General features: G+C 38.0%; 3 protein-coding genes, 1 non-coding gene and 2 pseudogenes across 12 annotated transcripts; 4 read left to right on the top strand and 2 right to left on the bottom strand.

The window, feature by feature from the left end:
- Positions 1 to 11629: 11629 nt before the first annotated feature.
- On the top strand, positions 11630 to 394489 carry STK39 (serine/threonine kinase 39). 3 transcript variants are annotated; one of them, XM_037850139.1, is made up of 19 exons: positions 11630 to 12228; positions 102091 to 102203; positions 119964 to 120072; positions 123228 to 123369; positions 124591 to 124646; positions 153278 to 153387; positions 153665 to 153766; positions 155791 to 155924; positions 163701 to 163749; positions 163851 to 163916; positions 211945 to 212067; positions 212162 to 212191; positions 220991 to 221053; positions 222858 to 222925; positions 289772 to 289824; positions 293987 to 294055; positions 339606 to 339670; positions 377658 to 377716; positions 392035 to 394489. In XM_037850139.1, exons 1-19 carry the CDS (start codon positions 11649 to 11651, stop codon positions 392102 to 392104), a joined length of 2061 nt encoding a protein of 686 aa, XP_037706067.1. In that variant the 5' UTR covers positions 11630 to 11648; the 3' UTR covers positions 392105 to 394489. The 3 variants fall into 3 exon arrangements, 2 of the variants coding, with proteins under 2 accessions (XP_037706067.1, XP_037706068.1); XM_037850140.1 differs by lacking the exon at positions 392035 to 394489 and having other exon boundaries at positions 11632 to 12228; positions 377658 to 379342; XR_005218895.1 differs by lacking the exons at positions 289772 to 289824; positions 293987 to 294055; positions 392035 to 394489 and having other exon boundaries at positions 11632 to 12228; positions 377658 to 377702.
- Positions 46012 to 46918, bottom strand: LOC119544660 (deoxyuridine 5'-triphosphate nucleotidohydrolase, mitochondrial). Its single transcript, XM_037850149.1, has one exon. The coding sequence runs from the start codon at positions 46877 to 46879 to the stop codon at positions 46454 to 46456; it is 426 nt and encodes a 141-aa protein (XP_037706077.1). The 5' UTR covers positions 46880 to 46918; the 3' UTR covers positions 46012 to 46453.
- LOC119544659 lies at positions 388299 to 389129 on the top strand (annotated as a pseudogene).
- A 101222-nt stretch (positions 394490 to 495711) lies between the features above and the next one.
- On the bottom strand, positions 495712 to 1099283 carry B3GALT1 (beta-1,3-galactosyltransferase 1). 7 transcript variants are annotated; one of them, XM_037850145.1, is made up of 6 exons: positions 1099002 to 1099283; positions 906330 to 906433; positions 643144 to 643301; positions 555407 to 555502; positions 548526 to 548646; positions 495712 to 500659 (listed from the first exon to the last, which is right to left on the bottom strand). In XM_037850145.1, exon 6 carries the CDS (start codon positions 500430 to 500432, stop codon positions 499452 to 499454), a length of 981 nt encoding a protein of 326 aa, XP_037706073.1. In that variant the 5' UTR covers positions 500433 to 500659; positions 548526 to 548646; positions 555407 to 555502; positions 643144 to 643301; positions 906330 to 906433; positions 1099002 to 1099283; the 3' UTR covers positions 495712 to 499451. The 7 variants fall into 7 exon arrangements, with proteins under 7 accessions (XP_037706073.1, XP_037706069.1, XP_037706070.1 ...); XM_037850141.1 differs by having other exon boundaries at positions 1099007 to 1099283; XM_037850142.1 differs by lacking the exon at positions 548526 to 548646 and having other exon boundaries at positions 1099007 to 1099283.
- Positions 561889 to 561995, top strand: LOC119545066. The gene has a single exon (XR_005219042.1). It is a non-coding gene; the product is annotated as a U6 spliceosomal RNA (small nuclear RNA).
- LOC119543738 lies at positions 986874 to 991921 on the top strand (annotated as a pseudogene).
- Positions 1099284 to 1153433: the final 54150 nt, after the last annotated feature.

Genomic DNA, 1153433 nt, shown 5'->3' with positions numbered 1-1153433 from the left:
ATACCACTCTTTGTATCAGTATATCATGCAAACACTTATTTTTATTTGTAGTGCTAATCTGTGGGATACATGCCTTTAAACAACCACTTTCATCATGTTCTTTGAGGCCATTTTTTGCAAATCTATTACACTATATATATTTCTTCATATATCCATATCTCTATATATAGTCCTTATATCCACATATACACACACACACACACACATATAGCTACACATGCAAACACATACATATATATAAAAGTATGTGTGTACAAATAAATACATATAATAGTTAAAAGTCATAATTTAAACATCTGGAGTATACCTTGTAGATCACCTCTCATCTTTGTTTCATTCAGATGAGATAATCGAGGTACAGGAAAGTAACCTGTTTGATAAATCTAATACTGATAATTTCTGAACTCAAGGAAGAATTTCATAAGCTATCTGTGGTAGATATGGTGGATTGGTGCTTAACATCTATCACGTTTTCCTATATTGTGGAGCCTGGAAATTTAATAACAACACTTCCCAGACTCCCTTGCAGCTAGTGTTCTGGATGTGATTTAGGATCAACCAATCAGATACTGTTGCTTCTGTGAGGCCAAGGCTGTGTTTCTGCTGCATGTTTTTCCCTCCCTTACTGGCAAAAACAGTGACAGAGACATTTGCTTTTTCTATGGGAATATAAATAAGGTCGCACTGTGCAAAGACTATTCAGTGATACCTTGAGACAGCTGTGGCATGATTCTGGAGCCATACCAATGGTGGCAACTTTCTGATCATGACAACTTCCCAGTCATATTTGTTTATTGATTGTAATAGCTTTGTGATCTCGAAGGCTTCTTAACTATGGAAGTAGAGGTGTGGTTCTGGATCTGCAAGGTCCCTGATTATAAAAGATTAAGTGGCTCCCTTGATGTCTCTATTCTGCAATGTGGCTACAGGAACTTTTTTTCTGAAAGTTCAGCCCTGACTTCAGCCCTCCTCCAAATTCTAAAATCCTTTTGATATTCTGTAATAAATGTCTTCCATTTTAAACTAACTAGAATTTATGCATTTTTAGGTATGAAACTAAAAGCTTTGCTTTCAACACAAGAGTTAGAAAAGGAAAATGCTGACAAAATTTAGCCTCCCAACTTGAAACCTTAATCTTTCACAATGAATACTTTTGAATTGTGAGAGTTTCATTTTAATTGCCACTTCTGGTTCTATTAACAAGGCCCTAGTAAGAAATAGATGGAGGACAAGAACCAACATTTACTGAGAAACTAGTATATGCCAGAGACTTTTTTAGTTAATTGAGCAGGTACAATCTGTTATCTGAATTTAACAGACAAGAAAACTGAGGCCCAGAAGGTTGAACTTTAACAGGATTTTGCAGCTAAGTGAGAGTCTAATAAATGAAACAACATTCTTTCTATTGCTCTATTATTCAGTGAAGAATTTTATCAGAGAGGGGGTAGTAGAAGCATTTTAAATATCCTTGATTGACACATTAACATGACATAAATGATGTAATTTTCCAGCAATGGAACCAGTTTTAAAATAAGAACATCTAAATCTAAGAGAGTATTGTTCTCTTCAAATAAGTCACATTGGGAACTGTGTAGTTTTTTTTTTTTTTTTTTTTTTTTTTTCAAATATTGTCCCAAGTATTTTTGAACATTTTCTATTGGAATTGCCCTTATAAGTGGAGTCACACTTTGAAAAATATTCTCAATGGTGTTTTTTCTTTTCTTTTTAGAATTTAAGAATCAGCCAAAAGTTATTTTATCTACTACAGCTATCATTTTAGTGGATAAAATGAGTGATCAAGCAATCATTTGTAATGTACATAATCCTACAAATGTTTTGGAATATCTGCATAATAAACCTGCCTGTTTAACTTTGTGGATGAATTTAGCATGGGCAGCATCATTTATGTTGAAGAAACGAACTACCACTGTCTTCATTTATGATTCATCAGGTTTTGGGAGTTTCCGTTGAAGTTATTGGCATCTTCTTTTTAGGTCATACTGGAAATACCAAGTTTCCTCAGGTTTCTATTATTCCACCACCCCCCCCCAAAAAAAACATTATTTTGTCCAGCTTCTCTTGAAAGGTCAGAATAAAATGTCAAGTCTTCTCTGTTTCTTTTCTCAGTCCAAATGCAAGGCACAATCTCCACAGTACTTTTGCTTTTGCTCAAATTTTCTTACAGAATGAAGCTGTTTTGTGGTTCTTAAATGCAGGAAAAGACACTCAGCATCTCTCTTCATGAGAGAAACAAAATTAAAGCTGCAATCATATTCTTTACACCTACCAGATGGGCAAAGAACAAGAAGCTTAATAACCAGGTTATACTGTAAAAGGAACTTTCATAAATTGTTAGCAGGCGTATAAATTAGTGTAACCCCTGTGGTAGGTAATTTGGGAATATCCCTCAAAATAAAAAATGCACCTACTCTTTCATCCAGAACTCCTACTTCTAGGCATTTTTCCATAGGTATATTTGAACACATGCAATATAATACATGTAATAGTCATTGTAACCTTGTTTTGAAATATGGCAGAGTCCATCAACAGAGGTCTGGTTAAATAAATCATGGCACATCTATGCAATAGAATAATAACTCTTAAAGAGAATAGTTATCAAATATTCCATATCTTGCTTTGGGTGGGGAGTAACACAGGTATATTCACCGGCCAAATTTATCAAACTGAATCTGTACATCTCAGTGAATGTAAATTATACCTCAATAAAAAAAGAAACATGGACAAATAGAGTTGTTGTTTTTTTTTTAAAGGAATAGTTAGGATTCTGTGTGCTCATAGGAAACCTTCTCCAAGACATTTACTATGTCAAAAAATCAAGAACATGAAATGGTATGTATAATATAGGACTACTAGTATAGAAAATAATAAGTAAATGTAGTTGCATATGCCAAGAGTGTCTCTCAAAGGATGCAATAAAAGGATAATAGTATTTGCCTCTAAGGAGAGCCAGGAGGCTGGAAGATAAAAGCAGAAGGGAGACAGAGTTTTCTTTCTATAGTCTTTTTTACCTTTCAATTTTTATGACTTGTACATGTGCTGTATATTCAAAATTAAAAAAAAATAATTTTTAAAAGAATGAGGCTCTTTCTTAATCTAAATTTGTCATCAGCCAGTATTCCCATGGTTAATTTCTTATTTGAAAGAGCAAATCTCTATCTATATATTGATATATCTCATACATATCTATATATACATCTTATTTATGTAACATATATGTGTATCTGAACCTGTGGATGACTGGGCTACTGTTTTCCGCCTCACAATAAATATCCTATCTTTTTAAAAATCTTTTGTGTCAATTAAAAATAAGTCTTTTTATTGACACTATTATGTCTCTAGAAGCTTTCTTTTAGTATGGTATCTCATTTGCTTAATTAAAATCACACAATATCTTAAGGAAAATATAAAAAGGATCACTCATTTTCATGAGAGATGGAAAAGTAACACCCCTCCTTTATTCACAGAGCTGAGTAAGGAGTGGCGTGTTTTAACAGGCCTGCCACAGGAACACAAAATGGTAACTCTGCTATGATTCTAAATATGCAAATAATGCATCTATCAGTGATGTGAAAAAAAACAAAACAAAAAGATTTTTTTTCTTTTTTTTCAAAAATTTCTTTCATGTTCCCATGTAATTAAAAAAAATTAAAGAAATAAAAATGAAAAAAATCTTCTTGGGTTATCTATTGAAATATGTTGCAGAGTTCTACATTATTATCTGGCCTTTTCTATTTTCTTGAATTGCTTATACATACCACTATCATTTGGATTTCATGAATTGATTTGAAAATTTTCCACTATTTTGACTGAATTAACTGCTCCACTTTAGTTAATGGACCATGAAATACAATCATGTGATTTTTACTTGATGGAGAGGGTGGGGGGTGGGGGGGTTACTTTTTACAGTTACTTTAGCATTTTAAAAACACAGATTAACAGTGACCATTATTCACAGAGTATTGGTGGGGGTGAATAACGGTAGTTTTGGAACGAACTTTTCTAGTTCTTGCATAGAAGAATATAGGCACATATAGCATTTCTCTCCAAACCCCAAATTGCCAAAAATCGTTCCTTAAGGATAGATTCTCCATTCTTGGTGATTATTTCCTGTCTCCTGTCTTTAAATGGCACTAGATTGCTTGGCACGTCAGTAGTCATTTTTTATTAAAATTAAATTATAATTTGTTTTAATTAATACCAACTTTTGCTAAGAGCAATTTTAATGTAATACTAGCAAATAGCCCTTTGTCAAGAGATTGAACAGTATAGGGCAGAGTTTAGGTTTAAGGTTTTGGAGTTGGACAGAACAGATTGGAATCCTGGTTCTGCCTCAGATAAACTGAAACAAGGGTTCACTTTAAATTATGTAACCTCTGTGGTGCACGGCTTCTCCATCTATAAAGTGGATATAATGTGATCTATATCATGAGGTTGCAGATGAGGTTCAAGTGTGACAATGTATCTAAAATGCTTAGCACAGGGTCTCCATAAACTATAGATATTGTTACAATCATTGCTGTAAGGAGAAATTCTTTAAATGGTAGAAATCCTGAAAATTCTCCTAAAGCAATAAATTTTCTTCAATGATTGTCTTTGTTACAAGAATTAAAAATTCATTTATTCATACAGTTAGTCATTGATATGTGGTGTTCTGAAAGAGAAAGAGATACTGATATCTACCTAAATTCAAAGACAAGTCTCCTTTATATCAGAGAAAAAAGCTTAATTTTGTGAGTAAAGCTGATGAAGGTAAGAACATTCTCTAGAGATATCGTTTTTAGAACATGTCATATATTAACTCTGTTTGAGGTCTAAATTGTTTTAGGTGGCCCTTGTACCCCATTCTGCTCTTCAATCCCAGCTTCAAGGGTCTCTACCAATGCCCAGGTCACCAAAAATGATTAAAGTATGATCCTGTGGCCCAATAATTTAAATGTTCTAGTTTGGAGACTTTAAGGCAGAACAATCTCAGATACATCACAAATCTCCCTGTCCCTAAGGAACAAATTACTTTTTTACATGTCTGTCTGCCCATTAGACATTACACTCCTTTCAGAGTCATCTTTCTCCTTTTCCACCATCCCTAGCAGAAAGCTTGCACATGGTAGGTACATATTTTTTCATTAAAATAATGCACTAAATTTTATTTTATTCTGTTTAGGTGAAGATATTTTTAAAAGTAGTCCTTATCCATAATCGTTATTTCAAAGAGACTTAGCCCCTTTTCATTGTTATTTTGTTTTAATTGCTATTTTGTAATGGTCTAATTCAGGAAAGCCTGAATGTCCACTGAGCCTTTTAAAGGCTTTTAAAGCCTTTAAGTTGCCTCCTTGCTGGGAGCCCCCTGAACCCTGTGCTTTTCTGATTGCGGTGGCTTTCCTGGCCCACGGTGACATTGTCAGGTGATTTTCAACTCTGGCTGCAAATCAGCATTATCTGGGGAACTTAAAGAAAACATAAAAATGTCTGGCTTCTACCTGCATGCTATGGGTTAATAGAATATAGGGAAGATCAGACATGAGGATGTCTAACAAGCTGCACAGAAGATTCTCTTGCCCACCTAGGCTGAAAACAACCTAGATCACCTGTCCTTACCCTGGAGGCAACCAAAGCACTGTTGTTACTGGTCTACCCGAGTGCGGGCTCTGTGCTTACTGAAGCGTGCTGTGCAAAGGCTGCAAAATGGCACTGATGTTGGCTAAAAATATTTTGTTTGGCCTGTACATTATTATTTTTTTTCAATTGTGATATATTTCAAATGTACAGAACAGCAGGGACCATAAAGTAATGAAATCTCATGTACCTACCTTCGACATCTAACAAATCTTAACATTTTGCTATACTTATTGCAGATTTTTATTAAAGTAATAAAACATTACAGATGCAATAGAAGCCCTTTGCTTGCCTTTCCCTTTCCCCTCGCCTTCCCCTCTCCCTCTCCAGGGGAATCAACTACCCTGAATTCAGAATTCATCATTCCAATCCATGTTTCACTAAATATGTGTTTATCCCAAAACACATATTTAGTGTTGTTTTGTTGTTTTTAAACATCACATATTTGGTATCCGATTCTGTATGGTATTTTATAAAGTTAGGCCAATATTTAAAAGCTGAGAAATTTCAGATAAAATCAGATTTGTTGGCTTCTCTTGAAAAAAACCAGAAGATCTGGCAACACTGGGCTAGCTTTCTGGCACGAGACATGCCATGCTGGGCCAGCGCTCTTTGGAGTGACACAGTCCCCCTGCTCACACTGTGTAGACATATGCACGTGCACCTGCACTGCGTCTCCTGAGCGAGTCTAGCCCCTGATCCTGAACTTCGTTCTAACTCTTTGCTCTCTTTCTCCAAGGCCATTCCTGCTGTCCCCTCCCAACTCCTGAATGCTCAAGTCATCTACCTGTCAGCTTAGTGTCTAATAGCCACCTCTCCTGCTTTCTCCCCTCTTTTGTCTGGTTTTTGTTTTAATTTCCTCGCCATTCCTTGCCATTTCTCTTGGGATTCTTTACAGTGGCACCGGAGAGTCATGGATCTTTTAGACTGAAGTTATTTATTTTGGCCAGCAAATTGACAAATCATGTTGCATCTTCTGTGACCGCTGGTTTTGGCTATCCTATTGTAAGCATTGCTCATGTGTTTTGGTAACTTTTAGGCTTACGACTCATGAGGCAGTTAGGGCTACAGAAGTCTGCACATGGATAAAGTGTGGTTTTACTGGATTATATAATTCCTGAGGGCTAAAATGGTTTTGTTCTTTATTTTTTCCACAGCATAAGGAAAAGTGCCATGTACTTTATATTTTTTAAAAACATATTTACTGAATGAAAGCATATTAATAAATCAAATTGTGTATTATTTACACACACACACACACACACATACACAGACACACCCTTACAAACCAGGGCAGTCCCTGGCCCTCCTTTGTTATTTATTCATAATACGTTTGACCCAAGATGTCTTTCATGATAAAGATTTGAGCTTGCTAGGGGAGACTAGAGAGGCAGGAGACAAAATAGTGTTCAGGGTTTGTGGATCGTTTGGTTGGGGAGAAAGAGAGAGGCTGTGGGATATCCTTGGTTGTTTGGAAGAGTCTGAAAGGAAGAGAGATGGACCAAATATTTTTAGGAAGTGTGGTTTTGTATGTAATAATTATATTTTTATGTCATTCTTCTTAGGACAGGACTATCAGGCTTTAGACAGATAACATCATGAAAGAAATATGTATGCCACACTGATTTACTATAATGCCTTCTGGTGTTTTAGCAAAGGGCAGCTCCTGCAGGTACAGAGGTTTTCAACTATAAGTAGAGATAATAGGGCTCCTGGTTGGCCATCTTTCCATCGGAACACTAATCATGGTCAGAAACCTCTGAGATTAGTTAAAAGAGGCATTAATTGTCACCAGAGCAATGTGGTTTTTAACGTAAAATGCAATAGAAAGGCAATTTAAAGAGCTGGTTGGAAAATAAATGAAAACACTTGTAGAAGTTATAATTTGTATAGGTTTACTTCCTTAAATCATGTGATAAATTTAAAAAGCAGTGTCATTACAGTAAATCAGCAATAAAAAGCCTCTTTCCGTTTGTGCTTGGGAAATAGGTACTAATGACACCTTAACACTAAATTGTGTTAAGCCTAATAAAATTGAATCACACCAACTCTGGAATTTGGATAATAGATAGCCTCAGCCATGTCAGTGGAAAGCGCATGACACCTCTATCATTATGCTAAGTTTAAGATGGCTTGGCCTTCTTTTGGAAGGTTTATCTGTTCTCAATTACATTTTTCAGGTGGACATTTGACATCTCTGCAGGTAATTCATTCAGATAGTTACTATGTTTGCAATTTTACCATCAAAAAAATATTATAAAACAAGTAGTGCAGGGCCTATAACAGTGGCTAATTTTTGTTATAGCTCACTGCCAAACCAGTCCAAATAAACATACAGCCTAAAAAGCAAATACAGCTGGCTAAAGGACAAGCCCTCTTGTCCCCTAATCCCACCTTCCCCTGGGACTGCCACCCTAAACCCCTCACAGTCAGAAATTCTTGAGCCAGTACTATACTACTACAATGTGTGCTATGGAACAGAAGTGTTGTGCATAACATCTGATTTAATCTGATCATTGGATGACTGTCCCTATTTTCAGAAAACAAGCACAGAGAGTTTAGGCCACCAGCTGAAAGTACAGAGCAGGGCCTTATATCCAGCTATGTCTGACTTAATCCCATGCTCTTTTCATGATGCCAGGCCATCTCCCTAACTCGAAAGTTGTTCGATCCTTGTCTTTGGAAACAATCTTTTAAATCAAGATCCAGCTCTTTTATAACCTCTTCCTTAAAGAGAGGTACTAGAAAAGCAGGTTTGAGAGGGTTGGAGATGGCAAGTGTGGTGATAGACTTTCTTCCTGTCCAAGAACATCTGGCCATTTCCCACCATGCAAGGCTGGTGACTTTTACAGTAGATTATAGGTTAGCCATGGGAGAAAGAGCATCTGTCAACCAAAAGAACTTCCCGTTCCTTCAACAGGTGCATTTCTAAAAAGTTTTATAAACTGTATTTGTGTATACCTGCTTTTCAATGCATTGAGGCAATTTGACTTTTAAAGGAATCCCAGCTGCCATAAAGTTGCTCTATTTAATTTTTTTTAAAATCTACCCTCTCATCTTTATCTTCAGTGTCATGGCTTTATTCAAACAGACATTTCTCTAACTTCACTATTGCAATGGCTTCCGCCTCCAGTTTCCTCCCATTTAATTCACCCTTGTCATTGCTGACTCATCCCAATGCTTAAAAGCATGTTTTACTAACTGAAAAAGTATTATATTCATTTAACAAATATTTACTTGGTGCTACTCTGGACCAGCTGTTATTCCTGGCACTGGAATATAGTAGTGAACCAAAAACCAGAAGTTCCTGCTGTCAGGGAGCTTATATTCTGTAAAATGCATTATTGGCATTATATCTTTGTCCTATGTATTTTCTTACAAATCTTTGCAAATAATGATGTTGATGACATGATGGCTTCCATGTTACTGAGCCATCTACTATGTGCCAGCCATTATGCTAAGCCTGTTATATACAAATTATAACAACCCAGGGAAGCTATTATTATGAAGATTTTGTAAATTAGGAAATTGACACTGAGTTTTAGTAACAAGTCCAAAGTCAGAAATAGAAAAAAAGGCATTATCTTTCTTTAAGGTCTTGGCCATTAAACTACATACCCTTTCTTAGATGTTATGAATAAGTAACTAAGCCCTATGGAAGCTCTTTGTAAAGCAAATAATCATTGTCATAATCTGTTTGTGAAGTGATAGTTTTGTATACTGAATTTACCTAAAGCAGTGGTTTGCCCCCAGGGACATTTGGCAATGATTGGAGACATTTTTTGATCATCATGACTGGGAAGGAGGGTGCCACTGGTATTCAGTGACTAGAGGCCAGAAATGCTGCTAAACAAATGCAGAAGACAGATCCAACAACAAGGGGAATTATCTTGTCCAGAATATCAGTAGTGCTGAGGTTGAGAAACCCTGGCTTATAACGATGGTGGGTAGTTGCAAACACACCTCAAAATAGATCTTTTTTTTTTTTTTTCCTTTCTATGTTTTTAACTCTTTGATTGAATGTATTCTTTGTATATTGAAATAAACCTTATTTAAATTTTAAAAGTCTCTCTCCCCCATCTTTCAGTTTAAATTTAGTAATGCATTTTCAGGGAAATTTCCCATGAGTTGAATACTTTAAAAATACATATATTTCAAGATTTTCAATACCACTTTACTCAATTTAGGCAATTTACTCGTTTATGGAAACATTAGCTCACAAATCAAATCCAACACTGTTATATAATTTAAAAATATACTTCATGTTCTGTTTTTCATATATAAAAATGATGCAAAAGACGACTGAGAGTGGACAATCTCCTTTAAACTGATTTGCTGGTAGTAGTGGTGGATCTGCATTGAACCACCCATTCTTGCAGTTCATCATCCTGGTAGCCATTTGGAACGTGGTTGACTGGGGACAGAGATCTGGTCTGTGACTATGGAACAGTTGTTCTTTGTGGGAAACTAAATGATCTGTGTTTGACTCAAATCTGTATTATTGGTCTTGACAGTATCATATTTTCCTATTAAGTCCCTAGAACTTTCTCGTCCTTCACATTCCAACTTCATGATTTGAGAGTCAAAATACAAATTCATATTACAAAATGGAAGTCATATTCATGTAAACTTTCTTCTTTTCCCTTAAAAATCATGCTCAGTTCTTTGGGGTGGGGGTGGGAAGCAGTACTTAAGGAGGTGAGCAGGTGTGGCCTGAGAGCTCCCCTGTGCCCTATTCCTCTCCACTTAAAACATCAGTGGCCTAGAATTTATTTGTTCATAAAGTAGTCTGTTTTCTTGATGGACAATAAAATCAATACACAGTTTTTGAACACCCATGCATAAAAGAATGTCCACTTTCTGACCAGAGCACAGTAACTGCCTCACTCCAATTGTTTCATAAGGCTGTAATAAATTAAACACACACATCTTCTGTTTTCATTAATGTTTTGATTAGATAATTAATTTTTCTCCATAATGAATTTCTGGTTTTCTTCTGAATTAGCTTTCAAGAAAATTGAAGGAGATCTTTGTACATGAACTCCTGAGACAAATCTCACAATTTTTCTTGGCATCTTTATTTTATTTATATATATGTATTATATTTAAAATAAGTGTAATGTTATAAAAATATAATTTTAAAATTATATATTTCTCATTACTCTTACCCATTCCTTCTGTAGTCATAACCATGAGAACCACACGAGATAATCTTGGCCAAATGACCAACATGACCACTGGTTCACTGCAACGGTTTCAGGTTAAGACAAGAATGGTGTAATCTTCGTCATCCTTACCATATATAGCACAATAGGGAACATTCAAGAAATGTTAAATATGACACCTATAATTAGGAAGACCTATAGTTATGCCACAGCAATTTTAAGGATGAGGTAGTTTTGTGGGTGTCGAAAAGCAGCAATTAATCAAAACTTTTCAACACAGTTTATTTATACCGCAGTAAATTCTTTTCCAACAACCATGCAGTGTAAAAGAAAAGCCTGATATCTACGATCAGTGCCTTAACGGGTTAATGTGGTATGTTATTAGTATAGATTTCGAAATAAACTGTCCAAATCACTCCTACATTTCTTATTCTAACTTCAATGCTCCTTACATCACCTCCCTGGGATCTAAGCGGCTTGGAACAAATGGAAAAAAAAAAAAAAAAAAAAAGTCTGTGAACAGGCAGGGACCTAAGGAATCATGTTTCACTAACTATGAAAAAGTAGGAGGACTGCGATTAGATTAGGCAAGGTGGGAAATGGGTATTGGCAGGTAAAGCGCCGGAAAGTTACAACTTGGGTTATTTTTTAACTGGTGACCTGTAAACAAAGCCAGTGCGGATGTCTCCATTCGCTAACTTGTAAATGAACTGCAGGTTCTCTTTAGTTGGCGGAGATTTCTACATGTGAGAATCTGGCGGCGGTTCAACGACCCCGCCTTCGGGGTCCCCAGGGGGCGTCTTCTGGGGAGCCTGACTGTTGGGGGAGAAGGCGCAGGGAAAGCAGGAAATGTGGAGGGCGAGGGACACGGCCGGGAAGACGAACACAAACAGTCCTTGCTCCCCTTTGGTGGAAACTTCCCTGGCCGCGACAGAGCGGGAGGGGGCGGCGGAGCGACGGTTCCCCTCGCGGCGGCAGAGAGTAGCGCGCGCGAGGCTCCGGGCGCGCGGCGAGCGCGGCGGCCACCGCCTCCTCCCCTCCCCGCCTCCGCCGGCGCTGCCTCCTCCCTCCGCCCGGCTTGGCCTCCCTCGCTCCCTCCCCTCGTGGCAGGCGGCGGCGGCGGGCGAGGAGGGCGTGCGCCGGACGAGAGGTGTCGGCGGTGAGAGAAGGGAAGTTTCAAGTGGAAGGTCGTCCGCCGGCCGGCGCGTCCTCCCTCTCCCCTCTGGCAGCATCATGGCGGAGCCGAGTGGCTCTCCCGTGCACGTCCAGCAGCCCCAGCAGGCGGCCCCGGTGACAGCGGCGGCGGTGGCAGCCCCGGCAGCAGCGACAGCAGCGCCGGCTCCGGCGGCGCCCGCAGCCGCGGCCCCAGCGGTGCAGGCCGTCGGCTGGCCCATCTGCAGGGACGCGTACGAGCTGCAGGAGGTTATCGGTCAGTGCGGCGGGTACGGCGGGCGCGGCGGGCGCGGCGGAACCGGCCCAGGCCGGGCGGGAGGGGGCGCGGGATGCTGGGCTCGCCTAAATGCACGCCCGGAGGCAGAACGGCCGGCTTCGGGGCCTACCGGCTTCAACAAATTTTTTTTTTTTTTTTTTTTTTTTAATTTATTTGTTCGTTCTCCGAGCGCCTGTGCTGGAGGAGGCGGCGCGGCGGATGTGACTTGCACTGCAGACGAGCCGCATGCTGCAAACTTTTATCTCCCGGATCGCCGAGGCGGCCGAGCTGGGGATTCAGCAATGCTACCGCATCTCCCTCCACCCCGGCGTGCTGGGGCCGCAGCCCGCGCCGGGGGCCATGCGGGCAGGCAGCCACTCACGGGTGGGTGGGGGTTGGCGTTGCGGGAGCCCTGGTCTGGGCTTCCAGCGCCGGTGCCGCGCCCCGGTTGCCGCCTCCTGGGGGACTATGTGGTCGCAACTGCGCCTCTGCTTCCAAGCTCCGCGCCTCTGCTTCTCGCCATTACCCACTCGCCGTGGGTAACGGAGCCACTAGAAGCAGCGGAGGCATGAGTTCTTTCCTTAGGCCAGGGGAGGATGCTGGCTTCGGTCCCTGAGAGCCGCCGCTCCACTCCCGCGTTGCAGCCCGGCTCTCCGCGCTGCCCGGCGCGCCCGGGTACCCGCCTCCCTCGGTGTCTGGGCGCGCCGCCTGCCGCCCAGTCCGACCGCCAGGGAACGCGGGCGCCCTGGCCTCCTGCCCTGCACCGGGCCGATGCTTCTCTCTGGTCCAGGGCCAAGCTGCAAACGTGAAACCCAAGGCTGTCGACGATCTGCTCCCTGCCTTTCGGTGCCTCCTAGCTGGCCCGCAAATATCACTTTATCTTGCGTTTTTTAAAACCTGGCAAAGTCGAACGGCAAGAAACAGGCATTACTTTTACTTGGGCCGAGCACGTGAAAGGTCGGGAGATTTGTGTTGACCCTTCACTTAGATGTTTCTCTATTGGATCATCCTGAGTGTCTCATTAAACCCGCTTACGGAAGCCTCTGGGTAAACTGGACCTTATGTTCTAACCTTATTGGCGTTGGATGGGATGCTGCCTTCTCACAGTCCTGATATTTAAGCATTGTGATGCAAAAGGAAATCAGGATATTTATCTTAAATATTTGTTCTGCCTTTCAGTTTAAAAACTTCTCTACCCTCCCCCTTTTCATTAGGTTTTTAAATTAGTCTATTACCTGCTGTGTGAATGAAACATGTTTTGGGTTTAAGCAATGGACTTTTCCCAAAGCTGCTTACATAATTAAATATATGGTTTTTATGCCACTTGGATGCAGTTTAGAGTAACTGCATAGACTGAAATATATAAATATTTATATATTTATTATATATATATATATTTATATATATTTATATATATATACACACATACATATACCTATATGTGTATAAATATATATATATACACACACACATACATATACCTATATGTGTATAAATGATGTTTATACATACATGTATATGTATAAATGATGGGCAAGGCAGTAACCTAGGATGTAAAAGTTCCCATAACCTATAGTAGGCATCTATAATTAAAATTCTTCTAAAATCCATCCTTTCATAACTTTTGGCCAAAGGCTCTCAAGCAATGACATTGCCTGGTTAAATAGCTTGGAGGGTTACTCAAAGTCTAAAGTGTTCAGGGAAAACCCCCTTAACCTGGCATATAAGCATATAAGCTCCTTTCTGCTTGCAAGAACAGCATTGCTAATTATGGTTGGTCAACTTAAGCCCTCAACTTGCCTGCCCTGTCACATATTCTGCTTATACCCAGAATACTGTGCTGTTCTCCAGCACATCTGCTCTTCTGTTTCTTGCTGCCTTTGCACAGGCTGTTCTCTCAGTGCCCATCTTTGTCCAGTGAATTTCCCTTGGCTTCCAAGGCCAAGGTGGATGTCTCTTGAGAAAACTTCTGCTTTTCCTTAGGTAAAGTAAGGTGGACTTTTTTACTCCTCTTTTTACCTACCTCGTAGCATATAACCTTGTAGTTTTTATTAGCTCAACAAAATCTGAGCTAGGGGTAGGCTGTGTAGACCTTAATAGAAATGGTCCCTGCCATCAAGGACGTTTTGAAAGACATATGTAAGCAGTTCTATAGGATGTGATGCATGATCACTGAAGAGCACAAAGGAGGGAGAGACTGTGAGGATAAAGAAGGAAGCAGTGTATCATGCAGAGGAGGCCATAACTTGAGCTGGAATTTGAAGTTTGAGCAAGAGTTTGTGAGGTGCTTCATCGATTTCCATTGCTGCTTTCCCTAACCATCCATGAACTCCTCTTCCAGGGTCTTATTCATTCGTCTGTCCCCATCATAAGGATGATACATAAAAGTTGAGTATTGATATTTCCCATATAGTTTTTCATACAGTCTGGGCCAGAACATACATAGAATCAATTTATATGCTTATATTGTTAATTATTAGGGTTAAATTGTGAGCTTTGTCTTTTGAGTTGACTGGTTTTGTGAGCTAATGAATACAATCTTAACCATTTCTGTTTAAATAATTTAAGTGATGGGATTAATTGCAGGGCTTCTTTTTGCTTGCAAGAACAGCATTGCTAATTATGGTTGGTCAACTTAATAAAAACAATAAAAGGAAGAAATCTTCTTGAGATTGAGAATAGAAATACTGCTTGTTACTTCTACCCAGATTTCTGCACATTCACCTTGTGGGAAAGGCCCTTCTACGTCTTAAATTTATCTCACGTTTTTCCAACTAAAGGAGGTGGCCTGTGTGGAGACCATGTTATTGAAAAATCAAATGGCTGGAATAGGGTTTTGCAAAGGCTTAATGTTTATAGGGAATTATAAATCCATTTCCATTTAGTGTTTAATACCAGCAGAGTAATTAAGAGTGAACTTGTGGTTAAGCAGTTTTGCTTAAATAGTACTCGCAGAAGTTGGCAGTTCAAACACTGAACCGGTTTCAACATGAATGTCAGTGGACCGCCTTGGCTTCTACCCGCCATGTGGCAGGTGTCACATGATAGACTCCAGCAGTGTGAACCCTGGTCAGCAGGAGGCTAGAATGTATCCCAAAGTAGAGGATGAGGGACGCATGGTGCTTAACTTTCCAACGTGGCACAGGGTGCTTCTTGACATTTCCTTCTGGGCAGAGATTTGGGCCTCAGGATTAGGGGAGAATAGGTTTACTAAAATCCAAACAAATCATGTTCAGTTGTTTGACTTCTTCTGTTTTAGAAAAATAAATACAGGATTTTGCAAGTCTAAAAATAAAGTTTTCTCTTTGTTGTATTGTTCTTGTGTTGCAAAAGATCAATAGAAAAATTTGTAATGCTCATAGGAAAGATCTGGTTCAGGAGTTTGTGCATGACCTGAAAATGACATAAATCTCTTAAGGGGGAGCTCTCTACTTAGGGAGGGGTTAAAAAAGTTGTGAAATTATTAAACAGTTTCTTGAGTTGTCAGTGTTCTTGTCTTAGATTTCAAAAATGTCTGCCTCTCTCCTAGACAAGTAACTGCTCTTTGAGAGCTTTCTCATCTGTTTATTCTCCTTTTTTTCAATCTTATTAATCTTTAATCTTCACTCCCATCCCACACTCAGATTTCTTCTTTAGAAGTATAAGGGGCACTCAAAGCTATGCCAATTAAAATATTAGTTTATTTGTTGGTGATATTCATAGTATCACCTTGATTTGCTAAACAAAAGGATAAAAAATGAATCTTGTAAATGCTGACTTGGGCATCGGTCATAAAATTGAACAATCTCAATGAACTCTGTCAAAGAGTTGTAGTCTGTGTGGTATCAATTTCTGTATTTGTATCTGATCTTTCCAGCAGTGGCTGTGGTCTTTGCTGATTTTCCTCCAAGAAATGCTAAATAGACCCCTGCCTCAGATTATGTTCATTTTCTTAGATTTTTTTGCAGGATATATAACTGTTGACTCATGAGCTTTTCTTCATGTAGTTTTGCACTTGATTTCTTAGCGTTGCTTCGCTTTTGTCCTGCATGGTCATTTAGAATGACCTAAACATGGCATTTATTTAATTTGCCATTGGATTCAATAAAAATAATTTTTTGAATCCTAGTATCCTAGCCATAATTTGACAGAGGGTTCCTCTGATTGCTTTGTTTATTTCTCTCCTGTGAAGCTTTGTTTAACCATTCAGGTGCATTTCCCCCAGGTCCAGGTAATAGGGCATTTGACCAGATCTTCATGGGGCCACAGCATCTCCTAAAATGAGACCTGCTAGGCCAGGATGTTCCCACTTTGCTTTTTCTCAGAGGCTCTGTGGTGTTCTATGGTTTAGCACCTGGAACTGTTACAGGTGTCCTAGAGGGATCTTGAAAACAGTGGGAGTTACACTGAGTCACAGTGTTTTTTTCTGGGACCCCAGGGGGCTGGAGCACGTAACCTCTCTAGAAACACCTATCCCTTTGATGTGTGTCTTCTCATTTCCCAGACCTTTAGACCTGGCCCTGTCTTGCAGCTGATATTGGTTCTGTGATTGGTTTAAATCTTTCTTCCCCTCCCCCCTTCCTTCCTTCCTTCTCTCTCTCTCTCTCGCTGTCTCGCTTCCTTCCTTCCTTCCTTCCAATACTGAAAGAAAGAGGCCCTAAGCTCTTGACTGAAGCAGAGGGCTTTGGTTTTCATTTGTTTCACTTTTTTTGTTTTTTTTTTAAATAAAGAGAAACATACATACAGAAATGATTTTTTAAATGTGCTGTTCAAAACTGCTGCATGGAGAAAATCTCGGGGAAAAATCTCTGGTAGAGTTATTGCAATACTTACTTTATCTATGCATTTGATTTGTGGCTGATAATGTTATGCACTTCATGCACTTCTCCCTTACTCTGTGATCTGCTGTATACTGTATTTTTGATCATGTTTGACAATAAAGTATAACCAGTGCAGGCTCGGGAGTGAGACAGCCTGGTGTACATCAAATCCTGGCAATGACAGTCACTGGGTTGTGACCTTGAGTGAATTACTTACAACTTCTCTGTGCTCAGTTTTCTCATTTGTAACATGGAGATGATAAAAATAGGGTTGTCATGAGGATTCAAGGAATGTAAAGCACTTGGAATAGTGCCTGGCACATGGCACACTCTCAGTTAGTCTTAGCCATAAGTACTATAAACTTTACTTGCTAATCAGATTCAGATTATCAGAAATGAACACAGTCCTGTCTTTGGCAAGAGTTTGGAGTAACTCGAAGAGTTTCTCTGGTTAGTTTCTATCAGAGGGGAAAGGTGGCCTCCTAGTCTGCTTCCGGGGGTGGCTGGAAAGTGGTTTGCAAAAGGGAGCCAGGGGCCTGCGTGGGACTGGCTTCTGCTTGCACCTCTGCTACGTGGAGGAAGCTGGAGAGACCTGTGGTGCTCCTGGCGATTTGGATGGCTCAGGGGTTTAGGTGCCAAATGGCCCTCTGACAAGTGTTGAGAGCATCCTGCAGGAAGGTTACTGGAGAGGAACAGCCTATTATGAAAGGGCCCTGAGAACAACCTGCTAAGACTGCGCTTTTCTTCCACCTCTGAGTCTGCCCTGCAGAGGCTGCCATGTTGGCAGGAAATGCTGACTAAAGTATTCTGTGTGTATCCCAGTGAGTGAGAGGACAGGAGCATTTGTTTTCAGATAAAGTCATCACTTAGCTCCTTCCTTCCCCTCTGCTTTTTCCTCAGTGTATAAATATTCTCAAGTCTTTCTCTTATCTTAAAAAAAAAAAGCCAAAAAAAAAAACAAAAACAAAAACAAAAGAGAACAAAACAAATCACTCTCATTACTCCTTCCTCCTCTAGCTACTTAAGACTTGATCTCCTTTCACAGCTAAACTGTCTGCAAGACCCTCCCATTCACTTCTCAGCCTACTGCAATCTGCCTTTGCCCTCTCACTGAGAAATAACACTGCTTCAAAATGAGGATATGACTCTTCTGTGACCAGGACCAGTAGACACTGCAGTCCTTCTCTCACTTCTTTCTGCAGCATTTGGCACTGGGTGTTATTTCTCCTTCTGGAAAGGCTCTAGCTTAGATTTCCATGCCACCCCTCTCCCCTGGATTTACTTCTACTTCCCTGCCTGTCCCTTCTCCAGGATCCACTGCTTTTTATGTCTGAGGCTTCAGCCCCCACCTAAATGCTGAGGGTCTCCCTGATCTTTGGACTGGTATTTGGACTATCTTTTATGTATCTTTGTTTGCATGTTTCACAGTTAAACTCATCTCTTCACTCTTGATCCGGTCCTAATACTTCTCCTACATTCTCCATCTTCTTGAAGACTCTCAAGTGCAAAACATGCTGGTCATCCTACACTTTCCCATCTTCTTCAATCTCTACTACTAACTGGTCCCGAAATACTAAATACTCTCCATCCTTGATTCCTCTTTGATCTATCTTTGACTCCACAACCTGACTGCCACTGGCTTAGTTTAGTCCCTTATCACTTCTTATTTGGATTATTGTAGTACTTTCTACCCAGGTCCTTGTTTCCATTCTTGCTTCCTGGTCTAGTGTGCATTGCTGCCAAAGTGATTCTGCTATACCAAAATTTTTATCATGTTACTCCTAGGCTTAAACACCTTCAGTAGCTCTTCCATCATTCTCAGGATTAACTCAAGCACAATGTTCAAGACCTTTGGGAATTGTCTCTTGCCTCCCTTCCCAGCCATATCTTGTCATTTCCTTCTCAGGGTGGACTCCCCAACCAGTGGGAGCCTTTGCAGTTATGGAAATGCTTCATGCTTCCCTAGCCTCTGCTAGGGAAGTTTCCCCTCTGCTTGGAACACCATTCCACCACTCTTCCCTTCCATTTTTGTCTATATAACAGAGCTCTGTTCTGGCTCTTCTTCTTATGTCTCTATCATATCTCACTTTGTACATTTATTGAAGTATAATATATATATGGAAAAGTACACATATCATAGATAGGCGTATAAGTTTACATATCATAAATAAACAGCTTGAAGCATGGTCACAAACTGAACACACCTGCATAACCAGCACCCTGATCCAGGCTCACTTTTTAGACCCTGAGTACGTGAATTTTTCTTCACAGAAATCTGTCCCTTGAACCCCCTTCCCCTTTCCCTCTGGCTTTGTTGGGTATTTCACTCTCTGGAAGACCTCACACTGAATTCAGATTGCTTGCCCCTTGCCCATCCTGGCACTAGACCTTTAAGCCCCCCTTGAGAGCAGGGCCTGTCTTTCATCTCGTTTCCCAACATATTAAGTATTTGATTAGTGCTTTTTGGATGAAGGACTGAGTTCTAGGGGGCAAATACTCCCACCCTCCTTGTGGAAGAGGAACATTGGCCTGACTTCTGAAAGTTTATCTCCCTGGACCCTGAGGACATGATCTTGCTAGTGGTTACTGACAGTGCTTATTTAGTTGTGTTTTGGCCAGTGACATTAAAGGGCTCTGTAGAAGTTAGCTCATGAATCCTCATAGATGAGAGTAAGCACGTTGAGTGCAGCCCCCTGCCTGTGTTCTGTAGGTTGGCCGGCAGAGGCCTGGTCTTCTGAGCTCACAGAACTGAGAGGTGGTTTCTCCAGATCAGAGGACCCAGAGCTTCCTGCCACAGTGCTGGAACCCGTTTACCTGGACATTGGAGGGTGGGATGGGGAAGTCCTGGCTCTGCTTTCCCCTTCCTCTCCAGAGCTTTCCTTTCTTGGGTGTACAGATGATCTCTCTCCTGCTGTTTGTTTACATATGACCTTAATCCTGAAGCCCTGCGGGGCCTCTTGTGTAGCACCCAGTACCACTGGAGATGCTTGGGGGTACCCAGGAAACACAGGAGCAGAACTGCAGCTCGGGTGGTTTTCAAAGGTTGTTTTGATGGCAGGAGTTGTGTTTTTATGAATTGTAAAGGACTGAAGGTAATAGGATGAGACTACCAAACTGCATTTTTCTTCTTTAGTCAACCCAATCTAATAGATGTTAGAATTCCTTTTCAGTCTTTTTTTAGGGAAAGACTTTTTTTTTCCTATTTAATTCTCCATGTAATCATATGAAGTTTTACATTTCCCCCAAGACAGTTTTATTTAAATTATACCAGAACAACCCTATGATGGTTCACATGACTCAAGTGTTTTATGTACTGCTTTTTCCAAATCTGGCATTCATTGGTCAAGTCTTTATTTGAGAGAGGAATTCAATATGTTAATTAAAAAGTTATTCTAGACTTGGCTTAACTGGGACTCAGAAGAGAAATAAAAGCCCTTTATAGAATGGATTGGCAGTACTTTAATTCTAGAATTGATTTATATAAACACTTTGGAATCCTATGTGAGTTAATGCTGATACATTTCAAGTTTCTTCTTGCTTGCCAAACAGTGATTTCAGCATGAACTCAACCTTGAGCTTGGACATGGAGGGTTGGATGAATTGAGCTTTTAAACTGATTGTGTATTGATATATGTGAAAATGTTGTTTTAAGGTAGAACTGGTAGAGCCCTCAGCATTCATTTTATCTCTGATTTTATTTTCACACTTCTTCCAGGTAAATGGGATTTAGTGTAACTTTCAGAGGGCTGGTTCTGGAAGCACCCACTCAGTTCTTCCCCTTCTTGAAAATATGCATTGTGGTGGCATTTATGTGGTTTAGACCTTTAGTCACTGCTAGAGCTATTACCAGAAAAAAACAAAAACAAAACAAAACAAAAAACCAGTATGGCCAGTAGAAATTGATGACTTTCTGCCCTGTGAATGATGGGTCTTCATTTGGGGAGTGTTTCGGAAGCCAGCCACCTGTGACAATTCTGAGACTCCTCACAAGCACTCTGCTATGGTTGTGGTCTTAGAGGAATTCATGATCTTGTTTTGAACTGGTAGCATCAATTTGTAGCAGTGTTTGTAATGAGGGGCATTCCAATTTCTTTCTTTCCTGCTCTGTTTTGTTTGGGGATTGCAAAAGGATTATATTTTCTGGATTGATGCCTGTTGACCCATTTCCTGCTGCTTACATTTTAATTTTAATCATCTGGTTATATCCTTTTTCTCTTGTTCCTTTTAATCTGGCTATGCCACCCTTCTCCTTTGCTTAATTATGGATGACTCAAGAAAGCAGAGAAGAAGGGCGGGTCAGGGTGGTAGGAGAATCAGATAGGTCAGTGCTGGCTTTCATAAATCAGCTCCCACCTGAGGAATGACAGTAGAATAAAGGGAGAATAAGGACATTTAATTTTGGGAGGAACTTGAGAGAAAAATTTGTTTTAGCTCTTTTTGTTTTACAAATGAAGACTGTAAGGGCCAACTTTGAAGTAACTTGCCTGTGGCCCAAAAGCCCCTAGAATTCTGGTCCTACGATTTGTGCCTAGTTCTGTATTTTACTAACAACACATTGTTTATTTATTGGTGGGAAGGAAGAAGTGAGATATTAGAAATATTATTGACTCAATGAATTGTATAACTATCATTTTAATAGAGTAAATATGTCTATCTGAGAAAATATTTACCAGGTAGGTACTATATTAAAGATCTTATTTCTTTAGAGGTGTTAAAATGATTCCTTTTTAAAATATGTTTTTTCTTCATCAGAGTATGTTTAGCATTTAAACCAGGTTACATACAAACATGTAATATCTTCGTTTCAGTCATCTTTTCCCTGGTCTGTTGCAACAGAATATATTTTTTATCTTTGGTTATAAACTGTCAATGACGTGGAGTTAGATGTATGGAGTAGAAACTTCAGTTGAGGAGCAGCAAGTTGATGGGTGAAGGAAAATATGTTTACTTCACAGCTGATGATTAGTGAAAGCAAGGTTTCTGCACTAGATTCAGGTCCCTTCAACCAGGCTAATGTTTTATGACAGATAGCAGAATATCTAGCACTGCACTGTCCTATATGTAGCCACAAGACACCCATGGCTATTTAAATTTAAATTAATTAAAATTAAATAATAATACGCTATTATTAGCGCTTAGTTGCGCTAGCTACATTTTAAGTGTTCAATAGCCAGTTGTTGCTAGTGACTACCTTATCCGATAGTGCAAATATAAACTATTTCCACCATCCCAGAAAGTCCTCTTGGACAGCACTAGATAGTAAATTCTCAGAAATGTTCAAGAACTGATGGAGTATTATTATGATGGCTGTAAATAGTATGAAGTCACCTCCTGATAATATGCCATTGGCTTGGAAGTACAAAAAGGAGACAGCCAACACTTACCTGATTAAAAAACAAAAAACAAAAAACAAAAAAGTTTTGTTTTTACTCTGTTTCCCATTAGAAACCTAATAAATTCATGTTTTCAAGAAGAACAGTTTCTCTTTTTATGTGATGAAACAGATACCCTTGTTGACTTAGGGAGGTAGTTTTGAAGTATGAGTTTTTATCTTACCCAGTTAATTCATTCTGGGAATGTTCTTGTGATTACTGTAAACACAGAGAGATTCCTCCAAAATGAAATCCAGTGTTTTCAGAAGTATCGAAATGTTACATTTCCTTTAAAAAAATCACTTTAGAGTCTTGGGGTTTTATGTGGCAGATAGAATCACTGCAGTTTATTTTCTTTTATGTTATAAAAAAAAACTGACTACATAGATTTCTCTTGTTTTGAAATTGCAAAGAAGTTCTTAAATTGATCCTACGTAGGAAAAATAATACCTATATTAATTTAAGTTACTTAAAAGGTGAATTTGAATTATGTCGCTTCTTTTCCCTTGAGTAAAAAAAGTTTTTGATATTTGACTAATTAAAGGATTAATAACTTGGCCTAGTTTATATATCACAAAGCAAATGAAATATACCAGTATTTAAGTTAGTACGTCAGTAGAAATTCAGACTATATAATTACTGCATGGTTAGGAAAACTGCTTTGCTAGGAGAGAGAATTAATAACTCAGGGGTGAAAATCTGTGTAGGGAGATTAACTGGATTCAATTTTGGGAAATTCAGGAACAGTCTGTACTCTCTCCCATCTAGTTACCTTGGGTGAACAGAGCCATAACAGAATGTTTTACTATGTAATCCTTTTTTATTTTTCCTTGTAGATGCCCTTTCAAGCTCTTGGAGTCCTAAACCCAGTGCCTGACTTTAAACAAAGGTTACTGTAGAAACATTTTTAATACTGCACCTTTCCTGGGCAGTTGGGTGGCCGAAATAGGGCTAGGGCAAGTGTTTCTGTGTAATTTCAAATTGTGATCTTTAGGACAAACTTAAGGCAAGATCAGGACCAGCCATGCATTAGTCCAGTGCTATATGGACTCTAACTTCCTCATCTCTCTGAATTTATCCTGTTTTCCTTCTCTTCTTGGGAGTTGTTGAGTTTTGTCTATATCTGAGAGAATGCTGAAATGGCATGGCTTCCCTAGCCCTGGTTTTAAATAATCATCCTGTCTCCAGCATAAAACAACTTGAGCCTTGAACCCTTGTTCTAAATTTCTGTGAATATAGTTCCATACTAAATCATACTGGTGTGTGTGTGTATGTGTGTGTGTGGCATAGGGGGTGGGGAAGGTGGAGATTTTATTACAGTTTCAGTGGTCGGTATGGAAACAGACTCTTTTAGGGTTACTAAGAAAAATATTGGGGCTAGATTATTCATCTTTACTAAAATAAATACTCATCAGTTTAGAAAGTAACAATCTCTAGGGTTAAGGGTTGATGAGCCTCTCAGCATATAGCCATATTCTTGATTGTTTTCATAAGAGCAGCAAGACTTTCTCAAACATACCATTTCATGTCCCGCTCTTTAAAGTCCATTAGAAATAGATAATATAGGCAGCTTTGTAGCATATTTGCTTAAATAGTCTTCAAAGAAAAAGAGAAATAACCGGCTTTCATTCACTGAGATAGGTAAAAGTTACAGTGAGGCACTTGTTTTGCTAGTACTTATAGGATGTAGTCCATTTAGTCTGTCACATGGAAAAGTGAAATTATTTTTAGCTGTACGTAGTTTCTAAAAATCAAATATTCCCGGTCTCTTGGAGTAACTGGAAGAAAGGGACAGACGATACGTGAAAAATGATATCTGTGAAGAATGACTGACTTTAAAATTGATCATATCAGAATTTATATAGATAGGAAGTATTGTATCCTTCAAGGGGACGTGGTGGGAGGGCATCTACTTATACTTTATAGCTACATTTTATTTTAAATAAAATTTCTGCCCATTTCCTTCAGCCTTATGAGGAATTTAGACTGATTCCTTTAGTGTGACACTGATTTGCCCTTAAAACACTTCTAAAAATGTTTTAAGCAGTGGTAACTTTATTGGAATCACTATTTAACCCTCCACAATGACTCTCTAGACTGGTAATGCTAAGTTAGTCATTTAAATTCAGTTTTGTTGACTTAATATTTTTCGTAGATTCTGGATAATTGCTTCACAGAAGCAATGAGGTGATCTGAGACTGTGTTTTGAGATTACAGTGAGCTATGGTTTGAGAATACTGGGAGCTGTTAGTATAGAGATAGGGATAGCAAAACAAGCTGGTGGTGGACTGAGAGATTGAGCTGTAAGGTTGGGGGTGGGATTCCAGAATCAAGTCTGGAGAGCCAGAGATAAGTTGGCAACTGTCCAGAGGCAGGTATCCACATAAGACAGCAAAAGCCTTCAGATCTGAGCAGCCGTGGGTAAGAACTGAAGGGCATATCTAAGTTTAAAATTTGTAGGGGTTCGAGAAAGGCTTATGGCAAAGAAACTAGTAGGGCAATGTAATTTTTCCAAGAAAGCTTCCACAGCAGCACCTCGTGGCAGGTGCCTCATTTGAAGCTCCACCTTCACGGGTGCCTCTAAGAGATCATCTCAAAACTTAGTGACTTAAAATGACAGCCATTGTATTTGCTTGTGATTCTGTAGGTTGGCAACTGGAGCTGGGCTTGGTGGGGCAGTTCTGCTGTTCTCGCCTCGGTCGTGGGGCCGGCTGGGCCTCTGCTGGCTGTTTTAACTGTTTTAACATGGCCTCACTCACATGGGTGGTGGTCAGTGCTGGCTGTAGGGTGGCCTCACATGGGTGGTGGTCGGTGCTGGCTGTAGGGTGGCCCTGCCTCTTCACTGTCTCCTCGTTCTCAAGGAGGCTGCACTGGACATGCCTGACGGAGGCAGCATGCCAGGAGAGCAAGAGTCGAAGCTCAAGGACTCTTGACTTGAAAGTGACGTGGCGTTGCTCCACTGCATTCCGTTGGTCAAAGCTTGTCACAAGGCCAGCCCAGAGTCAAGGGGAGGGGAAGTTCCCTCCCTCCACTTGTTGGGAGGAGTGGTGAGTGGTAACATCACATGGCAAAGGGGTATGTGTGCAGGGTGGACCAACTGTCTACCGCAACAGCTTTATTTAGCACAAGGGTGATGGATAGACAATGTTTGTCATTCACTTAACTTGTGGTAGGGAGAACTAGTTGCCCAACTACATTATTATAATGTGGTTGATTATAGGTTTCATAAACTAATTTACTGTGGTGAACTAACCATCCGAGTGAGTTTTGCTATAAAAGTGGCTTTAGAAACATATAACTTGCTGAAAAACCTAAAGATGTCAATTCTAATGTGACACTTGGGGGGTGGAGGCATGTGTGTGTGAGAGTATGTGTGTAATGCTGATCCTTTTTAGCCCTGAGGTGTTTTATTCCAGACTGACCTTCTTAAAACTCAACACCACATTAAAAATATAGACTGTTTTCATGCATATGTAATTATTTCTCTTGCCACCTAGAAGTCAGTGAACTAGATCTAACACAGCCCTAAAAATAACATGTTGTCTATGCATCACTCAGTTTAAAGGTAGATTGTTGCTTTGAAGATTAAATTTCTTTACTTTGAAGTTAATCCAACAATATTTTGCTGCCTGTTTTATAGTCATTTTTATTTTTTTAAAGAATTGTCAGCCTATTAGGACAAGATTAGATACCTAGTAATAGTTATTGACAGAATTCACCCATTTCCTTTAGTTTATTATGTACCAATGGCAGAAATAATAGAAGGAAGGGAGATGTGTAATTATACATTTTATTAAATTGCGAAGTCTTTCCAGTAAAAAGCCTTTGTCATGAAATGTTATATGCTTTTAGATGTGGGAAGAGGACTGAGTGTTTTCTTTATAAATTTACAGATTTAAATGCTGAGTGACCTGCTGCTTATTGCAGATCTAGACCTGGGGTTAGACTTGTGGAGTGTTCTCTTGTAGTTGGCCAACACCCCTTATTCACATAAGGAAGAAGGACTGAGAAAAGGATGTTACTTAGACCTCCGAGGTTATAAAGAATTCCAAGCTTATTTATGTTAAACTTCCCCAATACTATACAAATAATAATGGATGTTCATTGTAGAAAATTTAGATAATTCAGATGAGTAAAAAGGAAAACAGTCACCAGTTACCCATCACCCAGGGATAAACATTGTTTGGAGTAGGAGTATAAATTTAAATAGGATAGGATTTAAAAAAAAAAAAAAGTGTGAATTGATATTTTTAGAAATTGCTACTGTTTAGCATTCCCAGTACTTTTAAATCTAATTTGCTTAGAAGCAAGAAAAATAAACCCATTTTAGATGCTCATTGCTTGTCAAAAGTTATTTGTTTCATGAGGATGTAATACACACTGATAGTTAAGCATACTTTATGATTACTGACAGAGTGGGTTTGTGTATTTTTTTTTTTCTCCTCATACTTAAATGTTTTCAGAGCCATAGAATATACTTACAATTTAATCTTTTTAAAATTAAATTAAATTTTTTTGTAGATTTTATCTATCTTTATTTCTTTTAATGCGTTTTTTTATTGTTAACTTTAACTTGTATACAGTGATAACTTTCAACTTATGATTTAACAAGTAGGTAGAGAGCAAATTTCAGAGAATGTCATGAGTCATAGTTCTACAACTTCAGCTGTTTCCATTATTGTAAAATATAACTACAGAAAGTTGTTAACTTTCAATGTACAGCTCAACAAGCAGTTATATATATAGGTAATTTAAAAAATTGTTATTGGTTACAGTTACACAGTTTCAGTACTTTACTTATGCAATATAGGGTATATACAGAAAGCTAAAGACTTTCAAAGTGCAATTTAATGAATAGCTATAGGGAAAATTTCAAAGGATGTTATAGGTTATAGTTCTACCATGTCGTTTACCTCCTTCCAGCTATTCCAACACCTCAGCATTAAAAAAATATATATGTATATATTTATATAAAGTTTCAGTATTCATAGACCTTTGTTAAATCTTATCTTGTTTGTTGCTACCTCTTCCTCTCAGTCTCTTTTCCATCTTCAGGGGTGTCTAGACAGTGACCACCCTAACTTATTCATATTGAAAGGGGGTGTATCTGATTGTTGTTCTTAAAGAGGTTGTTGCCTCAGGGTTTTAGGGCTTGTCTGGCATAGGAACATCCTGGTGGATTTAAGTTTCTGAGAGATAAAACTTAGCAAGTGAATCTTTTATAGAATCTCAGGTAGGGACCTAGGTATTTGGGGACTACTTTTGTTAAGGGCATGGCATACTGTGGCCATCCGGGATGTCTAGCTTGAGCTTGCATAAGAAATCTCCAGGATAGCCTCTTGACTCTATTTAGGATCTCTGAGCTGCTGTGACCTCAGCCTGTTACCTTTCTTTTTTCCTTCCTTTTGGTCAAGTAGGCATTTTCAATCCCTTGCTGCCAGGGCCCAGCTTATTCCTGGGCATCATGTCCCACGTTGCCAAGGAGATTCAGTCCCCTGGGAGTCGTGTCCCTTCCGGGGGCGGGGGAGGTGTGGATGTTAATGAATTTATTTGCCGAGTTGTGCTTAGAGAAAGGCCACATCTGAGCAACAAAAGAGGTTCGCTGGAGGTGCCTCTTAGGCATGATTATTTAGGAAACTTGTTAAGTTTCACAAGAGCAAGCCTTAAGTAGAAGGTTTGATTTATTAAGTAGTGCTTTCCTAATTTCACTTAATATATATTCTATCCCAAGCTAAATGGTCAGTTTCTTATGTTATCTTTGCTTAGTTGTACAATCCTCATCACTGTCAACTTTAAACAATTATCACAACATAATACATCCCAGAGCTCTTAGCAGCAGCTGATTATTCATCCCTTGTATTAGTGTAGTGTTGGTAAGATAATTCTATTAAACATAGTCTTTAATATGTAATGAGTAGTTTTTCCATATACCACTCTCTTAACCCTCTGCTCTAGTGTAATACCTTTTGAATATATCATGCTAACACTTATTTAGGTTTGTGATGCTACTCTGTGGGGTACATGCCTTTAAACAACCATTTACGAACATATTCGCCTTCCATGAGTCACTGATACTTATAGTTGCATTAATGAATCATAGTCACATCTGACTGTCCCCATACAGTTAAGTTCATCCTCATTATCATATCTGTACATATTAGATTATCATTCCTGCTTCACTAGCTTCTGTCTATTTTTTATGTCTTTATGTTCTACATTATAATACATTTATTTTACATTTTTCACAGAGTTGACATTAGTGGTAACATACACTATCTCTCCTTTTGTGTCTGACATTTCACTCAGCATTATGTCTTCAGGGTTCATCCATGTTGTCATATGTTTCATGACCTTGTTCCTTCTTACTGCTGCGTAGTATTCCTTGGTATGTATGTACCTCATTTTGTTTAGCTACTCTTCTGTTGAAGGACATTTGGATTGTTTCCGTCTCTTGGCAATTGTGAATAATGCCGCTATGGATATCGATGTGCAAGTATCTGTTTGTGCCACTGCTTTCAGATCTTCTGGGTATATATCAAGAAGTAAAATTGCTGAATCATAGGGTAACTCAATATCTAGTTTTCTGAGGAACTGCCAAACTGTCTTCCAGAGTGGCTGTACCATTATACAGTCCCACCAGCAGTGAATAAGAGTTCTTATTTCTCCACATCCTCTCCAGCATTTGTAGTTTCCTGTTTGTTTAATGGCAGCCATTCTTATTGGTGTGAGATGATGTCTCATTGTGGTCTTGATTTGCATCTCTCTAATAGCTAGTGAAGATGAACGTTTTTTCATGTGTATTCCAGCCATTTGTATTTCCTCTTTGGAGAAATGTCTTTTCATATCTTTTGCCCATTTTATAATTGGGCTGTTTGTATTATTGTTGTTGAGTTGTAGGATTTCTTTATATATGTAAGATGTCAGTCTCTTATCAGATATGTGGTTTCCAAATATTTTCTCCCATTGCATTGGCTACCTCTTCACCTTTTTGACAAATTCCTTTGAGGTACAGAAGCTTCTGATTTTGAGGAGTTCCCATTGGTCTGTTTTTTCTTTCACTGCTTGTGCTTTAGGTGTAAGGTCTAAGAAGCAACCTCCTAATACTAGGTCTTGGAGATGTTTCCCTACATTTGTCTTCTAGGAGTTTTATGGTACTGTCTCTTATATTGAGGTCTTTGATCCACTTTGAGTTAATTTTTGCATAGGGTATGAGGTAGGGGTCCTCTTTCATTTTTTTGGATATGGATATCCAATTCTCCCAGCCCCATTTGTTGAGGAGACTGTTATGTCCCAGTTCAGTGGATTTGGGGGCCTTATCAAAGATCAGTTGACTTTAGATCTGGGGGTCTATTTCTGAATTCTCAATAAGATTCCATTGATCAATATGTCAGTCGTTGTGCCAATACTATGCTGTTTTGACTACCGTGGCTTTATAGTAGGCTTCAAGTCAGAAAGTGTAAGTCTTCCCACTTTGTTATTCTCTTTTAGAATGTTTTTAGCAATTCAAGGCCCCTTTCCCTTCCAAATAAATTTGATAACTAGCTTTTCCAAGTCTGCAAAGTATGTTGTTGGAATTCTGATTGGAATTGCATTGAATCTGTAGATCAGTTTGGGTAGGATTGACGTCTTAACAACATTTAGCGTTCCTATCCATGAACATGGAATATCTTTTCATCTCTTTAGGTTCCCTTTTTTTCTTTTAGTAAAGTTATGTAATTTTCTGTGTAGAGGTCTTTTATGTCCTTGGTTAAGTTTAGTCGTAGTACTTGAGTTTTTAGTTGGTATTGTGAATGGAATATTTTTCTTGAGTGTCTCTTCCATTAGGTCATTTCTAGTGTATAAGAACCTTACTGACTTATATGCATTAATCTTGTATCTTGCCACTTTGCTGAATTTGTTTATTAGCTCAAGTAGCTGTGTCATCGATTTCTCAGGTTTTTCCAAATATAAGATCAAATCATCTGCAAATAATGACAGCTTTACTTCTTCCTTTCCAGTTTGGATGCTTTTTATTTCTTTGTCTTGCCAGATTGCTCTGGCTAGCACTTACAGCACAGTGTTGAATAATAGTAGTGACAGCGGGTATCCCTGCCCTGTTCCTGATCTTAGAGGGAAGGCTTGTCTCGTTTCTGATCTTAGAGGGAAGTAACATCATGGTTACACAGAATATAGGTGAATGTTCTTCTGAAAGTGAGTTTTTAGCTCACAGAATCACCATTGAAGTGAATGGATCTGGTATTTCATTGAGTACTATGCTGGCTGTGGGTTTTTCATATGACTTTTATGATATTGAGGAAATTTCCTTGAATTCCTACCTTTTGAAATGTTTTTATTAAAAAAGGATGCTGAATTTTGTCAAATGCTTTTCCAGCATCTATTGAGACGATCATTTGATTTTGCCCTTTTGATTTGTTAATGTGTTGTATTACATTGATTGATTTTCTTATGTTGAACCATCCTTGCATGCCTGGGATGAAGACCACTTGGTCATGGTGTGTAATTTTTTTAATGTGTCTTTGGATTCAATTTGCAAGTATTTTTTGAGAATTTTTGCATCTATATCCATTAGGGAGATTGGCCTGTAGTTTTCCTTTCTTGTAGCATCTTTATCTGGTTTTGGTATTAGAATGATGTTGGCTTCATAAAATGAGTCAGGTAGTGTTCCATTTTCTTCAATTTTTTGAAAGAGTTTGAGTAGGAATGGTGTCAGTTCTTTTTGGAAAGTTTGATAGAATTCCGCTATGAAGCCATCTAGCCCTGGGCTTGTATTTGTAGGAAGCTTTTTGATGACTGATTGACTCTCTTTACTTGTGATTGGTTTGTTGAGGTCTTCTATTTCTTCTCTGCTCAGTCTAGGTTGTTCATGTGTTTCCATGTTGTTCGTGTGTCTGGTTTGTTGGCATACAGTTGTTTATAGTATCGTCTTATGGCTTTCTTAATTTCTTCAGGATCCACAGTAATGTCCCCCCTCTCATTTATTATTTTGTTTGAGTCTTCTCTCTTTTTGACTTTGTCAGTCTAGCTAAGGGTTTGTCAATATTGTTGAATCTTCTCAAAGAACCAACTTTTGGTTTTATTTATTTTCTCTCTCTTTTTTTTTTTTTTTTGTTCTCCATCTCTTTATTTCTGCTTTAATCCTTGTAATTTCTTTGCTTCCATGTGCTTTAGGATTAGTTTGCTGAATATTTTCTAGCTTCTTCCGTTGTTCCATTAGTTCGATTTTAGCTTTCGTTTTAATGTATGCATTTAGAGCTATAAATTTCCCTCTCAGTGCCACTGTCACTGCATCCCATAAGTTTTGATATGCTGTGTTATTGTTTTCATTCATCTCTAGATAATTAGCAGTTTCTCTTGCAATTTCTTCTTTGTCCCACTGATTATTTAGGAGTGTGTTGTTTATCCTCCAGATATTTGTGAATGTTCTACATCTTTGATGGCTATTGACTTCTAGTTGCATTCCATTGTGATCAGAGAATGTGCTTTGAATAATTTCAACCTTTTTAAATTTATTGAGGCTTTTTTATGCCCCAGCATATGATCTGTCCTGGAGAAAGTTCCATGAGCACTAAAGAACGTAAATCCTGGTAATTTTGGATGTAATGCTGCTGTATATATGTCTGTTAAGTCTAATTCATTTATCACATTGTTTCGGTTCTCAGTTTCCTTATTGGTCCTCTGTCTGGTTGATCTATCTATAGGAGACAGTGATGTATTGAGGTCTCCACAATTATTCTGGAAACATCTGTTGCTTCCTTCGGTTTTGCCAGTGTTTGTTTCATGTACTTTGGAGCACCTTGATTGGGTGCATAAACATTCATGATTGTTATTTCTTTTCTGGTGAAGTGGATCTTTTAGTAGTATATAGTGCCCTTCTTTGTGTCTTATGACATCCTTGCATTTAATGTCTATTTTATCTGACATTAGTATTGCTACCTCTGCTTTCTTTAGGCTGTAGGTTGTATGGAATATTTTTTTCCATTCTTTCACTTTCAATCCTTTGTGTTGCTGGGTCTAAGATGAGTTTCTTATAAATAGCATATTGATGGTTCATATTTTTTAATCCATTCTGCCAATATATATCTTTTAATTGGGGAGTTTAATCCATTCACATTCAAAGTTATTACTGTGAAGGCAGTTCTTGAATCAGTCATCTCTGGTTTTTATTTGTTAGATCTATTTTTTCCCCCCTCTCTCTTTATTTCCTTTAAGTTATCCTTACTAATAATACTCTTCAGTTCTGTGCCCTTCTATGACCTCTTTCTCCTTTCTTTTTTCATCAGCCAATAGAGCTTCCTTTAGTATTTCTTATAGGGCAGGTCTCTTGTTAACAAATTTCTCAGCATTTGTTTCTGAAAATTTTAAGCTCTCCCTCAATTTTGAAGGAAAGCTTTGCTAGATAAAGAATTCTTGGCCTGCAATTTTTCTGTTTCAGAACTTTAAATACATCATCCCACTGCTTTCTTGCCTCCATGGTGCCTGTTGGGTAGTCAATACTTCATCTTATGTTGTTCCCTTGTATGTAGTGAATTGCATCTCCCTTGCTCCTTTCAGAAGTTTCTCCTTCTCTTCAGCATTTGACAGTCTGATCAGAATATGTCTTGGAGTGGGTTTATTTGGATTTATTCTATTTGAAATTCATTGGGTATCTTTGATTTGCATAATTATATCATTTAGATGGGTTGTGAAATTTTCCCCAATAATGTCTTCGAATACTCCTCTTAACACTTTCTTCTTCTCCTCACCTTCTGGAACACCAGTGATTCTTAGAGTTGTGCACTTCATGTTGCCCATCAGTTCCCTGAGATTCATTATGAATTTTTTGATTTTTTTCACCATTTGTTCTTTTGTGCTTTCCCATTCTATCATTCTGTCTTCGATTTTGCTAATTTGTTTGTCTCCCTCTTCAAATCTGCTGTTATGTCTCAAGAATGTTTTTAATTTGATCAGCAGTATCTTTTATTTCTATAAGATATGCCATTTTTAATTTACTTTTGCAAATTCTTCTTTATGCTCTTCTAGGGTCTTCTTCATGTCCTTTATGTCCTGAGCCATGACATTGATGTTTGTGTGTATTTCTTTGATTAATTGCTCCAAGTGCTGTGTCTCCTCTGGCTTTTTTACTTGGACATTTGGATTATCCATATCTTTTGGTTTCTTCATATGCTTTACACTTTTCTGTTGTTTTTGGCCTCTTGACATTTGCTTATCTTGATAGCTTTCTTTTAGGATATGCAGAATTATTTGAACATTTATCTATAATTTGGCAGAGCTACAGCTTGGTGGAGTGTACTTTCCCTGACCTACCAGCACATGGCACTCTTGAGCCACCTCTTACCTTCAAAGCCAGTTCTCCTCCAGCTTCACCCATGCACCGAGTGGGGGTCCAAACCATGTGGAAGTTCAACCAGTGCACCAGTTTTCCTTGTGCACTGGAGACTGCCAGCCCTGTGGGGGGTGGGCATGCCCTGCACAGTTTGGCAGGGAGTTCAGTCCAGGACACAGTGGTCCTGGCCATTCCTGGGGCTGCAGGTGGAGTGCTCTGAGGCTGCAGAGCTGTGTGTCTCACCTTCCAGCTGAAATGCCCCACAGTCCCTGGCTGCCATATGCCCAGTCATCCCTGGGATTAAGGGAGGCCTCCTGGAACTTCCGTGTGGTGTCCCTGCCTCTAAGCTGTGCACACCATGGGCTTCCATGGAGGAAGCCTGCTGAATCCCGAATTCCTTCAAGGAAGATCTTGGCCACAGGGCCGTGAGTGGTCATCTCCTAAGCCATCACAAGCCCGCCGAATTCCGAATTCCTTCAAGGAAGATCTCAGCCACAGGGCTGTGAATGGTCATCTCCCAAGCCAACGCAAACATGGCTGCATGGGGCATGGAAAGCTGCCCCCTTCTACGCTCTTCTGACTGCTCTAACTGCCAGTCCCTGGCACAGGGGCTCTTGGCCATGGGTCTACAAAGGGTTATCTCCCAAGCCAAGTGCTGAGGAGGGTGCCCAACTGTGCATTCCCCAGTGGTGTCCAGGCCAGACACTCACTGGTTTTAAATTCAGTCTCTTGGTTTCTGAAAGTACACACTCACTGTGGGTGTAGAAGTCCCTTCCCAGCCAGTGGAACCCCAGAACAGCTGTTCCGGATCACTTTCTGTCCTTTATCTAGTGTTTTTCAAGGAGGAGAATTTTGTTCTGTTTCACCTAATCTGCCATCATCCTGGAAACCACAATTTAATTTTAATATCTGAGTTATAATGTAGTATTTCTTGCAAGTATCTATTATTCTTTGCCTATTGTCTTCTGTATGTTGTTGGATCACTTTATTCTGATATTTGGTACTTTTTGATTGGCTCTAAAACCATTTTACAGAAAGTTTTGGAATAGAGGGAAGGTAAGAGTAAGTGAATTTCTTATGGGTTGTGAGTGCATTCAAAATAGTAATGACTTTTAGATTTCACATTGACCTTTCATATCATACCTGGAGCTGGCAGTGAACAAGATTCGATTCTAGGTCATTTTTCATAAATCTCCCTCATTTAAAAATATTGCTAGTCCATTTCTATTCTGGGTCCATTCCTTTATTGATAAACTTATTGGTGTTTTCCAATTTTTCAGTTTCTTTTGGTTAGAAATCCAAAATTGGGGTTGCTGTGGCGAAAGGTATTACACTTATGCTTTTGATAGCTACTGTAACATTTTCTTCCAGTTGTTATTCTAGTTAAATGTCTGCCTAATTGCTCTCTTACTTGGCCTAAAGGTAGAAGGGAGTTAGAATGAGAAGTCTTCTTGCTTTATTTCCTACTCTTCTCAACCTAAAATATCTAAGAGGAGGAGGAGAGAATGGTGGACAGAGTTAGGTGGTCAAGTGGCAGTGGATTGGCAAAGAAAAAAATTAGTATCTGAGTTTAGGGAATGACAGCTGCATCATTTTATGGACTTAAAAGTGAAATGTCATGAGGCTTTACTACTATGGACAAATTTATGGAAAGATTTTTCTGGATTGGTGGGAAGTCTGGATTATAAAATATAAAAAAAATTGATTCATATACCCTTTTGGTTACAAGGAACATGGACTCACTGAAATTACCTGTGGCAATGGGGCTTTCTTTATAAAGTTGTGGGAATAGGAGACAGGACTCTCATCCATAATCCCAGGTTTTGTACCACCCCAGGAAAAGCTGAGCATCTAGGTCTTTGGGAATTGCAGTAAAATGAGTTCTCATGGATCATGGAAGTGGACAAGACTTCAGGAGCAGGAATTTCTGGATCCTCACTTCTGGATCCTCCACTTTCTGGATCTTCTTATTTGAGTGTGATTTAACCAATCCATGCATTGCTTTTTGTTCATATCTACTTGCTTCTCTTTCTATTATTATCTGTCTTCCTTATGCACTAACCTTCTATCTCTTCTTTATTCTGTAGCTTCTGCTTACTCAGAATTTTGGTTCATTTATAGTCCCTTATAGCCCCTGTTGCTCCTCTCTTCTCCTTTTAGCCACAGTACCGCTGATAACTGCCAAATTCTCTCATTTCCCATTTTAATCCCAAAGATTGAGAATCCCATTTTTACCGGTGTCCCTCCATCGGCTACTGCCATCCTATGACCTGACTGCCCTAAGGCTGGGTACCCTCCTTGGCCCAGCCAGCTGAGGCCAAGGGCAGATAGTACCTACAGTCTGAACTGCTGCCCTGGAAGGGGCCATGGGTGTGGTAAGCATCCCGAGTTCTCCTGTTTATAGAACATTATCTTAGATAATAACCAACCACCTATATAAGAGGGCACTGGCCTTAAAGAGAGAGAATCATACCCCTAAGCAGCAATCATACCCCTTTTGTACCTTTTGTTAGAAATTATGTTTATGTTTTTAAGTCAGCAAATCCTTCCCTAGGAAGCAGCCTCCCTTTTTGTATACAGAATATAAATTGGACAAATTTGTGCCCATTCTCAATTGTAAATTGTCTTAAATTCTGAAATACCAACGCCTGAATCATGAGATAAAATATACAGCCATGCCTTTTCTGCAGAACTTTTTCTTTTAAAGTACTGTGAAGTAGCTCATCCTGCTTGCGTAATGATGGTCCCCAGGCATGTCCACTTATGTGATCCGAAAAATATACCCGGAACCTGATCCTGGTGGAAGAACTTATTTTCCTATGTCAATAAGCAGTATCTTCTCCGTGGATATTGGGAAGAATATCTGATCCTCCCAAATTTTATTCAGCATTTGGCAGTCTGGTATTTTAGAGATGAAGGATTCTAACTATCCCACTGGAAAAATTTTGTAAACTGCTTTTTCTCCTCTTGAGGTTCCCTATCAAGCATCTCTTCTTTTCCTGTTTTTGTTTCCAGTCCACTTCTCTTTCAAAGCAGTGGCTAACAAGTTGACTATTTCAGTAACTCTTCAATTGCTGAGTCCTTAACTTTGGTCCCTGTGTCCCTCAGAATCTCAAAGGGCAGCTTTTCCTTTTATTTTTAAAATGAGAACCATGCTCATAAAATGCTTATTTTGGTTTCAGATCATTTGAAAGGTAATCTGATTTGAGAGGCTCCTGCTTATCAGAAGGTTGCTTTGACTGTCATTTTGTAGGAATTTTTGTTGGATGAAAGAAAGATGAAAAACAACATATTTGCCTCTGGAAAAAACAACCAAATGGTCTTACTTCATTTTGGAAAGTTTCTTCTGGCGGTTTTGAATTTTCTGTTTTAATCAGCTCAGAAATGCCTTTTAGCACATAAGCAAAATTAAACATTACTGTTTTATAAAAGACTGTGCAATGCTCTTTATAATTTAGGAGAAAAATCTTTTAAATCCTTTTTGGTAAGGACGTGTAATTTAAAGCTTTCATTTTGACAGCCTGGCTTCAGCTGACAGGCATGTTAATCTCTATTTGATTGCTTTGGTGGGGGTTGAAAATCACCTAGTGCCTGGCTGAGAGCAGGTTTGTAAATGCCCTTTCTTTTGGCTGTTTTTGTGTGAAACAATAGAGTAATTTTTTCCTACATCTTGTTTTATAGATTTGGCTGTTTATCTGATTACCAAATTTAACAAAAAAGTTGAACCATTTTCCCTTTTTTATCTTTTTTTTACACCGATGGGTCATACCGATACGTGATGTTTGTAGAGAGGCTGTTTCATCAGTTACTTGGCAGTACGACAGTGTTCTAGGGAAGTGAATTTTGTGTTGCTCCTTGAGAATTTCCTCTTCATTTGCAGTTTGTTTTAGTTTTCATTACACCCCTTTCTTTCTCCCCCTGTAAGTGCCAAAATGTTTGTGAATATGATTTTATATATGTATTATATGACTATACATCATCTTTTTTCCTTATGTGTGTAGAGGCAGAAGATGTATTTGTGTGTTATGTGTGTGTAAAATGGTATGAAAAAAGAAAATTTTGTGTGATTAAAGTTATTTGATTCTAGGGGAAGAATTTTATTATATCTTGAGATAATATTCTGGGAAGAGTTTTTCTCTCTATGCAAATAGGACTCGTGAAAGGGACTCAAGGTGAGAAGGTGATGCTGGCACAAGGGCTTATGGATCCCTGCTGGGTGCTAAGGACTGGACCAAGTATTTTACATATTCTATGTCTAATCCTTACATCATTTCCCGTGGGGGTTGGTGTGAGTATCCCAGTTTTGCACTTTATGAAACAGGGACTTGGGGGAAATCACATAATCATTGAAGGTCATACACCTGGATCTGACCCAGTCCTGTCTAGTTGCACAGCCCTTACCCTTCCCAGGGTATTCCTTGCTCTGCTTTTGCTATCTGATCTGCCTCTAGGCAGAGCTAAACTTTCAGGAGAAGAAGTGAAATTCTAGAAGAAAGATCTCTGTTTTTAAAGGAGCATCGCAGGGTAGTTAGAATTGAAACTCGAGCCTCACGGCCAGGTTCAGATCCCATTTGCATCATTTACTAGCTTTGTGACTATACGTCAGTAACCGGGCCTCATTGTGCTTTATAGCATTTCATCATCAAAATCAAGACCATCATATTAGCCTTCAATGTTTTAAATAAGAATAACCATCACAGTAATGGTTATAATAATAGCATTTAGCCTGAGGAGCTATTACGTGTCAGCTCTGGGTTACAGGCTTTTCATAGGTTAATTTAATTTAATTTTAATTTATTAATTGTTTGATTTTCACAAGCACCCAATGAGGCATTTACTGTTTTTCCCATTTTACATAGAAGGTTCTCAGTATTTGAAGGCTATTATTATTTATATTTTTCACACCAGTGCACCCTTTTATTGGTATGGATACTTGAGAATTCACTCCTTATTCAATAAATATTAATGAAGCACCAACTATCTGGTAATTTAAGGTAAGATTTCTCCCTCCAAACCTTGTATTTCTCCCTCCAAACCTAATATTTTACTGAGTTTTAAATATGTTTAATAAGTTTTAAATGTTTGAAGCAATAACTTCAACATGTTTTTTTGATTAGACATAATTCATGCACTTATATAAACATTTCATAAATAGAAAAACCATGGACAGAGTGTTTATCCCCTAAACCAATTATTTAAATGTATTATTTGCATGTCTTCAAAACAGTTAATGCTACTAAATAGGTAGATAGGGCTCTGGAGATTATGAGAGAATGAGGGAACATTTTAAAATGCTCTTTACTATCCCTCCTCTTGTCTTCTGTCAAACAAAGTTCCTAAAAATGCAGTCGATAAATGAGTTGCATAAAGCAGCAATCCTCGTGGCCTGTCATCTGCCTGAATCATTGATGGGGACATTGGAAGGTTTAAAAAAGTTATTAACATTAATGCTAAAGTGTTGACAGCTGTAAAGCAAATTCTGGCAGTGGATTCAAATAAATTTCATCATACCAAGTGGGAAACTCTTGAGGTTTTGCTCATGTACTTCCCAACATTGAAACGAGACTAAGAAATTCAGCCATAACAGCAGCCTGTTAAACATGAAGAGGAAAAGATGCACATGTACTACTCTCTTCATATGCCTAGAATAGCCTGGTAGGTAGCGCAAGGCCCTGTGAGGGTTAGGAAAGTTCTTCCCTAGTATATTAGGGGGAGTAGAATCATGCTGCTTAAAAAGTGAAGAAGTAATGGTAGGACTCTTGTAAAGGTAGACTTGCCTGTGCGTTGGGGATGAGGGAATGCAGAGATGTGAGCAAGGGTGGGGAGAACTCAGTCTATTCTACAGAAAGACCTCAACAACCTTGAAATGGCTGAAGGTCAGCATTCACACCTCCCCACTTTTACTTGAGTGGAGAATAGCTAGATTAAATTATCCTCCATCTATTTATTTGGCCTTTGTTGAGCTCCACTGTGTGCCAGGTGCTGCCATATCTTGGTTATATAAAGAGGAAGCTGTCTTTGGGGTCTGACCTTGAAAGTGTGCTAGAGAGAAACAGACTTGGAAATAACACCTGGGGAAGGTAATTGTCTAGTGAAGATGTGTAACATTTATTGCTAATCACCCTGTCTCCACAGTCCTTCTGTCTTTTGTTAAAAGCATGTCATATTGTTCCTATCAGATCCTAACAGATGGGATTTCAAATCCAGTTTGTGGAATTCCAGGCACCAATAACCCACTATGGTTTGCAAGAGTTGTCCCAAGACAGAACTGTAGTGAGAGACCAACTGGACTAATGTTTTGATTCAGAGGCGGCCATTCTGTTAGTAATGCTGCCTATACAAACGGGTTATATATTAACACAAGTTGAATATATATGCATGTGTTTATTTATGTCTAGTTCTTGATATGCATGGATTAATATTGTGCTTTTATTCTGCATTTAAACTGTGTGACCAGGACAATCAGTGTTTAAACTTTCAACAAGGAAGACAAATAATGAAAAGAAACAATGGTTTTTTTGTTGCTCCCAGAAACTAAATTTACCATTGTTCTAAGAACTCAACAGATGACCCCACGATGTGAATTTAATCAAGTGGTGCCTTTGAGCAAAGGTATCCTAGTTGTAGTGGAATTTTTTTTACGTCTCCCCCTCCTGCTTACATATTCTCTTGCCCTTCCTGTGCTGAAATCAACAGCATTTCAGTATGATTAACCAGGTAAACAACGAATAATTCCAGTACAAAAGAAGCAGACCCAGGAAGCAAAAGGAATTATTTCTGACTCTTCTACGTCAACACACAAAGCCAAATATTTCTACCTCTTAACAGGAAAGTATTATTCTACATGAGGTGGCCTGCTTTAAAATATGACCCATGCCTGGCAGACTAGTTTTAGTTGGAGGCGCTATTGGCATAGGCCGTGAGACAGGGTGTGTAATCCTAATCTCCTGGATTGGACACACGTACAATTATGTTATCTCTGACAATTTAAATAAAAAGTTGTCACATCCAGAGGAAACCAAGTAAGCATTTAAATGGAGAGCTGGTTGGAACCAGAACATCCCTAAAACAATACCTTTCATTTTACAGACTATTTTTCTTGGTCCAGTTGAAATGAATTACCTTTGATTTTAATGTCTCTTTTGGCATTGACTGTGTATGTCATCTCTGTGAGAGAAAAGTGCAATATCCACATTTTTAGTTCCTCCTTTCCACTGCATCAGCGCTGTATTAATACCTACTCTGCCAAGTGCTTTACATGTGCTATCCTCGTTTAATGCTTCTGTCAAGCTGAGGAGGAAACTGAAGCCTGAAGATTGAAAAAACTTGTGAGGGTCAGATTTAGTTTTTCTCCAAGGTCCACACATAACCATTATTGCTATACAGCATAGAGTGGTTTTCTCTTTGTCCCAAGAAGACTCTCACTAGGTAAAATAACAGTGTTTGCTGCACCAGTGTCACTTCTAAGCAGAGAGGCTTTGTTTGGCACTTACTGTGGTTGCTAATTGAGCATTTTAGTTTCATTTGTTACTTTTTTTCATATTAAATTTTATACAAAAAACATTGATTTTCATCATTATTCAGTTATGCAAGGGCACTAAAGCTGTTCATGACTTTTCTGTGTGAATGCCCCATAGCGTGCTGTTATGTGTTGGAGTGCCTTCTGCAGTAAGAGTAAATAATACTTAATGTATAGCAAACTTGTGAAAATTAGCAATAGAAAATAAAAACAAAACAAAACAAAACAAAATGAAAGCAAGAAAAACAGGTTAAAGAAACTTGCCTTGGCCTCAGTCCTAACTTCAAGGTAAGTGAGGGCCAGAGAGGCGCCAGTGGAGTTGTAAGCACAGCTGTTTTTCCCTCTCATCTTTTTAAGGTTGGCTTCAATAAATGACTTCTTTAGTACCCACACCTGAATCATTAGGCAGCACAGATTTCTGGGAAGGCAGTTGAGAGACCACAGTATTTTTGCATCAAGAGAGAAGTGCAAGCTTATTCCACACCATTTCAAGAGATCAGGAATGGAGTAAATGTAAGTTCTTTCATTTAGCTAAGTTCTCTCCTTTATCTAAGGGCTCCTGTCTGTCTGGGACTAGGGTTGGACAGTAGAAGGACAGTGTAAATCTGCAAACCACCCTCAGGGATTTGGTAGGAGGGAAATGATGGAAGCCACAGGAAAAGGCTTCCTCTACCTGAGAAAGGGGGCAGGGCCTTGAGAGCTCCTCAGAATGGAATGGGGGAATTTCTTCACGGTCATGATGTTTTTGTACTCTGCAAGGCTGTTTACTAATAAACCAAGAGTTAAGTGCATTTGGAAAATGTTGGAACACCCAAAATAGCTGAAAAAAAATTCTGTTCTTCACTTACTGGACATAAAAACAACATGTTGGGGCCAGTAAGGTGCTGAAGGTACCGCGTAGGGTTGGTGAGAGAACTGAGATTTTACTTGGATGTGTTTTCACTCACAGCCCCAACAAGCTAACAGTATCTCACAAGGACTGGTGGTGTTTCCTGGGTACCTGGGATCATTTCTCATCTGTTTGACTAACTGGGTACCTCTTCTTTCGTAAACGAGGAGTGCTTGATAGAAAAGGAGCAGAGAAAAGCTCTAATCATCCCAAATTTTATGCTGCTCTCTTTGATTCCATTTTGAAGATAGGACATATTGTAAAAAGTGGTCCATTTTGTTGCTTTGATATATCTCTCCCCCTCCCACTTCCAAACCCTGCTGCTGGTCGAGTTTTTTTTTTTTTTCCTTATATATTTCTTAAGGCCCTCCATGAAACTGCCCTAGCTGGCTTTTTCAAACTCATCTTCATGTACTCCCTGACAGTACTTCCTGTTGCCTGATGTTGTCCTACCTTCTTGCCTTTAGTGCTCTCCTGCCCACTTTCTAGAGTGCTATCTTCAGTTTTTTCCCAATATACAAATTACATGAATCTTTCAAGATTCAACTCAAATGCTCACCCCAAATTCTTGGTTCATACAGTTCATAGGGAAAAATCATATATAACTGTAATGCACCTATTTGGGCAGAAGGCTTACTTCTTTTAGTAGCTTTTATGTTTCTTGAGAATAGGACATGTGCCTGACGGTTTTACATCCTGAGTAATGTTTAACATGGTTCTTGCCACCTGGTGGGAGCTGATGATGATTTGTTGATTGGCTGCATTAACTTCATCCTTTTGCCTGTCCTAAAAGTCTTCCCTGTGCCTGATTCAGTCTTTTCCTGTCTCTCTTTTAGAGGTTATACCTTTTGTAGTTTGCTTTTATTTATTACTTTTTATTTTTCTTTTTTTTTTTTTCTTTTTGAAAAGTCTTTTTTCTGTTCTTGCCTTTGCTCTCTTTGCCTGGAATTACCTTTGAGAAATGCGATGTCTTTTTGACTTTGTACTCATTTCCACTCTGACATGCAGGGATTTCTCTCCAGGTGGTCATGTTCTTTAGGTGACTTGGCCCTGGCGTACAAACCCACCTTGGTTGAACTTTGGTCTTGGAGTCCTGGTAGAGTAAAGGATGCACGTACTTCTGTCCTTACCCTGGTATATCTGGCACTTCTGTGCTTCACAGTCACTATTTTTGATGGTAGGACTTTGTCCAGTAGGCTTCCTGGAAAAGACAACACATGTAGATGCTGTGAACTTAACCTTCCCAAGACATTTTTTGGCTGGGAATTTTCTCAGCTTCTGTGGTTCTGTATACGTCACTTGTCTGCTTTGGAAATCCGGGGCAGGCTGCTGGTCCCTATGGAAAAATGAAACAAAAAACCTCTGCTGTCTCTATGGGCCTGCGGTGAGTGATAACAGTGATGATGATTCAGAAGACAGAGACTTTATTGACCAGAGCTGAGGACTAGTTAGTGTTGTTACCACCACCCCCTACCCCCTTTCCATTTTTTTTTTTTTTTTTTTTTTTTTTTTTTTTTTTTTTTTTTTTTGTGTCTCATCCACTTTATTTAATATGTCTTCAGGGTCATCCATGTTGTCACATATATCAGAACTTCATTCCTTTTTACAGCTGTATAATATTCCATCATGTATGTATACATTTTAACTCATTTACCTGTTGATGGATGCTTGGGTTGCCTTCACTTGTCGCAAATGTTAATAAAGCTGCTATAAATGTTGGTGTACAAGTATTTGTTCAAGTCTCTGCTTTCTCTTCTCTGGTGTGTATGTTCAAAGTATGATTTCAGGGTTATATAATTCTAAGTTCAACTTTCTGACGAACAACCAAACTGATTTTCAGTGGCTGAAATTTTACCTTCCCACAATTTCTGCACATGCTTGCCAACACTTTTTTTTTTTTTAATCTAATAGCCATCCCAGTGGATGTGAAGTGGTATCTTATTGTGGTTTTGATTTGCATTTCCTTCATGACCAATGATGTTGAGCAGGTTTTCATGTGCTTACTGGCCATTTATAAATCTTCTTTGGAAAAATGACTATCCAAGTCTTTTGTAGACTTTTTAAATTAGGTTATCTTTTTGTTGTTGAGTTGTGGCAATTCTTTATATATTCTGAATATTAAACACTTGTGAGATATATGGTTAGCAATTATTTTCTCCCATTCTGTTTGTTCTTTCCACTTTCTTGATATGTGTTCATTGATACAAGTTTTTAATGTTGATGCAGTCCATTTTATTTATTTTTGTTGTTGTTCCTGCTTTTGGTGTCATATCTTAAGAAATCACTGTCAAATCGAAGGTCATGAAGGTTTTGCCATTTTTCTAAGAGTTTTATGATTTTAGCCCTTATGTTTAAGTCCTTGATACATTTAGTCAATTTTTGTATACGGTGTGAACGCAGCGGTCCAACTTGATTCTGTTGCGAGTGGATATCCAGTTTTCTCAGGATCATTTATTGTAGACATCATTCTTTCTCCAATTAACATTTTTGGCAGCCTTGTCAAAAATCAGTTAGCCATAAATGTATAGGTTCAGTTTTGAACTCTCACTTCTATTTCATTGATTATGTCTATCTTTATGTCATAAACACACTGTTTTAATTACTATAGCTTTATAGTAAATTTTGAAATCAGGTAGTATAAGACTTCTAACTGTGTTCTTCTTTTGCAATATAGATTTGGCTATTTGGGGCCTGAGCCAAATTTTGTCACATGTAAAATGGATGTTTTATCTATTCTCTCACAGATAAGCTCTGAGAAAGAAATGAGCTGTTCGTCGAGTGTTCAATATAGTAGACCTTCAGTAAAAGGTAACATTAACAGTGTGAGCGAACACCGTATCTTTTGGTAGCCACATACTATCTGTTCTTACTCAACTGTTACTATGCATTGGTCAGGGATCAGTTGCAGAGAACAGAATCCACTCTGGCTAGTTGAGCAGAAAAGGATGTATTACAGCAGTATTTAAATTTTATTGACTGCAGAAATAATTATACCATATGTATACCCAGTACACACATGCATGCATACATATGTAATTCAAACAATTTTCACATTATCTACCTTTCTAACACGTATTATCCTGTTTTTCTATTCAATTTTTTAAATGCTGATTATAGCCCACTGAATTGATTTCATGATTCACTAACAGACTGTGACCCACAAATGGAAATTACTATATTGAAGGACATTAAATGGCCTAAAGCATCCCTGGAAGGATAGAAGAAACAAATTCTAGCCTGTTCTTCAAGAAACTGGACAGCCAAGAGAGCTACCAGCTCCAGAAGCACTCCATCTGTATAATACACACCCACAAAAAGAAAGCCTCTTGAGTCTAATACTAATGCATCTGATCAACAAAAAACAAGTTATACCCTACACCCTTATGTAAAGGAGTCTGGGAAATACAGTAAAGGAAAGCGCACTAGCAGGAGGTTGCAACAGATGTTGATAATCCACCAAATCTGCCTCAAATTTGCAATAAAGTGCTGCTTAAACATATTTACTCTAACTATGTACTTGGGATAGAAAAACTTAATGGGATAGGTATACATCAATAGAACTTATTTTATTTCTATAAAATTGCATTGTTTTTTATTTTGGTTATAGCCTACTATTGTTACCTCAGTGAAGGAAACAGATATAACCATAACTAGTATAATTTGCTGATAGAATGAATTTCAGAGGAACAAATCAACTAGATATTTCCAAGTTACATTTCCTTTCACAAACACACCTCTACCCAGTCAGCCCAAGGACTAGCAAATGAAGATTAAAAACAGTAACAACAATAATAGCCTAAGGATTCTCTTCTCACTATGAAAGAATCTTCAGATTTTCAAAATTTTGTTTCGACCAATAAAGAGAAGGGAAGAACACAGAATAACTTTAACCTCTCCTTTTTATTATCTTTTAGTTCAGTTTATGCAATAATTTACCTTTTTGAAAGAATTCGAGTTTACTGAATAAGACATTGTTTATGGTTCATAAAGCAATTAAAGCAAAATAAGTTGCTGAAGGGGTAGCATTTAGTGAATTAAATAATACACACTTTCCAAAAGATACACATTTATACATAAAATGAACTGAAAAAGAAATTGCTTGTTTTAGGGTACTAAAGCAGATTTACATACAACAATCGCTGAGCAGAAAAACACAAGAAGTTTCTATGCGATCCCACCAGAGGTTTCCTTGATCTTAAGAAAACTAGATTTTTTTTAGAGGTTAATAAGGCTATTAAGTTTACAGGAGCAGGAACACCAAAACATTTTAAGTAAAAGTGATTTTAAGGGATAAAAGTATGTTTTCCATTCTTGGCATAAATTTTAATTTTTTCCAGTGGAACCAAAACCTCCTGAACCCCTTTCAGTGACATCCAAAACTTGAACTTCCTCTATTTCTGGATAAAAAATGCGTTCACAAATCAGCTGTGCAATTCGATCACCCTTTTTCACTTCAAACTTTTCTGTGCCAAAATTAAATAACACAACACCAACATTTCCTCTATAGTCTTCATCTATGACACCAGCTCCTACATCTATGAAGTGTTTTGCAGCCAAGCCAGAACGTGGAGCTACTCTTCCATAACATCCAGAAGGAAGGGCTATCTGAATGTCTGTTTTCACAAGGGCTTTCCCCATGGGTGGTACTGTATAATCATAGGCACTGTACAGGTCATAGCCTGCCGCCCGCGCCGACCCCTTGGTCGGGGCCGTGGCGTGCTCCGAGAGCCGGGCAAAGCGGATACGCATGCCCCCCTCCTCCGTAGACCTGGCGCGCTTGCTGGGGGAGATGGCCCCCCTTTCCATTTTTGTGATCAGGTGCTGTTAAATCCTTCCTCTAGCAGGATTCCCATCAGCCTAAGTCTCATCAGTAATTTCATTTTATTGCCTTAATGATGATATGGTATTATAAGATGTTTATATGATCCCTGTATATCTTGGTATTTTCCAAGTAGGGAGGTTTTAAGTGATTCACTGATATCCCCCTCCCCCCATATCCCATTATTATTGACATTTAGCCTTGGTATAGTGCCTTTGTTACAATTAATGAAAGAAATTACAGTGTTACTGTTCACTATAGACCTTAGGTTGCACTAACTGTATTTTTTCCCATATACCACCCCATTTTTAACACCTTGTAATAATGACAGACATTTGTTCTCATTCATGTAAAAACTTTATTGTATTTGTACAATTAAACACCATCATCTTCTACTCTGGATTTTGCTGAGTTACACAGTTCTAGTTTTTATCCTCTAGCTTTCCTTCTGTTGACATTCATGACCCTAATCTTCCTCTTTCAACCATACTCACACTCAGCTTTGTTAATTACACTTAAAATATTGTGGAACCATCACACAATATTGTGCTATCCATTTCTGAACCTCTACAATAAACTTTATTAAACACTCTCTACTCCTTAAGTATCAGTTTCAGGGCTGACTCTTGATTATCAAATACAATCAAGTGTGTGGAGAGTGGGAGAGGGAATAGGATAATCTGTGCTCATTACATAATAAGATGTTTCTGAAATGTGAGTTTATGTGATTCTTTGATTTTTCCAGATCTACATTCTGGCTTTTTAGGAAGGTACCAGAGACTACTATGAATAAAAAGTTGGAACATTTATTAAGTCCCCTTCCTACGTTCCGAGACTGCCCTTTCTCTCTGTGGGGGTTTCAAACTGATGCTGAAACTCCTTCTCCAGTAATGAAGGTCAATAGGAAATTGGACAAGGTAGTTCTGTAATGTAATGCATTCCCTGTGTGACTTACAGAATTCAGAATCATTACTTTAAGGCACCCTCTGTGGAATGTTCTTAGATGACTTGGGAGGGTGTGGGACACCTTTGAAGATATTGATAGAGCTGTTCTGAAACACATAATCATTTATCTTGGTTTAGTGAGTTTATTCAGATTAATAAGGTCACGCCTTGTGGAAACACAGACCTAGCAGGCCTAAGAGAAGCCTCCTTTGCCTGACACAGCACACCTGCTGCTAAGAACCTAGGGCTGGAGTTGGCCTTACTCCACCCTGGGCACCTGGGCCAACTTTTTAAAAAAGCTTCATTCTCAGGAGATTTATTAGTTAAAATGTCCTTGTGCTTGGAAAGGGCAGGTAGTACAAGGAGTCACTAAGATGGTGTTTTAGTTGCTTAGGGTGCTTAAAGTAAATACCATGAAATAGTTCAGCTTGAACAGTGGGAATTTATTAGCTCATAGTTTTGAGGCCAAGAAAATGTTCAAATCAGGGCATCATCAAGGCCGTGCTTTCTTCCCAACCGGCTTTCAGGTGATCTTGGCTCCTCTGCCACATGACAAGGCACCTGCTCTCCCTTCTCTTCTGGGGTGGATGATCTCAGCTTCTTGCTTCTATGGCTTTCTCTTCATCTGAATTTCACTCTCTTAAAAAGGACTCCTGTGAAAGGATTAAGACCCATTCTGACTGAGGTGGGCCACACCTTAACTGAAGTAGCCTCATCAAAGGGCCCTACTTACAATGGCCCCACACCCACAGGAATGGATTAAATTTAAGAACATATTTTTCTGGGGTACAAACACCAGATGGTGAGCGGCTGCCTCAGAGCAAGACTTCCTTGGGACATCAACGTTTTCTCCTGTTCATGAGATGATCTGTAGGTAAGAGGTGTAGTGGTGGAAATAGCCTTGCTTTTAGAAGGCTGAAAGTACACAAATAATATCTTCTTTTAAAGGCGGCTTATAATGTTTCTCTGCCTGAGGACTGGTTTTTCTGTAAGGTTTGCTCAAGTTAAGGGTGATGATTTGCCACTTCATTCAGTGATTCACCTCAGTGAAAAAATACATTTAGCCCCTTCTGGATTGCCCAAACCTAGGAATTTCTTGCAGGAATCCTAATGAGATCTTTAAACAGCCAAACACAACTTTTGCCTTGGTATAGAGGCATACTGTCGATTTCTGTCAAAATAAATCAGGCTGCTAAGTCATAAATTAGGAAAATATTTTGAGACTTGTGCTTATTATTTAACGAATAGAATAAATAGCTGGCTTCAGGGAAAAAAGAAGACCAAGAACCCAAACCAATTCTAAATCAGTCGTCAGAAGATCATTTTGCTGTTTGCCAAGAGTGAGAATGTTCTTTCCCTGGAAGAGAATAAACCTTTCCCCTGTCCCCATCTGATTTTACTCTTCACCTTCCATCTTTCTTTGATCCCCTTGCCCTTGGTTGTCTTGGGTGGGGAGATGAAAGCCTAGGAGGAAAGCAGAGTGGAGCTCTTTCCATATCTGAACTGTTTATTTCCTGTCCCTCATCGTTACAAAGTTTCCCCTTACTTGGCTTTTATCAAGTCTATGAATGACTCCCTTTGTAAAGCTTATTGGAATGCCCCGTGGGAGGGATGCAATGCAAAAAATAATTGTATTGCATAACCACCCGAGCCCTTAGATGCCAGATAGCCCTTGGCACTGGAGCTGACCCTCATCTCCAGCCAGCCCAGCGAGAACAGGGTGAAGGGCTTTGAGGGGCGCCTCTGTCCTCCCCCATCACACCACGGTGGTGTCCTCTGTCCCAGCTCTGGGAAAGGGCTTATTTTAGATTTCTCAAATGCAAGTTTTTCCTCAGCCCAGAAGGGAATGTTCCCCTGTTGTTTTCCCTTGTATGATTCTTTCCAGCTGCCGTTTTTTCACAAATGTCAAGTTTGTCTCTCCTGTGTCACCTCGAGGCAACTGACATCCATGACTGATTATTAGAAAGGGCAGCCTTTTAGTTTATTTTGATGAAAACAAAAACCCCAGGAGAACTCTGTTACATACGCTGTATCTGAGCAGATGACACGTTGGTGTTTGGTGTTTGGAAAGATGAATCTAGAAAAGGGAGAGATTTTAGGATGGTAGTTGAAGGAGCCAAAAGTTCCAAGTCGAACTCCGTGGACTTATTACTGATGCTGTGTGTATCCTCTGAACCAATTCCAGACTTTTAAACTTAATACCAAAAGAGCCAGGCCAGGTGGTCACAGGGGTTTAGGGAAGGGCCCTCTTAGGGCAAAGAATCAGACAATGAACTCGTGTTCACCTAACTTTTTCTTTCTTTCTTTTTTTTTTTTCTGTGAAATCAAATTAAATCAATCTCACTTTGGAGAGTGTGGAAATGGTAGTGGGGTCACTGCAGTCTTTTGACTGTTTTGCAGTAGCAGTGGTGGTTTGTGAGAGGGGACTAGCTATGAAAGATGCATATGAAATAGCTCTAAAAATTAAATTTTAATTTCAGAATAGAGTTTTGTTTTGGTATAGGAAGTTGCTTACCACACTGGTTCTAAACTTTCTTTAATGGGTGTATTATGAATAGCAAAGTGCAAAAAAAAAAAAAAAAGTGTAAAGCAAGTTGAAAAGATATGGATCTTGGTATATCCCTAGAGTTGAAAAACAGAATAATATATGACTGTATGTACTAACGTGAAGAGATCTCCAAGGTGTACATCAATAGAGAAAAAGAGCAAATGTTACAATGAAGAAGAGAGTTGAATACTACTTAAAAAAAAAAAAAAAAAAGGCAACACACTTTTTTGGCCCTCCGATGAAGAGGGTTTAAGCAGTCCTTCAGTTCACAGCCCTCTCGTTATTGGGCTGGGAAGCTCATCTCACTGTTAACGCTGTTACATAATTTTTCTCTTTTCTTTTATCTTTCCTCCCCTTTACTCATTATTTTCCATCACGGTCAAGCTTTTAAATGTTTATGTCCATCTTTTAATTTGTATATGCTTTTGCATGCCTGTATTTTTTTTTTTTTTGTATTGAGGGGAAAATTCACATAGCATAAAAGTAACCATTTTCAAGTAAACAGATCAGTGGCATTTAGTACATTCACAGTGTGGTGCAGCCACCCTGTCTACCTAGTTCCAAGCATTTTCATTACCCCAAAATAAAAACCAGTCTCCATTAAGCAGTCACTTCCCATTCCTCCCTCCCCCAACCCCTGGCAACCACCAAGCTGCGTTCTGTCTCTATGGGTTTACCTATACTGGTTATTGCATATAAATGCAGTCATACCATATGTGGCCCTTTGTATGCATGCATGTATTTTTAAATCAACTTTATTGAAGTAAAATTTACAGAAATGAAATGCACCCGTTTTTAAGTGGACCTTTATGGTTTTTTTTTTTTTTTTTTTTCATCTTTGACATTTATTCACAACAATCCCATGAGGCAGGCACTACCCTCACCCTGTCTGACACGTGAAGACTGAGGCCCTGGGAGGCGGAGTGATTTGCCTGAGGTCGCACACTTTTGAATGACACGGCAGGCTGTGAAGGCAGGTGCAGGTGCTGCTGACCACGGCAGTCCTCGGCCTCTCAGATCTCTTGCAAGTGCAATTTCAGAGCCTGCTTTTTCCCCAACAACGTTATGCTATGTTCCCATATTGTAAAAGTGGCTATAAAGTTTTTTGTTACTTCTGTGTACCGTAATTGAACTATTTACCCTTTCATGGAATTACAGGATTTTTTTTTTTTTTTTTTTGCCAACAAGAATTACATTGAAAGGAACATTAAGGACATAAGAAAATTCGAAAGTAATCTATGTTCATTGTAGAAATATAAGCAAGCAAAACAAAGAAACTACAACGCATAGATAATTCCCCTCACAGGTAACCACTGTAAACGTTTTTTTGATATAGCTTTCCAGTCTCTTATACTTTTTTTTCTTTTTTAAATAAGGGGGAAAACAACCTTAGGATAATACTGCAAATGAAGTTTTGTAATAGAGAATTTATATAATTTATGCTGTGAACATCTTTTTTATCTATTTAATAATAATGACTTACTTGCTAAATGCTTAAAATGCAACAGGGACTACTTGAGGTATTTTATGCCTCTTAACTCCCATCCCCACCTGCGGTAAGCAGGGGTCATCCTTGTACATGCCCCTCGGGAACCTGCGGGAGGAGTCCCTGGGATATATATCCAGCTACAGGATACATGGGTCGGGAGGAATTTGTGTACTTAATTTGACTAAGTATTGGCAGATTCTCCAGAATGGCTGTGCTGGAGTCTGCAGTGCTACACTATAAGCTTTCTGCAGTTTCAGAGATACATATGTAAATACCTAGAAAAAGGCCCAGATGGATATACACCTAACTGGTATACATTGGGAACATCTATAAGGGGACCAGGAGGGAGACAACAGAGGTTACCTGAACCTTATCAGTCATGATTTTGATGTATTATAAGGAGTATGTCTTCCTATGTCACTTGTTATCATAATTTCTTGTTCAAAATGCATCTAAAAACATCTTTCACCTAAAAGTTTACTATTTTATGCTGTGAACATGTTTGAAATTATGAAGGCATGGGTTAAAATTAGTCATAGCACATGGGATGAGTTCTTTTTCAGCTTGGTTGTTTTTTGAGGCATGCTGTAAACAGTTATCCAAGTAATACTGGTAAGTCCACCTTAGAAATTTAATCTGGGCCCCTTACACATCAGATGGCTCAAGGATGTTAAGTGATTTGTCCAGGGGTAGAGGGAAGAGTGTTGGCCATGTTCGATATGGAGAGGTGATGTTGGAGAGAGTAGAAGACTTCTTTGGGAGGGATTATTGGTTAGAACTTTAAGATTGGGGAGGAGGTAGCTGCTGTTTTCCTGTGGGTGAGATGGGGAGGAAACATTCTCAAGGACAGTAAGTTTCAGTAACTTCCTTATGCAAACACTTAACTGAATGAATGTATTATTAGTTTGACCTGTTTACTAAGCACAAGGTATTAAGATAATCTTTTCCTTACAAGCTGCTTCTCTTTCTGTAAACGGAAGGAATGTGGTCTTCAAGTCATGACTCAAGCTTTCACCTTTTCTAAGGTGAGAGAAATGAAGATTCTGGATGGCTGAAGAGCACCTTTTTAAAGGTGCCATTCCACATCCCTTGTGGATATTAGCTTGAACTGAGATGCGTCATCCTTTCTATCAAGCCACAATGAATGATGATTGGGAAGTCACTTTTTAAGTAACCACGATAGAGTCAGACAGTTATTTACAACATCCTCTCACATCACTTTCACGCACTCCTGGATTGTGGGGCACAACTTGGTTTATAATAGGACCAGTGAATGTTTGCATGTGAATTTTACTTTCACAACCAGAAATAGGAATATTTACATGAATGCACCATGCAGAAAGATTTTTGTACACAGCTTCACTGATTGGTCATTTTCCACTCGTGCAGTGACTAATAACAGGTCTCCTCTGATGAGCTATTCAGAAACACAGGACTGGGCATTGATGTTTTATGAAGTACAAGTGTGTTTGTTTACGTACAACTAAGTAAAATAAAAAATAGAAATAAATTGCAAGGCAGATGCAGATATAAAGTCATGTCTAATATTTGGTGGTGTAATTCCAACCACCAAATATTACTCAGAACTCACTGGTTTAGATTAAAGTCACAAAGTGTGATTGAGAAGACAGAATCTCTGGCTTATTATATTGTTCCCAGGGTTGGTGAACTTTGCATAAACTCTAGGAACATAAATGAACCTTATAAACAGGTGTACAAGTGTGGTAGGTACCTGATGGATGTGTGCCGGCCGATAAATAATACTACTTCCTCTTGACTCACATGGTTTAAATGAAGGGTAGTCACTCAAATTGCAATGTGTACTTGTGTTGGGCAGGAAAGTTGAGCAATCCTTCCATGTTTAGTAACACTCTTGAGAAGAAATAGGTGGAGTGGGAGAGATAACAGCCACGCTTGGCCTTTTGGGTGAATCTAAGTTAAAACATCTGCATGACCATTTTTTTGCCCTAGGATATTGAAGCTCGAGGTTTTAGAGTTGGGTTGAGAGGAAACTGCTGTTTGTTGAGTGTGATTAAGGTTACCATTGAAAAAATGGATAGTTAATTACTTCCTTTTTTTTTTTTTTTTTTAAAACTCTATAATGCCTGCTCGACTTTGAGCACATTTTAGCTTTATTTCAGAGAAAGACAACTGCAATAATAATTAAATTGTATATCATTCTGCATAGATTATCTGACAAGAAACTTCTGGTATTCCCACAGAAAACAAAAAGGAGATTAAAGATTTTTTCCAAGTGCAGATTTTGGAGCCACAACAGTTTGCTATGTAGCAGATAAAGAAATGGGAGTGTGAGCCTTGATGTGTCTGTGCCTCGTATGATCCAGGAACTGGTAATGAGATTTGCAACACATCTGAGTAAGAAATTTTTATGAAACCACAACTCATATTTTCTTACATAGCTGTTTTCTGAGCCAGGATGTGCGGGCCCCTCTCAAGAGGTAGTGAGAAAAAAACAGTGATAAATAACCTTTGAGGTAAAGTTTTGATATTTGCATTACAATTATGTGGGCTAAAGTTTTTAATTTTTAAAATTGCTGGCGCTATTTGTAGAAAAGTATATTTCCCCTATGTTCTGAGTAGTGATATGATCCTTAAAAAAATGGAAGCACATTTCTATGCCTTTTTTTAATCTCCGATGTCTTCCAAGTTGGTATGCCCTTGCAGCAAAGGTGGGAATTGATTTTTCCAATTACATTGGTTTCTTCCTGTAAGAGACAGATTTAAAAGTTATATATCAAAGAGTCTCAGCTTCCTGTTGTTTGAGCCTTCTTTCTTTCTTTTTTTTTTTTCTCAAAATAAATGTCTTTCTGGTGGTCTCCAGAAACTTTCCATTATTTTTTCAAGTCTCACTAAAATTCATTTGACTTTTGTTAAGACCTTCATCACCGTCAACAAAAAATGATCAAACAGTGTCTGTAAATTTTCTGTAAATGGGCCAGGGAATGCAAAGGAGAGGGGCAGAATCTAAGAATTCGTGAGTTAACCAAAATAGCAAATAGGTAGGCTTCTCTGGATGTAGGTGGAAGAAAATGAAGAATTTGATTTTAGATGTCATTTATCTGTGGTATCCTTGGGATGCCCTCTAAGCTTATTCTATCAGTCACAGTATGCTGGGCTGTGATGTGGTTAACAGACAACCCCCAAATCTCAGGAGCTTCAGAACAAAAATATTTCTTGCTCTCAAAGTCCCCTGTGAGTCTGGGCGATGTAACTTTACTAGCTGCAGTGACTGGGTGATCCAGCTGCTCGAATCCTGTGGCTCAGCCCTCTGTCTCATAGCTGCAACAGGGGAAGGCAGGGGCGTGCTGTGCAGTGACGTTTCCCTGTCACATGGCCCTGTCTGTTGCAAGGCAGGGCTGTTTTTTTTTGTGCTCAGTAAGAAGGTATTGGTGGTCCCTTGTAATAAACGTCCCCAAGTTAGGATTGGGAGCTCAGAGAAGAGATTGGAAGTAGAGATGAGGATTTGAAAGAAGTCATTTATAGAAAAGGAAATAGTGGAGTGAATTTATAAGGGAAAACATGCACTTAAAGAAGGTTCAGTTTTCCATGATGGTGCCTCTGCATGTAGCTTTCTCCACAATCCAGCCAGTATGCTGGCCTGAAAAAATATGACGGTTGTAGCTGTTCTCAGAGAAGTCAGAAAAGTCCTGTTGGTCCAATTGTTGATTGGGGTGCTATGTTGACATTGTCTGCCTTCAGAGATATACTCGGACTTGATCAATTTATCATTTTAGGGTGATACGATCTTGAAGCTTAGCAGATCCTTAAACTGTGATGGCAACAAATTGTCTTGGCCAGAGTTTAGGTGGTGAGCTGGTAAGAATGCTTATTATTATTATTATTATTATTTTTATCTCAATGAGATTAGGAGGGAGTTTTTATATACTCTTGTGCGTGTTAAATATTTATAAGGACACTGGCTTTCTATTATCTTTTTTCCCCGAGAATGTTCATTATTTGACCTTGACATTGGGATGTATGACCTTCTCCTGGGTGCTACTATTCCCCGAATATCCAAAGAGAAAGCACCTACCAAGTGAGAGGTTGAGCCAGTTTCCACTGGATGTTCGCTGCCCAGGTTCCCCTGGTCTTCCCTTTTCTACCTGTATTCTTCCTCCTTAGCAACTCTTCCTGTTTACTCTTCCCTCCTTCTGTGGACTTTGGAAGCAGGCAGACCTGGATTTGGAGCTGATTCCTGTGACCAGCGTTTGACATTGGGCAAATCGCTCTCCAAGCCTCCTTTTCTTTGTCGGTAACATCGGGCTAAATAGTTGCCTCATTGGATTCTTAGAATTAAGTATAGTAATGAATGTAAAAACACCAAACACAATACCTGGAACATTTTAATTGCCCAATAAATGTTAGCTATGATCAGAGTCTTGTCATTTCCTGTATTTCAAGGTCTTCCTCAATTACTGCTTTTCATAACGAATTTCTTCATTAATTTACCAAGCTGTGGATATAATTTACTCCACTGAGCTGCCAAAACACTTTAGATTGCCTCTGACATTTCGTATCCTTCTTTTTGCGAGTGTGTTCTTGTGTACCGAGGTTTAAAATCCCACAGGACAATGGCTGTCTTTTACTAATTGCTGTATCTTCTCCACTGCCTTCATTGTGTGGTACAAGTAACAGGTGCTCAATTAAAGGTTGACTTGAGCCAAAGTGTGATATAAGGAGAGGGGACCCTAATATATTTGTAAAACAGCCCTCCTGGCATGTGAATTCTCCTAAGTTGGAAATAGAACTACCCTTGAAATAATATGCAGTTATTTCCCTAGTTAAAGTGTACACATAACTTTTACTGTTTGTGTAATCGGAACTTTAATGCAACAGAAAAAGGAAAGTAAAGAAATAACAGAAGCAATACAAATAGTTATAAAAGATTATCTCTACCATAAATTATCAGTTCATGAGTACTCAGAGGAGAACTTAGAGCAAACTTGGCCATTTATAATTCATACAGCTGTGCAGGTGGCTCTCATTTCTTGGTGCTCAGCTGTTTACAACATTCGAATAGTCCTGTATATGGGAAGCTATGCCTGGTAAGCCAAAAAAGAGGCATTAAATGAATCTTTCCTGAGGCTGGAGTCTCGTAGTATGAGTGAATTTACCTGGGCATATGTATGCTCATATTGTGGATCCAATTTTGTTACTGGAATTGGTTTTCTTTCCAATTTGGCCTTTCTTTGGCCTTTCTGCCTCTGTCCCCGGGCATCACAAGAAGCTTGGACATGAGAGCAATCTCTTTCTACCTTCCTTACCTACCTTGGGTTGATTACCATTTTTGAACACTGGATCCTCAAAGATATCCTTGAAAAAAACCTCTTGTGTTTCTCATCCTTTTTTACTCCAAGTGAATGAAATGTTGGGTGTCTGTCTCCCAGATCCAGAGCCCTATAAAACGTTAAAGAATCTAAAGAAGCCTTATTTTTCTTAGAGCAGCACTTTCATGTTATTTGCTTTAAGTCACCAGGGAATCAAGAGTCTATAACTTCTCATTTCTGTGGCAACAGTTGATTCATCAGGTGTTATCTTTGGGACTTGTGCCAGGAAGTAGGTATTGTGCTGTATGCACTGGACTGAGAGTCATGTTCAAGCATACTGGCTACGGACCTTTCTGGAGGCAAAAGAAGGCCCCCAAGAGGACATTGCTGTCAGGGATTGTGGTGGCCGACGGCGAGTTTGCTATGCCATGGTGGTAAACCAGATGGATGTTATGGGACTGATAGAAGTTATGAATTGGCTGCTTTGATTTGAAAATCTGCTTAAAAGAACTGATTGCTAAAACACGTTTCTTTTCTTGTCTTAATTGCCAAGGGATGACCTTAGTAGTTGATTCAAGGCTTCTAAGATTTTCTTCTACTGAGTTGCTTTTTAAAAGTTCCTTCATAAGGGACTTGAACCTGGATAGTACCTACAGTTCTCATAGTAAGTAATTTAAGTTTGGTTTCAGAGTTTTTTTTTAATTTAGTATTTTAAAGTAACTTTTTGATTGCTAAAGCAATGCATGCACACTGAAGAAAAATTGGATGATATGGAAAGACACAAAGTAGATAGCAGAAGTCGTCTGTAATTCCATCTCCAAAAGACAAACATAATTAATATTTTATTTATTGTATTTTTCAATATTGTACATAATATTTTAAAATCTATTTTTATTTAATATATGATTAATTTTTGCCTTGTGATTATATATTATTCTAAGATACGGTGTTATTTTTTAGAAATTGCTGTCAACATTTTATTTGAAACAATTTTCAAACATATAGCAAAACTGAAAGAAATTTACAGTGAATACCAAATGTCCATTTTAAATAAACACACACACGTATTTGCGTGTGTGTGTGTGTATTTTTTTTGCAGCTTATAAGCAATATATTAAGCTAGTGGAGAATGCTATACAAAGGGTCTGTGTTTGCTCTTTAAAAATTTTTTTTATTGTGGTAATACATACAACTTAGAATTTTTTATTTAAACCACTTTCAAGTGCACAATTCAGCCATCACCTATATTTCCCATTAATTTTTTTTTCTTTGATTGTTTTATTTATTTATTTATTTTTATTTATTTTTATCTTCATTTTACTGAGATATATTCACATACCACGCAGTCATACAAAACAAATCATACATTCGATTGTTCACAGTACCATTACATAGTTGTACATTCATCACCTAAATCAATCCCTGATACCTTCATTAGCAAACACCCAAAAATAACAAGAATAATAATTAAAGTGAAAAAGAGCAATTGAAGTAAAAAAGAACACTGGGTACCTTTGTCTGTTTGTTTCCTTCCCCTATTTTTCTACTCATCCATCCATAAACTAGACAAAGTGGAGTGTGGTCCTTATGGCTTTCCCAATCCCACTGTCACCCCTCATAAGCTACATTTTTATAAAACTGTCTTCGAGATTCATGGGTTCTGGGTTGTAGTTTGATAGTTTCAGGTATCCACCACCAGCTACCCCAATTCTTTAGAACCTAAAAAGGGTTGTCTAAAGTGTGCGTAAGAGTGCCCACCAGAGTGACCTCTCAGCTCCTTTTGGAATCTCTCTGCCACTGAAGCTTATTTCATTTCCTTTCACATCCCCCTTTTGGTCAAGAAGATGTTCTCCGTCCCACGATGCCAGGTCTACATTCCTCCCTGGGAGTCATATTCCACGTTGCCAGGGAGATTCACTCCCCTGGGTGTCTGATCCCATGTAGGGGGGAGGGCAGTGATTTAACCTTTCAAGTTGGCTTAGCTAGAGAGAGAGGGCCACATCTGAGCAACAAAGAGGCATTCGGGAGGGGGCTCTTAGGCACAATTATAGGGAGGCCTAGCCTCTCCTTTGCAGCAACCGTCTTCCCAAGGGTAAAACCTATGGTAGAGGGCTCAACCCATCAAACCACCAGTCCCCTATGTCTGTGGTCATGTTAGCAACCATCGAGGTGGGGTAGGCCAATACCCCTGCATTCTCCACAGGCTCCTCAAGGGGGACACTACATATTTTTTTCCTTGTTTTTCTTTTCTTTTCTTTTTTTTTTTTTTTAACTTTCCCTTCTTTGTTAAATCAACTGTATGAAAACAAAAACAAAAACAAAAACGTACAATAAAAGAACATTTCAAAGAGACCATAACAAGGGAGTAAGAAAAAGACAACCAACCTAAGATAACTGCTTAACTTCCAACCTTTAGGTCCTCTCTTTCTCAATCTCTCTTTGGTCACGCAGTCAGGGGGAAGCCAGCTGCCATGTCATGAGAAGCTCTAGGAAATGTGCCATGTGGTGAGAAACTGAGGCCTGCTGTCAACAGCCACACAGGTGGGCTTGGAAGCAGGTCCTCCAGCCCTGGTCGAGTCTTGGGATGACGACAACCTGGCTGACAGCTTGGTAGCAACCTCATGAGAGACCCTGAGCCAGGACCACCCAGCTCAGCTGATCCCAGATTCTGGACCCTCACGAACTATGGGAGATCATAAATGCTTTTTTTTTTTTTTTTTTAATTTAATACATCATAATTTATTTACGCAACCCACCCATTTGGGGGCATTTATATTTTTTGGATTGCTGGTTATTTCAATTCCTCCATCTTAATTTTTATGCTATGTTCACATGTGAAAAACTGGTAGCTAGTTGTCTTATTCTGCCTTTCTTTGAACTTTTCTTCCTCATGATTTTGGCCACTTGCATTTCTTTTTTTTTTTTTTTTTTACGGAACAAATCGTACTTTCGATTGTTTACAGTACCATTACATAGTTGTACATTCATCACCTAAATCAATCCCTGACACCTTCATTAGCACACACACAAAAATAACAAGAATAATAATTAGAGTGAAAAAGAGCAATTGAAGTAAAAAAGAACACTAGGTACCTTTGTCTGTTTGTTTCCTTCCCCTATTTTTCTACTCATCCATCCATAAACTAGACAAAGTGGAGTGTGGTCCTTATGGCTTTCCCAATCCCATTGTCACCCCTCATAAGCTACATTTTTATACAATTGTCTTCGAGATTCATGGGTTCTGGGTTGTAGTTTGATAGTTTCAGGTATCCACCACCAGCTACCCCAATTCTTTAGAACCTAAAAAGGGTTGTCTAAAGTGTGTGTAAGAGTGCCCACCAGAGTGACCTCTCAGCTCCTTTTGGAATATCTCTGCCACTGAAGCTTATTTCATTTCCTTTCACATCCCCCTTTTGGTCAAGAAGATGTTCTCCGTCTCACGATGCCGGGTCTACATTCCTCCCCGGGAGTCATATTCTACGTTGCCAGGGAGATTCACTCCCCTGGGTGTCTGATCCCACGTAGGGGGGAGGGCAGTGATTTCACCTTTCAAGTTGGCTTAGTCAGAGAGAGAGGGCCACATCTGAGCAACAAAGAGGCATTCAGGAGGAGGCTCTTAGGCACAATTATAGGGAGGCCTAGCCTCTCCTTTGCAGCAACCGTCTTCCCAAGGGTAAAACTTATGGTACAGGGCTCAACCCGTCAAACCACCAGTCCCCTATGTCTGTGGTCATGTTAGCAACCATGGAGGTGGGTTAGGCGAATACCCCTGCACTCTCCACAGGCTCCGCAAGGGGGCACTACATCTTTTTTTTTTCCTTGTTTTTTTTTTTCTTTTTTTTTTTAACTTTCCCTTCTTTTTTAAATCAACTGTATGAAAAAAAAAGTTAAAAAGAAAACAAACATACAATAAAAGAACATTTCAAAGAGACCATAACAAGGGAGTAAGAAAAAGACAACTAACCTAAGATAACTGCTTAACTTCCAACATGTTCCTACTTTACCCCAAGAAAGTTACATAATATAGCAACATTTCTGTGAACTTGTTCCTACTATATCCATCAGAATTTAACAGACCATAGTCATTTCTGGGCATCCCCAGAACGTTAAATAGCTTATCTGTTCTTCTTGGATTATTGTTCCCCCTTCCTTAATTGCTCTCTACTGCTAGTTCCCCTACATTCTACATTATAAACCATTTGTTTTACATTTTTCAAAGTTCACATTAGTGGTAGCATATAATATTTCTCTTTTTGTGCCTGGCTTATTTCACTCAGCATTATGTCTTCAAGGTTCATCCATGTTGTCATATGTTTCACGAGATCGTTCCTTCTTACTGCCGCGTAGTATTCCATCGTGTGTATATACCACATTTTATTTATCCACTCATCTGTTGAAGGACATTTGGGTTGTTTCCATCTCTTGGCAATTGTGAATAATGCTGCTATGAACATTGGCGTGCAGATATCTGTTCGTGTCACTGCTTTCCGATCTTCCGGGTATATACCGAGAAGTGCAATCGCTGGATCGAATGGTAGCTCTATATCTAGTTTTCTAAGGAACTGCTAGACTGACTTCCAGAGTGGCTGAACCATTATACAGACCCACCAACAATGAATAAGAGTTCCAATTTCTCCACATCCCCTCCAGCATTTGTAGTTTCCTGTTTGTTTAATGGCAGCCATTCTAACCGGTGTTACATGGTATCTCATTGTGGTTTTAATTTGCATCTCTCTAATAGCTAGTGAAGCTGAACATTTTTTCATGTGTTTCTTGGCCATTTGTATTTCCTCTTCAGAGAATTGTCTTTTCATATCTTTTGCCCATTTTATAATTGGGCTGTCTGTACTATTGTGATTGAGTTGTAGGATTTCTTTGTATATGCAAGATATCAGTCTTTTGTCAGATACATGGTTTCCAAAAATTTTTTCCCATTGAGTTGGCTGCCTCTTTACCTTTTTGAGAAATTCCTTTGAGGTGCAGAAACTTCTAAGCTTGAGGAGTTCCCATTTATCTATTTTCTCTTTTGTTGCTTGTGCTTTGGGTGTAAAGTCTAGGAAGTGGCCGCCTAATACAAGGTCTTGAAGATGTTTTCCTACATTATCTTCTAGGAGTTTTATGGTACTTTCTTTTATATTGAGATCTTTGGTCCATTTTGAGTTAATTTTTGTGTAGGGGGTGAGGTAGGGGTCCTCTTTCATTCTTTTGGATATGGATATCCAACTCTCCCAGCCCCATTTGTTGAAAAGACCATTATGGCTCAGTTCAGTGACTTTGGGGGCATTATCAAAGATCAGTCGGCCATAGATCTGAGGGTCTATCTCTGAATTCTCAATTTGATTCCATTGATCTATATGTCTATCTTTGTGCCAGTACCATGCTGTTTTGGCAACTGTGGCTTTATAATAAGCTTCAAAGTCAGGGAGTGTAAGTCCTCCCACTTGGTTTTTCTTTTTTAGAGTGTCTTTAGCAATTCGAGGCATCTTCCCTTTCCAAATAAATTTGATAACTAGCTTTTCCAAGTCTGCAAAGTAGGTTGTTGGAATTTTGATTGGGATTGCATTGAATCTGTAGATGAGTTTGGGTAGAATTGACATCTTAATGACATTTAGCCTTCCTATCCATGAACATGGAATATTTTTCCATCTTTTAAGGTCCCCTTCTATTTCTTTTAGTAGAGTTATGTAGTTTTCTTTGTATAGGTCTTTTACATCTTTGGTTAAGTTGATTCCTAGGTACTTGATTTTTTTAGTTGCTATTGAAAATGGTATCTTTTTCTTGAGTGTCTCTTCAGTTTGTTCATTTCTAGCATATAGAAACATTACTGACTTATGTGCATTAATCTTGTATCCCGCTACTTTGCTAAATTTGTTTATTAGCTCTAGTAGGTGTATCGTCAATTTCTCAGGGTTTTCTAGATATAAGATCATATCATCTGCAAACAGTGACAGTTTTACTTCTTCTTTTTCAATTTGGATGCCTTTTATTTCTTTGTCTTCCCGGATTGCCCTGGCTAGCACTTCCAGCACAATGTTGAATAACAGTGGTGACAGCGGGAATCCTTGTCTTGTTCCTGATCTTAAAGGGAAGGCTTTCCGTCTCTCACCATTGAGTACTGTGCTGGCTGTGGGTTTTTCATATATGCTCTTTATCATGTTGAGGAAGTTTCCTTCAATTCCTACCTTTTGAAGTGTTTTTATCAAAAATGGATGTTGGATTTTGTCAAATGCTTTTTCAGCATCTATTGAGATGATCAATTGATTTTTCCCTTTCGAGTTTTTAATGTGTTGTAATACATTGATTGTTTTTCTTATGTTGAACCATCCTTGCATGCCTGGAATGAACCCCACTTGGTCATGGTGTATGATTTTTTTAATGTGTCTTTGGATTCGATTTGCAAGTATTTTGTTGAGGATTTTTGCATCTATATTCATTAGGGAGATTGGCCTGTAGTTTTCCTTTTTTGTAGCATCCTTGCCTGGTTTTGGTATTAGATTGATGTTAGCTTCATAAAATGAGTTAGGTAGTGTTCCATTTTCTTCAATGTTTTGAAAGAGTTTGAGTAAGATTGGTGTCAGTTCTTTCTGGAAAGTTTGGTAGAATTCCCCTGTGAAGCCATCCGGCCCTGGGCATTTATTTGTGGGAAGATTTTTGATGACTGATTGGATCTCTTTGCTTGTGATGGGTTGGTTGAGGTCTTCTATTTCTTCTCTGGTCAGTCTAGGTTGTTCATATGTTTCCAGGAAATTGTCCATTTCTTCTACATTATCCAGTTTGTTGCCATACAGTTGTTCATAATATCCTCTTATAATTTTTTTAATTTCTTCAGGATCTGCAGTTATGTCACCTTTTTCATTCATTATTTTGTTTATATGGGTCTTCTCTTTTTTTGATTTTGTCAGTCTAGGGGCTTGTCAATCTTGTTGATCTTCTCAAAGAACCAACTTTTGGTGATATTTATCCTCTCTATTGTTTTTTTGTTCTCTCTGTCATTTATTTCTGCTTTAATCTTTGTTATTTCTTTTCTTGTACTTGGTTTAGGATTGGTTTGCTGTTCATTTTCTAGCTTCTTCAGTTGATCCATTAGTTCTTTGATTTTGGCTCTTTCTTCCTTTTTAATATATGCGTTTAGTGCTATAAATTTCCCCCTTAGCACTGCTTTTGCTGCATCCCATAGATTTTGGTATGTTGTGTTCTCATTTTCATTCGTCTCTATATATTTAGCAATTTCTCTTGCTATTTCTTCTTTAACCCACTGATTGTTTAGGAGTGTGTTGTTTAACCTCCAGGTATTTGTGAATTTTCTAAGTCTCTGATGGTTATTGACTTCTAATTGTATTCCATTGTGGTCAGAGAATGTGCTTTGAATAATTTCAATCTTTTTAAATTTATTGAGGCTTGTTTTATGTCCCAGCATATGATCTATTCCGGAGAAAGTTCCGTGAGCACTAGAAAAGTATGTGTATCCTGGTGATTTGGGATGTAATGTCCTGTATATGTCTGTTAAATCTAATTCATTTATCAGATTGTTTAGGTTTTCAGTTTCCTTATTGGTCTTCTGTCTGGTTGATCTATCTATAGGAGAGAGTGATGTGTTGAAGTCTCCCACAATTATTGTGGAAACATCAATTGCTTCCTTTAGTTTTGCCAGTGTTTCTCTCATGTATTTTGTGGCACCTTGATTGGGTGCATAGACATTTACGATTGTTATTTCTTCTTGCTGAATTGCCCCTTTTATTAGTAGGTAGTGGCCTTCTTTGTCTCTCAAAACATCCCTGCATTTGAAATCTATTTTATCTGAGATTAATATTGCTACACCTGCTTTCTTTTGGCTGTAGCTTGCATGAAATATTTTTTTCCATCCTTTCACTTTCAGTTTCTTTGTGTCCCTGTGTCTAAGATGAGTCTCTTGTATGCAACATATTGATGGTTCATTTTTTTTTGATCCATTCTGCGAATCTATATCTTTTAATTGGGGAGTTTAATCCATTTACATTCAGCGTTATAACCGTGAAGGCATTTCTTTAATCGGCCATCTTATCCTTTGGTTTATGTTTGCCATATTTTTCCCTCTCTCTATTAATATCCTTTATTGTACCCATACCGAATCTCTTTAGTACTGAACCTTTCTCCAAGTCTCTCTGTCGTGTCTTTGTTTCTCTGTCTGTAGGGCTCCCTTTAGTATCTCCAGTAGGGCAGGTCTCTTGTTAGCAAATTCTCTCAGCATTTGTTTGTCTGTGAAAAATTTAAGCTCTCCCTCAAATTTGAAGGAGAGCTTTGCTGGATAAAGTATTCTTGGTTGGAAATTTTTCTCACTCTGAATTTTAAATATATCGTGCCACTGCCTTCTTGCCTCCATGGTGGCTGCTGAGTAGTCACTACTTAGTCTTATGCTGTTTCCTTTGTATGTGGTGAATTGCTTTTCTCTTGTTGCTTTCAGAACTTGCTCCTTCTCTTCTGTGTTTGACAGTGTGATCAGTATATGTCTCGGAGTGGGTTTATTTGGATTTATTCTATTTGGAGTTCGCTGAGCATTTATGATTTGTGTATTTATGTTGTTTAGAAGATTTGGGAAGTTTTCCCCAACAATTTCTTTGAATACTCTTCCTAGACCTTTACCGTTTTCTTCCCCTTCTGGGACACCAATGAGTCTTATATTTGGACGTTTCATGTTATCTATCATATCCCTGAGGTCCATTTCGATTTTTTCAATTTTTTTCCCCATTCTTTCTTTTATGCTTTCATTTTCCATTCTGTCATCTTCCAGGTCACTGATTCGTTGTTCAACTTCCTCTAGTCTTGTACTATGAGTGTCCAGAGTCTTTTTAATTTGGTCAACAGTTTCTTTAATTTCCATAAGATCATCCATTTTTTTATTTAGTCTTGCAATGTCTTCTTTATGCTCTTCTAGAGTCTTCTTGATTTCCTTTATATCCCGTGCTATGGTCTCATTGTTCATCTTTAGTTCTTTGAGTAGCTGCTCTAGGTGCTGTGTCTCTTCTGGTCTTTTGATTTGGGTGCTTGGGCTTGGGTTATCCATATCGTCTGGTTTTTTCATATGCTTTATAATTTTCTGTTGTTTTTGGCCTCGTGGCATTTGTTGAACTTGATAGGGTTCTTTTAGGGTTTGTAGACCTATTGAAGTCCTTATCTCTAATTTATCAGATCTACAGCTTCGTGGAGTACACTTCTCTAACTAACCAGCAGGTGGTGTCCACGAGCCACCTGTTCTCCACAAGCCAGTTCTCCCCTGCTTAGCCTTTTTGGTGAGTGGGGGAGTGAGTCTTGTGGGGCCCAATTGGTGTACCAAGCTTGCTTGTGTAGTTGGTGTTGCCTGCCCTGTATGTGGGTCGTGTTTCTGGGCAGTCGGGGAGGGGGGGTGGCCCTAACAATCAAATCTCCCTGATGATCCTAGAGTTTTAAAGCTGCTGCAATAGTCTAATCCCTCAGTTCAGTCCTGCCACAGTTTGTCTCTGCCACTGACCCACAAGTCCTTGGTATTGGCGTATGGCTCCTGAGACTTGCAAGTGGGCCCCTCTTCCAGGCCGTGCACCCCGGGTCCTCTGTTGAGGAATGACTGTGCTATGTCACAGGTGAGTGCCGTCCCCCCAGGGCGGTTCTGGGCTGCTGGGCTGTGTAGGGAGGCTCCCAGTCTGCTGAAATGATGGCTGAGTGGGGCTTTGTTAATTCACACTGCTCCACCTTCCCAACTCTGGGACAATCAGCTGAGGTTGCAGGGAAGGGTAATGTCCACGCCCAGTTTTGTGGTGTGTGCCTGTTGTTTGAAGCCCTTCTGTCACACTGGGTTGTCTGGGGCAGCTCTGGGCTATGGGGCTGGCGATGGGCAGGAGTGTTTCCTGTCCACCAGGATGGTGGCTGTGAGCGGACACCCCCCTTTTCTTGGGAAGTTGTGGTGTTTAGTGGATTTTCTCAGCCACTGGATTATTGCCTTTTGTCTCAGAGCTCTCTTAGTTCTGCTCTTGACTTGATGTGCCGAAATTGAATGTCTTTGAAGCTTTCTGTATTGGGCTTCTTAGAGTAATTGTTTTAGAAAAAGAAAAAAGGATTAAAAAAAAAAAAGGGCCCTCCTCAGAGATCTAATCGGTTATTGAAATGCTAAGAGACAAAGCAACCAGGGCCATTAAGGAAAGGTCCACAGGGCAGAGAGATCAGCTTTTTTTCGGGATTTGCATATGCGCCTCAGGGCCTGAGCTTGGGCCTGAGCTCTGCCCTTCCCCTTTCTATGTTCACCAGAACTCCAAAAATCCTCCGCTTTTATTTTGGAGTTTTTTGTGTTGTTTTTTTTCTATGCCTGTCTCCTCTCTGCTGGGCTGGCTGCTCTCCGATTCTCTGGTGTCTGGTCTCAGTCTATCTATGGTTGGTGTTTGGATCAGTAGAATGAGTTTCCGATAAGAGCTGCCACTGCAGTTCTCCGTTCTCCTTCCCGTAGCTGACAGCCCCTCCTCCCACGGGACTGAGCCTGGCAGGGAGGGGCGCGGGTCCCCTGGCCGCAAAAACTTACAGATTTCGCTGATCTCAGCAGTTTGACATTTTCATGAGTGTTGTATGAAGTATGCCCAAAGACAGATTGCTGTGTGGTGTCCAGTCCACGCAGTTCCTGGCTTTCTACCTACTTTCCTGGAGGAGTAATTAAAACATACAGCTCACCAGTCTGCCATCTTGCCCCGCCTCTCCCATTAATTTTTATTATACTTTATCACTTATTTATCCATTTATCCATCAGTCCGTCATATTTTTTCCATGCATTTCAAAGTAAATTTCAAACATTGGTGCACTAATTTTAACCCAGCTGTTTTACCTTCTTAATTCTATTTTATTTTCTCCAATATGCAGAGGAGTTTGTATTCTCAGAGCATAAACCAAGGAAAGCCCAAGGAACTTGCCAAGAATCTTGTTGAGCTGTGTGAGGAAGGATGTCCAGGGACTTAAAATTTGCCATGGAGCAGAGTTAATTGTATGCAGCATCAGCATCTGAGGAAGCAAGTAGAGGAGCAGGAGTGATCTCCTTCTCATCTGCTCTAATGCCTAATTGAGATTTTCGCATGGGGAACAAGGAAAATCTTGAGAGGATAATACTACCTTTCTCACTTTTAGTTCTGAACACTGTTAGAGATGTCGATGCTTGGTAAATAATGAATGTGGATGACTTGTTGGAAGGGAAAGCACTTTAGAGTGGTTTCCATGGGCCTGCACGTGGGGTGCTGGAATCAGGATGTCATATGTGCTGAGTCCTGCTTCCTTGCTTTCTTTGCCCTCAGATTCCCTGGGCAGGGGATTGAGGCACTGTTGCTTTGCCTCTATAACTTCATTCTTGGTGGTGGTGGGAATAGATTTCCTGCTGGTTTATGAGGTCTCCCTGTTGATCGGGATGTTCTTTTCTTTGTCTTGGCAATGATGGTGGAGGGTGGGGGGCAGCGTGGGACAACCTTGATGGGCACAGAAAACACACACTGCTTTTATCTCTCCCAAGCCTGCTTCTAAAGTTGCTTTAAGCTGTAAGTCCCAAGGGTCCAGAGCCAGGTACAGTGACCTTGCTTTGTGTATGATTCTCAGCACACCACCTTGTGTATTTAGGCACTTAATAAATGCTGGTTGACAAGTAGATGGTGCCTCTTACATCCTCGAGAACCCCTGTAGTTGTCTGACTCTGCAAGCATGTGATGCATTTCACAGGCATTTGAAGAACACACATCTTTTCTGTAAACCTCATAACATTTTATTGTGTTTTTAAGTTGATGGAGACCCATAAGATAGAGCAGACTCTTTCTCTCCCCTTCTCCCTTTCTCCTGTTTCATATTCCAGGGTGTTCAATCTTGGTGTCATGTCAGCTTCATTTAAATTAATAAGCCTCAGCTCTGACATTGGTGATAGCTCTGACATGTTCTTTCTCATAAACTCAACCTCCGGTAAGACACCTTTGTAGGAGCCAAGTCTGTGGTGCCCCAACTTGACATAACTAGCAGGGGTCCTCAATTGAGTGTGATTCCTCTACTCCATGAAGACATTTGGCAGTGTCTGGAGACATTGTTGGTTGTCGCAGCTTGAGGGAAGGATCTCAGCTCTCTGAAAGCCTCCTCTCTGCTTCGTTTTCCATTTCTTTGGGCCAATGACAGAGAATAATCTTTCATAACTGCTTCAGGAAGGACAAAACTGTTCTTTGTTCTTGCTTTTAATGACAACTAGAGATAACTTTTTATTGGCTGGTTTCCTTTAACATTATTTTGATGCAGTGTCCTAAGAAGTCTTTGGGGAACCAGCTCAGGAACCCAGGCTGGAAAAATCTCCAGGTTCACTGGCTGATTAAGTTGCAGTTTGGAGTGGGGAAGGAGCAGGTTAGAGGGAGGTGGTGTTTGTTCTCAGTGGGAGACTTGGAAGGCTTTGGGGAAAAGAAATAAAACATGGACAGGAATTTTCCCACCTCCAAACTGCATTCCTATAGAAATGGGGTGAAAATGACCATATCCCGCCCACCTTTAAATGATCTGCATCTAGTTTATCTGGTCTTTCTTTGAATTATGCCTGGAAGTCTAGGATATTGACTGAGTTGGCAGTTTAAAGGGTTTCTGTTTGCAGTTGTGGTTGGAGGCCTGGGAGGTGGAGGCTGGTTCACTGAGTAGACCTGTGATGACCAGAGCTTGCTAACTCCTGAAATGGATGTTTGTAATTTCCTGACATGAGGACAAAATAAACGTCCCCAGCTTGCCCATAAGTATATATCATTGCTTCCCCTGTGCTGGAATTCTGGGTTTGTATGTGTTCTCAGAGAGAGATCTCTTTCTGCTGGGTTTGCTTTACCCACACCTTTCTGGCAGGAGATGTGTCTCACTGCCAACTAAGTTTGGCCTCTGCAGTGTGGGCTGCGAATCGAAAATATTTAAAAAGAAAATCTTGGAAGGGATTTCCATAGTTTATTTAGTAAATGAAAGTGTGAGGTAGAAATTCAAAGTCAACTGGGGAGTGCAGTTGGAAAATGTAAGCCATGTGAGACAAGCGGTGCCTTTACAGCTTTAACTCCTTGTTGGCAACCCCCCCCCCACCCCCGCAAGAACTCCTTTCAAAGTCCTGTCAGTTGAATTTAATGAGTTCTCAGCTATGATTGTGAATCTTACATGAAAGGTATAAACCAAAGAGCCAGGTTGTTCTGGATTGGTAGTTTTCAGCCCCCACATTTAAGATGGTTGTTTACTAGTAAAGTCTTGGTTTACCTGAGTTAATAGAACATTGTTCTTTCTGATAAGTTTGGGTCCCTGAGCCAATGGCAGATAAACATTTCTGTGGATTTCATGATAATAAACCAAATAAAGGCAATTATGAACTGGTACAAAAATAAAAGGTAGAGTTTAATTGTTAAATGGTAGTGAAAAACGTAGAAGAGAGAATTTGCCTGCATAGATCTTTTTTATTTCAATTTTAACATATCCTTTAAGCATGTTTGTTTTAGAGTTGAGAATGATGGTAGTTTCTGTTGTAAATTTAAAGCATGCTGGATCTGTGTAATGTGTCAGTGTGATGTTAATATTTCCATGAATGTTTTTTGTCTAATCAAGCATAGCCTTTCCTGCTTCTTAAATATTTTGATATATGGATTTCGATAGATTTTTTTAAAAACCCAGGAAAATGTTACTTTAAAGATCAAGAGAGAAGAGAAGGTGAATAGACAATAGAACATTATTTTCTTGGCCCTATTTGGTCATTTTAGTTCTCGCTGGAGAATGTGAGGAATTATAATGCAGATCAGATACTATCGTGAAATATAATATGACATCCAAATACTCTGATAGGCCAAACATTTCCAGGGCCCTGCCAACAGCTTTATTGTTTCAGGGAATATTTGATATGGCTGAATGCCAGTTGTCCAAAGAATTTGGACAGCCCTTTTGGATTCTCTGTCCAGTGTAAACCCTACCAGAAGGTGTGACAATCTGCATTCTACATTGACGTAAATGTTAAAATATGGGGCTTTGTTTATTTATTTATTTTTAACAAAAGAAATCCTTAAATTCTATTTACAAATAGAATTCCTCAAAGTGACCCTCTCCATCAGTGGCTTTGAAATATACAATTTGAAGAACTGAAAAATGTCCCCAGTTTTCCAGGATGAAGTCCAGGTTCTCCCATGATGGGATCTGATCTGTAGATAACCATCTCTTTCTCCTTCGAACATTGTCCTGAGATGGTTGGACTCACAGGTTAAGGTTAGTGAATAAAAGCCTGGGAGATGTGACCTGAGAGTCTCTGAGGCTGGTGAGGGTTTTCACAGAGAGACTGCTGCTTGCTTCCTTTTACAGTTAGAACAAACTTCAGTTATGTCAGCCTCATGTCTGCTGAACTATGTATAGCCCCTCAAGTATCTGGGTGTCAGTGGGCAAAGGGTATTTCTATCAAACATTTCCTGAAGCTCCCCTGTGCCCTTCTGCTACTTTTAGCATTGCCTAAAATATGATGCCATAGTGAAGAATCTGGAAGACAGCTGGGAAGCTGGCGATTGCATGAACTTGTGACACTTTTAGATGCACATTGAGACTTTAGGAAGCCTAAGGGAAAGATACCTTTAGAATACAGTATAGTATTCCCTCTCTATATAGCATTTATCTAAATTTACCCCCATATGTTAAAAGATAGTCAAGTATTTTAATGTGACACTGATACTTAAAATTGAAGAGTTGTCTTTTGCAGCATTTCTTCTGTGGCCTCTTGATGATAACACTTAGCCACCTATGACTTTGGCAAAGTTACAGTACCATGGAATGCCAGATCCCCTCTAAGCCTGAGAGTCACCTCTTAAGGAAACAGTGCACGTTCTCTGGTACAAGTTCAGCCGATTTCCTGCTCTGTTTTGTGAGTTATTTCAGTATCCTAGGTAAATAATCCCTATATGAATGAAATGATGTATTTCTTTTTACTCACTCCGTTTGGCAAATCATTGACAGATGAATGATTTTGTAAACGATTTAATCAGTTACAAAATATGGTGACTTTAAGAGAGCGTTCATGCGTTTGGCATTGTTTTAGCTTTTATTTGCCCCAAAAGTGAGTTATATTCCTTTGAAAATTATTTTCCAATACTGAGATCAAGGAGGACTCAATGCCCCATGTTAAATCAATAGCTTATGGTTTAATCCCAGCATGTTAGGCTGTTGGGTCACAGTTAATATAATTATAAACATCTTTTAGAAATATAAGAAAAAGTTTACAATCTAATAGTCTAACGAAAATACCAGAATACAAAATAATCATTGAGAATATATGTGTGAGTTTACATAAGAATGTGTATGTTTGTTTCTGTGTGTGTGAACAAAGATGGGAATGTGATACACAGCCATGAACATAGTTGTGTTTGGGTATTGAGAATTTTTTTTATTTAAAACACCTTTTTCTTTTGTTATTTAATATGGTTAAATTTTAAAGGAGGGGAAAAAGCTTTCGATAGATTGTTTCTTTTAAACTTCTGAATGAAAAACAGTGAGATGGGAAAAATGCTACAAATACCAAATATTTGTATTTCTTTTTAGGTTATATAAAACGCTTTTTCATAGGAGGGAAGTGCACACAAATATCCACTTTTAAGAGATGACTGAACAATTATTTTTCCTAGGAAATATCTCTTGAATACGTAGGGACACAGACCCCCCCCCCCCACTTGCTTTTTGTCCCTGAGTAAATCCAAGACGATGGCAGTGGGCAAAATGACAGCAATGGGGTTTCAACATTTTCTTCCCCTGCATCCTTACTACCTTTCTTGTTCTTGATGTTGGAGGTTGATTGAAAGGTTTGGGCTACCAAGCATTGTTCAAATTGTCATCTGGAACAAGCAGAACATATTCTGGTGGATAGGCCAGCACTGGCAGAATTTGGGGAGGGGTGAAAGGAGAATCAAGGCTATTCATTATAAAATGTAGTGACAGGTATAATAGAGGTGATTCCCTATTCTGCTTTAATGTATTTTTCCCCAGTTAACTTCCAATCCACCAGCAAGTCCTGTGGCTCCACCTCCAAATAAATCCCTATTCCAACCACATTTCTCCTTCTTCACTTGGGCTCCCCTAGCTCAGGCCATCATTGATTTGTACCTGTACATCTACAGTAATTCCCAAACCAGTCGTAGTGCATCCATACAACCGCCAGAGTGAGCTTTTTGAGATGCAGGCCATGGAGTTCAGGGTAGAATTAGTTAACCAAACTTGACAGCAGGGACAGAAAACTAAATCCTTCTTCTCATTTAGGTTGAGTAAGTGAACTAGGGAAGAAATAATGAAATTTATCTATTAAAAGATCAATTTAACAAGTACTTATTCTAAGGAGAGCTATGGAAAAAAAATCAGGAGTAAAGGAGCGACTACAATTCATACTGAAACTCAAGACATCCTAAAGCAGATTTCAGTGCAATGCACATCTGCTTCTAGTTAGAGATATGTCACAGATCTGGGGACTTAGGCTTACGCTCTAAGCAAGTAATTTCTGTTAAAAAAAAACAAAACAAAACTAGTATCTGTCATGATATTTTTTTCTTAGACTATCATACTGAGGTAATCTATCTATCTGTCTATCAGGTAATCTTTATATACTGAATTTAGACATATTATTGCTGTTATGAAGTTTAATTGTTCACGTGAGTGAGACTGGAGGCCAATGTTTGTTGAATAAAAGCATACACAATGATATGGTTGTTCAACTTTGTTTACTGTGTTTCCTTATTTACCCATAATTGTCCGGCGCTTCTCCGCCCCGCCTCGAGTCCTCGGTCGGCCGGCGATGGGGACCAGAGAGATAAGGGGAGAGAGGGTGCGGACAACGTCTTACCCGGAGCACTTGTGATCACTCAGGACTCGCGGTGGTAAAGCAGATAAACTTTTAATGGGACTAGGCAATCATCATCTTTACAGGTTCCACCCGGGGCGAGACACCTCGGGGGAGAACAACCTCGATGCGGCCGTCAGGTACGGCTCCTTGTGGGCTGTCTCTCCGAGCTTTGCCCGGGAACTTTCTTATAAACCTTGCGTGTATCCAATGGGCTAACGCCACGCACACAAGCATGATTGGTGAATACAGCGGGTGGTTACATACATCAGAAGCCGGAAGCAGGATGTGGGCGCCATCTTGGCACCACTCGATGGGCGGGGGGAACTCAAGGGCAGGCTGCAGCTTGTCTACTAGGCCAAATCCGGAAGGTGGCTGCTCACATCTCCCCCTTTTTTGTTTTTTATGCCCCAGTGTCTCCAGTGATGAATGTGCTCCCGTGGACCAAGATGGCCCACAACGTATTTTTTGGTGCTTTGGGGAGTCTGGACTAGGTCCCGGCCATACCAAGGTGGGACCTCTGGCACCGACCAGAATGCTCACTTCATATAGAGACCGGAGAACCCGTGAGCCGGAAACCACGTGGCCCTCCTTGCAGTACTCAGTCTCGCAACTGGGGGACAGGAGGATTAGGAGAAGGTAGCCAGTGCCGAGGGCGTCACTAGGAGCCTCTGTGCAAACGCCAAGGGTCCCGTCTGGCCACAACTAGGACTCTGCGTAAGAGGTCCACCTGAGACAAAAATTAGGGCCACTGGTACCGAATGTTTATATACGAGATTTTTTCATATACTTAGCTGCGAACCTTACCCCCGAATGCCCAGCTTCGAGTGGTTGGGATGGGTGCTGGGCAGAGGGACTATAGTTATCAGGAGGGTTACAGGCAGAGGACATGGCCATCATGGCGGTAACACGTAATTGCTGTTGTCTTTGAAACAAACGCTCCAGCAAACTCTTAACAATGATCAAACCTACTAATAACCCCACAGCAAGAAGAACCCAGTTGGTCAGATTAGGCCAAGAGAACCAGGAGGGAAAAAAGGTCAATATTCCTGGCCCTCTTCCCGGTCTGCTGGGGAGTGGTCGACACCGTCGACATCATTTGGCCGCTCATCACGCGAGTTGAGGACTGGATCCAACAGGTCACGTTGGGGGTTTAACGACCCGTCAGGCTGCAGTTCTTTGGTGTTCTCAGGCGACTGCACGGTTCTCACCAATCTCTCCGGTACCCACACTGGTTGGCGTCCTGGTTCCTGGGGAAAGACACAAACAGAGCCTCTGGCCCAGCTGAGCACTGGGTCAGGACCTTTCCATTGCCCCGACAGAACATCCCTCCAACGGACCAGGCCTCTATGCGGAGGACCTGGGGTGGTATGTTGTAGGGCAGGCGTCATGGTTGATGCGTTTTCATTTAAATAATTGTATGTAAATAGGGCGGCAGACAATTGGGCCCTGGGGGACAGACCATGACCTATTCCCTCCTTTTGCTTTTGCAATAGTTCTTTAATGGTCCTATGCGCTCTCTCGATGACACCCTGCCCCTGAGGGTTGTATGGGATGCCGTGTTTTAGGTTAACTTCCATAACATCACAAAACTTTTGAAAAGCTTTGCTAACGTAAGCCGGGCCGTTGTCTGTCTTAAAGCAAATTTTGAGGCATCCTCAGGGTGAAGTGGGATAGAAAAGAAGCAATCTCTAATGTCTATGACAACAACAGGCCACCGCTCCGGCAGAGTTGAGAGAAGGGGCAACCCCATCTGGACAGGTCCTAGAGGCTCCATGCAACTATTTATGGCCCTCAAATCATGTAAAAGCCTCCACGCACCTGATTTCTTTTTGATGACGAAGATAGGGGTGTTCCAGGGTGACGTGGAAGGGACGATGTGCCCCCTCTCCAACTGATCTGACACCAAAGCATGCAATGCTGAAAGTTTTTCCTGAGGTAAGGGCCACTGAGGTACCCAGACTGGAGCCTTAACTTTCCATGTTAACTTTATAGGTGTAGGCGGGTATGCACCCTCAGTGGCCCCTAGGAAAAACCCAGGCCTTGTCTACCGGGGTTAGAGTCAGCCTGAATGGGCTTCACGCGCCCTTGCAAGGAGGCTCCCAGCCCCCTGCCCGGGACATATCCCATTCTATTCAGCAACTGTTTAGAAGTTGGAGAGTAACCAGTGGTTAAAGTCACGTCCATTTGAGCTAGAATATCTCTTCCCCATAACGAAACAGGCAGGGCCAGCACATAAGGCTGAAAACTGCCTTGATGCCCTTCCTCATCCTCCCAATGGAGAGTAATGGCGCTCACCATGGGCGCTGAGATTTGGCCGATCCCTCTGATGGTGTCTTCCGCTTGGTTCGTTGGCCAAGCGGGGGGCCAATCTTGCTGTCTTATAATCGACCTATCGGCTCCAGTATCTAACAGACCTAGGAAGGCTCGGCCTTGTACTTTAAGAGTCAGCATGGGTCGAGACTCTAGGGACATCTGAAGACCCTCAAAAACTTCTCCGGAGGACCCAAATCTTTTATTCCCCCTCTGTCCTGGCTTGCTTGGAAAGACTGAATGCAGGCTGGGCAAGAGCAGAAGCTGTGCCAACCTATCGCCCTCTGCAATGACCAGAGTGCCCTGCAGAGACTGCACCATAACCTGGATATTACCCGTGAAATCTGAGTCTACAACACCTGGCACAATTGTTAATCCTCTTAACGCTATGGATGCTCTCCCTAATATAAGCCCCACGGTTCCTACTGGAAGGGGCCCCCTGAAAGAGGTCCCCACCAATTGGACTCCCATAGCTGGGGTTAGCACGAGCCCGGAGGTGGCACGGAGGTCCAATCCTGCTGATCCGGGAGATGCGCGGGTCTGGATGGGGGCCGCATCGTCCGTTGGTGTGTTTGGGGGCCCACCGCAAGGGTGGACCCCCCCTGCCTGTTTTTTGAATCTTGCTCAGGACGACCAGAAAGGCGTACTCCTTGCGCATTGAAGACTGACTTACAGTCCTCGGCGCGGTGAGGCCCCTTGTGGCAGCGGCCACACAGCCTAGTGACTGCACGTGGCCCGTGGAGATGCTGAACGGCAGGCGGTTGATCTTTATTGGGGCAGTCTCTCTTAAAATGCCCAGACTGGCCACAGCCATAGCATCTTTTTGGCTTTACCTCTAAAGCTCTGGGGTCCTTTGTGTTTACTTGTAAGGAGCTGGCTAACATAGCAGCCAGCCCCGCATTAGTTAACGGGCTGCCAGCGTCCCTGCAAAGCCGAACCCACTCTGTCAAGCTCTTTCCCTTATTCTGTGCCAGGATAACCTTGCACTCCTTATTGCATTGCTCAAAAATCATCTGCTTAACCACAGTTTCTGCAACCATTGGATCTGAGAAATCCTCTCAGCCGCAGTCTGCATTTTCGCTACAAAATCTACAAAAGGTTCTGTGGGACCCTGGTGTATGCCGCTAAGCGAAGCCTGCGCCTCTCCTTCCCCTGTCAATTTTTTCCAAGCCCCTATGAAACAGCGAAAAATTTGGGCATAAACCTCCTGGGGGTATCCTGTCTGATTCTGGGCGTGAGCACCTTTCCCTAAAAGCATATCCGCATTCCACCCGCCGTGCCTTGCCACAGCGTTTCTTGCGGCTTGTTCCTCAGCTAACTCCTCAAACCACGCCTTCCAATCGATAAACCTGCCAGGAGGCAAGCAAGAGCGAGCCAGCTGAAGGATATCTGCAGGTGTATGATTTAGGGCGGAGAGGTTTTCAACCATATTCAGGGTGTAAGGGGCGTTAGGGCCGTACTGATGGACGGCTTGCCTCAGCTCCTTCAAGAGCTTGTAATCATAGGGTTCATGATTACGAGCTTGCTGATTGATAATGACTGGGAACATCTCGGAGGCTGGTTCGGGTTCATTGAGCAGCGGTCGGTAGCCGCCAAGAACGCCAAAAGGTCTGAATGTGGTAAAAGGGCTCCACCTCCAAAAATGCCTCCTATTGGGTGAAGGGTGCGGAGGGTCCGCGTAGTCGAGTGGGGATTCTGGGCATTGCGCGGGAAGGTTAGGGTATGTACTCGGCATGTCCGCCAGAGGGAGCCCTCTATAAGGGCCCTTTACGGAACCGCTGAAACCATCCACCGGATGCAGGTGCATCCTCTGAGGCGCAGCAGCCGTTGCTGGTGGGGCGGAGGGCCGCGTGGGTGAGACAGGAGGCCCCTCTAGGTCAATCAGCGGAGGCGCTTCCGGCCCTTCATCTGCCTCACTTTCAGATTCTGAGTCAGAATTATCAGAACTAGCACTCGACTCCGGCGGCTTGCCCTTATGGGAGCCCTCCGCAGATGAAACAGACTGAGCCTCTTGGAGTGCATGTCGCGCCTGCAACAAGGCGGTAGGCGTAGTTAGGCCTGTGGCTGATTCTAACTCAAGTACTGCACGAACAGTCTCCCATATAAGGACTAGAATCGGGTCCAAACAGACACCCGTTTGGCGCGCTCGGTCTATATCACGACCAAGTTTCATCCAAGAGGGCAGATTAAGGCTGCCAGAACAAGGAAACCAGGGGGCAAAAGTGGCCACATCATCAAAAAATCGCTGGAGAGAGCTTCTCTTAACTGAGATACCCCACTGTTTCAAAAGGGTCTTTAAGGGGGTTAGTAGGGGTGAACTCCCGGACTGCCCCATGCTTGCAGCCGGCACTGTCTTGTAATCACTCGGAGAGCTCTTCCGAGTCCCCGGGGCTACCTGAACGCCCACGGGCCCTAGTCCTCGTATGGAAAGGGGGTGCTTACCTTCTCGCGGTGATCAGTCGCGGAGGTCAAACCACGGATCCCGGGAGCACGTCTCCGTCGGGGCGAGGGGAACGCAAATGAGGTTGCGGGTTCGAAGTTCCCCGTACGGGCCACCACTTGTCCGGCGCTTCTCCGCCCCGCCTCGAGTCCTCGGTCGGCCGGCGATGGGGACCAGAGAGATAAGGGGAGAGAGGGTGCGGACAACGTCTTACCCGGAGCACTTGTGATCACTCAGGACTCGCGGTGGTAAAGCAGATAAACTTTTAAGGGGACTAGGCAATCATCATCTTTACAGGTTCCACCCGGGGCGAGACACCTCGGGGGAGAACAACCTCGATGCGGCCGTCAGGTACGGCTCCTTGTGGGCTGTCTCTCCGAGCTTTGCCCGGGAACTTTCTTATAAACCTTGCGTGTATCCAATGGGCTAACGCCACGCACACAAGCATGATTGGTGAATACAGCGGGTGGTTACATACATCAGAAGCCGGAAGCAGGATGTGGGCGCCATCTTGGCACCACTCGATGGGCGGGGGGAACTCAAGGGCAGGCTGCAGCTTGTCTACTAGGCCAAATCCGGAAGGTGGCTGCTCACACATAATGTTTAAGGACGCATGCTTTCTGGGTAAATAAAACAAATTTCCAGATAACTGAAGCCTGGCTTAATTTCTACCGTGGTTGTTGGAACTAATTTTGAAGTTTGCTTATCCTTTGTGTACTATGGCAGGAAAGTAGAGTTGTCCTCATCTTTCATTTGTAATGCTTTTCTGAAAACATGCAGAAAATTAAACTTTTACATGAAAAATTAAACTTCCATGATGGTGGGGGTGGAGATGTTGAATCCCCATTCTTGAAAAGCTAAAGACAATGAAATCCCTCATTATGGTTCCTCGGAGGAGCGTTGTTCCTCTGGGCTCTTGAAGGCAGTGAGACCTGTCTCTAGGCCAGTGGCTCTTGCCCTGGATCACCAGGCATCTGCTTTCCCACAGCTCACACCTCCCTTCCAGCTAGCCTTAGGGAACGAGGAGATTGCTCAGGAAGCTTCTGAACATTCTGCTCCCTTGTTAGGACGTAGGTGCCTGGAATACTGGGAAAGATTTGGGGAAGCTGTGTCCCCTATGCTCTTGTGACTCAAGCTGTGGTCCGTGAACCAGTGGTATGGGAGCCTGTGGAAACACAGTCTCAGGCCCCACCCCAGAACTACTAAATCAGCATCTGTATCTTCGCAGGGTACCCAGGTAACTAGGCTATCTCTATGTCTTTCAGTTCCTACACAGTCCTAACACTCTGACCCCAGCCCTAATACTGCAGGAGGCAGAGATCTGATGTCCTCCACACTCCTGCTCTTGGCACGGTGGGATCTGCAGGTGGCTTCCATTCGGAGGAACCATCTGTGAGGCCAGGACTGCTGGCCCGCTGCTGCTGCTGCTGTCAGAGCTGAGCAGCTTGTCCCGGCCATTCAACAGGGCGCTTCTGTTCCTTCCTGTGCACGCAGCGCTGTGCTCAGGACCTGTTGGGGTTGTCAAGACACTGCTTTCCACTACACTGGACATTTGCGTTCCTGTAGTGACAGTCTTCTTCCCTTGTGGCTCTTATTTTTTGCTGTGTCTCCGTGCTTCTGGGTAAGTGTGTATTAAGAGAGAGGGGGAGAGAAGACTTGTATTATGTAAGGGTTATAAAAGACCTAACTCTGTTAACTAGAGGGAGAACCTCAGGTTGCCAGGGGAAACTGGAGAAGCAGGACTTAAATTATGAATAAAATTGACAGATGGAGAGATGGAGGTGGGTGGGTGACTTTAAAGTGAACAGGCTTATATATATATTTATTATATATATTTTTTTATTAGAGCAGTTGTAGATTTACAGGAAAAATCATACAGAAGTAGAGTTCCCATATGCCCTTCCTCACACAGTTTTCCTTATACAACACATCGAATTATAACATTAACTATAGTCTATAGTTTACGTTAGAAATCACTGTGTTGTGCTATAAAAAGTTTTCTTAAACCTTTTTATCCTGGTAACATATATGCAACTTAAAATTTCCCCTTTAAGCCACATTCAAATATACAATTCATTGGTGTTAATTATGGCCACAATGTTTTGCTGCCATTTCCACCATCCATTACCAAAACTCTTCCATCGCCCAGAACAGAAACTCGGTACCAATTAAACCCTACCCACACCCTGGCTCCTGGTAACCTGTATTCTAGTTTCTTACTCTCTGAGTTTGCTTATTCTAATTATTTTGTAACATATCATTCAATATTTGTCCCTCTGTGTCTGGCTTATTCACGCAACATGATGTCTTCAGGGTTTGTCCATGTTGTTGCATGTATCAGAGCCTCATTCTTTTTTAAGGGCTGAATAATAATCCATTGTTTGTATATACCACATTTTGTTTACCCATTCGTCTGTAGGTGGACACTTGGGCTGCTTCCATCTTTTAGCAATTGTGAATAATACTGTGAACATAGGTGTGCAAATATCTGTTCAAGACCCTGCTTTAACTTTTGGGTATATACCTAGAAGTGGGAATGTCGGTTCATATGGTAATTTTGTACTTAACTTTCTGAGGAACTGTGAATGGGCTTCTTCCCCTCTGGGTTTGAGCTAGAATTTGTTTAGTTACTTGCTTCATGGATGTGGTAGCCAAAGATGTTTAATTATCAGGGAAGTGGAGAAAATTGTATCTTGAATGATGACTCATTTCCCTGCATAATTTTCGGCACACCCAGTCATTGTGGTATAAGAATTAGCTGCCAGTGCTGAGTACCAGCACAAGGATTTGAAGAGTGGGAGTTGATAGGCGCTAGCAGGAATTGAGGCTCAGAGGGAGCAGAGGTGATTCCAGGAGGGGGCAATGAAAAGGTGTTTTCTCAAAAAGACTGTAGTAGATGTAGTTCCAATTTCAATCCAGGTATCTGGGATAATCATATTGTTGATTAGATTCATAGTCAATGTTATTGAACATTTATGTGCCGGACATTTACATTTATTTGCATGCATTATTTCCACCTGTGAGGTGGAAACTCTTGTCATTCCTTTTTTTTTTTTTCTTTTCCCATTCTTTTTTTTTTTTTAATCATCATTTTATTGAGATATATTCACATACCACGCAGTCATACAAAACAAATCGTACTTTCGATTGTTTACAGTACCATTACATAGTTGTACATTCATCACCTAAATCAATCCCTGACACCTTCATTAGCACACACACAAAAATAACAAGAATAATAATTAGAGTGAAAAAGAGCAATTGAAGTAAAAAAGAACACTGGGTACCTTTGTCTGTTTGTTTCCTTCCCCTACTTTTCTACACATCCATCCATAAACTAGACAAAGTGGAGTTTGGTCCTTATGGCTTTCCCAATCCCATTGTCACCCCTCATAAGCTACATTTTTATACAACTGTCTTCGAGATTCATGGGTTCTGGGTTGTAGTTTGATAGTTGCAGGTATCCACCACCAGCTACCCCAATTCTTTAGAACCTAAAAAGGGTTGTCTAAAGTGTGCGTAAGAGTGCCCACCAGAGTGATCTCTTGGCTCGTTTTGGAATCTCTCTGCCACTGAAGCTTATTTCATTTCCTTTCACATCCCCCATTTGGTCAAGAAGATGTTCTCCGTCCCACGATGCCGGGTCTACATTCCTCCCCGGGAGTCATATTCCACGTTGCCAGGGAGATTCACTCCCCTGGGTGTCTGATCCCACGTAGGGGGGAGGGCAGTGATTTCACCTTTCAAGTTGGCTTAGCCAGAGAGAGAGGGCCACATCTGAGCAACAAAGAGGCATTCAGGAGGAGACTCTTAGGCACAAATATAGGGAGGCCTAGCCTCTCCTTTGCAGCAACCGTCTTCCCAAGGGTAAAACTTATGGTAGAGGGCTCAACCCATCAAACCACCAGTCCCCTATGTCTGTGGTGATGTTAGCAACCATGGAGGTGGGGTAGGCGAATACCCCTGCATTCTCCACAGGCTCCTCAAGGGGGCACTATATCTTTTTTTTTTTTTTTCCTTGTTTTTCTTTTTTCTTTCCTTTTTTTTTTAACTTTCCCTTCTTTTTTAAATCAACTGTATGAAAAAAAAAGTTAAAAAGAAAACAAACATACAATAAAAGAACATTTCAAAGAGACCATAACAAGGGGGTAAGAAAAAGACAACTAACCTAAGATAACTGCTTAACTTCCAACATGTTCCTACTTTACCCCAAGAAAGTTACATAATATAGCAACATTTCTGTGAACTTGTTCCTACTACATCCATCAGAAATTAACAGACCATAGTCATTTCTGGGCATCCCCAGAACGTTAAATAGCTTATCTGTTCTTCTTGGATTATTGTTCCCCCTTCCTTAATTGCTCTCTACTGCTAGTTCCCCTACATTCTACATTATAAACCATTTGTTTTACATTTTTCAAAGTTCACATTAGTGGTAGCATATAATATTTCTCTTTTTGTGCCTGGCTTATTTCGCTCAGCATTATGTCTTCAAGGTTCATCCATGTTGTCATATGTTTCACCAGATCGTTCCTTCTTACTGCCGCGTAGTATTCCATCGTGTGTATATACCACATTTTATTTATCCACTCATCTGTTGAAGGACATTTGGGTTGTTTCCATCTCTTGGCAATTGTGAATAATGCTTCTATGAACATTGGCGTGCAGATATATGTTCGTGTCACTGCTTTCCGATCTTCCGGGTATATACCGAGAAGTGCAATCACTGGATCGAATGGTAGCTCTATATCTAGTTTTCTAAGGAACTGCCAGACTGACTTCCAGAGTGGCTGAACCATTATACAGTCCCACCAACAATGACTAAGAGTTCCAATTTCTCCACATCCCCTCCAGCATTTGTAGTTTCCTGTTTGTTTAATGGCAGCCATTCTAACCGGTGTTAGATGGTATCTCATTGTGGTCTTAATTTGCATCTCTCTAATAGCTAGTGAAGCTGAACATTTTTTCATGTGTTTCTTGGCCATTTGTATTTCCTCTTCAGAGAACTGTCTTTTCATATCTTTTGCCCATTTTATAATTGGGCTGTCTGTACTATTGTCATTGAGTTGTAGGATTTCTTTGTATATGCAAGATATCAGTCTTTTGTCAGATACATGGTTTCCAAAAATTTTTTCCCATTGAGTTGGCTGCCTCTTTACCTTTTTGAGAAATTCCTTTGAGGTGCAGAAACTTCTAAGCTTGAGGAGTTCCCATTTATCTATTTTCTCTTTTGTTGCTTGTGCTTTGGGTGTAAAGTCTAGGAAGTGGCCTCCTAATACAAGGTCTTGAAGATGTTTTCCTACATTATCTTCTAGGAGTTTTATGGTACTTTCTTTTATATTGAGATCTTTGGTCCATTTTGAGTTAATTTTTGTGTAGGGGGTGAGGTAGGGGTCCTCTTTCATTCTTTTGGATATGGGTATCCAACTCTCCCAGCCTCATTTGTTGAAAAGACCATTATGGCTCAGTTCGGTGACTTTGGGGGCCTTATCAAAGATCAGTCGGCCATAGATCTGAGGGTCTATCTCTGAATTCTCAATTCGATTCCATTGATCTATATGTCTATATTTGTGCCAGTACCATGCTGTTTTGGCAACTGTGGCTTTATAATAAGCTTCAAAGTCAGGGAGTGTAAGTCCTCCCACTTGGTTTTTCTTTTTTAGAGTGTCTTTAGCAATTCGAGGCATCTTCCCTTTCCAAATAAATTTGATAACTAGCTTTTCCAAGTCTGCAAAGTAGGTTGTTGGAATTTTGATTGGGATTGCATTGAATCTGTAGATGAGTTTGGGTAGAATTGACATCTTAATGACATTTAGCCTTCCTATCCATGAACATGGAATATTTTTCCATCTTTTAAGGTCCCCTTCTATTTCTTTTAGTAGAGTTATGTAGTTTTCTTTGTATAGGTCTTTTACATCTTTGGGTAAGTTGATTCCTAGGTACTTGATTTTTTTAGTTGCTATTGAAAATGGTATCTTTTTCTTGAGTGTCTCTTCAGTTTGTTCATTTCTAGCATATAGAAACATTACTGACTTATGTGCATTAATCTTGTATCCCGCTACTTTGCTAAATTTGTTTATTAGCTCTAGTAGGTGTATCGTCAATTTCTCAGGGTTTTCTAGATATAAGATCATATCATCTGCAAACAATGACAGTTTTACTTCTTCTTTTCCAATTTGGATGCCTTTTATTTCTTTGTCTTGCCGGATTGCCCTGGCTAGCACTTCCAGCACAATGTTGAATAACAGTGGTGACAGCGGGCATCCTTGTCTTGTTCCTGATCTTAGAGGGAAGGCTTTCAGTCTCTCACCATTGAGTACTATGCTGGCTGTGGGTTTTTCATATATGCTCTTTATCATGTTGAGGAAGTTTCCTTCAATTCCTACCTTTTGAAGTGTTTTTATCAAAAAGGGATGTTGGATTTTGTCAAATGCTTTTTCAGCATCTATTGAGATGATCAATTGATTTTTCCCTTTCGAGTTTTTAATGTGTTGTAATACATTGATTGTTTTTCTTATGTTGAACCATCCTTGCATGCCTGGAATGAACCCCACTTGGTCATGGTGTATGATTTTTTTAATGTGTCTTTGGATTCGATTTGCAAGTATTTTGTTGAGGATTTTTGCATCTATATTCATTAGGGAGATTGGCCTGTAGTTTTCCTTTTTTGTAGCATCTTTGCCTGGTTTTGGTATTAGATTGATGTTAGCTTCATAAAATGAGTTAGGTAGTGTTCCATTTTCTTCAATGTTTTGAAAGAGTTTGAGTAAGATTGGTGTCAGTTCTTTCTGGAAAGTTTGGTAGAATTCCCCTGTGAAGCCATCTGGCCCTGGGCATTTATTTGTGGGAAGATTTTTGATGACTGATTGGATCTCTTTGCTTGTGATCGGTTGGTTGAGGTCTTCTGTTTCTTCTCTGGTCAGTCTAGGTTGTTCATATGTTTCCAGGAAATTGTCCATTTCCTCTACATTCTCCAGTTTGTTGCCATACAGTTGTTCATAATATCCTCTTATAATTTTTTTAATTTCTTCAGGATCTGCAGTTATGTCACCTTTTTCATTCATTATTTTGTTTATATGGGTCTTCTCTCTTTTTGATTTTGTCAGTCTAGCTAGGGGCTTGTCAATCTTGTTGATCTTCTCAAAGAACCAACTTTTGGTGATATTTATCCTCTCTATTGTTTTTTTGTTCTCTCTGTCATTTATTTCTGCTTTAATCCTTGTTATTTCTTTTCTTCTACTTGGTTTAGGATTGGTTTGCTGTTCATTTTCTAGCTTCTTCAGTTGATCCATTAGTTCTTTGATTTTGGCTCTTTCTTCCTTTTTAATATATGCGTTTAGTGCTATAAATTTCCCCCTTAGCACTGCTTTTGCTGCATCCCATAGGTTTTGGTATGTTGTGTTCTCATTTTCATTCGTCTCTATATATTTAGCAATTTCTCTTGCTATTTCTTCTTTAACCCAATGATTGTTTAGGAGTGTGTTGTTTAACTTCCAGGTATTTGTGAATTTTCTAAGTCTCTGATGGTTATTGACTTCTAATTGTATTCCATTGTGGTCAGAGAATGCGCTTTGAATAATTTCAATCTTTTTAAATTTATTGAGGCTTGTTTTATGTCCCAGCATATGATCTATTCTAGAGAAAGTTCCATGAGCACTAGAAAAGTATGTGTATCCTGGTGATTTGGGATGTAATGTCCTGTATATGTCTGTTAAATCTAATTCATTTATCAGATTGTTTAGGTTTTCAGTTTCCTTATTGGTCTTCTGTCTGGTTGATCTATCTATAGGAGAGAGTGATGTGTTGAAGTCTCCCACAATTATTGTTGAAACATCCATTGCTTCCTTTAGTTTTGCCAGTGTTTCTCTCATGTATTTTGTGGCACCTTGATTGGGTGCATAGACATTTACGATTGTTATTTCTTCTTGCTGAATTGCCCCTTTTATTAGTATGTAGTGGCCTTCTTTGTCTCTCAAAACATCCCTGCATTTGAAGTCTATTTTATCTGAGATTAATATTGCTACACCTGCTTTCTTTTGGCTATAGCTTGCATGAAATATTTTTTTCCATCCTTTCACTTTCAGTTTCTTTGTGTCCCTGTGTCTAAGATGAGTCTCTTGTATGCAACATATTGATGGTTCATTTTTTTTGATCCATTCTGCGAATCTATATCTTTTAATTGGGGAGTTTAATCCATTTACATTCAATGTTAAAACCGTGAAGGCATTTCTTGAATCGGCCATCTTATCCTTTGGTTTATGTTTGCCATATTTTTCCCCTCTCTCCATTAATATCCTTTATTGTACCCATACTGAATCTCTTTAGTACTGAACCTTTCTCCAAGTCTCTCTGTCCTGTCTTTGTTTCTCTGTCTGTAGGGCTCCCTTTAGTATCTCCAGTTGGGCAGGTCTCTTGTTAGCAAATTCTCTCAGCATTTGTTTGTCTGTGAAAAATTTAAGCTCTCCCTCAAATTTGAAGGAGAGCTTTGCTGGATAAAGTATTCTTGGTTGGAAATTTTTCTCACTCAGAATTTTAAATATATCGTGCCACTGCCTTCTCGCCTCCATGGTGGCTGCTGAGTAGTCACTACTTAGTCTTATGCTGTTTCCTTTGTATGTGGTGAATTGCTTTTCTCTTGCTGCTTTCAGAACTTGCTCCTTCTCTTCTGTGTTTGACAGTGTAATCAGTATATGTCTCGGAGTGGGTTTATTTGGATTTATTCTATTTGGGGTTCGCTGAGCATTTATGATTTGTGTATTTATGTTGTTTAGAAGATTTGGGAAGTTTTCCCCAACAATTTCTTTGAATACTCTTCCTAGACCTTTACCGTTTTCTTCCCCTTCTGGGACACCAATGAGTCTTATATTTGGACGTTTCATGTTATCTATCATATCCCTGAGGTCCATTTCGATTTTTTCAATTTTTTTTCCCCATTCTTTCTTTTATGCTTTCATTTTCCATTCTGTCATCTTCCAGGTCACTGATTCGTTGTTCAACTTCCTCTAGTCTTGTACTATGAGTGTCCAGAATCTTTTTAATTTGGTCAACAGTTTCTTTAATTTCCATAAGATCATCCATTTTTTTATTTAGTCTTGCAATGTCTTCTTTATGCTCTTCTAGAGTCTTCTTGATTTCCTTCATATCCCGTACTATGGTCTCATTGTTCATCTTTAGTTCTTTGAGTAGCTGCTCTAGGTGCTGTGTCTCTTCTGGTCTTTTGATTTGGGTGCTTGGGCTTGGGTTATCCATATCGTCTGGTTTTTTCATATGCTTTATAATTTTCTGTTGTTTTTGGCCTCGTGGCATTTGCTGAACTTGATAGAGTTCTTTTAGGGTTTGTAGACCTATTTAAGTCCTCATCTGTAATTTATCAGATCTACAGCTTCGTGGAGTACACTTTCTCTAACTAACCAGCAGGTGGCGTCCACGAGCCACCTGTTCTCCACAAGCCAGTTCTCCCCTGCTTAGCCTTTTTGGTGAGTGGTGGAGTGAGTCTTGTGGGGCTCAATTGGTGTACCAAGCTTGTGTGTGTAGTTGGTGTTGCCTGCCCTGTATGTGGGGCGTGTTTCTGGGCAGTCGGGGAGGGGGGGTGGCCCTAACAATCAAATCTCCCTGCTGATCCTTGAGTTTTAAAGCTGCTGCAATAGTCTGATCCTTCAGTTCAGTCCTTCCACAGTTTGTCTCTGCCACTGACCCACAAGTCCTTGGTATTGGCGTATGGCTCCTGAGACTTGCAAGTGGGCCCCTCTTCCAGGCTGTGCACCCTGGGTCCTCTGTTGAGGGATGACTGTGCTGTCACAGGTGAGTGCTGTCCCCCCAGGGCAGTTCTGGGCTGCTGGGCTGTGTAGGGAGGCTCCCAGTCTGCTCAAATGATGGCTGAATGGGGCTTTGTTAATTCACACTGCTCCACCTTCCCAGCTCTGGGACAATCAGCTGAGGTTGCAGGGAAAGCTAATGTCCACGCCCAGTTTTGTGGTGTGTGCCTGTTATTTGAAGCCCTTCCGTCACACTGGGTTGTCTGGGGCAGCTCTGGGCTATGGGGCTGGCGATGGGCAGGAGTGTTTCCTGTCCACCAGGATGGGGCTGTGAGCAGACACCCCCCTTTTCTTGGGAAGTTGTGGTGTTTAGTGAATTTTCTCAGCCACTGGATTATTGCCTTTTGTCTCAGAGCTCTCTTAGTTCTGCTCTTGACTTGACGTGCCCAAATTGCAATTCTTTGAAGCTTTCTGTATTGGGCTTCTTAGAGTAATTGTTTTAGAAAAAGAAAAAAGGATTAAAAAAAAAACAACAAAAAAAAAACGGGCCCTCCTCAGAGATCTAATGGATTATTGAAATGCTAATAGACAAAGCAACCAGGGCCATTAAGGAAAGGTCCACAAGGCAGAGAGATCAGCTTTTCTTTGGGATTTGCATATGCGCCTCAAGGCCTGAGCTCCGCCCTTCCCCTTTCTGTGTTCACCAGAACTCCAAAAATCCTCTGCTTTTATTTTGGAGTTTTTCGCGTTATTTTTTTTTTTCTATGCCTGTCTCCTCTCTGCTGGGCTGGCAGCTCTCAGATTCTCTGGTGTCTGGTCTCAGTCTATCTATGGTTGGAGTATGAATCAGTAGAATGAGTTTCCGAGAAGGGCTACCACTGCAGTTCAGTTCTCCCTTCTCCTTCCCGGAGCTGGCAGCCCCTCCTCCCACGGGACCGAGCCTGGCAGGGAGGGGCGCGGGTCCCCTGGCTGCAAAAACTTACAGATTTCGCTGATCTCAGCAGTTCGACATTTTCATGAGTGTTGTATGAAGTATGCCCAAAGTCAGATTGCTCTGTGGTGTCCAGTCCACGCAGTTCCTGGCTTTTTACCTACTTTCCTGGAGGATTAACTAAAACTTACAGCTCACCAGTCTGCCATCTTGCCCCGCCTCTTGTCATTCCTTTTTATCATTGAGGGAACTGAGGCACAGATGCATGAACAACTTGCCCTAGGTCACACAGCTACTAAGATTGAAGCCCAGGTGGTCCGACTCCTGACCCCTCTCATAACTACAGTTACTAGGAGGAAGTAGCATGGCACTGGGTGGGGTGCGGAAGTACAGAGTGGACGTTTTTGGAGGATTAGATATTAAAAAGGATAGTTCTAGAAATTGTGTTTGAAAATAAAGTGAAATGAGAATTAAAAAGAAGAAAAGCAAAGCCTGGCCATCGTTTGGTGGAGCTGGGAATTGGCTCCAACCTCTGTTTGGAGCTAATGGGCATCATACTCCCTTGGCTCTTAACTAAGTGATTGTCTCTGAACTCCAGGACCACCTGTGTAGATTCTGCTTTGCGATGCCTTGTTTTACCTTTGCTTGCTGTTTCCCCTTTAGACTCTGCTAATGGGGCACTAAGGATTCTGGAAGGTTGGAGGAGGGAGAAGGGACATGTTTCATCCTGTTTTCTTTCTGCTCTTGTCAGCTATGCTCCAAAAAGTGTCCTTCGTTCTGCTAGGAGCAATTGGTTCTGGTCTCCAGCTTCTTTCTGTACTCCTGGAACCAGCCTCTTGGGATCCCTCAGAGCTCCCATCCCCCTGCTGGGCAGCACCCCTCCTTGGAAGTTTGAGCCCCAAACTTGGAGCTCTTGAGGTCCGTGCTCTGTGGATCCCCTTCTGTATACTTTTGGGTTCTGATACTTCCTACCTGCTCCCTTTGATCTGCCAACCCTAGGGATGGTAGCTGCTTCCTACAGGCTGTGTTAACAGTTCTCTAACACCTATGGAAACAATATTTTAATATTAAATAATATCTGTTGCAATCCTAGTGTTGTTTCTGTTTTCCTTGGGGACTGTTAAATGTTCCCAAACCCTGATGTCTTGGTGGATTAGGGAGGGAGAGAAGCCGATATCCAGGAGCTGTGGAGGGATCATTGGAAAAGCTTATTAAAAATCACATTCCAGACCTCTGGTTGCAAGAACTGATTCGGTAGGTTGCACTGGGGCCCAAGAATCTTCTTTTTGTACAGACTTCTTAGGTGTTTCTGATGTTAGGTGCCCCATCTCCGAGGCTTTGGGAAAATTAGATCCAGAGTCTTCCCATGGGGTTATTTCTTGGGTCTGGGGTTGTCCTGGGTTTTAGAAACACACTTTTAATTTTTTTTATAGGTTGGGGGCTATGGCAATGCTAACCGTTGACTTGATTGAAGGCCACCAAAATTGTATATTACCCCTTGAGGCTGAAAATTCAACCCTTGTTCAACCTGACAAGCTCTGATGCTTTGCCCCCACCAATGCTCAGAAAGGCACAGCGCATTTCTCAGGGCCTGCACCCCAGGAGTGTGTCCATGACAGAGGGACACCTTTTTCTTATTCATTCAAAGGCACCACATGTGTAGCTGAGATGGGATGGGATGGAACTGACCTTCCAGCAGATACTGGCTCTTCTTTTTGCATTTAGAGCCCTTCCCATTTCCAGGTGGCTTAAGGTAGGAGCAGCCAAGAATCAGAGTATAGGTTTAAGGCCGCCACCACACATATTAGCCCAGGACACTTTTGTCTTTTGGCTTTTGCCAATGGTTGTATTTGTTTGTGTGAATAATGATGGACATTCCTTTATGGAATGCTGGCTTCCACTTGGCTGATTTAATCAGTAAAATGAGTGGGTTTTGCTGGGAGGAGTTGAACTACCCCCTCAGAGCAGAACAGGAAGTTTTTCAGTCCTGCCAGATCATGGGGCTTTGAGCTTGCAGGGGGCAAGGACTTCAAAGTGACCTTTAACTGAATATAAAAATCAGATTTTCCCTGTAGGATTGCATCCTTCCTGCAGTCCAGGCCCTGACACAGTGTTTCCTGAGATGGATTTGGAGGGCTGTCATTGGCCCCTGACTGTCACCTTCTCCTGTCAGGTATTTTACATCACCACCTCTTTGTAATTCAGTAGAATTACCTAAGGCCCTACCTTATCCTAGCCTGCTGCTTTTATGTGGCTCCTGCATGCTGAGCTGTGGCCAGGGGATCTGATTTTAAATTGAGTTTCCCAACCCATTCTGCTGAAACATTCCCCTCCTATATGAACTACCCTGTGGGTACTTGACTCCAGAATTGAAATGAATATTCTGCAAATCAGAAATGTCTAAAGGCAGATATCCTCCCTGGGCTTGTTCCTTGAAATTATTTTCCACGTGCTCCAAATATCACTTATGTGAAACATACATGCAATGGGACTATCTAGAAATAACAAGGGTGGAAGTTTTCTCCTTCCTTCTTTGCAGGTTATGTAGCCTATCAGTGCCTTCTCTCTTCTCTGTAGACCCAGCTTTGAACACAGCTTCACCTCCCTTGTCTGCCAGTGTCCTCTGCAGTGACGGGTTGAGGTGATGGCTAGTTGGATTCACTTAGCACACATTTATTGGACTTCTGTTTTCCAGGCAGTAGCCTAGGTTGAAGGGTTAATTCTAGGGAAAATAAGGTTGAGGGAGACTGATCCATAAGCATGTAGGTGCCAGGATGAGGCCTGTACAGGGTCCTTGAGAGCACAGAGAGAAAGTGACTGACTGGGGTTGTTAAAGAAGGTAACGTCTCAAGATTCATAGCTAATTCCCAGGGCTTGGTCCTTCCCACTTCCCTACTACCCCACACATATCAGGATGGGGTAGTCTTTTTCTTAAAAAAAAAAAAAAGTTTTAATTTCTGAAATTTTAATTTCAGAGCTAAATTATGTGTTTTACTCCAGGTTTCTGATGGGTCAGTATAAAAATTAGGAGTAGAATCCAAATTTTCAGCTATGAGGGCTCTAACCTCTAAGAGAATACTCTTGAGACTAATTGCTAAATGTCCTTTTAACTGTCAAAATATTCACAAAGTGATTCTATTTTCTACTCTATCATTAAGGAACAAAAATGTCTAGGAGTAAATCTCAGTGTTAATCAGATTGAATTAGATGGAAATTAGAGGCTATTTTTTAGCAGCTCCTTATATACACATCAATTCCTCTTTAACCTGGTGCCTAGATCTGTAACCCTTAATATTAATTTTCATGATTGATTTTCTTTATGTTAGATGACCCCACTCCATATACTTTCTCAGTGTTGAGTAAATGTAGTATGAGGTTTTTTAATTGTTGCTTTAGCTGTAGCTTAAAGTCCGAGCTAATACTATTTACGTTCATTCCAATTTGATTGCATACACCAGTTTCCCTCTATCTCTCTTAAAATCAGAACCTCGGGCTACTTCTTGTTTTTCTGTGGTATTATCAGATGGTTCTTGATGAGTTACATGCAAGTGCTGCTTTTCCTTGGCGAGGTCAGCGACCTTTAAATGTTTTAACAAGCCAGGCTTTCCCAGGTAAGGTAGCTTATCCAGGTCACTGGTGAAATATAAGTACATTTTGCTGAGCTGCCGTTTCTCTGCCTCACCCTGGTCTTTATTTGAAGGAAGCTTTAAATCTGCTCTAGCAACCCCAGAAGAAGCCTTGATCAATTCGTGCTTTTGATGGAGGCAGAAAGATGTAACTCTGCCAGCTTGGCTGTAGCACAACCCATTCACTCAAGAGAGTCCCCTGCTTGTAGCTCCTTGAGAAGTTTGCTTTGTTTTGCCTGGCTCTGTGTAGCCACACAGTTCGTGGACAGTTTATCAAAGCAGGCCAGTGGTGGGGTCTTTGGTAAAGGAAGGTATATAGCAAACTACATATAACACCTGTCTATCATTAATGATTTTTTTATTTGATTTGAAAGTTTACTGTGCAGACATTCCTTTTACATAGAGCAGTGCTGAATGACAGGAGAATAGCTCTGATAGGTTTTCTGTTTGTATGGAATAGTAAGATGAGATGAATGGTGATGTGTAGTAAATCAGTTTGGATCCACGCTGTAAGTACATGCGCCTATTATGTCAAGCATGTGAAAAATGCGACCATTTTTTACTTGGAAAAGTGGTAATTTTGTATGTATAATCTAATAAATAATTAAAAATTTGGACCATCCAATAAAGAAGGGGGTACCCCTTTGAGGCCAGATAGCAGCAACACAGAGCAGAAAGCAGCATTTGTAATGGAACAGTTGAGGGGCAAAATGTGACTGGTGATGAGCTTTTTTTGGACTTAGAATGCTTTTTTAGTTTTAAAAATTGTTAACCATGTCATATTAGGAGCTCTCACTCCAAGTTATGGATTTTTAACTTCTCCACAAAAGCTAAATAATCTCCCATGCTAGGTCAGCGATCTCACAGTTGTCTGAGGCCAAGTGGCATGCCCCCCCCCCCCCCCGTGGAGCTCACATGTGTCCCCATTCATCAGCAGCCTCCCAGGCCAGCTTCGGGTTCTCATGTGACCTGGCTGGCCCCATTGTCATTGAGGTTGGGCACATGATATGAATAGAAAGCATAGAGTAAGCTGGGTAAAGAGACTATTGGAAGAAATCATCAGTTGAATCAAAGCATGTGATGTTGTGTTGTAAACAAAATACCAGTCAGCACCTGTAAAAAGAAAGCCTGATACAACTCTGGACTATTTCACTGGGGAATAATAGGTAAAGCTTAATTAAGGAATCTTTTCATGTGCTAAGAGATGGTCAAACTCTCATTTACGTTTTGGCTTGGTGCTCCTCGTTTAAGTAGGATGTGATGACAGAACTTCTTCCAGTGGCTGTCGTTAATGTTAGAGGCTAATTTAATGTTGTTTTTTTGTTTTTTGTTTTCCCAGTCCTGCTATTTATGGGAAGGGGTCTGTTCTAGTTTGCTAATACTGCTGGAATGCAAAACATCAGAGATGGATTGGCTTTTATCAAAGGGGTTTATTTGGTTACACAGTTACAGTCTTGAGGCCATAAAGTGTCCAAGGTAACACATCAGCAATTGAATACCTTCACTGGAGGATGGCCAATGGTGTCCGGAAAACCTCTATTAGCTGGGAAGGCACGTGGCTGGTGTTTGCTCCAAAGTTCTGGTTTCAAAATGGCTTTCTCCCAGGACGTTCCTCTCTAGGCTGTAGTTCCTCAAAAATGTCACTCTTAGTTGCACTTAGGATATTTGTCCTCTTTCAGCTTCTCTGGAGCAAGAGTCTGCTTTCAAGGGCTATCTTCAAACTCTCATCTGCAGCTCCTGTGCTTTCTTCAAAGTGTCTCTTGGCTGTAGCAAGCTCACTCCTGTCTGATCTTATATAGTGCACCACTAATTTAATTCAGACCCACCCAATGGGTGGGCCAACACCTCCATGGAAATTATCCATTCAGAGTCATCACCCACAGTTGGGTGGGGCGCATCTCCATGGAAACACTCAAAAGAATTCAATCTAATTAACACTGATAGGTCTGCCCACACAAGATTACATCAAGGATAATGGCGTTTGGGGGACATAATACATTCAAACTGGCACAGGGTCACCACTCATCTGATCTTACTATTTCACACAAACATGACCTAACTTTAAAAGAAAGAAAAATTTTTGTGGACTAAGATTTTTTTTAAATCTCATATTAAATGCTACATTGTATTGGGGGAATACTGGAAATAAAGAGAATACTCATCAGTAGAAGAAGGGCTGAGTGAATTATGGCACATTAATACCATGAAGTACTATGTAGAATTAAAACAGTGAATTGATAAGACCCTGGTAGATCTGGAGGGATTTCCCTGGGGTGTAATACTAGCTAAGATTTAATTAGTGTTTAGTATTTGCTAAGCACAGTTCCAGTGATTTTCCATATAGTAACTCATTTGATCCTCAGTGAACCACTCTATAACCTAGGTACTCTTATCGCCATCTTACAAATAGGGAAACTGAGGCATGGGGAAATTAAATAACTTGTCCAAGGACAAACAAGTTGGTAGGCTATGAACCCAGGCAATCTGCATGGACAAAGATATTTTAAAATTAATTTTATTAGAGTAGATATAATAGTACATGATAAATAAGTTTGGCTGTGGAATATGAATGGCTAGCTGGTCCTGAAGTCTCTGGGTTATTCTCAAATTTTAGACTCTTAGACTCGTGCTGCATCAGACCTTCAAGATCATTTAGTCTTCTGGTTTTTAAATTTATCCCTCCTCTCCCCCTTTTTAAGCCAACTGAAATCTTCCAGTTAGTATTAGCCTGGAGTTGTCTTCTCTGCTCTCCGTCTTCTCCCTTGGGTGCTCTAAAAACTACAGAGACAATCTACTTTCTTCCTGTGCTGATGGAGAAATGAGTCCCAGAGAGTGAGCGAGCCTGATATTTATTGATTAGATGTTTTCCAGGAATTATAATAGGGATGTGAAACACATTATGTTATTAAGCTCACATAGGAACCTTATAGGTAGATTTTATTATGCCATTAAGGAAACTGAGGCTTAGATAGAAATTAGGCCCAAAGTCACAGACGGAGTCGCTTGCAGGATAGGGATAAAATCTCAGTATAATTTTCATTCCAAGGGTCTTACTAACCTAAGACTTGGCAATGACGATGGCCCTGCCAGGGACCCTTGAAATCAATCTTTCCCTCTTACTGCTGCCGACTTAAATATGAAGTTTCCGAGAACTTCTAATTAGCCTGACATTATTTACCATACATAACAGTGGTGGTGCAACTTAGGACAGACAATGATAGGATTTCCAATCATTCCTCTTAACTTCTACTTGGGAAATGATCCTGTGGAAGGATTTATTCCACTTGAAACAAGAAAGGTCACCTTTGGGCTTCCATCACCTAGCAAATTGCCTGCCACATGGTGGGGGTTCAGTTACTGTTCAGTTGATGAATTGATAAGCAAAGATCTCTTTGCTGCTTTCTTCATGCCTGAAGTTTTCTTGTGGCTGTCAAGCTGTTCTTTTACATTCGGTGGTCAGGCAGTGAAGTTTCAAAAATAGGGTTTTACTGTGCAGGCTCTAAGAACATTGCTTCATGAAATGGCAGGACCACTAAATTAAGTATAAAGCAATAGGGGCCATATAATGGAGGGAGTGGCAGCACAAGTCACAGAAAACCTCGGCCAAGGATAGTTGCTGTCATTAAACATAAAATTTACGTTTCCGACTGTCAGGACCAAAAAGAAAAATATACTACACGTTTCTCATTATCTATTAAGTTATTTGGGAGGAAGACACTTTAACCCTAGCACTAAGTGCAAAGAGGAGTTTATTGTGTGGGTCAAAAGAGTCGGGACACTGAATATATGGTTTCATTCTGTAACGACAGTCTTGTCAATAGTGGTTTTTACAAAGGCAGCGAAAATCGGAGTTACAATATTAAATTGTATTTCCATGAAGTATTTCTTTGGGAAACTGAAAGTTAAAGTATGCAATTTTCTGGTGACTTACCTTCTGAAAGTAGCAGCAGTACAAAGGGGAAAACAAGAAGAGTTGTGTCAAAGAAAAGTCTGCATCTTGGTAATGAACTGAAGGCATCTCTTGCCTCTGATTGCTGTTGGCTTAATTACTACCTAAAACTTATAACTAAATGTTCCTAGTCTGGAATTATTTACCAAAAGTGAATAGAGGTAGAATGACTTAAAACAGTGAACTGAAGGGATTTAAAGCTGTTTTCCTGAGCTTGTGCATATAGGCCATTATCCTATGGAATGATTTATTTCACTTGAAATATGAGTTAGGAATAAAATGAGAAATTCTTGAAGTCTTAAGAGCCTCTTACTCCCAAAGCAGTGTATGATACTGCATTGAAAATATATTACCAAATGTTAATGAATTATGTGCAAATATCATATACTATTCAGAACAAATACAGGGTGCTGGTATAACAAATTAATTGCTACTGTTTTATTTCATGTTGTTAACACTCCTGGGATTCCTGGATTTGCAAACCCCACGTTTTAGCTTCCCCTTAAACTAATCAACAAAATGAATAAAAATCCTTAAAGCAGCACTGTCTTTGTAGTATATCTAGATGTGCTTTAGAATTATGCAGTTAGGTCATCTCCTCCTTTTTTTCAAAGCCTGGATTTATTCTAATCCTGGGAACCATGATCTAGTACAGCAGCTTTCAAACTTTTGATCGTGACTCACAGTAAAACATATGTTTTATTTCACCTTGGGTATAACTGAAACAAAAGTTTTGAAAAAGCAGTTCTTACTACCCTTAGTATATAACATGTATTCTGACCCTTGCCTTCCCTGTCTTTTTCTTTCCATTCTATTTCTTTCTATTCTTTTTATTTCCATCCTATTCACTTAAATATGTGCTGGCTCCCATCCACTAATAGACTTAATTGATTTTACAATCAATGGATAATGACTGGCAATTTGAAAAAAAAAAAAAACAAAAAACCAGAAACCCACCAATCTAGTGAGAAGAATGGTAGACTAGAAATAAGGCTGCCTGGGGTTTTAATTCCATGTTTTTCAATTACTAGTTGATCATGAAAAAAATTGCTTACCCTTTGTAAGACCCTGTTTCCTCATCCACAGAGTGAGGGGTTGGACTTGTGGTCTTTAAGGTACCCTCTATCTCTAACATTGGTCTTGTTCTCTCTTGTGGTTGAAGCCGATCTTTGGATTTGAAGCAGAATCTCCCAGATGCCCAATAAATGATTAAAACCATTCATACCATGACAGTAATCTCAGGTCATAAAGTTTCATGTTTATTCTGCCCAGAGATGAGAAGCTCCCAGTTGTCTTTAGTCAGCTGTAGTTGTAGAGTAATAATAATTTTCTAGTTGTAAATCTCTAATAAAAGATTTTTCTCCTTTCTCCATTTGTCCATATTCTTTTTTTAAATTAAATTCAGTTTTATTGAAATATATTCACATACCATAAAATCATCTATGGTATGCAATCAACTGTTCACAGTACCAACATATAGTTATGCATTCATCACCCCAATCTATTTCTGAACATTTTCCTTACATCAGAAAGAATCAGAACAATAAAAAATAAAAAAGAACACCCAAATCACCACCCCCATCCCACCCTATTTTTTCATTCAGTTTTTGTCCCCATTTTTCTACTCATCCATCCATACACTAGATAAAGGGAGTATGATACACAAGGTTTTCACACACTGTCACCCCTTGTAATCTACATTGTTATACAACGGTCTTCAAGAGTCCAGACTACTGGGTTGGAGTATGATAGTTTCAGGTATTTACTTCTAGCTATTCCAGTACATTAAAACCTAAGAGGTGTTATCTATATAGTGCATAAGAATGTCCACCAAAGTGACCTCTCGACTCCATTTGAAATCTCTCAGCCACTAAAACTTTATTTTGTTTCATTTTGCATCCCCCTTTTGGTCAAGAAGATCTTCTCAATGCCACGATGCTGGGTCCAGATTCCTCCCCGGGAGTCATATCCTGCGTTGCCAGGGAGATTTACACCCCTGGGAGTCGGGTCCCATGTAGGGGGGAGGGCAATGAGATCAGCTGCCAAGGTGGCTTAGTTAGAGAGAGAGAGGACCACATCTGAGCAACAAAGAGGCACTCAGGGGGAGACTCTTAGGCACAATTATATGCAAGTTTAGCCTCTCCTTTGCAGTAATGAGCTTCATAAGGGCAAGTCCCATGATAGAGGGCTCAGCACATCAAACCACCAGTCCTAATGTTTGTGACAACATCAGCATCAGTTCAGGTGAGGTAGTCCAACACTTCCAGTTTCCCCCAGCTCCTCAGGGGGGCCCTGTATTATATTTTTATTCTCTGCCCAAATTACTTTGGGATGTGTCACTGTTGCACTCTAACCTATACTAACTTACCATATCTCACTTCTTATTCAAAGTTCCATGTAATTGTGGTGTTTGAACAAACTGACTGTAGAGTTATACTGTTTAGAAAATATAGATCCTGCTCCAAATAAGACATCTCTTCCCTTGGTCTCACATGGAAGTTGAAGTTTTAAAACACAGTCAGTTTCGACCTTTACTCTTTGGCCCAGTTTGCCCTAGTCTTAACCAGATCTGCTTCATTCAAATCACTAATTGAAGTCTGGCCATTGTTTTAGCTTTTTTTTTTTTTAAAAAAAAAAAAAAAAAAAACAGTTGCTGTGTGCGCTAATAGTGACATTTGCATCTGCCAAGGTCTAGCTCTGAGTTTCAGGCGTCACAGAGATACCCATTGTTCCAGAGACCCATCAGGTTATACACTAAGGGATCAGCATCTCAAAGTTTGGAGATAGCCATTACAATTCAGGAATAGATTTGCATTTGTCCATATTCTTGCATATATCCATGGAGTCGGGATATTTTTGTAGTCAAAGGCTATTGCAAACACTTGTTTTATTCTTTCTTGGAATTTCTTTTCTTTTTTTCTGTTTTTCAGTTCCCCTGAGTTCAGGGGCTCTGGATTAAGAATGGGGAGTACCATTTTGAGAAAAGATTTACAGCAGGTGGAGCCTTCTGTCAGCAGCTGGTTAAAGAAGTTGGTTGATTTCTCTGCTGGGTACCAGGCCCTGCTAACCGGCTACTTGTCTGTGGCTCCCTTCAGTGATGGCCTCTTGCTCGGAAGACCTCGACTGGAAAATACACTTTGCTATCAGCAGGGCTGTTTGTGGTGGTTGGCTCTGGTATTGGGAACACACTGGAATGAGCTCAACATGCTGCGACCTTCGGGGCTGTTGGCTGCCAACCTGGTGGGATTTGTGGGAGTAGTTGATGGAGTGAGCAGAGAGATTTGGGAAAAGTAAGACACCTTTATACAGCCTCTGACAATAGCATTCTCTCCCTACACTGAGCTCAAGAGAGAATGAGTCTCACTGGAACCTTCCCTTTAGGTTGTTTCTCTTGTTTTTGAACAAGATAGGACAGAAGAAAATGTTTTCCCAGCAGGGCCAAAACAGTGAGGAAGGGACAGTTGTGCCCTGTTAATGGGAAGTGGAAAAAGGCGTGGACCTTGGGGTCTGGCATACCTGACTCAGATCCCGGCTCAGGTACTTACTAGCTGTGTGACCTTGGGCAAGTTTTCTGAGCCTCAGTTTTCTCACATATGAAACGAGGATAAAAATAAAAATGTATAGGGTTGTAATGAGAATTGTATGAGTGAAAGGCAGATTTTCTTCCTCAATGAGCACAGGTTGGGCCTCCCAGGAGTGGGAGGGAGTCTTGAAGTTGGGGAAATGGGTTTGGAGGGTCACTAGGTCAGGGGATTCAGAGCTCATGTCAAGGTCACAGAGCAGAAGAAAAGGCAAAGCTCCAGCATTAAAGACACCATTTAGCTACTTCCTTGGGGTGGGAAAGCCTTGATTTCTACTGGAAGGGTTGTGCCTTTCTCTCACATATATAAGGAAGGCTATTACTGATCTCCCTTACTATCTGAACTGCCCCCACCATGTCACACACACCCCTTTTTTAATTTTTTTTTTTTTTTTTTTTAAATGATGGCTCATTTGGGAAGTATTTCCTGAAGAAAAGCTTTAAGGAGAGAGTTGGATTGTCACATCTGGCTCCCTTTTGCACAGTCCTGAGCACAGGCTATTCCTTTCATTGACTGTCTTGTGGACATAGAGGGTTTGTGTGATTAGAATGACATTTTGGTATTTTTCGGTGAATTGAGAGGCCTTAACCTGGGGACCTTTTTGCTTCTATGGAATGCAAATCCGATTAGGAGCTCTTTGTGCTCTGCCACAAATCATTCCATGTCTACATTTTGCTCTTATAAAATATAGATAATGACATGACTCTGTCTCCTAGGAGTTTGATTGAGTGCATTAGCTAACGGTCTTGAAACCTTAGAAATAGGAAATTTATATGAATGCCAAGAGCTTTTGTAATCACAAATTTACATCGTTTTGCTTGGCATCCTTGAAAGTCTTGCTTTCAACATGAGAATACTGGGGTTGATTCCTGTTTTTCTAATTGTCAAGCAAGCTATGAAGAAATAAGCTCAGAGTGCGCGCAACATCTTATGGAAGCTCTACAGTAGCTCAGGCTGGAGTGGTTTGGTTTATTCTGGCAGTGAGGAAAAAAAGCCTGAGGATAGTTTAATGATGATGTTAGAAAATATGGGGACCTGAAGATGGTAATAGCTTCCATGTGAGGTTGTGCTAACATGCTTCCATCCCTCTTCCCTCTGTCCCCAGACCTGTCACTTTCCCAGCCTTTGTTTGGTGGTGGTGATGATGCGGGGTTGGGGGGGGGCACTAAACATGCTGTATGATGTGCATTTCCCTGGAACTTAAGCCTTTTGAAGGCAGATACTGTCTTTGTATCTTCTAGAAAAATCCAGTTTTTCCTTTCCTTCTCCAGGTAATTATTTTAGGACTTAAGAAACTTTTTTAAAAGATAGTAATGTCAAATAGGAATGTCTTGAATACCTTGTAAACTATTTAAAGTAGAAGACTTAAAAAAAATAGATATTTATTTCTGAAAGGGGTCACAAATAGTAAGCAGACAGTGTGCTACGTGATAACTGATGTTTTTGTTTTGTTTCAGGCAGTGGAGCTACTGCTGTGGTTCAGGCTGCACTGTGCAAACCCAGGCAAGAACGTGTAGCAATAAAGCGGATCAACCTGGAAAAATGCCAGACCAGCATGGATGAACTATTGGTAAGTACAAATGAAGAGGGGTCCTGTGGGTTGCTTTTCTTCACTTTCGGGTATGTGGAGGTGGGTGGGAGACACAGGAGATAAGAGACAAAAGACATCTCAGTGTTACTTCTTGTTTTGATACTTGTATTTATTGGCAAGAAGCCCATATTGCTTCCCTCACCCAAGTTAATTACTCTATACATTAATATTGTGTTGTGTAATGTACAGTTTCCTTTGGCCAACAGTATTTTGCTAACCCCACACCCTCGTAATCCCCACGTAGGGAGGGTCTCAGTTTTAATATTTCATTGTATAAAAGGAGGGAAAAGACTCATTTAAGTGACCTGTGCAGAGTTAGATGGCAAGCTTCTGGCTCTCAGTCTGGAATGGTGACAAAAACAGGAATTACTGCCGAACTGTTTCTTGGCCATTTAGGCTTTCATAAATGATGAAATTGCTACAAGTTTCAGTAATTCAGAATACTGCAGGGTACCTTCCCTTTGGCTAGTAAGGGGAGAGTTTGTTTTTCTTACATGGCAACTTGTACTTCTCCCCTGTTAAATAATTGGAGCTTGTCAGCGTGGATATGACTATAGTAGCGTTGGTTGGTTGAGGGAACGTTTGCTTTTGGCTTAACTGACTCATTGTTAAATGAATAGTTTGGCAAATGGTTATTAGTTGCCCAGCAAACTGTGAAGGGTTTGGGAGTTTAATCTCATAAATATAGTTGTCATTCCTGTCTTGCCAATTTTCTTTTTTTCCTTTTGGCCATTTCTATGAGGATAATAGAATACTGCAGTGGAGGAGTTAACTGATTGGTTAACCCAACACTAATCCCAGTACAAATATTAGCCCAATAGCTCCATACAAGCTACAAAGTATAATGACAGTTGGCTCCAAATGAAGAAGCCTTTTGTTATGTTCTACATTGGGAATGGAATGTCATTAACAAGAGCTTTTTGTCTTTACTCAGAATATAGCTTTTATTTCAGGCTTAATTACAGTACACTATAGTATAAATTAAGTACAAGGATAAAGCTGTACTTTTCCAGATCTGTTTGGCCTTACATTTTAAATTAGGCTGCACAATGCATAGATTTCAGTGGGATAGAAGCAAGGGATTGCCTAATAAAACTCAGAGTAAAGCAGGGGCTTCCACAATTTGTTGTAAACTTCTTGAATTTGCATAGTATTAAGGCTTTTACTCTCCTTAACATTGCATCTGTGCTTTGTTCTTAACGAAGTTATTACCGAATACTGCTTGTCTGCTGCTTGCTGATCAAGGTGACCAATAAAATTGAGTCTTTGTCATTCAGTCAGTTTTCAAGGTCACTTTCCCTGAGTGGAAAAAGGACTAAGGACAGTGAGGAGAGAGTCACGTTCTGCTTCTGCTACTAACTTAAATATCTTTCATAAAGTCAAAAAAAAAACCAACAGCTCTGTATTATTTAACAGGAGTTGAATTGGGAGATCTCTAAGAGCCATTTAGGAGTTCTCAAATTCTGTCTGTATTAAGTATACAGTAATTGTAATTTTTTTTTGTTTAATTTGGAGTATACATTTAAGCTATGTACTGTTTGGAAATATCACTCAAGAATGAACTCAATCCTCATGTTTGATGGTGGTGCTCTGATGACAGTCTCACAGCCGTCTCTTTGCCATCAGTAAAATATGCTTGTTGCACTTGCACCTGACAGTTCTGGAACCAACCTACCAGCCCATGTTTCCCCTTTGCTGGGTTTTTATCAGCAGTAGGTTGTTAGTGATGGCAGCTGGGGAAGGGTCTGACTGTCGTTCTGGTTCCTTTCTTCTGTTTTCCTAGGACCAGTAAGCAGAGCAATATCATTTGGAGGCTCTGATAACTTGGGCAGAACCACTGATAAGCACTGGTGCTTTTATAACTTTGTGCTTAAAAGATCTCAGGATTTATGAGTTTGCTTATTTAGCAGTGAATTTATTTTTCTCATTCTAATTGTTTTTCCTTTGTGACATGTGGTAATAATAGAATATAGTATGCATATGCATAATTATTTTTCATCTAAAAAGTGATTTTAATTTATTACTTTGGCTTTTCCCTTAATCTTGAAACTTTGACCTTTTGAGGTCTTATTTTATCTGGAGAGGGGCGATGGCTATAATGCTTTACGATGTACTTCTCTCAGGTCCTTTCCAAACAAAAAGAAGTGGAACTTACAGTGTAGGCTGTCTAATGTTGCCAGCCTCTTGTGGCCTTGCTATTGGCACAGGAAACTGTGTGAAGCAAACTTGCTGTAATCTCTTCCACTTGTAATGCTGCTATTGCGCACACTGCTTTTATTTCTGTGGGTTCACATTTTGGTGATGTTTGGACATCCGGTATCGTAATAATCCTTTAATTCCTTATTGTGTATATTATATGCAGGTCAGTGCACTGCATCATTTCACAAACTGTGCCATGTGTGAACTGGAATCTGTTGTTCTTATAAGAAACAACGGCCACTGACATCTTTATCTTCTGGGAGTATTTTGTCGTATAAGTCACAATTATCAGCTATTTGCTGGTCATCAGAACATCTGCCTTCCCTGATGAAACTATATCTCTTCCCCACCTTCCCCACCTCCCCACCCTCCCCCACCTTTCCCGGCTCCCATGCACGGTGGGATTTACACTCTGCATGGAACATTTTTGGACAATTAGCCCTGGACTCTGCTTTTTTTTTTTTTTTTTTTGTGGTGGATGCCGTCAGGTTTTCCCATAGATATAGGTTTTGCTGAAGATTTCTGAAGCAGAGCGATATGTATCTAAATTTTAAAAGAAAAAATTAATGCATTTTTTTGCTTTTGAAATGTAGAGGTGGTGTCAACTTCTCTGGGAATGAATGTGGTGAAAAGAAATGTTAGAGGAGAACACTGTTGCTAAATAATGGGCAATTTAAATGAAATTTGACCTGTTGAACTGAGTACTGTAATATTCCTCCAAGATAAGTTATTTATGGTTGTATTCATTTATTCAATCATTTGGTAAATACTGAGTTTTTATTTCGTGCTTAGGCACATAAAAAGGGTGAGCTTTGTGTGGATACGTGGGAGGACAGGCCATATGCTTATTAAAAATTGATTTTAGTTGAACAGCAATTAGATCAGAACACCCTGGAATAAATGTTTTCCTTGGCATCACATGAATAGCATTTAATTTATCTTAAGGCTTTTTCTGTGCATTCTTATAAATTTTCATACATGTTTTGGAGTTTGTCCTCAAACTTTATCGTAATCTGCCTGGGTATGATGATCTTGGTGGTTACTTTTCCAGGAACCAGGGAGATATTGCTGATCTTTATTTTTGACCATCCTTGCCTAAATTCTTTGATACTTTTTGAGATTTGTTAACCCCACATTTGTTAACCCCACAGTGGTGTAAATGACTAATTATAATTAGCTTAACATCCTTTGGAAGATATTTATGTTTTTAGAGCAGAGTTTATCTCCAAAATTATTCTATTAGATGCTAGGCACTGAGCTAAGTGATGGGAAAACAAGAGGGCCTTAGTTCCTTGGAGAACCCATGGGCTAGTAAATGAGTCTCTTTATTTTTGGCATGGGGTAGGTGAGGTTTTTGAGCTGGGAATATCTTTTTGCACCTTTTCCTTTGTATTCCCTGGACATGGTTTAGAAGATTGATAGTCTAATTCTCTCTACTACTCTCTAATGTGTATTCCATTAAGGGAAGTTCTTGCTTTCCAGTAGGAATGGAAGATGTGCTAAGTGGGTCTGACCCATTGTCACACAGACTAGTATTTTCTGTGTGAAGATGGTCTTGAGGTTTCTTGAAAGAGCTTGGTTCTCTGGTTTGTGGTCAACCTCAAAGGATAGGAATGCTACTCTAGGGCACACTTGGCTTCCCCTAAAATCTATTACATCAAGGAAGAATTCATCTGTCTTTTCTGAAGTCATCTGTTTTTTCAGCCTTGATCACCTCTATCATCAGGTAACAATTCCATAAATGTGACATCGTTTTTCCGTTGATTTATCCTAAAACCCACTTTTTCCAAACGTCAGTACACGCTCCTTTATTTTGCCTAGGGATCGATGAACAATGACAGTCACCTTCCTTGTCATTTTGATATTTCACTTTCCGTGACTTGATGATTTTTATGACTATAACTATATCCCTCTCATTTTTTTCCTCTATAAACTTGAATTCTCATCTTTTTAGTCTGTCTTTGGTATCTAGTCAGGAAACTCAGCCACATTTTCTCTTTTCTACACAGACTAAACATCAAAACTGAAATTGATTCTTAGGGACAGGTAAGCTATATGTGTAGGAGAAATCATGGCTCTGGAGCCAGGTACAGTACTTATTTCCTAAAAAAAAAAAAAAAGTGTAGTTAAATGATTACATTAGGAAAAAAACATATAATTTATGTTTTTATTAAATATTCACATTAAAACATTTTAGCTTGTGATAGATGACAAACGTGAGCAAAGCCAGTTCAGAAAAACAGTGACAACCCAGAAGTGATGAGTGTTGGGGCTTGGAATGGAGGGGAAAGGGCGCCCTGAATCCAGGGACCTGCGTTCTTCATTTGGATCGCTTGCAGATTTGTCCGTGGATGTGGGATGAATTAATTTCACCTCTGATCCTGTGTTTCCTTATTTGCTCAATGAGGAATTATACTAGATGACAAACTTACTTCTTTATCACCAAAGTTCAGTGATTCTGTGTATTTAAAAATCAATTCTTCTTAACTGAATCCCCTTTTAAAACCAGTTGTACAAGAATACTAATCACTGGCAAATTGTGCTTTATAATTTAGGATAGAGTCAAGTCACTTCAGTGTTGTGGTGTGACAGTAGAAATCCACTGTAAATTTACAGATTTGGGTACATGGTGTATTATCTGTTGATCCCATGTACATAAGGAAAGAGTTTCTTAGTCATTAAATAAGCTCGAACTGGAAAAATTCTGGCATTTGCCTTTTTCTTCCTGTGTCTTTTGTTCTGTCTCATGACAGTATTGGAAGATAAAGCAAGAATTTTCTTCTCTCAGAACAGTGACTTGCCTCCTTTCACTTTCTGCTATAGTGTTATTTTACTGATTATTTCTCCTTTCTCTTGATCTGTTGTTCCCGTCCTTCCTTCCTTCCTTCTTCCCATCCTTCTACTCTTCTATCCTTCCTACTTTCTGTCCTTCTGTCTAGCCATCTTTTTTTTTTCCCTCCCATTAGAGGAATGAGTTTACTATGCTTTGTAAGTTACTTTGTAAAATAACGCTCTAGCTATATTCTTGACCTAATGATCATTTGAGAGAAGAGTTTAATTATTCTCTAGCCATTTTCTGACACAGGTTTCTCCTATTCTTTTTAAGTTAAATTATAATATTTGGGGGCCTCTGAGAAGTTACTCCAGTCAGAAATTTTGTGTTTTTCTTTCTTTTTGTTTAAGAAAAAAATAAGAACAAAAACTTCGTATTGTTTTATCTAATGTCTGGAATTATGTTGATAGTTTTGCAAATCTTGTTTATTTTAGAAAAAAAAATTATACCAGTTTAAGAATGTCAGCTTAAAAAGTTGGAAGTCATAATATGTATGTTTTCTTTATTGTCTCTATGAAAGTATTTTTCTGTTCTTTTTAAACTTAACTTTCTAATTAGTGAATTCATACTCCCGCTCATTCTGCATCATCCCTTTAGCATAGGAGGCAAAAAATTGTATTTGACTGTTTCTTGTAGAATCCTTGGTGCCAAGGGTATAGTGTTAAAATATAAGCCTTCTTCACTGAATATAGTACAATTTTGAAATTTGAGGTTCATGCGTTAAATTTTATGTTGTCATTTTCACCTTGCTGCTTAGCTTTGAAATTTTTTCCATATGATTTGGTATCTATGTTTATCCAAGTATAGTCCAATTAAGGGTAGGATTAGAAATGAGAAATTTTCAAATATTTTGAAGACATGGAGACAATTTTAGGAAATTAGAAAATATTATATATGGTAAATTAATTTATTTTTAGAATTTTACACCTCTAAAGTGACATTACCTTAGGAATGAATGTGTATGATTTGATTAGAGAAAACAATGTTCATTTTTTGAACATTCAATAAAAAAGTTAGAATCATAGATTATCCCAATAGAAATAAATATACTAATTGACTTTACTTTTAAAGATTTTAATCCATTTGTTAGAAACAGCTAGATAAGATGCCTAGCATCTCATGGTGTTTGCAAAAGGTAAGCAAAAACCAACATTGCAAGGACATGTATGCTTTTTTTTCAATTCATATTTATTGAGATATATTCATATACCATGCAGTCATACAAAACAAAGCGTACATTCAGTTGTTTACAGTACCATTATATAGTTGTGCATTCATCACTGAAGTTAATGTTTTACATTTTCATTACCACACACACAAAAATAATAAGAATAAAAATTAAAGTGTAAAAGAACAATTAAAGTAAAAAAGAACACTGGGTTCCTTTTTTTTTCTTCCCCATTTTTCTACTCATCCATCCATAAATGAGACAAAGGGGAGTGTGTTCCATATGGCTTTCCCAGTCACATTGTCACCCCTCATAAGCTACATTTTTATACAATCGTCTTCAAGATTCATGGGTTCTGGGTTGTAGTTTGATAGTTTCAGGTATTTACTGCTAGCTATTCCAATTCATTAGAACCTAAAAAGAGTTGTCTATATTGTGCGTAAGAGTGCCCACCAGAGTGACCTCTCGGCTCCTTTTGGAATCTCTCTGCCACTGAAGCTTATTTCATTTCCTTTCACATTCCCTATTTGGTCAAGAAGATGTTCTCCATCCCACGATGCCAGGTCTAGATTCCTCCCCAGGAGTCATATTCCATGTTACCAGGGAGATTCACTCCCCTGGATGTGAGATCCCATGTAGGGGGGAGGGCAGTGATTTCACCTGCCAAGTTGGCTTAGCTAGAGAGAGAGAGGGCCACATCTGAGCAACAAAGAGGCATTTGGGGGGAGGCTCTTAGGCACAGTTATGGGCAGGCCTAGCCTCTCCTTTGCAGCAACAGTCTTCCCAAGGGCAAGTCCTGTGGTAGAGGGCTCAGCCCATCAAACCACCAGTCCCCAGTGTCTATGAGTACATCAGCAACCATCAAGGTGGGGAAGCCCAACACCCCTGCATTCTCCACCAGCTCCTCAAGGGGGCTCTGCATATTTTTTTCATTTTTTTTTTAATTAACTTTTTTTAGATCAACTATATCAAAAAAAAAAATAAAAAAACATACAATAAAAAAAAAAAAAAACCATTTCAAACAAACCATAACAAGGGAGTCCAACATGTTTCTACTCTACCCTAAGAAAATAACCTAATATAGCAACATTTCTGTGAACTTGTTCCTACCATACCCATCAGAAGTTAACAAACCACAGTCATTCCTGGGCATTCCCAGAATGTTAAATTTACCCACGATAGCTTATCTGTTCTTACTGGGTTATTGTTCCCCCTACACCAGTTGCTCTCTATCGCTAGTTCCCCTACATTCTACATTATAAACCATTTATTTTAGGAGTGTGTTGCTTAACCTCCAGGTGTTTGTGAATTTTCTAAGTCTCTGATGGTTATTGACTTCTAATTGTATTCCATTGTGGTCAGGGAATGTGTTTTGAATAATTTCAGTTTTCTTAAATTTATTGAGGCTTGTTTTACATCCCAGCATATGGTCTGTTTTGGAGAAAGTTCCGTGATCACTAGAGAAGAATGTGTATCCTGGTGATTTGGAATGTAATATTCTATATATGTCTGTTAAATCCAATTCATTTATCAGATTGTTTAGGTTCTCAGTTTCCTTATTGGTCTTCTGTCTGGTTGATCTGTCTATAGGAGAGAGTGATGTGTTGAAGTCACCTACAATTATTGTGGAAACATCCATTGCTTCCTTAGTTTTGCCAGTGTTTGTCTCACGTATTTTGTGGCACCATGGTTGGGTGCATAAACATTTATGATTGTTATTATTTCTTGTTGAATTGCCCCTTTTATTAGTATGTAGTGGCCTTCTTTGTCTCTCATAACATCCTTTTATTTAAAGTCTATTTTCTCTGAGATTAATATTGGTACTCCTGCTTTCTTTTGGCTGTAGTTTGCATGAAATATTTTTTCCATCCTTTCACTTTCAATTTCTTTGTGTCCTTGTTTCTAAGATGAGTCTCTTGCATGCAACATATTGGTGGTTCATAGTTTTCGATCCATTCTGCCAATCTATATCTTTTAATTGGGGAGTTTAATCCATTTACATTCAGAGTTATTACTGTGAAGGCATTTCTTGAATCAGCCATCCTATCCTTTGGTTTATGTTTGTCAGATATATTTTTTTCCTCTCTCTCTATTGTCCTTTAATGAACCAATATTGAATCTCTTTAGTACTGAACCTTTCTCTATACCTCTCTCTCTCCTTTCTTTGTTTCTCTGTCGGTAGGGCTCCCTTTAGTAGCTGAAGTAGGGCAGGTCTTTTATTAATAAAATCTCTCAGCATTTGTCTGTGAAAAATTTAAGTTCTCCCTCAAATTTGAAGGAGAGCTTTGCTGGATAAAGTATTCTTGGTTGGAAATTTTTTTCTCTCAGAATTTTAAATATGTCATGCCACTGCCTTCTCACCTCTATGGTGGCCGCTGAGTGGTCACTACTTAGTCTTATGCTGTTTCCTTTGTATGTGGTGAATTGCTTTTCTCTTGCTGGTGTCAGAACTTGCTCCTTCTCTTCAGTATTTGACAGTCTGATCAGAATATGTCTTGGAGTGGGTTTATTTGGATTTATTCTATTGGAGTTCTCTAGGCATTTATACTTTGTGTATTTATATTGTGTAGAAGGTTTGGGAAGTTTTCCCCAACAATTTCTTTGAATACTCTTTCTAGACCTTTACCCTTTTCTTCCCCTTCTGGAACACCAATGATTCTTAAATTTGGACATTTTATTTTATCTATCATATCCCTGAGATCCATTTCTATTTTTTCGATTTTGATCTCCATTCTTTCTTTTGCTCTTTCATTTTCCATTCTGTGGCCCTCAGGGTCACTGATTTGTTGTTCAGTTTCCTCTAGTCTTGTACTATGAGTATCCAGAATCTTTTTAATTTGGTCAACAGTTTCTTTTATTTCCATAAGATCTTCCATTTTTTAATTTACTCTTGCAATTTTTTCTTTATGCTCTTCTAGGGTCTTCTTCATGTCCTTTATATCCTTTGCCATGCTCTCGTTGTTTGTCTTTAGTTCTTTGACTAATTGCTCCAAGTACTGTGTCTCCTCTGATCTTTTGATTTGGGTGTTTGGGTTTGGGTTATCCATATCATCTGGTTTTTTCATATACTTAAAAATTTTCTGTTGTTTTTTTGCCTCTTGGCATTTACTTTACTTGATAGGGTTCTTTTAGGATATGTAGGATTATTCAAAGGCTAATCTCTAATTTGTCAGGTCTACAGCTTGGTGGCGTACACTTTCTCTAACTAACCAGCAGGTAGTGTCTGCGAGTCATCTATTCCCCTCAAGTCAGTTCTCCCCAACTTCGTCTTTGTGGTGTGTGGGGGTCTGATTCTTGTGGGGTCCAGTTGGTGTACCAAGTTTGGGTGTGTTGTTGGTGCTGTCCTCCCTGAATGTTGTGTGTATGTCTGGGAGGTTAGGGAGGAAGGGCGGCTTTAATAATCAAACCTCCCAGGTGTTCCTGGAGATTTAAGGCTGTTGTAAGAGTCTAAACCTTCATTTCAGTCTCGCCACAGATTGTCTCTGCCACTGACCCACAAGTCCTTGGTATTGGCATATGGTCCCTGGGATTTCCTAGTGGGTCCCTCTTCCAAGCCATCCCCTCCTAAGGCCTCTGCTGAGGGAAGGTTGTGCTACATCACAAGTGTGCACTGTCCCTCAAAGGAAGTTCTGGGCCACCGGGCTCTGTAGGTGCGTTCCCAGCCTGCTGTAAGGATGGCTGTATGGGGCATGTTAATTTCCCCCTTTTCGCACATCTCCACCTTCCCATCTCTGGGACAGTTAGCTATGGGTGCACGAAAGGCTATTGTCCACGTCCGATATTGTGGCATGTGCACCTGTTGCTGGAAACACTTCCTGTCACACTGGGTGTTTTGGCACGGCTCTGGGCTGTGGCTCCGGTGCCAGGCAGGAGTGTTCCCAGCCCGCCAGGAAGATGGCTGCAAGGGGTGTGGTTATTTTCCCCTTTTGGCTCCCCTCTGCCTTCCTCGCTCCTCCCAAAAGGCTATCTTCTACTCCAGATATTGATGCTTTCTCACAGCCCGTTCCTGCCATGCTTCATCATGCGGTTCTTGCTGCCGTATCTGCAGCTGCTTTTTTTTTTTTAAAAAAAGAACTAGTCTGCCTCCAAACGCCAACCAATGGTTTCCCCACACTGCAGTGTGGCTGCCAGATGTTCAGCAGGCTTACTCACTGGTTTTAGAATGCAGACTCCTGGTTTCTCCAGGTGCACGGTCCCTGTGGATTTAGCAGACCTTATCCAGCTGGTGCATCACTGGAACTGGTGTTCTGGGTGACTTTCTGGCTTTTATCTAATATTTTTCACAGAGGTGTTTTTTTGCCCTGTCTCTCCCAGCCGCCATCTTAGGTTCTCCTGGACATGTATGCTTTTGGGTTAAATGTTCTTGGTAACAAAGAGACCCAGCACATATTCATTTCAAAGTAGCAAAAAATGAGAAACATGTTCACAGATTGAATGCAAATTTGGTTATTTTTTAAATCATTTTTGTCATCCTCATAGACTTCTGGAAAATGTTGTTTGTTAGATTGGGACAAATGATTGTGTTTGATTGTTTCCAAATTCATCAAGCTGCTGCTGAAAAAGGAGGCTTCTGTTTGTACAGTGTTAGGGGGAGCGTCGGTCACTTTTTCAGGGGGTTGTTCCCCAGCAGAACCCAGACTGCACACTGTCCCCAGGCCTGGGATACGGGGCACCACAGAAAAGAAAAAGACACATTTTGCCTCATGTTCTCATCATTTGGCGATGAAGCCAAGTACCGTAGCTGTGCTGCAAGTTGTCATCAAGGCTTTCAGCAGCACAGTTTGGCTGATCAGAAGTATTGTTCCTGTTTCTGTTTTGTAGTGAAGTTTTTTGACATCACTTTCTTCATTACTCCCTAATCATAGACAATAAAATGATTAAAAAGCAGTTGTTCATGGCTGAGTTCTGATTAAGATTCTGTGACGGCTGACTTGGCTCTCTGAAACCATCAGACATCCATTATTACTGTTTGTTGAAGTGCTTTTTCACCAACTCTGAAAGAAAATAGCTCTTCCCTAGTGAGTTTTCCTGTAGTTTTTCAATAATACTAATTTATTTGCTTCCCACCCTTTGATAAAAATGGCTAAGCCAGTGGCTTCTAGCAAAATTCTTTAGCTCTTTGAGACAATTTTTGCAGAGTGCCCAATGTCATGACATCATTACCCAGCCCTGGGATGTGCAATCCCTTCTGCTAAAAGTAGGTATTTACCCATCATGATGTTCCTGATGCTTTAGAGGGATTTTATAGACCTCCAAAACCCATGACACTTTAACTTTTACAACCACTTCTCTACTTTTAATACTCCTCTATAAACATTGATTAAGGCTGTCTCAGAATTTATGCTCCTTTTTCCTAGTTTCTTAAAAATGTTTCTACATTTTAAAAATACCTAGAAATTTCCCATTTCTAGAGTCCTGCCCTCAACTGGACAATACTTGGATAAACACAGATACCAAATCATACAAAAATAATTACAAAGCTAAGTGGCAAGGGATATTTGTTGATCCATTTGTAAGTGGTACAAGTCAGAATAGTTGACTTTCTCTTCCTTGAATGGGTTTTTGCCTGTTGGTACTCTGACTCTCAAGAGGCAAGACTTTGCTACAGAGATGTTATATTATTTTTTCTGTTAGAGAAATTGTGGTTTTACTGAAAAAATTATGCATAAAATATAGGGTTCCTGCATACCACCTTATCATTAACACCTTGCGTTGGTGTGGTACATTTGTTACAGTTGATGAAAGCATATTTTTATAATTGTACTATTAACTATAGCCCATAGTTTATCTTAGGGTTCACTGCTTGTGTGGTGCAGTTCCATGGATTTTTTAAAAAATTGTTATTCTAATAACATATATACAACTTAAAGTTTCCTTGTAAACCACATTCAAACATGTAATTCAGTGCTGTTGTGCTGTTAGTTAACATTCACAATGCTGTGCTGCCATCACCACCATCCATTATCAAAACGTTTTCATTATCCCACATAGGAACTCTGTACATTTAAAGCCTTCACTCCCATTCCCTACTCCTACTCTGTCCCCTGGTAACTTATAGTCTTGATTCTGACCCTATGAGTTTGCTTATTCTAATTATTTCATACCAGTAAGATCATACAATATTTTTCCTCTTGGGTCTGGCTTATTTCACTCAACATGTCTTCAGGTTTCATCTACGTTGTTGCCTGTATCAGAACTTCACTCTTTTTTATGGCTGAATAATATTCCATTGTGTGTATGTACCACATTTTATGTATCCATTCTTTGGTTGATGGACATGGGTTGCTTCTTTCTCTTGGCAGTTGTGAATACTGCCACTGTGAATGTCAGTGTGGGCAAATCACTTTATAACTGAAAACAAAACAAAACAAAAACTTACAATGTCATTTTAAATGGCTGAAAATGGATGTCCAGAAAAACGCATTGTTCTTACAGGATCTCTATTAGTCATTTCTTTTGTTTCTTTTCTTTCATTTGAAATCACTCAGATTTATGTTTGTTTGTTTTTTTTAAACCCTACAACTTAACAGTGTTTGGTTATTTATTAATATTGATTAGGTTACTCTTTGTAATGAGTCAAGTGTAATCTGGAGAAGGACTCTTGGAAAAAGTTCTTATTTAACATGGTTACCCTTATATGGTTTAAGAAATTCTTTCAATGCTTGGAGGATATTGCATATATTATAAAGATGTTATTCAGTCAGCTCTTGCATTTGGAAATATTTGTTTCATTTGGTAGTATTTGTAAGTTATAATTTATTTACATCAGATTCCTTGGGAGTGGGACCCAGGCATCAGTAATTTTTAAAGTGTCCCAGGGAGATTTCAATGCGTAGGCAAAGTTGAGAGCCACTGCTTTGGAATAAAGTTAGAAATAGTATTTCCTCAGGTTTAACTGAAAGTAATGTTGGAGCTTGAGCAGTTTGATTTCTTGACTAAGGCTGAATTGGGATATTTTGCCACCAGTATCAGATAAAGAAAAATCTATTTAGGATTTACATAAGTTGTGACGATATGTTAATTTGGCTGAGTATAGTTTGATATTTTGAATTCAGAATCCCTTTAAAATCTTCCCATTCAGTAATGAAATTTCTGTTAGCTGCTTTGTGAATCTCATGATCCCTGAGACAAAAAGAACTAGGTTTTAACTTTCTCCTAATACTTACATCTTCCAACTTGTATTGTTTTCTCTTTGTTTTGAACCCTTTGCAAAAGTATATATTTAGACTCCTTATTTTATAAAGGGCTTGAGGCAGCTGATCAGTTTCCACAAAGGGTGACAAGGTGGCATAAATTAAATATAGGGTGAAATACGGAGGAACAACACAATGGGGGCAATGTAGAGGCAGGAATGAAGCTAAAAATTCAAGACCAGATGACCTGTATGGTGTCACAGGAAACTCGAGAGAGCAGGACACACTGAGTGTGTTAAATTGACATTTCTGTAGGAAAGGTGAGCACTGCTGCCAAGATGTGTTTCTCGGTACCTTTTGGGCTTAGTGAGGAACTTGGGATGCTTGAGATCAGTAATCAATATGAGGATGCTCACGTGCAAAGAAGGAATTGAGACACTGAGAGGAGACTAAATTAATGTTTAACATTTATGTTGTGCGCTAAGTACTTTGCAAGTTTCATTGTCTCATTTTGCTGTTCACAACGATCCTGTGTAGATGGTACTATTAACCTCATTTTATAGAAAGGGAGACTAAGGTTTAAAGACACTGGATAACCTGGCCTGGTAATTAAGCTGTCAAATGGCACAGCTAAGCTTCAAAGCCAGGTGCATCTTACTTTGTAGCCCTTCTTACTTCCAGGATAGGATTGTTTATGTCTTTTGTATTCCCCCACCAAACCTCGTGTGTCCTGCATAGAGAGAGATGTCATGCTCTGGTTTGGCAAATTCGGCTGGTCTGACATAGCAGCGGTGTGGATATCCTTCTACGATCTGTCTTCTATCCGCATTGTTCCAGAAGGAGGAGGGACCGTGGCTACCACTTCACTTTTAGCAGGTGAATAGGCCGTTTCACTTACCACCCAGTTTTTGATCAGTTTTCCCTTTCTTGTGAAATTTCACTTGTGATATGTTTCAGATGAAACTGTTTGAACAGATCTAGGTCTTTAAGCCTCAGAGAAGATTCAGTACTGTCGCTTGGTTTGGTATGTGATGGCACATCTATCTGAATCTTATTTCACTAGACTTCTAAGGGAGCTGTTGTTATATTCCTTGACTAAGTTGTTGGCAAATGTGTTGTCTGGATTTCAGAATTCTGTGAGTTCTTTCCATTTTTACCCCTATTTTTCTGTCCTTTTGATTTTTTTAACCCTTTCCTGTGCTTGTGAAATTGAAACCTTTTTAATAATACAGTCTCCCTTATTTCCAGCGTGGCTCCCTGCCCCTGTCTTTGGGTCAGACCCAGCTAGCGTTGCTGTTGGATCTGTCCTCCTACTCTCCCTTCTCTGTCACCCTCATTGCAGCTGTTGTGTGTGTTTCTCTCATATTCCTTGTCCTGGGTGCTTCCCTGCCATCCCTCAAACTTCACCGTTCAGAGTCTGGTTCGTGGACCAGCTGTATCGGCATCATCCGGAAGCCTGATAGGAATACAGAATCTCAGGCTCTTCTCCAGATCTATTCCGTCAGAATCTGCATTTTACCAGTATTTCCAAGTGATTCGTGTGTATATTAAACATGAGAAGCACTGCTTTAAATAGCACGTCTTCCATGGAGTATGCCTTAATTAAGGGATAGAGTAGTGGAACCCTGTCATTCTATGAGAGAAACTTGATAAAACATTTTTAAAATCATATCTACTTGTTAATATTTGGGCAATAATTTTGGCATTTTTGGGGATAGGAACAAATGAATATGTTTGGGAATAAATGTCTTTGCTTAACCAAGTGCATGAGTGAAGTTATGGCGTTGGGAAAAGCTTGAATAATCTAGTTCATAGATTGATAAGAAGGAATGATTCAAAGAGCAACCATCATCACTGTAGAAAGAATATTTGATTCAAGAAATATTTATATTCTTCAAAAATGTACTTTCTTATATCTCTTTAGAAGGCCACTAAACAAACGGGTTATATATAAATTAAAATAAGGGTTAGATAGATATTTCTTCCTTTTAAATGTATATTTCTAGCACATTGTAGGAATGTTATTCATGAGAGTTCAGTATCACAGGTTCATATCATGTTCCACTAGACAGAATACAGGAGTTTTTCCCTAAGGCAGCTCTCACTGTGGCCTGGAGTTTTGGAGGTGCCTCTGCTTGGGGAGGCTGTGGGGCAGGGGCTGTGGACCCCCCAGCCAAGCAGTGAGGAGGGACCGTGGAGCTGCTGGAAGAAGAGTGTGAGGTTAGGAGTGGTCAGACGGATGCACGTCCACTCTCAGGTCCCCCAGCCCTCCTTTGCTCTGCCCTCGCTCTGTTCCTTTGAGTGTATTGTGGGGTGGTATCTATACCCCCCTTCTTTTTTTTCCTTCCTTTTAAAATTCTCAGAACCTTTAAATGTTCAACTGGTACTTTTAAGACCACAAATTTTTAAGGAATAGAATTCGTTAAGTGTACTCATAGGTTACCTATTAGAGTTTGACACACACACACATACACACACATGTGCGCGTGCGCGCGCTCTCGCAGGTTGCTCGCTGCAGTGTCAGAGAACCTGATACCCTGGGTGGGAAGTGATACTGGCCATCTGAATGCAAAGGGCTAGGAAGTGTGTTTTTCCAGACTCTGACCCAACCTCGCTTCAACACAGTAGAATTTTCTTGTAGAGAATTGGTTGTTTACAGTGCATTTTGATTAACGATTTAAGAGTGTGAAATTATGAAACTGCAAAACCATTCACTCACATTTCATGTAAAATGGTGAGAATTTAGAGCACACCTACATTTAAGAGACCCTGTTTTCCTTTTTTTTTGGACAATGGGGCATCCGTTTAAACTGGACTCTGCCTAACGCTACAGGCTTTCAAAATTGTGCTGTCCCCACCGTCAGCAGATGCTGGTGACTTGAAATAGGCTGGCCTGGGGGCTGGGCAGTATTCCATTTCTCCTTCAGAAGTGTCTGATGGTATCACAACCCAACACCAGAAACAGATGGAAACTGGAACTCCGGTTTCAGATCTTGTTTAAAGGACAAGAGTTGCAGAATGAAAAGTGTTGTATTAAAAAACAAACAAACAAACACCTGTAATCAGTTAAATGGATGTAGAGAATGATGAAGGGAATATGTGTATGTAATGAAAAGAAAAAGTAGTGAATTTCTCAGGAGTTTATCCTTTGTAAAAAGCACTTCATATATATATATATGTTACCTATTTTACATGTCGTGGTGTTTTCTTGGCCCAAGTTAACTGAAATACAGGATCTTCTTGGTAATTTGCAGATTAGGTCATACTGAGTATGCAAAAAACAGCAGCCCAAAGTGAAGTATTCCAGTCAGATGACTTTTACTTAACTCAAAGTGAACTAGAAGCTCATTGTTACTAAAATGTTTATAAGATGCATAAATACCCTTTTCTTTCATCATAAATGAACAATAGCATTAAGTGAGGTTTCTTTGTTAAGTTCCTCTTGTGGTTTATGGACAGCACCTTGAAACTGATACCTTTGAGGGTTTGCATTAGACAAAATTTTTATATTGGAGTCATCTGGGAATAACTTTAAACAACAAACAAAAACCAATGTGACTTGCGTATTGTGGGAAAATGTGCTTTATTGAAGATGCCCGTTTGTTTTATTTCAAAGCTTTGTTCATTGTGTTTCTGTAAAATGTCTTTCTCTATGGCAGTGTTTTTCACATCTGTGACCCACAGTATAGTCCTGTCCTGTGATGATAACGTGGGTTAAACTATAAGATACATCCACTGCAGGACTTCTCAAAGCCTTTGATAGTACTGATATTCCTGTGACTCTTCTAGAGTGAAATATGGTATCTCAGGTTTCCCAGACTTATTTTACTCTTGTTTCATGTCCCTGTCCCCTGTTTTTTCTTAATGGAATGTCTACTATGGAAGATAGTTTGGGAAATGATACTCTAGTATTTTCACATGTATTTTCTCATTTACCATCACAGCAGTCCTGAGAAACAGAAAGTTTTGTTGTCCCCTTTTGGATGAGGGAGGAGCTAAGACCCACCTGAGTTCAGGCTGGCACCAGGACCCAGCTCTCCTAATAACTCACCCAGTCTTTTATCTCTCTGTCGAGGCCTTCGGTTCAGGTAGGAGGCACCTAGTCATATACGGCAGGGTTTTCTGTTGGAAGAGTGGGCGGTTAGCGGGGGATATGCTGCTCCTCTGTCCTGTGGCTGGTCTACAGGGCACTGTGGTCTCCTGTGAGGACTTTCCAATTCTAGCGAGTTGATAATGAGGGTGAGAGAATTAGTCCGTATAGAACATCTTTGAAGTCATGGTTTCGGCCGTCACCCAGATATGCCTTTAAGTAGAAACGTTACGCAGGTTCTCAACTGTGTTTCAATTGTGTTTTGTTTCCCACTTTTCAACCCATGGTACTATGTCATGTTTTGCTGTCTTTATAGAAAGAAATTCAAGCCATGAGTCAGTGCAGCCACCCCAACGTAGTGACCTATTACACCTCTTTTGTGGTAAAAGATGAACTTTGGCTGGTTATGAAATTACTGAGTGGAGGTAAGTGGGTTTTGTTGTTGTTTATAAGATTTTTTTTTTTCCCCTTTTGTGGGAGCCAGTATGTTGAAGAAGAATTTAGGTTCAATCCCCTCACTCCTATGCTTAATAGATTTGTTTGGTTTATCATTGCCTATAGAATACAACCCATATTACTTAGCATTGAGATTCAAGGCCTTTCATGATTAGGCTTGACTTCCTGGATTATCTGTGCCTTCTTGTCATGTGTTAAATACCCCAGGCTTCTTGGGCCAGGTGAGGCTCCCTAAACACCTGTGTTCCCAATGTCTCTGCACCCTTACCTGTGCTGTCCCTCACCTTAGATGCCCCTCTCCCTTCTCCATGTGCTCAAGTCCCAAAATGTCACATCTTCTCTGCAGCTATTCCTTACTTGCTTCAAAAAAGTTAACCAATGCTTCCTCTTTAAACCCTTTGTTTTAAACGTTATTCAAGTCCTTAACATATTACAATATAATAGATGCTTTCAGTGCTGTTTAGTAGAACTTTCTATCATGATGGAAATGTTCTGTAGCTGTGCTGTTGAGTAGCTACTAGTCACATGTGGTGGCTATTGAGCACTTGAGATGTGGCTAGTGTGATGAATGGCTGAATTTTTATTAACTTATATTTAAATAACCTCATATGGCCAGTGGCTCCAGTATTAGGCAGGGCAAATTTAGATTGTGGACTGTGTGAGGAAAGACCATCTAATGCAATTCTAATTCACTGTACCTGGCATCCAGTGGGAGCTCAATAAATGTTGTTAACAGCTGAAATGGAGAGAAATGCATGCAAAATTATTTGTGCATGATGTTGATTAGAAACAGCACTATTTTCAACTTGTTTTTGCTTTTGGAAAGGGAAAAACACTTCCCTCTCTAGTACAAGATCACCGAAGTTATAAAAGCCATCAACAGTTTAATTTACAAGGTACATTCACAAACCTGTAATTTATTTCTTTTAATCTTTCAACTTCACTGTAAGATAGGAAATGGTAGGGTAACCATTAACTTTATCCAACACTTACTCTCTGGCTATATCCTGTTTGGAGCAATTTACTTACCATATCTCATTAAATCCTGACAACAACCTTGAAATAGTAGGTGTCACCATCCCATTTCTCAGAAACTGCACCAAAACCCAAGGGAGTTAGCAAATTGCCCAGGGTCACACAAACAGTAGCTGTTAATGCTGGAATTTGTGATTTTAGGACCTGCTGACTTAAAAACTGTGCCTACGCTACAAGTATTATCACCTTCATTTTATAGAACCAAAAACTGAAGCGCAGAAAGCCCAAGTGATTTCCTTAGTAACAGCCAGCATATCCCCATCTCTGGTGTGTTCCTTCTCTAGGGTGTCACTTCCTGTCTGTCTTTCTGAGACACGCAGTATGGCTTAGGGGCAGAGGATCTTTCCAGGCAAGGAGAACATTTTGTCGTGCGTGGATAGAGCCAAAACTGGAGTAGCAGAATTTATATGCTATAGAGCCCGTTTTTATCTGCAAACCCAATTCCAGGCTGAATAAGAGAGTCATCTTTAACTTTTTCTTTTCTTTTTTTTTTTGTTTTGTTTTAAGAGTCTATCTGAGATCAAGCAAAGGCCCAGTGATGAGATGAGGAACGCACTGTAATTGGCTTGGGTCTGTTTGTGCAGGTCTCAGTGGGGTGCCTGGGAGAGCTTTGTTCTGTTCTGTTCCCAGTCTTCATCAATCCTGTTAGTCATTGTTTCCTTGAGTGCCTATTTGGGTTTTTAATTAAAAAGGGAAAGTTGAAAAGGAAAGGAAAAGAGAGAAAGGCAGCCTGCCAGCATGTCCTGCAGCATCGAGTGTGGGCACTGCTGGTCTCTATGGAGGTCTGCTCTCAGCCAACAAGAGGATCTTCTTGTGAGCTTTCACTGGCTCCAAGGAAACGAGACATTCTGGCCATCCAGACCCTGAAGGAGCCCTAAATACTCCATTCAAATTGAGGATTTTACCTCTTCTCTCTGTTTTTATCCCAATTAACCTTTTACTTTTGTAAACTTCAGAATATCCCCATTCCCTTTTCTGAGGACCTGATAGAAAATTTCATTGTCTTTTGAATTCAAGAGTCCAGTTTAATCTCCCTCGGCTTTAGGTAAAAGGAACAGCTTTTAAACAGGTTGCCACAGGCACGAGGAACGTGGGCAGATGGGGACTCTTGCTCGATCTTCTTTCAGCAGGCCAGAAATGTAGGCGTGCCTGGTATGGTATATCCTTATAAAATTAAAAAAAAATGTTTTTGGAATTATTGTGTTTTACGTGATCCACAATCCAAGAGTCAGTGAATAAACAGATGTTTTGTTTCTCTCTTAAGGAGGAAAATATGTGTTAATTTTCTTCATAATATTTTATCACATCAGATCTCTTAATGAGGGGTGGGCGGTTCATCTGGGACAGTTATATATCTGATGGTGAAACACTATCCTCTTAATCATAGAGCACCATTTGTTAACTCTTCACAAATGTTGAACTCCTATGTAATTATAGTTTTTAAAATGACCTGGAGGTTTGGAATATTAATATGTGTTGAAACATGAATTCACAAAGCCAAGGATACTGATCTGTTTATAGTAACAAAGTATTGGATATGTATTTCTTTATTATAAAAGTCACTATTACAATCATCAGGTGAATGAGAATAAAGATTGCCTCAAGTCACAGAAAGGGATCTTCTGGTTATAAGCAGAGATCTAGAGGCAACATACTTGCCCCTCTGCCCCCTGCCTCTGTGGTTTAGGTGTTAAGGAAGAGCTGTGTTTCTCTCTCAGCCGTTCACTGCTGTTTCTTCTGGCTCTTCTCCTGGATTCTTAACTCCTGTTTTTTTTTTTTTTTTCCCCCCAGTTCAGACATATTAGACTCTCTCTTGATTCTGTAGCCAATCATATGTCTAAGGAAAAGGGACTAACCCTGAGGTGGCCCAAACTTTTCTGGGTCCCTGACCCTCATGCAGACGTGGACTTAGTGTTTCAGGTCACGTGGCTGCCATACTATGCCTTGGGAATATTTGAGTTAAATAAGCAAACAAAAAACATACTTTTGTGTTCCCGTTTAATTTTCCAAATAGTGAAGCCCTATTCTGAAAAGGTAAATGAAGGTGCTTATAAAATTTCTTTTTCAATTCTTCCGTCTGTCCACTTAGGTTCAATGTTGGATATCATAAAATACATTGTCAACCGAGGAGAACACAAGAACGGAGTTCTGGAAGAGGCAATAATAGCAACAATTCTTAAAGAGGTTTTGGAAGGCTTAGACTACCTACACAGAAACGGTCAGATCCACAGGTATGACCTCTGAGGAGGTATTTAAATTCAGCTGTTTGTGTGCTTTGTCTTAGTGTGTAAAGAATATCAAGGAAACACTAGCTGCAAATAGGCATGGCCATTATTTCTAGCTTAGGTAGGTTAAATAGACGGGGAAAAAGTTCTCAACAAAAGAAGTAGGAGACTAAATTATGTTTAATTGTATTGGTATCTTTGGGATTGCTTTATCTGCTTTTACTGAAATAATAGCAGAATATAAAAAAAGGGAGTGAATGCATTAAAAATATCAGTTAACGTACTACTCTTGAAATGTACTCAGTTGTACTCGATAGCATGTCTGACTTTCTATTACAGGCATGAATGTTCCAAACATTACATTATTTGACATGATAGTGAGAGGGATGGAGGAAGCACTAATCCTCTTTTGTAACATAAAATCCTAGTTTTTTAAATTACCAAACAGCATAAAATATGAGTGCCTGATATTTGAGTGGCTTAATGTAACTTGGACTCTTAGGAACAGTTTTGTGTGATAACCATTTGCCAGTGATAATACTAATGTAATTTCCCCACACAGAACTGTGAGCGAGCTGTACATTTAAATGGTCTCTGTTATTTTTTTCAATAATTAGAAGAAATTGTTACTTAAATAGACATCAAACTTGTAAGTTGTCATTTTTCTTTATTAACTGTTAACACTACTTAGCACGGCGTCTATAGAGTAAAGAATATAATACACTGAAACATATGATATTATAATTAGTATTCAGTCAGTATCTCCCCAGAACTCTGGGGAGTACTGGAGGAGAGACTGATCAAATGCATTGTTTGAGATGGTGATGGGATTACGTTGGAATTTCACCCAGAGACAAATGTGAGTGGAAGTAGAACATCCTTATATAGACTGGGCTTTAATTCTTGATAAAATGACAGTATTGTGAGTTTATGGACAATCTCTAACTCTGTAATATAAAATAATCTACTCTCTAGTGGTTTAATTAAATCTAGGTAATGATTTAGCATAAAGTATTTGTTACTGAAATCCCAGTCATCCCCATAATTAAACTATAAAATCACCGTGTACCCTTGTAACTTTTAAAACCTGTGATATGATTTTATTATTTATAAAATATTATGTCAAAGTTTCATTATATGATATATTTTTTAATCTTTCTGAGTGATTTGATGCAACATAATGTCTATACTCGACAATTAATTTTTCTTTTTTCCTTTTTTTAATAGAGATTTGAAAGCCGGTAATATTCTTCTGGGTGAGGATGGGTCGGTACAAATAGCAGGTAAAACTGTTAAAGATTCTTATTTGGTTATAGAAGTATTACGGTCTCAAAAAATGTGGAATTGTTCCTAAGAAATGAATAAATGCCTGTAATCTGTTTTAAGAATGCATCTGGGCTGCCTGGTTTTACACAGCACATATTTACAGAATGTTGGGGTCTGAGGCACAACCTATTTCCTACTGTTTTGATGAATCCTTGTTAGATCATCCTATAAATACTGCTATTTTAGTACCTAGCATTTTGATAAAGAACAATTTTACTTTCAATTTTATTGTGTTTTATACATTTCAGATTGAATAACGGTGATAGTTATATAACTGCAAGAGAATCACTTTTTTTAAAATTCAGTTTTATTGAGATATAGTCTCATACCCTACAGTCATCCACAGTGCACAGTTTTTCACAGTACCATCATATAGTCATGCATTCATCACCACGATCAATTTTTGAACATTTTCATTACACACACACACAAAAAATTAAAAATAAAAAAAAATACAAGTTAAAAAGAACACCCAAAACATCCCAGCCCTCCCTATTATTCATTTAATTTTTGTCCCCATTTTTCTACTCATCTTTCCATACCCTGGATAAAGGGAGTGTGAGCCACAAGGTTTTCACAATCACACAGTCACACTGTGTAAGCTACATAGTTATGCAGTCGTCCAGGCTACTGGGTTGCATTTCAGCGGTTTCAGGTATTTCCTTTTAGCTATTCCAATAAAAGCCTTTTAATTCTGAAAAGATGGCTGAAAGAATTGGGAACTCTTAAAATCTAGGGCTCATTTTCCTCTTAAATCTGACCCAGCATAGCCTTTTTTTTTTCTTCCCCCCGCTAGTCAATAGGCTTGTGGATGCACTTTTTGAATGAATACATCAGCCAGCGCTTTCCCTGCTGGAAACCTCTCATTTTGTTATTGGTCTTAGAGTAACCTCAAAGGCCTGGGGTGAAATGTAGCCACATCCATATTAACTCTTGTTTTACTCCATATCCACAAAGGTCTGTCGCCGTGATCCTTTTAGCCATCACTGTTTCTTGGTGGAGATGCTTTTGCCTTTTTTGGCAGGACAGTCCTTCCTTGTACTGAATCGTCCCTCACATCGCAAGATGTTTCCCTTCTCACTTTCAGCCTTTAAATACTAGCAACACTTCCTAGCAACATCAGTCAGAATCACTGATTTCACTTCTGTTGTTGAATAATGCTGAAGTTTGCCCCAAATGTTTAATCATCCTAATCTGTTTATTTTTGAGTTGGGGTGGGAGAATCCTATCTTCTAGCACAGGTTTAGGGTCGTCACATATTTATTCACATAAATAAATTATGAGGCCAAAGCTGATTGTAGTCCTTGGTCCCAGTCTTGTCTACAGATGAGTCTGAGGAGCTCTTGTTTTTATTAGAAATGCAGGAGTTCAGCGGACCACAAACCACCACCATGAAAGACAAGTTTTGAGTCATCTCGCTATCTGAATGTTTGCCTCCTCTCTGGGTGTCAAAGAGCTTGTTAAATGATGCTCTGGCCTGTATGACAATCAAGACAGTGACCAAACCCTCTGTATGTCATTAGTGCACATACAGGGACGTCTATTTATTTATTTTTTAAAGGAAAGAAGAGATGTCTTGAAAGTACAAAAGAGAAATTGGGAATTTGATTCAAGTCAAATGTTTCTTCTCTGGAGAACTAATGATGAAAGTGGTATCTTTTATTAGTCCTTGTCTTTGAAATTATAGAGTTACTCAAATATTATAGTTGGTTTGAGATCACTCAAATAGAGGAGGCACCCTGTGTGTCAGTAAAACACAAAGGCTTTGGAACCAGACAGGCCAGAGTCATGTTTGCACTGTGCAGCTCTGGCAAGTACTGCCTCTTTAAGCCTCAGTTTCCCCTGCGGTGAGATGGCAGTGATAATGCCTCCCTTTCAGGCAGAGACAGAGTTCCTTTGCAGCTGTTGAAGCTTAAGCATCAGGCCCCTGTGAGGGCAATGTGTTTCTGGTTGTTGCAGAATGTTCTAGGGGGAGAGGGGAAGCCAGTTTATTTTTCTTTGTAAGCATTTTTGTGAAACCGTTTAAAAAGATCCTAGAAGAAAGCCTGCATCTCTAAGGCTCCAGTGAATTTATATGATTTTTTAAAATTCTAAATAAATGCTCATGCTTATAACTAACTTTATATTCCTTGTTTTCAAGAGGGCCCCCAAAATTGTATAAGCTGCATGCCCCATGAAACCTGAATCTACCCTGCTTTTATAGGGCTGTTGTGATAAATAAATAAATGTGTAAAATGCCTAGTCCAACCAACAAAATGGGAGATGGAGAGGAATAGAGAGTTAACTGAGAAGGAAATAAAAGTAGTCCTTTAAACTTATGAAAAGGTGCTCAACTTCACTTGGAAACAGAAAAATGCAGATTAAACTATATTGAGATAGCATTCTCAGAAATCTAAAGTTTGTCAACATTCTGTTGATGAGGCCTTGGGGAAAAAGGCCTTTTCACACATTATTGGTAGTAGTGCGAAATATTATATCCCCAATGGGGAAGAATCTGGTAAAGTCCATCAGAACTACAGATGCATTTACCCTTTGATCCAGCAACTGAGTGGGGTGTTGGAGCCAACCTGCAGAAACCAATTGGGTGCATCTCTTTTCCATTCTGCCTTTAATGACATCATTTGCTTGAAATTAGCCATGTTGGGAGTATTTACACCATGGCAATCAGCAGATACTACAACCAGGGCCCTTTTTTTTTTTTTTCTTTTTTGAGTGACAGCTGATTGTTAAACATTAGCTAGGAATTTATCCTCCAGATATCCTTGTGTGTGTCTGGAGTGACATATGTATAAGGTTATTTATTGAGCTATGTTTGTGATAGCAGGTATCCACGTTGTAGAATACCCACCAACTAAAGGAGAGTGAGAAATTCTGTGTACACTGATGTGAGAAAATGGCCAGGCTACATGGTTAACTGAATAAATATAAGGTGGAAAACAGTGTGTATAACATGTCACCTTTTGTGAAAGAAAAGGGGAGAAATAAGAATATCTTTATATATTTGTGCAAACACTGGAAGTGAGACTAATTAGTGTATCTGTTTTACAGCATTTTGAGTTTTGAACCATGTAAATGAATGACCTAATACGAAAAAAAGAAAACTCAATTAATATAATAAACCCCCAATAAGTCAAAGCCATTTTAAAATCTTTTATTATGATAATTTCAAACATAGCCCAACATAGAGAGAAGAGTAGGATTAACCTCGTGTATATATACCACCCTGTCTTCAGTAATTCAAAACTTATCACTTTTTGCCATTCTGGTCTCATCTGTCTCCTCCGTCTGCTTTGGTGGGCCTTATTAGCAGAGTCACCATTGTTGCTAGTGTTCCTGAGCTGTTTAAGTAAGTGCCTTATGTATGCATGTCTTGGCCTCATTCTAGGCAGTGGCCCTTATCCCACAGGCGAGGGCAGTTTCAGAAAAGCACTTCAACTCAAGAGGTGACAGCTGAAAAAAATTGTGGGCAAAAATCTCAAACCACCCAGTCCCAGAGCTGTTTAGTTGTTTACGAGCACAGGCTCTGGGATCCACTGGCTTGGTTCAAATTCCCAGGCTACCTCTTACCAGCTCTGGGACCATGGACAAGTTATGGAACCTCTTTAAAATATGTTCCTTACCTTATAAAAGGGGGATAGAAAAGATAACCTGTGTCATCTTTGTGTGGTGCGTATGCGTGTGTGTGAAATCAAGTGAGGCTACTCATGTCCTGTGATTGTAACAGTGGCACACGGTAGGCAGGGAGTAAATATGATCAACACTGGCTGCTGCGAATGTTTCCACTCTCTGAGTGTTACTAGATCAGCAGGATCACAGCGACTCTCCCCTGCACTACCTCAGATTGGTCTTTCAGGAGGTTCTGCTCTGAGCGGATTTATAAGTTACAAAAAGGTAATAGTAATTATGGAACTTGGAACTTAACTTGTCATTAATCTTGCTCTAAGCTGATAAGAAAGCAGAGCTAATTTTCTCTGTTTTATAAGGAAATGACCATTTCTCACTAAGAGAGTCAAAAAAACAGTGAAGTGTCCTTGAAACGAGAAAGCATGTCCACCTCAGCCTTATTCTGCCGCCTGGAGCCCTGCCAGTCACCCCGTCCCTTGTTGTTGGAGGAATGATCTGAGCTCCTTTGCTGGGCCTTGTAGAACACACTATCCTTTTCTTTGTTGAAGCTTGGATCCCCCAGGTGAGGTTTCCTGACTTTTTCTTTCCCTCTCAGGTCTTTGGGTATTTTGCTCTCCCTAGGTGGTTGTGTTTTGTGTGACTCAGTAGGTGGTTGATGTTACACCTTGGGGGTCACGTTTGGAAAGCCACCAAGGGACTGTGGAATGTGTGAAGTGGGCAGAGAAGGCCTTGCATGTGGTGCAGATTTTGTGTTACAGCCATTCCGGGGTCTTCTTGGCATCCTTTCTTTGTGACTTCATGCTTTTGTAATAACACAAACTGGGTTGGCCAGTTCCCAGATGTTTAATGGTAGATTAACAGACATTCAAATTTACAGTTTCTACATCTCTGGAACTATAGCTTTTTAGAATTCATATCTAATTTTCTGCATATTCTCTGATCTGAGCACACAATTGAGTTCATGTAGTATTTACAATGTAAAATATTTTAGTTTCAATAGTAAAAATAGGTTATTGCCTTAAAAACTTTTCAGTATTTCTTTGAAACAAGTAGTTGGTACTTCTGTCCGTATTTTATAGGAGTTTGATTTGCTTGATTAGGCCCTCGGTCACTGACAGGACAAAAACTGGGACCAGGAGCCTTTGGGTCCTTTGCTGGAGTTTTTGTTGGATGAAGTAGGAGAGAGGGGTAGACGAGTAGAGGGCAGAGATTCACAGCAACCACAGGAGCTGGACTGTCTCTTTTTGTTGCCACGTACTGTATGTTGCCACATCATAAATGATATCTTACTTTCAACTAGACTGCTTTTGCCCTTTTTCCTTTACTTCTTTATACCCCCTATGCCCTGTTTTGGAAATAAAAGTTAAGTAGAGAAGTTTATGTTTGTTTGCATGTTACACACACACACACACACACACACACACGTATAAATCTTGAAAGTGTTATTATGAGCACTATTTTAAAATTAAAAGGATATTTTTGCTATTTTAATAGCATCATGATTTTTAATTAAAATATCACTCCCTCTTCTATCGATTTATGTTGGAGATTGAATCATGTCCTCACAAAAGTCATGTTCAGGTCTTAACCCCTGTTCCTTTGGGCGTGAACCCATTTGTAGATTAGATTTTGCGATGTTAGTAGGTAAGGTGAGCCCACACTGAATGATGGTCGATCTTTACCCAATATGGCTGAATTCCTTATGAGCAAAGGAAATTGGGTAGAGAAAGAGAAGCCTAGTGGGAGCAGCCAGAAGCTGAAAGTCAGCGGAACCCAGGAGAGAAAGAAGACACTGCCATGTGCATTGCCATGTGACGGAAAACCCAAGGAACCCTAAGATTGCGGGCCAGTCAGAATATACCAACCCCGGAGGAAGGAGGCCTTCTGGCCTCTGAAACCGTGAGCCAGTACGTTCCTGTTAAGCCACCCCAATGTTTGGTATTTGTTTTAGCAGCTAGGAAACGAAAACAGTTTTTGGTTCTGGAAACTGGGTTGGTACTATTATAGGTATCTAAAAATGTGGAAATGGCATTGGGATTGGGTAATGGGTAGAGGCTGGAGGAATGGTGATGGCTCAAAAATGAGTGAGAGCTGTGGAGAAGGTTTGTATCATTTAGAGAGTACCTCCTCGATGTCATAAACAGAATGTTGGTAGAAATATAGTGCTAAAGGTAACTCTGGTGAGGCCTTAGAAGGTGATTCGTGTTATAAAGTGGTAGAGAACTTGGTGAAATTTTGTCCTGACGTTGGAAGGAAGGCAGAACTTGAAAGTGATGAACTTGGATATTTAGCTGAGGAGGTTTCCAACCTAACTGTCAAAGGTGCCATCTGTTTTCTCCTTGCAGATTATGGTGAAATGTGAGAGGAAGGGGATAAGCTCAGAATCAGACTCTTAAAAACAACGGAACCAGAAATTGATGGTTTGGAAAATTCTGAGACTACCCAGACAGTGTGCTCTGAGACTAGGGCCAGAAGTGGATGCTTGATCAGGGACCTCCCTGAGCTTCCGGGAAGTGAGTCTCCAGAGAACTCGGCTCTGTGCAAGTGTTGAGCTGAATGGCCCTTTGTTAAGGAGAATAAGCGTATGACTTGTGGATACAGTGAGCCATTTCACTGGAAGCAAGAGTGGAAATGCAGTTATCCAGAGAGGATCTGTGGAGAGTTCTGTTATAGTTGGGCCCCTGGAACGGCACACAAAGCCAACAAGGATTTTGTGAAATTTGTGTGAACAGAAGCAACGGCTGAAATGGACAAAGGGAATGAACTGAAGGAAGAAGGACTTCATTTTCAGGGGCAGAGCCATGGAAGCTGAGGTCTGCATCAAAGAGATCTGAGGCCAAGAGAGCAGGCTCACCCGGGCCATCTGCCTTGGTGCTTGGAGGGGGCTGGCCTTGTTCTCCATTGTTCAGGGGGTGTGCTGCCACCCCAGTGATCAGATGGTGGGGCCTGTGCCCAGCATTTGCAGGGAGCCTGGCCACCATCTTGTTGCTCAGAGAGGGTGGGGCCTACAATCCCCTGTCTGGGGAGAACATGGTCACTGCACAAGCCGTGGAAGGAGTGGGGCTGCTGCTCCATCAGGCCCAGAGGACAAAATATCAATCCATTAATGGCTCTCAGACCTTGAAATATAATGGGGTTTGCCCTGTTGAGTTTTGGGCTTGATTGGGACCTGTGACCCTTATTTTCCTTCCAGTTTCTCCCTTCTGGGATGCGAATGTCTATCCTATGCTTTTCCCACCATTATATATTTGAAGTAGATAATTCGTTTTCTAGGTTTCACAGGTCCATTGAATGTGATGGATTGAATGTATTTTGCCTGTGGGAAGAACATGTCTTTTTTGTGGTCCAGCAGGCTGACAATGGGAGATTGAATCCTGTCCCCCACAAAAGGCATTAACAGGTCCCAATCCCCAGTCCTGTGGGTGTGAACCCATTTGTATATAGGACATTTGAAGATGTTAGTAGTTAAGGTGTGCCCGAACTTAATGAGGGTGGCGCTAATTCCAGTATGGCTGAAGTCTTTATGAGCTAAGGAATTTGGACACAGAGAGAGAAGCTACGGGGGGCAGCCAGAAGCTGGAAGTCCACAGAAGCCAGGAGAGAAAGTGGAAGATGCCGCCATGTGCATTGCCATGTGACAAAACAGCCAAAGACCAAGGATCACAGGAAGCCAGCCCCAGAACGCCACAGTCGTCAGGGTGAAAGCATCACCTTGCTAACACCTCGATTTTGGACTTCTAGCCTCAAAACTGTAAGCCAATAAATTCTCACTGTTTAAGCCAACCCGCTTTATGGCATTTGTTTCAGCAGCTGAGAAGCTGAAACAATTGTAAAATCCCTTTCTCAGAATGTTTTATCAGAAAAGGGAAGATTAAAGGGCTGGTCAAGACCACAAGAAACCCTAGCCATATTGTGCAGTTAACAAGTGGGTTGAAAAAGGCTAATATGCTTGGTTTTATTTAGAACAGTACAAATTCTATGGAAATTACATAAATTTTCTGTTGGCTCTGGGCCAGTCAGTAATTAACATCTATCAAGAACTTCTTACATGCCAGGCCAAGTTTCAGGTGCTGAACACGTTTTTACTCATTCAGTCCTCACCACAAGCCCATGGAGAAGATAATATTATGGAGCCCATTTTATAGATGACAAATTAAGGTACAGAGTGGGTAACTAAATTTCCCAGGTCACAGGTACAAGAAGTGTTAATTCAGATATTGGCAGTCTGGCTCCAGAGCCTGTGAATTGACATCTGTGGGGATTCCAGGGGGAGGACCCAAAATCTGAATTTAGATGATCTCAGTTTTGGTTAGAACACTAGTAGCAATCATTTTGCAAACAAAAATAATCTTTTCCGTAATCTGTTCTATAATGGCCCATTCCATTTTGAACCAGGGAACATATTCAGCATCTTCCTCCTTCTTGCTACTCCAAGTTGAAACACTGAGCAACACAGTGAGATTTTAGGGGATAAGGAGAAGCCAACATCATAGGTGTTATTTGGTGTAGAGTTACATTGCTTGGTAGTGTTTCTGCACTCCTACCAGTCTGGAAAGCTTCAGGTTTTGTATAGTGAATTAAGCCCTGAAGATTGCTGTGCCAGTTTGGATATATTATACCTCCCAAAAGCCATGTTCTTGAATGCAATCTTGTGAAGGCAGACATTAATCTTTTGATTGGTTCCATGAAGATGTGACTCAATCAACTGTGGGCAAGACCTTTGATTAAATAATTTCCATGGAGATGTGGGCCCCATCCATTTTGGGTGGGTCTTAATTAAATCACTTGAATCCTATAAGAGAGCTCACAGACAGAAGGAGCTCAGAGCAGCTGAGAGGGACATTTTGGAGAGAAGCTAGGAGCTGACTCTAACGTTGACACTTGGAGATGTTTGGAGATGCTAGCCCAAAGTTTGCTCCGGAGAAACTAAGAGAGGACCAGCCTAGAGACATTTTGGAGAAAGCCATTTTGAAACCAGAACCCTGGAGCAAAAGATGCAAACCATGTGCCTTCCCAGCTAACAGAGATTTTCCGGATGCCATCCGCTGTTCTTCAGTGAAGGTATCCTCTTGTTGATGCCTTGATTTGGACACTTTTATGGCCTTAGAACTTTTAATTTGTACCTGAATAAATCTTTATAAAAGCCAATCCATTTCTGGTATTTTGCATAATGGCAGCTCTAGCAGACCAGAACAATTGCCTACGCTGATTTTAAAAGAAAATGCTTTATTACATATTACATCTTCTTTGCATTAGAGAAACTATGTGTATGACTTCCTGATAATGAACTTTGAAAGTTGAATAAAACGTCATGGTAAATGTAATAGCTTTTGCTACAATATGTGTTAGAAGGAAGAGTGGCCGTTTGAAATTCATGCTCTTCCATCAGCATAGTTTTATTTTCTAATTTGATGCTCTGTCATATTGTCAGGAAGAGCTTGGAACTTTGCCTGGTGAGTGACTAAGCCTGTTTGTCTGGAATTGAGAGTCACTATTCTAAGCAAAAAAAACAAAAAACAACAAAAAAAAAACACACACCATATAATACATATAAAACAGATCACTTTGGGATGGTCACTTCAAATATATTTATTTTGGAATTCTTTAAGTAGTGACCATTCTTAATGTACTATGAAGCATTGACTTCAAAACATTTGATTCCTGTAGGGCCTTCTAGAAATACACTATTGTATTATATAAGGTAGATCTCACGATCATTTCCACTTACTTTTGGTGTTTTAGGATTGTGCGTATGAGAGCAAATATGAATTTCTATCTTAAATTTCTATCTAAAGTGACAGAAAAATTAAATTGGATAGCGAACTAAGGCAATCTACAACTCCAGAAAGTTATCGTTACACCTTTCGATGTATCTGAGCCCATCCAAATCAGGCTTATGCTCTAGGGATTTTACTCTCTAAGGCACAATGGAAAGACCTTGGGTAGCATCTCCTTTTTCTGGGAGGGAGCCTTAAGTATGCTTTCAGCTTCTGTCTGCATCTTGAACACTGAAACTTCTGTGGCTGAAGCTTCTGCCAGGAAAACCTGCAACCAGTCTTGCTTTCAGTGCTCAGATACCATGCTCAAGCAGCCAGTGGAAAGTGTGCAAGGTCGTTGCATCTTTAAACCTGTAGCTGTTCGGTTCTCCCATACTCTTTGCCCTGATAAAGTGCAGTTTGATGGCAAAAAAAAAAAAAAAAAGTTGTAGAGAAGAGAGATTGTTGCCTTGAGCAAGGTCGTAGAGGTTCTTGGCGTGCATCTGAGGCAGTCTCTTACTTGTATCCGGGAGCTCTGAAAGGCCCTGAGACATCTGCATCAGAAAATGATGATGTCATCATAGTTATGAGCACCTTGGCCTAAAGTTTGGGTTCTCACACCAGATTGCCATGGTTCAGTGGTGCTGTCCCTTCCAGCCCCAGGATAAAGTTGTTTAACCTCTCTGGGCCTCATTCCACATGTGTATAATGGGAAAAAACTAGAGGGTTAGAGGATTTAAAACACATTCTACTTTACAATTAACTAGCTCATATTATTTCTGTATTGAAATGTGGGGGTGAGGGGAGGTGGCGGCATTTACTTATTTAGAGTGTTGAGATGTCCCATGGAGGTACCTAGTGAGGAGAGGCTCTAGGTACTTCATCTGACCTCCTGTCTTATCATTTAGGTCTTCCCCCTTCTTTACCCCATGAGTTTCCCCAACATTACTAGAGTGAAAAATGTGCAATGCATATCTGACCCTATCATTCCTTTGGATAAAGTTTAAACTAAGTGTTGCTGATGGAGTAAATCCCTGACTCCCTAAGATGGCATATGAAGGTCCTGCCTCATTTCCCATTCTCTTTCTGCTTTATTTGAAATGCTTACAGTTCTGTTTCACTCCTCCTCAGTGATATCCCTTCTTTCCCTGGCTAACTTCTCTTTGAGGATTCAAGTCAGTCATTCGTTCCTCAAGAACCATTTCTGGTTCTTTCCTCCCCTACTGCCACCCTTGTTGGGTTAAGCACTTTATTCGGTTGATTTGAAAGCACCCTGTACACACCCCGACTGGGTAGCTTGTTACCCTATACTCTACTGAAATGGTTCTCTCCTTTCCCCTCTTCCCTCAGACTGTACACACAGAAAAGCAGATACTCTGTGTTGTTCATCTGAATATCCCCAGAGTGCCTGGCCCATGGCAGGTGCTTGTGAACGTTCGGTCAGTGAGATCTGAAACGAGGCGTGTTCACCATCCTGTCTCTGGACTGTGCAAGTGCATGTGCTTTCAGTGGCAGAAGGTGCATGTTAGGCATAGCTGGAGGGTCCAGTAAGTAACAGTGTATTGGCTTAACACAGAGAGGGATGGAGATGTTTTAAATATTGAGGTATGTATCCTACTGCATATTTTTAAGGCTGAAAATAGTTTTCTAATGAACATTTTTCAGCTCTGATTTTGGGCAAGCTCTGCCTTAGCCACCTAGCAATGAAAGGATTAATAAAATTAAGGCAGACTGAGTTAGAGAACAAAAATTAAGAGACATTGGGCACCCCAGGAAAATAGAGTACAAATGCACATTAAAATCTTGTGGGGGTATAAAGTCCTTTCAAATGAGCCAAAATATTTCTTTTGAGTCTCAGGAGAAATTTATAGTAGTGCAAATTATAGTTTAACCAATTATGCCAAAATTATATATTAATTCTTTTGTGGTTTAACTAAATAAATGAAATTAGTGTGGCTCTCTGAATTTTAGGATCTTGACAAATGGTAACATTTGGTGAAACCTTTAGCACGAACCAGAAATGCAATCAATTCTGGAAACTTTAGTTTTCCATTCCATCTGTACACTGTTGGTGAGAAATATCGGGGGAGCTTTTAAGCTGCTTTGCATCCTCTAACAGCTGCTAGCAGTTATTTGAGAGGCAACTTAAGGAATTCTTACTGGGTAAAGCCAGTGGGGGAGAATCACTTTGCTCTGCTCCCCCAGCTGGAATTTTTCCTTGTCTGTGCACGTTTAGCTGCATGGCTGACAGGGTTGAACTTCAGGGAAGAGTGTCTAGGAGGACACGGGGCAGATGGGAATGAGCCTGCCTACTTCCCTTACTTTTTCCCTCCCTCTTTTAAGGACCTGCACTGTCATTGTTAAAATAAAATTTATGTATTACCCAAAGCAGCTGAGGCCTGGGAAAAACAAGAGATTCTAGACTGGAAGCAGAGCATTTCAACCTATTTTTTTTTTTTTTTCTTGATCCTTTTCCCTTTATTTTTCTGTTTCCCAAAACCTTCCTCCGTTATAACCTGCTCCTTCCCTGGTGAAAAGATAAACATTAGGTGTTGGGTTCAGTGTGTCTAAAGTGGTTAGTTGACAGATATTTAATGACAGATATCTGGAATGATGCTGTTAAACTAAGTCAGCTTACATCATGCCTCTGCTCTAAACCCTCTAATGGCTTCTCATCTCAGAGGGAAGGTCAGAATCCTTATAGTGGCCCACCAGGCCCTATGTGATCTGGTTCCTCTGTTGGCTTATCAGCCTTATCTCTATTTCTTCTTCTCCCTCACTCCTCTCGGGTCACACTGGCCTCCTTGCTGCTCCTGGAGCCTGCCATGCAAGTTCCCACCTCAGGACCTTTGATTCAGCTGTTCTGTCTATCTGGAGTACTCATTTGCTTACCTCCTTCAGATCTTGGCTCAAACGTCATGTTAGTGAGGCTTCCATGGCCATCCCCTGGCAAGTTGTGAATCCCCTGTCCTACTCTCCCTTATTCCACCTTCTTGCTCTATTTTTCTTTTTTATATGTATCTTCCTGATGTACTCTATATCAGTAGGTCTCAAGAGTGTCCTGGACCAGCGGCATCAGCATCACCTTGGAAACTTGATAGAAATGCAAATTCTTCTGTCCCCACCTGCTGATTCAGAAATCTGGGGAGGGGCTCAGCAACCTGTATTTTAACAAATCCTCCAGTGATTTGGATACAAACTAATATTTGAGAATCACTGCTATATATTGAACTTCGTAATTTTGTTTATTATCTGCATCTACCTTCCTCCTTTCCACCTCCCTCCCCACTTCCAATTTGAAAATTGGTCAGTTCCATGAGGGCAGGGATTTCTGTTCTATAATCCTGGTACTTAGAACCAGAAATGGCCCATAAAAGTGCTCATTAAACACTTATTGAAAGAGTTAATGAACATATGACCATCTAGTAAATTTAGATTAAAAGATTACTGGGCAAACAGTTCAATGCATGTTCTACATATTTTAGTGACTCTTCAATGTGAAGAATTTTAAAAGTGAGGTTTTTTTTCCCACAGATTAAAAAGTCTGCAGGAGGTTTTTGAAGATTTTGTTAGCCCCTACTAATCCTTCTTAAAACTTGGTGGAAATGATGTAAATCATTGCTTTAAATACTTAGGGCACGAGGATTGTGGGAAGATGGCAGAGCAGGGAACTCCAGGACCATCCTTCCACTAGAACAACTAGTAAACAGGCAGGAACTGCCTGAAACAACTATTTTGAAACTCCAGAGGCCAGAAGAACACTGAACAACACCCAGGGAAGAGCAGGAGGAAGAGCTGATACATTATGTTAAAGAACTGTCAATTGCTCTCTCTCAGCAGTGGCTACCGGTGCCCATCCCCCTTTCTCTGCAGGCTGCCATGAGGTCCAGTCCTTGGCTAGTTTGCCAATGACAGAAAGAGACATAAAACTCCCCTTCCCCAAGACCAGGGGTGGGCATGGCCAAACACTGATCACAACTTTAGATTAGTGAATTCAGATGACTTGGGGTCCCGGCTCTGAGGGCAGCCACTGTTTCAAACTGACCTAGACAGTAATCAAACGTGTGTACATGGTACTGGTACAAGACAAACATATAGACAATGGAGTGGAATTGAGAGCTCAGAAATCAACCCTCACATTTATGGCCAATGGATTTTTTTTTTCAATTCATTTTATTGAGATATATTCACATACCATGCAGTCATACAAAACAAATCGTACATTCAGTTGTTCGCAGTACCATTACATTAGTTGTGCATTTATCCCCAGAATCAATCCCTGACACCTTGATTACCACACACACAAAAATAACAAGAATAATAATTAAAGTGAAAAAGGGCAATTAAAGTAAAAAAGAATACTGGGTGCCTTTGTTTTTTTTTCCTTCCCCCATTTTTCTACTCATTCATCCATAAACTAGACAAAGGGGAGTGTTGTCCATATGGCTTTCCGAATCACATTGTCACCCCTCATAAGCTACATTTTTGTACAATCGTCTTCAAGATTCATGGGTTCTGAGTTATAGTTTGATAGTTTCAGGTATTTACTGCTAGCTATTCCAATTCATTAGAACCTAAAAAGAGTTGTCTATATCGTGCGTAAGAGTGCCCACCAGAGTGACCTCTCTGCTCCTTTTGGAATCTCTCTGCCACTGAAGCTTATTTCATTTCTTTTCACATCTCCCTTTTGGTCAAGTAGATATTCTCCATCCCACGATGCCGGGTCTACATTCCTCCCCAGGAGTCATATTCCACGTTGCCAGGGAGAGTCACTCCTCCAGGTGTCTGATCCCACGTAGTGGGGAGGGCAGTGATTTCACTTCCCAAGTTGGCTTAGCTAGAGAGAGAGTATGGCCAATGGATTTTTGACAAGGGGGCTGTGATGGTTAGGTTCATGTGTCAACTTGGTCAGGTGATGGTACCCAGCTATCTGGTCAAGCAAGCACTGGCCTAACCATTGCTGTGAGGACATTTGTGACTGGTTAATAAACCAACAGGCTAGTTTATTAAATCATCAATTGGCTGCAGCTGTGACTGATGACTCAAGGAAGGGTGTGTCTTCCAGGATGAGAGAATGCAGTTGGCTGGATTTAATCCAATCAATCAGTTGAAGACTTTTAAGCGACACAGATAGAGGACCACCTTCTTTTTTCGGCTGCCCAGTGAAGTGTTGCCTGAGGAGTTCGTCGAAATTGCCAGTTTGTTTCCTGAGGAGTTCATCGAACACGTTCGTTGAAGATCCCAGTTCATTTCCTGAGGAGTTCTTCGAAGTTGCCGGTTCGTTTCCTGAGTTCATTGAACATCTTCATTGGAGTTGCCAGTTTGCAACAATACATTCATCATTTCTGCTCAAGGCCTCATCAAAAGTATCTTTAGAGTCCATGTTTCCGTAAACAATCTCTTCAAAGCAGTTTAGGCCTTTTCCGTCAAGCTCTCCACAATTCTTCCACAATCTTCCCCTTATCCATTTAAAAAGCCACTCCAACATGTTTGGTATTTGCAAACACAGCAGCACCAGCACCCCACTTCTCTGGTACCAAAATCTGTTCTAGTTTGCTAATGCTGTCGGAATGCAAACCACCAGAGATGGACTGGCTTTTATAAAAGGGGGTTTATCTGGTTACACAGTTACAGTTCTTAAGGCCATAAAGTGTCCAAGGTAACACGTCAGCAATCAAGTACCTTCACTGGAGGATGGCCAATGGTGTCCGGAAAACCTCTGTTAGCCAGGAAGGCACGTGGCTGGCATCTGCTCCAAAGTTCTGGTTTCAAAATGGCTTTCTCCCAGGATGTTCCTCTCTAGGCTGCAGCTCTTCTTCAAAATGTCACCCTCAGTTGCTCTTGGGGTGTTTGGCCTCTCTTAGCTTCTCTGGAGCAAGAGTCTGCTTTCAATGTCCGTCTTCAAACTGTCTCTCATCTGCAGCTCCTGTGCTTTCTACAAAGTGTCCCTCTTGGCTGTAGCTCCTCTTCAAAATGTCACTCACAGCTGCACTGAGTTCCTTCTGTTTGTCAGCTCATTTATATGGCTCCAGTGATTTAATTTAGACCAACCCTGAATGGGTGGGGCAACACCTCCATGGAAATTATGCAACCAAAGTCATCACCCACAGATGGATGGGACACATCTCCATGGAGCATTACAACCTAATCAACACTGATATGTCTGTCCACACAAGAGTACATCAAAGAATATGGCTTTTTCTGGGGGCCATAATGCATTCAAGCCAGCACAGGGGCAAAGACCATTCAATTAGTCTTTGTTAAAGAATAGTCTCTTTAACAAATAGTGCTGGGAGAACTAGATCTCTATTTGCAAAACAAAACAAAACAAAACAAAAAAAAAACTTCTACCTCAAAACTTATACAGAAATCAATTCAAATTGGATCAAAGACCTAAATATAAGAGCCAGAACTATCAAATTGTTAGAAGAAAATTTCGGGAAGCCTTTTCAGGACTTGGTGTTAGGTGATGGTTTCTTAGACTTTACCCTCTAAGTGCAACCAACAAAAGAAAAAATAGATAAATGGGGCCCCATCAAAATTAAAAATTTTGTTTCTCAGAGTACTTTATTGTGAAAGTAAAATGACAGCCTTCACAATGGGAGAAAATATTTGGAAACCACGTATCTGCTAAAGGCTTAATATCCAGAATATATAAAGAAAGCCTTCAACTTAACAAAAAGACATACAACTCAACTTAAATATGGCAAAAGTCTTCAACAGAGATCTCTCCAGAGAAGATACACAAATGGCCAAAAAGCTGATGAAAAGCTGCTCAACATCATTAGCTGCCAGGGAAATGCAAATCAAAACCACAGTGAGATACTACTTCACACCCATTAGAATGACTGTTATTTGAAAAGATGGAAAGTAACAAGTGTTGGACAGAATGTGGAGAAATAGGAACACTCCTTCATTGCTGGTGGCAGTGTAAGATGTTGCAGCCACTGTGGAAGGCAATTTGGTGATTCCTCAGAAAGCTAAGTATAGAACTACCACGTGACTCAGCAATCCCACTACTAGGTATATACACCAAAGAATTGAAATCAGGGATGCGAATAGATATTTGGACAGCAGTGCTCATAGCAGCATTATTCACAATTGCTAAAAGATATAGGCAACCCAAATGTCCATCAGCGGATGAATGGATAAATAAAATGTCTTTACAGACAATGGAATATTATTCAGCTGTGAAAAGGGATGAAGTCCTGATTGATACATGTGAGAGCATGGATGAGCCTTGAAGCCTTCTTGTTGAGTGAAATAAGCCAGACACAAAAGGACAAATATTGTATATTCTCACTGATATGAAATTATTAGAATAAGCAAGCTCATAGAGTTGGAATCTAGAATAAAGGTTACTGGGGGACGGGGCAGGGGTAGAGAATGGAGTGTTAAGGCTAAAATGTACTGGATTCCTATTCAGAATGATGGAAGTGTTTTAGTAATGGATGGTGGTGATGGTGGCACACATTGTGAATGTAATTAACGGCACTGAAATATATATCTGAATGTGATTAAAAGGGGAGATGTTAGATTGTATATCTGGTAACAGAATAAAATTTTTTTAAAAATCCACGGAAGTACACTACACAAATAGTGAATCCTAAATTAAACCATGGATTATAGTTAATACTACAATTATAAAAATGTGCTATCTTCAATTGTAACAAATGTTTCAGACCAGTGCAAGATGTTAATAGCATGGTATATGAGAATCCTGTATCTTACATACATGATTGTCTGTAAACCCACAATGTCTCTATAAAGAAAAAAATTTCTTTAAATAGTTTAAATAGTTATGGCAACTTGAATTATGCTATTTTAATTATCTCCCATAGGGATCATCTCTTTAAAGTCTACAGATGTGTCATTTTGGCTTCATGGAAGCTCTAATGTAGAGCATTTGAGTGAGCATTTGTTTGAAAAAGACCACCTGCAGGTATATGAATATTGCATTGGAAATTTAGATTTATTGATATTTGATCTAAGATGATTATGCCTGTCCTTGTGGATATGGCCAGCTAGGAATCTCCATTGACTTCAGAAGCATGTCTTTGGCTTGGGAAGTAACAATACTCATATAATATATTTATGTAGTGTTCTCCTTGCAACAAGTCTGTGCATTCAGCTTCTGAGGGGACTGAGGGCCACTGAGAAGTTGCTGATTTAAGGTCTTACTGAGGGTTGTAAAAAGACAATTCTCAGATCTCCTCAGACTTCACTTTCAGCCCTTGGCTCACTTCCTTTCCATTAGGCAACCCCCCCTCCCCAGTGCCTACCCCCACCTTCCACATATGCCTCTTAACTCTGTTGGTGGGGAGAGAGGCTGGTGTTCAGCTATCCTGGGGCTCAGTTCCTTCAGGTGTAAAATAAGGAAGGTTGACAGGACATTCTCTAAGGACTTACCTTGTATCAGAATGTTTGAGTGGCCTTCCATTAGCCACAGTCACTCAAGTCATTCTCAGTTCTACTTTAAAGCCTTCAAATCAGAGGATGATCTTGAGCATGGAGGGGAGATTAAGTTCAAGTATTTGTCCTGTGGTTACTTTTATCTGAGCAGGTTAAAAGATAAATACCCAGCATAACATTACATGTGCCCAATAATTACAATCAAGTTTTAAAAACTGGTACCAAAGAATATAATAGAAATGAAATGCTCAGAAATGCTAAAAAAATGATTATGCTATGACTTATTATTGGTGGAACCCCCAAACCTCCATCTTTTTTACAATATGCTGTAGTTGTGTTGCTTATAACGCCATTCATCTTTAAAATCTTTCAAGTGCTTTCAGAAGCAAAACTTAAAAAAAATCAGTGAAAAAGAAAACCTCCACTCCAACCAGGGAGCTAGGGAGGAATGGATTTGTGATTTCAGGATTAACTGTGGTTTTCATGTCTTCATTGTAATTACATGTTCCATAGAAAGTTGACCACTAGTGAAGTCTTGGTCATGTGTATCGTTGGACTTGAGCAAGCTGACTCTTGTCTCGTCCCTTCAGGCCAGCTGACTGGGAGCACTGCTGCAGCCTCCTAGCTGTCCTCCTTTCTGCTGCTGCTCTGCCAGGTGTGGCCTCTGGCTCCATGACTCACTGTAAATTCACCTGCTTTGGGGAAGGGTTCTGTGGCTTTGGCAGAGACAGGCAGATTATCTGCAGTTTGCTATTTTCTTCAACTGATGTTCTCCTTCACTAGGATAGCTAATTGGCTGTATCAGTCAACTGTACTGTGAACCACATATGAATTGACATTGATTACCACTTTACCACTTATTCTTCTGTCTTTTGTCCCATTAACCATTGTGAGAATGGTTAAAGAATTGGAGGGAAGGGGGGTGGCAGCTTCTGTAGCTGTTATTAAAGAATCCTCTTGTGGAGTTTTTCTTATAACTTACATGTTATTGTGAATTGATGTTATTTCTATATATAAAGTGCAAACAAGAGCTAAGAACATCTTCCTTATAAGTAAAAATATAGCATTTAAAGGAAGCCTGTGGATGGCAGTTTCCAAGGTCTACCCTCATGAGACCCCAGTCACCAGAATGCTTGCTTCTTTGTGTGTGTGTGTGTGTTTAATCTTTAAAAGTGCAACTCTACATTTAGGGAATAAAAAGATGGTGCCTTCTGATTTCTTTTTTCATTTTGCTGTCAGAAAAGGCTGTGAAATTGTCATCCTCTGATGTTTCAAAGAGGAGGTCAGGACTGCCTCTGTCTCATTAACAGATGGGAAGCCTGGATTTGTCCAGAGCAGATGACAAGTGAAACCACAGGGCCCAGCCTCAGTAAATATTTCAGGACTGGGATTTCTGACAGTGAATGCCTTGGACTCCATGCAGTGGGTGGGGACCTCAACCTAGAGAACCAGACAAGGCCATTGGATGCCATTTGCTTGCAAGAAGGAATAAGTAAAATTGAACACCAGGAGCTTGGTGGGAGAACAGGAGGTCGGGTATAGAGGGAAGATCTGGAGGACTCTTTCTGGTTTTGCCTGGCTCCTCAGTCCCCAGCAGACATATTGTGTGTCCTAGTCCAGAGTGAGGTGTTAGGAGTAATTGTTACTAATAGTAGATAAGGTACCGAGAGATTAATTACTGACTTGCTTAAAAAATGATCATATTCAAGGTTATCGCTCTAATAATATAATCACATCACCTTTAGACAGTTGCATTGAGAGGCTTGCATGAGTGAGAAAGGAGTAGTGTTACAAACATCTGTGCTTACCTCTGGCCTGTCTCATTTGGATCTTGGCATCTCTAGTGAGCAAGAATTATTGGTGGACTGTTAATATTTGTTGTGATTATAAATTATTTTCATGTATTAAAAAATATTTTGTAGATATCTGAGTCAATTCCTGTAGAGATGTGTCCTGTGTGCGCATTTTTTTGTCCTGTCTTGCATTGCAGACTCAATTGAGAATTGCCAGGTTAGACTGTTCTGTATTGCCCTTGTCCGTGTCATAAAATTTGTGAGTGTTCATACACAAATACCCGTCTGCTTCTCTCTTTCCACTCTGTGGTCCTCTTCATCTTCAAGGTGGAAGTGGGAAGCTGAGGAGTTGGCTGTATGTACACTGAGGTCTTGGAATCATACTGAATCATGCCGTAGCACTTTCTAGGAAAACAGTCCTCTGGAGTTGTGCTTCTCCAACTTTAATGGGTGTTGAATCAGCTGGGGGCCTTCTTACAATGCAGGTTCTGAATCAGTGGTTCTTGGTTGGGGCCCGAGAGTCTGCATTTCTTACAGTCTCCCGGGTGATCTTGGTGATACTGCTCTGTGGACTCCACTTTGAGTAGTAAGGGTCTGGACTAGAATGCTGAAGATACTTTTCTTTCTTACTTTCCTAGAAGTGTTTTGTTCTGTTTGTGGGTGGTTTATGTACGTATAGCTCCAAACAGGAACTGTTGGTAAGAAAGTGGATTAGACTCTTCTTGCAGTATGATTTTTCCCCCGTTGAGACTTCTGTGTATTTGTGTGTTTTGATTTGTGCCCCTGGCATTAAATGCGTGATTAATACTGGGGCTGTTTAAAAATCCCAAATTGCCTGTGTGCTAAATTGTTTTCTTGCTGTTTTTTGCTCAGTGCTTTTGGAGATTGCAGTGACTGGCCTCTGATGCAATGGTTAACCCTTAACAGTTAGGAAGTACAAATAAACATGGCTGGACTGGGAAAAAGACAGGGGCACTGTGAGAGTTAAGGCTTTGGGGACACATAGCAGAGTACTTGACTGACAGGAGATTAAACAATAAAGACTTCTAATTATTTCATCTTACAAGAAGTCTGGAACATTCTGTTGCACAGTTGGTACAGAGGCCGAGGACATCACGAAGTTCACAGACTCTCCTACCTTTTGTTCGCATCTTCACTGTGTTGGATGGCACCTGTCCTCACGGGCTGCTCTCATTCCCAGCCTCATGTCCTCATGTGACAGTGCCCCAAAGAGGAAGGGGGTGGGATGGGAGCAAAGGAGACTTTTTGTGTGGTTCTTTTATTCAGGAGGAAAATTTCTCCCAAAGAGTGGGCTCAGTATCCCCTAGGTTTCATAGGCCGGGACTAGGGCAGACCCTCAGACCATCTACTGGTGAACAGGGACAAACCACCATGATCGACTTAGACCAATAGTATTATTCCTCTGAGGCCTGGCAGACAAAATTGGGATTCTGCTGGAGAAGAAGAAGGGGATTGATGTTGGTAGGCAACTAACAGTGTGTGTTACCAAGACTAATGTTATCGATAACCTACTGTGTTGTAAGTTTCCTATTTTATAGCTGGGAAACTGTTACTCAAAGGAGTCGAGTAAATTAGAAGGGAGTGTAATAGGGACCTGCACTTAGGCCCATTGAATTCCGAAGTCCCTCTTCAGAGTGGAAATGCAACTTCTTTGTACTCACTGTGTCCTCCCCTTGCTGCTTCTACTCCTCTCTTAGTATCAGGGATCATTGGTAGCAGAATCACTAGAAATGATCAGGACCCCATGATATGCCTGTGAACTGGGACCACATGATCACATCAAGTGCATCACTATTTGACCTCTTGATAGTTATATTCACATTCATGGTGCGATGTGATGTCACTATTGTAATAGAAAACCACTCATAGGAGTAAAAGTGGCATTATTTCAAGAAGGAAACCGGTCCAGTGAGTGTTGGCATCCTCTGTCCTTGGTCTTACCACATCCTGACTTGGCCCCCGAGCTCTGGGCTCTGCTCCTTTCCCACGGTTGGGCTGAGTTCTGCGCATGGCACAGGTGCCCAAAGGTGTGGCGTCCACCTGGAGGACTGGAGGCGTCCCCTCTGCCTCCCCTGAGTGGGTGCTGCACCAAGCTCTCTCCTGCCACATTTGCAGGGGCTCCCAGCGGGCGGGAGAGGACAGCCTCCCCCTTTCCCCTCAGGCTTGGCTCTTGGTGCCCAGAGGTCTGAAGATATCCTGACTAGGCAAGTCTCCTAGAAAGTAAAAAGTTTCTCCTATTTAATTTAAAAACAAAACAAACAGAAAATCTGGCAGATGAAGGTTGGGTTTAATTATACATTAAAAAAAATTTGAGAAACATCGATTTGGTTAACAAAGCTACAGTACTTTGCGGATGTATGTGGTAAGCGGATAAGCATTATAAGCAGCAGGAAAGAATACTGGAAGCCTATTGGCTTCCACATACAGGGCGAGTGTTAGCCTGGAATGGGCTTCATTGCTATTCATCATGTATCTTGGGGAAAGAGAGATTTTGATTAGAGAGTGATATGATCAGAATTGCATGTTAGGAAGATTAATCTGGATGGGATAAGGAGGATGAATTGCTGTTAGAAGCGGCTTGCCTTTGTTTCTGTAGCCAATAAAACCATTACTTTTCCTGTCTCTATTTTCTTTTTCACCATGAAAATCAAGAGGAAGGGGCATCTGGGAGTGAGCAGCAGAGGATGAAGCCTTTAGTTCTGCATGTTGTACATTAGGCACACTTGCATATCCCTATCTTATTATTTAGGTATTGTAATAGTCACTTTATTTAAATTAATATATTTCCCCTGCTATCTCTCACTAGAAGGTGAGGATTGTGTGTGTCTTAATCAAAACTCTGCAAGCCCCATGGTGTCTCAACCCACACTGTGCTCACACTGTCCTGTTATACCCTGTGCTTAACTGAAAACAAGCAGGTATGCTACCACTGAAATGCATTCTGGTTTAAAAACAATATAAAGAGATCTAACTACATTATTTAAAAATTTTCTTTCATATTTACTGCTATTTTATACACAGTATTATCTAGTTTGCATAACTTAAATAGTAATCCTATATAATGTAAAATATGCCTCTTTACTCATCCAATATTGGTGATGCAACATTTTAAGGAAACTCACAGGACTCAGGAAGGCTGAGTGCTGCCAGCTCTAAAACTGATCCTGGGTGTGTATGTCGAAGTACATTTCCATTTTGTCAGCAAGTCTTGAGAGTCTCTTATGAGGAAAAAAAAAAAAAACTTGGCATCAAACCAAATTATGGAGAGATTGTTTTTGATTATGTAAATATGTCATTTAGGATTATTCAGAGAACCTCAAACTAGTTTGTCTATGTTGAGTAGTCACAACTTGATCTTTACTCAGGTAAGAGCTTAGGACTTGTGGGATAGAAACCTCATATTCCAGTTTGCATTTCCTTTTCAATAAAGAAAAGTACTTTGAGTATTCCTGAGGAGACTAGATGCTAAGTAGCTAACTCCTCTGTGAAGGATTGTAGATTTTATTCAGACCCTCAATAACTTGCTATGTGTTCTTTGACAAGTCATTTAATCTTTTTTATTCCTTCCTTCTTTTTAGTTTCAATATCCATTAAACCATCATATTTCCTTAAGAATTTGTCTAATCCTTTCCATTTCCAGAGTTTTTATTCAAGTGCAGGCTCTGTTGATTTTACACCCTGGGTTATGGGTGTAGTCTGCCCTGCTTCCAGTCTTTTTCCTTTCCTGAACACCTCGTGTGATTATTTTTCCAAAGTTTCTTTTGCTCCAGAGAAGGAGTGGTAGTAGTCCTGGTTGCCAATTGAACTGGCTATAAATTCCCTTACCTGATATACTCTTCTGTGGTTGGGCTTCTCAGTGCTTCCCAGCCTTTTTACATCATGGTCTGGGGAAAAGAGGCTGCTTGTGGCGAGAAACTACCAAGGGCCCCTGAAGCTGTGGGGGCTCTTGCTGCCAACCCTTTGGAGGTCTGAAGAGACTTGTATCTCTTGTAATCCATTTTGTTTGCAATTTAGGAAGCTCTGAACTATTAGACTTTGGTTCCATTACTATCTAACCAAATGTTGAATTGACCTGAGACATTTTTTTCTTGCATAATCCATGTTCTTTTTCATAGATAATAGTAGATGCTGAAGAAGTTTGAGGCTGGTCAAGCATAACCTCATTTCCAGATTATAAGGAAACCAAATTTCAGACCAAATTTTGTCACTCATTAGCAAGCAAGCTCCCAAACAGTTCTTACAATTTGTTCTATAGGCTCAAGGAGATCCCTGTTCTCTGTTCTTGTAGGTGATTGAAAAATTAACTCAAGGAAGACATGCCAGGATTCCATATGCAATTTTCTTTTGCTTCTCTACTTGGCTTCAAGAATCCATCTAGACATAAAACTGGTTAGGGATTTAACCTATACTAAGGGCTTGGCTGGATCCTTTCATTCTATTCATGCAAGAATGGAGAGTAGATCAAATATTTTAGTGAGTATCTTTGTGCTTAATACCTTTATTTTTCACCACTGAAAGCCCTTTTCTAACATGTGTCACGCATGTTAACAGGTCACATTTTCCCTAATAATAACCCTGTAACTTGGGTACGGATAATAGAAATACTTCTGGCAGTTGCCTCTGTCTTCCTTGGTCAAATGCTACCAGAACCCCCCATCATTGGGCATTCTTGGTTAGAGTGTCACCTGACCCAACTGGGTTGTGGTATCACAAACACAATATCACATTGTATGTGCTGAAATATTTTAGTTAAATTTTAGACTTCATAACAGAGTTGGCAGGCTAGTGGCTTGCAGACTGTCAGGCTGGCAGGATTGCTTTATTTTGTCTTTCCAGTTTTTGTTTTTGTGTTTTTTTTTTTTTTAATGAAATTTGTTGCCAAAAGTGTGTGTGGGGTGTGATTTTATATAAATATTGAGCTCTATTGCTCTATGACAGCTCTCTTTTCGAGCTGAGTAGCAAAAGCCTCTTTTAGACCAGGGTGGGAGGGCATGGAACATGGGCTCTGGTCTCAAACAGCCCAGCACTCCCTAATGCACTGCTCCTTATCATTGAGGTTGTGCTGTTGATTTTCAGGACGCTCTTTCCTCCTTTATATTCCTGACTGGACCCTGTAAGCATTTGAATTTTGACCCTTGCTGCTGTCAGACAGTTTTTCTTCTTGGTTCAACACTTGTGCTTCTTTGCTCTTGCTGTTTCTTTGTCTAGCATATCCTTTCTTGTTAGGCTTGTTATTTGAAATCTTAACCTCATCTTCAAGGCCAGGTCCAAGGCCCACTTTGGATAGAAAGTCTTTCATGACTATTAATTATGTCCTAGCCCCTCTGCTTTCATGACTATTAATTATGTCATAGCCCCTCTGCTTCTGCACAGATGGCATAGCGTTTGATTTTACATGTTGTTCTATTGTTTATTATTTTGTGCTTTCTTTCTCTTTGAGGTCAGGAAAAGACCTTTCTCACATTTTGGTCTACTAAAATGTGAGTGCTTATCCCCTCAGCCCAGTTGTCTAATTGTAAAGAACATTTATACATGGTGTAAAGAAGTGGGATATTATTATAAATATGAAAGTAATATACAAATAGGTCTAACCAAGAATCCTGCTGAGAAAACCAAGGCCTGGAGAGGTTGAATACCTAGCTGAAGTCACACAGTTGGGGAATAGCTTAGTCTTCCACTTAACCAATGTAGTACCTGGCCCTTGCCAGTTAAGGTGTGATAGATTCTGGTGGATCCACTCACTCTATAAATCAGATGATAATTCCTTAGAGCCCTGCAGATCCTCCTCAAGGTTTGGCATGCACGTATTAAAAGAAGACAATTACCAAAGATACTTAAATCATACATAACAAATTGGCAAAGGTGATTGATGCACAGTGGAACTAACCACACCTTCCACAGAGAGGCTGTGGGAAAGCCCCAAGGCACCAAGAATCAGAATGCGTGAGATGTGTCCATGCTTACTAAGGATGTGCAGTGTCCTTTCCCAGTGGCCCTATCCTTATGGGAGGGTATGCTGGAGCTGGATGAGAAAGCATCATGTGCAAGGCAAGAATGGTGAGGGCAAGACTCATGATGTTTTCAGGGAATTCAAAGTAGTTTGGTAGGGCTGGAGCTCAGGGCCTGAATTTGGGAGAAGCGGTGGGTGAGGCGGGAGAGGATTTGTGTCAGATTTGTGTGTTATGCTGAGGGATTTTGATTTTCTCCTGAGGGAGTAGGGATCCTTGGAAGACTTGTAAAGAGGGGTCAGGTCTGTGACACAGAAAGGTCTAGTTGCTGGTGCGTGAATCTGGGGAAAGCAGGGAGGTGGTGAGTTTGGAAGCTGCCCCAGGAAGTTTGGCAAGAAGTCATGGTGGCTGCAGCTGAAGTAGTGGTGTGGGGAAGGAGGGCAGGGGATGGATTTAAAATGTGTTAGAGCCTTTTATTTACAAGGATGACAGCATTCTTTCTGGTTTTAGGTGCAATTATTCCTGGAGGCAGGAAGACGGACTGGGTTAACTTTATGTGTTGCCTTTGATTCCGTGTTGCCAGTGAAATGTTCCTGGTTTCTGGTCCAAGTGTACCTGGCTCTGTTCCCTTTAGTTCTATAGATGTACCCCTTAGGAAACAAGGACAGCTTTTCACGGTTCACATTCCGCCACCTTGCTCTCACTGTCACTTGTAAGCTGTCTCAACAAATATACCAGTTTTCCTACTTAGACAAGCACACTATGTACTTTGGTCAAAATACTGTGTTTCTCAGTGCATTTAAATCTTTCTGTATATGCATTAGCTACACAGAGGAGCAAATCATACATTCTGTAGTCATAAGGGTGAATAGATGTTAGGATTGGTGTTTTCTGCTTCTGGAATTTTCGTTCTGAGCTTTAAAGACATTTAACCATCTGGTTATGATTTTCAAGTGAGTGTTCTAAGTGGAGGCTATGAATAAATGTGTGAATTCTGAAGGATATATAGAGGGTGTTGCCAAAAACAAATTGCTACTATACACCCTTCTTAGCTGATTTTGCAGCTTTTAAAAATATCTAATGTAAGCAGGTAGTATGTATAAGGAATTGAAAAAGTATCTAATGTTAACTATGGATTATATCTTTCAGGAAGAGATTTAAGGGTGTAGGGTTGTTTCAACTGCATTTCAAAGAGTCTGTTCTTTCTAAAAGGAGCTTTTACCTATATCCTGAATTTTTTTAAAATTGATATACATGTATTTAATATTATTTAAAAATTATTTTAATAAAATATGGGATGTTGGATTCATTGTTGAATATTTTTTTCAGAAATCCATATTATGTTGAAATTAGAATTTTTAAAAGTTTTGTCAGATTGCCTTTCCCTTTAGCCAAATATGGTAAATGTTTACGAATGATTCAATTTTCTAACTTTTCTGAAAGAGAATGAATTTTATCTTACCCCACCCACAGAAGCCTAATTCATTGGTTCCAGAGATTTCTCTTCACAAGGCTTCAGTTTCTGACCACAATATAAGAGTTCAAAGAGTTTTAGAGTTGTACACATATATGCATATTAAATTATATAGCAGTTTTCAAAACATACTTTTGTTCAGCCGTTTTGACTTGAGAGTAGCAGTTGGAACAAAGGCTCCATTTGTCAATTTTTATTACTTTTACCTGTGGTTGAAACCCTGTTGGGAGTTGAGTAAATTTAAATGTAAATAAAATGAAACAGCCAACATATTCAACTCAGGGGACCAGTTACAAATTTAATAGGCCTAAAGCAAATGCTAATACATTTTGACCTTGGTTTGTATTTGAAGTTGTTCTTTAGTAATTGCTGTCATCCAGACAATCAACAAAGGCGACCAGCAAAGAATTATATGAGAGCAGTTTGTAGGGGCACACACTGTGTAGTATGCTACGTGTTTTGAGGTGTTGACAACTCGTTTTTGTTACTATCTACTTGCTTACCTCAGAGCTGTTAGGTCTATACCAGTCCCGAGTGGTTGGAGCTCTTATTAATTTTATCCTTTATGTAAAAATGTAAGCAGAAGTGCATTCACTAATAATCACTGGACATTGCTTTCTCTACTGTAACATACAAAGATACATTTTTGCTTCACATATTTACAGTGTACAGTATGCCTAATTATCTCATCTTCTCACAAAAAGAGCTTCTATTGTGTAATAGGTGTTAAGAAGAGTATCATTTAATTCTACAAACTATCCCATCTGTACTTATGAAAATTATCCAGAAAGCAAACATTGAAAAAAAATAGCCTTTGCTGACTGAACTTCTCCTTTGTGTTGATTGCTACACGTGGACAGAGCTGGACACGTTGGTTTTATGAACCTGGGTTTGTGGATTTGCCCTTATGATTTTTGGCTAAAGTATTAGAGATATTTAGGGAACAACATGTGAAATGTGGAAGATGGATGTTACTCATCCTTTATTAAAACAAACAACAAGCATACACCTCCCAAACCTTGACCACTTGGAATTAAAGAGGCTGGAAAAGAAACATTTAAAAACAAAACAAACATAAAAAGAAACTACACCACAAAGTGTTGCTGCCTTTACTGCCTCCGATGGTATTCTTGTAAATGATTTTCTAAAATGAATCTTAGCTAAGAGCTCAGTTCTTTTATATTTAGGGCTTTGGTAGCATAACAAGTTTTTGCTGCTCTGTCAAATACATTTAAATATAAAGGGCAGGTATTGAAACCCTTTAAGATTGGTTATGATTTTCAGTACTTTTTTAGTTGAAAATCCCTATTGTTTTGTCTGCTGAGCTTTTGGTCTGGTGGGCTTGCTGACCCTTACCCGTGATGGTGTTCTCGAAAGTGTAAGGGATGGCAGATTCAGGGCCACCAGGGGTGTACCTGAGGGAGCTTCACGAACATGTTTGGAACAACTGTCACCACTGGAAGGCTCACCAGGAAGAGAGATGTTCAAAAAGTCAGAATTTGTAAGTGATGATGTCTTACATTAAAAAGTATGAATTGTTTTGTTTTGTTTTCCTTTTAGATTTTGGGGTAAGTGCATTCTTAGCAACAGGGGGTGATGTCACCCGGAATAAAGTAAGAAAAACTTTTGTTGGCACCCCGTGTTGGATGGCCCCTGAAGTCATGGAACAGGTAAAAAACAAAACAAAACAAAACAAAAAAACAAACAACCATGTTTTGGTTGATATAGTATAGTAGTTCATATCATTAATATACTAACATTTCATTCAAATCAAATCATTCTTATAAAATTCATCATGTAACTAAAATTTAATTCCTGATTGCTAGAATTTGGCAACCTAGTGTGAAAGTTGTGAATAAAATAGTATAGACTTCTGACTCAGTATGGTCTTGGTGATCAGTAACATGCTTGCTGTATAATTGTGTTTTTTTCTGGTTCCGGTCTTAGGTGAGAGGCTATGACTTCAAGGCTGACATGTGGAGTTTTGGAATAACTGCCATTGAATTAGCAACAGGAGCAGCGCCTTATCACAAATATCCTCCCATGAAAGTAATTATTATTGGAAATAATATATCGGATTTGAAATATGACTTAAAGGAATCTGTTCCATAATTCTCTTAAATATAGTCTTTTTTTTTTTTTCTTAGACATGAGGAGAATTAATGGAGAAATACAGACAAGTTAAATGTCTGATTTTCTCTGTGGACAGAGTAGAACAAAAGCAGTACATTTCCCAGCTTTGACACTTTTTTTACATTCTTAACGCAGACCTAATGCAGAATGTGATCAGATTGGTTGATGGAGGTTGATAGCTGTGACAAAAGCTGGTCATTACTCTTTTTGATAGCAGAACACAGCCACTTCTCCCAAGAAAATCTAAAAATAGATTATAGTAATAACATCTTTGCAGGTGGATTTCCCAAATTTTCAGTTTTTTTTTTTAACTGTTTTATGGTCTATGACATTTTTATCCCTGCTCTTAAAGAGTGTTATGTTGATGACTCATTTGATGTAATTGAGCCACAGTGTTTTCAGGAAATGTTTTAGATACTATTTTTCATTCTTTTAACTGACCTACATCATTGTTTCTTTTAGTGCTGAGATAGTGATACCAGGGCTGATTTATCCAACTGCATTTTGTTTTGAGGCTGAAATAGTTGAGTGGAAATTATGAAGATATTTTAGAAAGATAAGGTCCAGGGTTTTCATTGTTTCCTAGGCAAATATTTGTAAAAATGCAGGAGTATTAAAAAACATCTGCAGCTAAAGTTAAATAGTTTTACTAATTAGAAAAAGTAATACTTTCTTATTGTAGAAAATTTAGAAGTACAGATAAGCATAAAGAAGAAAATCATCATCCATAATCCCATCAACCATGAAAATCCCCATTAGGATTTTAGTGTAATTCACTTCATTGTTTCTCTGTATACATGTATATATATTTTTTAACATACACACACACACACACACACACACACACACACACACACCTACACCTATTTTTGGTAGCTGAAAAGGTCAATTTGAAATGTGAGCAATTGAAGCGATTTTTCAGAGAAAAAGCATTGAAGCAACTCTGATGACTTTTTCTTCCATCCGTTTTTTTTCCTGGATTGTTGTTATTCCTTGTTTCCTTTCTTTCCCCTGTCCTTAGTGTTTTGCACCTGAATTCAAAGTCATAATTGCCAATCCCAGCCTGAAGTTCTTCAGAGTTCATAGTTTTCCAATTTTTTTCTGTTTGCTATTATCCCTTACTGACAATAAACTGTCACTTTAATCCTTCATCCATTCACACATCGTAAAATGTTTGAAAAGAGTTTTGGCATGTATAGTATTTGCATAAATTAGGGAGGATTTATGCTTTCCAGGAGATTTATTCACTTCATAGGTCAATAGTTTGTTACAAATTCTACCTTTTTTTTAAAGCACATAATTTTGATGTTAGTGTGAAAGAGTAAATTTTTTACCTTTTTGATTTGAAGCTGGTATCTTGATTTTGTCCCCCTCTAAAGCAGCATGGCCGTTCATTATGGTCATTAGCAACTCAGTTTTGTGCTGGCAGTCTCAATTTAGTGTGTTTCCTCATTAAAAAAAAAAAGAAAGAAAGAAAGAAGGAAGGAAATCATGTTACTCCCTGGGAGGTTGTGGGTTTATTTTTAGGGTGGGTAATGTGTTACAGGAGCCCCTAGTACAGGAGGTTCCTGACTTAGGAATGATCTGTTCACGTGAGTGTTTGCTGTTGCTCTCCCCGTCTGCCCCCCCCCCGCCCCCAGAGTCCCAGCCTTTTCTGTGCCAGGAAGCGCTGTCCTGGGCCTTTTGGGAGATTTCATTCTTAACACATAGAGCAGATTTTGTAAAATCGTGTCAGTGGAATAACAAAAAGGTTCAAGTGTACGTGAACAGATTGGCAAAGGGAAATGAATACTTTTAGGATGCAATTTCTAGAAAGTTAAAATTATGGGAAAGTTTGTACCTAATCAGGGATGCTCTTTGGTAATTTGGTGAAAAATTAAAAACTCAATTGTAGCAACCGCTATACTGAAACTCTGTCTTCATATTTGTTTCTGCTGCAGGTGTTAATGTTGACTTTGCAAAATGATCCGCCCACTTTAGAAACAGGAGTAGAGGATAAGGAAATGATGAAAAAGTATGGCAAGTCCTTTAGAAAATTACTTTCACTGTGTCTTCAGAAAGATCCTTCCAAAAGGTATGTCAAACTTAGTGGATGTGCTAATGACCTGGTTCGAGTCACAACAGAGCTTTGTTTGTGGATAGGCAAAGGCTGTGTGAGAACGGCTAAGGGGTATTTCTAGTCTCCTGGGAAACCTTGCTTTGGCTCCCAGATTTCCGACCTGTTAGTGGTCAAAGGGGGAAAAATGTGAGTGGAGGATGAGGGGGAGGAAGAGGAAAATGTTTGGTGTTAATAGGATTCTCTGTGCTTGTTAGATGTGGACTCTGTCATCACGGGAAGTGAAGTAAAACAGAAATCAGAAGAAATTGGCAGTGCCACATTCAGAAGCTGAGCTAATATTCTGCACTGTGTAGGTTGAGCTGACCTCTCAGGATTTGAATATCCTGTTAGCTCCAGTCTGAACCAGGCTGAGCTATTGAATTTTGCATGAGCTTCCTTTTAGTTGCTGAACAAGTTGTTTGTGCTGTTTAAAAGATTATCAGTAAAGACCATTAAAGAGATTTTTACATTAGAAAGATTAATCATATAAACAGAAGCAACTGCCTTTAAATTAACTTTAATGTTTCCTGTTTATTCTTGTGTTATTGGCCTACACACTGTAGTATGTCTGTTTTCAGAGTTTGTTTCTCCCCTCTTAATGGCTGTGACCTTGGGTAGTGGTAGTGAAACCCAGTATCGTTATCACCCACTTCAAAGGGAATGTGAATGGTGTGAACCACACTCAGGCCTTGCCTAGGTGAATTCCCTTTCTTGGCTTGGTTGTGTGTGGCCCTGTCCTAACATACTATGAACATAGACCCGGAGAACTGAGAAATTGTCTGTCCTAATCCATCTCCAGGGATCCAGTGTGATACTTACATATTAAAACTTAATGCCTGACTTTTCTTCTTAACCTTTGTTTTTTCAAAGAAGTACCCTGCTTTTAGAAGTCATAACTTTATTCTCATCCTTAAGTCTTTATGAAAGTTAAGCCCTTTACAAAGATAAAACAACAATAACAAAACAGTAGCCTACTATTTATGTAGACTACTCTCTAGATTAAACACTTCCCATTATTTTACCATTCTTTGTAGCTGCTCACTTAATTCCTTTAAATTTTCCTGAATTTGCCTTTATTCTTTCCCATGCCAGATACCTTTAGAGCCAAGTCTGAAGACTGGTTGCTGTTAAGCAGCAGTCTTAAAAATAAATACTCTTGGAATTATTTATTTTAAGATGGATGATTATTTTGTCACACCTGTAGACTATTTCTGCTTAACCATCTCAGTTGTCATTTACATTTTATTTGTAAGGCTTATTTTCCCTCCAAAGTTATATTGATCTTTCATTGTGGTTATTTTTACCTGTTGGGCAAAAATGCTCTTAGAGTCTAATTTGTTCTCCACACCTGCTTGCCTTCCCCTTATGTTTGGTGTCTTCAAATGTAAAGTTTTTGACATCACCCAAAATTTTGAGCCTCCACACCTGAGAGAAGTACCTGTCTTCCCAGATTATTACTGGTCTTTGTGACTCTTGAACTAGTTGAGATCCCACCTAGTGGTTGTGATGTGTAAAGTCACACAATTCCAGCTTGTTAAGATGGTTCTGTAAGGCAGAAATGTTAGTGTGCTTAATGAAATAATAATATATATTTCTTCAGGATGTTTAAAATTTGGTCAAAAGAAATGAGATTGAAATACATTATATTTAAAGACCATATTGATTTCTTTATTATCTTGAGTAAGAATTCCTAGGTTTTATTTATAATATGAGCTTAAATATCAGATGCCTTCCACCCACCCAAAAAAAAAGTCCTTTAGAAAAGAAGCATATAACATATGTTCAAATCCTTGCAAAGTCTTTCCCTCAGAAAGCTCTCTTAGTTACATTATTTTGAGCTGTAAAAATACTAATAGTTTCAGGACTTCTTTTAGAAATTTTCTCTATAACCTAATCGTTTTCCCACTGTTGCACGAATGTCCTCTATAACGGACATTTATAGACTGTTAGTGATGCATAATCTTCCCAGGCAGCTCTTTCTTTTAAAGAAGACTTGAATGTTGAAGATGTATATAAAGAGACTGATAAAAAAAAAAAAAAGGCTCATGAAATGTGGGAATAGAAAACAGTCCTATTATTGAATTCTTCATTTAGAATGTGATTTTAAAATGTTTTCATAATTGGATTAATAAATAGGTAATTACTGCAATTCTTAAAAAAAAAAAAAACAGTACAGATTTTCAGTTCTCTCTCTTTGCTTATGGTATGCCCGGGTTGTTCATCTCCCTCTGTCCCTCCTCTACCTTTCTATACTTAGTTCAGATACTACATCTTCTTAGAGTTAGATACATTGGGTATGAGTCCTAGCTCTGCTTTATCATCATCTGCATGACTCTGTTTTCTTGTCTGTAAAATGGGACTAATAACACCTACTTCATAGGATTGTTATGAGGATGGCAGTAAAGTCGATAGCACAGTGCCTGATAGTTCCTGAGTACTCAGGAAATTGGGATTGCCGTTTATTATTTGCCTCTTTGCCTGTCCAAGTATGGTAATTGCAACTTTTAATTTTCCTACAGTTTTTTTGAAGATCTGTCTGTTGTAGCACTTGTCACACACTGTTACATTTAGTGGTTTACATACCCAACTTCCTTGTGAGTTGGTAAGTTTAATAGAAGGAGAACCTGTGCTGCCTATCTTTGCATCCACAGTGTCTTGTTGGTAGTATACACCCGTAGCCCTTTCTTGAACTTCTGAAGAGAGGATTTGGAGCTTGGCAGTTTGGAGGAGATTTGGGCCCACCAAGAAAACCATATTGGAAGGGGTTGAGGAGTGAATGGAAGATTTTTGATAATTTATGTTTATTTCCATTGTCTGCATGTATATCATCTCCTAGTAATCTGAAAGCAACTGACTGGTAACTGTGCCCTGCTGTTGCTGAGTACCTTTTTAGTGATGAATGAACAATATCATGAGGAAACGGTGACCTGGACAGATTCTCTCCTATGTGGGAGCCCCCAGGCTAGCTGAGAAAAGACAGGACTCTGCTTTCCACCCACCTTGAGACCTCTTGGAGCTTTCCTAATAAAAAAGAAGTGTGATGTTAGAACTGTTTGCCTCATCGAAGACCATGTTCTTTCTTTGGCATAGACAAAGAGTTGCGTATATTTGCAGAGCAGAACATCTTGCTGTTTCTTAAAAAAAAAAAAAAAAAAAAGAGCCTTAATCTTGTGGATTACATGCTTCATATGGATGGCAACTATAAAAAGAACCAGCATTTTCTTTGAGAAACAAGGAGGTGTATGTCACATAGATAGATTCATGAGAAATGAATAAGACTTGACTATCTTGGGTGGAGGGTGGAAGTGAGAAAAAAGAGCTCTGCCTGAGGTCAGTGAGCTGTTAGAATTTATTAATGTGCATTGTTAGAACTATTTAAACTGTATCGTATTCGTCCTGAGTCTTCTGAGAATTATTTTAAGTCTTGGTGGACTTTGGTTCATCCATATGTATTAACTGAATCCTTTAAGAGATTTCCTCCTGAGAATGTTGGTACTTGCAGACTACTGCACCATTTTTAAGAGTTTTAAATTGAGTCATCATTCAAAGCCTGGGCCTTTCTTTTGGTTGCTGGTAGGATTTTTGCATTTCTTGTAAAACAGTGTTTGCATTTATATTATATTGAATTGCTCTGTAATTGTTATCAGCCATGTAAGACATGACTATGCTTGCAGAGTTCTTTCTTCTGTTGTACTCAGTGAAAACGCAGTGGCATTGATGGAGCACATTGATCAGACCCGGGTTGTTGCTAGAGTATAAAACTCAAATTACCACCCACCCCAAACAAAGATCAGCCAGACAGCAGGCACCTCAGTTTCTCTCATATCTTCTATAACTTTCTTCCCTCCCTCATTTGCCTCATTCCTTCCAGTTCCCTTTTTCCATAAATCCTTACGTAGATAGTTTGACTTATGTAGGCTGCTACTCCAAGGCTATAGACACTTAAGCTAATTTGAGGAGGAAAAAGAACCAGTGACCTGCTGTTTAGTTATTCTATACAAGATAGGAATTAGTATTTAAGCCTATAAAAAAAGAATGTGGCTACTTTAAGCCACTTCTGATTTTTTATGTTATAGCTTTTTTGTATTTATTGATGAAGGCTGATAGGGGAGTGCAGAGAAAGGAGTTCTCTCTGCTGCATGCTTTTCCCTCTTTACGTTTATGGTTACCATAGAAATGACCTTGCTGGGAAAGGGAAAGTATTCTCCCAGCCCTGCACCGTAGGTTTGTCTGGCGTTTTCCCAGTTTTCTGTCTACATCAGCCCAATGCCGGGACGAGAAGACACTTTACCCTCAGTGGGCAGAATGAGGAGAGGGGTGCAGAAGAGAGAGGGAAGCATTTTGGCTCTCCACCTTAGCACCTCAGCTGTGCACAGAACTTCTTCCCCCTTCCTTTTTTTGCTATCATGAGTCTCATTTTCATTATGTCATTCTTCTCTCCCACTGTCTTGAACAGATGCTTAGGATTTGGTGCTAAATCTCATAGTCTCACTCCAGGAGTTGTGGTGCTGTGTCCATGTGGATAGCAGCATTGTTTTTACCCCCTATTTGATTATGGTATGAAATTGAGCTATAGTGGCATTTTGTTCTGTATTAGGCATCAGAAATATAAAAATGGAAACTATGTAGTCCCTGCTTTGGGAGGTCTTATAACCTAGCAGGGGGTCGGGTTGGGGGTGGGGGTAGGATTTAGGAATAGGTAATTACAGAATGGGAACATGGGTAGAGTGTAGTGTGAGCATGGAGTAGGGGGTCATGAATTCTCCTTGTGGGAGCTGGGGGAGGTATCTCTGAGGATGGGTGACATTTAAATTGGTTCTTGACTGATGAACAAGGGTATGCCAGTTGGTTACAGTGATTTTCGAAGTGAGAAAAGCATTGTGTGCTTTGTCGTGAAAGGGTGAAGAGATGGGCAAGAACATGGTTGTAGCTGGAGGAGAACATCCACGTGGGCTGTGATGGGGAATGGGGCTGGGGGAATCGGGATCTAGAACTTGTAGGGCATGCTGCAGGGCTTCGGCCTTCACCTCAGTCCACTGAAGACCGTCGCATTAGTAAGAAAGGGTTAGATTGGTACTTTTTCAGAAGCTAGCTTGGGAAGCAGTGTGAACGATGGATTGGAATGAGGAAGAGAGAAGTGGAAGAGGGACCAGTGGGAGGCTGTTTGTAATAATTGTATTGGCAAGAGGTGATGAGGTTTTAAACGAAACAGTAGCCTGAATTTCTGAAGCTTCTCTTTGCTTTTTAAAAGTTAAATCTAAATTTTGGATGCTTCTTGGGATTTTTAATTTTGTTTCATGTTGTAAGGCAACCAAACATGACAAATCTTGCTTCAGTCCATTTTACAGTGATTCTACCATGTGTTCTTTCGATAACTCTTCTCCTTCCACCCAAACACAGTTCAGTGGTGTTTGAATGATCTGTCTCTCCTCTTAGTCTAACAGCATACTCTTAGTCCTATCTGCTAGACTGTAAGTTGCTGAAGGAAGTCATTAAGTCTATGTTTACTGTAGTAGGCCTAACACTGAGCATAATGCCTGATAAATAGTAGGTGCTCAATAAATATTTATTGAAAGAATGAAAGGATAAATTTGGAGTAGCTCGAGGCCAAAAATACTACTGATGTTCAGTGGTAGCAGTAAACACTAAAATAACCACAATTAAGTTGTGCAAGATAGTAGCATCATTTGTGAGTTCTAGTGCCTGTTTAACAAGTTGCAAATACATGAATTTGAATGAGCTTACCAAGAGATATGGCACACAAAATGTAAAATGTGGCCCACCTGTTGTTTTGACCTTTATTTACTCAAAGTAACTGGCCGCTGTTTATTGCAGTGGATGTGGGGATTTGAGTTCTCTGTCAAGTAGCTGTGACCAGTGTTCACTTGAAAGCTGAGGAAAAGAGCAATAACAATTTAAATAGAAAATTTCTTTGCATAGGAATACAGCTTACGGCCTCTGCAGATTTATGCAGTTTGTACACTGATGCATTTAATGATGTTTCCTAATTCTTTTATATGCTTGAGTTTGCTTCCTGGAAACATTTTATTGGAGCTTCCTGGTTCCAGAGCAGTGGTTTCCAGTCTTTTTGTTTGTGAGGACTTCTTTTAAGGTTACACGTCCCTTCAACATAAATGGCATTTGTGCCTTTGGTAATCATTGCCAGAGAGAATACCTAATGATACTCAGTAATGCTTCCCTCCCCTGCTGTCAGTTCATAAATAATTATGAATTATGTAAAACATAGAGAAAAAGTGAAAGGATAGTACAGTGTTCACATGTATACCAACACTTAGATTCAACAATTAACATTTTGCCATGTTTGCTATATCTGTTTGTCTACATTTTAATTTGCTGAACTGTTTGTTAGTATTTCAGTTTGCAGCTCTGACAAATGAGGGTATTTTTGCTACCCACCCACAATACTTTACCACACTTCAGAAAATTGACAATAATTTCCTGAAGTTACCTAATATCTAGCATATAAGCATATCCCCGGTTATTTCCTAATGTCTTTTGTAGCTTCCTCCTCCGCATATATCCTTGACAGTATTCAGTTAAGGGTCATGTGCTATACTTGGTTTTATGTTTCTTGTCTCTCTTTTAATCTAGAACAGTCCCCTTACTTCCTCTCTTCTCCATGACACTGACTTTTTGAAGCGGTCAGGCCAGTTGTCTTACTGTCCTACATGCTAGTGTTATCCTATTTTTTCTGTGTGGCTGCTTTTCTAGAAGAAACTGTTCTTTATAGAAGAATGCCAGTTAATAAATGTAACAGGAATGATTGAAGTAGAAAATCAGTATTCTGTAACCCCCTAGTCAATGATTGTTTTAGGCAAAGACGCTGAAACCACGAGGAGAAAGGTTTATGGGAACTGGATAGTAACACGATGCCGAAGAATTGCCTAACAGAATACTTGCTAATTGAGATGATGGGACATATACTTTTACAACGAAGAGATTTAGGACCTGGGGACGAAGTGATTAAACTTTGCATCACTAGAAGTAGAGTAACCATAGGTGCTTCCTGTGTGCTGCAGTAAGAATTGCACAACATCATCTATGAAGTATTCTTGTAAAAAATGCCTGATTAAACCTGATCAAGCCTTTAGACCTAGCTTTCAGTTTACAGGAAATATAGGAGATGGAGAAACAATCTAAATGATACCATTGAGGGAACAATCAGGCAAATACAGTAATGATTTTAATTGAATTTGTATTTTATTAATCACCATCGCATTTACCTTCACTTGAAAAACAGTAGTGCATATACATTTGAGACAGGTTTATTCATTGGGCAGACAGCGCTCGTACACATGGGTTTGAGAACCTCCTGCACTAACAGCTGCTCCTAGGGATTCAAAGTGCACAGGAGAGTGTAGTTGCTTTGATAGGGTCATTTTGAAGTTTGTACTCTTTCTTAATAAATAGAGGAATTTAGCTCACAGGACTTTTCCTCCTGTCACCTTTTAGTGAATTCACTTAGTGAAGTGTAAGGATGAAGGATGGAAAATTGATCATGCCCCAAGCATTTCACATACAGGAGTTGTGTGTTTTGCAATAGAGATGTTTGGAAAGAACTGGAAAATTGGCACTATTTTATTTGCTGCCAGTTAATGATTAATTTAGTCTGTGGTTTTGTTATTCCTAAATTGGTCTTCCAGAAATACTCAAGGATTAAGTTGTTTCATCAAGGTGGTATATTTATTGAGTGGTCATTGTTTCAACTCTAATTTATTATTGATCTTTCAGGCCCACAGCAGCAGAACTTTTAAAATGCAAATTCTTCCAGAAAGCCAAGGTAACATGCTTAAAAACCCAAGTAAATCTGCTATTTTGAAATCACTGTGAATTTCTATGTATCATATTTGATTTTAAGCTCTTGGGATATTTGTTTTGCAGAACAGAGAATACCTGATTGAGAAGCTGCTTACAAGAACACCAGACATAGCCCAAAGAGCCAAAAAGGTAAGTGCCATTAGCTCACCCAACCCTGTAGGAGCCACTTCCTACAGGGAGCTGAAACCCATAGAAAAAGACGGAAAATATTTCCATTTGTATGTTATTTAGAGATGATCTGATTAGTGAATTACTCAGATATGTGCATTCTGCCTTTTATCTCAGCTGGTTATTAAGTCTTTGGGTACGGAAACAATGTGAAACTCAACTGATTTAATTTTTCCATTTATCAGGTTTGCTTAAGGGTCAGAGAAAAGGGGATGTGATGAGGTTTGAATATTGGAGAGTTAAAATATACTTGAATATTTTTCCTTTGGGTTTTGCAGAAGAGGAACCATCAGTTTTTAAACACAGTTTGAAATGACAAAAAATGAAAACAGTATTTTTTGTTTTTAAATGGTTATTTTGTTTAAATTGTTATTTTGTTTAAATTGTTTTAAATGGTTATTTTGAATATCCGTGGGTTATATGCCCTTTCCTCATAAAAGACATGTGCTGTGGTCACTTTTGTGTTCTACCTTCTGTTTATTAAATTACATTAATGATTACCTAAAAAAAACTTTCCACTCCAGGTTTTATATTTGTAAAATGTGTTTGTGAATGTTTTTATTTATTTACATCTTTATCTACGGATTTCGTTAGCGTGTGACATAACAAAAATTAACTCATATTTCGTTCTGGTTTAAATTCATTTTAAAATTATATTAGATATTTATAATTTCAGAATATTTATATGATCAATAGATTTAGAAAGGGAGGGTGAGGGGGAGTCATCCTTCCTATTCACAGTTAATATTTCAAATCTGAGCTTTTATTCTATGAATAAAAATGGCAAAAGAATGTGCATGAGGGCTTACATCTCATCATATCTAGGTGTAAGTAACTTTGAATGTCAACTTCCAGAGATTGCTTTTTAAAACCTTCCCTGTGAAATGCATTTAGCTTATGCGTTAGCGTCGTTTTAAACACATTTTAGAGTAGACTTCAAGGAATGAACCATTCTGTGCAGGTGTCTGAGCACCTGCCCAGGACCAGCAGGATTCTGTGGGCTGGACCGGGTGGTGTTCCTGAGCTGTGGGCCTGGGCGAGGCACAAGGGACTGGTTTGTTGACTGCAGGGACCTGAGCCAAGGTTGGTCTGATGGACGTCTCAGAGGAAGAGTGGCAAGTTGGGCAGACAGGCCGTCAAAGTGGCGCAGAGTGACAGCACAGAGAAGCCAAAGCTTAAGTTTGAAGCAACAGATTGGAAACTGGAAGTAGCTGATTTTCAGGGCTTCTAACAGAAGACTGAAGGAGGGGCCTTTTGATCTGATATATCAGTCAGGTTTGGAGAAGGCTGTTAGCCATTGTCTTGTATGGTACATGGCCCTGAAGAACATTTTTTTTTGTGTGGAGCCTATGCTTTTTCTGCTAGAAGTTTCGTCTGAGCCTATCCTGCAGCTATTCCTGAGAAGTGAATTTTTCAAGAGTGCTTTCTTTCTAGAGCTTGAGATTCACACCTTCAGCTCCTGGTTAAGTGGCCTACCAGATCTCAAATGCGGTGTTTCCAAAATGGTTTACTTGTCTTCCCAAACCTAATTTTCTTCCTGTACTATTTCTTTATGGGTTACTTAGCCTCAGATAGCCTCAGAACCCTGGAGTTGCATATAAGATCTTTCCTCCTCGTTTTCCCAGTCTAATCACTCAAGTCCTTTCCATGTTTCCCTCTGTAACATGGCACATGTCATTTCCGTCCTCTGTTATTAATTGAACAATGGCATATTTCTAATTTTCTTCATCCTTGCCTCTTTTCTATTCCTTCTTAGAAACTACTACAAGATTGACATTCTGATCATATCACTCACCTGCCTAAAAGTGGCTTCTAAAATTAAATCAAAATAACCACATTTTGAGAGATGTGATTTTTTCGCCATGTTTTCTGCCATTTTAGACTTAAACCTCAGGGTGTGTTTCGTCATCCATCCCTTCAGTTGGAAAATGGCCATGTCTCTCAGTCACACGGAGTAAAGGGAAAATATAAATTAATTCTTTAGACATCTTAAAGAAAAGGGAGTGGCCCATTGCAATGTTATCCTGGCTGCTCTAGCTTCATAAAGTTGACATTTTCCTTCCGTATTCCTCATTAAAAGTACAGGTTGATTATCAGCCCCATAACCCCCACCCCCCACCCCCCTTGCCCGTAAGATCTGTGATAGATACAGTGATTGGAAAAATGTTGATCATACTTCATTTTTTGTTTATAAATAAGTGCCCAAAGTGTTTGCTGACTGAATGAACCCATATGCTTAAGTGCACCAAGGAAAGGCCATTTGAAACTTTGACTCATTTGAAAGCCCCAGATGCTTGGCATAGACTTTCTCCTGGGATTCCTGTTAATAGCAAGCAACCTCTCTCCCTGCCTCTGGCTCATGATGTTGGTGATCAGTCATGCTGTTCCTTACTTAGAACTTCTCTTGGAGACTTAACTACCAGGAATTAAATGTTATTTTAATCACCATGTACAATGAAAACCTTTATTATAGGATGTACTCACTTGTCTTAATAGTCCCTAAGGGGGAATCTTTCGTGTTACTCAGTCTAGGACTTTTCTTTATTGGGGTCTCCTAGTTCAGTCTCTCTCTGGTTTCCATGATGCAGATTTGTTTCTCATGGGCTACTTGTTGATGTTGGTCCTTTGATTTTTGTCTTTTCAGTTTGTTGTTTTTTTAAATAGAAACAGTTCTTTGATATACTAGTGCTTAAATGACAACTGGGCCTCTTGGCAAAGCTCTCGGACATTTAGGCAACCACGTTGATTTGAAATGGGTTGTCATAAACTTTAAACCTATTCTCCTCCCTTATGATAACCAAAATTAAAGAGCTATTTTTCAATATATATTTTTTCCTTCATATGAATAATTTGCATATGTGAAAGAGGGAGGGGCTGGTAGTGCAGCTGCTCCTTAGAAAGCCCCGGGGAACCCACCCATGTTGTCCTTGGGCAGGAGGGAGGCAGACGCCTTCCGTAGTCCTCTTGGCCAGAATGTGACGTGTCAGTTGGGAGCCACGTAATTCCATGTGGGTAGGTGATCTCGTCTTCATCCAGATGAACTCCTCCAAATCAGGTGGCAAAAATGGAAACAGACCAGTATGGCTTGCCCTGGTGATTTAGTGATGTACAATAATATTATTGTCGTCGTTGTATGGTAATTGCAGAAATTGGAATTATTTGTTTTCTTCCTGGAGACAGTATTTTGTCTATTCTGGGTTCTTTTACTTATAGACAGTTTTGTTTAGGGATTATCTTGATTTTCTTTTGCTCTAATTTTTCTGTCTGTGAAGTGCAAATTCCACCTGACCCCAGGAATGTGGTGAAATTTAATGAGAGATTTGATGTTCCTGGATCATAAGACATTCTGTAAATTCTAAACAAGAATATGCTAATAATGACCCATAAAAATAGGGTTAAGAGACATTATAGATCTTCTTTTAAATGTTTCACTTATCCCTGTGCATGGGAGGAAAAGGTTTCTGAGCCATTCTTGCTTCACATGTGACTCTCTAGGGACCTGTCTCCAGCCATCTTTTGGGGTTTAAATCTTGACCATGTGGTGTTCTATCATTTACTCTCCTAGACTCACTGGTGGGGAACGGCTTAAATAGTTCTGTTAAAATTTAAAGCAGATATTTAGGGCTGTGTGCATTTTCTGTAGAAGCATCCAAGCATCAGAGTTGGCTGATGTCTAAACTTTGTTAGTGATATGAACCTTGAATCACTACATGTACACTCACATTCATATGCATTCAATGGCTTTCTAAAACCCAGCTATAGCAGAATGGGGGACAGAGGCAGGGGGTTAGTAGCTACACAAATATCTGCATGTTAGCTGCTCAGCCAAAAAGCATATTGTTCAGGGAAGGGATGAGTTAGGGAAATATTCATTTTGTTGTGGTTGCCTTTGTTTTCGTGGGAAGTAGAATTGCTGGAGGATTCTTGCTTGAATTCTCTTAATGATGAAATTGAGATGTTTGAAATGGTTGGTCATAACAGAAGAAAGAAAAGGGCTTTGTATCGCTGCTACATTTGGGGAAAATGGATGTGAATAGAAAAGACTGGGACTTTATTTGTGGGCTCCAAATTCCCTATATCAGGCTATAACATTGATTTAGTACTTAAAACCCTAAGTCATTGGCTGCATTTGAGCCTCACATGTGCTTAGGAATCAGTGGATAGGAATATTACAATTCAAATTTTTTTAATACTAAATATGTGTTGGTAGCATGTACTATCTTTTTAAACTTTTTCTTTTGAAATAATTTCAGACTTACAAACTATTACAAAAATAGTATGAAGAATTCCTGTGTACAGTCTCTCCTTTGAAATATTACAGGATAAGGTATAGATATGATATCTGTTACCTCCAAATACTTCAGTATATATTTCCTAAAAACAAGGACATTCTCTTGTAGAACCACAATACATTTATCAAAATCAGAATAATAAAATCGATACCATACTATTATGTAATTTGCATACCTTATTCAAATTTGCCAGTTTTCCCTCTGTTGATCTATGGCTGGTCTGGGATCCAATCCAAAATTATTTCTCTTTTACTCTCCCTTAATTTAAAAGTCTTTCTTTATCTTTCACAACCTTGACACTTTTTTAAAGAGTATGGGCCACTTATTTGAAGAATGTTCTTCACTTTGGATGTGTCTGACATTTCTTCACGATTAGGTTCAGTTTATGCATTTTTTTTCCTTTACTAGAATACCTCAGAAGTGATGCTCTTCTCAGTGTATCTTATTAGGAGTCATGTGATGCTGATTTGTTACCTTTACTGGTGATGTTAACTTTGATCACTTGGTTAAGATGGTACCTGCCAGCTTCATTATTTCAGGTCTTTTCTCTTAATAGGAGGAATTCATTCACATTACATACATTCATTATAGGAAACATTAAAAGGTAAAATGCATGTGCTTATGATACCCAGACATTAGTCTTTTTTGGAGGAAACATTTATGCTTTATGTTGTGATGGCTCTACATTAATAGGATATTAATGGTATGATTTCCCTGTGAGTTATAAGCAATTTTGCGTACATGGAACCCCTTGCTTGTGTGTAATGTTCAGGTTTAGGGAAGAAATGGGGCTAGTGCTGCGCCAAACCCTGCGATCGTGGATCTGAGTCCTTCATTGGGGGAACTCCTAATGTCTCTAAAGCTAATCTGTAAAATGGAGCCAACAGCACTTGCCTTGTGTGGCCATGAGGATCAGGGATGAGGTGTGCAGGATGCCTGGCTCTGTGTCTGACATGTGGTGGGTGCTCAATGAACAGCAGCTGTCATGATTAGCGTGTAAATAAGGAGAATGTGTATTGTCGCTGTGGAAGACTGGACACTTGAGAAGTATTTAGTGGAATAGGGAGTGAACGAAGAGTTCTGGTATTGGGGCAGGGTGGAAGGGGGGTTGTTGAAAAGATTGTTTGTTGCTGTCATTTTGGTTGGAATGGAGAAAGGCCCTTGGAGGCCTACAAAAAGAGGAAATGAATTATAATAGTTATTTCTTTGCCACAGCCCCTTTAGCAGTCTCCATGTTGACCTGATGATCCCATTTTGGTGTGGCAGAGGGCACAGCAAGGGCTTTTTCTCACTGTCACAAGTCTGCCACGTGATGGGTGTGTGTGTTTGTGAAAAGCCTAAGAATAGTGAGAATTAAATACATGCACAGTCAGTATTCTTCTACAGCTTTTGGGTCACTTTCACATATGCTTCATTTTTTTATTCCATACAATAATGCTTAACGATAAGGAAGGGCAGGTATTAATTATCATACTTTACAGATGTGGAACCTGAGGCCTGGAGAGGTGAAATGACTTGACCAAAGTCACAGGGCTAATAAGAGGCAAGAGTGAACCCCAATTCTTATTTCATATTCTGTGCTTTCTCCACTCAGTCATTCCTCAGAAGGAAGAGAAAGAGAAGTAAGAGGATAAGAAAGGAAGTATAGATGGAGAAGGTAGGCGGAGTTAAACGGTGAAAGTAGGAAAAAGGGGTCCGTGTGTCATTCTCAGAACAAGTGGTCCACCGTGTGACACCGTGAGGGCGCGTCCACACCACTCGTGGTCATGGGAGATGTTGTAAGCACCGTTGTCGGAGCCCTGGAAGTTTACCAGGGTTCTAGCAGATGTAGAAGGAATAAGGCAATGGAAGGTTGTGGAGTTTCTGAAGGGAAAGGAAATGAAAGCATCATGAGCCATGCAAACCTCAGAGAATAGCAGGGAACAAATGCATAGGCATAAACTACATGCTGCAGGCACGGAGAAGGTCATGGCATTAGTAGGTGAGGGAACCCATGGAGTGGAGTGGAGAGGAGAGAGAGAAAAAAATTAGTATTTATTGGATGCCTTCATGCCCCATGCTAGGTACTTGGTTTACATTTATCTCAATTACCGCAGCCTTATAACAATCAATGAAGTCACGAGTAATAGGGCAGAGGATAAGATATGTCAGAAAATTCAGACTGGTAAAAAAAAAAAAAAAAAAGCTGTAAGTACATTGAAATATGAACGGAAAAGAACAGCCAGGAGGAGTCTTATTGGGAAACTAGAGAAATGAAATGATTTCAGATGCTTGATGGATTGATTTTAGTTTTGTTCCACATCTGCCCAGTAGAGGGCAACAGTGGATTTTAGCGTCGTGAAAAACAAACTGAGCATGAGTTCTCAGACTTGGAGTAGAAAGATCAAAGGTATGTTAAGTCCTTAAATACTAGGTGACTTAGTCCTTTAGGATACTTTTTTTTTTGCTGGACAAGGGGCTGAGGGGTGATGTTCCAAGTACTTTTCATTATTACCACTTGTATTTTAAACTACATTTTTTCTTAACAAAGTTGAGTAATTTAACGTTTGTATTTTGCGTGATTCCTAGCAAAAAACAAAAATCTCAATTTTGAGGAAGGGATTGGAGTGCTTCCGGTATTTTGTGTAGAAATTAATACAGTTCTGGGTGGTGGCAGGCTCTTTCTGGAAAGTTCTTTAGTTCCTGCTGTTATCCTCATAGCCAGGGAAACAGAGGAAGGAGGGTGTGAGCGTGTACATTAGCTATGCAGGAGAAGTGAATCTACCCCTATAACTATTACTGCTTGTATTATGGATTTACTGTAAATCCTGATGGTTCAGGTAGGCCTCGGAGTACATTTCTGCTACTGCTTTGTGTTGCTCTTCCCTGTTCTTTTGTTTGAAACCAATACTATATTGGTAATATATCTTACTGAGGAACTCACTCAAATGAATCATTCAGTGCTCAAAGGAAGGACAGCGATGCTTGAGGATGTTATTTTCTTATTTCAGAGCTGAGAGAACAGTAGGCCAATTGGAATTGTAACTGGGACAGATGTTCCCAGACTGTAAGCGCATTGATGTTTCCATTAATTTTTTGTTTTAAATATATTGTCTTTTAGTCAGTTTGGAAGGTAGAGTTGATTTGTTCAGAGCAGTTATTTTGGTCACTAGGGGGTGCCATCAGAATAGTTAATTTACTCTTAGAACCTGTGGACAGGAAATGCTGACTAATCTATGAAAGCCCCTGCAGTGGGAGATGGCTTCCTTTTACACTGTGCCTGCTGTGGGTTGCTTTGCTGGTGTTTGTGCTGGGGGTGAAGGAGGTGAGGGTGAAGGTGGAGGAAAGCACAGGGAGAGAAAGCATTGTGAACAATTACTTTCAAATAAGCTGGTGAATTGAGTAAACAAAATGCATGTATTCTGGGAAAGTGGCCCCTTTCTGCTGGCATTTGTCTCAGAGCTGGAAGGATCCACTCTGGAAATTGTGATTTGCTAATTCTGGTGGCCCCCCCATTGGGGGGGAATGCTTTATTTTCAGGTTGAGGTCTTTTAAAGGCACTGAAAGTTTAAGAGAGCTTTGTAAACTTTCACAGATCTTGGAGGTCCAATTTTAGGGATTTAAAAATAATGGCATATATTCTGAAAATATTTTGAATAGATGCTCATTTTATTACTTTGATTTGATGAGAACTGATTTTTTTTTTTTTTTTTTTTTCCTGTTGCTGGGAAAGAATAGGCAGAATCAGTGGCATCATTTCATATGGCAGTCCAGCTAGTTAGACTTTTGGGGTTTACATGTTCTAATTCATTATGTGCTTCATTGTTACCATTGGAAAGTTCGCCAACTTTTCCCAAAGCTTGTATCCATCAGCTAGCTTTTCTGAAACTTAAGTGGCATACATGTGCCAAGAGAAGTCCTCCATTTGCCTGTCCATCTTTTCACCTTCCATTCAGTGTTCACTGAGCATCGCTTGTAATGTACTTTGCCTTCTTCCAGCCTTCTGGCTCACTAAGGAACACACAAGGCTCCCCCGTGAGCTATGTTTGGCCAGTGCTCCAGCCTCTCTTTTGGACACTCACCATCTCGTCCTTTGGACATACTCTTACAGAAATTCTCCTGCTTTTTCTACTGTTAGATCTCTGAAATCCCCATGTGTTTTCCATGAAGGTGCATGTACTAGTCCTTCCATTTAGGATGCTTTTCCCTGACCTTGTCTCTTTCCCAGCCTAGCAACCTCTTCTGTGAAGCTCTCATATCCCATCTGCCCTTGTAAACCCCAGACAGTTCGTCAGACTTTCATCTGCACTGCTCCTATACCGTGGATGCAATTCTATTGTAGTACTTGTAGCCCTTTGTAGTTTATTTTTTTTACAGTTTTCCTTTCTGTATCAGAGTTGACTTCTTTGGGAGTGGGAATGATGTCACAGTATTCTCTGTGTCCTCAATTTCCAGCACAGTATCTCTGTCACTCAGTAACTATTTTTTGAATTGAAGATAAGCAAAGTCATGATGATAGTCTTATGGTGGGCTGATGGGAGGGCATGAGGGGAGGGTAAAATAAATCTTTTATTTTAAAGCAAAATATGAAGATGACTTGAGGTTGGTGCTGTATTGCATTTAAATCTAGGACTAAGGGTTTAGCTGATGCTTGGTTTAAACTCCTTGTGTTAACAACTTGCTGTGAGTCTTGGGCAAGCCAGTTAATTTTATATACCTTTGCCACCTTTTCCATAAAGTAAAATTGGTTAGGTTTTATTATCTAAGAATTTTGAGTTATCCACTTGAGATATTATGTAACAGCAAAACTTTAATCAGCATGTTCTATTCTGCCATTTTCTTCTCCCAGCCAGGTTGCACAATGAGTTCTTCCTACTACCCTGAAGTCACATTGAATTAGGAAGGTATTCCCAACTAGATCTAAATTTGTTTTTAATTCTGTCTAGCTTTGGATTACCTTGTAACTTATCCCCTCATTTAGGGGAAGATAATCTTAACTTTTACATTATGATCCTGTAAATATTGAAATGAGTATGGCATTTTGGAGAGAGAAGATGGAGGAGATGGGAAGTTATGGAATTTTTGTGCCTCATAGGAAAGGAAGAAGTCCATGCCAGCGGAGGGAAATCCAAACCGTTTTGCCTTTCTTCCTCCCTCCCCTGTAAGTTGTGGTCGTTTCGTTGCTGGGACGTTGGTGAGGGCCAGCAGGGGGCAGAGTGCACATGCTTTAAAAAGCACTGTGTTGGCCTCTCGCTTGTCCTTTGCTGAGCAAACTTGATTGACATAAATACAGATGCATGACTGGTTTGTGATGTTTGGGAGGAAAAAAAAAAAAAATGGCCAGAATGTTGTTTTCTTGCAATGGTATTTTTTCCTACTTTGAAGTTTAGTAGTTTGAAAATAAATTAAAATTCAAGAGACCCAGTCAGTGTTGCACTTTGATATAGAATTTTCTAAGCTTCCATTAATTATTCCTGGTAAGTTCAAATACTGGTTTTTAGAAGAATGTATCATGAATTTCAATTTTTTTTTTTTTTCACATATCGCATACGGAGAGGAAAGAGCCCTTGTGTAATTACAGAGTGATAATAGAGCCAAGAAAATTCAACAACAGCCTTTATTTTAACCCAATTTAAAAGACCAGTTGAAGTTGCTTTAGCTGTTTGGCAACTACGTTGTTAGCGCCCTGTGATTAGGTTTGATTTTTGCACCAGGATAGAGTAGTGGTGAGGGACTGGGGGGGGGCCCCATTTTTCAAGACAGAGGAGGGTTCCTTATGGGGGGGATACAAGTGGCGGAGGGGAGTGGGCTTTCTCTGTGGGCTTTATGGAAGTAGTAGGAGGTAGAAGAGAGAGGAAGGGAGATGTGAGAAACCAAGCCTTCTGGAAGGATGTGGGGAAAGGCCCAGCAGGGGGCTCTTGGTCAGGAAGCTGGGACCAACAAAGGTGTGCTTGAAGGGGAAGGCCCAGTTTGGGCTCTTAAGTCCAGCTCCAGCCAGTCCCTGGCTCTGACCCTGGCCCTGACACTCGCTGGAAGGTAACCATGAGCGTCAGCTGAACCCCCCTGCACCTGATCTGTGAAATGGACGCCAGTCAGTGGCTTCTTCTAGGGTGGAAACAAGAATCTTGAATTGGGCCTCCAGTGCTCAGCATGGCCTAGTCCCTTCCTCACTCTTAGTCTTCTCTGGATTCTCCACTCCCAGTTCTCCGTGAGCCCATCTGCCCCAAGACCCTTGTACATGCTGCTGTTCCCGCTGCTTGGAATTGCAGCCCTCTCAACCCCTATCAGACTTCAGTTTCAGCTCAAAGGGTCACTTCTTCAGAAAACGAAGTTGAAATCATGCTATGTTTATTTCTCTGTAACCTGTTTTCATTTCATATATATGGACATTTTTGTTTCATTTACAGACAGATTTGCATAATTATTTTTAATGGCTACATGGTATTGTACTGCAAGAATGACTATAATTTATTTAATTTAATAATTTATTTAATCATTTCTTTTTTGATGGATATTTAAATTGTTTCATATATATTCATATTCCTATAAATATGAATTTTTAAACTATGTATCTTTAGTTAAATACACCTTGATGAACATTATTGTTCATGCATTAGTGCACACAATGTTATTTTATTTTTTTAGGATTATATTCTTAGGAATAGAATTGGTTGGTCAAAGAGTATGTACCTTTTAATTATTATTATTGCCTGTTACCTTACTGATGTTTAGAACAGGAGGCATCATATTTCAAATTCCAGCTCGCGTCTCAGGTCCCTTATCTGTAGAATAATATGTTGCACACACACACACACACACCCACACCCACACACACACGCATGCACACGCTTCCTTAGCCCTGTGCCTAGCATATGGTATTTAATATTAATAATTAATAATTGAAATGTCATCTATGTGCATTTATTTTATTTCCTTTTTTCCTAGATCTATAATTAGCTATTTTAAAGAGATAATTGCAGATCTTCTGGCAGTCTTGCAAACTTGAGATTTTCAGTAACTTTAAGGAGAGATTAGAATTCACCATGTACTAAAAGCTGATCATATAGAGCCTATTACAGGGGTCCCTGCTTGGGGTCCTGAACTCTTGGGGACATTATAAATAGTTAGAAGACAGTCAATGGTAGTGAAAAATATGGGGAGCGCTTTGTTCTGCAGCCCACTCTTGGATATGGAATTATTTTCAGTGTGGGGGTTGGGTACATGTTAGGAGATGTTTTTGCCCATTATTCTGTCACTGTAATGTCTTCTGTTCAGAGAAAAAAAAAAAAACAAATGATAAGCTAACTGCCAGCCTGAGAGTAACAATCGAACCATTTTCATCATTCTCTGGTTTATGGTTTTAGAGTGCTCATTACGGAGGTACAGTGTCAGCTGTTTGTGCTTTACCAGGTGTTGTTCATGACCAGCATCTACAGGAAAAGGACAGCAATACACAGTTTGGATGCTGGGCTTTTCTGTCTCTTATTTGCTTCTCCTGATTCAGATCCCTATGATCTTAACCTTCCATAGCTTGTTTCTCTTCTTCTGAATCACTGCATAGGATATTTTTTAAAAGTATGACCTGAAGATTACATCCTCACTTGCCAGTTGGCTGGCTTTGAACTTCTGTGAGCCTCGGTGTTTCTTCACCTTCCCAAGCTCCCAGGATTTTTTTGGAGTTTAGATGTGACAGTTTGTATCAAATGCCTATGCAGTATCTGGAACATAACAGGGATTCCATAATGCTCTTTCTCCTTCTCCTTTCTGTTACCATGTATCAGGGAAGGTTTTGTAAGGAAGGAGTTGTGTATTATACAGGTGAGCATAAGAAAGTATTTAAATGTCATGTGAAGATTGTCTTTTATTTTCTTATGGAAATTAATGTCTCTAAGGTTTGTGGTTTCCATCCTGCTCTTTCCTTCTTTCTTCCTGTCTCTGTAGGATGCAGTAATCTAGGAGCTACAACTTGTTCTTCAGATAAAACGGTTTGTTCCTGCTTTTGTGCCAACACACACAGCCTTAGTTGTTTCCTTAAGGACTTTGAATTACTGAACTTTGTTTAAAACTCTATTTCTGTTTTAATTGTAAGATTTCTAATTTCTTTGTTTATTCATGAGAGGCCTGAGATGGCTGGAGTTTGGGGGCCAGTTGATATAAATTGCTTTATTAGTTTATCCTTTGCTGCTGTATAAATATTATCCTTTTCTGTATGTGCCTTGAGGTGGACAAGGTGGGAGAGAATGATTCAGACCACTGGTTTTAAAGTTATGTGAACTACTAAAAAAAAAAAAAAAAACACAAAAAAACCTTAGCTGGAAGCCCAAATTTTTGAAAATAGGAGTCTTTTTTAGGAACCCTAGGAGTTCACAGAGCCCAGTTTGAAGACTGCTGGTCTGAGCTTGTCCTTCTGATATATAGAGATTACTGAGCTCTCTAGAGATTGAATGTGTCTTTAACTGGGGACTCTGCTGGTTTGAGATTGTTGTGTACCCCAAGAAAGACTACGTTCTTTTGACCCACTCTGGTGGGTGCAGACTTATTGTGGGATCTTTGGATTAGGTTGTTTCCATGGAGATGTGACCCACCCAACTGTGGATGAGACCTTTTGATTAGATTATTTCCATGGAATGTGACCCCGCCCATTCTAGGTGGGTCTTGATTAGTTTACTGAAGTCCTTAAGGGAGCTCAAGAGCCATCAGCCTTTCTTCAGTGAAGATATCCTCTTGTTGATGCCTTAGTTTGGACACTTTTATGGCCTGAGAACTGTAAATTTGTAACCGAATAAATTCCCTTTATAAAAGCCAATCCAATTCTGGTATTTTGCATAGCGGCACCTTTAACAAACTGGAATAGTGACCAAGACCTGGATCATGGCTTTGGACTTCTGGTTCAGTGCATATTTTCTTTACATTGCTTAAGTGAAGCTAGATGATAAACACAAGAGGGATTACTGGATTGTAAATTAATTAAAGAAGGCACCAGTCATTTGTGGTTCTCTATCTTCTGTGCCTCACGGGATATATGAAAAATAGGTACTTAGTACATGCTTGACGAATGAATGTGATGGGATTCACTGAGTTCCTTATTTTTATGAGTGTTCGGAGGGAAAGATTACAGTTTTTTGTTTTTGTTTTTTTCTATTGCAATTGAGGCTAGGGACAGCTTTCACACTGCACGTCACATCTAAACGTTGTAAGATCTGTAGGAAGCACAGAAGAATGTGAAAGTAGACAAGTAGGTATTGAAAAGTTCTCTGTTTTATAAGGAGAAAATTACTCATTCTTTTAAATGAATTTTGCTTGTTTTAGGATATTTTTGCATCTGTGCACATGTAAGAAATGCTGAATTATTTTATCAGTGACACTGTGTCTCCTCCTTTCGTATTGTGCATATGACTACAGGCTCAGGAACTCCTGCCTCTCGCATTTTGGCAGACTCAGTAATCCGGGGGGGCCCTGTTGTTTCCAGACAGCCAGGTCCTGTTTTAAACATCAATTATAATGCATTGCTGGATTCACAGAGTGGGGACAATGTAATACCTAAGGAACCAGAAAAAAAAAAAAAAGAAAAAGAAAAAAAAGCTGGCAACTGAAACTTGAGTGTGACAAGCAAGGGTTGGGAATGTTACTCACCTGCTGTTTAACCCATTTTTCCAGTATCCTAATGCTGCCATTATGCAAAATACCAGAAATAGATTGGCTTTTATAAAGGGGATTTATTTGGTTACAGATTTACAACTGAAGGCCATGAAAATGTCCAAATTAAGGCATCAACACAAGTATACCATCACCGAGGGAAGGCCAATGGTGTCTGGAAAACCTCTGTTAGCTGGGAAGGCACATGGCTGGTGTTTGCTGATCTTGGGTTGTGTTCCAGCTCCTTTCAGCTCCTGTGCTTTCTTCAAAATGTTGCTCTTGGTGTGTTTTGTCCTCTGTTAGCTTCTTCAGAGAAAACACTGGGCTAGCATCTCCAAAGTGTCAGTAAAAGTCTGCTTTTGTGGCCATCTCCAAAATGTCCCTCTCAGCTCTCTCCAAAATGTCACTTTCAGCTGCTCTGAGCTCCTTCTATCTGTGAGCTCTTTTATAGGACTCCAGTGATTAAATCATGACCCACCCTGAATGGGTGGGGTCCATATCTCCATGGAAATAATTCAATCAAATGTTTCACTCACAGATGATTAGGTCATATCTCCATGGAAACACTCAGTCAAAGGATTCCAACCTAATCAACACTAATACATCTGCCCCCACAAGATTATTTAAAGAACATGACTTTTGGGGGGACATAATGCATCCAAACTGGCACATCCATCCATTGGTTATTTATTTATTTATTTATTTTGACCATTAGAAGTTGAGCCTGAGACTCCTGAGTTAGCCAGTAAGCCTACGACTTGGAAGATGGCTAAAATGTCCTAAGTGTTTGGTGTCTCTTGGATTTTGACAGAAGCAAACACAGTCTTCTTGAGGGGAGTGCTTTCCTCCAAAGACTAAAACATTAGAAATAAATAACTGACTTAGGTTCTCCAGGAATTTAAGATATTGGAATTACCTGTATTTTGTGTTCTATACAAACAATCATATATGAAATGTTTAAAGAAGTAAAAGATAAAATCACAAAAATGAGTCAGGCAGATTTGAAAAAGAAAGCTTGTAGAAATGAAAATTTTAACTGTCAAAGTAATAAAAATTTAAAAATCTCAATGAAAAGGCTTAGACATACATGAACGAAAGTTCGATGATCATACAGATTAGACACAGATGAAAAGAGAATTGATGAACTGAAGAAATTGCCAGGAATACAGCAGAGAGGGGCAGGAAGATGGAAATTATGAGAGAGAGGTTGAGAGATATGGAGGATAGAATGAGAAATTGTGACATTAATCTAATCATAGTCTCAGAGGGACATAATAGAGAAAATGCAGGAGAGATAATATCTGTAAGGGAATAATTACTAGACTGACAGCAGACATCTCAGTAGCAACAATTGAAGCCTGAAGACAGTGAATTAACTTGGCATCTTCAGTGTATTGAGAGAAAATTAAAACTTTCAAGAATAAGGGTGAAATAAAGAGATTTTCCAGATGAACAAAAACTGAGAAGTTATGCTCCTGGACATACATTACAGGAACTTTTGGGAAAGAGGTAAGGGAGTGAATGAGAATTAACAAGCTAAGCATCTAGCTTGAACTAGAAAAAGAATAATTTTAATCTGAAGAAAATGGAAGGAAGATGATAAGGGGAAGAGTGAAAATTAGTGAAATTTGATACCAAAAAAGAGCACAAATAAATTAAATTACTGTTTCAGCAGAGATTAAAAAGAAATTACAAAAATGCTATGACTACTGTATGCCAGATTTCTAGACATAATGGGTAAATTCTAAGAAAAATATAAATTATGAATACTGATTCAAAAAGAAAAATAGAAATCCTGAGTAGTACAATAGGTAACAAGTAACAGAACAGGTTTAGGTTAACAGTTGGAATAGGATAACATTTATTATTTATATTGCCTGGTTAAATCAATCTAACAAAAGATGTAAAAGAATTTTAGGGAGGGAAGGTATAAAGCATATTGTAAGACATTGAAGAAAATCTAATAAATTGACTGTTACCCGTGCTCATGGATAAGGAAGACTCAGTATAGTAAGGATGTTGATTATCCCCAGATTGATTGATAGAGGCAATACTGTCCCCAGTCAAATTTTCTACAGAGTTTATTGAGAAACTCGACAAACTGCATCTAAAATTTCTTTGAAGAGCCAAAGAAAAATAAGAAAAATAAGTAGGACTAAGTAGGAAGGGCTTGCTACATTGTGATGTTGGCATTAGACAAAATGATCATTGGAATAAAATAAATTGCTGAAAACAGACCCTTTTATGTAAGGAAACTTGATATATGAGAGTGATATATTGCAGATGTGTGTGGAAAGGAGGGACTATTCTATTACTTAAGTAGTCTGGGGCCAGGTATATGTTCATATGGAAAAAAGTAAATTCTTATGCCATACTGTACATAAAACCTCCTTCCCAACTAAACATGAAGGGCAAACCATATAAAACTTTTAGGAGGAACCATGTTATCTTAAAGCAGGGAAGATATTTTTTTTAATTTAGTTTTATTGAGATATATTCACATACCATACAGTCATCCACAGCATATAATCAGTTGTTCACAGTACCATCATATGGTTGTGCATTTATCACCACAATCAACTTTTGAACATTTTCCTTACTCCGAAGAAAAAGAATAAAAATAAAAGTAAAAAAGAACACCTAAAACATTCCATCCCCCCATCCTACCCTATTTGTCATTTAATTTTTGTACCCTTTTGTCTACGTATCTGTCCATACACTGCATAAAGGGAGTGTGAACCATGAGGTTTTCACAATCGTACAGACACACCATATAAGCTACATAGTTATACAGTTGTCTCCAAGAATCAAGGCTACTGGGTTGCATTTCCACAGTTTCAGGTATTTCCTTCTAGCTATTCCAATACACTAAAAACTAAAAATGGATATCTATATAATGCGTAAGAATAACCCCCAGAATGACCTCTCAATTCCATTTGAAATCTCTCAGCCTCTAAAACTTGATTTTGTTTCATGTCTCTTCTCCCTTTTGGTCAAGAAGGCTTTCACAATTCCATGACGCTGGGTCCAGGCTCAAGGGAAGGTTTTCTTAAACAAGAGTCAAAAGGTCTATCTATAAAAGAAAAGACTGCTGAAGTCAGCCACGTTAGAGTTAAGGACAACTGGTCATCAGAGGGCACCATTAATGCAGTAGTAAGATAAGCCTCAAGCTGAGCAAAGGTATTTTTGAGACATATAATGGACAAATGATTGGTATCTAAAATCTATAAGGGATTTCTATAAATCAGTAGAAAAATGAGCATAAGCACAAACAGATATTTTGCAGATGAAGGAATATAACTGGTCCGGAATCATATGAAAGGATGTTCAACATTGTTAGTATTCAAACAAATGCAAAATTAGATAAACAATGAGATACTATTGTACCCGTTAGATAAGCAAAAATTAAGAAGCCCCGTAATACTGCATTTTGGTGAGGATGTAGGCTTACCACATTTATAAACAGCTGGTAGGAGTAAAAAGTGGTACAACCAATTTGGAAGAGAATGTGGCACCTTCTTGTAGAGGGTATTTCTGTATCTTATAGCCCAATAATTCTGCTCCTGAGGAATTCCATACCCATAAAAAATTCAGCACACCGAACACTGTGTATTATCAGAATACAAGGGACAGCCTTTACTGTGTTACCCCAACCCCAAGCCTTTTAAATCCTGAAGCATTAGAGAAAGGCAATTTTCCTTTCCCAAAGTGGGTGGCAGGTTCCTTCAGCCGTTTGTTGTCTTGATGTGGAGGTAATCACATTTAACTCTGGCAGTTGGGAGTGCTGCTCAGTAATGTCAGAAGACGTTTTAGGATGTGTGCTATTCGAATGGATAAGTGAAAGTGGCATGTGTACTCTGTAATAAGTGGGGTTTTTCAGGAATGCAGAGACAGTTGTGTTGGAATTAGGAAGAGAGCATTTAAAATTCAGTTGGTTTGAAGTGTTTTGGCTGTACACACTGAGAAATACTAAACTGGTTTCTCCAACAATAACATTATTGATGCAAAAGCAGGATTCCCTATAAAGTGAATGCTTCTTGGGCTCTTTACCTGAGTTTTAGGAAAGTATAAACATTTTGTTTATTTTTGGTCACAGGCCATATGGTCAATGTTACAGTAACTATTACCCACTTGATGGATTAATAAGGAATGTGAAGTTGTGTAAAATTCCCAATAATTACCCCACCCCGAGCTTGGATTATATTCACATGTATTTTCATTTTACTTTTCAGTGTATCTATAAGGTAAAGAAATGGCCGGAAATTTCATGGGGAAGTTAAATGTAGGTACAGAGATGTGAAGTGAATTTTTAAGGTCAGGAAACAAGTCAGTGAATCCAGATATCCTTTATTTGATGGCAACTTCCTGATAAGAAAATTTCAAGTTAATTCCATGGTTAAGTACTTTGCAGGGGCTGACAAATAGAGATGGTGCTTGCGTGTAATCAGTATAGTTATCCTAATGTCTTTTAGGACAGGTGTTTTCTTCTTTCAAGCAGACATATGAAAAGGTATTTTTCTGGAAAGGTCTCGATTCCCAAAACCGTTCAAAAGTTTTCCCCACAGAAATCGGTTAGAGATGTTCCCCCAAGTTCAAGACTTCAGGGTTTTTAAAAGATAAATTCTCCAGATTGTGAGATTATTCATATGGAAATTAGAATCAGAAAAAAAGACAAAGTTTAAAATACTTGAGAATAAGACCCGGGGATAAGATCTCATTCATCCACTGATTTTCAGTTTAATAGCTTATGAAGTTAACTAATGATTATTTAAAAAAGCAAAGAGTATTCTATAAGCATTAACATTAATACTAAATAGATGTTTATGGTAAAATAACCAACTGAGATGATTTTTTAAATTTAAAGCCATGTCATGTGAGGCAGCTACCATTCTCCAGGTGACTAATCTATTATAAGAGTAGCAGATAAGCAAAACCATCCCTTAAGTTTTGTTTGAGTGAGTTTTGTATTATCATGTATTCCATGCCATTCTGGTTTCCATTCTAAGGTTTAACCCAAGTGCAACTTAATCTGGTTTATAATCTTTTCTTTTAAATTTTAGTTTTAATTAATGTTACAGTCAGTAGGAGAGGAAGCACTAATAACCACAATAACAGTAATGATAATGACACTAATAGCTGATCTTTATTGAGCTTAAGCTATGCCAAATACTCTGCTAAGTGCTTTGCTGACATTTTGTCATATCATCACGAAGTCCCTATGAGGCAGGTACTGTTCCATCTGCATGTTCCAGATGCGGACACGAAAGTGCATAGAATGTAAGGGATTTATCTAAAGTCTCACAGCTCGAAAGTTGTTAGAGTGGGGATTTGTACGTAGTCAGTCTTACACCAAATCTGAGGGTTTTAAATATTATGCTATTCTTCGTCTAAACCAAGTGTCATTACTTTAAAAGTATGTTGGCATCTTCATTTATTACTGTCCTTGGGGTTTATGCCTAGAACTGCAAGGTAATACTGTCTTAAATGAAACCCTCATTGTTCAAAAAGGAAGACAGAATTCTTATCTTGAAATTCAGTGCTAAAGTGAAGTTCTGGAATAAATATAGCCCTTCAGTAGAACACAACCGATTTCATTTCTCCCAGAATTGGAGTCGTTTCTCACACAGGGGCTTACCCTTTTGGTTGTTAATCCTGCTAACCCTGGCTTTAAAATCTCAATTAAGTGTGTGCAGCTCTGTGCAATCCTTCTAAAATACTTGGCTGGTATTTTCCTGCTGATTTAAGCTCCTCTAAGAAATGGTGTTTGCCTATTTGAAATTTTTCCTTTTGATTTTCCAGGGTCTATGGCTGCACCTTGTCAGGCACAGCCTTACTTATGATCTTGACCTACAAGCCCAGACTCCTGTCTCCAAGGCCTCTTATTTCTATGCCGCTTGGATGACCTCACATTGTGGGTTTTTCTGAAGTGTGGCCACTGAAACAGGGGAGTCCTGATCTGCTGACCCTGTTGTTTTTGAAATGACTTCAAGGTACCTGCATGGGCCAAAGGTGGTTCTTAGCTTGCTGAATCATTGAGTTATTTTGTCCCTAAGAGAACACACACAAACCTATTTTGTTCCCAGTGCATATTGAGTTGGAGGAGAGACTAGAGGTGCAGTGAATTTCATCAGAATGAGTAGGGGGGGCTGAGTTATCTTTTGTTCTCATCCTAACGAATTTTCTGGTGGAAATTAGTGGTTATAATAAAGAAGCATTTTGAAAATGCAACCTGCCTTCTTCTTCTGTCAGCATTGCCTTTTTGAAGTTGTTTTTCTTATGTTGTTTTTCTGCTCAAATATGAATATATAGTCTTGGTTTTTACTTATTTTAACCCAAAAGGTAACATACAGTTATTTGCTTTGCTCTTTTTTGCTGAGTATATTTGCTTATCTCTACATAACTTCTATTTTTATTGCTATATAGTATCCTGTTGTTGGACATACAATTTATTTAATAAGTCCCTATTGGTGGACATCTGGGCTGTTTCCAAACTTATGCAATCACTGACATTGCTTCGTTAAATATCCTACTGTGTGTGTAAGTTTATCTGTAGGATAAATACCCAAAAGTAGAAATGGTGGGTCAAAGGGTATAAGCATTTGTAATGTGTGTAGATATCACCAAATTGTTTTACCAAACCTCATCACTCATTCCTCTTCAGTTAGAATTCTAAACTTCAGCTAAACTGGGGCCTTAGAGGCCCTGGAAAATACAGCACAGATTTTCATCATTGCGCCTGTTTTCTGGAAACATTACTTCTTTCTATTCCCTTCTACACCTTCACTAGTCCTACACATCCTTAAACACACACACACAAACACACGTGCATGCATATGTGTGTACGGTACACACGTGTTAGGAGCTCCTCTTACAGCTTCTCATTCATGTTGCTTTTCCAGCTTTTATGGCATTTTCACATTGTACTTCACTCACTTGGAAACTCAGTCTTATAGTACTTGCAACTTAATTGTTTCTTTAGTAGTATCCATCCTTCCCAGCAGGATTATCAGCTGCTGGAAAGGTCTGTGCTTTCATTTTTCTCATTTTGTGTTCTTAGTGCCTAAGACTGTGGGATTTTTTTTTTTTTTCAATCTTCTGAGGAAAAACTTGTTGTTTTGGTTAAAGATAATATATGCTTATTGTGGGACAATACAAATTGGTACAGAAAAGTGCACAAATATGTAAAAATGCCATGAAATTCCACCATCCAGAGATAACTACTGTTAACATTTTGTAAAACATCCTTCCAGTCATGTCTTTGGGTATATATACTCATATAAGTACACAGATGAATGTGTACAATTGTACACATGAGCTCACACTGTTCCATCTGTTGGGTATCTTGCTTTTTTCAGTAGAAGATTTAAGACGTCTTCAGTGTCCACCAATGTGGTTCTGTATAATTTTTAATGACTGTGTAGTAGTGTTTGTTTCTATGCATATACTGTAGATGATTTAACCAATGCCAAATGGATCAATGTTTATGTTTACCAGTTTTCTATCTGGGTGAATAAATCTCTTGGTACTAGCGCAATTATCTTTTTTAAGTAAGGTAAAATCTTAGAAATGAGAGAGCTTTGTTATAGCATGGTTATACATCATGGCATCTTAATAAGTACTTGTGGAAGAGAAGAAAGTTTACAGAAATGTTGAGTCCTTTTTCCTAGGTAGCTGTCATATTTCAATAGTTAGCTTCAGTCTTTAGTAGCACCACTCAGCCATCAAAATATACTGCAAAAATTTGTATATAAATAAAAGGAAAAACATCTCAAAGAGATATTCTAAAAGAAAGAACCTTTGCATGTATTCCTGAGTGTACAAATGAATCATTTTCTTCCTTTATCCTGCTGGGCAGTAACTACCTATCTTTCTCTTTTCCCCAAACTATTTTGGAAAACTTGTCTAAGTTAGAATATTATAAAAGCATTTTCCCTCCTGACAAGGTATACAGAAGAGCAATGCTTTCTGTTTCTTAGAGAATAGTTTCCTTAGGAAGGTACGCAATCTAATGAAAGGCCCTGCAGCTGTGGGCTATTTTGAAGTCTACTTGAAAACATTTTGTGTGTTTATTTCTTAACTACTTCACTTTATTTCAGAAAGTATTTGAGATGGCTTAAAAAGATGCAAACAGTGTAGCTGAATAAAATTTATTTGATAGATGAGAAAAAAGAGGTAAAGTGAAAATAAGGGTAGGAAATTAAACCGAAAGCCAGAAGTGAGTCAACTTCTCAAAATGCATGTGAAACGTGAAATTGCCATCGTTGGAGGTCAAAATGGTTGAATGTGGGTAATTTGGTAAGGTTCAGCCACAATTATAAGCCCTATATACTTGCTCATGGTGGACCTCAGATTTGGCCCCAAGTCAGCATGGGGGATGTAACCTCATCATTGTGATTAGAACATAGAACAAGTGAGAAGTAACATTCCTGCTACTGAATTCAGAGAAACTGTCCCTGGACAGTTAAATATAGAATGAATTCACGACCACAGAATGTTACAGCAGGAAGGGACTTGAGGGGCTGGACTGTTTTCCACCTTCTCAGACGTACATGAGGTTCTGTAGTTATGTGGTACGTGGTAAGTGGGCTCTGGAGGCTGCAGAGTCTGCTTATGTCTATGAACTTGAGCCGGTTGCTTAACTTCTCCAATCCATAGCCTCCATATGGGCCAAATAGGAAGAAGAGTTGGTTCTTACCTCATAAGCTGTCATGAGGATTAAACAAGATGATGTAAGGGAGCCATGAGCATGATCTTGTCCATCAGAAAAAGACAGAGAATGGTAATTGTCCACAAGGATGTGGAGAATTTAGAACCCTCATGTACTCCTGGTGGGAATGTAAAATGGGAAAGCCACTTTAGAAAGCAGTCTGCCAGTTCCTCATAGAGGCAACAAATGACCCAGCAATTCCGTTCACTTGTACATAGTTCATATAGCTAAAAAAATGGAACAATCCAAATGTTCATTAACCAATGAATTAATAAATAAAAGGTAGTGTATATGTATAGTGGAATATTATGAGGCACTAAAAAGGATGAAGTTCTGATACATGCTGCAGTGTGGATGAGCCTTGAAAACATTATGCTCAGAAGCCAGACGTAAAAGAACACATATTATTCCATTTATATGAAATGTCCAGAAAAGACAGATCTATAGAGACAGAAAGTAGATTAGTGGTTGCCTAGAGCTGGGGAGCAAGGGGGAAAATGGGAAGAGACTGCTAATGGATACAATGTTTCTTTTGGGGGTGATGAAAATATTCTACAGTTGATTCTGGTTGATGGTTGTACAACTCTGTGAATGTACAAAAAGCTACTAAATTGTACAGTTTCAGTAGGTGAATTGTATGGTGTGTAATTATATCTCAGTAAAGCTATCATAAAAAATAACATAGGGGAAAGTTCTTGGTATACCACAGTAAGCAGTATACCAAGTAAGCACTCAATAAATATGGGTTTATTTTTTAAAAAACAAAGGAAGAAACCGAGGCTAGAGAAATGACGTATCCTGATTGTCTGGCTGCCTTTGCCTAAATTGGCACCAAGTTCTCCGAAATCAGCATGGTCTTCCTCTTACAGGAGAGTGGCTACAAAAGCTGACCTGGAGACTTGCCTCACTTTCCCTTCTAATGTGACTCTTGATTGTTTTGATCTCAGTTGACCTTAGTCTGGTCTTGAGCCTTCCCAATGTACTGATTTCCGGCTTTTCCAATTGTGGATGTAATATAAGCCTTGGAATAGTCAGCAAAATTTTCAGTTAGCTATGATAAACTGAAAAAATTGATTCACGACTCTGTCTGCTATTGACTTTCCAGAGACTGATTAGCCCATCTAAGAATTACCCACGTGCTTTGTTTTTTTTTCCTTTTTCTCCTTACAGCCTATCCTTGGTCCTTTAATTTTTTAAATTTCTCTGCTTGAAACAGACTGGGGCAATCAAAAGCAATGGAAATCCATGTCTCTTGAGTTTTTTCAGTAGCAAATCTGGTATAACTTCTGAGGTGGAGTGTTGGTGTGCAGTGAAATTTGGGTTTCCTGTTAGAATTTTTTGAATATTTATGTTATGGTGTTCAAAAAATGCTTGTTTAGGCTACTTTATCTGGGAATTGCCAAGTCATTGTGACAGGGAGAAAGGATGAAGATCAGTTTCAACTTTATATTCTCAGCACAGTGAAATTGACAGAGCTTTACATAATTTTAATTATTTTGCTAGCAGTTGGTATTAAGAAAGACATGAATTATCAACACCCTGTAAAACATCCATGTTTAACGTTATATAAAACTTAGTGCCTTACAGGGTATAGCTGATAGTTTGACAAATATTGTAAAGTGTAAGCTTTCTAAAAAATTAGATTTTTGGAATATTCTGGATTCCATCATGGCCCTCTCCTTAGACATAGCTGGTAGGGGGAAGAAAAGCACTAGAACCCCTCTTTGCAGCATAAAAGTCACCTCCATATCATGAGTATGAATAAAAAGCTGAAGAAGAGAGATTAATTCTTCAAGTTAACAACCCCGTTTGTGCTTGGGTTGGTGATTTCACCCTGTAGGTGTTAAGATGTACCTTGTGTGTTAGGTCACTGCTCTGGTTGTCTATTGCTGTGTAATGAATCACCCCAAAACTTAATGACTTAACTCAGCCATGGCCATTTTATTGTTCTCTCTCATGGTTCTGGGGCATGACTGGGCTTAGGTGGTTCTGGCTGGGGCTCTCTCACGCAGTTGGTGGCTGGAGGCTTCTTGAGGCTGCTCACCCACGTGGCTGGAGGCCATTGAGGATGACTGTTGGCTGGGACCTTAGCTGGGACAGTCAGCCAGACGCCTGCTTGTGGTTCTTCCATGTGGTCTCTGGGTTTCCTCACAGCATGGTGACTGGGTTCCATGAGTTAGCATCCCAAGAGGACCAGGTGTAAGCTTTACTGCCCTTTTTGACCTGGGCTTGGCAGCCGCGTAGCCTCCTTTCTGCTGTAGTTTTGGGCTTGTGCATATTCAAGGGGAGGGAACACAGACTCCTCCATCCATGGGTTGAGGGTCAGTGACGCATTGTAAGAAGAACAGATGGGAAAGAAGATCTCATTGTTCTCGTGTTGGAAAACAATCTACTGTAGTCACTTTTTGTGTAAAAGGCAATAATAGAAAGAGGAGACAAGAAAGGAAATAAGGAGAAAGAGAGCCCCTGGAGTTAGTAGTGGAGTTGCAATAGTTCTGGTGAGCTGCAGACAACAAAAATGAAAGCAAGAGATAAAAGGTTCAAATGGAGGTGGGATGGGGAGGCAACAGGACAAACAGCCCCTAGTGAATAGTGAATGTCCCCGATGCTTATTAGGCCCACAGCTATGGGAACTGTACCTGAGGGTCTGCCCATGAAAGTAGAGGTTATCAAAAGTACAAAGTGTATTAACCAGTCACATTCAGCATCTGGGAGGTAGCAGGGCCGTTCTTAGATGCTGTAATAAGCTGGCCAGGATAGCATAGGTAAAGCACAGCCGGTGTAGTAGCAGAGTCACCTAGTGTTATGGATTCTGATCTTCCTATAAGGGGAAGCAAAGGACACTACCATAAAATGAATGTGCTGGCCTTGAGTGAGAAAATGGACCCTTGCAGTTGTTGTTTTTTACTGCCTCCTTCCCTTCTAACAAATATATATTTGTTTACATACACTTGGTTAAAAAAAAAAAAAATTTTCATTGGATGCACTATCCTAGGCCTGGGTATTCAACTCGAGAAGGGTTAAGAAGAATAAACCTCATGATTACTTAGTATTGTTTTACACAATTGTTTTATTTTCTGTATATAAATTCTGAGAAAGGGCTAGTGCTAGCTTGCTATGAGTCCTCCAATAAATGATTTAACTCCATTTTACAGGTTATGTCTGTATACCCATTTACACAGCTCCAGTAGGCATTAGAGGCATGTGTATAAAATGAAAAGTACGCAGGAAGTACTTAGTGAATGCCAAATATTATCTTTACCTTCAGTTTCTTTATAGATTTGATTGAATCAAATGTTTTAAAGTAGAATTGTATGTTTTAATGTTTTTTTTGCATTCCTTCATTCCACTAATATTGACTGAACCTCTGGTTTGTGCCAGTTAGTATACCAGGTGCTGGGGATTCAGCGATGTACCAGTTGGACAAAGTCTCTACCCTGTGAAACTTACATGAACGTTCATCCATGAGAAAGAGCTGGAAATGCACAAAACTTAGTGAAAAGGTGAAATGGCTATATGAACAAATATAGTCTCCTGAACTGTGCACGTATTCAGAAGAAAAACCTTAAATATTTCAGAGAGATGGTTTGGAAAGGGTTGGAGTGGCTAAAAAGCAGTCAGCCAGTGATACAGTAGAACTTGGAGCGTTTTCAAAGAAATCAGATTTGAGTGCAGTGTATCTCCTGAAAAGTTTCACAGTGCTGGTAAAAACCATTTATCTGGAGGTTCTTATCAGGGTCAACCCTGGCTGGTGATAGTAAACCATGTTTAGTAGGACAAGGACAAGTGGTAGTGTGTGTTAAGGATCTTAGAATAAGAAGTTAATAGCTGGTTTTCCTCTCTCTCCCCTATAGCACCTAGCATAGGATTTGGGGCATAATTATTCCTATTGCAGGATTTTTTTTCTATGCCCACTGATTCAACCTTTATAACAGTATAATTCAGAATATGAATATGGAAAAGGTCTCATTAGAAAGTTTATCTGTAACTCTGACTTCATATCATTAATAGTTTAAATCTCATTATTAACATTATAACCTATCTTCCTTCTTGTATGGAGAGCTTGGAGAAAAATTGTGACCTGATGTCATCTTCATTCATTTATTATCAGTGTTCCTAATGATGATCTCAGATCTCCAAAAATAGTTACAGTAGGCCTCATATTTCTAAGAAAATAGATAGGTCTACAGCAGGTTTTTAGAGTTCTGGTTGAACTCAACCTATCTGTAATGCCATCTACAGTGGTCCATTCCCTGGGAGTTCTCAAATTAAAGGACGAGAAAGATACATGAGTGGGCAGCAGATTCCATGACGGTTTTTGATGAGAGTGGGGATTTGAGCTCCCCTCCACCTCATCTTTTTCTACCCTCTCTGCTATAACTTGATTTGGGGAGCAACTACTAGTACTTTGCAAGACATATCAATTGGAAGTTTCTTTAGTCCCTTCCTCCTTGACCCCTGACAGCTCTCTCCCTTATGGCTGCAAACTTGCCCCAAAGATCCCTGGAAAGTTTTGCTTCAGTGGGTCTTGGGTAGGACTGGAAATCATCTTTTTTAACATATGAGTCATGTGATTTTTATGATCAGGCATATTTAGGAACTCCTTGGCTAGGGTTGTAAAGCCTCCATGAAGAAGTGGTAGAAACTGAGGTTGTAAAGCTGGATTGGGTCCAGAATGTGAGGAGGCTTGAATTGTAAGGCATAACTTGGAAATTGGTGCTGAAGTTTTGGGGAACTGCCTACAGATGCCCTAAATCAGGCAAGCACCTGCAGAAGGTGGTTTGAAAGGGGTATGAGGAGCAGGTGATGATCTGAAGTAGGAGATATGCATAGAAGCTATTACAGATATATAGGCATGAAATAAAGAGGGTCTGAACTAGGGTTTAGCAGAGGTTTGAGGAGGAACCCGAGCAAGTAATATTGAAGTGGTAGAATTGGAAGAAACTGGTTGATTATTGGATGCAGAGAAGCTCAGGAGAGTGAAAGAAAATAGAAAGCGTTTGATGCTGGACAGAAAAGAGGATGATAGTACCTTTTATCTAAGGAACTGAATTTGGGAGTTGGGTTGGGAGTATGCATTTAGGAAGGAAGATCAAGAGTTTATTGGCATCTACTTGACTTTGATCTTCTTTTGGGACTTCTGTTTGAAGGTGTCCAGTAGGCAGATGGAAATGTGTAGCTCAAGAGAGACTACTACTGAAGAGCTTTCTCCACAGAGGTGATTGCTAAAACCATGTTATTAGATGAAATTGCTAAGGAGGACATTACAGAGAGAACAGAGAAGTCCTGGAGGAGCTATTCTGGGACTAAGGGGAGGGAGAGATGGGAGAAATGGGGGGTAGGGTGGAGAGAGCTATTGAAGGAGAAAAACCAGGAAGCTGGATGTGGTCAGCAGTTTTGTATGCAACATATTGATGGTTCATTTTTTTTGATCCATTCTGCGAATCTGTATCTTTTAATTGGGGAGTTTAATCCATTTACATTCAACATTATAACTGTGAAGGCATTTCTTGAATCGGCCATCTTCCTTTGGTTTATGTTTGTCATATATATTTTTCCTCTCTCTCTATTAATATCCTTTATTGTACCCATACCGAATCTCTTTAGTACTGAGCCTTTCTCCAAGTCTCTCTGTCCTTTCTTTGTTTCTCTGTCTGTAGGGCTCCCTTTAGTATCCCCAGTAGGGCAGGTCTCTTGTTAGCAAATTCTCTCAGCATTTGTTTGTGAAAAATTTAAGCTCTCCCTCAAATTTGAAGGAGAGCTTTGCTGGATAAAGTATCCTTGGTTGGAAATTTTTCTCACTCAGAATTTTAAATATATCGTGCCACTGCCTTCTTGCCTCCATGGTGGCTGCTGAGTAGTCACTACTTAGTCTTATGCTGTTTCCTTTGTATGTGGTGAATTGCTTTTCTCTTGCTGCTTTCAGAACTTGCTCCTTCTCTTCCATGTTTGACAGTGTGATCAGAATATGTCTCGGAGTGGGTTTATTTGGATTTATTCTATTTGGAGTTCTCTGAGCATTTATGATTTGTGTATTTATGTTGTTTAGAAGATTTGGGAAGTTTTCCCCAACAATTTCTTTGAATACTCTTCCTAGACCTTTACCCTTTTCTTCCCCTTCTGGAACACCAATGAGTCTTATATTAGGACATTTTATATTATCTATCATATCCCTGAGGTCCGTTTCGATTTTTTCAATTTTTTTCCCCATTCTTTCTTTTATGCTTTCATTTTCCATTCTGTCATCTTCCAGGTCACTGATTCGTTGTTCAGCTTCCTCTAGTCTTGTACTACTATGAGTGTCCAGAATCTTTTTAATTTGGTCAACAGTTTCTTTAATTTCCATAAGATCATCTATTTTTTTATTTAGTGTTGCAATGTCTTCTTTATGCTCTTCTAGGATCTTCTTGATATCCTTTGTATCCTGTACTATGGTCTCATTGTTCATCTTTAGTTCTTTGAGTAGCTGCTCTAGGTGCTGTGTCTCTTCTGATCTTTTGATTTGGGTGCTTGGGCTTGGGTTATCCATATCGTCTGGATTTTTTCATATGCTTTATAATTTTCTGTTGTGTCTGGCCTCTTGGCATTTGCTTAACTTGTTAGGGTTCTTTTAGGATTTGTAGACCAATTGAAGTCCTTATCTCTAATTTATCAGATCTACAGCTTCGTGGAGTACACTTTCTCTAACTAACCAGCAGGTGGCGTCCACGAGCCACCTGTTCTCCACAAGCCAGTTCTCCCCTGCTTTACCTTTGTGGTAAGTGGGGGGGTGAGTCTTGTGGGGTCCAATTTGTGTACCAAGCTTGCGTGTGTAGTTGGTGTTGCCCGCCCTGTATATGGGGCGTGTTTCTGGGCAGTCAGGGAGGGGGGGTGGCTCTAACAATCAAATCTCCCTAGTGATCCTGGAGTTTTAAAGCTGCTGCAATAGTCTAATCCTTCAGTTCAGTCCTGCCACAGTTTGTCTCTGCCACTGACCCACAAGTCCTTGGTATTGGCGTATGGCCCCTGAGACTTGCAAGTGGGCCCCTCTTCCAGGCCGTGCACCCCGGGTCCTCTGTTGAGGGATGACTGTGCTATGTCACAGGTGAGTGCCGTACCCCCAGGGCAGTTCTGGGCTGCTGGGCTGTGTAGGGAGGCTCCCAGTCTGCTGAAATGATGGCTGAATGGGGCTTTGTTAATTCACACTGCTCCACCTTCCCAACTCTGGGACACTCAGCTGAGGTTGCAGGGAAGGCTAATGTCCATGCCCAGTTTTGTGGTGTGTGCCTGTTATTTGAAGCACTTCCGTCACACTGGGTTGTCTGGGGCAGCTCTGGGCTATGGGGCTGGCGACTGGCAGGAGTGTTTCCTGTCCACCAGGATGATGGTTGTGAGCGGACACCCCCCTTTTCTTGGGAAGTTGTGGTGTTTAGTGAATTTTCTCAGCCACTGGATTATTGTCTTTCGTCTCAGAGCTCTCTTAGTTCTGCTCTTGTCTTGACCTGACCAAATTGCAATTCTTTGAAGCTTTCTGTATTGGGCTTCTTAGAGTAATTGTTTTAGAAAAAGAAAAAAGGATTAAAAAAAAAAAGAAAAAGGCCCTCCTCACAGATCTAATGGGTTATTGAAATGCTAAGAGACAAAGCAATTAGGGCCATTAAGGAAAGGTCCACAGGGCAGAGAGATCAGCTTTTCTTTGGGATTTGCATATGAGCCTCAGGGCCTGAGCTCTGCCCTTCCCCTTTCTATGTTCACCAGAACTCCAAAAATCCTCCGCTTTTATTTTGGAATTTTTCGTGCTGTTTTTTTCTATGCCTGTCTCCTCTCTGTTGGGCTGACTGCTCTCAGATTCTCTGGTGTCTGGTCTCAGTCTATCTGTGGTTGGAGTTTGGATCAGTAGAGTGAGTTTCCGATAAGGGCTGCCACTGCAGTTCTCCCTTCTCCTTCCTGGAGCTGACAGCCCCTCCTCCCACGGGACTGTGCCTGGCAGGGAGGGGTGCGGGTCCCCTGGCCACAAAAACTTACAGATTTCGCTGATCTCAGCAGTTTCACGTTTTCATGAGTGTTGTATGAAGTATGCCCAAAGTCAGATTGCTCTGCGGTGTCCAATCCACGCAGTTCCTGGCTTTCTATCTACTTTCCTGGAGGAGTAACTAAAAGGTACAGCTTACCAGTCTGCCATCTTGCCCCGCCTCCTGGTCAGCAGTTTTGAATCTGCCAGAGAGGTTAAGGAAAATGAGGACTAACAAAAGGACATTGGATTTTGCTCAGTTTTAGAAGTAAGGGGAGAAACTGGACAGTCAGAGTTAATAAGTGAGTACATGATAAGGAAGTACGAGTGGGTAATAGGTGATTTTTCAATGTTTGTTGGTGAAAGGAGGAAGACATCAGTAGCTTCTGTGAACTATGGGATCTGAAGAGATTTTTTAGGTCATTGGAAACTTATGTCTATTCCAAAGCTCACATGGAAGAGGGGAAAGATATTGAAGATGAGTGAGATAGGGAATGAGTGGTAGAAGATTCTAGAGACACTGGTGTACAAAAACAATTATTCATTGGTGCATGTTTATTTTTCACTTATCAAGTGATGATACCATGCTAGGGCTGCAGAGATAAGACAGTCTTGTCCTATGAGTACATGGGAGAAGAGTGAAAGTTCGCTGAGCAGCTTTGAGCCTTGATGGCTGGTAGGATGGTGGCCTCACAGACTAGAGCAGGACTTCAGTCCTGAAAGAACAGTCGGTGCATCAGGGTAAATGTTGTGCTGGCATAGTGCACAAACAGCTGGAGAGCGTAGAGGGCTCAGGGCATGGGTAGATAAAGACTTCATTGAGGAGATAGTGCCCTAGTTATCCGGGGCAGGATATGAGTTAGTCTGGCAGAGAAGGTGAGGAAGCTCTTCTTGTGTGGAAGGACAAGTATGAACAAATAACATGGGAATTGGAGAGTATGTTGCTTTGTATGATTAGACTAGATGGACGATCTGCAAAGGTAAGGCTGGTGGCTGCACAGGGGCCAGAGCAAAGTGTTTTAAGTGTGTTGATGAGCTTAGGTTTCTATCCTGAAAACTCTGGGAAACTGTGATCAGAATTTAAGCAGAGACATAAAATGGTCTAGTTTGCGTTTAGAAGGACCACTCTGGCGGCAGTGTGGAGGATGAGTTAGACAGGCAAGACTGGAAGCAGGGGCCAGGTTGGTACACTGGTGTGCAACCAAGGTGAGGATTGATGGGAACTTTAGGCAGAGTGGGCAGGGAAGAGGAAGAAGAAATATGAAGGAATCAAAATTGACATGACTTAGTTCTTTGAAAGGTTTTGTGGGGATGGGAAGTTCAGAGGATGGTGAAGAATAAGGGGATCTAGGGAAATGTTGAAGTTGACTTCCCACTTTTTGACTCAGTAACTGTTTGGAAGGTGGTTTGGAAGGTGGTATGAAACATTTACTGGGGAAGATGCTGAAGGTTTTGAATGTGTTATGCTTGAGGTGCTTATAGCATGTTCTGGTTTGCTAATGCTGCCATTATGTAAAATACCAGCAATGGATTGGCTTTTATAAAGGGGATTTATTAAGTTACAAATTACAGTTCTACAGTCATGAAAGTGTCCAAACTAAGCCATCAACAAGAAGATTCACTGAAGAACTGCCGATGGCATCCAGAACACCTCTGTCAGCTGGGAAGGCACGTGGCTGGATCTGCTCTTCCTTTGCTCCTGGGTTGTGTTTCAAAAATGGTGTTCTCCAAAATGTCTCTGAGTTTCTCGTAGCTTAGCATCTCCAAACGTCCTTCTGTCTGCATCTCTAAGCATTAGCAAGCATCTCGGTCTCTCCAAAAGTCTCTCTCTGCTGCTCTTGTGGTGTTTTGTCCTCTCTTAGCTTCTCTGGAGTAAACTTGGGACTAGCATCTCAAATGTCAGCAAGCGTCTGGGCCTGTGTCAGCTGTGTTTAAAGGACTCCAGTAGACTAATCAAGACCTACCCTGACTGGGTGGGGTCAGATCTCTGTGGAAACATTCAATCAAGAAGTCACACCCTAATCAAAAAGATTAATCAGTCTACCACCACAAGATTGCATTAAAGAAGACAGCTTTTTCTGGGGGAGATAATATATACAAACCAGCACATGGCATGTCCAAATGGAGATTTTTAGTAGACAAATATACATGTCTGTTAGTAGACAAATATACATGTCATGGAAGGATGTGACCTGAAAAGAGATATAGGGTTGTCACCAGCCCAGGATATGATAGCTGAGACCGTGTGCATAATAGTATCCTGGGAGTTTTTAGGCTATACACACAGTCTCTTTGACTCAAGAACTGATGATCCATTTGTGAAGTTTCTTTTATACTTTCTGGACTTTATTTTCTTAGCTATCTACAAATTAACATTGGACTCTTATTGTGATCAGGCAGGAAAAAAAAAGAGATGGTGCCCAAATATACTTAGTTTTACTACCAATTAGCACATCTGATGAGAGGATTAGCTCCATAGAAGGCTGAAGCTAATGACTACAGTGAGACTTGGATTGCTTGTAAAACTCACTTTTGTGTGACACTATTTTCCCCCAAACCTTACCATGGAATGGACTTGGAAGTTCTGATTTTTTTGTTTTTTTTTATTTTTGTTTTTTTTAATTAAGCCCAAGAGAAAATCCAACTCTGTTGTTCCTTGGCTTCTTTTAAAATCAGTGGTTGGTCAGATACTGTCTTTGTTAGGAAAACACATGGCTTAGAATAAATAGTTTTTTTAGAACCCTATACAGGGATATCTGTGTTATTTATTTTGCTGCTTTGGCAATCTCTTTTTAGTACTAAGTGAATTAACAAATGTATGGCCCTTTTCAGTATTGAATTAAAGCACAGTTGAAACATTGCCCCAGAAATAAAACTCCTGTCTGGAGCATTTTTACATTGGAGCCTTCCATCATAACTTTCAGTTGTTACTGAGAATTAATTTTCCTGGTGATGTTAAAGGACATGAGTCTTATTTTTGGTGGAGGTGTGTTTTTTGTCGGCAATAGGAAATCCATAAAGCTCTTTCTCTGCGCTTTTGGTTAAAACAGCATCTGAATCAGAGCTTGCTAAAGCAGGTTTGATGGCTGGGTTCTTAGGAGTGACCCTAGTAGGAATTGTTAGAGATTTAAGGGTGTGGACCACCTGTGCACCTTGTTTAAATCCGGTTTTGAAAAAATGATGGTAAAAGACACTTTTTAGGCAATTGGAGAAAACCAAACATAGACTGATATCAAATTCTGTTAAGGAATTATTGGCAGTTTTGCTGTTTGTGAAAATGATATTGTGAGTGTGTTTTAAAATGCCCTTCTCTACTAGAGTTGCATACTGAAATATTTACAGGTAAAAAGATGTGATGTCTGAGATTTGCTTTAAAAATCCTGAAGCAGAAAGAGTTGTGGTTTATAGATAAATGTGGATAATTGTTGAAGGTGGGTAAGTGAGGTTCATTATAGTTTTCTTTCCTTCATGCATTTATGAAAATTTTCATAATAAAAGGGTTTAAAAAAAAAAGTGAATCTAGTAGAATATAGTAGCAGCCAAGAATAGGAGGGAGTTGCAGTCCTGTTTTTCTCGTTTCTGACCCTTCTATGGTACGTGTTGCTCGTTCTGAGCGCAGGGTGAAAATCTCTGTCTTTCTGGTCCATGAATCTAGGGAAACACATCACAGCTAAATTGTGCTTCTGTGACGAGAACGTTCACCACCCATGCCTTAGGCACATTTCTGGGCCTTTGCTAACTTGTCCTCCTGTGAGGCTTAGTCCCCAGTGGAAGTGAGCATGCAGGGGGTTTCCTTGTATTGTTTTGTTTTTGTAACTCTTGGATGAGTAAGACATGGGAGGGCGCATATGGAATGAACTATAAAGAGAAATGGAATTGGAGAGTAGACAGTTTAACTTTGGGATGCATTTCCATATATAGACCTTGTGATGCAATCATCGACTCCTCTTTCTTATCACTTCAAATTTGTCTTGTAATCAGACCTTCACCCTTTCAAACTAAAGTATAAGTCAGTGCTGTGTGTGGGTGTTTCTGACTGAACTCACCTCAGCCCTTTGCAAATTGTAGATAGTGAAGTGAGTTGGTTGCAAAGGGAAAATGATTTCAGTGAACCAACAAGGACTTGTTTGCTCTTTAGGATTATTCCCACCACACTAGGATGCTTGAACGTCATCTTGGAGGCAGATGGATTCCGTCCATTTTGATCTTCAACTGTATTGTCATCTGGCCTTGAGAACTGTGCCATTTCCTCTCAGGAGCTTTAAATGCTTAGAGGAAGGCCCCGAGTTTTCTTGACACCACCTGCTGCTTTGCTTAAGCAAATAGAATAAATTAAGCTCTTCAGCCTCCCCATACTCATCTCTATTAACTGTCACCCAAAACAAAAGGGTCCATGATGGTAAAGGGTGATAGTTTTCTGAGGACATGATATAATGCTGTTGAGTCTCAGACTGAGGTATCTTGGCCCAGAACTAGCCTAGGGTTACTTCAATTAATATTTCAGTTAACATTTCTTAAATACCTACTATTGCACCAGTCTCGGTATTGGGTGCTGGTTCTTAGAGATAACCAGTAGTTCACAGAGCAAATTTCAGTTACATTCTGGATCTGGGGTTTTAGGAACCAGTGGGGTTTTAACTTGTCTTTTTCTTCATGTCCTCTCAGCAGTTCTGAAGCCGTGTCACCAGCCTCTGATAGGAAGGGAGAAACTTACAATGCATGGCCCTACTTTTTCAGAGAACCTATCATTGCCATTTGACCAGGGTTTATAAACTGAGTAATCCCTAAAATGTATCTTTATAGCAGCTAGAAGAAACTCCTGATATCTAAAAGTTATTCTAAAATGCTTGTATACATTTTTAAAATCGAGTGTCTTGGTGAAATTATAAATATTATGAGTATTCCTTGTATCATTATTCTGTGTAAGGGCTGCTGAGTCTATGCTCTGTTCATATTATGGATGCAGTTTCCATTCCGTAAAATTAAAGGTATTTGAGTATCTTTTCAGGTTTTTTCTGTGGGTCATTGTTCACTAAACTGATTTAGTTCTTAACAGAAGGTTTTCCAAGATAGAGGTGTTGATTATACGACTCAGACTGCACATAAATGATTCTTAACCAGTAACTGACCCCTAATCTTTGCATTAAGTTTCTCTACATGGTAAGAATCTGATCTTTAAGTTATTGTAGCTCATATCATCTTAGTTATTTGCCATTTTATTGCCCTTTCTGTTCAACTTCCTCTTTATATTTCACTTGGAGACATTAACGTATTCCATTATCAGAGACCAGTGGATGCTTTTATTGGTATTGCTCTGCTGCTAGCTAATTTGCATTTTGCTTTTCAAGACTGACAATGAGTTTGCTGGATTTAGTGTGTGTATCAGTCAGGTTTGACCGGAGAAATAGAACCGGTAGGAGATCTATATTCAGTGTTTGATTGCAAGCAATTGGCTTATGCACTTGTGGGGGCTGGCTAAGCAAGTCTGAAATCTGTAGGGCAGGTTGAAACTCTAGGGCACTGCTGAAGCTGCTATCCACAGGAAGAATTTCTCCTTTTTGAAGGAAGCAAAGCCTCAGCTCTGCTCTTACGGCCTTTCAGTGGATTGACTCAGTCCTACCTAGATTATCTAGGATAATCTCCCTTACTTAAAGTCAACTGATTATGGACTTTAATCACATCTACAAAATACCTTCATAGCAATGCCTAGATCAGTGTTTGATCAAATAACTGGGGACTATATCCAAGCCAAGTTGACACATAGAACTGACCATCACAGTATGTTTCTCTGTTGTTTATTAGAATTCTTCTGGTTTTAGCCATTATTTATTCTGTCTTTTGCTTCCTGTCTGGGGCTGCATTCCGTTGGCTGTATATTCTTCTTTTTCATTCTCCCTCTTCTTCTGCAGTAAGTTGATTCGTAACTTATTACTGTCCACAAAGCAGCTTCTACTCTGCTCTAGTCCCAAATACTTATTTTCTCCTTCTTCCCTTGGTTTTACGTGAAGTATGTGTTCTCATCTGTGTATTTGTCTTACCAGGACAGAAAGTTCCCATTGTCTTCTTTATTAGCTCAAGTTACAGATCAGCTTGGCACCCATTCCAGAAGGAGCTTTAGTTCTCAAAGACTTTGGCTGCAAAACTGGATGCTGCTTTCTTGGCTCCTAGTTGTTATCATTGTTCTTTGTTGCCCAAACTTGGGGAAATGCCATATTGGAGGTTTGATAGGACTGAAACAGAATAAGAAATCTAATTGCTTCTTTGTGTTTTGTGTTACTTCTTCAGGATAGTTCCCTCCAACTTCCAGAGCATTTTCTTTCAATGTATTGCCCTTTCACATTGGATTTCCAAAGTTAAAAAATTTCATTATCATTATCTGAAAAGCACTATTTATCAAATTTGATTCTTTTCACATTAGAAAAAGTTAAAGCATTATGAGGAAGTTATTACAAGTGTGTCCTTCACTGGACTAGCCTGTGTTTTGAATAGCTAGTTATTATTGAATTATAAAAGTCTTTGTTTCTCTAGAATTTCTTCTAATTGCCTACAGAACATTGTCATATTCTCATTCCTTTATTTTATCTTTTTACATTTTAGAAAAAGGGAACGCCAAATTTTGGCAGAACTAGATAAGCATTGAAAAGGTCAAAAAATTGCAAATGGGAATCACTGACAAAAAGTATATTTAGCTGTGTATCTACTTATCTATGATGAACAGAAGTGGACTTTTTATTTCTTGGTGTTTTAATGTGTAATAACATGGTCAGAGGGTAATAATTTGTAAGTATAAATTAAAATCTGAGTATTCAGAGGCGCAGAATATCCACAGTCAGAAAAAACTGACAAAGAAACATAGTATGGAAGACTGTGTTATCTGGCATGTAGATGTAGTATGACCTCCTAATTTTCAAAGAATTGCTAAGTATACGCAAATAATAAAGTCAATAAATTACCTTATTACCATCCTTATTGTTCTGATTATCTATTGTTGTGTGTTTTAGTTTCCTAACTGCTAAAACAAATACCATACAGTGGTTTGGCAATAAACTGGCTTGCTTCCTTCCAGTGTAGGTATCTTCTGGCTGGCTGACAATCTTTGGGGTTCCTTGGCTTTTCCATCACAGGGAAATGCACGTGGCAGTGTCTTCTCCTTTCTCTTTGGGCTACTGTTGACTTACAGCTCTGGCTTCTCTGCATAGCTTCTCTTTCTGGGTTCAATTTCCTTTGCTTGTAAGGACTTCAGCTATATTAGGTTAAGGCTCATCCTCATTCAGTTAGGGCACATCTTAACTAATATCATCTTCCGAGGTCCTATTCACAAATGGGTTCACACCCACAGGAGCAGGGACTGGGACCTGAACATGCCTTTTGTGGGGGACGTGGTTCAGACTCCAACACTGTATAACAAATTCTCCTAAACTTAGTGACTTAAAACACAATAATCACTTTATTATGTCCCACTGTTTCTGTGAGTCAGGATTTGGGAAAGCCATGGTTGGTTGGTTTCTGGTCTCATGCAGTTGCAATCAGATGGAGACTGGAGCTGGAAAAGCCAGGGCTAAAGCAACTTGAGACTGGTCAGGTGTTTCTCTTTCTTTGTGTAGTCTCCCAGCGTCTCTTTGTGGTCCAGTTTGGGCTTCATGTTGGCAAGGAGGCCTTAGGGCAGTTAAACTATTTACCTGGTGGCTGGAGGCTTCAATGGCAAGTGTTCCAGTGAGCAAGGGGGAGGTTGTATCATCTCTTCTGACTAGCTTAGGCCAAGTTGCATCCCTTCTTCACTTGGTTGGTTACAGACAAGTCACAAACTAACGCAGATTCAAGGGGTGGGCACTGGACTTCATCTCTTATGTGTGACAGACTATTTTGTGGTCATCTTTGGAAAAACAATCTGCCACAGACTACCCTCTGGCTAAAAACATTCACATCTCTCCAACACATAAAGTATACTCCCAAGACCCTCCAAAGGTTTTATCCTTTAGGTATGATTTGGTACGTTTCAGTGTCAAAGTCAAGGATGTTGCCATCTAAGTCAGGCCAGTACACATGAGGCTCTTCAGGAGCAGTTCCTTGGTTATAGTTTCTTGAGAACCATTCTTCTCAATCTGAAGACCTGTGAACCAAAGAGGCAAGTCATCTGCTCCTCCCCCAACCTCCCCAGAACCAAACTAAACAGGAGGACAGGCATCTTAAGGCTTCCCTCAGAAGGGGAAAGAAAATGGGAGGTACCCAGGTCCATGGCAATTCTGAAATCGAGCCAGGTTCATGTTGCGAGTTCCTTGATTAGAGCTCAGTCCTATTTCCCTGTTCTCTGGGCTCTTTATTCCCTTTAAGTCATCCTTTTTCCATAAGAAAGAGCTTCTGTTTTCTGCTGAGTGGCCTTCTAAGACTGCTTCTTACCCATAAAATGTTGGGGATCCAAAGTCCTCTTTTCATTTTGTTCTTTCTCTGTATCTAACCTGGTAGATATTTCATAGTGCATATCTCTTAAAAACTTTGTGGGTTTTTTATGAATCTGATTGGGTGCACTTCATTAGCAAAATCCATGGCTACTGGACTCTGTGTTTACCTTGAGCTCCCTCTGAGACTTCTATGGGACAATGCCCTTAGTATTCTTAGAAACCCTATTTTTTAGTGGAGAGAGTCTGCGAGGCACGCACTTAAAAAATCCTTGGAAGGCCCCCAATCTGTCTGAAGGAGTCTATGAGGCACTGCCATAGATCTTTCTTAAGTCTTAACAAAGGATCTTACTGTCACACCCTGGATTTGATCCTTCCTATGAGGCCATTTCTTGGTTTGAGAATCATTTAATATCAGGAGAGAGGCTGGGAATGAGAAAGAGTTTTATATTTAATAGTTCTTTAGCTCATCTCTCTCCACTCATATTTTAGCATAGATAGCGTGAAGAACCCAGGTGTTATTTTAAGTATCCTGCCTGGAAATTTCTTCAGCCAACTCACTGAGTTCATTAGGTACATTTCTGTATTCCACATTACTCTAGATGACATGTTGCCAAACTATCACCACATAAAAGGGTACTCCTTTCCTCTAGCTTCTAATATTTTCCTCATTTTCCTTTAAGCCCTCATTGACAACCTTTGTAAAACAACAACAATCATTTCATTATCTTGCACTGTTTTTATAAGTCAGGAATTTGGGAATGGCTTGTCCTATTTGGGGTCTCGCAGGCATTCGCAGTCAGACTGGAGCTGAACCACTTGCCCTGGGCCTGAGCCTCCATGGAAGCAAGTCTGACTGCCATGTGGCTTCTGTGATTGTTGAGGCTTTAGGCTGTTCAGTGTTGGTGTGATTTCTTATGTGGCAGTAGTAATTGGAACAATTAACAACACTGTTTTCTTTCTGGTCTTTGTCACCCTTAAGCCCCAGTACATCATCTGCTCTGCTTCCAGAAATCCAAATTTGATCACCCTTTTCACCCCTAGCCCTCAATGCCCACTTGAAAATCTGTATTTTCTCATGGTCTGATTTTGAAACCTGTTGACCTGGCTTCTAACAGAGGATGCAAATACACAGTCCAGATTTGTCTCACAGACAACATTTTTGGAAAAATCCGATCAGGCAGTACTGGGACTGCATTCCTGGGGCAGCTGTCCACTTATGCTGGGCACTCCCTTGAGGTGGCACGTGTCCTTTCCTGATCACCAAAGTCCTTGCTTGGCCTGCTGCTCAGCTTTTGTAGGCTTTTGGATTTGCCACTGTTATTGTGCAAGGTTCTTCATGTAGTTTTGCCAGCCTTATTCGTAGCCATTTCCTTGAACCCAGCTCCCAAGCCCCAGTACCTCGTGATCCAGCTATGATACGTGAGTTAGTGGTACTTGACAAGCTCTTATCTTTTCTCCATGTGGGGTACCCACTCCCTTTCTCTGCCTGATGGGCTCTTCCTACTCCCGCAACAGTCACCCTTTCATGCTGACCCTCAACAGAGAGTCCTACTCTCTTCTCACCAGCATTTGTGAGTATTTTTGTTATAACAGTCACAATGTTTTGAAATTATTAGTTTAGATATCTGTCCACCTTTCTGGATTATGAACTACTCCGAAGTATAGGCTTTTATTCTATTTATCTTTTTTCTAGAGTGTGCCACAAAAAAAGTATTCACTAAAACTTTGTTTGATTGAATAAATAATTAAGTGATTTCTTTAAAAGGGTGAGGTAAGCTCTCTGCCCTGAAGGAGTATGCAGTTTGGTTTGTCATCTGTTAAATGTGTTACACAGGAGAACGATAAAAAGGTTATAAGCAAAATTCAGATCTAGAAGCTCGGCAAAAGCTTCTTGGATGAGAAGAAAATAGATGAGTAGAGAATATGGAAGGGTAGATCAGACCCAGGGGATGGCATACACCAAAAGGTAGAGCCATGAAAGTATGTAATACATACACAACTGCAGGGTGTCTGTCTGGAGGGACGTGGTGGGAAATAAGTCTGAAAAGGTAATTTGGGGCAAGTCATGGAGGAACTTGAATACTAAGGAATCTGGATGCATTCTGTAGATGAGTGTAAACTCTTGTAGGTTTTTTGAGAAAGTGTCCATGTGCTGCCAGCGCCATACTGAAGGGTTAAACAGGCAGGAGAATAGAGGCCAGGTCATCGTTTAGGAGTCTGTTTCAAAAGGAAGGACAAAAGATGTTGGAGGACTTTAACCAGCACAGTGGCAGCTGGGAAGGTAAACTTTGCAGAATGTGTTGTTTGATAAATGTGGGTTGTGGTAGACAAGATTGTTAGTTAATAATTGCACTTGTCAGGTTTTTATGTGCCAAGCCTCCTATTAGGAGCATACATGGCTGTGCATTTTGACTAACAAGATGGGGTGGGAGGTGGGGGTTGCTTTTGGTAGTGTTAACTAAAACAGGCAACACCAGAAATGCGTCAGAATGAGGCTGGGGAGGAGGATTAGGTGAATGGGCTGGAGATGAGAAACTCAATTTTGAGAAATTGGTAGGGCATTCATACGCAACAGGCACTGCCGAGAAAAGAAAACTAAGAGATGATGTTTCCAAGGTCATCAGTTTACAGAAAGTGTGTGTTCACTCATGAGGCTGGTGTCCAGAGCCAAGAGCAGCGAAAGAACCGTAGGAGAACGAGAAGGGCAAGAGAGAGTAGAAGGAAAAGTGTTGTGAACCCAGGATTGGAGAGAGCTTGAAGTAAAAGAGGGTGGTTGAGTTAGGTCGGAAAGACAGTTATTGTACCAGAGAAGAGCATGGAATTACATAATTAGGAGGTGATTAAATCTTAGAGACAGAGAGAGAACTTGTGCAACTACAATTTTGGTGGCCTAATGAAGACAGGTTGAAGAGTGAGGATGGGATATGTAAGTAAAGGCAGCAATTTTGGACTATTTTTAGAAGATGTTGATAAAGAATGATGGTGTGATGGCTTAAGAAAGAAACAAAATCAGAGCACTCCCCTCCCCCATTTGTTTTTTTTTAAAAGCCCAGAAGAGACCTTAGCATGTTTCTAGATGTATATGGAGGAGCCAGCGTGTGGCTGTAAATATCTTTGAAGGAACAGATACATGAAGAGATAAATGAAGAGCACACTAAGAGGTATTGGCGGTGTAAAGGAAAAGGAATCTATTTTCCTTGTGCACAGGAGGGAGAGAGGCTGAGAGATGGGGGGTGAGAATGTGAGGAAGTTAATTAGGAAGTGAGGGGCTGGGAGTATAAGTCAGATGGACTCGGTGGTCTCAGGGTAGAGGTGAGGTTATTTTAAGTGATTGGGGCTGGGTGCGGTCAGGGCACTTCTGTGCGCATCAGTGGGTTGAGGCTGGGGCTGGGGACTCAGGGGTCAGCCTCCCCACCTCACATCCCAGCACTCTCCCCTCCCAGCTGTGTGAACTTGGGAGGTTGTTTAACTTCCCTGAGCCTCCATTTTCCCTCTGAAAATGGAGGTATGGACACATTCTCACCTCATAAGGCTATTGCGAAAATTACATGGTGTTAATCTTTTTAAAGTGCTTAATGTGCAGTACCTAGCGTTATACAAATACCGACTGGTATTATGGGCTGGAAGAGAGAATAGTCTAAGAATGAGAGAGTGTGTGGTCCACCACAGGGCTGCTCAAACCTGAACGAGTAAACGAACACCTAGGGATCTCATTAAAATGAAGATTCGGACTTAGTGGGTCTGGGGTGGGACCTAAGATTCCACTTTTCTAACAAGCTCCCAGGTGAGGCTGCTGCTCCTGCTGAGGGTCTGTAGCCCACACTCTGAGTGGCAGTGTTGTAATAGCGCCGTTGATCCAACCGGAGAGGCTAGTGAATCTCTGAGGGCTTCAGGCAGCTTGCCCTTCAGGAGTGGAGAAGAGATGTTTGGGCTGACCCATGGCTTTCCTCTGGGGTGTGGATTGGATAAGAGGGCAAATCAAGCCTGAGGATTTGGGGAGGAGTGGTAGTTTAGTAAGTGCAGTGTGGAGAGAGCTGGCTGTGGGCTTAAGGCGGGGTGTGATGGGAAGTGAAGCAGGAAGGGGCTGACGGAAGGGGCAGGAGAGACTCTGAAGGCTGGAGTGTGCTGTGAGGCAGTAGGGGTGGGACTGAGGTGCTGGGGGACGTGGGGGTCAGAGGCGGCGATGTCAGAGTACCAAGAGTCAGGAGATAGTCAAATGTTTATTGCTAACACCTTTGCAAGTCTATTTTCATTTGTTAATTTTTGATGCTCTAGAAGATTTTTTGTGCATGTGGCACTGCCTCAAGAACATTATAAATAATAGTGAATTAGAAACGTTTTTTATACTTCTATTCAATAGAATGCCTGGTAACAGAAATTTTATTGTTTGTTGCTTTCTGCTGTGTCTCGTATGTTCTTGATGGGCAGACTGAAACAGTGGGCTCTCTGGGTCCCTCAGGCTTAGGCTGCAGTCAGCCAGACAGTGTGTTCAGCACATGTCAGAGAGTTTGAACACAGGGATTCTCAGTGAAATGGGAAAAATCATTGCAAGGTGTTTCTGAAAGCCCAAGTCCAGGGAGAAGGTGATGGGGCTGTGGAAGAAGCTGGTGGCTGTCTTAGGCTGGAGTGAGGCTGTGCAGGTGTTCCGGTTTGCTAAAGCTGCCGTTATGCAAAATACCAGAAATGGACTGGCTTTTATAAAGGGGATTTATTAGGTCACAAATTTACAGTTCTGAGGGCCATACAAGTGTCCAAAGTAAGGCATCAACAAGAGAATAAGTTCCCTGAAGAGTGGCTGATGGCGTCCGGTACACCTCTGACAGCTGGAAAGGCACGTGGCTGGCATCTGCTGGTCCTTTGCTTCCAGGTTTTGGTTTCAAAACGGCTTTCTCCAAAATGTCTCTGGGCTTCTGTCTCTCTTAGCTTCTCGCTGTCAGCCTCTGTGCATCCTTGCTTGTTCTCCCAGGGCACTTTTCTCTTAGCATCTGGGGGTCTTCTCTTAGCTTCTTCAGGGAAATCTCTTGGCTTCATCTCTTAGCTTAGAATCTCCAAACATCTTTCTGTTGGCATCTCCAAGGGTCTCCAAGAATCTGGGTCTGTGTGGGCTCTCAGCTTCTTAAGGATTCCAGTGATCTAATTAAGACCCACCCTGAATGGGCAGCATCACATCTCCATGGAAATAATCTAACCAAAGGCCCCACCCACAATTGGGTGGGTCACATCTCCATGGAAACCACCTAATCAAAAGCTCCTACCCATAATAAGTCTGCCCCCACAAGACTCCATTAAAGAGAGTAGTTTTTCTTGGGGTACATAGCAGTTTCAGGCCAGTTCTACTAAATTTTAGTCAGTGTTTCTTAGTGTCACATTCAGCTTTTGTTCTGGCGTGTGTTGGAGACACAGTTCAAGTTCTGACATATTTAACATCCTGTATATAGAGAGAGTTCCTGTCTTGGTTGTCTTATACTCGCCTTGTTATCCTTCTTTCCTGTTGTGGTGTCAGGGGCCAGGTGGCACCTTCAAGGCATTATACGGAAATGGTGAGCCCTAATAGATACAGAAAGCTCCTGTTCAGAAGGCGCGGTTGGAAAGAATTAGCTGCCCTGGTGACCGCTCCCACGCCCCTGTCGTGTCTTCTCCCTGGCTGCTGCCTCCTGGCCTTCTCTGACTTCTTACCCGTGACCACCAGCAGGGGCCAGTGAGCCACACTCCTCCTTACCCGGTTTTGTCCAACTTCTTTTCCTGTGGGCATAAGAACTTTGTTTAAATTTTTAAAATGAATTTTCATAAAGTTGCCGTTTAGAGAAAGAAAGTACAACTTTCCTTTTCAGAGGTGTGGTATAAATACAACTGCTCAATTGTATTTTATTCCCAGTCTTGGGAGTAAATGTTACTGCATGTAAAAGTTTTTCAAACCTAATCGTTACCTACTGTGACCTGAGGAATTTATGGGGTTATGAATATCTCTAGGTGCAATAAATAAATTGCACTTATTTATCTGAGAAGCAATGTATTTTATTTATAATCCTCGACAGAAAATAGAGAATAAAAAACATTGCACCATCTCTTGGCTTTACCAAGTGAACAAATAATTTAATAGAACAAGAACAGTGTAATGCAATCAGAGTTCTGAGGGTGAGTAATTTCTGTTCTCTTCATTGCAGGGAACCATGTGGTTAAGGATAGAAGTTTTGATGTAGATAAAGAGATAGAAAGATTTTATTTTGCAAAGCATTCTTCAGTTCTCGAATAAGACCATTTTTTAAACTATGTGAAATTTAGTTTCCTTGGTTTTGAAAAATAAAAAGTTGTTTCTACTCATCCCTAAAACTCTCATGGATGTAGCTTTTTAAAATTGATTCTGTCTCTTCTGTAGAGCTCAATGTCCTACAAATACACCATGAAACCTGGGTTTCAAATTACACTGCATGTGTTCTGCTAGGAGTAAACTGAGGGAACTTTCTCAAAATGAACTTGTATTCTTATTCTTGCTACTATTATACCAATATTTTAGCCCACAATAGATTTTTGAACATTCAGTGTCTTAATCTGGTCAACACTTACTTGTCCAACCAATATTTATTGCTTAAAGGCGCATCCTGTCATTTCTTTCAATGTCTGGGGCTGTGATCCTAGACAGTTTGCTTTATTTTTTTTCTATTCCAGCAAATAAAATTAAGAGGGAGACAGCCAACATTCTAAAATAAAACAGAAATGAAAGAAGATGGCCATTTTATTGTATGTAGTTAGAGCCTGCTTGTAAAAATGAAATTGACAGATTTTGTGAACATAGAGTGAGAAGGGGAAGTGAGAGATAAAATAAATTTGGGGGTATGAAGTGGGACTATCTCTGCCTATTTTCTAAGAGAGAGAGATTTCCTTTATCTAATCTCTTGGGTGCATACTTGAAGAATACTAATTTACCAGTCATATTTCATTTCTACAGTATAGGCAAATGTAGAGTTTTATTCTGTTTTTGAGACACAATTTTACTTGTTTTCTCACTTCTTAGTTAAGTGTATGTTTTTCAATATCTGTGGCTTTAAATTCTTTCCTTTAAATATATATATATCATTAACATATTCTCCGTTTTGTTGCTTTTGCCATAATCGGCATTGCTCAGAAAATAATTAATCTTATTATACATGTCTACAGAAAGTTATTTTTTCTTTCTTTAGCCATTTCTTTATCACTTTCAAAATGAGCAGTCTGTTCTGATCCTAAAGTGCATTTCAGCATTCTTTCTACAGTACTTTGCCAGCATCAATAAGCACCATTAAAATCACTATCATTCAAATTAGGTCTTTAAAGTAACTCAAACGCAAATGGAAAAATAATCTTATGCCAAGTACAGAAGAGATTTCACTAAGTACTAAGTGTTTTTAAAGTAAATTAGTTATCTAAGGGCTGTGCAGCAGTGGAAACAAGATGCCAGACCTGTTTGTGATTTTAAAGATGCAATAAACTTCATCTGTTAAAATAAATAAATAAAGTTAGTTAAAAATTTTTTTTGGAGTAAAAAGCATCTAAAAATGAAGATACTTATTTGTAATTATGAATGAGAAGTTTTACTTGCCTTTTTACTTTCCACGTTGGAGTAGCTTTGGAGCTCAAATCCTCTAGACCTAAAAGTCAGACTTACTTTTACAGGTTCCACCTGGTAGCATCCTCAAATCCATCAAATCCTACCCTCAGCCTAAGGTTTTTTTTTTTTTTTTTTTTTTTTTTTTTTTAAGGCTTCACATTGATGTGGCATGTATAAATGCCTACTTTAAATTTAAATTCTTTGGTATTTCCCTTAGGAATAAGTAAGCTCCTATGCTGTAAGTAATTATTTTCTGTTGAATAGTCGCTTCACATACCATGGTCTTTCAGAATCTCCACAGGACATTTTTAGACTTCTTTTTTGTGGTTATCATAGAGAGTCATTTAAACAGGAGTTGGAGGGCTTTGCTTCTTGCCTTGATTTCACCCTCATAGCTGTGTGGCCTTGGGTCACTTTTGGGCCTTCATCTTCTCAAGGTTGGACTAGGTTGTCTTTAAGGTCCCTTTCTGCTAGAAGTTTCTCTGTATCAGTGAGTCACTGGCTGTTTATGCTCACATCACATTCATCTGCTACACTGCTTTGCTTAATAATGTCCCTGTACATTTTTTTTTTTGAAGCAAATTACTTTGGTCAGAGGCTCATGGTCAGTCATCCTGTCCTTTTAAAAGTTTTGCTTTTTCAGGCACAAAGGCATTTGTAAAGCATGCTCTATGGATTGCATCTCCACCGTAGTTCAAAAATTTGAAATAATTGAGGAAGACTGATTACAATCTAAACGCTGGCATGGCTGCTGATTGTCATGCTGTGCTCCTAGGGATAGCACCCGTTGCACAAACACTACAAAGTGTGTTAAGAATAGTCTGATGCTGTTTTGTTTTGCTCAAGTAGGTTGAGCAGACTCCTGGGAAAACAAGCATGATGGCAGGTTCTGAAAGAGAGCAAAGTGGCAACAGAAGGGTATTTGCTTTTTTGACTTAGATTTTAGATCGCTGACAGCCCTAGTTGTAGTCTGCTTCATTAGGCTGCTGGATTTCTCTGCCTTGGCTCATTCAGCAGTCTGTTGCTAGCATGCATTTCCTTAGGCAATTTTGAAGTATGCTATGTGGCCTTATATGTATAGTAATTAATAAAGTGTTAACCAAAGTGAGAGTGAAAGATGAGCTTGATCCTTTTTGGCTTGTGTGGTGTTCTTCCAAAATATTTTGTTCTACATGTGTGTAGCAATACATTTCAAGAACATGATATTTTTGGAAAGAGGGTGAGTGGTTGAGTCTGGAGGCTGTGGAGTCTTTTTGGTTATTACCTGCTGGTTATCCCTGAATTCATAACCACTTAGGTTATTTTCAGGGTCATGTGTATGCTGTATAACCCAGTAGCGGTAGAAGGGGACACTGTTCACATTTGGCTAATGAAGAATTGTGCGGGTTTCTTTCATTTCAGGTAAGAAGAGTTCCTGGGTCAAGTGGTCACCTTCATAAAACCGAAGACGGTGACTGGGAGTGGAGTGATGACGAGATGGATGAAAAAAGTGAAGAAGGGAAAGCAGCTTTCTCTCAAGAAAAGGTAAAGACATTGATGGTGATGATGAACTAACCTGTGTAATTTTAACTTTTGTGGCATTTTTTGGTGAATTAATGGCTTCATCATTGTTTTGCAGTCACGAAGAGTAAAAGAAGAAAATCCAGAGGTAAGTTACATCCCCTCCACCCTTTGTTCCCATCTTGTATCAGGTTCTGATCCATTTGGGGAAGAGACTTCAAAATTGTGTTCTCATGGAATAGAAAAGAAAAGGGCACATGGACTTTGCAGGTTCTGATTCTGGCTGAGCTCCCCATGGGCTGTATAAATTGGGGATAATTATTTTACTCTAAGCCTCAGTTTTTTACTCCATCAGATGGGAGTGATCTCAGGACTTATCTCATAAGGTGCAGTGAGCATTGATAAAATCAGGTACACAAAGTACTCAGCGGAGTCCTTGGCAAGTAATTTTAACTCTTAGTATTACTGTCACTTAGAAAACATAATAGACATACATGCAAAATTTCTTCTGGATTTTAATTTGCAATAATGCAGATGTTAAAATGCTTAGAAACTCTAGGATGAATCTGTTGGATCTGATTTTTACATCCCCTGGGTAACTTAGGCAGGCAGGGAATGCTTCTTTAATCAGCTTTTCTTTGAGTACTGAGCATCTTTTGATTAACTTATCTTCCTTCATCTGATTAATTGTCCTTAATCCAAGTGACTAAGATGACTGTGTTTCAAGGACTTGCTAATTGTCCTAGAGGAAATTTGAGCATATTTAAATAGTTCCAAATATTTTATAGACCTAGAAATTAATGGGTACTTCTATAAATTCTCCATTAAGAAAACAGAAACTTGTTAGAAATGACATCCAACCCAACTTTCTTTAATTAGCAGACGTTTACCTTTGATTAAATGGAGTAAATTTTATTTTTCAGCTTTAAGTGGCACTAGCCAACTGGACCTTTCTCAGTGCTACAAGCTATTCCTTCCCGCTATTCTTTCCTCCCTCCTGTCTGTCTGCATCTTTCATGTCACGTTGAGAGACCTAGCCTGCCTCCCAACTGTAAAATTCCTTTTGATTCTCTTTTCTCTTATGTTTATCATATGAATTAATTTTTCTACTTCATACATAAAAAAAAAATACGCTTTGATCAAGAATGTTGTTCACCTGTGTTAGAAGCATAGCATTGAGCCCCACAGTGGAGCACAATAGCTACATAGATGTCATATTGGGTTTTTACAAGGATCTTAACCAGGTGTTGTAGGCTCTGCCCTGTCCTGGCATCTAGAGTCAAGATTTCTTTTTTTTTTAAATGTATGTCTAAAAGTATCTCTAAATAAAAGGGTCATTTCTCCTTAGAAGTAGCATCATTGACTCAAAAAAGCACCCTTCATTGGTTCACTATAGGAAATCTTTGGATGATAGTCACTGAATCCTACCATTCTAGTAGAGACTGATGGTTGTAGATCTTCCTTCATGAAAATTTTGTTAGTTTATTATGACATTTCATCCATTCATTCATCTAGTAGGCAGTAATGAATATCTTACTATATTATTGCTGAAATTGCTCTGATAACTGATTTCTTATTTGGACAATGGTAGATATTTTTGGCAAGAATATTTTCTGTATAGATGGGAAATGGAGTAACGTGTAGCATACTGCCAGTTGATCATAATTCATCACTCTCAGTCTTCTTGAGTGTGATTTGAAAGTCTTTGGCACTTGAATCTATCTAGACTCTTTTGGTTTCCTGGTGCCATATATCTGTCCCCACACTGGTTTATAATTAAGGAAGCATGTAGTTAGTTTTCTTATTTATGTGAATGGAAATTTTGTTTGAATGTAAACACTCTCACTGAATTTTAGGAATAACCAGCCCTACTGCTACTGCACAGCTTCTCAGTCCAGTTTTTGAACACCCTTTCCTTTTGGCAGGGCTGGCATTGCAGTATCCTCAGCTGTGTTAGAGACACTGTAGTGAGAAGTGATAGCCTTGTTCCCTTTCTTTCAGCTTTCAATCTCAAGTAGTCCCCTGATTTTTCAACCTCTTTTTTGTAAGAGAAGTATGAAGTGTTTTATTTATCTATTATAAAGGGAATTATAAAGAATTGAATATATGAACATTCAACAAAGATACATTGCATTTTGGTGTTGGGGATATATCAGTAAGTAAAACAGAAAAATCCCAGTCCTTGTGAAACTTACACTCTAGTGGGAGTAGACAAACAATATACAATAGCCTTAATAAGTGAGTAAAATATGTAGCTTGTTACGATGGATAGGAGAAATGGAAAAAAATAAAATGGGGTAGTGGGTTCAAGGAAGTGTAGAGGGTTGCAGTTTTAAATGGGTTGATCAGAGTAGGTCTTATTGTGAAAGGGCATATAGTACAGATTTGAAAAAAGGTACTGAAGAATTAAATAGAATAAAGAAATGAGAGACCACTTTTACACTGTCCCTCGCAGCCCCTGACTGTCACTTCTTTCCTTAGAGGTTATCAGTTAATAGAATTTTTCCTGCACATTTACTTACAAATATGTACCTAAAAAAATCTAGCATATCATTTTAAAAACATGAGTGGGATTATAAAAACTATAAATTTTTTTCTGCAACTTCCCTTTAAGCCCTGGAAATCTTTCCACATTAGTTCTTGTAGATCTGCCTCTCTATTTTTAACTGCTGCTTAGTTATTAGACTGAATGGATGGAAATGATTTATTTAACCATTTCCCTTTTGGTGAGCATTAAGTTGCTATTACAGATGGCATTACATTAATTTTCGTGTATGCATTCTGGGGACACATATGCAAGTGAAGTATAGGTGCTTAGAATTGCAGTTGCTTTGTTGAAGAGTATGCTGATTTTGAAATTTTTTTATAGGTGATATCAAAAGCTATACCAATGTATGCAGACTCAGCCAGTGTACCTTATACCTTTAAACATCTTCGAAGGGGGAAATGCTTATGTTTGCCAAATGGCACATTTTAATGCCAGAGTGTTTACATTTTAATAAGTTTCTCAATAGTGCTTGTCATTTAAAGTATGGTTTAGTTATTTACTTGACTATAAGCCACGGAAAGACTGGGATGGTATTTTGTTCTTTTTTTCTTTCCATTTTCATCTAGTGGGCACTCTGTACTTGTTTGGTGATGCAGACTCCCTTCATTGAAGTACAGACATGAAACAAGTGCATGAATAGGCATAGAGTACTTACAGTGAAAAGAACGGATAAAGATCAGAAAACCTCGTATAGTTGAATGAAATTCAGGAAAAGTAGCCTTAGTAGTACGATGTTTAGACACAGTAAGATGCAGCAGTACAGGAGAGGTATTTTAAGAATGCGTAATATGTGAGGGGCTATTTGGCTGCCTGGGAAGTATAAGGCTGAATGTCCAGGCATTATAGCATTAGTTGGAGAAGATTCCAAGGGCCTGAGTGGATTATTTGTCAGAGGGACTATTTTAATTTTCTAGGTTGCTCAAGCAAATACCATAAAATGGGTCCACCTAAACATTGGGAATTTATTAGCTGTATCTAGTCACACAGCTGTATCCATTTGCACAGTTTTGAGGCTAAAAAAAAGTTCAAATCAAGGCATCATCCAGGTGGTGCTTTCTCCCCGAAGACTGTGCACCCTGAAGGCTGTGGCATTCTGGGCAGAATGTCGGTGGTCGTGGGGTCCTTAGCAAGTCACATGGCGAGCCACCTGCATCATCTCCTGCTCTCTCCCTTCTCTCCTGGGTTCAACTTCTTGCCTCCTGTGCTTTCTCACTCTCTCCCTCTCTGAATTTCATTCTCTTATAAAGAACTCCGGTAATAGGTTTAAGACCCATCCTGATTGAGTTTGAATAAACCTTAACCAAAGTAATCTCATCAAAAGGTCCTACTTACAATGGGTTTACCCCCATAGGAATGGATTAAATTTAAGAACACGTTTTTCTGGGGTACATTGCAGCTTCAGACCACCACAGGGACATTGAGTAGATGTGCCTGATACTGGGCCATATTTGGAGATTCTCCTAAATCCAAGAGAATTTCCAGTGCACCTGTAAGTTTAGATTTACACTATTTTTATCTTGAGAGTCTTAGCCAAACACATTGAGAAAGTTAAACCTCTGTTGCTAACTTGATATTTTAGAAGTAGCCTTGCAAAGAATTAGTTACCTGCTAGTAATTAACAAGTAGATAATTCATGCTTATTTCTTTTTTTCATATTTTTTTATTGTAGAATAACATATTTACATAGAGGTGATAACTCTCCAAGTGCAATTTAACAAGCAGTTAGAGAGCAAATTTCAAAGAATATCATAGGTCACAGTTCCACAGTTTCAGTCATTTCCACATTGTGAAGTATAACATATGTACAAAAAGGTAATATCTTTCAAAGTATGATGTAACGAGTAGTCATATAGGAGATTTCTGAAGTTGTTATGAGTTACATTACCATAGTTTCAGTTATTTCCTTACTGTGAAATATAACATACTCACAAAAAGGGGATAACTTTCAAATTACAATTTAACAAGTAACTAGAGAACAAATTTCAAAAGATGCTATGGGTCACAATTCCACCATTTCAGTTCTTTCCTTCTAGCAATTCTAATATCCTAGCAACTAAGAAAAAGGAAAATTATATAGATTTAGTATTCACAATCCATTGTTAAATTCCATCTTGTCTGTTGCTACCCCTTCCTCTAGTTTAATCACTTTCCCGATCTTCAGGGATGTCCAGGAAATGACCACCCTAACTCTTTCATGTTGAAAAGGGGTGTTGACATTATGGGAAAAGGGGACACATTTGGTTGATGTTCTTGAAGAGGTTATTGCCTCTGGGTTTTGGGACTTAGTTGGCATAGGAGTTCTCTGAAGGATTTAAGATTCTGAAGGATAAACCTAATGAGTGAAAATTTTATAGAGTCTCATATAGGATCTGGGTATTCTTTAAGATTTTTGGGACTTACCATACTTATCATAGTATGGTCATTTGGCATATCTAGCTGAAGCTTGCATAGGAGTAACCTCCAAGACAGCCTCTCAACTCTATTTGAATTCTCTTAGCCACTGAAGCCTTATTTTGTTGCCTTTCTTTTCCCCCTTTTGGCCACAAAGGCATTCTCAATCCCTCGGTGCCGTTCCCGGAACCGATGTCCCATATCTCCAGGAAGGCTCATTCATCTGGGGGAGTCCTGTCCCACATTGGGCTGGGGGGAGGGTGATTAATTTATTTGCTGAGTTGGGCTTAGAGAGAGAAAGTCCACATTTGAGCAACAAAAGAGGTTCTCGGGAGGTGAACCTCATTTCTTTTATTTGTCATCTTTTTCTACCTGTGTGGTAGAAGCCAGTGGAGAATAAAGGATAATGATAATAATAAAGTATTATTAGTATTAATAAGAAAGTTTATTAATTGAACAAATATTTAATCTGTGCCTGATTTATTTGTGGAATTGTGTTTGGTATTGTGGGAACTACACAAAAGAAGAGAGCCGACTCTGTTGAAGCTTTTCTCCCCTGTTGGGAGGAGGGTGGTGCTTGTAAGGAACAGCTTCCTTAGGTCAAGTTTCCTAACTTCTGTAGCTTCCTAGCTTATATAAAACTTCTCAGCTATTATCCCATTATTGATCTTCTTTTGACTAGTATTTTAGAATCTCTTTTTTGTCAAACTTTGAAATAAGAAGTATATACATTTTATGACTTTTTATTAATTTTGCATATACCCTAATTTACTATATGAAAGTGACATTGTCTTTGTCTCAAGTTCACAGGTTTTTGTTTTTTGATTCACTTACATGAGGAGGACATTTGCCAAGACTGTATTAAAGCAGCATTCTTTTTTACAGGAGCACCTCCATTAGGTGGCATGGAAACCAATGGTTCTCCATCCAGGCTACACCATTAGAAACACTGAAAGCTTTAAAAATGCAGATGCCTAGACCCAGCCCTCAGAGATCCTGATTTGGTAGTGTGGGGGTGATGTCCAGTAACTCTGATCTTTAAAAAGCTTCTCACTTCATTCTGCTCAGTGACCAAGATTAGAACCACTGACTAGGAGAACCATGAATCTGAAAGTACAGCTTGGAATTTGGGAAGATTGTGTGTTCATAATTCCTGCAGATTTGTTTTAAATAGCTGTCTTTCAGACATCTCAAGAAAGAAAGAAAGAAAGAAACAGAGATGTTTTAGAAATTCATTGGAAAAGCTGTCGTTATTTAATCAAGTATAATGAAGCAGATGGGAAAGTTTATTGGCTGAAGCCTGCTATGGCCCACAATAGGTATATTGAAAAGTTTTGCTACAGGGAGTTTAGACTAGGGTAAGTAAGATCATTTTTCTGTTTCCCAGCTCTGAGACTTTGTTCTGAGGAGAAAAAAAACATTTGATGTGGATTTACACTGAGTTAATTTTACTAGAGATTAGATACAGTATGAAAACTAAATTGATTGCTTGTATTATTCATTTTTATTGCCTGATGATTTTTTAAACCACCTTTGGCTTTTTAAAATAATTACTGATGAAAGCTTGTTTTCTAAATACCTGTCAGTTCTCATATGCGTTTATGTCCATATGAAGATGGGGAGAAAGATTTTATTTCTCCCTTTAAATTTATTATGCTCAGCCTTCGCCATTACAGACAGCTTTCTTTAACTTGATGTTTTTAATGATGCCACCTTCTAAGAGGTGTTATTGCAGATGACTGTCCTTCTGACTAGTTGTGATGAAAGTTAGATTTGTGATGAGAAATCTGTATTTTTTTAAAAAGAAACTTAATTTTGGAATAATTTTAGATTTACATAGAAGTTGCAAAGATAGTGCAGAGTTGCCAATGCCCCTCACCCAGTTTTCCCCACTGGTAACTTATTGTGTGACTCTGATACATCTGTCACAGCTAAGAAACCAACACTGGTACCTTGATGTCAACTAAATCTCAGCGTTTATTCACATTTCGCTAGTTTTTACACTAACATCCTTCTTCTGTTCTAGGATCCAGTCCACAATACCACATTACACTTAGCTATGCATTTTTAAAAACATAAAAGAAATCAGAGGATTAAGCAGAACCCTGAAAAATTGGAGAGTGGAAGTTGTCCTTTTCTTTTCTCCACTCTGAGAATGTTTCCTTTCATTTACCCTGCCCCAATGCCTCATCGAGGTCTGTTTCTAGATTGTCTAATATTATCGTTTTTCTCTCCCCCTCCTCTCAAAACACTTATTCTCTCAAATATCCTTCTGATAGTTGTTCAGAAGTAAAACTGTTTATAGAGGAAAAAAAATCCAATGAATTTATGTTGTACTGTTAATGAATGGCAGCGACTTAATGTGTTAGCTTTCTTGTAGACTTTTACATTTAAAAGAGTAAATCCCAAAGGCCATGCCCTGGTCTGAGAGGATGGCACCATCATGGTGAAATTTTGAGCACTGAGGTTGGTTGTCAAGGAAGATGTTTTGTACAGGGAACCTCCCTCTCCACTCCTGTGCGTCTCTGTGCGTTTTTGGAGGAATCACCCATCTTGTGCACCAGGGAGAGCTGGAGGCTGGTCCCTTCATTAGTTGCAGGATTCCATCTTCCCACTGAGGTTGCAGGGTGGATGTGGGATTCCAGCCACCAGTCCGGTTAACTGATGATTGCCCAGGAGTGAAGGAGCAGGGCGGGAGATGGGACCCCTCCAGGGATGGGAGAAGTTGTTGCCTCTAAGAAAATGCTACAACCTTTTCCAGATTGCGATAGTTCTTTGACTAAAGGTAGGAGATGCAGTACCTGCTGGTGTGGACTTTGGTTGTATCTCATACAACATGGTATTAGACCTAAATTAAGCCTGTGGAAACATCTTGAAAGATTATTTACAAGAGATCATTTGGTGTAGGCCCAGGATCTCAAGCCAGTTAGTGAATACAGGTTGTTGGTTCTTCTAAACATAGTAATTTTTTCCCCAGTATTATATTATGACAAATTTCAAACATAGTGCAACATTGAAAGAATTTTAGAGTGAACATCCATATACTGTCACCTAGATTCTGCCATTACTAAACTTGCTCTGTCACGTGCCTATCCATCTATTCATCCACCAGTCCATCTTAATTTTTTGATGCATTTCAAAGTAAGTTGCAGACATTAGTACACTTCTCTTGGTTACTTCAATACTGACATAGTTACTTTTGAGGAAACGGAAGTAAGAATTTTACACTGTTAAACTTTTAGAAAACTCTTGTCACAAAGAACATCTGATGACTTCTGATTATTTTTAAATTGTTAGTAAGTTTAGAAATAGAAGCTTCTTTTCATTCTTTTTCATGGCTGTTTCTCTTTGAGGACAGTCTTTCACATTTTGCTCCAGGGCAGAGTTCACAAAAGTAGGCTTGAGGTGAAAATATTTTGGGTATCACTTTAGGGCCTTGTTTCCAACTTTGAGAAAAAAATATAACCTATCACTCTGCCATTTCTGTTGGGGAAAATGTTTTTTAAAAATCCAACTATCATTATGTATTTTTGAAATACAGGGAATATTTGTTCAAAGCAATGATTAAAAGGGATAGGTTTTACTAATCCTAACCTCCTTTTATTTGGGGGTCCCTTAGCTTTAAGTCAAGTTATACAACAAGAAATAATTGTCCTAAGGCACCTTTCTCTTACTGAGTTTAAAATAGCAAATAGTACATGCTTTTTCACTTTTGTTCAGTGGATCTCTAAATGCACAAGTGTTATCAGGACAGCTTGTTAAAGATATAGATTCCCTCCCAACTCCATGAAATTCCAAGTCATGGTTTGGGTGGGGACCAGGAATCCTCAGTTTAGTACATCTTAGGTGATTCCAACGCAGGTAGTCAAAGGCTGCCACTTTGTGAAAGATGCTTTAAGGTCTTTTGAAAATTTTTATCTCTTGTAATGGGGACTTATGTAACCACTCTGACCTTGATGTTTCACTTTGGTGTCTTTAAGTGCTGTAACACCGTGACTTTCTTAACAGATTGCAGTGAATGCCAGCAGTATGCCTGAACAAATACAGTCCCTTTCTGTGCAGGACTCTCAGGTATGTTTCTCTGCCAGTCATTTTCAAGAGGCTTTTTTGTCAGATCTTCAGAGAAAACAACATTTTAGAAAGATAGACAGTTTCAAGGTGGTGTTTCTAAATCAGGGGCTTGTAAAGCTCTCTGTTTAAAGAAGTATGGAGAAAAAGAAGTATTGATTGTGATTTTCAGGACTTCAGACCTTCAAATTATAGGTTCAAAAGTGAGAATTGCTTACCAGATTTCTTCTGAAATTGCTGGTGCTGTGTAAAATAAGAAAAGGAAAGAAAATCATTCAGCCTTTTATTATATTCTAGCCATAAAAACATGTGGTTAATTGATACTTTTTTTTCTCTCTCTCCCTTTCTCCCTCTCCCCTCTCCCCTCTGCCCTCTTTCTTCCCCCCCTTGGTTGGCTTATTAAAACCTGTTTTTGTAATTCTTTTATCATGAATTTTATGGGCCAATTTATCTTTACAACTTAACTTATAAAAATAATAATCCCTGTCTGTTAATACAGAATAAAAAGTCCAGTGCCTGTGAAATGCCATTGTAGTAATAGTTGCATGGTAGAAGACGTGCTGGGTGGTGGTGAGCAATCCACAGGAAGGGGTGTGGACGTAGATAGAGCCAGAGAGCAAGTTTCCGATTCTGATTTGCTGCATAGACAAGCCCTTTTTGTTTCAAAGTGCTTATACTATAAAGCATCACCATCCGTAGAAGCACAATTATTTTTTTCAACACCTGCGTATTCCATTTAAATTCCTTTCATTTCACCTGATTTGTGTTTTGTGAATTTACTGTATACTGTGGAGATGGTTAGAATGATGGAATTTCATGGTTGCAGGCAGCCTGTTTGAGGTCGAATATCTAGTCCTTGACTATAAGATAACTTGTAGGTGAGGAAGCAGAGACTTACAGAGGCCAAGTGGCTTGCCCAAGGTTTCACAACTGGTTAGAGGTAGAGCCAGGATTCAGCTTAAATCTTTTCACTATATCGGACAACTCCCTAAAATACCTTGAGATAAACTGTAGGGATTGGTTGAATGACAGTGGATCAGAAGGCAAAGAGAGTGAAGAAAACAGGAAAATTGGTTAGGATAACTAGTATTGTTTAACATTTTATGGTTTATGATGCATTTTATGGTTTATTTTTGTTCTCCCAGCAACCTTTTGAGGCAGATATTATCCCTATTTAATAAATGGGAAAATAGATTCAGAGAAAGTCTTGTTTATGGTTGCATATCCAAGAACAGAGTCTTGATCTGAAATCTCTTGTTTTTCCTATTCCAACAAGAAGAAGGTCAGTTTATCTCTAGGGTTTGGTGGGGACAAGGAGGGACTATGTAGTAGAGGCATTCATGGTTGATGCCTTAATTCAAGGAAATTGGCTCTCTGTGAAGAACATAGGATAAACAGTGACCTAGTCGATTAGGTTCCATCTTTCTATCTTAAGGTTTAAGGTATCCAACCCTTGTGCCTCATCAAGGACCAGCAGGTAACAGTCTGTGGCTCATGGAGCAAGGTGCTACTTGAAGCCAACTGATCCTTCTTCTTTGGACTTACTGCAGTTTATACCACCTGTTCATAGTTCTCATCCTATGACTGAAATTTTCTCTATGAGACATTCATACCCACAATTGTGTTGGGAACTAAGCATCAATCCAGCCATCACACAGAGCTGTTGTGAGGTCAAATAAATCCTGTACATGTAAAGATCTAGTTTTGAGATTTCCAGAAAGGGCTATCTGAATCCAGAGGTATTGTGTTTCTAATCATTCATTTCCGGGGAAGGTTTATAACACTGTTTGCTCTTTTGTTTTTAAAGGGCCATCCCAATGCTAGTGAAGACCATAGAGAAGCTTCTTGTGCTGTGAACCTCGTTTTAAGATTAAGGTAAATAATATTGTTGTTTACTTTGTATAGTTTGTCCCATAGGACAGTATTCTGATCCCCTTCATCAACTTTTCATACTATTACCATAAACTAAAATTAACTCATTTGATTCCTCCAACAACCAGTGTCTGCTGTGTTCCCAGTACTAACTGCTGTCTTTTAATTGCTTACTAAAGAAGAATAAGAAAAGCACCATTTGAGTGTGTCTGCAGGCTCAGTGTGCCCTTCATTAAGTTTTTTCCCTTGCCTTTTTTTTTTTAACAATGTGTAAGATCACAGTAAGAGATTTTTAATGAGTTTCTTTCACACTTCAGCAGTCAGCCTCTGACAGAAATAAACCATGCTTGTACTACAAGTTGCCTGTTCAGAACATTTTTCAGTGGAGTAATGAGAGATATATTTTGAAAGAACCCTCAGTTTTCTAGGAAATGGATATAAATATGGTGCCTGACAGTATAGTCTTTGTGTCTCGTGAATGAAAGCTCTTTCTATTTCAAGGATGTTTAAATTTAAAGGTCTATCTTTCTGCATCTTTATTAAGAATTTCATATCTCAAGAGAAAAGAAAGTAGCTTAAATTAATTGTAAACAACTTAATATACCAGGTCAGTCAGGATACAATCACATTTTTGAAGGTGTTTTAAAATAAGTTATACATACGTTTTCTATTAAGAAACTAAAGTATGTGGCTAATGGAGATTTTCAGAGCTGTGGTTATAAAAAGTGTGGCTCAACCTCAAGGTTCATTTCCAGCCCTGTGAGTCATCATAGACTGTCAGGACAGATTATTGTTGCCATAATCACCACTTCTGATGGTCGTTTGCAGCATGAATAGGACATACTATCATGCGAATGTCACATGGTGTGATTCAATTCAGAGTGGATTTTCTCAGACAAGAAATGAAACTATTATAACCCTATTTTCCTTACATTTGAAAGTGGTCTTGATTTTCATTCATTATTAGTGTACTTGTCAGTTTCCAAAAAATGAAATAGCCTATTCCCTTTTTGTTTGACTTTGAAGCCAGGTACTTATTTCATTTATTTTTTGACTTGTTCATTTATTCATTCATTCAGTCAGTGTTTCTGGGGAACCTGCTCTATGCCAGACCCCTATGTTTGTCATTGAGATTCAGGGCTGAGCAAGAGGTGATGGTCCAGCCTGCCAGGAGTGCAGTGTTAGAAGTGACCTTTGGAGTCCGGTAATACCTCCTCTACACATGCTGGAATCTTTTCTTTAGTGTTAGTGTTGGATGTTTGCCCAGCCTTTGTGTACCAACTGCAGCTCACTTGTTTTCCATGACCACTCTACATACTACTTTGGGAGATGGTTCATCCTCTTTCTGAAGATTCAGTTGTCTTTCCTATTCTGTATGGGCTCCAATTCTGCCCCTTAGAGCAAATATCAGTTTCTCTGGATAAAAGTCTCCTGGAAAGCTTGTTAAAATTTATATCCCTGAGCTTTATCTCCAGGTAATCTTTTGCTTTACGTACTAGAATAATATAGACCAAATACATTCTGTCATTTTTCTGACAGCCATGTGTAAGTTTGCACATCTTGTTCTCTTTTCCTAGAAAAAATATTTCAATTGTCTTTGGTCTTTCTTTCCATAATATAGTTTCCATATCAGCCCTCCCAATCCAGGTTTCTCTCCTAGTTTAACATTTAGTCTGCATCTGCTTTTGTTACCTTTTTCCTCAGTGGTCTAGGTCATGGTTTTCCAAAGTTTGTGGCCTAGATCACAAGATGTTCCATGAAGGAAGAGTTCCATGTTCAGATAAGTTAAGAAACAATGCATACTATCAACCTGTCTGTCTGTCTGTACATGCACACACACACACACCCCCTTTGCAAATCACAATTAATATTAGCATATTAAAAGTTCTAAGAAGTTCTCTAAGAAAGGTATTTTGTTGTTGTTTTTTAATTTGTCTTATTTAAAACCTGTTTGACCCCAAACTCTTTTCATGGAATCATTTTCCAGTTTAACATTATCCCTTTTAAAAATAGGATCCCAGATGTGGTCTGAACAGAAGTATAGTAGTAGATTTTGATTTTTCCATTTGAAGGCCTGCTGAGCCAGGTTTCTCTAATTCTGAACTGCAACATTTATCACTATAATAATTAACCTGTTGGTTTTGAAACAATGCTACCAACCATACATTGCAATCATTATTGTCAATGTGTCATATTAGTTACAATATTTGAATTTATGTCACTGGCCAGTCTGCTGAACCTGTCCTTTATATCTTTATCCAAAACCTTGATTAACATATCGAACAGTTTAAGGGAGGACAGGGCCTTCTGGCGTCTATTAGAAACCACTTTCTGAGTGGCTTTCGATAACAAACTAGCATTCTTTGGTGTAGTTGCTCAACCAGAAACAAATCAAATTGTCTATATTGCACTTCAGTGGACATTTAACTAACTATTCAGAAGGATATCCTTAAGGGGCCCATTAAATCTGTTCCTAAAATTAAGACATACTATATCACTGGCATACTCCTGAATCTGGCCACCTAGAAACACTTTAAAAAAATGGAAATGAATTTTAGAATGACTTATTTTCAGTGAGCGCATATTGATAACTAATTGTCATTATACGTTTTTTCTAAATGTTTACAAGGTGTTTGTTTAAACTAGTTTTTTTTTTTTTTTTTTTTTTTTTTTTTTCCAAATTTGTGCACTCATGAGTCTCAGAATATATTGTTGGACTCCGCTGGGGGGATCCTTGTACTTCAGTTTGAGAAATGGCCTCTGAAAGCTAAACACTAGTACCTTTTTGTGATCACTGTGCTAACATAAATGTAAACAACAAATACATTCCTATATTCTGTACATATTTGTTGGGCACCAACTATATGCATGGCACTGTCTAGGAGGGTGTGATGCAGCAGTGGAAGAAAGAAAGGATTAATTTCTTGCTTTCAAGGAGAGTACATTCTAGAGGTGGAAAGATGAACCGTTTGAATATTCAAATTACATATCTTATTTATCACATTCTCTGAAGGAAAAGCTATGTCAGGAGGACAGAGTATGAGGGGTGTCACTCTATATTAAAGAAGGCATATTCCTTTTCTATTATTGTGTAACAAGTTATCACACACTTAGTGGCTAGAACAATATCCATTTATTATCTGGCAGTTTCTGTAGATCTTCTGTAGTCTTCTGTCTGGGCACAGCTTAGCTAGGGTCTCTGCTCAAGAGTCTCACAAGGTTGCAGTTAAATTATTGGCTGAGCCTCATTTTCATTTGGAGCACTGAGTCCTCTTCTAAGCTCATTTGGGTTGTTGGCAGAATTCAGTTCCTTGACATTGTAGGGCTGAGGCCCTTAGCTCCTCGAGACCAGGCCTCACGTGATGGCAGTGTGCTTCTTCAAGGGCAGCAGGAGAATGTCTGTTTCTCTCTGGAAAGGGCCCTGTCCTTTTAAGGTCTTTCACCTGATTAAGTAAGGCCCACCTAGGATAATCTCCCTTTGAATTAACACAATTCAGCTGATTTGGGACCTTAATTACCTCTGCAAAATCTCTTTACTTTTTTTTTTTCTTTTTTTTTCTTAGAAAAGTTGTAGGTTTACAGAAAAATAGGCAGAAGTTTAGAGTTATGCTCCACTCCCCCAGAGTTTTCCCTGTTATTAACACTTTGCATTGGTGTAGTACTTTTGTTAAAATTGATGAAACATTATTATAATGAGTTTACTATTAACTGTGGCCCATAGTACATTAGGGTTCACTGTTGTGTTGTTCAGTTTTGTTTTGTTTTTCTTCTGGTAACTTATATACAACCTAAAAATTTCCGAGTTTTACTGCTTTCAAATATACTATTCGGTGGTATTAATCACATTCACAGTGTTGTGCTACCATCACCACCATCCATTATCAAAACTTTTCCATCAGCTCGGAAACCCTGTACCCATTGAGCATTAACTTTGCCATATAATATAACTACTCATGGGAGTGACATCCCATCATATTCGCACGTCCTGCCTGCACTTAGGGGACTGGAATCTTGGGGGCCGGAATTCTGTCTACCACAGGAGGCCTTTCTAAATTAGCTGATATTTGAGCAGGTTCCTGAAGTAAACAAGGAATTGAGCTATGGGGCTGTCTGGAGGAAAATGATTCCAGACAGACCAGTAATGGCAAAGATTCTGAGCAGGAAGTGTTATAAGCAAGTCATAAAAACAGCCAGGTTGCCAGTGAGGCCATTGTGGTGGGAGATGAGGCTGAGTAGGCAAAACCAGTGAAACGGGAGAGCAGGCAGAGGAGGCAGGTAGAGGTGCAAGGAGATGGGTAGTTCTGGGGGCGGGCGTGTGCAAGTTCTCTTCTATTGTGTTTATTTTCTCAGTAAAGTAAAAGTATCCTCACTGAGTGTGAGGAAGGAAGGGAAGGTATTAGAAGTTTGAAAAGAGGAGAAATAATTGTCTAGGAGAGAGTGAGAGTAAATTTACTTGGGAAATGTGGTGGGAGTAACATGTTATACTAGGGGTCACTTGAGATTAGTGAAGGTGAATTTCAAATGGGGCCAGTCAGCATGGTCCCTGAAATGGACATTATTCTGATGTCCCACTACAAGTGTGTGTGTTGGTGGGTGTGTGTGTATGATCGTAATTGGAATGGACAAGCACCATTTAAAAACACTCAAAGAGGATTTTGTGAGCCCACTCATGGGCCCCAGTTTTGGAAACAGTTTTAGTTTCTTAGGCTGCTCAAGGAGATACCATGCAGTAGGTTGGCTTACACAGTGGGAATTTTTTAGCTCATGGCTTTGAAGCTGGGAAAAAGTCCAAATCAAGGCATCACCAAGGTGATGCTTTCTTGCTGACGACTGGCATTCAGGGGCTGGCTGCCAGTGATCCTTGGTCCTGGGCTTCTCTGTCACATGGCAGTGCACATGGTGGCCTCTCCCTTTTCTTTAAGGTTCCATTGATCTTCAGCTTCTTGCTTTCTGTGGCTTTGTCTCCAGCGTCGGAATTTCATTCCATTTATAAAGGATTCCAGTAATGGGATAAAGACCCATCCTGACTGAATTGGGCCACACCTCAACCAAACTTAAAACCAGCTGCTAGCAAGCCCATTTCCTGCCCTGTCCCTTACTTGCTTGAGGTCCACCTACTCACTTTTATTAATAAGTGACTTGCTTTTCTGAAAGCCTAATTTCTCCTGTAGAAATTAGTCAAGACCAGTTCCAACTAGATCTGGAGACTGGAGCATGTGCAAAAGAATAAAACTTTGACCCAAAGTTACTAAAAAATGTGCACCTTGTCGTGTCAGGGCCACCATTTTTAACATGCAATGTATGAACAAGTGTGATTTGTAATTGCACATGTTTCACTGAACCTCTGCCTCCTGACCTGCCTCGTCTCACCCTATCTTGTGTCACTCCCCTAGACCATCCCTTTCCAAATCCCATAAATGGCATAAACCTCCTCAGCTCAGGAAGACAGAGTCAAGCCTTATCTCCTGTCTTCTTGCCTGGCCTCACAATAAATAAACTCTTTCTTTCCTAGAAATCCTGATGTCATAATATTGGCTTCCATGCACATCAGGCAACAAGCCCACTTACTCGGTAACCAAGTAGCTTCATCAAAAGGTCCTACTTACAGTGGGTTCACATCCACAGGAATGCAGTAAGTTTAAGAACATGTTTTTCTGGGGTATATAGCTTTAAACCACCACACTGTTTAAGTCATAAATGAATGTGGTCATAGAATCACCATCAAAATGCTCTCTCGTATATAGGTGGCAATCCCCTGCCCTGTTCTCTCACCACTAACATCCTCGCATAGGCCCAGTGTCCTTCTCCTAGAACCTTCAAAGCAGCAAGCTCTTTGAGTATTAAAAACCTGCCCCCAGTGGTGGTGCTTGTCATGAAATTTCTGCATACCTCTTTCCACATTTGAAATTTACTCTGGATTGTGCCATTTCTATGCCCAAACAAGCGATTAGACTATCATCTAAACCAGCAAGTATGATGGGAAGTGGGAAGGTTGCTTCTTGGCCACTGTTTATCAGGTTTTTAAAATTCATGCCCTCCTTTGTGCCCTTTCTTCTGTTTCCATCTCCATGTCAAGATTCTGGTGTGTGTGTGTGCGTGCACATACCCTCACTCTGTCTTTACGAATCACTGATGTAGGCAATGTGTGGCATCAGGTATTGGGAAACATATGCTGGCCTTTTTCTTGTCCATCCCTTGATGCCGCCTGGGCATGGCATTTATGTGTGTTGTGCTCCACAAGCTAGTGGGTAGGAGACATCGGTTCAACTCGGCCTTTCATCGGTCCCCAAGTAATGCCGTTTGGGTGGCTACTCATTCCACCTCCTGGAAGAGTCACTCTGATTTTCTTCTTGACATAATATTTTGTATACTTACCTGTTAGGATAATGTTTTTTTTCCCCCCACTTCCAGATGCTAGGTAAACCTCACCTTCAACTCTTTATGTAAGAAACAGGGAAATATTTTACTTTTTAAAATGTCGCATTCTACAAGAAATGACAACTATATTGTGGCTATAAGTCTCCAGTATTCACTGCCACTGATGATAGGCAAAAAGACTGAGGAGCAAAATGCTAAATCCTTCTTTAAAAACTATATTAGTATGTTTACTTGCTTTGAAAACTAACCTGTTTTATGCAGGTTTGGAGGAAAAAAAAAAGATTAGGCCTTAAGTCACAATGTTAAATGCTGGAGATAGTTCAAATGTAGATTTTTCTTTTCTTCTTTTATATGCTTTTCTGCACAATGTTCTCTTGTTCATTGTGCATGTGGTAATATCATCCATGCTATCATAAAAGAACGAATATCATAAAGTTAGATACAAGATAAGGGAATCCTCCTAAGATGTCTTAGGAGAACATCTTAGTGGGCCCCTCATAATTTATAAACTGTCAAGACAGGGTAATACAATTTCAGGTTTGAGTCAGGATTTATACAAATATTTTGCCATTAATATATTTTTCATGAAATAATGTAGTTATGTGTATGATACAAAACATTGTGTTTCTTAGAATCAGGTTCAATGATTTAGTAAAATGATAAACTTAACAGTTGAAGCATTGACTCCTTTGTGGTGGATGTTGTCCATCCTTTGACAGTGCATCCCTATGGGTTGCATTTGCAGTTTTGATGAAGGCAACTGTGAGAGTTGTCATACGTAGTTGCTCTGGTATACTAATATATACCATCCACTAGCTCTTCATTAATTTATTTGGTTGTTATCTTGCTGTATCATTAGACCTGGATGGGCTGGGCAAAATGATCTCTAGAATAGGATGTTTATTTTAGCAAGAATCCTTCAGCATAAAACCTATTGCCTAATTTGACGTATTATTTTAGTTACTCATTTTAAAGGTAAACTTAGCTATCAGTAAAGAATAGTTTAGTAAATTATGATTTTATAATAAAAACTAAATAAGTGACTCTCCTCTCCCTGGTAGGAACAGTGTGGGTCACTGTTTTAGAATTAGTGTGCCTGAATTCTAATTCCATCTTGTCATTAGCCAGGAAGAATTGGAATTCTTAAATTATTTCCCAGCCTGTAAAATAGGGTTAATTGCATAAGTCTCACTAGCCAAGTGACTGGGAGACTTGATTAATTTTCTCCCAAAAGGTTAAATAGCGTCGGCATGATGTTCAGTTGTGGCAGTGCTTTTTTTTGTTCATGTTCTCCCCTCCCACCTTCCCCAACACACTGCTTATTTACTGCTTTCTTTTTGCAAAGCTTTGTTGAAAATCCAAAGATGAATAAGACAGGGTTTCTGTACTGAAACAGCTTACTGTGTAGGTAGAGAGATGAGACCCTGCACAAATGACTCTAATACAAGGTAGAAAGTGACAAATGCAATGAGAAGACAGATAAAAAGAAGAGCTATGGGCAGTTAAAGGAAGGTGAGAGCCCTTTTGTCTGGGTGTTATCTTTGATTTATTTGTTCCCATAGTAACCAGTGTTTATCTTTTCCAGCATCCAAATTTTGAGAAGAGTAATGGTTAGGATGAATCTAGAGGCTCTGTCAGGCAGTGGTCTTTGGTCAGGGGCTTATCAGTCTTAAATTAACGGCTCCGTGTTTGTTTCTCAGTAGAATGGCATGCACTATTTTTGGGGGGGGGGCATACATTTTTCTTTCATTGTATTTTTTTTTTCAATTTAACTTTATCTGAAAATTTAAAAAAAAGCGGATAAAAAAACATTTCAAACAAAAGCCAAAATAAAGAAATAAGAAAAAACTAATAACCTATAATAACTACGTTACTTCCAACATGTTCCTACTCTACCCCCAGAGAATATTTAGACTATAACCCAGCAAAGAAGATAAACAAGTAACCTAAAATAACTACATTTCTGTGAACTTGTTCCTACACATTCCCCTGAGAAATTAATAAACCATAATCATTCCTGAGCTTCCTAGAACATTAAGTTTACCTATGATAACTTATCTGTTCTTATTAGATGCATGCATTATTATTTAGCCACCAAATTGTTAGAAATTCACTTCTTTAATTTGGAATATTTGGCATTTTACTTAATTTTTTTAACATTCTCTTTTGGCTGTTTTCTTTCTTCCCAGAATCACAGTAATTGCCACACATCTTGGCTTTATTTTCAGTGGTGTCTTTTAAACGGATGTGCCAGACACTGTGATAAGTACTTTATATGCTTTGTCTTGTTTAATCATCATAAAACCACCACAGCATCGATACTATTATTGACATTTCATGGTTGAGGAGATGAAGGTTTAAAGCTGTTAAGTAACTTGTCCAGCACTCTGCCACTCATAAGAAGCAGACCCAGGTCTTGAACCCAGGTCTCTTTAACACCCAGGGCTGTGTTCTTATCCACTTGAATCTGTGGCCATTCTCCATTCAGTTTCATTTTGAACACACTAAGAAACTAGTGTTCCTTTAGGGTTGTTCCATTTACCTGTCTTCTCATTAATGTCTCACATAAATATTCTCTTAACAGTGTTTTCTGATAAACTTGCCATTAAATATTGTGACAGAAATACCTGGAACTATTTTTCTTGGAGTGGATGTTGAAGATGATGATGCTAATAGTAACCGGCATTTGCGGAGTGTTTTGCAGTTTTTAAAACTCTGTCACATCACTTGCCAAACTTAATTCTTCCTTTCATCCTGCATTTATTGCTGACAGATGTAAATGAAAGATCAGATACGTTAAGTGGCTTCCTGTACTCACAGAACTATTTTATAAGACCAGGCTAAATCCAGCATTCTTGAGGTATGGTTTAGGGAGGTGGTACAGGGATAGGTGGAATAGGGTGTCAGCCTTTTGTATATATTAAATCTTTCTGCTGGCAAACATGCTAAAGAAAGGGAGAGTTTATTTTATTCAGAAAAATTTGATAATGTGAGGGAAGCAAACGAAAAGAAAGAAATGCTATTTGTTGTGAGATAGTCTTTTTTTCTGACAATGGAACAAGACATTGTGAATCAAATACTTTCATCAGTAAGGAATGCATACAGTTCTTTTTAAATGTTTACTACTTCTTTATTTTCAAGTGATATATAATATCAAGAAATTTAGGAAATCTAAATAAATTAAAAGGAAGGAAAAAAGAATCCACAGTCCCACTACCCAGAGAAAAAAAATCAGTAGCCTCTTGATATATATATTCTTCTAGACTCTTTTTTATGCACATATTAAAGTATACTTTAAATTTTTAAAATTTCACTATATAAACAGTTTATTCACATAACACATATATAATTCTTATATTCTGCCTTGTTAACTTAGTAATGTATCTTGGATATATTTTCATATCAATGTTATAAATCCATGTAATCCTTTCTAATGGTGTTCATATAATTTCATTCAGTCCATACTGATTGAATGTGCTGAAACTTATCTTACTTAAAAATTATTACTTGCAATTTAGGGAGTTCCCAGTTTTTTAGTGTTGCAACGTATGCAGCTTATATATTCATAAATGATGTTTGAAAACTCTGCCCAGTGGAAAAATCCGTTAGCACTGAATTTTGACCTTACTGAGATGCTCTTCTTGGGCTTTGAGGAAGTGTAACTGAGTAAGCCCGGAATGAGAGCACAGCCTTTACCCAGGGGCTGGCTGTGGCTGTTGGGGTCTGAGAGGGCAGCACCACCCGGGTAGCATCTGCTGCTGCCTCCCCGAGGGTTAGGACTGAGTTCTTAGAACTAAGACTGAGTTCCCGGTTCTTAGACACTGCCTTGAGCAGCCACAAAGAAAGAATTATCTCTGAGTGTAATTTGCTCCCCAGTGATAGAACACAAAAATAGCTTCCATTTTGAAGCTGATCTTTTGGGTTCTTCCTTCTAGTGCACAATCTCTAAGGAATCCACACTCGGCCACTTGCCGTGAGCACCATGAGGTTACAGGAAGTAACGTGTCTGAGGCATAGCAGCTTCAGGAGATGAGAAATTGCTTTTATGCTTTTAGAGTCTTACATAGGGCCTGGTGTGTGGTAGACCCTTAATAAATGTAAGTCACACAAGTGCTAACTGAATGATTCTTATTTTAGGGCTAGTTTCACAAACTTTTAATATTGCCATGTCTAACAAGATTTTTTTTTCCAGCTCTTTGTTTTGTTTTGTTTCTTAATTCGGTTTTATTGATATATATTCATATATCTTACAGTCATCCGTGGTGTACAGTCAGGTTCACAGTACCATCATATAGTTGTGCATTCATCACCCCAATCTATTTTTTTAACATTTCCCTTATACCAGAAAAAGTAAAAATAAGAATAAAAAATGAAAGTGAAAAAGAACACCCAAATTATCCCCCACCCTATTTTTAATTTAGTTTTTTCCCCATTTTTCTACTCATCCAGCTCTTTGTTTTTGACTTATAGTAGAAATGTGTATAAAAAATATTTCTTGAGTGGATTTCCTCTACAAAAATCCCCAAATTAATAGCTTGGATGTAGTCTTTCTACTTTGTTCTTTTAAATACTCTTGTCTTTAAAACAAAAATGGACTCCATGCTGTCAGCACTGCAAGGGCATTTTCTGTGGCAGGGATATAAAGAGGTCATACTGAACAAGGCCCTTGCACGAGCGTTCTCCATAAATCCAGCTTGGATTACTTCCCCAGCTAATCCAGCATCTGTCGGCTATACCTACCACAGGATCTAAGGACCACATTTCAGCATTCCAGTTTCAGAGCATCAGCGTGATGTGCTTCTTCCCCCAACCTTTGGGGGAAGATCTTTGGTGGAAGATCTCCGAGTTACAAAGTCTTCCTTAATATCCCTTTTTCCCAATAAAGAGATGCTAAGGCCAGACACCTGTAGGCAGCTGAAAGGTGGAAGGTGGCGTGCCTCTGTGGAGCTTACCCAGGGCTGTAGCTCTGATGCAGAATGTTTTCAGGGGAGCTCATCTTGTGCAGAGAAGTGGGGTGAATCATGCAGTGTCTCATGACCAGTCATTGTCAGTGCAGGGAATCGAACTCCATTATCAACCTTTAGCGTGTAGTCGCGAGTCCTAGCTATCTTCTCGCAATAAGGAGGCAGCAGCCTGTCACAAGCTGGAGGTCTGTCTTGCATGCCAGACGGTGTGGTCGTATTTCTGGCAGCACTTTCAAATCTTCCTGGAATTCCTGCTTCTTTCTCTTGAGCCTTTTAATGCCATTGCACTGCTTGGCATGAAGAGAAAATGTCTTAAAAATAGTGGATACCTCAAAAAGCTTTGGTGGCATTCAAGTTAATGTTAATTATTTGATGCCTTGAGTGGTCATAGCCTGAATATTTAAAAAAAATGCCTTAGTATTTCAAGTTATACTTTCTGTCGCTGTGCAGAGCTTGTCTCATATCCTTTTTTTATGTTCCACCTTTTCTAGCTACTGATGAGGTAACCTGCTGCTGTCAGCATTCTAAAAATTCTTCTCTCCAGTTTTACTGGGTAAGGTTGCCTCTTAGGACTTGTCCTCTTGATCAGAGATGCATAATTCTGGTGACTGCAAAGTTATTTTACTTCCCAGTTACCTTATCCCTGGAGATAATTAGTAGTAAGATTTCTTCCTCGAAATGTCGACTCTTGGAAAAGTAACAAGTGTATTTCAGTTTGAGGACTTTCTTTGCATTAACTTTTCTTTCCCTGTTGAAATTAGACTTTCTGAAATACAGTTAGAACTTTATTTTGCAATCCACAGAGTGCTAGAAAACTTTGTTTGGTATTGTGGTAAATCTCTACTGCCCAGTGAATTTCATTGGTTTGTCTTTGGGTTAGTTTTCTAATAATTCTTCCAATTTCTCCAAATGTAGTGGCTTCAAACAGAACAGTTTTATCATCTCACAGTTCTGTAGATTGGAAGTCCAACATAGGTCTCACTGGGCTAAAATTACAGGTTGGCAGGACTGTAGTCCTTTCTGGAGGCTCATGGGAAGAATCCTTGCCTTTTCCAGTGTAGAGAGGCCTCCTGCATTCTTTGGCTCATGGCCCCCTTCCTCAGTCTGCAAAGCCAGTAACTGAATGTCTGTCTGACCCTTCTTCTACAGTCTTAGTTTTTTCTGACCACAGCCAGGAAAGGTTCTCCACTTTTAAGGACCCATGTAGTTAGGTTGGGCCCATCTGGATAATCCAGGATAATCTTCCATCTCACAGTCCTTACCTTAATCATGTCTGCAAAGTCCCTCGTGCCATGTAATGTAAAGTAGTCACAGGTTCCTGTCAGGTCAGAGTTGTTCAAGAATCCACACAATACAGCGAGTCAAAGTTTTAAGTATAAAGTTTTGCGGTCGCGGTTACTACTTCTAGGGGGAGAGGTGGCCGGTAGCCGAGCCCTCAGCTCTCGGGGCTGCTCAAGGGGTACCGGCGGCGGGGGCTCTTTCCCGGAGGCGAGGGCGAGGCAGAGGACGTGGCCGGGGTCCTCGGCGGGAGGCGTGCAAGGTATGGAGGGCGGCGATAGGGACAAGACACTCTTCATCCAGTAGGAGTATGCGCCAAAGAGATTTATTCAGGGGTGATTACAGGTTATATAGGCTGGTAAGAAGGGCAGGGCTGGAAAGGAGGTGAAGCAGCCTTAAATGGCAATACTGAAGGGATAGGGGCTAGGATTGGTTCTGAGAGCACGCCGGAGCCGTTACAGCGGGGCGGGGGTAGTTCTGGCCACGGGCATGTGCGCTGGCGGTGGCAGGAGTGGCCTTGGTACCAGGGAGTGAGTGGGTAAGATAAGGAAGTGGGGAAAGGGCAGTTGGGAGAAAGGCGGTTTCCTCCGGCAAGCCTCCCCTGCCAGTGGCATTTTGGGTGAGGAAAAGGGAGCTGCCCTGACCTCGCTCCCCAGGCTCGGGGGGGCTGCAGAGGGCACTCACGCCCGTACCTACTACCCTCCCCAGGGGGTGATATCAGGTCCCCTGGCCCAGGCCTGGTAAGTCGAGGTACAAGCTCAGACACCCGCAATTCCCCTTTCTTTTCTAATTAGAGGAAGAGGCTTTACCGGAGAAGCCCACTACGGGTGAGGGAAGGGGGAGGTCAGGGAAGGGAAAAAGGGGTTGACGGTGGTTCAGCGAGGCTGGAGCTCAGTGTTGGTGTGGTGCCCGGGCGCTTGACAATGGCTTCGCTGCAGCGGGCTGGGCGAAGGTGAGGGGTTTAAAGTTCAGGGGTTCAGAGAAGCTGGAACTCGAGGCGAGAGCGATGTTCAGGTGATTGAGAAAGGCCTCGCGGTTGGCGAGTCGACCGGTGGCGTTGAGGTTGCGGAGGGTTGGCTGTTATCTGGGAGTGGGGGGCGTCAGAGGTGGCGAGTCGCTGATACTGGATTTGCACGAACGAGGAAAAAATGGCATCCGTTTGTTTTCTTACAAGCTGGACAATTTTGCGGATGAGGCAGGGTCCTAAGATGAGAGCTAGAATAATTATTAATAAGGGGCCAAGAAAAGGAAGGATGTATGGGAGGATGGGAGTGAAAAAACTGGACCAATAACTGGTGGCTTCACGGTCTCTTTTACGCTTTTCCAGTCCCTCTCGGACTCTTTTCAGGCTGTCCTCGACGAGACCTGTGGAATTGGCATAAACACAGCACTCTTCTCCTAGGGCGGCGCAGAGGCCTCCTTCTTTGAGGAGGAGAAGGTCAAGACCTCGGCGGTTTTGGAGCACTACCTCAGAGAGGGAATTGACAGAATTTTTTAGATGGTAAATAGCGTTTTGTAAGTGATGAATGTCTTCGTCAACAGCCGCCCTGAGGTGAGATAGGGCGGAGCCTTGACTGGCTAGTGCAGTGATTTCGGTGCTAGTGCTGGCAAGACCTAGGAGGGAGGCAATTGTAAGGACGGTGATGGGCTCTCGCTTTTGCAGTGGGGCAGGAGTTGCAGTTTTTTCCAGACGGAGGAAGAAGTTTTCTTCGCTGTGGTATAAGACCCTAGGGATAAGGACAATTAGGAGGCAAGTTTCTTTATATTCATTGATGACATTCGTGTTGAGACGGGGGGTAAGTTCTGTAGAGGAACAGAGCCATTGGGAGGAGTTATGAGGAATGAGAAATTTTGCCGAGCTGCTGGGAGATGAATAGCTGGCACAGGCAGTGAGGTCGGGAGAGTTACTGGAGCGAGGGCGGACGCACTTTCCCGTATAGGAGACTGAATGAAAGGTTAGGGGGACGGCAGAGGTATTCCAATTGCATTCCAAGGGGCTGTTTTCTGTGCTTTCTGAAAAGGAGAGGTTGGAGGCAACGGGCTCGTATAGCGAGGAAGAGGTGGAGAGGCAGAGCCAGCAGGAGGAGGTAAAATTGGGGTTGGAGGAGTTCACTGAGGCAAAGGCGGCTTGGATGAGGCTGAGGAGGGGAGAGGAATAACGAGAAGGGGGCAAAGGAAGCTGGGGTGGTGGGGTTTGAGATGTAGTTGAAGTGCGTTTAGCCGGAGCTAAGGTGCGGCTGGAGGGCTGTGGAAAAAGAGGATTAATGACCTTGTTGGGACTAATGTTAAAGGGCTTTTTTATAATAGTATCTTTCTTTGGTTGGTTTATAGCCTCCTTTCTTATGAATATAAGGGTTCCCCGATCGAACCCCGATAGCCAAATTCGGAAGCCCCAAGTTTTACCCAAGAGCCAAGACGTATCGGCAGGGTTTTGTATGGTGAGCATTAGTCTTTTAGGACAAGGGTACCTGTTGAAATAGCGATAGCCTGGATTTTGGCAAGAATACGGGATTACTGCGAGGTTTAGAAATTTGTCAGGGACAGAAGGTTTCCAGCCAGTGGCTATTGTTTCACACCCCCAGTACGGGCAGTAATAGTTTGTTGGGGATTTGCAGTATGATTTTCCAGGATTTGAAGCTGGACACATATAATAATCCTGAAGATTTAGGCTGCCTGGATAACTAGGAAGGTTTGGATTAGGAGGGACAAACAGATCAATGGCATAAAAGACGAAGGAGGGAGATCCTGCTGTGGTGTTAGAAAAAATTATTGTGGAGTCTTTCCAACGCGCAAGGGTCCACTTCCAAGGCTGGTGGGGATCGCCCTGGGTAGAAGAGGCAAGAACTAACATGATCATTAGAAGGGAGGTTATGCTTGGGTGAGGGTTGAGAGGGTGTATGACATGGTGTTTTGCCTGTTTATAGAGGCGTATAATTTTTCTAATTTCTCGCCGCTGCTGCGCTCTGCTCGGACTGGGGTTCAGGCCCAGGTGTACTGTTGTCATCTGGTGCACCAGGCTGCGGAGACGACGGCGTTCCCGTCTCGTTGAACGCGTGGTTGCTGGTGGCGGGCCGGATTGCCCTTCCTGGGATCCATATTGGTTGTGCTGCATCATCTGGGAAAACACAAGCAAACCCGCGCCCCTGGGCGAGAAGTGGGGAGGGACCTTTCCAGGTATTATTCTCCGGGTCCTTCCAGTAAACCATCGGGGCTTGGGTGGGCCTATACGAGGGCCCCCAATGTCTATGTAGGGGCGAAAGCCCTTCCTTATTAAATGTGAGTAGATTAAGGTGAATAAGGGCTGCTATAACAAGGTCCCCTGGAGTTGCCTGGGGGAGCATTGCCCTTTCTTTTTCAATCTGTATTTTTAAGCGGCGATGAACTGCTTCTACAATGGCTTGCCCCTGTGGATTATAGGGGATGCCGAAATGATGGGTGATGTTATATAACTGAAGAAAAGCCGCAAAAGAGGCACTGCGATAGGCAGGCCCATTGTCCGTTTTTAGGTCCCAAGGGACTCCCATGAAGAGAATTCCTTGTCTCAGGGCTTTAATACAATGTTTGGCCGTTTCCCCGACGAGGGGGACTGCATAACACATAGCTGAAAAGGTGTCAATCATTACATGTACATACTTGAGGCGCCCAAAGGACGGAACATGAGTTACATCCATTTGCCATCTAGAATTGGGTTTTAAGCCTCGTGGGTTGACTCCTTGAGGTTGTAAAGGGCCAAGTGGCGCAAAGGGTGCACAAGTTGCACAATTGCGGACAAGATGTTTACAGGTATTTAAGGGAAGGTTACATAGATGATGTAACGACGTAGCCGAAAAGTGAAACCTGGAATGCAATAACTTGGCCTGGTTAACAGCGTCCCCCGGAGGGGCCGCTGTGTTAGTTAGCATAGTTTGGGTATTCTGAGCTGAGACCGCTTGGTCTACTATACTGTTGCCATTAGCCAAGGGCCCCGGAAGGCCTGAGTGACTACGAATGTGGCTAATGAACCAAGGATCCTGTCGATGCTCCAGGATGCTTCTGAGGTCAGAAAGTGCTTTATCAATGGCCGAGTCTCCCGGGAAAAAGGTGGAAAACGCGAGGACTCGGCAGACCTGATAAGTGTAGAGGCTGTCAGTGAAAATGTTTACTGGGTGGCTGCAGTGGGCGTTTAGTGCGTATGACACTGCCAGAATTTCCCCCACTTGGACCGAATGAAGGTTGACATAACTGAATAGGCGGGGTTCCGGATGGTCCTGCGAATAAGAGAGGAAGGCGAAACGGGTTTTGGAGGCGTCAGTAAAGACGGTATTGGCACCCGGGATGGGTGCAGAGGAGGGGAAAGGATGGAAGGGACTGCGGAAGGGAAGCTTGGCGAGTCCCTGTAACAGCCGATGGCTAGGATAGTGGCAGCTGAATTCCCCCTGGAATCCTTCTAAAAGGATTTGCATGTCCGGGTTGTCACGTATAAGCAGGCGGGTTTGGCCTGTGTCTAGGGGCCAAACAATTTTTTCTGGTGGCTCTCCGAATACATGAACAGCCAAGGTAACTAGATCTGAAGCTAGGCTGATCCAGAGCCGTACTGCGGGGCAAATCTTCCTAAGTCGACTTTTAGCGGGATGCGCCCAAAGTAGAGGGCCTTCCTGCCACAGGCAGCCCATGGGTGTGCCGGGTGTAGGGAGGATGAGTGCTATAAGATTGCCCTCTCTAGTGCTGAACCTGTTGAGACAGCAGGCAGCAAGTGCCTTGTTAATTGCGGCAATGGCTTCTTTTGCCTCCTGGGTGAGCTTAATGCGCCGGGAGATTGCTAGCGGCGGAGCTTCAGGGACACTCAGCAGCATAAAGAGTGGTTGTAGCTGCGCTGTGGTGATCGGCAACGCAGAGCGGAGCCAATTGATTTGACCGCAGAGCTGTTGAAGCTCAGTGATAGTGACCCGGTCCGGTATGTCCAGCTGGGGAGCGGACGGAGCAATGGTTTTATCAATATTAAACCCTAAGAAGGTTAATGGTGGCACGATTTGAACTTTATCGAGTTGAATCGTTAGGCCGAGGTCAGCCAAATTAGTGGTAAGGTCTTTGAGGATTAGAGGAAGCGTCTCGGCGTCTTCAGAGGCCACTAAGATGTCATCCATGTAATGGATGAGCATAGCCTGCTTTCGCAGGGGGGCCACTGCGTGATTAACATACATCTGGCAGATGGCCGGACTGTTACACATCCCTTGAGGGAGGACTTTCCATTGGTACCTATTAGCCGCGCCCGCGTGATTGGGGACGGGAACTGTAAAGGCAAAGCGCGGGCGGTCTCGCTCATGTAGCGGGATGGAAAAGAAACAGTCTTTGATGTCAATGGTGGCTACGTGATAGTGAGCCGGGATGGCTACCGGATGGGGAAGGCCAGGCTGCGGGGAACCCATGGGAAGAATATGCTTATTGATTTCCCGCAAATCATTGAGGAGCCTAAATTTCCCTGTGGTTTTTTTATGAATAACAAATACTGGCGAATTATTGGGGCTAGTAGAAGGTTCTATGTGGCCAGCATTCAATTGTTCTTGTACGAGGGCTTGGAGTACTACCAATTTATGCGTGGGAAGGGGCCACTGCTCCACCCATATAGGTTCCTCAGTATCCCACTGCAGAGGAACGGGCGTTGGAGGTGTTAAACGAGCAGTGGCGCACATTATTGGGGGGGCTGCGTGGTAAGCACTGCCCCAGAGGCGGCGAGGATGTCACGGCCCCATAAAATTTGGTCTATGGTGTGTAGAAATAACGGGCGGAAGGTACCTGAGTGGCCTTCTCCATCTTCCCACTTAATGGGTCTTATGGCTTGAAGAGAAGTAGAGGTACCAGTGGCTCCCACTACCGAGGGACCATCAAGAACCATGCACATGGTGGCATATTGAACGGGCATGCAAGAGATTTCTGCCCCTGAATCGAGCGTGCCTGTGTACCATTGCCCCTCTATTTTTAACTTACGAGTAGGTTTTTCTGGAGTGAGGGGGACTGTCCAGAGAAGCGTTTTATTGTTGGAGCATTGATTAGTTTTATTGGAACCGGCCGGCACGCTGCCTCTTAGGGGCGGGGCTGAGGCTTGCCCCGCTTGGAGTTTAAAGCCTGCTCAGTGCTTTGGTGTTGACTACCGCCAGGGCACCAGGGATAGCAGAATTTTTTTAAATCTTTCTCATTAAGGTCTCTGTAGCTGCTTTTGCAATCGCGCGCCCAGTGATAACCACGTTGGCAGCGCGGGCATGGAGTGGGAGGGGGGCGCCCATTGCGTTGCATGGGAGGCGGGCGTTTGACCTCCGTATTGGGGCATTCCCTGGCAAAATGACCGCCTTGCCCGCATTTAAAACAACCGGTGGTGGCGGCCAAGGCGGCAGTGACGGCGCCAGAGACAGCCTGGGCTAGAGACGTGGCAGCTGGATCAAAGGTGCTGCAGGCGAGAACCCAGTCATCTATCCTTTTTTCCCGCAAGGGAAGAATGGCTTGCTTACAGGGGGGGTTAGCTCCTTCTAGAATGAGTTCGCGGGTGAGCGCTAACTGGGCTTGGGGGTCGGTGACTTTTCTAGCACAGGCCTCTTCAACCCTGGAAACGAAGGTGGCAAAAGGTTCGTTTGGCTCCTGGAGGAGCTTGGTAAATTTGTCAGGTCGACGGGCAGAGCAATTGGCAAACGCGCGTAAGGCGATGCCTCTGAGGACAGTCCAGAAGGTAGCAGGGACATTAATATAAGCAGACGCATTTAGAAATGCTCCCGTGCCCAAATAGGCTTCGGGGGGATGATAGACTCCAAGGGCTGCGTCTTGCTCACTTTGCTGAGCAGCTTCTGCCTGGAAGTGAGCACGCCAGTCAACAAACTGACCGGGGTTAAGAATGGAACGGGCAAGCTAGGCCCAGTCTTGGGGGATGCAATAGTCCATGCCGAGATCTTGCAGTATTTGAGAAGCGTATGGGCTACCTAACCCGTCCTCCCTGACGGCCCTGCGAAGTTGCTTGATAGTATCTGAGTCAATGGGATACCAGTCATACGGTTTCTGTGGGGTGGGGGCAAGGTTAAGAGGAAAGCATCGAAAAGCACGAGAGAAAGGAGGACGCGCTTGCAGAAGGCTTGGCGCGGAAGTGGGGGTAGGGGGAACGTTGCCCCAAGGGTTGCCTTGAGGTGTAGAAGGCAGCCAGGGGTTGTTAGCCGGTGGAGTGGAAGGAGCGGCGGCAGCTGCCGGTAGCGGCTCCGAGGGGGAGCTCGCCGAAGGGGGAGGTGGGAGCGGGAGGCCCCAAGCGTCGCAAGATGGCGGCGCGGTGGGCGTGGCTAAGATACAAGATGGTGGATCAGCCCCGCCCTGTGAAAGGGTGGGGCCCAAGGCATAAGATGGCGGACTAGCTCCGCCCTGTGGAAGGGCGGGGTAAAGCATATGCGGTTTCCGGCCCAGCTTAGGGCTGAAGTCATCGCCGGAGCATTTCCTCCCCTCGATGGAAGAAGAAGGAGGAAGTTCGCCATCTTGGCGTGGCGCAGTGTTATTTTGCTTTTTGGGAGTCACCTCGAGCGCGTTGTTAATCTGCTCGACTAAGGACTCCGTGTCTGAGTCATGATTTGAATTAGTATCGCTATCTGAATCTGTTGGCTGGGTTGATAGGGCCTCCTTGGATTTAACGGGGCCTCGATCAGGGGGGAGGGAGCCTTGAAGGCAGGAGCGGATGGTTATTAAGGTGGGGAGCAAGCCGGGAGGGAAGCGCTTGCTCTCATGTTCCATGGCGTTGGTGACCCGATCAATAAGACGATCATAAGTAACAGGGTCCCAAAGATGGCAAGTGGTGAGCCATGGGTTAAAGGGGAGCAGGAGGTCCCAGTACACCTGCAGCTGCCGGACAGACACTTTACAGCGATGCGTGTCTAGGAGACCCGCTAGAGCACGAACTTGAGGTGCCTGACACGTAGATATACGATTACCCATAGCTGAGGGGGGAGGAGGGGGGGTTGCTCCCGAGCCGGGCCGGCCGGCTGGCAGGGAGGAGGAGGAGGAGTTGTTTACCGAGCAGAGAGAATGAGATAAGCTGTGGCCGCAAGGCCGAAGGAGACGGCGAGAGCGGAAAGCAGTGCCCTTTGGCAACGGGAGCAGTCAGGGGGGGCGGTTGCAAAGAGGCACACAGCGCCAAATGAAGAAATAAAAATACAAAGAACTACAGCAAAGTAATGGAGGGGAAGAGGGAGAGTGTTAGGAGGAACGGGGGTCATAGAAGTGCGCATACAAAAGGACGAAGAGAGCGTGGGGGAAGGGAGGAGTTCCTACTGGATGAAGAGAGCGTGGGGGAAGGGATGAGCGGCTTCGGAGCAGTGAACCTCCCACGGCTCCAGAAGCGGCGAAGGAGAGGCGGCCCTACCTTGCAGGCGAGGAAACGGGAAGCTGGAGAGGCGTCCGGGCGAGCGATCGACCTGCTGAACTGTTGTGTGGAGACGTTCCTCACACGGGGCACCAGTTGCGGTCGCGGTTACTACTTCTAGGGGGAGAGGCGGCCGGTAGCCGAGCCCTCAGCTCTCGGGGCTGCTCAAGGGGTACCGGCGGCGGGGGCTCTTTCCCGGAGGCGAGGGCGAGGCAGAGGACGTGGCCGGGGTCCTCGGCGGGAGGCGTGCAAGGTATGGAGGGCGGCGATAGGGACAAGACACTCTTCATCCAGTAGGAGTATGCGCCAAAGAGATTTATTCAGGGGTGATTACAGGTTATATAGGCTGGTAAGAAGGGCAGGGCTGGAAAGGAGGTGAAGCAGCCTTAAATGGCAATACTGAAGGGATAGGGGCTAGGATTGGTTCTGAGAGCACGCCGGAGCCGTTACAGCGGGGCGGGGGTAGTTCTGGCCACGGGCAGGCGCGCTGGCGGTGGCAGGAGTGGCCTTGGTACCAGGGAGTGAGTGGGTAAGATAAGGAAGTGGGGAAAGGGCAGTTGGGAGAAAGGCGGTTTCCTCCGGCAAGCCTCCCCTGCCAGTGGCATTTTGGGTGAGGAAAAGGGAGCTGCCCTGACCTCGCTCCCCAGGCTCGGGGGGGCTGCAGAGGGCACTCACGCCCGTACCTACTACCCTCCCCAGGGGGTGATATCAGGTCCCCTGGCCCAGGCCTGGTAAGTCGAGGTACAAGCTCAGACACCCGCAAAGTTTAAGATTTATTAGAGGAAGAAAGCAGGTGGGAGCCAGCGAAAGAAAGAAAGTGGCTCTGGCTCTCTTTGTGAGAGCTGCATTTTTAAAGAGAAAACCACATTGGAAGGGAAGGGTGTCTGCTGAGTGGTGTCCTGTGCCTTGATTGGGTGAGGGCTTATTAACTTCTGAGCTGATTGGTTGCTAGGGTTCTAATGCACTACTCTTCTTTGAAGTGCAGCTGCATTATCTATTTGGGGGAGCAGGCCTTTTCCGCATGCTTATGGTCGTTCATCCTGCAGACATTATCTGATCCTGCCCTCTCTGTCCCCTGGGGGCCGAGACACCAGCATGACTGGAGCCTCCAAACAACCTTCAAACCGCACTCTATGGCACATCTGGTTTCCATGAGATAAGCTGCGGGGCCCCGGGTCACAAATTCCTTCTATATGTTAGACTCTTTTTCTGGGATCTGACAGCTCCTAAGACTGGGTGGTGGATGTCTGCAAGGAAGGGGAGGTCATTATTCTATCTGCCACAGTCTTAAATGGCAGTGGTAATAAAGATTTTAACTATTTCTCTTTAGTTCATGTGCATAATTTCTTTTCTCATTTTTATTATGCTTTCTCCTTGGTCCCTCATTTTTTGGTATTGCCTGATGGAGTACCTGCCTCGTTCGTAACATGCAGGCCTCCCAGAAGTTGGGCAGTGAACTTGCATGACCTTGGATTATTATTATGGAACTTTTGTATTGTGCCCAGCATATGCCAGATGCTACAAAGAAGATACACATGTGTATGAATCTTACCTTTTTAACTCCCTAGTATACCAGAGACAATCATATGAAAATATGGAGTTGCCTGTTTCATCTGTTTTAGCTGATAGGAGGGATTGTTGGAAAGTCCAAGATGATTTATGAAGGTAAGCCTTCCCATGTCTCTGCAGTAGGGGTCTGAATTCATGGTTCCCATTTAGGCCCTTTCTTTAGAATCTAACACCCAGCTCTCTACTGGTGTGCATTTAGGGTATTTCCAGCTCTTCACTTACAAATAATGCCACCCCATGTGCTTGTTTGATTATTCCCAAGGAAGCGTGTAAACAAAGACACAGCTCAGGAAAGTACAGAGATTGTCATGGAATTGCAAGTTCTCAATCTGTGGCTGGAGTAATGATTACTACTGTAAATGACATTTATTGTCTGCTTACTGTATGCAAAGCAATGTGTGAAATGCCCACTGCCTTGTTTCCTTTACTTCTCCTAACAACTCTGTGAAGTAGACATTCATATTCTTCTTTTTTTTTTATTTTATTTTGAAATAAATTCAAAGTTACAGGAACAGTTGCAAAAACAATACAAACCCCATACACAGCATACCCTGACCCCCTCCCCCGATACCCCGATCCACCAACTTTAACATCCTGTCACACCACCATTTCTTTCTTTTTTTCCCTCCCTCGCTCCCTATTTATCATCCATCATCTGTTGCTCTGTCTTCTGAACATATGAGAGCAAGCTGCACACACCCTTGAACAAACATTATAATTCACATATACAATTCCCATGAACAAGAACATTCTTTTATGCAATCCCATTAAGTGCAGCTAAGAAGTTCAAGAAATTCAACATTGATACAAAGCTTACATTGTATATTTCCTTTTTTTTTTTCTTAAGTCCCAACTGTGTCCCTTTGAGCCTCCTGTCCTCCATCCTCAGATCCCATCCAGGATCATCCTTGGCATTCAATTGTCATCTATTTAGACTGTGTTTTTTTTTTTTTTTCTTTCAATTGTGGAAACATATATGGCCTAAATCTTCCCATTCCACCCCCTCCCTAGCATTCCATTAGTGGAATTAATCACATTTAGAATGTTGTATTGCTATCACCTTCCCACCAGCCATTACTAGAAATTTCCCTTCACCTCAAACAGCAAGCTTACACTCATTTCTTAACTCCCCATTGCCCCTTCCCCCACTTCTCGGAACCCACACTCTATTTTTCATCTTTATGGTCATATTCTTTGATAATTTCTTTGTGTTTACTGTAGGGCTTAAATTTAACCTCTTAAATCCATAACAATCTTGGTTTTCTTTGATACCAACTTAACTTATAGGACATGTAAACTATGTTCCTATACTCCTTTATATAGTTCTTGTCAAAAATTATGTATTTTGTATTGAGTCCAAAACCACTAATTTGTCATTAGAGTTTATGTATTTTATATCCTGTAGGAAGTAAATAGTGGAGTTACAAATCAAAAATATTGATTTCTATTTGTATTCCATTGTGGTTAGAGAATGTGCTTTGAATATATTCAATTGTTTTTTGTTTTTTGTTTTGTTTTGTTTTTTTAATTTATTGAGGCTTGTTTTATGTCCCAGCATATGGTCTATTCTGGAGAAGGATCCATGATTGCTAGAGAAAAGTGAGTGTCCTGGTGATTTGGGATGTAAGGTTCTATGTATGCCTGTTAAAATTCTCTATATCTCTCTCTCCTTTCTTTGTTTCTCTGTCGGTAGGGCTCCCTTTAGTATCTGAAGTAGAGCAGGTCTTTTATTGGCAAATTCTCTCAGCACTGGTTTGTCTGTGAAAAATTTAAGCTCTCCCTCAAATTTGAAGGAGAGTTTTGCTGGATAAAGTATTCTTGGTTGGAAATTTTTTTCTCTGAGAATTTTAAATATGTCATGCCACTGCCTTCTTGCCTCCATGGTGGCCACTGAGTAGTCACTACTTAGTCTTATGTTGTTTCCTTTGTATGTGGTGAATTGCTTTTCTCTTGCTACTTTCAGAACTTGCTCCTTCTCTTCAGTATTTGACAGTCTAACAGAATATGTCTCGGAGTGGGTTTATTTGGATTTATTCTATTTGGAGTTCTCTGTGCATTTATGCTTTGTGTATTTATGGAAGGCTTGGGAAGTTTTCCCCAACAATTTCTTTGAGTACTCTTTCTAGATCTTTATCCTTCTGGGACACCAATGATTCTTAAATTTGGATGTTTTATTTTATCTATCATATTCCTGAGATCCATTCTGATTTTTTCAATTTTTTTCTCCATTCTTTCTTTTGTTCTTTGATTTTCTGTTCTGTGGTCCTCTAGGACACTGAGTTGTTGTTTAACTTCGTCTAATCTTGTATTAAGAGTATCCAGAGTCTTTTTAATTTGGTCAACAGTTTTTTTTATTTCCATAAGATCTTCTATTTTTTATTTACTCTTGCAATTTCTTCTTTATGCTCTTCTAGGGTCTTCTTTATGTCCTTTATATCCTGTTCCTTGTTCTTCTTCATGTCCTTTATATCCTGTGCCACACTCTCATTCTTTGACTATAGTTCTTTGATTAATTGTGCCAAGTACTGTGTCTCTTCTGATTGTTTGATTTGGGTGTTTGGGATTGGGTTCTCCATATCATCTGGTTTTATCATATACTTTAAGATTTTCTGTTGTTTTTGGCCTCTTGGCATTTGCTTTGCTTGATAGGGTTCTTTCAAGTTATAAAAAATACCAATCTAATTTTTCAGATCTACAACTTGGTGGCGTACACTTTCTCTAACTAACCAGCAGATGGTGTCTGCAAGTCACCTGTTCCTCTCAAGTCAGTTCTCCTCAACTTTGTCTTTGTGTTGTGTGGGGAAATGATTCTTGTGGGGTTCAGTGGTGCACTCAGTTGGATGTGTTGTTGGTGCTGTCCGCCCTGAATGTAGGGCGTGTGTCTGGGTAATTAGGGAGGCAGGGCAGCTTTAATATTCAAACCTCCCAGGTGTTCCCGGAGATGCAAGGCTGTTGCAAGAGTCTAAGCCTTCATTTCAGTCTTGCCACAGATTTTCTCTGCTGCTGACCCAGAAGTCCCCAGCATTGACATAGGGTCCCTGGGATTTCTGAACGGGCCCCCCTTCTCAGCTGTGATCTTCTAGGACCTCTGATGAGGGAAGGCTGTGCTATGTCACAAGTGTGCACCATCCCTCAGGGGAAGCCCTGGGCCGCTGGGCCGTGCAGGGGCGCTCTCAGCCTGATGCAAAAATGGCTGAATGGGGCATCTCAACCCCCCCAGCTTTTCGCACAGCTCTGCCTTCCCAGCTCCGAGACAACTAGCTGTGGGTGCACCCAGTGCCACTGTCCATAGCCGATACTGTGGCGTGTGCACGGTGCCATGGTATACACTCCCCGTCACACTGGGTTTCCTGGCATGGCTCTGGGCTGTGGATCCGGCCCCGGGGAGGAGTGTCTCCAGCCTGCCAGGAAGCCGGCTGCAAGGGGCGCTGTTTCTTTCTCCTTTTGGCTCTCCCCTCTGCCCCCCCTGGCCCTGAAGCAATCAACAGCGGTCTATCCTCCATGCCAGACACCGAGAGGTTTGCACAGCCCGCTCCTGCCGTGCTTCACTGCGTGGTTCTCACCATCATAGCTGCAGCTGCTCCTGGGTTTTTTTTTTTTTTTTTTTAAAAAGAACTAGTCCATCTTCAAACGCCAACCCCCAGTTTCCCCACACCACAGTGTGACCACGGGACTTTCAGCCGGCTTACTCACTAGTTTCAGAATGCAGACTCCTGGTTTCACCAAGTGCATGGTCCCTGTGGTTTTAGCAGACCTTGTCCAGCTGGTGCATCTCTGGAACTGGTGTTCTGGGTCACTTTCTGGTTTTTATCTAGTATTTTTCACGGGGTGTTTTTTTGCCCTGTCTCACCTAGCCGCTGTCTTAGGTTCTCCTCATATTATTCTTGTTTACAGATGGGAAAAAAAAGAAAGCAAGGCTGAGAAATTAAATTCCTTGTCAAGCATCACCCTCCTGTTTAGCATCTAAGCAGGAATTCAAACTTGTGTTATCTGACCCCAGCAGGCACTCATTTTAGCACTGCCCTGTATAGCTTGCAATGAAAGAAAAGAGCAGAAAGATAGATGGGTAGAGAATAGGTTATGAATTTTATGCTTCAGAATTTGAATTTTATTCTGTAGGTAATGGGAAGTAATAAAATATTTAGGGGGAACAGGAAGCAACCTGATAATGAGAATGAGCGGGGCCTTTGCTCACGCAAAAATTGTAGTTTGGTTTACTCGCTGCCTCTATCCATGTCATTACCCAACATTAGCTCTGTTTGTTTGGTTTACTCGCTGCCTCTATCCATGTCATTACCCAACATTAGCTCTGTTTTCTAGATGGTAAGTGTAGCTGGAAGGAATGGTCAACTTGGGAGTCTTCAGCTTCTCCAATTTCCTCTCACAGATCCTGAGGCTTCTTGTGATGGTTCGGATAAAGAGTCTGGGTACAGGCCTAGTGATTTACAAGGCACTCAGTGACCACTGATTATCAGGTCTGCCGCTAGTTGTTCCTTTCTGCATGTGGTGATGAAAACCATCTTCTCAACAGTGTGCTGCATTTCGCTTTTGCTAGAGGTGCTCACATCTAGTCTGTGGATTGCTGTTGATGGTATTGCAAGGGTGAAGGAAGCCTTTGGGGTCAAATCACTTGGACAGTGTTACCCAGGAAATCACTTGTGGAATTGCAGAACTGGGAAAAAGAAATGCTCTCAGTACCAGGATATGGTACCAAATTTGGAGACCAGTAGTTGGTAGTCAAGTGGTGGAAAGGCTAGAGGAATAAGTCAGAGATGCAACTGGAAAATAGCAAGAGTTAGCTATTCTAATGAAGGAGGTGGAGAGAATGAAGCAAGGACCAGCTGGTGGAGGGCCTGCTTGGTTCAGGTGATATTTTCAAGGAGATTTCACTTACCATGGCCTTGTTCTGTGCCTGAGCAAGGAGGATGGCCTTTAGAAGGTGGCTAAACTTGATCCAATGTTTATGAAAGAGGAAGAACATTAATTTACCTGAACTTAAAAGCATAAACTGAGAAAGAGATAGAAAATGTTCAGTATGTTTTAGGCTATTGTGGCAAAATAAAAATCCATCACTTGATAAGGATATTAGTTTAAAAAGAATTTGGCTGCATAAAGTAACTGCAGATTATCTTCTGAGCTCCTAGCCTCTGGGCCATTTAGAAATCAAACTTTCAAATAGTTAAGAGAACGCCTCTTTTTTTAAATTTTTCAGAAAATTAGACTCTACATTTTCCCCTGGTAATGTACTTAACTCAGTGAGTTTCCCCAGTGAGGTAAGTAGTTAAATAATGTGACTCCAAAGGAAAATGTGACTTCTAGTGGAGTTTTTATGCATTTGATATTTGGGGATACTGTAACGCCTACCTGACCTCAAAATATTTATTTAAGACCTTTTAAAACCCTTTGGCTCATTTTTATTCTCAGAGATATATCTCTTTCCAAGAAAGCACTCAAGGCTTTTTGTCCAGGGTAATAACACATCACTTTCTATGACACAGCTTCCTCAGGAAGTGGGGCAGGTCTCCCACACCCACAGGTTTTGGGCCCTGCCTCGTCACTGGTCGCATAATCCAGTGCACACTGCAGTGGGTATTTTAAGATGACTTTTCAATTTGCTATGTGGAGAATTTGCCAACATGCCAGCTGATTGCCTTCGTAGTCTTAATACATTCAATAAAATCAAACTGCACATTTGTTTGGAGTTAGTTCTAGATGTTCTTGTGCTGGTGCAGATACAAGGTCAGCTTAGTCAAAAAAGCTGTCGGGGTTTTTATACTTTGATCCATTCTCTTTTATGGTTTGATAGGTACCTTTCTCCTGCCTCCCCTGAGAAAGAGAGAGAGGGAGGGAAGGAGGGTGCTTTCTCTGAGAATGTTCAGATGAAGTCCTTAAAAAGGCTTCAGGTGACTCTTACCCATGGCATGGTTTACACCATTTTAAACTATTACATTGTAAATTACACCAAGGATCTTAGTCAGGTTGGCCTTCTGACTGCATTAGGCTAACTGTTCTATTACAGAGCAGTATAGTGTTTGTTTTGTGTATTTTTAATAATATCTAAGTAGATAAGAAGAATCATTATTTTAAATTTTCTATTCAGTTTTGTTGAGATATGTTCACATACCACACAGTCATCCACAGCATACAATCAGCTGTTCATGGTACCATCATATAGTTGTGCCTTCATCACCAGTCAATTTTTGAACATTTTCCTTACTTTAAAAAGAATAAAAATAAGAATAAAAAATAAAAGTGAAAAAGAACGCCCAAAGCATTCCACCCCCCCATCCCCTCCATTCCACCCTATTTTATATTTAGTTGTTGTCCCCATCTTTCTACTAATCTATCCATACACTGGGTAAAGGGAGTGTGAGCCACAAGGTTTTCACAACCACACAGTCACACCATGTAAGCCACCTAGTTATGCAATCATCTTTAAGAATCAAGGCTACTGGGTTGCATTTCCACAGTTTCAGGTATTTTCTTCTAGCTATTCCCATACACTAAAAACGAAAAAGGGATATCTATATAACACATAAGAATAACCTCCAGAATGACCTCTCGACTCCATTTGAAATCTCACAGCCACTGAAACTTTATTTTGTTTCATTTTGCTTCCCCCTCTTGGTTAAGAAGATTTTCTCAATCCCATGATGCCAGGTCCAGGCTCATCCCCAGGAGTCAGATCCTGCATTGCCAGGGAGATTTACACCCCTTGGAGTCAGGTCCCATGTAGTGGGTGAGGGCAGTGAGTTCACCTGCCAAGTTGGCTTAGAGAGAGAGGCCACATCTGAGCTACAAAAGAGGTTCTCTGGGGAAGTTCCTAGGCACAATTATAAATAGGTAGCCTCTCCTTTGCAGTAACAAGAGAAGAATCATATTTGATTCTCAAAATAGTCTACCCCCCTCTTCTTTCCCTTCCCCTTCCCCAGAACATCTAAAAAAGAATGGGAGAATGAAAAAATCAAGGCTAGAAGAAATTTAATAATTTCTCATTCCTTAATTTGTCATCAGCTTATTGAACAATTTATACTTTCTGTGGTAACAAAAAAAAAAATCACAGTTTTATTTTTCTTTAGTCACTATTTTCAGATAGCTCTGTTGAATCTTCCTTCCTCATCTTTTCTTTGCATCTTGGGCATTAGACCATCATTTTCCAATCACTTAAGATATTAAAAAGTCTAGTCTAGTTTGAGCATCATTCTCATGTTCATTTTAGCCTTCATTTCCTCCTCTTACTTAGCCTTTTCCCTCTGCCTGAGAACAGGACATGGTCAGCTCTTGCACTCCTCGTTCTGCCCGCCTTTCTGAGTGCCCTTCTCCTCTGTTATTACTGCTTCTTAAGATAGACTGGCTGTCAGTGTCTCTGAGGTAGGTATCCCACCACTGGCTCTTCGGTGGGGACTCTGGTGAGAGCTTCTCAGGGGGTCCCATTGGGCTTCCCTCTGGGAACAATTCCGGCCAGCTCTACTCCTTCCCCTCACCTGGCACACTGTCCTTGGGTGTGGGGTAATGGCAAGGGGACTCCATTTTGGCCACCTTCCAGGTGACTCCTTTTTCCAGGTCAGCCCATGGGTGTACATGCGTGTTCCACGGTGGCCCATTCTCTCCACTCTGCCGTCTCTCTGTTTTCTTTTCCCTGCTTGGTGGTTAGGGGCATGGCTGATTGGTGAGTCTCTTCCCTAAGCAAATATCCAAATAGGGAGTGACATGCCAACCTTCCCTTCTTGCATGCACCCCCGATCCGTGTGACTGAGCCTCTGGGAGACCCTTTCAGTTGACTTGGTAGTGGGAGCCCCAGCACTCTCCCTGGACTGATGATTCAAGACTGACGATTCCTTGTCACTCTGTACTCCCGCTCTCCATCTTTTATTTACATGTATAGGGGAATTAGGGGAGCCAGAGGTCATGGCTGGGGCTAGTATAGCCACTTTGGCCAACTCTTAATAAATTAGGACTTGAAGGACTGGCTGACCTATAATATTTGCAGCACTCTTTAGACCATGAGGTACCTGGTGCCTGCTTATCCTTAGCTTGGGGTCTCGGGAACCAGTTCTTGGACAACAGGAAAAGTTTCACTCAATATCTGCTAATGGAGTTATTCATTGTTATGTGTTTTGAACACCAGCTCTTAGAGAGCAAGTTACCATGGGAAGTAACAGCAAAATTTAAAACATACCCCTTATCTTTTAGGGAGCTTAGATTTTAGTTAACCAAACATATAAACATAAGAAATAGTAAATAATATGAGATAGCACATAATGAATTGTTCAAATCAGTTAGAAATAAGTGGTGCCGTTTTTCAGCTATCAGTGTGAATGGGAGTAGCCGGGCCTGTCTGTCCTGCTGTAGAGGGGCATGGGGGTGGGTGAGGCACTGCTGAGGGTGACTGGGCTCCACAGTGCCTTCCAGCTATGCTACAGAGCTTCTGGCTGTGGAATGCAGATTAAGGGGAGAGAAAAAACCTAGGAGTCGGAGGAATGGGAAAGGAAAGGATCCAAGGCACAGTTTGGAGACTAACTTGATTTTGTATCAGCCTGAATTTTGAAATAACACATTACATTCTTGTTTACAACTTTGCAGATTTGTTGTGGTTCACAAGACATAAATGAGAAATGCGTATTTGAGAATGTGCCTTTACTTTCCAATATTAAATAGAACTTTTGAGGCTGTACTGTTTTGCTGGATGCTTTTCTTCTTTTGTCTGTCATCAGGTGATGTCCCTTCAGTGTTGTTATTCATTTTTTCCCCTATATTTACTTGAAAGGAGAATTTTAAATAGTCAGCCTCTTTGGTAATGGTCCCATTAGAACTGTTGCCCGTTTGGGCTTTTAGACGTGATTGGTTGGTTTGCCCTAGGTTCCTGAGCTCCACTTTGCCCTCAGTTCCTTTCCCCAGCCTTGCTTGTCTCCCATGACCCACGGCCAACATGCCCATTGGGTCTCCTTCCACTCTAGTCAGTCTTCCCTCTCTTCCCCAAAAAGCTTTCACTGGTTCCACTAAGTCTGCCTCCCCCAACAGTGCAAGAGAGAAAGTGCATGAAATTGGGTGTTCGTCGATTCAGCGGCTCATGCCTGTGAATCTTCTGCTTTCCCGTTTTCTAAACTTCTTTTTTTGTTGTTCAGAGAATCAGTAGAGGTTGCTGTTTTCAGTATTTGCATCTTTTTGTGTAAACAGCCTTTGGGTCTTATGTTCCAGTATTGTATCAAGGGTTTCTTTAAGGACAGATAAAGCTGATGCTCAGTCACCACTCTCAGACTAGAATTGGCTTCAATTCTAGTAAATCACCATGTCTAGGGACTCCAGACTTCTCTTAGGGGCCTTGGACTTAAAGTCGTGTATTGAGGGATAAGGAAAAGATATATTTGTTTTAACATCCTATTCACTACTATATTATTGGTGTTGAAATGGCGGAAAGGTTCATTAAGTCTGAGGTTATCTGAAAGAGAGGTTATCTCTGCCATTAAACTGATAATAACATTAACGTGTTCACCAGTGTTGCAGGGACCTTCCCCCTGTCCCTTGAATGTCAGCTGTTCTTATTTGCTTTGAAGGAACCGTGTCAAAATGATACCTTTCATCATGCTGCAGAGATGAGCTGGGGCTTTAAAACAACCTCCCCAAAAAAGGGATTAACAACTATTTTTCATAAAATGCTGTCTTCTCCCCAGTTTGAGAATTTGCTTTCCAATAGCTAAATCCTCAGTAATAATGCCTATGTCTATTACTGTTCTGATACAAGGAATTGTGAGTGTGGGAAATGCTTTTATACAAAGAGATCTTCACTCTAGGGAATTTCTATTCTAGGTAATCTCTAGCCTTCTGAGTTCAAATAAAAAATGGAAATTAAAACCGTCTAGCTTTAGTCCATACAGCATAGGGCTGCTGAAGGTATGAGGCCAGAAATTATGAGAAGATAAAAGTCTTCATAAAGTAATACAGGCTCATGCCAAAGTTCAGGTCAGAAACCAGGGAAGGGTTTGAAAAACGACAGTGGTTGTGTGAGCAGTAGCCTGCATGTTTGGTGATCAGAAGTTGTGCTGGTGATGCTCTTTTGACTTATTTGCTTCCTGCTATTGCAGTCATTCCTGCAGGAGAATTTCCACAGAAAATTCACATTTGAATTGCCTGTTTGTTTTAAAATTTAGAAGCACCTGTAACATAATTTAATCAGGCAGGGAAATATTATTTAGCTGTAGTTTGAGGATTGTTTGCCTTTTTTGGATACATACACATTTAATTGTTCCTACTACTGTGGATTATTTTTAATTTCAATTAAATATTAGGAAACATCAGTCTACAAATGAGACTTGTCTTTAGTTATTGGTGAATGATATTGTTGCTATCAATGACTAATAAACCTCCTCAGCTTAATTAATTCCATTTGTTCAACAAACATTTTTTTCAGTGGCCACCATATGTCAAGTTCTGTGCGGGAGGTATGTAAATGAATAAAACAAGTTAAAAGATGAAGGGAACTGTTTGCTGGGTTTTGAGTAAAAGGTGGTCTTTGACCTGTGTTTTGACTTTGTGGCCAAGTTTCTGGTAGTGGAAAATTCATCGGGTGGAATGGGGCGGTGGGGATGGTGCCTCAAAAAAGCAAAGGTCCTAAACCTCTCGGGGGATGGTTATGGACTTAAAAAACCAGATTACAGCTAGAGCCTTCTCCCACCTCAGGACAGTGCATATTTAACATTTACACAGCATTTTGTATGCAATTTAAGTAGGTTTACTGACCTTCAAAAACCTATCCTTAGCCTCTGGAGCTTTTCTAGATTAGAAGTAAAGGAGTGAGAATGAGACAGCTGTAACCTGTTGGTTTTCCATGAATGCCCAGAACCCTTCATAACCTCAATCTTTGAACTATGCTATCCTGACTCAAAATGTGGACTTGATCACAACGTGTTTGTTGTTTTTAATACACAAAAGAATGATTGCTCACTTCTTTGATACAGCTTAGGCTCTGTGTGAAGATCTTTTCCAAAGGGAGAATGTATTTCTTAGATAAGTGAGGGTGATACACATCCAGTGTCAGAAGGAGAAGATGCCCAGAAAATCATTTCTGTGGGTTTGACCCTTTTGCAGTTTTAATTTCTGCTTATTGCTCATTGAAATAATTAGATATTTGTGAGACATGAAGTGGGGAGGAGGGAAGCAGGGGGGAAATCTTAAGTGGAGATTTAATTTAAAAGACAAAGAAACCTCTAATAAAATCCATGCATTTAAACACAGAATCCATTTACCACTGAAGCTTGGCAAGCTTCAGTGCCCATTTTAGGCATTTGCCCAGAATCCATCCCCATAGGCTTTTTGCCTCCTGTTTGCTTCCATCTCTCTGATTCCTAGAGTCTTAGATCATACCCCTCGCTTCTGTACCTGTTTTGGCTGCTCTGGTTTAGTGACCCTGTTGGGTTTCCTTCTAGGGTTCTTTTTGGCCCCCTACACAGTTCTCACCTCCACTTTATTCTCTTAATCTGTCAGTATCTGTGTCAGATTTTGTCAGAGACCAGAAACACCCTGCATGGGCCAGTCCCTAAGATCTCTAAGAAGACATGCTAGTGGACTTAGACATAAAGTTAGTGTAAAATTATGGCAAGACCAATGTTTATATAATACTTGTTCTGAGAGTATGCTATCTGTTGGAAATGAGGGATAAACATAGTGAGAAAGTGTATTTTTAAAAATTGTGTTGTTTTAAACCAGGTAAGAATTGCTTAACTAGAGGGGCAGAGTAATGCATATGCTGAAACAGAATATTGAATAATGACTTGGACAAAGGGTATTGATGTGACATACACCAGAAATGTTTAGAGGAACTGGAAGTTCAGTACACATTGACCTAACTCTACAATGTAAGTAAATGATTCGCTATTTCTACAGTGCCTTTTTCCAGAGAAGGTCTGAGGTAATTGACAGTATTAAAAACATAAGTAAGAGAAATAAAATAAAGCAAAATAAGATTTTGAAACTCTTTTGATAGTGGAAAGAAAATTGGACCAGGAACTCAAACTAATGCCAGTATAATCATTGAGAAGTAAATTTAGCTCCCAGCTTCTTAAACCAGGTAACTATGGTTAGATAGATTGTTCTTGTCTCCTGGTAAAAGTAAATAAATATATAAGATTAGAAGATTATATAGAGACACAAACTTTTGCTTGAAGCTAAATTCAAGAGAAATTTATCTCATGTTTTTTTTTATACAAAGAAACTTGGGTCATATAGTAGGAACTTGATCTACTGTATTTTTACCAAAAAAAAAAAAAAAGCTCTTTACTTGGTTTTTCCTATATTGCCCTTCCTTAGAAGCCAAGGGCTTGTCTTTATTGAATTACAACATAGTTATATCCTCAGGGGCTAAACCAGGTTCAGGTCTGTTTTCTTTCCAATGATCAACCCTGAGAGAGAGCTAAGCTTAGAGGAGTTGGAAATGCTTTTGGCAGAAAAAGAATAGCAATTAGTCCAAGTCAAGAATTTTGACAACCACCCAAATTGTCCATTTGCTGTGTGTTGACTGAAGGGAATTCTTTTGTTCATATATCAGATGAGCAATTGGCAACACTGCCATCCTCATAGGAAAGTTAAAGAAGCTGATTTATATTTTACCCAGACAGAGGGGTCCGTGATTGGAAACACTGCAGAGAAGGAACTGTGGGGAGCAGACAATTTTATTTTTTAAAGAACCCGAAATATTTTCCCCCAAGTATTCCATCAACACCCCATAATTCTAAAGCATACAATTCAGGAAAAGTAGTTGTGATCAATGGCTTCCTTGTCCATAAGCCTAGGTGTATATCTTTTGGAACTTTTATTATTTTAAATGCTGCATTCTAAATACATCTTCCAGAGTTTGGCTGTAAGAGTGGGAAGGACTGCATATTTTTCATTCTAATTTTAGCAAATTTTTTTGAAAATGATAACGTGCAAATGCCTAGACGTGGAGTAGCTGGTTCAGATGGTAGGTATGCACTTAACTTTTTAAGAAACCGCCCATTGTTTTCCAAGGTGGCTGTTCCATTATACATTCCCCTCATCACTGTATGGTAATTCTGGTTCCTCCACATTCTTGGCAGCACTTGATATGGTCAGTCTTTTAAATTTTAGCCATTTTAAACTGCATATAGTGGTATCTCATTATGGTTTTAATTTTCTTCTCTCTGATAACTAATGACAGTGAGTGTATTTTCATGTCTTTAATAGTCATTTGTATATCTTCTGTTCAATTCTTTTGTCAATATTTTATTGGATTTTTTGCCATCTTATTGTTATAAGAGTTTATTATATATTCTGAATATAAATCCTTGGCCAGATATATGTATTATGAATACTTTCTCTCATTTTATGGCTTGTCTTCTGGTTTGTTAATGTTATCTTTTGTAGAACAAAAATTTTAAATCTTGATACAGTTTAATTTATCAATTTCCTATGGTTTGAACTTTTTATATACTGTTTAAGAAATTTTAGCCTACTCCAAGGTTGCAAACATTTTTTTTTCCTATGATTTCTTCTAGAAGGCTTAGTTTTAGCTTTTACATTTAGGTCAGTGATCCCTTTTAAATTTATTTTTCTGCGTGGTGTGAAGCAAGGTCAATGTTCAATTTTTTCCTTACAGATATGTAATTGCTTCAGTTCCATTTGCTGAATGAGCTGAGCATCTGCAATAAGTTTGCTTGTTATAATAAAAGGCCTGCATGTTTTGTTTTTTGTTTTTTGTTTTTTGGAGTGGGGGGGCTGCCCCCAAAAGTCAAAAGAATAAACTGATAGGTAGTTGCCCGTGCTAAGCAAGGTACCTATGAACATTTCGGTTATTTTCAAGCACTTTCTACATGCTTGGGTGTGTGTTTGTAACTATTCTATAAACCTGGTTTTTGTATCCTAGTCTAGTCTAGGATAACTACCACTTAACATTTCTCTGAATGTTTCAGATTCTCATCTGAACCTCACCTGAAGAGCCTCTATTTCCTTGTTTGTTTATTTTTTTATCTCTGACCAAAGTTACAGTGTTGCTTTTTTTTTAAAGTTTTAGTTCAATCCTCTGCCTATTCTTTTTGTTAATGCAATTTTATTGAGATACATTCACATAACATACAATCCTCCAAAGTGTACAATCAGTTGTTCACAGTATCATCATATAGTTGTGCATTCATCACTACAATCAGTCTTTGAACATTTTCATTACTCCAAAAAATTCTGATAAGGTTTTTTTTAGTTTGCTATAGGTATGTTTTTCCCTATATACCCCTCTTTTATTAACTTCAAGTTATAGTGTCATACATTTGTTTTAGTTCATGAAAGAGATTTCTAATATTTATACAGTTAATCACAGACATTGTCCACCACAAGATTCACTGTTTTATACACTCTCATATTTTAACCTCCAGCTTTCCTTCTGGTGACATATGTGACTCTAAGCTTCCCCTTGCCACCACATTCACACACCATTCAGCACTGTTAGCTATTCTCACAATAATGTGCTACCGTCACCTCTATCCATTTCCAAATACTTAAGTTCAACCTAGTTAAGCATTCTGCTCATAATAAGCAACTGCTCCCCATTCTTTAGCCTCATCCTATATCCTGGTAACTTATATTTCATGTCTGTGAGTTTACATATTCTAATTAGTTTTATATCTGTAAGACCATACAATAATTGTCTTTATGTGTCTGACTTATTTTACTCAATATAGTGCCCTCAAGGCTTCATCAACCCATTTTTTTGTGGGTTTGTCTTTTTAAGGTAGTTTTGTTCACACACCATACGTTTCATCCTAAGTAAACAATCAGTGGTTCCCTGTATAATAATGTATTTATGCATTCACCACCATCACCACTATCTATATAAGGACATCTCCATTTCTTCTGCAAACAGGGAGGAAGACTTAAAGAAGGTAGAGAGGAAAAAGAAAAAGAAAAAACTGACAGTTAAAAAGCAACAAAAGGAAAGACAGAATTAAACTGAAGTAGAATAAAGGAGTCAGACAACATCACTAATGCCAAGAGTCCCATACTCCTCCCTTATGTCCCCTCTTATAGGCATTTAGCTTTGGTGTATTGCGTTTGTTACATTAAAGGAAGCATAATACAATGTTTCTGTTAGCTATAGTCTCTAGTTTGCACTGACTGTATTTTTCCCCAATACCACTCTATTTTTAACACCTTGCAAGGTTGACATTCATTTGTTCTCCCTCATGTAAAAACATATTTGTACATTTTATCACAGTTGTTGAGCACTCTAGGTTTCACTGAGTTACGCAATCCCAGTCTTTATCTTTCCTCTTTCCTTCTGGTGTCCCACATGCTCCTAACCTTCCTCTTTCAACCATAGTCACAGTTATCTTTGTTCAGTGTACTTACATTGCTGAGCTACCATCACCCAAAATTGTGTTCCAGACGTCTCACTCCTGTTCTTTCCTATCTGTCTGTAGTTCTCCCTTTAGTATTTCCTGTAAAGCAGGTATCTTGTTCATAAACTCTCTCATTGTCTGTTTGTTAGAGAATATTTTAAACTCTCCCTCATATTTGAAGGACAGTTTTACTGGATATAGGATTCTTGGTTGGTGGTTTTTCTCTTTCAGGATCTTAAATATATCACACCAATTCCTTGCTTCTATGGTTTCTGCTGAGAAATCCGCACATAATCTTTTCAGGCTTCCTTTGTAATTGATGGATTGCTTTTCTCTTGCTGCTTTCAGGATTCTCTCTTTGTCTTTGATATTTGATAATCTGATATTGAGTATCTTGGCATAGGTCTATTCAAATCTATTCTGTTTGGGGTATGTTGCATTCTTGAATCTGTAATTTTATGTCTTTCATAAGAGATGGGAAATTTTCATTGATTATTTCCTCTATTATTGCTTCTGCCCCTTTTCCCTTCTCTTCTCCTTCTGGGACACCCATGACATGTACATTCATATGCTTCATGTTGTCATTCAATTCCCTGAGCTGTTGCTCATATTTTTCCATTCTTTTCCCTATCTTTTCTTTTGTGTGTAGGATTTCAGGGATCTTGTTCTCCATTTCTTGAATGTTTTCTTCTGCCTCTTGAGATCTGCTGTTGTATGTCTCCATTGTGTTTTTCTTCTCTTGTGTTGTGCCTTTCATTTCCATAGATTCTGCCAGTTATTTTTTCAAACTTTCGATTTCTACCTTACGTTCGCCCAGTATTTTCTTTATATCCTTCATCTCTTTTGCCATATCTTCCCTGAACTCAGTGATTTAGTTTTTGAATTGATTTAGTGTATTTCTTTGAAAATCTTTAATTGATTGTTTCATTAAAGTGAAAAAGTATCTCAACTGTATCTTGATTGAGGTGTAAGTTTGTTCCTTTGACTCGGCCATATCTCCACCTTTCTCAGAGTAGTTTGTAGTACTCTGTTGTCTAGGCATCTGGCTTCCCCAGTTTACCAATTAGATTTTCCCAGACCAGAATGGGTTCAGATCTCAGAATGAGGTTATATTAAGTTGCAAGTCTCCGTGAGGGTGTGTCTTAGAGATTGATAGACTTTCTTGTGAGGTCTCTAGCTGCTGTTCTTTTCCTATCCTGCCTGTCACTCTGGACTGATATAAGGAGGTGAGGCCCCTTTAGTTTCTGTTTCGACTGTTTTCCCCTAGGCTCTGGGATCTGAGTTCTGAAGGGAAGGCTGGCCCTAGAGCTGGGCCCCACCTCCTTCCTCTTACGGAAGATACACCCCCTAGGGAGTTATCTTCTGCATTTGAATTGTTCTTTGTCTCTCTGACTCTGTTATCTCCACTTCTCTCTGGGTCAGAGCACTGTGAAATGAAAACGGCTGAGGCTGTCTCTACTGAGCCACTCAGGTTGAGAGAGAGAAAAAGGGAAAGAAATCCCCCTTTCAGAGCCAGTCCATGGCACCCCAGTTTCATCTGTCAGCCAGAGATAGCACTTGGTCTTCTGGGCTCCCTTTCAGGAGGTTTCTGGCTCTTTAAGGTCAGTCATCACTAAAAGCCTCTGTCTGCTTGTTATTTTTGTAGCTTGTATTCAGCAGTTCATGTTTATTAATTGTAACCTCAGTTGGAGCTGGTCTGAGCTATATTTGCTTGCTCCAGGGCTGCTGGTTTCTCCCACAGCGAGGTTTTGCAACTCAGCTTGCCATGGCGGGAAGGGGGCTCCTGTGAGGTTCCACAGTTTCTACTTACAGATTTTATGCTGCGAACTCAGTCACTCCACCCAATCCAGGCACGATGTGTGGACAGTCACGGTTATCCCCCAACAGTTTTTCCAGATCATTTACTAGTTGTTCCTGGTTGTTTTTAGTTGCTTCAAGGGACCAACTAAACTCTGCTCCTGTCTATGCCGCCATCTTGCCCCTCTCTCTTTGCCTATTCTTTTAAGTCTCTTTTACCCAAATGATGAGTCATTGTAGCACAGCTTCTCTTTCAAATCTTAGTGCATCTTTTTAAAGGAATGTTTTTCCTTGTTACAAAAGTAATACATGTTCATTAAAGGAAAGTTGAAAAATACAGAAAGTTATAAAGAAGAAAATGAAGATTATTCCTCACACCGTCACTCAGGGATAAGCATGATTAACATTTTGGTATATTTGCTTCTATTCTTTTTACTCTGCATGGATTTTTTATTGTTGCAATTATACTACATATGCAGCTTTGTACCTGGCTTTTTACACTGCATATTATATTGTAGCCATTTTATCCTGTCATTAAAATCCTTTGTGAACAAAATTATAATAGCTATATAATATTGCATTTTGTGGTTATTCCATTGCAATTTATTTAACCATCTCTTTCTCTTATTGGGATTTAACTTGGATCCAGTGTTTTGCCACCATCAACAATGTCTATTGGCCATATATAGGAAAGTGTTAAATTTCTAATTTATTTTATATAGATGTAGAATTAGTAGATCAAAGATGATAATACCTTTAAAATTCTGAAAACACATTACCAAACAAATCTTTTAAAAGGTAGTATCAGTTTATACTCACATTAACTGTGAAGGAAGATCTAATGGACTATATCCTTGCCATTATTTCACATTTCCAATTATCTTTTTTGTAATCTTTGCTAATTTAATTTGATAGATTAAAAAATAAAATACTGAATTTTGTAGTCTGCATTTCTGCTGAACTGCATCTTGAAATTCCCCAGGTGAACAAAGTAGGGGAGGGCACAAAAAGACCCTTTGATATTCATAGGGTTTCCAAGTCCAGTAAAGTAACTCCACCCCTTTATAAAAGGAAATTGCTGTTCCTATAATTACTCTAAAACAACTCATGTTGCATCCCAAAATGGGCTTTAGTCTTAACAAAGTAAGCCCAAGGCTTTCCCTTGAAATTAGAATGTTTTTATTATATTAGCAAAGAAAGAAATTAGGTTATTCTGAACTTATTTTTTCTTAGTGATTACCTGCTGAAATCTGGTGAGCATTATTTCCTTTTTTTGAATACTATCAAATTATCCCTTTAATAACAAGAAGCCAAAGAGCAAGCTTTTCATAGCAGTCTCTTTGTCTCTTCCACTTTCCTCACCTCTCCCTAAAAAGGCTTTGTGTGTGTTCTGACCCTGGTCCTTGCTCTATCAATGGGCAGTAGGAATCCTGTTTCTCAGTTTCCTCACCGGCTTGTGGAAAGCAGAAGCAGGGATCTATACAAAGTCCTTGACTTCTGACTATCCAGGGGGCGCTGCTCCTCTGAGAGCTAAACCAGGCAAAGATACACAGAAAAGTCTGGGAAGGTATGTCACATTCTCTCTTTAAAATCTCTACTCCCAAACCTGTTATCTAATTATGTGGGTAAACATTTTTGCCCCCCACCCCAACAGTAAGTCCACTTCTAGGGAGCCTAGAAGAGATGTGTGACCAATATCATTTTCTCATTTCTGTCTCTAGAGCCAGAATCAGGATAAATCAGACTTGCCTGATGCCAGGAAGAAATCAGTAATATGGCACCTGCTTTTCCCCAAAAGTGCATGGTTACATTTTTCTGATTTGGATAGAATTCTAAATCATTACTTTCTAGTAATTAAAAATTACTAGAATGGGCGAGGATGGGAAGCCCACTCTGTGAGCTTTCTTCAAAGGCTTTATCATCTTTGCGTCAGGACAGCAAATCGTTTTCTTCTTATGGCCTCACAGTATTGGAGTTTTAGTACTGGCAGAGGAGCTGCACTTACTCAGGCTCATACCACAGAAAAATACTCTTGAGTTAAGCTTTGTTCCTTAGTAAACCTTCCCTTACCTGTATTAATATAAGAGGTCTGGAAAATGATATTGAAATTCCTCAGTCATTTTTTCCCAGTTGATTGATTTGAATTTTCTATATGCCAAGCATTTATTTGCCAGTTAGTTTTTAGGAAATATTAAGGCTGGTACTGACCTTGGTTGGTTATTGCTTCCTTCATACTATAAGCAGGTCCCCTGGTCCTTAAATATGTGTGTTCAAAGAGGGAATGTAGAGATGAGGGCGGCAGAGTGTGATGGGGTAGCAATTTCTAGGGTAGAGAAAGAAGCATTCATGGTCCCAAACCATGAGAAGAGAACTCTTAAGGACAGCATATTGCATGTCTTTCATGCATCTTGGCCTTCTTACCAGTAGAGTTTCTTTCTTATTCTAAATTTTGATTGGTAGTAAGCTCATTGAGCACAGTCCATTATTCCGTCTCTGTGTGTTCTGTCCTTCCCAGTCTAGCACATTGCTTTGCGCTATTAAGTATGTGTCATATATATATATGTATATATATGTGTGTATGTGTGTGTGTATATATATATATCTGAGATGAATGAATGAGTCTTTCTGCTTAGCTCACTTTTTATTCACCCGTCATTGTAACATCTGTCTTCGTTCCCCAGTAGATTTGATTATGTCTGATCAGTTAAATGGCCTGTTAAACATGTTTAAAGTTTAAAGAATTTCATTTTTACTTGTTATTTTTGTCAGAAGAAATGAAAGGAAAAAATAAGAAAGGATCAAACCTTTTTCGCTGATTTCCTTTCAAGAATGACTCCTTAGGATGTTTTAGAATTTAAATAGTAGTAATATATTTACTTTTAATTATTACTCTAAAACCATTTGAAAGACGCTTATTAGAAATCACGTTGGCAACCGACATCAGGTACTGAAGTGAAATTAATTAAATTGAGGCTTCTGTGTCCCAAGCAAAGCAAGGTCACCATCACAGGCATCCTTATTAACAGCTTTTGAAACTCCTCAAGAGCAGAAATACATTTTTTTTCCCATGTATAACCAATCAAAAGCCCCAACAGCCATTCTGGATCCAGGAGGTTCCCAGGCCAAGCCTGGATCATCAACGGCCAAGTTCTCTGCCAGCTCTAAGTTGAAAAATACACATCTGTTTGGCAGTCAGATCTAGGCTCTGGTTTGTAAAAAGCCTATTCAGGTCATTTAAAAATGTTTTATTAATGGCCACATCAACAAGACGAAGGAGGTCAATATACTGAGATGCAGATAAAAATGCGTATTGTATTTTTTTCCTCCCAGTTGGCTCAGTAGGAGATCCCATTAGTGCCCTAAAAAGTTATGTAATTAGCATGGCACCCACTGCTCATTTGGTGATCCAGACTGGTTTTTAATGTTCAGAATACAGAACATGGAAATATCATCTTCATAACACTCCATGCTGTCATGAAAGCTGAGAGCGTTTCTGAATGACAGATCCAGTAATAACAGCAATGGGGAGAGTCACAATTAAACAGCATTCTGTGTTTGGAGCGTTGCTTCTTCAGGCAATCCTGAGTCCAGAGAGGCTCTGGATGGTGGCGAGTATTTAATAGGAATGTCACGTGTGTGCCGTCTTCTGGTACAAAGGAAGAAGGTTGGCAGAAATGCTGGCCAAACCACCAGCAAAATGGATGCTTTTATTATCTTTTCTCGGGGAATTCCCCTGATTGCACGGATGAATTTATGCACTTGAGGCATGTTTCAGTCTTCTGCTACACCTTTCTTCCTTCTCATGCCCTGTGGTCTTGATATGACCACGCATAGCCAAGTATTTTAATTGTTTAAAAAGGAAAGAAGGATGGGATGTCTTATCAAGAGATTCTCAGATACGCATGGGTTTATTTTACTTTCTGCTGACTGTCAAGGCTTTCACATCAGTGCCAGATATCAGTCTCTTGTTTCCTTCAAACTCTTAACTGGAAAATGCCTTTCTCTACCTCTGAATAATCAAGTCCCATTTACTCAAGCCCTGTTGGGATGTTAAGGAGATATAGATATCTGTACTCCTCTGAAATAGATGTTGGGGTTTATGATTAGAAGCTACTGTAGGACTCAATGTGGGTTTTGAGGGCTATGTCCCTGCCTCAGGATAGGTGAAGGAAAAAGAATGAAAGAATCTCAGGGCTGTGACCAATATCTGACATGTAGAGGTCAAGGGCTTAAGATTATATTTTATTCTTGTTGTTGTTATTGTTGCCATTGTTATTTTAACTAATACTGACTGTTCGCTCTGTGCCAGGCACTATCCATCTTTCTCAGGTCTAATGCGCTTAACTATGCTACGAAGTAGTTATTGTCGCTACCTTACTCTACAGGTAAAGATAGTAAGACTTGGAAAGCTAAGTAAATGGCCTGAAGGTCTGATAACTTGTCAATGTTATGATCAGCATTTAAATTCAGGAGTCTTATCTGCAAAAACCAAGCTATGGGAGGCTGAGTGGACCTTGCAAGTTTTTAGCTCGCCTTTGATTCCCCTTAGAACCAACTCAAAGATTTCAAGGAGAGGTTGGGAGAGGAGGCATAGAAGAAGCCTGTTAAAAGTGGTTCCCTTCATTGTCTTCTGTACTTAAATAAAAATAAGGATATTGTAGATGTTAGCACAGACTGCAGCTCAGCACACAGGTGTTTCAGCAGTGGCATTTTATGACCAGGGATGTAAAACTTTTTCAGCCACCCAGAGATTTGGTGTCAGCCAGGCTAGTCTATAGCTTATATTGAATACAAGTCTTGTCTAGGATAAGCCTGTTGACTCACTACTCATGAGGAATAGCTTCCTATCTAGAAATCTCTTCAATGTAATGAGCCCCGTCTGTCAGTCTCAGATTCATTCCCAATGTGACATCTACTCTGTTATCTCATTTTTTGGTGATTTGTCTATTTGTATAGAGTAGGTCACTTCTATACCTAGGGGTTTTGCCAAGAATGCTCACAAGTAATACAGTGTCATTCAGCAGGCAAGGAGGCATTCTGTACCACTTGGTTCAATTCAATTTCTTGACTATTTACTGAGAACTTAACTTATGTGCCAGACCATGTCCTGGGCACTTTGAAGAGACATACTACATAATGTCATAGCTCCTCTGGTCCATCGTTTGAATTGTGTTATTCCTTTAGCTTTTTTTATGGATACTCAGCAGCTTGCTTATTTTTAAATCAACTAATTCTCTTTAATCTTTGATAAATAATCCATGGTTATTTCCTTTTTCTTCAAACTGATAGAAGAAAGCTCTCCTGTTAATGTTAATCATTTTGGAAAGGGCCCTTCTGGCTTTCCTCCTTACTCCTTCCCACACCTGCCCCAGCCCCAGGGCCTCTGTCTTTCATACGTGCTCCCTGAAAAGCACTTTGTGCCACAGATACACACATGCAAGTTGCTTATTGAACATTCTCAAGCATGTTTTTCAAAAGCATTGAAATGTGAGTTATGGCTTTAAAATATGGATTCCATGACTCACACATGGACATCAATTTTGTTACTTTACAATCACACTGCGTGTGTTTGAGACACAGGCGAACAATTGTTTTGAACATTTGGTATAAAGACTATATGTTACACTAATCGGCTTTTAAATCTTGTCCTCAGAAATGTCCTTCATCATGGAGGACACCACTGAAGAGTAAGTTTCATGATTGAGTTAAGGGTTTTCCCCTTTTGGCAAACAGCTGGGACTTGGAAATTACCAATTAGGATGGCTTGCTTTCTGTGCCAAATGATTGATGTCATTTTATTTATTTGGAGTTGTTGAAGGGATAGTTTCTTCTTGAAACATTGTAATAATGAGTGTCATAAATTAGTGCCCCAGAGGCTGAGAACAAATGTAGTTTTTACTAAAGGGATAACTGTTGACTTTTAAAGATTTGTCAAGATCAGCTGAGAAGGGAAAAGGCTTTATACAGCGGCCACATTTTAAGGACCACTTTACAGTAATAAGAGTTGTGGAGTCAGGTCAATAGCAGGAAAGAAGGAAATAAGGCCGAACTTCAGATTTCTCTTCTCTCAGTTGTTGGTATTTTGAGAGTTGGTGGGGGGAGGGATGGAACACACAAGCAATTTTTTGAAGATTTGCCCCAAAACATTTTCAAGTGTTTGTCTTCACTTTAAATCATAACATACAAATAAATAACACTTTCTCATACCTTTCCCCTTCTCAGACACGTTAACCTAAAGGGTGCTTCCCAAACACCACTCTCAGGAGCCCACCTTGCTCTTCTCCAAAAGAGGCCCGAGGAGTTGTGCCTTTTCAGCTGTTAGTGTTAGTAATGGGGCAAGTGGATGCATTCGTTTGCCTTGAGAGAGTTTTGTTTTTGTTTTTACAATGTTCTAAGTAAAACTCCTGTCCTAACCCAGTCTCATGATAAGTGTGACTCCATGTGCTGTAATATATGTATTTTTCCCCCTAACGTCCATCAACAACCCTTCAAATGCCCAGTAATAATGTTCTTTTGTGTGCAACTGTATATTTTATTAAAAAAAAAAAAATTGCTGAAGTAATTTCAGGAAAGTCCAACTTGAGGATTGATATTGGCTTTGCCAAAGGGTCCTCCATCCTGGACTGTCGATATACTTACTTACAGGCCATTTCTCTGGAATAATCAAAAGGGAAAATCCATGTTCACTCTCATTTATCATTAAATTTAATTGCATAAAAACACTGCCTGTGGAAAAGCCAGGGATGTCTCTGCTTGCATTTCTAACCTAGAGGACTCTGGTGTTGACACTTTAGTAATTAATCCTTCGTAGTTTTCTCCTTTGTTGGGTGAATTTTAAAAAAAACTAGTTAAAATGAAAATCTTCCCTTTAAACTTGCTGATCTTTAATATAGATTTCCCTGGCTCTGATTACACATATAAATTAATGGGGATAGGAAAATTAAAATAGAGCAGGGTTCTCTTTGCTTTTGTGATTATGTACCTAAAATTAAAAAAAAAATTATTGTAATCTGCTTACCTTATTGCACCTATTCTAAAAAAACTACTTCATTAGTAGCACACATTCTTTAAGACTTTCAAGCAAAAAAAAAAAAAAAAGATTCCTCTCTGTTTCAAAGCAACGAAGTGTGAGGTTCAGCTGAGCATGTGTCCAAAGTTCTTGGCCAAACACAGAATTTCCTTTTGAGTGAAGTTCAGACACTAATAACCTACCTCTCTTAGAGGTTAGTTGGCTGCCTCTCCAGAGGAGGACCTAAGTCAGTCTCCTACACTTTTCACAGCAGATTGTTACCTCTGCCTCATGTGGATGTTTTATCTGAAGTGAGGTCTATGTTTAATCAATACATAGACTAACAGACCCCTTCAGAGACTTGTCTGAGTATTCAGTCATGAAATCATCCATTGTAGCCCTTGGCAAAGACGCTTTGGGGACATCAGGAAGCAGTCTGTACAGTCACCCATTCCTCCAGGTTCTTTGAGCTCCTAAATCATCAGGTAACAATGTAGCTCGGCCATATTATTTCAGCTCCGGACAGAAATGCGGTCACTCAGTTAAGATTTAATATTGTGTCTTCAGCACATGTGAGAACAGATTTCCATCTTGTGTGATATAGGTTTGAAGACATTCATATGAAAAACAAGTTTCAGTCTTTCACAACATAGAGTTGAAGACATTACTTGTGTCTCTTATAAAGGGGCTTCCATACAAAATTTCTCCTTGAAATTAATGCCAAGGGAAAAATATCTGCCTTGCATGTTTCTTTTTTTAATGCAGTTTTGTTGAGATATATTCACACACCATACAAATCATAGTGTTTCTTTTTTGATAAAGAATTGTATCATGCAATACCCTCCCCCCTTTTTGTCTTAGCGATAAGCAAAGCTAAATCCAGTGCTCAGTTGCAGTAACTGATACCTCAAGTGTGTGGTGGTATCTCATTCTCTGTTCTTTTACACAAGTTTCTAATTATTTTTAATAATCAAATGTCCAGTTATATATTTGGTTTACTTTTTGAAGCTATTTACCTTTTTTTTTTTTGCTGGAATTAAATTAAATAAATAGTTGGCAGGGAAGATGATAATTAACCACAATAATTAAAGTTTGTAATGGTATTTGTGCCTTAAAGAAGTAAACTTCCTTATCTTGAAAATTTACTCATCCTAGAATGTTATGAATATGTGCAGTACCACCCACCTCCCTGTACTCTGTATCAAGCTGCAGACATACTCCTTAGTGTCACAGTGTCTGGAGCCCAAATGGACACTTATTGAATCCATGCATCAGAGGCATCTTTACGTTTTTGTTTTAAAGACTTAATATGTTCACTTGGGAACTTAATGCCCTGGAGAGAGATATCCACTGTGGAAACACTGAGGAGTCTCAGTTCTCTGCAGTAAAACCTAACACACTCCAAACTTTTAGGTACAAATGACATTCATGAAGGTTGGGTTCATCCTTACATCAATGCATTTTAATAAAAAAGCATATGCAAAAACCCCGAACTACTTAGTGTGCTTAATATTTTTTCCAAGTGAACTTTGACCAAACTATGTTTTTTACTTCTGCCAGCCTACACATGAATCTACTTTTTATGTAGTTGCTTCATTTCCCTTTTGCCCTGTAGGTAAAAAATAAGTTCAATAAATGTATTCACTGGACATTCTTAATGCGAAATAAAGACTGCAATGGATGAAAATATCATTCTGTAATCTTGACAGGAAGCAGAGCCTTACACGATAAACTAGTCACTCGTTATTTACCACAACTGGGATGTAGCACAGTTGATTTTGTGCTGCATAGGTAACACGTTATTAGAATTTTACAAATTAAGTTTTGAAACAAATATTACAAAATGTTACCCTTTTCAGATTCTGGATGCTCAGTACATGAGTATTTGCTGTATTACCCTTTGTACTTTCCTGTTACGTGAAAATGATTCATAATTTTTGAAAGTATTATGCACTGGAGGAAAAAAAAAGATCAAACATGTTAGTTTAGGTTGGAGAGTGGGGAGGAGTTGGGGAAAGGGCAGTAGTGTCTACCAGGCCAACGCTGAAATTTTGAAGAGGTTTCTGTTAAAGAAAAAATCTTAGTTTGGATTATTTCCAAATGAAAACTGTTTTTTTGTAGACAGTAAACAAGGAAATTATATATGATAATATTTTTGTATGCGATCTATTCTTAGGCTTCAGCATTGCACTGACAGACATTTCTGTAATAATGGTATGCATGGCCCTGTGTGTCCATCTCTAATTTGGGAGTCAGCTGTGTGGAATCATAGGCGGCCAGGCTGCTTGCTCTGTGTCCTTAAAGCTACAAATCTGAAAGGCACCCGCAGGCTCCTTGATAGCTAGTGGGAAGGCTCAGGGTCCCAAGCCTGGGGTTTTGTTACAGAAAAACCTGCCAAATGCCTTAAGATAAAGTCACGATACCATATTTCAGTAAATCCTTATATTTGTGTGCATATGTGTATGTATATATGTGTGCATACGAATGTTAGTCATTGTGCATGGTTTTTTTGTTACCATGGTTTGCTGATCTTTTTGGCAGTGTTGATCTTGGGCTATGTGATGCTGCATGGCTAGATATAGACTAGAATTCCAGAAGCTATCTACCTGCATTCTCCAGACCATGGGCATGTGTCTGGGTGCCTGGAGGTACAATGCCAAAAGGAGTTTTCACTTTTTAGAAGACCCACTGACCCAGAAGACTCTTTTGAAGCAAGTCAAATACAAGGCGAAAGGTGAAGAAGGGTGGGTAATTGATACAGTTATAATTTCCACACTCCTGGTATGGGGCATGGTATATGGAGATACTTAGAACTCTTTAAGGCTGGGCTTTGGGGCACAGAGCTGACAAGCACAGCAGTGACTCTCAATCTTTATTTCTGCCTTCACAGCAATCATGTGTGAATCACAGTCCTATGTATAACATCACTCTTGTATTGATTCTTAACTGGGAGTAGGGCTGTGAGATTGCATCTAGGCCCACCCTGCCTGCAGTTTGAGAACCACTGCTCAAGAATAAAGTTGTAGAATAAGAATACTCAAGAATAAAGAGTAGTTGCCTAGAAGTCTCATGCTCAGTTTGGGTGTCATTTCTGCCATTAACAGCTTCTGGCCTGACACCTAGCAGGTGATTGATAAGTATTTGTCAAGTGTTCAGTGAATTGACTGTGTAATCGTAGTCAAGCCATTTAATCTCTTTGGCTTCAGTTTCTTCATCTGAGGAATGAGGCAAATGGATTGGGAGACCTCTAGGGTCCCTTCCGGTTGTAAAATTATATGATTCTGTGATTGGTCCTTTACCTTAGAGGAAGATTAATTTGATGGAAGTGTGAAGGATGAATCAAAGTGAGACATAAGAGAGGGGAAACGCTCCTCTCCCTGAATTAGTCTAATATTTCCTTTTCTACTGCATTTTTTTTTTTTTTTAGCTCTTATTTACACAGGGTTCTTTCCCCACAGTTTCACATATGTCAGCTGTCTTTCTCTGCTGATGTAGCAAACTCTTTAGGACTGGAACCATGACATTTTTTTCCCTGTTTCTGTGTACCTCAAAACATAAAGCATTATAATGCCTTACAGCATTGCCAGGAAGTTCATATAGTGTGTTCACACTATAATCTGTGAGGGAAGCATTATTTCCCCTCTTTATTACAGAAGAACTGAAAGTTGGAAGGTGAAGTGACTTACTGAATGTCATACTGTTAAGTGGCTGAATTGCAAATTGAGCTCAGAGGACAGGTCTCCAAGGGTGCATCTCCAGTGCTTAAGGCTAGTTCATTGACTTAAAGACTTTGTTCATGGGAAGCCCAGAGCGGAAGGTGAACACTGCTTCAGAGCACTTGTCAACTTGGTTATAGGAAGCATCTTGTTTCTCTTCCTGATTCTTTTGCTTTCCACCTTACGTTGTAGGTGTCCCTCAACTGATTGTTATATTGACTTCATTTTTCACGTCTGGTTAGGTTCAGTTTTCCTCCTAGGCTACCCCGCCATCTGCCAAGGAGTATACCCCGAGCAGTAGCTCTCTCCACCTTCCAAGGCCCTTTGGCCTCTTGCTGCACATCTTTAGTTGTGATGTAGCAGTCTGTATCTGTACATGTGTGGGGTGTGTCTAAAATGTCTTTGGTCATTAAATCATTTATTCCCATCTGTGACAGATCAAGAAAACTCAATTGGTAATAGTGAAGTTTTAGAGAAATGGATGATTTAAAAATTCTTAAGTAGGTGTAAGCAATAGGTCTTGGCAATTGGCTGTAGAACTGAGAAAGGAGGAGAAGACGGGGTGTCACCACCGTTTACTGGGATGAGGAACAGAGAAAGTGAAGTGAATTGAGAGGAAAAGTGATGTTCCGTTTTGAATATGATTAGTTTTTAGGTGTCAGTCTGGACGTTGCATGGAGAGATACACATGGGGGTTGGAAATAATCTGTACCTCTCGGGGCCATGTGTGGGTTCAAGTTGTGGACTTGGCTTTATTCTCCACGGGAGAATAAGAAAAGGTGGTGGCAGAAAATGAACCATTAACATTGAAGAGACAGAAATAGAGGAGTGTTTGAAACAGAGAGAATGAGCAGCTAGGGAACTGGGGAAGATGAGATGATGGTGTCACAGAAGCCAAGGGAGAAGCATTTCATAAAGGGCTGGCTGGTTAATTTACTCGTTAATTCATTCAACAGAAAGTATCTGAGCATCCCCTAGGCTCTGTGCTAAATGCTGAGGTTCGGAAGAGGAGTGGACAAGGCAAGATAGGGGTCTTTGCTTTTTTTAAGAACTTACTGTCTAGTGGTGAGACATGCATTGAAGTAATAACATGATTGCATTTGTACAGAATGTAACTCACAAAGTACAAAACTGGGGGATAAGAGAGAGAGCACATAGGCAAGGGGCGTAGCCTCACCCAGGAAGCCAGGATAAGCCTTTCCCCAAAAGACACCGCCTGACCCCAGAGCATGATTGCGGTCAGTGAGGTGGAAGGGGAGGGGGTGGGTCAGGGAATGTTCCAGACAGGAGGGAAAGCTCACTGACTTCCCCAAGCTGCTAAAGCCATCAGGAAGGAGCTTGGCATGTTTGAGGAAGGGAAGGAGGCCAGGGGTGGGCACCATGGTGAACAGGGGGAAGAGTAGGAGAGAGGGAGGTGGAAAGAGAGGCTAAGCCAGGTCTTGCAGATCTTGAATTTTATTTTAATAATAAGGGAAGGAAACGAGAGTTTGAAGCAAGGAAGTGACGTGATCAGATTTCCACATGACAAAATTATTCTGGCTTCTGGGCAGAATCAAGAGTGCACATGGAGAGGCCAATTAGCCTTCTACAGACTCCCAGGGGAGAGTTGATCGTGCCTTGAGGGTTGTGCCCTGGAGAAGATAATGGGTAATAGTTCTTAAGTTCTGAATTTAGTTCAGATCTGCTCAGGTACATGATTTTGGATATATCCCTTACCCTTTTGAAAACCTCAGTTTCCTTGCCTGTAAAATAATTCAACTAATTAGCTATTAATTAATTAAAGATACTAGTAGTCTCTATGTCAAGGGTGGTTTTGTGCATAGAACAAGTTAACACATGTAAAGCCCCAAGCACACAGTAAATGCTATTAGTTATTATTCCCATTTCAGAATTGAGGAAACAGATTACAGAAGGTCACACAGATAGTGAGTGGATTTGAACACAGAACTATCTCTAAATCTCACGTTGTCTCCTCGTCCTGCACTGGGCTGCCTCCTGGTGTGGAGGAGAAGTGCGCGGCAAGCTCACCGGGAACTATAGTCTGCTTCTCCTCCTAGTGCCAACAGTAAGACAAGCTCTAGGCAGAACCAAAAATGGTGTCCTAATTGGTTCTTGGCCAGCTGGTTTAAAGGGTCGCCACCCCGCTCCTGCTATGGGGTGACTTTCCAGGAGTTGAGTATGTGGAGCCACTCCCGAAGCCCTGGACACCAGCAGCTGCACCCGGACCCCAAATCTCAGGTAAAAGTAAGGTGGAAGGAGGCTAGTTTCTAAGAAACCTTCTGCTAGTTAGGAGGAACAGGCCTATTCACTCTCTCTGGGGAAGAGTGTACCTGCCGTCTTTACAGTGACCCTGGCTGGTACTTCCCAGAGTGAGTCCTTAACTGCCGAGCCTGGAAAATGTTTGGTTTTGAACCTCACCGCAGAGCATCCTGTGGTCAGGATGCCAGTTTTAGTTCCTGTTTCTGATGCCCTTTGACAGTCAGTTCTATGGGAACTTGTAGGCTTTTAATCACTTCTGGTTGTTAGGGTACTTGTGCCACATGTATGTGATTCCTGGTGAGCTAAGAGACATTGATGTGAAATTGAAGAATGCAAAGAGTCCTGAGCTGGCATTTGGGCTTTGAGCCCTCCAGGAGCAATAACTCCATCAGATTGTCCTGACACGGTACATTAAGAGACGCAGATAAATGCTGCCATCCTATAAAATATATACTTCAACTGCACAGGCCTTCCACACCTCTACCACCAGAAACAATTACGTGCTCATCCATGTGTTTGTCATCATCACCCTGTAGCCAGCTGTCTCTTTGGAGTATTCACTGTCATTTGCAGCTGAGTTAAAAGAGCAAAAAGAAAAACTTATCCCTGTTAATCTTTTCCTCAGAATTTCATACACTTTGAATGGACATAGCAATATATATATGTTTATTGATACTGAGCAGCAGTTATTAAAATAAAAAAAAACGGAGAGGCGGGGCAAGATGGCGGAGTGGTGAGGAGCAGAGTTTCGTCTCTCCCCTAGAGCAGCTGGCAGTTACCCAAGAACTATATGAAACAGTGTTTTCGGGATCTCCAGTAACCAGTCACACATTGGACACAAGTTTGGAATTGGAGGAAAAGCTGAGATCGCAGCGAACATTGTAAGTTCCCCAGACCAGGGGTCTGGCGCCCCTCCCCACCCAGGCCTCACGGACTGTCTTGCTGCCGGCTCCCTGAAAGGGGGGGGGGACGACCAAAAAACAGCAGTCTGCTGAGGGCAGGAAGGGAGGCTCAACCCAGCCTCAACTGCAGAGTTAATTAACAAATTAATTAACTAATTTTGGGAGCTGGGGTGCTAAAGAAGGGCTGGGCTCCGAGAAGTGGGGGCACGTAAAAGCGGGCACCCATTCCCAGACTCCAAAAAAGCCATTTTTTTTTCCCCTACATTTTGTTCCTTCTGGCTTCTCACTGATCCCTTATCTTTTTGCATTTCAGTAGCCCCTGGCAGGGGTGGAACTGAAGCCGTTGGAGAGTAATTATCAGACAATAGCCCAAAGCATATCTTTAAATGCTCTATTCTGACACTGACAAAACTTCCAGACTGGGGAAAGACTTTTAAAAGAGAATCTTTTTTTTTTTTTTTTTTCCTTTTTTCTTTTTCTTGATTTCTTTTCTACTTTTTTTTTTTTTTTTTAAATCTAAAAGTAATATACGTGGTTATTTTCTATCGGAAAGCCCAGGTTGAGGGACTAGGCTGGGCTTGGAGGAGACAGAGTACCCACAGTGTCTTTGAATTCTGTATTCACTACTGAAGGCCTCCACCCTGGTCTTTAATTGGCAACTCAGGCTGACCAAGGAATCTACCTGGAGAGGCTCCAAAGAGGAGAGAGGAGAAGGGAATAGTGCCCCTGAGAGACAACTGGAGTTCTGAGGATTGGGAGAGTGGAGGGAGGTTCAGCTCAACTGGCAGTCCTCCTTCTGGGAATTCAGACCCCAGGGGCTGGAATTCAGATTCCAGCTTCAGTCAGCCATGCCACTGACAGGATCAGAGTAACCAGGAGAACTAAAGGCTCCATACCTCCTCACACTGGTGGGGGAGCTACGGGCTGGCCAGCGCCACTTCCTGGACAGGAGAAGAAAAGCACCAATTCTAAAGGCTTCATAGGAGGGTCTCATTCTCAGGAAAACTCCATACCCTCCCAGTGAGACCTGGGCCTCACTAGACTGGGAAAATCTGACTAGGGTCGACCATATCTGAGGAGACCCACTCACAAAAAGGTTACGTAGAGGCAGAGCAAGAAACAGAAAAAACAAGAGGAGAAAAATTCTGATCAACTAAATAGAACCTAAGTTAGAGGTCTAGAATAAGTTGAACTGAATAACAGAGGCCAGAGAACAAAGCCAACCAACAAGAAAACCACTAGGTAAAAGACAGAAAACAAGCTCCAAAATAAACTAATCAAGAAAATCAGATGCCTAGACAACTTAAGATAACAAGCCATACCAGGAAACAAGAAAACATGGACCAGCCAAAGGAACAAACTAATAGCTCAGCTGAGACACAGGAGTGGAGGCAACTAATGCTAAATAAATTTGATGAAATGAAGGAAGATATAGCAAAAGAGCTGAAGGATATAAAGAAGACACTGGCGGACCATAAAGAAGAATTCATAAACTTAAAAAAACAAATGGCAGAACTCATGGGAATGAAGGCCACAATGGAGGAGATGAAAAACACAATGGAGGGGACACAACAGTAGATTTGAACAGGCAGAAGAAAGGATCAGTGAACTGGAAGACAGGTCATTCGAATTCATACACACAAAAGAACAGATGGTGAAAAAAATGGAAAAATATGAGCAGGGTCTTAGGGAGCTGAGTGACAACATGAAACGCACAAATATACGTGTTATGGGTAGCCCAGAAGGAGAAGAGAGGGGAAAAGGGGCAAAAAGAGTAATAGAAGACATATTCACTGAAAATTTCCCAGCTCTTATAAAAGACAGAAAATTAGAGATTCAAGAAGTACACCGTATCCCAAATAGAATAGATCCCAATAGACCTACTCCAAGACACTTACTGGTCAGATTGTCCAATGTCAAAGACAAAGAGAGGATTCTGAAAGCAGCAAGAGAAAAGCAATCCATCACATACAAGGGAAGGTCAATAAGACTATGTAGAGATTTCTCTGCAGAAACCATGGAGGCAAGAAGACAGTGGCATGATATATTTAAGATACTGAAAGAGAAAAACTGCCAACCAAGAATTCTGTATCCAGCAAAACTTTCCTTCAAAAATGAGGGAGAGATTAAAACATTTTCCGACAAACAGACACTGAGAGAGTTTGTGAAAAAAGACCGGCACTACAAGAAATACTAAAGGGAGTGCTACAGGCTGATAGGAAAAGACAGGAGAGAGAGAGAGTTGGAGAAGAGTGCAGAAATGAAGATTATCAGGAAAGGTAAAAGGAGAGGAAAAAATAAGATATGACATATAAATTATAAAAAACAAAATGGTAGTAGAAAGTACTGCCCTTACAGTAATAACACTAAATGTAAATGGATTAAACTCCCCAGTAAAAAGACACAGACTGGCAGAATGGATTAAAAAACAGGACCCATCTATATGCTGTCTACAAGAAACTCACTTTAGACACAAGGACAAACATATACTGAAAGTGAAAGGTTGGAAAAAGATATTTCATGCAAACAACAACCAGAAAAAAGTGGGAGTAGCTATATTAATATCAGACAAGTTAGACTTCAAAAGCGAAACAATTAAAAGAGACAAAGAAGGATACTATATATTAATAAAAGGGTCAATTCATCAAGAAAACATAACAGTCATAAATATTTATGCACCAAACCAGAATGCTCACTGAAAGGAGAAATAGATACCTCTACAATAATAGTTGGAGACTTCAATACACCACTCTCATCAATGGATAGAACATCTAGACAGAGGATCGCTAAAGAAACAGAGATGTTGAATTGTATGATAAATGAACTAGACTTGACAGACATTTATAGAACACTACATCCAACAACAGCAGGATACACTTTTTTCTCAAGTGCTCATGGAACATTCTCTAGGATAGACCACATGTTGGGTCACAAAGCAAGTCTCAACAAATTTAAAAATACTGATATTATACAAAACACTTTCTCAGACCACAATGGAATGAAGTTGGAAATAAATAAAAGGCAGAAGGTCATAAAATTCACAAACATATGGAGGCTAAACAACACCCTCTTAGAAAACCAGTGGGTAAAGGAAGAAATTACAAGAGAAATTAGTAAATACCTCGAGGCAAATGACAATGAAAACACAACTTATCAAAACTTATGGGATGCAGCAAAGGCGGTGCTGAGAGGGAAATTTATTGCCCTAAATGCCTATATTAAAAGAGAAGAGAGAGCAAAAATTGAAGAGTTAACTGCTCACTTGGAGGAATTAGAGAAAGAACAGCAAACTAACCCCAAAGCAAGCAGAAGGGAAGAAATAACAAAGATTAGAGCAGAAATAAATGCAATTGAGAACAGGAAAACAATAGAGAGAATCAACAAAACCAGAAGTTGGTTCTTTGAGAAAATCAATAAAATCGATGGACCATTGGCTAGGCTAACAAAAAAAAAAAGAGAGAGCAGATGCAAATAAATGCAATCGGAAATGGGAAAGGAAATATAACTACCAACCCTGCAGAAATTAAGGAGATAATGAGAAGATACTATGAGCAACTATATGCTAATAAACTAGACAACTTAGATGAAATGGACAACTTCCTAGAAAAGCATAAACAACCAACATTAACTCAAGAAGAAATAGATGACCTCAACAAACCAATCACAAGTAAAGAGATTGAGTCAGTCTTCAAAAAGCTCCCAAAAAGGAAAAGCCCAGGACCAGATGGTTTCACATGTGAATTCTACCAAGCATTCAGGAACGAATTAGTACCAATCCTGCTGAATCTCTTCAAAAAAATTGAAGAAGAGGGAAAGCTACCTAACTCTTTCTATGAAGCCATCATCACCCTAATACCAAAACCAGGCAAAGATACTACAAAAAAAGAAAATTATAGACCAATTTCTTTAATGAATATAGACGCAAAAATCCTCAACAAAATACTTGCAAATCGAATCCAGCAGCACATTAAAAGAATTATACACCACGACCAGGTGGGATTTATTCCAGGTATGCAAGGCTGGTTCAACACAAGAAAATCAATTAATGTAATACACCACATCAATAAATCAAAGCAGAAGAACCACATGATCATCTCGATTGATGCAGAAAAGGCATTTGACAAAATTCAACATCCTTTCCTGATGAAAACACTTCAAAAGATAGGAATAGAAGGGAACTTTTTCAATATGATGAAGGCAATATATGAAAACCCCACAGCTAACATCACACTCAATGGGGAAAGACTGAAAGCTTTTCCTCTAAGATCAGGAACAAGACAGGGATGCCCACTATCACCATTGCTATTCAACATTGTGCTGGAAGTTCTAGCTAGAGCAATTAGGCAAGAAAAAGAAATAAAAGGCATCCAAATTGGAGAGGAAGAAGTAAAACTTTCACTATTTGCAGATGACATGATTCTATAGTAGGAAATCCAGAAAAATCTACAGCAAAGCTACTAGAACTAGTCAATGAATACAGCAAAGTAGCAGGCTACAAGATCAACACGCAAAAATCTGTAGTGTTCCTATACACAAGTAATGTGCAACAACAGGAGGAAATCAAGAAAAAAATCCCATTTACAATAGCAACCAAAAGAATCAAGTATTTAGGAATAAACTTAACCAAGGACACAAAAGACCTTTACATAGAAAACTATAAGAAACTGCTAAAAGAAATTGAACAAGACCTGAAAAAATGGAAGAACATACCATGTTCATGGATTGGAAGATTAAATGTAGTTAAGATGGCAATTTTACCTAAACTGATTTACAGATTCAATGCAATACCAGTTCAAATCCCAACAACTTACTTTACAGAAATAGAAAAACCAATAACTAAATTTATTTGGCAGGTGCCCTGGGTAGCCAAAAATGTCTTGAGAAAGAGGAATGAAGTGGGAGGTCTCACACTACCTGACTTTGAAGCATATTACAAAGCAACAGTGCTCAAAACAGCATGGTACTGGCATAAGGACAGATATACTGATCAATGGAATCAAATTGAGTGTTCAGAAGTAGACCCTTACATCTATGGACAACTGATCTTTGGTAAGGCAGTGAAGCTGAAGCAACTGGGAAAGAGCAGCCTGTTCAATAAATAGTGTTTGGAGAACTGGATATCCATTTCCAAAAGAATGAAAGAGGATGTCCATCTCACACCGTATACCAAAATTAACTCAAAGTGGATCAAAGACCTAAACATTAGCACCAAGACCATAAAACTCTTAGAAGAAAATGTAGGGCAATATCTCAAAGATCTTGTGAAAGGAGGTGGTTTCTTAGACCTCACACCCAAGGCATGAGCAACCAAAGAACAAATAGAGAAATGGGATCTCCTCAAAATTAAACACTTTTGTACATCAAAGGACTTTGTCAGAAAAGTAAAAATGGCAACCTACACAATGGGAGATGATATTTGGAAACCACAGAGCAGATAAGGGTTTAATATCCCAAAGATATAAAGGAATCCTGTATCTCAATAACCGAAAGACAAACAATCCAATTAAAAAATGGGCAAAAGACATGAACAGACATTTTTCTGAAGAGGAAATACAAATGGCTCAAAAGCATATGAAAAAATACTCAACTTCACTGGCTACTAAGGAAATGCAAATCAAAACCACAATGAGATATCATCTCACACCTACCAGAATGGCCATTATCCAAAAAACAGAAAATGACAAGTGCTGGAGAGGATGTGGAGAAAGAGGCACACTTATTTATTGTTGGTGGGAATGTAGAATGGTGCAACCACTCTGGAGGACAGTATGGAGGTTCCTCAGGAAGCTAAATATAGATCTGCCATATGACCCAGCTATTCCATTGCTGAGTATATACTCAGAGGGAACTGAAACTTAAGACACAAACAGACATTTGTAAACCAATGTTTATTGCAGCATTATTCACAATTGCCAAGAGATGGAAAGAGCCCAAATGCCCATCAAAGGACGAGTGGATAAACAAACTGTGGTATATACACATGATGGAATATTATGCAGCTGTAAGACAGAACAAAGACATGGTCATGTAATAATGTGGATGAACCTTGAGGACATTATGTTGAGTGGAGTTAGCCAGAAACAAAAGGGCAGATTCTGTATGGTCTCACTAATATGAACAGACATTAATGAACAAACTTTGGGAGTTAAAAGCCAACAACACAGGCGACCAGGAGATAGAAAGAGGGCAGAGATCAGCCATTTGATGCTGAAGGACTACAGAATGTTTAGGATTGATTGCATAGATCCAGAAATAGATAGCATAATACTGTGTGATGGTAGCATGGTATTGTAAGTACACTGAACAGAGATGTCTGTGAGTAAAGCTGAAAGAGGTGGGATAGGAGAATGTATGACACCAGAGGTAAAGATAGATGATAAAGACTGGAACTGTATAACATGAGAAAAACTGGAGTGGCCAATGACTGTTACTAAATATACAAATATAAAAATGTTTTTGCATGTGGGAAAGCAAATGAATGTCAACCATGTAGAAATATGAAAAAGGGATGGTATTCAGGAAAAAACATAATCAAAGCAAACTGGAGTCTATGGTCAACAGTAAGATTGTAATATACCTCCATTAAATATAACAAAGGCAATATGCCAATGCTAAATGTGTATGAGAGGGGGATATAGGGGAGTAATATGGGATTCTTGGTAGTGGTGTAATTTGCTGTCCTTAGTAGTATATTGTATTGTATGACATGTTATTTTTCTTTTTATCATTTTTTCTTATTGCTAAAAAAAAAAAAAAAAAAAAAATTTTTTCTTATAGTAATCAGTATGTTCAAGTGCTGATTGCGGTGATAAATGTACAACTTTATGATGATACCATGAACAACTGATTGTACACTGTGGATAAATGTATGGTATGTGAATATAACTCTATAAAATTGTCAGAAAATATATATATAGGAGTAAAAGTGTTGGAGAAAACATGGTGAGAGGGATGATGCCTCACCAATGTGGACTAACTACAATGTGTAAACTCAGAATTGAATCTCAGAACATAGCCTAACGTGGACACAATAGTTGTAATAGTCCCTAGATTGTAAGCTCTTACAGCAGTTAACTCTGTCCCTGAATTGTAAGGCCTATCTCTGAACTTTGAGATGCTGATCCCCTAGCGTATAACCTGTTTGGTCTCTGGAACAATGCATATCTCTGAGACACTTGAAACTCAGACCTAGAGCTCGGCAGATATGAATGTCAGTATTAGTGCATACAGCCACTGTCAAAAAAAAAAAAAAAAAAAAAAAACTGAAAAAGAGCCCAGACTTCAATTAGTGATATGAATGAGGCAGGTCTGGTTAAGACCAGGGCAAGCCAGGCCAAAGGATAAAGGTTGAAACTGATTGTGTTTTAAAACTTCAACTTTCATATGAGACCAAGTACAGGATCTAAATTTTCTAAACGGTACAACTCTACAGTCGATTTGTTCAAACACCACAATTGCATGGAACTTTGAATAGGAAGTGAGATATGGTAGGTTAGTATAGGCTGGAGTGAAATAGTGACACATCCTAGAGTAATTTCGGCAGATAATAAAAAATATATTTATAGCCTCCCCCTCCCCAGCCCGAAGGATCTGGGGGAAGGTGCGGATATGTTGGACATCCTCACCTGGACTGGTGTTGATGTTGTCACAAACATTGGGACTGGCAGTTTGATGTGCTGAGCCCTCGAGCATGGGACTTGCCCTTATGAAGCTCGTTACCACAAAGGAGAGTCTAAAGTTGTATGTATTGGTGCCTAAGAGTCTCCCCCTGAGTACCTCTTTGTTGCTCAGATGTGGCCCTCTCTCTCTCTAACTGAGCCATCTCGACAGGTGAACTCGCTGCCCTCCCCCCTACGTGGGACCCGACTCCCAGGGATGTAATTCTCCCTGGCAACGCAGAGTATGACTCCCAGGGATGAATGTGGACCTGGCATCGTGGGACTGAGAGTATCTTCTTGACCAAAAGGGGGATGCAAAATGAGACGAAATAGTTTCAGTGGCTGAGAGATTCCAAATGGAGTCGAGAGGTCACTCTGGTGGACATTCTTATACACTATATAGATAACACCTCTTAGGCTTTAATGTATTGGAATAGCTAGAAGTAAATACCTGAAACTACCAAACTCCAACCCAGCAGTCTGGACTCCTGAAGACAATTAGATAATAATGTAGATTACAAGGGGTGACAGTGTGATTGTGAAGACCTTGTGGATCACACCCCCTTTATCTAGTGTATGGATGAGTGGAGGAATGGGGATAAAAACTAAAGGACAAATGGGGTGGGATGGGGGGATGATTTGGGTGTTCTTTTTTCACTTGTATTTTTTATTCTTGTTCTGGTTCTTTCTGATGTAAGGAAAATGTTCAGAGATAGATTGTGGTGATGAACGCGTAACTATGTAATCATACTGTGGACAGTGGATTGTATATCATGGATGATTGTATGGTGTGTGAATGTATTTCAATAAAACTGAATTTAATAATAAAATAAAAATAAAAAAATAAAAAAAAAACTGTTCCAACTTTATAAGTTCATAGATTATATATTTCTCCTGCACATGATTAATTTATTCTGTGTGTTAGGTCTGTGGACCAATGCATTATTTATATGACTCTTTTTTAGTAGATTCCTGAAAGAGACACATCCAAGTCTTACCATTTCAGAAAACTTTGTGTTTCTACTGCCTCAGAAATAGGTTTATGTGTTTTGATATCAGCACAAATTACATATCAGAGTTTACTAACTAGTGGTTAAAGACTGAATCTTGCCCACACATGGTTATCAACAATTTTAAATTAAGTACCAACATTTGAAAATACAGAATCTCTTGTAAAATTTCAGAATGACAGCTTCTCTGCAAAATCTGAAAATTTAGCCACATTGGGCCCAGCTTCCTGTTGGGCCACAACTAGCTGATGCTGAGCAGTGGTTGGTCCCTCTGGTTGAGGAATAAGCTTTCCAGCTGACATAGTCCCCACATGTCTCTCTTTTTTAATACTCTGCCTGCTTTACTTATTTAAAATTCCTGCAGGATGCTTACAAATTGCTGGTGAGGATATAAATTGGTACCATTTAAATGAAGATCAATTCAGTAATGAATGTCAGATTGCAAATGCATCTATCATTTGATTAAACAATAATCAAATAAAATATATACTCATATTTGCAAAGTGATGTAAGAATAGGGTTATTTATTGAAGCATTATTTATAATAACAAAAAATGGAAAAAATTCTGGCCATAGCTGGGGAACTAGTTAATAAAAAGGGTATGACATACAATGGAATGCCATGTAGTGTAAAAAAAAAAAAAAAAAAAAGAATGAGAAAGGTCTTTATGGACCGATATGGAGTGATTCCAAGATATATTATTAAGTTAAAAGAAGCAAGGTGTATTGGTCGGGTTCTCCAGAGAAACAGAAGCAATAGGGTTTATTTTAATGAATTGGCTCATGCAATTGTGATTGTGGGGGCTGCTAAGTTTGAATTTCATAGGACAAGCTGGCAGTCTGGAAATTCCAGTAAAAGCTGATGTTGAACTCTTGCGTTTGAAACCCACAGGAGATGCCAGCAGGCTGGGAAAGTCAGAGAGGAGTAGAGGATGTATTCTTGAGACAGAATTTCTTCTCAAAAACAGAGTTCTTGCTCTTAAAGCCTTCAACTGATTGAATAAGGCCTACTCCCATATTCAAAGTAATTGCCTTTTCTTAAAGGCAGCTGATTGTAGATGCTAATCACATCTACAGAATATCTTCACAACAACATCTAGGCCAGTGTTTGACCAAACAACTGGATGCCATAACCTAGCCAAGTTAACGTAAAAATCAACCATCACAAACAGCGACCGTACAGAACAGTGGGTATAGTGTGCTACCATTTGTATTAAACTGGCTGGAGGGAATGTGTACGCATATTTAGTAGTTTTTATTTTTAAATGATGTGATTGTATCACCTATTTAATTAATAATAAGATAACTGCCTGAACCCTGTAGGCATTTTCATTTGCAGCGCAATGTATGCCTGCAATGGGCAATAAGGGGTTGTGCCTTACACAGTTTAAGGGTTTTTATTTTAAGATTAAAAGGGTTTTTACTAAGAGTTATCAAAGGGAAGTCTGAGTTTTGAAACTGTTACTCTCCAGTGTTTAACATCTCCTCTTAAAGACTTAGTTTCTGACCTTAAATCACACCTATTTTCAGCTTCCCTGAAATCAGGAATATCCTGTGCCATATCAATTAAAGTAATGTACTTTCAATTAAAGGTGTTAAGTATGAGTCAGAAGAGATTAATTCTTTATAAAAGGATGACCTTCAGTAGTTAGATCCAATTAGGCATTTTTTCCAACTATATTTCATCTTGATGGGACAAGTCTGCTCATAATCAATCACTGTGATCTTTTCAAAGGCGAGCATTTTTGGTTCAGAGTCATAAAAGAATTACTTGACCAGGCTGCCTTCATAGCTCAAGCCACAGTTGAAACAGATAGAGATTATGGGTGTTGGAGATTACTTTTGTGGTATTAATATTTAAAGCATGAGGATTGCAAAATAATATTCTGGGTATGATAAACATACCTTGCCTCTCATGCATGGACTTGATAAATGCAGTAGAAAAAACTAATTTAAACAAGATGTCAAAAGAAAGGGGAAAGGAGCAACACAAATTAGCATCAAATCAAATTCCCTTTTTTTTCTTGTATCATTTCATTATTAAATAGACTATAAATGCTTGCTGTTCTGTTGATCATTTTTAATTATTGGATTGCTTTGGTGGTTCTAATTCAACCTTTGCTGATGCACAGCACACAAAAACCAGGATATTAAAGCAGTGAATGCTTGATGATCTTTTTATGGTAACCTGGAGAGTCTTGGAGAACTCCCACAAAAGTGAAAGAAATTTGAGCATTTCCATTTGTATTAGGTATTTCCATTTTAGTGTTGTTGGCTCTGACTCTGCCACTCATTAAATTTGTAAAATTGGAAAAGCCATTGAGCATACTCACCTAGAAAATTGGAAAGCAGGTAACACCTACTTTGCCTATTTCAGAGTTGGAATCTAAAAAATAATATATAACTCAGTGTTTCTCAAAGTGTGGTCCAGTGATCCCTGGGGGTCCTCAAGACCCTTTCAGAGAGCCTACAAGGTTACAGCTGTTTTCATAGTAAAATTAAGAAATTACTTGCACTTTTCACCCTCATTCTTTCACGTGTATACCGTGGAATTTTCCAGTAGCTGGCTGTGTGCCATGTTATTTTGTATCAGATTAAATGCAGAAGTAAATATGAGAATCCAGCTATCTTCTCTTAAACCAGACATTACCAAGAGATTTACAAAAATGTAAAAATGCATTTTTTTGCACTGATTTTTTTTGTTTTGGCAAAGTTATTTTTTCAAAAAATATATTTTTTATATTAATACGTAATGGGTTAATTGTCGTTTTCAAGTACATTAGTAAATGTTATAAAATGTATCAGTTTCCATTTCGAATAGTATAAATATTGGTAGATACATACCCATATAAACAAAAGCTCTCTAGGGGTCCTCAAAGCTTTTTAAGAATGTAAAGTAGAGCTAAGACCAAAAAGTTTGAGAACCACTGTTATGTATGTAAGCAAAAGGTAAATGTGCAGTGACTGTTGTGGTTTGTCAAGGAAATGAGGCTGTTTAAACAATGTGACATGCAAATAGTCCTCTCACTATAGGTGTTGATTATTAATACCACACTTCGCCTCCAGGGCTGGGCTGTTTAATTCGGGGTCCAAGATGATCTTTGAACCTTCTACAGTTGTCTTAACATGTCATGTGTAGGTCACATGTCCATTTTATTTCAGGGTGAGAGTCCCCATTATTTACAATTTTTTCAGATTTTCAGAAGGCCCTAAAAGAAACACAGCTATAGGAATTGCTGTAGATCCCCCAGCTCCATTCCAACCCTGAGGGGAGAAACATTCCGACACTCTGGCTGGCAGCTTTTTGGAGAAGAGCAAAGTGGTTCAGGGCGGTCCTGTATATGGCATGGCCTTGGTGTCCCTTGAGTTCTGTATCTCTTGTGGGAAGGTGGTCGAGTGGGCTGTCTTTCCTAGGGTCTGGGAGGAGAACTTGCTTTCAGATAGTCCCGCACCTTTTTACCTTTCTTGGCCCCTTCGCACCATCTTGTGGTAGGACATAAGGAACCCAAATCAGATTGTGGGCCAAAAGCCCAGAGACAGGAGTCGTGGCTTGAGCACTGTTCATAGAGACCACGAGATATGTCTCAGAGTTTTAGAGCCAAAGCTGGCGTACTCAACAGGATCTGATCAGACTGCCTTCTCAGCAGCAGTGGGAGGGTGTTGGGGTCATCAGGCCATCTCTGTCGCTGTCTTGGAGACCCCTAGCAGCTGAGCTCATAGCTCAGTGAATCTAAATTGCTTACTGCGATTACTATTTCATTTTTCCTCCTGCAGTTTCTTAAGGTGTTTTTATTAACTTTCATTCTAGTGTCTGTTGAAAGTTAGTCATAATATTTTAGTGTTCTGATGAGATTTTTAAAATTCTAATTATAGCTCACTACCCTTATCATTTCTTGAAATTAATGTGAATGGAAATTCAGACCTTAGATATTTAGTTGTTCCATTTCTCCCCAGTGCCATTTTAATTTTTGATTGACTATATCCATGTGTATATATATTTATATATTCCAGTTTTTATGTAAGCAACTTGATATTTGCTTAAAGTTTTATGAATTCTGCAGGTAATTTTACAACATTCAGAGGATCCCTTCTATTTAGATAAATTTTTAAATTACAAAATGCATACCTTATTCTAGACATTTTGTTGCATGATTTAACGTATAGCTCTGCCATGAACTTTATCACTCTGACTACCTTTCCTGTTTATTTCATGTTTAAAAAGTATTTGATAAAATACTGTTTTCCCAGGAGAATATGAAAAACATATCGACTATCATTTATTCTAGACTAAAGGCTTCTGAAATTTTTGAATTATGATATTATGTTTAAGGCTACCAATTTAGTACAGACGTTAAAATGAGCATTTTACTTTTGGAATTTTTGTGATATAAGCATGTTTATATAAGGTAAGTTCAATCAGTAAAACAAATCTCTTCCTTTATTATTGTCATAACTATCTCTTCCGGTTGAGGAAATATTTGGAGGTAACCCAAATCTGTAAAATGCTATCTACATATTAGTAGCAACTTGTAAAAATTGGAATACATGTAGTTTGATTAAACTATGCTTCATTAAATTTTAATGTGCTATATATAATGTATTTCAGAAACTCCAGAAAGGAACTTAATGACATACGATTTGAGTTTACTCCAGGAAGAGGTAATGAAATTATTATTTTACTGCCACAAAGAGCATTTCAGAAATTGATTACGAACGTGTGGTTATAATTTGCTATTCAAAAATGCTTTCTCTAAAAACAAAGTCAGGAAGGAAATAGGGAGGGAGGGAGGGAGAGAAGGAAGGAAGGATTTTCAATAATTGTAGGGATTCTAAACCAAGCCACTACTGACTGCATGAGTCCCAGTGACACCACATGCTGCACAGCGTATATACACATATAAACTACATATGCTAGCTCAACCGTGAAAATAAGTACTGGCATGGTGATTGAGGACCTGAAAGAAATTATGATGAGTGTGATGAGAAGCGTACAAGCATCCCTAATGAGAGTTCAGCTGTAAATGACTGTATCGTACAAAAAGGTAAAATACTTAGCCTCTCTGTTCTCAGTTTGGATTTTATGAAGCTTGGATTATTTGTAGCCTCTGTTTGCTGCAGGCACCACTGGTGAACTTTGTAGGAGCAATGCCAGGCTTGCAGGTGAATACAATTTTAGTATTTAAACAGTTAATAAAACTGCTTAAAAGCTAAAGCTAGACTGTTTGCTTTTTAAACTCCTGGATGCCTGGAGTCACAGAACCATGTATTATGTCTTGATAACTCCAGCACCTGCAGAGAGCCTGGCAAGCAGGAGAATCTCAAGTAATCTTGGTTAATTAATGGATAAATAACATATTAATGGCCTCCAGAGCCCAGAAGACTAGCTGTTAAAAAAAGTTTACTATCTGCTCTATTTAGTTTACAACCAGAACAATGAAGAGAAGTAAAGAGCAGATGTTAATGCCAAGACTCTTTTCCATGACTGCTGGTTTTCAAATTTTTATGTACAGGTAAACAGCCTCGATGTCCACATTGAATTCCTTTATAAAATACCTTAGTCTCCTGCATTTGAATTTATTAATATATGTAAGCTAAACACATTCTGCATGTGTGTATTTTATGTATGGGAGCTCCACGAAATTTTTTAATTTGATTTAAAAACGGTATGTGCTAAAATTTTTGAAAACCCTGAAGTACAAGGAATTTCTAGTTTGATCTCTGGTCAGTCAAAGGCGGTAGGTACCTCTTGGACCTCCCGGTTATTGTCACCTGTAAGAAGATGCAAACTCAAATGTCTGTAGAAGCCAGAACGGATGGTGGGCCCTCAGGAAACCAGAGAATCCCTATGAAATATGTTCCTGGACCTTTTGTGACCATAGATTTATGGATCTCTGGACTCTAGTCCGCTGCAAGAACAAATGTTTAATGATTCCCAGTATATTTGAATTAAAGTGACAAAGGATCTTTTACAAAAGAAATGTAAATAAGGCCCTAATGAATTTGCAAATTGATCTTTCTCTCTGGGGACATCCATCTTTGACAACTTAGAGTAGGTCTCAGAAATTGTACAGGGCTGGTTGGTATTCTCAGGAAGCTATCTGTTTTGTCATAATATAAAACCAGGCAGTGCTGGGATAAAATCCTCGTGAACATAGAATAAATGTTTCAAGTGCAGTAAGTAGGAAGAACGGATTCTTATTTTAAGGTTTTTTCTTTTTGTCTGATTGTTTAAAATTGACTATGGCAATAAAAATCAGTTGTAATTTTAAGAGGCAACAAAGAAATGAATTTCTGAGGTGAGGGTTTTTGTGGATAAGGCGGCCCCATCGGCGTTACTGAGCCGTTTGCACTTGCTTTGGCAGCATCGTTTGCTATTGTGAGATTGTGTCTCTGCGTTTGTTGCCCAGACGGAAACCACAGCATTGGCTTCCTGGTGATAACTGGGCAGTGTGCACTGGCCGGTTAGTAACAGAAGTGCCGTGTGCTTATCACTGTAGCCCTGGGATTACTGAAGCTGTCTGCCTTTCTGGCATTGTCTGCAGTAGACCCTGCACTCACACCACATGTGCACTATAACATGACTGTTTATATATGGCATAAAATATATAATATCAACATACAAAATATTCTGTCCTCATTTGAGAAAAGCCCTTTGCATTGCTATACGCTCTGGAAATCAGACATTAATATATGATTTTTTAAACCTGTTTAGGCAACAGGAATATTTAGCAGCTGAAATAGAAACAAATTACTAAGGAAACAATTATCTTCAGGTGTCTCTTTTAACTATTATTGATATCTGACTAGTGTGTGTACAAAATGACTGCTTAATGACACCCACACAAACACAGAACATTTCCCATTTTGGCGAGCCAGCATGACCCAGTTGCCATTTTAGCACAGGAGCCCAGGAATCTTGAAAATAGTGGGAGATGCCGTCTGCTTCAGTCATTTGGGGATGTTAATCGCTTTGGTCCTGTTTCAGTGCTAGCCCACAATTTGGCTTTGTTTGATTATTCCATTTTCAGCTGCATTCTGTGCTCGTAGCCCCTTGCTCAAGTATAATGTTTATGTTAGAGATGGTGGTGACACATCCAAATGATTTAACAGATGATCAGTTAAATATAAATGTAACAAATGCCTACTAGGTGTCAGATGCCTACTAAGTTGGCACTTGATTCAATATGCTGCTTTTCCTGAAGATTTGGCTAGCATCCAGGAAGATGGAGATTACTAGGTGAAATGTTCCAGCCTACTTTATAAAGCTAAATCACATTCATGATAGATCTTTTTCATTATGATGCTATGGCATCATTTTATCACTCAGAGACTTTTAGAAGGTGTTTCCTGGACTTCTGACAATAAAATCCTTTGGACAAGGCCCAAGATAAGCCCACCTTATATGGAATTGCATAGTTTAATAAGATTCCCATATATTTCTTCTCCATTTATTTCATTATATTCTATTCCATTATGAAATGGGACAAGTAAAATGGTAGACTACAGTGTCTCTGGAAATATAAACAATACACATTGGGTCTCAAATTTTTATTGGATATTTGGGAAGTTGGGCCATGTACAAAAGGGAGAAAGAGTAAGTGCATTTCAGATAAACTTTGGCTGCCACATCATCATCAGAGTTAGCATTTATTGAGTATTTACTATGTGTCAGATACTGGGCTAAGCATTTTATAGCCCAAGAATTGTGAAAGATGATTGTACCTCCAGCTGTGCACACACACATACACACACAGTCACCATACCTTTGTGAGGCACAGTTTAAGAAGGAGTCTCAGACTGTGTTGAGGGCCACCAATGGCAGAGCAGACCATAGTTCAGTTTAGAAGATTGTTTGATTCACCTCTTCATTATCAGATGTCCCTTAATTTTGGAAGACACATGTCAAACCTCAGTCTAGGTTGTCGCTGGCTGCTGAGCCGGTTTCTTCTTATTCAGCTCCAGTTCTCAATGCCTATGAAAATATCAAAAGGCCATAGGAACCAAGTCGTTGCCTTTGTAAAAACATAGGGATTTATAATAGTTCTTTTGTGTACATTGCAATTTCTTAATTCTCCTTACGAAGCCTTCAGAAAGACTTCTCAGTGTTATCATGTTCCTTCATAACCTTTCAATTAAGTAATTTTAACCATACTCACTTGCCACAGTCTGTTCAGTCCCATCTGTATGAGATTGCTAATTCCTGTCACTTATCATTGAGAAACTACATTATTTTATTCAACCACATTTTCTAAGAGAATGAATCTCTTGCTATCAAATGATCAATGTCATGTTGAAGGAGTTTCTTAATAGCATCAATTTTTAAATATCTCATTTTGATAGTCCAACAAGCTCATAGAATGTTTATACCAAATATAAGGTGTATCAAAAACTACTCATTCAACCTTTGCCATAAATTCTGACTCAGTAGCTACTAATGATAGAAAAGGATTGATGATGGCTGGAATTAATGTTGGCAAAAGAGAAAAGCAGTGTCACAGGGAATAGTTGTGAGTTTAGTTCTAGAGTGTAATTGAGGATTAATTCAGATAGTAGCCAGAGGGCAAAAGCTTCTTTGTTCACACACACAAAATAATAAGAATAGTTTCTGTAACTTCTGCTTAATAAATAGCAAAATGCAAATTGCTCATGGCAACACTTATTTCAGGTTGCCTCTGGTTTTTCCTCCTGACAGAATCTGAATTATTGAATTAAAACTCATGTGGGTGATTTTAATAAATGAAAAATATGTATTTTACATTGTACTGGATTGTTGGTTTTTATTTTATGGTTACTAATACATATTCATTTCACATTCGAACAGATACGGCAGATGGCGTTTCTCAGGAGCTCTTCTCTGCTGGCTTGGTTGATGGTCATGATGTAGTTATAGGTAAATCATCTTTTAGTATGCAGTGTCATTTTGTGGATATATCACCTGGAAATGTGTTTAGAAACAAAAGTTTTCATAAAGGAATAATTCACCCTATAGATGCGTGAAAATTTCATCTTAAATTCTTATCTTGTATGTGAAAGTAGTATATTTAAGAATCATGTTTAATTTTCTTTTTTAAAAAAGCTTTTAAATTTTACGTTAATTAACGTCTCTTTTATCTGGACATGATTTATCTGATGAGGGACCTCAGTTATTGGAAGCACAACAAAGAACCTGGAACTCTATAATACAGATGATTTTAACGTGACATGTTTTATTTAAATAATAGCAACTGGGTTTATATTAGGAGAGTAGGATTCTGAAACCAAAAGTCAATGACATCGCAAAAATAAGGTATTAAAAATTCTGTGTACCAAAGTGGTAGAACCTCTGAGGACCTTTCTTTTTGTTTTTCTAATCTTTCTTTGAACACAGTTCTAATATACTTAGATGTTAGCTTTCCCATCCATCGGCAGTATTCATCCTGATGTTGGATGGGACCTGAAATTTCATGCTGACTAGTTCTTTCATTGTGTAGATGTGGAAACAGTCATGGAGAGGTTCAGTGGTTTCCCCAGGGTTGTGCAGCTGGTCGTGCAGCAGAGCTAGGAATGGAACCATAATCACTTCGTTGTAAGACCTGGCTCCTCCTACTTCTTTTAGAATTAGCAGATAGCTTCAAGGGGAGCCTGGTGGATATAGGCTTACTACTAGTAGCAAGAAGTGACTGTTGAACCTCCTGACAAGCCAAAGGAGGTAGAAAAGCTCTAAGAGGAAGACAAGGTCATCTAAGCAAAAGTATACTCTGGAACTACCTAGTGTGGTGAATAGTTCCACACTCCTTTCACAGCTTCTGAGTTTATGAGGATTTTCTAATGCAGTCCATTACTGGATTTTCATAATGGTGACCCTAAATAATCAAGATTATAACATAATGTTAAAAATATCATTAATTATAATATAACACTATCTTAATTTAGAGGAATGTGTATTATGACAGTGTTTTCAAAATATTCAAAATCAATGTTTAAAATGCTCCCCTTAAATTATATATTTTAACTAAAAAAAAAAAAACTCAGTTATTTGGAATAAATCCTTCCCTAATAGTTCTAGAGTTTGGGACTGAGAGGGTGGTTGAGGGAGATACACACACATATCAGCAAAATTTGTTCCTAGAAACTGTGATGCAGATCATTATAAAGTGAATTATTTTATTTAAATAAAAGTAACTGGCTTTATAGTTGACTATTAGGATTCTGAGTAAAGAATCAGTATCCAAACATTGATACACAATGTCATAAATGCAAAGATACAAAGATACCTTTATAATTAAAAAATTAAGCTCTTATTCCCATTAATTTAATAGAAGATAAACATTGAGTTCACAAGGAAGCTATGATTCCTTTGCCAAGTCGGGCATACATAAAGAGTGCCCTCTCTCTTCTCTCTGACTCTGCCTCTCTCCCTATCTTTCTCCCTCCCCCCCATATATATAATCTCCATCCTTTCATTCTCACTTCCTTTTAAAATCTTGTGGGATCTCATGGCTAGCTGAGTTCTCACCTGAGATTTCTGATCAAATATGACAAGGAGGCTGAGAAATAAGGTCAATTCAACCTTGTTGTCTACTTTTAAATTCTATCTCAGAGTTCATGTTAAGCTAACAGTACCTTGATAAAAGCAGGAACTCTCATCCTTATTAGAAAAAAAATAACACACACCCTTGTGTTTTATTTTGCCTGTAGAAACAGAGAAAAATTAATTGCTAGATCAAGATACCCTGCAAGATATACTGTCCTTAAAGAGAACTTGGTCCATATATCTCATAGCTAATATTTAAAATTAATTAATAAAGTGAAAATAATGATAAATCTCTTTAAAAACCTACTAATGTCTCTTATTGGACTAGAAATCAAGGGTCAAAAGCTCTTCTGATTTGAGTTGATCTTGGCAGGTGGTGGTAGGGAACATGGAGAATAAAAGAAATTTATGTATAGACGTTAGATCATGTCTTTTGTCAAGCATGGGCTTGCTTTAGGCCTATAGCCAAACTTAGCATACGTCTTTTTTGTTGTTGAATTTTTGAAGAGAGGAAATTAAGGCATTGTCCATGTACAATTCAATGAGTATGTTTTAAACACAAAACAATCAGAAATCTTCTATTTTTCCATGCCTTAAATAATTATCCTTGTAAAGATTTTCATTTTGCTTTGTTTTCCCTTGGAGCTACAGTATTCATATGTACAGAGTGTTGGACTCAGATCAGGCATGTGCAGCTTGTCCTTATTTAGATGTACTAAAAATGTCTTACATGCACCTCCTCTCAGTTGCGTAACTCACTTGATCATTGCACAAATCCTATAAGGTAGAGATGACAAGGCTTTTGTGTATGTGTCTGTGCTAAAGCATACTAAATATGTGACTCCCCAAATGTACCGTGCTTTTGTTGGTTTTGCATACTTCTCAGAATTTACTCCTTTGCTTTGACCACTTGACAATGGTACTAACCTTAGACCTAAGAAACTAGATCCTGCTCTAAACCTCACACGCTATAGGACCATCACTGACCCTTCTGCAGATGTGTCCCTCTCAAAGAGTCAGGGAGTTTGCAGGGCCAAGGGATATGCCCACTGGGGGCCTGTGTGCCTTCTCTTTTAGACCAATTCTGTTTCCAAAACCCAGAATTTCCTGTCCAGATGGCCCCTTGCCCACTTCTAACCCCTTTCTGGGCCTTCGTCTCTGTTCTTGGGGTGGGGTGAATGAGGAAGACTGGGCCTGTGGATTGGTGTGAAGCAAGGGCTTGCAAGGTACAGGATGTGATGAGTGGTGAGAGGAGTGAGGGAGAGGAAAAGCTCCATTTGTCCCAGCACCTCTCCTGTGAAGGCCAGTGGTGGGCCTGCTGATGCTATGTACCTCATCCTAGAAGCGTTACTGGGAATAGTGTTCTCTCTGGGAAACTTTCATTAACGTGAGCAACTTGATTCAAGCATTCTTTTCTACCCTTCCACTACACCTTGTATAATTAGTTATTGCACTTGTCATGTTGCTATAATTTGTTCTTAATATTTCATTGAGGTACCTTGGATAGTATGGAACACAAAGGGTACATTTAACATTGGTTTTTTGAATGGAAAAAATAATAAGAGTTGAAATATGCCATCATCTAACTTTGCTTTACTGCATAATTACAATTTCATTAGTCCGTCTTCTCTGTAAGTTATAAAATCTTTGAAAAACACATTAAGCAAATGTGACTTTTATGATAAATATAGCCAAAAGAGAATGATCACAAAGAAAAAAAAAAGAGTCAGTAAATAAATGGGGCACAGTCAGAGATGCCAGACATATACAAGTACAAAACAGAGGGGTGGGGGTGGAGGGAGCGAAAAAGAGGAAGGGGAAGGAAAGTGTCAAAATTAATTGAGACAAAAATGAGTTTAGTAATGTTAAAGCATTAAATAGGACAAAGGAGCAAATTTTTATGATGAAAGTAACATAATATTCTGTTCAAACAATATGGTAGCTAAATTTTTTTTTTATTAGGGAATTTATGGGTTTACAGAAAAATCATGCATCAAATACAAGGTTCCCAGATACCACCCTAGTATTAACACCTGGCATTGGTGTGGTACGTTTGTAACAGTTTATGAAAGCACATTTTCATCATTGGAATATTAACTATAGTCCGTGGTTTAATTTAGGGTTTACTGTGTTGTGCAATTCCATGGATTTTTAAAAATTTTTTTTTATTCTATTAACGTATAGATAACACAAAATTTTCCCTTTTAACCACATTTAAATGTATAATTCAGTGCCATTAATTATGTTCACAATGTTGTATAATCCTTACCACCAACCATCCATTACCAAAACAGGTTGATTTTAATCACTATTTTATGGACTAAAAACCAAGGTCCAAAGAAGTGTCTGGGATATTGCATCTTGTGTAGTCTTTGCATCTTGAATGGGGTCTTAAGACTCCAAGCCCAGAGCTCAGCTCTGACTCTGGCACTCTGTGTATCATATATCTGATATCTTCAGCCTTGAAAAATGGATCCATGTAAATTTTAATGATGGTGTGTCTTGTTTCTCCTGGTAAAAAAAAAAAAGCTTATCCTTATTTAGTTTTCCTGTCCAGTAGATATTACTTTATATTTTAACTGTTAACTGTTTGACAAACAGATAAAATGTGTTTGATTCTATCCCCTCAAACCCATTCTAGCAATTCTCTGCTGTCTTCCTCATTGTTTACCTCTTTACTAGATAGGTCATCAGCATGCAAAATGTTTTTATTTTCCCACCTTTAAAAAGCCATCTCTTTACCCCACCTCGCACTGCAGCCATTTGTTTGCATCCGCTTACAGCTAACTTATCAAAAGAATTGCCACTGACTTTAATTCTTTTCCTTCCAGTCTCTTATTTGTTTGTTTATAAACTGTTTTATTCACACACATACAATCCATCCAAAGTGTACAATCAGTGGATCTCAGTATAATCCCAGAGTTGTGCATTCATCTTCACAATCAATTTGAGAACATTCTCATTGCTCCAAAAAGAAAAATCCCATATTCCTTTTACCCCCTTTTATTGACACTTAGCATTGGTATAGTACCTTTGTTACAACTGATGAAAGAATATTACAACATTACTCTTAACTGTAGTCCGTAGTTTGCATTAATTGTATTTTTCCCATATACCACCCTATTATTAACACCTTGTAATAGTGACTTACATGTGTTCTAGTTCTTGTGAGAACATTCTTAGGTTTGTACAATTAACCACCGTCGTCGTCCACAATAAAGTTCACATTATATAGTCGTGTGTTTTATCCTGTAGCATTCCTTCTAGTGATATACATGACCTTAAACTTCCCTTGTACTGTCTCTTGAGCCCACTCCAGTCAGGTTTTTTTTTTAAATAATTTTCCATTTTAACCACTTTCATGTACAATTCAGTGATATTAATTACACTGAAAACATTGTGCTACCATCACCACCATTCATTACTACAACTTTTTCATCACTCGAAAAGAAACTCTGTACCTAGTAAGGCATAACTCAGTAGCCCCCAGTCCCCACTTCCTGGCTCAGTAACCTGTAATCTACTTTCTATCTCCATGAATGTGCTTATTCTAAGTGTTTTATGTGAGTTAAATCATACAATATTTGTCCTTTTGTGTCTGGCTTATTTCACTCAACATGATGTTTTCAACATTAATCCTCTTTGTGGGTTTTTCAAGTTGTGCTAGTTTGCTAATGTTGCTGGAACGCAAAACACTAGAAATGGATTGGCTTTTATAAAAGGGGGGTTATTTGGTTACACAGTTACAGTCTGAAGACCATAAAGTGTCCATCAACAAAGGTACCTTCACTGGACAAAGGCCATTGGCATCCGGAAAGCCTCTGTTAGCTGGGAAGGCACGGGGCTGGTGTCTGCTCGCTCCTAGGTTGTGTTTCAAAATGGTGTTCTCCAAAATGTCTGCATCACCTTCCAGCGGCCGTCTTCAAAATGTCTGTCTCAGCTCCAGCTTGCTATGAGCTCCTTCTGTCTGAGCTTACATAGTGCTCCTGTGAACTAAACAAGGCCCACGCTGAATGGGCAGGGCCATGCCTCCATGGAAATTATCCAGTCAGAGTTATCACCTACCGTTGCGTGGGTCACATCTCCTTGGACACTGAACCAATACGTTCCAACCCAATCCGCCACTAATATGTCTGCCTCTACAAGAATGCATTAAAGAATATGCCTTTTTCTGGGGGATGTAAAAAAAACAAACCGGCACACACGTTAAGGAAGTTCCCTTTTATTCTTAAGTTGCTGAGTGCTTTTTTTTTTTTTGGTCATGAAAGGCTGTTGGATTTTGTCAAATGCTTTTTCTACATTTATTGAGATGATCATGGGTGGTTTTTTTTGTTTGTTTGTTTTTTGCCCTTTATTCAATAATATGCTATATTACATTGTTTGATTTTGGATGTTAAACCAATCTTGCATTCCTGGGACAAATCCCACATGGTCATGGTATATAATCCTTTTGATATGTTGCTGGATTAGTTTGCTAGTGTTTTCTTGGGGATTGTTGTATCTATATTATAGAGGATTTTGTTCTGTAGTTTTCTTTACTTGTGATATCTTTGTCTGGTTTTGGTATCAGGATAATACAGGTTTTGTATATAAGGTCAGAAGTGTTTTCTCCTCTTCTCCTTTTTAGAAGAATTGTGAAGGATTAGTACTAATTATGTGTTAATGATGATAGCACATTATGAATGTAGTTAGGACCACTGAATTGTATGTATACATGAAAGTGACTAAAATAGGAAATTTTATGTTGTTATATATTTTAACAAAAACAATTTTAATCCATAAAACTTTATAACATAGTGAGCCCCAAAGTAAACTATGTACCCTAGTTAATAATATCATTATAATAATAATATTTCATCGTTTATAACAAAGATACCATAATAATCTAGTCAGGCTTTTGCTCTCGCCACTCCACTCAAATGCTTGGCAGCCATATCTGAGAGGCGCTGCATAGCAGATGGAGTGGCGGGTGCAGAGGCCAGCGGCAGGTGGAGGACGTGTGGTCTGAGAATGACTGCCACACACATTCCTAAATCCACTGTCTGATTCCGAGTCCTCGTCTTACCTGACCCATCAGCAGCATTGGGTGAGGTTGACTGTGCCCTCCTCTGGAATGACCTTTCTTCATTTTCTTTTTAGACTCCACACTCGGGGTTCTCCTTCCCTTTCACTGGTGCTTCCTCCCTAATCTTTTTGCTGTCTCCTCCTCATCTCTCTGCCCTGTAAATGTTGCTGTGCCCAAGGACTCTTTCTTTCTTTCTCTTGGAGATCTCATTTAGTCTCACAGTATTAAGTCTCTCTCTCCATCCCGGCCCACTCTGGCATCTTCACTTGGACAGCATCTCAGATAGGCATCTCAGATTTAATTTAATGTCTCCAAAATCCAGCCATGGTGTTTGTTCCCAAACTTGCCCCTCCAGTCATCTTATACTCTCAGTTGATGTTAACTCTGCCTTTCTAGGTGCCCAGGCCAAAAACCTGGGATCATCCTTGACTTGTCTTTCTTTCTTATCCCACATCTGACTTATCAGTGTGTACCCAGGATCCGACCATTTCTCACTACCTGCCTTCCCATCCTACTTCAAGCCCTCTCATCTCTCACCTGAATTACCACATTTGTCTCCTCACTGGTCTCCCTAATTCTGCCCTTGCCTCCTATCAGCTTGTTTTCATCTCAGCATCCAGAGAGATAATAGTAAAAATAAGTCAGACATAAAAGGCCACATATTGTACCATTCCATTTATATGAAATGTTCAGAATAGGCAAATCCATAGAGTCAGAAAGTGATTACCAGGGCCTGGGGAGAGGGAGAGTGGGAAGTGACTGCTAATGGCTATGGGGTAATGAAAGTGTTCTGGAATTAGACATGATAATGATTGCACAACTTGTGAACAGACTAAAAATGACTGAATTGTGCACTTTGAGAGGGTGATTTTTATGGTATGTGAATTATATCTCAATTTTAAATAGGAAGTCAGATCATGTTAATCCTTTCATCAAAACCCCCTAATGGCTTTTCATCACACAAAGCCATCCCAGTGGCCTACAGTCTCACAGAATCTGTCTCCTGTCACTTGTCAGACCTCATTCTTTCCCCGTAACTCACTCCACATTAGCCACGCTGGCTTTTGTACTTGCTGCTCCTTCTGCCAGGATAACAAAGGCTGTTTGCATATAGGATTTTGTATTCTGAGAGTCTTACTTTCAAGATTGCAAAATTCAGGTAGCATTTGCAAATATGAAATAGGCTCACTTGACAAAGGCCATGCAAAAAAAAAAATCCAATTCAACTTAAAACATTGACATACAGAGGCCTGAGTGAAGTTTTCAGTATGCATTTTTTCAGCTTCCATAATATAAAATAGCTTACATTAAATAAATTAAAAAATATTTTATTTTCCCATCAGATTTTTTTTTTCAATTGAAGTAACTGCTCATGGCAGCATGAAAAAGCTAGAAGAAAGCAATAGCATATATTTAGTATAATAAAATCAAATACAGGTTACAAAATATCTTCAGTACCTAGCTTCAGGGTAACCTGCCTTTAGTGTGCAATCCTTTACAAAGCAAACCTTGGCTTGAAGGGCCAGGATAGTGACATAGAGTGATTGCTTTTGTGAAGAAGCAGAGCAGTGCAGAAATTAAATGCAGTGTTTGTAGATTGAAATAATAAACCCACTTTGGTTGCATTTAAATGCAGCACTACCTTAGGCAAGAGACAGGAAACATTTTTAGGCCTTGCATAATTGGAAACTGGTACGATTGCAAGGCTTTCTGGATGGGTGCTGGTTTAAAAAAATAAGTTAACTTTGCAAGATGATAGTCTAGATTCTCATATGCATGTGTAAATTTGCCCATCTCATGGGAATAGGTTGGCTGAAAAATGGAAATATACCAGATCTGAGTCCACATCCAGTTGTTTCAGAGAGTGATTCTGAGGATGACTATATATAATATAGTAAGGCAGCAGAGAAACTTGTTTCCTTTGCCTCCTGGTTATAAAACAGCTGAGAAGTCTTCTCTCCAGTGGAAGCACAGTGGGGGAAAAGACCAAAACCTAATATGTATCTTATGAAAAATAGAAAAAAGTTCTGAATTCTGTTCAGGATTTTTTATACATATTTGTTGTTTTCTCTTTAATGAGTTTTAGAATCTCAGCAATAAGAGGGAACATTGATGCATGTCCTAAGCTAGGCAGTTGTCTGGCCTGCTCAGCCATCTCCTACAAAGCTGCTGAACTCTGCTCAGCAAGGTCAGGTACAGCGGCCAGGGTTTGACTGTGAGTGAACACGGGAAAGGAAGCCAGTGGGCAGGCTGCCTGCCAGAGAAGTGCCTACCGACTGCTCTTTGCTGGGTTATTATACCACCATTTCCTGGCTTTGCAACAGCCTGTTTCTATTTCCTTGAAGTGGAATTTAGAACCAGATGTTGGAATTTGTTTCCTGAGAAAGGAGCTATGCTTCCGCATTCATTTGTACAATTTTCTTTTGATGGATTTTGAGCCTAGCTGAGACTAGTTATCACTGAAATGAAAGCTTGTGTTAGCTATATACATTCTCATAAACTCATTGGACTCTTGGATACTATTTTTGCCCCTGGAATGGTCTTTTCTTGCACCTTTTTCATGTTCACATCCTGTCTGCTGTTCAAGACCCATCACAAATGTCATCTGGTGCTCATCCCCTTTCTTCTAGAACCTGCTAGACAGCTTTTCCTTGCCTTGTATGCCAGAGAACTGTGTTTGTATCACCTTTGTGACATGATGCTTTCATCCTGCCATACTTCCTGGTGCCTGTTTTGTCTTTTTTGTGGAGGTTGAAGGTGCTTTAAGAGCAAGGCCTGTCTTTTATTTTATGGAATCTCAACCATTTTTGCCACAGATAGGCACTTAATAAGTATATATTCAGTAAATTAATATATTTAACTGCATTTGGCAAACTTAATACTGGAATGGTTCATGAATTGATGATTTGGACAGTAAATATATTGTTATACTCTCTAAAAACTAGAGAGTAATTCACCATGATTTTTTTTTAATCCCTCTCTCTCTTCCCCTCGTCTCTTTCAAATATTGACTTCTCACATGACTTTTAAGGCAGATGTGATTGGTCTGGAAGGCCTCCCATCCTTGAGTGCTTGCTGAGGTTACAGTGTTTGCCAAAGTATAGACTGTGGAATGCCTGCATCAGACTCTCATCCGGGTGCTTATTAAAAAATGCAGGTTTCTGGGTCCTACCCTAGAGTCATAGAAACAGGACTCTCAGGCATAAAGTGTGCAAATCTGTATTTTTAACGAGCATCCCAGGTAATTCTTGTGGTCACTTTTGTGGTCACTTCTTTAATTGTAGATACTGTTTTAGCTCATTTTAGCATCTTTTCAAGTCTCATTAAATCTTCTTGGCTGTTATGCCTTACTTGATTTTTTTTTCTCGCAGTAGGGGTCTGTTTTAAAACTCCCAGTTTTAAAACTGTGCCTGTGTGTGTGAATGAATGATATAAATGTTGCATATCTGGTGTTTGAGTTTGCTAAAGCTACTGGAATGCAATATACCAGAAATGGGTTGGCTTTTACAATGGGGATGTATTAGTTTACAAATTTACAGTTCTAAGGCCATAAAAATGTCCCAATTAAGACATCAACAGGACGATGCCTTCTCTGAAGAAAGGCTGCTGGCCTCCGGGGTTCCTCTGTCATTTAAGAAGGCACATGGCAATGTCTGCTGATCCTTCTCTCCTGGGTTTCGTTGTTTTCAGCTCCTGTTTCAGTGACTTTCTCAGCTCCTCTGGAGGCTTTTCTCTAAGCTGCTTCAGTGTTTCTCTCTCTGAGCTCTCTTGGGTTTTTTCTGTCTTTTATCCTCATAAAGGACTCCAGTAAAGATTGGATTGGGTGGGTCACATCTCAGTTGAAACAACCTAATCAGAAGGTCCCACCCACAGAAGGTCCCACCCACAGAAGGTGGATGGATTAAAAGAACATGGCCTTTTCTGGGTTACTAACAGCTCCAAATTAGCACAGGTGGGAAAGTCACATTGGTATATATTTTTGCCGTAATGAGATGTTATAGTTTTTATTAAAACTAGTATTGCTGCTCAGGGTAGAGTAGATCTTATATTTCTGTATATTGGCCGAGTGTCTTTAAGTTCTAAAGTATGCAAGCAACAGAATCTTTTCTCATTCATGAGCATATGGTTGGATGTGTGAAGTGCTGTATTCCCCCAGCTGTAGTCAGGGATATTCAAGTCTGTGCGATGATCTGGGATTTATTCAGCAACAGTGCACTTTTACAGTAGAAGTCTTGGAAAAGGTTGAACATATTTTCTCTTATATTCAGATCAGTGATTAGTGCTGTGATATTTACTCATGTTTTCAGTGAAGAAAAATTTTTATCAATAAAACAGTGAGTGACTCCATTACACAACTGTCCTATGACTTTTAATCAGTGACTGGAAATAAAAACTCCCTAAGCTCCTTCTTGAAGAACATTCTGGGTTTAGACAAGCTTGGGTTTAGTTGAATGATGTCAATAAATATAGTCTGGTGATTTCTGATTGAAAGTTGTCTATATATTAAGTTTAATATTCTAAGGAATTAGGAACTCTTAAGTGGTTTTGGGGAACTATGCTGACGGCTTATTTTCCTCATATGTTTTTACCAGAACTAAATTGTGAACAGCTTACTATGGTACCTTTCAATCATTACAGAACTTCCATTTCCAAAAAGTTGCCACTGACAATTTTATTGTAGCTCATGGCTCATGATATTTCCCAAATATATTTTCTTCTTTTTTAAAAAGCTTTTAAGTATATAAAATCAGGAAAATATGTCATTAATAATTAAAAATTAGTACACAAAAATTATGTTTATGTATTTACCAGTGATAGGGTAGATTATCTAATTTTAAATCCCACATATACTGAACAGTGATTCTAATTCTATTCCGATGAGTAACTACCAATTTTAGATGAATTAAAATATTCAGCCCTTGAGCTCTTTGAGAGGTGAGTAGAATCAGACATACATGTGCACATAATTTCTACACTGATTTGGTTACATACCTAAGGGTTGATCTTTTTCTAAAAAGTTTATTTAATTGCACATGCAGACCGAAGTAAAATGCACACAATTCAATTCTTGCTTTAACGGAATATCATTTTTCTAATCTGGTGATGAATCTTGTACTCCCCTACCCATAGGAATTCAAGGGAATTAAACAGCAGAAAATGTTTTCCTGGCAAACTAAGTCAGTAGCTAAGTTGTGATGCCCACTCATAGGACTGAATCCTCCGCCGGCCCTAGCCACCCCCCGTGCTTAGTTATCTGCAAATTCTGGTGTATAATAGTCAACTTTTCAGATAAAGTTTGGCAGTCTTGTTGCTTGTAAAAAAACTTCTGAGTTGGGGGAGAGATGGAGGGGAGGGTGTGGCGTGAAGAGACTATTCTTCAAAATGTGGGTGTTATTTCCAAAAATTTCCAGCATAAGATAACATCTGTAATTTCCCACAAAGATGTTCTCAGTTTCTGAATTAATAGGATTATGAATCAGTTCAGTGGCAAACCACATTGTAAATCCTGAGTTTCTAATTTGTCACTCTTTATTTAGTTAGGCATTGTGTATTATCTTTGAAATGACTAGTACAGATAGATTCCAGTTAAGAGCTGTACAAAACTTCATTTATGTGAAACAAGAGCTTGCTAATGGATTAGCTTTAGATAACTGCTAAATCAGTAGAATCTTTCTTGCTTTGTTCTGTTACTTTAAATTATCTTGTTTTAGTTCATGTGAATCTAACTTTTACCTGCAGAAATAAGATTTGACTGAAGAGTACAGTCAATCCAGTCATATTTTCTATTAGAATAGAATGAACCCCAAAATACCAGTCCCCACTTAAAACAAAAAAAGCTTCTCTGGTAGAAATAAAATAGATTTCCTCTGGTGTAGAAAACTTAGTACTTCTAATAAAATCCATTTTTCTACCACTACCATATGTAGAGGATTTAAATTGAATGACTCCTTTGTTGTAGTCTACTTCATTAGTAGATTGATCTGTCTTTGGCTGTAGCCGTTACGTGTGCAGGTATGTGTGTGTGTGTGTGCGTGCCTGCATGCATGTGCACGTGGACGTGCACACACACATGCATGCATTTACCCACTTCAGAACTCTCTGGGTCTACACAAATTTTAACTGTTCCATCAGTTTGTACAATATTTTAGATATAAGAAATGCCCAATGTGTTTTTAATGGACTGTCAGACATACTCACCAATCTCAGATCAAATCTCTCTGCTGTGTTTTCACTCTATTGAGAGAAAAGAAGTCACTGGCCTCCTACTAAATTTTTTATAACAAAAAAATAGATCCCCTTGGTTACCTAATTTGAAAAACTTTTAAAGCCAAGAATGAAAACAGAAGTGAACATTTTTAGACCAATGTGATTTTTTTTAGGCTTATTTCCAATACATTTGACTTCATGTCTGACCATAATTTGAAGTTTGATCCTATATCTTGTATTTGGTTAGTTTTTGTTTTGTTTTGTTTTTTAAAAAGAGGGCCTTCTTGCCAACCTTAAGAAAATCTAGTTCTTAATCTTACATTACTTAAGTTTGACATCCAAAAGGTTGTTTAAGAATGCTTTAGTTCAACATCCAAAAGGTTGTCTAAGAATGCTTTTGCCCCAGATTCATTTTAAGTCACGGAGAGACCTTGACTGGCCACGTTCTAATAGACTGAGAAATTTGTCCTTGTTGCCAGGTTTTCACTTTCTCCATTATATCATCAATCTTTGTGCCTGATTTGTGCTTGAGCTAATGTTTTAGACGCATCCACTATATTGTGTAACCCATAAATACATTATGCATTCCATAAATGCAGGTTTTCCTGTAGGATTCCATATATGATTAGACAAAGAACCTTCCAGCAGGAATTTGTAATCAGAAAAGTATTCAAGAAGCCCCCACGAGCCTAAAATCATGGGCCTAGCTAACCACCACTTCTGCCCATGGCATGGCATAGTGGAAAGTGAAGGCGCTGCCCATTAGATTTGGGAGGCTGATTTTTTATTTATTTACTTACTTTTCGCCAAATTTTTTGATAGTAGAATGCCTCAGTCTCTACCCTTAGGAAACTTGGTCAGCCATAAGAAGTTTGCTGCTTGATGAGGACATCAGATTCAAAGCATCTTTTTAGTAATAGACCCCAGGACGGCTAATTTCTAACAGATTCTGAGACTTACTTTCTTGTAATTGTTGGCTGGGTCTTTAGAAACCCAATATGCTCCTTACTGATTTCTTCACTGGATGGATGGATGTGGAGTCAGGTTCCTGCTTCAGATCTCTGTACTCTCTCATCTGTTTGTGATATACAGGGTCAGAAGGGCAGGAAAGAGCTTCGGAACTGCTGAGGAATTGGCCTTGCATTCCTTCCCTCTAGGTTCGCTATTAATTCCTCACATATCCTTCTCACTGTTTTGCTTCTGATTCTTGTTGTCAGTGGAACTGAGTGATGAGGTGAGAATGGCATCCAGTGGAACTTTAAAATCTAATAGAAAGGTCACATTCAGGTTAGAGGACATGATTTGAACAGCATTACTCTTGGGAGGCATGAAAATGTATAGATTGTTCTGACTAATGGGCTTCTCAGCCCCTGACACAGTAGGCTTTCTGGAATTCTCATAATTTCTTTTGGAAACGTTGTTTTTCTTTAGTAATTGTGAAAATTTTTATTAAGTGAAGCATGGGTATGAGAAATTAATTTTTGATATTCTTTCAGAATGGATTTTTATGTCAAAACTATGGAACTGTGCACTTAAAGTAACTGAACAGTGACTTTTTATGTTCAATTAGCAATAATTAAATAACATCTTAATCTGAAATATCCTTGCAATTCACGTGTCTGCAGACTAAATCTTTCTTACCCGGTAATGGGAGATACTCCCCAGGGACATTCCTGGGACTCCCCACAGGCATGTCTCCTCAGGCCCTCAGACCACTTTGTCAGTGGCAGTGACCGTGTGGCGGCCTCTGGGCCCCCACGTGCCCCCTGCCCGAGAGGCAGCTTGAGGAGGCCTCTCCAGCCTCGTCAGCCAGCATGAGGCCCTGGTGCCCACAGCAGGGACGCTGCTTCCACCAGGCCCCGGGGCATGTCCAGTTATTGGGCCAGAGTGGTCTCTGCCCTACTTTATTCATTTAATAAATAGAGCCTCTCATCTACTCTGTGCTGGGTACACCATGGTGAACAAAACAGGGACGTAAAGCTTCCAGTCTAACATGAAAGGCAGACATTGGAGAAGTGAATACACAGATACAAGTGAAATTACAAATTGTGAGAAGTGGTCCAAAGGTAAAACAGTGTGCTATGAGGGGAGGGGGGCTAATTTAGATTTGAGAACAGGAAAGGTCCCCTTGAAGAACAGACAGCTGACTGAAGTCTTCAAGATGGCCTGGCCAGAGAGGAGAAATCAGCATTCTGGGCAGTGGCACGGCTTTCGCTGAGATAATGAAGTTTGTAAAAGAAACCAGAGTGGCCAGAACCCGTGAATGAGGGGAGAGCGATGTGCAGTAAGGCCTGGAAGGAAGCAGAGGGTCGGATCCCTGCAGGGCCTTGTAAATAGCCATTGGCCATATGTACCGTGAATACTAAATCCCAGTAGTTAACTTCATTTGAGTCTCTGTTTAGGAAAAAGATAAGTCTTGGTGCCTTTCTTGCCTTTTTCCCTCTCAAAGAGGGCAAATGTTTTTCTTTAGCCTCATTTCATTCTATAAAGAGTCTAAATATACAGTTGAAGCTAACTTAGGTCTCTTTGCTACACGTACATGTTTCCCTTTTGAGTAGGAGCCACAGAGGGAGAAGAAAATAGCCCTGGAGGGCTTGAGAAGTAAAACTTGAAACGTTTCAACCTTCTAGACTCATTTAAGTTTGAGGGAATTGACAAGTGACTATTGTAATTTAATGTTTGGAAATCAGAAGAATGTTAGAGATACCTTCCAGTAATTCTGAATCCAATTAGTCTATAAAAGGGAAATTAGTATTCCTAGAGAAGGCAAAATTTAGGCATTAATTGCAGACTTTTTTTTAACATTAACTGTTAACCAGAGGGCCTTTATGTATATTCCCAAGAGGATAAAGTATATTTTCCATCTCATAATATTGCCTTATTTTCACACAGATTATGGCATGCGCTAAGGTAACACACATACAGAGAACTATTATCACTATAACAGAGTACAGAATATGTAAAATATTCATGTTCATTGGGTTAAAGCAAACCTTCCATTGCAAATACATTAATTGCACTAGAACTCAGTGAATTTTCTTTCAGGGAATAATAGTCTAATTACCTAAATTAAAGTAGTCATTCAAATGGCCTCATGTTCAGAAAACAGGTACAGTAAAATAAGTTCTTGTTTAGCTAATTTTCATCCTGGTGTGCCAGATATGGGGCTGGGGCACTGTTTTCCCACAGTGTTGATTTCTAGAGTGTTTATAAAGCAGTAAAGTGTCTGATCGTGCTGGTCATTCCTTTTTTACCCACCCTTTATTTGTCTTGTTCTCTATGCAATACTTTATTCCTAGGGAAAGAGCTTTCCAGATTTCAGAGGAGTAGAGGTAATAAAAACATTGAAAGGCGTAGAAATTACTGTAAACAGGACTCTAGGCTCAGTTGACAGCCCCCCTACCCCCAATAATTATTTCAATAACTGATTCCATTTTGGCTAGTTATTGATAAATTTCAGTAGAATCAATACTTACATGTCTCTGTCTTGGTTGCTGTTTTTCTGTGTTGCGTACTGCTTTCTGTGATTACCTGTTGAAACGCCCATGTCTTTCTTAGACTCTCAGAATCTGAAACAACTGTTGAGACTATGTGGGGTGGGAAAGGAGCATAGACTTCGGGGGTCCAGCTTGGGTTCAGATCCCAGCTTCCTCAGTTAGTTGATGGGAATTTAGGAAGTCACTTCATCTCTCTAGTCCTCAATTTCTTCTTTACTCATAGAGTGGCCCACTTAATTCATGGTGTTGTTATGAGGATCAGATTGCTTAAAGAGGTTAGTGTGATAGCTGGCACATAAGCATTCGGTAAGCAGTAGTTTTTTTCCCCCTTCTATTTTGGAGTCAATTCATCTGGCCTCCTACCCAATGTAAGACTTGTTTTGTGATATACCAGTCAGAGAATATAAGGCAACCCTGCAGGTTCCCCAAATTAAATGAGATCCCTGGTAAACAGGGGAGGTAGAAAGTCCGCATGGGGAAGAATGAATGAATCCCTATAGTCTTACTTTTCTCAGATTTACCAGATTTTCCTCTGTGGCCTCCATGCTAGCAAGGGGGGTTACTCTCTTCTATTAGTACTCAGGCCTAAGCAGTGCTGGAAAGTCATGTATGAACAGCAAAATGAAAGTGAACACTTAGGAATAGGCAACTAGATTATTAGTCTTACAAAATAGTTTACTTGTAGTCAACGTGGTGGTGGCCCTAGGGATACCTCCTTGTTTAGTTTTCCTGCCTGCTTCCCTGGGATTGAAATCGCCCTTTCCCAACTGCCTGGGAGCACCGTCAAGCATGTGTGTAATGCCGCCAAGTCTAGAGCTGAGAGGAGAGTCCAGCAGCGAGGTGTGAGTTCCCTTGTCCTCCTCACCTGCGTTCTAGTTCCTTACTCAAAGACCTTCCTCTTTCTTTGATATTTAACAGGAGTGTTCACCAGCTTCAGGGGGACGGCGTACCTACCACTTGATCAAGAGTGCTCGCATTCCTTCCCACGGGAGGATGGCCATGCTCTTAGGCAAGCAGGACAACCCAAACAAAAGACAGTGCAGTAAACTTAGTATTTCCACGGGAGGTATAGCCAGCCTCCATCAACTTGACCCACTGAATTAAGTGATATGTCATTTCCTTGCTTAATATTAACAGTGATGTCCAGGGCATGCTGAATGTACATGGCTAGGAGATGAGACTTCTTACTTTCCTAGTGCTGCTGTCACAAATTACTACGAACTGACTTAAAACAACAAAAACTTAATCTCTCACAGTTCAGGAAGCAAGAGGTCCCAAAATCAAGGTGTCAGCAGAGTCGTGCTCCTTCTGAAACCTCTAGGGAGGAATCCTTCTTTGCCTCTTCCTAGACTCTGGTGGATCCCAGCCATCCTTGACGTTCTGTTCCTTGGTATGTCGCGGCATCACCCCATCCTGCCTCCCTGGCTGCGTGGCCGCCTTCCCTGTGTGTCCCGTGTCTCTGTGTCCAAGTCTCCGTCTCCATAAAAGGACACAGGTCATTGAATTTAGGTTCCACCGGAATCCTAAATGACCTCATTTGTGCTTGATTATATCTGCAAAGACCCTATTTCCAAATAGGGTCACATTCACAAATTCTGGGTGGAGATGAATTTTGGGGACTATTCAACCCAGTACACCCAACTCTGTGTCTGTTCCCACCAGGTAAGTTGTATGTTTAACAGGAGTGTGTTCCCAAACGTGTTTTTGGCAGTTGCACTTCTTTTAGATGATATCGCTAGTTAATTGATAAAATATGAGTTCAAAGAGAGATTCTTAAAAAAAAAAAAAAATGGGATGCTTTGGAAAATCTTGAAAAAGGAAAATTTCTAATATAAAAGCTGTTAAATTCGGTAGGGAAGGATAACTAAAAACAGAATTTTTTTAAATCTAGGATTTTTTCATGGCCTTGGCCCTAAATCACAATGTTGGTAAATAGTATAAGTTAATGTGTTTTAAGTTAAAAATTAAATTTAAGTTTAAATCATATTTTTATGTTACCCTGTGTAAACTTTTTTTACATTGATCAACCAGATAGCATTGTCAATTTCATCTGAGTATTTATTCTGGACCTACAGACAGGACCAGCTATACATAATTTGTGGGGCCCATTGCAAGATGAAAATGCAGGTTCCCTTATTCAGAACTTAACAAGAGTTTCAAGACAGTGACAACAGAGCATTAAATCAAGGGCAGAGCCCTCTGAGCATGGAGGCCCGTGTCCCCACACAGGCCACATGCCCTTGAAGTGGTCCCTGCCTACAGGAAAAAGGCTGGGAAGTAAAGGTAGTTTGAGAGGATTACCTAGCTCTCTGATTATTTTGAGTGCCATAGAACTTCCTGTTGTGAAAGACACCTGCCCATTGATGAATTGCTATTCAGAAGGTCTTTATACTGAGCCTAAATCCACTTTCCTTTAATATCTGCCCTCTGAAACCATGGAGAACATGCCTAGTCCTTTCTTTGAATATTTATTCACATATTTGAAAATTGCTAAAGCGTCCCCTCATCTCTTGTTCTTAATGTCTTTTCTTGGATAATGCAATTTCTAAAGCTCCCGTCCATCGCCTTCGTCTTGATAGTCCCCATTTTGTCCGTACCCACAAAGAGCAGGGCACATTATTATCATATACAGACTCCAAAGTCCTAATGCGATACAGGAGGTGTAGAACTAGGGAACTGCTCATGTAATGTAGGAATACTACATTTCTACAAATGACATCGAATACTATCTTAGAATTTTAGGTAAAATAGATTGCTGGTTTTTAATGTTTTTATTGTGTAATATTTCAAATATATAAGAAAAGCATATAAAATACTCTGGCACTCCTCATTGACGTTTAACTGTTATTGACATATTTGCTTCAAATCTTTCTCTCTCCTCCCACCCCCTTTATATATATATTTTTAAACCGGCTGCTACTTTTGCAGTTTAATCTTATTCTGATTTGCATGGTTAGTATTTGTAACTTGAATGCTTTAACTTTGTCGGATATGATTTTTCTTTGTTTGGGCCAAAATGGAGCCTCTGTCATTGTACTGGAGATTTCTCTCCAGGGAGTTCTAAAACCAACTCTTTTTTCTGGCATAACATTATAAAATTTAAGTTTATTAAAATTCTGTGAAATGAACCTCAAAAACATAATGCTAAATAAAAGAAGCCAGATACAAAAGGTTACATATTTTATGATTCTAGTTATATGAAATATTCTGAATAGGTAAATCCATAGAGACAGAAAGGAGATTGGTGCTTGCCAGGGGCCTAGAGAAGGGAGGAAAAGGGATGACTTCTTAATTTGTATGGAGTTTCCTTATGGGATGATGAAAATGTTTTTGAACTACATAGAAGTGATAGTTGCACAATATTTTGGATGTACTAAATGCCAGTGAATTATTCAATTTAAAAAGATTAATTTCCACTACTGTACTGGTGGGAATGTCAAATGGTGTAGCTGCTGTGGAAAACAGTTTGGTGATTTCTCAAATGGAGGAACATAGAATGGAAAGCAGGGACTCAAACAAATACTTGTACATCAGTGTTTACAGCAGACTTATTTACAATAACCAAAGGCATCCATCAGTGATGAATGTATATCCGTACAATGGAATACTATTTCATCCATAAAAAGGAATGGATTTCTGATATATGCTACAACATAAATGAACCTTGAAAACATTGTTAAGTTAAATAAGGCAGATATGAAAGGACAAAATATTGTATGATTCCACTTATATAAAATATCTAGAATAAGCAAATTATAGTAGAGGTTACCAAGGCCTTGGGGAGAATGAGGACTTAATTGCTTAATGGGTACAGAGTTTTGGTTTGGGGTGATGAGAAAGTTTTGATAATGGATGGCAGTGATAGTATCACAACATTGTAAATGTAATTAATGCCACTGAACTGTACACTTAAAAATTACTGAAACTGCAAATTTTATGTCATAACATGTTCCCAGAATAAAATGGGATTATTTTTTATGTGTATTTCACCACAATAAAACAAATTTTATTAAATTATATTCAAATACTTGGAATTTAGGATCGTATATACATGTTGAAAGTTGATAGTGTTTCTATTTCATTACTAGTAACTGTATTATGAATATTGTTTACTGCAAACCCAGAATGAACTACTTCCTTTTCAAGGTAGAGAGGAAATTAGTTATCGGCAGCATAGTGATCCTTGCAGATAAATAAGTGTATTAAAGACAAATTAAGTTCATATAGTGTTTGAGACTGTGGTTTCATTTTTCCATAATAATAAAAAGTTCTGTAACTGGCTAGTAATGTCTTGGGCACCGATACACACACCTTTGCCATTCACTGAAACTCTTCACTGGTTGGTATAAAGACGGTATTCGAGAATGGCAAATGGACATGGCTATGTCCAACCCAGAAAGTTATCCTTTGGGGAGACTCTAAAGGAATGTTTCCTGGACAGAGTTGTAAAAATTGCTCCATATGTATTTATACCATTAACATTCATGTCCAAATATACAATATGATTCCTGGCAGATGATTCTAAGTATTCTAAGAAACTGGTAAGAAGATAAGACAAAAGGAATCTTTTCTTTTGGGTCTGTATGATTTTACATGAGCAAATCAGTGCATACCAGAAAAACAAACTGGGTAAAAATTGGCCCTTCGCATTTTACAAAATGTGAATGTTTCTCCAGGAAAAAATGCCATTCAGTTAGAATGGTTTAAGCTATAACAGAAAGCTCTATTCGAAAGGGGAAAGGAAGCTAAAGTCCTTATTGTCTAAACCAGAGAAAGGGAAGATTTGGGGCTGGTTTAGCATTCTCAGCGACATCAGTGAGGACCTGGAGCCCAGCGCTCCACAGCTATGATTTCGTCAAAGGTTCATTCCCCTTGTAGTCCTAAGAGGCTGCCAGTGGCAACCAGTACTTACATGTCTCCTAATTCACATTTCAGCAGGTGTGAGACTGGATTTTCATGGTCCCAGTAAGGAGCCCCCAAAAGGCCCCTTCTCCTCTGTCATTGGTCCATATTGGCTTACGTCCATCCCGAAACAGGCCTGGCTGGGGGGTTTGGGGTTGAGACCACCTTGAACAGATTGTGGGCCTCAGCCACTATAGCCACTTCAGGCTCCCTGATATTCCTGTTGAATAGTCTCAGTTCTTTAAAGTTGTCCTACATAAACCATTCATTCTAGGTTTTAGAACATTCTCTTACTCCTCAGAAAATTTACTATGTTATTTACTCTGTTTACTATGTTACTATGCTTTTAGGTCATGTCATGTAGTGTAACACATCTTTCCAATGTATTGAAATGTGCTATTTGCAGCACATTGTCAAAAGTGGGAATATTAAAGAGAAGAAAACAAAATGTGCCTTCACTGGTGCTCATATTTCACCAGGGAGCGTTTCGTATTTGACAGAAGAGCAAATTTTAGTTTGTTTATGTCCTTTCCTTTGGGTTTTGCAGGCTATATGGATTTGTATTTAATAAATAGACGAACCCTCTTTTATATTTGGTGTATATTGGGTTCTTCATTGCTGCTTGTGTTGTTATGTTCCATTTTCTTAACAACATTCATTATGCAAAAATTCAATCTTAATTATATATTGTAAGTTTTCCCCTGACTTTAAACCATGACTCCTTTTGTTTGAATAGGTTATAAAAAGAATCCCAAACTGTGAAAAATGGATTTTTAAAATGATTTCAGCCCACATTTTCTGTCTCAAATCTTAATTTAATCACCGTTCTTGAGGAAATGAACCTGGGCAGTCTTAATTGAGTGCCTGTATGCCTGTGGAATTCTTTTCCTCCGTTGGCATACCAAAGTTGAAATTGGTCGAGTTTTTACCGCAAAGCCTCCGAACCACGTTTTAGTCAATTAATCCACCCACATCCCTGTTCTGCTCTGACTCCAGTTCTCAACAGTGTCCTCACTTTGTTGCTACAGTGCAGAGGTTGCAACCTCATGGCCTAAGGATTGGATCTTGCCTACAAATGTATTTTGTTTGGCCTGGACATTGTTTTTAAATTTTTAAATTAGCTTCTGACATTTAAAAATTGAGAAAGTTCACGTAAGAATCCATTTTTGACTTGTCTTCGAGAAACCAGAAGATATTAAAACCCTGAGCCTAAAATCTCACGTGGCAGAAATTCCCCCCTTTCCCCTGGACTCACATGATCTCCCTGGTCCCTGGAGACGTTTGTGTTTCTGACCCCTGTAGAGTGTTTTAGTGTTAATTGTAGCCATTCCCTTTTCTTTCTACATACTGAGCAAAGTCATCTCTGCAAACTTAATGGTAGTTTTAGACTATTTTTCTAAGCAGTAAACAAGCATGGTTGTTCCTTCTTTGATCAGGCTATAGATGTAAATCTCTGCAGCATGTTTTAAGATTCCCATCTCCCTTTCTTCTCATTGGAAATCACAAGACTCCTTAGACAAGAGCTTGGCACAGAAGTTTCAGTGTGGTCCTCGTTGGTCAGTTCTGGGAAAATTTTAATAATGGAACATCAGAACATTAAATCCTAAATTGCTTTCCAGAAAGGTGGGGGAGTTACACATAACCAGAGGGTTGATCAGAGCCAAAGAGACACACAGTTCTCACGGAGCCAGACTCTTCTTGGCCACTCACAGTTTGGGGGCCTGCAGGGGCTCTCCAAGAACCCTCACTGTGAGGTCGTTCCTGCCAGTGAGCTCTTCTAGACAGATCCCCTGGTCACCCATTAATACTTTATTGATAGTGCTCATGAATGCTAACTCAATCAGAATGCGTTTCCCTCCAAATATTTTAAGTGGCAGCATTATCTTACATGCCATATTCATGTGACTAGATAATAAAAACAGCAGAAGCAACACATTGCATTCGTACTCAAAGATGATTACAGAATCATTCTAACATCCTCTTACTGCTCGAGTATTATCATTTCGACCTAACTCTAAGACTTCTCTCTGCCAGTTATGAGAGTATTTAAAACTCATTTTAAAACTCTTAACACATGTCCTTAACATTTCTCTTCAGGCAGACCACCGTCCCCTATGTCAGTCCCCATCCTCCTTCATATGCCAGAGAGCTGCCCAATACCCAACACTCATAACAACCATAGTGCAGCCACCAAGTTTACAGTGATGTTCCTTTCTCGGCTTGGTTTTCCTAGTCTGATTTAGATGTGTATCTTGGCACATTCCATTACTGGGGAAGTGTGTACGTTGAGGAAATGTATGTGTTGGAAGAGATACTTGTGTTCTCCTAGTGAATTGGTTGGCCATTATAACTAATTTTTATGATTAATAAGATGTCATAGACTAGCAAGTTTTGAAAAGCATTTGTAACAACATCTAAGCGTTCCCATACAGCATGCGTTTGGTACTTCGCCTAACTAGGTAATCGGGACTGTTCTTAAAATTGAAACTAGTTACTCTACCCTGTTTTACCTTGGCATCCATTGTGATACATGTTCTTAAGAAGGGCCCTGCCACTTTGGACTCTTATTTGAGCACTGTGGCTAATAATGCCTGGTAAAATGTAGTTTCCAGAAAATCCTGGTAATTCAATGGCTTTGTTGGGAGAGAGTTCACTTATCACTGGACTAGGCTTCATGCAAGCAGAGATTTTGTCTGTTAACTGATGTAGCTCTAGAACACTGGAACAGTGACTGCTGACACTTAGTAGGCATTCAATAAATATTTGTTGGATGTATGAGTTATATCAAGTTAGCCTAAAACTCGCCAATGTACATATTGTAAAAATGCATGGCGTTCCTTTTGCCATCAAGTTTAGTTGGTCTCAGTCAAATTGCTGGCATGTATTAGCAGCAAAAGTTGGGGCCTGCATTTGAACTGTTCTTTTCAGATTTATGGACTAAGCAGGAGTGGGCATTCCAGAGGTTTCTGTGTTCCAGAATTATGTCTCAGAATCCAGAAACTGGATGTGCAATCGTTTTTTACTACATTGCCCAGGCAAGAATGAATCCATCATTTTTATCTCACCATTTCTCATTAAAAGCCTAATGCCAATATCTCACCCAGAGCTGTGCCAAATTTCAGCTTCTGCTAATCTAATGATTGGATGTAGGTTTGGACAGCCCATTGTGGGCCTATAGCATATTAACTCATTGGAAATGGAAAATATAGATATTTGACTGACCTTCAGCCAGCCAGAAATAAATCCTCTGCGTAATCTTGCCAAAATGCCATTTGGTTGTGAGCGGGGCCCCTCATCTGTCTTTTGATTGCCTGCCTATCAGGTGCCAGGCCACTGTGGTCTTTTTTGCTTCTTTTTTGTCCTCTCAGGCAGCTGCGTCTTTTTGATAAGGGGGATTGGTGAGGAAATATAGTTGTAATCTTTTACTTTGTCATTAACTGCCTTACTGAAATACCTGTTGGGTGAGGATTTTTATTTTATTTTTTATTTTCTAATGACCATTGGTTAGTTTTTTTCCATATTCCTGATTTGTTCTTAATTTTTCAACCTACTGTTCTTTCTATTTAGCCCTTGTATTATAGCTCACATTAAATTCTATTCTAATGGCAACTTGAAATTTTAATCTGCCACCACAAGGTTTGTAAATAAGTTTTCTTATGCCTCTGGTTGGACAACTCTGATCATGATTTTTCTGCTGATTCATACCCTGTTTATTTAGCTGTGGTTCTAATGGGTGATTGATGTGTTTTCTTTTTTTAGTTCAGAATTTCCTGCAATTTGAAAAAATTCCCTATCTATAGTGTGCATGATGTGAATAACACTTAATTGGACTAAGTGACTATATCATTTTTACTTTACTAGAAAAACTGTTTCTGGATGTGCAAATAGGATGAAAATTTACAAACCTAATAGACTTTTTAAATTTCTCAAATAATTATTCTGCACATAGAGTCCAAGTCTTCAATTCCGCACTAGTTCCACAACCCACTGCTCTCTGCCTTCCTCACCAGGGGCCTCTCAGATGTCAAATTCACCCCTTTTTTTCTGGCATCAGTTGAATATTTAACATCTGATTTTGTTTTCCTTGGTCTTGCATAAAAATCAAATGAATTCCCTAAACTACGTGCAGCTGGTTCTTCGGGGACAACGGATGGGAATGTGTTGGGTAGCAGGGAGAATGCCACCAGAGAATAGCTGTTTATTGAAGATAGTTTACATGACAGTTAACTTTGCAGTTCCTCTCCCTGATGTTATTACAAGCATTTAACTTTTGGAAACCCCACATTCATCACAATTTCAGTATTCCTTGTTTTGGGGGGTGCCTAGCTTTATTGCTTAGAAGATGATCCGGATATGGCTTCTTGTGTCGGCCTTGAGTCAGGTTTGAGGCCCTGAAGCAGCTGATGAATGACGGTCCGTTGATCACATCCCTCTTCCCTTCCCGGGCCCAGTCTCTCAGCTGTACCCATTAAAGGATGCTGGTATTGAGGAAGAAAAGCAAGAGCAAGAGGTATTCTGGGAGAGCTGCTCCCCTTGGCCTCTGGGGGCTGAGCATTCCACTCTGAGGAGGGGAGGAGGTTTTTGATGCAGTTTCTGCTCTTGGTTAATGCATAGGTCACTGAGTGCTCAGTATCTGTCTTTGTGAAGCTGCCCTTCTCATAAAGCCTGGCCCATGGGCAAGCAGTTGAACTGCCCATCTTCTCACCCCCTTTTTGCTCTGTATGCCTTCCAGGATATATCCAAATACAGTCGTTTTTTAGGAGGTTTTAAACATGCCCATGATTTCTCAGAATTTTAACTGTTATTTTCTAAAGTGGCAATTTAATGTAGGCTAAATCAACTCCATCACCGTCTTCTATTCCACTACCCCCTTTTTTCCTCTCATATTAACAAGATGAAGCCTCCAGCTAAAGAAAGAAAAAAAGTTGTTTTTTCTCCCTTTTAAAGCAGGAGAAAAGATTTAGAAGCATCAACAACAAAATAATCCTCAAAGCAGCTTTACTTTTCTATTTTTAACTGGGTCCAGCTGTCAAATTTTTGAGTGTTGTGGTGTTTAAAAAATCTTGCCTAAAAAGCACTGACATCTAAAAGATGATGGTATTTTATATTGGGAAGGATCAACCCCAATTCTTTTTAAATGGTCATGCTGGAGGATATAGAGGGCTTTTTGATGTGTTGTCACTCCTCCTTTTGGTACACTGTTCAGGGCCCCCACGGGGACCTTGTGTGAGTACTTTCCTGGGGCACACCCACCCTTAGACCAGCTGGAAGGCCCACTGACACTTGCTCTTTGATGTAAGGGGCACTAAATAGTGTTGATTTTTATTTTCATACCTGCCTTGAAAGAAACAGTAACAATCTCATCTAAGAAGGTAGATATCCGAGAGGCAGGAGGTATGCAGTTACATATTCAAGTGCTGGGGAGCCAGACTGCCTGCATGGAAATCCTACCTCGCATACTTCTAGCTGTGTGACCTTGAGCACATTGTTTCATCTCTCTGTGCCTCAGTTGCCTCTGTAGGATGGGACAAATACTAGTTCCAACCTCCTAGGGTAGCTGAAGGATTAAAAAAATTGATACATATAGTGCATGGTAAGTCTCAATAACTATGTTATCATTAATAAGTTTTGCTTATTCTGCACTAAATACTCCATTATTCCAGTTGGCATTATTCTGTTTGGCAGAATACTTCATAGTCAAAATGAGGAACTATCATCTCAGGGAATTGCTCAACAAGCGGTCATTAACAATCAGTGAAATTAAAATTTCATTGAAAGAGCACAGCAAAACATGACTATTGGGGTAATTATTTGGAGATTTCAGAGGTCTTTGGGTAACTTAATGCAGGACTGGTCTTTTGGCTTAGTGCAAAATGGCCTTTGATTATAAACACTTCAGGATTTCAGCCAGCTGGGCTGAACCTCTGCCTTTCTCAGGATCTGATTAGAATTTCAGGATCATCTCTTAATGATCTGTTTTATTAAATAGCTGGACAGCCATGAAAAGAATACATCAATGAAAAATAGAAATATTCTCTCTTGTCTGAGAATTAGCATAGCTTTATTTTTCTCATAAAAACCCCACAGACTTCCCTAGTTAACTTTTCCAAATAAAGGGGTTTCTATGAAGAGGAGTGATGTTATCACAGAGTAGAAAGGCTACAGAGTATGTCTGTCCGGGCTCTTCTCACAGTTGGCCGATCTAAGTCTGTTAATCCTCTTCTTAACACTCTAAAAAATACAGGATTATGATAAGCCCAAGAAAGGGGAAGGGAAGGCATTAGTTCTGTAAAGAAACTGCAGTGGTACTGGGAACTTCATTGTCTTCCACTTGTGCCCTGTCTTTTGAACCATGAATCGACTTTAGTTGCAACTTGCAGCTTTTCATTTGATTTCTTCCAATGGGAAGGGAAAGCCAGATTTGCCCCGAGTTAATGAGATCTTGCTGCCTTAAATAGCATCAGAATAAGCTAAATAGCATCAGAATAAGCTGTGCTGGCTTGTTCTGTCTGAGGCTGCACAAACAGCCCCCGGTCTTGTTTGCCCTTTGCACTGCTGTCAAACATTCTTCTGATGTTTCTTCCTTCGTGCATTATTGATGATCATCCCCGATCAGCATCTCTTTTCAGGCTCCCCTCGTGTACTGTGATTGCTTGTAACTCCTCTTAATACCCAGCCTCATTGCTGCACACTGCATGAGCCCCTTCCCCACATCCTCCCAGAAATGGTTCCCTTCCCTAAGAGAATCAGCCTCTCTATTTGCATGGATAGCAAACTACCTGTGCCTCATAATGACCTCGCAGTGTTCCTTTCTTGTGTCTTCCCTTGCCAGAAGTGTTTTGCTTGTCTCCTCTGTCTTCTGTTCCCCAAACCAATGGGACATCTATTCCACTGATTCTTTTACCCGTTATCCACAGTGAAAGTGTAAATCCACTTGTTGTGCTCCTGTCTAAGGCTAAAAGGCAGCAAATTGGTATACCCTTTCTTTATCTATTAGGGTGGGAATGGAAATCTGAAATTCAAATAGTTTTATTATGTTTCCATGTATGTGAGGAACTTGTGATATCTGACCCCTTCATAAATACATAATACATTTCTGAAAATTTGGTACACTTCTAATTGAGAAGTTCCAGTATCATTGCAGAGACCAAAGCAAGAATTAGAGTTGTTCCCTGGATTGCTTTGGATCGCTTTTTTTAAGCACAAGAATGATTTAGGCCCCCTCCAGTCCTTCAAGACCAAGTACATCCTCACTGCAGGCTTATTTCCCCTGCTATTCTTTCAAATGATTTCAGATAGCAACAACTAAAAAAAATCTTTTTGATAATTATCTTGACTGTGGTTGGCTTTAAGAACAGTGTTCCTGAATTTAAGATTATCTCTGCTCACCTGCCCCAAGCAAGATTGGAATTTCTAATAAATCAGTTTGGTGTGCAAGTAGGTGGTGCTGGACATGCACAATTAGCAGATAAATTTTAATCAAAGGAGTATTGGTGGGAAAAAGACCTAGAAAAGCTCCAACTATGGGTCCTATGAATTAAGTACTTGGCATATTCAGTATTTCCTTTCTTCCCAAAGTACTGTGTTTATATAATGAGTTAGGTGGAAGTGCAAGCCCATTACGACAGCAAGTGTTAGTCTGTTAAGAATTTTTAAATGTAAGATTATTTTGAAGTTATTGTTACTTATACACTTTTTAGAATATTTATTTCCCCAAAATACCTTCCTATGGCCTGTAGTAGGTGCTGATGAATGTTTTGATTCCCTAAAACATGCAAGTTAATATGATTACTAATAGTAATAGTAATGCATATGTAGAGTCCTTTCTGAGGCTCTAGTGGATATTTGGATACCCTTTTTTCCTCAGTTAATGTCGTGTATCCACTAAGAGTTCAGTAAGGCTAACGGTTTCATTAAGATGCTCTACCAGGTAATAAAGTTGTAAACCATCACACTGTGAGAACCGGTAACAAAGGAACACTGGAACTCCTTTCTGTAGACAATCTCAAATGTAGGATAGACAACTTCCTCTTGGTCCTAAATGGCGTACAGATAGTCCTGCCTGAAGAAGATGACGAGTTGGTAACCCCTAGATGTCCCTTCTAACATTAGGACACATTATAAGCTGCTTTTCCTTTACTAACTTTATTCATACAGTATTAGATGAAACAAACACACAAACAGAAAATCAATTCAGAAGTTCTTCCACTGAAGATCGGTGGTTCCAGTGTTTCTTTTATCTTCTTTGCAGTAGTTCTTCCTTCTGTTACCCTGATGGCTGGCAAGAGAATAAAATCAGGAAGGAAAAATGAATTTCCTGACAGTGGTTTCTTATCTGTTCAATTAGGACAGCTAATATAGCGAGATACAGTGATTGCGCAGTTAATGAATCATCTGGGGGAGAGCTCCTCTCCATAAGGCTGGTTGCATTAAAATCACTGCACATATACATGCACCTCATGCACACAGGCTGCTTAGAATAAATGAGGCAGAGCTGCCTGCATGAGACCAGGTACTTTAATGCCCACTTCTGTTTGTCTTCATCCAGGCAGTATCTTTTATGTATTTATTTATTTTTTTACATTCTATTTAAGAACATCATTTTACATGGGGAGTAAATACAAAGCTGGGCTACAGATGTATGAAGCTTTTTATTTTAAAATGTACAAAAAACCCTAATTTTTTTGTGTATGGGGTGATGACTGTTAATGGGATTATAAGGATCAGAGATCTATTGAAGGCAAATAGGAATGAAAGGGGTTGTTTAAAGGCATGTATAAAAACCCTCATTTGACATATATGATGGTGTGCTCAATCCTTGATCTGCTGTAGATCATTATGTATAATAAGTAACTCACATGACTATTAAAAGTACTATTATTTTTGCAAAACCAGATCACAATATTCAACTTTCCTCCCTAATTTTTATAAACAGTATATACTTTCCACTGTGTAAAGGTAGCATCCTTATTAACTTGGCATTGTATTTAAAAGCCCTTTCTAAATCCAGACTCCTTGATGTCCAGGTCTCTGCTTCCTTCCCCAACTGCATCTTCCAAGATCCCGCCGGCTCCAGTGTTTGCACCAGCCGTTCCGAAGCACCTCACTGCAGCTCTCAGACTGGCTCTGCTCTCATTCTTGACATGCTTTTACTCTGTCTGGAATGCTCCCAATTACTTGGCTAACTCCTACTCTCCTTTTGATACACAGACTAAATATCATCTCTTCCTGGACCCCTACTCAAAACTCCCAGGCATTTTTCCTCTGTGCTGCCCTGGTACTTGCTCCTACCCCTTGAACAACACCCATGGCACTTGTGTTGTAAAAATTTGCATATGAATTTCTCCGTATGCTGTGTATCACGGCAAAGTGTGCATTATTTATTTATGTACCTCCCCCACATCTAGCAGAAGGACTATGAATTTGTTGAATAACTGAGTGATCATAGTACACATATTAGAACACACCCGTTTTAAGGGGAAAAAAAAGCCTGGATTGTAATAGGCAACAACTTGAATTTCCTTGTTCACAATCTCTGCCCGCCACCACCCCATCCCTGCCTCTCCCACTCCCCGGCACACAACCTTTGGCTCACAATACAGAGGGGCCAAGTTCTCTGTGGCCTCCTCATGAATTACTTTCTCATGATAAATGTAAAAATCTGAAGTCTCTTTGAGTAAGTAGTAACGTGCACCCCCTTTGAGATTCTGGAGAGTGGAAACAGCTGAAATTATGATCCTGAAAAGCTCTGAATTTTCAAGTTAGGATGGGGACAGGCACAGAAAAGTAGGAGAACATAGCTTAAATTCCATGTTGTAATTTAGGGAGAGAAGACCTAGGGCATCTTGTCAGGGTAAAGGGAATAATCTTCCAAGAGTGAGTGCTCCATCCCCAGCTTCCAGAACCTGGGAGAGCTGGTGCAGAATGGCAAAATGGAGTTGTCTCAAGGTCAGTCTATCATCAGGAGATACACTAGATTCCCTGAGCTCCTGATAGGTTTACTAGAATTTCGGGGCGAATAGAAGCTCCCTCTCCCCCATTAAAGGAGAATAATTCCATCTCCGCAAGTTTCTTATTGCCTAAAGTCTTTTTTTTTCCTTTTGCCTAAAATTCCTTTACCATGAAATAAACTATTCTATTTATAATAAGAGATCAAGGCTTAAATTTAATTGCAGATGCCTGGAAGAGTTGATTTTATTCTAAGAAAAATATGCTGCTAGTTTATTTTCATTCATTTATTCATTCCAATATAGTCATTCCATACTTACTTATTATGCACCTTCTATGAGCCAGGCCCCGTGTTGAGTATACAGCGATGAGCTATCAGCAACCCTTCTCTCTATCCTCTTGCTACTTTGGCCTGTTCTAGTTCGAAAAGGGGAAGAGTTTGGAATAAGATCAGGAGGTCTGTAGAATGGGGTAGGTAATGTAAAGTAGAAGCTGGAGATGAAAAGGCAAGCTGTTATAACTTTACCCTGATCAGCTCTATTTGCCTTCTTTTGGGGGGATAAATAGCAGCTTCTGAAAAAGTTGATATTCTTTGTGACCAGGGTGCCAGGCTCAGTGTTGGGTTCTGCTTTGAAATCTAGAGGTGACAGATGGTGTGTACTTTTAAGGAGCCCTTGTCTAGCTCCCTGTGAGTAGCATGGCCCTATCAATTTCTCATCCAAACCAGGGCATTTCTAAGAAGTACAGGATGGAAAGACATCCCTCAGAGTGACATATAGACATACCCTCTGCAGCTGCACCTGCTAAGTCATCTTCTCCAGGAACAGTTTTGTTTTTTTAAGTAACTGCCACATCTTTAAGAAGATTCTGATGCTTCTTCAGCAAACTTGTGTCTCTTGTTTTGGGGGAGTCAATGAAACTTCTCGTGAATGGTAAATATTGGCAAAACATTTTGTGTGTTACATGACTTCCTTGAAAAACATAGCTAGTAGTTAATTTTTTTTTATTAAATATTTACCTTTTTAAAAAAAAACTCATTGGTGTCAAAGGGTTTAATGCAAAATTAAAAAAAAAAGATTACTAAAAAGGACAATACATAAATAGTTGTAGACTTATACCATACAACAAATGGCAGGACTACTATAGCAGGAGAGTTTAAACTACTGTCTCTTTGCTCTGGAGCAGGACTAGGGCACCTTTCATTTCTGTGTGTAACTGATATACACTAACCTGTAATTTCCCAGTGACTCTGCCAACTGATGATCTAGCAGCTTTCTGTAGCTTGTGGATTGCCCACTGAGCCTCAGCATAACTAGTTGGTACCTCAAGTTTCTGGCAGGGGCAGCAGCAGTGAATATTTTTCCCACCACCACCCTAACCAGAAGCAGTTAGCCGTCCCTGCCATCAGCATGTCCCTTCATGCCGTCAGCAAGTTCTCTGCATGCTGTCCTTCAAAGAGAGGTGTAAGTTAACTTGAATTGGGAAAGGGGGATGATGTAGCAGTGGGGGGCTTATAGGGGTAGTCTTTCACATTTAACCACATGTTAAAATGCAACCTTTGTGCAGTGCAATTATGTCTCACACTTTACTAGCTAAGATCTAAGATGGAGGTACAAAGTAAGTCTACCAAACCCATCTCAGATAATTTTCATTCAACAGATTAAAATACTTTGTTAAAAAATTGAAAACATAAAACAAAAGGTTACTAGGACACTGGGACAAGTGGCTCCTTTATGAAGTAATCCATGAACACTTTTCTGCATTCCTGTAGTTTCTCTTAATCTCTTATTCTACCTGATTATGAAGTTTCTGCAAGAAGTTCCATTTAAGTAAATTAACTTGTTGTTAGAGATACTATATAACACACTAAACCAGTTTTCTTTCACTTGACCCAAACCAATCCAGTGGGGATGATTGAGGAAGGAGGGGCAGGTTGATATTATTATGGGAACAGTCTAGAGCATTGGCTCTCAAAGTGTGCTCTGCAGACTGCTTATGCCACAATGTCAATGAACTGTATTGTTTAGTACATCCAACTTCCTTTCTTTTTTTTTTCTTTTTGGTAGCAAGGCTTTCTCAGTGAAGGAAGCAGTGGGTCAATTTATTTTCAGGTGCATGCTCCATATCTCACATGGACTGATAAACTGTGGCAACTGTCTGCTTTGAGTTTCACTGTTCTAAGGCATGGGGAAGGTGATTTTCCAAAGTCTCACATTGTGGTTTTTTGTTTTTTTTTTTTTTTTTTGAAATAAATTCAAAGTTACATGAATAGTTGCAAAAACAATACTAGCCCCATACACAGAATTCCATCATACCCTGACCCCCCTCCCCCGATAGCTCAGTCCACCAACTTTAACATGCTGCAACATCACTATTTCTTACCCTCCCTCCCTCCGTCCCTCCCTATCTATCATCCCTCATCTATTTCTGTCTTCTGAACATGAGAGTTAGCTGCACACTTCCTTGAACATACACTATAATTCACATATGTACTTCCCATGAACAAGAAAATTCTTTTATGTTAATTCCATTAAGCGCAGCTAAGAAGTATAAGAGATTCAACAATGATACAATGCTTACATTCTGTATTTCCTTTTCCTTATGTCTCAACTGTGTCCCTTCGAGCCACCTGTCCTCCACCCTCCAATCCCATCCAAGTTCATCCTTAGCATTCAATTGTTGTCTAGTTAGACTGTCTTTTTTTTTTTTTTCTTTTTTCAGTTGTGGAAACATATATACAGCCTAAATCTTCCCATTCCACCCCCTCCCTAGCCTTCCATTAGTGGGATTAATCACATTTAGAATGATGTTATGCTCTTTCCCACCATCCATTACTAGAAATTTCCCTTCACCTCAAACAGCAACCCTACACTCCTTTATTAACTCCCCATTGCCCCTTCCCCCATTTCTCTTAACCCAAACTCTACTTTTCATCTCTGTGGTTATAATCTCTGATAATTTCTTTGTGTTTACTGTGGGGCTTAAAATTAACCTCTTAAATCCCTATCAATCTTGTTTTTCTTTGATACCACCTTCACTTCAATAGGGCACATAAACTATGTCCCTATACTCCTTCATTCCCCCACCTTTATATAGTTGTCTAAAATTACATATTTTACACTGAGTTCAAAACCACTGATTTGTCCTTAGAGTTTGTGTATTTTTTATCATGTAGGAAGTAAATAATGGAGTTACAGTTCTAAAAATTATTGACTTCTATTTGTATTCCACTGTGTTTGGAGAATGTTCTTTGAGTATATTCAATTTTTTTTTTTTTTTTTTTTTTTTAATTTCTTGAGGCTTGTTTTATGTCCCAGCTATGGTCCCTTCTGGAGAAAGATCTGTGATCACTAGAGAAAAATGAGTGCCCTGGTGATTTGGGATGTAAGGTACTATATATGTCTGTTAAAATTCTCTGTATCTCTTTCTCCTTTCTTTGTTTCTCTATTGGTAGGGCTTCCTTTAGAATCTGAAGTAGGGCAGGTCTTTTATTGGCAAAGTCTCTCAGAATTTGTTTGTGAAAAATTTAAGCTCTCCCTCAAATTTGAAGGAGAGTTTTGCTGGATAAAGTATTCTTGGCTGGAAATTTTTCTCCCTCAGAATTTTAAATATGTCATGCCACTGCCTTCTCGCCTCCATGGTGGCTGCTGAGTAGTCACAACTTAGTCTTATGTTGTTTCCTTTGTATGTGGTGAATTGCTTTTCTCTTGCTGCTTTCAGAACTTGCTCCTTCTCTTCAGTATTTGACAGTCTGATCAGAATATGTCTTGGGGTGAGTTTATTTGGATTTATTCTATTTGGGGTTCTTTGGGCATTTATGCTTTTTGTGTTTATATTGTGTAGAAGGTTGGGGAAGTTTTCCCCAACACTTTCTTTGAATACTCCTTCTAGACCTTTACCCTTCTCTTCCCCTTCTGGGACACCAATGAGTCTTAAGTTTGGACGTTTTATTTTATCTATCGTATCCCTGAGATCCATTGCGATTTTTTCAGTTTTTTTCTCCATTCTTTCTTTTGTTTTTTCATTTTCTGTTCTGTGGATTTCTAGGACACTAAGATGTTGTTCAGCTTCCTCTAGTCTTGTATTGTGAATATCCAGAGTCTTTTTAATTTGGCCAACAGTTTCTTTTATTTCCATAAGATCTTCTATTTTTTTATTTACTCTTGCAATGTCTTCTTTATGCTCTTCCAGGGTCTTCTTTATGGCACTTATATCCTGGGCCATGGTCCTCTTGATGTCCTTTAAATCCTTTGCCATGTTTTTGTTCTTCAATTGTAGTTCTTTGATTAATTTTGCAAGGTACAATGTTTCTTCCGAAATCTTGATTTGTGTGTTTGGAGCTGGATTCTCCATATCGTCTGGTTTTATCATATGCATTAAGATTTTCTGTTGTTTTTGGCCTCTTGGCATTTGTTTTGCTTGATAGGGTTCTTTCAAGTTGTATCAAAAAAAAAAAGGATATCGATCTAATTTTTCAGAGACAGAGTTTGGTGACATACACTTTCTCTAACTAGCCAGCAGATGGCATCTGTGAGTCACCTATATCCCTCAAGTCAGTTCTCAGCCTTTTTTCCACGGAGTGTGGGGAAATGATTCTTGTGTGTTCAGTTGGAGAACTCAGTTTGGGTGTGTTGCTAGAGCCGTCTGCCCTGAATGTGGGGCATGTGTACGGGTGGCCAGGGAGGAAGGGCAGTTTTACTGTTCAAATCTCCCAGGTTCCAGGAGATTCAAGGCTGCCACAAGAGACTAAGCCTTCATTTCAGTTCAGCCCCAGACCTTCTCTCTCGCTGTCCCACAAACCACCGGACTTGGTGTAGCGCCCCTGGGTTCTCCGAGCGGATCCCCCCTCCCAGCCACGGTCCTCCCTCAGCCAAGGGAATGCTGTGCTGTGTCATCAGTGTGTGCCGTCACTCAAGGGAAGCCCTGGGCCGCTGGGCTTTGCCGCAGGGCTCTCAGCTCGTTTCAGAATGCAGAATGTCTGAGGCTGTCTTTACTGCAATGCCTTGCGGGCTGAGAACAGCTGAGGTTTTCTCCACAGAGAGAGAGCGAGGGACAGAAAAACTCCCAGGTTCACCCGTCAGCCAGAGATAGCACCCGATCCTCTGGGCTCTCTATCCTGAGACAGATATGTCCCCCAATTCTCCCAAGGTCAGTTGTCACCAAAAGCCTCTGTCTGCTTGTTGAGGATTCACTGTCTGTATTGAGCAGTTAACATTAAAACCCCAGTTGGAGCTGGGCTGAGAGAGTGCTGCTCTCTAGCACCGCGAGGCTTCCGTGAGGGAGGGGCTCTTGGCTGTCAGCGCGGGTCCGCAGTTTTACTTAAAGATTTTATGCTGTGATCTTGGGCATTCCTCCCAATTCATGTCAGTGGAAGTTGAGTGTACAGTCATGTTTGTCTCCCCGCTGTTATTCCAGGTTATTTACTGGTTTTTTGTTCATTTATGAATTGTTCTGGGGGAGACTAAGTCTTCCACATCTTTCTATGCCGCCGTCTTCCCAGAATCCCCTCACATTGTTTTAAAAACAGGATTAGATTTCCAGTCCTTTATTTTTTAGGCTGTGGCCTAACCCAGAGTGAGATCTCAATCAACCCTTGAATTGATTTGATTTCTTATTAAAGAGGTGAATATTTAGCCTTGCTCTGTATCTTGACACTGGCTGCTAAATCCTCACTTTACATGCTTTGGAATATACCACAAATAAAGAAACAAGTAATCCCAGAAATGAAGAGAGAAAAGACATGCTTCTGTGAGCAGTGCTCACTCCCCTTCCCCTTGTGGGCTGGCCACATGGGTGAGAAATAGTTCTGTTTGGAAGGCTGCCACCAGGTGCTGGCTGCAGAGTCCTTCAGTTCTCTCTGGATTTTGTGCCTATGCCACATGGCTCTGCCTCATTTGGCTGTGTTGGTCCATAATTTCAGGAGCATTCCTCATATCAATGTATTTACTATCATTAATTTCAGCCCTTCTGCAGGTTTTCCCAGTTCAGAAGCCACTAGATTAAATCTCAAGCTATGTGTGTCCTATGAATATGTAACTATTGAAAAACCTCTCTATAAACCAGATCAAGATAAAGTGAGAGCCGTGATTAGAAAAAGTTGATGATATGAAGTTGTGTTGCGTTTTATTTCCCTTTGGCATATTTCCTGTGACTGATTAGAACTTTTCTAGAATTCACATGTTTTGACAAGGTTGTAAAGATAACTTAAGTCTGTCCTTGTTTTTTAATCAGGTGATTATATACATTGAAGGAGACACTTAAATTGCATTTCGTCTTTTATACCAACTACACTGGAGAGCAGTTTGCCCTGTTTTCTTAATTCATAGTTCTTGCTGCAGGTGTCTTCCCTCACCACTGGTTTGAGATTGTCATTAGAATCCCAGAGTGTGGTCAGCCTTCATGCCCTGTCTACATCATCTTGTTAATATTTCCAAAATGTGTACCTCTGTGTACACATTGGCAATCTAGACATCTAGCACAATTAAATACGATCTTCTTGGTGCAGGTTGAGAATTCCTGGGAAAACTTTTGTTTGTGTCTCTATAAATCAAAGTTGGATGGATTTCCTGTGACATGTTTCTTTCTGCCTTCCATTATATGATCATTTCCTAATCTTTGTTTACTTCTACTCAAACTCTTGACCTACAGATTTAAAAGCTCCTAGTTGAAGAGAGTCGAGGTTTCTGAACTGTATAGGAAGCGCAAGGAGATTCTCCAAGATGTAGGCCAAAGCTACTTAAGCTCTGCCTGATACTTTCTTCACATTATTATGTGTTTTATTCATTTACTGGATGAGCTAGAAGGTCTAATAAGCACTATCTGAACATCTTACCTCCTCTTGGATAAAGAAACACCTATGGTTCCTAACAAAGCCTAATGGTTCTTTTTAGAAAAAGCCTTTTACTTAACCCAGCAAAACCACACTTGCCATTTATTGTTAGAAAAACTGCCTCAAAAAGACAACACCAAATAAGCATATGAAAAGATTCTTATCATCATTAGCTAATAGAGAAATGTAAATTAAAACTAAAATGAGATACCAAATGCTTACTAACATCTCCTATTACACAATGTTTTCAGAACAGCAGTTTAGAGGTGGGGCCTTTTTTTTTTTTTTTTTAATGAAACTTTTTATTTTGAGATAATTGTAGACTCATCTGCAATTATAAGGAATAATACAGACAGAGCTTGTGCACCCCGTACCCAGTTTACCCTGATGGTAACAGCTTGTAAAACTGTAGTCCAAAATCACAACCAAGATAATGACGTCAATATAGCCAAGATACAGAAAATTTTCATCATCACAAAGATTCCTCACGTCCGCCTTTTATAACTACACACACTTCCCTCCCTCAGCTACCCCTTCCTTACTCCCTGGCACCACTAATCTGTTCTCCCTTTCTATAATTTTGTCATTTAAAGAATGCCAGATAAATGGAATCATGCAGAATATATCCTTTAAATGTTGACTTTTTTCATTCAACATAATTCTCTGGAGACTCATCCAGGTTGTTAAAGGTATCAGTAGTTGTTTTCCTTATTTTCTGTAGGTACACTGGAGCATACATTAGATTTTTGTTTTGCTATTTTCGCTTACTATTTTATTGAAGTTTTTGTGTTTCTCTAGTCTCCATAATTATAATTATGGAGTAGTATTCCATGGGATGGATGTACCACATTTTCTTTAACATTCAACTATTAAATAACATTTATATTGTTTCCAGCTTTTGGCTGTTGTAAATAAAGCTGCTATAAATACTTGTGTACTGAGTTTTGAGTGAACCTAAGTTTTCATTTTTCTGGGATAAATGCCAGAATCGTATGGTAATTTCATGTTAAGTTTTTAAAGAAACTGCTAGACTATTTTACAGAATTTCTGTCCCATTTTACATTCCTACCAGCAATCTATGGGTGATCCAGTTTTTCTGCATCCTCAATCAATGTTTGGTGTTGTCTGTATTTTTTTACTTTAGCCATTTCAATGGGTATGCAGTGATATAGAGGTGGGGCCTTTTGTTTTTGTAACAGCCTTATCGAGGTATAACTGATACATAATAAACTGCACATAATCAAAGTACACACTTGGATAGGTTTTGACGTATGTATATTCCAGTGAAGCATCGCCATGATGAAGATAATAAGCATATCCACCATGCCCAAAAGTTTCCTCTCGACCCTTTTTACTTCCTCCCACCTTCCCCTCCTCCTGCCTCTCTCTCTCTACACTCTCTAAGAAACTACTGCTCTGTTTTCTGACACTATAGATTTGGTTTTCATTTTCTAGAATTTTACACAAATGGATACAGCATATACTCACTTTGAGTATATGCTGTATAATTTTATTGATTATATCATTTCATTGCTTTCAAGATGACCAAAATGCTTATTGGATACTTCCATTACCACGCTGTCCTCCAGTTCATAAAACTCTACCTCAAACACATTAAAGGGAATTCAGGATCCAAATGTCAGTGCTATGGTTACATTTTAAAAGATAAATTCTATACCAGCCAGTTTTGCTATGCCAAACTTTTTCAGGCTTTCTCACCATGCCAAGATAATACTAATAAACTGGAGTTGACTCAGACCTTAAAGAGAATGGGAGGTATATTTGTTTCTTTTATTTTGCATAAATACCTTCTCCCTATATGTAAATAATAATAACATTCAGAGCTGTTTAACATTTTCCTCCCTCTCCTGGCTACCTTACGTAAACACCTCCCCCTTAAACCATACCCTCCTATCCGCACCCCCCACCCCCCACCTCACTCTCTGTCTCTTTACCTGGATTCTTCTTTTCCTACCAGCTGCCACCACCTGACACCTGACATGCCATATATTTCTGAATGTATCCCTTCACCTACTCCCCTTTAAGACTGCTTGCTAATAGGACCTGCAGCATTCCTAAAATCTCTTCTAACAGCTATTGCTTAGTCTTACCATCAGATTTCTAAATCTGGGTGAAATGCAAAGAAAATAGAATATACTATACTCATTTCCCATTTTCCTCCAATTTTTAGAATTTATCATTTGCACTGTCTTCTAAATTTGATAATGGAAAATACCTTCTAAAGTGACAATACCATATCCAGATTCTTGGGCAGAGTCTAAATTAGGATTCCCTAGGAAGAAAGACTGGCGACATAGATATGCATGCAGGTAGTCTTTTGAGAGGAGAGCTCTCAAGATCAATACCTGTGAGGAAATAAGGGGGTAGAGTTTAGAGGGAGGAATCAAGTTGTGATGCAGTCACAGCAAAGGCCTCCACTGAGCCACAGAGAGCTTTGGAAGTAGATGACTCCTACAACCAGTGATTAGATGCAGGCTGCCTTTGGGAAGAGGGCCCGACCTTGTGTGAGAGAGCTTGCTGGCTATGGGGAGTTCCTGAAGAGGAACTAAGCTGAGATCCATCAGCCACTCGTCATTCCAGTAGCCGGGAAAACAGTGCCTCATTCCTGAAGAGAAGATCTGGGCAGTATAGCATCGTCTCCACCACAGCCCATCGTTTACAATGCCTGGGTCCACCTGGGGATGGTTCCTCCAGATTGGTTGGACTTGTTTCTGGGGAGAGAGTTGTAAGAGGGAAAGTTGGTGGTAAGAATTACAGTCTCCTCTGCAGCAGCTTGTCTTGAGACCACACAGAGTCATCGTCCCCCTCCTCTACTACGTGTTGTGGATTCCCTCCATTTGGGCCAACACCTCTGCTAGGCTGGGTGGGTTCCCTGGGGGTGACATAGACACTCATCACTGAAACATTTGAATCAAAAATGGCCAATCTTTAAAATTGTGGTGGCTTTAGGATGGCTAATATTCACTTGAGTTGAGGCAAGAGTTAATTTATTTGCTTTGGAAAAGCAAATGAGATTATTGCATAGGAGGCACATTTGTAGAAAAATGCTTTAGTTCTTTGAAAATATGAATATTTCTTCTAGCAGGGGGTCTTAACCTGGAGTTTTTAAGGTCTGTGAACCTCCTAAATTGTATGCACACTTTTGTGTGCATGTTTCTGGAGAGAGGCTTGATAGGTAGTTTGCCACCCACAGTATACTATACCTTGTGCTGGGTGCTAACGTCACAAAGATTCATTTGTTTCCACACTTGCATTCAGTACAGATAGATACTCGTTATATGTCAGGCACCAGAAATATAGCCGGGAACAAAACAAATAAAGTTCCTGCAGTCATTGGAGCTTATGTTCTGGGTGTGTGGGAATAGGTGAAGGGATACATTCAGAAATATATGGCATGTCAGGTGTCAGGTGGTGGCAGCTGGTAGGAAAAGAAGAATCCAGGTAAAGAGACAGAGAGTGAGGTAGGGGGTGAAGGGTGCGGATAGGAGGGTATGGTTTAAGGGGGACGTGTTTACGTAAGGTAGCCAGGGTCATGTGAGAAGAAATCGGAAGGAAGTGATGGAGGGAGGCACAGAGGAGGGTATTTCCAGCCAAAGGAGCAGCAAGCACAGAGGTTCAGATGGAAGCCTGCTTTGAATGCTCAAGGATCAGCAGGGAGGCTGGAGCAGAGGCAGTAAGGGACAATAGTAAGCAAAGAAGTCCAAGTTGGAGCAAGAGGCCTGAGCTGGTGAGTTTTGAAGACCACTGTAGAGAGTGTGGCTTTTACTCAGAGCTGGGAAGCTGTGGGAGGGATTCTAATAGAAAAGTAACATGATCTGATGACACAATAGAAGACTCCTCTGGTGCTAGATGGAGAGTAGGCCCTACAAGGACAATGGTGGAAGCAGAGAGAAACAGGATATCGCACTAATCTGGACAAGAGATGATGGTGGCCTTACTTGGGAGTAGCAGTGGAGGTGGTGAGAAGTCATCTGTCTCCGGATATGTGGATATATTTCAAAGATAGACCTTTTACAAAGATGAATAAGATTTTGTCCAGGTTATCATAGAGTTTGCAGATCTGTAACATATTATTTCAGCCACAGTGGTAAGAACAGTGGTGGACATTTAGAGATCTCTTCCTGGGAAGGTTCAGGATAGGAAATGGCAAAGAAGGGGCAGGCTGAGTTCAGACCATGGATCATGTTAAGAACTTGATCTTTACCCTGGGGTTGATGGGAAACAGCTAAACGGTACTACCTAAAGAGACGATGTGTTCCAATTTGTAACCTAGATTCTCCAAGTAACTCTGAGGAGTGTGAGAAAGAGGGCTATAGGGGCTAAGAGTGTAGGTAAGGAAACCAGGTAAGGTGTTGGCAGTTGTTCAAAGCAGAGATAATAAGGTAATGGCTAGTGTTTATTAAGCAATTGCTATACATCGAGCACTATTCTAAGCCCTTTAGACATTGTTAATATCCACATTTCACAGGTGAGCAGCCTCAGGCACAAAGAGGCTAGGCAAGTAGAACAAGGAGTTGATAGAGAAAACGGTGTCTGCAGAATGTTTGACTTAGTTTGCCAAAGAAATGTCGGCCCTGCTGCCTTGCCACTGATAGTTTTCTCCCCAGCATGATCTTATTTCTTTCTCTGTTTAGATTCAGGAAGGTATTGAGTACCAGCATCTTTTCCATGTGATTGTTAATGGTATTATAACATTTTCATAAAGCATAATACTTACTGTACCCTATGCCAAATGTTATCCCAAATAGTAAAAAGAGACTTCTAGCCCTGAAATGCATTCATACTTAAAGCATGACAGGGGGAGACATAAATAACAAAACCTAGAATGTTCATGTTGTGAGAGGTTTAGCAAAAAAGAAACCACAAATTTATCCTGTAGCCCCAGTGGTAGGGCAGGAGGGCTCCAGTCCCTGAGATCTTAGCAAGTTTTGTCTGGATCCCTGATTGGCCAAAAGACAGAGAAAGCACTTGTGACTGGAGACAGTGGGCTGGGAAGAAGCTCAAAGAAGGTTACATGGAGTTTGTAACAAAAACGAGGGGAATAAGTTTTATTTGGGCAGACCAGGAGGGATGTGAAATGAGTTGACGGCCACTGAATAAGCAGGGTTCAGAAGCCCCATAGATTTTGGAAACTGAGTATCATAAAATATGAAGTTCAGTGTTATCAGTGCATGCTTCAGAAGCTCTAAAGTAACAACCAGCCCTACCCAGCCCTTCTTTCTCAGCTCACGTTCCAGGTAAGGAGAATTTTAATTTTTGAAATCCAGGTGCACAGTCAGGAGAAGGGAGAAAACAGTGACACCCATCTTTTTAATGAGCAATGCTACTGGAAGAGAAATTAGCATCACCTTGAATTTTATGTGATGTCAATTAAATGAAGGCATTTTATAGCACTTTATGACAAATTAGAATCAACTAAATTGAAAATAAGCCTAGCAGCTGGGATAAGCAATCACGTAAGTGGCCAGTTTTGCTATTTTTTGCTTTGAGCTGAAGACAGAATTGAATTTCTAATGTCCCTGAGGTGTGGGATTCACAATTGGAGCACGTGGCTTCTGGGATGATTGTTTAAGATGCTAGCAGCTCGAGCTTGCCCTGTAGACTACGACACACTTAGCAGTGTTCCTTGGAAATTGGCCCTGGTACATATGAGTGTAAGCCAGAGAGAGGGTTGTGAATTAGTGTGGGGCTGAGCAGTAGAGAGCAGACTGGAAATAGATGACCCAGAACAAGACAGTAAATCTTCCACACTAACTGAGTGACTCTAATGAAAGGCCCGAAATTCATATGAAGACTTTATGGCTACTCGTGAAATGAGCCTAAATCAGAGGAACTTATAGAACACGTTTATGGTTGAAGAAAATGAGTAGAAGTGTTCAGTTGCTGCAATTTGCCTATAGTCAGAATGCCCTGACATAATATATACTGGCTTTGGTGAGTAGAACTTTACAGCATAGCCTTTTACTCCTGGAAGCCAGTGTTTCTTGCATGAATTACTTGCTGATTTTAGTAACCAAAAAGTTTTCAGGAAACTGTTGAGAAGGCCAAAAGAAAGTTAGTGATGACAACTATATTGGGGTTGGTGGCCCAGCATCTTCCTTGTGTGTGTGTGTGTACGCACAAGAAAGAAGAGGAAGAGATTAGGAGGGAGGATGCATTAGTAAAAATGAAACTTTGCAGATTGCTCAGAGTGAAAGAGAGCAACAGATGAAGATAAAATAATGCTTGTAATTATGGTTTAGAAAGAGAAATAGGCCATATTGAATATCTCATTTTCCTTTTTTCTCCTCTGCAGCCGTTGAATTAAGTGAAACAAACTAATCTACAGAAAATCCATGTATCTAGATTGTTTTCAGTCACCCTTAGAAAAAAGTAAAATTTGCTGCACAGATTTCCTCCTATTTCTACTTACAGACTTTCTACTTGAAATATTTTCTCTTAAAATATTAATATGTTTACTATTTTACCCTAAAATGTTGTGGCAGTTTCAGGTAAATTTTCACATACCCGATTACAAAAGTAGTAGATAATTTCCCTCAGGAAAAATAAAATGATGAACAGGGCCTTCTCCCCTAATTTCTCCAGTAGTAATTTCTCCTTCCCTAATGGGTAGCCTGTACTTCACCTTCTACACTTTAGGTTTGGGTATGGGAAGAGCAAAGTTTTAAAAATTCTATCATCATCACCTTTTGACAATTCTAGTCATAAAGAGTACCCCAAGCCGAGAGAGTGAGCAGGAAAAGCTTACTTCTCTACAAGAGTGTCAAATAAATCATGATACTTTGGAGAGCTGGGATGGGTGGCTGATGAACCTGGCTAATACTAAAAACATATCATCACTGCTGAGCTCCAAACTGAAAACCTCTAGGGCTCAACCCTGTTCCACTGACTTGGGTATTGTTCAAGGTGACGCATCACTAGTTTGACAGATTGGTGTATTCTGAAAGCAACAAACCATGCCTGAGTCACAAAGGGTATCCACAGTATTTTGTTCCTTTGATAAAAATGGGTGCAGAGAATTGAGTGAGTTTATAGGACAGGGGTTCAAATGTGCTGACCGATTATTTCCAGAGAAACTGTTCTTTACAATACCTCTTCTCTTTGCTTTGTACTGCCCTCTCCTGGCTAGTAAATTTCCTAGTAATGAGATGTTATCCTAAACATTTCTAAACAAAAAGACCAAGTGGTGGAAACACAATGTTGCTATCATTTCTAATTTCCATTAGAAAGTGATTTCTCTTTTTATTCTATGAAATGTAGTGTTGACATATAGTAATTAATTCAGAGGTGTCTTGGATTTAAGATTGCTGAAGATGAAAGTTGTATGAGGACTTTGTAATGTCTGTGAAAATTATTTTGTTTTATTGTATCATTAGTCAAATTTTCTGAATCACTGATGTGAAAATTCAGTGTTACTGGAAATAATATGGACACCTTTTCTCTGTTTGTATTTTACAGTGGCTGCTAATTTACAGAAGATTGTAGATGATCCCAAAACATTAAAAACATTGACCTTTAAGTTGGTAAGTGAAAAGTTATGGAAAGAAGGTGAATTCTTTCCTTCTTGTATTCCTGTGCCAGCATGGAATAATAATTTAGTCTAGTAAGCTATTCTGTAATTTTGTTGTTGTTGTTTTCTTTTTTGGATCCCTTTTTTTTTTTTTTTTTTTTTTTTGCATTCATCATTTGCCTCTTTAACATTTGGGAACATTTTCTGATCATAACTGGAAAGTTCCATTTCATTGAGCATATCTTGTTCTTTTACAATCACATCTTTAATTAAGAATGGCCATTTGAGAATCTTGAAACCTGTATTATTTTGCTTCCAGTTTGTATGACAACTTGACCATATAGACAAAATTAAACTGAATTCAGTGCAACATTCTTAATAAAGCTTCCCTGAAGCGAAAGCCAAGTGGTTCTAACTTTTAGAAATAGAGGCTGATTGTTGGGAAATGGTTAGGTAATTGGAAGCATTTATAGGACAAGCTCACTGAAGCCTAGTGAACAAAGACATAACATTTAACTCCACATTTCAAATCTTAATAACAGGCTCTTGTAGAAAGGAGACATTTCAACAGTTTTTGTGCCACAGTAGATTTTAAAGTTAAGAACTAGAGTGGCCTCAGTGATGGAGAATACTGGGCATTCTGGGTCATTGTGAACCCAAGAGATGATGGCTTATGGTCAGAAATAGAAGTCCAGAAAGTTGAAAGTATTTTTCTGAAAGTTTTAGTAAACAGTATGCTGAGTGACTAAAAATTTACTCATTTTGAAATTATAAACAAATATTACAAGGGCTAGTCAGAATACCACAAGGAATTTAAAATCTAAATGACCAACACTTTCCTGTGAATGACATATACTGATGATCTTTTTGATTTCTTGAGAAAATTAAATGGAGAATGTATATGCCAAAAATGCTAAATGATTCGTTACAGTAAATGTTAGCCTGGTGCTAATTAACTTTCTGGGTCTTGCTTTTCGTCTAATTTCAGATGGCTTAGGCTGTGTGATAAAAGATGAAAACAAATTTTCACAGAAAGAGTTTATCTGAAGAAATTCTCTTTGTTTTGACATTTAAAGGACATCTTATTCAGACATAGTGATCAATTAACAAATTGAAAAATTCATTTTTTGTGTTGGGACTACACTGTCACCTCTATTATGTTTCTCATTCACCTGCAGTTTTATAAACATGTTTCATTTGTGTGAGAATGTGTTTATGAGAAAATGGCACACGCTGTTGGCATTTCAAGCCAATATAAATGTTCCTTTATTCATTCTTTTATACCATAAGAAAATTAGAAGTCATAACATACCATCTCCAGAATATTTTCCTGATTTTGGATATTTAAATAGAGAGAGAAGAGATGAAAGCTTTTATGCCTGGCTTATTCCCTTTGTTTCCAAACTTGCTTACTTATAAAATAGGAATAGCAACGCTGGTCCTTTCTTACTACTGAAGCTTTTGTAAAAACACTGACTGTACTATCTCTAGATAAACAGTAAGAGTAGTGGTAAAACTCCCTCTCCTCTCTTACTCTAATCAATTTATAAGTTCCCTAGATTTTCTCTCAATTTCTTCCCCACTTCCAGGACCTTGGTAGGTTCGTCTCCTCTTCACCTGGATTGTTGCAGAGCCTCCTAAACTGATCTTCCTGCCTACCATCTCGCCAGCCTCTGACCCTGTTTGCCAGTCCATAGCTGTAGCCAGAGCAATGCCTTCTCCAGTTCAAAATGCCCCCAGTACTTCAGTGACTCCCCATTGCCTCTTCTAAAACCCAAACCCCTGGAAGTGACTAATGAGATCCCCATCTCCCCTTCCCTGCCTTCTCCCCATCTCCTATTTTCATCTGCAGGCCCTCTGCATATGCTTTTCACCCTTAATAGAATATCCTTCTCTCCCACCTTCCCCTGGCCTCACTAACTCCTTTGGCATATTTCAGTTTCCTGCTTATGTTTCACTTTCTCTAACATCCAGAACTGGCTAAGGTGCTCCTCTTATAGTCTCCCTCATCAGGGCTATTGTATTATACTTAAATTGTGTGGTGTCTCCTTTCTATCCCTAATAAGACTAGGGGTTCCCAGAGGGCAGAGATTGTCTTAGATCCCCAGTGCATGGGACTCAGTAATGATTAAAATATATTGGAATAATGCAAACCTCATGTAGGAAAACTTCAGCCATCATTATTTGTTTTTCCTTTGTTTGTTTTAATTCCTGACTTCTGCTTCCCGCCCTGTTTTCACAGCATCTCTTAAAATTCTCTGGCCTTGAGTGCAGAAACAAGAGTCACTACCATTTATTGGGTACCCACCATTTGCCAGGCAGTGCATGAGGCATTTTATGTACTTCATCTCAGTTCATTTAGTCCTCACAATCCCATGAGATGGTGATTTCATTAAGTCCGTTTTATGTCTTGGGAACACCAAGTCTTGTGGGGTTAACTTGCCCAGGACCACACAGAGCTAAAGCTACCTTAACCAGGTTGAGTAATATTGGCTTATCCTCAACTCAAGAGAGTTCTGCAGGCAAACCCATCTGGGTTTTTCCTCCCCCACCATTCCCCTTTAGAATGTAGTAGCATGGTGCTCCCAGAAAATGGAAATTGATGTCTTTTTCCCAAAGGATAGTTAGACGTTCAATAAAACCAAACTCAGGAGTGACCTTCTATTTCTGTCACTTAACTTTCCGCCCAGCTCTAGATCAAACCTGAGAAGGTTTCTTTGTTGTTATTAGCTGCCAGCTGATTTGAGATCCATTTGACAGAGCTAATTTGAACTGATTTTTGGCCTAATCTGCTGTGGGATACCAACATCCTGATAAAACCACGGAAATTCAAATGCATTTGTCTTCATGCAGCAATTTGGTTATTTTATAGAAGAATAAATGATCAAAGTATATCTGCTGCATTTTTCCTCATAAGCTGCTGCGGCTCATGGTTTTTTTATCTCTCAGCTGTTTATCATTATTTTAATCTTGGAGCTTTCACTGCTTTCTAAAGAACATCATGGGCCTGAAAATTGTCTCAAGAACCGAAGTATCTTGGTACTGTGGTTCTTAACCTCAGTTGCACAATGGTTTCACTGAGAGGGTGAAAGGAAAGGGACTCTTAAAAACTACTGATGCCTGTGTCATACCCCCAGCACTCCTGATTTAATTGCTCTAATGCAGCCTTGGCTTTGGGAATTTTGAAAGCACCTTGTGGAAGAAGTTGCTCCAGTAGTGCATCATGGGAACCCAGGCTTATGGACTCAACAGAAACTTCCATCAAATGATCTCTTTATTATTTGCACAGTGTATAGACCCTAGAAAGGTCAAATACATGGCACAAAGAGTCCAAACCAGCAGGGGAAGAAGTCCTATCATGGCCAGTCTCTTGGGGTGGCCAAAAACTGCTTGGCTGGGGTGGGTGGACGGCAGCTCTGTTGGTGGGTAGGTGGGGGGCGGCGGGGTGGAGGATGCCCTGCTACTAGAATTCCTGCTTGTTCCTGGTTTCCAGGTCTGGCTGGGCATCTCCACCAGGTTGTGGAACAGCACACAATAGAAAAGGAGGTGGAGGTAGGTGAGGTCTGGGCAATGGCCCCTTAAAGATGTCTGCAAGTTCCTTACCCAACTAGTGTTCAGCCAAGGCTGAGAAGCATTGCATTTCTCAATCTCGAATCTCTTCTTCCTACCCACCTCTTCCCACTCTTAGAAATATTTGCTCAAGTTGAAAATTACAGATATCTGTCCTTATCTTGTATATCTGATTGTATAAGAAAAGCAGTAGCCTGCGGGGGGTGGAGGGGGCAAGGATATTGGTTAAAGAAGAGCATTTACTTTTTTTCTCTGCCCAATGAGATCTTTAGCTTCATTTGACAGATAAGATAATAAGTATGATTTCCACTGTTAGCATGGCCAGTGGCAGGGAGAGCAGAAACCTTTTCATTCTCCTTAGCAAAGTAGTTCAAGCATAGAGGGCATTTCAGCTCAAGTTCTATGTGCTTGCGGTTTGAAATATCAGTACTGTTTTTTGTTATTTTAAGCCTTGAGACGGGGATTTATAAATGTTTTTTAAAGTCATTTTTAAATTTGCCACTTTTATAAGGTAGGTAAGCCTTACTGCTTTCAAAATGGAATCTTTAAATTGCATTAGTGAAGATATAAAATAAGATATATTTAATTTGCTCTTGAAGGTGGAACACAAATTATAACAAGTGCATGTAATTAACATGCAATTGGTACACATTTACATGTTGCATTATAGCTTTTAGTTACTGAGGTTTAATAATATATGCATTGCAGATAGAAATTTCATAAGCATTTTGGCAATTAATGACTAAAGGGCTTTATTTTTAGAAGCATTCAGCTTAATTGTAGTTGGAGACTACGTGACTGTGGCACCAAGACTGAAACAGGTTAAAAAAACCAACTACAGAAGATGGCAGCATAGAGAGGAGTGGAAGCTAAGTAGTCCCCCTGGAACAACTACAAAAAACCAGAGACAACTAGTAAATAATCCAGAATAACTGCGGGGGGACAAACAAGACCATCCACTCCTCATACACCAACCTGAATTGGGAGGAATGCCCGAGGACACAGCATAAAATCTGTAAGTAAAACCTGCGGAACCAGGTCGGGAGACCCTCTCCCCCATAGCCTGAGCTGCAAAGCCTCGTGGTGCCAGAGAGAAGCTCTCTCCCAGCAAGCAAATATAGCTCAGCTGAGCTCCAACTGGGGTTTTAAGTAGCGAGTGTGAACTGCTCACTACAGGTACGCATCCCCAAAAAACAGACAGAGGCTTTGGGTGACAACTGACCTTGGAGAGCCGGAGGGTCGCCTTGGACTGGGTCTGAAGGGGACTATCTGTTTCTTTTTTGGCTCAGTGGAGAAAGCCCCAGTCATTTTCAGTTTCCAGGGCTGTGACTTGGGGAAGGGTGGAGACAGCACAAGCAGAGAGAGAGAGACCATTGAATTGCTAATGACCTCCACCTGGGGGGTATGTCTTCTCTAGAAGGAAAGGGGTGGGGCCCTTTCCATTCAGAACCAGACCCCAGAGCCTGGGGGAACATGGCCATACCTCCTCACACCAGTCAAAAATTATAGGCTAACAGGCATCACCTGCTGGGCAGAAAAGCACAGTGACCTGAGGCATCAAAGGGTGGAGCAATTTTCTAAGACACACCCTCAGGGAAACCAGATACTGAATATTTCTTCCCTCTGGGACCTGAGCCTGTTCTGGTCTGGGAAAACCTGATTTGGATAACCAAGGAAACCATGCCTAGACAACAGAAAATTACAACCTTTACTAAGAAAAACAAAGTTATGGCCCAGTCAAAGGAACAAACGTACACTTCAACTGAGATACAGGAATTTAAACAACTAATGCTAAATCAATTCAAAAAGTTTAGAGAAGATATTGCAAAAGAGATAGAGGCTGTAAAGGAAGCACTGGGCATGTATACGGCAGAAATCAAAAGTTCAAAAAAACAACTAGTAGAATCTATGGAAATGAAAGGCACAACACAAGAGATGAAAGACACAATGGAAACATACAACAGCAGATCTCAAGAGGCAGAAGAAAACACTCAGGAACTGGAGAACAAAACACCTGAAAGCCTACATGCAAAGAAGATGGAGAAAAGAATGAAAAAATATGAGCAACGTCTCCGGGAACTCAAGGATGAAACAAAGTACAATAATGTATGTATCATTGGTGTCCCAGAAGGAGAAGAGAAGGGAAAGGGGGCAGAAGCAATAATAGAGGAAATAATCAATGAAAATTTCCCTTCTCTTATGAAAGACATAAAATTACAGATCCAAGAAATGCAGCATACTCATTTCACAGAAGAAATCTGAATAGGCCTACGCCAAGACACTTGATAATCAGATTATCAAATATCAAAGACAAAGAGCGAATCCTGAAAGCAAGAGAAAAGTGATCCATTACATACAAAGGAAGCTTAATAAGACTATGTGCGGATCTCTCAGCAGAAACCATGGAGGTAAGAAGGAAGTGGTGTAATATATTTAAGATACTGAAATAGAAAAACCGCCAACCAAGAATCCTATATCCAGCAAAGCTGTCCTTCAAATATGAGGGAGAGCTCAAAATATTTTCTGACAAACAGACAATGAGAGACTTTGTGAACAAGACACCCGCTCTACAGGAAATACTAAAAGGAGCACTACAGGGTGATAGAAGACAGGAGTGTGTGGTTTGGAACACAATTTTGGGAGATGGTAGCACAACAATGTAAGTACACTGAACAAAGGTAACTATGAATATAGTTGAGAAAGGAAGGTGGGGAGCATGTGAGACACCACAAGAAAGGAGGAAAGATAAAGACTGGGACTGTGTAACTTGGTGAAATCTAGAGAATTCAACAATTGTAATAAAATGTACAAATATGTTCTTTTACGAGGGAGAACAAGCAAATGTCAACCTTGCAAGGTGTTAAAAATGGGGAGGCATTGGGGGAGGGATGCAATCAGCATAAACTAGAGACTAACTAATAGAATCATTGTATTATGCTTCCTTTAATGTAACAAAGGTGATATACCAAGGTGAATGCAGATAAGAGGGGGGGAATAGGGGAGGCATGTTAGACACTTGACATTGGTGGTATTGTCTGATTCTTTATTCTACTTTGATTTAAGGTTATTTTTCCTTTTGCTGCTTCCTAGCTGTCATTTTTTTTTCCTCTTTCTTTTGCCTCTCTACCTTCTTTGACTCTCCCTCCTGCCTTGTGGAAGAAATGCAGAGGGCTTTATATAGATAGTGGTGAAGGTGGTGAACACATAAATGTATGACCATGCAGAGAACCATCGATTATTTACTTGGGATGGAATGTATGGTGAGTGAACAAAACCATATTAAAAAAAAAAAAAAATGGGTTGATGACAAAACCTTGAGGGCAATATACTGAGTGAAATAAGCCACACACATAAGGACAATTATTGCAGGGTCTCACTGATAGGAACTAATTATAATATGTAAACTCATAGACATGAAATATAAGGTACCAAGATGTAGGACGAGGCTTAAGAATGGGGAGTGGTTGCTTAGTATGAGCAGAATGTTCAATTAGGACGAACTTAATGTTTGGAAATGAACAGGGGTGTTGGTAGCAAGATGTGAGAATAACTAACAGCGCCGAATGGTGTGTGAATGAGGTGGAAAGGGGAAACTCAGAGTCATATATGTCAGCAGAAGGAAAGTTGGAGGTCAAAAGATGGGTATGTATAAAACTGAATCCTCTGGTGGGCAATGTCCATGATCAACTGTACAAATACTAGAAATCTCTTCCATGAACCAGAACAAATGTATGACAATACAATTAGAAGTTAATAATAGAGGGGCATATAGGGAAGAACTATATACCTATTACAAACTATATATTACAGTTAGTAGTATTTCAACATTTTTTCATAAACAGTAACAAATGTACTATACCAATACTACGAGTCAACAATTGAGGGGGATTGGTTAGGGATAGGGGAGGATTAGAGTTTCCTTTTCTTTTTTTCTTTTTTCATCTTTCACTTTATTTCTTGTCTGGAGTAATGAAAAGTTTCTAAAAATTGAACAAAAATTAAGTGTGATGGATGCACAGCTGTATGAGGGTACCCAGGGGCAAGTGATTGTACACTTTGGATCTTTGGATAATTGTATGGTATCTGAACAATCTCAATAAAAATGAAAAAAAAAAAAAAAAAACTACAGCCCAATATCCATAAGGAATATAAATGCAAAAATTCTCAACAAAATACTTGTAAATCAAATCCAGCAGCACAGTAGAAGAATTATATACCATGACCAAGTGGTGTTTATTCTAGGCATGCCAGATGGTTCAGCACAAGAAAATCAATTAATATAACACAACATATTAACAAATAGAGAATAATCACATGATCATTTAATTGACTCTGAAAAGGCATTCAACAAAACTTATCATCCTTTCTTGATAAAAGCACTTCAAAAGGTATGATTCAAAGGAAACTTCCTCAATATAATAAAGGGCATATATGAAAAACCACAACCAACATCATACTCAATGGTGAGAGACTGAAAGCCTTCCCCTTAAGATTGGGAACAACACAGGATGTTCACTGTCGTCACTATTCTTCAACACTGTACTAGAAATTCTAGCTAGAGCACTTAAGCAAGAAAAAGAAATAAAAGCCATCCAAATCAGAAAGGAAGAAGTTTGCAGATAACATGATCCAATGTTTGGAAAATCCTGAGAAATCTATGATGAAGCTGCTTGAGCTAACAAAAAATTCAGCAAAGTGGTGGGATACAAGATTAATATGCAAAAACCAGTACTGTTTCTGTACACTAGTAATGATCAAAATGAAGAGGCAATTAAGAAAAAATTCCCTTCACAATAGCAACTAAAAGGATCAAGTATCAAGGAATAAACTAAGGATATAAAGGTTTATATCCCGTATATACAAAGAAATCCTGTAACTCAACAATAAAAGGACAAAACAACCCACTTAGAAAGTGGGCAAAAGGTATGAATAGACATTTCTCCAAAGGTGAAATATAAATGGCTAAAAAGCACAGGAAAAGATGTTTATCTTCATTAGCTATTAGGGAAATGCAAATCAAAACCACAATGAGATCGCATATGTATAAGAATGACTGCTATTAAGCAGGAAACTACAAGTGTTGGAGAGGATGTGGAGAAATAGAAACACTTACTCACTGCTGGTGGGAATGTAAAATAGTACAGCCACTGTGGAAGACATTTTGGCAGTTCCTCAGAAAACTAAATATAGAGTAGCCCTATGACCCAGCAATTACACTATTCAGTAATATACCCAGAAGATCTGAAGCAGGGACGAACAGACATTTGAACACCAATGTTCATAGCAGCGTTATTCACAATTACCAAAACATGGAAACAATCCAAGTGTCCATCAACAGATGAGTGGATAAACAAAATGTGGTGTGTATATATATATATACAATGGAATATTATGCAGCAGTAAAAGGAGCGAGGTCCTGAAGCATGCGACAACATGGATGAACCTTGAAGACATAATGCTGAATGAAGTAAGCCAGACACAGTAGGACAGTGTTGTATGATTTCACTAATATGAACTAACTAGAATATGTAAACTCAGAGTCTTAAAATGTAGGATGTAAGCCACCTAGAGATAGACAGAAGCTAGAGAAGGGGGAGCAGTTATCTAATATGTACAAAATTTTTAACAAGATTAAACTAAAATGTTTGGAAATGGATAGAAGTGAGAGTGGCTCGTTATTGGGAGCATAGTAACAGTGCCATAGAGTAGGTGAATTTGGTTGAAAGGGGTTGTTTAGTTTCATTATGTCACCAATTAGCACTACAAGTATAAGTTCTTGCATGAACTAGTTCAAATATAAAAAAAAGAAAAAACTGCAGAAAACATCCTTGTGCACCAAAAACAAACAAACAAAAAAACCTATCTTAAGGGTTTTAACTTTGCCCCCCTATTGAAGGGGGTGGGGTGAAGGTGACACAGGGTCTTAAGGGAAAATGCCAGTTTGAGGTGTCCATGGAGCAGGACTGCACCTCCTGCTCAGTCTAAACAGTGGTTCTGAAAGGTGGTCCCTAGATGAGCAGTGTCATCTTCACCTGGAGACTTGATAAAAATGTAAATTCTCAGACCCCACACCAGGCTTAATGAATTGTAGTCTCTGGTGGCTGGGGCACAGGAATCGGTGTCTCCACAAGCATGCCAGTGATTCTGATGCATGCTCAAGTTTGAGAGCCACAGCTTTAAATGAAACTGGAGCATCCACTTGGAGAAGCATTAGGATGGGGCAGTAGTTCATAAACTCTACTGCAACTTTGTATCACCTGGGGGTCTTATAACATGCCAGTGCCCAGGCTACACCCCAGACCAGTTAAATCACAATCTTTGAGGGTGGACAGAGGCATAGGTATGTTTTTAAACACTCCAGGTGATTCTAAGGTGCATACAAGTCTGGGATGGAAGTAATCCTTATGGCTGACAGTGGACAGTCGTATCTTCAGCTCCTCCACAGGACTCAAGCTACACGTGGGTGAGCAGATGGATGTTTTTCAGGAATCAGAGCACAGACACTTGAGTGAAAGCGTGTGTGGTATTATATTCTGTCCTGCTAAGTTACTGATCATATATCCATTTTCCTTCAATGTAGAGGTTCAAAAAGGGTGGTTCTTGGACCTCTGGGGTTCCCTGAGACCCTTCCAGGGAATCCTGGAGGTCAGAATTATTTTGGTAACAATACAAGATGTTATTTGCTTTTTCTATTATGTTATCATTGGTATAAAGCAATGGTGAGTAAAACTGGTCATGTCTTAGCACAAATCAAAGCAAAAGCGAAAGTGCACTAGTAGTCATATTCTTCAAAGCTATGCACTCACTGTGAGGGAAAAAAAGCCAGGAAACGTAATTGTTTTTATTAAATCTTTATGCTGGTGTACACATCTTTTTGCTGTCTGTGTGATGAAATGAGACATCTACAGAAAGCACTTCTGCAGTATACTGAAGTACAATGGTTGGCTTCATTTAAAGCATGGAGAATGTCTGAGTTGTGAGCCAAACTACCCAGCTTTATTTATGCAATGCCATTTTTACTTGAAAGAACAACTGACAACCTAATGGCTATTCAGACTTGAGCATTTAGTAGACATTTTCTTGAAACTGAACAAAGTCTGAGTCTTTGAGAAAAACAACTTTAAGTTTTTATTGTCTATAAATTCAGACTTTTAAGTAGAAATTAGGATTTTGGAATACTTGTACCTGCCACTATAAGCTTGACAGTCCCATAGTTCTTAAACTATTTTTCTAATTTTTTTTTTAAATTCTTATTAGAGAAGTTGTGTGTTTACAGAACAATCATGTATAAAATACAGGATTCCCATACACATCCTTTCATTAACATGTTGCATTGGTGGGGAATATTTGTTGAAATTCGTGACAGCATTTTTTATAATTGTACCAGTCTATGGTTTAACTTAGGGTTCACTGTATAGTGTGGTTCCATGGATTTTTTTTTTTAATTTTCATTCTATTACCCACATATACAACCTAACATTTCCCCTTTTAACTACATTCAGATATATATTTCAGTGCTGTTAATTCCATTCATAATGTTGTGCTACCAACACCACCATCCATTCCCAAAACTACACAGTCAACCCCAATAGAAATTCTGTATAACTTAAGCATTAACTCCCAATTCCCAACACCCTGTCCAGCCCCTGGGAACCTACATTCTAGATTCTGACTGTGAATTTGCTTATTCTAATTATTTCATATCAGTGAGATAATACAATATTTGTCTTTTTACGTCTGGCTTATTTCATTCAACATGATGTCTTCAAGGTTCATCCATGTTGTCACATTATCAGAAGTTCACCCCTTTCCACAGCTGAATAATATTCCATTGTATGTTTATACCACACTTTGTTTATCTGTTCATCAGTTGATGAATATTTGTGATGTACACTTGGATTGCCTCCATCTGTTGGTGATTGTGAAAAATGCTGCTATGAATATTGGCGTGCAAATATCTGTTCAAATTCATGCTTTTAATATTTTGGGTATATACCTAGTAGTGGGATTGCTAGGTCATATAGTAATTCTATATTTAACTTTCTGAGGAACTACCAAATTGTCTTCTATTGTGGATGCACCATTTTACATTCCCACCAGCAATGAATGAGTTTTTATATTTCTCCACATCCTTTCCAACACTTGTAATTTTCCCTTTTTTAAATACCAGCCACTCTAATGAGTGTGAAATGGTATCTCATTGTGATTTTGATTGGCATTTCCCTGATGGCTAATGATGTTGTGCATCATTTCATGTGCTTTCTGGCCTTTTTGGAGAGATGTCAGTTCATTTAATTGGGTTGTTTGTCTTTTTGTTGTTAAGTTGAATGGTTTCTTTATGTATTCTGAATATTAAACCTTCATCAAATATTTTATCCCATTGGGTAGGCTGTTATTTCACTTTCATAGAAAGTCCTCTGAGGTGCAGAAGTTTTTAATTTTGAGAAAGTAGGTTTTATCTATTTTTTTCTTGTGTTGCTTGTGTTTGGGTGTCTAAGAAACCATTGCATACCACAAGGTCCTGAAAATGATTCCCTACGTTTTCTTCTAGGGCTTTGTTACTTCCGGCTCTTATATTTAGGTCTTTGATCTATTTTGAGTAGATTATTTTAAGGTGTGAGATATGGGACTTCCTGGGCGCTTTTTGCAAATGAGATGCAAATTTCTTAGCATCATTTGCTAAAGTAGCGATTCTTTCCCAATGAATAGTCTTTGCCCCTTATCAAAAATCAATTGGCCATAAATGTGTAGTTTAATTTCTGAGGTCTTAATTCAGATCCATTGGTATATGTCTGTCCTTGTGCCAGTCCATGATATTTTGATTACCGTGGCTTTGTAGTAAGTGCTAAGATCAGGAAGTGTGAATCCTCCAAATTCATTCTCTCTCGTGATAGCTTTGGCTTTTAGGGGCCCCTTACCCACTTCCATATAAATTTGATGATTGGCTTTTTCATTTCTGCAAGGAAGGTTGTTGAATTTTGATTGGGATAGCACTGAGTCTATAAATTGCTTTGAGTAGGATTGACATCTTCATATTTAGTCTTCCAATCCAGATACATGAAGTGTCTTCCATTTTATTAGGTCTTCTTTGATTTCTTTTAGCAATGCTTTGTAATTTTCTGTGTACAAATCCCTTACACCCCTGGTTAGATTTATCTGAATTTATTTGATTCTTTGACTTACTATTGTAAATGGATTTTTTTCCTTGATTTCTTTTTTCAGTTGTCCATTGCTTGTGTATAAAAACTACTGATTTTAGGGTGTTGATCTTGTACCCTGCCAAGTTGCTGAATTTTTTTATTAACTTTAAGAGCTTTGTTGTGGATTACTCAGGATTTTCTGTATAAAAGATGTCATATGCAAATAGGGAAAGTGATTTCATACTTTCTAGTTTGTATGGCTGTTATTTCTTTTTCTTGCCCAATTGCTCTGGCAAGAACTTTCAGTACAATGTTGAATAACAGTAGTGTTCTGATTTGCTAAAGCTGCTGTTATGCAAAATACAGAAATGGATTGGCTTTTGTAAAGGGGAGTTATTAGGTAACAAATTTACAGTTCTAAGGCCATAAAAGTGTCCAAACTAAGGCATCAACAAGAGGATACCTTCACTGAAGAAAGGCCGATGGCATCCGGAACACATCTTTTAGCTTGGGAAGGCATATGGCTGGCATCTGCTGGTCCTTTGCTCCTGGGTTCTGGTTTCAAAAGGGCTTTCTCCAAAATGTCTCGGGGCCTCTGTCTCTCTTAGCGTCTTCAAGTCCTGTGCAGCTAAGCATTTGGAGATCCTCTTTTAGCTTGTCTGAGGCAAACTCGGCTTCATCTCTTAGCATTTCCAAGTGTCTGGGTCTGTGTTGGCTCTTAGCTTCTCCCAGCATATCTTAGCTTCTCTCCAAATTGTGTCTCTCAGCTGCTCTGAGCTCTTCTCCATATGCTCTCTTAAAGGACTCCAGTAAACTAATCAAGACCCACCCTGAAGAGGCAGGTTCACACCTCCATGGAAATAATATAATCAGAGTTCCTACCCACAATTGGGTGGGTCACATCTCCAAGGAAACAACCTAATCAAAAGGTTCCACCCAAAAAGATTGAATTAAATGTTCATGGCTCTTCTGGGGTCCTTAACAGCTTCAAACTGGCACAAGTAGTGTCAGTAGATATCCATGTCTTATTCCTGATCTTAGATGGAAAGCTTTCAGTGTTTCACCATTAAGTAGGCTGGTATCAGAGGGTTTCCTCCCATTCCTAGTATTCCAAGTGTTTTTTATCAAGAAAGCGTGTTGGATTTTGTCAAATGCCTTTTCTGCATCAACCGAGATGGTCATGTGGTTTTTATCCTTCTTTGTGTTAATGCGGTGTGTTACATTAATTGATTTTCTTAAATTAAACCATCCTTGAATACCAGGGATAAATCTCACTTGATCATGGTGTATAATTATTTAAATGTACTATTGGATTTGGTTTGCTAGTATTTTGTTGAAGATTTTTGTATTTATATCGTAAGAGATATTGGTCTGAAATTCTCTTTTCTTGTGGTATCTTTATCTGGCTTTGGTATGAGGGTGATGTTGGCCTCTTCAATTTTTTGGAAGAGCTTGAAGTTAAGAATTCTTGGAATGTTTGGTAAAATTCCCCTGTGAAGCCAACTGGTCCTAAGCTTTTCTTTGTTGGGAGGGTTTTGATGACTGATTCAATCTTTTACCAAAAATTGGTTAGGTGAGATCTTCTGTTTCTTCGTGAGTTGGGGTACATTGCTAGTGGTTTCTGTGTTTCTAAGAAATTGTCCATTTCATCTAGGTTATCTATTTTATTGGCATACAGTTGTCACAATATCCTCTTTGTCTTTTATTTCAGCAGGGTGGGTAGCAATGCCCCCGTTTCATTTCTTATTTTCGTTATTTGCATCTTCTCTCTTTTTTTATTATTCAGTCTAGCCTAAAGGTTTGTCGATTTTATTGATCTTTTCAAAGAATCAACTTTTGATTTTGGTGAGTCTCTGTTATTTTTCTGTTCTCTATTTCACTTTTCTCCATTCTAATCTTTGTTATTTCCTTCCCTCTTCTCACATTGGGCTTAGTTTGCTGTCCTGTTTCTAGTTCTTCCTGTTTTCAGGTTAGGTCTCTGATTTGAAGTCTTTCTTCTTTTTTAAGGTATGCATTTAAAGCAATAACTTTCCCTATCAGCACTGCCTTTGCTGTATCTCATAAGTTTTGGTATGTTGTATTTTTCTTTTCATTCACCTCAAGATATTTCCTAATTCCCCTTTTGTATTTCTCTTTAACCCATTGGTTGTTTAAGAGTGTGTTGTTTATTTCTACATATTTGCGAGTTTTCCATTTCTCCGTTATTGATTTGTAGTTTGATTCTTTTGTGGTCGGAGAAGAAACATTATATGATTGCATTACTTGTAAAATTACTGAGACTTGTTTTGTGACCAAAGATATGATCTATCCTAGAGAATGATCCATGTACACTACAGAAGAATGTGCATTTTGTTGTAGGGTGAAGTGTTCAATATATTTGGTCTAGTTGGTTTAGCGTATCATTCAAGTTTCATATTTCGTTATTGATCTTCTGACCAGATGTTTTATCCATTATTGAGAGTGTTTTATTAAAATTTCCTACTACTAATGTAGAATTGTCCATTTTTCCCTTCAAATCCATCAGTGTTTGCTTCATATATTTTGAGGCTCTGCTGTTAGGTGCATATATATTAATAATTGTTATATCTTCTAGTTGATTTGACTCCTTCATCAGTTTACAATGACTGTCCTTGTCTCTCATAACTGTTTTTTACTTAAAGCCTGTTTTATCTGATATTAGTATAGCCATCCTGCTGTCTTTTGGTTACTACTTGCATGGTGTATTTTTTCCAATCCTTTTACTTTCAACTTATTTGTATTCTTGAATTTAAGTGAGTTTCTTACAGACAGCATATAGTTCGGTCATACTTTTTTACACATTCTGCCAAACTCTGCTTTTTGACTGGAGTTGTTAATCCAGTTATATTTAAAGTTATTACTGATAATACCAGACTTTATTCTACCATTTTGGATTTAGCCATTTTAAGTTGTATACCTTTTTTGTCTCTCAGTTCTTCTGTTAATATCTTTTATATTTATTTTATTTTTTGTTTTGACCATATTGACTGCCTTCTCTTTTCTATCTGGATATATTTTCTGTCTGTTTTCTTTGTGGTTACCATGGAGCTAAACTTTAACATCCTAAATACATAACAATCATATTTGGTTTGATACAAACGTGACTTCAGTAGCACACACATACACTCCCTATACCCTTCATTCCCCCACCTTTTTTAGGTACTTGTTTCTACTTATGTCTTTATGCATTTTATGTCCAAAACCAAAGATTTATCATTTTTTTGCTATTCATTTTATTGATATAGTCACATACCATGCAGTCATATAAAACAAATCGTACATTCGATTGTTCACAGTACTATTATACAGTTGTGCATTCATCATCAAAATCAATCCCTGATACCTTCATTATCACACACACAAAAATAACAAGAATAATAAGTAAAGTAAAAAAGAACACTGGGTGCCGTTGTTTGTCTGTTTGTTCTTTTCCTTCCCCCATTTTTCTACTCATCCATCCATTAAACTAGACAAAGGGGAGTGTGGTCCATATAGCTTTCCCAATTGCATTGTCACCCCTCATAAGCTACATTTTTATACAATCATCTTCAAGATTCATGGGTTCTGGGTTGTAGTTTGATAGTTTCAGGTATCCATCGCCAGCTACCCCAATTCTTTAGAACCTAAAAAGGGTTGTCTAAAGTGTGCGTAAGAGTGCCCACCAGAGTGACCTCTCGGCTCCTTTTGGAATCTCTCTGCCACTGAAGCTTATTTCATTTCCTTTCACATCCCCTTTTTGGTCAAGAAGATGTTCTCCATCTCACAATGCCAGGTCTACATTTCTCCCTGGGATTCGTATTCCACGTTGCCAGGGAGATTCACTCCCCTGGGTGTCTGATCCCACGTAGGGGGGGAGGGCAGTGATTTCACCTTTCAAGTTGGCTTAGCTAGAGAGACAGGGCCACATCTGAGCAACAAAGAGGCATTCGGGAGGAGGCTCTTAGGCACAATTATAGGCAGGCCTAGCCTCTCCTTTGCAGCAGCAGTCTTCTCAAGGGCAAGTCCTGTGGTAGAGGGCTCAGCCCATCAAACCACCAGTCCCCTATGTCTGTCAGCACATTAGCAACCATCGAGGTGGGGCAGGCCAATACCCCTGTATTCTCCAGCAGCTCCTCAAGAGGGCTTTGCATATTTTTTCCCTTTTTTTTTTTTTAATTCTTTTTTTTTTTAAATCAACTGTATAAAAAAATAAAATTTTTTTTAATTATATTCAGTTTTATTGGAATACATTCACACACACCATACAATCATCCATGGTATACAGTCCACTCTCCACAGTATGATTACATAGCTATGCGTTCATCACCACAATCTATCTCTGAACATTTTCCTTACATCAGAAAGAACCAGAACAAGTATAAAAAATAAAAGTGAAAAAAGAACACCCAAATCATCCCCCCATCCCACTCCATTTGTCCTTTAGTTTTTATCCCCATTTTTCTACTCATCCATACACTAGATAAAGGGGGTGTGATCCACAAGGTCTTCACAATCACACTGTCACCCCTTGTAATCTACATTATTATATAATTGTCTTCAGGAGTCCAGACTGCTGGGTTGGAGTTTGGTAGTTTCAGGTATTTACTTCTAGCTATTCCAATACATTAAAGCCTAAGAGGTGTTATCTATATAGTGTATAAGAATGTCCACCAGAGTGACCTCTCGACTCCATTTGGAATCTCTCAGCCACTGAAACTATTTCGCCTCATTTTGCATCCCCCTTTTGGTCAAGAAGATACTCAGTCCCACGATGCCGGGTCCAGATTCATCCCCTCGAGTCATATTCTGCATTGCCAGGGAGATTTACAACCCTGGGAGTCAGTGACTTTGGGGACCTTATCAAAGATCAGTCGGCCATAGATATGGGGGTCTATCTCTGAATTCTCAATTGGATTCCGTTGATCAATATGTCTGTCTTTGTGCCACTACCATGCTGTTTTGACAACTGTGGCTTTATAATAAGCTGCAAAGTCAGGGAGTGTAAGTCCTCCCACTTCCTTCTTCTTTTTTAGAGTGTCTTTAGCAATTCAAGGCATGTTCCCTTTCCAAATAAACTTGATTACTAGCTTTTCCAAGTCTGCAAAGTAGGTTGTTGGAATTTTGATTAGGATTGCATTGAATCTGTAGATGAGTTTGGGTAGAATTGACATCTTAATGACATTTAGCCTTCCTATCCATGAACATGGAATATTTTTCCATTTTCTCCTTCTATTTCTTTTAGTAGAGTTATGTAGTTTTCTTTGTATAGGTCTTTTACATCTTTCGTTAAGTTTATTCCTAGGTACTTGATTTATTTAGTTACTATTGAAAATGGTATCTTTTTCTTGAGTGTCTCTTCAGTTTGTTCATTTCTAACATATAGAAACATTACTGACTTATGTGCATTTATCTCATATCCCACTACTTTGCTAAATTTGTTTATTAGCTCTAGTAGCTGGATCATCGATTTCTCAGGGTGTTCCAGATATAAGATCATATCATCTGCAAACAATGACAGTTTACTTCCTCATTTCCAATTTGGATGCCTTTTATTTCTTTGTCTTGCCAGATTGCCCTGGCTAGCACTTCCAGCACATAACAGTGGTGACAGTGGGCATCCTTGTCTTGTACCTGATCTTAGAGGAAAGGCTTTGAGTCTCTCACCATTGAGTACTATGCTGGTTGTGGGTTTTTTATATATGCTCTTTAGCATACTGAGAAAGTTTCCTTCAATTCCTACCTTTTGAAGTGTTTTTATCAAGAAGGGATGTTGGATTTTGTCAAATGCTTTTTCAGCATCTATTGTGATGATCATTTGATTTTTCTCTTTTGATTTGTTAACGTGTTGTAATACATTGATTGATTTTATGTGGAACCATCCTTGCATGCCTGGAATGAACCTCACTTGGTCATGGTGGATGACTTTTTTAATGTTTCTTTGGATTTGGTTTGCAAGTATTTTGTTGAGAATTTTTGCAACTATATTCATTAGGGAGATTGGCCTGTAGTTTTCCTTTTTTGTAGCATCTTTGCCTGGTTTTGGTATTAGATTGATGTTAGCTTCATAAAATGAGTTAGGTAGTGTTCCATTTTCTGTGATGTTTTGCAAGAGTTTAAGTAAGATTGGTGTCAGTTCTTTTTGGAAAGTTTGGTAGAATTCCCCTGTGAAGCCATCTGGCCCTGGGCATTTATTTGTGGGGTGCTTTTGATGACTGATGGGATCTCTTTGCTTGTGATGGGTTGGTTGAGGTCTTCTATTTCTTCTCTGGTCAGTCTAGGTTGTTCATATGTTTCCAGGAAATTGTCCATTTCCTCTACATTATCCAGTTTGTTGCCATACAGTTGTTCATAGTATCCTCTTATATTTTTTTTTATTTCTTTGGGATCCACAGTAGTGTCACCTTTCTCATTTGTTGTTTTGTTTATATGGGTCTTCTCTCTTTTTGATTTTGTCAGTCTAGCTAGGGGCTTGTCGATCTTGCTGATCTTCTCAAAGAACCAACTTTTGGTGCTGTTTATCCTCTCTATTGTTTTTTTGTTCTCTATGTCATTTATTTCTGCTTTAATCCTTGTTATTTCTTTTCTGATACTTGGTTTAGGATTGGTTTATTGTTCATTTTCTCGCTTCTTCAGTTGATCCATTCGTTCTTTGATTTTAGCTCTTTCTTCCTTTTTAATATATGCATTTAGTGCTATAAACTTCCCCCTCAGTACTGCTTTTGCTGCATCCCATAGGTTTTGATATGTTGTATTCTCATTTTCATTTGTCTCTATATATTTAGCAATTTCTCTTGCTATTTCTTCTTTAACCCACTGATTGTTTAGGAGTGTATTGTTTAACCTCCAGGTATTTGTGAATTTTCTAAGTCTCTGATGGTTATTGAGTACTAATTATATTCCATTGTGGTCAGAGAATGTGCTTTGAATAATTTCAATTTTTTTTAATTTATTGAGGCTTGTTTTATGTCCCAGCATATGATCTATTCTGGAGAAAGTTCCGTGAGCACTAGAGAAGAACATGTGTCCTGGTGATTTGGGATGTAATATTCTATATATGTCTATTAAATCGAATTCATTTATCAGATTCTTTAGGTTTTCAGTTTCCTTATTGGTCTTCTGTCTGGTTGATCTATCTATAGGAGAGAGTGATGTGTTGAAGTCTTTCACAATTATTGTGGAAACATCCATTGCTTCCTTTAGTTTTGCCAGTGTTTCTCTCATGTATTTTGTGGCACCTTGATTGGGTGGATAAACATTTATGATTGTTATTTCTTCTTGTTGAATTGCCCCTTTTATTAGTACCTAGTGGCCTTCTTTGTCTCTCATAACATCTGTGCATTTAAAGTCTATTTTATCTGAGATTAATGTTGTTACTCCTGCTTTCTTTTGCATGAAATATTTTTTTCCATCCTTTCACTTTCAATTTCTTTGTGTCCCTGTGTCTAAGATGAGTCTCTTGGATGGAACATATTGATGGTTCATTTTTTTTGGATCCATTCTGTGAATCTGTATCTTTTAATTGGGGAGTTTAATCCATTTACATTCAGCGTTATAACCATGAAGGCATTCAGCCATCTTATCCTTTGGTTTATGTTTGTCATATATGTTTTTTCCCCCTCTATTAATATCCTTTAACATACCCATACTGAATCTCTTTAGTACTGAACCTTTCTCCATGTCTCTCTCCCCTTTATTTCTCTGTCAGTAGGGCTCCCTTCAGTAGCTCCAGTAAGGCAGGTCCCTTGTTAGCAAATTCTCTCATCATTTGTTTGTCTGTGAAAAATTTAAGCTCTCCCTCAAATTTGAAGGAGAGCTTTGCTGGATACAGTATTCTTGGTTGGAAATTTTTCTCGCTCAGAATTTTAAATGTCATGCCACTGCCTTCTCGCCTCCATGGTGGCTGCTGAGTAGTCACTACTTAGTCTTATGCTGTTTTCTTTGTATTTGGTGAATTGCTTTTCTCTTGCTGCTTTCAGAACTTGCTCCTTCTCTGACAGTCTGATCAGAATATGTCTCGGAGTGGGTTTATTTGGATTTATTCTATTTGGAGTTCGCTGGGCATTTATGAATAGTGTATTTATGATGTTTAGAAGATTTGAGAAGTTTTCCCCAACAATTTCTTTGAATACTCTTTCTAGACCTTTACTCTTCTCTTCCCCTTCTGGAACACCAATGAGTCTTATATTTGGATGTTTTATATTGTCTATCATATCCCTGAGGTCCGTTTCGATTTTTTTTATTTTTTTCCCCATTCTTTCTTTTGTTCTTTCATTTTCCATTCTGTCATCTTCCAGGTCACTGGTTCGTTGTTCAACTTCCTCTAGCTTGTACTATGAGTATCCAGAATCTTTTTAATTTAGTCAACAGTTTCTTTAATTTCCATAAGATCATCTATTTTTTTTTATCTACTCTTGCAAATTCTTCATGTTCTTCTAGGGTCTTCTTTATATCCTGTGCCATGGTCTTATTCCTCTTCAGTTCTTTGATTAATTGCTCCAAGTACCGTGTCTCCTCTGATCTTCTGATTTGGGTGCTTGGACTCTGGTTTTTTCATATGCTTTAAAATTGTTTGTTGTTTTTGGCCTCTTGGCATTTGCTTAACTTGATAGGGTTCTTCTAGGATTTGTAGACCGATTAAAATCCTTATCTCTAATTTCTCAGATCTACAGCTTCATGGAGTACACTTTCTCTAACTAACCAGCTGGTGGCGTCCGTGAGCCACCTGTTCCCTTCAAGCCAGTTCTCCCCCACTTTGTCTTTGTGGTGAGTGGGGGGTGTGTGTGAAAGTCTTGTGGGATCCAATTGGTGTACCAAGCTTGCGTGTGTAGTCGGTGTTGCCCACCCTGTATATGGGGCATGTGTCTGGGTGGTCAGGGGGCGGCTCTAACAATCAAATCTCCCTGGTGTTCCTGGAGATTTAAAGCTGCTGCAATAGTCTAATCCTACAGTTCAGTCCTGCCACAGTTTGTCTCTGCTGCTGACCCACAAGTCCTTGGTATTGGCTTATGGCCCCTGAGACTTGCGAGTGGGTCCTTCTTCCAGGCCTTGTACCCCCAGTCCTCTGTTGAGCGATGACTGTGCTATGTCACAGGTGAGCACTGTCCCCCTAGGGTGGTTCTGGGCTGCAGGGCTGTGTAGGGTGGCTCCCAGTCTGCTGAAAGGATGGCTGAATGGGGCGTGTTAATTCACACTGCTCCGCCTTCCCAACTCTGGGACAACCAGCTGAGGGTGCAGGGAAGGCTAATGTCCACGCCCGATTTTGTGGTATGTGTGTGTGTTATTGGAAGCACTTCCTGTCACGCTGGGTTGTCTTGGGCAGCTCTGGGTTATGGGACTGGCGATGGGCAGGAGCGTTCCCTGTCTACTGGGATGATGGCTGTGAGAGGACGCCCCCCTTTTCTTGGGAAGTTGTGGTGTTTGGTGAATTTTCTCAGCCACTGGCCTTATTTCCTTGTGTCTCAGAGCTCTCTTAGTTCTTCTCTTGCCTTGCCCAAATTGCAAGTCTTTGAGGCTTTCTGTATTGGGCTTCTTAAGAGTAATTGTTTTAGAGAAAGAGAAGATTTAAAAAAAAAAAAAAAAGGAAAGGCCCTCCTTGCAGATTAATGGTTTAGTGAAATGCTAAGAAACAAGGCAATTAGGGCCATTAAGGATCAGTCCAGGGAGGGCAGAGAAACCGGTTTTTCTTCTGAATTTGCATATGAGCCTGACTCTGCCTGAGCTCTGCCCTTCTCCTTTCTATGTTCACCAGAACTCCAAAAAGCCTCCGCTTTTATTTTTGGGTTTTTCTTGCTGTTTTTGCTATCCCTATCACCTCTCTGCCAGGCTGGCTGCTCCTGGATTCTCTGGTGTCTGTCTATGATTGGATCAGTAGAATGAGTTTTCAATAAGCGCCACAACTGCAGTTCTCCCTCCTTGTTCCCAGCGCTGACGGCCCCTCCTCCCACGGGACTGAGCCTGGCAGGGAGGGGCGCGGGTCCCCTGGCCACAAAAACTTACAGATTTCGCTGAACTCAGCAGTTCCACGTGTTCATGAGTGTTGTATGAAGTATGTCTGAAGTCAAATTGTTCTGTGGTGTCCAGTCCATGCAGTTCCTGGCTTTCTACCTATGCCCTGAAGGAGTAACTAAAACGTACATCTCACCACGCTGCTATCTTGCCCCATCATTATTTTTAAACATTTGCATTTTAGCACCTGTAGGAAGTAAGAAGTAGACTTACAGACCAAAAATACTTACATTTATAATTACCCAAATGGTTACCTGTATTGGAGGTCTTTATTTCTTTATACCCTTTGAACTGCTGTTTAGTGTCCTATTCTTTCAGTCTGAAGAACTCCCTTTAGCATTGTTTGTAGGGTTGTCTCATGATGATGAACTCCCTCAGCTTTTGTGTATCTCGATATGTCTTAATCTCCCTCTCATGTTTTAGTTTTTATTTTTTAAACAACTTTATTGGGATATAGATAACATACCACCAACTTCACCCATTAGATGTATATATGTCAACAGTTTTTAGAATATTGACAGAGTTATATGCACTTTTTTTTAAAAAGCAATTTTGGGATATATTCACATTCCATACTATCCATCCAAAGTGTATAATCAATGGCTTTTAGTATAATCACAGTTGTGCATTCATCATCACAATCAGTTTTAGAACATTTTCATTACTCTAAAAAGAAAAACTCCATTTCCCTTAGGAGTCACTTCTCAATTCCTACATCCATCCCCAGCCTTATATAACCACTAATTATGTCTCTATAGATTTATTTATATTTACATTTTATAAATTTGGAATCATACAATATATAGTTGTGTCCGGTTTCTTTCACTAAGCATAATGTTTGTTTTAGTTATTGTTTTTTTTTTTTTTAGACAAGTATAGCTTTACAGAAAAGTCTTGCAATAAATACGTTCCAATATGCTCTCCTATTGTTGACACTTTGCATTAGCGTGATACCTTTGTTACAGTTGGTGAAAGAATATTAAAATATTAGTGTTAAGTACAGTCTATAGTTTATATTAGGTGTATTTTTCCCCTTGTACTTCCCTATTATTAACACTTTGTAATAGTGTCATACATTCCTTAAAGAATGTTCTTCCATCTTCCACAACAGGGTTCACTATGTTATACAGTCTGTTTTATCTTCTAACCTTCTGTCTAGTAGCATCCATGACCCAAAACTTCCCTTTCCAATGGCATTCATGAACATAACTCAGCACTGTTAATTCCACTTACAATAGTGTGCTTCCATCACAACTATCCATTTCCAAATATTTACGGTCAACCTAAATAGAAATTCTGGACAAATTAAGCATCAGTTCCATGTTTTTTACTGCCATCCTATCCCTTGGTAATCTATTCTAGATTCTAACTCTATGAGTTTGCTTAGTATAATTAGTTCATACCAGTGAGATCATATAATATTTGTCCTTTTGTGTCTGGCTTATTTCACCCAACATAGTGGCCTCAAGGTTCATCCATATTGTAGCATGCATCAGGACTTCCTTCTTACTTCTCAGTAATATTCTATTGTATGTATAGACCATGTTTTGCTTATCCATTCATGGGTTGATGGACACTTGGGTTGCTTCCATCTTTTGGCAATTGCGAATACTGCTGTGAACATCAGTGTGCATTTAAATGTGTTCAAGTCCTTACTTTTCAGTTCTTCTGGGTTACTGGATCATACTGCAATTCTATACTTAGCTTCCTGAGGAACTGCCAAACTGTCTTCCACAGTGGCTGCACCATTTTATATTCCCACCAACAATGAATGAGTTTTATTTTTTCACATCTCCAACATTGAATTTTTCTTTTTTTTTAAATAGTGGCCCTTCTACTAGGTGTGAAATGATATTTCACTGTGGTTTTGATTTGCGTTTCCTATTAATAACTAGTAACGTTGAGCATATTTTCATGCGCTTTTTAGCCATGTATATTTCCTTTTTGGAAAAATGTCTATTCAAATCTTTTGTCTATTTTTTAAATTTAGTTGACTTTTTTATTGAGTTGTAGGATTTCTGTATATACTCTTGATATTAAACCCTTATCAGATATGCAGTTTTCATATATTTTCTCCCATTGACTAGGTTGCCTGTTCACTTTTTTGACAGAGTCCTTCGTATCAAAAAAATATTCAAGTTTGAGGACGTCCCATTTATCTATTTTTTTTTCATTGCCTGTGCGTTGGGTCTAAAGTCTAAGAAACCGATGCCTACCATGAGATCTTGAAGATGTTTCCCTACATTTTATTGTAGGAGTTTTATGGTCCTGGTTCTTATATTTAGGTCTTTGATCCATTTTGAGTTAATTTTTTATACGTTGTGAGATAGAGGTCCTCTTTCATTCTTTTGCATATGGATATATCTAGTTCTCCCAGCACCATGTTTTGAAGAAACTAGTCTATCCCAGTTGAGTGGACTTGGTAGCCTTGTCAAATATCAATTGGCCATAGATGTGAGGGTCTATTTCTGAAATGTCATTTAAGATTCCACTAGTCAGTATCTCTCTCTCTATTCCCATGCCATGCTGTTTTTACCATTGTAGCTTTGTAATATACTGTAATGTTAGGAAGTTTGAGTCCTTCAACTTTGTTGAAGTTTCTGGCTATTCAGGGCCCCTTGCCTTTCCAAATAAATTTGGTAATTTTGTTTTCCAATTTTGAAAAGTAGGCTGTTGGAATTTTTATTAGTATTGCACTGAATCTGTAAATCAGTTTGAGTATAGTTGACATCTTAACGATATTTAGTCTTCCAATCCATGAACACAGAGTATCTTTCCATTTCTTTAGGTCTTCTTTGATTTCTTTTAGCAATGTTTTGTCATCTTTTAGCAATGTTTTGTCATCTTTTGTATATAAGTCCTTTACATCCTTGGTTAAATTTATTCCTAGGTATTTGATTCTTTTAGTTGCTATTGTAAATGGGATTTTTTTTTCCTCCACAGATTGCAGATTATTAGTGCAAGGAACACTAGTAATTTTTGTGTGTTGATCTTGTATACTGCCGCTTTGCTGAAATCACATATTATTAGCTCTAGTAGTTTAGTTGTAGATTTTTTAATATTTTCATATATAGGATCACGTCATTTGCAAATAGGGAAAAATTTTTAGTTATTCCTTTCCAATTTGGATCCCTTTTATTTCTTTTTCTTGACTAATTGCTCTGACTAGAACTTCCAGTACAATATTGAAAATAATCGTGGGCACAGAGGGCATCCGTGCAGATCTTAGGAGGAACAGCTTCAGTCTTTCACTGTTCAGTATGATGTTAGCAGTGGGATTTTTATATGCTCTTTATCATGATGAGGAACTTTCCTTCTATTCTTATTTTTCTAAGGGTTTTTATCAAGGAATAATCCTTCGTTTTGGCAAATGCCTTTTCTGTGTCAGTTGAACTGATCATGTGATTTTTTCCCCTTTGATTTGTTAATGTGTATTACATTAACTGATTTTCTTGTGTTGAACCACCCTTGCATACCTGGAATAAAATCCACTGGATCATAGTGTATAATTCTTTTAATGTGCTGTTGAATTCGATTTGCAAGAATTTTGTTGAGGATTTTTGCATCTACATTCCTAAGAGGTATTGGCCTGAAATTCTCTTTTCTTGTGGTATCTTTATCTGGCTTTGGTATGGGGTGATGTTGGCCTCATAGAATGAGTTAGGTAGTATACTCTCCTCTTCAGTTTTTTGAAAGAGTTGGGGAAAGATTGTTAGAATTCACCTTTGAAGCCATCTGATCCTGGGCTTTTTCTTGTTGGTTTTTGATGACTGATTCAGACTCTTTATTTGTGATTGGTCTGCTGAGGTCTTCTATTTCTTCCAGAGTCAGTGTAGATTGTTCATGTGTTTCTGGGAATTTGCCCATTTCATCTAGGAATTTGTTGGCATACAGTTGTTCTGCATTTCTGTGGTATCAATAGTAATATCCCCCACTGATTTTTCTGATTTTATTTTTTGCATCTTCTCTCTTTTTATCTTTGTCAGTCTAGCTAGGGGTTTGTCAATTTTATTGATATTTTCAAAGAACCAACTTTTGGTTTTGTTTATTCTATAGGTTTTTTGTGGGTTTTTTTAACTCACAATTTCATTTATTTCTGCTCTAATCTTTATTTCTTTCCTTCTACTTGCTTTGAGATTTGTTTGCTGTTCTTTCTCTAGTTCCTCCATGTATACATTTAAGTCTTTGAGTTTAGCTCCTTCTTTTTTAATGTAGGCCATTTTGGGCTAAAAAATTTTCTCTCAGCCTTGCCCTTGTTGCATCCTATGAGTTTTTATACATTGTGTTGTTATTTTCATTCATCGAGATATCTGCTGATTTCTCTTGCAGTTTCTTGTTTGACCCACTAATTATTTAACAGTGTGTTGTTTAACTTCCATAAATTTCCGAATTTTCTAGTTCTCTGCCTTTTAGTCGTTTCCAGCTTCATTCCATTATTGTCAGAGAAAATACTTTGTATACTTTCAATCTTTTAAATTTATTGTGACTTGTTTTGGGACTCAACATGTGGTCTATTGTGGAGAATGATCCATGAGCACTTGAGAAGAATGTATATCGTGCTGTTTGGGGGCGCAGTGTTCTGTATATGTCTGTTAGGTATAGTTCATTTATCATTTTATTTTAGTTATTTATTGTCTACCTATTGATAAGAGTGAGCTATTGAAATCTCCAATTATTATTGTAGAGACATCTATTTCTCCCTTTAGTTTTGCCAGTATTACCTTGTGTATTCTGGGGGAACCATTTTTGGGTGCATAGATATTTATGATTGTTATTATTCTTGGTGGATTGCTCTTTTATAGTGTCTTTTTTCTATATTTGTCTGTTGTGTCCAATGCTAGTATAGTTACCTCAGCCCTTTTTTTTTTTTTCACTGTTTGCACGGGAAATCTTTTTTCCAACCTTAACTTCAACATATTTGTGTTTTAGACCCTAAAGTAAGCCTAAGGTAAGTCTCTTTTGGACAGCTTATAGTTGGATCATACTTTTTAACCATTTTGCCAATGTGTCTTTTGATTGGGGAATTTTAACTATTAACCTTCAATGTTATTCATGTAAAGGCAATACTTACTTCAACCGTTTTATCCTTTGGCTTTTATTTGTCATATCTTTTACTCTCTACCCCAAGCAGCTCTTTCCTATCTTTTCCTGTCTGCCTGCAGAACTCCCTTTATTTCTGTTTATCTATGAATATTTTAAACTCTCCCTTGTTTTTGAAGGACAGTGTTGCCAGACAAAGAATTGTTGGCTGGCAGTTTCTCTCATTCAGCACCTTAAGTATATCATACCGCTGACTTCTTGCCTGCATGGTTTCTGATGAGGAATCGGAACTTAGACTTATTGAGGATCCCTTGTATATGAGGAATTGCTTTTCTTTTGCTGCTTGCAGGATTCTCTCTCTGTCTTTGGCAATTGACAATGTGATTAGTATGTGTCTCAGAGTAGGTCTATTAGGATTAATTCTGTTTGGAGTACACTGCACTTCTTGGACATGTATATTTATGTCTTTCATAAGAGTTGGGAGATTTTCAGCCATTATAGTCTCAAATATTCTTCCTGCACCTTTTCCCTTCTCTACTCCTGGGACACCCATGACACATATGTTTGTGCACTTCCTGTCACTCAAATCCCTGGACTCTGTTCAATTTTTTCCATTATTTTCTTTGTTTTGTCTATAACATTTCTATTGTCCTGTCTTCTAATTCACTGATTCTTTCTTCTTTCTGCTCAAATCTGCTGTTGTTTGCCTCTAGTGTATATATTTTTTTCCTTTTTAATTTTTATTGGGATTGTTCAGATACCTTATAATTATCCAAAGATCCAAAGTGTACAATCATTTGCCCTGGTACCCTCATACAGCTGTGCATCCATCACCACACTTAATTTTTGTTCAATTTTTTAGAACCTTTTCCTTACTCCCGACAAGAAATAAAGTGAAAGATGAAAAAAAGAAATGGAAACTCGAATCCTCCCATATCCCTAACCAGCCCCCCTCAGTTGACTCATAGTGTTGGTATAGTACATTTGTTACTGTTTATGAAAAAATGTTGAAATACTACTAACTGTAGTATATAATTTGTAATAGGTATATAGTTCTTCCCTATATGCCCCTCTATTATTAACTTCTAATTGTATTGTCATACATTTGTTCTGGTTCATGGAAGTGATTTCTAGTATTTGTACAGTTGATCATGGACATTGCCCACCATAGGATTCAGTTTTATACATTCCCATCTTTTGACCTCCAACTTTCCTTCTGGTGACATATATGGCTCTGAGCTTCCCCTTTCCACCTCATTCATACACCATTCGGCACTGTTAGTTATTCTCACATCTTGCTACTGACACCCCTGTTCATTTCCAAACATTTAAGTTCATCCTAGTTGAACATTCTGTTCATACTAAGCAACCACTCCCCATTCTTAAGCCTCGTCCTATATCTTGGTACCTTATATTTCATGTCTATGAGTTTACATATTATAATTAGTTCCTGTCAGTGAGGCCCTGCAATATTTGTCCTTGTGTGTCTGGGTCATTACAGTCAGTATATTGCCCTAGAGGTTTTGTCATCAACCCATTTTTTTTTTTTTAAGATGGTTTTGTTCACACACCATACATTCTATCCTAAGTAAACAATCGATGGTTTTCTGTATGGTCACATATTTATGTGTTCACCACCTTAACCACTCTCTATATAAGGCATCTGCATTTCTTCTGCAAGGCAGGAGGGAGAGTCAAAGAAGGTAGAGAGGCAAAAGAAAGAGGGAAAAAAAAATGACAGCTAGGAAGCAGCAAAAGGAAAAATAACCTTAAATCAAAGTAAAGAGTCAGGCAACACCACCAATATCAAGTGTCTAACATGCCTCCCTTATCCCCCGTCTTATCTGCATTTACCTTGGTATATCGCCTTTATTACATTAAAGGAAGCATAATACAATGATTCTGTTAGTTACAGTCTCTAGTTTATGTTGATTGCGTCCCTCCCCTAAAGCCTCCCCATTTTTAACACCTTGCAAGGTTGACATTTGCTTGTTCTCCCTCGTAAAAGAACATATTTGAACATTTTATCACAATTGTTGAACACTCTAGATTTCACCAAGTTACACAGTCCCAGTCTTTATCTTTCCTCCTTTCTTCTGGAGTCTCACATGCTCCCAGCCTTCCTCTCTCAACCATATTCATAGTTATCTTTGTTCAGTGTGCTTACATTGCTGTGCTATTCATCTCCCAAAATTGTGTTCCAAACCTCTCACTCCTGTCTTCTCCTATCATGCTGTAGTGCTCCCTTTAGTATTTCCTGTAGGGCGGGTGTCTTGTTCACAAAGTCTCTCATTGTCTGTTTGTCGGAAAATATTTTGAGCTCTCCCTCATATTTGAAGGACAGCTTTGCTGGATATAGGATTCTTGGTTGGTGGTTTTTCTCTTTCAGTATCTTAAATGTATTGCACCACTTCCTTCTTGCCTCCATGGTTTCTGCTAAGAAATCTGCACATAGTCTTATTAAGCTTCCTTTGTATGTGATGGATCGCTTTTCTCTTGCTGCTTTCAGGATTCTGTCTTTGACATTTGATAATCTGATTATTAAGTGTCTTGGCATAGGCCTATTCAGGTCTATTCTGTTTGGAGTATGCTGTGCTTCTTGGATCTGTAATTTTATGTCTCTCATAAGAGATGGGAAATTTTCATTGATTATTTCCTCTATTATTGCTTCTGCCCCTTTTCCCTTTTCTTCTCCTTCTGGGACACCAATGATACGTACATTCTTGTACTTTGTTTCATCCTTAAGTTCCCAGAGATGTTGCTCATATTTTTTCATTCTTTTCTCCATCTTCTTTGCATGTAGGCTTTCAGGTGTTTTGTTCTCCAGTTCCTGAGTGTTTTCTTCTGCCTCTTGAGATCTGCTGTTGTATGTTTCCATTGTGTCTTTCATCTCTTGTGTTGTGCCTTTCATTTCCATAGATTCTACTAGTTGTTTTTTTGAACTTTCGATTTCTGCCTTATGTATGCCCAGTGTTTTCTTTACAGCCTCTATCTTTCGTGAAATCTTCTGTAAACTTTTTGAATTGATTTAGCATTAGTTGTTTAAATTCCTGTATCTCAGTTGAAGTGTATGTTTGTCCCTTTGACTGGGCCATAACTTCGTTTTTCTTAGTGTAAGTTGTAGGCATCTGACCTCCCAGGCCACCCCAATCAGATTTTCCCAAACGAGAACGGGCTCAGGTCACAGAAGGAGTAAATATTCAGTATCCGGTTTCCCTGATGGTTTTTCTTAGAGGGCTGACACACCTTGTGCTTTTCTGCCTGGCAGGTGCACCTGTCAGCCTGTCACCGGCTGGTGTAAGAGGGTGTGGCCTGTGGCTCTCCACCCCCAGGCTTTGGGGTCTCGTTCCGGTAAGCAGGCAGTAGAGCTGGGCCCCTCCCTTTCCTCTTGGGAAGCTATGCCCCCCCCCCCCCCCCGCCCCGAGAGGTCATCTGCGTATCAATAAGTTCTGTGTTTCTCTGACTTGCTGATCAAAGTGTTTTGATTTTAAAATGGCTGAGGCTGTCTTTACTGCAAAGCACTGCAGGCTCAAAATGGCTGAGGTTTTCTCCAGAGAGAGAGAAAGGGACAGAAAGCTCCCAGATTCACCCGTCAGGCAGAGATAGCACCCGATCCTCTGGGCTCCCCATCCTGAGACAGATATGTCCCCCGACTCTCCTAAGGTCAGCTGTCACCAAAAGCCTCTGTCTGCTTGTTGGGGATTCGTTGTTTGTATTGAGTGGTTAATGTTAAAACCCCAGTTGGAGCTGGGCTGAGGTCCACTCGCTTGTTTGGAAAGTGCTGTTCTCTAGTACTGCGCGGCTTCCGTGAGGGAGGGGCTCTTGGCTCTCAGCGTGGGTCCGCAGTTTTTACTTACAGATTTTATGCTGCGATCTTGGGCATTCCTCCCAATTCAGGTTGGTAGATGATGAGTGGACAGTCACATTTGTCTTCCCGCAGTTATTCCAGGTTATTTACTGAATTGTTCCGGGGCGGGGGGGGGGACAGTCTTCCACTCCTCTCTATGCTGCCGTCTTAGCTCCTGCCTCTAGTATATTTTTAATCTCTTCTCTTGTGCCTTTGATCCCTATAATTTATTTTTTTATGTATAGTTTCAAATTCTTCTTATGCTCACACAGTGTCTTCCTAATATAATTTATCTCTTTAGCCATATTTTCTTTCATCTCCTTGAATTGATTTAGGAGATTTGTTTGAACATGTTTGATTAGTTCCAAATTATGTCTCCTCCAAAGTTTTAATTTGTTCCTTTGAACAACAAGTTGTTCCATATTTTCCTGTTTCTTAGTTTGGCTTGTATTTTTTTGCTGATGTCTGGGCATCTTGGGGAAGTTTATCCTCTTTCTTGCCTAGGGTTTTTTTTTTTGTTGGTAGACTTTGTGTTATGGCTCTTATTTGATACTTGCTACAACTTATTCTAAACCTTTGGAATCTCCTGTGTTTAACTCATCAGAATTTTTCAGTTCTCCATCTCATTCTCTCCCTGAATATGTGGTACAGTTTTTTAGAATGTACTTTTTGTGCAATTGTTTCACCCCCCGAAGAAAGCTTCCTTTCCTCTGTTCCTTCTCTGTGAATCTTGATCTGGTCTGTTTATTTCTGTTTTGCTCTGTCATTTTTCTTTACACCCCTTTTGTTTCCTCTAGCTGCTTTGCCTCAAAATCAAATTCTGGAAGGATGGTGCCCCTGGAGAGGACTTTCCAAAGTCAATATGTCCCAGCCAAACAGGGCCAGGCTTCCAAAGAACTCTGGGAAGAGGGTCAGGAAGATGTCAGAAGCCTTTTTGATGACTCCCTGAAGCTGTACTTTCCGGGCCTGCCCAGCAGATGGCACCCTTCTGCAAACTGTTCCCCACAGGCCTAGGGAGGTACTGTATCTTTAACCCCCACCACCTTTGCCCCTGTGTGGAGCAAAACAGTAGCTTAGAACCAGGACCCAGTGATACAAATTCACTAGTCAAAAGCCATGATGAGTGCTTGGCTGTGCCTCTCCCCCCTCTTTTCTTGGGAAAGAGGATTTTTATGTCCCTTTCTGTCCACAGCAGCTAGCCCTGGACCAGGCCCCAAGGCAGCTTGCCTCGAGAATGTGGGGGATGGGCATCAGCAACTGTTGCAGAGGGAGCTACGCATAAACCTTTACTGCTATTTCTTAGCCTCTTTCTTCTGGCCTCCAGAGCCTTAGAACAGTCGTTTCAGTCAGTCGCTTCCTATTTACTAGCTGTTTGGGAGTAGGAGATAGTTCTGGAGCTCCCTACATCTTCCCCAAAGTTCCTCCTCTCCCTCATTTTGGAAAGAAAGTATCAATAGATTTAAAATTCTGGGCTGCAATTGTCTTCTTTCAGCACTTCATTTCAACCCAGTGCCTTCTTGCACCCATGGTTTCTGATGAGAAATCAGCACTCAATCTAATTGGGACTCCCTTGTACATAATGCTTTGCTTCTCTCTTGCAGGTTTCCAGAACTCCTTGTCCTTTGCATTTAATAGCATAATCAATATATGGCAGGGTATATTTTCTTCATGTTTGTCTTGTTTGGTGTTCTTTGGGCTTCTCGCATGTATATACATATTCACGTATTTTGCTAAGTTTGGGAAGTTCTCTGTCATTAGTTCTTTGACTATTCCTTCTGCCCTTTTCTCTGTTTCCTATGTGTATATTGGTACATTTAATGGTGGCCCAGAGGTGTCTTAGGCTGTTTTTGCTTTTAATAGTTCTTTTTTCTTTCTGCACCTCAGCCTGATTCATTTCAGTTGTCTTGTCTTTGAGTTCACTGATTCATTTTCCTGCCAGCTCCAATATACTGGTTGAGACTCTCCTAGGCATTTTTCATTTTGGTTATTGTGATCTTTAACTCTGACAGTTCCTTTTAAAAATTCCTATCTTTTTATTGAAATTCTCATATTCATTGTTTTTCTGTTCCTTTATTTCTCTGTATTTTCCTTCATCTCCTTGAGCATTTCTAAAATCATTTTTAATTACTTTGCTATGGCCACAGTCAGGACATCTTGGTTGTTTTTTTTTCTGGATTATCTTCTTCCTTTGGATGGGCCATCATTTCCTGTTTCTTTATTTGTCTTGTACTCTTTTGTTGCACACTGTACATATTTTAGAATGTTAACTTTGGGATGTATTCCCTGAAATGTCTATTGCTTGATTTCATAACCAGCTGAGGATAGGACAGTGATTTTCTTGAGCTTTAGCTCTCCTATCAGGAAGGTTTGCTCAGGGCAAGTGCAGTGTGCAGGGTCCTCACTACGTTTTCCAGGCCTGTGTCTTGCCCTGGGCTTGTATTTGTTAGTTGTTTTGGAGTTCCCTTGTTAACAAGAGTTTGACTGCCCCTTTGTTTCTCAGGAGACGGATTTCCCTCTTCCACATGTTAAAAGCCCCAGCTGTCCCCTTCTTTAGTTTCTTTTGTAGTCTCAAGCTGCTTTCACCTGAAGGGCAATTTCTGGGAGAGGGGGTCACACCAGAGAGGAATTTCCCAATCAGTTTTTCCCTGCTAAAATAGGGCCAGAGACCCATGAAGGAGGTGCAGACAGGCTCCAAAGTCCCCTTGGGAGGACATCAGCAAGGGGGCCTAGAGCCTCCTCCGTGACTCCCCAAATCCAAGTCCTCCTGGACTTCCGCCCTGCAGCAATTGCCTGACCCCTTTGTCCAGGATGGGCTGGAACAATGACTGCCCTCAGATCCAGGCCCCCAGTGAGATAAAGTTACTAATCAAACACTGTGATCAGCCATTGGCCATGCCCTCCTCTGATCTTGGGGAAGAGGAATTTTATGTTCCTTTCTGTCACCAGTGAGCTATCCAGGGGCCCATGGTGGCTTGCCATGAGAGAAGTGGGTGGGCACTGGTAACTGCCACACAGAGAGGGTTATTTACTGGTCTTTACCATAATTTACCAGCATGTTTCTCCTGCTCTTCCTGGATCCTATTTTGTGTTCTCCTGGTCTCTGTAGTTTCAAAACAGTTGTTTTAGACAGCTCCTTCATGTTTAGTAGTTGTTCTGGTGGAAGGATGCTTTCCACAACTACCTACTCCACCATCTTCCCACAATCCTGCCCCTAAAGACTTGTCTGATGAGCTTGGTGGTGATGTTAATGAATATGATTCATTAACACTAAGGAAATGTTGATATTGTACAGTGATATATGTTAACATTTGGAAGATCTGTATAACTCAGTGATGTTTAAAAATCATGCACGGATAAAAGATCCATTCAAAGTGCAAGGACAGACCAATGGATTTTAATGTAATAGAGTACAAAATGTTATATCAAAAATATATACAGTTTTCTGGAAAGGCTATTGAAATATTCTTCCCTTTTTCAAGCCCATATTTGTGTGATGCCAGACTTTCTTTATATACATCAAGGGAAACAATATATAGCAACAGACTCTGACGCAAAAGCACATTCGAGAATTGAGAAGACATTTGCAAAAATGTAAAGCAGTGCCATTTTTCTCAATTTTTCCTGTTTTAGAAAAATATATTTTCATGAAGATTTTCTTTGTTAGCCTACCTAGCTTTATTTGTTTAATGAATTAGTAAATGAATATTTTAAAAGTTCCTTAGTTTTAAATTCTGACTCAGTACAACCCAAATAAACATGTTTTTACTTAGTATTTTAATATTTAAAATAATGTATTTTAAATATTTTCAGTTTTATTTTCTAAAACAGTACCATAAATATAACCCACATAAACAGAAGTTTTTTAGGAGGGTCCTCAATGATTTTTATGGCAGTAAAGGGGTCCTGACCAAAAAGTTTGAGAACTGCTTTGAAGGGTCTCTGGTTCCTTCTTTCCAAATTTCAGAACTTTTGTTTTGCAGGCTATGGCAAGAAAAACACAGACACGGTAGTGGTTGAGAAAGAGAGAGTATTGGGGGAGGGAGTGCCAAGTGCCTTCAAGCAGAGTCCAACAGCCTGGCCTGTGCCTCTTTGCCAGGAGAGATCATTCCTTTGGAGCTGTGGGAGACCCTGGAGGCATAGCTCCGAAAACTCCTTGCCTGATACACCCATGATAACTGCTGGTTTGATCACCCGCTCTCATTGTAAACTGTCACTTCCATTAATCTTCACAAGGAAAGGATCTAATATTTTTCCTTTACTTCTAGCCATTTTAACCTCCAGTTATATTGCCTCATTTCTGGCTTAGCTTTGAAATGCACTGGTGGCCTCCACACTTGCCAGTCTGACCTCTCTTAGGTCACTAGCAGTGTCCTCAGATGTTTCTCAGTTGCTTTTAATCACCCAAATTGTCTCTGCCACCATTCGGTGGGTTGAATAATTGATGACATTAGAGCTATACAGGAGTGAAGAAGGGAAGGTTTAGGGAGGTAGGTGAAGAAACAATGATAATGGAATGAGAAAATTACAGTACCACTATGCCAAAGACCCACCAGAAAATATCTCAGTTGAAATGTCTTATCTGCTGATACTACTCTGTTAAAAAGTGATAAAGGAGCTGTTCTAGTTTGCTAATGCTGCAGAATGCAAAACACCAGAGATGGATTGGCTTTTGTAAAAAGGGGGTTTATTTGGCTACACAGTTACAGTCTTAAGGCCATAAAGTGTCCAAGGTAACACATCAGTAATTGGGTACCTTCACTGGAGGATGGCCAATGGCGTCCGGAAAACCTCTTTTAGCTGGGAAGGCATGTGGCTGGCGTCTGCTCCAAAGTTCTGGTTTCAAAATGGCTTTCTCCCAGGACGTTCCTCTCTAGCAAGCTTGCTCCTCTTCAAAACGTCACTCACAGCTGCACTCCGTTCAGTCTCTTTGAGTCAGCAAGTTTATATGGCTCCACTGATCAAGGCCCACCCTGAATGGGTGGGGCCAGGCCTCCATGGAAATATCCCATCAGTTATCATCTACAGTTGGGTGGGGCGCATCTCCATGCAAACAACCTAATTCAAATGTTCCAACTTAATCCCCACTATTATGTCTGCCCCACAAGACTGCATCAAAGAATATGGCTTTTTCTGGGGGACATAATACATTCAAACTGGCATAGGAGTTTTTCTGATTTTAACACCCCTGGCAATGCAAACAATGAAAATTATACTTCACTGAAGATCGTTATCTGTTAAGTGAAACTAAATCCATCATTGGACGGGCACAAAGTAAATTCCTTTCTCAAATACTATCTAATATGTCTAACCTTTAGGCCACTGTTTTGCTTATATAAGCATAACTACTCAGATTGAATTTTATTTTAAGGATAATTGTTTTGAAATTCTCAAAACATGTTCTAGTTAGCTGCTTATTTTAAAGGAAAATGCAAGAGCTGACAAAGGGCTGGTTTTATGTACTGCCTCTTAGAACTTTCTGAACATACCCAAATAGTGCTAAGCAGGTTAATTGTGATGATTAGAAAGGGCTCTTTTCTGTGGGAAACTAATTGTTATGACAATAATTTAGCAGGAATTAGACCAAGAAAAGGTTTGTATGGCTCTTTTGTAATTAATTACCCATTCCCAGTCATTCATCAAACTTTTTTCTCCTCACTTATATAATGTCAAATCCTGATGTATTTACAATAGCGTGAAGAGGAGGATTAGGAAGAATATAAAAATGATTTATAAATTAGAACCAGTTAAGAGGCTTGAGGGGCCGTGGCTTATCTCCAGTTCCTTCAGATTTTGAAGAAAAAGTATTTGACACACTGTAATTCTGGCCAATATATTACAAACAAAATTCTGTCATAGGAAAAAAAATTATGGCACATTTCCCTGTAAAAACTTCTCACTGGTATTTAAATAGCAGTTGCCTATAATGAACCATTTCTGTCACCAGTGACAACTCTTTTTCTGGCTACTTTTATAAGGGAGATGATTTTGGTAAAACCACATTAATCTTGAATATCGTGTTAGCTCTCTTCTGCTAATTTTCATAGTTGTTTTTTTTTTAATTATTAAGAGGACCTAATTAGAAAGTATATTTAAAATAACTGAATTTACTTGTGGTGAAATTTGCATTTGGTTTAGTGGCAGTGAGCCTGGGCGAGGTCACAAATCCTTTCCCACCTCTTTTCTGTACTTGATAGCATAATGACCAGGTTTCCTACAGAAGTCAGGACCCAGCAAGCAGTCTTTCAAGAGTGATTCTGAGAATCTCTCCTGGAAGAGATGGGACCTGTGGCCCCAGACAGGCAGTGCCTTTGCCTGGTTTGCCCACCACATGAGCAGGTCTTTAAAAACCTGAGACTACAAACCAACCAGAACTGAAGGTTTGTTTCTTTTTCCCTTTCCAGGCTTCTGGCTGTGATGGGTCGGAGATTCCCGACGAAGTGAAGCTGATCGGCTTTGCTCAGTTGAGTGTCAGCTGATGTATGTCCCGCTCCTCACCCCATCTGCACCCTCCCCACTCCCTCTCACCCCTCACTCCCAGTTCCCAGCAAAATCAGAAGATTGTGAAGAGGCCAGCTTAGATGAAAATGGGATAAGAAATAATTTTTTAAAATTTCCAACACTCCGAGTTCTGCTTTATTCTCTAGCAATCCATAGTATGAGAACAAGCAAATGCCACAGCTGCACTACTGTTGCTAATTTTTCCAAAAGCTATTTAATATTCTTAGCAATCAATTTGGAGATTCCTTAAGTGAAAATAATCTGAAATACACTCAGGTGGTCCTATTTATTGGCAACAAAAGGAATTTTCTATCAGAAGCCTATTTCTTCTTTTATTGTTCTTTCTGTTATAATACTTTAATTGTACATCTGACGGTACTGCCTCTTTTATGTTGTATTTAGAAATTAATGTACTTATAAAATTAAGATTAGCCAAACTTGAATTCTAGTTTTAAAACTGTGAATTTTATTTTTCATATATTTATGCTTACACACCTTAGCTATAAGGAAAAAGGTTTTGATTATATGCTTCTTGCAGTTAATCTCTTGTTACTTAAACAAAAAAGTTTCAGGTATATCTTTGAAGTTTTTTTAACTTCTAATTTTTGAAATGACCGAATTAGGAACTAGGATGCTTATTCTTCTGGTTTGTTTGCCTAAAAACCAATCCACAATCTGTCTCTTGGGAGTGGGAGGTGCCTTGCAGACTTTCATATTAAAAATGTGCCTGAGGCTGCTTTACCCTGAATAGTCTCAGATCTGAACTTTCCTCTACATAAGGGGGCATATGTAAGTTTTGCTTTGTTGGAACATCTAAAATGCTATACAAAAATGTTGCCATTCCTGTTAGATTGCTAACTATATACCCCTCTCTAATTTGGCTTCTCTGTGAGTGACAGGATTTGGTGTTCTAAGGTGATAAACTTGAAAATACCAGAATCTGAGTTTGACTTGAAATTCTGCAGAATACCAAGCTGGAGTGAAAAATAATAGAAAGGGTTTTGTGCAGTGACTAAAAGGTAAAACGCTGTTAAGTTAAGTTTCAAGGATAAATACCTTCAACCCAAGTAGCTCTCTGCTTGACTATATATTATGAAACTAGTAAACTTTAGGATTTTCAAAATTGACGTCTACACTTGCAGGGAGGTGGGCTCCCGGGATGGTACATCGCTCTCTCCTAGCTAACCCTAGATACGGCAGCTCTTTAATGTACTTTAAAAAGCAAATATATATTACTAAGGAAAAAAGTTATTTATAATTGCCTTGTCATAATTGTTAAGGTGTTCTAGAGCTCTTTGCATATGATTTAATGTAATTTCATTCCATTCTATTGTTTACACAACGATTACTCAAAGATGACTGCAAAGGTAAAAGGAAAATAAAAGTGTATTGCACAAAGAGATTGTTATATTGTTTCATTCCTCCTTAGGTATTGTCTGCTTTGCTGCAGGGATAGTTAGCACTTACATAAAATTCCTGGTAAGAATTAACCAGCAAAAATAGGGTTTGACAAAGAACTCAAATTAGCTTGAAGAGACATATTCACATGTCATGTAGATATGTAGAGGAATCATCTTTGAATTAAAACCACAGGACTGCAGGGGACAAGAGAAGTCATTTCTTCCAATGGCCCCATTTTAGGGTGGTGGCACTGAGGCTGGAGCCAGATGAATGTCTTGTCCAAGGCCCCTCACTGAGCTATTCACAGAGCTGGGCTCCCAGGCTCTGGTTTCCTAGTGTCCAGAGCACGTTCTCAACCCTCGCCTGTATGTTTGTGGACTAAAGCAGTATAAGACCCCCAGCTTCTACTCAGAAAATGTATATGAGAACACTTATTTTTTAACATGGTTAATAAATATCTCTATTTTATACCCATATACCCATAACCTACTTAATGTCTTTGAGACAGCTTACACACATTCATCTAATAAAATAGGATAAAGATGGAAAAAATACATAGAGAAATTAGGGCAAAGGGAACATAAGAATTTATTTACAAAATGACTGCGAGGGTAGTTACTGCTCACAAAATGCACCATGAGGAGTGCACAGATGCAGTTTAGAGCTTCCTATCCACCAGTTGTGAAAGGAAAGTGTGGCAGATAAATGGCAAATATGTCCTACTTTAACTTGTTTTTTTCATTTTCACGTTAAGAGAAACTTTTCCTAGTATTGAAGACTGAAATACAATTCTCCTCAGAGTCACCATAAAGTGGAAGTTAGTTAGGTATTTGGAAATTTTTAAATTCTCAAAACACTCATACCAGACATACATAGCAAGTTCTGGACAACTGCTGTTTATAGTGCTCTCAGTACAGGCGCCAAGTTAGGCTGCATGATAGGAAACGCAGTTCAGCAAAGAGGCAAAGGAACATGGTCCAACTAGTGACTCTTTTGGTCTAGAAAGATCCAGTCAGTTCAAAGGAAAGAGTGAGCTGCATATCCTTCAGACAATCCTTTTAACGAAGCTTTTGATTAAAGATGGAATGCAACAGGGCCACTGTTACGATTCTGTTCACTGTCAAGGACATAAATTTCCTGAAATACAGATTTTCTGTATTACTAATTTGGACACATTCTCATGCTTTGACAAATGGTAGGATTCATAACCCCTAATTAAATTAAGGCACCCAAATCTCATGCCTAATTGTATACAAAACTTCTGCATCCAAGGTGCCTCTATTGTGGTCAGTTCCCAAAGATGGAAAATATAGGAAATCCTCATCATCTCACCGCAACTCCTATATATTGCTTTTATATAAACAAAATGGAAAAAAGTATTTAAAAAACTTTAGAGATACCTATGGACCATGTGTGTTGAAGAGTTGCTTTTTTTTCAAAAACAGCATCCTTGAAAAAAAGTTGAGAAGTTCCCTAAACATTATGTGTCTTCTATGCTAGTAAATATATTAGGTGGCTACAACATCTCCACATCCAAATGGGATGAAGTAGTGGTCTTTAGGGGTAGAGCTAAAACATCCCTCAAAAAATAATACTGATCCTACATACAAATAAATGAGTGATTAGAGCCCCAAGGCCACCATAATTTTAGCATGGAAAAATATATTGCCTACTGTCAGTCACTCACATAGGCCATTTCAATAATGTACCCTTGGTCTGTTTTATGTTAAGCAACATACCCTCCAATTTAAATTAGCACACTCTATACCAGCAAGCAATTAAATTACTCAATCTGTACAGAGTTGGTGAATATGCGCTAATTAACATCGAAGGACTTCTGCCAAAATTGGGATTTGCATTTGAAAGTAAATGATCATAGATCTCTCTTTTCTTCTTGTAAGTAGATTTGATAAGAGAAGCTGTTGCTTGCTGAGTGAGCCTGTTTAGTTTGTGAGAGTAGAGTCTTATGGTCACATAAAATAGAATGTTTAGCCATTCCTTATAGCCGATGGCATGCTTCCAGCTCATCCTAACGTGGTTTTATATAATTGAGGTACAATTTAAAGGGCATAAGGGGAGCTTAATATACCCCTGTTATTACACTGCAAACATTTACTGTCTAGTCTGTTAGGAGATCCTAGCTAACAACCCTGATGCTGGGATATTAAAGGACAGGCCAGTTATAAGCATAGAAGCACTACACTAGGGTGGATTATTCTGGAACATTCTCTTGGGGCCACAGTGTCCCAACCTGGGACCATGCCATGATTTCCAGGTTTCTAAGTTTCAGGAGTCTGTTACTAGGCTGAATAGCCATAAACAAATGGGTTTCGAGTGATGATTTCCATTGTGTACTGGCAGGAACTGAAAATTCCAGTGTAATAAACTTGATTATGCAAGGTTTTCTTTAAGAAGATGCAGTGCCTTCTGGCGTTTACTACTTAAGAAGTGCACTAGCAGAGATAATCTAAATGTTTAATGCATATAGTTTGTGGATTGTATGAGAGTACCTTTAAAATACGGTAAAGTGATTGACTTCCCTCAGGGGCCCTAAGGACAACATGTATCAACACCCAAAACACCGAAAATGGAGGGTGGGGCCTGTTTCCAAATACAAATTTTCTGCTACCACCTGCCACTCAGCCAGTCCCAGAGGTTGCCTAGACACTATTTTGCCGCAGAGAAAATGCATCAAGTAACAGTGATACACCCTTACCTGTCTTAGGCTTTGCTTGCCAAACCTACCCAGTCCTACTCTGGGGATCCAAGAGCAGTGAAAATAAAACCTGAACAATTAGATTATCAGCTACTGTACATTTTGAGCCGAACCAGTGGATGCTGTTTTCTTCCAAGCATCCACAGGTGAACAAGGATCTTATAGCTAAGAAACGTACAGAAAACAGGAGTTGTAGCCTACAAAACAAGCATCATTAACTGAATAGGTATATTGAGCCCATATAATTTAGCATGTAACTCACAAAGGCCAAGGAATGTTATTTAAAGTTACAATCTTATGCTATTATTAATTGAATTTGCCACAGAATGATAAAGGTCAGTAAGAGAATAATCTTTCCTATAATGTTTCTATGCCTCATGTAGAATGCCCGCTCAAGAAACCAAAACTTATAATTGACCACAGAGGAAACTGGCTTATTGTTTAGGTAGAATTTCCAGTAAACTAATGGATCCATAAGCTGGGAAAATTAAGGTAGAGTTATTTAAAAAAAAATAATAATAACTCAGACCAGTCTCTGGTGCAGCCCTAAACCAAATGGAGATGATTACTGAATAAGTCTGGCAGCAGCAATTGCAAGTATCAAGTAACATTAAGGTCAAAATGAACATGTGATCAAAGCCAGTTTGGGTAAGGTTTCTTCTGTTTCCAAACTTTATGGGATTCTAAAAATGGAATCAAGTGAATCAAAATGAAATGAAGGATTGAGGAAAAGCACAAGAGTGTGGCACCCCAAGATGTCAGTGCTTACCAGGAAAGCCTGAATTCAGATCCTGTACTCTTTATTTTCCCACTTTAGAACATTGTTTGAAGCTTGGTCATATTACTGAATTTCATTCACACAAAAGTCCTGTGATTATATGTAAATATGAACTGAATAACAATGTAAAATCTACTTCTTGTGAATAAGTTTGAAAGCCACTGTTTTAAGCCATTTTGAACTTTTGTTGTTGCTGTTACTTGTAGCCAAAAGCAGCCAGCCATTCTGCTGAGCACTTTACATCATTTTACAATGAGTCTTAAATAACTCTGTTGGATAGGTTTTATCACCTGTCTTTTAAAGGTGAGGAAACTAAGGTTCGGAAAGACTAAGCTACCCAAGATAACACAATAGGTATTGCACTATGAAGCAGGAATTTGAATTTAGATATATCTGATTGCAGAGCCCATGGCCTTAAGGATTATATCAAACAACCTCCCTCCATAATACAAAGTACAATTTATTGCAGGTTTCCTCTGGGCCAGGCTCTAAACCAAAAGCTTTCCCTGCATTACCTTGCTTAAGCCTCACAAGAAGTAAGAAATCAGTTTCACTGTTTGCATGTTATAGATGGAGACAGATGTACGGATTTCTTAAATAATTTCTCCAGGCTCAGCCACCTAGTAGATGACAGAGGGGATTTGAAACCAGGTCAGTCTGACTCCAAAGCATTTCCTCTAAACCATACTGCCCCTCTAAGAGTAAATCCAAGCTCTCTGGAGCCTGAGAATTGTACAATTTGGGGTAGGAAAACCCCAAGCTTGGGGTAAAAAATTTTTCATTGAAACAAAGACCCTGCAGATTTTTCCTGGTGAGTCTACCACGGTGCCATAGATGCTACACTTGCTTTTCCTTTCATTATTTGTAATATAACTTTTATGTTCATTGTACCCTTTTGTGATGTGGCTCCCAAATTCAGGAAGTGATTTTTCCAGAGTGAAAAAAAAAACTAGAAATAGTTGACAGAGAAGGGACAATTCCAGTCTCATTTCTTAAATAACCTTAAAACACGTGTGCGCACACATACACACTAGAAGAATTTAAATAAAACCTAAATAAACTATATTCTTTGGTAATAAAATGTAAAACTGAGAAGGCTTCTGCTTAGGCATCACTGCTTACAGTGTGTCCTCACCCAAGTTCTGTTTTACTTCACTAAGCTTCAGTGTTCTCATTTTAAGATTATGATTAATTAGTTGATCATTAACATCCTTTGCAATATGAACATTCTAGGGGCCTAACTGAGCAGAGGAACAAATAAACTGGTTGCTGCTTGACTGAACTGGTCTATCCATTAAGCTTTACCAGTTGAACTGTTGGTGAATTGGGTTTTAGAAATTCCAGTCAGCTAATCAGGATCTTTTGTTACAGCAAAGAGTTGTCAGGACCCACCTACTGGAAGTTAAAAACAGGTGGGGGCTCATGGCTCTACCATGCAGCTTTATTGCCTTCTGCTTCTTCCCCCGGAGCCTCTTGAGAGCTGGTGGGTGGACGGAGAAAACAGAATCTTTAGGCTACAGCAAGCATCAGACAGCTCTGGGCTCAAGGGTGTCAAGTGAGCAGAGGCTAGAGGGTTTCCCTCTGTTTCTGGGCTGTCTTTGTATTATCTGTGTCATGCTCCCTCTCGCTTGGAGGTTTCTTCTTCTCTTGGGTATGGCTGTGATGTGGGGCATGAGTGGCCAGACTGTGGGCCTGACAGCCCACAGAGTTCCTTTTACACAACGAATGGAGGGACGCTTGTTGAGGAAGACAGCAAGGAGGAGGCAGCACCTGACAAAAGGTCCTACCCACTCACCTTACCAGATGTGGGTAAAGGACACCATGGAGTCCTCGTTAACTCTTAGGATGTAAGTCGAAACCCAAGTCTTGGAAATTGCATACTCCTAGTAATTCTACCACTTTTAGAAACAGTTAATAATACTAATAAATAACTAAAATTATTAAAATATAGTTGAAAGTATATGAGAGGGAGAGGATCCAAGATGGCAGACTAGGAGAGACAGAGCAAAATACTTCTCCATGAAAAACACTAGATAAAAGGCAGAAAGTGCTCCAGAACACCAGTTCCAGCATTGCACGGGCTGTACAAGTTCCGCTAAATCCACAGGAACTGTGCGCTTGGTGAAACCAAGAGTCTGCGTTTGGAAATGAGTGTGTGAGGCTCCTGGGGATACAGCAGTCATGCTGCGGTAGGGAGAAACCGAGGGTTGGTGTTTGGAGACAAATTAGTTTTAAAACCCCAAAAGTGGCTGCAGATCCAGCAGTAAGAGCTGTGCAGTCGAGCATGGTGGGGAGTGCTTTCCATTCCCCTGGCACCCGCCTTTCACACTACCGCAGCTAACTGTCCCGGAGCTAGGAGAGTGGAGGTCCACAGAAGGGGGAAATTACCACACCCGATTCAGCCATCTTCTCAGCCGGCTGGGAATGTCCTGCCTGTGATGTTGCGCAGTCTTACCTCCACGGAGGGCATGGCTTGGAGGCGGGGTCCCGCACAGAAGTCCCAAGGGCCCTACACCAATCCCAGGGACTTGTGGGCCCATGGCAGAAAGTGACTGTAGGGAGCCTGAGCCAAAGGGTTGGACTCGTGCAACAGCTTTAAGTCTCCAGGAATGGCTGGGATATTTGAGCTTAAAGCCGCCTTCCCTCCCTAACTGCGCAGGGCACACCTCCCACCTTCAGGGCTGGCTGCACCAACTACATACAGAAATTTGGTGCACTGATTGGACCCTCACAAGATTTGGACCCAACTCGCACAGACAAAGGTGTGGAGAAATGGCTTGAGGGTAATAGGTGGCTCGGGGTGTCATCTGCTGGTAAGTCAGGGAAAGTACACTCCACCAAGCTGTAGCTCTAACAAATTATAGATAATTGTTCAAATAAGCCTGCATATCCTAAAAGAACGCTATCAAGATAAGCAAATGTCAAGAGACCAAAAACAATAGGAAATTTTAAAGCATATGAAGAAAGCAGAAGATATGGATAACCCAAATGCCCAAATCAAAAAATCAGAGGAGACACAGTACTTGGAGCAATTAATCTAAGAAGTAATCACAAACAACAACATCATGGCACAGGATATAAAAGACATGAAGAAGATCCTATAAAAGCATAAAGAATTTGCAAGAGTAAATTTAAAAAAGATGATCTTATGGAAAAAAAAGAAACTGTTGATCAAATTAAAAAGATTCTGGATACACACAGTACTAGATTGGAGGAAGCTGAGGAAAGAATAAGCAAAGTGGAAGAGTACAGAATGGGAAGTGAAAGTACAAAAGAAAGAATGGAGAAAAAAATCGAGAAAATAGAAATGGATCTCAGGGATACGATGGACAACATAAAGTGCACCAATATAAGAATCAATGGTGTTCCAGAAGGGGAGAGAAGGGTAAAGGTCTAGGAAGAGTATTCAGAGCAATTGTTGGGGAAAACCTTCCAACCCTTCTAAACAACATGAATACATAAATCATAGATGCCAATGAACTCCAAACAGAATAAATCCAAATAAACCCACTCTGAGACATACTCTGATCAGATTGTCAAACACTGAAGAGAAGGAGCAAGTTCTGAAAGCAACAAGGGAGACACAATTCACCGCATACAAGGGAAACAGCATAAGACTAAAGCAGTGACTACTCAGCGGCCACCATGAAGGCAAGAAGGAAGTGGTGTGACATATTTAAAATTCCAAAAGAGAAAAATTGCCAAACAAGAATTCTTTATCCAGCAAAGCTCTCCTTCATATTTGAGGGAGAGCTTAAATTTTTCACAGACTAACCAATGCTGAGAGAATTTGCTAACAAGAGACCTGCCCTACTTGAGATACTAAAGGGAGCCCTACCAGCAGAGAAACAAAGAAAGGAGAGAGGTATTGAGAAGGGTTCAGAACTAAAAAAATTTAGTAAGGGTATGTTAAAGGAAATAGAGAGGGGAAAAAATATATCTGACAAACATAAACCAAAGGATAGGATAGCTGATTCAAGAAATGCCTTCACAGGAATAACACTGAATGTGAATGGATTAAACTCCCCAATTAAAATATATAGATAGACAAAATGGATTTAAAAATATGCACCATCAATATATTGCTTACAAGAGACTCATCTTAGACACAGGGACACAAAGAAATTGAAAGGAAAAGGATGGAAAAAAATATTCCATGGAAGCTACAGCCAAAAGAAAGAAGGAGTAGCAATATTAATCTCAGATAAAATAGACTTTAAATGCAAGGATGTTATGAGACACAAAGAAGGTCACTATATACTAATAAAAGGGACAATTCAACAAAAGGAAATAACAATCATAAACATCTATGCACCCAATCAAGGTGCCCCAAAATACATGAGACAAACATTGGCACAACTGAGGAAGCAATAGATGTTTCCACAATTGTGGGAGACTTCAATACATCAGTCTCTCCTATAGATAGATCAACCAGACAGAAGACCAATAAGGAAACTGAAAACCTAAAGAATCTGATAAATGAATTTGAATTAAAGAGATACATATAGAACATTACATCCCAAATCACCAGGACACACATTCTTCTCTAGTGCTCAAGGAACTTTCTCCAGAATAGATCATATGCTGGGCCATAAAACAAGCCTCAAAAATTAAAAAAAAATTTGAAATTATTCAAAGCACATTCTCTGATCACAATGGAACATAATTAGAAGTCAATAACCATCAGAGACTTAAAAATTCACAAATATCTGGAGGTTAAACAACACACTCCTAAACAATCTGTCGGTTAAAGAAGAAATAGCAAGAGAAATTGCTAAATATATAGAGACAAATGAAAATGAGAACACAACATATCAAAACTTATGGGATGCAGCAAAGGTGGTATTGAGGGGGAAATTTATAGCTCTAAATGCATACATTAAAAAGGAAGAAAGAGCTACGATCAAAGAACCAATGGAGCAACTGAAGAAGCTAGAAAATGAACAGCAAACTAATACTAGACCAAGTGGAAGAAAAGAAATAACAAGGATTAAAGCAGAAATAAATGACATAGAAAACAAAAAAAAAAAAAACAATAGAATAAATAGCACCAAAAATTGATTCTTTGAGAACATCAACGGATTAACAAGCCCCTAGTTACACTGACAAAATCAAAAAGAGAGAAGACCCAAATAAACAAAATAACAAATGAGAAAGGCGACATTACTGCGGATCCTGAAGAAATTTGAAAAAATATATAAGGATAAGATGAACAACTGTATGCCAACAAACTGGATAATGTAGAGGAAATGGACAATTTTCTGTAAACACATGAACAACCTAGACTGACCAGAGAAGAAATAGAAGACCTCAACCAACCAATCACAAGCAAAGACATCCAATTGGTCATCAAAAAGCTTCCCAAAAATAAATGCCCAGGGCCAGATGGCTTCACAGGGGAATTCTACCAAACTTTCCAAAAAGAACTGACACCAATCTTACTTAAACTCTTTCAAAACACTGAAGAAAATAGAATACGACCTAACTCATTTTATGAAGCTAACATCACTCTAATACTAAAACCAGGTAAAGATGCTGCAAGAAAGGAAAACTACAGTCCAATCTCCCTAATGAATATAGATGCAAAAATTCTCAACAAAATACTTGCAAATCGAATCCAAAGACACATTAAAAAAAATCATACGCTCTTTTCCGGCTGGAACCATGGAGGGTGTCGAAGAGAAGAAGAAGAAGAAGGTGCCGGCTGTGCCGGAAACCCTCAAGAAAAAGCGAAGGAATTTTGCCGAACTGAAGATCAAGCGCTTGAGAAAGAAGTTTGCCCAAAAGATGCTCCGAAAGGCAAGGAGGAAGCTTATCTATGAAAAAGCCAAGCACTATCATAAGGAATATAGGCAAATGTACAGAACTGAGATTCGAATGGCTAGAATGGCAAGAAAAGCTGGCAACTTCTATGTACCTGCGGAACCCAAATTGGCATTTGTCATCAGGATCAGAGGTATCAATGGCGTGAGCCCAAAGGTCCGAAAAGTGTTGCAACTTCTTCACCTTCGCCAAATCTTCAGTGGCACATTTGTTAAGCTCAACAAGGCCTCAATTAACATGCTGAGGATTGTGGAACCATATATTGCATGGGGGTACCCGAACCTGAAGTCAGTAAACGAACTAATCCATAAGCGTGGTTACGGCAAAATCAATAAGAAGCAGATTGCCTAGACAGATAACTCTTTGATTGCACGATCGCTTGGTAAATAAGGCATCATCTGCATGGAAGACCTGATTCATGAGATCTATACTGTTGGGAAACGCTTCAAAGAAGCAAACAACTTCCTGTGGCCCTTCAAATTATCATCTCCCAGAGGGGGGATGAAGAAAAAGACCACCCATTTTGTAGAAGGGGGAGATGCTGGCAACAGGGAAGACCAGATCAATAGGCTTATTAGAAGGATGAACTAAGGTGTCTACTATGATTACTTTTATAATCTGGTCAGTTAATAAACAGTGATTGCTTTCAAATTAAAATGTATTCTGTTGGTGACTTCTTGTTAGTGTGCCTCTGCCTTCCTTTAACTGTAATGACAAGTCTTATGATAAAATTAACCTAAGTCAATAGCCTGCTGTATGCAAAACTAGGGTTTAGTTTGTATCTCACAGGAAACATCTTGGCTTAATAGAAAAAGACCTTAATTTTGACCTTTGAATTATGCCAACAGAATAAGCCAGAATGGGTCTAGTTTATTTCAAGAACTATTTCAGAGGCATTTGTGCATGATTTGTAGGTAATAAAAGTTCATTTACACAAAAAAAAAAAAAAAAAAAAAAAAAATCATACACCATGACCAAGTAGGGTTCATTCTAGGCATGCAAGGATGGTTCAACATAAGAAAATCAATCAGTGTAATATAACACATTAACAAATCAAAAGGGAAAAATCAAATGATCATCTCAATAGATGCTGAAAAAGCGTTCAACAAAATCCAGCATCCTTCTTTGATAAAAAACACTTCAAAAGGTAGGAATTGAAGGAAACTTCCTCAATATGCTGAAGGGCATATATGAAAAACCCACAGCTAGCATAGTACTCAATGGTGAGAGACTGAAAGCCTTCCCTCTAAGATCAGAAACCAGACAAGGATGCCTGCTTTCACCACTGTTATTCAACATTGTGCTGGAAGTGCTAGCCAGGGCAATCCGGCAAGACAAAGAAATAAAAGGCACCCAAATTGGAAAGGAAGAAGTAAAACCATCATTATTTGCAGATGATACGATCTCATATCTGAAAAACCCTGAGAAATCGACAACACAGCTACTTGAGCTAATAAATAAATTTAGCAAAGTAATGGGATACAAGATTAATGCACATAAGTCAGTAATGTTCCTATACGCTAGAAATGACCTAACTGAAGAGACACTCAAGAAAAACATACCATTCTCAATAGCAACTAAATAAATCAAGTCCCCAGGAATAAACTTAACCAAGGATGTAAAAGAGCTATACATAGAAAACTGCATAACTTTACTAAAAGAAATAGAAGGGGACCTAAAAAGATGGAAAAATATTCCTTGTTCATGGATAGGAAGGCTAAATGTTGTTAAGATGTCAATTCCCTACCCAAACTCATCTACAGATTCAATGCAATTTCTATCAAAATTCCAACAACCTACTTTGCAGACTTGGAAAAGCTAGTTAACAAATTTATTTGGAAGGAGAAGAGGCCTTGAATTTCTAAAAACATTCTAAAAAAGAAAAACGAAGTGGGAGGACTTACACTCCCTGACTTTGAAGCTTATTATAAAGCCACAGTAGTCAAAACAGCATGTACTGGTATAAAGATAGATATATTGATCAATGGAATCAAATTGAGAATTTTGGAGATAGACCCCCAGATCTACAGTCTTTGATAAGGCCCCCAAAACCAGTGAACTGGGACATAACAGTCTATTCAACAAATGGGGCTGGGAATGCTGGATATTCATATCCAAAAGAATGAAAGAGGACCCCTACCTCACACCCTACAAAAAAATTAACTCAAAATGGATTAAAGACCTCAATATAAGAGACAGTACCATAAAACTCCTAGAAAATAATGTAGGGAAACATCGTCAAGACCTTGTATTAGGAGGTCACTTCCTAGACTTCATACCCAAAGCACAAGCAACAAAAATAGATAAATGGAACTCCTCAAACTTAAAAGCTCCTGTACCTCAAAGGAATTTGTCAAAAAGGTGAAGAGGCAGCCAACTCAATGGGAAAAAGTATTTGGAAACCATGTATGGTAAAAGACTGATGTCTTGCATATGTAAAGAAATCCTACAACTCAATGACAAGAGTACAGACAGCCCAATTATAAAATGGGCAAAAGATATGAAAAGACAGATCTCTGAAGAGGAAATACAAATGGCCAAAAAACACATGAAAAAACATTAAGCTTCACTAGCTATTAGAGAGATGCAAATTAAGACCACAATGGATACCATCTCACACCATTTAGAATGGCTGCCATTAAACAAACAAGAAACTACAAATGCTGGAGAGGATGTGGAGAAATTGGAACTCTTATTCATTGTTGGTGGGACTGTATAATGGTTCAGCCACTCTGGAAGTCAGTCTGGCACTTCCTTAGAAAACTAGATATAGTTACCCTTTGATCTATCAATTGCACTTCTCGGTATATATGCGGAAGATCTGAAAGCAGTGACACGAACAGATATCTGCACACCAATGTTCAAAGCAGCAATATTTACAATTGCCAAGAAATAGAAACAACCCAAGTGTCCTTCAACAGATGAGTGGATAAACAAAATGTGGTACATACACACAATGGAATACTATTGCACAGTAAGAAGGAATGATATCAAGAAACATATGAACATGGATGAACCTTGAAGACATAATGCTGAGTGAAATAAGCCAGGCACAAAAAGAGAAATATTGTATGTTACCACTAATGTGAACGCTGTGAAAAATGTAAAATAAATGGTTTATATTGTAGAATGTAGGGGACCTAACAACAGACAGCAAATAGTGAAGGGGGAACGATAATCTAATAAGTTGTTGAGGGTAAACTTATTGTTCTGGGAATGCTCAGGAATGACTATGGTTTGTTAATTTCTGGGACCTATGGAAGGAACAAGTTTGCAGAAATGCAGTTATTTTAAGTTATTTGTTTTTCTTATTCCTTTGTTGGGTAATAGTCTCTACTTTCTTGGGGTAGGGTAGGAATATGTTGGAAGCAATGTAGTTATTTTAGGTTATTTGTTTTTCCTTATTCTTTTGTTTTTGTTTGAAATTTTTTTTTAGTTTTTTGATAAAGTTAAAAAAACAATGACTGGGTATGAAAAAAAAGTAAATGAACAATGGGGGGAAGAGTGGAATGGAATGTTTGGATGTTCTTTTTTATTCTAATTTTTATTTTATTTTTTGGAGGAATGAAAATGTTCAAAGATTGACTGGAGTGATCAATGCACAACCAAGAAGAACTGACTGTACACTTTGAAGGACTGTATGTTATGTGAATATATTTCAATAATTTTGCATTAAAATATAGTCAGCATTACTAAAAATATTAACCACAGAGTGCCTGCCATATTTCAAATACTTTTCCTATGTTTTATATTTATTAATATTATTATAACTATGCAAGTAGGTATACCTGTGTCTACTTTACAGTAAAGGAAACGAAGTTCAGAGAAGTTAATTAACTTATCCAAGGTCACACAGTAAATGGCCGTACTAGAATTTGAACTTTCATGTGTCTACCCGCAATACCACATTTCCTCCCAGTTAAATCTGCATTTTCCCTGTACTTATTTAATATTACTTGATTGCCTTTTATCCAGTAATAGACTAGAGGCTTCTTACAGGTTCTTTCACATGAAGCTTCGTAGTGTTAATGATCTGGTCTAGACCCTTACTCAGCATGTATTGGAAAATCCAATAATAGAACTGGCAAAAAAGTACGTTGGGAGAAATATGTTATTGAAAACCAGTGATTGCAGTAAGACCAGCAAGGAATCCAGATTACAAAAATTACAAATCATAGTTGCAGGCAGATCAAGAAAAGGACAGTTTTGCTGGGCAGTAGCATTTTCAGCTGTTCCTCTGTGTTGGCAGCCTTTCAAAGCCACAACAACTATTAAATGCATTAGTATACAAAAGAGTGTGATAGCACCACAGTCAGCTGTGCAAAACAGAATTTAGCAGTGATTGACAGATTAATACAGTTTAAGTAGCAAACTGCTGAAAAGATCAGCCAGAAATTGTGAAACATAGGCAAGGATACTTTATGTGGGTTAAACAGAGAAAAGGGTTGACTTCTCAATCAGTAAAGTCACCTTGGGGATCAGTCATGCATTTCTTGAACTTCTCTCTTCAATACCAGAATGATGTAGAATATGGTTAAGTTCTTGTTAAAGTATCACCTGAACAATGGTCCCTATAAGGCCGTCACCTTTTTGTCCCTCGATTTATGTAGCTCTTTGCCTTCCATCAGAAAGATGAGGGACTTGTTTTCAAACAACATTAGGGTGCTGGGCACCATGTGGTCGGGCTGTGGACATTCAGGAAGTAGTTTGGTGGTGCTCCTTTAAGAAGAGTATCATTACTGTCTATGCCCCATTTGTGCACAAAGACTTGGAATGACTGGTCCAAGAATGACAAATGCTGCCCATGGCAGTTGTTATCCTTATCAAGTCTCAGAGTACTTCTCAACACAGCCATCCAGACAATCCTGACCAGTCAGAGCTGGCACTTGTGAAGAGAGGTAAGCCATGAAGACAAGTACCTCATGTCTACTTCATTCACAACCACATACATAGGACTTAGTACAGTACCTAGCTGAGAGTAATTATGCAGTAATTGTGGAATGAATGAATGTCATCCCTGATGTATACCAGTTCACTCAAATTCATAGACTCACTGAATATATATATTTTTAACCACATGGTTTCAGAGGTCATCTGGTCTAATGTCCTGGTAGTCATCCTTTGAACCCACATATCCCAATTTCCAGCCTTGTGTTCCTTATACTCTGCACAGAAAGAAAGTCCAAACTACTTACTGTTAAGGAGAAAGATCATGAAAATATGAAACCGTATTTTTCCGAGTGGGGCTGAAACATTAAGTCATAGAGTAAATATATTATGTGTAGGATGAGCCCCAAAATGCTGTCCTCAGAGAGACTGGTCTGGAATAAACACATGGATACAAAAGCAGATATTTGATATATAAACTTCATTTCACTAAACTACCTTGAAGTCCTCAGCTGCAGAGATACGATTATTTTTCAACTGTGACTAGCCGGGTAACTCTCTCTAAGCCTGTGTCCTGTGTTGAGGGCTGTGGAGGCTCTGTATTCATTCCTCGACCTTGAATTTGCAACTGGTGTCTATGTGATGGCCATATTTGTAAAATCAACCTCAAAGAAGCATTTTGGCCATGGTCCATACAAAAGGTGGAAGGGGAGCCATGCACCCAACTATGATGACAGTTATGGGTTGAGTTGTGTCCCCCAAAAAGATATGCGCAAGCCCTAACACCTATCTTGTGAGTGTTACCTTATTTGGAAATAGGGTCTCTGAAGATGTGATTAGTTAAGATGACGTCACACTGGTGTTCTTATAAGAAAAGGGAGATGTGGATACACAGACCCAGTGAAGAACACCATGTGACAACAGAGGCAAGGATTGAAATGCTGCAGCCAAGGAATGCCAAGGATTATGGGCAAACCACAAGAAGCTAGGAAGAAGCAAAGAAGGATTCTTTCCTACATATTTCAGAGGCAGCATGGCCCCTGCTGACACCTTGATTTCAGAATTTTGGCCTCCAGATTTGTGAGACAATAAATTTCTGTTGTGTGAGAGTGTGCTGGTTTGGATGTATTATGTCCCTCAAAATGCCATGTTCTTTGATGCAGTCTTGTGGGGGCAAATGTATTAGTGTTGACTAGATTGGAATTCTTTGAGTGTTTCCATGAAGATGTGACTCAATCAGCTGTGAGTGAAATGTGTGACTGGATAATTTCCATGGAGGTGTTACCCTGCCTATTCAGGGTGGATGTTAATTAAATCACTGGAGTCGTATTAAGGAGTTCACAGACAGAAGGACCTCTGAGCAACTGAGAGCAACATCTTGAAGAGGAGCTGCAGCTAAGAGAGGACAAAATGCCCCAAAAGCAACATTTTGGAGGATGCCATTTTGAAATGCAAACTGGGAGCAAGTGGATACCAGCCACATGCCTTCCAAGCTAACGGAGGTTTTCCGGATGCCAATGGCCTTTCTCCAGTGAAGGTACCCTATTGTTGATGCCTTACCTTGGACATTTTATGGCCTTAGAACTGTATTTTTGTAACCAAATAAACCCCCTTTATAAAAGCCAATCCATTTCTGGTATTTTGCATAATGGCAACATTAGCAAACTGGAACAGAGAGGAACATGGGAAAATGGTGGAGTAGGTAGCTACAGGATTCGGTCTTCTAACCAGAACAAATATTAAACAGGCTGGAATTGTCTGAAAGAACTATTTTGAAACTCCAGAGGCCGGTACAACATTTTACAGCATCTAGGGAAGAGCAGGAGGAGCAGGCAGGGTAAATTATAGTAAAAAACAGTAAATTGCCCTCTATGTGCAGCAATTACCAGTATCCTTCCCCCACTCTCGTGAGAGGCTACAATGGGGTCCAGACCCTCACTAGCTCACTGGTGACAAAATGGGACATAAAATATTCTTTTCCAAGACCAAGGGTGGTCACGGCCAATTGTTGATCATGGCTTTTGATTAGTGAATTCAGAACACTGGAGAAATAGATGGTTCTACATTAGTAGTAGGAAACTCTAATAAAAAACTCTCAATAATGGATAGAACATCTAGTCAGAAGATCAATAAGGAAATACAAAACTTAAATGATACTCAAAACCAACTAGACCTAACATATTTTGAACACTTCACTCAACAACAGAATATGCATTCCTCTCTAGTGCACATGGATCATTCTCCAGGACAAACCATAACTTAAGTCACATACCAAATCTCAATAAATTAAAAAAAAATATTGAAATCATGTAATGTATCTTCTCTGACCAAAATGGAATGAAGCTACAAATCAATTAGAGGGAGAAATGAAAAATTCACAAATATGTGGAAATTAAACAACATACTCTTAAACAACCAGTGGGTTAAAGAGGAAATCTCAAGGAAAATTAGGAAATAACTTGAGGGGAATGAAAACTAAAAATACAGCATACCATGGTGGTGGATACCTGGAACTATCAAACTACAACCCAGAACCCATGAATCTCGAAGACAGTTGTATAAAAATGTAGCTTATGAGGGGTGACAATGGGATTGGGAAAGCCATAAGGACCACACTCCACTTTGTCTAGTTTATGGATGGATGAGTAGAAAAATAGGGGAAGGAAACAAACAGACAAAGGTACCCAGTGTTCTTTTTTACTTCAATTGCTCTTTTTCACTCTAATTCTTATTCTTGTTATTTTTGTGTGTGTGCTAATGAAGGTGTCAGGGATTGATTTAGGTGATGAATGTACAACTATGTAATGGTACTGTAAACAATCGAAAGTACGATTTGTTTTGTATGACTGCGTGGTATGTGAATATATCTCAATAAAATGAAGATTAAAAAAAAATGTTTATAACAGCTAAAGATTGATAACAACATAAATTCCACCCTCAGGGTGTTGATTAAATAAAATAATAAATAATAATAAATACTACAATGGAATGACGTGCAGCCATCAAAAATGATAAGAAAGATAGTTATACTGTTATACTGTTAAAGAAAAAAAGACTGTTGCAAAATAAATGTAAAATATAATCTAGAAGATAAAACTACTTAAAAATATTAAAAATGTTTTTCTTTGTAAAAAAAAAAAAAAAAAAAAAATACAGCATACCAAAACATATGGGAAGCAGCAAAGGCAGTGCTGAGAGGGAAATTTATAGCTTTAAATGTGTACCTTAAAAAAGAAACCTAACCTTAAAACTGGAAGTACTAGGAAAAGAATAGCAAACTATGCCCAGTGTGAGCAGGGGGAAGGAAATAACAAAAATTAGAGTGGGGATAAATGAAATAGAGAACAGAAAAATAATAGAAAATCAACAAAACAAAAGATGATTCTTTGAAAAAAATCAATAAAATTGACAAACCATTAGCTAGACTGAAAAAGAAAAAAAAGAAGATAGAAATAAAAATCATAAATGAAGAGGGGGGCATTTTCTACTGACCCCACTGAAATAAAAGACTGTAGGAGGATACTATGAACAACTGTATGCCAATAAATTATATAACATAGATTAAATGGACAAATTCTTAGAAACACAGAAACTATGTACACTGACTCAAAAAGAAATAGAAGATCTCAATAAAAATAGATCTTCTAAAAAAAATATTTTCTAAAAATAGCAGATCTATAAAAGGATTGATTCAGTCATCAAAAAATTCCCAACAAGAAAATCCTAGGACTAGATGGCTTCACAGGGGAATTTACAAAACATTCCAAGAAGACTTGACTCCAGTGCTACTCTAACTCTTCCAAAAAATTGAAGAGGAGGGAAAACTCCCTATTCTCCTACAAGGCCAAGATTACCCTCATACCAAAGCCAAATAATGATACCAGAAGAAGACAAAATTATCAATCAACATCTCTTATGAATATAAATACAAAAATCCTCAACAAAATACTAGCAAACCAAATCCAACAGCACATTAAAAGAATTATACAACATGATCAAGTGAGATTTATCCCTGGTATGCAAGGGTGGTTCCACACAAATAAATAAACTAATGTAACCCCCTACATTAACACAATGAATGGGGAAAAAAAAAAATGATCATCTTAATTGATGCAGAACAGGCATTTGACAAAGTCCAGCACCTCTTCTTCACAGAAACAATTAGAACATTAGGAATAGAAGGAAACTTCCTCAACATGATGAAGGACATATATGAAAAACCCACAACTAACATCCTACTAAATGGTCAAAGAATGAAAACTTCCCCTCTAAGATCAGAAACAAGATAAGGATGTCCATCGTCTCCATTGTTATTCAACATTGTACTGGAAGTTCTTGCCAGAACAGTTAGGCAAGAAAAAGAAATAAAAGGCATCCAAACTGCAAAGGAAGTGGTAAAACTTTCCTTCTTTGAGGATAACATGATCCTATATACAGAAAATCCTGAAAAATCTACAGCAAAGTTGTAGAGCTAATAAATGAATTCAACAATGTAGCAGGGTACAAGATCGACACCCTGAAATTGGTAATGTTTCTATACATAAGCAATTACAATAGGAAGAAGAAATCAAGAAAAAAAATCACTTATAATAGCAACTAAAAAGAATCAAATATCTAGGGATAAATCTAACCAAAGATGTAAAGGATTTGAACACAGGGAAATTACAAAACATTGCTAAAAGAAATCAAAGAAGACCTAATTCAATGGAAGGACAGTTCACATCCATGGATTGGAAGACTGAACATTGTTAAAATGTCAATCCTACCCAAAGTGATTTACAGATTCAACACAATCCCAAAGTTTCAACAAGGTTCTTTGCAGAAATGGAAAAGCCAATCATCACATTTATATGGAAGGATATGGAAACCTGAACAGGCAAAGCCATTTTGAAAAAGAAGAATGAATTTGGAGGACTCACACTTCCCAATTTCTTAACACTTACTACAGAGCCACAGTAATAAAAATATCATGGTACTGGCAGAAGAACAGTCATATAGAACAATGGAATTGAATTGAGAGCTCAGAAATCAACATGCACATTTATGGCCTGTTGATTTTGGACACAGGGGCAATAACCACTCAACTGGGAAAGAATATTCTCCTCAACAAATGTTGCTGAGAAAACTGGGTAGCCATTTGCAGAAAAAAGAAGCACCCCTACCTCACACTATATACAAAAATCAGCTCTAAGTAGATAAAAGACCTAAATATGAGAGCCAGAACTATCAAACTCCTAGAAGAAAATGCAAGGAAGCATCTTCAGGACCTAATGCTAGGCAATAGAATCTTAGACTTTATATCCAAAGCACAAGCAACAAAAGAAAAAATAGATAAATGGGACCTCATCAAAATTAAAAACTTTTGCATTTCAAAGGACAGTATCTTGAAAGTAAAATGACAACCTACACAATGGAACAAAATATTGGAAACCACATAGGTGATAAATGTTTAATATCCAGAATATAGACATATATCCTTAAACTTAACCACAGAAAGACAAACAACCCAATTAACAAAATGAGCAGAAGACTTGAACTGACAGTTCGCCAAAGAAGGTCTACAAATGGCTAGAAAACACATGAAAAGGTGCTCAACATCATTGGCCATCATGGAAATGCAAGTTAAAACCACACTGAGATACCATTTCACACCCATCAGAATGGCTACCATTAACAAAATGGAAAAGTATAAGTGTTGGGGAGGATGTGGCAGAATAGGAACACTCATTCACTGCTGATAGGAATGTAAAATGGTGCAGCCACTGTAGAAGATGGTTTGGCAATTCCTCAGAAAGTTAAGTATAGAATTCCATATGACCTGGCAATCCTACTAGCAGATATATACCCAAAAGACTGAAAGCAGGGACTTGAACAGATATTTGCACACCAATGTTTATAGTGGCATTCTACACAATTGCTAAAAGATGGAAGCAATCCACATGCCCATCAACCGATGAATGGATAAACAAAATGTGGTATGCACATATTATGGAATATTAGTCAGCTGCAAAAAGGAATAAAGTTCTGATATATGTGACCACACAGATGATCCTTGATGACATCATGTTGACTGGCATAAGCCAGACACTAAAGGACAAATATATCATGTTGAGTGGCATAAACCAGACACTAAAAGACAAATATTGTATGATCTCTCTGATATGAACTAATTATAATACGTAAACTCAGAGTCAGAATCTAGAATCTATGCAGCACAGGACAGGGTGGGGATAGGAAATGGTAAGTTAGGCTTAAAATTTACAGGTTCCTTTTAGAATGATGGGAATGTTTTGGTAATGGATGGTGGTGATGGTAGCACAACATTGTGGACATAATTAACTGCACTGTAATATATGTTTGAATGTGGTTAGGTTGTATACATGGTAATGGAATAAGAGTTTTTTAAAAATCCCTGGAACTGCACTATAGAAACAGTGAACCCTAATTTACAACATGGAGTACTTTAATAGCACAATTATAAAAATGTGCTTTCATCATTTGTCAGAAATGTTCCACACCAATGCAAGGTATTAATAATAGGCTGGTATATGGGAATCTTGTATTGTATGCATTACTATTCCATAAACCCACAACTTCTCTAATAAAAATTTTTCATGTGGCTCACACTTCCTTTCCAGTGTATGGGCAGACGGGTAGAAAAGTGGGGACAAAAATTAAATGACTAAAAGGTGATAGGGGAGGTATGGGATGTTTTGGGTATTCTTTTTTACTTTTATTTTTATTCTTGTTTTGAGTAATGAAAATGTTCAAAAATTGATTGTGGTGATGAATGTACAACTGTATGATGATACTGTGAACAACTGATTGTATACTTTGGATAACTGTAGTTTATGTGATTATATCTGAATAAAATAGCACTAAAAATCAGGTTGTTAATGCTCAACAACAAAACTAATTAGTGGAATTCTATGATATGTGAATTATACCTTAATAAAGGTGTTATTAAAACAAATTCTGTTGTTTTAAGATACAAAGCTCATTGTAATTTGTCATGGTGGCCATAGGAAACTAAAACAATGACTTTGTCCTCAAACAATAATCTCCAAAGAACAACATTCTGTCCACCTAGCTCAGAACACATGAGGATGGGAGTGTTAGTTTCAGCACATTTTTTTTCCAGCTTCCTTTTCTTAAATGAATATTTAACAATCTATATTACCTTCTACTGATCTTGAGAAAATAACAGTCACTTCCTGGCCTCCAAATGCACTAGTCAAATGCTCAGTTCCCTTTCCTCATTCTTGTCTCCTGCCAAAGACCTCCTTGCTGTGCAGGGAGTGGGGTGGGAGCTGAGGCTATTTCGGTGGTTGGGTTCACCATTACCTTTCTGGCCTAGCCTCTTACCACTGTCCTCTAGCCTCTGGCCTCTTCAGCTGTTCTGGCTCTTCAAGTTGCTCTAACACACCAGCCATTTTGTCTGTTCCTTCTCCCAGATCCCCTTGACTAATTTCTTCACCTTCTCCAAGTTTCGCACAATCAACTCCACATTTAATATCGCAACATTCAACCCACCTTGCCAGCACTCTTGATCCCCCTTACTCTGCTCCTTTTTTACTTTTCCCAAAGTGCTTAACATCTTCTAACAGTATATAAATATACTTAGAATCTCTATTATCTACTGTATTACTCTGTTCTCCAAGGTTAAGAGATCTTTGTTTTGTTTACTCAGGTGTTGAAGCAGAACCCAGGACAGTTACAAGGACATTATAAGCTCTCAATTAATAGGTGTTGATGAATAACTAATTCTTGGTAAAATTAAGGAAAATAATGTGAAACAACAGTTACAGCTCAGAAAAATTAACCAAGGGAGCTCCTTCCTAGAGCTTTTTTGCATTTCCCCTTTTCACTCATCCTGAAATTTCACCAATTATGAATTTATTTAACTTAAGGAATGTTAGCTTTTGAAATGCAAATAATGTGATAGTGGTGCTACGGATTCACAGTTACTAACACATTTTCGTGAATTCAATTTGAGCTCCTTACTCTCCCAGTCTCCAGTACCGACCAGCTTCCCGGGAATGGCAGAGGGAAGCAGGGACATTTTAGAACACGGACCAATAGAGAGAGCTTGAAAATCCTGGGTGGGAGCCCGAGTGGGGACACTTAAGGCAGCCTAACTGAGCTTCAGGCTGGTGAAACTGGAACAGTAGAGTCATGTTTACATTTTAATGTTTAGTTTCTGTGGTGATTACTTCAAAATCCCTGCAAGACAAGTGTGTTCAGATCAATGAGCTCCTCCTGTAAATGGATAGCATCTGGTGTTAAGTACAATCTACTTCCCAAAATGTGTTCAGCAGGAACTTGTTTAAAGAAGTAAACGGGGACAGAAATGAACATTTGGTTCCCTGGATTGCTTGATGTGTATCTTGCCAGGAGACTGAAAATGCTTGTCAGATTTGCTTCATCTAGAAAGAATGCAACCCTCTACAGGCCAATCCAGCTGATTAACCACCCAGATTTCACTGCCCAATATTGTGGCACTTCCATAATTTATTTGGCGACCATGAATAATGCCAATATCACAATCCGGTTAAAAACCACTTTATGGCTGTTTTTTGATGGCTAGACTGTTGATGGTCAAACTGCTTTCAGCATCACCACATTATCCCTTGGTGTCCAGAGATTTCAGAACAAACCAAAGACCTGAACAAAACAACTTTGGGATAACAGTGAGGGGCTGTGTGGGGTTGGCACAAGCAGTGGTGCATTAAAGAGCTCAAGCTTAAAAGTTTATGGCCATTAAAGTTATTCACATTCTGTGGGGCTGCATAAGCTAAACGAAACCATTCCCCTTGCCCCATCTTTCCTGGAAACCAAATGGCTATGTGTAGCATAATTTGAGATTTTTGAAAAATCAAGGAAGAGATAACAGAATGAAAAACTTCATGATTCCCAGCGCATTATGTTCCTGTCAGAAAAGTGTAGGGATGTCTTTAAAGAAATATGGAAAATTCCTGTACAAAACTTTCTGGATTTAAAGTCTTCTATGATAAATAACAATAACCACCATTTACCAAATTCTCACTGCTTGCCAAGCACTGAAGTAGCAAGATTCCATTTAATCTTCATAACTGTCCCAAGAAGTGATCACTATCCTGATTCTACAGATGAGAAAACTAAGGTTCAGAGGCATTGGGTACCTGCCCAGGTTTACAAAGGCAAGAAGTAGCAGAGTGAGGGCTCAAATCGAAGGCTTAGCTAACACCCCTACCCTCACTCACCTTACTATGCTCTTCACACAGCCATCATGAGGGGTTACTTAGGGCTCTTGCCTCTGTCTATGAAGAGAAAGTTCAAAAGATTTTTCTTTCACCAAAAAATTCCCCCTCGGGGCTTGTTGCCAGGTTTTCATAAATTCCCTTTCATTCTTCTCTTTTCATCAAGCACTTTGACTAAGAATGCTGTTTGCTGGGGGACAAGGGGATTCATAGTAAAAATAATTAAATTCATTGGTATATATATTTCACATAAGAAAAGCTTTTTAAAAAAAATAAAATAAAATAAGTGTTTATTTTAGCCTAAAATAGAATGTCCATGATCAGGGAGGTCTGTCCGCTTCTTCCTCCAGAAATGAAATTCTTTTCAGCACTCGAGTTACATTTTTCCTCTCCTCACCATTGGTTCCTTCAAGCTGCAAGGACTAGACAGCCATGCAGGTAAGGCAAGGTCTCGGTTTATTTCCTTCACAAAATGAACCAAATGTTTTCTCTTCTGAAGCAAGAACCTGGAGAGTTGTCATTAGTTGGTAGCACTGATAAGGGGATTAGATGACTTCACATTGTCTCCTTAAGTGTTTTTAAAATGGGTTAATGTGAATTTCTCTGTTGCCAAATGCCTTTGGGGATGTGAAAATGAATAATTTAGGGAAAAATTGGAAAAACGTCCAAGATAAATGCTTCTAATTGACTGAATAGGGACAGGATGTAAAAGCCCTAATGTGCTGTAATTTGGAAGAGCTTCTGGAGAAGAGCCATGTCTTTAAAAATTAAGTATATGTTAGGCTTTTACTGTAAACTTTGTAAGTACTTGTGCCATTGGGTATCACAGAAGGGAAGGTGAATAAGAGAGCCTATAAAAAAACAACACACAAGCAACAGAAAAAATAAAGGGTAAAACTATTCTCTTAAATTTTTCTTGACCTATGTAAAATGCCCTGGAATCATTTGAGGTCTCTCTTGAAAATTTTCTTTACTCTATATACTTCTCTTGGTACTATTTACATAGTGTGGCTACCATGGAGTGTTTTTTTTTAATTATTAAAAAAGTCATAAAAATCAATCTACTATGGAAGTCACAAAAGTCCACCACTCAGAAAGAAGCCTATATTTTTCCAAGCACATTAACATCACATTTCTTCATCAAATGGTCAAACTAATCAGATGCTAATGAAATACTGGCCTCTAGTGAGGACAATAAACTCATTCATTCTCTGCTATAATCCTAAATGTGTAGCTTCTTTCATTCTTATCTTGTTCCTATAACCTTAGCTTGGAACTAGGTCTAACATATATCTTGGTTGATATTTTCTTTTTTTTTTTTTTTTTTGGCCTATGATACAATTTTTTCTTATTATGGCACCCTTGATGCTTTAAAAAAAAACAAATTTGTATATAACTTCAGGAAATACAGAACACCCAGTCAGTGAAACTCTTTGTTTAACTGAAAGGAATACAAAAGGTCAGGATTTTCACTTGTGACTGAAAAGGCAGGAAACGAAAACAATTCCAAACTACATGCTCTATCATAAATCTGTTTATCTCTTCAAGGAATCTTTCTGGAATGCCACATAAATGGAGTTGAATCTTGAATCTTGGCATCTACATTCTCATACACAATTTCAGTTACCAACACAAAATTGGAGGAAACCTTGGAGATGATTTAGATTTTTCACGGAGTCAGTAACCAAGTTCTCCCAAGATGAATATGGGTGAAAGTAAACAAGTAGATGCCCAACTATTATTTGTGAATAAAAGAAGGAATGAACAAACACAGTGATAGTCATACTAAGCTCTTTTTAAAAGTTTTTTTTTTTTTTTTTGGCCCCCATTTCTTCGCTTTTGAAAATAACCAAGGCACACCTAATCCCTGAGGGCTTCACTTAGAGTCAGAAGAACATTCTGACAGAAGACACCAACTGTGCTAAGAGACAGGGACAAAGGAACATTTGCCATGCAGACAAGGACACAAAATTAGAAAATTTTAGAGCTGAAAGATTTGAGAAATTCTACATCCCAGTCATGTCTGTTCACATTTAAAGAAAGCTGGGCCCAGAGACATGGAGCTCACTGGCCACGTCCCACAGTTTGTTAGTGGCAGAGCCAGGACTAGAACTCGACTCTCCTCCCAGGCTCACACCCTTCCTCCTGTGCCTGCCTCCCCATTACTGTGATCAGTGTGTCAGCCTTAACCACAGTTACCCCTCCACCACCACACCAATGACTCGCTGGCGTTCGATAAATGCTAAATTATCTGAGGTACCGGTAAAGGCTTCAAGGAAGCAAGCGGTTATACATCATGTTATCCAAGACTCTTTTGGAGTCCTAAATGTTTGAGAGGTCACTGAACAGACCCACCAAACTGAACACTGGTATTAGAATGTCAGTTGAATTGCTTTTTGTAGCTAATTACATGGTAAATATTTTTATGGTGACTTATAATTTTACAAGGTTCCTCCCCAAAGAAAATACCTTGTTAAGGAGCATTATTGATTTCAAAATGGCAGTGCTAAAGTAGCATAAGAAAGAAACATTTTATAGGGCACATTTTGATTTGTGGAAAGAGGATGACTTTCCCTTGGGAAACTCTGTTATGACTGTTTAGCATAATGTGTTTAGAGTGAGAGGGCAGTTAATATATTAGCATGTATCTGCCACTATACTCCTGACAGAGAGCTGAGTTCAGATAAATTGGACCTTTAAGAAACTTCTAATCCCTGCATTTATACTTAGGCTGGGAGCTAGAAAAAGCCAATGTCCATATGTGTAAATACACATGACTGGTTAAAGTAGACTGAGCTATATACACTGGAGGAAAGAAAACATGTTTTAAATCTTATCCCAAACCCGTAGATGTGAACTTATTGTAAATAGAATTTTGAAGATGTTATTTTTAGATAAGTATGTCCAATTGAATCAGGGTGGGTCTTAATCCTATTACTGGAGGCTTTAGGAGAGAAAGGCACTTGTCTTGTCTGGAGGAGCCCGACAAGAGGCAAAAACATGCCCCAAGCAAACTGGGATGTACGGTCCACCTTACTTTGACAGAATGAAATGTTAGGTGTAGTAACTTTAAAACCCTCATCACTCTGTCTCCCAGGGTCCTCTGTCTCAATGTCTGCCTAGGCTGGCTATCCATCACCATGTTCTTAGAAAGAGGACTTTAAAAGCACTTCACATCAACATGGCAACATAAGATATCCCCTGGAAAAGTCTCCCCTCAGAACCAACTAATAAAAGGATGTATTGCACATGCTTGGGTTTCTGGAGTATGACAGAGACTGGAGAAGGACTCCACAAATGCTGAATTGAAGACAGTGAAAACAAAACACCAAAATCAGGTAGGAGATTTACATCCTGACACACCAATCCGGACTCCTCCCCTCACTCGGTCCTGTGCAGCTTGGGAGTCACACAGAGTCAGCACAGCCTGGGATGCAGACCACAGAGCAACTGACTGCAGTGAGTTAGAACCCCACTCATATCCAGGCACAGGGACCCAAGTCCAGTGAGACCCAGAGGGGACATAAGAGTCTGAGGGGTGCCACATACAAAAGTGCCCCCAGGGAAATAAGAGACTGTGGTAGAACTGTTCGCAAGAGGTGCACATGTTCAATCAAGTCTATGTTTGCTGGATCACATAAATGCAAAATGGACCTTTCCAGATTGACTGCAGATCAGGCTGTGTGGGGCAGAATACCATAACAGGGAAGAAGCAGGAGTCATAAATACCTCATGGAAAAAAAGGGGGAGGGGACTGAGCACTGAACTGCTGCAAGACAGGACTGGTCCCAGGAAGGAAAAGTATAAGGAAAAGAGGACACCAAGTGAGGAAGAGAATTTATGCAAATCATAGGAGCTGGGGAGAAAATTCTGCCCAAAACCCAAAAGAAAAAATTAAGATTCCCAGAGAAGGAACAAAGGAAAAGAAGCTTTCTCCTGGAAGTGAAATAATTACATGCAAAAAGTACATTCTTAAAAATTGTACTGCTTATCCAGGGCAAGAATCACATGCAGGAGAACTGAGAAAAATCTGAAGAGTTAAACATGGGCTTCTCTAAAGTTCCAGAATATATGTGGGATCAAGCATCAAGGAAGGGCCTTAACAGAAATCCAATCAATAATAAAACCATAGGCAAGAGGGAAAAACTGACCTTCAGAGTTAACCCCTAAAAATAGTCAGTTGCCCAGACATCAGCAAAAAATTACAAGCTGTATTAAGAAACAGGAAGATATAGTTCAGTAAAGGGAACAAATTAAAACTTCAGAGGAGACACAGAATTTGGAATAAATAATCAAAGAAGTTCAAACAAATTTCATAAATCAATTCAAGGAGATGAAGGAAAATCTGGATAGAAATAAACTAATGGTGATATAGAGCTAAAGGATATTAAGAAGACAATATGTGAACATAAAAAGTAATTCAAAAGTATAAAAAGAAGCATAACAGAATTTATGGGGATAAAAGGCACAACAGAAGAGATAAAAGTACACTAGAGGCATACAATAGCAGATTTCAACAGGGAGAAATAAGAATCAGCAAACTAGAAGACAGAAAAATCGAAATCCTACACTTAGAAGAAAAGACAGAGAAAAGAACAGAAAATACTGAGCAGTGTCTCAGGGACTTGAATGATGACATGAATCATACAAACATAAACATCATGGGTGTCATAGAAGGAGAAGAAAAGGGAAAGGGGGCAGAAAGAATATTGGAGGAAAGAATGGCCAAAAATTCCTCAATTCTTACAAGGCATAAATATACATGTCCAATAAGTGCAATGTACTCCAAACAGAATAAACACTAATATACCTACTTGGGGAAACATACTAATTATAATATCAAATACCAAAGATAAAGAGATAATTCTGAAAGCAGCAAGAAAAAAGCAATTCATCACATACAAGGGCTCCTCTATAAGATTAAGTGCCAATTTCTCATCAGAAACCATGGACATGACAAGGCCATGGTATGATATACGTAACATACTGAAAGAGAAAAACTGCCAGCCCAAAATTCTTTATCCAACAAAACTGCCCTTCAAAAATGAGGGAGAGTTTAAAATGTTCACAGATAAACAGAAACTGAGAGTTTGTGAACAAAATACCAGCCCTACAAGATTTACTAAAGGGAATGCTTCAGGTTGAAAGGAAAAGACAAGAGAGAGTGGCCTGGAGTAGTGTGAAGAAGTGAAGATCTTTAATATGGGTAACTAAAAAGGTAAATGAAAAACTGAATAGTACTGTATCCTCAATGTATAACTCTACTCTTTTAACTCCCATAAGAGTCAGAATGTGATTGAACAGGAAAAAATCATACTTCCTAATAATGGACATGTAAAATATAGATGTGACATGGGACAACAACAATATACAGAGGGAAACAGAGGATAAGGGAGCAGAGTACATGTATGCTATTGAAGCTAAGATGATATCTTTTCAAATTAATAAGAAACAGATGTACTCTAAAAAACCCTAGGGTAGCCACAAAGAAAATATTTTTTAAAATATACAGGAACAGATAGGGATCAGAAAGATACATCACACACACACACCAATAAATCAATTATACAGAAAAGGATGCTGCAAAAAAGAAAAAGAGAGACTAAAAATATATGACATATAAAAACCAAAGGACAAATTTCAAAAGTAAGTATTGCCTGTATGGTAATAATACTGAATGTTAATGGATTAAACTCCCCAATCAAAAGACACAGAAGGGCAGAATGAATGAAAAGCATGATCTAATTATATGTAGTTTACAAGAGACTCACCTTAGACCCAAACAGAAATTTGGTTGAAAGAAAAGGATGGAAAAAGATACCACATACAAATAGTAATAATAATAATAATAACAAAAAGAGCTGGTTACTAATTGCAGACAAAGTAGACTTTAAATGCAAAGCTGCTATAAAAGTTAAAGAAGGACACTATATATTAAAAGAAGGGGCAATCTGCCAAGAAGAAATAACAATTATAAATATTCATGCACCTAACCATGGCACCCAAAATACCTGAGGCAAACACTGGCAAAACTGAAGGGAGAAATAGATGTCTCTACAATAATAGTTGGCGACTTCAACACATCCCTCTCATCAATAGATAGAACATCTAGATAGCGGATCGATAAGGAAACAGAGAAGTTGAATAATATGATAAATGAACTGGATTTAACAGACATTGCGTTAACAGACAGAACATTCCACCCCAAAATAGGAGGATATACATTCTTCTCAAACGCTCATGGATCATTCTCCAGGATAGACCACATGTTGCATCACAAAACAAGTTTCAAAAGATAGAAATTTATACAAAGTACCATCTCTGACAATAATGGAATGAAGCTGGAAATTAATAAAAGGCAGAGAACTGGAAAATTAAGAAATATATGAAAGTTAAACACTCAAACAATTAGTGGGTCAAACAAGAAATTTCAAGAGAAATCAATAAATATCTTGAGATAAATGAGAACACAACATATCAAAACTTACGGGATGCAGCAAAGGCAGTGCTGAGAGGGAAATGTATAGCACAAAACGCCACCTACACTAAAAAAAGAAAAAAGAGCTCAAGTCAAAGACCCAACTGCACACCTGGAGGACTAGAAAAAGAACTGCAAACTAACCCCAAAGCAAGCAGAAGGAAAAAAATAACAAATATTAGAGTGGAAATCAATGAAATTGATAATCAAAAAACCAGACAGAATAAACAAACCCAAAAGTTGGTTCTCAGAGAAGATCAATAAAATTGACCAACCCTTAGCTAGACTGACAAAGAAAAAAAGAGAGAAACAGCAAATGAATAAAAACAGAAAATGAGGGGGGTGGATTACTACTGACCCCACAGAAATAAAAAGATCATAAGAGGATACTATGAACAACAATATGCCAGCAAACTACAAAACTAAGATGAAATGGACAAATTCTCAGAAACATACAAACAACCTACATTGACTCTAGAAGAAACAGAAGACCTCAACAGACCAATCACAAGTAAAGACATTGAGTCAGTCATCAAAAACCTCCCAAAAAAGACAAGCATAGGACCAGATGGCTTCACAGGTGAATCCTATCAATCATTCCAAGAAGAATTAATACCAATCATGCTCAAACTCTACCACAAATTTGAAGGAGAGGGAACACTGCCTAACTCATTCTATAAGGCCAATACCCTAATACCAAAGCCAGAGAGAGGTATTAAGAAAAGAAAATTACAGCCCAATTTCTCTAATGAATAAAGGTGCAAAGACCTCAACAAAACACTTGCAAATCTAATCCAAAGCACATTAAAAGAACTGTACACCATGAACAAGTAAGATTTATCCCTGGTATGCAAGGGTGGTTCCACACAAGTAGATAAATTAATGTAGCATACCACATTAACAAAATTAAGGGAAAAAACATGACCATCTCAATTTATGCAGAAATAGCATTTGGCAAAATACAGCAACCTTCCTGACAAAAACACTTAGAACACTAGGAATAGAAGGGAGCTTCATCAACAGGATAAAGGGCATATATGAAAAGCCCACAGCTAACATCATACTCAATCGTGAAAGACTAAACACTTTCCTTCAAAGATCTGGAACAAGACAAGGATGCCTACTGCCCCACAGTTATTCAACATTGTACTGGAATTTCCAGCCAGAGCCATCAGGCAAGAAAAAGAAATAAAAGGCATCCAAATTGACAAGGAAGAAGTATAACATTCACTATTTGCAGATGACATGATTCTAATTAGAGAAAGTCCCAAAAAATCTACAACAAAGCTACTAGAGCTAATAAATGGATTTGCAAAGGGGCAGGTACCAGATCATGCAAAAATCAGTAGTGTTTCTATATAGTAGTAAGTAGCAGTCTGAGGAAGAAATTAAAAAAAAAAAAAAAAAAAAAAAAAAAACTCCATGTATAATAGTAACTAAAAGAACCAAATATCTAGGAATAAATTTAACCAAGGATGTAAAGGACTTATACATGGAAAACTACAAAACTTTGCTAAAAGAAATCAAAGATGATTAAAATAAATGGAAGATCATTCCATGCTCCTGTATTGGAAAACTAAATACTGTCAAGATGTGACTTCTACCCAAAATGATTTACAGATTCAATGCAATACCAATTATAATTCCCACAGCCTATTTTGCAGAAATGGAAAATCCAATCATCAAATTATTTGGAAGGGTAAGGGGCTCCAAATAGTCAAAAACATCTTGAAAAAGAACAAAGCTGGAAGACTGACACTTCCTGAGCTTAAAACTTATTACAAAACTACAGTGGTCAAAACAGAATGGCAATGAATGAAAGATTGATCTATGGACCAATGGAACTGAATTGAGAACTCAGAAATAGACCTTCATAGTTATGGCCAATTAATTTTTGACAAGGCTGCCAATTCCATTTAACTGGGAAAGAATTGACAGTTCAATAAATATTTCTGCAAAAACTGGATATCTACATGCAAAGGCATGAAGGAGGACCCCTGTCTCACACCATATACAAAAATCAACTCAAAATGGATCAATGACCTAAATGTAAGAACCAGGACCATAAAACTCCTAGAAGAAAACGTATGAAGCATCTTTAGGATCCTGTGTTAGAAAATTGTTTCTCAGGCTTTACACTTTATGCGCAAACAACTAAAATAAAAATTGGATAAATGGGACCTCATCAAAGTAAAAACATTTGGCATGAAAGGACTTTATCATAAAAGTAAAAAGACAACCTATTCAATAGGAGAAAATATTTGGAAACCACATATTCAATAAAGGTTTAATTTCTAGAATATATACAGAAATCCTTCAGTTTAACAACAAAAAGATATACAACCAAAGCAAAAAATGGGGAAAGGCTTGAATAGACTTCTCTCCAAAGAAGATACACAAATGACCAGAAAGTACATGAAAAGGCACTCAAAATCATCAGCCATCAGGGAAATGCAAATCAAAACCATAATGAGATCCCATTTCACTACCGTTACAATGAATACTATTTAAAAAATAGAAAATTACAAATGTTGGAGAGGATGCAGATAGGAATACTCATTCATTGCTGGTGGTAATGTAAAATGGTGCAGCCACAATGGAAGACAGCTTGGTAAGTTCCTCAGAAAGTTAAGTATAGAATTACCATATGACTTGACAATCCCACCACAAGGTATACATCCCCCAAAAATCTGAAAACAAGGATACAAACAGATATTTGCAACACCAATGTTTGTAACAACATTATTCACAATCATTAAAAGATGGAAGCAACCAAACTGTCCTTCATCTGATGAATGGCTAAACACAATGTGGTATATACATACAATAGAATATTAATTAGCATTATAAAGAAATTAAATTCTGATTCATGCAACATGCATGAACCTTGAAGACTTCATGTTAAGTGAAATAAGTCAGACACAAAAGGACAAATACTGTATAATGTCATTGATATGAAATAATTAGAATAAGTAAATTCATAGAGTCAGAATCTAGAATATAGGTTACCAGGGGCTGGGTTGGGGATAGGGAATGGGGAGTTAATGTTTAAATTGTACAGAATTTCTATTAGGGTTGACTGTAAAGTCATGGGAATGAATGGTGAACATAATAGCACTGAATTGTATATATGAATGAGGTTAAAAATGGGAAATTTTAGGTCACATATGCATCATTATGATAAAAATTAAAAGAACAGAAAAAGAAAGAAAGTAGATTAGAGCCTGCCAGGGGCTGGGGAGGAAGATGTGTGTGTGCTTAATGGAGACAAAGTTTCTGTTGAAAAAGTTTTGGTAAAGGAGGACAGTGATGCTTCTACAGCACAGTGAATGTAATTAACACCACTGAATTATACACTTGAAGACGGTTAAAGTGAGATATTTTGAGTTGTATATATGTTACCAAAATAACAATTTTTAAAAGTTAAAAGATAGAATCAGGGCAATAGTAAGACTGTGCTTTTTATCCCCCCAAAAAGCTCACACCTTAAAACCAGTGGTGTTTAGTCTTGCTGTAGTATGTCACTACATCAAAACATCCAACCGCCTTTGATTCCCTTACATTTTGCTCTTATTTCCTTATCCTGCTTCTTTTTCTTTACATTATCATGGTCATAACTAGATGATTAATTATATTCCTAGTATTTGGATGTCTGACTTTCCTAATAGTCTTTTTTTTTTTTAAACTTTAACCTCTCTTTTTTATTATCTTTTAGTTCAGTTTATGCAATAATTTGTATTTTTGAAAGAACGCAAGTTTACTGAATAAAAGACATTATGGTTCAAAAGGCAATCAAAGCAAAATAAGTTGCTGAAGTGGTAGCATTTAGTGAATTAAATAATATACATTTTCCAATAGATATACATTTATACATAAAAAGAGGTGAAAAAGAAACTGCTTGTTTTAGGGCACTAAAGCAGATTGACATACAACAATTGATTAGTAGAAAAACACAAGAAAGTTTCTCTGCGATCCCACCAGAGGTTTCCTTGATCTTAAGAAAACCACATTTTTTAGAGGCTAAGGTTATTAAGTTTACATGAGCACAAAAACCAAAACATGTTAAGTAAAAGTGATTTTAAGGGATAAACATGTTTTCTATACTTGGCATAAATTTTAATTTTTTTTCAGTGGAACTAAAACCTCCTGAACCCCTTTCAGTGACATCCAAAACTTGAACTTCCTCTATTTCTGGATAAAAAAATGCATTCACAAATCAGCTGCGCAATTTGATCACCCTTTTTCACTTCAAACTTTTCTGTGCCAAAATTGAATAACACAACACCAACATTTCCTCTATAGTCTTCATCTATGACACCAGCTCCTACATCTATGAAATGTTTTGCAGCCAAGCCAGAACATGGAGCTGCTCTTCCATAACATCCAGAAGGAAGGGCTATCTGAAAAAGTAGATATGCATGCCCCTTCCTCCATAGACCAGGCGCTTGCTGGGGGAGATGGTGGGGATCTCTTCAGAGCAAGGCATGAAGTGCAAAGAGGGGAAACCAGAGCTGAAGAGAGAGTGGAGAACTGAACCAAAGAAGCAGGATGAGGCCCATGGCAGGGAAGAGCCCCTGCTAGACTTTTAGCCCCCCAAGGGCAAGGGACTTCTCTCGTTTTCCACTGTATCCTCAGCAGCTTGCACCAGGCTTTGTCCATAAAATACATAATCATTATTTGTGGAATGAATGTAAACTGCACTTCTAGTTTGCAGAAGTTATTTTATAGTTATTAAATAAATTATTAATGACTGCATATACTGAAATAAACCTTGTTACTTCAAACTTTCCCATTGTTTTTATTGCTTAATTCACTAATTTATTCACATATTCCAAAAATATACATTGGGTAGCTATTAAAATAATGCAATAAGGTTTGTGGTGAGGAAACACAAAGTTGGTTGAGACAGGGAACTTACCCTCTATGAACTTACAATATAGAGGGAGATAAAATCTTAAAGAGTGAAGTCAATTATTTTTTTGTAGCAAGTCTCTACTAGTAGTGGAAAACAACTGTAGATCTAGGAGGACTCAATTTTCAAGGTAAATTGGAGAAAGCACATTCCCTATGGAAGTTAAGATTGTTTTCTAAACTTTAATATCCCAAGTAAGTATGCCTGTTTCAGTTTATCCAGCCCACTTCACTCATTTATGATATCTGCTGGCCTCAGTAGGTAAGTAAGCCAATGGGGAGCCAGTGGAGGGTTTTGGCAGCAAAATGAAGTGATCAGCACAAAGCTTCAGGAAGATCAGTCTGTCAGCGCTGGGGGAGAGTAGACTGGAAAGGAAAGAGGTGGGACATAGGGAGAGAGGGGCAGCTGTAAGACTGCTTTAAGAGTCTATGAGAGACAGCAGGGCAAGACGGTGGCATAGGGAGGTGTGGAATATAGTTAGTCCCCTAGAGCAACTAGTAAAAAGCCAGTAACAATGAGAAAACAGTCTGGAACAACTGATGGGGGGACATCTGTGACTAGACAACATTGTATACCAGTTAGGAATGTGTGGAATAGCTGAGATTACAACCCAAAACTGTGAGTAAAGCTCCCCAAACTGCAGAGTTGGTGCCTCTCCCCCACTGGCAAGGCAGGCTGAGTTGCAAAACTTTGCTGTGGGAAAAATCAGCAGTCCCTGCTGGGAACAAGGGAATGTAGCTCAACCAAGCTCCAACTGTGGTTTTAATTAACAGATTTGGACAAGTGAATACAGGCTATGAGCACAGATAAATCCACAGCAAGCAGGAAAGGAACCCAGAGGATTATTCTGGCAGAGAGGAGGCAGGACTGATGGAAAATACATAAATAAATAAAAACAGAGTTTGGAGTCCATGGAGATCAGAATATTGGAAAAGGGATACGCCCCAAGAAAAGGGGAATGCAAAACTGCGTACCGATTTTGGTTCTTGCCTGGTGAACTGGAGGGCTAGGGACTGGCTCTCAAAAGGGGACTTCTTGCTATTTTCTCTCTTTTTTTTTTCTCTCATTCCAAGTAGCTCATTAGAGAAACCCTAAGGCATTTTCAGTTGTCAGCATTGACCCAGCCAAGGGTGGAGTTCAGATAGATTCAAAGGAAAAACTCAAGTGTAGGAGACAATTTCCTAAAGGGATTATCTTCCCTAAGAAAAGGGGGCAGGGCCTAGCTCATGTAGTGGTCTTCCCTCAGAGAACTCAGAACCTAGGGCCTGAGGGGGGTGGGTGACAAAAACAGCCTAAACTTGGCTTCTGATACCCTCAGTCCCTGGCCAGGACAGTGTCCACTGAGAATTAAATACACCACACCTCTTTATGCCAGTGGGGAGCTGCCAGCAGACAAGCACCACCTGCTGGGCATGATAGGAAAAGCATCAAGTCTAGAGGCCTCACAGGAAAGGCTGACAATCTGTGGGTTCTCACCCTCAGGGAAACCTGATACAGAATACAGCCTCCTCCTGAGACCTGGGCCCACCTGGTCTGGGAAAATCTGATTGGGGGTAATCAAGGAAACCAGATGCCTAGATAAGAAAAAAATTACAAATCACATTAGGAAAAAGATATGGCAAAATCAAAGAAACAAACTCAAACTTCAACTGAGATACAGGAATTGAAACAACTAATTATTAATCCAACAAATTTCCTAAATCAATTCAAAAATCAAATCAATGAGTAGAAGAACTATATGGTGAAAGAGATGAAGGATACAAAGAAGTAAGTAGACAAACATAAGGAAGGAAAAAAATTTGAAAAAACAATTGGCAGAACTTATGGGAATGAAAGGCACAATAGAAGAGATGAAAAACACAATGGAGACATACAACAGCATATTTGAAGAGGCAGAAGAAAGGATTCAAGAACTGGAGAACAGGACATCTGAAATCCTACACATAAAAGAACAAATAGGGAAAAGAATGGAAAAATATAAGCAGGGTCTCAGGGAACTGAATGACAACATGAAGCACATGAATATATGTGTCTGGGTGTCCCAGAAGAAGAGAAGGGAAAAGGTGCAGAAACAATAATAGAGGAAATCATCACTGAAAATTTCCCATCTATTATGAAAGACATAAAATTACAGATCCAAGAAGCACAGTGTACACTAAAAAGAAAAGATCCCAGTAGACTGTCTCCAAGACACTTAATAGTCAGATTATCAAATGTCAAAGACAAAGAGAGAATTCTGAAAGCAGCAAGAGAAAAAGCAATCCATCGCACACAAGCAAAGTTTGAGAAGACAACATGCTGAGTTCTCGGTAGACACCACGGAGGCGAGAAGGCAATGGTATGATATATTTAAAATACTGAAAGAGAAATACTGCCAAGCAAGAATTCTATGTTCAGCAAAACTGTCCTTCAAAAATGAGGGAGAGTTTAAAATATTTTCAGACAGATACTGAGAGAGTTTGTGAACAAGATACATACCCTACAAGAAATACTAAAAGGAGCACTATGGGCAAATGGGAAAAGACAGGAGAAAGAGGTTTGGAGAAGAGTGTAGAAATGAAGATTATCAGTAAGGGTAAAAAGAGAGACGGGAAAAAAATAAAACTAAAGTAAGATGTGACACACAAAATCCAAAAGACAAAATGGTAGACAGGTAGACATTAAGTTGAGTGAAATTAGCAAGATGGATAAAGTTTGGTCTTACTAAGATGGACTAACAATGATGAGTGAAATCTGAGAGTTGAGAACACAGGTTATTAGGAGATTTGAAGCTGAAGGAGTACAGAAGGTTCAACAGGATTGATTGTATAGATCCAGAAATGGATAGCACAATACCGTGTGATAGAGGCACAATATTGTAAGTAGTCGGAACAAAGATGAGTGTGAGTACCATTGAAATAGGAAGGCTAGGGGCATATATGACACCAGAAGGAAATATAGAAGGTAAAGACTGAGAGTATATAACTTAGCAAAACCTAGGATGGTCAATGATGGTGATTAAATGTACAAAAATAAGAATGTTTTTAAAAGACAGAGAGCAAATGAATGTCAACATTGAAAGGTGATGAAAATTGGATGGTATAGGGGAAAAAATACAACCAATGACAACTATAGTCTATAGTTAATGGTAACATTCAAAGATGTTTCCATTAATTGTAACAAAGGCAATATACAAAAGCTAAATGCCTATAAGAGGGGGATATAAGGGCATGATATGGGATTCTTGCTGGCAGTAATGTTGTCTGACCTTTTCATTGTATTTTATTTTTACTTTTCTTCTATGTTTTATATTGCTATTTTTCATTTTTTCTCCTTTTCCACTTTCTTTGGGAGAAGAGATGGAAATGTCCTCATAAGGACTGTGGTGTTGAACGCATAATTACGTGATTATACAGGGAATCACTGATAATTTACTTAGGGTGGATTCTACAGTGTGTGAATAAAACTGTTAGAAAAAATAAACAGAGGAATACAAGTGCTGGAGAAAATGTGGAATGATGGATGTACCTATCCCCTGTTGGTAGGGGAAAAAAGTGGTGCAGCCCAGATGGAGGACAGTGTGGTGGGTCCACAGGAAGGTAACTAGGGTTACCGTATGGTCCTGCGACCCTGTTATTAGGTATATACTTGGAAGAACTGAGAGCAGGGACATGAATGGACATTACACACTGGTGTTTATGGCAGCCATATTCATGACTCAAAAGGGATGGAGGTGGCCTAAGGGTACATCAACTGATAAACAGAATGGTGAACTGTGGTGTATAAATACAATGGAATACCAAGTGGCGGCTAGAAAAAGTGAAGTCATGAGGTATACACCGAGGTGAATGAACCTTCAGGACAGTATATTGAATGAAATAAGCTAGCATCGAAAAGACAAATATTAGAATGCAATACTAATATGGACCAACTATAATGTGCAAACTCTGAGAATTGAATCTGAGAGCATAGGTTGTCAGGGGAAGGCTTATGGTAAAGGTTCCTAGATTGTAAGTTCTTAGAGCAGTCACATCTATTCATGAGTTGTAATATCTGTCTCTAAATCCTGAGGTGCTGAGTTGTTTGTGTATAACCTGGTCAGTCCCTGGAACTCTGGGTATGTGTGTGACACCTGAGACTCAGAACCAGATTTCAGCAGCTTGAATGTCAGCATTAGTCCATACAGCAAATGTTTAAAAAGCTGAAAAAGAGATCAGACTTCAATTAGAGATATGAACAAAATGGACTTGATTAGAACTAAGGTAAATAAGACTAAAGGGAAAACGATGATGTTGACTGTGTTTTCAAACCTCAACTTCTGTGTGAGAACAAAGGAAGAGATGTTTATTTGTTGCAAAATCTATACTTTCTGTAGCATGCTATATAATTTAACTAGTGTGATCAGTTTATTCAAACACCATAATTCCATGGAATCTTGAATAGGGGGTGAGATCTGGTTGGTTTGTACAGGGTAGCATGAAACCCTAATACATCCCAGAGTAATCTTGGCAGAGAATAAAAAGTATTTGCAAAGTTCCCTTGAGGAAAAATGTGGAAACATTAAACTTCCCCACCTGGGGAATTCCTGATATTTTCACAAGCATTGATGAATACCATTGCAGTAGGCCAAGTCCTCGATCTTGGGGCTTGCCCTTATGAAGCTTGTTACAGGAAACTGAGGCTAAGCCCACTTATAAGGGTGCCTAAGAGTCACCACCAGAGAATCTCTTTTGTTACTTAGATGTGGCCTGTCTCTCTAAGCCCACTCAGCAGTAAACTCACTGCTCTCCCACCTTGTGGGACATGACTCCCAGGGATGAGCCTGACCCTGTCATCATGGGACTGAGAATGCTTTCTTGACCAAAAAGGGGAAGAGAAATGAAACAAAATAACATTTCAGTGGCTGAGAGATCTCAAATGGAGTCGAGAGGTCATTCTGGAGATTATTCTTATGCATTATATGGATATCCTTTTTTAGTTTTTAGTGTACTAGAAAAGCTAGAAGGAAATACCTGAAACTATTGAACTGCAATCCAGTATCCTTGATTCTTGAAGACTATCATATAACTGTATAGCTTATACGGTGTGACTGTGCTTGTGAAAACCTTGTGGCTCACACTCACTTTATCCAGTGTATGGACGAAAGACAAAAAAGGGAACAAAAAGTAAATGAATAATAGAGAGGTGAAAGGAGTATGAGATGTTTAGGGTGTTCCTTTTTACTTTTATTTTCATTCTTATTCTCATTTTTTGGAGTAATGAAAATGTTCAAAAAATTGATTGTGGTGATGAATGGACAGCTATGTGGCTATACTGTGAACAACTGGTTGTACACCTGGATGATTGTATGGTATGTGAATATATCTCAATAAAATTCAATTAAAAAAAAAAAAGAGTCTATGAGGACTGCCCAGAAAATGGTGCAATAAGGCAGACAAATCAAACCTCTCAAAGAAACTAGAGAAAAGGCAAGAAAACCTCCAGGACAGCAGTTTCTAGGTGCAAGCAGCCAGAAAGGGACCTCTACAATATGTGGTGAGAACTTGGACGAAAAGCAGAGAAATTGAATCTCATAGGATGGGGTGAATTTATTCAGCCAGGCCTGGCAGCAGCGAAACAGCCACCAAGCAGGGGAAGAAGCAGCTCTCCATTCCCGCACACCTATCTCAGCTATTAGCTGGGAAGATAATCCTTCTCAGCCACAGAGCTGGGAGCTCCCATGAGGGAACCCAGGAAACAGTGGACCCAGTGTTGACCACATTACTCTCCCCCTCATGGAAATCTGCTGTGCATGGGCAACAGGCAGGAATAGGTGAGGGTGCTGCATGGAAGCATTAGGAACCCTCCCACACCCCAGAGGCTCGTGGGTGCATGGCAGGAAGGGAGCAGAGCATGTTTGAGCTGAAGGGTGAGACATGCAGCCTCACAGTGGAGAGTGATCCACTAGGAGGTCTGGGAACCACTAGACCCACAGTGCCCTTAAGTGGACTCCCTGTCAAACTAAACAGGGCCCACACTGCACCCCCAGAGCTAGCAGTACCCCATGCAAATGGAGAAATGTTGTGCTGATTGGATTTCCACTGGTCCCTGCCCAGTGCACAAAGTTAGGGAAAAGTTGGCTTGAGTATCATGGGTGGGTCAAGAGCACCAACTGCTGGGAAGACAGGGAAACTGCATTCCAGCAAGCTATGGCTCTGCCAAAAAAAAATTATAAATGTTCAGATAATCCTGCATTTCCCAAAATAACCTTATCAAGATAAGAAAATGGCCCAAAGTCAACAGAAAATCACAAAGCACATGAAGACCCAAGAAGATATGGACAAGCCAAAAAACCAAATTAAAAAAACAGAGGGGAAACAGAACTTGAAATAATTAATCAAAGAAGTACACACAAATCTCCAAAATAACTTCAGTGGGTTGGCTAAAGACATAAAGGACATCAAGAAGACTCTAGAAGAGCATGAAGAAGTATCTGAAAGAGTAAATAAACAAATAGCAGATCTTTTGGAAATAAAAAATACTGTCAATCAAATTAAAAATAGAACTAGAGTACAACATGATTGAATGAGAACATACAAAAGAACAAATGGTGAATAAAATAGAAAAATTTGAAATGGATCTCAGGGAAATGATGGACAACATGAAGTACACAAATAGAAGTCTGGTGTCCCAGAAGGAGAAGAGAAGAGTAAAGGGCTAGGAAGAGTATTTAAAGACATAGTTGGGGAAAATATCCCAACCCTTCTAAACAACATAAATATGCACATCAAAGAAGCCAAACAAACTCCAAATAGAATAAATTCAAATAAACCCACTCTGAGACATATACTAATCAGATTGTCAAATACTGAAGAGAAGAAGAAAGTCCTGAAAGCAGCAAGAGAGAAGCAATTCACCACATATAATGGAAACCACATAAGACCAGGTACTGACTACTCAGCAGGCACCATGGAGGCAAGAAGGCAGTGGTATGACATATTTAAGATTCTGAAGGAGAAAAATAGCCAGCCAAGAATTCTTTATCCAGCAAAGCTCCCCTTCAAAATTGAGGGAGAGCTGAAAATTTTCACAGACAGACAAACGCTGAGAGAATTTGTTAACAACAGACCTGCCCTGTAAGAAATACTAAAGGGAGTTCTACTGGCTGAGAAAAAAAGAAAGGAGAGAGGTCTGGAGAAGGGTACAGAACTGAAAAGTATTAGTAAAAGTAACCTAAATGAAAAAAGAGAGAGGGGGAATAAGAGAGCTGACAAATAAAAGCAAAAGGTGGATTCATGAACTGCCTTCACAGTATTAACTCTGAATGCGAATGGATTAAACTCCCCAATTAAAAGATACAGATTGGCAGAATGAATTAAAAAGTATGATCCATCAATATATTGCTTACAAGAGACTTATCTTAGACCTAGCAACACAAAGAGATTGAAAGTGAAAGGATGGAATAAAACATTCCATGCAAGCTGAAGCCAAAAGAAGGCAGGAATAGCAATAATAATATCAGATAAAACAGACTTTAAATGCAAAGATGTCACAAGAGACAAAGAAGGACACTATATATTAAAGGGACAATTCACCAAGAAGAAATAACAATCACAAATGATTATGCACTTGATCAAGGTGCTCCAAAATACACGAGACAAACATTGGCAAAACTGAAGGGAGCAACAGAATGTTGCCACAATAATAGTGGGAGACTTCAAGACACCACTCTCTTCTATAGATAGAACAACCAGAGGACCAATAAGGAAATTGAGAACCTAAACAATGTGATAAAATAATTAGACTTACAGATATATATAGAGCGTTACATACCAAATTACCAGAATATATATTCTTCTATAGCATTCATGGAATGTTCTCCAGGATAGATCATATGATGGGACACAAAACAGCCTCAACAAATTTTAAAAGACTGAAATTGTTCAAAGCACATTCTCAGACCATAATGGAATGCAACTAGAAATCAATAATCACCAAAGAACCAGAACATTCACAAATATGTGGAGGTTAAAGAACACACTCCTAAACAATCAGTGGGTCAAAGAAGAAATTGCAAGAGAAATCAGGAAATATCTAGAGATGAATGAAAACAAGAACAAAACATATCACAACTTACGGGATGCAGTGAAGGCAGTGCTGAGAGGGAAATTTATAGCTCTATATGCATACATTAAAAAGGAAGAAAGAGCTAAAACCAAAGACCTAACTGAACAACTGAAGAAGCTACATAATGATCAGCAAACTATTCCTAAAGTAAGTAGATGAAAAGAAATAACAAGATTTAAAGGAGAAATAAATGATATGGAGAAGAAAAAACAATAGAGAGAATAAATAAAACCAAAAGTTGGTTCTTTGAGAAGATCAAGATTGACAAACCTTTAGTAGACTGACAAAGTCAAAAAGAAAGAAAGCTCAATTAAACAAAATCAAACTGAGAGGGGGGACATTACTGTGGCTCCCAAAGAAATTTTAAAAATCTTAAGAGGATACTATGAACAACTGTACACCAACAAACTAGACAATTTAGAGGAAATGGATCATTTCCTGGAAACATATGAACAATCTAGACTGACCTGAGAAGAAATAAAAGACCTCAACAAACCAATGGCAAGTAAAGTGATCCAACCAGTCATCAAAAGCTTCCTACTAATAAAAGCCTAGAGCCAGATAGCTTCACAGGGGAATTTTACCAAAGTTTCCAAAAAGTACTGAGAGCATTCCTGCTCAAACTCTTTCAAAAAATTAAAGAAAAAGGAACACTATCTGACTCATTTTATGAAGCTTACATCACTCTAATACCAACACCAGATAAAGATACTATAAGAAAGGAAAACTACAAGCCAGTCTCCCTAATGAACATAGATGCTGGTTGAGACCATGAGGGAAAATCAAGGATCCCTTTAAACCTTTTCCAAAGAGCCTAAAGGAAGTCCCCCATCTTCCTTTCCCCAGGGCCTAATTGCCCCTCGATGCTGAGGGCATCTGGAACAGAAGGCACACTTGGCCACAGTACACCACTCAGTAGGAAGCAGAGGAAAATGAATCGCCCCTTCCAGACTTGTCTTCATTTTACTCCCATCAAAAGTTTCTGCCTCCCAGTCCCAGGCAAGAAAACAAAAGGTTATGTATGGGTGTCCTCTCTGTGGGTCCAGGATATCCTTGATGACTGCTGGAACTTATCAGAGCTCCTCCTCCCTGAACAGGTTGGAATGAAGAATGAGAGGGAAAGAATGTGTGCCCATCAATAGGGAGGATAAGAGAAGACAACAGTTACAGTTTATAATGTGCCAGGTGCTCTTTCAAAGTGCTTTATACACATTAACTCATTTAATCTTCATAACAACCATTTAAGACATGTATTAATAACATCCCCATGTTAACAGACAAGGCATCTTAGGCACAGGGATGTTATATATCTTGCCCAAAGTCACATGCCTAGTAATAGGAAGAGCTGGATTTGAACCAGGTTGTCTGTCTCCAAAAGCCGGTAGTCTTCAGCATGGCATTCTACCATCTCAAATATGGTGCCAAGGTTCAAACCTGGGTTCTGGGAGGAGAGTGGTTCCCAAGAATAAAAACAAAGCAGATGTAAAATAGTTAATAAAAATTACAAAAGGAAAAAAAAAAAAAAAACAAAGGAGATGGCAGAGGGAGGGTTTGATTTTATACACCTATCCACAGCCCCTGATATCCAAGCAAATAAAACAGAGGAAAATCAGTCTCTTTCTGTGTCTATCTACCACATGGCCAAATACATCATTTTTGTATGCCAGAGACAGAATGGAATTGAATACAAGCCTAAAGCAATGAGTCTGCAGCACTGGACTATTAGATTATAGTCCAATCAAGAGCTTTCATTTATAACCTGCTGAAAATCAGGGAGAAAAGTCCCTGGTTCTAGATTATCACTGGGCTTCTGATTGCACATCACTCCAAAAGAAAACAGTCACCAGAGCTGACGGACATCTTGATGCATTCACAGTCTTACTTATGTGCTCTGAGGAAGCCAGGAAAGTCTTCCACACTCTCATATGGGCAAGCTGCCTGATAGCCAGGATGCTAGACTCTCTAGGCTCCACCAATGGATGTGGGAGACTTTGACACCCCGGTAAAAGGCCATCCATGCGTTTTTCTTCCAGGATGACTGTGCATTGTTATTTTGCTGAATCCATGTTTATGCCCTTAGCCATCAGGTCATTTCTACTCATTTTTAAAACATCAATTCAAACCTCACCTCCCTCTCCGATAGGCAGAATTAATCCCCTCCTCTAGGGTTCTCACAGCATCTTGACCACAAACTATTTTAGCGTTACTAAACTGCATTGTAATTGTAACTGATTAAAACAAGGGCTGTGCCTCATCCATCCTCTGCACTGAACACAGTCAACTGGCCCACAGTAGGTACTTATGGTTGATGAAGGAAAGCAAATGAATGGCAAGAGAAGGTAAGAGGCACGTAATAGCACTAATTCCCTTTATGATATGATTCAAGATGCCATAACCCCCAAATTCTCCTTCCTGGCTCAACCTCTCTATGTGACATTCCTACCATAATCAGGCAGTTGTAAAAGTGCAGATAGCACAACACAAGAAAAGTAATTCTTCATCAGCCCTTAGTATTAGCATATGGAATGATTTAAAAAAAAAAAAAAAAAAAGCAAGTTTCAGGGAAGTAAGGAATTGAGAAAAATTGGAGTGTGATGGTGCCCACAATGGGGAGTCCCAGGCAGAAGGGAAAAGCCATGGCTGTTAGGTGCTTGGAACTCCTAGTGGAAAGCAAAGGAGGGGAGGGTGAAGAAAAGAGATGGGGTAATTGCAGACAAATTTCCTTATATCATAATTGTCTCTAGAGCTGCCCCAAAGAGGGAAAATATGATTATTCTGCATATCCCATTGATGTATTTTTTGAATCCTGGTACTTACTTTAGTTTCAGATATATGTGCAGATATCAAAGGTGTATCTGCCTAATTCTAGAATTAGGCCAATTAGAATTCTAGAATTAGGCCAACTAGCCTAATTCTCTTGGCAAAGTGGGATCCAGTGAACTAAACTGCTGAAGTGTATAATTCAGTACTTTCAAGGCCAAAGCAAATGCTACACATTTAGCCCTCTTTTTTTCCTACATAAATGAACTAATCAATCCACTGAATGGATCCACATTTTCTTTTTCACAACCAAATCCCACATAACATGATGATGGTTCTCCAGCCCCCTGTGGTAGATTAGTCTGGAATTGGTTGTGTTATGTGATCTGGTGGTTTATTAAGCACATCAAGAGCTTTCCATGGCTTGGGGAAACAAACCACACTGAGCTGCCATGAACTGTGGGTGGGAGGCTCATTTCTGCAGGGATTTGAGTCGTCCCTCTCCCTGACCAACACTTCCCTTCCACAGTAATTTGCTTCTCCCTTCTCCTGCTTCCTACCCTCAAGGTCATTTACTCTCCTAAAGCTACTTGCTGCTTGCCTTTGGGTTTCCAGGAGCCAGGTCTCTAAGATTTGACCTTGGTAACTGCCAACTCAGAGTTGGGATGGCTTTTCCCATCTGCCGCAAAAGCCATTTCAAAGAGCAGGGAGAGTGCTGGCCGTCTCATATTTTTCTTGCTAGATGTGTTTGTGGCTGCAAAAACCAATCACTGAAGCTCAGCTGTAAGAAATGAAATGTATTTAGTCACAGGTAAAGTTCATGAACACAGGATTAGCTGCAGAATGCGTGTGATGGCATCTTTTACAAATGAATGCATATCCTAGAACCTGCTACTTTTACAAATAAGCCATCTCCAGAGTGGTATTGATGGCCAAAACAGAAGCAAGTCTAATGGCCTGGCATCCTCAATCCGGCTCAGAATAACGAGCTATGGCACACTGCACTTTATCTTCATCAGATTTTTCCCTCCTAGCAGATGTTTAAAGCATCTGAAATCCCCAAAGTCCCTTGGGATCAAGCAAGCATATAGTCCTTCGGAACAAACTTTCCTATACATATTGTCTCGGTTAATATTTGAAGCTGTCACAAGAGAAATTGTTGCGTACAGAGAACTCAGAAGGCAGATGAAGGCCCACATGGATCTCATCTTGGCTCTGCCAGAACTATTCCTGAGGATGACTGTATTTTCCCCTGCAACTGGCCAAAAATATTCGGGAAGGAAGGACCCAAGTCACCAAATTTAGTTGGCCTGTCCACGCTAGATATTAACTTTGGCTAAAAGCACTTTTTTTAATTAAGAAGGCAACTTGCTTTAGATTATTTGTGGTTCTATAGAGAAGTTAAACCTATAAACCACTCAGTATCAGATATTACTCTATATAAAAAGGGAAAGCTTTCTAAATCCGTGGATCTAAAAGGAACCTTGAAGGAGCCTTGAGGAGTCAGACTTTCCAAGTGGCTGATTTATTGTTCAAACCATCAGATGAGAGGTATAAGTCGCTTAGATCTTTGAAGAAGCTGTGACTTCTGCTGTGATTGGTACTTTTGGTTAAGTCCTAGCAGGAGACAGGCTGACTTAGACTGATTTAGGCTGAACCCTGGTTTCTACCAGCAATACTACCATCAATACCGCTGGGGCACTAGGTCAATCCTACAATATTTCCTGATTGCTTTTAACTTTCCTTTATGTTTTTACTTTCTACTTATGGCGTAAGAAAAAAATCTAAAGTTTAAGAAAGTGAATTTGTTAAGAAGCATTGCTAATGCTGGAATAGACCTCCATCCCTCTGCTGGTTTGCAGCTGTTATGGACCCCAGAAATCCATGATATTTTATTCCAACCTTGTTGAGTGGGACCTTTGATTAGATTATTTCCATGGAGATGTGACCCTGCCCATCAGGGTGGATCTTAATTAGATCACTTGCGTCCTTAAAACAGCTGACATCCAACACAGACCCAGACACTTGGAGGCCCTTAGAGATGCACACTGAAAGACTTTTGGTGATGGTAAACTACGAGATGAAGCCCAGAGCTTGCCCCAGAGGAGCTAAGAGAAGACCCCCAGATGCTTAGAGACAAACACCCAGGGAGAACAAGCAAGGATGCACACTAGCTGAAAGAGAGAAGCTAAGAGAGACAGAAGCCCAGAGACATTTTGGAGAAAGCCATTTTGAAAACAGAACCTGGGAGTAAAGGACCAGCAGATACCCAGCCACATGCCTTCCCAGACGACAGAGGTGTTCCAAATGCCATCGGCCTTTCTTCAATGAAGGAACAATCCCAGCCAACTCTTCTCAACTTTTAACCAATGGCCTCTTTGCTTCCTCTACTGGGAGGACAAAAGTCCTCGGGTATATGTGTTCTTGTTCTCCCTCTGCTCTCTTCAAAATTCCATGTGCATCTGAATCTGTCCCTCATTTTTGCCATTTCAGATGAAGACTGGGCCCTTCTTTCCTAGGTTAATTAGTCAATCTGAATTCTTAATGACATACCTCCTTTTCTCCTCAGGGACTTGGCTCTTTCCATTTCCTATTCTCCTTGGAATCTTTAGCTTCTACCCTTGCCTTAGTTTCTTCCCAGGCAAGAGTACATACGCCTCCAACTATGTACACACCTGTGGCTAAAAGGACGTCTTAAGCTACCTGTGAGTTTACTTCCACTTTTCCTTACCAAGATCCTTGGCCAAATGCCACCCAGCATCCACTTCCATTAACAGTTATATGATAACAACAAATGATAAATAACATTTGAGAGTTTACTCTGTGCTTCCACTGGGTTAAGCAATTTTTGTACACTGTCTTTTAAGCCTCACACAAGCCCTAGAAGGTAGGGCTTGCATAAGATCACACAGCTAGCTTATCACAGAGATAGGATTTAAACCCAGGCAGTCTGATCTCAGGGCCCACAGTTTGTGCCATTACCCTTTGATGCTTTTCCATTTTGCAATCAGCCCTCCTAGCGTCATGAACACAATATGCCAAACGTGCACTGACTTCATAAGTGTCGAATCCAATGATATCACAAATTTTTCATTCTCTTTGACCTTTCTGCAGTATCTGATACAGTTGATCTTCTGCCCTCACTTTATTTTTGACCCTCTCTTCTCCTTCAGCTCTCATAGCACCATACTATTTTAGTTCTTACCCAATGTCTCTGAGTTTTTTTTCTCTGTTTTCTTCACTAGATCCATCTCTTTCTCTTAATAAATATGAACATGGTAAAGTTGTTGTCATTGAGACTTTGCCACTTTCATTAAAAAGTGTCTCACCTCAAGCCTTCAATTGTGTCATCTGCCAATGAGACTGGTTCTATAAATCCAGCCCCGTTGTTCATTGTGGGTGCCAGGCTTGGATTTCTTACCTCACAGTAGACCTTTCTACTGTATTATCTCACCTTTGCTTCAAATTCACCATAAAATGAATCATATTTTCCCCAAATTGCTAAGGCACTGTTCTCCTCTGCTCTCCATCGTTGCTTTTGTTCCATGGTGCTATTACATATCCAGCCACCCAGGCTTAAGACATGGTTGTCATCCCTGAAGACTCTCTCCTCATCACCCTTCAGCATTTTCTAAGCAAAATTATTTTTTTTTTCCAGTTCTTTCTTTCATGGTGATCACCTCTCTCTCCGACATTCCATTCTTCTGTCAGCACCCTAGTCAATGCCCTTCTTAGCTAATGCTGGGCCTCCAGCTTAAGCTGCTCTCTGACCTTCTTGCCTCTCTCGCTGACCCCAATACATATGGCTGACTGCCAAAATGTCATCAATTGAAAACATTACTTCCATTATGCTATTACCCTGCTCATAAATCTAAAGAAGCTTCCTATGAGCAAAACCTACCTTCATTAGCCTGGCATTTAATGCCCTCTCTAACCTGGCCATGATTTATCAGTTTCTCTTTCCAACCCCATGTCCTTCACTCTAGATGCCTATAACCAAACATTTTCACTTCTGTGTCCACATGATTGTTCTCTCACACTGAGATGATGCTCTAGTTCCTCATCATGTACTACTTACCTTTTAGGATCTAGCTTCAGTTCTTATTTCTTCAATTGATACTATAGTCTCAAATTATCTCCTTCCTCTGGATTCTCTAGGAAAGATTGCCTACACTATCAATTTAGTCTTAGAATTTCCTGTCTATGTTTTCATGTGCTATGTATTACTTTCCCCAATTATTTATTTTTTAAATACATCGAGTGCTTGTTATTATAGCCTGGACTTTTATAGGTGCTTTAAAGTCACCATATTTTAACAATAATCTTGAGAGGTAGGTATTTCAACTGTATTTTACAGATTAGGCAACTGAGTCCCTGAGAGATTACGTAAATTGGCCAAAGGTGCTGCAAACATGGATCTAAGCAGAGATTTTATCCAAGGAATGTCTGGCTCTAGTGCTCATTCTCTTTTTGTTGTATTACTTTATGTCCTTTCATCTTCCTTGAGGACAAAGATCAGATTTATATCTCCCTTTACATTCCATGATACCCAGCACAGGTTTTGAACATATATAGTGCTCAAAAGTACTCATTGAAAGATATGCTCCCTCACCAAAAATTTTCATAAATAAGAAGCTATGAATAAAAAGAAAAATTATAAAAGTGAAAACTTATTGTCATACTGAAAAGAAAGAGTAAACATCAGCAATGGGGGGATGCTTAATTTATCAGATTAAAAAATAATTTAAAATCTATTTAGTTATTCATTCACATAATGTCCAAAGGGAAAAAAGTTTCAAAATTCAAAAGATTGAAAAAAGCATTGTCTTAGGCTGGGTTCCCTGGAAAATTGACTCTCATATGGAGATTTACACATAGGAAGTTTATTGGGGAGAGCTCTGGGGATCTACACCAATGAAGGAGTGAAGAAAACAGGGTTGGAGAGAGAGGAAGAAGCCGAACTGTGATGCAGTTGAAAATAAAGCCCTCAATCAATAACCCATGGGGAGTTCTGGAGCTGGGATTGCATCTCAGATTTGTCCTACTTTGAAGTAAGGGGAGCCCAGCCTTTATAATCCCTTTCTCCACAAACTAGTCATCGAGGCAGGCTGAGGGCAATTCCCAGAGAAGGACCCAACTGAAAACTTTGCACTCCCCACAACTGGGAAATGAATGCCTCTGATTTGAAGGGGCATCTAGGAACACCTTGCAGCACCCACTAAGATAGATAGATAGACAGACAGATAGATAATGAAAAGTCTCTTCCCCACTTGTATCCTGAGACACTAAATTACTTCCTCTAGAGGTAACCAAAGTTAACACTTCCTTTTTTTAACTTTTCAGAGATAATTCATGATATACCAGCAAACACATATACATATTATTTTCCTACTTTTTACAGGAATTGTAGCATATTATGTTTATTGTTCTGCTTCTTGCTTTTTTTCAATTACAGTATGTTGGTTTTCATTTCATGGCATTTTTAAATAAGCTTCATTTTTTTTCAGGCTGCATTATATGTGGATATACAATGACATATTTAACCTGTTCCCTATAGGCAAATATCTAGGTTGTTTCCAATTGCTTGCTAATACAAACACTGATATAATTAATAACCTTATACTTACATTATTTCACCCATATGTAAGTATATATGCACAATAAATTCCTCTAGTTCACAAGATACTTGTATCTATAATTTTAATGTATTTTGCCACATTGCCCTTCATAGAGGTTGTACTGATATACAAACCCATTAGTAATGTATGAGGATGCCAATTTCCTCATATGCTCACTACACAGTGCATTATCAAGTGGTTTGCTCTTTGCACATCTGACAGGTAAAACATGCATCTTGGTATAATTTTAATTTGAATTTACTTATTTTATCTATATAACATTTATATGGCTCTTAGTATGTGCCAAACATTGAGATAAGCACTTTACAAATATTAATTCATTTAATATTCATAGCTACCCTATGAGGTAGGTTCTACTACTGTTCCTAACTTATTGATACAGAAAGTGAGGTACACAAGAGATTGAGACAGTCATCAAGAACCTTCTAACAAAGAAAATCCCAGGGGAATTCTACCAAACATTCCAAGAAGACTTAACTCCATTTCTGTTTACCCTTCCAAAAAATTGAAGAGGAGGAAATGTTCCCTAATTCATTTTACAAAGCCACTGTCACCATCATATCAAAGCCAGATAGATTTCAGAATAGAAAATTACAGACCAATAACTCTTATGAATATAGATGTAAAAATCCTCAACCAAATACTAGCAAACCAAATCCCACAGCAAATTAAAAGAATTATACAGCATGATCAAGTGGCATTTATCCCTGGAATGCAAAGATTATTCAACTTAAGAAAAATCAATGCAATATACCACATTAACAGAATGAAGGATTAAAGACCACATGATTGTGTGGTAATGAAAATAATGTTCAAAAATTAATTTTGGTGATGAATGCACAACTATATAATAGTACTGTGAACAAGTGAATGTACACTTTGTATGACTGCATGGGATGTGAATATATCTCAATAAAAATGAATTTTTAAAAAATGCATTTAAATAAAAACAGAGCTAAAAAAAAACCCCACATAATTGTGTCAATTGGTGCAAAAAGGCATTTGACAAAATCTAGCACCCCTCTTGATAAAAACACCTAAACACTAGGAAAAGAAGGAAACTTCCTCATAAGGAGAAAGGGCATATCTGAAACCCGGATAGTTAACATACTACTTAATGGTGAAAAACTGAAAGCTTTCCCTCTAAGATCAGGAACAACACACAGATGCCCATTGTCACCGTCATCCTACATTGCACTGGAAGTTCTACCTATAGAAATTAGGCAAGAAAAAGAAATGAAAGGCATATAAACTGGAAATAATAAGTAAAACTTTCCCTGTTTGCAGATGATGTGATCCTATATATAGAAAATCATGAAAAATCCACAGCACAGCTCCTAGAACTAATAAATGAATTCAAGAAAGTGGCAGGGTACAAGATCAACAAAATCAGTAGTGTGCCTACACACCAGCAATGTACAATTGGAAGAAAAAAATGGGAAAAAATTCCATTTACAATAGCAACGAAAAGAATCAGATATCTAGGAATAAATCTAACCAAGGATGTAAATGACTTATAAACAGAAAATTACAAAACATTGCTAAAAGAAATCAAAGACAACCTAAATAAATGAAAGGACATTCTGTGTTTATGAATTGGAAGACTAAATATTGTTAAGATGTTAATCCCAGCCAAAGCAATTTATAGATTCAATGCAATCCCAATCAAAATTCCAACAACATTCTTTGCAGAAATGGAAAAGCCAATCGTCAAATCTACATGGAAGGGTAAGAGACCCTGGATAGCCAAAGTCATCTGGAAAAAGAATGAATTTGGAAGACTCACACTTCCTGATGTTAACACTTATTACAAAGCCATAGTAATCAAAAAACCTTGGTACTAGCACAAGGACAGACAAATAGACAATGGAACAGAACCAAGAGCTCAGAAATCAAGCCTCACATTATGGCCAACTGATTTTGATGAGGGGGCAAAGAACACTCCATTGGGAAAGAATAGTCTCTTCAACAAATGGTGCTGGGAAAACTGGATATCAATTTGCAAAAAAAAAAGAAAAGAGAAGGAGGACCACTCCCTCACATGATTTACAAAAATCAACTCAAATTGGATCAAAGACCTAAATGTAAGAACTAGGACTATAAAACTAGAAGAAAATGTAGGGAAGCATCTTCAGGCTTTCTCAAAATTTATGTCTAATGCACAAGCAAAAAATGAAAATATGAATGGGATTTCATCAAAATTAAAAGCTTTTTTTGCATCAAAGAACTTGATCATGAAAGTGAAAAGATAACTACTCAATGGGGGAAAACATTTGGAAACCACATATGTACTACAGATTTAATATCTAGAATATATACAGTTCTTCAACTTAAGAAAAAGACAAACGTAATTAAAAAATGGGTCAGACAGAAAAAGACTAATAACTGTATGATCTCACTGATGTGAAATAATTAGAATTAGCAAACTCATGGCATCAGAATCTAGAATACAGGTTTCCAGGGGATGGATTGGGGATAGAGAATACGAAGTTAAGTTTAAAATACACAGGGTTTCTATTTGGAACTATGGAAATGTTTTATTAATGGATGGTGGTGAGGGTATTACAATATTTTGACTACAATTAACAGCACTCAATATATCTGAACATGGTTAAAAGGAGAAATGTTAGGTTGTATAAATTGTAAAAGAATAAATTTTTTTTTTTTAAATCTATGTGTGCTGGTTTATATATTTATGTCCCCCAGAAAAAGCCATATTCTTTAATGCAGTCTTGTGTGGGCAGGAAACATATTGCTGTTGATTGGATTGCAGACTTTTGATTGGATGTTTCCATGGAGATGTGATCACTCAACTGTGGGCGAGATCTTTCATTCAATAATTTCCATGGAGGTGTGACCCCACCTATTCAGCATGGGCCTTGATTAGTTTACTGGAGCACTATATAAGCTCACAGAAAGAGCCAGCTTGCTACAGCCAAGAGGGACATGTTGAGGAATGCACATGAGCTGAGAGAGGAACTATAGTTTACAGAGACATTTTGGAGACAGCCTTTGAAAGCAGACTTTTGCTCTTGAGAAGCTAAGAGAGGAAAAATGCCCCAAGAGCAACTGAGAATGATATTTTAGAGAGAAGCTGAAGCCTAGGGGGAGTGTCCTGGGAGAAAGCTATTTTGAAACCAGAACTCTGGAGCAGATGCCAGCCATGTACCTCTCCAGCTAACGGAGGTTTTCCAGACACCATTGGCCATCCTCCAGTGAAGGTGCCCGATTGTTGATGCATTACCTTGGACACTTTATGGCCTTAAGACTGTAACTGTGTAACCAAATAAACCCCCTTTATAAAAGCCAATCCATTTCTGGCACTTTGCATTCTGACAGCAATAGCAAACTAGAACACCACGAAACTGGAGGACTCACACTTCCTGATCTTAACATTCACTACAAAGCACAGTAATTAAAATATCATGCTACTGGCACAAGAAAAGACATACAGACCAATGGAATGGAATTGAGAGCTCAGAAATCAACATGTACATTTATGGCCAGCTGACTTCTGGCAAGGGGGCAAAGAACACTCAATTGGGAAAGAATAGTCTAACAAATGTCACTGGGAAAACTGGATAGCCATTTGCCACCACCACCCCCCCAAAAAAAGGAGAACCCCTACCTCACACCATATACAAAAATTCAACTCAAATGGTGGGTCAAAGAACAAAATATAAGAGACAGAACTATCAAACTCCTAGAAGAAAACAAAGGGAAGCATCTTCAGGACCTTGTTGTAAACAATAGTTTCTAAGACTTTACACCCAAAGCACAAGCAACAAAAGAAAAAATAGATAAATGGGACCTCATCAAAATTAAAACTTTTGCATCTCAAAGGCCTTTGTCATGAAAATAAAAGGACAATCTACACAACAGGAGAAAATATTTGGAAATTGCATGTGCCAATCTGAATCTGTTATGTCCCCCACAAAAGCCATGCTCTTAAATGCAATCTTGTGGGGGCAGACTTATTCATCTCTTGATTAGGGTGGGACATTTAATTAGGTTGTTTCCGTGGAATTGTGATCCACCCAACTGTAGATGAGACCTTTTGATTAGATCATTTCCATGGAAGTGTGAACCTGCCCATTCTGGGTGGGTCTTAATTATATCACTGTAATCCTTTAAGAGAACTCATGGACAGAAGGAGTTCAGGGAGGCTGAGAGAGACATTTTGGAGAGAAGCTAGGATGTGTAATTCAGAGTTTGTCCCCAGGAGAAGCTAAGAGCCGACAGAAATGCTTAGAGACACTTGCAGATGCTTGGAGATGTGGACAGAAGGACATTTGGAAATGCTAAGCGAAGAGATAAAGCTCAGAGTTTGCCCCAGAGAAGTTAAGAGAGGACTCCCAGATGCTTAGAGAGAAATGTCCTGGGAGAAAGAAGCAAGGATGCACAGGAGCTGAGAGAGAGGAGCTAAGACAGAAGCCCATAGACATTTTGAAGAAAGTCATTTTGAAACACAACCTGAAACAAAGGACCAGCAGATGCCAGCCACGTGCCTTCGCAGCTGACAGAGGTGTTCTGGACACCATTAGCCATTCTTCAGTGAAGGTATCCTCTTGTTGATGCCTTAGTTTGGACACTTTCATGGCCTTAGAACTAAAAATTTGTAACCTAATAAAGTTGACTACAGAAAGGAATATGGGAAAAATTTACCTATTGCATAACAGGGACTATAATTAATAGGAATACCACACTAGTATCACACAAATACTAGGAATAAATAATTAAGGGCTGAAAAGAGCTACAAGGTGTGGTGGGTCATGAGAATTGTTTAAAATGGAGAGTGATGAGGATTAGACAACTAAGTGATGATAATGTGAGATACGGATGGATTATCATGGACTTAGGAACACCCTACTTTATAAGTCAAGCCCTTGGTCTTGAGGCTTGCTCTTGAGAAACTTATGGCTGTAAAGGGGAGGCTAAGCCCACCTATATTTATGCCTAGGAGTCACCTCCAGAGAACCTCTTTTGTTGTTCAAATGTTAACTTTCTCTCTCTAAGCCTAACTCTGCAAAAATATTCATCATCCCCCCACTCCTAGACATAGGACAGGATCCCTGAGATGTATGAGTCTCCCTGGGATGTGGTTTATTTATCACTAAGTTTATTCTTCAGAAACGTAAATCCTCCAGAGAACTCCTATGCCAGCTAAGCCCCAAAACCCAGAGTCAATAGCCTCATCAAGAACATCAACCAGATGTATCCACTTTTCCCATAATGTTGATACCCCTTTTCAACATGAATAAGTTAGGGTGACCAATGCCTAGATATCCCTGAAGATTGGGATAGTGATTAAACCAGAGGAAGGGGTAGCAACAGAAGATGGAATTTGACAAAGGATTATGAATACTGAATCTCAATATAATTTTCTTCTTCTTAGTTGCTAGGGTATTAGAGTAGCTAGAAGGAAAAAATTGAAATGGTGGAAATGTAACCCATAGCATTCCTTGTAATTTGTTCTATAGCTAATTGCTAAACTGTAATTTGAAAGTTACCTTTTTGTATACATGTTATATTTCACAATAAGGAAATAACTGAAACTATGGCACTGTAACTCATAACATTCCTGGAAATTTCCTATATAACTACTTGTTAAATCATATTTGAAAGATATGACCTTTTTGCATGGTATGTTATATTTCACAATAAGGAAATAAGTGAGACTGTGGAACTATAACCCATAACATTCCTTGAAAATTGCTAACTACTTGTTAAATTGCACTTGGAAAGTTATCATTTTTAAGTAATATGTGTGATACTCGACAATAAAAAAAAGATTTAAAAAAAAAAAGCTGATCCATTTCTGGCATAATGGCAGCTTTAGAAAACCGGAACACCACATATCCAATAAAGGTTTAATATCCAGAATGTATGCATATATCCTTCAACTGAACAACAAAAAGAAAAAATGGGCAAAAGACTTGAACTGACATCTCTCCAAAAAAGATATCTGAATGGCCAGAAAGCACATGAAAAGATGCTCAACATCATTAGCCATCAGGGAATTGCAAATCAAAACCACAAGATACCATTTCATACCCCTCAGAATGGCTGCTATTTTTTAAAAAAAATGGAAAATTACGTGATGGCAAGGAAGTGGTGGAACAGGAACACTCATTCACTATCGGTGGGAAGGTAAAATGGTGCAGCTCTTGTGGAAGTCAGTTTGGCAGTTCTTCTGAAAGTTAAGTATAGAATTACTGTATGACCTGGCAATTCCATTACCAGGTATATATCCGAAGAACTGAGAGCAGGGACTTGAACAGACATTTGCACACCATTGTTCATAGTGGCATTATACACTATTGTTAAAAGATGAAAGTAACCCTCATGTCCATTAGCTGATGAATGGACAAACAAAATGTGGTGTATATATACGATGGAATATTATTCAGCTATGAAAAGGAATGAAGGTCTTGTAACCGAGAAATTAGGATTTAAGAAATGATTATGATTACTGAATAAATATAAAGGTATTTCTTTTTACTTTCTAGTGTGTTAGAATAGCTGGAAGGAAATGCCTGAAATTGCTGAACTGTTATCCAGTTGCCTTGATCTTTGATAATGACTGTATAACCATATAGTCTTTATCTTGTGACCTTGTGATTGTAAAAACCTGGTGACTGACCCTCACTTGTACCTGCTTTATCCATTTTTTTTTAACTTTAAAGTCTTATAATCATAAAGACAACCCACTAATGTTGATGAAGGAAGCTGAGTCAGCTCAGAACTAACCAGTGACTTGTTCTTGTAATGAATGGTTAGCTTAGTTCTATCATAGCTCCACTCCTTTACATTTATGAAATTGTTTCTGCTTGTACTGGTTAATGAGATGGTAACAACACCATCTTCCCTAGTTTCTTCTCATACTTGTTATTGAAACGGTACCAACACCATCTCCCCTTATTTGAATCCATAAAAACTGTGAACTCCTTAGACTCAGGGAGACAGATTTTTAGGTTGATAGGCTGTCTGATCCCCTGCTTCATGCCTAGCAAAAAACTCTTTCTTTGAAACCTGGTGTCATGGACTGGCTGTTGTGCATGTTGGGCAGAAAACCCACCACTTTTGTCAGGTATCAGTCTGATACATGTGACAACATAGATGAACCTTGATGACATCGTGCTGAGTGGCATAAGCCCGACACTGAAGGACAAATATTGTATGATCCCACTGATATGAAATAATTAGAATAAACAAACTCACAGAGTCAGAATCCAGAATATAGTTAACAGGGGAAAGGGTGGGGAAAGGGAATGGCATGCTAGGCTTAAAATATACAGGCTCCTTTTAGAATGATGGAAATGTTTCAGTAATGGATGGTGGTGATGGTAGCACAACATTGAGCATTTAATTAACAGCACTGAAATGTATATCTGAATGTGGTTAAAAGGGGAAATGTAAGGTTGTATATATGGCAATAGAATAAAAATGTTTTTAAAATCCCTGGACCTATGTTACACAATTAACTCTAAATTATACCATGGATTATAGTTAATAGTACAATTATAATAATGTGCTTTTATGAACTGTAACAAATACTCCACACTAAAGGAAGTTGTTATATGGGAATCCTGTATGTTATGCATGATTGTTCTGTAAATCCACAGCTATTCTACCAGAGAAAAACACCCTGAAGTACACAGAAGCTAAGTAACTTGCAGATTTTAACACAACTGAGAAGAGATAAAACCAGAATTAGAATCAGGGTTAGAAAATTTGTCTCCAGAGTCCTATTCTTATTATAAAGTGAGGCTGAGCATCTTTTCATATGCTTAAGAAAGTCATTTGAATTTGTTTCCCTGTGAACTCACTCATCATATTTTTCTTGCCTCTTTTAAAAAACAAATGTGAGATTTTTATGTATTAGTTAAATTACCCCTTTAGCCTGCCTTTCCCTGTTTATCTTTTCACTTTTGGCCATATTTACAGTAGTTCATTTTCCATGTAGATGTTTCTGATTTTTATGTAGTCAAATTTACCAGTATTTTTTGATTTCTGAGTTTTGTTTCATAATTAGGGAGGCCTTCCCACTCTGAAATTATTTTTTAAAATCACACAAATTTTGGTAGTGATTTTATAGCTTTGTTTTTTTATATATATATTTAAATCTTTGATGCATTTTGAATTTACCCTAGTGTAAGGTTAAGAGGCATGAATTTAGACCTATTGTTTTTCAGTCGATTGCCAGCATTTCAAATGACATTTAATAAAAACTTTCTCTTCTCCACTGACTTGAGATGTCACCTTTATAATACATGAAATATCTCTACATATTAGTTTTTGTTTTTGTACTTCTATGACTTTGATCTGACCATCAATTCATGGTGTTTTCATTATTGCAGTTTTTGTTTTCAGGTCTCCTTCACTTCTCTTTTTTGTGTTTGTTCCCCTCCCCCCAGAATTTTCGTGGAGAGTCTTACTTGTTCATTTTTCTATTTCAACTTTTTCGGAATAAGCAGATTTATTCCCCTATTTTGCTCTTCTCCCAACTTCTATTGGGATCACATTAAGTTTATTTACTAATTTAGGGGAGAATTAATATTTTTTATTTATGATGTTGATTCTTCTATTGAAGAACAAGATATGCTTTTCTGTTTGTTCAATTTTTAAATTTATTTCTCTTAAGAGCATTTACAGATTTTATTTGTAGAAGTTTTATACATTTCTTATTAATTTCACTTCAAATTATTTCATCTTTAATTTGAAAATATAAATGGGGATATTTATTTCCATTATATCTTTTTTTTTTCAAGTTTTTTTTATTAAATTCAGTTTTATTGAAATACATTCACACACCATACAATCATCCATGATATACAATCCACTGTCCACAGTATGATAACATAGTTATGCGTTCATCACCACAATCTATCTCTGAACATTTTCCTTACATCAGAAAGAACCAGAACAAGAATAAAAAATAAAAGTGAAAAATGAACACCCAAATCATCCCCCCATCCCACCCCATTTGTTCTTTAGTTTTTATCCCCATTCCTCCACTCATCCATACACTAGATAAAGGGGGTGTGATCCACAAGGTCTTCACAATCACACTGTCACCCCTTGTAATCTACATTATTATATAATTGTCTTCAGGAAGTCCAGACTGCTGGGTTGGAGTTTGGATAGTTTCAGGTATTTACTTCTAGCTATTCCAATACATTAAAGCCTAAGAGGTATTATCTATATAGTGCATAAGAATGTCCACCAGAGTGACCTCTCGACTCCATTTGGAATCTCTCAGCCACTGAAACTATTTCGTCTCATTTTGCGTACCCCTTTTGGTCAAGAAGATACTCTCAGTTCCACGATGCTGGGTCCACATTCATCCCCGGGAGTCATACTCTGTGCATATGTTTTTAATGATTTGCATAGGTTACATTCCTCACGGGAACTGCTGGGTCAAGAGGCATGGGTGTTTGACTTTTCTTTTTTTTTTTTTTTTTTTTTTAATATCTTCATTTTTTTTTTTAATCTTCATTTTATTGAGATATATTCACATACCACGCAGTCATACAAAACAAATCGTACTTTCGATTGTTCACAGTACCATTACATAGTGGTACATTCATCACCCAAAATCAATCCCTGACACCTTCATTAGCACACACAAAAATAACAAGAATAAGAATTAGAGTGAAAAAGAGCAATTGAAGTAAAAAAGAACACTGGGGTACCTTTGTCTGTTTGTTTCCTTCCCCTATTTTCTACCATCCATCCATAAACTAGACAAAGTGGAGTGTGGTCCTTATGGCTTTCCCAATCCCATTGTCACCCCTCATAAGCTACATTTTTATACAACTGTCTTCGAGGTTCATGGGTTCTGGGTTGTATTTTGATAGTTTCAGGTATCCACCACCAGCTACCCCAATTCTTTAGAACCTAAAAAGGGTTGTCTAAAGTGTGCATAAGAGTGCCCACCAGAGTGACCTCTCGGCTCCTTTTGGAATCTCTCTGCCACTGAAGCTTATTTCATTTCCTTTCACATCCCCCTTTTGGTCAAGAAGATGTTCTCTGTCCCACGATGCCAAGTCTACATTCCTCCCCGGGAATTGTATTCCACGTTGCCAGGGAGAGTCACTCCCCTGGGTGTCTGATCCCACGTAGTGGGGAGGGCAGTGATTTCATCTTTCAAGTTGGCTTAGCTAGAGAGACAGGGCCACATCTGAGCAACAAAGAGGCATTCGGGAGGAGGCTCTTAGGCACAATTATAGGGAGGCCTAGCCTCTCCTTTGCAGCAACCATCTTCCCAAGGGTAAAACCTGTGGTAGAGGGCTCAACCCATCAAACCACCAGTCCCCTATGTCTGTGGTCATGTTAGCAACCATGGAGGTGGGGTAGGCAAATACCCCTGCATTCTCCACAGGCTCCTCAAGGGGGCACTACATCTTTTTTTTTTTTTTCTTTTTTTTTTTTTTTTTTAACTTTCCCTTTTTTAAATCAACTGTATGAAAAAAAAAGTTAAAAAGAAAACAAACATACAATAAAAGAACATTTCAAAGAGACCATAACAAGGGAGTAAGAAAAAGACAACTAACCATAACTGCTTAACTTCCAACATGTTCCTACTTTACCCCAAGAAAGTTACCTATTATAGCAACATTTCTGTGAACTTGCTCCTACTATATCCATCAGAAATTAACAGACCATAGTCATTCCTGGGCATCCCCAGAACGATAAAGAGCTTATCTGTTCTTCTTGGATTATTGTTCCCCCTTCCTTAATTGCTCTCTATTGCTAGTTCCCCTACATTCTACATTATAAACCATTTGTTTTACATTTTTCAAAGTTCACATTAGTGGTAGCATATAATATTTCTCTTTTGTGCCTGGCTTATTTCGCTCAGCATTATGTCTTCAAGGTTCATCCATGTTGTCATATGTTTCACGAGATCGTTCCTTCTTACTGCCGCGTAGTATTCCATTGTGTGTATATACCACATTTTATTTATCCACTCATCTGTTGAAGGACATTTGGGTTGTTTCCATCTCTTGGCAATTGTGAATAATGCTGCTATGAACATTGGCGTGCAGATATCTGTTCGTGTCACTGCTTTCCGATCTTCCGGGTATATACCGAGAAGTGCAATCGCTGGATCGAATGGTAAATCTATATCTAGTTTTCTAAGGAACTGCCAGACTGACTTCCAGAGTTGCTGAACCATTATACAGTCCCACCAACAATGAATAAGACTTCCAATTTCTCCACCTCCCCTCCAGCCTTTGTAGTTTCCTGTTTGTTCAATGGCAGCCATTCTAACCGGTGTTAGATGGTATCTCATTGTGGTCTCAATTTGCATCTCTCTAATAGCTAGTGAAGCTGAACATTTTTTCATGTGTTTCTTGGCCATTTGTATTTGCTCTTCAGAGAACTGTCTTTTCATATCTTTTGCCCATTTTATAATTGGGCCGACTGTACTACTGTCATTGAGTTGTAGGATTTCTTTATATATGCAAGATATCAGTCTTTTGTCAGATACATGGTTTCCAAAAATTTTTTCCCATTGAGTTGGCTGCCTCTTTACCTTTTTGAGAAATTCCTTTGAGGTGCAGAAACTTCTAAGCTTGAGGAGTTCCCATTTATGTATTTTCCCTTTTGTTGCTTGTGCTTTGGGTGTAAAGTCTAGGAAGTGGCCGCCTAATACAAGGTCTTGAAGATGTTTTCCTACATTATCTTCTAGGAGTTTTATGGTACTTTCTTTTATATTGAGATCTTTGGTCCATTTTGAGTTAATTTTTGTGTAGGGGGTGAGGTAGGGGTCCTCTTTCATTCTTTTGGATATGGATATCCAACTCTCCCAGCCCCATTTGTTGAAAAGACCATTATGGCTCAGTTCAGTGACTTTGGGGGCCTTATCAAAGATCAGTCGGCCATAGATCTGAGGGTCTATCTCCGAATTCTCAATTCGATTCCATTGATCTATATGTCTATCTTTGTGCCAGTACCATGCTGTTTTGGCAACTGTGGCTTTATAATAAGCTTCAAAGTCAGGGAGAGTAAGTCCTCCCACATTTTTCTTTTTTAGAGTGTCTTTAGAAATTCGAGGCATCTTCCCTATCCAAATAAATTTGATAACTAGCTTTTCCAAGTCTGCAAAGTAGGTTGTTGGAATTTTGATTGGGATTGCATTGAATCTGTAGATGAGTTTGGGTAGAACTGACATCTTAATGACATTTAGTCTTCCTATCCATGAACATGGAATATTTTTCCATATTTTAAGGTCCCCTTCTATTTCTTTTAGTAGAGTTATGTAGTTTCTTTGTATAGGTCTTTTACATCTTTGGTTAAGTTTATTCCTAGGTACTTGATTTTTTTAGTTGCTATTGAAAATGGTATTTTTCTTGAGTGTCTCTTCAGTTTGTTCATTTCTAGCATATAGAAACATTACTGACTTAGTGCATTAACCTTGTATCCCGCTACTTTGCTAAATTTATTAGCTCTAGTAGCTGTATCGTCGATTTCTCAGGGTTTTCAGATATAAGATCATATCGTCTGCAAACAATGACAGTTTTACTTCTTTTCCAATTTGGATGCCTTTTATTTCTTTGTCTTGCCGGATTGCCCTGGCTAGCACTTCCAGCACAATGTTGAATAACAGTGGTGACAGCGGGCATCCTTGTCTTGTTCCTGATCTTAGAGGGAAGGCTTTCAGTCTCTCACCATTGAGTACTATGCTGGCTGTGGGTTTTTCATATATGCTCTTTATCATGTTGAGGAAGTTTCCTTCAATTCCTACCTTTTGAAGTGTTTTTATCAAAAACGGATGTTGGATTTTGTCAAATGCTTTTTCAGCATCTATTGAGATGATCAATTGATTTTTCCCTTTTGACTTGTTAATGTGTTGTAATACATTGATTGATTTTCTTATGTTGAACCATCCTTGCATGCCTGGAATGAACCCCACTTGGTCATGGTGTATGATTTTTTTAATGTGTCTTTGGATTCGATTTGCAAGTATTTTGTTGAGGATTTTTGCATCTATATTCATTAGGGAGATTGGCCGGTAGTTTTCCTTTTTGTAGCATCTTTGCCTGGTTTTGGTATTAGATTGATGTTAGCTTCATAAAATGAGTTAGGTAGTGTTCCATTTTCTTCAATGTTTTGAAAGAGTTTGAGTAAGATTGGTGTCAGTTCTTTCTTGAAAGTTTGGTAGAATTCCCCTGTGAAGCCATCTGGCCTGGGCATTTATTTGTGGGAAGATTTTTGATGACTGATTGGATCTCTTTGCTTGTGATGGGTTGGTTGAGGTCTTCTATTTCCTCTCTGGTCAGTCTAGGTTGTTCATATGTTTCCAGGAAATTGTCCATTTCCTCTACATTATCCAGTTTGTTGCCATACAGTTGTTCATAGTATCCTCTTATAATTTTTTTAATTTCTTCAGGATCTGCAGTTATGTCATCTTTTTCATTCACTATTTGTTTATATGTGTCTTCTCTCTTTTTGATTTTGTCAGTCTAGCTAGGGGCTTGTCAATCTTGTTGATCTTCTCAAAGAACCAATTTTTGGTGATATTTATCTATTGTTTTTTTGTTCTCTATGTCATTTATTTCTGCTTTAATCCTTGTTATTTCTTTTCTTCTACTTGGTTTAGGATTGGTTTGCTGTTCATTTTATAGCTTCTTCAGTTGATCCATTAGTTCTTTGATTTTGGCTCTTTCTTCCTTTTTAATATATCGTTTAATGCTATACATTTCCCCCTTAGCACTGCTTTTGCTGCATCCCATAGGTTTTGGTATGTTGTGTTCTCATTTTCATTCGTCTCTATATATTTAGCAATTTCTCTTGCTATTTCTTCTTTAACCCACTGATTGTTTAGGAGTGTGTTGTTTAACCTCCAGGTATTTGTGAATTTTCTAAGTCTCTGATGGTTATTGACTTCTAATTGTATTCCATTGTGGTGAGAGAATGTGCTTTGAATAATTTCAACCTTTTTAAATTTATAGAGGCTTGTTTTATGTCCTAGCATATGATCTATTCTGGAGAAAGTTCCATGAGCACTAGAAAAGTATGGTATCCTGGTGATTTGGGATGTAATGTCCTGTATATGTCTGTTAAATCTAATTCATTTATCAGATTGTTTAGGTTTTCAGTTTCCTTATTGGTCTTCTGTCTGGTTGATCTATCTATAGGAGAGAGTGATGTGTTGAAGTCTCCCACGATTATTGTGGAAACATCCATTGCTTCCTTTAGTTTTGCCAGTGTTTCTCTCATGTATTTTGTGGCACCTTGATTGGGTGCATAGACATTTACGATTGTTATTTCTTCTTGCTGAATTGCCCCTTTTATTAGTATGTAGTGGCCTTCTTTGTCTCTCAAACATCCCTGCATTGAAGTCTATTTTATCTGAGATTAATATTGCTACACCTGCTTTCTTTTGGCTGTAGCTTGCATGAAATATTTTTTCCATCCTTTCACTTTCAGTTTCTTTGTGTCCCTGTGTCTAAGATGAGTCTCTTGTATGCAACATATTGATGGTTCATTTTTTTTGATCCATTCTGCAATCTATATCTTTTAATTGGGGAGTTTAATCCATTTACATTCAACATTATAACCGTGAAGGCATTTCTTGAATCAGCCATCTTATCCTTTGGTTTATGTTTGTCATATTTTTCCCCTCTGTCTATTAATATCCTTTATTGTACCCATACTGAATCTCTTTAGTACTGAACCTTTCTCCAAGTCTCTATGTCCTGTCTTTGTTTCTCTGTCTGTAGGGCTCCCTTTAGTATCTCCAGTAGGGCAGGTCTCTTGTTAGCAAATTCTCTCAGCATTTGTTTGTCTGTGAAAAATTTAAGCTCTCCCTCAAATTTGAAGGAGAGCTTTGCTGGATAAAGTATTCTTGGCTGGAAATTTTTCTCACTCAGAATTTTAAATATATCGTGCCACTGCCTTCTCGCCTCCATGGGTGGCTGCTGAGTAGTCACTACTTAGTCTATTGCTGTTTCCTTTGTATGTGGTGAATTGCTTTTCTCTTGCTGCTTTCAGAACTTGCTCCTTCTCTTCTGTGTTTGACAGTGTGATCAGTATATGCCGGAGTGGGTTTATTTGGATTTTTCTATTTGGAGTTCGCTGAGCATTTATGATTTGTGTATTTATGTTGCTTAGAAGATTTGGGAAGTTTTCCCCAACAATTTCTTTGAATACTCTTCCTAGACCTTTATCTTTTCTTCCCCTTCTGGGACACCAATGAGTTTATATTTGGACGTTTCATATATCTATCATATCCCTGAGGTCCATTTCGATTTTTTCAATTTTTTTCCCCATTCTTTCTTTATGCTTTCATTTTCCATTCTGTCATCTTCCAGGTCACTTATTCATTGTTCAACTTCCTCTAGTCTTGTACTATGAGTGTCCAGATTCTTTTTAATTTGGTCAACAGTTTCTTTAATTTCCATAAGGTCATCCATTTTTTTATTTAGTCTTGCAATGTCTTCTTTATGCTCTTCTAGGGTCTTCTTGATTTCCTTTCTCCGTACTATGGTCTCATTGTTCATCTTTAGTTCTTTGAGTAGCTGCTCTAGGTGCTGTGTCTCTTCTGTCTTTTGATTTGGGTGCTTGGGCTTGGGTTATCCATATCGTCTGGTTTTTTCATATGCTTTATAATTTTCTGTTGTTTTTGGCCTCTTGGCATTTGCTGACTTGATAGGGTTCTTTTAGGATTTGTAGACCAATTGAAGTCCTTATCTCTAATTTATCAGATCTACAGCTTCGTGGAGTACACTTTCTCTAACTAACCAGCAGGTGGCGTCCATGAGCCACCTGTTCTCCACAAGCCAGTTCTCCCCTGCTTAGCCTTTTTGGTGAGTGGGGGAGTGAGTCTTGTGGGGTCCAATAGGTGTACCAAGCTTGCGTGTGTAGTTGGTGTTGCCTGCCCTGTATATGGGGCATGTTTCTGGGCAGTCAGGGAGTGGGGGGGGGGGTGGCTCTAACAATCAAATCTCCCTGGTGATCCTAGAGTTTTAAGGCTGCTGCAATAGTCTAATCCTTCAGTTCAGTCCTGCCACAGTTTGTCTCTGCCACTGACCCACAAGTCCTTGGTATTGGCGTATGGCTCCTGAGACTTGCAAGTGGGCCCGTCTTCCAGCCGTGCACCCCTGGTCTGTTGAGGGATGACTGTGCTATGTCACAGGTGAGTGCCGTCCCCCCAGGGCAGTTCTGGGCTGCTGGGCTGTGTAGGAAGGCTCCCAGTCTGCTGAAATGATGGCTGAATGGGGCTTTGTTAATTCACACTGCTCTACCTTCCCAACTCTGGGACAATCAGCTGAGGTTGCAGGGAAGGCTAATGTCCACGCCCAGTTTTGTGGTGTGTGCCTGTTATTTGAAGCACTTCCGTCACACTGGGTTGTCTGGGGCAGTTCTGGGCTATGGGGCTGGCAATGGGCAGGAGTGTTTCCTGTCTACCAGGATGATGGCTGTGAGCGGACACCCCCCCCTTTTCTTGGGAAGTTGTGGTGTTTAGTGAATTTTCTCAGCCACTGGATTATTGCCTTTTGTCTCAGAGCTCTCCTAGTTCTGCTCTTGACTTGACCTGCCCAAATTGCAGGTCTTTGTAGCTTTCTGTATTGGGCTTCTTAGAGTAATTGTTTTAGAAAAAGAAAAAAGGATTAAAAAAAAAAAAAAAAAAAGGGCCCTCCTCAGAGATCTAATGCATTATTGAAATGCTAAGAGACAAAGCAACCAGGGCCATTAAGGAAAGGTCCACAGGGCAGAGAGATCAGCTTTTCTTCGGGATTTGCATATGCGCCTCAGGGCCTGAGCTCTGCCCTTCCCCTTTCTATGTTCACCAGAACTCCAAAAATCCTCCGCGTTTATTTTGGAGTTTTTCGTGTTGTTTTTTTTCTATGCCTGTCTCCTCTCTGCTGGGCTGGCTGCTCTCAGATTCTCTGGTGTCTGGTCTCAGTCTATCTATGGTTGGAGTTTGGATCAGCAGAATGAGTTTCCGATAAGGGCTGCCACTGCAGTTCTCCCTTCTCCTTCCCGGAGCTGACAGCCCCTCCTCCCACGGGACTGAGCCTGGCAGGGAGGAGCGCGGGTCCCCTGGCCACAAAAACTTACAGATTTTGCTGATCTCAGCAGTTCCACGTTTTCATGAGTGTTGTATGAAGTATGCCCAAAGTCAGATTGCTCTGTGGTGTCCAGTCCACGCAGTTCCTGGCTTTCTACCTACTTTCCTAGAGGAGTAACTAAAACATACAGCTCACTAGTCTGCCATCTTGCCCCGCCTCCCCATTATATCTTATATCTAGTTCTTTTTTATTATCTGAAGGCTGTTAATTTCTTCATATTAGTTCATGGTCAGGCCCCTTACTAAATCCTCTTATTTTTGTAGCTGATCTTTTAGATGATCCTTTTGTATTTTTCTAGGTATGAATTATATAATATACATTTGGTTTTATCTCTTAATTTCCAGTTTTTATACATATAATTTAGTTAACATCTCTAATTATATTGTCTAATACCTACAAAATGGTTAAAAAATGTCAATAATGCAAACATTTATTTTATTCCTTAATTTAATGGGAATGTTGTAGTCAAAGATATTTTACAACTCAAAGAAATATTAATCTATTTTTAATATTGAAAATCAAAAATGGCTGTGAAACTTATCAAATACATTTTCAGAATTTCTTGGGTGATTATATGATTTTTCTTCTCATGGATCTATTACTATAGTGAACTACATAAATAGCTTTCCTAATATTGAAACATTCTTGTATTACTGGAATAAATCTTACATTGTCACCATGTACTCTTCTTTTAATGTGGAGCCTGAATCTGTCTGTCGATATTATATTTAGGATTTTTTTTCATTGATAGACATAAGAGAGGTTAATCTGTAAAGTTAATTTTGGGAAAATTCTGTTGAATATTGGTGTTAAATTAATTCTTGCTAGGATTGATGCTTTATTCTCCTACACTATAGAATTATCTGCTCTTTGAGGATCTTTTAGAAAACCCCCATGAAACCATCTAGTCCTTATGCTTAATTTGGGGACAGGTGCTATAGTGATAACTTTCTTTTTTCTATTTATTTAATATTTAAAATTGTTTACACAGTTTATCTATGCTTGAATATGTTTTGATAAATTATATTTACATATAAAATTATCTTCTTTATCTAGATTTTCCAATTTAATTGACTGGAGTTGGTTAAACTTTTGCTTTATGATTCCTTTAATATTCGCTCTAAAAATAATTACTTTCCCTCTATTATTTCTTAGTAAGTGTGTTTATGCTTCCTCCTATTTTCTTGATTATATTTGTTATAGATTTATCTATTTTTCCAAAGAACCAGCTTTTATATTTATTTATTAGTTCTATTATTTGTTTCTTAACTTATTATTTTCTGTATTTATCTTAATTGTTTTATTCTGCTTTTCTTTGGTTTATTTTTGTTATTCCTTTTCTAAATTCTTATACTGGATATTTACTGGCTTTATTTTCATTTCTTTATTAATATAAGTTCAAATCTCTGCATTTTCTTCAGAGTGCTGCTCTACCTGATCATATAGAACTTGACAGGTTATATTTTATGTTACTATTTTCAAGATGTTTAAAAATTTGATTGGGGGCTTCTCTTTGTCCCAATAGTTGATTAAAAGAAAATATTTAAGTTTCTATGTAATACAGACTTTAGTTTTCTGGTTTGGTTATTAATTTCATATGTTAATGGAGAACATAAGATGGTGGCTAGGTGAGACAGGGCAAAAAACACCTCTGTGAAAAATACTAGATAAAAGCCAGAAAGTGACCCAGAACACCAGGTTCCAGCAATGCACCAGCCAGACAAGGTTTGCTAAATCCACAGGGACCGTGCATTTGGTGAAACCGGGAGTCTGCATCCTAAAAAGAGTGAGTGAGCTGGCTGAAAGTCCAGCGGACACGCTGAGGTGTGGGGAATCCAGGGGTTGGTGTTTGGAGATGGACTAGTTCTTTAAAAAAAAAAACAAAAACCAGGGAGCGGCTGCAGTTACAATGGTGAGAACTGCACAGTAAAGCACAGCAGGAGCATGCTGTGCAACATCTTGGTGTCTGGCATGGAGGATAGCCCACTGCTGATTGTCTCAGGGCCAGGGGGCAGAGGGGAGCAAAAAGGAGAAAGAAACCACGCCCCTTGCAGCCATCTCCCCAGTGGGCTGGGTCCACTCCTGCCCGGGGCCGGAGCTATAGCCCAGAGCCACGCCAAGGGTCCCAGTGTGACAGGAAGTACTTCCTGCAGCACTGTGCACACACCATAATATCGGCCATGGACAGTGGCCTTTAGTGCACCCACAGCTAACTGCCCTGGAGCTGGGAAGGCGGAGCTGTGCGAAAAGGGGGAAATTAACACGCCACATTCAACCATCTTTACAGCAGGCTGGGAACGCCCCTGCATGGCCCAGCAGCCCAGGGTTTCCCTGGAAGGCTGGCGTGCACTAGTGACATGATATAGCCATCCCTCAGCAGAGGTCATAGAAGACTGTGGCTGGGAAGGGGGACCCGCTCAGAAATCCCAGGGACCCTATGCCAATACCAAGGACTTGTGGGTCAGCGGCAGAGACAATCTGTGGCAAGATTGAAATGAAGGCTTAGAATCTTGCAACAGCCTTAAGTCTCTGGCTGGGAACACCTGGGAGGTGATTATTAAAGCTGCCCTACATCCCTAACAGCTCAGACACACACCCCACAGTCAGGGTGACAGCACCTACAACACACCCAAACTTAGTGCACCAATTGAACCCCACAAGAATCAGATCCCCACACACTACAAAGACAAAGTTGCGGACAAATGACTTGAGGGGACTAGGTGACTCACGGACGCCATCTGCTGACTAGATAGAGAAAGTGTACGCCACCAAGCTGTAGATCTGACAAATTAGAGATTGGTACTTTTTATATCCTGAAAGAACTCTATCAAGTAAAGCAAATGCCAAGAAGCCAAAAACAACAGAAAATCTTAAAGCATATGATAAAACCAAATGATATGGAGAACCCAAACCCAAAAACCCAAATAAAAAGATCAGAAGACACACACTACTTGGCGCAATTAATCAAAGAACTAAAGTCAAACAACGAGAGCATGGCACAGGACGTAAAGGACATGAAAAAGAGCATGGCACAGGATATAAACGACAAAGAGAAGACCCTAGAAGAGCACAAAGAAGAAATTGCAAGAGTAAATAAAAAAATAGAAGATCTTATGGAAATAAAAGAAACTGTTGGCCAAATTAAAAGGACTCTGGATACTCATAATACAAGATAAGAGGAAGTTGAACAATGACTCACCATCCTTGAGGACCACAGAATGGAAAATGAAACAAAAGAAAGAATGGGGAAAAAATTTTAAAAAATCAAAATGGATCTCAGGGATATGACAGATAAAATAAAACATCCAAATTTAAGACCCATTGGTGTCCCAGAAGGGGAAGAGAAGGGTAAGCGTCTAGAAAGAGTATTCAAAGAAATTGTTGGGGAAGACTTCCCAAACCTTCTACACAATATAAATACACAAAGCACAAATGCCCAGCAAACTCCAAATAGAATAAACCCAAGTAAACCCACTCCAAGACATATTCTGATCAGACTGACAAATACTGAAGAGAAGGAGCAACTCTGAAAGCAGCAAGAGAAAAGCAATTCACCACATACAAAGGAAACAACATAAGACTAAGTAGTGACTACTCAGTGGCCACCATGGAGGTGAGAAGGCAGTGGCATGACATATTTAAAATTCTGAGAGAGAAAAATTTCCAACCATGAATACGTTATCCAGCAAAACTCTACTTCAAATTTCAGGAAGAGCTTAAATTTTTCACAAACAAATGCTGAGAGATTTTGCTAATCAAAGACCTGCCCTACTTCAGATATAAAAGGGAGCCCTGCCAGCAGAGAAACAAAGAAAGGAGAGAGAGAGAGAGAGAGAGAGTGAGAGAGAGAGAAATTTAACAGACATATATAGAACATTACACCCCAAATCACCAGGACACACATTCTTCTATAGTGATCATGGATCTTTTTCTCCACAATAGACCATATGCTGGGACATAAAACAAGCCTCAATAAATTTTTTAAAAAATTGAATTAATTCAAAGTACATTCTTTGACCACAGTGGAATACAAATAGAAGTCAATAACCATCAGAGACTTAGAAAATTCACAAACAACTGGAGAGTAAAAGTGAGGGGGAGATGAGAACATTCCCAGATAATCAAAAGCTGAGGGACTTCATCACCAGTAGATCAGTCCTATAAGAAACGCTAAAGGGAATTGAGCAGGCTGAAAGGAAGGGACACTAAACAATTGATTGAAACCACATGAAGAAATAAAGATTTCCAGTAAAGATCAGATGGTAAATATAAATACCAATACTACTGTATTTTTGATTTGTAACTCCACTACTTACTTCCTACAGGATCTAAAATACATAAACTGTAATGATAAATCAGTGGTTTTATACTCAATGTAAAATATGTAATTTTTGACAAGAACTACATAACGGTAGGGGAATGGAGGAGTACAGAAACATAGTTTACGTGTCCTATTGAAGTTAAGTTATCAAAGATAAACAAGATTATTATAGATTTAAGAGGTTAAATTTAAGCCCCATGGTAAACACAAAGAAAGTATCAGAGAATATGACCATAGAGATGAAAAGTAGAGTAGGGGTTCTGAGAAGTGGGGGAAGGGGCAATGGGGAGTTAAGAAATGAGTGTAGAGTTTCTGTTTGGGGTGAAGGGAAATTTCTAGTAGTGGATGGTGGGAAGGTGATAACATTGCAACATTCTAAATGTGATTAACCTCACTAATGGAATGCTAGGGAGGGGTTGGAATGGGAAGATTCAGGCTGTATATATGTTTCCACAATTGAAAAAAAAAAAAAAGTCTAAATAGATAATGACAAATTAAATGCCAAGGATGATCCTTGATGGGATCTGAGGATGGAGGAGAGGAGGCTCAAAGGGACACAGTTGGGACAAAAGAAAGAAAAAAGAGGAAATGTAGAATGTAAGCTTTGTATCAATGTTGAATTTCTTGAACTTCTTAGCTGCGCTTAATGGGATTGCATAAAAGAATTTTCTTGTTCATGGGAAATGTATATGTGAATTTTATTGTTTGTTCAAGGATGTGTGCAGCTTGCTCTCAGATGTTCAGAAGAGAAAGCAATAGATGATGGATGATAGGGAGGGAGGGAGGGAAAGAAAGAAAGAAATGGTGGTGTGACAGCGTGTTAAAGTTCGTGGATCGGGGTATTGGGGAGGGGGTCAGGGTATGCTAGAGCTCTGTGTATGGGGTTTGTATTGTTTTTGCAACTGTTCCTGTAAGTTTGAATTTATTTCAAAATAAAATTAAAAAAAAAAATTTCAAATGTTAGTGCATTGTGACCACTGATTATTTTCTGTACTGTTTCTACCTTTGAAATGGAAGGAGTTTCTTTTCGTGACCTAACCAGTCTTTATGAATATTAGACACATTCTTGAAAAGTAGAAATGTTCTGTTTCCATACTTACTGTTTTATCCACTTGTTCAGTCACTGCTTAGAGAAATGAATGAAAGGTTCCACTTCTAGTGTATTTCTGCCTTTTTCTCCTTGAACGACTTGCGTTATAAATGTTGCTGACAAATTATTTGCTTCCTAGATATTCATATCAATTGCAAGTTTATTATTCACCTTTAATATTATAAACTACCCTTGTTTGTCTTGTTTATTGCTTTTGTGCCTGAATTATACCTTTCCTGATATTGAGATTGTCAACCCTGCTTTCTTTTTGTTTGTGCTTGTCTGGTATCCAAAGGGCTCATTTTCAAACTTTCTGAATGATTTTTTTTTTTTTTAAAGGAAATATCTCTTTACTCTTCAGCACAGACTTTGGTTTAGCATTGTGATTCAATCTGAAAGAATTTTTGTTTCAACAAGTGAATTTAGCCTATATGTTCATCATATCACAAATTGTAATTCTATTATATTTTAAGTTATGATTTACAGTTTTATTTCCTTTATAAGATCTAGTTGGTCTATTTTCTTTATGGCTGTCTTCTGATAATTAGGAAAGTAAAAAAAAAATGTTCTTCTAGTAATTACTTGATGCAATTTAATAGGTTCCCCAATATTCTAATTTTTTGGACAAATCAATTAATTCCTTCATTGACTAACACTAGTATATTCCCTCTTCCTCCTTTCCTCTCCCCTCTACTCCATCTTATTTTGGGTCATTATGTTATCTTTCTTAGAATTTACTTTGTTCTTTTAATCATACTATACCACTATTGCTTGACTGATCACTTTCAAAGGATATCCTTTTTCTCTTATTACTGTATCTTCCAAATCCTTTCCCTCTCCCTCTTAGTTTTTATTGTTTTTAACATTTCTACAGTGCCAAGACATATGACATTTACCTTCTTTTTATTACCTGAATCTCCATAAATCTTTTGATCTTTATCATAAAATCAGTCTGACTTAATTTTTACTGCCAGTCCTTTTATCACCATTTTTCATCCTCTTGTTTGACTGAAGTTGGTTCTCCAGCAGATTCCTTAAGTAGGCTTACTGTAACAATATTCGGAGTCCTCCCATGTACAAAAGCATTGTCTTTATAATCAAATGACAGTGCTCATTAAAAAAAAATATATTTGGTTTATTTTTCTTTTCTTGAGAATTTTGTTGTTTTTAGTACTACTATCTTCTAAATTAAATTTTTGTGGAAAAGTTTGAGGCCAGTTCAATTTCTCCTCCCATACAGATGGTTTGATCTTTTTACCTGATTGCCCAAAGTATTGTTTCATTGTCTTTGAAATCTAATCATTTTATCAAGCTGTGTCTCAGTGTGGAGCATTCTGGAATTCTTCATGGCAGAAAATAGGCCTTTTCTCTTCTTTATAGAATTACACCTTTAAATAACTTTTGTTTCTATTATTTTTGTTTCTTCTTCAGGGACTCCAATTACATACATGCTGAATCTTTTTTGCTTCTTTTCCATATCTTTCATTTTCTTTCTAATCTTTGATTTTTTTTGTCTTAAGTTTTTACTTGATTCTAAATTAATTCCTTTTTAATTGTTTATCTTTGAAGCAAGTGAGTACTTCCAGGACCACCTATTTTCAGGAATTTTGTGTGAGGGAGGGTCAGGGATAAGCTCCAGGCTAGTGAATTTTGTAATGCCCAAAGGGTTTTGAAATACATTAATTTAGAATTTGTATCAGCTATTCTTTTTAACCTGTCGACTCTATTATCTTCCCCATTGCCATGGAGCAGACTGCTCTCTGCATATATGATTTGTGAGATTCCTTATTTCCTCTGCTGTTTGGAACCAAACTGGTTCTACAAAACTTTGCTTGTATACCCTCATTCCTTCTTTTGCTTCCACCCTTCCGCACCCCACCCCCTCCCCACCCTTTGAGAAATGTACTTTGCTGACTCTTTCTAATACCCTTTCTTTCTTCTTTCTTTCTTTCTAATACTCTTTCTTCCTCTTTGCATGCCTGAATGATAACCCTTTCTTTTGGTAGCTCTTCCATATATTTTGTGTTTAGGGTGTGTAGCTCTCTTCAAATTTTGCTAAAACATATTCTATGGTTTTTCATTCATTCTTATTTTAATTATTTTCAGAAAGTCTATAGTTTTTCATTCATTCTTATTATTTCTTTCTAATTACTTTCAGAAAGAGAAGGGCAAAGTGCTGACTTTATAGCCACTGTCTTTAAACTGACAGTCTATAAAATTTCTTATATACTAATAAGAAAAAAAGATACTCCAATAGGTAAATGAGTAAGGTAAACAAATAAGATGCTTACAAATGAGTAAAATTAGTAAAACAAAATATTTAACTTTGTTACCAAAGAAATGAAAACAAGATGTTTTCAATTAACCAGATTGCGAAAATGTCTTTTTAAACATGATAGCCAATGTTAACCAAAGTACAGGGAAATAAGCACCCTTATATACTGCTAGAGGAAGAGTAAATTGGGACAAATTTTCTGGAGGCCAACTTGGCAAAATCATTCTAAAGCAACAAAAACATTTATAACTCTTGAGCCAATATGGCAATTCCAATTCCAAGGAGTTATCCAAAAAATAAACAGAGGCATTTAAAAAAATTTGTGTGCAACAAGAGTCATCAAATATATCTGGTTGATTAAATAAATTGCTCTACACCCAAAATATGGAATAACATTTAAACATTAAAACAAGGTTGAATAGGAATACTTAACAAAATGTAAAATATAAAAAATATTTACTCTGGTATACAAAATATTCTAAGTAATAAAAGCCAGTTACAAAATAGATGGTGTGCATACCATATTCATACCTATGTCTTAAACCATATCTATATATTTAAGTAATATGGCTTTATAAAGGTTAGAAGTTATATATAAAATATTAACAGTTGTTAAAGTAATAGGATTATAGATGGTTTAACTTTTTTTCTTTGTGCTTTTCTACAGTTTTTGAAGTTTTAATATTCATATATATTGTTTTTATAATCAAAAAATTAAATGTGATTCTTTTTCTAAAAGAATTTCACTGGGCTCTAATTATTTCATACTAAAATTCTAAAATTAAGAATAAGACTCCTTATTACCGGCATAATCCCCCAGTCTTCCGGCAGACGGGTATTCCTTGAGTGGCGTTCTGAACACTTTGGCACCTGAAGGAAAGGAAACTATTAGTCTCCTCTCTTCCGTTGAGAAGCTTTCCTCTAGCCACCTGGAGGGCTGGAATGGCCCACTCTTCTCCCAGATTCCTCCTGTTTTCCTCATTTTACTTGGGTTCTGTAGCTGTCATTCCCAAGAATTCCTCACAGAATAGTTCTTAGAAGAAAAGAAAGCTCTTTTGCTTCCTTTTATTTGCTCTCTAGTCTGTTTACTTGGGAGACACAAAAATTCCTTTGACTCTTTGACTAAAAAACCTGTCAATTTTACTTTTCTTTTCTTTCAGTCAGTAATTTAACTGTCTCATTAGTATTTTTATGTGTGGATTTTTCTAGAATTCTTCTGAATTTTCATTGTTCTTTACCAGTTGGTGTGGAGTCACAAGCTATCATTAAAAACTTTTTAAGAAATTAAAATCATTTATCTGAAACAATTTCCATGAAAAAATTCCAAAATTTGTATTTTACATGTCAGTCAGGACTTGTCTCCACTTAAATTCTCCATTTGTCAGCTTCTGAGGCTGAAATGAAGTTTGTCTGTGCATGAAAACACTTGCAGTATGTATCTATTTGGCGGGGAGGGGTATTTGTTTGGTGCTGCTTTTTCTTTTGTTTTGTTTTTGTTGTCTGGCTATTTCCATAAAGGTTTGGTCAATTGTATAGCTGGTAATGGAAAAGCACTGTCTAAAAATAAAACAAGACAAAATGAAATGGAATCCCTCAAACCATTAATCTCAACTTCTCTCTCTGTAATTTGCAGTTGAGGTGACATACAAAGCAAAGACCTATAATTTTGTTTTTAAGTGTATTATACTCCTTCTGCCTGTTAAATTTCTATATCTAATTCCCCAGTGAGTTTTTAGAGCAAGTGCTGTATTGTATCACATCAACTGCTGGACTGAGATAAAACAAAACAGACCACAGCTGATAAACCAAACACTTCTTTCTTTTAGTCTCATAACCAGGACCAGATCTTGGAAAACAATTATCGAGTAGGCACAGGGTGTTACAATCTGTCCTACCATATTGGCCCTTAGGTTAAGGCCCTGGTTAAGACTTATGTTTAAGGCAGTAGTTCTCAAACTTTAGCTCATATCAAAAACAGCTAGAGGGTTTGTTGAAGTAGAGATTGCTGGGCTCCATCCCCAGAGTTTCTGATTCAGTAGGTCTCAGGCAGGACCTGAGAATTTGCATTTCTAACAAGTTCCTGGGTGGTGCAGGCACTGCTGGCCCGGGGACCTCACATTGAAAACAACTGCTTTAAGATTATTCCACTGAGGAATATCTGTATTTTCATTCATTCCTGCATACCTCCATCCATTCATTCATATATTCAATATCTATAGCAAAGGGCTTTGCTCTTTACTGAAGATTAATAGTGATAAATTCATATGGTTCTTTTCTTGGTAATCAGGCAAAACTGTACACGTTTAAGTTTGTAGACAGGTGTATAATTACAGCTGTGCTGGTGCTGTGGAGAGGATTCAGGCATGGCTTCCTTGAGGAATGACATCGAGCTAAGCTGAGAAGGATAGCTAGGACTTGGTCAGACAGACTGGGGAGGAGAAGGATAGCTTCCTTGGTCATAGGAAGAAATACGGGTGAAGCTAAGCAAAGCAGCCACTCTGATCTGAATGAAGGAATCTCTGATGGGTATTTCAGAGACCGTGGAGAAGACATTTCAGCTTGGGGTCCTTCCCAGTTATTATTCCAAGAAACCAGGTGCTTATTCTGATGATATTCAAGGCTGGCTATTTCCAAAACTGTGGGGAATCGATCCAGGAGAGAAGGAACCATCAGTGCTGGTGGTCTGACCCATCAGTCCTAATGAAGTGGGCTAGATAGGGGAGCAGTGGCAAAGCTGTTTTTAAATCCTCCCATTCTGGGGAAAAGCCCAGTGACAAATTGGCAACTCACTCCCATTTCCTTCCACTCCCGTTATGGGCCTCCGAGCATTGCTAGACAGACGGATACAAAACACTGAGAACAGATCACTAAAAATTCAGGCTTGGTTCAACTGGGCCTCTGCCCTGGCTCATTAGTCCTAATATTCTTCTTCACATAACCTGTGCAAGCCGAAGTTATTCCAGCCTCCTTACACCCCACTCCAGTTCCTCCCTCTCACAAGTGGCTGGTGACAGCCGGTGATGTGGATTCTCCTTCTGTGCCATCTGAAATCATTCATTTTTATTTTTTTGGCTCATAACTTCTTATTCTTGAGTATCTGAATATAAAACCTTTGTTTTTGTTTGCTCTTTTTTTCTTTTTCGAACAATCTATGGAAAAGTGTACCTATTTTTTAAAAAAATACTTGTTTCTTCTAGAAGGTCTTCATCTATTTTTTCTATTTATGTACATCATTACTTTAATTTGCAAGTGAGAATATCTCATTCATGCCTCAAAGCCTTTGCTTTTACTCTTTCCTGTGAGAAAATGGGAATGCTTTACACATCGATAATTACTTTGCTCTTTTAAAGCTGATTTTTTGTCTTGTATCTTCATTTTCTAACATAGTAGAACACAATGTTCTTTAGGTTTCCCTTTAGCTCGGAAATATCATGATTACAAGGCATTTGCTCTTCTTTCCTATAAATGTTGACTAAAGTCCCAACATTTAGTATATTAATTTTTTTTCATAGCATCATCAAAAAAATTATGCCTTTCACTATACATTTTACAACTTTTTCTGCCAATTAATTAGATTAATGCTACTAGCCAACTTCCTTTTTTAGAAATTTTTTTCTGGACTCTTAACATATATACCTAAAGATGTGTCCTTTACTAAAGTGTCTGTTACATACTGACTTTAAATATTTAACTTTGTAGGTTACTTTTGTTCCTGTCAGGTTTTTCCCCAAACAGTTGGACTCTCATGCCATCTTTCTTGTATGCAGAAAGCACAATAGAGCCTTAAATAATTTTCTTCTCACATTTCTTTTGGGAGCATATACATTTTACACATCTGATCTTTGCCTTCTGAATTCCAACCTACGTAACTCTTGTTCCAATATAGATCTCATAGATTCTAATGTCTGATTTAATACAAAATTTCATCAAGAATAAGGGCCCTAAGACCCTCTTTACTAATACGTATTGGCAGGAGGTGCAAATCCTAGCTCCAGAACCCCTGTAGCCAGTATATACTTCCCTGTCTTCCTTTTCAAAAATGACACTTACCCACCCACCCCACCCACCCCCGCCCCAGCCATATAATATTGATTGTTTTGAGCTTCTTTACCCTGCTTGTATTATTTTTCCATTTTGGGTTATCCCCTACCCATACTTGGGTAATTTTTATTTATTTGACCTCACTCTCATCTCTCTGACTCCTTGGGTTCTAGCTCTTTATTTTCCTTATCAAGTGTGCTGTGTTTGTCTTTCTGTATTTGGATTTCTTTTATTGTCTGCCTTATTATTTTCATTTTCTTTGATATTTTCCTAAATGCTCTTGTCTTTTCTTTCCTGCTCTGAGAATTTCAGGTGGAGATGCCTCACTTTTCTCTGATAGCATATAATACACACACACACACACACACACACACACACATATATATACTTATATGTGATTTTAAATTCTAACATGCTTTGATTTATACTTCTTAAATTACAAAACCAAGCAAAACAAAGACTTTTGACTCTTGTCTACATAAAATAAGGAATTTAACAAATTCTTATTTTTCCTTGGGTTTTTTTCCACTACATTCTAGGGTTTGTTACTAAAATCTGAACTCTTCCATTCAGCTTATTATCAGGTCATTATTAATTTAGTACTGTCTTCTCTTTTAATTTCTGTTTTCAAAATATGTATTGGTATTCTAGCCATACTATAACAATTATTTTTATTTAATTCTTTGTTTAAACTCTTTCAGCACTATCAGAATTTTCCAATCTTAAGTTCAATATTTTTATTCATCTGGGAGTCAACTCCAATATATCCTCAATTTTGTCAGAGTAGTTCAGTCAGCATACCTGAGATTCTCTTACTTTTCACTTCACATAAGAAAGACAACTTGGAAATGAATAAACTTTTTGGGATACAGATTTTCGGCCTTCAAAACTATACAGAGTGGAAAGAGCACAAATGTTCATCAATGTGAGATTAGTTAACTACATAGTAGTGCATCAATACAACAAAATAATATGACACTTTTTAAAAGAGAAACAACCAAAAAATTCTCTGTACATAGTATGGAAAGATCTCCAAATTATAACATTGAGTGAAAACATCATGGAACAGAGCTTGAAAACTTCAGTGTAAAACATGCATTAAAATATATTTTTTATATATGTTTTATATGTATTTATTATATAAATTACATATATTTTTATATGTATTTATAAGTACTTATATATGCATAACGGGTAAAAGTAGACACAGGACTAGATCAATAGTAGTTAGTTATAAGTGGGTAGAAATTTGGAATAGATGTGGGTCTCAGCATTGGGGGGAGACTTTCACTATATACTTCTACATATTATATTTTTCAACCATGATAATGTTATAGGAATTCATTAAAAACAAAGCTAAAACTAAACAAAACCAATAAACAGTGAGTAGATGGTGCTGGTGTTTATACTCCCAGGATCTCCCTCCTTCCAATAAGAGAGGCTGTGTGCCTGGCTGACAGGGAGGGCAGCTCCTTGGAGGCCCTATACCCAGTGTCCAAAATGTTTTTTTTTACAGACAAAGCATCTTCAGGACCTTGTGTTTGGCAATGGTTTCTTAGACTTTATACCCAAAGCACAAGCAACAAAAGAGAAAATAAATAAATGGGACTTCATCAAAATTAAAAACTTTTTTGCATCAAAGGACTTTATCAAGAAAGTAAAAAGACATCCTACAGAATGGGAGAAAATATTTGGAAAAAACATATCTGCTAAGGGTTTAATATCCAGAATATATAAAGAAATCCTACAACTCAAAAATAATAAAATAAACAATCCATTTTAAAAATGGGCAAAAGCCCTGAATATACATCTCTCCGGAGAAGATATGCACATGGCCAAACACACATGACGGGCACTCAATATCACTATATTAGGGAAATGCAAATCAAAACCACAATGTGATACCATTTCACACCCACTAGAATGGCTACTATTTTAAAAAAATACAAAAAATAAGTTTTGGAGAGGATGTGGAGAAATAGGAACACTTATTCATGAGAAGAAAGTTAAGTATAGAAATACATATGATCTGGCAATCTCACTACCAGGTATATACCCCAAAGAATTGAAAGCAGGGACTAGAACATATATTTGCACACTGATGTTCATAGCCACATTATTTACCATTTCCGAAAGATAGAAGCAACCCAAGTGTCCTTCAACTGACAAATGGATAAATAAAATGTGGGATATACATACAATGGAATATTATTCATCTGTAAAAAGGAGTGAAGTTCTGATTCATGCGACAACATGGATGAACTCTGAAGACATCATGTTGAGTAAAATAAGCCGGACACAAAAGGATGAATATTGTATGATTTCAATAATATGAAATAATTAGAATAAGCAAACTCATAGAGTTAGAATCTAGAATATAGGTTACCAAGGGCTGGTTGAGGGTAGAGAACGGGGAGTTAATGCTTAAATTGTAAAGAATTTATATTGGGGTTGATTGTAAAGTTTTGGTAATGAATGGTGGTGATAGTAGCACAACATTTTGAATGTAATTAACAGTACTGCATTATAAATCCAAATGTGGTTAAAAGGGGAAATTTTAGGTGGCACATATGTTACTAAAGTAAAAACTTAAAAAACAGCATAGGACTGTACAATACAAATAGTGAACCCTATTGTAAATGACAGACTATAGTTAACAGTGCAATTATAAAAAAATATTCTTTTGTGAATTGTAACAAATGTACGATTAATGCAAGGTGTTAATAATAAAGTGGTATGTGGGAAGTCTGTATTTTATGCATGATTTTCCTGTAAACCTACAACTGCTATAATAAAAAAAAAATACTAAAAATTTAAAAATAAATATTTAGTGGCTGTGATTGGCAGAATAAAGGCCCCCAAAGATGACCTGGTTCTAATCCCTGGAAACTGTCAATATGCTACTTTATACGACAAAGGGGAATTCAGGTTGCAGAGAGAGTTAAGGTTGCTAATCAGATGACTTTAAACTAGGGAAATCATCCTGGATTATCCCAGTGTGCCCAATACAATCACAAAGGCCTTTAGAAGTGGAAGAAGAAGGGATTGTGGGAATATTGTGGAGTAAGGAGCCCCAGGACTCAGTCTTTCCACCAAAACAGCTATTAAACAGAAAGCAATTGTCTGGAACAACTATGATGAAACTCTGGAGGCCAGAAAACTATACAGCATCAGGAAAGAACAGGGAGGAAGAGGATGATAAGGTACGGTAAAGAACTGTGAATTACTCTCTCTGACTGGTGGCTACCAGCACCCATTCCCTCAGTTTGCAGTAGGCCATGGTGGAGTACAGCCCCTGGCTAGCTGCTGGTAACAGAAAGGAGCATAAAAATCCTCTTCTCTAAGAACTGGGGGTGGGAGCACAGCTGATCACTGATCATGGCTTTTGATTAGCAAATTCAGATCAATGAGGGCCCGGCTCTGAGGATAGCCATTTTTTCAACCTGCCCCGGACAAAGGCAGTGGCAGCCACTGTTTCAAGCCACCCTGGAAAGTGGCAATGGTGGAGGAGACTTAAAGACACTGCACTTCCTCAGGGCTGTGGGGGGGCTGTTAGCTGAAGAGCTACATTTGCTGGGGTGGTGGGGCCAGGAGAGCTCAGCTTTGGGGAGCCATCAGAGAAGCTCTTGGCACCCTAACTGATCCTCTCCCCATGGCATGTTGGAGCTGGTCTGCACCCCCTTCGTGGGTCCCTGGCACTGTCTTGGCTGGGAGACACTGACTTGGGGAAGTCCTCTCTGTTGTGCCCTCAAACCCAGAATTTGCCCTCCAGGCAAACGCTGCTTGAGACAACAAAAGGAGTGTAAAACACTATAGAGGTGGACAATATGGGGAAAAGGTCTGCCAGCTTCAAAAACCCAGGAGAAGGAGTCTGTGTCCAGGAAACAGAGGGGACAACTAAACTCCTGTAAGCAGGGGAACACCAAAACAACAAACAAGCAAAAGCTCAGGACAAGACAGAGGCCCAGAAAGACAGGGAAAACCTTTTATACTGCATTTATCTGGGGCAGACCTCCCTGAAAGCAGGGCTGAAGCTCAAGAAAATCTCTGTCATCACCAGCTGGTTACAAAATGAAGAAACAGACATTTCAGGGAATAATTCCCAGAGCTAACTTTTTAAAATACTAAAATGTACAGTATACAACAAAAAAGTACAATACAAAGAAACAGAAATGATGGCCCATTAAGGAAGAGTATGAAAAATGAGAAAACACCAATGAAGAAGGTGAGAATGTGGACAAACTAAAGCCTTTTAAAAAAATGATCCTAAAAATGCTTATGGAGATGAAGGAAAGTTCAGGGAAAGAACTAAATAATATCAGGAAAACAATGAATGAGCAATATGAGAGTCTTAATAAAGAGATATTTTAAAAAGAACTGGTGTTGAAGACCACAATAACGGAAATGAAAGATGGTCATGAGGGTTTCAAGAGCAGTTTGGAACTGGCAGAAGAAAGAATCAGTGAACTCAAAGACAAGAGACTTGAAATGAGTCAGGCTGAGGAGCAGAAAGAAAAAAGAATTATTAAAAGCAAAAACAGCCTAAGTCAGCCATGGAACACCAGCATCAATATATGCATTATGGGCATCCCAGAGGAGAAGAAAGAGAAAAAGGTACAGAAGAAATAATTTTTAACAATGACAGAGAGCTTCCCAAACATAGCAAAATTATGTGTATATCCACATCCAAGAAGTCCAGAGAACACCAAACAGGATAAACATGAAGAAAAACACACCCATTATATATTGATTACATTATAGAATACAAAGGATGAGAGAATTCTAAAAGCTTCAAGAGAAAAGCAAAGTGTTATGTGCAAAGGAAGTCCCAATTAGATTGAGTGCCTAGAAAACATAGAGGCAAGAAGGCAGTGGGTTGAAATACTTAACAGTGCTGAAAGAAAACAACAGCCAACCAATACATTTATAGCCAGCAAGAATTTCTTTCAAAAATGAGGGCGACATTAAGACATTTCCAGATAAACAAAAGCTGAGGGAGTTCATCACCACTAGATCTGCCCTACAAGCAATGCTGAAGGAAGTTCTTCAGACTGAAAGGAAAGGACACTAGACAGTGGTTCAAAGCAGCATAAAGAAATAAAGCTGGGTGGTAAAGTAACCGTTCGGGTAATTATAAATGCCAGTATTATTCTAGTGTATTTTTTGGTATGTAACTCCACTTCTTACTTCCTACAGATGCTAAAATGCAAATGCATGAGAAGTAATTATAAATCTAATATACAAAGATATAAATGGTAACATCCTTGAAAAAATGGTGGGGTTCATAGGGGCATAGGAAAAGTATATGTGTATGGTATTGAAATTAAATTGGTATCAAAGCAAATGTTTGCTATATATTTAGGATGTTAAATTTTCACCCCATGGCAACCAGATGGAAAACAGATGGAAATATATGCAGATGGAAATGAGAAGACACTCAATATGGTACAACACAAAAAATCAAATAAAAATGTGGTAGGCTCAAAGGGTAGTGTTCTAGTTTGCTACTGCTGCCTTTTTGCAAAACACCAGAAACAGATTGGCTTTTATAAAAGGGGGTTTATTTGGTTACACAGTTACAGTCTTAAGGCCATAAAGTGTCCAAGGTAACACATCAGCAATCGGGTACCTTCACTGGAGGATGGACAATGGTGTCTGGAAAACCTCTGTTAGCTGGGAAGGCATGTGGCTGGTGTCTCCTCCAAAGTTCTGGTTTCAAAATGGGTTTCTACCAGGACGTTCCTCTCTAGGCTGCAGTTCCTCAAAAATGGCACTCTTAGTTGCACTTGGGGTATTTGTCCTCTTAGCTTCTCCGGAGCAAGAGTCTGCTTTCAAGTGCCATCTTCAAACTGTCTCTCATCTGCAGCTCCTGTGCTTTCTTCAAAGTGTCCCTCTTGGCTGTAGCTCCTCTTCCAAGTGTCACTCACAGCTGCACTGAGTTCCTTCTGTTTGTCAGCTCATTTATATGGTTCCACTGATCAAGGCCCACCCTGAATGGGTGGGGCCACGCTTCCATGGAAACATCTCATCAGAGTTATCACCTACAGTTGGGTGGGGCGCATCTCCATGGAAACACTCAAAAGAATTACAATCTAATTAACAATGATAGGTCTGCCCACACAAAATTACATCAAAGAATATGGCTTTTTCTGGGGGACATAATACATTCCAACCAGCACAGGTAGTAAGAGACAAAAAAGATATACAACATACAAAGGCCAAATAGCAAAATGGCAGAAGAAAGACCTGTATTATATGTAGTGACTTTAAGTGTAAATGGGTTAAACTCTCCAGTTAAAAGGCAGACATTGGCAGAGTGGATAAAAAGCATGACTTGCATAATTGTGGCCAAATGAATTTTGACAATGTGGCAAAGACCAATCAACTGGAAAAGAATATTCACTTCAACAAATGGTGCTGGGAAAACTGGATCTCCATTTGCAAAAAAGGAGGAACCCTACATCACTCCATATACAAAAATCAATTCAAAATGGACCAAAGACTTAAACACAGGAGATAGAACTATCCAAATCCTAGAAGAAAATGTAGGAAGCACCTTCAGGACCTTTTGTTAGATGATGGTTTCTTAGATTTTACACCCAAAGCACAAGCAACAAAAGAAATAGTAGATAAATGGGCCCTCATCAACATTAAAAACTTTTGTGCCTCAAAGGACTTTATCATGAAAGTACAACAACCTACACAATGGTAGAAAAAATATATTAAACATATATCAAAAAGGTTTAATATTCAGATTATATAAAGAAATTCTTCTACTTGCCAATCAAAAGGCATACAACCCTATTAAAACTGGGCAACGGACATGAATAGATCTCTCTCCAAAGAAGATATATAAATGACCAGAAAGCACATGAAAAGGTGCTCAACATCATTAGCCATTAGATAAATGCAAATCAAACCACAATGAAATACCCATTGGAATGGCTGCTGTTAAAAAAAGGGAAAATAACAAGTGCTGGAGAGGATATGGAGAAGTAGGAGCACTCATTCTTTACCTGTAGCAATGTAAAATGGTGCAGCTTCTGTGGAAGACAGTTTGGTGGTTCCTCAGAACGCTAAATATAGAACTACCATATTATCTGATAATCCCACTGCTAGTTTAATACCCAAAAGAATTGAAAGCAGGTACTTGAACAGGTATTTGCAACTCCAATATTCCTAGCAGCATTATTCACAATAGCCAAAAGATGGAAGCAACGCAGGTGTCCATCAACCAATGAATGGATAAACAAAATATGGTTTTATATACAAACAATGGAATATTATCCAGCCATAAAAAGGAATGAAGTCCTGATACCTGTGACAACACGGATAAACCATGAAGACATCATGTTGAGCGAAATAAGCCAGACACAAAAGGACAAATATTGTATTATCTTACTGATTTGAAACCATTAAAACCATTAGAATAAGCAAACTCTTAGAGTCAGAATCTAGAATAAGGTTTACTAGGGGATGGGGTGGGGAAAGGAAATGGGAAGTTAAGGCTTAAGATGTTCAGGATTCCTATTTGGAATGATAGAAATGTTTAGGTAATGGATGGTGGGGATGGTGGCACAACACTGTACGTAATTGGCAGTACTAAAATATATCTGAATGAATGTGATTAAAAGGGGAAACATTAGATTGTATATATTGTAGTAGACTAAAAATTAAAGAAACATCCACTACACAAAAAGGGAACCCTAAGTTTAACCCTAAGTTAAGCCCTATACTTTAATTAATTAATACTACAACTATTAAAATGTGTCATCATCGTATGTAGCAAATGTTCCACACCAATGCAAGGTGTTGGTTGTAGGGTGGAGTGGGTGTGTATGGGAATCCTTTATTTTATGCATGATTGTTATGTAAACCCATAATTTTTCTAGTTTTAAAAAAAATACAAAAAAAGTGGAAGAGGAAAGCAGAAGAGGAGGTCAGCATGATGCAATGTGAGAAGGACGTGTCCTACTGTTGCTGGTTTTGAAGATGGAAGGAGGCATAAGGATTGTGGATGGCTTCTAGAAGCTGGGAAAGGTAAGGAAACGGATTCTTCTCTAGAGCCTCCAGAAAGAATGCACCCTGCCAACATCTTGGTTTTAACCCAGTGATACATGGGTCAGATTTCTGACCTACAGAACTCTAAGACTATAAATTCGAGATATTTTAAGTCACTAAATCTGTGGTAATTTGTAATCACAGCAACAGGAAACTGATTCTCATTGTTCTCAATTCTCAAAGACATCAGGTTCGTCTTTACTGGTGAGTTAAATGAATTAATCCATAACGTATGCAGGGAGCAGATGATCACATCATCATTTAAACATAGCTGTATAGATTATAGATCACACTAAAAGAAGACATTGAAAGGCAGAATTATTGTTTGGAGTAAGCTTTAAGTAAACTTATTTAATCTAAAAAAAAAAAAAAAAAAAGGAAATGGATTCAGCAGAGTGTGTTCAGGAAATGACTGGAAACAAAATCATCAAACTCTAACTAGTCTCTCCAGAAACTTGCTAAGTATTTATTCATTCTATGAATTAAATTTGGATAAATATTAAAAATAGAAAAATCTCTATAGATATTGGTGGAAGACTGAATCCAGAGTGATTCTCTTCCATTGAAGGTAACATTTTTTCTCCTTGCCTAACTGTGCAATTCCACCCCCCTCTTCATCCTTGAAATTATAAAAATTCTGTCACACAATCAGAAAATATAAAATACAAAGGAGAAAGACTCACTCTAGAAATTAAAATTTAAAAGTTTAGGATATGGCTAAAATTAAGCTACTGTTAAGAGTTCTTACTCCAGGCATAATGCCTTTATTCTCAAAACAACCATATGAAGTAACAATGTAGCCCCATTTGACAGATGATAAATCCAAAGCTTAGAAAAGGTAAGTAATTTTTTTCCTAAGCCAATTTGTTTTGAATCAATGTCTGCCGACTCAAAGGCCCAAGTTCTTACACGCCAAGGTTTGTCGCTATCATTGCTTTCCTTAATTTCTTCTGACTGTTCTTCAGGGGCACTGTCCTTCACATGTTGGTCTCACAGTCCCTGGCCTCTCCTTACATTATATTTCTCACCAATACATTTCATCACGTTATCTTTTTCTCTCACATTCTGTCTTTCAAATCATTGATCCCATTTTCTAATATTCTGTTCTTTACTACTTTCAACATAGACTTTAATTCTGGTATTGTACATTTAGGTATCCTTGTATTTTTTTTCATTCTGGGCTTTTGTTTTTACCTTGGTCATTTCAAATAATTCTATATTTGAGCCTGTTGTCTCTTTCATCTCTTGATTCACAGAGACACACGGGAAAACACACCTATGAAGATTCCCTTCCACTCTTCAAATGCATGGTACCTTTTCACTTCTCTTGGATTTTCCATCCCATGGTAGGCAGCTCTGTCAGTACAAAACGTTGAGAACTAAGGCCTCCCTCACCTTCCACCTGGAGATTGGTGGCATCTCCCCAGCAGATCTTAACCTGGACGAACGATCCATTTCCAGCTCCGAAAAACATGATCTGGTACAGCTCTGGACCATGTCTACCATTCCCTACTTTTCCGATCCTATCGAAAGGAATCAATCCTTTCAACTCAGAAGCTGTCTGAAATTTTTCTCAGGTCAAAAGCAGAAGCGTAAGAAATACAACCCCCATGGTACATTGCTCCCTGGAGCCTTTTGATTACATCCCTTCTTGAAGTCATCCTCACATGTTATAGCATCACATACCACATGTTTGCTTTTATTATTGCCTCATTGAACTAGAGGCAGATGAGAAAAGAGCTATCAATGAGTGAAGTTTCTATAAGTGTGTGTGTGTGCCACAGGGCTTATCTCTTTGAAGTAAAAATTCACAAAGGGAAGGGGTTAGGTAGAAACCTCTCTCTCTCACTCTCTCCGTGTGTGTGTGTGTGTGTGTGTGTGTGTGTGTGTGTGTGTGTGTGTGTCCTTTTCCCCAAAGCACTGCAAAGGTATCTTCACTGAGTAGGTGTTTTTTGGTGCCTTCTTCAGCTGGAACCATCATTTCTGTTTACCATTATTCCGTTATTTCCCCTTTATTTTTTTTTCCATTTCTTTCTGAAGCACACTTAAGGCTTGAGCCCTTGCAGAAACAAAGATGGATTCCTGTGTTCAGTTGTTTGTGTAGCAGCTGTTTCTGTTATTGTTTATCACCTTTCATCGTGGGCCCTCGACACTGGCAATGGTTGTCTGTCTCCTATTCAGGACCTTGGCAATGTGCTTATATGTGGCCCCCTTTTATCCTAAAGGCTGCACACAACATTCTTTGCACAGGAGGCCCCACTTTCCCCTTTTCTCCATACCCAACTCCCTTTTCCTGCCCGTAAGTTATACTCAGGTGATTTATTGACCCTCACCTGTAATATGTCTTTGATTCTGTTATACTTGCTGAGACCCTTCGGTGTCCCTAAATGAAACACACTTGGCAGGTAGTTAACCTTATCTTCCTTTGCTACCGTTCTATTTCTTGCTTGTATCAATGAAACCAACTCCTAAACCTTCTGCTACTTTTACTGAAACTGTTCATATGTCACAATCTCTCCTTAATAAGTCATAGAATCATTGATCCATAGTGTTGAAAAGAGCCTTAAAAGTAACTTAGTTATATATATATATGTGTGTGTGTATGGATAGATAGCCTTATATAAAATTAAACAAAGTCAAGATGTGAAACTACATATTCAATTATGACCTTTTGTGTATATGTGTATGTGTGTGTGTGTCCTTGAGGGGTATACACCACAATGTTAACCGGATCGTCTCTAAGTGATGGGATTAATGATGCTTTTTTATCTTCCTTCTTACACTTTTCCATATTATCACAATTTTTTATAATAAGCAATACTAGATGATAGAAGACAATGGACTCTTGCCTTTAAAATTCTGAGACGAAAAAATTTCAGCCTAGAATTCTGTAGCTATCTAATTATTTATCAATAGCAGGCTAGAATAAAGACATAATTAGACATGAAACTACTGAAAAATTTAGCTTCAGCTTTTCCTTTTTAGGAAGCTTAGTGAAGATGATGTAATGCAAAACAAGAGAAGAAGCCAAGAATGTAGAACACACAGGACTCAGGAAACAATCCAAAGCAAGAAAGTATTTGAAGAAATTCCTAGTGTAACACACATGCAGTAATCATAGAGAGCAACTGCCTTTAAAAGGAGCAGGGGCTGAGAGGGAAAGCTAGCTTTTTTTCCCTTTGGGAGAAATAATTCAGAAGAAACTAGCTCTGATATGTCCCTCAATATCAGTTACAATGGATAGTGTTATTCGTGCATTCATTCATTCAGCACCTATTTATTAAGCACCTATCATGTGCCGTTGCTGTGCTGAGTGCTGGTGACACAATAGTGAACAAAATGAACCTCACTTTCTATGGAGCATAAAAAGATAATGACTGTAATCTCCTTTAATTCCTCATGGTCCCATTTACAAATGAGATATTCTCCTCATTTTGTAAGTGAGAAAGTCAAGTTCAGAGAGATCAAACTTGCCTAAGGTTGCCAATTAGCAAGTGCCAGGCCTAGGATGCAAACACAGACTTAAAGCCCATGCTTTGTTTGCTCTGTTCAAAGTCAAGTCTTTTCTTGGGGAGAAAAAAAGTCTTTGCTAAGAAACCTGCTCTCTTAGAATTGTACACTTAGCAAAAATGGTGAGAGAAATAATTTTCAAAACCCTCCTGGCTAGCCATTTTGCAGATGATGTGTCTGGATAAATCTCCACCTGATCGTCTGTGACAATACGCTCCTGTACAGATGGACGCTCGGCAGATGATGCTGAAATATGCCACCTGAATTACTGCTGCACAGCCCAAAATGTGTGCTCAGCATAACCGAAAATTGAAAATAAACTTGTAAACCATTGTCAGTGATGTAGCTCAAAGACTTTATGTGCTGAAGTGTTTTTAAGGCTGTTTTTCATTACAGTGTGCCCTTTTTTACAATGGGCAGAATTCATTTTCTCCTCTTTAAGTGTGTTCAGTGAGGGGAAAATGGATCTTGAAATGAAGACATGTGTCTGATTTACTGGTGCCATGTGTGGAAAGCATCCTGTTCTTCAAAGCTGAGCATAGTTCTATTCTTTCCTTTCCCATCCCACCTCACCCCATATGCCACTTCCTCCAACAGGCTATCACTCCCAGGCAACCTGCCCCAGGGTACTCAAACTCTGTATCCAGTCAAGAGATGCTTGCTGGGTGACTCCACAGCTCCCCTTCTGTTAAGTTTGATGTAGGTCTAAGCCAGATCAGTCTTGCGTAGCAATGGTGGTCACAGGCTTCAACTCTGAAACCAAATTGCATGGGTTCTAATTGCTGCATCTCTAACGAGTCCCATAACCTTGGACAAGCTACTTAGTTTTCTAAGCCTTGGCCTTTTTATCTAAAAGGTAGGAATGATAGTAGTACCTCATTTGCCATAGGATTTTTAATTCGCTGTAGGACTAAGAGAGCTAATATGTGTAAAGCACTGTAAGAGTTCCTGGAAAAGGATCAGCATGATTTCTAAGTTGTAAGGAATGACTTCCTCTCCAACATTCTTTTCACTATGCCTTCCTATTCTCAAAATAATTTGTCCAAGGATTTCAAAAAAAAGATTCCCATCAAGGACAATCTATTTACGTGTAATTGATTCCGGATTTGAAAAGCAGTCAGTTTTCATTCCCAATCTGTTCTGCCTGATTAGACACTGTATTCCTTTAGGAAAAGTGGTCAGCTCAGATGCCTCACATCTGGGATGTTCCCTCTTCTTGCTAGCGTTAAATCCTTAGACACTTATACTCTCTTTCTTGCAAAACAGTGAGCACCTTTCTCTTTCTACTTCTCTTTCCCTAGAGCCTAGCTGCTTTCTTCCAGCATCTGCTACCTTGGGAAATCTGCATCAAGGATTCTTGTGAGAATTAGTAACTTTCCCAAAGTTTCACATTATTAAGAGGTTTTTTCCAAAAAGGAAAACATTTCCTTTCAAACTCAGAAAGTGTAACTAGTATTCTGCATTAGCTTTATGGATTACTGTCCCCTCAAGTCTTGAACACTTTAGGTGGTTCACCCATTTGCCAAACCTCCTCCATGTGCTTGCAGGGCAGGCCCAAATCCTCTGAGGAACAATAATTAGGAATTAAGGAGACAAGCCTGTGCCCAGCCTCTTAATAACGTTTAAAGACTCTGAAAACCAAAGCCAACAAAACCTGAGAAGGAAGAAAAAGCCTACTGTTCCAGGTTGCTAAAGCTGCTGGAATGCAAAGTACAAGAAATGGGTACGCTTTTACAATGGGGGTTCATTAGTTCACCAATTTACAGCTTGAAGACCATGAAAATGTCCCTGTTAAGGCATCAAAAGTATGATACCTTCTCTGCAGATAGGCCAATAGCATCTGGGGTTCCTCGGTCACATGGCCAGAGTCTGCTGGGCCTCACCCCGAGTTAGCTTCTGATTTCTGTTGCTTTCTCCAAAACATCTCTGGGCTTCTGCCTTAGCTTCTCTCTCTCAGCTCCTGTGCATCCTTGCTTGTTTCTCCCAGGATATTTCTCTCTAAACATCTGGGGTCCTCTCTCACCTTCTCTGGGGCAAACTCTGGATTTCATCTCTTAGTGTCTCTCCTGGTTCTGGTTTCAATGGCTGTCTTGAAAATATCTCTGGGCATTTCCTCTCTGAGTGTCTCGGTCTATGTTAGCTCTGAACTCTCTCTTTCCCTGAGGTCTCTTAAAGAACTTCAGTAAAGTATTAAGACCCATCTTGAATGGGCTGGGTTACATCTCCATGGAAATAATCTAACCCAAAGGTCCCACCCACAATAGGTCTGCCCCCACAAGAATGGATTAAAATGTGGAAATATCAATTTTACCAACTGGGAAATTCCTTATATTCTTGCAAACACTGGGACTACCAATTTAGTAGGCCAAGCCCTTGATCTTGGGGCCTGCCCTTATGAAGCCTTTTACTGCAAAGGAGAGACTAAGCCTACTTGTAATTGTCCTAAGAGTCACCCCCAGAGAACCTGTTTTGCTGCTCAGTTGTGGCCTTTCTCTAAGCCAACTTAGCAGGTAGACTCTCTGTCTCCCCACTGCGTGGGACATGACCCCCACGGGTATAAATCTCTCTGGCAATATGGGACGTGACACCCAGGGATAAGTCTGGACCTGGCATTGTGGGATTGAGAATGCCTTCTTGACCAAAATAGGGAAGAGAAATGAAACAAAGTTTCAGGGGCTGCGAGATATGAAATGGAGTTGAGAGGTCATTCTGGAGGTTATTCTCATGCATTATAAAGATATCCCTTTTTAGTTTTTGGTGTGTTAGAATAGCGAGAAGGAAATACCTAATTCTTGCACTTTGGGTGGACCACCCACCCTCATGCCATGGAGCATGAGATTCAGGCCTAGCTAATCAGAGCATTGCACTGCCCTGGCCACAAGGCTTGTTTCAGGGATCAGAAACCAATGAGACTTCTTCTAGGGCTGTTGGACAAATGCTCTTTTTCACTGGACTGAGAAGTTGTGATGTTGGGACTTGTGGCAGCCATCTTTTAACCACAAGGAGACACCCTGCCTGGGAATGGAGACAATGCACAAGCACGCTAAGTTATGGTGAGGAAGATACCTAGGCAGTACCATTGAGCCACAGGATAAAGCAACCCTGAAGCCAGCCCTACCCTTGAACTTCTCATTTACAACCTGATAAAATTCCTTCTTTTCTTAAGCCAGTTTGGCCTAGATCACCTGTCACTTAAAATGGAAAAATATCTATTGAATTGGGGTGGGGTGGGTGGGCATAGTTCCATGCTCTCCAGCTTAGTTTATTAGCTTTCATCATTTGGGTTTGGGGTCCATACCCAGCTAATCATAAAGCAGTGCTTTTGTTTCCTTTTTCAGCCATTGTTTCTAGTGCTTATATCTTCTCCAGGATGCTACTGACTGGGGCAAGGTTCGACTCTTCCTGGATTCCCTGAAGAAAATATATTGACATAACAAAAAGGTTATCCCAATTTGATAATTTGTTATGTCCATATTTTCACACCAGACTTTTAGCTCTTATATCTAGGTCTATGATCCATTTTAGGTATAAATAATTTCTCCCCCTCTTCCTCCTTCCTTTCCCCATCCCTTCCCCCTCCTCCTCTTTTTCTTCTTTGCAGGAGGATTTCAACTGTTCTGGACCATTTGTTTAAAAATTATCCTTTTCCTATTGGCTTGGCTTGACACCTTTTTTGAACATCAATGGACCATAAACTTAGGAATTTACTTCTGGACTCAACTCTATTCTATCAATACATACTGTCCCAGTTTGGATATATTATGTCCCCCAGAAAAGCCATGTTATTTAATGTAATCTTGTGTGGGCAGACATACCAGCCTTTTGATTAGGGTGGAAACTTATGAGTGCTTCCATGGAGATGTGACTCACTCAACTGTGGGTGATACCTCTGATTGAGTTATTTCCATGGAGGTATAGACCCCGCTTATTCAGGTGGGTCTTGATCAGTTCACTTGACTACTTAAGAGAGCTCAAGACCCAATGCTTGCTAACACTTGGAGATCCTTGGAGATGTGGACAGAAAGACATTTGCTAAGCTAAGAGTTTGCCTCAGAGAAGCTAAGAGAGGACCCCTAGATGCTTAGAGAGAAATTCCCTGGGAGAGAGAAGCAAGGATGCACAGGAGCTGAGAAAGAGGAGTGAAGACAGAAGCCCAGAGACATTTTGGAGAAGGCCATTTTGAAACACAACCCAGGAGCAAAGGACCAGCAGACACCAGCCACGTGCCTTCCCAGCTAACAGAAGTGTTCTGGATGCCACTGGTCACTCCTTTAGTAGCTTCTTGATGCCTTAATTTGGACATTTCCATGGCCTTTGAACTGTAAATTTGTAACCTAGTAAATCCCCGTTATAAAAGCCAATCCATTTCTGGTATTTCGCATAATGGCAGCTCTAGCAAACAGGAACACATACATATATATTTTTTATCCTTATACTAGTGCCATATTGCCTTGGTTTACTTTGTAGTATGTTTTGAAATTGGGTGATATAAGTCTTTGAGATTTGTCTTCCCCCAAATAATATTGGCTATTTTGGGTTCTTTGCATTTCACATATAAACCTCAGAATGAGGTTGTCAAATTCTTAAAAAAAAAAAAAAAAATGCAAAAAACACCCTCCTGGGATTTTGATAGGAATTACATTGTATCTATAGATCAATTTGGGAAAAATTACCGTCTTAACAATATTGAGTCTTTTCATTGGAATATCTCTATATTTATTTAATCTTTATTTTAGCAATTTTTATACTTCTTTCCTTAAATTAATTCCTAAATATTTTATTCATTTTCATTCTATTATAAATGAAATTTTCTTAATTCCATTTTTAATTGTTCATTTCAAGTATATAGAAATGCAAATAATTATGTATATTGACCCTGTATCCCATGACCTTGTTAAACTCATTAGTCCTAGAATTATTTTAGTATTTCATTTTTGTAGATTCCTTGGAATCATCTACACATAAGATCAGGTTTTCTGTGACTAGACACTTCTATTTCTTCCTTTCCAATCTGTATGTCTTTAGTTTCTTTTTCTTGCTCTATTGTACTAGTTAGAGCAGCCAATAAAATGATCAGAAGTGGTGAGAACAGACATCCTTGTCTTCCAGATCTTAGGGGAAAAGTAGTTAGTATTTCACTATTAACTGTGATGTTAGCTTGTTTTTTGTAGATGCTCTAGTATGTTGGGAATATTTTATCATGAATGGGTGTCTGAGTTTTGTCAAATCCTTTTTATTTATTGAGAACATTATGTGGTTTTTGTCCTTATATTAATATGGTGTATTACATTAATTGATTTTGATCGTTAAACCAAGCTTGCATTCCTGGTATAAATCTTGTTTGGTCGTAATGTATAATCCTTTTTATATGTTGCTGGATTTGGCTTGCTACTATTTTTTTTAAGGATTTTTTTTGTCTATATTCATGAAGCATATTGGTCAATAGTGTCCTTGTAATATCTTCTCCTGGCTTTGGTATCTGGGCGATCCTGGTTGCAGATTGAACTGGGAAGTATTATTCGTCCTCTATTTTTCTGAAAGAGTTAATGTGGGATAGTATTATTTCTCCTTTAAATATTTGATAGAATTCAACCAGTAGAAGCCTACAAACCTGAGCTTTTCTTTGTGGGAATATTTTAAATTACTAATTCAATTTATTTATTTGTTATTGATCTATTCAAAAGTTCTACTTCTTTTTGTGTCCATTTTGGTTATTTGCTTCTTTCTAGGAATTTGTCCACTTGATCTAAGTTGTCTAGTTTGTTGACATAAATTTTTCATAATAGTCCCTTACAATCCTTTTCAATTTCTGTGGTTTTATTAGTGATGTGACTTTAACTTTTTATTTTAGTAATTTGTATTTTATCACTTATTTTCTTGGTCAGTCTAGGTACAGGTTTATCAGTTTTGTTGAACCAACTTTTGGTTTCATTGATTCTTCCCTATTGTTTTACTTCCCCCTATTCTATTGATTCCTACTCTAGCCTGTATTATTTCCATCCTATTTTCCTTTGGTTTAATTTTTGGAATGCACTGATTCACTTTTGTTTTTTATTTTAAGTTTTTTATGGTAAAGATAAGGTTATTGATTTTAGAACTTCTTTTCTAGTATAGCTTTATTTGGGTTATAAATTTCCTTTAAATCACTGCATTAGCTGCATCCCATAAAATGTGATACACTGTGATTTTTTGTTTTCATTCAGTTCAAAACATTTTCCAATTGTCCTTATGATTTTTTTCTTTGACTCAAAATAGTAGTATGCTATTTAATTTTCAAAATTGAGGCTTTTCCAAGATTCTTTCATTGCTTTCCCAATATTCTATCAACTTCCAATTTAATTGCATGAGAGTGGTAAACACACTTTAAATAAATTCATTTATTTTAAATTCATTGAGACTTGTTTTTTGCCTAGCATATAGTCTATCCTGGAAAATATTCCATGGGCACTTAAAAAGAATGTGTATGTGCTGTTTTAAGTAAGGGTATTCTATAAATGTCAGGTCAAATTGATTGACCATGCGGTGTACTGAAATCTACAGTTGTAATTGTGAAATGTTCTACTTCTGTTTCAATTCTGTCAGGTTTTGATTCATGTATTTTAGGGCTTTTTTATTAGGTGTGTATACATTGATAATTGCTATTTCTTCTTATTCTAGATCTATGTTCTCTGATATTAATATAGCCAGGCACAGTTTTTATATGGCTTGATTACATATGCCAATTTGTTATTTTTATATGTCTCATATCTTTTTTGTTCCTCTGTTCCTCACTTACTGCTTTCTTTTGTATTAAATAATTTGGAGTGTATTATTCTAGTTAATTTGCTAATCTTTTAGACTGCTTTTGAGATATGTTCTTAGAAGTTGCTCTAAATATTACATGTTTTAATTTATTACCATCTTTATAAAGTAAAGTCAGAATTAATTCCAGTGATCTATAGCAATGTTGTTCCAATATAGTTCCATTTATTCCCCTACTTTGTGTCATTATTGCCAAACATACCTAGTACCCAGCAATACAGTGCTATAATTATGGCTTTATTTGACCTTATTTATTTCAAAGTAATTATGAAAAGAGAAAGAAACATATTTATGCAGTGCTTTAGTAGTCTTCCTTTCTTCCTGTGGAATCTCCTAAGCATCTTCTGTCATTTCCTGTCATCTAGACAGACTTTTAGTATTTCTAAATACTATTTCTATTTCTAAATAAGGCATTTATTTTATTTATAAAATAAGGCTATTTATTTCTAAATATGGCAGGGCTGCTTGCAACACATCTCAGTGTTTGCTTTTCCAATAATCTTTTTATTTTACCTGTATATTTAAAGGACAGTTTTGTTAGAAATAGAATTATTGACTAACAGGTTTGGTTTTTTTTTTTCAATTTTCAAATATGTTAATCCACTGCCTTCTAGACTCCATCTTTTTCAGATGAGAAGTTAGCCATCAATCATACTTTTTCCCCAGTATGTGCCAAGTTATTTTTCTCTTGCTCCTGTTAAGATGCTCTTTGCCTTATAAGAGTTTCACGATGATGGGTCTAAGTGTGTATCTCTTTGAATTTATTCTACTTGGGGGTTGTTGTGACTTTTATCTGTACAGTAATGTTTTGCATCAAATTTGGAAAGTTTTCCCCCATTATTTAAAAAAATTCTTTTGCTCCTTTTTCCTCTCCTCTCTTTCTGGGACTCCCTTTACATTTATGCTGGCAAGCTTAATTTTGTTTCACAGGTTTCTGAAGCTCTCTTCATTTTTCTTCAACCTGTCTGTGATCTTCAGATTATATAATTTCTATTGATAAATCTTAAAGTTCACTGTTTTTCTCCTATGGCATCTCAAATCTGATGTTGAGCTATTTGATTTTTAAAAAATTTTTTTCTGTATGTTTTCAACTCCAGAATTTCCATTTTATAGTTTATTATTTCCTATAAATTGAAACATTGCCATATTTTTCTTTAATTCTTTAAACATGGTTTAATTCTTTACATATGTTTATAATAGCTGCTTTGATGTTTTTCTGCTAAACCCAACACTGACTCCACTCAGTTGCTACTGATTGCTTTTTTCCTTGAGTGTGAACAGCACTTGTTTCTTTTCATGTCTTATGGTTATTTTAACTGAAAACATGGATATTTGAGGTAATATTTGTAGCAACTCTGGATTATGATTATTTTTTTTCCTAGTTGTTGTTGATTTTTTGTTTACTTGGGTGACTTAGTACCTTGAATTTAATTTGTGGAATCGTTTTTCCCCATCATGTGTGCTGGTTGATGTAACTGCATATTTATTATTTTTTATCCAGGTGTCTAAGGGTTCACCCTGTTTTTATGTAGCTTAGTAATCAACTAATGATTTGTGGGAGCTTGTACTCAAACACTTTGAACCTGCAGTTTTCCCTGTCTGCTGCTGGATCTGTATGTAAGTGCTTTCACATTTCAGGCAGTTGTCAAATATGTCTTAACATTTGCTCTTTTCTAGGCTCTCTTTGGTCTTCTCTGTGAGTGCACACATCATCCTAGCCAACTAGGGATATGTGGAGAGCTTATCTAGCCCCTCTGAGGCTTTCCCATTTTCAAGATCCCCCGTTATAAAGTTCTGGCTCATACTCTGGGCATACTGTTCTCTCCACCTGGGACTGCAACCTCAGGCTAGCAGAGCTGCTCACTGTCCCTCATCATTTACTATACATACTACTGCTTTTATTGATAATGCAGTGAGGTAGGCTTTTTACCATCTATTCCAAATCAAGTTCACTCTCCTTCCAACAGTGAAACTCTTGCTTTTCATGGCTTGTCTCATCCCAGCAAAATTACCATACTGACCAAGTTTGGTGAATGGTACAACAGAATGGGAGTCACCCCAGGCAAGAAAGCCACAGATTCACACTGTTCTTATCTAGAGTTCTAGAAGCTTTTTATGAATATACATTTCTCAATTTGTTGTTTTCCTTTGGTGAATTTCCACAGATCTGAAATGACTGTTTATGAGAATTTTATCCTGTTTTATAGTTGTTTAGCTTGGGGAAAGGATTTGCCAACCTCTTCACTCTGCCATATCCACAGGTGGGGTGTCCTAAACTGCTACAACTCTGCCCACCAATCAATATATTTATACCTTTCATTTTCCTTGACTGTGTGGAGTCAACAGAAAATGCCTGTTGGTCAAAACCATTCCTTTTTAGTTGTATAAAGGCTTGAAGAGTTTGGTTACTCCATGCAATCATAACATCCACCATACTACATTGCAAATTTCCCATTTAATTACCCTTAACCTCCAGTTAACTGTATGCTCCATGAGTGCAGGGACTATGTCTCTTTTGTTCATCAATTATATTTCTAGGGCCTAAATAACTGTGATATATTAAGAGGTGCTTAGACTTACTTATAAATATTTGCTAAATGAACAAGTACATTTCCTCTACTCTGTTTCTCCTTTCATGCAGGTGAGGCCATGCTGAAGTTCCAGGGAAGAGCTTAGGAGATGTAGAAGGCAATTTAACTAGATTTCTACTTCAAAATAATTATTCACCAGGGAGTCTTCTTTGTTTACAGAAACACCACCTTGCTCTCAAAATGAGTGAGCATTTAGCTCATAACTATTTTATTTGATGAACCCTGAACTTGTTTTTGAAGTGACAACAGGTAATTATATTTTTAGGAAGGCAGTGAGAGAGCAGGGAAACCAGGGCAGGCAGTTTTGATCCTGACTCTGTTGCTGACTGGCTGAATGTCTTTAGGACATACATCATCCTCTCTGGGCTTCTAAATTATCATTTGTAAAATGAGACAGCAGGACCATTTATTGGTTCTGAAGTCTGGCTGAGCAGAATAATCACCTATGAACATTTTCCTGTCCAGCCCTATTGAAGTAGAATCCGCAAGGCTGAGATGTGGTAATCTACATTTTTTAAAAAGTTCTAATGATGAATATTTTTGTAGTGAGCTGGCGTGGGAAAATGGATGGCACTTGAGCATCACTGGACTAGATGATATCAAAGGACCCTTTCTGTCCTAAATTTATTCTCTTCAATTCCTCTCAACAAAATAGAAACTCTCTTTGGGTTATACACCCAGGGTTACCCTAAATCTGAGAAGGCAATTCTTGGAAGATATAGCTAATTCAGGCAAAAGAATGATAACTTCTGGCATGATTGTGTGTATTCATACAAAACTGAGGTTGCATGTGGCCCAAAGGTGAAGAACGTAATGAGAAATGGGAATTCGGTAAAGGAAACTTACATCTTTTTTTGCCTGATAATTGATATGAGTTGAGTGCTGCTCATTACCTCATAAGTTAATCTGGCAGTATGTTTTGATCACTTTATTCTTTCTGAATCTGCAAGTGAGTGTCTGCTACTGTTTCTGTTTCCCAAAATTAAAAAAAAAAAACACAACAGCACTTCCCAGTATGAGTTGATTATAAAATAAATTGAGTAAGGCTACATTTAAGGAAAGTGCTCTGGGTATGGTGAACAGGACTCTTCTTAACCAATTCCATGGTCTGTTTTCCTGGGGATACAATGAAACAACCTTTGAGGAAAGTAGGGTACTTAGCTGCCTAGACCACATAAATGTTCCTGCTCAAATACAGGCATTTGATTTCTCTTTGTGTGCAGAAATAAAGACTCACCTCAGTCCCTGAGAGGGAGGCTGAAATCGATGGTGGTCTGAAGATTCCAGCGCTTTCTGTACTGCTCAAAGAGAATGTTTCCTCTAGATGCCCAAGGTCAACATTTACCGAATGAGGTTATCACCAGGCAAACCTAGCGTATGGCAGATCGGCTGTTCCCAAAGCAACAGGGATGTGTTGCCCTCTGAGTAGAACTAGAGGCTGTTTCTCTTTGCAAGATCTTCAGTGAACTTGGTGCTGTTGCTTGGAATGTAGCAATTCTATTTTGAAGGCAGAAAACAGTAAGTAATTTTAATACACAGTTTCCTAATCCAGTGATTCTCAGTCATCTTGGAACTGTAAAACAGTTTGCTTGACATAAATGTCTGATAATAGTAGACATTTTGATTTAATTATAATATGTGCCCCAAGAGAAATGTAATGTAGCAAGTAAATAACACATACAAAGAGTGGAACACATAAAATGTTTATGACTTTAAATTTAAAAGATTAAAATTCAAGATAGCACTGAAAATATTACAAATATATAAAAGCAGACATAGGATAATTATTAGAAGGGAACACACAGAAAAATAACTGCATTAGAATAGTGGGATTAAGGTGATTTATCTTTCTCTAACTTTATGTAAGATGGTTAAAAATTAAAATATGACTCTAGTTAATTAAGTATGAATACTAATTGAATGAAGTTTGTCTGTTTGAGTGGTCATCTCTACCTCCCTGTGTTCCCTTTTTCCCCACACACTTCTTCAGTCAAAAAGTATTGAAGGAAGTGGCAAGTGCTCATCTATGGGGAGGAGACTTAGGGTCTGAGTTCACTGTAGGCTCAGATATGAGTCTGGCTGCACCAAGCTTAAATGCCTTAGGGGTGACAGACCCCTGACAACACCTAGACAATAGTACAAAGCTTGATGTCCTCTGCTTTACCAAAGATACTGACAAATTGTATTGACAAGATGGAACCCTAACAAATGAAGGCTGGAAATGTTGCTCAGTCCTGCACTTCAACATACAGCTCTTCAGTCTAACTCAATCCCCACCAACCTGACCTTGAATACCCCACTACCACTATCCTCTCTGGTAACTCCCCATGTCTACAGCAGCCCCCTCTGAAAGCACCCGCCAACACTGTGTTTTAGGCAAGTGAACGTCCGTGGCATTTCCCTCTCCTCTGTCTCGCTCACAGGGTTCTCTCTACCTGGGGTGTCTGCCTTCTTCCTCAGTCAGCTCATCTTATCTTATTCAGCTTAGAAGTCATATTTTCTACAGAGTTTGCCACCAAATCTCCATGCAATGACTTGCGTTCTTATCTCCTCTTCAATTCTATTTCTTTCATGCCTCTATTACATAAATAATCATGTCCTGTAAGTATTTCATCACAATATTTGTCTCCTCTGTCCCCACACAGTTAAATCATCTGAGGGAGAGACACTGCCTTATGAATCTATCTCCAGCACTAGATCAACTTTCAACCCACAGTCAGTAACAATAAATATTTGTTGAATGAAAAAAAAATTCATTTATCGGGTATTATGTAAATAAGTAGAAACTACTTCTCCATAAAAGTAATAAGAACACTGGAAGAACTCAAAAATCAATGTTTCAGAAATCTGGAAATTAACTAAAGGCTGAAAACAATTTGAGGAGTGTTTTTTTCCAGAAAACTGGCTGACTTTCAAAAGGAAGAGTGAGCCTTGTAGTGTTTTAACTTGCTTTAATCCCATACTCTTCTCCCTCGTTCAACTTGCTTTAATCCCATACTCTTCTCCCTCGTTCTTCAGTAGCCTTGAAAATCAACCTCCTCCCCACTATGGGGGCTGTGGAAACCAGCAGCCTAGAAGCCACTGGAGGAGGCAGATGGTTTTGAAGATCCCCAAGCCCATAGCCAGAGAATTGTCACTATTTGACCTATCTAGCAACTCACTGATAAGCTCCATTCTTATGGACCTGACTCAGAACTCAATCTGTGAAAACAGCCCTACCCACAGAGCATTTGTCAAAAAACAAAAACAGAAACAAAACCCAAAACCTTCAATTGGTTACCACCGCAGCTGCTTAAGGCAGTGCTAACGCCTGGGGCTAATAAAAGGCTGGCCAAAAAAACTTAAAAAGAAAGCTGGGGGATGAGATGTCCAAACATTAGCCGGCAACTAAGCAATCCAATTTGAGGCTTAGTAGTGGAGCACAAGGATGAATACAGACCTGACAGAGTTAACCTAGGAAAGTCACTAAATAAACACTAACAACCACCACAAAAATCAGCAATTTTTAAGCAGAACTCCCCACCCACAACACACACACAACCCACCTCTAGCGAATATTCCAAGAAGCTCCCTGCACCCACCAACATGACTTTTTGCATGGAGCCCACCAATCCCCTAACATCAGCTTACTTCTCTATCTTACCCGCCAACAATTATTCCCCCAACTCCCCTCCTAAAAGCTATAAAATTGTACTCCTGCCTTTGTTTGGGGCCATTTTTTAGGCTTCAGCCCGCCTAAAATGGCCACACAATCAAACTTTCTCTGATCAGTTTTGGTCTCTTCTCTTCCTGGTCAAAAAACCTAATGGCAATAACAACAAACCCTGTGGAACAGGGATAAATCCAATTTTCAGAGTCCACACATTATGTCACTGTGGGAGCCCCTGGCCCCCAAGTGTCTTGAAAACTGCATACAGCAGTTTGCTTGACCTAGGACAGCTGAGGTTTGACCTATTCTCCTTGTAATATCAGGTGCTAACTGCAATCTATACCCAAAACTATCTCCTCCCTGAGACTCCCTGAGATACTGTTATCTACAAGATAATCTATAATCCTCCCCTCCTCCCTGTTGATTACAATCAATCCCTCCCTATGTGACATGACCCTCACTCCCCACCTTATGCTCTCACACCCATTGGAATGTCGAGCCCTTATAACCAGCTTATTCAGCCCCCCAAAATGCAGACTATTTCCACATTGTGCTTTGAACACACCACCATTCAGAGCAGCTCCTGAATCCATTCAGAAAAGCTCCTGATTTCAGGGCAACATGACTCGACTTTCCCACTTTGTAGGTAAGCCCTATAATAAAATTTAGCTCATGTCTCAGAACGTGTCTGGTGCTTTCTTTGGTCCTTTAGCTACAGAAGCCCTCTTGGGCCATGTCAATCACTTAAAATGTCCCATTTTCAACAAAATATTTTGAGACATACAAAGAAACAGGAAAGTACTGTCCATCTACAGGAGCAAAAGTAATTAATAGAAACTGTCCCTGAGGAAGCCCAGATGTTGGATTTACTAAATCACTCTTATAAGTATGTTCAAAGAACTAAAGACATCTAGGTATAGAGGATTAAAGGAAAGTATGAAAGAATGCCTTACCAAATAGAGAACAATAGAGACGTCTAACCATGGAGAAGGTGCAGCCTACACCCAAGGTTTTCGGTAGAAAAATGCCACCACTCCAGTGCTCGGAGAGGATGGGACCTAGGCCCCAGCATTCTGGAAGAGCAGGGCTGCTGCGAGAGTGCTTGGAAAGTGTGGGGCTGCTGCATCAGCAGGCCTAGAGGACAAAGCACTGATCCACAGAAGACTTTCTGACCTTGAAATATACAATAATGCTCCCCTGCTGGGTTTTGGACTTGCTTGGGACCTGTGACCCATGGAATTTAGACTCTGAGGCATCTGTTCCTTAAGCTTGTATCCAGCTAGCGTTATGGCAGAGCTTTCCTTGAATGCCAGGAACTAACAAAAGAGAGAGAGACGGAGACAGCGAGAGAGCGAGAGAAAGAGATTGAGCAAGCCTGTTTCCCAGTCTTTGCGGAATGACCTGTACAAGTGCTCTCCTTCCAGGCTTTATCCTTACAATGGGTTGCTTAAGAATAGCTCCCGGCTAAAGCATAGGAACCTCCCTGATCCTTTGTCTCCCTGTCTCGTCTTAGGCATGTGCATTTTGCCCTAGGAATTCCCCCATGTACACAGGTACGAATGTCCCTCTTTCCTAGGAAGCAGTTTCCCATTGGTCCCAGGCATTGTCCTGTATTCCTACAGCCTGCAGGCCCGTGCCCCAGGCAGCCACTTGACTGCTCTCCCACAGGGCTCTGTAGGAAACCTTCTACACATACTTGGCAAATTCTGGAACAGCAAGTCCCTCAGGCTACCAGGGCCATACTGGGCCAGACATTCATACTCCTCCTGCAGGAGGGTAACTCTGCTCCCTCCAGAACCAAGACCAGGGGTCCACGCTGGGAGGGCGGGCGGCTCAGTGCCCAGCCGAGGGGGGTGGGGGAGGGACCAACCAGGACACCAGGAGACCGTTTTTAAGTAGCCTTTTCCTGTTTAGGGGCTCACCTTGTGACTGCAGTCCTTTAACTGTTTTCTGGAGCTTTGAGAAAGATGTTTCTGCCAGTTCTTGCCGGTTGTTCAAAGCTTCTGTGGGTGGGACAGAGCCCTGAAGTGCCTCCCTCCGCCATCTTGATTGGGGCGGGCTGTCAGTATGGTCCGATTGCGTTTTAAAAGACCGCTCTGATTGCTGAGTGGATGAGGGATTGAAGACAGGCAAGTGGGATTATGGAGATGAGTGAGCCAATTAGTAATGTAGTCAAACATATTTTAGAGGTAAAATTAGAGGTCCGGGTGATAGATTCAACTCTGGGTAGGAAAGAAGCAGATATCAAGGGTGGTCCCCAAATTTCTAACTCGAACAAACTGGAGCTAGAGGGCTGTGGTTGTGAAGGTTAGAAAGGAGTAGATCTGTAGAGAAGATAAGTAAAGGCTGCAAATACAAAGGTTGATAATCATTGCACTGATCCATTCCAAATGAGCTCATCAATTCTTTAAATATAAAAGGCAATGATCCAGTAAATTCTTTCTTTACTCCTATCAATTTACATTAGGGGGTACTTTTGACTTCAGCTTTATATCCTGTGAACTTTACATTTAGAGAGATCAGGTGGCATCGTCAGTTTCACTGGAAAGCCCCTCTCCGCTCATAATATGTGATTGTCCACACCTGCATGCTTACTTTGAGTTCTAGAAGGGAAATAAGGAAACTTCATGAAGGAGGAAGCATCATCACTTGTGCCTTAAAATTTGGGCAAAATAGGGGTATGGGTTAGAGAGTCATCTCAGTCATGGAGCGGCTACCTTGCTATAGGGGAGAAGACTTTAACCAAGCCATAACTGAGTATTTAAGGATAGTTAACAAAGCAGAGAGAGAGATGCCTCAGCCCTCTGGGGGCAATTGTCTACTGGTGTGGATGTTTCAATCTATCTCCACCTGCACCTTCGTGGCTGTAAACGCCGCTAGGACATGGCTGCTGACCCAAGACAGGAGGCTGTGACATGTCTGCTCGCCTGAAGCTTTCCAGCAAATGCTGCTGCCCCTTGTGCAACATGCTTCTCTTAATTCCATAGCAATACATTTTTACTTCAAATTTTTAAACCTGTTTATAGTGCTGTACGTATTTCATCTGTTTGACGAAACAGAAACAACAGCACATGATGTAAATTAAGCCTACTGATTCTTGGTTGGGACTGAGCCTCAACTGCAAGTTACTTTGCAATGAGGATGGGTTTGGTATTTGGGAGACTCAGATGTATAGGACTGCATATGCTTTACTATGTTTCTCCTCTAGCTAACAGATGCTAATCAAATCCATATTCTAATCTATTAAGTTTATTTATAAAAGGAGAAAAATGCTGATTCCAAGGACTAAGCTATAAACAATCTTGAGTTGGTGAGCCTTTCATCACAAGTCCTGTTAGAGCAAAATATCACTTTTTAAGGCATCCAGGGATTAGGAATCCTTAGACGTGTATTCTAATTTTGAATACTATAATAAAGAAGCTTGAGCTTTGGAAAGAATATCGGGCAGTCAGTTCCCCAAATGTATAACACTTGGTCCGAACATTGCTTCCGGCCCCTAGGTAGCCTTGAAGGACTATGTATGGAGCGAATGGTTGAATGAGTGGATATGCCTCTGTGGACTTCCACTTACATTCTGCCATCTACCCACAGGTAATAAAACAAAATGACTGGTTGCTCAACTGAAATTGATTTTATAGTTTATCAGAAATCTAATGTGACTCTCATCATTTTGACATTTAAAGCTAGGTTGGTTTAGATTAGAATTGCCTTCTGAGGTTGTGGGGAGAAAATTATCCAAATATCTCCCTCCTCACTCAAAATGTTCAAGATTTCACTTATAACTTAATCCGTGCCCATGGAAATCTAAGCAGGTTCTGATCTCTGGAGCCTATTCTTTAACACACCTGCAAAATTTATCACAGATGAATGTAATGTTTCTGGTATTGGCATAAGAACCACCTATGAAGAATAATAAAGTAGAAGTAACATATGCAAATCAAACCAGCAAAACACCATGATATATAAGAAAATGTGATTTGACAAACATATTAAGGGAAAAAAACATGGATTGACAATTGCCTCTGGGAAATGCCCTTTCTTACTCCAATTGGAAGGGAATTTGATGGAAAACAGATTGAAAGCCATGACTTAGATACTTTTCACAACAGCCAAAGCAGAAAACATTGGTCAACATGGTCTGAAAACAGATGTGACTCTTTCCTAATCTTCCGTTTTACCCTGAATTATTGTTTTCTGCTCTTGCTTCCCTTTTCCTGCTCTTTGCTCGTTGCCTCTTCTTAAAATTCTCATTATCTCTGTAGCTGACTCTCCTCCTTTGTTACCTTAGACTTATCTCCTTCCAATTACCTTGGGAATAAGAAGTATGTGTACAACCCTTGCAAGGTGTTTTTTGTTTGTTTTCGTATTCTTTTTGAAAAAAAAAAAAAAGACATCTTATTTGTGGCTACCTCTGATCTATTTCTAGATTTCAGAATAGAGATATGGCTGTTCCTCTGAGGCTCCTCTACTTATCCAATTCATAGTGGTTAAAAGTATTCCTGAATGAGAGGTTTTTGTGTTTCACCATGTAAAATTAATTAATCCTGAAGGATGAATCTATTTCTCTCATTTTTGCCTAGACTCTCACCCTTTTGCCTCAGCTCTTTTCAAATGCTCTGGGTTGCATTTCTGGACTCCAGAGCTCACTCTCTCTCTCTCTTTTTAATGCTGACTTTCCCCACTTGTCTGTTATTTCAAGCACGGACTGCCCATTTGGCCTTTGGATATATTGCTGATTCTAACCTTTAATACCAGCGTTTTCCCCTACTCTGTTTCTAGAACCATGAATAGAATTGAGAGCAGTATGATATAATAGCAAAAAGCAATGGAATCTGGTTCAAAGACCTGGAGTTTGAATACAATCTTTCCAGTTACCAATTTTATAATATTGGAAAAGTCACTGAACTTCTTTGACTCCTGGATTCCTTAGCCCCAAAATGTTAACAATAATAATTACTGGATTTTGGGGGATGGGATGGGGGGAGGGACCACCTAGCTTCTCAGACCATTCCAGTCAAGCTTTCTTTCTCCCTGCCCCCCAATCACTGTTCCTCCCAAAAGGTCAGATTACTAATTCAAATAGTCAGCGACTAGGTCAATGATTTGGCCATATTGATGGGTGTGTGGGGTCCCTGTTGGTTAACAGATGGCATAAGTGTGTGGGGCTCTCTCTTTGATGCTTTTCTTCTGTTGTTGTTGCCTCCATGCTCTAGCATCAGGAGTCCTATAGCCTGCCCATCATGCTCCTCTCTCTCTCCTCCATGCGCTCTATAAGTATTCCCATAATAGATGCCGAACAAGTGCTATTGTCCTAGTCTGGAATCTAGTGTTGAATGCTAGGGTCTTACTACTCATGGGACAGCCCCCTGCCCCAGCAGCATCAGCATTGCCTGGGAGCTTATAAGAAAATTGGAACCTTGGGTCCCACCCAAGAACGACTAAATCAGAACCATAATTTTAACATGATACCCAGGTGAGTACTAGGCACATTATCATTGGAGAGGCACTGTGTGGAGTATACGTGTCCCTTGTCCTGTCCTTTCCACTTGGCATCCTGCTTTGCTTCCACATCTTTGCTGCATATAGCTCAGACGCCCACTGGGATGAGGAGAACAGTGTTGCAAATGGCATGCTTTCCAAGTTAACTCAGATGCTGCTATCGATCAGTTTAGAAGAGAATGCTTGTAGTTGTGAACCTATCTATTCCTAAAGGAAGTGTGAACTAACATATGTTGAGGAAACCAGTGGAGAGGAAGCAAGGGGAGACAGAAGGAGTGCTCTTCTGTGTGTGGTTTGAGATAAATGAGGAGCTGAATCCCGGAGTGCAGAGCAGGCTTACCTTTTTAATGAGCTAGCAAGTGATGGATGCCTTTCCAGAGGATCCTTTGCTTCTGAGAGGGAAAAAAGTATAACTGAACTTAGAGATTGTTCTCTCTACTCCACAGAAATGTGTATGTAAGCTTTGAAGGACAGAGGCTTTATTAAAATTCCCGGTGGGCTGGGCTACACTCTGAGTGGGTTTATAGATTTTTAACTTGCACCTTCTTATTAATATTCATTAGACTTGGAAATTATCAAATCAGTGGTGGTTTATTTTAAAATTCCTGAATCTTTCACCTGCACTTTCCTGTTTTGTTTAACTATTTTCCTAAGATTTTTTTTTCTTTTTTTCTGTTCTCTTCCCTTTCCAGATTTCCCTTTACTAAGTTGTTATAAGGGGCTACCCTAAAAATCTTCTTCTAAATATTAAATATATGATGTGATAACTACTGAATAACATGTAAATCTCATCTTTTGTCTGGAAAGAGATAGGTGATTGCCAGGGGCTGGGGGTGAGAGGTTGATTACAAAGGGATATGAGAGAATTTTGGGGGGGCGGTGATGGAACTGTTAGACAGTTTGATTATGGTGGTGGTTGGTTACCCGACTGTATGCATATGTCAAAACCTATAGATCTGTACACTAAAAAGGATGAATTTTGATGTATGTAAATTATACCTCAATTACAAAGTGAGGAGGGAGGTTGCCAATCTGGAAAACAAATTAAAATGGCTACTCTGAGTTCCACAGGCTGAAGGTCTGGGTTGTGGGCTGGCGATATGTATTCTTACGTTTGGGAGGCAGAATCCTCTATTGGTTAAGAACAGAGCCTTTTAGAGCCAGAGCACCCAAGTTCTTCCTGTATGTTATGACATTCTCTGTTGCCTCGATTTCCTAATCTGTCGACTGGAAACAGCAGCATCTACCTCGTGGTGTTACTGTTCTGATTAAATAAGAACAACCACCACTACAAAACAGAAGAATGGAGGCTGGAAATTTAAGGCTATGGAATGGGAGAATGTCTCTGCTGGTTTCTTTCCCCTCAAGGTGAGGTCATCCTTGTCTCAGCTGAAAAATAGACTTCATCACATAACCCCCACACAAAACTCTGCCCAACCTGCCATCTCAGGCAGTCACTGCTGAGTAAATGCTCTGGAATAAACCTCATGGAGAGAATAAATCACCTCTTCTGCCATGCTCCCTCCAGGTAAGGACTGAGGTCATTGCAAGCGGCATAACAAATAGTTGACATAACGTACCAAACTAATAGATTCTATAAGGAAACCTAATGGAAAAATTTTCTTGAGCACTAAGCACCTCTGGTTGAAGAGACAGTGAAGCCAGTGTTATTATAGATGTGGTTGAATCAATAATACTTTTTCATTCATTTCTTTTTCATTTCATAAAAATGCCAATTTTAACCAGCAAAGAGGTAAGGAGATATTATCAAGGGCAATTTTTCATGCTCTCATGGATTATATTCTAGGAACATCACTCTTTTAAATAGCCCAATTTCTGGTGATTTTTTTTTTCTCAAAAATGTATTCAATTCTCTCCCGGCAGTGTGAATTCTTCTGGAAATCTATGACAATCCATTAAGTAAATGAGAAAATAGAGTGCTTATAAGTATGATAATCAAGCTATATGAAACCCACCCTCTTAGGTCTAATACCCACACATCTTTAAGCAATATATTAATTAAGCTGTGGGTAATTGTTACAATTAGAATCAAACATTTATAATTTTTAAAAATCACTGAGAGAAAAAGGAAATATTTTAAAAATATATTCAGCTGTTGGTTTTTAATGCAATTCATTATCATGACTACGTTGTCATTTCCCTGGTTGCATGGAGACAATTGCAGTATGCTTTATTCATGCAATTCCTCATTCGCAACTGGGTAAAGTTTTTCAGTTGCTTCCCTGTTTCTCTAGATCAGAGATAGGCAAACTTTTTCTTATAAAGGCCAATATTTTAGGCTTTGTGGGCCAAGAAGCAGAACTGAAGATATATGAAAGTACTTCTATGAGAGAAGACAAATTTGCATAGATCCTTTTAATGATGGAATTCAAATATAATAAAAGAATAGTTGAGTACAATTTTTTTTTTTATAATACAGATCTACTAATGAGGAGAATGGAATTCTTTCTTTTGGGATAACATTTCACTTAGTTGGAGTCCAATGTAAGTGTTCCCTAGCACCAAATCATTGGAAATGTTCATTGTGAAAATGATTCTTAGCTTGTGGGCAGCAAGCCAGTTGTGGTTCATAGACTACAGTTTGCCAAATCCAGGGTTCTTTCACTTTAGTGTACATTAAAATCACCTAAAGGGCTTGCTAAAATAGACTGCTGCACCACATCCCCAAGTTTCTGGTGAGGCCCAGGAAGTTGGATTTCTAACAAGTTTCAAGATGATGCTGATGGTGCTGGTCTGGGAACCATACATTTAGAATACTGCCCTAGATATATTGCTTTTAAAAAACCACTTTGAGGTTCTGCCCCAATCAGGATGGCAGAGTGAGAAGCTTCAGGGCTCTGTCCACCTGGAGAAACCTTGAACAAGCAGGAAGAGCTGGCAGAAACATCTTCCTAAAAGCCCCATAAAACAGTTAAAGGATTAAACTAGCAGGGCAAGCTCCTCATCAGGAAAAAGACTGCTTAAAAGCTGGTCTCCTGGTATCCTAGCTAGCCTGTCTCCCACCCCTCACCTGCTGGGCAGGGAGCCAGAGCATACTCGTAGTGAGGGTTCCTGGTCCTGGTTCCAGACGGACCAGAGTGACCCTTGTGCACGAACTGGGGGCATTTACATCTAGCCTAATCTGTCTTGTGGTGGCCTGAGACATTTACTTTTCCAGAACTTGCCCTGCATGTAGAAGGCAGTCCACAGAGCTCTCCTACAGAATGCTGGGAAAGAGCAGTCAAGTGGCTGCCTGGAGCAAGGGATCGCTGGCTGTAGGACATAGATGTAGTACCCGGGACTGTGAGGAAACTCTTTCCTAGGGAAGAAGGGACATTATTACCTTCTATACTCATGGGAATTCCTAAGGGAAAATGCTCATGACCAAAGAGAAGACACATGCACAGAAAGGATCAGGGAGGTCCCTACGCATTTGCCTGGAGCTATTCTCTAAATTTGTTATACAGATAAGCCCTGAAGAAGAGCTCTAGCATAGGTCAATCCTCAAAGACTGGGAAAGGTGTTTTCTTTTTTCCCTTTTTGTATGTGTTAGCTCCTGGCGTTCAAGGAATGCTCTGTCATGGCTCTGTCTTAACACTAGCTGGATAAAAGGAACAGATGCCCCAGAGTCTAAATTCCAGCAAAAACACATTAAAATATCAAAAGGTCCAGGTTTCAACAAAAGATTACAAAACACACAGACAGGAAGAGGAGATTTAAACATTAGAAACCATCAATAAGGAGGCTCTGACTTCAGACATGGCAAACAAGACTTTTTAAAAGTGGTCCTAAATATGCTCAAAGAGCTAAAGAAAAACATAGAGAAAGAACTAAAGAAAATAAAGGAAATGATTGATGAACACAGAGTATCAATAGAGAGATGGAAATTATGAAAAAGAAACAACCAGAGTTGAAGACCACAGTAACAGAAATTTAAAATTTCCTAGAGGGGTTCATTAGCAGATTGGAGCTGGCAGAAGAGAGAATCAATGAACTTGAAGGCAAGACAATTGAAATCATCCAGTCTCAGGATAAAAAAGAAGAAAGGATGAAGAAAAGTGAACAGGGTCTGAAAATCCTGTGGTACACCATCAAGTGCACCAATATATGCATTGGGGGAGTCCCAGAAGGAGAAGAAAGAGAGAAAGGGGCAGAAAGAATATTCAAATAAATAATTGCTGAAAACTTCCCAAATTTAACAGAAAACACGAATATACACATCCAAGATACTCAGCAAACTCCAAACGGGTGCTCCAAATAGACTCATACTGTGTCATGTTACAATCAAACTGTCAAATGACAAAAAAGCTATATCTGGCAAAAACTGTCATCAAAAATGAGGGAGGGATAAAGACATTCCCAGATAAACCAAAGCTGAGGGACTTTGTCACCAATAGTCTGTCCCTACAAGAAACCGTCAATAAGGAGGATTGACTTGGGACATTGTAGACAAGATTTTTTTAAAATAGTCCTAAATATGCTCAAAGAGCTAGAGGAAAACATGGATAAAGAACTAAAGAAAATCAGGAAAATGACTGATGAACACAAAGACAGTATCATTAGAGAGATGGAAATTATGAAAAGAAGGGAGTTCTGCAGGTTGAAAGAAAAGAACAGTAGAGAATTGACTGACACCACATGAAGAAATAAAGATCTCTGGTAAAGATAATGACATGGGTAAATATAAATACCATTACTACTGTATTTTTAGTTGGTAACTCCACTTTTTACTTCTTTAAGGATCTAGAAGGCAAATGAATAAAGTGTAATGGTAAATCAGTGGTTTTGGACTCATTTTATATATATATATATATGTAACTTGTGCCAAGAACTACATCAAGGTGTGGGGATGGTGTGGCGTTAGAACATGGTGTGTGTATATTCTGGAAGTTAAGTTGGTATCAAAGCAAATGTGATTGTTATAGACTTGGGATATTAAATTTAAGCCCCATGAGTATAGGGCTTCTGTTTGGCATGATGGGACAGTTCTAGCAATGGATTGTGGTGAGGGTACTGTAACAATGTGCATCTGCTCAATCCTAGGGAAGAGTGTACTTGAGAGGGGATGGGATGGGAAGATTTATGTTGTATACATGTTTCCACAATTAAAAAAAAAAAGAAAAAAGAAAGATAAACTAAAGAGATAATGGTAATTAAGTGCAATATATGATACTGGGTGGGATCTAAGAATGCAGGAGAAAAGGCTCAAAGTACATTATTGGTTTGCAAGAAAAAGTTGAAATACTGAATGTAAACATTATACCGATGTTAAATTTCTTGAACTAAATAATTGGACTTAAGGTGACTACATAAGTTAATATCCTTGTTCATAGGAAATGTACATGGAAGTATTATGTTTTCAAAGAGTATAATGTGGACAACCTGCCCTTAAATGTTCATAAAATAGATAGATGATAGATAGATAGATATGGAATGATAGAAAGAATGATATGGTAAGGATGGCAAAATGTTAAAATTGGTGGATCTGGGTATTGGGGTGGGTATACTGGAGTTCTCTGTTATGGGGTTTGTATTATTTTTGCAACTCTTCTATAAGTTTTAAATTATTTTGAAATAAAATGTAAAAAATAGTCACATTGAATAAAATGTATTCATTGTATGTTTTCATGGTTAACCCACATATTTCAGCTCACCTTGTAGACTTTACCTTCAAAGTAAAGGAACACGGGTGGTAAATCCAAAGTTATATTTCTGTTAAGAAGTGAAGACTTATTTAGCTACACCAGGATTGAGAATAAAAGGAACTTTGGTCTCTCAAATAGCTATTAGTCTCTTGCTTGCAAGGGCGGGTGTCAGCACCTGTTTGTCTGCTGTAAAGAATGTCTGCATATCATTTTTCCAATCCTGTCACACTTTTAAAATAGTATGCAATATTCCAAAGGATCTATGTGGGTGAAACATAAGAAAGACAATTTTTCCTTATATTTAACATGGGTACATTCACCAAGCACGTTATCAACATAAGATCCTCTGGGTGGGAATTTGTTGGCATGTTCAGGCCATAGAATTTAACACAGAGGCTAGTTAAAATACCTTCCTGAAACCTCAGAGGAGCAAGAGAAATACCAAACTTTCCTAAATTCTAGAGTAGCCCATGGTCTACTAGACCAAACAGTCACTAAACTCACTAAATTGCATTGGGTTCTTGCTGATGAGTTCTGAAGGGTTTGAACTGTTACCTAAATGGAGGTTGTGAGAGGGTTAATGTAAATGGCAGGCCATCAGCTAATTTTAATGCGCGCATTGCACCAAAGAGATTTGTTCAAAAAGAAGCAAAGTGAAAAATATGATCTCCTTCTGTTTATTTGTCCCAGTGGTTAAAAAAATCAGCTTTAAGGAACCATAATCTTCCTCACGACAGATGGTCCTATACATTAGCATCGTGCTTTCAATCAACAGTTCAAGAGGAAGGTGAAGAAACTGAATGTAAAGACATATTTGCATCGATTTGCCATTTTCCAGTTTCATAACATTGATACAAAAAATAGTGTTCTGATTAGCAGCTTGATTGGCAACCCATGTAACCCTAAATAGTACTACAAACCTGGAGAGTGCACTTTTACAGACAGTTACTTTGGGTGAAACAGTATGTACAATTTTGACAAATAAATACATAAATACAATCATTCATATACAATGATACACCTAAACGTCAATTATCATCAAGAAGTGTTTCTAGTAAATTACTTCTTTCATTCACAAGTTACTTTTTTGCTTATAAAAACTATCTTCACCTTTACAGAAGAAATGACATAATTCCCCCACTAAGCCCACATATTAGGAAAGGTAGAAAACGAATCCCAGACACTTCATGTAAATATTCCATTGTCTTTGATAGAAGAGATTTGATTGAAAAACTCCTTCCTTGGTTTCTCCAAAAAGAGTTTATTTTCCCCATATCATATCACACAAAGGGGTTTTGTTCTTCTGAATTTAATCCAAATCAAAAATGATTTTCTTCATTGTTTGATTCAGGATATTTAAAAATACAGTATTATATAATGAAACTGGTATTTGCTCCAATATAAGAAGATGCAAAGCTGCACAAATTAGCCACCAAAGATAACGCTTTTTTCTTCAAAAAATAAATTTGAAAAAAACATGAAGAATACAGACACTGATTATTGATACCTATTGTTATCCAGTGCATAATAACAAAATAGGTGGGGGAGGGCAATCAGAACATTTTTGTAAAAATTGTCTGAACGACTCCTGGTAGAATACTGTCTGAAATTTTATATCAGTAAAGAAATCCATAAAATGGCTCAGCAAGTAAATGAAACCATAATTTGGCCAGTGTCAGAAAATTAACGAAAGTAGAAAATGACAGCTTTTTTTTGACCACTTAACAAACATTTTTTTGAACATTCAAAAAATGAAGGGCAAACATGCTTAAAGCTGTTGAAACACTGGACAAATGACCTTGCCTTGTCAAGCTCCATGCAGAAGAAAATGTTACATAGCAAGCAGATTCTAGTTATACATACAACTGGGGAGAAGAAAAAAAGTCGTTAAAATATATACATGTATTCTTTGATGAATATTTACATGTTTGTCACATGGGCACTATATAGCCTTTAAAAAGCTAGGAAATAGTTCTTTAAGACATATGATTCTCTGATTTTTGCTCCTTTTTAAAATTAGGGCTCTATTCATAATGTATAAGCACATATTTATAAGACAATTTATTTGAAGTTTATAATGTGCAAGTCCTTGACACCAAAGGTGGCTTGACTGAGCACAGGGTAGATGCAAGGCAATGGGAAGAGACGGAGGCTGGATTCTGTTGCACAGTTGAAAGGAGAATCAAGTACAAAGCCACGAGACTTTTCCAGTGACCAGAATTCACAGCAGTTGAGGCTACCGGGCTGGATGGTGGCTCACCTTGTGCTGATCCAGCTCTCCTCAGCCTACCTAATGCTGTTCTCTTATCAAAATCAGCAGTCCCGCTGATCAGAAGACAAAGACATATTAACGGATGGGAAGTTCTGTCCTGTATAGGGTTCTTTGGGGCTGGGAAGGAGAGATTAAATGTTTTCAAGAAATAGACCATGACTTTCATTTGTTCATTTTGTCTAGGTGTTTGCTATTAACTTCTCTGGGGGCTTGCAGGGGTCAGATTAACAAAAAATAAGGCATTCTCTCTTTCAGTTGTGGGACTTTCTTTGAATGAAAACAAACAGTATGCTTACTAATGAATGGTAGAAGATCTGCATCATATGGGTTGTGATACCTCTGCTGAGTGCCCGTTCTTCTGAGAGAGGTGGACTAGCTCTGCCTATCCTCAAAGTTCTCAGAGAGGATTCAGATCAAATGTTTCCTGAGTTCTAGGTAGTTCCTGATGCATTTTGCAAAGCAAGCGTTTCACTTACTGTTATATACCACCCACCCAGAGGCTCCTCCCCAATGATGGGCAGCTACCTTCACTTTTAGCAACCTGGGATATCAAGGCAATCAAGTGAAGTAATAACTTACTCACCGAAACCAGAAGAAATGGCAGAGAAAAATGAAGCTTCCCCAAATTCCTAACTTAATCTCATGGAAAAGTCAAAGTCTTAGAAGAATCAGGTCCACTGGTTCATAGTTGATCTTCATTTTGGCAGATTTTATATTAAGATTGATGTTATTACCATTGATGACCATTGTAATTATAAAACAATTTTATTATTTAGGACAATGCATGATACATTTCATTACATAGCACCTTTAAACTAAGGATCTCAAATAACTTAGCAAATGCAATTTGCTCTCACAGTATCTGAGAGGTAGGTGTTTTTTTTAACAGCCATTATATAAATGAGCATATTGAAGCAAAGCAAGGTTAAGATGCTTACCTCTCATTACCCCACAAGTATGATGGCAACAATAGGACCCAAACCCAGGCTTCCTGCTCTTTCTTTCCCTGAACTTCAATCATAGTAGCCTGACAACACCGCATAACCACATTGCTGCTAATGGTACTTGGATGTTTTAGACGTCAGAGAGTATCACATATATTAATTGTAAGGGCAGATCTTTCAATAAATTTGGTACCTGCTAAAGATTTTCTCACTTGCTTTGCAAAAGTGTGTGTGTGTGTGTGTGGGGGGGGGATCTTATATTATTGCTAAGCTTATATTATGATGCACACTTAAATTTGTATTCTCTGAGTGTGATTTTATCATTCTGGCCTCCTACCAACTTATTTTCTACATATGGAGACATGTGTCTGCATGATCTAGAAACTCTAAAATGCACTTATATTGTATGGAAGAGAAGAGAAGCGGGTGAGATTATATTTGGCAAAGTCTCCTTGGAGGCATAATGTGATGTTTGTTCTGAAAGAGCCAAAAAAAAACAAACAAACAAACAAACTTTATTTTGTTAAGTAGCATTTTATATACATTCCACCTGCTGACCATGTGTTTAATCCTTCAATGAGCAGACTTGACTCTCAAACATACAGAATATTTGATTCTCAAGTTTAAATTTCCATTCATGTATTTGTTTTCTTCCTGCCAGCATGAAGTGCATTTCTTGGTGGAACCACAAATACTGCACATATTACATGGCAATATACGTAGAAATTCAATGTAACAACAACACGCACACAATATTAATAACCACATCAAGTGTGTCTTCATGACTGTAAGTCAATCAATTCCAAATTGTTTTTTAAGATTATTTACTCTTTTTTTTCAGAGACGATATGAAGACAGTACTATGATTTTCAATTTCTCAGAACAAGATTTTTATCTCAGATGTACAGTACCTGATTATGTAAATCCTAAAAGTTGTTTGAAACTTGCTTTTTGACACAAATGGCAATACCTTAGGACCTGAGAGAAAGCTGGCCCTTCTAACTCATGTATTATTTCTATGACCAGAGCCTAACATTTGTAAATTGGTAATAAAAGTAAGGAACTAAGAGCAGGAAGAAAAAACTTTTTATAAAACCCCTTCACTGATTCATTTCCCCTTGTGACACCTAAAAAATACCAATACCTTAGACCCATTTCTTTAAAAAAAAAAAAAAGTGTATTTATTGGTAAAAATCTTAACATCTGAGATGTTTCTTGCTTGACATGTCATTCCAGATTCTGTGCATTTCTTCTGGAGAGATCTGATGCACGGTGATAACTCGGCGATACCTACACAAACTATAGGCCATTTTCCAGTGATTGAAGCCACTGTTCTGGAAAGGATGAATGCCCAGCTTTCGAAGACACAATCCCACATATACATCTTCAAGGTGAAGCAGCCTTGTGTGGAGTGAGGTCTTGTAAATGAGTTCAGCGACATCAGCTGAAAAGATATAGCCAGTCCCTGAACAGAAGGGTGGGTAGTTACTGTCCGGGTACAAATCCCTGGGCATATACCACTTACTACGGACATCCCGAATTGGCCCTCCATTGATGACATAGCCAGTAAAATATCTTCTTCTTGGCTTGGTGGTAGGCTTCAGTAGTTTATAAATGAGGTTGTCCATGTTTACAAAAATGTCACTGTCTGTTTTCATGACATACTTGGCTTTTGAACAAAAAGTGGCCACCCATCTCATCCCCATTAATGTTTTGAGGGTAAGGTTATGGTAGGAGTCTATAAAGTCCTCCACGATAATGTCATGGAAGATTTGGCTCTCTTGCTCCACCATCTGATTCAGAACAGGGTCAGCATTCTTGCCCAGGAGGAAGAGAGTGGCTATCTTGATACCTTTGAAGTTGTTCTCATCCCCCCATGTCTCTCGGATTGCTTGGCGGGCATCAAATTCCTTGTGGGTAGTGCTGATGAGGATAACAAGGAAAGGAATGCTTTTCTCACATTTGTTAGGCTCATTTATGAGAAACTCAAAAGAATGTGGGTTTATAGGTCGAGTTCTTATGTTGCCAAAGGTGAAATTTTTCCTGGCAACTGTTAGGTGGCTGAATGGCTTGGAGCCAGTGTAGGAAGAAGTAGGACGAGTTATACTCAAGTACCAGAGAGCGCTGGCCCAGCACACAACTGTCAAAACATATAGACAGGAGACCTTTGAAGCCATTGTCTTGAGAGCACGTCTATTCCAAATATTGAATAATATGCCTTCTTGGCACTAGCTTCTTTTCATCTTGCAAAGGCAGCATGTTACTAAGGAATCTTAAAAGTTCGATAGAAAAGCGAGAGTTTGGGATTGTTCATGGGTCTTGGTAGCAGTCTGCCATCTCTACATTCATTCTACTTTCTTCCAAACCTGACGGAAGGTTCCATGTCTCATAAGTCTTCTTAACTCTGAAAAATCAAGAAAGCACAGTTGTTGTTCAGATTTATTTAGTCATTTTACTTCCTCAAGTAAATGTAATAAAGGTAGAAGAATTAACCACGATGATTAAAAAAATCATTCCTTTCCATCATTACTGAAAACTTCCTCATTTTCTTTTCCTCTCCCCTTGATAGAAGTTTTTTATGTATATTTATGTCCAAATTAACAAATATATAAACTCTAGATGAATATGAAGTAAACAGAGCATTAGTAATTAAAATATGTATAATTTTCCTCCTGTTCCCAAGAGGACTTCGTTGTGGATAGTGTCTGGCACTAACATCTTTCAAGCCGAAAAGTTGCACACATGGCCTCGAATCTCTTTTCTATTTGTCCAAGTCAGTATGTGTTTGCTTGACTCTGAGGAATCAATTCTGAATATCTCTTTGCTTTCTTGAACATTATATTTGACAATGTGTCGATCATCCCTGCAAAGTTTTCCTAATGCTTATATCTCTCTCTTTGCACTGACTCAGAATCAAGTCCTAACTTTTCCTAACTTTCTCCTGATTTGGGGTCTCACAACTCTTAGCTGTCAATTCCCAGTTTTCTATGATGTCACATATGGAGGCCTCCTGTAGAGAAACCATCACCCAAGTGACTTCAGAGAGCTAACCGCATTCTTTTTTGAGTTGCTCTAAATGGCATAGCTTTTTGTGGTCTTCACCCAAATGCCCCCTTAAGGAAATTGCACTGGCCCCTTTTAATTCATTTTACTTAGTTACACATACCTATAATAGCAAGAATATAATGAGGGAGACAACTGAGATTGTGCATGAGGTGCATAAATTCAGTGAAGATGTGACAGAGTACTTTAACTGGTATTCATATTAAAAAGTTGTCCTTAAAGCTCAGAAAAGATGGAGAGGACTTCGTACTTTAATCTCAGGCTGATCTTCTGGGTAGGAGGGCTAACCTCTAAAGAAGAGCACCAATCAAGGACTGAGCCAATTTAAAAAGACTGTGAAAAGTGATTTTTTTTCCATTGGTTGGTTTGTTTTTGTTAGCTCCTGGCATTCCAGTAAATCTTTGTCATATCACGAGCTGAATACAAACTTAAGGAACAGACAGCTCAGGGGATAAATCCCAGAGTTAACACTTTAAAATATCAAAAGCATAGTATGCAACAAAAGATTACAAGACAAACAAAGAAACAGGAAATGATGACCTTTGCCAAAGTAACAAGAGAAAATTTCAGAAACAGTAAAAAAAAAAAAAAAAAAAAAAAAATCAGACTTTAGACATAACCAGACAAAGACTTTAAAAAACTGATCATCCATATGCTGAAAGAACTAAAGGAAAACACAAAGAAAGAACTAAAGGATGTGAAAAATTATGAATGAACAATCTGAGAATCTCAACAAAGAGATATAAAATTTATAAAGGAACCAAACAGAATACTGGAGTTGAAGCCCACAAAAATTGAAATAAAAAATTCCCTAGAGCGTTTCAACAGCAGATTAGAGCTGGCAGAAGAAAGAACTTGTGCACCTGAATAATAATTCAAGATGAGAAGCAGAAAAAGTAAAAAAATGGAAAAAGTAAACAGAGCATAAGAAACTTGTGGGATACCATCAGGCATACCAATATATGCATTATTGGGTCCCAGAAGGTAAAAAAATGAGAAAAAGAGGAAGCAGGAATATTCAAATAAATAATGGCAGAATACTTCCCAAATGTAATGAAATACATGAATATACAAATTCAGGAATCCCAGTGAACTTCAAACAGGATAAACACAAAGAGAACCATGACCAGACACATTGTAGATAAACTGTCAAATGCTAAGAACAAAGAGGGAGTTCTGAAAACTGTAACAGAAAAGCAATATGTATGTACAGTGGAGTCCCAATAAGATTAAGTGCTGTTTTCTCATGAGAAACCATGAAGGCAAGAAGGCAGTGGGACAAAATATTTGAACAGTTGAAAGAAAACATTGGCCAACCAAGAATTTTATATCCAATGAGACTATTTTTCAAAAATAAGGGAGAAATTAAGGCATTCTCAGATAAACAAAAGCAGAAGGAGTTTGTTAAAACTAGAACAGCTATAAAAGCAATGCTAGGGGGAATTCTTCAGAATGAAAGAAAGGACACTAGAAAGTGGAACAAAGAAATCAAGATCTCTGGTAAAGGTAACCATTTGGATAATTATAAATATTAGTAGTGTGTATTTGGAATATAACTCCACTTTTTTTTTTTTTTTTTTACTACTTACAGGCTCTAAAATGCAAATGCATAGAAAGGAATGATGAGTCTATGGTTTTGGGCACACAATGTATAAAGATAATATGTAACAAGTACCACCAAAAGGTGGGGGAACAGAGGGGTATAGGAATGGTGATTGTGTATGCTACTGAAATTAAGTTGATAACCAATCAAACATGATTGTTATATATTTAGGATGTTAAATTTAAGCCCTGTGGTAACCACAAAGAAAATATCTGAAAATAAATACAGAAGCAATTGAGAAGGCACTCAAATGGTATACCATAAAAAATCAAATATGAAAGTAGGCAATAATGAAAGTATAAGAATTGAGGACAAAGAAGGTATAAGACTTCAAAGACCAAATAGCAAAATGGCAAAAGAAAGTCCTGCATTATCAGTAGTTACTTTAATGTAAATAAATTTAAAACACCAGTCAAAAGGCAAAGATTGGCAGAATGAATAAAATCATGACCCAACTATATGCTGTTTATAAGAGACGCAGCTTAAATTCAAAGACACAAGTAGGCTGAAAGTAAAAGGATGGAATAAACCATTCCATGCAAATAGTAACCAAAAGGGAACTGTGGTAGCTATAGTAAGACCAGATAAAATAGACTTTAAGTCAAAAACTGTTACAAGGGACAAAGAAGGACCACCTACTGAGGAAGGAGTCAATTCTACAAAAAGATAAAACAATTATAACAGCAGTACCCCAAAATATAAGAAGCAAATATTGACAGATTGAAGGGAGAAACAGCTGAGTCTACATTAATAATAGCAGAATTCAATCTACCTCTCAATAATGGATAGAGTACTAGACAGAAAACCAGTAAGTAAATAGAAGACTTGAATGGTATTATGAACCAACCAGACCTAATATTTATGGAACACTTTACCCCAACAACAGCCAAGCATACATTCTTTTCTAGTGCGCACAAATCAATCTCTGGCATAGACCATGTGTTAGGTCACAAAACAAGTATCAATAAATTAAAAAATATTGAAATCATACAATATGGCTTCTCCAACCACAATTGAACGAAGCTAGAAATCAATAACAGAGAGAATTGGAAAATTCACAAATATGTGGAAATTAAATAGCAAACATGTTAATAACCAATTAGGGAAATTAGGAATCATCTTGAGATGAATGATAACAAAACACAATATAAAAAAACTAATGGGATGCAGCAAAGGTAGCACTGAGAAGGAAATTTATTGTTCTGAATGCTTACATTAAAAGAGAAGAAAGACCTCAAATCAGAGACCTAGCCTCATGCCCGGAGGAACTAGGAAAAAAAAAGAGCAGACTAAACTCAAAGGGAGCAGAAGGAAGGAAATAACAAAGATTAAAGTGGAGACAAAGGAAATAAAAAATAAAAACAAAATAGAATCAGCAAAACCAAAAGTTGGTTCTTTGAAAAGAATAACAACATCAACAATCCTTTATCTAGACTGACAAAGAAAAAAAGAGAGAGACACAAATAAGGAAAATCAGCAGTGAAAGGCGGGACATTATTTCTGACCCCCACTCCCCTGAAATAAACAGGATTATAAGATTTTATGCCAACAATTACTTAACCTAGATGAAATGGACACATGCCTAGAAAAACACAAACTAACTATACTGACTCAAGAAGAAACAGAAGGATCTCAACAGACCAATAACAAGTAAAGAAACTGAATCATTAATCAAAAACCCCTCAAGAAAAGAAAACTACAAATTCACTTGTGAATTTTACTGAACATTCTAAGATTTAACACCAAAGTGCTCAAACTCTTCAAAAAAATTGAAGGGGAAGGAATACTTCCTAATTCACTCTACAAGGCCATCATCACCCTAAAACCAAAGCTGGAAAAAGATACCACAAGAAAAGAAAATAACAGACCAATGTCTTTTACGAATATAGATGCAAAAATCCTCAACAGAATAGTAGCAAACCAAATCCAACACCACATTAAAAGAATTATACACCATGATCAAGTGAGATTTATCCCAGGTATACAAGAATGGTTCAACTCAAGGTACTCAGTTAATGTAATACACTACATTAATAGAATGAAGCAAAGAAAACCCAAGTGATCATCTCAACTGATGCAGAAAAGGCATTTGACGAAATTCAGCACCTCTTTTTGATTAACAAAACAAAACAAAAACTCAGAAAACTATGAATAGAAGGAATCTTCCTCATTAGGATAAAGAGCATATATGAAAAACCCCTAACATCATACTCAAGGATGAAAGAAAGACTGAAAGCCTTTCCTATAAGATCAGGAATAAGACAAGGATGCCACTGTCACCACTGTTATTCAACTATGTACTGCAACTTCTGGCCAGAGCAATTAGGTAAAAAAAGAAAAGTCATCCAAATAGGAAAGGAGAAGTAAAGCTCTCTCTATTTGCAGATGACCTGATTCTATATTGTAAACTCCTGAAAAATACACAATGAAGCTACGAGAGCTAATAAATGAATACAGCTAATAAATGAATTCAGCAACATGCCAAAATCAGTGGCATCTATACCCTAATAATGAATAATGTAAAGACAAAATCAAGAAAAAAAATTCCATTTATAATAGCAACTAAAAGAATCAAATATCTAGAAATAAGTTTAACCAAGGATATAAAGGGCTTGTAATGGAAAGCTACAAAACATTGCTGAAAGAAACTAAAGATCTAAATACATGGAAGGACCTTCTATGTTCCCAAATGGGAAGACTAAATGTTAAGATGTCAATTCTATCCACAACAATTTGCACATTCAATGCAATCACAATCGAAATTCCAACAACCTTCTTTGCATAAATGGGAAAAAACCCATATCAAATTTATATGGATTGGTAAGGGGACTTTCATAAGACTGCCAGAACTATCGTGAAAAAGAAGAATGAAGTTGGAGGACTCACACTTCCCAATTTTAAAACTTATTACAAAGCTACTGAAATAAAAATTTTGTGGCACTGGCACAAGGACAGACATATAGACCACTGGAAATGAATTAAGAGTTCAGAAATAAACAGTCACATCCAAGGCCAGTTGATTTTTGACAAGAGTGCTAAGTTCACTCAATGGGGAAAAGAACAGTCTTTTCAAAAAATGATACTGGAGAAACTGGATAACCATATGCAAAAGAATGAAGTTGGCCCCTTATCTCACACCATATACAAAAAGTAACTCAAAATGAACCAAAGGCCTATATATAAGAATCCAAAACTAAAAAAACACCTAGAAGAAAACATAGGGAAGCATCGTCAGGACCTTGTGCTAGGCAATGGTTTCTTAGCCTTTACACCAAAAGTTTGAGGAACAAAAGAAAAAGATAGAAAATGAGACTCATCCCAAATAAAAACTTTTGTGCATCAAAGGACTTCATCATGAAAGTAAAAAGACAACATACAGAATGTGAGAAACCACATATGGAAACCACATATCTGATAAGGGCTAATATCCAGAATATATAAAGGAATCCTACAACTCAATAACAAAGAGACAAACAGCCCAATTAAAATATGAGAAAAAGGCTTGAAAAGACATTTCTCCAAAGATGTATGAATTGCCAATACACACATAGAAAGTTACTCAACATCATCAGCCATTAGGGAAATTAAAATCAAAAGCATAATGGATATCATTTCATGCCCACTAGAATGGCTACCATTTTTTTTAAAAAAGAAAGTAAATTACAAGTGAAGAAATAGGAATGCTTGTTCACTGGTGAGAATTTAAAATAATGCAGGCACTGTGGAAGACAGTTTGGAAGTTCATTAGAAAGCGGTACAATTACCATAGAACCTGGCAATCCCTCTTTTAGGTGTATTCCCAAAAGAACTGAAAGCAGGGACTTGAACAGCTATCAATGTTCAAGCATATCAATGTTCATAGCTGCATTATTCACAATTGCCAAAGATGGAAGCAATCCAGGTGCCCATCAACTGATGAATGGATAAACAAAGTGTAGTATATTCATACAATGGAATATTATTCAGTGGTTAAAAGGAATAAAATTCTGATACACGTGACAACATGGATGAACCTTGAAGACATCATGTTGATGTCTTCTACTGTACATCACTGAAATGAAATAATTAGATAATGCAAATTCACAGAGTCAGAAACTAGAATACAGGTTACCAAAGGCTGGGGTGGGGGTAGGAAACGGGGAATTGGTGCTTAATTGGTACAGAGCTTGTGTTTGGGGTGATGGAAATGTTTAGGTAATACATGATAGTAGCACTGTGATTGTAATTAAAACCACCCATTTGTATATTTGAAAGTGGTTAAAATGGAAAATTTTAGGTTGTATATACGTTATCAGAATTAAAACAAACAAACAAATAAACAAACATAGATCTGTACAACACAAGGAGTGAACCCTAATGTAAACTATGGGCTATAGTAAATAGTATAAGTATAATAATATAGTTAATAGTATAATGGTATATAGTTAATAGTTGTTTCATCAGTTGTAATAATATTTCCACAAAAACGCAAAGTTAACATTTTGCCTAATAGAAGAAAACTTTGTGTGTGTGGGTTATATAGGAACACTGAACTTCCTGCATAATTTTTCTGTAAACCTACAACTTTTCTAATAAAAAAGAAAAGGAAGAAAAAAAGGTTGTCTTTAGGAATTCTAATCCTTTCTAGAACTTTCCTTGCTATCATGCTAGTTAAAAATATATGCTGGGGAGGTGGGGCAAGATGGCGGATTGGTGAGCTGTATGTTTTAGTTACTCCTCCAGGAAAGTAGGAAGAAAGCCAGGAACTGTGTGGACTGGACACCGCAGAGCAATTTGACTTTGGGCATACTTCATACAACACTCATGAACACGTCAAACTGCTGAGATCAGCGAAATCTGTAAGTTTTTGTGGCCAGGGGACCCATGCCCCTCCCTGTCAGGCTCAGTCCTGTGGGAGGAGGGGCTGTCAGCTCCGGGAAGGAGAAGGGAGAACTGCAGTGGTAGCCCTTCTCGGAAACTCATTCTACTGATTCAAACTCCAAGCATAGATAGACTGAGATCAGACACCAGAGAATCGGAGAGCAGCCAGCCCAGCAGAGAGGAGATAGGCATAGCAAAAAACAGCAAGAAAAACTCCAAAATAAAAGTGGAGGCTTTTTGGAGTTCTGGTGAACATAGAAAGGGGAAGGGCAGAGCTCAGGCCCTGAGGCTCATATGCAAATCCTGAAGAAAAACTGATCTCTCTGCCCCCTGGATCTTTCCTTAATGGCCCTAATTGCTTTGTCTCTTAGCATTTCAATAACCCATTAGATCTGTGAGAAGGGTTTTTTTTTTTTTTTAATCTTTTTTTTTTTTTTTTCTGTTTCTAAAACAATTACTCTAAGAAGCCCAAAACAGAAAGCTTCAAAGACTTGCAATTTGGGCAGGTCAAGACAAGAGCAGAACTAAGAGAGCTCTGAGACAAAAGGCAATAATCCAGTGGCTGAGAAAATTCACTAAACACCACAACTTCCCAAGAAAAGGGGGGTGTCCGCTCACAGCCATCATCCTGGTGGACAGGAAACACTCCTGCCCATCACCAGCCCCATAGCCCAGAGCTGCCCCAGACAACCCAGTGTGATGGAAGTGCTTCAAATAACAGGCACACACCACAAAACTGGGCGTGGACATTAGCCTTTCCTGCACCCTCAGCTGATTGTCCCAGAGTTGGGAAGGTGGAGCAGTGTGAATTAACAAAGCCCCATTCAGCCATCATTTGAGCAGACTGGGAGCCTCCCTACACAGCCCAGCAGCCCAGAACTGCCCTGGGGGGATGGTACTCACCTGTGACATAGCACAGTCATCCCTCAACAGAGGATCAGGGGGTGCACAGCCTGGAAGAGGGGCCCACTTGCAAGTCTCAGGAGCCATACGCCAATACCAAGGACTTGTGGGTCAGTGGCAGAGACAAACTGTGGCAGGACTGAACTGAAGGATTAGACTATTGCAGCAGCTTTAAAACTCCAGGAACACCAGGGAGATTTGATTGTTAGAGCCCCCCCCATTTGCTGACCGCCCAGACACACGCCCCATATACAGGGCGGGCAACACCAACTACACATGCAAGCTTGGTACACCAATTGGACCGCACAAGACTCACTCCCCCACTCACCACAAAGGCTAAGCAGGGGAGAACTGGCTTGTGGAGAACAGGTGGCTCGTGGATGCCACCTGCTGGTTAGTTAGAGAAACTGTACGCCACGAAGCTGTAGATCTGATAAATTAGAGATAAGGACTTCAATTGGTCTACAAATCCTAAAAGAAACCTAGCAAGTTAAGCAAATGCCAAGAGGCCAAAAACAACAGAAAATTGTAAAGCATATGAAAAAAACAGACGATATGGATAACCCAAGCCCAAACACACATATCAAAAGATCAGAAGAGTCATAGTCCCTAGAGCAACTAATCAAAGAACTAAAGATGAACAATGAGACCATAGTACGGGATACAAAGGATATCAAGAAGACCCTAGAAGAGCATAAAGAAGACATTGCAAGACTAAATAAAAAAATAGATGATCTTATGGAAATTAAAGAAACTGTTGACCAAATTAAAAAGATTCTGGATACTCATAGTACAAGACTAGAGGAAGTTGAACAACGAATCAGTGACCTGGAAGATGCCAGAATGGAAAATGAGAGCACAAAAGAAAGAATGGGGAAAAAAATAAAAAAAATAGAAATGGACCTCAGGGATATGATAGATAATATAAAACGACCAAATATAAGACTCATTGGTGTTCCAGAAGGGGAAGAAAAGGGTAAAGGTCTAGGAAGAGTATTCAAAGAAATTGTTGGGGAAAACTTCCCAAATCTTCTAAACACCATAAGTACACAAATCATAAATGCCCAGCGAACTCCAAATAGAATAAATCCAAATAAACCCACTCCGAGACATATTCCAATCACACTGTCAAACACGGAAGAGACAGAGAAAGTTCTGAAAGCAGCAAGAGAAAAGCAGTTCACCACATACAAAGGAAACAGCATAAGACTAAGTAGTGACTACTCAGCAGCCACCATGGAGGCAAGAAGGCAGTGGCATGATATATTTAAAATTCTGAGTGAGAAAAATTTCCAACCAAGAATTCTTTATGCAGCAAAGCTCTCCTTCAAATTTGAGGGAGCGCTTAAATTTTTCACAGACAAACAAATACTGAGAGAATTTGCTAACAAGAGACCTGCCCTACTGGAGATACTAAAGGGAGCCCTACAGACAGAGAAACAAAGAAAGGAGAGAGAGACTTGGAGAAAGGTTCAGTACTAAAGAGCTTCCGTATGGGTACATTAAAGGATATTAATAGAGAAAGGGGAAAAATATATATTACAAACATAAACCAAAGGATAAGATGGCTGAATCAAGAAATGCCTTCACAGTTATAACGTTGAATGTAAATGGATTAAACTCCCCAATTAAAAGATATAGATTCGCAGAATGGATAAAAAAAAATGAACCATCAATATGTTGCACACAAGAGACTCATCTGAGACACAGGGACACAAAGAAATTGAAAGTGAAAGGATGGAAAAAATATTTCATGCAAGCTACAGCCAAAAGAAAGCAGGTGTAGCAATATTAATCTCAGATAAAATAGACTTTAAATGCAGGGATGTTTTGAGAGACAAAGAAGGCCACTACATACTAATAAAAGGGGCAATTCAACAAGAAGAAATAACAATCATAAATGTTTATGCACCCAATCAAGGTGCCACAAAATACATGAGAGAAATACTGGCAAAACTAAAGGAAGCAATTGATGTTTCCACAATAATTGTGAGAGACTTCAACACATCACTCTCTCCTATAGATAGATCAACCAGACAGAAGACCAATAAGGAAATTGAAAACCTAAACAATCTGATAAATGAATTATATTTAACAGACTTATATAGAACATTACATCCCAAATCACCAGGATACACATACTTCTCTAGTGCTCATGGAACTTTCTCCAGAATAGATCATATGCTGGGACATAAAACAAGGCTCAATAAATTTAAAAAGATTGAAATTATTCAAAGCACATTCTCTGACCACAATGGAATACAATTAGAAGTCAATAACCACCAGAGACTTAGAAAATTCACAAATACCTGGAGGTTAAACAACACACTCCTAAACAATCAATGGGTTAAAGAAGAAATAGCAAGAGAAATTGCTAAATATATAGAGATTAATGAAAATGAGAACACAACATACCAAAACCTATGGGATGCAGCAAAAGCATACTGAGGGGGAAATTTATAGCACTAAACGCATATATTAAAAAGGAAGAAAGAGCCAAAATCAAAGAACTAATGGATCAACTTAAGAAGCTAGAAAATGAACAGCAAACCAATCCTAAACCAAGTAGAAGAAAAGAAATAACAAGGATTTAAGCAGAAATAAATGACATAGAGAACAAAAAAACAATACAGAGGATAAATATCACCAAAGTTGGTTCTTTGAGAAGATCAACAAGATTGACAAGCCCCTAGCTAGACTGACAAAATCAAAAAGACAGAAGACCCATATAAACAAAATAATGAATGAAAAAGGTGACTTAACTGCAGATCCCGAAGAAATTTAAAAAATTATAAGAGGATACTATGAACAACTGTATGGCAACAAACTGGATAATGTAGTGGAAATGGACAATTTCCTGGAAACATATGAACAACCCAGACTGACCAGAGAAGAAACAGAAGACCTCAACCAACCCATCACAAGCAAAGAGATCCAATCAGTCATCAAAAATCTTCCCATAAATAAATGCCCAGGGCCTGATGGCTTCACAGGGGAATTCTACCAAACTTTCCAAAAAGAACTGATACCAATCTTACTTAAACTCTTTCAAAACATTGAAGAAAATGGAACACTACCTAACTCATTTTATGAAGCTAACATTAATCTAATACCAAAACCAGGCAAAGATGCTACAACAAAGGAAAACTACCGCCCAATCTCCCTAATGAATATAAATGCAAAAATCCTCAACAAAATACTTGCAAATCGAATCCAAAGACACATTAAAAAAATCATACACCATGACCAAGTGGGGTTCATTCCAGGCATGCAAGTATGGTTCAACATAAGAAAATCAATCAATGTATGACAACACATTAACAATTCGAAAGGGAAAAATCAAATGATCATCCCAATAGATGCTGAAAAAGCATTTGACAAAATCCAACATCTGTTTTTGATAAAAACACTTCAAAAGGTAGGAATTGACGGAAACTTCCTCAACATGATAAAGAGCATATATGTAAAACCCACAGCCAGCATAGTACTCAATGGTGAGAGACTGAAAGCCTTCCCTCTAAGATCAGGAATAAGACAAGGATGCCTGCTATCACCACTGTTATTCAACATTGTGCTGGAAGTGCTAGCCAGGGCAATCCGGCAAGACAAAGAAATAAAAGGTATCCAAATTGCTAAAGAAGAAGTAAAACTGTCATTGTTTGCAGATGATATGATCTTATATCTGGAAAACCCTGAGAAATTGATGATACAGCTACTAGAGCTAATGAATTTAGCAAAGTAGTGGGATACAAGATTAATGCACATAAGTCAGTAATGTTTCTATATGCTAGAAATGAACAAACTGAAGAGACACTCAAGAAAAAGATACCATTTTCAATAGCAACTAAAAAAATCAAGTACCTAGGATTAAACTTAACCAAAGATGTAAAAAAACCTATACAATGAAAACTACATAACTCTACTAAAAGAAATAGAAGGGGACCTTAAAAGATGGAAAAATATTCCATGTTCATGGATAGGAAGGCTAAATGTCAGTAAAATGTCAATTCTACCCAAACTCATCTACAGATTGAATGCAATCCCAATCAAAATTCCAGCAACCTACTTTGCATACTTGGAAAAGCTAGTTATCAAATTTATTTGGAAAGGGAAGATGCCTTGAATTGCTAAAGACACTCTAAAAAAGAAAAACCAAGTGGGAGGACTTACACTCCCTTACTTTGCAGCTTATTATAAAGCCACAGTTGTCAAAACAGCATGGTACTGGCACAAAGATAGACATATAGATTAATGGAATCGAATTGAGAATTCAGAGACAGACCCCCAGATCTATGGCCAACTGATCTTTGATAAGGCCCCCAAAGTCACTGAACTGGGTCATAATGGTCTTTTCAACAAATGGGGCTGGGAGAATTGGATATCCATATCCAAAAGAATGAAAGAGGACCCCTACCTCACCCCCTACACAAAATTAACTCAAAATGGATGAAAGATCTCAATATAAAAGAAAGCACCATAAAACTCCTAGAAGATAATGTAGGAAAACATCTTCAAGACCTTGTATTAGGCGGCCACTTCCTAGACTTTACACCCAAAGCACAAGCAACAAAACAAAAAATAGATAAATGGGAACTCCTCAAGCTTAGAAGTTTCTGTACCTCAAAGGAATTTCTCAAAAAGGTAAAGAGGCAGCCAACTCAATGGGAAAAAATTTTTGGATACTGTATCTGACAAAAGACTGATATCTTGCATATATAAAGAAATCCTACAACTCAATGACCATAGTACAGACAGCCCAATTATAAAATGGGCAAAAGATATGAAAAGACAGTTCTCTGAAGAGGAAATGCAAATGGCCAAGAAACACATGAAAAAATGTTCAGCTTCACTAGCTATTAGAGAGATGCAAATTAAGACCACAATGAGATACCATCTCATACCATTTAGAATGGCTGCCATTAAAGAAATAGGAAACTACAAATGCTGGAGGGAATGTGGAGAAATTGGAGCTCTTATTCATTGTTGGTGGGACTGTATAATGGTTCAGCCACTCTGGAAGTCAGTCTGGCAGTTCCTTAGAAAACTAGATATAGAGTTACCATTCAATCCAGCGATTGCACTTCTTGGTATATACCCGGAAGATTGGAAAGCAGTGACACGAACAGATATCTGCACGCCAATGTTCATAGCAGCATTATTCACAATTGCCAAGTGATGGAAACAACCCAAATGCCCTTCAACAGATGAGTGGATAAAGAAAATGTGGTATATACACACGATGGAATACTACAAGGCAGTAAGAAGGAATGATCTCGTGAAACATATGACAACATGGATGAACCTTGAAGACATAATGCTGAGCGAAATAAGCCAGGCACAAAAAGACAAATATTATATGCTACCACTAATGTGAACTTTGAAAAATGTAAAACAAATGGTTTATAATGTAGAATGTAGGGGAACTATCAATAGAGAGCAATTAAGGAAGGGGGAACAATAATCCAAGAACAGATAAGCTATTGTGGGTAAATTTAATGCTCTGGGAATGCCCAGGGATGACTATGGTCTGTTAATTTCTGATGGGTATAGTAGGAACAAGTTCACAGAAATGTTGCTATATTAGGTAACTTTCTTGGGGTAGAGTAGGAACATGTTGGAAGTAAAGTAGTTATCTTAGGTTAGTTGTCTTTTTCTTACTCCCTTGTTATGGTCTCTTTGAAATGTTCTTTTATTGTATGTTTTTTTTTTTTATTGTTTTTTCTTTTAATTTTCTATTTTTCACACAGTTGATTTAAAAAAAAAAAAAAAAAAAAAAAAACAAGGAAAAAAATATGTAGAGGCCCCTGGAGGGGCCTGTGGAGAATGCAGGGGTATTGGCCTACCACACCTCGATGGTTGCTAACATGACCACAGACATAGGGGACTGGTGGTTTGATGAGTTGAGCTCTCTACCACAGGATATACCCTTGGGAAGACTGTTGCTGCAAAGGAGAGGCTAGGCCTCCCTATAATTGTGCCTAAGAGCCTCCTCCCGAATGCCTCTTTGTTGCTCAGATGTGGCCCTCTCTATCTACCTAAGCCAACTTGAAAAGTGAAATCACTGCCCTCTCCCCTACGTGGGATCAGACACCCAGGGGAGTGAATCTCCCTGGCAACGTGGAATATGACTCCCGGGGAGGAATGTAGACCCGGCATTGTGGGATGGAGAACATCTTCTTGACCAAAAGGGGGATGTGAAAGGAAATGAAATAAGCTTCAGTGGCAGAGAGATTCCAAAAGGAGCCAAGAGGTCACTCTGGTGGGCACTCTTACACACAATTTAGACAACCCTTTTTAGGTTCTAAAGAATTGGGGTAGCTGGTGGTAGATACCTGAAACTATCAAACTAGAACTCAGAACCCATGAATCTCGAGGACAATTGTATAAAAATGTAGCTTATGAGGGGTGACAATGCGATTGGGAAAGCCATAAGGACCACACTCCCCTTTGTCTAGTTTATGGATGGATGAGTAGAAAAATAGGGGAAGGAAACAAACAAACAGACAAAGGCACCCAGTGTTCTTTTTTACTTTAATTTCTCTTTTTTACTCTAAGTATTATTCTTGTTATTTTTGTGTGTGTGCTAATGAAGGTGTCAGGGATTGGTTTAGGTGATGAATGTACAACTATTTAATGGTACTGTGAACAATCGAATGTACGATTTGTTTTGTATGACTGCGTGGTATGTGACTATATCTCAGTAAAATGAAGATTTAAAAAAAATATATATATGCCAAGTTAAAAAGTCCATTAATGTAAAAAAAAAGTCTCTTTTTTTCCCAGTTAATGCAGAATGTGGTAGTTCTGGAAGACGGAGATAGCAGCTAATGGATATCAATTTCAACCAAGTTGGCTTTAAAGAAAACTATACCCATAAATGTAATGACTGAGATGAAGTAATTTAACTGGGATTATGGATTGGAAACCATGCTTCTAAGCACAATATCGTAATGAAATGAAAAAACCTGTATACATCGTCTTGTCCAAGCCAAGAGCTGACTGTGAATATATGATCCAAATGAGACCAGCAGTAACTCAGGATGGTTATGGTTCTAATGAAATGAATTTTAGAACAGCTTTGAGCAGCATGATTCTAGGCACGGTGTAGCCTTCATCTAACCCATAATAAGTACTCGCTAAATATAGGCTCCAATATCCTTGTCCTCCTGGAGAAAATTTCTGCTCTAAGGTGCACCAAAGCTGATAAAAAGAAGAATGTGATGTGCAGTAGTAAGCTTTGAAACTTTAAACAGTAAACAAACTGAAGTGGGAGAAACTGGTAGGGGCTTCTCAACTTGGGATATACAGACATAGATTCGTCTCAATTGTAAAAGATTGGCAGTGCATCCCAAGATGGTACTAGAAACCAAATTTTCTCCACCATTGTCCTAGCCTACATATCTGATTCTTATAAGCCTATCATTATCATTGTGTTGCTGTTGTCCCCTTAAACACTTCCCTGTTAATTTGTGAGCTAATTATTGGTAAGACTCTTACATGACTCCTGCCATGTTCTTGGTGTTTTCTTCTGGAGCCACTAATCAGGCTATTAATGGAGGATCTCTTTACTTTATATTTTGATCTTTTTAAAAAATTGTTCCAATCCATCCTTACACAGTCAGTTTAATAATTTATTAGCCTTTGCCTCCATAGTCAAGCATTCATTCAACTACTGAATTTATTCATTCATTTGTTAATTTACTTATTTTTTAATCAACCAATTAACCAAACATTTATTGAGTGCCTGGTTTGTGCAAAGTATTGGAAAAACAGAAATAGAACCCTTATTCCCACCTCAAGGAACTCATAGGAGGGAAGATTTCAAATAAATGATTAAAGCAATGGGATAAAAATTTTCATCATGGGATGCTGGGAGTATACAGGAGAGGTGGAGTGGGGGACAGAATATGGGAGAGGCAGGTACAATTGTGCAGCTTGTGCCTAGCACAACTCCAGAGGGAGCCATTCAAATAGACTGCAGTGTGCACCTCACTCCCCCGCCCTATCCTGGAGTCAAATGATGTGGCCCTGGGGATCATGCCATGAAAAATTTAAAAAAGGTGATCTAAGCTAAACCTTAAAGAACAACTAAGAATGATCTGGCTGGGAGACGGGCATTCTAGGAAGAGGGAACAGCATATGCAAAGGTATAAAAAGAGACAGAGCATGGTATGTGCCAGGACTACAAACAGCTGAGTAAAGGAAGAGGATGGGGCTACGGGAAGAAGGGTGTGTTGGGGAGAGGTGGGGCTATAGAGATAGGCAGGGGTCAGATGCTGAGGATGCTCAGAAAATGTATTCTAAGCTGAGTGGCTGGTCACTTTCCCATGCATTCTAAAGGGCATAAGAGAAGATTTTACCCTCCCCAAATCCCATGCACTGATTTCAATAGCAATTCATTCTTTCATGTTAAGAATTTCTTTCTCCCTGAGTTCTATGCCTACGAAGAGTTAAGATTTTGTTTTCTCAGATACATTTCTGTGTGATTTCTTGGAGGAAGGGGACTGCATAAATGCAGGTACCTGGTTGGTTTGGAAAGGGCTAAAAGAGGGACAAATATAAGAGAAATAGGTGAGAGCAGGAAAAGGTTTTGGTATTTGTAAACAGTTTTTCACAGAAGAATGACCATACTTCTCTGGACAGCTAAGCTTAATACTTATTACTATTGTTATTTAGTTCTCATTTTAAAATATGGATTCTACCACAAACACTGTGCTATGAGTTATATTCTATGCCAATGTATTTTATAGAGCTTCATTCCTTACAGTGTTGCAGGAGAGGTATGATTCCTTAATTTTACAAATCAGTGCATGAAAACTCAGATACTAAGTTGCTTGCCTAAGGTCACACAGCTAGTGAGTGGGTAGTAGGTAAACAATCAAACCTCCTAGCCTCTCAAGCTTCCCAGGCTTGTTAGAAGACATAAGCATAATCTTGGATGGGAAATCTCAGGGTGGCAGGAAGCATCTCAGGTTGCTATTCTTCCAGTCATCCATGCATTTATTTTCTTAAATTGCTTGGGTTTTCTAGTTCATTCTGGTTTGCTACATACTGCACTGCGCTAATTCCATAGAGATGCCTGCTCATCAAAAAATGATGATTTGCAAAGAGCACATTAAAGCTTGAAGATATTGGGAGTGGGGGTGGAGCTGCAACCACTGAAGAGTTTTAGAAATAGTTTGCAGGCCCCTTTCTTGATGGCCTGAAATACGCTCACACATACATATACATGCACACACAGAAAGAATCGCTATTTCTATCAACCTTTTCTCTTCAGATACATGTATTACATCTTGGTCAATACTAAATTCAAATGATCACCAATAAAAAACAGAGGATTTGAAATGTGAAAGAAACCAGCCTAGAATCTGAAGAGATGCCAAGGATAATGCAGACCTGCAACAGGGAGTCTTGAAAAATGGCCTTTTTGTTTACAACAACAAAGATTTCTCAGGTGGCCAAACAAGTAAAAAAACATTCCCATGGCCCAGAAATAGTAATATGGCTAAGGAGAAGAAAGAGGAGAATGATGCATTCGACTCTAAAGAGCAATTTCATATATTGGATGATGTAGTTGGTCAGGGGCTAGCATACCCATGTTTTATTCCTTCAGTGAATGCTAACTTGCTCTGTGGCTTTTCTGTGCTGCTGTTGCCTTAAATAGAAAACAAAGGCAAAAATATCATCTGCTTTATCTCTAAATACATTATAGGAATTAATGACCATCACCAAATAGTTTGATCTCTGGGAAGAGAGTGCTATGCAGGCAGTTAGTGTTATGATGCAAACAGAGAGCAGAATCTAATGGGGACAAGGGGACATCAGTTCATCAGTTCATGGGTTTGGGTCCTGAGCACATATAATGAACAATTCTTCTACATAAATAGGATGGATGTAAATTTTTTAGTTTGTTAACCCAATGTTAACAGATTTTCCTGCTTGAGAATTTTTTTCTTATTGGAAAACTCAAACCCAAAGGCCCAATGAAAAGCAAAGAAAGTAAATCAGCTCCAAGTTCAGGGGAAGGAGCTGAGTGCCCCAAAGCAGAATCCTCTGGAGTGTTCTTTCAGTTTTACAAGATGTTCTGAAAATCCTGTTTAACAGACAAGTTAATGTATCAGTAAAATAGAAAGTTGCACATATAACATTTGTCATTCCTTTTAGCAGCTCTACCACAACCACAGACACTGATGACACATTAACTTGTCATTCCCTTAAATACAAATCCCGCCAAATGGAAACATTCAGCTAGAATATGTGAAAGATTTTTCTCCCAGGGGCCTTACTGTATCAGAGATTATCTTATTTGCAGAACTCTCCAGTAACTCTCCACCTTTACCTTTCGGAAAGTTAATGGGGTGGAATTTTCAATTTAAGAAACATGTTTCTCCTAGAAATCTCAAAGTGGATTGTCTGCTATTTTGAATAACTTGTTAAAACACATACACAACATACAACTTGGAGAAGTTCTTCTCTTCTCTTGTATGGCCAGAGGTAAGACCTAGGAGCCGAGGTCAGTGTTTCTTCGATGATCTGTACATAGATTCGGGTACTAATATAACGTCCGTCTCCATCATGGCTTGGGCAGGTACAGGTCGACATTGTTTTTCTGTGTCCAGGTTGTCACTTACACTGTATTGGCTTGGCAATCTTTCCATTTTCCCTTCATCCATGGGCAATGCTACATGGAGCCCTCCCCAGATAGTCTACTTCCACTCTCTGGTTTCTCAATACAATATCTCCATGTTCTGATTTCCCTGGGATTTTCATATCTGCCTCACTTATTCATCAAATATGCACTGCACACCTACTAGATGTCAGGCGCTGTTCAATGAGCTGGTAAGAGAGATGGGGAGCTTATGCTCTAGGAGAGAGAGGCAGAAAATAAAACACATGATAAATGAATGCAAAAATAATTTCAGGTAATGATCAGTGCTATGAGGTAAAGAAAGTAGGGTAAGGAGATGGAGACTGAGCAGAGTTGGGAAGGGGAGAGAGGTTACTTTGGATAAACTGGAGATGCCATTTGAGCTGGAACAAAATGCTTTGTATCTCTGGTTCAGTCTTTGTGTGTTTTACTCAATTGCTGTCTCTTTGCTTGGCTCTTTGGGCTTAATGCTTAATTAGGAGCATATGGCTTTTGACCTTTGTCACTCCCTGGTCATTTGTATCTTCCTGGCTCTGTGCCTCCCAGCTATGGCCACTCCTCCTGCTCTTGCAAGCATCCCTGCTTCTAGAGATCTACATTACCTACTTTCCTGCGAAGAAACAAAATGCTTTGCTTCCCAGGACTTCACGCCTTCATATTTTCTTTTCCTGATTTGATCAGGTAAATTCTTGGTTCTTAGTAAACCAGCTTTCAAAGGGTGAAGATATTGTAATTAGTTGTCCAAGATGAATGAAACATAGTGTGGAAGGGGAAACAATAATTGGTTTCTTTCTAGCTTCAAAAGAAAATGCCAGTACAAATTCCATTTTGAAGACCATGTGAGGAATATGGCGAAGTTTTAAGCAGTTCTTTGCTCCTGCTGCCATCTCTTTCCCATGATCCCTTAAAAAACTCAAATTAGTTGGGAAAGGTAAGTCAGGACTATGGTACATTGTCCAAAATATTGGGGTTGATGGTTCCTGAGATATTGGCTTAGTTTCTGGAGAATAAAGACAATTCCATTTCAAACTACCAGCATTTCTATTACTCAGAATCAATTTTGAATATTCACAGACTATGTGGTTTTAACAAAACTGATTTTAACATAAAAACTAGCATAGCAACTTTAAAGTCATGGTGCAGGAAGATGAGCCAGTTGAAAAAAGTAAACCCAGTTTAACCAGCTAAAGTCAGGGAAGAAAAGAAGGAACGGAGAGGCGGGGAAGGGGAGCTACTTCACATAAATTGGAGATGGTATTTGAGTTGAGAACAGAATGCCTTGCTATGTCTGGTTCTATCTTTGCTGAACCTGAAGGGAAAGAAAGAAGGAAGGAAAGAAGGAAGGAGGAAGGAAGGAGGAAGGAAGAAGGAGATTCTGTAATTGAATTTATTCAACAGATCATGTGCAGTGAGGGAGGGAGGGAGAACAGGAAAGAGAAATGAGTTACTACTAGTGCTTATGAAATGTCCTTCAAATGGATGAGAAGCTGGCTGTGTATTACATCATTATATTGATAAGAATCAAAGAGATCCTTTCTGAAAAATGTTTTAATCACAAATGACTTTCTTCAAGCTAGTGTATGAGAGAAGTCATTCTGTGGGGAAATAGAGGAACTCAGACCACAAGAGAACTAATTGATAAATAACCCCCAAAGGCCAGAGATTCTAGGCAACTGCATTAATTTGGCATATGGTTAACCTGATGCCCAATTCCTTCCCTTTCCCTTGCTTTTGTAATTATGCTCTAAATAAGCACAGGAGAGGAAGAAATAAAGCACTATTAATACCAGATAATGGTCCTTGAAGGAAGAATTCCATAAACCATTATGCTATACAGCTTGCAAAGTTATTATCTCTGCAAGTCACAGAGGGCTGGCTTTCTCTCCTAGCCCTTCTTTTAAGAAAGCCTCCTTGGCTGTGGGAGGCACCATAGCCATAGAAGTAGAAATCCCTTAATGCTCATAGAAGCAAGTGTTCTGACTCCTCGGCCTCAGAAAGACATAGACATAATTTGTTCCTTTTAAAATTTAATTATGAGTCCTTTCAAAGAGACTCTGAAATTAAATTTATCCAATAGATCCCTTGAAATGAGGAAGTGAAGTAAAGGAAAAGGTAACATTCACCCTAACTTGGCTGTTAAAATCATTTCCCTCCCAAATCTGGAAGAAAGGATTTGAACTTCTCTCCTTTTAGTTCAATATATGTTGAAATCTATTGAAAAAGGTCTTTATAAATCCCTGCATTTGGAAGAATGGGGCCAACTTGAAAGAGGTGTGCTTGGAATAAGGATGTCTTTGTGTGGGTTTAGTGCTCTTGCTATTCTAAAAGCCACACTCTGTTTTACTGAGGAGAAGGCGCACTTCAAGTTAGAAGGAAATATTAGCGCTTTCTTCAAATTAATGTGTTGCCCTAGTTCTAGAATTTGGATAATTTTTTTTTAACATCGCTACAATCCTCTCAGGGAAAATGAAAATGAGGATATCTCATTATTTTAAATAAATGCTTGGCTTCCTTTGTGGTGATGGATATTGTGTCTTGACTGTTTTATATAAGACACATTTTTAAAGATGGGCAGAGCAATCACTTATTTAATCACAGGAGCCTGGAAGCCTGGTAACCTGGTCAGGCCTCTGGTGGGGCTTCTCCATGGGGACTGGAATGCCCGGATTTTTTTTTTTTTTTTAGAAATGTGGAAGAAGATGAGAGGAGAGACATCCTACTAATAGAAACAGCAGCTGGGAGAATTTTTAAATGACGATCTGTGTGATACCAAAAAGAGTATTCATTTGGCCCATTAGTTTTGGGAAGGCTGATTAAAATGGGTATTTTTAGAAAGCAGGAAGATGTTAGTGTATTTACTATTTAACCTTTACAAAGTCTAACCTTTACAAAGTTTAAGGACATATTTCCTAGACAACACATCACAGGGAGATAATATTATTTTGGGTCAGAATTCAAAGAATGATATTAGTACCATGCAGCAACCAATAAAGTATGGAGAGAAATTGCAGCTTTCATTTTCCTTTTCTTGTTGTTCTGCAACTCAAATGCCCCTTTATGCAATATCAATTTATTGGAATACATGATAGACAAAAATAACTCTTTGTAGCTGCTGTCAATGGAAATTGAAGCAGGCAGTCAATCTTATGGCACTGGAAGGCCTGGATTCAAATTCCAGATTTTTAGTCATCAGCTCTGAGCCATGTGCATCTTTCTGCCTTTCTTTCCTCATCCATAAAATGAGAATGATAATATCTGGCCATACTTTGCAGGGTTACTGTAAGGATCAAATGAGATAACATATTTGGAAATACTTTTTACTTTGAAAAATGCTTCATGAATGTATAGTATTATATTATTAATATACCTACAATAAATAAAGATAAATCCACAGAAGATTGTCTGTAAAGTGTTTTATGAGGAACAGTTAACTCATCTTGACTAATCAGTGCAAAAGCAGTTTCTTAGTTGACTGTTTTAGAAAAAGGAAGAAAAGTTTGGCACCTCCAGTTGACTGCGTCATAAGAAGCTTTCAATTTCATTTTATAGTGCCTACATAAAAAGTCTTGCATGATTGTAAACAAAAGTGGCGTAGAAGTTAGAGGAAATGTTTTTATGACCATTGACATAATTAGCACAAATGTGATGTAAGATAGGAATTTTTCAAATATAGGCTTTAGAGTTTTAAAAATCTACCAGATTTAAATGGTCCTCAGATAGCATAATTTTATAGCCATAATTAACATTCTGTGTACACTAAAATAGTCTAAAAGCGGCTACACAATGCTTTTATTTTTTGTAGTTGTAAGATAGCCAATAAAAACATAACTTCATAATTTTTTCTTTAGGAAGGAAGGTTATAATAGAACCGTGCCACTTTAGATATATTATGTCCCCCAGAAAAAGTCATATTCTTTTATGCAGTCTTGTGGTGGCAGATTGATTAATCTTTTTGATTAGCGTGTGACCTCTTAATTGAATGTTTCCATGGTGGTGTGGCCCTGCCCATTCAGTGTGGGTCTTGATTAGTTTACTGGAGTCCTTTAAAAAGAGCCACACAAGCCCAGATGCTTGCTGATGCTTAGGTTAGGCATGCTTGGAGATGCAGACAGAAGGACATTTAGCTAAGAGATGAAGCCTAGAGTTTGCCCTGGGATAAGCTAAGACAGGATCCCCAGGCCCTTAGAGAGAAACATCCTGGGAGAAAGAACCAAAAACACACAGGAGCTGAGAGAGGAGCTGGAACACAACCCAGGATCAGCAGATGCCAGCCACATGCCTTCCCAGCTAACAGAGGTTTTCTGGACCCCAACGACCTTTCTTCAGTGACGGTATACTCATGCTGATGACTTAATTTGGACATTTTCATGGCCTTTGGACTGTAAATTTGCAACCAGATAAACCCCCTTTATAAAAGCCAATCCATTTCTGGTGTTCTGCATAACAGCAGCATTAGCAAACCAGAACAAGAACCTATCCAAAATGTAATATTAAAGTGTATCATCATTTAATCAGTTAACAAAGATACTTACCATTTTTTTTTTTTTTTTGCATTAGAATTGGATTTATGAATTGTTCTAGCAATATACTCATAGGAAAGCCTGGGTGACAGTGATGAACAGTTTTGCTTGGCGGAGTCACTTTTAACTGTGCCCTTGAGTCTCTGAAATTGGAGGTGTCATGTAGTTGTCTTAAATATTTATTGCCCAAGCAGATGAAAATGCTGTCCTTTGCTTCATTCTCACCCTCAGTCATCCATGTCACCATTACTTCTGCCGATCCCCAACATTCTCCATACAATCTATTCACCAATCATTTGCTCAACTTCACCCTCAGCAGACCCTATTTTATACCTGAGCTTTCTATTTCTATACATTCCCTGTTTTTGCAACTTCCTTTTTGCTAAAGGTTCTTATTTCCCCAATAGTTACAGATCCAACCTGCCAACTTACATCCCAGTGATGCCTTAAACTCTTCTCCACAATCAACCTAGCTCTTAGGCTGTACTAGGTGCCTCTAACTAGGATTCCCTGGACAGGGACATCAATATGACTCTCTCCCAAGGCCTTTACTTTCCAATTCTCTTTCCTTTCTTACTTCCCCATGCTCTCTTCTTCACTTCTTAAATTCCCACTGTTGTCCATCATCTTTATTCTTATTCTTGGACCTTAAAATACTGTTAGGTAAGGTCTCATAAATCTGGTTTCCTGAACAAAGCACGGAATTGACAGTCAACAGAAAAGATTCCAGTCATAGCACTGCCATGAAATCTCTTTGGAAACTTTTTTTCCCCTTGAAAATTGCATTAATCCTCACTGGTCTGAAAATTCTGCCATTCACCAATCCATGTTTTCTCAATCCACTTGATGAAAGACCCTTCTATTAGACTGGTGCTTTTTATTCACTACATTTCCATTAGCTCCTCCCTTGCGTCTGAAGTGTTAGTCTGTGCCTATAAAAATGACAACCACAACCAAAACCACAACAAAATCTTCCCCTAACCCTAGCATCACTCTCAATTATTATCATATTTTCTATTAATTTCATAGCCGAAGCCCCTCAATGAGCGCTCTCTGCTCTTTTTCTCCATTTCCTCACCTATTTCACTCTCATCATCTATCAGCACGATGCTTGGTGCCATTCTGACTAAAGCTACAAAGCATTCCCTGTCCTAGAATCCCTAGTCACAGCTGCTTTGGGCACTATGGGTCACTCTCTTCTTGAAACTCTTGCCTTGGATTACTTCTACTGCCCTCTCAAGTTCCTGTTTACCTTTCTTGTTGCCCCCATGTTTTCTTATCTTCACCCCTTCTCTGCTAGCTCTTTACAGTCTCCAAACCAGTGCTCAGCCCTCCCTCCAGTCTCATCAGCACAAAGAGCTCTCCATCGGGAACAACTTTCCAAGCATGTTCACCAGAATGGTGGATCAGCAAGTCCAATGACCTTTACATTTCTTCCAAATACTCAGCACTATCCTTTCTCTTAGACAGAGTGTTATACCAAAGTGGGGAAGTGCCTTCCTTCTGCTTTTTTTGTAGAAAATATACTTCAGAACACAAATGCTTAAGTCAAATTCCTTGAACTGAGACGTTTGTATCATAGGCAAACTTAACTGACATATAGGACAGATTTTGCTAATGAAAACAAAAGGTAAAAAAAAAAAGGATTCCGTGCTTTTTGTTCACCTCCATAGTTGTAAGTTTTGCTTTTCTTTATACTTGAGATATCAGGCTGTTTCTGAAACCATAAAAATTCTGTAAAATCCCATTTAAAGCATGTTTTGTTTTGTTTTCTTGGCCCATTAGAGATGACTTTCCATGAAATTCTTAGGCTCTTTTTTGTTTCAGGATTGCATTTTAATAGTCATTTCTGCAGACAGATGGTGCAGTGATTTTCTAAGAAATTTACAGCTATTTGCTTTCCCTTTTCCTTAGTATACAATTTGAAAGTGCATAAGATAGTTTGAAAGTTTTGTGTAAGTAGAATTTAGGAAAGGGCTCTAAGTATAATTGGAAACAGGTCAATTGTGAAAGGAAATAGTCCTTTTCCTTTAACACATGGATCCATAGAAATGTAAAATCATCAGAAATTAGAGGAAAAAACCCTTGTCACTCTCTACCATAACTCTTCAGTCAAAAGGATAACTGTTTTCATGGCTGTTAGATTACTGTCATCCATTATTATTAAGATTTGTTAAATCAAGGTTATGGTATTTAGCACTTAATTCTTTGAGAAATAATTTTTTAAACAATAGCTTCTATTTTATCAACACACTATTTGCCAGACTATTTAAAGTGCTTTATAAATAACTCATATAATCTTACTAACACCATTTGAAGTGGGCATCATTGTTTCTATTTTACAGAAGAAGAAACTGAGATACAGAGAGGTTAAGCAACTTGCCTCAGCTTCACCTTGCTGGTGAGCCATCAAACCTGGATTTGAACATGAGTGCATTACACTGTAAAGCCTCAGTTCTTCATTATACAATATATTCTGCATTTCACTTTTTATGTGGCAGTCAAATTATTTTTAATTTTACTTCTTCCTTGAGTTATTCATGGAGTAATTTGAGGGTAGGGAAAGTGGACTTACAGCTGCTGTGCATTTCATGGTGGCCCTAGGGTCTTTCTGGCCATGAGCTCCTCGGTTTCAAACTTAGATATGTCAGTCATTTTTTAAGGTAAACTGTACAAAGAATGAACTCATGTACACTGACAAGGCTACTGCCTTCCCAATATTAATATATCTAGAAAGCCAAACCAGTAACGATGCTTGGAGCTCATAAGACAAAAGGAAAGAATTGCTCTTAAGGGACATTTTAATCAAACCAGGCGAGTTACTCATCTTACCATAATGAGGCCTTCATTTTATCTTGGGAAGAGCATAAGACTTGGCGTCAGAAGGCTCTGTCACTCTCTAGTTGTGTGATGTTGGTCAAGTAAATTCTCCATTTATGGCAGATTCTGTAGTTTAGTCAGATCATCTCCTATTCCAATCCCCTTTTAGCTTTTCTTCCTGGACTATAGAAGTAAAGCCCCAAACTAAATTTTCCAGACCCCCTTACAACTAGGATAAAGGCAGATGAACTAGTTTCTACCAATCAGATACCTCTGGGCAAGACATGGATGCAGGAATGAGTGACACGAGATGACGGCTGCCTGGTGGTTATTTGTATCATCTGGAAAGCACATGGAGAAATAAAGGTGTCTGGTTCTTCTGGAACAGTAGTGATAGAAATTCCAGCTTTCACACATGGAGATCATAGGTATGAGTGGAGGCAGTGGAGGCAGTGTTGTATGAACAAAAGCAGTGCCTAAGAACTGTCAGGCATCATTATTATCATCTTTAGCTGTGTTGTTCCTGACCATGTTGTTCTGTCTCGGCAGCAATCAAACCTGGGTTTGCCTCCCAGAGATTCTAAGAGCTACCTAACCCCCTTTGTTAAATCCTTTTCTCCTTAAACTGGTAGAGTGAATTCTGTTGCTTGCAACTAAGAACCCTAAACCTCGCACTATTCTCTCTACTTTTAATGTATATATTGAGATGCTGATAATCTAATTCACAGGCTGGTTGTGTGGCGCATGGTAAATTTTAAAATAGCATACATGTTTTGTTGTTATTAATTGCTGGCCACTTTGCTATTGCTTGAGAGAACTAACAATCACCACAAAATAAATAAATAGATCCCTGCTGTACTTACCTTGGAAAATGCTTCAGCAGACTGAGCATGTGAGGAGCATCCTTTGGAATCAAGGATTATTTTTGAAAACTATTTTCTCTCTCCATACTGTCTTACCAAATACATGGTTTGAGGGAGGTCACATGGCCTCTGTTCCTCAGTGATCTTGCTTTGGATGACAACCGATTATCTCTCTCAGAGAGCTCTCGTGCTCCTTTCCCCAGGAGAATTCACTGTAATCTATGCAGCCTTCACTTAAAATAGGCCACCATAAATATACACTCTAGAATTGCTATAAATCCATTTGGTTTTTTGTGTGTTGCATAAATTTTACTTACATAATCACACGGGCCAGCACCCATGTGCCTACTGCTGGGTTGGGAGACGTACTGAACTTTTATTTTCTACCCTTTGCTGTTCATACTGAAGAGGGATTGCTATGCTTTTTTGTGCCTTTACTGATTCATTTTATTTGTCAATACCACTTACTAAAATTTATAAACTAAATATATAAACTAAACTAAAATGCAAATTCCCTACCTTTAAAGAGCTTATAACTATAGATAAATATTTTGGAATAATAAAAAATAAATAGAGGTACAACTTGCATACTACTATAACTGAAATAGTTAATTTGTGATGGGCATGTTTGAGATAGATTTACAGAAGAGACAGAAATGATTTAAACCTCAAATTTAAAAAATGAATAGAGAAATCTCAGTAGGAGAAGAAATCTGGTATAGGAGGGAGAGGCTTTCAATGATAAGATGAAAACAGTAGCAAAGAAACAAAGGTGTTAAATTATTTGTTTTATTTGGAGAATATGCTGCTGTTCAGTTTTGCAGAGTGTTGGATCCCTAGGAGAATATAGTTGAAATTGAGAATGAAAAGGGAGTCATTTGTCATGAGCACATTTTTTCTCTATTTCATCATTTCTTTATCCTCATGACTTTACTATTGATTGCATTTTAGGTCTCTTGTCTATTTATGTACCTGGGAAGATCCTTGAATCAATAAGCCAGTTTCCTGAACTGCTTTCAACTGTGTCTCTCTGATAAACTGTAACCTCTATAAGGGTAAAGATTTATTTGGCTTTATCACTATTTTTATCACACTTATTATGATGTCCACCTTTATCACTATGCCTAGGCATAGAACAAAGCAAGAAACATTGTAAGTGATGAATAAATAATTGTGGGGCAAATGGCTTCTAGACAGTGTTAAACAGTAATCTGTCACCCATTGGTAGCAGGAACACAAGTCCTTTGCTGAGATACAATATCATAGATAGGTGGACCATATTCTATAGCAAGTATTCATAGAAGGCGTTTTGTAGCTTGAGTGTATCACATCTCCTCCCGTGCCTGGCCCTCTTCCCCATGCCCTTCAAAACAAAGTCCTGCGTCTGATTTAATCCCTGAACTCACATGACCTTATTATGTTTCTAGTTTTAAAAAATACATTTTCTGGGAAAAAGACAACATTTCTGTGTTTAGGGAAATATTCCTAGTTAAAAACAATCAACACCCACCCACCTACCCACACACACACACACGCACTACATAACTCAGCATGAATAAAAGAGAAACTTAGGAAACATGTAAAGATAGAATCTGAAACCTTTTCTGGGGTGAATATTTTTCAAAGTTTTTCACTGGTTGTCAATTGTCAAATCCTTGAAATATTCTTTCCTGAATGTCTTTTTGAACATTTTTTAAATAAATTATCTGACTTGGTGTTGTGGTGGGTCATTTGTGATTCTATCCATCTTGTCCAGTTACAGCAGTACCATGTGTAAATTGCACCTCTAAGGAGTGATAAAGTGATGCAGAGAATGCCTTGGGTTACCATAGCCACGGTCATTATTTGTAATAGCTGCTGTGTTCTATGAAATCCCCTAATAAAATGCTTCACCTCATGTCACACCTAAGATTCTGATATGAGTATATACATTGAAAAGTTTTGAGCTGACATAACTTCACTGCCAAAATTGCCCTTCCAAGAAACTATCTGTAGAGCTATTGTTAAGTTGGTTTTCATATGCTTGAAAATTGTTTATAGAGGTCATTTGCTGCCAAGTTCAAGAGGATAAACTGCATCTTTGAGTAACAGGAATGGGGTGAAGAACAACCCTTTACTAACTGAAAAGTTTTCAAGACAGAAAGTCCAATAGCAATAATGGGCTCCGTGGCCCCCAGAACACATGCTCGTCCCCAGAAGACTAATTGAGAAGTATCAGTACTTCAGGGACCCTGGGGACTTCCAGGGCATGGTTTGTAGAGCAGGTGTCAGCAATCAGGAATATTATTTATCTTTCACTTGGGCTGGGCTGGAGAGTAATGCATTCATGGGGTCTGAAAGGAGACATTTTACAACATACTTATTATTTGGGTTATGAGATATTGACAGATGGAAACACTTGATTAAACAATATTCTTCAGATATATTTACTGCTGGACTTCTCAGAGTCTTTACTATGATTTGTCCCTTTGAGAATCTCAAGACAGAGATAAAACACAGCTCACAGAATTTATTTTATTTTTCTAGGACATTCTTGGAAGCAGTTTGTGATGCCATGCCTTAATGAGCACGTGCCATGATTTACCTTTTGGAATTGTAAATGATGAACACCACTTTTTTGTTATTGTATATTTTGTTTCTTAAAAAGGGGGGGGGCAGGTTATATTTACTTAATTTTGATTATTTCATTGGGGAAAAATAATCCTATTTGTGTGTCCCTTTTTAAGAAATTCTTATCATTCTTGATTTTATTAGCCTTTTCTTTTTAACAAGTATATTTTAAGGCTTTATTGCTTTGAGAAAGTTTTTGTTTTAGTTTTACATGCTGAAGTCAGAAAATTTAGAAGATAAAAAATAAGCAAAAAGAAGAAAATAAAAATCACCTATAATCCTTTCAACAGATAAAAGCACTGTTGACAAATAGCTGTAGATCTTTTTTCTACTGAATGCTATATACTTTTGTTTATAAAAATGGGATCATGTTGTATGTACACTTTCATGTGCTTTATTCCCACTTAGCAAGGATCATCACCACCTTTCCATGATTATTACCTACTCTCATACCACTTCATTTCTAACATTTGCTATATTCCATTTATGTAACCATCTCTCACTATTGGATATTTAGTCTAACAGGTTTCCTGCTCTTCCCATGTTTACTCTGCCAGCTTTCTCAGAGACTCCAATGATGCAAATATTAGAACAAATGGCAGTGGACTCGGTTCTATAAAGCCTTGTCCTAGAAATTTCATGTTTCAGTTGTGGTGTCAGAGAACAAAGGCACCAACAATGATCTGCTGCCTGGAGACTCTGAAGTCTTATCATGGTGCTACTGACAGTCAAAACTTCCCAACCTGGGCCAACAATCCGCAGCTACAACTTATTCCAAGGCCACTGATATTTCAGGAGAACAATATCAGCAACTGAAATCTGCAGCTTATGGGTCAAATCGACAGAACAGCATGAATTCAGCCCTTCCTGCTCTTGTTGTGAGAACAGTAAAGGATCTGGGGGCTTCTTGGTTGACAACACGAGGCAGTGCCCGGTTTTGTCTGAAATCCTCCAAGTCATTGACCTTAGAGCTTCTGGAATGAACATCCACATCACATACACCCTAGACAGTATCTTTAGCATCACAGGGGCAGTTATTAAGAGACTGAAAATCAGCACATCCTGGTAGTCTGTCTGATGAGTCAATTCTACTAACGATTTGAGCTGACTGCGATGTCCTGAGGATTCCTATCTGGAGAGTCACCACAGAAGGTCTCCTGGCATCTGTTCAAGTGTGATGTCAGAACCTGGTTATCTGGATTCCCCTGGTCCAAATGAGGTGCTGATCTGGGCATGTTATCTTACCAGAACAAGACCTTGATTTCCTTTCACCTTAGTTTCCCTAAGTGCAAAGCATCCTGAAGTAACATTTCATATGAAAGCAGATTGGGCAGGAATACCTTGGCTGTTTCTAAGAGTCAAATGTTTGTGAAAATTTGCAGCTACAAATCTTAGTTTATTTTATGGCCTGGATTTTGTCAGTATGTTTGAAAAGCATTGATAGAAGAACTTGTACCAGGACACAGTATGGTGAAGTGTTAAACCTACAGATAATGTGGTCAGATAACCCAAATTTCAAATTCTGCCCTTTACCAGTTGTATCACTGCTCTACACTCATATCCTCATCTGAAAGATGGGGAAATTGTACCTACTCCAGCAGTTCATGAAAATGAAATGAAAGAAATGTAAGGAAAGCACTTAATACCAGTCTTGGCACACATGTGTACTTAATAAATACTACTATTTTGATTTTAATATCTAAATAAAATTATAAATACCTTTTAAACCTTTAATACAATTTATTATCAATATGGATGCTATTATTAATATTATTATCCCTATGATACTCTGGTGCTGTTCTAGTTCTTAGGGGTACAAAGTTGAATAATATGCTGTCCTCCAAGGGGCTGAAGCCCAGAGACGGTCATCAGCAGTTTATTATAATATAGTGAGGGAAGTGATGAAATAAATGATATAGAACTCTGTATGAGGTGTTGTGAGAATGTGTTGCTCATTTAGACAGAGTTGGGGAGTCAGGAAAGACTTGCTGGAGTCCCATGGCATAAGCAGTAGAGTTTTACTTTCCAGGGATTATATGGGTGATTAAAATGTTATAGTTGCTAATTCCCTCCAGGACTTTAAATTCAGGCTCAGCTCTAGAGAACCTGAGAGACCTCAAGTGTTTTTGTTTTGTTTTGACTATTGGCATTTATGGTTTTATGGAAGATATGCTAAAATATGTCCCTACCATCCTTTATACAAAAAAACTTTTGCATTAATATGTGTCTTTCTATGGTCTAGTTCAGGAAATACCTTTTTATTCATTTGAGTTTTTTTCAGCTTCGTTAATAGTCACACCAAACCACATTCTATTCAAATGTTAAAAAACTTGGACCACGTCAAGTTAATAGTTCCTGGTATTTGATTTAAAAAAAAAAAAAAAAAAAGGACAAAGCAACAATAATTATCTTACAGGAAATGCATTATGGTAGAGAGAGTTATGTAAATATATTAGCCTCCCCATCCTTACTTCCTGTAGTTTACTCTCACCCCATGACCTGCCCCTTCCTGACCATGAATACTTTTTTGGCAGCAATATACTGAAAGTCAACATTTGTAGTCACTAACCATTCTGATTTCTTGTACATTTGGGTTTTTTTAGCTTTCCTAATTAGGAACATGGCTCAGTGGTTGCTGGCAAATAAAACAAACAGCCTGGTATGTGCCTCTCACCTCCTGTAGAGAAAAGGGGAAGGCTGGATGCGGGCCTCTGGTCCTCATTAGATGCTTATACACTTCACCTGTTTGTTTCTCAGAAGCTTGTGTGCAATGACATTGAGGCCAGATGTGTTAACTGGAGAACGTGAAAGAGCATCCATATAACTTAGTGTCTCTGAGGGATTTGCCAATTGGTGGTTTAACCCCATTGTCTCTCCTGACCTCAAGACACAGAAAGGCACTTTGTCAAATTGTTGGTCTCCATTCAGATACAAATGTGATTCACAATGATTAAATGTCAAATGTGGAAAAACAAAAATGTGAATGAACCAGAAAAGCAAACTTCTTGTTCTAGGGGTGAGGTCCTTGTGCTAACCCATATTATGTCCTAATACTGAGCGGAGGAGATTGCTCTTGGACAGTTTTTTGAAAAAGGTTTTAAAAACCTATCGAAGGAGGTTGCAAGTACCACATATGTACATTTGTCAAGTTGTAACTGTCAGTGAAATTAATGACAGCATGTAAGGCAGAGGTGGAGTTTCACAGCTTGCATAAAAATGTCAGCCCACTCGTCAAGCACAGTGTTTTGCATCAGAGGATTTCAACGTGTTTATAGCATAATTAATTGAGAAACTTTATTACTACATTACACAGGGGGAAATTCTGCATAGAGATTAACCATTTGTGACCAAATTAAAAGAACCAGTAAAATCTAAACTAGAACTTGGGTCTCTGGTTCTATTACAAGCTTTGTTATCTTCTAGAAAAAGAGATTGTGGTTTCAAGGATGGCCAAAAGGCAGTGTAAGTTGGTCTTTCTCCATCTTCCCATGTTATGCACTTCAAAAGGTGTACACTAAGAAAGCCATTATCAGACACTGCTGACTTTTTACAAATAAAACCTTGGTTCATTTGGGTGCCATCTATTTACTGACGTCAACCTTAACTTGTCAACTGTGAGCACAGGTGCTCATACAGAAGACTGCTGCATGACTAAGCATTCACATGCAATATGGAGGCTCCTTTTAGTCTCAGTAATATATAAAGATCCTATGACCCACCATTGCCCTAAGCTGATTCTTGTTATTTTTGACTTCTGACCTATGCTAGAGATCACTTTTATGATGGAGGTCAACACACTTATTTTGTCCAACAAATTCTCTTTTTAGATAATACTCTACTCTACAATAGAATTCAACTCCTCACTGATATGGAAACTCAACATTGAGTTTGTTTTTGTTTAAAACTCTTATTTCATCCTTAAAGCCTAGATTTCAGTCTTAGAAGCAGTCTTAGATGATTTATGACAATTATCTACCCCTAGTAAGAATGGCAGCATTTTAGAAAAGACTGTATCTTTGGAGCTATAGGGAGTTTCTAGAATTCCCTTGGGAATTGTTACTAGGATATGAATTTTATTATAAAGATGCCGTTTTTCATTTATAGACCACATGAAACTCAAATCTAGACTACAATTTCAGCACATATCTTCCAGTATACACTGGGACTTACTGGGAGACAGACAAATCAATTTTCTTATAGCCCGTAAATGAGGATAGATAGGTAACTTTCAGCTTTCCTGTCTCCAGATTAAGATTGCCCAGTGTCACTTTTCAACGAGCAAATCAGGAAGAAGCCACCTTTGGGTAGTGGTTTTCATCTGACTCATTCCTACCAGAAACATTTTCAGGATTTTCTGAATATTGCCAAAGAAATTGAATTTCCTTGAGATTTTCACTGGATGATCCACAAGAGTCATGGGTGCCTCTTTTTGCTATAAAGTGATTTCCTGTCCTTTGAGTTTCATTAGCATAAGCTATGCAAGAGACACTGCCGTCTGCTATGTAGCTCAACCTCTAAGCTGTGGGCTTGGAAGAAGCTATCTTTCAAGGACAAGGGAAGCCAAGGAGGGAATGGGGACATGTTTATTTTCACTTTCACAGACAACAGTGGAAATGAATCCAAACCCTGGCAGGGAGACTGTAATAAGTGCCAAACTGCCACTATCATTTGCATAATGTGTAAAATAAGCTGTTGATTTATCTCTGATAAACAGACATGCTTGGGAGGTGAGGCAAAATTACCCATCGCCTGTCTGCCTGCCCCTTAAAAAACCAATCACATTCCTCCTCTCCATCAACTCCACCGAGGCGGTAGGTGTTCTGATCCACTGAACTTGCTTCCTGTATCTACTTAGCAAACTGATTAATGGAGAAGGCTCTTCCTCCATGGCTGCCGCTGCTGCTGCTGTGCACAGCTGCTCCTCCCGCCAAGGAGAGGGACCCATGTCCATGCGATGGGCTGTTTAGGATGCATCTTTGTTCTACTTTGTTTTTGTAAATTTAACTGCTATATTGCATCCCACCCCTAAATAGGAAAACTTTTGTAGACTATGGAGTAACATCGTTGTTCGGGAAGTGCTGTATAATTAAAGTTGAACCATTTGATGTTATCTTGATTGCAGAGTAAATGATTTTCTAATAGGCTGTTTGTTGAAGGTGGGTGTTCAGCATAGAATATTGGTTTAGAAACTGAGCATTTATCTGTCTGCTTATTTATGTAGCACCAAATGCATTTGCTTTAACAAATAAGTACTCTCATTTTAATAAAAATCCTGAAGTTAAATATTTAGTGAATATTGCATTTTTAAATAAATGATGGCCAAATGTGTGACTTCCATAACTTTGATATTTGCTACACTGGCTTTAATTTGTGTCCATTCCTGTTGTGCAGTAATGGTGTGGCTTAGTACATTTTCGGGGGGGACCAAAGATAGGTTTCTACATCTCTTCTGCCATTTGTTTATATGATAATGATAACTAATTACGATAATACTACCATTGATAACCTGTAGTGCCTTTGTGTATAGATAATTTCTACAATTTTTCTCTAATTTTCAATTTAACTTCTGTATTTTTAGCAATGAGGAAACTGAGGTCCAGTGTACTTAAGAGACTTTTCCAATTCCATTTAAGTGAATCATATAAAATTGCCATTTAGGTAGCTTAAAAATGGCTGAACATCAGCAACTTCGTATGTTTCAGTCCAACAGTTGTTGAGGAGAGCCAGGATTCAAACCCAAGTCAGCCAGGATTTAAAGGCAGGCCTCCTTCCCAGATGCTAAGTTGCTGCCTATTTATTTATATTCCCTCTTGTTCCAAAAGTCTAGCCTTGCAAGCATATCTATCAATATAATATGTGATTAACAAATATTTGTTGACTGGCTTTTTTTAAAATGGAATTTTGTTGGGATTGTTCACATACCACACAATTATCCAAAGATCCAAAGTGTACAATCAATTGCCCATGGTACCGTCATACAGCTGTGCATGCATCACCACAATTAATTTTTTTTTTCAATTTTTAGAACATTTGCATTACTTCAGAAATGAAATAAGGACAAAAAAAGGAAACTCAAATCCTCCCATACCCCTAACCAACCTCCTTCCATTATTGACCAATACTATTGGTATAGCATATTTGTTAATGTTGATGAAAGAATGTTAAAATACTAATTGTAGTACATAGTTTGCAACAGGTATATTTTTTTCCTATATACCCCTTTATTATTAACTTCTATCTATAGTGTCATATATTTGTACTAGTTCATGAAAGAGATTTCTAATATTTGTACAGTTAACCACAGACACTGTCCACCACAAGATTCACTGTTTTACACATTCCCATCTTTTAACCTCCAACTTTCCTTCTGGTGACATACGTGACTCTAAGCTTCACCTTTCCACCACATTCACACACCATTCAGCACTGTTAGCTAATCTCACAATAATATGCTACCATCGCCTCTGTCCACTCCCAAACACTTAAATTCAATCTAGTTAAACATTCTGCTCATAATAAGCAACCGCTCTCCATTCTTTAGCCTCGTTCTACATCTTGGTAGCTTATATTTCATGTCTATGAGTTTACATATTATAATTAGCTCATATCAGTGAGACCATACAATATTTGTCCTTATATGTCTGCCTTATTTCACTCAATATAGAGCCCTCAAGGTTTCTTCATCAACCCATTTTTTGTAAAGATGGTTTTGAACACCCACTTTACATTCCATCCTAAGTAAACAATTGATGGTTCCCTGTATAATCAGGTATTTATGCATTCACCACCATCACCACTGTCTATAAAAGGACATCTCCATTTCTTTCACAAAGAAGGAGGAAGAGTCAACGAAGGTCAAGAGACATGAGAAAAAGAAAGAGAAAGAAAAAGAAAAGCATGACAGCTAAAAAGCAACAAAAGGAAAGACAGAATTAAACTAAGGTAGAATGAAAGAGTCAGACAACATCACCAATGCCAAGAGTCCCATATCCCTCCCTTATGTCCCCCTCTTATAGGCATTTAGCTTTAGTATATTGCCTTTGTTACATTAAAGAAAGCATAATACAATGTTTCTGTTAACTATAGTCTCTAGTTTGCATTGATTGCATTTTTTCCCCAATACCACCCTATTTTTAACACCTTGCAATGTTGACATTCATTTGTTCTACCTCATGTAAAAACTTATTTGTACATTTTTTAACACAATTGTTGAGCACTCTAGAATTCATTGAGTTATACATCCCCAGTCTTTATCTTTCCCCTTTCCTTCTGGTGTCCCACATGCTCCTAAACTTCCTCTTTCAACCATACTCACAGTCATCTTTGTTCAGTGTACTTACATTGTTGTTTTACCATCACCCAAAATTGTGTTCCAAACCTCTCACTCTTGTCTTTTCCTATCAATCTGTAGTGCTCCCTTCAGTATTTCCTGTAGCACAGGTATCTTGCTCACAAACTCTCTCATCGTCTGCTCGTCAGAGAATATTTTAAACTCTCCATCATATGTGAAGGACTGTTTTGCCAGATATAGGATTCTGGTTGGTGGTTTTTCTCTTTCAGTACCTTAAATATATCACACTACTTCCTTCTTGCCTCCATGGTTTCCTCTGAGAAATCCGCACACAGTCTTATCAAGCTTCCTTTCTATGTGATGGATTGCTTTTCTCTTGCTGCTTTCAGGATTCTTTCTTTGTCTTTGATGTTTGATAATCTGATTATTAAGTGTCTTGGCACAGGTCTATTCAGATCTATTCTGTTTGGGGTATGCTGTGCTTCTTGGATCTGTAATTTTATGTCTTTCATAAGAGATGGGAAATTTTCATTGATTATTTCCTCTATTATTGCTTCTGCCCCTTTTCCCTTTTCTTCTTCTGGGACACCCATGATATATACATGCATGCGCTTCATGTTGTCATTCAGTTCCCTGATACATTGTTCATATTTTTCCATTCTTTTCCCTATCTGTTCTTTTTTGTGTAGGATTTCAGGTGTCTTGTTCTCCAGTTCCCGAGTATTTTCTTCTGCCTCTTGAGATCTGCTCTTGTATGTCTCCATTGTGTTTTTCATCTCTTGTGTTGTGCCTTTCATTTCCATAGATTCTGCCCTTTGTTTTTCTAAACTCTTGATTTCTACCTTATGTTTACCCAGTGATTTCTTTATAGCCTTCCTCTTCTTTTGTCATATCTTCCCTGAACTCATTGATTTGGTTTTTGAATTGATTTAGCATATTTCTTTGAAAATCTTTAATTGACTGTTTCATTAAAGTGAAACAATATTTCAACTGTATCTTAATTAAGGTGTAAGTTTTTCCTTTGACTCGGCCCTATATTCATTTTTCCTAGTGTATTTTGTAGTTTTCTGTTGTCTAGGCATCTGGTTTCCTTGGTTACCCCAATCAGATTTTCCCAGACCAGAATGGATTCAGATCTCAGAGTGGGTTTATGTTCAGTTTCAAGTCTACCTGCAGGTGTGTCTTAGAGATTGACAGACTTTTCTGTGAGGTTTCTAGCTGCTGTGCTTTTCCTAACTTCCCAGCAGGTGGCGCCTGTCAGCCTGACAATCCCACCTGGTGTAAGGAGATGTGGCCCCTTTAGTTTCTGTTTTGGCTGTTTTCCCCCAGGTTCTGGGGTCTGGTTCTGAAGGGAAAACTGGTAGTAGAGCTGGGCTCTACCTCCTTCCTCTTAGGGAAGATACACCCCCTAGGGAATTACCATCTGCATATGAATTGTTGTATCTCTGACTCTGTTATCTCTGCCCTATCTGGGTCAGAGTGCTGAGAAATGAAAATGGCTGAAGCTCTCTCCACTGAGCCCCTCAGGATGAGAGAGAGAAAAAGGGACAGAAAGCCCCCTTTTAGAGCCAGTACACGGCTCCTCAGTTTCACTTGTCAGTCAGAGGTAACACCTGGTCTTCTGGGCTCCCCCTCACGGGACAGATGAGTCTTCTTGTTCTTTAAGGTCAGTTGTCACTGAAATCCTCCATCTGCTTGTTGAGAGTTTGTAGCTTGTATTCAGCAGTCCACATTTGTTAATTAAAACCCAAGCTGGAGCTGGGCTGAGCTATATTTGCTTGCTCAGAGAGTGCTGCTTTCTGCCACAGCGAGGTTTTGTAGCTCAGCCTGCCATGGGGGGAAGGGGGTCCCAGTGCAGTTCTGTAGCTTTTACTTACACATTTTTATGCTGCAGTCTCAGGCATTCCTCCCAATCCAGGTTGGTGTACAATGTGGGGACAGTCACAGCTGTCCCCCAGCAGTTATTCCAAATTATTTACTACTTGTTTCTGGTTGTTCATTAGTTGTTCCAGGGGACTAACTAAATTTGACTCTTCTCTATGCTGCCATCTTGCCCCCTCTTGTCGACTGGCTTTTAAAAAAGATATACAGGAAGTGCCAAAGAGCTGTTTTGTAATCATTTAGCAAAATAATTGGTCTCAGTTTTTAGTACTCTAAATCTGGATGGTTATAAAGGATTATTAGATACTACTTTTTCAGTCATTAATTCCATTACTATATATGGTGCAGTTTCCCAATGCCCAAATATTTTTCACTAGTGATGGGGTCTTCCTGGGACAGATGAAATCTTGCATATCTGATCTCTCTTTCTCGTTCTATTTCTGTATGTTTTCTCCAATCATCAAGCTTAACAATTTCACATGCTTCTCTGAAATGACTTAGAAAGCACTTAGACAACCCTCCTTTAATTCATCTCTCTCCTTTCTTTCATTACTCTATTAACACTTCCTTTCCATGCTTTTATTATTTTTCCACCAACTATGTTCTTTTCTAGAGATAGTACACTTTAATTTTTTGGCCACAGGTGTTTAACTCAAACTCTAATATTGGCCATTTAGGAATGTACCTGTGCCTTTTGGAAGGACACAGGTGTTTGTAGTATTGCCTACCTCCAGAAGACAGTAATTTTGAGGTAAACAATGATAAACAACGACTACACAATTTAAAGTGTAATTACATAGTAATTATTCAATTTCCTTGTGAACATTAAATCTCCATGAGTTTTAGACAGATGTCACAGCAGATGCACCTCATTTAAAGGAGAATTTCCATTAACTGCTGCAGTATTTGTGCTTATTATCTTCAGTGGTACTGAATTAAATTGTTAATAGAGGGCATTGTTGAACATTATTAGGAAGTACGATTCAGACAGGAGAGAGGCAGTAGTTGTCAAACATGGGAAGGTTCCTGTGAGTGGGTGTATCAAGAAATAGTGTTATTATTCAAAGGACTGATGAATATGTGGCTTTGGGATTCAATGATAGTTATTGATAATAAAAACTGCATTTTGTAGAGAACTTTCCAGGGTACAAACTTATATCTCCCTACATTATCTCATTTGATTACTCCTGGAACCCAGGACATAGGGATGAGTGTCCTGAGGCTCAGAGGTTCACCCAAGCTCTTACAGATGGTGTGGATGGACCTAAACCAGAGTGCCGGCTGCCCAACTTCCAAGCCAGTTTTCTCACCATCACCCCACACTGCTGCTTCAAACAGTCAAATCAGTCAACAAATCAGCTGAAACAAGTGCGCATTTTTAATCAAACGGACTGAACTTTTGACTTGTTAATTTAAAAATAAAATTGAATCAGTTGTATGTGACAATACAGGTTAAGAAGCATTTATTTTTACATCAAATGCCCAGGTTTTGTGGTATATTCTCAAATAGTTATTGTTTGAAATCAATTCTTTGTGCAACATAGGAGCCTGCTAGACATGTATCAGTCTTTTCAAGTCAATCTATCCACAGTCAGGATCTTCACCACTGGTAGCATGATTTTCAAGTATATAGAACAATGTGCCCATATTGATAATGATATTTCAAAATTGTGAAATAAAAAAGTGTATAAATTTCTTAGTTGAACCTGGAAAGCGTTTGGCTGAAGGTGAGGGAAAAACTTGTATATATCCTTGATTCTCCCTCTGATCATCAACTTTATTTTTGGAACTAATTGATCCCTCCCCCATCTCATTCCAGCTTAATCTTTTTTCTCATCCAAATCTGGACAATGATATTTTTGCACAACTCTCTTCCTGGTCTGTGCAAAAGGCAGGGCTTAAGTGAAGTTCGTCATTCAGGAATCTGCTCAAGTGTTGAGGGCTGGAGAGAACTGATTTTTGTTTAGTCCTTGAAGGCATTTCCCTGGAGCATGACTTCCAGGCACCAGAGAAAGAGAGAAATGATCTGGTAGTATGTCAGTAGGACTTCCACACAAGTCAGAGCTTGGCTAGGAAAAGCTGCTTTTCCTATTTCTCCGTGGCTCTCCTTCTTCATAAAAAAGTATTAGTGCTCTCTAGAGCTTTCTTTCCCTTTATTCTCTCCTTTCAAAAGTCTCTGGTAGCCTGTAACCCCCTTCCCCTGCCTTTTCCATTTCTTCATTGGAAAGAGCTGGCTGCCCAGCTGTTCTCTCTCCTTGCTCACCTCCCACCCACTTACCTTTCCCTTTGTATGTGATATTTGGGCTTTGTGCTCCTCTTTGGAACAGTTACCCTCCTATGGCTTCTCATTTTCTAACATTATTTCCTGTCCTGTTCTCTCACCTTCCTCCTACACATCTCAGAAGATTATTCTCCAAGACTATCCCATCATGGTCCATTAGTAAGCCATAGCTTGAGTCTCCCCTGAGAGGAGAGGGGGAGATGAGGCCAGTGGAGAAGGAAACCAACAAAGGAGGGGAAAGGCAACAAATGAGACTGCCCAAGAGTGAGCCAAGGGGAAATTAAAGGCCTCACCCAGTTGGAAAAATGAAACTAGCTCCAACGTTATATGTAATACCCTATATTTCTGTGATTATTAGAAATAATTTATGCCAAATGTGTGATGTACTATGTGAAACACAACAGATAACTCAATAAAAGATGTTATTACCTTATTGCTTTCTAACACCAAAGTGTCTTAAGTAAATATATGAGAATTGGGCTAGAACCATGCAGCAAAATCCAGTTTTGATAAAAGCAACTCTCTATTCTTGGTAAATGGTTGTCTATGTTACAACATGCTATAATATTCAGATTGTAGCAGTAAACTGCAAGATTTCACAACCAATTTATAATAATTGTTACAAAGTGTTGAAATTTGAGTATGGCTATACTGGAGACTGGACAGTATAAATGTAAAAACCTAGATCACGGGACTAGCCATGTACTAGTCTCGGAGGTGTTTGTTAACCTCCATCAGCCTGTATTTCCTAATATACAAAATGAACTCCATGGAGCGAACCACACAGGGTTGTTTCTAGTTCAAATGGGAGCACACACAGAAAGCCTGAGGCTCAGTCCTTGTCACATAGTGAGCACTCAATGATGGTTGTCTGTCATTAGGATCGCAACTTTTAAAATTAGAGCAGATTCAAGTTTATCCTTATAAAGACATCAATTTCACTCACTTGGCTTCTGATTTATTTTCTTGGGAGAGAAAGAGGCATGGTTAAGGCTAACCTGCTGGAGTCTGTGACCATGAGAAATGCACCTCTCATGTGGACTGTGGCAGGAAAAATATCAGGAACAGCTATCGGAGGTTCCGTACCAGCTATCTGGCCATTGTCTATCATGTCTCTGGCCACTTTAAATGTCCAGAGAACATTTTTTCCACAGAGTGGCATTTATTAATTCATAAGGTAGCATCACATGCTGGACTTATTTCACCAGGGTTGGAGAGATGTGTGTGCTCTTATGAAAGATTTGAGAAGTCATTTGTGGAATGGCAGGTAGACTTTATTAGTGAAGGAGGATTTGTTGGCCACTTCATACAATAGGGCATTTTCAAATCCTGGGACTAAATGGTTCATGCTAATCCATTTGCCCATCATCTGTTGAGCACCCTGTACCTTCCAGGCTCTGGTCTGGGCACTGGGGAATCAGGTGCATTAGAGTGTCACAGCCAGGTGAGAAAGCCTAGGGCCTGGCACATAGCTGAATAAATACTTGTTGAGGCAACTGAGAAATAGGCCCTTACTTAACTGTAAGCGCCATTAGAGAGTTGTGAACAAGGTGCCACAGGAGGGCAGGGGAAGGGGTGACTACTCTAGGTTGTGACACGTTTACTGCCTGGAGAAGCCTTTACTGGGTTTACAGTTCCACTCTGTGCAGTCTCCCCAGCAGTGTCTCCAGGGCTCAGTGAAATTCACTGAGAATAACTGTTACAACATCCCAGGAAAAGCACCGTGATGCTGTCAATGCAAACCCCAACAACCACCCTTGGTGCCTTTTCAAACCACAGGGTGCTTGATTTGTACTTTTCCATGTCTTGGAAACACCCTCTCCCTGAAGGATATACAAGCTACTTTTTTTAACCTAGGAATTGAATAATGACTTGGTTTCCTTTCTGTTTGTGTTCAGTGGCTGACAACCGGCTTGGGAAGGACTTTGGTTATAGTGCATCCAAGACCCTAAACAAACACACCACCCAAAAAGCAAACTCCTGGGGCAGCAGCCAAGTAGTAAGGGAGAATTGTCATGTCCGTGGCCAGAAGAAGGAGGGCAGGGCGACATGTTAGTTGTGCCCAGCTCCCTGCACCTGAGTCCTTCATTGCCACAGCTGGAGCCATTTAGCCTCACTTTGCTCATTCAAGCTCACCCCAGACTCCAGTCTAGACCAACCCAGTTCCCAGTCAGGGGCAAATCAGGGGCCCAAAGCCAGTAACACAGCAGCTCAGGATAGCATCAGATTTCTAGCTGGCCTTGTGCTCAGCCTTTAGGAACTTCTCTTTATTTTGTTCTTTGAGACCAAATGACCGTTTTGTATCCTGCTTACTATACTAGGCACCTATCTTGTTCCTTGTACCTCACTCTCTTGAGCCTAGTTTCCCTGACTGTCAGGGGGAGGTGTAAATACAGATTTGCAGGATTGTTTTGAGCAATGAATAAGGTGATCTGTGAGGCACCTCATACAAAGCCTGAAGTGGCCCACAGAAGTGGCACAATATCTATCGGTTTCTACATCTTGGTCTTTGTGCATTTTGTCACACTGGTAATTTGGGGTCTGTCGTTTCAGCTTGACCATGAATCACGGTTGTTCTGATGTGGAGGGTGTAAGATTTATGCTTTATTTACCAGTGTTCATGTGTGTCACAGACCTCCCTGACTCACCTCATGTCTGACCTCTGGCCCTTCTCAGAGCCTCTTTCAGTACCCAGCTATCACCTCATCCCTTCCCCTAACACAGTTCCTGATCGGGCATTTCCTAACCAATTTCCTTATTTTTTGTTTGTTTGTTGGAGGGTTTTTGACTCAGATACCTCAGGGGAAAACAGAGCTAACAGGCCACTGTGCTAGAGCCTAGGGGCTTGAGTGTGACTTAATATCTCCCACTGTCCCCCTTTCCTCAGCTGCTTGGGGTGTTGTTAGGAAGGCATTCATCGGAGAGCCAAAAGACACTGGCTCCAGTCCTTCCTGTCAACTCTCTTCCCAGAGCTCTGGAGGCCTGAGGAGAAACCTTGCCTGGCAGGACGGGGAGAGTGTGCAGAGGCCAGGCTGGGATTCAAGTCACCTGACCCAGCTGTGCGACCTGAGGCCTGCCCACAAGCCAGGACTCGACTGATTTCCACCAGAGGACACCAAATACAGATGCGTCCCACCACTCTACCCAGCTGAAGAATGTCAAGAAAGTACCATCTTGAGGGGCTGTGGTCCCAGTCTCAACTCTGAATTTTAAAACACAAAACAAATACCTAAATTAAGGCCCTAGCTTGCAGTGATGGAAGACAAGGAATCCATGAGAAAACACTTGAAAATTTAGCTCTGAAATAATGATGGTCCAAGATCTTTATCAGTATTTAATTTAAAAAGAAAAATAAAACAACCTGCCAGGCTCACAGTGGATATTGGATTACAAGCTGGATAATTTGTCAAGCACTTTAGCAATGTCTAAAGAGATCAGGAAGTGAATCTAAGTGCCACTGACTCCCAGCCCAAGCCTAGGATAAACCCAGAGAAACAAATGTGCAATTTCTCCAATTGCTACAGGAGCTGCAGTGAAGAATGGTGTGCCTTCTGAACTGCCCTAGGTAGGTAAAATACAAGGATGGATCTCGATTTCAAAAGAGAAAATGAAAAGGATGTCCTAAAGGGAAAATTTATTTATGGTGTACTTTTCATAAAACAATGTGGAATTAGCAAGAGAATTGCCTTCTATTGACAGTCTATCGCTGGACAAACTACTTTCATTCATTTTAGAGAAAAAATTAAAATTAAGCCTTAAAATTAATATTTATTTAAAAATCAAACAGATAAAGGATTTGGCAAAATGTTCCAAGGGGTCTCTACTGGTGGGCATGAGGCGTGGAGATGTACATCAGGGGAAACCCTAGGTTTGGGTACAGGAGGGTCACTGCTGTCTTCTGGATTTTTCTTGCTACCCCCCTCATTCCTTCCCGTTTCCTTCCCAACTACCTTCCTCTCAGCTACTTCCTGCTACCTGGAGCCTCCTCAGTTCTGCTTTAAGCTTTAACTTGAACAGGGTTAGAACTTGAGTAGTTCATCTGGAAAGGTATTCACATAATAGAAAACCTTTATTATTCTATGGGCAGACCTCTAGGTAATATTAGCATTTAACAGGGAGTCCTTTAGAGTCTTGACAGAAAAGAGTGAAGGGGGAGTTTATTTCACAAGTGTCACAGGCCACTTATCCAGCAGGTATCTTTGAATGGAAGTAGAGTGTGGCTAAGTCCCAGAGTCCCCTAAATCACTGCAAACAGGCAGCTGGCCCCATCTATAGACCAGGCCTTCATCTGAGACTAGGTTGGGTATTTCTGCAGCATTTTCCTTCCTTGCTATCGTCTGCTTGCTGTGCTCCCCTGCCAGACTGCAAATCCCTGATAACAAGGACTGTGTCTGTCTTAAAAATAAGAGCTATCATATATTGAGTACTTATAATGTCTCATCAGTTTTCCAAAGCCTTTACATTCATTTATAAAAACATTTAATCTTAAAACAATAGAGGTAGGTAATTCCATTCCTGTTTTAAAGATGCACAGAGTCGTTGAACAATTTGCCTAAGGTCACAGGGCAAGAAATAGCAAAACTAGAAGTCAAACCCAGGCTCTCTGACTCCAGGGCTCACACTGTAAATGGCAATTTGCGTTACATTCCAGGCACTAGTACAGTGCCTCAGGAAGAGTCCTTCGCTGTTTCTCCTTTTATGTCTCCTTTGCTAACAAGGAGTGTGGGAGATCCTCAAGGCTAGTTCCATGGCCTCAACTGCCATCTACAGGCCTGTGACACTAATTTCTATGGTGGGTAGGGAGCTCCAGGACTCAGTCCATCCATCAAAACGATTATTAAAAAGACAAGAACTGTCTGAAACAACTATTTTGAAACTCCAGAGGCCAGAAGAACACTGTATACCATCCATGGAAGAGCAGGAGGAAGACAATGACAAATTAAGGTAAAGAACTGTACATTGCTCTTTCTGCACAGTGGCTGCCGACACCCATTCCCCACCCTCGTGGCAGGCAGCAATGGGGTACAGTCCCTGGCTAGCTGCTGGTGTCAGGAAAGGACATAAAAATCCTCATCCCCCAAGAACAAGGATGGGTACAGCCAATCGCTGATCACAGCTTTTGATTAGCAAATTCATATTGCTGGGCCCTGGCTCTGAGGGCAGCCATCGTTTCAATCCTGCCCAGACTGGGGAGGAGGTGGTGGAGATTTAAAGATGTAGCACTTCCTTAGGGCGGAAGCAGGCAGTTAGCTGAAGGGCTGCATTTGCTGGACAGGCCAGGAAAGCTCAGCTTTGAGGAGCTATCAGAGATGTTGGTGCCCTTTCTGATCCCCTCCCCAGGGTACTTTGGAGCCAGTCTGTGCTCCTTTCATGGGTCTGTGGCCCTGAATTGACTGGGAAAGACCGACTTGAGAAAGTCCTCTCTGGGGTGACCCTCCTCTGAGAATTTGACCTCCAGGCAAAAGCAGTGTTATACAACAAAAGGAGTGTGAAAAATAAAGAGGCAGAAAGTCTGGGACAAAGGTTTCCTGGCTTCAACTACCTGGGAGAGGGAGGTCTGTCTTCTGGGAAACCACAGTCCTATAAACGGGAGAACTCAAAAACAACTAATAAGCAAAGGTCCAGTATAGACAGAGGCCCAGGAAGACAGGGAAAACAGCACACACTTCATTTGTCTTGGGCAGATGTTCCTGATACAAGTAGGCTTGTGGGTGAAAGGATGGAAAAAAATATACCATGCAAGTAGTAACCAAAAGAAAGCTGGGGTGGTTATATTAATATCAGATAAAATAAACTAAGTCAAAAACTGTTATGAGGGTCAAAGCTGGTCATTATATACTGATAAAGGGAACATTCAACAGGAAGATGTAACAATTATAAATATACATGCACCTAACAGCAGATATATGAAGCAAAATACTGCCACAGTTGAAGGGAGAAATTGATGGTTCTACATTAATAGTAGGAGATGTTAACACACCACTTTCAATAATGAATAGAATATCTAATCAGAAGATCAGTAAGGAAGTAAGGACTTGAATGATACGCTAAATCAACTAGATCTATCAGGTATATAATGAACATTGTACCCAGTGAAAACAGAATACACACTCTTCTCAGGTGCACATGAATCATTGTCCATGATAGACCATATATTAGGTTATAATATAAGTTTCAATAAATTCAATAAGATTCAAAAATATTGAAATCACACAATGCATATTCTCCAACCGTGAAGAAATGTAGCTAGAAATCAATAACAGAGGGAGAAATGGAAAATTCACAAATATGTGGAAATTAAACAAATACTTTTAACCACTGGACTAAAGAGAAAATCAAAAGTGAAATTAGGAAATATATTGAGGCGAATGGAAATGTGCCACAGCAAATCAAGTGGGATGCAGCAAAGGCAGTGATTAGAGCATTTATAGCTCTAAATGCATACATTAAATAAGAAGGAAGACTTCAAATCAGAGAGAGCTAACCTCAAACTGTGAGAACTAGAAAAAGAAGTGAAAACTAAATTCAATGTGAGCAGAAGGAAGGAAATAACAAAGATCAGAGGGGAGGTAACTGAAATAGAAAACAAAACAAACAAACAAAAAACAATAGGGAGAATCAACAAAACCAAAAGTTGGTTCTCTGAAAAGATCCATAAAATCAACAAACTTTTAGCTAGAATTGACAAAGAAAAAAGAGGACACAAATAATGAAAATCAAAACTGAAAAGGGGAACATTACTACTGACCCTGCTGAAATAAAAAGGACTATAAGATTTGTGAACAACTGTATGCCAATAAATTAGATAACCTAGATGAAATGGAAAAATTCTTAGAAACATACAAACTAACTACACTGACTCAAGAAGAAATAGATCTCAGCAAATCAATTACTAGTAAAGAGATAGAATCAGTCATCAAAACCCACCTAATAGATGATATCATCAACCTGGTGATCGATACAATACATTCCTGAAAAAACTCCTCAGAGATTCAGCAAATATAAGGGCAGTAGAGACAGTAGAGACTGGAGAAGGACTCCACTAATGCTGAAACAAAGAAAGAGACAAATATAAGGTAGGACATTTCTGTCCTGGACTGGCTGGTCCTCCCCTCTCCCTCTCACTCAGTCCCATGCAGCTTGGAGCTCTCCAGAGGTAGTGTCCTGTGTCCCTCCCAATGGGCACACAGACTATAGAAGAATTCACAGCAGTGAGTTAGAACCACTTGCATGTCCAGGCACAGGGAACCAAGTCCACAAAGACCCGGGGCAGAACACTAGCTGCTGAGAAGAGCTGGAAACAAAAGGGCTCCCATTGTGGGGGGGGGGGGGAGAGGGAGAAACCAAGGCAGAACAGCAGCCAAGCGCTGCACTCACTCAAGCCAGTTACTGTTGGCAGGAACCCTAAATGCAAAACAGACTTTTCCAGAGTGACTCACCTTTCTGGATTGACCCTATCAGGCTCTCTGGGATGGGGTGACCTAACTGGGAAGAAACTGGAGGCAATAAAGCTTCACAGAGAAAAAAAAAAATCAAGAAAAAGGGGATTAAACTGAACTACTATAAGACTGGAGGGTCCCAGAACTGAAAAGTGTAAGGAAAATGGGGCACCATGTGAGGAGAGAATTTAAACAAATCAAGCAGCTGAGGAGAAAATTCTGCACAAAAAACACAATGGGTCAAGATCCCAGAAAAGGAACAGAGGAAAGGAAGTTTTCTCTTGGAGGTCAATCAATTACACAAAAAGTGAAATCTTAAAAACTGTACTACATATCCCAAGTAAGAATCAGATGAAGAAGAGCTGAGAAAATCTAATCAGTTAAGCTTGGACTATTCTAAAGGTCCAGAATAAGTTGGGCCTAGTGTCAAATAAGAGCCTTAACAAAAAGCCTATCAATAATAAAACCCTAGAAAAAAGAGAGAAGTTGACTTTCAGAATTAACTTATTGAAATAATCAGATGCCCAGAAAGCAGCAAAAAATTACAAGACATACTAAGAAACAGGAAAATATGGCTCAGTCAAGGGAACAAACAAAAAATTCAGAGACACAGAATTTAAACTAATCAAAGATGTTCAAACAAATCTCCACCACTTTACTATAAGCTCCTTTAACTTTTCAAGTGGTTGGCTACATGTTCTCCATGTCCCTTCTCATCTGTTTTCTTCAAGCTCCAGCCACAGAGATCTTTATGAAAAACAAACCTGATCTTATCAATCAGTGCCACTCCCTGTTTAAAACTATTCAGTGGCTTTCTGTTGTGTTTAGGAAGAAGACTAAATTCTTAGCCTGGCTACAAAGAGGTTCCCAAGGTCCTGCATACATTCTCATCTTGCAGCAGTTTTCTCCTTGCTCTCTATACTCCAGCTACCCTGAGTATTTTTTTTCTTTTCTTTTTTTACCCCTTTTTATATTCCTCCAAAATATTCTCAGAAGAAAGTCTGGTCCTTTGCATAGACTTAAAAAAATTTTTTTTAAAGGAACCCTTTTATTATTTCACAGTTTCTATAAGTCAGAAGTCCAGTACAGACAGGCTGTACTGGATTTCCTGCTCAAGATCTCACAAGGCTAAAATCGAGGTGTTTGTTAAATTGTATTCTCTTCTGGATCTTATGCTCCTTTTCTATGCCTATTTGAGTTATTGGTGAAATTCAGTTCCTTGCAGTTGTGGGATGGATGTCGCCGTTTTCTTGCTGGCTGTCACCTGGTGGTCACCCTCTGTTCTTAGAAATAGCCCCCAGGTCCTGGCTGTGGGGCTCTCCTCACAGTCTGGCGGCTACTTCTTCCAAGTCAGCAGGAGAATCCCGCTGGCCTCTAGAGCTCTTTTAAAGGGCTGATTAGGTCAGGCCAACCAGGATAATCTTCCATTTGCTTAACTTAAAGTCCACTTATAAGGACCTTAATTACATCTGGAAAATCCTGTCACCTCTGCCATATAATGCACATACTGTTTTTATTTAAAATATTTTTCCTAACACTCAACATTCATCTCAGGCGTCACTGTTCAGAGAAACTGTTGTGCTCCACCACCTCTGCCTTAGTGTAGGCAGATTCCTTTGTTATATGTAATCTCATAGTATGTATCTCAACTAATACTAAGGATAGTAGCTAGGATTTATTGAGTACTTCTCAAGTTCCAGCACAGTGGTATTTTATAATTATATTTAAATATTATCTAATAAAAAATTACAATGAAATCTGAGAAGTAGGTAATGTTACTATTATTATTATTTTACAGAAGAGGAATCTAAGAATGTGGGTGGTGAACTGAGTGCATATTCAGTTGTGTGATGATGTGGATGTTTGGCTCCCTCACTAGACCATGTGCTTGGAGAGAGCTGAGGAGCTAGGGCCAGGTCTATTATTAATCAGCTATGTTAGGGGACTACCTGGCATACAGAATAGGTTCAATTAGTACTGGTTGACTGAAATAATGAATATTTGAATGAGTGAATGAACTAGGATGCATTTTAATATGGGAATTAACTGACTATCTCTTTTGTTCTCTCTTCCAGATCAGGCACCTAAGGGATTGTTTAAAAAATTCTACACAGTGGCTTGCAAATGAGAAATTGGCATTCTCAATACTAGAGACGTTTTAGAGTATCTTCCACTTTTCATTTTGATGACCATCTGCTCCATTTCCAAAAGAGGCACCAATACAATTTAATTTTACTTGCAGTTAAGGAGCAAGACTTTGTCCTAGTTCTTCCAGGACTTCTAAAATGGAATCAACACACACACAGGCACACACACTTACAAACAGGCACATACCATGTTACCTAAGGCCACCCTACTAGATATAACAAATAAACCCTAAATTATAATTTCTTATTTGTGTAATAACCTAATGGAGTGTTCCTGCTCAGCCAGACAGCTCTCCACCTGGAGTTACAGGAGCCAGGTTTCCTCTATCCGGTGGCTCCCTATAATCCACGAGATGTCAGGGTTTTCTCATTTAGATGGCAGCAGGGCAAAGAAAGCAGGGAGAAGTTGCTTCCAGTTCCTCAAAACCCTGGCCCCCAAATGAAGCCTGTCACTTCCACTCAGATTTCATTGCTAGATGTTCAGTATGTGGTGATACCCAACTCTAAGGAAGGCAAGGAAATACTGTCTAGTTTTGTGCCCAGGAAGAGAGAGAGAGAAAACAGGTTTGTGGGCGACTCCAATATTCTACATCCACCCCACCCCTAAAATATAAGGCAGACAGGTGCTGTAAGAGTAGTGCGAAGGCCATGGGGTACAGGGAAGATGGAGTTTAATTTTAACTGTGGACATCTGGGAAGGCCTTTGGAGGAGGGGAGTGTGAGTGGCTCTTGAAGGACAGGTAAGTCCTCGACAGGAAGAAATCAGAAAACGCTTAACAGAGGCTGATGCCAAGGGAGATGAGGGCTGATGCCAGGCAGGGGGTGAGAGTGTGAGAAAAAGTGCACGGGTGTACTTTGGTCCATGTGTATATAACTCAGAGTCAAATAGAAATTGTTTTAACCATCTCTTTTTCTTGTTTTTCCTGCACGCCTTCTATAAGTAATTAAATAACAAATAGAATTCCTCCCTCCACAATGAGTATCTTAGTCCCTAATGTGAAGTATGAAATAATTAGAGGTTGTGCTCTGTAAGAATTTTAATTTCATGGAAAACTTCTATTTTCAAGACTGTGCTAATTATACAGGATGAAGCCAAACAAAGGGAAGATGTACAATGAGCAGAACACAGCTCATTACAACCAGCTCTGTTTAGAAGCTCTTCTGAATCTACATATGTAATATATTAACAGTGACCTGGTATTTATCTTTTAGAGCACAATTCTGAAGGATTAGGAAAGGCAGGAGTTTGCCACTTTGGATTTGACTGTGGTGACAAGGCGGGATTCTTACACTCTGGTCTAAGTGGCAGAGTGGAAAGAGTGTGGTCTTCCCAGGAGAAGACCTCTGTCCCTTCCTCGGTCTGCCTCTCGTCAGCTGGGTGGGCTTAGCCCCTCTGGGCTGCTTCCTCCGTGGTATGGGGATGATAATGCACAGGAAAGCACCTATCATTGAGCCTGGACTATTTTAAGGAGCCAATTATTATTTTAGATCCATTTCCCTTCCCTTCCCCTACTTTCCCTCTCTCAAGTGCATTTTCATTCACCTCAAATAAAAGTCCTTAAAACTTTGAGAACTGTATAAGAGTAACTGTAATATCAGATGAAAGTACTTCCACCAAACTTCAGCAAAGGCAGTCACAATATCAGTGGTTCTATGTGAACAGTGTCAAGAATAAAGAAGTTCCTTAGTTGTCAAACCAGGGGAGGGCTGACTCAGCTCTTCTTTTCTTCCATAGAAGATAAACTGTATATCATGCAATCTGCTTTTTGCTTAGGACATTCTAGTTTTGTTTTGTTTCTAAACAAGGACGGTCTTAACTACAAAAGTCAGTCTCTCCTACATAAACATTAATGGGGCTATGATGAGTCTCTTAAAAGTTTGGGCTTTTCCCTAGACTCTTGCCAGAATCTGAGAAAATGACATGAAAGAGCTGAGAGCTCAAAAATTGCACACTATTACATATTCAATTGCAAAATGCTGCAGGCTGCCCATCCCAAGCCTTAGCCCAGCTCTGAATAGCCTATGCATCCAAGTGCATTTCAGTATTGACTACAAGGAAAGAGGGCCTCAGCTCCTGGGAAAGCACTAGGATTGCATTATTATATCAATAGCCCACAGGCAAAATTCTTGTTAAAAAAAAAATGATCACAATCCAGAGGCAAGAGATAAAATATGAGAGTCTGATTTGTGTAAGATTAAGAGTCAAGCTACTTACTCTTTCTTAAAGTATTGCTAGGAATGTAAACATCAGAACAGACTAGGAGCCAGAACAGCCTGGAGTGGGAGGGGACTCTAAAGATTATTCCCTGCTCTTTCCTGATTCACGCTCCAGATATATGGGCCTTCTTCAATTCTGTGAGCAAGCCAAGCTCTCTCTTGTCTTAATGCCCCTAGAAATGATCCTTCTGCCTCTTCAGAAATGCTTCCTGTAACAGTCAGGATAGTCTCAGTCATACTGTCTTAACAAATATCTTCCATATGTCACTGGCTTAAGACAATACAAGTTTGTGTTTTGCTCATGCTTCATGTCCATTGTGGGTGGGCCTTGGGTTCTCTTCACTGAAGTCCCTCACACATCTGTGCTTAAATAGCAGACACATCTTGAACACATTGCCAGCCTGAATGCCATAGGGAAGGAGACCTGGAGGGTCCTGCAGTAGCAATTAAATGCTCCAGAATGGAAGTGACATATATCCTTGCTACTCACAACTCACTGGTCAGCCCCAATTCCATGGCCCCACATAACCTCCAGGAGGTCTCAAGTGGACCAAGGCAGAATAGGGACAGCTTTCCTGGTTCTGCCCCCACCGTGGCCCCCAGCACCTGTTCTAAAGTAGGTTTCAGCCCTTCACTGCCTCAGCATCTTTCTGTTTTTATATTCTTTATTTTCTGTTTTGTTTTTAGTCTGTCTGCCCTAATGGACTATAACATCCCTATTAGTCAGCAGGCTAATTCCAAGAAGCAGTTCTCAAAAATGGTCAACCTGCCTAATACATTTGAACACTGAATATTTTTGTCCTGAATCTGAAGAATCCTTATGGTTATAATTTTGCATCTCTTTGACTGTGTACGGACTCCTCTCCATCCTTCCTCATTAGAAGATCCTCTCTACACAAACTTGCTCCAACACCATAGCAGGAGGCTAAGGGCTAAGGCAAAGACAAAGAGGGCATTTCTTCAAATGCTATGATGAAGCCAACTGAAAAACCATCAACTAAAAACCTCACAGAAGTCTCCAAAGGCCATTAAAATCATCACAGCCAGCTCAAATTGCTGAAAAATTTGTAAGAATGAAACGGAGAGAGGAATTTGGTGAATTGGCATTTTGTTGAATTTGTTTTGGGCAAATTAGCTCTCAGAGAATTAGCTCAAAGGTATTTCTCGCTATCCACTGATGGTTGTACTTCAGTGTCAAGTTGAGCTTGGTACTGAGAAGGCAGTCTGAAAATAACCGTCCATTTCACGAACAAGGAAACTAGTTTAGAGAGGTTAACTGATGGGCCCAAAGTTGAAGAAGCAGATGGTACAAAAGATCAAAGTATAATCCAAGTCTCCTCTTGCCAGTGTGGTGATTCTTTTCTTGCACCACTCTAAGAAAGTAGAACTTATTATTATTTATTTAGTATGCTTTTTAGGACAATGACTTAGAGTACAAAGGCATGTTCTGTGTATTTGTCTTGCTTTTCATCACTTCAAACAAAAAACATTTAAACTATGATTTATGTTATGTTAGTTTCAATAATTCCATCATCATTTTCTATATGGAATATTATTATTTTCAACTGATAAGATATGACTGAAGTACAGTTGCCTGTGGGACAAGGTTATTTCAGTAAAGAAGATTCAAGAATCAATTAACTATGGCCTTGGAGAAATGGATTTTAATAGGCATTGTTTCAGGTCACCTAAGGCATATCTTTAGTTCTCTAACATTTCATCTTAAAGAGGCCACAACTACAATCAGTCAAATGTTTCGTAGATGGTTAAAAATAGGAATTTTTTAAAAAGACATTTTTGAGCTTTTAATTTTCCCCCTGTATCATTCAGGCATAAGGCTTTGATGGCAAGAGCATTTTTATACCATAGCAGGTAAGCATTAATAAAATAAAATAAATAAACTTAGATATTGAACTTGAAAATTTTCTGATGTGTAGAATGCACTGAGTGGTGCATTCCTCTCCTACATGTTGGACTGAGCGTGCCTTGTGCTTGTTCTTCTTACCCTAAGTGCAGGGCACCAAGCACGGTCTCCACATGTCTGATGAGATGTGACGTGGCTTATGCCAGGAGAAGCTGCTGCTTAGCCAACTGCAGAATCCTAAAAGGAAACCAAGAAGAGGGAAAACTTCAGGAAAAAATGGAAATAATTGGGCTTTGAAAAATGAAGACAGAAATCTGCCACTTAAAAAAAAAATAAGACTTCTCTTTAGCCTATAGGTATAATACATAGAATGACATGTGGGTAAGCACTGAATAGAGGTTGATCAAATTAAAAAAAGAATGAATAAATAAATGAGTGAAGGTTAGAACTGGTCTTGGGATTGCAAACCCAGATATCTATAAGATCATGTAAGTAGGGTAAATGAGGGAGCAGACTGAGTGTGGTGCAATAGGGAATGGTGGGGACTGTGGTGAACTAGTGAGCACATGTGTCATCTGAAGGCGGCAGCCCCTGCTCAGGTCTAGCTCATGGCTTTCACTGGGATGTCATAAGGAAAAAGAAGATCAATAATGTCACATCTACAGGTTTTCAAGGGAAAACAGAAATATAGCATTTTAACTGAAATCTCGAGTTTTAAATTTTAGCATCTAATGAAAAACAAAACAAAACAAAATAGTACTGATCTAACAAAGCTAAAGCCAAAGCTTACCAGAGAATCAGAATTAGTGTATGAGTAGTCAGCTTCCACCTATGATCTAGTGACACATCTTCACTTTTCAAGTGATGAAAAAGAGTCCATACAGGTGAAACCACTTGGGCAAGTTCCAAGCACCTTCCTTTTCACTTACAACTACTCTGAGTGGCTTAATTAGATCAGACCTGTGTCAGTGAACTGGAAGCAACTTTGGAGGCCAAAGAGAAGTTGCCTTTAGTTGATCTGATTTTGGGGGTTTAAACTGTATTTATATAAAACTTCACATGGAGAAGTGTAACTTTCTATATTTATATAAAACTTCAAATGGAGAGGTGTAATTTTCTATCTCCCCATTTGTATTAGAGAAAGAGTTAAGAGTAGAGTTGAGTGACTGAAATTTCTTATTTATTATTTTTTTTTTTGAGTGACTGGTATTTGATGGCTCCTCATATAAAATGATACTCTGATTGTAGACATATGGTTGGGGTGGTGTTTAAGCAGTGTGGCCGGATGTGAAGAGTGGTAGTGTGGGAGATGTGCAGAGGCACAAGTGGGTCCCACTGGATCTAATTGCTGTTTCCGGTTTCTGCTAATGATAACAACCGTATCTGAATTACAGGTCGTTTTAAGGATTAAGTGAGTTAATACATGGAACATCTTAGAATGGTGCTAGCCTAAGGCAGGCACTCAATAAATGTTAGCCTGTGTTTGTAACTACTGCTACCACTAACATTTATTGAATGCCTTCTATACACTAATTTATTTACATATATTACCTATAATCATCACCAAACTACTCTTAGTTACACATTATTATCTTCACTTTAGTAACGAGAAAGCCATGACCTTGAAAGTTCCCTGTCCAATGTCACCCTGGTATATAGTGGAGCCAGAATTTGAACCTAGGGTACTCAGCCTAGCCATATGCTAAACCACCTCTCCAATACCTTGTCAATGTTCAACTGAAGACGTCATTCAAATCTTCAAAGGGAGAGGTAATTGAATTATGTCAAATACCAAATACCTATCAAATCGAATCCCAAAACAAAGGATTCCCAAAGCGAACAGTCAAAAGCACTGTTAGCTTGATAATCTTCTGCCATATGTAAAAATGTATTGCTCTATAATAGGATTGTGCCACATGACTAAGAATAAGACAGGACAGCATGAGGTCAATTTTTGAACCGCATAAACCCTTATTCCTTCTCTTTAAAATGTTATGGTTCTTAAAAGATAACTTGCTCAATATAGATAAATGAATTTCCATGAAGGTAGCTTTTGAGAATTTAAACATGTATTGAATGTTGACATTGGGAAAGTAATACCCGGAAGATTTTTACCTTACCATATTGTTTTTTGCTTTTCAAAACATTTTCCATACAAACAAAGAAGGGAATGAGACATAAACATTTACTAAACTCTATGAAGCATTGATATGAAGCATCTTATATGAAACTGCATTGAATTAAGAGAAGGAAGGAAGAAAGAATGAGGAAAGGAACAGTTACTGAGTGCTACTCTGAGCCAGACCCTATGTCAGGTACAGTCAAATGTATCATAGTATTTGATGAATAAAAAGTAACCAAAACAGGGCCAGGAAATATGTGGAAAATGTATATATTGCCCATTCAATATTTCATGGGTAGATTATTTATATGTCAGTTTAATCATACCAAATCTTACTTGGAAATAACTCCTAGTCTTGAACACCCATACGCTTCAAACTTTTTGACACAAAATATCTTTTTTAACTTTCACCAAGCAAGGGCAAAGAAGAAGGGTGTCTTTTCAACCAAAATACTTAATTACCGTCAGTGCTGGGAAGACATAAACCAGAAAACTTATAGATACAAATTTTCCCCTGCTTTAGGATAAACATAACATTATCCTAAGTGATGATGATGATATCTATTTGCAGCAATAATATAGAAAGCACAAACATATTATACTTGACAAGATTAAAAAAGTAAGCTACTTTTTATAGGCTGATTTCTAAAGTGTAATTTCAGCATTTAAGTTAGAGGCATTGCAAATTTCTAGAAAATAAAATACATCCATATTCAATGTTGGTTTTAGAATACAAAATAATATTTCAAAGTCAAACAGAAATGAATTTGTTCATTATCTACCTTTTTGGATAACTGCCATTATTGCTATTTCCCCTTGGGCAGATAACTGAAAATTGACTGTATAAATTGTTGTGTTTTTCTGGGGAAATAGCTTAGACTCAAAATTTGTCACATACATTTTAATCTAAGTTACAATTTTACTAGGCCTAAAAATTACAGCTATTTTAATACATTCTTCTACTACATTTCTTTAATATCTTCCCTTCTTTTTTGCTTCGTGTGGCAAAAAAGGAGTTTTGCCAGTGCCATTTATGGCTAAGGAATTCATTCATTTTATGTGCCTATATACAAGAGTTAGCTATGGAAGTAGTTTAGTGACATAATAGGACAAATAAGGTAATGACAATATTGGGACATGAGATTCAGTCCCCTAGTTTTGCTTCAGTTGTCTTCGTAGCAATAGAGGAGTATGTGCTGTGACTTTCTGATGTCAGTATCCGGCCTTATTTGATCCTTGTTTGTGTGTGGTCTACAATTAGGATGGGCAGAACCAAACAGAAAGCTCCTCTGAGTTGCCTATTTATCAACTAACGAAGGCAAATTCTGTGATTCATTAGGAAACCAGGTGGAGGTAGTATTTTATCCAATTAATGAACTGAGGAGAGAGAACATACAGCTTTCACTTGCTAAGATTCAACGATAATCAACTTAACTTTCCATTTCTCTGTCATAGGTCAGAGTTCCTGGGAAACAGACTCTGAAATTCCCTTGCAGGAAGTTGACTGGGTCGTGTTCTCAGGAACAACATGCATGAGGGGAGAAGGAAGGTGGCAAAGCGTGAGGTCACACCGTGTGATGCAGTCACAGCAAAGATCTCAGCAGACCCCACGGGGAGCTCTGGAGTGGGGGCAGCTCTCCACGCATCCGGAGTGTGCTCAGGCCAGCTCGCAAGGGCTGGGGAGAGTGATTGGACATGACTCTTCCTGACTGTGTGTTCAGGGACATCAATTGAAATTGGTGGTGGAGGTGGTATTTGCAATGCAGAAATAGGCAAACACTAGAAGTCAGAGCTTCCCCTTCCCCACTACCAAACTCTCAACCCCAGAGAGCTGGTTTATCAGTGAATACCTGGTTAAAAGAGATTGGTTTGTATATCTCTATGCTCAAATCTATGTGATAAGTTCTTAATTGCACATGGTGCTACAAAGAGACAATTATACACTATACTACTAGGTCTTTGTTAAGGATAAAATCATGTACCCTACAAAGACATGTTCAAGTCCTAACCCCCAGTCCTGTGGATGTGAACCCATTTGTAAATAGTATCTTTGAAGATGTTATTAGTTAAGGTGAAGTCAGACTGAATCAGGGTCGGGTCTGCCTACATCTGATATGACTGGAGTCCTTATAAGTGGAGGAAATTTGGATGGAGCAGTAGGAGAGAGAAGGAGACAGATAGCCATATGATGGAGGGAGACTGAATTATGGATTGCCAGCAAGCTGCCACCAGAATGCTACAGACTTCAGAGAAAGTGTGATCCTGCCAATTCCCAGAATTTGCACTTCTAGCCTCCCAAACTGAGACAATAAATTCCTGTTGTATAAGCCAACTAGTCCATGGTATTTGTTACAGCAGCCCTGGCAAACTAAGACTGTCTCATATTGTTACAACTTCTCCAGGCCAGGTTTCCTCTGTTGTACAGAGTATTATTCTAATCCTGGGATTTCTAGCACGGCTGTGCTGTCAGTGATTCTTATTGTCGCCTTTCTGAAAGAGGCAACCGTGCTCCTATGGAAACTGAACAATTCCTATGAGATCCAACTTGGTGATATAACCACTAAAGCCAAAGTGACAGAGATATCAAAGGAGTCAGTACTTGTAATGATTGAACAACATCCTGGATAAAATAGTTAGGGAAAAAAAAACAGATCAAAATGACTTAAAAAAAAAGTACTTCCATTTCTTTTCTTATAAACATGGTTATTCATACTAACAAACTAGAACAACAATAGTTTTAGCCTGTCTTTGTTTAATGATGTTATAAAATATTTTTGGAGCCAGTTTGGAGTACATACCACAAGGTAGGGAAAAGATTTTATATGTGCCAGTCAAGCCACATAAAGAATTTGGGTTAAAATCATTTCAGCTATTTTTAAAGTTAATTACTAAGAAGAAAAACAAAGCTACTTGCTGAATGCAAATACTGATATCTGTGGGAAACTTAGAGACTTGGTGTGAGAGAGTTCATGATCATCTCTCAAAGTTCTTTCTTCTTCTGAGTCCTGTATCTTATAGAAAAAGACAATAGTGTGAGACTCAAGGTGAACCCTGATGATGTGAAATATGCCAGGCACAAAAGGATAGATATTGTATGATTTCACTGATAATTAAATAATTAAAATAAGCAAATTCATAGGGTCAAAAACTAGAATATAGGTTACCAGGGGCCAGTATAGGGGTAAGGAATGGGGAGTCCATGCTTAATTGGTACAAGGGTTCTGTTTGTGATGATAAAGATGTTTTGGTAATGAATGGCAGTGATGATAGCACAACATTGTGAATGTAATCAACACCACTGGATTATATATTTGAATGTAGTTAAAATTTTAGTTTGTGTATATATGTATATTACTAGAATCAAAATAAAATAAAATAAAACACAAACTGTACAACACAATGAACCCTATTGTAAACTGTGGAGCATAGTTAATAATATAAATATAATAATATTGTTTCAGCAGTTGCAACAAAGATAACACACTAATGCAAAGTGTCAATAATAGGGGAAATTGCATGCATGTGTGTGTGTGGGGGGGTATATATGGGACCTCTGTATATTCTGCATGATTCTTCTGTAAACTTATAACTTCTATAATAAAAAAAGTGACTTAGTATTTACTGTGTCTATTTTATAGTCTGCTACATCTTTGTAGCAGGCATCCAAGTAGACAAGAAGTTGGGTTTCTAACAAATATTCTTTCATGACATAAATTCATTGGGAGCAAATGCTGTCTTATACATGACAACTTAGCACAGGGCCTTGCATCAAGTTGGGGATCAGTATATCTTAATATATCCTTCTTAGATGAATTGACAAAACATGGTTAGGGCCACGTTTGGATGGATTTCTACAATTAATTTCTTAATTTCTCTCCTGTAATATCCATTCTTTCATTCAACAAAACTATACTATTTTCTTTATTGTTGTATTATTTTAGGAGTTGGAGATACAGAAGAACTCATTAACTTCTTGAGACAGATAAAGTTCAGAAAATAAAGTATAGTGATGGGGATATGGAAGCACAGAGGAGGGACCTTGAACCGTGTCTGTGCATGCGTGTGTATCTTTGTGTGTGATCAAATGCATTTTTCTCTTGAATGAGGTTTCCTGAATATTGATAACTAAGAAAAATAGTTTCATTTTTTTTTTTTTTACTGTAAAAAAATGAATGTAGCTAATACTTTTGCTAATCAAACGGGATATTTTGAGGGTAAAGGAATATAGCATACAAAAAATCTGGCCTATTTTTCTTGATTTTAAGCTGACCTAGATCTGAGCTAGGTTTTCAACAATTCAATAATTTTTTATTTTCTCTTTATATGCAAGTAAAAGTGATAGGTCCTGGGATGAAGAAAGTCCATGTTGTTTTCAAAGTCTTTTAAGCAAGAAATTTCAAATATCTGAAAAGTCATGGTCTTTTTAAGTTTGATATAATTTCAAGAGACTTTTTAGGAATAGAAACATTCTAATCTCCAATTATTTAAAAAATGTTAACCTGATTCTCACTTCGGCATACATATACTAAAATTGGAATGATACAGAGAAGATTAGCATGGCCCCTGTGCAATGATGACACGCAAATTCTTGAAGCATTTCATATTTTTTTGGTGGTAGTGGGGTGGTGTATGGGAATCCTGTATTTTATGCATGATTGTTGTATAAACCCACAACTTCTCTAATAAAAAAAATCAGCCCAGATAAATGAGTTGTTTCACAAATGATTTCAGTAGAACATGAATTTACCTTTATAAGAAGTGAAAACAAACAATGAGAGAGATCCATGTACTATGTTTAGCTGTCAAACTTTTTAGCTGAAGCTTTGGGTGTCTGTGTTAATGGAAGACAGAGGCTAATTCTGAAAATTAAGATTCTTGGGGCAATATGGGAAGGAATTTTTCAAAGCTTGCATATTGACTGAGTAATCCAGTCATGTAATCCAGCTGGATTTCTCAGGTTGTGTTCTGCATACCTTGTAGACACTGTCAGTAATTCATGTCGTGTGAGCTAATGGAATCTGAACATGACTTCTGGTCTCAACACAGATTACCTATCATCACATAACTCCAGTGAGAATTGAATTTGACCCATCTGTGGGCAGTTGCTTTGCTTTTGTTTTTCCTAAAAAATTTCAATAATTTTTTATTTTCTCTTTATATGCAAGTAAAAGTGATAGGTCCTGGGATGAAGAAAGTCCATGTTGTTTTCAAAATCTTTAAAAATTCCTATAGGAATTTTATCATCACTAGGTACAATAAGCGAAACAATAGGCAGGGTCTGCACACATGTATTACTGTCATCAGAAAACAGCAAATCAAAACCAACAGCTCAAAGTGTTACCCTATAGATGGCTGAAGCAGTACTAGCATCTCTAATTCAAAGGGAGCTTCCTGGCTTGACAGTTTCTGGAAGATGACTTTCCTCCTGACTCATGTTTCCCCACCATCCCCAGAACACTGAGTGCAGAGTCGAGCACCAATGTGAACAGAGAGAGGCACGGCAGGAGTTCCTGCAAAGGGTGGGGAGTTGGGGCGTGGGACTTACAGAGGCCCCACCTTGCCCTGGAATGGATCATACTAAACAGGATTTCTTTACTCCGAGACAAGCGAGGCTGTTGAAGCTGTGCCAGGGCAAGTAACAGGCCCAGTGTGTGATCAGTGGATCTTTTCTTCAGAAGCATAAAACTCTTCTCTCACCCTAGGGTTTTTATTGATGGGCACTTAGTGGTGAAAAGGAAATGCACATCTGTTACTTCCAAACTGGGCGCATTTTCCTCAGTATGGGCCTTCTAAAGGAAGGGGGAGTTAAACTTGTCACTGTGAAAATGTTTGCCGTTCCTTGGCTAAGCTAGGGGAGGAATCAGTTTAGAAATGTCAGGGGTACACAGGTAAAAGTTTAGAACTCATGTTAAAAAATGTTAGTCATTTTATTTGGAAAACAATGATAGATGAGGACCATGTAGATTGAGGAGCTCACAGAAGGACGGAATCTGAATGTGGGGTGCTCAAGAAAAAGAGGTTCACAAGAGATGGCTTATAATTTTCACTGCAATTATGCTGCCTGAATATACTTTTATACCTGTTATTTTAGTACCTTGATTAACGCTGTTATTTTTCAAGTTGAGATCTAGAATCTCCTGTCTCTAAGGGTGCTGGAAGCCCTCTGTGCCTGGCCTCCTCAAGCATTATGACCCGGGTTGCTCGCCGTTCTGTGTTGCCTTGAACTTCTCCAATGTTTGGGCACACACCCTGGCACTGAGCACAGGGTGAGTGAGCTACATCCTCGCTTCCTTCTTATGTTATTATTTTTCCTGATCTCTTCCCAGGAGGAAGCTGTAAATTTTAACCAGTCAACTTATGAGGAAAAGAAACTATTTTTCTCCTAAGATAACAATCGATGACCTTGGGCAATATGGATAGAGTATTCTGGCATTCTATTAAAAACATTATCTGATAAACGGCCTTGGGATTTGTGTGTGTGTGTGTGTGTGTGTGTGTGTGTGCGTGCACTCAAGGGGTAAGAAATGGGGGCATACTAAGCTTAACAAGCATAACTGGATGTTACTTAAACTCCAGGCAGCAAAAAAAGAACTTCTCTGTAGTACATAGACGGCTGGAACGATCAATTTTAGAATTAAAAGTTACATTTAGGAGTTACCTGGTTCTGCCTATATTCATTAAACTTAGCACAAGAGTAGCCTCAAAGATTCGAAGACGTGGTACTTTAAGCAGCCCATCTGTTTCTCCTCCATTAAAATCTCCAATCAGTTCACCTTTCCCTTTAAGTGAAAAAAAAGGAAACTGAGAGAAGAGTCATAAATCTTAGGTAAGTTTATGTGTACTCCTTGTAAGACATTTTCCCCTGGAAAAAGTGGTAATAAATACAAAAGAACATGTGAAATATGCCTCTATTAAAGTAAAATATCACTCTTTTACAGGGTTAAATGCATCACTTAGAACTGCTCACTCCTCAGCAGAACCTGATACATGTGATGGAAAGAGTGGATGGGTCATTGAGTGTGTACTTTATAACAAAAAAAGATTTATTTCTCAGGAGAGTTTTGGATAAATGGATTAAATGCTCTTTCATTTATGAGGTCTTTGCTCGGGAAACCAATGAAGCCAAGAACACAGAGCAAAACCATGTGCTAAAGGTCAAAGCGGTGGGCAGGCTCCCGCCAGCCCTGCCTTGAGGAGGCTCTGCAGGGGCACAGGCAGTGGTGCATTGCCTCCTCCTCCCTTCCTCGAAGGCTGCAGATATCTTAAGTCATCCAGAATCAACCAATGCATTTTCCAAAATCAATAGGACTAAGTCCCTTTTGAAATCTCTAGGATGACAGAAAATACCACATATGCTCACATTATACCACCACCACTGTAAGTTTTTATTTTTGTAAAGCAATTATCAACTTATGTTCAAATGATTACAGTATTTGAGATACAAGATCCTTGGAAAATCTGATGTTGCAATCAAAACATTATTGAGCTATTTTGGAAAAGAAAGTGTATTTGCTCTTCAAAACACATAAATCTAAAAATTAAACAATGACCCATTTAGAGCAGTATCTCTTCACTGCAACTTTTAATTGGTTTACTTTAAGTGAATTTCCCTGCATAATGGAAAGTTTCCATAGTCTGATATTTTCCAACCTGCTCTGTGTGTGTGTGTATGTGTGTGTGTGTGTGCGTGCGCATGCGTTGGGGGTTGGCTGAGACTGTCAGCACTGATGAAGTTTATTTCCTCAAGAGATGTGACAGTCCATCTGCACATCAATTATTGTTTACAGCCTAAATAAATATCATGCATGTACTATTGTTTATATATATATATATATATATATATATATATATACACACACACACACATGCTGTTGCACTTTTAATAATTCACTTAAAAGTGTTGATGGCTTCATCATAGATTTTTGTGATCATTTTTCAATCCATGGATTATAAAAATACAGCAACTACCTATGAGCAACCACAATATTCTAAATGTTAAAAAAGAGTCCTTTTTCTCAGAGTAGATGCACTGCTCTAATTTGTGGTAATATATTTGAAGATAGACTGATAAAATAACTATAATAGGGATTTAATAGGGATATATAATATAATGGGGATATGATAGATATAATGGGATTTTCAATTATGAATGAGTCCCATTATAAGAATCATTAAACCATTTGGTTATATTAAATTCAAATATTTAGTCCTAGCTCCCAAAAATAACACTTAGAAAACAACTGACATTGCCTTTAGGGATAGAAATGGAATTGAGTGAGCAGGCAGTGCAAAAGGGACTTCCTCTTTTTTATTCTTGATACCTCTGACTGTCTGAATTGTTTATAACAACTATGCATTCAAATATTACTTTTATACTTCAAATAATAATAGTAACAACAACAACCATCACACAAAATGAGACCAATAATTTCTTTGGAACCCAGGGAAGTGCTGCTTTGCCCACATCCTATTCCTCCCCTAGGCTTACATTCAGATGCTGAGAAGTACTTTCCATCCCTTGGCATCTGCTGAGGTGGCCTACAACTCGACAATCATATTCACCACCTGCTAAAGCTGTGTGCTGGGCTTCACAAGACTGAAGTCTATTCTTACCCAACTGTATTTTGTGATACAGCTGCCAAGGCATGCAGAGGCAAAGAATGATTCTAGCCTCCAAACATCCGTTGGGATACTCTGGGAGCATTTATGAAGTCCCACACTATCCTTCACCAAGAGGAGATTACTGCTGGCTGATCCATGGTGTCTTCCCAGAATAATTCTATAAGAGCTGGTATTTGCTGTTAGGGATACCCAGGGATCATGTGATATTTAATGCACTTATACTCAAAAACCTGTAGCAAATTCCATGCAATTCTTGCTATTGTGTAAGTTAATCTAAAATACTTCAAATTCTTTCCAAAAAAAGCTGTTTTGCTGATTTACCTGAGGTTAAGTATTGCCATGCTGTATTATAGCTTGACATTTGGGTAGCTCATCATAGCAAATAAAAACATTTATATCCTTTAGGGATATTTCATGGAAAGCAGATGCACTAACTTATTTTATCTAAGGAACTTAGTTCGAATTTAGTAATACATATGTGAAGTGGATGAAAACATCACAAATATAAGACCACTGTTTCCTTTTTATGAATAAACCAGACCTTTAAAATTTAAGTATAGACTGGAGAAATGAATTATTTCAATCTAAGGTTCACATTTTCTCTTCTGTCTCCCATATGTAACAATTACTCTCCTTAATTCAAAGAGAGGACAAACAAGATGGGCGGATTTTTTTAATTAATGGGTTCTCTGATTTAGGACCAATATATACCAACTGGCTTTGTTTATTTACACTATTGAGTTTAAAGCTTTATATTACCAAAACCTCATACCCTGATAATTTCAGTAGAGAATTGAAAACCAAAAAACAAACAAAAAACTCTCAGAATATGGCTATGTATTCACTCTAGCCAAGAGCATCTTTCATGAAATAGCCAATGCATCAACTCATTATACACGTTTCACTATTTTGCCTTTCACCCTGATGAATTACTGCCATATAGAAATAACCTTCAATGAAAAGATTCAGTAAGTGACTCTTTTGAAAACGTCTTTCAACTATGGTTTCTAAATACAGGTTCAGAGCTAGTCTCCTTTCTGCAAATGGTTTCTGTGAATTCCACCTCTCAAACCCAAGAGGGCTTAGGACCCCCTAGGCTGGGACATAAAATCTGTGCACCTGAACACTGTGGTCTATGAGGACTCATCAACCACAGGTCCCACTAAGACAACAATTGCCCATCCCTAGGCACAGACAAAGGCATTCAAATATTACTTTAATACTTCAAATAATAATAATCACCACCACCACCACCACACAAAATGAGACCAATAATCTCTTTGGAACCCAGGGAAGTGCTGCTTCGCCCACATCCTGTTCCTCCCCTAGGCTTACATTCAGATGCTGAGAAGTACTTTCCATCCCTTGGCATCTGCTGAGGTGGCCTACAACTCGACAATCATATTTACCACCTGCTAAAGCTGTGTGCTGGGCTTCACATGACATTTGACCCTTCACAAACGTTGAACCCACTGGGTTCAAATTTTTTAGGTTCTTCACTGGAAACCTCTCTTCAGTGAAGCCGAAAAGATGAGGCTAGACAAAGTGTGAGGCCAAACTTATTTCCAGAGGGCTTTTCAACTCTAAGGGACGATTCAGAAATGTTAAGGTCTACTGTTAGTTAGGGAAGCTGAGTTGCAGATAAAACTTTTAATGTTCTTAGTACTTTCATTTTCTGTTGGGACTTCGGTTGTATTTGTATATCTTTATGTTTTGTTTTGATTTTCTCTTTTGGGGAAGGAAAATTCAGGCAGGAAATTCAGTAAGAAAAAGGGGCTGTTTTTTTCCTGATCAGGGCTGTCTGATCATGAAATAAGTAATCCTAATGTCCACATTTTAGGATGTATCAAAAGGATGCTGACCACTTGCTTTCCTGGTAGCTGCTTATATGTTCTATGTTTTTCTCCTGGGTTTCCTATCTTAGTGATTTTTATGTCCATGAAATGTAACAGAGGGAAAAATCTAATTGGACTGAAATAGAGCCAGAATTGGAATGTTAAGTGCTAGCCATTTCTCAGCATGAACTTTTTATATTCATTCAACAAATGACATTTGAGAATAGTGTCAGGCATTACTCTAGGTGTTTGTAATACACCTGTGCACAAAACAGACAAAAATCCTTGTTCTGGTGAAGCTTATGTTTTAGTGGGAGAAACTGTACACATATTGTATTGCTAGAACTTCTACTGAAGTCAGACAGAAATCTGTTGAAACTAAGAACCCTTTGTCTGTGGGTCTTGTACACATTTCTGATTTCATAATTAGATTGTCCTTTAACATCTGCTTTAAACATCCCCCCTCATTTCTTTTCACAGCTTGTCAAGAACAGGTACCAGGCTCAAGGAATAAAACCATGAAAAGCTATTTAAGGTTTTACAGAAAGTGTGACTTCTCAAAACTTAAAATCAGGTTTAATGTTTGTAGAATGACCAGTTGTTCAAACTCTTCATTTACAATTGCTGGACAAATATTTTTAGCAAATGTTACTAAAGTAAAAAATAATCTTCCCAATATTATGTTAATTTTTCTGGGTTCTGACAATGATGGTCTGTTTTTGAGAGATGATTTTGGTATAGTTCATCAGCAGTGAGACAAATGCTTGGATGCAGACTTCTTTTAATCTGAAAAAGTCCCTCTCCTAGATGAAGTGTTTACAGAACCAAAGAGCTGCATCAACCACCATATTAAGGAAATGGCAACATAAGTGAGAGTACATTCATTGAAATCACAGGTTGGAAATCATCTTGATATACTTCTTTAGACACAAATGCCTCTGATGGATGAAAACTCATTTGGCATTCAAAACTATTTACTGAAGTCCTACTATGTGTCAGTTATTGTTCTATGCACTGGAAATGATTATAACATGGGTCATATCTTCAAGAAATCAACAGTTAATAAAGGAGTCAGAAATATAGACAATCCAACTTAATGATGGCATATTTAAGGTAATGGGAATAAAAAAAGCCCAAACTATCCTCCATTTCTTGGATTCTCGAGGAAGTTCCTGCAATCTCCCTCATCAACCTAGCTCACAAGGAAAAAAAACCTTCGTTTTTACTAAATACTTTTGAATGTTTGTTCCCAGAGGAAAATATAAAATATCTAATTATAATTTCTTTATAAAACCCTTCATGTATTTTAAAATCAGAAAATTATTATGCCAAAATAATATTTTAATTGTTGGATTTACTTATATGCTCTTTCCAATAAAGATTTCAGGGCATGATGCAGAAGATAAGATAATAAGGCAAATAAAAAAGAAATGGAAAAACAGACCCAAGTTCTAAAACAATCCAGTTAAGTTAACCATAAAAGTTACTCTTTTTACTAATGATTGATGGCCTTATTTTAGATTTGAATTGGTGCTTCCTGGTAACCAGTGAAAAGGTGTGGAACCCGAGAAGTTAGATGCATAGCTTTATTTTTTTATTTTTTTATTTTTTTTTAACTCTGAAAGGAATACACATGCTAGTTTCTTAGGGGAGATCAAGTTATTTTTGACATTAAATTCTAGAAGAATAATTTTTACATGGAGAGTGGGATTAAATTATATAATGGGAACTATGCAAATAAGGAAGCATATTTCATAAACCAGTTATGTAATCAACTACAATTAAAATCATTGACAAGATATTAAAGGACAATTTAGTGAAGGCAGTTCCAGAAACCATATCATGATGATATGAATATGTGATCCAGGACATGAAAACATGGATGCATTGTTTGTTATCCATTTTTCCTAAAATTACTCTCTCATCTGGCATTTGAAAGTATCTGCATTGCTGACAAATCATTATTAAATCTCTGAAGAAACTTTTAAGAGCTAATTTTCTACAATTCTGAGTGATGGTGGATCTATAAGCTTTGGAATTTAAATCAACCAGTGGTCCACAGTTTATTATGAAAGATGAGAAAACCAATCAGCCTGGATCCCTGCTTGTAAAGGATGTGAGAAGTACCCCATTTTTAAATAGAAATGAGCTGCAGGTACCAGGATTTTCCTCAGAGTACAGCACTGGATTAAGTCTAAGACTTTAATAAATACTTAGAATATTACCATACAACTGAAGAAAAAATGGTTTTGTGGGGGAATTATTTTTAAGGCAGATACAAAATAACCAATTAATTTAGATAATTCAGGCAAATAAATGGGCAATTGTGCTGAAACAGCAATGATGACTCTAACCAGGAACTAAAAGAAAGCAACCTATATGCAAAAGAGAGTTGACCTGCAGGTTTTGCTTTTCCTAATTAAATTTTTCAGAAGAGAACACTGGTGTCATATGGACCGAGACCAAAATTATTCCAAATTATTTTTACCTTTCCTTATAATTTTGGCTGTCTTTTAATAATCTCTTTATTTTCTGAACCACATATATCTTTTACATAGGTACATGGGGGAATAAAATTTATAGACTGTCAAGAGAATTTTAATCTAAATAATCAAAATGCAAAGGAAAGCAGAGTTTGATAGTGGAAACCTGTTCAAACCTCCATACTGTCATGGCTCTCACTGAGACTGCCTCATAATCAGGTAATCTCTCCTCCTTGCACCCATTTATTTGTTCTTGTTCAGAATCTACTGCTTACAATCAGAAAGAAACTGAATACTTGAGGCCCTGAATTTTATTTTATACCAATCCACATATAATTTCAAAAGTGGAAAAGGAAAGCCATTTCTTTTTTTGTCTTGATAACTGGAGGTCTGTGTGATTATGTTTACTTTCCATATTTCATGAAGGCAGAGAGATTAAAGCAAAGAGTGAGAGCTTAGCCTTTGATCGTTTGACTTTGTGGAACTGGGTTACCAGGACGAAAGTCAACAGCTTATCACATCAGTGCATTCCAACTTAAAACTTTTAAAGGGGGAAATAAAAAGGATTTGTTCTAAATAACATGTTAGAAAACAGTGATAATGAAGTTAACCTTTCTGTTACAACAAAGGGACTTTATGAAGTGCCTTATGGATTAATTTCAAGGTTGAGGAAAATAACAGATATATGACAAGCCTTCTGGTATCTTTGTATGTTGGCTCAGACAAGGATGGGTTAACATCTTAAATCATCAATTCAATTGGGTGACTGCTAAACGTGTAACTTTTCAGTATATACAGGTTGTTTATAAAATGCGCTGGTTAATGTTATGCAAAGCACGAAAAAAGACCTGGCACTTCTACTACAGTTTTTTTTTATGCAACAGTGAATCAACAGAAAGAATTTATTCTTTGACTTCATGAACTAAGGAAACATGTTCCAGAGTGTGTGTTTCTTTATTAAAAATATCAAATTCAACCAGACTTATTTGAATAAAACATACATTCATTAGATTCGCTGTAAGGTTTTTGTTTATTCAGTGACAATAAAGCTGAAAAATAATTGAGTCAGACTAGTGTTGAACACAGGAGAACAAGTTTGTGTTTCAAGAAACAGAAACTCGCTCTGAAGGAGGCACTGAGGCACATGCACCCTTTTATGCTGCCAGATGTTGTGCAGTGCTTGGGACCCGATCCTCTATGGTGCCCATGGAGAGCAGAGATCAAAGAAAAGAAAGCAAAGCAAGCCAGGCCACGGAGGCCATGGTGGAGTCAGTGAACTGAGCAATCCTGGGCTCACCTGACTTCCACACTTGTGGTTCTCTGAGATGATAAATCCCCCCCCTCCCTTTTTCTTAGCAGCATTTCAGTTGGGTTTTCTGTATTTGCTCCCAAAAGCTCCTTAACTGATACATTTCTCTACAAACCTGGTTGTCTTAATCCCAGAGAATGCCACTATTGCCCATTGAACCACACAAGTGAATAGCCATCTTCTATTTCTTTTCCCTTTTTCATTCCCCAATCCTATCAATTTTAGCTCCTAAATACTATTTTTATTCTGTAATCTTATCCTATTATTTTTATTCTGCCCTCCCACCTTGGTTTTGTTCCTGAATGTTTTTCTTTTGGGCTCTTTCAGCAGTCTTCTAACTGACCTCCCTGTCTGTAGCCTCCATTCCTCTTTCCACCGTCAGACTGAAGCTGTCACGCCCTTTCCAGAAGGGAGGCTGAATCGCAGAATCCTCCCACTTACAATTCTCTAACAGTGTCTTACCATTGGGAATAGTGAATGAAGTCCAAACTCTTTTTTTATGGCTTACCAGGTGTTCTATTACCTGGTTTATACCAAGTTTTCTATCTTGAGATGTTCAACTGGCTCTGACTCATTTTTCTAGACTTAGCTAAAAAGAAAGAAGTTCCCTTTGAACTGTCGCTGCCCCATTCTGGTCAACTGATCTTTCCCTCTTTCTTCCACCTCAGTACCTTGTATGGAACTTTACCAGAACTTTTCTCATAATATTCTTTGAATTGGTTTGTAAATCGGCGTTCTTCAATGAATCACAAACCCACTGAAGCCAGGGGCCATGTCTTATTCTTTTCCAAATCTCTAGCGTCCATACTAGGTGTTCAATAAGTATATACATAGTGATTGATGCTGAAGGATTTGACATCTTGGTTTAAGGGAGATCTCAGTTCAAAGGTGGGAAATTTTAACTCAAATGAACTTAAGTTGCAGCATGAGGAGTGCATATGGCATCTCTGCTACCTTTAAACGTGAGCCAATAACGGCCACAATATAATATCGGTGAGATCAATAGCTGGGTTTCCATCAAAGACATTGGAGATTGGGGTAATTGCCTTTTTTCTTTTTGATTTGTACTTGTTTTGGAAAATCCTTCAGGAGCTATTGATAATAAGCTCTTAGAAATCATAAATTGTACTAAATAATGATCAAAGTATAAACTGTTCAATAGTTCAATCCATAAGGAAGTAGTTACCACATGCCTATTGCATGCCCAATATTTTTGTGCTTTTTAAAATAAGTTGTCTTTCTAGGAACAGGTTAAATGACTGTAGATCTGTGTGAATTCTTTTCAGAAATACATAACATAAATAAAAGATACAATGATCAAAAGGTCAAAACAATGTAATTTTTATGTCTGTCTACAAGAAGAAAATACAATTTTGATTAAGGGTATTCTGCACTGTTCTTAGGTATATGGAAGCCCTGATCTATCCTCACTTTGAATTGTGGGGATGATTTATGACTTTCTTTATAATTTGCAAAATGTAACCACTCTAGGACCCTCTGGGCACATGTGCGCTGCATTAGTTAAAGGCCTAATCAAATGATTATATATTGACAGCAAAGTCAAGTGAGGAAATACAATTCTGCAGCAAAATTCCTTCATGTTCATCCTTCAGAGACTACTGAGTAGACTTAGGCAAGCAGAAATCAGTTTGTTGTAACTACAATTTGGATTCACAAGTAGCTGTCTCAATTTGAGATCTGCCTAATTGTGTGATCTTGGAAAAGCTACTTAGCCACTGAGAGTTCCAGCATCCTTCTATTTCTAAAAATGATGATAAAACCATCTATGTCAGAAATTTTTCAGTGAGATAAGGAATGAGAAAGTGGCTTGTATGACACAACCAGGAAAGAGGGCTAGTGGATGAAACATGGCCCTCAGAACAAGGCTGCCTTGGTATGAATCCTGGTTCTACCACTCACTGTGTGACCTTGGTAGGGTTACTCAACCTCTCTGTGCTTTATTTTTCCCACGTGTAAGAAGGGGCGATGATAAAGTCTATCTATAGGGCTGTTATGAGGAGTAAATGTGTTAATGTTTGTAAAACACTTAGAACACTGCCTAGCACATAAGAAGTGCTATGTAAGTGTTTGGTGGATAAACAGTAATTTGTATTCATCTCTTGACACAGTTCTGGGAAATGAAAATCTTAAGCTGAGATCCTTGCCTTCATGCCACATCTGTAAAAAAGGATAACTAAAAGAAAATAATGTAAAAATGTAACTAGGAGAAAAGGGCGGCACCTTATTTAAGAACTTAATTAAGCCAAAATAAATAGCAATTTCAAAGCTTTGGCTGGGCATTTTTTTAGCTAAGGGAATAGCCATTAAAAGGTAAAAAAAAAAAAAAAAAAAAAAAAATTGACAGGATTGGCACAATTAGGCAGGAAAAGGAGGAAAAGAGAGATGATAAAGCAATTAACCAGGCTTTGCACAATGATGTCGACATTCTGAGCAGAGGGTGAGATGGGGTCTGTGGGTTAGAAAAATGCTTCTCTTCCACTGAACCAGTTTCAAAGCCCTGTCTCTGAGAATTGAAGTTTGTGCTTGGGAAGTGCGGGTTTACATGTGTCAGACAGTGGGGTGCAGATGACAGTGGTGATGAGTGGTTCAAGAGTTACCTGCTACATTCTCAGGAGAACAGGAGAGCACTGGCCCCAGCTTACCTAGGTAGAGCTATCTCAGCAGCCTCACAATGCCCATCCTGGCCTAGCTGTGCCAGTGGACACAGGAGACCACAGTCCCCCCTTGACTGTTCTAGTAGAGCCCTGCTGGGGTGTTTTTCTAGACCGAACTCAGACTTGGGGAAACACATCTTCTGAAAAAAAGGTCAAAAAACCCAACTCACAGGGAAGTATGAGATTTTCCAAAAGGAGGCTTGGATTTTTCATAGTAGATGTGTGAAAGGAATGATGGGCAAATCTCAGTTGAGGGGAGCAAGACTAGAAACTTGAGGGTGATTTCAAGGGACAGCAGTGAAAGGATTAATTTATTTTGCTGCTTTTATTATTGGACTAGCAGTCTTATGAAGTAGAAAGATTAAAAAATTTCCCTGAATCTTCTGAAATTCTCTTAGTTACTACTACTCCCCCAACCAGGAGAAGGCTGAACTATTCACCCATCCTCTTGTAATGATGAAGAAACTAAGGGAATAGAGCAAAGAAGAATTCAGCCCTTGATTTGCATTGTATAGAGGTAATAACATTGTTCCAAGGGGCCTGCGTCTATGATTTCCAAACTGTAAAATAACCATTGGGCACAAAGTGATTGTTGATCCATGGTAGAGCTGGGATGGGGGGGAGGGGAGTGCAGAAAGGAAGAGAAGCAATAAAGAAGGGTGGAAAATTCTGAAGGAATCTATGACAACATTCCTCTTCTGTAATATATACTAGACAAAAGTGACTTTTTGGAATTGGGGGTGAGATAATAATATTTATTATTTCCCAATAATAAATTTAAAACTACTTGGGCAAGATCCTTTCAACAATAATTATTATTATTGTAATCATCACTATCATTGTTATCATCAGGGAATCCATCTTCATTGAGCATTTATGTTCAGGCACCGTGCTAAGAGCTTTATTTACACTATTTCATTTAATCCTTAAAACAACTCTGAGATGCAGATATTGTGACCAATTCGTTGGCGACAAAACCAAGTCCAGAAAGATTATGAAAAATACTGGAGTTTCATAGTGATAAAGCCTGGATTAGAACCCAGGTCAGCCTGTCTCTCAAGCCTGTGTTCCTTTCTCCAAATCCTACATTTATTAGGGGATCAGAACTACCGTTGGGAGGAATCGATTATGCTACAAAGTCATGAAGACATGGTAATATTTTCCTGCTCAGGCTGCGGAAGAATTACAAGTGGTCCCATGACCTGTCCCCTGATGTCTCTATAAGAACTGAACTAGTTATATGACATGTGAGCTAATGGCAGTTTAAAAAATGTGAGGAGAGGCTTTAGCTGGGAAGCAATTGAGGGAGCTGCTACAGGACTACAATGATCTGTGCGGAAGAGCTCTGATGCCATTTCAAGTCGTCTGTGCATTTAGAGGCTGGAAGCAGCAAAGGAGCATCAGACCTTTAGCTCCGGAGGAAATCTACACAGCCATTTTTAATGGGCTGGACTTGGTAGGGTAAAGTCATGAAATACCATTTTTTTTTTCACAGCATTGCCCTTCAAATCCATTCTTTTTTTTTCCCTCCCTTCCCTTCCCTTGGCCATTATCTTGGGTCCATCCCATAGATTTTCTGGTCACTTTGGGGCATTAGAAGTATCTCATTTTCAGGTTACTAAAAAGTCAAGTGTCCTGTAAATCAAAACTCCAAACTCTTATCCAATTTAAAGACTCTCTCTTTGCCAGTTTAGAGCTAGTGAGCAGTCAGGCAGAGGTGGGGCATGGTCTTTTGCTTCACCACTCTCCCATTCTCCTCTTCCACTGCTCTCCCCTCCCCTGCACCCAGATCACCATGCTACTTCCTGCTCCATCAGGGTCTGGAAAGAGGGGAGGGACAAGAGGAAGACAGCAAGGTCTCAGCTGAACCTGGCTACTGTAATCTGCTGTTGATGTTCTTTGTAATGGACAAACGCTGGCTAGTTGTCTTGTGACACAGATTCATGTTTTCTTTCAGGCCTCTGCCTACCATCCCTATCCATCTGCTCCCAGGGTTTCCCTGGCACTGCTTTCTTTACTGGCCTGCACTCTCCAGCTGACCTCCTCCCAGCTCCTGATTTTAGGGCTAAGGCAGCCCTGCCCTCAAGCGAGTCCTCTTGGGAGGACCCTTTGGAAGTGGCTCTAACCCTGTGGCCTTCACCAGCATTCCTTATCCTGGAGTGTGTGACAGGGGAAGGGGTCACAGAACCAAATTCACTATACTTTGGCATGTCTTCCACGGATGGGGAAGCACCTCTTTTTAGAATATGATGGTACTAAAGTGTCAGTTTTGAGGCCTCAGGAGACTTAAGACAGTAAAATGAGTCCCATTTTAACATCTTGTTATTTCAAGAGAAATATGATCAAATACACAGGACTACAAAGTTTTCATTTGATTTAGCCACTGGACCCTAATCCCTGGGTTTAAAATCAAGGTCATTTTTTGTCCCGCTTTATTCAGATAGTTTGTTTGCTCCTGATGGGGAAATAGGGACCTGGTTTGTTTCATTAATTATCACTATATAGCTATCATTTTTGAGTAGCTGCCAGTATGTATTTTTCCTGATTTAATCCTCATGGCAGTTCTATAAGTACTCGTACCTTTATGTTGTAGATGAAGATATTGAGGTCAGATCATTCACCCATGATAACACAGTGAGGATGGGGCAAAGCCAGATTTCACCCCACAGCTGGCTCCGAAGTCTCTGTTTACTGCTATCTCACACTGCATGGGAAGGCTGAATTCAGGAATTGTGGTTGCTGATGGTCTGCCAGCTGGCCAAAATATGGATTGGCCAGGCCATAGTCATGGCCTGAGGACTTCCTGCTTCTAGTTAATCAAAATTTAAAGGGTGATTCTCAGCCTTGATTGCACATTTGAATCATGTGAGGGGTTTAAAAAATAGACACGTGTCAGCCCACCCTCGCACATAGAAATCAGAATCTCTGGGTCTAGGGACCAGCGTAGAGACGTGTCAAAGCTTCCCAGGTGTTTCTAATTGCAGCCAGGGTTGAGATCCACCAATTTAAATTAAGAGATCATGCTTATTTTAAGTAATTGCCTGGATTGTAGTTGAAAATCATGGTCACTAAGAAAACAGACCTTAGGTTATAAAAGAGAGGGTCTGGGAGATATTTCTATATAATCAAAAAGGAAATTACAAAATAGTACATTCTTCTTGATGTTTCACTTATAAATATTCTATCTTCCTAAATGCCACTCTGTGCAAATATACCAAAGGACATTATTATATCAGATAAATAACAGTTATTACAGTTATTAGTGCCTGTCACCATCTCCCATTTAACTGTTACCGAAATACTTATAGAGATGACCAAAAACAGAAGCAAGACTTTTCTATCAGTAGCCTGAGGTCACATAATTAAATAAGCCCTGAACAAGGATAGTAAGAATGCAATTAACATAGAAAATGGCCACATTAGCTACCAAAGACCCATTCTTTTACAGAGAATCAAATAATGCTGTATTGTTTGATTATTACTTCCACATATTTATTTCACCTGATCTTCATAACAGCTTTTTAAGGCTATTATTCCTGTGTAATAGTTAAGAATCCCAAGATTCAGTGTGGTGAACAATTTTCCCAAGGTTGGCACTAAAACCCAGGTTTCTTGGCAGAAAATTGTCCTCTGTCCACCACCTCTTTCCACTACTAACAGGAAAGAACAAGAGTCAACAAATCTTTGGTGATTTCAAAGCCTATCCCAATTCACAGAGTAAAAGGCAGACCTGCCATTTGTGTCTGTGTTAATCTAATAGCTATAGTGATTCAGAAAAGCTGACTAGTGAGAATGATTGGAAATGAGCAGTGGAAATTGCTTTCAGTGTATCACCCATGAATCAATCGTTCTTGCTGATTCGAACAGTTGGAAAGAGTTTACTGATATGAAATTGGAAAAGCAGTTGTAGAAAAGCTCCAGGAGTGAACAGAGCTTTGTCACCTTTTACAGAGGGCTTTTGAATTCTTGTTTGACTTCACGAACAGTAGGCAGACGGAAAACTTTGCCACTCCCTAAACCAGAAGCCCCACAGCAAGAGGGAATCTGCAGTTTGATCACTAAATTCATACAGAAATTCCTACATGAGTAATTCTAGATTCAAGTACTCCTGTTAAATGCTCAGCAAAGCATGGCATTCAAGGATTGTATGGTGTTTCAGCTTGCTTGGTTGCTGAAAGCAGATACTATAAAATGGGTTGGCTTTTAACAAAGGGAATTTATTAGCTTATACTTTCAAGGCTGAGAAAAATGTCCAAATCAAGGCATCATCACGGTGATGCTTTCTTCCATCGCTGCCAGCGATCCTTGACTCCTCTGCCAAACGGGAAGGCACGTGGCATCGTCTGCTGGTCTCTCCCTTCTCTTCCTGGTTTTGTTGATTTCAGCTTCTTGCTTACATGGCATTTTTTTCTCTGTATTCATCCCGTTTATAAAGGACTCCAGTAAGAAGATTAAGACCCCCTGGGCGATGCTTTGACTGAATATACCTCATGAAAACCTACTTATAATAGGTTTACAGCCACAGGAATGGATTAGCTTTAAGAACATGATTTTCTGGGGTACAGTTTCAAACCACCACATATGTATTTTGTTTCCTTTAGCTACTTGATTATTCCAGCTCTAGGAAATAAAATATTGCTTCTAATATGACACAGACAAGGGCATCATGTTCTCCGTCATTGTAAATTCTACTGTTCATTTAAAACTCAAAATTCACATGCAATACAACTTAATGCTATATGCCTCTGAGGATTGGTATGCAGATCCCATTCTAGACAACCTAAGGGGAGTCCTTTCCAAAGAACAGCTGTGTCACTATCCGCTGAAATCTGAAAACCAGACTGAGGAGAATAAAAGTTGCTCCAGGGATAACCCGATACATAAAGCCCTTTTTGCAATCTGCTTCTCAGTTGATTCTGTATCACAGCTTTTGGGTCTGGCTGTTCTCTCCCTGTTCTATACTCGGTGATCCTGACCCTTCCATAGCACCCTCATCTGTGCTTCTAACTCCAGTCTGATCTTTGGGCTCTGCTTCTCCCTTTGTTTGATTGTGTATTCTTAACCTTGATTTATATCTTGATTCAAACCATGACCATTATCGGAAGCAAAGTTAGCATTTATGTTTAGGTAAGGCCAATTATGTAGTGTCTAAATGCATTGCCTTCTTCAGGGTCATAAATTGATGTTGATCTTGTGGAAGTCAGAAGGATTATCAAATGAATGGGCAGACTGATATGTGTGGACTGTTTCAATACTTTTATACCACAGTAACATATACTATCTTTAAATATTGTACTTATACTTCTAGGTTTTAAAAAAAATCACACACACTTTGAAAGACCATAAACATACAAAGCCCTTATTCAACCTTAATACTCATTATATATGAATGTGGCCTCTTCTCTTATTGTTGTTCAGATGTGATTTACACATTGTCATGATACCATCTTGTCATATTGTGCTTAGAATATTTTGTACTCTCCTTTTTAATATAGCATTGTTTTACATAGGCTTTCATGTATCTACACAGTCCAGATATTTATCATTTAATCGCCACATATTTATCACATTAACATTCCAAACTTTGCTTAATCATTCCCCAGTTGTTGAGCATTTGGGTTGTTTCAGTCATGTGCTCTTACAAATAGGGTGGCTACAAACATCTTTGTACAAGTAGGCTTAAAAGCTATTTTCTTTAGATAATTCCCCAAGGTGGGAATATTAGCTCAAAGGGCATGATTATTTCATATAGCTCTTGCAGTGCCAGAATGCACTCTAAAACTAACATACCAATTAACAATGCCACTATTAATGAAAGAAGACGGCTGGTCATCTTTAGTCTTTTTTACATTCACGAATGTTTATTCTGTCATGATAGAATGACATGGCTTCAGATCTCTACATAAAACAACATCTTCCACAGCCAAGCATGCCAGTGGAACTCTGTAGAGCCAGCCCAGTGGTAGGGGCCACGGTATATGCTGTTCATTCCGCCTAATGCCCTGTGTGTGTTTTAGCTGGCCTGCTGGAATTCAGTAGTCTGGGACACCTGAGGGGACAGAATCAGAGAGAAACGGGTGGTGGTCTGTGAAGGAAGCAGACTGGCTGAGGAAGCCCTTGAAATATTGCCAGTATTCACAGCTTCAAATTCCTCAATGCCATCTACTTCCTACCCATTTACAGCTACCGCTGTCTGTTCTTCCCCAAGAACCTCCCACAGTTGCCACTGCACATGGTCATGCTAATTTCTGCTCTAGGCACTCCTCAGCCCTGGCTTCCACCAGAGGTTACAAGCCCAGAAAAACTGCTTTTCAACTTAATGAGATGGATGTTGTCGTCAAGACAGAGGAACTTACTGACCAAAGCAACTTCGCTGAATTTCATTTTACGTGACTGTGAGACTTGGCATTGGAAACCAAAATCAGCTAGAAGGGCAGGTCGTCCCTTTGACCTCTATTCCTTCCCTCTCGAGAGTCCTGGGGGAGCCACATGGGCAAGATCATGGTGTTTGCTCCCCTCCCCCCACATCCCATGTTAAGCATCCATCTCACCCTTTATTATCCCTCTTAAAGGCATCAGCTCTGTCAGGAATAAGAAAATAAATTCTCAGCTAGCTTCAGGGTAAGAAAATGTGTGGAAAATGATTATACTTTTTTTTTCAGATTCCAGAAAAATAACTCCCACTCTGCTGGTGGAAACATCACACGGTGACTCAGAGTCAGGCGGTAGGTGGAGGTGGGAAGGGATTATAATGGATCTTGTGCCTCACTTGACTTAAGGAAATAATAATTGCATAACCTCTCAGTTTTACCATCTTTCCTGTCACCATCTTCAGTTATAGTTGACACTAAAATAAATAGAAAAATGTCCCCTGGTACGCCACAGACATTTGGCATATCTTTTTCCGCATGTATTCCTGTTGAGTTCGATCATTAAACCTCATTGAAAGAGACATTACTTTTTTTTATACCCTCTTTATGGTTCCTAATCACTTTTGCTTTTTTTTCAAACTTCACTTGTTTGGTATGAGATCAGGGGCATCACAGAAGGCAGAAGTGGTAAATTTAAAAATCTATTAGTTGTCTCCTTATTCCCCTATGAATGCAGAATTGCAGCAGACAGCCTTGCTTTCTTGTTCTCTGCTAAATCACCATAAATTAAATGTCCCACTAGGCTCTATACCCATATATTTGGGAGAGTTTTCCAGTAATCAAATAAATCATACAGCCAGAAGCCATGTCTAGTATTTAATCTTGTTTTTTCTTTAATGTATTCTTATTCTCTCTTTATTCTTAGTACTGAAATAATTTCATGACCTTATAAAGAGCTTTCGAAGGGACGTTAATAGATAATATAGTTTTACTCACATATTTAGAATGGTTTCACAAACAATTCCAGGTTGCTAGAAGTATAATTAGGCTTAGAAAAACACTTGCATACTTTTCTACAAAGAATCTTTAAGTGTATGCTCTGTTAAAAGAATCCCCTCCCCTCCTAGGAAAGGTATATAATTACCTATTTTATTTATGGAATAACTGAGATAAACACCCCATATTCATTTCGTTGAGCAATTTCTCTTACTGTGTTATTGTATTTAAAAGTCTGGAGATGATTTTGTTTGGAAAGGATATTTATAGTGTGAAAACATGCAAAATATTTGTCATGGGTATCTAGAGTTGTGTTTCATTTTCTCAGAAAAAAATGTTGACATTTCTTGTTGTGTCCTTAGGAGATGCTACTGTTGGCTCTTGGTCCTTGTGCAGGGTCTCAGAGTTATCTATGTCTATTCTACTGGGGTCTCTTTAAACAAGCCCTGCACACCTACCCAGGCCCATGCACGATGTTAAAGTCACTAGGAGCATCACCATCCTTCTTCAGAATTTCCCCAGGCCTCCTTCATTTGTCTGCTCTGCTTTTGTTCTTTCATTATCTTAACTTCTTCCTTAAGCCTGGAATCTTGGTTCAAAAACTTCAGCCAGGACCCCCACATCCAGTGTCTAGTATGAGACTTGCTTTTCTAGCTTCACCCTTCAGCTCTCTGCCCGAATAAGAGCTTCTGGGCTCTTATCTCTGGCTTCCCCTATTTCCAGCAGTGCCCACAGGCCACGGGATCTAGATGGAGAGGAATCAACCATGAGCAATTTCCCACCTGAAAGGAGAAGGGAGTTAGACATTCAGAAATAATCTGAAAACACCACATGGGAATAAATTAACACTGGAGCTTGAGACCACTGGACCTGTGATTTTTCAGGTGCTGTGTATCTTTATCCTTCTCTTTGGTTCCTGAGATTTTATATATACAGACATAGCTTCCAGAGGAAGGATAATGTGCCATATTAAATGGAGCATTGCACCCAGCTGGCTAGCTTTTAACATCAAATAGAAACAAGAGACAAACCTCAAGCCCTGAGCCTGAGCTTGTAAAGAAACCAATGAAATTTTGGCAGGGAAGAGAGAATACTATTATATCTTTTAGGCTAAGCCACTACCTAAAATATTTTGAAAAATATTATTCTTTGCTCAATTAAATAAAAATGGCCACACAATCCTTCTCTTTCTTCACTCCTAAATTTAATAATATTCCTGAGAACTATGTACTAAAAATGCTAACATCCTCAGTAGGGCTCATTTACAGTCATTAATTTATTACAGATGACATATATTTTCTTATATATTTTAATCAACTTTAGTTATCCCCGAGGGGTGTCCTTCTTCAGCTATGTACTGGACTAGGTGGGCTCCGAGCCATTTCTAATTCTGTATTTCTTTTATTCCACTTGTACTTCTAACACTCTCTGATTCTCTCCAGATCTAATTTGAAAAATGAATGCAAAGATAAGAAATCCATAGGGTCATATTTCATATGCAGCTTCTGGATAACCAGAGTCCTATGAACACATGGTTTTACCCAAAAGCTGCAGGATGCTTCTCTCCATCTCATGGTGTTCCCATTTATTGGCATCCACGGTGTTACTGAAAGAAATGAGGAGCCAACAACCTGTTGGAAGTCCTCAACTTTGAAATTCTTCTATTCTTTCAGAGAACTTTCTTCCCATAGTCTACAGTTCTGTGATTTACACACAAGAGCACAACAGCTCTTGTATAGAACTCTTGAAAACCTTTTCCTATGTCCTTTTTGACATATGCTATTGGTGACTGTAGAGTGACATCTCCCATACTAACTCAGACTGCCTGTCAGACACAACATCACCTGCAGAGCTGAAATCAAGTTAAAGTCCAAAACTGAAGCTAAGGATGGCTCATTTCTATGGTTTTGGAAAAGTGACATTTTGGTAGTCTTAGGAAACAATTATAGAAAATGAGAGTGCTTCCAAAACATAGCAATCTAGTCAATATTTTAAGACTACATCAAGATTGTATGTACTAACAAAAAAGAAATGTAAGAGTCCTTATAACTCTTAAAATGGTTGGAAAACAATCTCATGAATTACCTCTCCTAGACTGACACTGGGCTTATTTCTAGGTGTTGCTCATTTGCAGCCTTGTGGGGTGTGTTCCCTTGTTCCATTGTCCCACTTTTGGGAAGGACCTCCCAGCAATGCCCAAAGCAGGCCACCATTTTATTTTACTTAACATGTTTTTATAATTTTTTTCTTTATAATTTTCTTACTTTCCAAATTTTCTAAAGTAAATGGTTTAGTTTTATGATTAAAAAACGTGGGAGAAAAATCACATTTTAGAAGACTATTTATTGATGTGATACATGGATATCAATAAAACAGGCTTCAAAATAAAAAAAAAAATGGTTGGAAAAATCGACTATATATTTGACAGTGTTTGACAACAGATAACTACGAAGAGATTTCACCAAAAATAGCTACCTTCTCTTTGTTAGTGGATCCTGACAATTTTACTGTGTCTAGGAAAGTATAAAATGCCTTTCTTATAGCATGTTTCCTAAAGTCAACCATTGAGAACAGGGCTCTTAATATTTTCCATAACAGTGCACACAAAGGAAATTATATTAGAGTGGCCCACTGCGGCAAACTGTCAAAGCTGATCATGGCTGGAGGTGACTCCAAGTTCTGGCCACTCTGGACCCATAAGCTACCCTAGGGTTGAGAATTCAGTATCTCAACACACCAGTTTGGAAGCTCTGATCTAAAATACTGTGTGCAATGCAATTGTTTCCATAAGTATTCATTATCTAAGATTCTCTTACTCCCAGAAACTGTGTATTTGCAAAAACTGCTGTGAACTCTTGATTCACTGTTTTGAGGCACTATCTTGAATATGCTAGAGGTTATACAGAAAAGATAAAAAATAAACTCATATGTTTTCTTGATTCTCTTTGAAAATTGCTGCAATTTTTGATCCATGGAGTGAGGTAGACCTTGGCAGTTAAAAGTCAAATGATTTTTCTAACATTCACATTGACATTTTGATGTTGACTCTAAAATGTTGAATGTTTTTAGGCTGTGTGATATTAAATGAAAGGGGCTATGTATGTGGTGAATCTTTTAGTAGTTTTGCATAATTCCCTGAACAGATGGATAGAACTCTATCATCCAAAGATTAGTCTGAAATTAATAATGGTTATATGTTTGAGTGGCACTGTGGGAACAATATAATATGTGATGCTTCAGTTCTTACTGTCCTTTTTGATGGTTGTTTTTATAAACAGACATTCATATCGGGCTAGACTGCTGGGCACTGAACCGTGCAGAATCCCTAGACAAATGAAACAAACAGTACCTACGAAGTAGGAAAAGGCACTAATAGTTCCTCAGAGCCAGAATCTAGGTTTGTATTTCAATAGCCATTCTCAGGGTAGTAGCTGTGATCGATAAATACCAAACAGTGGGGTGGGGGGAAGCTTATTGATCAGGGTTAACTGCGTCAGAAAAACAAGAAATGAGATTTGGATATATTTTATGCAAATCAGGGCCTTTACACAATGGAATAAAATGCACCTATCAGAGCAGGTAACACAGGGATCTGTTGGCCTTAAAATATCTACCAGCCTGAAACATTCCCACTAGCTTCCCGATGAGTCTGTCATTCCCTTCTAATCATGCAGATCATTAAGTTCAAATTATATCTGCACATGGCAAGCAATTCAGAACAGCTCCAAATGTCTTTCTTCTGTTATGTGGCTTGTTTAAAAAGCCTGCAAAAATATGTTTGTGGGGAGAGAGAGAGAGAGGATAGAGAAAGAGGGAGAGGGAGACAGAAAGAGAGAGAGGAGAGGAGAGAGGAGAGAGAGGAGAAAGAGGGTAAGAGGGAGGGGCAGGGAGGTGGGGGTTAGGGTGGGTAGAATATAACCTAGACTTGCTATCCAAATAATTCACTTATGTCTGGCATACAGTAATCTTCAATGAATGGATGAAAAAAATGAGTGGGTAAAAGAAAGATGCATTTCTGCTTGGTAAATGCCTCCCAATGCTGTTCTGGAGTTTTATGTGATAGCACAGCAGCCAGAGATCTTACTTTGGCTCAATTCTTTGCCGAAAACCTTTGTACTCAATGTCATTATTAATTGGTAGGTGTCTCAGGAAAAGCTTACCACGTCTTCATAAGGAGGTAAACCGAAGATGGGGGTGAGAATCTGAGCAGGCACCCCAGTGAGGCACTAGAGTGTTGTTCCCAATGGGCAGCTCCCCTCAGCCCAGCAGAATGGGGTATTAGAGCAAGCTATTTGCTTTACCATTTTTATCAATCCTTACAGACTTTCATTCTAAAGGCTTTGCCACTCATGCCCATTTGTACAGGGTGGTACTCCTTTATAAATTCTCTTTTCCTTGTGAAGATGGGGTCTAAAAGAAAACACAGGATTCAGTTTGTCAAAAGTACATGATTACCTATAAATCCAAAGTGTCTCCAAATCCTAACATAGGGAGAAACTGGGTTTCTATTTATAAGCACTGCATTCACTCCAAATAAACTTAGTCCTGTGTTTCCAAACAGTGTTAGGAAGAAACGTTCAAACACTTCAATCTTAGAGGAAAGACAAAAGGGCATGGGGATGAAAAGTATAGAGGGGAAAGGTGTAGGGTAGGTGGTTGGGAGATTAAAAAAATTGAAATGGAGGAGGCAAAAGAAGGGAGAAGTGGAGGAAAGAAAAGGAGAGAATAAAATAGGGAGGAGACAACAGAGAGAAGTAAAGTAGAACACAAGAAAGATAAAGCCATCGAAGTAGTAAACCAATTCAGATTTAAGGACAAAAATAACCTTAAATCCTATTACTCAATTACAAATGTTCCTCCACCAAATGTCTAAATTATTTGCAGTGCTTTGCATTGTACTCAGTACATGTGGATTAAATGAAGAGAGATATTACAAATCATTTCTAAATTCATTCTTGTTCTAGGTGAGGGTTTCTCAATCTCAGAACTGTTGAAAATTTGGGCCCAATAATTCTCTGTTGTGGGGCTGCCTTATGCATTGCAGAAAATTTTGCAGCATGTTTGACTCCTACCCATTAGATGCCAGCCATTAGATGCCAGTAGTGACAACCATAACATCTCCAGACAATGCCACTTATCCTCTGAGGATAAAACTGCCCCTGGTTGAGAACCACTGCTCTAGGGCACACTGGTATGTTCCTTCTTTAATGCATGAAATGTACTTGGTAACTAATGATAAGAAAATGTTTAGACATCAAGATAAAAAATGTCAAATTGATTGTAGTTGAGAAATTACTGTAGTTAATTGCTCTTAAAGGATTGTCAATATTCTCCTTTGGAGGAATGCTACAATATCATAGGAGGGTTTTTTTGTGAAAGAAAAGTATTTAGCTGGTAGACTATGATTCATAATGATCACTTTTAATTGGTATGGTGATATATCTTTTTGGGTGACATTTCCATATAAGATGGAAATTTATTTGTTCATTTTACATTTCTGCTATTCAAAAAACTCTACCATAAACTTTGTTATTCCCGAACTCTATTGCAGTGAACTATATATTTTTAGTTCTGTGTTAATTCTGGTATGTGCCTGATACTCAGAAAAATTAAACCGATTTTAATTGTCTCTTATTCTTCTTTTTCTCTCCAACAGTAAATGGGAAGTTACTGTGACCTACTTTCATTCAATGTTAATAGATCATTACTTAATCTTAAAAAACAAAAAAATACACAAATCAAAAACAAAACAAAAACCTTAGTCAGTGTATATACAGAGAAGTAACACACATAGAGGCCAAATTCAAGGGTAGGATTTTAAGAGGAATTTTTTTCCAAAGGCAAAAACAAAGCCAAGTAACACCACACTCAGAGTGTACAGGTGTAAAAGGAATTCAGATAGTTTTTCTACAATTTATAATTCTCATATGATTTAAATCATATATGCCACAATTGTCCTTCAGATATTTAAAGAGCAGAAATCAAAGTTATATAATGTTCCCACTTTACAGACCAGGAAACTAAGGCAGGCAATAATAAAATTCAATTCTTATGACCTGTTTGTCAGAGTATGTCAGAATGAAAGTGGAATTCCTGGCTTTCTACCATGTTGGTTAATTTCCAGGCTTTGAATCCAATTTCAACTAAATTTATCAGGTGTTTATAATGGGTCACCCCCTGCAACCAGCTTAATCACCTGTGTCCTCTCCCCCGCTTCTCAGGTAACCCTGTGTCATCAGTTTAGAGGTGAGGAGACAGCTTAGAAAGGTAGAGCAACTTACCCAGCGTCTAGAAACTCGGCAGGTGGCAGGACGGGGATGGGGGCAAGGGCTTTCTAATTCCAAGGGCATTGCTTTTCTCAGCGCTATGTTAATTTCTACAGAGGAACCGTTGGGGGAAAAAACGACGCGGAAATTTTCCCAGTGATTTCGCACAAAACACTTCCGTGCTGGTTTACGTCTCTTAAAAATCCTTCCCCATCCATATCTATGCTCAGGTCAGGCGAATTACATAAATGCTCAAAGAGAGAAGAGACCCCACCCAGGTCTGGAGGTTCTGGGGGTGAGCACAGAAGTCAGGAACATCTCCAGGAAGGTGGGAGAACATTCTAGATAACTGCAAATGTTTGTTGTTGTGTGTGTTAGTAAATAGTCGTCTACTTACACAGTTATCTAATATATTTCTGGTGCTATTTTTATACCATGGTTTCTTTTATTTGATTATAGGCACCTGAAGGGTCACCTGTTGATTGCTTCTCTTTTATTGTTTCACTGTGTCTAGAGCAGAGCTCTGGACATAGTGAAAACCCATTTCCTATTATTTCCTGATTTATATGAAGATGTTGCCAGTCATGCAAAGTAAAGTAATCAGTTGTGTAGAATTTTGGTAATACACACAATTTTATTGGGTTTGGAGGCACCTGTTTTATAAGATCCTTGTGAAAACTATACTGTTTAAACAATTCTAATGCTTCACAATATTATCTGCAGTAAAGATGACAGGAAACTTGTGAAGTGCCTTGAGTATGTATGCAATTTAAAAAACTCTTCTGTAAAATATATAAATAATGGGGGGGGTAGGGATATGGGATGCTTTGGGTGTTCCTTTTTATTTTTATTTTTTTCTTTATTTTGGAGTAATGAAAATGTTCTAAAATTGATTGCACAACTATATGATGGTAGTGTGAGCCACTGATTGTATACTTTGGATGGATTATATGATGTGTGAATATATCGCAATAAAATTGTGTTCAAAAAAAGAAAAGAAAAAAAATCCCTTTGTGTATAACATTGTTTTTGTAATAGTTAAAAATCATTCACTGATTTTCTTCTTGAAAATGATAAAATAATTCTTCTTAATGTAATTGTATCTCATATTCTTGGTCTGAATTTGATTATCTTCTTATTTTTATATATTTTATATTTCAATCATCTTATGTCTCATGACAATCAGTTTATACATAGGTGGGGTTTCATGAGGTAATTAAAAATCATTATTTTCCAAATATCAAGTGTTACTTGTTACTATAGGAAATACAGAAGTATAGAAAAGTGTAAGGAAGAAGATTATCACTTACAGCTCAGGGACAACCACCATTATGTTCTGAGTGGAGTCTGGTTTCCATGGGCATATGCATTTATCTGTGTATGTGTACTTTCAAAAATAAATTGGAATTATATTCTTTAAAGATTATATTTTTAATTAACAGTACACCATATGCATTTCTTCATTTTTTCCAAATACATCTTTTAATGGATGAAAAATACGCCATCATTTCTATATCATTATTTAGCTCTTTTCATATCATAGACATTTAGCTAGCTTAAAATTTTTGTTTCAAATAACAGTATAAAGAATTTCCTTGTTCATAAACCTTCATCTGCATCTCTATCTTCCCTGTTATACAGGTCTAGAAATCAAATTATTGGGTCAAAAGTAGAAACATTTTTAAGACTTTCCAGGAAGGTAGTACTAAATTTACTACTACAAGTTGTGTTTGGGAATAATTACCTAAAGGTATTCTCACCAGCATTAAGCATTATCATTTAAAAATTAGTGCTTCAGCTCTGAAAGACAGATGATAATATCTGACTGCTACTTTAATTTGCATTCTTTTGATTGTTAGTGAATTTGATTTTTTAATAAGTATATTAATGTAATTAAGAAAACACAGCCCATTATCTTAAGACCCACTTTTAGGAATAAACACAGAGAAGCTAGAGAAGCAAACATTTATAGCATTCTACAGGACAGTGGTTTCTCCAGGTACAAAGAAAGAGAAAACTTTTGGAACCACAACAGCAAGGAAAATGATTCTTCAATCTTACATGTTTTCAGCAATATTTTCCTGTTGATATGCTTGCCAGCGTAAAGTTATAAAACAGGTAGGGTGTTCTGGCTCTTAAATAAAAATTTATTCTAACAATGACTAACAGTAAATATTTAAATGATGATGATTATAGAATTTGAATAGTTTGGACACATAGTTGATTTATTGTTATAGGATTCTTGAGCCAAATAGAAATTACTTTTCCTCTGATTAAATTAACATGTGCTCAATGGCCACGTGATGGTTCAACAAATAAGCAAGTGAAATTAGGTTGTGAAAAAGGAGCTGTAAATTTAGGCATAAACAGTAGTCTTAAATACTTTAAAAAATGGAAAGCCGTTTCAATTAGAGTATCTGAAGCATGGATTTTTAAATTGAGCACTTAGAATAACTAACCTTCAATGGCTGATTAACAATATGTCCAGGCGTGGGCTGGGCCGCTTCTAGGTCAGAAGACAGAGTCTGGTACAGAGTAGCAGACTGTCAAGAATGAATGACCACTTGGACTTGGTTAGCGTTGCTCCCACATTGCTTTACTTTGGGACCAGCTAACAAGTATGCGAAAGAGAGACGAGATCAGAATACAAGGGACTAGATGTGGAGCCCACTGCCTTTGGAATTCCTCCCAGAAACACCAAAGTACAGTAGTTTGAGCAGCCTACATAGAGTGAGAAATCTGACAGATCAAAGGAGCCCAGAATTATGTGCTCAATGACTTTAGTACCTTTAGCCTGTGGAGGGTGGTGTGAATTGAAGGGTCTGACCACTACCATACAGCTAATGTCTTCTTCTGCAGGTAATTTCTTCCTGCTTATATTTCTTACTTACAATCAGGCCTATGCAAGGTCCCAACCTCAACTTGTGTCTGCTGCTTGGGACTTTCATTATTTCATGAATATTTTGTGCAGTTCTTTGTAAAGATGATCTAGTTCATAGTTAGCCATCTAGAAGTCATGGGGACATATCCATGAGCTGCAAATTTAATATCATGAAAATGCATAGTAAATTTAGGGCAAATTAAGCTGGTACTTATGTTTTCTTTAACAATCTATGTAGACCTACATACACAAATAAAACATATATGCATATTTGTGTTGGTACATTCATATATATAACATCAAATGCTGCTTCTAAATCTATGAGCTAAAACTTGCAAATATTTAGCAAACATTTATGGAGTTAAAATTTGCCAACAGATTCATTCATTTTTTCATATATTCATAAATACAATGACATTTATTGCGTCTCTCCTTAAAGTAATGCACTGTTCCACGAGAAATAAGATATCACCCTTTCTCTAAGATGTTAATAGAAATTTTTGATAAATGTGATATTAGTGGCTCCAGATCTTCTCTACCTAAGGGATTAAGGGAATGTTTTCCTTTGGCTGGGGAAATTCAGCATTTAGAAAATTAGGAAACATTTGGAAAGCTCTATTAAATGATAATTACCTCTTGACAGGTATCAATAAAGTTTAATCAGTATCGCTGCATATGTTTAGATGAGCTTAAAGAAAGTAGCATACTTGGTGCATTATGCATTTCAGAGTTATGAAATGTTTAGGAAATTAATAAGGTAACATAAAACTAGAGTGACCTTTAAGCCCGTAATTGCAAATCGAGATATATCTGCACCTAATCAAAAGGTCCTGTGCTGCATATCTAAAAGTTAGGAATGCCACTAATTCACTGGGTCTCTAAAATTCAGGCTGCATGTTTTAGGGAGCATTTCCACAAGTTGTAAACCATGCAGAGAAGAGTGATAAAGTATGGTAGTTAAAAACAAGGGCTTCCCGCTCAAACAGCCTTGAGTTCAAATTATGCGTTAGTCATTTATCAGCAGTGAAAACTTGGGTCAGATGTGTAACCTGTATCTGTGATTTCCATGTCCATAAAAATAAGGATAATAATAATACCCATTTCAGAGGATGTGTGAGTTCAGTTATGAGAATCAAGTTAGATAATACCTAAAAAGCCTTGATGCCACTGCCTGGCACTGAGCAAGTGTTTAGTAAATAGCACCATTATTAGAAAAATATCTTTGTGTCCTTCCTTTCAGGTAATTTCTCAAAATAAACAATTTTAAGAGCACCTCAAGACATTGCATTTGGTCTGTGCTTCTGAACGGACTGATTTTGGGGTTTACTTTATAGGTTATGAATCGAGCCATACAATTATTCAGTTTACCAACCTAATTTCTGTGACTAGAAACTGTGCTGGCCTTTTTGGCTCCCTTGGTCATTCAAGAATGAACACCTCTAGCTGGAAAAATAGTCTTGGTTCAATGAAAATTGTAGGAGTTTTAGTAAAATGTAGCATAACCTACAATGGTAATGATCTAGTAAGCAAATCATGAACAGAACCATCCTCAACCTGTTTGTATATGATTCTTCGTTAGCTTATTGGTTGCTAGGTTCTGATTAAGACTGCCTTGCGAATTTCCAAGATGCATGTGAGGGGCCTCTCCCATAAATGCTACCCTCTAGGGTTCTCCTTCTGCCTGCTTACCATCCCAACCTGGTTCCTTTTCATTCCCTCTATTTTTAAACAGTGGAAGGGCAGTCCTAAGAAGAGAACCTGTTGAAAAGGACAACATAAAGCCATTTTAGTTATATTAGCTAAAAATGCATGCCTGAATGAGGATATTCAATGAGCAAATATGGATATATTGATTCACAGCATGATAAAGATTTCAATTATTCAGAAACAGAGCTTCTTGACTGGTAAACACATACGTATTTAGGATAAGCATGGAAAAAGAAAAAAAAAAAAAAAAAAAAAAGGAAGAAAAGATCTCTTCACAAACTTCCCAATATATGCCAGGCACTGTGAAGGCACCATCACATTTTACCACATTTAATTCTCAACAAATCTTAGAATGCCATTATTAGCCCATATTTTTAGATCAGAAAACAAGAGCCACAAAGAACGTAAGCACACTGCCTGCACAAAGTCAGAAAGCCAGCAAGATGTGGAGCTGTAATTTGAACACTGAGCTTACTACAAAGCTCATGCTTCTTGTACTACACAAAACTGAAATAATAATTTAGCTCCTCAGAGACGATTTATCAACTGGCAACAAGTATTTATTGAATAACTAGCTGCTGGCGAGGTTGGGGGCGAGGCAAGGCACAGTGATGTCATTCTGAGATGGAGCTTTTGCCCTGAAGGAGCTAATGATCAAAACGGACATTTGAAATTTTTCTGACATCTTAAATTTTCTATGTCCATTTACAATACTCAGAATTCATAGGAATGTAATAGCCTTATTAAAAGGGGACACTGATACAAAAAATTACAAACCTTCTAGAGGAACATAAGAGAGGGAATACATAGAGGAATACATTGTGAATTTGGGTTAGGCAAAGATTTCTTAGCTACAACACTAAAAGCATGATCCGTAAAAGAAAACAATTGATAAACTGAATTTCATCAAGTTTAAATTTTTGCTCTCAGAAAGACACTGCTAATAGAATGAAAAGACTAGTCACAGACTGGGAGAAAATATCTCCAAATCATCTATTTGACAAAAGAAAGCTCAATAATCAAAAAGCAAACAACCCAATTTAAAAAATGGGCACAAGGTTAGAACAGACACTTTGCCAAAGAGGATATAGAAATGGCAAATAAGTGTATGAAATAATACTCAATCTTATTAGTGTTTAGGGAAATGCAAATTAAAACCACATGTGATACCACTAAACACATATCAGATTGGCTAAAATAAAAACTAAACAAAACAAACAAGCAAACAAAATCACTGTGTAAGGGGAGCTCTCATACACTGCTTATAGGAATGCCAAACGGCACAGTGACTCTGGAAAACAGTATGGCAGTTTCTTACAGGGTTAAACACATACTTACCAGAAGACCTAGCAATTCCACTCTTAAATATTTCAAATGAAATGGAAATCTATTTTTTGCACCAAAGACCTGAATACATTGTTCATATTTGCCCCAAACTGGAAGCAATTGAAATGTCCCTCAGTTGAGGAATAAACAAACTGTGGTACATACACACAATGGAATACTATTCAGCAATAAAAAAGGAAAAAAAAACTATTGAAATATGCAACAAGATGGATGAATCTCAAATGCACAATGCTAAGCAAAAGAAGCCAGATGCAAAATGCTACGTGGTGTATGGTTCCATTTACATAATATTCGGGAAATGACAAAACCATAGGGTCTGAGAACAGTTCAGTCTCTGTTAAGGATGGGGGAGGGTTTGACTACAAAGAGTAGAATAAGGGAATTATAGGGGGAAAGGTGATGGAACTATTCCATATCTTAAACATGGTCGTGGTACACAACTCTATGAATTGTCCAAACTCATAAAAATAGTACCAGAAAGCAAATCTTACTATATGTAAATTTTTTAAAGATGAAAAGAGGGCTTAGATTTATGAAATTCAGCAGAAGATTCTACCCTTCTCTATTTAGCCTTGCAGACGGAAGGCACTTGGAGGGGCCAGGAGTTGCTCTAGTCTTATTTCGTGCAGCAACACTACATCTTGTGCTCTGTAGGATTTATGGAGGCTGAAGGTCTGCAGCTATGAGGTCTCAGAGCTCAGAGGTTTCCCTGCCACTACTGAAGCTGGTCCAGGACTCTCAGAGCTGCTGGACTGCCTGTCCATGGGCTGAGCACTGATATACCCAAGTAACTCAATTAATTTAGTACAGTCCCAAATACATTTTTTTATCTGCTGCCATTTAGCCCTTTAAGGATAGATTCAATAGAAAAAAATTCTTATATTAGTTCAATCCTTTAAGGGTGAGAAAATAAGGCAATTCTAGAAGTACATTATGTTTCTAAGATAACTAGGATTCTGTTAAGCAATAATTTCCTAAATGAAATAGCAAATAGGGTCCAAAGCCACCTTGGCTATTGTTAGAATCTTTACACAATCACTATCAAGTGTGGTCACATCCTATTTCCAAATGTCTCTCACATACTTCAGGCAACTTTAAGTGCATTTTAAAAATAGGGAAATTTCAGGTGTCTGAGCGAGTGGCTGGTGACAACAAGAAAGAGAAGCATTTTATGAATTTTAGGAATTTGTCAGAGGCAAATATCTAATTTACACGCTGGGAGTAACCTGTGCTCTTCCAGATGTCAGTTTGAGTATCTAACATCTTAATTTATGTCCCTGATATCTTTGAGAATAAATGTGTTCCTATCATCAAAATAATTGCTTCTGTTATCAGTGGAATTTGTAACTGCGTCATCATTTGTACCCTATGACCTAGGATTGATAGGCTACACACATTAACAGGTTTTCTTGAGAAGGTAACATTATAAATACTGAATGGGAGGGTTTTTTGCCCACTACTTTTTCAGACCATGATATCTTTATTTTCTTTGGTGGGAGTGGGGTGGGGTGGGAAGGACTCTAGCCAGATGCAAGTACACCCAGTCTTACTTTTCAGAGTAGAGAAAGACTTTGGTTGCTGGTAAGCATGGAGCAAATACATAGCTATAGCATCAAGAAGTTTCTTCAGATATTTAACAAATGGCTTCTCATTAGAGCTGTAAAGATTTATGAAGTTCTTTCATATAATTCTCCTTTTGACAAGATATTTTGTAATGAAATTTACTTACTTAAGATGAATTTTAAATGTACCATTTGCCTTTCTCCTTAATCTGGCAAGTTAATAAATACATGCGGTTTTCCTATGTGGTTGAGGTTTCTTTCTACAGAAAGGTTTCATTCCCTGACTTTTGTCTCATTATTTCCAGGGAGTAACAAGTAGGAGTAAAGTTAGGTGACTCCTGTACTGTTAGTGTGTTCAGATGACTGAATTCTAAAGGATCCTCTTGCCCATTGCAAATCCTTTCTTTGACACTGGCTCCAACATTGTGTTCTTCCTTGGACACAAAACCAAGGAGGTAGAAAGATCTTCCAAGTATCAGTAACTGAAGGGAGCTCAAACCACTTTGTACCCAGCCTGCAGGGAGACCATTTCAAATACCATGGAATACTTAGGAGAATCCTGGTCAACACTCTTTCCATCATTGAGCAGACGGGGCTAGCACACTGGCTGGCAGCTTGGTTTGGTCACAAGGTATCTTTTACTTTTCAATAATGTATTGATCTATGGCAACAGAGTTTGAATGTTTCTGGAAGATTCTTCAGTGGATTTTAAGGAAGGCCCCAAGAAGGTGTGAACTTACGGTGCTTCAAGGTTTCTTTGTAAATGAATACTTCAGACTAGAGAGTCAAAGTTCATGATTTGTTACCTCCATCTTCATCCGATGGATAAACGGTGCCATCTCTAAGATGCAAGCCTGAGTTGAAACTTGGATTTTAAAGAATTTAAAAATAAATGTGCTATCTATTTGGCATCCTGCTATATTGTTGTGAAAACGTATTTGATCCCTATATAAACAATGCTTTTTATTTGATACAACAGAAGGAAGCCAAATGAGAATAATGTTCATTTGGCCAATAGGCAAATTCTGGCTATAAACCCAATTGCTTAGAAGTAAAACCTATTCTGGGTCACCTTCGATCAAGAACAAAAATTTACTGACCATTTCTATATTCCCACTGGCAACAGGTCATTTGTTCCAAACCACCTCAACAGGGTTTACACCTGAGGGGCTCCCCCCTTCTTTGAATTCATAAATTTGCTATAGTTCCAACTGGGACAAGAGGGTTCTCATGATGCTTTCCATATGGGTTTCGTTTTCCCTTCGGTGCAACTATTTATCCTCCGCATGAATACACAACAACAACTAGCACAATCAGCCAAACAGTAATTTCATAACAAATCCTGAGGCAGTTTGCTGACAGGCAGTAATTGCCCTTAGGCCCTGCCACTTCTCACAGTCACGATAATCAAAGGGTGATATTAAGTCAAGTCTGGTGCCTCAGAACCAGATGGGGCCCGTGCTTCCTTCAGAATGCCAGTGCGAACTGTTCTCTGAAGTGAGTCGAGGCTCTCTATCTGGGTATGGGTCACTCAGAAGCAGCTGGTGCCAGCAACACCTGAAGAGAGAACTGACTTACTATTATCCGTAATTTGTCTTTTTCTGGCCTTTATGAAGCAGGGACTAGCAATGCTTCCCTGGTTCACACCCAAACAGTATGGACCAAGATGCAGTGTAGAAAGCCCTTACTTATTTCATATCCTGATGTTGTAATAAATCTGGGGCTGAAGAAAAGCAACATGTGTAGTCTTTCCTTATGTGCATTCATTATTTGCTCTGTTATGTTTTGGGCCCTTTAGCTAATTTGGAATAAATCAGGAAAGAATTCCTTTTCTTTTTTTCTCAAAAAGTGTGTTTATCTGTGAATAATGGAATTATAAAACTCATTAAACTCTCAAAATGCCGGCATTTAACGTATTTATAAAATGTACTCAAGATGCCCAAATAAAAATGAAGGCCTCTTTGTATTTATGCCGACCTAATCTGACTCTTCATGAAACAGTAATGAGGGTAGGGAGGGCTATTTCTGGGAACAACTCATTCACGTCTTTGGGTTTTAGTACACAACTGGGTATACCTAAACCTGAGTATACAACTCTTCCCCAGCTGTGCAGACAGTTGCTATCCAATACTCTTATATTATTAATAACTCTGTTAGTGAAAAGCATGGACTATAACATATGATTGAAAGGGGAAAAGAGAAGCCAACCTTGAAGGACTGTAATCCATTTAGGATCAATTTATGATGGGGACTAATGCTGACAACCCAATGAAGGCCATTTGGAACTCAGTGACTTGAATAGACCAGAGAAGTTTTATGAAGGGAAAGAGGAACTTGATATTTAAAGTAGGCTTTAGTGATATTTGGTGCTCGTAAACCTGAAAACACGTAACTTTTCTATTTTAATAGCGTCTCCAAAATCTTGCTGTTAAAAATTAAGGTAAGGGCCCTTTGTCTTTTAGGATATGCTTGCAGCTTGTTTTCCTTTGTTCTTCTTTAGTCTCCTTAGAACTTTTCTTTAGGGGTGATAGATAAATAAATCCAGTGATCAAAAGCTGTTTATTTTGAACACAAATATACCAGCTTCTATTTTCATGCCTGAATAAATGGATTACTAGGGTTTGTAGTAACACTGCCAGACATAGAGTATGCTATCGAGAAGGAGGAACAGACCTGAATTTGTCTCCTCTTTTGTTCTCTTTTGTCTGCACAGATGCTGTCCAGTGTACGCTTGGTTTAAAACATGCAGGTGTTATGTACATTACAAAGTATTTATTTTATTTTTATTGATCAACTTATTAGACCAAAGTTGTCCCCTTATGCCCTTCCAATCACTTACAGTAGGAAAAGTCAGCTAAAGGTTGAAAGAAAATATGTTTCCCCATTCTTCACTTTTCATGAGTATTTTTAGCATTTATTTTATATTTCAATCCAGAATCTGCAGAGTAATACACTTCTGGCATTTTCAAAATACTAGTAAGATTCTATATATAACCTGAGAACTTGATAAATGCTTATTTTTTTTTAATTGTTTTAACCATAAACACACTTTAATCATTATGAAACCTACAGGTCACTTATGGAGTACGTATTAGAACATTCTATGAAGAAAAACTTCATTTTATTTAACAAATAGACATAACTTTCCTACATGGATGATGAGTTTAAGGTCTGTTCACCCTCTGAGCAAGAATGATAACAACTGTTTTAAAAATCAAAACTCGAACAGCGTTCTTTTTATTATCCAAAGCAAGCATTTTGGGCAAAAAATTAGGTTTTACAGAAGAAAAAATTTTACTTTTGGGGACCTTATTGGTTCTCTCACTATTTCAACCTTAAGTTAGCTAAATTGAGTTACTTCTGAAATCCTTCATATAAAATGTTCAACCTAAATTCCTCTTCTAGCCTCTCAGGGTCATTTGGTGGAGCTCCTTCTTTAAAAAACTTCTGGACACATCTCAAACTGTAAATGTGAAGGGGCTTTGGTTCAATCAGCACCTAAATAGATCATTAAGCAAGATATAGGGGGAGTGACATCATCAACATGGTGACATAAACAGCTACTGAAAACTCCCCTCCAGACATTCAATGAAAAAAAGGACAATTCTGAATTGTTTGAAACTCTGGGGGAGGATATGGACTAGAGAAGGACCATGCAGATGCCAAATTAGAGAAAGACAAGAAATATCAGGTAAGATCTTCCGTCCCAGACCAGTCGGTCCTCTCCCCTCCCCCTCACTTGGTTTCAATGTGGGAAAGGCACAGAATCAGCAGACAGGACCCCTCCTACCAGGGACACAGATTTTAAAATCCCTCACGGCAGTGAGACATGACCCCACTCTTTGAAGACCTAGGGGACAGGGGAGGACATTTCAAGGCCCAGGTCAGTGAGGGACAAGAGACTGAGAAAATGTGGACAGAGACTGCATTTCCAGCCCTGGATCTGAAAACCCTTCCCCCACTCTTGAGGAAAGAAGCAGCCAGCGGTCATTTCCTTGCCTTGGGGATGGCTGGAGCACTGGGTCAGCTGAGGGAGTACTCTGCTACAGGTGTAAACTCACATCGAGCCAGATTTTGGCCAGCAAAGTGAGGGCATATGAATCCTGCAGTTTCAGCTCACCTGTGTAGACACAGCCTGTGCTTGGAGGCAAAGCAGCCTCTGAGGATGATTAAGTTACCGAAGAGCTCCATATGCTGGACAGTCCAGAAAGTACAAGGAAATAGAAACACTTTTCAAAAAGATGCTCCAGGTACTTTATTAGGACTGCAGGAGCTGGTCTACATACCCTGCACAGAAACCCAGCCCTATTTTGGCTGAGAAATATAGATGATCCAACTGTTAAAGCAGGGCTCTAAAACAAACCTAGGTCTTGCTGACTGGCAGGAAACAGAGCACCTCTGGAAGCCAGCAGATCTATAAAACCACAAATAGTGAACCTCCTGGGGTGCCCAGTGCCTACCTCCCATCACTGTGACAGGCCATGGTGGTTGGCTGATTTTGGAGGAATTCTGAGGGGCAAAGCCAATCTGACAACTGGCCAGCTAGAGAAACAAAGAAATATAGAGATCAAAGAAAACCAACAAGAAAACTAAAGGCAAAAGAGAGAAAACAACCTCCAGAATAAACTAATCAAGAAAATCAGATGCCTGGAAAGCAAAAAATCATAAGCCATACCAGGAAACATGAAGATATGGCCCAAAGGAACAAACTAACACCTCAACTGAAATTCAAGAGTTGAAACCACTAATTAAAGATGTTCAAACGAATCTTCTAAATCAAATCAGTGAGTTGAAAGAAAATGTGACAAAAGAGATGAAGGATATAAAAAAGACACTCGGTGACCATAAGGAAGAATTCATAAGCTTGAATAAACAAATGGCAGAACTTATGGGAATGAAAGGCACAATAAAAGCTGAAAAACACAATGGAGACATACAATGGCAGACTTTGAGAGGCAGAAGAAAGAATCAGTGAACTAGAGGACAGAACATCTGAAATCCTACACACAAAAGAACAGATAGGAAAAAGAACAGAAAAATTTGAGGAGAGGGCTCAGGGAACTGAATGACAACATGAAGCACATGAATATATGTGTTATAGGTATCCAGAAGGAGAAGAGAAGAGAAAAGGGGCAGAAAGAATAAGAGAAAATAATCAGTGAAAATTTCCCAACTCTTATGAAAGATATAAAATTACAGGCCCAAGATGCATAGCTTACCCCAAACAAAATTGACCTAAATAGACCTACTCCAAGACACTTACTAATCAGATTGTCAAATGTCACAAAGAGAGAATTCTGAAAGCAGCAAGAGAAAAGCAATCCATTACATACAAGGAAAGCTCAATAAGACTATGTGAGGATATCTCAGTAGAAACCATGGAGGCAAGAAGGCATGGTATGATACATTCAAGATACTGAAAGAGAAACATTGCCAACTAAGAATCCTATATCCAGCAAAACTGTCCTTCAAAAATGAGGGAGAGTTTAAAATATTTATAGATAAACAGACACTGATAGAGTTCATGAACAGGAGACCTCCTCTACAAGAAATACTAAAGGGAGTGCTACAGACAGATAGGAAAAGACTGGAGAGAGAGGTTTGGAGAAGAGTGTAGAAATGAAGATACGAGGAGACAGACAGAGGGTAGAGATCAGGCATTTGATGCTGAAAGGAGTATAGAATGTTCAACAGAATTGATTGCGTAGATCCAGAAATGGATGGCACAATACTGGGTGATGGTAGCAAAATACTGTAAGTACACTGAACAAAGATGACTGTGAATATGGTTGAAAGAAGAAGGTTAGGGGTATTTATGACACCAGAAGGAAAGATAGAAGATAAAGACTGGGACAGTATAACTTAGTGAAACCCAGAGTGGTCAATGATTGTGATTAAATATACAAATGTAAGAATGTTTTTACATGAGGGAGAACAAATGAATGTCAACTTTGCAAGGTGTTGAAAATGGGACAGTACTGGGGAATAATACAATCAATGCAAAATAGAGTCTATAGTTAACAGTAATATTGTAATATGCTTCCAATAATTGTAACAAAGGCAGTATACCAAAGCTAAAAGTCTATAAGAAGGGGATATAAGGGAGGGGTATGGGATTCATGGCAGTGTTGTCGTCTGACCTGTTTATTTTATTTTATTTTATTTTTATTTTTTCTTTTGTGGCTTTTTAGTTGTCATTTTTTTCCTTTAGTTTTCTTTTTTCTTTTTGCACCCCTTCCTCTTTCTTTGTGGAAGAAATGGAAATGTCCTCATATAGATAGTGGTGGTGAATAAATAAATATGTGATTATACAGGGAACCACTGATTGTTTACTTAGGAGGGAATGTGTAGTATATGAATAAAACCATCTAAAAAATAAATAGAGGGACACAAGTGCTGGAGAAAATATGGAGAGAGGGATGTACCTAATTTCAGTTGGTGGGGAAGTAGAATGGAGCAGCCCATCTGGAGGGCAGTGTGGTGGTTCCACAGGAACCTAAGCATAGGATTTCCATTTGGTCCTGCAACCCTGTCATTGGTATATACTTGGAAGAATTGAAAAGAGGAACACAAATGGGCATTTGCTCACTGGGGTTTTGGTGGCAGTATTCACAATTCACAGGGGATGGAGGTGGCCTGAGGGAACATCAACTGATAAACAGAATGGTGAACTGTGGTGTATATCTACAATGGAATATTGAGCTACTGCAAGAAGGAATGAAGTTGTGAGGTATGTAACTAGGTGAATGGACATTGAGGACAGTATGTTGAGTGAAATAAACCAGAAATGAAAAGACAAACATTATAATGCCTCACTAATATGGACTAACTACAATGTGCAAACTCTGAGAATTGAATCTGAGAGCATAGGTTATCAGGGGAAGGCTTATTATAAAAGTGCCTAGATTGTAAGCTCTTACAGCAGTTACATCTATTCCTGAGTCCTAATGGTTATTTCTAAATTCTGAGATGCTGAGCTCTTTGTGTTAGCCTGGTTGGTCCCTGGAACTTCGTGTATCTGTGTGACACCTGTAACTCAGAGCCAGAGTTCGACAGCTATGAATCTAAGCATTACCCCATACAGCAAATTTTAGAGTCTGAGAAAGAGATCACACTTCAGTTAGAGATATGAACAAAATGGACTTGGTTAGGACTAAGATAAATCAGACTAAAGGGTAAAGGACAATATTGATGGTGTTTTAAAACTTCAACTTCTGTGTGAGATCAAAGGAAGAGATGGTTATTAGGTGCAAAATCTAAATTTTTTTGTAGCACACTATATAATTTAACTAGGATGGACAGTTTATTCAAACACCATAATTACATAGAACTTTGAATAGGGAGTGAAATCTGGTTAGTTTGTACAGGTTAGTGTGAAGCCCTGATAAATCCCAGAGTAATCTGGGCAGAGAATAAGAATGTATTTGCAAAGCCCTCTTGAGGGACTGGCAGAAAATGTGGAAATATTAAACTTCCCCACCTGGAGAATTACTGATATTCTCACAAGCATCGGGGACTACCAATTTAGAAGGCCAAGCCCTAGACCTTGGGGCCTGCCCTTATGAAGCTTGTTACTGCAAAGAGAGGCTAATCCTACTGAAAATTATGCCTAAGATTCACCCCCAGAGAACCTCTTTTGTTGCTCAGATGTGGCTTTTCTCTCTTTAAGCCAACACTGTACATAAACTCACTGTCCTACCCCCTATATGGGACATGACTCCCAAGGGTGTAAATCTGTCTGGCAACATGGGACGTGGCTCATAGGGATGAGCCTGGTTCTGGAATCGTGGGATTGAGAAAACCTTCTTGGACAAAAAGGAGGAAGAGAAAGGAAACAAAATAAAGTTTCAGTAGCTGAGAGATTCCAAATGGGGTTGAGAGGTCATTCTGGAAGTTATTCTTATGCATTATATAGATATCTTTTTTTTAGTTTTTAGTGTATTGGAATAGCTAGAAGGAAATACCTGAAACTGTTGAACTGCAACGCAGTAGCCTTGATTCTTGAAGATGATTACATAACTTTATAGCTTACACTGTATGACCATGTGATGGTGAAAACCTTTTGGCTCACACTCCCTTTATCCAGTGTATGGACAGAGGAAAAGAAAAATGAGGACAAAAAGTAAATGAGTAATAGGGAGGGATGAGGGTATGAGATGTTTTAGGTGTTCTTTTTTACTTTAATTTTTATTCTTTTTTGGGGGGGTAATGAAAATGTTCAAAAATTGATTGTGGTAATGAATGCACAACTATATAATGGTACTATGAACAACTGATTATACACTGTGGATGACTGTATGGCTTGTGAATATATCTTAATAAAACTGAATTTAAAAAAAAGATATAGTAGAGAAATGAAGATGGCAGCTAGCTGAGACAGGGCGAAAAAACGCCTCCATGAAAAACACTAGCTAAAAAACAGAAAGTGACCCAGAATACCGGTTACAGCAATGCACCAGCTGGACGAGGGCTTGTAGCTCCAGAGGGGCGGTATACTTGGTGAAACTGGGAGTCTGCATTCTGAAATGAATGAGTAAGCTGGCTGGAAGACCCGCAGCTGCATGGTGGTCTGGGGAAGCCAGGGTTCAGCATTTGGAGACCGGCTGGCTCTTTAAAAAAAAAAAGAAAAAGAAAAAAAAGGGAAAAACCCAGGAGCGGCTGTAGCTGTGATTGTGGGAACCACACAGTAAAACATAGCAAGAGGGGGCTAGGCCAGCCTCTCGGTGTCTGGCTGGGAAGATAGCCTACTGCAGATACCCTTGGGTCTGGGGGAATGGAGGGGAGAGCCAGAAGCAGAAAGAAACCCTCCGGCTAGCAGCTGCCACTCCGGAGGGCTGGATAAACTCCTGCCCGGGGCCGTGCCCACAGCCCAGAGCCCCGCCAGTTGTCCTGGAGCCGGGAAGGAGGAACTGTGTGAGGAGGAGGGGGCTGAGATACCCCGTTCGGCCATTTTTGCTTCAGGCTGAGAGCGCGCCGCCGCACGGCCTGGCAGCCCAGGGCTTCACTTGAGAGATGGCGCACACTGGTGATGTAGCATGGCATTCCCTCAGCTGAGCTCCTGGAGGATCGCGGCTGGGAGGGGGGACCCGCTCGGAGAACCCAGGGACGCTACGCCAAGTCTGGTGGTTTGTGTGTCAGCGAGAGAGAGGGTCTGGGGCTGAACTGAAATGAAGGCTTAGACTCTTGCAGTGGCCTTCAATCTCCAGGAACCTGGGGGATTTGAACATTAAAACTGCCCTTCCTCCCTGGCCACCCGTACACACGTCCCACATTCAGGGTGGACGGCTCCAGCAACACACCCAAACTGAGTTCTCCAACTGAACCCACAAGAATCATTTCCCCACACACCACGGGAAAAAGGTTGAGAACTGACTTGAGGGATATAGGTGACTCACAGACGCCATCTGCTGGTTAGTTAGAGAAAGTGTACGTCACCAAACTGAGTTTCTGAAAAATTAGATAGATATCCCTTTTTTTTTTTACAACTTGAAAGAACCCTATCAAGCAAAACAAATGCCAAGAGGCCAAAAACAACAGAAAATCTTAATGCATACGATAAAACCAGACAATATGGAGAATCCAACTCCAAACACACAAATCAAGATATCGGAAGATACACAGTACCTCGCAAAATTAACCAAAGAACTACAATCGAGGAATGAAAACATGGCAAAGGATTTAAAGGACATCAAGAAGACCATGGCCCAGGATATAAGTGACATAAAGAAGACCCTAGAAGAGCATAAAGAAGACATTGCAAGAGTAAATAAAAAAATAGATGATCTTATGGAAATAAAAGAAACTGTTGGCCAAATTAAAAAGACTCTGGATATTCACAATACAAGACTAAAGGAAGCTGAACAACATCTCAGTGTCCTAGAAGCCCACAGAACAGAAAATGAAAGAACAAAAGAAAGAATGGAGAAAAAAATAGAAAAAATCAAAATGGATTTCAGGGATACGATAGATAAAGTAAAACATCCAAACTTAAGACTCATTGGTGTCCCAGAAGGGGAAGAGAAGGATAAAGGTCTAGAAAGAGTATTCAAAGAAATTGTTGGGGAAAACTTCCCAAACCTTCTACACAATATAAATACACAAAGCATAAATGCCCAGCGAACTCCAAATAGAATAAATCAAAATAAACCCACTCCAAGACATATTCTATCAGACTGTCAAATAGTGAAGAGAAGGAGCAAGTTCTGAAAGCAGCAAGAGAAAAGCAATTCACCACATACAAAGGAAACAACATAAGACTAAGTAGTGACTACTCAGCAGCCACCATGGAGGCGAGAAGGCAGTGGCATGACATATTTAAAATTCTGAGAGAGAAAAATTTCCAACCAAGAATACTTTATCCAGCAAAACTCTACTTCAAATTTGATGGAGAGCTTAAATTTTTTACAAACAAATGCTGAGAGACTTTGCCAATAAAAGACCTCCCCTGCTTCAGATTCTAAAGGAAGCCCTACCAACAGAGAAACAAAGGAGAAAGAGATACAGAGAATTTTAACAGACATATATAGTACATTACATCCCAAATCACCAGGACACTCATTTTTCTCTAGTGATCACGGATCTTTCTCCAGAAGGGACCATAAGCTGGGACATAAAACAAGCCTCAAGAAATTAAAAAAAAAAAATTGAATATACTCAAAGCACATTCTCCAACCACAATGGAATACAAATAGAAGTCAATGATTTTTGAACTGTAACTCCACTATTTAATTCCTACATGATATAAAATACACAAACTCTAAGGACAAATCAGTGGTTTTGAACTCAATGTAAAATATGTAATTTTAGACAACTATATAAAGGTGGGGGAATGAAGGAGTATAGGAACATAGTTTATGTGTCCTATTGAAGTGAAGGTGGTATCAAAGAAAAACAAGATTGATATGGATTTAAGAGGTTAATTTTAAGCCCCACAGTAAACACAAAGAAATTATCAGAGAATATAACCATAGAGATGAAAAGTAGAGTTTGGGTTAAGAGAAATGCAGGAAGGGGCAATGGGGAGTCAAGAAATGAGTGTAGGGTTGCTGTTTGAGGTGAAGGGGAATTTCTAGTAATGGATGGTGGGAAAGAGCATTACAACATTCTAAATGTGATTAATCCCACTAATGGAAGGCTAGGGAGGGGGTGGAATGGAAAGATTTAGGCTGTATATATGTTTCCACAACTGGGAAAAAAAAAAAAAAAGGCAGTCTAACTAGATGACAATTGAATGGTAAGGATGAACTTGGATGGGATTGGAGGATAGAGGACAGGTGGCTCAAAGGGACACAGTTGAGACATAAGGAAAAGGAAATATAGAATGTAAGCTTCATATCATTGTTGAATCGCTTGTACTTCTTAGCTGCGCTTAATGGAATTGCATAAAAGAATGTTCTTGTTCATGGGAAGTGTATACGTGAATTATAGTGTATGCTCAAGGATGTGTGCAGCTTGCTCTCATATGTTCAGAAGACAGAGCAATAGATGATGGATGATAGATAGGGAGGGAGGGAGGGAAAGAAATAGCGATGTGACAGCATGTTAAAGTTGGTGGATTGAGCTATCGGAGGAGGGGGGTCAGGGTATGATGGAATTCTGTGTATGGGGCTAGCATTGTTTTTGCAACTGTTCATATCACTTTGAATTTATTTCAAAAGAAAAAAAAAGAAAAAAGAAAAAAAAAAGATATAGTTTTCTTCTTAAATTTATCCTTTCAGTTTGTTTATACTTTTTGCCCAGATTTCCTTTGTATTCACAAAGCAATTTCTTTAAAAATGTCTTAGAACTCCTAGGACATTTGCTTGACCTGAGTGGCAGGAGAAATGGCAAGCACCAAAGGGAGAAAATCCATTTTTATTCTTTTGGAAAGTTCTAAAATTATAATCTCAGCATCATCAAGGATATGGTAAATTTTCCCTCAAAAGATAACTACAATATCAAAAAAATCAGAGTAGAAGAAGGAAAAGTTCTCTTTTGAAATGCCACATTCTAGTAATCCGAATTTACTATAGTATGTATATTGTTTTAATGGGATTTACATGAAAATATTTTCAAACTCTTTTCCTATTTTCATCTCAATTAATTATCAAGTGACATGTCATTGTGCTAAGAACTGCAGGGAATGAAAGCAAATCATTTTGAATCCAAAACAAAGAGGTTGAAGACTACTGGGAGGTGGTTACATGGGTGTCCACATTTTAATTACTTGTTAAGCAGTACATACATATTTTATGTATTTTTCTCTAAGTATATATATATATTAATTATAAAAAGGAAAAAAAGAGAAGTTGGAATCTCTGATAATTTCTCTCTCAAAGCTGGATTCCTCACTATCTCAAAGTTTCAACTTGAATCACTTAACATTTATTGTGTGCCTACTATGTGCTAGGCATTGCAGTGGGAGCCAAAAAGGAACAAGAGGCAGACTGTTTAGAAGTTGGACATTTTACAGACAGGAGAGCCCATGAGAGCTGACCCTGTCCCTAAAATATGCATAGCTGAAATGTCTTGGTAGAATGTATTTGTAGGGCTCAGAGACTTTCTAACCTGTGGAAATGATGGAGGCAGGAAGTAGTCAATTTTTATCTCAATTTCCAGATGGGAGCATCTCTCCTTTGGAAAGACTTGGACCTCTGAACAAAGGGCCAGAAGGATATGTAGGAAATAGCAGGGGTTTTGTTTGCCTTGGTTAGTTATAAATCTGTGAAGTACTGGTTCACAGCCCTGGGTTTCTCTACGTCAGCTCTTTCAAACAGTCTCTTCTCTTCCCATGCTCCCCCTTAAACAGCCAGGATAAATGGAAAAATGGCTTGATTTATAGAATCACCAAAACACACCATAACAATGGTAAAAAATAAACACATACATATCAAAAAGCAAAATGCTGTGAATCAACTGATTTGAAATGTTTTCTTCTTGGAACACGTGTCCAACCTGTCATTTTATTTCTTTTATAAATTTTTTTTTCACATATTCCATTTCTACAAGGAGAATATAGCACTGTTATTTGAAAATCTATCTTTGCTCCAGAAAGAAAAACTGTTATAGGAATTCAAACTTGAACTTGCTTTTATTATAATGAAGTGAGTACTGATAATAGGCTAAACTATCACTACACGGTCACTATTTCACAATATTTTCTAGTCTCCTTTCATTAGGAAAAGGCTAGAGCCTTGGAATACTGCTGCCACTGAATGCACCATAGAGGACAGGCTGTTCTCTGGAAATTTAAGGTCAAATCACCACATGCAATATTGAATTATAAAGCAACCTGCCTCACTCCAGGTTCAAATACGCTGCAGTGCAAATCCTGTCTCCAGTGTCTGCACTGGTGTTAAATAGTAAAAATGTTATAAACACTTTAATATGAACATCCAAGACATGGTTGGCATCTGTATCCCCTTATCCTTCCTTTTGTAAAATTTTAAATTCTTATCACACGATATTTATGAAGCATCCTAATGTACAGATTATAAAAAATAAGAGTTATACTTATTAAGTATCTAAAGAAACTACTAGAGAAGCCAAAGGCATGAAGGGTCAACTCCTGTTTTTTCATCAGCTTATGTCCTAATAAATCCACAAGGTAAAATTAATCTGAGAATAGCAGATAATTTTCTTATGTTTAAAAGAGAGATTATAAGAACTGAAAAAAAGTTCAGAATTTCCTTTTCTATCAGAAAAGAGTGACTGTGATGTTGTGTGCCTGGTTTTTAGCAGGTCTTTCTTGTTGTTTTAATGTATTGCACTGTCCCTGATTGTCTCCCTGCTTAGCAAGGTGCAGGGAGTAGGTTGGACTAGTAATTACAGAGGACAACTGTGGCTGTGACATCCAGCTTCTTCATTCATCAAAACAATTCAGTATCCCATACCTGAGGTCCTTACACTCTGGGTGATTCACAGAAGCATCACTGCATTCCAGCCATATTAATATTGTAAATTGTGGCCTCTAGAAAAAAATTAGTTCTCTTAATTTATTATGAAAGAAGGCTTTTCACTTCTGTCAGAAGTTTAAACAAGAACAATTTCCCCACTCCTTGTTCAAAACAATCATATGGCAAAGATAATTCTTTTTGTGGCTATTATTTTTGTGTTTAATTTTTCAAGTGAAGTAAACTGAATATGGTTATATCCTTAAATGAACTTTCCAGTCCTTCTCTAATGACCCTCTCATCTGTTAATTAGACTTTCAGACTAGTATCTTGGGTTGAAATGCCAATGATGATAAAAAAACTTGAGCTAAATAAAGCCAAGAGCGCATCTATTTTTCATACTATGCTTTTCCCAGGGGCAGTTAAAACTTAAGTAAATAAACCCTCAAAATCATGTCTCAGCCATAATAACACCCTAATAGACCTAGATGAACACAAAATCAATGCAAACCTGCAGAAATTCTGAGCTCTCCCTTTACAGCAGGATGTACATTTTGCAAGACAACAAAGAAGCTTCTCGCAGATATGGCTGCAGTTGCCCCTGAGCACAGTAGCATGCCTCAGCTTTCCCCTGCGCGGTTGTCTCTTACTCCCTGTTCAGGATGGAGAGAGAAGCTGCAGAAACTCAGAGAGGCACAGCGGAAAAAACCACTTTGGCCTTGCCAACTTCTACCTTGCTCCTAACAACTAGACTCTCAGTAGGGGCTTCTCTGGTCCCCATTTTATCCCTTTTTAATTTCCATAGCGCTTTTTTGTATACTCCCATTTTAACATCGCATCATATAATATGTAGCTATTGTTCGTTACACTCTCTCTTTATGCCCAAACTGTATTAAATGCTATATGTAGTAGTTTATGCATCATAACCTTAAGTGAGTAGGGAATTACTGTCCCCATATTCCAGTTCTCCACAAAACACCAGGGTGTGTGGCTGTTGAACCCATTTCCTGAGCATCCTTTCTTTCCTGTTCATCCCCAGCACAAAGCCCCATTTTACAGATGAAGAAACTGAGGAAACTGTAGTGTAGGGACATCAAGTCACTCAGTAAGTATAAAACTCATGATTTGAACCAGTGTCCAAAGCCTATGCTCTTAGCCACTGTGATACACTCTTTCTCATAGTGGCTGTCTTTGTTTCCTGGCTCTTAAAACAAATGCCATGCAATGGGCTACCGTAAACAACAGGAATTTATTGGCTCAAGGTTTTGATACTTGGAGAAGTCCAAATTAAGGTGTCAGCAAGGCGATGCTTTCTCTCTGAAGACCATGGTGTTCTGGGGCTGGCTGCTGGTGTTCCCTGTTCCTTGGCTTCCTGCCACATGGCAATGCACATGGCGATGTCTTCTCCTTTCTCCTCCTGTTTCTGCAGACTTCCAGCTTCTACCCCTCTCTCTTCCTGTGGCCTTCTCTGTAAGGCTTCCAGTAATAGGGTTAAGGCCCATCCTGATTCAAAGTTGGCCACACCTTAACTAAAAATAACATCTTGAAAAGGTTCAATTTATAATAGTTCACACCCACAGGAATGGACTAAGATTAAGAACACAGGGTACATAATTCAACCTAACACAGTGCCTTATACATCTGTCTTCTGCTACTAGTGTATGGGAACCTGGACAATGGGGACAATGTTTTATTCAATTATTCTCTCTTCTTGTCTTACACACTGTTGACACTTTGCAGTTGTATTCTGGTCAGTGGTCTTCTTTAAAAGAGGTGTATTATTTCCCATTCCCTAGGAAAAAGTTTAGCCCACAGAGCTAGTTGGCCATTTAGGAAATAATTTTGAAGGCTTATTGTTCTTTGCTTTGGAGGAAAGGTGATGAAAGGATGAGGACCTACCACACCCAAAGCTTCTCTCTGTACAAAATACTCAGAAGTGGTACTTTGTGCTCAGGTGGGCATGTTTTGTCCCAGGTTACCCAGTTACTTTGACCATAGCTGGGTCAGGGATTGAGTATGTTCATCTGTAAGAACACTCTGTAATAATTAGTTTAATCTCTCTGTGAGAAGGCACCAACTCCAAGAAAACAACAGAAAATAAGGCACTAAACAGAGACAAGACAATGAAAGACATGAGGGAGCAGTAGCTTTGGGCAAAGAGAAGACCAGTGGTGAGGAGCAGGAGCAGAAGCAGCAAAGTCCAAGAGGAGACTGGAGTCACCATGTGGCCTTCCAGGGTTGATGGAGTGCCCCCAGTAATGATCCAGTTCCCCAGGAAGCACCAAGCTGCAGGCTGCTGAACCCATTTCCTAGGCTTCCTTTCTTCCTTGGGTATCCCCAGCACTACACCCCATCCCTGAAATCATCTCAGCATGTCTTTGAGCCAGATATCAGAGGTTAGGAGGACTGGGTGATAAGGATAAATAAATGATGGAAAACACATGATCCCTGGCATTAAGAAGGTATGATCTAATGAGGCAGATGCAGATGTTCACAGGTGATAGTAATCCAGGACTAAATTTGCCTGGGATGGACTGGATTGTGTAGCAAAAGGCTCTCCCAAGGGACTCCTGGAACATCATTACATGTTCTCATTACAGCCCTGCACTGGTTTGAATCTGTTATTTACCCCATAAAAAGCCATGTTCTTTATTGCAATCTTGTGGGGGCAAACATATTATGGGTGGAATTTTTTGATTGGGTTGTTTCTATGGAGATGTGACCTACCCAATTGAGTGCAGGACCTTTCGATTAGATTATTTCCATGGAGATATGACTCCACCCATTCAAGGTAGGTCTTAATTAGTTTACTGGAATCCTCTATGAGAGAATAAAAGGCAGAGACATTTTGAAGAAAGCTCAGAGATGCTTAGAGAGAAAACACCCAGAGACATTTTGGAGAAAGCCATTCTGAAACTGGAGCCTGGGAGAGAAGGACCAGCTTACATGTGCTTTCCCAGATGACAGAGGAACACCAGATGCCATCGGCCTTTCTTCAGTGAAGGTATCCTCTTCTTGATACCTTAGTTTGGACACTTTTATGGCCTTAGAACTGTAAATTTGTAACCTAATATACCCCCTTTATGAAAACCAATCTATTTCTGGTATTTTGCATAATGGCAGGTTTAGCAAACTGGAACAAGCCCTATTTGGCAGAGCTGGGACTAGAGGGAAAGGAAAGAAAGGAAAAGGATGGAATCTGGAAAGCCTGAAAAGCTAAACTCTATTAGAATGCTACTCCCATTCGAATATGTATATTTCAGTAATTGCCTGCAGTGCTAAAAGAGAACCTAACCTTTTTCTTAATATCATGTTTAATAAAAACTAGCTCTTAGTATATTTTGAGTGAGCTCAGTGCTCATTAGTGTGAGGGACAAATAGCAAATGAATTACAGCACTGCATAATGAAGAGGGAGCCTGTAAGAGTTTGTTCATTCCTGAGCTGGGGAATTTGCACCCCCCTTCAGTTTGGGGCAGGGAGAGAAGAGAAGAAATCACACCCCAAATTACGGACTGGCTTTATAATGCACTTGGATGCCTCAGTGCTGGGTCTGACACCCAGTTAGATGAGCAAACAGGAATTCAAGTCAAATCAATCACAGGCTGACCTTTGTATATACAAGGCCTGGGTAAGAAGGGGGCCCTTCTCTCTTCTTCAGAGTGTGATCAATTCTGATCTAAAATCAGAATGGAAGTGACCACATCCTTCCAGAAATTTAACTTGTAATTCTTCTCTAGTCCATGACCAAGTTATTTATATGGTCAGAAACTTGAGGTCACTGAAGGGCAGCTTTGAGAAATAGTGTTTCTTGTCACTTTAGACTTCCAAGGTCATGGGTGTAGCAGAGTGGGCTCACAGTATAATGACTTAGTTGGGATGGGTACGCCAGAACTCTGTTATGCACAGTCCATTATTACCCTGAATGTAACGGGTAACATATGCAAGTTATGTCCCTCCAACCCTAACAACAGCTTATACTTTGTGAATGCGTGTGGTGTGAGGCCCCTTACATGGCTTGTCTCCTTCCTTACCACTTGCTCTGAGGTAGTAGGTGATAATAACTATCATTAGTTCCATATTACAGATGAGAAGGATACTTGAGAGAGTAAGTACCTGGTCCCAACAACACAGCTGATGAGTGGTGAAGAGCTGGGATTTAAACCAATTTATTTAGACTCAAGAAGCCTGTCTATTGCTGCAATACACTGCCTCCCAACTTTGAAAAGCTGTTTCCCTGCCTTGCAAAAAGAATAGAGTGAAACTGGATGTGTGTCCAGCTTCTGCAGTGTGGTAAAAAAGGGTCAGGAAACTGGGCAGTCCTTCTGGATGATTTCTACTCCAGCCCCAGGATTCTCTTGGACATCTGCATTGTTTCTTTTCTCTTTCCACCTCTGAAATTCTCTTCCTGCAGTGATTATGTTTTTTCTCTCTGCAGTTTCTCTAGTTGAAATACATCAGCCGAGAGTGATGATGTGAAATGATTTCTTCCCTGCCAAAGCTTAGCCACTCACTAGTTTATTCCACAAGTAAAGAAAAACATATTTCAAATTCCATTCCCTGAGTTACTACTGTCTGCACTTTCAGCCTGCTGAGCCAAAATTAGAGATGAATATCATAATAGAACAGTATTGATCACAGCATATCAGTAAGAAGGGTTGGTCTGTGTTAATTAACACGATTCGCCATCAACACTCAATATAATTATACACAATAAGCATGGATATCTGTCTTTTTGGACCAATACATTTTTCAGTACTGTCAGCCTTGCCTCAGAAATGATCCATTTGTTTAAATGCTTGACCTTTTTGCTTACGAATGCCCTGCCCATCACACACTTGCTGGTTGCTTTTCTGGCCTCCAGATCAGCTGCTTGCAAACATAATGTGTAACTTATGAAAAATCTGAATATTTGGAGATGGAGGATAAGTATGAGGAACATCCTGGGGAACAGTCTAGAAGAATCCTAGGTAAGTTCAGTCAACCCATAATTTCCCTTTCCCCAGAAGAATCTGAACATTTCTCTTTCATATTTATGCAGTATTAATATTATGCTATGCTGCCTTCAATCCTAACAAGCTGAGATTCATCTTTTAAAATAAACAGCCTATTTTAAAAGGCAAATATCTCCTGGAAGGTAAAAAGGCTAGCAGCCATTTACCTGCTTAACCAAATTTGTTCAAATTTCTTTTCATTGCATTTAGCTAAGACCATTTGCACTGCAGGGATCTGAGTTTTGACAGGGGGTATGCCTGGAGGAAGAGAATTTTAGCACAGGGAATCCTCTGGAAGGAAAGACAAGTTTTGGGAGGGGAGAGTATGGGGGGGGGTCTAGGGAAACGGCACTAGGAGAGAAGGTAACGTGACAGCAAAATAATGTTGCTGTGTTTAAAATTTTGCCCAAGGTCATCCTCAAATCAAGGAAAGAAAGAGAAAATGTTTCCTCTCCTCTTCTTCCTCTTACTGCTTCATGGCGGCATCCTGCTTCCAGACCTCAGTGGGGTATTTTAATCCATATCCTATTTTTTTATTTGTTATGGATTAAAAAGCCTTCTGTGGGCTGGGCTGACTGTGTAATATGTTTTCTAGAGGAAAATATGGTCTGAATTCCAACAACTGAGTTACAAATCAATCTTTGAAATAGAATCTGTTTGCCATTGGGGACTGTCTGTGCAAGACTCTAGGCTGTATCTGCACCCCCCACCCCACAACACACTCATCAGACACTGTTCAAGCATGGAAACACATCAAAACAGAAGGCTTGGCCGTATTGCATGGCTCTGCACACAAAGCTGAAACATCTGGGATGAACTGTAGACTAAATAGGCTATCCAGATGTTTCAAAATAATTGGTAGGGAAGACAATACATTTGTATGATAGACATTTTTACATTTTTTTTTTTTCTTTTTTGGTGTTGGGTCACTCTAATCTTTGTAACTTCCGTGTTGCATTATTAGTAAGAAACAGGGAGTGCTAAACTCAGGGTGCATTAAAAGCTGTGGGGGATTAGCTCTGGATTCTCACGTGGACTTGGTGTGGATAAAGGAAAGGGGGGCAAGGTGAGTGGCCCAGCTATATATACTCCTTTTTATCCTTTACTTCCCCTTTGGCACTTTACTCTGAGAGCCTTGATCTCAGCTCTGATTTCAGCTATTTTAAGCCTCTTAACTCGCTGTCCTCTTTCTTATATGTGTCCTGTGAAACCCGATTCAAAAGCAGGATGTACACTTATGGCAGTCTTCTCAAAATACGATCAAGGCCACAGGCATAGAAATACGTAGGTGCTTGTGTAAATGCAAATCCATGTGCCTTGCTAACCCTTCTGAATCAGTCTCTGTTGGGGGGTGGGTTATGGTACGTTCCCAATCTGCCTTTTAAATAAACTCCCCAAGTGTGTCTAATACACACTTAAGAGAAAGATTGTATTATAGCCTCATTCTGACTGCTGAAACTTACAATTTTTCAGTTTTATTAACCTATAGAATCTAGAAATCTAATAACAGGAAAAGCTGTAAGTCTAAGTTTCAGCGAGCTTTGAAAATGTAATGTAAGCAAGTTTGGAACCTGATAACAATTCATCAAAGAAACTTGCATTAGAATCCATTCTTAAGCATGTCAGCCATTCTTCTATTGGAAATTTCTGATTTCCATAGAAGATCAATGAGATGTTTGCATTGCCAATATGCCAACCATTTATTATTATCCTTCCCTCTAAGCAATTGGCATTCAAAACAAATCATTCCTTCATCAGCCATAATAATACTTTACTGCCTTTGTTCTGGAGGATTCATTTTATTTCCATTATCCCTATTGTATAAAGCAGGCACTAATCTAGCAAACCCCAGTTTATCACAGTGCAACTGAGTGGAGAGGCCAAGTGAATGAGATCTGGTAGGTTTTCCCCTCAAATTAGTGATCAGAGGAGTTCATCTTCTCTAAGAGCCCCAAATTAGTTTGTGGTGAAGCAGTTTGAGTGAACAAAGGTCTGCAATATAGAAATTTAACTCTTCCAAAATCATTGGTAAATTAATTTATTGCTATTTAAACAGTTGTCAAGCAAGCTATTTGGAATCAAGACAAACCACCTGGTAAGTGACTGATTTTTCCCTCATTTTCATTGGAAGGGCAGAGGAGAGGAATATGACACTGCTGGGGACAGAGGACAAGTCAGAACCTTCATAGGATGCTGTCTCAGCTGAGACACAAGTACTCAAGGAAGGAAGAAGTTTTCACGAGAGCCTTTTAGTGTCTGTATTCAACTATCTGCATGAAAAATGAGAGATTAAACAAGTGGCATAAAGACCAGGAATCTCAGAGACAGACCAAGGTTTCACTTTAAAAGAGTTGTGTGTTTGGGTTGCACCTGCTGGTCTGGGACTCCCCTGGCCTCAGCATGGCTTTGTTTTAACAGCCAGCACAGTGGCAGGGCCCTGGGGCTTGCTAGAAATTAATGCAGAGGTACACGGTGCTGGGTATTGTTCAAATCTGGACAGATGTGAGTGACCCAAGGATGACTGTGTTCCTCATATTGTCCAGGTACATTTCTGCTGGACATGCACAAACTAGCCCCTGAACCTATGAAATAGCTGGATCCCCCATCCAATGTCATCCACACTTTATGTCTAAAGGCCCAGTTGCTCTGAAATACCTCTCATTCAAGAATACCCTTTATTTGGCCATATCTTCTATTAACCTCTTACTTCACTGTTGAGTGAATTCTTAACATATCATCTAATTGTGTCAACAATATAAAATTTTACCATTACTTTTCAGTTAGACTGTTGTGAAAATGCAGTTAGTTTTCATGCGTGGTCCTTAAACTTTAGGGTTCAGAGTTCTTGATACTTGATATGCCAGTAACAGTATCATATTTTATTTTGTTAATACTAAGTATACTTATTAATCGTTATGCAAATAGCAAAGAGAGGAAAATCATGAAGTATTATTTGTGGCTCCTGAGAACAGAAGGGCAAATATAAATAATAAGGAACAATAGAAAACTTAAAATGAGAAAACAGAAATCTGATTATATATATGCGTGTGTGTATGTTTATATCTCAAAATATATTTTGATAAACACTGCTAAGATTGTATTAATCATAGGCATTTAGAAGGTGATGGAAAGATATTTTTTTCCCTTTCCTATTACCTTAGTTTTTCTATTTTTCTTTTCTTTACTTAGAATGAGGGCTACTCACATTCCTAAATTTCAAACTCAGGTGAATAGTTGGATTTGGTTCTCTGTTTCCATGACAATTGCTCTTCTCTCCAATTCTCTGCATACAGTGGGCTGCCCCGTATAAGGTTATTTTCCAAAATTAGCCTTGGACCTGTGGGTAGATTTACCGAGGTGCCACTTTTTACCCATAGATTTATCCTGGGGAGTTGAAGGAAACCTCATACAACCCGTGCTGCATTCATTAAGTTATCATCTCTCTCCTGATTCACTCAGGAGACATCTCAATTCTATTTATCTCAAGCTCAGCTCCTCTACCTCTGTCAAACAGCAGCTCTCTAAATGTGATTGCCTAAAAGCCATGTGACCAAGATGTCAGCCGTGTTGCTTCCAACTAAGGTAAGGTTCTGAACTATGCTCTTTTTTTCTCTTCTTTTAGAGCTTTGTTCACCTAGGAGATGTTAATTTCTTAAATCCTGAGTGCACTTTTCCCCTCAGGCAAATCTTATCTAGAGAAGCCACTCATTGTGCCTTTAAAGGAGAGCTATAAATAAAGCCTGCACTTTATTCAAGAACAAATACAGTACCTCTTTTTTGCAACTTTACAACAAGCCTACACAAATGGTATAGAATGTCATGCAGATCTCCTCATGGCTATAAAAACAATATGCTTTACAGTGCCTTTATATGATGAATATAAAGCATTCTCCTTTACTTTCATTTGCAAGTACATTGCAATTCTTGTCATAAAAAGGGGAAGGTTTTATGAGTGTTATTAAATATACACATAAAGGTTAAAAGTATTGCTCTTTATTTTTAAAAATATTCTATTACAATAACTTACTTTAACTTGAAATGCCTACTGTACATAATACCTATTATGCTGTTCTTTGTTTCCACATTTCATCTTGAAAATCCTTCCATTTCCATGTTAAATTCTCATTGCATCTTTTAAAATTTTTTTGCAATGTGAAAGTTCTTTATGTATATAAAAAAGGAAAGGTCTACAATACCACTTTCAGTACGTAAGACTCTCATGGAACAATGCAGTATTAGACATAGTCTTTGATTTTCCCACAGAGTTATAAATAAGATCTTGTAAAGAAATAGCTCATTATTGGCTCTCCTGGTCTTGGCCACCAGCGAGCATAATGCCCATAGCACTCATGTGGTCAGCCCCTGGTTCCTAGGTCCTGATCTTCCTCTCCAGCCTCAGCAGTGGTATCTGCTGACATCCGCTAATCTTTACATCAGAAATTTGGTCACAAATTCCAGTTGTAACTGAGAAGTTAGGATTTAAGGGCTGATTATGATTACTGAATCATTATATAGATATTCCTTTTTACTTTCTGGTATATTAGAGTAGACTGAGGAAAATACCTGAAACCTGAACTGTATCCGCTGCCTTGATCTCTGATAATGATCATATAGCCTTTATCTTGTGCCCTTGTGACTAATCTTCACTTGTACTATTCATTCAGTTATTCAACTTTAAAGTCTTATGATCACTAAAGACAGCTCCTAATGTGTATTAATGAAGGGTCTTGGGTCAGCCCAGAACTAACACCGCCCAAGTCCAAAATTATCTTGATCACTGAAGCTGATCTAAGCAAAATGGGTCTGCCTGACATGCGTGGTAACTTAGACTTTAACCTACAAGTCACCCATACCTCATTATAATACTAAAAATCACACCCATCATCATATCAAGGCCACTATTTTCTTACATACATGCTGTGACTAAGCATGTAATCAATTTGCACATGCTCAGTAATTAAATCGCTTCTAATTACATCATCTGGGGCCACTGTACTCATTCTCCTAAAACCTGACCATCTTTTGATACTATAAAAACTATCAGAATTACTGCAGTTCAGGGAGACAGATTTTAGACCTATAGGCCATCTATTCTCCTGCTTCGCACCTAGCAATAAACTTTTTCTCTTTTTGAAACCCCCTTGTCTCAGGAATTGGTCATTTGTGCACATTGGGCAAAAGAAACCACTGACTTGGTCCGGTAACACAGAAGGGCCTTAATTAAATCTTGCAGCCAGTTCTCCAGGAATTCCATTGTGTGGGAAAACCTTGGTTGTCTGAGTCAGTGGCTGAATCCCGCAAGTTCCCATTTTTTCTAAACATCTCACCAATCACTGCTTGCTTGCCCTCATGCCTTCACCTCTGTTAGCTCCTCCCTAATCCCCTCCATCTATTGTCCAGTGTGGGCCTACCGAGCATCCCAATCATACGGGGATTGGCTCTCTTCTCTGAACTGTCCACTAGGCTAGGACTCGATTATCTTGACAATTCCTACTTCCTGCACCCTCAGCCACAGGCTGGATCCTTACTAGGCATGGATATATTGGCAAGAATAATCCCTAGTCTGAGCTTCTCCCAAAGCCAAGCTCCCTCTTTTTGTCTCACTGCAGTGCACATTATAGGGAACGTTTACCAGGACATGACTGTCAGGCTGACTCTGCCCTTTACTTGTTACCCATGTGCCTACAAACTCTGAGCAAGAGTTTGTTGGTATATGACATTTTTAAAATAACAACTTTCAGTATCCAAAGGAACCTTGTGATGGTTAAGTTCATATGTCAACTTGGCTAGGTTATGGTATCCAGTTGCTTGGTGTCCACTAGCTTGATTGCCACTGTGAGGGTATTTTGTGGATTTAAGTCATTAGTCAGTTGATTGCATATCTGGCTGATTACATCTACAATCAACAAAGGGGTCTACCTTCAGCAAGGAGAGAAGTTTCATACAATCAGTCAAAGACCTTAAAGGGAGACCTGATGATTTCAGGAGTCAGAAAGGAGAATTTCTCTCTCTGCTTGAGCCAGCTAGCTTCTTCTGGGAAAGCCATTGAAACCTTCATTGGAGTTGACATGGAATTAAGGCTTGTCAATTCCAGAAGTTGTGTGAGCCAATTCCTGTAATAAATCTCATGATATTTCATAATATACACACACAAACATATTTCTCTGTAGGTTCTGTTTCTCTGTATGGACATTTAATTCATGTTGCCACTACTTATTTAGAATATGCCAGAATACAATCCCCAGAGGACTGACATCTTATACCAAGGGCTGGCAAACTGTAACACATGGGCCAAATCTATCCTGCCACCTGTTTTTGTAAATTAAATTTTATTTGAGCATGGCCATGCTTGTTCATTTACATGTTGTTTATGGCTGTTTTTGTGCTATAATAGCAGAGTTTAACAGTTGTGACAGAGTCTCTATGGCTGAAAAAACAGAAAATATTTACTATCTGCCTCTGAACAGAAAAAAATTTGCTGACACCTTTCTTATATTTACCCATTACTTGATCTTGGCTTGGATCGATCTTAAATACAGCCCTACCTGAGGGTCCAGTACCTAAGCACTCAGGTACCAACTTGGTTAAACTCAATTTTTGTCACCAAGATGGACCAAATCTATTTTCAAATTAGTGACATTTGATCAAAGACAGTAGCATATATGAGATATAAAATCACAAAGCTAAGCTCAAAACCTTCTAGGAGAAATGACTTACAGAGATGCTTCCCAGAGAGGGCCAAGCTTGATATAAATTATAAACAATTGTTGTAGTCCGATAGGGATTCAGAAATACCAATTCTGTGCCTAGTGCATACATAAGGAACTCTCATATCCCAACTTATGCAGATCATATCCTGCTGTTTGACAAATTCAGCCTTATTGAATTGGAGAAAGAATTAACATTGATTTTTCTCCCATTAATTAAAATATTTCAAGGCATGCTTATAAATGGTTATATCACCCAGGCTAGCAAACAGAAAAGATTAAAAAAAAAAAAAAAAAAAATCATTTCCGTAACCTTATTTGCTAAATTGAACCTGGTACTTTCTATACATTTAAAGCAAAGTTTTTCATGTAAATCAAATGACTGCATTGTGCTGACAGTTAATATCACAGAGTAGTCGTTCTACAAAGGCGCTCATACAACTAAAGTTTAAAACAGCTGAAGGAAGGGGTTTTACACTCTATTGTGCTAAGTCGTTATTTTTCTCTCTCCCTGCACCAATTAAAATAAAGGAGTCATCATTGTCAATGGGCAGAGCCCATTACATTGCTTTCATCAAATGCAAGAAGGTGTAAATACAAACTGTAAGGGAGAAGAGAAAGATCATGAGTCACCGTCTAACAGCAAAGCTATTAAACATAATCAAAGACAGAGTGAACTCACTTTGCTTTTCAACACATTGCTAACAAATCCTTTAAGCTGTAAAACTAGCGAAGAATGTCAAAATCCTGACACTGCTGTTGGAAAAACAATAGTTTAAGGCATTTACAACAATTTCAAGACTTCAAATGGAGAGGAGTTACTTACCAAAGGATAAGTCGCACTGCATTTAATTTGGACACAGGATCCCTCAAATTGTGATCAACATAACTGACTAAAAGTTGATCCTTCAGAGAATTATAATCTGAAATTTTTGAGCACTTGTTAATGATTAAAATCTACAGTTTATCAAATGAACGAAGGCTCCAATATGTTAACAACAAAACGGATGTTTGTTGTCTCTTTTGAAATACAAGGACAATGATTTATTCTCCGGAAGTCAGTTGGACCACAGAGTAAAGTACACAGCTCTATATTGAGAGGTGAAAATCCTGCCCACAGCATTGGATTCCAAGACCTTGAGTGAAAGGAACAGATGGGCAGGAGGACAGGACATGTAGGTGCAAGAGATCAGATATGACAACCCCAAAACTCCCTGTGTTACTGAAAAGAGCTTATTTTCAGTTCAGCAGTCCTCTAAAGGCATGTGTCCTCAAGGTCAGCTAGTTATAATACATTTGTCTATAAAAAAGGCTGTGAACTAAAAGACTTTTATGATTAATCATATGAGTTCTGTGCGGGGCTTAATCATGACTACTTTAAAGCTGAAGCTAGTCAGCCTCACCAGAACACATGTAATTTATCTATGTCTGACTTGCCTGTGCTTTATGTGTGTCCTTTAGAACCTAGGTTCTGGAGCACACTCAGCATGGAGCCTGGAACAACGTAGTTCCTGAAGAAATGTGTGTGGCATGAATGACTGCAAGAACGATTCTCATCACCCATTACTGAGCACTGGGAGAGCATGAAGACAGAGAAGCCAAGCTGCCCAACGGAGGCTGGCTCTGACTGGCAACATCCACTCAGCCCCTTGTCAATTAAACTGGACCTTATACCTTTCCCCACATACTCCATAAAAGCAAGTCTCAAACACTAACATTTATCGTGGCATTCAATATGATTAACTTAAAGAATTCTGACTTCATAACCTGATTTCTACACCTGCCTCTGGCTCCTTCTAATTTTGATCCATGAAGTTTTTCCTTCTGGACTTCTGGACCATGGCACCTCTACATTGTAGTCAACTTTGTACCCTCCTTTAGTCCTGGGGCCTTCCATCACCTCAGCTGAAAAACCCCTGCTCTATTTAGCCCGTTGGTACCTCCCAACCCATCATGACAAGGAGGAATCCTGACCTGGAAGAAGTAATCTCGAAAAAGCTTCAAGAGATAATTTAATATGTTTTCTTTCTTGAAACTTCATGAATTTTGGGGAGCAGAAACTTCATTATTGATAAGTTCCCAAGATTTGCTGGTTATCTGTCTTACCCCAGTGATGAGATAGTTCAGATAACTGATGTCTTGCCTTAGAAATCACTATGAAAGCATCACCCCCAACTGCCAATTTTTAGAGCAATATTTGAATAGGTTATTCATAACTAAAGGATTGAACATTATTTAATGCTCTCAGCATAACACATTGCACTTCATCTGTACTTCCCAGAGAGCTCACATGATAATCTACGTTACATTGTATTTATGTTTTATTTCTTCTTTCAGTCTTTTTGTAGCTACTTGAGGACAGTTCTTTTGCATATCTAATACCTTGTGTTCTGAGAGTATTGGCAATAATCCTTGTACAAATAAGGACACTAGAAATGTCTACTAAATGTAAGAAGAGAAAAAGGAGGCATATGAAAATATTTCCAATTCTAGTTTGGGGAAATGGATATTTAACAATTGGATTGAAATGATTTTCTAAACATTTTTTTTTTTTTTTTTTGGTGGCTGAGTCATAACAGCAATTATCAAAATTACCTAAGTGTTATAAAATCTTGTAAATTGAAGAAACAACTTCTAGCCCACCCCATCCTCTTCATGCCTAAGCAGGTAATCTCTAAGGCCCTTCCCTCTCTCCATGACTCCCAACCATTGTGATCTCAAGGGAAATTATGCAAGAAAATATGTCCCCTAGGCTAGACTCACTGCAGCTTATAGGGTGTCATGCAGATGCCTGTTTTTTTCACTTTTTATTTAATCAAGCTTGGGAGCAGGGATGGACAAAACTGGGAATTAGGGGGGTTTCTCTTGAGCTTCTTCAACCCCTAGTTGTTTTCTTCCACTCCCTCTTCTCTGCCTGCAATGACCTCTTTCTGCTCCTGGTTATTTAGTGAACTAATTCTAGCCCTGTATTCTTTTCAAACTGTATCTCTTTTCTTCTCCTTACAAATATCTGCTCTCAGCCTATTTCTGCTGGAAAGATTCCAGTATATGAATTAATTGGGTGATATTAATGAATGATAACAGTTTAAGGCATTATTCGGCCCATGGGGATTTGCATTTTAATAAGGGGCAATGCCCTAACCCAAAGGAATAAATTGCTAATGGTAGAATTTAAGTCTTCAGGGATGGCATCAAAGTTCAGAAAGCCTTCCAACCCCAACACATTGGCTGCCTGCTCAAACAGCACAGAGGACTGCCATTCCCACACTGCTGTCTCCCTTTATCACTATGAATATTCAAGAAGTTATTTTTTACAAACCCCAAATTATGTCACTGGCAAAGGCTGAACTTATAGAAGGCCCCAAATTATTTCTGGGTTTTGTAGGGGTAAAAAGGAATAAAGGAAGGGACGAAGAAAGACAGGATAGGGGAAGGATTATCAACAGGGAATAAAAAATTATCTACTTAATCTGAATATTATTATGAGATAATATTAGACATATAGATGCATGCATTTTTAATAACTCTTCTGAGATAAAATTGTATGTATTAACCAGATTTTTTTATAGAATAAAAAATATTGATTCACAATCCTTAGGAGAGGGGGACAGCAAAGACAAAACAAATGTAAAGGATATTTCAAATAATGTGTTCAAATTTAAAAACAAATTTGTTACCGGTGTCTCTGTAGCTTAAGTTAGTATGTAACAAGGAATACTAATTTTAATAGAAAGGTGCCTCCAGGAATTTTGCCAAATTATTACTAACTGAATATTTACCAAATTATTATTAATTAAAGTGTGTGGCCAATTTGTCATTGCTAAGAATACTGGGTCAGCAGCTCTGAAGTCAAATATTTTTTGGGGAAAGTCAATAAAAGATGAATTTTCTCAGTTGCAGGAACATTCAGCTGCATTTGTTGAACTCATGGACTCTTTTGGTATTTCTGAAAAACAGCCAATACCACACTCAGAACACAGCACTGGCCTTTGTTTAGGGCATTCATACCCTGTTACAAATGGGAAAACAAGGCTTGAGAAGGTGTGGGAGATGATCTTACATCAAATAAATCAATGTGGAGGGCCTGCAAATGCATGCTACTGCATTAGCTTTTGGGTTTTTTTCACTGTCCTTTAAACTGAATAAAGATATTATTTTATTCTTCTTTTAAATAGAAAAATTAAATGTCTCACATAACACTTGGAAAGACAACAGTTAAAATTTATTTTAAAATGAAAAATTTAGTTAATTGTATAACTCTACTTTTATAGATATTTTATAACTAACACAACAATGGTGATAGCAGTGTTATTAATGTAAGACACCTAGCAAAGGGATTAATCTATTTGCTGTATTTTTGAAATGACTCTACCACTTTCTAAGTCATCCTTTACTCTACTTATCCATTTCCACCCACAACCAACTTATCAGTTTCAGCAGGTTAGATGCAGATGAAGACTTAGATCTGATATATTTACAATATTGTGGGAGAGAAGTTAAAAGACATGGGGAATAAAATGATAACATTAACCATATATGCAATTGGAATATACTTCAACTGTGATACAGGAATTTAAACAACTAATACTAAGTCAATTCAAAAAGTTTAGGAAAGATATGGCAAAAGAGATGAACCATATAATGAAAACACTGGGCGTACATAAGGTAGAAATTGAAAGTTTGTAAAACCAACTGGCAGAATCTATGGAAATGAAAGGCACAACACAAGAGATGAAAGACACAATGGAAACATACAACAGCAGATCTCAAGAGGCAGAAGAAAACACTCAGGAACTGGAGGACAAGGCACCTGAAAGCCCACACACAAAAGAACAGATAGAGAAAAGAATGGAAATATATAAGCAATGTCTCCAGGAACTTAAGGACAAAACGAAAATTAGGAATGTACGAGTCATTGGTGTCCCAGAAGGAGAAGAGAAGGGAAAAGGGGCAGAAGGAATAATAGAGGAAATAATCAATGAAAATTTCCCATCTCTTACAAAAGACATAAAATTACAGATCCAAGAAGCGCAGTGTACCTGTTCTAGTTTGCTAATGCTGCCAGAATGTAAAACACCAGAGACGGATTGGCTTCTATAAAAGGGGGTTTATTTGGTTGCACAGTTACAGTCTTAAGGCCATAAAGTGTCCAAGGTAATGCATCAGCAATCGGGTACCTTCACTGGAGGATGGCCAATGGTGTCCAGAAAACCTCTGTCACGTGGCTGGCGTCTGCTCCAAAGTTCTGGTTTCAAAATGACTTTCTCCAAAGATGTTCCTCTCTAGGCTTCAGTTCCTCGAAAATGTCACTCTTAGTTGCACTTGGGGTATTTGTCCTCTCTTAGCTTCTCTGGAGCAAGAGTCTGCTTTCAACGGCTGTCTTCAAACTGTCCCTCATCTGCAGCTCCTATACTTACTTCAAAGTGTCCCTCTTGGCTGTAGCTCCTCTTCAAAATATCACTCACAGCTGCACCACACTGAGTTCCTTCAGCTTGTCAGCTCATTTATATGGCTCCACTGATCAAGGCCCACCCTAAATGGGTGGGGCCATGCCTCCATGGAAATATCCAATCAGAATCATCACCCACAGCTGGGTGGGGCACATCTCCAAAGAAACACTCAAAGAAATCTAATCAAAACTGGTAAGGTCTGCCTGCACAAGATTACATCAAAGATAATGGCATTTGGGGGACACAGTGTATTCAGACTGGCACAGTATCCCAAACAGAATAGATCTGAATAGGCCTACACCAAGACACTTAATAATCAGATTATCAAACATCAAAGATAAAGAGAGAATCCTGAAAGCAGCAAGAGAAAAGCTATCCATCACATACAAAGGAAGCTTGATAAGACTATGTGCGGATTTCTCAATAGAAACCATGGAAGCAAGAAGGAAGTGGGCTGATTTATTTAAGATACTGAAAGAGAAAAACCACCAACCAAGAATCCTGTATCTGGCAAAACTGTCTTTCAAATATGAGGGAGAGCTTAAAATATTCTGTGACAAACAGACAAAGACAGAGTTTGTGAACAAGATAACTGCTCTACAGGAAACACTAAAGGAAATATTGTAAACAGAAAGGAAAAGACAGGAGTGAGAGGTTTGGAAAACAATTTTGGGAGATTGTAGCACAGCAATGTAAGTACACTGAACAAAGATGACTATGAGCATGGTTGAAAGAGGAAGGTTGGGACCATGTGGGACACCAGAACAAAAGATGAAGGATAAAGACTGGAACTGTGTAACTCAGGGAAACCTAGGGTGCTCAGCGATTGTAATAAAAGGTACAAATATGTTTTTACATGAGGTAGAACAAATGAACGTCAACATTGCAAGGTGTTAAAAATAGGGTGGGATTGGGGGAAAAATACAATCAATGCAAACTAGAGACTATAATTAATGGAAACATTGTATTATGCTTCCTTTAATATAACAAAGGCAATATACCAAAGCTAAATGCATATGGGGGGGGGCAGGAATAGGGGAAGGGTATGGGGCTCCTGGCATTGGTGATGTTGTCTGACTCTTTATTCTATTTTAGGTTAATGCTATCTTTCCTTTTGTTGCTTTCTAGCTGTCATGTCTTTTTTGTTGTTGCTTTTCTCTCTCTCTTTCTCTTTTCTTTTTCTTTTGTCTCTCTGCCTTCTTTGACCATTCCTCCTTCTTTATGGAAAAAATAGAGATGTCCATATATAGATAGTGGTGATGGTGGTGAATAAATAAATATGTGACTATACAGGGAACCAACGATTGTTTACCTAGGATGGAATGTATGGTGTGTGAACAAAACTGTCATAAAAGAAAGGGGTTGATGAAGAAAACTTGAGGGCACTATACGGAATGAAAAGACAGACACATAAAGGCAAACATTGCAGGGTCTCACTGATATGAACTAATTATAATACGTAAACTCATAGACATGAAATATAAGTTACCAGGATATAGAATGAGGCTAAAGAATGGGGAGTGGTTGCTTATTATGAGCAGAATGTTCAACTAGGGCAAACTTAAACATTTGGAATTGGACAGGGGTGATGGTAGCATGTTGTGAGAATAACTAACAGTGCTGAAAGGTGTGTCAAGGTGGTGGAAAGGGTAAGCTCAGAGTCACGTATGTCAACAGAAGGAAAGCTGGAGGTTAAAAGATGGGAATGTATAAACTAGTGAATCTTGTGGTGGACAACATCTGTGATTAACTATACAAATATTAGAATTCTCTCTCACAAACTGGAACAAATGTATGACACTATAACTAGAAGTTAATAATAGAGAGGCATAAAGAAAAAAATATATACCTATTGCAAATTATATACTACAGTTAGTAGTACTTTAACATTCTTTCTTCAACAGTAAAATGTACTGTACCAAAACTATGAATCAATAATGGAGGAGGGTGTGGTTAGGGGTATGGGAGGATTTGAGTTTCCTTCTTTTCTGGAGTAATGAAAATGTTCTAAAAATTGAAAAAAACTGTGGTGCTGGATGCACAGCTGTATGATAGTATCATGGGCAACTGATTGTATACTTCAGATCTTTGGATAGTTCTATGGTATGTGAACAATCTCAATTAAAAAAAAGCATAAAAAAAAGAAACATGGACATTTATAAAAAGTATTCATGGAGTAAGTCACTAAGCATGTTTCAATAAAGGTTAAAAAAAATCAGTACACATAAACCATTTTCTTTGACCATAATTCAAATACATTAGAAGTTAATAACCAAAAGATTCATAAAAATCCCCATGTAGTTGGAAATACACACACACACACATACACACAGAATTGAATAACTCAAAAATTTTATATTAAAATAGTATTCAATGAAACTTTGCAGCCTTACATACTTGTTGTAGAAAAGCATGCTTAAAATCAACGTGCTATTTCATGAATTTAAGCAGTTAGAAAAACAGAAGAAACCCCAAGAAAGTAGAATAACAGAAATAATAAACACAAGTTTTAAAAAATAAGTGAAATAAGAAACATTAAAATAGATGGTCAACAAACTCAAAGTTGGTTCTTTGAAGAAAGCTTTGAAATAATCAAACTGGTGCCAGACTGATCAAGAGAAAAAAGTGAGAGGACCCAAATAAACAATATGTAAACTCATAGACATGAAATATAAGTTACAAGGATATAGAATGAGGCTAAAGAATGGGGAGCGGTTGCTTATTACATGCAGAATGTTCAACTAGGGTGAACTTAAACTACAGATATACCAGAAATTTAAAAACTGAAAAGATATTAGGAAAACCTATGGCAATAATCTGGAAATTTTGACAAAATGGACAGAAAATATTATTAATGAAAATGATTTAAAATGTAGAAAATTGAAATAGTCCTATAACTACTCAAACATTTCAACTGAAAAGTAGGCTAGAGACAGATATGTCTTAAAAGAGAAGAAATAAGGGCACATAAATACAAACAAAGATGCTCTTTCAATAGTAAGCAGGGAAATGCAAATTAATACTGCAATAGTATACCTGTAACTGTTTTCTTGTTTGGCAAACAGATGAGAAGTTTCACTATACTAAATGCTGACTATACTGTGTTCAGTGCTGGTGTTTAAATTGGTTTAACCTTTTTAGAAAAAAAAATTGACACTATTTTGGGAACATGAACCTTAATTAACTTAACTTCCAAAAATTGCTTTCCTAGATATATATCTCAGAAACTCTTGCTCATGTGCACCAGAAATCATTGCTTGTAGTAACAAAAAAAAAAAGAAAAGAAAAAAATGGAACGTCCATCAATTGGAGAATGGATAAATAAAATACAGTATATCCATAGGGGCATACTATACAGAAATAAAAATAAATATACTATGGCTATAATAACAACTATAAATGGATGGAACTTAAAAACAATATTCATAGAAGAAGCAAGTTATAAAAATATAAATAATATGATACAGTTTTTATACAGTTCAAGACCAAGTGAAACCAAGCAGTATATTGTTACGGATATACAAGTGATAAGTCTTTTCTTTTTCAAATAGCAAAGGAATGACACAACAAAACCCATTTTAGTAGGTAACTCTGAGCAGAAGTAAGAGGTAAAGAAGCAAAGATATATGAAATAGTATTAGAATTATTTTAATTATTTAAGTTGAGTGGTAGTCTCAAGGATGTTTGTCATATTATTCATAACACATGTTTTTCAAACATATTTTTGAATGGTCAAATATTACACAATGCAAAAACAAGAGTTATATCATCTCTGTCACACATTTCTTATGGCTCATTACTTATCAGATAAGATCTTAAGTCATTAGCATGAAATTCTAGATGCTTCCTTCTGCTGTGTTAGGTCTAACATATGCAATATTATTGCAATGAGAACAGATGACCTTACCTCGTCATATACCTCCACATATCAATATTTTAACTATGATGCTTTGCTCTCCTGAAATACAATATTACTATGTTTCTGTGTCTTTTCTTAAACTATTTCCTCAGCCTTCAATGCTTTCACTTCCCCCCTCTGTTTATAAAAATCTTTCTCATCTCTAGAACCCAGACCTCCCTTATCTCCCCAGGGAGGACTGATTTCACCATCTTTGGATCTTCTACTTGTACCCACATTACAATGTAATTCACATTCATTGGGCAGGAAATGGTCAAGCCATGATGGTGTAGCAACTGTCCTTCATACGACTGTGGATAGACTATACTGAAAGCAATCATGGAGCAAGTATTTCATCAGAAAGCAAGCTCTTATAGTAAAGTGACCTTCTTGCAAGGAACAGATTGCTGCAGGAATGGAAGATGCACAGAAGAAGTTCAATAGATTAAGCTTCTAAAAGGACATTTTAGTCTCATTCATTATGGAGTCTGTTCTCTTAGCCACACCTGGCTGAGAGATCTCATCAGTTCTTTAGTAAGGACAAATTGGAAGAGTATATCAGCTCTCCATTTTATAGCATTTATATTTTGTGGTATATAATTTTCCTTACGCCATTATGGGTCTTCATACAGTTTCAATAAGACCATAATTTTTTTCCCCACAGTACTGAATTAAATACTCCCTTGTCCCAGCATTGTTATAGCTAGAGATCTCTACTCCATTATTGCAGTTAATTTATTGATTCCCAGTGTGGTCAAAGAGCAGCATTCCTTAGAAGGCTTATTTTTATAAAGGTGTACATCAAACTAAAACAATGTTTAGTGTGATTCATAGTTAGTTTTTTAGCAATGCTGCACAAGGGTTGGGGGCCTAAAGGAAGTGGGAATGGTCCACCCAGACAGGGAGGAGTATTTTATCACTGACATTGTTTAGATTTATTGGCACATGTGATAATAAAAAGACCAATTTTTGGTTGATTTTATTATTTTTTTAAAGTTCTCCTTAAACAATGTTCCCTCTTATTGCTGGCATTTGCAAAGGATCATTGTCACTGTACCACATCCCACCTTGGAATACCATTGTTATTTAGCTTTCTGTTTCTTAACCAGACCGTATCGACTTTGAGGCCTTGAAAAGTACCTCAATTATTTTCAGATCCCAAAGTCTAGCAATTAGTAGATGCTGAGTAGATGTTTGTTGAAGAAAATAATTTTATTTGTTTGGTGGCAAGTAACCAAAAACCAAATTTAAATTGATTTTAGCAATAAAGCTAATATACTGTAATGGGCATACCAGAGAGAGTTTGGTTCCATGATCCAACAGTGTCATCAAACACCTGCTTTATTTTTGCCTCTCCAGTCTACCTTGTGTAGTGTCAGCTCGCCTCCATAGATGCAAACTGGACACCAACAACTTCATATGCTACATAAGTCCTCATTCACGACAGAGACAGATAAAGAACAATTCCAGAAGCTTCCTCAGAAAAGCAAGGAAGCCTATTTTCCAAATCCTGTTCTCCATTCTCATTGCCCTGGCCTGAATCAATGACAACTGCAGTCAGGGAAGGAGTGAGCTCCTTCCAAATAGTGGTAGGAAAACTGATGTATTTACCAGGAAGACTGAGGCCACCACAGCGCCACCAGTGCCTGCCAAAGGAATAAAGTATAATTGGTTCTATGGTAAAGTCTAAAGGCAGCTTATTCCCTGGACTAGAGCTTATGATATATTGGGAAAACCTAAAGATGATCTGATATACCTATATCACTGCTAGAAAAAAAAAGTTTACTTATGCATTTGGTTAGTTGTGAGAAATATTTTACTTCTCAGAATACTTGCCTTAAAATGATCTTATTTTCTACTTGCTATCATTCAAAGATATATTCAGGAAAGACATTTCTATTCTGTATCCTTTTTATTACACAAAATATTTTATATCGCTATGGAGGCTATTCCTATAGTGCATTTGTAAAGTATCTAAAAACAAAACTGTTTATTAGCATATAATACTGTTTTATTTGCCATATATTTGACTTTGATTAAAAGAAAGTCCACAAAAGAGTTTCATTCAGTATTACTGTGGATCCAAATCAAGAATGCCAGAAGGGCCAAAGACATCTCATTATAAGGTAGTTTTGCTGGTGAGTCCCAGGGCACAGACTAACTACATGCAAGCTAAACAGTGTATACTAACATTCCTGGAGAGAAATGGGCCAAAGAACTCTGAAATATCTGTACTTTTACATTCCAATATATGCCTCACTTTCTGGCATGAAATTAGAAAGACTACAGGTACTATCTACCTTCACTGTTAGAAAAAGTGAACCTCTTGGTTCCATTTAACCCAACCTGAATAGTGACAAACACATTGCTTTATAAAGTTCACCAATGAAATTGCTTTAAATGCAATGTGAATTATTTTACAAAGGCTTAATCACCTTTCATTCATTCATTTCACAAATATTAATTGTACTTGTACTATGGAATAATATTACGGAGTGAAGGGGAGCTTATAGTCTAAGGATATGGAGGCTGATAATAAACACAAAAATACATAACATGCCAGGTGGAGAAAAGTGCTGTTGAAAAAATAAAGTAGGATAGAGTTAGAAAGCAGTGAGAAAAAGGCTGAACACTTGGAAAATATGTGATTTAATGGAACACAGGACTTCTCATTCTTTTTTAAATGTGGGAAATGAATTTATTTGGACCAGGGTCCTTTTGAAGGCAACCTTCATGAAGATTCTTTAGCTTTAGCAATACAGACAGATATTTCCTGCTTCCCATCTGCACTCCCCATCCCCACCCCAATACTTTCCTCCTTCTAACCAAAGAATCTTTTGGATAGGTTTTTGATCTTTTATCTTTTATACCAAGATACTCTGCAAATTACAACAGCGCTGTATGTGAGTCATAAATTTAGAAATTACAGTTGCTTAGAAAAAGGAACAAAAATCTAATTTTAAAATATGCCTATTCAATAGTATGCAGTTTAGAATCACAGATAATTTATCCCTCACACATCCCCAATTGTTATGGCTTTTAGGCAGCTGAAAAGAAATCAATTCAACCTAGAGCAAGAAGGGCTGAGGAATAGAATCTGGACTGGAATTGACCATCAAGATAGTGATAAATAGAGGAGGTTGAGCATAAGGAGACTGAATATTTCATTTCTAAAAATGAATGAATGACTACGTATCATGTGGTCTTAATAGTTAACACTTTTTGATCCAAGAGCTCTCAAGGGAAACTTGGAAAAATAATGTATGTCAGAAAATGGCAGATGTCAACGATATTAGTTCAAAGTACAATTGTTTCTTGGTTTTCAAATACAGAAAAGAGTTGGTCCCATAATAGAAAGTACACAGACAACAAGACAATCAGAAGGGGGAGTTTGACTTTTCTCTGAAATGGTAGCTATTCCAAAATCTCAAGGTGTTATTTGAAAACCTTTTCTTTTCAGAGGTTTGAATTCTAACACTGTCTGCAGAGGGATTCTGAACTATTTTGTACGTGTGCTCATTATCAATGTATGTGTGTTTCACATAGAAGATATTAGTGGCACTGGACATTCAAAGAGTAAACAAATTTAAAAGGAACACCACTGTGGTGATTTCAAACAACTACCTGGGCTCTCCTGTGGGAAATTATCACTTGATAAAAGCAAAAGATGAATCGACCCTACTGTGCTGGTTTGGAGGTATTATGAGCCCCCAAACTCCATGTTCTTCGATGCAATCTTGTGTGGGCAGATGTATTAGAGCTGATTAAGTTGGAACCTCTGGATTAGGTTGTTTCCATGGAGATGTGACCCACCCAACTGTATGTGATAACTCTGATTTGATAATTTCCATGGAGGTGTGGTCCCACCCATTTAGCATGGGCCTTGATTAGTTTACTAGAGCCTTACATAAGAGCTCAGAAGAAGGAGCTTGCTGCTGTAGCTTACAGAGACATTTTGAAGATGACCATTGAAAGCTGATGCTTTGGAGAACACCATTTTGAAATGCAAACTAGGAGCAAGCAGACACCAGCCACGTGCCTTCCCAGCTCACAGAGGTCTTCCAGATACCAAAAGCATTTCTCCAATGAAGGTACCTGATTGTTGATGCCTTACTTTGGATACTTGAAGGCATTAAAACTGTAACTGTGTAACCAAATAACCCCCCTTTATAAAAGCCAATCCATTTCTGGTGTTTTGCATAATGGCAGCATTAGCAAACTGGAACACCTACCTTCTGAGAATTCGATTAGTGGGTCCTCTCATTCTTCTTGTGTTCATCATTAAGACTGCTTTTACTGCATTTTGAAAATTAATTGTGCTCTTTCAGTTAATTTAAACTTTTCACTCAGTGACCGCCATCCATATATAGTTGTGCAATTACATTTAACCAAGAAAGATTCCCTGTTGATTAGGAATGTTGTCTCTCCAACTTGTTGATATTATTTATACTCCCTAAATCTTGAATGGTGATTTGTTCTTTAGAAAACATTTTCTTATGCATATTGCATTTATTCTCGTGTAGATTTTCCTACAATCCTGTCTATGTCATGTTAGAACTCAAGTGCAAGAGCTCTGGGATGTTACTACTGTCAAAATAAATTCTTCTCTCTAGACCTCCGTTTCCACTAGGGGCTTCTTAAGATGAGTAGAGGAAACACTGGATCTCAGGATCTCAGGGAATCTTAACACATTGTTTTGGAGGTTTGTAATAATAAAGCTTTTACGTGTAAATTTATGGACTCTCAGGTCTGCAAAAGGCATCTAGTTTAGTCAATCATCCTATATGTGAGTCTCTTTTCCAATGTTTTGCCAAGTGTCTTTCTGACTTATGTTAGAAACTCAGGTTTAAGCCTGAGGCACAACTTCAACATTAGATTGCTCTTTTAGAAAAGTATTCCACATGCTAAGCTAACATATAGCTTCCCCTGGCTCTACTCCTTGGATTCACAAGGAATAAATTATAGAATCATAGCATGTCAATGGATCTTGGAGATGGTCTCTTCCAGGTCCCTATACTTCATGGGATCATTTCACTTCTTTCAGGACAGCTTTTCAAATATCTGAAGACAAGGACCATGTCGAGTCATCTCTTCTCCTGGTTAAACATTGCTGGCCCCTAAAGAACCCTTTTCAACTGATGTGGTTGCCCTTCAAGTTGTTCTTTTCTGAGAATGCTCCAATTTATCTGTATTACTTTCAAATGGTAAGATCCAGAACTAAACAGAATACACTGCTTTTCTTTGCTGACAATGATCTATTAATCCACACCTTTTGAATATGATCATTTGGCCAGCTAGGAATTCAATGAATACTGATTAAGGGCACAGGCTCTGTAGTCAGAAAGACCTGGGTTTTAAGCTAAGCTCTTCTTGGTTACAGGATACGGGAAAATTAATTACTCTCAATAAGCCACAGTTTTCTCATCCATTTAATAAAGAAAAAATAGTATGTGCCTACATGAAATAATGCAAGTAAAGTGCTTAACACAATGCCCAGCACAAACTCAGTGAGTTTTATTTAATCATTTAGTTCATACTTTTTTCACCTATTCAATATTGACATTGTGAGAGAAAAGGAGAACTCAAGAGTTAAAGGGGAGAATAATTATTGAAATAATAAACCTTTTAACTGCATTTCATTTAAGGGTAGTTTAAACAAAAGGAGAGTGGGCATCACTAATTGCTTTAACTCTATTAAAGGTATTTATTAGAATGAGTTAATTGATTTTATTCTGTGCAGAGTCCCTATTCTAGCTGAGTTCTTGAAATCTTTTGCAATTATGAATCCAATTGAACAGCAATCTGCTAATTCTGCATGAAAGATAGAGTTAACTGGATGTGCTGACCCTGAAGTTTTGACTGCTCTCTCTTCTTTCCATTGATCACTACCTTAGACCCGTAATGCAATCCCAAGAAGGAGTCCTACATGTACTGCACTGTTGACAGTGTGTTAATGAACACTTTGCAGGCATTCCAAATTATCTTTCGATATAACCCTTTTGACTACATTGCATTCTACCAATCTTGATTGAAAAAAAATTGTTATCATAATATATTTAGGAATCCCTGTCCTTTTTGTTAAACCAGGCTTAAAATATACTTTTGGTGTTGAATTTCAATTTTGAATGTTTCAAGAGACATGTGGATTTGGGGTTGGCAGTGCCAAGTTAGTCTGCTGTGATTTAAATCCTGGAGCATCTACCCACTAGTTCTGTGACCTGGATTGATTATTTTACCTGTACTATCCTTTGGTCTTTTGTCAATAAAATGGAGGTAGTAATATTTCAAGAGGTGCTTTAAATGAGATAATGTATATGAAATTCTTAGTATAGGCTCTGGCTCAATGAATGTTTGTTATCATTATCATCATTTCTTCCTCCTCCTTATCATCTGGATCCACGAAAAACTCTATCACTTACTAGGTGACCATTGGCAATTTACATAACCACTATGTACCTCCATTTCCTTATCTTTTTAAAAAGATACAGTTGTTAAGTACTTCATAGAATAATTGTAAGATTAAATGAGAAGATATATTTAAAGCACTTGGGACAGAGTAGAGGCTCAGTGAATCATCATGCAAAGTTCCTTTCCCTTCCTGTCCCCTTTTCCATTGTTGAGGATCTGTATCTATCTATATCCATATATGCATGTATAAATCTGTATATTCCTGCAGATATAAATGGATATGATAGATATAGATATAGATTATATATATATATATATATATATATATATATATATATATATATATACTGTAGGAATATACATAAGACAGATACATTTATTTCTCTGTTTTTGCACAGCTAACTTTGAGACAGTGGAAAATATTTCTCAAATCCTATGCTGCATATTATCAGACACAAGCAGTCCCTGCTAAGACAGCAGGGCAAGGGTCGAAATGGATTAGAATCCACACTCTCATTCCTCTTGCTCATTGGTTGGCCCATTGAGATGTTTAGCTGCTGTAGGGGCAAGAGGTCTCTAGACAGTTTACTAGAATTTCATCTGCCAAATGCTTGAGTTAGCAGAGACCAAGAAAATATATTAAAAAGGCATGGCTCCCAGAATTTTTGGCAAGTACAATGTAATAGAAAAGCAAAATTTGATATAACCAGAGGCTCTTACACTATCATTTTTCACCTTTGCCATATCCTCACCAACTGACTTAAGCTGTTTCTTTGGAAATTTGAAGGGGGGATTTAATGACTTGGTTGAGCATGTTTTCACTTGATTCAGGCTGATTTATATTTCACATTGTATTCCTTTCTCTAGAGACTGCTGGAATATTGTTGGAGTGATTGTTTAAAAATAAAAAACCATAGGAAACCCAGTTACTTAAAGAGATAGTGAGATGACATCAAAAACAGAGAAGGGAAGAGAAATAAAATACTGATCATATTAAAAATGAGAGGAGCACAGAAAAATGGCAATTGCTACAGAGGTATTTGAAAATAACTGGGAAAAAATGAAGATGGATGAAAAATATATACAAATGAAAAAACTGAAAGAATCAAAGGTGCAGAGACAACATGATAGAAAGATGTCCAATTGACTTTCAGAATGTCTCTGTCTCCTCTTCACTTCATCCACCCGATTCAAAAGGAAAGAGCTCCAGGAATGGGATCTAACTGGGTTGTTAGAAGGAAATTTTAAAAGAGAACCTTTCATAATTCATTTCCAGTTCTCTAAAGTCCATTCTCTAAAGTCCACCATTGTGGCGGACACAAAGGTTCAGTGGGCACCCCCGGGCTGTTGAGACTGACTGCCTGTCTGTTGGTGTCCTCAGGAATGAATGAAATCTGCTGCAGATTTCATGATCAGCGACTCACATGGTGTGTGGAACTCTCAGTCATCTCATTCATCTTTTGCTGATATCTGAGCAATCTCTGAAATTTTCCCAAACATACAGGCCACGTCCCCAGCAACTGAAAAGTGGCTATTGCCTTAGAGCACCCATCAGAATGGTTCAGAAACTGCTTTAAGTTGATGTTACAGTACCAGCCACCAGCAAATAAAATTACAAACAGGTTGGAAACAAGATCAAAGACCACTGTTCCTTTTCTATTTTTTTCATCCTGGCTTGAGTGAATAATGACTGGACAAACCTGCATTTGCTTCCCCAGTGATTCACTCTAGAGAATATCACTGGGAAATTTCTTCTGCAAACATACTTTGGACTCATATTTTTGAATCTTTGCAGCAGTCAAGAATTTTTTTTATAGACCTCTAAATATGCTCTCCAATGTCAATAAGCCAATTAGGTAAATGCCTGTGCACATGGGGAGGGGGTGAGGGTTGACATGCTGCTTAAAGACCAAGCAGCCGGGATCTTCTATCTGACTCAGTTTCTGACCTTGAACTTACATTGCCTGCTTCTTACTTTCCTGGCCTTAGAAGCTGGGTAATATCACCTTGGTTAAACCAGGAAATAGCAAAATACCTTGTGCTTTCAAGTGAATTTAGTCTGATAAGAACACCATGTCATTGGCCTTCACCCAGCATACTGGGGGGGAATGACAGGGCATTGTGGACCCTAACCATCGCCACAGAAGATCTACTCAAGACCAACAGAGACACAATGGAGCATCTCCATAAGCCTCTTTGTCTGCTGAAACATAAGCCAATGTTAATGACTACAAAGAATGCTAAGATCCATATTAAGTTCATTATTAGAACGTTATTACTGAGTTCTAATATTGATTTCACTAGGAACCAGCTATGCACATTTGGCAAGTCTGAAATCTCTCGGTCCCTCTGGTGCTGGCAGTAAAATGGAGACAAGATGCCTTAGAGGACTGCTGTAGCAAATAAATTGTACCTGAATGAAATGATTTTAGAAAGTTAGGAACTATTTAAATGAATAAGGCTTCAAGAGGTAGGGTACACTCCTGTGGTTAAGAGCATGCTGGGGCCAAACTGCCTGGATGAACAAGCAGCTCAGCCTGCTACTTACTAGTTGTGTGACCTCCTGTTACCCTACTTTCTTCAGTTGTACAATGTGAGATAGTTCCTTTGTCACAAGGCATTATGAGGTTTCCAAAAAAAGGTAAAATTATCTAAAGAGCTTGGGACCATCTATGACATAAAGTAAACAGTCAAAAAGTGTTGGCTGTTTCCATAGCATACTTTTCATATGTCTCCAAGAGAATATTCTTTGCTTTCTCTTTTCCTTGCATTTGGTTATCTTCAGTGTGGGGTCACGGTGGATTATTATGTCAACATAGGAACAATGTTAATTGCATAAGGGCAATATTTAAATTAAATAACATTTTGTTTTGCTTAAATAACCAATTTAAGTGATGCTTTCTCTTCTCTTATCTATTCTTGCCCCCCAAATCCTTTTCAATTACAGGTTTCCCACCAAATTGACCATAGTTCTATGCAGAGATGGCAAGAGACTTATAATGGAAGCAGTTTTCTACTGAAGGTACAGCCATAAACTATCAGATTCAGCAGCTTCTATCCCACCAGCTTATTCCAGGTGAAGTTAAATCCTTGCCAGTGATATATCTTACTCCATGTTGTCTCCACTGCTGCGGAAAAGGCTCACCAGGAATTAATTCTGGCCATCTGCTGAAAGTTTAAAAATGTAATTGTCTGAAGTGAGCTCTGTGAATCTAAATAGGTTCAACATCTAATTATGTCAGTAGTACTCACAACTCTTATTGCTTTTTTATATGCTGCCCCAAAATGAGGAGATTTGACAGAAAGTCTTGCCATAATATTTTACTGTATCAATAAAGCTTATCCACATGTCCAATCTACAATTTTATGCCTCTTAATGTATTCTAATTTTGGCTATGTTGGCTCTGTGGACTGAGTTTACAGAAATATTCAGGTCATAAAACGTCTGTTCCAATTAAAGGCATTATGCATTAGTTTTATTATGAAAGTATCAGGTTTGACATTGAGCTTCAAGTTATTGCTCTTGGCCGTATTCATATAGAAAAGCATTATATAAGTTGCAATACTATGTATAAAATTCTGCCCTTTCAAGAGAGCACAGCAAGTCTTAACAAAAGTGTTTCACTGAATAATCATAGGTCAAAAGCAAAGTGAAAGTTTATCAAGTAAGTTCCAAGAGTGGAGTAATAGGGAGAACAAAATCTTGGGGAAAGACAATAAGTAGTGGCAAGGGGGTCTGGAAACAAATCCACTTAAGTGTAGAGAATCATCAAGCACCACTGCTCTGACTGAGCAACTAACACATGATTCAATCTATCCGTGGAAGAGGAGGTAGAGGAGAAAAGAGAGGGCACCTTGAAATGGAAGCTGTTGATTTTAAATTTCAGAGTAAAACTGGGAGATATCTGCAGTAAAATTGGTTTCCTTCCTACAGAGAGAGGATGTGCTTGAATTACCCTAGAAAGTAGTCAAAGGAATTCTGGCATCTTGAAGAAGATGTTGGAGGAGATAGAGTGATGGTAATGATGTCAAACAAAAGATGCTGGAGTTCCAGCCTTTGAAACAACAGTAACACCAGGCTAAAAGTGATTACTCCTTCTCCGTATAATGAGGGAATCGTTCAAACACAGGAAAGGAGGACAAGTATCTGGTTAGTGTTGGCCAATCGTGAACTTGGGGGTAAAGAGGAAATGCAGCATCTCCTCTTAAGTAAGAGTGTAGAGAAGTATCAAGGTTGGCTCACATGGCAGGTGCTCACTGTATGTTTGAGAAATAAAGAAATGAATGAAGGAGCATGAAACTTCAGAAGTATAATACTATCAAGCATTGTAATGACTTCTAATGAGTGACACTTTTCATTAACTCATTTAATCATTTTACAGGGAAAAAATTGAGCTTCAGTGAGATTACATATTTGCTGAAATTAATACAGCTAGTCAGTGAGGAAGCTGAAAGTCTAACCTAAAGGTTTATTGAAGAACCAGACTTCTTAATTCCTATGGTTTAGTGGTTAGAAAGTGCACATAGGAGCCATTTTTCTTGGCTTCAAATCTCCACCCCACTTACTAGCTTGAGTGATTTACATAATCTCTTACAACTCAGTTTCCTCATTGACAACATGAAGATGATACTATTATTTTCTTCATATTTTTATGAGGATTAATTGATATAGTATTTGGGAAGCAGTTGGTTTAGAGTCTGGCATATTGTGAGAGCTCAATTAATGTTAACTATTAACATCTTTAAAAGCTCCTGCTATTGATATTTGTTTGTTTGTTTGTTTGTTTTGCTGTTATGTAGACAAGAACAGAAAACATTTCTGACCAAAATCTATGGTCAGATCACTGAGGTTTATTCTCTTACCAGTTAAATAATAATAATTATGTTTACTATCCATAACTTCTTTTGTTGAAATACATGATCAGGGATGAGTGAAAAAGGGACGAGTTAAAAAGCACCTTGTGGTATAAAGGATTAGGGGTTTGAAGTGGAAAATCAGGTTCAATCTCTATTCTATTAGATCTGTGTAGCCTTTGACAAACAGTTAATACAGTCAAACCTCAATCTCTTCCTTGATAAAAGAGAGTTCTCATAACACCCCCTCTCCGGAGATGATGAGTTTGAAAGTATTTTGTAAACTGTAATGCACTGTGTAAAATTAGTTATTATGTTAACACAGTGGAAAGATTTGAAAAAAGCAAGAAAACAACACATTGCCAGAGAAGTTTGAAGAGCTTTCTAATTTGGGAGTTGTTGCAGACACCATTAAGAACTGAAACACACTGTTCTAAATTTAGTTTTAAACAAAATAATGAAACGCAACTCAACCTTGAAAAAATATAACTTGTATACATGAGAAAAGAACTTTGAAATAGATTCAGAGAAACCTAGAGAGCAACATTGATAATGTGTGACCCAGTGGTTATAGTAAGCCAGAAAATAGATTTGAGCTTTTACAATGTCACGCAGCATTTAAAAGGGCAGGTCTATTTCAGGCTTTCATAAAGGGACAGTTGACTCCTTTCTTCCTTTCGGAGCCTGGACAATGCTTGCCAAGCACCTTCTGGGCACTGCAGGTCACCTCCAAGGCCAGGATGCCCCATCTCTCCACACCCCCACCCCCTCAATTCTGTTTATGAAGAAGAAATGGGCCTAATTCGAGGAGAAAGACTGGAGAGCGCTGAGGATCGCCTGTAGCTCTGCAGGTCAATTGAATGCTGAAATGCCCCTCAGCATTTTTCAAGCTTTTCCAAAGGGATAGTCCTCACTTTACCTTTGTGCATAATTACTTTGGATCTGCTTGAATCTGTTCTGAGCCTAACTGTACTAACAAACAAATGAACAAAACAAAAAAGACCCCCACAAAAACAAAACAGTAGGAAAGAGGAGTTCATGGGGAATACATTAGGGAGCATGGAAGATATGGTGATGGATACAAATGAATTGTAAAATTTGCTAGGGCAACATACTGAAGGCTAAACCCAGGCTTCATTTATTTATGATTTAAAGAAAAGTTGTAAATAATAGGGAGAGGGAGAGATATATGGAACAGAGGATTTTAATTCAGCAGCAATTCCCACCACTGGGCTTGGTGGGGTGTGACCCTGCAATTCCAGGATGTCACCTTCCTCTCTTCCTTAGGAACATTTTATCACTGAGCCAGTCCTCAGGGTCCTAGATGCTCTCGCCATTTCTCCAGAGTTCTTCCCTAATTCCTTGACATCATCCTACTGTTCACTATTTGCACCTGCCATTTCACAGCAGGGAAAGGATAGTGGTGTGTTGATTGTGCCTGTTTTTTGGTGAAACATTAGGTAAATTAAGAAGAAGGCAGAGTTTGCCTCCCACCACCCTTAGCACCTGGACCCCCCTGTACCTTTGCACAAGTTCCTCTCCTAATGATTCTTTAGCTCCTGGAGAATGGGCAGGATTGAAATTCCACGGATGGTCGCTCATGGTCCAGGCTTCTCCCTTTGATCCCTCCTTCTCTTAAATTCATCAGTGCCAAAGTCTTTCTCAGGCCTTGCTGGTGCACTGAAATTAACCCAAGAAATAAGGATATAGACAAGGTGCTAAGGACTGATAATGGCTTAATGAGCTCCCCAGCCAATTTACTAAAAAAGGCATACACTGGATAGTTAAAATACGGGCAAAGAAAAAAAAAAATAAGGATCTGAGATTTTAAAAAATGACATTTTCCATTTGCATATTTATTTATCCAGGATATCTTCTTAATTCTCATTAAGATACCTTCTGAAATGAATATTAAAATATCTGAGCTCCATTTTGGATATAAATGATATTTATTGCAAACCTCAAATAGAGAATTACTGGAAACAACCTAAATGTTCAATAAGAGGAGGCTAGTTCAATAAGAGGATGCATCCAAACAATAAAATAATATGCAGCCATTAAGATTACATTATGAAAGAATTATTACATTATTACATTATAAAAGAATATTTAATCATATGGAAATACAGTTGATTCTCATTATTTGTGGTAGTTATGTTCCATAAAGTCACCACAAACACTGAATTAGTGATTACTGTACCAGCACCCTTTGGGGAAATGCAGGGTTAGAGTCTCTCATTGCATTTCTTCAACCCATCAATAAATAACCTGGTTTTATGATTATTTCTGTTTAAAGAGACCTTCTATCTTTGGCTTTCTCCTTGAATTTGCATATGATGATTTCCTAGGAAGTTCTTTATTTCACCAGCCTTTTAGAGAATACCCCATTTAACCCCATCTAGAAACAATACCATTGTCTTCAGAACATTTTGGAATAACAATTAAACAAAACCTCTGAACATAAATCTAAGCAAGTTTTAATAAACAGCATGGGGGGGTAGGTAATTAGAATTCATTAGAATTTAATAAACAGCATGGGGGGGTAGGTAATGATTGATTAATAGTGAACTCAAGGCCAATAGCACCGTAACTCAAGTCTGAATGAAGCTCATCTCACCCACCTATCTTCTCCATAAAGCACATCATAATTTCCTTGTATTTAGAAACACTAGATAGCACTGCAGCATATGCTAGGGGGCCATCTTAAACAGCAAATCCCCCCAGCCCCCCAAAAAGAGCACAAAAATGTGAAAAACTTGGCACTAAATGTACCATGAAAAGGACACATGTTTGCAGTGTAAGAGCTGAAACAGGAAGGCAGACTGTTGCCTTATTTGACCTCAGCTGAGAACGAGTGCATCAGGCAACCCAAACTTTTGCTGCTCTGTGCATGTCTGCGAATGACCACAAAAGTGCCGCAGATACTGATTTTGGGATTGCAAATAGATTTTAGCAGGTAGGTGAATCCAAAAATATAGAATCCAAGAATAATGAGGATCCACTCTAACATATCAATTTAATCTAAGATATACATATTTACTTTTTAACCATTTCTGAAATTGGGAACTATGTTACAATTAATCTCAAAACAATTCAACAGCTGCCAAAAAGATGAGTAAGTTGTGACATATATTACCCGCATGTGCAAACAGAGCTGTAAAGAGAAAGGTTTCTATTTATCTGTGTCACCTCATTTGAGGTATTTTAATGGTACAATCATAAATGCTAACTTTCAACCTAAGTTTGTACTTCTAATTGTCATTTTAATTGTATTAAAATATACTTCGATGCAGCTTTGACATGAAAAATATTGTGTCTGGAGAGGATTGTGTCTCTCGGGTGCCAGACAATTGAATGTTGTAGAAATAACCAAATCTCTAGGAATAGATTACAGGATTTTCAAAGCCAGGAGAAGGTAGTGTGAATGATTTGTGCATTATGAAGGACTCTCACTCAGGCATCAACACATCAAAAGCTTCTGGCTGACTATCAGGAGAAGCTATTTAACTTTTACCCATATGTAATATAATAATTAAGCAAAAAACAAAATTATGAATCTTGCCAAACAAAAAAATTTGCCTGTGAAGCCTTTGGGACTCAAGTGATTTGTTTCAAAATTGTATTATCAACCCTGAACATGTGATGAAGTCAAGATAAAGATTCCATTATATAAGAAGCAATATGTCACTGAAGCAATGCAAAATTTGGTGTCCCAAATGGCAAGTAAAGAAATTTAAGATTATGAATGACTTAGATCCTAATTAGTCCATTTTCTCTCTTTTGGAATAGGAACGTCTATACCTGTTATCCTATGCCTGTCTCATCATTGTATTTTTGGAAGCAGATAGTTTGCTAGTTTTGCAGGTCCACAAATGGAGATTCAAACCCAGAATGGATGATATCCAGAGTCTCACACATACCTGATTTATATGATATGAGATCTGGGACTTCTGAGTTGAGATTTAGATAAGATTTTTGGATTTAAGTTGATGCTGTAATGGGTTGAGATTTGGGGGATGGTAGAATGTAGTCACTGTATTTTGTTTGTGGAACAGAGGTGAATATTTGGGGGGCAGAGAGCTGACTGTGCAAAGCTATATTCACATCCTAATCCCTGGAGCCTGTGATTATGTCTGTGTATTACAGAGAGTAAATATTACCTTGCATGGCAAGAGATGTGATTGAGTTAAGGACCTTGAGATGAGGAGCTTATTCATTCTGAAGGACACTTATAAGAGACAGCCAGAAAGAGTTTTGAGATAGACACGAAACACAGAAGAGAAGGCAGTGTGAAGCCTGGAGACAGAGACTGTAGCGATGAGGTCACAAGCCACGGAAAACCTGCAGTCCCTAGAAGCTGAAAGAGACAAGGAGCAGTCTCTTCTAGAGTCTTCAGAAGGAAGTGAGGCCCTGCCAACACCTTGATTTCTAACTTCTTACCTCAGAACTGTGAGAGAATAAATGCTGGCTGTTTTAAGTCACGTTTGTGGTAATTTGTTATACGAGCCATACTGAAGAAACTAATACAGAAGAGAGTGGCATACATAGTATACTATGATAGTATCAGGATTTATTACTTTAAGAAGGCTAAAAGCACATTGTAACATAATGTCATTTTAATTTTAAATTAGCAGGAACAATGAAACAAACAAGCAAGGATGACTTATACCAGTGTTTTTGGAACCTGAGAGTTTAGGTATATTTTATCATATTCTTTTTACTTATATGTATATAGTAAGGTATGAATGTTTAACCCATTGTTGATATGAAAATAACTCTCTTCCCTTGAATTAATCACTTGACTCATTCAAGGTGGGGAACACAATTATCTCTAGGAAATAATAAAGGCAATTCCCTGATTTTATAGGGAATAATGACTGTTTTCTGAAGAGGCTTCACTGCCCTTGAGAAGGGGAAAACAATGTTTCTTGTGTTGCTGATATCAACTCCAGTTGACAGCAAGTATTTCCAGAATTCCCAAGAATCACTAATGACAAGAGATCCTGGTTTTCGAGGGGGAGGCTAAAGAAGAAGGGTAAAGGGAAAGGGGGTCCCAGTGAGGCCAGTGGTGTAGCAATGGGTTGCTGCTAGGGGACAGAGCTGCACGAAGTGCTAAAAGAGCGACCACTGCTTACATGGATCAGGTCTGAAGAGCAGGGTTCATGGCCTTTGGCGGGTCCTTTTCCACAGGGGTGGGAAGCAAGTCTGGTAGGAATCCAAAGTCCCTGCCCCGAACCCTCCAGCAACCCTATGACACTCGCAGGGACTTTAAGAGTAAAGTGGACATTTATGTACGGTGACTGTGGTGAGGACAACCTCTAACTGCTGTAATTGGCAATTAAAATCTTCAATTTGGGATGGAGGAGGAAGGATGCCTTATTTCACATTTTTTTTTTTACAGTGATCATGCAATATTTTAAAAATAAGGAGAACAGTACAGAGTAGAAAATAAAAGGAAGGCCTATAAAAATAAGGTAAAACTAGATTCTATACATTTAATTACTATCAAAGGCCCTTTATTGAATATTTTAGAAGAAGAATGAGTAAAACCCTCATCAATGGAGTCATATTGGTTAAAATACTAGCTGGCTGGTCAAGGAAGTACTAGCCCAGAGTTAGTTCTCTAAGCCCTGAAATTTGAAATTAGAAGGGGCTAAAGATAAAGTAAAACTAGAAAATGAGCTCTATATGTAATAAACAAAAGCTGATGGATAAAATCATGTCTAAATCCCAAAAAAGCAAAGCTTAAATCCATCACTTGTAAAACTTTGCTTCACTCTGACTTTGGGGCTTTGTGGCTTTAACGGTATCTCCAAGCTCAAAGAATACAGATTCCTCAGGTGGGTCAATGAGCCTCTGGCCTGGAGCAAATCACTCAGCTCTAATTGCCTGTTACCTGGTACAGAGAAAGGAGTTAGATGTTTATGATGACATAGCTTTATACCTGCCCTCAATCAGTCAGTTTGTAAAGAACATGTATCATCCCCATTTTCAGTCAAGGGTGAATGAACATGTGATATAGAAATGATAAGTGTCCATATCAAAGAGATATTAAAGGTCAAATGCCAAGTATTGCTTACATGTAAACAGCAATGAATTTAAGGATGCCCAAGGTTATTTGAGGCACCAATTCTGCAAAGCAGAATGTACTGGATGTTGGGTCAGATAGACCTAGGTATGAAATCTGGCTCTGCTATATGCTAGCTGTGTTAACTTTTACATGATATTAACTTCTTTGAGCCTTTATTTCCTCAATTGGAAGGTAAAGATATCTATTTCAAGGGGATGACGTGAATGTTAATTAGCCAATGTATGTAAAATATTTAAACCACTACCCTGTGTCAATCCATTCACTGTTGTTCTCAAATGCCACATCCCCAAGATTTTCATAAATGGGAGTTTTGTCACATTACTATTCCAATGTGGGGTGGGGGTTGAGGGAGGATCCTTTGGGGGCAGGGCCAGTTCCCCAGTCATCCCTTACTTATAGTCATCCCTGCTTGCTCTTAAGGGCACTGCTGGCTGCTGCTCTGTCTCAGACAGGGCAAAGGGCTTGGACCAGGGAAGCCAAGACAGGAGCAGAGGCAAGGTGGGCAGATTCCTGGCAAAAGTAGGGTTGTGAGAAAGTAGGAGAGAAACAGGTAAGGGGTAATATTAAACTGCAGAGTGAAGTCTCTGGGCATGACAAACACAGGCATTGTTCCAAGCAAGAGTCACAGCAAGGTTTACAAAGAAGCTTGGTGTTCTATAAATACTTGGAAAGCAGGGCAGGCCTAAGCTGACAAAGCAGGCTGAAAAATGATGCTCTGAGATGGAATGCCAAGGGAGAAGCAGCACATATCTCTGCTTTGAAGGACCAGGATCTATCAAAGCATATTTGATTCCCAACACCAGAAGATATTCTCATCCACTCAAGATTCTGAATATGGTTTGGCAATGAGATACCATCTAGACAGAACTGTTCAGAACCAGTCCTCCTTTGTGGACCCTAAGTAGTTTGACTTAGGGTTGGGATCTTCTTTCTTTGACACTGAACTAACTTACGATTCTTTCGGGAGGGTCCCCATCATTCACAACAATACCATGGGTGTATCCAGTGGGTGCAGTGGATAATGGAGTTTAGGGTTAGTGGTAGGTCAGCTGTGGAATGCTAGGTAGGTAGGTAATAAGGTGGGAGTGGACTCCCAGGTATATTGTTCTAGAATATCTATTCTAGTCCACTAGGTAGTCTAACCACACTGATGTTAAGGGTCCAGAAAGAAATAAATATAAATTCTGCTCTATTTTCTACACAGAAAGTCACTAAGTCTTTCTTTTTTTAAATGCAATTTTATTGAGATATATTCACATAACATACAATCCTCCACTAAGTCTTTCTTAATTTCAGTTTCTTTATCTGAAAAATGAAGGTTCTGAAGTAGAATATCTTAGGGGCAGATAAGTAGAGCTATTATAAGAGATAAAATAATTTAGGATGCATGGCTTAAAATTATTAGTTCTAGGATTCCACAGATGCAAAATATACTTGAGGAAAAAGAGAGCAGTTGCAAAGGTACATAAAGTCAGGTCTCAGCCAAGTTCTTCCAGGACCATGAAAAAAAATTAAGGTGTACATTGGTAAGGGGATAAGAGAACTATAACAATGTGCTCGGTTGCAATGTTCCACAGTGTCTGAAGACTGGAATAAGGGTGGAGAAGACCCTCAGATTTTCAAATCCAGAAATATAGGCTTTACCCACGGCACTGAATCAATAGTTGCCCTTCTACTTTCAAGGCTTCTAGATGACAGAATGCAGAGGTTTTATAAAGTCCAAAATGTCTGGAGGGCAGTGCATTAGAATACAGGAGAAAGCTGTGAGTTAAAATGCCCAAGTGGGACACACAGGCTTTGAATTACAGGAACCCCTCTGACAAGTCAGAGTGTTTGGCTGAATGCCTTTTACATTCTTCTGGACAAAGGGATCTCATTGTCCCTTTTGAATAATGAAACTGGGGCTCTCCAGTGGTCAGTCATGTTCTCCAAGCACAGGATAGAAAAAGTTCTTGTATTTTCTGGACCAGCGATTCTCAGAATGTGGTCTTAGACCCCCGTGAATCTCTGATACCATTTTAGGAGGTCCATGAAGTCCCCATTTTCCAACTACACATCTCTGTGAGGCTGTATTTTCTTTTAATACTTCAACCAAACTAACAGATCTCAACAGATTGACTGCAAAATCAGATATGAGAATCCAGCTGTTTTCTTTTGAGACAACAGTAAAGAAAGTTGAAAAAATATAAAGCAATATCATCTGATTAATTTGTTTTGTTATGGAATATACAGCTTTTTTTTAAAAAAGTTCATTTTTCATATATAATGGGATAGCTGCTTTGTAAAAATATGTTAAATAAAAAACCTAATTAACTTTAATTTCTAATATGATACATATTGATAAATATAACCCATATGATTAAAAAGTCCCTTGGGGGTACTCAATAATTTTTAAGAATGTAAAGATTCAGAGATCAAAATACTTGAGAACCACTGTTTCAAGAGGCATCAAAAACTCAAAAGTTTAAGAATAGAGAATCAGTCTTCTGATATGAGAGTCAAACTGAGCAAAGACTCCTGGTTTCTAAGTTCACGTGAAATGTTAAATTGTCTGGGGAATGCAGAGGCTGTCCTCAAGGCATTTAGATCATTTATTTGGTTTGATGTGGGCTGACCCATCAGGCTTGTGAGGTTCCTCCTTCAGGGTTCTGAGTTCTTCCATGTGGGCTGGATTGGAGTTTTGGAGCAAGCCTTGATGGGACCACTAGTCACCTACATTTCAGCCTCTAGAATGGCGTGTTGATCCAACCAAGTGCTATACAACCAACCATGATTGAAAGGAATGAACAAAAGCTTAGGACACATGCAAGGGAAATCTCTCTATTGATGCTGGTGAGAAATACTCTGTTTTGAAATATCATCTCTATGTAATTGGTTGAAGCTTTATCACTTAGGTACATCATATGCAAACAGTACTGTTAAGCTTTATCTTCAGACAAAGATTGACTAGGCCAATCTCAGTGAACTAGGAAAATGGAGATGGAAATCCAAATAAAATATATGAAAATAAATTTGGAATGAAAATACTTTCAAATAAAATATTAAAAGATATTAAATGTTAATGCTTTGCATTTTCAGCTAATAGATAATGGAATTAAAAAAAAAGCATGTATCACTGGACCTACTTTAATGAAAGCAAAACTCTTGCTTTATGATTTTGAGCAAGTCATTTAGTCTCTCTTGTCTTCAGTTTTCGTCTAGTATATGAGGAGATGGATCAATAATCATTAGCTCTAACATTCATTCCTATGCAAGCCACAAACAGTAGGCTTCTTAAATAGTTTGTTCTCTCTGGTAGTTTATCATGTCTCCTGCTTTCTTATAATTATCTTTGTTTACCTTATGTATTGCTATAAAGTTCAAAGGCAAAGTTATTCATGACCTTAAATCGAATCATCACAAAACAGTGAACTGTGCATCAGTTAAGTGATATTGGGGTGGAAGACTTCAAAATTATCTTCACAGAAAATTATAGTACTTCAGGCAAGAGCAGAATTTTTACTCCTAAAGAACTTGAATTTTTCAGTAAAATGATCTCGGATTCACTTGATCATTAAGTAAACTTTTACACTTTTTGCTGGGCTATATTGTAGGTAGTGGGAGTGGAATGGGGATGGAGATAGGTGGAAGATACTTATGGGGCTGATTTATTTCTTTGGTTCACTAAAATTTGCATCACTCAGTTTAGGAATGTCAGTTTTCACTACTGTTTTTCTGTCCAATTCTAAACAACTCTTTCCTAAAGCATCTGATTTCCACAGCAGTGGAATAAAAATCTTATCAAAGCCCAGGCTAATTGAAAGTTATCACTTATAGCTTGTCTACTATGCTGTTGCATTTTGAGTAACCAATTATTATGTAAAATCCTGGCTTCAGTGGCAATAAGGATACTTGGGAGTCATGAACTCTGTATGATTAGAAAAAACTTGAATCTTCATTAAAAGACATAAAAAATTAATTAGAAGTTCATTAAAAAGAATGGGGATTTATTAATATTTGGTATTCTCTACTTATACAGTATATCTGGAAAATTGAAAACTGTGGTCAATGTCAAGTCAAGACACTAAATTATTTCTCTCGGGATAATTCAGCCTCTTGACTTTGAGAAGAGAAGTCAATTATTTCTATAATTGATAATCCATTCTTTTCATATCAAAAAGAGGAAGTAGTACTCAGTCTATAATGCATTTCAACAGATTCATTAGCTTCAGAATGTCTGTGCAGGGTATTCTCTACTATAAATGGAATTTATATTTATATTACAGTGTCTTTACATTGTAGCGTATGACAAAGCATATGATCATTACATAAAGATACCAAGTCAACAAGTACTGGCTCTACAATTAAATTTTGAGAAGACTAATTAGTTGACTCCTTTATTCTCATTGCACAACACAAATTTCTTCTTCAACAAAAGCAACAAAGAGGAAATAATACAGCCAATGGTAATATTCTTGAAAAAGGCAAATAAAAAGAATGAAAAAGTCAGGATTTATCATTTGAGAAAGATTGGGGTCACATAAGCCCACCCCAAAAGAGGTCAGAAATTAAAAAGAAAATAATGCCACTAATAAAGGGAATGCCAATCTCTGCCCACTCTCCAGCCTTACTTTACTTGGAGGTGTGGATTTCACCTGCCTACAGGACGAGCCCCACCCATGTTCAGAGCCATCGTGGCTAATGTGTGGGGAAACTCTGGGCAGCCTTGAGTCCTTGTGCAGTGCCAGCTACAGTTGGATCCCTGAGGTTTTAGCATTTTTTGGTTTTCTGTCTTGAGTTGGGGCTTCCTTGTTTTGAAACCTTGGCTTGGGCCTGGCACTCTTTACATCTGCCCCCAATTTTCTCCTCCTTTTTCCATTTTGGCATCTGGTTCTTGTTTTACCAATTCCTAGCTGGTGCCTGGATTCTCATTCCCACAGGTTGCTCATCCAGAAAGCACAACCCTTTTGTACTTCTCTTAAGGTCCACCCATCCTCTAACAGGGGAAAAATTCTAGCATGCTGTTATTTTCTACTTCTGCCCTTGTCTGTCCAGAAAGTAGGATTTCTGCAATCAGAAATGGTCAAAGGCAATATGGACCCTTAGATATATAAACTCTCCCTTTTCTATATTGCTTTAGCTGCTCACAAATGGTTTCCTTTTCCCCCTCTTTAACTGGGTGCAAACCTGTTAAATTCTTTGCTCTTATCCTTAGCTCCTCTTGCTCCAACTAGGAGCTGTGATTATATCCCAAACTTCCTGGTTCATAAATTGGCTGTAACTGTGTATTTGCTCCAGTACATAAGCTAAATTGTCTGTAACAGAGTGCATTTTCAATGATGAATAACACCTGCCCAGCATTTTCTGGCTAAGATTAGACAGAGAGAGGGAAGGATGCTGAACAATAATAAAGAAAAACAAAACACAATAGAAAGTTAATCCTACAGGGTGGATCATATGAGGTCCTGAGTGATGCATCCTCTACTTCTCTTCTCTAGGGTTAACTTTTAAAGCAATATATTCTCAGTGCATAACAGGCAAGGCTCGGAGTATCAGAAAGCCACATGTAATATGTTTAGTAAAAAAATTAACCTAATCAAAAATTCAAGAATTATAATAAGGATGGTAAATGTGTGGCAGCAGAATTTTCTCTTGGAAGAAATTTTAGATAATGCCACACTCCAATACTTCATTTTCAAAACCAAAGCCTGGTTTCAACAGCATTGTGTATACTTATTGGATGGCTTACTGAATGAGACAGTGAGTGAGAAGGTGGGTGGGTGAGTGAGTGAGTGAGTGAAGGGGTTCCTCATGTCCTGTCCCTGGAATCCTTCCTTGGTGACTGTGCAGGTGTTTAGCAGCCTTCTTTTTGTTGAGCTCCCCAACTGGGGTCAAATTCATGGATACTTTGCAAATTGTACGACCCTGGAATTTTAATGTAAGCAGTGTTCATTGACAGTAACTGAGTTTGGAACCATTAATAATCATATGAATAAAAATTGAGAACAATTGCAAGGCCAGATGTTTGGCATGATATAGGTGAAGAATTCATATAAGTGATTGAATGTTTAACTTCCATTCAAATGCTTCAGCCGGTATCTCCATAGTACACCCTCTTGCAGCAAAGACTGAACAAGTTAGTAAATTCATAACCAACATAAAACCACAAAACTAAACAAGCAACCAAAAAACCAGCTGCCATAAAAAAGCCAATTCTTAAATAGTAAATGTTGAGAGAAAACAAGTACTATTTTCATCAAATATGGTCTGTCCTTCTATATCTCCTCAGTTGCATTGCCAAGAAAACACATTATCAAAAAAAATCACATTTTAACCACAATATGGACTATAAAAAGGAAACAGGGGCTAGAGTTTTAGACACATAATAACGTTGTTTTTCATGAATGAATTTCAATAGCATTGTTGTTTTAATAATTACATTATTGGGCAAATCAAGAGTAGAAGTACAACTCATTTTACTCAAGAGCAGTGTTTCTTCCTGTTCACCATGGAAACTGTTACCAGGCCAACTTCTTGGACTTTATCATTTCCTTTATCACCAATCATTCTGAGAAACAGAGAATCAAGGCTCTCAAACAAAGCAGTTGTGTTGGGTGACCAAAAAATTTTCCCTCTGTAGGTGTGAGCTTGGGATAGGATTCTGCAATAATTGATGGCAATCATAGAAATGAAATTCTATTTTCTATACACTTGACAAGCTTATGTTCGATTATATTATGCAAATTTGGGCACAAGAAAAGTACTTGTACTCATTCAGAATTTATTATTATTGTTACAGCACTTTAATTCACTGAAATTGCCTGTATATCAAACATTATACTATTTGATACAATTAATAACTAATGTAGCAAAACTTATTTAAATGTCATTTAAAAAATCCAAAAACCTACAGACACAGATATACACACGTATTCATACACATGAACACACACTTGACACAAAAATGTAGAAAATAAATAAAACCAAAGTAAATAACAATCATGGAACCTGGAATAATTTCAAATACACTCCTAATAGGAGGAGGGGTTATATGGTACTTTGATAGAAACACTTAAGATAGTACTATTTTATTTGAACTTGATTGCTATAATAGCTAATGCTATTTTTTTAAGTTGCCTTGTATATTGACAATAAATCTACTAGTGGGATGATGCATTAATCAAACACCTTACATAATTTAGGTTACATTGTTAAACTGGAAGCTAGAATTCTTGCCTATTTATCCAGAACACTTAAATTCAACCATTACAAAAACCAACATTGACATTCTGAAACATTTGTTAAGACCTTATTCACCACATGCACAAAAGCATTAACATCTCTATAACACCTTTGCCTTGAAGAACAAAGAACGAACATATTTAATTGTTTCATGAGTCATGAGGAAGAGAGGAAACTGGGGATTTATTACCCTTTTTTTTTTTTGCTTATGAGCCAACTTGCATGGATACTATTTAAGAACTTTTAATTTGTATCTGACACAATCCTTTCAAGAAAGGAATACTTAAGTCTTGCTGAGGACATTATTTTTCCCTTCCTGAACTTCTGTGATTATGGGCCCAACTGATTCATATCTTCGTTTTCTTCTTTCCCTTTTGCACTCTACAATCCAAACAAACTGACACACTAAATTTATGTATCTGTGCATTCACCAGCTGAGGATTTCTGTTGAAAAGTCCTCTCCACAATTGGACAAATTAATTTAAAAACTGTGATAGACTGTTCAAAGGAGAAAACAGTATTATTACATATGTGTTAAAATGATCTCATTAGTAATCAAGGAAATGAAAATGAAAGCATGAATAAAATACCATTTTTTATCTATTAAGGTGAAAAGAAGGTAGATGGATACATAGATGTCCCTTTGCTGGTGAGGTTGAGGTGCATCTGGAACACTTACATCTGAATTGATAAAGATTAATTAGAATAATGCTTTTGCAAAAATAACTTGACATAATATATTAAGAGTTATAAAAATGTTCAGATTCATGGATCTGATAATCTCATTTTCATACATTTATCCTAATAAAAGAAACCAAAGTGGGGGAACTTTACTTGTAATGATGTCAACTTCTAGTCTACATAGTTATTTCATATTGAAAGAAACTTAAACGTCAAAAAGTAGTAGAATATTATGCTGCAACCAAAAAGTGGTAATTATGAAGACAGAGGTGACAATAAAGGAGAATACTACAATAAATTAAAAAGTTCAATACCAAGTGTATATACCGCATGAATATCACTATATAAAATATTGAACATTTGGAAACATGCTTGAAGGATATATATAACAACAGATAATAGATTTGTTAGGATGGTGGAATTATGTGTGTTTCCAATCTATTTTCCAAACATTGTATAATACTGTCATAGAATTTTATGAGAATAATGATCATTAGTTACAATAATTTGAATTCACTTTTTTAACTCCAAGTTCCAATAGCATCCCTTGCAAGAAAACTTTCATAACCCCTTATTTACATTAATTTTTTGTTGATGTACTTGTAGTATGTTAGTAAGCTGTACATTAATTTGATTCTAGAGTTTGGAAGAATTATTACATATGTGTTAGAATGATCTCATTAGTAATCAAGGAAATGAAAATGAAAGCATGAACACACATGAACACACACTTGACACAAAAATGTAGAAAATAAATAAAACCACGGGGAAGTGCCTTGTTTCAAGTCCAAGTTCTCCCAAGTAAGCACAGAGTAATACAATTTGTTAATGAGTCCTGAAAGGAGTAAGTATAGTGACAAATTTGGGGATGCATACAGCCATTTTCCTACTCTGCTCAGAAGGGACCACTGCCATGTGTACAGCTGCAAAATTCTGGGGCATCCTTTTGCAATGGCATTATCTAATATTCTCATAAGTTCATTCCTTACTGAAAATGGACATTCAATTAATTCCTTAATATGGTATTTTTCTCTATTGACAGCAGAGAAACTAATCACAGTGGCTATTTTAAATAAACTCTAATTTGAACACATTATTTTCTTAAATCTCTGCTATTAGAGATGAGGTCACTCCCAACAGGAGGCAACACATTTTCCTGGAGTTTAATATGAAGACCACCTCTCATTCCCCACCATGCCCAAGGTAACCTTAATGGCTTAGAGAAAAGCATGCAGAACAGAATACACAGTAGGATCTGGAAAGAGAACAAAAGGGGAAGTGCCTTGTTTCAAGTCCAAGTTCTCCCAAGTAAGCACAGAGGAATACAATTTGTTAAAGATTTAGTCCAACCTGACTAATGAGCAAGGTACCTACTAGTTAAAACAAAACACAAGCAAACAAACAAAAAACAAACAAACAAACTAAACCAACAAAAACAAAACCCATAAGACAGGAATACAGCCTTCTCCAAGCCTGCAGATATCTATAGCTGTTGGGAAGCCCTGAGTGTGCAGGCAGTGAACTCACTGGATTCCCCATTATTTTATTCTCATTTCTTCTTCTGTTACTAAGCACGAGTGTTGGTGTGAACTTTGGAAGCCATCAGGTAGGTATCATGGTTATTTTCTCCTGCAGCATATGTTGAGGCTTTTTTGGAAACATGAACCGCAAGTCAAATCGAGGCACCAGTGAATCCAGCTTCAGGTCCCTATTTCCTTCATTACTGTTTATTTTCCCATGGCCCTACTATTAACAATTTGAATTTAAAGTTGGGAATCAATCTACAATTGAAAAGGCATAAACATTCAGAAAGGAATGCTTCTAAAAGGTTTAAAAGACCCCAAAACATAAAAATAAACTGAACATTTTGGGGTAAAAAACCTATACAAAAGAGCTATTAAGTTTTGCATTATATTTCCAAGGAGATGGTGAAAATTTTTTTCAATTATTATTTGTATTTACAAGATTTAGGCCACTTATCTAGATTTGGTGGTGGTGAAATTTCTTATCAATTGGTAATTGCTTTAGCATATTTAGTCTTAGGAAAAAATACCATTTAGGCCTCCAAGACCCTCTTACACACACTTGTCAGTCTGTGAGCCCCTTCAGGGACTAAAAAGACCTCCAAATACCACTTTTCTACCTCTACTGCCATTCATTCATTCATTCCATGAACATTTATCGAATATCTGTCATTGTCAGACATTGATGTATAGATTATAATGATAAATAAAAAGAGGTAAAACATGAAAATATCAAATGCTACCATGAAAATAAAACAGAGTGAAATGACAGAGTATGACTAGGGGTCTTGTTTAGACTGGGAAGGCATCTTTGGGTAGGTGACATACAAGTGGAGATCTGATTGACAAGAAGTAATTAGATACGGGAGGTTTTGGTGAAAGAGTATTCCAAGTAGAAGAAACACAACACTAAGGCTGTAAGGTGGGAATGAACTTGGGGTATTCAAGAAGAGAACAAAGGTGAGTGTGGCTGAAGCCACCAAGCAGAAGGGAATGAGATGAGTTTGATGAGGGAGACAGGAGCCAGATCATGTAGGACTTTGTAGGCAGTGTGAGGCATTTGGATATTATTCTTAAATGTTTTGGGAAATTTTTGAGGGCTTTAAGCAGGGGCATTACAATCTGGTCTACACTTAGAAGATCCTGTCACTGTGGGAGACAAACGGAAGCAAGGATACCAGCTATGAGACTATTGGGTCAGCCCAGGTAAGAGATGATGGCAGAGGTGACGAGAAGTTGATGGATTTGTAGCAGGCAGATTTAGCAGGGTTTGCTGACCGCTTTGCTGTAGTACGGGATAAAGAGGAGAGGAATCAGGGATGATCATGTTGGGCTCAAAAAAAATACAAAATATTCACAACTTTCCAGAACTAATGGTAAACAGAGCTACACTTGATGAGATCCCAATTAAGTGATATCTGTATTGCATTAGGAATATACATTTTATTTTAGACATTAATGCTTCAGGAATTTGGTCTATAGTCCATGGTGGAGGACTCACAGACCACATTTTAAGAACAGCCACTTCTAAAAGGCAGCCAGGGAAAGCTCTTAACAGAAGCTCCCCCAGCAGTTTTACCACCACCAGGGTAGCTTTGGAGCACAACCAGGAATTTCAATACTAAAAAGCCACAGCTTCCTTGTCCGAAAAGTGTTAGATGAGATTTTCTCTAAGGTTGCTTCTAATTATTAAATTCTGTGTTTTAAAACACTTCAGGTCTATTCCAGGCATCTTGAAAGCAATATGTAAGTTATAGTAATAAAGATACTTCAGGTGTTTTTATTTCATTCATACACTTAATTCTAGATTTTTTTCAAAAAAAGTTTATTTCTCTGTTTTGTTTAATATTTATAGCTTCTCTGAAGCAATAACAAGTAAGTCCTTTTGCTCCTAGGGCAAATCTATTTTCCTTAGAGCTACATAAAACCCAGTTGGAAAGTTTCCCTTTATTCTAATAAGCAATTTCTTTTATGGGTACCTGGTCTGCAGGGTCAACTCCGCTGAGTAGAATATACACATTACCTATACTTATACACATATACATATAAATGCATTTGCCGTTATTGAGCATGTGCTGTGGTCCAGACATTATGTAAAGTGACGTTACTTTCATGTATCAACTTATTTAATCATCACACCATAAGTGGTAGGTATATTTATCCCATTTTGCAAATGAGTTAACTGTACGTTAGCTTGTTGTGGAGCTAGGTTTTCAGCCTGGTTCTGCTGGACTCCTTGGCAAAGGGCCCTGGCTTCCAAGGCACGCTCCCCAGTAGTCCTATGCAGCATCCAGATGTGCTGCCATCACTGTACCCTCTATGTTATTTGAGGCTGTAATTTTCCTAAAGTTTTCGAATTATTCCTAACACTGCCCCAGTAAAATACTCAACCAAAACTTAGTACATCTTCTCAAACAGGTATTAACACCATTTTGACATATGCAAAAACCCAATAACTTTTGAGCCCCCAGGCACCAGCTAGAATCAGGGTTGACTGTACACCTGTGGTTTTTGTGGAAGCTTTTTCTCTTTCCCTGGTCACCTTCTTTCTCTCTCTTTTTACCTCATCCAGAATTCAGCAGAAGTCCACAGTGCACCGAGCTCAGAATGTATTATCTGGTTATTAGTTTTTAATTTTCCTTGGACACTCTGAAGTGCTCCTGCAGACGCTGGTTATACCTGGGCTTGTTACCCTTCCTGACTTTGGCAGCAAGCAGCTCTTGGCCAAGGCCAGCTCCTGGCAAGAACATTTCCTTTTGTTTCTCAAGCCCAGGTGACCAGGAGCTTTGCACTGTTGATTGGCAGCCTCTTCAGTCTGTCTGCTTGGTCTGCTTTATGGTCCCTAAGTCACAGCCGGATGGGCACAAGGTAGGCAGGAGCAAAGAAAAGGAAAAACATTTATCCTAAGACCCCTGGATCCCTTAATTCACAGGATTCCCTAAACATCAGTGTCACAGAGACAGTTTCTGTATGTTCACATAACTGAATGAAGGAGGAAACATATTTTAAAACAAAGACAGTAACCTTTTCTGCCTTCTAAGGCGGGGAAGGGGAAGGCAGCAGTATTATTTACATTAGTCCAGAAATAAATCTCTGTATTTCTCTCTCCCTCTTGCAGATACCGGTGAGGGATGGAGAAATGAGGAATGGGGTGCATTTGTGTATAAAACAGGAGGGCTGGAGTGAGCTTGGGGGTTGGGGGAAGGTGCTAGAGGGAGCTGACTCATTCTGCATGAAGCAATAGGATGATTACATTTTCTTTTGTTTTGCTCCAGAGGAGAGAGCTGAGCCACTGGGGGAGGCTGTCCTGAGTTTGCAGAACTGGCATTCAACCAGAATGTCTGACATGTAACTTTTAAGTTCTCTTGTGATACATACCCCAGTACCTCCTCACACATTTAGTAAAATCTGTTTTTGTGCTTTATTTTTTATGTTTGGTTTGATTTGATTTGCTATTTTGTGGCAATCAAGGAAAGGAGGGATATTATGTCTAAGTGAGATCTAATACAGATCAGGGACACTCTATGTGGGATGGTGAGATAATTCATAAACATCACTAATTTAGGAGAAGTGGGGGTGTAAAAATAAAGGCGAATGTGAACATCCTAAGGTGTCCTCTCCCCCAACAGAATTCTTGGCAAGACTGAAAAGAATGTGAACGCGCTCACTATACACAGAAGTGGAGGTTGAACCAATTTTATTTAAATCTCCATGGTGGGGGTACGTTGGCTAATGTCTTAAGGGCATTAATCAATGTAACTTCTATTTTACAACCATAAGGTATGCATCATTGACTCTTGTCTTCACTCACTGTACTCTGTATCAGTTGTCTATTGCTGCATAGCAAAACACCCCAAAACTTGATGGCCTAAACAACAACAATCATTTTTACTTGTGAAACTGCAGTTTGGATCCCCCAAGCTAGGGGATGGAAGGTCTGATGGCTCACTCCCATGGAGGGAAATCTGTTCTGTTACCTGGGAGCCAGGCTGTACCAGTTAAATCACCTTTCATACAGATATCTTGCAATTTATAATTGCTCCTTTTTTGAAATTTTTCCCCTTCAAACAATGGTTTACAAATTTTGGGCTTTAACCGCACATGGCAGCAGCCTCCTGACTGTAGAAGATGACTAATGGGCGGCTTCTGTTGCCTGTGCTGGCCAACAGAACTTTCTGCAATGATGGAAATGTTCTAAATCTGTGCTATCCAATATGGTAGCCAAAGGCTACATGTGGCTATTAAGCATTTGAAATGTGCCTACTGCAATTGAAGTACTGAATTTTAAATTTTATTTAATTTTAATTAATTTATATTTAAAGTTAAATAGTCACATGTGATTAGTAGCCACCATATTGCACAGTGTGAATCTAGAGGGTGAAACCCTAGTGTGACTTCCAGGTCCCCAGTTTCTGAAAGGTCCCTCACAATTAAGGAAGCAGGTTTGAAACAATTAGAGCCTTAATAAAATTTGGGAGCATGTGAGGCTTTTACATCTGATTATAGCTGTTGTTGCAGTACTGGATTTAAAAGCATTAGGAGTTCAATTGGACTCTAGTTTTACTCCCTGAATAGTTTATTTTAAAAAGTTAGCCTCATTCATCAGGCAAATAGCTTTGCCAGTTATCTGTTGCCATGGATCTCATGGCTGCTTTTACTAGAAAAAGCTTCCAGATTCCTCTCATAAGCCTTCCCAAATCTGGCTATGACAGTGGCCTCAGGCTTACATCACCTTTCTCCCAATTTTTCCAACTTGATGAATAACAGCACAGACCAATAGGAGAGTTCCTCAGAACTCAAAGCTGAGACAAGTTTTTCTTTTGGGTTAATTTTAACTACCAATAAGTCAGACATTGCTACAATAATGCTACATAACACATCACCCCCAAACTCTGTAACTTACCACACAAACATGTACAGGTTGGCTGGGTTTGGCTGATGCAGGCTGGGTACAGTTGAGGATAGCTGATCTTGGCTCCAGGTCACAGAATAGGTTCAGGACTGCTCTGTATATCTCAGAATATGTTCTCATAGAAATGTCAGAAGCTCAAGAGAATAAGTCCAACCTTGTAAGCCCATTTCAAGTTTTTGCTGACATCACATTGGCTACATCCCATTGGCCAAAGCAAGTCACATAGCCAAGTGAGGGGTCAAATGGAGAGGTACACTGTTCCCACTGTGAGGCCGTGACAAAGGCGTGGATATAGAACATTACCAAAGCAGAATGAAGAAATAAACCAGTAATTCAATTTACCATACCTATTCCAGTCTCTCTCTCTCCCTCTCCTTTCCCCTTCCTGCTAGAACTTTCTCATAGTAATAATCAAATTAATGCTTTTGAATACCCTTTCTATCTCTGGAAAGATATGCTTTGACCCCCCTCTTTCTTAAATTCTTGTTTATGAATTTTTTAAAATCATGTTTTCATGGCAAATAAATCAACTAATTTAATTATGTAGAAATTAGTTTACTTGTGACCTTATAATAATTTATTTGGTATTCCAAGCATGTGATAAAATAATTAATTAGTCTTAGTGCATGAAATTTGTCACCTTTTCTTTTTTCCTTAAAGCTGATGGTCTTTATTTACTTAAAAACAGACCAATTAATCTCGCACCCAACCTGTCTGGAAGTATCTCACTTGGTGCTCTATAGCATCTGTCTAAAGTAATTCCAATGCAATCTCAAGTTTTCAAAATTATTAGAAGCCACATCTTTTAATATTAATGATATATTGTTACATTTTTAAAAATAGGTATGCCAGTTTGGATATGTTATGTCCCCCAGAAAAGCCACGTTCTTTAATGCAATCTTGTAGGGGTAGACTTATTAGTCTGTGGATTAGGATGGAACTTTTGATTGGGTTATTTCCACGGAGGTGTGGACCCCGCCCATTCAGGGTGAGTCTTGACTGGTTCACTGGAGTACATAAGGGAGCTCAGAAGCCAACACAGGCGCTGATGCTGACACCTGGAGACACTTGGAGATGCAGACAGAAGGACGTTTGGAGATGCTAAGCCAAGAGATGAAGCCCAGAGTTTCCCCCGAAGAAGCTAAGAGAGGACCCGCAGATGCTTAGAGAGAAATGCCCCAGGAGAACCAAGCAGAGAGCTGAGAGGAGCTAAGAGAGACAGTAGGCCAGAGACATTTTACAGAAAGCTATCTTGAAATGCACCCTGGGGGCAAAGGACCAGTAGATGCCAGCCATGTGCCTTCCCAGCTGACAGCGGTGTTCCAGACACCACTGGCCTTTCTTCAGTGAAGGTATCCTCTTGTTGATGCCTTAGTTTGGACACTTTAATGGCTATAGAACTGTAAATTTGTAACCTAATAAATCCCCTTTGTAGAAGTCAATCCATTTCTGTTATTTTGCATAATAACAGCATTAGCAAACCGGAACACAGGTCACAGAATTAACCTACTGTTAATTCTGTACATGGTGTGATTCTATATATATAAATAAGTATTTTGTTTATATATGCTTAGAAGAGATCAAGAAGGCTAGGATACCTCTGGCAGGAGATGGTGATACCTCATTTTTTCACATTATTCTTTGCAACTATCATATTGAGTATTATTCAATAAGTAACCATTATTTTTATGACAAAAAGAGATTAAAAATAAAAAACACATCATTATACTTCAAATATTTTGACAGACTGTCATAGTTAGTGGTTTAGAAAGAAACTTCATATTCCCCTGATTTATCAGTTTCTAATTCTGGAGTTACCTTTACAGAGAAGGAGAGAAAGAGAAATGGGTGCTTCTGAGGGGTCAGGAGACTTTCGTGTTTCAATAGGAGTTTTTAATTTTTATTGCTGTAGCTCCAATTTGAGTTTTTCCTTAGCCCCTCTGTTTCTAAACATTTCTTACTCTAAAAGTACCTGTCCTTGGAGCCAACTCTAAATACTCCAAATTTAGCTCAGCTTTCCGTAAAGCAAAGTACCTCTGTGCCGGTTTGAATGTATTATGTCCCCCCAAACTCCATTATGTTTGATGTAATCTTGTGTGGGCAGACCTATCAGTGTTGATTAGGTTGTAATTCTTTGAGTGTTTCCATGGAGATGCGCCCCACCCAGCTGTAGGTGGATAATTTCCATGGAGATGTTACACCACCCATTCAGGGTGGGTCTAAGTTGAATCACTGGAGCCATATAAATGAGCTGACAAATGGAGGGAACTCAGTGCAGCTTAGAGTGACATTTTGAAGAGGAGCTACAGCCAGGGGGGACACTTTGAAGAATGCACAGGAACTGAGAGAGCTGCTGCAGATGAGAGACAGTTTGAAGATGGCCGTTGAAAGCAGACTTTTGCTCCAGAGACGCTAAGAGAGGACAAATACCCCAAGTGCAACTAAAAATGCAAAAGTGCAACTAAGAGTGACATTTCTGAGGAACTGCAGCCTAGAGAGGAACATCCTGGGAGAAAGCCATTTTGGAACCAGAACTTTGGAGCAGACGCCAGCCACGTGCCTTCCCAGCTAACAGAGGTTTTCCGGACACCATTGGCAATCCTCCAGTGAAGGTACCCTTTGTTGATGGACACTTTATGGCCTTAAGACTGTAACTTTGTAAACAAATAAACCCCCTTTTATAAAAGCCAGTCCATTTCTGGTGTTTTGCATTCCAGCAGCATTAGCAAACTAGAACAACCTCACCGAAAAAGTGACCAAAGTTTCTGTTTTCTAGCAAAAGCTGCATGGTCTTTTTAGCATCATTTTGTCTCATCTTAGAATGACTTGTAGCCACACTACAGATGCCATCTACTCAAAGAGCAAAAGCTTCTTTTTTGTAACACTCAAATATTGCTGTTTTTACATTAAGATCGTCTTAATCCTTCAATATCAACTCTTGAGGAGAAAAAAAGTACAAAACATGTTTTCCAGGACTGGGCTCTTCCTGGGTCACTTTAGACTGAGTCAGAGCTTCACAAATCAAATTCATGAGCATTCATGGAATTTGTTCCCCTAACTCCAGTCATTTGCATATTTTATGCTCATTTCCTAGAGACAGTGGACCAGAGGTCAGAGAAGGCCCTTTGATTCCTGAGTATGAAACTTGGATCTATTAATCACTGTGTTGTATGACCTTTTGTTTTAAGGGCACCCAATAATCCTTTGTCCTTGTAATCGTTCTCCATTAATTAATTGTGCCCCTAATGCATTGAAAGGCACAGTACAAATAAATCAGGTGAGAGTTAGTTTTCTAGAAATAGAAAGGATCGAGTACAGTATTTTAATTTGTGCCAAAATTGATGAGTAACTGGGATTTAAACTAGATCCACTTACATACTTTATATGAGTATTTTGCACCCACAGGATGCTTACAACTGAACTTTGAACTGGAACAAACTTGGGAGCTCATCTGCTTTGTAATGTTTCTTTTGTAGCTTTTTTAATGCCAATACAGCATATATACATGATTGGATGTACGGAGAGAAAGAATTCCTTGTTTTTGACATGAAAATCACTTTAAAAACCTGAATTAGAAGTCTATCAATTATGTAACATTGTTTCAATTTTATTGTAATGCACTTCAGGGAATGAATTTGATTTTCTGAAATATTTCAACAGGAATAGCTTCATGATTCAGTTTCCAGGGTTTCTAGCTATATTGAATTACACATCATCACAAAATGTTACTGAATTTTATTTTCACATTATATATTATACTTCTGAAATCAATATCTGGAACATTTAATTCCTGTAAATGGGAATCTGCTTATTAAAAATGCATAGGATGTAAAACAAACCCATGACTATTTCATCTATATTGTGTAATACCGTCCTCTGCCCTTCAACATATATACACATTATTTTAATCACACTCTCCCAGATATTGAAGGTAGAAGAATATTGCTTCACTGAATAGAACATTTCTCAGAAAAATAATATAATGTAGAAATAATATACAATATTTGGTAGGTAAAGGAATGGATCTGTCTTAGGCTCAATTACATGAAACCCTCTCTTTTCAAACCTCGCTGCTTTTTCACAGAGTTACTAGTGAGAGACCAGGTTAGATTTTGGGCTTGTGGCATGTTAGGGTAGTCAGTGGGAGTCCCTCAGGGAGAACTAATGGGGAACTTGCAGTGCAGAGCGGGCAGCACCACATAAGAGATACTTGTAAACCACTGCTCTGGAGTTTAGAAAAAGGAATTGTTGGTCCTATTGTCATGAATATAAAATGTTTATTCCGCAAAGGATTCCAAAAAGCCTCAAGTCCTTTAAAACTCAATCATAACTAGCTGGTATCTGACAGGTCAAATTTTAGTGGGCATAATCTGAAATGGATGAGAAATTATCACAGTTGTTAACAGATCCAAATGCAATGCAGTAGTAAAGCACCAAAGCTCTCACAAAGGATTTGAAAGGATTTATGTAAGTGTGTTTATGCCTGCCAAATAGCATCTGTCCTCAAAATGCCTGGCTGGAAAACTTTATGCCAAATTTGAAAGCTTATCTGAATTTTTGTTAAGAAAAATGATATTTGCAACTGTTAAAGAAGCATAGACTTATATTGTAACTAATTAATTTTGATCAAGGACATCTGCTTCAGTGGAAACCAAAGAACTTGAAGAAGTCATAGCTCTTAAAACTTTTTTCAATTTAACAACCTTAAGGAAAAAATCAGGTTCACAACATAACTTATTGTTATTGCATGAAAACCAGCACTCATTACTCTGTAGTTAGAAAGGAAACTTCGTGACCATCATGGGTATCTTTATAACATGCTGCTAATTTTCTTAAGAAAATGTTGATGGCTTTGACTACAAAAAGCTTCAATGCCTGTAGTCTTCTTGCCCAAAGTGCATTCCTGATGAACTCTCTCTTATCCACCAACCCTATTGGATATACCCCTCATCTTTCCATGAGCAAGGGCCAGTAATTAGTGGTCTATTGTTTGCTACCTCCATACTCCCACTAATCTCTGGACACTTCTGAATTTCAGTCTGGCTCCCGCCCTGGTAGAACTCTTTGCACTACTTGGGGCTTTGCCAAGTTGTGTGAACCTTGCTTGTTCCTCATCCTAAAGGTGGCTGCATGTTTTTCTCAAATATTTGTGTTTTCATTTTTTTGTAATCTGTAAAATGAAGACAACAAGACTGCTTGTCTGATGAGGTTGTTGTGAATATTAATTCACATAAATGCTATGCATGCTCCATGGTGCATAGTAAATACTCGAGAAATTATGATGATGGCAGGTGCTAGGATCTTGATTCTGAGAAAGAATGATCTGTTGAGTCATGGTTCTATGACCTATGTGACTACAAATGTCACACTTTTTCAGATATTCTTGCTTCTGGACCCCTCTTCTCCATTTCCTCTATGCCTAGGCTAAACTCCTGGGATATTAGTGCCAACCTAGACTCAAGCTCTGTTCCAGATTTAGCCTGAGGCATCTCTCCCCCAAAGCAGCTCTACAACCTGATTGACTCTTTAATCTCAACCTCAACCACACTGTACCTCCATTTTCAGCCTCCTCCTCTCTCCTTTTTGACTCTCTATGGAGATTCCAACATGCCTTTGAACCTACATGGGCTATGCCAGCTAACAACTGTTCAATGAATTTCTTCCCTCTGTTTCTCCTTGAATAAATTTTTATGATCCAACTAAATTTTAGAAACTCATCTACTGAGAATTAGGCTTTAACTTTCAGAAAATGCACATTTTTGCGAGGTATATCAGTTACCAAGGTTGATGTTTCAAAAGGAGATCATTTCTCTTTCATGGGCAACAGTAAACATATACATTTCCTTTTTAATAAAGAGGAATTATTTTTCTAGATTATTTCTATAGTGGTGATAAATTAGGAAAACAAACTAAAAGCTACAAGATTAAGAAAAGCCAACCTTTCTTATCTTGATTGCTATAGACTGTGTTATACTTGATAAAATATTATATAGAAATCTCTTTTAATTAAACTCTGATACAAATTTTGTCTAAAATATAATTCTTTATCCTTTTGTTAAGTGCACTGAATGTCCTCTAACATTTTACTGATGATCAAGATACTACAGTAACTAAAAGTAATTCTTCATGAAATTCTAATCTCTCCTTTAAAGATTCAGATGAAGAAATAATAGTAGACTGAGCTGAATATGTACTTGTGCTGGTATATATGAAAAAGTTTAATTTTCACAAAAGTTTCCTAATCACTTTTTTTGGTTATTTACCTTTTTCTTCTAAGAGAAGAGTGGATAATATTTTGGTTAATTGGGGATTTAGTTAATAGATTTTGTTTGTTAGGAATAATAGTAAGAAAACATGTATTGTGCCCATCCTACAACTTCAGTAAGACAATGTACATAAAGGATGCCTACAGATCCATCCTTATTAAATACACCTCTCTAAAGTAATTATTTTTTTAATTGTGTGAAAAACATAAAAAATTCAAGTATCGCCATAATATCATTAAAGCACTATGTATGCTTATATCAAAACAGGAAAAATACAGATCTTTTCAAATTCACATAACTCTATTTCTCCCAAAACTGAAAAGTTAGATATTTTCTTTGGCTCCTGATGAGTCTTTAAATATAGAATAAAATAATTCAGAAATTTATTTTAAAGCTAGGAAAAATACATATATATTTTGATATCTTTACTTTCTCTTCATTTTCATTCCTGAACATTAAAGATATTGTTTGTGGAATTTTCATCCCTTAATAGTCCACAAACAATATCCTCGGAAGATTTACTAGAGAAAAATACTGGAAAGCCCCAAATTCCTGTTTGATAGCATTGTACGGGCTTTCAGGTAAAAATGCAGATGCTAAATCTACAAAGGCCAAAGATTTACTGTTCAGCAGTGTTTTGTTTGTTTGTTATTAAACTATGAATAATCATCTTCTAACATTTTTGTTTCAACATAATATTCTTGGAATAATTTACTCTTGAATGAATCTGTCCAAGTCCTATGCTTTTACTTTTCTTTCCTCCTTCATCAGGAAGAACAATTTGGTGTGGAGAAAAGAAGTTAGCCTGGGAGTCAGGTGATCTTGGTGGCCCAGTTTCTGTCTCTGCCTGTACCGAGGAGATCCCTTAACTTCTTTGAAATACTGTGATGATTTGTAAAATGTGGGACGTTGAAGAAGATAATCTCTAAAGCCCCATTTTTTATTTCTCTTTGTCTTGTAAACCCATTATGTACTAATGGGTTGCAGAATAGGAAGCAGATGGTCTTCAAATAAGTGTTTAAAAATTATTTTCTATTTTTTCCCCATTAACTTCATTTCTCAGAGCATTTTAAACCTGGGAGTTGGGTTTAATGAGTCATATATAAAACTCAAACTGCAAAACTTTTGAGTTGCTTACAAACAAAAATCCACAATGACCAAGATGGTTCAAAATACATCCCTTCTTTCCATTAAAAACTACTAATTTACAGAATCACATGGTTAAGTAATGTAATTAATTCTATCAAACTGTCAGACTTTCTAAGATCGGCACAGAAATGATAGAGCAGGAATAAATAAACACAGCCTTTTAAAAATTCATGGTTATGAAGGGCAATCATAACATCCAGGAAAAAATACACTTTCAATGCTACATAACTTAAAATTTTAAAGGTTTTTCCCTAGGAGATAAAGTAAAACTGAAATAGTACAACTTAAGGGTTTTTGAAGCAAACATACTGGTAGGTGAAATATCAATTTGAATGGTAAAACTGTGTCTTCTTAAAGATTGCCTAACTTCTATTTGTGTTTTGTTTTGTTTTTCAAGCACCAACTTAATCAGTGCCTTCACATATCTGCTTCTTAAACTATGCCCTCCTGGAAAGAATGTGGAGCAGCTCACCTCTGATTCTCAGTTTACTTTCCAAATACCAAGTACCTGCCTCTACTCCAACACTGTATCATAACACTTGATTTTCTCGTTAACTCTTTCACCATTGTGTAAGTTCCCTGAGGGTAGGAACTGAGCTTTAATGTTAATGACAAAAGGAGGCTCTATTCTGAAGACAGTCAGACCAACTCACTGGGAAACATCAACTGCCTGGTCCCTGTAAGTGATGACAAGCTGTTGTGTTGTCTGAAAGAAACCATCTGTTATTGATCGAATTGTGTCCCTTCAAAAACATGTCCAAGCCCTAACCACCAGTCCTGTGACTGTGGTCCTATTTGGAATTAGGATCTTTGAAGATGTTATTAGTTATGAGTTCAAACTGGATTGGGATGGCTTCTAATTGAATATGACCAGTGTCCCCATAAGAAGCTGAGAATTGGACACACAGAGAGAGAAGATGGCCATGTGACAGAGGCAGATATGGGTTATGCCACAAGCCACTGCCAGAACACTACAGACTTCCAAGGAAGCATGGCCCTGCTGACACCTTGATTTCAGGCTTCCAGCATTTAAAGCTGTAAGTCAATAAACTGCTGTTGTTTTAAGCCTTCTAGTTTTTGGTACTTTGTTATGGCAGCGCAGGGAACTAAGATACTGCCAGTGAAGGAGACTTAGCACATTGAATGGGAATGGAAAAATCAGGGACAACAAATCGGCCAGTCCAGCCAACACATTGGAGCACAAACAATCATCACAGCCCAGGTATAGAGCTCCAGTGCTAGGGTTGAAGGGCTGGTTCTTTACACTTGTATGGCCATTTGCAGCACAGTTTGTGTCCCCAGCTGACTGACTCCTCCACTGATGAGTGACTTCAATGATCATCTTTAAACTCTGTAAATGGGCATATACTTGTAATAACTATTTAATTTATGATATATGCTATTCCATGTAATAAGTTCAGTTTCATTTGATCCAGGGCAATTCTCCAGTTTTTTTTTAAATCAACCACAACTGTATCCCTCAATCAAAGCAGTATCTGTCACAAGAGCAATGCATGAACACAGTGCCAGCAGCTATAACCATAGCTCAATATTATTAAGCTCTTATGATGCTCGAGGTACTATGCAAGGTAATTTATGTGCATTATCTCATTTAATTATCACAATAACCCAAGAGTTAGGAATCATTCTACCTGTTTTGCAGATTATAAAATAGGGGCCTTCAGATATTAAGTAACTTCCCCTTAGGTCATATATACTAACCTACATCAAACTCAAATTAAGTAAATCAAATATAATTATTATTAAGATTTCCTATCTCTTGATAAAGAGATAGAAAAGTCCTCTTGAATAAAAACAGGCTATACAACATTGCTTTCACTTATGTTCCCATTTACCTCATGATGTGAACATGTTTCTCAGTATAAACAGGGAAAACCTATAATGTGGATGATATTCTTGTCTCATTCCCAGGTTGAGGTTGTTTTATATTAACTTCGATTATGAAATCAATCAAGCATTTATTTTATTATATGAGGTACTGGGCAAAGTGTGGGAAATACATAGAATAAAAATATGACAAAGTTTCTGTTCTTAGTTGGAGAGAGAGGAATACTACATAGGAAACAAGGGTAAACCTGATTGATGGATGGCATATAACTGATTGCTAAATGGTAAAACAGGATGTAAGTAATAAAGATTTCCCTGAGGGTTGAGAAAGTCAGTAAAATTTTAATAAAGGAAGTAGTACAAAATCATCACTATAGTAACTATCATTTATTGAGCACCTACTGCATCTCACATGCTGTGTTATGCATTATTTCTCTCAACAGCCTTTGCAGGCAAGTTCAGTTTTTCATGTTGAGTCTGAGAGATTAAATGATTGGTCTAAGGTCACACAACTACCAAGAAGCAGAACTGAAGTTTGAACCCTGCTATGTCCAACTGCAGAATATTAGCTCGATTTTGAAATATAAATATAATAAATATGTAAATAAATGTGTGGCAGAAGCAACTTTTTATTCCCAATGTCCATTTTCTTTTTCCTCCTTTAGGGATAGAATCCCTAATTTGTACTTGAGCAAATGGACATCCAAGTACAGCTTTCCTTGCAAAAAGATGTGGCCATATGTCTGTCTTCTAGCCAATGGGATGTGAGCTAAGGGATGGGTACAACTCCTTTACTTCTCCTGCCTCCCATCCCTATGGCTGGAATGAGGGCATGATGGTGGGAGCTGGAGCAGCCACTTTAGACCATGGGAAGAAAGTGCATGTTGAAATGGTAGGAGTGGGGTCCCACCACCATGGGACTCCAAGATCAGTCCTGGAATCCTTATGTTTTGATTATTGTATGAAAAAGAAAGAAATCTGTAAGTTTTTTAGGTCACTGTCATTTCAGACTTTAATACTGAAGCTGGATCTGTATGGGAAAACCCATCAAGAGGAACAAAAAATGTGAAAAGTGAGAAGTATTAATAAAAATAATTGTGTTTGAGAAAAGAATTAAAGCCAAGAGTGTATTTAATAAACAACAGGAGATATTTTTACCTTTATAGGAGAATCAGAATGTCAAAGGACCTCCTCGGGTCATGCTAAGAAGTATAGATTTACATCTTAGTAAACAAGAGCCATTGGAGGGTTTGAGAAAGGGTTTGTATGTTTATTTATCAATTCATTAACTCCCTCACTCAACAAACATATGATAAGTACCTATTCAGTGATATCATAAAACCTGTTCTTAAAGACTTACCATTGACTAGTGAAAAGACATAACCAGGAATCAGGAATGCAAATTAGGAAATTATTCAATAATCCAGGTATGGAATGATAACTACTAGTTGCTGAAGAACAAATTAGAAACTTACAACACAGGGTGAATTTAAGTATAATAGAGGAGATGGGATGTTATTGGAGTGCATGGAGTAAAATTTAACTCTGACTTGGATGATCAGAGAAGGCTGCTATATGAAGAAATGATTAATTTGAGACCTAATGGGTGATTAGAAGTAAATCAGATGAGAAGAAGTAAATCAGATGAGAAGAGAGGAAGGGTGCAGTAAAGAATGTTTCTCACTGGGGTCAGGTGAGAGAGCATAGCTCATTCTGGGAACAAAAACAATCCAGTATGGTCAGAAAATAGAAAGTGTTAGGGGATACTTGAAGGGCATTCAAGTGAAGTTGACTAAGTGAAGAAATTTAAAGAGAGAAGTAGAGAACTAAGGTGTAACTCTTCAGCAATAGAGATAGTTATTGGGTAGGAAGAGAAAGAGGAATAAATGAATGTGGTATATTTAAGAGGGTTGCAAATTCTTTTCTATTCTTCCCATCAAGAGGTGGAGTCTAGGTGTCCTTTCACTGAATCCGGACTATCCCTTCAATCTGGTCACTTGCCTTCACCAATAGAATGTGGTGGAAACGTCATTCTAGGACTTCCAGACCTGGAGCTTAGGAGCTCCTGTTTTTGTCATCTTAGACCCCTATATCATGATGTAAGAAATCTAACATCCAGGTGGAGAGAAAGTCCTGGCCAACCTCCAGTTGTTCCAACCACCATAGCTGAGGCTCCAACAGGTGAGTGAGGAGTCTTGGATGTTCCAGACCCAGCTAAGCTCCCAGTGAATACAGCTGCATCAGGAACCCCAGTCATCCTACAAGGAAATTACTGCTTAGCTGAGACAAGCTAACCAATAGTATTGTGAGAAATAATAAACCAATGTTGTTTTAAGCTATGTTTTGAGGATGTTTGCTATGCAGCAATAGCTAACTGACACAGTAAAATAATCAGAAATTTAACAGGGCCTGGAGATGTGTCAGATTCATGCCGTGTTATGGAAACAGAGGGAAAAAACCATTTCAAGCAGGGGAGAGTTTACAGTATCAAATGTAAAGAGATCAGATGGCGTCTTAATTTAGAAAGTATAGACATTATCCATACTCAGTTTGTAAAAGTGGCATTTTCTTTTTTTTTCCCACTGAATGAAGCATCATTGTGAAAATTTCTCTCCCCAACATTATGCTTATGTTTTCAAAAGAGACTGTTTAAGTTTTAGCATCCTACATTAAATGGTCCCTTTCTTTATGTGCCATTCTTGATGAGACTGGGTGAAGTCTAAAGTTCTTTGATACCCTTGTCCTTTCAAGGTTACTCAAACTCACTCATAGTCTTCCACTAAGAAAATAAGGGATGAGTCCAAGGTTCTGTGCCTTTCAAATGTCAGATTCCTGCTTCCTAGGCTCTGTTAGGACACTGCCATCCTCATTAGCATCTGGAGCAACATCTACTAACATCTCTCTATTTGTTTCTTATCTACCGCTGATTTTCAAGTTCGTATTCAATTCCAAGTTTGGCTTTTTAAAAAAATGGGTCTCTTGAAATGACTGAAATCAGATTACCATTTACCCATACTCTCTACAGGGTTTTGCACCAGGACCTTGGGCACTCTTGTGTTGTGAATTCTCATTAGGCTTACCAACATCTCAATGTTCCCACTGAGAGCCCCAGAAGATTCAATCATGAGTTCAGCAACCCCTTATGTTGCTCTTGCTTGCTTAAGGGCTATAATTTTACTTATCATGCTGTCAGTCTATGCTCTTGCAGACTTCTTTTCTTTTCTTGGCTCATCAAACTTGTTAGAAATTGGCCTGAATTGCATATCTGGGGAACTTGAAAGAAGAACACATCTCATCAGTTTTCTCCTAGATTATCCACAGGCCATGATGTCTTCATGGAGTTAAAATAGCAGAGCCAGATGACTAAATCAATTAAGATAATATTACATTCTTTTAAAAGCATTTATTTATAATTATGTTATTGAGTAGATGACACTTGGCATTTGATTTTTGTGATTTAGGGTAATTTTAAAACTCTTGAGTAAGTCCTATTATTCTCATTATTAATCAGAAATATATCCAAGCCTACTAGAGTAAAAATATCTGTTTAAGTGCAAAGAATGCCACAAAATTTAAACTATGGGTACTTATAAAGCTTGTACCAACCAAGATAATAAGCACATTTATGGCTTTCAAACAAACTCATTGGAAAGAAGGAGGGGAAATGTGTTGAGATCAAAAAAAAAAAATGAGATGCATGCTCTTTTTTATTACAAATGATACATATTTGTTATATTTAGCAATATGAAAATTATGCCATGTGGAATATGATGCAAGGTATTTTCTAAGTACATGGTCAAGCAAATTACTCCAGAGGTCATGGAACAGAAAGATTCACAGACCTAATTAAGATGCTTGAGAGGAGAACCTAAGATGGCGGCTAGGTGAGACAGGGAAAAAAAACACCTCCGTGAAAAATACTAGAAAAAAGCCAGAAAGTGACCCAGCACACCACCAGTTCCAGCGATGCACCAGCTGGACAAGATCTGCTAAATCCACAGGGACCGTGCATTTGGTGAAACCAGGAGTCTGAGTTCTGAAACGAGTGAGTGAGCCAGCTGAAAGTCCTGTGGCCGTGCTGTGGTGTGGGGAAACTGGGGGTTGGCATTTGGAGACAGACTAATTCTTTTTTTTAAAAAAAAGAAACCTGGGAGCAGCTGTGGATATAGCAGCGAGAACCACGCAGTGAAGTGCAGCAGGAACACGCTGTGCCAACACCTCAATATCTGGCGTGGAAGATAGCCCTTCCCGCACCTGCCGCTAATTGTCTTGGAGCCAGGAAGGCAGAGGGGAGCCAAAGGAGAAAGAAACTGTGCCCCTTGCTGCCATCTTCCTGGCTGGCTGGGGACACTCCTGCGTGGGGACGGAGCCACAGCCCAGAGCCGCGCCAAGGGTCCCAGTGTGACAGGAAGTGTTTCCTGCAGCACCGCGCACACGCCACAATATCGGCTGTGGACAGTGGCCTTTAGTGCACCCACAGCTAGTTGTCCCAGGGCTGGGAGGGTGGAGCTGTGTGAAAAGGGGGAAATTAACACGCCCCATTCAGCCATCTTTACAGCAGGCTGGGAACACCCCTGCACGGCCCGGAGGCCCAGGGCTTCCCTAGAGCGCTGGCGCACACTTGTGTGGTAGCACAGCCTTCCCTCAGCAGAGGTCCTGGAAAAGCACGGCTGAGAAAGGCGACCCACTCGGAAATCCCAGGGACCCTATGCCAATACCAAGGACTTGTGGGTCAGTGGCAGAGACAACCTCTGGCAAGACTGAAATGAAGGCTTAGCCTCTTGCAACAGCCTTAAATCTCCAGGAGTACCAGGGAGGTTTGATTATTAAAGCTGCTGTGCCTCCCTAACCACCCAGACAGACACCCCTCTTTCAGGGCGGACAGCACCAACAACATACCCAAACTTGGTGCACCAATTGAACCCCACAAGAATCAGACCCCCAAGCACCACAAAGACAAAGTTGGGGAGAACTGACTTGAGGGGAATAGGTGACTCGCGGACATCAGCTGCTGGCTAGTTAGAGAAAGTGTACGCCACCAAGCTGTAGATTTAACAAATTAGAGATTGGTATCTTTCATATTCTGAAAGACCCCTATCAAGTAAAGCAAATGCCAAGAGGCCAAAAACAACAGAAAATTTTAAAGCATACGATAAAACCAGACAATACAGAGAACCCAAACCCAAGCACCCAAATCAAAAGATCAGAGATGACGCAGTACTTGAAGCAATTAATCAAAGAATAAAAGACAAACAACGAGAGCATGGCACAGGATATAAAGGTCATGAAGAACACCATAGAAGAGCATAAAGAAGAACTTGCAAGAGTAAATAAAAAAATAGATGATCTTATGGAAATAAAAGAAAATTGGCCAAATTAAAAAGATTCTGGATACTCATAGCACAAGACTAGAGGAAGCTGAACAATGACTCAGCATCCTCAAGGACCACAGAACGGAAAATGAAAGAACAAAAGAAACAACAGAGAAAAAAATCAAAAAAATAGAAATGGATCTCAGGGATATGATAGAGAAAATAAAATGTCCAAATTTAAGACTCATTGGTGTCCCAGAGGGGGAAGGGAAGGGTGAAGGTCTAGAAAGAGTGTTCAAGGGAATTGTTGGGGAAAACTTCCCAAACCTTCTACACAATATGGATACACAAAGCATAAATGCCCAGTGAACTCCAAATAGAATAAAACCAAATAAACCCACTCCGAGACATATTCTGATCAGACTGTCGAATGCTGAGGAGAAGGAGCAAGTTCTCAAAGCAGCAAGAGAAACAAAATTCACCACATACAAAGGAAACAACATAAGACTAAGTAGTGACTGCTTGGTGGCTGCCGTGGAGGTGAGAAGGCAGTGGCATGACATATTTAAAATTCTGAGAGAGAAAAATTTCCAACCAAGAATGCTTTATCTAGCAAAGCTCTCCGTCAAATTTGAGGGAGAGCTTAAAATTTTCACAGACAGACAGATGCTGAGAGATTTTGCTAATAAAAGACCTGCCCTGCTTCAGATACTAACGGGAACCCTACCAACAGAGAAACAAAGAGAGGAGAGAGAGATATAGAGAAATTTAACTGACATATATAGAACATTACACCCCAAATCATCAGGACACACATTCTTCTCTAGTGATCACGGATCTTTCTCCAGAATAAACCATATACTGGGACATAAAACAAGCCTCAATAAATTTAAAAAATTGAATTAATTCAAAGCACATTCTCTGACCACAATGGAATACAAATAGAAGTCAATACCCATCAGAGACTTAGAAAATTCACAAACACCTGGAGGTTAAAAATGAGGGGGAGATGAAAAAAGTCCTGAATAATCAAAAGCTGAGGGACTTCATCACCAGTAGATCAAGCCTATAAGAAATGCTAAAGGGAATTGTGCAGGCTGAAAGGAAGGGATACTAAACAATTGACTGAAACCACATGAAGAAATAAAGATTTCCAGTAAAGATCACATGGTAAATATAAATACCAATACTACTGTATTTTTGATTTGTAACTCCACTATTTACTTCTTACAGGATCTAAAATACATAAACTGTAATGATAAATCAGTGGTTTTGTACTCAATGCAAAATATGTAATTTTTGACAAGAACTACATAAAGGTGGGGGAACGGAGGAGTATAGGAACATAGTTTATGTGTCCTATTGAAGTTAAGTTGGTATCAAAGAAAAACAAAATTGTTATAGATTTAAGATGTTAAATTTAAGCCCCATGGTAAACATGAAGAAAGTTTCAGAGAATATGACCATAGAGATGAAAAGTAGAGTATGGGTTAGAAGAAGTGGGGGAAGGGGCAATGGGGAGTTAAGAAATAAGTGTAGGGTTTCTGTTTGGGGTGAAGGGAAATTTTTAGTAATGGATGGTGGGAAGGTGATGGCATTGCAACATTCTAAATGTGATTAATCCCACTAACGGAATGCTAGGGAGGGGTTGGAATGGGAAGATTTAGGCTGTATATATGTTTCCACAATTGAAAAAAAAAAAAAAGGAAAAAGTCTAAATAGGCAATGACAATTAAATGCCAAGGATGATCCTGGATGGGATCTAAGGATAGAGGAGAGGAGGCTCAAAGAGACACAGTTGGGACATAAGATTAAAAAAAAGGAAATACAGAAAGCAAGCTTTGTATCAATGTTGAATTTCTTGAACTTCTTAGCTGCACTTAATGGGATTGCATAAAAGAATGTTCTTGTTCATGGGAAATGTATATGTGAATTATATTGTTTGTTCAAGGATGTGTGCAGCTTGCTCTCATATGTTCAGAAGAGAAAGCAATAGATGATGGATGATAGGGAGGGAGGGAGGGAGGGAGAGAAGGAAAGAAAGAAATGGTGGTGTGACAGGATGTTAAAATTGGTGGACTGGGGTTATCGGGGGAGGGGGTCGGGGTATGCTGGAGTTCTGTGTATGGGGTTTGTATTGTTTTTGCAACTGTTCCTGTAAGTTTGAATTCATTTCAAAATAAAATTAAAAAAAAAAGAAGATGCTTGAATCATTCAGTTTATGAAATCAATATAAATAGCAGGAAGAAAGAGGTAAGTGATGGACTAGATCAGCACACTTAGGAAAGTGCAAGCAGAGAAGAAGGATTCTTCTAACTGAATTCTGGGTGATGCAGTGTTACATATCCTCTCTCTCTCTTGCTGCTGATTGTGTGGTTAAGAGGACCAAAGCTGACGTTTGAAAAAGGGGCTTGGTAGATGGAAGGTGTTTAGTGCCAACACAAACTTTATAGCAGGGGCCAATATATTTGGCCATAGCTGAAGGTTGCCAATTAGTCTGATGAATAGCAATAGGCTTTATTTGCAAGAATGTGTGCCCCCAAAGGATGGCCAACTTAATGCACCTAAATATTGTGCATCTCACATGTCTGGCGTATATTTGGTGTTTGATACCTAGTAGAGGTTTAGCACTTACATGCTCTACTTACTTTATCCGTGGCAAACAAGTCTCATACTAACTTACTTACGTGTACACATCTTGTAAGTTTTACCTATGCCTCATAAGCTGCTTGTTTATTCATTATCTTTACCTAGCATATCTTAAGAATTTGCCAATGTCTTATAAGATTGAAGTTACTCATTATCTACACTTAACATATCCATTCTATTTTCTTGTCTTCTATAGCAGAATTAATATTCTCAAACATAAACAAATATACATTACACAATATTAATTTAGCAAATAGGTACTGAACATCTATGATATGCTAGGAAAATTCAAATGCCGGAGATACCGTAGAGATCAAGCAGACAAAGCTTTCTGACCTCCTGGAGCTTCTAGTGAATTTCAAGTTGTCAAGACTTTTCATTCATGGTTCTATTACAATACTTTTTTCTGGTTATGATCTTTATTTTGCTAGGATTAATCTTTACCGAATGTGTAAAAAAACAAGTGAGCCTGTATTTATATTTTACATATGTTATCATAATGAAAGCAAAGTGATAGCACTGCTAAAATGTAACTTTTCAATATTAGTTTCAGTCAGTCTGGGTAAGCCAAATGTTTGCAGATGCAATGGTTAGCTCTGATTAGAAAAAAAGGCCCACTGAATATGTGAAGAATTAAATAGGCCATTCAAATCTGGTTTAAGTTTAATACACTGAAACAAAACTGAAACTGACACAAAAATAACATTAAGCTTTCACTAGCTCTAAAGAGAAAAAGAAATGAAATGGGAAACCAATCTTAAACTACTTGTGAGGATTCTGGGTTTTGAGAATACAGCTGTAATTACTTCATAAATGCACTGGAACAGAAAGTTATTTTTTAGTGAATTGAAATATCAGAATTGAAATATTCAGGTGTTCTGGTATATTGTGCTATTTTAAAGAATTTAAATACTTAGGGTTTTGCTGGTATTCTTGTTTTATTTCAGATTTTTTAAAAACTGTGAAATTTGAGTCATTTCCTTCTTACCCGTCAGGCAGAGTCTTTGAAACTGATTAAAATTTTATATAAACCAAGTATACTTATTTAGAAAGCATCCTTGCATATATAAACAACTCCCAAAAAGAAGAAAAAAATGAAAATTAACAGAGCAAAGCTTCTATTACACAAATAATTATTACTCTATTTAAAAGACTTTTCTAAAAAGTGTACTCTCCATCTACGAGTGATGAAATTAAAGGAAGATAAACTGGTAATATATTCTTTGAAACATAAATTGCAGCTTTAACTCAATAAATCATTTCTGCCATTGCAAATAACAGAAAGTTGTTTAAAAACAATATCCAAGGGTATCAGATAAGATGCAGAATTGTTTGAAAATGAAGGAATCAAAGGAAACTATTTGGAGTTGAATTATAAAGATGTCTTCACTCCTTCCAAAACCCTTTTAGACTCAGAAAGAACTTTTTGCAAGAACTAGAATATGTGCACCAAAAATATATGGAAACTCAATGAAAACATTATTAACACCCTTTGTTTTTTAGGGGTTTCACTTTTTAAAAAATAAACAATATTGTAATTCACTTTCAATTTTAAATGGTTGAATTATATTTATTTTTTCTCTGTAAACGGTTTATTATTTTTGATTACCTTTATTGTAATTACTTTTATCTGACAATTATTTTCATTGGAATGTTAAGGTATGCTTCATATTTTATAGTAAATTTTTGCTTAATTTATATAAAGTTTATAAATTTTAATATCTGACATGTATTAAATACAAATTTTCACTGTTTTTTCTTTGAATTGTGCATTCTGAACATTTATTAACAAGAGTTTTGCCATTTTTCTTGTGTTGCATCAATGTATATATATAGCTTAAATCAGAGTTAATAGTTTGAATACTTCCAAATCTCCAAATTCAAGGGTAGAACTAATATACAAAAAGATAAATGTGGCTTTTTGGATGTTTGTATGAGAAGAAAATATTCAGAGATTTTAAATTTTCTCAAATATCACTTCTCATTGACTTCCTACTAAACCCTTGATATTCCTCCCATGATCTGTTCCAATAGCCATTTCCACATCAGTTATGACACTCTTCTGCTTCCAGTTGTTGAGACTGAAAATCCTGGCATTGTCCTCAGTGAATCCTCTCTTTCCCCTTTGCTCTATATTCAATCTAACAGCAAATACTGTTGGCTATGCCTTCAAATATATCTGAGAAAAGACCACTTCTCATCACCTCTGGGGACACCCTGTTCCATGCCCCCATCCTCTTACTCTGATTAATGATCTCCCTGTTTTCATTCTGGTGACCCTTCAGCAGCCAGGAAGATCCTTTGAAATGCTAGGTCAGATCACATCACTCCCCTGCTCCATACCTTCCAATGTCTCCCCATATCTTTCAGAGTACCAAAGTCCTTATGAGGTGATCTGCCCTTGCCCCTTGCCTCTCTGATCTCAACTCCAACAACTCTCCATTCTGCTCATTCCATTCCAGTTAACTTAGTTTACCTGCTTGCCTCTGAACATGCCAACTATACATCAGGCTTAGGATCTTTGCATTAGGTATTTCTTTTCCCTGAAATAATTTTCCATTACTCATCCTTTTGGACAGCTCCCTCACCACCTTTGAAGCCTTGCCCAATGTTTCTTTTTTGGTGAGCCCTCTTCCTAGTATCTTATCTAAAATTGCAACTCCACTAACCACTCCTTCCCAGACATCCTAGATTGTTCTTCTTTTATTTTTTCAAAATTTGTATAATATTTTGTAATTTATTGATTACGTTTATTGCTTATCTCTTTCAATCCAAACGGACTGAAAGCACCCCAAGGAATAGAATCTGTTTAATTTGGTTTCCTGATTCATCCCAATGGACATGAATCGTATCTGACAGAAAGTAGGTTTTCAATAAATATCTGTCAAATGAATGAATTATGAAACTATTAGTGACATTCTCATCGCTGCATGCTTGAGAATGCAATAATTTTGCTCCCAGTAAAGAAATTTGAAAACATTGCTTTTGAGAGCTTTAAAAATATATCATCTTTTCAAACCACTCTACTGATTTATACTGTAAACCATAACTTAAGTAAAATTACCATAGATTATGTGTCCAATTATATTGGGAATGATTTTTTTGTCATCATTTAGCACTCTGATTGTCTCTAATGGAATAAAAAACTTGTTAGTAATTCAAAGTGTTGAGAAAGAACACACTTACATTACAATATGTAGATTAATGTTTATGGAATATATAACTTGGAAATTATATTTATATTTGCTAAAGTTATTGAAACATCCTTGAATTTGATTTATGGTATTTAGCAACTTGGATGGAAATATATTAAACTTCAGTAACTAAGACCATCTGGAGACCCTGCTGATGTTTGTGTTTTAATAATAACAGCTAAGAAAATAACATTAAATTTATTAAATAATTTACTAATAATAGCAGAGATGAAGTATTAACTAGGTGCCAGCTATTATGCTAAATGGCAAACATGCCTTACCCCATTTATCCTCATAGCCACCCTATGGGATAGATACTATTGGTGTAAATTTGTAAATGAGTAAATAACCTTAGGGAAGTAGAATAAATTTCCTTGAGCTATAAGGATAGTGAACAGAGAAGCTATTAATTGATTTCATGTCTGATCAGCTACAGAGCTCAGGGCCTAATAATTGGGTATGCTGCTTCCATATGACATTTCTATACACTAAAATAATTAACAAATTAAAAATGAAATTATATCTGTCTATAGTTTTTAAAGTTATTTTTCAATCAGTAAAAATTAACTATACCTTTTCTATCAATACGTATATATATTTACTTCACTCTTTTTATAGCTGAGTAGTATTATATGGGGTAAGTATACCATCACTTATTTAACCCTTTCCTAAGGAAAGAAATTTGGATTTTTCTCAGCAAGTTTAGCATCATAAAGAATAATAAAATGTACTTCTTTGTATATCTTGGCACAATTGTAAGCATTTGTGCAGAACATATATCTAGACATGCGATCGCTGAATCCAATGCTGTATGCTACCTTATGCGACACTATTATAATTGTGCCTAAGAGCCTCCTCCCGAGTGCCTCTTTGTTGCTCGGATGTGGCCCTCTCTCTCTAGCTAAGCTAACTTGAAAGGTGAGATCACTGCCCTCCCCGCTACGTGGGATCAGACACCCAGGGGAATGAATCTCCCTGGCAATGTGGAATATGACTCCCGGGGAGGAATGTAGACCTGGCATCGTGGGACGGAGAACACCTTCTTGACCAAAAGGGGGATGTGAAAGGAGATGAAATGGGCTTCAGTGGCAGAGAGATTCCAAAAGGAGCCGAGAGGTCACTCTGGTGGGCACTCTTACACACAACTTAGACAACCCTTTTTAGGTTCTGAAGAGTTGGGGTAGCTGGTGGTGGATACCTGAAACTATCAAACTACAACCCAGAACCCATGAATCTCAAAGACAATTGTATAAAATTGTAGCTTATGAGGGGTGACAATGGGATTGGGAAAACCATAAGGACCACACTCCACCTTGTCTAGTTTATGGATGGATGAGTAGAAAAATAGGGGAAGGAAACAAACAAACAAACAGACAAAGGTACCCAGTGTTCTTTTTTACTTCAATTGCTCTTTTTCACTTTAATTATTGTTCTTGTTATTTTTGTGTGTGTGCTAATGAAGGTGTCAGGGATTGATTTAGGTGATGAATGTACAACTATGTAATGGTACTGTGAACAATTGAATGTACGATTTGTTTTGTATGACTACGTGGTATGTGAATATATCTCAATAAAATGAAGATTAAAAAAAGTGTACATTTTTAGATTTTTGCATCTACATATGTTTATATAGATGGTTTATTTTTATATAAATAAGATCATAATTACATATCTGCAAATTCATTTCTTAACTTAAAATCATAGAGCTCTTTCTATGTCAACATAAATTCATCTATCTCATTCTTAATAGTGGCTCCATATATTTAAAAGAACCAGCTCATTGTTTCACTTATTTTCTCTATTGTTTTTCTGTTTTTAATTTCATTGATTTCTGCTATTGTCTTTATGTTTCCTTCCTTTTGCTTGCTTTGGATTTACTGTGTGTTCTCTTGAGGTGGGAGCTTACTGATTTGAGACTTTTCCTCTTTTCTAATTTAATGCTATAACTATCCCTCTTAGCACTTCTTAAGTGTGTCCTACACATTTTGATATGTTGCGTTTTTATTTTCATTCAATTGAATGTAATTTTTATTTCCTTTGACACTTCTGTTTTACCCATGGGTTCTTTCAAAATATATTGTTTAGTTTCCAAGTGTTTGGAGATTTTCCTGTCTTTCTGACTTGATTTTTAGTTTCATTTGATTCTGGTCAGAGAACACACTCTGTGTGATTTCAGTTCTTTTAAATGTTTTGAGGTTTGTTTTATGATGCAGGACATGGTCTGTTATGGTATATATTCTGTGGGCTCTTGAAAAGAAAGTATATTCTGCTGTTGTTGGGTGGAGTTCTCTGTAAATGTAGATTAGGTACTGCTGATTGATAGTGTTGTTGGGTTCTTCTACTTCCTTGGAGGTTTTTTATCTAGTTTTTCTATCAACTTTTGAGAGGAAGTGCTGAAGTCTTCAACTATAGTGGTTTTGTCTACTTCTCTTTCGAGTTCTATCAGTTTTTGTTTCACATCATTTGCAGCTCTGTTGTTTGGTGTATATACTTTATAATTGCTGTGTCTTCTAGGTGGCTTGACCCTTATATCATCATATAATGATCCGCTGTATCTTTGTTATTTTCATTGCTATGACATCTACTTTATCTGATATTAATATAGTCAGTTCTGCATTCTTTTGAGTTATGTTGGCATGATATATCTTTTTCTCTTCTTTTGGTTTCAATCCACCTATATCATTATATTTTAAGTGAGTTTTTTTGTAGATAGCATAAAGTTGGATCATGTTTTTAAATCAATTGTCAAGCTTTCTCTTTTAATGTGTACATTTTAATATAATTGTTGATATGTTAGGGTTTAAATCTACCATTTCATTTTTTGTTTTCTGTTTTTTCTTCTGTTTTTCATTTCTCTGTCCTATTTTTCCTGGCTTCCTGTGGGTAACTTGAATTTTTTTTGGAAATTTGTTTGATTTATATATACTGTTTTTGTTAATGAAATGGTTTCCATAGCTTTTCTAGAAATATAGTTATATAGTTATATTACATCACAGTATTGACACCAACATTTTACCAGTTCAAGTGATGTCTAGAAACCTTACCTCCTGTTATGTTCTTTTACCCTTTCCCGTTTAAAATATAATTGTTTTAAATATTTTCTATATATACATTTGGAACCATATCAGAGACTGCTATAATTCTGGCTTCAACCATCAAATGTAGTTTAAAGGCTCAAGAGGAAAAGGAAATCTTTTGTGTTTACCCATATTTTTTGCTTACGAAGGTCTGTTTTCCTTCCTGATGTTTGAAGATTTATTTTTCTATTTTTCATTTCTGTTTAGACAACTTCTATTAGCAATTCTGTTAGGGTAGGTCTGCTGGCAACATATATTCTTAGTTTTTCTTCATCTGAAATTGTCTTGATTTCTTCTTAATTCTCAAAGAATATTATTGCTGAATATATGATTCTAGGTTGATGCTTCATTTCTTCAGTACTTCTAGCCTCCATGGTTTTTGATGAGAAATCTGCTGACATTCAAGTCGATTTTCCCCTACAGGTAAGATGTTTCTTACTATGCTTCCAAGATTTCTTTTTTTTTCATGTTAGTTTTGAAAAGTTTGACTATGATGTTTTATCTGTGGATTTCTTTAGGTTTATCCCGCTTGTGATTAGCTCAGTTTAGCGAATCTATGCGTTTATGTCTCTTGACAAATCTGAAGTTTTCAGTCATTATTTCTTCTAAAACTTTTCAGGTCTTGTCCTTTTTCTCCTTTCATTCAATATATCCCATGATATGGATGTTAAATATTTTATATTAATCCCACAGGTCCCTGATGTTCTTTCAATCTGCTTTTCCAGTCTATTTTCTCTCTGTTGTTCAGGTTACATAATTTATATGGTGCTATTTTTCAGTTTACAGATGTGTTTCTTCTGTCTCCTCCATTATGTTGTTGAGCCTATCTAGTGAGTTTTTTTCAATTTAGGTTTTTGTATTTTTCAAATCTAAGATTTCCATTTGGCTTTTTCTTACATCTTCTATTTCTTTCCTGACATTTTTAATTTTTTTTTTTTTTTTTTTTTTTTTTTGCTGAGATGCCTTTTTTTTTTTTTTTTAATTTGTTTTAAACACATTCACATGCTGTGAAGGCATTCTTATGAGGGCTACTTTAAAATATTTCGCAGAAAATTCTAACATCTATGTCAAACCTATGTTGGCATCTATTGGCTACCTTTCTACATTCAGTATTACATCTTTGCGGTCTGGCAATGATCCTTTGCTACAGGTACTTTTTTTTTTTTTAATCTTCATTTTATTGAGATATATTCACATACCACGTAGTCATACAAAACAAATCGTACATTAGATTGTTCACAGTACCATTACATAGTTGTACATTCATCACCTAAATCAATCCCTGACACCTTCATTAGCACACACACAAAAATAACAAGAACAATAATTAAAGTGAAAAAGAGCAATTGAAGTAAAAAAGAACACTGGGTACCCTTGTCTGTTTGTTTGTTTGTTTCCTTCCCCTATTTTTCTACTCATCCATCCATAAACTAGACAAAGTGGAGTGTGGTCCTTATGGCTTTCCCAATCCCATTGTCATCCCTCATAAGCTACATTTTTATACAATTGTCTTCGAGATTCATGGGTTCTGGGTTGTAGTTTGATAGTTTCAGGTATCCACCACCAGCTACCCTAATTCTTTAGAACCTAAAAAGGGTTGTCTAAATTGTGCGTAAGAGTGCTCACCAGAGTGACCTCTCGGCTCCTTTTGGAATCTCTCTGCCACTCAAGCTTATTTCATTTCCTTTCACATCCCCCTTTTGGTCAAGAAGGTGTTCTCCGTCCCACGATGCCAGGTCTACATTCCTCCCTGGGAGTCATATTCCACGTTGCCAGGGAGATTCACTCCCCTGGGTGTCTGATCCCACGTAGGGGGGAGGGCAGTGATCTCACCTTTCAAGTTAGCTTAGCTAGAGAGAGAGGGCCACATCTGAGCAACAAAGAGGCATTCGGGCGGAGGCTCTTAGGCACAATTATAGGGAGGCCTAGCCTCTCCTTTGCAGCAACCGTCTTCCCAAGGGTAAAACCTATGGTAGAGGGCTCAACCCATCAAACCACTAGTCCCCTATGTCTGCTACAGGTACTTTTATTATGTACTTTTATGGGCATAAAATAACTGAAGCTCAGGTGGAACCAAAAAGACAACTTTAGAAATGGGAGTAAGAGTTGAGTCTAGAATCCCAGTAGGCATTACATCAATGCCAGGCTCTCAAGCTCTCAAATTACAGAGAAATATGTATAATATGATTCTATTTTTATAAGAGAAAATGCACTGCTATATATACATTTCTAGCATAGGAAAGATGTCAAGAATAGACCTCAATATGTTACCTGGGATTTTCTATGAAGAGTAAGATTCGGATAATTTTCACTTTTGTCCCTTTGTTCCTAAAAAATCATCTACAATTATCTTAATTTAACCACCTGTCCATCATATGATGTTGAATAGAGCTCTGAATATGTTGTATGTGTAAACTCATTAAGATTGTGCTTTTAGGGATTATCTTTCTCATATCAATAGTAACAAATCAGGTGTTACAAAAGATCAATAATTGTTAAAAAGTATGCAGTTATGCTTCCATTCTAGACTCCTAATTGCAAGAAATAGATTTAACCCATTTTTGTAGAGCAGCAAAAATTTTTTCTATTTTTTTTGTATTCCGTGTTTTAATAACAATTTTGTTTTTAATCAACTTTATTTAGGATTTAGATCACGTTATTTTCAAGCCTGCATTTCCCTAATATAAACATTAAATATTTTCCCAGGCCCCACCATGATCTCCCTTTTTTTTTTTGTTTCCTCCTCTACCAAGTATTTTAAGCAGCAACAAAAACCTTTGGAATGATAATATATTTTTTCTAATAGTTTTGAATGACATGGTATATTTTCACATCATGTTGCCATGACTACCAAATTCTTTAACTCCTCTTCATTTAAATATGTTCACTGTTAAATTAGAGATACAGCTCAAGCAATTTGGGATATTCTATCATTTTTATTAAAACATTTCTTATATGATGTCTTAAGTTCACTCTTTTTTTATTAGAGAAGTTGTGGGTTTATAGAACAATCATGCATAAAATACAGGATTCCCATATAGCATTCATTTATTAACACCTTGCATTTCTGTTACATTTGTTACAAACTGATGAAAGTACATTTTTATAATTGTGCTATGGTTTAATTTATGGTTCACTGATTGTGTTGTGCCATTTCATGGATTTTTTAAAGTTTTTATTCTACTAATATATACACAACCTAAAATTTCCCCTTTTAACCACATTTACTTACATAATTCAGTGCTGTTAATTATGTTCACATTGTTGTGCTACTGCCACCACCATCCATTACCAAAACTTTTCCATCATTGCAAATAGAAATTCTGTACATTTTAAGCTTTAACTTTCTATCCTCTAACCCTGCTCCATCCTCTGGTAACCTATAGGTTTTGACTATGAGTTTTCTTATTCTAATTATTTCATATCAGTGAGATCATACAAATCCTTTTGTGTCTGGCTTATTTTACTCAATGTGATGTGTCTTCAAGGTTCAACCACATGTTACATGTATGAGAACTTCATTCCTTTTTACAGCTGAATAATATTCCTGTCTGTGTATAAACTACATTTTGTTTATCCATTTATCGGTTGACGGACACTTGGGTTGCTCAACTAAACTCTTTTGGCAATTGAGAATAATGCTGCTATGAGCACTGGTGTGCAAATATCAAGTTCACTCTTTTGACAAGAATAATGCCAGAGAGTAATAGGTAACAGAAAATCCTCTCCATTTCATAATTCTCTAAAGCAAGTTTTGAAAAAAAGACCAACACTTGCCTAAGAGAGCTTTTAAAGTTCTGTATAGGAATTTGTCACTCAGGTTCAGAGCAAAATTTTTGGATGCCTGAAATAAACTGGAGAGCTTTTCCAAAATTCCAACATGTCTGGATTGATATTTAGACCTCCTAACACATTCATATCCCTCACCAGAATATTGAAAAACCCTGAAATGACAAGCAAAGTCTCTTCCTGGTTGACTTAGAAATGTTGAGATTCAACCCCCCCTTCTCCTCTCTTTGTTTGAAGATATGATTGTTATATTGCAGGGATGCAGCAGAGAGCCAACATTAACTTGCTGCTCACAAGTGAGGTATGCAGAATCTGTGATATTCCTAAATGAAGAGTAGTCATCATACAAAAGTTTATACTTGGTCACTTTTTTGGGGGAGTCTTACACATTATGGAAAAAGGATATGAATTTCCTGTGGCCATGCACATGCAGGTATATAGGAATGAGCATGGTACAGGACCAATATGGTGATATTGCCCACTGAAGTCACTTAACAGTATTTTTTATAAAACACTTGACTGGATTGGAGGTGGGGCAAGATGGTGGCATAGGGAGGTGTGGAATTTAGTGAGTCCCCTAAAGCAACTAGTAAATAGCCATGAATAACAAGAAAGTAGCCTGGAACAAGTGTTTGGGGGACATCCGTGACAGAACACACACTGTACATAAGTCTGAAATGGGTGGAATGGCTGAGATTGCAGCATAGAACTGTAAAGTAAAGCTTCCCAAACTTTGGAGCTGGTATCTCTCCCCCACTGGCATGGCAGGCTGAGTTGGAACACTTCCCTTGGGAAAAAGAAGTGGTCTTATTGGGAGCATGGAAAGGTAGTTCAACTAAGCTCCAATAATGTTTTAATTAACAAATTTGGAAGGCTGAACACAAGCTACCAGAAAAGATAAACCTGGAGCAAACAGGCAAGGAATCCTGAGATCTCTCCTGTCAGAGAGGAGACAGGGCTGACGGAAAAAAAATGTATAAATAAATAGAAACAGAGGAGTGTGGAGTTGGCTGAGCTCAGAATACTGGAAATGGGCTGTGTCCTAAGAAAAGGTGCACACAAAACTGGGAGGCTATGGACTGACTATGAAAAGGGGATTTCTTTTCTTCTCTTTTTTTCCATCTCATTCTAAGTAGCTCATTAGAGAAAGCCTCAGGCCTTTTCAATTGTCAGTGCTGACTCAGGCATGGGTGGAGTTAACAGAGTCAGGGAGACAATGGAGGAATTTAAGTGTACCACATAACTCTCTAAAGGGTGTATCATCCCTAAGAAAGGGAGGGTGGGGCCCAGCTCAAGTGGCTGCCCTCCCTCAGAGAATTCATACCCCAGGGCTTGAGGGAAAAGAAAACAAAAACAAAAACAAAAACAAAAACAGAAACAGCTTAAGCTTGGCTTCTGTTTCACCCTCAGTCCCTGACAGGGACAGAGTTTGCTGAGAATTAAAGGCAACACCCCTCTTTACACCAGTGGGGAGCTGTGGGCTACAAGCACCCCCTTCTAGGCAGGATAGGAAAAGCACAGAGTCTAGAGGCCCCACAGGAAAATCTGACAATCTTCTAGGTTTCATGCTCAAGGAAACTTGATACTGATTACATCCTCCTCCTGAGATCTGGGATCATCTGGTCTGGAAAATCTGATTGGGGTAATCAAGGAAACCAGATGCCAAGATGACAAAAAATTATGAATCACACAAGGAAAAATGAAGATATGGCCCAGTCAAAGGAACAAACTTATACTTCAAGTGAGATACAAGAAATGAAACAACTAATTAAAGATGTTTAAACAAATCTTCCAAATCAAATCAACAAGTTGAAAGAAAATGTGGCAAAAGAGATGAAGGATATAAAAAAAGACACTGGATGACCATAAGGAAGAATTTGTAAGCTTGAAAAAACAAATGAGGAATGAAAGGCAAAATAGAAGACATGAAAAACACAGTGGAGACATACAATAGCAGATTTGAAGAAGCAGAAGAGAGGATCATGAACTACAGGACAGGCCATTGGAAATCCTACACAAAAAAGAACAGATAGGGAAAAGAATGGAAAAACATGAGCAGCATCTCAGGGAAGTGAAGAACAACTTGCGGCACATGAATATATGTGCCATAGGTGTCCGAGAAGGAGAAGAGAAGGGAAAGGGGACAGAAAGAATAATGGAGGAATTAATAACTGAAAATTTCCCATCTCTTAAGAAAGACATAAAATTACATATTCAAGAAGCAAAGCATACCACAAACAGAATAAATCCAAACAGACCTACTCCAAGACACTTACTGATCAGACTGTCCAATGTCAAAAACAAAGAGAGAATTCTGAAAGCAGCAAGAGAAAAGCAATCCATCACATACAAGGGAAGTTTGATAAGACTAAGTACAGATTTCTCAGTAGAAGCCATGGAGGCAAGAAGACAGTGGTATGATATATTTATGATACTGAAAGACAAAAGCTACCAACCAAGAATTCCATATCTGGCAAAACTGTCTTTCAAAAATGAGGGAGAGATTAAAATATTTTCAAACAAACAGACACTGAGAGAGTTTGTGAAAAAGATACTTGTTCAACAAGAAATACTAAAGGGAGCACTACAAGCAGATAGGAAAAGCAAGAAGAGAGAGGTTTAGAGAACAGTGTAGAAATGAAGACTATCTGCAAGGGTAAAAAGAGAAAGGAAAATAAAAATAAAATAAAATATAACATGTAAAATCCAAAAGACAAAATGGTAGATAGTAGATATTATGTTGAGTGACATTAGTCAGAAACAAAAGGACAAATATTGTTTGGTCTCACTAATATGAACTAACATTGATGAGTGAACTTTGTGAGTTAAAGTTGAGAACACAGGTTATTAGGTGATAGAAATAGGTTGGAGATCAGGCATTTGATGCTGAAGGAGTACAGAAGGTGCAACAGGATTGATTGTATGGATGCAGAAATGGATAGCACAATACTATGTGATGGTAGCACAATATTGTAAGTACTCTGAAGAAAGATCAGTGTGGTATGGGTGGAAGTGGAAGGCTAGGGGCATGTATGACACCAGAAGGAAAGACAGAAGATAAAGACTGGGACAGTATAACTTAGTGAAAACTAGAGTGGTCAGAGATGGTGAATAAATGTACAAATCTAAGAATGTTTTTACATGAGGGAGAACAAATGAATGTCAACATTACAAGGTGTTGATAATTGGATGATACAGGAAAAAAATACAATCAATGCAAACTATAATCTATAGTTAACAGTAACATTGTAATATACTTCCATTAATTGTAACAAAGGCACTATATCAAAGCTAAATCCTATAAGAGGGGGATATAAGGGAGGGGTATAGGATTCTTGGCATTGTTGTTGTCTGACCTTTTCATTTTATTTTTATTTTCCTTCTATTTTTAATTTTTTTATTCTTTTTTTTCTCCTCTTCCTTTTTATTTGTGGAAGAAATGGAAATATCCTCATATAGATTGTGATGGTGAAAGTTTAACTATGTAATTATACAGGGAATCACTGATTGTTTACTTAGGATGGATTGCATGAGGTGTGAATAAAACTGTTCAAAAAAAAATAAACAGAGGGATACAAGTGCTGGAGAAAATGTGGAGAGAGGGATGTACCTATTCCCTGTTGGTAGGGAAGTAGAATGGTGCAGCTCATCTGGAGGGCAGTGTGGGGGTTCCACAGGAAGCTAACTATGGGGTTGCCATATGGTCCTGCAACCCTGTTATTGGGTATATACTTGGAAGAACAGAGAGCAAGGACACAAATGGACATTTCACACTGGTGTTTATGGCAGCAGTATTCATGATTCATAGTAGATGGAGGAGACCTAAGGATAGAGGGATTGACTGATAAACAATGATGAACTATGGTGTATGCATACAATGGAATATTGACTTGTGGCAAGAAGGAATGAGGTTGTGAGGTATGCAACTAGGTGAATTGACCTTGAGGACAGTATGTTGAGTGAAATAAGCCAGAATCAAAAAGAAAAACATTATAACATCTCACTAATATGGACTAACTATAATGTGCAAACTCTGAGAATTGAATCTGAGAACATAGGTTATCAGGTAAAGGCTTATTTTTAGTGAAGTTTCCTAGATTGTAAGCTCTTACAGCAGTCACATGCATTCATAAGTTGTAACCATTATTTCTAAATTCTGAGATGCTGAGCTGTTTGCATACAACCTAGTTGGTCCCTGAAATTTTAGGTATCTGTGTGACACCTGAGACTCACAGCCAGAGTTTGGCAGCTATGAATATCAGCATTACCCCATACAGCAAGTGTAAAAAAGCTGAAAAAGAGATCAGACTTCAATTAGAGAAAAGAACAAGATAGACTAGGTTAGGAGTAAGATAAAACAGACTAAAGGGTAAAGGATGATATACACTGTGTTTTAAAACTTCAACTTCTGTGTGACACCAAAGTAAGAGATGTTTATTTGGTGCAAAATCTATATTTTCTATAGCACACTGTATAATTTAACTTGTATGGGCAGTTTATCCAAACACAATAATTACATGGAACTTGAATAGGGGGTGAGATCTGGTTGGTTTGTACAGATTAGTGTGAAGCACAGATACCTCCCAGAATAATATGGGCAGAGAATAAAAAGTATTCTCCCTAATTCCCCCTTGAGGGACTGGGGGAAAATGTGGTAATATTAAAATTCCCCAGATGGGGAACCCCTGATATTCCAACAAGCAAAGAGGACTACCAGTTTAGTAGGTCGGACCGTTGATCTTGGGACTTGCCTTCATGAAGCTTGTTACTGCAATGAGAGGCTAAGCCTATTTATAATTGTGCCTAAGAGTCACCCCCAGAGAACCTCTTTTGTTGCTCAGATGTGGCCTGTCTTGTCAACTCTGCAGGTGAACTCACTGCCCTCCCCCATATGTGGGACATGACTCCCACGGGTATAAATTTTCCTGGCAATATGGGATGTGACACCCAGAGATGAGTCTGGACCTGGCATCATGGGATTGAGAAAGCCTTCTTGACCAAAAGGGGGAAGAGATATTAAACAAAATAAAGTTTCAGTGGCTGTGAGATTTCAAATGGAGTTGAGAGGTCATTCTGGAGGTTATTTTTATGCATTATATAGATATCCCCTTTTAGTTTTTAGTATATTAGAATGACCAGAAGGAAATATCTGAAACTATTGAACTGCAACCAAGTATTCTTGATTCTTCAGAGATGATTGTGTAACTATATAGCTTACATGGTGTGACTGTGTGATTGTGAAAACCTTGTGGTCCACACTCCCTTTATCCATCTTATGGACAGATGAGTAGAAAATTGGGGACAAAAAGTAAATGAATAATAGGAGGGCAGGAGGTGTATGAGATGTTTTGGGTATTCTTTTTGACTTTTATTTTTATTTTTTGGAGTAATGAAAATGATAAAAAATTGATTGTGATGACTGCACAACTATATGATGATACTAAGAATAACTGTACACTTCGGATGATTGTATGGTATGTGAATACATCTCAATAAAATTTCATTAAAAAAAGCACTTGACTGGCTTTGAGGAGAAGTTTAATCATATTAAAATATTGATCTTTCCAATTAAAATCCAAACAAAATCTGTAACATAGAACAGGTATTGCAAGGATAAAGAATTAGTTTGATCTTGACAACTCTCAGATTTCTTTTTTAAAATAGTACTTCCTTTAAAATTTATGGTATTCAAAAATACTACAAATATATCTAGATACTTCCAGTGTCTAATCATATTGAAATATATGTAACTTAATATGCATCAGTGAATTTTCTAATATTTTATTTCATTCTCAGACTATTAAAAAATCTTAAATAGATGAGGTTTTTATGTAGGTGAAAACTTTGAGATGCTAAACTCATAAAACTGTAAGGTCAACTATATAATTGTGGACAAATGTGTGGAAATACTGCGATAACATGCAGCACATGTTTTTATCAGTACACCTAATTTTGCATCAAGTATTAAAAGGGTTTTATTAAAATGAGTTGTTCATAAATCCTAATGCTCTGTCTAAACTTCCTGCTTCCAATTTTTTTCTCAAAATGGAATGCTAAAAATAATTAACAAGTCAAAGCAGGGAAAAACTTCTAATAATCCTTCATTTTGAATTCCAGGATCACAGACTGATTGTCACTACTTAATTGCAAATGACTCCTGAACTTATTTTGGATTTCAGTAAAGCAAACCAATAATAAATAAATTAAAAGTGACCTTTTCATTTAAGTGAAGCAGGTGGAATAAAATATTCAACAGGTTTAAGAAAGCAAACAAAACAGTGTGTGGCCTTAGTAGATTTAAATTTTCCTGAGAGAATGCCTGTCTGTTCATCCCCTTATTCTGAAGGGTAAGAAAAGCTTAAAGAGCATAGTTTGCAGCCACAGAGCATATGACTACTCTGCTTTAGAATCCAATGGCATTTCACTACACAGAACAAAATCCAAATGCTATAACTATGTCCACAAAAGCCCTTACATAATCAGGCCTCTTCTTGTTTCTAAGTGATATCTGACCTCTGTGCATCACTCTTTCTCCAGTCTCACCAGCCTATTTCCTTTCCTTAAACATGGCAAACTCTTTCCTGCCTCAGGGCCTTTGCATCTGCTTGGGATACTCTTCACAGCTCTCAACTCAAATACCTTTTAGGTCTTTGCTGGGCTTCTTTGCTAAAGTGGACCTCTCAGATGCTCTGAAAATTACCTTAATAAATGATTTGTCTACTTCTTTATTTCTCTATGTGTATTTTTCTTTCTTTTTTAAACTTATAATAATGTATAAGCTTCTTTTAGAGCCATGGCTAGAACTCTGCCTGGCATGTATTAGTGCTCAATATTTATTTAATGACTGGCTCAGGTTATTTTGAAGATAGGCTGGGTGCCAGTCTGCATTTGTCTAAGAACTAAAATTTGTATAGCCATTTACAACTTATCAAGGCTTGCATGTACAATGTTGTGGCGGTTAGGTTCATGTGTCAACTTGGCCAGGTGATGGTGTCCAGGTGTCTGGTCAAACAAGCACTGGCTTAACCATTACTGCAAGGACATTTGTGACTGGTTAATAGGCCAGAAGGCTGGTTTATTAAATCATTAGTCAATTGGCTGCAGCTGTGACTGATTACATCAATAAAGGGCATGTCTTCCACAATGAGACAATGTAATCAGCTGGATTTAATCCAATCAGTTGAAGACTTTTAAGTGAGAAAGATAGAGGACCTTCACTACTTCTTTGGTTAGCCAGCAAAGCGTTTCCTGAGGAGTTCATCAACACTTTCATCGGAGTTGCCAGTTTGCTGCCTGCCTGATGGAATTTGGACTCATGCATCCCCACAGTTGTGTGAGACACTTTTATAAAATCTTATATTTACAGATATCTCTTGTTGATTCTGTTTCCCTAGAGAACCCTAACTAATACAAATGTCTTGTCATATCCTTAGATCCTTACACCATTTGAGAGGTAATGAAGGTAAGGTGGTGTTTTTCTCATTTCTACAACTTAAGAATAGGAAGTGGACATGTTGTGACTCATATCTAGAATTAAGTGGTTGTCATTGATGCTGTTTTTCATGCCCTTCATTGTCTTCCACTTTTTGTGAACCCCAGATGGCTGTGATTAAGTGATGGAACAGCAACACATATTCTGCAGATGTCTGTGCAGACTGTTAAACACTCTGTCTACATTTTGGCATCAGTACTACATGACATGATGTGACCACCAAGCTGTTGCTACCAGCAATGGGCACAAAGTCACGTTTATCTTCTATCATATTAATTCTACTTAGAATAAAAGGGAAATAACGGTTTGTGTTTAAAGTCCTTAGATTTTCGTTAGTGTTACAAAATATACCACATGGAAATTTCTATTATACACTAGGAGAAAAACTGAGGCTTATTTTTATCATTAGAGAAGGTATTCTGCCTGAAATACAAAGATACACTTTTTTGGACTCATGGAATCTTTGGGCTAGGAATCAGCTCTTCCAGGTGAGGAAAGTAAGGATCAGAAAGGTACACTGAACTGACAAAGGTCGCTTGGCTAGTTAGTGGGAGAGCCAGGACTGAACACAGATCGTTGCCTTTTCAGTGTGTACAATTTACAACTTCATGGAGATGAAATCAGAGATCTGGTAATTTTTCAGGGCATGGAGGTATGAAAACAGGGAGAACAAGATGGAAATTTAAGTAATTTGTGTGCTATGCCTATACTCAGTGATTCGTATTTCATAAATACAGATAAATCATTGATTACTTGAATACGTTTATCTCATGCTGTTCTGGTTTGCCAATGCTGCTGCTATACAAAATACCAGAAATGGAGGCTTTTATAACGGGGATATATTAGGTCACAAATTTACAGTTCCAAGGCCATAAAAGTGTTCAAACCAAGGCATCAACAAGAGGATATCTTCACTGAAGAATGGTTGATGGTGTCTGGAACACCTCTGTCAGCTGGGGAGGCATGTGGCTGGCGTCTGCTGTTCCTTTGCTCCCAGACTGCATTTCAAAATAGCTTTCTCCAAAATGTCTCTGGTTCTTGATTAGCTTCTTGGGGCAAACTCTGAGCATCTCCAAACATCTCCAAGCATCTCTCAGCATCTCTGTCAGCTCCCAAGCATCTCTCCAAAGTTCTCTCAGCTGCTCTCGAGGTGTTTTGTCCTTTCTTAGCCTCTCCAGAGCAAACCCTGGGCTAGCATTTTGAAGTGTCAGTAAGTGTCGGGGTCTGGGTCAGCTCTTTAAAGGACTCCAGTAAACTAATCAAGACCCATGCTGAATGCATGGGGCCACACCTCCATGGAAATAATCTAATCAAAAGTATCAACTACAGTTGGGTGAGTCACACCTCCATGGAAACAACCCACAAGATTGGATTAAAACACGGCTTTTGGGGGGACAGAATATCCAAACCAGCACATATGCCTATGTTGTTATAAGCAGTGTTCTATGGTGGGGCAGCAGTGGAAAGTACAACAGCATTCCTCCCTTGAAGAGTTCATGATCAAAAGGGGAAGACTAATGAGTAAATGTGGAATTTCAATGCACTATGTTAGGAGCTGTGACAAAGATGAACACTAGGAGCACAGAGAGGGAGCAGCTAACCCAGGTGGAGGCAGCCGGGAAGGCTCCCTGGAAAAGACAGTTCCCAAGCTGAGACCTGAAGGATGAGTAAGTGATGGCTGAGGCAAGAGGAAACGTGTTCCAGATAGAGGGGAGAGAGTGCATGCCAATACGGATGCACTAATGCATCTCCCCTCCACCTCACCCAGAACACAAAACTAGAGTAACAATTATTCTTACTGCCCTGCATTCTTTTGAACCACAATTCCTTGTGAGGAATCACATGTGGTACATCAGCACCTGGATGGACTTGGATATGGTTTTATCAGAAGTATTTCACTTTATAACAAATTCAGCACCCTGGAGAAGTGGGTTCTAGCCAGATTCCTCTGCCTGGAACTGTAGAAGGGTCAAGGCTTCATAAACTTTGAAGAAGGCAAGGTACATATCCGTCTTCTCACCATGCACCTTCCCCCCAAAGTCTTTGGTGCCTACTGCTACTATGCAATGTAAAGTGAAGACATTAAGAAGGCACTGTGCTTGGACAATACTAATGCACTCCCACAAATGAGCAACATAATTTTATTCTTGCTGTAAGAGCATAAAGCATTTAGGAAACCTGTGCCTTTGTAAATTAACAACCCTGAAAATTAAAAGCAAGTTAACTGCTTTTCTAAAAATCTACATGTTTATGAATCATCTTCACCATAATCATAAGTCATAAATTAGAATTCCTTCCCCTAAGGTAACCAGAAATAGATGTTAATCAAAACCAAAGCTGAATGCTGTGTATTTTTTCAATATTTACCAATTGATGCACTCATTTCAGATATTCTTAAAAACCTTGCATGTTTCTATTAAACGATGCAGTGTAATTTTTGAGTGTATGTATTGCTTCCTTCCTTCATTTAAAAGTAATTATTCAGAGCCATCCATTGTCTAAGCCCTCTCTCAGGTGTTGGGGATATAGAGTCTTATCCTCAAGGAATTTACAGCAAGGGGAGAGAGATCTGGGTGCGGGGGGTGAGGGTGGTAGTGGAGGAGCTGCCAGGAAAGAAGGACCCTGAAAGGCAGCACCTGTTCTATTCTAGGTTTGATCCTTTAAGAGCCACACCTCAGTACTATTGAATCAGGAGAACTGGGCCTGGAGAATTTGTATATTTAATAAGCTCCTCAGGTGATTCTCATACAAACTCAAGTTTCAGAAACTTTGCTTTGGCAAAGGAAGATCACTGAGGAGTTGTAAGCAACAGAGTAGGAAGAGTGGTTAAGTGTTTCCGGAGGAGTGCTTGGCTAGCAGAGTAGAGGGAGGTGGGACACTTGATTCTGCAATACAAGCTGGATTGTTTTGATAACATGGCATCAATTATGGGATGAGGGATGGGGTCATCCACAGGGACAGAACAACATTTAGGACTCAAACAAAGAACTGTGTTTCACACCTTATTTGGTAATTTTAATAAATTGCAAATCTAATATTTTATTTATTTTGTCTTTTCATAAAAGCTTATTCCATTGCCTCAAAATTCCTTAGTTAAAATCTCAGATAAAAATGGAGACAGTGGATTGGAGCTAGACAAGAACTGACACAGGGAGGGCACTACAATAGTCTATGTGAGAGGGTGACACCAAAGGCACCTAAGGGATAAGGGAATCACATAACAATCACCTGGGGAAATGAAGGGCCTTGGGCTCCAATTGGATGGAAAAGACAAGGAGCAAAAATAGCTTTGCTGTGTTTTAAAATAAAAATTCATGTTTTGGAATTACTGCAACATGGAACTGATTTACCTTAATGACATCACTTCACAGAGGTTGGTTCAAAGAAAATCAGACCAAAAAGGAAGTCCAGCTGAGCATAATCCTTCACTATACTGAAAACAAACTGCAGTAATGACAAAGAGTTCGTGCATCAACTTGGATTTATGGCTTGGCTCTCTGCTTTGGGCCTCACCATGCTGTACAGCAATTATGTTTTCGTGCCTGTCTCTTGCACTGCACTTTGAGCACCTTGGTGATAGAGTCCATGTTTCTCTTGTATTTGCACAGTGAATTGTACATAGTAGGCCTTCGGTATGTGTTTTTAGAATATATGAACTGACTGACTAATTGTGGTGCAGAAAGGTAGCAGCACTTTCTAGCTTAAAATAGTTTCCAGAGAATGCTTCGTGCACGTCCCTGCTTTCAAACAAGGTCATACCTAAACACACTACGGAAATCAGTTGTCCTCTGGCAGTTATTCTTATACAGCAAACTCCAAGAGAAAGGTGTTCCCAGTGAGACACACAGTTATTTAGGATATTGTATATCATAACAGGGAATAATTGAAGTCTTAGAGCCCCTGTGTGGACTGCAGCAGAAGGATTTCCAGATGTTTTTCTGGTTAACAGCAGCCATCAGTTTGACTTTGGAGAAATGACCTGAGTTTGCTTGTGGTCTTTCAGGTTGAATCCTGCAAAGCCCTTGCATGAAAAGAGTTTAAGTACTGCTTCGGTAAAGGTTACAGTTACACTTGCTTAATAGGATTTTAAAAAAGGAATAGGAACTTTTAAGGTTTTGAATTTCTTTTGAAGACTTTAGTTGCTAACATTCTTTCAATTCAAGGGAATTCTAGAATGGTAGAGCTTATTGAGACCTGAAAGATAATTTTGTCCAGTCCCTATCTTATAAATGAGGAAACTTTGACCCATAAAAGTTGGGTGAAGTGTGTAAGATCTATGCAGACATGTGATTAAAAGTGCAGAGACAAGTTTAGAATCCAGTTTTTGTGGTGGTTTATCCAATGTATAATGATTCTTTTTTTGATTAAGTACTTTTATTACTCTCACTATTGCCCATTGCTTCTTAATTTTCCTCCAATTTCTTTGGTACTCATCTTGCTCTATTTTCTCCCCTATTTTCAATTAATAAAGTTTAGTCAAATGGAGTGACTCTAATGAAAACTGGCAAATATCATACTGTCCTTTATTTGGTGAACACAGAGTTCATTGCTATGTAAATCAGTTATTCCACAGTATATGGTGAAACCAAGAAAGAAATGGCTTTAGTCAAACTAAAGTTATTAATTTCAGTTGGTCTGATCTTGAGTTAGAGAAAAGCATTTTTGCTACTATTTGTTTAAATGTTAGCACTGTGCTAAGCCTTTCACATATATCTTCATATTTAATCCTCATGGTGACCCTATGAGGTAAGTAAAATTATTTTCCTTACTTTATGCATTAATAAACTGACACTTAGAAATATTAAATAACTTGCCCAGGTCAAGTTACTAGTAAGTCACAGAATTTGGCAGATAGTCTGGAACCCAAGGCTGTCCATTTCTAAAGTCTCTGCCCTCACCCACCTCAGCAGCATTAGTCTGAAGGAAGCACAACATGGGAACCAAAGGAGGCTTGTGGATTGCCATGTGAGCCTTCTCTAAATGGGTCAACAAGGTTCACTGCTAGTGAGAGGGTTGGGAGATAATTGACAGTAGAGATAGTGTCTTTCCTTGCTAGGGCTGCTGAAACAAAGTACCATGAACTGAAGGGCTTAAAACAACAGAACTTAATTTTCCCACAGTTCTGGAGGCTGTATGTCTGAAATCAAGGTGCTGGCAAGGCCAAGTTTCATCTGAAGTCTGGGGGAGAGAACCCCTCCTTGCCTCTTCTGGCTTCTGGGGTTGGCAGGCAATGCTTGAAGTTCCTTGGCTTGCAAATACATCTCTGCCTCATCTCCACATGGCTGTCTTTTGTGTCTCTGTCTTTACATGGTGCTGCCCCCTGTGTCCTTGTCTGTGTTTCCTCTCCCCTTTCTTATAAGGACACCAGTCATATTGGATTAGAGTTCACGCTAATGTACCATGACCTCATCCTAACAAATAGTAATAATAATAATAATCTTCAAAGATTCTATTTCCAAATAAGAGCCCATTCACAGGACTGGGGATTAGGAATTGAACATGTCTTTTGAGGGGGACACAACTCAACCTCTAACAGAGGGTTTAACTGGTTTTGTGGGTCATTAGAACAGAGATAGGGACAAATAATTTGACTCAAACAATTCTTTGTTTTATCTAGTACAAACTGCTGATTTAAAACAGATTTGGGTGATAGAAAATACTATTATCTGGTGGCTGCAACTTCGCTTCTTGAAAGCAAAATGCTATGATGGGGATTAATATATCCCTACTACGTGGCCCTCTCCTAAGCTGTGGGCTTGCCACAGCGTGGGTGGCAAGAGCTCCTCTTGTCATTCCCATTCCTAACCTCATTTCTGGTTATGCAAGACTCTTTGCAATAGCCTTTTGCTGTTATGTTGTAAACTTTCTGGTTAAACAACAGCAACAACCACCTTGCAGTTATACATTTAATAAAATAATTATTTAGCTTTAGAATTTACAAAATGACTGGAAAACATTTACAGAAAAATCAAAGAAAGTACGCCATTTATATATAGTTAATCAGATTTCTGCAAATATGTGCAACTTATTGTGTACTTTAAATCAGGGCATTTATGAGAGATATCCCCAAGGTCTCACTGCAGCCTTGTCCCTGACATTCTCTGTGTCCTTTCATCCTCTCTTAACGTCTTGAGATGTCTCTTTCACTCACCAAACTCCACATAAATCTTACACACTAGCTCTTTCAGAATCTGTGAACTTCAAGAATATTGGAGAAGTATTTTGACTACATAAAGTGTAAGATAAAAATGGAGGGAATAGGGTTTTTCTCCCTTCACCTTCCTCCATTAAAATAAACTTCATTCAGTGTCCAGTGATTTAGACTCTTGGCTGTTTAGTTATTTGGTCATTAGAAAGGTTGCCTTGCCACCGTGAATCATGCAAATCATCAGCAGATTTTGATATGTGCTTGTGAGTGCTTAAAAAAGTGCTACCACACACACAGACACACACATACTATTTTGAAAGCTTTCTGTCTGGATTTCAATAAAACAATGTAATAGATTGACTTGTTGCTAATAATTTTTTACACATCAGCTTCCTGAGGTATAGACTTCCACCTGCCTGAGCTTTGGCAATATGGCAACTCTAAAATCACTGGTGCATATTTTTAACTCTGTTCCCTCCATCTGAAACCAAGGTTTAACTTTCTAAGTGATATTTTCATTCACAAAATATTTATGTAGAACTAATCCTTCACCAAAATTGTGTGTTTGGAATGAATTATCAGAGTGAGAAAAGAAAGCAATTGGCATTTAGAAAATGCCAGGCTTCAAGGTTTTACCAAAGAGCAGTGAAAAAAAAAGAAAACAAACAAACTAAAAAAACAATGTAATTTAGGCATTGATACAGTTTATTAAGCAGAAGGAGCTCATGTGCTTATATTAAAAATTAGAAAGACCAATATCAGATAATACATTTGTCAATGAAAGGAAAACTAAGAAAGAAATATATGCTACTTGCCACAAGGGAAGTGAGAAGGGATAACCAGAGAGTCTAATAGAATGATGAGACACTTAATTGTATAAAGCAGCCATTCTTCCAAGATAAATATGAAATTTTAAAGTAACATTTATTGAGGATATGCTGTGAGATAGGCTTTGAGTTAAACAGTTTGAAGGCATTGGAACTAATACAATCTGCTTATACAGAAGAGAAAACTGATGTTCAGAGATGATGGGTAACTTTACTTAGTACCATCCAGCTAGTAAATGGCATAGCCAGAGCCTGAAAGATTCTGAGACCCAGATTCTTAACTACCTGAAGCTCTGACATCTTGAAAGATGGAAAATTCTTTGGGAGCTCTATAATGTCCTAAAATAAGATATGCTGGAGAAAAAGGAATGTAATTGCCATCAGTGGGTGAATACAAAGAATAGGTATAAATGTCTGCAAAGGCTGAAATTACAGATAGTTATTTTAAAAATGAGTGAAAAACAAATGTATTCCTTATGTTAGGATATCTGATCAAGAAAAAATCTATTCAGTATAGCAACATGAAAAATATGTTACCTAATTCCAAGATTCCTTGGTGAATGGGCATATTTAACATATTAAAATGAAGTTGGTTTAGGAAACAATTATAAATCTCTTAATTGAATTTACTTTTAAATATTTTCAATTTTTATTACCACTTGAGTTGCAAGCTGTTGCACTTTAAGTGATCTTAGTCTAATCAGTTTATAAGAAGGTAGTGAAAATTGGAAAAGTAGAAATCATTATAGGGAAGTCAATAAACATTTTACGAATTTTTGAATGGAAGTCCCCCTCTGGGTCGAATCCATAAAGAAAACACTCATTTTTATTCTTTCAACAGCAGTTTTTAAGACTTATTAATTACTGGGCATAGAAAGGCGAGTAAGATGTGACAAATGCTTCAAGGAGTTCACAGTGCTGAAGAAGGTAGCAGATACAAGAAACAAGCACAGTGAGTTAGTAGACAAGCAGACCATTGCAGCTCAAATCGTGACACTTCCACGCCTAGACATGAGTGACCCTAGGGAAGGTGCTCAGCTTTTTAGAGCTTCAGTTTCCTCATCTATATAATGGGGGTACTATTTGTACCTATCTCTTAGGTTATTATGAGGAATACTTGTGTTAAAACAAGAAAGGGGTTAGAACAGTTCCTGGGACACTGCAATCAATCAATGTTCGCCGCTACCATTAAACCTGCAATGACTGTCAGAACAGACTGGGAAGGGAACACAGGATGAAGAGGAAGCGTGAAGGAAAACACCTCGGAGGGATGAGAGTTGATAGATAAGGGTAGGCATTTACCTGGGTGATGGTGATAAGGGGTCCAGTGGAACGGAACAGTGAGAATGAAAGTACAAAGTCATGAACATTTTGAGGCATTTAGTGAAATGGCAGGGATGGATGGATGCTAAAGTGTGAAGGTGTCTACAGCGAGGGAGGGGTTCTGGGGCCAGAGCCTGGGAGGCCTTATCAAGCCACACTTAGAATTTGTCGTGATGCTATAGGTCAGTGCCTTTTGAGTAGGGCTCCTTCCAGCACTATGATAGAGGGTTCTATGAAGTGGTCTTAGAGGTGCTGAGAGTATTTGGTGGGTAAGGTGCCAGCCCCACCCTAGTTCTAAGCAGAGCAGAACTGCTTTTATCTGTTTCAAATATTGTGTTTTCATGAAAGATCTTTATTTGGAAAAATGGATCCACTCCTTTAAAATATTTGATTTTGAAATGAAGATACAATGAAGCCTCTGATCAAGGAAGAAATATGATCAGATTTGAAATTTTGAATGATAACTTTGGGAGTTCTTATTTAGTTGTTCAGCAAAGATTATATAGAATTTACAGTGTGCCAGAAACTGTCCTAAAGATTTTATAAATATTAATTTGTAGAGGAGGAGCTGAAAAAAATTAGAGAAGGGATTTTCCTGACAACTCACCAAATGCACCTTTACTTCTGAAAGCCTTTATATATTCACTTAAAAAAAAAGCTCTTCACTATCAGTGTTTTCTGCTTCTTCTAAACCCTACATTTCCTTCACTTATTGTAAGAACTGTAAAACATTCTTTTAATAACAATATTTTCCACTATTTGGCATGCTGCACTTGGTAGCAATTACTTTTAGAAAGAGAATGGGGTGTTGAGAAGAGAACAGTGTGCAGATGCCCAGCCAAGCAGGGAGGGCCATTTGTCAATGTGCACTGGGACAGGTAAAGGCAGCACAGTCCACCAGGGCCTGTACAAGAGGGACCACTGGGGCCAGGATGGAACAGTCTGCTCCATTCTGCAGAGAAATTCCGTATGGGCGCAGTTAGGCTTTGCCAGGACTGGGGTGGGGCAGAAGCGGTGGGTGTGATGTGCTGGGCTGATCTGGGCAAGGCTCTCCACAGCACTGGTACCATTCCTTGAGGGTGTTTGGAAATTTCTGGGATGGTTTTGGTTCTGCTAAAAAAAATTGAGAGGGTGTTACTGGCATTTAGTGGGTTGGGGCCAGGGATGTTAGACACCCTGCAATGTCCAGAGTAAACCCATCCAGCACAGGTGCACAGAGGCGAAAAAACTGTGTATAATTACAGAAGGCTGAAACACAAAATATTTTCAGCATGGTTTTAAAATATCCTGACTTTATCAGGAATGGAACTACTGTGCAAATGTGGGACTATATTTTGTTTTGTTCAGATTTTTGCCAGGAGTTGTTCACTGATTTGGAAAATAACATCACAGGAAAGCATTACTGCCCATGGTGTTTGAAATCCCCAAACACTTACCTGTGTCAGTGTGCCTCTGTAGCTGCCACATTCACCATGGTCCTACCATGAGTCAACCTCTGGAGAGAGGCAAGCCTCTGACTGCTTCATTATGGCATCTAGTCTGCTCGGGGGCATTTATATATTTTTCCTTTATATTACATGTAGGGCATTTGTCTTAGTTTGCTAATGCTGCAGAATGCAAAACACCAGAGATGGATAGGCTTTTATAAAATGGGGGTTTATTTCGCTACACAGTTACAGTCTTAAGGCCACAAAGCATCCAAAGCAACACATCAGCAACCGGGCACCTTCACCGGAGGATGGCCAATGGCCTCCGGAAAACCTCTGTTAGCTAGGAAGGCAGCTGGCATCTGCTCCAAAGCTCCGGCCTCAAAACGGCTTTCTCCCAGGACGTTCCTTTCTAGCAAGCTTGCTTCTCTTCAAAACATCACTCCCAGCTGCACTCTCTTTTCCTCTTTGAGTCAGCTCATTTATATAGCTCCACCAATCAAGGCCCACCCCGAATGGGTAGGGCCACACCTCCATGGGAACATCTCATCAAAACTATCTCCCACAGCTGGATGGGGCACACTCCAAGCAAATCTAACCAGCACCAAAACTTCTGCCCCACACAAGACTACAAAGATAATGGCATTTGGGGGACACAATACACTCAAACCGGCACATTCCACCCCCTGGAACCCAAAATGGCATTATCTTTCCAAATACAAAATACATTCATTCCACAATACCGCAAAAACTTAAATCATTTCAGTAACAAAAGCACAAAATCCCATCAAAATCAATTTAGGCATGGTCAGTCCCAAGGCACAATCTTTCTTTAGCTGTGGATCTGTGAACTTAGAACAAGTTACGTGCTTCCAATATACAAAGGAGGGACATTCATAGGATAAACATTCCCATTGCCATAAGGAGAAACAGTAAGGAAAACAGGGTTAGCAGGAGCAAAACAGTTCTTAAAACCCGCAGGACAAACTCCATTAGATTTCAAAGTCCAAGAGTCATTTACAGAACAATGTTGCATCCTTGGGGCTTGAGAGAGCGGGAGCCTAACCCTTCCCAAGGGCCTTTTCGGCAGCCCGTTCCTCTCCAAATGCTTGGGTGAGTGCTCCAACATATCCACACATTGGGGAGACCACCTTCTCGGCTCCACCCTCCTCAAACCTCGGGGCAGCTCCCGGATTCCCTTCCATCTCCGGGGCACACGCTCAACCCCTTCAGAACAGTGGGGTGGCAGCCAGGCTCTCCTCAATTCCCTGGAAATGTGCTCCACCCTCTTTGGGACCTGAGGTGGCAAAACTCTTCCAGAGCATCGAGGCGGAAAGCCCGCCCTCGACCTCCAGGGCAAACTCACCCTTTCCATGCACGTGGGCTGCTCCGCTCTCCCAGCCGGAGACCTCCTGACTCCAGACCTCAACCTCCATGGCTCTGTCTTCGAAGAGATTTTTCCTTTAATTTTTTCCTTGTCTGTCTCCTCCAGTCTAGACCAGCAATGGCTCTGTCTATAAAGATCTCGCAAAAATTCTGGTGGCTTTGCATGAAGCACGCAAGGGTCAAAGCCATCAGACAATAGGACTTTCCACAAATCCTTTCTGCTTAACTCCTTTTCCAATCTTGGCTTGTACTGAAATGGCGGCTGGGTTCCATGTTTGGTTCCATCCTCACGTTGGGCTGTAGCTTCTAGGATTCCACCCCCTGGAAGCCTGTAATTTTCCAAGCCATCAACTTCTGGTTCCTTTGAACCCAAGAGTTCAGTTCTAAGTTTATCTCTCTCTGCTCGCATTTTACTATAAGCTGCAAGGAGAAGCCAGGATACGTCCTCCACACGTAGTCTGGAGATCTCCTCAGCTAAGTATTCCAGGTTGTTGCTTCCAGATTCTTCCTTCCATCTGACACCAGGACTCAATTTTGCCAAATTCTGTGCCACTTTAAAACAAGGATCACCTTTCTTCCAGTTTACAACAACACATTCATCATTTCTGCTCAAGTTCTCATCAGAAGTATCTTTAGAGTCCATATTTCCACAAACAGTCTCTTTAAAGCAGTTTTGGCCTTTTCTATCAAGCTCCTCACAACTCTTCCAGAAACTTCCCCTTATCCATTTAAAAAGCCGTTCCAACATGTTTGGTATTTGCAAACTCAGCAGCAAAAGCACCCCACTTCTCTGGTACCAAAATCTGTCTTAGTTTGCTAATGCTGCAGAATGCAAAACACCAGAGATGGATAGGCTTTTATAAAATGGGGGTTTATTTCGCTACACAGTTACAGTCTTAAGGCCACAAAGCGTCCAAGGTAACACATCAGCAACCGGGCACCTTCACCGGAGGATGGCCAATGGCCTCCGGAAAACCTCTGTTAGCTAGGAAGGCAGCTGGCATCTGCTCCAAAGCTCCGGCCTCAAAACGGCTTTCTCCCAGGACGTTCCTTTCTAGCAAGCTTGCTTCTCTTCAAAACATCACTCCCAGCTGCACTCTCTTTTCCTCTTTGAGTCAGCTCATTTATATAGCTCCACCAATCAAGGCCCACCCCGAATGGGTGGGGCCACACCTCCATGGGAACATCTCATCAAAATTATCTCCCACAGCTGGGTGGGGCACACTCCAAGCAAATCTAACCAGCACCAAAACTTCTGCCCCACACAAGACTACAAAGATAATGGCATTTGGGGGACACAATACACTCAAACCGGCACAGCATTGTATTTATTTCTTTGGAATAGTTTGTGCAGACTGCTTTCATCTTCAAATTTCTTCTAGAAGAATAAAGTATTCTCTAGCAAATCATAAAATATTTGCTTTAAAATGAGGCTGTGACAGAGCTGTGAGCCAATGTGTCAAAGTAACATAAAAGCGTTTTCAGACCACTCAGTTTTCCTTATACTATGGTGGACTGGGAATCAAGTTTTTTTATTTTTAAAATGATGTTTCCAAGTCATTTTTAATTCATATGCTGTAGAAAATGAAGGACGATAAAGCAAGCAGAGAGCAATAAGACTGCATGTGTGCCATGCAAGCGTCCAGCAATCCAGGTGCAGAGGAGTTCATCTAGCAGGTCCAGACCACAGTCCTGGATGAGATGCTAGAAGCTGTGTGTGTCTGTGACTTGGGAAACTAAACTTCCAGCATCAGGTCCCATGCCAGCTGCTTGCCTGGAAACCCAGTCAAAAGTAATTCCAGAAAGTGAGAGATTACAGATCAATCTGTCTTTATGTGTTGGAGGCAAATTGTTTTTAAAAATTTGTTCATGTATTTTATATTTATCATTTATTTTATAATACATGTAATTATAAATGAATATGTAAGTATTCATTATGTTTAGTATCAAATTTTGCCCAGGATTAAAAAATAGAACCCAGATTTTTTAAAAACAATTACTGTTTTTTAAAACAACAAACAAAATCTTAATTTTCTTCTCTGGTCCTTCATCTCTCTGGCCTAATATTTTTATCAAACTGTGCCCAGTTTATCAGTAATGCATTTGCTAGCATGTCATTAATAATGCATCCAAACAGGATGTTGTAGACTCTTTTGCGTAAACCTGGGTCTATATGGCTCTGAACAAACAAAACTAAAATTTGACTATTTGGTTAATCCAAGCAACTGTCATTCTTTGACAAAAGTGTCCCTGAAAGCTGCATCAAAATGTTTTTCAGTTCAGACATGGCCCCATGCCCCCTAAATGGTCATTTTATGCTATAAGTACATTTCTAACTGTTAACCTTCTGATTATATGAAATAAATTGGCACATTTATTAAAATTTTTTTTCCTGAGAAAAAGATGTGTATCTAAAATGGGATAGGAAGCAGGGAGAGAGAGACAGAGAATGTGCTTTCTACTCATTAATTTTCCATTAATGAACTAAGATAAATTCTTGCTTTATAACTCTAATGGGTATTTCTGAACATAATGTTGGCAGGCACCATCTTAGTAACAAGCAAAAATACTTGATTCGCAGCCCTAGAGGCACTGAACATGAATGTAAATTTTCTTCCTCTCTTAATACAATTTAATTGTATTTAATAATACAATCTTTAATACAATATTAGTTGTATTTAATGTATACTAAATCCTAGTAATTAGTAGTTCATGCAGATCTTGAGACCACTTAGTGCTATTTACTATGTTTGTATCTTTAATTAAAACAATAATTTCCATGGATAAATAGAGTAGTAAAACTTAAGTCACAACTAGTCAATATCCAGCTTTCAATTTTTCTAACTATCAGGCTTAATCAAGCAAGGCAAATGTTACAGTAATCAGTCATTACTTTATATCTCTGTACAGAAATGTAATGAGGGGGGCGAATTTTCTAATTATTAGAAGGCCATTGGAAAGAGCTCACCCTGAAAGCCTTTTCTAGATAGCTAATAATATGCTAAATACCTAACTAGATAATTCTGAGTTAGATATTTCCTGTAACTCTCAAGAATTCTAATTGGGCAGTTTGTAAGTTGTATGTGAATATTATCATTAAAAAAAAGTCAGAACTTTTCTCTCAAGACAAGGATTTTGGCATTAATTTTGTAAATAATTATTTATTAAATGTTTATTGGCTAAAGGCAAGGCAGTATGCAAGGTGCTACTCTTTTTCAAGTATCCCAAAGTGCCTGGCACAGTGGGAGTAAATGGGAAGAACTAAAGAATTTAATATGATTAACAGCAATTATTCTTTCCAAGGATCACCAAATCTTCTAATAAGTACCACCTCAATCTCCTACAGGAGTTGGTGTGTCAGTTTCTCTTATTTCAAGACCTAATTATTTTCTTCATGGGATAATGCTTTTTTTATCTTTTAATTTTCTTTATACCTCACATTAACAAGTACAGTGTCTTGGTTTGCCATTTATGGCTTATAACAAGGTGGTTCAAAATCTGCTTTTTTAGTCACTTCCCTCTTCTCTTCCCACTCTCTTTGCTATCACCATCTCCAGCAGCCTTCTGTGAGACTTTCTAGTAGGAGGAGACCTTTTTTCTTCCCCTGTACTCTAAAACATTCTCCCATACCTCATTGTAAGTATCATCACATTTGATCTTGTTTCAGAATTCTCTGGGTAAATGCATTTCCTTACTTGTAACATTGTTAGCTTCCTGAGGACAAGGGCTAGGCTTTGTTTATTATGTTCCCTTTTAAGAATCCCCAACTGACACCCCAAAGCACACACACACATATACACACAGTTCTGCTCCCAATAGAATCTACTGGGGCTTTACAAGCCTTCAATGAGTTTGAGGAATTACTGCATTGGAATTAATAGGCCTGCAACAAAACCTTCTAAATAACTGGATTCCTTTATCCATATATTATAAATTAGGATCTTTTAGTACCTTGTGATCTTTCCCTGGTGATAAAACTTATTACTCTGTCACACTGCAGGATTTATTTCTGTAAAAATCTTTCCCGGGTTTCGGTTCCAAACAACAACAACAACAACAGCAAAAACAAAACAAAACAAAACAAAACATCTTTCACACAGCAGTCACCATGTGCCAGCCACTGCTCTCAATGCTTCACAAATATTAACTTATTTGATCTTTGTTTCAAACCAGAAATAAATGCTTGTGGATGAGGAGTTTTAGCACCAGGGGAATATATTTTTGCCATAGTTGTATAAATATGTTGCAGAGCTGGCTTCACACCCACAGTGTTTAGCTCTGATTTATTGCGTCAAATTCTCTTCAACTCAGTAGACAAAGAGTTTCTCTTCCTAGTTATCTCCAGAATCTGATGATGAGTCATGCAGAGGAAGGAATGAGGGTGAACACACTCCATTTAGACTGTGCATTTTTAGGCCCAAACCAGGACATATGAATCCAAGGCTTTTTCCTATCCCTGCTTGACTTTCTAATTAGCTTAAGTTCACTGTAGCACTAGGTTTTCCTGATGCTCATGTGTTTTTTGTTTTTTTTTTTGGTTTGTTTGTTTGTTTTTATATTTTTAGTAAATTGGAAAATGGGGAAAATATTGTCTTAAATCTTAGATTATGCCAGTATGCAACTGGCATGGTTCATAGGTGTGGCATGGCTTAATGCTTGAAAGGTAGCTGGGGGCTTGTAGGGAGAGTATCAGTGGGATGAGGTAATGGAAGATCCATCCAAAAGTGAGGAAGTAAGAAGCTTCCTGAGAAGTTTCAAGTTAAAGTTTTTCAAATGCATTATTTCATTTGGAACATTTTCATAAAATACATTGATTTCTATTACCACATTCGTTAACAATGCCAACACTATATTCAAACTATTATATCCTCAGAAAGCATTAGGATCAATAAGTCAGAATTTGAAAATCAAAAATATGATGGTATACCAAAGAAAGCATAACATTTTTAAGGGTATGATTAAATTAATAAATAGCACTGGCTTCTTACATGACAAAAGCCTCCAAAATTCTGCTGAGATCTTCAGGCATATACACTTGGTCACATTTATTGTATCTGTTTTGATTGGTTGGTATGTGCCTTACCAGTTGTTAAGTATTTGAATACAGCCCCATACATACCAACTCTTGCTTGGTAACTTTCAATTTCAAGGCATTTATCTCCATTCTGGTGATTGAGTATATTATTGGGCAATATAAAAAAGAAAATGAGCTCCTACTTTTCTTGTGGGATACACTAAGTCAAAATAGCTTATTGTAACTCTAAAACCAAGGGAGTTCATGAACAAAACCATCAATTGAATAGTCAATAACACCAAGATAAAATGCTCATAGATGAAGCTGAACTTTGTGCAGGTCTGATAAAATCAAAGTTCTGGGAATTTATTTGCTTTGGGGCCATATATTCTTTCAATGTTTAACTGTCACTTCTTTAAAAAGGTAGCACTGAGATTCATTTAATTGTCTTTGAATCATTACACAAAAATGAAAATAAAGCTTAATAATATAGAACCCCCTCCTTTGATAAGAAATATTACATTGGCACTGGTTTTTTTTTTCAGTGAAATAAAGAGAAACACACTCTTATAATTGTCATAATCCTTTCTCCTCAGAATTAGTATTCTTTAAATGGAGAGTTTTCAATGGAGAAACCTTTAGAGATATTTTTAATGTAATTTTCTTGACACTGTCTCAAATAGTTTTAAAAATAATCATCACATCTCATCACATAATAAACAATGAATTATTGCTTCTACTTTTGAAGACAATGAAGAGGTACATAGTTTCACTCTCAAGTTATAAAAAACCTGTAGTACTCAGGAAATTATAGGGAAATTTGAAGCACAATATAAATTAAATTTGAGGACCAGTAACAGAAATCCCGTGAGTCACTCTCTAACTTGATGTTTACAACACTTGATTACATATTATATATGCCATTCCTAGATGAACTAAATTTGTCATGCTCTCATAAAGCATTTTCCAAGAAATAAGATATTCAAAATGAGAACTCTTAGATGCATTCCTTATTCCTCAATTTGATTCAGCATAAGATAACAACCTAATCATTGGCATTTCCCCACAAAATTCTTATTTATTGCAAAATCATGATGATTTAAAAATATTTAATGAATTTCATATTTCACAATGAAAACCTGAGTTGTAAATTACTCCTTTCCACAATGATTGCTTTGTTTCTTAAAGCAATGGGTATAAAAAAATAGAACATTACATCCAATATAATTTCAAACACCATTGTTAAAAAAAAGAACATTAAGATATCTTGAAACTTCATAATCTTCCTTGAATTTTACACTTTAGAAATGAATTTTGATTATAATACTGATCACTTATTTTCATGAATTTCAAACCATGTCACAAGTCTAGCTTGAAAATTATCAAGGGTCCATTCAATAAATATAAAATTCAACAGCTCTTTTCAGGCCTTTGGAATATATTAGGGAACAAAACATTAAAATTCCTTTGTCTCCACTGAACTTTTTATTTTTGGGGGGAGCAGTGGAGAGCACAGAACAAAACAAAAATAATTTAATGGACTAGAAAATAGATGCTATGGGGAAAAAGAGAGGAGGAGGACAGGGAGAGTGGAGGTGGGTGAGAGTGGGAGAGGAACTTTAAATAGGGTGGTCAGAGGAGTACTCATTGAAAAGGAGACATTTTAGCAGACTTGAAGGAGGTGAGGGAGTGATACATGTGGATATCCATGGAAAAGTGTCCCAGGCAAAGGAAAGAGCAGAACACGCCTGGTGGTCAGAGGTCAATGTAACTGGAGTTCTGTGACTGATTGGGAGAGTGACAGAAGACGAAATCAGACAGTTGGGGCCATGCAAACTATTGTATAGTCTTTAACTATTACTTTAAATAAGATCGGGAGCCATTGCAGGGCTTCGAGCAAAGGAGTTTCATCGTCCCTGTGATGTTTAATAAGATCTCTCTGGCTGTTCCGTGTACAGAAGAGATTTTAATGAGCACAATGGAAGCAAGGAGAGTAGAAAGTAGTCTACTATTTTATCCATATGAAATATTATGCCTTTCCATATTGGTACCAAATGAACACTGATCATTGGAGGTGAGGACATACTTGGCTTTTTGCACTATAGCACTAGGAAAAGTCATTGGCTTCTCAGGCAAACTAAGATTTTTTTCTATATGTGCAAAATAAGAGGGCAGCCATTTGTTCTGGAATATTTTTTTTAATGATTTATTATCAAAAGAAACCACAACCAATCATGACCTAACTACTGAATCACTAAAGAAGAACAAGCCATTTATATGCAAAAAGATGTGATTCTCGGCAAACATCTAAATGACATATATTTTCATGTGGATAGGCAAAGGTAAGGACTACTAGGGTTGAGACAGTGTGTTCCAGTTTGCTAACGCTGCTGTTTTGCAAAACAACAGAAATGGGTTGGCTTTTATAAAAGGGGTTTATTTGGTTTCAAGATTACAGTCTTAAGGCCATAAAGTGTCCAAGGTGATGCATCAACAATCGGGTACCTTCACTGGAGAAAGGCCATTGCCATCTGGAAAACCTCTGTTAGCTGGGAAGGCATGTGGCTGGCATCTGCTTGCTCCCAGATTGTGTTTCAAAATGGCATTCTCCAAAATATCTCTGTGTCAGCTTCTTGGGGGAAACTCTGGGCTAGAATCTCCAAAGCATCAGCAAAACTCTGCTTTCAACGGCTGTCTTCAAAATGTCTCTGTAAATTGCAGCAGCAAGCTCCTTCTGTCTGAGCTCTTATTTAGTGCTCTAGTAAACTAATCAAGGCCCATGCTGAATAGGTGGGGCCATGCCTCCATGGAAACTGTCTAATCAGCGTTATCACCTACAGTTGGGTGGGTCACATCTCTATGGAAACAACCTAATCCAAAGGTTCCAACTTAACATTAATACATCTGCCCCCACAAGACTGCACCAAAGAATATGGCTTTTCCTGGGGGACATAATATATACAAACCAGCACACAGTGTTTTTATTATAACATCTTCATTTGAATTATTCTACAGAGTTTATTGGTTTTCTTGTTTTCATTTTCTATCTTGATGAAAAATTTGTAATTTTTTACAGCATCTGAGAAAATTATCAGGCCATGACACAATCTACAATGAAGAAAGGTGATTTTATGTCCTTTTGGCAGTTCCTTCACACTTTTGAAAGTTTTATTTTTTTCTTTATGGAAAAACAATGTGTGAGAAGGCATATGCCATCCTCCCAGCTATCAAACCCACCCTGACACTAAATTATCTCATAGTCTAGCTTCATGTTGGGATACTGAGTCCAGAACCTGACAACACCTGCCTTACTGCTTTTTCATAACTCATGCCTAATTTATCTTTTGCCTTTACATTTGATCATCATAATCACATGGATGAGAACTAATTCTTGAAGCTTCTGATCTTTGTCCTCTCAGGGCATTTTTAGCTCGGAAAAGAGCCCTCTAGAACTGGTTCTCAACCAGGAGCAATTTTCTACTCCAGGGGACATCTGCCAATGTTTGGGAACATTTTTGATTATCAAGACTTGGGGGGGGGGGGGAGTGCTTCTGGCATCTGGTGGCTTGGAATGCTCCTAAACATCCTATAATGCACAGGATTACCTCTCTCAACAGAATTATCTAGTGAATGTCAATAGTAGTGACGTTGAGAAATCCTGCTCTAGAAGAACAGCTTAGAAGCACTTGAATGGGATGGTTGGGGTTCCAAGCAGATAGAGCTTTCACCAATTTGCAGAAATCAAACTGTACAGCTTGATTCTCCTGGAGTTAGAGAGAGTTAATGCTGCGCCACAATGGGCTTTTCCATGGAGTAACTCAAGCAGCAGTTCAGCACCTGCCATTATATACTATAGAAATTGCTTTGGGGTCTAGTAAGACACAAAGAGCTTTAAAGCTCCTTCAATAAAATACAAGATTTCATACATTGTAATTGAGGAATAATAGTGTGACAACCTTGCTTCCCAGATTTAAAGGAACATTTCCCCACTTATTCAATTAATTTCTTTTGTAGTCTGAGTGATAATGGTGAATGTCCATCCTGCACTGAGATTTAAGATCCATTGCACGAAAAAGAAAATCCATAGACTATAGTGTAGCCTTCTTCCTTTTCATTCCAATTGATCAAACACACACCTGAAGACTAAAAATTGCATAAATAATGACAAACTATCAGGAACAATTCTTCAAAGGCTATTTATCAAATTCATGAATGTGATGGAGCAGTCCGGGAATTTTTCCCTCATTACCTTATTTCATCGATTCTCAGCTGCACGTTTTCACTATTTAACCTTTCTGAAACAAGGTTTATCTTACAATACAATGCACTGTACAATTATTATCAGCCAGGTAGCAGTTATGCTGCAGCTATGTGAAAAGCTTCTGATAAAATCAAGAAAATGTCAGCATCAGTGTATCCTGTATTCAATAAGGGTGGTCGCTTAGGAGTTTGCTATCAGGGGTGTAGCCAACACTTTCTCGCCACAATGAGACTGACATGCATACTGAAAGGAGAGTCTACATCCTTAAATTTATATTTTGAACGATTCTTCATAGATATTAATTCACAGAATCCCTCTGTAAATTATTCTAGTAATAGTATGCAAGCAATTAAGAGTATGGAAAGCACTCAGGTCCCTGAGATTTGAAAAACAAAATTTTAATAACAGAATCTTCCTGCAAAATACCTTTGCAAGCTTAGAGAAAAGCAAGCCTGTTCTTTCTACTGAATATTACTTGACCTTATCTTAACTGCATTAAAATTCTTCCCTGATCTACCAGACTGCTTCTCTGGAGGATATCCTTTCAAGTACACATCAGGTCCCCATCACAGGACCCATCAATATTCCATTTCTATAAAGTAAAATGGAGAACCACACAAGCAGGAGAGAGAGCAAAACAGCAACGAGAGGCAATTTCCTGTAATAACTTTTAAGGTTTGCATCTTTATTATGATTTAGGAACAGCTATAAAAAGGGAGAGCTCTAAATTCTCAAGTGACACAATCCTTTTCCTGAGCATGCTGCATAAACTTCAAATTTTCCTTGCCAAAGACCATTGCTATGTTTATGAAATGTCGCTTAGTTTACAAATAGACAGCCCTTCTATATGGAGTTGGGCCAATGACATGGAGAACAGTTGTACACCAAGGGCTTTTTCCAGGAAGTAACCTTATTAAGGAAGGCCAGGCATGGGCCAAGACAAATGGATCTCCTGGAATGGAGTGGAACTGGGTACCACTCATCTCTGCAATTATGGGAACCATGACCACCAGCTGTCATTCACTAGCAGGCACAGCTTGAGCTCTGGTTCTAGAGTAGGAGTGGAATTTTCTCTCCAATCTAGGAATAAGGGAGGCAAATTCTCTCTGAAGTGCCCTTTAAAGCCTCAAGTATAGATGATCTGGTAGAAATATCAACTGTATGAGTGTCTCTGCAAAAGAACTCCCACATGAGCTACCAAAATATTTTACAACTGCAGTGGTTAAAATGATCTTTTCACTAATGTTTCTTTCTGAATTCACCATAGGCTAGTGAAGGAGCTAGAAGAGTAAGACTAGCACAGGTGGACTATATTTGCATGTACCACCTACAACCCACTGAAAACATTGCTTTGCTTTACAATCTTTTAGCCGGCATATATACAATTTATACAAATATCTGAGAATACCAGGTTATCTAGAACTGTTGAAGAAACAGTACGCAAGATAAATATTCTACAAAGTGGTAGAAGAAAATTTCTAATATGAATAGTGTCAATATTTAGTTTCCCTATAATGGATTATTTTGGTAAAATTTCAATGACTGCTTGTACTAAAATTTAGATATTGAAGTTTTTGTCTGATTAATCACTTGCCAAAAGGCTTTGGTCTAATTTTATACAGCAAAGCACCCTGTAGAAGTTCCACTGCAACTTAAAGACAAACAATTATAACAGGATAACTGTTGACAAAGGCCAAAAATTAAAAAAAAAAAAAAAAAAGAAAAAAAGAAAAGAAAAGAACAAAGGGAGTAAACAATATGGAAGAATGATTTTCTAATTAAAGCTTTTAGACCGGTTTCACAATTCCAACCATTCATATATACCTCTTATTTCCATCTTTGATTGGTTCTTTGTTTTTTCCAAATTGCAATCAAGATCAAAATCATAGAATTACCGACTTCTCAAAATGAAACTTAATGAGCAATTGAATAGTAGTGATAAAAAATAGCAGAAACAAGAAAAATGGTTAAGTGGTTCTTATATTCACAACTCCTGGAGAATATTTGGAAAAGTAGTTAAAATTGCCAAAAGTGAACCAAAAGTTGTTGCTCCACTGCAATCACCTTAAATAATAAAACCATATACTCAGAGAACCTAAGATGGCGGCTAGGTGAGACAGGGCAAAAAAACACCTCAGTGAAAAACACTAGATAAAAACCAGAAAGTGACCCAGAATACCGGTTACAGTGATGCGCCAGCTGGACGAAGTCTGTTAGTACCACAGGGGCCGTATACTTGGTGAAACCAGGAGTCTGCATTCTGAAATGAGTGAGTAAGCTGGCTGGAAGACCCTCAGCCGCGCGGTGGTCTGGGGAAGCCAGGGGTTGGCGTTTGGAGACTGACTGGTTCTTTTTAAAAAAAAAAAAAAAAAAAAAAAGGGAAAAACCCAGGAGCAGCTGCAGTTGTGACGGTGGGAACCACGCAGTAAAACACAGTTGGAGAGGGCTGAGCCAGCCTCTCGGTGTCTGGCCAGGAGGATAGCCTGCTGCAGACACCCTCAGGGACAGGGGAACGGAGAGGAGAGCCGGAAGCAGAAAGAAACCCTGCAGCTCACAGCTGGCTCCCCAGAGAGCTGGATAAACTCCTGCCCGGGGCCGTGCCCACAGCCCAGAGCCCTGCCAGTTGTCCTGGAGCTGGGAAGGAGGAACTGCGCGAGAAGGGGGTGTTGAGACACTCCGTTCAGCCATCTCTGCATCAGGCTGAGAGTGCCCCTGCATGGCCCGGCGGCCCGGGGCTTCCCTTGATGGACGGCGTGCACTGGTGATGTAGCACAGCATTCCCTCAGCAGAGGTCCTGGAGGATCGCGGCTGGGGGGGGGGTCCCGCTCGGAAAACCCAGGGACGCTACGCCAAATCGGGTGGTTTGTGTGTCAGCGAGAGAGAGGGTCTGGGGCTGAACTGACATGAAGGCTTAGACTCTTGCAGCAGCCTTGAATCTCCGGGAACCTGGGGGGTTTGAATATTAAAGCTGCCTTTCCTCCCTGGCCACCCGGACACATGCCCCACATTCAGGGCAGATGGCTCCAGCAACACACCCAAACTGAGTTCACCAATTGAACCCCACAAGAATCACTTCCCCACACACTGTGGGGACAAAGTTGAGAACTGACTTGAGGGGTATAGGTGACTCGCAGATGCCATCTGCTCGCTAATTACAGAAAGTGTATGCCACCAACTTTTTTTACAACTTGAAAGAACCCTATCAAGCAAAGCAAATGCCAAGAGGCCAAAAACAGAAAACAGAAAATCTTAATGCTTATGATAAAACCAGACGATATGGAGAACCCAATTCCTAACACCCAAATCAAAATATCAGAAGAGACACAGTACTTGGCACAATTAATCAAAGAACTACAATTGAGGAACAGAAACATGGCAAAGGATTTAAAGGACATCAAGAAGACCATGGCCCAGGACATAAGTGACATAAAGAAGACCTTAAAAGAGCATAAAGAAGACATTGCAAGACTAAATAAAAAAATAGAAGATCTTATGGAAATAAAAGAACCTGTTGGCCAAATTAAAAAGACTCTGGATACTCACAATACAAGATTAGAGGAATTTGAACAACGCTTCAGTGTCCTAGAAGTCCACAGAACAGAAAATGAAAAAACAAAAGAGAGAATGGAGAAAAAAATCAAAAAAATCGAAATGGATCTCAGGGATACGACGGATAAAATAAAATGTCCAAACTTAAGACGCATTGGTGTCCCAGAAGGGGAAGAGAAGGGTAAAGGTCTAGAAAGAGTATTCAAAGAAATTGTTGGGGAAAACTTCCCAAACCTTCTACACAATATAAATACAGAAAGCATAAATGCCCAGTGAACTCCAAATAGAATAAATCCAAATAAACCCACTCCAAGACATGTTCTGATCAGACTCTCAAATACTGAAGAGAAGGAGCAAGTTCTGAAAGCAGCAAGAGAAAAGCAATTCACCACATACAAAGGAAACAACATAAGACTAAGTTGTGACTACTCAGCGGCCACCATGAAGGCAAGAAGGCAGTGGCATAACATATTTAAAATTCTGAGAGAGAAAAATTTCCAACCAAGAATACTTTATCCAGCAAAACTCTCCTTCAAATTTGAGGGAGAGCTTAAATTTTTCACAGACAAACAAATGCTGAGAGACTTTGCCAATAAAAGACCTGCCCTACTTCAGATACTAAAGGCAGCCCTACCAACAGAGAAACAAAGAAAGGAGAAAGAGATACAGAGAATTTTAACAGACATATATAGAACCTTACATCCCAAATCACCAGGACACTCATTTTTCTCTAGTGATCACGGATCTTTCTCCAGAAGGGACCATAACGTGGGACATAAAACAAGCCTCAATAAATTAAAAAAAAAAAAATTGAATATACTCAAAGCACATTCTCCAACCACAATGGAATACAAATAGAAGTCAATAATTTTTGAACTGTAACTCCACTATTTACTTCCTACATGATATAAAATACACAGACTTTAATGACAAATCAGTGGTTTTGAACTCAATGTAAAATATGTAATTTTAGACAACTATATAAAGGTGGGGGAATGGAGGAGTATAGGAACATAGTTTATCTGTCCTAGAGCAGATTAATCATGGTGTGGAAAGTGTTGCTAATTTGATTGTTTATTTCCCTGAAGAAATGGGAACAGTGATAAGCATTTTAATAATTTTTAAGGAGCTGGTTTAAATTTTTGTACTACTTAATTTTTAAAAGAAATCAATTTTTCCTTAAATTTTGTCATTGCTTTGTCCCAGTTATCCATGGTTCATATCCACCTTCTGTGGCACCTCAATTAAATAGTATTTTTAAAGGTAATTGTAATGTGTTTTTGACAATATAAACGAAAAACAATAATACTAAGGCCAAATAATTTCACTTTGTAAATATCAGTGATGTATCCTGGAATGTGAAAATGCCCCTTTATAATTAAAAATTGAATTATTTCAATATTGTATCATTGTTCACATCTTGGATGACTCCAGGTTGTAATGTGCATCTGTATATCTGCAGAGGAAGAAACTGACAACTGAAATGTTACTTTAAAAAATCTGAATAATTGGGCACTGCCTGTGTTGCACCCTTACTGTATTTTTCTTGAAAGAATCAATTGTTTTTTCTTATGGCAAAAGTTATTCATGAAGACATTTACCAGACAGGAATTTTTTTTTGTATCATGTATCCCCAAATATTTAATATAAGTAGATATTGCATGGCTTGAGCATTGAGAAATTAATAGAATGATGACAATTTTAATTTCTATGGCCCTGAAAAGTTGTTTTGACATTAACAATGCTGAATTCTTATTTATAAGTATACCTAATGTCCATATTTCCCTTCTGTAAGGAATTGATCAGTTTCTTCTTTAAAACAGCAAGAACTTAAGAAATCTTATAAATTTCAAGTCTCTTGCAGATTTCTGTGTATCCTGAGAGAGAAATTATTTTGAGGTAGAACAGTACAAAGGCATTTTAAAAGGGAATGCATGCAGTGTACTGCCAAAGAGTACACATACAGGGAGTCAAATGTTCCTGCAAAATAAATTAATAAACTAAAAGCAAAATTTGATCTTGGAAACAAAGAACAAAGAATATGAGACATTGGACATACCAGAAAAAGACTTAAAAAATGATCTTAAATATGTTTAGGGATGAATTAAAATATGGAGAAAGAATTAAAGGAAATAACAAAAGTGATGCTATAGATTTAAGGAATAGAATTTAGAGCACAGAGATAAACCATACGTATATGTTCAATTATTTGACAAGGATGCAAAGACCATTCAACGGGAAAAGAATAGTCTTTCAGTACATGGTGATGGAATGGGGGCAGCTTTCCATGTCCAATGCACCCATATCAGCAGTTGGCCATTCAGAATTTGGATTTGTGCATCCCCACAGTTGTGAGACACTTTTATAAAATATATTTACTGATATCTCCTGTTGGTTCTGTTTCCCTAAATAGCCCTAATACAGTAACTAATCTGTACATCCTCAGTGTTTGGACTACCTTGGAACTCCTCATTATTTTCAGCCTTCCTGCCTTTGTTTGAATGCTAGAACACACTGCAAGTTTTCCCAATTCTGAGAGACACAACTATGTCTCATAGTCCTTCTGATCTCCTTGATTTGTGATTGAAAATAAATTATTTCTCTCTTAGAAAGAAAAAAAAAAAGAATGAATCAGGGGGGCCTGAATCTGTATTGCTGGATCCCTTACAACCAGAAGAAATTTAGCCATAGTCTGCAGGAGAGGCCACAGGAGGATTCTAGTACACCACGATGTGACAAAAAATTGTCACCACATGAATGCTATGTCCCCAGGATTAAGCACAGCATTACTGACATCTTGACTTTTGACTTCTAGCCTTAAAATCATAATTAGAAGGGTGTAAGGTGAGTCTCTTGTAGACAGCATAGAGTTGGATCATACTTTTTTTATCCATTCTGCCAACCTTTGAGTTTTGATTTATCTGTTAACATTGAATATTGTTACTGTAATGGCAGTCCTTACTTCAACAATTTTATCCTTCAGCTTTTATATATAATATCTTCTTTGCCACTTTTTACCCTTTCCATTACCTTTATTGATAATCTACATTTCTACACTCTCCTCCAAGACTCACTCTCCTGTGTTTTCAGTCTGCAGGGCTCCTTTTAGTACTTCTTATAGGGCAGGTCTCATATTAAACTCTCTCAGTTTATGTTTATTTGTAAATGTCTTAAACTCTTCCTCATTTTTGAAGGACAGTTTTGCCAAATAGAGAATTCTTGGCTGGCAGGTTTACTCTTTTAGTATCTTAAATATATTATTCCACTGCCTTTTCACCTCTATGGCTTTTTATGAGAAATCAATACTTAGTCTTACGGGGCATTCTTTATATGTGATGAATTGCTTTTCTCTTGCTGCTGTCAGAATTCTATCTTTGGCATTTGACATTCTGATTTGTTTGTGTCTTTGAGTAGGTCTATTTGAATTTATTTAGTTTGGAGTACATTGCATTTCTTAGACATGGATGTTTTTCGTAGGAGTTGGGAAATTTTTAATCTTTATTTCCTCAAATATTCATTCTTCCCCTTTTGCCTTCTGTTGTCCATCTGGGATACCCAGGACACTTATGTTTGTGCAATAATATGTGACTGTGACTGATTGAAATGGAAAATTTAGTGTAATGGATGTCAATAGGACAGATAGAGGATGAAACATGAGACTGCGTAACATAGTGATCCCATTTGTGGATGGTGAGTGTAGTCAATAGAACAAATATTAAGAATGCACTTCCATGAATTAGAACAATTGTACAATACTATGAAAATGTGTTAATAATAGGGTGGTATATGCTTAAAAATACACCTAAAGCAAACTATGGACTGTAGTGAATTGTAATATATTAATATTCTTAGATCAATTGCAAAAAAATTTGCCAAGTGAAAACACCACACATAAAGTACTATATATTGTTTCACTCCATTTATATAAGGTAAAGTATAAATAAATTATAGAAATGGTAAAAAAGTGTATGCTGTAAAAGAAATAGATTAGCAATTATATAAGTATAGAAAAGGATAATAAGGGGTTGATAGGGGACTGGTAAGGGGTATGGGACTTTTTTTTCTGGAATAATGAAAATGTTCTAACATTGTGGTGATGAATGCACAACTTTGTGAATATAATAAAAGTCACTGTGCATTTTGGATGTATTGTATGGTATGTGAACATATGGCAATCAAATGGCTTTTTTAAAAGTTAAAAACAAAACAAAACAAACAAACAAACAAAAAAACCATATACTCTTAGAGTTAGGTTTTGACATCATTGTGCTGGTTTGAATGTATTATGCCCCCCCAAACACCATTATCTTTGATGTAATTTTGTGTGGGCAGATGTATCAGTGTTGATTAGATTGTAATTTTTTGAGTGTTTTCATGGAGATGTGCCCCACCCAATTGTGGGTAATGACTCGGATTGGATAATTTCCATGGAGGTGTTGCTCCACCCATTCAGGGTGGGTCTAAATTAAATTACTGGAGCACTATATAAGCTCAGACAGAAGGAGCAAGCTTGCTACAGCCAAGAGGAACGCTTTTAGAAATGCACTGGAACTGAGAGGAGCTTCAGCTTACAGAGACATTTTCAAGATGGCCTTTGAGGGCAGACTTTTGCTCCAGAGAAGCTAAGAGAGGACAAATGCCCCAAAAGCAACTAAGAGTGACATTTTTGAGGAGCTGAAGCCTAGAAAGGAACGTACTGGGAGAAAGCCATTTTGAAACCAGAGCTCTGGAGCAGATGCCAGCCACATGCCTTCCCAGCTAACAGAGGTTTTCCGGACACCACCGGCCATCCTCCAGTGAAGGTACCTGATTGCTGATGTGTTACCTTGGACACTTTATGGCCTTAAGACTGTAACTATGTAACCAAATAAACCCATTTTATAAAAGCCAATCCATCTCTGGTGTTTTGCATTCCAGCAGCATTAGCAAACTAGAACAATAATCTAGTTCAAACTTCTACCAGATACATGAAACTACATAGAATCCAACAACAGCAGCCCTCCGGGTTTTATTTAAATTCCTCAAATCTCCTATAACCAGCTCTCTGCTGATGACCTTGCTTCATACTTCAAATAAGTAAATAGATATTAACCAGGCAGGAAATGCCTTATCTTCCAACAATGAGGTTGTAGGTACTCACTCTATACTTTGCCAGTGATGTGTTGGTAAATGTTTAACAAACAATAGTCCAAGAAAAAATAAAGCCCTGATTAGAAGCATTTGCTAAGTCCCATGGTGTAAATTCCGATTTCAAGCTACCAATGTGAAGTCTTTGAAAGCTCACTTGGAAAGAGATGGGCACAATCTGCTCTCATCTGCAAATAGACCTACTCTTTTGTTTTTTATGACCAGGTTCTATCAAAGTCCAATCTTTCCACTTGAGCTCTGTATTCAATCCCCTCTAACATTCTCAAAATTTCTCTCCTACAATTAAACTTCCCCTCTCCTAAATCATATTTTGCCTTTCTGGAAGATATTTCTTACCAGTATCTAACATGCTCTACTAGCTTTAATCTTTAAGGAAACTCTTCCTTGACTCCAGTTCTTCCTCCAGCTATAATCTCATTTGTCTGGTTCCCTTCACAGTTGACTATCTGAAATATCTGAGTGCTGTTACATTCTCCATAGCCTCCCCTCCTCATATTCTCCTTTACCTATTCCAAGTGGTCTTCTGTCACCAATGGCATCTAGCAAATGTCTTTGTTTTACTTTTACATTCTGAGCACCTTTGATAGTGTTAATCAAGCTCTCATACTTGAAACCCCACACTCTCTTGTTTCCTTCAACATCAATGGCTGCTCTTTCTTTGTTCTTTTTGCAAGATCACCCTCCTCCATTTAACCTACAAAGGAGTGTCACAGGACACCTGGACTCCTCTCACTTCTTTATCAACACATTCTCTGAGGTGAAATCATCCAACCTCATGACTTTAAAACTTTAAGTACCATTTATATGCTGATAATCCCTAAATCCATATTTTTTTTACTTCCACATATAACTCCAGACTGATCTCTCTCTAGAAGTTTTCAAACTTCTGTTGCTTTCACTTATCACTTTTCACCAAACCTGATCCTTCTATGTGTCTCTGATTTCAGTAAAGGTCCCCATCATTTCCCTTGTTACTCAAGTAAAAAATTATAGAATTATCTATTTTATAAAAATATAATAGAATCCTATTTCCCATAAAAAATGTTTCTGAATATACATCTTTATAAGTTTCCTGGCTGCTATAACAAATGCCACACAATGAGTTTGCTTAAACAATGGGAATTTATTTGCTTATGCTTTCAGAGGCCAAAAGTGCAAACTGAGGCATTGGATAGAAAATTTGCTTCCTCCCAGGGTTGGCAGTGTTTTGGTTGGCCAGCGATCCTTGGGGTTCCTTGGCTTTCCCATCACATGGTTATGTCCTCTCCTATCTCATCTGAGTTCTGTTGACTTCTGACTTCTAGCTCCTCCCTGTGGCTTTCCCTCCCTATGTCTGAATTTCTTCTGCTTACACATGATTCCAGGAATCTGCATTAAGCCCCAAACTCCTTCAGCTGGGCTATAACTTAATTTATAAAATATCCTTGAAAGAGCCCATTTAAAATAAGTTCATACCCATAGGAATGCAGTTCAGGAACATGTGTTTTCTCGGGTACATAGTTCAACCCACCACAACCTCAAAAATATATCCCTTATCCATCCACTTCTCATTTCCGCTATTAGCACCCAAGTCCAATGTATCATCATGCTTTGTCTCCACAAACGCAACTGTTCTCCTTTGTTCTACACATTTGCTCTCATAATCTAGTCTCCACAGAGAAAAGTGAACTTTTGTTATCCAGACTTTTTCCACTTCTGTCCATCTGCACTGTTACTATCCTAGTTCAAGTCATCATCCTCATCTACAAAGAACAATGCAAGACCTATTTCCTTATTGTCCCTTTGGTCTATTCTCCACTCAGCAGCCATATCTCTCCTCTGGTCAAACGCTCAAGGAACATTCTTTCTCCTGGAATAAAACTGAAATTATTTACTCAAACTTCAAAACTCTGATTCTCTGCTCTACGTCATCTTCTACCACTCTATCCCAGCTCAATACACCCCAAGTTCAATGAACTTCTTAATCTTTCTTGAACACATGAAGCTTGTTCTTACTTGGGAGACTTTCCATGACGTATATTTTTTCCTTTTGCCTAGTATGATCTTTCCGTAGTATGGCTGGCTCATTCTCATTTTTCAAATATCAGTTTTAACCTGCCTCTGTGACAGGCCTTCTTGTCTATGCAATCTAAAGAAGACCTCCACACTAAGTACAATTATAGTACTCCATTTTATTTTCTCAATAGCACTTGTCACTACTTGATTTTTTTTTTCTTATATATCTAAGTTTTTACTTGTATTTATATTCTTCCTCCCTCAACTGGAATTGAAACCTCACAAATACAGAGGACTTTTCTCTCTTGTTCACAACCTTATCTCTAGAACCTACAGAAGATCCAGGCACATAGTAAGTACTCAACAAATAGTTATCAATATAAATATGTGGAAATAATAGGAAACTTCATAATACAGCCTTCTGTTTATGACAACATTTATTGATATAAATGCCTTCTGAAAATTGTAGCCTCCTCTTGACTCTACCCATTGGTTGCAGATATGTTCTGACTATTGAGACAAATGAAAAGAGACTGCATGCTGATCCTCTAAAGAGCAAGCAGAGAAAAGTGGACACATGCATCATCAAAATACTTTAACAAATAACTTGGGGAAATACATCAGTTTTAAACTAATAAACTGCATACTTAATTGCTCTTATATTGTACATTATTAAAAAATATGCCACATTAGGAGAACGTCCTGGGAAGATGGCAGAGAAGGAAGCTCCAGGACTCACAACTCCTCCAAAACAGCTAGTAGACAGGCAGGAACTGTCTGAAACAACTGTTCTGAGGCTCCAAAGGCCAGGGGAACACTGTACAGTATCCAGTGAGTGGGAGGAAGAGCTGAGGAACTGTGGTAAAGAACTGTGAGTACCTTGCTCTGTGGTGGCTGCTGACACATATCCCCAGCTCTCGAGGTGGGCTGCCTCTGGGTCCAGTCTCTTGCTGCTGTGGACAGAGAGGAACATGGAAGTCCTCTTACCCGATAACAGGGGATAGGGAGGAAACCAAGCACTGATCATGGGTTTTGATCGGTGAATTCAAATCGCTGGGTCCCAGATCTGAGCTCTCTTCCAGTCCAGCTCAGACAGGGATGGATGCAGCCATTGTTTCAACACCACCCTCAACAGTGGTGGAGGTGGTGGAGGTTTATAGATGTAGTACCTCCTTAGTGGGAACAGTTTGCTGAAGAGTGCTACCTATTAGACAGACCAGGAAAGTTCAGATTCATGAAGCCATCAAAAAGGCTTCTGATGTCTTTCCTGACCCTCTCCCCAGGACTCTCTGTAGCTGCTGTACACCCCCTTTGTGGGTCCCTGGCCCTGTTCTGGGTGGGAGATATTGACTTGGGAAAGTCCTCTCAGGGGTGACCCTCCTCCCAGAATTTACCCTCCAGACAAAAGCAGCTAGAGGAAAAGAAAGACATGTAAAATAATATATAGAGGCAAAACAAAAACAAACAGAACAGATCAAGATTACCAGAGAAGGAACAGAGGAAAGGAAACCTTCTCCTGGGGAATGAAACAATCACAAAAATAGTACAATCTTAAAAATTGTACCACATATCCAGGGCAAGTTTCAGATGAAGAAGAGCTGGAAAAATCTGACCAATTAAATATGGGGAATTCTAAAAGTCTAGAATAAGCTAAACCAAGTGTCAAGGAAGAACCTTAACACAAAGCCAATCAACAATAAAACCCTAGGCAAGAGAGAGAAACTGACCTTCAGAGTAAACTCATCAAGATAATCAGATGCCTAGATATCAGCATCAGTACGAAGATATGTCCCAGTCAAAGGAACAAATTAAAACTTCAGAGGAGACATAGAATTTGACACAACTAATCAATGATGCTCAAACAAATGTCCTAAATCAATTCAAGGAGATGAAAGAAAATATGGCTAAAGAGATAAAGGATATTAAGAAGACACTGGATGAGCATAAAAAATTTGAAGGTATAAAAAAATAACAGAAATTATGGGAACAAAAGGCACAATAGAAGAGATTAAAAAATACTAGAAGCATACAACAGCAGATTGGAAAGGCAGAAGAAAGAATCAGTGAACTACATGATAGAACAACCAAAATTTTACGGACAGAAGAACAGATAGAGAAAAGAAAGGAAAAATTGTACAGTATCTCAGGGATTTGAATGACAGCATGAAGCTCACAAATACATGTGTCATAGGTGTTGCAGAAGGAGAAGAGAAGGGAAAAGGGGCAGGAAAAGTATCTGAAGAAAGAACGGCCGAAAATTTCCCAGCTCTTATATAAACATAAATATACAAGTCCAAGTAGCACAATGCACTCAAACAGAACAAATCCTAATAGACCTACTCTGAGACACATACTAATCAGAATGTCAAATGCCAAAGATAAAGAGAGAATCCTGAAAGCAGCAAGAGAAAAGTGATTCATTACATAAAAGGTAACCACAATAAAACTAAGTTCTGGTTTCTCATGAAAAACCATGGAAGTAGTGAAAGAGAAAAACTGCCAGCCAAGAAGTCTTTATTGGGCAAAACTGTCTTCCAAAAATGAGGGGGAGATTAAAATATTCACAGATAAACAGAAATTGGGAGAATTCATCAATAAGAGATGTGCACTACAAGGAACGCTAAAGGGAGTTCTGCAGGCTCAAAGGAAAAGACAGGAGAGAGAGACTTGGAGGAGACTATAGAAATGAAGATTATCAATAAGGGTAACTAAAAGGGTAAAAAGAGAGACAAAAATAAGATATGATATATAAAGCCAAAGAATAAAACAGTTGAAGTAAGTACTACCTTTACAGCAATAACATTGAATGTTAATGGATTAAACTCTCCAATCAAAAGACACAGATTGGCAGGATGGATAAAAAAGTATGATCCAACTAATGCTGTCTACAAGAGACTCACCTTAGACCCAAAGACAAAAATAGGTTGAAAGTGAAAGGTTGAAGAAAGAAATTTCATGCACATAGTAACCAAAAAAGAGCTGGGGCAGCTATACTAATATCTGACAAAATAGACTTCAAATGCAGAACTGGTATAACAGACAAAGAAAGACACTAGATACTAATAAAAGTGAAATCCACCAAGAAGAAATAACAATCATAAATATTTATGCACCTAATGACGGTGCCCCAAAATACATGAGGAAAACAAAACTGAAGAAAGAAATAGACATCTCTACAATGATAGTTGGAAACTTCAGTACACCATTCTTATCAACAGATAGAACATCTAGACAGAGTATCAATAAAGAAATAGAACTTGAACAATATGATAAAATGAACTAGACCTAAGAGACATATAGAGAACACTGCATGCAAAAACAGCAAGATATGTGTTTTTCTCAAGTGTTCATGCATCATTCTTCAGAAGAGACCACATGTTGGATCCCAAAACAAGTCTCAATACACTTAAATCAATTGAAATTATGCAAAAACACTTTCTCTGATCATAATGGAATGAAGATGGAAATCAATAACAGGCAGAGAATTGGAAAATCCACAAATACATAGAAGTTAAACAAACACTCTTAAGCAACCACTGGGTCAGAGAAGAAATTACAAGAGAAATCAGTAAATACCTTGGGACAAATGCAAATGAGAAAACAACATATCAAAACTTATAGGATGCTGTGGAGGTAGAGCAAGCCTATATTAAAAATGAAGAAAGAGCTAAAATCAAAGACCTAACTGCACACCAGGAAGAACTAGAAAAAGAACAGCAAACTACCCCTAAAACAAGAAGAAGGAAAGAAATAACAGAGATTCAATCAGAAATAAATGAGATTCAGAATATAAAAAAAATAGAACTAACAAAACCAAAAGTTGGTTCTTTAAAGAGAGCAATAAAATTGACAAACCTTTAGCTAGACAGAGGGAGAAAAAAGGAAAGAAGATGCAAATAAAATCAGAAATGAGAGGGGGGACATTATTACTGACCCCACAGAAATAAAAAGGATCAGAAGAGGATACTATGAACAACTGATGCCAACAAATTAGACAAAGTAGTTGAAATGGAAAAATTCTTAGAAATGCACAAACCATCTACACTGACTGTAGAAGAAATAAAAAATCTCAACAGACCAATTACAAGTAAAGAGATTGAGTCTGTCACCAAAAACCTCCTAACAAGAAAAACCCAAGACCAAATGGATTTCCAAGTGAATTCTACCAATCATACCAAGAAGAATTAATACCAATCCTGCTCAAACTCTTCCAAAAATTGAAGAGGAGGGAACACCATCTAACTAATTTCTATGAGGTCAACATCACCAAATATCAAAGCCAGGTAATGCTACTACACAAAAAGAAAATTATAGACCACTTTCTCTAACAAATGAAGGTGCAAAAATCCTCAACATTGTACTTGTAAATTGGATCCAGCAGTACATTAAAAGAATTATACACCATGATCAAGTGGGTTTTATCTCACGTATGCAAGGGTGGTTTAACACAAGCAAATCAATTAATGTAATACACTATATTAACTCACCAAAGGGGAAATACCACATGATCATCTAGATTGACACAGAAAAGGCATTTGACAAAATCCAGCATCCTTGCTTGATAAAACACTTTGAAAGATAGGAATAAAAGGAAATTTCCTCAACATGATAAAGGGCATATACAAAAAACCACAGCTAACATTGTACTCAATGGTGAAAAACTAAAAGCTTTCCTTCTAAGATCTGGAACAAGACAAGGATGCCCAATGTCACCATTCAATATTGTGCTCGAAGTTCTAGCTAGAGTAATTAGGCAAGAAAAAGAAATAAAAGTCATCCAAATTGGAAAGGATCCAGTAAAACTTTTACTATCTGCAAATGAAAAGATCCTATGTATAGAAATCCTGAAAAATCTAGAACAAAGTCACTAGAGTTAATAAATGAGTTCAGAAAAGTGGTGGGATATAAGACCAACATGCAAAAATCAGTAGTGTTTCCTGCAATTACATGGAACTTTGAATAGGAAATGAGTTATGGTAGGTCTGTATAGATTAGAATGAAATAGCAACACATCCTAAGTAATTCGGCTGGAGAATAAAAATATATTTTTGTTCCCCCCCCCCTCCCCAAGAGCTGGGGGAGAATGCAGAGCTGTTGAACTTCCTCACCTGGACTGTTGCTGATGTTCTCACAAACACTGGGGACTGACGGCTTGATGTGCTGAGCCCTCTGTTTTGGGACTGGCCCCTATGAAGCTTGTTGCTGCAAAGGAGAGGCTAAACCCGCTTATAATTGTGCCTAAGAGTCTCCCCCTGAGTGCCTCTTTGTTGCTCAGATGTGGCACTCTCTCTCTAACTAAGTCACCTTTGTGGGTGATCTCACTGCCCTCCCCCTTACGTGGGACCTGACTCCCAGGGGCGTAAATCTCCCTGGCAACACAGGATATGACTCCCGAGGATGAATCTGGACCCGGCATTGTGGGATTGAGAACATCTTCTTGACCAAAAGGGACATGCGAAATGAAATGAAATAAAGTTTCAGTGGCTGAGAGATTTCTAATGGAGTTGAGAGGTCACTCTGGTGGACATTCTTATGCACTATATAGATAATACTTTTTAGGTTTTAATGTATTGGAATAGCTAGAAGTAAATACCTGAAACTATCAAACTACAACCCAGTAGCCTGGAATTTTGAAGACCATTGTATAACAATGTAGCTTACAAGGGGTGACAGGGTGCTTGTGAAAACCCTGTGGATCACATTCCCTTTATCCAGTGCACGGATGGATGAGTAGAAAAATGGGGACAAAACCTAAATGAAAAATAGGGTGGGGGGTGATTTGGGTGTTCTTTCTTTATTTTTATTTTTTATTCTGATTCTGATTCTTTCTGGTGTAAGGAAAATGTTCAAAAATAGATTGGGGTGATAAATGCACAGCTATAGGATGGTACTGTGAGCAGTTGCTTGTACACCATGGATGACTGTATGGCATGTGAATATATCTCAATAAAAATGAATTTAAAAAATCAGTAGTGTTTCTATACACTAGTAATGAGCAATCTGAGAGGAAATCAAGAAAAAAATTCCCTTACAATAGTAACTAAAAAAAATCAAATATCTAGGAATAAATTTAACCAAGGGTATAAAGAACTTGTACACAGAAAACTACAAAACACTGCTAAAGGAAATCAAAGAATCTCTAAATAAATGGAAGGACATTCTGTGTTCATGGATCGGAAGACTAAATGTTGTTAAGATGTCATTTCTACCCATACTGATTTACAGATTCATCACATCCCAATGAAAATTCCAACAGTCTACTTTGCAGAAATGGAAAAGTCAATTATCAAATTTGTTTGGAAGGGTTAGTGGCCTGGAATAGCCAAAAACATCTTGAAAAAGAACAATGAAGCTGAAGGACTCATACTTCCTGACTTTAAAGCACATTACAAAGCTATAGTGGTCAAAGCAACGTGGTATTGGCATAAAGACAGATATTGGCATGAAGGATGTTTGTACAGTCCAATGAAATCAAATTGAGATTTCAGAAATAGAACCTTTTATCTATGGCCAATTGATATTTGACAAGGCTGCCAAGTCCACTCAATTGGGACAGTCTCTTCAACAAATGGTGCTGGGAGAACTGGCTATTCATATCCATATCTCACACTTCATATAAAAAGTAACTCAAAATGGATCAAAAACCTTAATATAAGAAACAGGACCATAAAACACCTGGAAGAAATGTATGGAAGCATCTTCTAGATTTTGCAATAGGCAATGGTTTCTTGGACCCAAAGCACAAGCAACGAAAGAAAAAATAGATAAATGGGATCTCCTCAAAATAAAAAAAAATTTTGTACTTCAGAGGATTTTGTCAAGAAAGTGAAAAGGCAATCTACTCAATGGGAGAAAATATTTGGAAGCCATGTATCCAATAAGGGTTTAATATCCAGCATATATAAAGAAATCCCACTGCTCAACAATAAAATGTTGCACACACAACTCAATTAAAAATGGGCAAAAGACTCAAACAGACATTCTTCCAAAGAGGAAATACAAATATATAAAAAGCAAGTAAAAAGATGCTCACCATCACTAGCTATTAGGGAAATGCAAATCAAAACCACAATTAGGTAACATTTCATACGTAGAATGGCAGCCATGAAACAAAGAGAAAACTACAAGTGTTGGAGAGAATGGGTAGAAATAGTAACACTCATTCACTGCTGGTGGAAATGTAAATGGTGCAACTGCCATGGAAGACAGCTTGGCATTTCCTCAGGAAGCTAAGTATAGAATTGCCATATTATCTGGCCATCCCACTACTAGGTCTATACCCAGAAGAACTGAAATCAGAGATGCAAACAGACATTTTCACACTGGTGTCCATAGTGGCATTATTTACAATTGCCAAAAGATGGAAGCAATCAACCAATGAATGGATAAATAAAATGCGTCATATACATACAATGGGATATTATTCAGCTGTAAGAAGGAATGAAGTTTTGATGGATGTGACAACGTGGATGAGGCTTGGGGACATTATGTTTGGTGATATGAACCAGAGACAAAAGGACACAAACTGTATGATCTCACTGATATGAACTAAATATAAGTAAACTCACAGAGTTAGAATTTAGAATATAGTTTACCGGAGGATAGAATGTGATGGTAGCACATTATTTTGAGTGTAATTAACTGCACCAAATTATGTTTGTGGCTGTGGTTAAAAGGGGAGGTTTTGGGTCGTGCATGTTACTAGCAGGAAACGTAGAAGACAAAACATGGGACTATATAACATAGGGAACCCTGTTGTTTACAATGGACTGTGATTAATAGCACAAACATAAGAATTTTCTTTCCTGAATTATAACAAATGTACGACAATATTACAAGGTGGTACAAGGGGAAAATACACCTGACATAAACTATGGACCACAGTTACTACAGTAATATTTTACTATTCTTCCATCAGTTGTAAGAAAGGTACCACACTAATGCCAAGTGTCAAGAATAGTGGGATATATAGGAATGTTATATTTTTTACATGACTTTCCTGTAAACAGACAAGATCTCTAATTAAATACATATATTTATATATTAAACATATATATTTATATATTAAATCTCTCTCTCTCTTTCTATATATATATATACCACAATAATTTAAATTGATGTTTATTGTAAATATCCTGACCATTAATGCTCAAAAAGTTTTCAATAAATAATAAATAAGGAGTTCTACTAATTGGAATTAGAAAAGTAAGACTTGAACAGGCACTTCACAAAAGGGGTTATCTAGATGCATATATGAAAAAGTGTTTACCCTCATTAGATACCAGGAAAATGCAAATTAAAATCACAAAATACATTTATACACCAAATAGAATGGCTTTAAAAATGTCAATACTAAATAGCAATGATGTGGAGCAACTGGAACTCTCACACACTATTGAAAGGGGGGTAAATTGGTACAAATACTTTGGAAAACTCTTTGGCGGTATGTACTAAAGCCAAACATGAGTCTATCCTTGGACCAAGAAATTCCCCCAGGTCTGTTCTTAACAGAAATGCATACATATATTAATCTCAAGGCATGTACAAGAATGTTCCTAGAAGCATTATTCATGTTAGCCCCTAGCAGCAATGCAAAAGTCCACTAACTATTGAATGGATAAATAAGGCAGAGTAGTGATAATAGATAGTGGTATTCTGTACAGAAATGAGAATGAAAGAATTACTGCTACATACAACATGAGTATATCTTCCAAACATAATATTTTAAAAAGGAGCCATACACATAAAAGCACACAAGGAATGATTCCATGTTTAAAAGTTCAAAAATATAAAACCAATATATAGTGTTATTAGCCATGAGAGTTAGCTTAAATGAGAGAGCCATTAGCTTGAATTCAGATTCCTTAGAATTTTGAGGGAAATATGTTTAGAAGAGAATTGAAAAAAAAATTGTTAAACTCCATGAGAATTGAAAAAAAAATTCTTAAACTCCATAAGAAACTTCAACTCTACTGAGTGTAACTGTAAAATAAAAAGTCTGACCCTGATACAGCTCTCTGTTCAACAATGAACTTTATGCTTATGTTTGCTGTGGTTACTTTCATTGTTTTTGCTCTTTGTCATGAAGTCTCCGGAGGTCCACTGCCTGACTAGATCCAAGTGCTGAACCATGGGGAAGACCTGAGAATGGTTAACCTCAAAGGTGAAGCTGGGCTCTGCAAGAGCCTGGGAAGGGCAGGAAGGTAACATTAGAAAGAGGAGGTTCTATTAGATTACTACGTAGTTTTCTGTCCAAAGATCTTTACTGGTCTTAGAAAACTCAACATTCTGCCCTCATCTAAATCAGGAGGCTATGAGGATGAAACTGTGGGGAACAGCAGGGTTATCTGAGTCCACCAGACTATCTAATACCTGAACTGACAATGAGATTCACTGGATGTGTCATCAGGAGAGGAGCTCAGAATGGCTGGCTCCTTTAAAGTTAAGCATTGTATTTATATGAATGAAAATGGTAGCGGTGTGTGAGCATGGGCATTTATACTTAGGCATTTTCATTAATTTGCTGTCATTTAATCATATCTTTAAAAATCTCTTGGAGTGACTAACGTAGAGACCTACATCGTCAATTTTGACAAGTACTAAACAATATAAAATCAGTCCTAAGAACAGCTTTGACAGAATTTAATAAAGTACAGAAAGAAAACTTGTAATTTACACAGGCTAATTTACACATATGTATAACTGAGAAATGAATTTAGAAGATGTTAGCCTCCCATCTGTACTACACAGAAAAAAAATGGAAAACATGATTTGCCAACTGTCATTAAACAATTTTAAATGTATCCCCATGTTCTTATCCAAAAATAAAATTTCCAATCCCCAAAATATTTCTTCCAAGCTCCCTTGTTAGTGGAGTATTTTATTTCCACGATTCCTTGATTTCTCTCTCTCTCTCTATATATATATATAAATACTTGCCACAATATGTTGATTTTCATGCTCTAAATTATTTCATGCTCTAAGTTTTTATTTTTTAAGGCTGCATAATCAAATTTAGTTGGTGTTATTTGAGGTTAGAAACACATGAATGTGGTTTGGGTCAGGTCAAATATAGGGGATGTTTTTTCAGTCTACTTTTTTTCCTTTACTCTTGACTCCTTATCTCCTTCCATTGAATCTAATCTCCTGAGCTGTATTTTGGCATTGCAAAACATGCCAGCCTTCCTTAGGCTTAAATACTGTTTTAAGTTGAGTCTCTAGATTACAGAGGTAAGTAGTCTTCTTGTTAATATTCTTTCTTGTTTTAAGCTCCAACTTAAAGCATGTACAACCAGTAATTTTTGCCAGTTTTCAAATGGGATTTGTGTATACCATTGAGTGTGGTAATTTTTTTTTCAAGATTAAGTAGGTTTGAATAAGATTTTAGTACAAATATCTAGATAAGAAGCATAGTTGCAACTATATGACAGAATACTCTTTCAAAGAATATTAATTCCTTTTGCCTCCTTTCACTCACTGAATTTGTTAATTGATTCCACTATAGGAGCCTTCTCTATCCTTCTCAAACAATTAGATGAAAGCACTAATTACTGATTTAGAAGGCAGTTTACCTGGGGTAGGAGTGATAGGAAAGGTGTCATTATAGAACCCACGAGTCAAAAACATTAAAAAAAAAAAAAAAGACTTTAATCTGTGCAAGAAAATTCTGATGAGGACTTGCAGAGTAAGCTTCAGCTCCCTCATGTCACTCCTTCCAGGATGAGAGAGGTAGGGAACAGAAAGACTGTGTGCTGGTTTGAATGTATTGTGTCCCTCAAACACCATTCATTATCTTTGATGTAATCTTGTGTGGGCAGATGTATCAGTTTTGATTAGATTGTGATTCTTTGAGTGCTTCCATGGAGATGTGCCCTACCCAACTGTGGGTGATGGCTCTAATTGGATAATTTTCATGGGGGTGTGGCCCCACCCATTCAGGGTGGGCCTTGATCAGTGGAGCCATACAAATGAGCTGACAAACAGAAGGAACCCAGTGCAGTTGTGAGTGACATTTTGAAGAGGAGCTACAGCCAAGAGGGACACTTTGAAGAAAGCACAGGAGCTGCAGATGAGAGACATTTTGAAGACGGCCGTTGAAAGCAGACTCTTGCTCTGGAGAAGCTGAGAGAGGACAAATATCCCAAGTGCAACTAACAGTGACATTTTTTGAGGAACTGCAGCCTAGAAAGGAACATCCTAGGAGAAAGCCATTTTGAAACCAGAACTTTGGAGTAGACGCCAGTCACGTGCCTTCCCAGCTAACTGAGGTTTTCTGGACATCATTGGCATCCTCCAGTGAAGGTAAGCAAATGCTGATGTGTTGTTACCTTAGGCACTTTATGGTCTTAAGACTATAACTATGTAACCAAATAAACCCCCTTTTATAAAAGCCAATCCATTTCTGGTGTTTTGCATTCTGGCAGCATTAGCAGACTAGAACAGACTGGAATAGGTTTCCCGGGGTGAGACTGCAGCATTCAGCCTGAACAGCCAGCACCACAGCTTGCCAACAGAGGAGAGCTTGTAATGAGGAGTTACACAGTTTGTTCTTCTCAGTTCCATTTGAAGAGGCTAATAATAATTGTTAAGCATTTTTACTGGGTGTATCTTAAATACCAGGCAGTCTAAGTGTGTTATTTGTATTAATTCATTTAATCTTCATAATAATCCTATAATCAGTACTATTATTATTTCCATTTTGTGGAAGGGGAAAGAGGCACAAATGTGACAAGCCCAAGATCATACAACTAATAAGTGCTGAAGTCAGGATGTCAACCAGGCAACCTGACTTCAGAGGTCACTTTAGAGGACTTTAGAGGCCACACTCTTAACCACTACTCCACTGCCCTTTCAGAATGTTCCATTTAAGTAGCCAGTGTGTTGCCTGTTTATTGTCAAGCAGGAGTAGTGTTCATACCTTGCCCACAAGCCCCAAAGATCTACTGTGAGCAGACAGCTTTTCAGCAGCCCAGGATAATCACTCATATACCTCTAGAATGCATGGTGGAACCCTAGATTGCTGGGTGGGGGGTGGTGATGAACTGAGCAAGGAAGGACCAGAGGGATCCAACTGGTAAACTCCTACAAAGCCAGGGCAGTGGTGGGACACACAGATCTTGGTTACTAAAATATTTTTGATTCTTTCATTCTTGTGGTTTCAAGGAGACCCAAGCAGAGAGCCTCAACATGGGATGCAGGCAATGCTTAGCAAATGGGGATGTCTATTGGGAGGCTGAGCCTGCATCATCACCTGCAAATAACATGGTTACGGATGTTGGAGCATGGGAGGAAAGGTGAGCCTGTGGACTTGTAAAGCCCCTTCACTTCATAGACTTGATAATTTTGTGATTCCAGGGAGCTAGTGCTGTTCTTTCTGCACTTTCTTTCTTTAATGTTGGCAGTTCAAACAGGTTCTGAGGTGTTTGGAGTGAAGCTACTTATTAAAAAATAATTAACAGTGAGATCATCACAGACAATTCTGGGTTTTAACAAAAGGGCTCATAGAATTTTTAGAGTTTTAAAACTCTATATGTGACTCTGAAGACAAAAACAGCAACAATGAATAGGAAATGAAGCACAATGGTTAATGTCCAGATTGGCCTCAATTGGGTAACTACTTGCTGTTTAGAATACTGAGCTCTTTAGATCTTCTTTTGTTAAATACTTTTCAGGACAAAGGTAGACAAATAGCCACCCAAATTACAAGACTGAAATTTATTTTTGAAGCACAAAAGTGGGGTATTCTTCAAATATTATTAACATTTAATGTATCTAGACATTTTAAAAAGTCTCATTTATAGGTATTTCTTTCAATGATTAGGAAAGGTATTTTGTATAAATCCTTAGCAATTGTAGACACCCAGCTCTTAATGAAGGTGAAGTCATTTCTCATTTTCTACACACAAACACACACATCATGCATATATATACACACAGACAGATAGAAAATTCTTCACTGATCTTAGAGTTTTCAAGTAAAAAATATACGAAAATGTAGCACAAAATGATGGAGAGGAATACATAGTATTAAACATTTATTGAGCACATACCATATATTACCAACTTTGATGGTCATTGGAGACAAAGACAAATGAAGCATGGGTCTAGACCCAAGGAACTTCTGGCATGGCGGGGGACAGAATGTAGGAGATGTGAGAGATAGATAATTCTATAACTAATATGCAATAAGGTGTACCACATCCAGACAGAAATAAGTCATTGGCATGCCATCTGTAAGGCAGGCACCCTGAGCTGACTCCAGACTCATGGCAGCAGTTAAACACATTGGAACTTTTAAGAAGACTCCCAAGGGATTCATTTGTAATGACTAACATGCAAGTCAGAATAAAAAATAAACTGCCATTTATTAAATGACTACTTTACATTCATTTTCTCTGATTCTCAGTCTTGTAAGCTTGTTCTACAGACAAGAAAACTAAGTTTCTGAGAGCTTCAGTGACTTACATAATCTCACAGTGGAAGCATGGCAGAGCTGGAATTCAATCCTAGATCTTTCCACAATTCCACACCACTAAAACAAGAACAGGTTTCTCTGGCCTTGACTCTGCGGATCCTTTTTGCTGTCTCCTGGCCTCTCTTTCTCAGGTTATCTGTTTTAAGATTTTCTGCTTCCTTGCACTCTTATGCTGTTGGTGGATTATTTCACTCTTGGCCGATGAGATTGTGCTGTGAACAGCCTCTATCAATGGCCTCAAGGTTTTGCTCCCTGAGCCCCAACCCCCCTTCACAACATGCTCAGCAAAATGTTGGCTTCCTGCTCTCCTTGTTAACCCTGGTGTGGTTCTTGTTGGTTTGGTAGACCCTGAAGCCTTCTGACAATTATGGGTATTCAGCATTCTCTGTTGGATCAGTGTGCTGGGGCAAAGGGAAGGGATTTCTTCTACTCTCTTTGGCAGGAAGAATTGCTTCTTTGTCAGGGTTAGAGTTGAAAACAGATGCCCCTTTGTGCAGTGCCATGATACTTCCTGGGTAACACCATTAAAAGTTTCCTGGGAAGCAGAAGCTCCCGGGTCATTGCTGAATTACCATTTTACTTCCACTGGTAAGTAAGCCTTAGGCTGTGCAGTTCAAATGCAGTACTGCAGCCTGAGTGAGATAAAAGTAGGGTGCCTATGAACTGAATCTTCAACAAAGAAGGACCGAGACCATGTCTGTTTTGTTCACCACTCCTCACCCAATGCCCAACACAATGTGTGTATGGCACATAGTAGGCATTCAAAAAAGTTTATTGAATGAATGCATTAGAAGCAGCTGATGTGTTTGGTGTGTGTGGGTGTATGTGTGTGTGTGGGTTTCTTCCTCAGATAGCTCCTTTTCTCCCTGAACAGAGAAGCCTAATTCTCTATGTTGTCTGCATGGGCTAAAAGATAAATTAGATGATTGGATTGTAAGAGGCAATGGACATATAGGGAAAGTAATGAAGATGTAGGAAAGACCAGAAGTAATTTGGGTAGTAAGAGTAATACTGTCTAACTAGACTCAACTCCTTGCAGAAACACTAGTAATTACAAATAAAATGGCTATTTAATTCTCTCTTTTATACACATGCATATGTGTATACATACATGCACACACACCCTTTCTGCTCTTCCAGGTAAATGTTTGGGTATGCTTGTAAAGCTAATACACAATTTCTAGGAAAGACAACAGGACAAGAGAAGTACTGGGGCAATTGTATTCTGAGTTCCCTAACAGGGTTTACTGAGTAAAACACTGACTCCACTTTTCTCACTTATAGTCTCAGGGCAATTTACCTTCCTAGTAAAATAGGTCTAGAAAAGGCTCTGAGAGGCAAAACTGAATACCCATTTTCCATAGGAATTTTATTTTGTTTCAAAGCATAGGGGAACACATAATGAAGGAGCATTTATTATACGGAAGACAGAGATATTTTATTGTCTCATTTTGATTTGTTTTAGCTAAGAAACTGGCTTAACTGTAGTTAACATATTTCCATTTAGATTTGCTTTCCAAGAGGGAACACCTTTGCTCTGACCTGCTTTATTTAACCTCTGATGATGGAAGGAAAAATAAAATGTGATTAAAAAAAATAAGGGGGATATTTATAAAAGGGGGTATGGTGGTAGAGCTGTGTTGCTAGGAAAGAAAGTATCTACCACAGGCCCTAGTGGGTTAACAACCATTAATACCTCATACTGTTTTCCCAGCATAGTACTATGATGTTGGAACAATTCAAGGGCTATAAAACCTATTCTCATCCTTTCTGCAATTTCTAATCTGGTCAAAGAGTTAATCATGTGCTTGCTGTCTCCCCTGGACTAGCAGGAGCCAATGGCCATTGACCTGGCCTGGGAAGAGGCTGGCTTGCTGGGAGGTGGGGTTAAAAGGGTGGGGTAGGGGGGCAATTATACAGGGGAGGAGCCAAATCCAGTCAGGCAGAAAATCCAGTGGTACACAGTCTAAAGTGGGATAAGCAGAAGTATGAGCAAAAGCAATTAAATTGGAGGAACCAGATGAAATAGTTTCTAAAAAGGAAGGAGGAACTGGTAGAGCATGAAAGAATATGAAGAAGGTAGCCAGAACATTTACAGGGCACTTGGGGCCTCTGATGGGAAAAGAATCAGCCACTAAGAGCACTCACTAAACTTGAACAACAAAGAAAATTCGTTTAAATTGTACTTAATTTTCTCTAAATACAAGAGGATGTATACATCAGTGTGGGGCTAAGATGGGTGAGAAAATTTCATATGAGAAGTGGTATTTGCATTGTACCCTAAAGAATGGGTGGGATTTGGCCACAGATGGGATGTAAAGATACATTTCTTTCAAGTAAGGAGCAGAAGGACATGATCAAGGGGGATAGAGGAAACAGTGAGGAATTTGTTTAGAGGAACAGTTTATGTTGCATAGGAAAATAAATTAAGGTTATACATGTAGCTTCGGATGAGATAAACAAAATCCTTAAATGCCAGTGTGAAGAGTTTGGACACAATCTTACATGCCTATGGGAGCCATGAGAGTATTCTGAGCAAAGCTATAATATGATAAAAACAGAGTTCTAGAGGATCAATTAAATAGTATTCAAGATGAATTGAAAACATGGGAGATCATGATGGGGGCTGGCTGGCTAGGAGGTTTTGACAGTAATCTAGGCAAGTTTATCATGGGCTAGGATGATTACACTAAGATTGGAACAAAAGATTATACTGCTGTGAAACTTAGTGACAAATTAACTATAAGGGATGAATGAGAGCTGAAAAATTCAGATGACTTCAAGGTTTGTAATATGGAGACCTGAAAATAAAGTGGAAACACTATACAAAAAATGGAGTGATTGGGAAGAACTAAGTGTGGAGGGCAAACTATGAGTCCAATTGAACACCGAATGAGATGTCACGAAGATATCTGAGTGGAGATTTTCTCCTTGAGAGCAGACTTCAGGACAGGAAGTTAAGTAGAGAATGCAGGTCAGGAGATACACATTTGAGAGTCATTATGTCATCACTTCTAGTATAATTATGGTACTCTCTTAAGGAGTTTCAAATTTTAAAGATAACTGGATAAATGATTTGAATAGTTATACTGCATCATAATTTTGACCTCTTTGCCTTTCCTCCTGCATTTGCCCATTCTGACTGGAATGATGAAGAAACAGAGGCTTGGTATGAGACACAAAGGCATGCTGCTATAGGGTACCACCCAGAGAGTAAGCTGCTGCTGCTTCTCATGTACTCTCTTTCTGGGCTCCCCTTCTTTCCTGACCATGCTTAGCCAAGTTCTGCAGACCTGGGAAAAATCCTTTGTGTAAGACGGTGCTGGGTGCCATAAGAAATACCAGGAAAGTAGAGAACATAAACTCAGATGTTCATAATATGGTTGGGTTTTCAGGAAAACGTGTGTAGGTGTGTAGTCTCTACTAGACCCATCATGCAAGCTGTATGGGGTTTCTTCATGAGGAACACTGTGCTGCCTCTTTGAGATGTACACTGAATATCACTGAGGTTGAGAAAGGTTCACATCCAATATAAGCTGGTTTTTCTAGCACGTGCCTTGAGAAGAATCTATTCCAATAAAGGCAATTTTCCAGTATCCAGAGATGAGAACACTGAGTGTCAAAAGGAACAAAACAAGACCAACTAAACTAAGCCAAATGAACGTTACATTTCTGCTTTCCTGAAAGAAAATCTCTGGAATACCTCTGAGGATCCAGTGGCACGAAGTCTGTTGAATAAAACAAGAAAAGAAAAAAAAAATCATGCTTCTAGTTTAAGATTTTGGAAAAAAAAATCAAACTTGTTATATCCACTCCTGTGGGACACTGATTACGTGCTTCAACTTGGCGGGCCTGGGCTGGGGGACCTGATCAGCCCCTGGGGAGGGTGGTGGGCACGGGCAACAGCGCCCTCCGCAGCCCCCCGGGCCTGGGAAAGTGAGGCCGGAGGCAGGCCCCATTTCCTCACCCAAAATAACACTGTTAGGGGAGGCTTGCCGGAGGGAACCGCCTTTTCCCCACCCCCTTATCTTGCCCGGACACTCCCCGTTGCCAGTGCAACTCCCATTACCACCAGTGCGCATACATTGTTGCCAGACACCGTTACCGGAGCAACTCTCGCCCCTTTTCAATCAACCTCCGCGCCCTCTCAGAACCAATCCAAGCCTTTAACCCCTACAGCTACCCCGCCCTCTAGACCGCCCGTTATAAGCTTGTACTCTCCCCTAATAAACTCTCTCTCTCTTGGCTTCTTCACCCTAAAAGAACCGTGTCCCGCCTGTTCCTTTCTCGCCGCCCTCCATACTTTGCACGCCACCCCGCCGGGGACCTGGCCAAGTCCCCGCCTCGCCTTCGCCTCCGGGAAAGAGCCCCCGCCGCCGGTACCCTCCGAGCAATCCTGGGAGCCTAGGATTTAGCAACCGGCCGCCACCCCCCCCCCCCAGACGAATCAACTGCGACCGCACACTCCACTTTCAAAATTCATTGTCAAAAATGTTACATTTATAACAAATGCTCCCTAACCAGTTCGATGTTATTACTTTCTTTCCCTGCCATTTGTTCTTTTCTTTTTCTTTCTTTTTCTTTTCCCTGCCATTTGTCCTTTTCTTTTTTTTCTTTTCTTTTCAGCTGATTGGGTCCTCACTAACCCTCAGTGAATGAATGGCTTCAGAACTGTGCCAATTCACATTTGTTAGCTGGATGCATTTTTATAATCATCTGATTTTCCACTGCTGTGGCTGAGTTTAATTGGATCATGTGATGGTGGCTGAGGATGGGAACGGGAAACAAAGCCAAAACCAGCACCGACAATTGCCCCAAAATATAGCAACAGTTGTGTCAGCAGCCCTACTGATGGGTTAGCCAAGTGGAAAGCAAGGTGGGCAGGCACTAGGAGAGGAGGGAGAAGGGGAAGAACCTAATAATAAAACAGTTCCCTGCTGCTGTCTTCACTCCAGGAGAGTTCCTTTCTCTGAACAGGAAGACTTAGACAGAGGCAAGCTTGGCAGAAACCTCCGATCCTACCCACGACAGACCAAAGAGTCTAAAACAAGGAGGCATTCAATTTCTTTACCCAACCTTGGTTCATTTAGAACTGCTCTTGGATCTTTATGAGGCCTGTGGCAACATTTATTGAGGTTGAGGTAACTAGGACTGGCCTTTCACAATTTGTCCCTGGGATATTTAATTCACTATATTTATACCAGACCATTTCTTTTCACCACACCTCAGTTTCCTTTCTATAAAAAGTGGGTAAAAAAAAAAAAAGATAATATCAAAGCTTTCTTCCAACTTTAGCATTCTATGATTTCAGAAAGGTAATGAAAAATGTTCAGTAGGGAAGAGAATTCAGGCAGATACCATTTACCCACAGGCCACTTCTAACTTTTGATTCACAGATTTCAAAGGCATTCTCCCAGTGGTAAACTAACACAAATATTTCACAACTGCTACAATCCTCTCCACTCTCTCTTGTAAATTATAAATTTTTATTCTTATTAGCCATGGCTAGAAATAGTGGAACACTTCTAAAACCACTGAATTTATGAAATGTGTCAACAACTTAGACCTCAGTGCAGCAGGGTCTGTTACTTCTGATAATGCCCATAGTTTGCCAGATCTGAGTTCAAAATTTGACAGTTAAATATTTATCTTGTCTGTATCACCCTGCTGGTCTAAAAAGCTTTTGAGGATATTTTAGGTAAGAATGTATACAAAATATTGCCAAGAATTTTAAAAATTATGTCTCATTATAGTTATATATACATATATTTGTAGTATTGCTAGAAAAGACCTGGAAGGGCTATTGTTTTAATTTCCTGGAATTTATTGGCTCATGTTTTAGATGCTAGATGGATTGCTTCCTCTGGCTTGGTAAGTTTTGGCTGGCCGGCAATCTTTGGGGTTCCTTGGCTTTTCCATCACGTGACAATGCACATGGCAATGTCTTTTCCTTTCTATTATTTTGTGTTCTGGCTGCCTTTCAGCTTCTGGCTGCTCCTCATAGCTTCTTTCTCTGTGCCCTTCTCTACAAAGCCTCCAGTAATAGGGTTAAAACCCATCCTGATTCAGTTGGGCCGCAGCTTAACTGAAGTAGCCTCATCAAAAGACCCTATTTATAATGGATTCCACCCACAGTGAGGGACCAAGCTTAAGAACATGCCATTCTGGGGTACATAACTCCAAGCCACTAGAGTTCTTAAAAATAAATCAGGGTGGTGAGCATATGGTGGTCAATTCTGCAATCATGCTTTCCCGAACAGTGGTGGATAGGTGAGTCCAATTCAAAAGTCAGCCCTTTAAGCCTTGCCTGCCTCACTAGGAGTTTTGCTTAAAGGTAACAAGAAGAACAGATTGCAGTGGAAGATAAAGAAAGCTCTTGGCTAGTACTCTCTGTAGTACTGTATTCAGAACAAATGGGAAATATCTTGAAAAATATTCTGAAAATGAAGTTTCACATTTCCTCAAGTCGATAATGCAGTAGCCATTAAGCATTGTAGGTGAACATGACTCTGAGCCTGAATGGTGCTAAAGGTTAGATAGCAAACTCAATACATTAAATTTGGGAAAGAAGCCTTCTATTTGAAGAGTAAGAGAAAATCGATTAGGAATATATTAGAATAAAACTTGGTAAAATATTTTTAAGATCAGTTCAATATGTGAATTTGAAGGATATTTCTTTTAGCTACTCTGTGCACAGGGTACTCAGGCCTTTTTATTGGGTGACAATGTGAGTCAAATCCATGCTGGCTCTTCTTTCAGGCCCTCCAGGAAATAGCAATCCTCTCCCCATTTTTTTGAAACCAGATAATAAGGGGCTTTTGTCTGTTTTTGTATGAGTAAGAACTTGCTCTCTGTCATCTGAAATACGTCCAGCACATACATCAATGTTCTTGCTTTAGATCCAACATTCTGACTTTCAGCCATTCACTTAAAAATTGACATTCCATATGACTCCCGGGGAGGAATGTAGACCTGGCATCATGGGATGGAGAACATCTTCTTGACCAAAAGGAGGATGTGAAAGGAAATGAAATAAGCTTCAGTGGCAGAGAGATTCCAAAAGGAGCCAGGGGGTCACTCTGGTGGGCACTCCTATGCACCCTTTTTGGGTTCTAACGAATTGGGGTAGCTGGTGGTGGATACCTGAAACTGTCAAGCTACAACCCAGAACCCATGAATCTTGAAGACAATTGTATAAAAATGTGGCTTATGAGGGGGGACAGTGGGATTGGGGGGGCCATAGGGATCACACTCCCATCTGTCTAGTTTGTGGATGGATGAGTGGAAAGGTGGGGGAAGGAAACAAACAAAGAAACAGAGAAGGGCGCCCAGTGTTCTTTTTTACTTTAGTTGCTCTTTTTCACTTTAATTATTATTCTGGTTATTTTTGTGTGTGTGGTAATGAGGGTGTTGGGGATTGATTTTGGTAATGAATGTACAACTATGTAATGGTACTGTGAACAATCAAATGTATGATTTGTTTTGTATGACTGCATGGTATGTGAATATATCTCAATAAAATGAATAAAAAAAATTGACATTCCAACGTTTGCCCACTTCTATAATTTTCAAAACAAATAATCAACATGATAAAAAATAATTCCTGCTATCAGTACTAAATACCATCCTCAAAACTCTGAACAATGAACTTTCATGGTTATTTTGTGTTCTTATATCTTACTTTACATTTTGGTTATAGGTAGTATTTTGCTCCTCTCCTCACTTCTTTCCCCATCACTAATCCCACCCAACTCATAGACCTTGACAGTGTCTAGCCACAAAAAAGAAATGGAGGTAAAATATCAATTCAAGGCAATTGCTTCAGTTCTCCAGTTCACTTTGCACAAAAAGCTAAAGCCATAAATGACTGGTATAAAACAATCATCAGCACAAACTACTCCCACAGACCAGTCTGTATATGGCACCTGCGGTTCTCAGATCTATGAAAATCATACTGCCTTTTACCCAGACCTTGGAAACAGGTAAGGTTCGGTTTTAATGAACATCATGGAAGGGAAAATTTATGGAAGAATGTTTCTTATTTGGGAGAGTTAAGTGTGTCTGGGGATCTCCCATTTAGCATGATGACTGCAGTGGAAGGAGTAATGGCATGTATGCATGAATAAATCTTGAATAAGTTGGCAAAGTCACCTTTTACTTCCTCTCCTTTTTCTGCCATCAGTTGTCTGGGTCAGCACCCCCAAATCAGGTTTACCCAATTCTCCGAAGACTACTTTTGTTTCCCCTTTTTTTTCTTGCCTCTACCATTTCACGTGAGGCAGCGACACGAGGTTGCAAGTAATGTCAGTGCACCTCTGTGACTGATGAAACCATCAGCAACGCCAGTAGACGGATGATGCTGAAGCCGCTGGTGTCATGGGTTGTGATCATCTGCCTTATGTGCCATTTGATAGGTGGAAGCAGATACAAAAGGAGAAAATACCCTAACATATTTGAATCATTAACAAAGAGTGGACAGGCTTTGAATTTATCAATTCTTAATGTAGGCAAATAATTTCCCCTAGTACTCAAAGACAGATTTAGTAGTGCACATTAGCTTTATATTTCCAATGAGAATTTTCCAAATGGTATGTATGCAAACCTAATCTTACCTGCATGAAGAATTATCTTCATATAATCTAATGGCAGTTATACGTTAAAAAACGTACTAAAAAGTGAACCACAGCTCCAAGCAGTGCCACAATGGGTAGGTTCCTTATATATAGCAATGGACTTGGATTCTTATGTGGAGAAATGATGCAGGATGAACCCTCAGAGAGCACTCATTCAGCTATACATTTTATATATCCTACACATCTATAGTATTCATTCATTTTTACATCTCTGTACTTATTTATTTCAAGTCTAATATAAACCCATGTTGCAGGTGCTGGGAATACAACAGTGAGCCTTGTGTTCTGGGGAGGGAGACAGATCACAACAACAGCAATCATAACAGTAGCAACAGTGAGAAACACCTCAACAAATACATACATAATATGTTAAAAGAAAAGTAAAACAGCAGGTGAATGAACACAGAGGGATGAGCTGCAATTTCAGATCAGATCATAGGGAATGGCTTCCCTAATAGGGTGACATTTGAGCAGAAACTTGAATGATGGTCTCAGGAAGGATAAGTTCAAGAATCACTGAATGAAGGGTTATATTCTGATGGGCTGTTTTGATACAACACTAACCCAAAAAGACAATCAAAAAATAAAATTAAATCAACTATTTGGTTTAATAAACTTGGACAAAACAACTGGTTCATAGTCTGAATCTTCACACTGGATGTTTTCATGGCATATGAATACAAACTAAGATATAGCCTTTGATTCACTGGCTTGTAGCAAAATCAGATCACGCTGGCTGAGGCCTCTGATGGAGAATAATCTTCGGTGATCATCACCCTTTTTGATTCTAGAATTTCATTAGAATGTGATAAACCTGGGGAATATTTGGAAACAGTGAATGCTATTGGACTCTATCTCCCCAAGTCTACAGTGGGAGGGAGAAGCTGTCACACATCAGCAGGATGTCTGTAAACTACACAGCGTTTACAGTGCCCACTCAACCAACAGCGAGCATGGAGTGATTTGAAACTTAAAAAAAAAAAAAAGGCATTCTGTTGCTTTATGGAGAATGGACACTGGAGAAAGAGTAGAAATCGAAGGAACAGATTTGTGGAGGGAATCAGAAGTTCAAGTTTGAGATGCTTTATAGATATGTTGAGAAGAGACTAGTTATGAAAGCCTGGGGCTTAGGTGACAAGTCAGGGATGGAGTTATAAATGTGATAGTGATGAGAGTATAGACAGCATCTAAAACCATGGGACTACATATGATTATTGCTGAGAGAGAGCAGATAGAAAAAAGAAGGGGCCCAACACCAAGCTCTGGAGCACCTCAACATTTGCAGGTCTGACAAGGAGAAGGAGCCAATGGAGAAAACCGAGGCCAACTGTGTTACAGGGAAATGAGGAGAGTGAGATGTCAGGAAAGGCAAATCAAGAGAAGACAGTATTTCAAGAAAAAAGGGAATGTCTAATTTTGTCAAATACTGCTACAAAAATGAGTAGTAATATTAATAGTATTTATAGTGGTAGTAGTAATAGCTAACATGCACACATGCTAATTACTTGCCAAATAGTGTTTTAATGACTTTACTTGGGGTATCTCATTTAAATTCACACACTCATACATGGTAGGTGCTGTTATTGTCATAGTTTTATAGATAAGGAAGCCATGGACAAAATACTAATAACTTGCTCCTGGTCATGCCATTGGAAGATGGAGAAGGTTGATGATCTTAAACAGAGCTATCTGCGTAGAGCAGTGTGGTACCTGGACTGATTAGAGTGGTTTGACAGTCAGCTTATCTACACTGGCTGTCAAAATTTATATATGTGTAGCTTTTAGAATTATTCAATAAGTGATGGCTATTATTAAAATAGTGCTGATTATATTTTATTATAATTATTCTTTGGGATAACTGTTTTTCCTGATGAACTATGAGCACTTTGAGGGCATACTTTATATCTCTTATCTCTATTTCAACCTTTATCCCAATTTCTATTATCTGATAAGTGTTGAAATAGTGTTGAGTAGGGCTAAGATCAGGAAGAAGTTAATGGGGGAAACTCATTTTGAAATGTGTTTATGGATGGATAAGGTTTGAATAGATAGAAAGGTCAAGTATAATTACCCCCAAAGATACTAAGACTATTGCCAGACCTAAAATATAAAATATATGAAATAAGTCAATATATGTCCAAAATGTTCATTTATGATGATGGCTCTGTCTGTCTACCTCAAAAGCCTACCAAGGCCAGGCCACAATGAACATGAGTAAAATGAGCGAGTTCTAAGCTTGAGTGTGAACAGTGGGACATACTGGAGAGAAGCCAAAAATTGAGAACTTTTACATAAAATCTCTCCATTTTTAAATACAGGCATCTAATTCAATATTTTGAAACTATGTTCAGCATAAAGAGAACACATCTGTGGGATACAACTGCTCCAAGGGACTGTAGTTTACGATACCTGGTCTGTACGATGTCAACCCAGCTAACCAAGAGACTCAATTCAGGGAGAAACAAGTCAAACTTGTAGTAAAACAAGTGAATTAAATAATTTTTGATAAGTTTATGAGAATTTTAGATAGTAAGACAGCTGAAAGTTTAAAAACAAAAGCCACAGCAGAAAAAAATACATATTTCAAGACCTTGAATGTGAGCAGAAAAGAAAAGCATAGGCAACCTGCTGTCATCATTAGTTCTGAAAGCAGATCTGCCTGAAAACCGTGTTACCTAAGGAAAATCCCATTGTATGGGGGTGATTCTGGGACCACTGTGAGGTGTGCAATGCATTATACCCCTCTTCTTGTCCCCACTCCAAGGTGACGGCCTCAGGCAGCATTTACAAAAAAGAGGGATGTGAGGTCAACTTTTTCTAAGGGGGAAAATGTATCTGCTATAGTCAGGTAAATATTTTATAATGGCTTAGCTCATCTCATAGCACACTCCCTAGATGAAAAGAATATATCTACAGGGATGTTATTTGGAACACCATATTATATAAAACTATTGCCATTGCAATGCTGACAAATAATATGCGAATCCATCATTTAGTCATTTACTCTTAAAATGCTTTTTTTTTTTTTAGGATCATTTCAAATTACAGTGCCTCCCAGCCTCCCAGGTAATCTCAAAAGAAGCTTTCTTTCATCCACTTTCACATGTCACACTATGTCTCCTGGCAGGGTCTTTGGGGTTGGACATCAAGGAAGTATGGAACTGAAGTGTTAACCATATGCAGGGACCAGCTAATTCTTTGATGATTTCTATGTCAATGAAATAAATTTCTTTTGATCAACAATGGCAGCAGAATGTTGTCTCTGGCTCTGTGGAATAATACATCATTTACACACAGACAGACCTAAGAAAGCTGATGTACTCCAGAAAAAGAAAGGCAGTATGGAAATTTTAAAGTGTATTATTGCCACAAGGTCACTTTATTTGGGTTCCATGGGTATAAGTTAGGGGAAGCTGATTTGCTATAATATTTTCCATCTATTCCTCTGTCTAAGACTACAGTAATCACCTAGGTAGATAAATGTATAATAAATGTGGAATTTCAATTTAATCAGAAAATTACTATGAACAAACAATGTGAAGAAGTTACCCAAAATAATGTATTTTCTTTCCTTAGCGTGTTCCTGTTTTGACCGAATGCCCTTTATAGGTTTGGTACTGATATTGAAAAATAATTTCAATAATTCTCATTGTTCAAATTAACAGAATGTAAACTGATTACTTAGATGTAGATTGATTCTCAAATCAGAAGAAAACCAAGTATTAGATACCTAGTACAGTACCACGAAAAATAGTCAACATGGTATTTCTTAGATCTGATTATTACATGTAATGAAAGTTCCATCATGGTTTACAACATGTAACATTCTATCTTTATCTCTCCCTGAGATAATATATGTCCTGGCAGTGGAGAATACTTACAGACTTATTATTTGGACTTCAGTGGGTAGTCTTACCTCTAATCATTTTTAAGGATAATGAAAGAGCTTATGTCTTAATTAGAATGTTCAAATTGTGAAAACATTAGCTAGGTGTAGTTCCTTGCTCTCACCATAATGACAGGCCTATGGAATTAAAAAATATAACCAAATAACATTGGAAGAGGAATATTAGATCAGGAAATCAAGGGCCAGAACAGCAACATGCCCAAATCTGCACAGCTCATCAATGGCAGAGTTGCAACTAGAATCTTAGATTGGTATTCCTTTTATTCTATAACCTGACTCAAAATTAAAATTAAAAGCAAGAAAGACTTGAGAACTTTATAAATAAGATTCTACTTTTAAAAATTTCTTATTTGTTATGGATATTAGCTCAATTATTTTCTTTAACGAAGGCACAAAAAACACACAATAAAACCATAAAACTCAATGGATCCACTGTCATTTTAAAAATTTAGATCAAAATGCAAAAGTCTAAGATATTATATCATTATCATTTTGGGAGAAGGCTAAGTTATTTTATACTGAGCTCTAACAACCTTATCTTTGTGTTTCTCAAGTATGTAGCTCCTCTTTTCTTTCCCTCTCTGTCTTATGAGGCGTCCCAAAGAAATCTCATTGCATGGTACAGTGAAATATGAAAAAAGACAGCTGTTGACTATGGAATGACAAGGAGCATGGCAACTTGCTTTAAACAAGACCATTTAAATATCAGTTTTAAGCTGATAAAATTTCATTTCAGTAAACTGTGTTTTCATTTATGAAATGTGACTGCCATGCCAATGCTATTTTATTCTACCAGTGAATACTATGTAAAAGTATTTCTTCATAATACAATAGCATGAAATACATTTTAGCTATATATTTTTGAAATATTTATGAAATTATTGATATTTCAGATTAATTTTGAAATTGATCAAATAAAATCCCATGAAGTTTCTCTGCCCATGAACCCACTTCAACAACACATCTACATGTCTGGAATTGAGAGATATACCATCTACTGCTTTTGTTCCATATCCAAAGAAGTATTATATAATGTTCTGTTCATGAAAAATACATGTCTCAGATTGATAAAGAAGGCATCTTACTGCTTTGAGCACCATTGCCACTACTATTGATTTATCCTTTTATTTACTTCCATTATTGGCCCAGTGACTGTGGACAGAGATTTCAGAAAGGGAAGGTGAATAGGCAGGCAAGTGATCCAGAAGCAAATTGCAGGTGGCGGCATCTGACTGCAGTGGGCTCAGTATGGCGGTCGTGGTGGCTGAAGCAAACAGGGTATGTTGAAACAAGTAACCCCGTAATGTTTTAATCTCCCAAGCAGTAGCAGAATGATTGCAGGCCCTTCTATTCTACTCAAGCACCAATTGGACTACAAGCTAGAAGAAGTGGAAGCAATAGGGAATCCATCTTGATTCAATATGTGGGTGGGTGTCTGATCATATTTCCATATACATTCCTGCAGGCAGGGATATATAACAGCCCAAAATAGCTCAGGCCCTAACCAAGTAGAGCAGCTGGGGACAGAAATAGGGATATACCACTCAATATCCACCTTGCCACAGAGAATGTTTCTGCTTGGAGGAGAGTGGTCTAGCCAATTTCTATGTGGAGCCAGACGAAACCCATCTCACTGCTCCTAGCAGGTGCGTTGCTCCTGCCCTGCTGAGCTGGCAGGAGAAGAACCGTAATGGAAAGTTCATATTAATCCTGAGAGTCTTAATCCCTTCAGCTGCTGACAAAGGTGCTTTTAAGTCTGCCCATTACTTTGTAGTTCAGTTCAATTTCTTTTTTAATCTCTTCAGGAAAGGAGAGGTAGGTAAGAGAGAGAGGGGAAAAAGGCTTAAGAACCCTTGTAGCTCTCCCCACTCTACAAAACTGCTATTCAATTCAGACGGCCAAGAATAGATTTCCCCAAGAGAAATTTTAAAAATCATATTATAACAGTGAAAATAGACATTTAAACCATCTGTATTTTTTAAGGCAACTTGTAGAAACTAAGGAAAAAATATCTGGATATTATAGCCCCAAATTTCACTTTTCTTTCTTCTATTCAATCACTGACAAGTGTCCAGTCTACACTTCTCTGGGTGTTTGCACACCAGTTAAACCCTCACTTTCTTTATGGTCAAATCAGTGTCTTCAGCTGGTACTTTGCACAAAAGTTTCAGAATGTGATACCCAGCCACACTCAAGGGAAGACTCTAGCTCTGAGAAATACTAGTTCTTTTGCTTAAATAGCTAAGAATAATTAACAAAACATTTTTGGCAGTGACTTAATTTTATTTAAACATAAAAATTAAAATCAAAGCAATATATGAACATGGTAAAAATTCAAAACAATATTGAAATAAATGAAAAGACAAGTAAAATCTTCTCTTTACTCCAATTCTAGTTCCTTTTCTACAAAATAACCCATGGTTTATAGTTTCTCATTTATTCTTTCAAAAAGGAAGGGAAGAAGTGAGGGAGAGAGGGATGGAGAGATGGAGGGAGGGAAGAAGGAAGGGAGGAAGGAAGGACAGACATTTGCTTTGTTTGATTCATAGCATATCTTGGAACACCTTCCCTATCAATTCATGTGCCCATGTCTTTTTCAGAACTGAGAATTTTCAAATAGAAAACTGTAAAATTTGGTACAATGAGTACTTGATTAAAATTAACATTTTGCCCTATTTGCTTATTCTCTCTTTTAATCATCTATGTCTGTCTGTCTGTCTATCTAATCTATCTATGTATCTAATCTATCAACTATCTATATTTATCTTTCTACTTTTTTTGCTGACTCATTTTAAAGTCAACTGCAGAAATCATGACACTGCACTCCTAAATACTTGAGCACTTATCACCTAAACTAAGAACATTATCCTATATAGACATTTTGGTACCTAACAAAATTAATAATAATTCCCAAATATAATGTAATATCCAGTGACTATTCAAATTGTTCTTGTTATCTCCAAAATAATCATTCATAGTTGTTTGTAAGAACTTTGAATTTAAATTAAGGTCCAAACATTGAATTGGGATGTCGAATCTCTTAAATTTCTTATAAGGTCCAACAAAGCTTCCACCCCCACCCTTTAAAAATAAACACATTGACTTCATGAATAGATCAGTCTTGTGTGATTATTTTCTCCAAGTGTTGTTTAATTTAATCTTCTATTTCCTCATCTTCTTCATAACTAAGCAGTATGCCTACATTTCAGGAATTGCAGTAGTGTATTTTATGCACTCAATCTTGTTTAATCCTTCCAACAACCTAAGATGTTAATAATACTAGTATATCTAGATAGGCTAACAGTTCTCTAAGATCACATACTGGTTATGTTTTCTTCCCTATAGTTTATATGTATCTCATATATAGTTTGTCTAGTACTATGAAATTTACAGTTAGGAAAGACCTGATTTTACATATAAGAAAAAGACTTGCTGAGAGACCAGTTGTGTGATGTTCCTAGTCATGTAATTATTTAGTACATAATTTTCAAATGTAAAAAGCACTTAATGAGCTGGTGTCACTGGAGAAGGTCAGATGGCTTCTCTCGGGATAGCCTTATACTTGCAAATCCGCCAAGGTACAGAGAAGCGTTTACAAAGTGTGGCATACAAAGTAATTTTAGGCCCAACACAGAGAAGTTCTGTAATTTAGGATGTTCTCATATTAACCTAATTCATGTATGAAACCAGAATGTAAAGTTATTAATTTATGATGAGAAATAAAGCATTTGTGTGCAACTGAAACTCTTACCTATGTGACCAGTAAACTGTCTGTCTATAGGCAGATCTCGAAATCAAAACAAGGAAAGTTATTTAAATAATTCTATGGTTTAATAACATCAGGTCAAATATACCCAGTTCATCCATCTTCAGAATAGACCTGCCCTTGTCAACGAGACTCTTGCATTAAAGCACAAAAGTCCAAAATTTCCTATCTCCTGGATATTACGTGGATGGACATTTATGACCTTTGCAGTTCTCTCTTCTGAGATCAAATTCAACATGGTTACTGGAAAGTTACGACTGTGAAGATATTTTGCCTCCGTAAGGAATCATTACATATCTCTGCTACAATCCATCACCTGTTGAATATACTATACAACTCAGAGAGGTTCTTTTTACTTTCTTTACGTCTAATTCATGGTAGGCTCTGAATACTAACAACATCTACTGGTGAACTTGGTCTGGATTGCTGACTTCTTGTCTCTTCACCCTATATGCTTTCTTCTACACCATTTAGCAGTATCTGAATAATTTTGTCAGAACAAAAAAATTTCCTATTAAGGGATGTGAAATGTATCAAATGCCTGATGTGAACATTGCCACCTTACTCCTTTGTACATATTTATAATAAGTAAAATATAAATATTATGTAAAAATACATAATAAGTAAAACATAGGCCCTTACTGCTTATAGTTAACACAATGAAAGTTGAAGTACAGTAACATGCCACTGAAGTCTCAAAAAGTTTAAACAATTTTTCTTCAGCTATCTCTCCTTCACCTATTTTTTTCATTACATTTACCTAGTCAGTGATATTGGAGATAAAAGAGAATTTTGAGTGAATTCTTACAACTATTTACACTGATTAAAAAGATCTAAAGATGAGGATTATTAAATCCAATTAGCTAGCTCATTTTTTTCTTTTACCATTCTAGATAAATCCTGCTCAGTGCTGTTGGTCAAGATGAAACCTGGTGGCCAGATAAGTCCATATTATATCATTTATATCATCAAAGTTTGGCCACATATCTATCAATGCGTAGAGTAGGGGTTAGAGACACAACCCAAGCTTTTTTATTGTAAAAAAAAAAAAAAGGTCCTGGCACAACAAACCAAAGTTTCTAAGTAAGGGAAATGATTTTAGAAGCAACTACCTCAACTCTGCCCCCCAAAATTTGCCCTCATAGAGTTAGACGATGTTAAAGTGGAATCAATATGCTATTGACATACGAAGGGCCAACTCTGCTGAGAGGATTTTAGTTTATTCTCTCCAATTCACAACAGAATACCATGTTAGAAAAATCATTTGGGGTCAAAATCTCAATGCACACTGTTAAGAGAATGAAAAGACAAACCACAGACTGGAAAAATATATTTGCAAAACACACATACAATAAAGGACTGCAAACCAGAATATGTAAATAATTAGCAAATCTCAATAATAAGAAAACAACTATCCCAATTAAAAGAAACAATGGGCAAAAGATTTAAACAGACATTTCACCCACCAATAGATGCAGATGGCAAATAATCACATGAAAAGTTATTCAATATCATCAATTATTAGAGGAATGCAAATTCAAATCACAATGAGATACCACCACATATCCATTAGAATATCTCAGATCAAAAATGCTGACAATAAAAAATGCTGGCAAGGATGCAGAGCAACTAGAACTTTCATGCATTCCTGGTGGGAATACAAAATGGTACAGTTGCATTGAAAAATGCCTTGGTAATTTATGTTAAAAAGTTAAACATATACTTATCATATGACCCAGCCATTCTAGTCCTAGGTCTTTATCCAAGAGAAATGAAGACATACATACACATAAAAACCTGTACATGAATGTTTATAGTAGCTTCATTCTTAATTACCAAAAAACTACAAATGTCATCAATTTGTGGATAAGCATATTGTCTTACATTCATACAATGGAATACTACTCAGGAATAAAGAGTAATGAACTATTGAAACCTGTGGCAACCTGAATGAATTTCAAATGCATTGTGCTGGAAAGACATTAGAAAGATGCATTTATATATTTTATCCTGGAAGAAGCAAAATGATAGAGTCAGAAATCAATTAGTAGCTTCCAGTAGCTGGAGGGGAAGGGAGGGCACTGACTGTACAGGAGCATGAGGAGACTTTTCAGGGTGACGAAAATATCCTACATCTTTATTGTAGTGACGGATATACAACCGTGTAAGTTTGTCAAAATTTACAGAACTATACATCAAAAAAGGGCAAACATTACTTTGTAATAACATAAATGTATGGTGTTATGTAAATTACATGTAAATTAAACCTTAAAATAAAAATTTCTGATTTAAACACATACATATTCACACAGATGGAATTACCTGCATTATGGAGGCCTGAGACTTAATGACCCTGAGCTATCACTAAGACCAGTGGCATCTGGGGCATCTTTTGCTTGGTATTGGAATGTGTTCTGATAGATCGGAGAGCTGTTATTTGGTATTGGGAAAGGAACTGAGAGAATATTATTAATTTTTTAGTTTCCTTTTCTGACCAATTGGATGGAAACTAAGGATGTACAATTTATTAAACAAATATTTATTGATGACCTATTATGTTCTAGGCTCTATTTTAATGCTGGGGATACAGAATGAACACAGCAGGCAAAAGTCTCTGTTCTTGCGGAGGTTGCATTTTAGTTGGAGAAGACAAATAATAAACAACTAATGAATTAACATATATAGAATGCCAGATGATAATAAAGGCTATGGAGAAAACAAAAAATTCAGGGAGGTAGGTGGATATTGTAAAGTGCTATCATTAAGTCAACAAGATGTCAACAAACATACGTAAAGTGTCTGCTATGTGCCTTGCACTGTGGAGATAAAATGATGAGGAAAATTAGAAATAGGCCTTGTCCTCCAGGAGCATTCATGTAGTCAAGGAGAGCTATTAATTAAATAACTATATAAATTTGAGCTCACTTGCTGTAAGAATTGCTTTGTATTTTGTAGAAAATTGAGTGAGCAAAGGGTCCTATGATCAAACAAGTTGGGGGGTACCTTGCACATTATATTCACTTCTGCCTCCCCATGCCCTTATGGATTCAAATGAAGATTAACATACTAAAGACCCCGAGTCTCTACAGTGAATATAAATATGTTTAATTGAATATATACCAAGTGTATACAGTGGGATAATTTGCTTATTAGCAGTTCAAGAATACTATATGTAAAAAGACATAAGAGTGAAAAAAATACATTATATATATTTTTCAGTTAGTCTAACTTGTTTCACTAAATTGCTACTAACAGAAAGCTGAAATCACTGAGGAAAAAAATACAGCTTTATTTGGTATTTCCCTGTTTTTTGTTTTTTAATTAAAGCATGAATCAGTAACTATAAAGAACTGTGTGCTGTCTCCAGACCTCTTTCTGACGAAATTTACATGCTTAGCAACATTTTCAGCTTCAACATATATTATCCAGATACCAAATGTCGTGACACAGAAGCACGAAGAAATCTTGACTTTTAGTTAATAGATTTGTTGGGGTGATATATCGAGGGATGGAGCAAATGAGTAACTATATTGACTTTGTTGAGCGCAAAGGTTCTTATTACAGGGTAAAGAAGATACAAATACTTAATGGGGGAAGAGAGGAGGATTCCTGTGGTGTTAGATTTGAAGTAGAGATACCATTATAAATTTATAATTAAAAAAAAGGATTCTTCATATGATTAGGGCATACTGTCACTTCAACAAAAAATTAAGAAACATAAGGTATTTACTAAAACATTTCTTATTCTGCTCATGACCAACCTAAGTTTCTTTCACTTCATCTTCCCTTCTCCTTTTTCTTACACCTCATTGCTGCAGTTTCAGTTACTCTGAAAATTGTTCCCTTCAAAGTGAAATGGTTTTGAAGTTTTCAGCAAACATTTCAAGACTTAGATTTTGAAATTTCTGATGTTAAAAAAAAAAAGTATTAAGGAGCCGAGGCGTTGATTATCCTGTCATCTAGGGTAGTTTCTAATTTCTATGACCTGGCTTCAAACAGAAAGAAAACATCACAAATTCCTATATTCATTGATTTCTACAGCCTCACTTTAATTTGCCATACCTAGAGATAATTTTGATGTAAATGGACAGTCATTACAGAAGTGAGAGAAATTAAATGGGGGAAGGAAAGAAAGCCAGTTTCAAAGATTAAAAAGAAGAAAATTAATTACAAGAAAATTACAGGGAAACTGTACTTTGGAAGGAGTCACGCCATGCAATTAATTATAACACTAATCTAAAGCTCTCCTTTGACATGGAAAATAGGTGGGTGTTAGTGAATTTTTCCTTCTGATTGTGAAAATACAAATCACTATGTGGGTTGCTTTGGTTTATTGTTTGACATACAATTTCTTCCTTTGATATTTAGCCTATTTATATTTTTTATTTTACTGATCAAATAATTACACTATATCAGCACAGACATCTGTTTGCGACTGCTCCATTAAATACTGATGTTCGAGCAAAACAAATGTGTTTAGTCTGTTATATAATATTTAAAAGCACTCCAAATAAAGGAATGACACAGCTGTTAAAAAAAGGACTGAACTGGCAAAGGTCAGAATGTTTGTGGCCAGGTTAGCACTGTCTCAAAGGTTAACCATCCATTTTTATTTTTACGGCATTTTGTGGACTTTTGGAGTTGCACTGGTCTATACTTTAAATATATATATATATAAAATACATGACAGATTTTAAATTTTTTGAGTGGAAAAGACAGAAGGGTTTATATTTTAACCTGCACTTGAGAATCTGTAAGCCTCTGAATTTTTTCTGAAGTTCAAGGCACCTCCATGACAAGTCGTTTGTAGAAAATAAAATAAAATCTATATCCCTCATGATGCATGCCTGAGATTTGTTTTCCAATTAGGTCTGGCCCTCTATTTTTTATGGAATGAAATTTGGCCCAAGGGAACAGTATATACTTTAAGCTGATAGAAAATCACTAGCTGGTTGATCAGTTGGGATTGACCAATCTTTAGACAGCTCTTCAGTAATTTTTTTTAACAAAATAGGCAATTATAGATTATTTTCTACTATAGACCAAATTTATTATTGATAATAAATGTCAGATAATAAAATTTCCTCCAAAGATTTGGTTAATCAAATGGCTCAGCAATGACATCACATACCCACGTTGTTACCATATTTCCTCATTATACTGGCTTTTGTTCCCATTCTTGCACAGCTATGGCTGCAAGATAGCTGCCACATCTTCTGGCATCACTGGCTCACTTGGCCCCATATTCAGAAGCAAAGAAGGAACTGGTTCTTTCTATGCCTCTTTTTACCAATGGAAAACCTTTCTCAGAAGTTACCCCAGCTGATCTACACCTCATGAACATTCTTCATATGCTTTAATGCAAATAGCACAACAAAACAAACAGAGCTTTGTAAGAAGAACAAATAAACAAAAAGAAATAGAAAAATACATCAAATCCCCTTTCCAACTCAGCAAACCGAAGAGCTAATCCTACGTATTTAAAGCCATACTTGAGAAGAGATTGGGAGGCACTAGAACATAGCAGATATACATTTAAATTTCAGGGTTAGACAGAACTGGAGTCAAATTCTAGCTCTTATATACTAGTTGTTTGACTTTGGGCAAGGTACCTAAACACAGTTTTCTAAGAAATAAAATGGAGTCTCTATGTTATACAATAGTTTTGAACATTCCATAAAATAATACATAAAATGCTTAGCACTGTGTTGGGCACTAACAGATATAAGCTGTTTTGATTTTCATTTTCATTACAAATTACTAGGAGTGTTTACTTGCCATTTTGTTTCCAGCTCTGCATTGGGTTGTCCTAAGTTTCTTGGGAAAACTATAACAAATCACATTAAAGAAAGCTGAAGGTCCAGTTTTGGGATTTGAGGGATTCTAATATAAATAAGAGTGGGAAGGTAAGACTGGTCAGTGGTCTAAGATCAAAACTTCATTACTAAGTATTTCTAGCAGACCTATGAGAAAGGACATTCTGGTGAGCATAAACGATCCCTGGCATAACTGTCATTCCCATCTCCTGTTATATCCATTTTCACATTTTAATTTTAGGCCTCACTGTACTGGTAATACAATCCGGCTTTCCCAAGCTCTTCGTTTTTGTTTGGCTAGGTCACTTTGTTTAGAATATCCTTGATCAAATACATCTGCATCTAAATCATACGCATCCTTCAGAACTGAGCTCAAATGACTCTCCTCCTTGAAGATTACCCAATATCCCGAAATAGCACTCATTTTTACTTCATTGAAGTTCTGGTGTCAATTTATACTATGACTAAAACACTGCCATGTGTTACAGTTACTTGTCTATAAGTCTTGCCTCCCATAAAATGTTATGATTTACGTGGAATATGACTCCCGGGGAGGAATGTAGACCCGGCATCGTGGGACGGAGAACATCTTCTTGACCAAAAGGGGGATGTGAAAGGAAATGAAATAAGCTTCAGTGGCAGAGAGATTCCAAAAGGAGCCGAGAGGTCACTCTGGTGGGCACTCTTACGCACACTTTAGACAACCCTTTTTAGGTTCTAAAGAATTGGGGTAGCTGGTGGTGGATACCTGAAACTATCAAACTACAACCCAGAACCCATGAATCTCGAAGACAGTTGTATAAAAATGTAGCTTATGAGGGGTGACAATGGGATTGGGAAAGCCATAAGGACCATACTCCACTTCGTCTAGTTTATGGATGGATGAGTAGAAAAATAGGGGAAGGAAGGAAACAGACAAAGGTACCCAGTGTTCTTTTTTACTTCAATTGCTCTTTTTCACTCTAATTATTATTCTTGTTATTTTTGTGTGTGTGCTAATGAAGGTGTCAGGGATTGAGTTAGGTGATGAATGTACAACTATGTAATGGTACTGTGTTGGGGACGATTAAGGTAGCATGTATAAAATCCACCCTCAGTGATGCCGGAGATATGCAACATGGCTGCTAGGGCTGATGCAATAACGGCTTAAGTTGCCCTCAGCCTTCTTTATGGAAGTGATAGCCGTTCGCGCCTAAGATTCGCGCCTAGAGTGCTAGCTTTACAATCTGCCTTCTACCCCAGCAACAGTAGCTACCAATCCTGTGCTAGCCTTACATCTGCCATCTGCCCTAGCAACAGCAGCAACCAATCCTAGACCGCCACCCGCCCTTGCTAGCCACTCCCCCTCTCTCCTAGAGTATATATGCTCTGCCCCCTCAATAAAGATTTGCAGCTTGATCAGAATCTTTGTCTTGCTGTCATTCCTCATGTCTCTTGTCCCATACCATTCCTCCCTCACAGGACTCGGAGCCTCAGTTGAACATCCCGCGGGCCGGGACAAACTGGCGCCCAACGTGGGGCCCTGAATTCTGTGAGAGACGGAACGCCGCACTCAAGGAGAGACGTACCTCACACTCACCGCACCCGGGATCGCCGCGGGGAAGCGCGCTCGCGAGACAGATCCGTTCACCAGTTGATCAGTGTCGGCGAAAGGAAAGAAGAAGAAGAAAAGAAAGCAACAAAAGGTAAGCCCCCACCCTAATCATGGGACAAGGAATTTCCCAACACGAATTATATGTTAGTCAAGTTAAGCAATCACTCAAGGCACGAGGAACACGAGTAAAGAAAAAAGATCTCACGCGCTTTTTTAATTTCCTCTTAAAAACCTGCCCTTGGTTCCCTCAAGAAGGTACTATAGACCACCAGTGCTGGCTAAGAGTCGGAGATTGTTTAAAAGATTATTTTCGAACCTTTGGTCCTGAAAAGGTCCCGGTTACTGCCTTTTCTTATTGGAACCTAATTAATGAAATTCTAAAAGTCCACTCTTCAGCTCCAGACGTTCAAAACCTCTGTAAATTAGGAGAGGAAGCTTTGAGAGAGCACTCTCGCCCTGCTTCAGCGTGCGGCTCAGTAATTATTAACATGCCTGAATATCCCTTAAACGAAAATTCTAACAGGGATAGGCCAAATACCCCAACCAGTCAAGTCAGTTTGTCGCCCGATCAGCACGAAATCGAACCAAAGGCTAAAATTTCTCCCTCTTTGGAGGAACCGGAGGTTAGAATTTCTCCCTCTTTAGAAAATAACTCCCTTCCTCCGTTTCGGCCACCCCCTTATGCACCCGATTTTCTCAAACCATATTCTCATTTTTATCCAGTCACACCCTTATCTCAGTTTCGCGCTTTAGAAGAAGCCACAGAAAATCTCCGGCTACACGCCGATAATTTTAGAGAAACTTTTAAACAGGAGCGGCAGCATGCCGCCGATTTGCTCGCTGACCTCCGGTCGGCAACTCAAAGCATTGCAGCCCTCTCGCTTCCAGAAAACGCCCGCTCATCGCGCCTCCATTGTACTCGCCGCGCCTATGCTTTTCCGGTTACGCGTAGTCAGACTCAAGATTCTCAAAATGGCGTTGCCGGCTCCCAAAATGGCGCCGCCGGCTCCCGAAATGGCGTCGCCGGCTCCCAAAATGGCGATTCTAGTAGTGAAAGCGAGGAGAATAATAAATCAGATTCCCCCGACTCTAGCGAAGGAGAGCAGGAGGAAGCTAGTTTCACCTCAACAGCTAAATATAAAAAACTTAGTCTAAAATATCTAGAGAAATTAAAAAAGGCAGTGAGTGATTATGGCGCTACCGCCCCCTTCACACTCGCCCTGCTGGAAAGCCTTAGTGAAAAGGAACTTATTCCTAACGATTGGTTCCAGCTAGCCAGAGCTGCCTTGTCTGGCAGTGATTTCCTGTTATGGAAATCTGATTATGAGGAGCATTGTAAAAAATATGCCACCCGTAATGCCCGTAAGACCACTTCTAAAACTTGGACCTTAAATAAATTTTTAGGTCAAAGTCCCTACCATCAAAATGATAAGCAGGCTCAATTCCCCCCAGGTCTCTTAGCGCAAATACAAACGGCTGCGCTTAGAGCATGGAAAAAACTTCCGCAAAAGAGCGCCGCCACTGCCTCTCTCGCTAAATTAAGACAGGGACCTGATGAACCATATACCAATTTCCTTAGCCGCCTGCAAAACATGGCTGAGCGCTTATTTGGGGCTAGCGAAAACGAAAGTGATTTTATTAAACACCTGGCCTATGAAAATGCTAACGCTGCCTGCCAAGCAGCAATCCGCCCCTTTCGTAATACCAATCTTAATGATTACATAAAGCTCTGTTCTGGCATCGGGTCCACTCAAACCCTTGGAATAGCTATTGGTGCCGCTCTTCAAAATTTTGCAGCGCAGCACAAAAATTTTGCAGCACAAGCAAGGCCTCCAACATGCTATAACTGTAAGCAACCTGGCCATTTCTCAAAAAATTGCCCTGTGCCGCCTAGCCGAAAGCACTCTCAATCTCACAAAACAACGACCTCGAGACCTTTTACATCACGCTCTTTTTGTTCTTAACTTCCTAACTCTGGATAATGAAGGACAATCTGCAGCTGACAGACATTGGCATCCCAAAGCACAGATGCAGCAAGCCACTGTTATGTGGCGTGACCCCTTAACGTCAGAATGGAATGGGCCTGACCCCGTTATCATTTGGGGACGAGGCTCTGCCTGCATATATGACCAACAAAAGGAAGGTCCTCGCTGGCTTCCAGAAAGGCTAATAAGACATGTTAATCCTCCACTGCCGAAACAAACCCCTGAGACACTCCGCTCCCCTCCTCTTAATGATAACCTTTCCAGGGTAGAAGCCTCTCCCTGAGAAAAATATCTTTCTTCTCTCTTCCAGGGCATCAATAACTCCTGCTATAACCCATCCGGAGACGACCAGCCCGCACACAACCGGAAGTGGAAAGAAGTCCTGCTTACAGGTTTATTCCGTCACTAATCACATGAATTACCACTTGAATTACTATTGGCTTTTACTAATTGGTCTTTTGGCCTTGCTGTTTGCAGCCGGATTAGCAACCGTTGCCCCAAAAGATTGGAACCCGTTAGAAAGAATCCTGCTTGCTATAACATATTTGTGCGTTGTAGGGTGTATCATTCTGCTAGCTTGCTTTCCTTAATGGAAAAAAAAAACAAAAAAAAACAAAAAACCTATAGCCCCTATTAGTATGGTGTTGTTAAGCCTACTGCCATTTAAAGTTGCCACCTTACATTTTCTCTTGCAAAGTATGCTTAGTGAGCCAAGTATCACTATCTTTGATCCCAATCCCCACCAGCCTTGGAAATGGACCCTAGCACGATGGGAAGATTCCAAAATTGTGCAAACCCACATTACCGCAGGACGCCCTTCCTTCGTTGTTTACGCCTGTGACCTAATCCTGTTCCCGGAGGGCACACCTTGCCTTAACCAAGCCCAATATTACATGTGCCCATCCTCAAACCCCGGGAAACAGTACTGCAATACTCCCAACCAATATTACTGTGCATACTGGGGGTGTGAAACATTAGCCACTACTTGGAAACCTCCCGCCCCTGATCATTACCTAACTTTAAAATGGGCCCCTCTTGGCTGCAAGCCCCGTGACCATTCCATCAATCCTTATTATGATAAATATAATTGTCAAAAACTAAATCTCACCGTACAGCTCCCTACTGATCCTTCTTGGCTAATCAGTCGAACCTGGGGCTTCAGAATCTATTCGGAAGGAGTCGACCCAGGGAGTCTTATCATGATAAAAAAGGAAGCAGTACAGCAAAAACCATCTGCCATTGGGCCAAATGTAGTGCTCGCGCCTCCAGCTACCCCTCCTATCCCGAGCACGCCCAGCAAAAATCTTTCCAAAATTTACTCCACTACTCCTCCTTCTATTAGCATCCCAATATTGTCGTCCTCAAGCCCGTCCATATCATTTGACAGCCCGCTTTGGCCACTACTCCAAGCCACCTTTCTCTCTCTAAACTCCTCCCAACCTAATTTTACTCGCAGTTGTTGGCTATGTTTCTCTGCCAAGCCTCCTTATTATGATGCTATAGCTCTTAATGTTACATTTAATACTTCTAATGAAGACAATCCTTCCCAATGCCCTTGGAATGCAAGAAAAATCGGTCTCACCATGCAATCCGTTCTTCACTCTGGGCATTGTATTGGTAATATTTCTGGCTCCTTAAAAACAGTCTGTGCACAGTCGTCCTCTCCATCGCCTGGTAAATTCTATATCCCCCCAACAGGGGCAAAATGGCTGTGCTCTTCTACGGGGCTTACTCCTTGAGTATCAGCAAAAGCCCTAACTGAAACAGGGGAAATGTGCCTCTTAGTGGCTGTGTTACCCCATGTCCTCTTTCATACAGAGGAAGACGTTTATCACCACTTGGTCGCGCAATCTCCAGCCACGCTGAGAAAGAAAAGAGAACTTGTTACGGTTGTTACTATTGCTTCTCTTTTAGGTATTACTGGCCTAGGCACCGGAATCGCCTCTATCGTTCTCCAAAACCAAGGCTTCTCCCACCTAAGAGCTGCTATAGACGAAGATTTAGCTCGCATTGAAACCTCCATTACCCATCTTGAAAAATCCCTTACGTCCCTATCGGAGGTTGTTCTCCAAAACAGGAGAGGCTTAGATCTGCTTTTCCTTAAGCAAGGAGGGCTTTGTGCTGCGCTAGGTGAGGAATGTTGCTTTTACGCTGACCATTCTGGCATAGTTAAGGATTCCATGACCAAACTTAGGGAAGGAATTGAAAATCGCAAACGTGAGCAAGAAACCCAAGGGGGTATCTCCTGGGGGCTTAATGGAATCCTCCCTTACCTCCTCCCTATACTAGGCCCCTTAGTAACCATACTCCTTATAATATCCTTTGCACCTTGGGCCATAAAAAGAATAGTACAGCTAGTTAAGGACCAAATTGACTCTGCCCTAAGCAAGCCTATTCAAGTGCATTATCACCGGCTTCACCTCGCTGACCAGGGTTTGGATCCAGATCATCTGACTGCTACCCACCCTTATGGGTAAGAAACCCCCTCCTACGGGAGCAGCATATAACTCGAAAATATGCTTCTAGCGTATCCTATGATTGGTACCGCTGGGTGCGAGGCAAAGCACTGCAAAGGAGGGCCAAAATAATTAAAGGCCATTTTCGAGCTCCTTGAGAAATATGCCTCATTTGCATAGGGGTTTTGCTCTGCCAAAAAACCTCCCCTCCCCAGAAAAACAGAGCTACAAACAACTTGGGGAATGAGGCCTCTATTTCCCCCAGCAGGTTAATGCCAAAAGAGTGCTCGATCAGCATTCTTCCTCCATCCTTTTGAAAAACAAAGGGAGGAGATGTTGGGGACGATTAAGGTAGCATGTATAAAATCCACCCTCAGAGATGCCGGAGATATGCAACATGGCCGCTAGGGCTGATGCAATAACGGCTTAAGTTGCCCTCAGCCTTCTTTACGGAAGTGATAGCCGTTCGCGCCTAAGATTCGCGCCTAGAGTGCTAGCTTTACAATCTGCCTTCTACCCCAGCAACAGTAGCTACCAATCCTGTGCTAGCCTTACATCTGCCATCCGCCCTAGCAACAGCAGCAACCAATCCTAGACCGCCACCCGCCCTTGCTAGCCACTCCCCCTCTCTCCTAGAGTATATATGCTCTGCCCCCTCAATAAAGATTTGCAGCTTGATCAGAATCTTTGTCTTGCTGTCATTCCTCGTGTCTCTTGTCCCATACCATTCCTCCCTCACAGGACTCGGAGCCTCAGTTGAACGTCCCGTGGGCCGGGACAGTACTGTAAACAATCGAAAGTACGATTTGTTTTGTTTGACTGCGTGGTATGTGAATATATCTCAATAAAATGAAGATAAAAAAAAAAAAAAAAGACAGTCTAAATAGATAATGACAATTAAATGTCAAGGGTGATCCTGGATGGAATCTGAGGATGGAGGAGAGGAGGCTCAAAGGGACACAGTTGGGACATAAGAAAAAAGAAAAAAAAAAGGAAATACAGAATGTAAGCTTTGTATCAATGTTGAATTTCTTGAACTCCTTAGCTGCGTTAAAGGGGATTGCATAAAAGAATGTTCTTATTAATGGGAAATGTATATGTGAATTATATTGTTTGTTCAAGGATGTGTGCAGCTTGCTCTCATATGTTCAGAAGACAGAGCAATAGATGATGGATGACAGGGAGGGAGGGAGGGAGGGAGGGAGGGAAAGAAAGAAATGGTGGCATGACAGGATGTTTAAAGTTGGTGGTTCAGGGTATCGGGGGAGGGGTCGGGGTATGCTGCAGTTCTGTGTACGGGGTTTGTATTGTTTTTGCAACTGTTCCTGGAGGTTTGAATTTATTTCAAAATAAAATTAAAAAAAAAAAAAGTTATGATTTATTTTCTTACATTTCCTATGCACAATGAAATTGTCTCCTACACAGCAGATTGACAGTTGGCATTCAATAATTTATTTTCAATTATCAGACAAAACATTTGTATTCTTAAAGCCAATAGCTATATATTTTTCCAGCTGAAGGAATACCAATAAGATGTAAATATATATTTGGGAGAATCAAAAGATATTATAATCTTCACCATTTCATCTTCAGTCTCTGTAGTTCACACCCCACAGTCCTCTCTTTTAGCTAATACAATGGGTAATGCATTACCTCATTTTGGCTCAGATAAACATTGATTGCCCTAGTTCTTCTAATGGCTAGATTCCTTAGAATGTCATCGGGACACCTTTCTTTAACATTGTGCTTTTCGATATTTTACTGTTGAATAGGTATTGAATCAAATCTAAGACCATATCAATTATAAGATACATCTCCTTTTCAGAGATAATAAAATGCACAAACATATACATCTTACAATTGATGAGGTATGAAAGAATATATTAACGGTAGTCCATCATAGGATGCTGTGCCAGTTTGAATGTATTATGTCCCCCAAAATGCCATTATCTTTGATGCAATCTTGTGTGGGCAGAGGTATTAGTGTTGATTAGATTGTAATTTTTTGAGTGTTTCCATGGAGATGTGACCCACCCAACTGTAGGTGATAACTCTGATTAGATCATTTCCATGGAGGTGTGGCCCTGCCCATTCAGCATGGGCCTTGCTTACTTTACTAGAGCACTATATAAGCTCAGACAGAGGAAGCAAGCTTGCTACAGCCAAGAGGGACACTTTGAAGAATGCACAGGAGCTGAGAGAGGAGCTGCAGCTCACAGAGACATTTTGGAGATGGCCTGTGAAAGCAGACTTTTGCTCTGGAAAAGCTAAGAGAGAACAAACGCCCCAAGAGCAATGAAGAGTGACGTTTTTGAGGAGCTGCAGCCTAGGGAGGAACGTCTTGGGAGAAAGCCATTTTGAACCCAGAACTCTGGAGCAGACGCCAGCCACGTGCCTTCCCAGCAAACAGAGGTTTTCCGGATGCCACTGGCCATCCTCCAGTGAAGGTACTCGATTGTTGATGTGTTACCTTGGACACTTTATGGCCTAAAGACTGTAACTGTGTAACCCAATAAACCCCCTTTACAAAACCCAATCCAGCTCTGTTGTTTTGCATTCCAGCAGCATTAGCAAACTGGAACAGCCCCCAAAGAAACCTTGCACTAGACCTTTACTTCTAGACAATCCTGCTCTCTTAAATTTATATTTATCTCCATCTCCACTGCCATCATCACAATTTAGGCAACCATCATCCCCCTATTTCCTAATAGAGCTTCCTGCTTCCATTCTTGTCCATACACCATACTGCAGGATGACATTTTAAACCTATACTTTGAATCATATGATGCCCCTGCTTAAAATCTTTAATGACTTCCCATTTCACTCAGAAAAAAGTTCAATCCAAAATCCTTAACACAGCCTAAAAGACCTGCCTAATCTGTCCCCAGCAATCTTTTGGCCTCCTCTCCAGCCACTTTCCCTCTTGCCTACTGTGGTTAAGCCACATGGACCATATATCAGTTCTTAGGACATCCTGAATTTTTCCCAACCTTAGGCTCTCACATATTTTTATAATTTTCTCTCTACATTGGAATATTCTTCCCTTCTCCCCTCCACCCCCATAGCCCCACCAACATAGGTACGCAGTCTTCAAACAGATGGCTCCTTCTTGTCCATAAGATCTCAGCTTAAATATCCTCTCTTTAGTGATGCTTTTTTTAATCACCCCATTTAAAGTAGATCCCTCCCATTAATGTTTTTCATACTATCCTTTTGTGCTTTCTTATACCTTAACACAACTAGTAGTTAGGTATTTATTTTTTTCATGTCTATCACTCTTACTCAACTGCAAACTCCATGAAGATGGAGACCACGCTTCCTCTAATTACCCGGTATACTCACCCCTAACACTGTGCCTGACTGCTGCAGTCCCTCAATAAATATTAGCTGACTGGTTGAATGAACAAATGAATAAATAGTGCTTTAAAGGATTAATTACTTTTCACTGTACAAAAACCTCCTGGTAATTGACAACTAGTAGCTGGGCAAAGTCACTTATATAAGACAAACTATTAATCAATCCTACACACAAGCTCAGAAGTTTGGGCTGGTGACATCTGTCTCCAAAATACAAGAGAATGACCCAAATACTACCAGCAGAAGGATGCACCACAGAGGGCACTCTCTTTGGACATGACTTTTATTAACAGCCAGTAAAGATCATCACTGCCTAATAATAGCTGAGGAATAAAGTGGACAGTGAAAACTTAATAGACCAAAATAACCTGAGACAAAATGGCTATTTTAAAGGAAGACACACACATTCCCTTCCCATTTAATAAAAAATTATTTAGCTTCATGTCCACATTCAGTCATTCAACAAATATTTACTAAGCATCATCCATCTCCAACACTGAGCATCTTTAGGCATTAAGGAGAGAACTGTGAACAAAACAAAAATACAAGCAAAATCATGTTGTAAAATCATAAGAAACAATGTTGTTATTTACATATGGGGGGCTTCCATACATAAACCTACATGGTAGAGCTGTCACAAACTATTTGGGAGATGTTACCTTATCGCATAGATGGAACCAGTGAATACTGCATCTTAATATGTGTTCTTTATTTTTTTGCTGTATTTCCTCTTCTCAATAGAAATGCCAGGGCTAAAAAAATCACAGTGCAATGGACATGTGAGTGAGTTTAAGTCCCTAAAAATATTTTCTGGTACAACAGTGTTCCAAAAAGGCTAGACACCAGTAATTGTCCATATCCATGAAGATAGATGAGAAAGAATCAAGTTCAAAGGACAGCAAAGGGAGTTTAACTTGGATGGTGGAACAGTGACCTTTATAAACTAAAGGGAGGAATTCTGCAAGGGCAGTTGTGTCTTCTCTGAAGACTTCAGAAGTTAGGAAATAAGACTGATTTTTAAATGTGTTTCCAGGTAAACTATTGCTTTGGAGGAAGTGACATATAGATAGGATCTTAGGTTAAATAATTTTGTGATAAAGATGATTATTACCCAAAACAAAACAACAATATCAGAGAAACTTTATTTATATGAGGATTTAAGAATTAGGATATACAAAAGTTTATTTGTCATATATTTATTATTAGTATAACTAAGGCCTTTTCCTCTTTTTCCACATTTATTTGCTTTTTCAGATTCATGTATTTTGCTTTTTTTATCGCCTCAGCATTATTTCACACCATTTCCAACTTCTTACCAAAAACATATAATCTGTTCTGTTTTTAAGCAGACACAATACATCCCAAGTAAAAATGAAGTTGTGAATTTATTGAGACATTATCTACCTAGAAATGTCTGTTAATCAAATAATGCTTCTAATCTATTCAGAGAAAGATATTTTAACTGTGAATTCCCAACAAAGGTGTATGCTGTGAAAGTACTAAAGAAATTAGAAAATTTCAGTGATTAAAAGTATCATTCATTTAAAGATAGATTCATTTTCTATTGTAACATGTTTATCGCATTGAAGTTCAAACAGTATCAAAAGCATACAGTTTTTAACTAGTCCAAGTTTTCAATTTTTCAATTGCTTATGAGTTTTGAAATGTTCAGAGTGGAAATTAAATTACCAGTTTTTGCACAATTTTTTATAGACCTATACAGAAAATAAACTAAAACTTTTAAACTCTGTAGAATAACGTTTAAAACAATTCACTGTACAAGAAACAAACAATGTAATTATATACGAACTATTTATGCAGTCAGTTGCTCAACACACATGACTGAAGAACTATTATGGTCAGGCGTCCCATTGGATGTTGGGTAAAAGAGGCAGACCTGGTCCCTGCCCTCATGGAGCTTAGCATCTAGTGGGAGAGTGGAGGCAGCTATTAAACAAGTGACCAAATAAAATATATAATTACAATTTGTGATAAGTGCCAGAAGACAAGCAAAAGTGCTAAGAGGGAGTTCAATGGATGGGGGAGGCAGGGAAAAGTGAGAAGAGAGTGTTAGGTGGAATTGTACTTGTTAGAGTCATCAAAATCCAGGTGTGTTGTAAAGTCATAGAAGAGGGTAGGTGATTATTAAATAGATGTAGAACAGAATAGAACCAAACCTCAAAAATTCTCACAAATACCCCAGGGGAATGTTGCTAGACGCTTAGCAACTAATTGTAGTATTCTTATCCAATTTTATTCTAAAACTTTGTTGATGCATATAGCACATGGAGAGGAAGAAAACCAATAGGTTGCCTACTTTTAAGCTGAGCTTTCACTAATCCTAGCATTATTTTTATAGAAATATCCTTGGTAAATAGTAGTAATGAGGATTGTTGAAACTTGTAAAGGGCCCCTTTATAGGCATTATCTTATGTGGTCATAAAATTGTCATGTGATATTTTGAGGCAGTGTTAGGTACTACACACAATGAGCTCTTTCACCATTTTATGGATGAAGAATTAAAAATTCACAGAGATTAAGTAATGTACTCCCAGGGACATATAGCCAATAAGGAATAGAGATGGATAGATGAGAACCCAGCTCCTGCACATACCAAAATCCATGATCCTTAAAAACTGCAATAAATCTTCAGTCGTCTGAAAACAGATTTTCTGCCATTTTCTTTGTGTGTGTATGTGTGAATGTGCTGCAATACAGCTGTCAACATGTCATCATGTGTTATGAAATTGAGGTTTTATTCAGAGGCATTATAAAGGAATCATTCTTCCAAGGCTATAGTTCAGTAGCTATAAGGTATAGGATATAAAAACACTGCAATTTTGAGAAGCCAAACAGTAGTTCTAAAAGATATTATTGTAAAATTATATTCAGAGAGAGCGCATTTATATAGTTGTTTTCTTATATGAATACAAGTGTCTCTACTTTTTATTAAATCTAATTTTTCTGACCATAAACAATAAAAATCCAAACTAACATCCAGGTATACTTCCACCAGCTTGGAATTTAGAGCCCACTGTATTTGAATTCATTGCTGGGTCATTTATCAAACACATAGCATATAGAAAAGATTTAACTTCTAGAGCGCTGATGCTTTTTAACATTAAAGCTTTAAAAACAATTTTACTAATCCAACTTTTAGTAGTGAAGAGAGGTGTTGACAGGTCTAAACCAACACTGGGGAAGCAGAAAGAAGAGAGGGACAATAGTCAGAAAGTTTCACCAGTATCATTCTCAAATGCTAAAGAAGTAAAGCAGAGTAAAGCAGAAGAACTGGAAAGTATCTTACTGATTTAGTGCTTGGGACTGAATAGGTTATAAAGATTCCAAAACTATATTCTATATAACATGTCTGTTCATACACCTTTCCATCCATGCATGCATTTATCCATTAATCCATCCTCTATCTCATAGTTTGATTCTATTGAAATTTGAGGAATGCTAATTGTACTGTCACAGTAATGTCTATAAACAGAATTTAGAACATTTATTAGATCAATCAATTCATTATGATTTTTCCATGTATACTTTAATTCAAGCATATTTGTTCTATGATGAACTCCTGTTGATTTTCCATTGGTATATTATATGTCAAAAAATGTTTTGTAAATAACAACACCCAAGAAGCAATGAACACTCCTAATGGCCAGATATTGGTTTTTAAATACTGTTTTCTGCCCAAAGAATCAAGGACATTTAAAAATACCTGATTTCAGGACTGCATGAGGGAAAGTACAAGATGAGCCTGGAGCATTTTGCTGTGCTAGAAGATAAGTTAGTATTCAAAGAATGATTAAGATATGTCAGAAGGATGCAGAAGCCTGCTTGAATGGGTTTCCACTGATAAAATCTGGGACAATTTCAATGTTAAAATAAATAACAGTATGATAATAACAGGTATATCTCATTTAATAAAATAAGAATCCAGGAATACATACTGATAAAAATGAATAAATAAATGGAAGAGAAGAAAAGCTGTTTCTTATAGCAGAATGCCAACTAATAAATGTAGTAGAGATAATGTAGTTAGAAAATCATTTAACAGCCCCATATGATAATTATTTAATGCAAAACTAGTGGGTGGGGTTGATGAGAAACAGAATTCTTAGTGTCTCAATATATCACCCCGTAAGATATATACTAATTACAAAGGAAAAAAAATTATTTTAGAGTGAAGAACCTGGCAATCACCACCTTAATCAAAGGATCAATCATCAGTAAAAGAAAAAATTGACATCGTTTGCCTTCTGTTATGATGCACTGAGAAGGATACAACTTCATTTCTCTGGTATTTCTACCAAAAATGCTTAACTTGAATCTAATCATGAATAACTTAGGCAAGTCCAAATTGAGACTATTCTATAAAATAAATGGCTGGTACTCTTCAAAAGACACAAAGAAAGACTTGGAAATTGTTCTGGATATAAAGGATAAAAGGAAACTAAAAGGAAACAACAATGAAATGCAACAAGTAATCTTGGATTGACTGAAACTAGAAAAAATTATTTTCTTTTGCTTTGAAGAATATTAGTGGGATAATTGGTAAAATCTGAATAAGGTCTGTAGATTAGAAAATAGCAGTATATCAATGTTGCTTTTTGGATTTTGGTCATTGTTTTGTGAGTATGTAAGAACATGTCCTTATTTTAGGAAATACATATTGAAGTATTTAGAAGCAAAGGGATATCATGTCTATAGCTTATTCTAAGGTTCAGAAAATTTTATACACACATACACATAAAGAGAAAATGATAAAACCAACATGGTAAAATGTTAACATCTGGGTAATATGGATGAAAGTATATGAGTATTCTTAGTTCTAGATTTACAATCATTCTGCAAACTAAAATTTAAAAAAAGTTTTTTAAAATTCTGTGGACAAATATTATTTTAGAACTAAAATTAATAAAACGTTTTAAAAAATTCTTTGGACAAATATAATTTTGGAAATTTTATGCTAGAGGAAATTGGGGAAGTATTAACTATTAAGAATCTGAAACTCAGGAAATATCTCAAGTAAAGAGGCAGAATAGAGGTTCAAAGAGACTTTCATAGTGGAACAAGGTAACGAGAGAAAAGGATGCTCCAAGCAATTTATACATTTGTTTCTGTTTTGTTTATTTGGAATTGTTTGTTTATTTGCCATGCTGAAATGTGACCAAGTATTCACTTGAATTTAATAATGACTAAAGGAATTTGGAAGCCATAAAATGGTGCATGTGTGCATCGATCTTAATCTAACAGCAAAAACCTGACAAATACAATAAATAAGGAGACGCTCATTACAGCATTGCTCTTAATTATCTAGATTCAAACATGGCAGAGACAAAAACATGACAGACAGAAGGCTGAAGAGGAAATCAGAAGGCTGGACATGGATGCTTAATTATAAAGCCAAGTCAAGTGGAGCAGATTATAACCTTGCTGGACCCCACTTCCCTCAGTAATTAATTAAGTGAATTAGACTGGTAGATTTTTTAATTCTCTTCTGTTGCTAATTTTCTATGATTCCGTATCTCCTCAATTATAAATGATAAAAGAATGTGGTCAACTTGGCATGTGGGATAGCTTTTATCTCCAACAAAAGTCACAAAAGATTTGTTTTACTTTGTTAGCAGAAGAGTCTGTTTTGCCGGCAGACACTGCAGTGGCCACCCCACAGCCTTCACCCTTTATTTTACAGCAAAGAGAAGTCTAATTTTGGACAGGTGAGGGTGGGGTAATGGGAAATCCATTAATCTTAGTGAGAGTGGATCCTCTCCCAGTCCCAGCGGTTGCCTCATAACTGTTTTAAACAAATTGTGGGAATCCCATCGTCTCTTTGCAAATGATAGGGCTAAGGGTAGACTTGAGCTTTGCCAAGGACCACAAGGGGAAGTTTGTCAGGATAGGGTGACTCTGGGAAAGACTTTAGTTTCAGACAATAAAGGCAGAGATTCACGAGGAGGAAGTATTTCCGTCTGACACTTTAGTTTTCCTGTCTTGAACGTGGCTGTATTAGTGTGATGGCTAGGGCTGAGGCAGCCCCCTATGACCATGAGGCTTTTAAGCCCTTGGTTCCAAAGCTAATAGGCTGAGGGTGGGAGACAGAGAAACAGAAAATTCTTGAGAGTACTTCATGACATGCTTAACCACTGGACTAAATCTAGAACTGCCTATTTCCAAAAGTCCAGTTTTGTGATTTATGTAAATACCTTTATTCTGAAAGCCACTACTGTTTGGTTATTCTTTTTCTTTCAGCCAAAAAGCATTTCAAAATGATATAGTTCTCTATCTGCTGGAAAGCTTTAATTAATTAATAATCTTTTCATACAGAGGAGAGTTGTATTAATTCAAACTATAGCCAAGAAAAACTGTTTTAAATAGCTGTATTTTTAAATTATATAAGAATTACGTGCTCATTGCAAATAATTCAGAAAATACAAGAAATTTTAAATGGAAAAAAAAGATTTCAGTCAATAAGAACTATTATTAACATTTTGGTATATATCCTTTTTAAAATAAAGAAATACATATTCACAATAAATGCATACTCTTTTGTATCCTGTCCTTTCAGTTAATAGAATATGGCCATATCTCTGCATTAATAAATATAATTGGAGCTCATTTTAATGAATACATAAATGAACACACACACATGTGGATACTTGCTTAACTGTTTCCTTAGGGCAATAATTACTGGGTCAATGTGATGAATTTTTTTAATATATAGTTTGCAAAATTGCCCTCTAGAAATGTGTTCATCTATCAATACAAGAGTTTCTGTTTCCTCACATCCAACTCTTCAGGAGATTTAATCAACTATTTAATCATTTTTAATCATTGCTGGTCTAAGAAACAAAAAATTCAGTCCCCTTTTATTTTTTCATATTTTGATTACCATTATCATTGAACATTTTCCAAGTCCTACAGTATTTCATTCTTGCTTTCTTTTCTCCTGTTTTTGTAAAGTGCCTGTTCTTGTTTTACTGTCCATTATTCTATATCAGTGCTTATTTTTTTCTTACTGAGGGTTAGTAAGTCTTTGAAAGTGTTGAGTGGTGTAGAGCACTGGGAGAAGACCACAGTCTCTGGCTCTAGTCTACCTGGGTTCAAATTCTGGTCCCAGCATGTACTAGTTGTCTGCCTTTAGACAGTGAAAAGCATTTCTATTCCTCAGTTTCACTGCTTATAATAGGAGGATAATGAAGTGAGAGCAGTTGGGAGAATTGAGTTAATATACATAAAGCACTTACAATAGAGCCTGACATGTGGAAAGGACTATGTGTTAGCTCTTACTATTGTTACTCTAAAAGATATTAGTAGTCTACCCTAAATCTTATTAATATTTATTGTTTTTCAACTCTTTAAATGGTGGCATGTGTCACAAAACATTTTACATTTTCATGTGGTTAAACTCCAACAATTTTCATTTATCATTTCTGGCTCTGGTACTATATTTAGGAAGTCCATCCTCAGTTCAATATGCATTTAAAACTCTTATGTTTTCTTCCAGTATCTATATTATCCTATTTTTTCACATTCAAATCAGTCTGGAACTTATTTTATTTAGTAGCAACCTATGGTGATACACACACACACATACACACAGAGCAAATTGTCTCTTGATTTACTAAATAATTCATCCTTTTCTAATGTACTTGAAATACATTTAGCAAACATTGATAATCTGCATTTGAACTCTTAAGGACATTGCATTACATCCCACAGAATTATCTGAATATCCCTGAATATATATCAGTTCAAAATTGTTTTAATTATTGGAACTCTAGAATACATTTTATCAAGTCCACCTGCCTTAATCTTGCTTTAATTTTTTAATATTCTTGAATATTTCTTTTACCAGATGAATTTCAGATTTATTATGTCTAAGAACTCTATACTTCTCCACAATCTCAAGATTTCCATTTTTCCTTACATCTATAAATGGGTTCAGAGACAACAGGTAACTTTTAAATAGACTTTCCACTCAGTTTTGTTTTTCAAGGTCTAACCTCAAGATTTTGTCCTTTTTTTTTAATAGAGACTCTGCTTCTTTCATGTCTGTTCCTTAGGTTTTCCATATTTTTAGTAGTTATTTTGAATTGGAGTTGTTTTTTACATTCTCTTATCTACTTATTATTAATGACATAAATAGGCAAGCCATTGAATTTCTGTGTAATCAAGTACATCCAACTAACTATACTATTTTATAAATAACAATTTTGGTAATTTTTCCTCTTTTCTAATATTCATACATTTATTCATTATTTCTGTTGTATTTTACTTCCTAGAACTTAAAGAAATATGTTGAATAATAGTGGGAGCTTGCTCTTCTTCTAGCCTTTAATGCATATGACTTGAATATTTCCTGGTTTCTTGGTTTACATGAGATCATATTGTCAAGAAAATATACCTTTATTCCTAGTTCATTAAGAAATTTCTTAGATTTGGCTATTGTTTTTTTTTTATAAAAGTATTTATTAGAATTATTTAAAAATATCATTGATATTTAATTATCCTTACATTATTGGAGCAAACCATATTTTTTTGGAGGATCTTTTACATATAACAAATATTTTAGGAAATAAAAAGTATTGGGAGATTTTACAACATTTAACATATTTTTACCATGGCTTCTGAAAGATAAGGCACTGGAAGAAATCAGCTAATTGCCAATTACCAATTTTGTCCTAAATCTGGGCTTTCCTTCAAAATACTGGGATAGACATCCATAGAGAAAAAACTGCTTATGAATATTTTTAAACCCTTATTTTTCCTACAAAAGCAACATGCATCTATTATTTAAAAATTTAGAAAATACAATTAAGGCAAAAGAAAAATAAAAACTGTCATGCTCATAAACAGAAGATAATTACTAGTCAACAATTGGTATTTACTTTTCATATAAATTCTTTCTTTTCTAATATATGTGTATAAAATTCTTTAAAAATATAATTATATTTTCTATCCTACTTCTTCACTTAATGTACCATGAATAGCTTTCTGCGTCATAAAACATTCAACTACAATTTCATGCCCATGGCCTCAGAGTATTACACTATATAAGTGTACTATGATTTATTCAATCATTTATCTATTATTGAACATTTATGTTGTTTATAACTTTTCTGTATTCTAAACAATCATGTGATGAACAACTTTGTTAATAGCTTAAAAAAAAATCATGCTTTATTTCTTACTCAGGGTAAAATCCTTAAAAGATTGATTCAATTGCAGTGCTGAGGAATATGCACATTTCTAAGGCCCTAGACAGTGTACTAGCTCCTTTTTCCTTCTCTCGGGGAGAAACACATAAGGCTCTTATTCTTTTCTCCTTTCATTTACCCGTCCCCATTTCTTCTGTTTTATATAAAATATGAGAAGACCCAAATCTGTATTTTTTTCCATAGACCCTGTTAATAATTTTTGGTCTTTTCTGAGTCTCTTGGCCCCTGCCAATAATTCCCTGTTCTCCAATCCAGAGATATGCGATGTCTCCTTGTGTGATGGGAGTAGGGACTGTCTGCCACTGGGCTCTGTGTGGATTCAATGCTACTTTTCCTTTCCTCTGAATGGTTATCACATTTAAGAGATAGGCATAAAATAGGATAAATAAATTAAAATACATGTATTTTCTACACATAATATGGATTTATAATAACACAACTTAGTAAACAATTAATTTTGACTGACTTCCAAAGGCAGAATGGAAAAATTATTTAAATCTTGCTTTCTTAATAAAACTGAAAAAAAGACACATCACTGTAGAAAGTAATAAAAAAGAAAATTTAGGATTGCTGAGGCTAATACATCTTCAAAATTTCTCCCATGGTCTACTGCTATATTCTGACTTTGTTATCAATCCCAACATGTTTTTCTTTAACGTAAAAAAATGGGTTTAAAACTTTTTCCCATTTAAACTCATTTTAAATAACTTTTCACTAATTTAAAATGCACATGAGTTTTAGAAACTATCTGGAATCTAACAAAAAGTATTTAATATTTTTTATAAAGCAAAGGAAAAGGAAATTGGAATTTTGAACATTAGCCTTCAAGACACAAAGATCCCTGGATCATTTAGTCTAGGCAAAGCAGTTGAATGTAAAGCCCAGTGGATTTATTGTTTTAATAAGACTTATAACATAGAGAATCATCAGAAAACTGGTTACTTTGCATTCCAGAGTTCTGTACTGATTCATAATGCAAAAGCACAGCAATCAAGCTGCAGTAAAAAACACATTTCACCACTACCAAAAAACCCTCAACTAATAATATCTGTTAAAACCATTTGACTCCTTGTTTCAGGCAAAAGATTTTTAAAGGTTAATGTCTCATTTTCTGCAAACATATTACCACAGGGAAGAAAATATTGAATTTTTAGGTCCACTATTCATAAATTAACCATCTAGTGGTAAAAGCTACAAGCCAGATCAGTCAAAGAAATTGATAATTTTCTTAACTGCCCTTTAACAATGAAAGATGAATCTGCATACTGCTTTGGGATGACTTATGTTGTTCCTTTGTTTATCCACAGGCTATCATCAATCCCATAAAAAAAATGCTACTGTTAATGATTATATATGAAGACATTTCTATCAGCTGTCTCCCAATAATGTTAGGAACTAAAACAAGTCATCAACAGGCTACTTAATCTCTTTTTCAAATTAAACAATCTGTTAGATATTCTTTCCCATCAGAGGATTGTATTTCCCTGACTGTAAATGATTTTTGAGTCTCCAAGTCTGAAATGCTTCTACTTAAACTTGAGAAGAAAACAAAACATTTTCATACGGCAAAGTCATCCTTAAGTTTCAAGCAGATGTGTTCCCAAACATTGGGGACTGACGGCTTGATGTGCTGAGCCCTCTGTCTTGGGGCTGGCCCCTATAAAGCTTGTTGCTGCAAGGAGAGGCTAAACCTGCTTATAATTGTGCCTAAGAGTCTCCCCCTGAGTGCCTCTTTGTTGCTCAGATGTGGCACTCTCTCTCTAACTAAGCCACCTTGGTGGGTGATCTCGCTGCCCTCCCTGCTATGTGAGACCTGACTCCCAGGGGTGTAAATCTCCCTGGCAATGCAGGATGTGACTCCTGGGGATGAATCTGGACCTGGAATCATGGGATTGAGAACATCTTCTTGACCAAAAGGGGGAGCTTCAGTGGCTGAGAGATTTCAAATGGAGTCGCGAGGTCACTGGTGGACAGTCTTATGCACTATATAGATAACACTTTTAGGTTTTAATATATTGGAATAGCTAGAAGTAAATACCTGAAACTATCAAACTCCAAACCAGTAGCCTTGACTCTTGAAGATGATTGTATAACAATTTAGTTTACAAGGGGTGACAGTGTGATTGTGAAAACCCTGTGGATAGCACTCCCTTTATCCAGTGTATGGATGGCTGAGTAGAAAAATGGGGACAAAACCTAAATGAAAAATAGGGTGGGATGGGGGGTGATTTGGGTGTTATTTTTTTATTTTTATTTTTTATTCTGACTCTGATTCTTTCTGGTGTAAGGGAAATGTTAAAAACTAGATTGGGGTGATGAATGCACAACTATAAGATGGTACTGTGAACAGATGATTGTACACCATGGATGACTGTATGATATGTGAATATATCTCAATAAAACTGAATTAAAAAAAAAAGTAGGTGTATTCCCAATTTTACGAGTCTTCTAGGGCTATGTATTGACATGTTTGGATAGCAACAAATTATGCTTTGGAGCTGAAAGCTGCACAAAATTTTGATTATGGAATGGCAAATCTATCCCTAGAAACAGAGATTCAGGAAGGGATGTGGAGACAGGTTTTCAACAAATAACATGTATTTTCTAACATGCAAAAGAGAATCAGGCTTATTATAGCCCATCACAAAGACAAATCCATCAGTTTTAAGTACAGGTGAATTTCTCATTATCTGTGCTCTGCCTATTTGTAACAAATCATCCAATATGTCAACATTTATGTGGTTAAATCTTTCCATACAAACCAAACACATCCATAGAAATAGGTACAATAGGTTAGTCTTTCTCATATTTAACTCTTATCCCAAACTATGAGTTAATAGTAACTAACAGTACTGTAGCTCTCATTTTTCTCTCATCTTCCTTTTTCAGAAAGATAAAATATTTCTATTAAAAAATACAAATTATTGGAAAAGTTTAGTACTCTACCTTTTTGGAAATAGTTCTTATTCATCTTTGCTTTTTCAGCCCTCCTCTTCTTTTAACTTGAGTTGATGGGCTTACAGTTTCTCTATTTCTCTTTGACAAAAGGGGGTCCCATTTGGCCCCCAACGCCTTCATTCTGAATCTGCTTCACCATTCTCTCTTTGCTCAGTTTAGCTGAGGCTGAATTCTTGATCTTTGGAATTGTAGAGTTCTGATATCTTAATTTTCTAAATTTTATTTTTAAATATATATAAATATGTGTGCTTAATCTGCCAATGATTGTATAGCATATTTCCTTCCAAAGAGTCGATACTTGTAATACGGATTCTGAATTTCCTAGGACATTTACTGTTAAACTATTTGTTTGGCATCAAGTAATAAAGAAGAGGAAAGTAGAGGGGGTGTTGATCAAATATTCATTAAAGTACATGCTTACTTTTATTTTTAATCTTTACACTGTTGACATGCTAGAATAACTTCCAAATATGACAGAAAGAAAACCAGTAAATTATATTATTCTGAGAGATACATTAATTTCTAAATAATTAGAATGAATTTTTAATTACATAAATGAATTGTTTTAAAAACTATTTTTGAAATGCAGAAACAAAGTTTTTGAGTAAAACTGCTAGATTTACTAAAAAGCTGTATTTTTTATCAGATGAGGGCTTCCTATTATACAGGTGTTTGTATACATGTAATTATATATACAAATAAGTAGACACATAGAAAAAATAACTAGATGAATAAAGGCACACCCTAATCAAATGGTCTGAAAATAACTATCTTTAAATTGTAAAGACTTTAAGAATTTTAGACAGTGCTCAGATCTATAGACAAGAATGTTGGAACTGAAATAGCCCTGGGAACCCAAAGGACATTAACTATTCTGGATATAGCCCATATTTATGCCAGAATTAGATTTAAAGGACCAGAATCTGGAGATTAAGATCTGTCCCCTAATGTCAATATCTTTATCCCAGAATCCCTTTCTCTCACATATAGGAGTAGTACTTTTATTTTTTCATCATTTATTGTTTTATTGCTTTCTTGTTCTTATTTAATGCAGAACTAATGTTCTTGAGTAATGGTGCCAAGATTTCCAAGCTCTCTAAGGTAAGCAAGGAGTCTTGTAACTTTAATATCAAATTAATGTGTCCCAACAATTAGTCCAAGTATGCCATATGCATACACATTATGAAAAAAGCTTTAAATGTCTCCCCTAGGGGAAAAATAACTTCCTGAATCCTTATTTACTCAGTGACTTTCTCTTCTATTGGTAATCTATTTACATTTGTTTAATTTTATAAAGGATTATTAAAAGCTAGTATTGTTAATTTATCCTTCTTTTGTCTCATGTACCAAGTAATCGTTAACAGTAACAAATTACATATTCTGCTACTCCTTATTTAATTTACATGGGCAGTTAGATATAACAGCATGTTGAAATGCCTTCTTTTCATAATTTTGTCTATGGGAACACTGCTGCATAAATTGTCTGCACTAAAGGTAGCCATGGGTACAATGGCCTTTCTTATTAAATGTCACAAGATTTAATGTCACAGTATAATTGGGATGGAAGGATAATTGCACTAGCTCAACACATTTTTTCCTGCTAATACATTATTAATCCACAGGAGTGTTAAAATATGTTTAATAAAGGCCTCATTCACATGGAAATTGTTGGCACTTGCTAAAAATTAACACCTGTTCATTGCTTAGCCATAAGAATTTCTACTAGAATTCACAGCGTTTGATTTTTTTCCAAGTGAAATTGTAATAGAAGGCATACCCATTAAAAAAATTCAGCATTTATTCTTAAAGTGTACTTTTTAAAAGATTTAAAACGGTCTCGGTCCTGAAGCATAGTTCTAGTATTATACTGGAATTGCCATAGTTCATACTTAACAGGTGCTTTGAAAGAAAGTGTGTTTGTATCTCTTCTTAGCTTTGTTACTCTCTCCCCCCTCTGCACACTCACAAATGCAGCTATGTAAACTCCTGAGCACAGAGCTAGGTTACCTTTACTAGCTGTCTTTGCAATGAAATAGGGCCATGGGACTGAATTCTGTCTAAGGGAACATAGGCAGAAGTCATAATCCATAAAAACGTGTTCCACAATTCTATGTGATCTCTTTTATTTTCTCTGAATGAAACAGAAAACCCAGCAGAGACTCCAAAGATAGATGCTTATCAAATATCCATACTGAACTGTTAGTGAGCAAAAAAGGAAAATTATAGTGTTAAAATTTCTGAGAATGAAGGGCTGATTGTAAAACAGTTTGACCATCCTGACTTTCTTCCTTTCTTCTTTCCTTTATCTTTTATATTTCTACAAATATTTAAAGAGAGAAAGAAATTTTAAAAAATCATCTTATAATACTCTATGTTTTGTTTTGTCATTGATACAGTCAATGACCTTGATTATATTACTTAACTTTGTTTCGTTTCAGATTGCCAATCACTAACCAAGGACATATAATCAAGCACTTACATAAAATCATAACCCACAGGACCTTTTATAGGTAAACTCTTCCATATTCATGCCTTCATGTAGAATCTATCCTCTAAATGCTACAAAGTATATGAGAATCTTCACTGTTTTTAAAGGACTTTAGAGAAAAAGATTCTACACCCTTATTCCAGGGTCTACTCTAGTATTCACAATATTGTCCTTGGTGACATTTACCTGTACAGAAGCCTAACCATCCCATACCAACTGCTGTTTCAATGCTTTCCCATTTGTTATATTTTTAATGGCGCACAGAGTCCTTCCTATCACTGAGAATACTTTGTTTTCCCCAATCTTTCCTTCTCTAGATTGAAAACTAAATCACACCAGCCTTTTAAATCTTTTTTTGCAAATGAGTTTCAAAACTTCAAACAGTTCCAACTTTTCTATATCCCTCTTTCATAAGCCAAAGTTGCATAATTGTTCTATTTGGGTGAAAAAAAAATGAAGCAGAAAAGAAACCCATTCAACCAGCTCTTTAAATAGATGAACCTACTTTTGTTATAATGTTCCTTTTTCACATAATTCTTAAAGCGTTAAAGAATGGAAACTGGAATGGACAGAGTAATCTAGGAAAATTGTAATGAATGAGTTTAAGGGAATAATTTTTTCACAGATTTAAAGAATTAGATATCTATGCATACTTTCTAGTACAATTTGCTTGGATTTAATTTATTTGTAATACTTTCAATTCATCTAGGCACATTCCCCATAGTCTATTTAATCAAATCAGTGCTGGATATGATTGAAACAGTTAGAGGCATATGATTTGCCCTAATCTCTCTTTCTAATTCCACAAGTGGCAAGAAATCAACACATCCATTTATTTGTAAGAACTATGAGACAGAGAGCAAGCTGTTACAGAAAACTGAACAGAAATTTTTAGACAATTTAAGCAACTTAGCCTTATATGTTGTTAAAAAAAAATAACTTAATGAACTTAAGATGGAAGGACTGAGGGAGGGGCTCCAACCAGCAGAATGGGATCCACTAATAAAGGCATGCAACTTACTTAATAAAAGCATACACAGTTGTCACCCCCATGCCCTTTCTCTATGGCTTACTGGGACTATACAGACTGATAGACTTGGATACAAATTACATCTCATCCATTTATTAACTCCACAATTTTATATCTCTGAGCACCAAGTTTCTTAATTGACAAACAGGGGATAATGATATTTAACTTGTTTTGTGGGTCTGTGGTTTATATGACACAATGTATAAAGCACCTACCAGAATGCCTGGAACATAGTACGTAGTTGTGATGAAATAAAGATGGATTCAAATTCTTTGCCACTCCTCCCATCTAAATGTGGAGTTCATTTCTCCCCATCTTGAAACTGGGCCTGTCCTGAAACTGGCCTTCACCAAAAGAATGCAACAGAAATGACGCTGTGTGACTTTCAAGGCTAGGTCTTAAGAGATCTATAGTTTTTACTTTCATGCTAGGAATGCTCCTTCTTGGAAGCCAGCCACCAAGTAATGAGAACCCTGAGCCACAAAAGAAAGGCCATGTGCAGAACCCAGGCATTCGGGCTAACAGCCCGTCTGAGCTCCCAGCTAACAGCAAGGACGGATCGTCAGCCATGTGAGTGAGTCGCCTTGGACATTCTAGCCCAGTCAAACCTGCAGGGAACTGCAGCCCAAGCCAGTGCCACAGGGAAATGAAGAACCATCCAGTTGAGACTAGTGAGAGATAATAAATAGTTTATGTTGTCTTAAACCAGTAAGTTTGGGGTCATTTATTATATAATAATAAATACCCAAAACAGTGCTCTGTAAATGGAGCAATTTTTCCCCACGGAGGAGGGAACATAGCATAAACTGGTGATTCCTTCTTTGCTCTAGTGAGGGAATTTAGAATCACTGCATCCTCCATTGAGACACAATGCCAAAACTTCAGGGAAATAAAAAGTAGGTGCTTTGCCAAAAAAGAAGGGGAAAATTCGATCTGTATATATAACCTCTAGAAGTCCAAGTGCTTTTTTCCAAGGTAATCCTCACTGTGGGACACATTCTCTCATTATACCACATATACCTGTGAGTTCTTGGATGACTGTAAACAAGAGTACAGAGAATAATTTTGCCCTATGATCAGATATTACAACCTCTTTAAAGTATAGCATTCAATGGCTCATTCACTCTTCCTTGTCTTTCCCAGATTTATAGTCTGTTTGCCTGCCTGTTTTTCTTTCCATTTATCCTTGCGAAATCACAGACCAAGCACCAAACTTGCCTACCTGCTCCCATTTTCTCCCTTTGTAGACTTCCTGGAACTCCCTTCATCTATTGTAGTTTTTAAACTTCTCTCTTCGCTCATTGACTCTCTTCCTCTTCCAGCCTTGACCTTGACTAATTATCTCCCTAGACCTGTTGCATCTAATGGGCCTTCCTTTTAGATTTCAAGTTTTGGCCTTTCTTGTCCTATACTGAGTCACTGTTGCTATGCCCAGAGTGGCATTACATACGATATTATTTTTATTGCAGGTGTATAAAAGTTCCAAGTTTTTTCCCCTAGGGTGCAAATGAATGAAAATTACAGTAATCTACAAAACAAATGGTTATGTGGTTTTATGTAAATTTTTTAATGGAGGTTATAGTATAAAAACGTAATTGTATATTCAGTAACCAATAATATCTCATGTTTTCGATATTTAGCCTGAATCATCTCAAAGTTCCTACTTCCAGGGGTGCAAATTCTTGCCATCTTCAGTGGGGTTTGCTATCAAATATAATGTGAGGCAAATCATCTTGGCATGCTTAGAACCAGTACATTAAAGTTTCCCTGTCTTTGAGGACTACTTTTCCTTTGTCCAAGGAGGCCACAACCAATATGGAAACGGAGTACTTAGAGTATATTTGCAATGTGAGGAAAATGACTACTATAGTAGATAATAATGATTTAAGTTTTTAGTATGAAAAATACATTCAGGCCAGGAAATTTCCTCTTAAACACAGTAATTATTTTAATTATTTTTTCTCTGGCAATTTTTCCCACTGAAATTTTCCTATTGTGTTACTTTAATTGAGATAACTCAATTAAGCCATAGAAGTTTGAAATTATTCAAAATTGCAGTATGCTTTTTTCTATGTGGATTTGAAAACAAAATTTCTTTTACAGATTCAGTTCTAAGAAATATTTTATAAGCTTAATCCTTAGAAGTTTGTTTCTAGTTTGCTTCAATCTGTATTGTGGCAGTCTTACATTTCACATTAGTAAATCTCCCAGCAAGGACAATTCAAGCTGCAAGTGAAGGGGATTTGCTCTGAGATCCAGAAAGCCAAAGAGGTAAGAATCACACTTAGTGGCACCTGGCTGTCAAATATGGACCCGAGCAAAGAGGCAGGGTAAACACTTCCAACAATTTGCTATTATTGTGGGTAAAAATATTTTGAGGACCAGCTTGTTAGGGTCACGGGTGCAAAGGAAGTATCTGTCTAATGAGGTTCAGCGCAGACTGCAAGGTGAAAACTCCACTGAAAGTGAAGCTGAATTCCCTAGGAGAAGCTGGCTGGATGAAAAAGACAGAGAAATTTTTTTTTTTGACTTCTGAAATTCTCAGTTCTGGCTTTAAGACCTCCAACTGATTGGCTAAGGAGACTCCCCTCATTGCTGAGGACAATCTCCTTTATTGATTGTGGATGCAATCAGTTATAGACGTAATCAACTGACTATACATGCAAATCTGTCTTTGAAATATCCTCACAGTAACAATCAGGCCAGTGCTGGTTTTGACCAAACAACTGGACACCATAACCTAGACACACTGATACACAAACTTAACCATCACACTCTCTTGAATAATACTAATTTCATTAGGAAGTAATCCAAGACATGGCTAATAAGGGGCAGAACTGGCATTTATCTATGTCTGACTGTCTCCTGGGCTAAGGTCCTCCACTACCTCATGTTGTGGCTTTAATTGTGACAAAAATAAAGTTGTGTGTGAAGTTGGAGAAAGTTTAGAAATCACATAGAAGATCATATCTTCCTAATGCTAATGATACACTGGAATTGATCATCATAAAAGGAGGTATATTTTGTAAATAATTATTTATTAAAATCTTGATGACATTTGCACTGAAAACTACACTTGTATGTAATCCCTGTTTACTATCTACAGGAAATCTAGGAAAGCTCTGTAAACAAGTAACCTGAAAGCAATTACATAAGAAGCTGAAGAAAAACTGTTTTGTTTGGTGTCATTAGTCAAGTACTTCTCAACATGAGATAGCCCGGTATGTGAGAGAACCCTGAGCTTTTAAGACAGATGCCCTTTGACTTCTAAACTGTTCCTACTACTTGCTTAGTTGGAGGTCTTGGCAAGTTGCTTGATTTCTTTGAACCCCAGGTCCCTCACCTGTAATAATAATATCTCACATGGTTGTTTCAAGGATCAGAGAAATGCATATAGAACACTTTGCAAAATGCCTACATATAAAAAAGTGGTGAAAATGGACACTGTAATCTTAACAGTGGAATGTTAGTTTATAATAAGTACCAAAGTAAATTATAGAGATATCAGAGCAGTTTCAGGTTAAAATTAATTGAACAAGAGCAGCAGATAAAAAAGATTCTGAAATATTTAAGAATCTGAAATTGTTTAATCTAGAATTGAAACAAAGAGATAAAGGAATCTCTATGCCCTGAGAGTCACCTATAAAGAGGAATCCAGCAGTCCTCCACAGAAGTCAAAACAACAGAATCTAGCAGTAAAAGAGTCACAAAAGACCACATGTAATATGTTTAAATTTATATGAAATGTCCAGAATGGGTAGAAATAGAGAGACAGAAAGTGGATTAGTGGATGCCTAGGGCTTGGGAAGATGGAGGATGATATGGGGTGACAGCAAAAGGGTATGGAGTTTCTTTTGGTAGTGATGAAAACTGATTGTGGTGATGGTTGCACAACTCTCTAAATATACTGAAAACCAAAGAATTGTGGACTCTAAATTAATGAACTGTATCTCAATAAAGCTGTTACCAAAAGAAAGTGGCTACACATCTGAAAAGCTTACAAAGGCTATGGATTCTTCAGACCTTGTCGGGCTGTTGTCCAGTGTCAACAATATGTTGGCTGTTGAATTGTAAAGACGAATGATGACTGATTCTTGGATGTTGCTATTGTAGTTTTGTTTTAGCTTCCTCATTCTTAAAGCAAATACCATGCAATGGGTTGGCCTAAACAGTGGGAAATGATTGGCTCATGGTTTTGAGTCTAGGAGAAATCTGAATCAAGCCATCATCAAGGCGATGCTTTCTCCCAGAAGATTGTGGTACTCTGGGGCTGGCTGCTGGTGATTCTTGGATCCTCTGTCACATGGCAATGCAAATGGCGGCCTCTCCTGGCCTCTCCCTTCTCTTCTGGGTTCTATTGACTTTCAGCTTCTGGCTGCTCCCTCTATGGATTTTTCTCTGTCAGAATTTCATTCTGTTTATAAAGGACTACAGTAATTTCATTCTGTTAAAAAGGACTATCCTGATTTAGCTGGGCCACCCCTTAACCAAAGTTACCTCATCAAAAGGTCCTACTTGCAAAAGGCTCAAACCCACAGAAATGAACTAAGTTTAAGAATATGTTTTCCTGGGGCACATAGCTCCAAACCATCACAGGCTGCTTCTTAGGTTTTTGGTAAATTTTGTCCTACTTTGCTTTTAAAGGTCATTTTACTCTTGAACATACTTACAGAATTTTCCTCCTTTTAGAATTTTTATCATCCTGAATTGGTTTTCTCCATTCAGAACAGAAATGAAGAATACATCAAATAACACAAAAGTAGACTAGTAATGTATAACATCAAATTCTTGCAAAGGCATGAACGTATGGGAGACATGTTTCTACTATAGTTCAGATAAAAAGGAGATAATTTCCCATTTTTGCTTATTGCTGTCATTTCCCATATCTATAATTAATGATCAACAGCCAAGTATTCAATACCCTGGATATAGCTAATTTTCCCACAGAAATAACCTGTCAGAAATGGAAAAAAAAAACAAAAAACGTGTCCAGTTGGCAATACATCAGGATTGTTCAATTCTGCAGCAACAGCAACTTTTTGCAGAAAAACAGTGAACATTGTGATAAAGAATCTGATTTCAGTTTATTTTTATCTAAAGTCAGGAATATATAAGCTGTGAAATGAAATGTTCTACCACAAGCTGAATACAGTTTGGTGACACAAAACAAAATTATTTAATTTGGGAATATTCTTATGACACGTGAGAAAAAAATACCCACAAAATCACAGCGTTCTTCAGTGCAAACATCATGAAAATTTGCCTGTCTTTATCCACCTATGCAATGTAGAGTCAATCTATAACAAAATTTGTAATGGGGCTCTTAAGCATGATGTACGCATGGAGATTTTGGGACTATCATTGGAAACCAAAAGCAGAAATGTGATATGTCTGTGTCCTAGTTTGCTAATGCTGCAGAATGCAAAACACCAGAGATGGATAGGCTTTTATAAAACGGGGGTTTATTTCGCTACACTGTTAACAGTCTTAAGGCCACAAAGCGTCCAAGGTAACACCTCAGCAATTGGGTACCTTCACCGGAGGATGGCCAATGGCGTCCGGAAAACCTCTGCTAGCTAGGAAGGCAGCTGGCGTCTGCTCCAAAGCTCTGGCCTCAAAATGGCTTTCTCCCAGGACGTTCCTCTCTAGCAAGCTTGCTCCTCTTCAAAACATCACTCCCAGCTGCACTCTGTTAGTTCCCTCTCTCTGAGTCAGCTAATTTATATAGCTCCACTGATCAAAGCCCACCCCGAATGGGCAGGGCCATGTCTCCATGGGAACATCTCATCAGAATCATTACCCACAGCTGAGTGGGGCACATTCCAAGCAAATCCAACCATCACCAAAACGTCTACTCACAAGAACACAAAGATAATGGCATTTGGGGGGCACAATACATTCAAACTGGCACAGTCTGTATTGGGGTTTGTTATCTTCACATAATGGAGGCTCATCATTTTTCATTTCTTTTTGTTATCTTTTATTATGGATCAGTTATACCCCACACTCTAAAAGCCACAAAAAATATAATGAAAAATATAATGAAAAAGAATGCATGAAATCCTGTTCATCATAAAGTATTATTAGTTACAGTAATTTAGGATTCAGATATATGGCCAATAAAGAAAGTAAATTCAAATAGAGACAAAGAGAGAGAGAACTGTGTACTAAGAAGCCTTAATTACTAACTTTGGCTCACCCTGAGTAAGTCATCATTCTCTGAGCATCGTTCTTTTCATGTATAGAGAAAATGGTTGGACCAGACGACCCCTATCTATAAAACATTCCTTCAAACTTGAGCACTCTGTGATTCTGTTACAGCACTGGATAGTCAAAAAGATCAACAAAGAGAATAAGAATGTGTGCCCTCTCTGACACATTTAAATTAAGCCACCTTTATACTAAATAAAGTTTACCTGCTAAGAGTTGTAAACAACAATGATTTTTTTAATTGTGAAATATATTTAAGTAGAAGTGATAACTTTCCAAGTGCAATTTAACAAGCAGTTAGGGAGCAAATTTCAAAGAATGTTATGGGTTACATTTCCACAGTTTCAATTACTTCCTTATTGTGAAATATAACATATGTGCAAAAAGTTGACAACTTTTAAAGTACGATTTAACAAGTAGTTATATAGGAAATTTCCAAGAATGCTATGGTTACAGTACCAGAGTTTCAGTTATTTCCTTATTGTGAAATATATATACATATACAAAAAGGTGATAACTTTCAAATTACAATCTAACAAGTAGCTATATAGCAAATTTCAAAGAATGATATGGGTTACAGTTCCACCACTTCAGTTCTTTCCTTCTAACTATTCTAATACCCTAGCAACTAAGAAAAAGAAAATTATATAGAGATTCAGTACTCATAATCCTTTTTAAATTATACCTTGTCTGTTGCTACCCCTTCCTCTAGTTTAATCAGTCTCCTGATCTTCAGGGATGTCTAGGCAGTGACCACCCTAACTTGTTCATGTTGAAAAGGGGTGTTGACATTAAGGGAAAAGGGGACGTAATTGGTTGATTTTCTTGAGGAGGCTGCTGACTTTCAGTTTGGGGACTTAGCTGGCATAGGAGCTCTCTGGAGGATTTAAGTTTATGAAGAATAAACTTAATGAGTGAAACTTTTATAGAGTCTTAGGTAGGGACCTGAGTATTCTTTAGGGTTTTCAGGACTACTGTTGACTTGGGTTTATAATACTGTGGCCAGTTGGGATATCTAGTTGAAGCTTGCATAGGAGTAACTTTCATGACAGTCTCTCAACTCTGTTTGAAATCTCTTAGCCACTGAAACCTTATTTTGTTACCTTTCTTCTCCCCTTGTGGTCAAAAAGGCATTCCCAACACATTGATGCCAGTGTCAGGCTTATTTCCATAGTCTGTGTCCCTGCCAGGGAATCTCACTCACCTGGGGCATCCTGTCCCACATCAGAGAGACGGTGATGAGCTCATTTAGAGTTAGGCTTAGAGAAAGTCCACACCTGAGCAACAAAAGAGGTACTCTGGAGGTGACTCCTAGGCATAATTATAGATGGGCTTAGCTTCTCCTTTACAACTACAAGTTTCAAAAGAGCAAGCCTCAAGATTGAGGGCTTGACTTACAAAGCTGGGGGTTCCTGATTTCACATAGCAAATGTTCTGTCCAAGATAATCAATAAATATCTCACATTATTATCACTCAGTTGTACAATCCTCATCACTCTCCATTTTTAAACAACTCTCATGACCCAAAACACCCCATAGCTCTTTTCAGCCATTAATTATTTATCCCTATTATTAGTGTGGTACTAGTAAGGCATTCCTACTAATTATAGTCTCTAGTATGCAACAGGCAGATTTTTTCCATATACCACTCTGTTGTCAACTCTCTGTACCAGTGTCATACCTTAGAAGTAATCATGCAAGCACCTATGTATATTTGTAGTGCTGATCTGTGGGATACATGCCTTTAAACAAACACTTTCAATCCTGTTTGCCTTCAAGACAGCTCTGACATTTATAATCTCATTAACAATCATCACCCCTATCCATTCCTATACCTTTAAATTCACCCTCATTAACATATCTCAACATATTAGGTTATTCCCCCCTTACTAGCTTCTTTCTATCTCTAGGTCCTCAATATTCTACATTTTAAGAAATTGATTTCACATTGTTCAGGGGAGTTCATAGTAATGGTAACATACAATATCTCTCCTTTTGAGTCTGACTTATTTCACACAGCATTATATCTTCAGGGTTCATCCATGTTGCCATATGTTTCAGAACCTTGTTCCTTCTTACTGCTGCATAGTATTCCATTGTATGTATATACCACATTTTGTTTGTCCACTCATCTGTTAAAGGACACTTGGATTATTTCCATCTCTTGGCAATTGCGAACAATGCCGCTATGAACATCAGTATACAAATGTCTGCCAGTGTCACTGCTTTTGGGTCTTCTGGTATATACCAGGAAGCAGAATTGCTAGATAGTAGGATAATTCAATATCTAGTTTTCTGAGAAACTGCCAAACTGTCTTCCACAGTGGCTGTACCATTATACATTCCCACCAGCAATAAGAGTTCCAATTACTCCACATCCTCTCCAGCATTTGTTGTTTCCTGTTTGTTTAATGGCAGCCATTCTTATTGGTGTGAGATGGTATCTCATTGTGGTTTGGATGTGCATTTCCCTAATAGCTAGTGAAGATGAACATTTGTTAATGTGTTTTGTAACAATTTGTATTTCCTCTTCAAAAAAATGCCTTTTCATACTTTTTCCCATTTTATAATTGGGCTGTTGTTACTGTTCCTGTTGAGTTGTAGGATTTCTTTATACATGCAAGATATCAGTCCCTTATCAATTATATGGTTCCCAAATATTTTCTCCCATTGAGTTGGCTGCCTCTTCACCTTTTTGACAAAGTATTTTGAGGCACAGAGGCTTCTGATTTTGAGGAGTTCTCATTTATCTATTTTTTCTTTGTTGCTTGTGCTTTGGCTATAAGGTCTAAGAAGCTACCTCCTATTACTAGGTCCTGAAGATGTTCCCCTTTATTATCTTCTAAGAGTTTTATTGTGCTGTCTCTTATATTGAGGTCTTTGATTCACTTTGAGTTAATTTTTGTATAGGGTGTAAGGTAGTGGTCATCTTTCATTCTTTTGGATATGGATACCCAGTTATCCCAGCACCATTTATTAAAGAGACTGTTCTGTCCCAGTTCACTGGAATTGGGGGCCTTATCAAAAATCAGTCACCCAGAGATCTAGGGTTCTATTTCCAAACTCTCAATTCAATTCTATTTATCAATATGTCTATCTTTATGCCAATACCATGCTTTTTTGACCACTGAGAATTTACAGTAGGCATCAAAGTCCGGAACTGTAAGTCCTCACACTTTGTTCTTCTTTTTGAATGTTTTTGGCAATTCAAGTCCCCTTTCCCTTTCAAATAAATGAGATAACTAGCTTTTCCAAGTCTGCAAAGTAGGTTGTTGGAATTTTGATTGGAATTGTGTGGAGTCACTAGATCAGTTTTGGTAGAAGTGACATCTTAATGATGTTTAGCTTTCCTATCCATGAACACAAAATGTCTTTCTACCTCTTTAGGTCCCCTTTAATTTTTTGTTTTTAGTAACAATTTGTAATTTTCAGTGTAGAGGTCTTTTACATTCTTGGTTAAATTTATTCCTAGGTACTTGATTTGTTTAGCTGCTATTTTGAATGGAATGCTTTTTTTTAATTGCCTCCTCAGTTAGGTCATTACTAGTGTGTAGGAACATTACAGACTTATGTGCATTAATCTTGTATCCCACCGCTCTGCTGAATTTATTGGCTCAAGTAGATTTGTTGTTGATTTCTCAGGATTTTCCAATATAAGATCATATCATCTGCAAATGATGACAGTTTTACTTCTTCCTTTCCAAATTGGATACCTTTTGTTTCTTTGTCTTGGCGAATTGCTCTGGCTAGAACTTCTAGCATAAAGTTGAATAATAGTGGTGACAGTGGGCATCCTTGTCTCATTGCTGATCTTAGACGGAAGGCTTTCAGTCTCTCAATATTGAGTGCCAAGTGGTGGTGGTTTTTCATATATGCTCTTTATCATATTGACGAAGGTTCCTTCATTTCCTAACTTTTGAAGTGTTTTTATCAAAAAGGGATGGTGAAGTTTCTCAAATGCTTTTTCAGTGTCTATCAAGATGATCATTTGATTTTTTCCTTTTGATTTGTTAATGTGTTGGTATTGCATTGATTGATTTTCTTACATTGAACCACACTTGCATGCTGGGAATGAACCCCACTTGGTAGTGGTCTATATATAATTCTTTTAATGTGCCTTTGGATTCAATTTGCAAGTATTTTGTTTAGAATTTCTGCATCTATATTCATTAGGGAGATTGGTCTACAGTTTTCCTTTATTGTAGTATCCTTGGTTTTGGTGTCAGAGTGATATTACCTTCATAAAGTGAGTTAGAGAGTGTTCTTTTTTCTTAAATTTTTTAAAGTCTTTGAGCAGGAATGGTGTTAATTCTTCTTGGAAAGTTTGGTAAAATTCTTCTGTGCAGCCATTTATCCATGGACTTTTATTTGTAGGTAGATTTTTGATGACTGATTGGATCTCTTTGCTTGTGATTGGTTTGTTAAGGTATTCTATTTCTTCTTGTGTCTATCTAGGTTGTTCATGTGTTTCCAGGAAATTGTGCATTTCCTATAAATTGTCTAGCATGTTGGCATATAGTTCATAGTAACACTTTATGATTTTTTTTGTTTTGTATTTCTCCAGGGTAATTACCCTGATGTCATTTCTGATTCTGTTTATTTGGGTCTTTTCTCTTTTTGACTTTGTCAACCCAACTAAAGGTCTGTCAATCTTGTTGATCTTCTCAAAGAACCAATTTTGGCTTTATTTATTCTCTCTATGGTTTTTTTTTTTGTTCTCCAGCTCATTTATTTCTGCTTTAATCTTTGTTATTTCTTTTCTTCTACTTGCTTTAGGGTTAGCTTGTTGATCATTCTCTACCCTCTTCAGTTGTTAGTTAGGTTTGGTTTTAGTTCCTTCTTGCTTTTGGATTTATGCATTTAGAGCTATAAATTTCCCTCTCAGAACCACCTTTGCTGCATCCATAGGTTTTGATATGTTGTGCTCTTGTTTTCATTTATCTTTAGATATTTACCTATTTCTCCTGCAATTTCTTCTTTGATCCACTGGTTGTTTAGGAGTGTGTTGTTTAACCTCCATATATTTGTGAAAGACCTGGTTCTTTGGTGGTTGCATTCTGTTATGATCAAAGAACGTGCTTCGAATAATTTCAATCTTTAAAAATTTATTAAGACTTATTCTGGGCCTTAGCTTATGATCTATCCTGGAGAACATTTGTGAGCACTAGAGAAGAATGTATACCCTGCTGCTTAGCGATGTAATGATCTATATTATATTGTTCAGGTTCTCAATTTCCTTATTGTACCTCTGTCTAGTCATTCTATCTATAGAAGAGAGTGGTGTATTGAAGTCTCCCACTATTATTGTAGAAATGTCTATTGCTCCCTTCAGTTTAGCCAATGTTTGTCTCATGTACTTTGGAGCTCCTTGATTCAATGCATAAACATTTATGATTATTATTTCTTCTGGTGAATTGTTCTTTTTATTAATATGTGGTGTCCTTCTAATATGTAGGGTCCAGATGTGCAAAGCACGCAGGATGGCCCAGGGGCTGCTGAGAAGCCAGTGCAAGTTTAAAAGTTGCTCTCGGAAGGGGCTGAAGCTGCCGGTTGTTCCTGCCCACTGCCACTGCCTTCCTGCTAGGCTTTTTTTTTTTTTTTTTTTATCTTCATTTTATTGAGATACATTCACATACCACGTAGTCATACAAAACAAATCGTACTTTTGATTGTTTACAGTACCATTACATAGTTGTACATTCATCACCTAAATCAATCCCTGACACCTTCATTAGCACACACACAAAAATAAAAAGAATAATAATTAGAGTGAAAAAGAGCAATTGAAGTAAAAAAGAACACTGGGTACCTTTGTCTGTTTGTTTCCTATCCCTATTTTTCTACTCATCCATCCATAAACTAGACAAAGTGGAGTGTGGTCCTTATGGCTTTCCCAATCCCATTGTCACCCCTCATAAGCTACATTTTTATACAACTGTCTTCGAGATTCATGGGTTCTGGGTTGTAGTTTGATAGTTTCAGGTATCCACCACCAGCTACCCCAATTCTTTAGAACCTAAAAAGGGTTGTCTAAAGTGTGCGTAAGAGTGCCCACCAGAGTGACCTCTCGGCTCCTTTTGGAATCTCTCTGCCACTGAAGCTTATTTCATTTCCCTTCACATCCCCCTTTGGTCAAGAAGATGTTCTCCATCCCACGATGCCAGGTCTAAATTCCTCCCCGGGAGTCATATTCCACGTTGCCAGGGAGATTCACTCCCCTGGGTGTCTGATCCCACGTAGGGGGGAGGGCAGTGATTTCACCTTTCAAGTTGGCTTAGCTAGAGAGAGAGGGCCACATCTGAGCAACAAAGAGGCATTTGGAAGGAGGCTCTTAGGCACAATTATAGGGAGGCCTTGCCTCTCCTTTGCAGCAACCATCTTCCCAAGGGTAAAACTTATGGTAGAGGGCTCAACCCATCAAACCACCAGTCCCCTATGTCTGTGGTCATGTTAGCAACCATTGAGGTGGGGTAGGCCAATACCCCTGCATTCTCCACAGGCTCCTCAAGGGGGCACTACATCTTTTTTTTTTCCTTGTTTTTCTTTTTTTTTTTTTTTTTAACTTTCCCTTCTTTTTTAAATCAACTGCATGAAAAAAAAAGTTAAAAAGAAAACAAACATACAATAAAAGAAAATTTCAAAGAGAACATAACAAGGGCATAAGAAAAAGACAACTAACCTAAGATAACTGCTTAACTTCCAATATGTTCCTACTTTACCCCAAGAAAGTTACCTAATATAGCAACATTTCTGTGAACTTGCTCCTACTATATCCATCAGAAATTAACAGACCATAGTCATTCCTGGGCATCCCCAGAATGTTAAATAGCTTATCTGTTCTTCTTGGATTATTGTTCCCCCTTCCTTAATTGCTCTCTATTGCTAGTTCCCCTACATTCTACATTATAAACCATTTGTTTTACATTTTTCAAAGTTCACATTAGTGGTAGCATATAATATTTCTCTTTTTGTGCCTGGCTTATTTCGCTTAGCATTATGTCTTCAAGGTTCATCCATGTTGTCATATTTTATTTATCCACTCATCTGTTGAAGGACATTTGGGTTGTTTCCATCTCTTGGCAATTGTGAATAATTTTGCTATGAACATTGGCGTGCAGATATCTGTTCGTGTCACTGCTTTCCGATCTTCCGGGTATATACCGAGAAGTGCAATCGCTGGATCGAATGGTAACTCTATATCTAGTTTTCTAAGGAACTGCCAGACTGACTTCCAGAGTGGCTGAACCATTACACAGTCCCACCAACAATGAATAAGAGTTCCAATTTCTCCACATCCCCTCCAGCATTTGTAGTTTCCTGTTTGTTTAATGGCAGCCATTCTAACAGGTGTTAGATGGTATCTCATTGTGGCCTTAATTTGCATCTCTCTAATAGCTAGTGAAGCTGAACATTTTTTCATGTGTTTCTTGGCCATTTGTATTTCCTCTTCAGAGAACTGTCTTTTCATATCTTTTGCCCATTTTATAATTGGGCTGTCTGTACTATTGTCATTGAGTTGTAGGATTTCTTTATATATGCAAGATATCAGTCTTTTGCCAGATACATGGTTTCCAAAAATTTTTTCCCATTGAGTTGGCTGCCTCTTTACCTTTTTGAGAAATTCCTTTGAGGTGCAGAAACTTCTAAGCTTGAGGAGTTCCCATTTATCTATTTTCTCTTTTGTTGCTTGTGCTTTGGGTGTAAAGTCTAGGAAGTGGCCGCCTAATACAAGGTCTTGAAGATGTTTTCCTACATTATCTTCTAGGAGTTTTATGGTACTTTCTTTTATATTGAGATCTTTGGTCCATTTTGAGTTAATTTTTGTGTAGGGGGTGAGGTAGGGGTCCTCTTTCATTCTTTTGGATATGGATATCCAACTCTCCCAGCCCCATTTGTTGAAAAGACCATTATGACTCAGTTCAGTGACTTTGGGGGCCTTATCAAAGATCAGTCAGCCATAGATATGAGGGTCTATCTCCGAATTCTCAATTCGATTCCATTGATCTATATGTCTATCTTTGTGCCAGTACCATGCTGTTTTGGCAACTGTGGCTTTATAATAAGCTTCAAAGTCAGGGAGGGTAAGTCCTCCCACTTCGTTTTTCTTTATTAGAGTGTCTTTAGCAATTCGAGGCATCTTCCCTTTCCAAATAAATTTGATAACTAGCTTTTCCAAGTCTGCAAAGTAGGTTGTTGGAATTTTGATTGGGATTGCATTGAATCTGTAGATGAGTTTGGGTGGAATTGACATCTTAATGACATTTAGTCTTCCTATCCATGAACATGGAATATTTTTCCATCTTTTAAGGTCCCCTTCTATTTCTTTTAATAGAGTTATGTAGTTTTCTTTGTATAGGTCTTTTATATCTTTGGTTAAGTTTATTCCTAGGTACTTGATTTTTTTAGTTGCTGTTGAAAACGGTATCTTTTTCTTGAGTGTCTCTTCAGTTTGTTCATTTCTAGCATATAGAAACATTACTGACTTATGTGCATTAATCTTGTATCCCGCTACTTTGCTAAATTTGTTTATTAGCACTAGTAGCTGTATCGTCGATTTCTCAGGGTTTTCTAGATATAAGATCATATCATCTGCAAACAATGACAGTTTTACTTCTTCTTTTCCAGTTTGGATGCCTTTTATTTCTTTGTCTTGCCGGATTGCCCTGGCTAGCACTTCCAGCACAATGTTGAATAACAGTGGTGACAGCGGGCATCCTTGTCTTGTTCCTGATCTTAGAGGGAAGGCTTTCAGTCTCTCACCATTGAGTACTATGCTGGCTGTGGGTTTTTCATATATGCTCCTTATCATGTTGAGGAAGTTTCCTTCAATTCCTACCTTTTGAAGTGTTTTTATCAAAAACGGATGTTGGATTTTGTCAAATGCTTTTTCAGCATCTATTGAGATGATCAATTGATTTTTCCCTTTCGAGTTTTTAATGTGTTGTAATACATTGATTGATTTTCTTATGTTGAACCATCCTTGCATGCCTGGAATGAACCCCACTTGGTCATGGTGTATGATTTTTTTAATGTGTCTTTGGATTCGATTTGCAAGTATTTTGTTGAGGATTTCTGCATCTATATTCATTAGAGAGATTGGCCGGTAGTTTTCCTTTTTTGTAGCATCTTTGCCTGGTTTTGGTATTAGATTGATGTTAGCTTCATAAAATGAGTTAGGTAGTGTTCCATTTTCTTCAATGTTTTGAAAGAGTTTGAGTAAGATTGGTGTCAGTTCTTTCTGGAAAGTTTGGTAGAATTCCCCTGTGAAGCCATCCGGCCCTGGGCATTTATTTGTGGGAAGATTTTTGATGACTGATTGGATCTCTTTGCTTGTGATGGGTTGGTTGAGGTCTTCTATTTCTTCTCTGGTCAGTCTAGGTTGTTCATATGTTTCCAGGAAATTGTCCATTTCTTCTACATTATCCAGTTTGTTGCCATACAGTTGTTCATAATATCCTCTTATAATTTTTTTAATTTCTTCAGAATCTGCAGTTATGTCACCTTTTTCATTCATTATTTTGTTTATATGGGTCTTCTCTCTTTTTGATGTTGTCAGTCTAGCTAGGGGCTTGTCAATCTTGTTGATCTTCTCAAAGAACCAACTTTTGGTGATATTTATCCTCTCTATTGTTTTTTTGTTCTCTATGTCATTTATTTCTGCTTTAATCCTTGTTATTTCTTTTCTTATACTTGGTTTAGGATTGGTTTGCTGTTCATTTTCTAGCTTCTTCAGTTGATCCATTAGTTCTTTGATTTTGGCTCTTTCTTCCTTTTTAATATATGCGTTTAGTGCTATAAATTTCCCCCTTAGCACTGCTTTTGCTGCATCCCATAGGTTTTGGTATGTTGTGTTCTCATTTTCATTCGTCTCTATATATTTAGCAATTTCTCTTGCTATTTCTTCTTTAACCCACTGATTGTTTAGGAGTGTGTTGTTTAACCTCCAGGTATTTGTGAATTTTCTAAGTCTCTTAGGGTTATTGACTTCTAATTGTATTCCTTTGTGGTCAGAGAATGTGCTTTGAATAATTTCAATCTTTTTAAATTTATTGAGGCTTGTTTTATGTCCCAGCATATGATCTATTCTGGAGAAAGTTCCGTGAGCACTAGAAAAGTATGTGTATCCTGGTGATTTGGGATGTAATGTCCTGTAGATGTCTGTTAAATCTAATTCATTTATCAGATTGTTTAGGTTTTCAATTTCCTTATTGGTCTTCTGTCTGGTTGATCTATCTATAGGAGAGAGTGACGTGTTGAAGTCTCCCACAATTATTGTGGAAACATCAATTGCTTCCTTTAGTTTTCCCAGTGTTTCTCTCATGTATTTTGTGGCACCTTGATTGGGTGCATAGACATTTATAATTGTTATTTCTTCTTGCTGAATTGCCCCTTTTATTAGTATGTAGTGGCCTTCTTTGTCTCTCAAAACATCCCTGCATTTGAAGTCTATTTTATCTGAGATTAATATTGCTACACCTGCTTTCTTTTGGCTGTAGCTTGCATGAAATATTTTTTTCCATCCTTTCACTTTCAGTTTCTTTGTGTCCCTGTGTCTAAGATGAGTCTCTTGTATGCAACATATTGATGGTTCATTTTTTTTGATCCATTCTGCAAATCTATATCTTTTAATCAGGGAGTTTAATCCATTTACATTCAGCGTTATAACCGTGAAGGCATTTCGTGAATCAGCCATCTTATCCTTTGGTTTATGTTTGTCATATTTTTCCCGTCTCTCTATTAATATCCTTTATTGTACCCATACTGAATCTCTTTAGTACTGAACCTTTCTCCAAGTCTCTCTGTCCTTTCTTTGTTTCTCTGTTTGTAGGGCTCCCTTTAGTATCTCCAGTAGGGCAGGTCTCTTGTTAGCAAATTCTCTCAGCATTTGTTTGTCTGTGAAAATTTTAAGCTCTCCCTCAAATCTGAAGGAGAGCTTTGCTGGATAAAGTATTCTTGGCTGGAAATTTTTCTCACTCAGAATTTTACCTATATTGTGCCACTGCCTTCTCGCCTCCATGGTGGCTGCTGAGTAGTCACTACTTAGTCTTATGCTGTTTGCTTTGTATGTGGTGAATTGCTTTTCTCTTGCTGCTTTCAGAACTTGCTCCTTCTCTTCTGTGTTTGACAGTGTGATCAGTATATGTCTCGGAGTGGGTTTATTTGGATTTATTCTATTTGGAGTTCGCTGAGCATTTATGATTTGTGTATTTATGTTGTTTAGAAGATTTGGGAAGTTTTCCCCAACAATTTCTTTGAATACTCTTCCTAGACCTTTACCCTTTTCTTCCCTTATATTCGGACGTTTCATATTATCTATCATATCCCTGAGGTCCATTTTGATTTTTTCAATTTTTTTCCCTATTCTTTCTTTTATGCTTTCATTTTCCATTCTCTCATCTTCCAGGTCACTGATTCGTTGTTCAACTTCCTCTAGTCTTGTACTGTGAGTGTCCAGAATCTTTTTAATTTGGTCAACAGTTTCTTTAATTTCCATAAGATCATCCATTTTTTTTATTTAGTCTTGCAATGTCTTCTTTATGCTCTTCTAGGGTCTTCTTGATTTCCTTTGTATCCCGTACTATGGTCTCATTGTTCATCTTTAGTTCTTTGAGTAGCTGCTCTAGGTGCTGTGTCTCTTCTGATCTTTTGATTTGGGTGCTTGGGCTTGGGTTATCCATATAGTCTGGTTTTTTCATATGCTTTATAATTTTCTGTTGTTTTTGGCCTCGTGGCATTTGCTGAACTTGATAGGGTTCTTTTAGGATTTGTAGACCAATTGAAGTCCTTATCTCTAATTTATCAGATCTACAGCTTCGTGGAGTACACTTTCTCTAACTAACCAGCAGGTGGTGTCCACGAGCCACCTGTTCTCCACAAGCCAGTTCTCCCCTGCTTAGCCTTTTTGGTGAGTGGGGGAGTGAGCCTTGTGGGGTCCAATTGGTGTACCAAGCTTGCGTGTGTAGTTGGTGTTGCCTGCCCTGTATATGGGGCGTGTTTCTGAGCAGTCAGGGAGGCGGGGTGGCCCTAACAATCAAATCTCCCTGGTGATCCTAGAGTTTTAAAGCTGCTGCAATAGTCTAATCCTTCAGTTCAGTCCTGCCACAGTTTGTCTCTGCCACTGACCCAGAAGTCCTTGGTATTGGCGTATGGTCCCTGAGACTTGCAAGTGGGCCCCTCTTCCAGGCTGTGCACCCCGGGTCCTCTGTTGAGGGATGACTGTGCTATGTCACAGGTGAGTGCTGTTCCCCCAGGGTGGTTCTGGGCTTCTGGGCTGTGTAGGGAGGCTCCCAGTCTGCTGAAATGATGGCTGAATGGGGCTTTGTTAATTCACACTGCTCCACCTTCCCAACTCTGGGACAACCAGCTGAGGTTGCAGGGAAGGCTAATGTCCAAGCCCAGTTTTGTGGTGTGTGCCTGTTATTTGAAGCACTTCCCATCACACTGGGTTGTCTGGGGCAGCTCTGGGCTATGGGGCTGGCGATGGGCAGGAGTGTTTCCTGTCCACCAGGATGATGGCTGTGAGCAGACACCCCCCTTTTCTTGGGAGGTTGTGGTGTTTAGTGAATTTTCTCAGCCACTGGATTATTGCCTTTTGTCTCAGAGCTCTCTTAGTTCTGCTCTTGACTTGACCTGCCGAAATTGTAAGTCTTTGAAGCTTTCTGTATTGGGCTTCTTAGAGTAATTGTTTTAGAAAAAGAAAAAAGGATTGAAAAAAAAAGAAAAGGGCCCTCCTCAGAGATCTAATGGGTTATTGAAATGCTAATAGACAAAGCAACCAGGGCCATTAAGGAAAGGTCCACAGGGCAGAGAGATCCGCTTTTCTTCAGGATTTGCATATGTGCCTCAGGGCCTGAGCCTCTGCCCTTCCCCTTTCTATGTTCACCAGAACTCCAAAAATCCTCTGCTTTTATTTTGGAGTTTTTCGTGTTGTTTTTTCTCTATGCCTGTCTCCTCTCTGCTGGGCTTGCTGCTCTCAGATTCTCTGGTGTCTGGTCTCAGTCTATCTATGGTTGGAGTTTGGATCAGTAGAATGAGTTTCCGATAAGGGCTGCCACTGCAGTTCTCCCTTCTCCTTCCCGGAGCTGACAGCCCCTCCTCCCACGGGACTGAGCCTGGCAGGGAGGGGCGCGGGTCCCCTGGCCGCAAAAACTTACAGATTTCGCTGATCTCAGCAGTTCGACATTTTCATGAGTGTTGTATGAAGTATGCCCAAAGTCAGACTGCTCTGTGGTGTCCAGTCCACGCAGTTCCTGGCTTTCTACCTACTTTCCTGGAGGAGTAACTAAAATATACAGCTCACCAGTCCGCCATCTTGCCCCGCCTCCCCCTAGGCTTTTTAATTAATGGCCACTCTTGGCCCTGCTTCCCGCTCTGGGCAGGGAGGGCATTTACATTACATGAGGCAAGCAGAGGCCCTGAGGCCGCAGAGCTTGGGGTTCCTTACAACCTTGATTTAAAGCCACTAAGATGGAATAATTGAAGCCATTTCAACTATTGTTGCCCACAAGCCTATTATATTTGTAATAAATACCTGCATATGATAAAGGAGGCCCTATTTCACAAGACACTAATACAGAACATACCACCTGAGAAATATGTTAGAGAAAACCAATTTACTCATCTTCTTCAGAGTGGAATGAGTTAATTATACTTCAGTCCATATTTGAGTTTATGACACAAGCATTTTCCAGATAATGGTTTTGATTCTTTTTTTGATAGGATTTTCTCTCTGCATTTCATAAGCATTCTTCTCTAGTGATAAAACCTAAAGCCTACCCAATTTCTGATCTCTGAGGCAATTCACAATTTACATCAGAGTGACTATTTGCCTCCGATGCACTTATAGTTTATTTAAACAATTTCTTGGAATATTATAAGAAAATCAATAAATATAGTCTATAATATGTAGTATATACATATAATGCATATATACTAGATATAGAGTGTATACATAAATACATATAATAGCTATATAATACCAAACCAGAATTGGGGGTTTGAATATAAAGGTGGTTTACATTGACTGATTTATGTGGCTATCGATTTCAGTTTTGCTTCAATTTACCAATAATGGAATAAATGTTGTTCCTTCTATCAGTGTGTTTTGGTTTGCTAAAACTGCTGGAATATAATATACCAGAAATAGACTGGCTTTTACAATGGGGATTTATTAACTTACAATTTACAGTTCTTAGACCATGAAAATGTCCAACTCAAGGCATTGACAGGATGGTAACAGGACTCTGAAGGCTGGCTACCAGCGAGCTTGGGCTCCTCTGTCCCATGGGAAGGCACATGGCAGCATCTGCTGGTCCTTCCCTCCTGGGTTTCATTGCTTTCAGCTTCTGGCTGCTCCATCTCTCAGCTTGGGGGCTTCTCTGAATTTTATCTCTTAGCTTCTGTGTGTGTTTTATCCTCTTATAAAGGACCCCAGTAAGGGGATTAAGACCCACCTTGAATGGGCTGGGTTACATCTCAATTGAAATAACCTAAACAAAAGGTCCCACCCACAATAGGTCTACACCCACAGGAATGTATTAAAAGAACATGGCCTTTTCTGGGGTACATAACAGCTTCAAGCTACCACAGTCTGCACCTAAAGGGATATCCAAAATGAATTGTTAACTTTGACAAACATGTATGAATTCTGTGCTTGGTTCCAGGAACATAAAGATTAAGGACAAACCAATGCCATCCTGAGATTGGTGGGACCCTGGTGGCATGATTTTCCATTTCTTTAGTTTGTGTAGGCAGCTGTCAAGAAGCTATGGCTTAACTTTATGTCCCATATTCTCATTACTGCTTACTCTCCCATACATGTATCAAGAAATCCAAGGAGTTTTAATTTCCTGGAACTGCTTTGGGGATCGTATTTTGGGGGAGGTGGGGCTGTTCTTTATGCTCAAAGACAGCATCATTGGCACTGCATTTTCATGTTTTTTTTTTTTTTTTCCCCAGTAGCAGAAATAGGGAGCTCAAGTATGTATACATGAAATGGATGTCCAGATTTGGAAAAAAATTTTCTCCAGAATGAAACTAGAAAACCCTAGGGCCTTAGTTTCAATAATACCTCTTTGTAAAACAGTAACAGGCAACACCTAGTAATGGCTTTGCAAACTCAATCTAATATAGGGAAGACAGAGATGTGGCAAGATATGGAAATCCCACTGCTCCTTTCATTTCTCTAAGACAGAACCAGACCCTCATCCATCTCAGTTGGCAGCATTATTTCATACTGATTTTCTACATTCTATCCCTGAATGGTAGCTACAGCAATTGGACTATTAGGGAACTATAAGGATATTAAATGATCTATAATAACCTGAAAATGGACATAAATTATCATCCACAGTGGACAACACTCTGGAATAGTAGGTATAAAATCTAGAATCCTGTTTTAGCCACTTACTCACTATGTGCCTTTGGGTAAGTCACAGTTCTCCAATTCTCACTTTTCTCATCTTTAAAATATGGGATTTGGATGAAACTTTAAGTGCTTTCCAGGGCCAATTTGACATCTGTATAATCATTTATAGCTTGTAAAATATTTCTTCATATATGATGCCATTTAATTCACACAGCTCTTGTTTGTTATGTATACATTCCTATTTTAAAAATATGAGACCCCCCAACATAAACCTTGTAGTAAATGTCCCATCGAAAATTTCTTTAAAAATTATTCAAATATGTGGGCACTAGGGTGTTCATTTTAGAGCGTGTTTTATTTAAGTGTAGTAGCAATTTCTATAATAGCCTCTGTTTATTTTCATCAGGGGAAACTAAGGGGTGGATCTCAAGAATACTAACAAAAATTCTATCATTTATTGAAAATGTGCACGTCGTATACTACATTAAGTGTTATATAAAAATTCTCTCTCATAAAACTATCCTTCAAATGTGTAGTAACATGGTTCCTGTTCTGCAGATGAGAAAAAATGAGGCTTGGAATTTAAGTACATTTTCAAAATGTGGTGCAACTAGTATGTGGCAGAGCCATGTTTGGAACTTGGATAAAAATGACTCCAAAGTTGTGTTCTCTCAACTATAGCACACCGCCTTCCACCAAATGCACACGTATATAAAAATTCAACAACATCTGCAGTCCAATGCTAAAGTCAACATGCACAGTTAAATAGGGCATTTAACACCTTAGGTACTTCCTGTTACAACTGGTGTGCTTAGCAAATGCGCCCTCATTCTCTGAGCTTAGATTGTTCCCATTCTGTTCCCCTCAATAGATGTTTAAGGAATTGCCTTAAAGTCTCAGTAAGATGAAAACATTCACAAAGTATCTATGCTTTTCTAGGCTAAAAGGAAGAAATTTAATTTCCCTCCTCAAGAGACCAAACCGCAAGTACACAAACTAATTAACCATTACCAACTGATGTATGTTATACTGCTGAAGAAAGAGATCAGGGAGTCCTGCACAATTATCTCTTCTAGGGAGGTTCCTAGGAGCTATTCCATTCTCTTACAAAACAGCAGTATTAGAAAGTAAGAAGATAAAGTCTGAATAATTGAAAAGCTTAAGTCCCTCTGGAATGAATCAGAATAACCACTGCGTGCATATAATCAATGCAGAAACAGACAAAACACTCCTTTTAATACTCTCACATGGGTCCTTGACATTTTAAAACAGAGAAAAAACTTTCATTTTTAAAATACAAAACATGTAAACTTGAATTCTCATTCACACAAGTACTGAATTTTGTACTGAATTTTTGTACAAGTACTGAATCATACAAGTACACATTTTGGTTGGATTGATGTTGGAAATTATATTTCTAAAGTGATTCATTTAATCTCCCCCTACTTTCCCCATGATGAAGTCATCAGTGAAAGCCACTAGCCATTGCTAGGGTCTTCCATAGTACATTGAGTTTTGGACTCATTGATTCTCCAGGGTATTGTTTTAAATGTAAAATAGAATAAAGAATAGAATATTTTAATAAATTACCTAGCTCTACCTACACACACACACGTGGCTAAAGTTGCAATATTTCAAAATATCCTTGGATAATTTAAAGATCTTACCTACCATTGGTCATTGAGTCACGTACCCAACAAAAGACATGTTCAAGCCTCAATCTGTGTTTCTGTGGGAGTGAACCCACTTTAAAGATAGTATTTTTGAATATGTTAAGACTAGTCAAGGTGTAGACTCATTCGTGAAGAGAATCTTCGAAGATCTTGTTTAGGTGTGGTCAATTGGACCAGGGTGGATCTTAATCTGTATTACTGGAAGCTTTATAAAGAGAAGCCGAAAGTCAGAGGAAGCCACAGGAGACCGAGGACAGAGGTCACCATGTGATGGAGGGCTGCCATCAGCAAAATGCTACTACTTCTGGGAGGAGTAATGGCCTTGCCTACATCAAAACCACAACACAATAAATGCTTGCTGTTTAAGCCAACTCACTGTGAGGTATTTGCCATAGCAGCTCTTGCAAACAAAGACACTTACCTATGATTTAACAGGATCACCTTTGCTCTAATCATGTTTCATTGTAAGAAGAATTACAATAGCACAAAAAAAGGACAAATGAGAAAACACATGATGTGGCTAGAGGTCTAGACTGCCAAAATGACTTATTTTTGTATATTTTTGCCATAGAACCTCAAGAGAGCTTTACAACCAATTTTAGTCCCCTAGTGTTGGCCGTCTTTCACTTTCACCTAAAGCATGATTTTTCCTCTGCCACCTGCAACTTGGGCACCACTGTCCTACCTTTGTATCTCATTCCCAACCTGCTACCTCCTCTCTTGTATGCCTGGCTTCCAGCCCTACCATTTGCTCTCCTTTCACGTGTTCAGGTCACAAAGTTCCCACCCTAGTGCTTAACCTACTTGGAAGTAAATTCTCAGCTTCTCAATCGAAGGCACTCTGCCACAGCCATGTAGGGATGGGTCTCTGAATGAGTGTTTATAAAGGTCAGAGCAAGTAGCTGCCTACACCTTTGTCTATTACCCAAGCTTTTATACACTTCTCTAATGCAAGGCTGTGAAGGCATAAGAGATTAAGTGGCCATTTGAGGAAGTTTAAAAGCCACTTTGGAAAAAATTCCTAATAAAACAGAAAAATTTGGTTCTATAATATACATTAAATCATAGTTTAGCCATGCCACATAAGAAAAATATACATTATTTTACTGTATGCTATAGTATTTTAGTCAACCATTTGACGCAGAACATTATTTATTTTTAAAAATGACTTTGTCCTGATTTAAAAAGAAATTTATGGAAATATACACTATATCCAGAGAAAGCAATCTATGATTTACCGAGCACAATGTCCTGAGGATTTGCTGCGTGTCAATGTTTCTAATCTTTCCCAAGTAGGAAGTAGCAATGTCTGTGATTTTAATCTTTATGCTATGTAGCCTCCTAAAGTGCAAGTTATCTCCACTCAAGATAACCATTAACATCTTTCATTCTATCCTTAAGTGTGTTGTTGCTGTTTTGTGTCATATACCTGTAATTAAATGGGTATTTTTTTGTGGGAGCCAGATACAAATGTGTTCATTTTTATCTTAAAAATGAATAGATATAGTCAAAGATAAGTAAATGGAGAATTTATAAACACCTGGACTTCTGATTTTCTGAGTTTCTGATTGTCTCTTTTGAATTCTATCCCTTGGATTGTTCATTAATTCTCAAGGCTTCAGCCTATCTCCTCCTAATAATTCCACAATTTGCATCTCTGGTACTTTCCTCCCTCACCTTCACTTGATATCAGTTTTTCTCTATTACCTTAAATCCATCATTCCTGAAAGCCCCCTTGCCAAAATGGTTTCTCTTTCTGATGGCACTATCGATTGAACCAGGCTGGGGGCCTTGTCCCTGTCCTTGATTTACCCCATTCTTTATTACCCATTCCACCTTGTGCTGTTGGGTTTTTATTGCAAATGCTTCTTGTGTCTAATTCTTCTTTTTTACTCTCATAAGTTATTTTAATTTTTAATCATATAAACACAAAAGACTCCATTATTCTTAATTAAATTTCAAATATATCAACAAAAATGAAATTGTTTGACTATTATCCCAGTCCTGGTTCCTTTGTCATTCACTGTTACCACTGTCATGTGTTTTGTAGATACACTTCTAGACTTTTAAAATTATTTTTAACATATGAAACTTTGTACCCACATATGAAATTATGAGGGTGTGTGAATGTGTGCATTTAATACAAATGGTATTATTCTGTGTTTTCCTGCAACTTTTTTTCTTTTATTCAATGATATCTTTGGATACACCATATAGATACAACTGATTCCTTTTAATTGATGTATATCATATGAACACATTGTATTTTCCCTTAATTGTAGTATTGTTTCTTTTTTCTCTTAAAAAATGCTACAAATAATGTCCTTGCACAAATATCTTTGTACTTAAGTGTTTAGATATGTAAAAATGGAAATTCTACATTGTATGGTACAGACTTTTCCATTTTTTCACAAATATTATCAAATATCCCTCCAAAGATATTATACTAATTACGCATTATCTTTATCTTACACTTTAGTTTCCTACACCTTAATATCACACACACACTTTTTCAGTATGGTAGGTGAAAACTGACATCCCATTGTACTTCCTTGCATTTATTTTATTAGGAATGATGTTCATCTGATCATCTTTTCTTTTTCTGTGTACTTTCTGTTCTGATACTTTGAAGTGCTCTGTGTATAAATTAAGAAGATTGGTCCCTTGCCTATAATATGGGTTGCAAATTTCTTTTTCAGGGAAAGATTAACCAAGCCTCTGTGTTCAAGGCTAGTGTTTTCACTTGTTTTAAGGCAGAAACCAGGATGGAAGCCATGGCAAGATTGGAATCCACTCAATTGAGGGCTGCAGGATTTACAGAACAAAGGCTTTTTTTTTTTTTTTTCCTGAAAGTGAGAGAGAGAGAGAGAGAGAGAGAGAGAGAGAGAGAGAGAGAGAGAGGGAGGGAGAAATTCACAGAAAGAATGTAATCCTCTGAAAAAAAGTGATGGAGGAGAGGCAGGGCAAGATGGCGGATTGGTGAGCTGTATGTTTTAGTTACTCCTCCAGGAAAGTACGTAGAAAGCCAGAAACTGCGTGGACTGGACACCACAGAGCAATCTGACTTTGGGCATACTTCATACAACACTCATGAAAACGTCGAACTGCTGAGATCAGCGAAATCTGTAAGTTTTTGCGGCCAGGGGACCCGCACCCCTCCCTGCCATGCTCAGTCCCGTGGGAGGAGGGGCCGTCAGTGCTGGGAAGGAGAAGGGAGAACTGCAGTGGCAGCCCTTATCGGAAACTCATTCTACTGATCCAAACTCCAACCACAGACAGACTGAGACCAGACACCAGAGAATCTGAGAGCAGCTGGCCTAGCAGAGAGGAGACAGGCATAGCAAAAAACAGCAAGAAAAACTCCAAAACAAAAAGGGAGGCTTTTTGGAGTTCTGGTGAACATAGAAAGGGGAAGGGCAGAGCTCAGACCCTGAGGCTCATATGCAAATCCTGAAGAAAAACTGATCTCTCTGCTCCCTGGATCTTTCCTTAATGGCCCTAATTGCTTTGTCTCTTAGCATTTCAATAACCCATTAGATCTGTAAGGAGGGCTTTTTCGTTTTATGTTTTTTTTTTTTTTTTCTGTTTCTAAAACAATTACTCTAAGAAGCCCAATACAGAAAGCCTCAAAGACTTGCAATTTGGGCAGGTCAAGACAAGAGCAGAACTAAGAGAGCTCTGAGACAAAAGGCAATAATACAGTGGCTGAGAAAATTGACTAAACAACACAACTTCCCAAGAAAACAGGGGTGTCTGCTCACAGCCATCATCCTGGTGGACAGGAAACACTCCTGCCCATCGCCAGCCCCATAGCCCAGAGCTGCCCCAGACAACCCAGTGTGATGGGAAGTGCTTCAAATAACAGGCACACACCACAAAACTGGGCGTGGACATTAGCCTTCCCTGCACCCTCAGCTGGCTGACCCAGAGTTGGGAAGGTGGAGCAGTGGGAATTAACAAAGCCCCATTCAACCATCATTTCAGCAGACTGGGAGCCTCCCTTCACAGCCCAGCAGCTCAGAACCACCCTGGGGGGACATCACTCACCTGTGACATAGCACAGTCATCCCTCAACAGAGGACCAGGGTGTGCACGGCCTGGAAGAGGGACCCACTCACAGGTCTCAGGGGCTATACGCCAACACCAAGGACTTGTGGGTCAGTGGCAGAGACAAACTGTGGCAGGACTGAACTGAAGGATTAGACTATTGCAGCAGCTTTAAAACTCCAGGAACACCAGGAAGATTTGATTGTTAGAGCCACCCCCCCTCCCTGACCACCCAGACACATGCCCCATATACAGGGAAGGCAACACCAACTACACACGCAAGCTTGGTACACCAATTGGACCCCACAAGACTCACTCCCCCACTCACCAAAAAGGCAAAGCAGGGGAGAACTGGCTTGTGGAGAACAGGTGGCTCGTGGACGCCACCTGCTGGTTAGTTAGAGAAAGTGTACGCCACGAAGCTGCAGATCTGATAAATTAGAGATAAGGACTTCAATTGGTCTACAAATCCTAAAAGAAACCTAGCAAGTTAAGCAAATGCCAAGAGGCCAAAAACAACAGAAAATTCTAAAGCATATGAAAAAACCAGACGATATGGATAACCCAAGCTCAAGCACCCAAAGCAAAATATCAGAAGAGACACAGTACCTAGAGCAACTAATCAAAGAACTAAAGATGGACAATGAGACCATAGTATGGGATACAAAGGATATCAAGAAGACCCTAGAAGAGCATAAAGAAGACATTGCAAGACTAAATTAAAAAATAGATGATTTTATGGAAATTAAAGAAACTTGACCAAATTAAAAACATTCTGGATACTCATAGTACAAGACTAGAGGAAGATGAACAACAAATCAGTGACCTGGAAGATGACAGAATGGAAAATGAAAGCACAAAAGAAAGAATGGGGAAAAAAATAAAAAAAAATTAACGGACCTCAGGGATATGATGATAATATAAAGCATCCAAATATAAGACTCATTGGTGTTCCAGAAGGGGAAGAAAAGGGTAAAGGTCTAGGAAGAGTATTCAAAGAAATTGTTGGGGAAAACTTCCCAAGTCTTCTAAACAACATAAATACACAAATCATAAATGCCCAGCGAACTCCAAATAGAATACATTCAAATAAACCCAGTCCAAGACATATTCTGATCATACTGTCAAATACAGAAGAGAAGGAACAAGTTCTGAAAGCAGCAAGAGAAAAGCAATTCACCACATACAAAGGAAACAGCATAAGACTAAGTAGTGACTACCAAGCAGCCACCATGGAGGTGAGTAGGCAGTGGCACAATATATTTAAAATTCTGAGTGATAAAAATTTCCAACCAAGAATTCCTTATCCAGCAAAGCTCTCCTTCAAATTTGAGGGAGAGCTTAAATTTTTCACAGACAAACAAATGCTGAGAGAATCTGCTAACAAGAGACCTGCCCTACGGCAGATACTAGAGGGAGCCCTACAGACAGAGAAAAAAAGAAAGGAGAGAGAGACTAGGAGAAAGGTTCAGTACTAAAGAGATTTGGTATGAGTACATTAAGGATATTAATAGAGGGGAAAAATATATATGACAAACATAAACCAAAGGATAAGATGGCTGATTCAAGAAATGGCTTCACAGTTATAACGTTGAATGTAAATGGATTAAACTCCCTGATTAAAAGATATAGATTTGCAGAATGGATCAAAAAAAATGAACCATCAATATGTTGCATACAAGAGACTCATCTTAGACACAGGGACACAAAGAAATTGAAAGTGAAAGGATGGAAAAAAATATTTCATGCAAGCTACAGCCAAAAGAAAGCAGGTATAGCAATAGTAATCTCAGATAAAATAGACTTTAAATGCAAGGATGTTATGAGAGACAAAGAAGGCCAGTACATACTAATAAAACGGGTAATTCAACAAGAAGAAATAACAATCATAAATGTTTATGCACCCAATCAAGGTGCCACAAAATACATGAGAGAAATACTGGCAAAACTAAAGGAAGCAATTGATGTTTCCACAATAATTGTGAGAGACTTCAACACATCACTCTCTCCTATAGATAGATCAACCAGACAGAAGACCAATAAGGAAACTGAAAACCTAAACAATCTGATAAATGAGTTAGATTTAACAGACATATATAGAACATTACTTCCCAATTCACCAGGATACAAATTCTTCTCTAGTGCTTACGGAACTTTCCCCAGAATAGATCATATGCTGGGACATAAAACAAGCCTCAATAAATTTAAAAAGATTGAAATTATTCAAAGCACATTCTCTGGCCACAATGGAATACAATTAGAAGTCAATAACCATGAGAGACTTAGAAAATTCACAAATACCTGGAGGTTAAACAACACACTCCTAAACAATCAGTGGGTTAAAGAAGAAATAGCAAGAGAAATTGATAAATATATAGAAATGAATGAAAATGAGAACACAACATACCAAAACCTATGGGATGCAGCAAAAGCAGTACTGAGGGGGAAATTTATAGCACTAAACGCATATATTAAAAAGGAAGAAAGAGCCAAAATCAAAGAACTAATGGATCAACTGAAGACGCTATAAAATGAACAGCAAACCAATCCTAAACCAAGTAGAAGAAAAGAAATAACAAGGATTATAGCCAAAATAAATGACATAGAGAACCAAAAAACAATAGAGAGGATAAATATCACCAAAAGTTGGTTCTTTGAGAAGATCAACAAGATGACAAGCCCCTAGCTAGACTGATAAAATCAAAAAGAGAGAAGACCCATATAAACAAAATAACAAATGAGAAAGGTGACATTATTATGGATCCCAAAGAAATTTAAAAAATTATAAGAGGATACTACGAACAACTGTATGGCAACAAACTGGATAATGTAGAGGAAATGGACAATTTCCTGGAAACATATGAACAACCTAGACTGACCAGAGAAGAAATAGAAGACCTCAACCAATCCATCACAAGCAAAGAGATCCAATCAGTCATCAAAAATCTTCCCACAAATAAATGCCCAGGGCCAGATGGCTTCACAGGGGAATTCTACCAAACCTCCCAAAAAGAACTGATACCAATCTTACTTAAACTCTTTCAAAACATTGAAGAAAATGGAACACCACCTAACTCATTTTATGAACTAACATTAATCTAATCCCAAAACCAGGCAAAGATGCCACAAGAAAGGAAAACTACCAGCCAATCTCCCTAATGAATACAGATGCAAAAATCCTCAAGAAAATACTTGCAAATGGATTCCAAAGACACATTAAAAAAATCATACACCATGACCAAGTGGGGCTCATTCCAGGTATGCAAGGATGGTTCAACATAAGAAAATCAATCAATGTATTACAACACATTAACAATTCGAAAGGGAAAAATCAAATGATCATCTCAATAGATGCTGAAAAACCATTCAAACAAAATCCAATATCCCTTTTTGATAAAAACACTTCAAAAGGTAGGAATTGAAGGAAACTTCCTAAATATTATAAACAGCATATATGAAAAACCCACAGCCAGCATAGTACTCAATGGTGAGAGACTGAAAGCCTTCCCTCTAAGATCAGGAACAAGACAAGGATGCCCGCTATCACCACTGTTATTCAACATTGTGCTGAAAGTGCTAGCCAGGGCAATCTGGCAAGACAAAGAAATAAAAGGTATCCAAATTGGAAAAGAAGAAGTAAAACTGTCATTGTTTGCAGATGATATGATCTTATATCTAGAAAACCCTGAGAAATTGATGATATAGCTACTAGAGGTAATAAACAAATTTAGCAAAGTAGCAGGATACAAGATTAATGCACACAAGTCAGTAATGTTTCTATATGTTAGAAATGAACAAACTGAAGAGACACTCAAGAAAAAGATACCATTTTCAATAGCAACTAAAAAAATCAAGTACCTAGGAATAAACTTAACCAAAGATGTAAAAGACCTACACAAAGAAAACTACATAACTCTACTAAAAGAAATAGAAGGGGACCTTAAAAGATGGAAAAATATTCCATGTTCATGGATAGGAAGGCTAAATGTCATTAAGATGTCAATTCTACCCAAACTCATCTACAGATTCAATGCAATCCCAATCAAAATTCCAACAACCTACTTTGCAGACTTGGAAAAGCTAGTTATCAAATTTATTTGGAAAGGGAAGATGCCTTGAATTGCTAAAGACACTCTAAAAAAGAAAAACCAAGTGGGAAGACTTACACTCCCTTACTTTGAAGCTTATTATAAAGCCACAGTTGTCAAAACAGCATGGTACTGGCACAAAGATAGACATATAGATCAATGGAATTGAATTGAGAATTCAGAGATAGACCCTCAGATCTATGGCCGACTGATCTTTGATAAGGCCCCCAAAGTCACTGAACTGAGTCATAATGGTCTTTTCAACAAATGGGGCTGGGAGAGTTGGATATCCATATCCAAAAGAATGAAAGAGGACCCCTACCTCACACTCTACACAAAAATTAACTCAAAATGGATGAAAGATCTCAATATAAAAGAAAGTACCATAAAACTCCTAGAAGATAATGTAGGAAAACATCTTCAAGACCTTGTATTAGGTGGCCACTTCCTAGACTTTACACCCAAAGCACAAGCAACAAAAGAAAAAATAGATAAATGGGAACTCCTCAAGCTTAGAAGTTTCTGCACCTCAAAGGAATTTCTCAAAAAGGTAAAGAGGCAGCCAACTCAATGGGAAAAAATTTTTGGAAACCATGTATCTGGCAAAAGACTGATATCTTGCATATATAAAGAAATCCTACAACTCAATGACAATAGTACAGATAGCCCAATTATAAAATGGGCAAAAGATATGAAAAGACAGTTCTCTGAAGAGGAAATACAAATGGCCAAGAAACACATGAAAAAATGTTCAGCTTCACTAGCTGTTAGAGAGATGCAACTTAAGACCACAATGAGATACTGTCTCACACCGATTAGAATGGCTGCCGTTAAACAAACAGGAAACTACAAATGCTGGAGGGGATGTGGAGAAATCGGAACTCTTATTCATTGTTGGTGGGACTGTATAATGGTTCAGCCACTCTGGAAGTCAGTCTGGCAGTTCCTTAGAAAACTAGATATAGAGTTACCATTCGATCCAGCGATTGCACTTCTCGGTATATACCCGGAAGATCGGAAAGCAGTGACACGAACAGATATCTGCACGCCAATGTTCATAGCAGCATTATTCACAATTGCCAAGAGATGGAAACAACCCAAATGTCCTTCAACAGATGAGTGGATAAATAAAATGTGGTATATACACACGATGGAATACTACACGGCAGTAAGAAGGAACAATCTCGTGAAACATATGACAACATGGATGAACCTTGAAGACATAATGCTGAGCGAAATAAGCCAGGCACAAAAAGTGAAATATTATATGCTACCACTAATGTGAACTTTGAAAAATGTAAAACAAATGGTTTATAATGTAGAATGTAGGGGAACTAGGAATAGAGAGCAATTAAGGAAGGGGGAGCAATAATCCAAGAAGAACAGATAAGCTATTTAACATTCTGGGGATGCCCAGGAATGACTATGGTCTGTTAATTTCTGATGGATATAGTAGGAACAAGTTCACAGAAATGTTGCTATATTAGGTAACTTTCTTGGGGTAAAGTAGGAACATGTTGGAAGTAAAGCAGTTATCTTAGGTTAGTTGTCTTTTTCTTACTCCCTTGTTATGGTCTCTTTGAAATGTTCTTTTATTGTATGTTTTTTTTTAAATAATTTTTTTTAATTTTTTTATTTTTCATACAGTTGATTTAAAAAAAAAAAAAGTTAAAAAAAAAACAAAACAAGGAAAAAAATATGTAGAGCCCCCTTGAGGAGCCTGTGGAGAATGCAGGGGTATTCGCCTACCCCACCTCCATGGTTGCTAACATGACCACAGACATAGGGGACTGGTGGTTTGATGGGTTGGGCCCTCTACCACAGATTTTACCCTTGGGAAGACGGTTGCTGCAAAGGAGAGGCTAGGCCTCCCTATAATTGTGCCTAAGAACCTCCTTCCAAATGCCTGTTTGTTGCTCAGATGTGGCCCTCTCTCTCTACCTAAGCCAACTTGAAAGGTAAAATCACTGCCCTCCCCACTACGTGGGATCAGACACCCAGGGGAATGAATCTCCCTGGCAACGTGGAATATGGCTGCCGGGGAGGAAAGCAGACCCTGCATTGTGGGATGGAGAACATCTTCTTGACCAAAAGGGGTACGTGAAAGGAAATGAAATAAGCTTCAGTGGCAGAGAGATTCCAAAAAGAGCCGAGAGGTCACTCTGGTGGGCACTCTTACGCACAATTTAGACGACCCTTTTTAGGTTGTAATGAATTGGGGTAGCTGGTGGTAGATACCTGAAACTATCAAACTACAACCCAGAACCCATGAATCTCGAAGACAATGGTATAAAAATGTAGCCTATGAGAGGTGACAATGGGATTGGGAAAGCCATAAGGACCACACTCCCCTTTGTCTAGTTTATGGATAGATGAGTAGAAAAATAGGGGAAGGAAACAAACAAACAAACAGACAAAGGCACCCATTGTTCTTTTTTACTTTAATTGCTCTTTTTCACTTTAAATTATTATTCTTGTTATTTTTGTGTGTGTGCTAATGAAGGTGTCAGGGATTGGTTTAGGTGATGAATGTACAACTATGTAATGGTACTGTGAACAATCGAATGTACGATTTGTTTTGCATGACTGCGTCGTATGCGAATATATCCCAATAAAATGAAGATTTAAAAGAAAAGCAATGGAGTAATTGCAGAGTTCTTGGTTTCACGTTTTAAAGTTACTCTTTAAACTGAAGGTTTCACAGATCGTGTTTCTCCTTCTCTAGCTATTTTTACTCCTATTCGCTTCTGCACAGATGAAGAGAAGACTAGGATGTTGGACTTTGAAACACAAATGAATTTGGCAATATGTTTCTTTCTTGCGTCTCTTCGAAGTAAGGAGGTGGGCAGGTTATTTAGTTTTTCTTGCTCTTGCCTTCTATTTCTCAGAAGTCATTTTTCCTGGTTTTCAGGCATGATAAAACTGCTTTTGCATCCCAACTCCCACCCCAACAGTTAAAAACCCTTTCTCCTTGAGAAATGAAAACTCATATTCGTGCAAAACCTGTACATGGATGTTTATGGCAGCTTTATTCATAATAGCCCCAAACCAAAAACAACCCAGATGTCCTACAGTGGGTGAGTGGTTAGACAACCTGTGATGTCCCCCTACCACGGAACATGACTCAGCAATTAAAGGAACGAACGAATGATACATGCAACAAGTTGGATAAATCTCCAGAGAATTACACTATATGAAAGAAGCCAATCCCCAAATGGTGCCTTCTGCATGATTTCACTTGTAGAATATTCTTGTAATGATACATTATAGACACGAAGCACAGGTTAGTGGTTATGAGGGATCAGGGAAGCAACAAGCCATCCAGTGATGGAATGTTCTGTATTTTGACTGCGTCAATGTCAGTATCTTGTTGTGATATGATACTATAGTTTTGCAAGATGATACCATTGGAGGGAACTGGATAAAAGAGTGCGTGGGCTCTTTCTGTATTATTTCCTTCAACTGCATGTAAAGCTACACTTATCTCAAAATAAAGAGTTTAATTAAAAAGCAAAAAAGAAAAAAAAAAAAAGAATGTAATCCTCCAAGCCTGTGACTGCTCCAACCCTGGCTTCAATAACTAGCCCATAGAATTGAGTGAAAGGAAAAAGACTGAAAGACCATTAAGCATTTGAGAAAGCTTTAACTGCAGAAAATTGCCAAGTCTGTCAAACAAGAAGGATCTGCCATGCTCATAATCAATGCGATTTACATGTCCTCAAGCCTGTACCAACCGAAGTGGGCTTTGAAGACATGGAGCTCCTCCTTACAACTCCAAGGAGCATCCTCCCTGCTGCCGTTTTCACAGAGGCCACTGGATGAGGGAGATCCTCACAGATTAGGGGCCGCAAGGATGACTGGCCATGGAACTCAGGCCACTGTCAAGGCAGCAAATCTTTGGTGAGTTCATTAGCCTCATGGCTTTAAATACTGTCTATATACTGAAAGCTCCTAAATTTATATTTCCAGCCTAGACTTGTACTCTAAATATTAGATGCACATATTCAACTGCATAATTGTAATCTCCACTTAGTGTTGTTGATCCTCCCTTCCAAACCGGATCTCCCTATATGCTTCCCCCTCTCAGGTAATGGCAACACATTTTTTTCAGTTGTTCAGGCCAGAATCTCATCATTATCGTTAGCTCCTCTCTGACCCGTTTTCAAATCCTGTTGGCTCTACCTTTAACGAACATTCAGAATCAGATCGCGTCTCACTATCCCTCCTACTATCACTCTAGTACAAGCACAATCATCTCTCCTTTGGGCCATGGAAGTGGCCTCCCTACTGACTGATGTGCTGGACCTTGCCCCTCATCTGTTTACTCTCAGCACAGCAGCCACAATGAGCTTTTTAAAACATGGGCCAGATCAAGCCACTCATCTATTCTACATCTTCCAATGTCTCTGTAAGAGATAAAGGGTTTACAGGCTTACAGGTCTCTCACTGTCTACCCTCATCTCCAACTCATCTCCTCCCCTTCCCTACCTCACTTTACTTCAGCCACACCACGTCCCTGTAGTTCCTCAACATGTTTGGCATACACCCCAAACACGGTCTCTGAATAGCAACTCTACTCAAAAGCACTTTCTAGTGGACCACCTCAGCTATCCTGTCTAAAATTTCTATCTTCTCATACACAGTCCCTGTTAATTTCCCAATTTCTGGCACACTTAGCAACATCCACCTTATTTATTTCACTTACCATTTTTATTGTTTGTGTCCTCCCATAAGAATGTAGGCTCCAAAGAGGCAGGGAGTTTTGTCTTTTTGTTTTGCAATAAATCCTGAAATATCAAAGTGCCCAGCACATAGAAGGAGCACAGAAAGCTTTGATGAATACATGAATGAATTAATGAATACTCATCAGCCAGGTTACAGCATGGGTGATCACTTGCTGTTGTTTTATATTATCTCTTTTTCCAAAGGGGTGTTTTTATTTAAGCTAGCCTGAAACAAAAGCATGGTGCCCTAGACTTTTCAGGTGGTACCTTTATTTCAGCAGCAGCCTTCTAGACATTAATATTCTAATTTTGCATATATTTCTTTAGATATTGTCAGCACCATTTGGGTCATGTGGATTTTTAAATATAGCTTGGTTTCAGGAACTCTGTAACCACTATCAATTACTTTAAAGGGTCAAGAATCGAGGTTCTTGAACTTTATCATCATGGATTTCTTTGAGAAGGAATATTTCCATGACATTTCAAAACAGGATGTAAAGTTGTTAGCAGGTGTAAACATAATACAAAAGATTTTTTTAAAAGCAAACAAATTAGGCAATGGAGACTGGGAAGAAATAAAGACAGGAGAAAATGAGGTTAAGAATAGGTTTGATATACAAAATGTGTAATATAAAGCCCCGTAGTGTTGTTAGAGATGGACCCAAATTTTGTTTCTGAGCTTATGATTCAGAGCAGTATGACTTTCAATACCAAATAAATTAAGAATAATAAAAATTCTCTACTTTGTGCTATTAGAAAACTGCCAGTGTTTTATTGTATCTGCAATAAAAATTTAAAGTAGGTTAGGGTGGTTTTTTCCAAAATAATACATAAATTTAATACAACCTAATAAAAATCCTAACAAGCAGTACTAGAGTCAGGATAAGAAGATAGATTAACGGAACGAAATAAAAAGTTCTGAAAGAGACCCAAGTATATTAAAAGTGTGTTATAAAATTGCAATATTAGATTTACAGACAAAGTATAGATTATTTAACCAATGGTATTAGAATAAGTAGATAGTAATTTCAAAAAAACCTTTGATCCCTACTTTGTGCTATTAGAAAACTGCCAGTGTTTTATTGTATCTGTAATAAAAATTTAAAGTAGGTTAGGGTGGTTTTTTCCAAAATAATACATAAATTTAATACAACCTAATAAAAATCCTAACAAGCAGTACTAGAGTCAGGATAAGAAGATAGATTAACGGAACAAAATAAAAAGTTCTGAAAGAGACCCAAGTATATTAAAAGTGTGTTATAAAATTGCAATATTAGATTTACAGACAAAGTATAGATTATTTAACCAATGGTATTAGAATAAGTAGATAGTAATTTCAAAAAAACCTTTGATCCCTTCCATACACCTTATAACAAAATAAATTTTAGGTAGGTTAAAGTTTGAATGTAATTTGTGGTGGGGAAGGCTCTCTTAACCATAACACTGAAGGCAAAAACCATCAAAGACTGATAGGTCTTAATCAAACTCCTCTATGTCAAAGAATTAAAAATAAAAATACAAGCAAGAAAATGTGTAACATATCTAGAGAATGGATAAATAAATAAATATATATGGATATACGTACAAATGGATGTATACATAAATATATATCTGTATACATTTTATTTATTTTAAAAATAAAATAAAAAACAATAACAAAATAATAAATAAAATCATATTAGAATAGCAGAGCATAATAGGGAAAAAGCAAATGACATGAAGAACCCCTTCTTAAAAGAAATTCAAGTGTCAATAAACACATGGAGAACATTCAACTGCCTTAGTAATCAAAATAAGGCAAAGTAAAATGTTGAGATGGTAATAAATCCAAAAAAGATTGAAAATGATAACCATTGCTGGTATGGGTATGGGGAAACTTGTGCTTTCATATGCTATTTCGGGGACTGTAAATCGGCTCAAAGTTTTGAGTAAGCAATTTGACAGTATGTATAAAAACTCTAAAACTGCATTGGTTCTAGCAATTCTTTTAGCATGTGTACAAATACAACAATTTGGAAACTATGCAAACATATGTAGAATCTATGGTGGTATAATTTTTTCTTTTGCTTTAATAAACAAAAAAGGTTAATATTTGTTTAGGAAAAAAGAGACTGGAATATTACAATATTATCAGTGATATTTATGGGGTTTTGAGATCTCAGGCAATTTAAATTAGTTTTCTATCTGCCCAAATATTTGGACTGGAAGCCCTATTTGGGAACAAGAGGCGCACATCTCAGGGCATAGACCTGAGATGGCTATTTTAAGAGGCACAGTGTATTCCTTATCTCATTTCCTATGAGATAGGTAAGAAGAATTTAAAGAAACGCAATGATTTTGTCAGGATCAGTACAAAAATTTTCACCAGTTAATTGCTGGTCCTCAAATATTAACGGTACACTAAACTTTCATTTAAGAAACCTTTGTGATTTAACATGGTAGCTATTTTATGACTCTGCAAGCTATGAGGCCTGAATTCTGTTCCCAAAGGATATTAAACATGTCAGTTAAGATACCCTCCTCAGTTATACTCAGAAGGTTGTAAAGCTTTTTCTGTGCTAACACAAATACACTGAAGTACAAGACTGGAGAATTTGCAAGTACAACATTAGTAGTGAACAGTCTAACATTAATTGCAGAAATTTAGGCCTCAGTGTTGATGATATAATTCTCACAGTCTTGTGAAGAGAATATGAAATCAGTATTCAATGAGAATAACTTTATGTCCCATACTTCCCAAGTAATGAAAATTTAGCTATAATTAAGAAAAAAGTCAACACTCTAAAGACAATATGTTACATTCCTGAAGCACCTTTTCCTATAGCACTCTGCTGGGTTCAATAAATAATCAAGAGACAGCATAACATAGTACTGAATGATTTAGGTTCTGGAGCGCCTACATTTACTGTGTGACTTCAAGAAACTGACTTGAATATTCTGTTTCTCAGTAATCTGAGCCATAAAATGTGGATAATAATAGCAAGTCCATATGGGTTTTACAAGGACTAAATAAGTTAATGAGCATATTTAAGAAGTAGCAGCTAAGAAGAACAAGCCATGTTTAAAGAGGTGCTGACACATAGCAAGTGTTTAATAGATAAATTATAAATAAATGTCAATATATCAGTTTGATAAATAAAATATCAATAAAAATGCACTGAATCTTTAATGTTCCCTAGACATGACAAGGGAGCCTAAAGATTCCCAGGCATGCAGTAAAATATTTCAAACAAAAATAACATGCATAAAAACATAACAACTAGAGCAGTGAAATATATGGTGAGGATCAATTAAATGAAGCTAATAATAAGTTAGTAATTGGATTTTGGAAGCAAGAGTAGGGATGAAGACTTCCTAGAGGAGGCAGGGTTAAAATAAGCCCCAGAGATAGGAATAGGATTCAATTTGTTGGAAAGAGGTAGGAGTACAGAATTTTTGACTGAAATTTATAGCTGAAGTAAACCAATTAGTACAGAATTTCTTTTGCTGATTTTTCTTTCTTCTCTCTTATGAGAGTCCATTTCTGATAATTTGTTTTTTGTTATTGTTTTTATTTTTAGTTTCTTTTGAAAAGGCAAATGCTTATATTTTCTTTTTTTAAAAAAAAACTTATTATGAAAATATTCAAACATACATACACAAGAGTTGAAAAATAGTATAATGAACCTCCATGTACTTTTACTCAGCTTCAAAGTGATTATTATTATCCTGAAATTTTTTTTTCATGTAACATATTGATTAGCGTGTCACTTCAAACATTAGAATTTTTGTTATAACCAACTTTAAATGTGCAGTTGAGAGGCATCTATGAAAATATTACTCTTCATGATTGTGCAGAACGTCCCAAAGGGGCCTTTTAGACTGCTCACCACCTACTGGAGTAAAGAAAGATTAAAGGATTTTGTTCAAAATAATAAGTCTCCCATAAATTGGATAACCCTTTTTAAGTAAACTTCAAATAAAATTTAATTGTAATACAGAAAAATGCACAAATCAAAAGCAAACAGCTTCATTAGTTTTTACCAAATGAATATACCAATGTAACTACCACCCACTTCAAGAAATAGCATATTACCCGGACACTCTTTGTGTTGTCCTAGGCATTATATTCTCCCAATTATAACCACTATTTAGACTTTTCACCATATATCAACTTTGTCTGCTTTTTAGTTCCATAAAAACAGATTTATACATATGCAATCCATACTTATTATTGTATATTCTTCAATAATACTAATATACCCAAAGTTATTCATCTACTTTATTATTGATGGACAGGTGAGTTGTTTCCAGGTTTTTAATATTATGAATAATGCTGCAATGAACTTCTTGTATTTGACTTTTGGAGTACATATGTTCATCTTCTGTTGGTATAAATCTACAAGTAGAATTATAGGGTCACAAAGAATGGATGTTCAGTTTTGGTGGATCTGGCAAAACAGTTTTCCAAAGTGGATGTCCAAATTTGCATTTTAACCAGTAGTTTTTAAGTGTTCAATTTGCTACAAATCCTCAGTATTTTAATTTTCTTAAATGTTACCCATTGTTGTGGGTGTGTAATTTGGATTTAATTTGTGATTCCCTGATGATCAAAGAGGTAATGAATTTGAGCACCTCCTCTTATATTTATTAACCATTTGGATAAACGCTTGTGAAGGGCCTGGTCAAATTCAGTTGCTAAAGTTTTAAAGGTGTTTTCTTTTGTTTTTGTTTAGTTATTTGTGGGACTTATATATTTTGGACATAAATTCTCTGTCCACTAGGAATATGAGTCTTGAATTCCAGTTTCAAGAGCTCTGCTTAATTTTTCATCCTTTTTGCTTAGTTATTAGCAGATGCCTCAAGGGAAAAAAGGGTCTTCTCTCTGTGTTTCCTTTTCCCAAGAAATATGGCTTCATTGTTAATTTGAACCCTAATTTTCATCACCCCTGCCTGAAAACCACAGGTCACCTCATTCTGCTAGACCTCCCAACCCATGCAGTTTAGGGAATGGCAAGTATCTTGGAATGAAAGTAGAAAAGAATGCCAGGCTCACTTGAATTCATTTCCCTTCTCTGTGGCGTCTTGGTCCTCCTGTCACTGGCGGTCTTGGCTGCTCTCCAATGTCTTCAGACAGCTGGGTATTTTTTGGATATTACTTTGTGTTCATAGTTGTTTTCAGAGGGATAGCTAGTTTGATATAATATATTCCTTCATTGCTAGAAGCTGACTCTAGATGTAGAACTCACAATCTTGGCTTTATTTGTGAAATTTAATCAGAATTTTGTGAGCGTGAACATATTTTGAACGCAGAGGATCCATCATTTTTATCAGATTCTTAAAAAGACTTTGACATAAAAATAAATCAAGAACTATTGCTCTGAACCTCTAAAGTGAGATTTAACAAATTGAATAGATATGATCAATACCAATACAATTTATAAAGTATACTGTTATCAAGTTTTAAACCATTCAAATATCCCAAATGATGATTCCACTCTTTGGAGAAATACATAGTAGTTTAAGATGTTGATGTATGAAGATGATCGATGAACCTAATGTAAGGTAACACAGATATAGTAGCTATAAGCAAAAACTACTGTATTGTCAGTTAGTTACTCTTTAAAAGGCATTCCCTAAACCTACTAACACCTCAGAGAAGGGTCAGGTATTTGATACATTCAGCTAAAAAAAAAAAAAAAAAAAAAAAAAAAAGACCTTGTAAAGGAGGAGGGATAGTGAGAAATGGGGGAGGGATGGGGGGGATAATGAATTTCTTAATTTTTTTAAAGATATGAACAAGAAGAACCTCTAATCATGAAAGTCTGAGATCATATAATTTCTTCCATAAGGTAGAAAAAATGTTCCTTTTGCAGCTACATCATGAAGCTTACTGTCTATGGTAGAAGGAAGAAATGATATGGGGAAGGAAAAAAAAAAGCTCGCCCCTTGTCATCCAAGGGATAGTGAAAAAGAGGAGGGAAAGACAGAATGAGGGAAGTGGAGCATCAGACTCAGGAGCCTAAATGTTGTGTCTCTGGGCTGAAGCCTCAGATGTGTTATATAAGTTTCAGGCAATACTGAGAGTAGAAGAGTTCATCTCCATATCGTTGTTGGGGCCCTTGAAGAAGACAGTAGTGTGGGGTAGACTCTTGACACTAGAGTGCCTCTTTCAGTGCCCACATGGCAGGAATGCTGAGTTGACAGCCTGTGGGACGCCTTGGAGAACATGGCGCAAGCTCAACATTGAATGTGGGACAGAGCTAGCCAAGAATCACCTCTACACCTTGATCTAGACATGAGAGGTTAGGTCATGAATTATATCAGCCTTTGCGTTCAGCAGCAATTCTGCAGAAAGCCCAAGGCTGGGCCTGGATGGATCACTGTTGGTAGACTTCAGTCTGCACAAACCCAAGGATCAATGGGCTTGGAAGACTCCTCCTTGCCCATGTACTAGATCACCTAAGCCCTACCCCATAGCTCAAACACCGTCTTAGGAAGGATCAAAAGTGAAAGGGAGAAAACTGTAAGACTCAATTATTTTTCAAAAGAAAGAGTTAAATCTGAGGGACTAAATTATTGAGTGCCTCAGGCTATGTGTGGACTAATTTTAGTATATCTCTACTTTCTGTTACTTACTCTGTGAAGGCTAGTAAATGAGATAAGAACAGTTTTAGAGAATAAAGAAACTATATTTTCTGGGCACATCTGAGTGTAGTGTGAGTGAATTTATCACCCCACTGCAACATTAACCACAAAGCCAGTAGTATCATACTTATCATCATTGCTAAAACAATAGTATGCCAACGGTCCATAAACCCATGGCTGGCAAAAACACTCCATTTTTACAACCATTTGAAATTGCTTGCTTTTGAGTTTAGAGAGAATGAAATCCCCATGCTGGCACCAAAAGAGGATCTAGGCAGATATACAGGTAATTAAACTGGTCAACCGGCTCTAAGACATTAACAGCTGCTGTTTTAATCATTAATGAGATAGTCAATTTCTATAATCTGTGAGACAGACTGGAAAACATGGGCTTGGTTTTTCTTTCATTTTAAGTTAGTTCACTGGAGAAAAGCTATCCTTCCATCCTAGTAACTGTCACATTGCAAGCTGCTGATAACCTGTGGCAGAGAAGAAGCACTGTTCTGTCACACTGTATCACCATGACACATATGCACAGAAAAGAAAACACATTTAGTTAGATGGTTATTAACAAACACAAACATAATGCAGACCTAAGAAATTATATCTGGGCACTCTTGTTTGCAGGATTCATGTGACTCCCAACAGACAAATAGAGAAATACATAAATAGGAAGGCTAGCTATTTTCTGGACATATTGGGAGTGCAGCTCCTCAAAAATTTTGCAAACCCCTTCATGGTTTTTCAAAAGTCTCTGTGTCACCAAATTTTATGTTTTGATTTAATGGACATTATGTTGGTCTTACAATACAGTTCTCAGTCATTACTTTGCTACTCATGATTATCATTTGATATAACTGCATGAATAGCACAATACCTGTTTTGCAAGAACTATGAGATCTAATGTCCAAAAGTATGTGTTTAAGAAGTTTAAAGCGAAAGACAACCCACCAGAGCAATTTAATCCCTTTCAGTTGTATCCTGTGTAAGTATATTTTCCAGTGGACTGTAAATCTCTAAGGAAGCTTAAGAAAATAGTTACAAGATGTTAACTAAAATAATGATAGAATAGTCAATTGGAAAAATTTAATTCTAATGATTACTAGTAGTTTGTTCTAGTATTTCTAAGACATAACACCCTTAAATATTTTGTATGCATTTCTACTACTGCATACAATACATTGTATTGAAGTTATTTACTTACATACTAGTTTTCATAGGTTACTGTGGGCACTTTTTAGACAGAGACAACTTTAAAAATCTCATTGTGGCACCTCTTCCTCAAATTCTCAATACAGGAACTCAAACAGGGCTATTGAATGGATAATGAATATTCCTTTACTCTGCAGGAATGGAAAACCATTAAGACCAGTCAAATGGGAATACTGTTGAATAATTTTATGAGCTTATCAGGAAATAATGTTTTGGGATAAACAGAATATAATATTTCTTATATTGAATTGAAAAGGTGTAAATGGAGGAAGAGAGTACAGTTTATAATAAGAGATTTGAGGGGCCCATCTAATCACCCCCACTGTGCATAAAAGGGTTAACTCAGCAGGCTTGGATATTCAAACAGCGTGCATTCCAAAGAATGGACTGGTCATTGACTAGCTTTTAGGAGATAACCTCTAAGTCCTCAAAATATCCTGCCTGGTAAGAATGTCTTTTCATACCTGGGTTCTTGGCCCACATGGTGTCTGTAACCCATGTCAGTCAGGTGGTTGTTCCATGCCTATCTGACTGATCCCCAGTAAAATCTCTGGACACTAGAATTCATGTGTACTTCCCTAGTAGGCAATATTTCATACATATTGTCACACACTGTTGCTAGAAGAATTAAGTGCTGTCCTTATGACTCCACTAGAGGAGGACAACTGGAAACTTGTGCCTGCTCTCTCCTTGGCTCCTCCTTAAGTGCCTTTTCCTTTGCTGACTTTAATCTGTATCCTTTCACTGTTATAAACCATAACTATGAGTTTAATAGCCTTTCTGTGCTCTGTAAGTTCTTCTAGTGAATCACTGAACCTGAGGGTGGTCTTGAGAACCCCTGACACCTCCCCCAATTTTTAAAATCAGATATATAATAATAAAAATTGTAGTGAAAATGCATCTGTGTCTCTACAGATGTCCTTCTTTAGTCTCTTGGAGCCCCCACCCTCATTTTGTCTCCATCACTGCAAGGCTAGAAGACTTCTAGAAAGGTCCTCTACTCTATCTTCATCTGGGGCCATTAGTATATCCTTCAAACAAGACCATAGAGATTTGATGCATATAGCACAATCTCTCCTCACCCTGACCTTGGATATTAGGAAGTAAATTTTTTTTATCAGTTGAAATGCAACTAAGATAATTCAAAAGCATTGAAATTTGCAAAAGCTTATTAATTTGGTAATGTAGAGAGAGGTTCAACAAAGAGTATTTTGTGTTTCTACAAGGTGGTTTGGTGGGGAAGAGGCAGGGACTTCCGTCTCATTGTGAAGTTAGATATGGTTTTTCACTGGGGCTAAAATGACTTTGTCTTCAGAGTCCCAAGTCCCAAGGCAATAATGTAAGAAAACCAGCTAAATGCCCAGCTGGACCAGAGAAGTCAGGAAGGAAGACACTGTTGGATTAATGGGCTACTTTTGTTTTAACAATATGGGTTTTATTTTGGAGGCAAAATAAATTTCTATAAGCAGTTTTGTTTTAATTCATCATCTAAAAACATTACAGATTTTAAGATTATTCTTTTAATCTAAGTAAAGGCACAAATATATCATTAAAATTATCCTTTTCTGGGCATATTTGTGGCTTACCATAGGATTTCATTGGCTATGGAGGAAGATACAATGCAATACTGAGGAGCTACATCAAAATATCTTTATTTTATCCAATACTGTTTCTCAATATTGTGAAGATGACACAAGAAAGACTGAAGTTTGGGAAGCATTGATCTAATTTTTGCTCTTTACAACTTAAGGAGAATTAAAAAAAAATTTGAACTCAACTACTTATCAATCACCTGTCAATCACCTATGTAAAAGCTCAGAAATTGAAAGAAAATATAAATAATACTTAGTCCCGGCATTCTAAGAGTGGAAGAGAGACAAAGAATTGTGATCAAGTAGGATAAGAACTATGATAAGATAAGCCCACACTGTAGCAGCAGGGAGAAATGGTTTCCAGTTAAGTGGAATTTCTTCTTTTCTCAACAGTGCATCAAAATACGCAAAAAAAAGTTCTTATTTTTGAGGACTTCAACCCAGAAGTTTTCAATCCTCATTGAGCATCTGCAACCCTTGAGGACCTTTTGTAAACATATCTATGTCCAGTTTCTCCAGACCAGAGAGAAATCTAGATATTTCTAGAAATGTAATTGTTTTGGGGTAGAGACAAAACATCAGACTTAAAAAGAAAAGGAAACAGGAAAGAAAGAAATAGCCCCCAACTGATTCTGATGTGCAGTTAGGGTTGAGAACTCCTTTCTTTTTCAGGCTTTTCTGGTTATTATGCAACATTAAAAAAAAGAAATAGTTGAGGGCAATAGTTGCTTTCTATAAAATATCATTCTAGGAGAGGAACTGATTGAAAAGGAGGTACTGAAACCAAAATTGGGATCACGGGGTTAAAGAAATTCAGCATATGACATGTAACATTAACAGAGAAAGGCAAAATTAAGCTGTAAAATGAATTCAGTCTCTGAAGACTTATTGGTAGGCAAAGAAAGTCAATGAACAATGGAAAAAAAAAATGATTTAAGGCCTGCTGCTGCCATTCTGTCTGGGGGCAAGCTCTGTCAAAGACTATTTAGTGCTTCGCCCTATTACCACAAACTTATCACCATCTGTTCCTTTTGTATCTTCTTCTCTTTCTGCTGAAAGGAAATATTTCCCACTATATTATTAGGTTTCCTATTATACACACCCCATTCTGTGGTTTGAATATCAGAATTTTGCAAGGAAAAGGCAGAATATTTGCTCTTCAAATATCTTCACAATTCTCAATATTTTTTACACTTCTATAATTCCACTCACTTTCAACTTCTGGGATTTCTTTGAAACATATTTAAGAGACAAAAAAAGATGATGTTAAGCTCATGAGCATACCTACCTTCCGGCCTGTGTTATTTTTGTTTCTTTCACCTCTAGCAGATGCCTGTTACGATTTTAAAAGAACTCTTATTTAAAGAACATCTGATTTCAGTTGCTCTGTTCTCTGGAGAAAATGTACTTATTATAGAAGCCAAAGGTATCTGTGCTTGATTTTCAAGGGTGAGTTTCCCTCCCCTGAAAACTGCAAGGAAAGTCATGTTTGAATATATTGATGCAAATAGGGAAAATCCTGGCCTGACACTTATCGAGTCATAATTCCAGTGGAATTGTCAACTTTAAATTTCTCATCCAAGAGGGAACGCTAATGGGGAGAATGTGGGCCTGGGGGACCCAAAGCCCACACACAACCTATCGCCATGGTTGCAGTTTGGTTTGCCCTTTGATAGACAAAGGACCTTTCATTAGCCAAGTTTTCACACCTGTAATTGGAATATGTTTCCTCTTATTTGGTTGAGAAGTTATGAGTGTGTTCCTCTTGCCAGGGGTCTAGGTTAGGTAATACACAAATAGCCCTGCCATGCTGCAATGTTGTAGTTTACAAGCGTACAACAAGAAGGATTGTTCATATGCCACTATACTGCAAGCAGTTCATAAAAAGAAAAACAAAACTTGATTCTTTAACATTTCTGTTGCCTAAGATTTATAGTAGATAATAATAAGTTTCTGAATAGAATTATACATTGTAGGAAAAGCATTGGTTGTTTAATTTATGCAGGATTTTCATATGCTTCTTTGCAAAGGAAAACTTGACAAGTTAAGTGTATAATAGGGTTACAGTGACAAATTTTTTGTGTGTTCACTAAGAAGTATCTCGCTTGACTTAACATTTTCCAGTAAATTACTATGTGGAAGCTAAGTTAATTTTCTTAACTGAGAATGCTCTTGAATGAAGTAACCTTAGCATGTTGCTTGATATTTCTTACAAAACATTGCAAGACCTGTAGGAAATGTCCTGAACCATATTCCATATGAAAAGAATACTATGTTATATAAAATCAGAAACTGAGCTTAAAGATGTGCAGGTGAGTCAGGAAAAGAAACATATTCATTATGAAAGGCATCATGCAGCATGGATTAAGTGATCAATTAATGTACCTGGATTGATTAATTGAAAGCAATGCTGAGTTGATTAACTGAAAGCAATGTCTATTGCTCCACCACATTGTTCTGCCACTTTATACAGATGCACACAGACAAAATAAAAATAAAGATTCTCACTTTTAATTGGTTGATATACCATAATTAGTCTAGTCCCATCTTTCCATTTTATAAATGAGTATACTAAGGTACAAAGAATGATCTTTTTCAACAGAATTGCAATTCCGTTAGCATTGGTTTTTGAATTCCATTCTCTTGGGGTTTCAGTTTAATCATCTTCCTGTCATGCAAGTCCTTCTGTGTACCAGCCATTTTATTAAATATTGTGGTGGGGTGAGTAGGGTGCAGGGATGAGTAGGGTACAGAAAGTGGTGGAAGTATCATTAATCATATGAAGACAGAGAAAGAGATTCATAATTGCCTGGTGAAGTTTTTAAGATTTCATTTTCATTTACACCAAAGAGCCATCAGTTTTGCAAGCGCTTTATGTGACTAAGTAGTTGCCTGTTAAAGAAGAGAGTGTTCAGTATGCAGGGAGAGGTGGGAGAAAGGAGAGAAGGAACAGTGACACCTAAAGGTCCCCGAATGCATTAAACCTGGTGCCTCAGGGACATAGAATAGTGGTAGATGGGGCAACTGAGAGAGAGGATTTTTTTTTTTTTTTTTTTTCCCTCTCTAGCATTTTCCCTTTAAAAGCTGGGTGATTCGGAGTTTAAGGTTAGGTAGCATAATACCAAAAGGATGGCAAGGGGACAAGGCAGTGCAAGTGTGGTAAGCACAATATTAATTTCTTTCACCCCTTCCCCCCAATAGACATTAAATAAGCAGACACTGAGCAAATGGCTTTTATACAGACATATACTATACACTTTTAGAGAGGAAGAAGAGAAAAGCCAGTACAAAAGTGAATTGCTAATAAACACTACCCATCAATAAGCAATGCCCTATGTCCATTCATTCATTCATTCCACAGATATTTGATGGCTGTCTACCTTATGCAAAGCACTATGACTGGATATGAAAACTTTTGCTAGGGTCTCTGCTTTAAATGTTATCAAATACTACTTAGAGAACTGGGAAAAAAGGATATTATTTCAGTAAATATTCCAAATGTGCCCATTCTAAAAAAAATTCTTCTTGACCTCCGCCAAAGAGGTAATCTGTAATCACTTAAGTAAATCAGAGCAGCCTAACTAATTTCAAAGTTTCAAACTTTGCAATTTTAATTGTACAGACATACTGCTTTCTATGTGAAAGGTGATCAAGAAACTGTTTACAGAGTGTGGTAGATTGAATCATGTCCCCCACAAGGACATGTTCAAGTTCTAACTCCTGGTCTTGTGGATGTGAACTCATTTGCAAGTAGGACTTCTAAAGATCCTATGTGGATGAAGCCAAATTGAATCAGGGTGGACCTTAAATCCAATATGGCTGAAGTCCTTGTAAGCAAAAGAAATTGGACACAGAAGTAGAAGCAGAGAAAGAAAGATCGCCATGTGTCAGAGACAGAGATTAAGCTATCATGGGAACACTACAGACTCTGGGACAAAACATACTTTGCCAGTACCTTCATGTTGGACTTCTAGCCTCCAAAACTGTGAGCCAATAAATTCCTGTTTTTTAAACCAAACCTCTGAGTGGTCTACGTCACAGCAGCCCTGGTAAACTAAATCATAGGGTAAAGTTTGGCATATTAAATTTTAAAGTGATAGAAAATTATGTTTATTAGAGGGATCTACAATATGTCATTTTGTAAAGTGAAGGAATGCAAAAAAAGTTCTTAATTCAGTGCTTTAAGAAACCTATGGACCACCTGCAGCAAAATCACTATCACTGGGATTTAAAAGCAGATTTCTGGGCCCCATCAAAATTTACTAATTAAGAAGTTTGAGAACCACAGTTCTAATTTACTTTATTATGTGTACTGTGTGTATGGAATTTCACTTTTGTGGTTTACTAAAGTTATGGGATTATTTAGAGATAAATATACACAGTTGTAGGGGCAATTAAAAAACAAGGAGATGTATCCACATAGATGTATTTCATGTGTATCCTGGAAATTGAAAATATGAACTCTTATTTTTGAAACCTTTGAGGAAGGCATGAAAATCAGGCAATCATACTACTACTATTACTACTATCTTGGCTCACTTTCCTTTGTTCTTTGTATTTGGAGAATACAGATACAGATATTGTACGAGTGAGATAATTGAGTAAGCCTACCGGATGCCTATATAAAACCTTAATTAAGAGGTAATTTGGAAATGGCATTGTTAGTTTTGTAAAAATATATTTCTGAAAGACATTTCACAAAATCTTTCACGATATCCTCATACACAAGATAGGGATGTGTGAGCTGAATGACAACTGGGTTAAGCAGATGCACAAAGAGTGTGAGATTAGTGGATCAGTTTCACTCTGGCAAGAGACCTCTGTTGGAGTGCCAAGGAGCTCTGTACTCAGCCATATCTTGCTGAATTTACTATGAATGACTTGTTCGAAGATATAGAAGGCAAACCTGTCATATTTGCAGATATCACAGAGCTAAAACAAACAAACTGTAAAACAGTATCAGAGTCCTAAAGCAAATTGACAGTCTGGATTGATGGGCTGAAACCAGTGGGAATTATCAGTGGCCAGTGAGGGTCCATGTCCAGACAGGAGCCAAGACTGTTAGAGACAGCATTTGTGGTTGCCTCCCAGGTGGTCAGCACCTAGGTAAGAAGTGGAAAAAGTGGGCTGGACATCTGATAGTACAGAAACTAAAAGGATTCTATTAAGGAACTAGTGTTACAGAAAAGAGAAAATGAGATATCAAGGGCAGAGCAGTTCAGGAACTCTCTGATGAACAAATATTTAGTGGGCCCACCATGTCTTTATCCACACTGCAGTAAGTGGGATATTCCTAAACTACAGGTCAGAGCTATCTCTGATATATAATAAAAGCAACTACAATAAAGAAAACTTTTTGTTTAGCCCTTCCTGTGTGCCAGGCATTCTTCTACATATTTACATGTATTAATTCATTTACTACTCAAAACAGTGCTATGAGACAGCTACTGTTATTCCCATTTTACAGATGAGAAAATCAAGGCAAAGAGAAGTAAAGCTGTTAGTTATGGGTCACAGAACCAGTGAGTGGAGAGGAAATAAGAATAAAGCACAGGCCATCTAATTCTAGAAGCACTTGGCATAAATTCTGCACTAAGGTATCAAAATATTAACAGCTCTTAAATGAAGTTTCCTTTGACAGAAAGTTCGATAGGAGGCTCAGGAGTTGCCAGAATGGTTAATGCTGTCTCAAGCAGCATTGGTGGAGGAAATGTATCTAAAACAATAGAGATAATATTCCTGTTCTTCCATATGGTGTCGTATGCTGCTTCAAATTCTTTCATAATCTAGTTTTATGTTCTCCATGTCTCCCATTTATATTGGCACTGATAAAGAAGAAGCAATAATGCAAATTAAAATATAGCATAATTTGATCTCAAAACTTGGTTCAGTGATAAAAATGTGGTTTCATCAATTGTAACAAACGTACCACACCAATGCAAGGTGCTAATAATAGGATGGTACATGAGAATCTTGTATTTTATGCACAATTGTTCTGTAAAACCACAACTTCTCTAATACAAACAACAAACAAAATTATGAGAAAAGCTGAGAAATTGTTAGGTAAATCCAGTTGATGAGGACAGCAATCTAGATAAAGTGATCCTGTAGCCTATGACTTAGTCCTTTTGGTTTTGTTCAAACATTTTAATATACAATACCACTTGGTTGGATGAACTAGGTGATCTTCATTTTGCTCATATGGCCAGAATTTTCAATATTTGCTCAATTTGGTCCTGTAGTCCCAGCTTTTTTTTTAGTTGAATACTACTAGTATGATTACGCCAAGGAAAAAAAGAATTGGACCTAGATTTCGTTGGCTTGAATTTACCCTGAATAATCAGGATTAACAATTTTATCTGGTTTTAGATTTGAATTTTAAATTCAGAATTGGTCTGCCAAATGATTCTGCTACCTTTTGAAGCTACTATTAAAATGCTAAATATGCTTGTAGACTGTTTTCTTTAAACAGCATTACTGAGTAAGTGCAAAGCTTATATTTTAGAATACCAAATTCAGAATCTGTATGTTTTCTCTAATATTATGAGGATTGATGGAAATTTAAATTCTATAAGCAAAATAAAGTTCAAGTTTCAATGTTCTCAACTGGGAAGTTGTACCAAATTCTATTTTGCTACTCTCTTATATATCCCTGTTTTTATAAATTCATGTGGCAAATTATTTATACAACATTAAAAGAAAAGTGGAACATAGGTTCAAACTATGCACACCACACACAGAAATTTCATTTCTTGAATTATACCTTGTCAGATTTTTTACCTTCAACCTTCTTTCCTCCTTGAATAGTCAATAATCATGCTCAATATAATTGTTTCAGATTATTGGAACTAGTTATTTTTGTAGTCCATTCTCATATATAATAAACTTCAGAAACTGTACATTAAGTGAAAAATTAAGTACAATAGTCTATTTTTAAACATGAAGACAATACTAATTACAATCCTCCAGATAAACATACATAATTATAGTAATTATAATTCAACAATAACTCACTGGTACTTACTATTATAAACTCATAAACTATTATTCAGTGCCCTATAAAATTCAAAATCTAATTGAAAGTGCTAGTTTAGCATAATTCCCACAAGCCATCATTCTTTAATATTCTGGAATGAATGAGGTTTTCGCTGAGCTATTAATTGATACTGACAAGCAATAACCCTTGGAATGAAACTGCAATTATGAGTGGCAATTAATCACACTGCTGTCATCTCTGGTGTTAAACAAAATTCAATAATGTTCTAAATAGTGTAAAAAAGTTTATACCTTTTATATTTCAATTCACCTAACGGAAACCAAGAGCAGTTTCCTGGGATAATCAAGTAAACCCAAGATATATTTTTGCAAAATATGAATATTGTATTTTCTTAGTTAAAAAGCTTTTATTTTTCTCCTGAAATAATCTTCAGCATACATTTGTCTCTTTTCAGACTAGGAAAAGCTCTCCATCTTACCGCCTACCTGCCTTATCCCAGCAGATCCTTTTGTCTCCCAGATCACCTTCAGACACTGCAGAAATTGCACATGTAGAAGAAACTCTTGCGAGCAGGAATCTGAGTAAGCATCATTAAGGAATTAGGATAATTTGAGAAGGAAGTTTCAGAAGCTACAATTGATCAATGTCTCTTTGAATAGGTGCAAGGAGGCAGCAGGATTTAATTTACTTTCCTTCATTATTTCTAATTAACAGGGCAAATAGAAATGCTCCTTCCTTCTAACCTAAGGCATCCATACTCCAGCCCCTTTCACCAATCCACCAGGTGTGTTCAAAAGTCGTCGAAGGGCTCTCTGGCACCAAGGCTGTGACCTCAGGACCACAACACATGACTGTATTTGTTGTAAATTGAGTTAAGCCATCTACCAAATGATCACATCGAGAGCAATATTAACAACAAAAAGGCCCAATCCTTGATGAGCGAAGCACTGTGTGTAAAACTGAGGTAGAGCCCTCAGTGGATAGACGTGTGCCAGATACGGAAGGAGACATGCAGGATTTACTTAAATACTCATGAATCCCACCCTTTGGTTTATGAGACAAGGCTTGAAAGAGAAAGTCTTGTTTCCTTCAATATGCTTAGAGTTTGTGGCAAGTTTAATGTACTGGGATAGTTAATCCTCAATAAATTAAGAAAGGAAGTAAAGCATCTGTTCATTCTAAATCCCAAATCTGAAAAAAATATCTTCTAGAAGAATCTTCCCATAAACTTGAAAACGCCAATAATTTAAAAAAATTGTCTATGTTATAATTAAAAACTTGAATAGACAGCAAATTACTTATTCATGCATATTTTTAAAGCATAGCATTTGTATATTTTTCATGGAATGTGATAAAGTGAAGGGACTTAATAGCAGGCAGGTATTTAGAAAAGGAAAGAGAATGATTCTAATTTTCTATACTTATTAATTATGTAAATGGAATGATCTTCATTTTAATTATTCTGCTTTCCTCCCCTTACTTCTGTTTCTACTAATTGCATTTATGCTCATTGTTGACTTACAATAGGATAATGAGCCCTCAGTCAAGACTTGAAATTCCATACTGTTTTCAAATTATACAATACACTATGATCTCCTTATTCTTGTTAGAGTTCTGATGAAACTAGCTTATGTTATCTGTTTGTTTTTTTCAAAAGTTGTGTAATTTCTCTTTTGTTTTAGACTCTCCTCTTCTTCCTTTTCTCCTGTTGTTTCCAGAGTTGTAATTTTATAAAATTTGAAGAGTCTAAATCACTCAATTCAACAGGTCAAGTTTTCTAGTTCTTTGGAATTATATGTTGTGGCTAACTCATGCTGGTAGGTTACTGCAAAGAAAACTTACTTAAATTCAGAAGTGCTACAGAGTATTACTGAAATTCTTGTGGTTGATTAGAACTGCTAGTTAATCCTGATCTTCAAAAAGTCCACAGTAACAAAATTTTGTTCCACAGCGTGGAACTTTGGGTTGTTAACTGAACAGTAATCCAGGCACCATATCAGAGACCAGGGGTCCTGGAAGAAACTTTGCAGCATGCCTCTGTGAGTGGCTATAAATTCCAGGAGAGTTTTTTTTCTTTCCTAATTAAATGCCAATCCTGCCTTTTGTGTGTCGTCCTTCAATCAGAAACACAGAATACGCAAAGAGTATTATTTTCTGTTTGCTCTCTCTAGGACTACCCAACGTGTGGCTGCCAGGAGTGATATTTAATGAAGGGAGTTAAGGAAACTGGTGTTCCTAGGTGGTCTGAACTCCAGCCTTGTGTCAAGTTACCTGATTGGAACAGAGCACATGAGCTTCCCACACCATAGAAACTCCTACACAAAATAATGTTTTCCCGTTAATGCAGGGACATTTCATTGAGAACAAATAAAAGAAATGATTATACAGAGAATTCTTCTGTACTTTCTATTGAAGTTACTATCTACTGTGTTAATTCCCCTCCTAAAAGTCCCCCTTTCCCCCAGGGTATGTTTCTTTTGGAATTTGATACCTGGAAGAAATGCATCGCTTGAAGAAACAGAATGATTTCTTTCACCAGAATGAGAATTATGTAACTCAACATTGTTTTAGAATAGTTTTAAAAGAAAATTATTGTGGAGGATGTTATTATGCGTGAAAAGCAAAAAAGCCTATACCTGTGGAACTAAATTTGTTTAACAATTGAACCAAGATTCAAAATTCAAAAATTAAAAAGGTTTCTTAGCTGTCAGCTGTTCTCAAGACTTTGATTTGCTAATGCGTTGTGAATCTCTAAGAGGGAGATTTAGCAGATGAATTTCCCAAGCTCACTTGAAGATACAACTGTTATTTTCAGAACACTGAGTAAAATCCCTCTGAACTAAAGAATATGATAAAGAACACTAGGATGTAATTTTTTAGTTTCCTTTTTTGACTTAACTGCTAAGTAGCCCAAAGCCCAAACTCAGAGTATTCAAAATACCCCCTTAGTTAATATAATTAATTCCTCCATTTCATTAAAAATTATATAATAGCACTTTTGTTATCTACTGTAACATCTTGGAAGCAAATAAGGTATAATCACATGAAACTTTAAAAACATTTATAGCATTACTGAAAACACTACAATAAAATGCAAACCCAAATATGCACAGTGACAACAGTTTTATTTTCAAAAACAAATTTAATCATCACTCTTAATACCATTTAACTTTGCTTAAAAAACAAAACTTCAAGGATGATTCCTTTCTTCAAATGATACAGAGAGCTTAATACATCCTTGAGATTCCCTTGGACTATCCAAACCAAATAAAGATTGCATGCATAATAGTTTAACTGATCTATCTAAATAATGTATTATGTTCATTTGAACACTCATTTGATTATCAGATATTATCCACAGTCTTGCAGATTATTTCGGTTTTTTATTTTTTTAAGTTTAAAAATACTCTTTCCAAATCATCAAAGCCACTATCCTAATATTAATTTAATGTAGCCACACTCTCATCACCTTCCCCATCCCAAAAGATAGATTCAGAACCTGTGCAGGGAGGAATCATCATTCCCCTTTATTTGGGCTTCTTCACAAGTGATTTCTCAAACCTAAGCATCCATATGAATCACCAAAGGACTTGGTAACTATGAAGATACTCTGGTTCAGTGCGATTGCACGGGGTCGTGGAATCTCCATCTTAAATAAGCACCCCAAGGGATTCAGATAGTCACCCATGATTCAACCTTCAAAAATTGCTTTTGAAGAGCATGTTGTCAGGAGAGACCAATCTTATTTTTATTTCACCTAAATTTCCCTCCCAGTCCAAGAAGGCATAACCATTAGGGAAAGGATTTTCCTAACCACTGGAAAGGATTTGTGGGCCATTCAGCAATACAGCATAGACATGCCCAATCTTCCTTATTTCAAAAGCCCTTCTCTCATTCCATCCATACTCAAACACACTTTGTTAAGCCTGGAAGTATGGGTTCTAGTCTCAGCATTGCTATTAACTAGTTATGTGACTCAATTAGCAAACCTGTTAACTTCATTAAGCCTCACATTCAAAAAAGAGATTTCACTTCATTATTATAGATTTCACTTCATTATTTGTCAAATCCCATTTAGCTTCAAAATCCTGTGAATTTGGTGTACATCTTGATTTTTCTTTTCATTTTCTTTCAATGTTCTTTGATATAAACCATGTTTTCAAGATCAGTTTAAAGGCAGTTTTTTTCCCATGATAACCCAAGACTTGTTCTTCCATAGTACCATACATTGTCTCCATTCTCTTTCAAAGGTAAGATAAATGATGCTGAAAATTAGAGAGAATCATGACTTTAACAAGAACTCAGAAAGACTTGGCAAGTACACCAGTCCAGGAAAAAGGTTTACATTCTGAAGGAGGAAAAAATAAATGTAGGAAGAAGTGATTGGATGTATTGAATGGACAATGCATTTTTTCCTGAATGGACAAAGTCAACTGGAATGTAGGTGCTATCTCAGAGTTTGCAAAAGGTTTAGACTCAATATAAAACTACATGAAGGTGATGTCAGCAAACAGATTGATTCCTCCTTTCCAAGGATGAAATTTCAATAAACACTCTTGGTCTCCAGTCAAGCCAGTGATGTCTGTTTATGCAGAACAGAAAAGTATATAATATTCATTTGTCATGGATGAATTAAAGAGGCCAACGTGTGCCCTTTGTTTCCTATACTACCTACCAAGGAAGAAAAGCTGATGTGAGTGTGTGTGTGTGTGTGTGTGTGTGTGTGTGTGTAGCGAGGGGGGGTCCATGACCACCTTGATAATCAGTGATGGAGATGCCTGGGGCTAGAATTCAAGGGTCTCTTCCCTTGTGCTATGCCATCTAAAGAGAAGAAAGGACAGGGGCTGTCCTGCGTTCTGCCAAAAACTGGTTTGTTCTTGAAATCCAAGAAACAAAGTTTCTCTGTTCTACTGAAACTTTTAGAGGCAAAAAACTTAGATATTAAATGATACATAACAAATATAAAATTTCAGTCAGGTAGAGTAACTTCCATAGCCAAATATTTTATTACTTTGCATCAAAACGATATGACTTTAGTTGAAAAGGTAAAATATTCATAACTTTTTATTAGGAAAGGTGACATTCTTGGCAACAAACAACAGCCTATTGGTCCGTGTCTGTAATTCTGAGAAGTATACAAAACAAGTTATTTGGATTAAAATGTCTTTGATTACATAACTCATCTCTGAACTCACCTTACAATTTACTTTGTTGTAAATGAATCGACAAAAAAAGAGTAGTGTATGTTATATATAGAAAACTGGCTTGTATAGTCAATAATTCTGGCAATAAGTAAATATTATTCTACAAAGTAAAGTGATCTAAAATGTGTAGCCAAATGGTTTAGTTTTAAGAGAATGGACTCTGGAATCACAAAGATCCAGGATGAATGTTGGCCTGACTCAAGGGCACATTTCCTCATTTTTCCCAAGCCTTTTTACCACCCTAAGCTTCATCTGAAAGCAGGCACAACATTATCTATATATCAAATAGCATATTGTGAGGTAAAAATAGTATATTGTGAGGTAAAATATACGATTGAAGAGACTTGGCATATAGGAGGGAGTAAAGTAAGTTTATTCACAAGTGGACAATTATTCCCATATGGGATCCTGAAGAGAGGTGCATACTCAAAACTTTCATTCCTTCATGAAGCTGCAGTGAAGAAGAATTTGCCAACTAAGGGCATCATTGATTAATAAGGTGAAGGACAAAAAGTCTATCATTATGTCCGTTTCTGCCACTTTTTCGTGACTCTTTCATCATTGTCTTAGCTCCAAACTTTAAAAAAGCTGCAAGTTTCTTAAGTTAAATACCTTGATCAGAATACAACCTTTTTTATTAAAATAAAGAAGACAAATTTTAAATAGAGTGGAATTTATGAAAGCTTCTAAAAAGACTCGCTTATGTTGCTTTAATCTCCCGTGGTATCTGTGTACTACATTCATTTAATACTTCAGCTTGCATGCTTGACAATAATTGTATCCCCAAAAAATGTACATTCCCAATATTGTGCACTTTAGAGAAACTGATAAGTAGAGCTGTCCACACTTAAATTTTTTAAATGCTTTATTCAATTCTTCACACTTAAATTTTTTAAACTGCTTTGTTCAGTGTTTATTCTTTTCTCTTCCATTGACTTATTTGCACTAAATTTTAAGCACCATGATTAAATACACATTCTTTTTACCTAATCTTGAGTAGCTGAATGTTCCATTAGTGTGATTTTAAATATATTCTCAATAATGTCATGGGATCATTCCAATGAAGAGTTTTTTCATTACTTGTTCCTCAAATTACCAATGAAAATGTGAAGCTTTATTATGTTGTAATTGTGAAAACATCAGTTCACAAATAAGCAGCATTTGGCAATGATTCCTTCCAGGTTGTCCCTGAAATCCATGGACTAATCCTTGGAGATTACATCTTGTTGAAATAATTCATATTTGACTGAAGTCAATAGCTACAGAATGGCACAACATGCATTCAGAGTGGTATTTCATTATCTTTGTTGAGTCACTGTGCATGTTGGTATAATCAAAATCCATTCAGGCACAGATGACTATTCAATACATTTTTGAAGGATTCTATTCTCCTTTCAACCAAGGAAATGGGATATATCAACACACCATATGGTAAATGGAATCAACCATAGCACCACATTGTATCTTCTATTATATGCTATTTCACAATATGACATGCTCAAGTTCTTTTCTGATGAACACTATAACTTCTAACATAGATTTGGCAATATCACTTGCTTTTCTTCCCCTTTCACTGTAATCCCTGTCATTGCCATTAGCCTATTTTTATGCCTGAACAAAAGCCTGTGTTTCTTCCTGGATTGCAGCTTTTATAACAGTGTTTAAAAGTAAAATGTAAGCAAAAAAGCTGAAATAGCTCCAGATGTGGTAATTCAATGACAAGTTGTAGAACTATATGCTGGTAAGAAGAAAATGCCCATAAAAGGCTGCATTTTACTTTATCCTAGAAACATGGCATAGTGAAAAGGCCTATTGCAGCTTATTGAAAGCTGAATGACATGGGAGGAAAAGTTACTTCTGAACTCTGAGGGATACGAACATTCACTTCAAGAGACTGGTCAGATTTATGGAAACTAATATGTGCAAAATTCCCATAGCTTAGTGCCATGGCACAAAATCAGAGTGTAATACATTCAATAAATATTTGTTTTCAAGCCTTTTTCAACCTTCACATATTTCTCAAAGATTTCCCCAACTGATAGGATGGAAACTGGGACATTAATAACTGAAGCTTACGCATACTATAACCAGCATTTTAAAAAAAATTCATTGTCTTGGCATAGTTGAAATATAAGTCTGTTGAACAAACCTAGATTTGTCTTTCCTGTGTTATCTCTTTTAAGCTAGAAGACCCAGAAAGTAGGGCCATGCTTAGTACCTTGCATTTTGGTAGGTGCCTCAAATGGTGTTTATGGTTAATTAATACAATTATATGATAGGTTTTATTTTGACCAAATGCCAAGCCATGTAAAGAAATACTATAACAGAACATATGCAATTAACTCAGTTGATTAACAGTACTAAATACCTTGCAAGTAATTAAAAAGGTAATTTTGCTTAATTTGGCTATCAGTACAGACTCATAGTGGAAAAGTATGGGAAAAGTAGGGAAAAAAATGAAGGATATGCTTAAGGTAGTCTTTAGGAAAATACACAAAAAAATCATTTATGGAAAATTTACTAAAAGTTTTATTGTCTAGCAATGAAAATCAGATGTGAAATCTACATTTCTAAAATATCCTTTCTTCTCACTTTTAATTGAAGGGTAGGGAAAAGAAGGAAACTAAGACTGTGTTTATTAGAAAGGAGAGCAATAGGCAGATCATCTGCATAAATTGGTTCCTTAAAAAAGTATTGGTTTTGTTTTTGTTATATTAGTGGTGTTGTGGGTTTACAGAAAATCATGCATAAAATACAGGATTCCCATATACCACTCTATTAACACCTTGCATGAGTGTGGTAGATTTGTTACAATTGATGAAAGCATATTTTTAGAATTGTGCTCTATTAACTATAGACCATGTTTTAACTTTGGGCTCATGGTTTGTGTTCTGCAATTTCATGGATTATTTTTAGTTTTTTTACTTTTTATACTAGTACCACGGTCACAACCCAAAAAAAGTTGCTATTGCAAACGGAATTTTGTTCTTGATTTCTTCTTCTGATTGTTCATTAGTAGTATATAGAAACACTACTGATTTTTGGGTATTGATCTTGTACCCTGCCACTTTGCTGAATCCACTTATTAGCTCTTCCAGCTTTCTTGTGGATTACTCAGGATTTTCTGTATATAGGATCACATCATCTGCAAAATAGGGAAAGTTTTACTTTTTTTCCAATTTGGATGCCTTTTATTTATTTATTTATTTATTGCCTACCTGTTTGGTTAGAACTTCTAGTACAATGTTGAATAACAGTAGTGATAGTGGGCATCCTTGTCTTGTAGACACGTGCTTTCAGTCTTTACCATTAAGTAGGATGTTACCTGTGGGTATTTCATACATACTCTTTATCTTGTTGAGGAAATTTCCTTCTATTCTAATTTTCTAAGTGGTTTTATCAAGAAGGAGTGCTGGATTTTGTCAAATGCCATTTCTGGATCTATTGAGATGATCATGTGTTTTTTCCCTTCATTTTGTTAATGTGGTGGTATTACATTAATTGATTTTCTTATATTGAACCACCCTTGCGTACCTGGGAAAAATTCCACTTGATCATGGGTTCTGGTTTCAAAATGGCTTCCTCCAAAATCTCTGGTCCTCTGTCTCTCTTCACCTCTCTCTCTCAGCCTCTGTGCATCCCTGCTTTTTCTCCTAGGGCGTTTCTCTCTAAGTGTCTAGGGGTCTTCTCTTAGCTTCTCTGGGGCAAACTCTGGGCTTCATCTTTTAGCTTAGCATCTCCAAAAGCCCTTCTGTCTGCAGCTCCCAGAATCTCCAAGTGTTTCTGTCGGCTCTTAGCTTCTCCCGGGGGCAAACTCTGGACTACATATCTTAGCTTCTCTCAAAAATGTCTCTCTCAGCTTCTCTGAGCTTCCTCTCTCCATGAGCTCTTAAAGGACTCCAGCAATCTAATTACCCCACCTGGAATGGGCAGGGTCACACCTCCATGGAAATGATGTAATCAAAAGGTCTCACCTACAGTTGGGTGGATCATATCTCCATGGAAACAATCAATCAAAAGGTTCCACCCAACAAGAATGGATTGAAAGATCATGGCTCTTCTGGGTTCCATGACAGTTTCAAACCAGTACACATGTGGTTAAAATTTAATATCCTAAATATATAACAATTATATTTGATTTGATATCAATTGAACTTCAATAGCATACATGTACATTGTTCCTATACTCCACCATCCCCCTATCTTTTTTGTACCTGTTACAAATTTTGTCTTGGTTCATTGTATGCCCCAAATCATAAACTTATCATCACTTTTTATACATTTGCATTTCACCATAGGTAGGAGGTAAGTAATGGAGTTACATACCAAAAACTACATGACAATAGTACTGGCATTTGAAATTACCCAAATGGTCACCTTTACCAGAGGTATTTTTTTCTTTATGCCACTTTGAACCACTACCCAGTTTTCTTTCAGTCTGAAGAGCTTCCTTTAGCATTGCTGGTAGGGCAGGTCTAGTGGTAATGAACTCTCTCAGCTTCTGTTCATCTGTAAATGCCTTAACTTTACCTCATTTTGAAAGAAAGTCTCACTGGATATAAAATTCTTGGTTGGCAATTGCTTTCTTTCAGCATGTTAAGTATTTCAGCCTACTTTCTTGCCTCCATGGTGTCTGGTGAGAAATTGGCATTTCATCTACTTGGGACTCTCTTGTACATAACACAATGCTTTAGTCTTGCAGTTTTCATAACTCTCTCCTTGTCCTCTACATTAGACAGTTTGGCCAGTATGTGATGGGGCATATTTCTCCTCATGTTTATCCTGTTAGCTGTTTTCTGGGCTTCCTAGATGTGCATAGTCAATTATTTTGCTAAGTTTGGGAAATATTCTGTCATTATTTCCTTGACTATTCCTTCTGCCTCTTTCTCTCTTACTTTTACTTCTGGGGCCTCCATGATGCATATATTGGTGTTCTTGTTGATGTCTCAGGGATCTGTTAAGCAATTTTCACTTCTTACAATCCATTTTTCTTTCTGCTCCTGAATCTGACTCATTTCAATTGTCTTATCTTCAAGTTTGCTAATTCTTACTCCTGTCAGCTCCAATCTGCTGTTGAAATCCTCCTGGAATTTTTTATTTCCATTTTTGTGGTCTTCAACTCCAGTAGTTCTATTTGTTCTTTTTAAAATTTCTATTTCTTTACTGAGATTCTCATATTGTTTATTCATTGTTTTCTTGATATCCTTTAGTTCTTGCTATGCATTTTCCTTCATATCCTTGAGTATATTGATGATCAATTTTTTAAAAATTTTGTCCAGTATGTCCACATTCTGGTCTTCTTCATTGATGTTTTCTATATATTTATCCTCTTCCTTTAGATGGGCCATCATTTCCTGTTTCTTTGTTTCGTAATCTTTTGCTGCACAGAATACTTTTTAATATTTTAATGTGTTAATTCTGGAAATTTTTCCTGATATGTCTGTTTCTTGGGTTTGTAAACAGCTGGTTATATGACAGAGATTTTCTCGAGTGTAAGGAATGTCTGCCCATGGCAAATGCAAAGTGCTGGGTTCTCCCTGTCTTTTCTGGGCCTGTGTCTTATCCTGGGCTTGTAATCGCCAGTAGCCTTAGGAGTTTCCCTGTTTACAGGAGTTTGAATGGCCCCTCTACTTCTCAGAAGACAGACCTTCTCCCTCTCCCAGGTGTTCCACTACAGGACTTAAAAACCAGGTAAGCCTTTTCCCCAGGCATCCACCTCAATTGTCTCTTACACTGCATTCCTTGTCTCAACCTGCTTTGGCCTGGGTGGCAAATTCTGGGAGGGCTGTGGTATGCTGGAGGGGAGTTTCCCAAGTCAGTGTTTCCCAGCTGGAACAAGGCCAGACCTACAAGGGAGCACCAGCTGGCTCCAAAGGGCCTGCCTGGGGAGGTGTAGAGGGAAGGGCCAGGAGTGGTGCCAGGCGCTTTGTCCAAGGTTCCCCCAAGCTGCGCTTTCTTTACTGCCCAGCCAATGCAGCCCTTCAACTGTCCTCTGAAGCTCTGAGGAAGTCTACCGTCTTAAGTTTCCTCCAATGCCTCTGTCTGAGGCAGGTTGGAACAATGGCGACCGTCAGAGCTGGGTACCCAGCGATCCGAAGTAGCTAACCAAAGCCTATGATCAGCAATAAGCCTGCAGTCTCTGCCCCCTCCTGTTCTTGGTGAAGTGGATTTTCATGTTCCTTTCTGGCACCAGCAAGCTATGTCAGGGGCTTGGACCCTACTGCTGCTTGTCACAAGAATGGGGGCTGGGCAACAGTAACCCATATGGAGAGAGACATTTTCTAGTATTTACTATAGTTTACCAGCTGCTGCTTCTTGCTCTTCCCTGGAAGTTATATAGTGTTCTACTGGATTCCAGAGTTCTTAAATAGTTGATTCAGACCATTCCTGCCTGTTTCGTAGTTGTTCTGGTGGAGAGGCTGATTCCTGGAGCTTCCTACTCCTCAATCTTCCCACAGTCGAGTACTGGTTTTGAAACAATTCTTAGTGTTTTCCTGGTCTATTATTCAGCCATCCAACCACTGGTTCCTCCAGTCACTACAATTAAGCACTCTGTAGTGAGCTGGCACAGGGCAAGGTGCTTCTCTGTTTGATGATATCTTCTTTACCACTCTCTCTTTATTATAGGTGGGGGGGATACTCAAATCATTTAACAACTTGTATGGCATGGGAACTAACCATGCAAAATGGACATTTCTAAAGTGTTCACTACATGCTAAAGCCCAGCTCTAAATGTTTATGTACCTTATCACAATTTATCCTCTTAACCACCGTGAGGTAACCACCATTTCACATATGATAAAACTGTGGTTTTGAGACATAACTTGATCATAATCACACCTTTTGCAGGTGGAAGAATCATAATTAGAATCTGGTCACTGATCAGAGCTCTGGCTAATAACTAGGTCATGTTTACTTTCCTAACAATACAGATCCCCTGACATGGTGAGGTATAGTATAGTTATGATGCTTAATCAGTGCCTTTATTTTCCTAACATTTTGCCTTTACAGTTGTTGACTAAATATATCATATAATTATGCCTCTCATATCTGTCGTTTTACCTTCTTTTCAATCACTAGGAAAAGTGATTGGAAAATTTGTTTCTGAATTTCTGAAAATTGCTTCAGTTAAAGTGTTTAGAAAAAAGTGTTTTGATGATTAAGAGCCTGATATCCATAGCTATAGTTCCAAAATTACAAGTTTAAATTGTGCTGGAGAAAAAGATCTGGTTTATTTTACTGAGAAAAATGAACCATGACAGGGAATCAGAGAAATTCAGGATCTAAGCCCTTGTCTGGCCCAGTCTGATCATTCTACAGATGAAGATGGAAAGGCCTGGGAGGTTCCCTTGATTTTTCCCAGGGCACACCATTAGGTGGAACTGGGGCAGGAACATAGCATGTGATTCTGCACATTTTACTTGGATCACATAAAATAGAAAGAAAACCAGACAAGTAGTCAGGGGTCCTCTAAATCCAAGTTCTGCCACTAAACAGCTGTGCTCTCTTCAGGTCACTTAGGCTTACTGGGTCTCAACTTCCTCATGTGAAAAGAAAGGCTTTTACTATACAATCTCCTAATATGCTTCTAACTTTAACATTTTATTATCCTGACTTTCACCACATCACAGTCAACTTGGTTGTCAGACTGACATGGTTATTATTCACTCAGGTTTAAGGGTACCACCATTCTGATTCAGAATACTCCCTCATTTCATTTTCTGATACAAGAAAATTTTATGCTGGGAATTAAGTATTGTTTTTGATTTGGTTATCCCTAAAGCATTTTTTAAAAGTTAACATTCTTATCTAAAACCAGGTAGCTTAAAAATTCTTCTCTGCATAGGGATTATACATTTTAATAATAACAAATATTTCATGATATATTTTGGTCATATAATCAGGAGTAAAATAATAAATCCCTGAAGATATTTAACAATGCATTCAAGTACTAAAGACTTGATTAAGGCTGCTAATAAGGAGTAAGAAATGAGAGAGAAATGTGACCAATGGAGAAACTCAAGGACTCAAAACATCTTTAAAAATACAACTAAATACATACTATATCACTAAAAGCATAAAGAGAATGTCTTACTCAGAAATCCAATCATTTTTATACTCTTAGTATTAAACTGGTTTCCCCAAAGGAAAAAATATTTCAGTAATGGCTCACTGAAATGTAGTGTCCTTATAGAAGGCCAAAACCACACTAAAATGAAGGGACCTATAAACTCATTCCAAAATCCATTAAAATGCAACTTCAGTTTAGAAGAATTTCTTTATTTCAATTGGACTATTTACTATATAATATTGGTTTCAGTGAAGTAAAAGTGTTAATTATAGTAATAATGATAATGTCAATGATAATATATACTGATATGTTTACCATGTGACAAGCACTGTTTTAATTATATTATATATAAACATTACATTTGATGTTGTAAATTTATTTCAATATTTATCTGTTTAATAATGCTTTAGTTTACACAAGTTTTTAAGAGATATTTTACTTTCCTTATTCTAAACAAATATTTTTGTTTATTTTCATAAAAACTGATAAATGCAAGGTTGTATACTTCCTAAATTATTATATGAAAATCTCTGTATCTAACTGCTTTGCTGGATATATACCTTAGAATCTAGAAGTGTCAGAACTGCAATCATAAGTGCTAACAAAATGAGAGCATTTTACAGCTGAGACAATGGACGGTCACAGATGTGAAAAGACTCTCAAAGTCATCCAGCTATTTTGGGGGCAAACTTAGAACCATTTATCCTCACTTCCAGTCTTGAGAATTTCCTACTCCAAGCAATATTGATGTAGCTGCAAGCTCTTAGCTGTAAGTAGCAATGAAGGTAAGGTTCTAAGAAAAATAAACAGCCTCCTCAGAGTAAGTCCTCAAAACCCTAGCAGATGAGAAAAATATTCCATGCTCCGTCTAAAATACTGGGTGGTAGGATTATTTCAAATAAAATAACAAAGTTGCAATGTCAGGAATCAGCTCCGGGGATTCAAGAGCCCTTGTCCAGTGTCCCTTACAGCATCCCTGATCCCAGACCGCCCCCACCCCCCCCACCACCAAACACACACAGGGAAGGCACAGTCCCCACTTCTCATTCTCTACTTTATTATTTTCTTTGTTTGTTATTTTCTTCATTGTTTTTACTTCATTTCTCTAATTTAACCTGGTCCAAGTCACCCATACTCTTGGCCAGAGGCACTGCTGGCATATATAATGCATTTGTGTAAATCTTTAAAAAGGCACTCCCTCTGGGTGGTTGAATTTGAAAAGGCACCCCTGACTGTGCTATTTGTAGCCCCTCAGGCATGAGATGACTTTGTGCTAAGAAAAATGTGCCTCTTTTCCAGGAGGATGCAGATGCCCCCAGAGCACACTGCTTAGAGAGCAGAATATTGGCTAGTTTTCACCCCACCTTACTTTCTTGGCAGGGTACTTTTGTGCAATACACAAACTGCACAACTCTAAGCAGTGATCTAATTTTGAACTGCTGTCTGGCTCATGCGTTCCTCCGGGAACTGGAAGGAATTGTTGCAGTGGCAGAGTCTTCGGCTGGCCTTCACTCTACTCTCAGAAGATGAGTGCTTCTACAGCTTGTTCAAAGACAACAGCTCCAACAATGCCTTCTATCTCCTTTCCTTCCAGTCTCAATCAATCAATATAGTTTCCTTATTTACCATCATCCTTTTCTGTATACTGACTCCTTTCTGGCTTATAATTATTCTGTGGCAGAGGCTGCCTAGCTGTTCACCAAAACCTCTTTCCTTTCTTCCTGAGCATGCAGATGAACCACACTTTCCAGCCTCCTTACAGTTATCACAGAGATTGGCAAATGGAATGTGGATGGAAATGAATAAGCTACATGCAAGCCTAGTCTATACGACTTCCTGTGCCATCCTCTGTGTTCTCTGTTTTCTCTTGTGTGCAAAGGATCCAGTGGAGCTCTTTGAGCCCTCGGAGATGGTGGGGCTACTAGATCAAAGTGGGTCCCTGAACAACTGCAGAGTTGAGAACCTATGCCAGCCCTCACTGGGCTACAACATAAATAAGTTTTTTGAGTTAAGTCACTGAGATTTGGTGGTTATTTGTTATGGCAGTTGACCTACACTATCTTATGCACATGTTCAAATCCCTCACATCCTAAAAACAAAATTAAACATCTTTTGAGTACATGTTCCTGTTCCAGTTTGCTAATACTGCTATTACACAAAATACCAGAAATGGATTGGCTTTTATAAAGGGGGGGTTATTTGGTTTCAAATTTATAGTTCTAAGGCCACAAAAGTGTCCAAATTAAGGCATCAACAAGAAGATACCTTCACTGAAAAATGGCTGATGGTATCTGGAACACCTCTGTCAGCTGGGAAGGCATGTGGCTGCATATGCTGTTCCTGGGTTGTGTTTCAAAATGGCATTCTCCAAAATGTCTCTGGGTGTGTCTCTCTTAGTCTCTTCAGCTCCTGTGCATCTAACCATCTGGAGGTCCTCTAGTGCAAACTCTGGGCTAGCATCTCTTAGCTTGGCATCTCCAAATGTCCTTCTGTCTGCATCTCAAAGCATCAGCTTTCAATGGCCTTCTGTTTGCATCTCAAAGCATCAGCAAGCATCTCTCCAGAAGTCTCTCTCAGCTGCTCTGGCCTCCTTCTGTTTGTGAGCTCTTTTTTAGGACTCCAGTGATTTAATTAAGACCCACCCTGAACAGGTGGGGCCCATATCTCCATGGAAATGATTTAATTAAAGATCTCACCCACAGTTGATTGAGTCATATCTCCATGGAAACACTTAATCAAAAGATTAATGCCTGCCCTCACAAGAATATGGCTGTTGGGAGGACATAATATATCCAAACCGGCACAGTCTCCCATCCCCAAACTCCAGATGCTAATTTCTCTCTTTTCACCCTTTCTCAACTGAACGTCTTAAAAATAAGCATCACCAGTGTCCACTACAGAGTTTACAACTTTCCAGTTTTTGCTAGGCTCTAGAGAGGAATGGCCAACCACTAGAAGCAGCGATCCTCTATGTGGCATAGGGGATTCACTGAGGCCTCCTCTCCTCACCCCCCAAAACACTGAGGCTTCAGGAAATGAAATGCAGCTCCAGCTTATGAAAATTTGAGAGATCATCATGTAATTTCTACCTTTTAATGCTGATATCTTAGAGTTGAATCAGGTTTTTCAGTTTGAGATGCCTTCCCTAATACTGGAAAAGAACAAATGGAGTTTATCATTCTTAGTCATACTGCCATAAGCTTTTCCTGAAAGAAAAATAAGCTTCCAGAGACTTACTGTATTTTGGTTCACAAATTCCAGTGTGCATGCTTTAAACTATATGACTTCCCCTCAAGAGTCCAGACTTTCATCTAAAGAATAATACATTATTTGATTATTTTTTTTTGAAATGTCTGCACTATACAAAATCACCTCATTATCTGAGATTAACCTGCACATTCCATCTGCTTTCTCCCTCCTCCTTAGTTGACAGCAATGCAAAGACCTGGAAGAATGTTTACTTTTGAGATTCGAACCACCTGTTACGATTATTTTGAGTTGCTGGAAAGGTTCATAATAAAGTAGAAAATGGAAGGAAATCCTACTGTAGATAATAGAAGACTATAGTTGAAAATTGTGGCTTGAAAACCAACATCCTTCAAAAAATGTATTATAGAGAATATATCAAATTGCAGCATGAGTATGGTACAGCTGTTCATCACAACAAAGATTAAGAACAAACAAGAGTATTTGGGTGGTACTTTTCCTTGGAACTACTTCTGTTTTGGAATAAACTAAGATGAACATTAAAAGGAAAAATTAATTTATAAGGTTTTGTTTTAATGGTAATAATATTGAAGGCTAAAATAAGGTTGGTAGAAGGTAGCAAGTTATTGTAAGTTTTCAAATCATACAGATTAAGATTCTCTCACTACATAAAATACCCATAGAATGAAATGTAGGTCTGCTATGAGGTTCATCAAACCATTTAGACTACCAGACCACTTAGTGCCGTGAAATGGAACTGTAGTGATTTGATGATGTCACGGGCAGATGGAGAAGTTGGTTATCACCACCCAGGGACAACTACACACTAACGAAGGGGTAGCATGTGTGCTGCGTGTATCTAGGACACTTCTGCCACTGTCCCTAGGCAGATAGCTATGTAGCGGCTGAACCCAACAAGGGAAAGGTATGCTTACTTGTGAATGTAAGAGAATTATTGCATTTGGGGTTTTAACAGTTAGCTTTTAGATGGCAGGAACCCCACCTAAAGTATGCCATGCAAAGTAAAAAGCACAGGGTTACCTGTGAATTTAATGCAGATGTAGTGTACACTCTATATGTGCTGTGAAGGCCAAAGCTTGCTTTCTGATTCTCTCTATTCCAAGATGAGCATCCCAGGAATGTTACTGTGCAGGATATAAACAAACTTGATTCTGTTCCCTTCTATGTAAAATAGGGATACCAATACTGCCTCACAAGTTTGCAAGTTACACATATACATATTGCTGTTTGTTTAAAAACTTATATGGAAACAAACATTAATTCACTGAATATAATTGGCTAAATATTATTGAGAGGCTTATGTGTTCACATTATCAAGTTAGAAACAATAACAAGTGGTTGACCCTGGTTTCAGGGAATTATACCTAATTGGGGGACCAAGAATACTCAGGAAGCAATAAATATTAATATAAACTCATATGTTATTAAAGTGAATGTGCATTGTTATAGATGATGACTAACAGAAAATGAAAGGTAGGACATAAAACTGAATGAAATACATTCTTGCACAGGTGTTATGAAACATTAGCTAAGAAGCAAAAGACAAATTATGAAGAACCAATTAAAGCTAAGTTCTTTTAGATTTACCTTAATCCTATAATATTAGTAGGATAGGTTCGACTTCATGTGACAGGAAATCCAAAGAAAGAGTAATTTAATTCCTGAAATAATAATGTATTTCTCTTTCACACACACAGAGAAGTCTGGATAGGCAATCAAGGGCTGGGATTTCTCCTCTCATTGTCAAACCCTAGGTTCTTTTTATCCTGATGCTTCCATTTCCAATGGCACCTTATTGTGTCCAAGATGGCTGCTAAAGCTCCAGCCATATATCTGTATTCCAGGCAGCAGGAAGTAGGAAAGGGGAAGAACCACTTCTTTTAAGAAGACCTCCTAGAAATAACAAATTATGTAAGGTGGTTACGTCTCTCTGCACTTCCTTTTTCTCAATTTGTAAAGTGAGTGTTAGATTCTTAAACTGGTTTGAAATTCTATAATTCTATCCTGGGTAAAAGCAACCTGATGAAACTGGACCCAGTGATTTCATGAAATGGAAAAAAGTTTCAAGAATTTAACATTTAAAAGTTTAGATTGGGTCCAGAGAAAGGTTTAGAGTTTCAGTGATGAATGGAGGAGTCCAGAGAAAGGTTTAGAGTTTCAGTGATGAATGGAGGAGTCTCCTTCTTCAAAGTTTTCTGTGCTAGATTAACCAATGTATACTGTTATTCAGAGGTTGTTGATCTGATCTTTTAGGAACCTCTGCAAGCACAAAATTTCATGCAGCAAAGCCTGGTGGATCTGATTCATTTTGGCAAGTAGCCTGGGTAAAGCAGGGGAAGAAGTCAGAAGACCTTGACCTTGGTTCTACTCTCATAAGTTTAGCAAAGTATCTAACTTCTTCAGGTATGTGTATTTCTAGCTATCCTAACAAAATATTGTAACCCAGAGGTCTCTCTGCCTCCCACTCAGGGATTTCACAAAATCTTAATGTGCAGATGTACCAGACAGGCTACCCATGTGGGAAATAAAATGACCACTGAAAGATCTGGTGAAACATGTGGATGCTCCCCTGGTGGAAAGTTCCAGTAGCAGCTACAGCAGGACTGGCATCCAATGCAGAGCAACTCTGAAAGGCATTGAGAACACTTAGGATGAACTGAGCCAGCACGGTTAGGAGTGAAGTCCCAGAGCTAGTGATAGATCATTTCCAGCAGTCTATGTGCCCAGCTGGTGCAGGCTGAGTGGCAGAAACTAGGATGACATGCTGGGTACTGGAGAGTGGCCAGGGGCCATGGTGGGGCAAGGGAATATGAAGGATGAAGATGTATCCTGATTGTTATTAGGTTTGGCTCAAGGTAGAAACCCTCTGGTGAAATGACAGCTGCTTTCTGATGCTAAGAATACTTCACTCTCTTGCAGATTGCTGTTGTTGGAAGATGCTTGATTGGACCACAGGGAAAGATGTGAGAAAGGAAAAGCTCAAGGACAAAAATCAATATGGATGGGGGAATGGGGTAATTGTGGAGATGGAGGTTCTTCTACACTAAGAAGGAACCTAACACTATAAATTGGTGGTACATTTGGATGACAGAATAATGTGAGAGGCTACCTTGACCTTCTTTTCATTTTCCCTCCCCTAGAATCTCCTTCCTCTTTAGATTTCTACTGGATCCTTGTGGTTGATGCTGTTATTTGCCCATTCAAAATACATTTTTCAAAATCACATTTTAAATAGCAGCAATGGACCTACCCACTCCAGGTTTTGGATCAAGACTGATCAATGTCAATCATGACATTCTGTTTTCTATACTCTCTTTATTCTATGGATTTCCATGTGATCCAGTTCTGGCCACTGAGGCCTATACAGTTTTCTCCTGGGTGTGCAAGAATTCTGGAAAAGGTTTTGCCTTCCTGATCTGAATAACTTTTCTTCTGTTGCTGGTTTGTCTGCCTTGAATGCAACACAATGCCTGCAGGGAAGACCATAAGGTTACAAGTCAACATGCAAGGATGGAGGGATGGAAAGCTGTGTTGAGCCTGGGGCCCTGATGACATTTTTGAGCCACTGCATAAGCATTGGGATATCTAGTTTCAGACTTGTTATGTGAGAAAAATAAATGTGTATTTGTTTAAAACCAAAGCACTCAGATGCAAGTCCCTATAGAAGGGATAAAGAGGTGAAATACCATGTTCAAGGTGATAGGTTGCACTAACACTGTGCCCTATTCTCCTGGCTCCCATTCTAATAGTTCAACAACTTTTCCAATTTTTTTTTGTGCAATTTTATCTGCCATCTTATGAAGGAAAATAGGCTTAATGTGCTACATAATATTCCATTTAATAAATGAAATAACCTTCCATATAATAAATGAAATAAACTTCCAGTTATGGAAACTTATTTAAAGCTATATACAATTCAATATTCCAATACCTGATCCTCAAAAAAACAATTTAACTTCCAAAAAATGCTGACTGTAGGATAAAAAAGTGGAAAATGGACTTTAAAAAATATATGTCAGGCTTTTTCAAAAGTCAAACCTGAAACATATATATGTTACTCTTGAATGAGTATAATTACTACACCTCTTCATCTACTTTGTTGTGTGCAGAAAGCTTAAATACTTGTCTTAGACAACTTCAAATATCCACAAGAAAGAGGTAGAATGAGAATAGGCCACTCATAAAACTTTTACAACTTCAATTTATCTAAATAGAATTTTTAATTATCATCTCCTTGTTTATCTCTAAGTTGATTGCTAGGGAGTAAATTAGTGCTTAGAGATGACGAGGAAAATAGAAAGAAAGAAACAGGCTGGGAAAGAAGCAGCAGCACCTTTAATAGAAGTGAGTCAGAAAAGCTAAGACTGACAGCCTATCTCTTGATCATATAATCAGAATAAAATCAGAAAGGGGAATCAACTAATTTCCACCCTAATGGGAAGGATGCAGTGGTAAAAAAGGGAAATGAATATATATTTGAAAACTCAGGCCTCAGAACTTACCCTTCAGTAAAAAAAGCATACACATTAAGAGATTGCAAAAGACACAAGACTGTGCTATTAATTATAAAAATGCTACCACTTGTCAAGAAAAAAATAATTCTGTTGTAAAGTAATTTCAAAATTTCACCCAAACAAAGCATGATTAATGCTTTTCTGGACAGTTTTTTTTTAATGATTTACTTGTATGTGCCAAGACTTAAAAGTGATAATTTCAATTATTTGATATTAATATCCATTGTCACCATCTGGTTGGTGGCCTTATTTGAATGAGATCAGATTTATATTCCCAATATCTCTGACTCTTTTTTCTCAAGGTTTGATAGTGAAATAAGTTAATCTTCTGAATTGGATTTAATGGAGAATGATATAAAATGTAAAAGTAAATTTAATTAGGTACTTTAGATATAAGTAGATATATGTGAGGTGGAACATGCTTGCTCCCCAAATAAAACCAAAGGCACAAAAATAACAAAATCAATAGCAAAATACAGTAGGCCACCAACTGGCATCACTAAAACATAAAAGAAAGTAAATATCCACTGTTTGGCATAATTTGGATAGAAAAAGCATGATAGATACATGGCTTTCAATACTTAAAAGAAAAATAATGAGCATTAGGTTTATATTCAGGAAGGAGTGCTCAGACAACAAGCAAGGAGCCTAGAGCAGCACCTCAAATGCTAATGTGCATATGAATCACCTGGGAATTTTGCAAAATTGCAGATTCTGACTCATAGTCTGGGTTAGGGCCTCAGGTTTTTGTGCTTCCAAGCCAGCTCTCAGGAGATGCAGATGCTGCTGGTCTCGGAACCGCATTCTGAGCAGCAGGGAACTACCGCATGGCTAACGAACAGGTGCAGGTGCTCCTTTGGTGCGTGGTTGAATGAGTTGACCCATGACTGAGGCAAACCAGGCAACCTCTTGCCTACATAGGTCTCTTTCCCACTGCCATTACCTTATAGTGGCTGTGCTTCCCAAAGGAGAGACAACCACCAATCAACCAGATTCTTCTGGAAATAGAAAAGAAGTTTACTAGTGTTCTACTAAAACACAAGACTGGGGAAATGACCAATTTATAATAACCTTAGACTAATTTATTTTAATGGTTTCTGCCTGTAATGAATAAATAAAATCTGGATGATATGTAATATGCCCCTTTCTCCTGAAAGGAATCAGTTGTTTTTAAAGCAGTTGGAGAAAGAAAAAGTCATTATTGATTTATTAGCCAAGGTTTGGAAAACAAAGTAATTAAAGGCTTCCAAAAACACCTTTAAAATAAAATTAAATTAAAATTACATCTGATGATTTCCTATTTTCATTAATATTTTGTGTGAAACAGATCTTATTATCATTGCTTCACATCACCTTCTAATAATCTAAAAAATAAAGCTGTAAAAATAGAATGAAGGCTATTCTTGGTTAACTGTGGGAAGAGTTACATGAGAATGAGAAGACAATGGGTATAACTCTGCAAGTAATTTTACTATAATTCATTTTCTGAGTGTTTATATGACCTTCAGTTTATGCTGTAATGTCAAAGAATAATCAGCACTATCCTGTCTTTCATGAAATGTATCAGCACCATAAATCATATCAGGTTGAAGTTATAAAAATTTATCACTTTATTTAAGAAGGGCAACCTATTTCTGCAAAGTAATGCATTGTTCTGGCTTATTTGGGATAATGAACAATTTTTGTGTAACCTCTGCTTGAAGTATATACCTGTACCACTCTGGAAAATTACAAATATTTGTATTTTTAGAAGTTTTTCTTGTCCTTGGAGGTCTCATTTGTCTGCTTTCGTACTGAATTACAAAGATTTTTTTCAATGATAAAGCTAATTATTCTAGTCCAAATCATTTTTTAAATAGAAAAAGAAGTGATTGTATTCAACTAAAGGTATATTTTAAAATTCTAAGCAGGTTTATACTATTGGGAAAAGAATAGAAGCGGACATAATTTGTAGGAGCTTAAGAAGATTAACCTACTTTCATTACTTTTATTGGATTGCTTTCGTTTGTCATTAATTTTAGGTGTCTTTAACAATTAACAATAAAACAGTGTATTTATCTTTTTTCTGCTTTTATATTAACTATTATAAACTAAATATAACAAGATGTGTTTCCTTTGGATTTTGTTTTACAAGCAATAAGGCAATACTTTGAAGTCCAAGAAATATTTATAACATAGATTTGATGTACAATTAGGCCTGAAGGATACATTACAATTTTTTACATTCTTTAGTCTAATATCAAATGTAATATCTATTAGTGCTTTAGAAGCTAGTATAGATTTTTGTGAAAGCTAAAAAGCTTCAGTTAAGTATTTTACAGAAGTTCATACTGAAAATTTGCCTTTAGTTTCATATTAAATTCAACAGTCTCTATGATTTACATATGTTCTACAATACTATTTGGGTTGTACAAGGATGAACCGAAGTCATTTTCTTTTTTAATTTTTCATTGTGGTGAGCAAGGTGAATCCATTCTGGATAATAATCAAAGCTGTGTGCTGTGAATAGTGTGATAAAATCACTGCTCCACCCAGGGTGACTCAAGGGGAATGTGTTCACTAATGTTTTACAAGGAAGTTGGCTATGTAATAGAGAAGAAAAAGAGTGAAATAGTACTTAGAAAAATTAAACACCTCTACACTGTGTCCTCACCAATATTCCAGGTTTTATAGCTCAACCATTCCTACTATTCTCAGGACTTGAAAAGCACATATATGCATATGTGTATATGTACGTATATGCATGCATACCTGTATAAAAATACTTTAAAAACATATGTAAGCATATTGTCTATGTGTGGTTTACTCAGCTAAACCAAGATTTTTTACTTACAGTGTTTTAAATGTTGTTTGTTCTCTACCATTCAGAGATGCTAGAGTTAGCATAAATCTTAGCATATCTGAGTTATACATATGGCACAACATGAGTAAACATATCTGAGTTAACATGATGTGGATCAGAGGAAGCATTTGCAAAGGCAAGAACTTGGGGGCATAGGAAGCTTCAGAACAAGCATCCAGAAAGTTAAAGGAAAATGTTTGGAAGGAGCTTTGGATTTCTAGAGGGCACAGGTTTCAGATTACTTTGAACCTCCAATAGGAGCAGAAGCAGGGAAACAGTTTAGATATTTGGAGAAAAGAGGCCAAAAAACGTTTTGGGGGTAGAGTTGACAGAATTTGTGGATGCTTTCTAACAGGACAATGTTTCCTGTCTTCTTGATCACCAAGTCAGGATCTGGGACTTTTTGCAGGTATTCATAAACCCAAATTGGGCAAGAAGTAGGTAGATCAAGTCTGCCTTCCAAAATAGGGTGTCAGAATGTTGAGGTGAAAGGGCATTTAAAAGCATTTTCTTCCGCAACTTTACGGGGTCAGTTTCCAGATCCTTAGCCAGTACCTGTCCCCACAACTGGCAGGAGGCTCTTTCCCTGTCCCTCAACTAGAATCAGTTTCCTTGCAGTTAGAGTAGCAGAGCTGTACGCCTGGGTTTATTGATTCCTACAAGACTCTTAATTCTCCTGAGTCTTTATGGGCATGTATCCTATATAAAAGGGACCACAAATGTTTTCTATTTACTACACATTCTCCCTTCTCTTCTCCTTCCTCTTAACATACAAACACATCCTTGTCTCAGACACTAGAATTCATTGAAGGCAGAAGGGTCAGGGGGTCAGGAAGGGAAGGACAGGAGCTACCCTGAGGGGAGTCAAATAAAGGTGGAAAGACAGCATAGAGCACCAGTGAGCGAGAGTGTGTGTTTAATGTTCTTTTTGCATATTTGCCATTTTAGGGCAAATAGATTATCTTTTTTTAATGACAAATGCTTCAATTACTTCAATACTACTTAAGAATTATTTGATTACCATGTCACTTGATTACCATTTCTCTTTTTCTTTTACCCCTCTCCCTCCCTCCCTCCTTCCTTCCTTCCTTCCTTCCTTCCTTCCAATATATAAGAAACTGCGTATCTGGCATGAATTACAAGATCTAATTGTAATGCTGCAGCACTGAACAAATTTTGATAAGTCAGACAGTTTTGAAACTTTTTGACCTTGTAAACTATTTAAATGCAAAAATGGTTTGATTCTTAATGGCTCTTAATATTATTGCATTCTATATAATAAATTGTCCAATAGAAATGATACAAACAACATCTTTTGTTTTTATGCAGAAGAAAAACGTCCTAGTCTAATTACTTTGAAAATATACTGTACGCCAGTCACTTCCTTCCCAGGCAGCAGCAAAGCATTTGTTAAATTTAGGTGCAGGACAACTGTACCCCAAAAACATTGGCTAAATTTACACCTCCCCTTCATATCATATGATTTTTGTCTGTTTTTTTTCCCCCTTCTTTTCAGGCTGAACAAATTCAAAACACTGAGCTATTTCTTTATGTAAGGCCTGACCCATAAAATGTTGAAGCACTTGTTTAACTCGAACAGCAGACCAAACTTAATTTTCACTGAGATTCAGTTTCCCCTCCTCTGGAGCATTTCTGAATTTAGACGGTAGGCTACAACTCAAAACCAAGAAAACTTCATGTGGTTCATGGGCCATGGTTTGCCCAGGATGGGCTGCTGCAGTGTTTAGATTGTGTGCTAGAACACTCCAGGGGACACTGTTTTCATCACAACCCTACAGTTGTTCAGAGTTCAACCTGCAAAGCCATGCTTCATGCCCTTGCTGCCAATCCATGCCTACCAAAACGGAAGCCTCTTCTACTCAAAACTCTTGATAATACCATGATTAACTGTTTTGATTCTTTATACTCTCTAGATAGCTACTCTTAGATAATCTCTTTTTTTTCTTTTCTCTCTCCTTGCTGATTTGGGAAACAGAACCTGTTATAGAACATCATGGTTCTGTGAAAGATCGTGGTCCTTGGAGGCATACTTTGAATCACAGTTCTACCTGCTAGCTTTGTGATTTCAAGTGGCTATTACCCTTCAAGTTGAGTGTCTTCTTTTATAAAATGGTGTAACAGAAGCTTTCCCTGGGGACCACTGAAGGATGAAGTAAGGTAATACATGTATACTGCCTAATACAGAATGCTTAGTCAATACTAGTTTCCTTCTTCCTTATATATGCCAGGACAGATATGATTACTAAAATTGTAGGAAAAAGCAGAGCTAGTAACACTTCAAAAATTTACCCAAGATTACCCAATTTTAACTATAGGTGTGCCCCCTTCCCAAATAACACATATATTTTCTTTGTGTATCTGTGTTCATAGGTTGTTAGTGGGAAAACCAAAGAACCTTAGGTAGATCATGAGTCAGCTCGATTACTATCTTGGGGTCTCTTTTTTATCCATTTCCTGGGGGGTTTTATGATATTCAGTGTATTTGTATCTTTTTAAATTAATTTTTCAACTTTTCACATTTTCTAAATGTTTTCCTGTTAAAAAATGCTGGTCTACAGAAATATTCCCAACTAATATATTTTATGTCTAAAACCATGACATACATTGAACAAATTCTCTTCTGTTCTCTAATCTTCAAAAGTTTCAACATCTCTTCCTCTACTCTCTTCACCCCCCACAAAAAAAAATCCGTATCTCTTTCCATGTATGTTATATACAAACATATGTCTAATTATGAATGTTATTTTTATTTTTCCCATTTACAAAAAAGAAGTGGATGAATATTAAATATTGTGTGTGTGAAAGAAATGAGAGGAAATTATGAAAATGTGGACAGAGAAGCATGTTTTACTTGATTTGATGCAACTAACAAAAAGATAACCTATAAAATAAATTAAGGTAGAACATTATTGCATACAAATAAAACAATTCTTGATATTTTATTCATAAAATATTTAGTTAGTGCTTTAAAAAGGGATGTTTTCTAAGCCATTATGTGCTACATGGCCTTAAATATTTCTTTACATTCCCAAAGTACTAAGTTAAACCAAATAGCAAAAATGAAATGGATGGTGGCCTTATTGCAGAAACTACTTATTGAAGAATTTAAGCAGATACTAGGACCCCAATAGATAAATTGATACATTATATGAAAAAGTCCCAAAATAAGAAATGAGAAAATGCTCAACTCCATCAGTAATCAAAACATTGAGAAACAATTTTTTTATAATTGCAATTACAACAATTAACAATTTAAAATAAAATAATGAGGAATGAATCAGACCAGCTCATCCACTAGTAGTCTGAGCATAAATTTTCAAAACACTTGACCTTAAATTCTACATTTGAAAAAGGAATTTATCTAAAAAGTAATTTTAAAGTTTTGTGCAAAAATATTTAGAACACTGAATATTAGAAGTAACCAAAATATTCACAATAAGAAAATGGCTAAGTAAATGAACATACATTAATAAATTATGAGAATTGTTATGTGACCATTCAAATTGCATGTCTGCAAGGAATAGGTGTGTACTGCAGTATTAATTAAAACTCATGTAAATGCAGTCATGTTTAATTATGTCATATTTAATAACATGTTAAAATATGCAAAGAAGAAAGACAGGAAGAAAGTTCAAAATAAAAAGGTTTCTATCTGGATGCTGCTACTATCTTTTTAAATTTTACATATTTCTTTTTAACAACAATATGTATTATTTTTATGATCATAAAAAAACAGTATACATTTTAAAGGAAAAAATATATACTAGATTTTTCTACCCTGGAAAATATGTCTTTTTGACTGGCATCAATGAATGAAAGTTCCTCAGGGTGGCCTTACTCTCACTGCTAGTTTCAATCATCTCAGACCTAATGCCTTTCATCTAGGCTTCTCTAAAACATTCTGAAAAAAAAACAAAAAAAACCAAAAAAAAACGAGTTATAAAGAGGTCCTACCCTCCCCTTAATTCTTTTCAAGGTAACAAACATAGAAATGACCACTACTTTCCTGACCTTATCTTTTTTCTATTCTCCTTCCCTTTCCCCTACCACCATTACCCCAGCCTACCCTCAAACAGATTTACGCTAAGCACCAACACAAGCCAAGCAAAAGGATAATCATTTAAAACCTTCACATAATATTGCAATGGGCTAATTATTATGTTGACATGCAAGACCTTGGAATTAATATTTTGAAGTTACTGTTGCTTATTTGTTAGGTGAACTTTGGTGTCTGCATTTTGGTAGGAGAATGAAATAGAATTGAGAGCTGAACAATAAAAAATAATTAAATGGATAAAAACAAGTCTTATGATAAAAACACTTAAGTAGTCAAAATGGCTAAAAATATTTTCTTTGTTGACACTTGATTCATTTAGCAACATGAGAAGCAACAGTGCTCCTACTATGTACCTCTATACTGAATATGTATACTACTCAAGCTAAGTATTTTGTATGCAGGATTATTACTTGATCTCCTTAGAAGATCTACAAAAGAAACAAGCTTAAACCTTTGCGAGTGGATCTGATTTGACTTTAAAAATAAGCACTCAATTGTAAGAATAATTAGATATTGGAAAAGGTTTCCCATGAACTCAGGAAGAGTTGTAAAATAAGACAAATTCAATAAAGATGGTTGATTGCCTGAGTGTTGTGCTGTCTAGAGGGTGGTAGTTCATACAGATAAACTTCTGGGGCCTCTTCCATCTTTAATTCTTCATTTTTTAGTAGATGTTTCATTTAAGAAGGTCTCACTTAAAACAAACATCAAATATCAAAGAAAAATGGATCATTCAGCTCGATCCAACATAAAAGAGAATGGAAATTACATTTAAGGAATTATAGCAGTATGTGTACACTAAATTCATAAAGAGACCATTCATTCTTTTATTCTTTCCTTTAGCAGCTGTTTAGTGAGCACCCTTTGGGGCCATACATTGATCTAGGAGCTGGGAAATCATATAAAACTTTTGATCTCATGAAACTCACATTCTAGTGGAAGAAACAGGCAAAAAAGAGATAAAAATATCAGGTAAGAGTCAGAGAGTGACGTGAGTGCTATTTTAGTTAGCACTGGGAGATAGGGAGGTAGGACCTTTGAGGAGGTGATATTTGTGCAGAGACCTGAGTAAAATGAAGGAATTAGTTATGCAGCTATCTGAAGGAGAATGGTTCTACGCAGATACAACAGCAAGGTTAATATCATGGAGATTAGACTGGGTTTTAGTCTAGAAAAGCAGTCATAAATTTATTAGCCTTTTTCCATCCATTCCTGTAAAATGAAGGTATAAATCATCAAATGGGGAAACTTATTTGTATCAAATACAGTACATAAAGATTTAATATCCTTAATATGAAGAAGATAATTAAAATCACTAAAACCTTAATAGGAAAAAATACGGCAAAGCACAAAATAGATTATTTTATGTTTAAAATTTTGAGAGAATAGTAAGATGGACAACCTTAAAAACCATTGGTATGGTTGCAAATTAAAACATTTCTTTATTGGAATACAATCTTATTATCTATATTAAGAGACATAAACCTTACATACCCTTTGACCGTAGTGATTTCACACTTAGTAATTTCCTCAAAGGAATCATAACTGGAAAACACAAGTGGAAGCAATGTAACCATCACATCATAGGTATATGATTAAAAAATTATAACTTTATGAGATGCAATAAAATGTAGATATTAAAGAAATACATTTGAAGAAAATGGAAAAATGTTATTTATTTAACATCAGTTAGAAACTGTAAGTACAAGCAGTATACATATTTGTATGCAAATTATGTAATAAAATAAACATAAAAATATATATTCCTACAAAAAATTCAGAAAAGGAAATACAACAAAATGTAAATAATCATTATCTGTATGTGGAAGAAATTATGATAATTTTTAAATTGCCTTTCTTTTCTAAAATATTGATGAGCATTATTGCTTTATTATCAATAGGAAAAAATAACACATAATTACAATTCATGGAGTAAAGTGACGCTGCCAAACTATTCCATGTTTTGAGATATAAACTGACTACTATTAAATTCCTTCATTGAAAGAGTCCTAACAATAAAAATGCAAATTACGTTTGTGTGAGTACACGTGTGCATGGGTTCCTGGGCACTTGTGCATATGAGAAAGGAAAGCGCACACACACACACAAACTGCATGTGACACAATGACAAAATACAGTTTATAGGCACCTAAACAAAGAAAATAGGCTTAATTACTTTTTTATAAACATGTGTGTATCATCTATTTACTGAATGCTTTGGTTTCCAGGACATTTAAGCAAATACCATGAAATGGGTTGGGTTAAACAATGGGAATTTATTTGATCATGGTTTTAATGCTAAAAGAGTCTAAATCAAGGCGTCATGTAGGTGATGCTTTTTCCCTGAAGAGTATGGTGTTCTGGGGCTGGTGTAGGCGATCCTGGGGTCTTCAGCTTGTCACACGGCAGGCACATGCGGGGATCTCCTGGTCTCTCCCTTCTCTTTCAGGTTCTACTGGCGTTCAGCTTCTTGTTTCTCCCTCTGTGGCACGCTCTCTCTCCCTCCCTCCCTCCCTCCCTCTCTCTCTCTCTCTAATTTTATTCTGCTTATAAAAGACTCAGTAATAGGATTAAGACATCCTGACTGAGGTGGGCCAAATGTTAACTGAAGTAACTTCATCAAAACGTCCTACTTGCAGTGGGTTCACACCCACAGAAATGGATTAAATTTAAGAACATGTTTTTCTGGGGTACATACAACTTCATACCACCACACTGAGTTTGTCTCAGTCACCATACACTGGTTTGTCTAATGGTCTAATACATGGGATGGTAAACTACAGCCTGTTTGTATACTGCCTATAGCTGCTTTTGCACTAACTACAACAGTGGGGTTGAATAATTGTGACAGAGGCTTTACAGCCTGCAAAGCCTAAGATATTTACTGTCTGACCTTTTACAAAAAAAGTTTGCCAGCTCTTGGTCTAACAGTTCCAAATATATTCACAAGTAAAAATTAATGATGCTAAAGCTAAAATATATATTTTCATATGATTTTTATTACATGTCCATTAAAATAAAGTTATGTGTAGCTAGAACATGAGAAAAATTTACATAATAAAAAGTTTGAGAAATGAATATAAAATTGAGTACATAACAGGATTAAAAGAAAACTATAACTCTATGACTAGAAAAAAACTGAAAATAAAATTTATCAAAATATTAAGTGGTACTTTTCAAGCAGTTAAAATGTGAGTGATTTCTCTCTTCTTTTTTCCTAGGTGTAGGATATTTTTCTTAAATATGTCTTAATAAGTATGTTTTGCTTTTATAATAGAAAAAAGTTTAATGAATTCATCGTAAAAATAAAATTCAAGAGGAAATTATCAAAACATTAATTTTGTATCATACCCATAAATTTTAAAAATAAAGCTTACATTCAGAAATTAAACAATAGACTAAAAAATAAAACAACTGAACATTAACTCACTAGTCAGAGAATGAAATGCCTCTATGCTAGCTAATTTATTGAAAGATTTTATTCTTGAGGGGAAATAGGGACATTCAAATTAAGTGTCTATCCTGGGATACTTTAAGGACTGTGTACAGTCAGAAAGAAGAAAGACAATAGGTGATTCATGATCAAACTTCTAATTATTTGTCTATGATCTACAGTTAGTATGTAGGCCTTCCATGAGCCCTAGACTGAAGCACAGCTTTTTTTCCTGAGGTAAAAACCTACATACTTCATACATAAGATTTCTGTTTTGTATAAGATCTATCCTTACATTGAGGTACTATAAATCTCCTACATATTCACCACAGCTCAGTCCTGTTGTAATAAAAATTCAGTGTCTAAACAGCTGAGGAACCTGCATGTAAAGTATAATAATGGTAGTATGTGATTGAGGAGTAACTAGTTCACATAAGATGGAGTGGTCAGTCCTGAGAATTAAGTAATTATGTGTACAAGAAAACTTAACAAATAGACACTGTCAGAAGGTTTCCCTCTAGTAATGAAACCATCTACTCAAATGCTCTGAGTTAGGTCAGATATACTGTTGACTGAATGCTTGTTTAAAAGAGTTTTGCAGTGATCCCAAATTCTCACTTGGACAAATTCTAGAAAAATGTCTAGAAGAAACTGACCAATTGAGAACTTCATTACTAGAGGGAAAACATCTAGTTGATAAATTTGTTTCTCACAGAACTACAGGTTAACAATTCTGAAAATGCTTTACATGTGTCTCAGTTTTCCAATGTGCTATAACAAATACCACAAGACTGGTTGGCTTAAACAACAGGAATGTTTTTCATAGTTTTGGAGTCTAGAAGTCCAAAATTAAGGTGTTGGCTGGATCATGCTTTTCCTGAAGTCTACAGTGGGTGGCTTGAAGGAATCTGTAACTCAATCTCAACCTCTGTCACATGGTTATCTGTCTCCTTTTGTCTCCTACTCTCTCATGACTATGTCCATTTTAGTTTCTTTGGCTGCTCAAGCAAATACTATGAAATGGGTTGTGTTAACTCCTGGTTTTGAAGCTAAAAGAAAGTCTGAATCAAGGCATCATCAAGGTGATACTTTCTTCCCAAAGATTGACTTTCTTTCCAAAGATTGGAGCTGGCTTTCTGTGATCCTTGGCCCTTGGCTCTGTCACCTGGCAATGCACATGGTGGCCTCTCCTGGCCTCTCCATTCTCTTCCAGTTCCATTGATGTTCAGTTTCTTGCTCCCTGTGTTTTTCTAACTGTCTGACTAAATTTCAATTTCACTTATAAAGGACTCCAGTAATAAGATTAAGACCCATCCTGATTGAGGTGAGACAAACCTTAACTGAAGTAACCTCATCGAAAGGTCCTATTTACAATGGGTTCACAAACACAGGATAAGATTAAAGTCAGAACATGTTTTTGGGGGTACATACAGCTCCAAACCACCACAGTGTCCACATTTCTTCTCCTTATAAGGACTCTAGTCATATTAGATTAAAGCTGTCTTCATTCAGTTTGGCCTCAGCTCAGCTGACAACCTCTTCAAAGATCTTATTTACGAATGGGTTCACATTTACAGGACCAGGGATTAGGACTTGAACATGTCTTTGTGGGGGTATGATTTAATCCATAACAACATGTATTCTGAGATTGAACTAATAAGCAAAGGGAGAATAGATGCTGTGAGCCAGGTGTCACACTGACAAAGAGGGAAGTTATATTTATAAATGAGAAAGGAAGACTAGAATATACCCTGTATTACTGGATTACAGTTGGAGATATAAGTATGAACATATGAATAAGAATAGACACAGAAACAATTGTAGACATGTGTATACATGTGTGTATACATGGGAATTAAGAATATTACTTAATTCTTCTGTCTGCTGAGACAGCCTAGAAGCAATAATACTCCAGAAGCAACAAACATACCCAGATTTTGGTTTATAAATACTATTATTGAATAAAAGGAATCAAAGTTCCTTAAAGAAATAGCTGATTGTAGCACTGGGCCAAGGAAAATACAAGAGGATCTTGGATATGATGAAGTGTCCAAATAACAAACGGTTGGGGACATATCAAAGGGACACAGGAGCCAAGCTGAAAGAGCCCTCAATGACTAAATCTGGAACAATTTGAGCAACAAAATAAAAAACATAGTATTATAATATAACCCAAAATACAAAAAAAATACTTAAGTCCACACTGATTTAAATAAATGACTGAATACCTAAATAAATGGGAGAGAAGAGACAAATCTTTACTTACAGGAAAATTCCAAATAATAAATGTAGATACTCTACCCTCTGGGTGCTAGAGCTGAATCCCTGCCCCCAGCACCCCCACAATGAGAGTGGACTGGATTTTGTGACTTGCTTTTAAGGAGTAGAGTGTGGAAAGAGAAACACAGTAACTTTATCATGGGAAAATCTGGCAAACACTTCTTTAGCCAAGTGGTGCAAGTTCCCATCACCAGTGGTATCATCTGACTATCATGTGCCCTACTGAATATGATATGACAAGAAGGGTACTTCTTTGTGGGATTCTTTCCAAAAATCCATATACCCCAATCTAAGCATGTGAAAAACAAAAGACAAACCCATGTTGGGGGCATTCTTCAGGATACCTGGCTAGTACTCCTCAAGGTCACGAAAAACAAGAAAAGACTGAGAATCTACCTCAGAACAGAAGAAATTGGAGAAACAACCTGGCAACTTAGTGCAATGTGGTACTCTGGATTGGATCATGGAAAGGAAAAAGGACATTAATAGAAAAACTGATGAAACCCAAATAAAGTCTGGAGTTAAGCTGATAATAAAGTACCAATGTCAGTTTCTTAAGTTTTGACAAATCTAACACAGTAACTAACAAATGTACCAAGATGTTAATAAAGGGAGAAAATGGTGAGAGATATGTGGGAACTTTCTATGCTATCTTTGCAACATTTCCATAAATTTAAAATTATTCCAAAATAATAACTTTATCAAAAAGTAATGGTTATAAAGAAATAATTCCATGGGGAATGTTTTCAATATTTTGCTGAATGAATACAAGCAGGCTGAAAAACTAGACACACTATGACATCAATATAGAAAATACAAAGGAAAATATACCAAAACAAATCAAACAATTGCAGAACACAATTTTCTACCTCAGATATCAAAATGTTGAGAATGTCCTGGGTTGTTCTGGATGTGGAAACAGGCATTCTCAAACAGAGACATGTTGAAATGGAAGTATAAATGGCATAAGTGGAGGGCAATTTGACAACATGTATCAATTAAAAATGTACCAACTCTTTTACAGAGGGAACTCTCCTAATAATTTATCTTCCAGATATCCATGTGAGTGAGGGAAATGGCACATATACATGAAAATTAACTGCATTATTTATTGTAATGTCCAATGTTTGGAAATAACCTAAATGCATACCACATGGACTAGAGTATATCCACCCAATAGAATACCACATAGTTAAAAAGAATGACATGACTTTATATATGCCAATACGAAAAGTTCTCCAAAATATATTGTCTAGAGAAACAAAAATTCTGACTATTTGGTTTGTTGACAATCTACACTCACAAATATCCATAGACACACACATGCATACACTTGTACAAGAAAATGGTTAAAAGGGTTTGCCTTCAGGAAGAATTGGTTGATGGGGGATGGAGGAGGATAGTTAAACTACTTTCCCTGTACTCTATTTTGTATTTGAATTTTGCACCATGTGCATGGAATACCTATCTAAAAACCTGAAAAACTAGACTGTTATCAACACAATCCCTTCAAAAATGCAATCAATTCAGTTAAGATAAATCAAGATTTGATCACAGTTCTGTTAACAAGGTTAAACAATTGAATAGACCATTTTTACATATCAGTGAAAGATTTTAACAACCTTAACTAACTAATTAGCTATGAAACTGGATTAATTTAGCAGTTCTTAGTCATGGGGAAATGAATTATTTGCCCTGGAGAAGAAAATGTTGGGACAGTGCTTTCATGTTATATAGAAGTCACTGAACAGCTGCTACTTCTGCTATGCATAAAAGAGCTTCATTCTTTCCATAGTGATTAATCGTTGACCTGGATTCCAAAATAGGTCATGGGATTTTTTTCTTAGAAGTGCATAGACAAGGTCAGTTTTAAAATAGGTGTAATTTGGTGGGAAAAAAATATATAGTAAATGTATGTCCAACCTCTCATAAAAAATAAATTCATACCCCGAATGGAGGATATAATTTTTGGTTTTCATTGGCAAAGATGAAAATGTTCAATGTGCTGTGTTGCTGAAAAAGAAAACAAACTTCTAGTGCTATATGTCAAAAGTTTTAAAGACGTTCATATCCTACGACTCAGAAAAACTCTACATATACAAGGAACAGTCATTGAAGTATTGTTTATGAGTAAAAGTTTGAAAATACTCTGAATATCCACTAATAGAACTGATTAAGTAAAATGATGTTGCATTCATTCAGTGGACTCTGACATCATTAAAAAGAACCAGGCAGCTGTATCTGCAGTAAAATAAAATGTTTTAGTGATATTGTTACATTTAAATAGAAAAGTATAGAACACTGTGTATATACTGCTCAGGTTTGTGTAAAAAATAAAAGGAATTCTCATAATGCTAACAAATGAATGAATGAAATATCTTTGGAAGGATATGCAGGAACCTGTTAACAGTGGTTGCTCTTAAGAACTGGGGGTGTCTGGGGGTTCAAGAGTGGGAGAATTACTTTTCACTTACACGTTCAGATTTTGTAACATATTAAAATTTTAAATAATAAAATTGGTGTGAGTTGAAGTATTGACCCAAAATATATCTTCAACTACAAGGCTGTCATTTCCATGATGGAAGTCATTCTTTCAGGGTTAAAATATTCTATCCAAAAATCGGGGACAGGAAATCTCAGATTTTAAGAGCATAGAGTTCTGCTGAGATTAAATTGGGACTAGGAATTAAGCTGGCAGCAAATGGAAGAGGTCTGGAGTGGGTGCTCATGGGAAGGCAGTGGCTTGGCATCTAAAGAGAAGAAGGGGCAAGGAGCACCAACCTGAACATCCTCTGGTTTACCATTATGCCCTTGGCTGATCCTTGACTGAGGGTGTCTCTGAAGTACAGTAAGGCTCTGACTGCTTGAAAGAACTTTGAGCACTCTAGCAGGAATGTATGGGAACAGGTGGATGACTAATGAATGCTATTCTTGGTAAAGAAAACTTATTTTTTAATCTGAAGAATGCTGGAAACCATTTTAAATCTCACAATGATAACAATTTAAAGAAAAGCATTCAGTTTTAAAGTCAGGAAAGTTAGTAAAGATTCAATCTGCTCTTTTTAATGTGCACTGACATTTTGTACTTTGGACTCTTAAACATTTGTTAGGATTCATTTGAACAAAACTTTTAAAAATTGCTAATCAGTAGTGTATATTAGTTTATGTATTTAAAACACAACCAACACACTGGAAAACATATTACTGGGGCATCCTTCTTCTCACTAATCAAATATGCCTTTGAGTAGGGAAAATTTTAGCCTACATTGACTGAAGCAGAAACTTTCATGAACATCTTGGGGCGTGGCTTTGGAAAATTCTAGAAATATCTGGAAAATTTGTCAATCTGCTGCTAATTAGGCATTGTTAATAGTGTATGGTTTTAATTGCAAATGAAATATTTGACTTTAGAAAGTATTTAATAATTGTTGGGGGAAAATTAAAAGAACAAAGTTGGAAGAAAAGAAAAGAGGCAAACCGGGGGATTATGTAAATGACTAACTTTGGAAAAGAATTTGTACATTTGGTTTGCTACCTCAAAGATTTTTCAGACCTTTTTTCCAAAAGACTGAGTAATTTAATGACTCCATTTCATGGAAAAAACAAGAGATTTGTCTCATAAAATTTAGGCTATTGTTTTCTTTCTAGAAATTTTCTATGGCAGAAGTCACATTTTTTGTGGTACAATGGCCATATGAATAATAATATATTGTGTCCAATAGTGAAATGATTTTACCTTTTATAACTTACATTGACATGTTGATAATTTATCTATAGTTATTAATTTACCCAAAGAAACAAGTATTGCTTTGTGGCTGGAAACAGATCTTTCAAAATAATTTCTGGATAATTTGGGTGTAACAAAATAAAAATACATGGAATAAATGTTTTAAAATACAAATTGGCCCACAAATAAAGGGAAGTGCCAAAAGCAAGTTCTAGGGATTACACAACATTTTAGTGCTTTTGATATTAAAATGATGATACTTGAGATGATGAGATTGTGAAGAATTGTGCAGTCCTTGCATCCTGAGGGTGGCAGAATGAATTTAGACAACTGGAAGGAAGCAGAAATTTAGTAATTTGAGATGAAAGTCTTGAAAATGTTCAAACATTTTGACCGCACACCTCAATCGTAAGACTATCTAAAGAACCAATGAGAAATGTGTACAGATATGTAGACAAAAATGTTCACTGCAGCATTGTTTCTAATAATTAAGAAACATAAACAACCATAAATACTGAGGTTTGGATGGCAGTTAAATAAATAATAGTCTATGCCTAAAATGGAATATTATGCATTCATTAAAGTAGTACTTTTGAAGAGCAACTAAGGAAAATAATTATGAGCAGGGGAAAAAAAGCAGGCTACAATTCATATATACATTTGATTTCATTTTTCTTATTAATAAATTTTTCATATTGAAGGAAAAGAAACAGAAGAAAACACATTAACATGATTATTTTTATTGGTTGGAATGATGGATAGTTCATCTGTTCATTTTTCGGCACTTTTATATATTCCCCATAATGACCACGTATTTCCATTAAAATGAACCAATAGGTTTTTTTAAATTAAAAATCAAATATTTGAAAAGCAATTTGATATATTCAACAAGCCTAAAATGAAGCTGTATTTTGAAATTCTATGTTTAATACCCCAACAGTTGGCTAATATGTGGAAAACATATGGCACACATAAAATACATAGCATCTATGTTGATTAGCTATGCTTTTCCATATCAGAAACAAAAAGGGTAAAATTAAATTTAATTTAATAGATTATCTTAGTATATGTATCAAATGAAAATATAAATATTTTTCAAGTTGGTATGGCTCAGTTTGATAGAACACTTATAGCAATTAAAGAATGATTCTTTATAATTTTTCTAGCAGGGGGCCATTCTCAATTATTTTTTGTATTCTGCATCTCTGATATATGCTTGATATTCTCACTGATTTCTAAGTGATCTCCAATGGTGTCAAGCTAAAGGAGAAATGAGCAGAGTCCGTCTTCCTTTAAGTGCCCATTTAATTGATGACATGTAGCCTCATATAAAATGATTATACAATTGGGCAGTTGTCAAGCCACATGCTCTAAATTTGTTTTAATTTTGGTAATTGCATTTTTTTTCCCTCGGGAGTAAAGGTTGATTTGTCCTGTACCTTTTACAATTAATATCCTGGTCCTCCTTTCAAAAGATTTCCATTGGGGATCCAAATTATGGCCTTTGAATATTTTTCTTCCACACAGGACTATCTGCCCTATATAGGAATCAAACCTGCAATTTTAATCTCATTATCACCATATTCCAACTAACTTCTCTGACTCCTATTTATTTATTTAAAAACCATCAAATGGAAAATCATTTGCTTAAGCTTGTAAGTTCATACCACTCATTTTATTCTTTCCAGCAAACGTCTTACAATAATAAAGAATACTGAGAGTTACTAGACCCTTTCACAAGCAGTTTGAAAGCTTAGAAGAAACAAATGTAAAAATTGCTTCAAAGAATAACTGAAAATCAAAGAAAATCTTTGGGATACTAAGGTAATGTGGGAGAGGTAAAAACAGTAGGTCCTGAATACTGAATATTTACTCAGAGAAAGCAAATGATTTAGTAAGAACTCAGCCTTCAATATTTGATACCAACATCAAAAAACTGTTTCATATTTACTATGTTTGAAAAGATAGGTGTCTGCTCTATTCAGATGAAAATCTAGAAGAAAATCTCATGATTAACAGACAGTCAGCGTCTCATTTTTCAATTAAGATTCCCCAGGTGTAGCAACTGTTAAAATGCATTTGAAGAAAAATAGTTAATGCCTATCTCCTCTTACTGCCATAGTAACCTTTCTCCTGCCCCAGGAACATCTTTTCCCCAAAAGCCACACTTATGATCAAAGTTTCACTGATGGAAGCACATTGCAACCTCTGAGCAGGAAACACTATGGCAAGGAGAGTTCAGAGATATTCTCATTAAATGAAATTATATTGGTAAAATAATTTTTTTCTTGTAGACTTGAGTACCACATTGTCAGACATATGGGTCATAAAATAGGAGATAAAGGTTTTTATTCTAGGATTGTTTGGAACTAAGCAATAGATTAACATTTAGAAACACTTGCTTTGCTTATGTAAATCCAGCATAGTGGTGTCTGTGAAATTATTCACAAACTCTATCAAGAAATGTAAAAGTAGATGATGGTAAATGGCAGAAGCTTATGTCTACTACAAACCCAGTTTAAAGTTTCACTTTTAGTTGTCTGCTGACTGTTGAATCTGTTGAGAAACTTCCAGTTCACCTTAATTAAAGTAGATAATGCAATTCATGAGTTGTTTCTGGATCACTGCTCTTCTCACTCTAATGGAAATCAATGAAAAAGTAAGAGGCTTACTAATAAAATCGGAAATAAAAAGTGCATATAAAATTTCAGAAAAGCAGTTCTTGAGTACACAGGCAGTGTAGCAACTGGCTAGATTTGGGTAATAGAAGGAATTATTTCATTACAATATTATAATATTTGCTACATTTTTAACTCTTTCCAGACTGAAAGCTATTTTGGTTTAAGATTTTCTCAGAACTCCTATAAACAGTGTCTCAATTAGAAAATACAAAACCTTTCTCTATAGATGACATGAAGTTGTTGCTACTAATCTGTTAGCTCTTAAGGGAAAGACAGCTTCTGAGTATTGTGTTATTCTACTTTTTTTTAGATGCATAGGACAACACCATCAACAATAGCATCCCTAAGAAAGAGGTGAAAACTTTCTTCATATTTTAAGAGAGTAGAAAATCCAATTGAGGAAAGTCTGCCTCTTTGGCCACATTTCACAGAAACAATTGTTCAAATATTTACCAAGCACCCACGATATGCTGACCTCTGTTCTAGCTGTTACAGATGCATAGATTTAAAAACAACAAAAACACAATCCCAACTTTTAAAGTATTTACAATTGTGTAACGCAGAGAGCCAAGATGATTAAGTGTTATTTGCATAAGAAAATACTTACATGGCATCTAGGATGAGCAGCCCATATGGGGGAGTGGTCATGGGACTGAAAACGAAGTAAATCTTGAAGAGCAATTAGGAGTTATGGTTACAGACAAAGACGGAAAAGAGCATTCCAGGTGCAATGAGTATGAGGTAGGACACAGAAGCCAACGGCAGATTAAATCTTTGAAGAACCACAGAGACATCATTGTGACCACAGCATAACTTGTTTCTACATTGGCTTAGAGAGCTATGATAGGACTGATAATATTAATAATAACAATAATAATAACAATAGCTGAATTTATATAGTTTCTACTTTGTGCCAGGCACTGTTCTAAGCACTTTACATTTACTAACTCATGTAATCTTCTCAACAATAATGCCTTCTCAATAATAGTATTATCATTTGCACTATTTTACAAATTAGAAAATAGAGGCACAGAGAGAGATAAAGTGACCTCGCAGGTAACTAAGCTTGAGCTGCAATTTAAACACAGATGTTTGGTTTACAAATTGAGGATTAGTACTGTAAGCACTATGCAAATCAGGCACAGCTTTGGATATCACAGCAAAGTTTGGAGTTAATCCTGAGGGTGATGGGGAGCCACTGACAAATTTTAAGGAAAAAAAAAAAATCAGATTTATATGTTAGAAAGTTTTGTAAGGCAGAAGTGATACTGATGGTTTGGAACGAAGCAAGACCTGCAACGGGGCAATCTTTAAAGAAATTCCTGCAACAGCCCGAACAAGAAATAATAAGGGCCTGATAGAGTGCAGATGACAAATTTTCCTAGGCAGAAAAGATAAATAAAATTTCTGTTGATTTTTTTAAGTGTATCAAGCAGAATTTTCTAACCATGCAATGTCACAGGAGTTAAATAGGGCATTTAAGAAGGAAATAAGTAGGGCAGAAGAAAAACCATAAATGGACAAATACAGATTAAAACAAGGGAAGATAAAGTTCATTCTGCCGAATCTTTACTTCAGAATAGGTATTGCTAGAATATGTTGACTACATAGGCAGGCCTGGGGAATTTATGTAGGTTTATCTTGTGTCCTAATAAAGTTGAGTTTTTAAAATAATTGTTTAGCTAGAATATTCTTTAATCATATAACTTAAAGGTTACATTATAATAAAAATATCTTGATAGTTCTGGAAGGTTGAGATTTGTGATAAATGTGCCCTGTAGAAGGCCCCAAATTAAGCCATTACATCATGCATTTTAGAATAAACTTTTAGACGAACTGAGCTGTATTGCATTGGTTTATGATGGGTTTAATTTCCTTAGGAAAATAATTGAAGATAGTTTATATAAGATCAAAAACAAAGTCAACATAAATATTCAATACTAATAATGAGGGTGGCTTTATACTCAGTGTAAAGACAAAACAATAAACAGTGGCACATCATTTTCGAAGTAGTAATCTGTCTGCAGAGGCATTTTTTTCAGCATTTCATTTTCTGCTTCAGTATAATTTTACAGTTTATCAGCTGATGCCTAATCAGTAGGACTAGGTTAACTAACACTATTCAGGGGCACATCGTTAAGAATTATTTCGTAAACTCCAACATAAATATGAGGACAATCTGAGGTGAATACCTCCATCTCAAGTGTTTGTTTCTTGAAGGATGCTTGATTGGCCTTAAGCATATTGAATGCAATAACAACATTTGGAGTAGATATGAGCATCAATTCTTGAGGCATCTCTGTACCTCCTTACCCATACATGAATGTATGTATGTATGTATAAATGAATGTATGAATGACAATATGAAAAAGTCAAATTCATTTTTAAATTATGTAAATATTCATGCTCTTATTTTTTACTAAACTTTTGCTGTATCTCTTATAAAATATACAAATCATAATGATACAAGTACGGATGATTATACTAATAATGATAGCAGCTTACATTTATTAGATACTAGGCTACATGTTTTACACTTTACCTTTTCTTCAACAACAACTTTATGAAATGGGCATGATTATTATTCTCATTATGGTGAAAAGACTATGGCTTGGGGAGCTTAAGTAAATTACCCATATTTCCACAGCTAGGAGCCAGGTTTCAGCTGCTTGTTACACAGGCTACATTATTTGTCATTACTTTATACTGTTTACATTATTTGATTACAGACAAAAGATAATACAGATTAAATGTCTATTAAAATCATAGATCCCCTGTTTGCCACGTATTAAGTTATTTATGTCTCAGCTCCAAATCTAGCCACTTATACTCAGCTATGTGATGCTGGGGCTGGGACCCTGAAAATTTTATTTCTTTTTTAACACTGACTTCCAATTAGATTCTTCTAACAGGAGACATCAAAGGGAGATTAGAAGGCAGGAGTCAGAGAGAAAGGACATACTTATTTCTGTTTTCTTGCTAAGTAATGTATTTGGTTGACAATCATCTAATGTTCAGAAATGACTATCATTTTAGAAAACAGCAATGTAGTTTGGTTATTTAGTTCTAAACTTATTTTTCTCTGATAAAATTGGATAATTGATAACTTTTTTAAAATTAGTGCACTCAGAGTAACTACTTAGTACAATATCCATCAATTTTGAAAATTTTCTCAAAAGTTTAAAATAAATCTCATATAGCAAGGAAGAACAAGGCATATCAGTTAATAGCCTCCGTAGAAAGAAGACTGAAGCAAAAACTATAGATCTGTAAACCAGTAATCACTTTGTTTCTTTTTAGAAACATTTTAACTTTTTATTATATGCATTTTCAATAAACACAAAAACAAAAAAGAATAGTATAATGAACCCATACATTTTACGTTTTTCTATTAATTTTCATTCTTCTGATGATCTCATTCTATCTCATGGCTTTAAAAACTGTCCATATGCTAATGGCTCCCACATTTATGCCTACATTCTAGATTTCTTCCTTGAATTCCAGATTCATATAGCTGTCTACCTGCCATTTTCACCTGAATGCTTAACTGGTGTCCAAATTTGAGCTCCTTCCTACACTTTTACTCCAAAAGGACTGCTCTTCGCATCAGGTTTTTATCTGTCACGCTCCAGTACAGCGTAAGCTCCCTGAAAGCTGGGATTTTTGTTATTAGTTGTCTGCTACATTTCCAGATCATAGAAAAGGGCCTAATACACAGTAGGTATTCAATATACATATGTGTTGTCTATTTTGAATTTTATTATAAATGAGGTTGAACTTTATCATATATATCTATTAGCCATTTTTATGTTGTTGAAAGTTATGATTCTGCTCATTTTTCTTCCTGAAATGACCTTCTTAATATTGATTTGTAAGAACTGTTGCATATGAATACTATTAAATATTCTGTATATGTCACAATGCATTCTGCCCAGTTTAACATTTACTTTTTAATTTATTTCAATGTACTCGACATACAGATAGTTTAATTAATACTTACTAAATGCTACCAAACTTTTCCTTTGTGGTTTCTTTCTTTTTAAAATTAAGAAAATAAATAACTATATTATCTCCCAATTGCTTAATAATTTAATTTTGCACTGAAATATTTAATGCTTTTTAGAACATATTTTGGTGCACACCAGTCATTTCCAAACTTTGATTATTAGAACTCCTAAAAAATTGTTTTTTATCAGAGTATAAAGGTTAGTATCAACTCATTGAGAAAACACAAAATAAGGAAAACAGCTATGAATTAAGAAATATTTTAATAATGACAACACTAACCAAGGGCTTTGTGCCCATATATTCGTGGGCCCCTTGCAGTACTTTTCAGTTTCCTCGGGTTAGTTAGCAACTGCCATATTATATAGGATATTAATGTAAATTTATCCTCTAAATTAATATTCAGTTATTCTAGTAAGAATTACTGAACAAGCCATCCATTCCTATTGTTTTTTTTTTTTTTTTTTTTTTTTTTTTTTAATCATCATTTTATTGAGATATATTCACATACCACGCAGTCATACAAAACAAATTGTACTTTCGATTGTTTACAGTACCATTACATAGTTGTACATTCATCACCTAAATCAATCCCTGACACCTTCATTAGCACACACACAAAAATAACAAGAATAATAATTAGAGTGAAAAAGAGCAATTGAAGTAAAAAAGAACACTGGGTACCTTTGTCTGTTTGTTTCCTTCCCCTACTTTTCTACACATCCATCCATAAACTAGACAAAGTGGTGTTTGGTCCTTATGGCTTTCCCAATCCCATTGTCACCCCTCATAAGCTACATTTTTATACAACTGTCTTCGAGATTCATGGGTTCTGGGTTGTAGTTTAATAGTTTCAGGTATCCACCACCAGCTACCCCAATTCTTTAGAACCTAAAAAGGGTTGTCTAAAGTGTGCATAAGAGTGCCCACCAGAGTGACCTCTCGGCTCCTTTTGGAATCTCTCTGCCACTGAAGCTTATTTCATTTCCTTTCACATCCCCCTTTTGGTCAAGAAGATGTTCTCCGTCCCACGGAGCCAGGTCTACATTCCTCCCTGGGAGTCATATTCCACGTTGCCAGGGAGATTCACTTCCCTGGGTGTCTGATCCCACGTAGGGGGGAGGGCAGTGATTTCACCTTTCAAGTTGGCTTAGCCAGAGAGAGAGGGCCACATCTGAGCAACAAAGAGGCATTCAGGAGGAGACTCTTAGGCACAAATATAGGGAGGCCTAGCCTCTCCTTTGCAGCAACCGTCTTCCCAAGGGTAAAACTTATGGTAGAGGGCTCAACCCATCAAACCACCAGTCCCCTATGTCTGTGGTCATGTTAGCAACCATGGAGGTGGGGTAGGCGAATACCCCTGCATTCTCCACAGGCTCCTCAAGGGGGCACTACATCTTTTTTTTTTTTTCCCCTTGTTTGTCTTTTTTCTTTTTTTTTTTTTTTTTTAACTTTCCCTTCTTTTTTCAAATCACCTGTATGAAAAAAAAAGTTAAAAAGAAAACATACATACAATAAAAGAGCATTTCAAAGAGACCATAGCAAGGGAGTAAGAAAAAGACAACTAACCTAAGATAACTGCTTAACTTCCAACATGTTCCTACTTTACCCCAAGAAAGTTACATAATATAGCAACATTTCAGTGAACTTGTTCCTACTACAACCATCAGAAATTAACAGACCATAGTCATTTCTGGGCATCCCCAGAACGTTAAATAGCTTATCTGTTCTTCCTGGATTATTGTTCCCCCTTCCTTAATTGCTCTCTACTGCTAGTTCCCCTACATTCTACATTATAAACCATTTGTTTTACATTTTTCAAAGTTCACATTAGTGGTAGCATATAATATTTCTCTTTTGTGCCTGGCTTATTTCGCTCAGCATTATGTCTTCAAGGTTCATCCATGTTGTCATATGTTTCACCAGATCGTTCCTTCTTACTGCCGCGTAGTATTCCATCGTGTGTATATACCACATTTTATTTATCCACTCATCTGTTGAAGGACATTTGGGTTGTTTCCATCTCTTGGCAATTGTGAATAATGCTGCTATGAACATTGGCGTGCAGATATCTGTTCGTGTCACTGCTTTCCGATCTTCCGGGTATATACCGAGGAGTGCAATCGCTGGATCGAATGGTAGCTCTATATCTAGTTTTCTAAGGAACTGCCAGACTGACTTCCAGAGTGGCTGAACCATTATACAGTCCCACCAACAATGAATAAGAGTTCCAATTTCTCCACATCCCCTCCAGCATTTGTAGTTTCCTGTTTGTTTAATGGCAGCCATTCTAACCGGTGTTAGATGGTATCTCATTGTGGTCTTAATTTGCATCTCTCTAATAGCTAGTGAAGCTGAACATTTTTTCATGTGTTTCTTGGTCATTTGTATTTCCTCTTCAGAGAACTGTCTTTTCATATCTTTTGCCCATTTTATAATTGGGCTGTCTGTACTATTGTCATTGAGTTGTAGGATTTCTTTGTATATGCAAGATATCAGTCTTTTGTCAGATACATGGTTTCCAAAAATTTTTTCCCATTGAGTTGGCTGCCTCTTTACCTTTTTGAGAAATTCCTTTGAGGTGCAGAAACTTCTAAGCTTGAGGAGTTCCCATTTATCTATTTTCTCTTTTGTTGCTTGTGCTTTGGGTGTAAAGTCTAGGAAGTGGCCTCCTAATACAAGGTCTTGAAGATGTTTTCCTACATTATCTTCTAGGAGTTTTATGGTACTTTCTTTTATATTGAGATCTTTGGTCCATTTTGAGTTAATTTTTGTGTAGGGGGTGAGGTAGGGGTCCTCTTTCATTCTTTTGGATATGGATATCCAACTCTCCCAGCCCCATTTGTTGAAAAGACCATTATGGCTCAGTTCGGTGACTTTGGGGGCCTTATCAAAGATCAGTCGGCCATAGATCTGAGGGTCTATCTCTGAATTCTCAATTCGATTCCATTGATCTATATGTCTATCTTTGTGCCAGTACCATGCTGTCTTGGCAACTGTGGCTTTATAATAAGCTTCAAAGTCAGGGAGTGTAAGTCCTCCCACTTCGTTTTTCTTTTTTAGAGTGTCTTTAGCAATTCGAGGCATCTTCCCTTTCCAAATAAATTTGATAACTAGCTTTTCCAAGTCTGCAAAGTAGGTTGTTGGAATTTTGATTGGGATTGCATTGAATCTGTAGATGAGTTTGGGTAGAATTGACATCTTAATGACATTTAGCCTTCCTATCCATGAACATGGAATATTTTTCCATCTTTTAAGGTCCCCTTCTATTTCTTTTAGTAGAGTTATGTAGTTTTCTTTGTATAGGTCTTTTACATCTTTGGTTAAGTTGATTCCTAGGTACTTGATTTTTTTAGTTGCTATTGAAAATGGTATCTTTTTCTTGAGTGTCTCTTCAGTTTGTTCATTTCTAGCATATAGAAACATTACTGACTTATGTGCATTAATCTTGTATCCCGCTACTTTGCTAAATTTGTTTATTAGCTCTAGTAGGTGTATCGTTGATTTCTCAGGGTTTTCTAGATATAAGATCATATCATCTGCAAACAATGACAGTTTTACTTCTTCTTTTCCAATTTGGATGCCTTTTATTTCTTTGTCTTGCCGGATTGCCCTGGCTAGCACTTCCAGCACAATGTTGAATAACAGTGGTGACAGCGGGCATCCTTGTCTTGTTCCTGATCTTAGAGGGAAGGCTTTCAGTCTCTCACCATTGAGTACTATGCTGGCTGTGGGTTTTTCATATATGCTCTTTATCATGTTGAGGAAGTTTCCTTCAATTCCTACCTTTTGAAGTGTTTTTATCAAAAAGGGATGTTGGATTTTGTCAAATGCTTTTTCAGCATCTATTGAGATGATCAATTGATTTTTCCCTTTCGAGTTTTTAATGTGTTGTAATACATTGATTGTTTTTCTGATGTTGAACCATCCTTGCATGCCTGGAATGAACCCCACTTGGTCATAGTGTATGATTTTTTTAATGTGTCTTTGGATTCGATTTGCAAGTATTTTGTTGAGGATTTTTGCATCTATATTCATTAGGGAGATTGGCCGGTAGTTTTCCTTTTTTGTAGCATCTTTGCCTGGTTTTGGTATTAGATTGATGTTAGCTTCATAAAATGAGTTAGGTAGTGTTCCATTTTTTTCAATGTTTTGAAAGAGTTTGAGTAAGATTGGTGTCAGTTCTTTCTGGAAAGTTTGGTAGAATTCCCCTGTGAAGCCATCTGGCCCTGGGCATTTATTTGTGGGAAGATTTTTGATGACTGATTGGATCTCTTTGCTTGTGAAGGGTTGGTTGAGGTCTTCTATTTCTTCTCTGGTCAGTCTAGGTTGTTCATATGTTTCCAGGAAATTGTCCATTTCTTCTACATTATCCAGTTTGTTGCCATACAGTTGTTCATAATATCCTCTTATAATTTTTTAATTTCTTCAGGATCTGCAGTTATGTCACCTTTTTCATTCATTATTTTGTTTATATGGGTCTTCTCTCTTTTTGATTTTGTCAGTCTAGCTAGGGGCTTGTCAATCTTGTTGATCTTCTCAAAGAACCAACTTTTGGTGATATTTATCCTTTCTATTGTTTTTTTGTTCTCTATGTCATTTATTTCTGCTTTAATCCTTGTTATTTCTTTTCTTCTACTTGGTTTAGGATTGGTTTGCTGTTCATTTTCTAGCTTCTTCAGTTGATCCATTAGTTCTTTGATTTTGGCTCTTTCTTCCTTTTTAATATATGCGTTTAGTGCTATAAATTTCCCCCTTAGCACTGCTTTTGCTGCATCCCATAGGTTTTGGTATGTTGTGTTCTCATTTTCATTCGTCTCTATATATTTAGCAATTTCTCTTGCTATTTCTTCTTTAACCCACTGATTGTTTAGGAGTGTGTTGTTTAACCTCCAGGTATTTGTGAATTTCTAAGTCTCTGATGGTTATTGACTTCTAATTGTATTCCATTGTGGTCAGAGAATGTGCTTTGAATAATTTCAATCTTTTTAAATTTATTGAGGCTTGTTTTATGTCCCAGCATATGATCTATTCTGGAGAAAGTTCCGTGAGCACTAGAAAAGTATGTGTATCCTGGTGATTTGGGATGTAATGTCCTGTAGATGTCTGTTAAATCTAATTCATTTATCAGATTGTTTAGGTTTTCAATTTCCTTATTGGTCTTCTGTCTGGTTGATCTATCTATAGGAGAGAGTGATGTGTTGAAGTCTCCCACAATTATTGTGGAAACATCAATTGCTTCCTTTAGTTTTGCCAATGTTTCTCTCATGTATTTTGTGGCACCTTGATTGGGTGCATAGACATTTACGATTGTTATTTCTTCTTGCTGAATTGCCCCTTTTATTAGTATGTAGTGGCCTTCTTTGTCTCTCAAAACATCCCTGCATTTGAAGTCTATTTTATCTGAGATTAATATTGCTACACCTGCTTTCTTTTGGCTGTAGCTTGCATGAAATATTTTTTTCCATCCTTTCACTTTCAATTTCTTTGTGTCCCTGTGTCTAAGATGAGTCTCTTGTATGCAACATATTGATGGTTCATTTTTTTTGATCCATTCTGCGAATCTATATCTTTTAATTGGGGAGTTTAATCCATTTACATTCAACGTTAAAACCGTGAAGGCATTTCTTGAATCGGCCATCTTATCCTTTGGATTATGTTTGCCATATTTTTCCCTCTCTCTATTAATATCCTTTATTGTACCCATACCGAATCTCTTTAGTACTGAACCTTTCTCCAAGTCTCTCTGTCCTGTCTTTGTTTCTCTGTCTGTAGGGCTCCCTTTAGTATCTCCAGTAGGGCAGGTCTCTTATTAGCAAATTCTCTCAGCATTTCTTTGTCTGTGAAAAATTTAAGCTCTCCCTCAAATTTGAAGGAGAGCTTTGCTGGATAAAGTATTCTTGGCTGGAAATTCCTCTCTCTCAGAATTTTAAATATATCGTGCCATTGCCTTCTCGCCTCCATGGTGGCTGCTGAGTAGTCACTACTTAGTCTTATGCTGTTTCCTTTGTATGTGGTGAATTGCTTTTCTCTTGCTGCTTTCAGAACTTGCTCCTTCTCTTCTATGTTTGACAGTGTGATCAGTATATGTCTCGGAGTGGGTTTTTTTGGATTTATTCTATTTGGAGTTCGCTGAGCATTTATGATTTGTGTATTTATGTTGTTTAGAAGATTTGGGAAGTTTTCCCCAACAATTTCTTTGAATACTCTTCCTAGACCTTTACCCTTTTCTTCCCCTTCTGGGACACCAATGAGTCTTATGTTCGGACGTTTCATATTATCTATCATATCCCTGAGGTCCATTTCGAGTTTTTCAATTTTTTTCCCCATTCTTTCTTTTATGCTTTCATTTTCCATTCTGTCATCTTCCAGGTCACTGATTCGTTGTTCAACTTCCTCTAGTCTTGTACTATGAGTGTCCAGAATCTTTTTAATTTGGTCAACAGTTTCTTTAATTTCCATAAGATCATCCATTTTTTTATTTAGTCTTGCAATGTCTTCTTTATGCTCTTCTAGGGTCTTCTTGATTTCCTTCATATCCCGTACTAGGGTCTCATTGTTCATCTTTAGTTCTTTGAGTAGCTGCTCTAGGTGTGTCTCTTCTGGTCTTTTGATTTGGGTGCTTGGGCTTGGGTTATCCATATCGTCTGGTTTTTTCATATGCTTTATAATTTTCTGTTGTTTTTGGCCTCGTGGCATTTGCTGTCCTTGATAGGGGTCTTTTAGGGTTTGTAGACCAGTTGAAGTCCTTATCTCTAATTTATCAGATCTACAGCTTCGTGGAGTACACTTTCTCTAACTAACCAGCAGGTGGCGTCCACGAGCCACCTGTTCTCCACAAGCCAGATCTCCCCTGCTTAGCCTTTTTGGTGAGTGGGGGAGTGAGTCTTGTGGGGCCCAATTGGTGTCCCAAGCTTGCGTGTGTAGTTGGTGTTGCCTGCCCTGTATGTGGGGCGTGTTTCTGGGCAGTCGGGGAGGGGGGGTGGCCCCTAACAATCAAATCTCCCTGATGATCCTAGAGTTTTAAAGCTACTGCAATAGTCTAATCCTTCAGTTCAGTCCTGCCACAGTTTGTCTCTGCCACTGACCCACAAGTCTTTGGTATTGGCGTATGGCTCCTGAGACTTGCAAGTGGGCCCCTCTTCCAGGCTGTGCACCCCGGGTCCTCTGTTGAGGGATGACTGTGCTATGTCACAGGTGAGTGCCGTCCCCCCAGGGCAGTTCTGGGCTGCTGGGCTGTGTTGGGAGGCTCCCAGTCTGCTCAAATGATGGCTGAATGGGGCTCTGTTAATTCACACTGCTCCCCCTTCCCAGCTCTGGGACATTCAGCTGAGGTTGCAGGGAAGGCTAATGTCCACGCCCAGTTTTGTGGTGTGTGCCTGTTATTTGAAGCACTTCCGTCACACTGGGTTGTCTGGGGCAGCTCTGGGCTATGGGGCTGGCGATGGGCAGGAGTGTTTCCTGTCCACCAGGATGGTGGCTGTGAGCGGACACCCCCCTTTTCTTGGGAAGTTGTGTTGTTTAGTGAATTTTCTCAGCCACTGGATTATTGCCTTTTGTCTCAGAGCTCTCTTAGTTCTGCTCTTGACTTGACGTGCCCAAATTTCAATTCTTTGAAGCTTTCTGTATTGAGCTTCTTAGAGTAATTGTTTTAGAAAAAGCAAAAAGGATTTAAAAAAAAAAAAAAAAAAAAAAAAAAAAAAAAAAATGGCCCTCCTCAGAGATCTAATGGGTTATTGAAATGCTAATAGACAAAGCAACCAGGGCCATTAAGGAAAGGTGCCCTGGGCAGAGAGATCAGCCTTGCTTCGGGATTTGCATATGCGCCTCAAGGCCTGATCTCCGCCCTTCCCCTTTCTGTGTTCACCAGAACTCCAAAAATCCTCTGCTTTTACTTTGGAGCTTCTCGTGTTGTTTTCCTTCTATGCCCGTCTCCTCTCTGCTGGGCTGGCTGCTCTCAGAGTCTCTGGTGTCTGGCCTCAGTCTATCTATGGTTGGAGTTTGAATCAGTAGAATGAGTTTCCGATGAGAGCAGCCACTGCAATTCTCCCTTCTCCTTCCTGGAGCTGACAGCCCCTCCTCCCCCGGGACTGAGCCTGGCAGGGAGGGGCGCGGGTCCCCTGGCCGCAAAAACTTACAGATTTCGCTGATCTCAGCAGTTCCACGTTTTCATGAGTGTTGTATGAAGTATGCCCAAAGACAGATTGCTCTGTGGTGTCCAGTCCACGCAGTTCCTGGCTTTTTACCTACTTTCCTGGAGGAGTAACTAAAACATACAGCTCACCAGTCTGCCATCTTGCCCCGCCTCTCCCCTATTGTTTTTTAATTCCACCTTTATCTTATTCTATATTTTTTATATTCACCAAGGTCTGTTACTGGACTTTCTTCTATTCCATTGACTTTTTTCTTCTTGTGGCAGAACAACATTCTTTTAATAACGTATTATTTTCCTTTAATAATTATTTGGCAACTGCTCTACTACCATTATTTTTAAGTCCATGGCATTAGTCTTGTTCAAGTGCTTTACAATCATGCCCCTTAATTTTTAATAATTCTCCATTTCTTTACCGAATGGAGTCCTGGTCTGAGAGTGAAGCCCTTCAGGCTTCCATGGTCTTGCCCTGCCTTTCCTTTCCAGACTGAACTTCAACTTGTTTACTTCATCCATTCTAACTTCCACTCAAAGAAACTTGACAATTGCAATGTAAGCCACAGAAGAACACATACCCATGTACCTTTCGAGTTCTGCTACCTGGAATAATCTTCTTCCTCATCCAAATCCAACCCATACTTTCAAGGCCAAGTAAAAATGGTTATTTTTTCTATTTTTCTATTATGCCACACGCTAGTTATATTACGGATATTTATTTGCATTAATAACTTCCTATGTTAAAAAATAAAGTCTTGATACATTCCAAGTCTTATTAACCTCCCATAAATCCTAGTACTCGCATATTTGAATTCCAGAGTGTATGTGATGCCTGTCATCCTTCATAGTATGTGGTGTTACCCTGTTTTCTCACCTCATCCCACAAAGTTTAACTGAAAGTTTACTTTATCTGCTCAGTAACTGCCCTACCTAACACTTTTCCCTAAGAATTTCTGGGATTCACTTCTTTATTTACTACAAGTCCTATTTCTAGGGTGTCAATCCATGGGCTAGAAAACCCTATGTTCTAAATCATCTTTCAGAGGCAGTCTTTCTTTTTCATAGTCCTATTTTTTCTTCAAAGTCATCCATTCACCCATTTAAATAGGTGTTAAATATCTTCTCTATACACTGCACTGGATTACACGCCATTGATACAAAGATGGAAAACAAAACAAAACAAAAACAGAAAGACTCTAGACTCTAAGAATAGCAGTTTCGTCCCAAAGTGGCCTCTATGAGACCAGCAGGAGCAGTATGGCCTGCGTGCTATGAGCTGCTCTTGGTGTACTGAGGGGAGACAATATTAATTTGGTTAACAGTGTCAGGAAAACTTCACAGAGGGATGGTGCTTGAACCAAGATTTGAACTGTAGGAAAGGATGGAATTGGCACCTGTGTCCCTAAGATGACTTACTCCCTATGAGGTAAAGTCTAGTTTTTTTTTTTTCTTACTGCATTATTTTTTCCCACTTGGATTTAAAGTGCATTCTTGTGAGGGGGGCTGATGAGTTCGCCAACTGAACGCTTCATGGTCAAGTATAGTGAGTTTATACTGCCATGCTCTACCATAGCGAATCACGAGATTTTATTCCATATCTTTTCTCCTTTGTTCCTAGTCATATTTCTTGTGCCTGACATTGTTTGAAGCATTTTTGCATGTTAGCAATATCAAGAAAAGGTGCTTTGAAGATGTTTTTCAGATTTTAATAGGCTTAGCACAAATCTATTGTTTTCAGAAAATTTTCATTGTCTCCACCACAAGTAGGAAAACTAGTCCTTTCTTTTTTTCTTCCCTTTTACTTCCATTTTAAAAAAATTGAAATGATTTTTTTAATACTTAATGTATTCACATGGTTCAAAATTTAGAAGGTGTAAAGTATATTCAGTGAAAATTTTCCCTCTCATTTCTGTCATTTAGTCATCTCCCCTCCCTACCAAAGGCATCCAGTGTAAACAGCTCATTGTGTAATCTTCTTGATATATTCTTTGCATATATGGATAGATTCATCTGTATTTACGGATAGATCCATCTTTTTACTTATGTTTATGTAACTTACATCATATCACCCACACACTGATCTGCACCTTGCAGATCACTTAATATATTTTGGAGATCTATATATATATCAGTACATATAGAAATATATAGTCATTCTTTTTTATGGTTGAATGTAATATGCTGCATAGATATAATTTAATCAATTAATCACCTATTGATGGAAATTGAAGGAAGCTACTCCTTTCTGACAAGCCATTTTCTTTTTATTTTTTCTATATCACTAGTATAAGAAAAAAGAGGCATCTGTATGTAGCAAATAGTCCTATAATTCACCTTCCCATGGAAACCAGTCACCATGAAAACAGAAAAAAAGCAGTACCTTAAATTTGAGATGATTTATTTTGTGATCCTGAAAACTGGCTGGTGCTTATTTTTTATGTTTGAAGTATAATTGCAAACAATATCTAATCTGGAGTTACTTATAGCTAATACTAGGATATAGACTCTAGGCAAGAATTGTATCAATTTCAATTCAGTGTTCTGCACAGTCTCAGGAAATGATTATCACTAAATAAATAAGGCCAGCTAAATAACGGTAGAGACTCAATCTATGGGTTTGACATAGAATTAAGAAACTTCATTGTGATTCTAGCCTAGCTCCTTCATGATTGGTAGCAATTAATCTGCTATGGAATTGTACCCACTGCATATTAACCCACCATATTAATCCTGGTGATGATACAGCAGTTCTGTTGCTTGTCAGTTATTGCTAAGTCTCTGCTCTCTTTCATCAAACCCACAACATGCATTTACTGAGCACTGTATATGGGCAAACCACCTTGACTGAAGGATATAAAGACAAGTCAGAAAAATCAATTTTAAACATAAAAAAAGATAGAATATAAGACAATATCTCTTCTCTGCTGTGTAAATGGAAACTATGAACTTAAAGCTAACAAAGTACACTTGCAAATTTAACACAGTGAAGGCAACCACAATTTCATAACTGTTAGCAAGAGGATGGACATCCAAGAATATGGAATGGCATTAGAGAGTCTGTATGATATTTTAAATTAGTATTCAGAGAAAAGCACTGAGAAGTGATTTAGTCAGTGATGACAACATGAAGAATGAGTAGGGTTTAGAAAAAGAGGAGTTGTGTGGGCATTTCAGATGGTGAGAAATTGCTGGAAGTGAGATAACTTATACATTAGGGGAAGAGTCAATGAACTAGCTTGGCCAAAGCAGAGGATTGCTGTTGGGAAGCAGTGGATGATGATGCCGGGAATGTAGGTTGGAGATCATAATCACTATAAAAACTTTTTAGTGCCAAACTGCTATATTTTGATGTTATCTCATAAAATGTGTCAGCTGTTGGAGGTGTTATAGGATCTAACATGGTGAAAACGTAACAGTAAATTTTTTTAGTTTTTGCAAATTTTAGGGAACCAGCCTGGTCAGTAGTCAAATGGGAGAGAGGTCTTGTGGCAGCCACGATGCTCTTGATCAGCTTCCCTGAATCCTTCACAAATAATCACACAAAAATACCCATCAGGTCTAATCACTGCTCAACTATAAACTTTTGTAATAGATTAGTTAGTCCATGAAATTGAGTAGGAAGAGGGATTGTGAAGAGAAAATTTAAGTAGTTTTAGTGTGTAGTGTGTCAACTGCCCTAACTTAAAAAGTATCATGAAAACGTCTATATGTTATAAAGCAGGAATTAAAATGCTATACAAATACACTTGTGGTCTTGCAGTTTTGTCCAGTTTTGTCCAGAAAAATCCCGATGAATATATCCCTAGTTCATTCTGGCTGTTCCCCTTACCTTCACCTGCCTTTTTCCTGGGATTCCTGATCCCTCTACGTTAAATCACTGTGTTATATCCACTGATATCACCCTGTTTTTCCTTTACAGCATTTTTCATAATTCTAACTACAGAAAAATTAGTGAAGTACCTTGTTTCATGTGTATCTTCTCTACTAAAATGTAAGCCTTCAACATCTTGTCCAGTGCTTACTACAAAGCTGAATGAATGAACCACCTGAAGTCGTTTATCTTTAGATTTTGTTGTTACAGAAAAAAATGGAATGTAGAAGAGATGTAAGATAAATTCATTTCACTAGCACACTAAAAACTTCAAACTTCTTAACACTATAAGGGTTTAGAGCAGAAATAAGACTCTAGGGGCTTGTCATGAATACCATATGTAACTCATTCACGTACTTGAATCAAACTCAACACTACTTTAAAGGCTTAATGCCAAGAAATAAACAGGTGCTTCAAGGTAAAGTCCAGGTATTTAATTACAGCAAGAGCAGCCCAGTGGTGCATCAGTCTCATTGACATTCTTTTTGCTGCTGAAGATGTGTGAATTAACATTTCTGAGAACTGTCTCTAGGCGCAAACTGTTTCAAAATTTGGAAAAGAGCAAATTGATATCATATTTACATTTCAACTAAAAGGCAAATATAAATTCCTTCATAATATTTAAAACTTTTGTTTTTTAATAAAATGGATTGGTGTATTTTATCTTGGTTTGTTGCTGTGTTTTGTTTGAATTTCAAGCAAAATTCAGAAAACATTTTTTAATATATTAAAACCTTAAGTGGAAGAAAATTAAAACTTGAGATCTGAAAACTAAAAATAGGAATGGGACATCTTGAGTATTGATATTGCTAAATCATTATACTATTAATTAGTAGTATAGAGTGATATTAAATAATATAAATATTTTTGAATTATGATTCAATAAAGATTTTCTATTTGGGTTTACTTATAATTTAATAGACGTCATCAGAAGAACAAACTGGCTGCAACATAATAATCAATCAAGAGTTCAAAATATCCAGTTTCAGGAGTTTTCCATTTTTGTAAATCAAAAGCCCATTTCCATTTATTTCCACCATACAATACCTTACAAAAGTTAATTAAATGAATAATTTTATGATAACTGCACATTAATTTATTAAAATATACCATGAATTTGTTTCTCTCATCAGATTCTTAAATGTCAATTTTAAAAGTACATCCTATTGTTCTACTCTAGGAGTTTAGCAGCAAACCAGTGAAGTAATCTGTTATTTAATTTATAGTTAATGGTCTAACTATCCTAGATGGTATGATAACCTTGCTGCAATAAAATACTGTGGTTCTAACTGATATTAAAGAGCCTATAATTACCTGATTGGGATCAATCTCTTCCTATAAGTCCTATCTTCCTATCTTTATCAAAAGATTTTTTTATTCTCATCCCAGGAGTAAGTTAAAATCAGCAAGTTAATTGAAAGTCCCAAGAACATTTGGACAGTGATATTAATTTTTAAATCTATGTACTAGCAATGTATTCAAGAACTATTAATGCTTATAAAAATGTAGCTATGGTCAAATACTCTTGCCTTAGTAACAAGCACAATATGAGCACTTTTTTCTCCTCCCAAGTGAACTTCTGTCTGGGGTTCTGGTGTGGTAGAGTCCAGGATGCCTGCAGCTACTTACGGTAGGAAGCGTGTGACTGGAACATCAGATGTATCCCAACCAAGAAAAGAGTGCCAGCTCTGATCCCACCACTCACAGAACAAACACAGGGGAGAGAATTTGCTCCAGATGTCAGCTCATTGGTACCCCAAGGGAATTTTCCTAATTAGTTATCATTTAAAGTGGTGAAATAAAACTGGGCATATTTAAGCTATAAAGTTATAAAGAATTATTCTTGCCTTCTCTCTGTGCAACTGACGACTTGGTAAATAGACCCATCATGTTCTCAATCCTTAAATTAAGATTGACAGAGGCTGAGAACACTCTGCAAAACTGCATTTTCTATCCTGAGAGTTCTTACAGGCTTTTAGCGGGAACTATTAAATTGTTCCTGTGAGACTATTATGACACTAAGTGGATGTCTTTCTCAGAAAAATTCAGATGCAAGAAGGTAATATGATGTTTCCAAAGCAACAAAAGCCATTGCGAGTGCCAGACGATAAACCTGAAAGATAATCAAGTATCTCCCTCTGCTTGGAACTCTACCCTTCCCTCTGAGCTAAGTCTCTGTGTGTCTCTGTCTCTTTGTCTCTTTTATGTGCACACTCCCAAGCAAACACACACTATTTTTCTAGTAGCAGAGGGGAGAGTTTCCAGATCATATCTAAAGGGTTGATCTGACTGGATAATCAAGCTCATTGAACTCTGGTGGTTCCAGGTTCCAGCCCAGCTATGGGGCTCTCACTTGGCTGGTATATTTCCTCCATTCAAAGTGCTACTTTGTGTGAGGAAGGGAAAACATAATATCATCTCTTATGGTAGAGCTCTGAGATTCTCTGATAAAATGTTATTTTCTCTCTTACTCTGTTTCTATAAAGCATATTTCTTATTTATTTTGAAATACTGAATGGGAAACCCATGTATATGTCTGTGCTTACAAAAATTAAGAATTCTAATATTGATAAAATTAAGAAACTAACTGAAATAAAAACCTTTAAAAAAAAAAAAAAACCTTTATGTCTAAGTAACCAAGCATAGGGTTTCCAGATACATAGTCAAATATAGTAGTTCAACTCTCTTCCTCTTAAAAAAAAATGCCAATTTTTCTTCAGTAAGGAGTTCTTTGTACTGCACAATTCTTGAGTCTCATAACACTAAACATACTAGATTATTATCTTACTACCCTGACTGACGTCTTCCCCCTTCCAAGAAATATAACCAATAGTGCTACCTTTAAAAAAAATCGTTTCTGGGCCAATGCCTTCAGGGGAAAAAAAGGTGATTTTTTATTTTTTTTAAATCACAGAATATAAAACCTAGATCTTATTTTAAAATTTCCTTATTTGAAACATAATGATGGGAGTAATAAACAGTAAATAGTAAGAGCAACATGTAACCAGTGCAATTAAAGTTGTTCATTTGCTAACAAATTTAGCCAAATTAATTGTGAAGCTGAGAAAGAGGCAAGTTAATTAAAAGCAACAAGGATCTCATCATGTTGCAATAATATAAAGTGGAAGCAAAAAATAAAAATAAAGTACAACCACTAAGTCAAAAATGACCTATAAAATATCTGATCTTACATACACATTGAGTAGGCTATTTTGGAATTATTTTAAATGCAGATACCACCCTCCTTTCATTGTTTAAAATGCCAATAACTCTTGAGAGAAGTGACACATTGATTTAAATTCAAAAGTGATAAAGACTGATAGTAGATCCTTTTCTGAGAGCAGGTTTTAATAGGGGCAAGATGATAAGAATCCGAAAAGAAGAGGAAAGAAGAAAATAAGGGGTAAGGGATTAAATGTAAATATGAATTTGATCTCCTTCAGAACATCCCTTACAACAAATCCTGAAATTCCAAATAACTCCCACCATTTCTCACATCATCTTTAACACAATTTCCCAATTTCTTTCCCACAATAACAAACTCTTTTTTTCTTTTTATGAAGTTTTTCCATTGTCTAAATGTCTAATACCCCACTTCTTCAAAAGCACTTTTCCTGGTAGAATCTTTATATAACACAGAAAGATATTTTTTAAAAATGATTTTAGGTCATAGCAGAGAGAGCAGAAATCTAAACTGACTGTAACAATTTCATAAATCCCAGACTTCCATACACATTTTTATTAAATTTCTGACAGTGTATTGAGTCAGTAGCTATTGCTATGTTTTAATTCTTACAAAAAATATCCACTAAGGGAGTTATCGAGGAGTCATCAAATATTGATCATAAGTGTGTATGTCTGCTGTCTTTTTGAAACCAGAAAACCACCATGTCCTATAAAAAGACTTGATGCATTAATAAAATACAAGCTTTGGTGATGACCTGAGAGCACTATACTTCAGGCTGGAGAATTTCTGCAAATTGAGCAATACTCCAACGTCACTCCACCAAAGCATGTGGAGACCTCGATTCTTCAAGATGTCAATACTATGCCTTGTTATGAAGTTAGAGCAGATGGGAAGAGCAAAGGGGAAGCAGAATTTGCATACATCTTCAGTTTGAAGATTAACACGTTTAATTTTCATCTTTCAAACGTGTCAACACTTTTTTTATCATAGGCAGATTTCAAAACAGTGTTAAAACATCTTTAAATGGACAGTCGAAAACGATTATACTTCTTGTCCAGCATATTACTAATTCTTAACAGCAGATTTTTGTGCCTAGTATAGGAAACACGATCTACTGGGGACTTGGTAATCCTGTACTGTCAATCAACTCAAACTGCTGTCTTTAGTGCCATTAGTGGCCGTCTCCCTAACTCCTGTGTTCCTTCTCCCACTCCACCATTTTTTTTGCTTCCCCAGTCTTTATTCCCCATAATATTTTTGCTGCATTTGGGACTTCGGATCATCCCTTTTTTAGGCAAGCTATCATATACAGCTGCAGGGATGGGCACTATCCTGGTTTTCCTCTCCCTTCTCCAATCTCCTTCAGCAGTTAGGATTTCTTTTACTGACTTTAATGATTGGCTTAGGCCATGGCTGATTCCACACTCTTCTTTCTATTTACTTTGTCCTTTAGAAAAGTAATCCAATCAGGCCCAATACAGAACTATGAGGGAGGCATGTTCTTTCCAGCAGCAAAATTCTCCGTATTTCAGTAGCTGCTGATTGGTATAATTGAGCATCTTGCCGAGATAGATTTTAAATTAAAAATGCAGAACATCCAGGGTCTTTGCTTTACCTTTTCCTTCTACCTGGAATGCTCTTTCCTCAAGGCACTGGCTCCATTCCTCACCCTCTTCAAGTCTCTGTGCTCAGCTCTCCCCTTCTCAGGGAGACCCCCACTCTGACCCCTCTAGTATTGCAACTTGCTGCCCATCCCCCCACATTCTTGATCCTGCTTACTCTGTTTAATTTTTATTTTCTAGAACATTTACAACTTCTAACACATTATATACATTATTAATTAGGTTTATCATTTATTGCTGCTTTTGTTTGTTTTCTCCTGATAGAAAATATACTGTATTTTGATCACTAATGTCACAATGGCTTAGAATAGTGACGGGCACTTAGTAGGGGCCAATCAATGTTGTTCTAATTGAGTTGAAAAAGTTCCCTTTATTAACCACAACTTTCTTTTCCTTTTCATTGCCAGCAACCTAGTCCAGTTTCCTCTCATGGTAATTAGCTAACTAGCATGCTAATTACATTTCCTGCTCCCCCCTCTTTAATCCTTCTTTACTGTTGGCTGATTTTCTTCTTCAAATCCGAAATTTATCTTCTCATTATCCTTCTCAGAAACCTTCACTATAAGGCCAAGTCAAAGTTCGTTTTTTCTGGGAGTGGAGGCCCTGCTCAATATGATCACCAACCCCATCCAGCCTCACTTCTGCCCTCTCCTCAGCTGACTTTTGTCACACTGGTTTTTCCTTTATTTATTACAGAAATATTTGTGGACCCCCTAAATCCTAAATCCTAAATGGGATAACAATAATTTTCTGTCAGTTTGGGCAATATGAACTAGAGGAAACTTAAACAACAGCATTTGTATTAGAGAAATTGAGTCTACAGAAGAAAGGTACTCTGCAAACTTATTCACATACACATGGTTCCCATCACTGACATGTCTCTCATTTCCACATTTCATGTTTTGGAGAAGCAAACCATACCTAGTTTAATGGTTCAAGTTCAACTTACTCTAGGATTGATTCCCAGCCCTTTAAAAGCTGTAACTCCTCTTAATGAACATTAATAATAAAACTTTTGTCCTCCTACAAATATTCTGATCTGCCTTTCTTCATCTTCCTTCTCACCTTAAAAAACTCTGATTTGTAGACTAGATCTGCCTTCCCATCCCCAAATTTTGAAGAACCTCTCCTCTCAGAAATCACCCTTTGCCCCAAAGCCAGGTTCCAATTTATTTGGAAAAGTCTCGGAAGGAACTTGGGCCTCTAGGGAAGGAGTAAGAGAACCTGCATAATGGATTGGTGAGCAAGGTGGCATCCAAAAATAAAGCCAGTCTTTTACTGCCATCTGTAAATGTTTCAAGGTCTCACTTTTCCACATCTTCCAATCTAAACAGAATGAAGGTTATTAAAATAATGATGACGCTTTGGGTTCTGCTGCACCTCTAACTCTGTAACCACCGCTTATGAGGTTTTTGTTCTAGAAGGCGCTTCCAAATAGTCCTCCTCATGTTACTCTCCCACTTCTCTGAACTTCTACCTTGTTTACTATTTTTTCCACATTAAATATTCTAGCATGTGATACTTTTTGTCTTGTCTTATTATTAAGTCATATATAGGATCATTGCAGAATAGCTTTGAATCTTGGAGAAGTAAGCTCCATAAACAATCCTAACAATCAGCCAGATGTGTCACTGCTTTAGAGTATTTATCATGAAATTCAGTAAGCAGTGAAATCTCAAAACACCTGTGATTTGAAAATTATTTACTTTTAACTATTAAAAAATCATGACTTATAGAAAATAGCTTAATGTAAATAGAAGTCAATGAGTTTGGAGAATTGTGGATCATTTTTATTTGCTCCTTTGAAATTTTTTGCATTTCCAGCATTTTTATTTATAATGAACACTTATTTTCTTTAATCAGAAAATGTCATTCAATAAATGTTCTTAGGAAAAAAAAATCATGACTAAGGCTTGTGATTCTGCGTTATTACTGATTCACTTCATCTAGGTTTTAGATTCTAAGATGTCTTTTTTTTTGCATAGAATTACCATATAAAAGCTAATTTTTATATTTTTATATTTTTTATTTTATTTATTATTTTATTATTTTATAATTTTAATTATAATTAAAAAACACCTGGAATTTCCCCACATGCATACACATACTTTATGTGGTAACAACCATGTCAAACATATAATTTTTGATTCTTATTTTTTTGACATGATATTATGTTAGATACCTCCTATATGTTATAATTCTCTAAAACAATGAAAATAATATTCCATTTGGTTGGAATTTTCATTTTTCCCTATAATTGTAATTATCACAAACAGAAAACTTTTTAATAATTCACTGAATACAGATGTAATTGCTTTATATTTTACAATGTTATATTTCAAAAATATTTAGAAAATATTTACTCTATTTATAAAATCTACATTTCATTCTTTTTTTTAAACTTCCTTGTCTCGGATTCAATTTTTGTGCCTTTCTCTTCAATTAGTTTGATTTACTGCTTTCAGACTTAGACTCATGGACAATCCACCATCAACCATACCACCATAAAGGCAATGAGAGTTACTCAATTTTGTTGGCATATGCACTTAGCTCTTATATTTGGATCTGATCTCCTTATCAACCCAGTCTCAGGTGTATTTTCTAACATTAACCACATTTCAGGGAGGAAAACTATAAAATGGTACAGATCAGTGTCTCTAAAACTACAGTCCATAGATCACTGTAATAGAATTATCTGGAGTGCTTGTTAAAAGTGAAGACTCATGGACCCCTCAAATTAATCAGAAATTTAGGTGTGGGACTCAGGATAATGAATTTTTCATTTTTAGAAACAAACAGAATCTTTCATTTACTCTGCATATTTTCATTTCAGTGGAGTATTATTAGAAAAGAGCCTTTGCCTATTACAATGGTTTTCTCTAATAGAGAACAGTAGGTGTGCACAAACATGCACACAAACACACACATCTCTCACAAAACCAAGTTACCATAGTGGGTGTTGCCAAAGAAAAGCTCAGATACTTTATCAATGTTATCACCAAGTAAATACTGGAGATTTTTCTATTGGCTAAGAATCCAGAGTCTTCTGGACAGTCATGATCTTTTTTGGTAATTAATTATATTTAAGACCTAAGACACACAGGTTGTAAAGTCAAAACCAAACAATGCAACAAAAATTTGAAAATAACAAGAACAAAAACCCTGGTAAGATAAGACTACTTCTAAAATTTTGACTAAAGGGTATTTTGTGCCAGGCTTTCATGATAATACCACTGGGCATCCCAATCATCACCTCTTATTCCTGACCCTAGGACGATATTGGAATTAGGCACAGAGGATATATCAGAGAGTGTCTAGGCCTCATTAGCCTGAAGCCTACCATTCTTCAACATTCAGTCTCGGTTTAGTCACAACACAAATGTGTTGAACCCTTAATTATTTTTTAAATTGTGATAAAATATATGTAACACACAATTTCCCCTTTCAACCATTTCAGTGGTATTAATTACATTCACAAAGTTGTGCTTAATCAGGACTTATACCAACTAGACCATGTGTTGAAATGGGACCTAAAACTATACAACTACCTCAGATCATGGGTTAGTCTTGTGTAAACTTCCTCAGATCTCTAGGGCAACAAGGACATCCTAGTAGAATTGTGTTGTTCTCCTGGAGCCTCTAGAAGAGGGCCTTCTTTATCACTGTGCTGAGAGAGACGAAGCAGGAACATATTCTAAGCTCACGTTTCCTGACACAAAATCAGACACTGTCAATCTTTAGGTAAAATTTCCATCATGTGAAGATTTAGGACCCAAAGTATCATTTGTTTTCTCTAAGAAAAACTCCTCTAAACCCAAACAACAATCTTAGAAATGCTTTAAAAAAAAGCAGCAGACACTGTAGGGCTCTCAAAAAGAAAAGCTTCTACTGCTCCCCCAAACAGGGAATGGTTTATAGATATACTAATATTCCATCTCTTCAGCTCTGTTTGTGGGATCAGCCTCCTCAGGGTATCATAGGAAAATTATTTTTTTCTATGTGCACCGTGACAAGTAAAAGGCTGAGAAGCATCTTGCCAAAAAATCTCTGCTAACAATGATTCTACTTCAAAATGGCCAGTTTGGTGTTTTACAATTCCACTATTTCTACATACCATTATACTCCAAGCACATTATCTTTGCCAACACACTTCACATAAATGGTGTAAAGCATGAAACAAAGCTCTAAACAAGTTCAGACTGCACTCATATTTCATATAATATTGCCTATTTTTCCATCACAGTTTCAATAATTTTCAAAGACTGTAAAACCAAAAAAAAAAAAAAAAAAAGGAATTGATTCTTACCCTATTATGAAAATTTCTGTATTCTTCTCAGAGGAAAGCATCCATGTCTTTACACAATCCTCACACTCCTGGACTGAGCAGCTCTTGAAGTGTCTCTAATGGGTCTAAGGGGAAAGAAAAATATTTAAGTAACTTTCTTGGAGGACTTATGCTAACATTAGCACTGTTTCAAGTTGGGCAGATTGTCTTTTCACCATTTCATAAAGGTTTCACCTCTCTTGCATCCAACTATCTTTCAAAACACAATCAGAAAAAAATAATCAGGATTTAGAGAGTAATTTATTTCAAGGAGGATTTTCTTCCTTTACATATTTTATCATCTCCCCTTATCCAAATATTTGAAAGAATGACATCTTTGCCTGCTATAAAATCATATTAACCATATTCCACAATTATTTTCTTACTTTCCCAAACCACAAATTTATTCCTTGGTCTCATTAATAATAGCATGTGTTTTTAGAAGATACATACAATATTGTTAGGTTTATACAACTCTGTTTATGGCTTCCCTAAAACTGTTTTATTGCTTTAGTTTGCTATGAGATAAACTAGAATATTTTGGTTCCTAATCTCCTATACCTAATTATTTTCTGACCTAAAAATCCCTACCAGAGACCTAAGTACCCCATCAAGTCTATAATAATGCTGACCTGAGCCAATGAAAAAAGTGTGCTCCGCTGGCATGTTCTATAAGATAGCCTTCCATCAACACAAAGTTTCAGGGATTCTTTTCTGGAACTAGCAAAGAATATAAGCTGGCTTTGGCAGTCGATCATGGACTGCTTTAATTCGATGAATCCATTTTTCACAGGCTTTACTTGCCAAGCTCTTTCCACTGCCTAAGTTTTCTTTGCAAACCTCCTTTGCAATTTTACCCAAACACCACTCTCTATGCCCAAAGAGTTACATGTTACCAAAAATACATTTTAAAGAGGCTTTCAATAGAAATATCTAATTTTGGAATTCTTATTTAACCTCTATAACCCATTATACACACCCATTATCCACAGAAATGTGTTTAGAATGAAGGAAACCAATGGATAAAATTCAGAGAAGTCAGGAAGCCCAGGCTGTATTACCACCTCTATAATCTGCTCAATTTGATCTCCTCGGTTTGTCAAAAGATCTGCCTACAGAGGCTCAAAGTACAACAAGGTAAGTTTGATGGTAATTCTGAACTCCACTTTTAAGAATTTTATTCTGGATGTCTTTGGAATTCTTAAGAGCAAACATTTGCAGATTGGGGAATGTGGGGCCAATAAATCCTTCAAGGATCATACAAAAGATTTATAGTTTTGCTGATCTTCATTATTAATATTGTTTTTTTCAGCATTGGTAATTTTGTAACTCCCATTAATCTAATTAAATATCTATGGTAACAACATGGCTAGTTCTAAAAACCATAAAGTTGAGTGGAAGAAGCCAGGCACAAAAAGTATACACTGTATGATTACATTTATATAAAGTTCTAGAACAGACAAAAATAAGCTATGATAATAGTCAGAATAGTGTTTATGAAGGGTTAACTGGAAAGTAACACAAAGAAACTTTCTGGAATAATGGAAAAATTCTGTATCTTGATTGAGATGGTGGTTACATGGGTGATACATTTGACAAAACTCATGGAGTTATGTCCTTAAAATTTGTACATTTTATTGTAATTAAATTATACCTCAGTAAACAAATAAGCAAATAAACAAACAATGGGACTCACAGAGACCTCTCAGTTTTTAATGACTTTAAATCAGGGAATCTTTAAGAAGGAATCTTTATCTCCTTTCAAATTTCAAATAATAGCTAGCGTAAACCAATTCTTTACCCATTCTTTCATCAACTCAACAAAGATTTATCAAGCACAAATATATCCAGAATTAGCACAATGGCACTATGCTAGGTGCTAGAGAAAATAGTGGTTAGCAGAATAGGACAAAGCTCCTACTCTTATGGTGCTTAGTGTCTGCTGAAGGGAAATAGACAATTAAAATGGGTGAAAAAAATAAGAGTTATGATAGTGTTGAGAGAAGACTCAGCTTTTAACCAAGAGCTTGCATCAAAACAGAATGAACCAATTCATATTAAACTCTAAACAATTCTGAGCTGAAAATGTTGGTATAACCAAGTCATTAAAAGCTCATGGGGGTGGATGTTCTTTTTTACTTTTATTTTGTATTCTTATCTGTACTTTTTCTGGTATAAGGAAAATGTTCAAAAAATAGTTTGGAGTGATGACTGCACAACTATATGATGGTACTATGAATAGCTGATTGTACACCATGGATGATTGTATGATATGTGAATATATCTCAATAAAATTGAATTTTAAAAAAAAGCTGATAGACCAAAGGAAACCAAATAATGTTTTTTTTTTTAATTAAACCAAACATATATTTTCTAAGTCCGCTGAATGAGAACCTCTAAACATTTTTCAAGCCAAACTTCATTTGGCCTTTGAAGTCCTTTTTTTTAAAAAAAACAAAATTCAGGTTTTAGACACACACACACACACACACACACACACACACACACACACACACACACACACACACACACAGAGCTGTCAATGAGGAAAACATGGTATTAAATGACCCTCTTTCCTATGAGGAAAGCCCAACTGGGAAGACAGGTGTATCTACTTCTGGTGACTGCTGCAAATGAGGGATCTCCAGGCTCTCCCAACAACAAGAATTATGCATACTCATTATAAATCGGAGCTTGAGACAGGTGCAGTATTTGATATACAAACAAAGCATAACCATGGATAACCAGCATTCCAATATGAAATGCTTTCAGGTAAATACATCCCCTCATTAATCCCCCAGCCTCATCATGCCACACACTTTTAAATGAAGTCCTTCTGTGGGCAATCCAATTTTTAAAGTACATGCAAAATTTCCACAAACTAACTGGGTATCAAAACCTCCCTCTTTCTTTTTGAATTTCAGACCTATTTCTCAAAAATTCTTTTAAAAAAGGAGGAGCCATTTACAAGAGTAAAAAGATGAAAGAGTATTATTAAAACGGAAAAAACAAACAAAATATGTAAACCATATAATTAAATTACTGAATTTCCATGCCTTCTAAGGAGGTTTATCATATAGTTTATTTTCTAAAACTGTTTAGAAGAAAAAAAACATGATATTTTAAAGGATGCCATAAGAAGAAACATGCTAGAAAAAAACGGGAAGCTCAAAAATTAGCTTTGGAATGAGAAGCTAACTTAAACCAAGTCCATAATGGATAATGAATGCATCTGTATTTAATCAACCAACCAACCACACTGTTACTCTCTTACTAGACTCTATTGACTTTCCCAGTCTCTGACCAGAGACTTAAGGCTTGGGTTCCATTTGCGAGACAGACAGTGGCCACTTAAACTTTAAAGCAGCTAGGACTCTAGGTGACTGTCTTAAACATGGGAGCCATAACACATATCCCCAGAAAATATTGTCAGATTGCAATAAGAACTGTAGAATGACATTTAAATTACTTTCTCTGGTCAGTGGCAAATTCAAAATAAATACTCTTGCTAATTAAGAATTACAGTTCCTGTTCTGCATAGGTTTAACATATGTAACATTTAAGAAATTTACTTATTTTTACCAAGTAATAGTCTCTTTAAAAGTCCATGTTTTATTTTTATTCTACAACAGGTAGTTGATGATTAAGATAGTTAATACATTGCAACATTTTTCTAGCATTTTAACGTAATTTTTCCTCCCACTCATTCAATCTCTACCCTCCCAATCATACTTTAGATATTGGTGTTTTCTTTCTTTTCTGTCCATGTATATCAGCTCTTGGTGTTTATAGTTCCTTGGTCATTCTTTGATATTTCCTTGTGATATATCTGGCATGTTAAGAAATGCTTTAAGGGAAAACATGGTTTTGAATTTGTGAGATTTGAAGCAAACATAAATAATGGCACTTCAGATTTTCTCAATCCTAACACATCAGCATTGTACACAAAAAATTGTGGTGCAAAATTCTGGATGATTTCTAGTGGTTTATGTATTATCTCAGCTCTCTTCCCCTCTAACTCCCAAACATGTCTCATCTTGAAATTCATTAGGCAGGCTTGTATCCAATTGTAAGAATCCCCTTCCATATGTACTTAGAGCAAATCTTAAGCATCTCCAGACTTGATGGATCTATTAAACAATAAAATCTACACAAAAGCACTTAAACAGTTTGCAAGAGGAAATAAAAGCTCTGGAATGAGTGACTTGGGACCGTGGAATTTTTCAGAGGTTCAATTTCAGGGATTAACTTTACTGCATATGCACAGTTTAGTTAAATTCAACAGCATACATTTAAGTTCTAATATTTATCAGTCATTGTGCAAGGTACAAGGGACACATAATAAAAAAAAAAAAAAACAACAAAAACAAAAAACAAAAAAAAACATGGGCCTTCCTCTAGAGTAATTTATACTTTAGCCAATAAAGATGAGACAAACACATAAAAAGATAATCTAATGCCATACAGTAAGACCTATGGCAAATGCATATTTAAGGGCAATGACGAAATGTAGGCTAGATATTCAATTTCCCAGATGAGGCAGGAAGACTAGGAAGTGTTCCATAAATGTTTATTAAACATCTCAACTTTGGAAGAACGAGATACTATCCTGATTATTAGTTGCAAGTCCCATGAAATGCTTACACACTTGTTTTTTTCCCGTTTTTCATTCAATAATCTTTTCTCTAATATTTTCCACATGGCTTGTTTAGGAAGAATTTTGTCAAGCATAAAATATAGACTATAGAGTCATTGTGATATTTAACGAGGTGTTACATGTAGCATACTTAGTGCAGTACCTTATATGTAGTAATTGCCTCAAAACAAGAAAGGCCACCTACTGCTATTGAAATTTTGGCTTATTATTATAATTATTTGCCTACCCTTAGGCAAAATGTTCATGTGTAGAAGAGCTGAGATAGTTACAACAGTTCTTCCCATAGAAGGAGAAACCCTCCTCATCCAGATAGGTGCCTTGGTACTGATATCTGAGGGGAGAGCCACATCTTCCCCTGGGACTGCAGGCTCACATGGGGCATCTATATGAGTTAGGGTTCAGTTCCCAAGAGAGCTGGGTGAGCTGCAGAAGGCTTTATTCTCCAAAATAGAAACAGAGGTCTTCAGGGTCTGTGGGGATCCATGGATAGGTTCTATGGAGACTGCATCATCTTCTTACATATACTGGATGAACAAATTGTGAAAGACTGAAAGAAACTAAAAGATGACTGAGGGTCTTCAATAGAAAAGGAGGCATTATCAAGCACACCCTTCTGGGTTATCTGATTCCATGAGGGTGGAGTAGGGCAGCTCTGAGCAATTTTAAAACTCTGAAAATTGTAGGTAAATACAGCAATTAAATGGATACTTATCCAAAGACATGAAGATTCTATCTGGGGAAGGACAAATGATTTCTCTCCCCACACCTTTTGGAGAGAAAGCCAGTTTTGCTTCTATTTGTAAATTCATTTCCCACATTCCTGATTCAAACATATCTGTGTGGCACTTTGAATTCTCTATTGAACCAGTTGTTAATATCTTATTGCTTCCTTCATGAACTAATGAATTAAATTCAATCTTTTATATGTATTTAGTTTATATTTGCATAACAGTCTTGAGTTTATTCTTTTTGAAAATTATCTTCTAAAAATCTATTTTTAAAATTTTCTTTTGAATTCCCATAATAATTTTTAAAATAAGGTAAGTAATATCTGGGCTTTCTAAACTACTATCTATAATCAAGTACTGTCTTATGAATCCAGTGCTTGTGTTTGTGGATAAAGAGAAAAGAATAGAGACAGGAAAAGGCCAATGATGACATTGTACAAAGAGAGGTTCCACATATAAAAAACTAGGGAATTGTCATCAAACAGCACACACTGCACTGCTATACTGAACACAAGAATTGGTGCAGAGAAGCCAGTACCATATTAAAATGCAGAACAGATTTTTCATTTCAACAAAACATCCACTGTTACATTTAAAAAAAAAAACAATATTATGAAATTGAATTTCTCAGATTTGTAGATTTGTTTGCATTTTATTTATAATTATGTATAAGCATACGGCAATTATGCCCAGTTTTATGTTTACATATTTTAGCAACATTGTAATAAAATGATTTTTTTCCCCTACAAAATTGCTCAATATATTTAATTTGTATCAGTGGATTGTATATATTTGCCCTTTTCTACCTGGCTTATTTCATTCAGCATAATATCCTCAAGGTTCATCCATGTTGTCACATGCATTGGGAATTCATTCCTTTTTACAGCTGAATAATATTCCACTATATGTATATACCACATTTTGTTTATCCATTCTTTAATTGAGGGACACTTGGATTGCTTCCATCTTTTGGCTATTGAGAATAATGCCATTATTAACATCAGTGTGCAAATATCTGTTCAAGTCCCTGCTATCAATTCCCCAGGGTAAAGACCTAGTAGTAGGATTGCCAGGTCACACAGTAATTTGATAGTTAGCTTCCTGAGGACCTGTCAAACTGTCTTCCACAGCAGCTGTACCATCTTACATTCCCACCAGCAATGATACTAATCCATATCCTCTCCAACACTTGTAATTTTCTGTGGTTGTTATTTTTAATAATAATCTTTCTAGTGGGTATGAAATGATATCTCATCATGGTTTTGATTTAAATTTCCCTAATAGCTAGTGATGTTGAGCATCTTTTCATGTGCTTTTTAAACATCTGTATATCCTCTCTGGAGAAATGTCTATTCAAGTCTTTTGCCCATTTTTTAATTGTGTTGTTTGTCTTTTTTATTGTTGAGTTGCAGGATTTATTTATATATTCTGGATATTAAACCATTACTGGATATGTGGTTTCCAAATATTTTCACCATTGAATAGGTTGTTTATTCACTTTCATGAGAGAGTCCTCGATACACAAAAGTTTTTAATTTTAAGGAGATACCATTTATCTATTTTTCTGTCTTTGCTTGTGCTTTGGCTGTAAAGTCTAAGAAACCATTGGCTAACAGGATCCTCAAGATGTTTCCCTACATTTTCTTCTGGGAGCTTCATAGTCTTTGCTTTTATATTTAGGTCTTTGATCCATTTTGAAGTAAATTTTGTACATGGATTAGACAGGGGTCTCTTTCATTTTTTTGCATATGGATATCCAATTTTCCCAGCAACATTTGTGAGGAGAGCGTTACTTCCCAATTGAGTGGACTTGGCAATCATATAAAAAATCAATAGATGTGAAGGTCTATTTCTGAACTCTCAATTCAATGCAACTGGTCATTTAGCTATCCTTGTGCGAATACCATGCTGTTTTGCCCAATGCAGCTTTATAATATGTTTTAAAGTTAGGAGTGTGAATCCTTCATCTTCATTCTCCTTCAAGATGTTTTTGGCTATTTGGGGCTCCTTACCAAATAAATTTGACAATTGGCTTTTCCATTTCTGCAAAATAAGCTGTTCAAATTTTGATGGGATTGTGTTGAATCTGTAAACGATTTGGGATAGAATTAGCATCTTAGCTATACTTAGTCTTCCAATCTATGAAAATGGAAAGTCTTTCCATTTATTTAGGTCTTCTTTGATTTCTTTTAGCAATGTTTTGCAGTTTTCTGTATACAAGTCCTTTATATCCCCGCTTACATTTATTCCTAGATATTTGATTCCTTTAGCTGCCATTGTAAATGGAAATCTTTCCTTAATTTCTCCATCAGATTGCTCAATACTAATGTCTAGAAACACTACCAAGTTTTGACCTTGTACCCTGCTACATTGCTGAATTCATTTATCAGCTCTAATAGATTTGTTGTATTGTTTTCAGGGTTTTCTATATGTGGGATTATGTCATCTGCAAATAGGTAAAGTTATATTTCTTCCTTTCCAATTTGTATTCCTGTTATTTCTTTTTGTTGCCTAAGTGCTCTGCTAGAACTTCCAGTACAATGCTGAATAACAGTGGTGACAGTGGGCTTCCGTGTCTTGTAAGCATTTTGTTGAGGATTTTGTATCTTTAGTCATAGGAGAAATTGGCCTGTAAGTTTCTTATAGTATCTTTAACTGGTTTTGGTATTACAGTGATGTTGACTTCATAGAATGAGTTAGGTATTGTCAGGTATTTGTTCCCTCCCCTTTAAATTTTTGGGAGAGTTTGACCAGGATTGGTATTAATTATTCTTGAAATGATTGGTAGAATTCACCTGGTAAGCCATCTGGCCCTGGCCTTTTCTTTGTTGGGAGGTTTTTGATGACTGATTCAATCTCTTTACTTGTGTTCTGGTTTGCTAATGCTGCCATTTTGCAAAACACCAGAAATGGATTGGCTTTTATAAAGGGGGTTTATCTGACTACAAAGTTATAGTCTTAAGGCCATAAAGTGTCCAAGTAAGGCATCAATAGGGTACCTTCACTGGAGAAACGCCACTGGCATCCAGAAAACCTCTGTTAGCTAGAAAGTCATGTGGCGTCTGCTTGCTCCCAGGTTGAGTTTCAAAATGGCATTCTCCAAAATGTCTGTGTCAGCTTCCAAAGGCCGTCTTCAAAATGTCTGTCTCAGCTGCAGCTGTTCTCAGGTCCTTCTCTATGTGAGCTATTTTATAGAGCTCCATAATTAAATCAAGACCCATCCTGAACGGGTGTGGTCCACATCACCATGGAAATTATCCAGTCAGACATTTCACTCACAGTTGATTGAGTCACATCTCCATGGAAACAATCAAAGGATTCCAACCTAATCAACATTAATACAACTTCCCCACAAGATTGCATCAAAGAACATGGCATTTTGGCAGACATAATACATCCAAACTGGTACTACTTGTGATGGGTCTTTTGAGGTACTCTAATTCTTCTAGAGCAGTGTAGGTTGTTTGTGTATTTCTCAGAATTTGTCCATTTCATCATCTAGGTGTCTAATTTGTTGGCATATGGTTGTTCACAGTATTCTCTTATGATCCTTTTTATTTCTGTGTGGTCAGTAGGAATGTCCCCCCTCTCATTTCTGACTTTATTTATTTGAATTTCTCTCTTTTTTTCTGTTAGTCTAGCTAAAGGTTTGTCAATTTTATTGAACTTCTCAGAGAACCAACTGTTGGTTTTGTTAATTCTATTTTTTATTCTCAAATTCATTTATTTCTGCTCTAATCTTTGTTCTTTCTTTCCTTCTGCTTGCTTCGGCATTTGTTTGCTGTTCTTTTTCTAGTTCTTCCAGGTGTGCAGTTAGGTCTCTGATTTTAGCTTTTTCTTCTTTTTTAATGTAGATGCTTAGAGCTATAAATTTCCCTCTCAGCCCGTAAGTACTGATATGTCATATTCCAGCTTTTGTTCATCTCAAGATATTTACTGATTTTCCTAACAATTTCTGTTTTGATCCATTGATTATTTAAGAGTGTGTTATTTTACTTTCATGTATTTGTGGACTTTCCAGTTCTCTGCCTGTTACTGATTTCCAGCTTCATTCCATTATGATCAGACAAGATGCTTTGTATGATTTCAAACTTTTTAATTTTATTGAGACTTGTTTTGCAACCCAAAATGTAGTCTATCCTGGAGAATTATCCATGTGCATTTAAGAACAATGTTTTGCATATGTCTGCTAGGTCTTGTTCATTTACCATATTATTCACGGTCTATATTTCCTTACTGATCTGCCCTAGAATTTCTGTCTATTGATGAGAGTGGTGTATTGAAGTCTCCAACTATTACTGTAGCAGTTGCTTTCTCATTTCAGTTTTGCCAGTGTTTGCCTCATGTATCTTGGGGTTATCGTGGCTAGGTGTATAAATATTCATGATCATTATTTCTTCTTGATGGATTGACACTTTTATTAATATATACTGTCACTGTTTGTCTCTTATAACAGCTTTTGACTTAAAGTATATTTTGTCCAATATAGGCACAGCTACTCTAGCTCTTTTTTGGTTACTATTTGCATGCAATCTTTTTCCATTCTTTCACTTTCACCTATTTGTGTCTTTGTGTCTAAGGTGAATCTCCTGAAACAACATATAGTTGAATCATGCTTTTTTTTTTCATCCATTCTACCAGTCTTTCTCTTTTGATTGGTGAATTTAATCCATTAACATTCAGTGTTATTATTGCCATTCTGTCCTTTGATTTTTATATGTCATATCTTTTTGTCTCTTTTTTATTGCATCCTTCTTTCCTGTATAGTTGATCTTTTCCCACAGAACCCTTTCTCATTTCTAGTTCTGTATATATTTTAAAACACTTCCTTTGTGGTTACCCTGGAATTTATATTGCACAGCCCAATCAATAGCCTACTAAGTTGAATAGATACCAACTTAGCTTCAATAGCATACATATTCTCTGAATCTTCATTTTTTTACCCTACTCCAAGGCACTCTCTCCTGTCTTTTCCATTCAACCTGCAGAACTCCCTTTAGTAATTCTTTTAAGGCAGGCCTTCTGTTGAGAAGCTCTTTCAGTTTCTATTTCTCTGTGAATATCTTAAACTCTCCCTCATTTCTGCAGGACAATTTTGCCAGATAAAGAATTTTGGACTAGTAGTTTTTCTCTTTCTTTACCTTAAACACATCATGCACTATCTTCTTGCCTACAGTTTGTGATGAGAAATCAGAACTTAGTCTTACTGAGGATTTCTTGTATCTGATGAATCATTTTTCTCCTGTTGCTTTCAGAATTCCCTCTTTATCATTGGCATCTGACATTCTGATTAGTATGTGTCTTGGATAAGTCTATAAGCATTTATTCTGTTTGGAGTATGTTGCTCTTCTTGGAAATGTATATTTAAGTCTTTTGTAAGAGTTAGGAAGTTTTTGGCCATTATTTTCTCAAATATTTTTTCTGCTTCTTTTCCCTTCTCTTCTCCTTCTGGGACACCCATGACACACGTTTGTACACTTCATGCTGTCACTCACATCCCTGAGGCACTGTTCAATTTTTTCTATTTTTTTCTCTACCTGTTCTTCTGACTGCATTTCAATTGTCTTGTCTTCTAGTTTGCTTATTCTTCTTCTACCTATTCAAATCTGCTGCCGTACGGATTCCTCTACTCTATTTTTAATCTCTACAATTGTGCGTTTAATTCCCAAAATTTGTTCCTTTTTATACTTTCAAAATCTTTTTTATGCTCACACATTGCCTTCTTAATATCCTTTATCTCTTTAGCAATATTTTCCTTCATCCCCTTGCATTGATTTAGGAGATTTGTTCAAACTTCTTTCATCAGTTTTTCCAAATTCTCTGTGTCCTCTGAATTTTTAATTTGTTCCCTTGACTGATTCATAGCTTCCTGTTTTTTATTATGGCTTGTAATTTTTTGCTGATGTCTAGGTATGTGATTATCTTGAAGAGCTAACTCTGAAGGTCGGTTTCTCCCTCTTATCTAAGGTTTTATTGTTGATTGGCTTTGAGTTAAGGCTCTTCTTTCATGCTTGGTCCATCTGTTTTAGACCTTCAGCTTAGCCTGAGTTTAACTGATCATATTTTCTCAGCTCTTCTTCATCTGATTCTTGCCCTGGGTATGCAATACAATTTTTAAGATTTCACTTTTTTGTAATTGTTTCACCTCCAGGGCATAACTTCCTTTCCTCTGTTCCTTTTCTAGGAATCTTGATCTGTCCTCCCCAGCAAATATGATTTGTTTAAATTCTCACCCTCACTCAGTGCCTGCTTTCCATACACTTTTCATTCTTACAGTAATTTAGTTTTACATTTTTACATTTTTTACATTTTTGCTCTGTGAGGATTTTCTGCCTCCAGTTTCTTCCCTGTTATGGTATCACACCGGGGGAGTCAGATGGGCCCAATCCAGAATGGTGAGTCACTCCAGAGAAGTCTGTTTTCCATTTGAGGAGTTGCTAACAGTAACTGGATTGAGTGAAGCTGTAAGAATGAAAAGTGTTTCTTCTCTGGGAAGGTTTATTTCAGGGACTGTTTTACATCACCATGTTGATGACTTCACCTCAATAAAAATGTTTTAACACTGAAGTTCAAAGAGCAGATTTTTCTTTGTTTTTGCTCTTTCCTTAAAACAGGTTTATATATTATGCAAGTTAAAGAAACAATGGACTAAAGAATGTACACAATGTATGTTTTAAATTTCATATTTATGAAAATGTGGTGCTTAAGAGATAAAATTCTGGAGTCCTGAAAGAGTTAATATTTCTCAATCTCATGATCATCTTTAATTCATGCTGACTTCCCATCAGATTGGGTATTATAAAAATAAAGAAGGCTCAAAATAAATGTCATTGTTTCAAAAAATTAGACCTAATGCAGCTTTGAAGGCTTCTCCTGTATAGCTCTAAAATATCATTCACCTCTTCAGATTCTGATATATTATAAATTAGATTTTAGTAATGTTAGAGATTATAAAATTATTTTATTAGTAAGGGATTGCAAGGATAAATAGATTTATGTTCTATCTATTTTAAAGAAATAACACAATCAATTGGTAAGGAAATACACAAAATTTGAGATGAGTGAATAGAGTCACTTCCTACACTTCTAAAAAATTAAATATATCTTGGAAAAATGAAAGTTATTAGGTAGGAAGTATGTTTTAAATTAACAAAATTACATTTTTTCTGTTTATTATTCACTTAAAAAGAATCTTTTGTAGAACCCAGCCTTCAAATTATGTATCTGGAGTTAATTCTTCTGGGAATGTAACAGGGTGCTCTTTCTACTGATGGAGAAGAAAATACCAAATATACAACCAATTCTACCTCCAGGCAGAACAGGTAAAGATTCCAGGTCTGGTTCTGAACTTCTTTGAAAGGCAAAGTTTGGAAATTTCTACTGTTTGAGAGATGTAACCTTGAGAATATTTTATGTTCATTGGTTCATGGAGGAATATTTGGTTATCATTTAGTATATTAGGGATATGCCCTTTTTTCCCCCACTTCCATTTGTTTTCTTAGCATCTGGTACATAGTAGGAATTCAATAACTGAATCAATGATAATCATAGCTAAGAGGATTCAATCAAGAAAGTATGTTCATATTGAAAGATTTTGAAAAAAAATTCAGTGATGGTATGTGTAGCTCTACCATAGCAGAAACATTTTAGCATCAATTTTGTTTTAATTGGAGAGAATTAAATTATAAAGAGAGTCATATAACCATGTTTATTGTTTTCTCCTTGGTTTTGTTTATGGAGATACGGAAACAAAGATAAGTCTACAGTACATCATTCATTTTATTCCGTCGTGTATTTCCTTCAGTGATGGGGTAAGTGTTTTAATATTAAACTAAGTGCTGAATTTTTCCATTGCTTTTAGTCCTATTTTTCTACTATATTTAAGTAGCAAAGAGGACTCTCTCTTTGCCTCTGGGTAAGTTTGATTCAGAGAGAACAAAGAATCACATTTTTGGCCTTTGAGCAATTAATTTGACCTTTGTAAGTCAACAGCACAGACAATTGTCTTTAAAGCCATGCCTCTGAATTGCAAGCACCAGCTGCTAGAGAGGAAAAAAAAATTTCCAAAAGCTTGAATTCAAATATCAAGAGCCAAATCCTGGAGGACTTGGAGCAAAGGATTTAGACCAAAGAAAGGAGGTGGAGGGAGTGGGGGATAAATGATGCTGTAGGAGCAGTTTTTCCACAACATAGAGAAGTAATCAAAATATCTTGAAGTGAGAGAATTCAATAGCTGAACAAAGATTGCAGGACGGGCAGCCCCAGGGTTAGGTCCACAGTGGTAGCATGACATGACCCCTGAGAGTAATTGCCATATGTTACCAAGGCCTACTGAACAGATGTCAAGTGACAGCCTAGACTGCAGACCACAGAGATGCAACCTCAGATCAGACAACCCTCACTAATTCCAGGCAACACTTAAGAACTCAACAGTAAGAGGAAAACAGAGCGTAGGAAAAATGTTGGAAGGAAACCCTGAATTAATGCAAAAAAAGTGGGTGAGTTTGACAGGAGGTCACCAAGTTAGCTTCAATTGGCAAGACTAAATTTTCTGCTACCAAACAAAAAAGAACCAGAGAGCTGAGTTATACCTAGTAGGTAGAAAAATGGGTGTTGCTTTTTAACTCACTCAAATCTGTGACTTGTTCATTTCCTTCTCAGGAAATATATATATAAAACTAAAACAAAATATAAGGTCTCCAACACTACTGGATTCCCAGCATTTAGTACAATGCTTGACATAAAATACATATGAATATTTTTGAGACAGTAATTGAAAAATAAATTAATCATTGACAACCCCCATCTGGCTAATAAGAATAAGTGCTAACCTGAAAGCAGTGACATGAACAGATATTTGCACATCAATGTTCATAGCAGCAATATTCACAATTGCCAAGAGATGGAAACAACCCAAATGTCCTTCAATAGATGAGTAGATAAACAAAATGTGGTATATACATATGATGGAACACTATGTGGCAGTAAGAAAAAGCGATACCGTGAAACATATGACAACATGGATGAACCTGGAAGACATAATGCTGAGCAAAATAAGCCAGGCACAAAAAGAGAAATATTGCATGTTACCACTAATGTGAACACTGCGAAAAATGTAAAATAAATGGTTTATATTGTAGAATGTAGGGGACCTAGCAATAGACAGCAAATAGTGAAAGGGGAATGATAATCTAATAAGAACAGATAAGTTATGGAGGGTAAACTTAATGTTCTGGGAATGCTCAGGAATGACTATAGTTTGTTAATTTCTGGGCGGGATCCTAGAACAAGTGGGTAGAAATGCAGTTATTTTAGGTTATTTGTTTTTCTTATTCCTTTGTTGGGTTATAGTCTGTTTATTTTCTTGGGGTAGGGTAGGAACATGTTGGAAGCAATGTAGTTATTTTAGGTTATTTGTTTTTTCTTATTCCTTTGTTTTGGTTTTGTTTGAAATGTTGCTGTTTTTTTAATGTCTTCCTTTTTCATTTTTTGATAAAGTTAAAAAACATTGAAAGAGTGTGAAAAAAAGTAAATGAACAATGGTGGGAGGTGGGATGGAATGTTTTGGATGTTCTTTTTTATCCTAATTTTTATTTTATTTTTTGGAGTAATGAAAATGTTCAAAGATTGATTGCAGTGATCAATGCACAGCTATGAACAACGGATTGTACACCTTGAACGACTGTATGTTATGCAAATATATCTCAATAAAAATGCAATTTAAAAAATAATGCTAAAAAAAAGAATAAGTGCTAACATTGTTGAGCACTTAGTAGGCTTTAAATCTTTGCCTACACTATCTTGTTTAATCCCAACTTACCTATAAAGCAAGTAATACTGTTATCCTACTTTACAGAGTAGGAAATTGCGGTTGATAAAATAGCATAATAGTGAACCATAATCCAAAAGTTGTTTTTTAATATTTGAATCAGTTTTTTGGAAAATTGTTTCTACATTACTGATTGCTTTATTTGTCTTTCATAATCTTTATTTTCATTCCCTCAGTATCGTAGCATGGGATATCTGGTACACTATAGATTATCTAGTCCAGTTCCCCATTTAACAATTGATGAAATCTACTCATTCAAGGACACAGAGCAAAGTAGTAATCTTTCCTTAAGGAAAAGCCCTGTATGATCTTCTCTGTTCCCTTCAGGGTTTTTTGTTTGTTTGGTTGGTTTTTGTTTCACTGTGAAAAGCTTTATTGTTTACACTTGGTTGATATTTTGTTAGATGGCTGCTAAGTTAAAAAGATGCTTCCTGGCTGGCAGGAGGGGCTCAGGCTGAAGGCTGGATACCAGTGGAATGCAGAGGTGCCACTCAAAGGCCTCTACATTTCAGAGACTCCTAATCATGTTTGAGGTGAGCCTTTTGAAGAAATACTCAACCAGCCTAGCCAGTCGGTCAGCTGGTCAGTTTCACGGTGAGCTGGTCAGGTGGTTGCACATCTTCTTGATGAGTTTCACATCCTTATATAGGAAATGGTTTACCAGGAAGTCACTGAGATGAGGATCTGTGCTGGCAGAGCCCAGGGCATCAGAATAAAAAAGGTTGGTTTAGACTTTCCTCCTGGGATGTGACAGCTTCCATGGAGTACTGGGTTTTACCTCACTCATCTTGGGATAGCTTCTACAAGTTCTGGAACAGGATGCAGCTACCAAGCTTATTTTGCATCTTTAAGATGCTTCTCCTTGCCAAATAGGGGAACAAATGGTCCATACCCTGCGGGGCCACATCATCGTAATCTAAATAGAAGCCCAGAGAGAGGTAGATGCAGAGGGCTCACAGATGCATGTTGAGCAGGCAGTTGATGGAGGGCTCCACTTTGATGGAATAATTCTGATGGATCTGGGAGCTCATGGTTGGCCAACAATGAGTAGCTAAGCACAGCAAAGGTGTTAGCTTGTCCCAGAAGCAGGGGATGGCTGAGAAGATGGTACCGGGGTATGCAAGTGGAGTGGAAGTTAGAGTGTGGTCCAAGGCTGAATAATGGTGGGGGGAAAGTCCTCAGGTCTGTTTCTTCAAAACACTGTCAAAGTGAGATACAGATCCATGGGACCACTGGGTCCAATGTCTCTTCAGTTTTTTCTCTTATTTACTCACCCACTTTAATAATTATTAAAAAGTTGGAAAGGTGAAGAGTAGTGATATTTAGGATCATAAAGGTTTGGCAATAAAAGATCAGTGTGTGAAGATTTAGGTTAGAGTTGACGAAGCAAATATAGCACTACAAACTCCACCTAATGCTATGATTTCAAAGAGCTTGTAAATGTATTATTGTAAAGGAATTCTTTACAATGGTGTGAATACTACTATCTTGGACCTCCAAGCTATTTTACTGCAAAGGAGATTTTCCTATTTTGAAGATCTGTTTTGTGTATATTTAATTTTAATATTATATTTCAACTTGAACAATACCCAAAATGTAACAAAATATCAATGTTGCTTGAAACAATAAAGGGACCTTCCAAATGTCACCCATGCATGTTAGAATTTTCTATGCTGTCATTCCAAATGTGTTTTTGTTGTTTTTGTTTCAATCAGCATACTGGAAAGGCATGAGTGGACCTATAGATGTACTCAAAACTGATGATTCAATGGAATGTGTCTAAGGAGAAATGATAACTTTAAAATGCTGAATAGTTTCCACAACCCTCCATTCTTCAAAACTATTAGACACTAAGGTACATAGACAAATGGGTCTAATAGTTTATCTGCAGTGGTCATCACAGCAGAATTGGTAATGCACTGTATTATTTTGTTAGACACGGACTTCTGGTGACATTATAGTGCCCATAAAATGGTCTGGTAACTTAAAAGCAGGATAAAACTACAGTAATATATGACAGATTTAGTAAAAATGTTTCCCTGGAACTCACTTTCAGAGTATCAGAGGAACTTTCTGCATCATACTTCCTCTCTCTTCTATCTAGTCATCCAATTTCCTTCTTTTTAGGATTCTTAAACTGTTTTTGCAGCTAGTTTGTGTTTAAAGGCTCAAGTACAATTGTTCTATACGGTCCATCACCGTTTGCTGTAGAACAACAAACACGTAGCTGGGCCGAGCAGGTGGGCACAGTGGGACTCGGCTTGAGAGTGGGTCACATTTCCCCCAGGATGTCCTTTCATCCTGCAGCTCTAGCTCTACTGAGCAACATGGCTCTTTCAGCATCTTCAGTCTATGCCCTTCTTCCTGTTTGTCCAAAAGGTTAAATTGTCAACCTCCTTCTCACGTACAAAGGTTTGTATCAGTCCAACATTTAAAAGCATATGCTCATAAGAGAGAATCTTAAACATAAAAAGCATTTGCCACTGTCTTAGCTTTTGGCCCTCATTTTGAGTTCTGCATTAGGATTCTTTGACGACTCTTAAAGCTTGCATCATTAATGAAAACATGGATATGATTAAATAGTTTGAAAATAATTAGCCAATCTGCTCCTTTTATCCTCTACAGACAGAATTATTTACAGAACTACAAAACTTGTATGTATGAGAAGCTTTCTGAAAATTCAGAAGAAAGTATTTTCTCCTTTTTTTACCTCTGCATTTGATAGTACCCCTTTCTTCTCCTTTTCCTTCACTTCCTCCTTATTTTCCATCTTTTAATGATTTCATTTCATCAGTAAATTAAATATGGTAAAATTAAATATGGATTATAGTTGATGAAATCAATTCCTCAACTTGGCTCAAAATTTTTAAAAACCATTATCTCACTGAGAGGTGTGGAGGATGAAATTTCCAAATTTTACTTCGATTGGGGTACATAAATTTCTAAATGGGAAGACAGATGTCTGCATAGAAAGGTTTCTTAAGATACAAAAACTCTAGCTCATTCCACAGAAATTCGAAAGTGTCAGTATAATAATATTGTCCTTTAAGGTGCTGTCAAGTTTTGATATGACAAGAAAGGTCATGATTTGTATCTTTCAACACCAGCTGCTTTGGAAAGTTCTCAGTTGCAGGCCTCAGAATTAAAATGTGACTTGAGGCTACAACCTAGTGGAAAAAACATGATATTTTCTGAACTCCAGATCACAAAAATAATTAATGCTTAAACCATGTCCACTAACATTAGAGATGCTCAGTACCTTCAGCTGTCCTGACTCTGGTTGTGACTACTATAGATAAATACCTACAGCTGCTTACGTGAATTCTGAGCACTGTGTACAATAGACACAAGTCAACTATTCATGTCAATAGTGTCTTTTCTGATCCATTTATTATCACAAATGGTTTGGTAGGAAGGTGTGGTGGGTTCAATAATGTCTCCCCAAACTTCATGTCCACCTTGAACCTCTGAGTGTGACCTTATTTGAAAATAAGGTCTTTGCAGATGTAATTAGTTCAGATGTGGTCATACTGGATTACAGTGGGCCCTAAATTGAATGACCTGTGTCCCGTGTAAAAGGAGAGGACACACAGGTCACAGACATACAAGGTAGAACACCATATGAAGTTGGAGGCAAAGAGTGTAGTGATGCAGCTACAAAGCTAAGGAATGTCAAGGATTCCTGGGGGCCACCAGACGATAGAAACAGGAGCATGGCCCTGCCAACAACTTGATTTTGGACATCTAGCCTCCAGACCTGTGAGAAAATAAACTTCTGCTGTTTTAAGCCACGTAGTTTGTGACACTTTGGTTTGGTAGTCCTAGGAATCCAATACAGATGATATATAATACTTGATCTATTATTAACAATGTACAGCATGTATATTTATTTGGTACTATGAGGAGACTAAATCTTCAATCATCCAGTAATTATATCTGAATTAGCAATCTAAAATCTTTAGAATCATTTTAGAATCACATTTATATATTCCCTTAGACAGCAAACCACATTTTGAATAATTTACATTTTAAAATCTGGGTCAAAATCACATCAAATTTTAGGGATCTACCAAATGGTGAATATGGCTTTAAGAACTGATTAAAGTACTGTGGATAACTATTTCAGCTTGTGCCATATCATTCAACATCATTTGTATCTGAGATAACTGCAGGGTTCAATCCAGGTTTCATGGGGCCTGAATCTTATACAACTTTGGAATCCCTATTTAAGAAAAGAAGAATAGATTACAAATAAAAAGTTAGATTCATGGTCTTAGAATAGGTCAATGCAAGTGATAGGACTTGAAGCTTAGTCTTGATTAACTTCACCTCAAATCCACTTCTGGAGACAAGACAGTGAAACTTTACACAGAGACAACACAACCCATCTCATGGGGATGAAGTGATGTCTCTAGAAACATAGATTTGCTAGACTAGAACTGTGAAATAAATAGAGAAAGAAACATAAGGAAGCAACAGAAAACAGCTAAAAGATATTGGGGAGACTTGACGAATGGAAACAAATATCTCATGTCAGCCGTTCTGTGTAAGTAACTGCTGTAGAGATGATAAGTAAGAAGGAGTCATTAGAATGTCAAATAAATAAGATGTCAAATCTCTGATAATTTAATGCAAACAGCTATTGAGGTTATGAATTAATTGACTGATTAGAAATTTTCTATATTTCAGTAGGGTATCCCATAAACACACTTCATACACTGCTATATTTTGCAATTCACTATTGTAGCATTTTCATTCCTTCCTCTCTGTATAGTATTCAATACCAAGCTGCTTAGAATTAGCTAAAGGGTCTGTACTTTTTCATGTGCTTGTGCCTCAGGTCATTCTAGTTTGCCCGTTTGGATGTCATCCTTCCTTTTCTTCCTGGGAAATGCCGATTTACTTTCCTGTGTACCCTATGTTCAGTCCCAGAGTTTTGAGTTTTGTTTGTTTGTTTGTTTTACAAATAATATTTTTATAAATAATAACTTAACAAAAAATTATTTACAAATAATAAATATTGAGACCTCTTCAACATGTATATTGCAATTTATCAAGAAGGATTCCAAACAATGGAAATACTGTCATCACTGCAGGTAATTGCCGTTTTTTTTATTTTACAGCTGACAGCTCTGTTCCTAAGATGCTGCCAAATCAAGAACATACTTCTATTACAAAGATGAAGAGTGAGGAAGAGCACAGCAAGCAGAGGGAAGAGCAAAGCTCTGCAACAGGAGGAGCTTGGAATGTTCAGAGAAGAGGAAGCATTCCCAAGTGTCTTCTAGATGATTGTGAGGGTGTGGTGGACAGGGGTAAATTTCTGTAGGATCTTTCATGGTCAGAGGTTTTGATTTTTTCATGAAGTTTAATGGGAAATCATTGAAAGTTCAACAAGGGGTGTGCCACAAAGACAGAGCCAGTGGACTCAAGGGGTAGGGTAGAGGGAGATTAGATTTTATGGGGAACACTGGATTAAGCCCGTGAATTTGGAGGGAGCTGGGTGAACACTGAGATGGTTTGGAAAGCTCCAATAGACTTGGGGGCTACCATCCCTGGCACAGGAGTTCCAGACCACTCTTGTTAATATCTCACACCCCACTTTTAATTCACACCCTTCAAACACATGCACTGATACATCAGGACTGAGTAAAGGAAAAATGTATGTGTATGAATTCTGACTTCAAATCCCATGATAGCATCTTATCAGCATTAACACGTGAAGACTGACTAATTTGCACATCCTGTAAAACCTACAGACAGATGATCAGGATAGCAGAGCCAACACATACACTGATTACATTTAGGATCAACACATTGTAATTAACTAGTTTGTATATATTCAATCATAGCAAGGAACTGAACTACAAAACCACTAGAAGAGCCAATCACAGAAAGGGTGCGACAGAGTTTAAGAACTCCGAGCCTTCATGGACTCTCTCCTACTACAAGGGTTCATAATGTCCTTCTGTTTTCCTACCATTGAGCTGCAGGCTCTGGGCCTCTCTCTGAGAGCACTCAACCTCAAGCTTATCCACAGGCTGACCTAGGCAGCAACCATGAGAAAAGGGGCATCCGCGGCTTTATGGTGACTAATGGACCATGCATGGCCCCCACCAAGAGTTTAAGGAACTGTGAACTTTTACTCCTACTCCAAAGGATTGTGCATAGCTGGTGTACATATTAACAGGAAAGTTAACTTTAAATATGTAATATTACATTGGATAGCTTCTCTTTAATGTTGAATAATCCAATAAGTAATTTGGAAAGGCTATCTTTGGTAAGTTTCCATGCATCACCTTGAAGCCTGTTCACTGTAGGTGTCAAACACCCTGTAGCTTTGATAGTAATCTACCCAAACTCTGTATCAGCTGGATTTCCCAAAAGCTCATTAGTTTCTAACAGTGGTTGCCAAAATCTCAGCTTCTACATCTGCTCTTTTAAATCTGCAGCTCCGATACCTATCTCTCATTTTCAACAGGAGTAATTCAGAAGATGGGGCTTGATATACCAATTTCACCCCCTTTTTAGCTAACATTGAAGAGGTATAACTATTCCATCTATGAACAGTTTGTTTATGGAAATGTGTTTCCTCACCAAGTCTTAGTTCTTTTTGTAAGTCATAGATGAACCAAATCTCAATTTTTATTTTCAAAATGCACACATTTAATATGTGCTAATTAATTAGCAGGTCCTGTTCAGAAATAATAGTTCCCACAGGCTTTTTCAGGAAAGAAAGAAACCTAAAGAAGAAAAGGTCTCCTCATTTTGTTTACCCAGCATTCTGCTTATCTATTTTTAGCAGATTCTTCTTCACTTTTCCCCAGTGGATGGGGATCAAGAAACTGCAAATACATTATAATAAATCTCTTTAATCAGCCCCCTCTCTTCCCTACTTGTAAAAAGGGTAACAAAATATCAAGCTGCCAAAAGCCACAAAGCCTATTTTCTATGTAGCATAATGAATCTTTAGGATGGAGACTGTCTACTTTACAATAGCTATATGAAATTGATCAGACGACATGGAAAAGCAGATAGATGCTTGACATTTCCTCAATGCATTTCAAAGTTCTTTAAATAGAAATAACCTCCCAGAAACTGGCCTACTATCTCTCACAAACTAAAACTAAAAGACTGGTGAGTGTAATTTTAAGTAACATTGTAAAGTCTTCACAATGGATTGAATGGATTATAAGACTCATCAGTAGAGTGTGAGGGAGTCATAGGGATTTATGAGGGTGGGAGCAATCTTAACCCACAAAGATGGGTTCCAGTACTGAAGTTCCTCTATTTCAAACTGCAAGTTAGAAAACATTTTCTTCAAAGAAGACAGAAACTTAACATCTGTTATAATTATTGTAAAGAACCTCACACCATTCACTATTAGTTAGAATCCAAATCCTTATAACACTCCAATGAACTGCATTGGGTTACAAATATACCCATATATTATCATTTAGAATTTAATATTAAGATACAGAGACCAAAACCTACTTATTTCCTAATAAAAGAAAAGGAAGACAGAAAATATTAAGATTAGTATTTTTGTTGATTTTTCAGTAGCCAGAACCCACAAAAACAAATTAACAGATATTTCTTTGTGTTTTCTGGAATGATCTGACAGAAGAAAATGGTTGGTGGCACCATTCTTCAGGATGATTATGCCAGTGAGTTTAGTGAACATTCTTGGTATTATTGAATTAATAGCATCAACTAATCTCTCTTTGGGATTTAGCAGGAATCTAGTAAAGAGACATGAGGTTTGAAGCTGGGGAGATGTACTGCCGAATCCTTGTTACTAGAACTCATAAATATACATCAGGATTATGGTTGGAAGCAAGCTGTTGAGATGGGAGTTTATTTTTGAAAGTGGACAAAATGAATAGTGAGAAAAAATAACAGTTCTATCCTTGAAAATCAACACTGTGGGAAAAACGCTTGTGATGCAAATCCTACAAAAATTAAAATAATTAATTTGTTATTAATTAAGAAATAGATAATACTGGAAAATTTGCATAGGTTTTAGAAATACAAAATGCTAGTTACTTTTTAATGTTAGCAACAGTTTTCTCTTACCTGCTGTGATGCCTTGAGCTATGTACCCCAGATTAGACACATTCTTGGTCCTAATCTGCATTTCTGTGGGTATGAACTCATTGTAAATAGGCTCTTTTGAAGATGTTATTTTTAGTTAAGGCGTAGCCCAAATGAATGAGACTGGGTCTCAATTTGGATTACTAGAATCTTTATAAGCAGAACAAATACAGAAATAGTAATAAGAGAAAGCTACAGGGAGGAGTCAAAAGCCAGAACTCAATGGAACCAAGAAGAGAAAGGAAAGGATACTGCCATGTAACAGAAAAGTCAAGGAGCCCTAAGTTTGCCAGCCAGCCAGAACACTACCAACTTCCCCAAAGGAAGCAAGCCATCTAGCCTCTGAAACTGTGAGCCAATGAATTCCCATAGTTTAAGCCAACCCACTATGTGGGATGTGTCATAGCAGGCAGAAAACTAAAAGATCTGATGTGAATTTTTAATGATCGTATATTTATTTAAATTATGTGTTGACGTCTAAAAATGTAACTGATAATTAGAAACTACATTCTAGTGAGATTTCATATTTCTAGGAAGACAATTGCTGCTGTATAGTATATTATCAAAGTCTCTTCACTCTATTTAGCTGCTGTTTTGAACTGCTTTATTTTACTATAAAAGCAAATATCTGTTAAATAGTGTTTTTATTACTGTTAATAGTGATTTAAGATGCATTTTAAGATTTAGAATATGTGGTAATCATGACCACATGTACCACTTAAGTGTACACTTTTACCATATTTACTACTTATCCAATTTATGCAGAGAAATGATTTTAATTCTAAACTTTAAATCTCTTAATTTCATACTTCAAATTTTGTTTGTTCTTTCAAGGTTATATCTATTTACAACTAAATACTCAATATGTGTCAGATACCATTCTAAATGTTTTACAAACCTTAACTTATTTAATTCTCATAACAACCCCAAAATTTAATCCCCCAAATTTAATAGTTATCCCCATTTCACAGATAAGAAACTGAAGCATAAAGAAGTAAGTTATCCAAAGTTAACTCAGCTAGCAAGTGGTGGAGCTACTTTTTTTTAATTCAATTTTGCTGAGATATGTTCACAAACCAAAATATCATCCAAAGTGTACAATCATTTGTTCACAATACCATCATATACTTGTGCATTCATCACCACAATCAATTTTTGAACATTTTCATTACTCCAAAAGTAAAAATTAAAATTAAAGTAAAAAAGAACACCCAAAACATACCATTCCCCCCTATCCCCTCAATTATCTTTCATTAACTTAATTTTTGCCCCCATTTTTCTACTCATCTGTTCATACAATGGATAAAGGGAGTGTGAGCCACAAGGTTTTCACAATCACACGATCACTCTGTATAAGCTATATAACACTACCTAACTCATTCTATGAAGCCAAAATTATCCTAATATCAAAGCCAGATAAAGATACTACAAAAAAAGCACAAAACTTTAGAACAATCTCTCTAACAAATATAGATGCAAAAATCCTCAACAAAATACTTGCAAATAGAATCCAATAGCATATTAAAAGAAGTATACAACAAGACCAAGTGGATTTTATTTCAAAGGGAAAAAAACCGCATGATCATCTTGATTGATACAGAAAAGGCATTCGACAAAATTCAGCATCCTTTCCTGACAGAAACACTTCAAAAAGAAGGAATTAAAGGAAAATTCCTCAACACGATAAAGGGCATGTATGAAAAACCCAGAGCTAACATCATACTCAATGGTGAGAGACTGAAAGCTTTCTGTCTGAGATCGGGAACAAGACAAGGATGCTCACTGTCACCACTGCTATTCAACATTGTGCTAGAAATTCTAGCTAGTGCAATTAGGCAAGTAAAAGAAATAAAGTCATCCAAATTGGAAAGGAAGAAGCAAAACCATCATTATTTGCAGATGATGATCTTATATTTAGAAAATCCAGAAACAATGACAGCAAAGCTATTTGAGCTAATAATTGAGTTCAGCAAAGTGGCAGGATACAGGATCAACACATGAAAACCAATGGTGTTTCTATACACTAGTAGTGAGTTATCCGAGGAGGTACTGAAGAAAAAAATTCCATTTACAATAGCACCTAAAATAATCAAATATCTAGGAATAAGCTGAACCAGGGATGTAAAGGACTTGTACACAGAAAACCACAAAACACTGCTAAAAGAAATCTAAGAAGACCTGAATAAATGGAAAGACATTCCAAGTTCATGGATTGGAAGGCTAAATCCCATTAAGATGTCAATTCTACCCAAATTGTTCTACAGATTCAATGCAATACCAACCAAAATTCCAAAAGACTACTTTGCAGAAATGGAGAAGCTAATTATCAGTTTTATTTGGAAGAGTAAGAGGCTTCACATAGCCAAAAACATTTTGAAAAAGAAGAATGAAGTGGGAGGTATCACACTTCCTGACTTTAAAGCATATTATAAAGCCACAGTGGTCAAAACAGCATGGTACTGACATAAAAATAGACATACTGATCATTGGAATTGAATTTAGAGCTCAGAAATAGACCTTCAGATCTATGGTCAATTGACTTTTTTTTCATTGTTTTTTGTTTAATTGAGATTGTTCACATACCATACAATTATCCAAAGATCCAAAGTGTACAATCAATTGCCAATGGTACCATCATACAGCTGTGAATCCATCACAACAGCTAATTTTTTTCCAACTTTTAGAACATTTTCATTACTCCAGAAAAGAAATAAAGACACACAAAACAAGGAAACTCAAATCCTCCCATACCGCTAACCACCCCCTCTCCATTATTGATTCGTAGTATTGTTATAGTACAGTTGCTACTGTTGATGAAACAATGTTAAAATACTACTAACTGTAGTATATAGTTTGTAATAGGTATATATTTTTTCCTATATGCCCCTCTATTATAAACTTCTACTTATAGTGTTAGGTGTTTGTTCTAGTTCATGAAAGAGATTTCTAATATTTGTACAGTTAATCACAGACATTGTCCACCACAAGATTCACTGTTTTATACATTCCCATCTTTTAACCTCTAACTTTCCTTCTGGTGACATATGTGACTCTGAGCTTACCCTTTCCACCACCTTCACAAACCATTCAGCACCGTTAGTTATTCTCACAATGTGCTACCATCACCACTGTCCATTTCCAAAGGTTTAAGTTCACCCTAGTTGAACATTCTGCTCCTAATAAGCAATCACTCCCCATTCTTTAGCCTCATTCTCTATCCTGATAACTTACATTTCATGTCTATGAGTTTACATATTATAATTAGCTCATATCAGTGAGACCCTGCAATATTTGTCCTTATGTGTCTGTCTTATTTCACTCAGTATAGTGCCCTCAAGGTTTCTTCATCAACCCATTTTTTTTAAGACGAATTTGTTCACACACCATACATTCCATCCTAAGTAAACAATCGATGGTTCCCTGTATAGTCACGTATTTATGTATTCACCACCATCATCACTATCAACATAAGGACATCTCCTTTTCTTCCACAAAGGAGGAGGAAGAATCAAAGAAGTTAGAGAGACAGGAGAAGAAGAAAAAAAGAAAGAGAGAGAGGAAAAAAAACAAAACATGACAGCTAGGAAACAACAAACGGAAAGACAGCATTAAACTAAAGTAGAATAAAGAGTCAGACAACATCACCAATGCCAAGAGTCCCATACCTTCCTCTATGCCTCACCCCCACCTCCATATGCATTTAGCTTTGGTATATTGCCTATGTTATATTAAAGGAAGCATAATACAATGTTTGTGTTAACTATAGTCTCTAGTTTGCATTGATTGTATTTTTCCCCCAAGCGCACCCCATTTTTAACACCTTGCAATGTTGGCGTTCATTTGTTCTACCTCATGTGAAAACATATTTGTGCCTTTTATCACAATCATTGAGCACCCTAGGTTTCACTGAGTTATACAGTCCCAGTCTTTATCTTTCCTCTTTCCTTCTGGTGTCCCACATGCTCCTAACCTTCCTCTTTCAACAATACTCACAGTCATCTTTGTTCAGTGTACTTACATTGCTGTGATACTATCTCCCAAAATTGTGTTTCAAACCTCTCACTCCTGTCTTCTCCTTTCTGTCTCTAGTGCTATCTTTAGTGTTTCCTTTAGAGCAGGTATCTTGTTCACAAACTCTGTCATTGTCTGTTTGTCAGAGAATATTTTAAGCTCTCCCTCATATTTGAAGGACTGTTTTGCCAGATATAGGATTCTTGGTTGGTGGTTTTTCTCTTTCAGTATCTTAAATATACTGAAATACACTTCCTTTTTGCGTCCATGGTTTCTATTGAGAAATCCACACATAGTCTTATCAAGCTTCCTTTGTATGTGATGGATCGCTTTTCTCTTGCTGTATTCAGGATTCTCTCTTTATCTTTGGCATTTGATAATTTGATTATTAAGTATCTTGGCATAGGCATATTCAGATCTATTCTGTTTGGGGTATGCTATGCTTCCTGGATCCATAATTTTATGTCTTTCCTAAGAGATGGGAAATTTTTGTTGATTATTTCCTCTACTATTGCTTCTGCCCCTTTTCCCTTCTCTTCTCCTTCTGGGACACATACGACACATACATTCCTGCATTTCATTTTGTCCTTAAGTTCCTGGAGATGTTGCTCATATTTTTCCATTCTTTTCTCTCTCTGTTCTTTTGTGTGTAGGCTTTCAGTTGCCTTGCTCTCCAGTTCCTGAGTGTTTTCCTCTGCCTCTTGAGATCTGCTGATGTATGTCTGCATTGTGTCCTTCATCTCGTGTGTTATGCCTTCATTTCCATAGATTCTGTCAGTTGTTTTTTCGCACTTCCGATTTGTACCTTACATATGGCCAGTGATTTCATTATACACTTCATCTCATTTGCCATATCTTCCCTAAACTTTCTGAATTGATCCAGCACTAGTTGTTTAAATTCTCAGTTGAAGTTTAAGTTTGTTCCTTTGACTGGGCCATAACTTCACCCCTCCTAGTATAGGTTGTAGTTTTCTGTTGTCTAGGCATGGTCAATTGATTTTTAATAAGGTTCCTAAGCCCACTCAACTGGGAGAGAACAGTCTCTTCAATATATGGTGTTGGGAGAACTGGATATACATAACCAAAAGAATGAAAGAGGACACCTATCTTACACCCTATACAAAAATTAACTCAAAATAGATCAAAGACCTATATACAAGAACAGTACTATAAAACTCCTAGAAGAAAATGTAGGGAAACATCTTCAAGATCTAGTGACAGGTAGTAGTTTTTTAGACTTTACACACAAAGCACAAACAGAGTGAAAAAATAGATAAATGGGAACTACTTAAAATTAAAAACTTAAGTGCTTTAAAGGACTTTGTCAAAAGGGTGAAAAGGCAACTGACTTAGTGGAAAAAAAAATATTTGGAAACCACATATCTGATAAGGGTTTGATATCCAGAAAATAAAAGGAAATCCTACAACTCAACAATAAAAAGACAAATAACTCAATTAAAAAAATGGGCAAAGGACATGAATAGACATTTCTCCAATGAGGAAATACAGATGACTAAGATGCATATGAAAAGATGCTCAGCTTCACTTGCTATTAGGGAAATGCAAATCAAAACCACAATGAGATATCGATAACATCTCTCACCTGCTAAAATGGCCACTATTTAACAAATAGACAACTACAAGTGTTTCAGAGGAGTGAAGAAATTGGAACACTTATTCACTGCTGGTGGGGTATGTAAAATGGAACAGCCACTATGGAAAACCATTTGATGGTACCTAAGAAGCTAAGTACAGAGTTGCCTTACAACCTGGTAATCCCATTACTCAGGATATACCTGGAAGATCTGAAAGCAGGGATGCGAACAGACATTTGCACACCAATGCTCATGGTGGCACTGTTCACAATTGCCAAAAAATGAAAACAATCCAAGAGTCCATGAACAGATGAATGGATAAACAAAATGTGGTATATACAGATGATGGAATATTATTCAGCAGTGAAAAGGAATGAAGTTCTGAAACATACGACAACATGGATGAACTTTGAGGACATTATGTTAAGAGAAATAAGTCAGACACAAAAGAATCAATATTGCATGATCTCACTGATATGAACTAATTATAATATGTAAACCTATAGACATAAAATTTAGAATATAGGTTACCAGGATATAGAATGAGGCTATAGAATGGTGAACAGTTGCTTAATATGTGCAGAATGTTTAACTAGGGTGAACTTAAATGTTTGTAAATGGACAGAGGTGACAGTAGCACATTATATGAATAATTAACAGTGCTAAAGGGTGGTGAGTGTGGTGGAAAGGGAAAGTTGAAATTTGTATATCACCAGAAGGAAATTTGGAGGTTACAACATGGGAATGTATAGCACAGTGAATGTTGTGGTGGAAAATGTCCATGATTAACTGTACAAATATAAAAAAGTTACTTCATGAACTAGAGCAGAAGTACAACCGTATCATAAGGAGTTTAAAATAGAGGGGTATATGGGGAAAAAATTTACTGATTGCAAACTATGGACTGTAGTTAATAATATTTTATACTCTTTCATCAACAGTAACAAATGTACCACGCCAACACTATGGATCAATAATATGGAAGGAAAAGGAGTATGGGAAGAATAGAGTTTTATTTTTTACTTTTATTTCTTTTTTGGAGTAATGAAAATGTTCTAAATTTGATCATGGGGCTGCATGCACAATCGTGATGATACTGTGAACTAGTGATTGAATACTTCAGATGGTTTCTATGCTGTGTGAATATAGCTAAAAAAATTGCATTAAAAAATAAAAATAAAACAGTATTGATCATGCCAAAACAAAAGAAAACAAAAATACATTCATTCCATCAAAACATCCAAAACCTTAAATTATTTCAGTAACAATGCTAAGTACAAAGTCGCATCAAAATCAGTTATGGGTGTGGTCTATCCTGAGGCACAACTGTCTTCTGTTTGTGGACCTATGAAACCTAGAGAACAAGTTATCTGCTTCCAAGATACAATGGAGGGAGAGGCATAGGATAAACATTTCCATTCCAGAAGGGAGAATTGGAAGGAAAACAGGGGTTACGGTTCCCAAACAATTCCAAAACCCTGCAGGGCATATGCCATTAGATTTCAAGTCTGAAAGTCATCTATGTAACAAAGTTTTGTTCTCCAGGCCTGATGGAGCAGCAGCCCTAACCATTCCAAGTGCTTGCTGTTGCAACAGCCATGCTCTCTCCAAACACTGGGGTGAAGGCTCCAACTTCTTCAAACTTCAGGATGACAGCCAGGCTCTCCACAATCCCCAAGACATAGGTTCCAACCTCATCAAGCACTGGGGTGATGGCCAGACTCTCTGCAACTCCTGAGCCATCTGAGAAAACTGGGGTGGTAGCACGCTTCATGAACAACGGGGTGGAAGGCCTGCCCCCTCCAAGTGCCAGGGCATTCTCACACTTTAAACACACATGGGTGGGTCCACTCTTTTGGCCCAAGAAGATGTCTTCAGTTCAGACCTCAGCTTCCATTGCACTGCCCTTGAAGTAATTTTTCCTTCAATATGTCTCTTTTCTGTCCCTTTTAGTGTAGGCTGGCAATGGTTCCATTCGTACAGATCTCGCAAAAAAAACAGTCAGTTTTGCATGTAGTACACAGGGATCCAAACCTTCATACAGTAGGACCTTCCACAGATTCTTCCTAGATAACTACACCTCCAATTATGACTTGCACTGAAATGGCTGACTGGATCCTGATCAATTAAACCCACACACGGAGCACTATTCTCTGGGGACTTGCTTTCTAGAAACTCAGAATTTTCAAAACCATGGATTTCTTGTTTCTTTGTGCTCAGGAGTTCAGTTCTCAGCTTATCCCCTTCCTTTCACATTTTAGAACAGGCTTCAAGGAGAAACCAGGCTGTAATTTCCATATTTAGTTTGGAAACCTCTTTAACTAAATATCCATGTTCCTCACCTTCAAATTCTGCCTTCCATTCAACATGAGAACTGAATTTTACCAAGATCTCTGCCACTTTAAAACAAGGATTGCCTTTCCTCCACTTTCCAGTAACACATTCATCATTTTTTTTTCTAAGGCCTCATCAGAAGTACCTTTGGCATCCATATTTCTATGAACAGTCTCTTCAAAGCAATCTAGGCTTTTTCTGTCAGGCACCTCACAATTCTTCCAGCCTCCACCCATTACCTAACTTCAAAGCCATTTCCATATTGTTGGCATTTGCAATAGCAGCACCTCACTGTCCTGGTCCCAAAATCTGTTTTAGTTTCCTGGACTGATTAAGGCAAATACCACTGATTCTTTTGGTCAAAGCAGGCACATGGACAACCCAGATTAAAAGGAATGGAAATAGACTCAATCTCTCTAGGAGAAGAGTGGTATGTATACACAAGGTACATATAGGGATTGTACAGAAGTGGCTATAGTGGTATCTTTGTCTTGTATATCATTTTCTAGGGTAAGATTTTAGTATTTCGTTATTAAATATGATGTCAAAAACCTTTTATTAGATTGGAGAAATTCTTTTGCATTACTGGTTTAAAAGATTTTTTTTATTATGAATAAATGTTAAATTTTATTAAATGATTTTTCTGTGTTTATTTTACTGAACATATGGTGTTTTTTTTATTTTATGTAATAAATTACATTGATTTCATTTTTGAATATTAAACCAACCCTGTATTATTGGAGTAAATCCAAATAGGTAATTATGTATTATCTTTGTTATATATCACTGAATTTGGTTTGTGAATATTTTAGGTAAGATTTTTGCACTAATGTTATGAGAAAGATTAGTATGTAATTTTCTTTTCTCATAATGTCCCTCAAAGGTTTTCATTAGATTTAGATTAAAAAAAACTATTTTATAGTCAACTCTCAAAAGGAATTTAGAATGAAAAATTGTTTGTCCCAGACCGGAAGTTATAAAATCTTTCTCTATAACATTATAGTCCTTCAGCTAGTAAGAATCAGTAATTCACAGAATTTTCCCAAAATTGGTGGTATCATTCCAGAAAGCTATGATCTTTCACAATTTCATGGCCAATGAGTCACCCACTGTATGATAAATGGCATCATCACTTGCCATTTTCTACTCCCTTGCTATGCTTTATACTTCTGACATATTACCACCAACTGACATACTGTGTTTGTTTGGTTGTTTATTAATTGTCTATTTCCCTCCAGTAGAATACAAGCTCAATGAAGTACGGTCTTTGGTTTACCCCTATGTTTTAAATAGTGTCTAGCACATACAGGCCCTTAATATATATTTGTTGAATGAATGAATGAATGAATGAATGAATGAATTTCATACTACATATGGTATATATGGATGTATACTGGATCCAGTTCATAAAATGTATGTTTAATTAATTGATTTACTTGCTTGCTTTTTTCCAGTTGTGGAAAATAAATATTTTCAACAAACAAAATATAAATGTTACAAAAAAGGGCATTTTGATTTGAGGGCCAATTTCTTAATCTCCTCATTACCTCTACCATGGAATGGCCTTCTGGCCCATATTCTACAAGAAACACAGCCCTGTCAGTCATGTGTCATCATGTCAGAATTATGTCTGGCAGGGTAAAACCAACGAAGAATCACCAGTCAACAGTTTATAACATAGGGATCAAAACACAAGGGAATAATAAATTTAAAAAATAAGGCAGTCTTCTTTTGAGAATTTTGATGTAATGTTTTTGTTTTTACTGTTTGCTTCACTAGGTGATAATAATAAACATGGCTGCTGAGGACTATCTGTGAGTTACCAGAAACAGTGCCTGGGTCAAGCCCTATTTTTAAAAATATGTCAAGAAAATACCCGGTTTTTGTAATTTTCTTTTTACTATCTCCCAGGAGAACAAAGAGTAGTAAGAGATTACTCAGTTAAAGATGCTTGGTATTAAAGAGGTCCTGAATGGGTCAGTTCAGCTTTGCTCTTTTTCTTGCTAAGCACACCTCCCCACTCTCAACTCTGACATCGCAGTTCTAAAATGTAAATGTTTCCTTCCCTGCTGGTAATTAGAACGACTAAAAGGAACTGTAATATGCATCCATCCAAAGGCCTACTGCTACAACAAAGTAGTATCATTTTTTAATATAAAAGGACATGATAATAGTTAATAATTAGACAAACAAGGTACACAGCTTACTGAGACCAAGTTAATAGCTTCTATTTTATTTCCAAGACTCCTTGCTTAAAATATTCATTAATAGCATGTAACTTTCTTAAGATACGCTAATACCTCCATATCTGATATAAAATTTTTTGTTTCTTTTCCTGATATCTTTGCATCTTAATTCTTTTCTTTAAAAAATGCAAAAACACAGTTCCCTGGACACGTCAATGAAGCTTGACCATAATTAGCATTTCTTTATGAGGAATTCATTAAAAGTTTTTAATCAACCCTAAGAGATAGAGTTCCATTTATAAGAGGGGAGGCTTTTTGAAGCCTGCACACTGAAGTCTGATTGGGAGCAATGTGTTTCCTTGCCTTGAAGCAAAACCTGTGACTGACTTAAACGCAGCAGATGATTTCTGCAGGCAATGTCATTGAGGTTTCCTTTCACAAAGGTCATTGTGAGAAAGGCCCTTGGCAATGGAAAGAAATAACCTTTTTGAAGAGAGGAAAGAGAAAAAAAAATCCAGTCACATCTTTATTAAATTGTCCATTTTCCCTTTAGGTGATACAAAGTTATATTTTATCACTTGGAGCTATTGTGTTTTACAGTTTAATCTCAATTACTGGACAATGGAAAAAAGGAATGATTTAGATAATTAAAATATACATATTTGCTTCTTGTAATTCTTTTTGAAGTTCATCTGAAAACACATATCTCTCATCTCTTTGTGAGTAAACATTTTAGGCAATATTAAAAAACACACACTCAAACAGGTTCAATGGACTGAGTTTTACATGTTTTTGTCACTTTCTGAAATCTTTTTCTCATCACATTACAGAATTGAAGGAAAACCTTAAATTCATAAAAACAGCAGTTGGCAGTTACCTCTAAAATACCTTGTGAGGATGCCTCTTCTGGGATAACAAGGCATTTATTTATTTGTCTTTTTGTTTTTTTTTGTTTAATTATTTGTTTCTTTTATTTTTATTTTTTAGAAGGACCACTCTCTCAAGAACCATTTGGATTTTCTAAACTAATATTTATGTCAACACATAAAGAACTGAGCAGTATAGACCACAATGTTAATAAAAATTTGAAAAATGTTCTTGTAATTTATGCTGTAAATAATTCATGAATGAAAAGCAGATGGTTGTATTGATGTTATAATATTTATTGCACTGGGCACTTCATATCAATTAAATCATTTATTTCTTTCAACAGTCTTTTCAGTCAATATTTCCATTCACATCCATTTCATAGATTTGGAAGTGAAGGTTAGGGAGAGTTAAGCAATTTAAGGACACTCAACTAATAATCAGAAAAGCTGAATTTCTAATTTAAGATAATCTGACTTCAACCTAGATGCTCCTAACTACTTTCCTCTCCATTATATCAGATTCCAATTTTACTAAACAGATAAGGACAAGCTCCTATTAGTGCTCAAAATATAACCCTTATTTCCTCCCTAGAAATGAGCTTGGATTTTATTTTTCTTCTTAACTGGAATGTCATTAAACCCTTAGTTAGCTAAATAAAATCTGTTGCAGGAAACAAGAATTCGAACTTCTTAATAGAAAAAAAAAAGGCCCATTTAAAATAGTATAAATTCTATTCTTGTCTAATGAAATAAAGAAGAGGGAATACTTCATTAAGTTCAAGAACTAGCATTTCTACTGTTTCTATTTCCAGGTTATCCCTTTTAAGAAACTGACGAAGTTTAAGGGCATTATATGATTATGCCCTTGATCCTTTTTTTTTTTTTTGCAAATCATTACTTTTAATAAGACATCCTTTTTAAAAATCACACAGGATTGTTGGTTTCTAGTAATGGATTCTTCACATAAATCATTTAATTAACCATGTTTCAGAAAGCCCATCTTTTTCAGTTTGATTTTTCTTAGAAATTAGATTAAAGAGTAAAGACGGAATAATTTAGTGTCTCAGACCTGAGTAAGGTAGAGGCTTTGAAAGGATGGCCAGCCCAAAGTTTAGCTTGTTTTAGCTCTTGCTCAGGTTCTCTGGGTAACACAGGCCTTGCCAAAGATATGAGCTATAATTCCAAAATTTCTGGTCTGAGCTTACAAATGCTTACTGTCTTTATAGTAAAAATTCAATGAATTATGTACATCTCTTATATTTCACTTTCTAAAGAGCTCAAATTAAATGTCCATATTATTCACAGTTTATTTTCATGTTAACTCTCATGGTCTTAATTTTATGTAATCTTAAAAGCATTAAAATCCATCATTGTTGTAATTTTTGTTGGCAGACATTTGAAAATGCTGCCCCTACTTAACTATACCTGGATGTGAGGTGGTAGAGAAAGAGGGTAAGGGTTCAGATTTTACAGTCAAATGGGTGTCTGGGTGCCAGTCAACCCATGTGATAGTGGGATGATTTTTTCCTACTACCTACGGTCGGTGGTGAGAATCATAATGGATAATCCATACTCAGAATAGAGCTTAGCACTTAGTAAGCATTAAACAATGCTAGCTATTAATATACCTTCATTAGTATTAGTGTTAGTATTAGTATTGCGAGGGCTGACTGTATAGGCTAATGTGCAGAACCTCATACTTCTTTCTGCTATACTTTAAAAGGCAATGCATAGTACCATGTTCCTGATACTGCTAGGGGTTATGGGGGACAAAAATAAATTAAAAAGACTCTTCCTGAAGAGGAAATACAAATGGCTCAAAAGCATATGAAAAAATGCTCAACTTCACTGGCTATTAAGGAAATGCAAATCAAAACCACAATGAGATATCATCTCACACCTACCAGAATGGCCATTATCCAAAAAACAGAAAATGACAAGTGCTGGAGAGGATGTGGAGAAAGAGGCACACTTATTCATTGTTGGTGGGAATGTAGATTGGTACAGCCACTCTGGAAGACAGTATGGAGGTTCCTCAGGAAGCTAAATATAGATTTGCCATATGACCCAGCTATTCCATTGCTGGGTATATACTCAGAGGAACTGAAACTTAAGACACAAACAGACATTTGTAAACCAATGTTTATTGCAGCATTATTCACAATTGCCAAGAGATGGAAAGAGCCCAAATGCCCATCAAAAGACGAGTGGATAAACAAACTGTGGTATATACACATGATGGAATATTATGCAGCTGTAAGACAGAACAAAGACATGGATCATGTAATAATGTGGATGAACCTTGAGGACATTATGTTGAGTGAAGTTAGCCAGAAACAAAAGGACAGATTCTGTATGGTCTCTCTAATATGAACAGACATCAATGAACAAACTTTGGGAGTTAAAAGCTGACAACACAGGCGACCAAGAGATAGAAAGAGGGCAGAGATCAGCCATCTGATGCTGAAGGAGTACAGAATGTTTAGGATTGATTGCATAGATCCAGAAATAGATAGCATAATACTGTGTGATGGTAGCACGGTATTGTAAGTACAATGAACAAAGATGTCTGTGAGTAAAGCTGAAAGAGGTGGGATAGAAGAATGTATGACACCAGAGTTAAAGATAGATGATAAAGACTGGGACTGTATAACGTGGCAAAAACTGGAGTGGCCAATGACTGTTACTAAATATACAAATATAAAAATGTTTTTGCATGTGGGAAAGCAAATGAATGTCAACCATGTAGAAATTTGAAAAAGGGATGGTATTCAGGAAAAAACATAATCAAAGCAAACTGGAGTTTATGGTCAACAGTAACATTATAATATACCTCCATTACATGTAACTAAGGCAATACGCCAACGCTAAATGTATATGAGAAGGGGATATAGGGGAGTAATATGGGATTCTTGGTAGTGGTGTTATTTGCTGTCCTTAGTAGTATATTGTATTGTATGACATGTTATTTTTCTTTTTATCATTTTTTCTTATTGCTAAAAAAAAAAAAAAAAAAAAAAAAAATTTTTCTTATAGTAATCAGTATGTTCAAATGCTGATTGTGGTGATAAATGTACAACTTTATGATGATACCATGAACAACTGATTGTACACTATGGATAAATGTATGGTATGTGAATATAACTCTATAAAATTGTAGGAAAATATATATATAGGAGTAAAAGTGTTGGAGAAAACATGGTGAGAGGGATGATGCCTCACCAATATGGACTAACTACAATGTATAAACTCAGAATTGAATCTTAGAACATAGCCTAACGTGGACACAATAATTGTAATAGTCCCTAGATTGTAAGCTCTTACAGCAGTTAACTCTATCCCTGAATTGTAAGGCCTATCTCTAAACTTTGAGATGCTGATCCCCTACCATATGTTGTCACAAACATTGGGACTGGCGGTTTGATGTGCTGAGCCCTCGAGCATGGGACTTGCCCTTAGGAAGCTCATTACCACAAAGGAGAGTCTAAATTTGTATGTAATGGTGCCTAAGAGTCTCCCCCTGAGTACCTCTTTGTTGCTCAGATGTGGCCCTCTCTCTCTCTAACTGAGCCATCTCAACAGGTGAACTCGCTGCCCTCCCCCCTACGTGGGACCCAACTCCCAGGGGTGTAAATCTCCCTGGCAAAGCAGAATATGACTTCCGGGAATGAATGTGGACCCGGCATCATGGGACTGAGAGTATCTTCTTGACCAAAAGGGGGATGCAAAATGAGACGAAATGGTTTCAGTGGCTGAGAGATTCCAAATGGAGTCAAGAGGTCAGTCTGGTGGACATTCTTATGCACTATATAGATAACATCTCTTAGGCTTTAATGTATTGGAATAGCTTTAAGTAAATAGCTGAAACTACCAAACTCCAACCTAGCAGTCTGGACTCCTGAAGACAATTATACAATAATGTAGATTACAAGGGGTTGACAGTGTGATTGTGAAGACCTTGTGGATCACACCCCCTTTATCTAGTGTATGGATGAGTGGAGGAATGGGGATAAAAACTAAAGGACAAATGGGGTGGGATGGGGGGATGATTTGGGTGTTTTTTTTCACTTTTATTTTTTATTCTTGTTCTGGTTCTTTCTGATGTAAGGAAAATGTTCAGAGATAGATTGTGGTGACGAACGCATAACTATGTTATCATACTGTGGACAGTGGATTGTATATCATGGATGATTGTATGGTGTGTGAATGTATTTCAATAAAACTGAATTTAATTAAAAAAAAAAAAAAAAAAAAAGACTCTTCCTCAATGCATCTTAAAATGTGACCAAAGTGATATGGTGATGAGAGAACAAAGTTGTTCTCATTTTGCCATGAAGACAATAACTACAATAGGTATTAGAAAATGAAAAAAATAAAATAAACTAGTGCAAGTCATTAGGAGAGATTTTGCAAAGAAGATGGGACTTAAGTTGCATCTTGAGGAAGAGGCTTATGATGTTTGTCAGAAGCTTAAGTGGAAATTGAATTTCATTCACAAATAAAATTCACATTCATTTTATTATTAGTTTGCCAAAAAACTTCTGAGGAAAAGTGCTACAGAGCAAATTAATATGGCATTTCTCTTGTCATGTTAGAATTATTATTCCCTGAATAAGGTGCTTCTTTTGTTATCCACTATATGAAATATTAGAGACAATATGTAGACAGAATGGGTTTAATTATTAATAGGTTTCTTTCTTTAATTTACTATAGTGAGCTACAGATTACTATAAAATGAGCCTATATTAAAGGAATCCTTAGAATGGTAAAAGTGATTTTAACAACTGCAGCCAACTACATTTTTAAAATTCTTATTATTCCTGTTGTTCACTTAAGCTAATAACACACAGTTACACCAACCTCTGACTCTCAAACTATTTTCAACTCCTCTCTTCCTTTCAGTGCCCAAATCCAATTCATCAGGTATATCAAGACAATGAAATATACAGTTGCCAATTCCTAGTGGGAAAATAATTTAATTATGGAAAAGAGGAGTGGATGGAAATCAGATTGTCTTCTTTCACTGGGGAAGCTTAGGTAGTCCAGAGAAAGGAGAAAGGTCTGGAAATGGTTTATTACATTTGCCATTTTTTCTCATAAATTTTGAATCATCAGTAAGGAGCATGGGGAATGGCCTAAGTCAGTGGCTTTCAAACTTGCTGGTGCAGTCCACTGTGTTTGAATCTGCTTCTACCTACTCACTAGAGTTGATTTTTAAATTTTCAGGAACATTGTGAGTCAGCTGTTGAAGATGGCCATTATTAAACATTAAATTTTGTAAATTAAAATAAGAAAAACTATACATCTTGCCCAATTCCACCTTCAGTGGTGTCATGCTGCGAACTTGAAATCTGATTGGGGATGAGGGGTTTTAAGACCATGGAAATTGGCTCACCCCAAAGAGTTGGTGTTTAAACACTTTATATCGCAACTAGTAACACAAACATATTTATACAAGTAGGTATATGTTTTAAATGGTATTTCACATTGCCATACTCTGTTCTATTAAAATCCATTCTCCATTACATTAAAAAAACATCTGGTTGCAATAAACTAAGTTCTATAATCACTCAAATGGATTACAACCTAAATTTGAAAAACACTGATCTAAATCCAACCAACCAAATAGGATTTATCTCATTTAAAATGTGCTCTAAGAAATGACATTTTACAACTTCATTTGACTAAACATTATGCCTGTGAAAATGTTTCATTCTCAGATAAATATACTTTATATATTTTGTGTGTGATTGACTCTACAGCTGTGTCTATAATATTATGTTTACCCCTTTCCAATTAATCAGTAGCTGTGCAGTTTTGGGGTTTGACTCCAGCTCTAGATGTGGCCTCTGATTAGTCAAAAGCAGTGGTTCTCAAATTATAGTGTACATTAGAATCACCTGGAGGGCTCTAAAATACAGATTGCTGGGCCCTGCTGCCAGAGTTTCTGATTCATTTGGGCTGGGTCGTAAGTCCAAGAAACTGCATTTCTAATGAATCCCCATATGATGCTGATGCTGCTGGTTCAGGGACCAAATTCTGAGAATCACTGGGATAATTTGCTCAGGGTAATCCCAGACCACTTGCCCCAGTTATTTACGCAAGACAGGCAGCCTAAGCATGGCCATTTCTCTGGTCACAATGATTTGCTCAAGAATTGGGCAGATGATGGATTTCAGATCAAAGACATGTAAGGGCAAGTTTGATGATGGCTTCCAGGAAAGCAGCTTTAATTATGAGCCAACTTTTGGAAGTCCCTCTCTCTGCCTTTGATCCACTTATAAACGTGGAAGAAGGAAGTGCAGAAAGCAGCCATTTTGTAAAGGGCGTGATGATGAAATCAAACAGAGTCATAAAAATAAAAGAGAAATGAACTTGTTCCTGATGCACCTCTATTCAGTTAGTAGAGACTTTCAGAATTCTCAATATTGTCTAAGCTAGTTCGAGTCAAATATTCTTTTCTTCCGAGCCAAAACCATGTTAAGCAATATGCCTACATCTGTGAAGAAGCAAAGTATTTAAAAATCTCTGGTAATACATCTAAAACCAGTATGATTTTTACAATAATCCAATAAGCTGGGATAATTTTGTAGTTACCCTTCATAACTGTGGAAGCAAAACTGACATTCTGTCTTGCTGCCATTAAGGAAATGTATGTGCATCGCATTCCAATCAGGAAAGGGCACGTGCGCATGTATACACACACATACAACCACATTTAGCATCCTAATAAAAAAACAAAAATAAGTCACCCTAATTCAAGCATCTAAAATAAATGAACACTTGAGTACATACTCTCTAACAAAACTTTTGCAATGCTAATTTCTGAATATATACCTTGACCTTTGTAGAAAAGATATTCATGTGAGAAAACAAAAATGCCACTTTCCAGATCATGAAGACTGACCATAAATCTGGTAACCTTGAAAATTTTGCAAGTTTCTTTTTCTCCATTTGAGATACCTGATTGTTTTATATTTAATGGCCAGTCCTTCTGAAGTCTGACTCTCTTCCAACGACTTAGAAAATAAATGTCTTCTTTCATTAACTGCTTTTGCCTCTCAGTTTCCCTTTCATTTACCCCCATCTACAGCCCGCAAGCCAAATATCTACTCCTCTCCCAGTCTGTTCCTTGCCTTTATATGGATGGCATGAGGTTAGGGGTCAAGATCCATTTCTTTTTTATCTAATAGACCATTTATTGAAAAGATAATATTTTCTCCACTGCACTCTCGAGTTTTTTTGCCATTAATCAGATCATCATATATGCGTTAGTTGGAACTCAGATTTAAGGAAGTTTGACATTTTTCACTCTATGATTCTATAGATATTTATTCAGAGTAGAGCATTTAAAGTGATTCACTAAGAGTAAAGACTGGAATTCTGCTTCAAGATGATGGAGCAATGACATTTTAATTTTACACCCCTCTATTGAAATCCACCAAATTCAACAAAATTTTAAAAAAGATTAAGAGAAATGTTTAATGAAATAAATCACTGGTCATATCTAAAAAGTTACCTATTGAGTTTATTTTTCCAAATCTGGTACAATTTGGACTTAAATCCGTGAAAACACTAAAGGTTAACCTTGAACTAGTTAGAGATTTTTCCTAAAAGTAAATGTCATTGCTCTGAAAGGTTGAATGTATGAGCATATTTTTTAGAGATGCTTGATCTAGGAGAAGTATGGAGTGTCCTTGCAGAAACCCAAGTGTGGATAAGTTTCAATTTGGAAAGGATGAACTTAGGTGCATTTTCCTATAAATGAAATTAGGCACTAAGTTGTACTAAAGGGTTGGAATTTTAACAAGTGTTTTTCAGAGAGGGTATTTCCCTGACTTACTGCTGCTATTTGTGTGATCCCAGGCACAGAAACACACAATTTGCAGGCCCTGCGTATGCCTCTGGACCCTCTGGGGTGGTTGGACTTGAACATTACCTGGAAAGTGGCAGGCATTCAATAAATGCATGCTAAATTGATTTTTTTTGACTTGGTAAAAACTCACATTTATTGACCCTGATTTTTTTCACATGAGAACATGGTATTACAGTAATAACTGCCATCTTATCTCAGAGGGATGTTCTGAGTAGTAAATGAGATTACAGATGGAAGTTTTGATTTGTTTATTACTATAGAATCCTATTCAAAGGGATTAATATTTCTAACATTGCTTTCCTCTCATAGCATATTCACTCTTCCAGGAGAACAAGGTAGATACTTTAATAAGCAGGTGGGATTTACATGAGGCATAAGTCCGAACCATACCTCTCCTCCTGGATCAGTTATATTTGAGAAACTGGTCTCTGAACTTTTAAAGTGTTTGTTCTGCCATATAGCTCCCCAGATTCTTCTTTTTTTTTCCTTTTCAGAAATGATGATGGGGTTTATTTTAGTTCTTCTAGGGTCAGCAAGTAATGGAGGTGGAGGGGTTCGGGGTGGGGGATGAGACGGAAATGGCTGTTCATTCCTTGTTATACATTATAGCATCTCCAGAATCCCAGTCCTAGTGTTCCAAGTCAAGTTTACTTACAGCACTTGCTGATCACTGGCTTTTTCTGTGGTACATATATATACACGCATACATGTGCACATGCAATATTCCCTATTATCCCTATTTCTGATAACTGTGGTTCGACTGCAATGACATGTAGAGAATATACAAATATAACATAAACATAACTATGATATTAATAAAAACTCGGAACACAAATACAAAAATCATTGGCAGCTTTAGAAAAGTCTCTGGTATGAACAAACAAAACTAACCAGGCAAGGTACTCATCTAGACCACTTTTTAAAAATGAGGAATTGATATGCCAAACAAGTACAGTCTAAAGCTCATTTAAAGTCAAGGTAAATTTCATTGGTCACTTCAACTGATGTATCAGTCCTATCACTCAGAGAGGAAAATTCAATTAGTCTGATAAGACTTAAAAAAATCCTAATCACTACCTCCTTCCTTTTACATTTTTTTTTCAAAAATGATCTGTTTTAAAATTTCCATTGAGTTTAATGATAGTAGGATTTCACCTGAAAAAAGAATAATTCTTGTTCAACCACTTTCTACTTAAAATAGAAAGTAAGTTTAGCACTCCAGTGCCACTTGTCTAGTTTTTGGGTTGAAGTGTCTTTGTAATAAAATATCTTGTCCATATAATTTCAATTTTATGTTAAAACACTTTTTCCTAAATAAGAGAAAAGGGTAGTATTATATGATCCCAATCCAAAATGTCATCTATCTGACCTTTTCTGTTTTGTCTTCAGATATTGCAGGTCTTACACTAAGCTTGTGAAATTAGTAGAACATATGCATTCCATTTTTACATTTGACTAATTGATACTGAACAAATGATTTAAGTGATATAAAGTCAGCAGGGTAACCCAATAATTTGGAAATAAGGCTTACTCTCTATGGGAGAAATTTTAAGAAGTAGTCCATAACAGGAAAAACTAGTGACAAGTAAAGCAAACCTACTCTAAGGCAAGAACTGTAAGTGAGTGATGGAGATGTTGACACATAAACTTTTAATCAAGAAGACAAGAATTTTAGGCAGCCAAAAAGAGATGATTAAAGTAAATAGTAACAAAGTGAATTATAATCCTTTTATTAAATAATGTTGAACATACAGAATAAAAGAATATAACAGAGGTGGGACAGTCTGCCTTGGTGATGAAAATGAACTCTGTAGACAATGGATATGAATACATCCGTTGGAGAAGATTCTTAGGGACCAGCCTGACACCTGCATCCCTGGCACATGTATCCCAGGGTGGAGGCATTTACCCCAGGCCTGATTACACTAGCTGCTATGATTATTTCACCACTTCTCTTGTGATTCTAAATTCCCCAGACAAGCCAACAACTTCTTCTGGCTCTCTAGACAACACTTCTGGAGAGAGAATGTGCTGATCTGCTAGCAAGGGTATTTGATTGACTTGGCATTACATTTCTCAATGTAAACCAGTGATTCTTAACATAGCTGCACATTAGAATCACCTGAGAACTTTTAAAATACTGATGCCAGGCACCATTCCAGATCGATTAAATCAGAATTCCCTGGGGTTGGGCCTAAGCATTAGTATTCTATAAATGATTCTCATTGCCACCCCCATTGCCCCCCCTCCCCAAAGTTAAGAACCTTTGTCATAAATTAAACTGGCACTTGGGCTTATGGATGCACCTCTTGTGTCTTTGATTGTTGTATGTCTATCTGTTCATGATTACATTTTTTTTTTCATTTTTATTGAGATTGTTCAGATACCATACAATTATCCAAAGATCCAAAGTGTACAATCACTTGCCCCTGGGTACCCTCATACAGCTGTGCATCCATCACACTTAATTTTTGTTCAATTTTTAGAAACTTTTCATTACTCCAGACAAGAAATAAAGTGAAAGATGAAAAAAGAAAAAAAGAAAAGGAAACGCGAATCCTCCCCTATCCCTAACCAACCCCCCTCAATTGTTGACTCGTAGTATTGATATAGTACATTTGTTACTGTTTATGAAAAAATGTTGAAATACTACTAACTGTAGTATATAGTTTGTAAAAGGTATATAGTTCTTCCCTATATGCCCCTCTATTATTAACTTCTAATTGTATTGTCATACATTTGTTCTGGTTCATGGAAGTGATTTCTAGTATTTGTACAGTTGATCATGGACATTGCCAACTATAGGATTCAGTTTTATACATTCCCATCTTTTGACCTCCAACTTTCCTTCTGGTGACATATATTGACTCTGAGCTTCCCCTTTCCACCTCATTCACACACCATTCGGCGCTGTTAGTTATTCTCACATCTTGCTACCAACACCCCTGTTCATTGCCAAACATTTAAGTTCATCCTAATTGAACATTCTGCTCATACTAAGCAACCACTCCCCATTCTTAAGCCTTGTCCTATATCTTGGTACGTTATATTTCATGTCTATGAGTTTACATATTATAATTAGTTCCTATCAGTGAGACCCTGCAATAATTGTCCTAATGTGTCTGGCCTATTTCACTCAGTATATTGCCCTTGAGGTTTTGTCATCAACCCATTTTTTTTTAAATATGGTTTTGTTCATTCACCATACATTCCATCCCAAGTAAATAATCGATGGTTTTCTGCATGAGCATATATTTATGTGTTCACCACCTTCACCACTATCTATATAAGAGCATCTACATTTCTTCCACAAGGCAGGAGGGAGAGTCAAAGAAGGTAGAGAGGCAAAAGAAAGAGGAAAAAAAAAATGACAGCTAGGAAGTAGCAAAAGGAAAAATAACCTTAAATCAAAGTAGAATAAAGAATCAGACAATACCACCAATGTCAAGTGTCTAACATGCCTCCCCTATCCCCCCCTCTTACCTGCATTCACCTTGGTATATCACCTTTGTTACATTAAAGGAAGCATAATACAAAGATTCTATTAGTTACAGTCTCTAGTTTATGCTGATTGCATCCCTCCCCCAATGCCTCCCCATTTTTAACACCTTGCAAGGTTGACATTTGCTTGTGCTCCCTCGTAAAAGAACATATTTGTACATTTTATCACAATTGTTGAATACTCTAGATTTCACCAAGTTACACAGTCCCAGTCGTTATCTTTCCTCCTTTCTTGTGGTGTCTCACATGCTCCCCACCTTCCTCTGTAAACCGTATTCATAGTTACCTTTGTTCAGTGTACTTACATTGTTGTGCTGCCATCTCCCAAAATTGTGTTCCAAACCACGCACTCCTGTCTTCTATCACCCTGTAGTGCTCCCTTTAGTATTTCCTGTAGGACAGGTGTCTTGTTCACAAAGTCTCTCATTGTCTGTTTGTCAGAAAATATTTTGAGCTCTCCCTCATATTTGAAGGACAGCTTTGCTGGACACAGGATTCTTGGTTGGTGGTTTTCCTCTTTCAGTATCTTAAATATATCACACCACTTCCTTCTTGCCTCCATGGTTTCTGCTGAGAGATCCGCACATAGTCTTATTAAGCTTCCTTTGTATGTAATGGATCGCTGTTCTCTTGCTGCTTTCAGGATTCTCTCTTTGTCTTTGACATTTGATAATCTGATTATTAAGTGTCTTGGCGTAGGCCTATACATATCTCTTCTGTTTGGAGTACACTGCGCTTCTTAGATCTGTAATTTTATGTCTTTCATAAGAGATGGGAAATTTTCATTAATTATTTCCTCTATTATTGCTTCTGCCCCCTTTCCCTTCTCTTCTCCTTCTGGGACACCAATGATATGTACATTATTGTACTTTGTTTCATCCTTGAGTTCCCGGAGACATTGCTCATATTTTTTCATTCTTTTCTCCATCTGCTCCTTTGCGCGTAGGCTTTCAGGTGTTTTGTTCTCCAGTTCCTGAGTGTTTTCTTCTGCCTCTTGAGATCTGCTGTTGTATGTTTCCATTGTGTCTTTCATCTCTTGTGTTGTGCTTTTCATTTCCATAGATTCTACTAGTTGTTTTTTTGAACTTTTGATTTCTGCCGTATACATGCCCAGTGCTTCCTTTACAGCCTCTATCTCTTTTGCAATATCTTCTCTAAACTTTTTGAATTGATTTAGCATTAGTTGTTTAAATTCCTGTATCTCAGTTGAAGTGCACGTTTGTTCCTTTGACTGGGCCATAACTTTGTTTTTCTTAGTGTAGGTTGTAATTTTCTGTTGTCTAGGCATGGTTTCCTTGGTTATCCAAATCAGGTTTTCCCAGACCAGAACAGGCTCAGGTCCCAGAGGGAAGAAATATTCAGTATCTGGTTTCCCTGCGGGTGTGTCTTAGAAAATTGCTCCACCCTTTGATGCCTCAGGTCACTGTGCTTTTCTGCCCAGCAGGTGACGCCTGTTAGCCTATAATTCTTGACTGGTGTGAGGAGGTATGGCCCTGTTCCCCCAGGCTCTGGGGTCTAGTTCTGAATGGAAAGGGCCCCACCCCTTTTCTCCTAGAGAAGACAGACCCCCCAGGTGGAGGTCATTAGCATTTCAATGGTCTCCCTCTTTGCTTGTGCTGTCTCCACCCTTCCCAGAGTCACAGCCCTGGAAACTGAAAATGACTGGGGCTTTCTCCACTGAGCCAAAAAAGAAACAGTCCCCTTCAGACCCAGTCCAAGGTGACCCTCCGGCTCTCCCAGGTCAGCCATCACCCAAAGCCTCTGTCTGTTTTTTGGGGATGCGTACCTGTATTGAGCAGTTCACACTCGCTACTTAAAACCCCAGTTGGAGCTCAGCTGAGCTGTATTCGCTTGCTGGGAGGGAGCTTCTCTCTGGCACCACAAGGCTTTGCAGCTCAGGCTATGGGGGAGGGGGTGTCACGACTTGGTTCCGCAGGTTTTACTTACAGATTTTATGCTGTGTTCTCGGGCATTCCTCCCAATTCAGGTTGGTGTATGATGAGTGGATGGTCTCATTTGTCCCCCCGCAGTTATTCTGGATTATTTACTAGTTATTTCTGGTTTTTTGTAGTTGTTCCAGGGGGACTACTTAGCTTCCACTCCTTCTATGCCGCCATCTTGCCCGACCCTCAAATTTTATGTGCGTTAACAAAATCGAGTTTCTGAATTTATAAAATTGAAGACTGGCCTCTAGAACTTTTGGTACTCAAAGTTTGGTACTGAATCAGCAGCATTCCCATTATCTGGGAGCTCTTTAGGAATATCGAATTCCAGGGCAGACTCCAGCCTATCAAATCAGAATCTGTATTTTAACAAGACTTGCAGCTGATTACTTTGTACATCAAAGTGTGAGAAGCACTGTTCTGGCTAAGCGGGCAGACAACTTTCCATGGTAAGTACTTGAACATATCTTTCTCTTTTTTCATCAATAAATATTGAGAACACTCCTGAGAGAGACAGTAGTCATGAACATAATTTTTTTTTTTTTTTACGAAATAATCATTTAGTTTAAAAATACCACAGAGGAGTGGTAATTCCCTCTCTGATGAATCTATGCTGTTATTCAGCCACTTAGAAGCCAGCAAGGTAATAAAAGTGGTTATTAAAAATAATTAGGAAAATATTTTTTAAAATAGATTTTGCATTTAAAAAAATTCTGTCATTGAGTTATGGTTATTCATGCAGTGAGCAGAGGCTCTATAAGAAAATAAACCATCTGCTATTCACATGGAACTGGTCATTTTACCATAGCATCCGAATAATGTATGAGAGATCCAGGGAAGAGATTAATTTGAATGAAAGAATATTCTGAATAACTTTCACTTTTTTTTTTTTTTTTTTTTTTTGAAAAGTGAAAACAAAGTTACTGCTAAATCATTCATTCATTGTTGTTTTCTTTCTGAAGGATGCATGGCTGGGAGGGCCCAGGGAAATGAGGAAGTGCTTCAGAAATCACCCAGTGTGCCTTCCTTTTTTTTTTTTTCCTTCAGTGGTAGATAACTAGTCCCTAACTACTCACCTTCTTGCAGAGCAAGGGAATACAGTATCCTCCCATCATTTAGGGGACAAGTTAAAGGTAGAAATCACCATTAATATGAGCCCATGGTCCTGGCACATGAGGTGCCACAGAAAGAAAGAACCCTTACAGGAGAAAGATTTGAAATAAGCTTTGCAGATGTGATTTCCCAAAACATAACTTCATGGTAACAGAATAATCATGTTTATGATGAAGTTCTGAGAAAGGTGAGGGGCTGTGTAATGAGACAGCCTTCCAGTGCAAGGGGTAAGTCAGACCAAGGAAAGACTCAGACAAGTCCTGCCTGGCGAGAAAATGAGCAGACTTATTAGGGGGCTTACATGGGGTCCTCGTCCTTGGCAGCAGGAGGAGAGACAGCACTTTTGAGCTCAATCGTCCTCACTGACCAGAGGACAGGGCCATGTTTTACAAGATATGAACAAAGGGAGGTGGAGTTCAGACATTGGCACAATGTAGTTGGCTGTATATGCATTCAAGTTGGCCTATCAAGCTTCTCCAGTACTGTTTTCTTCCTGGGCATAACTTCTGATGATAGTGCTGTTTTTCTCAAGCTAAGATTTACTGTTTTACTGATAAGAAGACATCTGTTCTCTAGGGCTCGTGGGAAAGGGAAGAGTTGGGGGATAATGCAAAAGTTCATTTATGTTACAGTTCCTATGCTAAGACTTTTATCCATCAGAATTCCAATCTTAAATCATACATGTTTTGTATGTATTAATGAATTACAAGATGTAGACATGAGGAGGGGTCTACAATGGTCTACCATTGTTTGCTAGTGGTATCTAGGGAAAGATGCTTCTCTATGCCTTAACACACTGGCAACCTTCCTGGTCTGGGTAGGATGAAAGCATCTGGTTGAATATTTTCATCTGAATTCAGGAAGCAAAAGCAAAGTAGCTGATATTCTTCCTGAGCATCTCTGCCTCTGAATGTGTTATCTTGGCAGATTTTCAGTGTATCTCCCAGTAAAGTTAGCCAAAAAAGCAAAGCAATAAATAGCATAATATCTAACTTGAACCATTTCCAATTAAGTAGTTTAAAGAACTGGATACCAGAAACACAATGGTCACAAATGATTATTTTGTAAATATCACAAGACACATTACATTAAAAAAGACATATTTGCTTTTTAATATTCAGATAGGTTTTATCTAAATCCAACAATCAGGGTCATTCAAGACCAAAGAGTATGTGAATATGCTTGTTCTTCCCAAATCCCATGGAAATGTTAAATATAAACGAAAATAAGTCCAGTGTAGTAATGGTTTACAGGGGAAGGGTATCATCAAATCAAATCTTGAAGAATTTCTGGAAGATAAAATGTGTATGATTTAAGATAAGTGGAAAATCCTGCAAAATTTAAGAACTCATAATACTATACACGTGAAAGACAGGACTGCCACAGAAGACCCTGTGACAAACACAGGACTTGAAGCAACAAGAAATGGGAGAAAGACTGAAGGGTAGATAATCAGTGGTCACATTAATTAAAAGTCTGCAAAAACCTGTCTAAATCCTGTGCTCTCAGAACTGCTGGCTTCGGAGTGTTCTCCGGCTAAAGATGAAAGAACAGCCCTCTAAAGTGAACAATATTCCATACAGATTCAAACTGTGGGTGCTGGGACCAAAGCCAGAATTGGCGTCATACCCCAGGCAACTTCTAGATCTCTTCAATTATTCATGCATACACTGGTAGAGTCCATTATGCCAAATAGGACTCTAGGGATCCTATAATCAGAATCAAGATTCACTGTCCCTGAGGGGCCATTAGAGAGAAAGAAACCCAGTCTAGCAACTAGTACAGATCAACCTAGACTTTATTCTGGAGGGTATTATCAAATAATCATGTTTAACTAGAAGTCTCAAAAATTAAACATGATTGATGTTTTTAAAAGCTCGGTGGAAAGGATAGATAGAATAATGTACTTGGCTGTAGAGAAAAAAATAGATAAAAAATGCAAAACAAAAAGGTGAAGCTAGTGATCTGGAAAATTGAAACAATAAATTCTTTCAGATCACAATATAAAGGGAAAGAGAAAAAACCTTATGAAGGAAAATCTATGAGATTTGGAGGATTCATTTAAAAGATCCAATAAACAGCAAAATGATTATTCCAAAAGGAAGTAACAGAACTAATGGAGAGGAATAAATGATCAAAGAAAAATATAAAGAGCAATATTGAGAAAAGGAAATATCCGGGCATAGCTAAGTTAAATTAAAATCCCAAGAAATAAAGGAAAAAGAGCCATGTAAATGTATAGAAATTTCAACAAGGTGTTATTTCAATAGGCACAAGAATCATACTTAAATCAGACTTTTAACCTACAAAACAAAACATGAGGGGAAAAAAATAGTGCAATCTATAAGGCATGAAGAGATATAAATAAAACCTTGGCTCTTGTACTCAGGTAAATCAACATTCTGAAAACGCATATATATTCATTTTCATATGCGTATATTTAAAGCCTCAAATGTTATGATTTATAAGTCTTTAAAGATATTTTTTACTGATGACTGTCAAAATAACAAAAGAAAACCCTAAGAAACAGGAACACTAGAAGTAAAAGAAACACAGATAAGCCCAGTAAAAAGGTAAAAAGTAATTTCAGTAAAATTTGTATTTAACTACAAAACTTATTTCTAATATAACTGTAAAAAAATTTTTTTTTCCTTTTTTTTTAATAAAAGGATTCATGACAGAAACATTATGGAAAAAAAAACAGTAAAACAAATTAGAACTAAAAGTGTAAATAATGATTACAGTATCTGAAGGATCAGTAGCGAGAGAGAAGAAATACATACAAATTTGTAAAAAGTCTTGTCTCCTTCACAGGATAGGTTACAGCTATTGATCAAACATCTGCATTGACAGTAAATTGTAAGTTTTATTAAAAACTTGTGATGGAGAAGATGTGGAGAAATAAGAACACTTGTTCATTGTTGGTGGAAATATAAAATGGTACAGCCACTGTAGAAGACAGTTCATCAGTTCCTCAGAAAGCGAAGTATAGAACTACCATATGACCCAACAATTCCACTTCTAAGAGGTATATAACAAAAAGATCTGAAAGCAGGGACTCAAAGATATATTTGCACACCAATGTTCATAACAGCATTATTCACAATTGCCAAAAGATGGAAACAATCCAAGAGTCCATCAATGGATGAATGGATAAACAAAATATGGTATATAAAAACAATGGAATATTGTTCAGCTGTAAAAGGGAATGAAGTTCTGGTACTTGAGACAATCTGGATGAACCCTAAAGACATCATGCTGATGAAATAAGCAGAAACACAATGACAAATATTGTATGATTTCACTGACATGAAATAGAATAAGCAAATTCATAGAGTCAGAAAGTAGAATATAGGTTACAGGGTTGGGAATGAGGAGTTAAGGCTTAATTGATACAGAATTTCTGTTTAGGGTGATGGAAAAATTTTGGTAATGGATGATGACAGAAGCACAACATTGTGAATGTAATTAACACTACTGAATTGTAAATCTGAATTTGATTAAAAAGGGGAAATTTTAGGTTGTAAATCTGTTACTAAAATAAAAATTAAAAAGAAAATTTAAAAGTAACAGTAGTAGAGAAACTAGAATAAGATGGAAGAAATAAGACTAAAATATATATGTAATGTCAAATGTGAAAACATCAAGCTTTTTGAGTAGGCTCTTTGAAACTCTCTCAATATACTTGAAGTGAGAGAAGCCCCCTTCCCCTTCTCATGGTATACGTGGGGAAATGCCACAGCATTCCAACAGTTTTTTACAAAGACATTCTCTCTCCAGTCTCCAATCTCCTTATATCTTTTCTATTCTCTCATATAGGTGGCCAGTCAGTTTGAGGTTGAAAACCTCCTTTTTAAGGCTTATGTATGTGGTTTGGCATCTTACCTTTAAAATGGGAGCACTTATCAACTATTGTTTTGTACTCTGTCTGTTTTGGTCTGTTACACAATGAGTTGGTATTGTGGGCAATGTCAACTTCAGCAGACTGATTTTCCAGTAGCCATTGTATCAGCAAAGGGGATGTTCAGGTCATGGAAACCATTTCCCATGAGAGTCAAGGAAGGCTGGGACTCAAAGAGGGCTTAATACATTCCTGAAGATGGAATGGCTGAGTGTTTAGGGCTTTGGCTGTGGCTGATAAATAAGCAGTACTAGGAAAATCTCCATTGCTACCATCACTTGAAGTGATAAAGAGGAGGGGCAAATGATCTTGTAACAGACAGACTAGGGCTACTTCCAAGGTGCAATACTTTACTTGGGTAGTGAATTCAGAAGTAAGGTGTAGTTCTCTCAATTCAAGTTCAAAGGATATAACTGGCCTTATTCTATGAGTACCTCTTGCTGATTTTGAGAACATTACATGAGGATTTTGGATATCTAAATGGGGACACAAATTTTAGAACTATTCTCGACCATTCCACCCCCCCCCCGAAATTGCAGAAGATATCAGATCCTAATGTAAAACTTGTGACTGCTGCTTCTAGCAAAATGCTCTGCCTACACAGGTAGCTTAGCTTGAAGATAATCCAAATTGGAAGCACTGGAATTAGTGTGCATAGAGTTCTGTCTCTGAAATACGGTAGCCAGAAACTAGGGAATATACTTGTAGTGGCTTAATGCTTCACATTTTGGGCCCAAGTTTATCCCATCCAAAAACATTAAGCACTAACTCTTACCCACTCATCCTAGGGGACATATTTTTTACTGTATGAGCTTTTTCCTGCCCTCAATTAGGGGCAAGATTTCCAGAACCACTTGATGTGGGAAAAGCTCCACCTAGTGGGAGTTCAGAAATCCAGAGCTATTACTGTCCATCCTAGAGGAACCCTCAAAAAGATAAATTTAATGAAAGCTTACTAAATATTTTGTGGATACTTTCCTGTAAGAAAAAGCAGCACATCAAGTGTTCTTCTATAATGCCATCGTTTCCTCCCCCCCATTTTTGATATTGGGTTATATACTTCAGTTGTCCATTTATCCATGTGGTGTCAGTGATTAGCCAACTGATATATCCAGAAACATAGACAGGTAACCTCAGGGACAAACTGCGGAAATAATTCTTCTAATTATCAATGTAATAGTTCAGTTATTTTACAAACAGTACCTAGCTACAGTGAGTATCAGCACTACAACTGAATTGGGGACTGCAGAGTAAGAGCAAACTGGGTGAATCTCATAGTAGGGTGGCGTGGATTTTACCTGCATAGCAAGCGAGAGATGAGAGTGGATCAAATAATTACGGAGTATTACACTGTTCTAGAACTGTGGATATAAAAATGTAGTTTACATTCCAGTGGGAGGTAATCAAATTTATTAATCAATTAATTAATCTGTTGTACGACAGGAGGTGATTAAGAGCTTTTACCTTATTATCTGACAGTTTTAGACAGTCCTTATCAAACTGGGACCCGTGTGGCCAGTCCTCTTGTTTGCCCAGGCACAAGTGAGGTGGCATAGGGCCAGATTTCCGTCAAAATCTGGGAGGCTTTCATTTTTCAGGTTTATATCCAGAACAATTAGATTTGTTTGTTTTTCTCCTCGACCTGGAGCCTTCTGGTTATTTCTTACCCAAGCCTACCTCCCAGTATTTTTTGAAGCATGCATCTCTTTTTTTTTAAGTGCATATTTTAAAAAGTGTCTCTCTCTTAAAATCTGCTATCAGTTTCTTAAACTTTGTTTCTCTTACTTTACACTTCAAAAAGTAACAAAAACTTTGACTACCCATTGTCAAAGAAAAATCAGTTTAATTTTTTTTGTTAAATCATATAGGATTATAGATTTTTACAATATTGATCTTTGATTTTAAGAATCAGTCATGATATTTCATTCTACTTTGTAAGGTATACTTGTAATTAATCCTATTTTCATTGCCAATTCTATATCATAACTTTTCCAGTTTGAGATTATTTTCAAACTTTTTGTTGTTTGCTTGGAGGAGTTTTTAAAAATGGAAAGATACATCAATGATACATTTTCTAATCTCATGCACACAGAAAAGACTGGTGGACTAAGTTCATAATTTTTAAATCACATTATGTTCCCCTCAAATTCTGTATGAAGGACAAACACCTGTTTCTTTAACAAATAGATTGCCAGGAAAAAAGAATGGGAGGGGAATTAAGTTTAAGAGACTTATCAGCCAAATACAATATATGCATGTATTTGAGATCTTGATTTGAACAAACCAATTGTGTGTATGTATGTATGTGTGTGTGTGTGTATGAACAAACCCAGATATACACAAACATACATATATATACTTACATGTTATTACAGGCATAGACATATTTCATAGTTGATAATTACTGAAATTGGGGTAAGGTGCATGTGGGTTTATTGTTCATTAAACTAGACTCTCCATTTGTATATATCTGACATTTCCCATAATAAATCAAAATGAAAAATAGATTAGTTATTATTTATTCTCTTCTATAACTGTGGAATTCCCACTGAGGTGGGGATAGTCTTGGTAGACTCAAGGAATAAACGTGAAAATATAATTTCTTTGGTAAGTAAAATATCATTTAATCACTATTTCTTGCCAGAATTTTGGATTCTTTTTGCCTGATGTTTTCAATATGCCTGTGTCTTGGCCTTTTAAAATTAATCTATAAATATTTTTATGTGTCAAATCATATCTTCTACTGTGATTTTGTTTTCTTCTCTTTTGTGTTTGAATATCATTTATGTTGAATGTTTTCTGATTTCTTCAGGAATTCTACGTTGTCTTCCATATAATTTATCTTTCTTCTTAGTTAAATGTTGGTTCCTCCCCCCTCATTATCTGCATTCTGACACCTTATAGCACTTATTCAATTTTCTATTGTATAGTTTCTCTTTGCAAGTGCTTTTAAAGCATTTTTAAATTCTTCAATAATTTGAAAACCTTACTTCCTATATGACCGAGCTCTTCAAACTACTGTTTGCCTGTTAGATAGCTCCATTTTATTAATAAACTCTTGTCTGGCTTTCATCTTTTATCTTATTTGTTCTATGTTTTCTTTTATCAAAAGGAGAAAACATGCATAAAATTTTTTTCAAAAATATGTTTTATCTTTCCTCTTGAATGTTTTATGTTCTACTTTATGAAAAAATCTTATTTCATAGGCCCCTCTTTGAATTTTTTTTTCCAAAGGTGGGAAGACTTTCTCTGCCCGGTGATTTCCCAAAATAACAGATGAAGGGGATTCTTCTTAGGTTTTCTCATTTTCCAGTTGCCTGCTTTAGGGAAATTCTTTTAATGCCCAAGCTGGAGGGCTTGCTGCTGTGTGTTGACGCAGTGTCTGAGGGGTTACTGGCAGCTAAAGCAATAGGTGATCCCAGCAGGGGCACCTCTTCTCTGCATGCATTCTCCACTGTCTTTGGAGATGCCGCTGTGTCCGTGGCTACACTTGGTGAGCAAGCCTCCGTCCGGGTGTACCAATCGTCTTCTTTCTTTGGACCAATCTTACTAACTTGTCAGTCAACAAAACCTCCTGCTCAGTATTGGAATACCACTCTTCCAGATCAACAGCCACTAGCGTCCAATTCAGTTTCATCTTGGAAAACACCTGGACTGCTGACCCAACTCATGCCAATCATCTGTACTGCAGGTTTCTGCTCTCTTCTTTTTCTGAGTTCCCAGGTTCAGTGCCACTACACTACAGTGTATGGGAGTTCTGCTGATCCAAGTGACTCAGTAGGGTCTTATGACAGGTTTGCCTGGTCAGTCTCACAGTTCACATCTCCAAGCCCAGGGATGCCTGTATTTTTCAGGATATCTATTTACTTATTTTCTATGAAACTGTATCAGTCATGGTTCTTCAGAGAAACAGAACCAATAGGACATATATGTGATTTAGTCTAAGGAACTGGTTCACGCCATTGTGGGGACAGGCAAGTCTGAAATTTAAGTCAGGCCAGCAGTCTGGAAACTCGGGGAGAAATTTATGTTGCAGCTTGAAGCAGAAATTCTTTATCTCCATGACCTCAGTTTTTTCTCCTAAAGCCTTCAAATGATTGGAGGAGTTCCACCCACATTATCAAGGGTAATCTCATTGACTGTAGACTAACCACATCTACAAAATATCTTCACAGCACCATCTAGATTTGTGTTTGGTTAAGTTACTGAGCACTATGGTCTAACCAAGTTACACATAAAATTAAGCATCAAAGGAAATCCTTCTTCTCCTGTGGGCCAGTGATTTAAGAGTGGATTATTCTTTATCCATACCCAATCTACACTGATTCTAACAGAAAGCTTTCTAAGTTAATGGCAGTTTTATGACTTTACTCCCTAGTTCCAATGTTGATGCAGAACTTCCCCTATTTTTACATTTTCTATATATTTTTCTTAGAATGGAGGGCATGATCAAAAATTTCTCAAACCATGATCTTTTCCAGGCAGACCGAGCAAATTTCAGAAAATAATTTTAAGTGGTACGAAAGAGCAGGGTACTGAGGCCCATCTTTTTTTAGCATGTTTCCTAATGATTGAATCTGCTTTCAGCTGATTGAGATGCATGCACCTCTGCCACAAAAACAAACAAAAAATAGAAAGTTGCCAATAATGTGTTTTTATTATCTCCAAGAAGGAGAGGTCTCAATAGATAATAGGAGATGATATCAAATTATTATCAGGAAAAATGACTTAAGGACTAATATTCTAAAAGCAAAACATCTTCTTCTGTGGAAGAGGTCCTCCAACAATAAATGTCTCTGTAACATAACATCTCATAGAAGTTTAACTTGCTTAGCTACTCAGAGATGCATTTTGCAATGTAATTACTTCTGAAGAAGTCATCAAGAAGTTCTATTACTTTAAATTAAAACTCTTCCTGGTCCATTATTGATTTTTTTCTATGGTGGTTATTGGTAATAACTGCTTTGAAGTTTTTCCAGGCCCTTATTTTCCCATTTGTCTAAGTGCTATTTTCTGAGGTAAATACATACCCCTGATCATGCAAGTGAAGGTCTTCACCTCTGTGTGAAGGTGGGGTGGTTGCATATTCAACCACAATTCATTTTTATTTTTAACTATAGATTGAATTTAATTGTCCTATGCACTCAATTGATTACCAGAGCACATGGATCTTTTCTAAGCAATAGCATAAAGGACATTACAGTTTCATGCCCAAGAATTCTGTGTTGTCCAAATATTATCAAAATCTCAATTGTGAAAACACAAAAGGTTGCCTGAAGGATAAGTAGCCCATTCATTCCTCTGACTATGCTAAGTCTTATCCTCGCTTTAGGTGGATCATCAAAAAGCTACACACTTATAAAGCTTTATTTCAAATCCTCACTGAAAGACTTTTTCTGGGTTCCATTTTGGTAGTGTGCCATCACTTCGATCTAAGGAAAATAGTAATAGTATTAATAATAGTAACAATGATAATCTTGATGCTGATATTATTCTCCCTAAAACTGGCTCCTCCTACAATCCTCCCCCAATAACTCACATCTTAGTAGCTCTAACTTCAAAAACTGGCTCCTCCTACAATCCTCCCCCAATAACTCATGTCACATCTTAGTAGCTCTAACTTCAAAAACTCCAGAGGCTATTTTTGACCTCCTCCACTGCTACTATCATGATGTTTGCCACTATCACTGCTCTCCTGGACAAATTTGAAAACATCTTATTTCTTTTGTACTTTGACAGCCAATTCTCAAAAGAGCAATCAAATGATCCCATTAAAATTAAGTCAGTTGATTTCACTCCTTTGCTCAAATTCAAGGGGTTTACAAGATCCTAATGGGTCTGGCCGCTCTCTGACCTCATCTCCTGTCACTCTCCCCACCATCCCATGCGTCACTAAACTGGTCCCCTGGTTCCTCAACCACTCAGAACAGTCCATTTTGCTTCCTCTAACCGGAATGCTTTCCTCCAGATACCCTCAAGCCTACATTCCAACCCCTTCAGAAGAGGCCTCTGACCACCTGATTTAAAATTGAGACTACTTCCTCTTGGAACTCTTTATCTTCATTACTGCTTGTTTTTTTTCTGACTTCACAGCTTTTTTCATCTCCTGCATACCATATCTTTTCCTTACCTATTTTGTTTGTTGTCTGCCTCACTCTAGGTAAACTCAAATTCTCTGCAGGTGGGGATTTTGATCTGCTTTGTTCACCGTTGCATTGCCAGTGTCTAGAATGGAGCCTTACTAAATAACTGCTGAATATATGATTATTAATAATGATAACATCAGAAAGTAGCACAAATTGCAACATGCTACTAGCCAGGCTTTATAATGTGCAGGAATTATCTTGTTTATGCCTCCAGATACTACAAAGTTGGTGCTTTTATTATCTCTATTCTCCAGAGGGAGAACTGAGGCCCTCCACAGGGGAACATACCCAAAATCACCCAGGTGGCAGTGGCAGAACTGAAATCCAACCCCAGGCCATCCTTCCTCTAGTATCTTCTCTTGATCACAACATTGTCATTTGACATTTGGGTTTTGTTTGGTTCTTTTTACTACAGTAATAGACATTGCATACTATTTGAGATAGTTTCCCTTGATGTAGACCTACAGGAGAAATTTCTTCAGGTTTCAAGAATATTCAAGTTACTTTTCTCCAGGTGCCTTGTTCATTTTTATCTTTTGGAAACTGAAGTGTCTAAATGTTTGTTTCCATCTGGGTTTTTCTCTAGGAAATTCAGAGAGAAATTTGGAGCTAAATTTAAGCATGCACTGTTGGAAGCTAATCTTGACTTTATTCTACTTTCTAAACATGCCACCCAGCTCCCATACAGAGGTCCAATTTCCTTTTTAAAATTACTTTATCTTTTATAGTAAGTGGCATTTGTATAACCTCCTCAAATCCACCTTGGGAAGAGAAGGTAAGGAGATAAATATATTTATTTATTCGCTAAATACAAAGAGTTATGCTCTCATACCAAACTGCTCTGACCTCTTATATAATTGCCTATTCCTCAATTGTCCTTTAGTGTTATGTTCTCATCTTGTACTATATGTTAGATTCTATGAAGGGAAGCCATGAAACAAAAAAATAAAAAATAGGTAAACCACACCCTTGTATATGTATTCACTATGCACAAGGAATATTGTTTGGATCTTGTCCATTTAATACCAGTAGTCTGTTGAATAGGGAATGACAGAACAAATTCCTGGCATGCCTCAGGGTCTCACAAGCAAGCGGTACACTTTTCTTTTACAAACACAACTGTATGTTTTGCTGTTGCTCAAACTCAAATTTTCTGTCCACCTCTAACAGTTATGCAAGACATCATTAAAGAGTGCTACCTTTATCTCTCATGTATATTATTTGTCTATCCTTATTTTCCCATGACTTTGAATATCTAGTCATTTTCATTTTTACTCCACAGTATCATATATTTTTATGTAGGGCTGCGTAATATTTAGTGGCAAAAGTTCACTATACTTTTTCCTCCCAATGTTGTCCCCTTATCCTTTCACCCGTTTCTAGCAGGCATCAGACTCTATTTCATTGCTTCAAGGGAGGCATGGGGCAGGGCAGGGAGGAAAAGCAATTTGCAAGTATCGCCTGCTTTCGTTCTCCAGATGCCTATATCGTGAAAAGAACTTAAAGGGTTTTGTGGAGGAGGGAAAAAGAAATGCGAATGGGTATTTGTGGGCAAAAATTATGAGAGACTTGAAGATAAGACAAACTGGAGGATGTCTGATGGGACCTGGAGCAGCAGAGATGGGTCCTGCTTCTGGCAGCCAGACCCCAGAGAGGCTGGATGGAGTGTTTACACAAGTGGACCACAGGCAGCCTCACAGAAAATCCCGAGTCCCAACAGGAGGACACATGCAATGGAGAGCTGAGGGGCCATGCAGCTGAGATCCAAAAAAGGATGGCAGTTAATTTTCATGCCAGCTTCTGGGGGTTGAGGGTCAGGAATCTAGCTGAATCATAGAATGCACTTTTTAAAAGAGTGACATTTTGCAAGTCTGAGCTTGCAAATGGAGATTCATACTCTACATATATGTAAGCTGCTTCAAGTTCCTTTTGGAACCAGGCAAATATAAACCAATCAACCAACCCGACGACAAATAAATACAAAAATCAACAAGAAAACATGCAAATAAAGCAATAGTCACAGAAGAATTTTGAGTTAGAGTGATATTATGTTGACAGTTTGATGTATCATCTTTAAATGATATTGAAATAATCTTGCTATCAAGTAGCCTGAAGGCTGAATTAAAATCTGTTCTATCAAATTTCTCTTTCCTGCAAAATATATTATACATCTTAATGTAGTTATGAGGAACAACCAGTAATTTGATGTAAGGTATTTTATTAGTCTACATTCTTGGTGAATAGTTGTTACTATTATTAATTATGTATTTTCAGTTCTGTACTCCGAATTCTGAAACATGATTCTAGGTACCATTTCCTTTCATTTGTTATTTTTTTTTAGTTTAAAGACTGGTTACAAAACATACAGAACTGACCACTAATGATGACAATCATGTTTTAAGTTAATTCACATTTTACTATTAAAGAATTCACATAAACTCTGGTCTCCTACATGTGTAGAAAAAATACTTATTGCAAGCTGATTATAGCTCTTTCTAGTGTCTTCATGATTCGACTTCCAGTATAATCCTGAGATCTTAATCTTAAAATTTGGATCACTTCTGTAAAATAGAAAGAGTAAGTTTTGCCAGGATGCAACATTATAGAGTTAAGAGTTATCAGGAACAAAACAAAATCTGTTTTTCTCACTGGTTCTTTCTCAAAATGTTCCTCTGGGACAATCTGCCTTTGCTACTTGCCCTCTCCTTAGAGAAGTGGGATTGGAAAATGTAGTTTCCATTACACACTGCCCTCTTATCTGTACCCACAATTCACTCTGTAAGAAATTTGAGGTCCATTGTCTATTATAGAACTTCCAAAATATCCAATATTGATTTCCAGTTTTAAAAAAGCATTGGAAAAAACAGGATTTCAGGCAGAGTTGTCTTTTCAAAATTTACTTTTCTTTGAATAAATGAATGAACTAAAGACATAATGCTATATAAAAGTTTTATAAAACATCTAAAGTAGCTAAAGTTTTTAAGCCTAAACTCTACTCTTTATTTATAGAAATTTTAGAGGAGCTAATGCCATGGAAAATGACCTTTTTGTTTGTAGTCTCCATGGTATGTATCTCTTATAAATATTGTTAGCATTTATGATGTCATATTTTTTTATAAGATTCAAAAACAAGTCATATATCACACTAGAAAAGAATGAGCTAAAATCTTTGTTAAGTGCAATCTGTATCCTCACATAAGTTTCTGGTAGCATTTTCAATAACTCATAGGCTGAGAAGTTTTTTGTTCATGGTGAGTTCCTCAATCCACTGTGTTTCATGTCAACCAAACCCAATCTTTGTTACCCTTGGGCCACAGCATCAGAATCTTATAGATGTTTGCTAAAAAGGCAGGTTCTAGGATCTAACCTTTATCTATTTATTTCAACCTTAGGTACTCAGTAATCTACTGGGCTCCCTAATGTTCATGAATGTCTGGATCAATCAGTCACCAAACTCTCCACCTGCACCTCACTCTGCCAAAAATCACCCATGATTTAGTTTGTACACAATTAGCCAGAAGAAGAGTCAGTAAGCATTACTGATCCACTGAACCATTCTCCTTAACCTTACTGCTGCTAGACTGTGGAGGGGAGAAAGCTGGAAAAATAAGAAGCAATATTATATGAACAGCCTTAAAGAGAAGGAACTTGGAGTCAGAATTGGGAGGAGGAATGAGCATTTTCTCCATAACTTTATTGACAGGAGAGAAGTGTAGGAATAACGTGCCAGAGTGTAAGGGAGAGAGACAATGCTGACCAGAAAGGTTTGCCTTTCGGTCTCAACTGCTTCATTTGGAAAAAGACATAAAGAGTTGGACCACTTGACTGTTGGCATGAATATTTTATGATCCCAACATTAAAAGTGAACAGGGTGACTTGATAAGGATAGTATTCATTATCAGGAGAAAGTTATTAGTGATTTATTATTAGTGATCTTTGCCACTTTTTTTTTTTTTTTTTTTTTTTTTGCCAACAGCTTCTCACTGGGGGAGTTATGAAACAATCTACTTTCTGATTTCTTTAAATAAATTCTGTAAATATGAGTTGAATTGAACTTTATACTTATTTTATCATTTTTTACTGTGAAATACATTGTATTTAGAGAAGAGCACATAAAATTTCACAAAAAGTTTAATAAATTATTATAAAGTGAATACTAGTATATCAATCAATCATTTAAGAAATAGAACATTACTGGCCCCCAGTATCCCTCCTCAACCCATGTATCCTTTCCCAGTCTCAACTCTCTTCCTCTCCCGTAGAAGTAACAACTATCCCGACTTTAGGACTAATTTTCTTGTTATCTTAATCCCATTCCCCCCTGTATAACTTCCCTAACCATATAGTTTAGTTTGGCTTATTCTTGAGCTTTGTATAAAGGGAATCATATTCTGTGTATTCTTTATGTTTTTCATTTTGTTTGCTCAATATAATGTATGCAAAATTGAGCCATAGTGGTATGTGTAATATTAATTCTTTCACTTTAGTTGCTATAGAGTGTTCCATTAGATTACTATACTACAATTTATTTATCAGTTCTACTGTTGGTGAGCTTTAAGTTGAATCCAGTTTGGGGAAATTTCCAATAATGATGCTATGAACATATTTGTTCATGTATTCTGTAGCACATAAGCATGCATTTCTCTAAATACAAATCTGAGAATCAAAATGCAGCGTCAACGAGGCATGCAAATCTTCAACCTGACTAAGTAAGGCTATACCACTTTGCAACATGGTTTTGCTAACTCATATACTTACTAGCAGTGCATGAGTGTCCCTGAGTTTTTCACCACCTAAGTGTATAGATTTTGTCAGATTATTTAAGCTAGTATATCCATTCACTCATCTATCTATCCATTCAATAACTATTAAGAATGTTCTATGTCCCAGTCAGTGTTCTAGGCACTGGACACAGAGGTGAATACAACAGACACGGCATCCGTGAGCCTGTTTTATACTTAAAGAATTAAAAGCATATCCTGAGTGCCCTTTAGGCTTTAAATTTCTATCACAACTATACTTGGCCAAAAAAACAATGAACACAATTTTTCAGCAAAGAGCCCTACAGCAGAGGTAAAATATCTAATGCATCATCCTGGTAGAGATTAGAGATCATACTGAATAACAACTCAAATTGCTTCACCTCTATTTTATCGGTTTAAGATTTGCATCTTCTATGTAGAGTATTTATCTGTCGAGTCACAGGAAATAATCCCTAGATTGTCACTGTGGAGGTTATAGGTTGCACATTTTAGCTTGTCAAATTACTGATAGAATGAGGAAAAAGTGTCTCAAAGCAGAAAAGAATATATACCATGCTTGATGTCAGAATAACATTTAGTAAGTTTGGTTTTTAAATAGGAAGTGTGATTTCATTTAAATTCAATGGGCACACTTTTCTGAATGCCCCTATTTTTGCACATGCATCTACTGTGTTCATAATTGCAACATTAGTGCATATAAATCGTGCACAAAGACATGGAATCATTATGGCTTTGGTACTTAGATAGGAATATACATTTATTTTCATAAACGCAGAATGAAAAGGAAAAAAAAAAAGATCCTGAGAAAATCTGGCACTGAATATCAAGTAAAAGATTGTAAGAATAGCAATTCCTTTATTCCCATATTAATTTGCCCGAGGAGTTAATTCCAATAACCAAAGTTTGGCAGTGCTTCATCCAGCAAGCAACTGAAGAATTATACATTATCTGCAGAAGTATGGGAAAGTGAGTTTTCTCAACTATTTAATTACACTGTTCTTAACCCTTTAAAACTCATATTATTGGAGACTAAATGCTTCTTTAAAAATAGGTGTCTTTTTTTTTTTCCTTTGGTGAGAATCTTTAAAATTCCACGGTGGACATTTAAACCTATGCCGATTTTCCTGATCACTTTATGCAATTTGTCATTGTATTACTCCATGAAAAATATGTAAAAAGTATGAGTCACAAAATAATAACCAATGTAGTTGTACCCTTCAACATTAAAATGTTAAGTGGCAACTGCCAAAAGAATACATCAAGTTCACATTTTTTTTTCAGATTTGCACTCAATACAAGACCTAAACAGCAGGATTCTGTCTGCTGAGGACAAATAAAAGATTCTGCAAGCTTTGTCAAGTGTCTATCATCTAGAGAAGGTTGCCAGCACTGTTTACAGTCACAAATACAAATTGTTTACTGCAGTATATTAGGTAATAGGGCAGATTTATAGTAGCAAGAGAGGCTGATAAAACCACTGGCAAGATGGAGCTCGTAGAAGTAAACAAATTAACCAGAAGGAGCAGCTGGGGAAAGAAGTGCAGGCATATGTGTGTGCATTTGGTCAAAATGCAATGTTGACTTCAAAATGATGAAAAAAGAATTCTCTTCCTACTCCTATGCTCACCCCAAGGCACAGAATATAAACAAGATACTTCCAAATTTCATTGCCTGGATGCTGTTGGAAATCAGGTGTAGTATATGTAGGTTTTTTATGATTGCTGTAAGTCCACAATCCCTCACAATAACCCCTTTGGCTATAAGAAGGAATGACTATTACGAAAGTATATGTTCTCCTTGTCACCTACAGAAAAATGAGCAAGGGATGAGAGAGCTCTAGGACTTACAGACTTGCTTCAGTCTAACTATTGTTTGCAAACTCGTTTTTCATCTTTTGTGTAAACCACCACACACATGCACACACACGTTTATTACTGTAGAGAACACTTCTGAAAGTTTCAAGTTTGGAAAAAAGCTCTTCCTCAGATTACATAATTTTAATTATGTCTTCCCTCTGGCATTTTAGCAGATGGCATTTCAGTGATCAATGAAGCTCTGGCATCTGTGCTTCCTTGTATATTATGCTGGTCTGCCAGTCCACTGATCTAGAATTACATTATTGTCACCATCATTTTTAGATGCCTGTAAAAACCAAGTCTTCTGGCACCTTTCCTCATTTTGTAGCATGAGAGTAATCCCCAAATCCCTTATATTTTATTCTTAGACATTTTTGTTTCAAAAATTCTTTATTTTTAACCTTTTTTTTTTTTTAACCTCTTTGGTTCCTTTCAAGACCCATTTTCCTATTTGTAGTACTCAAGAAAGACTGGAAGGAACACGTCAATACAAAAACCTTAAACATTAGGTGTTTAATACATTGTAGTCAAATAATAAGATGCTAAATCTGCCTGGAAAAGATATCTGGATATTTCAAAGCATCTCCATCCTGCGTGATGATACTTTTTACATAACTCTGGTTTTGATATAGTGCTTAAAACATGGTGTCATCTCTACCACCTAATTTATCTTCACAGTTTTCCCATGAGCTGGGCAAAAGAGGCATTCATTCAATATTTTTATCTCTTACGTGCCAGGCACTGTTCTTGGCACCAGGAATAGAGACAAACAAGAGAAAGCTCCCTGATTTATGAGGGGTTTATATTCTAGAGATAATCACTGCCAATCTGCAAATCTGGAAACAGAAACACTAACAGAGTTTCACCCCTAGAAGCAGTTGCAGGAACGCATCTAGTAATCCAGTCGTCTGACTCCCAGGTTATTCACACCCCCATCTGGATCAGGAGGAAGGGCTGCAAAGAACAATGGTGACATACTCTGAGCAGAAATATTCAGGTGTGTCAATTTGAATGGGAACGCTCAGCTTGTTCTTGACAATACTCTCTAAGCATTTCTTATTGTGGAGAAACACTTTGTATATGTATCTGGTTTATTGTATACACTGGTCCTGGTGGGGTTGTGAACAGAAAACAAATTCTTTCACCCCAAGTCCCCTTCAACAATCTCTTTACCATATTTTTCTTCTCCCCTCTGCCTTTTTAAGATGCTTTCTGGTATTTCAAAGATCAGACCAGTTTAATGTAATCACTCACCCAATTGAAAACATCTCTCTCCTCTCAATTCAGGCTTGACACAGACTCAGGTTCTGCATATGAGTAGGGGGTACAGTTGATTTCTTTATTACTCCCTCCCCCTGGCTTAATCCCCCAGGTTGGAGTGAGAAGAGTAAAGGAGAAATGAAGGAGAAACAAATCTCACCTGACTGGTATATTTATAAGCTAATACTAGTGCCCCATGGATTTTGATGCCCAAATGTCAGCTTTTTCTCTCCCAGGGTGATTTTTTTTTTTATAACTACTATGAAAAAAAAAAATTTTTTTTTTAATGAATAACAAAAAAGACAATAAAAAGAAAAATAAAATATCATACAATGCAATATAATAGTAAGGTCAGACAATAACACCACTACCAAGAAGCCCATATCCCTCCCTTATATCCCCCTCTCATACACATTTCACTTTGGTATATTGCCTTTGTTACATTTAATGTTACCGTTGACCACAGATTCCAGTTTGCTTTGATTATATTTTTCCCCTAAACCATCCCTTTTTCAGCACTCTGCATGGTTGACACTTATTCGTTCTCCCACATGTAAAAACAGTTTTATATTTGTACATTTAGTGACAGTCACTGACCACTCCAGTTTTTGCTAAGTTATACAGTCTATCTTTACCTCTGGTGTCATACATTCCCCTATCCCACCTCTTTAAGCCTTACTCACAGATATCTTTGTTTAGTGTACTTACAATATTGTGCTACCATCACACAGTATTATGCTATCTATTTCTGGAGCCATACACTCAATCCTGCAGTCTTTCAGCATCAAATGCCCAATCTCTAACCTCTTTCTGTCTCCTGGTAGCCTGTGTTATCAGCTTTTACCTCTCAAAACCCAGGGTGTTTTGAGGGATATTCAGGCTCATCTTGTTGGGGGATGGTAGAAGGTGGGGGTAGGGTGATATCCTCAGCCCAGCCGACACATCTACTTCTCTCCTCAGCCCTGGTTTGCAACAATCCACCCCACACTTTTCCCCCCTAAAAGGCACCTCACCCCTGAAGGTAGTCCACCCCAAGGCTCCTACTTGGTGCCTCCTTCAAACTGACCTAAGCCTGACTCCCTTCTTGGAGTCCACACCTGGCTTGTAGTAAAAAGGCACCTTTGCCCACCTCTGAAAGTGCAGGCCATTGCTGAAGCAGTGCTCTTGGCTCCGCTGTCACAGGTGACCCCACCCAGCTTCCACACACTGGTATTTATATATTTACAAGCACGGACCTAGTCCCAATAACCATATATCCCCATCTCTACAGGACTCAAGTTAAGCATGCCCAAGGTCTATTTGGAGGTCACCTTCACTTGGCTTAATGAGAAAAGGAAAGAACCCCCTTCCCTTGCCCTAAAGAAGGAAAATGCCACAGCATTACAACCAGCCTGTCACTGAAGAAATGCCTTCTCCAACTATCACATCTCACTTCATCAACCATCAAGCCAAAAGGAAGTTAATGAGCCAACCCTCATAAACCCAGTTTTTGACACCCCCCACCCCCACCTTGGAAGAACTGTATATGCAATCTAGGAACTCCCTTTTTAGTGGATACTTAGACTCATTTTTTTTCTCAGCTTTGGGGACTTAGCTGAATTGCTGAGATAGGAAGAATAACATTTTAGCATCCTTCTAATGCTTGGAAAGCTAACCTCGTTCCTCCGTTTATAGGGCTTTGACTCACCTCTCTTTCAAGTTTCAATATTTACCTCCTCCTTCATGAAGTCTTTCATGGCAAATTCTATGCAGGAAGAGTAACTACATTAAATTCAGAAGAGCTTAAGAGTTTACTAAATAGTTTTATACTGTGATACCAACTTTTCATTTGCTTGTTTCGTGTTCCTTGTCTTTTTCATGTATATTGAAGGCATTTAGCCCTAGACTCTAAATGACATTAGCACTATCCAATTCTCTGTGATGATGGAAAGTTTTGCCCTGTTAACCCAGTGTACAGTGTTTCGTTTTGTTTTTCCTAGTTTAGGATCTGTCCTTGCTTCTTGAAATACACACTGTCTTTATACAAACAAAACCATACCAGCTCTAATACTCTATTTTATATAGAACTGCCTATTCCTGAGGTATTCTAGGAGTCCCCACATTCTTTTAAGAAGTTCACTTAACAAATTTATAGTATTTCTGCTTCTTGTTCTTTCTTTATAGCTACCTTTCATTAGTTTGCCAAACCATCCAGCTACTATCCGTTCTGCACGAGTGTAAGTGGAATGCCACTGACGTTGAGCTTTATGGGTAAGTTACGGGCACATGCCAGGATTTCGTCGGTTACCTGTCCTATCACTAGTAACTATGTATGGCATGCAGGCAATACTGAGGCTGATGCATAAAAGCCATGTGAATTTTCAGTTATTTCTTTTTTTTCTTTTTTTTTTTTTTTTAGTGGGGTAAACAATGTTTTTATTTTGTCTCAAAGTATCTTCCCTCGAGTTACTTAATACAAAGGCAAAAACTAAACACAGCAGAGAAACCTCACAGCACAGACATCACCTTAACTGAGGGCTCAAAGTCATCACCAGTAAGGGATAGACAACCTGCACCTGACATGACTCAAAGGACACAGCATCACTATGCATTTCCATCAAAAATACAGACCGGAATCAAACCATAGACAGGCAAACCCAGATGTGGGACCTTCTGAAAGAACAACTGGCCGGCACTCTTCAAGAAAGACCAAGGTGCACACAACTCAGGGGTCAGTTATTTCTAAATCTCAGATATACAGAGCATTTTTAACTGCTCCAAAAATCTTCAGTTTGATCTAGAGTTTTATTTGGAGTGACTTTAATCCAATCTGGTAAATTTATATGATGTTGCATTTTGGGACTATGCTGGGAAATAATGTTATTATCAGACCATGAGTTTAGGCACAATTAGACCCAAGAGACTACTACTGAGTAAAGGCAGTGAGTAGAGTCCACCGGTACTGAAAATGGCAAGCACAGTTGCCATTGTGAGTTTTCAGAGTTGAAAAGGCTATAAGATGCACCCTAGTGTACTAAAACACAGATTTCAGGTATGGTTTTAATTTCTCCATTCTTTGAGTATAAATGATGATATGAATAAAGGCAGACTGTCCCAAGTCCCTGAAACGATCCCAGCTGCTTTACCCCATATCATTCTTTTACATTTTCTAAATTCTTGTGGTACTTCTTGTTGTGTGATGTCTTCTATTATTGCCTCTAATATACAGAATTGGTTTATGGATGGGGGTCATGCCTCATGAAATTTTCTATATTTTCTACAGTGCCTAGCATAGTGCTAAGCAAATAGAAGGCATCTAATAAATACATATGTATTAATAGTAAGTATAACACCAACCAATCCTGGGAAGGAGAAACTAAAATTTAAAGATTGTTATATTTTATGGGCAGTTTCATCAAGCACAATTATGTAATTTCCTCATGGAAAGGTGCTCTAATGCTTTAAATAACCATACACTTGTATTTTTGCTTGATCATATTTGAAATAAGAGTTGCTCCAGATAGGTTAAATTCTGGTGTTTATTAGTTCTTTATTCAATAAGATTATAGCTCTCCTCTCCATTTAGATAGATTTTCCTGAGCTGTGGTCAAAACATGTTTGTCATACCAACATTCCTAAACCAGACAGTACAGAGTCACTTTCCTAAATGACTTTTTTTTCTGGGAGTATAAAAACAAAACAAAACAAAAAACCAAAACAACAAAATATTTGACATGCAAGACAATCTCATTCATGCAGTAGAGCACTAACTAATGTGATCTCAGCACCCACAGGCCGGAGGGTGTCTGTGCCACCGTGTGCACTTATAGCACTCTGCTAATGGAGAAAGAGCCATCACTGCAGCTTCTCCCTTCAGTCCATCTCTATCCATCTCCTCACTGAGACGGGCAGAAAGAGAGAAGAGGAGGAAGGAACAAACTGGGAAGGTGGGTTCAGATGCAGCCTTTGGCAAAATCACAGTCCTATTTACAAGAAAAGAATGCTACTAAGTACAATTTCAATTCTACAATTGTCTTTAGTGTCTTTGGGGTTTACGGAAGCCTCTGCAATATAATTTAGGACAAAAGGAAATAGGTTTTCTGTCACTGAGGCAATTGGCTTCTCTTCTGGTAAACTCTCTTCAACCACCATAGCAAAAACATCAGCCCTCTCTTTTCATTATCCTCTGGCTACACTCATACCTTCCACCCCACCTCAACTTCCTCCAACTTATTGAGGATATTAGACTTTGCATCAAGCTATTTTCCCTAGTTAAGTCACTGATTTTACATCCATGCCTAAGAAGAGAAAGTAAAACAAAATAACAAATCTATGAGAAGTCAGAGTTAGATCTGAGCTTTCCAGAAGTGTTAGAAAAGCACAGGGTCAGAGAAGGGTGTGTGTCACTTTGGGTGTTAGTAACCTGAAAGAAACTATAAGTAATAAGTGATTCCCGAAATTGTTTTCAATCAAAGCAACATGAAGTGGCCCCAAATTGGAAGTCAAAAATGAAAATAAGTCACATACAAACTCTATCTAAATGAATATTAAGCTATGATCAAATTCTGCAATTTTCAAAAGCTGAGAAATTCTTTGAAACTTCATAACTTTTGCAACACAATAAATAGTGCTTAGCATCATAAAAACTCAGAAACTACTAATGGTATACATTGGACTGATTATGCCATGAAATTCGTATAGTACAATTGCTGGATCAAGATCTGCAGAATGCTCATTATAGCGCATTAGTCACCACTGCAATAGGAAAACTGTCATTTTGCCAGAAAACTTAGTATCTGCTTCAGTAGTTTACACTTCTAATAAATATCACAAGAATAGTTTGTGATTCATTCGGCCTAACGGGTTAAGTGAAACATGATTCTATTCATTTGTGACTAAACATTATTCTTAAAGCTACCTCTTGTTCTTGAGTCAGGGAATCCTAGAAATGTCCAGGAAAACCCTGAATACTACTATTTTCTTTTAATACTTAAGAGAGCATAGCCAATGGAATGGATTCTAACTTTCGATCAGAAAGACTTGGGCTTAACCCTTGATTGGCAATTGACTGATGATATAAATCTGGCCAAGTGATATACCCACTCTGATATGCATTCTTATCTGCAAAAGGGGAATAAAATGTATCTTTCTCATTGAGTTGTTATAAAGTAAATGAGATAATACATCTAAGACATCTAACAGATAAACGCTCCATAAGTATGTGTTGGGGATTTGTCCTCCACAAAAGCATGTTGAGGTCCCAACCCCTGGTCCTGTGGTAGTACCTCTGAAGACGTCATTAGTCGAGGTGTGCTGAATAAAGGCGGGTCTTCATCCAATATGGCTGAAGTCCTTATAAGCAAAGACACTGGACATGGAGAGAGAGAAGCCACAGGCAACAGACAGAAGCTGGACATCCACAGAACCCAGAAGAAAATATGCATTGCCATATAACAGAAAAGCCAAGAACAAAGCATCAGCAGCAGCCGGTCCCAAAATGCCGGTCTCCTGAGAGAAAATATCACCTTGCTGTTGTCTTGGTTTTGTTCTTCTCCTCGCCTCAAAACCATGAGCCTAGAAATCTCCATTGTTTAAGCTAACTCCTTGTATGGGATTTGTTTTGGCAGCCGAAAAACTGAACAGTATGGATTTCCTTTTCCCTTCAAAAGCACTAAACATATATTCACTCTGGAAAATTATTCTTAAAAAATTAAAACAAATCTCATCTGTGAATTAACCTCATACTACTCATATCAAAGGCTACAGAGACAGTTAATACAATAATTTTGAAACTCTGGTGCAGATGAAAGCATATTTGAATGAATCTATATCACCCCAACTCAGTGGCATTAAGGAGTTCTGTTGATTGATGGCTTCCAACAGTGTTTACAGTGGGCACTGCCCTATGTTCTTAAGAGTGACTATGCATTTATTTCAAATGTAATGAATCTTAATATAACTTATTTTTTAAGATTTAACAGTTCATATAAATGGATTTTACAGAGAAAGCACACTTCACTCCTCTGCAATGAAATCTAGGATTTGGCAACTTTAATTTATTGTGGATCTTGTAAAAAAGCACTGAACAAATAAGTGGCCATGCGGTAAATTGTGTGCAACTTCAGACTGACACACAGTGAACAAAAAAGGCTTCCATAAAGTGAATGTTATAACCTAACTGGTTACTTGCTCCTTATAAGTTATAAGTTAACTAACAAAAATAAATTTTGCATCTGAGTGGTTATGTCACTTAGCCAGTTGTCAGCTCAATTGTCAGGCCAAGATTTTTGATTCGAAATTAGTATCTTTCCATTTGCTGTGTTCTATTAAGAAGTACTAACAGGGAACTAGCAATACTCAGGGCTTTCACAGAAGGTTCTAAGTCTCACTGAACCCAGATTGGGCAAAAAGAAATTGTCTTCGATTGTGTTATCACTATGAAAAGCAAGGCTGTTCTTTGGAAACCTGTCTCTTCCCCTTTATACCATTCCTCTATTTAGTAAAGAAGTATATTTAGACTTAAACCTATGCCACAGGGTATTGTGAAGGTTAATTTGTAGAGCTACATTTGGATAGTTCATTTTGACCAAAATACTGTAAAATATGTACAACAGGAACATGGACTAATCAAAATGGATACCATCTGTACGTAACAAGCACTACAGAGAGATTAGCAACTTTGTTTATTACCTAGAAATAAAAACAAATAAGTTCTGCATAACAAGGAAAGAACTGAAACTGTGGAACTGTAGCCCATAACAATTTTTGAAATTGCCTATATAACTGCTTGTTTAGTTGTACATTGAAAGTTAACACCTTTCTGTATGTATGTTATATTTTACAATAATGGAAATAGCTGAAGTTGTAGAACTGTGACCCATGACATTCTTTGAAATTTGTTCTCTTACTACTTTGCAAGTTATCACTGTTTTGTACGTATGTTAAAGTTCACAATAAAAAATGCATAAAAAAACAAATAAGTTCCAATTTTTAATTAGTATTACAAATTCCTAAAGGCAATGAATTAGATGTAATGCAATAACTTATTATGTAAAGATAAGATTTTTAAAATGAGAAATCAATGTAAGTGTAATGTTTAAGTATTAGCAATATATCTTTCTCATTTCCCTTTCATCAAAATTATCCCACAACATTAATGTACTGTTGCTTTCATTCATCGTTACTAATTAGACTAAAGGAGGTTGGTTGTATCTTTCCTACTCAATTAGATCATTGATACAGTTTTTTTTTTCTTAAAAGGAACACATGAAGTGAAACAATTTTAATTTTTTTATGTTTGCTCTTCTTTGTTCATCTCTTTTGAAACAATTTACAAAGATTAAAATAACTTGTCATTATATTAGGAGTGCCTAGAGTGTGGTTAAAGAAACACAGCAGATTGGTTGTTGAGACGTTCCTATTAGAAGTTTTATACATAATGCTCTTCAATCATTCTGAGAACCACTCCCTGCTGGAAGTGTGCAGCAGTAAATACCTGCATAAAAATGTTCTTGGTAATGCTTTGGGACAGAAAAATATACTGAAGACTCTAAAGAAATATTCCAACCTTTCAAAACAGTCTATAGATTAAATTGTTGGCTTTCAATATTTCTGATCAACAGCCACATAAGAAATACATTTTACATCTTGAATTAACACTCACATGCATCAATATTAAATCACTAAACAATAGTTTCCTTCAATTATTAAAGTACCTGTCTTGTTAGGGGGACAATACCAATGATAAATACATCAATAGGAGTAAATAAACTGAATATACCTCTTAAGTTTATGACAATGACCACAATAAACAAAATTAGAGTGCATAACTTTTGAACCACCAGGAAAAAAAAAACTTGAACTATTCCAAGAATGCAAAAATGGATAAAAATTTAAACAAAATGATAGTTTAAACAGTTCAAAATATAGACAAGACATAGCTAATTCCTAATAAAACAATAATTTCAAAATATGTAAACAGGTTAAATTTGTCATTTAAAAGTCTTTCAGATGAGATTAAAAAAGTAGATTAAAAAATAAGAGAGATTTGGAAACAAAAGACATCAAAACTATGAAAGTAATAGAATTGGAAAAGATATATCAGGCAAATACAAGCCCCCCAAAAGGTGAAAACATAGACTTTAAAATAAATAAATAAGGTACAACAACAGAGGTTATTTACTTTAAAAATGAGCAACAGATGAAGAGAATATACCCATCATAAACACATATGCACCCAACAATACAGCCTCAAAATACATAGAGGACTAACTGACAAAATAGGAGGAAATGAGTGATAAATTACAAATTGGGATTGAAGATTTTATAACACACCTCTCAGAAAATGTAGAACATGCAGAAAAAAATATGCAGTGATACAGAATACCTCAATACAACTATACAACCATGGTTAGGCTCAAGCCATTAGACATATGAAATTCTGTCCCTCAAAGCAGGATATACATTGTGTTTAAGCATGAAAGAACATTTACAAAAATTGGCCATATAGTAGATCAAAAAAGCCTCAGTAAATTCCAAAAGATCAATATCATACTGACTATATGTTCCAATTATTTTCAATTTCCATCTATTCATATTCTCTCTTTGTAAATTTCATTGTAGTAAATTTTACATATAGTAAAGTGGACAAATCGTGATTCTATGTTCATTTAATTCTCACAAAATGAACATATAAGTATAACCTGTCCCTCATCAAGAAACAGAATATTACTAAACTCCCAGAAGCCCCTTTCTTGTCCTTTTCTAAACAGTACCCCTCTGTAAGGGATATCCTAATTTCTAACACCATTTATTAATTTTGCTTATTTTGAACTTTATATAAATGGAACCACAGAAAATGTACTCTGTTGTATTTGGTTTCTTTTGGTCAATGTTACACTTGTCAATTTTAATGCTTTAAGATACATCCAGTTTGTAGCTTTCATTTTCATTTCTGTAAGGTAATCAAACATATGAATATACCACAATATGCTTATGGACATTTGAGTTGTTTGTAGAAATGTCCAGTTCCATTATTTCCATGAATATGCTTGTATATGTCATGTGTTGAAGAGATGTACACATTTCTCTTGGCTTCATAGTAGGTGTGCAATTGCTGCGCCACAAGGTATATATATATATATATTCAGTTTTAATAAATAATACTAAATGGTTTTCCAAAGTGGTTGTACCAATCTACACTCCCATTAGCAATATGTGAGAGCTTTTTCATATTAGCTATTCAGTGAGTATGCATGGTAGTAGTTTGCAATTTTAATTTGTATTTCCATAATGAAATAGAACACTTTATATATTTCTACTGGATATTTAGGCATCCTATTTAGTGATGTACTTGTTCAAGACTTTTGCCCATTTTTCCATCTGACTGTCAGTGTTTTATCAATTTGTATAAATTCTTTATCTATTCTGGATAAGAGATTTGCCAGTTAGTGGTATTATAAATGCCTCTTCTAAATCTATGTCCGGATGTTTTCACTATTTAATGATGTCACTTGAACAGATTTTTTAATTATAATGTAACAGTTCATCATTTTTTTCTTCATGGTTACTACTTTTTAAATGTTGTTGGAGAAATCTTTACTCCAAGTCATGAAAATATTTTCCTATGATTTTACTTTTAAAAGCTTTGTTATTTACCATTCACATTTACTTCTACAATCAATTTGGAACTGCTTCTTGCATCTGGTGGTGGTTGTTCTTGTTTTTACTCTTTTGGAGGTTGTGCCATAGCTTTAAATATAACCTTCAATTCTGGAGCAAATGACACTGCGTGGTGCCAACAATATAAAATACCTTTTTTAAAAAATAGCTTTATCATAGAATCATTCTCATAAAATTCAGTCTTGTTCTTTGAACAATGACATGCTGTAGTGTGTTAGAGCAGGAATCAGACAATCATTTATCTACCAGAGCTGTGAAAATTGAAGCAAATCAGGTTCTGGACATGAAGCTCTTCATCCATAACATGTGTGGTTTTTTGATTTACGTCCCTGATAAAAGCCTTCCTTCAAGTTCTAATGTCCCCCTCCCCCACCTTTTAATATTTTTAAGCCATTCTGCTTAAAGGCAAGAGATTGCATTGAGTGTCCATTTTAAATGATTACTTTAAAAATATGTCAATTATGTTAAAAGTTAACATAATGAAAACATTTCCCCAAGTACCATCTATCCTCACACAATAGCCACTTGATTTCCCATTTTTTTTTCAGCCTCCTCCTTTCCTTCTACTTACCTATCCATCCATGTTTACATGTCATTTATTCAACCATATTTACTAAGTATAATTCTATTCATTGAGTCCTTAGTGCATATAACTCTCTATGGCTTTCTTAGCCTTCTCTGGATAACAGTCAGATTTATTTCATGGGAAATTCAATTAAATCATGGTCAAAAGTGTAAGAAAGGAATAAGTTTCGTTTTCACATAGAGACAGCATGGAATAAGGGAAATGGAGGCAAAACCAGTTTAAACAAGCCCCAGACAAAGAGAAGAGAGAATCTGCCTGATGTAAAGAGACATGAGGTAGTATCAGAGGCGGGAACTCACAGCAAAAAATAAAAATTTGGGGGGGCATTGGCTAATCAGTTCAAAATCTCAATAATGAGCTAGTTGGCTCTCTGGGATTGGCTGTACAAATTAAAATCTCAAAAGATGAATTAGTTAGTGTTCTCGGATAGGCTGTAACCTCTGTAGTACCCAGTCAATGGGGAAACAGGGGAGGGACTTGCGAATTAGGAGTAGGGGATTTAAACATCGCCATTGTCTTCCTCTGGCGCGCCAGCCTCCCGCGTGTTTGGCTGGACGCCCCATCTTGCAAGATTGTAAATAAATTCTTTTCTCCTCCAGAACCGAGAGAGCGTTTTATTCCCTTACAGGCACCGCTTTATTTCCGACAAAAAGCAAAATAAGGTGTGAGGTAAATTAGATTGTATCAAACCACACAATATATCTAATAGCTTACATTTCATCTAACAAGGAAAGGCACGAAAAATCTCATGATTAAGCAATTCTACAGCTTCGTACCTAGACAAAGAAAACCCTTTGTCTGACAATGTAACAAAGACAGTCAGATATTCCTTATCTTGCTTTCATTCTGCCCCTAACAGGAACTCACAGATCATTGCCTTATAAGGACTAATACTGCCTTAGCTTCCGACCCATTAGGCTGGGAACCTAGGCTCATTATAATAATTAAAAAAAGATTGCTATAATAGGAATCACATTTGGAAAACAATTATTGCACTGTAATAGTTAAGATCAACAGCCCTCAGATGCCCAATATCCTGTAAAGACTCCTAATGTAAATAAACTGGATATGTTTGGAATCATTAAAGGCATTTTCAACACGTAGTGCTTTTAAATAATAACAATTATTTAATAACAATGGTATAGGAAAAAACATTTGTTCCTGATATTATTGACAGCTACTTTTATACTTACAGATACTCAAATGTCTGAATTTGTAAACTGGTTCACCTATAAAAAAATCTCAAGAGTTCTTATTACATAAAAGTTATGATAGTAATTTGATAATTACTCATCATGCCTACAATGAAATGTTCACAAAATGCAGTCACACAAAGGGTCATTCTGTCTAAGGAGCTGAACATATGTACCACTAGTAGCAATAGCACGTACAAAATGATTAAAACATTGGGTTTATTATTCCTATGCTCATAAAACAAAAATGAGTTTATCAATTACCTATGTATGTAACATACATGATTTGAAAGCTGCTCTTTAGCTGTCACAACCCAGTGGAGATAAAAGGACAGCAATTAAACAAGTGTCCTAATTATCATAAACTCTGAGGAATACACAAACAGAATGCCAGGAGACATTCATCCATTTTCATGCCACGATGGGTTTTATTTAAGCATAGCACAAATCACCAAAGCAAATGAAATCCACACTAAGGTAAGACACTCTTGTTAATGGAGATTTGTTTGAGCAAACTACACTGAGTGAAGAACGTGCATCAAACATCAATTTTCACTGTAAAAAGAGGACTTACATTATAGTGAACATATTTATACTGACTGTGATGCATTTTCACAATAATTAGTCAAATTGATCATTTCAGCCAAAAAATAACAGGCAAACAAGTTGTACTGAACAATGAAGAAACAAAAACAACAGAATAAAACAACCTGTTAATTTACTGAAATTTTCTCCAGCTAAATACTTGAACAATCACTACTCCCCAAAATAGTCCATTTTATTTTTGTCAACTCTGTGACAAAGTACCTCCTTATATTGCCTTGGAACCTTTTATTTATATCCATCTGCCTTTGCCTCTTGGGATCAAGTCAAAAAACTCTAATCCCTTTTTATGAACAGATCTTGACTTCAATGCTTTAAAAAAAAAATCTTGTCCCCCCCTTTCACTCCCCACACTTTCCAAGAAAAATTATATCCAGTTTAATCAACTGTATTCCTCATCAACTTGGTTTCAAGTTCTTTCCATATCAAGTTGTCTGCTTTATGAACGTGTTGGTTTGTCCATCACTGCATGTATTCCAGTCTGATCATGCCAGTGCAGATTAGAGCAGGTTTTCTACTCCCTGCTTCTAGCCACTCTTCTTACAGCCATTAACAGATTAATGGCCACAGCACAATACTAATCACATAATTCTCTAGCTTCACAATGAGCCAACGAAAGCCATATTTGTGCAACCAAATTTTGTGTCTTTTAAAAAACACATGCTGCTATTTAGCTGGGGCGGGTGGGGCGGTTCTTATTATTCCATATATGCTTGCTAGAAATTTTTGAATTCTGATTGCATTGTCAAAATAGCCTTGTTTAGAGTTTCCCAATACATTTGAACCATCTTCCAAAGTCTCATGCCATGGAATCATGACTAGCTCTCGAACTTTAGAAATCTTACTTCAGGATACCTGTTTGCTGGTCAATTAAAATGCCGTAATGACTTTCACTTTCTCACAAGGGTCTGGTCCCTTCCATCAGCAAAGTGGTTAAGATCAGGACTCTGGCACCAGATGTCCCGATCCTTAATTCCATTCTCCTGCTTATGGTTGGGTGACTTGAGGAGTCATTTAAACTCCCTGTGTCTTGTTTCCTCATTTTGAAAATGGAAATAATAATAATATCTACCTCTCAGCTTATTTTTGTCTGAGAGGATTTATTTAATTAAAATATACTGGTTAAAGGCAGTTAGTACATAGCAACCCTTATTAGGTACTTGGCTATTAACTTGTCATCTATTTCTCAGAACAGAGACCAGTATAGTGGTCTGATTATCTATCAGACAATGGCTTTGCAGAATTTATTAGCTTATGAATCACCCAGCTTAAACGCATAATTCCAGGTTCTACTCTGATTTGTTAGGTCTTTTGACTTTTTTCCCCAACAATGTATGGTAGGCAGGCACATAAGACAATCTTTTATAAAAATTTATAAGCACTTCTGTTTTTTGTTGTTGATGATTCTATTATTCATGAAAAGCAAAACAGTTTATGAACTTTTAAATTAAAATTGTTATAACATTAATGGTAAAATTAATTAGGAGGTGGGGCTGTGTGTCATGAAGGGAGGGGGCCCGACCCTGAGAGGGAGGGGAAGGGGTTGCCAGGCCCCCGCCCTATCCTCCCCTGGCCGAGCCTGAGTCAACTTGGTGAGCTCCGCCTCAGGAGGCTCCCACAGGGCCCCCAAGCGCTGCCATCGCCTTCTCCCCATCACCCCTCAGCCTCCACCTTTGCCGCCCCAGTTCCGTGGTTTCAGGCTCCGGTGGGGGATGTATGCACAGAGGAGGACGGTGGTGTGGGCGGAGGCCGTCTGCCGGATCCCAACTTGCTATGCTCCTGAGTGGGAGGGGTTAAGTGCTGACAGGCCCCTTCCCCTGGCTGGATGGACCACCCACCCCCAGTCCCGAAGCCCTGAGCGGAAACAGCGGCAAGCACCTAAGGAATCCAGGAGCAAGATGTCTTGCCCTTTCTCCAGATAATGAAAAACCTTTGTGAAGCAAGCATAACATCTAACACAGTGAAGAAAATGAGAAGTCATTTGCAATTGTCATATTCAGATTCGCTAGAAAGCAAAGTACCTCTTAAAAGACTTCAAGAAGTAAGATCTATTAAAGATTGCTCTAAGAGTTCTATGTTTGATGATGAAGATTTGGGAAAACCTTATTTCCCAGACCTAAAATTTCCATCACCTGCTACTGCTTTTAAGTTATCTGAAGATAGACACTGTATTCCTTATACTATTAATAGGTATTTGAGAGACTCCCAAAGGAAGGAGTACGGTTTCTCTGTGGACATTACATCCAAGGAAGAGGATGTGTTCTTGGTGATGACATGGACTTGAAAAACCAGTACTGATTATTTCATTTCTGGCTGCAGTTTTGCATAAAAGGGGAACTCGTGAGGATACTGAAAATAAGATGCCAGAGTTTTTACAAAGAAGTATGAAAAAGGAACCCCTCCTTCTTGTACAGCAAAAAGATATTCTTAATAGTTGTTCTTCTTTCTGTCCTTTACAACTGGAAAGATGAACTGGACACCTGGGGATATTCTCAGAGTCACCATTTTACATGGTAACAAAAAAGACAGTGAATTGATTCGTGTAAAGCAGAGGAAATGTGAAATTGCTTTAACAACATGAAACACTGTACTTATGCCTGGATAAACTTAACAGTTTGGAATGGTCAACTGTCATTGTGGATTAAGCTCATAGAATCAAGATTCCAAAGGCTGAATAACAGAAGTTATGAAACCTTTAACATATAATGTCCTCATTGGCCTCACTGGAACTAATCTTCAGAACAACATGAAGGAACCGTGGTGTGTAATGGACTTGGCTGTGCCAGGACTGGTAGTTGGGAGGATCAACTTCAAGAAGTAATTTTCTGACCCAGTAGAACATGGTCAGAATCACACAGCTAGGAAAAGAGAATTAGCTATTGGTTGAAAGGCCATGCAAAGGCTTGAGAAAAAGATACTGGATGGTTTCTCAGGCGCATCAAGAATCTAATCAAGGATCGGTTGTCTAAGAAGGAAGACCAGATGGTGTACTGACAGATTTTCAGAAAGCTGTCTATCAAACAGTGTTAGAAACAGAAGATGTAACTTTGAAACTTCAGTCTGCTGAACCTTGTACCTGCAGCAGTGGCCAAAAAAAAAAAAGAAAAAAATTGTTGCAAGACCAATTCACATGGTTAGACAGTGAAAGCCCTGTATTTCAGTTACCTTGCAGTCCTTCAGAAGGTGACTAACCATGCCATGCTGCTTCAGGCTGCTAGCACCTCCAAACAACAGGAAATACTTATCAAAAAGATATATGATCAGGTTTTTTTTTCCAGATTCCCAGATTTTCTGCAGAAAATCAAAGATGCAGTCTTTGAAACAATTTCTGACCCAAAATACAGTAGAAAAATGAAGGTCCTTGTTTTAGTTTGCTAATGCTGCAGAATGCAAAACACCAGAGATGGACTGGCTTCTATAAAAAGGGGGTTTATTTGGCTATACAGTTACAGTCTTAAGGCCATAAAGTGTCCAAGGTAAAACATCAGTAATCAAGTACCTTCACTGGAGGATGGCCGATGGCGTCCGGAAAACCTCTGTTAGCTGGGAAGGCACGTGGCTGGCGTCTGCTCCAAAGTTCTGGTTTCAAAATGGCTTTCTCCCAGGACATTCCTCTCTAGCAAGCTTGCTCTTCTTCAAAACGTCACTCACAGCTGCACTCCGTTTCTTCTCTTTGAGTCACTTCATTTATATGGCTCCACTGATCAAGTCCCACCCTGAATGGGTGAGGCCACACCTCCATGGGAGTATCCCACCAGAGTCACCACCCACAGCTGGGTGGGGCACATCTCCATGCAAACAACCTAATCCAAAGTTCCAACTTAATCCCCACTATTATGTCTGCCCCACAAGACTGCATCAAAGAATATGGCTTTTTCTGGGGGACATAATACATTCAAACCAGCACAGTCCTTCAGCAGCTTTTTAAAATCATTGCAGAAAAAACAAAGATACAGTTCTTTTCTCCTTTTCCACCAAGTTGCTTCCTGTGCTGCAGCAATACTATATGGTGTCTGGGCTTGATTCCCGATGATTTTATGGAAGTGCAAAACCAGAGGAGAGAATCAAGATCATGCAAGAGTTCAGCAGTATGCAAGATGTTAATATTTGCCTTGTCTCCACAATGACTGGTGGAGGAGGCCTCAATTTTGTTGGTAGCAAGCAATGTTGTTGCATTATTTGATCCTACTTGGATTCCAGCCAATGATCTTCAAGACATTGACAGCCCATACAGGATTGGGCAGTTCAGGGTGTCAAAGTTCTTAGGCAGATATCCTTGGGAACTATAGAAGACATGCATTTACAACAGGTATATAAGCAGCAACTGCACTGTGTGGTGTTTGGAAGTAAAAATGCCAAGCAATATTCTGAAGCAGTTCAAGGATCAAAAGAGCATTGGGGGGAGCTTTTTGAGATCCCTAATCTCTTTAAACTAAGATCCCAAGGGTCTTGTCTCAGAGGGATATCCTGGAGAGAGAAGGCTGAGTGAAAGCAGGGATTCTAGCAGTTGCAACGTGGTTGAAAGAGGGACATCTAGCACGCAAACTTGAAATACCTAGAAAGCCTGGCTGTCAAGAAGAACACAGAGGTGCAGAACAACCGGCAGAACTATTAGGAAAAGAAAGAGGTGCTCCTTACAGTGATTTTAGTGATGATAAATCAGTGGGAAACTCAAGAATAAAGACTGTTAAAAACTCAGCATCTGATTCAACTTAAGCTTCAGGTCCTCCAGGACAGCTTCCCTTACTCCAAGTGTGCTTTCTCTAAATTGTTTGAGACAAAATGTAAAAAAGTTGGGGATAGTGATGGAAATATTGCCTCCAACAACAAAAATTCTGATGAGCAGCCTACCTGTTTTTCAACAGAAGCCAAAGATGATATGATTGCTGGTTGTCAGAAAAGTCAGGGCTCTCTTGGTACTTCAAAGCATCAGAAAGTAACTAACATTCTAAATCCAATTTTTTTTTAAATGTATTTTTTATAAAAATGAGAACACTTTAAAAGAGAATATTTCTTCCAAGTCTGATGAGAAAAAAAAATTAATACAGCTGAACATCATTGCATTTTGCAGAATGTCACAGAATCAGAAGATAGTTATGTCATCTTTCCTGCACAATATATAACTCATAGATTCCCTAAGGATAGCATAAGGTTTAAGCCACCCTTGGATGGATCTGAGAATTCTAAAATAGAAAACCTGGGAAAAATAAGAAATGATGATGATGGGAAGACTGATGTCAGTGGAAAAGGACCAATTTCAAAAAAACTAAAACATAAGAACCTAACCCTGAACTGTATCATGAAAAGACAAGACACTAGTGGTATTAGCGACGAGTCTGACAACATCAAAACATCTTCTAAGTTAAGAGTAAGAAAGCAAAGAGCTACTAGTTTTTTGAGGTTTAAGAAAAAAATGGGAAAGCAAAAGAGAATTTTATATTTTTCCTAAAACAATTAAGAAAACCAACTATATGCAAGAGATGAAGATTTTAACTCTGAGGCTATTCGTGATTTTTCATCCTCAGATGACGATTTGTCTGTCAGTCACAAAAATTTCTCTAAACAATGCCACTGACCCAAAACCCTAAAAGACAGAACCCATTTTTCTTCAAAACTGCCTAGCCATAATAAGAAAAATATCACTTTGGAATCAAGAAAGCCTGTGGAATTTTCAAATGAGAGAGCTGTCAATCAAGACCACATGTATGAATACATGGATATATTGTAGATGGTATACAGGAGGTGGCTTATATTCACTCAAATCAGAATGTGATCAGATCAAGCAAAGCTGAAAGTCATATGAGCTGATGGGAAGCAAGTGATGTGTTTGAATTTAAGCAGTTTTCCCAACTTCCTGCTAACATAGCTGTTTGTAGTTCTAAGATATAAACGGAAAAACTCCAGACAGGTACATCGACACATAAAAGAAAGGCCAAGAACCAAGTAAAGGAGACATCTCATTTCTCATTTCATACTCTGTAAACCAGAAGAAAAAAGTCTACCGTGTGACCAACCACCTTCATAATTGGAGAAACATCTAAAGAAATCCGCAGAAAACAATTTGAAGAAATGGCTTCTTACTTTTACTTGTCTTCTGTAAAGGAATTTTCAGAACCTGCAACTAATGCCATATCAGAAGAATGAGAGAAAATGCCAAGAGACTTTCATGCTTCTCAAAATCCAGAGGAAAAAGAATTTTTTGTGAATTCTGCTTCAGAATTCATCAAATCTGCCTGTGAGGAAGAAGGGAAAGTCAGGAATAAATCTGAAAAAAGAATCTCTTATGAAAGAAATGCTGTCAGATTCTGAAACTTTATCATTTAAAGATTCTACCAACAACATTTCTCAAATTTGCAGCCCAAAATATATATAAAGAAAAATCCATAAAGTTTCAAGATTACAATTCCTGTAGAGAAGAAATGTTTTCTAATGATGCAGAAACTAAGAAATTCTCTACTAGCTCTATCCAAGAGATTGGCAACGGGGAAAATAGCCAAACATTCAAAGGTACTGTAGCATCCCATTCCCTGAACAGTTAAGTCTGAAGCATATGAGAGAAAGCTAGAAAATACCATGAAATAACAACAAGACTTCAAAAGAACAGATGTTTCAGGGAATGATCCCTTTCTCAAATTGGCAAATAAAAAGATAGAAAATCCAGTGTTAGAAAACACTTCTGTGGTAGACTTACTTGGTGATACCCCTGTTCTTGATGACCTCTTTAAGAGTCAAGGGCACGGGCCCATGAAACTGCCAAAGACATTATTTCAGGGCCCGTGGAAAAAGAAAAACATAACAATATCATGTTCTACTATTATTAAACTATTTTATACAAAAATCATAACTGGTACTGAATATGGTACTATATTATAGTAATTGTATAACAGCTTGACGTCAAAGGGTTAACATACAACTTTGATATAGGAGATATGACACTAAAGTAAGATGATTATTAGCCACAGAATGCCAATGTCTTCATTTTGAATGTAACTTATGATTTAATCAATAAAAATAAATCTTTGTATAATAAACAAAATTAATTAGGAGGCATTTTTACAATTTCTTCCATATCTAAAAATCTGTTTAGCTTCCCTACTGAAATTGTTTATCATACTTTTATTGTTCAACATATCTCCTAACCATTTCTTATCGAAATTAATTTTCTAAACCACTTAAAAGCCAGTCCATTCTTAGCATTCACTCAGAACCCTGTACTTCCAAATGAGTGACTGTCTCAAGCTGTTTACTGGCAACAACCCATTCATTTCCATTTAATTCCTTATGTTTAATAGGCTTCTACTCCAGTTACAGAATTCAAGCCTAAGGAATCTTGCTTAGTTTACAGTTTTTCCAAAAGTGATTCAAACTTGGTCTCAATTCTGAGTCCTAAGAAGAAGTTTTAACCTCTGTGTAAGAGGCTGTTAAAATGTGACTCTTCCTTTCTCAGTTCTTGGCTGATGCTTGAAGCCACAGAAAGCCATAAGTGCTGTTGGCCAAAGAGAATTCTGAAAGTGACCACCATTATTGAGAACTGTTTGATCATGCACCCCAATTTGGGGGAAGGGTTTTGAGTTGTTGAAATTTGAGAGGAATTTGAGGGAGGATATATTTGGAGGGAATTGGGCTTGAAGTCCACCCCCTGAGGAGGAGGAGTAGAGGGGCTGCCATCTCCTAACCCAAAGCCAGAAACAGAATTCTAAGGATTCACTCAGAGAACTTTATGTCCGTACCCTGTAGTTGGTCATACAATGATTAGTGAGAGAGTCATTGTCAAAAGGATCCTGCTGAAGAGGGCAACTTAAACTGCCAGGCCAAAAAGGACCCCAGAGGGAAGAGCCTGTGGATTTACACTGTGGGGGTCCAAAGCTGGGGGAGCTCCAGAGAAGTCAGGTAGAGGAGAGTCAGTGACCACCTCCAGGTAGTTGCAGATGGTGGGAACCAGTGGGGGAGTCTTCAAATAACTCACAGAAGTTCCCATGAGAGAGTCAGTTTTAAATATTTGCTAAATTTAGACAATGTAAGATGATCTTTTCCTGCCTTTCTTCTAATCCAAATTGGGCTGAAAACAGGTTATCTAGCTGAGAGAAGATGATCAAGGAAACATGGAATACTAATTTTAAATAAAGTTTGGAATTTTTCCATCATTATCTTGGATCCAAGATATTTTAATTATTTAATTGAGACTCTTTTGGAAATTTAAAGTGATCTTGGTTTGGCCTGGGCTTTTCCAAGGGTGGGAATGTCACCAAGCAGATGTAAAAGGACAGCTGAAGAAAAAAATCATAATGATTTCTAACTATATACCATTTGTGTGAATGACACAAAGGAAACTAAATATAATAGACAACCAAAGCATAATAAAATTCTCTCTATATATTAGTCATCCAGAAAGGCTGTTAGGAATTCAAGTTATTGAAATGAGTATTAGAATTTCACATTTAATTCAGCCTGTGGAAGTTCTGGTTCTGCTTTCTGTTTCTTGTCTGTGATGGCAGTCTTTTGGGATAGTGTTCCTACATAAAACCAGATTTTCTAGTACGCTCTTCACCCAATTAAACTATTGAAAATGGATATCCTGTTCAGTTTAGGATGGCCAAGTTACCACACAGGTTTTCCTTCCAGACTGTTCCAAATCACACTGAATTCACAGTAAAGATGCACAAGGAAGAGTACAAAAATATAACATAAAGAAAACAGAATTGAGAGGGAGATCTTCAGTGAATGAGTTTATAAAAAATGTCTGAAATATACAATATCTTCAGGGTTTAGTCAGGATACAGGAACCCCTAGCCCTCTCTATTAAAAAAGCCTTACAGGGAGTCAGCTGGCAAAGCAAACAAGATGTGCACAGAGAGGTGCTGATGGAGAAAACAAAGTGGAAAAACATATATCAAAAAGTAAAAGAAGATGGAAATGTGAGCAAAAGATAAAAATTAGTAAAGAATTCATTTAAGAGGTTAGAACATCTCACCAAAAATATTTCAAGAAAAGGAAGAGAGAAATAGAGGGGAGGAAATTATGAAAAAAGCAACAATAACAAAAATTGGACAGCACTGAAGAAAACAAGTCCTTATATTGAAATGACTTACCTAGTTGCAAGCAAAATGGATGTGTGAAAATCCTATCATAACACTATGAAATTTTACATCTCCAAGAAGAAAGAGAAAAATCATTCAAACTCCAGGAGATTAAATACCAGATCACCTGTAATGGAACAAGAATCAATCTGGTATCAGATTTACAATGAGCAAAAACAGATGTAGATGATACTGGAGTGACATGTTCAAGGAAAATTAATTTTACCCTAGAATGTTATAGCCAACAAAATTATTAAAGATAAGGGCAAAATAAAGCCACTTTCTAGCATGAAACTGTCAAACTTTTTCTTCACTCTATTTTTTGAGAAAGAAACTTGAGGATATACTTCAGAAAAATTAGCAGTAAAACAAAAAAGAGGTAGGTATAAAATCCCAGAAAACAATCCCTCTTACTTAGAAGTACAGCTTAGAGAAGTCTCATAATGACAACTGTGCAGCAAGCCAAGAAAACAAATCATTGATACTGGATAAGGAAATTGAGGGCTATAGGAGGAATCTCACTAGGAGAAAAGTGGATTCTTTATTATTATGTTCGATAAAATGAATACTTTTGAGGAACAGATAAATAATATATTGCTTCTATGAGCAAACAAACAGAGGCAATTAAAAATCTCAGGAAAAACTGAAAGCAATACAATGAATTTTAAAATATGAAACAAATTTAATATATTATGATTTTAAACAAATGAAAGTCAAAGAGAGAGAGAGAGAGCACCACTTGACCTGCATGCTAGAAATATGTACTTTCAAGTGGTACAGGACAGGTGCCAATACATTAGATTATTACATGGGCTTCACTTATACGTTAGAAGGAAAAAAGTGAGAGGCTTAAATTATGTTATATCCAGTTCATTTCTATTCATCCTATAAATTAACAGTTATTCTGAGCTAAGAAACAAAACACATTTGATACTTTCTAAGGGAAAATTGCTACTTATTTTGAAGATGCTTCCTGATTATTGGTGTGAGTTGTTCCTGCTTCCCAGGTAGTTCTAGAACTTCAGAGGGTTGTGGCTTACCATGACCTGAAAAATACACCTAATGAAATCACCTGCACCACTGTTGACCAACGCATCTCAATTACATGAGAAGCCATCCTTGTAATGGCTGTAAAAATGCTTCCGCCAGACATGGCCATGGCACAATTTGCCAAATCTAGAGCTGCTCAAACTGCTAGGAGATGTGAATCCTGTTAATTGATTGCTGTCAGTAAGGTCTTGGCATATGAAGGTCTGTGCAGACAGCTGTCATCTTGGCATTAGATACACTGATGTCACAAACAGAGATGCCTAAAGACAGAGCTCCAGCATGGAAATTCGACTCCCTCCTCAAGACACTGGGAGGTTGTAGTAGGTGAGAACTAGGTTTGCTTTGCTTCATAGCCACAACTATTGGCATGGCCCATGATACATAGTGGGCATGCTTGGTGAAAGGGGGTATAAATTGAATGAGTGATTGAGTAAATGATATTCTGACCAGTTAGTCTAGTCAGACCTATAACCTTAGTGGATATTTCTCTCATGAATGTCTTGAGTGGATAGTCTTCTTAAGAATGTTTAACACTTTAAAATGTATCTTGATGTTTATTTTTCATAACATTCTAAAAAGTAGCACTTTCTTTGTTCTCTATTTTACCATTTCTCAAAAATCTAAATAAGATTCATGCATGCAAGATTTATACCTGACATGCATCAAACACTCAATAAATATTAGCATAACATTTTTTAAGACTTGGGGAATAATAGAGAGCTAGAGGTAGAGATAAAAATAGAGATAGAGATAACACTAGCAATAGAGAGAGGGAGGATGAAAGGAGAAATAAGAGAGAGAAAAGAGAGGCAAAATAAAAACAAAATATCTCTCATACTTAACACAATTTGTAACCAGCAGACTTAGACTTACAGTGTGAAAAGCCAAGACTTTTGGTCTTTCTATCCATTCAACTGCACAACAACCAAATACTAGCATGAACTGTCCTTGATTATATCCTCAAAGACTGAACAATAAACTTTCCTCCAGTTAGGGAATAAAAGGCATTTATTTACAGCTTTAAGCCAATAAATCAGATTTCAAATGCAGGAATATATACAAAATATATGGTATTTTGTATTGGCAACAAAAATTAATTGCTTCACAGCACTCAAGGTGCAAAAAAAAGTCACATTTCTTTGCTTTTGTACAAATCAATTCATCTCTGGGGCTGAGGCCACTGCCCTAGTTGAATAAAAAGTCCAATCTCAGAGTTTCTTCTTCCCTTTCTTAGGTTAAGGCAGAATCTAGGACTACACTACCTGCAAAATGGGGGAGGGGTCATTCTGCTCAATAACCTGTTGTTTTTATTGATGGAGATGCTCCTGAGTGCAACAGGGGTTACTCCCTTCATCCACAGGAGAAGAAGGTCCACAACCTGAGAATACAACGTTTCATTCTTTAGGGGATGAGTCTATAATATTAAGAAAAGAAGCAACACCAATAAATTTCTTAATAATTCACTTGTTACATGTACAATAAGAAACATTTGAATAGAAAATCATCACTCCCTCTTAATTCTCTTTCATTCTCTTTCTTAACTGTCTCAGAGTCCATTTGCATTCAGAGCTGTTGAGTGCAGTTAGGTGGCCAGTGACAATAAGATGTTCCAAGAGATTTCAAACTATGTCAATCACACTTCACTACTGAACCTTCTTGTGAGGGAGAAGGTTTTCATTTCATCTCTTAGATGAATTGAGAATCATTTAACAATATTTTTCTTAATATTTGACAATGAAAATGTGCTTGGCATTTTCGAGTCAATTTTGTTTTGTCCTGTTAGTAAAAGAGGGGAGGAATGGAAAAAAGGAAACAAAGGATGGAAAAGAGGGAAGGAAGAAGGCACAGAAAGGAAGGAGGGAAGGAGGGAGGGAGGGAGGAGACAGAGAGGGAGAGAGAGAGGGAAAGAGGAAAGGAGGGAACGAGGGAGAGAGGAAAGAAGAAAAGGAAAAAAAGAGGGAAGAGAGCGCTGAATGAGGGAGGAAAGAAACTCAATCTAAATAAAAGATGATAGATGAGATAAAGATCAAATATTTACCCAGGACTGTAACAAAAAAAATCTTACTCTAAAGATCTGATTGCCTTTCAAAAGGTAAAATTTCAAAAGCTTTTTGGGAAGACCTGAATCTTAAGACGTGGCAGATTCTGACGAAGATTGTTTCATTCAAACTTTACTTTGGCTTATAACATTAGCCAATATGAAGCCTCTTTATTTGAAACAATCCTATGAAATCATTGAGGTAATAACCATCCAGATGGTCTTGAGAATGCTATTCATTGTGCTATAGAGTGTCATTCTTAGGAGGACCTTCTGAAGGAATTTCTTCTCTCCACAGTACCAAAACAAGCTGTGCTGTTCATTTTTCTGTATATAACCAAATGACATAAGTGATGACATCATCCTCTTTTTGCACTAGCAGTTCAAAAGATCAGAGCTATATCTTAGGCCCTTCTTGGCCATGTCCTGGATCTCAGGAGTGAACAGAGGGGAAAAAAACAGAAATATTGTAAAGGCAGATTATTCTAAGCATAGGAAAAGACAGAATGTAGAGGGATGGAGAGTATCTAAAAAAGACAGTGGAGATATTCATGAAGATAAGGAGAGCAGGAGGACACATGCTGACAGGAACAAGAGGTCACTGACTGGTAAAAGTACAGGAGGGCGAGAAACATCCTAAGATGCATATCTAAGAATTGAAAAAACACAGGCACCTAGGATCACTTAGAATGGGTGTACACTTAGACCTTGCACATCTCAACAGGCTTTGGTGTTGTGGTCTGGTCCAGGGCATCCACTGTCTTATTGCTAATATGGTATCACTGAGGAAAGGTTAACATATTCCACATATTCTTTAAAAATCACAAATAAGTATCATTTATATATTGTAAATGTTTCCATCCAAAAATGTTTAAAATTCTAAAAAGCAACCAGACAAGCACATATTTTGGGTTTTTTTGTTTAAAGGGGAAAATTCTACTCAGAAAACACTTCAGTCTAGAACAACATGTTTCTCTGAGTTCCAGGTAGTAAATATTTTAGTCGACTTAATGAAGTAAGACCTTTGTGTCCTCCAAAGACTCATTCTATTAAATAAACAATCACACAGGTAAAGAATAGCAAAGCAGGAAATGTACTGCAGATCTAATTAATAAATGATATATTGGCTTTAGAGCATAACAAATCTTTTAAGATGAAGAAACTTTGGGATTGATAATAATCAGTTCTGTTTCTATTCAACTGTTTTCCATGAGAAATTCAAATCAAATTATGCTAAATAGCAATTAAATATAAACTCTTCAGAGGAATGATTTGGCTTTATTTCCAGTAAAGCCAAGCCTTCAAAAAAGCCATTAATTAGCGTATCTTTTGTCTCTGCAGGGAAACTAAAAATTGAAGCCCTTAAACTTCACTTAACCTTTAAAAGGGTCCTACAAGGCCAACTTGAAATTCTCTGGGGGAAGGTGGGTTAAGGAGTGTATTAGAGATAAAATACATAGGAAAACCTAGATGAAAATGGTTTTGATGCAGTTTTTTGGACACTAGTTGGAAGAGTCTTGTCAAACTGTAAAATCTCTCTTTTTCCTTACCCAGCAATGTGTGCAGTAGACATTTCCTGACCCTGACTTCATTTCTGTCTCCCACTCCCATTACATAGTTTTATTTTCCATATTTGTTTTTTTCCAAGAAGTGTAAATTAATATCCAAGAAGCCATCAATTTTCTACCAGAATCCATCAATAGAAAGCACTTTCACATGGACCCTCTGTATTAATTTCCTATTGCTGCTAACAAATTACCACAAACTTAGTGGCTTAAAGCAATATGAATTTGTTCTGGAAGTCAGAAGTCTGAAATCAGTTTAACGGGGCAAAAGTCAGTGTGTTGGTAGGGCTGGTTCCTTTTGGAGGAACTGAGGGGAGAAGTTGTTTCTTTGCCTTTTTTAGCTTCCAGTGGCCAACTGTATTCCTTAGCTTGTGGCCTCTTCCTCTATCTTCAATGCTCACCACTACAATCTCTGCCTTCATCATCACATTGCCTTCTCCTGTAACTATGACTCCTCCTGTGTCCCTCTGATGAGGACTATTGTGATTATATTGGACCCAACCAGATAATCCAGGATAACTGACCCATCTCAAGAGCCTTAACTTGTAACACTCACAGGTTTCAGGGATTAGGACGTGGACATCTGGTAGGCCTTCCCAGCCTACCACAGTCCACCCTCTGGCCCCCAAGGATTCACATCCCAAGTGCCAAAGACATTCACCCCATACCAATAACACCAAAAGTTTCAACCAGTGATATCATCAACTCAAAGTTAAAACTCCCATTTAATATCATTAGTTCAAAAATCTCAAATCTCATCAGCTAAATCATCTAAATCAGGTGAGTGTGAGACTCTGGATATAACCCAGAATTTCTCTCTATCCATGGACCTATGAAACTGCAAAATGACTTATCTGATCCAAAAATACAGTGGTGGGAATTGGTCCCAATCATTTTCAAAATCCAACCACGCAAACTCTATTAAGTTTCAATGGCTGAGAATAATTCTCTGTGGTTTGCAGCTCTGCCCTCTGGACCCTTAGCTCCACCCCAAACACAACTCATTCCTACTCCCCACAGGGGCAGGTTGAGGGAGTAGGTAGGGAGTATTTAGTGAGGTGAGGCTCGGGGATGGAGGAGAAAAATACCTGTTTTGCCTATAACTTAGTAATGAAATGCTGAAAGTAATGTTTTGATTTTTAAATTGCTTTAACATGTCCCTGCAAAACTGTTCCTAGCCAATACATACATACATACATACATACATACATACATACATACATACATAAATAAATAAATAAAAATTAAAAAATTCTAGGCCCCCAAAATAAAAAGATCCCAGCTTCAATAGGTTTGCATCAAAGCTATGGCAACAAAATATCATTTACACATCAAGAGTAATCTATATATATTGTTTCAAAAATACAGCAGAGTACATCTCCTGTAATGGAAAATTTGGTTAGAGAAGTTTTGTCTCAGCTAAATGCAATTATGTTGGGATAATTTGGCTTTTGCAATGATAGAGATAATTTCAGAGCTGCTGAAACTCTTCTGCATAGAAGACAGAATGTGTTTGAGTGAAAACTATGAATTTTGTTTAAATCGGTAGAAGGAATAGTCTTAATTTTTTTCCCCTCCCCAAATTTGCATTGTACACAAGCTCATTGAAAATCTTTATAATTCAGAGATAGAAGAGGTTTCGTTGTTAAAAGATACACACTAAGGCAGCAATTTATTTTGCTGTTTACTTTGGATTAATTGCACAGCTAAAATTAAATATGAATAGCTTGTTTATTTTAGATGGGAGTTCTAACTGGAACAAAGTTGTAATGGAACTCTGGAACATGAGCCCTCTCTGCCTCTAATTCAGCAGGCTAGCTCAGATAGTAGAGGTGGAAATTTTGCCATATGACATATGTAGAGTAATAAGTTGTAAGAATTAAACTGTTATATTTAAATACAATGAAATTATGTGTTCCAGTTAACTAAAACAGTAAGCTTATGTAGAAAATACTTCCTTCTTCAATAAGAACTTAAATAAAACAACCTTGTTGGTTTGCTTTTTTAAAAAAGCAAATAGGCTCAGGTCAATATGAGAAAATTAAAGCACCGTGTTCTTCTGCTAACCTAGAAAAGAAGGACGATATTGTTCACTGCATCTCCAATTTAGTATTAAGTAGAGCAAAGTCAGACAACTGGATGAGGGATCCAAAACAAGAGGTACCTGCTGGTCCATTTGCTGCCTTCCTCCCAACCCATGGGATGAGTATGAAGAGGTGACATATTTAGGTGGAAAACGACCACAATATGTGAAGGATTTTGTTGAGATACCTCCAAAAGGCTATTTCTCATTTTTAACAGAGCATCTTTACTGAATGAGATAGAATAATCCCTAATTCCCAAAGGAAGAAGATAGGAAGTGAATTTTTTCATAATCACTTACTTTTCAAAAAATATGCATACATTTGTATTTATTTTTTTCAAAAAAGAAGTCAGGGCTATGCAGATTGACCTTGTTTCCATTGTTGCCCACTTTGTCTGTTTCATGTAGTATTACGGTTAGAGGAGAAACAAGACACGAAACACGTCCACGCTGCCTTCAATACCCTCCCCCCATTCTCCAGAATCCTTAGCATCCACACCTTCCCTGCACCTGAGGCACCTTCGTGTTGGCGAATTCTGCTTTAATGAACCTTATGAGGGCTTCCACCAGATCACAGACGTGATTAAAAAACAAACAAAAAAGTATTACTTAATGGTTCACTTTTAGTCCAGAATGTATGGCTTTTTTAGAAGTGTCTATTCTAAAGGAGGGTAAATTATGATGTAGCCGATCATGGATTGTGGATTCCTCTTGGCATGACTGTTTTATATGCATTAAAATAAATAATAATAAATTGAGTCAAATAAATGTACCAAAATGCTGACTCTGCTATTATTTTTAAACCTTAGTATTATTTTGTGCTATTTTTAAGTTAATTTTTCAAAAAACAACTAAAGATATCTAAAAAATAGAAGAACTAGGATGCTGAACATAGAGAAAATCTCAATTTCTTTGTATCCAATGCTATTGGCTATGGAAAAAAAAAATCTAAGGCTTGGCTTTGCCATCAAAAATATTCATGGGCTCAATCAGAATCACAGAATTCAGCCTATGACATGTTCTTCTTATATAATGTATCGGCTCTCTGTGTAACCAGATTGTGCCTTCTTCCTGCAAGCCAAAAAGCTGATATATTCTTGGAAATGTCTCTTCCAGAATTAAAAAAAAAAAAAAAACCCTCTAGGAAATTATTTTGTTCACAAAAGAAACAGATATACATTTTCCCCTGAGGGATAAGACCCTGCCATCCTTCAGTCGTATATATACACACACACAGAAGTCAAATTTGCCAAATACCGGTGTATGATTTTATTAGGGAGATGGCCTCTCTTGAGTTCCAGGGGAAGGACAGCTTTCTCAGCATAGAACAGAAGTTCTCAAGGCTAGCTGCACATTAAATCACCTGCGGAGTTCTTCAACAAATCATTCTGAGGACTATGCATCATTCTCCAGGGACTTTGATTTAATTGACCTGGGATGGGGCCAAGGCATTGGGACTTTTTTTCCAAAGCTCCTTCTGTAGCCAGAGTTGAGAACCACGGCTACAAGGTCAGTTTGTCTTCTTTTTCCCTTGTTACTGAATACTGGGATCCTGGTCACATGAATAACATATTTACCTCAGGTCTTTTCACTTTCTGACTCCCAGGTATTACCTTCAAATCTTGTAGGCTGAACTCAGTGAGAACAGGAGAAGCATCAATTGCAGTGTGATCATCCTCTACTCCTAAACCTCAGGAGCCTTCCCAGAGATTTTGATGCTTTGGAACAGATGGTTTGTCTTATCAAAACATTTTGCTATTTTTAATTTGTTTGATGATTTAAGGCCAGATTCTTTCCTCATACTGCACAGAAGCTGTCAGTGGATTCCAAGGCAATCTTAAATCCTACCAGGTAGAGTTTATTCTACCCTCCTTGGTGAATTACACTACATATTAATTCTCTCATATCTTGTGACATCTTTCTACCTCATAATCTTGCTTCTCCCAATAAATGCAGGATTTAATATTCTAATGCCTTAGAAAGTCTCCTCAATCTAGAATGCTCCTTTTAAAAAAATGCATTTAATGCTGTTGACAGGAAAGCTGTTTCTCTGCCTAATGCCACCTGCTATTCAAATATATCTGATATTTGTTTTATATTTTTATTCAAGTTTTGCACTTTAGGAAATGCCACTAGTGATGTAATAGGTAGCATCACATTAAGTTACATATGTTCCTTTCAAATATCCTTCAATGCTATCATGAAATTAAAAAAAAAATAATTTTGAAAAGCATTATTCTATATTTTGCCAGCTATCAAAAAGTCATTAGTATTTTTGGTGGAGAGGAGGAGAGTGTGACAGTGGAGAATTGCATGTTTTTTCCCTTTTCAAACAAAATATGTCTGCAGTATTATATGGTTTAGATTTAGTCAACTTAAGCTGAATGCATGTAAATCAACACATCCTATGATTTAACTAGTAAATAAGTGTATTTAAATCTAAAATATGCAAGATTAGTAACAACTTAAATGGAATCAGTCCCTCTTTAGAAGTTTTTAAGGTGGGCATAATAGCTGTGAAAGTAAGGAGATAACATTGAGTTACATGGCTTAGTTTTCTGTATGATCATAATTTCATTGTTCCAGTTTGCTAAAGCTGCCGTTAATGCAAAATACCAGAAATGGATTGGCTTTTACAAAAAGGGGATTTATTACATAACAAATTTACAGTTCTAAGGCCATAAGAGTGTCCTAACTAAGGCATAAACAAGAGGATACTTTCAGTGAAGAAAGGCTGATGGCATCTGGAACCCCTCAGTCAGCTGGGAAGGCATGTGGCTGCATCTGTTGGTCCTTGCTTCTCGGTTCTGGTTTCAAAACTGCTTTCTCAAAAATGTCTCTGGGATTCTGTCTCTCTTAGTGTCTCTCTCTCAGCTCCTGTACATTCTTGCTTGTTCTCCCAGGGCATTTCTCTCTGTGTCTGGGGGTCCTCTTTTAGCTTCTCTGAGGTAAATTCTGGGCTTCATCTCTTAGCTTAGCATCTTTAAATGTCTCTGTGTCTGCATCTCCAAGCATCTGGGTCTGTGTCTACTCCTGAGCTCTCTTAAGGACTCCAGTAAACTAATCAAGACCCATGTTGAACTGGCAGGATCATACCTCCACGGAAATAATCTAATGAAAAGGTCTCACCCATATTTGGGTGGGTCACATCTCCATGGAAACAACCTAATCAAAAGATCCCACCTATAATAAGTCTGCACCCACAAGGCTGGAGTAAAAGAACATGGTTTTTTGGGGAGGACATAATAGATTCAAACAACTATAGTCAACTTTTGTCTTTTTTGGGTGGGGGGATGGGGTTCAACTAATGCCTACATTTCACAGGTAGAAACCCCAATGAGATGTGATAGTATATCACCTCCTCTACAGGGCCCTATCCAGATCCAATGTTACAATTTAGAAGCTTCATTATATTACTCAGCTTAATGAATACAATGTCTGATTTTATTAGACTTCTTTCCCAATTGAAAAAAATCAAATATTTTCTTCAATGTAATAATAAAACTAATTTAATTTTCCATGTGTTTTCCCATTTATTTTAACAATCATAAATCCAAGCTTAGGAATAGCATGTTGATCAAATGTTAATGAAGACAATGGCAGTTTATTATATCTTTTAATGCCCTCTCTTGACAGAAGTAAATAAATATAATAATGGCAAGTGCATTAAGCTGGCATAAGGACTCTCATGTTCTAATGCTAGTTTCCAAGGCAGGTTCCTCACCTGTGAAATGAAATGGTTAGACTACTGGTGGTTAAAATCATGCTCTTTTGAGTCCTAAGGGAACCAAGGAGGTGACTCAAGGACTAGAGGAGGTGGGGGGCAGTTATGCAGCCTTGCTTCATCCAAACGCTTTCCTCTTTCACTGATTTTATAGTTAAGGCTAGTTTTATTTGGAGGAAAAAAAGCTAGCTTCTCAAAATAGTTTGAAAAATCACTAAAATAAGCATTGGTCAAGGTCTTGCCTAATTCCAGAAGTGGAAGAACTGTTTATAATGGGATTTAAGCTCATGTTATGTGTCCTAAACCTTTGACAGAAAGCTAAATTTGCACGTTAGATGTTGATATTATATTAGACTTTTATATTAAATGATGAAATCTTACAGCTGTAAAGCTAGGAATATGGCTTGGGTATATCACTCTCTTTTATAATCCAGTAGTACACCGGAACTACTTAGAAAACTTATGCAACATCCCAGATGTACTCAGTCAGAATCTGGAGGGAATGATAGAGGCTGTGTTAGTACGAACTCGAAAAACGTCGTGAAGATATTCTGCTGCTCACCCCCAATTAAGAACCATTATTTACACTATTTGTTGTTTTATGTGTACTCACTCCTTAGTTTTCTCATTGATTTCCCACCATAAAATTAATACCACCATTCACAGTAATATAATCAAGAAGGTTTGGGGAACAGAGCTTTCTTTTTACCCTAAAGAACTTTCTTCACAAAGAATGAGCAGTGTGATCTTACACAAAATGGCCTGCTCAGCCACCCAGTGTGCACTCAAAGCCTAGTGGAAGTTAATTAGCATCTTCTGAGGCACAGTAGTTCTAAATTTCTGAAAAAAAAAAATAACTGGACTTCCCAGTGTGCATCTATTTCAACCCTAGTCCATGTCAATTAGCAAAAGCCACTAAAGACTCATTGTGGGGAATCAACCTGCATTGCAAGATAAAGAAGAAAGGAGAGAAGAGACTGTATATTCACTTAAGCTGGAATATGTTCCTCAGGAATATAAATGAAAGATGATAAACAGTCCTCCTACCAATCATTGCTGTGATTCTAGGATGGAAAATTTGGAAGATGGGCTGATAAAATTCTTTTAGCAGTCATCCTCTAAGAAAACTGACATTAGGCTGCAAAGTGGGATTCTAAGGTAGTGAATGAATTGTGCTGGTTAGGTTCCCAAACCTGTGCTCGTGGTGTCCATGAGAGCAACTGTTTTGATAAACGGAAAACTATATAATAGAGCATATGCCTGAAGATATGCTGTCTCGGCTCCAATCCCAATTCTATTAGTTGAAAGCTGTGTGGCCTTTGGATACTTATACAATCCCTCTGCTACTCAGTACCCTGTGATTAATGAATGCTTATTACTGTTACTTCCTTTGCTACCCAAACCACTCCACCCAAGCCTGACTTTCCAGGGCAGAAAGCAACTTTATATGCAATACGATAAATTCAAATATTTACGGAACACCTACCAAGTAACAGGGTATCTACTGGTGCTGGAGATAAGAAGGAGAGTGGGTGATGAATAAGATATGATTTAGCCTAAGACAGACAGAGGTAAATAATAAATATGGTGATAAGTTTAAAAATAGATATTTCTCAAGTGATAGAGGGAGTGACTGATTCTGCATGAAGGATGGGTTGGTTAAGGAGGAATTTAAGAGGAAGGTGGAATTTGGGCAGTATCTTAAAGGTGTAAGCCAGAAGTGGACGTATAGATGAAAGGGAGGAGCATTTGGGGTTGGAAAGAAAAGCACAGAGGAACAGAGTAGGAAATAGGAGTACTTGCTCTTTGGGGAGAATGGCAAAAAAGCAGTGGTTAAAAGCTCCAGCTATGGGGTCTCAGTAGTCCTAAGGTGTAGTTATGCTTCCTAGCTTTTACTTCCCCAAGCCTCAATTTCTTCCCCTGCAACACCACTGCACTGACTGTGGTAAAGATTAAATGAGATTACTGATTCTCAGCACAGTGCCAAGCGTTGTGTGACCATGGGGGCAGAGGAGATGACAATATTGGGGATGATGCTGAAGATTTGGAGGGAGATGAGGCTGAAAAAGGAAAAGGGGGACCAATTTCCTTTTGGGAACTTTTGGGTCATACTGAGAAGTTTGGTCTTTTATCCCACAGAAAATGGTGAGATGATGGTTTTACACATGGGCAAGAGGTATGGCCACATCAAAAGGTCATTCAAGCAACAGAATGGATGATGGATTGTATTAGAGAAAGGAAAGAACAGATGTTCAGAGAAATCCTGAGCAGGAGTTATGGCAATAGTTCATGGTGCAGATAAGACGACAGACATTTTGGAGGAACCCAATGACTGACAGCATGTGGGGAGGGAGGGGAGAGAAATTGGAGGTTTCTAAATCTTGGGCAGCTGGCTGGATAATAGTTTCTGCCATGTAAATAATGGAATGTAGAAAGCATAACTAAGGGAGTGAGAGGTCATGGATGGAGAGAGGGTTTCAAAAGTAAAAGTTTAGAATTTAAACTTCCAAAGTTTCCCATCAAATCCCCTTTGCATCTCTTGAAAGAACACACAACTTTCACCACTTAGCATGTTAGTTTCTTCAGGGGAAGCTACTAACAGTTTGTCAGTCAACAAGGTCTTTTGAGCATGCATCTATACTTTCCAGGCAGGAAGGATGCTTTCTAGCACAATTCTGAATTTTTAAGGATCCAGAAAAGATAATCAGACAGCACCACTGTACTAATATCTTACCTTATGTAGTGTTTGTAGTTTCTAAACTCTTCCAAATTCATTATCTCATGCAAGCTGCACTATATCCCATTTAACAGGATCAGATGATATTGCTACCATTTCAAAACTGAAATGGAAAGATTTGCTCAAGTCCAAATCGCTGGTTCCCAAAGCAGCTGGTGTTATTTATGTGGCTTCATTCTTTTTCTAATGATAGCTACATATTTAACCTATATGGAAGTATGTACATACAAACTTGCATTTTTAAAATATGACATTTTTAAAGTGTTAAAGTTTATAATGCATAATGAAAACTTTAGGCATAAAATGTAAAACTTTAATCATAATATTTGAAACCTGGAAGAAACTGCATTAGAAAATTGTTGAGAAAAACTGCGAGCATGAATGACTGAAGCTTATACTGTAAAGTGCTGTGAAATGCTTAGCTCACCACTACTGGATTGGTTCCCAGGTAAGGTACATGGTGAACAGTTACACCAGCCAACTGAATATTTGGCTAAGCATGTGTTTGCCTTTTAAAAAATTATTGAGCATTTACAATATGTTTCATACTTTATTAGATGCTGGTGTTTCAGAGCTGAAAAATGTTATCCCTGATTCCACCTCAGCGGAGCAGTCAAAAAGTACACAAGAAATAATACCATGTGTTACTTGCTATGATGGAGGAAATTCAGAGTTGTCCCTAACCTCGACTCTAGAGCTAGGAAATGCTTCCCAGAATTGGTGACAAGTCTTGAAGGATGTGTGAGAGTTGACCAGTATTAAAGTTAGGCAGGCATATTTTAAGCAGAGAGAACAGCAGAAGCTTGCTTCCCATTCTTTGGAAACTTCCTGCTTCCTGCACATATCTCTGCTTTGGACACTGCATACTGATTTTGGAGCTCCTTTCTTGAACAGCTGTTTCTCTTATGATTAGAAATTACTCAGAATTGAACCATAGTTGCCCATGTCCTCTGGTGACAAACCTTAGCAAAGAGGTTACCAAATGAATTCCAGAAACAAAGCATTGTGCATAGAATTATAAAAAGCTAGAGCTGGAAGGATATTGAATCTAACCCTTAGGTGTATAGGTAAGGAACCTAGGCATCTAGGAGGTATTTATAAGTAAGCTATAGAGCACCTCTGAGGTTAAGGCACAATCTTCCCTGATGATATATTAAAGCTCTATTTTCTGAACTCCTGAAAATTCAGGCATTACTTGCCCCACCCACTGCCCACCCTGGTGTCCCCACTATTCCTTCGCTTCATCTGCAGAGAAGGTTGACTAGATTTACACGTTCCATTTTCACCAAGGCTTGGTAGTTTACTGTAGTTTCTTCCTAACCGTGATTTTTTTTTCCTTTTTTTTTTTTTATTATTAGAGATGTTGTGGCTTTACAGAACAATCAAGCATAATATACAGAATACCCTTGTGCCATCCCATTACTAACACGTTGCATTGGTTTGGTACATTTGCTACAATTTTTGAAAGCACATTTTTATAAATGTACTATTAAACATACTCCATTGTTTAACTTAGGGTCCACTGTTTGAGTTGTGCAGCTTTATGGATTTTTTTTTCAAAAACTGTATTCTCGTAATATATATACAACCTGAAATCTCCCCTTTTACCACATTCAAATACATATTTCAGTGCTGTTAATTACATTCATGTTGTTGTGTTGCCATCAACAACACCCATTAACAAATCTTTTCCATCTTTGCAAATAGAAATTCTGTACATTTTAAGCTTTAACTCCCTGTTCCTACCACGACCCTGTCCCGATAGCCATTTTCCTATTTTTTTAAACTCAATTATATTGAGATATATTCACATATCATACAATCATCCATACGGTACAATTGTTCACAGTACCATTATATAGTTGTGCATCCATTACCACAATCAATTTTTGAACATTTTCATTACCATACACAAAAAAAGAATAAGAATAAAAGTTAAAGAAAAAAAAGAATACCCAAAACATCCCATACCCCCCATCCCTCCCTATTATTCATTTACTTTTTGTCCTCATTTTTCTATTCATCTGCCCATGCACTGGATAAAGGGAGTGGGAGCCACTAAGTTTTCACAATCACATGGTCACACAGTGTAAGCTATATAGTTATACAATCGTCTTCAAGAATAAAGGCTACTGGGTTGCAGTTCAACAGTTTTAGGTATTTCCTTCTAGCTATTCCAATACACTAAAAACTAAAAAGGGATATCTATATAATTCATAAGAATAACCTTCAGAATGACCTCTCAACTCTATTTGAGATCTCTCAGCCACTGAAACTTTATTTTGCGTCATTTCTCCACCCCTTTTGGTCCAAGAAGGCTTTCTCAATCCCAGGATGCCAGAGCCAAGCTCATCCCCTGAGCCTTGTTCCAGCTTGCTAGGGAAATTCACACCCCTGGGGTCATGTCCCACATAGCAGGGAGGGCAGTGAGTTTACCTGCAGAGTGGGCTTAGAGAGAGAGGACACATCTGAGCAACAAAAGAGGTTCTCCGGGGGTGACTCTTTGGCACAATTATAAGTAGGCTTAGCCTCTCATTGCAGTAACAAACATCATAAGGGCAAGCCCCAAGATTGGGGGTTCGGCCTTCTGCATTGGTAGCCCCCAATGCTTGTGAGAATGTCATTACTTCCAAGGTTGGGAAATTTAATATTTCCACATTTTTGCCAAGTCCCTCAAGGGAACTTTGCAAATAATTTTATTCTCTGCCAAAATTACTCTGGGATAAATTGGGGCTTCACACTAAACTATATAAACCAACCAGATTTTATTCTCTATTCAACGTTCCATGTAATTACATTGTTTGAATAAACTGACGATACAAGTTAAATTATATAGTGAGTCACAAAAAAGTATAGATTTTGCACCTAATAAACATCTCTTCCTTTGGTCTCCTACAGAAGTTGAAATTTTAAATATACTGTCAATATCGTCCTTTACCCTTTAGTCTGATTTACCTTAATCCTAACCAAGTCCATTTTGTTCCTATCTCTAATTAAAGTCTAACTCTTTTTTCAGACCCTTTAACATTTGCAGTATGGGTATTACTGACATTCATAGCTGCTGGACTCTGGCTCTGATTCTTCAGATGGGCAGCACCATTCTGCTTCCCCACCAACACTAATTAGGTACATCCCTTTCTCTACATTTTATCCAGCACTGTATTCCTCTATTTTTTAGATGGTTTTATTCACATGCCATACATTCCATCCTAAGTAAACAATCAATGGTTCCCTGTAAAATCACATAGTTATGCATTCACCACCACTATGTATATGAGGACATTTCCATTTCTTCCACAAAGAAAGAGGAAGAGGAGAAAAAAAGAAAAAAGAAAAAAAAAAAAGACAACTAAAAAGCAACAAAAGAAAAATAAAATGAAAATAAAATACAATTAAAAAGTCAGACAACACCACCAATGCCAAGAATCCCATACCCCTCCCTTATATCCCCCTCTTAAGGACATTTAGCTTTGATATATTGCCTTTGTTACAATTAATGGAAGCATATTACAATGTTACTATTAACTATAGACTCTAGTTTGCATTGATTGTATTTTTCCCCAGTGCCACCCCATTTTTAACACATTGCAAAGTTGACATTCATTTGTTCTCCCTCATGAAAAACATTCTTATATTCATACATTTAATTACAATCGTTGACTATTCTAGGTTTCACTATGTTATATGGTCCCAGTCTTCATCTTCTATATTTCCTTCTGGTGTCCTATATGCCCCTAACCTTCCTCTTTCAACCATACTCACAGTCATCTTTGTTCAGTGTACTTACAATATTGTGCTACCATCACCCAATATTGTGCTCCAAACTTCTCTCTCCTGTCTTTTCCCATCTGCCTGTAGTGTTCACTTTAGTATTTCCTGTAGAGCAGGTATCGTGTTCACAAACTCTCTCAGTATCTGTTTGAGAATATTTTAAACTCTCCCTCATTTCTGAAGGAGAGTTTTGCCAGATATAGAATTCTTGGTTGGCAGTTTTTCTCTTTCAGTATCTTAAATATATCATACCACTGCCTTCTTGCCTCCATGGTTCCTACTGAGAAATCCACACACAGTCTTATCGAGCTTCCCTTGTATGGATGGATCGCTTTTCTCTTGCTACTTTCAGAATGCTCTGTCTTTGATATTTGATAATCTGATTATTAAGTGTCTTGGCGTAGATCTATTCGGATCTGTTCTGTTTGGGGTACACTGTGCTTCTTGGATCTGTAATTTTGTATCTTTCATAGAGATGGGAAATTTTCAGTGATTACTTCCTCCATTATTTTTTTCTGCTCCTTTTCCCTTCTCTTCTCCTTCTGGGACACCCATGACACATATATTCATGCATTTCATGCTGTCATTCAATTCCCTGATGCATTGCTCATATTTTTCCATTCTTTTCCCTATCTGTTCTTTTGTGTGTAGGATTTCAGATGTCCTGTTCTCCAGTTCATAAATCCTCTCTTCTGCCTCTTCAGATTTGCTGTTGTATGTCTCCATTGTGTTTTTCATCACTTGTATTGTGCCTTTCATTCCCATAAGTTCTGCCAATTGTTTTTTCAAACTTTTGAGTTCTTTGTTATTTTGCACTTAATGTCTTCTTTATATCCTTCATCTCTTTTGCCATATCTTCCTTCAACTCACGGATCTGATTTTTGAACTGATTTAGCGTATTTGTTTGAAGATCCTTAATTAGTCGTTTCAACTCCTATATCTCATTTGAAACGTAAGTTTGTTCCTTTGACTGGACCATATCTTTGTTTTTACTGATGTGACTGTTCCAGTTTGCTAATGCTGCTGTTTATGCAAAACACCAGAAATGGATTGGTTTTTATAAAGGGGGTTTATTTGGTTACAAAGTTACAGTCTTAAGGCCATAAAGTGTCGAAAGTAAGGCATCAGCAATAGGGTACCTTCACTGGAGAAAGGCCATTGGCATCCAGAAAACCTCTGTTAGCTCAGAAGGCATGTGGCTGGTGTCTGCTTCATCCCAGGTTGTGTTTCAAAACAGCATTCTCCAAAATCTCAGTGTCAGCTTTCAACGGCCATCTTCAAAATGTCTCTCTAATCTGCAGCCAACGTCAGGGGTCCATAACTTCAAGCATCTCTGAGCTAAGCCAGCTAGCATTTTTAAAGGATGCCAGTGACTAAATCAAGACCCATGCTGGATGAGCGGGGCCACACCTCCACGGAAATAATTCAATCAGAATTATCACCTACAGTTGGGTGGGTCACATCTCCATGGAAACAACTTAATCCAAATATTCCAACCAAATCAACACTAACACATCTTCCCACACATTGCACTAAAGAACATGGCATTTGGAGGGACATAATATTGAAACCTGGAGGGGTGCTAGCTCTGCAGTTTGGGGAGCTTTACTGGCACATAACTTTTTTTTTTTTTATCTTCATTTTATTGAGATATATTCACATACCATGCAGTCATACAAAACAAATCGTACATTCGATTGTTCACAGTACCATTACATAGTTGTACATTCATCACCTAAATCAATCCCTGACACCTTCATTAGCACACACACAAAAATAACAAGAATTATAATTAAAGTGAAAAAGAGCAATTGAAGTAAAAAAGAACACTGGGTACCTTTGTCTGTTTGTTTGTTTGTTTCCTTCATCTATTTTTTTACTCATCCATCCATAACCTAGACAAAGTGGAGTGTGGTCCTTATGGCTTTCCCAGTCCCATTGTCACCCCTCATAAGCTACATTTCTATACAATTGTCTTCAAGATTCATGGGTTCTGGGTTGTAGTTTGATAGTTTCAGGTATCCACCACCAGCTACCCCAATTCTTTAGAACCTAAAAAGGGTTGTCTAAATTGTGCGTAAGAGTGCCCACCAGAGTGACCTCTTGGCTCCTTTTGGAATCTCTCTGCCACTGAAGCTTATTTCATTTCCTTTCACATCCCACTTTTGGTCAAGAAGATGTTCTCCGTCCCACGATGCCGGGTCTACATTCCTCCCCGGGAGTCATATTCCACGTTGCCAGGGAGATTCACTCCCCTGGGTGTCTGATCCCATGTGGGGGGAGGGGGGCAGTGATTTCACCTTTCAAGTTGGCTTAGCTAGAGAGAGAGAGGGCCACATCTGAGCAACAAAGAGGCATTCGGGAGGAGGCTCTTAGGCACAATTATAGGGAGGCCTAGCCTCTCCTTTGCAGCAACCGTCTTCCCAAGGGTAAAACCTATGGTAGAGGGCTCAACCCATCAAACCCCCAGTCCCCTATGTCTGTGGTCATGTTAGCAACCATCGAGGTGGGGTAGGCCAATACCCCTGCATTCTCCACAGGCTCCTCAAGGGGGCACTACATATTTTTTTCCTTTTTTTTTTTTCTTTTTTTTTTTTTAACTTTTCTTTCCTTTTTAAATCAACTGTATGAAAAAAAAATTAAAAACAAAACAAAAAAAAACATACAATAAAAGAACATTTCAAAGAGACCATAACAAGGGAGTAAGAAAAAGACAACTAACCTAAGGTAACTGCTTAACTTCCAACATGTTCCTACTTTACCCCAAGAAAGTTACCTAACATAGCAACATTTCTGTGAACTTGTTCCTAATATATCCATCAGAAATTAACAGACCATAGTCATTCCTGGACATCCCCAGAACATTAAATAGCTTATCTGTTCTTCTTGGATTATTGTTCCCCCTTCCTTAATTGCTCTCTATTGCTAGTTCCCCTACATTCTACATTATAAACCATTTGTTTTACATTTTTCAAAGTTCACATTAGTGGTAGCATATAATATGTCTCTTTTTGTGCCTGGCTTATTTCGCTCAGCATTATGTCTTCAAGGTTCATCCATGTTGTCATATGTTTCACGAGATCGTTCCTTCTTACTGCCGTGTAGTATTCCATAGTGTGTATATACCACATTTTATTTATCCACTCATCTGTTGAAGGACATTTGGGTTGGTTCCATCTCTTGGCAATTGTGAATAATGCTGCTATGGACATTGGCGTACAGATATCTGTTCGTGTCACTGCTTTCCGATCTTCCGGGTATATACTGAGAAGTGCAATCACTGGATCGAATGGTAACTCTATATCTAGCTTTCTAAGGAACCGCCAGACTGACTTCCAGAGTGGCTGAACCATTATACAGTCCCACCAACAATGAATAAGAGCTCCAATTTCTCCACATCCCCTCCAGCATTTGTAGTTTCCTGTTTGTTTAACGGCAGCCACTCTAATCAGTGTTAGATGGTATCTCATTGTGGTCTTAATTTGCATCTCTCTAATAGCTAGTGAAGCTGAACATTTTTTCATGTGTTTCTTGGCCATTTGTATTTCCTCTTCAGAGAACTGTCTTTTCATATCTTTTGCCCATTTTATAATTGGGCTGTCTGTACTATGGTCATTGAGTTGTAGGATTTCTTTATATATGCAAGATATCAGTCTTTTGTCAGATACATGGTTTCCAAAAAATTTTCCCATTTGCCCATTTTATAATTGGGCTGTCTGTACTATGGTCATTGAGTTGTAGGATTTCTTTATATATGCAAGATATCAGTCTTTTGTCAGATACATGGTTTCCAAAAAATTTTTCCATTGAGTTGGCTGCCTCTTTACCTTTTTGAGAAATTCCTTTGAGGTGCAGAAACTTCTAAGCTTGAGGAGTTCCCATTTATCTATTTTTTCTTTTGTTGCTTGTGCTTTGGGTGTAAAGTCTAGGAAGTGGCCGCCTAATACAAGGTCTTGAAGATGTTTTCCTACATTATCTTCTAGAAGTTTTATGGTACTTTCTTTTATATTGAGATCTTTCATCCATTTTGAGTTAATTTTTGTGTAGGGTATGAGGTAGGGGTCCTCTTTCATTCTTTTGGATATGGATATCCAACTCTCCCAGCCCCATTTGTTGAAAAGACCATTATGACTCAGTTCAGTGACTTTGGGGTCCTTATCAAAGATCAGTCAGCCATAGATCTGAGGGTCTATCTCTGAATTCTCAATTTGATTCCAGTTGTCTAAGCATCTGGTTTCCTTGATTACCCCAATCAGGTATTCCCAGACCAGGTGGGCCCAGGTCTCAGGAGGAAGGTGTAATCCATATCAAGTGTCCTTGAGGATGAGGCCCAGAAGGTTATCTGACTTTCCTTTGAAGCCTCTAGACTCTGTGCTTTTCCTAATCTGTCCAGCAGGTGGCATTTGTCAGCCAGCAGCTCCCCACTGGTATAAAGAAGTGCAATCCCTTGAATTCTCAGCAGACCCTGTCCTGGCCAGAGGCGGAAGGTGTCAGAAGACAACTTAAGTTGTTTATGGTGTCCAGCCCCACAGGACCTGGGGTCTGAATTCTCTGAGGGAGGGCAGTCACTTGAGCTGGGCCCTGCTCCCCCCTTTTTGGGAAGATACACCCTTTAGGGACTTATCTCCTACACTTGAATTCCTCTGTTGCCTCTCTTACTCTCTTAACTCCACCCTTGCCTGGGTCAGCAATGATGAAGAAGTGCCTGATGCTTTTTCTAATGAGCTACTTAGAATGGGAGGAAAAAGAAAGGAAAAAGAAAAGAAAAAAAAAGAAAAAGAAAGAAAGCCCCTTGTTTTCAGACCCAGTCCCCAGCCCTCCAGTTTCACTGGTCAACTCAGTTCTCCGTACCCCTTTTCTTCGGACACACTTGTTTTTCAGTATTCTGAGCTCAGATGACTCCAAAAGCCTCTGTTTTTATTTTATTTTATTTTTTTTCCATCAGCCCCACCTCCTCTCTGCTGGGAGAGACCTCAGGGTTCCTTTCCTGCTTGCTCCAGGTTTATCTTTGCTTGTAGTTTGTATTCAGTAGTCCAAATTTGTTAATAAAAACCACAATTGGAGCTTGGTTGGGTTACTTTCCCTCACTCCAGGTAACCTCCTTCTTTTTTCCACAGGGAAGTGTTACAAATCAGCCTCCTGTGCCAGTGGGGGAGAGGTGCCGGCCCCGCAGTTTGGGGAGCTTTACTTACAGTTCTATGCTGCAGTCTCAGCCATTCCACCCATGCCAGGCTGGTGTACGACATGTGTGCAGTCACGGATGTCCCTCCAACAGTTTTTCCAGACTATCTACTAGTTAATTGTTCCTGGCTATTTACTAGTTGCTCTAGAGGACTAACTAAATTCCGTATCTCTCTACGCTGCCATCTTGCCCTGCCTCTCTGTAGCCTATTTTCTTGATTCTGACTCTATGAGTTTTCTTATTCTAATTATTTCATATCAGTGAGACTATACAGTTTTTGTCCTTTGGTCTGGCTTATTTTACTCAACATGATTGTTTCAGTTTCCAAGGCTATTCAAGCATACACTATGAAATGGTTCTGCTTAAATAATGGGAATTTATTTGCTCACAGTTTTGAGGCTAAGAGATTGTCCAAATCATAGCCTCATCCAGGTGATGCTTTCCTACCCAAAGACTGTGGCATTCTGGGGCTGGCTGCCAGCAATCCTTGGTACTTAGTTTGTCACATGGCAAGACACATGGCAATGTCTCCTGGTTTTTCCCTTCTCTCCCTTGTTTCTTTACCATTCAGCTTCTGGCTGCTCCCTCTGGCTTTCTCTCTGTGTGTCTGAATTTCATTCTGCTTATAAAGGACTCCAGTAATAGGATTAAGAATCATCCTGATTGGGCTGGATCATACGTTAACAGAAATGACCTCGTCAAAGGTCCTACTTAAATAGGTTCACACCCACAGAAAAAGATTAAATTTCAAAACATGTTTTTCTGGAGTACACACCACTTCAAACCATCACAATGACATCTTCAAGGCTCATCCATGTTGACACATGTATCAGAACTTCATTCCTTTCTATGGTTGAATAATATCCCACTGTGTGTATATGTACCACATTTTGATTATCCATTCATCAGTTGATGGACATTTGGGTTGCTTCTATCTTTTGGCAATTGTGAATAAAGCCACTATGAATACCAGGGTGCAAATATCTGTTGGAGTCACTGCTTTCAATTCTTTTGGATATATCCTGGAAGCATGATTGCAGAGTCATATGATAATTCTATACTTAAATTTCTGAGGAACTGCCTACTGTCTCCCATAGCGTTTGCATGGCTTACATTCCCACCAACAATGAATGAGTGTTTCTATTTCTCCACATCCTCTCCAACACTTGTAATTTTCTGTTGCTTTAAAACAGTAATCATTCTAGTGGGTGTGATTTACATTTCCCTAATGACCAATGTGGAATATTTGTCCATGTGGTTTTGTCCATTTGTATATCTTCTTTGGAGAAAAGTCTATTCAAGACTTTTACCCATTTTTAAAATTAGGTTGTTTCTTTTTTTGTTAAGTTGTAGGATTTCTTTCTATATTCTGCATAGTAAGCCCTTATTGGATATGTGGTTTCCAAGTATTTTCTCCCATTGTGTACATGACTGTTTTACTTTTATGATAAAGTCCTTTGAGGTACAAAAGTTTTTTTTCTATTTTGATGAGGTCCTATTTATCTATTTTTTTCTTTTGCTGCTTGTGCTTTGGGTGTAAAGTCTAAGAAACCAATACCTAACACAAGGTCTTGAAGATGCTTCTGCATGTTTCCTTCTAGGAGTTTGATAGGTCTTTCACTCATTTTTGGTTGATTTTTTAAATATGTATGAGGTAGGTGTCCACTTTCATTCTTCTGCAAATGGAGATCCAGTTTTCCAAGCACCATTTGTTGAAGTGAGTATTTCTTTCCTAACTGAGTGGTCTTTACCACCTTGTCAAAAATCAGCTGGCCATAAATGAAGGGTTGATTTCTAAGTTCTCAATTCAATTCCATTGATCTACCTATCTTTCCTTGTGCCAGTACTATGCTATTTTGATTACTGCAGCTTTGTAATAAGTTTTAAGTGTGAGTCCTCCACCTTTTCATTGTTGTTTCAGGACGGCTTTGGCTATTTGGGGTGCCTTATCCTTCCATATAATGTATATTGACTTTCTCAACTGTGACTTTGCTAAATTCACTCATTATTCTTTGGATTCCTCAGGATTTTCTAAACAATCATGTTTCTGTCACTTCTTTATTTTCAATCTGTATTTTTTCCAATCTTTATATTTTCCTTCCCTTCTTTTTTTATACTGGGGTTAGAGCCTTCAACACAAGATAGAAGTGTTGAGAGTGAGTATCTTTGCTTTGTTCCCAATGTTAGGAAAAACATTTAATATCTCACCATTTGGTAAGATGTTAGTTGTAAGTTTTTCATTGGTTCCCTTTATAAGATTAAGGAAGTTTCCATCGATTCTCAGTATTCAGACAGGTTCTTAAAACCATAATTGATTGTTTAATTTGGTCTAATAGTTTTTCTGCCTTTATTGAGATGATCATATAATTTTCCTCCGTTATTCTGTAAATAAGATAAACTATAGCAGCTGATTTTTGACTGTTAAATCACCTTTGCATTTTGGGATAAAGCTCATCTAGTCATGAGGTTTTACAAGTTTATGCACCACTAAAATTTTGTGAAGGACTTTTCCATCTATGTTCATGAGGGATATTGATTTATAATTTTCTTTGCTTGTAATGAATGGGTCACAGTTTGCTATAAGTGTTATGCTGTCCTTGTAAAAGAGTAAAAGAATTGGTGTAAAATTGGTATTATTTCTTCTTTAAATGTACAAGAGAATTAATCAATTAAACTACCCATACTTGGGCATTTCTCTATGGGAATATTTTTTATTACAAAATTAATTTCTTTAATAGATATAATTCCATTTGAATTTATTTTCTATTTCTTATTCAATCAGTTGCCAATAAATCACATTTTTAAGGAATTTGTCTGTTTCATCCAAGTCAGTGAATTTTTTGAGACCATTGGTGACTGATGAACAAATGATTGTTTTGATGTTTTTAATGTTAATCACATATTGTAATCACACTTTATAGTAAATTAGCAATTTTGAAAAAATTTGCAAATATATCTTCAATTTAGATAACCAAACCCATTTCGTGTCAGCAAATGTTTTAAAATATTTCCTCTTCAATTAGAAATTTTAGAATTGATACAAGTATATTGTCTATTTATTTTCTGATTAGAGATTCGGAATTGAGACATAAAAACTTATAAAATCAATTAATTTATTTTCTCATGTTAAAAATATGTGTACTTTGGAAATTTATAATTTCTACCCTCTTTTCAGTTACTTACTTCATAAAATTAAGGGACTAGATTTGATAATCTACAAGAATTTATCCAGCTCCAATAATACATTGATTCCAAGTTGTGTTATTACCTCCTTCAGATAAATGTTTTCAGATATTTTATCTAAAATTTGAATAAATTTAGCTTGTTAACAATGTTATTTAAATCTATTCAAGAGTTTCTAAAGTACTTTATAAGAATATTTTAGGTATTTTTGAACTTTCTCATTATAGTATGGAGATTTAGTATTGTCCATTTAATCACATTGCCATTAGTAGCAAAACCAGATCTTTAAGATCACAATGTTGTCCTTTTAGTAACACACACTGCTTAGTACAGGAACATCATTATTAAATTTCTAAAGAGACTAAAGGTGTGTGAATTATAAAGACTAAAGGGTTGTGTGACATACTGTTTCAACATTCAAAAAATATTTTTGAGCATCTACTATGTATTAGGCACTGGGGATACAGCAATGAAAAAAAAAAAATACCCAAAAAGCCTTGCCCTCATAGAGCTCATATTGTTATGGATACAAATGAGAAGAAACAGACCAGAAGATTAGCTCTTGCATTCTCGCGCCATAGCAAAAATTTTGCAAGAGCTCACTCAATTGATTGCTATCCTTTCTTTTTATTATCTCCAAAGGATCAATCTCTACTTCATCACTGTGGCCTTACTTTCTGATAAGGATTTTAGGGGCACAGAATTAAATTTTTGTAATTCATGGTTTCTGATGTAATTTCATCATCATTTCATGTGATTGATCAATAAGGTGTTTTCTTTTATTTTCAAAAATAACAAACCCCATGGAGAAAGACCACAACCAAATAACTAGAATATTACCAATTAATTATATGTACCTATGTTTTCCCCTCCCCTGTCTCACCTTAATATCCCTCCCTCAGACCACCCTTTCTCTCTCTAATTCCTTCAGGAGATTAATCTTCCCATTTCACCATCACCAGAATGGAGCCTGAGTCTGTGCATGCTCTATTGGAGGATAGGATTGATCTTCATTTCTCCTCCCCAAAGTCCTGGCACTGGGAAGGCATGCAGTATGTGTTTAGTAAATGTTTGTTTAATGAAAGCATTATAGGAACTCCTGGTTCTGTCATTCATTTCTTGCAGACGTAGCCATTAATTATAATATTATAATTATAATGCCCCTGCTCAACAAAATAAGTCATCACATGTATAGGCCCAGCAGTTAAATGGACACAGTCTTGACCTTTTAAAATACTAGAATCTAAACTAAATTCCTATTTTTCATAATAATTGTAAAGTATATGGAAATCTCATAATACATGCAATGAGAATGCACTAACAGTTGTATAGCAATTGAAACCTTGGCTTAAAGAAAAACTAACTAGCTTTGCATTTAATTACAGTTAATTTCAACCATCACTGCTTCCAATAAAAAAAACAAAAGACCAAAAAGCAGAGCAGATTACCAAGACTCAATAATGGAATTGAATCTTCTAGGTATATTTTTTAATTGAACTGGCACAATTACTTAAAGAAACCCTTGAGTACCTTTAAACAATAAAGAAATAAAATAGACTCAAAAGGTTAATATTTTTATCTATACTATACTGAATTTCACTTTGCTATGTTGTCCAACATGAAACTACTAAGATTTTCTCTAAAACTTGGTTTGTATTTAATCCTAGCCACTATTATATTTAATACCACATACTCCTTTCCATGTTGGCTGCTGCAGATACTGTATTGAAGCTAAAAGCAATCCTGTTCCAGACTTACAAAATTACACTAGCCTCATTTCCTCCACTTAATGTACTCCAATCGATGCTTAGGTGGTTAAAACAAAATTGAATATTACTATCACTACCTTCATAAAGTATATATTTTTACACAACTGTTTCACAGCTCAGTTGATCTGGTTGTGAGTTGATGTGAAATAGTTTATTAAATGCAATACCTGAAATTTTAATCTTATCTGTTTTCATTCAAAATAAAACATCTATGCTACAACCCTTTCCTGAACAACCTCCTCTATCTTCCATGCATCTTGTAAATACCAAAAATGGCCAACACTATCATTCTTAGCAACTTTAGCTTTGATTTCTCCACACTGAGGTTCAGTCATTGAATATGGTATTCATCACTGTCTCCCACTGTTCTGCATTTGGAGACATTTAAGTGAAAGACTCCAAAGCAGCTTCACTATCTTTTGTCACACACTTAGCACATACAGGCCCCACTATGCGCAAAACTAGGCACATTAAAATAGACTGATTCCTGTCCTTTTCAAGGATACTCAACATACATATACAGATACACAAGAGCTTTGACTTGCATCTAATGCAAAAAAAATCTTGTTAATTTGGGTCAAAAAAGTAAATTTTGTGATAAAAAATAGTCAAGGCGGTTCTTTATAAATAATGGATTTACAGTTTAAATTCCTTACATTTAAACTGGCTGTTTTGACATCCAATTTCCATCTTGGGAATACTTACATTAAGTAACAAAAGTAGCTAATGGGCATATAAAATGCTGAGGGGATGCAGGGATCCTAAGATTCAAAACAGCATGGATCCATCGCAGACCTGCCAGTAGGAAGGTAAGACAGTAGGGTAGCGTTCATTTGAATATACACACGTTTAAATTTAGAAATTTAATTATGAATCATATAAAGTCGTAATTAACACTTCCTAATCAGATGTTTCAGGTGAACGTGATTCCTTTCTGCAAACTGCTTAAACAGGAGCAACAAAGTGCCAGACTTACACGGAACTGGAGAAAGAGGGGTGTCTGAATCATGTGCAGCAAAGGCTGGCTGAGTTTATTTTACTCACATAGTCTCCATAACCATGAAGTGCTCATAGCAGTCTGAGCAGTCTGACATCTAGGGATCCAAGTAAAGGGAACCGGAACCGAAGCACATGGAAATCAGGAGTTAGGGGTGGGTGCCTGGGGTTTAAGGCTTTCAAATTTTAAATACAGCCCTCGGACTTACATCTCAACCCAGGTAATGCCTCAACAGAACTTCCTGTTTCTTAATGGCTTCTAGACTTAAACAACACCTCCATTATATTGTTAAGTAAAGTAATAGAAGGAAAAATTTGAGATAAAACTTCAAGGCAACCAACAATGAAGCTTGTATGAACTTGAGCACTCTGATCACATATTCCAGAAGACAATTTTTCCCTTAAATTAGTTTTCTCATCTCCCATTAACTACTTCCAAAATCTTTACATTCTTCTGATCTATAGATCACTCGAGATGAAGGTGCCAGACTGTCTCATTGTTTAAAAAAGATGTCCCCTATAGCCATTTGGTCCTCTTGCTTTTAGCCTGGCTGCTAAAAGAAGGAGCTTTCATATCAGAGGGCTATAGTTTAGCCTTAACTGACAGAAAATTCCCTTTCCTGCTCAGAAGAATAAATGGGAAAATTCTTGCTCTTGAAGTCCTGTTATATTTGATTTGTTATACCTTGAAACACTCCAGAGAATCTTATTTATGATTTAAAGAATGACTAGACTAGTGTAAGGGGATGTAGGCAAAGGTAACATAGCTTTTGATAAATATCTGATGAAGGAAACTAGCCTTGCTCAAGGGAAAATAGGGTGGTTTTTATTCAGTTAGCAAATAAGTGTTCAAATTATTGATTAAACTCCTTCAGGGCCAGTCTATATGTTTAACTGGAAAAACTTCATTGCCTTTCCCAGGTGTAAAGTTGGTGACAATGCCTGATTTTTCAATTCTTCATAGAATTGTAGTATCCTGCTGAATAGAGCTGAATGCATGACACACAAACCCTCATCTCATCACTGTAGACTAACTAATATCTCTGGTTGGCTTATTTCTCAAATATGTGCCCACTATGAAATATAAGTGATTTTTCCACAGTCACACAGTAATGTGAATGAGCAGCTATCCCTCTGATCCCACATCCATTAGAAAATGCGGGGAAATAGTGGGCACTCCCCCAAAGAAGTTCCAAAACTACAAAATGGGTAATCTTCACTCCTCACTGAAAAGACCTGGTTGAGGTAAGATTAACAAATTTTGTCTCCATTGCCAAAAGGAAAAAAAAAATAGTTGCTATATTATTTTAGAAACATTTTCAAAATACAGTGTTTTTTTTTAAACCTGGTACATTGAAGGAAGTAAGGGCTATTTCCTGTTAACAAAAATTTATCTTTATAAATACAGGACATGTTAGAAATCCTTCAAAAATATGTGTATTCTCTCTATCCTTCTCAATTGGAATCTTCTAAACTCCGCGTGGTGTAATTTCAGTGGCCCCCTGTGAGCCACACCTCTCACTGTGAATGACCGTGTAGTCTGGACTGGCCCTGAGACCCGCTGTAACCAATGGAATGTGATTATCGTGATGCTGAGCCAGTTCTAGGCTAAGACTCAAGAAGGCCTGGCAGTGTCTGTTTCTGTGCTCTAGAGGAAGCTAGATACTCTGTAAAACCCTCCAAAATCCCCGAGCCTCAAGCTCTCAAGAAGCACAACTGGCTTCCTGGAGAGACCCCCAGGGAGTATGTCTGAATTCCATGTTGCTACAGCCCCAACTGAGCTTCCAGCCAACAGTCAAAATCAGCTTGCCAGGCAGATGAGTGAAACACTTTATGAGAGGATCCTCCAGCCACAGTTGTGACAAGCCAGCTAATGTCACATAGAGATGAGAAATCACCAAATTGCACACATATGAGCAAATAAATGATTGCTATTGTTCGAAATCTCTAAATTTTGGGATAAGTGGTATCACTTTACAGTTTGGGGACAAATGTAACATTACACTTTTTCTTTTCTTAATGACTCAGCATCAACATAAAATGGTATTTTTGGAAGGAGCACAACACACATCAGAAGGTCTGGGTTCTAATTCCAGGTCCACCACTAGACCTGGTCACTTGGCTATTCTTATCTCCAATTTTCCCATCTATAAATCCTGCCTAAGCCACAGGGTTGTTGAACAGATCAAATGAAATAAAACATATGACAGAGCTTTCTAATCTATTTGATACACGTGAGTCCATCCACTGTCACCATATTACCTTTAACCCCTAATTCTAATTTCTCATGTATTACAACCTATATATATAAATAAAGCTTTTGGAGCCATATAGGTAACCTAAATTTTTTCCATCAGTACGCTTGATTTTATACATGATTTCAAGATGATGAGCCACAGCTGAAGGCAGTTTGAACACTTCATAAACAAGGTATTGCTATTCTTGTACACAAAGTGAGCTAATTTCATTTTAGTAAATCAATTACAAAGTCCCTCAAAAATTTTTCTCAAACTTTATAATGTGCCTTTAGTAATAATCACATTTCTAGTATTGTCCCCTCCAAGCAATTCTGCTCTTTCTTCTCAAGCTTTCCAAACTGCTAGAAAAAGGAACAAAGACATCTTACATATGTGAATCTTTTGGCCATTTAGTCATTCTGAGATTCAGGTTCCTCTACATAAATTAGGAATAATTATTTCTACCTTGCTGTTTTGTGCAAGTATGTTTTTTTTTTTTTTTTTTAAGCATCATTTTATTGAGATATATTCACATACCACGCAGCCATACAAAACAAATTGTACTTTCGATTGTTTACAGTACCATTACATAGTTGTACATTCATCACCTAAATCAATCCCTGACACCTTCATTAGCACACACACAAAAATAACAAGAATAATAATTAAAGTGAAAAAGAGCAATTGAAGTAAAAAAGAACACTGGGTACCTTTGTCTGTTTGTTTCCTTCCCCTACTTTTCTACACATCCATCCATAAACTAGACAAAGGGGAGTGTGGTCCTTATGGCTTTCCCAATCCCATTGTCACCCCTCATAAGCTACATTTTTATACAACTGTCTTCGAGATTCATGGGTTCTGGGTTGTAGTTTAATAGTTTCAGGTATCCACCACCAGCTACCCCAATTCTTTAGAACCTAAAAAAGGTTGTCTAAAGTGTGCGTAAGAGTGCCCACCAGAGTGATCTCTCGGCTCGTTTTGGAATCTCTCTGCCACTGAAGCTTATTTCATTTCCTTTCACATCCCCCTTTTGGTCAAGAAGATGTTCTCCATCCCACGATGCCGGGTCTACATTCCTCCCCGGGAGTCATATTCCACGTTGCCAGGGAGATTCACTTCCCTGGGTGTCTGATCCCACGTAGGGGGGAGGGCAGTGATTTCACCTTTCAAGTTGGCTTAGCCAGAGAGAGAGGGCCACATCTGAGCAACAAAGAGGCATTCAGGAGGAGACTCTTAGGCACAAATACAGGGAGGCCTAGCCTCTCCGTTGCAGCAACCGTCTTCCCAAGGGTAAAACTTATGGTAGAGGGCTCAACCCATCAAACCACCAGTCCCCTATGTCTGTGGTCATGTTAGCAACCATGGAGGTGGGGTAGGCGAATACCCCTGCATTCTCCACAGGCTCCTCAAGGGGGCACTACAACTTTTTTTTTTTTTCCTTGTTTGTCTTTTTTCTTTTTTTTTTTTTTTTAACTTTCCCTTCTTTTTTAAATCAACTGTATGAAAAAAAAAGTTAAAAAGAAAACAAACATACAATAAAAGAACATTTCAAAGAGACCATAACAAGGGAGTAAGAAAAAGACAACTAACCTAAGATAACTGCTTAACTTCCAACATGTTCCTACTTTACCCCAAGAAAGTTACATAATATAGCAACATTTCAGTGAACTTGTTCCTACTACATCGAAATTAACAGACCATAGACATTCCTGGGCATCCCCAGAACATTAAATAGCTTATCTGCTCTTCTTGGATTATTGTTCCCCCTTCCTTAATTGCTCTCTACTGCTAGTTCCCCTACATTCTACACTATAAATCATTCGTTTTACATTTTTCAAAGTTCACATTAGTGGTAGCATATAATATTTCTCTTTTTGTGCCTGGCTTATTTCGCTCAGCATTATGTCTTCAAGGTTCATCCATGTTGTCATATGTTTCACCAGATCGTTCCTTCTTACTGCCGCGTAGTATTCCATCGTGTGTATATACCACATTTTATTTATCCACTCATCTGTTGAAGGACATTTGGGTTGTTTCCATCTCTTGGCAATTGTGAATAATGCTGCTATGAACATTGGCGTGCAGATATCTGTTCGTGTCACTGCTTTCCGATCTTCCGGGTATATACCGAGAAGTGCAATCGCTGGATCGAATGGTAGCTCTATATCTAGCTTTCTAAGGAACTGCCAGACTGACTTCCAGAGTGGCTGAACCATTATACAGTCCCACCAACAATGAATAAGAGTTCCAATTTCTCCACATCCCCTCCAGCATTTGTAGTTTCCTGTTTGTTTAATGGCAGCCATTCTAACCGGTGTTAGATGGTATCTCATTGTGGTCTTAATTTGCATCTCTCTAATAGCTAGTGAAGCTGAACATTTTTTCATGTGTTTCTTGGCCATTTGTATTTGCTCTTCAGAGAACTGTCTTTTCATATCTTTTGCCCGTTTTATAATTGGGCTGTCTGTACTATTGTCATTGAGTTGTAGGATTTCTTTGTATATGCAAGATATCAGTCTTTTGTCAGATACATGGTTTCCAAAAATTTTTTCCCATTGAGTTGGCTGCCTCTTTACCTTTTTGAGAAATTCCTTTGAGGTGCAGAAACTTCTAAGCTTGAGGAGTTCCCATTTATCTATTTTCTCTTTTGTTGCTTGTGCTTTGGGTGTAAAGTCTAGGAAGTGGCCTCCTAATACAAGGTCTTGAAGATGTTTTCCTACATTATCTTCTAGGAGTTTTATGGTACTTTCTTTTATATTGAGATCTTTGGTCCATTTTGAGTTAATTTTTGTGTAGGGGGTGAGGTAGGGGTCCTCTTTCATTCTTTTGGATATGGATATCCAACTCTCCCAGCCCCATTTGTTGAAAAGACCATTATGGCTCAGTTCGGTGACTTTGGGGGCCTTATCAAAGATCAGTCGGCCATAGATCTGAGGGTCTATCTCTGAATTCTCAATTCGATTCCATTGATCTATATGTCTATCTTTGTGCCAGTACCATGCTGTTTTGGCAACTGTGGCTTTATAATAAGCTTCAAAGTCAGGGAGTGTAAGTCCTCCCACTTCGTTTTTCTTTTTTAGAGTGTCTTTAGCAATTCGAGGCATCTTCCCTTTCCAAATAAATTTGATAACTAGCTTTTCCAAGTCTGCAAAGTAGGTTGTTGGAATTTTGATTGGGATTGCATTGAATCTGTAGATGAGTTTGGGTAGAATTGACATCTTAATGACATTTAGCCTTCCTATCCATGAACATGGAATATTTTTCCATCTTTTAAGGTCCCCTTCTATTTCTTTTAGTAGAGTTATGTAGTTTTCTTTGTATAGGTTTTTTACATCTTTGGTTAAGTTGATTCCTAGGTACTTGATTTTTTTAGTTGCTATTGAAAATGGTATCTTTTTCTTGAGTGTCTCTTCAGTTTGTTCATTTCTAGCATATAGAAACATTACTGACTTATGTGCATTAATCTTGTATCCCGCTACTTTGCTAAATTTGTTTATTAGCTCTAGTAGGTGTATCGTTGATTTCTCAGGGTTTTCTAGATATAAGATCATATCATCTGCAAACAATGACAGTTTTACTTCTTCTTTTCCAATTTGGATGCCTTTTATTTCTTTGTCTTGCCGGATTGCCCTGGCTAGCACTTCCAGCACAATGTTGAATAACAGTGGTGACAGCGGGCATCCTTGTCTTGTTCCTGATCTTAGAGGGAAGGCTTTCAGTCTCTCCCCATTGAGTACTATGCTGGCTGTGGGTTTTTCATATATGCTCTGTATCATGTTGAGGAAGTTTCCTTCAATTCCTACCTTTTGAAGTGTTTTTATCAAAAAGGGATGTTGGATTTTGTCAAATGCTTTTTCAGCATCTATTGAGATGATCAATTGATTTTTCCCTTTCGAGTTTTTAATGTGTTGTAATACATTGATTGTTTTTCTTATGTTGAACCATCCTTGCATGCCTGGAATGAACCCCACTTGGTCATGGTGTATGATTTTTTTAATGTGTCTTTGGATTCGATTTGCAAGTATTTTGTTGAGGATTTTTGCATCTATATTCATTAGGGAGATTGGCCGGTAGTTTTCCTTTTTTGTAGCATCTTTGCCTGGTTTTGGTATTAGATTGATGTTAGCTTCATAAAATGAGTTAGGTAGTGTTCCATTTTTTTCAATGTTTTGAAAGAGTTTGAGTAAGATTGGTGTCAGTTCTTTCTGGAAAGTTTGGTAGAATTCCCCTGTGAAGCCAACTGGCCCTGGGCATTTATTTGTGGGAAGATTTTTGATGACTGATTGGATCTCTTTGCTTGTGATGGGTTGGTTGAGGTCTTCTATTTCTTCTGTGGTCAGTCTAGGTTGTTCATATGTTTCCAGGAAATTGTCCATTTCCTCTACATTATCCAGTTTGTTGCCATACAGTTGTTCATAATATCCTCTTATACTTTTTTTAATTTCTTCAGGATCTGCAGTTATGTCACCTTTTTCATTCATTATTTTGTTTATATGGGTCTTCTCTCTTTTTTATTTTGTCAGTCTAGCTAGGGGCTTGTCAATCTTGTTGATCTTCTCAAAGAACCAACTTTTGGTGATATTTATCCTCTCTATTGTTTTTTTGTTCTCTATGTCATTTATTTCTGCTTTAATTATTGTTATTTCTTTTCTTGTACTTGGTTTAGGATTGGTTTGCTGTTCATTTTCTAGCTTCTTCAGTTGATCCATTAGTTCTTTGATTTTGGCTCTTTCTTCCTTTTTAATATATGCGTTTAGTGCTATAAATTTCCCCCTTAGCACTGCTTTTGCTGCATCCCATAGGTTTTGGTATGTTGTGTTCTCATTTTCATTCGTCTCTATATATTTAGTGATTTCTCTTGCTATTTCTTCTTTAACCCACTGATTGTTTAGGAGTGTGTTGTTTAACCTCCAGGTATTTGTGAATTTTCTAAGTCTCTGATGGTTATTGACTTCTAATTGCATTCCATTGTGGTCAGAGAATGTGCTTTGAATAATTTCAATCTTTTTAAATTTATTGAGGCTTGTTTTATGTCCCAGCATATGATCTATTCTGGAGAAAGTTCCGTGAGCACTAGAAAAGTATGTGTATCCTGGTGATTTGGGATGTAATGTCCTGTATATGTCTGTTAAATCTAATTCATTTATCAGATTGTTTAGGTTTTCAATTTCCTTATTGGTCTTCTGTCTGGTTGATCTATCTATAGGAGAGAGTGATGTGTTGAAGTCTCCCACAATTATTGTGGAAACATCAATTGCTTCCTTTAGTTTTGCCAGTGTTTCTCTCATGTATTTTGTGGCACCTTGATTGGGTGCATAGACATTTACGATTGTTATTTCTTCTTGCTGAATTGCCCCTTTTATTAGTATGTAGTGGCCTTCTTTGTCTCTCAAAACATCCCTGCATTTGAAGTCTATTTTATCTGAGATTAATATTGCTACACCTGCTTTCTTTTGGCTGTAGCTTGCATGAAATATTTTTTTCCATCCGTTCACTTTCAGTTTCTTTGTGTCCCTGTGTCTAAGATGAGTCTCTTGTATGCAACATATTGATGGTTCATTTTTTTTGATCCATTCTGCGAATCTATATCTTTTAATTGGGGAGTTTAATCCATTTACATTCAACGTTAAAACCGTGAAGGCATTTCTTGAATCGGCCATCTTATCCTTTGGTTTATGTTTGCCATATTTTTCCCTCTCTCTATTAATATCCTTTATTGTACCCACACCGAATCTCTTTAGTACTGAACCTTTCTCCAAGTCTCTCTGTCCTGTCTTTGTTTCTCTGTCTGTAGGGCTCCCTTTAGTATCTCCAGAAGGGCAGGTCTCTTGTTAGCAAATTCTCTCAGCATTTCTTTGTCTGTGAAAAATTTAAGCTCTCCCTCAAATTTGAAGGAGAGCTTTGCTGGATAAAGTATTCTTGGCTGGAAATTCCTCTCACTCAGAATTTTAAATATATCGTGCCACTGCCTTCTTGCCTCCATGGTGGCTGCTGAGTAGTCACTACTTAGTCTTATGCTGTTTCCTTTGTATGTGGTGAATTGCTTTTCTCTTGCTGCTTTCAGAACTTGCTCCTTCTCTTCTATGTTTGACAGTGTGATCAGTATATGTCTCGGAGTGGGTTTTTTTGGATTTATTCTATTTGGAGTTCACTGAGCATTTATGATTTGTGTATTTATGTTGTTTAGAAGATTTGGGAAGTTTTCCCCAACAATTTCTTTGAATACTCTTCCTAGACCTTTACCCTTTTCTTCCCCTTCTGGGACACCAATGAGTCTTATATTCGGACGTTTCATATTATCTATCATATCCCTGAGGTCCATTTCGTGTTTTTCAATTTTTTTCCCCATTCTTTCTTTTATGCTTTCATTTTCCATTCTGTCATCTTCCAGGTCACTGATTCGTTGTTCAACTTCCTCTAGTCTTGTACTATGAGTGTCCAGAATCTTTTTAATTTGGTCAACAGTTTCTTTAATTTCCATAATATCATCCATTTTTTTATTTAGTCTTGCAATGTCTTCTTTATGCTCTTCTAGGGTCTTCTTGATTTCCTTCATATCCCGTACTATGGTCTCATTGTTCATCTTTAGTTCTTTGAGTAGCTGCTCTAGGTGCTGTGTCTCTTCTGGTCTTTTGATTTGGGTGCTTGGGCTTGGGTTATCCATATCGTGTGTTTTTTTCATATGCTTTATAATTTTCTGTTGTTTTTGGCCTAGTGGCATTTGCTGAACTTGATAGGGTTCTTTTAGGGTTTGTAGACCTATTGAAGTCCTTATCTCTAATTTATCAGATCTACAGCTTCGTGGAGTACACTTTCTCTAACTAACCAGCAGGTGGCGTCCACGAGCCACCTGTTCTCCACAAGCCAGTTCTCCCCTGCTTAGCCTTTTTGGTGAGTGGGGGAGTGAGTCTTGTGGGGCCCAATTGGTGTACCAAGCTTGCGTGTGTAGTTGGTGTTGCCTGCCCTGTATGTGGGGCGTGTTTCTGGGCAGTCGGGGAGGGGGGGTGGCCCTAACAATCAAATCTCCCTGATGATCCTAGAGTTTGAAAGCTGCTGCAATAGTCTAATCCTTCAGTTCAGTCGTGCCACAGTTTGTCTCTGCCACTGACCCACAAGTCTTTGGTATTGGCGTATGGCTCCTGAGACTTGCAAGTGGGCCCCTCTTCCAGGCTGTGCACCCCGGGTCCTCTGTTGAGGGATGACTGTACTATGTCACAGGTGAGTGCCGTCCCCCCAGGGCAGTTCTGGGCTGCTGGGCTGTGTAGGGAGGCTCCCAGTCTGCTCAAATGATGGCTGAATGGGGCTTTGTTAATTCACACTGCTCCACCTTCCCAGCTCTGGGACATTCAGCTGAGGTTGCAGGGAAGGCTAATGTCCATGCCCAGTTTTGTGGTGTGTGCCTGTTATTTGAAGCACTTCCGTCACACTGGGTTGTCTGGGGCAGCTCTGGGCTATGGGGCTGGCGATGGGCAGGAGTGTTTCTTGTCCACCAGGATGGTGGCTGTGAGCGGACACCCCCCTTTTCTTGGGAAGTTGTGTTGTTTAGTGAATTTTCTCAGCCACTGGATTATTGCCTTTGGTCTCAGAGCTCTCTTAGTTCTGCTCTTGACTTGACGTGCCCAAATTGCAATTCTTTGAAGCTTTCTGTATTGGGCTTCTTAGAGTAATTGTTTTAGAAAAGGAAAAAAGGATTTAAAAAAAAAAAAAAAAAAAAAAAAAACGGCCCTCCTCAGAGATCTAATGGGTTATTGAAATGCTAATAGACAAAGCAACCAGGGCCATTAAGGAAAGGTCCACAGGGCAGAGAGATCAGCTTTGCTTCGGGATTTGCATATGCACCTCAAGGCCTGAGCTCCGCCCTTCCCCTTTCTGTGTTCACCAGAACTCCAAAAATCCTCTGCTTTTATTTTGGAGTTTTTCTTGTTGTTTTTTTTCTATGCCTGTCTCCTCTCTGCTGGGCTGGCTGCTCTCAGAGTCTCTGGTGTCTGGTCTCAGTCTATCTATGGTTGGAGTTTGAATCAGTAGAATGAGTTTCCGATAAGAGCAGCCACTGCAGTTCTCCCTTCTCCTTCCTGGAGCTGTCAGCCCCTCCTCCCCCGGGACTGAGCCTGGCAGGGAGGGGCGCGGGTTCCCTGGCCGCAAAAACTTACAGATTTCGCTGATCTCAGCAGTTCCACGTTTTCATGAGTGTTGTATGAAGTATGCCCAAAGACAGATTGCTCTGTGGTGTCCAGTCCATGCAGTTCCTGGCTTTTTACCTACTTTCCTGGAGGAGTAACTAAAACTTACAGCTCACCAGTCTGCCATCTTGCCCCGCCTCCTCCGCAAGTATGTTTTAAAGGAAAAACAGAGGCATTCAAAAAATGGTAGCCAATAATTATTGTCATTTTCATCATACCAGTTTCCTTTGTATGCTGAGTTAGGTATGCCTTCATTTTTACAGTTTAGAGATGTCATTATCATCACACTGATTTCCTTTGTATGCTGAGTTAGTAGGTATGCCTTCATTTTTATGGTTTAGAGAATTAGAGTAACCCGCCCTTATTGGCCACTTAAAAAAAAAATGAAATAAAAGCAAAAAGAATAAATTAAAACAAATAGCAAAAACAAGGCACATTTTTCTCCCAGAGAATTTGGAAAAAGGTATTTTAGTTATGTGTACATGTTTGTCTCTATTAAGAATATGAGCTCCCTAAGGAAAGAGATGTGATCTTCTTATATCTTCTGTTCAGCATCTTGCAAAACTAGGGGTGATTAAGAAAAATATCATTCTGACAGCAGCAGCAGCAGCAGCAACAAAAACAGCTATGCAAGAAGAGAATGAGTCCTTCGTATTTCAGTGAGAATAAATGAAACATAAACCACAGTGTTATGTTGAGTTTTTGAAGCTAGGTTTCCAGGCAGCTTTACCAAATGCTCGAAACTTAAAGGGCAGGAATAACATAATTCTTTCTGATCTCTTCCCACACAGAGACTGTTCTTAGATTTCAGCTCCTGATCTATGTAGGAAGGTGGGCAAAGATCCTAAATGCAAGTCTTGAGCTCCAGCTTCACAAGGATATCTCATTCTTATAATCAAGAAATTCCAAAACTGTTCTGGAATCTGTTATTGAGCTAACCTCAGAAATCAGACAGCGTAATGACCACCAGAAAAGCAAATTCCTATAGTAGGCTTTTTTTTTTTTTTTTTTTTTAAGTTACAGTTCAGATATTTACAAGCCCAGGGAAAATTTCCCACCTCCAATGAGCCATTCTTAAGAAGTTCTTTACAGCCCTCTGGATTATTTATCAAAATAATACCCAGTGCTCCCAGTAATTACAGTGGGTTTTACGTGTATCCCATGAATATTTTGACTCTGTGTAGTCCAGCAATACAAGTGGTATGCACACTGGAAAGGACAAAGTAAAGCAAATGATGACATCAATTATGCTAAATATAAAATCGAATGTGTTGTGAATGAAAGCAATAATACAGTACTCAGCTCTGAATGAATTCAAACCTTTAGGCCTACACGTACTACACCTTGGAACCTTTAGGCCTACACATACAACACATTGGCATCACTGAAAGTAACCTTTGAAAAACTGTGCAGAATGGCAGATGTGCAGAAGTAGAATTGAGTAGCTCTTTCAGTTTTCATAGTAGGCAAAATGATGTATTCACTCAATGCTTATTTCACAAAACCACTATTGAGAACTTTTAGATACTAAGATGTTGGGAGTCAGAGATGGAAATTTTGCCCTTAAAAACTAAGGCAAGTAAGTCACACACAAAAAAGAAAAAAGACAACAATAAGTGCAAGGGATATAGAAGTTGGGAGGAAACAGAATACGAGAGGGTGTGCAGGTTTGAATGTATTATATCCCCCAAACACCATTATCTTTGATGCAATCCTGTGGGGCAGACATTTTAGTGCTGATTAGATTGGAATTCTTTGAGTGTTTCCATGGAATGTGCCCCACCCAACTGCAGGTGATAACTCTGATTTGATATTTCCATGGAGGCGTGGCCCCACCCATTCAGGGTGGGTCTTGATCAGTGGAGCTATATAAATGAGCTGACAGGCAAAGGGAACTCAGTGCAGCTGTGAGTCATGTTTTGAAGAGGAGCTATAGCCAAGAGGGACACTCCGAAGAAAGCACAGGAGCTGCAGATGAGAGACAGTTTGAAGATGGCCGTTGAAAGCAGACTCTTGCTCCAGAGAAGCTGAGAGAGGAAGGTCCTGGGAGAAAGCCATTTTGAAACAGAACTTTGGAGCAGACACCAGCCATGTGCCTTCCCAGCTAACAGAGGTTTTCCGGACACCATTGGCCATCCTCCAGTAAAGGTACCCGATTGCTGATGTGTTACCTTGGACACTTTATGGCCTTAAGACTATAACTGTGTAACCAAATAAAACCCCTTTATAAAAGCCAATCCATCTCTGGTGTTTTGCATTCTGGCAGCATTAGCAAACTAGAACAGAGGGGAAAAAAACTTTAATTTGTTTTCCATTTTTATTATGTTCCTCTTTTGAGCCAGGCCTGGAGGCATAAAAACTGAGTATGGCACAGAACAGAAGGTAGGGTGCCCCTTCTTGTGAAACAAAGAATGGAGTAGGAATGTATCCAACTTGAGATGAACTTAAAGGTTTACCTGGTGAAGTGCTGAGCTTGAGGAAAGAGAAAAGGAATCAAAAAATGGAAAGAACTTACAGCCAATTGTGTCTATTTCATTTGTAAATCTGTAGACAAGGCAAGCTTCTAAGAGTAAGGAAGACCAAGCTTGAGGGAAGAAGAGAAAACCTTAAAAGCATGCAAACATGAAAGCAAGATGAGCAAGAATGAGTAAAACGATGATGACAAAGCACTGAGGGCTCAGCTGACAGTGGACATGATGCATGTTAGAGGCCTGGGTCAAGAGTGGTTGTGCATGTTCCCTTCCTCGTGGCAGGGACCATGCCTTATTCATGTTGCTATGATGGGTATATGTTAGAGCTTTGTACACAGTAAACACTTTGTTCACAGAATTAACATTACCTATTTAACCGAAAAAGAAAGAAGAAGAGAAAAGAATGTAAGAGAAAAGAAAATAAGAACGAAAGTTCTCAGAAGAGAAAGATCAAAAACCTAACAGTTAAGCAAGGCCCAGATGACAGAGGAGGATGGGTCACAGCAGGGAGATAAAGTGTGGGAATGAATGAACTTGAGAGATCAAAAAGGATACATGAATATGAGTTCATGTAACAATAAATCAAAAAAGAATCTTTCAATTGATACTGATACAAAATTGTTCTTTTTAAGACAGAAAATTTAGTAAAGAGGAACAAAGGACTCAGGGAAATGAGGTAAAAATGAAAGATAACATCCCAGAATTACAAGAAGAAAAAATGCATATAAAAAGGCAGCAATGAGGAGGAAAGAGACGAAAGTAAAGAAAGACAAGCACAGATAAAGAGGGGAAAGTGTAGCTGTATTCCACGGCACTAATTAGATTTTATTCATATTTTTATGTATCACTATATCTTTGTGAGAAATGTAATGTCCGAAAACCTTTAAAATCAAAAGTGGATAAACAATAGTTTATTGCAATGATTTATTAGTATATAATATAGCTTTGAACTGTAGAATATGTATTTTTTTTTTTAATCTCTGCTTTAAGGATAGGTAATTTTCTTAGAATCTAAAACTCTGTTTGGGGACAAAGGAGGTTTTAGAATTTAAAAAAAAAAGGGAGGGAAAAAAACAAGGAAATGAATGAGTGGTGATTGGTACTGGCTGTCAGCATGGCAGGGAGGAAACAGATGAATAGTCACCAAGAATGCTAAGCAGTAAAACAGCAATGAGGTTTTTTTGTGATTTTTTTTTTTCCAATTTGTCTTTTAGAGTTTTGCAGAAGCAATGCAATTGCCTGCAACCTTATTAACATTTTATTTTAATCATTTCTGTTCTGTTTGCCCTTGTGGTCTCCAGACCACTGTACATGGTCAGCTTTTGCTGGATCATTTTATTTTTTTCTAAATGAAGAATCTTCTCTTTGTCATTCAGAAGGGATGATTCATCAAGAATTTTGTTTCCTCATGGTACAAGTTGTCGTACACTTTCCATCTTAAGTAACATCTCCATTTATTAGTGATCCCCAAACTTGAGTGTACATCAGAATCACCTGGAGGGCTTGTTAAAAGAAGATTTGGGGTCCCACTCTACAGAGTCTCTGATTTAGTAGGTGTGATACAAGGCTTGAGAATTCGCATTTCAAACAATTTCCCAGATGATGCAGCTGCTTCTGGTCTGGGGGCCACACGTCAAGATCACTCCTAATAGAAACTCGCAAGGAATTGGTTCTGTATCAAGAATAAAAGTGAGTGAACTTAGCACCCTTGATTAGCCATTATGTTCTCTGCTCCTTTGTCAATCAACATGAATGTTTAAGATAGCTCTTACAACAAACAGTATGCCAAGCCCCAACCAACAGTATTCCTAAACCCTAAAGAATACCCTGGGTTCTAGCTAAGACACTATAAAGGTTTTGCCTATTTAGTTTATTTTATTCTTAAACTTAAAGCCTCCAGATGGCTCCTATGCCAGAAAAGCCCTGAAACCCAGAGGAACCAGTGTCTCCAAGAACACTAACCAGTTTCATTCCTCTACGTCATAATGTCAACACCCCTTTTCAGTACAAGGAAGTTAGAATGGTCACGGCCCAGATATCCCTGAAAAATGAGAGGGAGGAGTAGTAACTGAGAAATTAGGATTTAACAAATGATTATGACTATGGACTCATTATATAGATATTTCTTTTTAGTTTCTAGTGTATTAGAATAGCCAGAAGGCAATACCTGAAATTGCTGAACTGTAATCCAGTAGCTTTGATCTTTTGTAATCACTGTATAACTATATAGAGTTTATCTTGTGACCATGTGATTGCAAAAACCTTGTGACTGACACCCCCTTTTTCCAGTATATGGGTAGATGAGTAATAAAATAAAGACATGCATGAAAAAAAACTAAAAAAACTGAAAAATAAAAAAAGACACCCCTTACAATGATCAACAGCAAAATAGCAAAATAGCTGCTTATTACTTATTTGTATCCGACAGAATAGAACACTTACTAACCTACAAATTCTGTGCATCAAACGATGCAAAAGTCAACAGTTTATGATACTGAATACATTTCCCCATATACAACAACCTAATCTGTATATACATATACATACATAAATTAAATATGAATATTGGTCTGGGTGTCTTTAACCCTTATTTTCTACTGATTATAACGACAAAGAAAAAAGTAGATATACTTGGAGATGGTAGTTAGAAATGTGAAACAGAATTTTGAGTCCTTTTTCATGGCAGTATTTATTATATATTAGTTTATTTCAAAATGTAAGGATTCATTTTTCCTAATGAAATTTTAATACCAAAACTACTTCTTATGCTTTCCTGCTATGGTGTTGCTTCTTCTTATACTGCTAAAATCAGTAGAAAGTAATGTTTTCTTGAGTCAACCAGGCAAATGTTGCAGTGGAAAAAGATGGTCAAAGGTTGTATAAACAAATATATTTCTCAAGATGGATTTAGCCAACTCTATGCAAAGTGTATGTAAAGGGTATTCCTAAACAGGCAATTAGAAACTTGTAGTGAAAAAAAAATTCTGCCCAGTCCAGTTGTCTCCAAAAAAAACCAAATCAAACCAAATCCACCTAGTGAAATATACCTTAAACTTTACCATTTTGTCAGCCTAATCCACCCAAGTACCTTATGTGAACACCCCATAAAGTTCTAAACTTCAACATCATTCATGGAAATTATTTTCCTGCTCCTTTTCTAAATACACTTGCTCCACACCTGTGCTTCTCTCTCCAGGAATTTGGATTCATGGATTTATCTTGGTTTCCCTGCCTTGACCCTTGGTTCTCTCTAAGGTGATCGATCGGCTTAGACCCAAAGCCTCTGGCCATCGGAACTCTGACCCCAGCATTCACCTACTTGATCAGCACATCCACAAGTTTTGCTCAATCTCCTACAAAGAAGTTAGTGATGATTTTGATATTAAATAAGTAAAGTGTGCTTTTAAAAAACAGGCATAGACATTTTAAATCCTATCCAAAATACCAAAATTCTGAAGATATTACAAAACAAATAAAAACAAAAATTCACTTTACCACATATTCAAAATATTCTGTTTGATATCCCATAATTTCTGCAAACATTAAAAATATTTGAATCTTGTTTTCAAATTAGTTTAAGGTTTTATCTGTTATTTATATTGCAGTTCAAAAAGATGAAAGTGCAATGTTTTATTAAAAAGCTACAAACTGTGTCCAAACAAATACAAAGAAACGTTGAAATAGGTTCCATGTAGGAAAACACATGGCTTTTATTTTCCAAACAGCAACTTTGATAAATTAAAGTGCTCAGTATTGTACCAGCTGAGTGTCAGAAATGAATAGTGAACCTGCCAGCAGAAATGTTTTCAATTTCTTAAGCACCATCCTGGTCCCTGACAGAATTGATTGGCTTTTGACACAAAGTTATAGTGGCAGAGATTAAAAAAAGAAGAGAATTCGTCTTTAATAAACTACCCAAGTGACAAACTGTATCCAAATGTAACTCAACACACCAAATGTATTTTAGAGTGAAGCTAAGAAAAATAACAGAATTATTATTTTTTGGAATTTTTGCAATAATAGTAATAATTAAAAATAAAGAGATGCAGTTCCAAAAGAAGAAATATTTTTAAAAGTTAATTAATGCCACTATCACAAACTATTTTCATGGATTTGCAACATGAATTAAATATTCTGCACTTGTTCTACTTCAAAAACTTTTTTATTATAAAATAAATGCATGTTAATTAAAGAAAACTTGGAGAATGCAAAAACCTCTGAAAATTTAAACTAAAATGATCCATTGTTTTCTTCCTATTTTCTATATAGTTCTTCCAAATAAAAATGCTTTAAGTATTTAAGTACATGCTATTATAATATAGATTATGTGGCATTAAATACAAATATAGTTGTATATATATTACCCACATTTATATAACTTGTCTACAGTACAAAGTTATAGAAAGCACCAGGAAACTAACGCTGTATATGTGTATATTCATATGTCATACACACATTATAGATACACAGCTTAAAAATGGGGTAATTATTTGCAATGGTCATAATATATAATGGTATAATAGTGTATCTATATTTTGATATTTTTAAGGTTTACTTACACTTGAATATTTAATTAATTTGAGATTTATTTTCTTCTGTGGCTATCAATGAAATGAAATGCCATCATAATGATTCTTGAAAGAATTGTTATTATTTGGAAACTAGCGATACATTGCATGTACACGTGTTTCTCTCTTTCTCTCTCTCTCTACACACACACACACACACACTAACACATATATATACATATATATACTTACTTTTAATTTATACTTACTTTTAATAAAAATTACCTTAGAGCTAAGATTTGAGGAAATCTTTTAGAAAGTCATATTTCTATAACAGATCTAACATGATACAAATCTTTAGACTGTCAAAAAATTAACTTTACAAAAGTATTTACAACTAGCTTTCTTTAAATATAAAACTCCCACTAGTATGTAGTGTTTGCCTATATACTACTAATAACTCACAGAGTGCTAAAGATACTTGGAATTAGAATGAAAGAGGAAAGTGATTTAACTTATAACAATTATATTGACATACTTTATCTATTATCAAAAATAGTAAAACTTATACTAGAGATTCAAGGAAATGATACTTTGAAAAACCAAATACATCAATATAGGATAATATCCTTATCCATCCTTCATTCTCCAAATTCTGGCGAAGGACATAGGTGTATATTGAGGGTCTATTTAATTTTCCTTAGTTGCATAGTCAGTATAAAAGCAAAGTAACAATAAGTACCAAGATATGTGCAAAATATCTCCATGTCAGACATCACTGTTTATAATGTATTATAGATGAGGTATCGACCTCACCACCAAATCGAGAGCAATTACTGCAGTGAGCAGGGGAGAGGAGTTAGGATAGTAACTCTCTTGCCAGAGGAGATTTAACCAATCTTGGGCTTCACACTCCACCAGTTGTGCTTAGTTTCTCAATTTCCTTGAAGAACGTGATATCCTCATCTGCTATAACCATTACAGTGGAATACTTGGAAACACTGTACCATATGAATCATCTTTACTACAAGGGTTTGATCTTTTTTCTCCACACTGAAAATGAAAATAGTCTCCCACTTTTACCACTCCAAATACATGTCTCAGTATACTGACTATTAATTATCTTTTTTGAAAAAAAGGAAAGCTATGAACATCCATTTTTCTACATTTTATTGTATTAAAAACAGCCATCATTAATTTCTGGGATTTGGTAAAAATGTTCAGACTAAGTACATATATTTAAAATTAGTAGTTGAGAAAATAATTATTTGGTTTAAAAAACATGATGCCCCCCTCAGGGACTAGTTTTAATAAATATTTTTCATGGAAGATAACAGAAGGTTAATGGTGAACATTAAATTGAATCTAGACGTGCATATGTATGATGGTACTATGTCAAAATATCATATATAATTCACATTTTTTGAAAGCAAAAGAGTGATATTTCTAGACAATTTTCTGTATTTATTGACCCTGTAAAGTTGTTAAGTGTAACAAACAAGTCAGTGTTTGACAGTTATTGATCAAATTTAACTTTATAATTCAGGATCACCCAGCCTACCCCTGGAGAACACTGAGCCCACTCAGCCCTCCCTTCCTCATCCATGTAATGGAATTTTAATCAATCCAGTTTCCACAGTAATGATCCAGAAAGCTAGTTAAACCAGACTTTACTTTTAGACTGATTGTAATTTGAATATTGCTTGTAGAGCTCCGAGTGACTTCAAAATCCTTGAGATAGTCACCTAGCAGGTTAAACTAAAAACATATGACAATCCTGGGACATATGTCAAAAGAGAACAAGGAAAGAAACTCATGTTTTATGGACCACTTTGTATGTAACAGATTATTGACCTATATTATTTTTTTCAAAGCCTATAATGCACATGGCTTTTGCTGGGCCAGCACCTGCTGCATCCAGGGGGACTCTATATTGGAGGAACGACTTGAGCTTGGCTGTGAAGGATGAGAAGAACTGAGATATTTTAGGAAGAAGAAGAGAAGGAGAAATCTAATAAGCAAAAAAATGGTGCAGTGTAGACTCTTTATGGCATATTCTAGTGAACTAATTTGCTAGAATGGATTGTGCAATGACACTATAAGCGATAAAGATGGAAAAATAATTTAGAATTAGACAAGAAAAGCAGACAACAAGTGTGGAATTTATCTACAGGCAACAGAAGACAACTGAAGGATTTGAAGCAGGCAATCACTTGTATGAAATACTGTGACAGAATGAAGCATAAGGACCTATTCATAGGCTCTTAATAATTCGGAAGCAGATGATAAGGGTCTTAGCCTAAGCAGTGGCAGAGGATTAGAAAGAAAGGGACAGATTTAATACCATTAACAAGGGAAGAAACAACTAGACTCATGAACATATTACTATGAGAGGGAAGGAAACAAGAGGAGGTAGCAATAACTTTAGCTACTTAAAAAAATTAGCATAGTACTACGGCTTTATGATAAGCCAGGAAAAGAAGCATACAAAATAGAATGTTATGCAACTGGCAACCTGGGCAGGGCATTGTTCTAGGATGTGCTTATCAGACAAAGAAGCTGACCCACAGATGGAAGCTTCCTCATGACTTACTGAATCTTGGAGGTGAGACAATGGACCAGGAAAAATACTATCAGTATCCAAATTTCATATGTTTATTAATTGAACTAGGCCCTTAATATTTCAGTATTATTGTCCAAGAACCACATTTACCATTGTAACATTTTAAAAGGAGGCTTGAGGTTCCATCATTCAAAATTACAATTTCTTTCCCTATTGATACCAATAGGAGGTATCAAACGGCGACAAATACAGCATCTACTAGGCAGGTATTAGGCAGCAACTGTGACTCAGTCAAGTACAACACAGTAAAAAACAGACAACCGAGAAAGCAGGCAAGATTCTTATACTGAGATATGACAATATGATTTCAGAATTTAATATACATTTTGTACTGCTAATCAGTTTATGTGATGTACTAGGATTTTCCATGATTCAAGCTACAGTAATAATAATGTAAAATTATTCTTCATGATGATTGCACTTGCTCTGTTAGCTGAGTTGTATATGTAAGTTGAAAGGATATGATACCCCAAGACCTTAGAAAATATCCTACCTAGCAACATTTGAGCAATGCTTATATAAAAACAACTGAATACAACAGAATACAACACACCAGTCATTTGGCCACCTAAAATGAAGTGACTACTGGAAAACACACACACACAAAGGTTGAATTTCAAGCAACAGCTGGGAAAGCTGTGAAGTAGTAAGTCACAGCACACCTAATTTGTGGAAGGGCTTGAATTTTAGTAGAAACTATTAACTAACTGCTGACACTCCATTTGGAATCCTGACTAATAATCGTATACCTATGATACACCATCTGAAGAGCGCAAATCACCAGCCCAAATAAAATTATAGGAAATAACTGTGCTCCAGTCATTCCATATATAAGCTGTTGGCTTCCCCAATGAGAAAGGAAATAAAAGAGGAGGAACTACTTTTGCCTTATTACCATCTAAGTGAAACCCTAGCCTCTGAAGGAAACCCATCCTTTCCATAGCTTGGTCAAGACCAATAAATCAACAAAAAACCTGGCATGTATAAAATATAGATACAGTCTGTCTTTTCTCCTTCCCCACTCTGAACTTTTCTCCAAAGGCTTTCTATTTTTTATTGCCATTATCAATAATCCCTGGGCACCCAATATCCCACTGGGCTTATATTTACATTATTATGCCTCATTATCACCACATTGTAACTTGCAGTCATTATCCTAAGATTTGATCTCCCAAAAGATGAGAGAGATCTGTGCAGTAGTTAGCTCTCTTTTTGAGATAGTCAGGCAATCCATCACTTTCAAACATCCTGTTGAACCCTCTTTATATATCCTATTGAGTGTGATAACTGGTGCTTATTATTCTATGAGACTTTCCTGTTCTTGATAGTGTTCCTAGACTTCCTGAACTATTTTGCATACTCCCATCCTAGTGACACAGACAAACTCTACAGACCGATTTATGCTAATGGAGGAAACAAACTACTCACATCTCTTAAAAAATTGATGTTTAAAAAATTCAAACAGAACCTTCTCATTTCACAGTATTGGAAGATTCTGCTGGTCACCTTTAGTCATCACTGTTAATACATACCTACATAAGCTTATTAACTGTGTCAAACTTAAAAATTGAATTGAGCAGTGATTTCGTATGTTTATATTCCCACATTAGTGAACATAGACGTGACCATGTTTAAACAATGGGGAAGGCATGGAAAGTGAGGGAGAAAGAAAAATGAATTATTTCACATTCTTCAAAGTTTCCTGTTGCCCTGACCTTCTTCTCAATTTCTTTTATGAGTGTTTTGCTCATTACACTTGAAAAATTCAGAAATATAAAAATATCCCTGAATACTAAACAAATCTTCCATCTTGACCACTCCTCCACACATAATTGTGTACTTCATTTGATTTGCCACACCAATTCTCTTTTTACAAAGAAAAGTCTGTTTCAGAGTCAGAACTGCTTTTTTAAAATTTTTCATTCCATAAATAAGAGTTAATGAGAAATGTACTGAAATCGGACTTTTTGTGATCAAGAATGTATTTTGTTTTATTTTTGCTGTAGAAAAAACTTATAAACTCCCATCCTACCAATGAATACCATCTATATGTGCAGTATCCTGCAGAAGTTGTAAACAGAATATACAAAAACACTTCAGTATGACAATAAAACTTAAAATGATATAAACCATTTTTCTTAAAAGACTACAAACAAATATTATAATCAATGCTTGTATTTCACTTTTATAAGCAATTCAGAAATTAAAGTTACTTTACTTATAGAATCACAGTTGATCTTTCAGCAATCAGCTGAGCAGATGCTAGTATCCCCATTTTCAAATGATGAATAAACTATGATTAAAAGAGATTTAGAAATCTATCAAAAAAAAAAAACTGTAAATAAGTGGTGGAGTAACTTAGCATTATGATTCTGGTCATTCTGACATGCCTTTAAAACTTTCCCACTACCATGTTCTACTTACGGTTTAATAAGACTGCAAATTAAAACACTTTGCCATCCTTATGTAAAGGCTGATGTTTTTTCTTGGTAATTACAAATGGGAATATACATTTAAGGTTCTTTGCACTAATATCAGACCTCTCACAAAAGAAATTTTATAAATGGAATGCTATTTTTGCTTTCCATTTACAGAATACACTGATTGGAATTAAAATTTAATTGTAAAGTTCAGTTCTTCAGTATTATCTATAGAGGAAAATGAAAAAAACTAAGCTGCTATAGAAGTTTCCATCTATTCCTAGTTTACTAAGTGTTTTATCAAGAAGGGGTGCTGAATTTTGTCAAATGCCTTTCCTAAGTCAATTGAGATGATAATGTGTTTTTTATCTTTTGTTCCATTACTTGGTGTATTCCATTGATTGATTTTCTTATATTGAAATACCCTCACATGCCTGGGATCAATTCCACTTGATAATGGTGTAACATTCTTTTAATGTGCTGTTGGATTCGATTTGCTAGTATTTTGATGAGGATTTTTGCATCTATATTCATAAGGGATTTTGATCTGTGGTTTTCTTTGCTTATGGTACCTTTATCTGGCATTGTATCAGGGTAATGTTAGCCTTGCAGAATGAATTAGGGAGTGTTTCCTCCTCTTCAATTTTTGGAAGAGTTTGAGCAGAAATGGTGCTAATTTTTCATGGAATGTTTGGTAAAATTCACCATTGGAGCCATATTGTGCTCAGTTTTTCTTTGTTTAGAAGTTTTTGATTATTGATTCAATCTCTTTACTTGGTATTGGTCTGTTGAGATCTTCTATTTCTTCTTGAGTCAGCATAGGTAGTTTGTTTTTAGGAATTTGTCCATTTCATCTAGATTACCTAATTTATTGGCATACATCATATTGCCGGACACAAAGGGACAAATATTGTATGATCTCACTGATATGAAATAATTAGAATAAGCAAAACCCATAGAGTCAGAAACTAGTGTAATGTTCACCAGGGGCTGGGATGAGGGTAAGGCACTGGGAGTTAATGCTCAGTTGGTGTAGTCTGAGGTGATGGAAAAGATTTGGTAATGGATGGTGGTAATGATAGTACAACATTGTAAATGTAATTAGCACCACTGGATTATGTGTTTGAATGTGGTTAAAAGGGGAAACTTAGGTTGGACACATTATACTAGAATAAAAATTTGTTTAAAACTGTAGGACTGTACAGCACAAACAGTGAACCCTAATGTAAACTATGGACTACAGTTAATAGCAGAAAAAGAAAAGGAAGGGGACCAGAGGGGAGGGGAGGGGAGGGAAGGGAAAGAAAACTGCCATGGATATGAGCATGCTTCACTAAAAATTCATAAAAGAAGAAAATATAAACTGCCTTTATAGAATTCCAAATATATAGCTATCTGTCTCATGTCTTATCATTTAACATGATATGTCGATACTTACATCCTGAATTGAAAAATATGAATTATGACCAGTCATTCAACTTGTATGTATGGAGTGACTACTAGGTACAAAGCCCTCTGTTCACTACTGCAGGTACTCAGAGATTAATCAAGTATGGATTCCACTTTCAAGGAGCTTTTAATATACTAGGAAGATATGGGAAACATATTAAAATAAGAAAGGATAGATACTGTAAAACCCATATAGAAAACTAACATCCAGGGATTAAAGCAGGAACAAGTACTTTTAGTTGAACCAATCTTGGAAGGCTTCCTGGAATAGATGACTGAGAAGTTAACATATTGAGGAGTGGGAATGCCTTACATTCTGAGTAAACAAAAAGTAATTTGGGGTGCCAGTAAGTGGAAATCAACCTACAGCAGGAAAAGTGGATTAGCAGAATCTAAGTTAAGGTCAAAAGCATGGAACCAGTTCATAGAAGTTCTTGAATGAAGTGCTAAGAAGTTTGGACTTGGGGAGGATTCAAGATGGCGCATTAGAAGAGATACAGCAAAGTTCTCCACTAAAAACACTAGATGAAGGACAGAAAGTGCTCCAGAACAGCAGTTCCAGGGCTCCACTGGCTGCGCAGGGACTTCCATACCCCAATAACTATCCACTTGGAGAAACTGAGAGACAGATGAGTGTTCAACCTGAATGCTGCCAGGGGCTAGAGTGGGCTGATGGCAGAAGGGAAGCAGCCTTCCACGCCCTGGGCACCCTCCTCAGTAGCTGGTGTGGGTGATAACCCTTCACATACTCGTGGCCATGAGCCCCTGTGCCAGGGACTGGTCGTTGGAGCAGGCAGACAATTGCGAAAGGGGGTAGCTTTCCACACCCCAAGTAGCAATCTTTGCAGCTGACTGTGAGATAACCCTTCACAGCCCCACCGCCAAGAGCTTGCTTGAGGGAATTCAGGATTTGGCGGGCTTGTGATGGCATTCACTCTTCCTCCACAAAAGCCCGCAGTGTGCACAGCCTAGAGACAGTGGTGCCCAAGGAAGTGCCAGGAGCCCTCCTCCAATCCCAGGAACTTGTGGGCACCTGGCAGAGGGGGCTGTGGGGCATTTGAGTTGGAGGGTGACACACACAGCTGTGCAGCTTCAGAGTACTCCACCTGCAGCCCTGGAGCAGCCGGGATTACTGTGTCTTGGAGTGGACTCCCTGCCAAACTGCAAAGGGCATGCCCCCACCCACAGGTCTGGTGGTCCCCAGTGCACATGAGAAATTGGTGCACTAACTGGACCTTCACATGGTTGGGACCCTCACTCAATACATAGTCGAAGTTGGGGAGAACTGACTTGAGGGTAAGAGGTGGCTCAGGAGCACCATCTGCTACTAGGTCAGGGAAAGTGCACTCCACAAAGCTGTAGCTCTGTCAAATTATCAACAAATGTTCAAATAAGACTGCATATCCTAAAAGAACCCTATTAAGATAAGCAAATGCCAAGAGGCCAAAAACAACATAAAGTTATAAAGCATATGAAGAAACCAGAAGATATGGATAACCCAAACGTCCAAATTAAAAAGCCAGAGGAGACATAGAAATTGGAGCAATTAATCAAAGAAGGACACACAAACATCAATATCATGGCTCAGGATTTAAGGACTAAGAAAGCACAAAGTGCTCTGTATACAAAAGAGGGGAGCCTTAATCTAGTTCAGAGACACCTTTCAGGAGTAATAATGATTTAATTCAGACCTAAAGAATAGAGGGATGATAGGCATGCCAGTAGGGGAACAGTAAAGACCCAGGAATTCTTTCCAGGAATTGCATTGGGGAGAGAAATATGAAGGAATGACATTGAGAAATGAAACTAGAGGGCAAAGCAAGGCCAAAATCTGTGCTTTTATACTTCTTTGAATACAAAATTGTGATCCAAATTTTTAGTAGTAAATTTATAAGAAAAAGCAGATATTTTAATCTTTCTGATTTAGGCACATTAAGTAGTTCATGTATCTTTTAAGGATGTGTGGCAAAGGAACTCCAAGTCTTTTTTTTTTTTTCCAAAAAAGGATGACAGATATAAAATTCATGCTAACATAAACTGATACATTATGACTCAGAAAAGAATTCTTAGGTAGTGAAATGTATGTTTAACACCTTTGGGCCAATAAGCAAGGATGAAACTTTTGAAAGCTATGGGCTACCTATATCTATTCCGAATCACCTCAGTCAAAGGACATTTTATTGCTGGGCTATTACATATATGTAGCATAGCAAATCCATTCATAATGTTTTCCTAGTCTGTATGAAAAACAAATAATTTCTTTACAAATCCATCTTACTGATTAGGATAACTACAAGAATAATCTTAAACATAATCACAACATAATCATAAACATTCCAATACATAAATGTGGTTTGAGCATAGAATATAGAAGACATAATCTATTTTTCATATTCCTCTAGCCTCACATATAATGTAATATGTATAGTCAACTTGCAGTTACATGAGAGGTGATATGAATAAAGTCACTATATTAGAGGATGGAATATTAAAGAAAGATATTTTTTAAAAGTCACACAATAAATTCCTGAAAAGATCTCTTTCTGTAGATTTATCTTAAATTTTATTCATAATTTTACCTGGGATATGCTATTTTATCTATTTTTATGGATTTCAAAAAAGAAAAGCATCTAAGTCTTAAGGTTCCAGAAAATTTAAAACGCAAATCAATACAAGCATTCTTTAATGACCCAAAGAATCTCTTAAATAGGCTTAGTGTCACTTTGGCCTTTTCAGGAAATATGTTGACATGACATACACTTTTAGTTTTTTCCCAAATCACAAAATCATTGCCTTTGCATTTAAAAGACTTCAAAAACAGTGCAAAATAAAGTATTTTGTTAAAATATACTAGCACTATAGGAAAAAATAACATTTTTAATTATCATTGATAGAATGTTATTTTGAAAAATCAGTATCTATAAGTTAAGGTCACTGAAAGTTGGAACTTTCCCCCTGTGCTAATACAAGCCAGGGAAAAACACCTCAAATCAGGGCTACTTCAATAAATATGAAAAGAATTCACTCAACCTATTTTCAGATGATAATATGGCAAGACCATGACATCCTCCATGCCACATTGTTTTATGAGATTCCACTCAACGAAGCTATTTCTGAGGCCCCAGGCATAATTATGTGCCTCCTGTGTGCTCCTAAAGCATCAGACTTATATATTTATTATAGGACTTACCACAGTGTTCTTTATCAGTTTACATGTTTCTACCCGTTGAGCAAGAGTTCCATAAGAATACTGAGTCTTATTTCCAGCAACTGGCACAACAACTAGCATGTATTTGTGGAATAAATGTATTATGGGTAACTAAACTCTTGACTTTATAAGAAAAATTCCTTCAAAATATACTGATCCTATGACTCTTGGGTCTGATAACACAGTTCATAATGTTTCTGATTAATCAACACAAATTTTAAAAATAATTTTGTTAATTTTGATACCAAAACTTAAAAAAAATTCCTTTCTTGAGTAGTGATCCCTAATTTTATCCAAACCTGTCATGCTATTTAGCAACTTGTGCTTAAAACTTGTGTCTAGGTGGTATAGCTCCTTCTGGACAAGAAACAGTATTTTTTCGGGAGTGCAGGAATACCGACTTGTTTATCCCATCAAAACTCTGTGCTACCTTCATTGTTAATAAACTCACTTCCACTTGCAATATCATATATTTCAAGAGGAGGAAACATGTTTTGACACAACTATCCCATTATAACCATATTTTTGTTCCCTTCAGTCAAAAATTGCATCACTGGCCTTTGAGTCAATAAACAGAAATTAACACTTTTCCAAGTAACATGAACTCCACTAGATCTTAGACTACTCATTAATGTAGGTAAATACAGTTGCAGAAGATGATCTATTTCTTCTCATCTTGTCTAAATACTTTCCTCCATTTTTTTAGATGATCTGGATACACCCCACCTCGATATAAAATAGGAAGACAAGTATTTCTCTCTTTGCTGAAAATATGTTGTTACCTATCTCAGAACCAAAAGCAGAGTCAAGAAACAATTTTCCCAGCCAAATGTTTACTATACAAACTATATTCTTTACCCCAACAAGGTGAAAAGGAATGGCAGAATATATGAAAAACCCACAGCCAGCATAGTACTCAATGGTGAGAGACTGAAAGCCTTCCCTCTAAGATCAGGAACAAGACAAGGATGCCCGCTGTCACCACTGTTATTCAACATTGTGCTAGAAGAGCTAGCCAGGGCAATCCAGCAAGACAAAGAAATAAAAGGCATCCAAATTGGAAAAGAAGAAGTAAAACTGTCATTGTTTGCAGATGATATGATCTTATATCTGGAAAACCCTGAGAAATCGACGATACAGCTACTAGAGCTAATAAACAAATTTAGCAAAGTAGCGGGATACAAGATGAATGCACAAAAGTCAGTAATGTTTCTGTATGCTAGAAATGAACAAACTGAAGAGACACTCAAGAAAAAGATACCATTTTCAATAGCAACTAAATAAACCAAGTACCTAGGAATAAACTTAACCAAAGATGTAAAAGACCTATACAAAGAAAACTACATAACTCTAATAAACGAAATAGAAGGGGACCTTAAAAGATGGAAAAATATTCCATGTTCATGGATAGGAAGGCTAAATGTCATTAAGATGTCAATTCTACCCAAACTCATCTACAGATTCAATGCAATCCCAATCAAAATTCCAACAACCTACTTTGCAGACTTGGAAAAGCTAGTTATCAAATTTATTTGGAAAGCGAAGATGCCTCGAATTGCTAAAGACACTCTAAAAAAGAAAAACCAAGTGGGAGGACTTACACTCCCTGACTTTGCAGCTTATTATAAAGCCACAGTTGTCAAAACAGCATGGTACTGGCACAAAGATAGACATATAGATCAATGGAATTGAATTGAGAATTCAGAGATAGGCCCTCAGATCTATGGCCAACTGATGTTTGATAAGGCCCCCAAAGTCACTGAACTGAGTCATAATGGTCTTTTGAACAAATGGGGCTGGGAGAGTTGGATATCCATATCCAAAAGAATGAAAGAGGACCCCTACCTCACACCCTACACAAAAATTAACTCAAAATGGATGAAAGATCTCAATATAAAAGAAAGTACCATAAAACTTCTAGAAGATAATGTAGGAAAACATCTTCAAGACCTTGTATTAGGCGGCCACATCCTAGACTTTATACCCAAAGCACAAGCAACAAAAGAAAAAATAGATAAATGGGGACTCCTCAAGCTTAGAAGTTTCTGCACCTCAAAGGAATTTCTCAAAAAGGTAAAGAGGCAGCCAACTCAATGGGAAAAAATTTTTGGAAACCATGTATCTGACAAAAGACTGATATCTTGCATATATAAAGAAATCCTACAACTCAATGACAGTAGTACAGACAGCCCAATTATAAAATGGGCAAAAGATATGAAAAGACAGTTCTCTGAAGAGCAAATACAAATGGCCAAGAAACACATGAAAAAATGTTCAGCTTCACTAGCTATTAGAGAGATGCAAATTAAGACCACAATGAGATACCATCTAACACTGATTAGAGTGGCTGCCATTAAACAAACAGGAAACTACAAATGCTGGAGGGAATGTGGAGAAATTGGAACTCTTATTCATTGTTGGTGGGACTGTATAATGGTTCAGCCACTCTGGAATTCAGTCTGGCAGTTTCTTAGAAAACTAGATATAGAGCTACCATTCGATCTAGCGATTGCACTTCTCAGTATATACCCGGAAGATAGGAAAGCAGTGACACGAACAGATATCTGTACGCCAATGTCCATAGCAGCATTATTCACAATTGTCAAGAGATGGAACCAACCCAAATGTCCTTCAACAGATGAGTGGATAAATAAAATGTGGTATATACACACGATGGAATACTACGCGGCAGTAAGAAGGAACGATCTCGTGAAACATATGACAACATGGATGAACCTTGAAGACATAATACTGAGCGAAATAAGCCAGGCACAAAAAGAGAAATGTTATATGCTACCACTAATGTGAACTTTGAAAAATGTAAAACAAATGGTTTATAATGTAGAATGTAGGGGAACTAGCAATAGAGAGCAATTAAGGAAGGGGGAACAATAATCCAAGAAGAACAGATAAGCTATTTAACGTTGTGGGGATGCCCAGGAATGACTATGGTCTGTTAATTTCTGATGGATATAGTAGGAACAAGTTCACAGAAATGTTGCTATATTAGGTAACTTTCTTGGGGTAAAGTAGGAACAGGTTGGAAGTAAAGCAGTTATCTTAGGTTAGTTGTCTTTTTCTTACTCCCTTGTTATGGTCTCTTTGAAATGTTTTTTATTGTATGTTTTTTTTTTTTTAATTTTTTTTCATATAGTTGATTTAAAAAAGAAAAAAAAGTTAAAAAAAAAAAAAAAAAAAGGAAAAAAATATGTAGTGCCCCCTTGAGGAGCCTGTGGAGAATGCAGGGGTATTAGCCTACCCCACCTCGATGGTTGCTAACATGACCACAGACATAGGGGACTGGTGGTTTGATGGGTTGAGCCCTCTACCATAGGTTTTACCCTTGGGAAGACAGTTGCTGTAAAGGAGAGGCTAGGCCTCCCTATAATTGTGCCTAAGAGCCTCCTCCCGAATGCCTCTTTGTTGCTCAGATGTGGCCCTGTCTCTCTAGCTAAGCCAACTTAAAAGGTGAAATCACTGCCCTCCCCACTACGTGGGATCAGACACCCAGGGGAGTGAATCTCCCTGGCAACATGGAATATGACTCCTGGCGAGGAATGCAGACCTGGTATCATGGGACGGAGAACATCTTGACCAAAAGGGGGATGTGAAAGGAAATGAAATAACCTTCAGTGGCAGAGAGATTCCAAAAGGAGCCGAGAGGTCACTCTGGTGGGCACTCTTACGCACACTTTAGACAACCCTTTTTAGGTTCTAAAGAATTGGGGTAGCTGGTGGTGGATACCTGAAACTATCAAACTACAACCCAGAACCCATGAATCTCGAAGACAATTGTATAATAATGTAGCTTACGAGGGGTGACAATGGGATTGGGAAAGCCATAAGGACCACACTCCACTTTGTCTAGGTTATGGATGGATGAGTAGAAAAATAGGGGAAGGAAACAAACAAACAAACAGACAAAGGTACCCAGTGTTCTTTTTTACTTCAATTGCTCTTTTTCACTTAAATTATTATTCTTGTTATTTTTGTGTGTGTGCTAATGAAGGTGTCAAGGATTGATTTAGGTGATGAATGTACAACTATGTAATGGTATTGTGAACAATCGAATGTATGATTTGTTTCATATGACTGCATGGTATGTGAATATATCTCAATAAAATGAAGATAAAAAAAGAAAAGGAATGGCAGAAAGAGATGCTGAGCTTAAACTGCTGTGGTAGAAGTTAGGAAGATGATTGAAACAGAGCGACTTTGTTTTGCTCAGCTATATTGTTGACTGATATTTGTAAAGCACTAGTTTAATAACTAATATACAGTGGGTCAGTATCAATTCTGAAAAACTATCATTAAAAAATTCAAATTGTCAATTCCACCAGTAAATGCAGTTTGATTCAATCACTAATACTGGAGAAAATATTTTTTGCAGCTGGCTCCTCCTGGTTGGCCTAATATGAGGCAGTGCTGCTTAAAAATCAGAGAATCCAGAGAAGCCAAGACTATGATTACACTAGCTCCTTGCTGTGTTCCACATTGTGTGACTCTGGGGTTTCAATCAAGTCCTTCTTCAAACACTTGACTAGATTACCATCTATCTCCGAGAAAATATCTTGGCCCATAGTTGAGATCAATCTCTGTGCCAAAAAATGCTGTAATAGCTGTGTGCAAATGACTGAGTTATTTCAAGACTTTCATAAAATAAAATTAACCAGGTCACCTAAACTTCATGCGCCCATAGTATGTGGATCTATTATCTATCTGTAATAAAGAATATCCCTGTTCTCTGTTCTTGGAGGAAACACTAACCTTCAACTCCTTTCAAAGACCTACCTTAGAGAAAAAATACTAGGGAGAGATGCTTGTAAGGACAGCTAGTCATCCACTCCTCACAGACAATTACCTAGATTCAAGCTAAATCTCCAGAAAGGTGACTACTTTGACGTCATTAGCATAGCACTCTGCAGTAAGTGGCACATAGTAATTATTCATAGGTATTTCCTGATTACATAAAATTAAAACATTTTATTGTTTTCTTTATTTCTTCAGCTTTTCCAAGAAACTATATTAGAAATTGCCAGGTGAGAAATACTGTGATACTTTGTACAAAAGCCATGCTGAAAGCACTCACTACCTTGCTTAGTACTTCCACTACAATGTCACATGATGAGAATCACAATTAGATTTTGAGAACAAACCTGGCTCTGCTACTCACTAGCTATGTGGCCTTGGATTACTGTCACATATTCTCTAAGCCTCACTTTCATCATCCACCAGGCAGGAAAAAATGTGACTGTGCATGATTATTTGGGAGGTTAAGTAAGATTGTGAGAGGGCTTCCCTTATACCTGCCGCAAGCATTCAATCAGCAGTTCTTGTCTCTTTCCGTCTTTACAGATTTAACATCAGGGAAATGTCTGCTTATCAATTCAAGAATTAGAATAAGTATGTTTATTTTTATTATTGAATGTGAATTATGAAGTTGAATGTATTTCCTTTTTACCTTTTTTTGTCTCAATTGTTAGGGAGTTAGAGCTAAATGCCATTATATTCAGAGTAACTCTTTTGGCCTAAGAAGCCTTCTTCCTCTTTCTGCATGGTTTTTGCTTTTCTATTTCTATATTAATAGTTTTATTGTTAAGTTGTTTGTTATTGCAAGATACACACATATACACATATTTATACACACACACACACACCCCAACCTAAGTAAGGAATGATTTATAGTCAACTGCAAATATCTTAAATTATCCATACAGTAAATACTGTGCAGCAAAAATTCACCCTTTGTCTCAAGGCACATATCCATAGCACATATCAATTATCCTGAAGAGCCTGAATGCTTCTTCTAAAGAGCATGAAAAAAGTTATTAACTATCTAAAGATCTGTCACCTATCTATCTGTCTGTGTGTCTGTGTGTCTGTCTGTCTATCTATCTATCTATCTATGTCTTGATGCTCCTAGATCAACTTCATTTGGAAAATTCTGTGACTTGGAATCCCAAAGTCAAAGTGTGTTTTAAATGAGTGTGTATTAAATGAGATATGAAGTTATTCTTCTCATACCCTGCATATGGTTGCCTTTTCCATTCTAACGTCACTCAGCATCCTTTCTCACAGGTTCTTAACTCACAAAGTGTGCAGCCAAGCTATGTGCATGGCTCTGGACATTTAGGTGACTACAAAGGGGTATGACAAGGCATAGCAGACCTCTAATCTGCCCAAGATCTATTATCAGGTCAGGAATTGAACCACAGGAACTAATAAGTTAACCCTTTGGCTATAGTCTTTCAGCAGTGCTCAAAGTACCTGCAGAAGTAGCATCAAGCTCACAAGTCTGGCCTACGGAACTCTTCCTCCAGTCCAAACCTGTAATTTCACCCTCTTGCCTGTACTGCAGTCCTCTTCTCGACCTTTAGTGATACTTAAGTCCTCCACACATACAAAAATACCTATTCTTCTGAAACTGATCTTGCTAAAGCCAACAATGACCTAATAGCTGCAAAATCCATTGAAAATTTTCCCTTTCTCATACTACCTGACATTTTCTTGGAATTAGAATAGTCATCATTTTCATCTTTTAAAAACTATCTGTCTCTCTCCCTCTCCTTCTCTCCCACCCTCCCTCTCTCTTTCTCTCTCTCCCTCTCTCCCCTTCCTCACTCCCTCCCTCCATAACACGGCCGTGTTCTTATTTCTGTTCCTTCTTGGTCTCTTTAACCAATTTATTTTGTTTGGTCAATCCTTTAGCATAAGGGCTGCCAAGAGTTAAGGCCTTCTTCTCACTCTGTACAGACTTCTTGGGCCATCCCATCTGCATTCATGGTTTAACCATCATCCTGCACTGATGACTCCCAAATTTGTATCTCCATCACTTACCTCCCCCAACTTCCCCTGCAGAGCTCCAGACTAGTACATATGGCAACCTAACAGAAAACCCATTTGTGATATGCCAAAGATAGCTCGTATCTAACATGTTCCAAAATGAGCTATCTTAATATTTGGCTTGGAAACTTAACCAAACATTAAAGTCATAAGCCTAAGAGTCATGCCAGTCTCCTTTAGCCTCTGTCCATCTCCTTGTTCTCATGCAACTGTTTGCTGCCTTCTAAATATGCTATTACTTCCTAAAATTATCTTACCACTCCCTAAATATGTCTTTACCCTGTACTTGCCTTTTCATCTATACTCTCCATGCCTTAATGATAAAAATGTACAATATGGAACAAGAATATAGACAGAGGGTAGAAGTAGGGTAAGTTCACCTAGGTGGGATTAGAAATAACTTCACAGAGAAGGGGCTCCTGAGCAGAATTTTTGTAAGGATAAAGAGAAATTCTTTAGGTAGACCAATGAGAGAGGGTGTTAGAAGAGGAAGAACTAGCATTTACAAAAGCAAAGAGCATAGCATTACATGACTTAAGGATTGCATGCTCAATAAGGTGAATGTATGAATAGGGTGTGGAGTGCTGAAAATGAGGTTGAAGAATTCTAGAGCAATGAGGTCAGGAAGAGCCTTTGGACAGCAAACTAAAGAGTATGAGATTTTTACTCTCTAATAGAGAGGGAACTATTGCAATGTTTTAGTAATCTTTGTATCCCTGGTTCTTACACTGATATTTAGTATATTGTAGGTACTTAGAAATTGCCTTGTGGATGAACAAGTATTCTAATCATGAATTTGTAGTCTCATAATATGCTTTTGCTCAATTGGAGAGAAAAGAATCTGGCAGAAGAGCCAGACGATCACCTGTTAAAGAGATGCATGCAACATTTTCTTTGCAAGGAAACTGTCATAACTAGAAGTCTACTAGTTTTCAAAAGCCATTTCTGCATTTAAATAGGGAAAACCACAATCAAGACGGTGACAGTGTTTAAACTACAACTGGAAGGCCCAAAGGATTTTGACTTAATGGCTCAATCTTGGCTGTAAATTAAATGTTGAAAATATCCAAACCAACATTTTTATATGCAAAATCCATAATTAAAAATATTCTTGTCAACAACATATTTTCTTACAACAGAGTATAGTGAACTAGATCTTTAATTTAGGTAACTCAGAATGTTCACTTTAAACTCTCAATATTTAAGGAAAGGTCTTTGGTTAAATCCAAAAGCATGATGGGAATTCTATATTTTTTATTCATGTTCTATTACTACTTCCTCATTAAATTTGATGTAAATATTTCTCTGAAGTTAGACTTCAAATTATAGTTTATCCTTCCAGGTCTCTCCAAGTAAAATATTCATTTAAAAATTTTTTTTCCACCTATATTTATCATTCTGATATAATTCTTGAGGTGACCCTTTAAAGCATTTCAATAAATCTCAAATTTACCATGCCTTCATTTTTATTCAATTTTAGAATGATATTTTTAAGTCCTAAACTGAGGCTTCCCTATATAGTTCATACAAAGGGAAATAATAATTGCAGCCAAGAGAGACAAAAAAAGGAAGTACTTATCTTTGACCAGAATTCCACATGATATAACATCAAAGCCTATTTTTTTAAGTCTTATTATAATATCCAATAGTATCAAAATCCTTTATTTTTTTTTTCCTACTTAGCATGTTGCTCTCCACCTATGTTGATTAACATCCCTAAGGAAAGTTTGTCAATTGTCATTGCATTCATCGTCCCGTATCCCCAAATTTAATTTAGAGTAGTGATTAGCATGAGGAGGAAGGAGGAAAAAGATGCTGATTATGAGCACATGATCAAAATAAAATAACAGCACAATAGGATGCTAGATAAATTTAAATGATATAAAATATTTTTTCAACTATGCTGTTTTTCTTATGCCTTCTCTTCACTTTTAGAAGAGAGGTGGGTTTGTTTGAGGGTGAATGGATTAGGTTCCATAATATAAAAACAAATTGTGGTTCAACAGCTCATCTTATTTTTATAGGTAAGATCTTTGTTTGTTATGTTTGAATTATAGAAGCACAGATCACATTCTTTACCTGTTACACTGTTATTTTATTTAGTTATTCACCATACTCTTTAATTGTAATTTTGATGTGAGTGATGTTTTTGATGATCAAAAAATAAAACACGTAAGATATGGGAATAACTGGGGTAGACACTGTAAACTGGCCACACATAAGCCATCCACTACTCCTTTCTCCCTTGTCTTTCTCTACTATAAAGGCAAGATTTGGAAATATGATCCAGCTTTGGCCAATGACATAAAGAAGAAATCACAGCATGTATGTGTGGGGGTGGAAGGCATGTAGACAAAGTCTTCTCTTTTTTTTCAAAGCATATCCTCTTTTATCCATTGCCTTTTAGTTTCTTCTATCTTCCCACCTTCTTCTAGGCTGAAAAACTGGACTGAAACTTGAAGATGTGTAGGTTATCTTGCAATCATAATGACAAACACCATGATGATGATCATATACATCTTTTTCCTTCCTCCTCCTGTTACTAATAAGATACATTAAAATAAATTAAAGTTGGGATTCTGGGAGATGAACATGATGACAACTGAGAAACTTTGTTTGGGGACATGAACCTATACAGGTGAAGAGCAGAGCTTATAAAAATGGCAGAGTAGGACATAAAGGAAGCATGGTTTCTTGATGACATTGTTGAGCCATTATGCCCGTCCTGGACTGGCTAAAATAAGTCCACATTTGTTTGCCCCATTGCTGACTGTTTTTGATGTTTGTAGCTGAAGACATTCCCTGAGTTTCGATTGCCAAACTTTGAAAAACACACTCAAACTGACGAAATATTTTTATTTGACATTGATTGTATCCCCTATTGCTTTCAATTTAAAGTCCTCCTGAAATCTGAGTTTTAATGGAAGAAATAACTGATAGCATGTTTCTGAAAACATGGAGATATTAGACCCAAACTTGTCTAACGTCACAAAGGAAGTTTGTTCTTCTCCTTCCCTGGATATATATTCCATAGTTCACTTAACCTGCTTCATACTTAGTGTTGTGACTCAAGCATTATCATAAAAAAAAAAAAAAAAAAAAACAATTCAAGCAAAGATATGAAGATATTCATATTCAGACACTCAATTCAGTGGGTGTGGCAAGGAACTATTTTTAAGAAGAATGATAATGAATAAATCCTGAATGTCCCATTGAGGTGCTATGTATTTGAACCTCATTTGCTTTTATTATTTTTCCTCCTTTGAAGAAATTCTTAAGAACCCAGCAGCACAATTTTTGAGATAATAAAAAGTGAAGGCAGTAAAAGCAGGTATTAATCATTGTATAACAACATCCACAGCAAAAGGTGTCCCCATGACCAGTCAAACTTTTACGCCCAGTACACATACTAGACTATGTACCATGGAATTGGAGCTGTAGTTTAAGGGACAGAAAACAAACAAACAAACAAACAAACGATTACAAAAGTAAAAAAACAAACAAAAAAACACTAACTATCCAGAGAATGTAATATAGACTCATTTTTAACAGCATTTCAAAAGTTTTGTTTTTTTTTTTCCTATTGATTAACTCCATTTCATGTTAGGAAATATTGATTGCAAGATTTTTATCTTTTCTTAAGCATTTTCAAGATCTGGGTTTTTTTTCCTTTAATATTTATTTCATGCTGTTCACTGTACATCCCAATGGGATCTGATATCTTTAACCCCTACAATTCTTGATTGCTTAAAGCAAAATATTTCATATGTTTGCAAAGACTTTTTGACTCTATTTTTCTTATTTCTGTTAAGTCTCAATATACTTTTAATATGACTTGATCATATATCACTGAATTCAAACAAAACTGGATTAAGACATGACAGTCCAGCCAGACAGGCAACACCCATCAATTTATAAAATCTCCTAAATTTACTGGAAATGTAACTAGATGTATCAAACATTCAAATTTGCCAGAACTCCTCTCTGAGTTCCATGTTACTGGAATGAACGCTCTGATAAGCTACTTGGATAAGCGGTGAGACTCAAAAAGGCATTCACAAATAAAAGAGCCTGATGAATATCCTTCCAAGGAAAGTAAGTCTGATATAGGATTTTTATAGTGTTGAGTAAAGAATGTATATTTGGGACCAGTGTTGAATGATTCAGTGCAACAGAGAAAAGGCTGAGCACTGATTCTCATTTTTGCCTTTTCTGATGCATCTCTCAGCTTCTCTTCTAAATAAATGGTGAGCAAATACTTGAATTACAGCAGATTCTTAATCATTAGCCTGATCAGAGCACCCTCATGTCTCAATGAAGCCCTGGTATCAAGAACTCAACTAACAAATTGCTATTCCTTTTGCCCTAGTTGAATTTATTTTGGCATCTTTTATTTGTCTTCATATTCCAAACTGTTTTTTCCAGTTTTCCCAAGTTATTTTGTTTGTTTCTCATATTTATTTTATTTTTCTAGTGTTCTATCTCAAACTCCATTGAGTTCTTCATGTCAATTTTCAATAGTTTCCATTTGATTGTATTTAATAGACTGTGGTTTTGAGTTTCAGTTTTCCATTTTTATCCATCTTTCCCCCTATAATCTTGAATATATTAATCATAATTATTTTCAAGTGAACATCTGCTAATGCCAATAACTGGCTCACCTACTGTCTGTTTCTTTTCATTATCAATTCCATAGTTCTGTCTCTTTCCATGCCTAATAATTCTTGTTTGACTTCTAGTCATCATGTGTGTCTCAACTTGTAGAGGCTTGATATCTTCAATGAGAGAAGGTTTACTCTTTCTTCTGCTAGGCAGATCAAGTTGCAGGTGGTGCTGATAATCTTAATGCAGTCATGTTGAGATTTATGTCAAGGCAAGGTTGCCATTTTGGTAAGATTCAGTGTACTTCCGATTGACCTTTGTTCCTAAAGGGTGGCCCTTAATAATTTTCCTTGGAAATCCTGGTGATTCTTTGTCTCATCAGCACTAAAAGACAATTTTAAAATTCACCTTTTTTGATAGGGTTATGGCCTAGTTCTTTAGCTCCTGCATGTGAAACTTCAGATTTTGGTAAATGCCTTGATGAGGAGACTGTGTGCTCCTTTGAGGTCCCTCACATCTCCAGTTTTGTCACTCTAATCCTGCTCCACTTACAAAAGCTCTATTTTTCTTTTTTCTTCCCCAGCAGTGTCCTCACTTAAGGGTCAAATCTGGATTAATTAGCCTCTATCTGTGCCAAGATTAATGCCCAAGGTTAAAAGAGGTTGGGGAGGTCATCAAAGTAAAGTCATCATTTTGCAAAGGACTTATAAGTCTCACCTGCTGTCCTCATGCTTTCCCTTGCCCCCACCCTTAGCAGGTCTTTATTAGCAAAGCACCATAGTGTACAAGAAATCTCACTCTGCTTTGACAAAAGTTGGTTCAAATCCTGTGAGACTTCAGAATTCAACAAATGTCAAAATTAAAAACAGGACATGTATCTGAGACTCCTCAAGTTCCATGCCCCATGCAACTGCCAAAAACTCTGCTTTCTTCTTTCTTCTCAGCATTAACCCTCTGTTTGGGTCTGGCCCATATTTACAATTTCGAGCCAGAGTGCAGATTCAGCAACTGTCACCAGGGACATTTAAAGATCCTCAGCTCACTTCTGAACAGTTCTCCCTGACTGGAATTCTACTCATTTTAGTTCTTATTGCTCCACAAATCTCTGACGACTTTAAGTATATCATTTTTGCAATTAATTGGCTTCTCTATATGTTTTATATATGCTAAATATTAATTTTTTTAATTGTATGTATTACAGAAACCTTCTACTCTGTGGTTTTCTTTTCACTTTGTTTATGAGGTCTTTTTAATGCAGAAACATTTAAAATTTCAAAGTGGTCACTTCTATAACCTTTTTTTTTCTTTTACGGCTTATATTTATTTTTGTCTTGATTAAGAAAGAATTCTCTTCTCTAGGGAATTAGTTTTTCTTCCAAAAGTCATAAATGTTTGGCTTTACACTGTTTCTTTAAGCCACAAATAATTAATATCTGTATAAGGTATGAGGGTAAACATCCAATATTAATTTTTTTCATATCAGTAGCCAATAATCTCAGGATTCTTTCACTGATTTGTAATGTCACGTCTGTCATCTATTAAGTTTCCTGTCATGTACATGTTCATTTATTGAATCCCTGTTCAATTCCATTCATCTATTTCTTCTCTCACCTTGTACTTAGTCTTCAAAATTAGCTGCCGATTCTTGGCATTTTGATGCTTGATATATATATATATATATATAATTGTTTTATTAATCAAGATAAGCAAGGCTTCTGTGTAAGCAAAAAATCCCCACAAAATCATAGTGGCTTAAAACAAAAAAAAAGGGTTACTTCTCATTCCTGTTGCTGTCCAAAGTGGGTCAGCTGGCTCTCCTCTAAGTGGTGACTCATGGATCTAGGCTACTGCATCTTCTGGCCTCATGGCCGTCTCAGTGGCTTCAAGGTCACCCTGATGCCTATCATTTCATCACATGTTCCACTGGCTAGTGCTAGTAGATGGCCAACCTAACTGTGGGGAAAGCTGGGCAATGCAGAGGTGCATAATTTCTACTGTATGTATAAACATCTATGCAAAGTCCACTGTGATTGATTCTATTTCACAGAATTCATAGATTAATTTTAATAGAATGGACATATTTTTAATACTGAATATTTCTACTAATAAACACAGCATATCTCTCTAATTTATTTAGATTCTCTATTGAAACTCTCCCAACTCCTCCTCCACTTGCAGAAAGAGTAATTGGCTACAAAGCTATAGAGCCATGGGGTGGTGGGATGATTTAATTCTGTATTCACTCTACAAACTTTGATAGTCTACCCAATGTCTGCAAACCTCTGTGTGACAAGATTGAACCTACGATAACTAAAAGACTGTTTACTGTAGCTTCAAATTTTTGTCATTCCTGCACACATTTATATATGTGATCTAAGAAATCATAAATAGATTCTCTCTGTTGTGTGTAACCATTTTGACCTCATTTGACTCTCCTACAATGGGAAATTGGATCACTTCCTTCAAAAATATCTTGAAAATATCCAATCCTATCACCTTTTCAGCATGTAATCAGTATTTTCCTTATTCACACAGGAAAATGCAATAGAATTACTAAACCTATTCTCCATCTGGGTTTCAGGGTTTTTTCCATGTGGCGGTCCAAGGAAGGCAGTATGTACTTCAGAAGCCTGCTCTAACAGATTTCCAGGAATCCAGAAAATGGGACCCAGTAATATCACTGATTATTCTTAATTATTAATAACTTGAGAAAACAAATGCATATGAATTAGTGTTTCTTTAATTAACTACTTTTCTTTACTGTGCACATAGTAGATGCTAAAAAAACAATGAATACCACAGAAAGATTAGTTTTATTTTTACATGGATGTAAGTACCTACAGGTTAGAATATGAATACATCCCAAGCTGCAACTATGCAACTAAAAATCTTGTCCCCAAGAATAAATTACATAAAGAAAGGAAATTTGATACTAAAGGAGGTGCGTTCTTTTTCTTTTTTAATAAATCTTTAGGATGACAGCAAATGAATACACAAAATCTAATTCAGCAGTCTGAAAGAATTAATTATAAAACACAAATACTAAAATTATTGCTAGAAAATAAATTTTACAGGAAATGTCTCTGGTCAGATATTTGTTCAATTAGCAAATGTATTTTGGCAATAGTTTTAGTGTGTTTATGTACATGTGTTATCAATGTGTGTATATATGTGTGTGTTTGGGGAATGAAGCAAAGGAAGGGGTGATAGATGGTTACTTCTCCAGAAAAAAAAAATACATACAATGCAATTCTCATATCCTTTTGCCTATATCCCTTGGTAAGCACCTGCATTTTGGGAAACACAAAAAAGATTTCCTCTGACTCTGCTGTAGTGGGGCTTATTTTTCAGTTAAAATTAAAGCACCTCCAGCTACAGCTTTGAAGCAGTCATCATATAAAACTGGCTATTGGCCAACACTCTGATCCTGCTCTATGGAGCCCTGGCAGGGGAGGAGCAGGGGAGGAGCCGGGGAGACAGGGAGATAGGACAAACCTTGGATAGCTGGAGAGAGCTGTGGAGGTCCTGTTGTTCCCACAATAGTGAAGAAGAAATTTTCAGGTAGTTCTCCATGCTCAATTAATTGTGGCTACAAGCTGAACTTCCAATTTGCTGGGCCTCTTGGGCCAAATTTAGGACAAATTTCAGGATATGGGGCCTGGAGGGAAAGGCCATAAAATTTAGGACTTTAAAAAATATTTTAAGCCATCTATTGATTTATAGAAAAATAAAATTACCTCATGACCTGTATTTAACAGTAGTGGTTGTCTACTAAAAGAAAAAAAAAAGGGGGGGAAGGGGGAAGGATAATTGCTAATAGATACAAGTACTTATAATTTAAAAGAAGAAAAAGAATAGACCCAGAAAATGGTGGCACTGAACCTCACTTCTACATCTGGAAAAAAGGACTGGGGAAAAGAATGACCAATCAATTGTCAAGCACCTAAAAAAGAATGGAACAGAGAGCAATAATTAGCCTGGCTTGTCAGAAAAATCTAATCTGCTTTTATGTAAAAATGCCCTAGTTGACCTAACCCTGTGCTCATGGTGCTGCAGCAGCAACATGTTTTTGGAGATGGGTTAGAATCCCAACTAATTTATTTTGTCTGATCAGCATCTTTGTTGGCGACCATTATGGTGAGAGACTTCTAGATGGTAAATTTGTCTTTCTGGGTAAACCCTACAAGACTCACCAAGACAAACCCCAGTGCCCACCCTCTGAAAGGGGAGCGGAGAATGCATGTGGTTACTATGGACTCCACTTCATGGTGCCTACTTTAATAGCCATCTCAGAGGGTCTAAAACAGTAGGAATAGGTCGACATGGAGAAAACAACATGTTCTCTACTAAGTAGAGAATCTTTATCAATAACTAAGACGTCAAGCTTTGAAAAGCGGATAGATCATTGAGAAGTGGGTATTCATATGCAAATATGACATATATTAAATGAATAAACAGTTAAATATATACCTGTGGTCATTAGAAAGTCAGATAAACCAGTTCACTTTTAAAATAATGTATGCTGAGCTGTATTTTTGAACGTTTTCTTTTGAGAATGTGTTGGAGAAAAAGACCAAGAACCAAAAGGCATAGAGTAGTATTTTAGGTTATTTAAGTAGAATGGAGCTTGACCTAGAGACCCAGTCTTGTAATCAAAACTACAAATTACACCTAAAGTGGAGATATAAAAGAGGTAAACAAATTAAAAACAAGTATCCTAACAAGAGAGCAATAGTAGTAAAACTTCAGCAGAAAATCTGAGAAATAAGGCAAGGATATGAACTAAGGACACATATTAAGGGAATAAAAAAGAACATAATCACCTGGAATTTAAGAGAAAACAGACCCAAGAAAATTATTTTGCCAAAATCAAAGAAAAGAATTCCCATATCTATTGTATATACATTTCTTAAGAAGTGATTTCAGAATTAGTCTGTACAAATAACCTTTTAGTTATGTTAAAATACCATCAATTGTGAATACATCTCTCTATTTACCTTATTTAGCATATCTTATCTCTTAATATCCCATAAGGAATGGCACTTAAAACAGCATCTATTCCTTAAGGAAAAGAAACAACTATCTTTTATTTAAGCCCTGTCAACTTTTTTTGATTGCCCATTTCCACCTCCCCTTCATTCAACAAGTATTCAAATAACAGCAGAAAATACACATCAATGTTAGTCCATTAAGATTAGATATAGATAGATACATAGATAGATAGATAGACATACATATATATATATATATATATATGTATATGTATATGTATGTATATATGTATTCCCAAAACATCTTTGATTCAAGGCTGATTTCAGAGGGAATTACAAACTTGAATGAATCAGCTCACAATCTCCTTGAAAACTAACTTCAGAAATGACTGTTCCATGCTTCAACCATCTTTAACATACTGAATTATACAGCATGGTTAAATGACCTTGCAGGAACTATTTAAAAGTGAATAGAGTCCTTTTACTTTCCAACTTATTATTCCTCTTTGAGGAAGATTAGGAAGAGAAAGCAGATGGTTAGTTGTCCATCTATACTAATCTTAAAGGCAGTCAAATATCAAACAGTCTATGCACTCATTAAGTTTTTTTGTACATAGTGTATAAGTCATTTCAAGGATCACTAGTAGACTAATCATATAAGTACCTAAAAGTCTTGTTGAATTGTATTGTGGTATATTTATTATCCAATATAAACAGGATCATGTGCTGAATTGTATTCAATCTGAATATAATAATTGATGCTAACTGATCTAAGTAATGAAATAAAAATAAGCACCTGAATAAAATATATAGTAAGTTATTATTTTACCACATAGTAAGAAAATAAGATAAAAGGTGCAATGCCGTCACAAAACAAAGATGACTTCTTGAACCTAAATAGGAAGGTTTCTCAATGCCACCAACAACAACTCTGAGAAGAGTGGTTGTTTTTAAGTCTTTTAAATCCGTCCTGATTATTTTAGTTTTGCCAGGCTGCTATGAGAAATACCAGACAAACTTGTTTTGATGTCAACAACAGGAATTAATTGCCTCATAGTATTGAGGCTAGGAGAAGTCCAAAATCAAGGTGATGGTTTCTCCTCAATCTGTTAACATTTTGCTGCTGTTGCCTGTGATTCTGGGCGTTTCTTGGCTTATATCCCTGCCTCATGTCACAAGGTGATGTCCCCTCCTTTCTTTTCCTGGTTCTGTTGACTTCCGGCTTCTGGCTTCTTCGTGGCTTTTTTTCTCTTTGTCTGATTTTTTGTTTGTTTGTTTGTTTATAAAGGACTCGATGAATATGGATTAAGGCCCACCTTCATTCATTGGGTCACACTGTAACTAAAAATAACATCTTCAAGAGGTCCTGTTTATAATCGGTTCATATGCACAGGAATGCAAGATTAAGAACATGTCTATCTCCCTAGTCCTTCTATTCCCAGTAACTTTATCACACTTTGGGCCAATTTACTCCACTTCTTCCCCAGAATATTGCAATGATCACTTAAATGATTTCCCTCCTTAACAAGCCTCATTTGGAGCATTCTACAAACCACCAACCAATTATTCCTCATGACACTGTCCAATTCCAAATCTTGACTTGCCTTATCCTGCTGCCTATAATATATGCACAAAACACTGCCTCATAGTGCCATTCAGGGTTATCAGGCAGTTTCAATGTGGGTAGAAAAAAATCCGTAACAGATTTCTAATGGTCTCAGTCATTAGCTAGCTGTGTGAGCTTGAGGAAGACACCTTAGGTTCATGATTCAAATACCAGCTGAACAATGGCTTACTGATTGTAAAAGTCTGTGTCTGAACAGTACTTTGACAGACAGAAAGCAGTGAATCTGGGGATTTAGCTTTGTCTTAAAAAGAATTTTGAAAACTCTCTTGGTTTTAGCCCTTTTGTACAACTACTTCCGGAGGTACCTCTTGGCACCATTTGAAGCCTTTTGGGAACCTATGAAGTAAGCTAGGTAGCCTCCTCCCTTTCTGGAAAATAATATTAGGATTTAACTTTCTGAGAACTACTGGGTTAACTACAGCTTAGCCGCAAAGTTTTTGGTTTCCCAAATTTTATTGCTTTTGTCTCCTATTTTGTTTTTGTCCTTGTGGGTTCATGCCTTTTAAAAAGGTCCTTTACTATCATTTCAATAGGATTTCAGAAAAGAGTGAAAGCAAATGTGCACATCCAATTTGCCAACACTACCTAGAATTAAGTCTTCTAAACTGACAGGGGCTAATTCAAGCAGCCCAGGAATTACTGTGGTACTAAAATAAATGTATTTGCCTGGAACCAACACCTGGTTAAGGTATGAAAAGTGTTGCTTTATAACAATGGGTCCACAGAGTTTCTGGGAGGTTTGTACCAGCTTGTCAGCATCATTTATTCATAACAGAGTGATGATTTGTATTTCATCTCTGTGAGATCTCATAGGGCTCCACTGTTGGCACTGGTGATATGCAAAAGTATGTCTATGTGATCAGCAAATCATCTGAGCTGAGGCTCCATTTTGGGTTCCCTGTTTCCAAGGTGTTTTGTGTACAAATCCTTGGTTCCTCATCTGAGAAAGAAAGTGCATCCACTGTGGCTTTTACCAAAGGAGTACAATGGGAGCTAGCACCTAGCCTTTTCTGACCCCCTACTATGACAAAGCCTTTGGCTGTAAAGCATATCCGTATTTAAATACTATTGCTATATTGTATCATGTTTCTGCAGTAAATTGTAGATTTGTGTGGATTGTCATTTTGGGTCCTGTGAGTCTTCTTTAGCAATCCAATACTGTTTGACTGACACTGTTGGTGCAAAATGTAACCATATATTTTTACATTTCATAATATTGCTTAAGTAATTTCTGCATAACATATTGGTATGTTACATTTACTAGGTAAAAATCATTCTCGTTAGTTTCAGGTCTCAAAAACCTCAGGTACAAGTAAATTAAGACATACTACTAGTTAATTTCAAAACCTAGAAAAATTTTAGAAACAATAAATAAAAGCCAGCACTAGGCAGCAAAGATAAACAAAAATTTTTGTACCATGTGGAAAATCTATAAATAATCAATTACTCATGATTATCATCCTGACATGCCATCATCCATCATAAAGTAATGTGCTTTGCATTGTGAACTGAATGCCATGGACTTATGCAGTCAAAATGAGTACAGACTTCCAGAGATCTAGATGTTCGATCCATATAACCTGGAAATATCTACAGAAATACTATTGCCAATTTCATCTATTACGCTATTTAAAAAGGAAAAAGAATCATTGGTGTGGTAATTCAGCCCATATGCTGTAGGAATTTCAAATCTCATATTGATAACTTGAACTGCATTTTGAAACAACTTTTGTGTTCATTCTGAAGAAGGGTACTAGTGTATTTCCAGCCAGAACTAGTATAACCAAATCTTATGCCTGCGGAAACACCATTCATCAATCATAGATACGTGTGAGTTACGTAGCAATAAGCCATCATGGAGATTTTTGATGCCCTGGGTTGCTTCTATTGCGCTCCCACCAGCAAGACAATATCATTTACCAAATTTCAAAAGAGAATGACGCAATCGAGCCAATGTTAAATTCGTGACCCAATATGTAACTTTCAAGCAGAAGGTAGGATCCATGTGTCATAGGCAAAGGACAAGCACGACTCCACAGATGAAGGAACTACAATTTTTTAATGTCCACCAAATGTGAAGCATTGAGTTAAGCTTTTTACGTACAAAACCCAATGAGAAAATATTAGTCCCATTTTATGAATGAGAAAACAGAGGCTCCGTTTTATGAATGAACAAACAAAAAGTGTAAGTAATTTGCTGAAATTCTCAATGCTTGAAATGTCATAAGCAGAATCTGGACACAGGTGTGCCATCTGCAAAGTGTGCACTCTCTGATGCATCACATACTCTCTGAAAAGCTCTACTACTGCTCAATCGTCTCTCTATGCATGCTCCCTTTTAGTATCCCCTCTGCGTTTTCTGTTTAACTTGGCTGACTATCGTGCTCAGTTATTGAGTTTCCTGGTAAACTGGCCATGTCAGAAAAGAAGTCATTCATTCATTCATTCATTTAATCATACATGCATTGAATACTCACTTTTCTTAAAGTGATCAAATAAATGCTGTAGCATATACAAATAAGTATACACAGGCCTTGGCCAACGATTTTATGATAAAGAAATCAACTTACATCTAGGGTATATTTCATCATTTAAAATGAATCTTTCAGATCCCCAGATTGCCTGCCACATACTGTTCTACATATTACATGCTCACACCCCTAAATTTTCTTCTCTTTACTAAATTTTGACTTTTATAACATCAGCAGATGAACAAATATTTCCAGCTATTGAGCACTGGGATTACCTGCCTGCCTGCTTTGCATGCAGTGCTCTCACATAAAATACACTTCTGTCCATGCAGCAATGGTTGCTTGAGCAATCATAATAATGTTTTATTGTGCTTTGCCTTTATTTTATAAAAAATGACTAGAAAATGGAAAATGAGAGCACTGTTTTGGAGATAATACAGTTGAGACAAATGGAACGGTTTGTAATGCCAAAAGCTATGAATCCTAAACTGGCTCTGTTTCCAAGTGTGAGTGGAAAAAAACATAATCCAAAATCATTAAAAAAAAAAAAAGCCAGATTTCTATCATTGAAGATTTTTTTCTGAAAGTCATCGTTTAGTGAAGTGTAGAACAAACATTTTAAACTATAAATTTTAAAATGAGAGTTAAAATTTTCACCAGTAATTCAGATTCAGAGAGAGGGTTTTAGTCCCGTAGACTGTTACTATAAGGTTGTTAGAGTCTCCTTTACGCACAGAAGATGACTTGGTGCTCACATTTTTTTTAACAAATTCTTTAATGAAATTGATAAGAAGCCATCAAAGTGAGCATGAAAATCTCTTCTTTCCCTTGAAAAATCATCACCAAGTACATTCTAATGTCTAAATAACTTATTTTACTTTTCCTAAATGTCCCTCATGTATGCTGTGAAATTATCTATTATATTATAGGAAAAATATAGCACCTGCATACATTTAAGAAGTAGATCAGATAAGTTATTAAATTAGACATGAATTTCTCAACGTTGAATGTTTAATCCAGCTTTAATGTTTAATCGCGTTGCAAAACATATAGTATAAAATTTCAGTATGTATAGCATAATTAGGGATTTTATTTCATTTTAACTTTCTGGGAGTTGAATCACATTTATGACACTGGCATACTTTTTTTCTTCTAGAGATTTAAGTATTAAATACATTTTCAGGAAAGGAGACAGCTTGTATCAGGATTATCTCTTTAAAATATATTGAAAAATAACTTTTTCCAAGTGTTGCTCTTCAAATAAACCAGGCAATAAACTTAACCTTTACATGAATTTGTTTAGATGTTTCAAAGTAACCTGATTCCAAGTTTCCTAAGAAAATTGTTTTGATTTCACAGAGGTAATATGCAAGAGGAGAAAGTCTTATCTTTAGAACCTCACCAGGATCAACTATGTAATCACCTGGGTTCTTGGAGCCATTCGAAATTTTAATATTTTAAAAATTAGACTCCACTGCCTCAGAGAAAGTTCATTTCTCAAATGAAATATCCCTGTAATTTTTCATTTAATATTAGTGTTCTCTTTTATTAAAAAGCTTATAAATATTAGATAGCACATATTTTTGAACTTGTTAAATGTATTAAGTTATCCCTAGATAGCTCAATTGAATGGAATTTATTATAGGTCTTTGTTACAATGGAGTCTCTCAAAGGCATGCTCAGTTCTTCATGGGTTGTTTTATGTAACCGTCTTTTTTAAGAACAAACATCTCAGGATGCTGAGTGTACTTCCGTTTATGAAGAGGGTGGAGGTGGAAAGAGGGTTAATAGATAGTAGATAATTTTGTAGAATTTATGCAACAAAAAGTACATTAGTGACAATTCAATTTTTGAAAAATCAAAAAGATAAAACTAACCATTTTCTTGTTTTATGCTAAAAAATGTGCTTCCTTTATTTTCTTTCAAGTCTATTACAATAAAATAGCTTAATAGTTTTGCATGCCAGTCCTCTCACAGAAAAAAATGCAATTTTATTTAATTGCATTTTATTGTCCTTCAACAATGTAAATGTTTGCTATAAAAATATGGAGGGAGAAAAAAAAATCACCATGTCCTTAGAAGCACAAGGACACAACTTTATTGTTTCTATTTTTTTTTTGAAAAATGAGCTAGCTCTTTCAATAGACAATCTTATTTTTAAATACTTTTATTGTGGTTATTTCCCATTATAGCCATTTTTAAGTGTACATCTCAGTGGATTAATTACATTCACTATGTTGTGCTACCATCACCATCATTCATTACCAAGACTTTTTCATGACTCCTTTGTTTGGGCTGGGTTGGAACACTGGTCATTTTCAGAGCAGGGATCCCAGTAATCCAAAGCTAATGAAAAGCAGGGGTCAGCAATAGTGCTGCACACCTCTGGATCTTGGGAAATCAGGTCTTTATGTCCCACTCTGGCACCAGCAAGCTGTGCCAGTACTTCACTGCTGCCAGCCTAACACTGGGGAATGGGCATTGGTACCTGCCGCCAAGAGAATGCAATTCACTGGGATTTATCACAATTTACCAGCCTCTTCCTCCTGCTCTTCCCTGGATGCTACACTAGACTCCAGAGTTTCAAAATAGTTGATTCAGAGAGTTCCTGCCTGTTCAATAGCTGTTTTGGGGGAGGTGCTGATTCCTGGAGCTTCCCACTCTTTCATCTTCCCACAATCCTCATTCCCTGATATCAATTGATTTTTAACAAATATGTTGTTTTCTCAAAATACGACCAAATAATATGATTAGCTTATAAGTTTTACAGGAAACATTACTTAAAGTGCCTTTAAAATGTTTTCATCCTCTTGTGTACTAGGGTAGGAGCTTCCTGAAGAGAGGAAGAACAAAGGGATAATAGTGGAAAGTGGATTTCACTGTTTAACACAAGCATGCAATGTCCTGCGATATGATGAGTCTGGAAGCCTAGATCTAGAGTACCAGAGGCAGGGCCGGTGGTAGACTGAATTATGTACCCCAACAAGACATTCCAATTTTAGCCCACATCCCTGTGGGTGTGAACCCGTTTGTAAATAGGACCCTTTGAAGGTGCATTATCAGTTAAGGTGTGGACTCATTTGCATAAAGGATTCTCCAAGGTTCTATTTAGGTGTGGCCAAAGTGATGGAGAGAGGGCCTCAATGCCTATGATTGGAGGCATTTTGAAGAGAGGAAATTCAGACACAGCCAGAAGCCAGAAGTCAGCGGAAACCGGAAGAGCACTCAAAAGGAGACAGAGAGAGCCATGTGAGTGGAGGCAGAAATGCAAGCCAAGGAACCCCAAGGATTTCAGCAAGCCAGCAGGAGAACACAACAGACTTCAGGGAGAAATCGTGGTCTTGCCGACACCTTGATGCTGGACTTCTAGACTCCAAACCATGAGACAATAAATTCCTGTTGTTAATCCAACCAGTGTACAGTATTTGCCATAGCAGCCTGGCCAACTATGGCAGGGTCTTAAAAAATAGCCCAGGATGTTGGATTTCATAGAAGGAGCAACACTTAAAAAATTAGTAGTATCAAAACATGCTTCAGCCTAACTGGAAAAATCAGGTTTTATTGTATTTCCCAAAAAAGACAAACAATATATGACAGTGATTAATAGCTCCAAAACAGGATCTAATAGATCTGTGTTAGAATCATGGCTTGACCACATCTAGATATGTAACTTTAGCCAAGATCTTAGCAGTAAGCCACAGTTTTCTCATATGAATACAGAGCATATACTTCTACCTCCCAGCCTACTAGGAGGAGTCAATGAGGCAGCCTTTACATAGGGCTTAGCACTGGGCCTTAGCACACAGTGACATTAGTTACTATTATTAATTATTAATAGACTTTTCTTTTGCAAATTATTAAGTATCTATAGCTGGTAAATTACAAACCTTGTATATATTATGACTTGTCATACCCTACCTTTAAATGAAAAGAAGACAAGTTTCTTCATTTGAATTTGAACTAAGGAGAATGTGCTTTTTTTCTGCCCTTCATTCCAAAAAGGAATTAGGCCAGTGGGATTATTCCTGTAAATAAATTCCTAAAAAGACCAATATGTGATTTATAGAGAGGATTCTCTCTACTCTTCTATTTTCTGTCTAGTTACAGTGGCCACTGTTTATAGAAATTTTATTATCACTTGCAACTTTACTCAGGTATTTGGATAAGTAAAAATCATTTCAAGCTTTTTGTGCATCTGTGCATACGTACCATCTCCAGAATATTAACTCAGAAACCATCCTAAGGAGTTATGGCTGTCAGGGAAGAAAATTGCAAAAGGTAAACTGGAGTGAGGAAAAATGAAAGGTTTAGAAGAGATCCCTTAAAAAGTTAGAGATGTTTGCATACAGATCTGCCTATTATAGAAATCATATCAAGGACATGGAGATAAATGGCATCTTAACTCCTAATGAGCTCCAAACAGATACTGTGAGCAAAAGGGAGGCAATCTTAAATCTGCCTTGGCCATTATTCTCAACCAAGTGTCCTAAAAATCATCACAAAGCAAGACAATATCATCTAATGCTGAAGCTGAATTTCTCTAATGCCCCTTTGACCTGTCTGAGGCCCCTCTGGATGTCAGTCTCCTTCGTCACAGCTATAAATAGAAGTGGTTCAGTTCCTCTGAGAGCAATGGTGCCTAAAAAAGTGTGCTCAACAGTAAATAGCACCTTGCAGGCTTCAAGGGGCTGCTCCACCCTGCTGTCCTACTGCTTGGAGCATGCTTCCTGTGGCTCATTTTCAGCTTGTCAGAGAGACTTTTCTCAGCCTCTAGGTGGACAGGAGTCCACTGGCCAGAACAGCCTACATTTCTCCCAGGGAGGCTGGCCAAAAGCTCAGGTACCTCAGGGACTCCAGAATGTTGGAGAAGAAAGCTTTTTTCCTCTTCTTTAGCCCAGAAGTATAGTTGAGTTACCACCCTGAATCCAAAGAAGATAATTAAGATCAACAAATGTTAGACGTAATTACAAAATCTTAATGAACTTTTTAAAAATAACTTAACTTATAACCATTTATAGGAAATAAGTCCAGAAACACAAGTTGAGAGTTTTTTTCTTCCCTACTAAATCTCAAATTTCTTAACAGGGAAAAGGCTTAATTGTAGAGAACCAGGAGGTAGGAATTTGAGTCACTCATCTGCCCCACAAAGAAAAAAAAGGGAAATCCTATTTTATACCTGGATTGCTTAGGTGATAGAATTTGGGTAAATGCCTGTTACTATTTGGGCTTTAGCACTATTTCATTTTTTTTAATTAAAGCATCAGAATATTAAGGTGCTGAAGAAAAGATCGTATAGAATAATAATTATAGTACTGAGTACAACTAATCAACTGATTTTTGAGTATATGCACAAGACTTTTATCAAATTGTATTCAGCGCCTACTAATGAATTTTAGGTCATTATGTTGGAATTGAATCTATTCACAACATGAAAACTCATCTTCCATGAAGTCTGAAAAAGTTTTCCCATTTTTAAATGAAATAATCTCAGGATTTAACATCTGCAATTTATTTGGGAAAAACTATCATTCCCTTTATGCATAAGAAGCAGCAACCTTCTGCATAAAAATTCACCGGACATTGGTTTCTTTAATCATAATTGCTGTGATTTTTAAAAGAAAGTTGTACATACGCTGGGTTGCAATTATGAAATATATATCCACCAAAACTTGTGATGATGCTACTCAAAGAGAACATAAAAGTTTCTTTTGGAAATTCAAATAAGAGGGTAGGCTTCTTTATTTCATTTGCGAGAAGTGCACCAGACCATCTTCGTGGGGAGCACAGAAGGTTCAGGTGTTTTTACGTCTTTCCTTAAATCACTCCCAGAAATAATGCACCAGTGTGACTGTACAGTACTGGAAGAGTTAACACATACTGGCTTTTCCTTCTCCACACCTGGAGGGCACTGTAGGCATGCCAAGCCTTATTTGCACATGGTTCCTTTTAAAGCTTGATTTGTCCACTCATTTGTCTGTTCATCTGCCATCTCAGGTAGCTTAACTGATTACCCAGATTCTCTAACGTCATCTGCAACGTTCATTTATGTTTGGATCAATGCTGGAACAGCCCATATGTTTCAGTCTATCCTCTGAGATAGCCACATTATTATGTAGCCCTCTAAATGCATACAGTGCTTCACAGTGAAATAATTAGAGCCATTCTCTTTATTGCTTCTTCCTCTCAACCTAAGATATCTACCCCCACTCAATCCTAGCAGCCTGAGAAAATGGAATAATTATATTACCAAGTCTCAGAGGACTGACATAAACTGAAAACTGGCGAGATACTCAACCAGCATCTTTCCTCACTCTGTGTGTTATGCATGTCTTTTCCTTTGTTAGTGTCCTCATAATTTTGGAAGGTCCTTATCTTAGTTTGGATTTCCCAGAACCAGGTCCTGTGACAAGGATTTGAACACAAGCAGTTTATTTGGGAGGTGATACCAATAAGGGGTAGAGAAATGAGAGAGAGAAGGGAGGAAGCCAATAAAGAACGTGTGGTTGAATAGGTTACCTCTGTGGGCATTTGGGGCTCTATATCACTGGGGAATACTGGGAGACAATAGAGAACGTGCCTGGGAGTTATCCCACTGGGAAACCAGCAAGGTGGGGTATTTACCTCCAGACCAATAACCTAACAGCTAAAGGATGTTCCTAGGGACAGTAACTTCTGGACATTTCCACCCCTTAGTTGGAGAATCCAGGACTTGCAGCAATGGCATATGCAGTCATGCTGAATGCTGAGCAGATTATGGGTGGGGCAGTGGAGGTCTCTGTCACAGTGCATAAAACAAAGGAAGGGTAGGTATCACTCTTCTTTTCATAGCGGTATGATGGCAGAATATTTTAAGTCAGATTTTAAATGACTTTGGCAAGGCTGCTAATCACACAATGATTATTTTTTAATAGCACAATGGGGAAGCACTGTACTATGTAAGAATCCTATGGTAAAGGTTTTGTTGTGTGTGTGTGTGCGTGTGTGTTGTTTTTCTTTTTAAATCAAATGTCCACTCCTAATAAAGTTTTTGTGGTTCTTGTTATACCTTGATTTTCCTATTTTAGGTGTGCACAAAGCATTCCTCACCATCTCCTCCCAAGAAATGAAAAAGGTCCATTGAGGTCAACATGGCATCTTTCCTACCAAATATCCTAGCTCTCCCACCTGTGCCTCCATCTCTATCAGTTCTCACAATGTTGGTAAAAGCACAACCGTGGTAAAAATTCAAGAATGTTATTTTAATTTCCTAGACTTGGTTAACTGTGAAAGAAAATCCTGGTCAGCTGTCATACATTTTTCTACTCATGCTATGAGGAGTTATGTAAACTGTAAAGGACTGGGTGTTGAAAAGCATTTGCATTTAAATAATAGGTAAATATATATAAAATATATTTTAAAATATGATATAAGGGAGAGAATTACTTAAAAACATGGCCTAACATATCAAGCCAAGTGAAACATTTTCTCTACTTGTGTAGAAATATAACTATCATTACATTTCTAAAAGATCTTTCAGCACAAACCTGTTGTCTTTGTACACAAAGGCTGTGAAGTCAGATCTGTGAGATGGAGTTAATTCTGCTCAACTTGCTGAGGTAAAATAGCATTATGTTTGGCAGTGGAAGGATAAGAGAGAGGAGAAAAGACATTTTGAATTCATAATAGTTATAAAGTATATCAGCATAAGTTTTCAATGTGCAAATATCTCATTTGCTCCTACATAAAACTCTTCTGAGCTAGGTAAGGTGCTGATTCTCTCTGTTTTCCAGGTAGAAAATGGATGAGCAGTGAAGATCTTTCTGCCAGCCCTGAGAAAAAGGAACCAGAAGGTGGAGGATGATGAAGTTGGTGACAGCTGCTACTGCCCATCCTACCTTTGTCACAGAAAAGCAAGTATCACGCCACACGCCATGGGTTATGCACTCTGCAAGAGCCCAATCTGAGAATGAAAAAACTTCACTGTCTTATGTTAACACAGAAACAGAACATAAGTCTACATGAAAAAAATCTTTACTTCATTTTGGGTCTAGATTAGCAACTGTTCCAGGAACTTCTTCACAGCATGTGGATTTATACTTAGTCACTTTAACATTAAACGTAGATTTTAAATATGAGGTAACCTGGGGTGGGGTGGGGGGAGCATGATTTGTTATTGTCTGGCTTATATTTTATTATGTAGAAAAATTTCTTCAGTTTTTAAAGGTTTATGTAATATTTCAGTTAAATTTCAAGAATTGATGAATGTATATCATCAGGGCCACTATAATAAAGTTCATATTAAATATGCACTAGATTTATTTTAATAAGGGTAAAGAGATAGAATTTACTAAGTGTCCCTGTTCTGAAGACATTTCCAATGAACACACTGAACTGAGTTATGAAACAGCTCTCTCATTAGAAGTGGATAGTCAATATGTAACAACACATTCATGTAGATTTAAGAGAGTTTTATTGGAATATTAGATTATACATCTGCATTATTTATGCAAAATATATCTTCTATGACCTTTATTTGTGAGAAAGGGGAGGGCCACAAATTTGAAGGCCTTTAAAATACAAAATAGAACCATTATTTTAGTCAATATAAATATACCAAAACATTTCAGTAGTCTAAGTTAACAGCCTTATCACATTCAGAAAATAAAGTGTCCATAGAAAAATGTTCCTATTTGCATGCACGCTTATTAAAAATGACAATTTAAAATGATGAATATTACTCATAGTTCCAAATATTTTGGCTTTTGAAACAACAAAATAAATCTATAGTCTGATTCCACATAAGCAATTACTTTGGTAAAACAATGAATGACACATCTCCTGGCACAAATTTTGCCTTTATTAGAGGAGCTGTTGATAAAGACAACCAAAGGGATACTTGTTAAATAATACTTTGGCACATACCAACTAGCTTATAATGTTCATACAAGTGAAAGTAAAAGTGTATATGCTAGTCAACAGTCCCTGGTGCTGGGAGGAAGCCAGGTTAAATTATTATAGGACAAAGACATCATTTGAGCAGTTTTCTCACCCCTACCGGGGGACTCGTAGATTCTTCAGCATCTAAGTCAATTTTTTCCAATCTTTTTAAAAAAATTATTCTTCTACATTTAAAATCTGGAAACCATTGCCAAGCAGCATTTTACACATACAGGAGTAAAGAGCTAAAATCTTCGCTGCTAAGCTCAGTTCAAAAGCAGATCACGATAATATTGCTGACAATTTTTTGTGCAGAAGGATTAAGACCCTCCAGTCTCCCAGCCATGCTCTTAATAGGATATGATCCTCCTGAGGATTTTCACCTAATGACAAAGCCATGTTACTCTGAGTGGGTGCAGAATGAGAGGGCTTAAGAAATGTAATCTCAAGAGACAAGGGCACTTTTCTTTGGTCAAAGGGGAACAACGGTAAAAGAAAATCTAAGTGACTGTGAGTGACCCAGGCTTTGACAGGTCTGCAAAGGGTGTTTTCTCTTAGAAGACTAACCTGCTGGGCATCTGACAGGATCAAAGTGATAGAGAAAATAAGAGATTGTCAGAACTAGGACCAGAGACCACCTTTCACAGACTGGCTTCCAAATCCAGTGAGGTGATACGACAGCATCTAAACACTGTTTTCTCTCCCGCCTTAACCAGGTCAAGGAACAAACTGAATGGAGTGCAGTGAAAGGGAACTTGGACTTCTGACTGGGGTCATCACAAGAACAGAGTCCTTAGAGGACCCTGGACTGGGAGATCTTTTAACATGTTGATCATAGTCAAGAATCATTTGCCAATTTTTTAAAGCAAGGTTATTTAAGTCACACTGAGTCATTTACTCAAAGACGGCTTAGGGATTGGGATGTGGACTCCAAAATATGCCCTATCCCTTCCCCTACAAAAGTACAGAACAGCCACACAAAAAGTTTACAGCAAGTTATCCCAAGGGCAGTTAGTTTAGTAAGATCTCCATAGAAAATTGCAAAGGTGATGACTTTTCCATGAATGAAGAGGAAAATCTGGGCATGATAAATCCACAGCATTGGAGCATTTAACAAGTTAGTTACTCTGCCAGATCACTATGTTGCGACATTGCTTAAAGTAACCAACTTTCCTTTGAGACAGTGAAGAAGGACAAAAAAGAAAATCCCAGACAGAATAAAACTACAATAGAACTGTAGTGACTTTTATAATGGTATTTTTTATGCCTGTTCTTTGTACTATTTTTAACTACCCTATTTATATGCAATATGTTAAATAACCATGTTTTCTCATAAATATGAAAAATATAAATACTGAGATGACATTTCTCTCTGATTTATAGATTCATAAGAAGACCTTACAACTAGCCACACCTAAATTGTTGTGCTGTTTTGAAAAGTGAGTGGTGATGCCTTTATCTATGCTTGTTCTTTCAAACTGTCCACATCCTAATGTTTTAGATTTTCCTTTGCAAACAGCATTTAATTGAATTTTGTAATCTAATTTGACAATCTTCATCTGTAAACTAGATCATTTATTCATTAACATTTTATGTAATATCAAAATATTTGTTGTGACTTCACTATCTTATGTTTTCTTTGGACCCCATTGTTCTATGTTAGTTTCTCTCATTTATTGCCTCCTTTTAGACAGTTTTTAATTAGCATTTCACTATTCCCTCTATTATTACTCATTTTTCTATTCTCTTAGATTTATTCTAGAAATTACAACATGCATCCTGAACTAGTATCCCTATTCAAACAATTCAAAAACCACTGAGCCAACTTAACTCCATTTAACTTCCCCTTGACCATGATTTTGATGCTGTATATTTTAATTCTCTCATTCAGTTTATTCAATTTCACTATTATTCTATCACCCTCATTGCTTTGCTTTTTATTACTTCCTGCTCCTCTGGAATCATTTTCCTACTACATATGGTAACTCTTCTAATGCAGGTTTGCTGGTGATAAACTCATTTTTTGTTTGTTTTTCCTCTGAAAACTGTCTTTATTCCATTCTTTAAGACTATTTCCACTGAGTAAACTTTTTTTTTATTCTTTTCATTCAGTACAATGCATATAACATTTCACACTCTTGGCTTCCACTACTGCTCTTGATTTTGTTCTAATCCAACTGTTACAGGAAATCTGCCTTTTTTCCTCTTGTATTTGTTTTTCCAACTTAATTATGATGTGCTTAAATGTGCTTTCCTTCCTCCCTCCCACTCTTTCTTTTCTTTCCTTTTTTACAACTTACCTGGGGCTCCTTGAATCTCTTAGATCTTTGGATTGCCTGTGGTGTAGAAACAACAAAAAAAATTCTTTGGATTGTTTCTTTTTTTAAAATCAGTTCTATAAAATTCTCAGGCATTATCTCACTAAATATTTCTTCCACCCCTTTCTTTCTCTTCTCATCTTCTGGAATTCCAATAAAATGCATGTAAGGTCCTCCCAGTGTTTCTTCTATGTCTCTGGTCCTCCTTTTATATCTTGAGGCTACAATCCTTATTGTTTCTTTTGCCCCATCCTACAGCTTGCTAAATCCTTCTTCCATTGTATCTAATCTTCTGCTAAGCCCATTCAATGATCTCTTAGTTCCAATTATTGTGTTTTAATTAATAATTCATATGTGAATAGTTTTCAAATCTGCTGTACCACCTCTTTCATATATTTCTGTTTCCAGTAAAAGGTTTCAAGTTTGGTTCTTTATATCCATGAAAATAATAAACATATAGTCATACTACGGTTTCTGTTGCAGAATACTTAAGTATTAATAGTTCCTGTATTAAGTCTGACAACATAAATATCTTAAGTCCCTGTGAATCCAGTATTTTATTTTCATATTTGCATTTGGAAATATTTTCAAAATTACAAAAAAGTTGCAAGAATAAAAAAAGTTCATAGAACACCCATGTAGTATTTAGTCCTCTTTGCTTTAACATTCTCTCTCTTTATCCATATCTATCATATGTATATAGAGATCATTATTTTATCTAAAGATTATATGTGTATATCTATCTGTCTATCTAATCTAATTCTTCTCTGAGCCATATGAGAGTAAGTTGCATGCATGACCTTTTGTTCATAAATGTTTCAATGTCTGTTTCCTAGGGTTAGGATATTACTTTATATAACCACAAGAGAATTATCAACTTCAAATAATTTAACATGGTTACAATACTTGTAGTAATCATCCATCCATATTCCTATTTTATCAACTGACCCAATAATGTAATTTTTAGCATATTTTTCCCTCCAGTACACGATTCAATTTAGGATCATGCATTGCATTTAATTGTCATGTCTCTCTGGTCTCCTTTAATTTGGAACAGTTCCACAATCTTTCTTTATCTTTTATGACATTAATATATTTGAAGAATATTTACAGTTCTCTTTTTTAAACAGAATGCTTCCCCCATTAAGGTTTGCATGATGTTTCCTAATCATTAAAGTAATATATTCTCAGCCATAATAAGTGGTATTATAATAAGTTACATAAGTGATATTGTATCCTCCTCAGGGCATTACATCTGGAGGCACATAGTGACCATCTGCTTTTCATTAATAATATTAATTTTGATCATCCAGTGAAAGAATGCCTGGTTTAAATGTATACTGGAAATTACTTATATAAAACTATTTGCTAAAACATTTCAAGATAGGATGATGCTATTTCCTCCAGAGAGGTTTTTCATTTGCTTCTTCTGGGCACCTGGTCTACCTGCAACCTGCAACACCTTAATCTGATCTCAAAGCTTGCGGTTTTCCAGGCCACATGGTAACAATTCCATGAAAAGACTAGTTTGCTTTCAACAAACTTACTCCTGAGAGCTGCTCTTTAGAAGTCCAGCCTGAAATGTGGGGTGGTTAGCCAGAGAACCCCTAACAGAGGTTCTTTTTTCCACCTAGATGCACAACCATAAAAAGTACAGCTCATACTCTAAGCCATTGCTTCCCAACAGAAATGTCCCTGACTTCTGGATTCACCTCTTTGAGTTCTGTCCTATCCCAGATTTCAGCACTATAACTTCTCAGGGCCTGTGTTGTTTTGAAGAAGGTTTTATTTTCTTTTAAATTCCATTCAGCTTTTCTTATGGCTCTTGGTATAAGAAGTGGTCAGAATTAACCTGTTTATCATTATTAGAAGCAATGTGTAACAGAAGATGAGCTATCCACTGTTATCTAATGGCCACTAAGCAATTGTTGTGTTCACTCAAATGCCAATGAGGTTTTGTCCTATTACCTTGACTATAAAAACCCCTTCTCACATAGATTAACCCAAAAATGTAGATTGGTAGTTTCCAGGAAATCCAGAAACTCTTGCATTTACTTGAAATAAGTTAAATTAAGTTGACATAATATTTTTTGTATCCTCAGTAACTTTCCTTTGGGTAACTATCAGCCCTGATATGGAGCTCCAGAAATGGGTGTGTACTGTGGGCCAGGCTTGACCAATTACAGCTCTCTCTTCTCTGGTTACACTGATTAGGTCACATGATCTAAACTGTAATGTTTGTCAAAGCTATCAGGAAAGAAACTCACTCTCTTTCTGCCATCCTGAGTTTGGGTATTTCCAGTAGCTATTTATTGCCTTGTAGGTGAAGATGGGGAGGGGTGTAAGAAGACAGGTGGGGAGGGTGAGAGGGAGAGAAAAACCACCTGAGCATTAGTCCAGCCAAAAGCAAGCAGAATAGAAGGATGCAGGGTTAGAGAAGGATCCCCATTGTCTGAAACCCTTGATCTGGCCATGCCTGAATTCACCCCTAGGATTGCCCAGTTATGCAAGCCAACAAATTCTCCTAAGCAATTTTGAATTGTGTTGCTATCTCTTGCAACTCTGAGTCCTGATAGAGTCATCAGCTTTAAAATCTATGTAGATAATAACATTCTGTACATAACTATACCATATCTCTTGTCTCAATACTTGGGGGTCAGTGAGAAATAACCCAATGAGGAGGAGGAGACGGCATATAAAATGATAGTGTAGTAGGAAATAAATCTAAAGAAGAAAGGATGGAAATATTAATCAGTACATTTAATTTTCATGTTTCCAAATCTTTTTTAACATTTGTGTTACTGATAAGGTGCCTGAGGAACAATCAAATACACATACATGCTAAGTGCACCATACTTCTCCCAAAGAGGCCACAGCCCCTTGGTTCTGCCACGATCCTTATGTAAAATGTAGAACCAAAAGTGGGACATAAGCAACAAAATAAATCATTTCAGAGGCACTTGAGCACAACCAATGAGTTTCTAGCCTAAGCCTCTAGAGACACCATCTCTTGATGAGGGCTCTAAAACACCTTCTAACTCATCTCAGGAGGCTCTTTTTTTTTTTTTTCCTATTGTGAATTCTACATGTGGCAGCCAGAGAACACATCTCCCCATCTTCTCAATCAACACCCTTCAACCCCTTCACACAATTCTACAGTATTTTCTATAGCTTGTAAAGTTCTCATCTTCAGGCCCTGGCTACCTGTCCAATCTCACCTCCTACCACTATTCCTCACTCAACTTCATTCCCGTCACACTGGAATGCTGCTTCCCTGGCAGCTGGGTCTAGAGGACCCTCCCCCAGATATTCATATGATTCAGTCCTTCATTAAATTCAGGTCTCTGATCAAATATCACATCTTCTGAAAAGTCTTTCTCAACCATCCAACTAAAATATACCTTCCATATAGTCGTTATGCCTTTCTTCTGTTTTGTTTTTATTCATAGCATCACAGTATCTGACATTTTATATTGTTTGTCTGTTTGGTGTCTTTCTCTCTCTCCCCTGCTATATGAGTTCCATGAGAGCAGCAGCTTTGTTTTACCCTTGATCCCGAGTTCCTAGAACAGAACCCAACACATAGTAGGCATTAAACAGATAATTGAATAACTATAATTGAGATTAAATGAGTTTAATATTTTTTTTAAGCTAGGTAAAATAAGGATAAGCAAGCATTCTACACAAAAGATACTGGCTCACCATTAAAAAATCATGAACAAAAGCATTGTGCATTTGCTAAAAGAAAACAGTGTGCTTTTGACCTCTACCCAGAACATCTTTTATATATTCATATCTATTGTTTTTGTAGTATATTCATGACATTTCTGTTACAGCTAATTTTTATTGCATGTGTGTAGTGTCCAAATATCAACTTACCCTATAAGCTAACAGTTTAGTTTAGTTCCATGTTTTCTCTTTTTTAGGCATCATTTACTGAAAAACAAAATCTAAATAAAGCCTATAAATGAGTACCTAAATACTTTTTTCTAACTCTGGAATAGCTATTTGAAAAACTGAAATGAATGTGTTACTAATTTAATTTTTCAAAACCATCACTTTAAATTTTTTATAAATTATTTTGATAATTGCTACTTTCATTGTTAATGAATTGAGGAAGGGTTCTTGGGATTATAATGCAATTTAGTAAGATAAGAGACTACAGATACTAAGTGTTTTCTACATCATTAGATGACTAATATTAGCAAACAGCTTTGTCTCAGTTTGCCAGGGCTGCTGTAACAACAGACCACAAATGGTTGACTTAAAGGACAGAAATTTATTGTCTCATAGTTCTGGAGGCTAAAAGTCCAAAATCATGGTGTCAGCAGGGCAAGATTTTTCTTATGGGGAGAATCTGTTCCGTACTCTCTCCTGGCTTCTAGTGGGTTGCTGGCAATGCACGACAGTTCCTGGCTCATGGAAGCATAACTCAATCTCCACCTCCATCACAGGCCATCTCTCTCTCTCACCAACTGTGTCCACATTTCCCCTACTTACAAGGAATCCAGTCATATTGGGTTAAGGGCCACCCTAATCCAAGTTAGCCTCATCTAAACTAATAACATCTTCAAAGAGCCTACATCCAAATGTGGTCACTGGACTGGGGGTTAGGACCTGAACATATCTATTTGGGGGACACAATTTAATCTATAACAAGCCTAGGGAGTTTTAAGATGTAGATGAATCCCACCAAGTCATAGAAATATGTACACCACATGCACTGAATATGCCATGAACTAATTAATACCAAAAAAGTGGATATGTAATTTTAGGGTGCATAAACTCTAAGTCTTCATATTTCCTGTATTCATTTTATTATCTATTTCATTGTTCTCAGAAACTCTGAACTCTTGCTATTTATTTGGGATTTTACAGTGCATTAATTTAGCTTTGATCTAACACTGGATGTATAAAAAGTAACTGAAAACAAAGGAAAGAAAATTTGAGCACTACTGAATAATGCCAAATCTAACTTTTCTGCTCTGGAGCATCTAGCTTCAAATATAGACCAAGTTGCTTTTAATAGTCTCAGCTATGATTTTCTTTGATCATAAGCAATGAGTAGTCAATTGCTTGAAATATATTTTATTATTATATTTAGAAAAAAAAAAATCTCATGATTGTGATTCCTAACACCTTGGATGTCAAGCCAGGTAACGGTGGGTAAGCTAGTTTTGCAACTGGTAAAGTTGCATATATATAAAATATGACAGTGCATATGACTTTAAAATAGGTAGGAAACAAAGCTTCAGATGCAAGTACCCAGTTTAAACAGGAGTTAATCATTGAATTTTTGAATGCTGAAATCATTGTGTTAGATATTCTTGGTTATTTTTCAAGACTTCATATAGACAAAAATCATAAATATTTGCCATGCCACTGATAACACAGTATGGTTCTCACACCAATTCTGAGTTACAGGGAGAATTAAGTACAGGATGCCATTTTCCCAACACTAACTATGGAAAAGAAATAATAAACTATCAACATACAATAAGTATTTTTTTTTAAATCTAATAGTAGAAATGTACTCCCCTCTGCCCCCACTCCCTCCAAAAAAAAAAAAAAAAAAGCTTTGGTTAGCAGCCAAATCTTAACTGCATTTTTAACTACATGAAAGGAATCTTATTGGAGGGTTTCTCTAATTTGATTTTACAATATCATTTATTTTATTTCATTTCCCAATTTTAGGTTGTGAAATAATAAAGTAGCATAATAAACTATATGACAGAAAGGGTGAATAATACACACATAAATTACAGACAACATCTGAGTAAGGTGGGACTGCTTTTTCAGTTATTGGAGTACCCCAGGCTCTTTCAGTCGATATCGTTTTCTGATGATAAACGTGTGTGTGTGTCTGTGTGTATAGGGAGAGATATATGTTGATATATATGCATATATATGGTGATATGGTGATATCTATATCTATCAGTGTATCTGGAAAGAGTGAGAGAGAGAGATTTGAAATTTCACCTCCTTTAGGACTGCGTACAGGAGAAGAGGAAAAGTTGAAAATTGAACCATTCTACTTCTCCAAAAGCTAATAAACAAAAGCAGTACACTTTGTGTTTAGGTTCTGGTGTTGTATTATTGACTCCATCAATAACTTGTTTTTTTACCCTGCCTATGTTACTTAACGTATATCTTGTTCTCAGTTTCAACATCTTACAAATGGAGATATTCATAACATCTGGGTCTCAGGGTTTTGTTAAGCATGAAATAATATAATGTCTGTAAAATGACTGGCAATTCTTCATCAAATACACAGCAACACTCCAAAAATTATTCGCTGTTATTATTATTACTCTCAATAAAAAGCTTAACAGGATAGAAACTGTTGCCCTATTTACTAAAGTGAGATTTTTACTCCTTCTTCAAATTATGTCAACTTACCCCTAACCATCAACTGAGCATTTAACTGCATTTTTAGATGAATATATTTTCAGAGCCAAGACAGCTACTGAAAATTTTAAATGAACATATCCACAATCATTTGAAGCATCAACTAGTGATGGTGGGAAACTGGAAAAGTTGAGAGTGAAATCTCTGAGTTTGAAATATGAAATGATAAGGTAGCAGATAATCTTGGCTGTACCTAAAGGGTACATTGAAGGGGGTAAAAGGAGTTTTGGCACAAATAAAGCAGGATGGGTCTTTTGAAGTTTGATCAATACCCTGATTATGGTCCTGGCAAACCATGTACAGGGGGTATGTCAGAAGCCAGTCCTTTGGAGAGCTACACTATCATCCTCCACCATGGCTTCAAAATAATTCCATCTACTCACTGGTGCACTGTCTTAGAAAATAGCATCTTTATTATAGAAGAATCAAAATCAGTTCACTTGGCAGGAAAGAAAAGTACACAGTACTGTGAAATATAGTGCTACAAACATGAGATGACATTCTTATTCTCATTGTATTCTCTTTGAAATTAACTGAGCTTAATACTTCAAAGATAATGTGATAATTAAATGGGCAAAGATAACAAGAAAGTCTAAGATATGAAATGCATTTCAATAAAGAGAGCTAATGCCACCACATTGTTCCTTCCTACTTCACTTCAAGTTAGCAAATTAACTCATATGTAAAAAAGGTATTTTTCTCACTATATTTCAGTTATTTATTTTTTCTTCAAAATATACAAACCACCATGGAAAATTGTATCTAGAGTATTTATTCCATGAGTTAAGTACGCTTAGACACGTGATATTTTTGCCTTATTACAAACTTAACCTGAGTTTATTCTAATGAAATATGTAGAATTTAATAAAGGATCAGGAGACAGTTCAATTAGGACAGCTTTTCTTTCTTCTTTCTTACACAAATTTTTCATAAAATTGCCTTTTTTCCAACTTCTAAAAGGAATACCAACAATAAGAGATAACATGTATTTAAAAAGTTAAAAAAAAAAAAAATAGCCACAAGACTCAAGTGTTTGTGAAAGAGAAATACCACAGAGCTTAGTGAGCATGGGGGACAGTGTTAAGAGACTAAATCTGAGAAGTCGGCAGGAGGCAAGTCCAGGACTGTTTAAATTATCTGAATTTGTTCTTCCAAAATAGAAAGTATATCATGAGACAGGAGACTGAGAGGAAGTTTGGTGATTAAGATGTCGTTTGATAAAGAGAAAGGAGCGAGAAAGCACATTTAAGAACAATAGGCACCTGTGTTATTCATCTGTGTACACAAAAAAGAGAACATGAAAAATCTATCATTGAGTAGTGGCAAAGAAGATAAAACCACCAGAAAGCTATGCAAAAGTATTAAAATCTAGTTTTCATTTTTTAAATTTAAAGTCATAAAATATTCTAGAAAGCTGGAGAAAAAGAGAGGAAAACACCTATTTTCTCACCATTGTGACTACACTTAAGACTTGCCTACAATTTTGTAGCACATTTCCCCCAAGAAACAATATAGTATAAATAGTCTTATTTTATAATAATCCTCATATATACTTTTAATGATTACACATTATCCTCTCAAATGAATGTGCTAAAGTGTCTTGTTGGGCATTAAAGTTGCTTCTGGTTTTTTATTGTACATAACACATCTGTCAACATCTGCAAACATGTGACCTTTCCATATTTTGCACTGTTTCCTTAGGATAGATTCCCAGAAGGAGTATTAATGGATCAGACAGTATGAATATTTTTTATAGTTTTTCTCCCTATATATTGCCAAATTGCTTTCCAAAAGGGCTGTGCCAATTTTAATTGCAATGAAGAGTGTCTAAAACCACCAGATTCACTGCATCCTTGACAAGAACGAACATGATTATTTTTAATTTTGTCATTTAGTAGGTGAATGACTATTCTTATTGTTCATATAATTTATTTACTCTGGTAGAACAGTCTAAAATAATGGGAAAGAAGAGTATCTGAAATTGAGGTACAATTTGACAAAAGCTCCCCTATGCTGGTAGCTATCTTTATGACCAGGATGGTTGAGTAGGTTCTGGAAGATCACCAAATGAAATTAGTTACATAAGTTGCATACAGAAAGCATGCTGATAGATAAGTGTAAACCTGGGCAGGAGTCTTTAGGGAGAGGCCATGAAACATCTTTGGTCCAGTCCTATCAGCACTATCAATCATGCAAACAAACACAAGGAAGGCAAGATAATCGCATTTGAAAGTAATACACATTTTAAAAGTAAACGAACACACATAAATTTTAAATGAGCAACTCCATTTCTAGGATCTACAGATTCTTGCACAAGTAAAATAATGTGTACAAGTTTATTCATTGCAGCATTGGTTGCACTAGCAAAAAGACTGGAAAGAAGAAAACTGTTCATCAGGAGGGACTGGCCATAGTAAATATGTTATGATATTTTCAACAAATAGAATACCATGGAGTTGTAAATAACAAACAAAGAAGGTCTTTTTGACTTAGGAAGGTAATACTCCAACATTGCTGAGTTTAAACAGCAGGAAGTAAAATATGTATATGTTATTCATATAAAAATTGGGGGTAAAAAAGGGAAAAAAAAAAATCAATGTTTTTATTTGCATAGGCAACCTCTGGAAAGAAGCCAAGAAACTAATAAGAGTGGTTACCTATTTGGGGGGATGAGAACCGGGTGTATGGGGAAGGGACACAGGAGACAGAATTTTTACCATTTGTTTTTTAACCAGGTTTTCGCATTATCAATTCAAAAATTAAACACACTAATTTAACAGAAGAACCTAATAACAACAACATTGGCCCTATACCTTGGCATGGAACTAGCTGTCAGATTGTGCATCCCCATGGTGTATAAGAAGGCACATATTCATACATGGGATTATTGTTATTCTTTGTTTTAACTTTCTATCCCAAAAGAATCCATTTGAACCATAAAATGCAAATAAATTTAAGTTCTTTACTGGAAGCTATTTACATTGAAATAAAGATTTGAAGAGCAAAGTCCAAAATGACTCCTGAAAACTTATCCAAGCGGGAAACCAGCCAAATATCATTTGAGACATAGTAACTTAATGGGGAAAAAGGAATGTTTTACAATTAGCTCCTTCCCTACTAAAATTAAGTATATCATCAGTTCAGTGTTTTGCTTCCAATATCATCGTCTGGAAGCCAAGAAAACCTCTATTATTTCTCCAATTATTCTTTTGTTTGTTTGTTTTAGTAAAGGTTTTTTTTCTGATTATTAAAGTAATGCCTGTTTCTTGAAAAAATATTTTTATATACTTAAAAGTAAAATACCCATAATCCCATTAACCAAAAAAATAAATCTTAATATTTTATGTAATAGTGGTAGTATAAGTGACAGAAGGATCATTTTTCATATTAAATTTTGAATTCTGCTTTTTTCACTATTATTTCATCAGCATTTTCCAATGTTATTAGCCACAATTAAAAATCATGATTTAATGGTATGTATCATAATTTAACTATTCCTCTATCTTTGTCCACATAAATTATTTCTACTTTTAAACTACTTAAATGGCACTTTAATACAGCTGTATGTATCTCTGATTAATTCCATAGAATTAGTTCCTAGAAGTATTATTATTAAAACAAAGAAAACATTTTCAAGGCTCTTGACACGCATAACGGAGTCCGTGGTTTTTGCCTAACACCCATTTCCCCTGCTGTAGAATGAGGCCTCTGATTTGCTTCTCAGGTGGTCTTGGTCAGACGGACAATCAAGGTGCCCACCGATCCACTCACTAAGGTCTGGGCATGAAACCCAGGCTAGCTCAACCACAGTCCCATCCCAGGAATTTGGGTTTGGAAAAAATTCACGCAGACAGGAAAGGAATGATGTTTCATCCCAGTGATGGCACCTCGAACACAGCTCATCAGTTCCTCCCACTATCTCTATAGCCACTCGGTTCCTTTTGTTTCTGTAAACTACAAAAATGCCTTTTCCTTTCTTGTGGATCTTATTCCTTGTGGATTGGCCTTATATATCTCCTTTATATGAAAACCACCAACTTATTTCTTTGTCAATTTTTCTGTTGGTGGGATACTTATAATCCTTTTAGCAGCAAATGATAATGCCTACTGTGCTGCAGCTATGCACAAGACACCAGGATACAATGAGAGGCTCTCCAAGAATTTTTCTGTCTTAAGAGGGAGATGGATATAAACTGGGAATCCAAATACTTTGAGATAATCCTCCTAAGAGTAGAAAACAATGGAAGGATTTTGTATGAGTGAATATTAAATGTTATTGGTCATTTGTGTTGAAAATATTTTCCTCAGGTTTTCATTTCTTATACTCATGGCAAATTTTTAAGTTAACATTTGTTAATTTTTATAAGGTCAACTCTATTTCTCCGTCATGTTTATGTTTAGGAAGTCCATCTTTTCTTTCTAGCTATTTAGATTTTTCTTTATATTAATTCTTTACTTCATCTGACATTGCTTTTGGAATATAGTGAAGTAAGGATTGTACATTTTCTGCAAATAATACTCCGTTTTTCCAGAATCATACATTGATCATCGTTTTCCAGACCCATAGATTTGTGATTGTATCATATTATGCTTACTTTTCACATATTTTAGAGTTTGTATCTCAGCTCTTTTATTGTCTTCTATTGGGCTGCCTGCATGTTAACCTATAGGTAACATACTATTATTGTCATTTTGTAATCTCTTTATATAGGTAATACTGCAGCTTAGCCTCAAGGTTGCTTTTATTTTAAAAAATATTTGCTATTACAACCTATATTATTCTATTTGAACTTACAATCTCTGTAAATTTTATAACAATCTCTTTGGAATTTAATTATAATATGTATATATGTAGGATACATATACACATATATATACATATACACACAGCATATATAAATTAAAAGTCATTCAATATTTCTATCTTGGAAATTTCTCCACTTATCCACAATTATTTTAATTTTTTCTTAGTAAAGATTTGAGCTTTAATATGCTGATTCCTGGCTTACTACAACATAAAGTCAGGAGAAATTTTGAGGTAACACTGAAATAACTCCCTAGGACAGTTAAAATATGAAGTTGGAAAGAAAGATAGCTAGCTACCCAGATGACAGATATAGAGAGACAGAAAAAAACAATAAAGAGAATAGAAAAAAAATGACTATTATTAGGTGCCATGAAGTAATTTCAGGACTGGCTTATTTTATATTTTGGTCAGCAAAGTTAGAAACTGAAGATTATCTTTTATTTCTGTGGATAAAGGGAATTGGGCCAAAATAATCACTAAAATAATTTTATAGATGCAATAAGTTACTTGCTGCTTATAATAAAACATAGCACCTTTCACTGTCTATAATTAGGTAGCTCCCTTCACTTGGATAAATCAAATATTACTCATATTCAACTTCATCTAAGCCCCAAAGCTCACAATTCAAAGAATCTGTGATATTTTCACCATTTTGCAGACATAGAAACTGAAGTAGTGATGAGCTCTGATGCTTCCTCACCAGCACTGCATAGTTGGACACAGGACTGAAAAAAGCCTCACTATTACTCCATACGCCCTGTCCACCAAGCAGTGGTGCACTTGCCTATATTTAGTGCAATTCTTCTTGTCCAGCAGCATTTAAAATTTGTCACTAATTGCATACAATCAACCTCTTCCTCCGGCAATTGTCTCCGACTGAGTGCCCAGGCCCTGACTGAGTCTTCTGGCCCTCGAAGTCATTCACAAGTACTGTTGTTCAGTGAGAAAGTGATTCAGCCCTGATGTTCTCTATAGATGTCATGGAAACATTCCACAGTCAAAGAACAAACAAAATACTAACTACAATAACTCCAAACCACGTGCAATAAGTCAGCTATAGCTCTTCAGTTGTGGTTTGCATTTTAAGACAATGGAGTGTCTCAAGTCCCTGTGGAAGTTACTTCGCGATAGAATTTAGGAAGAGGTTCTTATTGCTGTTGTTTTGTTTTCCTTTTATTTTCCTTGAGGAAGGAGAAAGGTCTAGTTGTCTAAAGTCCTCTCTCTATCCGTGCTGGTCTTCCCTTTCTATTCCTGTTTTATTTATTTATTTATTTATTTTTAAGTTAATTTAGAGCAGTAGCTCTGTTTCCTTAGCAATTTTTCTTCCTAATCCTGAAACCTTTTAGACAAAGAAAAGCTTACCAACAATTTGGCATTTCCTGGAGCCCCTAAAGCTCACCCATTGTCCCTTCTGAAGTCCACAGACTTCTGAAAATAACAAATTTTGTTTTAGAAAATCTATTTAATAATTAAAATGAACTTCAAAGATATAAAGACTTAATTAAATGCATATATTTTACATACAAAGTTACCTCGAATGTTAAAAATATTAGATGGCATCTCAATGCATACCAATTTATCATGTTTTTGGTCTCAATGTGACACAAATACAATGAAATATTTTATCAGACCCTAAAATAATTACATACACCAACTGGTAGATTCAGTCATTTCTCCTCACATTATTATGACACAAGATGAAGAACTGTTTAACAGGCACCTGACGGTGGGGGTGGGGGGTGCTAATACTTGACAATGTTTCCAGACCTGGCTCTGCTTTCACCTAACTTTGGGCAATTAGTATCAGCTTCCTGGAGTAAAGTTCTTGCATACACATAGGAAGTGTGGACTAATGACCTGGGTTCTTTCTTGCTCGAAATTTGATTCCTGCCTACCTCACATCTAACCTTTTCATATTCGTCCAGAGTTGACTTTATGTACCAGAAATGGTAATGATTAGCTTGCTTATTTACTAGCTTTTTAAAAACATTGTTTTCCTAAGGTTTTGCATTTGGAGATAAACCAGAGCAAACAGGCAAAGATTTCAGTGAGTGGTGTAGGCATTCTTGATTCTGGAGAAGTAAGGTACTGAAACAGTAATATCAGAAGACTTTTTCCCAGCTTAAACTGACTTGGATGATGGCAATCTTGAAGACTTTCCTTGAATGATGGAAATCATTCAGAAATAACTGGCAGTATTGTGTGCCTGGGACAAATATCCTGCCATAATAGAACTTATGAATAAGTTGGTATTAATTCCTTACGTGGGATAATTTCTTAAACATACAATTTTAGTTTTCCTCGAATATGAAAATATCATTTATAACCCAATTGTTGAAAGCCAAGCTAGGTTGCATTCTCCATATAAGGGAAAGAAATGACAATTCTTTTGTGATATAAGTTAGAGACCACAAAAATAATAATGAAATGGAAAGCATTGAAAGGGAAACTGGAATCACAATTGCCCAGTGTTCTATACATAAGAGAATAAAACCTGGGTAAAATACTGCAAGGTGTTATCTGTAATTGGACTGACTAGATAACCAAGTTCACTTTGATTTAAAGACAAACTCACTTGGAAATTTTTGAAATAATTTGGGATTTCTTATTAGAAGATCAGATGAGGAGTCTTCTGTGATGCATAAACTTAAGGGAAATTTTGGTCTTAAACCCTCTGATTTTTAGTCAGCTTTCACAGGGTATATGAATGTGACACTTCCATTGTGGAAAAAGAAGAGTATTTCTCATTAAAATTATGCTTTTGAATCCTTCCTTACTACTACTACCATCCTCATCCCTTTCGAATGAGGTTATATAGATGTGACCTTAGTTATAAATGCCTTTAAAAATGTTAATTTGTAATAAATATGTTAAAGGATAAATGTTTCCTACTTAGTTCTTCTGAAAATATTACGATTTGATTTTAAAGATTTTTTTAAAGAGGAGATATCCTGTTATCTCATTTCTTAGTCATCTTCGAATCCCCTCCTTTTGCCTCTAACCCTCACAACTTAGGCAGTGTTATTGGTGTTTTTAGATTCCGCTTCAAGAACAAAAGAAGTTAGCTGTATTGGATTATAGCCATGATTACTTTTCAGTTCTTAGACTAATTTGAGTGTATCTGCATTGCTATATAGTATACGTGGGTGTGCATTAGTTAGAGAGCTAACGAGATGAAAAGAGATTGGCCATGTGGTGGGAGTTTAGAAAAAATGGGATGGTAAGAGATAAATATTCTGTATAAGTTACTTACTTATTCTTTTATTATCTATTTCACCCCAATAGAATATAAGCTTCATGACAGCAGGGATCTTTGTCTGATTTATTCTCCAATATATCCCAAGCAATTAGAGCAGTGCCCTGCACATAGGACATGCATAGTACACTGTGTTAAATTTAATTGAATAATTTAATTAATTTATTAATAATAGATCACTAAAAAGGATGACAATGTTTGTTCTCTTGAGAAGTATATCCATCATTCAGGATGGCTTGGTGAATGTGTTTCAAATGCAAGATCGTTACATAGCTTCTGAGAACTTTTCCAATTTTATATCCTGGTACACACATGTGTATGATGTGTATGGGGAGGGGGTAGAGGAGTGGAAATGATTTACTGAACTAGTTGATGTTTTTAATAGAAAATTAAATAATTTCCATGAAATTGTTAGTTTAAGAAAAGAATAATTTCACCACTAAGTAAATGAAATAAATTACTATTAATTAAAATAAAACAAATCTCACTATCTTACCTATCCTGGTACAAACTCCAAAGATGATTAATTAAGTTCCATTTCATAAGTAATGTTATTTATTGTTTTACTCTTCATAGTAAAAGTAGTTTTTTGTTCTTAAAGCAGTCATCCTGTGAGTATTGAAATTAAAATCTGGTGTAGGTCAAAAAGTGAATTTAATGGCCTAGAGTCTTGACAAGCTGACATTTACTGGAGTTACTAAAATCCATCTAAAAAATATGGCAGTCTATGTTCACAGGCTGCCCTGTAGCAAAACAAGTCAAAACTGAAGTGCATTTGCAGATCTTGAATTCCTGGTATAAACCAAGCAGCTACCACTATCCATTTCCTCCCCTACACATTAGCTACCCACACATATACACATCATTTCTGCTTTCAGTTACACATTTTCACCATGGCTTTTAGCCTAAAAGCTACTGCTTTCATGCCCATTGACACATTTCCCTACAACTGATTACCTTTTAACCTAGTGCTTTGAAAAATGGCTTTAAATAGCTAAAAAAAATATTTCCCAAAGAAAAGCCCTCCTCTCCCCCCAAAAAGAATGCCTTAAAATTACTACAAAGGCTCTTATTCCATTTAAAGGTTTGTGGCTTACTCTAATACATGATGTAGTGGATTTACATTAATAGGAATGTAGAAAACCATTTTCTTAGCCAAGTAACTATTTTTTTTTCTTAAAAACTCCATTCATAGTAGTGGCCATTATTGGTAACTTAGTTTTAATTTAAGCTTATTTTAAATTTTTGATAATGCATAACATTTCAATTATTTCTGCCCCTATCAACCCAAAGGGGAAAAACAGTTTACCAGCTTGTAACATTGCATAAGTAAAACATAAAAGTAAAATCAACTGCTTAATATGTTTAATAACCTTAACCTAAATTTTGTATAGGAAGATAACGACAATCCTATGTTCCCTTCAACTATATTAGAAAACTGTAAACTTGTAAAGCAGATGTGATTTCGACTGCTAAGAAGAAAACATTTAGCATCAATTTTCTACTAACCAAAATATGATGCATGCATCCAACTAAAATAATACTAAAAATTCCAACTACAGCTCATCAGGTTTAATGTTCAAAAATCTGCCAACATTCTTTTAACACAAAAGTAACATCGCTGCTAATTTATTTACCAGCAAACATTTGGTTAACTACTTAAGAATACTTACATTACTAAATTAGAAGGAAATGGAATCTTTACCATTAAAAAAACAAAAACAAAAAACTGGGGAATATGTCTGACATTTTGGACAGCTCCCAGCTACTCTTCTACAGTATTTCTATTAGTTGCCTTCCTCTAGTTTATTATGGGCTACCAAATCAAAAATGAACCCAATCGAAGTGATTTCTGAGGTTACTGTTCGGGTTTTTTTGGTTTTGTTTGGCTTAGTCCCTGCGCACAAGACTTCTCCCGTGAAAGGGACTATGGAGCTATATAACAGGGCAAGTGCTGTCCTCAGTACAAGATCTGCTCCCGCCATTGAGTCATTTTTTATTTTACCAAAGATGCTAGCTGGCAGGCAAGGAGCTGCCTTCTCCACCTCCATTTCACACTGCAATACAATCGCCTCAGTCAGCGACCAGAGCCTCTCCCCAGCGGGGCCAGGGCGGGAGTGATCCGCATACCGAGGTATTTAAAGAACTTTCCGAAGTAGAAACTCCTACGAGAGAGCCACATAACGAAACAATCCCGAAGAGTAAGTTTCTGCGTCCTGCACACGGATGGAGAAACCAATGCATTGATCTACGCGGATTCTGAGTTGCCAGGCTGCACCATCCATTTGCAGCAGCGCACAAAATCCGCCTTCTGCGGAAAGGCTTGCAGAGCGAAGGGAAACTCTGACTGACTTTACAAAATACAATAGATAAGAATAAAATGAAATGAAATGAAAACAGCGTGCGCTATGGAGGGAGCCAGCTTACACCCAGTGGTTAACATGCTTTGATTCTGGTTGGCCAGACCCTCGCCGGCCAGGAAGTTTCTCAGAGTGCGGAGGCGCGGGGCGGCCCCGAATGCCCCGGGCGCGCCTGAGTGGCTCTGGCGTGGGAGGGTGCCCAGGTCAAGGCGGTCCCGGGAGGCAGTGGCTCCACCTGGATGCGCGGCCAAGGCGAAAGGGAGCCCCGCCCCGCCTCCGCAGCGCTGTCCAGTTGAGGACACCCGCGCCCCAAACAGGCGCGAGGCAGGAGGAGCCTCTGCCAGCTCCTGTCAGAGTGGGAATCTCTCCAACCCCAAATCTACGCAAAAGACAAGTGTGTCAAGCCTCACAGGAGGGTTTCAAACACCAAAAACTCTCCAATCCCCAAGCCTAGTGTTCTTTCCTTCTCTTTCCTCTCCTTCTTCAGCCAGGCGGCCAACAGTTACTTTCCCCTCCCCTCTCCTCCAAGGTCCCGGGCGCAAACTGAGACTCTGAACCTCGGTGGATGCGCCTGTCCCCTGGCGCGCCCAATGCACAGCCGCCTCTTTTCATTAAGGCAATAAAGTTCAATTTACCCTGCCCTTTACGAGCCATGGTGGACTTTCCCATGGTTAGTGTGCGCTTTCCTTCCCGCTGAGCTAAGACCAACGTATTCACTCCAACCCAGCCTAGATCCCTGAAGGACGTCGGTCCACGCAAGAGGGGACCCGCCGCTCTCCCTGCAAAGTGCCGACACTCGCGCGCGCGCGCGCGCGAGTACACACACTCACACACACACTCACACACACACACACACACACACACACACGACTGCCATCCCCGTGCTGTCAAAGTCCGTCAACGCGGAGGGGAGAATGAGCCCGCAGGAGCCGCGCGGACGCGGGCATCAACCTCGCCGTGTGTCGCGACCGGCTGCCCAGGTCCCAAACATCCTTGTCAGGATGCCCGAGGCACTACCGCCTCATAACCCCCCAAAATCACAATAGAGGTTCAGGGAACCACGAGAGTGCTGCCGAGACGGACCTTACCAGAGGGACGCGTGTTCTCTGGCCGCTCGGCTGGCCCGCGGGCCACAGGAACGCTGCAACCGGGGTCCTGGAGGAGATGCTTCTCCGCTGCCGCTGCCCGGATACCCGGCGCCAGCATCACTTCTCCCCCGCCTCCGCCTCCTCGTGCTCCGCTCTCTCGGCCGCTTCCTCCCCGGCTGCCGCCTGCAAGACCCGCAGCGCGGGCGGCGCGGCGGGGTGGACAGCAACGGCGGCGGCACCCGCGCGAGCTCGCCGAGCCGCACTAGCCGGAGCAGCCGCGGCGGTACCGGGAGCACCCGAGCCGGGCTGCGCTTCCTCAGCGATGGCTCCGGCCTCCGCGACTGACAACGCCCGACAGCCAATCGCTGCCTCGCCCTGCGCGGCGCGGGGAGACCAATCAGAGCGGAAGGCCCAAGGTTTTCCTCCGCCTTTGCTCTGCAGGCTTGTTTCCGGGAGAGGCGGCGATGCTGAGGAGGGTTTGGGATGTGGGGTGGGGGAGGCGGGAGGGGCGCGGTGTGGGGGGCTCTTGGCCCTGGAACATTAGGTGGGGCGAGAAAGTGGGGCCCACGGAGGTGGGCCTGGGGCGCTTTCTGGCTGCAGAGAGCCCGCGGCTGGGCAGGGAAGGGCGCCCCGGGGTGACACTCCCTAGATCCTCGTCCCGGCGGCTCAGTGTCTTGGCATCTTTATGTGGCGGTCGTGGGACCGGAGTCCGAAAGGCGCTCCTGGAGAGCCAATCCCCTGGAGGTGGTCGCCGCCTTGAAGGAATCACGCGAGCAGTCACCAGACAGCGCCCCCGTCCTTTTTTTCTTTGGCAGCTGAAAAGTGTGGTACTTAAGCTCCGGACCTCTCCTCATAGTAATTAGTCCAGCACTGTGCCCGAGTTATGAAACGGGCACGTGGAGGAATGTTCTTAAAGTTGTAAGTAGGGTGGACCTTTCGTGTCTTCCCCTCTAACAAACCCCTCCCACTACCCCACCCCCCAAAAGCAAAATGCCTTGAGAAGCAATGGAGAAAATTAGTTTAAGCTGGCAACCTAATTTCTTTTTCTGTTTCTTTTTCTTTGGGGAATAATTTTGAATGATACAATGTTTTTTATTATTATTATTATTTTTTTTACCACAAATGAAATGATTTAGCTAGGAAAGAAAAAAAAAAATCCCTAAATGCACAGGGGGAAAGTTGATATTTGCAAAATGGAGAAATCCTAACAATTTAAATCTGAAAATTGAAAAACTAAAACGCAATGACAATTTAGAAATATTCCTGATAAAAGATAAGTTTAGAATGATTTTCAATTATGAAACTAATCTTGACTAAAGAAAGCATTTAAAATATGAAAATATCATAAACTTTAGAATGTTGTAAGCTATTTAGACAGTTACAGAGATGTGCATACACAAATATTGATATCATTTTTAGCATGTCCTCCAAAGATGCTATTTACCATTATTTTACCGTATTTTTTCCATATCTGGTATTTTGCAACAGTTATTCATGGCTGCACATAGGTCCTACACACCGTATTCCTTAAGAAGACAATCAAATGACATTATTATAGTGATATGAGGTATTAGTGTTACAGATATAAAACGAATACCTCATATCACTAGTGTTACACATAAGCAGTTCTTAGCAAAACAAACCTGCACAATTAATAGCCAACTGTCAAGGAGGCCATGAAACATTTAAAATCAATGAAGATGGAAAACCAAGATAAATTTTTACAAGTAGCCAACATGATTGTATGTCGATGCTAGGTTTTTCATGCGTTGCTAGGAATTTCATGGGGGTATTGGATCAAACATCCAGCGTTATTTAATTAAATGACTATTTCATTAACTAGCAGTTTGATGTTTACTTTTATGTTGGTGTTGCTGCCTACTTAATTATGTCAATTTTCTTCCCCATTCAATGAGAGACCTCACTCAACTTGTTAGTGGAGGAGAAAATTTGCTTGGACACTATTTGAATCAAGAAACCACTCACCTAATCTTGAAAATATGGGAAATGATTTCATATTAATTGATGAAAAAAATCTATATTTATTATGAATAAAAACAGAATACTTCACTGAGTCAGTTCTCAAAAGCCATATTCAGCAGGCAGGAATCAAAACAGGTTTCAGTCTATTTCCAGCTCTGGTTATGACTAAGTAATATCAGGTCAGTCATTTGAACTTTTCCAGCATTCCTTATCTATAAAATAGAGAATAAAAACAAAATCAAACCTATAGCTCTCTTCCTCAGATGTGAGGATTAATTTATAATTGGAACTGAAAGCTGCAACTGGCTTCTTGCAGAAAAGCCCTCTTTCTAAAGAGGTAGAGAACTGGAATTTAATGATAATACTGTCCTCTCTCAAATGTGAATTAGTTTAATACTCCCAATAGCCCTACTCATTATGGGTATACAATTCTCATATCTACAGATGAACATACCAAGTTCCAGCAAAGTTCTTCTACCATTTTTTATAGTAAATTTATATCAGGAACACTTTATTTGTTGATATTGCTAGCTAGAATGTTTTCCCCATGATTCCATCGTAACATCATTTCCAATTTGGTTGAAATATGCAAGTTTAAAGGTTGTCACCTTTATCTAATGAAAGACCACCAATTTCATTTTATTATTGGATGGTCAATTGAAAGTACGATAAATCTATTTCCCCCAAATCACATAATTAATTAGATGACTTCAATCACATAAAGCTTCTGTTTTCCTATTCAAAACTCTAAAACATCTGTAAAAATGGGTATTGTGCCCATGTTAAAAGATTGAGACAAAATCAAAACAAGAAAACACCTATGAACCCCAGTTGAAAGGAATTGGATTCTATAAAGTTCATCCTAACTGGTTTTAAAAAATATACTTTATGCTAGTACCTGTGTACAAACCCACACAAAAATATAAGTAAACATTAAATTCATTCAGCGAAATTCTGTAGGAAAAAGGACTCCAAATCAAGCAGGTGTTTTGACTACTAGCCCTCTAACTCTTACCACTTCATCATACAATAGAGAAGGAGTCACTGAAATGAAGAAAAAGTATAGGCTGAGCTCAAAGCCTGGGATTCCATTTATAATTAGGAAAAGTAAGGGTAGTAGGTTTTGTTTTGTTTCGTTTGTGTTTTTTTTTTGTTTGTTTGTTTTTTTGGTGGGGGGCGGGGCAGGCGTCAGGGGACAAAAATTACTCAAATTTTGGAAGAGAGCAAAAATCAATGCAGTACTATGGAATACAAGGAGAAACAAGATTGGTAAAGCACTGACAGATGAAAACCATAAAAACTCTTGACTATAAGAATTGAGAAGTGATTGTGAAATTGGGTGAGAAGATCTCTGGTTTTAAAAGAACAGTTGTATTAGGGTGATTAGGGTGAAAAGCATTTGATCCACCCAGAATGAGAAAAAGATAATTCAAGTTCGTATGGTTCTATTATATTAGAAAAGATTTACGCTATCTCAAGTCCAATAGTTTGAATTAGAGATAAAGTGATTATTTATGCAGAAGGCTGTATAAAGAACTTGAATCAATATAAAGTTTTAAATTATTGAAAGTCTTTACTGCTGTTATTATTAAAACAAAATCATTTGCAAAGAGGTACAATTCTTCAATGAATATTTGTTTATAAAGTTATAGAAATCAAACCATTATCACAATTGCATAAAAGATATTTCCTAATGACCCATTAGATTCCATCTTCAATTTTTATATTTTAGAAACAGGTTCTTTGCTTGAATAAGAGAATCCAACCTCTTTAATAATGAGGTTTTTCTGCCTTTAGCTTTGATCACTAAAGAGCAGCTGCATATTACAGTGCTCTAGCTTTAAGTGGAAAGGTGGAAAGAAGGTGTTTGTGTGTGTGTCTGTGTATATGGGGGGGGAGTGGGGAGCAGTGGAAGATGGGAAGGAGTAAGAAGTAGTAGAGTTTTCAAGTTATTTGTGCAGCAGTTCTCTATGGTTTCATTAATCAATATTTGTTTCAGAAGCCACTTAAAGCATAGAGCACTAAAAAAATTAATTTTTAAAAAATTAATGACCTATATTACCACAATAGGATGCTATTTAAGAGCCTAGCATAGTGCTAGGAGTGTCAATAAATGTTTGATTAAGGAAATATTAATGCATGCATGTTGCATTTTTTTGAGGGGGAGATGCTACTTACAGTTGAAACCAGCTGATAATATTTTACATGCATTATTGTAATTATGATTATTTTAACTTTACATAAACTAAATCTTAACACGTAATTTTGTTTTCCAGGTTTTCCCCAGATTGCCGGTTAGGTTGAGCACGCAGGTGCATTCTTGCATTCTTTCCTTAGCCTGAATCTTCACTTTCTCTTAGCATTCTAGCCCCTCACTCAGTCAGGCTTTTAACTAATTCTCCAGGTATTCTCTGGTGATTAGGAAGTGTGCCTAGAGAATGATCCTACCTGCCTTGGGAAAAAAGTGCTAATAAATGGTCAAAGCCAAGTTCCTAAGGACTGGGCTGCTGAAGCCAATAGCATGAATCATCATTAGCTTTTACTGATGCCAAGTCATGCAAGTCTGTAAAGTTCATATAGAAAGAGAAATTTGGATCAATAGGACCTTATGCTACCATGCAGCTTGATAATTACTTTCTAGAGATTAAGTTTGTACAACTTTTTTCTTCCTGAAAAAAAAATTCTCTGCTCTAAAAGCCTGCCTTAGTCTTTGTATCTACTGTGCATGATAAAACTATAGTGCTTTTCTTTAGCAACTTCTGTTTCAGTTGTCCTCACTTTACTTTGGATGTTATCTAAATGCATACTTTATATTCAGTAACCTTGGTGTCTATTTAATAGAAGATTGATATTTCATAACAGGATTGATATTTTAAATCCATTTCTTTGAATGACTATTACAGCAAGTTGCAAAGAATATTTCATGACCTTTTTTGCAGACTGTGAATGTACTTGTTGTTGACCTGGTAATGGTAGGCTATGTTGTTTAGTTGGTAAGTGAAGCATACAAAGCCATTGTTGTGTCTGTTTTATTGCATGTTGACTACAGAGAGACCCAGTGAGCACTATGGAGCACTTTTACATTCATGGGGAAAAATATAATAGATTTTCACATCTTAGAGTTAAAGGCCTAAAATAAAAATACCCAAAAAAAATATTTTATACACTTGCTATGTCAAGAATTTTTGAGGCTTTAAAATAAATGAGGGAGTTGAGAATATGTGTTTATGAGCTTAATACCATATATTATACCAGTTATATTGCACAGAGCCTCACTCATGCCCATTTGCCTTTAGCTGCTAACAGAAAGAACTTTTTCTATGATTAGTAAATTTTTAAAAAGTGTTAGAAAAATTTAACTTCATTGTTGACATTCATTTAGTCATAAAGTGAAAATCTGGTTTCACATGTCAGCATTTTCTTACAATCTAGCATATGTAAACTAGGATATTAGAAATCTTATAGTCTATAACTATATGTCCCAGTCATCCAATCCCTTCTAAAATTACTTACAACTCTATTCCTCAGCCTTAATAGATAATTTTTCTCTCTAAAGGGATGTGAATTCTTAACAGTTTTATATGAGTGTCTCCAAATTAAAAACTTTATTTTATTTAATTAAAACTTGTAATAATAATTACTTCTATTTTTTAATCTTTCAGTACTTTGACTTAGATTTTATATGTATACACTAATTTTGTTGTTTTTCTTAATTATACTCATCAGTTAGACCTATAAAGTACTTGACTTTAGTGCTTAATACTTGGAAAAGCATTTCTGATTATTATTAGTGGTAGTAGAAGTATTTAGAAATAAATTATAAATATTTATAACAAGGACATTATAAAACATGGCTACATGTAGGTAGAGTAAGGTAAGTCAGATACCCAACATAATACATTTTAATATCTCTATTAGACTTTAGGTACTTTAGAAATATATTAGAATTTATGTTCATTTGTATAAGAAAGATAAAAAAGTAAACCCTGACAAAGAATTTTATTTCACTTGTATTTAACTCTCTCTTTCTCTGCTCTGCCCCCCACCCCTCTGTGTTGTCAGCTCTCATAGTGCCAGTACCTTATTATTGTAAAGTCTCTAGTGTAAATCTTCCTGAAAAAATCCAGTGCTAAGCCAGAATGCCATCTCAAGCTCATCTAACAGCATCCCAGTGCTATGTCCCCAAGTCAAGTATATCAAAGATGTTATAACCTATTAGACGTTGTATAAAGTCTCAAGTGGCTGTAACAACTTGGAAATCCCTTAAGAGTACATTAAATTAGACTCTTTAATGTAACTAATTAGTGCCTCCTTAGCCTTTGAAAAAACTGTTATTGCTGGGAATTTAACAGGAGACTCTGGAATCTAAAAGCAACAGATCGAGTTTGAGCTAGAAGATAATTTCCAACAGCTGGTATTGGCACTAGAACATAGATCCCCTTTGTTGGGCTTTAGCCTCTAGGGGGCAAGAAAATCATAATTTTCTGGAGAGTAACAGTATAATTGCATGAAGTACAATTTCATATCAGCCAAAACAAGAAAATAAAAGAGAGATCTAAAATATGTACGAGCACCTTTTTGTGCTTGACTTTTAATGAAAAATTATTGACAATTAACCACTGGGTAATTAACATGTTATGTTTCTATTCACTGAAGTGGAGTGGTTAGTATGCATTGACACAAACACAGGCAAGATATATATTTTATGGATTTTCTGGACATTAATCAGGTAATAGTGGTACAGTAAGACTAGTGCTGGTTTTCACAATCAGCAGCTGAAAATGCATTTAACTGAAGCATGATTTGGATCATTCCAGAACACTCAATCACAATACCACAACAATCCTATGCAGACATTTATTTATCAAGCGGGTAATGACAGGGAATTTAAAGGAGTTTTTGCTTTCTAAGCAATAGAGTGAAATAATTAAGAATGTGGATCTGGGACAGACCAAGTTGAGTTAAAATTCTAAGTTTATCTCTTAGCTGTGTGATCTAGGAAAGATGTTTTATCTCTGTGCCTCAGTTTCCTCCTTTATGTAAAATGGGGATAATAATAATACCTTGTTCTTAAAGGAACTTTGAAATGTAAATGAGATCATATCTGCAAAGTGCTTTTTCTAGTATCTGAAAGATAAGTACTCAATATGTATTAGATATAATAATGGGAAGTCTTTCTTAAAGTATTTGTTAGGATGGCTATCCTGTAACAGATAAAACCCAATATATCAATGGCTTAACTCACTAGAATTTTATTCCTTACTCATTTCTTATTCTGTTAGTATGGTGAGGAGGAAAAGCAAGGGGCTTTCCTCCCCATAGTCATTCAGGCTATGAAAACTATGAATGCATAGTTTTCAAGATCACTGTGGGCATCAACATCCAGCTGAAAGATGGGGTATGAAAGTGACAGGCTCATTCAGGTGTGACATACATTATTTCCACTGACATGCCATGGGCCAGAACTCAATGACATGGTAACCTCAACTTCAAGAGAGTCTGGTAATGACAGTGTACCTGCGTAACCCAGAGGAAAGAGAAATGCTTTTAGTGAACAGCTAGTCAGTTTCTGCCACAGACTGTCTTTCTGCTAACCAAATACCTATGTCACTCAGCTCCCCTATGTTCAGAAAGGTAAATCAGTTCCCATGCAGATACTGTATCTTGCTCAAAGTCCAAGCAATTTGTGCCCTGCATATTCTTCTCCTTCAGAATCTGATGTGTCTTCTCATAACCTATAAACTAACAGGTAAGTCATCTGCCCCCCATACCCAGTGAAGAATAGCATATATAAAAATTGCAATAATGGGAGACACCAAGGAGTCATTGGTCCATAGCAACCAAGAAAACTTTATTGGAGGGCCTGTGAAAGCCCCCATCCTATGTACGGGGAAGTCCATTAATAAGCCCTGGATTCTACATTTGGGGAAGAACTCTCTTGTTCTTATTTCTTTATAGCCCTTCCTCCCACATGCAGGAAATTCTCCTGTGTCAGTTATTGTCCATGATCCCATATAATGCTGGTGATGGGGAATGTGCCCTCCTTTTGCAGACTACTTCCTGGTGCAAGTTTGGTACTTTAACGGTTGTTTTAAACTTCAAAAAGTCAAAGCTTTGTTTTTGTCACTGTTTTTAAAGACTGGATTTCTGATTTCTTTGACAATACAATTCCTCAAAAACTTAATAGGCTTCTGTCCTATTTGTTTCCAGACAATCCTGTGTGTTAGTATTCATAGTTATTCCTGAGACATACTTCTCAAGCCTAACTTATTTGGTTTTACGCTTGTCCTTCTGTTCCTTGCTTTCAACCCAGTGGAAGTTTCCTTGAGAACAACAGACATGGGTGAGGTGGATACAGTTTAATCCAACTTAATGGAACATGTTGTTCAATGCATTTTTACAGTTTTTGCTAAGATGTGAAGACCAGAAACCAGTTAGCTTTTTCAAAACTTTAAGGCCCCAATTTTGGGGATTTTCACTATTTCCTTTCATGTCTGCTTCTAAACTCAACAATTCTTGATTGACCTCACCCCCCTTTTTTTTAATACCCTGATAAATTTACCTCTTAGCAAGTAATGTGCATTAATACAATTGTGTTTTCCAACTTCTTCTCCTAGTTCTAAAGCCTCAGTAGGCACTTGGGATTGATAATTTTTTACAGACAACATTTCTCCAAGTGCTCTGCCTATGCATGGCATCATTCTTCATCTTTCAAACTCATAATATTGTCTTTCTTGCAGACTGCTTCCCAATTACTAAGCCACTGCCACACACTGTAGGTTAGTGTTTTGTAGCACCCCACTTCTGGTACCAATTTATGTGTTAGTACAGGTAAAACTAGCTGTTGAAACAAATAAACCCAGAAATTTTATGGGCTTAACATAGTGAAAGTTTGTTACTCTCATAAAGTCTATTCAGACACTTGACTCTGCTACACTCAGTCATTCAAGGATCCAGACTTATAGAAACACCATACCTTCACTATGTGGCTCCCAATGCCTTTAGGAGGAGAATGAGAAGAAGATTATATAGATTTTTATGGGCAAATCCTGGAAGTGATGTACAGTCATGGCCACACTAACAAAAAGGTATGCCGAGAAATGTAGTCTAGATGACCAGAAAGGGAAATGGGCTTCTTGAACAGTCTGCTAGTTTCTAACTAGCTTATTTAGTTGAATTCTTACTGATCTCTCATTATACTTATTACTATGTTATATGAGATTTTCTTCATTACATATTATGAACTATATTTGTGTCAGTTCTACCTCATCTGTCACCTAAATGAGAATAGTTTATGTGCAAGAGTTATGACATAACACTTCGTTCTGTTCTTATGGTAATTATTCCTCAATGGGTGGTTTAGAAAGCTCAGGCTATTGAATCAGTTAAGCCTTGGTTCAATACCCAATTCTACCACATATTAGTTGTGTGAGCTTCCCAGATCATCAGTTTTCTCATTTGCAAATGGGAATAGTAATAGCTACTTTGTAGGGAAATTCTGAAAATTAAAGGAGATAATGGCACTGGGTAAGTTATCTTTTTTTCAAGAGCACATATTGAACACTAATTTACTTGATTAACACTACCAACATTGAAAGGCAGTTTTGTGTAAAAATTCTATAATGTAATAGTAAACAAAACCTTTCATTCATCATAAATTTCCTTTTCCTGATTATTATCAAGGGTGATCAAAAGGACTCAAAGGACACATAATCTTGATCTTGCTTATGATTTCATCTTTACATTCATTGATTCTATGATTCAAATCCATTTCCACACTAAGTATTTTCTCCCTGAAGTCCAATTCACTTCCACACTAAGTATTTTCCCCTTAAGTCCAATTCTTAGATTTTAAAGCTTTTTGTTTTATATTACAAAGAAGTAGGCTATACTTTAAGTAGCATAACCAAATATATGTTAACATTCTGATTATCTTTAAATACCCACCTTGACATTGCAGCAGTGGTAGTAGCAGAACAGAATTAAATTAAGGAGAAATTCAGAGAATATAATGAGTTGTGTTTCAAGTAACACATTGATTTACTCATAAAAACATGAATGTTTTTATTCTGTTTTATAAAAACATTTATTTTTACATTTTTTGATTAATGAACTTATAAAACATCCCGTTTTCACCTGTTTCTCTTCTGTGTACAAAAGTACTTTTTCTGTATTATTGAGACTGTAATAAGGAATATGTTCAAAACGTATTGTTAATTAGAAGCAGCAGGTTAAAAACAACAAAAGCCCGATCCATGAAAGGCAAAAATTTTAATAAAATTGGACTTTATAAATTAAAACCTCTGCTCTGTAAAAGACCCTGAAAATAGAATGGAAAGAAAAAGCCACAGACTGGGAGAAAATATCTGCAGAATGTATATCTGATGAAGGACTTGTAGACAAAATATACAAAAATATACAAGAACTCTTAAAACTCAACCATAAGAAAACAAACAGCCCAATTTAAAAATGGGCAAAATATTTGAACAGTTTACCAAAGAACATATACAAATTGAAATAGGCATATGAAAATATGCTTAACATCATGTGTCGTTAGGATATTGCAAATTAGAACACTGAGATAACACTACATACCTATTAGAATGACTAAATCCAAAAATCTGCACATAACAATTATTAGCAAGGATGTGAGGCAATAGAAACTCTTTACTGGTGGGAAACCAAAATGGTACAGCTTCTTTGGAAGGCAGTTTGGCAGTTTCTTACTTACCGGATGATCTAGTAATTGCATTCCTTGGTATTTACCTAACTTATTTGAAAACTTATGCCTACAAAACCCTGAGTCCATTTGTTTATAGGAATTTTATTCATAATCATCAAAATCTAAAAGCAACCAACATGTCCTTCAATAAGTGAATGGATAAACAAACTGTGATACAGCCATATAATATGGATAGTGTTGAGCAATAAAAAGTAAAAGTGATGCACTATCAAGCCACACAAAGCCATGAATGAATCATTTTTTTTACATTTCTTTTTATTAGAGAAATTGTAGGTTAACAGAAAAATCATGCAGAAAATACAGAGTTCCCATATAACCTCTCACACATGTATTAGCACTGCATTAGTAACATGGATTTGTTACAAATGATAAAACAATATTACATTTAAACTATTAACTATAGTCCATAGTTACATTAGGTTCATTCTTTGTGTTGTAGAGTATTATGATTTTATTAATTTGTGTTCCAGTCACATATATACAACCTATAATTTCCCCTTTTAACCATATTCAAATATATAACTCAGTGCTGTTAATTATGTCCATAATGTTGTGCTACCATCACCACCAGCCATTACCAAAACTTTTCTATCACCCTAGATAGAAATTCTGTATCAATTAAGCATTAACTCCCCATTCCATACTGCTACACAGCCCCTGGTAGGCTGTATTCTAGTTTGACTCCATGAATTTGCTTATTCTAATTATTTCATGTCAGTGAATTCATACAACATTTGCCCTTTATGTCTGTCTTATTTCACTCCACATTATGTCTCAAGGTTCATTCATGTTGTAGCATGCATCAGAACTTCATTCTTTTCAATGGTGGAATTATAGTACATTGTATGTATACTCCATATTTTGTTTATTCAGTCATCTCTTCATGGACACTTGGGTTGCTTCCATCTTTAGGCAAATGTGAATAATGAACTATGAACATTGGAGTGCAAATATCTGTTTGAGTACCTGCTTTCAATTCTTTTGGGTATGCTTAACTTTCTGAGGAACTTCCAAACTGTCTTCATTGTGGCTGCACCATTTTCCATTGCCATCAGCAATTAACGATTTTTTCTGTTTCTCTACATCCCCTCCAATTCTTGAAAGTTTCATTTTTTTGTTTTTTATTAATTGTAGCCATTCTAGTGGGTGTGAAATTGTATCTTATTGTGTTTTGATTTGGATTTCCCTGATGGCTAGTGATGTTGAGCATCTTTTCATGTGCTGTTTGGTCTTTGTTTATCTTCTTTGGAGAAATGTCTATTCATGTCTTTTGCTCGTTTTTTAATTGGGTTGTTTGACTTTTTGTTGTTGAGTTGAGGACTTCTTTATATATTCTGGATATTAAACCCTTTTCAGATATGTGATTTCCAAATATTTTCTCCCATTATGAAGGTGGTTGTTTTACTTTCATGACAAAATCCTTTGACACATAAGTTTTTAATTTGAAACAATTATTAATACTGTTATTAGAGTTTCCATCAATCAAACAAAAAAATGTTACTTAAAGGAGCAGATGCAATTTTTTTTTTCCTGTAGAAAGGACAATATAGACAATATTTCACTCTCTTCCTCTCATTGGCTACCTCTCAACCCCTTCTCATCTTCATTTCCACACCTTTTTTGGACTGAGAAAAAGTGGATAGAGCCTACTGTGGGATCTATCTGGTCTTCATACATGTTTTCTATGGCCACTCAGTGTCTTAAAACAATTTAAAATGCTAATCCTTAAGGTTTGGTATATTTAATATGAAAATCCAAATTTCTGATATCCTTTTTTTGTTTTTTGTTTCTTTTTAAATGATTATCTGCTAATACTGTGTCCACAGTTTACAAAACAACAATTGACTGGTACTGAGAAGAAGCTGTCTCCTTCTGAGGAACTAAGCACACTCTAGTTTGCCACAGGTCTCAGTGGTCCCCTTTGATTCATGCCATGGAAACTGGGTATTAATTTATATTTTTGATTGAGATTGCATCCTTATACCTAGTCATCTTATCTCATTTATAGTGTCTTCTTGGCTCTATGGGCATTTCTGCTTGCCCTTATTGTGCATTTTCATACCTGGAGGAGAGAGAGAGAGTGAGTGTGCCAAGTCTATAGAAGTTTCTCGATCTTCACCTCCTAGACCACTTTGTGCTTCCCTCTTAAATCCAGAATTTGAAAAGATGGAAATACATTCAACTTTCATGCTATCATTCAAATGAGAAATGTATTTAGGAATGGTAAAATTATGGATTAACATCTAAATTACCTTTTAGTTTTTTTCTTCTATGAAACTTCTGGTGAACCCAGGACATTTTCTTTCTCTTTTAATAACAAGGAGAAATTATAGAGTAGAGTAAAAAACACTAGATTTGTAGTTAGAAAACAAGGTTTTGTGTTTTAAATCTACTATTTACTGCTTGGGTACATTTGGGCAAGCTACTGAACTCATGTATCTCAATGATCTCATCTTTAAAATGTATCTCCTCCATCACTTTCACAGGGTTACTTTAAGATGCAAGTATGCCTTAAAAAGCATGAAGCTCCTAAAATGAGGGATTGATTTAAATGAAAAAAGAGACTCCCAAACCCTTTGGGGTCTGCAGAATAATTGCCCCAATGATATTTACATCCTCATTCCAGGATCATGTGCGTATGTTACTTAGATGGCAAATGGGACTTTACCTATGTGATTAAACTGAGGCTCTTGAGGGGGAAAGAATATCCTGGATTAGCCCAGTGGGTCCAATGTGATCACAAGTGTCCTTATAAGAGGGAGGCAAGAGGATCAAAGTGAGAGTGAGAGTCTTTGCCAACAGAAGCAGAGAGAGAGAGAGAGAGAGAGAGAGAGAGAGAGAGAGAGAGAGAGAGAGACTGATTTGAAGATGCTACTCTGCTCCTCTGCTGGCACACATTGCTATGGATTGAATCATGTTCCCCTCATAGACAGGTTCAAGGTCTAAACTCCAGCCCTATGGATGTAAAATAGGTTCATTGAAAATGTTATTAGTTAAGATGAGGCCAAACTGAATCAGGGTGGGCCTTAGTCCATTATGACTGGAGTCCTTATAAACAAGAAATTTTAAGAGAGACAGCCATTTGCCAGAGGCAGAGTTTGAATTATAATCGCCAGCAAGCAACCACTGGAACACTACAGGCTTCAGAAAAAGCGTGGACCTTCCAACACCTAAATTTTGGACTTCCAGCCTCCAAAACTGAAAGACAACAGAATCTTGTTGTTTAAGCCAACTAGTATGTAGTACTTGTTACAAGTATCCAGGGAAATTAAGACATACATGATCTAAGGAATTCAGGAGGCCTCTAGAAGCTGGAAAAGGCAAGGAAATGGATTCTCTCCTAGAGCCGCCAGAAAGAATTAGGCCTGAAGATACCCTGATTTTAGGACATCTGACCTCCTGAACTGTAAGATAATAAATGTGAGCTAAGTCACTACATTTGCAGTATTTTTAACAGAAGCAATAGGAAACCAATACATCCTCATAACATTCAGAGTCTAAATGTTAAAAATGAAAGGGACACATTCTGCAAGCAATACCTTTTTTACTTAGTATTTTGACATTTGATTACTGTTGTCTTCATCCCAGTTCTGCGTGCCTCCAGCACTTTAACTTTAGCACACTTACTCTTCATCTAATTACCCTACTCAAATTTTCATAAGCAACATCCTATTTCTGGAATTACTTCCCCTCTCCATTCTCTTCTTCATGGTATTTAAATAGTTCTTCACACTTTGCTTCTTACTTTGTTAGAGTGAAACAAGTGTGGTAAACTTGAGAAGACTTTTGGGATGCTCTCATTCTTTTTGACTTATGTTACCCTATTACTTGTAGAGCATATATTTTCAAGCTTCTGTTTCATTTGGTCATGTTGTTTATTAGTTTGTCAGCATCAAATGTTGTTTGTCTTAAATCCTAAGTTCATAGGTATTACACACAAAGACCAATAATTTATTTTGCAAACGAAACATACTGTCATGCTCATATGCAATATTGATGCTTCCAAGTCACCAGTCTTTAAATATTCTGCCTAGAAAATTTCATCTGTATCCATATGTATGTCCATATCCATATCCATTTTGTGTTTATGAATCCCAAGTCTATGTTACTAGCTTTCTAGCCTTGACCTACTTTATTCCTGTTACTGAAGATGCAGACATGATAAAAACACATTTCTAACCTCAAGAACTTTTCTTTCTATTTGGTAAGTCAGACAAGAAAATTTGTTATAATTCTATGCACAAAGACAATTTGGAGCCTAGAAGATGGATACCTAAGGAAGTCTAGAGTGCTGAGAGAATATTCTCAAAATGAGGGGATTCTTTAATTGCTCTTGAGCTATGGATTGACTAACACAATGCAAGAGAAAGGGCCATGGGGAGGAAAGGACAGGCTCAGGAGACAGGTCCAAGCAAGAGAGTGAGAGACATCACAGTGGGATTTGTCCGTACAAAGTGAATATCGATGTAGAAAAAAATGCCTACGCAGAATATAAAATGACTTAAGGTGAGAGGACTGAAAAGAAAAGTCTGGAGAACAGACATTTAAGGGAGGGATAGAGAAAAAACACATGGAAAAGGCAGAAAACAAGCAACTAGAGACTTGGAACAGAACCAGGAAAGATCTGTCTCAGGGGAACAAAGGTAGAAGATAGTTTCAAGGTGGGAGTAGCCACAAGTGTCAGATATTGCAGAAAACTGAAGTAAAATGAACTGGTTTTCTTATTTCAGGGGCTACTTACAGTAGCCACCTTTGCAAACAGTTGCCCCAGTGTGAGGGATCAGGTCCATGATTCCTGCATGACAGAAAGAGCCCCAAGGCAGAAAGGGAGATTAAGCCAAAGACCATGAGAAGCACAACAGTTCCAAATGCCAAGAGGAGAATGAAGAAGATCAGCAAGTCCAGGATGGTCAGTGGTGTGTTTGAAAATACAGTTATAGAGCCAGGAGGACCAGGTAAAGTGCCCAGAGGTCATAGAGGTAGAGGGGTGTTGCAGCTTAGAGAGCTAGAGTCAAATAAACAGATTGAAAAGTGGTCATTGGGCTTAATAACTAGGATGTGATTGGTAAGGGCTAGAACCTTCCAGTTTATATTTGGGTAAGCTGCATGTGAAAAATGAGGAATAACCGACTGCAACAACAACAACAACAAAAATGTATTTTTAGGCAACTTCCTTGTGAAGGAGAGGACATACAGTGTAGCTAAAGATGCATATCTGAGCTAGAGAGTGTTATTTTCCTTTAACATTGAAGCAATCAGAACATGACAAAAAAAGAACAGGTCAAAGTTCCAAGAAAGAGAAAACATAATTAATGAAACAAATTCCCTGAAGAGGCAGGAAGATGAAATCCAGAAGAGATTTGGAACATTTAGCTACAACTCATCTTCTCAGACTTTTGATATGGGGAAAAGAGGAAAAAAAAGGAAGTTTTATTTCCTATATTTTATCAATAATAATGATAAAATTAAATAAAATTTAAAAGCATAGTATAAGAACCTATACACTACACATTTATACTTCTAGATACAGTACAACAAAGTTTTCAAAATTCCCAAGCTCATTTATTATGACAGAACAACAGTTTATTTTTAAAATCAGCACTGAAAAAGTCAACTCCATAATAAGGTGACACCTGAACTATTAGTTACATGCTTCTTTAATGCGTCACAGGTTATTTATCAGATGGGAAAAGGCTATACAAACCTCCAACACCTTTTCCATGGGCAGAATTTGTTTCTTTGTTTTCCATAAGCTCCTTCAACATATTACTCATAGTAGGTGCTAGAAATTTTACACTCAATAGGATTGAATGAACTTTTTTGTTAATATGTTTGAAGTGTATTTCAACAATTGAAATTCAAATAGACTTTAGAAAACACCTGTGTCTCATTAAGCATCATAGCAGGTATCTCTATAAATATAACTGTATTTTAATACTTGAAAGAAAAAAGGTTGTTTATTCATTTATATTTTAACATCTATATTCTGCTTCATGCACCCAGGCCCTGAAAGACTGCTTTATGTCCTCTTAAGAAGAAAAGAATATGCAGCTTCTCCTGACACACATGAAAACATGGACTGAAAGTAAAGCCATATCTGTCAAAGTATTCTCAGCCTTTTACATCCATAAAACTTAAATTGGCACCCACTTGAATAATTGCAAGAAAAAGCATGAGAGAACATATAAAACATACACACAGAGAAAACTCTGGGGCTAACCTATATTGCCTTGGATGGTGTTGTTGGCCAAATTGCATCTCCCTAAAAAGACATGTTGAGGTCCTAATCCCCAAGACCTCAGAATGTGACCTTATTTGGAAATAGGGTCCTAACAGGTGTAACTAGTTAACATGAGGTCATACTGGAGTGAGGTGGACTCTTGATCCTATATGATAGTGTCTTTCTAAGAAGAGGAAAAGAGACACACTGAGGACAATGCCACGAGAAAACAGGCAGAGACTGGAATGATGAACACATCTATAAGCCCAGGAATGCCAAGAATTACCAGCAAATGCCAGAAGTTAGAAGAAGCAAGGAAGGATTTCCTCCAAAGGTTTCAGAGAGAATGTGGCCCTGTTGACACCTTGAGTTCAGACTTCTAGTTTCTAGATAATACATATCTATCATTGTAAGCCACCCAGTTCTTGGTGCTTTGTTACAGCAGCCCTAGGGAATGACCACAGATGCCATACACTAGGAGGTCATCACCGGGAGAAGGGGGAGGAGGTGGAGCGGCAGTGGCAACAATGTTATTTGATCCTCGGGTCTGTCTCATACCACTGCCTGGCTCCTAAAATGTGGAATTTTCCATAATCATTTCTAGCAAAAGGGCTGAGGTCACAGATAATGCAAAGCAGTAGATAATGCCAATTCCAAACCCATTTGTGTTTGGATTTCTAAGGCTTTTTCCCCAGCATGTTTATGTAAAATCACTAATGATCAACTTTGGAACGTGCCCACTTTTCCCTCAGAATTTGAAGCTGGAACCGTTATCTCTGCCAAGCTATTAATAATCTCTATTCTAATCATTTTTCTGCCTTTTTCCATTCTTGTATATCTAGCAGCAAGTCTGTAATGTCTGGCAGGGGGTCTTGAAAAACTCCTGAAAATAAGTCTGAGAACAGTAAACATGTCAGCCATATTACCAGGTCTCAAACCTGGACTCTTGCTTTGGTCTCACACGGGGGCTCGTGATTTGCTCCAGGTGAGCAATACTCTGCTTTTGCTCTTTGATCTCATAGGTGAATCACTGTTTTAGCTTCTCTTCCACTTTCTATGACTGGGGACAACTTTGAACTGTCAGATTTCAGAGACTAGAGTTTGACTGAAGTTCCCTGTCTGAGTTCCCACCTTATGTACCCACCTGCCTGGTCTCTACATTGCCTGTTGCTAACTCCTGATGCTATGTACTGTTGGCCTAGGATATCCTCCCAGTGCCCAATGCTCAAATTCCCAGATGTCACCTACCAGTCTGCTTCAACTTAGGTTTATTCACACCTAATTCTTTTCAAGGAATATCTATGGAAGCTTACTAAATTAAATACTATAAACCATACAATTACAAATTTTAAAGAATAATTTCCCATTAAAAGATATAGAAAAAGTAGATGTTATTGGACATCTGGAAGTCTGGGCAACCTTCTATCTCATTTTGGCAGAGGTTCACTTAAATCCATGTTCTCTTCTTCCTGGGCCTGAGTTTGGCTACATTTTCAAAGCTCCCTTACAAGTAGGTGTGGCCATGTCACTGTGTTCTGACCAATGAAATGTAGGCAAAAGTGATGTGCACTTCTTCCAGGCTTGAGCCGTAGAAACCTCCCACTGGTGAGCCTTGTTCTCTTTTCTCTGCCTACCAATTAAGAGGACTCCAAGACCTCAGAGGAAGGCAAAGCCACAAAATGGATTTTTGGGTTCCTGAAGGATTTTATGGAACAGAATCCCTTCCTCACCAATCCATGGTGGGTTGAAATATGGGCAAGTATTAACATTTTGTTTTAAGCTGCTGAGATTTCACGGTTTATCTGTTATAGGTGGAGTTACTGACCTTAACCAATACATTCCTCTAATTGTCTGCTTTGCTTCTCGGCTTTCAGTACTAGAATCTGAAGCAATCGATGAAGCTCCAGTTAGGCTGCTATACAATTTACTTTTCCTCCATCTCTTCATTACCATCCTCAGACAAAGAAAACTATACCTTTAAGCATTCTCCTGGAGACTTTCCACTTTTACTATTTCTCACATATTCCACCTCCCAGAAAAGGCTTAGGCAATGCTAAATTTTGGCCAGTGTCCCCACAGTCTCTCACAGCTTACTGTGATTTGCCACTTGCTAGATGGGGGAACTTAGAAAAGTAATTTAATCTCATAGAGATTCAGATTCTTAGCATAGAGATTATAATACCTTAACTCAGAAGTATGTTGCTAAAACTAAATGAGCATCACTTATTTCAATTATAAAATGATAATAAAATATACCTCATAGAATTCAATGTTAAGTATCAAATGGATATTATTGAGATCTTTATTTTTAAAAAACCTTGTTTGGCAAAATATAGGCATTCCATAAACATTATTTCCCTTCCTCTCTTTTTCCTTATCCCTTTCTCTCCATTATTAGCTATATTTGGGGACAAACAGCTGAAGAGTCTTCTGCAAAGTGGTGCAATTTGCTGCCCACAGGAACTGATGACATTCATTCACTCATTCATTTATCAAATATTCTTTGTCTTTGAATATTATCACATGCTAGTCTTAAGGTGGACAGAGGCAGGGTGCCATAGCTAATGAAAAAACTGCAAAAGCTGGAGTGGCAGTAAGTGTTTGCAAACCCTGAGGGCAGGAGAAAGACAAAAGATGGCAGAGAGGAAAAGTAGCTGGATCTTGTAGAAGGCTGCCATGAAAAGCAGAAGCAGCAGAAATCCAGAGTATGCCAGTTATCCCTGCGACTCTCCTTCCTTCTGCGTTATAAGAAAAATATCAGTGGAAATTATTCTATAAATATGGCCATTAGGTTTTACTTCTGCTGCTATTGATGTTCATTTTTATTCCCAGAGGACACAGGTGAAGGTGGAGGAAAGGCAGTAGCCTGGGTAGCTAAGAGATGCCAGCCTGGAATTTATCATTTTCTGTAGGCAATCTGTTCATGGATAATTGAAAGTGGGCTTTTTGAAATGCTAGGGATTTAATAGTTTTCGTATGAATTACAAAACAGGCATATGCCCTTCCTTTCTTCTTTAAAAAGCAGTCATTTAAACATCTCCCAGTATTGTGCTATTTCTACCTTAAGTGTTTCAGAATTTTTTAAATTAAAAGGTTTAGTATTTAGGGCAAATAGTTCCTGTCCTGTTTCACATAACCAGCACTGGACCTTTAAAGTCCTGACATTTCCTGACACATGGACAAATGCTGCCATGTTTCACAGCCACACGGAGAGTGAGGTAACCTCTAGCAGCAGAAGCATTGATGTCTTTTTCTAAGTTATTCACAATCTTCAAGTCCTACATGTGCTGATTTCCACCTGACATCCCCTCTCTGCCACATTCAATTGCTTTTGTTAATTTCATCGATTTAAAAAGAGCAGTTCTGCTTTGTGCTTGCCTTTAAAGTAGGCGGAAGGATTGATGTATTTCCTTCACTTCCATTCCCTGTGGTTGATGACATTTTCAATAAGTAATCTTATTTTTTTTGTACTCTACTTTGCATTATAAATATGTCTCTGATATGAAAGGCATAGGTACCTACCTGGCTGTGCTCGTGATACAATGCTTTTATATATTTGCAAACACACATATGCACATATATATACTCACACAATGAAATGTGTATATATATTATAAATATGTAACCTCAGGATAATACATGAGGTTATATAGTCATAGGCACATTACACATGCATACTTATATTTATATGTACATACGTAAACATTTCACATATGTAATATATTTTTACACACACAACAATGTGTTGAGAGGCCAGATGTGTATGGAAAAGCCATGTCTAACTTTTTTTGGTCAGTTAAGACATTTCCTTCTGTGGCTTGGCACTTACAAACTGGGTAAACTTGGCAAGTAACTTAACCTCTCTATTCCACAAACTCTTCACTGATAACAATACAACTGATATACCATACCCATGGGATATTTGTGAGGATCAAATGAGATTAAGGGCCATAGTGCTTGCCCTTGCCATAAGCTTTAATCACAGTAAACGGTGAATACATTGCTACCAGTTTATATATGTATATATAATGGACAATCTGAAATTTCTGGTTAAAAATGGTTAACATAGACCTTTTTATTCAAACTCTTGTTAATCATCTTCCTAAACCAATGGACACCACAGATTATATGTTTACTGTAATGATCAATGTGCTAAATTTATAAATTTAACATATATTATAATATCTGATAAATTATTTTTTACAGCCAAATCATGAATAACACATTAATAATTCAATTGATGTTTCATTTGGTTCTAAAATGTTAGTGTGTCTGTATACATGCATATATGTATAAGGGCAATATGCGCATGTATATACAGCATGAGTGTGCAAAATTATAAACGCAAGATCATAAAAATAAAACTTGTGAATAAAATTAAATGCATGATAAAAAATCACAATACTTTCTACGGGAGACTGCATAGATGGAAAAGAGTATGGAACTTCAAAAAACCCTTTCTCATGTTTTGTATCTCAGTATTTGTTATACATGGGATCTTGGGACACTCAAGATCTCTGTATCTTGTTTTCTTTAAATATAAACTATGAATAGTAATAACTTCTCCATTTATAATTCACTGGATTAAATTTGCATACAACCTTAACTTCTCTGAGCATCTACATCAGTTACATTGATGTAAAATGGTAAGAAGATTTACCTGCAACATAGAGCTGTTGTGAGGACTGAGTGAGATAAAGCATGTGAAATGCTTTATAAAGTATAGTGAACTACATGCATTTCAATAGCCAGTAAAAATAATAGAGGTGTATGCATGTGAATTCTTATCTTAAAAAAACATTGAGGGAGTGCAGCTGTGAGTGACGTTTTGAAGATGAGCAAGCTTGCTAGAGAGGAATGTCCTGGGAGAAAGCCATTTTGAAACCAGAACTTTGGAGCAGATGCCAGCCACGTGCCTTCCCAGCTAACAGAGGTTTTCCGGACGCCATTGACCATCCTCCAGTGAAGATACAGCCTTACATCCTTATGAGCCAGGAGACCAAGTGTTATTAAGTGTTATTGAAAACATGGAAGAATAAACACCCTGAAGATCAACTTATCCCAAGTGGAATGGACCTTACATTGTGTTGCTAATCACTCACTCTTCTCTCAAACTTCAAGTTTATTGAGACTTGGATTCACCATTTGCAAGTTAAGCCAGCTCCAGAGGAGAAAGAAGTAGAAGAAAACACTGCCTTCTCATGTACCCCTACTGATGATTTAAAATTACTCTTCCAGGAGCTAAGATGGTGGCATAGAGAGGAGTGGAAGACTGTTAGTCCCTCCAGAACAATTCATAAATGACCAAAAAACTAGTAAATAACCTGGAATAACTGCAGGGAGACAAACATGACTGTGCACTCATCATCCACCAACCTGAATTGGGAGGAATACCTGAGATTGCAGCATAAAATCTGTAAGCAAAAACTGTGGACCTGCAGTGAGAGCTGAGAGCAGAGAGCCCTCCCTCATGGAAGCCTTGTGGTGCTAGAGAGCAGCACTCTCTGAACAAGTGAGTGGACCTCAGCCCAGATCCAACTGGGGTTTTAATATTAACTGCTCAACACAGGCAGCAAATCCCCAACAAGCACACAGAGGCTTTTGGTGACAACTGACCTTGGGAGAGTTGGGGGACATATTTGTCTCAGGACAGGGAACCCAGAGGATCAGGTGCTATCTCTGCCTGATGGGTGAATCTGGGAGCTTTCTTTCCCTTTCTCTGTGGAGAAAGACTCAGCCATTTGCAGCCTGCAGTGCTTTCCAGTAAAGAAAGCCTCAGCCATTGTAAAATTGCAACATTTTGACCAGCAGAATCAGAGAAACAAAGAACTTATTGATATGCAATTGACCTCTCTGGAGGGGGCATAGCTTTCCAAGAGGAAAGGGAGGGGCTCAGCTTTACTGACTGCCTTACTGGAACCAGACCCCAAAGCCTGGGGGAGGAGAGCCCCAGGCCACACCCCCTTACACTAGGCACTGACAGACTGAAAGGTGCACCTGCCAGGGAGAAAAGCACAGGGCATGTCAATCCTCTAAGAAAAACCATCAGGGAAACTGGATACTGAATATTTCCTCCTTCTGGGACCTGAGCCTGTTCTTGTCTGGGAAAACCTGATTGGGGTTGCCTAGGAGGTCCGATGCCTAGACAACAGAAAACTACAACCTACACTAAGAAAAACATAGTTCTGCCCAGTCAAAGGAACAAATGTACACTTCAACAGAGATACAGGAATTTAAACAACTAATGCTAATTCAAAAAGTTTAGAGAAGATTTGCAAAAGAGATAGAGGCTGTACAGAAAACACTGGGCATACATAGGGCAGAAATAGAAAGTTCAAAAAAATAACTAGCAGAATCTATGGAAATGAAAGGCACAAAACAAGAGACAAAAGACCCAATGGAAAATACAACAGCACATCTCAAGAACAGAAGAAAACACTCAGGAACTGGAGAACAAAACACCTGAAAGCCTACACACAAAGGAGCAGATGGAGAAAAGAATGAAAAAATAGGAGCGACATCTCTGGGAGCTTAAGGATAAAACAAAGTACATGAATGTACATATCATTGGTGTCCCAGAAGGAGAAGAGAAGAGAAAAAGGGTGGAAGCAATAATAGAGGAAATAATCAATGAAAATTTCCCATCTCTTATGAAAGACATAAAATTACAGATCCAAGAAGCACAGCAGACTCCAAACATAAGAGACCTGAATAGGCCTATGCCAAGACACTTAATGATCAGATTATCAAATGCCAAAGACAAAGAGAGAATCCTGAAAGCAGAAAGAGAAAAGTGATCCATCACATACAAAGGAAGGTTAATAAGACTATGTGTGGATCTCTAAGCAGAAACCATGAAGGCAAGAAAGAAGTGGTGTGATATATTTAAGGTACTGAAAGAGAAAAACTGCCAACCAAGAATCCTATATCCAGCAAAGCTCTCCATATGTAAGGGAGAGCTCAAAATATTTTCTGACAAACAGACAACGAGAGACTTTGTGAACAAGACACCCACCCTACAGGAAATACTAAAAGGAGCACTACAGAGTGATAGGAGAAGACATGAGTGAAAGGTTTGGAACACAATTTTGGGAGATGGTAGCACAGCAATGTAAGTACACTGAACAAAGATAACTATGAATATGGTTGAGAGAGGAAGGTTGGGAACATGTGAGACACCAGAAGAAAGGAGGAATGATAAAGACTGGGACTGTGTAACTTGGTGAAATCTAGAGTGTTCAACAATTGTGATAAAATGTATGAATATGTTCTTTTATGAGGGAGAACAAGCAAATGTCAACCTTGAAAGGTGTTAAAATGGGGAGGCATTGGGGGAGGGATGCAATCAATATAAACTAGAGACTGTAACAGAATCATTGTATTATGCTTCCTTTAATGCAACAAAGGTGATATACCAAGGTAAATGCAGATAAGAGGGGGGGATACGAGAGGCATGTTAGACACTTGACATTGGTGATGTTGTCTGACTCTACTCTACTTTGATTTAAGGTTATTTTTCCTTTTGCTGCTTCCTAGCTGTAATTTTTTCCCTCTTTCTTTTGCCTCTCTATCTTCTTTGACTCTCCCACCTGCCTGGTGGAAGAAATGTAGATACCCTTATACAGATAATGGTGAAGGTGGTGAACACATAAATATGTGACCATACAGGGAACCATTGATCATTTACTTAGGATGGAATGTATGGTGTGTGAACAAAACCATCTTAAAAAAAATGAGTTGATGACCAAACCTTGAGGGCAGTATACTGAGTGAAATAAGCCAGACACATAAGGACAAATATTGCAGGGTCTCACTGATAAGAACTAATTATAATATGTAAACTCATAGACATAAAATATAAGGTACCAAGATATAGGACAAGGCTTAAGAATGGGGAGCATTTGCTTAGTATGAGCAGAATGTTCAACTAGAATGAACTTAAATGTTTGGAAATAAACAGAGGTGTTGGTAGCAAGATGTGAGAATAACTAACAGTGCCAATTTGTGCATGAATGAGGTGGAAAGGGGAAGCTCAGAGTCATATATGTCACCAGAAGGAAAGCTGGAGGTCAAAAGATGGGAATGTATAAAACTGAATCCTATGGTGGGCAAATTCTATGATTAACTGTACAAATATTAGAAATCTCTTCCATGAACCAGAACAAATGTATGACAATACAATTAGAAGTTAATAATACAGGGGCATATGGGGAAGAAATATATACCTATTGCAAACTATATACTACATTAGTAGTACTTCAAATGTTCTTTCATAAACAGTAACAAATGTACTATATCAACCCTACAAGTCAACAACTGAGGAGGGTTGGTTAGGGATATGGGAGGATTCAAGTTTCCTTTTTCTCATCTTTCACTTTATTTCTTGTCTGGAGTAATGAAAATTTCTAAAAATTGAAAAAAAATAAGTGTGATGATGGATGCACAGCTGTATGAGGGTACCAGCAGCAACTGATTGTACACTTTGGAACTTTGGATAATTGTGTGGTATCTGAACAATCTCAATAAAAATTAAAAGAAAAGAAAAAAAAAAAAAAAAAAAAAAAAAAACATTGAAATGCAATGTTTCTTTAAGATTCTGTCTATAGCACCATTGTATTTATAAAATAGGTATATATTTTGAAATGTGATCTCCAAATCAAAGACTTACCATCTGACTGGGTTTCCTGGGTTGCTAAGACAAATACCACAGAATGGGTTGGCTTACACACAATGAAATTTGCCTCAAGATTTCGGATCCTGGAAGGCTTGCTTCCCCCGGGGGTGGGTAGTGCTCTGGCTGGTTGGCAATCCTCAGGCTCCTTGGCCTTCCCATCACATGGCAGTGTCTACTCTTCTCTCTTCCAGGTTCCCCTGACTTCCAGCTTCCAGCTCCTTCCTGTGACTTTCTCTTCCATGTCCAATTTCCTTTGCTTATAAACTCTCAGTCACATTGATCAGGCCTATCATCATTCAGTTTGGGCACACCTTAACTAACAATAACATCGTCAAAGGTCCTATTTACAAATGGATTTATACCCACAAGAAAATGGATTAAGATTAAGAACATATTTTTTTCCTGGGGTACATAACTTAATCTACCACACTATCTTTCCACACTTTAACTATACAACCTAAATGTTCTATACATGTTATTGTACGGAAACCGTTAACTTCTAATGTATGGGGAAATGTACACCTTAAGGCTACTGCAATGAACACTAACACAGATTCGTATGTATGATTATGTGTGTTTGTGTATATGTGCGTGCCTATTCTTAAACACTGAATTTATTTTGGCAATCTTTAAAAAAATAAACATGTTTACCTGTAGAATCTCCCTCACCCTATTTGTAATAATGAAACTACTCATTTGGCCATTGTTTTAGAAATATAACCAAGAGTGACACTGGCATATAGACATGCAATCTGGGAGTAGAACTGCAGTTCCCTTGGAAGTATCACTTTTCCATGTTATCAAGATGTTATACAATTAATATTTTGCATATAATCTCAAAAGCATTTAGAATGTATCCCTATCAACTTCCATATGTTACTCTAAGACAGTCTGTACAGTGGCTCAAGTTTTAGATTTACATGGTGAGTGACTCTTTCAACAGAATTTATCAAATGCCTTCCATATGCCAAATTTTGCTAGGAATTGAGAATATCATGGGAAGTAAAGCTAGACCCAGTCGCTTCTTATTAAAGCTTCCATTCCAGTGTATGTATTTGTGTTTGTGGGGGGGGGGGGGGGTAGGGTTTACTGGCATTAATCAAATAATTTATAAAAACATGAAAATTACAAACATGATAAATACTAAGAAGGAAAGGTGAGAACCAGTGATAAATTTATGTAGTGAAAATCAGCTGTACTTGTTGAGAGATTTTAGTTGAGAATGGATAAAAGAAATACAAGTATGAAGTACAACTCCTACTTTTCTGTTTTGGGCAACTGGATGGATAATGATGTCTGAAACAGGACATATTTGAAGAGGACTGAGTTTTGGATTGGAGGTGGAGAGTTAGTGATACTTTTATTTGGACATGTTGGATTTAAGGTTCATCAAAACAGCCAAGGGAAAGAATCAAGTAGGCAGTTGTCTATATGATTCTAGAGTTCAGAGAAAAACTTATGGAAGGGGGTCTGTATTTGGAATCACTGGCATTAAGCAGCAAATTGAAGCCTTGGGCATGGATAAAATTGCCAGGAAGAATATAGATGAGGAAATAAAAGAGATTAGAAAATATTTTGAGCAACTGTAATATGACTTTAAGAAATCATGTTAATGAATGGAATGTGCATTTGCTTATAATCACTATAACTACATTGAAAACAACAAATCAATGCAAGATTAACCAAATTGAAAGGAGTAAAATGCATAATCTGAACATTAACAATTGGACATAAATGTTATCCATTTCATAATGTATGTTTATCCAACTGATGTTATTAACTTATAAATAATATGCATTCAGAGTTGGTGATTTTGATGGTATTAAGAATGAACCTGTTGGCTTCCTTAAAACAGGCTGAACATATTGAAAATTCACTTCTAATGCTGTTTTGATAATTTGCACATTGACATACACAGTCTCATTCACACACACATGTACACACTTGCAGGATTAAACTCAAGAATTAAAATTTAAAAGAGATCAGTTAATGAGCTAGGATATGACATTTAGTAATTTTTTTCATTATTTGTTCTTACACATTGCCAGTGCTAGTTCAGGCTTGCATATTATCTCAATTACAAAATCATAGACACTATTATCAAACAATAAATATTTTAGGTTAGGTAGAGATCAGGAAGTAATACATTTTTTTTTAAATTTTCTTTTTAACTAGTTTGAGGAAATTTCTATATGGAGAAATAAAAGCAATGTATGAAACATGTATTCACCAGAAGTATCTTTTAACCAATCATCCCTACTCTGAAGGAAATGATTTAATGGAGATGATAGGAACACCATGAAAATTAATAAATAAACACCTGGCACCATCTTATGTAACATGCAGTGACTTAGAGGGTGGACATTACCAATTGTTGCCTTGTTGAATCTTTTCAACCTTCATTCAACAGAAATGATGTTAAGTTAAAATGATAAAAAGTCAGGTAAACATTAGGAACTACTCATTGCACTTTTTAATGTTTAATATGTGTAATAAAATGTATTTACTTTTGAACATTTTGTATAGTAGATTGCATTAATGACCTCAACTCTTCACTCTTCCCTCTATTCAGGCTCTTTGCCATGTAACTTTCCAGTGCTTTCTCACTCTGAAACTCGACTTACTTTGAACATTAGAATGAGGTAGAAGCAATGGCAAGCCAATACTGAGCTTAGTGTGTATCCATTTGTTCTCTCTACTTATATACTTTTTAACTAACTTTATTTACACACACTCCATATCCACCAAATGTACACTCTGTTCCCCCTTTCCCTCATCCCCTGGTAACCTCTAATTTACTTGCTGTCTCTACAGATTTGCCATTCCTAGACATTTCTTATAAGTGACATAATACAATATTTGTCCTTATATGTCCTGCTTATTTCACTGAGCATGCTGTTTTCAAAACCCTTCTATTTGCAGCATGTCTCGGAACTTCATTCTTTCTTATAGTTGAATAATATTGCATTGTGTGATGTACCACATTTTGTTTATCTATTTATTTGTTGATAGACACTTGACCTGTGTCCACATTTTGGCTACTGTGAATAATGCTGCTATACATGATGGTATGCAAGTATCTGTTTGAGACCCTGATTTCATTTTCTTTTGGGTATATACCTAGAAGTGGAATTGCCAGATCATATGGTAATTCTATATTTAAGTTAGCCTCTTTGGATTGTTCATTGCTAGTGTATAGGCACCCTACTGATTTTTGCATTATGATCTTATACCCTGACACTTTGCTGAAATCATGTATTAGCTCTAGGAGATTTCTTGTGGATTCCTTTGGATTTTCTTCTATATAGGATCATACCACCTACAACTAGAGACATTTTTACTTCTTCCTTTCTGATTTAGATACCTTTTCTTTTCCTTGCCTAATTGTTCTAGCTAGAAATTCTAAAACAGTGTTGAATAGCAGTGGTGAAAGCAAGCATCCTTGTCTTTTCCCTAATCTTAAGAGGGAAGACTTCAAGTGTTTCACCATTGAGTACGATGTTTGCTGTGGGTTTTTCATAAATGGCCTTTATCATGTTGAGAAAGATCCTTTCTATTCCTAGTTTTCTGAGTGTTTTTTAATCAAGAAAGGGTGCTGGGTTTTGTCAAGTGCCTTTCCTGCCTCTAGGGAGATAATCATATTTTTTCTTCCTTTGTTCTATGTATGTGGTGTTATTACATTGATTGACTTGTGTGTGTGAAACCACTCTTGCATTCCTGGGTTAAATCCCACTTGGCGGTAGTGCATAATCTTTTCAATATGCTGTTGGATTCATTTTGCTAATATTTTGTTAGGGATTTTTGCATCTACATTTGTAAGTTGCATTTGTGGTCATAATTGTTATATCTTCTTGTTGAATTGACCCTTTCACCAATATAAAATGCCCTTCTTTGTTTCTTGTAACAGGTTTTGATTTACAGTCTATTTTTTAATGTTAGTATATATATACATTTTGCATTAGTTGCATTAGTATAGCCACCCCAGCTCTCTTTTGATTACTATTTTCGTGGAATATTTTTCCCTATCATTTCATTTTCAACCTGTTTGTGTCTTCCATTCTAAGTTGAGTCTCATAAACAGCTTATAGTTTGGTCATGCTTCTTTATCCATTCTGCCAGTCTCCACCTTTTGTTTGAAGAGATTAATCCATTTAAATGTAAGGTAATTACTGACAAAGCAAGACTTCCTTCTGCCATTTTGCTAATTGATTTTTGTCTCATTCATTTTTGTGTCCCTCTCATATATTACTGCCTTCATTTTTGTTTAGATGATTTTTAAAATGAGCCATTTTGAATTACTAGTCACTTCCTTTGGTGTAATTTTTAAGGTATATACCTAGAAGGCAATGATTTTTCTTTATGGTCACCATGGGAATTGCATTTAACTTCTTAAACCTATTACAATGTATTTTATATGAATACCAAGTTAACTTCAATAGCTTACACATACTCTATTCTCATGCTTCTCAGTCTCTTCCCTGTATGTTGTTCTGGTCACACACTAAATCTTCATATATTTTGTGCCAAGTAACAAGGGTTTGTGCTTAATTTTAAGGAATTTGAATTTTAAGCCATATTAGATGTAAAAGACAATATTACAAATGAAAAGTACAATAAGATTGGCATCGTATTTACCTATAACAGAAGTCTTTATTTCTTTATGCAGCTTCAAATTAGTGTCCTTTCCTTTCATCATGGGGGACTCCCTTTAACATTTCTTATAAGACAAGTCTAGTGGTAATGTACTCCCTCAACTTTGGTTTATCTAGCAATGTCCTAATTTCTCCCTCCTTTTAAAGGACAGCTTTGTTAGATATATTAGTTTTGGATAACAAGTTTTTTTTTTTTTCTTTCAGCACTTTAACCATGTTCTTCCAATACCTTCTGGCTTCTATGGTTTTGCTATGGGAAACTGGATATTAGTCTTATTAAGGATCCTTTATATGTGATGTGTTGCTCCCCTGTTGCTGTTTTCAAAATTCTGTCTTTGTCCTCAGCATTCAAATAATAATTTGATTATTATGTCTCTTGGTGTAGAACTCTTTGTGTTCCTCCTTCTTGGCATTCACTGAACTTCTTGGATTTTTGTATTCATATCTTTCATCTGGTTTGAAAAGTTTTAAGCCATTGTTTCTTGGAATATTTTTTTCTGCCCATTTATCTCTCTCTTCTCCTTCTGGACTCCTGTAATGCATATTTTGATATGCTTGATGGTGTCCCACAGGTTCCTTGGGCTGTTAATTATTTTTGTTCTTTCTCCTGTCTGCTTCTCTGACAGGATAATTTCTATTGTCATATCTTCAAATTCATTGATCCTTTCTTTTGTCTCCTCCCATCTGCTGTTGAACCCCTTTACTGAGTTTTTCATTTGTGTTGTTATACTTTTCAGTTCCAGAATTTCCATTTAGTTCTTCTTTACAATTTCTATCTCATTGTTGAAACTCTCATTTGGTTCATATATTTTTTTCCTGGTATCCTTTAGATCTTTGTCCATGTTTTCCATTAATTTATTAATCTTATTTTAGGATGTTGATCTATGATCTTTGATTAGTAATTCCAGAGACTGAGTTACCTTTGGAATATTTTCCATTGAATTGTGTTTTTTCTCTTGTGACTGCACCATGTCTCCTTGTATGTTTTGTAATTTTTTTTTCTTAAGAATTTGGCATTCTGAATATTATGTGGCTGTAACTCTGGAAATCTAATTCTCCCACTCCTCAATCTACCAGACCAAGAACAAGAAAAAACAAGAGATAGAGAAAAACAAACAAAAAACAAGAAAACAAAGAGAAAGAGAAAAAAGGAAAAATTTAACATGCAGAAAAATTACTCCCCCTCCCCCCTCCAAAATAAGGGTGCATAGCTCCTCCATGTCTTTCAATAGATACAGGTGGGAAGCTTGAATCTGCTGTTGTCAAAGCTGAAACTGAGGCCAGGAACCATGCTGATCACTTGGGGATCAGCCAGACAACAATAAAAAAAGAGAGAGAGAAAGAAAGAAAGAAAGAAAGAATAAGTAAACCAATGAACTGAAAAAAAAGTGTACTGGCTCTGTGACCTGGTAGATGCTGATGTAAGGTCTGAAGCCACTGCTGCCAAGAGGGCCAAAACCAAGGCTAGAATTCACTCTGGACCCTGTCAGGGATCTGTCAGACTGAGAAACACCAACACAAAAGGAAAGAAAACCAAGGGAAAAAAAGTCCATTTTCCCTTCATATACAAATAGATGCTGGTGGGAGGCCAGAAGCTGCTGCTGCCAAGAAGGCAAAAATCTAGACAGAAACAGGCCAGGGCTAGGCCCTCAGGGATCTGTCAGACCAAGAAACAGCCATATACAGAAGAAAAACAAAACCAACCAAAGAAGATGCACTGACTCTATGTACAGGTGGATGCTGTTGGGAGGCAAGAAGATGCTGCTACCCTGAAACTGGGGCCAACATATGCCTTGGTCCCTCAGGAATCCCCCAGACTGACTTCAATTTTCAACACCAACTTTTGGAGGACAGGGCTTTCTCTGCCCACCTTAGTCCTAGCTAGTCATATAGCTAGCCGTTCCAGAATCCAGGCTGCATTTCAGCAGTTGCTGCAGTTTTCACAGCTTCTGCTACATAGCTGAGGAATGGGGACTGGTTTTTGGTTCATATTTTCATGAATAAAAACTGAACTATAAGCAGCATCTCTCTTGTCTGGCACTCCCATAGTTGTCCTAAATGTCCAATCTGGTTCTAATGTTTCTACCTAGTCAATTGCAATATTTTTTCTAATACATTAATTTTCTGGTGGAGCTATCTATAAAACCCCTACTCTGCCATTTTGCCCCTTTGTTCTCTTTTCCTTCTGCCATAAGAATAGCTCATTGGTCATAGAAGAAGGATAATTATCACATAGTGTGGAACTGTTCCAGCTAAAGTGTCCCCAACAGGCACAGCCTAGAAAGCAGTCCCCAGCAGTCTTGATGATGCAAGAGTGAGGCTAGCCAAGACCAAGAGAACCACCTAGTCTAGTTGGGGAGACGTGTGTGTGCATTATCTTTGAGTGAGAGCTGTGCTAGCCCTTAATAAGAAATGTTAGGCAACTTCTGTAGGTTCTGAGGGTCAAAGGAATCTTGGGTTTTTAATAATTATGGTTGCATCAGCCAATATAAACCCATCCATGTTATGGATCTCATTCTTTTCCAAACAAGTCCCTGATCTTGGCTTACAGACCTTGACAGAGAATTTAACCTTTCATGGGGCATAGCTACTCTTACAAATAAATCACACTTAGTTTTTAATTGTTGATTAATCACTCTCAGCTTTTCGTTATTTTTTTCCCAGCATGATATGGTTTAGCAGTAGCCTCCCAAATGCCATTTTCCTTTATAATTACTATTTCCCCAACATGTCTCAAATGTTTGATACATGGTACCAGCTATGCATTTAATACAATTAATATAAAGATCCTAGTTTACCACTGGAGAAAATTCTAACAATTGCACTGCCATCTTGTGGCTATTCCCAGCCAAGTGGCAAATAATCCAGCTCTAAAATACAATCCAGTGTCCACTTTCTTGGACCACTCCTGGCACCAAATGGTCCAGGTTGGATTCTCCAAGAGGCAGATTCTGAGTCAAAAATTAATGTATAGGAGGTTTATTAGGGGTATGTTCTTGGTATCAAGGGAAGGGGAGAGGTAAGAAGGAAGCAAGATTGGACAGAGGGAGAAGTTGAGCTGTGATGCAGTCTCAATTGAGGCCTCATTCAACCCTGCAGGGAATTCAGAAGCTGGAGTGACCCTTCAGGATTTTCCTGAGTTGCCCTGCCATTGATCAGTTATTGAATACAGTCCATTTGGAGGAGGTGGTCTCTTCAGCTAAAGCATTCTTGATAGAGGATGACAGCTGAGGGCATTCCGGGTGCATCACTCCCAGCATGTGGGGAAGGAAATTCTTCATTTTTGAAGGGAGAGCTCATCTATGCATCATAAAATTCACAACCACATAATTACACCTAAATAATTTATGCCAAAATGGAGACTATTTAACTTCTAAAACTAAAACTCTTTTGCATGTATTCATTTACTAATGATTTGCAGTCTTAACAATTTAACAAAACTTTTTCGAGTAATACATTTTCCTGTTTTTTTTTTTCTATTCACATCCACAAGCATCAATTGTAATTAGTCTGCCTCTCTTTCTAGATTGATAGATTTATCATGCCTTATCTTTTTTTTTTTTTTTTTTTTTTGGCACATACCAAAAATGCCATAACTGTATGTGGAATGGCTGTTGACTAAGTGACATCAAAGTGTTTTATTTGCCAGGTTTCCATCCATTTTCACTTTTCTACAAAAAAGGTACTATAAAATATAATGACCAGGGATTTCTGACAAGATGGCAGAATGGAACAGGCAGAGCTCACTCCTCCACCATGGAACAACTAGAGAAAAGGCAGAAAATGATCAGGACAGCAGTTCTAGGGTACTGGTCACAGAGAGGGACTTCTACATTATATAGGGAGGACATGGATGAAAAAAGCAGAGAAATTATGACTAAGAAGTCATGGTGAGTTTATTCATTTGTGGCCACACCTGGGGCCTGCCTCTGTGCACTGGCTGGATCAGGTGCTGGAGGAGTGGTCACTCTCACTTCCACTGCCAGTTGGGGAGATCATCCCTCTCAGTCCCATAGCCAGGAGTTCCCACATGGGAACCCGGGAGCCAGCAGACTCATTTTATCCACACAGTGACTTTGTTGCAGTGCCCAGTGCCTACTCCCCATCCCTGAGGCACGCTGCTGCAGGTGCCCAGTTTTGGGGGAGACTGGGGGGCCCTCCCCTCAGGGGGAAGATGGATGCAGAGCAGTTCCAAACAGACAGTAAGCCAGCAAGAGAGACACACTGGGTCCTACTGCCTCCATCCTTTCTCCACAGAGACCATGGCACCCACTATGTGCACAAGCAGAGAGGCAGGGACAGGCAAGGGAGCAGCATTGCAGTGCCAGCCCTTCCCCCACCCCTGAGGCCCACAAGTGGACACCAGCTTGGTTCTTGTGGGCCAGCAAAAAGCAGGGCACTGCTGGGCTATCTGCAGGCTGGGGAAGCTGACAAACAGTCCCACAGCCCAAGGCCATTCCACATGGGACCCTGGGAATCACCAGACCCATCATGCCCACAAGCATATTCTCTGCCAAGGTGCACAGTGTGCATCTTCCATCCCCAGGTCTGGTAGCTTCCATCACGCATGGATACCTGCAACATTGACTGGATCAGGTCTCCACCCAGTGGGCTGCTGCAGTCAGAGAGAGACAGGGAGGTGGGGAAGAGGTGGCCCAAGGGTGCCATTTGCTGGGAAGACAGGGAAAGTGCACTCTGGCAAACTGCTTTTCCGCCCATCCTTTAACAGACTTCCAATTAGAATTGTACCTCCTGCGTGATGCTCTGGCCCTGGTTTGGCTGGGAATTACTGACAAACCAAGAGCCAAAGGAGACCATCAACATAAATCCAAGCAACTACAAAATCTTAGGTGAATGAGGGGAATCAACTTTCAAAATAACCTTATCAAGAGAATCAAATGCCTAGAAACCAAAATAAAAATCACAAAGCATACAAAGATGCAAGAAGATATGGCCAAGTGAAATGACCAAACTAAAAAGCTGGAGGAGACACAGAATTCGGAACAACTAATCAAAGATGTTCACATAATCTCCTAAATAACTTCAATGGATTGGTTCAAGACATAAAGGATATCAAGAAGACACTATAAAAGCATAAAGATGAATTTAAAAGAATTAATAGGAAAATAGAAGAGCTTACAGAAATGAAAGATACTGTAGATCAAATTAAAAATATTCTAAAGACACACAACAGCAGATTTGAGGAGGCAGAAGAAAGAATAAGCAAACTAGAAGACAGGGTATTTCAGTTTGCTAAAGCTGCTGGAATGCAATATATCAGAAATGGATTAGCTTTTTCGATAGGGATTTATTAGGTTGCAAATTTACAGTTCTAAGGCCATGGAAATCTCCAAATTAAGGCATTGAGAGCTAGATACCTTCTCTGAGGAAAGGCCAGTGGCATCTGTGTTTCCTCTGTCACATGGGAAGGCACATGGTTGGCTATGCTGGTCCTTCTCTACCAGGTTTAGCTTCTGGTTTCAGTGGCTTTCTCCAAAATATCTCTGGGATTCTCTCTCAGCTTCTCTGAGGTCTCTCCAAAATGACTCTATCTTTAATCCTCTCATGGAAGATCCAGCAAGGGGATTAAGAACCACCATTCAGTCATCTTACCATGACCCCTCATTTCTTGTAGTATCTTTATCTGGTTTTGGTATTAAAGTTATATTAGCTTCATAGAATGAGTTAGATGGTGTTCCTTTTTCTACAATTTTTTGTATGATTTTGAGCAGGAATGGTGTTAGTTCTTTTTGGCATATTTGGCAAAATTCCTCTTAGAAGCCATCTGGCCCTGAGATTTCCTTTGTAGGAAGGTTTTTGATGACTGATTAAATCTCTTTACTTGTATTTGGTTTGTTGACTTCTTCTATTTCTTCTTTTTTTTTTTTTTTTTTTAATCATCATTTTATTGAGATATATTCACATACCACGCAGTCATACAAAACAAATTGTACTTTCGATTGTTTACAGTACCATTACATAGTTGTACATTCATCACCTAAATCAATCCCTGACACCTTCATTAGCACACACACAAAAATAACAAGAATAATAATTAGAGTGAAAAAGAGCAATTGAAGTAAAAAAGAACACTAGGTACCTTTGTCTGTTTGTTTGCTTCCCCTACTTTTCTACACATCCATCCATAAACTAGACAAAGTGGAGTTTGGTCCTTATGGCATTCCCAATCCCACTGTCACCCCTCATAAGCTACATTTTTATACAACTGTCTTCGAGATTCATGGGTTCTGGGTTGTAGTTTAATAGTTTCAGGTATCCACCACCAGCTACCCCAATTCTTTAGAACCTAAAAAAGGTTGTCTAAAGTGTGTGTAAGAGTGCGCACCAGAGTGATCTCTCGGCTCGTTTTGGAATCTCTCTGCCACTGAAGCTTATTTCATTTCCTTTCACATCCCCCTTTTGGTCAAGAAGATGTTCTCCATCCCACAATGCCGGGTCTACATTCCTCCCCGGGAGTCATATTCCACGTTGCCAGGGAGATTCACTTCCCTGGGTGTCTGATCCCACGTAGGGGGGAGGGCAGTGATTTCACCTTTCAAGTTGGCTTAGCCAGAGAGAGAGGGCCACATCTGAGCAACAAAGAGGCATTCAGGAGGAGACTCTTAGGCACAAATACAGGGAGGCCTAGCCTCTCCTTTGCAGCAGCCGTCTTCCCAAGGGTAAAACTTATGGTAGAGGGCTCAACCCATCAAACCACCAGTCCCCTATGTCTGTGGTCATGTTAGCAACCATGGAGGTGGGGTAGGCGAATACCCCTGCATTCTCCACAGGCTCCTCAAGGGGGCACTACATCTTTTTTTTTTTTTTTCCTTGTTTGTCTTTTTTCTTTTCTTTTTTTTTTTTTTTAACTTTCCCTTCTTTTTTCAAATCAACTGTATGAAAAAAAAAGTTAAAAAGAAAACAAACATACAATAAAAAAACATTTCAAAGAGACCATAGCAAGGGAGTAAGAAAAAGACAACTAACCTAAGATAACTGCTTAACTTCCAACATGTTCCTACTTTACCCCAAGAAAGTTACATAATATAGCAACATTTCAGTGAACTTGTTCCTACTACATCCATCAGAAATTAACAGACCATAGTCATTTCTGGGCATCCCCAGAACGTTAAATAGCTTATCTGTTCTTCTTGGATTATTGTTCCCCTTTCCTTAATTGCTCTCTACTGCTAGTTCCCCTACATTCTACATTATAAACCATTTGTTTTACATTTTTCAAAGTTCACATTAGTGGTAGCATATAATATTTCTCTTTTTGTGCCTGGCTTATTTCGCTCAGCATTATGTCTTCAAGGTTCATCCATGTTGTCATATGTTTCACCAGATCGTTCCTTCTTACTGCCGCCTAGTATTCCATCGTGTGTATATACCACATTTTATTTATCCACTCATCTGTTGAAGGACATTTGGGTTGTTTCCATCTCTTGGCAATTGTGAATAATGCTGCTATGAACATTGGCGTGCAGATATCTGTTCGTGTCACTGCTTTCCGATCTTCCGGGTATATACCGAGAAGTGCAATCGCTGGATCGAATGGTAGCTCTATATCTAGTTTTCTAAGGAACTGCCAGACTGACTTCCAGAGTGGCTGAACCATTATACAGTCCCACCAACAATGAATAAGAGTTCCAATTTCTCCACATCCCCTCCAGCATTTGTAGTTTCCTGTTTGTTTAATGGCAGCCATTCTAACCGGTGTTAGATGGTATCTCATTGTGGTCTTAATTTGCATCTCTCTAATAGCTAGTGAAGCTGAACATTTTTTCATGTGTTTCTTGGCCATTTGTATTTCCTCTTCAGAGAACTGTCTTTTCATATCTTTTGCCCAATTATAAATGGGCTGTCTGTACTATTGTCATTGAGTTGTAGGATTTCTTTGTATATGCAAGATATCAGTCTTTTGTCAGATACATGGTTTCCAAAAATTTTTTCCCATTGAGTTGGCTGCCTCTTTACCTTTTTGAGAAATTCCTTTGAGGTGCAGAAACTTCTAAGCTTGAGGAGTTCCCATTTATCTATTTTCTCTTTTGTTGCTTGTGCTTTGGGTGTAAAGTCTAGGAAGTGGCCTCCTAATACAAGGTCTTGAAGATGTTTTCCTACATTATCTTCTAGGAGTTTTATGGTACTTTCTTTTATATTGAGATCTTTGGTCCATTTTGAGTTAATTTTTGTGTAGGGGGTGAGGTAGGGGTCCTCTTTCATTCTTTTGGATATGGATATCCAACTCTCCCAGCCCCATTTGTTGAAAAGACCATTATGGCTCAGTTCGGTGACTTTAGGGGCCTTATCAAAGATCAGTCGGCCATAGATCTGAGGGTCTATCTCTGAATTCTCAATTCGATTCCATTGATCTATATGTCTATCTTTGTGCCAGTACCATGCTGTTTTGGCAACTGTGGCTTTATAATAAGCTTCAAAGTCAGGGAGTATAACTCCTCCCACTTCGTTTTTCTTTTTTAGAGTGTCTTTAGCAATTCGAGGCATCTTCCCTTTCCAAATAAATTTGATAACTAGCTTTTCCAAGTCTGCAAAGTAGGTTGTTGGAATTTTGATTGGGATTGCATTGAATCTGTAGATGAGTTTGGGTAGAATTGACATCTTAATGACATTTAGCCTTCCTATCCATGAACATGGAATATTTTTCCATCTTTTAAGGTCCCCTTCTATTTCTTTTAGTAGAGTTATGTAGTTTTCTTTGTATAGGTCTTTTACATCTTTGGTTAAGTTTATTCCTAGGTACTTGATTTTTTTAGTTGCTATTGAAAATGGTATCTTTTTCTTGAGTGTCTCTTCAGTTTGTTCATTTCTAGCATATAGAAACATTACTGACTTATGTGCATTAATCTTGTATCCCGCTACTTTGCTAAATTTGTTTATTAGCTCTAGTAGGTGTATCGTTGATTTCTCAGGGTTTTCTAGATATAAGATCATATCGTCTGCAAACAATGACAGTTTTACTTCTTCTTTTCCAATTTGGATGCCTTTTATTTCTTTGTCTTGCCGGATTGCCCTGGCTAGCACTTCCAGCACAATGTTGAATAACAGTGGTGACAGCGGGCATCCTTGTCTTGTTCCTGATCTTAGAGGGAAGGCTTTCAGTCTCTCACCATTGAGTACTATGCTGGCTGTGGGTTTTTCATATATGCTCTTTATCATGTTGAGGAAGTTTCCTTCAATTCCTACCTTTTGAAGTGTTTTTATCAAAAAGGGATGTTGGATTTTGTCAAATGCTTTTTCAGCATCTATTGAGATGATCAATTGATTTTTCCCTTTCGAGTTTTTAATGTGTTGTAATACATTGATTGTTTTTCTTATGTTGAACCATCCTTGCATGCCTGGAATGAACCCCACTTGGTCATGGTGTATGATTTTTTTAATGTGTCTTTGGATTCGATTTGCAAGTATTTTGTTGAGGATTTTTGCATCTATATTCATTAGGGAGATTGGCCGGTAGTTTTCCTTTTTTGTAGCATCTTTGCCTGGTTTTGGTATTAGATTGATGTTAGCTTCATAAAATGAGTTAGGTAGTGTTCCATTTTTTTCAATGTTTTGAAAGAGTTTGAGTAAGATTGGTGTCAGTTCTTTCTGGAAAGTTTGGTAGAATTCCCCTGTGAAGCCATCTGGCCCTGGGCATTTATTTGTGGGAAGATTTTTGATGACTGATTGGATCTCTTTGCTTGTGATGGGTTGGTTGAGGTCTTCTATTTCTTCTCTGGTCAGTCTAGGTTGTTCATATGTTTCCAGGAAATTGTCCATTTCTTCTACATTATCCAGTTTGTTGCCATACAGTTGTTCATAATATCCTCTTATAATTTTTTTAATTTCTTCAGGATCTGCAGTTATGTCACCTTTTTCATTCATTATTTTGTTTATATGGGTCTTCTCTCTTTTTGATTTTGTCAGTCTAGCTAGGGGCTTGTCAATCTCAAAGAACCAACTTTTGGTGATATTTATCCTTTCTATTGTTTTTTTGTTCTCTATGTCATTTATTTCTGCTTTAATCCTTGTTATTTCTTTTCTTGTACTTGGTTTAGGATTGGTTTGCTGTTCATTTTCTAGCTTCTTCAGTTGATCCATTAGTTCTTTGATTTTGGCTCTTTCTTCCTTTTTAATATATGCGTTTAGTGCTATAAATTTCCCCCTTAGCACTGCTTTTGCTGCATCCCATAGGTTTTGGTATGTTGTGTTCTCATTTTCATTCGTCTCTATATATTTAGCAATTTCTCTTGCTATTTCTTCTTTAACCCACTGATTGTTTAGGAGTGTGTTGTTTAACCTCCAGTTATTTGTGAATTTTCTAAGTCTCTGATGGTTATTGACTTCTAATTGTATTCCATTGTGGTCAGAGAATATGCTTTGAATAATTTCAATCTTTTTAAATTTATTGAGGCTTGTTTTATGTCCCAGCATATGATCTATTCTGGAGAAAGTTCCGTGAGCACTAGAAAAGTATGTGTATCCTGGTGATTTGGGATGTAATGTCCTGTAGATGTCTGTTAAATCTAATTCATTTATCAGATTGTTTAGGTTTTCAATTTCCTTATTGGTCTTCTGTCTGGTTGATCTATCTATAGGAGAGAGTGATGTGTTGAAGTCTCCCACAATTATTGTGGAAACATCAATTGCTTCCTTTAGTTTTGCCAATGTTTCTCTCATGTATTTTGTGGCACCTTGATTGGGTGCATAGACATTTACGATTGTTATTTCTTCTTGCTGAATTGCCCCTTTTATTAGTATGTAGTGGCCTTCTTTGTCTCTCAAAACATCCCTGCATTTGAAGTCTATTTTATCTGAGATTAATATTGCTACACCTGCTTTCTTTTGGCTGTAGCTTGCATGAAATATTTTTTTCCATCCTTTCACTTTCAGTTTCTTTGTGTCCCTGTGTCTAAGATGAGTCTCTTGTATGCAACATATTGATGGTTCATTTTTTTTTGATCCATTCTGCGAATCTATATCTTTTAATTGGGGAGTTTAATCCATTTACATTCAACGTTAAAACCGTGAAGGCATTTCTTGAATCGGCCATCTTATCCTTTGGATTATGTTTGCCATATTTTTCCCTCTCTCTATTAATATCCTTTATTGTACCCATACCGAATCTCTTTAGTACTGAACCTTTCTCCAAGTCTCTCTGTCCTGTCTTTGTTTCTCTGTCTGTAGGGCTCCCTTTAGTATCTCCAGTAGGGCAGGTCTCTTGTTAGCAAATTCTCTCAGCATTTCTTTGTCTGTGAAAAATTTAAGCTCTCCCTCAGATTTGAAGGAGAGCTTTGCTGGATAAAGTATTCTTGGCTGGAAATTCCTCTCACTCAGAATTTTAAATATATCGTGCCACTGCCTTCTGGCCTCCATGGTGGCTGCTGAGTAGTCACTACTTAGTCTTATGCTGTTTCCTTTGTATGTGGTGAATTGCTTTTCTCTTGCTGCTTTCAGAACTTGCTCCTTCTCTTCTATGTTTGACAGTGTGATCAGTATATGTCTCGGAGTGGGTTTTTTTGGATTTATTCTATTTGGAGTTCGCTGAGCATTTATGATTTGTGTATTTATGTTGTTTAGAAGATTTGGGAAGTTTTCCCCAACAATTTCTTTGAATACTCTTCCTAGACCTTTACTCTTTTCTTCCCCTTCTGGGACACCAATGAGTCTTATATTCGGACGTTTCATATTATCTATCACATCCCTGAGGTCCATTTCAAGTTTTTCAATTTTTTTCCCCATTCTTTCTTTTATGCTTTCATTTTCCATTCTGTCATCTTCCAGGTCACTGATTCGTTGTTCAACTTCCTCTAGTCTTGTACTATGAGTGTCCAGAATCTTTTTAATTTGGTCAACAGTTTCTTTAATTTCCATAAGATCATCCATTTTTTTATTTAGTCTTGCAATGTCTTCTTTATGCTCTTCTAGGGTCTTCTTGATTTCCTTCATATCCCGTACTATGGTCTCATTGTTCATCTTTAGTTCTTTGAGTAGCTGCTCTAGGTGTGTCTCTTCTGGTCTTTTGATTTGGGTGCTTGGGCTTGGGTTATCCATATCGTCTGGTTTTTTCATATGCTTTATAATTTTCTGTTGTTTTTGGCCTCGTGGCATTTGCTGAACTTGATAGGGTTCTTTTAGGGTTTGTAGACCAGTTGAAGTCCTTATCTCTAATTTATCAGATCTACAGCTTCGTGGAGTACACTTTCTCTAACTAACCAGCAGGTGGCGTCCACGAGCCACCTGTTCTCCACAAGCCAGATCTCCCCTGCTTAGCCTTTTTGGTGAGTGGGGGAGTGAGTCTTGTGGGGCCCAATTGGTGTACCAAGCTTGCGTGTGTAGTTGGTGTTGCCTGCCCTGTATGTGGGGCGTGTTTCTGGGCAGTCGGGGAGGGGGGGTGGCCCTAACAGTCAAATCTCCCTGATGATCCTAGAGTTTTAAAGCTACTGCAATAGTCTAATCCTTCAGTTCAGTCCTGCCATAGTTTGTCTCTGCCACTGACCCACAAGTCTTTGGTATTGGCGTATGGCTCCTGAGACTTGCAAGTGGGCCCCTCTTCCAGGCTGTGCACCCCGGGTCCTCTGTTGAGGGATGACTGTGCTATGTCACAGGTGAGTGCCGTCCCCCCAGGGCAGTTCTGGGCTGCTGGGCTGTGTTGGGAGGCTCCCAGTCTGCTCAAATGATGGCTGAATGGGGCTCTGTTAATTCACACTGCTCCCCCTTCCCAGCTCTGGGACATTCAGCTGAGGTTGCAGGGAAGGCTAATGTCCACGCCCAGTTTTGTGGTGTGTGCCTGTTATTTGAAGCACTTCCGTCACACTGGGTTGTCTGGGGCAGCTCTGGGCTATGGGGCTGGCGATGGGCAGGAGTGTTTCCTGTCCACCAGGATGGTGGCTGTGAGCGGACACCCCCCTTTTCTTGGGAAGTTGTGTTGTTTAGTGAATTTTCTCAGCCACTGGATTATTGCCTTTTGTCTCAGAGCTCTTAGTTCTGCTCTTGACTTGACGTGCCCAAATTTCAATTCTTTGAAGCTTTCTGTATTGAGCTTCTTAGAGTAATTGTTTTAGAAAAAGCAAAAAGGATTTAAAAAAAAAAAAAAAAAAAAACGGCCCTCCTCAGAGATCTAATGGGTTATTGAAATGCTAATAGACAAAGCAACCAGGGCCATTAAGGAAAGGTGCACAGGGCAGAGAGATCAGCCTTGCTTCGGGATTTGCATATGCGCCTCAAGGCCTGATCTCCGCCCTTCCCCTTTCTGTGTTCACCAGAACTCCAAAAATCCTCTGCTTTTATTTTGGAGTTTTTCGTGTTGTTTTTTTTCTATGCCTGTCTCCTCTCTGCTGGGCTGGCTGCTCTCAGAGTCTCTGGTGTCTGGTCTCAGTGTATCTATGGTTGGAGTTTGAATCAGTAGAATGAGTTTCCCATAAGAGCAGCCACTGCAATTCTCCCTTCTCCTTCCTGGAGCTGACAGCCCCTCCTCCCCCGGGACTGAGCCTGGCAGGGAGGGGCGCGGGTCCCCTGGCCGCAAAAACTTACAGATTTCGCTGATCTCAGCAGTTCCACGTTTTCATGAGTGTTGTATGAAGTATGCCCAAAGACAGATTGCTCTGTGGTGTCCAGTCCACGCAGTTCCTGGCTTTTTACCTACTTTCCTGGAGGAGTAACTAAAACATACAGCTCACCAGTCTGCCATCTTGCCCCGCCTCCCTTCTATTTCTTCTTGAGTCAGTATAGGTTGCTTGTGTGTTTCTAGGAAATTGTCCATTTCATATAAGATTTGAAGAGGAAGAAGAAATGATCAGAGAATAGGAAGAAAGGACATCTGAAATCATACAAACAAAAGAAAGACAGGGAAAAGAATGGAAAAAATACCAGTAGGGTTTTAGGGAACTGAATGACAACAAAAAGTGCATGAATTTATGCGTTATGGGCGTCCCAGAAAGAGAAGAGAAGGGATAAGGGGCAGAAAGAATAAGAAAAGAAAAAAAATCACTGAAAATTTCCCAACTCTTATGAAAGACATAAAATTATGGATTCAAGAAGCACAGTGTACCCCCAAACAGAATAGATTTCAATAGACCTACTCTAAGACAGCTACTGATCAGATTGTACAATATCAAAGACAAAGAGAGAATTCTGAAAGCAGAAGAGAAAAGCGATCCATAAAGGAAGCTTGATAAGACCATGTACGGATTTCTCTACAGACCATGGAGCCAAGAAGGCAGTGGTATAATATATTTAACATACTGAAAGAGAAAAACTGTCAACCAAGGATTCTACATCTGGCAAAACTGTTCTTCAGAAATGAGAGAGAGATTCAAATATTTTCAGACAGACACTGAGAGAGTTTGTGAATAAAAAACCTGCACTATAAGAAATACTAAAGGGAACATTACAGGTCAATAGGAAAAGACAAGAGAGAGAGGTTTGGAGAAGAGTATAGAAATAATGCTATCAGGAAGGGTAAAAGGAGAGAGAGAAAAAAATTAGTATGACATATAAAATCCAAAAGACAAAATGGTAGAAGAAAGTACGGCCCTTACAGTAATAACAAAAATAATAATGGGTTAAACTCCCCAATAAAAATACATAGACTGGCAGAAAGTATTAAAAAAACAGGACCCATCTATATGCTGTCTACAAGAAACTCACTTTAGACACAAGGACAAAAATAGATTAAAAGTGAAAGATTGGAAAAAGATATTTAACACAAACAACAAACAGAAAAGAGCAGGGGTAGCTATATTAATAGCAGACAAACTAGACTTCAAATGTAAAATAATTAAAAGAGGCAAAGGAGGACACATATGTATTAATAAAAGGGACAATTCATCCAGAAGACATAACAATCATAAATATTTATGCACCAAGCCAAAGTGCCCCAAAATACGTGAGGCAAACACTGACAACACTGAAGGGAGAAGTAGATACCTCTACAATAATAGTTGGAGTCTTCAATACACCACTCTCGTCAATGGATAGAACATCTAGACAGAGGATCCATAAGAAAAAGAGATGTTGAATTTTATGATAAATAAACTAGACTTGACAGACATTTATAGAACATTACACCCCACAACAGCAGGATACACATTTTTCTCAAGTGCTCATGGATCATTCTCTATGACAGACCACCCATTGGGTCACAAAGCAAGTATCAACAAATTTAAAAATATTGATATTATACAAAACACTCTCTCAGATCATAAAGAAATGGAGTTGGAAATCAATAATAAGCAGAAAGTCAGAAAATTCACAAATACATGGAGGCTAAACAACAGATTCTTATACAGTCAGTGGGTAAAGGAAAAAATTACAAGAGAAATTAGCAAATATCTTGAGGAAACTGAAAATGAAAACACAACATATCAAAACTTATGCAGAAAGGCAGTGCTGAGAGGGAAATTTATTGCCCTGAATGGCTATATTGAAAGAGAAGAAAGGGCAAAAATTACTCCAACCAAAAAGGACTAATCAAACTCCACTTCCTCTCCTTCCTCATTACACTATCCCTAATCCTACTCCTACTGCCCTACTACCCCGCATAACCTCAATCACCTGGAGCAACTAAAGAAAGAAAAGTAAACTAACCCCAAAACCAACAGAAGGAAAGAAATAACAAAGATTAGAGCAGAAATAAATGAAATTGAGAGCATGAAAACAATAGACAGAATCAAGAAAACCAGAAGTTGGTTCTTTGAGAAAATCAGTAAAATCCATGGACCCTTAGCTAGGCTTACAGCAAAAAGAGAGACGATGCAAATAAATAAGACAGGAAATGGGAGGAGGGACATAACGAATGACCCTGCAGAAATAAAGGAGATAAAGTGAGTATACTATGAACAACTACATGCTAACAAACTAGACAACTTAGATGAAATGGAAAACTTCCTAGAAAAGCACAAACAACCAACATTAACTTGAGAAGAAATAGATGACCTTAACAAACAAATCACAGTAAAGAGATTGAATCAGTCATCAAAAAGCTCCCAAAAAAGAAAGGCCCAGGACAAGATGGATTCACATGTGAATTCCACCAAGCATTCAAAAAAGAATTAGTACCAATTTTCCTCAAACTCTTCAAAAAAACTGAAGAGGTGTGAAAGATACCTAACTCATTGTATAAACCATCATCACCCTAATACCAAGGTCAGACAAAGATGCTACAAAAATCAAAATTATATATCTATCTCTAATGAATATAGATGCAAAAATCCTCAACAAAATACCTGCAAATTGAATCCAGCAGCACATTAAAAGAATTATACACCATAACCAAGTGGAATTTATTATCGGTATGCAAGGCTGGTTCAACACAAGAAAATCAATTAATGTAATACACCACATCAATAAATCAAAGCAGAACTACATGATCATCTTGATGGATGCAGAAAGGCACTTGACAAAATTCAACATCCTTTTTTGATGAAAATGTTTCAAAGGATAGGAATAGAAGGGAACTTTCTCAATATGATAAGGGCAATATATGAAGAACCCACAGCTAACATCACACTCAATGGGGAAAGACTGAAAGCTTTCCCTCTAAGATCAGGAACAAGACAGGGATGCCCACTGTCACCACTGTTATTCAACATTGTGCTGGAAGTTCTAGCTAGAGCGATTAGGCAAGAAAAAGAAATAAAAGGCATTCAAATTGGAGAGGAAGAAGTAAAACTTTCACTATTTGCAGATGACATGATCTTATATGTAGAAAATCCTGAAAAATCTACAGCAAGGCTACTAGAGCTAGTAAATGAATACAGTAAAATTGCAGGGTACAAGATCAAAACATAAAAATCAGTAATGTTCCTGTACAGAAGTAATGAGCAACAGAAGGAGGAAATCAAGAAAAAAATTCCATTTACAATAGCAACCAAAAGAATCAAGTATTTAGGAATAAACTTAACCAAGGTCACAAAAGACATAAACATAGAAAACTACAAGGAACTGCTAAAAGAAATAAAACAGGACCTAAAAAAATGGAAGAACATACCATGTTCATGGATTGGGAGACTAAACATAGTTAAGATGTCAATTCTACCTAAACTGATTTATAGATTCAATATAATACCAATTAAAATCCCAATAACTTATTTGCAGAAATAGAAAAATGAACAATCAAATTTATTTGGAATTGCAGGGTGACATGAATAGCAAAAAAATCTTGAGAAAGAGGAATGAAGTGGGAGGTCTCACACTATCTGACTTTAAAGCATACTATAAAGCTACAGTGGTCAAAGCAGCATGGTACTCACATAAAAATAGATATACCAACCGATGCAATTGAATTGAGTGTTCAGAAATAGACCCTCTCATCTATGGACAATTGATCCTTGATAAGGCAGTCAAGCCAATGTAACTGGAACAGAGCAGCCTCTTCAACAAATGGTGCTTGGAGAACTGGATATCTATATCTAAAAGAATGAAAGAGGACTCCTCACTTACACCATATACAAAAATTAACTTGAAATGGACCAAAGACCTAAACAGTAGTGCTATGACTGTAAAACTTTTAGAAGAAAATGCACAGAAATATCTTAAAGTCCTTGTTATAGTATGTGGTTTCCTAAACCTTACACTAAAAGCATAAGAAATGAAAGAAGAAATAAATAAATGAGATTGCCTCAAAATTAAACACTTTTGTACATTGAAGGAGTTTGTCAGAAAAGTAAAAAGGCAGTCTATACAATGGGAGACAATATTTGGAAACCACATTTCAGATAAGCGTTTAAAATCCAGAATATATAAAGCGATCCTACAACTCAACAACAGAAACACAAACAATCCAATTTAAAAAATGGGCAAAAGACATGGACAGACACTTTTCTGAAGAAATACAAATGGCTCAAAAACATATGAAAAGACGCTCAACTTCACTGGCTATTAAGGAATTGCAAATCAAAACCACAATGAGATACCATCTCACGCCAACTAGAATAGCCATTATCCAAAAAAACAGAAAATTACAAGTGCTGGAGAGATGTGGAGAAAGAGGCACACTTATTCACTGTTGGTGGAAATGTAGACTGGGGAAGCCACTCTGGAAAGCAGTGTGGCAGTTCCTCAGGAAGTTAAGTATAGAATTTCCATATGATCTAGAAATTGCTTACTAGGTATATACTCAGAGGAACTGAAATCTAAGACACAAATGGTCATTTGTAAACCAATGTCTATAGCAGCATTATTCATGATTGCCAAGAGACTGAAACAGCCCAAATGTCCATCAGTGGATGAATGGATATGTATATACATATGATGGAATGTTATGTCAGAACAAAGGACAAAGAACAAAGTCATGGAACATATAACAATGTGGATGAAACTTCAGGATGTTATGTTCAGAGAAGTTAGCCAAGAAACAAAAGGGCAAATACTGTATGGTCTCACTAATATGAACTAACATTAATGAGCAAACTTTGAGAGTTAAAGCTGAGAACACAGGTTATCTGGAGATAGAAAGAGGGTAGAGATTGGTTATTTGATGCTGAAGGAGTATAGAATGTTCAGTAGGATTGATTGTATAGATCCAGAAATGGATAGTACAATATTGGAAGTACACTGAACAAAATCTCTGTGAGTAAAGTTGAAAGAGGAGGGCTAGGGCATGTATGACACCAGAAGGAAAGACAGATGATAAAAACTGGGACTATGTAACTTAGTGAAACCTAGAGTGGTCAGTGATAGTGAGTAAATGTACAAATATAAAAATGTTTTTACATTTGGGAGAACAAATGAATGCCAACCTTATAAGTTGTTGAAAAAGGGATGGTATTGGGGAAAAATATAATCAATGCAAACTGGAGTCTATGGTTAACAGTAACATTGTAATATGCTTCCATTAAATGTAACAAACACAATATATCAAAGCTAAATGTCTATGAGAGGGGGATATAAGGATGGTGTATGGGATTCGTGGTGGCGGTGTTGTTGTCTGACCTTATTATTGTTTTATTTTATTTTATTTTTTTTTTTCTTTTTGTTCTTTATAAAAATTTTTTGAGTAATGACTATGTTCAAGTGCTGATCGTGGTGATGAATGCACAACTATATGATGATATTGTGAGCAACTAACTGTACACCATGGATGACTGTATGGTATGTGAATATATCTCTATAAAATTGCAGGGAAAAAAATAAACAGAGGGATACAAGTGCTGTAGAAAACATGGAGAGAGGGATTACCTATTCACTATTGGTGGGGAAGTAGAATGGTGTAGCCCATCTGGAGGACAGTTTGGTGGTTCAACAGAAGCTAAGTATGTGGGTGCCATAAGGTCCTGAAACCTTATTATTGGGTATCTACTTGGAAGATCTGAAAGCAGGGACATGAATGGACATTTGCACACTGGTGTTTACGGCAGCAGTATTATGATTTGCAAAGGATGGAGGTGGCCTAAAGGTACACTGACTGATAAACAGAATAGTAAACTGTGGTGTATAAATACAACAGAATATTGAGAAGGAATGAAGTTGTAAGACATGGAACTAGGCGAATGGATCTTGAGGACAGCATTTTGAGTGAAGTATGCTAGAAATGAAAAGACAAACATTATAGCACTTCATTAAAATTGACTAACCATAATGTGTAAACTCTGAGAATTGAATCTTCATCACAGCTTATTAGGGGAATGCTTATTGTAAAGGCCCCAAGATTGTAAGCTCTCACAGCAGTCACATCTATTCCTGAGGTACAATGGTTATCTCCAAATTCTGAGATGCTGAGCTCTTTGTATACAACCTGGTCAGTCTCTGGAACTTTGGGTATCTGTGTGAAACCTGAAACTCAGAGATAGAGTCTAGCAGCTATGAATGCCTGTATTACCTCATACAGTAACTGTTAAAAAAAGCTGAAAGAGTTCAGACTTCTATTAGAGATATGAATGAAGTAGATCAAGTTAGGGCTAATGCAAATCAGGCCAAAAGGTAAAGGACAATATTGGCTGTGTTTTAAAACTTCAACTTCTGTTTGACACCAAGGGAACAGATGTTTATTTGATGCAGGATCTATATTTTCTGTAGCACTCTAATTTAACTTGTACTGTCAGTTTATTCAAAAACCATAATTACATGGGACTTTCAATAGGAAGTGAGATCTGGTAGGTTTGTACAGGTTAGTGTGAAATCCCAATACATCCCAAAGTAATTTAGACAGAATAAAAATGTTTTGCACCACCCCCCACCTCCCCCTGAGGAACTTGGGAAGAATGTGGAAATATTAAACTTCTCTACATGGGTGATTACTGATATTTTCACGAACATTGAGGACTACCAATTTAGTAGGCTGAGCCCTTGATCTTGGGGTTTTCCCTTATGAAGCTTGTTACTGTAAAGGAGAGGCTAAGCCTACTTATAACTGTGCCTAAGAGTCTCCCCCAGAGGACCTCTTTGTTGCTTAGATGTGGCTTCTCTCTCTCCAAGCCCACTCAACAGGTAAACTCACTGCCCTTCCGCCTACATGCGACATGACTCCCAGGAGTATAAATCTCCCTGGCTATGTGGGACGTGACTCCTGGGGATGAGTCTGGACCTGGCATTGAGGGATTGAGAAAATCTTCTTGACCAAAAGGGGGAAGAGAAATGAAACAAAATAAAGTTTCAGTGGCTGAGAGATTTCAGATGGATTCAAGAGGTCACTCTGGAGGATATTCTTATGAACTATATACATATCCCTTTTTAGTTTTTAGTGTATTGGAATAACTAGAAGGAAATACCCAAAACTGTTGAACTACAACCCAGTAGCCTTGATTTTTGAAGATGATTGTATAACTATGTAGCTTACACATTGTGACTGTGTGATTGTGAAAACCTTGTGGCTCACACTACCTTAATCCAGTGTATGGACAGATGAGTATAAAAATGGGGAAAAAAATTAAATGAAAAATTGGGTGGGATGGGGGATGGAATGTTTTAGGTGATCTTTTTAACTTTTGTTTTTATTTTTATTTTTTGGAGTAAGGAAATTGTTCAAAAATTGTGATGAATGCACAACCATATGATGGTACTGTGAAAAACTGACTGTACACTGTGGATGATTGTATGGTATGTGAATATATCTCTATAAACCTGAATTAAAAAAAAAAAACAAGAAAGCAAAACAAACAAACAAATTAACAAAAAGATATTACAAGAAAGGAAAACTACAGGCCATTCTCCCTAATGAATATAGATGCAAAAATTCTCAACAAAATACTTGCAAATCTAATCCAATGGCACATTAAATGAATTATGTACCACAATCAAATGGGGCTTATTCCAGGCATGCAAGGATGTTTCAACACAAGAAAATCAATGAATGTAATGAGACACATTAACAAATTGAAAGGGAAAGAATCACACAATTATCTCGATTGATGCCGAAAAGGCATCTGACAAAACTCAGCTTCCTTTCCTGATAAAAGCAATTCAAAAGGTAGGAATTGAAGGAAACTTCCTCAGCATAATAAAGGGCATATATGAAAAAACCCACAGCTAGCATCATATTCAACTGTGAGAGACTGAAAGCTTTCCCCTAAGATCAGGACAAGACAAGGATGCCCTTATTCAACATTGTGCTAGAAGTTCTAGCTAGAGAAATTAGGCAGGAAAAATAAATAGAAAGCATTCGGATCAGAAATGAAGAAGAAAAACTTTCATTACTCGCAGATGACATGATCCTATATTTGGAAAATCCCAAGAAATCTATGACAAAGCTACTTGAGGTAATAAACAAACTCAGCAAAGTGCTGGTATACAAGATTAATGCACAAAAATCAGTAGTGTTTCTGTATAGTAGTAATTCCCTAAGAAAAAAAATTTCATTCACTACAGCAACTAAAAGAATCAAGGATCTAGGAATAAACTTAACCAAGGATATAAAGAATCTGTAAACAGAAAACTATAAACATTGCTAAAATAAATCAAAGAAGACTTAAATAGGTGGAAAGACATTCTGTGTTCACGGGCAGGAAGGCTAAATGTCATTAAGATGCCAATTCTACACAAACTGATCTACAGATTCAACACAATTTCAACAACCTACTTTGAAGACTTGGAAAAGCTAGTTATCAAATTTATTTAGAAGGGCAAGGGGCCTTGAATAGCCAAAAACATCATAAAAAAAGAACAAAGTGAGAGGACTTACACTTCCTGACTTCAAAGTTTACTATAAAGCCACAATGGTAAAAACAGCATGGTATTGGCATATAGATAGATATATTAATGAATGGAATCAAATTGAGAGTTCAGAAATAGACCCTCAGATCTATGGTCAATCGATGTTTGACAAGGCTCCCAAATCCACTGAGATGGGACAGAATAGTCTCTTCAATAAATGGGGCTGGGAGAACTAGATATCCATATCAGAGGAATGAGAGAGGACCCCTTCCTCATACCATATACAAAAAATTAACTCAAAGTGGATCAAAGACCTAAGTATAAGAGCTGGTACCATAAAATTCCTAGAAGAAAATGTAGGGAAACATCTTTAAGACCCAGTTGTTGGAGATAGCTTCTTAGACTTTACACCCAAAATACAAGCAACGAAAGAAAAAATAGGTAAATGGGAACTCCTCAAGACTGAACACTTCTGTGCTCCAAAGGACTCTGTCAAAAAGGTGAAGAGGCAGCCAGTGGCAGAGAGTCTTTGGAAACCATATATTTGATAACAGTTTGATATCCAGTATATATAAAAAAATCCTACAATTCAACAACAAAAGGACAAACAAGCCAATTATAAAATGGACAAAAGATATGAATAGACATTTTTCCAAAGAGGAAATACAGTTGGCTAAAAAGCCCATGAAAACATGTTCATCTCACTCACTATTAGGGAAATGTAATCAAAATCACAATGAGATATACCTATAATAATGGCCACTATTAAACAAACAGGAAACTTCAAATGTTGGAGAGGATGTAGAGAAATAGGAACACTTATTCATTGCTGGTGGGAATGTAAAATGGTATAGCTGCTGTGGAAGACAGTTTGGCAGTTTCTCAGAAAACTAAATATTGAGTTGCCCTATGACCTGGTAATTCCACTACTCGGTATATACCCAGAAGATCTGAAAGTGGTGACACGAACAGACATTTGCACACCAATGTTCTTAGCTGCATTATTTACAATTGCCAAAAGATGGAAACATTCCAAGTATCCATCAACAGATGAATGGATAAACAAAATGTGACTTATGTATATGATGGAATATTATGCTGCAGTAAGAATGAATGAGGTCTTGAAGCATGCAACAACGTGGATGAACCTTGAGGACATAATCCTGAGTGAAATAAGCCAGACGCTAAAGGACAGATATTGTATGATTTCGCTAATATGAACCACCTAGAAAATGTAAAATTAAGAGTCTTAAAATGTAGAATATCAGTATCTAGAGACAGACAGAAGCTAGAGAAGGGGGAATTGTTACCTAATATGTACAGAATTGTTAATTATGTTAAACCTAAATGTTTGGGAATGGATAGAGGTGATGGTAGTTCGTTACTGGGATTATAAGTAATAGTGCCACATTGTAGGTGAATTTGATTGAAAGTTTAAAGTCATGTATCTCATCAAATAACACTACAAATATAAATAATTTCTTGTATGATCTACTACAAATAAATGACACTTGTACAAAGAGTTAAAAAAACAGTGTTATACGGAGAAAATTTTCCTATTGTATGCTATGGACTATATTTAACAAAATACCTTAATATTCTTTCATCAACAGTAACGTATGTACCACACCAATACTGGGGTAAATTACTAGGGGTGGGGGGAATAAGGGATATGGGGTGTTTTGGGATTTCTTTTTGTGTGTGTGTGTGTGTGTCTATCTATACATTATTTTTCTCTTTGGAGAAATGAAAATTGTCTAATATTGAGAGAGATGATTGTACAACTAAGTGAGGATACAGTGAGACACTGACTGTATACAGTGGATTGAATATATGGCATGTGAAAATATCTCAATAAAATCTGCAGATTCAAAAAATACATAATGACCACACTATATTCTACTTTTCTACTATTATTATTTTCCTCTATCACTTCATTTGCATATGAATATCTAAACTTTTAGTATTTTTCCTTATATTTTGGGGGGAAAATGTCTGCAGTAAAACATCTTGTTGGGTAACTCAACTTAAGTCTTTCCAGAGAACCCCATCATTGTTGAGATTAAATT

The sequence above is a fragment of the Choloepus didactylus genome, chromosome 9 (assembly GCF_015220235.1).
Source record: "Choloepus didactylus isolate mChoDid1 chromosome 9, mChoDid1.pri, whole genome shotgun sequence".
In the NCBI taxonomy this organism is placed as follows: Eukaryota; Metazoa; Chordata; class Mammalia; order Pilosa; family Megalonychidae; genus Choloepus; species Choloepus didactylus.
Note: the sequence above shows the minus strand (reverse complement) of the source record. Positions and strands in the feature narration are given on the sequence as shown.

What these genes read in the sequence shown, in the direction of transcription:
- STK39 (XM_037850139.1), top strand. Translation starts at nt 11,649, where the DNA reads ATGTGGAGGGCGAGGGACACGGCCGGGAAGACGAACACAAACAGTCCT. An exon ending in TGAGTTTACTCCAGGAAGAG is followed by an intron (nt 289,825 to 293,986) that starts GTAATGAAATTA and finishes ACATTCGAACAG; the next exon opens with ATACGGCAGATGGCGTTTCT. An exon ending in AAACATTGACCTTTAAGTTG is followed by an intron (nt 339,671 to 377,657) that starts GTAAGTGAAAAG and finishes TTCCCTTTCCAG; the next exon opens with GCTTCTGGCTGTGATGGGTC.
- LOC119544660 (XM_037850149.1), bottom strand. Translation starts at nt 46,879, where the DNA reads ATGCGTATCCGCTTTGCCCGGCTCTCGGAGCACGCCACGGCCCCGACC.
- B3GALT1 (XM_037850145.1), bottom strand. Translation starts at nt 500,432, where the DNA reads ATGGCTTCAAAGGTCTCCTGTCTATATGTTTTGACAGTTGTGTGCTGG.